Below are 1,139,147 nucleotides of genomic sequence, written 5' to 3' on the forward strand. Positions count from 1 at the left end.
ACAAGTCATAAATGTACATTCACACATCCAAGCACATCCATCCACATTCTTACTATTACATTCACTCACACACACCCCTCATCCCCACTCCCTAACCACTACAAACATGAATACACACATGCATTTACACACACACTCGGTGGGACTTTTCTATATTTCAATTTAGTGTCAAGCTTTCCTTTTTGTCAAAGAAGAAGTCATTTGCTTTGATGTTGTCACTTTAATGAAACTGTCAGATTGCATGAATGCACTTTGCTACAGAGAAAGATATCCAGGGGAATGTCTCACTTTTTATGACATTTTATGCACCTTCTCTATACGCTGACGGTTTGTCTCTCCAGTTTTATCGGATATCCCGTCATTGATTTCACTTCTCTCTGCCTGTTTGCTCTGCTGTGCATTGATCTGGCTTTGAAACTGACTTTTGAAACATGTCAGCACCTGAAACTGACTGTTGCCATCTTCAAAATCTGTTTTCTCAAATCATATTAGTCATATCACAACATCCATTCACTACAGCCACTGGTGCTAACTTCGTATTACGAAGCTAATAGTGGGCTAAAAGTGTTTTTCTTTGGCATTTACCTTGTTTAAAAGGAACACGCATGCACTAACATGATGTCTGAGTCAGTTTTGTAAATAATCGCTGATATTGTGACCTTTCATTGTCAACTACATGATTAGGTCAGCCTGATTGTGATAATATTGTGCCAAATCCAGTCTGATCTGCAATGTAATAGATTCTTGTGCGTTTTCTTTAAAACTTTTATTCACAAAAGGGATAGAGACAAAGAGAGAAGAAATAGTACCTCCATCATATAAAGTGGTACTAAAATGGGGCAAGCATTATTTATGAATTCAAACTCAAATGACCAATTTTGCAGGCCAACCATTTCCTTCAACTCAAGTAAGTATGCCCATGGGCACTGATGTCATTGTCTCGTCTCAAAGGAAAGAACCTCATCTGGTCTAGTGCCGATTATGTGCAGTCAGCAGGAAGTGTGCCACACTGCCAATAGCACTGGCTGGTATCAAAAGTGCCACTTTGTCATTAAATAGATGCAACTCATTCACATTGTCCTTTGAATTGAATTGAATTGAATTGAATTGTTTCACCCGAGTTGGAGAGGGTCACCTCATTTCTTGTTTGTCTTATTTGAGAAGCAAGGCCACAAAATGGGGTCAAAGCCTCTAAATCTGGAAACAAATTTAACAAAGTCATTGTGCATTGTGTTAAAATGAGACTTTACAGTATGCAGCCATACTAGCAGTTCTGTGAGTCAGTCAGTTCGCTAACATGCTCACAGTGACAATGCTAAAATGCTGAAGTTTAGCAAATACAATGTTTATCATGTTCAACATTTCAGTTTAGCGTGTTAGTGTGCTAACATTTGCCAATAAGTATTCAACAAAAAGTAAGGCTGAGGCTAGTGGGAATGTTTTGCAGGTATTTACTCATAAACCATAGACGAAAAGTACCCAATTTCATTGCAATCCACCCAATAATTATTGAGAAATTTATATTTGAAAATATAAATGTCAACTCCATGGTGGCGCTAGATGAAAAGTCAGGGGATCACCTGGACTTTCTGTACACTGTAAAATGTTGTGGGAATCATCTAAAATATTTCAATCTGGACCAGATTTATTATAACAGAGTGGCAACATCTCCATTGACTCTGTAAGGGTGTTTTTTCAGTAATGGCTGACCAGGGAGAGGTTGCAAATACTGGCAGTGAGTAGCAGCAGCACTGTAGGATTGCAGTGTTTTCAACACATTTTTCTAAGGTAAGAGGTTGAATTCAGCCACAATTATGACTTATATTTTTAATTTAGCAATTATTATCACAGGATATTAGTAATATGTTTTACATCATTTCCTTACCATCTACCAGTTTAAGACTGTACAAGTCATGAAAAGTAATTTTTTGTTGGTAAATCTGGATGTTCCCTATGGACAACAATCGCTCTGAATCACCACTTTTTGAACTATTCAAAGCTTAATGAGTCATGTGACTTGCTATGTTTTTGACTTGTCGCTAAACTCTCTCCTATGTGGCTCTGGTCTGGACCAAAGTGGTGGATCAGTCAAGAGACAGATGAACATGATCCCTAGACTTATGTTTCTAGCATGGCTAAGTCACAAAAAAACTAACTGCCCCAGATTTTAGCCTTAGTTTTAAATTTTATTCAGGTACCCAAAAAAGTCAGATTGTCTTTTTCATACATCAGTAATCAGACTGAATAGTTTTGAAACGATTTTAACATATCATACATGAAGATATCTTTGAAAATGTTTTATTTGCCTGAAAAACAGGAGGTTATGCTTATTGAATATGGTCACACTGCTTTTCACAGTTTCAAAACATGATCCATCAGACTGCTGACATGTTATGCAACATAATAATCCACAGTGTCATGTAACACTATCATACCTACAGTACATTGTTAACAAAGTGCAAATGGAATTTCAGTTGCGAACTCCTCTCATTAAATTGGCTTGTGCTACTAGTAAACATCTACAAAACAAATATCCAATAGAGAACCTGCAATATAATATATCATGGGACCAATAAACATAGGAGCGAGTTCATGCGCATAATAAGGTAACCATAATACAGTTGTCACCGTGATCAAAATCAGGGAACTCTACACACTCTCTGTGTGCTGAATTGGATGATCTTGAAGATGCTTCTGTTCTCCTGCATGGATTTCAAGGACCTCTGCTTCTCCAATCCTCTCTGCAAGAGAGCACTCATGTCAGAGTCATACAAAGCCAGTCATTTTACGTTTGCCACGGTTCCATCAGTTTTATTCAGAAAAACTGAAAATGAAAACTTGTTATGTAAGAAGCTTATGTAATTGTTTCCTCTGAATATTGTGGTTCATTCTTATATCTATTGTGAAAACCGCTCTTTCTGGCAGCATCCTGCTTGACATAAATATAGATAATTTGACAATAGACAAACCTTTTCCTATTGTATGGCTTATTTCCACAACAGGGGAAACATTTTGTCCACATTTGGTTATCCATGAATATATAATACAGAAAACGTCAGACTCTGCTGCAGGAAGGCCATGTAAAATCACAGCTTTAAGTAAATGGACTGTATTTGTATAGTGCCTTTCTAGTTTTTCGACCACTCAAAGCGCTTTTTACACTACGAGTCACATGCACGCATTCACACACATTCATACGCTGAATGGGTACAGGGGCTACCATGCAAGGTCCCAACCTGCCCATCAAAGGAATCTAATCATTCACACACTGATGGAACAGGGGTTCAGTATCTTGCCCAAGAACACTCTGACATGTGGACAGGAGGAGCCGGGAATCAAACCGCCAATCTTACAATTAGTGGACGACCCACTCTACCTCCTGAGCCACAGCCACCCCAGTGCAGTGTCATAATTGTAAAATGCACATCAGGAATACACTATAACAGGAATACATAACAACATTTAACAAAGCCAAAGCTGAATTCATATTCCAATACTATGGAGTATAAAAATACCCAATAGCTTTCATTTTCTCCCTCTATAGCATCTGCTTTCAATAATGTAGAGTACAGCTTTTGTGAAAAAGAATAATTGAAAGACATCCAGTCATGAAGGATAATCCAAAACAAATTCACTATAGAGAAAGCACATTTCAAAAAGGAAAAACAAAATTTCAAAACAGGAGATGGCAGATTAATTTTAATGATTTCTAGGACCTCCTTCTCCATCAAAAAGATGTCAAATGAAAAGAATCTATACTGTATATATATTTAATTAATTTAGCTTAAGTGAAATGTGAAGACCATGGGAGGATGCCTGCATTAAAAGGGAAGCAAAAGGAAAAACATGTTCTGGTACAATAATGAAGGGCAAGAGTGCATTAAGAAGAGGAGAAATAGTACATTTAGTTACCTGGTTTATCATTGCTGAAAGTTTGGGTCACTCTGTGTGAGCTATGGAGATAAATGGAGTAAATAATGTTAAACACATTGAGCTTGAACATTTTCTGAACAGAAAAAAAAGCAAATGAAAATTCGAGAGATCACCCAGACCTCGTTCTCTGTGGTTTTCTCCACAGCTGGTTGAATGGTGGACCGTAAGCCGGTGGAGATGCACCAGGATGAAAAGCCTGAAGCTGCTGGAAGTTCTGCTGATGATGGCCTGAGAGGTCCACACCATCCAGAGCATGTTTGATCATCCCCATCACCAGGTCTTTCTCTGAGGGTACATCACATGACATAATACCAAGAGAAGAGTTCAGTGATTCTTATCATCAGCAGCGGTGCAGCCTTCCACCACAGTAATTAAATGCTTTTGCAGTTTTTAATTTAAATAAATGTATTGACTGATGCAATTAAAAAGAAAACTATAAAGTAATTAAATGTATGCTTTAACATTTGAAAACTGAATATGTTAAAGCAGTAGATGAATGAATTATGAGATGGAATATGAAGACACAACAACAAAAGTAAAATTTTAAAAACTCTTCAGAAGTATTTGGCAAATCAGTTCAGAGGTTCTTAATTTCATTCATTATCTAAAAAGTGAAAAATGATATAATTATGGCACAGATAATGATCTTTTTTGTAAACACTTTACCAGTTTTTTCAGTGGCAGTATTTCAATGTTAATTTAATTAACCACTCACCTAATTAACTGAGTGCATTGCATTCTGGAGGCTTCAAGTTTTCACATAACACTTGTGTAAGTTGCATAGTGGATTGTGATGCCCAGAGACATTTTCAGTCATCAGCAGATGAATTTGAACACAGTCTTCTAGTGTCAAACTCTGCACATACATCATTATGCACAGTGAACCTCAAACATCCAAGTGAAGTCACAATAGAGTTGTGAAGTCTGAGTGGCAGCTGGTTTTGGAAGTGTTTTTTACCATTATATATTCCCATTTCAATTAATTCTTTAGATGATATCTTTATTGTTACTTAACATAGAAACTTGGGACTCTCCCGGATGATGTAAGACTTTATTATGGCCAGCAGTTTTAATTATTTCAACTTGGTTTCTCATTTGTCATTTTGGCATGGTGGACAGGTCTTAATACTACAATACCCATGAGCCTCTGCTGCTGTTGCCATGGAGGGGAGGCTAATCAGAGGCGTGAATTTGAGTCATAACAAATTCAAAATGCTTCATTGTTGTAGTTGAGAACAAAACACAATGACATAGTTTTCTTCTTTACCCACAATTGAACCAGAATTTAAAAGTGAATCGATTTAATCTGCAGATTGTTTTCTCAACATTGTAGTTTCTACCCGCTGTTAGCCACGCAAGTAACAGAACTTTAAGCTTAGTGTTTTGATGTTTCTTGATGAAATGCACCTTGAGAGTAGCAGTTAACATCTAACCCGAAGACTTGTACCCACTTATACTAAATCTATGGAGTGTCCCTTTAATGCAATTGTGAGATGTTTTATTGTTAAACACCCCTAACCCTGTATTGAAATATAAGCTTGCTAACAGAGGTAATGATTCAAGACATGCCTGAACTGACAGTCTCCTGCTAACCTTCTGAATAATTCTTATTCTTATCTATGTAATTATAACACTAATGCACAGATATCTCAAAATTACTGATACTACCTTTTTGCATGTAGCATCTAAAATTTCCAAATCTGCTGTTTTTATGCATAAAGTAACTATTTATGTGAAATGGGGGTAACAAAAAACATTTTACCTCTTTGTCCTGCAAGCAGAAGCCACTGCTGGACTGTGGACAGGGAATCTGTCTGCAGGATCTGACAAAGTAGCTCCAATACCTGTCAAGAGAGTAGGACCATGATAACATTAACTTCCAAACCACATACAATCATCTTTAACTTATTAATGAATTTCTCAAGACACACGGTGACAGCTGTGCTGGGGGGGTAATTTCCATCAACCAAAAAGCAAATGCTGCATAACCTTTGGCTAAAGCTGTGCACTCTGGAGAATCCCTGCAGTGATGGAAATTTCTTTTTGATCTGCCAGTAACCCTTCTTCTCTGAAATAAAATATTACATAGCTGTGCCTCATTTCAACCCCAAACTACCCCAAATGACATTTCTGTGCCTGTAGAAGAGCTCAAGATCATTGGAGGAGTATTTCACCATGAGTTCTTGATCATGGAAGAGTTGAGGATACCCCAGGCACTGGGAATGGGATCTGCGCTGGTAAGACTTGGTGGATGGAGGGATGATTCTCCCAGTTACAGCTGAATATTGGGTCTTTCGACGGACAAATTCTTCCTCAGTTTGGTCCTGGAATATATTGACAAAGTTCTAAATTAACAAGAGCCTACAACCAGGCTGTACTTTGAGCTAAATGCTAAAATCAGTCCAACATGTTAACATGTTCAAAATGACAATGCCAACATGCTGATTTTTAGAAGATATAACGTTTACCATTTCCACCATCTTAGTTGAGCATGTTAACTTGTTCACAATTGTTGATTAGCAGTGAGCACAAAGCTGAGGCTGATCAGAATATCAGGTATTTAGGTATGTATAGTTTTGAACCAAAGTACTGGACAGATTCAAAATGTATTATTAAATTTTGTTATTACAATGAATTACTAGTGTAACATGAATGCCTGTACCAAATTTAATGGCAGTCCATCCAATAGTAGTCGAGAAATTTCACTCAAAACCACAAATATTAGCCTCACAGTGGCGCAAAAGGAAAAGTCAAAGTATCACTAAATTCAGTACGTTGGGACCATGGATGTCTGTGCAAAATGTCATGGCAATCCATTTAATAGTTTTTGAGGTTTTTCAGTCATGGGATAAGTGGTAGATCAACTGACCAATAGACCAACATTGCCATCACTTGAGCCACACTGCCAGTGTGGCTAAAATCAAGGCAATTAATTAAAAACAGATGTCAGGAAACATGACATTACTGTGAAAATCATAGATGCAATCACCTCTCAATCACCTCCTTTTCATAGACTCTACCCGGTAAATTGTGATAAAGCTAATACTAAAACATTTTCCTTTAGGCATAGTGGATAAGTGGATTGTTAATCTTATTTAGTTCTTTAATTTCATACCTCAGAAAATGTCTTCAAGAGGTGTCTGCAAGCCCTTGGGTAATTTTTGCCACCACGGCATATCTTAATTTTCAGGTAAATCATCATCTATGCAAAGAGAGTGAATGCAGGCAGAGTATAATATAAATGCTGTGGTTTATTATTGTTTTTACCAGGTTTTGTTGACTACATGTCCAGCATTGCTATTTTGAAATACTTATACTGATATTATTTGTCCCAAAATTTGCTGAATATAATTGAAAATGCAGTTTCAGGCAAACTCATAAATGGGTAAGTATTAATTTATTGCTATTTTAATTTTTTTTAAAGTTGTATGAAATTGTTAAGAAAGCTAAGGGTGAAGATTACTGCGCCATTAGGTAACTCTGGATATGTTTCAAATCACAGCAATTACAGCAACACAACTACCTCTTTTTTGTCCTTTTGTGCTTGAGAAGACAAACTGACTTTGGCAGCCAGTTCTTTAAGTTCATCTCTCCAGGCTTCAGAAAACAGAGCTGTGAAATAAGGAGAAAAATGCTTGAGGCTTAATGGGATTCTTCGAAGGCAGAATTTTGGAAAAGTAAAGAGGAAATTTAGTCGCTATGTGTGTATGAAAGTATACCTGATTTGTGTTTGTTACCGCTGACTCCATAATGATTCTGAGCCAGCGGAAAAGCAAAAGATGAATCAGTGGCTTTTCTGTGGACGTGGCTCTTGAGAAGTGGATGAGGAAATAATGATGAGGTGACAAACCAATCATCTCTCACCATGCAAACAGGCCTACCATTAAGTCCTGTGGGAGAGAGTAAGTCACACTATTCATACAGTAGTTCAAATACATGAAGTGAAGTGCTTCAGAAGTATGGGACAATCAAAGGAATGCCCTGAAGAAATAAAGCCTGTAAAATCCCTGCTGAGACTAAAGGTGACTTCTCAGGGATGAAACCTACTTTTTCTGCCAATAACGCAGCCGTTTCTTTCATGTTCCATATTGCTATTCTAGGTGCCCATACAGCTGCTTGTTAAATATTCAAGGTAACTTCTGAATAATTACTCATCTCAGGAAGGGACGGTTCTGCAGAAATGGCAAAATAAGGACATTATTTTTAAAGCAAAGTTAGTAAGACATTTAATCTAAAATAACTCATTAGATGCAGTCAGAATTAATTAGTACATAAATAGACTCTTGTGTGTCCCAATAAGACACTGGTAAAATGTGGTAATGAGAAAACTACGAGTGAGATTGTCATGCCCTCCACTTCTGCCTCCTCCTCCTCCTAGCCTGCAATGTGTGTATGTCTCTCTCTCTCTCTCTCTCTCTCTCTCTCTCTCTTTCTCTCCCCTTCCTTGTGTCTGTACTTAATTGCAGGCGTGGAAACAGGTGTGCAGGAGTCAGGCAACCAGCTGCTATCCATCATTAGTCCTGCATAAATATCTGGTTCAGCCACCATTTCATCACCAGATCGTAGACTCTGTTACCACGGTCAGTCACACTTCTAGCCCTTCAAGCCTAACTACAGCTCTGTTGCTAATCAACATTGATAATACCCTTTTTTCTCTGTGCCTGCAGTTTTGCCTCCGCCTGACTCTGACTCCTGTCTCCAGCTTTCCTGCCTCGTCGGTGCAGCACAACACCCTGCTCTCGGGGAATCCCTCTGCCTGGCTCCCCTCAGCATTCCCTCTGCCCAGCTTCATGCCAAAGTCTCAGCCCCCGGTTCCAGCTCCTGCCCAAGCCCTTGCCCCAGCCTCCCAGCTACCACCTTGCAATAAACAATCTTCCAAAACTACTCACTGCCTCCTGGCTCAGAGTTCTGCACTTGGGTTCACTGGCCTAGCCCCAGAACAGAGATAGAAAGATCATCTGAGGTGGGCAGTAGACAACTATTTAAAATGTTTTAAGCAATTTAATTTGGTAATTTTGTACTTAAAATTCATATTAACTGATATTTTCTGGCCATTTGGGGCAGCTGAACAAGCTGTAAACATAGCATTAAGATATTGTCAATGTCATGTTAGAGAACAGTTCCCTATTAACACATTCAGCAGATATGAAACAACATTAGCAATCATTTGGAGTCCACTATTAACTCTCCTTTGAGCTCTGTTTGGGTCTCATCACTTCCTGAGAAAAATATTAAATGTTCCTCTTTTTGTGGCTAATTTTTCAACACTGATAAAAGCAGTGAGAGTGAACCAAAATGGGGCCAAAACAATGAGCAGAAAAACACTAAAATGCTCTTAGTCCAGTGTTTTTTTTTCTGTGAAATGCAACTTGTCAGGTCAGATATTAGCAAGCAAAAGTTAGCTTTGTCAGTTGGTTCATTCACCTGGCTTACACAAGTTAGTAGGTGTAAATATTTAATAACAACTAATCTCTACGTCCATTTGTGTGGCGCAACCGTGTTTTACAATAATAATAATAATAATAATAATAATAATAAGGTGTTTTAATATACTTATAAACACTTACATTGTAACAAGTTGTAAATACAAACAGCTGGAGCAACCACCTACAGATTTGTTTTTAGAAAAAAAATATTATATGTATATTTAACCATGCTCCACGTTATAGAGCAGTAATATAAAATATAAATAATACACAATCATAGATGGTATAATTTGATAAATACTAATTGCTCCATCCAGCAGCACAAGAAAAGTAAACTGAAAGTTCACATTGAGCTCCAACAAAATTTTGTAATTATTTGAAAGCAATTTTGAGAACCTAGATGGGAACCAGAGATATCTGCAGACTTCATTTCATCAGAATACTCCTCATTTACTGAAGTCATGTAGTTTGGGGAATCATAAATAAAGGCTCAAAACAACTGCTGACATCTGTACTGTATAAATGGAAGACAAAACACATGAATTTATTGTAATTTAAGGAAACATATTGCAGGACATAATTCAAGTTTCAATTCAACATGTGGGGAAAAAAAGCACATGAAGTTCTTCTGCTGCCCAGAGTGCTGTGACTGCTCTCTCACCTTGAATATGCCTCACTCTGTGTGGATGAGGGTTGTGCCTGGAGAAGAATGAGTGGTGACTCAAGCTACCAAAGCGCGGACTGTTTTTTGTCAGCATCTTGGTAAATTCAGGGGTGAATGGCACTTGATTCATTTGACTGTAGCTCCTCTCTCCTGTCGTCCCACGGCAGTCTGGACTCTGTGCAACCGACATATCTTGGAGTGACAGCTGGAGGTTTTGTCTAAATCTGAAGGAATAAAAGACTGTAAAGTTAAGTCCCTTTATTAAGTGATGTGATAGAAATACAGACACTTTAATATGTTGTGATGGCAGAGTTGTGACAACACATGCTAAAAAAACACTTCAACTAAAACATAATAAGGAGCAAGACAGAGACCACTCAGATTTGATTTACTCCAAAGATAACTCTGCATTTTAGATTTGATCAAGAAAAGTAATTGTGTTCCACCTAGAAAAAAAATCTACAAGAAAAATAAGTTTAGTCTCAAAGAAAAACAACTAAAGAACCACTTTACCTCTGAAAACAGCCTCCAGCTCAAAACCGTTGGTGCTTAATGCTCTGTGTTTCCTTTGTTGCTAGGAAACCTGAACTAAACAAGACACAATGGCATCTGTGCACAACCAGTTAATTTAGACATGATTTGCACATGCCACGCTGCTATAATTGAACTATTCTATGATGTTAAATTAAAGAACTCGACTATGAATCAGTCAAGTGTAAAACTAGTTTCCATTTGCGAGCAGCAGCCATTCTCATTTTTGAAAAGCTTGAAATGAAGTTGAGGGAAGAGAGAAAGGAGTCTATATGAACATCTGTGAGTGACGCACCTTTCACCTCACCACAATATGTAATAGTTTACCAAGGTGCCTCAGCGTCTATGGTGGCATATGGATGTGAATATTAATGTAACTCTGAACCAGAATGAATAATCTTTTAAGGATCCTGCTCCATCTGGCTTGTGTCATCCATGGTTCTTTGTTAAAGCTCAGTTGACATTTTTCAGTCTAGAAGGGGTGATGCTTTACAAAACAATGTAATATGTACGTAATGAGGAAGTGCTTACTAATTACTGTGACATTTACCTGAGTCAGAGATAACCAGGAATGACCCATATATATATAAAGTGATCAGTATGCGGATCCATTCATTAAGGGCTGATAAGGGAAACATGATAAAACAACATCCATAATTGTATCTGATTTCATAGTAGAGCACTTTTCTTTTTATTCTTGCCCTGTTCAATACATGAGGCATTCCGCATTAGCAGCTTTTCAATAAAGTTTATAAAAGATTTTATTCATTTTCACTCATTTGTTTCTCAGGGTCAACTTCAACATCAAACTACAGTGGGCGCAGGTCTCTGCTTTCATTTGTCGCGTGGGATGTTTAAGTCACTGTGAGTCAGGTGCAATCTTTGATCGGGTATTGTTAATGAAATATTTACAGTGAAAGGCTTGCAAATGAATGCTGTTTACATAACCATGTCTCTACCTTTATGCAGAATGCCAGTTTCAAGTTTCAAGGTCTTTATAGTAACATCTCATTACACAAATAAAAGAGAGTAATGCAGTAATGCATCGATCATGCAGTAAGGGGAAAAACAAATATTTAAAATAGTAAAAGCAATAGTGATAGAGTATAAAACATATGAGCGTATGTATGTATTTTAAGTGTGGTGTGCATATGTCCTACCTGTAATATATAAATAAATATCTATATGTGTATATTATATGTGTATGTACAAATATATGTGCTTATGTATGAGAGTGTGTGTTTATGTGTATGTACATAATGTATATGTGTGCTGTGTGTGTGTGTCTGCTGACTCACTACTTGATGTCGGCCTGTCAGGAAGTCCAGGATCAGTTTGAATTCAGTCAGTTATTACAATGGACTCCAACTTTCACCGCAGATATACTTATAAAAATGTCTTAAATTACTAATGCAGCATAATCCACCTCTCTGCTGTCAACCAAACTGTTGTATTTTTGCCAAAATACTGCCATTCTTCAAGCTCAAAAGATCAGCTAGAAGTAGAATACCCTCTTTTAATTGGTTGAGAGGTTTGACAAATCTACTGTAGCTCGCTAGTGTGAGCCAGGGTAGTGCTACTTGCCAATAAACAAGCCAAAGTCCAATTAAAATAAAATTAAATAAACCCTAAAAAATTAGCAGTAAAATATGAGCAATGCAGAGTAGCAACATTATGATCAGTGCACACATTGTAGTGATATTAAAGTAGATTCTGGATGTATTCTTAAAAAAAAAGGATTTTTTCATGATTTATGTAATGATTCATTATTTTGGGCCGTTAGTAACATTAAGCTTGGTAGCTTTTGACAATGTAGCCTGAATCCCTGTAAAATATGTTTCTGGCTAAATGGGTTTCCTAGGACACTGATGTGTTAAAAAAAAAAACAAATAATACTGTGTGCAGGACGTATTATCCCAAGATTAAATTAATAGATGACAAAAGCATGTTTATAAGAGTGCATCCATTTATGGTAATAAACTTGGCCATTAGTCACAAACACAGCTGAATGGGCTTATCAGTTTGTTTTTGTAGTGAGTCGAATAGTTTCGATATTCCTGCAGATCTGTCTGGAACACCAGACCAGCTGGCTGTGACAGAATTGGCAGAAAACATGCATTAAGGAAGTGGGTCACATCTTCACAATGCTTTCTCCAATCATGATCAAAATTACACAGTGGGGAAGAGTCTTTGTAGTACCTGTGTGCAGTGTTTGCTTGATGTCTTTTTGCTTAGTTCCCCCTAATTACCTCTCACAACTACACATTTTGTTGTTGAGGTATACAGTATGTCCTCAATTTCCTGTGAGGCAGTAAATCAGTGACTTAAAACTTTGCATATTTTTATACTCAGCATAAGTGTTTTTGAAAAAAGTCCATATTAATGGTCTCTATTAGAGGCACTATAATTCAAATTTTAAATATTTAGGCATGTGTAGGTGTACATTTTCCACCAACCACTGCAAAGACCATTTAAATTCCTGCATCCAGTAACTCGGGCTTGGCCATATATTCCAATGACCATAATTATTGTGCCTTATTTTCTCAACAAAATTGAAATGGATTTTTCCCCCTTTAAAACAAAGAATTACAAAAATGTCTTTTAATTGTCAAAGTCTCCATTGAAACACTATTACTGCTATTACAAAAAAAATAATCACAGTGATTCCTGGCAGCAGTGCCTCTGTCTCGGTCGGGCTAGGGACTAAGAAAGCCGTATTTTCTGGTGGGAAGCTGGTGAGGGATCATGTTGTCACAGGGGCGGCCTGTGGCATAGGTCACATAGGCAGTGGCCTAGGGTGCCAAGTGAGTGGGACGTTTTGTTTTCTGTTTAAAATAAAAACATATCTGTCAATATTTAGGTCTGACAATACAATTTTCTTTCAGCAGGGTCAATCACACTAATAACATTTATAATAGCTTTTTAAAATTTAGATGAAAATTCAATTTAAAACCCTGCCTAGGGCACCAACATGGTCTGGGCTGTCTTGTCCCTAGTGTGGCCAGTTTTAGCACATCCACATCCTGAAATAATCCAACACTTTTTGACCACAACCATCTATCTGTGACCTGAAGTTAGTTGCCTAACCATAACCATATCTTAACCATAGTTTATTTGCCACAACAACGCTCTTTCCTGAACTTTAATAATAACATAGCATGCACAGATATCAGTGAGAAATGTATTTTTTAAAAGCTGGCACTTAATGTTTAACAAAATTCTAACGCCATGCTAGCAACACTGAGGCTGTACTGAGATCAGTGGTTCTCAAACTTTTTCACATCAAGGACCCCTAAACTTTTGATAAGATTTTGTCCCAGGGTCCCCCATCTGATAAGATTTTTGCTTTTAGATGTTTTATTACAGAAAGTGTATGAAACCCAAGACCAAAACAGTCATACATTCTGTCATTGTTTTACTTATGGATGGAATTATAGTAAAAATTAATTATTCCCCATTTTGCTTGGGACGCCCTGGAACCCCCTCAAGGACCCCTCGTCCACTTACGCACAGTGGTGCTTTAAGTGCTAATGTCAGCATGTTAATATGCTCACATTTGCAATGCTAACATGCTGATGTTAAGCAGGTATAATGTTCACCATGTTCACCATCTTAGTTTAGCATGTTAACATGCACTTATTAGCACAACTGAGGCTGATAGGAATGTCTAGTTTTGTAGATATTTCATGAACCAAAATATTAAACAAATTTCATAATAATACATCCAATAGTTGTTGAGACATTTCACTAAAAGTCACAAATATAAACATTGTGGTAGCTCTAGACGAAGGAAAAGTCACAGGATCACCAATGTGATTAGGATTCTGGTGAACCTGAATAGTTGTTGAGATACTTCGGTGAGACTGACTGATAGACTGACAGAGTGACAGCAGTTAAAAATTATGATGATGTTTGGCAATATGGGCTGTTATGCCCAGGCGAAGCTCAATTCTGGAAGGTGAAAAGAAGTGGCTGGTGACATTGTGTGTCATGGATATAGCATGTTTCTGTCTGCAGCTCTCCACAGGCCAACAGTACAGGTTAGGACTGTGAGGGCATAGGGAATTTGAAATTTTCAGACTGTGCAAAAACAGGTGAAAAAACACAAAGTAAGCAAGGGGTGGATTTAGACTATATTTCAGCAAAATCAGACAGTGTGGTTGCCATGAGTGAATAACCTTTGCAATGGCATCCAGTAAAGCATATTTCCATTTGCTGGAATGATTAAAATTCTGTCAGCATATTTCAAAACAATCAGGGGTGCTTACAGGTGATGATATGTTTTCCCAAGACTATAATTTTATCACTGTTTATTTTACCCCTGTCTTGTTTGAATCTAAAAACAGAAAACGCATATGATAATTTAAGTGTTTTGTTTATCTTCTCTTCTTCTTTATATCTTCTCTTACACGACAGAGACAGACTAGACCTGTCTAGACTAAATAATGAATATTTTCTTCCTCCTTTTTTTTAAATTGAAATTGAAATTTGTTAAAGTTTGCTGAGGGGAATTGTTATGTCTTCTCAGTTAAATGATTTCCACCTTGTTGGAATTTTGTCTTACTTGTATGTGACAAACTGTAGGTCTCTGCCTGTCTTTGTGTCCCCAGATGCTACATATACCGTTGCTGATTTATTCCACCACCAGCAGGTTTATTCGTCTTACAAGGGTCTTCATTTCCTTGTGACACATTTAAACAGATGTTCTGGTGAAAAAATTGATAAAATATACTGTATGGAAGTTTTGCAAATCATTGTATTTTGCATAGAAACTAGAATTCAAAGTAGAAAACGTTTATTTAACACAAAATGAGAAGAATGGGTCTTTGTAGTTTTTTAAATACATTTACATGACTTTGTTCTATTTGTTTTCTGATTAAATTTTTTATTGTATTTAATTTAATTTATTTGTGTTATTCATGCAATGTCTGTGTGTAGCATAGAGGAGGCTATATATGACAGCTCCCCTTCTTCTTCTTTTTTTTTTAGTTACTTAGGGAACAACACATTTTCCCCCTAAACAGCAGACTGCAACAATATACTAGTACTAACCAAAATGACACTAATTTACATTAGGCCTTCCCTTTAAACTTAAATATGTGATCTGTAAACATTTAGCTTTCTTCTTTTGTAAACACATTCTTTCTGTAAACTCAATTGCAAGTGTCAATAAAACTTAACTATTTTCTTTCAGAGAGCTCTATGCAATGACCTTAATTGAAACCATATCATATTATGTAACATCAGTGTCTCTCTTTAACTGTTCAATACACAATGCACAAATGTTCCAGCAAAAACAAGATGCTGTAATTAATTAACCTTTTTGTCACAGCCTCTCTTTAGTTTCAGGTGCTTCTATATAACTCCTGTTATGCATTCAGTGTGAATCCGTAACTAAGGGACGCTCTTTTTCTCCCAACGAATGTAAGAGTCTGAGCGAGACTGGTTCTAAGAGAAGAGCCTGTTTGAACTCCAACTGCAAGAGTTGGTCTCACAAGAATGGAGCAAGCAAAATCAAGGTTCTGGGACAGCTTTTAGAGGTTTGATAATAGTGTCATTATCGAACCAAGGACAAGAAGAAACATCACAGCAAGGGACATTGTTCATCATCACAGGACACTTTTTATCTAGTTATTGCACACTGAGTGTTGTATAATACATGCAATACATTTATTTTTCAGTGGAAATGTTTTCAGTGCCAATACATGTTTCAGTGCCAATACAACTTTTTCCAGTGTTTCAATGCCAATGTTTCCTTTTTCAGTTCAGGTTTTGTTTTCAATGCCAAATTTTATTTTTGATGCCAAAATTTAACTGTTGCTGTTCTGGCCCCAAACCCTCTTCCCCTCACTCCCGCCTGCCCGCACAAGAGCTACAAGAGCATGGCCAGGTCGCTTACACACACACATACACACACACACTTTCTTCTACTTTATATTATTTACTGTTTTTATTAATAAAAATTTAAATAGACAGAGTTTTTCTCTTGCTAGGCTTTTTCAGTGTAGTTTTTATCTTTTCACTTAATACCCTACACCACTGCACCACTATCTGAGCATAACATGTTTCAGCTTCTGTGAGATGCCTGGAACAGTATGCTACTGGCTTCCATTCCCTATCCTGGACCTGGAGGAGCACACCTCCCAGTCCATAACTGCTGGTGTCAGCTGAGACAGTTGTGGGTCTGCTGAAATAATAATAGGCGAAAACTGGTGCATTTGTCAGCAGCACTTAAATGTGTTTGAAGGCAGATTGTTGTGAGTGGCCCCAAGTCCATTCTTTGCCTTTCAGAAGTACATACAGTGATTGACTTATTGTTGAGTGGCTGGTGATGTACCACCCCAGGTAGTTCGCCATGCCCAGGACTCTTTTCTGTTCCTGAACATTTACTGGTTGTGAAAGCTTGCAAATGGCCTCTACCTTGTCAGAGTCAGGCCTGACCCCTGACTGGTCAATGAGATGACCCAGGAACTGCAGCTGGCTCAATCACTGGCCTGAGGGAGCATTTCTCTTTGTTGAGTTTCAAGCCAGCAGACTCGATGCACTGCATTACATTCTCCAGCCGGGTGTTGTGTAACTCCATCAAGTCCCCATAGACTAAGATGTCATCCATAAAGACCTCCACACCTTCCAGCAACTGCAGAGTCTTCATCATCTTCCTCTTGAAGATTTCAGGTGTGCTGAAAATCCTGAGAGGTAGCCATTTGAAACAGTATCTGCCAAACGGCGTTATGAATGTTGTCAGCTTACAGCTGTCAGGATAAAATAGAATTTGCCAGAAGCCACCGGCAGCATTGAGAGAGGAGAACACAGTCGTGCCACTTAGCTTAGCAGTTATTTCATCTGAGGTAGGTAGGATATACTGCTTTCTTTTCACTGATTCATTCAGCTTCTTCAGGTAGATGCAGATCCTGAGTTTGCTAGTGTTCTTCTTCAGAACTGGCACCATCGGCGCACACCAGTCTGCGTCACCTGCTCAATGACACCATTGTTCTCCATTCTTTGCAGTTAATTTTCAACTTTCTGCAGCACTGGATGAGGCACTCGGCATGTACTGTGTACAGCATATGGCTGAGCATCATTCTTTAACTGTGTTTTCAGAGGTTCAGTTTTTAGTGTCCCACGCTCACCATAGGCCTTTGATGTCAACTGGTGTGTGTGTCACTTCATCTACTCTCCTTACCAGGTTCAATCTCATGGATAGGAACCATCTGAGTAATTTATTAACTGTGCGTCCACAGACTACATAACCCGTGATTCAGTAGGACTTTTCCTTGTAGTTAACGGTAGCCTTGAACATGCCAAGAAACAGCAGGTCACCTCTTGGTCTGTCCAGTGGAATGTGTGCTGGTTCCAGTGTTCTCTCTGGAGTGAATGTGTGGAATGTGTCCTCACAGATGATGTTAACATCTGCCCGTGTCAATTTTAAATTCCACTGCAGAGGAATCCACATGCACCAACACAGTACACTGTTCACTTATCTTGTCTGCATTACACACTGAGCCTAGGAAATAAGGTGGCTGGTCTGCCTGCTCTGTGACCTCATTCACTGATTTGCTCTTGTGGCACACTCTGGCCACTCTGGCTTTTTTCACATTTACCACATTTTCTTTCATTTCCTCCCCATTGTCTGTGTTCTGGCTTTCCTTGTGGTTTCCAGTTTTTACTGCATTTGTATGCAACCTCTTGCACTGTTCCCACTGTCTCTCCCTGCATGCTTACTTGTGTGGCAACCTCCTCTGGTTGTCTAACGGTCTGTATTGCACCAGCATTAGGTCTGCCATTAGCTGTAGCTGTTGTGCCCTTAAAACAGGGAAAATAGTGAGGGAAGAGGGATGAAGAAACCCGCACACTTCTCTCGTTTTCACTCGTTTGTATTGAGTGAGGCAGAGAGCGCGATTCCCCCTACTGGAGTCATGAGGCATTACCAATAGATCGACGCACAATCAACCCAGAAAAAGAATACACATTACCTATTTGTACGGTTTACATTCTGGCTGGATATTCTCCACAGTAATAACCTTAGCAACATAACTGAAATAACAATAAAATTATGTATTAAGGAAATGAAATATATAAGACATATAATTGCATAACTCTGAAAAGAAATAAAATCATGTTTCTGAAAAATCTAATTATTTTCAAATTCTTAACTACCACATACTCCCCCTCAAAATAGATGTTGTCCCCAACATCCAGACATTTGACCTTTAGTGCAATTAAGAGGTTAAACTACATACCATCAATAAACATTCAATGTGACATTACATACTATCACTTTTGCTATACCTTGCCTTATGCTCTACAAGTGTTCTTTTACAGGCTGGACCTTTTTTCATACATTCCTTCATATGGGTTAATACCCAGAGTCCATCAGTGTTCTCTGTTGGTCTGTGGGGCCTAAAGTGTCCAAGTTAACACAGTCCATTGCTGGCTTGTAACATAGTTCTGCTATTGCAGCATGTCCAAAGCAACTATACTCTCCTTTGATAAAGGTCCATGAGAGTGAAATGATTAACTGCAATCATGTGATGTTCTTTAGATGTGTAAGGTGAGCTGTAATCACAGTCTAAATGTGTACCAATTGTTCAACAGTCCCTTTGAATGTCAATTCTGTGTTGAACAGTCCATTTGCTTTGTCTAGAGTATAATGTATGTGCATTTACTCAGTTCAGTGACCTATGCTGTGTGTGATCACGATGTTTCTACCACCCATGTCCATAGGGTTGCTGGTAGTAGTATGGCTGCACAGTGTGTGTCCATGGCACCTCAAGGTTTGTATGATGTGATAGTGTTCTCAGATTGTAGCAAGCTGGTGAGCCCAGTCGATCATATGTGAAGACCTTAGGTCGCCTGTGCTGTCTAGGCCGCTGAGGCCCCGACTCACTGGTCCTGTTGTGCTCACTTGGGACAGGTGAAGGGATAGCCTCTTCCACAGGTAGGTCCTCAACATAACTGTCCTCTTGGTCCGGTAAGTGCTCCAGTTGGTTTATCACTTCATGTTCTCTCTCTGATTCAGATGACGCATTTTCCTCCAACTGTATTTGTTCAGCAGGTTTATCCGTCCTCTCAGGATTTGACGTCTGAGGTTGACATGGCTGAAATGGCTGCTGAGGTTGCACTGGATAATATTCATCGTCGTCCTCCTCTTCCTCTGACTGCTCCACTTCCTCAGTTGTCTCTACAGTTCTTTTCTTTGCTCGCGGCTGGACAGACATTTCGAGTGGCAGATGGTCACACGGTAGGAGAAGATTGCGGTGTAATATCCTTGATCTCCCTTTTCCCTTCTCAGGTCTGAGTTCATAGACAGGGATGTCTTCACTGACTCGACGGACAACTGTATGGACCACATCCTCCCAGTGGTTTCTCAACTTGCCTGGACCACCACGAGGTGTCATGTTCCTGATTAAAACGCGATCACCAGGCTGTAATACTGAGCTTTTCACTTTACTGTCATAAAGTCTTTTGCTCCTTGTGGCCGCTTTATGAGCATTCTCTCTTGTGATCTGGTATGCCTCTTCCATGCCCTGCTTCCACTTTTCCATGTAATGATGATGATTACTGTCTCCTTGTTCTGGGGTCAAGTTAAACAACATGTCAACTGGCAAGCGTCGAGAGCGTCCATATAACAAGTAAAAAGGAGAGAAACCAGTCACCTCACTTTGAGTACAATTGTACGCATAGATAAGTTTGTTCAGTGAGTCTTTCCAGTTGGTCTTTTGTCTTTCTGTGAGTGTCTTTAACATTTGGAGTAGTGTTCGATTAAACCGCTCCACCTGTCCATTCCCTTGGGGGTGATAGGGAGTAGTTCTCGACCCTGCAACTCCACAATAGTTTTTCAGTTGTGCAAACAGCTGATTTTCAAATTCGCCACCCTGATCATGGTGTATTCTTGTCGGGAAGCCAAACCTTAGAGCATAGTCATTAAAGATTTTGTCTGCAGCTGTCTTGCCTGATTTGGAAGTCGTGGCGTACGCCTGGGCGAAGCGTGTAAAATGGTCGATGATGACAAGAATATATTCATAACCACCCTTGCACTTGTCAAGGTGGAGAAAATCAACAGAGACAAGCTCAAACGGGTGAGTTGTGACAATGTTAGTCAGTGGTGCTCTTGTGTCACGGCAAGGCTTCTTGTGTTTAAGACACACACATCTTCTCATGACATAATCCTCTATCTCTCGTTGCATATAGGGCCAGTAGAACCGGTCCCGTATCAGTGACGTTGTCCTATCTACACCTTGATGGCCCATTTCATCGTGGAGTTCCCTCAACACTGTACTTTTGTGCTTTCCTGGTAGGACCAGCTGTTTTCTGTGAGCTGTTTTTCTGTATAAGACTCCATTCTCACTCATCTCTAATTTGTCCCATTCTCTCAGAAGACAAGTGATCTGTGAGCTGAGTTGTTTCAGTTCTGGACCTGATGGCTTTTGCTCTGATAATTTACACTGAATCACAGGTCCAATAGTCGGATCACTCCTCTGGTCCTGTTTGATCTGTCCTGTTGTCAGCGGGATGACGGATGTGTCTGTAGTTATGGTTGCACACTTGGCCGAGACACCCATGGACCATGACACACTAGATTCATCCTGATTTTCCACTGCCTGTGAAGTTGCTCCAAGCACATCATATGACATTTCCTCTGAGCACTCTTTCATGAACTTCTCCATATCTATAGGCATCCTAGACAGACTATCTGCATCAATGTTTTCCTTACCAGGGCGATATTTGATCGTGAAATGGAAATCTGCCAATTCCGCTACCCATCGGCACCCTGTTGCATTCAATTTGGCAGTAGACAGTACATAGGTGAGTGGATTATTGTCGCTGTAGACTGTGAAGAATGGCGCATAGTAGAGGTAATCACGAAATTTTTCTGTGATCGCCCACTTGAGGGCTAGAAACTCTAACTTGCCTGAATGCAGATGGTAATTCTTCTCGGCTGCAGTTAAAGTACGAGAGCCATAAGCGATTACACGGAGCTTTCCATTCTGCTTTTGATACAATACTGCACCTAGTCCCTGGTTTGATGCATCAGTATGCAGAATAAACGGCTGCGAGAATTCTGGGAAGCCTAGAACAGGAGGCTGAGCTAGACAGTCTATCAACTCCTCTAATACTGACTGATGCATGTCGGTCCACTGAATAGGTGTACTCGATGGAACTCCTCTGCCGTTTCGTTTTGTTTGCCACTTTCTCCTTTTGTTTTGCAGGGTTTCAGTTTCTGCAGGTCCTTTAAGCAGGTCATACAGAGGGCTGGCGATCCGTGAGAAATCCTTGATGTACTGTCTGTAATAACTCAACAGTCCCAACACTGCTCTTAACTCACCAACAGTACCTGGCTGTTTGTTTTTCAGAGCCATCACTGCAGCAGTATCGGCTGGATCTATCCTGTTTCCCTCTGCAGACACAATCCTGCCGAGGTACCGTACTTCCGCTTTAAAGAGGTCACACTTCCTGGGTTTTAGTTTTATTCCATGCTCCCTCAGCCGTCGCAGGACCGTCCTGACGTCATTAACATGATCCTCAAATGTTCTGCTAAACACTAGGACATCGTCAAGATAAGGCACACATATTTTGTCCCTTAATCCCTCCAAGCACTCTTCCATGCAGCGCTGAAATGCTGCAGGCGCGTTCATGAGTCCAAATGGGATTCGTACCCATTCATATAGGCCCCAGGGGGTCACGAAGGCTGTTAGATGTTTACTGTCCTTACCCATGAACCCCTGGTGGTATGCCTTACCCTGGTCCAGCAGTGAAAAGAGGGTGTTTCCACCCAGATTGTCCATAATGTCCTGCACTCTGGGGATGGGGTGGCGATCTGGGTGAGTTTTCCTGTTGAGCTCCCTGTAGTCGATGCATAAGCGCAGAGTACCGTCTTTTTTTCTCACACAGACTACTGGGGAGGAATAGGACGAAGTGGATTTTTCCACCCACCCCTGCGCTATCAGATCCTGTAAGTAGTCTTTCATCTCCTGGTACAAGGGCTTTGGGACAGACAGATACGTCCTCGACGCTGGTTCATTATCTTTTAGTGAAATGTTCATTTGCAGATTTTCCACACAGCCTATGTCATCATCAGACCTAGAGAATGACTGTGATTCTTCTCTTAACATCTGACTTATAACTTGTCTTTGCTGTTCATTCAGGTGTGTCAGGTCAACAGGGGGGTCCCATTGCTCATCAGTGGGAGTGTCCTCACTAGAACTCTTAGCCTGGACTTTGTGGACTGAGGCAGTAGGTAGGCAGTCTGATTTGAATATGTTGGCAGGATATACTGATCTAACAGACTGCACTGTTCCAATAGCAGTCCTTCCTGACAATGTGAGGTCATGGCTGGTAGGATTTTGCACACTGACAACAATTTTTGGGGTCATGCCTGCTTTCACTGACACCAGAGTGTCACAAAACTCGAGTCCTTCAGGCCACTGCGGGTTCTCATGAGGCTCAAAAATCAGAGTCTTATCCTCCTTGAAGGGTGGGGCCTGTACCCGACATTCAATCTGGATGGAGCTGCGTTTAGGCACACTGACTCTCTCATTTGCTGTTCTCACATTGTGCTCACATGGCTGCCCTGCACTCACTGCATTAATAAAGGCTTTGGCTCTATTCTTTCTGAGGTGAGGGAAAGCTATCCTTACTGTTTTCAAGAGCTTTTCTCTGTCCCTGTGCTTTGTCCGGTCCAGCACACTATTCACCACCAGGTACTCAATGACATTAAAGCCAATAATGGGACATGGTTGTTGATTACCTTTTAGCACTAGCATGGGTATCAGTAACTCTTCATCATTAGCAGTAAGTTTAAAGCTTACCTCAAGCCACCCAATGTATGGCATTTCTGTTCCATTGGCTGCTTCAATGTGCAAAGGGTCAAGTGGATCAATTAGCTCTGCTACATCCCTTAGTTTTGCATCAGGTAAGTGGCTCTCTTTCCAGACCTCATCTATAGCACAAATTTGTGAACCTGTGTCCCAAAGTGCCTGAATTCTCTGTTTGTGCAGAAAACACCTGATGACACATTTCTTTCCTACCAACTCCCTTACAGTTGGTGTTTTCACCGGTTCGTTAATTTTTCTACACTTGGACTTCTCACATGACTGTGCTTCCTGTTTCTTAATGCCTGAACATATGTATGGCTTACAGTGTCTTTTGTGAGCCTGCCAGTGGGTCTCTTGGCATTCTTTTGAACAGTACAGTGTTGTTTTACAAACAGAACAACATTTTAGTTCCTTCCTTTCTTTCTCTTCTTCACAGCTAGCACAACAGGGGGACTTATCTGTACTGCAGGTTGCCCCATGTCCCGTGGGAGCAACCCCTCTTAGTTTAAAGGGATCTCTCTAGCTGGTTTTGTCAGTCTCTGTGCTTTACATCCTGCACGAAAATGCTCACTACTTCCGCACCTAAAGCAGTGTCGACAGTAGTCCTCACCTGCCTGGATACAAGCAAAACACCTAGGGCGGGGGCGTGGTGCTGGGTAATATCGCTGTGGTGCAAATCTTTGCTGGAACTGTGCTGTTTCCCTCACATGTCCAGGTCCAAGCGCTGGTCGGTACTCCTGCACCGTTGCTGGTGGCTGCTGGTGGTAAAACTGCATACAGTTTTGTTCAGCCTTAAAGGAGGAGGGCTGTGGGGTTGCACGTGCTGACTTTTGGATGGTTTCTCTAATCTGGGAAACTTCAGCTCTCAGATCTTTCAGCAGCGCCATGTCAGAACGTATTTCTTTCATTTCTGAGAGGAGGTCCGGGGGTAGAGTGGCTGTACTTTGCTGGGTGGTACTTTTCTTTTCCACTGGGGATTCACTGGGCTGGACAGTGTTTACATGAGTCACTCGTGATGGGGCTGAATGTTTCTTTTTGTCCTGTCTCTCCTTTTCATTGGCACATGCAATGTTCACCTTCTCCAGCAATAGCTCATCTGATGTATTTGTTTGCAGGAGGTAAGGCTGCAGGTCACTTTTGATATTATCATTCTGCAGACCAGTCAGGACAGTATGCATGAAAAGACTCTGGACTAGTGCCGGGTCGTATTTGAGGCTTGATTCAACTTCCTGAGAAGCAAACAGAATTTTCTGTCTCAGGTCCATTGCCCTTATCAGGAAATTTTGGGGTGTTTCTTTACTACTCTGGACCTCAGAGGTGAGTTGTTTATATAACTCTGTGGCACTTCTTTCCTGGTAATGAGACCTGAGGATTCTCCTAAGAGCAGGCAACGTGAGGTTTTCTTTTCCTTCAAGGTAACTCCTTAACTGCAGGCCTGGTGTGATGGCACGGATTACAGCATCAGTGATCTCTGAGTCTGGGTAGCCTTTGCTGAGCCCATTTTCAATTTGCCTAGCCAGACTGGAAAAGGTGAGCCTATCTTTTTGTCCGGGCTCCCCTATTTGGCCTGATATCTTAAATTCTTTGTGCCACATAGAGCCATTTGGCAGTGCTGAAGCCATGTTCTTCACTGGGATGCTAGAACTCAAAGGTAGGTTCATGCTATTTTTCATCAGATCATGCATTGCACTCTCTTTTTCACGTAATGACAGCCTTAATACCTCTACCTCCTTCTGGAGGCTCTCCTGTTCCTCAGTTTGATTTAGAAGTTCACTTGCACTATGTTCTTTGTCCATTTTTATTTTGTCTATGATGTCCTGAGCGTTCAGGAGTTCAGACATACCTTCATCCTCTAGGTTGGCCAACTCTTCCTGTTCAAGGTACCTTATGACATGTGAGACTAACTGACTGCGTGTCTTTCCAGTCACATGCTCTTTCCCTGGTCCTGAGATTTGAAGTGCATCACATACTTTAATCAGCTGCTCTACAGTCAGTTTATACAGTGCTCCTTTAATCTCCAGCTGCAGTTTCTCTAATTCAGATTCCATTTTATCAGAGGAGTTGGCATAAACAGTCAAATGAGGGTTTATCAAGCTTAATTGGTTTTCGCTGCTCCCTAGTGGTCACGTTGCTCACTTCAGGACACAAACCACCAATATTGGTCTGAAAACCACCTCTGCTGCTTTGCTGAGCTCCTTTCTGATGCCTGGGTAGTTTGGGGGGATGATCGACAAGAGGATTTCTCTTACAGGTTAGGGATGGTCCTCCAGCCAAACATCCCAGCGGTGCCTCCAAATGTTGTGCCCTTAAAACAGGGAAAATAGTGAGGGAAGAGGGATGAAGAAACCCGCACACTTCTCTCGTTTTCACTCGTTTGTATTGAGTGAGGCAGAGAGCGCGATTCCCCCTACTGGAGTCATGAGGCATTACCAATAGATCGACGCACAATCAACCCAGAAAAAGAATACACATTACCTATTTGTACGGTTTACATTCTGGCTGGATATTCTCCACAGTAATAACCTTAGCAACATAACTGAAATAACAATAAAATTATGTATTAAGGAAATGAAATATATAAGACATATAATTGCATAACTCTGAAAAGAAATAAAATCATGTTTCTGAAAAATCTAATTATTTTCAAATTCTTAACTACCACATAGCCTGCATGTGAAGTCTTTGTCCAGTATCCCAACAACAATACAGTCGCAGATATTTTTGTCCTTGGTTGCACCAAATTCATAGTGCTCTGAGAGTTCGTACAGGGCTCTAATGAAACACTCTGGGCTCTCAAGCACTTTGGGCTTCACATAGCAAGATGTTTGAAAAGTGCTATATAAATAAAGTTGAGTTGAGTTAATATTTAGTCATCTTAACTTCACTGACCTTCTTGGTTGTGATGTTAGTTCAGTTCCATTGTGTTTTCTTTTAGTGGTTTCATTATTTATTTGTATGCAATTTGCATTTATTTTGCATTGCATTTAGTTTGTCCATGCATTGGACTATATCATTGTGAAATGGGAAAAAATGGACAATCTAGGTTATGTAAATGTACAAAACCTGAAAATGAAAGAAGATGTAGAGAGTGAGATTGTGGAACATTTTTTCTCGAAAGTGCATTAACACTGTGGATTACAGCTTGGAAAAGCTCTTGACAGCTATAATGATTTCACATAGTCTTTTTGACCAAGGGGGACTACAAGAAACTACACCTGCAGCTGCATAAATGCTGAGAATGCCATCTCTCCATCAGTCAGTATGGATTATTCTCCCACAAGAGAATTTCAACCCGCATTTTTAAACAGTTTTTAGCAGTCTAGGACAGAATTTTGTGACAGACTCAGGTGTCAAAACAAGTGTAGTAAAACTTTCTTAAATTGGTCAAGAGGGAGGCTTGTCAGCATGGCAGAAGGAAGTCAGAACAGAAAAACAGATCCACAGGGCTGAGACAAACAGGAAGGAGGTCATAACAAAGTCTGGAACACTAAGGCAACATAAAATAACATTGTGTCCTCTGCATATATACATTGAGGTCAACTGCAAATGAGGAGCAACAAGGTGTGCACATGTCTATTTCAAGTGACAAGCAGGAGCAAGAAAACTCAGTGACAGCTGGGGGGCAGGTGATGAATGACAGCTCTGAAATGTTAGGAAAGGTCATTATGCAGATTAATCAGATACAACAAGAGACAGGGCGGGGGGGCTGGTGGTGGGGGGGCAGATGAGGATGCCATGACAGACCACCTTGAAGGAGATGACCCACCACTTCGAATTTAAGATGTTTATACAGCTTCATGCGCAGCTAACTGAAATCAGAAGCAGCATAAATGCGTCTTTTAGATAAAGTGATTCATAACACCATCATTTTATGTATAAGCTCTAAAAAGTCAATGCCATGCAATTTAATGGAACAAAAGAGAAGACAAAGTGTGGTTTTCTTCAACTTAAAAGATGCAATTGCAGCATAATATGAAGGTTTCAAACATGACAGTTCACTTTTCCAGTCAGCGTTTAGGGAATGACATGGTCCAGGGTTAAACTCAGGTCAGCTTCTCTTCCCTGTATGTTGTTGCCTGATTAGACATGTTTGTACTCAGAAACTTCTTGTGGAGACTTCTTGTGGATTTTTATCCTGAAACATCAACTTTGCAAAGAGCATCTGATGAATGTTGAAGAGTGTACTTTACTGAAATATGTTAATGCAGTCACTCAGGAGTTTGCACTTCCCTTTAACTGAAATTCTCACCCTGTCAAAATGACTGGGTTGTTTCACACAACAGTTCTTAAAAGTCCCATTTCGTGTCTCACATGAAAGTGGACAGTAATGACAATGCTCACCTGTGACAGGACTGAAGCAAATTGCAGTTCAGAAATTATGTTACAGATTTTTACACCAGACAAATTTTAACTCTGCTGAAGTATTTATTCCTGCACTGAACTTCTTGATTGATCTTCCTGATTGACTGAATTTTAAAAATTCATCCACAGGACATTTTGGGATTCGGTGGTGCTTTATTAAATCATGCGCTGTATTTTAAAGTTTTAATGTGTAAATTTACACTGCCTCTCTAAAGAATAACTTAAATAACTTTGAGGTTTTATCAGGGGTTTTTTTGTTTTCTTGTAGGAAGGGGGTGTACTTTGAATCAATTTGTGTTGCTATATTTACTGCATGTTTTAATTGTTTATTTTATTGATTATTTAGGTCTTGGGCTGGCCCTGAGAATTAAAATCACAGCAGTACCAAACCTGGAGCCCCAAGGGATCACAAAATACATCTTAGGGGTCTTGAGATGATTAACTGGAAAGCAGAAGTTACATTTCTTTTTACTGACTTTTTGCAAATCTTTATTGAATAACTTAAATTTTGTTTCACAGGTTTGCTCTTTGCCAGTAATTTCAGAATCATTTCCTCAAAGTTTCCTGGAGAGAACTATGTAATTTGATACTAATTACATGGAAAAGTGAGACAAAGTTGTGAGACAGTTAATGGAGTTAGTTGTGTTGAGTTTGTGAGCAGCTCTAGATAAATGTTCAGTGTGTAGTATTTAGTAACATCTAAAAGAACAGACTTGGTAAAAATTGAATAGATTATTTATAAGTATATCTTAATTAGTGTCTAATCAGCTGAAAATAATAATTGTTGTGTTTTCGTTACCTTAGAAATAAGCCCTTTATATCTACATGGGAGCGGGTCCCCCTCCACGGTGGCCGCCATGTTGCATCACCATGTTTCTACAGTAGCACAGAACGGACAAACCTAACACTGGCTGCAGTGAGGGCCTTACGCGTTTTAGATTCAGTGGGCGACTTCCGGAAATGCACCGGTTTTAAAACAAAGTAGAAGAACGATCCAAACATTTTGTATTGTGAGAAGTTTTTGAAACCAAAATCTGATAAATGGAGGATCATACTTATTTAGAAAATCACAGCAGCGTGAATTGTCATAGTCAAAGAAACGAAAACACGAAGAAGCTAAACGAAATCGGGACAAGCAACGGCATAAAACGAGGATAAACCCAGATGGAAATCCCTGATGAGAGAAATGTTTGCAGACTAACGCCGAAGTTTCCTGTTTACTGCTGGACAGGTAAGAGTGTAATGTATATTTATTTTGCCCCGCTGGTAATGGTTCAAAACCTAGATGATGTACAATGTTTATTAGTAGTACATTAGTTTCACTGAAAAGAAACTCTGCCACGTAACGTTAAATAAACACACTTTGGCCTCAGTTTGTGCTTCTCACAGAGCTGGTGGTCTGACAAGAGACAACAGGGAGGCGATGTTGTGCAAATAACCCAAAGATTTATTCATTTTCTGTGGCAGTAAGACAACACATTGACTGATAACTAAGATATTTAGCGCTGGTGATGTGCTAAAGACAGTAAGTCAGAGTAATGAGTTAGTGTGAAAGATAAACTGAGGAGAAGTCTTTTCACAGTGCTCCGTAATTTCATTGTTTGCTCCTAATTTGTCATTTAGGAGCACATGTACACATTGGGGGGCAAAGTTAGTTTATAGTCCAACATAAGTAACGTTTTCCCTGTTTCAATGTTGAAAAACATGTAATTGCTACCAGAGTTTTAATTTTGCATTTATCAGTCAGAAGTAGAATTTTTCTGTTATTTATTTTGGTGTGTTTATCCAGGCCAGCCAAGGCTCCCAACATCTTAGGACGTAATATAATGTATTACAGGGGTTTGTGACTGTGTCATAAAGCTCTTATTTTCTTGATGTTGCTGTTGTTTCTCCAGCTATGAGAGAGGTCCTATAGCATCGATGCATGGTATTGCCTTTATCTTCATCCTAAAGTGACTGTGTAATAGGTCAGGGGTATTTCACCATGTGCCATTGATGGCTGGAAGTATGCCTCCAGTTTTCATTACAACCAAAGACAACAAAAGTTGGTTTTACTGAATAGCTACTTCTCTCTGGCTGAAAGTGTGTTAATCAATTAAAATATCTGATCTAGTCTGTTGTTGGGATGAAAATCTGCATGGAATAAGGTTAAACAGTTTCTGGTGAGCACATTGGATAGATAGATAGATAGATAGATAGATAGATAGATAGATAGATAGATAGATAGATAGATGATTTATAATAGTAAGTTCGTTCATTTGTGCTGTTTTATTTTTCTCAGGCACTATGGGTTGGCATTATTCACCATGTCTGTGACATTCACACCCGCCATATCGGAAGTATTGCAGACCAAGTCAGGAGAGGTCTAGGTAAGTAAAACACATTTGTTTGCCTATGTAGCATATTAACTTACCCTGTAAGTCCGACTCTTGGTTAAATAGCACTATTTTTACATGTACAACTGTATAAAATGTATGAAATAGTAAATTAGCTCCCTGCAGCTGCTGCTCTACACACAGCTCCTGGAGCAGATGAGGAACAGCAGTGCCAGTGAATCATGGGTGTTGTTCTGCCATGAGAGCATCTTCATCCAGAACAGTAAATTGAATACCTTTGGTGTGGTATTGGTCTGACCCTTGTCAGCTATTATATGTGCAGCAATTTGACTGCTGGAAGGTGATAGGATAAGTTTAATCACACTGCTTTTAGTGTTCAAACAGACTAATGATTTTATAGATTATTCTGTCTTTATCAGTCAACTCTGAAGAACACAGAATAAGCTGTCAAAATGTTTGTGTTTGAACAGTAAAAGCTGCATGTTTATGTTATCCTTTTATTGTCCAGATTGAAAAGGATGTCCAAAATGTTTCTGCTAAATAAAAGATATTTTTATTACAAATGTCATTATTCTTAGTGTTTTTATATTTTTATTTTGTTGTTCAAACTAGTGAATTACAGTTTACATAACCTGAAGTGGCAATGAAAATTAATCCATAACATGTACTACAATGCCCTGTTCTGAGGATCATTGGTATTCCAACTTCACTACTGTTTTATGTTGCTTTATAAATGTAAATAATGACAATATAAATTAATGGTGGAAGTGGTAATGACAAGATACTGACTGCAGGGAAATACTGTCATTGTATAAGTATATATTAATATGTTTATCATTGCAATTACCACAGCACATCTGATGAATATCTTTTATTTGGTAAACTTGCACATTTAAGCTGAACAAATGTGAATATATGAACAAAAAGTTTAATAATTATCCAGAAAATATATAAATATAGAAAATGTATAGAACAAGTATAAAATAAATAAAATATCAGAAATGTAACAAATGGTCGAGTGAGCTAGAGGGTGATCGCTGGTAGTGAGGAAGCCGGTGAATCAGATCAATAAACGTTATTTTCTGATTGTTTCACAGCGGTTAGCTTCTAAAGCACAAACACACCCACACACCACCTCAACCCTGTAGCTGTACGCTGCCCCCCCTGATTTGGTCTGAATACGGGCTAAACAGAACAGCGAGGCAGATTACAGGCGCAGTATTCCCGCCATGAACGGGCTGTGTAAAAGGGGCTACTGACTCACAGTACACTGATAATACATCAAACTATACAGACTACAGTAATGTAAAGCACAGAGCTGCTATGTAAATACAACTTTGTGTTGTATTGGCATTTTTAATATCGTGCAGAACGGGCAGGAATATGATAAAATAATTGTATAAATATTAAAATTGCACAAACCTCAGTTGCTTCGGTCCCTTTGGGGGGTTTCCAGCCTCTTCCCTTGCTTCTGCATGCTGGTGTTTGCTCTCCTCCCTCGCTTGGCCCTGCCTGCAGCAGCACCACTAACTCGCCCTCTTCCTCTCCCCCTGACCTCCGGTACTTGACTCTGCAAACGGATAATAAAAAATGTAACGTTATCCTACCAACGCTATCTCGCTATCAATAATGTCTAACATTAGAATAAAATAACGTCAGTTTTGTTTAGCATGACGTTGCTAATGTTAGCTTGTATTACCAAAACAATAAAACACTCATAATTGTTATCTTACTTGTGAGCTATAACCTATAGTACTATAGACTAAATAGCTAAATACATATTCACCTCATCGCTTGACTTGTTAGAAATGCTCGGAGCTGTTGTGGACAATGACATCTTTAGCAAATAGCTTCCTGTCCTTGAAGGCCACCGTAGCTTCTGGACCCTCTCCGAAGTCTTAGGAAGGGGAGGGGTGAGCGACAGAGTGCTTCAATCTAGAACCTCACTGTTAGAGGTCGCTAAATCCCACACATATTACACACTGGACCTTTAACATCATTTATTTATCATGGACAATTTCATTCTTCATACTGAATTTTTATTGCCTGTAGACAATTCCACAATTGTGCCTCTTTAGTTGACCTGCTGTGCACTGACAAAAAGGCTCTAGGCTACATTATCTAAGCAAACAATTGGAATTAATTAATTGTAAGTTGAACAAGTGAACCCCATCTCTATTTTACCTGCTAGTGCCAAATTACATGGCTCTTTCCAGGAAACTTCTTAGGAAATAGTTTGGTATTTATGGACCTGTTAATGGTAATTTTATATCAATTTTATATCTTCAAGTCCTAATTCTAATTAAAAAAAATCAACTCTTTGGTTGAACTTAGTCTGTAATATTAAGGGCAATCTGTAATGAGGGGTCACAAGTGTCATGTCAGATTATTCTGATCAGATTCTTTATATGTGTTATCAGTCCATCTATACTTTTGGCATCCTGTTTGTCCATGCTGTATTTCTGTAATTTTGTTATCCGGGTCTATTCTGTACACACAACATCTATTGCATGTCTGTTCATCCTGGAAGAGGGAACCCTCCTCTGTTCCTCTCCCAGAGGTTTTTTAGGGGAGTTTTTCTTTATACAGATCAAGGGTCTAAGGATAGAAGATGTTGTACAGCAAGGCTGGGATCCTCCTAGTGATACTGGAAGGTAGTGGCACCTCGGTGGCAGCCTGTGGCACTTTGGTGACAGCCTGTGGCACCTCAGAGGCAGCCTGTGGTACGTCAGTGGCAACCTGTGACACCTCAGAGGCAGCCTGTGACACCTCAGTGGTAGCCTGTGGCACCTGAGAGGCAGCCTGTGGTACCTCAGTGGCAACCTGTGACACCTCAGTGGTAGCCTGTAGCACCTGAGAGGCAGCCTGTGGTACCTCAGTGGCAATCTTTGACACCTCAGTGGCAGCCTGTGGCACCTCAGACGCAGCCTGTGGCATCTCAGTGGCAGCCTGTGGCACCTCAGAGGCAGCCTGTGGCATCTCAGAGGCAGCCTGTGGTACCTCAGAGGCAGCCTGTGGCACTCTGTTGGCAGTTGAAAGACTTGCTGTCAACTAGGGCGGGGTCAAATTTCCTGGTTTGTTTTCATGACAGGTCAGCAGCCATAAGTCTGTTTTAGGATGGTTTCTGAGCAACCATGTTCTACTTTTTTTTTTTCATTCATTTTATCCACCAAGGAGGTTATGATTTTGAAATAAAAACGAACAAAAACACATTCATGACTAATAATTACTTTTATGGTCATTTATAACAATCAGCAACAATAATGAGAAACAAATCATCTGCTTTATTATTGTAAAACTGAAACTGTGTTATGTAAACATAATTGCGTAAACACAGGTTTTTTATTTTTATCTATCTATTTAGATGATGATGTTTCAGCCCTCAAGGGCCTATTCTAGAAAGCAGGTTCAACAAACTCTGAGTCTAAGCCTGAACTCTGGTGATTGACCCCGAAATAGGAAACTCAGAGTTTTTGGTTCCAGACCAACTGATCAGTCAGGTCAATCGACTCTGAGTATGTTCACTCTGAGTTAGGTTGGTTTGTGACAACAATAAAAAGCCATCATCAATAGAGCTCCAATACTATGGTTCACCTTGGCAACAGGTAAATAAAAGGCAGAGCCTCAATTTTAATCCAGTGGACGTAGAGATATTAATGCATGTGTATGCTGATGGTGCACATTTATCATTAAAAAAAGAGCCTGAGTCAGAGTGGGGAAGAGTGTCAATAAGTTAACACAATTAAGTTTTATTCAGTGTTGTCCATTAATTCATCATTTACCAGACTTACATTCCCTTAATGATGATAAAGTGGAATCTGACTGTATCAGGCTGTAGCCTACATTTTAAATATATTTGTTCAACTTTAACCTGACGGAGACAAAACACAGGAGGCAGCAACTGAAGATGAAAAATATAGTTAAAGATATATATATAGATCAAAGACATAGAGACATGACTGTAAGCTCAGAGTCTGATCCAGTAAAAATATGTTCGGTGATTTGCCTTTGAAAAGGTGTCAAGGTTAAAATAAACTTTTAGATATCTGAACTGAGTTCCATCAGTTTCTCGTCTAGAATATGGAACCATAAGCATTACAGCCTGAATGCAAATGTCTGATCATTGTGAAATGCCTTTTGTTTTTGTTTTTTTTTCTTTTTTAGATTTTTTTTTTCTTTTTCTTTGTATTTTATTGTGATATGGACCCCCCATGAGCTGTGTTCTTGATAAAGTTTGAATTGAATTGAATATTTGTATCTTGGCTCAACAGCATTCAGTAATGCTGCTCCTTCCTGCCCACTCATAAATAGTAACTCTATAAATAATCTACATTATTATAGGAATTATGTTCCATTAGTGCAACCAATCACATCATGATAGAGATAATCATTCATTGACCCTACCTACAGTATGTGTTTACAAATTCATAACGATTTTTAAAATTTAAACTCAGATTACATATTATGTGCAATAAACATTTGAGTGCAGCTGTCTTGTGTGCGCAGTGTTATAAAAGAAGGACATGCAGAGGTTTTGAGCTGAGGGTGAATTCACGCTGTGTAATATTTGAATATGAGAGCAAAAACTGCTGTTCAAAGAAATGACTGGTGCACATAAAAGGGGTACTCTTAGATAGTCCTTGAGTAGTAAACTAATATCCAGGCTTTAGATTCTGGCAGACAGTAAACCTCCACTAATGAAAGTGCTGCGACAAGTGCAGGTGCTTTATATGGACTGAATGAATGAGGAGATTAAGCTCTTTATGAGAGAGGAGACAGAGAGAAACTCGGTATGTTCCAGAAAACCTGCAAATGAGCAGGTTGGGTTCACAGAGTCAGTTACTGCAGGAACTGACCCTGAGTTTAAGTAATCTCTCTTTCTGGAACTGAAAACTCAGAGTTTCCCTCATCTCTGAGTTTACACTAAATCTGCTCTCTGGAATATACCCAGGCCTTCTACAAGATCAACAATAATAGTAAGACACAGGCACTGGCATGTTGTGTAGGCCACACCCTATGGTGATTAGACAGTCATGTTCAACCATTAGGGTGAGAAAAACAATCAAGACGCCTTCAGTGAATCAAAACTCTTAACCCTTTGATGCACAACATGGGTCAAAAATGACCTGACTGAATTTTTCTTTTCTATATCTTTGCAATAAATTACTTACTTTTTGAATAAAAATCATTTTCGTTTCACTACCCTTCTAATGCACAACATATCCAGCTAGAAGGAAACATTCCCACAACATTGGATATATTACCTACAAGTTCTAATAATGTTTTAAAGAAAATGTTTTTCATTTCAAATAATGTTCCTATAAGGTTTAATGACATAATGTTTTAACTCCTCTTCTGAGGATGCTTTGAGGACATTGTTGAGGTAACATATTATAGAATGGTCTTTTATAAAACATTCCCACAATGTTATATGATAACAAAGGAAGAACATTCTCACTGCAACTTTTAGAAAATGTTTTAGAATGTTAGGGCATAATGTTCTAACAATGTTATCACTCAACAATTTAAGAGGGTTGTCATCACACATTTTCTGGATGTTTTTAGAGAACATTGTCCTAGAGCATTCCTGCTGAAGATGTTTTAAGGAATGTTTGGGCATAATGTTCTAACAATAATAATCAATAAATAAATCAATAAACATTTTTTGGATGTGTTTAGAGAACGTTATCCTAGAACACTTCGAACCAAAAGAAAACTTCCCACTGAAAACATTATCAGAACATTACAAGTAACATTCTAAGAATATTTCCAGAACAAAATATTTCTCGCTGACCTGTATTCATTCATTATGTTATTTCATACATGGCTGAGTGTTTCTTTGCTATATGTTTTGAAATAAATGTATTTTATAATTTGATATTTCAGGTATTCATTAAATATCTTGATTTTGATTACAACAAATCATTATTTTTATTTTTCCTTTCTTAATTTGAAATTTTACATCACAATTCTTTGGTTAAGTATATTCAAAAATGTTAAAAATACATTTATTTTGAATAGATTTCTAATAGATATACAGAAAAAGTTAAATCTCTCTAGCTGAACATCATAAACAACCTAATCTAAATATCCAATAAATGGAAGTACATTACAGAAAACACCTCAAGTCATAATCTATATTCAATCCATGAGGTGACAGGGTTCTCAGACGGTGGATCCAGTAGTGATAAGATACCACAAGGGCAAGTGATAAGATGACTGATCTTATCACTTGCCCTTGTGGTATCATATCTTGTGGTAAGTCATATGTTGGAAAGATGAGTAGAGCACTGAAACTTGTACTGCTGAACAGACAAGCACTATTAGATGCAAAAATATGAATTATCCAGTAATAGAACATTTTATTGCATTTATTCATCCAATTTCCTCCAAGATATGATGGGTGAAGGTATCACTCCCCACCAAGAGGAGGTAATTTTGATGTTTTACTTTCCAGGAGGGAACACTATTGCATCCACCATCTGAGAACCCTGTCAACTCATGGATTGAATATAGATTAGGACTTGAAGCCAAAGAAATGCCACCAGCTGCCAAAGGAGTGCTGGAATCTAGTGGCACTCCCGTGGCATCTAGTGGCACTCCTGTGGCAGCTAGTGGCACTCCTCTGGCATCTAATAGCACTGTCGTGGCATCTAATGGCACTCCTGTGGCAGCTAGTGGCACTCCTGTGGCATCTAGTGGCACTCCTGTAGTAGCTAGTGGCACCTCTGTGGCATCTAATGGCACACCTTTGGCATCTAGTGGCACTTCTGTGGCAGCTGGCTGTACTCCTGTGGAATCTAGTGGCACCCCTGTGGCAGCTAGGGGCAATCCTGTGGCTGAGGTGCCACTACCTGCCAGTGCCACTAGGAGGATCCTGGCCTCTCTCACGTTGCATTGCTGTACAGATTGTGAAATCCCCTGATGCTTCACAATCTGGATGTGAAACTGGGCTAAATAAATAAAAATCGTCTTGACTTTTAAGGGGTCACAACTGCCAAAAAGGTTTGAAACCACTGATCTAGACTGCAGTATGTGTGGTCAAATTGATTTCCTCAATTAGCTCTACAATAAAAATGTGTTAGTAAGATATAATTGTGATGATTTGCATTATGTGTGTTTAGTTTCTGTATACATAGATTTATTTAAAATCCAACAGAATTAAGCTATTGAGCATATGGGATAAAATATTCACACATCAGATCGATATACTGTATCTTATCATACACACACACACACACACACACACACACACACACACACACACACACACACAGAGCAACAGTTGCTGCAGCGACAGCAGCAGGGTCTGATGAGTGACGGAGGCAGCGCAACATCCAGATGCACTAGTGGCTTAAAGAAGAAGAGAAGGTTCCAGCTCTATTTTTTTTTCTTTCTGTCTGCAAGCAACTTGGGCTCAGGATTGAAGACGCGTGTCAGGATGGCGGCAGCCTCGACAGACTCGGCGCAGGGGTCCACCAAAATAACTCCTGAAGTGCTGCAGGAGATGCTCCAGTACTACAACCTGAGCCGCCAGGAGTTCATCAACACTTACAACATCCAGCCGCTCGTCTACATCCCCGAGTTACCGTACAGTGCAAAGACCACCTTCGTGATCATGTACTTGGTTATTTTCGTCCTGGCTCTTGCTGGAAATAGTTTGGTGATCTACATAGTTTTGAAGAAACGGGCGATACAGACGGCAACAGATATTTTTATTTGCTCTCTGGCGGTCAGCGACCTGCTCATCACTTTCTTCTGCATCCCTTTTACTTTGCTGCAGAATATCTCGTCTGAATGGTTCGGAGGTGAGTTTCAAACCTTTAGAGTTATACTTCATTATCCTAAGGAGCATGTCATGAATGACCTCGACAGGATTTGAATATTGAAAATTTGGCAAACTGCTGTGATGTGTTGGACAGAATCACATTCAACTACAACCTCACCAAACTAAGTTCAACAGTGAGGAAAACAATAATGAAAAATAAAATGTACCGTTGCACAGTTTTACAAATACATCAAATGTAAAAATGCATCAATTTAACTGAGCAAATAGCCTAAGGAATATAAGGAGTATGCAGCCTAACTAATAATGATGCAAGGTATGAAATCATCAGATATGAGTTGACAATGTACTCAAAATATTAAAACCTAAGCAGCACAACAACTATACTGCAAATTAGAGGAATAATCAATGAAACCAAACACTGCCAGACCAGTGCAAACTACAGATTATTAAGCCAAACAAGCAGAGCCACACATCAGGCAGCTCTAATTATGTCGGCCAGCAAGCAAATAAAAGATATATACCCTTTATTTAACCAGGTAAAAGTCTCACTGAGATTAAAATCTCTTTTCTGAGAGAGACCTGGCCTAGAGAGCAGCGTAAACATTTTTACACCAATGAACATAAACAATACAAACAGACAAATACAAATGGATCCAGTAAATATGCAATACAAGGTCAGGGACAGAAATCCAGTTATGATGCATAAACAGGTGCAGTTTTCTAAAACGATTTTCAGTGAAAATTTAGGAGCAATCACATTTACCAAGAATACTGTTTTCTTGATCCTTTAAAATTGACTCAAATCCCCCATCAGCACTGACAATTCCAGGTCCTTCTGTACATTATCCCAGGAAGAAGGGGCAGCATATTTAAAAGCTTTTTTTGCCTAATTCTGTTCTAACTCTGGAGACCAACATCTGTGGAATATCATGAGGTATTGATATTGTTTTTTACATATGTATGTACACAGATAAGGAAGAACCAGCCTAAAGAGAGAAAATATATAAAAGCCAACCAATGCGAAAGTCTGCGGACATACAGAGATGGCCACTTAGCAGCAGTATGCAGAGTACAGTGGTATGCAAGATTGCCACAGCAAGTAATACAATGTACAGCACAGTAGTATACAGTGTACAACTCCTTTAGGCACTGGTCAGGTGCATTCATAAAGAGCAGATCGCTGCAGTCCAATAAAAGCAAAAAAAGTTACCAAAGTCAAGTGTTTCCTTGCCTGGAGGGAGAAACAGGATTTAGTCCTAAAAAAGAAACTTAATTTAAGTTTCAGCTTGGAAACAAGGTTTTCAATGTGTGATTTGAATGACAAGTTCTGATAAATAATAACATCTAAATACTTAAATTTTAAATCTCTTCCAGGAATGAACTTTAAGGAGAAGCCCAGATAGCTGCAGCAGGAGATAATTCTTTGAAATGACAGACAGAGCCCCCCGTGTCCTCTCAAGGGTTCAGTATATATATATATATATATATATATATATATATATATATATATATATATAAAAATATTAAAAAACTGGCTACTTATTTTGAGTCACAACTCAGAAGGGACTGAGAGCTGACCTTCCACTTGCTAACCTGCCAGCTGATCATGTTTAGCCTTAACTGTGAGGAGAGGAAATGAAGTTGAGAATATATTTAAAGAAAAGGATAATACTTCACACACAATATAAATGCCACATGCACAATGTAACTCTTTGGTATTGGACTGTACAGTCTGTTTTGGGTTTTTTTCTTTTGCAGTTCTAGCATTTGCAGTAGTCAACAGAATCTTCACAACAAATTAATGTGTCACAGAGTTTGTGAAGCTCATGTCAGACTTTTCAGAGGTTGGATTCAATATGATGAACACTTGTGCAATTATAGCCAAATGCAATGCAATGCAATGCAATGCTCCTCATTGGTGTTGATTCAACTCTATTGTAGTTTTTGAGGCTCTAATTCGAGGTGCTGTCACCTTACAGATCTTAACTTTTGTAAATTATTGCATTGTGTTACATTTGAAATCTTGTCTGCCATTGTGTCTGCCAGGTGGGCACTTGGCAAAACACAACACCTTCACTCCAACTTCCAAAAAGCACCAAAGAGCTGAATCACCACCTCTTTGACTAAGTGTCAAGAGACACCAAGCATTATTAGCTTTACAGATGGAATATTACAGATGGCTATTGTAGTGGATTTAATTATATTTCACAGATCACAACACTGTGAGCATGTTTGATGATCATCAAGGACACTGACATTCAATGTATCATAGCAATAGAAGGCCAGCTCAAAGCATGTACTTCTATTAAAATACACTCACAATTTGTTCTGGGTAAATCAGGGTTGACCTGACATGTGTCTCTTACCAACAGTGTATGTTATCACCTGGGTTTCAGCTCTGAGCGTCATAAGCCAAGATCACTGTGTTCAAGTGTAATCAGAGATTTTTGTTTTTTTAATTTCAAATAACCCCACAAGAAGATGAAAAGGATGAGGAGCAGCTCTCCTCTGTTTCCAGTCTCTGATCACACAATAGGTGTCATGCGAACTTGAATAGAAAAACATGTGTTCTGCTGTTTCTCTGTACCTCATTTTTCATTCCTCTGTTTTTTTTCTGTAGGTGTTCTGGTTTGCAAGACAGTTCCATTTGTACAGACCACAGCCATAGTGACAGGCATCCTCACAATGACCTGCATCGCCATTGAGAGATACCAGGGCATTGTCTTCCCACTGAAAATGAGGAGGCAGTACTCATCGAAAAGAGCATACAAGATGCTTGGTATTTTATGTTTTCATAAGTGGCTTATATTATGCTCTTAGGAGTGGATGTATTTATGAGTTCAAGGAAACCTGTGTTCTGTGAACAAGTTACAGCTGCACTGATTCATTAAAAGGAAATAAGCTTTTTCAGTTAAATACAATTTTATTTTTATGACACCAAATGACAACAGAGGTTCTCTCAGGGCACTTTTCACATAGAGGTGGTCTAGACTGTACTCTTTAATTTACAGAGTCCGAACATTCCCCCATGAGCAAGTACTTGGCAACAGTGGCAAGGAAAAACTCCCCTTTAATGGGAAGAAACCTCAAGCAGAACCGGGCTCTTGATGGGCGGCCATCTGCCTTGACCGGTTGGGTTTAGAGAGAAAGAAGGAGTGGGAGAGAGGAGAGAGAGACACACAGAAGTACAATAACAACAATAATAACAATAGAAATATGACTAATTATAATAATAGCAGATGTGGGTGTCAAGTAGGACCATGGCAAAACGGGTTCCGCAACCATAACCCACAGAAGCCCACAATCCATAACTAGGCAGTCCACAACGATGATCCATAAGAACCTGTGAGATGGGAAAGCACAAAAACTCCGGGGAAGAAGCCAAGTTAGTAACATGCATTGATGGTACATGAATGTGTACAGATGGAGAGGAGGAGGAGGAGAGAGGAGGTCAGTGCATCATGGGAAGTCCCCCGACAATCTAAGCCTATAGCAGCATAATTAGGGGCTGGCAGGCAAGTCTTGGCTGGCCCTAACTATAAACTTTGCCAAAAAGACTTTTTATATATGAATTTGCTTTAAACTCCAAAAAAAAAAAACAGCCATGCAAACACTTGTGCACATTTGCTTACATGAAGACAGAGAAGTATATTCCAGCCTTAAGCCCTTGAACAGCAGTATATACAGTATGGATGTGCAGCAAGGTCAGACAACAAATGACAACAATGACAGAAAGTATTCTGATAGTGCTGCTGCCACTTTTGCAGCTGCAGATTCATTATTACCTATGGAGTAATCACTTTGAGTGTTGTCACATTTTGTTATGTTGATGTTGTGCAAAACTGGAGGTTCTTAAGGATACATTTTTGTGTTGGCCAACCTTGATCTGCACCATTGTGGACATAATTTTTAATGCTCAAGGATCACACAAAGTGCACAAGCAAGAATTCTGAATGTGTCGTAGCTGCCTATATATGCATGCAAATTGATAAAATGCAAATATATCTCAAGCCTTTTAAAAGTAGAGCCTGAATGATATACAGTATCAGCAAGTTGATATTATCGGCTGATACTGGCTTATCATACAGTAGATGTATTGGTATCACATATGCAAAGAGAAAGGCAATACATATATGTATATATATGCTATAGGTTGCATTTTATAAAGGTTTCACACTTATTTCTTTTTACTGTCATATAGTATTTACTATCACTATGATTTTGGATAATGAGGTTTATTGCTCAACTGTAAAAACAAACAAAATAAAAACAAACCACCACAGTGCATATATATGTATAACTCTTTAACAACTAAACTTAAGGGTTCCTTGCCAAAAAAGTTCATGTCAAGTGTTTGTTATTGGCTTTTTAAAAAATCTAAAATATCATTAGTCTTAGGGCTCTAGTTAAAAGTGAGAAGACAAAACCAAATTCTTCTTATGGAGCTTCACAACAGACTGAATGCCAATGTTTCCCCATTTGAATTTTGTGTGTCAAAACCTTAGTAAGTGAAAAGATTACCAAGTGCAAATATTTCAGGTAATAAATGACTAAGGCACTGAAACTATGTCTAATCAAGTGAATAAACTTGAGGTCATGTAGCATGCCGTGGTAAATCAGAGTACTGAGGTCTCTCACTCATGGCGATGAAAACAAAGAATTGCTGTGGAACCATGCAGAGACTTGACATGATTGGCAGCTTGTTAATTACGTTAGAGAAGAATTGAATTGTGCAGCTGCTGTGACTACGGTTTGGCATTAGTCACACCCAGGTTGCTCTCCTTGAATTTCCTTGGCAGTTACTGTATCACACTGCACGTCCTGCATTGCACATGGACTGTATTTGAACCGAGAGTCTTATCTGTTGGCTGTATCTGTATGCATAACATATCTCTTCGCATCCTGCAGGGCTTGTATGGATTGCTTCTGTGATAGTGGGTTCACCAATGCTATTTGTGCAACAGCTAGAGGTAAGTGGTGCCCTTCAAAGCAACTCACCACAAAAATCCCTCCATTAGCTTTGTTTAACTGTGACCACAAGCTTAATTTAAGCTGCAGGCAAGATCATACTCATGTTGTACATCTGAATGTCAAATAATTGATTCAGCTTTGAAGAATATAGCTTTATGGTTAATATCAATACTGATACCAGCAAGTAATTAGACACGAAGGCCATCAGACATATTCGTGAACCAGAGGAATTCAAGGATTGATTCCTGAGATTTGATTCCTAGTAGGGGTACTTCCAGCTCATGTGTTCCACTGAATGGCAGAGGTTCAGAAAGATAGTTCGATATTATCTTGTTTACTTTCAGTGCTTTAAGCTTGCCCCGGAGAGCAAACACCTCAAACCTTATGCAAAAATGTGTGTTTATTGTGACCTGCTTTTTTAATCAAGGAATCCAAAGGAAAAGAGTGATAAAAGGCTTCCCACACAGGTCAGTGAAAATACTCAGCAAAAAGGAAGGGAGCCGTCAAATGCAAAAAAAGTGAGAGAATTGAATATGCTCAGTATGTGCATGTATCAGCAGCTACTCCAGATTGCAACATTTCAAGCAGGGATATTGCCTGAGGAAGAGCACCAAGCTTGAAATGCATTGCAATCCAGCATTTTTATATTTTGTATTTAATCTTTAATCAAAGTTTTGACATAGACTGCATGAAACACAGCCAACTTTTTGATTTCATAGCTGTTTGAGCTGGCATGTACCCAGTGCTGTCATGTATTTGTGTCTTTGTGAGGAAACTCTAATATTGGGGCTGCCTGTCTTTTGGAAATGATAAGAGATGATGTGTTGGTGCACTGTGGAACAGCTTTGGGGACACATCTGCAGATGATGTTCAACTGTCTTTATGAACCTCTGACTGGCCGTGTTCATGATTTGGAAGCCAGTGAGGGTTCTCGCCATTGTCACTGTACTAGCGACTGCTACTGGTTGTTGGAGATGGCACTGGAGATCGAGTGTGAGTCTTGTTATGCCCTCCTGGTGAAGCTCATCAAAGCGGCTGCCATGTCATGTGTCTGTCTGCTGCTCTCACTAGGCCAGCAGGAGGAGTATTACATATAGCCTACTGCAGTAGCTTTAATTACATCAAGTGTGTCACCTGTCAGCGAGAGCTACTTTATCTGTCTTGATCGTTCTTTCATGACCTAAAGCTTTTCTACCCCCCTCTCCCAGGTGAAGTACGACTTCTTATATGATCACTATCACGTGTGCTGTCAGGAGAGTTGGCACTCTCTGACTCACAGGCAGGCATACACCACCTTCATCATGGTGGCTCTTTTCCTGCTCCCTTTGGCAGCCATGCTGTTCCTCTACACTCGTATTGGCATTGAGTTGTGGATCCGCAAGAGGGTGGGCGACTCCTCAGTCCTCAACACCATGAACCACAGGGAAATCAATAAGATCTCAAGGTAGGTTTGACAGCAGAGATGTCTCCTGGAGTGTTCATATCGATGTATTTTTACCACAGAAAAACATATCTCAAGCAACACATCTGGTAGTGTGGATAAAATATCTACCTGCTAGTGGTATTGTTGGCTTGGGGGTGGAAAGGTGATGAACGTGGGATCACAAGAACATGTCAGTGTAGTTGCACTAGCAACTCCTACTGGTGTGCCAGGACTCCTGCATGAAATATTTACTATCAGTTAATGTTGGTCCCTGAACATTTACATCACGTTTCGGCAACCAAAAGTAGGGAATGATTGTCCCAATGCTAAATAGGTAATGGTTATATTTGCAGCAGGGGAAAACTGTTGTCATGGTTAAAGAGAAACCAACATTTACTGTTGTTAGGCAACAGGATGCAAAAGCTGTCTCCTTTATCAAACATAGATGATTTGAACATTGATCCAACCACCCTGGCCTCCTTTGTTCTTCTTCCTGCTCTACTACTGAATGAAAGCAATGGCCATTTTAAGCAGTTTGAACAAATGCCAATGCTTTCAGGAGAGGACAGAAGACAAGGCACGAGATGCTGAATTAGAGCTGGTTCCAAATTTGAGAACTTCTGTCTAGGAATATGTTTCTTAATTGTACATATCAATAAATGAAAGCAAAGTTTGAACCTGGCAGATGTTATTGTGTTAATGTTAGTGGGGTTTTATATGAGGCAGAACACCTGCAGCCATTGTTTCATAAGTAAGCCCACACAGTGGCGGCATCTTAGCACTGAAGCACATCAACTCTTCAGGAAAGCAGTAATTTTATCACAATTGCTCCCCCGATCAGCAAATCCCAGCCACTATATCTTGATTGCTTCTTTTGTATGACACGTTTGATGTATGCTATGGCAGTCAACATGGCCAGTGTGATGGGCTGTTCTGTTTGCATGCACAGAATCTTAAACTGCATTTGTTACAGCTCTTAGCACAGTGGATGAGAGAACAGCTAGATTGCTACCTCTGTTAAAATTGTCTGGTTACTGGGTGCTTGGAGGGGAAATGAGGAAAATCACAGATTTAATATCACAAAACCTTTTCATGGCACTCTGAATCTGTTGAAATTGAAGGTGTTTTGCTTTCAGAACGTTTTGGTTTCTTTTTTTTTCTCAAAGAACATGCCAAGAATTTGAAGCTGCAAACAATAACCAACCTGAGTCACTTGTCAGGAATACTTGAATAGTAATTTCAAACTGGTCCTACAAACAACCAATGCTGCATTGTTTTTCTTTTGGTAAATGGCTGCTTATATAATGCTTTTATCCAAAGTGCTTTACAATGTTTCTACTGCTGACTCACCCTTTCACACACACACTGACACACCGATGGCGGCAAGCTACCACGCAGGGTGCTGGTTCAACCATCAGGAGCAATTTGGGGTTCAGTATCTTGCCCGAGGACACTATGTGGACAGGAGGAGACGGGGATCAAACCACTGAATTTCTGATTAGTGAACAACCCACTTTACCTCCTGAGTCAGCCACATCACATTGGTGAGGACAGTCTTGTTTCAGAGGAGACACGTGGCTGTCCTTATCCTCCCCTGGACAACAGTGGGAGTTAGGGCTGCAGTACAAGGGTGCTGGCCCTTCCAAATTGGGAAAAAATGGCCTCCATTCAGGTATATGAGTGCCAGAGCCCTGATATTTCTTTCATGCTGACTCAATGTTGTTGCTCTTTGGCACAATTACCTAAATGGAAGAGTACCATCATTAGTGATATTAGTTGCACCTGTTCCTTTGATGCTATAACAAGTCAACATGCCTGAAGTAAGGCATGTTTTACTTGTCTTGAGAGTCTCTTTTACTTATACTAGTTTGTTTTTGTTTTATCCTTCTACAGGAAAAAGAAGAGAGCTGTTAAAATGATGATCACCATTGTTCTGCTGTTCACCATTTGCTGGGCACCATTTCACACAGTCCACATGCTCTTTGAATATTGTAAGTATTGCTGAATGCATAAAAGAGTCATAGAGTTGATCTGAATTTTAATGTGAAATGGAAATAAGAACAATACCTAGACATACAGTAGCTTAAGTGCATATTGCCATTTATTGTCTCTGTGTATCAGAGTAAGTTGTGACCTTGTCTTTGTGTGTAATTGTCCAGATGACCTGGAGAAGAAATACGACGGGGTGACACTTAACATGATCATCGCCATTGTTCAGGCCATCGGGTTCTTCAACAGCTTCAACAATCCTATCGTGTATGCCTTCATGAATGAGAACTTCAAGAAAAGCTGCATCTCCACCCTGTCCCACTGCATCAGAAAACCTAACCAGCAGAGCGGTGCCGTGGTGGCACCCAAACTGAGCGTACAGTTCATTAAACCCCAAAGCAGAGAAGCCTTCCTGGAATCAGATGAAGGCAACAGCTCGAAGCAGCACTCAGCGGAGAGAGGCCCTTCAAGTTCATCGCATGGAGAGAGCTCCCTGGAAATAATGGGTGAAAAAATCTCCACCATCCAAACAGAGCTCCCTGCAAACAGCTCCTCTCAAGTCAAATGAGGAGGGACTGGCTCAATGTTCAGGTGTTAAGCAGTTGAACTCAACCCTCATGTTTGCTGTCAGTCACTGGCACCCAACAACAGATGTGATTTGAAGTCTCACAGTTGCGGTTCAAAGACTCAAACAGCTCGAAAATATATCTCTGCAGCACCAGAAGCAAGAGAGTTTTTAAAATTCTGTTCAGGAGTACAGCAGGATGGAAATGAAGGAATCCCAAAAAGAGGTAGTTTTACTATAAAGACCACCCTGGGAGTCACCAATCAATCAATTATCTGAATCAAGAAATCATTTCTGTTGAGATGTCTCTGAAATCTGCAGGGCATTCAACCTCTCTCAGTGAGCGTTTAATGATGTGTTGGAGGGAACGATGTTCAAAGTCATCCCAAATGAACAAAAACTTTTACCACTGTTTGGACCCGACAATAGACATTGACTTTACTAAGCCATGCTTTTAGCAACAAAGGATGACCAAGGGCAACGCCTCAGCTTTTATTGCACTGCTTTATTTTCATTAATCCAAATTAGCTCTTCAGCACGAATCAATTCAGTTGAGGTTAATTCAGTTCTAAACCTTTATTTTAACAAGATGACGCAAATTCCTTTAATGTGTGTCTTTGTAGACATTTTAACTGCTTGTGAAATCCTGTGGAGATCAGGGATCACCTCTTCATAAAACTCAAAACTGATTTCAAACATCCCTTTTTGTCAGAGGAGCACACTCTGCACTTTTCTTTCAGTTAAACTATTTTAGTATTGAATGTCATAATGATTTTGACATTGATTGCTCAACAAAGAAGATGGCCCTGCAGACACAGCCTTTGTAGTTTTAAGGCTGAAATAAAGGACCACATGCCCTCATGTCTCACCACACAGGATCTTTTTAGAAGAAACCCAATGACATACAAGATATTCATTATTCACTTTTTTGATTTTTACAGTCTATTGCTTTATTGAAGAGAAAAATTGGATTAATTCTCATTTGCAATGAACTAAAGAAGCTTTTTTTATGTTCATTCAGTCATTTAATCATAACGATGAATCAAAGAATTTTTATTATACTGCTATAGTAAATTGATACAGCCATTTCACACGAGTAACAAAATTTAGATGTTGAGGCAGCATGAGCCTGTGGGATGGACAGATGCACAGAGTTACCTTCCTTTAGAGATAAATATGGCCTATGATGTCACACACAGAATAACACAAGGGACAAAATTGGGTTCAGTATTAATGTGTTTGCTTAATAGTGCCGTGGAAAATTTCCGTAATGTTTTTGTCTAAATGCGACAAGTGAACGTTACCATTATGGTGTATATATGAAGTTAGTTACATGTTCTGTAATGATATGTTTGGTAACTACAGCTCTACAGCTTTATTCTCTCTTCTGTGCAGATTGTTGATTTTAAAGATGTTGCATTGAAAATCAAATCATCTTTCATTTAAAACACATTTCTTTCTTTCTTTTTGTTAATCCAGATCTCTGGATCAGAACGCTAGGCTTTAATTTTGGCTTGTGTTGCACAGGTTTTGCCCTTTGACGACTGTCAATGGCATTTCTTAAAGACTGTTTTTTTCTCATACAGGAGAACAGGATTTTGCAACAAATGAGGTCATAATCTTGTTGAAATATTCAATTTTAGATTGAATAAAACTAAATATTATAACCTGTTTCTTTGTTTTCAGTATATATTGAGTTAAAGAGAGACGGGACCTTAGACCCTAGAAATGAGACTCATTCACTCAAAAAATAATAGTAACACCTGATAAACTCAGTTTTGTGTCCGGTAAGGAAGGGTTAGGGCTAAAATTTACACATTTTTATTCCATTATTTGACAAATATTTGTCACTGATTTTTTTATTATTTTATGGAAACCTTTTGATCTGGGCATCATGTAGCCATTTGATATTTGAATTTTGTAAACTCTTATCATTTCATGTGATAATTTATTGCCAGATTGAACATAACTTTTCTACAGCCTAATAAGAAAAGCTTTTTTTTCAGTAACAAAAGATGACATGTACTCTATATTGTTTGGCTGCCACATCAGCTTTGCTCCATTTAGCAGCAGATTACTGTAGTTTAGCAAAATTGATCGACTCAAATTTCCCGATTCCATTTAGTCAGTAAAGGATTTCCTCAAAACTCTTGAACTGTCACATGTTTAAATATGGAAAGGTGCATTAAACACAAGCTGTGCCAGTATCTGTGGGGTTCATCAATGAATGAAATACTGTCTATCAAATGTCTGCAGGCCTTAAAGGATAAGTTCACAATTTTTCTGTCCTAAAACAATAGTCAGATGCCTAAACGAATATGGACATATTTTTCTTGCTTTAATCATTCCATCTGTTCATACTGGCCATTAGAAGAACCCTTCATGACCCACTTACAATGTTAATGATGGAGGACAAAATCCACAGTCTTCCTTCTGTGCAAAACTGTGTTCAAAAGTTTATTTGAAGCCAATATGAGGCTTCAGCTGTCCAAATGAGTCAAATCAATATCTTTTAAAATTTCTTCTTTTTTGTTATGATCCTTCCTCTGCAGCTAAACAGGAAAACACGGTCCATCAAGATGGATAAAGAGGTCTTTTTTCAGTAAAAAGAGGAAGATGTGGACTGTGGAGGATATCCATTTTATTTGACTAAATCAGGCAGCTGAAGCATCATATAAGCTTCATATAAACTTTTGAATATATTTTGCTAAAAACAAGGACTGTGTATTTTGTCCCACCATCACTTAGATTGTAAGCACTTGTGAAAGGGATCTTTTAATGGCCAGAATGAATGATTACAGCAAGCAAAACCTGTTTCAATGTTCATACAGGCAACTGACTATTATTTTAAGACAGACTTGAAAAATTGTGAACCTACCCTTTAAACACTCAACAATTAGTATAATTAAGTACATATGTACAACATGTTTGAAAGTATATTTTAAAGGGATAGACCTAAATATATCTTTTTAGTATAAAATACTCACCATTAAAATGTCCACACAAACTTCTCAAACCCTTCACATAACTAGACATGGGAGATAAATGTTAATTTATCAGCCATTTTAGCCAGTAACCATCCTGGACCATCTGAAGTTCACACCATTTATGCCCATCAATCTACACACACTCTAGTGGCTCTGTGATGCTGCATGCTCACAATGACACTCCTAACATAGTTAGCAGGTGTACAGTAATGTTTACTGTGTTGATCATCTTAGTTTAGCATGTTAGCATGCAAACATTTGCCAATAAGCACAAAGTACATCTGAGACTGATGGGAGTGTCATTAGTTTTGTGGGCATTTAGTTAAGGGATCACCAAAACTAAACTGCAAATCATCCTGAGGGGGGCAGGAATTTGTTCCTGCCTTTCAAATGTGATGATTGGCCAACAGGGTGAGTTTTGTAGAGTACGACATTGTTTCCCCATTGCTGTCAGGATCATTTATTTTATTATATACATATTTATTACATTATTATATGAATAGCCTTCATACAGGGACTCCTGATGATCATATTCTTGTATGAAAACAAATCCTTTTAAGAAATGACAAACTGGATTTATATCCTCAAGTGGCTTTTGCAATGTGAATGAAAAACAGTCTTATGGTCTTGGCGAACGGAGGCTCCTTTGCTGAAGAACAAGCAATTCAAATTATAATGCAAAACAGTGTTTAGGGACCAAAGAAGAGAGCAAGTCAGCTTCGTGATTAAGAGGTAATCTTTCTTCAGTCTGATGTACACTTGTTTATATAACATAGACATGATATACATAGAAAACACTGCCAAAAACTTAGCATTCACACAGTGATCAGTGCCATTACACTGAAGGAACAGAAGATTATGTAATGTCTTAACAGAGGAAACACACTGCTTTACAAACAAGTAAAAAAGCTAGAAGAGCAGTAGATAATAAATGTTTAAAGCATATAAAGTTTTCTGTATCACCCTAATATGTTTAAACTGAAATAAGCAACTCTACCATCTGTTACATGCTGAGAAGTTAGTTAAATTAAACGCAGTGTTCTTTCACAGTCTGTGGCATCAGCACGAGGTGTCACGCCAAAAAAGGAGACACAATCCTATTTTCTGTTAGATCCCCCAAAAGGAAATTATCTGACACTTTGGCAGGCACTTCTGTATTTGCTGAAGATAATCTCAAAATATCTGTAGATAGGTGGCTCTGGAAAAAAAAACAAAAAAAAACTACTTCAAACACCCCCCCTCCCTGTTTATTTCCTCGATGCTATGTGATCAGAGGTATATGGAAGTCTGCGTTATCAAAGAGGAGAGGCCTTTTGACTGGAGAGGGATCCTTATCAGCCTTATGTAGGAGTTTAAACAGTCCTGTTCCGATATTCATTGGAATCCCCATAATGATGCACTCAGACACACCTGAAACAGGAGCACAGGAAAATGTTATGATCCACTTAAGTCATGAAGAGTAAAGTTCAATTTCATTACAGAGAGAGAGCATCCATTTACCACAGACTGAGTCCTTCTGTCCAAAGTACGCAGCATCGAAGAGGTGGTCAGCTGTTTTCTCGAAGGAGGCCAGCATGAGGACGCTCTCCTTCATTTTGGCTAAACCAAATCTGGTGATTCCAAGTATCTCCCCCTTTATGGACAGAATACAGTATATGTTAAAGCAATAAAGCAAAAAATACTTTTTTTTACTACAAAAACACAAACACTTTGAGGACATATACAGTGGATTCAAAAAGTATTCAGACCTCTTCACTTCTTGCACAGGTTATTGTTTTTTTTTATTTTAAATGGATAAAATTGCCATTTATGCCCATCAATCTACACTCAATAACCCATAATGACAAAGTGAAAACATGTTTTTATTTTTTTGCAAATTTATGAAAAATCAAATTGCAATAATTTCTAAAAAAATTTCACTTTGTCATTATGGGTTATAGAGTGTAGATTGATGTGCAAAAATGGCAGTTGTATCCATTTAAAATGAAATCTACAACACAATTAAGTGTGTAAAAAGTGAGGGAGCCTGAATACTTTCTGAATCCACTGTATGAATGTTTTTTTTTTTTACAAGTCATACCTTATAGGACATGAGATCTGCTAGAAGCATGACATGCCGCCGGTCAATGCTCATTCCATGGTTCACCATTGTATATTGAATCTCATTGATGATGGTCGATCTAGCAGCCTCAATACCCAAGGTCTTCTCAACCTGGAAAAACACAAAAAGGCTTGTGAGCATCAAGTACTGGTTGGATTAAGAGTCTCTGCAGATACAGAGAAAGACAGAAATGTCAATGAGCCCATACTGAAACAGTAAATAAATCACACAGAGATCAGAGAGAGTCAGACGCAACAGAAAGCTGCTCCTGAGAACACGTGGACAGTCCAGTGTTTATCATCATTTCTTACCAGATGATGACTGCTGGGAGCAATTTTGTTTACTGAAGAGCAGCTAGCCTCAAGCAGAGATGAGGCTAGCAGCTCAGACTTTAATTTGTAAAATCGGAGTGGAGTTCCCCTCTAAACAAACAGTAGCAAGTCAATTTAACTGAACTTAAACAAATTTAAAATGAAATTCAGTCAACAAGTTATACTAGGTTCCAGTTATGCTTATTTCTTCACTGGTAAAGCAGTTTCTGATCCCTCCACTGCCTAATCATTATAGCGTTTGCTTGAGATGTTAGTAGCAACATCCAGGATCACTGATCCTGGTTTTAATGACAAAGTACAGATGTGTTCAGATCAAAAATGAAGCAGTGATGTGTAAAAAAGAAAACACTTCTGTATCCCAAACAGACAGAAACTCACCATGAGGCTTTTTGCACCATTAAACTTACTTTAACCTTCACTTTGAGAGTTGTTTTGTTGTTTGAATTGTATTATTTGGCACATACATAGAGGTGCTTTGATTCACTACTTGCAACTGGACATTTAATTCACAGTGTCCATTTAGAAAAAAAACCCCAAAAACCAATTGCTATTAGAGTAGTGCTAAGAGTATTAGATGTGATTTTGGCCATTGTACTAGTGTAATTGGCACACTAAGCAATGATAAACTTGCTTTTTGACTTGCCAATCACATCTCTAAGACTTGAGACTTGACTTCGATTCGGTCCAAATGATTTAAAACTGCTCAGCTGACAATAGTTTCTCATCAGTTTAATGTGTGTAGAAACAAGCACAATACACCTGCATGACTGACGTGAACATGCGTGTCAATATGTACATTTATTCTTGATGAGAGTAGCCAGAAAGTAGGCTACTGCTTGAACTATTTCTCACACAAATTGCCTTGACCTGAATTCTTTTCCTTGGTTAAGATATCAGGCCGTGTAGAGCAGGTCAGCCTGCAGAAGAGAATCTGTCCAGGCTATCAATTCTGTCTTAAAATTCATGTGACAGATGTAGAGCAGATGCAGTGCCGAAAAATAAGGACGAATGCAGGGCTCTAAGCCAAGTTACAGTGCCACTGGCTTTAAATCACCCTTGACTCATACCTCGTAAGTATTGTTGGAAGTGGTCCTGCTTCCATTCACTCCATGCGTTGCCATGACAGCTCTCAGGTTGTCCCCCTCCACCAGGAGTTTGTACTTGCTCTTGCCACTCTGTTCGTCAATGTGAATGACAGCTCTGGCAACCTCAGGTATTCCTTGAACCACCACCTTCCAAGTGAGAGATGAGAAAAGAAACATGTCAATAGCTGAAAGAAGAAACTAACACAGGGCTCCAGTTTTACATTTTTGGAACCCTTCAAATTTAGGAACACCTCTTAAATCAACATAAAGCACAAGATATTCATAGTTTCCATCTTACTAGTGTTAATAATCAAGGCTTTAGGAAAAGACATTTTCCTCGGGCTGAAACGAACAATTATTTTCATTACCAATATTTCTCTTGATTAAACCATAAATTAAAAAAACAGAAGAGAGAAGTGGGAACCAACAAATGTCTGGTCCTACATTTTTCTTGAAATTATGTTTTTGTTTTCTTATTCATTCAGAACAGCTACAGAGGGATCTCTATTACTTATTCATATGTTCATACGTTTCCTTTCCTTCACATCTTGCTTTATATACTTTTTCCCAGATAAGTCTAGACTACAAAGCTTACCCCATGATGGGACCAAGCGGCACAGTATCGCTTAGTAAAATTTTGTTTATTTATTTTCCCTTACTCGCTGTGCTGTTGAAATATGTATATGGTGTAGCATATACAACGTCAGACAGAGAGCAAAAAAAAGAGGGTGGGTGTGGGTTATATTTTATAAGCTGACTTTTTCCAGAAGTCAGCAGCCTTGCACGTAAATTTCAAATATCTCATTAATTTGGTAAATCTTGTATGTACAAAACAAACTCAGGGCCAGATTTACTGAAGCTTTAGCACCTGTTTTTCAGGCACAGATGTGATGCATTCTGCCCCAAACACATGTGGTGCATTCATCAAGCAGACACACCAGGAGCTTGCTTCACAAAAGCAATTTGCGAGCACTTCTTACACACAGATTGCAAATGGTGCCAGTGCCCTAATTCACAAATGAAGAATCCCACAGTCCTCTATATTGCTCACACGTGAGTCGCAAGTATGATGTTTCTTTTGATCAAGTTAAATGTGTTAAATTCAATGCAAGAGGATATGATCTCACGCTGCAAGTTGCAGTTTGCATATTTGGTGAAACGGGCTCCAGGCTGGAGTCGCAGTTTGTGTGTCATTTGTGCAAGTGCCTGCAACGTGCACCTCTCTCCTCGTTATATAAGCATTTAAGGGAGGATTTAGCAAATAATAGAAGTGTAATACATATAAACAGAGAGTGATTATGTATTCCGCTGGATTTACTAACATCACGCAATTTGTGACATCTAAGTATGTGTTTTGCTGCATTTACCTCAGTATTTACATCCAGATCAACACCATCTCCGCCTCTAAATGCTCTGCTCTGAACTGCTGAGTTCTTAATAAATCAGGCCCTTAAGTGTTTTCACAGACAGTTTTTCACCAACTCACACACCAGATTCTCACCTTAGGAAGCTCTTCTTTTAACGACTGCAGAACGTAGTACATGGAGCTTTTGTTGTTCTCTCGCGGAGACACACACACCACAGCCTCACCGTGCACGGCGATGTCTCCCGGTTTCACTCGTAGTTTAGACATGCAGATGGAGTAACGCACCGTTTCTGCATTTACCTGAAAGACAAAAAAAAAGAAATCAGAGGCAAAGCTTCCATTGTTATTCTTACCCTGCTACACATAAGCACAACTCTAGAATTTAGATATAATTATAGTTAATAATTGTTGTTCATCTATCATTTTCTATCATTTTAACTGTGAGGGCATGCTGTAGCTGCTGCTGTTAAAGCAATGGTGCAAAACGGTCACATGTGACCCATTATGAAGAGGAACAAGGACTGCAGGGCAGAGGATGAAGGACAGGGATGCCTATTCATGGTACATTTGTAAACATGGCAAAAAAATTCCAATTAAAATGTATTTTTCCCCCCTGCTTCCATATATCCTCTACAGGAATGTTCTTTCTAACCATACATTAAAGCCAGACTATGTTGGTGAACAGGACAGCAGGATAATGTTACTTGGAATTTCCCCTCATCTCACTTCGAGATTCTCTCGAGTCAGTTGCTTTAAAGACATCACCATTAGGTGACCTGACTGTGAGTGAGCAGCATGGCACCATTACTGAGGAATCTGTACCTCACCAGCTCATTTATCTCATTTTACTTCTGTGATAAAGCCATTAAAATGTTTGTCTGTTTTATATTAAACACACGTAGAGATGAGTCAAAAACTGACTCAGTAATGTCAGTTATGCAACAATATTTATGTTAAGTTTGCTAACATTAGCCGCCATAAATTATTGGTCTTAACAGACCAAGTAAGGCTCTAGCAGCAAAACTCCTGAGTGCATTGTATTTAACAAGAGTGTGTTTTATTGCTTTATGATTTGAACTTTTAATTTGTAAGAGGAAGAACATGTTATTTCCTCTCTCAAAATGTACATGGTGTAATTTTAAAGGGTAATTTAGGGTTAATTATAACTCAGGTCTAACTTTTGTAGATTTGGGTGTCTTTCCTATTAGTAATAATAACATTGTACTCAAGTTAATTGCTGATATTTGGGTAAAAAGAAGTGTATTGAATTCAAAGCAGAATTACTATTGAGAGATTCATACATTGTGCCAGTAAAAATAAGAAAACTGTGGTACCTCCAGTCGCAGCAGCCTTATCCTTTCCAGTGACAATTTCACCAGGATAAAACAGTCATCTGGTAGAAAAACCTCTTCTATGTACTCGGAAATCTGTGGAGGACAACATGAGACCTTGCGTTTATCACAGCTCAGTACTTCAACTTGTTCATGTCTGACACAGTTCCTCTTTTGTAATTATTGGTGTTCTTCGACAAATGCTTATATCTAAAAGGCACTGATTTATTTATAAAGGGAAAAAAGACAGGTGTCTAAAGGTATGATGCAGCTTGAGTACCTCTCCCAGAAGAGTTTTCTCGATCCTCCCCTTCACCAGCCTGGCAAAGTCAGCGTCATCCTCCACATCCAAATGAGCGGTGATTATAGGGGTGCTGAGTGGTGAGTAGAGTACTTTATAGATTATTCAAACAAATTAGGGATGTATTAATTACTGTAATACAAAGACAATGTTTGCTAAATGCACTAATTCACTGTCTAAGCCATGGACTCAGGCAAGCATTATGCTTCAATGACAATGGCTTAAGGCCCTTTTGAGCTGCAAACCTCCCTAAAAAAAAAAAAGACAAAAGTGATATCTGGCGGCAAATGTCAAAGCTGACAATTGCTTCCATTCAACCAAGGTGGGAGTGAATCAGTGAATGAATCAGTTCTTGCAGCAATAATATCCAATGAATCCCCAGAGACATCAAGACAAAGCCTGTAGCCCCCTTTGAAGGATGAAACAGCCTCTTCTTTTTCTCCTCTGCTCATATGACAGACAAAAACATCTCTGTAATTATATATCACATCAGATCTTGACCTCACCTGATGTTCTTGGAGGCATTGATGATCTCTTTAATGCGAGGCACACCGAGAGTGATGTTCATGGATGCCACGCCGGCAAAGTGGAAAGTTTTCAGGGTCATCTGAGTACCAGGCTCTCCGATACTCTGGGCACACAGAGCCCCTACCGCAGAGCCCGGCTCCATCTGAGCTCTGTACGAATCAACGAATGATAAACAGTCTCTGAGCTGACTTGGCGGTCATCATACAAAAATTACCATCTTGTCAACAGCCAACAGTATAGATAAGCGTTCATGTGAGAACAAAACAAGTCAATCACTCAATATAAATCTCCTACACCTGACAGAATCAGCGAGAACAGTACAAAAGGACATAATGAGGGATCATTATTTTTGTTTTCTTGTTCTATGTTTATCAGTTTTACCTTAATTAAAAAACAAAACAAAAACCACAACAAAACAAAATGTAAAGAAATACAGAATATGGCATCTACTTAATGGGACTCTGGCACAAAATTAGCAGCTTATTTGTGTTTTCTTCCATTTTTCTCTTGACTTTCTATTACCAGAGGCACATTTTCAGCTACCTACAGTGCAAAACGATGTAGTTTACAATTAACTTCAATGATCAATGTCTAAATGCAGCAGGAAACACAACTTTTTGGGTGTGCGGAGACATAGAATCAATGTGAAATTAGGTTAAAACCCATCTGTTCCTTTTAAAAGCTACCATTTATGAGCCTCAGAACAAAACACAGCAGGGAGTCTTTTACCTCATGTATTTGTCTCTGCAGGTTTCAAGAAACTTCTCCAGCTGTTTGGGGGTTATGCGATCCAGCTGATAGAGAACTTTTGGCTGTAATACAAAGTAGAGAAACGAGGAATTAAGTTTTAATTAACATAGCCGAAGACATTAGCATTTCTGGGTTTAGCACATTAATCCAAGGTGTGTGTTGTTTACCTCGCTGGTGCCGTTGTCGTTGATACCATACTTGTCTCTGGTCTTCTTGATTCTCTCTGAGACGCTCTTAATAAATTTCTTTATCTCCTACAGTTGGTGAGAAAGAATTTAATTATTTCAAAGGTTGAGTTCAAAGGCACATTGACATCTTTCAGAACAAAAAGTGAAGTGTGATCAAACTGTTTGACACATGACACACTGTCATGCAGTTGTTAAGACATCACAGATAAGGTCTGGAGAATGCAACCAATCAGCAGAGCAGTCAGATGTCAGAGCGTGAATTTAAGCACAGTGACAAAGGCTGTTTTATTGTAATAGGACAACACTGTCTCAATTAATTGATCTTGATTAATAATCATTAATCGGTTCCACATCTCACTGGCACACCATTCTCAAAACCACAACCCAGCATGCTTGGTCACTATACCTCCAGGTACTTCTCTGAGCCTGTATCAGTTAACTCCTTCACAAAAAGGGGGAGAGGGTCACAGGTATTACTGCCAGCACAACAATTAACTGCATGTAACTGGCTTTCAGTTCATACAGTATTTTCAACAGTTTTTTTCTAAATTAAGCCTAATTATTTTTTAGAAACCCACTACACATCATGTCAAAACATACACTTAAAATCTTTCTTTCTACATGGAATGTGGAAGTGGTGCACCACGACCATTAGAGATGTAAAGATTTTCTCTCTGCACCATTAAGCAGACTGTTACTGCACCGTCAGCCCACAAATGGAAAATGCTGTTTTTGAAATAAATTAAAAAGTTTCTTGACACAGTGAAAAAAAAAAAAAAAACTTAATAGCATATGAGCTGACAGTTGCAGCACTATTAAAATACAACTAACTTTCAAAACCTTAACACAAGTTTTCATAGGGGTCACTGCGTGTCAAATCAGACAAGGTTGTTGCAGCATCGTCTCAGATTTTGTTCAAACCTTGTCTATATCATGAATGGGTCCCAAAACCAAGGCCTGTAAAAATATTTCTGTTAAAATCCTATGTTTTCATATTTTTTCAGCCCTTGATATTATTTCATTTTTATAGCCTCAAAAATGGGAAGCCAAAAAAAATTCATTCACATTCCACAGCAGAATGAATGTGCATTAAGGATAGTTGACATGCTTTAAAACAATCATGATATAAAATGTATATCCACAGCTTTATTATGTCTTAAATAAATAAAACCTTCATTTTAAATTTTAGTTCGCTTTTAAGTAGTCTGCTCAAAATCCTACAGTAAAACAACAGAAATGTGTAAAATGATAAAGAAATATGCAATACAATATTACTGACCAGCTCTGATGCACATAAATTGGTTATGCTGCCCTCTTGACCAGGTCTATCTTGAAAATTGGATTGGAAACAAGTCAACAAAAACTAAACAAAAACTCCTATTACGAGACTAAGCTTTAACCAGCATAGAGTACTTTCTTATTGTTTTTTCTGAGATAACCTTCAGAAGCACTTCAGACAACACAATGGTTTTTAACATTCATGATTGGGAACTCATCAGTGGTGTAGTCTTTTCTCAAGAACGCATCTGAAGTATGTTTTCAGAAGTACATCATTTATTGATGATGTAGCTCTGCTAGCAAAAAAAGTCTGATAATCTTCCTCCAAATACATGTTGCAGTCAGCAACTCATGAACATAAATGATAAATTTAACTTTGGCTTATTCGTTGGACTGTGACATTTCCTAGACTGACGCATTAGAGCATAAATGCTTACAGTATGTCACACATATATATACTGTATCTACCAAACTACAACAGTTGAGAGCATTTCACATCAAAACATTATTGATTGTCTCTGTTTTTTTAACCTTTATTTATTTACAGGATTTCTCTGAGAGCAATGCTCTCTCTTTCAGAAAAGCCCTGACCACATTCACACAGTTACACATTCATACCTGGAAGCTGCCCAGTATAACCACAGTCTGATCTGCTGGCCACTGAGCAGCTCCACTGGAGCAGTTGGGGTTAAGGGCCATACTCAGGGGCACCTCAGTGGTGGTAATGAGGGAAGGGCAAGAACTGCTTCTTCACTTTCCCCAACCAGATTTATCCTGCCAGTCCTGGGGACTGAACCAGCGACCCTTTGGTCACAAGCTCGCTTCTCTAACCTTTAGTCCACCACTGCCCCAATCTATCCATCCATCAAATTTCCAGGAGAACCCTGTTGAAGCAGTCACCACTTCTCTCTGTCGATGTATGTCGCATGTATGTCATTGTGAATCCGCACAAAAAACAGGGACAAATAGTACCATCCAGCTTCTAGAAAATATCACACAGAGATAATAAGACCTCTTCTTCCCTGAAGGCCCCTGGGGCTGTCTTTAGCTTAGCATCATCAGTAAATGACTTATTTACTTCCTTAATTCTGATACCTTCGGGGAAAATCGCAAGAGCCTGTGTCGGCCTGTGGAAAACCAAGTATATTGGTTGAGACATGAGAACTACAGATTTGATATTTAAATATGTAGCCATCTCAAAATCATGAAAACACCCTTCATAATTAAAAAAAAATAAAAATGAAGACCTTTTAAGACAAAAATCAAATTTAAGGCCTTTTAAGGCTTTTTAAGGATCCTATAATATACAGGATTGTACTTTGGTGAGGTTACCTCCAAGAAGCTGTCTCTGCAACACAAGAAGTCAGCTCTCTTCATGATGGCATCTGCAGTGAGGACCAGCTCGTTTTGACTGAGTGCAGGCTCGTCTGGACACGTGTAGACCGCCTGGGGGAGTGGAGAGAATAAAAAGCAGATAAATAGGAGGCAATGCGGCTGAAGCACTCACTCGCAGGTCAACAGTTCCCTCACACAAGGGTTAACAGCTTCCGATAGCTGATCCTAAATGCATGTGAAACTATCCCATCCTAAACACAGTACGAAAATTACCTATTTACAAGAACAGGAACATTAATCTCATTATATTCATTCTGATGTCCCTTCACTGGCTGGCACTTTTGTTAACATATACTATAAATCACTAAATTTGCCAGTACGACTACAAGTAATCAGACCTCTTGGCAGATGGATGGTAGTTGCCTTACTATCATTTGATAAAGATGGAGCAGAGACACACAAACACAAACAGACCAATACATGTATTGCTGTCCCAGTATGAGCACCTTAACTTACATTTGTGTATGAAATGTGCTGTATAAATTAAAAATTCCTTGCCAAACCAATAATTTTAAAAAAGCCAAGCACAGCTTACTCACTCTCAGATACATCGGTATCGAAGCTATTAAATGCCCTGGTAGACGAGATGAGACTGACTCTCTACTCCAGAAATTATACACTGGATACTCTCACACCAAGGGGTCTGAATGAGGACTTTAATATCAGACCATTCCTGTGATTATTTATTGTTGCCATGTTCTCTCCAGGTATGAATTCATTCCTGTGCTGTTTATTAATATCTGCATTATTTCATGTATGACATGGTTGTACCCTGTCCTATTTTTCATATTTGGGCAAACACCTAAGGGTTGAATATTATAGACTCCTATTTAACAATAAGGGACATCTTTTTAGAAGTCTAGCCATATTGAAAGTATGATGTCATGTGACTGGAGCTTATGATCTATTTAACTGTGTATATTTTGTTTAGTCTGAACTAGTGGATGTCTTAATACACTGCATCTAAGGGAGCTACAGTGTGCCGACCTTCATCTTTCTTTGCCAAACCTATAACAAATTGGCATTCAGCAGAGGGTTTTCCTGCGGAGCTCACCACCTCTGGGATCAATCTGCTCTTGTAAACATGCTTCTGTTATCAATAACCACAGTCACTCAGGGTTTCCAAGGTGTGATTGATGATACACAGTGATTATACACCGTCATGTTGCTTTTCTTTTTAAAATGTAAATAAAACCCATTTAGGTGTATCACCGCCCCATGTTCATCGAATAAAACAACTCTAATTTGTAAAATACTATGCATGTTATCAATACTTAGTCGGACGCTACAATTATTAACTGAAAGTGTCAGTGCAGAGAGTAGCACAGAGTAGTGGAGTGAGACATCTGTCCTCCGTCCTGCTCTCTGCTGAGGAAACCAAGCTCACTATAGTAAACACAGGTGGCATTTTACACCAATGACGGACTGCTTACAATAACAATAAAAAACACCTGGAGAATACAGTCAATCCTTTCTTGATTAGAGTTTTGAAAGCCTCAGTTTTTACAGTTGTGTTCCCATATACATTTCTGCCTTATTATTAATAAACATACATGAGGACGTTAATTCAAAAAAAAAAAAAAAAAAAATCAGCATCCTGTGTTTGTCAACTGATCATAATTGAAGGTACAGGTTTGTTTTACTGCTGTAAAAGAGAGAGAGGGAGAGGAAGAGAGAGAGAGGACAGAAGTCTCACTCTGCTAGCAGACACTTTCTGTTCCCAGAATTGTAGCGTCCGTCATCCGACTAAGCATTGATAACACGCTTACTATTGTACAAAGTTAACACACGGCAACACATTTTGTTCATGATCAACACCACACGCCTAACAGATATTTAGCTCCTGTGTTTCTACATGTAGAGTTTCTCTGCTAATGATCTGCCCCTCTGGCTGGCAGTTGGCTTCTCACAGTAGGACAATATTCTTACTGGTTTTTGTTCTCCCAGAGCTTTGGCATATATGAAGTGTCACACACATTTAAAAGGCTTCCCTTAGGCTACACTGAGCCTATGCAATTAGACAGAGAAACTTGGCTTTTTCCATGAATGTCCATTTTTTTTTTTTATACAGGGCTGATGACACATCCATCCTTTGTCCTCTTTAATGGACAGAAACGTTTGGAGGGGGTGAACTTTTTGGAACTGATTAGAGCCCAGGTAACACTAAGATGATACTGTGAATCACAACATTTACTGTTTACATACACAGTGCATTCATCTGTATACTTGGCTAAAAACATATTATCACCTCATTGAGGAAAAGCAGATTGCCATGGATGAGAGTTAAACATCCATTTGAACAATAGGTTCATGTTTTTTTCCTAGTAATTCTTGCTCATCTTCCAGCCTAACCAACAACTGGGCAGATGGATTTTTTTAAAGCTTTATTCATCCAGTCTTGTTTGGCTGAACCTGCATTAATGAAGTGGAACAAACAAAATCAATCTGGGAAATGAATCAATGACTTTCTGGTTACCTCTCCGGATTTGTTTTTCTTTTATTCAAAAGACAAAACATTAACATACCGAATGCTAAGTAGTGTGCAGTACAAATTGTCCATGAAAGTTGAGATAGTGACGTAAGAGACCAAACATAAACATACATACATGAATGACAATTACTATGGTTGGATATGAGTGTAGTAACAAGAGGGCTTATGTAAAGCTTATATGAGAGCAGAGTTGAGATAAATAAACTATTCTTCTGGTAGTACGTGTATTGATGTATTTGTGTTCATGTGTAAAGGGGTGAAGGGAAAAAAAAAAACAATAAAAGGGAAAAAAACAATGGGAGGCCAAACAAGTCCATAAACTGTCCGCTCCCGATTTAACTCACCCGGATGTTGTCTAGGACTCTCTTAAACTCCAGCGGCTCATCCTTTCCCTCCATCGCAGCAGGGTCCAAACCATCACCACCATAAATGAACTGAATGATGTCGCCAGTGGAGCTTCGTACTGTCAGGTCGTACTGGGAGCACAAATCCTCCAGGGACTTTACCAGACGCCTCTGTCCAAACACGCGTAGGAACACAAATGATATCATGGGTGACATACAGGTATATAACAGGATATTCAGTGTCTATGTTTATCTGAAATCTGACCTCCAACCATTTTAAACAAATGTTCCAGTATTCCAACTTGCATATATTTTATTTGCATACATCCTCATGTAGAGCTAAAATGATTATGAATTGACAAAAATTTTGATAATTAATTTCTCATTTAAGTAATTTATCGAGCAAAAATGCCTAAAGCCTAATTCACTGGTTTCAGCATCTCAAATGTGAGGATTTGTTGCTTTCATGTTTTATACTATTTTACACTAAATTGAAATTGGATTTTGTTTGTCAGACAAAAGAAGTAATTTGAATCAACTTTGGGCTCTGGGAACTTGTGATGGTCACTTTCCACCATTTGTCATTATTTCATTATTTTATACATGAACCAATTAATGGAATAATTGAAAAAGTAAATGCCAGAATAATTCATAATGAAAGTGATCATTAATTGCAGCTTATCTCATTTTATTTGACAAGGACACTTTTTGGTATTAGCAAATTCCATTCAGATAAGCACACACTTTCATTCAGCCATGTGATATCAGCTTTGCAACAGGTGTGAACCGTAGGGGCATTACCTGCATGTATCCAGTCTCTGCGGTTTTCACAGCAGTGTCCACCAGACCCTCTCGACCAGCCATGGTGTGAAAGAAGAACTCTGTGGGCGTCAGGCCAGAATAGAAGCTGTCGGCCACAAAGCCTTTAGCAGCAGGCAGCTGTAGAAAAATCATTGTTGAGCCATTAAGAAGGTTTCGTACGCTAGAAATGTGTGTGTGCAGAAAACAATGATTTTATCCAGTTTCAATGTTATAACCCCATTTCATTTGTTATTCTCCAATATATGATCTTTGAAGAATCAGAAATATGAACAGACTCAAAACAGTCTTGTCCTTGTATATCATGTGTAGACCACAGCATGTAAATTTCATCAACAGCGTTCAATGAAAACTCAAGATTTTGATAACTTGACATTGACCAAATTTAAAGTCTGTCGGGTTCAATCTCTAGCAGGAGTTTGTTAGAACAACACCTGCAAATGGCAAAATCTGCACAAGAATCACAAATTAAATTCAAAATCCTGTTGGATTTAGGGCTCCAAGAGGATTGATACATGTCCCTACCAAATTTTGTTCATGTACGTCAATTTTGATGGAGGGGCTTCAAATTTGAAATTTTTTACAACTTCTGACATAAGTTCAAAGTTTCATACGTTTTTGAGCATGTTTAGCCCCTAAAAAATGCATTTCTTTTGGAAGAATAATAATAGAGAATAATAATTCCTTCAATTACAAGAGGGCCTTCACACCACTCAGTGCTCGGGCTCTAATAATAATAATTCCTTCAGATACAATTGAGCCTTTGCACCATTCGGTGCTCAGGCCCTAATAAATAAACTGCATCTTACTTTTGAGTGCTTGTCAAAGTGAGGCAAGGAGCGATTTTCAAAACCATCGGGTACTCGAGAGCCACTTATGGCCTGCTGGCCCACACAGGCAATCATCTGAGAGATATTAATGAAGGATCCTGTTTGTATACAGAGGAGACAAATGAAAAAGTGAGAGAAGGTGCATAAACAAAAAAATGAATAATTATGAAAATACAAGAAACAGTATGTACAAAGATCCCTGCAAAAGTGCTGGGATGATCAGTCGATAAAGAAAGCTGAACCTTCACTATTTTCACTTCCTCTCAAGTAAAGAATTTTATATTTCCTACAATTCTTTCCCTTTTTTTTTCTTTAAAGATTTTTAAGCCTGTATTGACAGTGATAGTAGAGTCAGACAGGAAACAGGGGAGAGAGAGAGGGAAATGACAAGCAACAAAGGTCCACCGTTGCGATTATATGTTATGTGTCTTAACCACCTGGCTACCAGGATGACATAAACTGAACATTTTTATGTTTTGGACTATTCGGACAAAACAAGTCATTTGAATAAGTAACCTTGGGCTCTGGGAAGTTGTGATGGACATATTTCACTGTGTCCTGACACTTTATAGACTTAATTGAAAAACTAATCAACTGATTAATCAAGAATGGAAATAAATATTTGCAGCTGAAGATTTTTTTTAGAGTGAAAACTAAAAATAAAGAGCCCTACTTCATAGTATAAGACGGTCATGTGACAGCTTCAAAGATAACGATGATATATTATCAAGGGCTGACATTTAGGTTAATGTTATATACGCCATTGAGTTGCACGGTTTGTCAAAGTTAATTGAAACCACTAGCTATTTAATGTGTTATTCCATTGTGTTTTTTGTCGTTTTGTGGAGAGCTGAACACTCATCTAAACAACTAAATCATTACGATGACTCTGGCCACTGAAGTTGAAACTTATCATTGGTTGCCTTTTATTTAGGAAGAGAAGTCTTTTTGTCCTGGCAGCTGCTGATGACCCTTTCTTAATACCTTGTTAACTATTGTTCTATCTGTAAAAGGAGTCCTGACTGACTGTCTGAGGCAACGATGAATTGCTGTTCTCTTTAAAACATTTGTTTTGGTGTCTCACAATGAATGTTCCCCGTTGTGAGACACCACACTCATGTTGTCAGGGAGCAGGGGTTACAAGTTAAGTATTTATAATTTGTGTTATCTTTCGCACGCTCAGCCAAACTGACACCGATCTCTTAGACTCTCTCCTATCCAAAGATTTCTGTATATATTTTTAACCACACTTTTTTGGGAGAAATTTTGTTCTTTCACTATCAAAGTATTTAAGCTGAAGGTGCTTGTAGGCCTGACAAAGTTTGACTGCCCTAATGTTATCTGATTGTGTAGTCAGGCTTATGTCCTTACATCCTTTCTGTTTCTTATCTCACACCCTTTTTTTCTCTAAAGCTCTTGATTAATCACTTGTTTGTTTATATCACAAGACTACAAAGTGCTAGAAAAATCCAGACACTTCCTAGCATGTGAATATCGGTAGACTGCAGTGAGGGCCATACTATTAGGTCTATTTTCACTCATGGAGGACTCTTCATATTACTATTTTTTCTAAGCAGCATCCACAGAGCTACATCTTTCATTACCGCACAGGTCTTTGTATTGAACCACAGACCACAGTCAAAGGTGGGGCCTGTTCCAGAGATTTTAATAGAGGTCATACACCCAATGTCCCTTTGACTATTTCTCCAAATAAATCTATTTTGAATACCAGCGTGCACTTACTTAAGTGGCTGAGGTGACAACCTCCTACTTCTGTTTGGAGGTTGCTTTCAGAGTTACAAAGTCTTAAGGATAAAAGGAAAATCCTAAAATGATAGTTTCGACTACTGCCTCCAAAACTAAATGATACATCTCAAGGTGTTTATCCTGACATAATAACTTTGCATCATTCACAGCAATATCTTATATTCAAGAATATATGGAACCAAATTACAAATTCATTATTAGTCAAGTTTCCTGTCCAGCTCGCTTACCTTTGGAGCCACAAAGAGCCATGATCAGTGGGCTGTTGCTCTTGTCGAGCTCCCTGAGGCAGGCGCTGCCAGCTCGGTCTCTGATGACTGACAATTCTCTCAAGATGAGAGCCTATTGACAAACACACACAAAATTAAACCTTGCATGCTGACACACAAACGTAGTTTGCAAAGGTCAAACCACACACGCAAAAACTGTGATCTTCTACAAGTGTTTTGAAACAGCTTTGCTTATCCTTCTACAAGTCATTCAATCCACACCCTTCTGCAATCCCTCTGAAACCTTTTTCTTTTCTTATGCACATAGTACAATGTCATTGCCAACCATTCATATAACACTACCTTGGGCTAAAAAAGGATGGAAAACACTGAACAAAAAACAGGATATTAACCATGTACTTTTCACTTTTCACCGACTGTGAAAACACCAATGTTTGAATTGATGATGGTTGTCAATCACTCCCTCTGATGGATGACAGTAGTGAATATGAATGTAGATGTTCTGAAATTGGTTATGACATAAGCTTTGGGAGAATTTACATAGCACTTTTGTCTGACTTCAAAAGTGCTGTGTAGTTATTCAGCCCTCGCCTGAACTGCAGTATGTGAAGAATTTTCCCGTTAATGATAATAAATCAATAAACTTTCAATCCATCATTTCTTGGATTGTGATCAGATAAAATTGTATTTAATTAACATTTGAAACATATGAAGATGTAAGGTTAAAATTCTCTTCTTTGTGACCAGGACACATAACTATGCAGTGATTCTCATCATAAACGAGAACATGAGGATTTTATTTTAAAGCAGCTGATGACGGTGCAGCCCAGTAAGGGTGATTTTGGTGATTAACAGGTGAAAATACATCTAAGGGTCTATCAAAATTGAGTTTTTTTACTCTGCATTGAATATTTGTTTGCAAAATCCACCTGTCCGTCCTCTCTGGTGAACAAAATATGTAACAGTCATAGTTAAACATGTCTTTTGCATTTCTTTACTGCAATTTTTTGTTACTTATCAGCTGATATAAACGTCGATGGCAATCTATCTGCACTAAGCCAATGTCAACCTGGCCGATTTATCAGTCAGGCTCTACTCAAGATCAAGGCAGCTGGTCTTTGGTAGTATTTCTATATCAGCCAATCTGTTCTTTTAACATCACAGCTCTGCTCAGCTACTGCTGAAAGGAAATTAAGCTCACCGACTAATTGATTTCCATTCATTTTCAAGATCTTTTACCAGTTCTTTAGCCTCTTCTAAATTTGCAGTTGATGTCAGAGTCAGTCACACCACCAATGAGTCACCACTGGTGTGAATTTTCAGTACTTGTCGTAGGAAGGTGTCAGTTTAAAATAGAGATTAAATGAAAAAGCTTATGCCTGGTGTGGTGTGCACGTGGCTAACTAAATGAGGATCCAGGTGACACACGTAAATTCTCATATATGTTCATGTTTTTCATGTGTGAATATATCACGCCCACCTCCAGGGTCTCCTCTGCCGTGCAGCCGGGCTGCTGCTGCAGTTTGCCAGTCTTCAGAGCTTCAATGTATTCATCACACTTCTGGTAACCGTCATCCAGCAGGTCCTGTTTGGCCTTCAGCAGACCTTGGCCAGGTGTCACGTCTCCAATGCCAATGGAAAAGCCCCGATTGGCTGAAAGTTTAGGGTAAAAAAAAAATTAAATAGAATTGTTTACTGCTGACTAAGGATTTAAAATGACCTAATGTGTACTAAAATACTAGTGTCAGAATTTTCTGGGCACATTTCTGTTGAGACTGACAGATATCTAAATCTTGAGGGCATTGTAAGACACTCAATATGTTGTTAAAGCCCTGGAGATCACCTACAAAGATACACCGGAGCGAGTCTTGCGAGGCGGGACATGGCGTTGGCAGCCTCCAGCTGTCCCCAGTCTCTCAGCAAGATGTAGAAGATGTTGTTCTTGGACCCAGATCCCAAGGTGCCCTTGTCCATGCTTCCACACATCAGCTCACTGTTGTGAATCACCACGACTGGGAACGTGACAGGAAAATGTGAGAAGAAATGACGCCATCAGGTCCCAGAATAGAAACACAACAAAGGTGAATGACACACGGCTTTGATTAAAATAATCACTGTCCAAGTTGATGATTCAAAACCAAGTGTAATAAAAAAAACACCTTAAAATGTGTCATTTACCTTTTTAAAACTTCTGACTATGAAAGGCATAAAAAGGTTTTTTTCCCCCTCTATATTTTTCTGCTGCTGTACTCTAGTCTTTCTTGCATAAGATATCTCCACAACGAGATTACCTGATTAAATTAAGGTTGTAATAACATTAAACTTTATGACTCAATCGAATAAAATCTTTTCATTTTGCATGTATACTGCAGTAGACATTTATACAAAAGAAACTCACATGAGTCATTGTGACAGAGATCCTCTCCCTTGCCACAGTACTGTTTGCCCTTGGTCCGCAGGTTTGCCTTGACTGGACATTCCTTACTTGGCTTCAGAATGACGCTGAATATCTGTTTGCCCGTCCACAGAGCCATGGGCTGATGGATAAACAGCAAAATATTAGTGGCAGGACACAAACACAGAGGTAAGTATCAAGCTCACCACAATGAAGTACCTTCATTATAGCCGGGCGGGGGAGAGAGATCCTGATTTTTTCATCTTTGCCCACAAGGATTGACGCCACTATCTGACAGGCCTTTGCTCTGTCAAAGAAGGTGTCCTTCAGGGTCAAGAGGTAGGCCGCTAGAAGGTAGAAATATGCTATAAAGTTAATGGAAATGAAATATATTGGCTATTTCAAATATAGGTGAAGTGCGCCCCCATCAGGTGGAAAATGAATGAATTCATGAACATTTTATTGTACCATCACTGAGCTCTCCTCCACATTATACATCATATATGCTTTTCAAGGAATATGCATGTGCTGGAAATTACAATTTTCCCTTTTATCAATGATAAACTGTAACTCAAAGCACAAGGGGCCTAACATCATACAAAAACAGAGCACTACAATTGGCTGTCACACACCACCGCACTGACCTGTCAGAAAGTCCTGAATAGCAGCAATCAGAGGCTCGCCATTTCTTGGAGTGACAAGGTTAGCTTTTGTCTGGAAGAAAAGATAATGATTTGTGTCAATCTGTTGTCAATTTCTTATAAACAACTTATTTCCCGCAGACAGCTTTTCATTGCTGAATGCCTGAAGGTGTGTGTACGCTGTATGGACCCTTTGTGCTGTGATGATACATACACCCATCAGGACCAGGGCTTCAGCTTTGGCTTCTTCAGTCTGAGGTAAATGGAGATTCATTTCATCACCGTCAAAGTCGGCGTTGTAGGGGGTGCACACACACTCGTTGAACCGAAATGTCCTGTGAGGTTTGACTCTGGCCTGTGAAAAATCAATGTCATACATTAAGAAGCGACTAGATGTCCAACATGAATAACAATAAATCAACTTGTTCCAGTGCTTTCACAGTTTATTCAAACCCTGTAACATTAACTCATTTAGTTTGGTTTATAGGTACAGATGAAAGCAGTTTGATGCACAGAAAATAACTTTAATTATCTATTTTGTTCAAATCTGTCACAGATCTCCGTACGGTACCTGTGCCTGTTTTGAGTTAAACAGATATTTATTCTTGTTCAGTGGGTAATTCAAATTATCATGGGAGCATAAAAGAGCATACCAATTTTACTTTTGCTTTGATTTCTTCAGTTTTTCAGCCCTATTAGAAACCTCTTTACATCTTTCCTGTTCAACAAAGCAGTGATTTTTGTACTCTGCACTGAGCCTGAAAATTGCTTTTGCAAGCAAACTGTGGAGGATTCATTACAAGTAATAATGAGATGTGAAACAATTTAAGAAAACATGCAAAACCAAAACTATTTTGGCATAACAACATATTGTTAACATCCTAGATTATCAAAATTCATATGCATTTGTTGTTCCTGTGTTGGTATGCACACCAGAAAAAGAAAGCTATGGCAAATAATAAAGACATTTTTGTGGTGCATAAAATTACAATCTTTAACATTGTAGGGTGAGAAGTTACCAAAATATTGTCAAAACCATATGTCCTTTGCTTATAAGCATGTCTTTTTGAAAGAAATGACAGATTTCAAGTTTCTACTAAGGTTTGTATAGGTGTTAAAAAAACTGTCAAAAAAAAAAAACAACTTACAATGTGGGCCATGATACTGAGTTTGTGCAGAGAGGGTTGTCGATTGAATAGGACAATATCGCCGTCTATCAGGTGCCTCTCTACCACATCACCAAACCTCAGCTCCTGAGCAATCTTCTCACGGTTTCCATATTTTAAAAACCTGACAGAGAGAGAGGATTCATTTTTAGGTGGTGAACCACATTACATAAGCACTTGTTTTAATTTTCGTTTGAGAAGCAACGAGCATCACCTTTTCATCTGTGTGTGACGATTCTGGATAAAGTTGGCACCAGGATGAACGTCAGGACCGTTGCGCACAAGTTTCCTCATTAGCTCGAGATTGGCTTTGTTAACCTGGAACATGGTACCAAATTGAGATGGTGTAACTTCAGTACTGGCATGGAAATGGTTGTGTAAAGTGTATTTGTTGTAGCCACTGAACGGTGCTTACCCTCTCTGGGTAAGTCAGGATTTTGGCTACGTGCACGGGGACAGCAACCTCGTCGATCCTCAAGTTTGGGTCAGGAGAGATGACAGTTCTGCCTGAGAAGTCCACTCTTTTCCCTGAGAGGTTTCCTCTGAATCGACCTGAGTTATCACAGTAGATTAATCAGTCTACCTCTGTCTTTGACAGATAAATCAATTGATGTCACAGCTCACACAGGCCGGTAACATTCTAATACAGTGTATGAGTGAGTAAGTATGAAATTAGTATCTAAATCTAAACTACCTGTTGTCATTTAATTGTTTACTGTGTCAAAATGACTGAAATATAAATAAAAACAAAACAAAAATTTGAATATTGACAAAATTAGACATCCCAGGTTTAAATATACACTATACCTTGCTTCCCCTTGAGTCTCTGCACAAAGCCTCTTGTCCATTTCTTAGGTGCCATGTTGAGGGGGATGCCAGAGAGCTCGCTGTTGATGTAAAGGGCACACTGTAGCTGGAGGAAGTCCCAGTCCTCCATGATCATCTGGGTCTTAGCCCCTGTCATACGATGCTGGATGGCAAAAGAGTTTGTTACTGTAGGCTGTCTTCATGAAATATCTGATGACTGCATTCAAGAAATGTCATAGTTGTTACTCTATGTTTAAGAGTAGGCTTAAAACTTTCCTTTTGATAAGGCTTATAGTTAGGGCTGACTCAGGCTTGCCTTGGACCATCCCCTAGTTATGCTGCTATAGGCCTAGACTGCCAGGGAACTTCCCATGATGCACTGAGCTTCTCTCCTCCTCTCCCTCTCTATCTGTATGCATTCATGTCACATTAATGCATGTTACTAACTCAGCATCTTCTCTCTCCAGCATTTTTGTGATCATTCATCTCTCCTCCTGTTGCTTTCTTCCCTTTCCTTGCCACTGTCACCAAGTGCTTGCTCATGGAGTAACTTTGGGTCTCTAGAGTACGGTCTAGACCTGCTCTATATGAAAAGTGCCCTGAGATAACTTCTGTTGTGATTTGGTGCTATATAAATAAAATTGACTTGACTTATTCTTTAAGCTGATGATTAACTTTAAAATAATCAACAATTGTCTAATAATAAGTCAGTGTAGTGTTTGAGTGCCACTTCAGAGACTGAAATGAGCCAGTTTGAAGGTGAAGGGGAGAGATTTCATCATTTTTAAGATGATAGAGGATCCAGATTTGGCCCTCTAACTGTATTGTTAAGAAGCTGTACGCTCAGAAAATGTGATTTATTCTATCTGGAGGCTGCTGGAATCTGAAATAATGTTATTTTCCATTGCTTAAGGTTCATCATATGAATTGCTTATGGACAGATGGCTCACCACAGATCATTATTTCATTAGCTCCACCTTTTAATCAAATGCTGTGAACAAAACATTTGTGCTGCTAAAAAACACTGAAGTTTACTGTCCTCAAACTAGAAGCACAAGTCTGATTAGGTCCTGCAGATACCCAGCTACTTCATACTGGATAGAAGATGATAAATACCAACCTTTTTGATGACATCGTTGAGGAAGATGATCTCTGTGAGCTTCATGGTGAGGTCATCCTCATTGGTGCCTGACTTCAGGTCGCTGACCACAGAGGGTCGTATGCAGACAGGAGGCACCAGGAGGCGGGTGAGGATGAGGTCTGCAGGTTTCCCTGCTTCAGGGTTCATCAGCAGCAGGGGAATGTCTTCTTGGGGAATCCTCTTGAAGAGGTTCAGCGCCACCAAAGGGTTCAGGTTTTCCTAGAGAGGAATTGATAATGAACTGTGAGGCAAAATATACCAGGGCCTTCGCCTAGGGCTGTGAAACTGTACAATACTTATTTTCATACTTTAGTTTCAAGACTAACATCATGTTTTTCTACAATTTGGTAATCAAAAGTATTTCAATACCCAGCCAAGCTTTTTATACTAGGAAGTTCGTCACTGGCCATACCACATGACATGTGACCATGACAACATCAAAGGTAAATACACAACATTCAGCCCCACTTGCTGTTGCATTAGAGCACCAGCATCTCAGACCAAAACAAATTCATGCGTCATTTACTCAAAAAAGTTGTAAAAAAATAAATAAATAAAATAAAGCAGCAGCTGAACACACAGCTCAACACACCAAGCTCATGAAACTCAGATCAAATTGTCAAATTAGGCAGAGCTGATCAAATACGAATCAAGATTCTGTTACTGCTTTGCCTATTTCTCACCTCAAATGTTTTCAGAAACATATTTCAGTGTACTATCTAGCTGCAGTATGAGAAAGCATGTGACCCGGCCGCCATGTTGAAGATGGACACGGGGAGGACAGGGAGGGACCCCCATGCACTAACATGCACATGCGCCAAGACAGGCTTCCAAAACAAAGAACAGAGAAGCTCAGATTACAAGACACTCGGAGGGAGTGTGACTTCATTCTCTGCTCAGGACGCCTTTACTCCACTATATCTTTACATAGCAAATAGTTGTTTGCTAACATCTAGTGGGGCTAAATGTCATATATTGCTCCTTTAAATAACACCATGTGAAAGAGTGTACAAAGTTCACCTGCGCCCGTGTCAGCAGAGGCTCCACCACTTTGTTGTGCTCGACGGCAGTATCAAAGGACTGCAGGAACTCTGACACAAAAGGATCCACCACCTTCTTAGTGGTTTTATACTTCTCATGGATAATCTTAAGCAGGCCACACTTTTTCACTGGTCCTGAAGATGAAGAGACAAATGAGTCAAATCAGGTTTTTCCCAAATATCACAGAGCACAGTGTCAAAAAGCAAATATCAGAATTGCAAATGTCTCTTTTTCACCATTAAAAGCTGAACAATTCAGACAGATTGTCCTTTTGCGGCATTTATCAGAGATCTTCTTCTTCAATCCACGCTTCTGGAGATAGGCCAGGTTGGGTCGTTTCAAGAAATCCATGAACTGCAGTTTCTCCTCTTTTGTCAGCATTATGCTCGAACATGTCTTGCAAATCATCTGGAGACAGGACAAAAGTACCACATTAGAATGAGGGAAAATAATCAATGTCTTGCACCAATACCGAAATTGTTTAAGGTGAAATTATGGAGCATCACTTTGTGATATTAATGTTATATATAAATATATATAAAAACAAATATAACTATGATATACAAAAACTGTGTCAAATTATGAAAAAAATCTTAATTACTTGATTTACACACTTATTCACCATAATTCCACCAGTTCAAATTTTGATACTCTAGTGACACCTTAAGAAATTAATTGATTTTTGCTTGCTGTAGTCCAGATGGAGGTATCTTGTTCAAATGAAGCAGTATTATTGCCTCTTCTAACACAGAGTGTAGCATGAGCATTATAACTAAAGGTAAATTTCCCTACAGATAATGCTGATCATATGCTAAAGTAAACCACCAGGTGTGAGTCTCTAAATGATGACTGTTTTAAAATATATACCATCTAATTTTTTAATGATGTATCCTTTAAATATCATGTGTTGCTGTAGGATCTGTTATTTCATATGCACTGTTAATAATAACATTAGACTGTGAACTTGCCTGCAAGATTCCTATGATGGCTTTGAAATAGCCGACATGAAAACATGGCAGCTCCAGATCCAGGTAGCCGTAATGTCCTAAACAATCAGCGAGATTCTTCCCACATGTCAAACACGGTCTGTCTTTCTCACTGGTTCCCTGCAAGAAACATGAGATCAGGGGAATGAATTGCATATGGCTACATACAGTGTTGGTATATGAAATGGGTACATCGGTACATTGATTAAAGCAAGAAAAGATTTGTGAGCCTGAAAGGTTGTCCAGGAGGAAATGTATACAATGGATTGAATTAAGTATTATATGAATTTAAAACTGCTCTATGCCTGAAATCAGGCATGGTGCCTGAGAACTTTAAGCCCTGCATACTGTACATAGGTAACATTATAGTAGTCCCACAGATGTAATCTATCCCTACAGAGCTATGTCCACACGAGTTGTAATTTTGTTGATGTCTTCCATGTCATATAAACTAAATCAGTTGTATATACAGATTCTGTATGGAAAGATTTAAACCTTCGATTTAAAACTTAAATATATTCCCCCAAAAAGCAAAAGTAAAAGACTGTGCAGCTATCTCACTGTTCCTACTTATATGGACTCCAATCCAATTAGATTGTTTGGTAGCCCAACTAACACAAATAAAAGTTAAAGCTCTTTGTCATAGATCTGCAAGTGCCATCTTCTTTTATGGCAGTCAGCAGAAATCAAGTTGAGAGGTCCTTCTAAACATATCTGAAAAAGTCTTTACACACATAACAAGAACTTTTCCTATATCTGAGGCCTGACATATACAGCAACATAAAGACATGTATTCCATGCTCTTTGGAATGATAAAATAACATTGTTAGGCTGTTGTTTGCCAGTTTTGTGAGTGTGTGAGTGTGAGTGAGTGTTGTTATTATTGTGAGTGATGTTGTAACTACAATACACTCAAGATTCAACAGGTTTTATTGTCACTTGTACAGCAACACAGCAGATGGCAACATCGAAGACAGTGAAATGGAACTCTAGCTCCAATTAAACTATATTATAAAATGAGAGAGAAATATAATAAAAAGGAGAGAGAAATATACAAATATACATTATATTGCACATTGGTGTGCAAGTGCAGTATTGCACATAAGTGGTAAATAGATAAATAAGTACATTGAACATAAGTGATGGGTGTTAAATACTTCTGATAAAATGTGTTAAAATGTGTAGTGGGGAAGAGAGTGTGTGTGTTTGGTGGGGGATGAATAAGTATGCAGGAGAGGAAGAGAGTGTGTGCGTGTGCAACAGCAAGTAAATTACATGCGCTATACTATATACTGCATACTGCGTATTGTGCCAAGTGATTTTTTGAAATAAACATAAAAGCAAAAAGAAGAAACATCAACATAAAGAAGCTGTAGTCATTGGGATGTACTGTATAAAAATCATGAATGAGTTTATGGCGTACCATACGGTGGTCCAACACTCCATAGGCCAGTGGAGTGTGATTCATGTCCTGGCTGTACAGGTTCTTACTGACCACCTGGATGTGGGCCTGCTGACGCATCTGCTCAGCAGATTTCATCCCAAAGCAGATGTGGCTTCTGTAGACAAAGATGAACAGTTAAGCAAAGACGTTCACAGGGTTAATATCTCAAAGTGATAACAACAGACCAATATCTACTTTCTTATGTCTGCAGGACTTCTCACTGGTCAGGGAAACCAAACCAACTGCTTAGGGTTTACACATGTGTTTTCGTGCCACATTTATCCACAAACTTGCAACGTGATAACCTATACTGAGGAGTAGGAATTAATAAAAGTGGACACTAAATGCGTTGATCGATGTTCGTGAAGTTAAGTTAATATGGCGATAAAACAAACAATATTAGGTAGACTATTACATTTTAACTGTGTTTGAAACAAATGTCTCTTCACTAACATCAACTTTCAAGTTAACCTTGATACCACTGAATTGTTAGCTACAACTTAACAGTTTGGTAGGGCAACGGTGTCTTCCAGTGCAGTATAATATGCACGTACTAACGCTAGACAATTTGTCAATATTTGCCACATTGCAAACTGATATGACACTGGCTAACCGAAGAGCTAACTACTGCTAGCTAGCAGCACTTCCCAGTCTTGTTATAACGTTACTCACATTTTTCTGGCCACATCTGTCTCTCTGAACTGCTCCTTCACCATTTTGGTAGCGGTACCTCAACAAACAACACCACTAATGTATTTGTTATTTTGTCCTCATTCCAGCAGACTAACGTTAGGCTTTGCGTGTATCCAGCACGCTGTCATTTCGCTTTCCCATGTTGATAGCGTGTGCGCGTGTGAGCCACAGTGATGCTGCCTTCAGGGTACATCCGTAATCTAGCGGCTTTACTCATAAGTCACAAAGTTGACAAAATGGGACTTTTAGCGAGGATCACTGTAACTTTGTGGTGTCTCGCCCGAGGAAGTTTTCCACTTTGGCTAGTATAATATGTACTAAATAACATATGCACATTTCTGCACTTAAAGCTGTGATGAAAACTACATATATATATATACTAACTTGATATTAAAGCACCAAGGAGTAACTTTATCTTATTTGTCCTGTTAATCTGTACTGTCAGTATTTTCATTTATAGACACCTCAAAGTATGCTGAATATGCTGATTAGCCCATGAAAGTCCGTATTTTTAATCAAATATGTGGAAAAAACGAGTTGACAAGAAGTACAGGAACGCAGCACAAGCCTATGCACAACAACAGCAAGAAAGAGAAGTGTCGGGAGCACGAGCACAATCATTAAGTGAGTACTGACACCTAACGGATAAAATTAGTACTGTATGTCCAAAGAGCTTTGGCTGGTAAAGTGAAATGCTTTCATTTAGAATGAAAAATCACTGTAATAATTCTAAATCTTATCTGTAAAAAAAAACAAAAAAAAAAACAACAAATGTGTACATAAACAGAAATGTGAAAATATTTGCCAGTGAGGTTGCCAGACAACCGGCAGTTAACTGCACAGAAGTGATGGGTGGATGGACAACTTATAAACTGTTGTTTGTCAAAAAATAGTTAATAGCCCCCCTAAAGCAACAAATTGTTGTTTTTACCTTTCTGTTTTTGTACACATTTATGGAGATACAGTGTTAATTAGCTTTTTAGAAGTGCTAATAGGCGTTTTGTTGTTGCTGTTGTTGTTGCTTTTTTTACTCTGGACAGGGCAAAGCCAGCTGTTTTTTTTGTTGTTGTTGTTTTTCTTTTTTTTTTCCTGCACCAATCTTTATGCTAAGCTAACGCTATTTGTCTCCTGGTTCTCTCTCTGTACTCAACACACAGTGCTGAGACAGGTGTTGATCTTCTCATCTAACGCTCTGCAAGTAAAGCAATCCAAAAGATTATCCAAAAATGTCAAACTGTTGTTTTAATGTTGTTTTCATCTCCTATATTAGTGAGACACAATGCTATCAAATAGAAGTCTAGCGTCCAATATAAACCTGCTATTTAGGATATAAAGGAAAAGGCAGGGGAAAAAAAATATATACAGAAGAATACAACTTTAACTGTTGTCAATGTTTCATAGTGTAGTATGTACAACCTTTACTCACTTTCACACAGAAAAGATGCCAGTGCAGTTATGATGGTCCAATGTTACTGAGGGGCATGGCAGGGGAGTTATGAAATCTAGACCTGATTGAAGGAACAGTTATTTTTAAGATGAGGCTGGATTTCAAGTTTGGTGATTTTTATTGTGATGTATGTTTATGCTAAAGGTAAGGACAATGGAAATGCATGCACTAGTAGGCTATGATATTCTGAAACAAATACATATGGATATGTCTTGTTGTTTGAGCTTGTGTGTGTGTATATGTGTTACCGTACTTTTTAATGTGCATATGTCCCCTTTTGTGTGCATATTATTCAGTGGTGAAGTGACACTAATACGATTATGAGGATTATTCCCCAAGGAATACATTCTCATCCAAAACACAGCACTGCAGACCTATGGGACATATATTTGTTACAGTCTGAAGTCCTACCTCTAGATGGCACCAAATGCGTTTCCAACAGCTGGAAATGTAGAGATGGAGGGGGTATTGAGACTGAGCTAACCTGCTGTTATACCTGTGTTGTTTGATGCTTCGGGGTGGAAGTTCTGATGGCGACAGATGACTTCCTGATGACAATTTCCTTCCACAACATGCTAGTGCTGATTAATTGTTCTGTCAACTTATAACCACCAACAGTGAAAATTGCCAATCTGAATCTGATTTTCCATTTTCTGGTTCTGCTGCCACTTAGATCTACAAGGGCTTCTAATTAAACCTCTCATATAGTGTTCAACATGGTCTGTGCTTTCTAAATCTGCCTCTTGAGGCATCGTATTCCTAAAGAGCATGGTCTCCTAGGGACACATAACTCAGGGATACACATGTGTATCACAGCCTGTGTAAATATATGTAAAGAGCATACAAAATGATCTTCAAAAACACTTGAGGGACTGCTGCTAACAATGTTTTTCAGCATGAGAGGCAGCTCAGTGATCTTCCCCCAAAGTGCCTCTTGAGCGTCTCTGTGTACAAAATCAATCATGAGCAGACACACACACACACACACAGACAGCAAGGCCATTTTCTGCTATGCATGGATTACACATATGCATAGGGCCCCTGCGACCGTTAGGGGGCCCTGTTGCACCAACGTATTTTTTTCTCCTCGATTATAAATTGACACTTTTGGTAACTGTAGAGAAATGGGTCGCATAAATCATGCTATTTCTATTTCCTGTTTTATGGGGAAATGACAGAGAGTAGGTTAACCCATCTGCCGTTCAGACTGAGTTTGTTACATTAGTTTTATTACATCATTACATCATTGGTTAGATAGCGGAGCGAAAGTTCCTGTTGGAGGAAATATGTTATGTCCCGCCCTTCCCCACTAGCAAGGTCAACACTACGTGGTGAGGAAAAAATTGATGAGAGCAGACCGTGGATGTATAAAGAGCACTGGATACAGGAAGAGCGCCAGGCCTTGAAGCCAAGCTGAAATAGCGGCCAAACCTTGTAATTACAACATCACGTGATGCTATTGTGCCCAAAGAGACTTTTCCATAGACTTACATTGTGAAAAAGACGTCTGTTAATCAGGGCATCCATTTTTTTGAGCATCACAACCCCTGCAAAATGACTTGTTTTACTACCAGAATTTGATCCATTTGGTCTGATCACATTTCGAAAGACTAGAAGAGCCGCATGATTGAATCGTTTTATTCTCATTCAAGTTAGCCGTAGGGCTAAACCGGAAGCTAGTTATCTTCGCCAGTGGAAGTCTCTAGTAAGCATGCTCCATGGGCGCATGGGGCCCATAGAGCATGCACAGTATGTTTTCAGGAAGTGGCTTTTTTTGACTTCATGCGCCAGTGAGCAACTTTCATAAGAATGAACGGGGCCCCACCTCCGACGCTGTATCCAATTCCTTTTATACATCCATGGAGGAGACGTACAGAAGAGTGTGGAGTGAGTGGCAAAGTCTATGGGATATGGTATATCTAGAGACCTGCGTGCCGTGGGTTAACTATTCTTTCATGACGTCTTAGTGAGTTAATTCTTTGGCTAAGCTAGCATAGCTGTAGAGTGTGTATGTTCTATGCAGAAATGTGTGAGCTACATTTATTACATTTTACTGCTGTGAGATATCACAGTAAAAATTTCTGTGGTGTTGTCTCTGGATGAAGAACCTGAGATGTAAAATGTAGCTCATTTATGTGCATAGCAGCATAACAGATGGGGATACTGCGCTATGATTGGTCGATGTCGCTAAACTCCATTGGAGCACCCAACCGGTTAGTGTAGGACCCGTGACCGACAGTATGCAGAGGTCTGTCCAGCGCAACGCACCAGGATCACGAAACTCAGATCAAACTGTCAAACTAGGTAGTACTGATGATATATGAATCAAGATTGTGTTTCTGCATTGCCTATTTCCCGCCTCAAATGTTTTTAGAATATAAATAATAAATATTTTAGTCTACTGTTTAGCTGTAATATGAGAAAGTTTGTGACCAGGCTGCCATTTTTTCCTTCTTGAAGACATATACCACCAGCAGCTCAGCTTTTACTTCTTTTTTTTTTTTTTTTACACATATACCATCATATACCGTATACCCTGGTGAAATGTCAGGAAGGTATGAAGGGTGCTGATAAAATACATACCGCCCAAGCCTCGTCTTTTTTTTTTTATTTTGTCAAAAATGCCGCATTAGGCTGTATCATTTTATTTTCTTACAAAAGAAAAGTTTTAATACAATCTTCCTATCATCTGGCTCCAGCTACTGACTGAATCTTATACTTATTCAGCCCCTCCCTACAAACTTACACACTGGTCCAATATTCATGTAACTACCCTGTGGTCATTAGGCGTTGCAGGGGTTACATAACCAAGCTTCCTCAGTGGTCTTGCCATAATCAGCATCAATCATGAGATTGGCCAGCAGCTGTCCTATGATGACATCATTGATGACTTCGCTTGCGAAAGTTTAGAAGATGAGATGATGATGTTAACAATAGAGCTGAGTTCCTTAAATTAAAATAACTTTTTTATGTGTATAAAGTAGCATTCAGTCAAAAAACATTTTGCACAGGGCCCCCAAAAAGCTAGAAATGGTATGACAGAGTACTCTCTGTTGAGGATATGAAATCTAGGAAAACTGGGTCTCTCTCAGGACTGGGGACCCAGGGAATTGGTCACTGTCCCTGCTTTATACTGTGTTAGGTTTAGATTCAAACAAAGGCTCTCAGATGAATTATGGAAAATTTTCTTCTGCCCACTAGTATGTGTTGAAGCCCCAGGGGTATATAATGTCCAGGTAATCCCCCTCCCCCTTAATGTTGTAAAGAAGGATTATTGTTACCAATTTATTAGATAATTCTATTATTAATCTAATTGCTTAGTCTATTAAGTCAGATATTAAGTCAAAAAAATGGTTACCACAAGTTCCTACAATCCATCACAATGTCTTAAATTTGTTTGTTTTGTCCAACCTGCAGTCCAAAATCCAAAAGTATTCAATTCACAATGAAATCAAACAGAGAAAAGTGGCTCCTTGCATTTGAGAAGCTGGAACAAGGGCATATTTGGCATTTTTGCTTGAGGACTTGGTTAATTGATTATCAACATTATTTGTCTTTCAGTTGACTGATCGATCAATCAACTAATGGTTTCAGAACTACACTTGTAGAATAAATAAATGATTAGAGACCCCTGAGAGCTGAGAGAAGTGCTTGTCTCTTTTTCTTCCGTCTGATCAGTGCGGGCGGCTCTTTAAATACTTGAGAGCCACCCAGTGTTTACTCATCATACCATTTACATTATGCAAAACGTATTTGTAGATCAATGTGACCACCATCTTTGTGTAATTAACATGAGTAATTACTGTGCTTAATTTACAGAGCCACCCAAGGTTCATAATGGGGCTGCAAAACATTGACCCATGACAATAGATTGATCCCTCCCTCCTTTAAAACCATGGCCCTGCTAATGACTAAGTAATGAGCAGATAGTGTGTAGCTAGGGTGGCTAATACAGCTTTCACTCTCCATATCCAGATTGGCTGATCCCCCTCCTTCCCCCCTCTTCCTCCTCCTCCTACTCTTACCATGTTTTCTGCAATGGTGTCAGCTCCTCGCTTAGAGGCCCCTCTCCCTCTTGCTCTGTGTATGTGTGTCTGCATGCATGTTGTGCGCACTGCTCGGTAATCAGCCACACAGACTCGCCTTTGGTGGCTGGAGACTGATTCAATATTCCACTGGGTAATTTATGCAGAACTAATTCTCTACAGGAATGGAAGGGCTTGGAGGAAGGCAGAAAGAGAGAGGGAGAGAAATACGGAGAGGAAGAAATCTGTGGTGAAATAATTATCCCTGGTGTCACTGTAGCAACATTCTGTGAAGTTGATGTCAATAAAATATTGAGCTACACAATCCATTTCAATTTCACCTCAAAAAGATGCTGCAGAGGGTCGGGAAGGTGGCAAGAATAAGGAGCACTGTGCATGTGGAAAAAGCATGCACGTCCACACACACAAGCCGCCATAAAACACACAGCGAGGCGATGGCTGGCGACGTGGGCTGCTTACAGACTGGCTGGGAAGCACATCATTGCCTGTAGTCATTTAACTTGTCAAAACAGCAGGGCTCTGTGTCTCCTCATATTTGGATTTAGTGGGTTTGAATTACTGGAAATAAAGTGAAAGAGGATGAGATGAAAAATGAAATGAGGGGAGCTTCCCAGGAGAGCCATTGGGAGCACAGTATAGATTATGGTCATTTGCGAGGGACAGGCTTGTAATAAGAGCCCTGTGTCAAAGTGCATTTGTGTGTATGTGTATGTATGCACCAGGGGCGGGGAAGGAGATAGGCTTCATTGTATTATTCTCACAACTTGTATTGATCAGCACAATTCACATGGAATTGTATACCGTTGGATTCACGTGTGTTTGATATATGAGATCTGGTTTGTAATCAATCAGCACATCCTGTTCCTGGTGTTATTCTATGAGCTTTTTTATAATGGATGCAACTGTACAGAGCCAACAATAAGAGAAGACTAAATTTGACAATAATAGAAACAGTGGTAGAGCCTGCCATATAGAGATTATTAGGACAGCATAGAAAGTGTAATATAACAATGGTGATCTGGCTAGTGATTATTTTCATTAGTTGTCTGACATTTTCACTTAATAAATGACTTAAAGGCTAGGTTCACATTTTTTTACATGTGTCTTAAAACAATACTCACATACCAATATGTAAATTAAATATGTTCTTCTCCATCCTGGCCATGAAAAGATCACTTCCTAACACAATTTTGATACTCCTCCTCATCCTCCTCCATCTCCCCTGCCGTCACATGGGTCCCGCGGCTCACTGTCGCCATACCTGGGTGCTACTCCCACCCCAGAGCTTGCCACTCCATACCGCACTTAACATCAGTGCCGCAAAGGGCTCCTGCCCCCCTTTGTGTCCACCCTTCCCCATCCATTCCATAACCACAGGTGCAATTTTCTCCACACTCCTCCACACTCCCCCAACCACACTCATAAATGGAGACTCAATTGTGAGGGACATTAAGGGAAAATCTGCTGTGACTGTTTGCTTTCCAGGCACTAAGGTGTCTGATATCATGGAAAAAATTCCCAGCATTTTGGCTGAACACTCACTCGCCCAGGATGTTCTCGTTCACGGCTACAATGACATTCCCAATCAGACCTCTGAAATGCTAAAACATGACTTCATCAAGCTCCTTGACTTGACTCCCTCATGGTCCACATTAAACAGATCTTTATCTCTGGTACCCTCTCCCCACACAACATGGCATGGGTCGTTTTAGCCGTACTCTTAGCCTCCACACCTGGCTGCAGTTAACCTGTACAGCCCACAATGTAGCTTTTAATGATAAGGGGCGGCTGTGGCTCAGGAGGTAGACTGGGCCATCCACTAATCAGAAGATCGGCGGTTCAATTCCTGGCTCCTCCAGTCCGCATGTCGATGTGTCCTTGGGCAAGATACTTAATCCCAAATTGCTCCGGATGGCTGTGCCATCAGTGTGTGAATGTGTGTGAGTGATTAGATTTTCTCTGGTGGGCAGGTTGGGACCTTGCATGGTAGCCCCTGTACCCATTCAGCGTATGAATGTGTGTGAATGGGTGAATGTGATTCGTAGTGTAAAAGCGCTTTGAGTGGTCAGAAGACTAGAAAGGTGCTATACAAGTACAGTCCATTTACCATAATTATAATCTCTTCTGGAAACGCTCATCCTTCTTCCATCATGATGGCATTCACTCCAGTAGCCTAAGCTCACGCTCTTTAACTGACAATTTATTCTACTCAATCTGGAACTCTCCCTCACCCTGCATATCCTCCATCGCATGTCCACTCCTGGACATGACATGACCACTTCAGGTCTCCAGCAGCAAACCTCTCCCTCCCCTACAAACCACACTAGCTCCTTGTGGTTAGGAGGGCTTACTACCACCTCCGTAAGCAAATGTAACTCATAATTATTCCTCTGGACTAATGTTTATTCTATTGGAACTATCATCTCTTACTGTAATTATACAATGGACAGCAACAGACCACATCAAGGATCTAATAGGAACAACTTAATATCAGTCTCTTTGAAAAGTAAACTAATTCAAAGTAACAGCCCAGAGACATTGAGTATGGCACTTTTTAGTGTCCGTTCACTTTCCAACAGGACATTTCTTATTAATGACCCTATAATGGAGCGCAAACTGGACTGTGTGCTTTTAACCGAAACATGGCTCAGCGCTGACGGACCAGCCGCTCTTATTGAGGCCTGTCCCCCTAACTACAGTTTCTCCCACTCCTGTAGACAAGGGAAAAAGGGCACTGAGACAACAACTATTTTCTCATCTGCTCTTGGCGGCAGAGAGACATCTTTAAGTGACTTTTGTTCATTTGAGCATCATTCCACTATACTCTATGCAGGCTATACAGTTAGACACTATAAAGGCCCCCAAACAATGCCCCCTCTTCCTAGCAGACTTTGCAGAATCCTTATCTATTACCCACAGTAATCATGATAAAAGCGTTATCATAGGCGATTTTAACCTACATGTGGACAATAAGTCAGATTCCAAAGCAATCGATTTTTAAATATTCTGAATTGTGGGGATTTTACTCAGCATGTCATTGGCCCATAGCCACGGCCATACCCTAGATTTGGTGATAACACATGGACTTAATGTTTGATGTATCCTCCATTGTTGATATGGCTATGTCTGCTCAATTTCGTGTATTCTTTTTGATTTTAGCCTGCACAGAAAAATACAGAGCACCTTGTTAAAAAACGGTGTCTTACCCCTGAGGTTGCTGCAAACTTCATGACCTGTTTAGAAAGCATAACAGGAGTTATTTTACCCTCCTCATGTGATGATCTGGTAAATCACCTAACTAACCAACTTAGATCAACTATTGACACTGTTGTCAAATAAAAAAAGGCCAACCCCAAACAGAAAGCCCTCAGGAAAAATAACAAAATTACTAATAAACAGAAATTGTCGTGTAGCAGAAAGAAAATGGAGAAAGTCTAAATTAAATGTCCACCATGACATTTTCTGGGAGCATCTTGGTATGTAAAATAAGGCAATCAGAAATGCTAGACAAGCTAATTTCTCCAAACTAATCAGTGATAATCAGAATAATCCAAAAATCCTCTTCTCAACAATTGACTGTCTGATTCACCCTGTCCCCTTAGACTCCGATGATCTTTCCTCTACATCCAGATATGAAGAATCTGCAGCACATTTCAGGGATAAGATAACCACCATCAGGTCTGGTATTACTCAGCTAAGGACTGATGCCCTAGAATCCCATACCTCAATATGTGAGGTAACCCTAGGGACTTTTTCCCTGGTTGACACTGAAATGCTTGTGAAGGTAGTATCACAGCTTAAGCCCTCCATTTGTCCTTTTGATCCCATCTCCACCACCAATTTTAACTATTTATCAGATGAGATCCAAGCTATTATTAACTATTCTTTCGACAGGTGTTTTTCCGATTACGCTTAAGACTGCTATGGTGAAACCCCTCCTGAAGAAAAACAACCTTGACTCCTCTGTCCTCAGTAATATTAGACCAATTTGTAATCTTCTGTTTCTTGGCAAAATTTTAGAGAAATTAATTTTAAGCAGCTAAATGATTTTCTTACACTTAAACTACATTTTTGAAAAATTTCAGTCAGGTTTTCAGGCCCATCATAGCACAGAAACGGCCTTGGTAAAGGTTGTGAATGACTTTAGAATTAACTTAGACACAAAAAGCTCTCTGTCCTTGCTCTCCTTGACCTGAGTGCAGCATTTGATACAGACGACTGCAATATTCTCATAGACAGACTACATAAATGTGTGGGCCTCTCTGGCAATCTTCTTAAGTGGTTAACATCTTACCTCACAGGTAGAGAATTTTTTGTTGCCATTGACGAACACCCCTAAGAAATATGTCATCAACTGTGGCACACCACAAGGCTCGATCCTAGGTCCAGCCCTTTTCAGTCTATATATGCTGCCCCTTGGCAGTGTCATCAGAAAACATGGCATTCATTTTCAAAGTTATACCGATGATACTCAACTCTATATTGCTGTGTCTCCTGATAACACTAGCCCTCCACAAGTGTATTTTAGAAATTAATGCTTTGATGGCTTCCTTCAGCTCAACCAAGATAAAACAGAGGTACTTAACATTGGAGCAGAGGCACAGAGAGAAACTGACCTATAAATTGAAATCACTGGCATGCAGTCCCAGACACCAGGTTAAAACCTAGGTGTCATCCTAGACTTTAATTTGACATTAATGTCCACATCTGGAATGTGACCAAATCTGCCTTTTATCACTTAAAAAATATTACCGTAGTGTTCCCATTTCTCTCAGGCCAATACTGAGAAACTAGTGCTTGCTTTTATCACTGGTAGGCTGGATTATTGTAATGCTCTCCTTTCTGGTCTACCAAAAAATAAGTCATAGATCAACTTTAACTCATACAAAATTCAGCTGCTCGTGTGTTGACCAGGACCAGAAGGAGAGCACACATCACACCTGTTTTAAAATCGCTGCACTGGCAACCTGTTAGTTTTAGAATTGATTTTAAGATTCTGTTATTGGACTACAAATCACTAAATGGTCTTACTTCCAACTACTTGCCTGACATGGTTTTAAGTAGGACCTGACCGATACTGGATCATTGGGGCTGATACAGATATTAGGCAGTAATAAAATTCAGATATCGATATATCGGCTGATAATTTATACATATACAGAACATATACATAAATACACATTTTTTGCAATGATCCCTCAAATGTGGTTATCAAACACTTGTGACAAAGATATGTAATGGAGATATTATATTTTACAGTTTAACAATAAACTTTATTGTATAAAATGACATCAGTGCACTGAAACAGTAAACTTAACTGGGAATTTAATAATTATACATAACTATAAATAAAATAATACATAGAACAAGAAAACACATGTACGTATAATTTTGAGAAAATGGATCAAATATACATAAAGTGCTGCCCATATAACTTAAAAAAACCAAAAACAAAACGCATATCGGACAGCATATACACCAATACCGATATATCTGTGATAGGCAAATATCGGCTGATAATATTGGCTGACCAATATATCGGTCAGGCTCTAGTTTTAAGATACTGTATATACCCACTAGATCCCTCGGGTCCTCTGGTAGTTATCTAAGACCCACGGTAAGGCCACTTTTAGTCACTGTGGCCCCAGCCTGTGGAACACCTTTTTAGCCTGCCATTCATCTAGTACATCTTTATTTCAATTTCCACTTTTACTGTTATTTCTTATCTCTTATTTTATTATTAGTTTTATTATATTACACTTTATTGGTTTAGATGTTTTTTATCTAAACTCATGTTCTTTTTAACTCTTCATGTTCAGCACCTGGGTCTGCATTTGATGTATGGCTTGTGCTATAAATAAAGTTTGATTGATTAATTGATTGATTGAAGAGATGGGGGACAAAATCTACGGTCCTTGTTCTGTTCAAAACTGTATTCTTAAAGCCCCCCTCTGGTCTCATATGTGTTTTGCTTATTGTTACTTTATTTTAATATTTGACCTTCACTGTGCAGAATGATGTATTTGCAAAGTTTGACACTAGAAGGCTGTTTTCACAGGAGGAGAGGAAAGTTTCTCCTCTCAAAGGTATGTACCTACAAGCACAATTTTTGACATCACAACCAGTTGGGAAGCCAGTCATGGTCCAGTGTGCAACTTAATGGTGTGATGTGGAAATTTGAAGCCTCCAGAAGGAGGCTCCTTGTGTCCAGAAGTTAAATTTGTGAAGTGAACATTTTTGCATATTCATTTACACTGAAATTTTCAATGAGGGCAAAGGAGTAGTTGCAGTAGTTGATGTTTTACAAAAACAATTGATCTTTTTATGAAACAGTTACATCAGATACAAATTATTATTGCAAGTATATTCCTTAAAACATGTCTGGAGGGGTTCTTTAAGTTCACCTAAAATTATTATGAGACTTCAGCACTCTTGAGTTAGACAAATCAAGTGGGTATCCCCCAAAGTTAGTCTTTTTGGTACAAAATATACCCCTATATGTTGCTATTCAAACTATCTGTGGAAGGAATGTAGTACTTATTTGTTGTACGTATACAGACTTAAAAACACAATTAATACATTCTTTTTATTTTATACAACCTTTATACAATTAATAAATTATAAAAAATGTTGTTGACAACTATTGACTATATAATTGAGTGATTGTTTAAGCTCTACACATACAGTAAAAACTTGGTACGTAACTTCATTGGTTTAGAACCACCCAGAACAAAAATTACCCCCATTGCAAGAGGCTCATAAGTGGAGAAAGATAACAACCTTATCTTGTTCCCTTTGACAATGAGCATAAGAAGTTCCACTCAACCCAATAAAAACACCTTGCATATTTGAGAACAAACAGGTTCACCTTGACTTATCTGACAAATATCCTGCATCAAGTGAAATGTTGTAATACTCTAACACTTGCAAAAGCAATTATTATGACGTTTATTGATCCCTGAGGGGGCGTTGGGCTGCTGCAGCAGCAAAGAATGAGGTAGAAATAAACTTCCTCATTAATATTAAACATGAAATATTTTCAGCAAGTCAGCACAGAGTCCCTATTGGCCAGTCAGTGTTGACTATGGACAAATTTAAAGATTTACACAGTTTTACAAATTCACACTCTATTTCAGGAAATGTGTATATATGTACGATACAAACATGCATCACTGTGTATTCATAAAGCTTTAGAAATGTGGATGAGTTTGCCACAAGTCCACACACTGAAGAATAATGTTTTCACTTCCCTCTGTCTCTCCGTGGACACCCCTGTTCTCTCCTCCCAGACATCTCATTATTTTGTATCTTCGTCACTCTTATTAAAGCCATATATCTTAACTTGAGGCCAATGCCCATCGATGTAGTAGAATACATACATGTCAAAACATTAGCAACGTGTGTGAAACCGCGCTCTGTCCTGCACTCTGGAGAGCCATGTGCAAAATGAATAATTTATCCAAATGAATTATAATACCAGCGTCTCCCCACCAAGGCTTTTGTCTGAGTGAGATTCTTGCTCACATTTCAGTTCATACAGTTGGCCTTGCATAAACTAGATACCTCTCTGGACAGATTTGCATAGAAACACCCTGCAATGTGGTGAAAAGGGAGCAATTAGGATTCATGACGGCGCCTCCCCTCCGGATGCTCTGCTGCCATGTGAGACGGCAGCAGCTGATTGAAATGGAGGAGCATGGCCTTGTTCATGCGCCTCTGTCTTCCCTCTATCTCTCCGTCCTCCTGGGGGGATGCAGGGCCGACTCGAGCCTCCAGGTCCGGTCTGGTCCTCCTCCTCTCTCTCTCCATCAACCCCTTTCATTGTCACCCACCTCCAAAGCACAGATTAGCAGTGGCTAAGGGCTGGTTGGAACTTTTGTAAGGGAGCCTGAGGGAAGGAACCTCTCAAGGAGCGGGTTAACAACATCATCAAACACAGTGTGATTAGTAGTTAACGGATGCAGCGGGTCACATTGTGCAGTTGTTTGAAACAGGTGATGGAGTCCTTGCTGTTGGTGTCTGGCTGCTCGGAGCGTGTGGGAGGTGTTTGACACAAACGAGGCTTCCAGCTCACAGAACCAGGAACAGATGGTGCTGGAAAATGAGGCACCTCTCAGAAGCATTGAAACCCCCTCCAACGACCCACCCCACACTGCTCTCTCTCTCTCCTCCACACACACATACACACACATACTCATTTTTTTCTCTCTTGCTCTCTTTTCTCCATAAATGAACCTTTTTGATTATTTAAGAGCACTTGTTATTCCTCATACAAGTGTCATGTCATAATCAGCCTCCTAAGAAAAGGAGCAGAGCTGCTTTGGGGATAAGGATGTCTTTCCTTATAGTGGAAACACAGGGTCATCTGCCAGTATGAGTTTTTGTTCACCTAGATGGAGCCAGCAGATGGCAGGGTTGGGTCTGGGCCTCTCCAGGGAAAGACAGCAGAAAGCCAAGGAAAAAAGTCATGTTTCTTGAAACACTCACTGGCTGCACTCCTTTAATCCACAATATATAAGTGGCAATGAAATACAATAGGAGGTAAGGGTGAAGCTATTCATAACTGGGCTGTCCAATATTTCTCGGGCATAAATATGCGCAATGTTCAGCAGTAACATAAGATATGTGGTGGGAGCCTTGTGAGGATTGATGGACAAATAGGTTACTTGATAATACTAGATGATAAGAGCACACAATATAATATTAAAATGGGTCAAACGCTAAAATGACTGGGCAAAAGAGATCTGGTGTGAATAAAAGATGCAACCTTATCAAATCACATTACTATGTATATAGTATATGTGATAATCTTTCAAAATATTTGATGGTTTGTGGCTGTAGAAAAATGAGACAATGTCTGTGAAAATAAGTGGTGTGAGTCCCCTGGTCAGATCCATGAGGAAGGTATCAGCATACACCGCAACCAGCACAGTCTGTTTTTTGATACTACCACTAGGAGTCGCTAATGTCAGAAACATTAAATAGTACACATAGGGGCTTTAAAAATTATAGTTTTATTGAAAAATCTGTTTTTTTTAATCTGTTAACCAAAAAAATAGGTGTCTTTGTGATCAGATTAGAGTTGCATCACTTCACCTCACCTTCATATAGCAGTTATAGGTCTACACAGGCCTTTTCCAGCTCTATTTTATTAATGATTCTATCTACCTGTATACGCGAAGGTTTAATTACCATGGTATATGAAAACAGGTAAGTCACTACTTTGTCCAGTGTGTGATGTAGGTGGAATAAAAATTTTAAAAAATGTGTTCCTTTGTCATCCTATCTTGTTTAGTAATGATGATAATGATTCGATATATACAGAAGCTTTGCAACAACTAAAATGTTTATCTTAACATGTGACTTTGAAATTGAAAGATTATATGTAGAGAAAGCAGGGAGGTGATGAAGAGAGCATTGTAACGTATCAATAAAGAGTGCAATTTGTTTATTTATGTATTTCTAATATTCAGTTTTGACTCTAATGTGTGATTAGCACAGCTGGAAGCTGTTTCTTCTTCTGTACAGGGGGGATGGTGCACAGTGATTATTGCAGATGTTTGATAAAGGTGTCTTACTGTGCTGTATAATCCCATGTGGGATGGCATGGCACTCACTCACTGTAATGGTTTTACATTTATATTATGCAAATAAACAGTAGCAGATTAGGGAGTCAAAGATGCATGGTGGTTCACAGTTTATTGTATAATTGGTTGAATAATGTATGTAATAAATGAACAAGTATTGCATGTTCATTTGTGTGAACAAGTAGTCACATCATGAAACAGTCAAATCAGTCATGCTTATGAGAAAAAAATGGTTTCAGTTTTAAAAGTTCACATCATTGTCCTTAGGTAGCTAGGTTTAAAGATTTATAGAAAATGTTATTTTGGTTTTGCAGAAATGTGACATGAATGCAACTGTCTTTTATGGCCAGCATTGTGGTTGGCTCCGTTCAGCAGACTACGGCTTGTGTTTCATTCCAGTCGTGTTTTCTCCCCTCCTGAGCTCCTGTCTCCTGCAGCAATCTGTCTGAAAAATGCATACATAACATCCTGTGAAAATAGCTTTCTGCAGGGACTCCACTAAAAAGCTGCGCTGCATCAAATGTTCCTGTCATTCTCTGCTAGGCCAAGTTGATGGCAAAACATTTGCATACTGCACAATCGGGAGAGATCAGAGCTGTGTGGAGGTGTATGTGTGGAGGTGTATATGTGTCTATTAATGCACACCTCTCCTATATTATAATCCTGCTTTCTTTAAAGGGTCAGTTCACCAAAATTGTCACATACAAAATAGTCCCCATATGAAAATAGTTGACAATGAGGTCTGTTGATTTTTCAGTATAACCAAGACGTTCTTTATAGAAAGACACATTGCTGTTGAGTCTCTAAAAATCCTTTTAGCTCCATTGTTTTGGGGTGGTGGCACAAGATTCAGAGGCAGATATATCAAAATCTCAGCACATAAAACTGAAACAGTTTCATTGCCTTTATATCACAAATAAGGGAGGAAATATGTGCCTATATAATTTGAGTGAACTGACCTTTTTAAGAAGCATATTCCACAAATCACCCAAAGCCTTCTTGAGTTCAGCATATGTGATAGGCACAAACTAGTCTTTGTGTGACACCAGCTCATGCTACTGACAACATTAAGCCTGCATATTTTTAGCTTGATTTATCAGATGATTAATATTACATGCCCTAATTAAATATTTTTCCTAATTCCACCAGTGAAAAAACAACAATGCAACTCCTGAATCTGTATGCCATCGGCCTAAAAAGACAATTAAGGCAGACAGGAGGGTTATTTCATTACAGACTCCTCTCCCTGGTGGAACAGGAGTGTGGTAGATTCGATTCTCTGGCTGTGATTACCCAGCCCTCGGCTATGACATAGATGACTATGAATCAATTGTGTTCAAGGGGACTCTCACTGGGGTGCTGTAGTAGTTAAAGACGAGAGGGAGTCCACTGAATAAGCATCCGGCCTTGGTTAAACAGACCATCAGGTAGTCTCGTCGACTACATGCACCACCTTAAATATTCATGCATACTTAAGGGAGAGATGAAACCAGCCGGGGTGCTCAAACAAACGCCCTTTGCCTCAGTATCTGCCACGGTTAAACGAGCAGTCACCATGACTGGATGGGAAATGTTTAGTCTTGCTCTGTGTCATCCAATCAGGGTTTAATATGTGCCCAAGACAATACTAATCACGCCAGGCTGCTCCTCATTATGGGTTTACGTAATGCCTGTGAGAGAACTCTCGGCTGTGTCTCTGCCATGTAAAAGACCAGGGAACAACATATAACATCACGTCTACAAGAGCAAATGTGCAAAGGTCTGCTGCAAGGTACAAGGTCCTGTCAGCTACTGCGTGGCAGCGAGAATTAGAGTTTTGTGCTGCATTATGTACAATGCCATGTAAAATGGAGAGTCATGCTTTAGATGTATTTTATGCAACAGCCTCTGATTCAAATGTGTTTGAATTTGAGATTTACCAGCAGCTTTTATAAGCAGACCTAAAAGTAGCATCCATTATGTGCCTTTAGCTACACAGTGTGTGCCTTCCTCTGCAGCACTCTATAGATCTGATGCTACCACTTGACTCATCTATACTCTTGACAAATTCTTAGCTCCTGCCCAGCTGCTCCCAGCCTTGATTTTTTTTTGTTCTGCAGGCCTGGAATGGATCTGCTCGACTGGAGGGGACCCGGATCCCACCCTCCCCGCCACCCTCCGAGTGAAGTTCTTTTCTCTGACACATTCAATACCATCCAACGCTATTGACCTGACATATTGATGTGCAGGGGCCTGGCCGCTAAGAGGCATCTGACCACAGCAGTCCAGGGGAGGGAAGTGTACGACAAAGAACTATCATGATAGACAGACTTCTCTTCAGACTCAAGACAATACAAAAACTAACAATTTCAGTGTGTCAGTCAGTATGTTGCTATTAACAACAGGTGGCGCTAGTTCACCAGTCATCACCCTCAAATCAAGGTCTTAAAGCTGACACACTGAGTAGCATCAGTGTGTTGTGATGATGACACAGAGTAAATGAAAACATGGGCTGCTACACTGGATGCAGTGGGACATGACATATTTTTCCTCTTGCTGACGTACACAGGCTGACACTGAAATGAGCCATACCACCCCTAACACACACACACACACACACACATACATATATACACACACACACACTACCACCAATCCCATCATGCTCTCCCTCCCCCATCCCCTTGAGGAATAAGAGGGGATTATGTCAAAGCAATTCAATTGTATGAGTGGAGGTAATGAACTCTTCCTTTTTATCTATTCTTTTGTGTATTAAAGTATTTATTTGTTCCTATTATCACTTGATGTGACGATATGGATGAGACACTTTTGATGAAAACAAATAGGCAGAAATTTCAGATTAAATGGCTGCTTTTACAACTGTTATTTCTTTTCACATATTTCTATGAGAAAAAAAGGAAGAGGAAAGGAAAAAAGGAGGTTGAGACACTTAAACAGACACACAGTAAAATATTTTAATAGTCCATACACTGTCTCCGGCGATGAGACAGCCGCTCCTTGTTTAGAGTTGGCCTTTTCCTATTTAGGTCAGTGGTCTCCAGTCCATTTCATGTTCTGTTGCCTCTACAGTGCCTAAATTGCCCAGCAGGCAGGTGCCATTAGAGCAGTTTGTTTGCAAGATAAGCAGCTATGAGAAGTGACAGCAGTAGAATTACTAATGCACTTTGGCTGTCATTTCTCTCTGAAAGCCCCTGCAGGGAGGGCCTGATTAAATTGATATTCAACCTCCTGCATGTTGTGGGCCCAAGCTTCATTAGCATAGGGTTTAGATGACACAGAGAGAGGGCTGGCATTAGTGTTGTAGGAAGCAGTTAGACACTGTACTGTAACTAATTTTCCAATTATAATGGGTGCCTACGATGTAGCGTATTAATGATTAAAATCACATTATTAACAGAGCATGTATGTTTAAAAATCAAGAAAGAGAATGAGTGGGAAAAGAGGATACATTTCACACGCTGGTGGTTCACAGGAAGTGTCAGTACACATTAAAAGGGATCAAAACAAAAGTAAGCCTTCAGCTGCGAGTGCCATGTGATGAAAAGACCAAAAAAGCATCCTGTCAATGTCAAGTACAACATTGTACTGCAGAGGTTAGGCACAGTTCACAGATCCCTATTACAATGTATCAAGGCTCAAAACTACAGTGATTAAAAAAATGTGAAAATATGCATTGTGGAGCTGGGCATTAAATGCCAAAGGTCATTTAATGTAAATCTAAGATCTGCCTGTAGAAATAGATTTAAGGGATTCTACATTTGTCAGATGTTTTTGTCCAAAGTGACTTACAATCATTCAAATCACATTATCAACAGAACATGTATGGTTAAAAAGAAGAGAGAGAGAAGAGGATGCATTTCACGCACTGGTGGTTCACAGGAAGTGTCAGTACACGTCAAAAAGGATTCAAACTACTTCAAAAAGCCTTGTGCTGCAAGAGCCGTTTGATTAATGGACAAAAATAGCATTCATAGACATGTGCAAAGAGTGTTACCATACTGTGTATCGTGACAATATATCATGATATAAAAGACTGTCGTCATTTTGGGAATGTAACTCGTATGTAACCCATCTGAGTTTCCCTTTTGTTACCATACTGTATCCCTGCAGTTTTGGTAGTATATAGTAGCTGTGAAATATGTTATATCACAAATACTTCATAGATTCCATGTTGTTAACATCACTTTAACAAACCAGCACTACTCAAGTACCCAGCAAAGAGAGTGTAATTTATTTCTTCTTTCCCCTAAAATGCCCAGTTATTACTCTCTCTATTCCTCATAGTCTCGTTTTTTTCCCACTGTACTGTAAGTATTCTTTTGGTACCTGTTTCCTGCAATGAACTTACACTGTAAATCCATCATTTTTTGTTTTGTTTGTATACATTAAATAGCAGAGGCTGTAAATGAATGACATTATTTATTGTGTGGATTGTCAGAATTCTATACCTGAAGAAAAGTCCTTGTCCAGGAATCTATAATCAGTTTGTTAATCAAGTTTCTTAAATTAGATCTGTGGCCAATTGAGAATTTTAAAGGCTCCAACTGAATTTAAACATTTAATTTTCATTGTTATCATTCTTTATAATTATTATTATCATTCCTCGGTTTAGTTTTATGTTTGTTTGTTTGTTTGTTTGTTTGTTTTAAAAATGGTGATTCCAAGGTAACGTTATGTTTTTTCATTTCAGAAATTGAATTATTTCTGCTTTGTAGAAATAATAATATTGATTTATATAAATAATATTATTTATACAAATAATATTAATTTCAATTAAAATGTTATTTATATAGCACTGTTTCATATAAAAGCAGTCCATAGTGCTTCACATAATAATAAAATAATGAAACAAAAGAAGCAAATATGTGCTTATACACACATACATACAAACATCCATACAAGCATATGAAATTCATACACATACATACACATATGTATACATACATACAGTACATATACATACATATAGACACACATACTGTACATTCATACAGATACAAACATGCATACATATACATTCCTATGAATTACTTTAAGAAAATGCAAAACTTTACTCTAAGATCTGCAAAACTTCAAACATTTTTTTGCAAATTTTAGATTTTACATTTTGGACACTCAGTTTATTTTAATTCCAACATTGTTAAAAATATTATGAGTCTATTGAAACGTGTGAACCCTGTTTTGTGCATTGAACCTGACTGTATAGTCAGTATACACAAGTCCTTTAACTTGAAGCTTGGCCTGTACAGTAATGCAGTGGGAAACCCATTGCTCACTGACCTCTCTTTAACCTGAGTAGCTGTTTCACTGGCCACACACTGGGACATGCTGTCCATCGAGTGTGCACTCAGAGAGGACAAATGCAGCCTGACCCATGCTGCTTTCATGGGCGGACACAGTGCAGGTAAGAAGATTTAGTGTAGTGTTTATCCAGTTTCCTGGAAGAACGGATGTACAGATTAGAGGATTTATTGAGAGATTGAAGCAATAGAAGCAGAAAAGTACACATTTAGGTTGTTAATTTGCATTAAATGATGGTATTTCATGTAAATGAGCTTACATTCTGTTTGCTTTGTTGATGTGTGTTGTGTTGTGTGGCATGTAAATAATCTTCTTGACAGGATCCTCCTTTACACATCCAGTAAAACCATAAAACATCCTTAGTGCTCCCTCCAGCATTAGCTGCATGTTAACATCACAACACTGTGGTGAAAGCTGTGGTTAGCACTGAGCAAATATTTAAAGTCACTGCTAAAGACATCATCACCACTGCAAATAAATGAATTGAATTCTGCTTATAAGCCCCCCACAACCCCCTCCCCCCCAGGCCCCTACTCTTACCTAAATGGATATTTGATCCCTGGGGAACACCTAGTGCTTTGCAATCTGCGCCAGCTTCCTGGTGGCGCTTCCCCATCTCTCTGAGAAGCAAGCACTGACTTTGAAGTCTGTGAAGCTGATGATAAATATGCTAATGTGTCTGGAGGTGACTCGACGTAGCAGATAGCGCTGTGGGGGGAAAGTGCCACCCATCGTTTAATATATGGAGAGAAGGAAGGAGAGAGAGGCAGGGAGGATGGAGGGGCGGGGGGAGGAGGGAGCATCACGCTACTGATAAGGCGTTACAAGGATAAACCATGGCAGTAAAAGAGCACTTAAATAGATGTTTTGTCTGATTCATGGATCTGTGGATATATGACTGTAGTGTGAAGTCATAAAATGGAATAGTCGTGTGTTTTAAACTGCACAGACAGTTTGGTCATATATGTAGATAAAGCCTCGTTCAACTAGTGTGTGCATCATACAGTGCAGAACATAAAGCAGGGGTCAAAGACATATCCGTTTGCAGAGTGAATTCACCAAATTGATGCTTTAATATTGTCACGCTAATGGAGAGGAATTTGAGCAGGTTATTTCACTGAATCGTATTGAGTGGTAGACTGTTTTAAATGCAGCCTCTTTGGCTCAGACCTCTGTTGGCCATCATTTCTATTGTTTATGAGAACAGTGTTCTCACCAAAGTAATTGCTGAGATCCAACAGGGCAAGAAATGAGCAGTCAAATCATTAAATATGTTGTAAACAACCATAGCCAACATTTTTAAAATTCTAGCTTTTTACAATGTTTATTTCAGCTACTGCATGGTTACGGTTAGGGAAAGATCATGGTTATGTTGAATAAAATATGGTAAGGGTTAGGCAACTACAACACTACAGATTAGGTAAACAATGTGGCTGCAGTTATGAGAAACACAAACATTGATAGCTGCAAGGCGATCTCTTGTCTCCTGTATTAAAAGTTGGACTTGCTACATACTCATCCACTACCCTGCATATGGGGCAAAATACTTCCTGCATTGGTGCTGAATATTGGCATTGGACATAAATCATGAGGTGCAGAATCATCACAAATTTCACTAGTTCACAAGGATAACTGTGCATATTGAACTACAAATGTAATGTAGTTTAGTTGAGCCAGGAGTTTGGTTTGTAATGTAAGTGTAATGGATGTTTACAATGGACAGTTTGGGAATTTTTTTATTGTTCCAGATATATTTGGCTAAAATGGCAGTTTGTATAAAACCTGCATGATCATGGGACCGCTAATGGTTCTCTGTAATTACTTTGATAAGCATAAAGTTGTTATTAAGGAAAGGAATGATGGCACAAACTGCTTGTAGTAAACCAGAATAATCCTTTGGCAAGAAAAAAAATCTAAAGATCAGAGGAGAGCCTGAAAAATTAGGGTAATTTTGTGTAGCAGAAATTTCTTTTTTTCTCCTCTCTAATCCTCTTAATCATATCCTGACCCCTCAGGTTTATCTTGTGACCTTTTTAAGGACCCCAGGTTGGAAACCACTGTTTTAAAACAATCAATTTAACTACTCAGTGCAAAGAATTATTTTTTTTTTTATCATCACTAAAGTCATATAAACTTGACATGAGCTCTCAGACTTCCATGAATTATTTAAGAGTGTGAGTGAACCCGATTGAAAAAGATGCATATTTTGAAATAGAAAACTTTCACATCAACCTGAGGCTTAAAAAAAGTACATGTGCCAGTTAATGGAATTCTGCAATTCATATACTTTATGCCTCTGGGCTTTTTTGCTATTCTGTGTGCTGCTACCACTGTTTACTTCTCTGAGTGAGACCTTCTACTTGGCAAATACATGCAAACTGTCTCCTTATGTCTGTAGTGCAGAGCGCACCGAGCTGCCGTCTCTCTGTCTGAACACAGATTTGATACCCTCAAGGTGACAGCAGCAGATCTGTTGCAGGTGTCGGAGGCAACATCAGGGTTGTCAGAAAGCATCTCGCCACATGACTCAGATCTCTGAGCTGCTCAGACATATTTGGGATACAGAAAACAGGTAAACACTCAAAATTCTCAGCACATATCTGAATAAAATGTTTGGTGAAGATAAAAAAGTAGCAGATTTTGCTGTAAAATCTACTTGCTTTTATCCATTCTGAAAAGAGCTCTCATCCCTTATCAGCTTGTGTATCTTAAGGCGGTCTTTGATATTAATGCTCCAAAAGAAGCTTTCCACTTCAAGTGTGTGTGGACAAGCTGTAGGTGTCACTGTCGACGTGGCTTTGAGCTCCACCAGTCATGGCCATGTTGGAGTCCAGAGCGCCACCCAGCCCCCTTTGTAGGAGACGTCGTAAGTCAGATGTTCAGAATGCATGGGGCATTGTCTGCCTGGATGTTCGATGGGCTGGCAGCAAAAGGTGACATCTGGTGACTAATGTGCTCAGATGTGAATGCTGCTCCCTCAGTTCTCTGGGCAGCAGCTGCTCCGCAAAGGCATAAATGAGACAGGGGGAGCGGGAGAGAGAGAGAGAGAGAGACAGCCAGGGAGAGATAGGAGAAGGGGGGGGGGGGAGGTTGTCGCAGGCCCAAGGTGGGGGGTAGGGCTTTAGGTTAGAGGGAGTGTGTTTGTATGTAAGATGGTGTGCATGTTCACCACGCCAGCCGTCTGACTCCAAAGGGGTGTGTTTTGGGGGGTTGGGTATGTCATGGGAAAATCAATGACTTTCTGTCTGATTTTCGAGGAGGTGAAACACAGCGGCCTTCCCCCTCGCTCCCTGCTGCCTCTCCACATCCTCCGCTCCACAAAGAGACCACACAGATCAACCAGAGCTTGTTTTGATCTGCTTTGTGTTTCCTGCAACCAAGTGCCTTCTAGTCACTGTGTCAGCGGCCAGTTGAGTCACAGCATCTCCTCAAGTACTGACTGGGTACGTGTTTGACTCATAAGTCTTGCCAGAAGGAGGTAAAGGATGTGATGTGGCTGTTGCAAAGGTGACAGGGCTTAAATGTTCAGTTCACCCAAGTTACAAAAAGACAGATTTGCTGGTGGTGTCTAGCCATGTGGATAGTTTGAGTTTTATGTGTCCAAGTTTTGAGATATCCATTTGTCAGATTTCTGTTGTCAACCCAAGTTGAATGGAGGTGAAAAGGATTTTATTAGTGCAGCTTAAAGAAATAGTTTGATATTTCGGGAGATACACTTATTCGCTTTTTTGCAGAGAGTTAAATGAAAAGATTGATACCACTCTCAAGTCTTGAGCTATGGCCAGCAGTTGAGCAGCTTAGCTTCGCTTAGCATAAAGACTGGAAACAGAGAGATACAACTAGCCTGGCTCCATCCAAAGGTAACAAAATCCACCTATCAGAACTTCTAAATTTCACTATTTAACACGTTATATCTTGTTTGTTTAATCTTTACAAAATCCAAAGTGTTAAAATGACAGGTTGGGGTTTTACCAAGGTTATGTGCAGGACTGTTTCTTGGCTCGGTGCAGTAACTTTAAACAAGGTGACGACAAGACTACAAACCCGGCTAGCTGTTCCCCCTGGTTCCAATCTGTGTGCTAACCTAAGCTGTCTGTCTGTGGGGCCTCATACTCTGGAAAAAGTCAAAGAAAATTCCTCAAATTGATATCACATCATAAATAAAAACAACATACTAGTAACAAGACATCACTACATCCATCATACTGCAGAGATTTCCCATGAGCCAACTGGATTTGGGGTGAAAAATCTACTGCTATAATGGCTTCATCCTTCTCCTGTCATTGAAGTATCCATGTTTGTTGAGCTGCATGTCACTTCACTGCACATGTGAAATGTTTGGATGACAGACAACTGTTTTGAAACCCCTCTCCATGTGTGTGCGAGTGTGTGTGTGTGTGTGTGTGTGTGTGTGTGTGTGTGTGTGTGTGTGTGTGTGTGTGTGTGTCCCAACTGTGGCCATGTTAGCCCTGAGGTCACTCCAGTGTAGAGGTCCTTGTGACCCCTGGGCTCCTTCGCTGTTCTAAACTTGGAAAAGGCCCCCAAGCTCTGGTTTGGCAATGAGCAGAGTTAAAAAATTGAAGAGGGAACGAGATATGACAGTGAGGGAAAACAACACCAAGAAAAACATGACAAAAATTACAGCTGAGGTTTGATTTTTCGAGACATGACCAGTTAATCGCTCCTAAAGAGCTGATAGCGCACCGCACTTTGACGTCGTTTCTGTCCCATAATCTTGCCAAAATGATTTGTATCCTTTCTTTCTAGTGAGGGGATCACACGAAACTGGTTGTGGATCAACACCCTCAAACATGTGGTCATTTGTGGCATTCATATGGACATGCTGCTTCTTAGAGGACACTTGAGCCCCACTTAAAAGGCGTCATGGGCTGCTTTCGATTAGGGAGGCGGTGGGCTGCTTTAGATTTGATGAACAAGAAGTGCATATGCATTCCACAAAGAATGTTAATGAAACACATTCCTGCCGGTTTCTCATGGAAACCAGCTTGGATTTAGGGATAAGGAGGTGGAGAGAAATGGGGTCCCCCCTCCCTGTGTACCCCTCCTAAGGAAAAAAAAAAGCTGACAAGAAGCAGGAGGGAATCATTCTTCTGGGGGAAAAAGGGAAGGAAAATTGTGTGGGATGAGAGTATATTGAGACATTGTCAATATGTGACATAGTGGGTTCCCACAGGTCCACCCCTGCGTTTTATTGGGTGTAAGGAGAAAAAAAGAAAAAATGGTATTAAAGGATAGGTCCACAATCTTTATGTCCCTTTAAAAACAATAGTCAGGTGCCCAAATGAACATTGAAACAGGTTTTGCTTGCTATAATTACTCCACACTGTTCATACTTGCCATTAAGAGATCCCTTCATACTGCACTTCCAACGTAAGTGATGGGGGGAGAAATCCACAGTCCTTATTTTGGGCACGATATCTTTGAATGTTTTCTTTTTAGAGCCAAAGTCCCTATTTTTATTTCTATCTTTCCCGTGCTGCTTAATAGGGAACATTGTCCAGGGAAACACAAAGAGAGAGTTTTATACTAAAAAAGACTAACTTTGGCTGTTATCCACTTGATTTGACTCAGACTGCTGAAGCCTCATATTAAAACACAAATGTGTCCATGTGGTCCACCAAAGGAGAGGTAGCACAGAGCTAATTTGTTCCTGCGTCAGTCAAAATTATAGTAAAACACACACCGACTGATGTACAACACTAAACAGTCAGTCAATTTTGCATTTGATATGTGTATAAAAATGTTTAAATACACATTTGCATGGGTTTTGAGTGAGAGAGACATTGCTTTTTATGTGTTACGTACAGATTCCGCTTATTGAACCTTAAATCCTTGATCTGCAAGAATTAACACTTTTTGCATGTTAAAATAAGTCCTTCATAGTGTTTGCTACCCCTGTTTTACCTCTCTAACGCTATCTCCAAGGAGCCATATTCTTTCTCATAGTCTTTATCAATTATTCAAACCCCTACCATAAGTTGTTACCCATCAGATGGTCCACAGTTTCACATAAATGGATGAAATCACCAACTGTCTGTAGCACTTTTGTATTCCTATAAATGACCACAAAATTGGAGCTAAAAAGCTAACAGATAGACTTTTTAGGGAGATGTTTATAGTAGATTGTGATACAGTGTCATCGTTAAAAGCCAAGCAAATTGATGCCTTGGCTTACATGAAAAAGAGCAGTTCTGAAACGTCTGTGCATATTTGTGCTACCATTCTCTGTGTGTTTATATCTGTCAGACCTGAACGAATAAGGTTGTGGTGATGACTCATATTACCTGAAAGTGAAAAACGATGTGAAACATAGCAGATGAATGTGTGAGTTAAGCTTTTGCAACCTTTACTTCATCCAAGGATTGTTGGTTAAGCACTGGAGCGGCGATGTGTTAGGCACTTTGCTCAAGGGCACTTCAACCCTTGTTGTTTATCCACTGGCCCCTGCACAGAAACTGTGAGGATCTCCTTCAGATAAATTCAACTCATCTCTGTGTAGTCAAGTGTGGAAAAAGAACAGAGAACAAAATGTTGTCTGCTCATTTGTGTAATTATTAGTTTGCATTGACTAAGAATGATATTACCTCCAGTTAAAACTCTATCCATATCCATCTTGACTTGGAAACCTAACCCCAACCTTATTCCCATTTATGGCCATGTCATTCCTGTTGAGGATTCGAATGTTCCACTCACTTTTGGGCTTCAGTCCTTCTGTCATTGAGGTGTTTTTCTGTTATTGATGTTTGGCTAACCTTGTGTCCTTTACGACCTTGTGGTGTTGGGTGAGTTTTAGCTTTTAATGGGGTTCAACATGGCATCTGTTTTGAGTGACATGTGCTTCTCTTTTGACTCCCTATTCCGAACTGCCCAGAGGATGTCTGAAAGCAGAGGGAAGTCACCAAGAATCTTTATCCTAATCGTAAACCAAACAAGTGGTTGGAAGGTCAGTACAGTTGAATTGATCATAAGATATATCTGATAGGTAGATACGAAAAGACACACCATTCATATTTACATCACATGACTTTTGTGACTTTAGTGACTAACCCAGCCTCAGCTTTACAAAGCTTTATAGCGTCTTTCAGCTCAATGATTTGGTTTTACAGCCTGCAACTTTACTGTTTTGGTTCAGTCTCATCACTCTCATCAGTGTTGTTTCCAGCAGCAGCAGGAAGCTGTTTTCATAAGAAAGCTCTAAAAGTTCACTGTATCCTTCCTGCCCAGCACCAACCGGGAAACAGACAAAGTTAGCGACTAGCTGGTGACCTAAGTGGAGCATTTAGCAGCTGAAGAGCAAGATATTTTCCTCAGTAGTCGGTGGAGACAAAATAAGAGTTAATGAATGCTAATGTTCCTCCGTATCTACTGGATGAGTAAATAGGCAACTGTTGTGAAAATAAATAGAACATAGTAATGTAACAGTGGATCAATTTGAATGAACCAACTGAGAGTGCATAGCTGATTTATATTACAGTAAATTTATCTACTATAGGTGCTGCATGTCAAAGTCCAGGCTGACAATCTTGCTGCTTCTGCCATCTGAGACATATTATGACGAGAGTAACAAGTTAATTACTATCTGGACAGCACAGATACTGTATCAGAGACTTCCTTCATGTACAGTATGTGAACTGCAGCGCCCCTCTTAATTAGAAAAGAATTAATTATTCTGAGTTTGCATAAGAGAGAATCTTTTCAGTCATTAAATATTATTAGTCATGCAATTTAAGTTGTGCCTCCGAGCCAAAGTCTGATTTTTATGGAGACCTCTCTCTCTCTCTCACACACACACACACATGCACGCATGCATGCATGCACGCACGCACACACACACACACACACACACACACACACACACACACACACACACACACACACACGCTGTCTTTCTATCTAATATCTGCTTATGGACACTTAGGGAAGTGACACGCACTTATAGGCAGATGCTATAACTTTGGAGGAACATGCTGTTTTTTAATTAGTTTAATCAAATATCACTTCTTTACTATGTAAGTCTTAATTTTGATTTATTTGCATGAGCAAGACTGTGTAGACCTTCTTCACACATAGTTTATATATATATTTATATGACTGAATAATGGCAATGGTATTTGCATTAAGCTGCTCTGTATTCATTTTGCTGATTGCAGAAGAAGTGTGTTTTCATTACAGACAATCACAGAGGCTCCTATCCAATGCAAATGAGACACTTTGCCAATTAACGAATAATGCTATTGGTTAAAATCAGGCTCAACATCACCACTGACAAAATGTTACACCAGGATTATTGAGCTTGTCTGATTATTTTCTTTCCATCTCACTGACCTTTTCTCTGTGCTGAATATACAGTTAACCTATAATGTGCTGCTGTAGTACTTTAACACATCAATCATGTGATCATTTACACACTGTGTCCAGATCATAATTCTATTTACCAGGGGCACTGTAATGCTATATTGATTGCCAAACCATTAGCATTTATACAACCATCAACAGTAAAAAGTAGTTCTCCTTCTGCTCCCTGCCTCACTCTACCATTTGGTAGCAGCTATAAATGGGCATGTTATTGAAAATTCCTTTTTCCTTTCAGTGCAGAGGGGGGAAGAGGCCGACCAGATCTCTATTAGCAGACTGGGATTTTCTCCCATGTGTCACGGTGAGTGTAATTGCAATGTCACACTTCAAGGACTTCATGTGGGTGGACGGGTGGTCTACCACAAGAGAGAGGACTGTAGTCAAAATACCAATTAATGAAGGCCAGAGAAATATGACCTGGACTGCTTCAGGTCCATACCTACCAATGGCTGAGCCTGTCGATTGAAATTGTATCCCATCAGCCCTTGGTCGTGGGTCAGCGCTCAGTGTCAGTGCTGGCAGATTACACTTTCCTCTTGCTGGATCATGGCTCATGCCCTTGAGCACATCCAGGAGTTCATCCTGTACTTACTTCATGGTGATGAATTCACAACTTTAGAGAGAAAATGAACTCCAGCTCTTCAGAAATTCTTTGTAATATTATCATGCAAACCACCAAGTCGAGCCGTACTTCGACATTTTTTACTGTTACTGGGGTCAATCAAGGAAATACAATCCTCTTCAGCAATTCTGTTCAGCTCTGTGCAGAGGTACAAGCAAACCACTTAAACTGAGGGTACAGTTGTGATGGTCAGCTGCAGCATTGTGTTGCTGCTGTAGCCCTGGGCTGCTGACTGTGGCGTAGTCTTGGAGTATCTGGCTCACATGTGTGAGCCCTGAGGGATGGCACATCCCAACCCTGGTGAGCATACAACCCACCGCTGCCAGAATTAATTACCACAGCGGGCTTTAACCTTGCCTTGCCTGCTCCAGCCCAGCATCATTTGGAGATAAGTCGCCATTTGCATGTGGCGCCAAGTGAACCTCAGATATGGAGTGTGCGTCATGTAAATGGACAGGCAGCGCCTGCTGTCTGTTCACTGTGTGGATTCATTGCCATGCAACAGATCCCTGTAAATAAAAACACAGAGCCAAGGAAGCATCCTAGTGTTTGTTTTTAAATAACAATGAATTAAATTATTACGAGTGTGAGACAGGGATTCTACACAGTGAGATTTATCACTCACCTCAGCAGCTCTACTAATTTTTTTAACCCCTATTTTAGCTCATTGTTTTGGTTTTACAGCACACTGTATGGCTCAGTCTATCTGAACCTTGTTTCCGGAAGTAGTAAGCAGCAGTTTTCAGCAAACAACCTGTTATAAACCTTCTGTACACTACCTGTTCAACACCAAACAGTAGACAAAGTTAATAACTAACAGGTGATGAAAGTGCAAGATCAAGCAACTGAGGAAATATTTTTCTCAGGGAATGGTGGAGACCAAAAAGGAGATAAAATCTTGGACTGGCATTCATAAGGTGGAGAGAAACACAGCTCCAAATCAATGATAATGTTGCTACATGTCTGCCAGATGTGTAAACAGGCAACTGTTGAAAAATGAAGTATAAAAAATACTATAAGCACCTGAGCTGTGGCTCAGCTGGTTGTGAAGTTCCTTTGCCCCCTAGTGGACAGAAATTAATTAATGCAGCTTTAAAGTGACAATGAATAGAAAAGTTCTTCTTTAGATTTTTTTTTTTTGCAATTTTTCACTGTCCTTGCTGACTAACATTATTTCAAAATAATCAATTTGTTTAAAGTATTTTCCTGTAAAATCCTCACAGAATATTACTTTTATTACTTTTTATTACTTTTTTTCTTTTGTAGCCCAGGTCAAACCCTTAAAATTGTCACACCAATTATCCAATTTATTATCCAATTATTTAACATTAGACAAATTGTTCATTTAGTGCTCATTGGAGTGACTCACTATGGAACTGAGGTGAAAATACATTTGTTGACAAAGAGTCTGGTTTCTGTTTCTGACAGCTGGCTCTCATTTTGACATGAAATCAGATCCTCCTCAGGGTCCACTGTGAGGACTCTTTGCACTGCCCAGTTATCAAAACACAGCATGGAATCCACTTAAGCCTCGTCACTGGCTACGTTTCAAGACACCACATCTAAAATAAAGAGACAGAAAATACATAAATGAAGAGAGGTGGTGAAACCATTTGCACTGTAGCCTACAAGAGTAATTATAAAGGTTAGAAAGGAAATGAATGATGAAAGGTGAGGCAATAGTTTGAGTTTAATAAACTCTTTTAAAATATCGTTTACATTGTTTGGCTCAATTTGAAGCTCAATAAATGATGTGATGGTGCTTCGTTGACATCGTATGAGCTCTAATTTTATTTGTGTTGTCATGATAATAATCATGTGCAAATACACTTAGCTACATACATCTCCCCTGAGATCGGGATAATTATTATATGAGAAGCAAACTCCACATTTCCTGAGCAAACAAGGTTACTGATTCTATAATGCTCAGGATTTCTCTACACAAATCCACATATCCAGGTCGTGGCTGCGACTCACAAGAATGCACCATCCGATGATTATGTCTAATTAAGTTAAATGTCACTTACAGGCAATGTGGAGTGTTCCCACCCCTCACACACACACACACACACACACACTGCTGAAGTGACTGCACCAGTGTGGCTGTAGCATCTGCCATTAGCGACCAGAGAGAGTCTTTAATGACACTGTAACAAAGAGAATTTCACTTCATCATACCAAAAATTAAAGAAGTCTGTCTCTGCTTTGAGAGATGTTGAATATTTCATGACACCACAGGCTGACCTTGGGTCATGCTGTGTAGAGGCCAAGATACTCAGACCTATGAATGATGCATCGACAACAGCAATAACTGTATATGACACTAAGGGGCCTCTGGATTCGAATTTGCGCATGGAGCGTTTGTGAGAAAGCAGCAGGGATGTTTCTTTGGAGCTTGGCGATGAAGAATATCTGTGATTGGATGATTCATTACAGTCAGTGACAGTCTGAGTGTGTGGGATGAGACCTGGTGCTATCTTTACCCTTCCCTCCACCTCTGCCCATCTCTCACTCTCCTCTATTTATGGAGCACTGCGGTGTATATGGCTGTTCAGTGCTGGACTGCATCCCATGGGGGACACTTCTCGATCTGAGCAACCCGCACCTTTTCTGTAGAAAAGCAGCAGGAACGACGGATTCCAGGAGAAGGGGATATGGCCTTTTTGCCCCCCCTCCACCCGCATTCGTGGAAAATGACTACAAATAGGCTACTCAACCCACATGTACAACATACATTCAAATGTGCACACAGAGTGTAAGATGCCGCCCAACTCCTTGCGTCTTTGTTTTCTTCGCCTACTGGAAAGCTGTGCAGCCATGAGACAAATTGCTGCGTGGCATTAGCACTACAGTGAAGGATGAAAGTGCACCGAGCAAGGCAAACAAGCATCCCATTACAACCGCCACTTAGCAACAAACACATCTATTACAGCGGCTGAGCAAGGCCGGTGGTGAGCCTGCACACACCTCCAACAAGCTGCTATCCAGGGCAATGAGATTCAGGATGCACAACGCTGGGAATTTCAACGAGAATGAGAAAAAAGAAAACAAATGGCCCCCTACTTTCTCTCCCCACTGAGGAATCAAGGGCCATAGCTACTGTTTACATACTTGAAGAGAGAGTCTCTTCATCAGATGATGTTTTATGATTTTTTTGTTGCCCTGCTGAGACTCGGAGCGTTCCCTTTTCCACCATCATTTTTTACTACAGACATGAGCATGACATCACTTCCACAGAGAGACGGGCTGCTCATTTCATTGGTTCCACTGTATCATAGTGATGAATGGAGAGCTTAATACACTGACCTGATACAGCTAACCTTCTGCTTTTCTCTTTGTATGCGCTACTGATATTTTTTCCTCCTTGTTTCTACCCACAGGTTCATCCCTAGGGCAGCACCTTACACTCTGATGTGTGTCATATCAATTCTCAGACAAAAATGCATAATTCCCTCCTTTTTTTTAAACCACACTAATTACTGTGGTGCAAATCCTGACTGCTGTTGTCATGGTAATTGCCTTTCGGGGGTTATGGCGCCACTAAAGCTCAAGTGACTGAGAGTGAGAGAAAATGAGAGGAAGTTAAGAGAAGATTGCGAAGGAGACACACATTGCTCATTGTGTGCCAACATATTTCATGTTTCATCTTGTTTCATGGCGTGTACTATTGGCAGTTTACCTTGACTCAAAATGATCTGACCACGGCACTGCTCCGCGTCAATGCCAGAAAATGAATTTGATGTGGGTGAGTGGGGATAAGTGTTCTTTCAGCACCGAGCAGAGTGCCAAGAAGTCCCAGAGCAGAGACCCGCTCCCCACCGTTTATCCACTGCATTAAATGAATGTGTTGGGTTCAAGGAGGGGTCAGGGAAATATAGGGGACAACATATGTCAAACAATACATATAGGAAGAGAAAAGTAGGATCTTAAAAAGCCTTTTATCATTTGGCAAACAGGGCTCCTGGCGGAGGAAAAAAAAAGAGAAAATCCTCGTGGATTGAGGTGCTTGATCATCATTATGGAACAACAAGAGGCACCTCTGACAGTTGGCACTGACATAATGCTGAAATGAGGATGGTTTAGCTTCTCCAAGGTCTTGAGGTTTGGAGCATCGTTGTGTGTATGTGTGTGTGTGTGTGTGTGTGTGTGTGTGTGTGTTTGCGTGTGCCCTGGTTGTCGCAGTGCCCTTAGGATGTCCTTGTGTAGTGTCAAGTGTCCTGATGGACCCCATGCAAGCATGATTGGCTTTCTGCTGTTCACTGTTGTTATTTAGACACTTCATCATAATATCTCTGCTAATATCACTTTAATTAACTGCTGTTGCCTCAGTTCTTCTTATGCTCTCTAAGTTTTGTTTTATGTGTAGGTTTGGTTTGGTAAAGTCATAAAATACAAACATTCAAAAAATATACACAACATAATACAAAAAGCACACACATACAAATCAAACAACAAAGTTAAATAGAGCATGAGATATAGATATAAACAAAAATAAATAAGAAAACAAACAAGAATATAATATAACATAAAATAATGAATTTTAAATAGTAAGAAACACATAAAAAAAGATGTTATGTATAAAACTGAAGCATGACACTGAGCAAAACATCGCTATAGCCATGTGGATCATTTTTGTTTTATTTGTCCAGGTGTTGACACATCTGTCTCTGAGATTTCTACCTCTATACAATAGAGGTGAAGGTTTTTTTTAAATGCTGTAAAGTTACAACACAAAATAAGGACATGAAAAAACAGATGAAATTATAAAAATGGTCAATATCTCCAGTAATATTAGAATCATGCAATAAGAATCTAATATTACTACTGTTAGCTCATTTTTGAACAAGTGCTTGGCATATTTGTGAGTTTTTAGTGTCACTTGGAAATATGTATTGTCATATTGGTTCATTAGTGACAAAGCTTTGCAGCCAACCATAAAAATGAAGTTTAATTTCATGTCTTAAGGGTTATAACTTTAAGTCAGAGTGCACTGAACTCTCTCAGTCACTGTATAATCCTCAGACCTCACAGTTTTTTATAAGGACTATTTCTTCAATGGAAAGCAGTTCTATTCTAACCTGATGTGCCAGATAGTTTGTTACACAGAAGTGATCTTGTGATGTCGTGATCTCACAAATCCAGCTGCCTCCATTCACCTCCATTGTAGATACCACTAGAGGTGATGTAATCTGGGTAAACCAGCCCTTTATCCATTGTCTTTATATATTTAGTATTGACGTACGGAAGAGCTGAAAGAGAATTTTTTCCATATTGCTCACTGAAAGACAGTACAAAAAAAACATCCCTTACAGCTGAATTCTAACTTGTCCACATGACAGTAATAGCTGCATTTTGCTACACATACACACACCAAACAGAGGCTAATTCAATGTTCCAGCTCCTGTTTGTTTAGTCATGGACAAACAGAAGGCTGTGCCAGCAGCTTATTGGTTTGGGATTTATTTCACTGAGTTTGAAAGGAATTGTCAAGAATTTATTTACAAATCAATTCTACACACAGGAGATCTACTTCATGATAATACACACACAGAGCAGTCTAATGCTGTTTAATCCTTCATGACTGCTGCAACTTCTGCAGAATTATTTCAATCGTTTCATGCCAGATGCTGTTAGGATGTAACAATGTGTTATTTGAAACTGTGTTCATCTTGTCAATAACTTGCTTTGTAATTTGTGACCTAGTGTTGAAATATTTATGAATATTTAAGTCATTTAGTGCATTGTATGTAGTTTTAAATCCTTAAGTAATCATCAGATTTGGAGAATGATCTTTGAGGTGAAATTGTTACAAAGCACATATAATCCCCCATGATTAAGTGCTTAAACAGAAAATTGTATTATATACTGTGGCATTAACATATTATCTTCAGCTCTATGCAAATCACTGCAATACACTGAGACCCAAAACATAACTGTACCTTTAGTTAAATATGATGATGTAGTGAAGACTTTATTCTTTAAAAAAAGAGAAGATAACCAAAGTCTGAGCTGAAAAAACATATTATATTAAAGAGTTCTGTAGACACAACTATGGATCAACATTTAGAGCTGTAGACAGACCATATTTCTATTTTTTACTTTATATTTTACTTTCTGTTTTATGTTTTTATTGTTGTGAGATTTATTTTAATGTTTTTTTTGTTTGTTTTGTTGTTTTTTTTTACTTTTTATTGTATACTTAACAATTAATACACAGATGAGTATCATATAAAACTGGATCAAGATGGTCAATAATAAGTCAATAATTATTTATTATCTGACAGTTTAATATATTTAACTAATTATATTACCTTTGAAGACTTATAATAGCTTTGATATCTGCTGTCTGAGTGTTGATTGACAGTTCACTCATCTGCTGCTCTTCCCACCTCCTGGACTCGCGCTGACCTGGACTATTGTCACAATATTTCAGTAAGCTTAATGTTACCTGATTATGACGCCTGCCATGTTAGCACAATTTAGCTGAAGTAGCTAACATTAGCCCAAATGTGCACATCTCTGTGTTCCCAGTGAGCTAGCGTATCAGATCGAGGTAGCAGGGCGTGTTTCCAGAGCGTGAAAGGCAACACCCCACACTCCTTATTATTTGGAAAGTCTTGGCTCCAAACAGAAAAGATCACGCCGACCACAGGCAGCAACTCTGGGCTTCAAACCGGCTCCAATGCAAACCAAAGGGTGATGTCACACTTTGCTACATCTTTTATAGACTTTTACAGTCTATGGGTGTGACCAAGTCCCATGACTTCCCTTATAGACTTGATAACCTATTTTTAAGCGATGTTTAACATAACAAAGCATAAAGACTAAACACAACACAGTCTAGAAACGTACAAACTCATACATCATATGTGAGACATACTGTAATCATACATGTATATAGCACTTACCACTGCACCTATTATCTTATTTAAATGGATTCTACTGTAGGTAATATTTGTCGAAACAGAATAATCACCACTGTCACTCCACTGAGATGTGAAATTCTGTAACTGCATTCAGCCCTCCTGAATGTTTTGACAATGTGTTAGAAATAGAGGCCAAGAGGAGTTTCAGCCCTCACAACTGCTGGAGCTATCGCTCACTCCATGTTTTTCAGATTAATTCAAAGCATCCCACTGCCTGAGAAATGACAACACTGCAGAGACAGCCTGGAGTTACACTTTGATGGACACGGTGGTCTATCTCTGCCATTGACTTCAGTGAAATTGTGACCCCCTGGTCATTTTGGCGGGGCCTTATCAGCGCTGGCCAAATGCAGGGGAGTCTGATGGAAGGACTAAGGAGATGATTTGTGGACAGTCTAGCACACTAATGGTGCTAACGCTGCATGCTCTCCACATTGTGGCTGCAGAATACATCGTGGAAATGGGATGGAGAAACCACATCCATTTTGATCAGGCCAAAATAGGAAACATGAAAGATAGCATCACTGACCAGAAATCCCTACAGTGGATAGTGAGGACAGCTGAGAGGATCATCAGAGCCTCCCTCACACCAGTAACAGAACTCTAACACACACATCGTACCCGCTCCTCCCATGAACTATTCACCCGCCTGCTGTCTGGCAGAAGATACTGGAGCATCCGGGCCACGACTACCAAACTCTGCAACAGCATATCATAGTCTTCATGTTTATGCACAGATTTGTTCAGTTTATGTCCTACTATATATCGTATTTTATGTCTTGACCTGGTTGAATCATGTATGCTCTGATGAAGATCTGATAGACCAAAAGCTCAAAAGCACCTTACAAGGACTTAGCCGGGTGGAGCGGTGGTCATCCTGCATTATGTCTTATCCTGTCTACCTGTTTAACTGTTGCACCATACTGTGGGCTCTTGCATGGGAAACAATATTTCATCCCAAATGTATACTTGTATATGGATGGGTTGACAATAAAGACAGTCTGAGTCTGAATCTAAATCCTCCTGAATATTTGAATGATTCTTCTGCTGTTATACTCACTCGCTTAAGACGAAACAAATCATTAGCACACAGTTTTACTGTTGGAAAACAGGATTTCAGGGCAACCACAAAGATAAATGTCAGCTTAAAGTTTATACAGTACAGTGCAACCTTTTAGTCCGTGATCCTACTGAGCAGAGAAAATCCACTGGGTGCAACCTTTAGAAGCAGGGATCCTGGGCCCTACCTAACTCCTCGAATCAGTGGCAGAAAATCTATATCCTCTTAAAGAGGAGGAGTCACATCAGATAATAGATATATGAAATCCATCTTGTTTCTGAACTCTGTCCTTTGTAGGAAACATATCAATCAGAAAGCCTCTCTTTGAATTGCCCACACTGACACAAAAATCAGTAAAAAAAAAAGTTGACTTTAGGACACAGGGTGAAGGTACATACTACAGCAACATCAGTAGAGATGAGGTGGAACTAGTCAAGAGGCAAGAAATTGAGAGAATAAACATTACAGAGGATCTGATATGAAATTAAAAAACAAACAAGTCTGCAATACAATACTTCTTAAAGCTTAAAGTGTAGGATATGCATGTTTTAACTGTCCATGTTTATTCACCCCATGCAGCTAATGCTGATGATACTCACGCAGTTCAACACATTCACACCTGGAACCTGCCTAGTGCATCCTGTCTGATCTGAAAGCCACTGGTGTTGGAGCAGCTGGGGGTCAAGGGCACCTAATTGGTGAGGGAGGTGCAGGAGCTTCTGTTTCACTGCCTACCCGGGGATTGAACCGGTGACCTTCAGCCTGTTTCTCTAACCTTCAGGCCTCCATTTCCTATCTGCCGTTTATGTGACAGTGTGTGTGTCAGAACTCACCAGGGACACCAGCTCTTTCTGTTATTTTCCTCCTGTTTAAGGTGGTGCAAATAGTTTTGATTTTGTAGACAGTCTAAAGTATCCTGAGCAGCCTTATCACAAACTGGCACTCGTAAGGCCCGGGATTGTGAGTCTCTGCAGCTGAGAACATCATCAGCACCTCACTACCCACCATTAGTGACACTGAAACAAGGCGCCCACAGACGAGTTTAAGGACAACAACCAGCCCACTGCCTGTTCACCCTGCTGCCATCTGCAAAGTGATACATAAGTATCTGCGGCTGTTGTGAGACTCCTAAACTCCATTTGAAATCCTTCACATCACCATAAAAGAGGACTCGAACAGCACTCCTCTCACCTACTTCAGCTCTGGCCAACATGCTGCACCACAAATACTGAACTCTCTGGGTATTTACTTCACTTGCCGCCCTTTTACTTCACTTTGAAATCATGAATAAACACTGAGCCCTGTTATGCAGTGCAATATCTTTTACCAGCATATGGCTGATGTTGCAGAACCTCTTCAGTTTGTATTTTGACAGTTGCAGCTACATTGTTGTCAAATATTCATTTATATTAATAGAGCAGCTTGATTTTTTTAAACTGTATCTTTTACTGTTTTACTGCTATATTATGTTTGTAACCCTTCCTCTCATTATTTTTTCCCTGAAATACAGTATCACACAGTAGCATATGTGAGGGCTACAACTGCATTTTGCTGCTCCATGCTGTACTGTTTATATGATAATAAAGCTGCCCTTGACCTTGATGTTGAAAGCGTTTGCCCTGAAAAAAACAGTGGAGGTAATACAGCAAGGAAGAGCTCTCTGCACTCACTGAAAATAGTGGTATGGATAAAGCTATAAACACAAATTATATCTAAACTACACATTATTATAGCTGTAGTGTTCAAACAGAATTACTGATATTCTTCACTGTAAATCTATATCAATCTAGCCATAAAATCTCTCTCAGTAGTGAAAAAAGTTGTTTATTTTTGATTTGCCTTGTAAATGTAATCAAATTATATTCATTCAGATGTAACCATGGCAAACTCCCTGTATTCAAACACAACATTTATTGTGAGACTGTTCTTCTATCCAGTCCTTATCCAACTTCAATGCTGAAGAACCGTTGACACCTCCAACGGGATCTAAAAAGTGCCCCCAAGATAAAGTGTGTCAGCTAAAAATATTCTTACATTTCTAAAAGGAGTCATGTACATACGTGGGAGAGTGATTTCATTTTCTGCATGCATGTTTGTAAGAGGAGTCGACAGAGCTATGCAGACAAGTGCCTGAGCGCCTGGTTGCTCTCTCTTTCGACATGTCAGGTGCCATGTTTACGCAACCTGTTGCCCAGCAACCCCTGCCAAACACATTGGTGGATGAGGGAAGCAGCAGAAGTATATGTTGTCATGTGGGTGTCTGTACAAGTGTGTGTCTGCATGAGAGGATCTGTGTGTCTGCAAACAGATACTGCTGCTGCCCTCCATTGGGCAAATAAGACAATTTTGAAGTTACTGGGAGTAAAATTTCTCCTCTTTTGGTAGATGCTAACCGCCTCCCTTTACTTCCAGCCCCTGTAAGCTAACATGTCCCAGACCAGTTTGTCCACTGAAAGCACAGGGATGAAATTTATATCAACCCTCATAAGAGGACTGCCAAATTGTCAGAGTAACCAATTGTTATGGGATGAGGAATTGCAACCCCTGACACTCCTCATTACTGAAAAAAGTAATCACATTCCCTTAACACTGACAGTAGAGGTATTCAGACTTGCAGTCAGTCTGCACATTCTGCACATCACCTCAACCTTGTTACACAAGTGTCATCAAACCAATCTTAATCTTACTGGTGTGAGTGTAAACATGAGATCATTAGTGTACATATCCTGATGGTGCACCACTGCTTACAGTAAGAGATTCAGACAGAATTAAATCAGATTTTTTCACCTGTATGTAAAACACAACTATTGCATCTTCCACTTCTAGTCATATTTAGTTTTTTGCTGCTATATTTTTGCTTTACTCTGGATATCTGTCCAAACTCTGATGCCACAACAATGTCCAGCAGCTACAGTGGAATTTCTGAAACATCAGAGGCAAAAGCAGCTTTTAGTGCAAATTCCTTGGAAAAGCGCAAGAGCTCCTTTCTGCACTCACCAATTTGCACCGACAGTAACACAAGAGATATAAGAGGCAGTGACACCAGGTTTCTCAGTGCGCCATAATGCAATGCAGCCACAAGATGTGTTGCATTTTCAGAAAGGGGCACAGCACTCGCTTTTTTTCCTCTAATGGAAAAGCTCTCGCTCTGCTATCAATATTGTTCCATCACCTACAAGCAAGACCTGCAGCAAGTTCACAAGTTCACACCTGCTCTATGGGTTTTTTTTTTTTAAGTTACTCTGTGAAAAATTAAAAAAAAATCACTGATGGTGGATGTAGACAGAGACACTGCAAGAAAAATAAATCCTGGAAGGCCTGATGATTTATAATAGGTTGTATTTTTACTTTTGAATTATACTGTAGATGTACGCTATCTTAGATCATGTATGTCGATATGTTGATTCCTGTCGTGGAATCGCATTATCATGAGAGGGAATCACTCAGCTAAGCTCCTTTGATGAAAAATAACTGAAGAGATTCAACCTGACCTTAAAAAACATGTGACATTTCCCAGCTGAGGAGCTGGAACCCATCCTCTAAGATAAGGAGAGCATCTTACTTAAATGTCACAGCGTGGACTGACTAGCTCTGATATTGTTGAGGAACTACTGCCTTGCTGAGATGCTTTTTGTTTTTTTTGGTATATCAGTTCGTATGAAGCTTCCAATGCAATTTGCTATGGCATCTCATTAAACCCTATAATGTCTTGCTGATAATTAAACATTCACATTTAGGAGAAAATGACTCTGCAGAGTACATCACAAGCCTGGGATTCTGACAAACACAGTATGCTTTGACTATAATTGACTTTTCACTCTGCCCTGGAGTTACAGGAGAATAATGGGGCTGGAAATAGCTAGTTAACCTCCTGTCAGGTAATACATAAAAGGAAAACAAAAGTCTTCACTGCACTGCAATATACCTAAACCTTTCCCTCTGAGAGGAACAGTGAGATGTCAAGGTGAGGATTGTTACACTAAGTGATTTTATTAAGTGGAACACCCACGGTGAGCTCAATCTGCCACTCAGGGACTGTTTGACGCAAATTATACATAATTCCCCGTGCATGACAAAACATCTATAATCCACATATATAGTATGGCTCAGTAACATTGCACTGGTTTATAAAGAAAACAAATAACTGAAGGGCACCCTTAAATAACAAATATTACTCTGTGATCATTATTAAGTACAACCTAAAACAAGTAGTTGATTATTCAACAAGTCATTCAATAAAAATTATTAAATGAATAATCACTTAAATAATTTATTAAGCAAAAATACCAGACATTGTGTTGTTTTTCTCAATATTACCATATTATGTTTAATTATTTTTGAGTATGAGCTGAAATGATCCGTCAATTGATCAGTTAGTCACTTGGAACTTAGAAAATTAATCAACAATTTTGAGAAAATATTAATCATCTAGGTAATTTACGATGCAAAAATGCTATACATTCTGCTGTTGTTCTTTGTTTTATTTTATATCATATTTAACTATTCAGTAGGATGATGTCATAAGGGTAATTCATAGCAAAAAGGCTTTACAAACTGCACTTAGCTGGACAGTACTTACTGTAGGTAATCTATACTAAGATGTTTAGCAGATTCACCATCTTAGTTTCGAGTGCTAGCATGCTAATATTTGCTAATTAGCACTAAATACAAAGTAGAGCTGAGGCTGATGGGAATTTCATTAGTTTTTAGGCATTTGGTCATAAATAAAAATTCAAATTTTGATGCTAGATGAAAAGTCAGGGGATCAGCAAAGGCATTGAGACTGCCCCCCCAAAAAAAACAACACAATACAATATAGTAATGCCAGTCACCCAAAAACGACAAATATCTACATTTGAGTGACAGATGCCATCTGGCAGCCATAGTAATTATGACTGGGAGCAGTGCCACAGTTATGATGATGTATATATATGTCGACAATTTTCATCATTTAGAGGAGGTGGGAGGGGGGGGTGAGAGGCTATAACCCAACGGTAGACTTTGCCACAGGAGACCGCTGTTTGTTTCCTGTTTCCAACCGCAAGTGTCACATTTCCAACCGCTTACTGTCTTCCATCATTTGAACCAAAACCATGATCTTTCCATAAACCTAACAGAGTTGTTTTTTTGTGCCTAAACCTAACCAGACCTTAACCATGGTGTTGTCATGTCATAAAACATAATAATTTTTGAACAGTGATTTGTAGCGGTTTTGGAAAGCACAGACAAATGATGTTCTCCTGCTGATTACTGCCGATAGGGGCGCCAGATTTTAAAATGCTACTATGTATCGTTGAGTGCATGTGGTCAAACAATGTATTTGGTTGTTTAATCTGGAGGACTTGAGGTATGAAAATTCATCCTGACGGGTGCATGAATGTCTGCACGAAATTTCATGGCAATCCATCAGTTATTGAGACAAATGTCAACCTCATGGTGGCACGAGAGGAAAAGTCAAGGGATCACAAAAGTTGTTAGGATTCATCTGTACAAAAAAATTGTGCCAATCCATTAAGTACATATGTTGATATCTTAGTCTCGGCCAAAGTGGAGGACCGACCAACCGACCGACTGACTGACAGATGTGCCATCCATATAGCTGTGCCACTAGCATGAATAATACTCATTAGCTTAGACAAGCATTATTCTATGGGACTATAGTCAGTGTTATATTTGCTGTGTGTCAGTGTTGCAGTGATCATGTTATTCCTCTCAGTTGGTAGTAAAGGATACATGTTGTCAACCCTCTCGCCTCTTTCCCTCTCTGCACTGTCTCCCTCTGTCTCTCCCACATCTTCATTGTCCATGGCCTAAGGGAACAGTTGGCTTTCTGAATGCTCTTCCCCCTTTGTGAGCACACATTGATTGGCTCTCTAGTCCCCCAAAAGCAAAGCAGCATGGGGTGCCGGCAGCCCCACACTGTAGAGACTTTTTGTTTATTTTTGTTTTTTTTTATCTTAGAGTAAAACAAGGGGAGCAAATCGTCAGGAGGCTTCAGCACAACCTGTCTCGGTATGTCTCTTCTCTTTCTGTTTGTCTCTCCTGCTGTAATGAGAATCAATGGGGTTTAAACACATTTCCCTGCCTTTTTGTCAAATAGAGAGCAATAGTTGTCCCCCTGTTTACAGAAGCCTCTCCTCCTCCTTCTCCTCCTCATTGCCCTACTGATTCCCTCCATCCTTTGCAATCCTATTTGCTGACCAGACTCCCCTGCACAGTCTGCAATACTGTCAGCAGGTCACACACAATCCCATAACACAACAGACCCCCAATAACACAGTTGTTTGGGGAAAGACGCACAGAGAGCTAAGAGGCTTGGTAAAGTGAAAGCACAGAATTCATTGACAGTCTCCAGCTATAATTTAACTCACATTTTTATGTCTCAGCAAAGAAATTGAGGTAAAATATACCAATACAGCTCTTGACCATCGTAGTAAGTAGACTCTAGGGAACGTATGATTCCAACACTATCTCTCTTTTTCCTCTTTTCGGACATACCACCGCAGCAGTATGAGCTCTCTGTCCACAGCAGAGCAAAGTGTGCACTGTGAACACATTTTGACTGGAAGACAGCCAGTGGTTGGTTGGTTGCGGAGGATGTGGGCTGGTCTCTGGAGCCTGGTGGTTGTTCATTCATAAACCAGGTGGGAACTGTAAATGAAAACACAGACATTTCATTGCCTACATTTTCAAAGATCACATTGTGCTGTTGTTATGTAAGGAGAAAAGGGACATGTGGGGTGAGAGTCAAGCATCGACGATGTGTTTTGTAATTCTCTAAGAGTGTGTGTCTACAAGTGGTAAAGAAGGACAAAAAGAAAACCATCAATGAGGCCATGTAAGAATATTTATGTAATTTAAATTTGGTTCATGAAATGTTGATCTAACTCATTCGGATTTAACTCAAAATCTGGCAAGATCGTTGACTCCCTGCTGCTGATTTTGTCATCTTCATTCAACATAATGTGAAAACTAGAATGAGTGGGAACTAATGTGCCCCTTACAGTCCGTTCATCTTCATAGAAGCCATGTGACCAAAGAACTTCTGTTGAGACAGAATCAGGAAGCTGGGATTAGTTTGTTATAAGTACAAGACAATATGAGGTTTTATAGGTCGTTATACCAGGTGTGCGACAAAGAAATCCCTCAAATGAAATGTAACAGACCATGGACAAAAAGAAAGTTTCATTCATTCATTATAATCCTATCACCCAGTATTCTTTGGGAGGCGCACTCACATCTTTGGTTCGTTAGTTAGGATATGTTACATCTTGGTTGCAAGTTTAATAAAATACATGATGCAATAACTCTGTTGCAGATAAGAGGTTGCTTTGCTATTAACCTTGTAAACAGTGCTTATAAACCTAATTTTGTATGAACAAAACAGTTTGAACAAGTAACAGACTGAATATACCAAGAATCAGCAGTCACATAAAGGGGACATGTCATGCTTTTTGTGATTTTCTGTTATATACTGTTATGATGTTACGCTATGCTAAACATGGTCAATGTTCCAAAACTTGAGGTTAACTTATGTAAGTGCTCCCTGCAAGTCAAAAGCCCAGGCTGCAACCGACTGTGAATGCTTCGTTTGCTATGTTTTTTTTTCTTACTTGACAACAAGCTGATGTTAGCCCGTTGCACTTGCCCATATGTACTGTAGCCTCTGTTGCTAAGGTTGTTGCTAAGGTTTTTTCATGTGTTGTTTGCATTGTCCACTCTCATATTTATTTCAGATCAGATTTTCAACTTGAACATGTACGGAAGTTGACATTTCGAGCAAAGAATGAGAAAAAGTAGTGAAATCCTACTACCATAGTTTGTTTCATGATTTGTTGACGTGGCTCCTGGAGCTGGTGGATGTCTCCCGAAGGTCAGCTTCCTGAGGCTGGCCAATCAGAACAGAGTTGGCTCCTCGGGAAGGGGGCCTTAAAGAGACAGGAGTGGAAATGGCCTGTTTCAGACAGAGGGTGAACTGAGGGGCTGCATAAAGGGTCAGTATGAGTTAAATAAAGAGTTTTTTGAAATGTAAATCATGCAAAGATATTCCAGCAGAGCCGTAGAATATAAATAGACTTGTAAAATCTGCATGATAGGACCTCTTTAAACCTACATTCCTTTTTTGGCCACTTGGGGGCGACACAAAAAGCTGTATTATCACCTTGTTGAGTTATTCTGGCTAATGAGTTAGCTAACAGTAGCCTATTTACACTTTTAACAGACACCAAGTAGCATTAGCATTTTCTTTGAGTCATGTTTGTGTCTATCTGGCTAATGTAAGTGCAATAATCATACCCTTTATAGTTTTGTTTTGCTTTCTACCAACTCCTGAGGGAAATACAGTATCTAGCTGCTGAAAGGTTCACTATGTTCACCAGCTAGTCGCTAACTTTGTCTGTCTGCCGTTTGGTCCTGGGCAGGTAGTGTAAAGTGGGTTTACTGGAGCTTCTTCAGTGAAAACAGCTAGCTAGTTACAATTTCATGTTATAGTCTATGTTGTTTTTGTATCATATTCATGTTTCATATTACTGAAAGTCATTATACACTAAGCACAAAAAAAAAGAAAACAGTTAGCTGCCCACTGCATCTGGAAATGATGCTGGTAAGAGCAGTAAGAACCAAAACAGTAAAGTTGTGACTGTAAAACCAAAACAATGAGCAAAAAGACACTAAAACACTCAAGAGGGGAACTGCAGAGTCAGGTGATAATTCTCTGTGAGTTCATCAAAACAAGCAGCACCTTTTTCATATTTATCTTTTTAATTGTTGTCAGAAAAAATATTGATGACTGCAGCTTTTAATCATCTAACTGATTCATAATCTCCACTTGTACTTTCTACAGCACTTCTTTGAGGGTTAAAGCCTTTTGGTCTCCAATCTACTGTGATGGACAGGAAAAAGGAAACAAGAACAAATTAAAGTCAACACGAGAAGAATACAAACGCTCCACTCAGAAAAAGCCCAGCAATCAAACCTGTGTACTTGCTGCGAGGTGACAATGTTAACCACCAGACCAGCATATCCCTGGCAGTAAAGCATGTCGGGTAAATCTGATGTCACACTTGGTCTTCACTGGAGCCTGCTGATGTACTGCACTGCAACATGTTGAACATCTGTGCACACACAAGTTTTGAAGCATTTCACTAACAGATCATTTTTGACTCAGTCTCCTTGACCCAGTTGTGATAAGGAAAATTCCCCTCTATATTTGGATCAGTGTCTTGTGCTGGCATACATCACAGACGACATCATCATCTTGAGGGAGAAGGTGTCACAACAGTGTGATCACAGGTCTAAAAAGGTCGATCCTTTTCAAACCATTGCAGTGGAGTACAGGAAAGATTTTATATTATGATGCTCAATTATTCTGGACAAAAATATGAGTGTTAACTGTCATCTTATTCATATCATTAGCCAAAACATGCATCACATACCTACATATTGATGGAGTGTAGCTATACTGACCCTGAATTTTTAACTGTTGTAACTTTGATGGTTTAAACATTTAACCATACAAGAATAAAATAGTTCTCCCAGCTGAGGGTGTCAAGCTTAAGTAGCCTGAGAGAAATCAGTGAATGAGTAACTAGCTCTTTAATGGCCGACAATTTAGTAATTCCTACCTTTGTGACAGCACTAAATGGCTGCTTTACTGCATTTACAATTTGCTGTATGGTATGAAAATATATCTAAATTACTCCATCTTCCACTGCATGCCTTCATTTGGAGTATATGAATAACTAAAACTAAAAAAGTACATTTTTTATGATTAGAAGCCGAGTGTTGTATAAAAAAACTCTAACATAACTTAGTGCGCTGGCTTTAATTAGACCAAATCCTTAGTGATTTAGATATACTGTAAATGCAGTTTTTTGTGTTTCCCAATTTGTTCTTTGTTTCCAACTATCTTTAAATACTACCTTTTTGTATAGATGTCAGCTGTTTGCATTGCACCTTACTAGAATCTCCTATTGAACATTACAGGGCTTTATTGCAATTAACGGCTCGATAAAATTGATTGGGTGTTTTGGTATCCTGGAATCCAAACTTAGGTCCTGCATCCTGATACAATTACTGTGCATCATGATTGCCTAAAATTTTCCAACCTCCGTTAGAGGGAAATGTTCACATTAGCCAATTCAGGGATGGCTTACAAGCTTGGAACAGGCTGAAATCAATGCTTCCTGTCACCTTTTAGCAGGACAAATGGCGCCTATTGTTCCAGTATAGACAGCTGGGGTAGATGCACAGGCCAGCAAGCAGAGGCTCCACAGGACTCCAAACACACCAGCAGAGTGTATCACTTGTGTAGTGACTTCTACTATAAATGTATAAAACCCTCTGAGAGTGAAAACTTCACTGTGACCCTGAACACATCTCACAACTCTGAGGAGTCAATCACAGCACACAGGGTGATGTATTTCTAACTTTTGACAAGGGGTGTCTCCAAAGAGGCCACAGTGGCAGCATCAGGTCAGTGTGTGTGTATGTGTGTGTGTGTGTGTTTGTGTGCGTGCGCGTGTGGTGGACAGGAGTCTGGATGCTGCTTGGCACAGTCATGGCTCCTTGACGTCAGCGCTCAGCCCAGCCTGCTGCTGCTTCTGCTTCTGCTGCTGCTGCTGCTGCTGCTGCTGCTGATGCCGCTGCTGCTCTCAAACATGTCTTTGTTATTCAGAGCCTTCCATCAGAGAGCGGCGACCTGCAAAACACGGAGGGTGGTGTCAGCTCCGAGGCGGATCGCCGGAGCGCAGCGCGCGCGTGTGCGAGTGCCCTCGTGTGAGCGCGTGCGTTTGTTGTTGTTTGTTGTCAGATATATTAATAAATTCAGATAATAAATTACAATAACATATTGTCATCACAGTGTTAATTTTAATGACGATTTATGATTTTCAGTTTGTTAATATAAACATTACATATTTTTAATTAATTGTTAAATAAATTTTAATTCTTTTATTGTAATCGTTTTATTTATCATTTTTATTGTTTAATAAATGATTTTTTTATTACTATTATTTACTGTATATTATATTTTTGACGTATTTGAGTGTTTTTTAAATGTATTATAACTACTCTAGGTACTAGTATTAAGTTGCAATATCACTGTAAATAATAGCCTACTAATAATAATAGTCATAATAAGCCTTCTGTAAATAATGTTTGATACCATAATAATAATAATAAATTTTAAATTACAATAAAGGACCTTTATATGTTGTTATTTTCACTGGATCAATCACGATAGAGGCTACATACAAAAAAAACAAAACAAAACAAAACACAGCTTCCGTTTTAATGTGTGTAACTATTTGTTTATACTGTATATTTCCGTTTCCTAAAACCCCGTGTATCCCCACACTGCGGTAGATGTGGTTGGTCCACCGTCAGTGAGCGGGTCGCCCCAGCCGCAGATGCAGTCAATGTACCAGATGGCTGCTGAGCGACAGTCCGGCTCCGCTCCCGGCTCTCTCCTCCTGATGGCGTCTCCGTGTAAAATCCGCGACACATTTTGTCAGCAGCCACCGAGCATGGGTCCCTTTGGTAATAGAATAGCCAATGTAATTTGACACTCCAACTTACTGCGCTCTCCCCGACTCTATTCAGTTACTCACCCACTGACGTTGAGCCCATTCTCAGTGGCCGTGAGGGGGGAAGATATTTAAAAACAAGAGCCGAAAATTACCGAGGACTTTCTCCGCTTAATAACCCGGTGAGTAGCAGCAAACTTAACGTTGCTTGTTTCCAGTGTGGCGCTGCGAGGCTCTTGTCTCGGGAAAGGTTTTGTTTCCACTTTGGCTCAGATTGTTTCTCAACAATAGAGTGACCACTTGAACTGGCACTGAGGAGCACGTCGGAGGCTGTAATAATAAACCACAGCTTTTTATTTACTATCACGCCGCTCTGTGCCGTCGGGATTGAACCGGCGGGCTGTTAAGCAGGTTGTGTATTTCGTTAGTAACAGATGCCGCGTTGATCTCTAAGCGTTGGGGCTTGGAGGCTACATTGTAGCAGCCTGTATGCATTTTGCTTGCAGAATGAATCATGCCGCGGTGCGTGTGTCTGTGTGAGCGTGTGTGTGTGTGCAACATTTAGAGGTCTTGCTTTTTTTTTTTACCTTTCGCCTCTGATTTGCAAAGACCACATGGTTTGTCTAATCTGGGTTTAATGGTGCTGTAGAATTGTAGGTGCAAGCTGCAGGATAACTGGATAAGGCAAGACAGCGGTCACTGCAGTGCGCGGATTGTTCATTAAATGTCATTTTTAAATGTTTATATGTGAGCTTTGTGAGCAGCAGCACATGTGTATAGCATTAGATATGAATGCATACAGTGTAGTCTATATGCCACAGCCTGGAGTTGTCTCACTGCTGTAGGTCATTACTGCTTCATGAGGGTTTAACAAGTTGACTCCCCAAATTCCTGCTGTCTGAATATGGAACCAGTTGGGATTGGAGGGGCCTCTGATATATAGCTGCTTTTCACTTGCTGTACATCTGTCCAGGAAGCAAAAAGCATGGCCAAGTGGAAAAAAGTGAGGCAGACATTGCTCCCAGATCTGCTTCCTAACCATTGTCATTGAGAGAGAGAGAGAGAGAGAGAGAGAGAGAGAGAGTGTGTGTTTCTTTCATTTACACATGCAACCTTTTTCTGTTTCTTGGAGAATCAAGCAAGAAAGCAAGCAAACAGACACACGTGCAGATGTTTCTTCTCTTGTTTTGGTGAGATGTCCAGGAGACCTCTTCCTGTTTTTGTTATGTTGCTGAAAAGTTCATTCTCCTCTTGTCTGCTTTTAGCCGCTGCAGCATCCGAACGTCTCCTGCACAGCACAGCCGGGTGTTTGGACCCGGCTGCTGAGGGTCGTGTAAAACTTCTGCGGTGACACCAGTTATTGAGCAGCCTCAGTTGCTTGTTTACATTTCTGCCATGCAACCCGAGGGTCTGGTTGGGTTTAATAGCTGCTGCCTGCAGCCTTCTGAACTGACAGACTTCTCAACCTGTAATCTCCGATGGTTGTAAAACTTTACAGTTTCGATGCAGGACGGGAAACAATGTCAAACTAGAAAGCTGCCATTTTTATGCACCTGGTCTTTTGATTGCTCTTTGCTCAAATCCCTGCGTGACTCTTCAATCTGCATGCACCACAAGCACACGATGGCACGTGTGATTAAGCGCTGATTGAGCTCTGGTTGTGCACGGGAAACTTCCAACTTCCAGTCGCTTCATAGATTAGGGTGGTGTCAGACAGAGGAGGAGGTTTTCTGTCCCATCCTCTCCCTCCCAGTCACCCCACCTCTGTGGGGCCCCAGGTTGGGCTCCTGAATAACCATGGGGCAGACCCCACCAGGCTGACCTTCTTCTATTCAAGTTGAGGATGTTGAAACACCAGCCGTCAAACAAAAGACACATTGAAAAAGAGATCTGCAACCCAGCACGTGTGTCTGGGCGCTGAAGTAGACCATTTATTAACTCTGAGTTTCCTTCTGGCCAATGAAAAGTGTCAGCATAAAGCGAGGCAGAATAAAACAGTAAAAAGACATTCAGCTGCTTCTAACACAGATTAGCAAACAAAACCTAAAAATAAAGTGATTTTTTTTTCATTCAGAAAAAGTAAACTTTTTATTTTTTAAATTAAATCTCACACGTTTGAGGTAGAAAACAAATCTCTTTTTTTTTTTTTCTTTTTTTTTTTTTTCCTGCCTGGACTGCAGCCAGCTCGCGGTCTGTGTGTGGCACTGTGGATTGACAATGGCAACACGTTTTCAGGGCTGGGTGGGAGTTTTCGCTCTCGCCTTTCCACCCACCCGATGAGGTGAGAGTAAAGGCGGAAGCTGGAAATGGCTGTGCCACATGGGAAATTATTCAGCTCTCAGATCAGAGAGGACACACAAGAGGCCTCATTACCTCCAGCAGCACTGCCGGCCAGCCTATGAGGAGACCTGGAGGCTGTGTGTCTCAACTAGCCACCCTCACCTACTTAAATGTTGTCCGTGTAGTGCATCTGATGCTCCTTTTGTCTGGTAATATTTCAGAAACACAACATAGACTGCAGCGTAGACTTAAGAGGTTTGTGAAATATCTCATTCCAGTTTCATCTGCGTCATAGCAGCAAAGCTAAACCCTCCGTCAATGGCCTTTTTACCAACAATGTGTGCTTAAGTAGCTGGTAAACACGGCTGTTTGATGGTGTATAATGTCATAATTTTATTGATCTGACTTGGGAATTCCACTTGCGGCGAGCAGCTCCTGCATACGGAGAGCTCTCTTAAGTACTCTAACAGGGAAAAAGGCGACTGACTGCTCTTCTTCCGTGGTCAGAGGGCTTGTGGGAAGCTTGTGTAGGTTTCGCTCAAGGTCTTTTTTGTGTTGTCAGTGCTCGACAGAATAAACTCCTGGGATGAATCATCCTGCTGGTATGGCTATTTTCAATGAGTAAGGAAAGTGCAGGGCAAGCCTGGTGCTCTCCATAATAAAAATTGTGTCACTGGGCAGTTGTAGTGGCTCAATCATGAAGTTTATGCTGGTGTCAAACAGCACTTCATTTTTATATTGTGTGTTTTATTATATTTTGATATTGCAATGTGTCTGACAGTGCGATTGTTTAGGATAACAAGTGGTGGAAAGTAACTAAGTACATGTACTTCACTGAAGTACAACCTTGATGCCACTTTTTACTTCTACTCCATCACATTTCAGAGGGAAATATTGCGCTTCTCACTCTGTATATACTATATACTTTAACACACAAAAACTAGTCTATAAAATATACTGCTGTGTTATAAATTAAACCAACTTTGTTGGCTGGTGGCCCCTTAAAATAATGCAACATGTACTTGCAACCAAGTGTGACAAGTATAAGTTTCACTAAGGAGTCATTTTTCCTTCTAACCTCAGATTGTTTCATTTTACTGTGACTGTTTCGCAAGAAAAATAAGTAACCATTACAAAAGCCAGAATAAATGTATATAACTGTGTAGGAAAACAAGGTTTTTCTTCTTTCCTATCCCGTTAGTCATCTTGTGACGCCTCATATATATCTTGCGACTCTGAATACTTCCTCCACCACAGATGATAACAAAAAAAGCATTTGCTCTACACCATTCCACCGTATTCTCCTCACACATGTTATTTAGCATTCCTCATGTGTGTGCTCGCGATGATTTGTAACACTGCACCTCAGTGACACGGAGCTGCAGTAACATGTACTGCGCAGATATCCACTGAAGGGTTTTTACGACGGAGAGAATGGTCAGACTGTACCTGTCAGCTTGACTGTTGACTGTTAATATGAAGCTTCTATTTTCAAAACACAGCTCAGGGAAAGGGAATCTGTGTGTGTTTGCGTTCGTGCAGGAGGGAGATACAGAGCATAGCGAGGGATGGGAGAGGTGCTGGGAGTGACGCCAGACCACACATCATTTAATCATGTTAGAGTGTGCAACCACTTTGTGCATATTTTCGGTTGCACTGGTGATAGGAGTTGTTATTGTACAAACTGTACGCGCAGAGAGGGCTTGACAGGAGGGGAAGACAGGGATGACAGTTTGATGGAGAGAAGAGAAATACCGCTTACTTTTGGTTTTGAGATTTGTCACATTCTAGATTAATCTCATCTTTGTGACCAAAATATGCTAATAAAAGTCAGATTTCTGTTGCTGCTGCAGCTTGTGAAATGTGATGAGGAATTTGAAGCAACAACATTTGAGACCACTTATAAGTAGAGCCTGTGGAAGGATGACCATTGTCATATTAGCATTGGATTTGAACGTGTCCTTTTGGCTTAATCCCACTGTTGACTCGCCTGCTAAATCCTGAGTGTGTTATTTTTGCTCTTTTTAGGGAGCCCCTCTCTGCATAATCTCACTTAATCTAATCTATCCCTCTTTATAATAGACTGGGAATGGTGTGACTTTATAGAAAAAGCTTTAGTGTAGATCCACACCAAACAGACTAGTGTGCCGGTTACTTCCCCAACCCCTCTGGCAAAGCTCTTGTGAAAATGCAAGTGACCTCTGCGCCCCTTGTTAGTCTGAACAATAGGCCTGCCTCCTCTTACAGCTGCAGCCATGCTGGAGGGGAAGTTAGCCGGAACAGAAAAACACACACACACACACAGGCACACACACACACGCACACAAGAGTTGAAATACTGTATATTTGGTAAACCAGGAAATTCCTTTTCTATTTAAAATCTTAATTATGCACAGGATTTGTTATTAGTGCTCAGAGTGACTGGGTTCTAGAGGATATGGATGTCATAGAAGCTGAAACTGATAACAAATTTGATAAATAGTCATTTATGTTATTTATTAAGCAAAATTGCCAAACTTTTCCTACTTCCAGTTTCTCAAATGTGAGGATTTGCTGCTGTGCTCTGGTTTATATCATTGTAAATTCATTGAATCTATGGACTGTTGCTCAGACAAAACAAGCAATTTGAAGACTAAGATCTGGATGAATGTGAAATTAAATGTAATTAAAATCTACTAATACTTTGTTTACATGTTTGTGGGAGTTAAACAGACGAGTTAGAGTGTGACATGATAGTTGTGAGGGAAAAAAACTATCTATTCCAATCTGCAAGCCTTAACCCACAATGGATATACAGTAATTGGAGCTTTTGAGGCCCCCAGCAGTCGTGGGCTCATGCATGTTGAATGTGACATGCTGTGAAAAACATACGCAGATGATGTCACAGCGCTGCACCGCAGTGTTAAGTGTAAATGAAAGGCTTTGAATCATGAATAGCATCCGGCTTCTCCAAAGTCTCTGCTTCTATAAATTAAACAAGGTCCAACCCGGGAACCCTGAAGGGTTGTCAAATCTTGTAGCATAGGATAGTGTTGCATGGCAGACATATTTCCTTCTTAAATTTGAAGAATGAGAAACTAGCAGCTGCTCTCAAAATGTGAAAATGTCTCAAGAGGTGTAATCTCACTATCAAAAAAAAAAAAAAAAAAAAAAAGGGGCGCCAGAAAGACTCCTCAGGGGCTCTGCTGAAGCATCACCGTGTCTAGTGTGCGCTTTGGAGCCTTTTTTTTTGAGAGAGAGAGAGAGAGAGCGAGATCCACACCTCTGATGAGTAATGAAGGTGATTCTGAGCAAGTGGTGGAATTACATTCAACAGAGCCCGCGGGGGTCCATATCTCATTGTTCTCTGACAGGGAAAATTAACTGGGATTTACTAATACACAGGGAATGTCCTTCCCCCATTCTCTCTCTGCCTCTCTCTCTCTCAAAGAAAAGGTCTGAGGGTAATCTCTTTCCCCCCAACAATCACCCCCCACCCCACCCCTCTTCCACCTCCCCCTTTCCTCTGCATCCACCCACTCCACAACAAACACAAATGTCAGGTACTTTCAAGTTTGCTATCAAGATGTAAAAACACAAGTAGATAAAATCCCCCCCCTGACATGTTGCACCATTTCTCATTCATTTATTGCCAGATGTCGACGCACGAGAGGCTCCTATTTAAATATCGTTTTGCATTTCACCTGTTTTCCTTTGCATATTCACTGTGACAAAGGCTGAGGTGACCCGAAGTGAAGAGGTCCTTCTGGGTGTTTGTTCTTACAGGCTTTGATAGCACTTTAGAGCTCTTGAGAACTTGGTTTCAAATGTGAAGTATTTCTCAAAAACACATATTTGTGACTAAATAAGCAACAATCAAAGTGAAAGTTAAAAAAGTATGCTGGCAGTCATTATTTAATAAAAAACGAACACTTATACACTCAGTAATCTGCTTCATCAGGACTCTTTGTGTGTGGTCTGATCACACTTGATTGACAGCCCAACACCTGTCATCACGTTCTGCCTCTGTTCTTTCATTGTTCAGACTTCCTATGAAAAACCGTGCCAGAGCAGAGTGCCCTTTCACTGACAACTGATCTGCTCCACTTGCCTACATTCATTTTCGTTCCAGGTTTGGTTCCATCTCTGACAAATAGAAACTTAAGAGTGTGTGGTACAAACTCTCTTCTAAGCAGCAGCCAGTTATTTAGTTTGTACATTTGCATCACGGATACGCAGAGTTGGGAAGCACAAAGGTGAAGTGTGAGGTTTACAGATGTCACGTTACACGGAACAAAAGATTATTTTCATTTTTAATTAAACTATCGATTTTTTTTTTTAATTATTTGTTTAATAAAAAAAATAGCAGAAATCACCATTAAAAGTTCCCAGAGCCCAAGGTGACTTCCTCTAATTGTTTGTAGGTCCAAAGCCCAAAGATATTCAGTTTACTATGATACAAAATGTAGAAAAGCAGCAAAAGAGTTAAGAAGCTAAAACCACCTTATTGAATCCTTAACATTGAGCTGTGATTTTCTCTCTTTCGTGACCTGATATCACTTTCTTCATCCCGCCCTAACAAAACTGTCTAACTGATGATGAAGCGCAGACAGCGGTGACACCACACCCACAGCCCGTGTGTCAGCTTACACTGTACCCTCATTCTAACACGGTGTCTGTGTGCGGTCCGTTACCCAGGTGCAAGGCATGCATCACGGACCAGAGCTGATACACTGACGTGACAGCTGTGGGCAGTGAAAGAAGACCAGAAGAGAAGTCTCAGCAGTGAATGGGGTGGAGAGCATTAACCCCTTGCACCCAGTTGATATGAATAAGTAATGTAATGTGAATAAAATAAATAAGTCAAATTGGTACGTACTACTGGAATCCGAGCAACTTACCCATAAAATCAGCTCAAACACCAGAGAAATAAGGAGGAATACAATTCAGATCTTTCTTGTCTTCAGTATCAAATAATCCAAGTGATTGTTTGTATTTCCATAGTTGCAATGTAAACAGGATTTGCTGGTATGTAAAGCAGCATGACATTTCATGGTACAGATTTGCCACAATGTAAACAAATGTAGGCTAGAAAAACTGAGCTCAGGTGTAGCCCACAGCTCAACCACTGACTCCATGGCAACATTACACTTCCTGTTTACATTACCAGAGCATGATGGGAACTGCAGTGCCAAAATTCAGAACAGATATATCAAAAATGGAAATAAGAAACAGAAGAAAACAGTAAGAGTGACGAAACCCACGACAATTAGCTTTTTATTTTTTTATTTATGTTATCGATAAATTTATAGAGTATCCTATCGACATGGTTCTTGTATCCCTGAGACACTGACACTCTCCTCTGTCTATTCATATAGATATTTGCTGTGTTGAACAACAGTGGAAGTAAAGACAAAGAAACAATTTCAAATCATATAAATCCTAGAAGATGTACCGTGATGTACCAGATGAAGGCATTTCTACACAGCTTAACTTAATCTGATCATAATAACACATAGTTTGCCAGGCAAAGACATGTAGCGACTATGTCATAAGCCTGAAAATTCAAACACTTGGTACAAACTCGGTATACTGGTGAATGTGCCTCTGAATGACCTGCAAGATTTCAGGATATGAAATGTGCATTTGTGGATAGACACAGCATGTAGGTGAGCAAAAAAAAAAAAAAAAAAAACATAGTGTAAGCACGTGTACTGCTGTCCCAGTGGTGACTTTAAATAACTCTTCTGTAAACACGTCCTGTCTGTTTCCTCACGTTCCCCCTGTCCGGTGGCTGCCAGGCTGTCCCGTTCTCAGCGGTGGCTTAAGGGGTGGAAATGAACAGTTACAGAAAGAAGCGATGGTTTCACACACATTAATAGTAATTATAAAAAATCATAACAACCACTGTTGCTGATGAATGCTAATGAATTGGGCAATGTTGTCTGGATGTAAACACACAGCGAGACATATGCAGACACGCTTCACACTCCTATTTATAGGTGCAGATTGCATAAGCTCGTTTCTAACAACAGGGTGTTCTCACTTTGTCAGTATCAAACAGAGAAAAGCTGTAACTGACCAGATTATTTTTACTCTCCCGCACACACACACACACACACACGCACACATATATTGCACCCCTACTCCTTGGCAAACGTTGTGTGGCCCAACGGGTCCCACGGCTTACAAAAATGTTGACGGCGGACGCTATTTTTGACCATCTGCTCTAAAAGGAGGGCATGTTTGAGTCACAGACGCTGTGGTGTGAGGCTGCGCCCGTGATGTGCCTGGCATGTGGAGAGAGAGAGAGAGAGGGAGAGGGTGAGAGGGAGAAAAAGAGGGGGGAGAGATAGAGAGAGAGATGGCCCTCCCGAGGGCCCAGCATCCTTCGTGTCACCATTGGCGTATGGCTGGTTTCACTAATGTGTGTTACATTAGATTTAAGAGTGATGGAAGGGGAGGGGTGACGAGGGGAGGGAGTGGTGGATCCTCCACATCTTGGACAAAGAACAAGAGAGAAGATATCCTTGTGCTTGACTCATGGTGTAAACATCGTCAGCGAGATGAAATAGTGTGAGGTCAGAAATGTCTTAACAAAAGTGGCTGTGTCTCATTCCACATCTCTGTCTCCACTCTCTCACTCATGTGTGTGTGTGCGTGCGTGTGTGTGTGTGTGTTATTTGTGAGGTAGGAATGTGAAACCTAATCTGAGCTGTCCGGGGGGGTTGGGCACAGTGGGTTTCTTTTGGAGAATTACCCCTATGTGTTGCCACTTCTCACAGAGTTTATGACTTTTTTTGGTTAGGGAATTACTGCTATATATCTTTGTAAACTATTTCCATATTTACTCCTTTTTTCATATTATTTTGACTTGTTATGCTTGTCCCTGTGTTTTTGTGTCCTTATGATTCTGTACATATGATACAGTTCTTCAACAGCATGTACACACTGCAGATAATTTCCTATCAAGTTATTTTTGTCTGTATTTAAAGTCATTTAAGATTTTTTAAATCTGTTTCGGATCAACTTGTTTCAAGTATTTTCTAAAATCAAGTTTCACTTTTTCTGGATTGTTTCACTTGACTTGAACCAAGTTGATTGAAACATTCTTATTATTCCTTTTTAAGATTAAATTACAGCCAAATTTGACTTGATAAGATGTTGCTCTGCCAACTCACTCTTCTCTCTTTTTTAAAAAATATTTAAAAGCATCCATCTTCGAAACGCACTCTCCAATTATCAGCTGCAGCTGTTATCTTTAAGAATTACCACGCACTGTTGCCCTGTCGTTTCACTTGACCTTCAATATTTGAGGTCAAATGACATTAGGTCTAGGTTTGGGTGCTGCAGTTATCCAGCAGTCAATTCAAGTAACATACCTGATGTTAGGGCCTTGTCACTTCAATTACTGATAAATCCATGACACTTTGTGGATCTGTGTTTTTTTTTTTTTTAAATCCTTTGGCATCAGCTGATCTTGAGGAGCAAATTGAAAAAACAAATTACCCAAGGCTGCGTATCCTACGTCCTCTTTGTGTGGCATCGGCAGACACTTCCTTTTTGAGGAGGGAGGTGGAGACGATCATGTGAGCTGTAATTATATTTATGTTGGGTCCCATTCAATCCGTCACAGTAAATTTTGCTTGACTTGTCATATTGTAAATCATCACAGCGGATTAAATGCTGGTTATGAACTCAAAAGGCCAGGGAAGGATTCCTTTTTTTCTCTTGGTGATCGCTGTATTTGTTTGTTTTTGACAGGCTAGTTGTGATGATATTAGCCCTACAGTGTTTCCTGGATGTTTTCAATAAATTTTAATTGGGAGGAGAATGGGTAATGTCACCGGCGTTTGCTTTGAAGAAAAAAACCCTTTTCAAAAGAGCGGGCAGCCTTCCAAGAGAGGAAGAATGCCTCTGAAAGCCCCAGTGTTTCACAAGCCATCCTCCACTTTTTGTTTTCTTATTTGTCTGGGATCAAAGACGGCGATGAGCAGTGATGGAAAGTTTGACTCTGTTTCTGGCAAGTGGCGTCTTTTTTAAACTAGTGCAGCAGAAAGAAAAAAAAAAATCCTTTTGATTCATTTCAATCAGCTGCTCAATGCTGAAGCAGGAGAGACTTCTGGTGACGGATGAAAGAGTAATCGGTACCGCATGCTTCTCATACACTTGGTGTCCAAACTCAAATAGTGATTGACTGTACACTTGCTTGTAGCAGCAGCTCAGCTGACATGATATTATTCATAAATATCCTAATGATTAGTTCAGTCCCTCATTCATTAGTGAGTGGCACGAATCGTTACTCCCAAATCACTAAAAAGATTAGTTCAGAATGAATGAACTTTTCACGCCGCTCGTCCTTCCACCGCTTTCAGACAACAATACTATTGTTAGGCTTCATTTTATCCCCCCCCTCATGAATTTTCGGCAGTTAAATCAACTTACGGCAGCGAGTTGTCATACACGCGTTCTGCCACCTTGAGCACAGAGACGGGTGCGAGCCTCACATGTCTGAGCAGTTGCTTCATTTGTCTATAAAATCAGTTGTTTGGAGAAGCCCTGAATGTTGCATCCCTACATTTGTATGCGAGTCACATCTACCCAAATAAAGCTTAAAAAATTTCCCTAATGTTCACTGCAGCAAAGTCGCATTTATTCATGCTACTGTCTATACCTGAAGACATAATTTCATCTATAATCTTTTATAGATGCTCTAACTTGCTGTATATTGTGGATTTTGAACATGCCAGGAGTTCTAAGAGGGAAAGTATGAATTATTTGTCATTACGTTTGCTGCTGATAGGAAATGTTTTGCATAATAAACAGCCAAGACAACAAGTGAAAATTAATGAGCAATATTTTTCAAAGATATAGTTTATGATGCATGTGGTGTGCTGTTTGCTGATGACTAAAAAAAAACCCACACTATTCTCTTTGGGATGATTGTCAACCATCAATTTTCATAATGCCATTGTTCGCCTACTGAGTATTTGTTTTCATTAATCTCCACAGTTTGTATTGTCATGTTAATTTGCTCTACAAGAGTCTCACTTCAGTCTGAAATTTTAAGAACAATGAGGATGAAAGCCAAGAAAGCGAGGCTCATATGAGTGGAGTAGGATATTGGAGAGGAGTAGTCTAGACTTAGCTGAACTCCCAAAGCTTCTTTTTTAATATTTAGCTCCTGTCAGTTAAAATCAAAAAGTTTCTCACTTTCTCCAAAGCTCGGAGAGAGGAGGAGGAGGAGGGGGGGGGGGGGGGACTGCTTCACGGGTGAAAGCCCTTGCACATGAATATTTAATGGTTGCATTTTAACCAGAGTCATAAAATCCAAGAGGATGTGGCTGAAAAGAGAGCAGTGAGGAGTGTGCAAAGTAGGCTACATTGTTTCTTTATAGTCTGAACTGGATGTCTGAAAGTCATGTAACTCTTTTTCTGGCTGCACAGTGAATCAAATATGTGGATTGTGTCGGGCTAATTTAAAGCCCAGGCTACGTTTAGCGACGTGTTGCAGCCTGTTTTTGCAGGGTAAGCTGCTTGTTCGACAGCAGGATGAGGAAATCTTGGACCTTAAGGGGCTAAATTGAAAATGTTTCATTTTGACACTTCCTCAGTGCACTCAGGAAAATGGATTTGATACACTTAATCCATTTGGCCAATTGACCAGATTCAGAGGCAACATCTATTCAATGCACATCAATTTCAGCTTAATGGAGTTTGAGCCAAAAAACATGAGGATATCGGTGGATATTTAATATGCAACCTCTCCTTCTTCTTCTTCTTCTTCTAGTCTTGTCATGCATTTTTAAAATTCTGTTCAGCCCTCCGCTGAGCCAGACTTGCAGCAGACAGACACTGAGCTGATTGTTAAGTTTGATAAAGCTCTGTATTTTTGCTTGGCAAGGTTATTTTCGTGTATGTAAGCTTTGCTTCACCGAGGTAATCATTTGTCATCCAACATTGAATCAAGTTAAATGGACTCATAAATTGCAATCACTTAACTCAGCCCAACTATTATGTTTAATATTGCTTTGTGGAAAAGGTCAGCCGGCAGTGGATCAGGTTCCAGCAACACAGATAATTCAGCTGCCTTTTATGAGTCTTTTCAAGCTCCGGAAAAATTAGCCACCATGCAACTGACTGTACTTATAAGCGGCAGCACAGGATATGCGGCGGCTACTGTTTATGTTTTCTATCCTTAGATATCCTTAATGCAGTGTTTAAAGTGTGTGGTTGGCAGGTTGCAGATAAACCACAGTGGATGCCCTTAAGGGAAACACAATAAAAGGCTTTCCCCACTGAAAGGTCCAAAGTGCAGTTGTCCACTCTGCATGGCAACAATGGAGCAGTTGTGCAAACGGAGCCATCAGTTGTGCTGGCAAGCCTGGCAAACCAGCTTATCAGGAGGCAGGGTGCACTGAGCAGTGGGTGGGGTGATGGTGGTGGTGGGGGTGAGAGGAGGTTAGAGTGCATATGTGTGTGTGTGTGTGTGACTTTGTGTAGTGCTCAATGGTACACAACCTCTCAGTTCATTTGGAAGCTGGGAGCTTGCTGAGGCTGCAGAGACACAGCTGGGGAGGGATCTCCCCATGGCCCCTTTGTGTTCACATTTTATTGACATTGTTTATATGCTTCTAACCAACTGCATTAAAGGAATACTCAACCAAAAATCTGTCTTTTATGAGTGTCAAGTACTCACTGTCTATTAGAACTGCTCAATATAGAAGCTTAAATAAGAATATTTACTAAACTGAATTACAGATTGACAACAAAAAATGCCCATGTTACCACAATAGGATTCCACTGAATGCTGATAAGTGGTAATACTTTTATCAGCAGGAAGTTAATATTAACTGAATATTAGAGCTGCAATGATTTGTCGAAAAATTCTCAAAATTCAAGCTTCGCAAATGTGAATATTTTCTGGTTTCTTTAGTTTTCTGTGACAGTAAACTGAATATCTTTGGGTTGTGGACTGTTGTCCGGGACAAAAGCAAAAACAGTGATTGACATTTTATAGACCAAACAACAGATTGATTTAGGGCTGCAACTAACGATTATTTTCATTATTTTCGTTGATCAGCTGATCAATTGATCATTCCAGCTCTAAATCGAGAAAATAATTCATAATGAAAATTATTGCTAGTTGCAGCCCTACTACAAATGATTGTACAGGTATATTTGGTGGAGAAGAGTTCTTTGACAGAGCTTTCAAAGAATCCAAGCAGCATGAGGATTCTTCTGGACAACTAATCTCCTACAAACATACACATGACATTAAATCTTAGTTAAACAATAACAAAACTTAGTACATAAGGAGGAGGATGGGATGGTGGAGGGAGCCCCAGAAGAAGGTTATAATGGCTGAGCTCTACACCTGTATGAATATAACTGGGCATTCATCAGCTAATCAGCTGGTAGCCAAACAGCTGTGCATGAACCACTGATGATGAAACATGAATGAAGCATCTGATGACCAACAGCGGATGCATGTATGACTTCAGCGCTTTGTCCGAACTAACGCTACGCTACGCTGAATTATCGTCCAACCTGCTAGCTTGAACTGTGGCTCTGAAAAGCGTGTAGCTTATTCTCCATGTGAAGGATGACACTACAGACTTTTAGAGCCACCTTTCAAGCCTACAGGCAGTGAATATTTGATATTCAAATGATGAAGTATTCCTTTAATCCCCTGAACTGAAATAGTACTGACGTTAAATGGCTCTAACTGGACAGGTCCAGTGGATAAGGGTGGCGAGGACTATCTCAGTGTCAATATTTGCATTGCTTTTCCTATCACAGTAATACATTTACTACTGTCTGCCTTTTTGTGTAAAAACTGCATATGCAGTACCAGATGAATCCTCGCCCCTCTCTCACATAGGAGCGAATATAAGCACCGCAGTTTGTTGGTGGCAGATATTTTTTTCTTCCTCAGAGTTGTTTGAGGTGTTGGAGGAATGCGTTGTGTGCTCAGAGAGTTTATTCACTTGCAAGATAGTCTGTAGTGCTTTCACTGCATTTCCTTTGGGACACAACAGTTGGCAAAAAAAAGAAGTCTCAAGGTGCCTGTGTTAGGCTTCAGATGTGACTCTGGGTTGGTAAATATTTAGAGAGCAAACATTTTGATACCAGCAGGGATTATAGTAGAGGGAAACATGTTTTTCTAAGAATGTAAATGTCAGCATATTGCAAGGCATAATGCTACATATTTTTTATTTTAATTCCAGTCTCAAAAAAAACAGCAGTTTAGCTGCTTCAATCCCACAGAGGAAATCTGATTGTTTTTCCAAGTCCAGGTTATTTTGATGTAGCTCGCCTACTGAAACTCATTCTCTTTGTTGGAAAACCATCCAATTAATCAGCAGGGATTGTTACCACCCACAAACAACCAACATATTTGTTCTGCTGCTTCACCTTGTTGGCTTTGTAGAGGGAAGGTGCCAAAGGTGGATGTTAAACATGTCAAGTGCTATCTGCCTCATTTACTTGGCCACTGAATATTCATGGGCCTTGATACCGGTGTCAGCCTTCAGCCAGCCGTGCAGAGAACCAGCAGCAGCCTCTACAGTCATCAAACAAGCTTGATCCTCCGACATGCGACTCCTTCCATCCTCATGTCTTCCCAGAGATCCTCTTTCATGTCAGATTTTCATTTGTTTTCTAATAAGGTGGTGATTTCACCAAAAGCTGACAATTGTTTCCTGTTCCAATTTGCGCGGCGTGCGAGGGGTGCCGCGCCGCGCCGCTCCTCGCTCTGAGGCTCTCTGGGACGCGTCAGTGAAGGCACCCCGCGAAGAGGAAGAGGACGGAGGGAGGTGAGCGGGTATAACCCCATGTTCTGCAGTCATGCCCATTTACTCCCCCTGACACCTCCGGGGACGCGCTCTGACCTCTGCAGGGACCTCGCTCCCTCTTTACTCTCACTCATGCGTTTCCTCTCTGCTCCGAGGAAACCGCACCAAATTCCTTGTGCATTACAAGAGCTTTTCGGGAGGCCCCCGTCGCCGTTCGGCCTGGTCTAGACTGGCGTGACTGTTGTTTGGCAGCTTCGGCGAGCTGCGGTGTGGGGTCAGGCTCACTTAGCATGGCAGCGGAGATTGCAGCGGTTGTCTCATTAAATATATGTTTCCTGTGTTAACATAAAAAGCTCATGCTCCTTGTTGTTCCTTGCCTCAGATGAAAGGCAACCTCTGCAGACTGTAAACCTTCAGAGCCTGACAGTGTCAACATAATGTCGTAGATTAATAATTTGCAGCATGTTGCAATGAGATTTGGGTATGGGTGGAAGAAGAATTTAAGTTAGTTAAGGAAAAGTAGCAACACCACAGTGTTAAGATACTCTATTACAAGTTGACTTCTTTGAATTTTTGTCCACTTGGTGGCATCGCAAAAAGCCGCGAGCTCGTCATAGCTTTAAAAAAGCTTTAAATGAAAGTTTTCAGCTATATCAGCAGTATCAGTAAGTTACGTGTTTCTTATTTTCTTGGCTTTCTGTTCGTCTTTTCTGTTGGTAATAAAATGGATTTTGGTTAAAATGATCTGCGGCATTCACTGGAGGAGTTTTCCTGATGAAATAAAGAGCTAGCTAAAAGCTCAAAACACGTTACGCTGGATAAGGACGTATTTTTCACTAGCCGTCCATATTGACAGCTTATTATTTGTCTATTACGCATTAATAAATGATTTATTAACCCTGAATAAAGTCAAAGTTAAAGCTAATTTTTAAACAATTTATGAAGTATGTCCTATATGAAAATGGTATGCAGCATTTTAATGTTGTAGCTGATTGAGGTTTAGCTAATTTTAACTTAACTTGTATCAATACGTCTTTTTTATAATCTGATTATATGTAAAATACTAGTGTGAGAAATAACTAGAAACTGTAGTTTTCAGACAAAGATAATTGACAATATTTCCCTCTACAATGTAGTGGAGAAAAAGTAGAATAAAATGGAAATACTCATGTAAAGTACAAGTACCCTTACATTCACTAGAGTAAATGTATTTAGTTACTTTCCACCACTGGATTTGTGAGAGGAGGAGTGAGAGAGCCTGAGTGCAGGCTTTAAGTCCTGATACGTGAGGGTTTGGCTGCAGCAGAGGAAATTTCATCTCCTGTCATCTCCCTGTTGATTAGTATTGATTGGTTGGTCTGAATTGGCCTCTTCAATGGAAGTTGCATCAAATAATCCCTCATTCTAGTTTCCCAAATCCATTGTTAGGGCTGGGGAACGATTGCATCAGTGGCTTTTTCGAGCGCGGCAGCGGCAAGCTGAAACATTTCCTGCGGGGGTCATAAAAAAAAAGAAGGGTTTTCTAGCCTCAGTGTTTTACCTCTTAATGAGACTTGGGAAAAGTTGACCTACCGAGTAATTGTGACAAACATAGCCGAGGGGGAGCTGAGTGTTGCCCTGCCTCCTTTTGACTGTGGTGGTTAAAAAAAAAAAAAAGCAGCTCATCGCACCTGTGGTTTGTATAGACATGAATCTTTTTCCCAGACAAAACGAGGAATTCGCTGCAGCTTGGAAAGGTCCCCCCTGTGGTGCATGGATGACACGGTCTGCTGTGCTGCTGCTGCTGCTGCTGCTGCTGCTGCTGGTTGGCTTTCGACAGGGGCAGCTTGAGTGTAATAATGAAATGGAAAAGTTCCAGCGCAGTGAACACTTGCACGCAGAAGGTAATTGGAGATTGCCACCGAAGAACTCTGCACGATATGCTTTCAATGCCGCTCCTCAGAGAGACAGACCGCGAAGTTTGATTATGTTTGCTGTTACCCAAACGACGGCTGTAGTCGAGCAAAATGGGATACTGTTCAGACAGGGTGCAAGGTGAGAAGGCGGTGGCTCGGGCTTAATGCGCATTCGTATTTTTATCTATTTTACTATAAAAGTGGCATAGACGTTATTATGTATCTCATGAGGTGTTTTCAAAACACAAGGACACATGCAGGAGCCAGCACAAACAGGTTCTTACATCCCATTCTTAATTTATGAGACCTGAGTGTTGCGTATTTAATGATTGGCAGGTTACAGATTGCTTGGGATCCCCCACAAGTTCGTAGCATTGTTGATCGTTTTCGAGAGCAGGTGTTTGAGGCTCATGCAAGCTCCTTTAATTAAGAATAAAGACTTCAGATTGTGGTTCTTTTGCCACTTCAAGTCTGATTTGACATTGGAGGATCGGAGTGTTTTTCAATGGAAAGCAGATGAATGATTGATAAGAGAAGCAAAGCTGCTTCAAGTCCTGCTCTGAGGACATTAATAATGAAGGGTACTTTGAGCACTTCAGTGGCATATGGAAGACAAGAGATTTCATCACCTCCTGAATGTAACACTACCATTTTATTTAACTTTCTTCATTATTATTGTTTTCATCATACTTTCTTTTGTATTTTCAGTAATTGTTTTATTTCATTTTTCTCAAACTACGGACACAGGGGGCAGATCTAACCCGAGAAGAAATTTCATAGGGTCCTCCATGTTTAGAATTTATTGTTAAATCAGTTTTTCATTTTTTTTATACCTTCCATTCAGATTTATTTACCTCGTGCCCAATTTCTCCGCACCGACGGGCTCATTTCCCTCCACAAGGTTGTACTCAAGTTGGTGCTCAACGCTTGACTGTTCACTTTTGAGTCATGAGTGCCAGAGGTGCCAAAACACATAAAAGATGTTGGAAAAAGGGGGGAAAAGGAAGACGAGGAGATGTTTTTTGGCAGTGTTCTTGTTCTGTGAAGCTGCCTCTCCTGTCTGCGGTGTAGATCCTGCTGCTCAGTGTGTGCTTGTCAGGCTCCATGTCATCCTGCCATTGTTCAGGCCAGAAATCAGCTCAGACTCCCATTGTTCTACACTCAGATCTGCAGCTACATAGTGTTCTGCCCAGTACTTCTGCACTTTGTCATGTTTGTGAAATAGAGTGATAATAAGAGGTCGCCATGGGTTCTGCTAGTACTACTATCTCTTTGTGGTCTGTAAGTTACATCAAATCCTTCAAATTTGCCCTAATTAGTTAACACATTCATCTTATTTGGGCTTGAAGTGCCATTGTTGTGTTAAAAAAAAAAAAAAAAAAAGGCCTAAGCTTTTCCACAGAGTGGAGGCACAAGCATCTCCTCTCCCACTGGAAACTCTAGCCGGATCTTGACAGTAAAGGAAGACATGTCTCAAAGTGGATCAAAGTAATTCCTCCCTTCCCCCTGTCTAAACGGAGCAACATGTTGACATGGTCCCAGTCACAAGCTCAGTCGTTTGTGGAAGAGAGTGGCGGAGGATTCCTCCGGCTCGTGGGAAAGCATTCTGGCTGAAAAGACGTCCTGACATTTGTTTCCCAAACAGTGTTTGTATGGCTTCGTGTTAAGGGACAGTGAGGAGTTATGGCTGTTCAATGGGTTTTTCTGTTGTGTCGGGGTGTTGATGCAGGCCGACTTCTCTTATGTGCGTCTTTCATGTGGTTTTACCTTTTGAGGTACCCAACTTAACACTTTCACTTTGCCGCTCCGTCTCTTCAGGCCGCCCAGGCTGTGTGTCCCATTCAATGGCAGCGCAGCACGGTCGCTCGACAGGCTACAGCAAGTAACCTTTAGTTCAGAGGGAAAAATTGTTTTTCTCAGTAAGACGTTCATTCTTATGCCACGTACTCTTCTCGGCCCCGGCAATATTTTCTCTTATACTGTAGTCATGAAGTGCTCTCACATTGGGAAAAATAAATTATTATGTTTGTATTAAGCCCTTCAGAGTGTTGCTTGATGCCATGAGAAAAATGCAATGTGTCACTTACTGTATATTTGTTGAATTCCCACTGGACTGACAACAGAGAAGCAAAGTGGGAGGAGTTAAATTGGGTATCCAGGATTGTGAAAAGTAATTTTCTGCATCGACAATGTTAGTGACCGGCAGTTAGCCACTTCCAATACATTTGAAAATATCTTGTTCTGTCATAAAAAGTTAAGGGCATAAGCTTGTGTATATAAACTTAAGGACAAGGGTCAACTACAACTCCCAAGGAGCATTTAGGAGAGAAATATCTAGTCACTAAGTTTAAAATTCTGTTGCATATGCGGATAATGGTAAACTGATTGCTAACAATTAAGAAATATATAATATAAATATATTTTTCTTTCTCTTTTTGAGATATAATTGAATTTTAATTTAACTAGCATCCCAGTCAGTTTGATTGACATCTTGTATCACTTCCTGTCAGATGCAAAACAGCAAAGTACATTGATTTCTTGTGTACTACCTGCAAAATTATTATCAAATGAAAATTACAAGAGCTATAAGCTTACAGTAGATATACCATATTGGTGTGTATGTCGGCCAACAAACATGTATGGAAATGCCAAAGATATGTTTGACTTTATTTAGAAACAGTGTCTCAATTGCAGAGTTTATCCACCAAATTAATTTTTCTACTGTAAAATGTTATGTAACAATATTGGTATCAGCTTCAAAAACCCATTGTTGGTTGGGCTCAATAAAAGACTATATAGCACGCACTGTAGCACTGTATTCGCATGTATGTGGACACAGCTTATGTGAGTGTTTTGGATCTTTACCTCCTCCTAATTCAAGAAATCTACTAAGGAACTGTTCGAATGTGATCTGCATTTGATTGAATTCTTAATTTGTCCTTGATTCATAATGAGTGCGTAAGAGCATATGGCTCTGGTGTCTGTAATGGCCTGCCGGATTCTGAAGTTTTTGCTCCAATAAACCGCCAGACATTTCTCAGCTAGCGTTGCCTTCGCTGTGACACATGAAGAGACCGCAGATGAGAATCACCTGTCTGTGTTGAGCCCGGGGAGGCAGAGCCCATCTCCTCTCAAGGCAGGTTGTCACCGCAGCTATTAAGACTAATAGCGGCAGCCTGTGATAAGCACAGTTAGCTGAATTCATGACCCGAGTGGCCAGAGCGGCGAGATCATTTCCACTTGTGTGTTTTTCTGCTGATGCGTTTAATTTTTATCCTGTCCAGCAGTGTGACACAAGAGGTAAACCAGAGAGTGCCAGAAAGAGAGGAAAATAGAAAGAGAGTGATGGAGCCTTGGGTGAAATATTGATTGGTACAATCCAGGCTGAAAGCACTGCAGCAACAGAGGTACATTATATTCTCTCATATGACAAATAAAGTCATCTCTGTAGTGTTAATTGCGTAAGATTCACTCTTTTTTTGTCACCGATTTCCATTTTAGGCCGATGCTCTTATTCAATGCAAATCACATTTGCAATATTCTCGTTTCCATGAATTGCACATGAAGAAAGAACCAAGTTGAGTTGTAACAGTGGGCCACTTTACCCTAATTACACAATTACATATTCGTCCACTTAATCTCTACAGAGGTATCTGGCCTTACAGAGTTTTTGTTTAATTTGCCCAAGTCTCTTAGGTATCTATTGCCACCCGAATACTATGGAGATGAATGGAGTTTGATTTGTGATGTTCAAAGCAATGAAAAATTTTGGCTGTTCGACAGCAATGTATGTTTCTAGAAACAATGTCTCAGGATAAGTCACGGATCTCGCTGCAGACTGTTTTCTGTGGGACTAAACAAGAACTAAACCTGTTTGCACATTCCTGTTTGGGTTTCCTCTGTATCTGAAGAACCGTGAAGATTAGGCAAATTAGTAACAGATTAAAAAATGATGGCTTTGTTCAAGAAGAAGAAACAACAATGACATTTGAGTAGATGTTGCAAAGATGACTTCCAGGAATGGAAAGGGATTGAGAAAGCCAGAGCACCTGTCTCCAAGTAGAGACAATTTATGGAGCGTTTTATGGTTATATAACTGCTTTACTTTGTATTTAAACAATTAGAAAGCTGTTCCTCTTCCTCATCTCCAAAAAAGCCCTATGGTCCTTCCTATTCCTTCCGTCATACCTTCCTTTGTTGGAAAAACATCTTTTTTTTCTGTGATTTGGCTGAACAGACCCTTAAAATCAACATGATTGCCTATATTCTGTGTTTATAAGATAAGGCACCCCTTTACCTTTCCCTCTCCCACCATACCTCCCTGTAAAACCCAGCCAGATAATTGTAGAGCATCAGATGTGTGCTCCCCTTCCCTGCCCCCCCCCCCACCCCCCCCTCCTTGCTGCCACCACATGGCCGGTATTAGCCGATTTCCTGGAGATCACTGGAGGATGCCGTCGGAGCACTTGTGTTCCTCTTTCTCCCTCATTCGCTCTGCGTAGAGTGGCCCGCTTAATGCATTGTAATGGTTGACCATTATTTACGCAGGGGATAAACAAAGAGAAGCGAGGAATTGATGGAGTAATCCACTCTCGTAGTCATTAGGCATTGAGATGGAGGAGCTGGTGGGAGCAGCCTCCTGCTTATGCCTCTCGAGTTGAGCAGCTAATGGAAATGGGACTCATTAAGACACCTTATACTCCGACGCACCCAAGATCATGAGCAATTGCTAATTGATTGTCGTTAGCGTTCTCGCAATGAGACGCTCTGCCTGTTTTCTCATTTGTTATGAACGGCTTTGTTTTCTTCCCCCCGTCTCCTTCACTTCATTATTGATGTTACTGTTTTTCTTTCTCTTTCTCTTCTGCCTTTTGCCTCTAGAGTCCTCAGCAACTGAGTCATCTTAACGCTGCTATACCTGGTTAGCTGCAACAATCACAACCTTGAGAAACCCCATTTGGACAATTCTGTATGTAATCTATAGTATTTCCTATGATTGGATGTTTTAAAAATCAATATTCTAGACACATTAATTGCTGCATGTGCATGAAACACACATGCCAAAGGCTAGTGTAAAAGAGCAGATGTAGAAAATGTGCTTCAGCCAGCATGGTCATGGTTGAATAGCAGGGAGAGGCAGGTCTCCCTGTGATGCTTCGCTTATTGGCTCTGGAAATTCCTTCCTCTTTCCTCTGGAACCAGCACATTGTGTTCATCTCAGCCTTTAATCATTTTTTCCCTCCCAATAGTAATGTGCTCTCTTTCCCCTCCCTGGATTCCTCTGTGTATATGCCCCCCCCCTCTCTCTCTCATTGCTTTTTCTTTTTCCTTATTACGAGAAGGAGGAAGAAAAGATAAGGGAGGGAGATGAAGAAAAGGGCTGAAAATGCAAATACAGGTCCGTAGTTCTTTCTTGTGACAGATCAGGCCTCATTACACCCACCTCTCTTTTCCAATTGGCTCAGGACGATCCCTCTGTCTTGCTTGTCTCCATTACATTAAGAAGCCTTTCACCTCTTGTAAACCCTCCTTTGCTCCCGGTCCAGTGAAACAGTGAGAACAAACAGCCAGGTGACCAAAGAGGGATCTCTGGCTGCAGGGCACGGGATTTGTTTTGCAGACGAACCGGGACAGAGAAGGGGAGGTAGGGGGGCATCATTTATATGTCTGTGGTCAGACGGTGCAGTGTTTCTTTGCTTCAGCGCTCTGCCAGCAGCCTACACCTCTATCTCTATCTGCCTCGTGGGAGTTGCTACCACCTTCTCGCTCTGATAGGGGAAGACTGGAAACAAAGGAAGAAAAATACAAGCACCCTCTTGGGCTGCTCTTGCTTTTGAAACAAGATATACTGTAGAGAAGGGAGGAGAAGGAGAAATAATATTGAAACCATCAATTATAAGACTCACATGAGCATCAGATCACCACTTTGAACTAGAAAGGTATTTAAAGTGAAATTCTAGTTTCATACAACCAGTTTACCCATATAACAGTAGTAATAACGAGCTAGCTGAGAGCTATTTACCCTCTTAAATAACTCTTTATTGAATGAAATGATGCCAAATCCAGAGAACAAAATACCAGGGGGAGTAAATGACACTCTGAGAGCTGTTCTGATTGACTGGTTGGCTAGCATGTTAGCCGTTAGCTCAGCAGCTAAGCCTCAAGTGCCGTATATTTCATTCAAACTGTCAACATCCATCACAATTTACAAGCTGACTTCCTGGTGCTGACTTTGACCCACTGTACTTGCCGTAGTTGTGCGCTCACTGACTATGATTATTACTAATGTTTTCGGTGCACTCACTTTAAGTCTTACCTGTAAATAAAGTGGTTTACATTAGGGCTGCAACTAACTAATTATTTGATCGATATTTTCTCGATTAATCGATTAGTTGTTTGGTCCATAAAATATCTGAAAATGTTCACTGTTTAAAGGTGCAGTGTGTAGAATTTAGTGGCATCTAGTGGAACAGACTTGGCAGAAATAGAATATAGTATTCACAAATATGTGTATTTGTGTATTTATGTGTAAATTAGTGTATAATCACCTAAAAATAGGAGTTTTGTGTTTTTGTTACCACTTCCATCGATAAACGCTATCATACACGCTTGGAAAGGGAAGGGGAGGGGTATTCAGTTGATTGCAATTTGCAACCTCACCGCTAGATGCCACTGAAATCTACACACTGGTCCTTTAAGTAATCCAAAATATAAACAATTGTTGCCTGAGGGCAAAGTGTTTGATAACACATTGGGAAGTTATGCACAGCAGGAAGTAAATTACCTGCATTTGCATAAATAAGACGTAATTGGTAGTTGCTGTGATGCTGATCTGGTGGCACACAACATGTATACGACTGCACTGTTTTGTACTAGAGTGTGTGTTGTATAGGTTGTGTGTGTGTGTGTGTGTGTGCGAGTGAGTGTGAGGCTCCACATAATTACAGCAGTGGTGGTTAACTAGGCGCCGGCATTTGTGGTAATCAGTAGAGAGTGAAGATTGGGGAGCTAAGTGAGCTGGTGTCTCATGCTCTCTGAATGTATCACGCTAAAAACCATCATCTCTAAACCTGCAATCATCACTACAGCACTCATTCACTGCAGTGATACACTTTGTGTTTGTAGCTTTATCCGACAACAACATGTGACTCCATCTAATGTAATCACTCTATATTGATGTCCTCAGAGACCAGCGGCATGTGGGTTTGGAAAACATTCTGTCCCTCTTCTGTTAACCTTGATTAGGTTGTCAGTCAGCACAGTACATACAACATATTCAGGCATAATAATCCTAACTGCTGCTGTTAAGGATAATATTTAATAAATTTGATAAATATTTTATTTATGTTGCATGATTTGCTTGATAATCGGTTGAATGAGCGTAAAGGAAACCTCTTAGTGCCACAAAGCACGGAAGGAAAATAAATGGACTTCCTTGGATTCAGTGTTTAGTGTGTTTGATTAATATGTTTATTTAATCAGTTTGTTGTAACACACGTCTTTTTGCTGTTGCCCCCAAACAGCATTGTTTTCCACCAATGCTAGCCATGCAACATTAAAAATTCAGCCCGTAGATACACCACTGAGCATCCAGTTCAAGTCTGGTGCATGAACAGAATCAAAACAGAAATAAACCAGACAAACATCAAGACCTTAAATGATGAGCCAGTTGAAAAATTTGATAAACTATTAAATGTTTTAGTCATTTATAAAGGTGACTGCTTCTAGCTTCTCAAATATGCAGATTTGCTGCTTTTTTTAAAAATTTCATGTCATTTTGAAAAAAAAAAATCTGTTGATGGGACAAAACAAGCCATTAGGTCAACTTTGTCTCTGCAAAATTGCATTGTTTTTTCACATTTTATAGAGTAAACATTTAATTGATAAATTAAAAAATCAACAGCTCTTTTGATAATGAAAGTAAGTAATTGTTGCAAAGGTCTTTAAAATGTAATTTGGGACTAATCCGATACATGACAGTTGCAGAAGTCAGAGTTTTGCCCTGATTAATTTTTCTATAATCACGTTATTAGTGTGCAAATAAATACAGTAACTATGAGGTGAGATGGTTACCAGCTTGTCTCCTCACGGTCCTGTTTTAATCTTTAAAACCTGTTTGTCTCCTAAAAATCATTACAACCAACTAGATTATCATTCCGACATTTGCTCTTCCCGCATTCCTGCTTTGACTTCAAGTGTCTTTTGTAGGATGTCTCTGTTTGAAAAGCAGAGATTCGTATCTTGGTTGATCTTGTATGTCTTGAGCAGATCAACAACAAGATGCAGCCTGAAGGAGGTGTTGAAATCATATATATATGTGCAGAGGTAACACCAAGTGAAAGTGGAGCACTGCGGAGGGAGGTGAATGGGAGGTCAAAAGTTTCAGAACTGTTATTTACTGAGAACATGACAGTGTGATTAAAACTGTTCTTTTTCTCCCATTTCTCTGTTTTTGTCTGCTTTTAAAACTTTTAATCACTACTATATATCTGTCAAAAGGTATAGAGTAAAAAAAGAAAAAAGGATATTTGTATTTTTTGAGGAAATATTATCTTATTAATTATCTAACTGAGCAAACAACATATTTACTTAGTTATACTAATGCTCAGTAGCTGTGCATGTTTATGTTTCTGAGTTATTTTATCACTGTAGCTCATTGTTTCCCTTTATCATCGAGGCCAAAAAGCCTCTTCAATCCTTTTCCTGTTCTATTTGTTCACGTGCTTCATGTCCATGTGTATTCAAAACCTACTGTATTTACCAGTTAAAATGCAAATGTTGCCCACTGGGAATAATAGCCCCTGAGAGCTGGCTGGGTGTACAGACAGACAGACAGCCTGTGGCTCTCTAGGGCTTTTCCCACAACACTGAGAGCAGAGCCAGGTGAGAGTTTTTCCCCAGGTGTCCCTCACCTGCCATTGTCTGGGCTTAGCGGGTGGCGTCCAGCTCCCACCACCCGTTTGACTCACCAGCGGGTTTCGTGCCCACTTTGCACAGGATGGCTGTTCTTTATTCAGCCAGGAAAAACCCAGTGCTGACCGGGGAGGAACGAGCCTGTCCTGCAGCGACAGTGGGGATTTTGACTCCACGAGGACCCAATTGAACCTGGGAGGGCCTCTCCGAAGCATAATAACAATGATAAACGCACCTCTGTGGCCGGCTTAAAACAGGCAGGGAGAAATATTTTATTGTGCTGGCCTGTCTTGACATAATTTACTCCCGGCTTCTGTTTTTTGCAGTATCAGGAGGTTTAAAATCTTACCTTGTGAAAGGTTGTTTTTTTTCCCTATGAGAAGCCTGGTGTCATCTTTAAAACATTCTGATGAGTTTGCTTTATGCAACATCAAACCTTTTCTGCATGTGCTTTGAATTGGCTCAGGATGTAGTGACTCCCTGCCAAAAGCAAAAAATTGTGTGTGTATGTGTGTGTGTGTGTGTCTGCAACTTGCATTCATGATTAGAGCAGATGTGCGCATGTGTGTCTGTGAATTTTATACTAAAATAATTGATTTGTCAATTTACAGAGAATGTATACATCAGTTATTGATCATTTAAGTCATTTCTCAAGCACAAATGGAAATTATTAGCTGATTTCAACTTCTTAAATGATTTGCTGTTTTTTTGTGTTTTATATTTTTGTAAATTAAGTTTGGACTGTTGTTTGGACAAAACAGCTATTTGAAGACTTTTTTTTGGACATTTTAATACAACGATTAATTGACATATGAAAATGATAATTAGTTTTAGGCCCAGTTTGAATAAACTTGTTTTACATACTTTAGAAAAAAAGAATGCTTCAGACATAATTTTCAATTTTCTCAACTTTTCGGGTAAAAAAATTCTGTATTTTATTTTATGACACCACTTCAAATCCTGTCTATAAGGGAAGGTTGTTTTTCCTTTATGTTTTCTAAAATTCTTTATTTGGTGTTAACTCTAAGGACTTAAAGTGCATTTTTCAGGTGGTGATTCAGAGAAAAACTCCTTTAATTAGATAACAAGCTTCTATGTTTCAGATTTGCACTTTGCCAGCAGTTTATCAATTACTGCTTGTGGTTTCATACTGCCAGTCAGTCTTTGTCTGGGCGCCTGAGCCTGCTCCTCACCGCGCTGCAGAGCCGTGTTATTGTACTTAAACAAATCAATTCTGTTGCAGTTGAGCTTTTTTTCCTCCATCCCCTGTCATTATGAACTGTTTGCAGTGCAGAGCACATTGATTTTTCACAGCCCTGGAAAAGCTGTTGATGAATAGCACAGAGGTATCTGGGGAGAATCTGGCTTTAAAAAGGAGGCACCCAGCACCGGCCCCTCCTTCTCCTCCTCTCTCCAGACCCATTGAGCCCCCAGCGCTCCTCCACTTTCTCTTTTCAGAGAGCGGCACTTCCAACAGGGGAGAAATGCTGCCTGAAAAATCCTCCAATGATAAAAAAAAAAGAGGATTAAAAAAAAAGTGTAAGGCTCAAGGGACCGCCTTCTCCCGCTGCATGTGAAAATACAACTTGTGGTTAGACAGTTTTTATATTTGGAGCATTAGCCTTGTCCTGTCAACCAAAGCATGAGCTGAGCTGAAGGCAGAGGTGCTCTGGTTGGGGACAGAAATTGCAAGCATGCTGTGTCACTAAGCAGACGCCTGATGAAAATGATACTCCTAACAGGACATAACTGTAGACTTGAAGGTAAAGGGGAAAAGGCATTTGTTACATACTTACACACACTGCACACACACACACACATATTCACCAAGCTATAGCAAACCCTAACACCCTCAAGACATTTTTATTCTTTCTTTCTTCTACTATCCCATTCAGCTCCTTGGAATTCCATGGTTCAACATTTAAGGAGTGAAAAAAAAAAAGCTTGTTGGCGCCCTCCAACTTTTTCTTTGACTTCATGAAAATGAGTGCCATGCTTATGCTTAAGGAGGAAGTTTAAGAAAAGAAAAAAAAAATGAGTGTAGCACAGGAATAAAGAAAAGGACCAATAGTTTGTTTATACTCCTTAACCTCAATCTAAAACTATTACCTTATCCTAGACCCTTCATTCAGAGAGAGGTGACTTTGATTTTACTTATGAAGACATGAATCCTAATTTTTTCTCAACATCCAAGTTTGACTTTTTTTTTTATTATATTTGAGGTCTTGTGGAGCCGCAAAAGAAAGTTAAAACACTCAGATGATCTCAGTTTCTGCACACACAGTTCAGACACTTGAGTATTGAAGTGGTTGCGTCGTGGAAAAGATGACACATGATAGAATCCAGCCTATGCTTATTATGCTAGTAATTATAACTTCTCACAATGATTAATTCATTAAGGAAAATTAAGTCTCTGTACTTATTTGCTTAGGTGAACACAGATAAGACAGGACTACAAAATAAACCATTTCTGTTTATTTTATAATTGGTTACATTTTAGAGTTCTGTTCTGGTTTATTGTATTAAGTCAGTACTTAAATGGCTTATAAGTAATGCTTTCTCACACACAAATGTTATCACCTACATTTCACCAGGAACTAATGTGGTCATTTTCAAGGGTCTGAATGTCACTGGGCATATGCACGGGCTAAGCTATAGTAAAGGCCTCTCTTAATAGGCTTATCTGTCAATCGAGAGTGAATTGTGAGCTGGCGCGTATGTGCCACGGCAGTGAACTTACTCTGTGGTGGATGTTTATGATACCATACTGATCATGTGAAGTAATGGCTGCTTTTTTGATTTGTCCTTCATGGGCACAAGAGCGTGAAGGAGCTTATCCATGCAGGGAAGAAGGGAAGGAGTGTATCACATTAAACAGGGGCACCTTAACTTTACAATAGGCCCTGGGGGGTCGACAGACGTTTTGGAGCTACCCCAAGTTCTTGCCACAAGTTCCAAGTGCAGGCCTCCCTTCACAGTATGCCACAGCAACAATAATTCAGCACCATGCGTCAATGGACAGCGAAAAATAGTAAATGATGTGTCCTCCTAATCAGTAAACAGAATATGAAACTCATCAATATAAGACAATACATCAATAATAAGTACAGACAGCTAATCAGCCAAGTAGGCCTGTGTATGAGAAGATCAGTCTTTTCAATTAAAAACCTGCAAACACAACAAGCAAAGAACTTGTATAAAAAGGGCGTATTGTCTTTGCTTCAGAAGTGCTTTCTTCTGGTCTCCTTTGCCGCAAACTCCTTGATTGTGTCTTTTAAAAGCCACGGCCCAAAGAATGTCATGCTGAATGGACATTAGGGTGAGGTGGCCCAGTCTTTCTTTTGATGCTGCTTGGTACCGCGCCGCCACGTTCAATCATGACGTAATGACGTAAATCATGTCTTTACAAAGAGTGTTGAAGTACATCGAGAGGATTCATTCCTCATCATGTCCACCCCTGCGTCAAAGGTAGCTTTTACTCTCCTACATCGTGTTTACTATGTTTTGTTTTTTTTTAAGTTCATGTCTCGTGAGGCCCCTGGTGGCCCGAGGGCCAGGGCTTAAGCACCGATAAGCCTGTGCATTAAGGTGCCATTGACGTTAAGCAAGGTGCAGATGGAAGCCACTGAGAGCCCAAAAGAGAAGCAAAATCATTGAGTGGGCTTGATTTTCATGGGGAAAAAATACAAATGTTATAATTCAGTGTTTGGAGGTTGGTGATTGATGTATTTTCTTTCCCTTTTCTGATTTCTCTCAGAGGCAGAAGACGCGAGGCACTGGAGTGTTTCTCCTCCTGGTCTGTGAATGGGTGGGGGGGTCTTTCGTGGTGAAGAATCAAGGATTAAAGTCAACACAGGTGAGTTGTTTATTTCTATAATGGTGGGAACTACGGAGCCCAGTAGGTGTCCGGAGTAAATTTTGTTTAAGGTCATGCGCACAAATTTGAATTTATGTTGTGTATGTTGTGTAATGTATGTTGCTGTAGAAGAATCAACTGATTGTTGTGATTAGTTAGCACCCAGAGTGTTAGCAGCAGGCTATTTTTGGTATTGAGGTTTCTACAAATTAATTAATTGCTTCATTCTAATATATTTTTAGATAATCACATTCACAATTTCCTCTAGTCTGCACTCTTTTTAATACAGTTGTGATGCTACATTTTGCTGCTATCAGTTAGGCTATGTGCATGTAGCCTACCACTGTGTATGCTAATGGCAAGGTTAACCTAAATACAAAGTTCAAATTTTGCAGCAAAATAAATTAATTTGAATTAAATCACTGCAATCAGTGGATTCACTCTCAGGGATGGGCTACATCTTTCACGTCATGTTCAGCTTTGGTGAACTTTAAAACGCGAATATGTTCCTGTCTTGACTGTGATATTTTAGGGAACAGAGAGCCAAAAAAAGTCAAAACTGGAGGAAGCTACCTCTATGAGCCATGTTTCACCATCCATTTTTATCTAACCCTGTGTGTTTAACCACTGACAGTGATAAGACTGAATAAAATATGTTAGCTTATTGCCCCGTTGGCGACCAAGCAAGCTAGTTTACTTCAGAAAGCTTCTCCTCCACAATGATAACATGATGTTCTTTCCTGAGAGCAAATGCAGTAAACAGCAGAGTACAGAGAAAATAGAGAGAAGCTCAGAGAGCTATTGTGACTGACAAACACTATTCCTGGCTTGCTAGTGTGTTAGCTGGAGTTCTAGTTCACTTATTAGCCCTGCAAGCACTTTCAGGTGTTACTTTAATGCAGTGCAAAAAATAGTGAAAGTAGACTGAACATGGGCATTTTAATGAGCCATTTGTACAGATTTTTGATGTGGATATAGCTCTATATTCCGGAAAACAAGTGCAAGAATTAATTTGTGCATAAGAATTATATAATTTGAGAGCAAAAAATAACTATTTGTGTGCACAAATTAATTTTTTACCCCTGAGACTTACCAGGCGCCTGAAGGACCTTCTTAATTTCACCTGGAAAGTTGCTTTGCCTGAGAGACTTCTGGAAAAGACATTATGTCACAACTGAAATCAAATAAGCTTGTTACTGGAAACAGATATCAGCCTCCCCTGTCACCACAGTGATTTAAAGGCTACAACTCTGTTTGCTCGGACATGCTCTGCCCTTGCCGTGCTGTTACTGAGTGTCTTTGGTAAACATGTGATGGCAGCAGTTTGTGTGTGGCCAACGCCGGCTCACCTCGCAGAGCATGTTGATTTTATCAGGATTTCCTGGGGGGCTCTGAGTAACAAAGTGCTGAGATGTTGCATCTGTTTATGTCTTGTGCCGACATCCAAGTCCATATGCAGTCCACACACATATAAAGAAGGTCACGACTATCCTCACCACAGGCAAGCCACCAGTTCATCCTCTCTCTTTACGTAATATGTAGCCCAGTGTACGTTCCACTAAAAGGGAGAATTATGTCGTGGAAAGGGAATGTAATTGGTTCATCCACTGTATTATACAATACAGCTATGGCTTCATGGATTAGGAATTGGGATATCCAGCATGCACGCACACACACACACGTACTAGATAAGAGTTAATCTTGATTATAGCAGTGTGAATGCTGAGAAATACAGTGCCCTGACAAACATCTGCCCGCCACACAGCTGAGTGGGATAAACCAAAGTGATTATTGTGGAAATGTCAGGCGAGGTAGACAGCGGGAGCAAGTGAAACGAGGTGGGGGGGATATGACATGAACAGGGACATGACATGAGTACTTCGTCAGTTCTCTCTCTCTCTGTCTCTCTCTCTCTGTCTCTCTCAATGACCAATTTTTCCTCTATTGATGCAAGATTGCCTTCGAGGAGGGTAAAGCTAGTTGGGTTTGATGGAAAGGCTGCAGTCAAAGGAAATAGCGACAGTCTCAAATAGAGAAGTTTGATCTCTGAGATTGAGAGGGGGGGGGTCAACAGCCAGATAAATATATATATATATATTTATTTAGAGAGAGAGTGAGAGAGAGAGAGAGAGCCCGGTCAGGTTAGGCTAACCCATTGTCTGTAACTTCGGGGCTAACCCCCTTCACTTCTCCAGCAGTTGGGGAAACAACAGACAAGACTTTTCTTGGTCTTGAGAAGCTGCAGCATTTATTAACTGACACACTGTAGCCTGTACTATACATTTACTGCCAGACTTACTGCTAACCTTTTCCTCTGCTCTGCTCACATTCACCGTCACTTTTCTGCCACTCGCACTCACTCAATCACACGCTCGCTATGCACACATATTAAGTACTGCCTTATTTCTTAAAGGAGCTACGCTAAGAGTTTCCCAGGCAATGACACAGAGCTTGACTCACGTTTCAGAACATCGCTGCCCAGAGGCTCCCAAACGCTATTGATTTCCAAAAGAATGGATATTTGGGGTTATTTTTGGCATTAAAAAATAATTTTTTTGGCCTGGCAGGGTCTTGTTGGCATGGCGGCCTGCCAGGCCTGTACAATTATAGGAGAAACACTGGGCTGCAACTAATTATTATTTTTCTTGATTGATTTATTTCTCAGTTATTTTTTGACTATTTGTTTAGTCTAATAAATGTCAGAAAATGCTAAACAAATTGCTTGTTTTGTCTGACCAACAGCTCAGAACCCAAAGGTTTACAATGTTGTAAAACTGAGAAAAGCAGCAAGTGTTCACATTAGAAAAAATGGATAATTTTGCAAGATACATGACTTAAAAAATCAATTACTAAATTTGTTGGCGAGGTTTTCTCTTACTTATTTGTAATGTTTCAGCACTAAGCAGTTACGGCACCCAGTTTCATTTCAGCGGGCTGAAGGTTGCCAGGTTGGTCTTTGTCTCTGTGGCACCAGTTTAAGCCCTAATGAATAATTGCTTTCCTCTGTGAAATGTGAGGGGTGCAGACATTCTGTTAACCTTGCTAAAGGAAAAGGGGGGAGGAAAAAAAATCCCCTTCCTGTCAGTGGTCTCTCTTTCTCTCTGTTCTTGTGAGATCTGGAACTGATAAGTGTGAGGCCTCTGGTAACTGAACAGGAAGGATAGAGGGCCTGGCCTCCGAGCCCCTGGCTCTGCACACATGTCCACCTCCCCTGAACAGGCAAACAAAGACAGCAGCGCCTGCCACTTAACTTAAGGTTTCAAAACATTCGAGCCTATTAGAAGGATTATTATGAGGTTTGTTGAGAACCCCTCTCTCTGTTGAGTATAATAACAGAGAGGCATTTTGATAAAACACACGAGGGCCAAATGAATGCTGTGCAGCAGTTTCACACCCAGGCACAATCACAGCTCTCTTGTTCCACTGACCGGTGTTGAGTCAAGTGTAAGTACTTAATTATACAAGCACATGGCAGAGCAGTGAGAGTTTATCATTCAACCCTAACACCCAGAGGTTTGAATGACAAACTGTTAAACTGATAAGCATAATAGTGATGTAGTGTCTGTATGTACTGTAGGTGTTTCCAGAAGCAGGTGCCTTAAAGGAAAGAAACCACAAAACAAAATGTAATATAGAATGTACTTTCACCCACCTCTCAAAATATGACATTTGTTGAAATTAGCTGTTGAACAGAGGTTGAAAAATCAGTTTTACAAGCTGAGTTGGCTCGGGTTACGTTCATTTCCATCATAACAAAAAGTTTTTAGATTAATGAGCTTGTAGTGCAAACATTTGTCTTCATCTTTACATACAATTTCAACAGGAATTTAAATTTGTTAAGTATTTATTGCATCACACAAAGGCTATCTGTAACTTCAAGGTTATCAACAACAGAATCCCCAAAGACAGTGAAAGATAAAAGGGACTGGAAAGGAAAAAGAAGCTCTGTAATCTTTGTAATGATAATTGTGTAGGGGTCAGGCACCATATTTTGTTAAAAATTAACATGTGCTTGCTAAAGTACTATTTAAAGGGTTCATCTATGTGTTTTTTGTCATGAAAATTGCTTAAGCCAGAAGTTATATGTGAACTAGGTGCTTCCTCTAAGAATATCTTAAGTTTAATTGTGTAATTTATGCTTCATTCCTGCCGTGTTATTGTTTTGGCACTATTTTCTATCTTATGTTGTTTTCATTCTATTCCGAGTTAACAACTGGAAACTGAATCTAGAAAATGAGCCATTGGTAAGGTATTATACCTTGCATTTCTGGACCATTTTGTTGTCTGCTGGTGCATTTTATTCCCGCAGATAACCGGCCAAACATACATGATGTGACATGACAAGATATTTCCAGTGCAGCTACCATGAAAGATTTTTTTTTTTTTTAGCTATCTAAACCATCAGTACCAACAGTAAGCTGTCTCCGGCATGGTACAAACTATTTTGATTCCCCTACAATCTAAGAGAAAGGTGCACTGTGTCTACACAAACAGTAGCTTCAGTAATTTAAGTGTAGTGCAGCCACATGCTGCAGATAATGACAGACATGCTGTAGTAAGGGCTCTCCAAAAATTCTCACTCCACTTATTACCAGCAGCTGAATGTAACATGATCAAATTAATTCTGTGAGGTCGTCCAAAAATATTCTGGGAAAGGCAAGAACTCACTTAACTGCATAATAATTACAGAACTACAACAAAAAACTAAATAACAAGAGCACTTGATCATGATAAAAAATGCTGTGGAATGAATTGAACACATAGTGAGAGCATTTTAACAAACTGAAAAAAAACCATCTGAACAAGCATCCAAGGATTTTACCCTTGAAGCTTTTGTGTTAGCGTGGCAGAGATGATGCACAGTAGCTTTTGACTCAAAGACTCATCACTGACATGTAGCAGCTGATGAAAAGGCGATTGTCCTATACAGTACTGGGTGAGTAACTGTGCATGACAAGATAGCACTTGAGCAGGTTTCCCTCTCACAAACTTCTCCATCTACCATCTTATCTTTCGGAGTTTTCCTTAGTACTTAACGCTCATGTGGAATGTCTATCTGATCCCAACTTCTTTTCTTCACAATACCTTTACTAGAAAGGCAACTTTGGGAATCTCAGGCATATCTTTTTGAAGGCCAAGACTGTGGCAGAGATGTTTTCCGGGGTGATGCCCTTCCTATGAGAAAGCACAAGATAACGAGCCAGCGTGACAACTGAATTATTAGCCCATTAGTCACCGGAGAGAAAAGGAGGTGGATGAACATGGCATCCATCAAGAAAGCGCCTCTTTTTTTGCAGATAGCCTCTCCAAACTGCCGCCCAGGAATCTTGTAAGTCTCTCCCACTAATGTAGGAGCTGGAGGCCCAGGGTCAGGGAGCAGAGCTGGAGCTATCACGGTGCTCTCTGCTGCTGCCGATGACCCGGCCGCCTGTCCTAGGAACAGAGCAGCATAACACAGAGGCAGAACTCAGTGTACTGGACTAAAAATAGACGTGGCATCATCCCCACTTTCCCGTAGACACATACAAATGTAGACGCACACACTCTGGTTTGCACCCCAAACCAGTGCAGGCGTATGCCTTCAGAGGTGATCGCAACCACTTGTGATAGTCAGTGACATGCCAGAACAGGTTTGATTGACAGGGTGACTGCGGTGCTACAAAGTGCGTGTGTATTCAGGACAGATGTTGTCTGCAGCCCGCTCTGATGGCCTGAGTTGACGTACAGCAGCAGGAAGCCATTAAGCAACATTTGGCTCCGAGATGAACCTCTCCACTATTCTCTGACCCTGTTGAATCTCTGAGCCCTCTTTACATCTGATGTGTCTTTGTATAACATATCTGCTTGGCTCTTCTTCAACAAAGACTTCACTGCAAAAAGAAACAAAGATTATTGAACAAATAGCGCTCGGTCCCTTTAATGCAAAATTAAACCTGGTATCCTTTGACATGCCGGATCAATTTCCTGTTCATGATGAATTGTCTGAATAAGCTACACTTCACAAGCTGAACAAATTAATTAATGGCTTGAGCGTAATATGTTTTAAAACACTTGGCATTGAGATGCTGTTGGCTTATGAATGCTCTACCTCAATGCTGCTCTTGAAATACGACCACTAGAGGTGTGAAAATTTCTTGATTCTAAGATGCACCGCGATGCGAACGTGGACAATTCTGCATCGCTTCACAAATGTCAAAAATGGATTTTCCAGATGTTAGTTAAAAAATAGTTAGAAAAAGGTGGAACTCAACTGGGAGGGCAGTGCAGCACCCAGCACCCAGCACACACATGCTAGAGTTATCTTAGTATTTAGTAGCTCATCTTCAAAAGAAGCAGCAGTTGCAAGCATTTTTTGATTTAATGACTAAATAATTACCTTTGCAAGATGAAGGTGTTGTATAATGTCAACTTTCTACGCCGTCACCCAGAGACTAATGTTAGCGGAGCAGAGCAGCAAACTCCAGCAGTAACACTAAGGCATTAAACAACTTAAACCAACTCCGAGGTGAAGAAAATAACTCAGCGCTCAGTCTGGTTCACCTCAAACACCCTGCACCCACTCTGCGTCTTGGACAACTATGTCTTTCCCCGAGAGCAAACGGTGCAGCAGAGAGGTTGCTCTCCACTGCTGGAGACATGATGTTAATAACAACATAGTGGAGCACTCCGCCTCACCCTCAGTTTGTTACTCTCATATAAGCAGGAGACTGTAAGATGCTTTCAGATTAATTAATTCATTAATTAATGCAGTTAACTTCTTAAAATAAAAAGGCTGCGGACCATTTATCTTAATTGCCAGTAATGTCTCATATTGTATTTCGGTGGACTAAGGACACCAGTGAATGGTTTGGCACACAGCATACGGGGGCAAGAGACTGAAAACTGTGCCCCCTTCTCTATTCATTCAATCAAGAATCGATTCTGAGTCGAACTGGACACCCAAGAATCAGAATTGAATGATGAGATTCCCAAAGATTCACACCCCTAATGATCCCATTAACAAACCTTTTCTTCTGCCTAATGCCGCTATATTTTTGCATTTCTCTTTGTCAGTGAGAGCAGTTACTGTGGTCTCATTACGTTGGTAGTCGGTAGGTTGGAGAATATTACCAAGACCCAGTGAGCTTGATTTGACTCCACACAGCTTCCGCTAAATGTTCTATTTGTAATATGTCTGAATAAAGCTGATGAAATGATGATGAAATGATGATAGTGGCAGCGCTGCGGGGCCTTGAATTAGCCCATCAGCTGATCTGACTGCCATTCAAGTGGCCCAGTTTGAACATGTATTTACAGCAGCAGGACAAATATAAGCCTGGATCCTACATGCTGTAGCTGAAGTACAACCCCAGCAGTGTTAGAACAGAACTCAAGTTGTACTTTAAGTTATTTTATACTTCTCCTACACACTTATTGACAGGTCTAGTTACTTGTTACTTTTCAGGTTTTAGTACTTTTATAAAGCTTTTATATCTTTTAGCATAATGAAGAAAAACAGGTATATTAGTATTTACTGATGTATCTTTTAGTATAATCAGGTAGTCTTTTGGTATTTACTGCACCTTGTTACATCAAAAGCTGTAATTAATAATTAGTTTCTTTGATTCACAGTACGGTGGATATTACTAATTTATCTCTTCGAGCTCTGTAGCGTGATTGAGAGTTGTACAATGCAGTACATTCAGATCTTTTTGAAAGGAGTTTGCGGCAGACAGGCTGATAGTCATCAATTTCAGACTTGTTTGGTAATTTTAGGGATCAAAGGCGATGATGAGGATGATGATACTGATGCTAATCCCACTGAAGGGGATGATTGAGTCATCACGGCAAAACAGCTGTCTTATGTGCCGCACCCCCCCCCCCCCACCCCACCCCACCCTAATGGCTGATGATGACGGTAGCAGAGTCTAAGTGAGTGCAATTGACAGCGGAGTTTGAGCTTCCTCAGGGAGGAGGGAGAGAGGCTGAATCTGAGCAGAGGGAAGCAGGCAGCAGGGTGGCCATGAAACATTCATGCACCTGGGGACTCTTTGCATAAGGAGAGCAAGCTGAGCCAGTAATGAAGTATAGAGCAGAGGACTTTTAATGGCTCTGTTTGTCCTTTTATGAGATTAACTTTAGTCTGCCTTCTTATATAAAATGCATTAAAAGCCTAATTGCATACAGTGATTAAGTGACGACTTTTACTCACTAAAAAAAGGTACTGCCTGCTGCGGTGCCTTGTAGAAAATATTATTTACATTCAGAATAATCTGATAATTAGTACCACAGGTGTGTGGCTGGTTATAGCTCCTAGCTGGACAGCAGAAGGTGAGTTATTCCCAGCCCTCGGCCACTCTGCCTCGGACTGTGAACATGACAACGGTGCACCAAATGTGGACATCCCCAGTTGCGCCGGTCGAACAGTTGTCCCTCCTAAACTCATCCTGCTCAGAGGCTGAAAGCTCCCGTGGGGACAGAAAAGGCGAGGGAGAAGCAGAGGAATGGCAAGATGAAGAGGAGAAGAAGGGAGAAGTAATATTTAGACAGCTGCACGTGTAGTGTCGTGTATCGCTCTCAGTGGAAGGGGGGAGGTTAGAAGTGGAGGGATATTTTGGTGTCCTCAGCTAGGTCTCAGACAAACTCCCTCTGCAGTATTGATGTCACTGCACCCTTCTGACAGCTGTAAACGGACTATAAATCACGAGTCGCAGTCATCTATAGATTTACAAACACCTGCTACCTCTGATTCTATATGGCAGCAGTATATCATCTGTCTGAACTAAGATAAATGAACTTCAATACATTTTGTTCAAAAATGTATTGAAGCTAATCCTTTAGAGAAACCCATCTGAGAGCTCACTGTCAATGTCTCTGTCCTCAACCCTGACCGGCGATACGTGGTACAGTAACGGTGGTTGTGCGAGACAGCTGGTCACATGTCTGCGGTCCTGTGCTAGACTGGCCCTCTGCCTTGAGGTGGTGGATGGCAGCTGACTGCTCTGATTCACTGGGAACTCGACTTGTGTGTTGTACGCCTCACAATGGATTGACTCATAGGGAGTCGAAGCTGAGCTTGTTCAGTGTCCATCTCTCAGCCATTTTACTGGGATTTTCTGTTTGACTCCTTTGTTGCCTCTGTGTTTTGATGGACACAGAGGTCTTTTCTTTTTTACTGTGTATTTTTCTGCATTGTTCCCCCTTTTCATACCAGTGTGGAGTGGCCAGTTTCCCTCCCCTCCTCGCAATGCCGTTCTTGTCTTAGTCACAATGTTGTTCTGGAGAGGATGTGGACTGTTAGTCAGCCTCTAGCTGGCGTGCAGCAGTTTCACTGGAAGTGTATAATATGCACCCACATTGCACCCCCACCCCTTACTCCACACAGTTTGTAGGATTCACTAATTATCCCTCACTGGCTTCCCACTGAACACGTCCAATTGTGTTATGCTGTTCTTATTCCGGTGAAATTCAAACCAGTCCAGGTTGAATAATATATCCATAAGTTTGATATATAATAAGTCTAGAAGTGGTTGCCAGATTGTCAGTTGTCACAGTAACGCAACACCCTTTCCGGCTCCAGCTCCAGTTTTCCAGGCACTCAGCAGTCAACTGTCAAAGCAAGCGATGGAAATATTTGTCACTGTGAAGAGAGCTCAAAGAAATGCTGATACCTCTTCAGCCCTCAGCACATTATGAGAAATCCAATTCGATCTGAGCAAAAGAACTAAGATCAGATTGAACACTGAAAGCTACTAGAAATAAAATATTTCCCACAATGTGAAGCTATGGTTTAAAAAAAAGTCTGTGAACCAACTGCAATAGTGTTAATAGTAAATAGTACTATAAAGCAGCAGGGTTGTCACAGCGGGCAGAATTACCTCCTGCATCTCTTGACGATTGTGAAACAAACTATAGCATGTATTTTTTTTATTTTACAAGGTATTATATCACAATTGTGTGCTTGCGTGTATTTGATTGACGCCGTGCATTGCTAGGAAGTTGAGGCAGGTTCAACTTTTTTGCTGTATGACCTTGTGTCTTTTGGCCAGACCTCATGCTAACACAGTGGTCTCATTGGAATGAATGAGGACGCTTTGTTTTTTTGAACCAGTATCTGTTTGAACACAGCCTTAGTTGGAGAAAATTTAGATTTTTGTATGAAATATGGATAATGCTATGAATGAAAGAACTGTATGCTTATCTCTTTTCAGAACCCTGCTTCTTTTTGAAACATTTTTCTATTCAGCCACCTGATCACCACCTGGTAACCAACGGTCTTTGAGCTCTTCAAGACAGTATTTCTCCTGGTGACGGCACACAGCAAATAAAATATGCCATTATACCTCTACCTGAGGTTACTCTCACTCCCCTATCACATAATAACATGTGTAACACCCTCGCAGCAGCCACTAATTGCTGCTGGATATTAGCGCTGGGTCTCTTAAGACACTGACCTTGCTTTAGCCAATCACAACAGGGCATGTTACCGAGTTGAGCTCTGATCAGAAGAGTCCCCGCAGCATGAATGGGAGGAATTAATTATTCAGACTGGCTGCTTGTATGTTTTGCTGGACACCGCATTTAATGACATCTATAATGGCTTCTTTGTGTGAGATTAATAGTGATGTGAGACTATCAAAGTAAAAAAAAGTCCAGTCAGACAGCTCACTGCTCGCCAGGTAAACACAATGAGAAAGATGAGTGTGAGCATTTTTATGACAGCGTTCAGGTTTTTTTTTTCTTTTTATTCACAAATTCATTACCTTGGAGCTTCACACATTTATATGCCTTACTGGTCTCCATCTTATTCTCTGCGATCTGGAACATTTTGTGTTAAACTGAAATGAACCTATGGTAATGAGATGTGTTTAAATATTTATTATACGAGGAAATGAAGAGGTAAAAACCTTTTTAAACAGAGATTAGAGCCTCTTCTCACAATATTTACTTCCCTGCCACCACTGTTTAGCTTCTACAGCTCGAGGAAAAGGCCGACTTATATAATGATCAGTGGTTGGGTTTCCACTGACCTTTTACAAGGCCAGAAAGCACTTTGAATGAATTGAAATGTTTTCACGTCAGTTAGGAAAAGGGGAGAGGTGCATTTTTTGCCTTGATGTCACCTTGATCTTAGTTAAGGGTGGCGACTTTAAGACAATGTTCATTCAGCTGATAAAAACTTTTAAACGCAACATTTAGATTACTTCTTGTGTCTATTTAATGATCAAATACTGCAAAGAAACCACCCTCTTATCGAAGAGGAGACACACTTTGCAGAATGCAGCACCGCAAGCCACGTTCACTTCACTCATTGGTCAAATGTTTCTAGGGTGGGAGCAAGAACTTCAACACAGGAAGAAGGTCCTGAAGGAGGTCCACTGGCCAAATATAATGTACTATGTTGCGCTAGTCCAGGTCAGACCTCGATTCGTTCTCCAGCTAGTTGTTAGCAACTGTTAAATTCACTCATTGGCATCCCACTATGCAAAGGTCACCTGGCTACACTTTGCTCAAACAGAGTACAGATAGTTATCGGGTCAGATCGAGGTCGGATCACGTTCCCACAGCAAACAAACCACTCCAGAGTTTGTTGAGACCGGACCGAGACCACCTCCTCTAAAGGGTCTCGGTGCGGTTGTATTGATCCAGAGTTTGATTTAACCGGTCTAAAAAGTGCAGGTGTGAAAGCACCCTTAATCAGTGGAGAAAATAAGTTAAAGTTCAAAGCCAATGACCTTAAAAAAGGTTGGAAACTTGAGTCAGTATTAATGGTCTTGACATGTTGATGGTATACAGAATTTGTGGCTGCGAGATTCATAAGATGGTGTCAAATATGCAGATCCCGTTTCAGTTCAAAGTCTAGTAAATAGGGAAATAGGTTGTGTTGTGTAAGTTTGGGGTAAATATGTTTGTCTTTTACTTTTTAGAATGGTAAATAGATACATTGATATATTGATATATAAGAGGCAAGGAAGTGGGTTACTAAAAAACTCAAGCACTGCAGCACTCACAGCTTTCGTGTGTATTTGCTGTAAATAGTCCTGAGCAACAGTAAGGTTACTGACTGTTGTTGCATCTGCATTATGCTAATGTAATGAGAGCAGGAAGCCAATGGAGGCTAGTTACACTGGATCGCTACGGGACACGAAGGCAAGAGTCATCATGCAAATTAGCAGGATGGCTGATCTCTCAAAACAAAAAGTTTAATGAGAGATAAGCAGCCAGGCCGGACCACACCTCCAGTGGCAGGCCAGATTCAGATGCAAGTTGTGCTTTGATATTTCTCTCTAACCAAATGTTCTTATCGCGGCCCCCGAGCAAACATGCAAACAATCTGGCCTGTGTGTTTCCAGTCACATGGGCCAGAAGTGCTGGAGAGTCAGCGTGTCTGTCCTGGTATTTCCTGAGGCTTCGTAAACATACGTACACACACACTCTCCCTCTCTCTCTCTCTATGTCTTTCTCTGTCACACACACACACACACACACACACACTCATAGAGGTTATATTCAAACAAACAGTCAATAATGATGATATAATAATAATTATCTTTATCTCTGTAGCAATAAGGAAAGGGAAACCAGTTAATATGATCATTAAACTAGATTTAAAAAAGGAATAATAATAATAGTTTGTTACTCGCTGTCTAAATTTCAATTTTCAAAGAGAGTAATGAATTAAAGTTCATAAGTCTAAGCCTGTTATTATCCTAAATTGTCAAAAACAAGCACTCATAAATCATTAGTTACATTTTTGAGCTTGGCTTGACATAAGACTCATTGCTGAATCTGCTTCCAACTTGTGGTTACTTCTGACTTAGAATAGAAAAGAAAAACTGAAGGAAATGAGACTGTATTTTGCACTTTTCCTTTTTTATCTCCTCATACTCATCATGATGGTGTCATTTACAATAAATACACTAAAGGCGGATTAAAACTCCAAACCACACACTCAGCTCTGAATCCACACTACCATGGAAGACAGTTTAATCCACTCCTGATGCATTTAGATAACTAAAAAGCATATTTTTAGCTATTACACCACCATCACTAAAGATACTAATGGATGTTGTTTGTGTGTGAGTGCGATTATTGTGCTGGACTTTGCCTGTGGATGGCCGTGCATTAAATCATTATTCGATTTAACCAGTTGAGATGTGTGTGTCTGTGAGTGTGTGTGTGTGTGCTCGCACACTGTTTCATCTAATTGATTTGGAGTGTTAAAGCACAGGGTTCAATGAATAGTCTAATCAAAACCTTAGAGGTTGCTGCTAAATGGTAAAGAATGATTTATGTGTCTCAAGCTTTTTTTTTTTTTAAGCCTGCAGCTTTAAGTGGATTCTTCTACGCGCTTTAGCTCTGTGTTGAACAGAGGGTGTTAATATAATTACTGTAAATAGAAATGTTTGGATCAAAAGTTGGAATACAATTAAATAAACTGAAATCATGAGCCATCAGCTCACATTTCAACCTCCAGGTGCGTTAAGTGCTCTCGATATCTCTTGCCAGTAATCTCTTTTTTTTTTTTTTTTTTTTACCCATTTAGTCGCCTTCTAACACAATTTCATGGTGTTGATACAGAATCTAAAAATTCAATAGCTGAACATGTATGCTGGGATTATAATTTGGACTCTCTGTGGGGGATGTAGGTCAACTGAAAGACTCTATTTCCTCAAATATTGTAATCCCCATTTGTTCTGCTTTTTCACCAGAAACACAGCTTTGAGGTCTTTGTCAGACTACAATGCCCTGGGCAGGACAGTAGCTTAATGCTGTTGTCTTGTTTCCAGATGATTTCTCTACTTGCGTGCCAGTTTGCTTATTGTCATGTGTTTTTGACATTATTTTTTTTTAATTGCTTGCTTTACCTTATGTTCCCTGCAACCAAATAACCTCCTTTACTTTCAGCTTGAACTTTTACTCCTCAAACTGTCCACTCTGTTCCGCTGTGGTGCAAGTGGGACATGTTTATGGTTGAACTGGGGAACAGGGTCAGCAGGATATACCCATTTAACCTTGCTTGAGACCTGCAGAGAAAGGAAGTCATTCATTTAGTCTCAAGTGATAAAACCCGGGTGAATAGTTAACTGTCTGCCTTTTCATTGATAAAAAAAAATGATTTCACCATCACTTTCTAAAATGGTTCCACTCATTCAGCGTATTAACGGCTGCACTCAGCCAAACTAATTTCGTGCCTGTTTCTCCGGGCTGGAGGAATAGTTTTGTGAAACCATGCATGAACATGAAAAATTGATTTGTTTATATATCATTTCAGTATAATGGGTTTTTGCCCTGATTCAGAGACAAACCTTGATGTACCTTGTAGGAGAAAAAGGGAAGGATTACTCCACTCGCTGTTCATATTCTGCTCCTGTGTTGTCTAAACCTGATAACAAGTATGGCACAAGACAAGGCTGTCCATTGTGGAAACAGCTTTTTCCACAAAAGTCATTATGCTGGATCAATGCTCCCCGGAGAAACGGCAGGCTCAAACGCCACACACAGAGATGGGGGATTGCGTCAAAATATGTAACAGCCCGAGGCTTTGTTTGATGGTTCAGCAGGGTAAGGTACATACCACATACCTGCAATTATTTCAATGTTTTTTATTCAGCTCACAGAATTCATCTAGTGTCTTTCATACCTTTCTGAAAAGTGTCAAAAAAAAGCATTAAAATGACATGAATCTTTAAAGGGCTGGTACCAAAACTCACTTACCTAGTTTAGACATACAGATAGTTTTGGCCTCATTTGCGCGGGTTTTGAGATACCTACCTCCAATTCAATACAATGGAGGGGAATGGAATTTAATTTGTGGCTCTCAAAGATTTAAAAAATTCAACAACAAGATATTTTTCCAGAAACAATGTCAGTGTTACTCGTGATAATCCGCAAAACTGATTGTCAACGCTCAGAGGGACCAATTCTTTACTAGAAAGTAGTTCCAATGAAAACATTTCGCAGTGAGGTTTGTGGCAGGAGACATTTGCAAGATGGATATATCGAAAACCTGAGCAAATAAAACAGAACCTATCTGCATGGAGATTATAGGAAAGGCTGGGTCTATAATCACATACCCATATGTACATTTCAAGAATTAACAGTTGCTGTAATCATTTCTTTCGTCCATACTGGACATGAAGAGATCTCCTTTTAAAACAATTCTTATTTTTTAGCGATGAGGGACAAAATCCACAATCCTCTTTATGTGTAAGAGTGAAGCTAATATGAGTTAGTCAAATGAAGTGGGTATCTTCTTTTTAGTACAAAATCCCCTCTTTGTTTAACTATCCCTCTTCTGCAGCTCAGCAAGGAAACACAGTCTGGGGAAACACAAAGAGGGAATATTGAACTAAAAAGACTGTAACTTTGGGAGATACACACTTGACTTGTCAAAATCAGACTGCTGAAGCGTCATATTATTTTATGCTGAACTTCAAATTACATTTTTGCGCACAGAGGACTGTGGATTTTGTCCCTCGTCAGATACATTGGGACAGGGTCTCAGGACAGTAAGGAGAAGAGGGATGATTACAGCAACTAAAAACTCTTTCATTGTACATATGGGAACGTGTGTGTTTGGAACCTATCCTTTAAGTAAGAAAGATTTTTTTTTTTTTTAAATTTAGGTGAACCAACCCAAACAACATGCGCTATAGTATCCTCCATTCATTAAACCATGTCTGCCGGTCTGTCTTTGTCATCAGCCTGCAGTCAGTTGAGCCCCTGGTCTGTCTGGGGCGGTTCCACATGACAGCAGCATGTGTATGTATGGACAGCACATTTAGCCTCTCTGTCTTCTCTGTCTCATCTTGAATGTTCATACCCACGGGTCAAATAACATCTCATTTAAAAAATAAAGTCAGAAGGTTTGGGGGAGTAAGTATTTCCCGGGTTATGGAGGACAGAGCCGGGTGCTCTGTGATGTCTCTCTCCATCTGTCTGCATGACTGCATGGTACATGGAGCTGTGTGGTGGTGGTGGATCTGCTCGAGGGGGTTGTAGCAGTGAGTTGGGGGGGAGGGGGGGAGGGCAGGAGAGGTGGTGGTGGTGGTAGGGTGGGGTGGGGGTGGGGGTGGGGGGGTGTTTCTGTAAATAGCCCACCCTGCATTAAGAACTGGCATGCCGGGGCTGTGCTCTGTGCAGTCCTGACCTCACCAACCCAGCCGCCGCTCACATTTCCTCACAGCACGGGAGGCTGTGGAAGTCTGTGCCGACTGTTTCTCCACTTTATCCAGGTCAGATCTGATCTACTCTCACTAGTAAAGCACTGACGCTCATGACCCCGGTGACCCCTCACTGCCAGCCAGTGTCAAAATAACACAAGCAGCTCTGCGGAAGGCCTCCACTGCTCTGCCTGCTGTTATGAAATCATGCTGCCCTCATTTGGATCTCTAAGTATCTACACTCGGATAAATGTTCGGATCAAAACAAAGTGTCAGCTCGATTTGATTTCCGTCTTTCTCCACATTAAGCTGTTAAAAGGGAGTTTGCCTTGAAGTGCATGTGCAGTGAATATGTGTGTGTGTGCGTGTGTATGTGCGCTTGGAAGTAGGTCATTGATTTGGAACTTGGACACTGATTATGTGCTGGCCTAGAAATGGGCTATAATCGGTGTCTCTCATACCAAAACAGCTTTTTATAAGTGGCAGTTATTTCAAGGTCAGGACAACAGTTGTGTCTCATCGCTGCACATACATACAGACTTCTCAGTTTTCACATATGGCAATTCTCTTGAATCTGTTCAATCTTGTGAAATTGCTCATTTTCAGATATATTTTCACTGAAAAAAAAAAAAGACTAGAGTATCATGTTCATCTCTCTCGATAGGGACTAGAATGTGCCAAATCTGCAGGCATGCCCTGTTCTGTCGTCCGGGCAGATTCCCTTGATGGGGGTTTGATGTGTTCATGCAGATGCCACTTGAGCCAATAATGTAAATATTCGTTGTCTTTGAACAAGCCAAGACGTGATCTAATCTGTCTCTGACACAGAGTCTCCGGCAAACTCTCCTTGAACACGTGTAAAAAGGGAGTTTTCTTCATGACCACGTTGGAGTAAATCTTGCGCTCAAAGCTTGGAATTAACTGTCAGCTAGCATCATCACAACTCCCTCTCTCTGTCTCTCTTCATAGCTTCAAGCTAGCGCTGTATTAGTTTCTGCAGTAGATTTTCCTGAAGCGCCCTCAGGATGAAGCCTCGATATTGTTTTGTAAATGTAGCTCGGTATAGATTCAGCTCTGCTTACAGTAAGAGCTGATATTCAGCTTGAAGAACTAGTTGTACTCTCTGAATGGTGGCTGTAGGAGGTCAAAAGGGCATGTTTGTGTACTTCCTGTTCTCTTCCCCAGTCTTGGCTAGTGTGGGTCAAGAATAAACATTGGGAGCGTGCTAGCATGAATGGAGATCTCTTATGTTTAAAGTGGCTGTATTCCCTAGTGTGTTCTTGTTTTGTTGCACAGTTAAGTCCCCGGTCTTTTCATAATGATAGCAGGAACAACTCGAAAGAACAAATCTGAGCCAGCGGTTTGCATATCATCTCAGGTTTGCATGAGAGCGGGCGTCGCGATCACTCCTCCTCCCCTCCATGTGTCCCACATGAAAGATACTCATGTTCGCAGCATGAGCTTGTTTATATGAGCCTCGCCATGTTTGCATTTGTTTGGGCATAGAGGCAGCAACCAACAAGCCAGGCACAGACAAAATCCTATCAAAAAATGACATCAGCCGCAACAGCTGCAGGCTGTGGCACTGGGAGAAGAGGAGGTAGAGAGAGAGAGAGAGAGAAGAGAGAGAGGGAGAAAGAGAGAGAGAGAGAGAGAGAGAGAGAGAGAGGAGAACAATTGACCAGAAGCGACACGGGAAAGAGAGGTGACCTGATTGCTCAGCTGGCCAAGAGCACGGGAAGGAAGCAGCAGGAAAGGCTGGTCCCCTCAGTCTGGCCTGACTCTCTGCTGCTTCTGGTGGGTCCCTCTGTGGCCTTCCTCTCCTCCCTTTCCCCTCCTCCCTCCCTCCCTCCCTCCCTCCCTCCCCTCGTCCTCCTTCCCACACTGCTGCCTGTCACGGCTCACTACATCGGAACAAAATGATCAGCTCTCACCTCCTCATGAACACGGGTCATCATGGTAGCCATGCAAGGGCTGGGCCCTCTGTATTAGATAGGGATCACTGATATCTGGGAGGAGGAGGAGCTGCGGCAGGAGGCTGGAGAAGTCAATATTGTTTTGGGCTTTTTACAGCACATATATGTAAGGGTGTTTAAACTTTATGATTTTATTTATTAGCAATGGCATTTAGGTTACAAACTTTGTGGCACTATTAATTTCATCTCGCCACTCTCGAGGAATTATTAAATGTGTGCGTTTATGATTCTTCTCTTCACAAGGAAACCCGTCAAGTGCCTCTTTCACAGTTCCTGTAGTTCATAATGTAATTAATTCTAATCGCAATCATCGTTATAGCTTTTCAGATCAAATACCCAGGAGCAGTCCTAACAAAATAATCCATTCCTCTGAAAAACAAACACCCAAACTCTCTCTCTCTCTCATACACCCTCGCTCTCTCTCCCTCCCTCTGTGTTTGGCTTTTGCTTGGAGAGAAGAGCAGTCAGTTGGATGGAGGAGGAATAACATCAGAAAACAGAAGGACCTGCACATTTGCATACCTTTTTAGCATGTGGCTGAGGGAGCCTTTATTAAATTCAACCCCCCCCCCCCCCCCCCCCCCCCCCCCCGTGGGCTGGGCCCAACCGTGGGGGGAGGGGCACAAGAGCTGAGAGGAGGCAAAGGAGGGGTGGTCTCATCTTGGAGACAGGAGGCACCATCTGAGCCAGCAGACAAACAATGTTTTCAGACACGAGGACAAGGTGGCAGCAACGGCAAAGTGTTTTTCAGCAGACCAGTGGTGTCCCCGTCCTGTCACGGAGGAGGGGGGGACCGTGGGGGCCACAATGAGGAACACACATTAGCCTCAACACAACGGCCACTTTAGTCACAAATTAGTAGTCCTGAAATGATTAGTTGATTGATCAGTTAGATAGAAAATGATTTGACAACAATTCAGGTGAGCTTCTCAAATGTGTGGATTTACTGTTTTTCTTTTTTAATTGATTGTAAATTGAACCAAATCTTTTGGTTTTGACTGCTTTTTGGACAAAACAAACAGTTTAAAGACATTTAAATTGCCTGTCACAAGAACTTGGGAAATTGTGATGAGTATTTTTCACATTTTATTGACAAAATAATCAACACATATAAAAAAAATTGACAGATGAATAAATAAGAAATTAATTGTGTAGTTGAAGCCCTACAAATTAGTGTCACCTCATCTTAATATGTCTCAAATGACTTATGACTTAGTATGAACATTAGACCATAAATGGTATTTAGATATAGCATTACGACTTAAAAATGTAGCAGTCTGTCTGGCGTCTGTTTATGTGGAAACTTGTGTACAACCAACTTCTACATTATTGTGGTCTATAGTTTCACATTCACATTTGTTTCTATTGAGCAATTGGCTTCATGTTTACTTTTAGCGTTTAAAAGGTCACAAAAAAAGTTGAGTGCACCTTGATGGAAATTGCCGGCACCCTGCTGGCTCCCTATTAGCAAAGCCTGAACTTCACGTTACCCCCGCTGTAAGAAAACACCTATTAGCAAGTGATTCGATAAGAGCACAGAGATGCTTTGTGTTTGTGTGTACCTGTGTGTGTGTGTGTAATGTATCTGAGGTGAAGTGGGGCAAGCCCAACAGGCTGTAAGTATCTGTTCGAGCAAGCCGAGGCAGCTTGTGGTTGTACTGTACCTGGGAGGAGGCTGAGATAATGAACCAATGCGGTGAAGTGAGGCTTTCCCCCGCCAGAGAGGGATGAAGGATAGACTGAATTTACACTGAGTCGCATTTTCTAATTAAAATTTCAACATGAGAGAAAATGAGTGTACAATCTAAGATATTCCATTACAAGGTTGTAGGTTGTAACAACCTTACAAGCTTATGTTAAGACACTAAAGGCCTCAACAAGACTTTTCTTTGAATCATTTTACAAATCTGCCATTTCTACATGTTCTGTTGCTCCAGAAACACACAGCACAAAGTCATGCACATGTCTAAAAACAGTCAAATGCGGTCGCCAAATATAAAACCTACTTCTTGCAGTAGCGCAGAGAAAACAATGGGATGTAACCTTTAAAAGATGAATTCCCTCCACACCATAATTTGTGAATCCAGTTGTGCTGTTGGAAGACTTTCTGCTTCAATGGAAGAATGATACAATTATCTTTTTAGCTTTAGAGTCTAATTGTCACAGATTGGTGGCCACTAAACACACAGGTGTAATATGAATAATAGGAACATCTGGAGAACAACTGGAGATAACAACTAACAATTGAAATGACATATTAAGACATTTGAAGACCAGTTTATGTAATAGACAATTTCTGAAAGACCACGAATAGCAATTTAAGTCATGTTTGATTTATGTTCCATGTTTGATTTATGTTCTCCAATAAAATCGAGGGGGCACATGGCCATCAGTGGAAACAGCATGCACAACACTTGTGCTAACCAAAAAATACCCTCGCTCTTTGCTGTTTTTGTAAGCCCCACCTTAGCATTTGGCACACCCAAGGCAAGGGGGATGGGGGAACGAGTATGAAGTGAAGAAATATCACAGATGTTAGTCTGCATGAACTCCTTCCCCTTTACAGCCTTCCTGCTCAATGTGGCCTCTTTAGCCGCCGTTTTTTTTTTTTTTTTTTCCTCTCTTTCCCTCCACAAAAGACAAATGACTTCTCCTAACCTAATTTCAGTTGCAGCATGCGAGGGTCTGCCTCGACGCCTGCCGGTCAACAGAGTTTGAGTAGACACTGTGCAGATTCAAGCCACTCTGGAGCCTAGATGGCATGTTTTCTCCCCCTCAATGTCCTGGCTTCTGACTTTGGGAAGATTTTCTGAGGATTTTCCGCTCAAAACTCTGTAAACAACTTACATTTTCTCACATTAACTTATTTTTGTGTCTATGTGTGCGCTTGCTTATTTGTGCATGAGAAAGCTTTTTGCACCACATGCTGCAGGGCCAGTTGTCTGTTTGAAGAGTGCAATGGAAACAGCAGGGTTAGGGTTTCAGCCTGTGCTACAACCACACTGTGTGTCTCCGAGTTGTGACTGCAACAGGGGTCACAGTTGTGTGACATGCCAAACCAAGTCTGGTGGTGGTGCTGTCAGTCATCTAACCACACAGTCGGGTCAACTTTTACTGTCATCCGCGGTGTAATCTTGCTCATATTTAATTTGGTTAAAGCGAGGAAAGCTGTCTTAACCTAATCACAGTTCAGAACCGGGCTTGTTGAGATGCTCTGGACCGATAAAGGGCAGGAAGTGGCGGTGTGTCTTTGATTATTTGGCCTTTCTATATTTCCCTTGGGACATGTTGCTGCTTCAAGCATGGCAGAGTCTTTGCCATAACCAGGAGGGACCTTTTGATTGGTTCCTGATGTGTGGACAGCAGTCGCATCTCAGGGGTCCACAGCAATTTATCCATGGGATATTGTATGACCTAATGGACATATTATTTACACAGAACTAACCTGGAGGAATCTCCATGTGTCTGTAAAGTGTTGAGATGCATAGCCTCTGTCCTGCCTGAGTGTTCGCTTGCAATTAATTGTGCTTTGAAAGTGCACAGGTTCTGTCCTTAAGCAAGCAGCTGACTATTTTTGTTTTTTAAGCAAGGTTTTAATTAAAAAACTGTAATAGGGTTTCTCAGGTTAACATACAAGCGTAGTCTGATGAGCTATGAGTGTGTGATTTTGGCTTCAGGATGTAATAACGGATTGAGAAGCGTTGTAGTAAAAACTGTTCTGCATTGACGCTGGCTTCCCTCAGCTCTCTTTCTCTTCCCCCAACAGGAACTGGCTAATTTCCTGAACTTGATATACCATTTGGTCACCACAGAGGGAAACATCTGAGAGAGGGGATCTCAGAGAATTCTTCACTTTTAAAAGCTTAATGAGTGTTCAAATCTTTGGGTCACCGCTTTTTTAACGTTTCACAGGTGGCGCAGGAGTTTTTTTCTCTCAGACTTCGGAGGCACCTTAGAAGGAAAAATGAGCAGTCAGGAAATGAAAGTTTTTCGCAGGGTAAAAGAGGTGGAACAGTTTTCTCGGTTCCTCAGACTCCCCACGTGCTCAGTCGTTGCCTCGTTAGCAGAGTCATTCACAGATTTCCTCTGTCTGCTCTCGCTGTGTCAAAATGTATCGTATCACCTGCGCAGCGTTCAGTCTGTCATGTTGAAGACCACTTCAAAGAACCTGGTGCTTATCTTGACTCAAGTCTCGGTTCATGGAGAGTGACTGTATCTGTTTCCCCAACCTTGGTAGTGCTTGCTGTCAAAGGTCGTGACTTCAGCTGGAGGTCATCTCTCTGGTCAGCTGCTGGTTGGCGAAATGACCCTCTCAACTGCCGGCCTGACCTCCCCCTCCCCCATTTCTCCCTCTTGCTTTCCTGATGATCCAACAAAGTGGCTAACACGTGTAACTTCCTCCATTGATTTAGATGAACCCTTGACCACAGCACGATCTGTCTGCGCCGATCTCCCTAATAACCCCTCAGCTTCGGTTGTCCTACGTCCGTGCCACTGTTTCTTGAAACAGAGCTGGCTGCTTTTGTTTTGCTTTCAAACAGTGTCGTTGGTGCAATAACAAAAAGGAATAATTTCCAGACAAAGCACTTGTCTGCCTCTGTACAGCTCAAGCATTAAACTTGTGCAGAGTATTACTTGAGCCTATTGATTGGAGTCCTCTGCCGTAGAGAGGGCAGTGTGCAAAATCAATAATTTATTTTCTCCTAGGCTAGCCTTGTTCATGCTTGTTTTTTTGTCTGTGAAAATGAGAGGAAAATAAGAGAGAAACCCTTTACTTCCACTGTATTCCATCTTCTCCATTGACTTCAGTGTCTCATTCTAGCAAAGTCAGCTTTGTTCCCTGTAATCTCTTCGGCCCACATATTTTTTTCTCTCCTTATCTCCATCGCATTCAAGAGCATGAACCCACCTCTTTATAGTTCTCAGTGGCGGGTGGGTGGGTGATGTCATGCTTGTTTTTGCAGTTGTAGTACTGTGAGGTTATGTGTATCACTTTGTCACCTTGGTGGAGTGTGTGTGAGTTTGCGTTCACCCTTGCTTGTGTTAACTCAAGGTTGTATCTGTGTCTGATGTTGATGATGGCGATGGTGATGAAGTTTTTATTATTGTTTTATGTACACAAATATGCCCGGCTCGCATAGCTTTACAAGACACCATAAATTGACTTAAACCGGATCCAGAATGCAGCACATATAACAAATGACACAACAAAAATTCAAAATAAAGAATTGCAATTAACATGTAATCACATACATTCATGTTGATAGCAAAAACCATAAATTACTAACAACCTCCAAAAAAAAATCTAATTAAAGACTAATTAATCTTTTCTATTTCTTCCCAAGCTTTTGCAACAAGTTAGCTCAGTTAAAGACATTAAAGGGAAACTAGAATTACATTTTTTAATCTGTACACTAGAATTTTTCAGGGTTTTGTCTATGAAAAATTGACATGCTTAAGTCTTTTTTAAAGTCTTTTCCTCTATCTGCCAGCCTTAATAGTCACAAGAAGCATACCAGTTTGTGGATGTTATGTGATGTCTACAGGTTATTTCTGTAGACACACACTGCACGACATGTCAGCCTCCTCCATTGTGTATATCTGAGGTGCAGCCCTGGTTGGACATGAAGTCCGAGAGAGGACAGAGTAACACAAAAAGGGGTCAGCGAACAGGAACATGGCTGGTGACAGGCTGCCTGCATGTGGGGTGGTTTCGCTAACGAGAAGCCATTGTGCCCTCGGTGAAGGTTAACTCTCTGATTCAGGGAGGCAGGAAGTGTTAGCTGCCTCCCCTGCACTTTTCCCATCCGCGGCCTCTGCCAAGCCTCGGCAGAACAATCCAGCCCCTGTGACTGAGAGGGAGGGAGGGAGGGAGGGAGAGAGAGAGGGAGGGAGAGGGGGAGAGAGAGAGGGAGAGAGAGAGAGAGAGAGAGAGAGAGAGAGAGTCATAGACAGAGAGAGGGAGGGTATGAAAAAAAGAGTAGAGAGGTCCAATTTTGCAGGGTAACATCAGGCTCCTATGTTATGCAAGTGTTCTCTTTTTGTTTGCCTCACCCGGGGTTTTGATACAGATTGCATGAAGCATGATGGTAATGCAGAACATTCAGTCTGTCCCCTCTTCACCAAAACAGACTCCATTTAAGGTAACTCACATATTTTCCTCTACAATTGGAGCTGAAAAGTGGCCAGCTGTAGCCAGGCCCTGGCAGGTTTAAGTTCTGCACACAAATACACAATGAAATGGATATCACAAAATGCACTCATAGACAAACACCCACACAGAAAATAGATATCTCAAAATAAGCACACAGCCACACACAGATAAACCCGCACAGAAAATAGATATCTCAAAATATGCACACATGCACACACACACACACACACACACACACACTCATAAGTCACAACACCTCATACCGAATCAACAATCGCATCTTTGTTAAATTATCCAGGAAATTGTTTGCGGTGCTTTGATAACACAGGTGTTTATATGGTAATAGCTTCTGGAGGCTGGATAAGAGTGAAACAATAAAGTCATTAGGGTGTTACAAGAAGAAATGAAACCAGGCTCCTTCACACACACTGCAACTCATCAACCCCCCCCCCTCCAAACCCCCCCCCAACACACACACACACACACACAACCCCCCGTCTCCACCAGAAGAGGCTGAACTCTTATACACAAATTCATTTAAAAAAAAAAAAGCTTTTGTCAGCTGCCTTAATGACCCTTGATGTGTGTGAACCTGTGCCAAGTTGTCCACGGAAGGGCAATTTATCTCCACTAGTGTTGTGGTTATATGGAAGATAAAAGATGAGAGAACAGAATAGAGTATACACAAGATAGAATAGATCATTCGTAGGAAGGGTGGCCTGTTTGTCTCACCTAAGCCATTTAAATAGTTCCACTTACGGGCTTTTATCATAAGTGTCACAGCATAGAGTTTATGTAAGTAATCACTGATATGAGGTGAACCCTCCCTATGCGGTTTTCTTATTGTCATCAGGTGACATTTCCCATCTGTCAACATTTCATGTCCCCAGTCGTCGTTGTTGTAATTTGCTCCGTCCTTAAAGGCATCAACCTTTGTGCGAGATGTCATCACTACATCTGTCTCCTTTTTTTGAGCTCAGTTATACGTTCATGCAAAACAGTGTTACTCCATCTAATGTGTAAGATATAACTCAACCGTATCTTTACATGTGGCTTGGAAGATGTTCTATCCTTTTAAAGCTGCACTAATTCATGTTTTTATATTTACAATCGAAAAATGACTGCGTAATGTGAGAGGGTTGTCACATATAGTGCCAAACCCGCAGACAATTATCTCTCAACTCTGCAGTGAAGAGGTTTAGCGTCTTTCAGCTCGATTGTTTTGGTTTTATGACCCTCAGCTGAACAAAGTGTAACATTTAGCATCTAAAGAGACAGATATTTCCCCTCAGGAGTTATTTAAGACAAGATTAAAGCTAAAAGGGGAGTGAATATTTGATTTCTGTTTAAGTGGGCAGAAACACGTAAATAAGCAACTATGTGCTAACATGCTCACCATAACAGCTTACGGTGATGATATGTCAGTGTAGTGTTTACAGCTTTATTACCCTTTGAAACTGATATAATTACATAACTTCACAGTAGCAGTAATTAGTTACATTACTCGTTGCATTATTACTCTGTCAAAGAAGCCTTCTGACAACTCCAAAGCCACCACACCCACAGGTCACATCTGTTATATTTAACACACGTAGAAATAGGAAATGAAACATTGTGGTAATCACAAGCAGCCAGCCTACGAAGTAGAGTCGCATATTTACCCATGGCGCCATGGTTATCTAGCAAGGTCAGAAATAGTAACATGCGAGCTAGCTGCCTCACCACACCTAGCTTATGCGACTAGATGCATATTGGTCCTACCATCAAACTCCAAGCAAGACAGTAAACAAGCTCTCCCTATGAAAATGTCAGAGAAACAGTGCATTAACAAGGGATCAGACTACACAGTATTAGCCCGAAAATTGTCTAACCAAAGAGATGTTAAGTGTCTGGAACAAAAATAACGTAGGGCATGTCAATGTATCGTTTTATCCCATATAGAGATTTATAGTGGAAGACATCCGATCCTACACCTCAGACCACTCAGAAAGACTACAATGTCCAATTTTTTTCCCTTTTCTCGTCTAGTTTGTTCGTTCTAGTTATTTTTACAACACCATTCTTGAAGGCGTAGTTGTTGAGGAGTCCTGGAAGTCTGTCTCTGGCCCTTCCTGCCTGATTAGCTTTACAGGTCCTGCAAGGTGTAAATGGCCACAAGCTAATATTGGTCAACATGCAGTCTGACTAGTTTCATTATCAAGTCACGGCAGTACCATAATATACCTAATCTGATATAGTGACCATCTGGAAAGACATAAATGTTGTGTGGTCTGATTATGGCTTTACCGAAGATGTATTTTCTGACTCGCATTACTGTAACCCTTTACGACCCAACAATGATTTGTAAGGGGAATCATCTTTTTCAGTCTGCAAAAAACATGGATGCATTTTGTCTGTCTGTCTGGGTGGATGAGTAGAAGTAAAGAGCGACAGACTGGCAGGGAGCGAACAAAGATGTCTATCCACAAAGGTGCCTTCTCTCATCTGATCCCGACACATCTCTCCTACAAAGGAAGGACTGTGCACAGCGTGCAGATGCTGCTAGCCTGCCTCTGTTGGTAAATAATGAATAGGTCACACCTGGTGGTCTCTTAGTCTCTTAGAGGCTCGCTGCATCCTCCATCCCTCTCTGGCGGTGGTTTGGGAATGTGCGTGTGTCTGAGTGTGCGGCGGAGGTCTAACATTAATCAAAATTCTCCTGCAGTCTTCATTTTTGTTGTGTTTTCTTTAACCTTTAGCTACATAGTGTCCTCTTGTGTCACACTCTCTAAAGTGCTTTAACAGTGTTTGTGCTTTTTGTGTAGAAGTGTAGAAGTGTGTGTGCAGAAGTGTGCAGAGCAGTGACATTGAGAGCCAATAAGAAGTATTAGCCGGGCCTCTGTCTTGGATATGACCACGTAAAGATGCGCTCAGTGCCACTACAAGGTGACAAATGACTGACTTACATCTCTGCAGGGAGCTAAAATAGAGGCTGCACTTAAAAGTGTCCAACAATCCAGTGTCCATCATAGCGACAGATGATTTCTTAAGAGATTTATTTAATGCCTTGGGACCACAAATGGCTAAAAGCTAATTCAATATCGTTATTTGTGATCACTTCAAAAGATAAAAGGGCCCACATAAAAGATTTCTCAAATACCCAGTTGAGATGTAATGCATCATCAGTCATGCCAACAATCTCTGTCTATCAAGAGGGCTTGTCTCATTAAAAATACATACAGTGTATTGAGCTGAAGTATACCAATCATACTAGCTTTCCGTAAAACTCCTCACGCTGCTTTACAGGCATCAGGTATTGAGAGGCTACAGGCTGAAGTGGATTTTCTACATTTTGTAGCAGTCCAGGAAACGACTTCAGCTGCAACTAATGATGATTATCAATTAATCTATTTGGATTTATCAATGGATTTTTAGTCTATAAAATGTCAAAAATAGTGAAAAATGCCCATCACAAGTTTCAAGAGCCCAGTGTGACTTGAGATTGCTTGTTGACAAATTAATTGATCGGCTAATTGTTTTAAACTTTTTCTAGAATCCACACTGCTGTCAGTCTCCATGCTGTCACTTGTGCCACTCAACCAGCTGAAATCCACAAAGCGCCTCGACACTGTAAACGCAGATTTTTTTTTTTTTTTGAAGTAGTTTATTTATTCAAGAAGAAACTCTTCTAGAAGTGGTAGATATGACTGGTTCAACCCTGCTTATCAGCAGCGCGGGCCGTGTGTGGCAGAGATAGCACGCGGCGAGTGCGTCACAGAGAGCGTGTGATTGGAGCCGGATTCAGGAGTCAAACAGTGTTTTATCTCTTGTATATCAATCACGGTGCACTGCGGCCCCTGCGCACACAAGCACCAGAGCACACCACATTGTTGTAGCAACAAACATACTCTGACGTGGTATTGTGGTGCCCTTGTTTTTTTTTTTTCCTTATATTTTTTTATAAAGGTTACTGTTGTGTTGTCAGGGAAGCGGGAGAACAGAGTCCCAAGACTGCAGGTTCACAAAGCTCAGCAACAGCAAGAATAGAAATCATAGGAATCCTATTGTCAGCAGCTCCACAAGTCAATAGTCTTTACAGGGTTTTGTGTTAACACAGACACCACGCGAGGCAACAAGCTGCACTCTATGAAATGCACTCCACTCTGCAAGATAAACTTTTGTCATCAAGGAATTAGAGTAACTATCTGCTTTGTGTGTTTTCCTTGTGAGCGAACAACACAGCAAATCAAAAGAATGTTTACTGGGCTGCAAAAGAGAAGTGGAAGTGGAGAACAACACCATGTTTCCTGTCTAGTGATTTGTAAATTAATTTTGGCCTGGAAAGCCGGCTCTGCTTACAGGGAGTTTTCCCTATAAACAGTGAACTGGAGACTCCTGCCCCTCGAGTTCTTTCCATTCTTTCCACTGTGTGTGTGTGTGTGTTTGCACATGCTCTCTCACACACACACACACACTTTATTCCCTGTTTGGATTTGACTTGTTTGAAACATTAATTCTACTTGTTAAGCATTTTCCCCCACTGGTTTTAACTAAGATATTAATGATGTGTGGCTTGTTAAGGGAGACATAACATGCTTTTTGTAATTTTCTGTTATTTTCATCCTGTTGTGATGTCAGATGTCTGTGTTAAACATGGTCAAAGATCCAAAACTTGTGGTGAATGTAAAAATGCTCCACTGCAAGTCAAAAGCCAGGGCTTCAGCCTGCTCTGAACTCTCCATTTGCAATGTTACCTCTACTTCCTCCTCGTGATGACATCAGATTGTTCACGCATGTCCTCAAATGGCCGTCCGTTCCATAGCCTTTGTTGCTAAGGTTGTTGTTAAGGTTGTTCCACAGGTTGTTAGCATTATCCTCTTGCATATTTCGGACCAGATTCAGGGTCAAACATGCAAGGATGTATTTGAAAAGTTTCCCTTTTGAGTAAAGAATGAGAAGAAGAAGTGAAATCCTACTACTACTGTTTGTTTATGAGAGGCAGCTTCTGGGAGCTGGCAGTCAGAAGAGAGTGGGCTCATAGGGAGGGGGACCTTAAAGAGACAGGAGCTAATACGGCCTGTTTCAGACAGAGGCTGAACTGAGGGGCTGCATAAAGGACAGGTTTAAGATAAATAAGGAGTAAGTAAGGAGTTGAACTGTAAATCATGCAAAAATATTCCAGTAGAGCGCCAGAATAAAAATAGAGAACTGGCAATATGCATGATATGTCCCCTTAAAAGGATAATTTCACAACTTGGGTCATAGTTTTTGTCATTGTATTCTATTCTTCTCTATCTAACATTGTACTCACATGTAATTGTTGATGGCAGCATTGCTACAATAAAGCTTTCCAGGGCAAATGATGAAACAGGTTGCAAAAAGATAACTTGTATCACTGCTTTTGGAAGTAATGTGTCTACATACACAGCTATACTATGTACATTAGGTACTGTAGATCTCAGCTCAACATTTGGGAGTACTATGTTGTTATTATTGATAGGAATGATGGCGAAAACTATGCAAATAAGACCCATGTTGTGTGAAACCGGAAGTCATGTAAAAAGATCAAAAACAGCTAAAACTGCTTGAATTTGTATAATCAACAGGGTGTTAAATGCCTTTAAGAGCCAACACTTCTACTTTTCATGTGCCTCCTTCCTTGTACTTTTTGTTTTGCTTCGTGTGATCAAGATACTAAATTCTTTGCCCGAGGCACTTCTCCATTTTTTGATGTTTCTCCCTACAACACTCGAGTCCACCGAGGCCAGAGAGAAAAACAACTTCTCCAAGTTTAGTTGTTGAACATAATATGGAATCGTGAACATCGGTATTGACTTGTGTCCCACCAGACCAATTTAATCTGTGATTCTGCTCGTACAGTGCATCCAGCAGAAGGAATCATGTTATTAAGCCCTCTTAATGAAACAGTCAGAATGGACTCTCCATATCTTCTTGCACTAAAAAAAGCTCATCTAAATGGAAAACACATTGTCTTCATTATTTGCAAGTGTTGAATGAAGGCAGTTGCCATGGTTACAGCCATCGGAGGCTGAAGCCTGGTTTGAGGCCAGAGGGGCTACAGGAACAAAGTGGCTCCTAATGGTGAGATTGTACAAATGGCTCTCTGAGAGGGTTATATATCGCTGGCATTTCCATGTTGGCCAACACTGTCGGAGCGCAACAAATGATCAGTTTCACATCATATCCTTGTGTCAGCGCTGGCTCTGGTTAATGAAACAAGATAAATCTCACCAAGTTATTTGCTATTCCACAGCGCAGTCTACTAAATATCTCAGAAATATATTTCTAAATACCTACTCTGTGTTGTTTTCCAATGCATCGGCTTTTAAAGAGCTGTGCGGAAACTTCCAGTGTACACCAATCAAAATGCAGATTGTCTACACAGCGTGGTGTCCACCCAGGAGAATTACAGCTGAATACTAAACAGCAGTAAGCTCTCCGTTTTGACGGGTGTTTATGCTTTTGAGACAGAAAGAGACAGGCAAAATGAGAGAGAGAGAAAATGCAGCGCTTAATTCATTTTCTTGTCTGAATGTAGGTTAAATTACCTTTAAATCCCACACAGAATTGCACATTGCAGGTAAATGAGTCACTTGGCAGCTGATAAGCAGCAGCAAAGACACGCTGGGAATCGGAGACAAGGTGCCTTTTTGCGGAGAGAAAGGCACACCGCTAATAATAGAGGAAGCAGTCGTGTGGGACCCTCTCTGCTCTCCGATTCATGTCAGATAATAATTGGTTTACCTGATACGACGCCCTATGTTTGGACGGTGATGGGGCAGCGGTAAAACAAATTACCAGGGGGTTGACCTTTGGGAGTGCGGCGTTGACCCCAGCCAGGGAGGCTGCCTGACAGGAACACCAACACCACCTCAGTGCCATACAGCCAATCTGGATGTTGTGTGTTGGAATAGGATCTGATATAAACACTTATTATTGACAAGAGTTTAGGTTTGGATTCAGTTGTGGGGAGAGCTCGACAAAACAAAAAAAATGTGAAACTAAATACTATCTCCTGTATATCAATGGTAGTCTTAGAAATGATATGAAAATTAATGTAATATTAATGCATTTCTCGAGTCTTACTCTTATTACTTACTGATAGAGACCGGCAATTAATGATAGATAATGTTCAATAAAAACAGTACTGTCCTTTCCTGCCTTATCTTAAATTGATGTTCAATTCTGGCATGTTTTCAGGAGAATAATATAATGAAAGGAGGTTGTGTAGGTTTTCCAGCCCTGAGTAGTGTCTACAGGTCTTCCTCTGATGCTACATTTGGCCCCAAAAAGGTCAAAAAAATGAGGGCAGCCTGAATGTAGCCTGACAGGAGCAACGCAGGGCAAAAAAGTTCATCAAAAGAGCACTTGCTGCTGCTTGTAAAGCTTACTTTGTTAGTGAATAGTAACAGATGATGACTGAATAATCATTTTTTAATCAACTTAGCACATCTGTCATCTGGATTATTACAGCTGAACAGTTAGAGGACAACGAGAGATTTTAGTGAGTAAATCAAACTGAAGCTGTATAACATGGAAAAAAAACAGTGTTTTAAAAACTACCAGTGGCAATTAACCTGTGTTTACTACAAGGTGTCATTCATTCAGAGCAACTTTAAGTAGATGCAACAGCAGTTTTCTGATTGCCAACACTACAAACACAAGCGAGTTTTGGTGTTTGCTGGTGCTCTAAAGCTCCAATTTGTTCACAACTCACCATTATAAACGCATCAAGGTTCTGCAGACTGGTGGCGGCTCGCTGCACCTTATTTGTGCAAGATTTATTTTACCCTCGCAAACAGGTTGTTCACACGTCTGAAAAGAGATGTTTGTGCTGTAGCTGGCCTTAAAGCCTGTTTCATGTCTTTGTTTATCTGAGGAGAGAAGAGTTCTCAACTCTCAAGACTTGTTTGTCCTTCATGGGCTCACACAATCTGATCGAGCCAGACTCTTTTCTTTCAGCTTTCGCTATGAAGCACTCATTGATGTGATGAAAGAGATGTAGGGCTTTCGAATGCCCGGCATGACGTCTACAATATCCATTTTTCTGTAGATCAAGACTAGATATTCTCCCGATGTGAATTTAAATCCCAGGGAATTGTCTGCGGCCTGCAAGGCACGTAGTACTGTCTCAAACAGGCGTCGCTCAATATTATAACACAATTTGTATGTTAAAAAGGTGGCCCCTGTTGTTTGGATGTGTTTCTAAGTGTGTGTGTGTGTCTGTGTGTCATATATCGACCAGTGGAGGATGTGTCGCTGACAGGGCAGCCTCTCTGGCCATTGTGTCGGGGAGGGGAGGCTGCTTGCTTTCAATCCATTATTGACTAATCTCATTAGCCGAGGATCCTAACGCTGAATGAGCCGCAGAAACTGACTTCTCTCCCTCCCTCTCATTGAGATACACCAATCACGTGCGAACACACACACAAACACAGTCACATGCAAACTTACTTGCATGCACACATATTGAAGTCCTCTGCCAGAGAGAAGAGGGAGTCACTTGTAATTATAGACAGCAGTTTTGAAAGAAGTTTTTTTTTTTTTTTATTGCCCCTAATTAATCATTTTAATTAAGTGACTGCCTATCTGTGCTTTCTACTGGATTAGCTAATTATATGTTCAGCACTTTCTACTTGTGTCCTGACGTATGTGCATGTGCCCCCTTCGCCTTTGTCATATGGCTGCTTGTACTGTATCACTGTGACAGACTGTTTGGCATGCTCATGGATCACCTGTGCGTTTTGTAAAAACAACCGCTTTGCATATCGGCTCGCTCCTGACAGTGTAAACTTTGCAGTCATGGAAAAGGAGATGCAAAGTGTCAATCTGATTTGCACAGAGACTTAATAATAGTTTGCGATCACGCAGCAGCTCTGCCTTGGCATTTGTTGTTTTTATTTGGTTGGTGTGTTTGTTAGTTGCTGGCCAGGTGACTGGGGGCCGCGCACCTCTGCAGTATCACCGAGCAGAGAGAGAGCAGACCACTGCAGAGAGAGATTCATGACCCAGCCAGCCTGTAATTGCTGATGGTTCAGCAGTTTCGGGGGGCTGAAACAGGAGGATACAGAATTCCTCAGCTTTTTCCGCTTCTTGCAGCATTCATTTCCTCCTCCTTTCTGATCCAGTGCGTCTCCAGTTCTCTCCCTCAGTGTCTCGCTGCCTCTCACACCTTCCCTCTCAGTTTGTCTGTGTGTGTGTATACGCCTCTGTTTGTCTTAAGCTGTGTGTGTGTGTGCGTGTGTGTGTATGTGTGTGTCCTGTATACTTCTAGAAATGCTACTGCAGGCAGCATTGTTTATGTCCTCCTGTCAAGCTACCTCAACTTCCCTGATGGATGATGTGAAGCTCTGTTGTTTGCCAACAACTAGAAAAGTGTTGTAGTTAAATTACACCCATGAAGACACAAGATAGGATTTTACTCACCATGAATCCGCAGATAGAAAAGTTTTCTCTTCAAAAATATTCTGAACTGATGCCGAAATAAGTAGTTGATTAATCGATTAGAACATTTGTAGTCATTACCATTATAAATTTAATATCTTGAAATGTTAGACTTTTGGCCAAAAACATTCAATTTCAAAATAGACTGAATAAACAACCAATGAATGGAAATGACATGGACAAAGAAACCTCTCTAGCTTTATTTATGGAGTGTCAGACTGACATAGCACAGGCACTTTTTGAGGAAAAAAAGGGGTGAACTTCCCACAAATTGCAACAGAAAATCTGACAAATGTTTATAACTCATAAAAGTCTCCTCTATAATATATAAAAGTCCTAAGAGATCCAAGTGGATAAATTATATATATTAGTAAACTTGTATACAAGGCAACATAAATTGGCACTAATCCATATAAATGTTTGCACCGATGACCATAAACTTAAACATGTTAACTTTTAAGTAAAAGTTAATCATTGCTGGTTATCATCAGTGTAAATTATCTGGCTCATCTTCAACATTTTCATCATCTTCATTGTCATCACATGCAGCCTGAGGTGAATTTGCACACCCCAATCCTTTGCAGTTGTTGCATGTGACACAACACTCGATGTCATGCTTCTTGCATGTGCACCTGCTGCTGCTAAAATCACAAACAGAAGATGAATATTATTTTTTACAGTACAGTAACTAACAAGTAACCGCTAATCAACCTCACTAATGGCAAATATTGTAACTTTCAACTTGATCATTTTTGCAATGAATCCTGTTCACATGAATTTTGCAGATCACTCAGTTTGTTAACCCTTAGATGCATGAGTGACTGGATACTACACTCTACCATAAGTGGGTCAAAAATAGCCCATATTAGTGTCAATGTGTTTTATAGAATAAAAACATGCCATTTCATAATTTTGGTTAAGAATAATGAGTTGTATTATATTTTGGTCCACACAAGAATGATTTCATGTTTGACATAAGTTTATTTTTCACAGATATTGAACATTATTAGGATACTAGGCTATCTAACAGGTTTGATGCCATTACAAGCAAGCTAGAAATATCATAATAAGAGCCTGTCTGTCCATTTTATACACATCAAACTACTCAATGTCAACAACACAATCACAATATATGGAGTAATGTTAGCTAGCTTATTTAGCTAACTAGCATTAGCTAACTATGAAGCAGGCTAATTTGATGGTACATGATAATAACATATACTCTTTCACACAATAATCATGAATGTGCAAATGTGTTGTTGAAATATATAAGCATAAAATGTAAATTAAAAATGTAAATGGTCTGATATCAAAAACACGTTTTTTGAAGAATAGCCTACCGGGAATATGAAACGATAAAAACTTTTCATTACAAAGATATTGCAAGAAAAGGAACCTACTGCGTCATTTTGACCCACTTATGCATCTAAGGGTTAAGAATTTCCTTTTGCACATGCACTGTACATCCAACTCCATGTCTTATGTAAAACACAGTTTCTGGTTGATTGTGGACACTACTGAACCCTGTGTGTGTGGACATCAGACAAGAAGACATGCATTTAAATCAGTTTTTAAACATGGGCAGCAATGGGAAATTGTGTAATCACTGATTTCACTATTTTTAAATACTTCCCACCACTTTTGACATGTTATAAATGACATATTTATGAGCCGAGAACAGTTGAAAGAGTTTCTGTTGCAATTTGTGCGGGGTCATGTCGTATAATGCCTGTACTAACAGTGCAGGGATAAGCTTAAAGCACCCTTTGATGACAGACAAACAACCCCTCACATTATTGAGTTAGCTGAAAAGAAGTAGTTTTTTTAGCATTAATGAAAGAGATTATGTGTGTATGTGATGTTACTGTGTGTAGGTGTGAAAGGATGTGGCTGTTATCGCTTCATTTGACAGCATAAGTCTTGAATTGCGTAACGCGTGCAAAAAGCCTCCTCTGTCCTAGCATACAATATTCATTTGATGCTATTTTTAGCTCACTGTAAGATTATGTAAAATGAGACATACTGTTCTACAAACATGTGATATGCATTTCTGGGACTGCTTATATACTCTTTGGCTCACTTTTATTTAATTCTATCATGCTGTAGTGAGTTCACAAAGAGCACTATACAGTAAGGTGGATGAAATGATATACATTAAACAAAAATAATCCTGGATTCCTTCAGTAAGAGGTAAGAAAGACGTCCACTAAAAGTATTAAATAAATGTCTTCAGTGTTTGATTGAGGACTCTGCTAAATCTACTCCCTTGGAGAATCTCCTTCTTCTCCCCAGACACATTGGCATTCTTCACAGCCACATGTGAGATGAGAGGCTTCCCGATTCATTTACACAAAGGCAATCAAAACATGGCAGCCCACAATCTCTGGCAAATTAGAGCAGTGCAAGCGGCGTGATGTGGACCCGAGCAGAGGTCGAGGAGGGTGGAGGGTGGAGGTCTGTCTGTTGCATGGGATTCATCACATGCCTGAGTGTGTGTGTGTGCGTGTGTGTGTGTGTCTGTGCGTGTGTGTGTGTCCCACAGCTCCATAAGGAAGATTTGTGACACAGATTTACGGCAGCCTCTACATCAGCCCCCCTCCCGCATGGCAGACCCCCACTCCGTTTACAGACACACTCGGACACAGACACACTCTGCTTGGTCACGGGGGGTGGGAGGGTTGGGGGTGTAGGAGGGCGGTGGGGGAGGGGTGGGGGGGAAAGGCTGGACCGCCGCAGTCAAAAGCCTCCTCTCTGCGGATCAAGCGTCCGCCTGTCTGGTAATGTGTTGTCATTGACCAATTAGGAAATCCAGATCAAACAGGCGCAGGGAATGGCCCCTCGCTGCCCCTCTCTAAGCACTCTGCTCTTTTTAATTGAGCACATTTGTGGAATGAGAGGCTTCTCCCTGGAGGGACTGATGGCTGCAGATACTAGCAAGCTGTTAACACAGGATCAGTCCGCTCAGTAAGGTTATCAAACAATCTGCTGATATAAAAAAATATATCTTCATGAGCGATGCCAGGTAGATGATCCTAATGCAGGTCTGTGGAGTGTAGGAGAGGATGATTTTCAGAGGGGGCAGGTCTTTGAATGTTTAGACACAAAAACACAATAAAGTTTTGGAAAAGAGCAGAAATACTTGTTCTGATGGAATTAAGGGAATATAAATATCCATTAACAACAGAGCTGAAGCAAAATGTCCAAAAAATCTGAAAAATATTTTGTGTATCGATTTAACTTCAATTGTGACTATGTAACTTTTGCTGAACATTGGCCACTGTGGCCACAATTAATGTGATAATGCTAACACATAGTCTAGCAGAAGTAGTTAAAGTGATGTCATCAAGACAGCTAACTGACTCCGTAATGTTCATCATACAGCTGAATGGAGCTAAAGTTCACTAACATGAGCATAAACAAGGCTAACAAAAACATTAGCCGCCGTTACATACCAGACCAAATAAGGTTGTAACAACAAACTCCTGAGTTTGCTGAGTTTAGCAATTATGTGCTTTATTGTTTTAGCTGTGCTTCAATACATTTAATGAAACCAGGAAAGTGCTTAGATTAAAAATTTAAAGTTGTATCCTGACTATATGATATTTTTTGTCATATTATATACAATTATAAAATATAAAATCTATCTATCAACAATATAAATCAGGAAGATAATGTAAAATCTATTAAACAGCAGTCAATATGCCATTATGAAAACAAATAAGCAGTAAACAAATATATTTTTTATTCCTTAAAAATAGATAAATAAAATTAATAAATAACATTGCACTGTGGTTAGGAGTCAAACAAATAATGGCTTTAAAAGTCATTTATCAGGCAAAAATGCCAAACATTCACTGGTTTCTTATTTTATATCATTATAAACTGAATATCTGTTGGTTTTGGACTGTTAGTTGGACAAAAACACTATGTTAGGACTTCATCTTTTAGTTGTGGGAACTTGACATTTTATAGATCAATCAAATAATCATAATCAGAAGATTAATGATGGAAAAAACAGAAACTGATATTTTAAAATGGAGAGGTTTGTTAGGTTGTTATGAGTGCTGGTAGTTCGTCGGTATGTCTTCACAGGCTTCTTCGGTGAAACAGAGAAAGCTCATGTTGCTGCTGTCCATCAGTGTGTCTGCAGGTTGAGCTCATGCACTATTTAAAATCTCTCCCTCTCACTCTCTGCCGCTCTCTCCTCCCATTCACTCAAAGTCACAAAAGGCCAAAGGTCACTCTCACAATGGAGACAAGGAGGTCGTCCATCCCCCCTTCCCACACCAATATCCCCATCAAACACACACACACACAAGACAGCAAACACACACAACTGCCCCTAACTTATCACCACAGCCTGCTCACCGTACACACTCGCAAGGCAGCAAACACACAAACATGCGCGCCCTCGTGTTCTGCTCTCAGCCTTCTTTGAATTCCTTCCCATGTATCTTGCAGCTCGCCTGTCACTCCTCCCCCCAGCGCTATCAGTCTCTCTCTCCCAGACCTCATAATGGCTCCTCCTGGGTAGCGGCTGCGTCTGCGGCTCCCGCTATTTCAAAGTTTTAGCTGGCTGGATTAAGCGTGGTATGTGGAAAATGAACAGCCACTCACAGGAGGGACACATGAGCTGAATGCATAATAAACCAGGAGACTGGCAGGAAAGAAAGAAAAAAAAGAAAATGGGAGGGAGAAAAAAAAAAAAGAAAAACACTCACAAGTTGTCTGGAGCAGTGTTGGCACCTACACAGCAACAATATCACTCACCGAAATGGAAATAAAATGCCTCTTTGACTTTTCCTCTGTGCTCACAATCAAAGGCAATTTTTAAGACAAAGTGTTTCAAGGGGCTGAGGGTAGTAGTGACGGCTTTCTTTGTGAGATATTGAGTGCGAATTCTCCTCATATCGCAACAATAGCTGCAGGTTTACACTCCGGCTCGCTGGTTTCATCATCATCACATGCCTCTGAAATTCTTCGAGAATTGCAGAGGAGAGGGGAGCTTGGCAGCGAGCGGTGGAGCCGATAGAGCATCACTGGCAGACACAGCGAGTGTAAGGCTAGCTGGCTAGCTGTTAGCTCCATGCTTCTCAGCATTTGATGGGGCTCTTAAGAGGTGACGTGCAGTCATGTGGCTCATCTGTGCTGCCTCTACCGCCCCAGGGGATTTGACCCCCCCCCCCCCCCCCCCCTACTATTAGTGCAAGGGTGGAAGGAAATTAAAAGAGTAGCTGTTTGCAGGAGGCGGTAGTAGAGGGCAAAAAGGAGAGGAGAGATGGAGGGAGAAACCGCTACGATGCTCCTCATGTTGGCATGTGACTAGGACCATCTCCTCTCCCATACTCCTTTGCTTGTTCTGAGTCAGGCGAGGTGGAGGGTGTGTGAAACTGGCCCCCATCTGCCTTTGTCCTTTTTCTTTTCTTTTTTTTTTTTTTTTGTATCGCAGCCGGCAATCGGCCTCTGAGACTCTGTGAAACGTTACACTTGGTTAGAGAGGAGATATTGCTTAGGCCCCTCTCTGATCCCCGACCCACTGTTTTCTTCTTCTTCATCATCTTCTTCTTCTTCTTCTTCTTCTTCTTCTTCTTCTACTGGGGGCCGTGGCAATCGTGGGGGCTACCAGTGACCACCTCTGCCCTCCCTCCCTCCCGCTCACACCAACATGCTCCCTTTGCTTTTCTAATCACGCTGCAGATGTGCCTGATGGCTGAACAATCTCTGTGTACTGAACATTGGGCTCCCGCTGGAATCCAGGAGGCTTGTTTATGTGAGCTGTCATGAAAAAAAAAAGGGAAAAAAATGTGAGAGGGCAAGGAGGGAGGGAGCGAATGTGGGTCTGCGTGAGACAGAGAGGGAGTGGAGGGAGAATGGGAGATGGAGAAAGACAGAGGGGAAGAGGGAAAGATCAGTGAACAGCGACCAACACAGCAGGGCTCCTTGGATTGAGTGTGTGTGTGCGTGTGTGTGTGTATATATGTGTGTGTGAGTGAGTGAGTGGCACAACTGCGAGCCCGCCCTCGCTCACGGTTGCCGCTGGAGCTGCAGACCAAACCACATTAAATAAAAGAAATCCATTCCCAAGCCTGTTAAGGAGACATGTGGGGAGGTGCGAGTGTGTGTGTGTGTGTGTGTGTGTGTGTCTGCACTCGAGTGGCTGTGTGTCCATATGTGTGTGCAGCAGAGAAATGGGGGAAGGGAGGAGGAGGAGGTGATGGAGCAGGGCTGAGGGGAGGGGAGGTAGAGCAGGGAGGTGGGACAGGCAGGAGGCAGCTCATATTATTCTCCGTGCCAGCTCTGGATGGAGCCTGCCGGGGATTATGGCACATTCTGTAAAGCAACAATGGAAGCGGCGCCGAGTCGTACACATTTCCATCCTCTCTGCTTTTTCCTCCGTCGAACAAACACAGCTTTGTCCTCGCTGCCTGCCTGGCCACTTACCAGGCAGAGAACCAGGCGGACACCTGGAGTCCTAGAACTGCCCTCTCCAAACTAAACACCCCTCCCTCAGTGCAAGAAAACGGTGCCTCTACAATGTTGAGATAATTAAAGGGGAGCTTTCACGCCGGCCTCGGCCGACAGTCGGAAGAAAACAAGACATATCTCGGAATCAAAGCTCATTAAAATCATGAGGGTGAGGAGATGCTTCCTCCCCTCCTCCTCCTCCTCCTCCTCCTCCTCCCCTCCTCCTCCTCCCTCATCTTTATCGCCCTTAAGCAAGTGCTGCAAACAGCCGAGCCCTAGTCAATGATGGCGCAGATTAGTCCTTTATTGCCTAATTCACCTACAATAGACGACACGAGGGGACTCGATCACCTTGAGCTGAGCATCTCGACGTGTCCCCACGAGGTGCGAGAGTGATGCTGATTTCTCTGCTCAGGCCACCTTGTTCCGTTTTAATAGTGTCAGCAGTACTTTGAGCTTTCGATTAGTGAGGTGTGTGTGTGTGTTTCTGTGTGTGTGTGTGTGCGTGTGTGTTGAGGGGGGTGTTTCACACAGCTCTGCGGAGGTGTAACACCCTGCCTGTAATGTTGTTGTAAAGCACATTAGGAGTGACTGAGGGTGTTGTTATGGTATCATGATGCTGGTCCAGCACTCAAGGGAAGGTGAGAAGGTGTGTGTGTGCGTGTGTGTGTGTGTGTATGTGTGTGTGTGTGTGGGGTCGGGATGGTGGCCAGCACAGCCTTTCTGTGTCTTCTGCAGCCAACCGCAAACTCCCTGCCTGCCTACATCAATGAATACTCCGGCCCTCTTGAGGCAGCAAATGCGTCTTTATTCCTTTAAAGGATAATTCCAATTTATTTCAACTTGGGATTTATTTTTGTAATTTTGGTCATTATTTCTATCAGCTACGATAACATTGTACTCACCACAGTAAAATGCTGAGATGTGGGAACACAGCGACATCACTAAAAAGAAGAACACAAGCAGTCACGTGAACAGACGAGAAACCCCCAAGTTTAGTTTACTTCCCAAAACCTCCATCACAGCTGACAGACTGACTTCCTGGTTCAGCTTTGACCTACTGTACTTAGCCATAGTTTTTCCTGTGAAATGAGGGATTATTACCCGCTTTTTGCGTGCATTCACTCCAAATAAAAGTCATTTTTACTGCAGCAATGTCACCCTGTTCCCAGATCTCAGCAGGTACATGATGAGTTCAGCGTTATCATAACAGATAAAAATGACTGCCAAAACTTCTAACCCAAAAATAATACCCAAGTTGTATTAAACTGGAAATATCCTGTAAAGACACAGTGCCCGACCCCAAAGTAGCCTGATTGTTTTGGTTCACAAGCCATTTATATGAATAAATTAAATCTGTTTACCACTTCCCTGCGCCTTGACAGCTCAGCTGAGAGACCGTGTAAAGCGGCGAGGGTTCGTGATCCATTTGTTCTGCTGTGATGGTGGGATAAAGCTAATCATTGTCTACTCTTCTCCCCCTCTGACTGTTTTTATCCTGCAGAGCAGAGGCGCACAAACCTGTCTATGTTACATTAACAGGCTAGAAGCTCTCTTTGAAGGTGCAGGGTTGGGTTATGGGTGTCTGGAATAATGTTTAGATTCCAGACTGTGCAGTTGTGACAGTTTGAAAAGAAATCCTTCTTACTTACCAGAGATAATGTTCTGCTTTAGCGTCTTCATTTAACATTGTTTAGCATCACCATCTTGTAGTCCCCGCCGTGGCACAGTTTTGTCATCAAATTAAATCTGCAGCCCTTTTCAAGGTACACTTATGTAACATGATCACGTAATGAGACATACATGGACTCTGCCTGACGGGAGACAATCCTGTCCTCTGCGGGGTGCTGTGTGGAAACAAAGCCTTTAAAGTGGTGGCACAGGGGGGAAGAAAAACATTGTTTTACCCTAGAGGTGGGCTGATAGCACTGTGAAAAGCCCATTTGAAGAGGTAGGCCTCATCTGTCACTGGGCAATGGAGGAGGCAGCCATGCAGAAGCCCCCTGATTATAAAGAGATAATTTCATCCAATCCTCCGGTGGTGCTCCATCGCCTTGCCGCCATACTCCACTGCCTTTCATATTTGTTCCCAGCCTGCATCTCCTCACCCGTTTCGTTTTATTACAGCTCCCACTCAATACATATATTTTAGCTCCCCCTTGAATAGGGACAGAAAGCGGGTCTCCCTCATCCCCTCCCACTCTCCATCCCGTCTCCACCTCCCCCCCACCCCCCACCCTTCCATGTGTCTTTTGTTGTGCAGGAATCCACAGCTCTCAACTTGTTGTGTAACGCCTGCCGTGCAATTTGCACTAATTTCCCCTCAAACACTCAAAGACGTGTAGCAGGATTTCTGGGGTAACTAGCTGAATCAAGGCAAATAAGTTCACATAAGGTGATGGCGCAGAGAAATTAATAAATGATAACATATAGGGGAAGGCTCATAATTGCATCTGTTGTTATATCTCTGCACCATCCCGGATTTAATCTCTAATTTGGCTCTTGTTAGTCATTAAAGATATAACAAAGGACTAGTGTTTAATTAAAACAAGCACACACACAATATCTGAAAATTAAATTACTCCCCAATACTGTCAACTCAAAATTTTTTAAATTTATCTTGGGAAGAAAATCAGTGTAAATATGTGGGCACAGGCTTTACAGTGTGAGGAGGTCAGAAGTACTGTTATGATGTGTGTTTAAGAGGGGGGGGAAAGCAGGCATGGTGAGTAGCACCCGAGCCTCCGTCTTTCCAATCATTTTAACTCACTGTTGGAGGTAGGAGAGATGACACAGAGAGAGAAAGAGGTAGAGAGTGAAGGAAAGGGCAGGAGAGAAGAGAGACTGAGGGAGCAGGTCGACTCGCTCATCAATAACCACAAGGTCAGACAGGCAGTGCCGGGCTGAGTGGGCCCTGTTAGGAAGCAGCAGCTGAGGATTTGTTGAGCTTGTAAAGGCTTAAAGCAACACCGCTCCGCCTTCTTTGTGCCGATAGCCAGGCCTTTGAAGGGCCAGGGAGACACCTGCTGGTGGCTGAGGGGCACAATGGTCCATGGTGGCCCTCGCCAAGAATCAGCTCAGCTCAGCTGACACAGGCTGGGGACTGAGGGGACTGTTATAGCAGTAAACATGAGAGGGATGTATATAAAGCCGACGCATGAACATATATCATCGCTCACGGTGATGCTTTTTTTCTTGTGTGACATTTATGATGTCTTGATTGGAAATGCTGAAAAACAGAACAGTGTTTGATTCAATTGCTCGATGTGAGGGTTGGTGATGATACAGATTTAAATTGTTTATTTAATGCATTGTTTTTATTATTTTTCTTTTCTTTATTTACCTTTATACCTAGATAGTCTCTTCAGATCAGAGTATCTCAAATTTAAGAGAGGTTCAAAGTATATAGTGGACCAGATTTCTAAATAACACACTTTCACATCACTTTATAAAAACAAATACTTAAAGAACTTTATAATTGCAGCTGCCCCTAAAACCTGCCAAGTCTCAAAGGTGTTCGACTCGTGAGTCTAGACCTTCTTTAAGTCTCAAAAGTCTGTCTACAAAAATGTCAACAAACAAATACTTTCCATCTGCAAAGAGAAGCAGAATGGAAAAAAAAACTCTTCCAATGTCTCTTTTTTTTATGAGCTTTCTAATTTATGGAGAGGAATGCTCTTGTGTGCCCTTCTCTCCTCTCAAGTACAGGCATGAGCAGCTCCAATAGGTAGCATAAAAGCTCTTTAGCTGTCTAGTGGAGTAGATTACTGGCCCTGCCGTTAAATCCAGCTAGAGACCCCTAAGTGAGCATTATCAGTATGGTGCAGCATGCTGCCTCCTCTCTCTCTCTCTCTCTCTTTCTCTCTCTCTTTCTTTCTCTCCCTCATCTCACCGGTACTTTGTGCAGTGAAATTTCTCACTGTGTGATGGTAATGGAGAAAAATGACGTGCGGGGGGGGGGTGGGGGGGGGGGGGGGGGGGTGGTCTGACTGATGGGGGCGAGTGTTTGAGTGAGAGATGACACGCTGCAGGAAGAGATGCCCCTGCAGTAGCAAGAAGGAAAGATTGAGACGGGATGAGATAAAGGGGGAGTTAGGGGGAGAAGAAGATGGGTGCAGATGGAGGGGTACCCCCTTTTCTGCACCCACCACCACCACCCACTTATTAATTCACTTACCCCTCCACTTGAAGCTGCCGGTCACTGAGTTATAGCCAGCACCCACAGCATGATATTTATATGACATTGAATGCAGCATTAAATCAGACACCCACAGGCAGAATTGATAACCTTTAATGTAGCTTGTAATACTTTTTAACTTGTGATAATGTTATGTAGCATGTCAGATCTCAGTCCTATTGTTTGCCTTCCATGAAAAATTATTCCCTCGGAACAAAAAAAAAAAAAAGAAAAAGAAAAAAAAGGTTTTCCATAAGCTGCTGCTCCAAAATCAATAGTGCGCTGTAAGGGGTTTTGTTAGAGGAACTCTTATGTAGCCGGAGAGTGGAGGGGGGAGGAGGGGGAGAAAATGAAATGTAGAGCATGTCTGGGCCCAGGGTACAGATAATTGTTAACCAAAGATTACATAATGGCTAAGTAATGTAAACAGAGAACCACATGCCAAGTTAATGTTCTCACAGGCCAGGATGGAACGATTTCTTGCAGTTTTCTGAGGTAATGCTGACAGACTGGTGGGCTCTACATAATGTGTGTGTGTCTGTGTGTGTGTGTGTGTGTCCCTCCACCTCTGTTCGTTTTCACCCCGAGGTGCTTTAAACATGGTCAGACATCCTCTCTAAGTCGTCCAGTGTGTCCTCTGCGAAGGTGTATGGCAGCGTTTGGGGCAACCGCCAGGGCTTGTTAAGGGTGTCACAGAGAGGAATGTCATTCTTTGGGCTCTCTGAGGTGCTTGTCACCTGCCAAATCAATATCTCCCCTGCTCGGCTCACAGCACTGCGCGCACATATACACACACATACACACACTAAACTACAATATCCTGGTGGTGATGGGATTGGCAGCTTCCCTGGGAAGAGGCGAGCTTTTACACTTGTCTTTGTTTCTGTTGCAGAACGCTCCAGTTTAATGGCTGGCAGGTAGAGAGACGCCAAAGAGGGACAATCAACATGAACTCGATTCCGTCGATGGACAGACACATACAGCAGACCAATGACCGTCTGCAGTGTATCAAACAGGTGAGATGCAGCGCTTTGGTTACACCAGCTGTCAATCAGTTGTCTCATTTACTATGTCACTTTTTATTATGTTAGATTAGGTGAAAGAGGTTGACACATACAGTACATCACATGCTGCGTGTGTTCATAAATGTCAGTGTAGGCAAATATATAATACATACTGCATGTGATATGGTACATGCAGAGGTGGAAAGTTAATTTACACAAGTGACAAGTATTAGAGTTAAGTAAAATCTTGAGCTATTGGTACTTAAGAGTTGGGAATCTTTCTTACATTTAAACCTTTAAATGGAAAAATAATGTTTTACTTTATTATATGAATCTCATGGTTGTAGTTATTTTTGTACAATCAGATTTAAACATGAGATAAACTGATGTTGCTATTTTCACATAAAATGTCGAAAAAGTTACCATCAAGGTAAAACAGCAGCTTGATGGTGGTTCATTTTTACATAATTAATTATGTAAATTAATAATTATTATCACAAAGCAGAAGAGCAGGAAAAACCACAAAACTGGACAGACAAGGTTTTCCGGGACAGTTACGATGTGACACAGACTCCAGTAAACTTTGTAATAATTCAGTGTAGGATTGCGACTTTTACTTCAGTTCAGTCGGTTTGTGGATGGATCATTATGTAAATGTACAATATGCACAGTGTTGGGCTCTGACTTTGTCACTCCCCACAAGAAAGCATCAAGCTCAGGACAGCAGGGAGTGGGGAGTGACGACAGGGGAACATAGACACAGAGCTTACAGGTGGATGCTGGGGTGGAGGTGGACTCATGAAGTTCTATATGGACAGAAGCGGCGGTGGTGACAACAGTAGTGGCAAGTGATCACATAGCTTTCCAGTGAGCGGTGTGCCAATGGCTGAAGGACATCGTAGTGATCATAAGGGTGCGGTGTATATAGTAGTAGAAGTTGATGGGCAAATGTTTAAAGACCCCCTTCAGACATTTTTTTAAATATATAATATAATATATTCATCTTTTCCTTTTCCCTCATTAAAAAATCCAGAATCTATGAATATGCAAATATTTGTCATTTCAAAGGTTTTGCTTACTGGACACAAGATGTCTCCTACTTCACTGTAAAGTTCATTCTCAGTGTTTGTGCACTGGAGGCTTCAAGTTTCCATATCACACTTGTATAATTTGAATATTGGACCAGGATTGGCTTCCAAACTAATTGTGATGTCACAAATCATGATAGTATGCCCACCCTTTAAAGTCAGATTTTCAGAGGTGGCACTGAAAAACTTTCCACTTTCAGGAGATACATTTTGAAAATATCCTTCTAGTCTCAAACTCTGCACATACATCATTCTGCACAGTGAAGCTCAAACATCCAAGTGAAGTAACAATAAACAAAGCACATTTTTGAGTGGAGTGGGACTTTAAATTACATTTGGCTGTTTGCAGTTGACAGAAAAAAGTAGGAAACCAACACTCTTGGTTTCATTTTCCAAGTTTCTGCTTATACACGCACATACAGACATAAACCATCTTGGCCAGAATGTATCTGAGTCTTCCTGTTTGGCCACAGTAAGTGACTAATCTGTTCAGTCCTTTTATCAGGGCTTTGGTGTGACTCAGGTTAGTGAGTGGGGTCAAAGAGCAGAGGCTCCCCTCCCAACCCCATCATCACCCCTCTGTCTCCCTCCACCACTGCTGACTGCCAGCGAGTCCTTTTGTTCTCCCCTCACCACCATTTACTGCAAGACGAATCTCTGGCAGAATTAAACAGACATACTTGCGTAACCCCGGGCTACAGGGTTTCTCCCTTTGATCTCTTTTCTTAACTGACGGCCCGTTTTGTTTTCGGGTCTCTGTGCTGAGGTCCACCTCCTGAAAAGTACATCAGAAGGCCTTTGGGACAATGTGTGGGGTTTGCACTTAAACACAAGTGTGGACGTGGCAAATTGTTTTACCCTCGGCAGGGAGTTCCCAGCTATTACTGAGAAAGAGACAAGGTGAGGCACATAGAGAGACAGGGCAAATGTTTATGGAGCAAACAGAGGGAAGCCCCTATGTGTAGAGACAAGCTATGATGTTCTTGAGTAATAAGGTAGAGAGAAGTAAACAGACACTCTCTCTCTGTGTGTGTGTGTGTGTGTGTGTGTCTTTAGTCTGGTTACCTTCTTCACAGCTGCATATTAAATATGCAATATACACTCCTTCTTTACTAATATGGGGTGAAATTGAATTTTGTTAATGCGCCGTATGATCACATTGCTAATAGCGGGTGGATTATTCTATAAAGAAAGTTCACAGAACAGAACAACACAAAAGTGTTATGTCGGGAGGTTAAATGTATTAACCCCGCAAGGCAAAAATTTAAACAAACATGTCCCAATGTTAGCGGCCGGGGGAAGCAGCACATGGGTAAACATGCCAATTAGAGAGATCCATGGCATACAAGGAGGCCTCCAGTCCATCTAATAAATGGTTAAGCGCCGGGTCATTTCAAACCAACCAGTAAGAGCCAGCACCCTGCTAATAGAGGCAGCTTTGTGCCGCAGACAATCAGGGTTTGGAAGGCCCGCATAATAAATACCATTTATGTCCTGCCAATTAGACCAGCAGTGAGCCCATTCAGCCGGCCGTCTATTCTCCTCCCCGCACACAAAGATGATCATCAGGGGAGATCAGAACAATTAACTCACTATCTTCTCCCCTTGCTCCCCATTGTCCAATATCCAAGTCATTAAAATAATTAAGGAAATATTGTAAACCAATCCAGCTGTTTGCTTTAATTGAAAGTGTGCACATGCTGAAATTTGGCATCTTGAAGTCAGTGCGGACGTGGAGCAGGAATATAAATGAAGCCTCCTCCATTGTGTTGTTGTTTTCTGGGAGATGTGACATGTCTGTCTAAATACTCCCAGCCAGTACAGCGGACAGGGGAACAAATTGATTTTGTTGCTGAAATGATAAATTACTGTTGAGCGCGATGATAAAGTGGAGGAAATTGGAATCCGTCGGCCTGATTGAATCACAGGGTTGAAAGTTAAATCAGAAATCATTACGGTGGTAAGTTTTAAATTACCGCCTTGTTGTGAAATTGCATTCATCTGATTTTTAAACAATAACTTAACCAAACACTTCATAAACTATGAAAACATGGTAATTTTCCACCCTTAGATGCTAATTCTGACATTTAAAATGTAAAATCCGTCAGATGTATCTGCATTGTCTGACATGAGTGTAAAAAAGTAGTTCTAGAGGTTAATGATAACAATTTACCTTCCCATAATCTAATAGTTTGTTTGACTTCATCTCATAAACTGAATTATTCGATGTAGTGCTGAAACCTTTAGCAGATTAACTGTTTGAAAAGTAGTCGAAAACAATTTTCATGGTCAACTAATCTTTTAAGTCAGGAAAAAATGCAAAACTGGTTCAAGCTCAAACGCATGATATTCTTGCTTTTCTTTGTTTTATATCATTTTAAACAGAATGTTTTGGTGTTTTGGACTGTTGGTCGAGACTGGAATATCTAATATATCTAATATGGATACCTATGTTTACATTCATACTGGAAAAAGTAAACAGTGCTGACAGGTTGACAGGTCTGTTTTGTTTGTTTCCTCATACCAAGTGTTTAGGAAGCTAAACACCTCAGAGGAACGCATCTGTGACTTTTAAAAAGTCATACAGTGAAATAGATGTGTTCACTTGTTTAAACTCCAAACAGGCGAGGATGTTTAAAAAGTGATACATAAAAACAGTTATCTGACTTCACCCCCAACACATAGTTTTTCATTGGCAGTTTGTTTTCCTCTGGTGTCCTGGAATTGCACCGTTGAGAACACTTTGGGGAAGATTGGGCTGCTTGATACTGCTGGTATCTATTTTAGAGACAGTATTTTTCCCTTCACGGTGGGGAAGCCAGTGTGCTGACAGACTCTCCACTCAGTGATACGAACAGAGGTTTGGCGGAAACTATGAACTCTCCTCTCGCTGCAGGAGCACTTCCTCAGACTGTAAGTGTCAATATATCAAGATAAACTGGAAGACAAAACTCTCTGTACTGCTGTACCGGCTATGCAGCTGTTTTTTTCTGCCACTGTCTTCTTTCCAGGGTTAATTGTCTCCATTAATATGTTTTCAGTGCTCTGGAGCGTCGCTGAATGCGGAACAACAACAGCAGCAAGACCAAAAGCTGTGATTTTGAAAGGATAGGGAGTCTTTGCCAGATCGCGTGCGCTGTCACATTCAGTTTAGCTGCAGATGTGCAGATCAAGTTGTTTCCAGACGTGACTGCAGATTATGACTGTATCTGTAGAAAGCTGTATTCTCAGGACAGCGCAAGTCCCGTTTGTCTTTGTTTCCCCTCGAACTGGGCCGAGCTTTAACTGGGGTGTAAGTGTTGGAGGATCATTCTCCCCCAGGGGATGAGGATATGGGGAGTGAGGGGTCTCTTGGCCACTAGTTTAGGTTTGATTGGTGGGTTTTGGCCGGAGTAGGGGGAACATCTGTGGCGTGGCACTGCCAAGCTCTCCGTGTGACAGCCACACTGGTGGGACCAATTGTTCTGAGTGCAAAGAACAGTAATCACTTCAAGCCCAAGTGGTGGTGTGTTTTTTTTTTTTTCTCCTCCCCTCGACATATTCTTCCCCCCTCCCCACCTCCCTCCATCCTTGGTGCGCTGATTGCGTATGTTGTCTAGCTTCCAGACTCATCTAAATTTAGCATCTGTGGATGTGTGTGTTTCTCCAGGAGACTTTATCCACCAGTAGGATTTTCATGCTCAGCAACACCACCACGTCCTCTCCTACTCTCCCCCAACAAAGACATGTCGGATGAGTGGGAAACAGTCTCGGACAGCGAATAAAATGAACAAGACTGGTTTCATCCGGCCCTTGTCAAACGCCAGCTTTGTAAATTGATATGAAAGCTGCCTTATCAAATCCTGACCTCTGCTGCCCCCTAAAGAGCAAACAAGAAAAAAGCACTGCAAGGCAGTGACTGTACCGCTGTCACTTCCTCTTCTCCTTTTCCCTCTGACAGCGAAATCAAAGCACACAGACGTGTTAAAAAGGCAGCTATTCACTTTAAGCTGACAAACCTCTCTATTTACCTTTGAAGCCATGTAGTGGGAGTCCATTTGTTCCTGGTTTGTACAAGTGCACTACAGAGGCTTGTGTGCATAATCTCTCCAAAGGCAACAGATTACTGCAGAGTGGAGGTGCTGTGTCTGCTCTTCTGTGTATAAAGTGATTCATATTGAGGATTGAAAGCTTTTAGAGAAGAAATGACCAACAGCGTGCCCGAGCTGGCGACCCAGAGAGGTCCATTTTTCAGTTTTCTTTGCTGCTGTACAGCAAGACAGACAACAGGGTTAGTGAGTGGGCTGCTGGCTCCGCGAGGGGAATGAATGCCATAAAGGGGTGCCTGTAGGTCAAGGAGCCTGTTGTCAGATAAAGTCACAGCACAGCTCAGGGCCGACTGGTGAAATAAGGGCTTCCTCGGCTATTCATACAGCCATATAGGGAGATTTATTGCACTCAGTGGCGAGACGCTGCTACTAGAAACCTGGGGAGAGTGAAGTGGAAGCATGTGTCTGAGTCTAATGGGGACATACCCCTTCAGCTCTGTGCATTAATACTTTAAACCCACAACATAAGTAGAGTGTGATAAGCAAATTTTCAGGAAATGTGGTCGTAAAAAAATGCTGTTTTCTTTTTAGCCACCCTCAATGCTTTTAATTATTCATCATTTTGTTGGTGCAGCCCTCATTTTGGTGACAGCTTTGATATAAATTTTCTCACTCACTATTCAGTCCATCCTCTTTTTTCATCTTTTATATGGGTTCACAAGGGCAGAAAACTAAGCAGGTAATCCAACCACATTCTCCACATGTGTTTATTATAGATTAATGTCTTTCTATGTAGATATAGAAGTCAGATATTTAGAATTTTTTAAAATTTTTATCTGGGGTGTAGCATTGGCTTAGTCAGGCCAGGACCATTATGGAAACAAGTTATGACAATGTGTTGATTTTTTTTATTCTGTCTCATACTTTTTTTTACTATTACTATTTTAAAATAAGAACATTTTCTGTACATAACCCACACTCAATGATAGAATAAAACCAAACCAAACGTCCAGCCCCTTCTGCTATCACTATGCTAATCCATTATCCATAAATAAATAAATGGGTAACTTGTACGTTTATCTGATAATATAATTGCTAGTTATTTTTTGTGACCTTTGAATGGTGCTAGACTCTAATGTATTCCAAATCTTTCCTTCTTTCTCTCTAGCACTTACAAAATCCAGCAAATTTCCAAACAGCAGCAACCGAGCTGCTGGACTGGTGTGGCGACCCCCGAGCCTTCCAGCGCCCCTTCGAGCAAAGCCTGATGGGATGTCTAACGGTAAGTCGGCAGTCACAAACCCCCCCCACCTCCCCACCATCACCATCACTGGACAGTCTCGCACTCAAGGGTTCAAGGACAAGGAAAGGGCCGGTGAAACAACTGCTGCATTGGCTCTTTCCATAACTCCCTTAGGGATATGAGAGAGCTAATGTTTAGCTGCCTGATCTTCACTGAGGTCGCTGGAAAATAAAAAGCAGTTTACGCTGTAAAAATGACTGAGATTCAGTCACCTTTCAGTGACTTCAGTTACAGTTTGTGCTGTGGCTCATGAAATCAGCACACTGGAACACTAAAAGGACGAGCGCAATAATGTCCTCAAACCACAAAGCAATCAGTGCAGTTATAAGGAAATATGGTTTCAAAGCTATTAATTCCCCTACTTAAATGCCTAGGGGCTTTTGATTAATTGAATAATTAGCATCCCATGACAGGTGAAAAAAAGACTTGACTGTTTTGAGAGGTATACTGTAAACAAAGAAAAGATTTTGGTGAAATTGGCAAAAGCGCATTAAAATAATTTACAAGAAGGTTTGCATGTTCTGACTGGATCTAATCAGACACAGAAGGCAGAGCTGTTTGTCTACGATGTTCCAGCAAACTGTCAAAAGTGGTAAATACTCACTTGTATCTGGAAGAGTCCCTTACAACCCTTAAAGGAATACCCCACAAGAAATCTCTTTTGTATATCAAACACTAACCCAACACTGCAAGGTTGAAAGGTAGCTCTGAAATGTTTGTAGTTTGCTCCTGACAGCAGTCAGCTTAGATTCAAAAAAGTACCAAAATGTCTATAAAACTTCTCTACAAACTTCTCAAACCACTCCTAATTTACGTCTTCACCCAGCCAAGCCTCCTAAACCCAAAACATGGACACATACACAGCTTCTGTTTGTTGCTAGCATGTGTAGCATGTAAATGTATGTGTAGCATGTGTAGCAGCAAATGAAAGCTATATGTATTTAGCCATATTTTGGTATATTTTTGCCAAAAATATCTGCATCTGAAACATACTGAGGGCTTAATACACAGCTTCCTTATGTGCAGTGCTTACCTTTGTTCAATGATAAAACAGCAAACCGTGTTAGCGACAAACAGAAGCTATATAGCCATTGGTGAAAATCGTGTTTGGAACATAACAGCTATAGAGATAGAAGAAAAGTGAATTATGCTGCAGGAGTAGTGGTTATGAGAACTTTCTTTGGATGTTTTGGTACTTTTCAGAGCCACATTTCAGGCTTAAAAGTCGTGAGTGTTTGACACAAGATACATTTGTAGTATTCTGAACTATTCTGTTCTCAATGCAAGACAGGAGAGGTACTATATGAAGGAATTGTTCATCATCCTCTTAGAAATTTGGGGCCAAACAATAGAAGATAGACAGTCAGGTAGAGAAATGGATGGACTGCGGATCTCACTTGTCACCTTGAGCCCTACTGTGCTTTAACATGCTCATTTCCATACTGCCTCCAGCAGTAGATATGAGATACGCATAGCTCCTGTTGGGTGCAATTTGTAACCCCGCCAAGCAAGCGTGGTTACACCAGGCAAGAGATTTGTACTCGAGCACCACAGTGAAACCGCTGTGACACATCCCCCCATTCAAGTGATTGTTTGTGTTACTGCTTTAATGTGCAGCAGCAGGTGCCTTTTCCTCCATTTCGCCAATTCAATTTGTTTCCTGCCGTGAAAATCTCAAGGCTTTTCCTTTTAGTTTATGGGTTGTATAGACCTTAGCCTGAGCCACACTGAGAGGGAGCGATGTGATTGTGAAATTACCCGATCTCAGACTGTAATGGTAAACACTTCACCCTGTTGCCCGTTGCATGTTTGTATCGCACTGCTGCCGCAACGTTGGCATTTGGTGATGTCAGGCAGGTGGCTACATACACTGCAAAAAAATCACTTCAACAAACAAGCTAAATGTGAAATCAAGATAAATTTGCTGAGGTACCAAACAAAACTGTGTCAGTGGACACAATTTAAGATGAAGGTGCTTGAAACTTATTTGTCTTTTAATTGAGCTCAGTTTAGGAGTTAATTAGACATTGATTCAGCTATGATATCTTATTTTTTGAATGATTCAATTGTTTTGTTATCATAGATAGATTATTCTCAAGCACCACTTGTGTTTAATTATAATTGTTTCAAAGTAACTTTGTGCGATGTTCAGACTATTTTTCAGCCAGAACTGACAAGAAACAAGTCTTAAAACTAGATTGTGTGGATGTCACACTAATATCCCAAACATAAATTAAGAGAAATCAATATGGTTTTGCTTATCTCAGAAACAAACCCAATCTTAAAATTAGGCAAGACAAGTAAAACACTACAAATTTTGTGTGAGCCTGCGTGTGTTACAACCCTCCAGTGACGACTTTTGCCATCATAAAGAAGCAGATGTGTGTCTTATTTCATGTCATTAACTCAAACTAAACTAAGCTGAAAAGACAAATATTTTAAAACTTTAAACCGGAGAATGATGTATATCAAGTGTTGAATGTAAAGGCATATGTTTGGCTTATGGTTGACAATCCACCACAATTCCACCGGCTGTGCACAATTAAGGTCCTGAAATTAGAACTACTTGTTGAAACTTCTTACACTAGAATTACCAGTTAGGAAAATGTCCCTCACATGTTTAGATTCTAATTAGACAGCCTATACTCATATATCTTCTTCTTAATGGGGGATTCCTATAAATAAAGGCCAGATATACATACTTTGTTTTGGTGTCACGTCAAGACTATACTTACCGAAGATAATGATACGGTGCGGGGAGCAGTGTTCAGCTGTACTACCTCAGGGCTTGACTTGAACTTCGGAGAGTGACAGCAGGACTGCAGCTATGAAAAGCCAGGGAGAGGGAAGAATCCGTCTCAAGTGATGCACATTGGTTCACACAGGTCTTAGTATGTCCTGAAGGACTAAATGTCTTGAGCGGGTCTCTTTGAGCTGCTAATGGCAATGGTAAATCAAAGCAACGTGTGCCACATAAGGGCCATTTACATCGCGTCCTGTGGCATGTGGATGTTGCTCTTAATGTTTCCTCTCAGTCGGCATCGCAGCACAAGAGGCCACATTTTCTCTTCACCTTGCTGTTCTCCAACTCATATGGAACTGATAAACATGTAGTGACTTTATCCTTTAAGTTGAACCGGACCTTTGATGCTGCCAAACTACACTCTTATGTAACAGTCAGAATCTGAGAAAATGTTGAGTCCTTTGATGTGTTTAACTACCAAGGTGGCCCTGTACTGAATATGTTAACGAATCTGTGGATGAATTAAAAATGAATAACCATGTCAGAGTAATGTTATTACTTTGGTCTAAGAAATTATGTATTCAGGACTGATTATTTGTCTGTGTATTGGTTAGCAGGATGTCTAAAAACCTTGATCACAGATTTTAATAGAATTTGGTAAAATAAAAACAAATTTGAGATGAAACAAAGAACTGATGAGGTTTTGGTGCGTATGTAAAAAAATATTGTTTTAAAAAGTATTTTCTAACATTGTTTAGAAAAAATAGGCAAATTATATCTGTCTCTATGTGTATTTCAACACAGATCCATGTGCAGATGCAAATTAAATTTTTTTTTAACATTTTCTGTTCTGAAAATAAAGTAACACATCTAAATGATTGTGTAGCCTTCGAAGAGGTATGCGCTCTGTGAGCACTTTCTAGTTATCGCTTCTGTTATTTAGCTGATAATGAAATTGGCATTCTTGTGACCTTCTATGAGTGGAGTTTTTGTTACTTTTTTTAATAAAATGATGTCAAGTCCATACAGCTTAATTAATATCTTTATTTTAAGATGTGCTTAATTTACTACTACTACTACTTATCTCACAAAGATCCTCTCATTTAGTTATTTTCTCTGTCGAAATTAATTTTGGACCATAATGAATATCTGCTATTGTCCTGACTGAGTTCAGTTTGTGTCGTGTTCAGGTGGTCAGCCGTGTAGCAGCACAGCAGGGCTTCGACTTGGACCTGGGTTACCGGCTCCTGGCTGTGTGCGCTGCCAACAGGGACAAGTTCACTCCAAAATCAGCAGGTAAGACCAGAGTTTTCTCAACCGCCGTCTCAGGCCATCTGGCCATGCTGGCCTACATGGGCTCAAAGTTCCTGTTTGCATTCTTGGCAGCATTTCATGATACCCACCCATTGCTACTAGAAAGTAGAAGAACCTGGTACTACTGAAAAGTACACCTAACTGCGTTAAACACCATTTTAAGTACATCAAATGGTCACTCCATGTTTAAAGTTATGTCTGACCTCTTGAGTTGCTTGTACAAATTATTTATTTGTTCATTGTAGACATTAAATTATATTTTTTATGGTTTTCTGCACAATAAACAGTCCAACCATCTCTTTTTGTTTTTGTTTTCAACAACAATGGTGATGCAAAATACCTTTTCCTTTTTCAATCTCACTCAAGAATTGAGTATTACCCTATAACATACAGTAGCAGTCAACAGTTTGGCCACACCTTCCCACTTGAATGAGAAAGTGTGTCCAAACATTTGACTGGAACAACATGCTTAAACTTTCACTTTTTCATGTCACATCTCACTACCAAACTTGTTCACAACATGGAGAACTACATCTCGATTTATTTTCTTCGCTAGAGTTTTAGACAAAGTGCGCACAGCAGAATGTTCCATTTGTCACATGTGACAAAAAACTACTGTATCAGTGATGATGAGTTCCTGTTTTCATACAGCACCATCACCTCGGTACAGTGATGGATTATTTGGACAGATGTAGACTGCTAAATGTTGTTATCAAGCTGGCAAAAAAGCATGCTGAAGCACAGTGGGAATGAAGACGTATAGGCTGTCAGCAGCTCGCAGATAACAGGAATATTTTGTGCTCCTTTACGGTTTTTGATTTGTGGTTTCCACCTGTCTTGGGTTACGAGGAAAGCGGGATTGTGCAATTGCTTCTGTGTGCTCGGCCTCTCCGCTGAGCTGCCTTAAGCCGACTAGGACATGAAAGTCAGACCCACATGTTGTTTAAATTTTCACTTTGTTTGCCTTTTCTGATTTATGGTGTTCATGGTTTTATATGTGGTTATATGAGGCTTCAAATCATGCGATGTCACTCTTGTGTCAGCCACGGGAGGGGAATCGCTGTCTGCAATTAACTTACACCGCCAAATGTTCTAATTCTACTTAATGCTAAATCAAATCTAAGGCCCTACTTTACGGGCTTAGATAAGATTGCCAATTGATTCTCTGTCTAAATAATTTCCTGCAACAGTAGTCATTTGGAAAGCGGCAAGTACTCGAGTCTAGGCAGCATCCCAAAGTGCATTTCATGGACAATTATGTACCTGTATATGCATGGATATTTTGAGAGGAGAGGCCTGTAGAGAGAGAGAGAGAGAGAGTCAATGGACACCACTGTAGAGGCTCTGCATTCTCCTGCAAAGCTCCCAGAAGCTCTAGAGTGGAGGCCCCAGTCGAGGAGGTTGTTAAGGCGGAAAGAAAGCCTTCTCTGGCAGCCAGGGAGATGGCTCTTAAACGACACTCCCCCCAGGGCCCCAGGGGCAGGACCCACTCCCCGACATCCAGCAGGGCCGTTGCCGAGCGACGGGGGAAGGGAGTGAGTCACATGATGTGGCCAGGATGGTGGCAGCAGGTCAGCCATCCAACACCAGAGACAGACGAGTCAGTGTCTGCCGTGCACTGAGGAGCCTATTAGAAGCCTGGAACAAATCTGAAAAAGCAAGATGGGTTCTGTGTAGGAGTACATGGGAAGAGGTGAAGTTTTAATTGAATACTGTGTCCCCTGCATGATGTTGCTTTGACAAAAATTCACTTAGCCAAATCTGCCAGTTTTCTTGGATGTGATCCAAGCTAAACTCCAATTTCTGCTCAGAGCAGAAAGTCCTTTTCAAATTCTCAGCTCAGTCATAAATACGACAGTCTGTCGTTTGTTGCGTGACAAGCTTTTTTTATTGTTCTGGATAAAGACAGAGAGAAACTGTTCCACCTCTTGTTTGTTCCCTATCTCTGGCTCGTGTAGCCCAAACCCTGGGAGTTTTCTTAAAAGAAAAAAGTGTCCTGGGAGCATTTGAAGCCAAATCTTGTTTTCATAACCACTGGCCTGCTCACATCATGCATCTTGTAATCTCCTCTGAAAATCTATGTTGAAAGTGGGAGTAAAAAAAAAAGCAAGCTATCTGGCAGTTAAGAGCGGTTCTGTCTGCCACAGAGGACATTAGGTCAATGGATGAGCACTAATAAGTAAATCAGATTTGGTGTCCCATTTTAACCAGGACTAACTTGTCGTCGAGATGTCTTGGCTCTGACACACGGCTTGGTCGAGCTATTACATTTCTGTTATGTCATCTAAATTCCTCTCCCGAACATGGGAGAAAATTGAGGGGGGAAATTGTGCTGAGGGGAGGGCAGAGCTGATTTCAGCAGTAGAAAATCAATGTTCACAGCCAACTTACAGCTGAAACAGATTGTAGCTTTGACAAATGAATTCATCATGAAGTGCCTCCAATGGTTTAAGGCTGCAGTTTGTTAATTTTTTTTTGGTAAGAAAAAGCTTAAAGTGCAAAATTCAAAGAAATACACCTTGATCAAAATGACACCGACAATATGTATCTTCTTGCCGCAGGAAAAGTTCATTATTGCCTCCTATTGATTTAATCAGTTAACATATCTGAATTATAGTGAAGTGAGTGGTTCAGAGGTTTAGATCATGTTTGTTGTAACTTGGAATCAGCTTAATTGCTTTTCTGCAGCTGACTAGAAAAGGTGAACTCTGCATAAAGTGTGGTTTGGTGAATTGTACAACTGATCCCTTTAATGGATGTACTCAGGGGGATCGGCCAGTTGTAGTCCTTTTGCCTTTTTGCAAACGGCCCACAATGCACATAGAGTGCTGGGGGGAGGGGCATCTGTCTGCCAGTAGTGACCTCTTTGTGAATGAGATTAGCCTGCTCTATTAATCTGTGATTACTTGGACTGTCTTACCGCAGGGCGAAGCCACGCACGTGGAGCTTTGGTGACATCAAAGTAAGGAGATCATTCACTCGGTGTGGATAAACTCATCAGGGCCTCCCCTCTTTCTGTCCATCACCGGGTATATATTACAAGCCTCTTTCATCAGTGTCACACCCCTCCTGCACGGCCGCAGTGGTTCAGTCTCGTCCGAGAGTGTCGACAAAACGCTTAATCACGTTTTTTCGTCCGAGCGGGTCAGAGTGGCACATTCCCAATCGTTTGCGCCTCAGCAAGCTCTTGGAATTCCTCCGCTCTAAAGAGTGAAAGGAGGCACCAACTTATAAGAGGGGGCACCAGTCGAAGTTTTTCAGCTCCTCGAGCCGTTCATTCTCTCATGTAACAAACGCCTGGTAAACCAGCTATTCAGCAGATAATTAGTTGGGCTTCAGCTCTCGCTCTGTCAGGCTAGTTTGTCTCTACACTTGTTTTACACATGCAGGGCCATTTGATCATTAGACAGTGTGGGTTGTAGTTAACAGTGTCAGCATGATTAAAATATCTAGGCAACACAGTTTTTGTCCGTGGTTTCACCTTGTTTAGTTGTTTTGGCAGTGGGAGTTTTTACAGTGGGACTCCAGAAACTGATATCTCATTTTTGCAACCAGTTCATGCATGACGTGCAGGACCCAGTTTAGGAGGAGATGATGCATTTGTTCACACTTGTGGATAAAGATTAGGCAACTGTTTCATACCATATAAATCTATAAATTTATATAGAATATTCATCTTTACAGTCATTCAAGTTAATGTCAATTTTGTTTACACAACCCAAAATCACAATTTTGTCTCAAGAGGGCTCAACATATGATACCCAATATCCTTAAACACTTTGAGTAAGGAAAAACTCCACACTTAGATCTTACAGAAATTCTCACTTGGAAAAAAAAATGACTCTTAAGGTTAAGATGAACATTTTTCAAGTGTGCGGTGAAGCTTTTACACTTTCACTGAAGTGGTTGAATTCTTTAGTACGCTAGAGTGCAAATCTAATATAAATTTCCCTCTAAACTGTAGTTTTAAGTGCTGATTATACAGCAGATTTTTACGGTGCCTTACAGTGAAGTGGTGCTTAAGACACAGAGGTCAGACATGTTGTCATGTGTGGAAAGGTCTGCGATTTTGCACACAATACAGAGGTCGGATACACACACATGGGCCTGCAAGGCTGTAATTTCCCACCCCAAAGCTTTCCACACCAAAATGTTTTTTCTGCCTGTCTCTCCACTTGGTGTGCTTCAACATATAGTTTAGCTGCGGCTTTTCCTAAATAGAGAATAACACAGAAGTCTGAAAACACTGTTGGTGGCCGAGACTGTCAGACACAGTCAGATTAAATTGAAGACTGTAACAAATAAACACGCATTAACTAATCAGATTTAAATGCAGATTATAGACATAATTGAATGTAAGCTTTATTTCAGAGAACGATGAAGCAGCCATGGTTCCTCAGGTGGTGTCTGCTATTATTTTCATCCAAGAACTGAAACCCAGTCACTTCACCCACTGTGTAAAATTATAACTCTGTATTAAGTCTTGTCAAATCTAAATCTTCTCAGATGGAGCTCCATACACACTCCTTTAAACATTACAATCATTATGGGTCTATACTATTATTTACACGTTAAATAGTGCACCACAAAAACAGACTTCAGGCTTCTTTTTTGACATTTTTGACATTATTTTACAGTTTGAAAGTGCAGAGACAGGAAGCAGAGATAGAGAGAGCGGTATGACTTGCAACAAAGGTCACTGGCTGGAATTAAGCAGCAGACATGATGGTTATGTGGTTTGCGTCTTAACCAGTAGGCTACAGGGGGGCCCCAGAAGTAGATTTGAACTCAAACGAGTTTCATGCTTATTGTTATCCATCAAACTTAAATTCATAGACAAGATCTTAAAAAAATCTGAAAAACTCTTTTTTTTTCTTTAAAACAAACTTTTTGTACTATATGACAGTATCTCATATTATATTCTGTATATTTCTAATCTGTTTTCTCCTAAGATTAATCACTCTGTTCAAACCCAAGATGCTGCATATTTATGGCTGCACCATTAAATCAAATGCAAATATTTCTACTGTAGATGTCTTGTGCATTAGTTTATACCCATTTCTCCAAAACATCAGTGCAGTACATTTAATATCTTTGGAAACTTTTGGTTCTCTACTTGAATTTAAAACAAAATTCTGAGGATTTCAACAAAGCTTAGCTGTAACACATGGGATTGTACAGATGGACCGAGGTTAAAGGCTTATGGAAGTATATGCACTGGATTCTTGTCACAGAGGCTATAAATCTACACTCTGTGCACTTTGGACAATTTCAGCGTTTTACACTGCATGGTCAAGTGAAGTCTTCCAGCCAGCCATGATTGATGTGTTAACTTGCAGTAGGGGTGCCAGGCTGTAAGTCACCTACCGTGCACTTAGCTGATAGTAAATACCAAGAGAGCAAATACAGACAGGAGAAACCAGAGATAAGAGCTGTTGAGCATGTCTGTCTTTCCTCCCTTGTAGTTACAGCAGTTATTATGTCTATGGCAGCACGATGTGATTGGTAGCATCTTCCGCCACTCCATAAGGCTCTGTAATTTGCGGTGCTGAAGAATCGGATGTTTGCATATTAAAATTAATTTACATTGTACCTTATGTCTCTAATTAAATACTTATTACTGTGTTTAAACCACAGATCAGTTGCACTAATTTGACACCTGAATTGACTTGCTGCTGGTGAGCACAAGTATTTTTATTTGCGGGATGACAATAGATGCTCCAGACTGCCTCAGGTGGTGTGTCTACCCACAGTTTACATGTTTTATAGGTGTGTAATTATTTATCCAAAAGCTTACTCGGGCTCATGTGCTCTGAAAGACAAATGTGGTCTAATTGGCCCCTCCTTCTCTGATTCCAACCCTCTGCGCATCAGGAAGCCACAATACCCAGCCTCCTCCTCCTCCTCCTCCTCCTCCTCCTCCTCCTCCTCCTCCTCCATGCCCCTTAATTACAATGACTATTTTGATGGATTAAGTCAACTGTATGCAAAGACAAGGTTTGGGGGCTGAAATCACTGCTCAGTGTACCCACCTGAATCATTTCTATGGACACTTTTCTGCAGCATCTCCCTCACAACAAATGTTGCTTTAAATGAATTGATTGAGGCTTCTTTTACTCGTTGCTCTGGACCCGGGCCAAGATACAGGCTGTCTAGCACATTAGGCACCACCCCCCTTTGCAAGTTTGAAATGTGAGCTGCCTGCATTTTTTTTTCCTCTCCTCTCCTCTCCTCCCTCCCTCCTCCCCTCCCCTCCCCTCCCCTCCCTCCCCTCCCTCTCTCCCTTCTGGCGAAGTGGCTGTGGCTGCTTCTGTGTGATGTGTGTATTGGGAGAGCAAGCAATGGATCACTAGACAGAAAAAGAAGATACATCAATAACAGCTGCATACATCCGAGGTGAGGAGATAAGCATTTGGTTCTCTCTCTCTCTCTCCCTCTCTGCCTGTCCTCCCACCCCCTCTCTCTCTCTCTCTGTCACCCCCCATCCCTCCCCCCCTCCCTGTCTTTAACCCTTTACTGCTGCAGAAGCCGGCTCCTAATTTTGCTAAATTATTTGTGACGATACGTACCTTTCTTTTTCTCTGACCACAAACGGGCGTCCTCCTCTGCTCCTTGTGGTTGTTAGTGCCGTATGAAGTTTCTCTTTTTTTTCTTTTTTTTTTTTTTTTTTTTTTACAGCTTATCCCTCTTTTCCCTCTCATTGTCTCTGGGGTATTTGTTGCTTGAGTGCAAAGAAGCCGGTGGCAAGTACAGCAGGAGCCCATTAGCAATGACTCCATCTGTGATTGGTTTTGCCTGCGAAACAGAGAGAGCAGCCATGAATAATTGATGTGTATTGTGCAGTCAGTCACTGGACACGCAGGGAGAGAGGAGAGGAAAACAGAGAGAAGCTGCTGCCCTGAGACACCAAGGGAAACGAGGGGAAAGAGGGAGGGAGGGGTGGGGGGGGGAAGAATGTTACAGAGAAGAGAGGAAGGTGGGAGGGATAGAGAGACACAGAGAAAGAGCTTTAAAATAGCTGCTGGCTTCAGTAGTGCAGAGATTAAGGCTGCCCTGTATCGCCTTCGCCTTTGTTCTGCTGTTGCAGATTCGTTTCTAGACACATGGGTCCCCCTTTTTTCTGTGCAGTGAAGAGTGAGAAATAAGCAGGGACATTGCTGGAGTTAGCCTGGTTGAAATGCTGGTGGCATTTTAGACATGGGAGGGAGAGTCTTCACTGCTGTGAATAGGACAGATCTGCGAAGCTGTGAACTGTCAAAAGGAGGAGACAACAGTTAAAGAGGGTTGTGTTTGCAGGGGGTGTATTCAGTGACAAGGAAGGTGGATCTGCTGCTGCTGCTGCTGCTGCTGAGAGTAACTTCACATTATTTCACCCTTGGTGGGATGGGGGGGGGGTAGATAGAGGTTTGATTCCTGCATTGGTGGGTGCAGGCGGGCACCCTGCCACGTCTTAAACTAACGGAATGGGGTTTGACAGTGTGACGAGTGCCTCGCAGCGCCCCGCGTGATAGAGTTGCAACAGCTGACTGCTGCATTTGACCCACTTACACCTCACACAGAAGGGGTCAAAATGGCCTTGATTATCTCTCTGAGTCGCGTTGACCTACTTGAGGCGGCGTATTCAGTGTAACTCTTGGCAGTTTATCACACCCACTCCCCTCTGTGCCACACAGCGCAACCAGCCAGGCTCACTGCAGAGATACACACAGATTTTCCCCCCATGTAGGAATTCAGTGGTTTCAGATCAGTGATTTGGTGTTTCTCATGGTTCAAGAGAGTTTTTCATCAGGAGCAACAGGTTTAAATTTGAGCTGTTAAATTGCATTATGATGCTATTAAGCACCTGTTTTGTTCGGAATACTAAACCAAAAATCTTTTGAGTATCAAGTACTTTCTATCTGTAGGCTTGAAAGGTTTGTACCTTGCTCCCTCATCAAGGACAGTAGCTGTAGTGAGCTCTGATTCATGATAATTACAATGGATTCCAATGGATAACCACAGCCAAAAAAAAGTATCAAAATATCCATAGAAACTTCTCAAACCACTCTTTCAGCATAATCCACCTCTCCATCTGTTGATCCATTTGTTCAGCATGTTCAAACACTCATAGTTTCTCCTCAAAGCTCCGCTGGAATCATACTTGGTGATTTAGTGGTGAAGCGTCCCATTGTTTGGAACATACTGAACATACAGTTCAACAACTGAGAAGTGGATTATGCTGCTGGAGTGTTTTTGCATGTTTTCATATGTTAAGACAATTTATTTTGCTTCGGCTGCAGGACGCAATTGAATCCAAGCATACTACAGCAAAGGCACAAACTTTTCAGGGCCACTGTCTGAGCAAAAGGTAGATTTTTGGTTGAGTACTCCTTAAATGAATGAGTTTCTGTTGAAAGAAAAAGTCTTTCTCCTCTTGACCTCAATTAAATTACTTTATTGTTCACTTGGCTTTCTCTCCACCAAGAAGGGGTTTATTTAGCTGTACAGTAAAGTCCTGGTTTGGGAAATTATTCAATGATTTTTTTTTTCCAAAAATGTTTCTGTGGGACAGTTCCCAACATGCTAAGACAGGCGAGGTTTTGCAACAGGCGGTGTTGGTAAAGAGATGTCTGGCTAGCTGTACAGTACTCCACAGTTCCAACTATTCATTACTGTTGTTTTGTCAGCTTCAATGAATCTCTTGTTCTTTGTATTGGAGATGCTTGTTTTCTTCCACCAAGTTGTGAAATTGCGCTGACCTTTTCTTCTGAAGTTTCTCAATACAATTCCAAATCAAACTAACAGCAATCGGCATTCAGGAGCAGTTGTTGCCATTTGTGTATTTGTAGAACATGCGGGCTCTTTTCATGTGGCTTTAATGAAAGAACATCCAGCCGTAAGTAATTACAGTATACACTATGTTTACACATCTTGTTATATTGTGATCATCCAATCAAACCCCAAAATAGGATTTTGATCACATTTGATATTGAATTCTCCAAAGATCAGATATTAAATTGTGATTGTAATTACGGACTGTCGCTGTGCATATAGTGTGATGGAGACAGACAGAATTTTAGTTTCACATAGCCAGTGGAGAGATCAAACTTTCTAACTGGAAAAACTGATATTATCCAGGGTCTAACTTTTCTAACTAAGCATCTGAATCAGATTTGCTAGATACTGCTAGATATGGTCGGTCTTAAAATAAGATTTGTCAAGAGAGGGGGCAGTACAGCATGTAGTGGATCATGCATAATGCTATATTTAGGTTAATAAACTCAAAATAGCCTGTTTAAGTGGCAATCAGTGTGAAAACCCAATAATGTTTGGAGAAACCAATCAACTTTTGCTGAAAAAAACTGCTTGCTTCATAAATATACAGAAGAAATATTCTGATAATCAAAGTTTTGAAATTGCATTGAAACGCCAGGTGAAATTACAGCTAGATTTTCCTCCTCACATAAAAGGAGGGAGACAAACGCCTCCACCAACTTGTTATTCCTACTGTATGTCCTTTAAAGAACATATAACAGCAACTAAAAGAAGAAATCAGTGGGTGCACTTTTGAGCATAATTTATGATAAATCTATAGGTGAAAAATAATAATAAATAATGATACACTTGGTCTTTTTTGTCAGCTGTGGGAAGCACTCCTATTGATCTCTATCTACAGCAGAGGTACCTACTGCAGAGACGGAGTAAAGGCCCTTTCGCACTCTTTTAGATGTGTTGTTCAGATAGCCTGAGAGTGGTGAAAAGATGCTTTCAGAGGTCAGATAAGAGAGATCTACATGTGCAGAGACACTTTAGAGGAAACCAAAAACCAGAGACAGTAATAAGAGATTAAAATGTATGGTATTTTTGAGCTGAACCCTACTTACCAATCATTTTCCATCATGCCACTTCTGATCAAACCTTGTTAACTGCTCTGATAAAGTGCTCATTGAAGTCGCAAGGAATGTCTTGCAGTGATGTGTCTTGTTTTTTTAAGATTAACATTCCTTATACTGACTGCACAGGTATTATAGTCATTTTGCACCTTAAGACTTTAGAAGTATGACATATTTCCCCTTTAATAACAGCTTTTTGTGATTCTGTTTTATCATTTTGCACGCTTGAAGTATCAGTCATTCTCTCCTCTTCTCAGTAGGTTTTTAGACACTCCGTAAGTTGTATAATTGATGTACAACCTGATATGTATTATATGTCAACCATCCATTCACCTCATAGGTTTGTGTTTGAACAAGGGAGGGACTCAATGAAATGTCTGTACTTCATTCACTGAAATATCTTAGAAATGTTTGTAAAGTCCAGTAAAATGTAAAATTTGAACCCTACAGAGACCAACTGCTGCAGGAGGTGTCAGTCTGACTCAGGTACTGGTTGTGTGTTGAAGTGCTGCACAGGAAATTCATACACATTGGCTGGATCCAAACCAAACCATCCTCATCACAGTCCGTACATTCTGTCCACACATTGGACTGTGTAGATGTGCAATACATGGAATGACATCTGATGTGCTTTTTTGGTTGGTCATTTAGAAGAGCTACATGGCTGCTGTTGTGTTGTCTGTCAGAGTTTTACAGTATGAAGCATGTCACATGATGGTGTTTTGTCATCTTGCCTGCGTCATGGCTGACACTTATGTTCTCTGCTGTTCATTAAAGCCATTAAAGATCTAAGTTACTTATATACTTTTTTTTCCTCTTGATGATTTGAATGTTAATTATACCCCCGCCTCCTCATTTCAGTAAAAAAGCAGTTAGAGTAGTAAGAGTGTGAAGAGTAAGAATAATATGATGAAACTTTAATGATCGCTGTAAGAAAACTGGGACAACAGGCGTGAATGAGAAAAGCAAATTGGATGTTATTTACAGTAAACATGCAACTGCTTTTCAGCACTGGCCCATACTATATAGTGTGAGTGGCAAAATAAATAAAAAAAACATGGAATATGAAATTATATAAATTTAAGATAATTTGTATATGAAAAAAAAGACTGTATATTATAAAATACATTTTTACAAACACACTTATAGTCTGAAATACAGAATATGTAACAATAGATAAAAATATGAAAATATAAGAAATCTAGTATGAAGAAATAAGATGAATACATGAATATGAAAAAATACTTATTTCTTCCTAAGGCCATACATACTAAATGTACCGAAACGTTCAGTAAAAGAATGAGCGGTAAGTTTTATTGTTTCCATTTGGCTCGAGTGTTTATCCTGAAGAAGGTTTTTATTCAAATCCTGAGCTGTTGCACATATGGATGACTCTAATGAGCCTCGAGGGGTGCCAGGACCCAACCCAGGCTCCTCCAGTGTCTGTTTTCACTGTACTTCTAAGAGGAGGCTTTGACCCCAGGCCCACTGTGAAAAGGTCACAGGTGAATCAGCCACCAGTGTATGCCACCATGACACTACCGGCTCTGCCCAGCACCCTGAGGTGGGCACTAGTCTGGGCACATCTGCTCCGTGCCTAATTAGTATCATTGTAGACAAGAGCTTAAGGCTGGGCCTTCATTAATAGCAGCCTGTTGCTCAGGGAAACAGTCTGGCTTCAGTAAGCCGCTTCTTTGCAGGTCTGCTCATCTGATAATCTGGTTGCAGGAGCGCACGGTTAAAAACACACTTTGTGCTGGTGGAGTCTGGCTCAACAAGCAGTTGACAGAGTTTCAGAAATCTCAGTGTGGTCAGATAAAAGATTAGTTAGACAATCTGAATTTTCTATGGCACGCAAACATTTTGCTTTATCTTGTATTAATCAATAAATTCTCAAAACTGTACTTGAATAATCCATAACAGTGTATAATAGTAATCATATAAAGTAGAGGTTGACCAATGAATCAGCCGTACAGAAATGCCAAACCAGGTTTGAGGTAATTTATAAACAGTGTCTATGACAGTGTCACTATTACATCCACCAGAGAACCCTGACAAGTTGATTTTGACATGTCCTGCTCAATATGTATCCCAAATATCGATATCAGTATTGGCCTCAAAAATCGGTCAGGCTATAATATGAAATTTATTTATATATAACTCAGACATTTACTATAGTCAATATAAAACGTACATGTAAAATTTAAAAGATGAAGATCACAAAACAAAACAAAACAAGGAACAAAAGCTAACATTTGTCAAAGTTTAGTTTTATCACTGTGTGGTGATGCAGTGCATTTCGAATCAATCTACACTTAAACTGCATTTCCCAGTAATGATAATATGACTTTGACAAAACTGGGTGCAGACTTGATTTTCACTGTGATGGATTACATAACTCAAGCAAGTTTCAAGAGTCTGCTAGTTTATTTTCATACTATATGGAAATCAATGAAAATCAATGGATGTCTGTAATGGTAGGAGAAATATATCCAAAATCTAAAACACAACATTATGGTTGGCAAGTTTGTTAGCTTTGGTGTGAAGTATGCACGTGTGATTTGTAGTACATACACAACCACTGGTATGGTCCTTTAAGGAAGCTCCAAAACTTGACCTCAGAGACTTGAACGAATTATTGCCAGATTTCAGCTCCTGAATTAAGACATAAAGATGTAGGTTTGGAAGGAGTTTTGCTCCCAATCAGCTTACTGTAGCAGGAAGCGACATATAGTAACAGATTGAAGGCTGAATGTTGTTTGGATTTAATGCACGAGGAATTAATTCTCACCAGGGGGTTGAAATGCTATAGATTTCCACCTTCATGCTTTACAGGGACCCTGAATGGCATGCCCTGTTTTTAATGAAGAGATTTGTTGCATGTGCCAAGAGAGATTATCTTTTAAAACACTGGCCTGGTTAGGGCAAAGGCTGGCTCCTGTGTAACCATGACCAAGAAATGACAGTCACAGTGATGAGATCTGCATAAATCATCCTGAGATTATCACATATACTATATCTTGTTCCAGGTGGTATTCACTTAGTGATAAGTGGATTTCTTTATAGACACACAGTATAATCTTTATCTAAAAAGCTGGAAACACAGATTTTATGTGAAGATAAGACTCTTATCTTTGACGTTATTGATTTTTATTCAGGGTTCCTGCATTTGTGTTATGTATAGAGATACAAATTTGCATCACAAAGAGGTTAGCTTGATTCTTGAATACTGAACTCTTATTATCTGCAGAAGTTGTTACAACAGCATGCTTGGGAAATTAAGTGTTTAGAGTTTTTTATGTAACAACAAAGAATGCAGGATGTCTCAACAGCAACCCAGAAACACCAAATCCGCTGCTTTTTCTTTTTTCTCCTTGTGCCGGTTGCCTCCACATGGCCACATATGCTTCTGGCCACAGTAAAACCTTTTTGGCATGAGTCCAAGCGTCCCCCCACCCCACCCTCGCCGGATGGACATGGCACGACACTGTGGCCATGTGGCCAGCAGGAGGCTGTATTTAAGCCGGGGCAGCTCTGAAATGGGCCATAAAACCTAGCCAGCAAGTCTGGCTCCCCATGAGGCAATGGGCCTAAGTACTCATTGACAAGACTCCAACATCACTGACTTCCCAGAGAGAGCAACAGAGGAAATAATACAAGAAAAAGAAAGGAAGCAGACAAAGATGAGGTGCAGACAGGAGGCTGTTGTCTGGCCTAGATAGACAGGCTGTTTTATAACTCTTAGCGCTAATGCTTTCAACCCACCACACATAGCTTCTTTCCCATGCTTTCCCACAGAACACCCACTTTCATTGTGATTTTTTAAAATTTTTCTTTCAGCTAAACATGCCTTTTCTCAGTGAAATAGCTGCGTATCTGTTTATATCAAAGGGGAAATGTGTCACATTTTGACACCACATGGCTGCCGTGACATTCACATGTTGCCACTTCACACTTCCTGCCCGCTTCATCAGCTTTCTGGACACATCAGTCACCGTGAAATATGTCACGAAATGACTCAACTTATTTTAGACGCTCAGCAACTGAGCTAATGAAGTCGGTTTACAGACTTAGTTTTACAACCCCCAGTTCACACTTACCTCTGTGCCAAAGTGTCGGAGGGTTGAGAGGGTGACCAAAGAGGGAAAATGTATACCATGTGTGAAAAGAGGTACACCTGTGAGTTCAGCCTGCAGCTTCAACCTAATTATCCCCGCCATGGATGGACAAGTAGCACAGTTCTAGCCTGTCATGGGTTGACTGGTCTGTAACCTGTTGCAGAAAGACTGCGTGATGAACAACCCCCTTCCATTTCATTATCAAATTGGCATTGATGAATAATTTATGGTATCTGGGTACAGACAAAGAGAAGTTTAATGACTGCCAGGTGGGCATCCATGCCTCTGTGGTGAGCAATAAATAAGCAATGTCATAGCAACCGGTGTTTCACATAGTTTTCCATAGATTATGAGGTACATCCCAGAATTTTACAATTCCAGGAAGCCTACATGAGGCACATAAGTGAGGAATTCTGTGGCTAAAATGGAACATGGCAGTTTTGCATGGCCTCTTAGGTGCTTTCAGTAACCAGGGATACTAGGGCTCCTAAGACTCTTATTTTAATTGACTTTGGCCTGCAGGAGGCTTGTGTCCATTCAGACCTTTCTGGGCAGAGAGAGAGAGAGAGAGAGATAGAGAGAGAGAGAGGAGGGAGGGAGGAACAGAATGTGAATAGAGCTCCCTCAGAAACTGAAGAGTGCAGCCCACTAGAGCTGTTCTTGTTAGTTTGCTCGTGGTCTTTGTTCTCCTTTCAGCCCTTCTGGCTAAATGTCTTCAAACAAACCGTTTTGGGGTTGGGATTCTTTTCGACAGGTTTATAGCATAAGTTGGACTTGGTACAGTTAGTATGGGTATAAGTGATTAAGTAGCGCAGATGATGTGAGTGTGCGGTGATGGCTTGGCATCATGTGTGTGTTTGTGTGGACGTGAGTGTCAGTGACCAAGCCATGTGGGACGATGCCAGGTGGGAGTCCAGGGATGACAAGGGAGCAGGTGTCTATTAGATAGAGCGCAGAGAGGGAGGGAGGAGGTGTAAGGGAGGGAGGAGGAGGGACAAGGATCATAAGAGCTCTTGGCATCTGCCTTACCTGCTGCCTCCCCAGCAGTCCCCTGCCAGTAAACTAAGGGAAAGAGGGAGAAAGAAAAGGGAAAAAAAAGATAAAGAGAAGAGGAAAAAAAAATGTTTTGAAGGAGGCAGCAAGTGAAGGACCGACCTTTTTAATGCCATTCATGTCTATGATTCATGTCATGATATTTATCTCAAATCAGCCAACACAATAGAGCTGAATGGGATTTCATTTGTGGTGTATGGCAAAAGCTCAACAGCAATGTCACTCACTAGAAACAAAGTCCCTGATACTCTTAATAATCCACAGGACACACAAACAATTTTCCATCATGTAACGTTTCTTCAGCGTGAAAGAAAGAGTGCTTTTTGAAGAGTTGCACATACAACGCATGCTGGAAAATATGCTAATATGCCAAGTCTGTGTCTCAATGACTTGATTTGATGAGTTTAGTGAAGCCCTAGCAGTATATTCATTAAACTCGAGACTTCAAGTCACGCTTCTCAAATGAATCAAACTTCCATATTTACATTAAATTAATGATAAAAGATTTGTAGGTGTAACGAAATTCCAGTATGATGTTTTACAGTGTTGGCAAATCAAACCAAATCTATCTGCACATCTAAGTGAGAAGTGAGTAAGGAGATATGTTTTATTGCAATTTGGGTGAACTGAACCTTTAATCTAGAGGCACACTTTGTCTCTGTGCCTCCTGCCTATGTGTGCAGTGAAAGGTTGGGTGGGGGAGCATTATCATTGGAAAGAGCATTGAACAACTGTCAGGGATGCAGTCTATGTCATTTGTCATGTCTCCCTGGGGCTTTATGACAGAGAGTGAAGCTGGAAGCTGCAGACCCAGCTACTGAACCACCCATCTAGTCCCAGCAGATGCGTTTACCGCCCTTCGCCGTGGCTGACCATCAGGCTGCGCAGCTGAGCACCAGAATATCAATACGGCTCAGACTCAGCAGGACCCCTGAGACTATCTACAAGGCAAACAGGATAGGCTCCTCTCCTTATGGAAGACAGAGACCCATCGCCGCCAGGGAGACCAATGTAAACTGAGCAAAAAGACGCTCTGTTGCACCAAACAGCAATTTGATTCACTCCAGAATGGTCATGAATCGTTGTGATTTGGAAGAGTTACACCTGAGACGATTTTCTGCAATTTTGGCTCTTTTCAGTGAGAGAAACAAATGAGTCTATTGAAGGCCCGTCTGTGGGAGGAGAGCAGAAGAGAAACAGTAATCCTTTTGTGTTCATCATATGCACTGTCCTGAGAGACGTTTGGGTGAAGGAGGGCAGAGAAGGAGGAGGAGGTGGGATTGTGAGGAGTAACGGGTTGGCTGTTCGTCCTCCCGTCATTTGAAACCTGAAGTTTATCCACTGAGTCAATGACAGAGCGCCTCTCCTTTAAACAGGTTGGGGCTCAGTGGAGGTGGTAATTTTGTGTGGTGATAAGCCCTTTATCTAATGGTAGGGTAGAATAATTCCTCTTTAAGTGGCAGCACTGGTGCTTCACGCTCTCTTCTTCTCTTTCTCTCTCTCTTTCTCTCAGATATGTATTGTCATTTCTCCGCTCAGCTCAACACCGTTGTTGTTTTTGTCCCACGGCTGTTGATGTCGGCCTCGGTGTGAAACGAGGATCCCGTCCTCGTAGCCAGACGGCCTCACGGTGGCACAGTTAGGGGATAAATTGTGGAGACATGTTTATCAACATAGAAGAAGTGCAAGTTACCCCTTGTTGGAAGAGAATAATGGGACCTAATTGAGCTGTAACATGCTGGCTGGTCGCCAGGCCCTTGAATTGAAAACTCTCTCCATCAGAAGGGGGTCTGGAGAGAGGGAGGGGGCTGTTAAAACACTGCAGGACATTCTAACATAGATGTGACTCTCATAAACCTATTAACCGCGCTTGGACCCGGTTCTATTTAATTAAAACTAACCTACAAAACTGCGCATCTCCCCGTGAGTGTGATGTTTTTAGGAGGAGAGCACCTGAGAGGCCTGTTCTGTCAACCAAAGCACAGCCATGGTAAAGTCAGATCAATCCTCTGGAGGAACAGCACAGTCTGTCTCCTGGCACCTGCCTTGCCAAGAACAGGAGGGAGGAAGGAGGGGGGAAAAGAGAGAAAAAGAGAGGGAGCATGAGCGGGTGGGAAGGAGGAAAAACCCAGCTGCCTCTGCGCCTGAGCCCCGTGCTGCTTTTAAAGGAGTGGGAGGGAGGAGAGGAGAGGGAGAGGAGAGGGAGAGGCAGGGAGACTGCTGGCACCATCTGTACATGTCTTTTGTATTCCAGCCCTCATCTTTACACAGAGCGAGGCTGGTGTGCTCAGTGTTCAAATAAAAAGGAGAGGAGGTGCCTTTTGGGATGCGATGCTCTGAGAGGAGAAGGTGTGTGTTTGTGCGTCTGTGTTGAAATTCTGTTTTGTCCTCGGAAATTCAGCGCACTCAGAGGACATCTTGTGTCCTAATTATTTTACCTCTGTGTGTGTGAGTGAATATAAGCCGGTCTGGTGTTTTTCCTAGTGTGTGTGTGTGTGTGTGTCAGTAGGCTTGTACACTGTTTGCAAGCACTCATGTGTGGTCAAATCTCTGGGTTGCCATGTTTGTGATGGGAGTCAGAAGCTTTTGTTTGTTCCTCCCTCCCATCAGCCCCATTAGCCTGATGTCTCCTCTCTCACTGACTCACTCAACCTTTTTTTATCACACTCTCTCTTTCAGCCCCTCTCCCTCTCTCTGTCTCTCTGTCTCTCCCTCTCTCTCTCTCTATCTCTCTCTCTCTCTGTCTCTCTCTGTCTCTCTCTGTCTATGTAATATGTGCCGTGCCGGCCCGTCCTTGCATGTGGCAGCAGGGTGGATCTGCCTGCGAGAACAGCCTGCACTGTCTGCTGTCATATTGACGTGGCTTTTGCGCGAACCGCAGCTGAAATCACCAAGCGCTCTGTTTCAACCCACCCGCCCCTCCCTCACTCCTCGCTCCTCACTCAGCCTAGAAGTGCTGTGAATCATAAGAGGAGGTGGCTGCCCTGCTCTTTGATTGAATCCACATTCCCTTTCTCCTCTGACGCCGCAGAGACAAGCTAGAAGGAGGCAGGAGAGCAGGAGGGAGAGAAAAAGGAAAAGTGAGTCTTTTGTAGTTGGCACAGTACAAAAACATGCACTGCAGATGACAAGCATATGATTCGATCAAACGCACTCTGTGGTGGCTACCTAACCAAGCGGTAGGTAGGTAGGTAGGTGGAGAGAAGGGAAGGGCTGGAGTCCATCTGCAGACCCAGAGTGAACCCTAGTGGCCAGGAGCTGCAGTGACATGCTGGATTGATCTTTAATATTGCAGCATAAAGGTGCACTCTTATGTTTCTTAACAGAGCTTTTTCTATAGTGTGCGAAATACTCCCCGATTATCAAATTATTTCAGTTCTTTCACACACTGACACACCGTTTTGTCTGTCAGGTCATTGCTTTTCAATTTTATGTCTAAATTTGCTCAGAGGCTTCTGATCCTAAGTTGTTTGTTTCATCTGCCCTCCTCCTCTCACATCAGTTTTTGCAGGTTTTGCAGCGCTTGCAGTGGAGGGCTGTCATCTCTGCAGTCATTTCTCACAAGGGTCCGGCAGCACTGATACACTCTTCTTATGCTCTCTTTCCAGCTCTCCTATCCTCGTGGTGTGAGGAGCTGGGACGCCTCCTCCTCCTCCGTCACCAGAAGAACAGGCAGAACGAGCCTCCGGGAAAAGTGCCCATGCAGCCCCCCATGAGCTCCATGAAGCCCAGCCTCTCACACGGGTCAGTGTTCACACTGCTGCGCTTTTTGGCTTGTGTTTGAGGTGTGTTTGTGTGTGTGTTGGGTGTGTGAACAGACAGACTGGGCCCTTGGGGAAAGCCCTTCCTCTCCACATGAAGCCCAGTGTTCCTTATGGATCAGTGGCTAGACAAACTGCCAGACTAACTGCTTGTAGCACAGTCAATAGGGACAAACAGTACCTCACTAGTATATGTAGTTAATAATTACAACACAATGTTTGTGCATTGCAAGAGGAAGAATGTGTGTTTATTTCATAATCCTAACAATAAAACCTTTGTCTTACCGTATTGTCCAGCAAATGCAAATACATTTACTACGATTGTACTGTTATACATGGCAAATATTTGTGCAGTGACACAAGGTCACATTTTGTTTTGCCTACATGATGTGTTTTTGTCCGTCCCCTGCAGAGATGGGTCTTTTCCCTACGACTCAGTTCCCTGGCAACAGAACACCAATCAGCCTCCAGGTTCGTTGTCTGTGGTGACCACCGTCTGGGGCGTGACCAACACCTCGCAGAGCCAGGTGAGATCCCATACCTGTCCGACAGAGTAGAAGTGTGTCTGAGAGGACTGTATGTGAAAGGATTGTGTTTCAGCATGGATCAGTCACTGCAGTTACAAGCAAACTGATATAACCACTGGGAGACACCTGTCATACAAAACAACAGCTTTGTGGGCTCAGAACCTAAAATATTTCCCTCAAAAAATGTTTTTGTGTCAAGTGCAGATTAATCATGCAATAATACATAAAAGTAAAACTGACTCACTTTATAATGTGATTCTTGAAGTATATAAGTGATATCATATCATATCTTTTTGCAAGCTAATACCAGTTCAGTTATTCAGTTTGGATTATAACAGATTTGTGTCACCTCTTCTACCTCTTAATTCTGTTGGTAACAATTTTTGCACTTTCTTGATTTCTCTGTTTCACTGGTGAGAAATCACCCCAGTTAAAAAGACCTGTATTCTAATTCTAAGTTATTTTGAACCTCATCATAAGGCATTCAGCGTTTACCTGTGTTTATGTCTGTGTGTCTATGTCCATCAGGTGTTGGGGAATCCCATGGCCAACAACAACAATCCCATGAACCCTGGGGGCAACCCTATGGGCTCGGGGATGTCTGGTAACAACCCCGGGATGAACTCCCCTCAGTTCCCCGGTCCTCAGCAGCAGTTCCCCAACAAAGGAAACTCCAACCAGGCCTACATGCAACAGGGAATGTACGGAAGACCCAACTACCCCGGGGGAGGAGGCTTTGGTGGCAAGTAAGTGTACTTGAAGTAGGAAAGAAGTGGCTCTTGCCCATGTGGCGCACCTTGGGCTGTCTGTGCTCGTGTCTTCATGTGTTTTTAAGTGTTTTGCGACATTTATAATGTTATATTTGAGAGATGACTTTATGCAATACAACATTTTGGCCTCTTTCCCTGGGTCTGGAACTGTCCAATCATCTAAATGATTCTCGGCAAGTTTGCTGTGCTACTGGTGTTCCTCCTAAGTGTTGGAACCGATGTCTGTTCGGATGGGGATCCGATCAGCCGTTGAACCCCCTCGGTAACATCTCGCCGTTGTCAAGGGACTTCCTGCTTAATCTGTGTCCCTCAATGTGTACTATTGACCCATTGTGGAATATACTGCGGGGACACTGTATCCATCAGCAATCATCACAAAATCTCATGGACAAGGATCCATCCACAAGAGAAAAAGCAGACATAAGCGGGGCAAATGAGGAGGACTGAAACGCAAACTATAACTGGCCAAAAGGTTCACCCCACTGTCTGCTTTGATATTTGGAAACATCTGTTTATTCTGAAATAAACTTGATGAACTGCAAGCCAATGTGAATTACATGCACAAATACAGGAATGCATCTACACTGGCATTTACTGAAACTTGGCTGGACGATGCAGTGAGTAATAATGAGTTGGCCGTTGATGGCTTCACCACACCATTTCGTGTTGGTCAGGATAAATTAAGAACAGGGAAAGAGCATGGTGGTGGTGTGTGTATCTATGTCAACAAGAGCTGGTGCAATACAGTGATAATCCGGGACGAAATCTGCAAACCTGTTATTGAACACCTTGCTCTCTCACTCTGCCCCTTTTACTTGCCTCATGAATTCCCCCAGCTATTCTACATGTTGTTTACATGCTTCCATGCGCAAATGTTGACCAAGCAACTGATCTGTCAGCCAACACATCACACAAACCGGATATCATCTCACCAGATGTCCCCAAATATATCCTTGGGGACTTTAATCACTGCTCCATGGACAAATTACTAAAAGGCTACCACCAATATGTGACCTGTGCCACATGCATGCATAAAACCCTACATAAGTGTTATGGCCCTGTTCCTGGAGCATATAGGTCACTGCCCTTCCCTCCACTTGGATCAGCTGATCATAGCATCATCCTACTTGCCCCAGCCTACATCCCTGTGGTGAAGCAAGAAGAGACAGAGGTGAGGACAGTCATAACATGAACTCCATCAAGCTTTGAGGCCCCACAGGGTTGTTTTGACTGCACCACATGGGAGCTGTTCCTGGATTCAAGCACTAATCTAGATGAGCAAGCATTCACAGTATCAAAACACATTACGTTCTGTGTTGATTCTGTAATTCCTACTAAGGAGATCACTATATTCTCCAATAACAAACACTGTGTTACCAAGGAGCTCAAAGGCATCCTTCATGAGAAAAAAAGGGTGTTTTTTACAGGATCTGCTGAGGAGGAAAAAACAGGTCAACAAAAAGGTGAAACGGGCCATCAGCCAGGCTAAAACAAAGTACAAAAATAAGATCAAGCAGAAGTTTCAGCAAAGCAACTACAGGGCAGCATGGCAGGGGATTAAAAACATGGCTGCTGTAAACACAAGGACCAAGAGAAGACGGGTGAGTGTGGAGGGGCTCAGTGATTCCTCTCTGCCTAACAAATTAAATAGGTTTTATACCCACTTCGAGAGGCCTGACCTGGCATCTGACATGGCGGAGCTCAAACACAGCCTCATGCCATCCATCATACTCACCCTCCAAAAACAGGATGTGCTAAATCTGCTCAAAGCCACCCCAACCAACAAGGCCGCTGGACCTGATGGCATCTGTGGCAGGACCCCCAAGCCCTGTGCTGAGAGTACCCATGTCCTTCACCCCCAGTTCCAGATGCTCCCTCTCAGGCGCTGCTTATGCCTCTCCAGGTGCTCTACCGACCAGCACAGAGGCCATCCGCCTGGTGAACTGAAGGACAATTCTGTGCTCTATCTGGAGCTTGGCATACGGAATACTTAATTGCCTATCTGCCATGTGGACTGTTTCCTTATTTATTTATTTATTTTTATCATTATTTTATTTTGACTTTTATTATTTTTAAATGCAATTGCATTATCAGCCCAACATAGTCCCAAACAGCTCCTTTGCTTGTAATTGTCTGTCTGTGCATATGTCTGTTTCCTGTCTGTTTTTACTTATGCCCATAATCAAATTGCCTTTGTGGATTAATAAAGTTGTATTGAATTGAATTAAAAGTGGGCAGTGGAACTGGCATCTACATCTACATAGATATTTTTTCAATTAAATGAATGCATACTGTAGATGATGGTCTGAAGTCATTTCTTATATTATGTTGCTCTTTCTCATAGCTACCCTGGGGGGCCTAATGCAGGACCTGGTGGAATGGGGATCCCTCCACACTCTCGTCCTCCTTCAGACTTCACCCAGCCTGCAGCTGCTGCAGCAGCCGCTGCAGTCGCTGCTGCTGCCGCCACCGCCACCGCCACTGCCACGGCAACTGTAGCTGCCCTGCAGGAAACTCAGAACAAGGACATGAACCAATACGGACCGGTAGGACAAGACACACACCTGATTGTACCTGTGTGATACCATCTGTGTTCATAAACATTTTGTGATCTATAATAGACTCTTTCCAGTAGCAAATTTGCAATATTTACAATCAACTCTGAGATGGTTGATCGAACCCATTTTGTCTTCCAGATGAGTTCCTCTTTCCAGATGGGACCAAACCAGGCGTACAACAGCCAGTTCATGAACCAGCCAGGACCCCGCGGCCCTCCATCCCTCCCTGGGAACATGGGCACAGGCATGAATGCATCCAACATGAGCGGGCCCCCCATGGGGATGAACCAGCCTAGAGGCCAAGGCATGGGGCCTTTTGCAGCCCACGGCCAAAGGATGCCTCAGCAAGGCTACGCAGGGCCCCGGCCTCAGGGCATGGGAATGCAAGGCATGAAAAGACCGTACCCAGGGGAGGTGAGTGCATGTGAATTATACACTTTCTCCTTCACATTTTAGCTCCTTTGCTGTATGTTGAACTTATGTGTCATCACTATATCCACAGCCAAACTATGGTGGGCAGCAGTATGGACCAAACAGTCAGTTCCCTAACCAGCAGGGGCAGTACCCCACACCCAACGCCTCCAGGCCGCTGCCATCCCCCAACTACCCCGGTCAGAGGATGCCAGGACAGCAGCTCCAGGGCCAATACCCGCCACCCAGCGGCCCCATGGGCCAGTACTATAAGGTGCAGTATGACATGCAGGGAATCTACCAAAATGGCATATATAATTTTAGCACAGGTCCCAGCACAAGTAATAATGGTTAATTTTGTATCTGTTTCATCAAATTACAGCAAGAGCCACCTTTTAATGGCCAAACAAATAACTTCTCTGGGAGTGGATATCAGTACAACCAGGGTAATATAAATGGGGTAAGTCCAATTTTCTACCAATTTTGCTTTATCGCGATATCATACTCTTGGTTGAGCTGTTAGCTGTTGTAGTCCCATGAACATTTTATTCACTAATCAATTGTCTTCAATATAGCCACCCAGACCGGTGGGTAACTACCCTCACTCCCCAGTGCCAGGCAACCCTACCCCTCCAATGACCCCAGGAAGTAACATCCCTCCATACCTGTCGCCAAACCAGGATGTGAAGCCACCTTTCCCTCCTGACATCAAACCAAATATCACTGCTCTCCCTCCACCTCCAGGTCAGTAAATGCCCAATGGAGAAAAACTTAACACGGTTTACTCCTTTGAAAGCTCATGATAGTCTGACTGCCACTCTTCTCCGCCTGTGTAGCCAACCACAACGAGGAGCTGCGCCTGACGTTCCCGGTGCGGGATGGGGTAGTCTTAGAGCCCTTCAGGCTAGAGCATAACCTGGCTGTCAGCAACCACGTCTTCCACTTACGGCCCTCTGTACACCAGACACTCATGTGGAGGTAAGACATCATGTACTGAGTCAACATGAAGTATATTTGAGATATATTTAAAGACAGATGGAGTGCAAGAAAACTTAAAGGTGCAGTATGTAGAATTTAGTGGCATCTAGCAGAACGGACTTGGCAGAAATGGAATATAATATTCATAAGTATTAGTGTATAATCACCTGAACGGTTCCTCACCATGGGACCTTTCAGAAATAAAGTCTGATTTCCAAGACTTTTCTCAAATCAAATTATTATTCTTGGTCTGTCTGATCATTTGATTCTCAGTCAACGGGGAAATTTAGCTTCACATGAGAATCTTGTAGTCAAGAACCAAGGGGTATTCTCCAACTCCTCTTAACCTTTGCTGAGCAGATTGAAAAGGTTGTGCAGTCTTACTGTCTGCAGTTAAGAATTATTCAAAAAAATCATGCCACTACTATTTCCAGCCAACTCGGAGAAGGTCATTCATGCATTTATATTTTCTGATTTAGATTACCAGAATACCTTTTATTCTCCTCTAAAGAAAAAGTCACTCTCATGTCCGCGGCTTTTCAAGAGTCTTGATATGAGGATTCTATCATCCTAAATTTAGCCTCCCACCACTGATTGTCTGTTTTGTGCTGCAGAATGACCATCCTGCACTGTGCTTATTCTCACATATAGTATAACAGGAAATGCATTCATAAAGTTTGTCTGTAAAGATTTAGGATCATCTATGACCAAATGTCATGAGCCAAGACAAAAAACATTTTAGAAGACTGTTTTAATTTAAATATGATGAATGTGAATTTGAAATGGATTGCTGCTGTTTTCCATTAAGTGCCACAGAAAATAATAATCCATAATATTCACTGATTTATATTTTTTGTTTGCTTGTCTGCGCAGATCGGACCTGGAGCTGCAGTTCAAGTGTTACCACCATGAAGACCGTCAGATGAACACCAACTGGCCGGCATCGGTCCAAGTCAGCGTCAATGCCACGCCGCTCACCATCGAACGTGGCGACAATAAGACCTCCCACAAACCCCTGCACTTGAAACACGTATGCCAGCCAGGAAGGAACACAATCCAGATCACAGTCACTGCCTGCTGCTGTGTGAGTACACAAATCTCCAGAACTAATAAGATGAGGATTAAGCAAATCCTGACACAAAATAGTTGCCTGATAAATAAAAGTCAGATGCAAAATCAAAATGTACCTGCAGATAATGTATAATGCTATGGCTTAGAGCAAAATAAAAAATTGATCCACCCAGTCTTTTATTCCTCAGTATACACTGAGAAGCAGTAGACATATAACTAATACATTTTAGGATGACTTTTGTGATTGTGATGGTGATGTTTCCTCCCACAGTCGCACTTGTTTGTGCTCCAGCTGGTCCACAGGCCCTCGGTTCGCTCTGTCCTCCAGGGCTTACTGAAGAAGAGGCTCCTGCCTGCAGAGCACTGCATCACCAAAGGTATACACACAAGAACACGGTCACATTGTGCACCCTAAAGTCCCAATTGTCCTCAGGGTCCTTGCTTACACACTGCATGTCTGTCCTTCTGCCTCAAAGTTAAGAGGAACTTCAGCAGCGTAGCAGCGTCATCGGGCAACGCCACACTCAATGGAGAGGACGGTGTGGAGCAGACAGCCATCAAGGTCTCCCTCAAATGTCCGATCACCTTCCGGCGAATACAGCTTCCAGCGAGAGGCCATGACTGCAAACACGTTCAGGTAAACACCACAGAGATAAAGAAACACACTGAGTCATTTTAAAATAGAGTACTAGATAACAAATGTGACTTTATTTCTTCTTCTTTCAGTGTTTTGATTTGGAATCATATTTACAACTGAACTGTGAGCGGGGGACATGGCGATGTCCTGTATGCAAGTAAGTTTATCCAGTTTAAATACAGAGCAGTATTTGTCCTGTCTATAGTTTTGACTGTAATCCATTTTATTGTCTCTCTCAGCATTCTAAGCTCTGTCTCACCTCATTCCTCAGTAAAACAGCATTGTTAGAAGGACTGGAAGTGGACCAGTACATGTGGGGAATCTTGAACGCCATCCAAAAGTAAGAAAGACACAAGAAAAGACACAAATTTATATCTGTACCAAAATGTGTAATGCATATATATGTATTTCTCTGAATTAGCTTGTATCTTCAACATTTGGTTTCATTTGTATTTCACCAGCTCTGAGTTTGAGGAGGTGACCATTGACCCAACATGTAGCTGGCGGCCGGTGGCCATAAAATCTGATATACATATCAAGGAGGATCCAGATGGACCACTGGCCAAGAGGTTTAAGACGATGAGTCCCAGCCAGATGATCATGCCCAATGTGATGGAGATGATTGCTCAGCTCGGTCCCGGACCATCACCATACCCATCACTACCTTCTCAGCAAGGGGGCAACAACAACGAATATGGCAGTCAAGGTAGGTTACAGTTCAAATAATAATATAATGAGAATTTTTAAAATAGACAGAAAAACAAACTCACAAGGTCTTAAATGTTTGGCATTCATACTGCAAAAGTAGCTTAAAATAACTGTAAGAAATGTACTCATGTTTTTACTCTTTTTTTATTTTGTGTGCTAGGCAACAGTTACCAGGGGCACGGGAACTTTGATTTCCCTCACGGCACCCCTGGTGGTACGTCGATGAATGATTTCATGCACGGTCCCCAACTGTCTCACCCACCTGACATGCCCAGCAGCCTGATGGCTCAAGACAAGCCACTCTCCCATAACATGCCTGACTCAGTGAGTTGTCTCATCGACTCCTACCTTTATATTTTCCTGTCTTGTCATTGCATTATTTCAGCCTATTTTACTGTTTCTCTCTGTTTTTGTTTTTTTATTTATTGTTAAGCTTATAAAAGTGCTATATGAATAAAGTTGTCAATAATTATTATTAAGCAAAGAGAATAATGATGCAGGTATGGAGAGGTTTTTACTTGTTTAGGTAGCTTCTTTTGGCAGTTGAGAGCAGGGGATATATGGTAAATATCACATTGAGACACCTGGAAATACAAGTTTCAAAGTGAACCACAATGCAGGGTGACCACAGGAAACAGATTTTATTGGTTTAAGGAGACAAATTATGGCATCGGATAGCAAGCAGTTACTAATGCTAGGAAGGTTTAGTCTGACAAAATAAACCACACACACATTCAGCTGTATCTGCATGTGACTCTCTCCCCCGACATGATCACTACAAAATGAAAATGAAAGCTTAGAGCACAGACTCATCACTGTTAGAGTCTGGGATCTGTTTTGAAATATTAATCCTTGTAGGATGACAGATTATCCAAAAATGTACAATGAATGATCCACTTGTATTTCCATGTGATTTCTGCTCTCAAAGCCCTGGTTCACTTTTAATGACAAATTTAACCGATGAAATACAGAAATGCAACAAAGTAAATTTTGCCACTACAATTCTAAAACCTGCAGTTGCAATCACTCAGTATCTAAACATTTCCTCCTCCTCCTCCTTCTGCAGATACCTCATTCTGCCGGCAATGACCAGTCGCACGGCCCGTTGCAGCAGAGCTTACATGCGTCTCCGCACCCTGGGAGCCAATCAGGGCAACAGCTACACCACAGCGGGCCCCCTCCACCCTCACGACAAGCTCCACCTCCTCAGCAGCAGCAGCAGCAGCAGCAACAGCAGCAGCCTGGCCCCAACAGCCATCCCCATGGCGACCTGGCCTTCAACCCCTCCAGCAGTTTGGACAGCCAAGCAGGGTCGGACATGCCTGAGCCATCTTTAGACGTGAGTCCTGACACGCAGCCAGTCTTGAATAATCTGTGGAAATTTATTACAATAAACCTGAATGCCTAACCAAAGTTTTGCTATCACCCTCTCCTCTACCTTACAGCTTCTTCCAGAGCTCGCTAACCCAGATGAGCTGTTGTCGTACCTGGATCCACCAGACCTTCCCAGCAATAGCAACGACGACCTTCTATCGCTCTTCGAAAACAACTGAGGCAATTCAGACACACATAAACTTTTCTGACTGCCTGCAGTTTCCCTGAGAACCCAGGGCGGTCACTCAGTACTTGATAAACACAAAGATGCACTCCCTTTCTCTTCTTCCTCTTGTACAGTTTTGATTCGCCAGCGCAGATTGACTGAAAGAGGTTAAAACTCAAAGACACGGCGGGATGCGAGGGGGTCGCCCCACCCTCTCACACCTGTGGCTATACCTTTGAACTGTGCAGCTATACTCAGTTGATTTTTTTACGCCACACACAGGTGTATGTGTGCACATTAGGAACGTGTTGTAGCATTTTTTTATTCATGTTTTGTTTCCTTTTTGAAAAAAAAAAAAGGAATCCACTGTATAAAACAGAAAAATAAGTGAAAAAAAAACCCTGCGCTATCTGGCCAGTGTGTGTTATGTCCATATTGTTATTCCAATCTGAGAGGCCACAGCTTCCTGGTGTCACAGCTCCATTCCCTGACTGGTCTGGTTAGTCGCACTGTTTTGTCCACCACACATCATTTAAAAGCACAAGAGATTTTGGCAATGCAAAAAAAAAAAAAAAATCTGTCTTTACAACAAGGAAAAAAGTTCAATTAGATCAACATGTGTTTGTCCTTGACAAAATGTTTTTTAAAAATTTTTTGGGAATGATCGGCTTCCACTTTGTCTACAATTGTGATACATACATATTTTTGTCAAAAAGAGAAAGATTTTCAGTCCTCTGAGGGTTGACAGCTGGAATGGAAAAAATTTGTGGCCCCACTAAAACAAAAAAAATTTATATTGCGTACCAAGAATAGAACACCTGTACTTCAACATATTGTATAGTTATCATCCTCCTGTACAGAGGAGTGATTGTAATGGAAATGAAAGGTACAGTATGAGAGATTTGGGGTTCCTGTGACGATCCTGCTGCATCTATTGCTTCCTGCTACGACTCCTTCCATGCCGTCTGCTCTGCATGAGCCCGGTGTCACTCGTGTCAGCATTTTTGCAAAGTTGCATCTCTCTCCCTGTTAAATGATGTGCTGTTAAACTAGTCTGCAAAGTGCATGTGTGCCAAGCCCTTGTCTAGTGCTGTTCCAAGTGGTAAAAAAAAAAGAAAAGATAGTGTGTTTTTTATCAGTTGCTGTTTCCACAGCACTTTTGTTTGTACGTTTGTTTTTGATTTCTGTCAGATTTAGTATGATTTATTTAACACTAACATTGAAGGGATAATGCTATCAGCAATACATTTATCATGTATTTGCTGGATATACTGTTTTATGTTTGTTGGGTTTTTTTTCTTGTTTTTGTTGCTGCATAATTAAACTATCCATAAATCGTTTTGGGAAACTGCTCAACATCACCAAAGTTGGAGGGATGAGAATGGAGATGTTTGTGTTTGCTTGGTCCTGTAAGACTGCGAGTGTGTGCATGTGTGTGTGTGAGAGTGTGACCGCGTGTGTGTTTCTATCGGTGTGATGGGAGATTTCAAAGATATAGGGGAGGACAAATACAGTTTATCCATCACTACTGTTCAAGAAGTGTTTTTTAAAGCAGTATTGGTGCAAACCTTTTTGCCACATTTGTTTTCAATTTCACTTTTTGAGAAGAGTGCTGTTCAGTATGCAAATGTATTATTTTTTAAGAAATGCTATTGTACTGTAAATATCATTGTGAATATTTTTGTATCATCTTGATAATGTTTGTCCTTTGATCATTAGTCGTCCAACCTTAACCACATATGCTCCCAAACTCCCATCTGACCACTGACTTTGTTTGTAACCAGCATACGACAGCTGTCTCGTCTCCCCGCCGCCGGGGACGCCAGTCCAAATGTCTCATAAGCTATTTCCTGCAGGTCATCGTGCTTTCCACTCACTCTCCTCCCAGTGCACTCTGTCTCACACCTGTCGTTGCTCGACAGGTGACCCATTTTTCTGCAATCCCCTTCCCCTGCATCAGCTCAAGATGATTGTGTAGCATAATTTCGATTTACACATGTCAAGCTCAGTTTGAAGCAATATTTTCTTTCACGCTCTGGTGTATTTGATTGAAAATGATCAATGTCGTCTATTCATGAATTTATTTTAACATTTTATCAGTGATACTGAACAGTAATGGTTTTTAAAAAGGCGTGGTATCAGCCAGCTTTCAGTGTAATTAGTGAGCTATGTGAATATCATAATTGTTGCTAATTGTCAATACACAGTGGTATTTTAAAGATATATCACAACCATATTTTAAAGAAAATTCATGATATTGTTTATATTTTTGTTATAGAAAATGTGGCTTTTTTTTAAAAGCACGAGACCATATACATTTTTATCCCCTTTGTTTTTGGTAAATTATTTTGTACTGGTTTTCGTATTAATCTGTAAGGCTAGAAATCCAATTTCTTTCAACTGTAGCATTATGCTGATTTAACCACCCTGGTTTTATGTAAACATTATTTTTAACGTCATTTAAAAAATATGATTTGTTCCAGTTCGGCACACTGACATGTTTCATATGTCATTCACATGTGTTTCATATTTAAGTCACAAAAAGACATCAACTTTGTACCAGTGAAATCTTTTAACGACACACTGCCACATTATTTTCATTTTTTTACAATCTGAATTGAAACTTTTGATCAATCCCACGGAAGTCGTTATCATTTCATGTTTTGTTCTTACATACAAGTGAGCCAATTTGGTGTATTAGGCAGTACCCCGAATCTGTAGTTGCACAATCACAATAAAGGGCCATTTCTCTGGGGGAAGTTGTTTTAAAAAAAAAGTTTTAAAAATTTAAAAAAAAAAAAAAAAAAAAATACAGTGAGGAAGGGCACGTTCATCATTTTGGCCGGGAAAGGATGTTGAGGGCAAGGCTAGGTCAAAACGTCCCGAGGATGCCTGTATATATGTAAATGATTATAGAGACATGTGAACAGAAATGTATTCATTTTCCCTGGGAATGTGCATTGTTTCTTCAGAATAATAAAACGCTTGCAACCCCTCTACTGGAAGTGGCTGAATATGGAAAATGAAACTTGTTAGTTAGTGTTTGTGGGTATCTCTCAGCATTTTGTTCCCCCTCTGTAATATACTTTCACCTCTTTGGTTAGGGGAACTGGGACAGCTATGTTTTACATGTAATATTTAGCTTAAGTGTTCTAGTCTGTCGCCTGCATACTCTGAGGTGCTAAAGCAAAAAAAAAAAAGGAAAAAAAAAAAAAAAACAAGGTTACAAAGAAAATCCCTTCGATGGGTGGCAGAAAGGCGGTGGGAGGGACGGGTCCAGAAGATTGTAACCAAATCCATAGTTTGTACAATTTTTGATATCATGAACAGTTGGAAAAATGATACAATCTAAGGTGATTCATGCAATGTGGCCATTGTCTCTATGTTTGTACATTGTATGTACAATCATTTCATATTCTAAACTGGTCAGAAAATAAAGGAACTAATTGTGATTTTTAGTCTTGCAGAACTGTATGTAGTTAGATGATGTGACAACCTAATATTTATCTAATAAATATGTATTCAGATGATACCTGTATGCCACTGTGGTCTTGTCTTTTGTGCACTTGTATCATAGTCTGACAGTTAAGTCTGGCTTAATCCCACAGGCTGTTAATCCAAGCAAAGTGTAAATTATGGGTATCAAATTTTACTCACATTTTGATTAACATACTGTATCTTAAGGTCAAGATATGACCCCCACATTATTTAACTCAACAGGATGAGGGAGATAACTAGGGTTTGCAAACGTGGTCATAGGAAGAAAAGTATTTTTATGCAAACTGTCAAGAAGAAAATAAAAGAAGAGATTAAAAAGATGAGAAGTAAGAAAAGAGACGACAGGTGTACTCTTAGAAAGCAACAGGAATGGATGGAACTATGTTGTATGCTTTTCAGACTCTTCAAGAGAATAATAAGAGTCAATGGAGGCACGTTGTGACATCAAAATCATTCTGTCTGCTGCGGCAGTTTTCTCTCTTGTCATACATACATGAATAAACAAATTGCTTCAGTGGTATAATAGAACATTTTGTTTGTCAAATGACTTTCAATCTCCAGTTGTCTCCTTGTGTGACATTGAAATGTTTAGATGAGCACAGACGCATACACAGTTTAAAATGTTGAGTGAATGTTTGAGAAGTAGCTCTAATGAGACAGACAAAGAAAAAGACACTGGGGGTTTAAATTTGTGTATTTATCCTCTCAATTTCTTTCAATGGGCCTCTGTCACAACTGCCACTAATACTACAGATGCTACTACTACTAGAACTAAAAGCACCTGACTCCTGCAAACACAAAGTGCACCATAGTCTGCAACAGCATATTTCCTAGTTATCACCTCACACAACTGATAAACTTCCTCGCAACCACTCAGACAACCACAGGAAGCATCTCGCACCTAAATAATAATGACGTAACATTTGGTCAAGCAAATACGTTGGCAAAGGTTATTTTAGCAGAATGTCAACAGCAAGTCTACAACACTTTTTGGTGTTGTTTTCCGCTTAAACCAATCAGGATAGAGAAGAGTTCAAATCTCCTATAATTGACAGTGACTTAATTAAAGCAACTAGCCCTTACAGTGTCTTTCATACTATTGTAACGTTCAAAAGGGTATTCTTAAAAATGTACCTATGATGCAGCTGAGCTGAGAAAGAAGCCTCTGACACACTACAAGTACTGTGGTGGTGGTGGATTTGAGTGACTTTCTGTTTGAAGCCCTGATTAATTGCCGTAAATTGCTCCTGCACTAAAATAGACAAATGGGCATCAATACTCAATCCATAATATATGAAATATACCAGAGTAGATATTCATAGATATAGTCCTTTTTGTCAAAAAATGTGGTAAGTCCAATGCAGTTTTTGCATGCGCATTGCTGTCTTTTTTGGCACTACCACTAGGATGCGCCAAAAAGGGACATTTTCAACTTCTTCATAGTTGCTATATGCTTTTACAGGAGTATTTTCAATCAATATTTGCTATACTGTGCACTATATTTACAGTCCACCATTATATTTGTGTGTGAAATGTATGCACTATATAGTATTCCCATGAGAGAATGAAAAAGTAGTATCAATGGCATGCACACCACTTTTTGATGATTTTTCTAATAATGGCACAATGCAAAAACTTAAAAATGACAGTAGTGTGAGCTACAGTTGAGTCATAAGTGCCCACAATGTCAATTTACTGCTCACTATGAGTACACTAATTGAGTGAATGTGTATGAGTAATATTTGAGTGAGTGAGCGAGGGAGTGAGGGAGTTTTGGACACAGCCAGAGACTTGGTTTGAATGTTTGAGAAGTAGCTATAAAGAGACAGACAAAGAAAAAGACACTGGGGGGTTTAAATTTATGTATTTATCCTCTCAATTTCTTTCAATGGGCCTCTGTCACAACTGCCACTAATACTACAGATGCTACTACTACTAGAACTAAAAGTACTGTGACTCCTGCAAACACAAAGTGCACCATAGTCTGCAACAGCCTATTTCCTAGTTATCACCTCACACAACTGATAAATTTCCTCGCAACCACTCAGAAAACCACAGGAACCATCTCACACCTAAATAATAATGACGTAACATTTGGTCAAGCAAATACGTTGGAAAAGGTTATTTTAGCAGAATGTCAACAGCAAGTCTACAACACTTTTTGGTGTTGTTTTCTGCTTAAATCAATCAGGATAGAGAAGAGTTCAAATCTCCTATAATTGACAATGACTTAATTAAAGCAACTAGCCTTTACAATGTCTTTCATACTATTGTAATGTTCAAAAGGGTATTCTTAAAAATGTACTTATGGTGCAGCTGAGCTGAGAAAGGAGCCTCTGACACACTACAAGTACTGTGGTGGTGGTGGATTTGAGTGACTTTCTGTTTGAAGCCTTGATTAATTGCCGTAAATTGCTCCTGCACTAAAATAGACAAATGTATAATATATGAAATATACCGGAGTAGATATTCATAGATATTGTCCTTTTTGTCAAAAAATGTGGTAAGTCCAATGCAGTTTTTGCATGTGCATTGCTGTCTTCTTTGGCACTACCACTAGGATGCGCCAAAAAGGGACATTTTCAACTTCTTCATAGTGGCTATATGCTTTTAAAGGAGTATTTTCAAACTGTACTTTTCGGTTTTACAAGAGAAGACATGTAGGATGAGGACTAGCTGATTCCAAGCTAATTGTACTCATGACACAATTTCTAAATTAGTTCATTAATTAAGAGTTAAGAGTTAATTGATTTTATTGCAATCGGCCTATTAAGTACAATCTTATGTTTGCTATCTGTGCTACCGGAATGTTGTTTTTGTGAGTAAAGAGTTGTAATACAGTCGACAATTTCACGAGGTCTTGTAGCCTATTTTTGTGGAAACAAAAATTGTGTAACTAAACATTGTAACTAAATAACATCAACATTGCTTAGAATCTTGCAATCTCGCGAGATTTGAAATATAGCCGCTCGAAGAAAACTACTTCCTGTTGCGCAAGAAAAACTTCCTGCTCTCCCATATGTAAGCGTGACTTTGGCTCACTGCTGACCTGACTGAGCCACATTATCATAGAAAATGTTGCTTTTATCAAACAGGATAAAATTATGCTCTCTGGCGTTTACCGCCGCTCGCATGTACAGCAGCGGCCCCGCAACCGCAAACAAAAACCCGACGGTTTTCTTTGACGTTGCTGCAGACAACGAGCCTCTCGGCAGAGTAACCTTCGAGGTGAGCTGATAAATAATCTACACATGGCATTTGCTTTCAGTTTATTTGTGTTTGCTCTTGCATGAAAGCGAAAAACAACTACTAAACTATTAACAATTGCCTCCACGTCCTTGCAGTAACATGTGCAGACAGGCGCAGAGTCGCCGTTTCCCAGAGAACAACCTGTTCACATTTTGACCCTCAGGCATTTCTTTTTTTTTCTTTTGCAGCTCAACGCCGACGTTGTACCAAAAACAGCAGGTAACCAATGATTTTCGAAAGTCTTAACAAGTCTAAACGTCACCAAACAGATACAAGTTACAACCAGACTTTAATGAACGTTAATCTGACAGTAAGTACTTTATACATAACTGTCCCTGAACGCATCATTCTAGTAGTAGGACTGCAGCTAATTATTGTTTTAAAAATTGTCTCCAACAATTAAATGTATATTGAAATGTAGCTTTTGGACAGTTATCGATACTACATACAGTACTGGCCAAAATGAACTTTTGGACACACTTTCTCATTCAAGTGAATGGGAAAGTGTGTCCATACTTTTGACTGGTACTGTTTTTCTTTTCAATCAAAAAAGCATTGAGGTTATATACTCAGGCCTTTAAAAAAAAAAAGACCAGAAGAAACAACCCAACCCAATGACTAATTTATTGTCCAAAATGGGGCAGCTCGGACTACAAACTTCTATGAATTGTCAAACACAATCTGACACATAATCTTTCTCATAGAAAACTTCAGGGCGCTGTGCACAGGGGAACATGGCTTTGGTTACAAAGGATCAATTTTCCACCGGGTTATCCCTCAGTTCATGTGCCAGGTAGGCCATGTCGCTTTTGTTACTTCCTCTTTTGTGTCCTTTTGTCATCCAGCCAGCTGTTACAGTGGTGTGTTTTGTGTTTTCAGGGTGGAGATTTCACTAACCACAATGGAACTGGAGGGAAGTCTATTTACGGATGGAAGTTTCCCGATGAGAACTTCAAACTGAAGCACACTGGACCTGGTAATCACCCCACTATTTCTCTACACTGATTCAGCTGTTTATGGATTATGGATTGTCAGGAATAACAGAATTATCAGAGGTATACTATAGATCATAAATGCAGCTAATTTGATCAAATGTCCCAGAAGGTCTGAGAATTTCCAGGATTTTTCGCCATCAACCTGTGACATGATTATCACTGAATGTATTCCCCAGCCAAGTCAGCTTGTCATCCACCCATACTAGTACTAAATAAGGGCTTTAGGACTTTGGTACTGGGCAGCTGACTTATTACAAGACTGCAGATTATAATTAGATGTAACAAGTGCAGCCCAATTGATTGCACGGAACAGTGTGACACTACACAAGACAGTGCAAATATATTAAATACCACACATGTGCAGCTGCAGGGTTTGTTGTTGACAGATTAGTTTGTGGTTCTCAGTTGGTCTTCTCTATAGTAAAATAAGTACCATGCTGATTAAAATGTTGACATACACTCACCGACCACTTTATTAGGAACACTTGTGCAATCTAATGCAATCCAATACGACAGCTCTGCCATAAATTCCATATTTACGAAGCTTATACATTTTCAGTTTTTGTTGACATTGTCAGAAAGGTGATAATTCTACTTTATGTTTATCATTGCGGTTGTAGTGGGTGTTGGTGGTGTACTGGAGTACATTAAATTAAATGGTGTTACTAATATTTTGTCCACTTCATTGACATACATGATGGGGGCAAAATATTTTAGAAACTTTTCAATATAATGCACCTCTCTTTGTTTGTCAAACATGGTTTGTCCTACTCATTTTCCACCACCAGGTGGCAGCATTATGCTAAAAGTGTTTAATTGGCCTGTTAAAAATGAACTCTGTGTAGTTTTAGATGATGAAAGAAGTTTTCTTCAATAGATCTTTTTCATGAGCCAGTGTGAATAATGCCAAGACCAAAGTAGTTAAATTCAAATCAACCGTGACTTATATTATTAACACTTGTGCTTTTCCTGCTGTGTAATGTGAAAGTGTCTTCATTGGGAAAAAAGCCTATTGGCCATAAAATTTTAATTTTCTATTATATGTAACTGATCCATGTATCATATTGATCTGTTGTATTTCTGACTTGTGATCGAACACATTGTTAAATCACTTCACTCGTCAAGTAAAGTTTCTCTTTAGGTCTGTGTTTGTTACTTAAAGTTAAACACATTTGAAATCAATTAAAACTAATAACTCCTCAATTGCTGCACTGTAGGTATCTTGTCTATGGCCAATGCTGGACCCAACACCAACGGCTCCCAGTTCTTCATCTGCACCAGTAAAACAGAATGGTATGTGCTGATAATCAATATAAGGGTTGATGTACTGTAGTTATTAAGTTACATTTCGCCAGTGTTGGACTTATTTAAAGTTTGGTACTGGCTGGTCAGTAAACTGTTAACATGCTGTCTATAAAACTGCAGACCCTGTGAAATGAGCAAAAGCGAACAAAACAGACGCATCAACCTAAAGCTGTTATTATTCTTTTATACACAGTGGCAGTTTCACCAAAAACTGTTTGTTCACATTTCAAGGGTTTGATCATCCTAACTGTTTACTACACATGTGGAAGCATCCTTAGATTTGCCATCTTAAAGTATAGGTCATGGAAAATGCCTGTGATGCTGACTATTTTAAACACATAACCACCGCACAATTATACTAAAACAAAAAAAAGTGACAAACAAGAACATATAACCAAAGATTCTGCAGGACAAGAAGCAGGAGGAATTCTCATGATTATAACTATGACAAGGCAAAGTGGCGAATGCTTCCCTAAATTGTACGGGTACTTTTGGTAGCAGTGTACATTTTGGTCCTTACTCACCTCAACTATTTCAAGTAAAATATAAAGCAGTGTTTGTACCACCAGCCTGTTACCTTTTAGAAGGCTTTTTTTTTTTTTTTTTTTTTAAATATGAGCTTAGTAATGTCCAGTAATTGTCAAAATGCTGTTTCAGAGGTTTTTCCCTCCCTGCAGGGAACAAAATTCTTAGGGGAAGCTGTGAATTCTTGTAATGTTTTGGCATGAAAGTAGAAAAATGTGATTTGAATGCTGGACTAAAATATCAGAATCGTAGTGGAATCACTAAATAAAAAGTAATGAGTTGAACCCGGTTGGGCGCATTATGGATCGTCTAACTGTCCGGGGCAATGATAATAAACTTCTCCTTTCTGCATTTAGGCTGGATGGCAGGCATGTTGTCTTTGGCAGCGTGAAGGAGGGAATGGACGTGGTCAAGAAAGTGGAGTCTTTCGGTTCACGGTCTGGGCGAACCTCCAAGAAGATCACTATCACAGACTGTGGAGAGCTCAAGTAGATTTCATGTAAGAAGCGGACACGGTCGTAGTCTCATCTCCTGCTGTAATTTCAATGTGAGAGTCAGGGTGAAAGAGGCTCTTTCTTCAGCCATGACAGAGTGCTACTTCTTTTTGCTGACAATAGATTCTCTCAGTCACATCATTTTTTATGTTGGTACTCAAATTCTGTGTTAGTTTTTACTTGACTAACACTTGAAATGTGATAATATAAAATAGAAAATGTGAGGTTCAGTTGTATCTTGAAAGAGAGCTACTAATTCATTAAAAGCACTTGAACTGGTTCGGAAGAAGCAGCATTTATTTGCAAACAATAAAATCATTTTTTTCTTAATATATGGGCTTGTTCTTCTGTTGGATATGTTTTTATAATAGAAATTTAGATATCAATTAAAAGAATGAATTAAGGAGAAGTTTTTCAATTAAACTGGCTGAAATAAAGTCAAAGTCTTTTCCTTTACTGGGTTATAGCGAATGTTTTATCACCAGCTGAAGAATGAGATCAGTGTTGTCCTTCTGTTTTGTTCATCAGCTTCAGTTGACTAATGATCTTGTTCCGCTAAGTATTTATTCTGCTGAGGTCTGTCTAAAAGAGTTCAGGACTACCATGTCAGATGTAATTGCTTCCGCATAAGGAAATGTTTCTTTTTTTTAGGGGTCAGCTTGAATTTGCTGCCTGTCATTTTCTGCCAGTCTTGGTATACAAGAAGGTGATGCAGCCGAATCTGATTTTGCTTTGTCATAAGTATATCATACCAGATGCTCAAATATGTTGACCCAGATTCTGCTGTGGGAAGATAAAAAATCTGGAACATCTGGAACATCTGGATCAGTTAATGTTGAAGAGCTGTGATATCAGTTGCCATCTATGCAGGCATGTGTGAATTTTACCAGCCCAAATTCGTACTGCCATATAAACAGAATGGTATTTTTAAAAAAAGATTTGACAGGTACAATAAAAAGTCAGAGACAAAAAGGAATTTATATAACAAAAGAGAAAGAAGGGACACTGAATAAAATGTTTAAATACATTTTAATACAAAAACATTTTAAGAGATCAAGAGATCCATCTCATGGGTTACTCAAACTAAGGCATATTAAATGGTGTTTAACACTTCTTAAACAGTTATAAATCAGGATACTTCTGTTCCATATTCACTTATCACCACAATGTCAGTTCCCGTTAAAACCTTCTAAAGCAACATTCAAACTCCCACTTAATCCTTCATTATCTTTGGTTCTTTCTCTCCCTAACGTTACATAGACATTAAGACCTATGACTCATAGAAAAAGCACTTTGGTGAGACTTTCTCAGCACTGGGTGCCAAAATATAACTGTGCTGTTGTCTTTTCTGGTTGTCAAGAAATGTTTCAACCATATTGCATTTGTCACAGTTTTATAAAACTTTGTAATAACTAAACCACCTAAAAGGTTCTTCACAAATAACTGTAGGCGCACATTATAAAAGTGTTAGTTGGCTAATATATTCCTTCACAAAGTGTAATAATCAACAAAACAGTAATGGCTTAAAAATATATCCAAACATTATGTACCATCCAGTACTGATAATACAGATAATAATGCAGATACACATTAATACTGCATATCCTTCTTAGTAAAGACTTGTTGCATATTTTATACAGAAAACATCATGATAGACAACTTTTTTCATTTAAGTTATTTCTGGAATATACAAACATGTAAAAGAGAATCTTCATCTGGTGACTTCACTCCTGAAATTTGCTCCAACATGTAGGACATGAGAAAAGACAAACACAGAGCTTAAAGTTTCTTAATTCACAGTTGGTAAGATTCTTTCTTCAAAGTTAAGACTTCAAATGAATATTCACATAATGATAGAGGTTACAGAACCCAGCAAATGCAAAGTACTCGTCTCCACTGAGAGATACTGCAGAAGTTTTCCACCACAATGAGCCTCCTATACTGAGAGTCACAGTGTCAGAAAATAATGTTGCATAAGAATAAACCATTAGATGCATTATAATACAATAAAGTTTATTATGCATTTTTTTTAGTAATTAAAATATAACTTTCCCTTTTTCATAAAACTTTGGAGGAAGGCGAGCAGAGAGTGTTATTGTACACGGCGGCAGTAGTAGCCGAGGACTTTGCATTTTTCACACAGATGCTGCGGATGCTCCTTGCTCTGGTCCGACACATCCAACCCATCCGGTTTCTCCAGGGGTCGCTGCAACAAAAAAACAAGAGTCTACTGTATTGCAGACTGAGATACACCAAGATTGTGTCCTCGGTTTCAGAGAATTTATGGGTTTTAATAAACAGTGTAAGAGTTTACATTCCTCAGTTACACAAAATGTTTTATCTAACATTGATTATTCTACTGTTTTGAACTCAGTGGGATTTGGTGTTTTTCCACCAGAATCATATTCCTGTCAGTATGAAGAAATATTTAAAACAGTGTTTAGACCATCATGTATGGGAGCTACAATTTACAGCAAATTTTACTAAACACAAATTATTATTGTAAAAAATAATTAATAATTAGAAGATTTCAGACTTTTTCATGGCTAGTCAAAAATTGGGCTTTGTTTGGGGGGGTTGGATGCCTGCTCCATGTCACTAGAAAACACTCAAAAAGAACATAAAAACACTGCACAAGCCTCTAAATTCTAATTCATTTTATCATCTGCATCTGGATGCAGAGTTGCATCAAGTACTCGTAATAGAGTTACAGTTAGAATTAACAACAATCATGGTGATTTTTGGAGGAGAATCACATGGAAATTAATGCTATTACATTTTGCATGATCACTCAGAGCTGATTTTGTCATCTACAGTAAGTTTGGCTGCAATTGCATATGTGTTCAAGAGAAATGATTTATATCAAAGAAGCCACAACTACAAACTACATAATAAATGTAGTAGATTTGGTGAAGATTGGTTGAAATGTATTTTCTTCTACACTGCATGATTCATAAAGTCCTTTATTAACTTATAAAGACATAGTGACACATGGTGGCACCGTTTGCACCAAAACCTAACCACTTGTTTCTTAGCCGATGGACTTTGCACCAAATTTAATATCCTGCTCTCTGAATAACAAACAAAACAGACAAAAATGGGACAAAAGGTAGGTAGATGTAACTGATGACTGCATGAAATTTCAGAATGAATGTTTTGGTTGAATGGTTCAGGTCTGGTATCATACCAGCAGCTTCATAAAATGATGGTAAAATCAAGCATTTGTATTTAATTAACATTTATGTTCAGGTATAATTTGCAGATAAAAACATTTACCCACAACAGTATGCCTTTTGTACAGCTACACAGGATTGCATTTCAACTGTTAAATATTTAACTGTGGAAAATATAAAGCAGCTTGTGGCCTCAAGGGTAAAACTACAAGGAAATGTACTGTAACAGCATGTAGTCACAAAGCATAAATTGGTTTAATGCCGTGTTGTGCACAGTGAGGCAGTGTTTTTCTTTGAGGATTCAACAGTATAGCTTGGTGAGCAGGACCTGTTCAAAACTTTTTGACTCCACATGAACAAGACTGGATCTGGGGGCCTCCTGGTAGCTGAGAGGCCCTATGCAGTCAGGTAGTTCACAGATGCATTGGTCTGGTTTGAAAAGGGAAACATGCTTTCTGTGTGTAGTTTGGATGTACTGTTACCTGCTTGTGAGGGTAAACATTGATGTGGCACTTGATACATTCTTGTCCCATGTTGGCCCAGGAGTTCCCGCTCATCCACTTCCTCTTGCATTTAGGGCATTTATATTCACCGAAACACCTCTTCTTTCCCTGATACGGGGTCAGGCCTTCACCTTTGGGTCGAGCCTGTAAAGAAATCAAACATTTTTACATTATTGACCTGACACCATTACTTAAATGTTTAAAAATGAAACATTTCTCAGCAGCTTTGAAAACATTTTGGTTTTTGCCTCTCACCACCTTTAACTGGAGGAGACTGACTGGCCTATTTGGTTTCTTTGGATGGCAGCCAATTCAAAGCTCTGCTTGATTAGAACGGGAAGTGATAGCTGCCCCGTTGGTGGTCAACAGAGTTGAGTTTATGGAGAAGTTTTGTTCTGTCAATACAACTTGGAAAAAAGCTCATTTGCTTTGACGCATGATGGGTCCTTACGGTCCTGGATGAGTGAGATTTTCAAAGGAACCTCTTGTATCTTATCTAAACTATACATGTAGAAGGATGGTGTAGAACATTAGAGGACTCTTTCTACTACAGAAGAGATAGAAAAAGCTTTAATGCTTAAATGATTTACTCCAAGGAAGTTGAGATATATTGTAATTGTTAATTTATATGTAAGACAGAAAAGAAGGAGTCTCAGCTTTCCCATTGGAAATGGACTCCCTCCCTCCAGCTGTGTTCCCGAGGGACCATAAAGGAGGCCCGGGCCTGTGGGGGGACCAATGGGAGAGGCCTCCCTGCTGTAGGACAAATACCTCAGGCTCTCAGTCATCCCTCCCAGCTGGCCTGGACCCACCAATCAGAACACAAAGATCTTTGCAGGGAGGAAATAAAACCCAGATGAACTCTGCACTTGTATAACATGACAAAATCCTAAACCCATCACATAGAAATCATCTTGACAAGACTGGTTTAAATTAGAAGCACCTCGGCTGAAAAGTAGGGCAAGTCAAAATTAAGACTGAATCCACACCAGCAGAGGACTTTACATCAAATCTTGTTTTCATTTCACAGCAGGAACATATGTCAGGTTCAAAACTTCTTACATATCATTTTATTCATTTCCAGAACTGAACTCTGGTTAAGAAATGTGTTTAGTGTTCCAACAGCCAAATCTATAACCATGTAGGCCACTGTGAAGCATTTTGAGGCCTGTGTTTACATCATTTAGCCACCGCGAGGCACTGTGGGAGGTCACTTTTGATGGAAGCCCTCTTTCTGAAGCGGCTACAGGGAGAGCAGACAGAGCATCATCTTCCTGAGGGAGGAAACAGCTTTCACTCTGCAAAACAATCAAAACAACCTCTACATAAAGTCTGGAGCTCAAAGGGCAGCAAAGGGCACAGCACACCCTGGTGTTTCCACTGGTTCCATCAAACATGTGTGACACTGACAACCGACAAAGGAAAATCGCACTTGCAGTATGACCTGACAGTGAATGGACACTCTTATGAGAAGCAGGAAAATTTGAGTGAAGGCAGAAAAATGCACAAATCTCTCATCGAGCCATCTGACACAACCAGTTTATTTAACACGAGGACACTACTACTCATTGTCTGATTTGACAATGGACTCAGGTAGTTCATAAAATAATTTGAACTTAAGACACTGTGCTCAAAACAACTTTTGAGAGATCTACGGCCCAAAGAGGATAGGCAATATTAGTACATTTTTCCAATATCATTATATTACAATATAGCAAATGCCTGCAAAAGCAATCAAAATGATGTTCAGAGCAATGAACCATGTTCCATTATACACCAAACTTTAACAACTTATTTGTTACTTTTAAATTGCAGTTTGAAGAATGTAACAGATCATATTGTCACCATTATACCACTGAGAGTAGATAAATGATAATACTGAATTATACTTCTTTGATGAAAGAAAGGTGCAACACTAATGCCCACAAATGGAAAATGAATTTAAAGAAGACTTAAGTTTACTGCCATGCTAGCAGCTCTGTGAGGTGGTACTTTGAGCTAAATGCTAATGTCAGTATGCTAGCATGCTCACGATGATAATGCTAACATTAGCAAGGTAATGTTTAATTTTATAACAAATTCCTGGACATTTTCGATGTAATTTGCAGGTATTTAAGGGTTAATTTTACAGAAAGAGTGGTGCATTTGGTACAAATCTTCAGAAAAAAAGAAAACAGAAAAAAGTGTTAAGTAGGTTTAGTTGGTAAGTACCCACTAACTATATTTGGGTACCTAGTTGTTAATTAGCAAAAATTCTTAATAAATTAGATTCTTAACCATTCTTTAACTGACAGAAAATTAGTTTCTATTAGTATTAGTATATTAGATTCTTTCTTAAAAACTCTTTAATGAGCAAATTTGCATTCATTACAAAGTTACATAACCCTTTCAATGAAGTGTCCTTGGAATGAACAGTTACACAGCAACTACTTTCAGGAAACTGTTGAAAAAATGTTGGCAAAACTACTTTTGAAACTACCACTCAGCGAACTTAACTTTTTTCCATTTTTTAAAATAATTTGCATATTGCTCCACCCTTTCTGTAAAGTGTCTTAAAAATTAACTGTTAAATACCTGCAAATTACCCCCGGAAATTAGTATGAAATTATCTGTAAAATTAAGTGTTACCTTTAGAAGATATTGCCATTGTAGTTTAGCATGATAGCATGCTAATGTTTGCTCATTAACACTAAACACAAAGTATAGCTGTGGCTAATGGGAATGTCATTCGTTGTGCGCAAGCAGTTATCACAATTCATACTGAGGAGGACATGAATGTCTGCAACAATTTTCATGCTAATGCATCCATTTGCCAAGACATTTCACTGTAACCCACATGTGCTTCTAAAGCCAAGGAATCACTTAAGTCCACGAATGAATTTCATGTTAGTCCATCCAATAGTGGTCGAGATATTTCTAAAAACATGAAGGCTTGACGTTTTGGGTGTTTTGCCGAGTTGTTGTTTTGTTGAGTTGGGTCAATTTTCCATTTTTCTTTTCTTTGTCATACAATGAAAAATTAAAACAGGCACAAATTACATATTTTCTCTCACAGCAGATTCTTCACATGTGATTGAAGATCTTTGTGGCCTAAAACCACATGTGAGAAACTGTACTGGTTTAATATAGATAGATAGATATGAAATTCATTTATTATGTGCATTACAACACACCCCATCTCAAAAACCATAAGTTGTGTAACTTCAGCCGCAGAGTGCACAGAGCAATGTAAAGCCAGATTTTGAGGCTGCAGCAGATAAGCTTGGCCCAGATCCTTGTAGCCTGGTGAGAGAGGCCCAGGAGGTTGGCTACCTCCCTCAGCCATCATCTGGAAACCATCAGGATAAACAATGGACTACTCCAAACCATACCCCCCCCCCCCTCCACGTCCCCACCCCCTTCTCCTTTCTCTCTCCCTCATTCACTCTCTCCCCCACTTCCATGCCCCCATGAGACATTCATCCTGGAGAACACATGAACACCAAGCCTGTTGGGTACCATGTGGTCAATTACTCCACACTAACAAACCCACAGTGCTCTCTCCCTTGCTGGGTTTAATTTGTATCAGCCCCCCACAGTATCACAGAGTAGCTCAGCTGTTACCGAAGTAAAACAACACATAAATGCCTGGACTGATATCCACAGCAATAGGTCTCCAATGTTTTAAAGACTCCTATGTCGGCTTGAGTGATGCTTTCCAATAGCTTGTGAAATCAATTATCTCCACAAGGGTTTAAAACAACAAATGGTAACTTTCCATTTTCCCTTGTATTAGAATTGCTAGATTTATTTGTATGACAATTGTTTCTGCACGATTAGTTGAGTAATTGGTAACAAAATTTGATTAATTGCTGAAGTTATGTATCTGACTCTTTGAAAGAAAACTGTCCATCTAAAAAAAAAAAAAGTCTGTCACTGACAACTCAGGGCTTATAAATACAAATCATTCCTCTGTCTAAATGTTTGGCTTTTTGGCTTCTGCATCTTTTAACTGGACACACAGAAACGGACACAGAGTTGTGATGACTGTTAACACAGTTACTGTATATGAGGCTGGAAAGTATAAGCACACCGACATGCCATTGTTTTGTCCTTGCACAGCTGCTCTTGCTGTGTCAAAGATGCTGAACTCAGCATTCACACAGCTTTAAATGCAGATGAAGCTTCTCTCCTGGGTTCATCAAAAAGATAAGCACAAACCACAGAGCTGCAAGTCAAGGAAACAAGATGTGAGACGTTCCCCAGCCAATGGAAGCAAACTTGTGTCCTGTTTTACACAATGGCACTTCCTATTTTCCAGGGGCCAAATGGTCCACTTATAGAAACATCAAGGTATCAAATTATTCCTTTAACAGCATAAATCTCCTTCTACTCAGCCATCTGAAATACTGCAAGAATGAACTTCCCCTCCCTCCAAAATAAATATGATTAGATACGAAACGATGCGATTTGGCGCTATATAAATAAAATTGACTTGACTTGACTTGGAGGCCAAAGAGCAGATGATTGGTTTTCTGTTTTCCTGCATTGCTCTCCATATTTTCAGTCTATTGTTTGGAACTTGCATAGCCTTTAAACATGCAGAATGATTCCCACACACATATATCATAGACTTTATACATCTCAGCACCTATTTCACACCAACTGTTAATTTCATATTCTGTAAGGAGGATTAATATCTAGTAATACCCACCCTGCTCGAGCTGGAGTCTGACAACAGCTCCAGTCCTGGCCGTGGTCAAGTTGACGACATATACAGCTGTAGACTGGCGTTATGTTTCACAAAGAGTGAATGACAAGGGCAGGCGGGCTGGCAGACAAACAAGAAACGCAACAGCAAAATATTCCTTGCTTCAGTTCAAAACACGGTTAAGTGAGATTCAAGAAATGGGTCTTAAAATCTTATGACAGCTGTGGGGAGGAAAAGTTCAACTTTGTGTCTTTGAGTTGTTCTGTGAAAGTGATTCTTAGGTTCCCAGAAGGTCAGTAACAAGAAAATATTGTTATGTTCAGTAATTGATTCACTTATAGTCAGTGTTGTACTATGGAAATGATTTAATTGTATGTTTCACGCCTCTCATGAAAACCTACATTTCTACACTGAATCACATCCTGAAGTGGCAGTCAAACGTGCCTCTAATTGATGTGCAGTAGACCTAACAGGCAATTCACTGCCTTCTATCTTCATACCCTTCATACCGCTCTCTACTCAACCAAATATACTTGTTGGTAGTAAGTGTGAAAAATAATCCATCAAGCACATAAATCATTTAAAGAGTAACTTAACATCAGGGGTCATTGGGGTCATAAGCAGGATTTGAACACCTCAAATCCCAAAATTTGGCACAACACCCCAAACCATAAATTTTAGTGTAGTGCCCCTGAATAACAATGTTTAATATGCTGCCCCTAGCATTAGTTTTGTGCGCCTAAAACCTGAAATTTGGGTTTGCATAAAAAATCTGAAACTTTGGTATTACTCCCATGTGCTTTTTTTACTCCTCAGGTTTGAAATATGATAAAATTCCCAATATTTAAAATATAAAATTTGGCTATGACTTAAGTAATTTCTTTCAAGTCAAAGAAAAATGTCTTTTATAACCAAAAACTGCAACAAACTGCATATAAACACAAAACGAAGATATTTGTTATTTTGGAAGGTACCAACCGTTGAATAAGATATAACTGAAGATGCAATGTAAAGTGTAGTTAGAGTCAAGATTAGGGAAACTTGTCATTTCACCCTTATTTCCCCTTCTTTCCCCTCACATGCTCTTGAAATTGAAAAACGTGCAATGCACAATAACTAAATCCAGCATATCAAAAGAGATTTTCTCTTAAAAACATGCAACCACAAAAACCAAGCTGTGCATTCTTTTCCTATATGTTCATCAGCTTTGAGCAGATGACAGCCACTGTTTTTCAAAGGGAGTCTATCTACCCCACATTCCAGGGTTTCCTCTATCTTGCTCGTCTTCCTCAGCAGATGTTCCAGCCAAAAGCAACAGACAGCATACTGAGGACAGATAAGACATTTATCAGCAGTAAAAACAAAAGGACCAAAGCCACAGTAATCAGACAGTGTTGCTTGAGATTCACCAGTAACACGTTCGGCTGTGAACTGTATCGTTTCACCTGGATAGAAGTACAATGTCCAGGCCAAAAACAACACCGATATTGTCATCAATATTTAAACTGGGTGACCAAACATCAATAAAAACACTGATCAAATATCATTGCTAGAGAGGAAACAAGTAGTACTGACCCAAAAAAAATTTATTGTATGTATATTGTCATTTTATTAGAAATCAGTCAGTCAGTGCTTATCAACTATACTTTGACAAATAAAAAGTTCCTCCCTGTCCACAGCTACAGAGGGGCAGTTTGTAAAGCCTGCACAGTGTTTTTGTTGCATGTTATTCATTCAGTTAACTGCCAGTCAATTGCTCAGTAGTGTTTTTTCTTCATTGTGATACATTCCAGAGCTTTCCCTACTGTTAAGACAAGACTTGTCACGTTATCTTAAAGGAGTAGTTTGCTATTGTAGGTCCTCTTTAATACGCTAGAGCTGTCATTAAAGAGGACCTATTATGTTTTTCCTTATTTTCAGACATATATAACTTATAATGTCACAGTGTCAGATGTTGATGTTAAAAGTGGTTGACGAGGTAAACATCTACAGAAGTAATCAGTGCTAGCAAAAAGCACCGGCTTCAGAGTGCTCTGAAGTTTCCAACGTTTTTTTCTACTTTTAACCCGAGCGGACGTCAGCTCATGACAGATTTCTTTATATGAACACCTGCTCCACACACAGCGCGTAAGTTTACTGCTCCGCTCCAGGGGTCACGCCGAGCCATGACTCCATTACACAGCACTGCAAAGTAAAATAAGTCGTTTACCTGTCGGAGGTGTGCTGGTCGTCTGGAGCTCTTCATGATACTTCTCACTGTGGCTGTTTCTGCTTGTACTATTCCTCCCTGCATTATTTCTAACTGATCTGCTGAGCAAATAGCTCCAAATATGTCTATACGTTGTTGTTTCGACCAGTTTGTAGCGCCACTAACGAAGCTCTGCTAATTCAGTGAGGAACATGTTTCACTTCCTTCACAATAAAAGCCTCCTATTATTCAGTCATTTAAAAGCTTTTAATTTTTCGTGAAGCAGGAAACGTTGGGTTTGCATTGGTGGTACAGTTCATGGATATATAAAGAGAACTGGATACAGGAAGAGCGCCAGGCTTTGAAGCCAATTTGACATAGCGGCCAAATTATAACATAATTACAACGTCACGTGATGCACACTGGCCCAAAAAGACTTTTTCCCATAGACTTACATTGTGAAAGAGACATCCGTAAATCAGCAAATACATTTTTTTGAGCATCACAACCCCCACGAAATGACTCGTCTCGCTATCAGAATTAAATCCGTTCAGTCCGATCACATTTCAAAAGCCTAGAAGAGCCGTATGATTGAATTGTTTTATCCCCATTCAAGTTAGCCAGGGGGCTAAATCAGAAGTACACAAGTGTGCATGCTCTATGGGCCACACAATGCTGAAGATCCGGGCACTTTCATACCCAGAAATCAATTTTTTTTTGCTTCATGCGCCACTGAGCAACTTTCATAGGAATGAACGGGGCCCCGCCTCTGACGCTGTATCCAGTTCTCCTTATACATCCATGGCACAGTTACACAACTCTGATGTGTAAAGCTGGCCAATCAGAACAGAGTGGGCTCATCGGGAGGGGGGCCTTAAAGAGACAGGAGCTCAAATGAACTGTTCAGAGACACAGGGTATAATGAGGGGCTGCAAAAAGGGCCAGTATATGATAAATAAGGATTTTTTTGAACTGTGAATCATGCAAGCTACTCTTGTGGAGTCAAAAATTAAAAATTTATAGCTGAAATGAGCATAATAGGTCTTCTTCAAATATGAAAATCAAGCCAAGAGACAGTTAGCCTAGCTTAGCATAAAGACTGGAAGAAGTGGAAAACAGCTGGCCTGGTTCTGTCCTAATGTAAGAAAAAATTACCAGTACCAGCACCCCTTGGGCTCACAAATTAATACTTTATGTTATATCTTGCCTGGCAAACTCACAGTGACGACAAGACTGCATGTGTGTTATTTAGTTTAGCTGTAGCCTCCTATTTAACAGACCTTCGGACAGAGCCAGGCTAGTTGTTTCCCCCTGTTCACAGTATTTATGCAATGCTAAGCTAAGCTAACCAGCTACTGACTCCAGCTAGCCTACATACTGTATTTACCATATAGACATGACTTACTCTTGGCAAGAAAGCAATTAAGCATATTTCCATATTTCCAAAAATGTCAAGTTACTCCTTGAAGGACTGCTAAAATTAAAATTACAAGAATTCCATATTCTGGATTTGAAAGCATCTTTTGGTGTTGCATTGTGGTCTAAAAGCAGTGTCAGAAGCTTTTCCAACCTGGTGAAAAAATGTATAAATCTATGGGAATCATTGAATTTGTAGCTTTATTGTATGTTAATGGTCAAAGAAAAAACAAAGTTAAGGATTTTGATAATGGGATGAAATACTAGTTAGATGTTAAAACTAAACTACTCACTATGGGTTTCAGTCTTCAAAGACCAAATACACATCAAGGAATTCCTTCCATAAGCCTTGCTACTTCCAAAGTTCTTCTGTCCAGAGTATTTATCAAGTCAGTCATCTTTCCCACTCAAACATGATTAAACTGTAACTGTAAAAACATGCTCTGAATGCAGACATGTCTGGGAAGCTGCTTACTGGCCCTTTAAATTAGCAGCCTATAGCTGTTCTTCTCTCTGCAAAGACAGAAGAGAGACAGACAGAGAGAGACGGAGATGACTGCAGCCAAGCAGAGCTGAGCGAACAATACAGCCTGACTTCCTGACCTTTGGTTCCACAGCTCCTCTGGAGAAACAATGCTCTCCTTATTTAGCCAAGGCCCTTCCCACCATACACCCATTTACTGTCAGCACACTGTCACTTGTGTATTCTCTTTACAGTAACCGGGTTCAGCTACTTAATTGGCAAGGGGTCATTAAAATGTTGTGACCCTGGGTTAAGGGGTGAAAGGTGTTAAACTGGCAATACATTTGGTCATTTGGTTGAAACTGAAAGATTTTACAATCAAAATGGTACAGAAGACTTTTTACAAGACTATCAGCTTCATCAATTCCTTTTCCTGCCACCACACATACAGTGAGACATCAAAAGTGTCCCAGCAGTATGTATTTCAGTTGTCTTGAGCTAAAAATGCCGCAGATTCCTGCCGGCAAGAACAAAAAGCAGTTTGTTCATTAGTTACAGCTTCTGAAGAACATTCAGCTCGGCTTCAACTGAAGAAGGCTTTGTCATGACAGCTCCGCAATCATTACTTTGAGTCTGAAATATTAGCCACACATGATAAAATCTGACATCATCTTTCTAAAACAGAGCAAGAGCGACAGAGAGCCAGCCAGCATAAATGGTTTCCAGATTTTGCACATTTCAAAGGGCGTGGCTGCAAAGAAGAATCGTAAATATCTCAGTAATCCTTTGACAGCTTAACCCCCTAGTGAGTCAAGTAACCCAACTCTCCACAACGCTGTCACCAGGATGTTTATCACTGACACGCTGAGCACAGCATGGATAGCATATCTTATACATTCAACTAGGACAGCAACCCAAATTATTGATGCTAACAGAAGAGTATGCTTCCAATGAGGTGCCATATGTTTCTGTATAAAAGATGAAAACTTTTAGAGTTGATACGGGCCCCATTCCACCCACAGAAAGGCTGTTAAAGACCCCGCACACCCACTTCCTGTGTGCTTCTTCTCTCATCTTAGTGAGCCGTGACATTCTTTGATTCCTGTCCACTACAGCTCCAGTGCAAACCAGTCAGCTATGGAAGCCTGCAACAGGCAGTCCAAACTCCTACTGATAATATGTTTTAAATCACTCAAAAAAGAAGAAGCTTTTAACCATGTCATTTTTTAAAGGCTTTGATTTATCTACGCATTACCACAATACCATATCCTTCATTTGAAAAAACATACTGTGCAAAATCTGGTGTTTCAAAGATACAGTTTCCCTAATTGGTCAGCTTATACCTTAAATAGGCCGAATCTATGGGCTAATATACAGTATACTTTAAAATAAGTGCTGGCATGTTCGTTCAACAGTCTTGAAGTGGTGAAAAGCTCCTTTTGAACATTCAGACAGGATGGGATCTGCTTTAGCCAAATATCTTTAGTGTACTGACAGTCAAACCCACTTTCTGCAGCAATTGGCCAGATATGCACAGATGTGAAAATATTAAGAGCTATAAGCTCACTGCAAATGATTTTCTCCACATTCCTCACATTCCTCTTCTGCTCGTGTTCACTTCTTAACTGCAACAATCTCGACTGAGTTGGTAGTGATGGAGGCAATAAGCGTTTAGAAATGAGACTAGAGTAGAGAGTGTTTGAAATGTGGATCTAGTTCAAAACAGATAGTGAGCTGATAGACAGGCTCTTCCCACGTTTACGCTTGTTGTTTTTGCATCGAAGTTGGAATCGATGTTTGGGAAATACGCTTATTCACTTTCTTGCAGAGAGTTATATGAGAAGACTGATACCACTCTCATGTCTGTACAGTAAATATATAAGCTAGACAGAGCCAGCAGCCAGTTAGTTTAGCGTAGCATAAAAACTGGAAACAGGGGGAAACAGTTAGCCTGGCTCTGCCCCAAGGTAACAAAATCAGCACAACTAAAACTCAGTAATTACCACTTTATTTCTCATCTCTTTAATCAAATCAACAACAATTTGTCGTTTTACAGGGAGTTATGCATCTTTGGACAAAGCCAGGCTAGCTATTTCCCCCTGTTTTTAGGCTATATGCTATGCTAAGCGAAGCAGCTGCTGGCTCCAGCTAGCCTACATATTTACCACACAGATGTAAGAGTGGTATTAGTCTTCTCACCTAACTATCGGCAAGAGAGTGATTTCCCAAAATGTCTTAAAAGCTACAGCTTTAAGCTCAGACAGCTGGTATTCAACCCATACCAAGGAATGTGGCAACCTCTGTTACCTGCAATATTTTAATCCCCCAACCATTAGGACAGTTGACACTCTAAAAAACTATACACTACTTGGCTTTTCTGAAATACCTTAAACACAAAATTACAAAAACTGTTACTTATATAACGAGATTTAATTGCTAAACATTATTATCTGGGGGATAATCAGAGAATCCTGCAGTTTTTATGCTTTTAAAACCCTCTCACTAGCGAATCCTCTGTTTGCCTCACAAGAGGAAGCAATTTCACTTTATAGGCTTCTTTATATAATTGACCAGTAAAAGTTAACCAGCTATTTGAAGTTCTACTTTTTGCTACCTTGCTTCTTGGACACATCCTGTCCATCAGTCATTTGATTATTTCCATTACACCTAACAAATGTCAGGCATTTCCCTCTGAACATGATCAATGGGAAAACGCAGCTGCACATAAAGCAGCGGTAATATTTCTTTCGTGTTTTGAGTAGAGGTCGTGCCTAGTTCCACAGAGAAACCTATCATCTTTCATTAAGGCCAGCTCTGAGATTCAATCTGGCATCTGCTGCTCATTACCAACCTTGCAGTGGTACATCTAACTCAAATATGTGCTGAGGAATCTATTTCACACAGAAAAAAATAATACAAACATGACATTCTAACTGAGAATTTATCATTTTAATAAAAGGATGGATAGTCTAACTGCATCTATGTGAGAAAACGTGGATTTCATCTGAGATTAAGATCAAATATGTCACCTTATTAACTATGATTTTCTCCTTATCAGACAGCACTTTGTATGTTCTTTGAAACATAATGACGCATTTGATAGACAGCTCAAATTATCACCCACATAGTGCACAACTGTTTCATTTTAGGCTACTGGCTGTGTGGATCTGCACCTGACTGATGTAAAGCATCACTGAATGGCTTGTGTGCAGCTTACCTGAGGACAGTCTTTGATGTAGTGTCCTTTGTTGAAGCAAAGGTGGCACAGGTAGTTAGGCGGCGGCCTTTTGCTGGGTTTACGTGTCTCTGGGGACAGAGAGAGGTCTGAGAAATGGTCGGCCAGAGAGCTCAGACCGTCCACGATATTGTTGAGGGACCCGTAGGGCGAGGAGCTCTTGTAGAAATTGTTGTTCAAAGCCTGTCAGAGAGAAACATAATACACCAAGATGATGAATCACTGGCAACAGAACCATGTGGATGTAAACAATCAAATATATGGCAGAAAGACAAAAGTAGGGCTGCAACTAACAAATGTTATCAATTAATCTGTTGTTTTTTTATTGAATCCTTAAATGTTTAGTCAATAAATGTCAGAAACTAGTAAAAAATGCCCATGAATGTTCTCGATTCATTTTCTGTTGCTCGAATAATTGATTAATCGACATATTGTTTCAGCTCAACACAAAAGTATCTCTCATTTCACAAAAACACAGCAGATTATTGTTGTGATTCTTCGATGAAAGAGCATTTCAGTCGGCATGTCAGTCCATCACCCTGATTGATTCTCCTGTTTGTCCCTCTGACAGTGGCCAACATTATTGTACTTCTGCAGATGCGCTGCCTTTACTGCATTTACTGTGAGCCGATAGTGTCCATTTCCTCGTCAGAACAAAATGCCTTTGTCGTACATTCTTCTAACTGGTCCTATTGGCGCGCACAATTGGCATCATTGTGTCGGTCAGGGGAGACGGGTGCTATGGTACCGCAGGGTAAGTATGAAGAACAGCCTGTAGACACTGGCTGTTTACTCTGAAGGCATCACAGAGAGAGAATTGTGATTGGATGGGCAGGTCCATTACAATGCTGTTCTGCATGAGACATCAAACCACTGCACATCTGTAACATCTGTGCTGTTGAGAATATCATTTTTTTTAAGTTAAAGAGTGATTTTTTTAAGTGAAAGCACATCAAATGGTGATTTTTTATGCCACTATTTTAACCAAATCTCACTTATTTAAGTTTTTCATACTTTTCCTGAATGGGCCAGTATTAAAAGAAGCAACATCAAGTCCCATCATACTCCCCTGACCAAGCAGACGCTGGCCAAAACTCTTATATTTTTAAAAAACCTTGTGAGAGTTCTTTCTCAACCTGCCATTCCTCCTCCAGCTGCACACTGACACCAGAACAGTCTGAACACACTCAGGCACTATACCAGGGTACAAAACACATATTCATACTACCCACTCACCACAGTGCGACCCAATGAAGGCATGCAGGTGAGGTTTACTGTATGGGCAACAAAAATAACCTGGAGTGAATGTGAATGTGAGTATAATATTCATGGCCATTTTAGGAGAGAGAGTTTAACATGCAGCAGAGATGAGTCAGTGGACAAAGATTCAACAAAGAATGGATGTTGTAAGCCTCAAAACTGCCATGCAGAGTGTTAAACTTTACTGTGAGCGCGTTATAACAGCGTAGCATCACACGAATTCTACCTCACTCCTCAGGTGGAAGAAGTTGTTGAGATAGTTGGAGCTCAGATCTGCTGCGCTGCGCTTGGAGCTGTTCATGTCCTGAGGAGAAGTGTCCGATTCGACTCTGAACGCATCAAAAGCGCCGCTCGGTGTGTCTTGCAAGGACATATACACCCAGTTGAGCAGCTGTGCAGGTTGGTACACAGGAGTACCAGTCTCTATAGCAGACATCATATTGCTTTTGGAAGGCTGCGCCTCTTGGAACAGCACCGTCAGAACTGCCGGATTTTCTGGACCACCCAATTCCTTTCAGTCATCCCCTTTGAATCGGCTGGATGGGTGTGATCTTTGTGTGCACCTGGGGAGCCCTGGAGGACCCCAGTAACGGCACAACGGTGACGGGGGAGTTTGCAGTGAAAGCATGAAGCGCAAAACCCTGAATGCCAGCTGGAAGCTGGAAGCAGCGTTCCCGGCAAAGAGTCTGAGTTGCGTCACATCCAATAGGAGGTCCCACATGCATCTATCTGCTTACATTTCCTTTGCATAATTAGAGCCACAGTTACCAGTATATCTGGGAGGGACCCCCACTTACCTATTGCGGAGCACTATGTAGAGTAACTAGGAGTTTCAATGGAGTATTTTGCCCAAAACACCGGTGTACATTTTGGACTTCTGAAACAGTTTTGAATGAGTTTCTTTTAATTTATTTCAAGAAAGCATTGCAATTCATAACATATACTTTTAATATCCTATTCAGTCATATTTCATATTTTGTCGTTATCTTATTGTGTTTTATGCAAAAGTACAAAAATAAAATATAATTGTTGTGTTGCTAAATTTTCTTAATAAAATGAATGTTGCTGCTCAGTTTTTGTGATGCTTATGGTCAACAACTGATGAATCTGTATATTTTACTGCCCCAAACCTGATGTACAATATGTGCTATTTCGCACAGATGGCCATGTAAGGGTTACAGTTGGTGGAGAGAGATTTAACTATATGGCCAATAAAAATGTATATATGGTCTACCATACACTTATTGTCCACAAGTAGGCTGCTGCCATCTACTGTTTTAAGTTGATACTGAGTACACTCAACACAATACAGTGATTCTTCAGTTTCATGAACAGCAGCTGCAGATCAAATGCTGCATATGAAATTCCATAAATTGTGGGCTGGGTGTTATTGTAAGCTGTAGGCTCGGCTGTAGGTTTGTCTGTGTGTGATATTGTAGCTCATCTCCCTCCCTGCATGTTTTCTTTTGGGAAAGAATTAGGAATCATCAATAAGTTACCCTATAAACAAAAAGCTGACGTGTGCCCAGCTGACTCAATGGGAAAATTTAAAAAAAAAAAAAAAAAAAAGATAAAGAAAAATACGGATGTTTATCAGCATTAATTTATTTTAAAGAAACGTTTTAATGAACGAATCTAATTTTAATAAGTGACCCAGTGACTCAGTATTAAAATCAATAACTGTGCGTATGTAAGCCTCTGCTGCAGCCCTCCTTAATTGGTAATTAAGCCAGAGCCAATCAGTGACGTCTACACATAGTGGTCAGTTCAACAGAGTTATGTGTGTAGACGCTTACACCTTCTCTCCTGCCTCGTTGTAGGCGTGAATGACACACCTGTTAGCACTCCTATATACATTCATTTTGAAGGATTCATTTGTTGATTTCCATATTTTGGCGTTTGCACCACTTATGACCATGTGCTAGCCTAATTGCCTTGCTGTTATTAATTGGAGAGGCATTTTGCCAATTTAGTTGTGAGCTTATTACAATACTTCAGCTATTCCTGGTGTGCATATGGTGCATCCAGTCATCCTTTGACTGGAGTCATGTCATAGTATTGCCAACCCAGATTAAGTGTTCCCTGAAGTCTAGACAGCATGTTATATTTTATCAGTTGACGTCAGAGTGTCGATGTCCCCAGTATCAGTGTCCCCTGTTGAGAGATAATATATGGCGGGCCGCTGTATCTCACTTCTCGGAATGCTGCTGCAGGAAGGAAACAATACTGAGGTCCCACCCACACAAGCTTCTCCCTATCCGGCTCTTCCTGGATCTGAAGTCCACATCTGTTAACCTACGTAAGTAACCTTTAATTTTCTGTTTCTGCGCTGCTAAACTCCGGGGAATATTAGTCTAACTATGCATGACAGCACGCAACGAAGTTCAACAAAGTGCTTGAATACATTTTGCGGCGTCTGCAATGTAGGAAATTAGCCTCGCCCAATTAAACAGACAGTCGCTGTTGCGCTGTTTAACGGAAACCTGACATAACGGCAATAAAGTCATAAAACAACTAACTGACACTTTTAACTGTAAAGGTTTATCTATCTAAGTTAACGTGTTAGCTAATCCTCTAATCCACTGTGTGTTCACTCAGTCCTGGATGCTAGCGTTAAATGCTAAATAGTAACTTCGTCCGAGAACATTATGTAACGTTAACGGACAGCAGGGTAGGTTCAAGCTCTGCGACATTAAAGAAGATGTTGGAGTGAAGTAGCATGTTAAGGCTTTATAGTATTTGTGTTTTACACTCTTATTACGCCTTATGTATACAGGCAGAAGACGAAGCTGCTACAAAATGTTAACGTTATGAGGCTGTGGCTGTTCAGCGAGTTTGGAAATCACGGGCCTGTGATGCTCAGAGGCTTTCTGGCGCTCTTCGTAAAATCGTAAAAGTCTAAGCTGCAGGTTGTAAAGACGCACACAATCGCGCATTTAAGTGCTTAAGTATAATAAAATGCATAGCGTAGCAACAGTAGCATCTGGCGACTCTCTTAAAAAGTCAAGACGTTCAAAATGTTTGAAGCCAATCAGGCGTTTGTTTGTTTTTCCTTGAAAAGCAATTACAAATTAAACTTGTCACAATACTTAACTGTGAGGTGTCATTGATTTCTGCCAAGATTTTATGTTTTCGGGGGAAAAAAACCTAATATGGATATAAAAATTATTTTATCCCCCATTTGGGTCCTAAGTGTGTGGCGTGATGGAAGTGCTGCTGGAATTTCCGATAACACTTAAAAGCCTCAGCAGTGCTTTCAGGGGTCCAAGGGAAAAAGCTGGAAAGCAGCTTGAGTTTTTACAACCAAACGCCCTTGAATAAGTCAACACTAACTGTGTGTTTAGGTCTGTTTAAATTCCCCAATGTATACGCACTCTTGGTGCATCCTTGCATATAAAACAATTACATCAAAAGTCTTAACTAAAATTCAAATCAATAACTGAAAATAAGTTGAGTTTTTACAGCCAAACAGATGCACACTGCATGCTTTTCTACTACAGACCCTGAAGGTCTCAGAAAAAACCCTCCTGGCAACCCTGTCTCTTGTTTGCATGCAAACAAAACGAATTGTAATGAGTATTTTGCTCAGTTGTGGGATGACGCAGCCACACTCGGAACAGTTGCGTAATTCCAACAACAGACCTCTATATAGATGACATTCCACGAAAAAGATCATGAAATAGGAATTTGTGGCGGTCTAATCTGATTCTGGGTTGATGCAGTTTTCACTCTCGTGGTTTTTGAGAAATGGGAAGGAAAACTTCAAGAATAATGAGTTTATGTCAGCATCATATGTTAGGGATCAAGGCAGAAGGAAGCGATTAGTTTCTGTCATAATAACTGAGATGTGGTCAGACAATCTTACATTTGTTCATGGCCAGGACTTCATATCAAATTGAAAATAAGGATATGGCAAGTTCTCTCTTTTCCTTTTTTTTGCTTTAAATCTGATTTGGCCATTTCATGGTGTAATCTGCAAGAAACTCTTGTGAAATCCTTGTTTAAAGCTGTATCTCATTAACTTGTAGAAGTCAACAGGTGGAGCAGTTTATTAGGCCAACACCAGATGGGTGCAGGAGTGGCTGATATGTTTGTGTTATTTTTAGAACACTATATGGAAATTCCACACTAATAATAGATTATTATTAGTAGACTATTGTTAGAAGAGTTGTCAATGTCATTTTTTTTTTCTGATGTTGGATAGCTCCTGTGTTTTTAGGTTGCTCAAACATTATTTCATAAACACAACTTAAGTTAATTAAGTCATGGGATCACAAAAATCTAAGTACACTTTTATATAATGGCCATTTTTTGACCTTAGTTGGGTGAAAAAAAAGTCTCAGGAACTAAATATCATATTCCTGTTGGAATTACTGCATTTGGAGAATCAAATGAAGGAATGCACCAACTCAAGACAACAAGTCATTGCTTGTTCTGAATGAACAATTCTTGTTCTGGCGGTACATGGCAGTCGCAATCGTTATGTTTGGCCATCATCACTCAGTACAGCAAACTACATTAAGACTTAAATTTCGCTGGTACAAATGTGGGTGAAGTTCATGAGGTCCTAAAAAGTTTCCCGGAAAAGGTCCAAAGTTGTCTAAAAGTGCATATGATGGCCCTAATACATCACAGTAACAAATCACGACTTAATTTCACCTCCAGGTCCTAAAGATGAGCTACCCAGGATACCCTCCTCAGTCAGGTGGATACCCACCACAGGCAGGAGGCTACCCACCTCAACCAGGGGCATATCCACCCCAAGCAGGCGGCTACCCACCAGCAGCAGGGGGCTACCCACCAGCAGCAGGCGGCTACCCTCCTGCAGCAGGAGGCTACCCCCCACAGGCAGGTGGATTCCCACCCCAGGCCGGTGGTTACCCTCCAGCAGCAGGCGGTTACCCTCCAGCAGCAGGGGGCTACCCTCCCCAGGCTGGTGGCTACCCTGCCCCCGCTGGAGGCTTCCCTCCTCAGGCAGGAGGATACCCACCACAGCCTGGAGCAGGAGGCTATCCATCCATGCCTCCAGCAGGTGAGGCTGCAAGATACGAAGTGTTAATGGAGTTATGAGTCTTAATATGCAGTTTATTTTGCCAAAAAATACAGACAACCAAAATATTGAAAGAATATTTCAGCTTTGTCCGTTTTGTTTTTAGTGTTATGTCAATATTTTCTTTGCAGGTGGAGGCTGGGGTGCAGCACCAGGCGGCTATGGCGCGGTACATAAATTCTTATCTCACTCATCAGTGGCACGTCATTAATAACATATGGACTGACTTAAGCTAAATCTCCTGTTTGCTGAAATCACCTTATCTTCACCAGCCCCACAGCCTTATTTGCTCTATAAGAGGTTAGTCACTATGTGCTTAGGCACTTACAGCTGTCCTCTGTTTGCAGCCAGGAGGGGCTCAGCAGGGATACCCAGGGGGCCCTGCCCCAGGCCAGCAGCCCATGCCAAATTACCCCGGCGCCCCCACTACTAACCCCTCAATGCCTGGACATGGAAGTGGAGCTCCATCCCACCAACAGGCACCTGCCATTCCTGTAAGATGCATTTGTCTTCTGTCTTAGGACTTCCCTGAAGCTTTGTTCCAATGCACGAACAGCAAAACACACCTATGTAACTGCAGTATTTTATCTTCTATTTATAGAAAGGGTACAGGGGCTCTATTAAAGACTTTCCTGGGGCTGATCCACTGAGGGATGTTGAAGTTCTTCGAAAGGCTATGAAGGGTTTTGGTCAGTATATGATGTTCATTTGACTATGCATCAAAATAAGTCAATGATGGACCTTTTTACACATCATTAACTGATTCTAATAAACATCTTGAACAGGCACTGATGAAAACGCCATTATTGAACTTCTGGGAAGTCGTACCAACAAGCAGAGGGTTCCAATGGTAGCAGGCTACAAAACAACTTATGGGAAGGTACGTTTTCTAATACATTTTTTCAAAAGTTTTGTTTGTTGAAATTGCTTCTGTGCTCTGTTAGCTCTCATGGCCTACATATGATAATTATATCTGACCTTGCTCTCATGTTTTTGTCTCAGGATTTATTCCATGATCTGAAGTCTGAGCTCACTGGACACTTTGAAAAACTGGTTCTCGCCATGTTGATGAGACCAGCGTACTTTGATGCAGCTGAACTCCGCGAGGCTATAAAGGTTAAAGGCTTGAGTCACTGCCTCAATAAACTAAACCACATTGTGTGACACATTATGTAATTAGGTAAAGAAGGGAAAAGAAAATCTTTAAATGCAAGTGAAGGTCAAACAAGTTGAAACTTGAGTCATGGCTGATAACCGATGAATGTTCACCATATTTACTCAATGAAGAAAGTTTGTCATTGAATGTCTTTCTAAGACTTTGTTTTTGTTTTGTTTTGTTGTGTTTTTCAGGGTGCAGGAACTGATGAAGCGTGTCTGATTGAGATTCTTTCATCACGTTCCAATGCTGAGATTTGTGAAATCACCAAAGTCTACAAAGCTGGTTAGTTCCGATTCATTCGCACTTTGCTTCTGATCTTTTAATAGTCTGTTCTCCACAGTATGAGAGAATAATGAATGTGAATGTAAACTTGCAATTTGAGTTAGTACGCTGTTCATATTTCACATTCAAGCTGTAGCTAGTCTGAAAAAAATATAAATGTTACACAAATTAATGTATTTTCCTAAAAAGCCTCACCTTCTTTCCAGAGTATGGGAAGAGCCTGGAGGACGCCATCAGCAATGACACCTCCGGTCATTTCCGCCGGCTCCTGGTCTCTCTCTGTCAGGTAGCTGCTGCAAATTTTATATCTGATTTAATTATAAGCTCACATGAACAAAGTAATGACTACATCCATGCACTACACCCGTGTAAAGTGTTTTTAGTGAGTGTCTTACTTTTTCCAGGGAAATCGTGATGAGAGAGAGACTGTTGACATTTCCCTGGCCAAACAGGATGCACAGGTACCGGTTTAAAGTTGGTTGTGTTGTATATTATTCTTGCAAAAGGCATTGCCAACCCTTATTTTATGTTCCTTCCTCTTTTAATTTGTGTGTGTGTGTATAACAGAAACTGTATGCTGCTGGGGAAAATAAAGTAGGAACTGATGAGTCTCAGTTTAATGCCATCCTTTGTGCTCGCAGCAAGCCTCACCTTCGGGCAGGTGTGTAATTTTAACATTGTTGTACTTCCACAAGATGATTTTCCTTCCTCTGTCTCTTGAAGTTAATAAGATTTCTGCCTTGTTTTTCCAGTGTCATAACTGCACATGTTGACCTTTTTTGGTACACATTGCTCATATGTTTGCACAAGTTTTCCAATATTATGATTTTAACCATCTCACCTCTGATTCTGGTCTTTTTTTTTTTTAGTCTTCCAGGAGTACCAGCAGATGTGTGGGAGAGACATTGAGAAGAGCATCTGCAGGGAAATGTCTGGCGATTTGGAGTCTGGCATGGTGGCTGTGGGTACGTTCTTGAGGTTTCCAAACTAAAGTGGCTTTCCAAAAACATGTTGGTACTTTTAGTTTATTTATTGAAGTCATTCTTCGAAATGTTTGTTTCACAAGGCTTTCCTGGAAAGAACGAAAAATATCTTGCACATGCAAACAGGCTGCTGACCCAAGTAGCTTTTTTTAATACTCGATGATCGGTCGAAAACAAATGGTGGAATGCTAGATTGAAGCTGCTCATTTCTCCAAATTTGCCATTTAAAAATGGAAGATTTTTAAGAATCTACAGTACAGTTGCATCAAAATACAACTGTTGATGGGCAATCATCCTGGGGGTTTTGTAGAATGAACTGAGTCAGACTTCAAGTTATTTCAAAGATGCCACGCCTACAAGAATTTGGCGATGAACCACAGCTGCCTCTCTTTCTCTAGTATAGCTATTGTTGGGCTGCATTAAATTTGAATGTACATTAGTGCCTCATGCTGTCTCATCCAGTCAGTGTTTAGACTGTCTGAGTCATTTCATTTACCTCTTCTTATTACAGTGCCATGAAAAAGTATCTGCCCTCCTCCTGATTTCTTCTATTTTTATATATATCTCATACTAAAGTGTTTCAGATCTTCAAACAAAATTTAACATAAAACAAAGGCAACCTGAGTAAACACAAAGTACAGTTTTTAAATGATTATTTTATTTATATAAGCAAAAAAGTCATCCAACAGCAACTGGGCCTATGTGAAAAAGTATTTGCCCCTGTAGTTACTAAATCCACTACTCTACCAAACTGCATTTATAATTGGGTTCAGTTGGACTAAACACACCCAGGCCTGCTAAATCTACACATCACTTAAATAGAACTTTTTCAGCAATGTGAAGCTGGTTAAAAGGTCTCAACAAGCAGACAAGAGTTGACAGCATCCAAGGATCTGCACCTCAGTGGAGGGCAGCGTTCATTACTCCACTATTAGAAAGACACTGGCCAAAAATGGCATCCATGAGAGAGTGGCAAGGTGAAAACCACTGCTTACCCAGAAGAATATGAAGACTCGTCTCAATTTGCCAAAACACACCATGATGAACCTTTTTGGAGAATGTTCCATGGACGGATGAGTCCAAAGTGGAACTATTTGGAAGACAAGGGTCTCGTTACATCTGGCATAAACCAAGAATAGGATTCCACAATAAGAACATCATACCTACAGTCAAGCTCGGTGGTGGTGGTATGTGATAGTGTGGCGATGCTTTGCTGCTTCAGGGTTTGGGCGACTTGACATAATTGAGGGAAACATGAATTCTCCTCTCTACCAGAAAATCCTGAGGGAGAATGTCTGGTTGTCACTCTGTGATTCGAAGCTCAAGCGCAACTGGGTTATGCAGCAAGACAATGATCCAAAGCATAAGACCAAGTTCATCTCAGAATGGCTCAAAAGAAACAAAATTAAGGTTTTGGAGTGGCCTAGTCAAAGTCCTGATTTGAATCCCATTGAGATGCTGTGGCAGGACCTTAAACGGGCGATTCATGCTCAAAAACCCTACAATGTGGCTGAATTAAGGCAGTTCTGCAAAGAAGAATGGGCCAAAACGTCACCACAGCGATGTGAAAGACTGGTCTCCAGTTATCAGAAGTGTTTGGTTGCAGCTGTTGCTGCGAAAGGTGGCACAACCAGCTATTAAATTTAGGGGGAAATTACTTTTTTACATGGGCAATACAGATGTTGGATAACTTTTTTGCTTCAATAAGTAAAATTACCATTTAAAAACTGTATTTTGTGCTTACTCAGGTTCCCTTTGTTTTACGTTCAATTTTGTTTGAAGATCTCAAACAATTTAGTATAAGATATGTTCAAAAATGGAAGAAATCAGGAGGAGGGTATTTTTTTTTTCTCTCTGTATGTTTTGGAGACTCATCAATTTGGTTACGGTGACCAACATTAACACCTGCTTCTATTTCCTAGTGAAATGCATCAGGAACACCCCTGCCTACTTTGCAGAAAGGCTCCACAAGGCCATGAAGGTACAACTGTTGTTCATCATCACATTTATTCTTATGAACACAAACCAAACATTTGCTGCTTTGAAGTTGTCGTGGAGGGAGAGGAGATCATTTCACCGAAGCAGTCAATTAAGTATCACATTGTGGTGTGTCGACAGGGAGCAGGCACCAAGGACCAAACCCTGATCCGCATCATGGTATCCCGCTCTGAGGTGGATATGTTGGACATCAGACAGGAGTATGTGAGGGCCTATGGAAAATCACTGTACACTGACATCTCAGTAAGTCCCATTTTATTATAGCTTCAGTAACTGTTTTCCTCTTTTTGAAATACATTTATAGGATCATTTGAAATTAATATTGACTTTGCTGTGTTTGTCAGGGTGATACCTCCGGGGATTACAAGAAGCTGCTGTTGAAGCTGTGTGGAGGTAGTGACTAAAAGGCAAGGAAGATGACCTCTTGTAAGGACGTTATACATGTCCACACTGAAACAATGTTATAGGACCTTATATCAACCTCTGATGCATGCAGTTAATGTTAGTTTTCTTATGACTATCAATCAATCAATATTAATTTTGTATAATTCAGATACATGTTAATTTTTTGCCACTTTATTGTAGTATGTGATTGGCAGATGGTAAATATATATATTAATATGAAGATTTTTTTCAAGATGCAGTAGATAGCTTTATCATTTTTGGGTAAAAGGTGGAGTCCTAAAGAAAAAAGTGGGTGAAAATGTTATATTACTGTTCTAACCACTATTGAGAAGTATTAAAAATGTCAGACCCGATGCTTAACTACAAGTCCTCAGTTTGTATTATGATGAAATTGGGAAAACAACGTTTTACAAAGTAAGAAACTAAAGCTGCAGACCAGAGGGGTGTACTACGAAACAAGTTCAATATACCCAGGCTTTCTTTGTGTGAGCTGGCTCGGCAAACCCTAAACTTGCAATCAGAGATAACTGGTATCATGGCGGTGCTTATCAACTTTCTTTGTTAACCCATGCTTCCTGCTTCAGGCTCTGTGCACATTCTCATAAAAGGGGGCGTTTGGCACGTCATTTGACTCTTCTTCTGCACAAAATGGACCAATCGTGTGCCACCTAGTTCAGTCAAGAGGAACAGGTCATTATAATGGAGAGCTATGAAGAACATAAATACATTGTTACAGCAAAAGCACTGTTGTTGCAAATAATGCGAGAGAGGAATGCTGGCAGAAAATTGCTGATCGTGTAAATTTGTAAGTTAATATATTTATTTTACCGCTCAATGCACTCTAAATGTCTCCCACATTCAGAGCTCTTAAACTTTAAACTTTATGCAGCAGATTTAAACATTATACTCAAGAAGTGCATTTAGGTCTGACTCTGTCCCATAATGAAGGATAATCACTTAAGTTTTTGGTCAAATCAAAGTGAAATTAATTTCATAGATTGAGTATTATCTGTGATAAATACCAGTAGACTAACCAGTTTTTTAATCTGTGTTCTAATAGCTGCAGTAGCAGCAGTGTTATACAGACTTGGCAGCAAATCAGGTGGTTAGTGAAAGGGCGATGCTTTTTATAGCCAATTTAAGCCGAAACTCGGAACATAACCTGCTCTTGACTAGGTTATGTTTGCAGCATCAGTTACCATGGTGATCTAGCCAGGTTAAAAGAGAGCCACCTTTGTGACAATGAAATCCTTGAGCTTTAGGCTCAACATACCTCGCTAACCAACTAATCTCTCTTCGTAGTACACCCCTCAGGAAGTGTGTTTAGTCTATCTAATATATAAAGTACATATACAAGAAAACATTTAGTATACACATATTATTTCAGTGTTACTAACTTAATCTCCCTACCAGGCATTTCAACTATGTTCAAGTAAATGTATACAAAGCCGTGTGAGATTATCATGCAAGGTTTAGGCAATAAAATATAACCGAATCTCACACAGAATAGATATGATCATTTGGCGCTTGTGTAACTGGTCACAATTAAATTTCAACTATTTTTTTAACTTGAGAAATAAAAAAAATAAGTGTCTATGCCAACTAACCCGAGTTATACTCCTGCTTGTAAATCTATGCAAATTAGGTATTCACTTTATATCAGCTTTACAAAATTCCTGTGTTTTGTTCTTGAAATGTAAGCATCTCCAATCATTGTTCAGCATTTACAGTCAATGTTGCCTCTCACTGAATGCTTAAAAGCCAAAGTTTAAAGACAGATCATGTGCCTTTTTTGTTGGGGCTGCTGTGTGAACTGTTTAGAGCTAGTCAGTGTTTCACTGTGGTTTATCTTGCAAACAATCTATACTGATACAGGCACGGCTATAGAAATATAATCCTTAAATGGTTTTGTTCTCAATAATCTGTTTACATTTTATGTCAGTACCCTTCTCTGGTTTTGTATGTTTTACTGCCAGCAGAGGGCTCTTGGTTCACATGAAGTGTCATTTCTTATGTACGTGTGATTGTTTTTCCTGCTGATTTAGAATCTCTGTTGCACTAACTCTACTCTGCCATCATTCTTGTAACTTGATAATGCTTGAAAATCAATGGATGTCCTTTTTAGTTTTCTAACATTTTGTCATTTAATAGTCTTCAGAGACTTACAGTAAGCCACTACTCGTTTCAATAAAAAAAAAAAAACATTTTGGCATATCCGTATTTGTGAAATGGGATCATGTGTTTTGCATGAAACATCGACTGTGGATTTTCTGCTGTAAGCCGGCACACAATGAGCAATTTGCATTTCAAAGCCAGTCTCATTTTCACCACCTTGGTCTGTATTTCGAGGGGTGAGTCAACCCCCCTTCCCTTCCCCTTCCCCTCCCCACCTTATATAAGTGATGTCTCTGTGTATGTGTGCTTTGCTTTATAATGTGAGAGGGGAGAAAATGTTCAGGTTTGCTTTGCAGCACGAGTGATTCTCAGGGCTGTTCTCAAGGCTATAAATAGTGTCCATATTGGAGACACGGATGTCTTTTAAGTCTTCTCTCTGTTCTGCTCACTGGCCTCAAAGTGCAGCCTCAGAGGGAATGTGATGGAGAGACAAATGACTTCACTGAACCTCACTTCTGGTACACCTTTCTCACTTCACTATTTCTCATATACACTCTCAAAATGAAAAGCTCCCACCAGCCCTGAGGACAAAGAGGGATGAATATTTGATGTAAATATTTGTGTATTTTCTCTCTGGTGCAGACTGTTTGCCGTGATACATCCTGAAATATATAGGTCAAAAGGAAATCAGGGGGGCCTCCCATTTGGCTGGCTTTTACTTTTAGAGACAGAACACTTCCCTGATCTTTATTTCTAGACAAAGTGCTTTAATTATTAACATGTGGATGTGATAGCAGGACTCTGCACCCTTTCTGGGACTTGATCACACTTGCATACACACACACGCAGGGTTACGTTGTCTTATTGGAGATGCCAGACACATGTGCGTGTGGAAGTAGTGTCAATCAATAGTATCTGACTGCGTCATCAGGAGACAGGAGCTGTGAAGGTCAGCCTTTGATTAGCTCTTGGCCCTCACACTTCCCATCACACCCCTGGAGCTGTCTCTCTCCGTATATGACAGTTAAAAGGATTTTGATTTGAAGTTAAACTTGAAAAGTTGCGCAAACTTCTTAAAATTGGTCATGTCAGAAAATGAAATTATAAATTATTATGTTTTACTTTGGAGATATGTTTGGATTTCATGCTTTTAAATCCTTGGATGCCTAAATAATTCATTATTTATGAGTGCATTTTTGTAAATTGTGGATACGGTACTCCCATAAACAAAGGACAAAAATGAAAAACTATCCAAATGAAGGATTTTGACAGATAAATCAACACTGTCCCATAAAAGGTTTACAGATAGATTAAACATTTTCTAAAGAAAAAAAAACAATTCCATGAATCTATTGAGATTAGTCCACAGTTTACCTTAATTCACATCCCCTTCACCCGGCTTTTTAATACTGTCACATCAACAATCAGTAAAAGCGAGTATTGACCAAATTGTTGATTTGCAGTGGATTTTCTGCAGCCGTCCAATGAGGAATGTGAGGTTAAGTGACATTTGGTTGCTGGGGACATAATCCAGCTTTAAACTTCATGAGTGCATATAAGCAAATTACAAACCCGAGGATTAGATGAACAACACATAATGAGATGTAGCGGCAGATATCACTATCCAGCCTGCAGAGCTGCAGCCTGCATGGCTTGAGGTTCATCCTCTGATATTTGACAAAATAGGAGAATAAAACCTGTCCAACTTGTTCCTTTTATTTGTGGTGCGATCTGTATACGTCCAGCTCAAGAGGCTTTGAAGAAGAGCAGCACAGTATCTGCCAGATGACAGCATGTTACTCTTCCACTTCAACTTAATGTTTTCATCTGAAAACAACAGCATGAGTTTGAGGTTTTAAGGGTGTAGCAGTCATCATTTGAAGTTTGTATGATGGTTTTAGGAATTTACATAATTCCTAAACATTCCAACTGGTTTCTTGGTGAGCACCAGATGGATTTTCCCTGCAGGGAAAATAAATTAGTCGAGCTGTTACATAACCACTTACATTGTTAAAGCTGTTTTAAACTTAAGTGGGGAAATGTATAGGCACACTGTGTACCGTATTAAGCTTTAAAGCCAGGTCCTTTATGCTCCAGCTAGCTCCAGATGAGTCGCAATCTTCATAAAGGAAACGCACTGAAGCCCTTTAATAATATTGAGTACCGTCATCAATTATGGTAAATGAGCTCAAAGTAGATTTCCACATTCAGCATCTCTACAGTCCAGCTGTATCTGTGCAGATACAGATGTATTGACAATCTTACATATGATTTCATTGTCTCCTTTTAGATAATTTGTCTCTTAAGGATTTCAGTCTTACATGATGTCTGCCTCCTTTGAGGTCCGATGGATTATGTGGAGCAGAAGAAAGCTCACAGAGCAGGGCAGATGTGTCATGGGACAATCCAGATGAAAAATAGACAACTATATGATCCGGAGGTATACAATCTGCTCTAAAAAAAGGGAGAGCAAACTATTCAATAAAAGCTATTGGATTTGCCTCAAAATGAAATTATAGGCTATTCAGAAGCTCATAATGCATGTGCGGTAACAACAACTGGGTTCACTGAACAGATCAGGATTTGGGAAGCAAAGCCCAAATCAATAAATGCATGATTTGTAATAATTTGTAATATTTACGCAACTGCTCAACTTAAAAACTGTTTGCTCCATTTTACACCTACAGTATAGGAGCACCAACTGAAAGAAAACACAGTATTTTTGAGTAGGACACGTACAGTTTTAGCACAAATACTTATTTAGAAGTATAGCATGATGCAATGGGACTTAAACATGTAACATGGTATGAAACCTATGATGTAGGATATAAAAGATAAAGGTGGTGAAAATAAAACATGTCCTACAATATCAAATTATTTTATAATTAAAAACTAATATAACTTCAGTCAACCAGTCATAAAGAGTAAAAAAAGACTAAAGAGTTCATCATTGCAACAATCAGACTGACCTATCAAGAAGATCATATAAAATCATTTTATGATTTTAGAGCATTGGACCCAAACTTTTAGGCTTGTGACCCCTTAAATAACCTCAAAGGTTGTGTGTCAGTGTGGCTATTACTTGTTATCAGTTTAACCAAAGAGAAAGGATCAGTTTAAGCAAATGTTTATTTTTTAGGATATATAGAGGCCTGGAGAGGTAAAACTATCTAGTATTCCACAAGAAAAAAAAGCAAAAAAATGGGAAAAGTCTGAAAAAAACAACCTCATTTTGTTATACAAACAATTTTGTATAACAGAAATATTTTCTTTTTCTTATCCTTTTAATTATCCTGTAAAAACAGATTACAGTTTACATTGCACCATTACCAACTGTACACATGGGTGGTATTTTACAGGCAGAATTTTTTGATTTTCCTTAGAATTTACATAGCCACTGGGTGGATAAGTTGGAAAACCTACACCACACAGGGCCCAGTTAATAAATTTGATTGATTATTGGAACCATTCCTGGACCACTATAAAAATGTCAAGAAATGCCTTTAAGTGGTAACCACAACTTTGAGTCATAAACTTGTTCTTATAACAACATTATTATAACATTATTTATTTAAATTTATTCTGAGATCAAGTGATTAATTTTATTTATATTGGAATGTCAGGATGCTTATTCAATAATTCATAAGACTTTTGTTAGTTTTGTTCTGCTTGTGAGTTTACTTTTATATGTGTGTGTGTGTGTATGAGAACTTGGAGTGTTGAAGTTGTATGAGAATGTTCAAAAACCCAACAAAAACATTTAAATATATTCAAATCTGATTACTTTTGGTCCAAAGAAATTAAAAATGAAAATGAAATGATTCACCACAATTCTTTCCCTGGCAGGTTTTTGTTTTTATTTAATTCTATTTTTTTACATGATAATCAAATTTAGAGAAATATCATATTCATCATTTAACTGAAAGAAGAAAAATATAATGAGAAAAGTCCAAATAGAAAATTTGGGCATTCTTTTGGTGTTTATTAAAAAAAATTGAGGGGTGGTGGTGTGTTTGGGGGGACTCGAACATCAGAACTTCTAAGCTGTTTCTCATTATTACTTGCATGCAACAGCAATGTTATGAAGTCGACGTGAAAAAAACGTAAATAAAGTAGGAAAAATCCTGAAAAAACACACTCTTGACCTCTATAAAAACCTTGAAGAATATTCTATTACGTCTTATAATATTCTTCGAAATGAAAACGAGAGCGGCGGGGAGCCAGGTGCGTCTGTAACAAAGCCCCGCCTACGTTTACCTTAAATGTCCATTGCACGGAAATATGATTGGCACAGGGCTACAGCTGCTCGCACGGTGAGACATGGCGGAGTTTGTAGCCACACAGAGAGAGCTCCTGAAGAGTTTTTACACTTTCCAACATGTCGAAAGAACTTGATTTCGGGACGACAGTGTCTTCGCAGCGTATGCAGAGCGGAGCTTAAAGAGGCAGAGACGTCTTTCTTCTTTTTTTTCTCTCGGGAAGGACGGAGCGGCGGTTGGGAAAATGTGTTGTCATCTTCGTGCAGTCAACAGCCTTGGGCAACAAATATGGCTACTTCTTGTGTATCCTCCAATTCGGGTTGAGAACCGTCCCAACTGGGCCGAGCGAGATAGTTTCGTTTACTCGCGAAAATAGTCCGAAGTGAAGTTTGACTAACCAGAAAGATTAAGAAGCTGGATTTGTCCCGAAACTGGTTTCGTTAAGCCGAAAAGGGGAGCAGGGGAGCGAGGAGGAGGAGGAGGAGGAGGAGGAGGAGGAGGAGGAGGAGATGGAGCCCAAACATAAAGAGTTACTGGAGAAATGTTACCAGAACTTGGTGGAGTCGATAACAGATGCGGGCCAAGTCGTGGATGTTTTGGCTCACTGCGGGACCCTCAGCCAGTCTGAACGCTACGAGCTGGGGCACAACTGCTCCTCCAACTCGGAAAAAGTGGACCTTCTCTTGAAGATACTGATAAGTAAGGACAGGGACCATTTCGCAGAGTTTTGCACGGCTCTGGAGAAGACGCACCCTCACCTGCACTCTGTGCTGCTGGATGGCATCGGACCAGTGGATCATACAACTGGTGAGAAGAAAACCCGATTGTTTATTGCTTGATAATTACGGAGACATGCATCGTAGTGCTGGAGAGAAAGGGCAACATGCATGTATAAAAGTAGATGGAAGCTTATTACAGTGATGCATAGTGTGGTTAGTGTCCTGTATTTTGATTATGATCCAACTTGTTTTCGATCTTGCTCTGACCATGATCTATCTAACTAACATTAGGGGTATTGACCATATGACAACTTGATGAAGGGCATGACTTTTCCTTTGGGCAAGTAATAAAGAGAAAGAGAGAGAGAGGGAGAGAGAGGGCTGCACAATCATGTGACCTGATGCTTATTTAGCCTACACTCTCACTACTGTGCTTGTTTCCTTTGCCATGTCACTAAAAGCACAGCCTGTTAGCCTTTTGTGAAAGTATTTAATGGACCTAAAAAGACCAAAACAATCAATGCAGTGACAGGCAGGGCTGCCTGAAGTTGTGTGTGTGTGTGTGTGTGTGTGTGTGTGTGTGTGTGTGTGTAAATCAATAACCCACTGTCAAAGTCAAATGACTGAGTAAAGAATTAAATGTGTGTTAATGCACAAAAGGGGCAGTGACTTACTTTAGAGTGATGTGTTTCATTTGTGTCTTAAAGCAACTGTGCATCTTTTAATCTTATTGTATTGTAACATAAAGGGGGTTTGGTGCTGTACCATCACCTTGTTTTCAGTGCTACAGTAAGATTAATTTTATTACTGGTTTGCAGTGTGTGCATAAAAACTTAATAATTAAAACAACACACTTAGAAGAAAAAAGCAATCCAAGACATAGTCCACATAAGCCTTTGTAAAATACACAGAACAACTATACAGCAGCGTCCAGCAGTACACTGAGAAATAACTATATTACACATTGATTTATTGATAGATTTATTGTTTTAACACAAGACATGCTTTATTATTTCACTCTCGTCTAATTGAACTTGACAGCAGTGATTTTTGTTTCTCACATGAAAACAAACAGCTGCTTGATAAAATGTCACATATCTCTCAGGCAAAAAAAAAAAAAAAATATTTTCATTATCTGCTGATTATTTTCTTTACTGATGAATCATTCTGTCCATAAAATGTCTGTTACGATTTCTTCCAGCCAAATATGACATCTTCAAATGTTTTGTTTTGTCTGATCAACAGTCCAAAATCCAACAATATTCAGTTTAGCTATGTATCACATAAAGAAGCTTCAGATTCTCACATTAGATAAGCTGCAGCCAGTAAATTTAACATGTTAAAATGTTAACAAATGGCAACATTTTTCTTTTAAGAAATGGCAAACGATTATTTGATTATCAAAATAGCTGCTGATTGATTCTCTGATGTTTGACTAATTGATTAATCGCTGCAGCTCTACATATCTGCTGTGCATTCAGTGTAATATGAGGCTAATTTTGTGTTGCTTGCTCCCAATAATGCACCGCCTTCTCCCACCCTGTGATGAGTACTCCTAAATATGTTTTTCTTCCTCACATCTAAATCCTAAAGCTACATAAATACTATGGCTGCTTTTATGATGCTAATAAATTCATCATCAAAGTCTGCATAAACCAATCCAGTCACGATTTTTTTATCCCAACTTTTCAGTATTGCTTTGAGCACTAAATCCTTCATTCATATGTATTATGTATACGGTAAACAATATTCATCAGAAGTAATGTCTGCACACTGGTACATGGCCCTTGCTCAACACCTCTACTGCACCTTTTGCATTTCAAGAGAAATATTTGCATTGCTCGTCAACTTTGTTCACTCTCTGCTATCGTGTCATACTCTGAGCTGACTGGTTGAGGTCTCAATTATGCATTTATTCTCTTCTCATTATTTATGAGAGAACTGGAGCTGCAGAGTGAGTCCATTTTTCTAAGCTTTTTCAATTTTGCGCTGCATTTCACAATCGTGCACCAAGTCTAAAAGCTGAGCACTGATATGCTTTCTGCTGCTGAAGGGAGGGATATACATGAACATGTCCCTGTTGGTAGTCACACAGGACACAAATGGGCTGAGCTGCTTTTTGCTACTGGGCAGACAGGTTCCTCCACTGCACAGCCAAAAGAAGGGCCTTTCCCAAGGAAAAGAGTAACTTGTTACAGCCCAAAGTTTCTAGATAATATGCACCCTCAGCAGCGTTATCGTACTCCCAAGTCACCCAAAATCCCAGAGGGTCAGAGAGGTACTTCATTTCTGCGCTCAAAACAATGTTAGTAAAACAACAGCAGAGATGCTAAATGAAGCAAGAATTTCACTGTGATGTGATTATGATGCATGCATATACAGCACTTTAGAAAGGTGTACGTCCTGGAGGATGTTTGTTTTTTAATAAACAAAGATATTCTTTAGTTTTATATAACCATAGCTTCAGGGCTTGACAGCAGAGACCTTTTGTTTACAGATTGCTCTCACCTTCTGTTAAACAATAATAAGACGGCAGCATCTCTTAAGGGTGTGTGTCATGGCTGACGTGTTCTTGTTTGTGCTGTGTCACTGCAAAATAAGACTGGGCGTTTTGTTAGTAGGAGAGTAAAATACACAATGTTGCTATGCTATTATTTCCTTCATTCTTGATTTTAATAGGGAGAGAGAAATTAAAGAATTCTTCCAATGAACTTCAGCAATTACCATGAACATTAGATAAATGGAACAAGCATTTTATTGCAAAAATAAAAACAGTTTTTGGCTGTTTTGTACTTATCATTGAGCGTCATTATGCTTTATTTAGTTGTAGATTTCAATGGTTGCTTTTTTTGTACAAGAAAAAAACTGAATTGAAGACTTGATCTCAGATAAAATTTGTAATTTGTCTCATAAACATACAGTATGTTAGTATATGTACCTTTTTTATGATGGAAAAAAGACACCATTTAACATGGTTAGTCATGCTCTCCATACTCCGCTGTTGTGAAATACTTAGCTAACTTTTTCACTGGAAATATTTTGACATCTCACAAAAGCACTGATGTAATGGGATAAAATCACTGGCTTACTAATCTCTATAAAGAGATATCTGCATATGAATGCAGAATCTGTGGGCAACGGGACAAGATTTTGGTATTGGAAGCGTTAGTAGTCCTATTGACCAATCACATTCGAGCGGGCTTTGGTTGCATGCAGGTAAACAGTCCGTGTGGAGAGCGAAAGAGGCAGAATGCATTGGTCTTAGCTTTTTATTAGCTAATTTTAAGTTATCTACACTCAGAAAACTGTATGTATTTGAGTTGTTAGCTGTTGCTCGGGACAAAACGAGACATTGAAGGTTGGGCTTTGGGAATCGGTGATCGTCATTTTTCACAATTTTCTGACATTTTATAGAGCAAATGACTAATTGATTAATCAAGATAATAATAGACTTCACAAATTCGATCTTTGCTGTAGTTTGAATTTTGGCTTAAATGGTTAAGTTGAATCATGTTCCCTACTTAACTGTAAACTTAAGAAGCCAAATGGTCAAGACTCTAATCTGTCATCAAGGGCAATTTTCTGGAGCAGTTCAATCAATAAATGAGAAAAGAAAAATGACCTTTATAGATGCAGTATAAAATATGTTTGAACCTTTACATCCAAATGATATTTAACTTATTAGAGCTGTCAGATCTGAGTAAGAATATGTGCCTGTTTTCATAGAAAGGGCACAGTATTCAGAGTGTGGTGCTCCTGTTTTCAGCTTTTAGAGAAATATTGTTCCAGTGTAGCCTAAATCTTTACGACAATAGACAGTTTCACCCTGTTTAAGTCTTGTGCTCGTGAACATTTTAGGTACAGTACCAGTCTAAAGTTTGGACACCTTCCCGTTCCCTTGAATGAGAAAGTGTGTTCAAACTTTAGACTAGTACTGTAGGTCAGTTCAAAAAAAGTTCCAAAGAGCACCAAGTGGCTGTGACTGTAGAAAAGAGATCAACCTAAATGAGATACTTGATTGGTGGGGGTCAGACCGCAGCAAGGTCCAGGTCACATGACTTCCACAGAGCAGAAAAGTGAGTGGGCTATGACACAGTGAACCTTGCCCATTGAGACACTCTCAGCTCAAACAGAGTCATGGGAAACTTAAGCTAGAACGAGAACAAAGAGAGCTTGATCCATGGGATGCCACGGTTCCTGAGGCACATCAGTCTTTTCTTTTTTTTTTCTTTCAGTCCTTTGCTGGGAAAAAGAGGGGTGAGCCACGTTAGCTGGGTTCCTTCCAGTCTTAATCAAACTCATAGTCTCCTTTAGCTAGTGGGAACTCAGCCAGCCAGGGATTGATTTAGAGTACTGGGACGTGGGTAAATAGAATCGTTTGTCATGCTCTTGCACCGAGTCGAGTGCTAGACTTTACATCAGGGGTAGAAGTTGCTGATTTAACCAAACCTTAAGCTGCTCGCCCCACAGCCAAGTTAGATCTCTGTGAGTATGCACTGCTGGCTGTTTGATCAAGGCTTGTGGAGCCTGTTAAACATCTAGAGCATCATTTAAAAAAAAATCCTTTTTTCTGACAAACCTTCAGGTTGAAATATGTGTAGGTGCTTATTGGATTCACAGCGGGGAGTGTTGTTGAAACAATTTAACTAACAAAACATGAATCAAGAACAATTTTGATAATGTATTAATTGTTTAATTCAAGGAAAAAAAACAAATATTCCACCTGCTTCTTGTTTTACATAATTTTCAAATTGAATATTTGTTATTTGGACAAGATATCAAATTGGTAATTTTTTAAAATGGTTTTCTGACACTTAATGGATTAAATGATTATATCCACTTTGTATATGTTTTTTAAATTTCAGATTATTGTCCAATCAATAGAAGATTTTTGAGGCTGATATCAATATTTGAGATTTTAATAAATCTGTTAATGATACATTGGTCAATCGTCGTTTTTTACATGACCACTTAACAGACATTTGTGACAAGGATCCTTATTTGATATGTCCGGGACATTTTGAAGTTGAAGAATAACTTGTGTATATATTAATAACTCGTCAGTGCTCTCCACTGAACAAACTATTTGATACTGTTTTGGAGCTGAAATGATTAATCAACTAGTCGATTCACAGAAAATTAATCTATACTATTTTAATAATTGATTAGCTGTTAACTTTTCAAGCAAAATACCAATTATTTCCTTATTCCCTTGGTAACATTATAAAAAAACAATTAATTGATTAATTGAAAGAATACTCTGCAGATTAATCAAAAATGAAAACAATCCTTAGTTGCAGCTCTACGCTGTTTCTAATTGACCTCATCATATCTTTGACATTTCTGCCGACAGACTGTGCGCATGATATATATGCAGGAAGCCATTGTTGGCTTAACCTCGGTTCTGACTTTGGCGGCCTCTAGTAGGATGAAACAAGACACTGTGGCAGACAGCAATGCATGCCACTACCCCTAGATTACACCAATTTTCACTGTGGTCGTCTAATGTTTCTACAAACAAAAATGTATGACTCGGAATAATACAAAAGATACTATAACCACATAAAACTCCTACACATATTATCTTTTAATTGCTTATTCGTTTTAACAGATTTACTAATGATGAACACAATTGTTAATTTTAGGCTTTTGGATTCTCTTCAAGAATTACTTTCACGTTGGTTTTCCAAATAACATGATCTTCTCCATAATGCTTACAGTGTTGTACTCGGGCTGCTTTTCTGTACAGTTAATTGTGAATCACTGTAGGCTATAAAAGAAGGGGCTTTCACAGGGGGGACTGTGTGATGTTGTCAGAGGAGATAAAAGGAGAAGCTCTGAGGCTGCAGCCTCTTTGGGGCCCTGGCTAGTCAGTATTCAAGCTCCCTGCCCAACTGATAATTAGCCACACTCTGCTGTCAGCCCACAGGCCCGTCATCCCAAGTTGGGGAAAGTCCCACCTTATTATGCCTCCAGCTGGCCTTTTTTCAGTAAAGGCCCCTGAATGTAACCCAAGACGCAGAGCCTTGATGTACCATACAATGCTGGAGATAATCATCTGACTATAATGCAGACATGGTCGAGTACACTCGGAGCTGACTTTAATGTTTTGTTCACCTCACAGGGTCCACTTACAGCGTCTTGTCCACCATGCCGTCGGACTCCGAAAGCAGCAGCTCTCTCAGCAGCTTAGGTGAGTGTGGCGCTCATGGCGGTACGCAAGTGTCAGGTGTAGTAATGTCGAAGAAAAAAAACGTTATCTTCCTGGAAAAAAAACAATGAGCGTTCTAAGGGACCGACCACTGTTTTATAACTCTGGTCGCTCCCTGTTTAGACTCTGAGCACATGCATGTGATTACACAGATGTGACAAGGATTTAGAAACTCTCAACACACACACACACACACACAAATACACTCATAGACCTGTTTCATTTAGTCATTGTCTGAGCGAGAGAGAAACCGAACTTTTATCAGTAGGGGAATTTCTGTGTGATATATTCACAAGCACCGAGGTTAATGAGTACAACAGCGAGGTAGATAAATGAGGTAGAATATTAAACTGATTTAGGTTGCAGAAATGCCAACAATAATAAAAGTGATACAGTAAGATGATGATTAAGGTCGTTCCTTGTTAACTAAATACATGTAGATGTTTGGACTAGCAGCCACCACAAAGAGCTCTTGCCTCTGATTAGTTTATATTCATACCATGTAAGTTTAGTCTTTGCTTCCTAATTAGATTTGACTGTTGAACTTTGTGAGTTCAAGTTTTCATTTTGTCATTTGAGTTTGCAAGTTTTCAGTAAAAAGTTGGAAAAACACGGACTACAGAGTTTTATTAAGTACACATGAGCTATACACTTGCCCTTAAGTGGGCATTTTCAAGAAATAGATGATGAAGCTGCACTGACACCCCCATCGTTTGAGCTCTGTGAACAGCACATGCCACCAGTGACATGCTAACTCACACAGGTACGCCTGGTCAAGCCTCCTCCCCTCCACCCGCCCACATGGACAGCCACCAGGTGCAAGAGAAGATGGAGACCGTTCTGTTCCAGCTCCGACATGTGACCCGTGAGCGGGACGAACTACGCAAACGTCTGGCGCTCTCTTCACCCGGAACCACCTTCGATGACTGCAGGTACTGTTCTGATCTCATGCACCTAACTGCCTGTTTTCCAAAACAAACATTGACTGAAAGGCGTAGTGATCCTGTGTGTACTTACACTCTGTGAATAGAGGCATTTTGCCTTGTTCAGCTTTTAAAAGCAACAAAAAAAACCCAAAAAACAAGTGAGCGAAGGTCTTCGGTGATGCGAAATTGTTTTGAAATACGCTCAACTCTCAAGCACCAAGTTTGTATGATGTTCATCTCGCTGTTGCTTCCGTCATCCTCCCATGTGGCGTCTTAAAACTTGATTTTGATGCATTGCAATGTTGTCTTTGTTCTTTCCCTCTTTTGTGAAACAGACCTAACTCAAAAGCAGGTCATGACTACGAGCGTCTGAAGCTGCAGTGCATGAAGGCGATGGCAGACCTGCAATCCCTGCAGAACCAGCACAGCACCACCCTGAAGAGGTGCGAGGAGGCTGTGAAGAAAGCAGACTTCTATCAGTGAGTAGAAAGCCTCCTACAGGTTCTTTTGTAAATTTTTTAACAGACAGTGCATTTATGCTGTATGTATACTAGCCCCAGCCTCCAGGGTTTTAGCTGGTATTCAGTTCCTCCTCTGACATATTCACAGCAGATTGCACCAGAACAGATTTTATTTTTGTGAGAGTAATAGGGATGAAGCTTTTATACCAGTCCAGACGCTGATGAGTTAAGCCCTGAAAAAATCCTTGCAGCCCCTCATCAATTTAATTTCATCTTTGTGATTGTTTAAAAAAAAAAAAAGACTGTTTGTATTGTCTTCTTAACTGAATAAACCCTGAGTCGTCTTTTTAAACCAAATGTTGAGACCAGAGACTGAATTACTTCTCTATAAGTAATACCCTTCTTAAAGAGTTCATGCCAAAGCATGCTCTGTAATCATCATCTGAACCCCGTGTGCATGGCACGGCATCTGTGCCATGAGGATAATGCTATGAACAGAGCATTTGTTTTCCTATGAAATAAGCTGCGCCGAGTTGACGTGAAGGGGAGGCTGGTCCATTTGTGTGATTTAATGATGCCATACTGTCTCCAAAGTGTAGGGAACCAACATCTGGCCCCAATGCAAACAGACAGATGAAGGATTATTGCCATGTTTAAGCCTCTCCTTCTGGGCTATGTTTGCACATCAGAGAAAGTCTTTATTTATTACTGTCCTGTCTGTCTCTGCACTTTTCCATTCACACTAAACATCATCCTCTGTGAACGGGAAGCCATTTAAATCACATTCATTCCAGATCGATGAATAGATCAATAAGTCACTTAACACATAGGCTAGCATTAGCACTCGGTAATCATGGAGGATTTTGTTGGTCCTCTTAGTAATATGTGTTTGTACAGTTACAAGTTAATCAGCATTACATAAGATGGTGTTTTACTGTTAAGATCAACACAAAACTAATTTGCATCTTATAAGTAGCATGAAGAGCCTTGAGTGTGATATTGAGACCAATTATCACACTCAAGGCTTTAAAGAATTACCATGCAATTATTTTGCTCCACAGTACCTAAGTAGTGTATATCAGGGAGTGTGAGAAAGTTCATAAACTAGTTTCTGAGAGGATAAGGCTGGCATCATTCGATACTTTGGTTGTCAAATCCCATGAATAGACCAAAACATATAATCCATATTCCGTTTTTTATCATAGAGGACCAAAGAAACCAGAGAATGTTCACATTAGAGAAGATGCAATCAGAGAATTTGGACATTTTCTTCTTGTGATTTTGAGAAATTGGAAATTTTTCTCTTCAAATGACTGAGGCATTAGTTGCTAGGTGGCAACTAATTGATTAATTGCTGCAGCTCTATTAGGAAATGATATTCAACAGGAGTGAGTAATGAATTATTTTCAGCAATGGATTAATACACATCTAGTAAGTATTCATGGGTGCAGGACGGTGTATGTGGGATCAACTCAGAACAGACTACAGTGAAAGCACAATGTGACTTAGAAATGTATTTTAATAACTTTTGGAGCTCTGTGGCACAGAGAAAAAAGTTGTATCAGGCTTTGACTACATATGAAATTCTTCTTAGTCAGATCAATTATATTTTTGCATGACTACAAGCGCTATAAAGCTGATTTTTAAGCATGACTGGCAGCGCTCAAAGTCAGATGGTACTTGCTGTGGTATCTCCTCAGTACGCTACACAGCCGCCTGGCGAGCGAGCACACCCAGCTGAAAGAGGAGCTGGAGGCGGTGAGACAAGACAACATCCAGCTGGTCAGGGAGCACAACCACGTGAAGCAGGCCTGCGAGGAGCTGAGGAGGCTACACGACGACGACCAGAGAGAAGTGACCGACATGAGGATGCTGCACCAGCAGGTACTTGCGCAACTGGCGATCCCACCTACATTTAGGCTTAAACACCTACAGATGTGAATACAGATGCATACACAAAGATACAAAGACGCATACTGTTTGCACACACTAGTACTCAGACACTCGTTTCCATTTCAGGATGCCCTTGAGATGCAATCATTTGGATCTTGACATTTGAGACAGAAATCAATTTATTTCTCCCTTCGGTGACCATTACTTAAAGGAGGATGACATCGTTCAGAGAAATCGGGTCAGACAGTTTGGTCTTTCCATGTCTTGCATCGATCAAAAAAATTCTTTTGAATTAGACGAATGACTTAACCTGTGGCTTTTACTTTTGCTCCGTCTGATACATTTTCAGCCTCGCTAGAGTCAGAAGGTCAGATCATTAAATGTCTGCATTATCTTACATAACGAAGAGTAGCGTCTTATATGGCTCTTTGATAAGAGGGACAAGGATGTATGCCTCATTGTCTCCAGAGCTCATGTCACCATTAGGTAAAATACTGTTCAGCGTCAGTCAAATTAGGAATCAAATCAGCTCAGTGATGTCAGTCCACAGTTGATCTTTGGACTGACATCAAAGTTGTTGGATGCCGGTGACAAACTACTTATTTCCTCTTATGTGAAACTTGTCCTGGTTTGTCCTTTAGTTTTTTGGCACTCAGTCCACAATTTGAATCATATGCTATAATAATTAACTAGTAAAAAGGATATGTGTACCCTGGTCTTGACCAAATGATACAATGTTGCCTTTCAACGTGAATCAGCTTTGTGTTCACGCCCACTTATAAATAAACCAAGAGTCATAAATAATGACAGACAGATAGAAAGTGAACAAATGAGGTGTCTTGTACTGTATCAATGCCACAGTCCTGTAGTAGCTCCAGTTTACATTGACAGTACAAACAAACCACATCAGCGTTCGCTTTTCAAGCTTGGGCCACACCTGAGTTCAAATGACAGTGATCACAACAGCCTAAACTAACCAAACCAAATGGGCAGTCACACCAAATAGGTTATATCCCTCTCTCCTCTATTTATTGTAGAGTTGCTAGTGTAGAGGCAGACAGGAAATTAAGGTAGAGAAAGGGGTCATGATATGCGATAAAGGTCTTCAATTAGAATCAAACTGTGGATGTTGTGGTTATGTGATCTGCACCCTAACCATTTGGCTACCTGGCCACTCAGCTTTTCTCTTTATTACTTAATGTTTTGTTAATTTTATCTCTAGCACTAAGAAACAGAGTTCCCACCAACTTCTGAAAACAAAAGTTTGTCAATTAAAGTCTTGCTCTGGCCTGCTACCTCAGCACACAGTGGATGGCCTAAATCTTTAGTTGATTGATTACTTTCCTATGCCAGGACACTGTTAACTTATATTTAAGACTCTGTTATTTGCAGCACCAGTCAAACTTTTGTACATACTTTCTCACTCTAGTGAATGGGAAGGTGTGTCCAAACGTTTGCCTGATACTGTACATTAGAACAACCTGAACTGTAGATGTAAGTGGAAATGAATACTCCTGAATGACAAAACCTCATTTTTATATAATTATGCTGAAACACTCAGTCCATTACATTATTTGGCAGTGTCCCTATTTTCCTATTGTAAACGCACTATGATATATGATACAAGTTGTCCAATTGTGTGCCTCTAAATTAATACGGCACCTGAATGATGTCATTTCTAGGTGATGAGAGAGGGGTCATCTGATGTCCTCAACAAGCTATATGACACAGCTGTGGACAAATTGGAGGCCATGAAGAGTGACTATGAAGCTCTGAGAAAGCGCTACAACGAGAAGACGGCTGGACACAACGCAGACCTGAGTCGCCTGGACCAGACTGAGGAGGAGAACCATCGGCTCCAGAAACAGCTGGACATGCTGCTGAAGCAGAGGGACGCTGCCATCCTCTATCAGCAGCAGTACTCTTCATCTATAAGAAGGTTAGACCGGAAACATCTGACGTACAAAACCAGCAGCACTAGAAGCTGAAGACACATACTTGGCAGCTGTAAAAAAAAAAAAAAAAAAAAGCCTAATGATTAACAGCAGCAAACTTTGCTACAAACTCAGTACTTGAGTTTATTGCCAAGGTCAGATCTGCACATGACCAAGTGCTTAAAACATTCTTAATCCAAGGCAGATGAAGCTTTGCAGATAGGCAGATGCTTTCCCATTTTAACTTTTCCTTTATGATGCGGAGACTGCAGGCTTGGTCACTTGCTGTTTTTGCTTGTCTTGTGTTCTTATATGTTTTGCCTTTTTAACACAACACAGAAAATATTCATCTGCAAATTTGTAAAGAGCTGTAAAACCCAACACATTCCCTATCTGGTACAGATTTGACAACACACAGCAAGAACTGTCCAAGGCCGCAGCCCAGAACAAGGAGTTGCAGCGAGAGATGGATCGGCTGCAGTCGGAAGCGACGCGACTCAAGACCCAGCAGCTCAAAGCTGTAAAGGACTGTGAGAAGTACAAGGAGGAGCGGGACTCTGTGATCAACGAGTACCGCCTGATCATGAGTGAGCGGGACCAGGTGATCAAAGAGGTGGACAGGCTTCAGACCGGGCTGGAGGTGGCAGAGGCCAAGTTGAAGAACACTTCCTCAGAGAGGAGGGTGGCCAATGAGGAGCTAGAGGCTCTTCGACAGGTAAGAGCTGAGACAGGAGCTCCTTTAGTCCCAAACAAAGAAAACTGTTCTGTTTCGACTGTTCGATCATACTTGAAAAACATATTAAATACATGCTTATTGATTCAGATTAACAAGGCTACATTTCATGGAAAATAATATTAGTAAACCTGTCCATTAAAACCGACTTATTGCATAATATCTGTAATCTACTGTGGTTAAGCTGGTTACTGCTGCTATGATCATTAATCTAGGCAACACCCAGAACTTATTTAGGCTAGCCAAAAAGTAATCGTGTCATCATTGGTGTTAAAAGGTCAAGAAAGAAAACTGGAAATTGGTGTTTCTTTTTAACTGGCCATGATAAGTAACAGTGATGTTGTAAGAAGTCTGTTGTGGAAAATCTTCTGATGTGCCAATAAATCTTCAGGTCTCCCACAACATTTTATAAAACTCAAAATGACTCGGATATATTCAGACTTAAAAAAACACACTTGAAACTGACAGAGATCAATGTGAATAGGTTTACTGCGCATCAAGTGCGCATCTAATGTAAAATCAGACATCATTTCATATCCTATTCATAACTCCTCCTGTTGTCGAACCTATTCTGGGCTCCACCTAGCTTTTTATCAGTTTCACCTGGCCTGAAAACAATGGTGTCTCAAACATCCCTAAAATCCAAAAATAAAATTAGGCCTGCTGGCCTTTAATTACACATCATAAGCAAATAACCAAAACATCATGTAACTGATTAACCCCTCTGTGCACTGTCTCTATAATGATTGTACACTGTCATGACTATTTACTCAAGGGAAATTACTCTCCACAAGTCTTTATAATCCTCAGTTCTTCACCTAATGGGACATTTGTTGTTAGTAGCACCTTTTTTGTTCTATGAGATGACATGAAAAAAACATTTTATTGATCCCCCTAAGAGAAATTCTAGTGTTACAGCTGCAAAAGAAACCAAAGAAGTAGGCACAGATAAGAAGGAGAAATCGCACAAAATGAAAATGCTTTATCCATGAAAATTAGAAATAAACTTTATATATTGCAGTGGAACAGAAAATTCAGACAGTTATGAGTATTTATTCAGGTTTGATCTCTATCGCTCAGTGGTTTTATGTTTTTGTGATATGAAGGAGCTGGCCTCAGCACTTGTAGACAGGGACCGGGCGATCTGTGAAAAAAACGAGCTGCTGGAGAATTACTGCCACGAGGTGAAGGACAAGGCCGAGGCCCAGAAAGAGCTGAGCCAGGCCTGCAAGGACATCGAGACGGTGCGTGAGGAGAGGGACGTTGCCCGCAAAGAGAGGACAGAGGCCATCATCCAAAGGGACCAGCTGCTGCGAGAGTATTACCAAGCCAGACAGGTAACCAGACAGACGGGAGATTTATCATTACAAATGCAGGGATTGATTTATTCTTCTGACAATAATCCCTTCATCCCATCTCATATAGTAGTAGTAAATGTTTTTTTCAGCAGCTGGCAGGTTTCCACACATTGATTTTTTTTTTTTGGAGAAACGTTTGTATCAGCCATCACACTATGTTTCAGTCTGATTGCCAGATTAATTGCACTGAAAGTCCTGAGATTCCTGCATTAGGAAATTACCAGTAATTACTGTGAAAAGGCTCTCTCTGACTTTGAAGTGCACAAGAAAACTGCACTGCTTCAGAAATGGATAATTAAGCCGAACAACAGAACAGTAAAGTCTAATGGAATTAATTTAGCCATGGACTTAATTAATACTCTCACTACACTTGACAGTCTCTCTGCTGTACATTTATTTAGAGCGAGAAAGAGAGCATGCGCTACAGATACACCAGCAGACTGTGAGACTCACATTTACTGTATTATACCTGACACACTTCAACCACATCACTTAATCCAATCTATCAATGTTACTCATTTAAATACTTTTACAAGACATCATGTTGCTTTTTAGTTTATAGCAACTACAGTTTAATTGAGACATAGTTTATGGTTAAACATAATGAAAAATGGAATCTTAAAGTAAGTTATGTTGAGGTTTTTCTCTCACCATGTACTATATGAAGATCCTTTTTTTTTTTTTTTTTTTTTTTTTTTTTTTTTAACTTAAGGGCATGTAGTAAAGCATTTAGAGCAAAAATATCCCTACTATAAAAGGAGATGCATCAGTGTGGGTGTGTCTACATGTACAGGTGTGAAAATTAAACACAATCCTGGAGATCCAGTTTGAGCAATGCATCACTTGGTTTGAAAGCTTAACATACCTTAACACTACACAGCTGCTTATAACACTATGAGACAAGATTTTACATCTCTGGAAAATGGTAATGGACTATACTTGTGAGGCAAAGAGAAAAATTAATGATACTCATGATATAAAGTAGGACTTTGCACTTGTAGGTATTTCGTCAATGCGCTGTGTTGCTGGATGACATTACATTGCAGGACTACCCTGTATTCTTTTTGCCAGAGACCTCTACATCAGCACCCCTGCTATGTCAATGCAGGGGTATCACTGAGATAAATGAGGAGGCTGTGTTTTTTGGTCTTACCACTGCATCAGGTGTCTCATACATGTGGTGGAGTAAAAATAAATTTGTTGAATGATCAAATAAAGCCAAGTTCTTCAAAATCTGTCTACTCTTCTATATGTATATGTAATGCCTACATCCTTTCTACACTCCGACTCGGACAACAATCAACTAACATACCCTGCTACTCCTCCAGCAACAAGACTCTGCCACTCTGGATAAAGAACGAGCCAACAAGGAGATCGAGATGCTGAGGAAGCAGTACGAAGCCATCTCTCAGGAGCTGAAGGAGGCCCTGCAAGAGGCCGAGGTAGCAAAGTGTCGACGAGACTGGGCCTTCCAGGAGAGGGACAAGATAGTGGCAGAGAGAGAAAGTATACGGTGAGGCCACAAATACAAATCACATGAACACAAAAGATGATGTCTTTCTTATATAATATGTTTACTTGAACTAAAATAGATTTGTTTACATCTTGTGATACCTTGTGTGCATCTTTCAGCACGCTATGTGACAACCTGAGGCGAGAGAGGGACAGAGCTGTGAGTGATCTGGCAGACGCTTTAAGGAATCTGGATGACATGAGGAAGCAGAAGAATGATGCTGCACGGGAGCTCAAAGAACTGAAGTAAGTAATTACTCCACACTTTTTTTTCCACTTCTTGCCAGGGTTCTACCATTTTTTTGCACTATTTCTAGGTCTAAAACTTGAATATTATTTGTGAAGTTCCACTCCTTTGATGGTCTGTGCTCCTCTTGTTTGGGGATCCAGAATATAGATTTCATATCAGATCTTTTGTGCCATCCAGGGGAGGAATTAATACACCGACTGAGAAAAGTTCAAATTCCACCCAAAGGTGACTTGTATTTATTTAAGAACTACACATTTCATGTTTCCTACAGAGAAAAGATGGAGGACCAATTAGAAAAGGAAGCAAGGTTTCGTCAGCTAATGGCTCACAGTTCACACGATTCGGCCATCGACACGGACTCAATCGAATGGGAGACGGAAGTTGTAGAATTTGAGAAGCACAGAGTAAGAACCACTATGAATCCTGTCATTTTTTCAGACTTATATTCAATAAACTACTTAATGTGCAAACTGCAATGATATTAATTTTAATGTCTTATTTCAGGACATGGATTTGAAAGCACTTGGGTTTGATATTGCTGAAGGGGTAAATGATCCTTATTTACCAGGAGATTGTGGCATATTTGTCAGTAAGGTGGATAAAGGAAGTATTGCTGAAGGAAGATTAAGGTAAATGTCCCACTTCTTTTTTCCTCATCAGTTGTTTTCTGTGATAAATTTCGATTTTAAAGACACTCACTGTTCTCTCTTCGCAGGGTGAATGATTGGTTGTTGAAAATTAACGATGTAGACCTGACCAACAAGGATAGGAAGCAGGTGATCAAAGCAGTGCTGAGCGGAGAAGGAGTGATCAATATGGTGGTTCGCAGAAGGAAGTCACTAGGAGGACGCGTCATCACTCCGATCCAGATAAACCTCGCTGGACACCAAGGTCAGTTCATCAAGTTCATCAATAAACTTTACTATTAACATTAAAAAATACAGCAAATTACATGTTTAAAGATTATTTAACTGTATAGATTTGTATAGAATTCATTCTTTTTCCATCTTACCTCTCAGACTGTGGCATAGGCCTGGAAAGTGGAGTGTTTGTTGCCACGTTGGCTCCAGGCAGTCCAGCTGTCAGAGACGGTGCTCTTACTATCGGGGATAGACTGTTAGCTGTGAGTATGCTGGCAAGATTTTGTTTAAGTTATTTGGAAAGTAATGATGCTCATTTAAGGCCATGCCACTGCTATTGATGGGCCTCTAGTGCCCTCTACTGTACAATGTGGTGTTTAAATAAAGGAAAACACTGTTGCTGGTTCCCAAATCTACACTATATACTAATACTATATTATACAGTGTACATTCACTGTACTATTTTTCATTGTACACTGTTTGGCTGATAGTATACAAGAAAGTTATGTATTTTACCATTTTTTAATAACAGGAAACGATAGAAGACGAGCAGTCAACTGCAGCTTTGGAAAGCTACTGCCAGTATCAGATTTGGAAAAACCAAAATGTTTTTCTAAAGATTTTCTGACTTTGAGATGTTAATGGAGCTTTGTCACCACTGTTCACAATTAGTCTCATTTTTTTCAGCCACGAACAGCTCATCAAATCAAGTTTGTTTAGTATGCATTTAGACATCTTTGACTAGTTTTCACGCTATTATTTTGGATCTAAATGTCCCAAATGATTGTCCTGAATGAATTTGTGAACTCTGTAATTCCCATACACATGACTTGGTGAGGGTAACATTCATAATATACTATGTTGTGTATGGAGGCAAAGACATTTTTCTCATCTTATTTTTTTGTCCACTACAGATTAACGGAATCACACTTGATAACAAGTTGCTCTCTGAATGTGAAGCTCTATTGAGGAACTGCCGTGATTCTCTCAGCATCTCCCTCATGAAGGTGAAGTCCTCAGACCTCCAACACACATAAAAAAGTACCACTGCAGGGAGAAGATTAATTTACCGTGTATGGAAGTGTCATTAAATCTGTAATCTTTTCAAAATCAGTGAAATATTATTAAAGCAGTTTTCAAACATGGGTTTATTTAAACATGAACATTATGTAAACATAATTTTCAAGCATTTTAATCATGCTGTGTGTAATAGTAGTTCATTATAAATCTTAACTTCAACAGCCTCTATGAAAATAAATTGTAAAAAAAATCATTTATAGTGCTGATATTACTAATTAGCTGGTCTTTGGGTTAGTGTTCATTGTCAACACTCACTCAACCATCCAATTTTGAGAAACATAACAAATTATGTTTAAAGACAAAACAGCAAACATGGACTTTTATAATATAGTAATGTGAGGAACATATTTAGACTTTTTTTAATGATAGAAAGGTGCAAAGGTAGCTCTTGTATGCTTCAATTCCATAAGACTGAAAAAACAACAGGTATTTGATCACCTCCCTTTGTCAACAGTTCCTCCCACAGAGCTGCTCCGGCCAGAGTTTATTTGAAAGTTTGAGAGATTCGGAAAAGACCTCAAGGCTCCAGTCCTGTGAGATCCACGCCAGGAACTGCAGGAACTCTAAACACAACTGCTCCAAGCACAACTGCTCCACACAAACAGACATTTGCAGCTGTGACTTGAGCGGCAGGGACGATGACGCGTGTAAGGATACAGGTGATTCTCTGGACAGCAGCAGCGGCAGCATTCATTGCCACCACAAACCCTTTTCCAACAGCTCTCTACACTCCCGTTCCCTTTCTCACCAAGGAACCCCCTCCTCCTCCTCCCACAGTCCCCAAGAGCCCCACCCAGACTTTTGCTACAGGAGGCAGGAGCTCCACCGTCGCCCCTTCACCTTCACCCCCGTGCACTCCGACTGCAGCTCCCCGCAGAGCGCTGCGGACCAAGGGCAGAGCTCACCAGTGAAGCCCAGCGGAGGCACGTGGCCAAAAGTCATAGCGGGAGCTTCTGTTCCAGAGTTCCAGCTCTCCATCTTCAAAAAACCCAAACCCAAACAGAGGAAGTCCATCTTTGACGTAAATGTTTTCAGGAGACCTGAGGCACCTCCAAAACTGGACTACATGTCTCTTTCCCAGTTGCCCAAACACTCACCACAGAGCTCAATGTCTGAATCTACCACAACACCCCCCACCCCTCCAGCCAGGAGCGACTCTTTCAGGTTCAAGCATCGCCAGCAGAATAGCTCGGCATCGGACTCGACCATCGCCACCAGCGTTCCCCCAGTCTCCCTGGCCCAAGCTACAAGCCCGCAGGAAGAGGGAGAGGCAGGAAATAAGCTCTACTACACTGATGCTCCTCCAGGAGAGTCAAAGGTAGGCGCCAAGAAACCTGCGGAGGAAGAGGGGAGTCGACGCAGGGCAGAGGAGCAGGAAAAGAGGAGGTACAGGCCAAAATCAGCACCGGCACTACGGCGAAATGTGACTCCTTTACACATTCCCGTTCCAATGCAGGTAACTGAGATGATGTCCTAACCTGATCTGGCATGCTTTTTGACACGTGCATGTTCATAGTAAGCCATCTGTTTTCTGTTTCTAAATTTAGTGGTTAAACACTTTTCCAATTAACTGATTAGTTGACAAAACGAAACATTATTTCACTTTCATAATTAATTAATAGTTTTAGTAATTTATCAAGCAAAACTGCCAAATATATATGATGGTTCTGATGATCTGCTGCTTTTCTCTGTGAATGAATATCTTTGTGTTTTGGATTGTTATTATTGATTGTTGTAAACTATACATTGATTACAGTAATTGAAAAAACAGGGGAAACAATTGTTGGTTACAGCCCTTTTTCTTATTAGATGATTGTTTGCTTTTTCCAGGTACAGAGTTTCTCTAACGACGAGCACTCCCCTGAGCCAATGGACTTGTTACGCTTCTCTCCTATGCGAACTAATCGGTACAGCATGCCTTTTGCACCCCCCAGCTACAGCAGCATCACAGCACGTAAGTTATCAGAACAACTTTACCTGTTCTGTTTCACATGTTCTGCTGAGTTGTCAATCTGTTTTCCACCGGCATTTGAATGCAACATGCATTTCTGTATCAAATGACATTAAAAGAGTCTCTACACTTGAGATGTAATACAAGTCGTTATATTTATTTGTAAAATTGTTTGACATTTAAGGTATTCGATGTACTTGTGATCTCCATAATTTATAAATCATCATGTAAATTTTGTCACTAGTGTTGAGACGTTCAATATTTCTCATCACTATGCCTGTGTTGAGTCTGATATGATCTGTGTTTTGGCCCTTTTTGTGTTCCTCTAGACCCAGCACAGCGAGGTTTAGCCCCGTGTACCGCTGTGACGGCTGTGATGAGGAACCCGGTCTACACTGCCTGGAGCCATGAGATCCAGACCAACAACTGCCCTCCAGCCCCCAGTTCAGGCGTCCACACACATTCACACACAAGGTGTAAACATCTGGCAGTCTTTTCCTGCCCCTCTGCATTCTTGATAGGTCACAGTAATAGGTCTTTCTCACAGCAGACAGTTTGACTTGTCATAGTAGGAAAAGCACAGGTGTTACTGATTAATATTAACCATGGCTCTGTTCTGTTAAAGTGTCCCAGTAAACCATGACAGTGTGACAGTGAGCCATGAAACCAGGACGGAGAGACCTTTAGCCGTCATTCATGTTGTTATGTACACCTGTGCCTATATGTTTAGTGACAAGTAGGTCCAGCTTCTCCTGCAAATAATCAACAAATTTCATTTTTTACCTTTTTAATATCATATATTTAGTGTTGAAACAATTTGATTAATAAACAATAGTTTTGATATTTGATCAGTACTTTTCATCAAGCAAAAATACAGAACATTCTCTGTTTCGAGCTTCTCAAATGTGAGGTTTTACTGCTGCTGTCTGTTCAATATCACTGTAAATTGAATATCCTTGGGTTTTGATCTGTTGGTCAGACAACACTTGAACTCTGGGAACTTGTGATGGAAATGTTTTGCTATATGTTTGATATTTTATAGACATAATTAATTCTTAGATGAATTGATAGTGAATGTGTCAGTCATTAGTTGCGGCCCTTGTATTGTTTTAGAACATTCAACAGTGATTTAATAAATCCTGTGATGTAGTGATGGTGCATTTTATTTTACAAAACAACATTGTTAACCTTGCCCCAGATCTCAAAAAAACAGATGGCATGGGGCGAATCGTATCTTGCTCTGGGTTGAATAATTGACTGCCAGGGGACTTACTGAGGCCTTTTTTTCCACTTTTAGCCCCCAGCATCAAGGTCACCTCAGTCTGGACCTCAGCCACAAACGCACTGGAGAGGTGACTGAGACGAGCTGCAGTCAACCATCACACAGCACCAACTCCCTCCCCTCCAGTACCAGACTGGGTACATATAGAGTCCTAGTTTACGCAAATCATAACTTGTATAATATGTCCCATAAATGATCTGTTGTTGTATATCCTCATGGTTAAGTCAGTTCATCCAAATTACAAAAAACAACTTTTGTCTTACCTCCAGTCATGCAGATAGTTATAGTTTGATTTTTTCTGGATGGTCCACAGACATTACTGTGAAAAGTCTTTATAGGAACTATTTCTTTGGCAGTAGTAAGTAACCAGGACATTGTTTCTGGAAAGGCATGTAGCAGTAGAAAGTTATAATATAGCTTTTCAACACAAAAGCAACACACCTCTACTGTAGCTCTATTATATTCTGAATCTAAGAGACAGATATATACACTTATAAAATATAGAATCTACCATCAGAGAAAAAGAGCAGAGGTATAAATGTATATTGCACAGCAGAGGCTGCATATTTAATGAGAGTTTAGACTGTCATTTAGCAAATTGACATCTCCTGACTCAGCTTAGGAGATGACAGTGAGAGATTGGCCGCATTTGCTTCACGTAATTAATCAGAGCAGCCTATCGCAATGTCAGGAAAAACAGCTCCCCAGGTTCACTGATCAGTTTCCTGAAGGAAACCCTGTATCTGCATGGCTTGATAACAATAGTTAAGTGAGAATGTTTTTGTTTTGTTTCTCATAATTTGGGTGAACAGGCTTCTTTTTAAATAAATTCCTCTGTTTGTGGTGTTTTTTTAGGCTCCTTAAGTACTTCGCAGTTTAGGGCAGAACGCATTAAGATCCCCCCAACTCGTTATCCTCGCTCCACTGGATCTGACAGAGGTACTGATTAGTCTAGCAGCAACACGGTCTGTTAGCTGCATTATTACAGCTTTAAAAAAAAAAGGCGTGTCTGAATTCATGCCTTTCTTTTTTGTCACTCTAGGCTCCCTTTCCCATTCGGAGTGTAGCAGCCCAACACCTCCAATGTCCCCTGTCAACCTGGACACATCGTCTTTCACAAGCAGCCAATCACAGAGCTCCATTTCCACCCAGCCCAGAATATCAGTCAGCCCTGCTCCAGTTGGTGACAGGCGGAAGGATGGGTAGGCCAGCCCCTTGTCTGGGTCATTATACTACCATCATTCAGCAGAACACGACATGTTTTCCACCATTTGTCTGTACCTCTGTCTGTTTCATTTTGATGAAGTGCTTGCAAAGCAGTAAACAAAGCTGTGAGCCTCCATCTCATATTGTTAGAACACTGATGCACCATCTATCATTTTCTCTTCCTCTTTCCTCTCTGTTGTAGGTCATTATAACATGAAATCTTTCTCTCCTGGTTTGGGTGATCACCCCTTTTTCTTCTCTCAATCTCTTTCTCAGATTTGTCTCTCCTCCTTCTGTCAGACTTCCAATAGCAGTTAAGCCCAAGTTCTTCTCTTTAAGAAGCTTGAGGTTTGTCCTGTGCTGCTTGTGGGAAATATTTGTACCGCTAGATCATTACAGCAAGGATCTGAAGACTTTCCATGTACACACTGCAGATATGTTATATTCTAGCCCTGCTTAGCAGCAGTGGCACTAAATGTTTGAATGTTTAATAGGTCTGATAATGAAAGGTAATGGATACGTATCTCTTTAAGACATCTTTTTTCTGCTTGTTATTAATTCAGAATGCTGTTGAATTTTGTATGATTGCATGACTTTGAGACTCTGAAATGCACTCGGCATACTCCACACAGCTTCCATATGTTATTGTCGAGACCTTTCATGGGTTAGCAATGCATCTTTGCTGTAAAGGAATCAGATGAGAAACAAAATACAGAGAGCTACATTGCATTGAAACATCAGATTGCAGGCGACAGCTTCTCCTATGAATTTTATTTGGTATTATAGTTTATATCGTTTTAGAGTCACATGTTGCAGTTCCAGCAAGTCTTCATGGTTTCCCACAGATGTTACAATATCACAGTTAAACAACGTGTTCCTCTTTTCCTCTGAAGGCCGTACTTGGAGGAGCCACGCAATGTGACAGTGCAGAAAGGAGCAGAACCACTGGGGATTTCCATTGTGAGTGGAGAAAACGGCGGAGTGTTCGTGTCCAAAGTGACAGCAGGCAGCATCGCACACCAAGCACGTTTAAAGTACGGAGACCAACTCCTCGAGGTACAGCAGCCAATGCACTTCTTTAAAATATATAGCAGTGTGTGTATATATATGTGTGTGTGTGTGTATATATATATATATATCTCCTTTCTTTCTGTTTCTAATGAATCACTGCTCTTTCCAGTTTAATGGAATCAACCTCCGGAATGCCAATGAGCAGCAGGCACGGCTGGTGATCGGGCAGCAATGTGACACTGTCACCATTTTGGCTCAGTATAATCCTCACATGTTTCAGCTGGGCAACCACTCTCGTTCAGGGTAAGAGGGAGAGTCAAACACCACAACGACAATTTACACAGATTGGTCTCATGAATTTTAGATCAAATGAATCTGGCAAAGAAATCTGAAGCTTCAGTGTCTATCAGAGTTATTTTCAGTATAATGTGAAAGAATGAATGGATTTGTTATGCTAAATTCAGTCAATACATGAACACATAACACTGTGTTCTCAGCAAACAACACATTATGAGTACACAACCAAACATCAACATACTGCACTGCAAACAACAAACAGGGCAAAACGAGTGGCTTATGTAACTGAGAAGAAATAACAAATACAAACACTAAACATAGAAGAAACATTTTTTTAAAATATGTTTGCATGCTCTGTAAAAATCTGCTTAAACAGTGAATAATCTATGTTTTTGAGATTGACATCCTCTCTGAATCTCATTAGCTTTTATTTTAAGAAATTTAGCAAAGAGTTTAATATTTTTCTGTTCTCCTCAGTTCTCGGATGGAGTCCATCAGCAACCAGCCAACTCCCCAGGACAGTGGCGCTACCACCCCAGATAATCACTCTACCATCGATACGCTTAGTGAGCAGGATGAGGGCACCATGACACCACCGTCCAAACAGACAACTCCTGCCACCAGCCCTCACAGCTCCTTTAGGTAGGACTGGACTGCAACACCGATATTGATTTTTAGGTTCAGTGTATTACCGTATTTCACATTCAGTGACAATTATTTCATGGTGAATACTGGCTGGTGACCATTTTGCATTACTATAGAGAATAAATGTAGATGCCGAAGGGAGACAATGTGTTGGGAATGACTGAGGTTTTTCTCCAGGCTTCCTGGTTCAAGTTTGCGCCGGGCTGCAGAGCCTCGACTAGTGAGGTTAAAGAGGATCCATGTGGAGCTGGGAGTTCAGATCTGTGGAGGAAACTTGTATGGCATCTTTGTAGAGAGTCTGGAGGATGACAGCCCTGCTAAATGTCCTGATGGCCTGCTGCCTGGAGACTTGATACTGGAGGTATCTGCACTGTTTATTAGTCACTCGCTAAGAAGGTCATGTGCACAAAGTTCAAGAACTGCTTCTACTTTATAAGTACAACCTCCTCTTTATAACTGTCTGTGTCTTCATAACTGTTATGCATTGTTTGGATTGCTTTTACTGAATATGATGAGTCATTCTGTGTTGGCAGCCTAGCTCAGTGTCCTTTTGTCAGCTGTGTAATTGATGTTTTCAAACAGTACAACGGCATCAGTATGAAGAACAAAACTAAAGAAGAAGCTTACCTGGAAATGTTAAAACCGGCTGAAACAATCACATTCAAGGTCCAGAACTGTGTGGAAGAACTCGCTGCACTTAAAGATTCGCCTGGAGATGGATTTTTTATAAGGTACCATCAGTTATTATGAAACAATCCAAACTGGTGACAGAGTAGCTAAAGTTTTAACATCAGTTGCTGTGGGGCAAAATTAGATTTTGTATCAAGCATTGAAGCCAACAGAATATAGAAACATAAGACAGGCAAGTCCAGTAATTAGTTACAACCGTAGATGTTTGGAGGTGTTTAAGAGGCCTAACAAAGCAGGCAGAAAGGAATCCTCATACCAGTTTTGGGGAATTGGGTCTTACATGCTCTAAATGTTTTTAATATTCTGTTAAGTGGTCTCTCAATCTGCTGTTCTCTTGTTTCCCCCATAAGGTCAGAGGAATGTGTTCATCATAACTGTTTTATTGTTCATCTGTTGTCAGAGCACTTTATGAGAGGGTGGCAGAAGTGGAGCAGGAACTCAGCTTTAAGAAAGATGACATCCTGTATGTTGAAGATACACTACCAAATGGCAATTTTGGCTACTGGATGGCCTGGCAACTTGACGAGAATGCACAGAAGCTGGAAAAAGGGCAGATTCCAAGTAAATACATGTAAGACCAGGCTATAGTTTAATCTACTTTTACACACTCGAGGTTATGTATTTACCCCCATCAAGCATGTCATCTGTAGTTATCTAGTCCCCATATCTGGATAAGTATTTCTTTATTCAAGCTTAGATGTTAAGGAACATGTGAACATGCTGAAATGTCTCCATTAGGATGGACCAGGACTTCTACAGGAGACACGGCATGGCCGACATGAAAGATGATAACGGCACCAGTAAGACTCTATCTGCAGCCGCGCGGAGGTCCTTCTTCCGCCGAAGGCTGAAGCACAAACGCAGTGGATCCAAGGACGGGAAGGACCTGATGGCTCTGGACGCCATAAGCACAGATTCTTTACCCATCACAGAGGGTGAGTAATCATCTACTGAGGCAGGTTTATCAGCAATGCACAAGGCCAGACACGTAATGAGAAGCCCTAGATTACCCGTAGACTTCTAGCGTGAACTTTGTCGTAGTGGTGGTGAAAGATGTATTCAGTGGAAAGTCCTGCATACTCATTGTAAGTAAAAATTACAAAGAAAGTTGAAAGAAAAAAAGCGATTGATAGTCTAGATCAGGTTGAGTTCATTCTAATGTGTAAACTGCAATCATTGAGCACTGAGTCAGCAAAAAGTTGACAGTTGAGATTTTTTTTTATCCACCAGCAGTAAAATATATCTCATATTTATTTAATTAATTTGCTCTAAAGTCATCAGATAAATCTACTGGAGAAAAAGTCATTTTTTTATACCTGGAATGAAAATACTAACTATCAACGTTTTTTTGTGCATCAGCATCCTCAAGCAAAGAAAAATCAGGCTTATGACCAGGTAGAAATATCTGAATGGAGAATACAAACATACTGTATAGTGACAGCAAATTTAAGTACTGCTGAACAAAGTAATAAACCTTCAGCTGTTGGTGTCTGGATGTGTCAGGCAGCTCCCAGGTATGAGTGTGTTTATAAAGCAGGCTGATGCTATAAAAAGCAGAGATACAGAAAGTCATGACTGTGGTTATTACAGGGCAGCTGTATCTCGGTGTACTTCTGCGCTGTCTTGTGTATTTTGGAATGAACATTAATATATTTCTGTACTTCCTGCCCAGACGGAGTGAGCCTGATGTACCAGCGAGTTCAGAAGGTGGAGTGCTCGTTCCCCAGACCGGTGTTGATCATAGGTCCATTAGTGGAGGCCAGTAAGGACATGTTGGTGAAGGAGGTTCCCGACAAGTTCTGTCGCTGTTTGCCTGGTGAGCTTGTGTACACATCACACTGAGTCTGTAATTAGTTTATTTTATTCATCAAAGATTTGACGTGTCCATCAAGTTAGTATCATTGATGTCATACTGTACAGACTAGTTTTACCTGGAAGCTGCCCAGTGCAACCAGTCTGATCTGTTGGCCACTAAGCAGCTCCACTCTTGCAGTGGGAGGTTGGGTCTCTTGCTTAAGGCCACCTTTTAGTGGTAGCGTGCTTAAAATTAATAAAATAACTTCAAGGAAGTAAATAATTTAGTTGATGTGAATTCTACTATTTTTAAAAACCCTTTTTTTCCCCCCCTTCTAGAGATTATGAAGGCATCTCAGCAGGCGATTGAGCGGGGCGTGAAGGATTGCGTGTTCATCGACTACAAACGGCGGAGCGGCCATTTTGACGTGACAACTGTGGCATCAATAAAAGAGATCACAGAGAAGGTAAATTCATCTCAGTTGTCTCACAATTTTCTATACCAGAGCTTTGTGAAATGGTAACTGCGGACTCAATAATCCTTTTTTTATGATTACTTATTCTTTTATAATCCTTAATATCAAAGTTTATTTACAACCAGTCTACAAAGTACAGCAAAGTCTGTCTGTATTTAATACCATGTCTGTGCATTAGTATTCAGATGTCAGATTTGTCTGTGTTAAGTTTGGAGTTTCCTGAAGAGACAATAAAGTTGTTCTACCCTCCTGGGTTGGCCAGATATGAAATGAAATCTCAGTTTCTTATGAAGATGTAAGGCTACTGGCAGATTGGATATTTGAGTTTCCTCTGCAGTGTGTCTGGTCTTAATCGTAGGGAGAAAGTGAGAAGCACATAACATCCAGAATAAGCTCTGAATAGAACTTCTGCTCTATCACACTAGAAGCAGCCAGTTGAGGGTGGTTTGAGCATTTGAATAAGATTGAATAAGATGCCTCAGCGCACCTCCCTGCAGAGATGACACCAGGGCAGACCCACAACACTCCAGAGGGATTATACTGCATGTCCCATCTGGCCTGGTAAAAGCTTTGAGATCCTCCAGGAGGATCTGGAGCCCATGGCTGAGGAGTAGGATAAACAGTGTGGGATATTTGGCTTAGCCTGCTGCCACTGCAACCTGAATAAGAGATGAATTGATGAATGGATGTCCAAAACTGGAGTCAAGCAGCTGTGTAAATTACTCTACCCACATGTCTGACAACTACCAGGAAACAATTATGTGCTCAACTTGAGGCCAACCAACCTAAATTTTAGCTTTAATGTCAACTTTATGTTGTATTTTTAGTTATGTAGCCAAAACCATGAAGAAGTATGAGAAACAAAAGTAAGCTTCTGTATTTTTTGGCATATTTTTTTTGCAACATTATGCTTTGAACCATCCCTCATTTCTCACACAGTCTTTTGCTGTCATTTTTTCTCTCATAGGACTGTCACTGTTTACTTGACATTGCCCCTCACGCCATCGAACGTCTTCACAGCGTTCACATCTACCCAATCGTCATATTCATACGCTACAAAAATGCCAAGCAGATAAAGTGAGTAATTTCATGCCTTCAAAAGTGTTTGTTATTTTTCTTTCTTTCTTGCCTGAAGACATGTCAAGTGTGTGTCAAGCGTGCTTTGTGTTTTGGTGCCGTTGCCGTTTATTCAATAAGTTCAGATCTTTCAACTTTTTTTGGTCATGTAGAATAAAGTGTTAAGAAAATTTGATTTTACAGACATTTATGCCCAAAGAAATATCAAAATATAAATCATTAATGCACACAATGGATCCAAGCACACTTCAGTGTCTATAGCATCTAATTCAAGTATCTGTTCTAACTTTGCAGTTAACTGATTAAACATTATATTCATATATAATCAAAAATGTTTCAATCAAAAACAGTTTGCATACAAATGTACAAGATTATTTGGTATAAATGCATCTTTTTCCAACTCAGCACATTGTCTTAATTGAGATGATGGATTTTAGAATAACTCAGCTGCACATTTTCATATTATCCAAACAAAATTTTCATCTATATTGGTGCCAGTTCTCCTTCCAGTCAAGACAGACACTGGAAATTGACATCTGCAGACGTCTTGCTGCTTTCATAATCATATTCATCCTGCAGACACAACAAAAACTAATTGATCAACCTGATTTGATCACAGTGTCATTAGTTCAGAAACCACAGCCTGGTCTCTTCCACCACCTGCCGAGGTTTTGATAGGATGATTGTGATATCTCAAAGATCCCTCTGCTTTTTCATTTTTAATCGCATGGGGAAGATTAAATCTGCTGAACCCCCAGCATGGTACACACACACACACACATGCATGCACGCACAAATAAAGACTGACTCGGGTCTGGCAGAAACAGGCTTTCTCAGCCACACACATACACACCCACACATCTATGAAGCGGTGCAGCAGGCAAACATGGTGGAGATTGATTCCTACTAAGCCTTCGCTGTCATCAGCTGAGTGCCAGCTGTCCAGAGAGAGCTCGCAGGGCCTGTGGCTCCGCTCCGTGGCGTAGGTGGCTAAAACACTCACTGCCCCCACCTGCCGCCGCCACGTACACACAAACACACCTCCCACCTCCTGCCCGCTACAGCGATTCACAGAAGCTTGAGCTTTTTCATGGTTTTTTTTTATCCTCCGGGAGGCATCAGCAGACCAATATGTTGACAGCATACTGAGTGCCAGGGAGAGATGGGAGTGTGATTCTGGGTTAGGTCAGGAGCTCCCACTGGATGGAAACTGAGGACCGAGCAGTCACATGGAAGGGTTTACAATGGAGGGATCTCATTAAAGCTCTGCAGTGTTTTGTCTAGACTTGTTTTACGTATGTAGTACCTGATAGGGCTGCATTGTATGTATGGTGATACATACTGAAATTTCCCTTTAAGACAATATCTTTTGGTTGTTTTAGTCAATTGTAGACAATGCTACCAGTCAGTGAGAAGGAAGGTTTTGTGGATTTACAGGATTTTTGCTTTTCAATATGATAAACTACTTTTATTTTGCAGGTATTCAGTGAGTTAGCCAAAAACATACATAACCATCTGGTTAATCTCAACTGAATTTCCTGTAGCACCACAGTATGCTGTTGTATACTACAGATACACTTTTGAAGTTATGTCAGTGCAAATATTATCATCCAGTCAGGTCAGAGTAAGGGAAGTGACATATTTATGGACAAATTAAAATTTTGCACCTCAGATTTTCAAAAGTAAGATACTAAAAGTGCTCAGGATTGCATTGAGGTTGGAGTTTTAGATAAATCTGTTGAAATCCAGCTCATAATCATACAAAGCATGATGTCAAGAGATGAGAGTTTGTGGGTGGTGAGTAGAGTGAACAGCTTTAAAGCAACAAAACAACTGGGCAATGATGATGCTTAATGAGGTGTGAACATTCACTGTAATCTCAAAATCGGATCTCAAAAATGACATACAGGTTCTTCTATTTATCTGTCAGACTCTGATTCCTTCCACACGGTGGTATTGAATCCATGTGTGAACCGTGAAGTGAGATTTTCTAGCGTGCTGACAGGTGCTGATTTTGTATTCTCAGAGAGCAGAAGGACCCTTTGTACCTGCGGGATAAACTCTCACAGAAACATTCCAAGGAGCAGTTTGAGACGGCGCAGAAAACAGAGCAGGAGTACAGCCGCTTCTTCACAGGTTGGTCGAAATGACTGATTTTCATTCACATGGACTTATAATAGTAATAATAATTATTATTATTTTGAGCATATAGACATCTGCAGTGCTCTGTAATTGTACTAAACGAGGTAGATCAGAAATGTGTATACGATTTATCATTTGGGAGTCACTGCAGGGCTGAACAGATTTTTTTTTTCCTTTGTCACCTTAGACCTATTAAAGGATCATATTTCAACACTAACCCCCCAGTGGTATCTATGCATGCAGATTGTTCCACTTGAGTACAGTGGAGGTATATAGACATGAGTTGTTTGTAGAGCTGCAGCGATTAATCATTAGCCAATCAACATAACATTAATCTGTAACGATTTTGATAATAATTTAGGATATATTTTTTAAGTAAACATACCAACAATTAGCTGGTTTCAGGTTCTTAAATGGGAGGATTTAATGCTATTCTTTGTAGTACTTGATAGTAAACAATACATTTGAAGAATTTGTGGGAAACTTTAATGGATATTTTATAGACAAAACAATGAATTGATTAATCAATGAAATAATCGGTAGATTAATCGATAATGAAAACAATCTTTAGTTGCAGCCTAGTTGACTAGTTGTGGTGGTCAAAGTATTGAAAAACATGGACATTTTTCCATCGTGGCCTTGTGAGACAGTACAGGAGACAGAAGTTGGGATAAAACAACACATTTTTAAGCCAAGCCTGAACCCGACATAATTTACATCATAGTTTCTTGAAAGACACAGTTCAGTTGAGTTTTTCCAATGTAATATTAGAATGCTTTACGCACTATGAATAAAAATAAAATACATCCCCATTGTATTGGGATGGTGGCAAAATCTCAACAGCTAATGTCTTCAAACCTGAGCAAATACAACCAAACCTGTCTGCACTAATAGACATCAGTTGGGTTAAATGGGATTTGGGTGAACTAACTTTAGGGGCTATGTTGCACAGGAAGGGTCCCAAAAAGAAACCAGAATACATAAAATAAAATGAGGAAAATATACAAAAATATCTCCAGCAAACCAAGTTGCAATAAGTCATGTTAATTGTTATGGTCTAGTTTAACCATAATGAGTCTCAAAAAGCTCTGGAGGTCATCTCATGTTTTTGGAGCAGAGTATCTCTGTAGTCTATCACAGATCTGAGTTAAAGTTTGGTATCTGGAGCAGCAGCCAGTCTGAGAGACCCAACTGTCCAGCTGATTAATGACTCTATAAAAGGACGCGATTTATGGGGAAGGGTTTTGGAAATGAACACATACCACCACTGATCCCTCTAACAGGGAGAGGTGGCCAGCCAACTTCTCCACACAAGCCACAACGCTGAGAACTATAATTATCAGACGTTATAACTCAGGAGTATTGGGCGGTAGACAGCATGAAATGGAGCTGATCACATTGCTGAAGTACTGTTTATCTCCAAAACCCAGTCAGTTGCAGCCCTACATTTGTTTGATTTTTCTACCATTTTTAAACTAAATGATTCATGGATTCAATGTAAATAATCACCATTTCCAGCCTTATATGTGTATATACAAGGAGCAAAGCTTTGGCCAAATCAGACATACATGCTTAACTCTCCCTTTTGTAAACCTCCCCACCCTCACTGTGTTGCAGGCGTTGTCCAAGGAGGCAGCGTCTCCTACATTTGCACTCAGATCATGACCATTGTGGAGCAGGAACAGAATAAAGTACTGTGGATCCCAGACGGAGCACCGTAGAAATTTCACTTCTCACCTGCATGTCTCTGCTAAACATCAGAGAGGACGTACAGCTACACAAAGTTTATTTTATTTCGGGATACGCAGTGAATCGGTACATCTAGCAAACAACACGGTTAACTCCAATATGGTTTCACATATAGCAATATCAGCACTGATGATGATGTAATATTCCCACTACAATAGTGATGTACTGTACTACAGATAGATTTGTTTACACTAGTATTTAATACAATGCTTACTTGAATGTTTTATTTTCCCTTATATCCAGTAGCACTCCTTTAATCCCACTTTGAATATGTTGGACCACAGGAAGTTTGCTTTGATGCAAACTGAAGACTTTATTCTAAGTGAAGATGGAATGGACCACTGTGTTCCCTTCTCTATATTTATATGTATTTCCCTGCCATTTAATTTATCTAATCAAATCAAAGATGTTGGTTTTAAACCTTTTGTTATACAGATGTAGCTGTCTAGTTAATAGAAGAGATGATATTTTCCAATTAATGTTCTTATTTATAGAGGAGAAACCGGGGCAAACTTGCTTCCTTCACATTATGTTGCAGTTCTAGGCTGTTTTTGTATCTATTTTGTTCTCTGAATGCACCATTTTTTTTCCCTCTGTTGACATCATTTCAGTCCTCAAACATAATATCATGCCAAGCTTGAAATATTTGCTAATCACTATCCGTTCTTGGATTTATTAACACCACAACTTCCTTTGATAAATCCTCCTGCAGGCATGATAGTTTCACCACAAAGTCCCAATTTGTGTGTTCTACTGATATTGCCAATATTGATTATAAATATTGTTCATCTTTGTCAAGTGGAATTTTTAAGAAGGGATATTTTATTTCTGGTTCGTGGTTGGCTGTCAGCTAAACATATTGACGTGCGCATCTTGGATTTTCAGTAGATCACGTTATCAAGTTGAATGAAACACTTTAGGTCAGATTTTCTCATAATGAAGGTTAATATTTCTACAAAATATTAAAAAAGGTACACTTAATGGAATGCAACTGGTCTGTGTTTTCTATTTCTGTCTTTAATTGTAGGTTGTATCAGGTCTTGAGCTTTTTCACTAAATAATTCACAAAAAGCAAGCTGATATTTGTCAAGAGAATACTTGGATCAATGCACTTTCTGTCCACTGGGGGGAGTAAAACACTACTGAAGGTAAGACTGGTAAGCGTTCTTTCTTTTTTCTCTATACCACACCATCAGGGCTGCCTCTTAAAGTCCTATATGTGAACTTAGTAGACTTTCCAGTCATTATTGTTTATCACATAGTTTATATTACAAACTGCTGAACAGCAATGATTCTTTCTTTGCTTTACTGTAAGAGCTGAAATATGTTGGAGATGCTGCATCCACGAAATAAGTTCATACTTTCAGGAGTTGCTTTATCATCCCTAATTCATACAGACCTTCATTGCTGTAAAATAAATGTTTACGTGTCTCTTTTTTTGTTAATTACTGACTAAAATGTAAATCATCTAATTGATTACAAATAGAGAACACGTACTTAAGCTTATGATGTGTTATACAACAGACGCATTAATGTTATGTCAGTAAGACATGAAAAAAAGTTTACAGTAGTTAACGCATTATTGGAAATTGAATGTAATTTCTGAACATGGCTGTCAATCGGTAATAAAAGTGAACGTGTCTCCACAAAAGTAACAGTTTCACAGTTAGACGACTGTAACCACAAAGTTACAATCATCAAAAATTGATGAAGCGGTCACTATAAATAACCAGACATCCAGATAAGCATCGACGTCTGCTATTGATGGCTCCTCCCCCGCTACCTGTAAATCTGCGATGCCATCTTCCAACAAATGGATGTGACGGGCGGCCGGCGGAGCCCGGAGAGCGAGATAGACCGAACCCGCTGTTTAACACATGAAACCGACATTTTTTTTTCTCTCCAAGCCACATCTCTGATAAGAATATCGCTAAACTGCGACCTTCAACGTGAGGAGCGCATTCAACAGTGCGCGGTGCGGAGCTGCTGAAAGCTGCGCTGTGAAACAAGGTGGAGTGAGTGAGTAAACCATCATCCGACGAGGACAACACGTCTCTCCACATCATCATCATCATCACCACCACCACAATTAAACTACAGCTTTTTCCATCGGGGATGTCAGGGAAATCGTGAGTTTTTAGAGAGTTTGCAAGAAAATGTGATTTTTACGCACAGATCAAATGGATGACGCGCAATCCCAGTCATGAACGCGCATCGTGAGACGCACCACTGATATCTTGATTTCAGAGGAAGTTTTTTTTTTTATTATTGTGCGTGCGTCTGCGGTCGACTCAACTTTTTCTCGCCGAGTGAAGCCAGATGAGAAGGCAGAGGAGTGGAAGGTGGTTGACTCAACATGGCTGAGCCGCTGTGGCATCAGGGGGCGCTGGCTGGAGCTCCCCAAAGCGCCTGAATCACAGTTGGGTTGATTGTTTAGGGGCTGGCACATGACCAGGAGTCGATAATGTCGAAAAGGGATAAATTCAACCCGGATCCGTCCATCCATATATCCAAGATGGATATGATCATCCCGTTTTCTCCAGACGTGCCCTGTGACAGCAATGGCCAGCGGATGTGGTGGGCTTTCCTCGCCTCCTCCATGGTCACTTTCTTTGGGGGTCTCTTCATAATCCTCCTGTGGAGAACTCTCAAATACTTGTGGACTGTCTGCTGCCACTGTAACGCAAAAAAGAAGGTACGTCCGATCATTTCATAACCATCAAACCACACTGAAATGGCATATTTACCGCAGGCTTTCAGCCAGTGCGTACAGCAGCGTGTCCAGCCAGTTTGATTCATGAAATAGGCTCGTAATTAAATCTGTGTTAAGGCCTCTTAAACAGAGAGCACAGTGCATGACTTTGAATAATGAACTCTGATGCCTATTGGTTTAATCTTACATACAATAACAATGAGATACCTTGAAATGATTTCACTTTTGGACTTGATACAAGTGTTTCTGGGCAGGTTTCCACATATACATGAAGCTGACACTTGTTGGTGAACTACCTTCAATTTGTTCCTTTAGGCTGATTTAAAATGATCCAGAAGACAAGCAGGTTGTGAGGATTATTAATGGTTTCTCTTCCATAACTGTTGGTTGATATTTAAACATATTAATTATCTTTTAGATGGACCTAAAAGCATAAAATTCATCATATTTAAAGAGTTTTAAAAGCACAAATATTCATGTCCTTTTCGAATCATGTCAGGTTTCAAAGTTCATAGTTCAGTTTTATTGTCATTATATAATACAGGATATGCGTAATAAATGCATTAGTAGTGGACTTGCTATGATGTTAACCATGTCATATTTAAAGGGTAGGTTCAACCAAATTACCAAAACATTGTCTCATGTAATACCACCTGTGGTATCTGGTCATGTAGATAATTTGTGGTTTTATTTGTTCAGGTTTTGAGATATCTGTCTCTCAGGCTTCTGCCTACATCCCAATATAATGGAAGTGAATGGAATTTCATTTGTGCTGCTATAAACAGTAGAGAAATAAACAATGTTCTGGTTACTGTGAATGACTCACAGATCTCACACTGTGATCATTTGGCACTGGAACTAGTTTCTACTGAAGTATTAGGCCTTATGAAAACTGTTCTAAGTGCAGATAAATCTTTTTTTTTCAATGCCCTGATCACTACAAATTTCCATTCACCCCCATTTTATTTGGTTGGAGGCACAATTTCTTGTTATTTTGGTGAACCCACTCTTTATCATTTTAAGGCATTGACAGAAATGATCAGAAACTTAAAGATTGTATTAACTGGTGGCACAATTTCCTATAATTTATCTTCTCATCAACATATTCTACGGCCATGATTATTTCCTGCTTGAAACCCTCCAGTGAACCGTGCAGCACTATTCGTTTGACACATTTCCAAAAGTCAGAAATAGTTGTGCTCGTTCAGGACATACAGAGCTCGTCAGCTGCTGATACACGGGTCAGACATTGTTGGACGTCCAACAGACATTCTCTTGCCAGCGGTGCGTATCTGAATGTCTGTGTGGAGGTTAACACTCATTCCACAGCGTAATCCCTAGAAATCATTTTCATAACGTTTAAGGCAGACTGCCACTAGATCTTCTGCTTCACAATTGTTACGACACAATCTGCCGTTCAGTCAGCCACAGTCCTGTGTTTGGGGGAAAAAAATAGCATGTTGCGTTCATGTTCTTTTGTCCTTTTTTAAGTTGTTTTTTTCAGAGAAAAAATATTAAGTTTGTAGTCTTTCTCATATGCTAAAGGACAAAGAAACTCACTGATCAAGGTGCCAGAGGTGGAGCTGTTCATCTCTTCACCTAATTTACTGTATGTGCATTAATCTCTCAGACAGGCAGGATGGAAGAGGAGAAATGGCAAAGGCTGCATCCAGGCAGGGTGGTGCTGACCTTTTGAAGGAGACATCAGTGTCATTTTCAGGCTTTGGTTGTAGCCTTAATTGTAACCAGCTACAACCAATGATTATTTTCATTACCGATTTGTTCTGGTGATCATTTTTTTAATTAATCGATTAATTTCATAGTCTTATAAATTGAGTTTTCTGTTGTACAGATTGAAGCAAATTTGTGATTTGTTACTTATATATAATAGAAAAGTAATAATTATAAAATAGGATGTGCTTGACTTAAAATGTCAAAAAATACTGAAAATTGCCCATCACAAGTTCCCAGAGCTCAATAAATTCTTTTTTTTCCTGCCCAGCTGTCAAAAACTCTAAAATATTCAATTTGAAATGATGTAAAACAGAGAAACAGCAAATCCTCACATCTGAGAATCAAGAAGCAGTGAGTTTTTGGCATTCTTGCTTGACAAAATAGTTATTGATTATTTTTCTGCCAGTCAGCTCTAGTTACAATATTTGTCTGAATCTGAATCTGTCAACCTGCATCCAAATTTTATGTACAGATGAATAGAAATTGAACAGAGATACATCTGTGACCCAATCTGATAGTAAGAACAGGATGAGGTTGTTCCTTTCCACAGTCGAACAGTGTTCATGTATGAATCCAAGAGAGCAGTCATATTTTGTTCAGATGCTGAAGTGAAGCTGGTGAGCTCCACCAACCTGTTGTGCCATCTCTGTGGGAGTCAGCCAGAGACGGGGTCATTCTTTCACTTCCAATCTTCCCCTCTGTGCCTTTTGCTCTCCTGGCATTCGTTTCGTAACTCCTGCCCTGTCTTCCTTCTCACCCTCCTTTTCTAATCCAAGAATCAACCTTCCTCCAAAGTGTCGGAAGTGCGGTGTCAGGCGCATACGGTATGTGCCATATGAATCAGTGTTTTTGTTGCTAAGCAACTAGCAAGCAAAGGATTTCATTATAAGAGTAAATCTCTCTCTGTTATGCTGTTGTCTAGGCTGTGAGATGTGGCAGGTTGTGTTGGAGGAACACCTCCCACCCCCTCCCAGTCTGTGCATGTCATTAGCAGCCCAAACAAGGAGCTTTCGGTGCATTGTTCATAGATGGGACTTGATAATCCGTTTCCTCTTTTTTGTTGATTTTCAGTTTGTTTTCCCCTCTCTGGGGAAATCGCTGCCCCGCTCTGGTCTGGTCTGTTCTGTTCTGGGCAGCTGTCATGTCTCTGAGACTGAGCCTCCTGGTCTGTAGTTCTGCCTTCCCAGTCAGATGGTAATCGATGAAAGTCGACGTTTGTGAGGTTCTGATAAATGACGGTTATTATCTGTCTGGGAGGAAGTAAGAAATTATTGTAAACGACACTATACTCACAATGGGAGTACGGACTGACGAGCTGTGGCAGCTCCTCAGTCATGTTGCAGACTCACTGTGTGCAAGTTTCATTGAAGTGATGTATTTTATTGTGCTGCTGGAGGTTTGAGAGACCACAAATCCTACGGGGCACTTTCTTTTAAAGGGGGCATATCATGCTTTTTGTGATTTTCTGCTATTTTTATACTGTTATGATGTCAGATGTCTGTGTTAAACATATGTTAAACAAGTTCCAAAACTTGAGGTGAACATATGTAAAATGCTCAAAAACTGCTTCGAACGCTTCGTTTGCCATGTTAACTCTACATCCTTCCCGTAATGACGTCAGATGCCCACAAATGGCTGTCCAGTCTGTAGCCTTTGTTGTTAAGGTTGTTGCTAAGGTTGTGCTATGGGTTGATGACGTTGTCCACTCGGATTCAGGCTCAGACATGTATGGATGTATTTGAGTAGTTTATATTTCGAGTAAAGAACAAGAAAAATAAGGGAAATCCGACTACAAATGTTTGATTATGTAGACTCTAGAACTAGCCAATCAGAACAGAGAGGACTCATGGGGAGGGGGCCCTTAAAGAGACAAGAGCTAAAACAGCCTGTTTCAGACAGAGGGGCTGCATAAAGGGCCAATATAAGATACATGATGAGTTTTCTACTTCAGTAGAATATAATTACAGACCTGGAAATGTGCATGATATGTCCCCTTTAAAAGTGGATTCATCATTGACCAATATGTTGCATGTTCAAGGTATTTAAAAAGGCCCCTCACCACCACATATTTTTATTTATTTTTAACATGATATTTATTTCACCCATTATTTACTACATTATTTTTTATGTTTAAACACACATTGAGTTGTTAGTTTTGAGCAAAACAGCTCTCTGCTGCAGGATTAAAGAAAAAACAAAAAAACAAGACTGATTTGGTTAGTGTCCATTTCACTTTATCTGTAGCCAGGAGAGCTTGAACACGACACATTGTTCTTCAGTATGAACTCAAAAGAAGAAGCACTTGAAGGCGGCATCATTTATTTAACATCTAGGCCATCAATCCTTTGACAATAGTCTCAGTTCCAGCAGTTTAACTTGTCAGTCTTCTTTTTAAAGAGAGTATATATATATATAAATATAAATATATATTTGCAATGTCTGTTTAATTGGCTGTGTAATTAGTTAGGCAAGTATTAGCTACTCATGTTGCATAATATAACCAGCATGTGCAGCTTGGCTCTCATTACACCATCTGGGATCCAACAGGTCTCAGATTAACACAACTGTTAAACATCTCAACAGTGCCAGAGCCTGCTGCTTTTTGTCAGTCAGAAAGACAAAAGATGCACTTGCCGCTGGTAGACAGATGTTCATGTGTGTATCATATATGTGCTGGGTCTTTATTGTTATATATGTAATTTTCGTGAACTTTTATATGAACTCCAGGCACTGTGGTCAAGTGCACTGTGAAGTGGTCAAAACCATTTTTTCAGGCAGTTCAGACTGCCTGCTTTTGTCTTTTTGAGCTCCTCATCATCTGTGACGTGGTAATTGGCAGCTTGACAGATTATGTAGTCCATGGTATATTTCTGCTGTATGTTTCTGCTGTGTCAGAAGACGCTTTGGACTAGTTTTCACTCATTAATTTATTTCCTCCATGGCAGAAAAATACATTACACAACCCTTCAGGAAGTCCTGCAGGTTAAACTGAACAAACTAAACACTTTCAGGGGACTGACTAACTCTCACACAAACACCATAAATAGACTTTAATGGGGACATATTATGATTTTTGTGATTTTCTGTTATTTATATATTGTTACAATGTTGGATAACTATGCTAAACATGATCAAAGTTCCAAAACTTGAGGTTAACATATGTAGAAATGCTTCCTGTAAATCAAAATCCCAGGCTTAAATCTGCTCTGAACGCTTTGATTGCAACAGATTTTTACATTGAGGAGCTGTCGTGTATACCCATAAACAGCTGTCTGTTCCATAGCCTTTGTTGCTCAAGTTTTTCCATGTGTTGTTTGCATTGTCTGCTATCATATTTCGGAGCGGATTCCAGTTTGAACATGTACGGATGTATTTGAGAAGTTTTCGTTTCAAGTAAAGAATGAGAAAAACTAGTGAAATCCTACTAGTACAGGAGCTAAAACAGCCTGTTTCAGACAGAGGCTGAACTGAGGGGCTGCATAAAAGGCCAATATAAGATAAATAAGGAATTTTTTAAACTGTAAATCATGCAAAGATATTCCAATAGAGCCCCAGATTAAAAATATAGATGTGTAAAGGTGCATAATATGTCCCCTTTAAGACACTTGCTAGCCTAGCCACATTAAAGCTACACACAACCCATAATGCACCACTCCTTGTAGGAGTCAGTACTTTCTCCACTTAAAAAGAATATCTGATGTTGTGAACATGTAACTGTCTGGTTCTCGAATATAAGACAACCCCCACTTCAAATGTAATTTCCAGAATAAAAAATAATTAGATATTTGGGCCAATATGATATTTCAAATAGTTTTTAATAATGTTCATCAACAGGTGAGTCATTCATAAATAACACACAGAGGCCCATTTTAGCATCTGATTCCTCATAACATTCATGTTCTCACACTCCTGCTGATTTTAGCTGGAGACTAGAGGCATAATTTCACTGCTCTTTGATGTCTGCACTCATGTTAGCCAAATAATTGTGTTCATTCATTTAGTGATTCACTAATTGGAAGAACACTGGGTTAAGTGCTGTATATGGTACATCTCTGAAGCAGATAGAGTCCCTATAGATCAGCCATAGATCAGTCATGAGACTCGGATATATCAGGAAGTTTTTTTCCTGCTCTGAGAATATCTTGATTCATTATTAATGCAATTTATATTAATATGTTTTTAAATAATTTACCCATTTTTAGAGAAATTGTGTCACGAGCCACATGTTCTATTCTAGTTTAATGCACTCGCTCCTATGAGAAACGATTATGGTTGATCAATTACCTCTGATGTCAGGAGGACTAGATTTAGGCGAGATAGTGAAACCTAAATTTGGAGGCTCAGACAATTGATCAAAATGACCAAGAGGAGATGTGCTGTCTGAGCGTCTGTAATGACTACTTGTACTTTTCTGGTGTCTGCTGCCATTAAAAATGTATCTCATCTATTTTTATTTCATTAAAATAAAATCCAGTAAAATACAGTAACCCTCTTAATGGTTAGGTAGCTAACTAAAACTAAAGAAATGACTTTTACAAACACAGACTCTTCTTTTCAGGACAAAATCCACAGAAATGTTATGTGAAATACTATTTTGACAACAGAAATGGTGATTTTCTGCAGTATTGGCTAAAAGACTAATTTAATTGCTATTCATGCTCACAAATGCCATGATTGACTTTGAAGAATTCTCACAAAAATATCAAAAATAACGTAAAAAAAAAGGCAGCTATACATCTTCCCATTTCCTGCATGTGACCTTCACATGAAATCAGACCCTTTAAAGAGTAATTGGACAGTGGCATGTCATGAATCACCAGTCTTTAAACTCTGCCCTCACTGGCATTAAAAATATCACGACCAGTGTGTTTTCAGCTCTCATTATTATTATATTTAGTCATTAAAGTACTGGGGTATAACAGTATGATGCCAATTAAGTCCACTTAAGAGCTATCACCTCCATCAACGCAGCCTGTGTCATTTCATTCATTAAAACAGGAACGTTCACTGTCAGATGCTCGTATAACTGCATCAAACTAAGTGTTTCATGAAGTTATGTAAATCAGTTTAAAGCACATTTAGTTACGCAGTTTTATTGGTCAAAATATATTCGCTTACTGTTAAATTCCACAATGACTAGTTCACATGACTAGTTACTAAATTGACTGCTGTAAACACAGTTACTGAGCGTCTTTCTTATTGGATGTTTTTTTTATTGCACTTTTGTAAAGTACTTAAGTGATTTTGTATTGCCAGATATCTTAACTTTTAGTCTCTAATACAGTATGAGTCATGCTCCAAAAAACATTTCCCTTAATACAACTCAGTATCTTGTTTCTTTATACCTCCCCTTCGTGATGAATGCGTCATTTTATAAACTCTGTGCACCCAGTAAAGCAGGTTTTCTGTCTAATTGCATAAGACATGGACATGAAAATGTGGACATTGTACAGATATTTGTCTGTTTTTGTCAGTTTTTTTTCTCTCCCTCTAGATGTTTAATATATATGGGAAAACTTGCAGCCAATTACTGTAGCACCACATTTGAACATGTTTCTCAAAGGTTGAACCAAAAATCCTAGAACAAATACAGCTCCTGACAGAAATCTGAGGAGAAACACCCCATTGTCTGAGAATAGTGAAAAATGTCCACTAAGTCTTATCATTATCATTATTATTATTATTATTATTATTATTATTATTATTATTATTATTATTATTATTATTATTATTATTATTATTCAACCAATCCCAAATAATTTTCCATAAAAGTAACAAGCCTAAACAGGAAATTGATTATGCCAAATATGGTATATCTCATGAGGGTAACAGGAGATGTTATATTATTCAGTAGAACTGCATAAAAAAAGAAAGCAGTATCAATACTGAAACATTGACAATGACAGGAAATAAAAATCTTGAGCACCAGTTCACTTACTTTATCATTATAGGCCCTGTATAATATTTCTACTAAGTCTCTGTAGCAATGATATAGAAGTTAAGTATTGTTACAACCTAAGGTTTAGTACTTTATAGTGAGCTTAGTGAGAATTTATAACAATATAATATTTTTAAAAGATTTCTTATGTTCACTTATGATTTTTCACTGTTATCAGTATTGTATTTTCTGACTGTACCCAACTTTGCATTTGTTTTAATTTATTACATCATATAGTAAAATATGTTCTGTTGAAGCCACTCTGTGACATTTTTATCATATGGTATCAGTATATTATAGGAACTGTAAATAGACCACCATGCTTTAAACAAAGTGGTGGTCAAATGGTCAAACAGCCCCTGAAACCCCTTCTCCCTACACCCTCTCTACGATGGAATTGAGGGTGCTGCGTCTCACCCTTTTTGTGACTTTCTGAAACTGACAATCTGACAATCGCACTCATGTCATGCAGCAATTGGCCAGGGGCACAACTGAGTGCAACACTCTGGATGCTTTTGAGGAAACATTGTGCAAAATTGTGCACTGTTACAGCTATTTGAATGTGTATTGTGTCTCACCCCTCTCAGTGACGGCAGTCTTTTCACTTCACCTTTGAGTGTGGCCATTCGGAACAGCTATAGACACTTTCATATGAACTAGTTTGCTTTGAGCATACACAACCGTTAGTCTGTACATGCTGTCCAGAGACTCTCCAAATAATGGGGAGCATGCAGCATTTCTTTCTATTACTGTCAGTTTACTGCCCTCAAACTAGAAACCTACATGTTTATTGTATAGCTTTGTATTCCTTTGCAGTTTAACATCCATTCAACAGGCTTCTGAGTGACAAGGCAAACAACATGTTCTTTTCCCTTTCAGTCTCTAACCCATAGTTTGATCCACTCACCCTGATCTCCTTAAGGGGATTCAAAAGTGAGATTTAACTTAAATTCCCCCAGAGACTCTGTTTCAGGGCCAGACTGATGAGATTTTTTTTTTCAACATAAATGATGTAACCTTTGAAAGTGGTTTGGTTCACAATGTAAAATACCTGCTGCAAAAGTGCCTATGGACCCGTTTTACTACTAAAATACGTTGTACTCGACTCAAATTAAAACTACAGTTTGTGCAAATCATAACTAAATAATATGTCTGTCTGAAAACAGCTGATACTTGTTGCTTCCTATGTTTTAAAACTGCAGTTTAACAGAATTTTCCATTCCTGTATCTCGTTTGCTGCATTAGCGACTAAGTGAACTAGACATGTTATTATAGTGTTATCAGGTTAGTGCTGCAGGCTCTGGACAGGCTGTAGGAAGTGTAACATGGTCTGCTGATGGTCTGCTTGTCTCTGACTAATGGCTGTGAACATGATTGAATTTCTTAGTGCAGACAGCTATTTAGTAATAATAATGGAGACGGCTGAATGTGTGGCCTGTGGGTCGGCACCACTATAGAATACTGTGCTGAAACCATTTTTAGGTTATAAAGTGTAAAATATTGACATTAGTACTAGTAGTTGACTACTACTTGACTATTTTTATTTTCTGAGACTTAATCATTCTCTTCACTAGATGAAGCCACTTTTACTCCACCACATTTATACTACAGATGCAATTATTAGATTTTAAATGGACTAAGGCTGTTTAATTAAGACACTGTTGTTATAGTAATTGGTATATGAGTCTAGTGAAACACTAAAAATGGTTCAACGTAATGTCTGGTGACACTTTCCACATGTACTATTAAAGGGGACATATGCTTTTTATGATTTTCTGTTATTTTTGTAATATTATAATGTCAGATGTCTATGTTAAACACATTTCCCAAACTTGAGGTTTGAGTATGTAAAAATGTTCTCTGCAAACAGAGCGTTTAGAGGTTTTGACTTTTACCTCTACTTCCTCCTCATGATGATGTCAGTGTTCACACGTGCCCACAAACAGCCATCTGTACTGTAGTCTTTGTTGCTAAGGTTGTTCCATGGGTTGTTAAGCGTTGCGCACTTGCATATTTCGGATCAGGTTTGGGCTCAAACGTACAAATTTCTGTTTTGAGTAAAGAATGAGACTGAAAAAGTAAAATTCTACTACTATTGTTTGTTAGACACACATACTTGAAAGGGAAATGACAATAATTTTTTTACTTACAAATAAGCCAGAGTAACCACCAGGCAAGTTCTGTTGAAGAGGCTGAACTAAAGAGGCTGCATAAAGGGCCAGTATAAGATAAATGAGTTTGTTTTTTTTAAAATATAAATCATGCAAGGATACACCAGTAGAGCCCCAGAATATATATATATAGACTTGTAGATGTGCGTGATATGCCCCCTTTAAGAAATGTTGATTAGATTTGCCAGGTTTCATCTGTCTGGTTGATAATGCCACTCTAATGTTTAACTTCAGTACTTAAATATATTCACATTCATGTTAGCTGGTTAGTCTGACATTTTCACCACTTGCTGACAACTTCACTATTTTATTTCAGCCATCTGTTACTGCAAACATGGTTATATTTTAAAGTACAGTTTTGAATGCAGTTCATTTATTTTTATTGGTTTATTATTCCTTTGCTGACACTTAACTTTAATTGAAGTAATTGACTTCAGTTCATTTGCCAACTCCCCTCTTCTTCCTAAACCAGACTGTTGGCAAACGAATGCCCTTGTCATCTACACACAACTGTGCTCCCCCATAGTTGTGTGGTGCAGACCACATTCATTCATTCATTCATTCACTTACGTCAGTGGTGCTGCACGCCCTTCAGCCTTACAAAGATTTATGGTGGAATGGAAGCACAGCACATGTTGCATAGTGGCATGCCAGGAGTTCTTTGATGCAGGCTGTCTTATATCGCAGGGACACACAATAGCCCCATCTGCTTCTGGAGAATGTGGCATGTTGAGATCTTGGGCATAAACACCACAACAACAAAATGCAATAAAGTGTAAACCCATCAAAACACTCACAGTTATCCCCACCCCTCTAACTATGTAAACTGCATCAACCAATCATTAACAAAGAGCAGAGATGGTTCAGGAGAAAGGCCTCAGATAGTGATGTGTGCAACACAATTAAGGTAGAGGAGGTAAAGAGTCCTGAGTCGTGTTAGCTTCGAGGCTGTGGGGTGTTTCATCAGGGAGCATGGCTAACCTCTGCATCCTGTCTCGATTTCCTGCTCTGTGAATCATGCCAGTCCCAGCAGACAGACAGACAGATAGACAAGCAGACAGACATGCAGCCCACTCAGTGGAGCAGAAACACCGGGAGCTCAGTGGCTGCCATGGATACACTCCTGGAGTCTCTTTACTGCTCTCACTCTGTATGTTTACTGTATACATGTATGCATGCATGTGTGTGGGTTTATTTTGGAAGCCTTGACCCTGGCCACTATATTAAAAATAATATATTTCTGTTTTTCAACTGGTGATCAGCAGTCTTAAATGTTGTGTTTTTGCACAGTCAATTGATAAATGTGGGCTCTACTTTCTACTAACAAAGTTTGGGTTTCTGTAGTACTCCTTTATATTGATTTAAAGTCATTCTGATGAATACTTGTATTAAAAATTGATCAAATTACTATATATAATGTGAAAGGGGTTGCTTGTAGGTACAAACCCACAGAGAACTTAGTTCCTCTCAGCTCTATAGAGCATTTTAGCATCTTTTAGCTCATTGTTTTGGTTTTATGGCTCACAGTTTTACAGTTTCAATTCACTCTCTCTGCTCTCATCAGCTTTGTTTTTAGTAAGCAGCTGTTTTCAGCAAAAAAGCTGTAAAACCCTACAACACCCAGCACCAAACAACAGACAAACAAAGTAAGCGACTAGCTGGTGAACATAGTTGAGCATTTAGCAACTAAAGAGCCTGATATTTTTCTCAGGAGTTGATGGAGACAAAAACAGAGCTTAAAGGAGAGTGAATACTGGACTTACATCAACCAGCACCTTAATAAGGTCATATATCAGTGCCATGTTTATAGCTTGTCTGTGCTGCCCTTATGTGGCCAAAATAATAATTCCAATTTAAGGAAAAGTTTTGCCATTATTGTGGATGTAATGTTAATAAGGAATATATTTATAGTGCTCTGAGACCTGTCCCCTCTGTCATGATGCTCCCTGCTAAACAGAGAACTGCAGCTGATATCATGCTAAAGTTTGAGGTGGAATAACATTATCCTGTCTGACAGATGTGTAAACACAGTATTGCACTTCTTACTGTTTCTGGCTTTTTTCCACCTAGATTGAAAATAACCACAACAGCAAGTGAGCTATCATGAACTGGCTGTAGGTTGATGTAGCAGCTTTTGTATGATAACAATCAATGATTGTGTCAAAACTGAATTTTGGAAAGAGATTTAAAAAGAGATAATTACTAAATTGATCATTTACTGTTTTACTTTGGCAAAGTTTCCGATATTTCACTGTATGACTTCCTGCATCCTTTATTCTTTCAGGAGGTCCATCGGATCACCACAGGCGATGGCATCAAGCGCGTCGACAAGGACGACCCGGCAGCCAGCGAGGTGGGCTGGATGACCTCGGTTAAAGACTGGGCTGGAGTCATGATATCCGCTCAGACACTGACGGGCAGAGTCCTGGTGAGTTCAACCATCACCCCCGTTTAATCTTTGATTGACATCTTGGGCTCCTTTAGCCTACATGTAGCAGGCTGTCGGTTAAGACGTCAATGAGATGAAGCATGACAGCTGATCATGATCACCTCCAAACTTCCTCATGACAGCTAAGCACTCTGGTTGAACTCCCTCACAGTATTTTTGTCTGTGAGGGGGCATCATGAAAAATATTTGTTATTATAGGACAAGCCAGAAACCTTGCTGAGGAGGAGCTGAGGAGCTTCTATCTGACAAGCCACAAATCTGAAGCGCTTGAATGTTCCTTAAATTTATTTCTGCTTGTCGGAGGCATAAATACACTGTTTTGAATGGCATACCTTGGTAGCTTATCTCCCAGACAGGGAGGCAGCCACATCAAAACAAAGCTAGGGCAACAAAGAAGAGAGAGATTTAAAGAGTGTATTAAGGTCATACATCCCATAATGCCCTCAGACAGCGGAGAGAAACTGATCCAGAAGGAGAGAGGAAGGGAGGGGAGGGACACATACAGTTTACCAATTGCATTTGGTCAACTGAGGTGGTTGCCATGGCGCCTGCCACCTGGTGTGTCTGTTGACAGTGTCACATGGCGTACACATGCCTTTACAGCCACAAGTTATCATCTTTATATTGTACAGCAGGATTAAATGAAGGCATGAGATTATCAGATCCTTATCTTGTTGCAACCTGTCCCGCCCAGTGAGTCAGTATAGTCAAGAATAGGCGTTTGCAAGGTGAAGTGAAGGAACCCAGCTTTGGCATGAAAGAGATTATGCTACTTTTTTTTTTTCTTTTTAGTTTTTGATTTAACAACAGTGCTTAATGATTTGGCTATAAGTGCTTGGCAATCCAAGAGCAGTACTGAGGACTGATGAAATGAAATGGCATGAGTGGGGACGCCATGCCAAGGCTTGCCGCAGTGCTCGGGGCTCGATCCCACTTTCACCCACCGCCCTAAATGATGCAGTGCTGCATCTACTGTTGGCTCAGTGTGCGGAAGATGTTAATCATGAATGCTGGGCAGCCACAGTCAGCGTCATAGTTTGATGTGAAACATTCAACTTCATTTTATACTTGTGTTAGAGGCCATGTTGGAAAGGTTGTGACAGCTTCTAAAACTCAAATCAAGTCAAATCTATCTGTAGTTGTAAACAAAAAAGATTTTTTTTTTAAAGGATTTCTGGTTTCTGTATGTGTTTGTATAATGGATAATAATCCTGCTTTTGGTGGATTTTGTCATTTTAAACCCCATGAAGTGAGACGTTTTTAGATGATGTCTGTAGCAGTAAGCTTCTGCAAGGAGATGATTAATGCCACGAATGATATAAAACACTTTTCGGAGGGCTAAAAACAGCACAATTTCTTCATCTTCCTCCAAATGTCATGTGAAACTTTGATGAGTCAGACTGAACTCAGGTTTTTCCCCACGGCATCGTATTATTAGTTCGTCCTGAGCACAGATGCTAGTGACTGTTAATGGTGACAGCAACATATTGCTAACAGAAGCATGACTGCTATTCTGTGTTTCCTTGTTTTTCAGTTTGAACCACCAACACTCAACCCATACGTGCGTATGTGTGCGTGCAGCTGAAGTGCTCTGTCTCAATGATGAGACACACAACTGTTTAGCGAGTGCTCGTCTGTAACCATGGCAACTGCAGCTTACCTAAACACAGCAGATGTGTGTTTTCTGTGTCAGCCTGTTTAGGGAGGCACATTAAAGCCTATTTCCAGGCTGTTTGAGAGGGAATTTTAGGGAGGGGAGTAAGAGCACGGGATGGCTTAAATGAAAGGCTGAGTGTGTGTGTGTGTGTGTGTGTGTTTTATTTCATGCATCTGTCTCTGTGTGTTTGTGGAGGAGGGTTGAGCTGCTTTTCCCACATATTCACTCACACTGTTTTTTCCAAATTTATTTAAAAATGTACTGTTTGCAAGCGGCTAATTTGACTTTTTATGCCTGCATATTTCTATACCTCTTTACCGGCAGCCTTCATTAATAAACGCAAGTAGAGGGGGAATTGATTGTTTTTTAACCTCCGTACCCAAGGAGTGGAAAACTAGAAATTTCATTTTTTCTCCATGATACATGTGGTGCATGTGAATCCAAGTGAAATGCGTGTCCTCTCATTAATATTACCAATTAAATCTGCTTAAATTATTAAGCAGAGATGTTGAGGGGGTTGAAGTCGAGGGAGAATAAATCTTAACCCTCAAAGACAACTGAGACATGGATTATGCAAAAAAGGGGCCTCAGCTGCAAGATGCCTAAAGTAGTTTGCAATTGTGATGTAGATATGTGAATCTCAGCCAGACAGATATCAGTTGATGTCTCAACAAACTCACTTTTCAGCTCAAAACAGTAGTTACAAAGTGTTTTACATGAGGTAGAAAAGAAAAGGGAAAATAAATGTGATGAACAAGCAACCAAACATATAAAAACAAGAGTCCTGTGCGAACTACAAATTTAAAGTTATAAGATCTAGAAAATGAAGTATAAACTCATAAATCAACATTTTTATGCTAAGTTTCTGTTCAATCAGCTCTTTTAACATAGAGTACAACAAGCAACACAAGGTAAGAAGTTAGTAAATGTTTTAAGTACAAGACAGAGTTTTCAGACTTATATGATTTTCCCATCAGATAGCATTTGAGTGGACTGTCGTGTTTTTTCATACTACTTGAAATCAATCTCTCACGGCTTATAATCTGGCATTTCAAACTGAAATTAGGGGTATTAACCTCAACAAATGCAGCGTGACATATTTTAACCAAATGTGAGATGCTGTACGGTGATTCTGGCTGCAGACTGAACTGAATGTTTACTTCTCATGGTGGATGTTGAGTGATAAACAGGTGCAGGCTGCCCTGTGGAAGACCCAGAGGCCTGATGTTCATTTGCCCGGCTGGCCTGCATTTTAGCAGATAGTAAAAGATCAAACGTCACCTTTAGGGCTATTTGATTAGCCGGGAGGACACTTCCCGATGACCTTTCAGTCTGTAAAGGTTTATCTGCTGGAGATCAGCGCTCTGTTCCTCATGCACTCAAATAAAACAGAAAAGGCAAGGCCTCGTGTTTACTTTCTAATTCCAGGTCAGCAGCATGTTGTATGTAAGGACATGGTTTCCCTGAGATTGGGGACACAGAAGGATCCCATCTGTCAGTTTATGCATTATTGCATTTCCCCTCCCCCCGAGACATGTTTGCATGAAACAAGACCACCCTCCCTATTCATCAAAAATGTCATCATGTTACTGTTTGCTTGCGTCAAAACAAACAAAACTGGCTTTGGGGGCTGAACAGGTGGCTGCAGCTCGTACCTGTGCCAAAAAACCCAGTGGGTGTACTGTAATGTCATGCATCTATTTCCTGTTCAGTCACACTTCCCTCGAGAATGTAATCTTCAAGAAATTGTACGATGGGGAGTGTGACAGAGCGAGTCTGAGGTTAATGTATTCTGAAGGAAAATGTGATTTCTCTTAAATGATGGGACCCTGCAGAGTGACATTTAGCCCATGTGTGCTCGGCTGTAGAGGTCCACAGGGGGAGCTGGGATGTCGCAAAGCTATTATTCTGGCAAGAGAGAGGTTTTCTATTAATGGAAGCACAGAACTGCCCTCTGGTACTGTTCGGTTTGCAGTCTTTACCCCCTTACCCCAGACACAGTCACAGGTTAAACACAGTCAATGATATTAAAGGCCTGGACAAATGGTCCCTAGTATCGTGGGTTACTCCTTGGCTGTAACGTCTTTTATATAAAGGATTCTGGCATAGTCATTATATATCTTAGTTGGGCATATTGTTTATACCGATTTGAATTTGTTTTTGTTTTTTCTTCTTTATGTCCAAGGCTTTTCAAGAATGTTTACAATAACCATCATCTTAGTGTATCATGTTAGCATGCTAACATTTGCTAATAAGTGCTTAATACAAAGTACAGCTGAGGCTGCTGGAAATGTCTTCAGTATTTAGTCATGTACCAAAGTATTGGACAAATTGAAATTTTGACTTGATAATGATGCTAGAGAAAAAAATTAAGGGATCACCAAAGTGATCACAATTAATCCTGAAGGGAACATGAGTGTCTGTGCCAACTTTCATGGTAATCCACCTGTCAGATTTTGAGATATTTAATTGGAGAACTGAAAACTTTGACCTGCTGGTGGTACTACAGGATAAATCAGAGGGTCAGCAGGATTTATTCTTGGGACACCATGTATATTTATACTAAATCTCATGGTAATCAATCCAACAGTCCAACAACTATGGATATTAGTTCTATTTGGGAAGAATATGTTAAGAGTTTTTCTGGCACAAAGGTTCCCATCATCCTTTGAGTAAACAAGAAGCATATTGTTGCCATGAAGACAGTGAGTTAGCTGTGGGTTATACTTTGAGATCCCTTGTTTACATTGTGATGAATTTGCACCATGACATGCCATGCTACATTACCTATTAGCAATTACAACTGGATCATCTTTCAGATTTTCAAACAGCATCTCCTTGAAGGAATTCATAGTGTTGTGCTTGCATGTAAACAGGGAAAGTGCCAGAAATAGTTGTGTGAAGAAATGGGGGAGAAAAAAAAGGGGAGCTGGAGAGAGAAATTCAAACCCTGCTCTCTTTCTCACCTCCACACACCTGGCTGATCGCTGCATGAAGTGGGTGTGAATGTTGGATTGTCAATGTCAGAAAGTTGCAGAAATTGTTGTTGTTTCCGAAGCAGTTCGACCATCCGACAAGCACTTCTGATAAAGCACACTGGCAGATTAAGCTCTGAGAAGGAGAAGGCGTTAAGGGTTAAACAGTGTGCAAAAGGTGTCGGCAGATTTACTTCCAGCTCATCATCACCGGCTGTCAAACAAAATGTCCTAATGATTCAGAGTTGTCTCGGATTACCGAAGGTCAACATGTGGAGGAAGTCGTATTAGATGACAGGGGGAAGGAGTCGTCTTCTGTCTTGACCAATGTCGTCTAGATTTGATGTCGCCTGGGAGCAGCTGCAAGGGGAGAAAGGAGCACTGAACGAAATTATAGGTGGGCCAGAAGGGCGTTTTCATCAGGCGGACAAACTCACCTCCTCCTCCTCCTCCTCTGAGTGGCTCGGTGAGCAGCGGCAATTGTGCCACTACATGGAAAAGCTTTTTGTTTGATGAGAGTGAAAAAAGGAAAACAGAGAAGGGGAGAGAGAAGAGTAAACACTCCTGTGGGGACCTTCTCTCGTCTCTCAGAGGCGATTATGGCACTGCAGCAGCAGAAATGTCCAAAGTGCCATTCGGAAGTGATGGAAGCACTTATCCTTCACATGACTGAGAATTCAGCTTAGTGCTGCTTTATTATTACAAATTTTTGACGGTGTTCAGCATTTTACTGCATGTGCCCTTTTCTTGACATTCTCAGTTGACTCTTGGCTTCAGATTAGTACATCGGTGTTGTTATATGTAACAGATATTCTACCAACATGTCTGTGGCCTTGTGGAGGCGACAGGAGGCTGTTGGCCACCTGTGTGACTTTCACCGCACCCAGTTGCAACAGAGTGAACAACGTGGCAGTGTCACTTGGCTTTCTGCCCACCTCTAAGTCTGCCACTATTTTCGGGCGACAGCAGCTGCCAGGCTGTTTGTCAAGGCCTCCCAGAAGGAAACAATGCCACAGGGACTAAAGTTATTTTGTTGCTTTTGTCATCTCTAGTTAAAATAAGAATATCTCAAGTAATTTTTGTCTATAATTGAGTCTTAAAAACATTATTTTCTGATATGTTTGATATAACAAGAAAGAAAAAGGGAAATTACTGCACTAAAATAAGAAAAATGAAACTTGATTTTAAAAATACATAAAAAAAGAAAATAGCGCATAAACACAAAAAAAGAGATTTCTTTAACCTCAGGAACTTATTGGTTTTAGTTTTCATTATTCAAAAGAACTGGTCAAATGTAATGCAAACATATTGTATTAAAAATCAATGTGAAAGTTTAATTTTAAGAATGCCAATGCACGAAAACTATTTAGTTTAACCCTCCAGTCAAAATTATACTTTGTCCAATACTTTGATTTATACTTTTTGATTTATGATTTGTGACATTAGTGCTAATTAGCAAATGTTAGCATACAAGCACACTACAACAAAGATGGTGAACATGGTAAGCATACCTGCTAAACACTAACATGTTAGCATTATCATCGTTAACATGTTAGCATAAGGACGTTAGCATTTGGCGCATATTGTTTTTTTCCTTTTTTTAAATGGCCCTTATGCATAATCAGCAGCTCATTAATCTGTAACTATTTTGGTATTAAGTGATTAATCATTTGTTATTTTTCAAGCAAAAATGTGGCTGCTTTTCTTTGTCATATATGACAGTAAATTGAATATCTTTGGAATTTGGACTGTTTGTTGGAGAAAACGGGCAAATTGAACACATTGTGGGCTCACTTTTTTTAAAAACATTTTGTGACTAAAAGGTTAATCAATTAATCAAGCAAATAATTGGCAGATTACTCGAGAATGAAAATAATCATTAGTTGTAGCTCTATTTGTATTTTATCCCCATTTTTGCTTAAGATAATCATTTTCTAAGTTGTAAATGTCACAAGATGGCATTGTTTACTGCAAACTGTAGTCATCAGTGTTTTCATGCAGCAGAAAACATACCCTCTGGCTGCTGATAATTGGTTTAAAACAATCTGCTCCTTCAAGAAATCCTAGTATTTTTTGTTAGAAACTGGTAAAAAAAAAAGAAAAAATGATGAGCCTCATTATACAGTATGCTTATCTTAGCAGAATTCAGACAGGCTTCTTATTTTCAATTCAAATGACGTGGCCATCTTCTTTAGCGCTTTGCCTTGAACGGTGTTTAAAGTGTCTGGAGTCTGTGTAGATTTATAACATCATTAATATTAGCCCTCGGTGCAGCACGTTGTCTGACACTCAGACAAATCTAAGTGTTGCTTTGACACATTTATTTGAGATTGTCTTGACCTGTGGCCATCTGTGCCTGCAGAGTTTACAGATTGAGAGTTGCTTAATTCTCTGCGCTCGTGAGGCCAAATTCTTGCAGCAATCACACCATTAGTTTTGGACACCAGCATGTATCAGGTGTGATAATTACCATCCTCCCAGGGGATGGGAGAGGAGGAGGAGTTTCTAATTTGGATCTTCTCTATGATTCTGAGTTTGGCGGGCCACATTTTGAACACGATCTCATTTGGCACAAACAATCAGGGGAGTATAATTAGTTTGGTGGAGTAGCATCATATTGAGATATGAGGGAAAAACTATGAAGAGGAGCTTTGTGATAACATTCTTCTCCGTCTCAAAAATCCCATTCATAAGCAGAATTTTGATAAGAAACTCTCAACCGTCACGAATTGGGCTCTCCAGATTTCATTAAAAATCTTCAGCTACACAATGACCTAACAACTGCAGCTGCTATAAAGCTCTTCAGTCTTCAAAACTCATCACAATCTTCCCTTTCCTCTCACAGGAAAGGCAGACATGGAAGAGGTGTAAATGAAGAAAGTCTTGATTTTTACAGCTGGCACTTAACATCAAACAGGCTTTCTCTTGGCGAGTTCAATTTAATTAATTAACAAAGCCACTTAGAGAAATTGAATATCTGGAGGTTAATAGATGTTGCAAACTGGGCACACAACAGGTTATAACTTTGAAAGTTCACTTTAAGCTCAGCCGTCGGTCTGTGTGGCTAATTGCAATCTAATTATGTCCGACTGCAGAATAGGAATCCAATCTCATTCATTAATATCTCAGAAGCTGTTCTCCAACACGTCCAACTGTTGAGTTCCTGCTCCATGCATCACGCATCCCCGTCGAACCCTTAAAAAAACATGTGGCTGCTACAGTTACAGTATGTCCAGCTTCCCAGATACAGAACATGATTTACATTTTAACACATGATAGGAATTTCCATTTCCACTGTACAGAGTTTCTCTCTCAGTAGGAACCCCTCCTCTCTGACGAGCTGCTGGAGAAGTTGAGTCACTGCTCGTACTCCAATCACACACATAGATATACGTCAGAGAAGTGGTATTTTTAGACATATTAGATTATTTTGTCACTTCTTTTTATTTGGCAGCTCCTTTGTCTTGTTTTCAAGACTCAGAAATAAGTGAATTACAACATCATATTTTGGCTGAGACACACAGCGAGAGGCTGAGGGGACACTACATCCATCCCCTCCCATCCTAAGCTCTTTACGCCTCTCTGTGAGAGTGGTTGGGCTGCTTCCAGGATGGCTTAAATCACAGCTAAGCCAGTGTGGGATTTAGAGTTCTATACTGCGTGTTTTGACTGTGGATATTTTAATAGCTGAATAAGGGGGACAAACTGTTGTAGAATAAGTTTAAGTCTCTTAAATAGAGCGGAGCATGTTGTTTCGGTCTAATGAGAGTAGATTTTAGGATCAATCCTGTCACATGAAAGAGTTATAAAAAGAGAATCCCAAATAGACCAGGCTTGACTCAAAATGTTCAAGGATAGAAGCATTGTTTTCACAGCTCAGAGTGAATGTCGTCAGCGCTCATAGATCAGATCGCTCACTATATACAGTGTCAAACAAACAGAGGATAAGGTTTCAGGCTGCGGGTAGTTACAGTGCAAGCTATACAACATGAAACACAAACTGAGCACTTGTGTATAGCTGCCAAGAGTTTAAGGGAGGATCCAGTTTCTAAGTGCTTTAACCTCCATTGTGTTTTTAATATCCCTGCAACAAAGCAAATATTTAGAAGCCAAATATAAAGCTACTGTTTTACAGCTTGAATTGCATATTCTTCTTTAATATGTGATCATTGTTTTAACCTCCTCCTCCTACTAGTATTATAATAATATTAAAGATAATAATGTAATTCTATATGTGTTACAACTTTCATGCAAAGAAACAATGTTAAGCAGGTTACAAGAGCAAAAATAAACAAATAAAATGTTCAGTAATAGTAAAAATTAAAACTTAAAACAGAAATAAAATAAAATATTTAAATTTTAAAAAACACTTAAGGATAAAAACATGAAAGCAGTGGATATAACATCACCTTAAATAAAAGCCAGTTTAAAAAGATTTGTCTTAACCTTCCTTCTAAAAATACTAAATAAGTCATTCTAACATCAACAGGACATTTATTACATGTACTGTTGACAGTATTTTGAAAGAATGCTCTCACATTTCATAACTTATTTCATCGATGATGTTTTTGTTGAGCTGACAGCATAATAATGTTTAATATTAAATTATTTGTTTAAGTAACTCATGCTCATAATTGTTCATAAAAGTCAAACAGACTCTTTATGTAACCCTTTGTGCTGTTAGTTTACATCTTGTCAGTGGGAGAAATGGTTGAATATGAGGATGATCTCAGCCTCTAAACATAGATTGTGAACAAGCCCTTATTTGTATAATAATTGGAGTTCTTCTGAATCCCTTAATCCAAACAGAAAAGGTTTGCTAATCTCCAATTTCACTTGTTGATTAAACAGTTTTGAAATTTAATAATTATATTAAAAAAAACAGAACAAAAAAAAAACATACCATGTACCTATATATATTAAACTTGAATTAAGAAAAAGGATCAAATATACATAATATGCTGCCTATATAACTTTAAAAAATAGATCAGCACATATCAGACAACCTATTTGCTGATACAGATAGATCTGTGATAGGCCAATATCGGCCGATAATATCGGCTGACAGATATATCGGTCGGGCTCTAGTTCCATTTATTTCTTTTTTATATCTACAACACCTCAAACGCAGAACTCTGTGACTCTGATTCCATTGCCTCCACCTTTCATTCTTTCCCCTGCTGCCACTGTCATGTGCATACAAATGTAGTTTTTTAGTAAATATCCAGCACATGTTTCATCAGCATGTTGCATCAGCAGGCGTGTTGTTCACTCATTATACCTGACTGATGAGTAGGCAAGAGATGAGAATGATGAGAATGCCTAAATAGGCATTCCTGGTCGCTCATTAGGAGTTTTCATCCCTGCTAGGAGACAGAGAACCTGCCTGGAGCTGCTACAAAGCGTTGCAACGTTACTTCATTCAGCTGCAATTTGCAGAGGGACTGAGAACAGAAAACTTAACAGGTGCTCTTGCTGACGTTAGCAAGAGACAAGCAACGTAGCACAAGAGGGACTTAGACAAAGCCCCTATGGAAAAAAAAAAAGTCTTAGGTGTATACTTTATCAGACATAACATCCTTGCTTATTTTTAATCTAAGCACGCACTCCCATGCCCCTGAACCTATTTCTCAGTCTGCCATTTTCTTCCTACATGTTCAACATGGATTTTCTTTTTTCTTTTTCTTTTTTTTCTTTTTTGGATTCCCATTTGAAACCTGCAGGAGCCTGTTACTTCATGCTGTGTGTTCTGAGGTTCACTGAGCATCACAGATTACAGCTTGGTGTGTTGATGTTGGGTTATGGAGTGAATCAGGAAGTGTGAGTGGCTGCACAGACCCTGCAGGCTCTTCCCCAGGCAAACCTCAATTCTCAAGAGTATACTATTTATTGTTTACAACAACAACCATTTTCCTCTGTGGCATTCAGTGCACTATAGGAAAGGAATAAGACACATTTTGTGTTTTCTATATATATATATATATATCTTTCTCAGTTGTGGTCATGCTGGAAACGTGCCACATTCAGAGAAGATATTATTTATATCAAATGATAAATCAATGTGCATCAAGCTGCCACATACTGTAATTTGGACAGCAGCTGTTGGGAAAGTTCACTGGCTATTTTTAACCTGATGTTTACAACACAGGAGGGTGTTTGCTAAACGGTGTTAATGATTATGATGTCATCAACATACAGTGTCTTTGATGATGTGTGTTAGAGAAAAAAAAACAATCCTCACAACATACGTAGAAAATGATGACAAATAAAAATTAATGCTTTCTTGGTTTTAATGCACTTTAAATGAATTCTATGAATGAAATGTGAAAAACCTTAATTCAGACTGACATCATATGCATAGTTTTGGATAGATCCTTAAAAAAATTTAAAAATGTTTTGTCTGATAAAGTATACGCCTAAGACTTTTTTTTTAATTTTCCATACTGGCTTTGTCTGAGTTCCTTTTGTGCTAGGTTGCTTGTCTCTTGCTGACATCAGCGATAGCACCTGTTAAATTTTCTGTTCTCAGTCTCTGCAAATTGCAGCTGAATGCAGTAATGTTGCGACGCTTTGTAGCAGCTCCAGGCAGGTTCTCTGTCTCCTAGCAGGGATGAAAACTCCTAATGAGCTACTAGGAACTTTCCTGTGGTGCCTTCCATAATTACCCAAAACAGTGTTCAAAGTTTGCACGCAGCGTTAAGTATAGTTTATTTTAAACGTATACATCAGGGTATGTATAGTAAATCAGGACATAGTAACACAAAACTTTGCACATATAAGGTTGCAGTTTTCATTGTGTTCAAGTGTGCAACTTGCATGTAACTTGTGTATTGCAATGTTTGCCTGTACATATGTCACTTCATCCAGTGCACTTGAACACTTGCCTGGATCCAGACATTTGAATCTGCCCACTTCACTGATCAGAGTTGACTGATTATGTTGACAATGCTGTCTGATATCAGGCAAGTTGAGCACACAAATTTAAGTAAATAGCAAAAAGTTGGTCTGCATTAGTTTGTTTAAACATCCTCGGTAGAAAAAACATCCACACTGAAGAGAGTCATTCATGATGTTGACTCCTCGTAAACAGTCACTATTAATTTCTTTTAGCCATGAAAGTGATGTGTTGCTAACCTTAGCCAAGCAGTTTCGTGTGTCTCAATCCCACAAGGAGGCAGTAAATCAGCGCTCATACGCTGTAGGTTGTTTTTGACCACCCTGACAAACAGCATATGTTGTTTTATAGGTGTGAGGACTTGTGAGGATTGCTGTAACGCCAGGGAGGGTGTGCGTAAATGATGTAGAAGCTATAACAACAGCCTTTCATTAAATATCAAGTTTTCAAAAACAACTTGACAGGGGACTTAATAGGTGCCTATGGCGCAAAGTGACAGGTTATAAATAAAGGGTTCCTTACAGTGGATAGCATTTTTATAAGGATATTTATTTTGGGGTTAGAGCTCCGTAATCAGAAAACAACAGTAAACTACCTATGGGTTGTGGCTATAGTTTTATGAGTTAGAAAATGGATATGAAGAGGAAAGCTCTACTGGCTGTGGCCTCTCACTTGGCAGAGCCAGGTTGTATAAAGCTGAATGTTGTGACAGAGCTTTCTCCATTCTGGACTTTCCATTCTCTCAAACATCATCACTGTCAAGATGACTTGGACTTGGTCTTCGGTGCAAATTTGCTAGTGTTTATTTCTACACAAAAGCTCAGCGTGAACAGATCCCTGAGTAAATCCACTTGTTGCAACATTTCCAATTAAATTAACAGATTTCAGTTTGCTGTTATAAATGCTGGTGTAACCAAGCCCTTAGTTTGTACTGATGTAAAACTACGACACAGGATACTCATGTGAGATGAACAGTATCTACTGTGCTTTGTATACATACACAAACAACCAGTTGGTGATTGCTGTTCTTGCTCAGTAAAACTACCTGTAAACTCTGCTGTTTTCCTGTTTGCTGGTTCACTGTGGAGGCAGATGCATCCAGATTTGGGAATGATGATATTATTACCGAATAGCAGGTCTATCCCTCTTGAAATGTTGTAATGCTGGTGGTGATCCCTAATGATGTGGAAGCAGCTGCATGAAGCTCTACAGAAGCCTGGAAGACAAAGGAAATAATCTGCTTTCATTGACAGGATGAGAGAGAAATCCCTTAAACCCACCGGTTTAAGTCTCATGTGTGAAAGTTGCAAAAACAAAAGAAAAAACACTGATGGAGTCGTGCTTAGGATACTGTACTATTGTGGTGGAAATTCATAATGTAATGCATATATAGTCTTTGAATACATATATACTCACGTATTCTTAATTCACCAGATATATGTTCTTTTATTGATTGCTTTATTCATGTCTTTTAAAGTTTCATACAGCTTCTTTTTTGTGTTGGGTAGTGCGTACTTGTTGTGGTAAATCAGAGTAGAATTTGATCCTCCCCAGGGCACGATGTACCCAACAACCAGACAAAAATCAATAGTCTGTCAAGCATAAATGGATAAAGTAAATACACCTGTCAGCCACTCTCTAATTTGACTGTAACCAATATTTTGGGGAGGCACTGTGATAATAATTAAAGACCAGTGAAATTGATGGAAGGATCTGGAGATGTGTTCTTATCTGATGTATATATGACACTATACTGCCTTATTAGTTCCTATTAGTTCCAGTTTCTCTGCACAGACTCAGGTCTTTGCTACTTTGTCAATTCAATAAAGACCTCATATTCTTCTGAAGGACATCGCCTCTGAACGTTTGTTTCCAAAAGTTTATTTCTACTACACTATCATCCTGGGAAATATGCTGAATATTACATTCAAGCTGGATCCAACCACTTCAGTACTGTAGATCATGCATTAGACAAGCATAACAGTTCTAAAACTGGGGTCTCCATAATGCCACTGGGGTCTTCAAGGGTTCCTAGCAAAAGTTTACTTAAACTGACAAAAATGTTTTCCCAGTTTGGGAAAGTTTTAAGACTAGTATTCTAATAATATACTATACTCCATATCTGCCCTTGTACAAAGTAGACCGTATATATAATTCAATAATGAATCAATAAAACATGAGCTATGTGAGTCTCCTGGGTGTCCCTACATGTCCAAATGTGGGTCTATCACAAGAAAATATCTGTGAAGCAGGGCCTTGAATAATGTAATATTTTCTGTGGCAGATGATTGTACATGTCAAATTATCCCCTTCTTCCTCTCCTCCTCCTCCTTCTTTTTCTTAGTTGGTCTTAATGAAGGAGAGAATTCTCCACTGGGGTTTTGTGGTGTGTTTCTCGTTTGTTCAGGGAACCAACACTGACCTACAGTACAATCTCCAATGTATTTTGTTTTTATTTATTTATTTCATTGTGGCAGCATGTGGTTATAATACATTTATGCTCTGTACATGTTGTTGCTCTACATCAACTTCTTTAATTTGTGTTTCTTGAACAACACCAAAATGGAAATGAGAAACTGCATTCAAGCCAGTCAGGGCATCAGGGCATCAGACTTAGAAAAAAGGGATAAGCAGTTTTGGCACTAAAGATTCAAATCAAGTCAATTTTATTAATATAGTGTCTAGACAGGTCTAGACCGTACTCTTTACAATATGATTTACAGAGACCCAACATTCCCCCATGAGCAAGCACTTGGCAACAGTGGCAAGGAAAAACTCCCTTTTAATGGGAGGAAACCTTGAGCAGAACCAGGCTCTGGGTGGGCGGCCATCTGCCTTGACCAGTTGGGATGAGGGAGAGATAGAGATGTATAATAGAGATTAATGATGATAATAATAATAATAATAATAGCAGTGGGCATTGAGCAGGATCACGGGGGCAGTGGGTGGCTTGCAATCACAGATCCAGATTCTACAGCTCCAGAGGCAGAAATACCTGCAGAAAGCAACAGGAGGAGAGAGGAGAGAGATGAGAAAGTACAAAACTACAGGAGAGAGAAGATGCTGAGTAACATGCATTAATGGTACATGAATGCGTACAGATGAGAGAAAGAGGAGGAGAGAAGAGCTCAGTGCATCATGGGGACTCCCCCGGCAGTCTAGGCCTATAGCAGCATAACTAAGGGCTGGTCCAGGGCAAGCCTGAGCTTTATCAAAAAGGAACGTTTTTAGCCCTCTCTTAAATGTAGAGAGGGTGTCTGCATTCAGGACCCAAACTGGAAGATGGTTCCACAGGAGAGGAGCCTGATAGCTGAAGGTCCCTTGATGGTGCCTGACCATTAAGGGCTTTGTTGGTGAGGATAAGGATTTTAAATTCTATTCTGGATTTTACAGGGAGCCAGTGCAGCAAAGCTAGAATGGGAGAAATATGATCTCTTCCTCTAGTTTTTGTCAGTACAAGTGCAGCTGCATTCTGGACCAGCTAGAGAGTCTTTAGACACTTGTGAGGGCAGCCTCATAATGAGCAATTGTAACCATCCAGCCTAGAAGTAACAATACATGGACTAGTTTTTCTGTGTCTTTTTGAGACAAGATTTGCCTGATTTTTGCAATGTTACTTAGTTGAAAAAATGCAGTCCTTGAAATTTGTTTTATGTGGGAGTTGAAGGATCAAAGACAACTCCCAGATTCCTTACAGTGGAGCTGGAGGCCAGGGTAATGCCGTCTAGAGTAGCTATATCATTAGATAATGTGTTTCTAAGGTGTTTAGGGCCAAGAAAAATAACTTAAATTTTGTCTGAGTTTAATAGCAGAAAATTGCAGGTCATCCAGGTCTTTATGTCCTAAAGACATGCTTGGAGTTTAGTTAACTGATTGATCTCATCTGGCTCCATTGATAAATATAACTGGGTATCATCTGCATAACAATGAAAGTTTATGGAGTATTTCCTAATAATACTGCCAAAAGGAAGCATGTATAAGGTGAATAGTATTGGTCCAAGCACAGAACCTTGTGGAACTCCGTGTCTAAATTTTGCGTGCATGGAGAATTCATTGTTAACATGTACAAACTGAAATTGATCTGATAAATAGGACTTAAACCAGCTTAATGCAGTTCCTTTAATGCCAATTAAATGTTGTCTCTGCAATAGCATGTAATGGTCAGTGGTGTCAAATGCAGCAGTAAGATCTAACAAGACAAGTACAGAGAGAAGTCCTTTGTCTGATGCAATTAGGAGGTCATTTGTAACTTAACCAGTGCTATATGGTGCACTCTAAATCCTGACTGAAAATCCTCAAATAAACTATTGTTATGTAGAAAGTCACACAACTGATTGGTAACTGTTTTCCCAAGGATCTTAGAGAGAAAGGCAAGATTAAATATAGGTCTATAGTTGGCTAAAACACCTGGATCAAGAGTAGGCTTTTTAAGAAGAGACTTGATTACAGCTACTTTAAAGATCTGTGGTACATAGCTGGTTTATTAAGACAGATTGATCATATCTAGTAAAGAAGTGCTAACTATGGGTAAAACTTCCTTAAGCAGCCTAGTTGGGATGGTTTAGATGAAGAAATCGCAGAAGTTAGTTTGGGAAGGTCGATTGGTTGGAAGATGAATGGTTCTAAGTGTTAACAAGCCTAAGAGTCTATAGCCAGGTTGCTGGCTCTATGAGGCTACACAGTGTGGCTTTGGTCTAAAATGCTGATGTTTATCAGGTACAATGTTTACCATGTTCACCATCTTGGTCTAGTATGTTAGTAGAGCTGCAACGATGACATTATGACATTTTAAAGACCAAACAACTAACCAATTAATTGAGAAAATGATCAACAGATTAATCGATAATGAAAATAATTGTTAGTTGCAGCCATTTTCTTCAGTCATTAGCATTAAGTGCAAGGTACAGCTGAAGCTGATACAAAGGTCATTAGTTTTGCAGGTATTTGGTCATGAACCAAAATAGTGGACAAATTAAAATACGTTGGAGGATAACCAAAGTTACTACAATTCATCGGTAGGGGAACATGAATGTCTGGACCAAACTTCATGGCAATCCATCCCACAGTTGTTGAGACCAACCAGTCAACACTGACATCCCTAGACCCATACTGCATGTCTGATAAAGAATGAAAGTTTAGGCAATAAAATCTTTGAGCAAACATTAATTTAGTGTCTTTGTTTTCAGGCTTAATGCCCTGGAGGTCTTTTGTGCCAGACACCTTTTTTCACACTGTCATTATGTCTCTCCTGCAACTGATCAGTCTAATGTCCTTCATAAATCAGTCCAGAGAGTGAAGGAAGGGCTCTGGAAAAGGGTCACGGATTGCACAGCCTGCAGACTGACACGATGAAGTCGTCCAGCTCTGTGTCCTCCAGCTTCGCCGCAGTTATGAATCATGAGATTGACAAAACAGCTTGGGCATGATCAGAATGACACATGATGAGCTAATTTCTTACCACACACAGGTCTGATGATTGTATAATATTTATCATCCTTCCGCTGCTGTCGTCAGTGACTGCAGCTCATTATGCAATCTGATTGTTATCTTGTCTGATGATGAGTAATGTCACAGTTTCTGCAAAGCTAAGGTTTAGGTTTTCAATTACATCTGACACATTCATATATCTCAATACAGTGCAGTGAATGAAGCCTCCTACTCTGATACTGTAAATCTGATGAATACAGCCCACTCAGGCCTCATTTTTCCTTGACTCTTCTCTCAATGTGTTAATTGAATCTAAGAGATACGGGTTAGCCGGGATCACAGTTGCATTTCTCTCATTTAAGTCATAATAACAATAATAATAATGAACAAAATCATGGTATTTTTTGTTTAAATATTATTTGAAGCGTACAACATTCAGTTTAAAAGTGTATTCGTGTTTACACTGGACACTGGAAAAATATGAAGATGAGAAAAAAAATATTTGCGCTCAACTTCTCACAGACAAAAATGAATGGCCTGTCATTAATGGCCTGAACTACTCAATGGTCAACTATGTTCGCAATGTCACGGAAATGTAAATGTTTGTCTACTTCCCCTGACTGTGACCTTGTGAAGTCACATCCAAGTGGCACAAAACACAGAACAGCCCTTCTTTCATGCTGTGATTTAGACAGTTAAATCACAATTTCTTCATTCAGGCAGATGAGGCTGTAGACTGTTTTTGAAACACATGCTGGCTAGGTTATATTAAGATCATGCTTGAGGAGGGTGCCAGACTTCAGGAGAACCATCCAAGGCCCCATTAGTATGCATGTTGTGTTTTTGCCTGTCGCCACGAGCATGGGTCACACGTAGGCACAGCCAGTGAACACAGGTCTGGGCTCTCTTAAAGGCCCAATCTGCCATTTCTTTAACCATGTAATATGAAAAATAAGCATTTTGTTTGTTCATTAGCAGATCGTAACTGAAATTTTAGGCCAGTTTGCTGTTGTGTTTACAAACATGACTCAGGTTGACTGTTACGTGCTGTCTATTGTCAGTTCATTATATATTAAAAGTCCTGTCAATCAGTCTGGGAGTCACAGCACATCTCCAAGCCTGTGTTTTGAATTTTTGATTGTGGGCGACGTTGTTCTTTATGTTAGGAGTATGTTGTATGTCTCATGTAGTATGTCTCATGGAGTATGAGGCCCAACAAGTACAAACTGTGCCTTTAAGATACTATTCTATACTATACATTTGGACTCTTGTCTCTCAACAGACATTATCTGCTGACATTCAGATAAACACTCCTTTTGAGGTATAGATTGTGATCAATATACTGTAGTCTATTAAATATATTGTATATACTTTAAGTTTCTGTTTTTTAGTCAGACATTCACTCTCCTTGTAACCCTTTGCAGGTCTCTGCCAGATCTGGCTCTATAGCAGCAAAATACTCCTCCATGTTCACCAGTTATTTGTAAACTGAGTCTCTATTTCCCAGTAACAAAGTTAGAAAAAGGTGGCACTCCAGATGTCAAAAAAGCAAAAGAATCATCTCATGCAGTAAACTTCGGTAAATCGATTTGCAATCAATAGACAAATTTGAATTTTTGCTAACTTTGTCTGTCCTTTGATGCTGGGCAGGTAGTGTACGGTGGCTTTCAGAGCTTTTTTCTGATAATCGCTGCCTGCTGCAGCTTAAAGCAAAGCTATAAGAGCAGTAAGACTGAACCAAAACAGTAAGTAAGCTGTAAAACCAAAACAATGACCCCAAAGACACTAAAGTGGTCCGTAGAGCAGAGGGGAACTGCTAAGTTGGGTGATAATTTCTTTGGGTTCATCACTACAAGCGACACCTTCCACATTTACATGTGGCCATTTAATCCATTGTTAATATAATAATATTGATTAGTACAGTTTTAAGATTGTGCTGCCATAGTTGAAAATAGCCTCAATGTTCATGCACAAAAGGGCCATTAAGTAATTGTTTAACCTAATCAGCACGGACTAAGTCTGATTGACAATCATCAACTCAAATCTCAAAGCAATATAATCAGGATTATCATTTTAGCCATAATTGTGAAGCCCTATTTGAGGCCTGACGAATGTTCTGTGTGTACTCGAAGTGCTACAAATAGATAGTTAAGAGCCTCAAAGGATCAAAAGGTCATAACGAGTTGAGTGGTCATCATTTATCATGGTGACTTAACAGCCAATATTTCTCTCCCTAACTGTCAGCATGGAAACAACTACATCAATAGCTTGAGATTGTAGAGCTGACGTTGCATCACATGTCACGCATATCCTGTAGCATGTCCTGTCAGCTGCAAAGGAGCTGGAGTTCAACAGTAATGATATCGTAAATGTCTCAAATGTTCATTTAGTGTCTGTGTTTGTCAAGGATGCGGTCTATCACATTTATGGACATTGTCGTAAACATGCTAATTTGCTGTTATCACCCTTGGCGAAGGATAAACTCTGCAGGAGCGCTGTAAACAAAGTCTTGTTAGTGAGGACAGTCATGATGACCAAAGTGTCTCCAACAATTCAAGGCCCATCACACAAACATTTGCAGCAGCTCAGTAAATCTGATGGAAGCACATGAGCATCAGAACAAATTAGATGTAATTGATTCTTATAATTTACGGAAATCACAAGACTCAATTACAGTAAGTGCAAAAGTTGTACTAAAGTTTTTCATGGAGAGAAACATGCATTATGAGTAGAGCTTTCTTGCGTTTGGTTCATAAAATTTATGACCATGAACGAATCAATTTCCATACTAGAGAAAATCTTCCTATCGATTAAAACAGGATATTCTGAGCTGGGTATCGCTCTGCCACTCAACTTTTTAAAAACTTTTTTTAAGCTCTGAAAAAGACATCTAAAGAAGAAAAAATGGATATTCACTTGTGTTGCAATTCTTATCGCTGTCTGTGATTGCACTATTCAGCTAAAAAAAGGGACATTGATTTTCTCCTCTATTGTGAGGTTATGTGAGTGTCCATTATGTCCAAGATGCCTTATTAATCTATGTGGCATTTGAGGGCAGACAGATGGGCTGGCTGGAATTCACGAGAATAGTCCTTAGGTCATTTTATTTTGGACAGTAGCACTGTGTTCCCGGGAAAGCTGCTGTGGGTCAGACAGTCACCCATGAGGAACACCAGGTCAGGGCCTTATGCTCCGATGCACATTAAGTTCCACACAGTTAAAGTAAGAGACTCATGAACAGGATGTGACACATAGGAAAATGGAGTCAGCTCAGACTGGAAGAGTTAACCTAAACAAAGACAGTCAGTTGACTGCACACACAAATCTCTGGCACCCCATCAATGAGAGCTTTGATCACACAGTGATGAAGGGTTTAAGTGAATAGGGAACAAACTGACCCCTTGTTCTTCTGAATCCTGTTTTTAGATGCAGCTCACAATGTATAACGACCTCCCACTGCAGAATTCGTAAAACATGTTTTTTATCTTACCTGAATCTTAATGAGACTCTGGGCCACTATTGCATATATCAACAAAAAGTTTTCATCCTTAGGATTTTTATGACAACAAACCCTATTTTTGATACTATTTATGGCCAGCATTTTGCTATCTGCAATAACCATTCAATGTATTTACATTTTGTAATTACCCCTTTATATAATCATTCTTTTTGTTAGTGTTGGGTCTTCCTTTCCTGTGCTGGACTCAGATGGCCTTCCTAAACAAGAGGGATTCACACAAACGATGCATGTAATCCAGAGTTACTGTTTGTAATTTCATCTTGATGATATCAGCCTCACTGTTTACTGTTTCCTCCTAACATTGTGTCACAGCTGTATTGAGTTACTATTAATGCAAATTAAACTGAACTTCTCTGCAAATTAACCATCTCCTTACCACAGCCTTATTTAAAACTACTTGTGTCATAAGTAGCATGAAATCTGATCAGAGATGATTGTGATGTGATGGAAAAGACAAATTATTGACTGACTTCTTTATAAAAACATGAGTTTGTTTGGATGTGCTGTAAACAGATACAACAGTTGCTGGCAAAGTAGCTGCTCAAGGAGTGCTTGCTGCCCACATAACTCAGAGACTTGTAGTATGAAACCACACTTGCCTTTACCAGGACTGAAATCATGAGGTAAAAAAGCATCCTTGGTTCATCACTTCCCATTGTTTTATTTTAACCTCTTTCTTTTCCCCACCAAAAATAATTAAATAAGTAAAACTGAAATATTAGTGAGACCTGACACCATCCTGGGCTTTGAGCTCATCCCCTGCAGTAAAAGTGATTTTTCCGTCCAGGTGAAGTGTGTGTGTGTGTGTTTTTTTAGCAGGTTATTCATGCTGGTTCATGGTGAGTCACACTCCAGGAAGACTGGAGGAGCATGAGTGGGTTCTCTGATATTTCCAGGTTGACGTCTGAATGGGTGAAATCTGGTGGTGCTGTCTGCAGGGCACTGACATATTGTACATCATGGGCAGAATCTATTCTGAAAGTGGACTTTAAATGCACTTACTTCATTTTCAAAAATCCATCATTTTTACAGGCAGCTTTGGCCAACCTCCTTTCAACACATCATGATTGGACTTGGAGATATCTCAGAAAAGAGTTCGTTAAACTTTTTCCAACCAACCTCATTTTCCTACATTTTGCAATTGTGATGATTGTGTTCCAGATGTCATCACTTACTCAAGGGCTTTATAATCTGTACAACATACAACACCCTCTCTGAACCTCAGTTCAACCTAAAAGCTTTGTCCTAAAAAAATCTTGTGACAATAAAGAAATCAGACAGTGACAGACAGATTTGTGTAAAGCTTGAATATTTAATTTTTAGGCCTATACATTTAAATGACTTGTTCTCAGCCATATAAAAAACACTATTAACAGTAGTTGGAAAGGAAAATGTTCAAATAGTGTATCATTGTTATGACTTGTGACTTGACTCAAGACTTTCTCTGACTACCTTGAGACTTGACCTGGATTGGATTTAAATTACTTCAGACTTGCTTTAACAAGTTTGAGACTTGACTCAGACTTGTGTCAAATAACTTTGGACTTGTTTTGGGACTTGTTGTGACAGACTTGTGACAGACTTTTCTTTCTTATTGTGTCACTGGAAGTACAATTAAGTGAAGGGAAAAAGTATGTTGGAAAGAATAAATGCAAATCGTCTTGGTCATCATGTAGAGGGACTCATGCAGTGGTCCCAGTTTACTGTGCCCCTTGTGGGTGGAGCCATCTGCCAGCAAATGGCTGGAGTTGGAAATGTTGAGAATACAGATGTGATGCCTCATTATCCAGTGACAGATATGAATGATGAACACTGGCACCTTCTGCTGTCACCTCATTGACAGACCCAATCATGAGTTCCCCCCCTCCTTGTTGCAGCCTGTGTGTTTTATTTACTGCCATCACTGAATCTTCCCTCTGCCAGTGACATTAGCATTTCTAGGGTTGCACCAACATTGCTTCCAGTTTCTAAACTGGGGTGTTCAGAGGCATAGAGAGAGATTCCCTGGCTTTCAAAGAGGAAGGGTATATTAAAAATTCATGCGGATGCTTTTTGTCATTACGAAGCCATCAGTGGTTGCAGGTTGACAATACAATTTCACATCATGGAAATGTATTAGGCTGAGCTCATTCATTATGGATGCCCATTGGTTTCTTTTTCAGGATGGCCATTGTGTCATTTCTAAATAGATGAAAGCCAGGTAGGATCAGAGTGTATTTCACTATGTAAAACATTTGTTCTGCTGTCTCAGAGGAACCTTTCTGTTCTTATCTATGTCCCATCTACATTAGCAATGGCTTTTAAAAGGGAAAATTAGGACATTTCGTAATGGTATTGAGATGCTGTGCTTTTTGACTCCTAAAAATCTGTTATACTGTACATTTAACATGTTTTAAGAATTTAAAATCTAGGTCATGCCTGACCCAAATGGTAGAAAAGATGTATTTTGTAACTGATGCACAGTGAAATGTATAAATAAACTCATAAACTGTGTTGTGGTTTAGTTGGTTTTTAGCCTACTTTATAAAAAAAGGATGCTCCAGTTAGGTAACAGAGATTTTGTCCGCTGCCCTCTATTTCTGATAATCTTCCACTTTCTTCTCTGGTTGGACAAACACAACATGACAGCAGTCACTCTTGAATTTTACTGTGTGATACTCAGTGACAACAGCATTTCCAGAGGTGAGAACACAGGTTGTTTCCTACAGGTAATATTGACCAAACTGAGGAAGCGGTCACCTCGGAGTATCAGGATGTGCTGATTGATGTTGTGTTTATTCCTCACTTAACTATCTGTATTTACAGTTTAGGCTGTAAGTTTCACTTGAGCTCTATCAGTGTCAAAGCTGTCACCTGACAACTCCGGCTTTGTTTGCTAACAATTCTGGATCTCATGTTTATTACCCTGCAACCTGCCTCCCAGCCTGCTCTCAAAGTCTATCGACTTACTCCAGGCTTCAGTTTATTCAGCAGCTTCTCCCCCTGTGCAGAAAGGCAGAGTGACAGAATAAAAGTGATGCCCCGGTTTTATTATCATGCTGCTCTCTACTGTGGCTACCGAAGCTTCAGGCTCTGCTGTATCCTTCCTTATTTGTGTCTGTGAAAGCTGAAGCCACATTCTGTCACTTCGCCCACTCTTCCGCTGCCAATTTACATGATGAGCTGAGCTCTTGTGTATTTATTTACACTGCCAGATATACAGTAACTGATGAGTGTGTTTGTGACACTGCTGTTCCAAACTGTGACTCTTTCTTTTTGGTTTATATAACACAATTCTAACAGGCTGCCGAGATGAATCAAGGTCTGTGGATGCTCATTGATAGGCATTATACATTTGCTACAAACCTTGAAACACATTTAGATAATTTCATTATGTTTGCTCTTCTGTTCACATTGAGTTCAAGGTTATCTAGTTTATCCTTCTGACAAAATAGACCATCAGTTTTAGAATGAAAGATCAATTAATAATGTGTTTCAAAACATTATATACACATAAACAGTATGTAAGGCATTTTTAAATTTTTATATTCTTTTTACCTTTAATTTCATCTGTTAATATTGTATTTTATGTTCCTGGTAAAGCAATTTATAACTTGATTAGAAAAATGCACTATAAAAAATGTTATGGTTATAGTATTATTATTATAAGTTCTTAAAAAGGGGCAATTTGTGTTTGTAAGCACCTCCACGTTTACAATATGATTTAAGGTATCTAAATCATTTTGTGTCTCTGTGTATAGAGAGCATAAAAAGTGCAAAGCAGCTGAGGATTGAATAAAGTAACTACTGTCTTGTTCTTATCCAGTTCTTATGTTGAAGCATATTTGGATGGAAATAATATGGTAATAGCATTATGACTATATTATATGATAACTTGAGTAAAATGGTCCTTATTTCCTGTTTTCCAGGTGGTGCTCGTATTTGCTCTCAGCATTGGAGCCCTTGTAATATACTTCATAGATTCCTCTGAGTAAGTATTTCTTCTAACTTTTGAGTTTAATCTTATTGAGTTGTTATTTTTACCACCTTTGATCACTGGAGGCTACTCTGGCTTATAGGTCATGAATGAGTCCTGCAACATTTGGAATAGTAGCTAGACTACTTTTATCATTTTTCAGAGTTCGGTTTGAAAACTTTCCTCTCAAGTTACACATTTTCTCATTTGACCATAAGGTCAGATCTACTCTTGAGATGTGGTTATGTGAATGCTAATACTTTCATCATCGGAATGTAGCCTTGTAGCGATGAAACCAACCAGAACAGGTCTGAAGATGGATGGATAAAATACAGTGTGGGCTGTTATTCAAAAAGGTTGTTAAAACCAAGAGACCAGGAAACTGAGTGGTGGCCTTGAATCTGTGTTAATAAGGTGTCCAGGCTTGCTGTACCTGTACATTTACTAATTATACTGTATGTATTATGGTAATATAGCAGTCTAAATCACTAAAATCCTGCTGGTGAAAATATTTTTTGCTGAAATTATAAAGGTTATAATAGACCATTGGAAAATTGTATGTATTGCAGACATTTATGATTTAGATTAGCCTCAGAGATTATCTGTCCCCTACAGTCACGTAAATCCTCATATAGTGTATATTACGAGCCTTAATAACATTAAGTGCATTGTGCTCTGTATATGGTATTTGTGACCAAGCACTTGCTGGCTGTTTTTATCCAATCCCCTTCCAGGTAACTGATCCGGGCTTACTTGCAATCTCTGTGGACGAACAGCCAGTGCTCACAGATGAAATTTGCTTAATCTCTGTAATGAAAGGGTTAGTCTCCCTAACAGGCAGGAAAGGACCCAAGTTCCTGGTTAGAACAATCACCATCGCTCATCAAACTAGAGGAAGCGGAAGACCCTTTTAGCTCCGCTTGCGACAGTATACTGTTACTGCAGCCCGGTGATGTTTGGACAGGACATGCCATTAAGACTTAGAGCAAAATACAGCAGGATAAAAGCTTTTATCAAGCCTAAAGGGAGTCCCCGCTGGGAGTCATTTTAAAGCAGGGAAGAGAAAATGGGCTGTAAACTCATGTAATCTGGCTCATGGTCCTGGAGGCAGGCATTCAGATTATTTGTTTTCATAAGACTACATATAGCTGAGAGCTTGGCCTGCTCTGATGTGGTTTGCGAGCATGATCTCATTTCATTATCTGACCAAGCTCAGGTAGAGTTACATCCTCACCAATGCCATCTGTGGCCTCCTGTTCTCAGAACTTGCTGCTAGCGGTGCTGGATACCTTTTCACGTGTTGAAAGATGACCTTCGACCTCTCTCTTTAACCTTTTCACGCATAAGAAAGTACACAATGAGGAATGGTCCTGCAGCATCTGTTTGACTTTTATAATCATGTTCATCCCACTCGGTTCTTTTGTCCCAGTTTTTATTCAGTCTTATCCAGGTCTTTCCATTATTCAAACAGTATTTTTTCACTACCTGTAAACCCAACAAGCCCAGTAAGCCTACTTAAAGCCAAAGAGTAGCCAGTTAGCTGCTCTCTTGCGTGCCTCTAAGTGGCAGCAGACTGTAACAGATACAGCCCTTCCTGTAATTAGTCCTTTGAGGTGGCTGAGGCTGTTATATGATGGACAGGCTGACCTGGCTGGAAGCCACACTGAGACAGAGCAGACTCGCTTAGATTCATTGAGAAGAGCTCAAGCTATGAGATCCACTGAGATGAAGATGTTGGTTAGGTCCCAGAGGGAGTTTTACACCATAAAACTTTAGATAGGCTATATCTTACTTTGCCCACTGTGTTTCCATGTAGTCCCACTTGTGAGATGAGATGAACACAGAAAACTCTGTGCTGTATTTGTTTCATTAAGGTCGAACTTGGACCAATGCTAATGTGTCCGTGACACTTAATATCAAAAACTGGCAAGGATTAAAAATATTGGCATTGAATGCTTAGTCAGATTCTTAGTGTTGTTGGCTTTGATAAGGTATTTCCTGATGTAAAGTTGCATTAATTGATGTTTTGGCCACTGGGGAGCACAAAAAAAACCTCCACAACAAGCTGACAAACCAACAGCTAATAAGCTAATTCCCATAATGTTGTTATGGCTAACTATTGCCTATTTAAAAATCCAGCAGACAGAGAGCAACATTAGCATTCATTTGGAGTCATGTTTCTGTCCACCTGGTAAATATAAGTCCAATATTCAAATGTTTAGCTGGCTAACTTTGTCTGCCATTTTGTGCTGGGCAGGTACTGTGTCGTGCAGTCTGTTTATTTGAGCTTTTTTTTTTTTACTGGAAACCAATGGTTGCTGCTGGAAAAAGGTTTGAAAAGAGTGTTGAGCCCAAACCTTAACGTTATAGTAAGTGTGCAGGCTGTAAAACCATAACTGTGAGCTAAAATAGTCTCTGTTAACATTTCAAAGTTCTAATTTGCATGATGATTGTCTCTGGTTTTGTCACTGCAACTGGAGCAAACCTTTTCACTTTACTTATATTTGTTAATATGAACAATTAGTGAAGCTTTAAATCACAGTTTTGTTAATGGTGCACTTGCTAATTTATATAGGAAATGTTCGGCATGACTGCTTGTGTTAAGACATTAAACTGATGCATTTCACACATTTGGCTTATTTTACCTAATTAAAAAAAAAGAGTTTTGTAGTATTCCTCAGAGCAAAGTATCAAAAAGGTTTATCTGCACCAACACTCAATATTACCACCTATATCTAAAATTTTCAAACGATACCCAGTTAAAGTGAATTGTGTGACCTTTCACCCCCAGCGGATTTAGCTTTTGTTCAGCATTTGTTTAAGGTTGTAAACACTCAAATGAATCACATGCAGTGCCATCAGAAAACATTAAGGCCTTCCACATGTGAGCTATCCTATCTGTTTGAGCTTGAATTGAATGAGGAAGAGAGAGACCAGAGCTACTTCGGGCAGGGAGAGTTCGTGATCCATAACAGGCTTAGTCCTTTTCCAAACCAGGCCTACTGGAACTCAATTATTCAGCGCCGCAGGTCTGCCTCCACTATATGGTCTGTCAACCGGCCATGACAGGGACTTTGCTGGGCTGACGTGTCATTACAGTTAATGAGGGCAGAACTATCCAACATGTTGGGACTATTCTTAGAGGTGCCAGAAAGATGACTGGAGAGAATTTCTTTTATCATTTCTTATGTTTTTATCTCTATTACTATTTTTGAGAAGAACAAAATTACTAAAACACAAGCCCAGACAGTTGGATCTAACAAATTAATTGTTAAATTTACACCTATGGTTGAATATAGGAGAAGGAAACAAACATACAAACTAACCAAAGAGTTGATAAGATACAACAGAGTAGTCCAATATAAATTGGAATACAGTAAATACAATCAAAACATCAACCATTTCCCCTTACAGTGTCAGATATCTTACAAAAGTCAAAAAGTTAATTGCTTCATTGTAGTTCCCCCCAAAAAAGTGTGTGCAGCTTGCTAAATTTTCCAAAACTTGTCAATTTGGCTTGTAAAGTAGCTTGTTTTCTGAAGCAAGACAACAGGTTATCCTTTGTAACCACTTGAAAATTCTGCAGCTTTTTTTTTTCCATAAACAGGATATAAGTAGTTTTGTAACAAGAAAAAGACAACAACTGAATCAAGATCTTTAATTTCTTGTTGTCATAAAGCCCTTAGCATAGTTTGAGGTCAAGAGGAATCATTTATCTGTTATTTGTGCTTTATCTTTTCCTAAAGTCGATAGCCGATAGGCCCTCCTCTGGCTGCATAGGAAGGATATTTATAAATACAACCTTGATTAGACTGAGGGTTAGATATGAATGTGAGTGTTCCACATCATATACCAACCTCTTGATCAGTATTATCAACCGGATGATCAACCGAGTGTCGCTGCTGTGCATCAGTTTGGTTCAAAATAATCCCAGAGGTATTTTCATGTCACCTCATGAACTCTATGAGGGCAGTATTTTATTAAACAGAGTTTATTCGATTTTTTTTTTTACATAACAAAAGCAATTTGCTTTAATCCGAGTGGTATTAAACAGCACAGGCTGAGATTGTAGCTGTTGAGTGATGTGGTGTGCATTAGTGAAGCTTGTGAGTGTAGGGACCCTGCATGATGCAGGTAGTGGACTAACAAAGAGGCATGAAAAACAAACTAAATGTATGAGAGGGACGTGCTTGGCACTAACATGCTGCAGAGAAGCAAGACTGCGCATAAGGAATGCATCATTCATTATAACCTGTGCATTAAGTAGGTGATTCCCAACCTTTTAATTCTTGACCCCTTAAAATCAAGTAAATGAAGCTTTGTCAAAAGTTGCATATATCCATGAGTTGTGAAGACTTAGCCAGAGAGTCGTTTTTCCTTCTCAGATTCATTTATTTGAATACTTTTAGAGGACTGAGGAGGTAAAATTATCCAGTAGTTCACAAGAAAAAGCAAAGATTACAGTCAAAATATATTTCAAAATGATGTTTTTTTCATAGGATTTTGTGTCACAGAGATATACATTGTCTTCTGCTTTCATATCCTGTTAATTATCTGACAACCCTTAAGTACAATGTAACCCCCCTGGAGGGCTCCTGACCCCAGGTTGGAAACCACTGCTTTAGGGTTGCAACTAATAATTATTGTCCTTATCAGTTAATCTATAGGTGATTTTTTTTATGTTTAATCTATTAATTGTTTTGTGCAATTCAAATTTTAAAATAGTTTTAAAACCAAGTTCCCAGAGCCCAAGGTGACGTCTTCAAATTTCTTGTTTTGTTCAACCAAAAGTTCAAAGTTCAAAGATGTCAACTTAGAATCATATAAAACAGAGAATATCAGCAGATCATCACATTGAGAAGCTGTGAATGTTTGGCATAGTTGACTGAAAAATTACTTAAAGGATTAATTAAACATCAAAATTGTTGATTGACAAATCAATTAATCTCTACTGTGCACTTTTATTGTTAACATAATTAAGCAGTCACTGTTCCATCATAAATATCTTCTATTCTATTTTTATTCATTTGATTGATCTATTCATTAAAATGATATATTAATAGAACATATATTCCACAGCACAGCTGTGCACTAATTAATTATCCACCGCTTTGTTAAGTTTTGAATGTACAGTAAACTTGTGTTTCATTTTAGGTGTGAATAATATTTTGATGGGGTCTTCTTTTTCACACTTCTAGGTCATGATTATTATTACAGCATCATACTAACGTATTACATTCACATTTACTTGGTTAATTATTTCTCTTTATTTGAATTCTTAGTGCCAGATACAAGCTTTTTGAGGGTGAGACTTCACTACATTTGCTATGGCTGCCTGATTTCATAAAAGACGATATGAACCCTGCATGCATTTAACCCTTAAACTACTGCTTCGGCTCTGCATTTCCATTATGTTTGACTTAATGTTTACCTGAAACATCTGTAAGATCAGAAATGCAGGCCTAAAAGGTAAACAGCACCATTTTCATTATGTAATATTGCACCTGGAATACAATGTATTCTTCAGATTGTTCTGCAGTTATTTAAGGGTTAATCAGGTATATCAACAAGTTATTGCTTGTATGACAATAAATGCATGTCCTTCCTCAACAGAAAAAAAACATTGGAAAATATCAACTATTGCACCTTTTTGAACACTTATGTTCCTCTTGTTTCAGAAATCTCAAAAATGCATTTTCAGGAAAAGAAGAATGCATCTTTTATGCTTTTTTAAAAAGAAATGTGGTTGTAATTTATCAATGCATTGATTTTCTCACTTTGCTGTCAGCATTTGTCCTTGGACATTAACATGCTTTGTTTCTGTCTCTAACAGTCCTATCGAGTCCTGTCAGAACTTCTACAAAGACTTCACATTGCAGATTGACATGGCATTCAATGTGTTCTTCCTGCTGTACTTTGGCCTCCGCGTAAGTAAAACCAATGTTTCTTTCATTTTTAGATAACAAAACATCTTAAATTTGTAGTTTTACATCTTTGCAAGTCAACTGTTTAACTGAAGGCTCCTGAATTCTCCTTTATTTTCTGCAGTTTATCGCTGCCAATGACAAGCTGTGGTTCTGGTTGGAGGTGAACTCGGTGGTGGACTTCTTCACGGTGCCTCCAGTGTTTGTGTCTGTGTACCTGAACAGGAGCTGGCTTGGTAAGGATGCACACATCTCTCACTGAGGCTGATGAACTGACCAAGCATTATACAGTGGATCTTTTAAGGTTTTATTTCCTAGCAGCCTGTGGTGCCACCCAGTGGATTTACTGTGTGTGACAGCAGCCAGTGAACGCACCAGATAATCTCAGCGCATCACTTTGGCTGCAAAACGGGAACTTCTTGGTATTTTGTGTAGATGCAATAGATGGGCACACCTACAACGTCAGCCATATAATTTTGATAATTTTGTCATGGATATATGCTTTATGTTTTGGACATTGCATGACATGCATGAGAAGTTCAAATGAGCTTCATTGTTAATGTAAACATAGTGTATCAAATTAAAAACCAATGGCACAGCATGGAAACTGAAAAGCATGGTGACAAAAAAGCTTTCTGAGCTTTACATGTCTCTTTTGCATGACAACACTATCAAATATTGTATGGCTGTCAGCTGGTGTGCCATTTAAAGTGCATTTTTGAAAGTTGGTTTGAATGGAAATGTAATTTTCTATCGATTCCATGTCTTCGGCCGCGTGTTGTGGGCAGTGGGTGTTGCGCTGCAGGTGTCATTCACTTGCCCTTCATCTCTCCCGCAGAGCTCCCCAGCACACCTGCAATAACACTCGAATGAAATCATGCTGTGATTGAAAAGTACGCGAATGGATAAAAAAAAGGTAATAGGCTTTGTTGGGGGCTCGAGCGCTAGAATAGAAGTCAATCTGCTAAATGTGCGAAGCTCATCACTCGGAGAGGTCTGTAAGGAATTAGAGGATTATGGGGAATCATTTTTTTCTGCATTACGGGTCTCCATAGCTGGTTTTTCTTCTCCTGTCAGCTGAGAAACAAACCTGTCCTTTAGCCAACAACAGCACCTCTCTTAGCAATGAACACCCTGGACTTTATAGTCAGTATGACAGCTTGATAGATATTGTTGCATAATGTGCCTGTGTATTTTCTCTGGGCTGATGTGCTGTTACTTGTTGGCGTGAAAACAATAAAAGTAGAACAAGCTACTGCTGGTTGCTGGTGCCATCTAGTGGACATGCGAGAGTATAGCTGGCATTTATGTTGATACCTTCTTTCACATTATCATTATATTGTCGTACTAGTTATTGTTTTGGGCAATGTTGTTGTTTTGTACATGTTTATTTGCCGTTTCATCACTGTAGTTGTAGCAAACAGTGCTTATATTCAAGCTTAAATGACTAATTGAGAATAATTTTAAATTTTATGTTTGATTTGCTTTTGGGTCTAACATCTGTGTTTTCTTGTACATTGTACATTATTTTACATTATTTTATTATTTAAGCCTTTGCTTATTACTTTGAATTAAACAATTCAGCTGCACAGTGAAATGCTGGCTTTGGTTTTGCTGAGGATGTTGGTATGATGGAAAATGGAGAACTCAGAAAATGTACCAACCAAATCTCTCATCATTGTTGATATTATAACAATGGTTTTGAAGTGGTAAACATTTTTTTTTTTTAATCATGGCATGAGTTATGTTGCTGGTGATTTTTTTGGCTGCATTTCCCAGAGTTCCCGAGTCACACAGTTTGAGCAGTGCTGTGATTCTGTTGATACTGTGTGTGTAGGTGTAGATGTTGATCTTTTGGTTGTCTGTTAAGCCATGCACAGCTCCCACTGCTCGTGTTAACTGTGGATTTCTTCTATTTATTTCACACAAACCAAAATGCAGCACTTCCTGTCAAACACAAACAGGTGTTTAGAACAGCTAATATATGCTGTATATGTTAGTTTTCATGCACATAGTTAGGAGCCCGAATGCAGGTTTGAAAATGTTTGTATTGTATTATATCAGTTGTCTAGTAAAATGGGCTTTTATTTGTGTTCAAATTTACAGATTAAAATGAAAGATAGCTGTATTTCAAACTAAACATTGAGGGGGGCAGGTGGTCTGTGAGCAATCATGGAGGATTAGTGACTGCTTTACTGATTAGTTAAACTGAGGTTGAACAGGTTATGAGGTCATAACCAGCTCAGTGCTGTCTGATCACAGCTGTCGGACTCCCTCCACTGATCAAAACTCCACATTTCACCAGGCGCTGAGCCAGACTGCCAATCTGCCAGTCCTCCTGTCTGAACATTTTGACACAATTAAACACACAGTACGCACTATTATTTGCTCATTCTCACACATTCATTGATGCATGACAAGCTCGTGGGTGCGAGCATGACACACGTTTTGTTTGGATGTTCATGCAGCAGCTAGTAACGATAAGTTTTTACTGCACTTAGAAGTTTTAAATTCTTACCGGCTCTGAACCAGCAGGTATGAAATACGAGCAGCCACATAAGCAGCACATTTATCTCTCACTGTGAAAATAATCCAGTGCAACTGTTCCAAATATTAAGAGGTAAACAGGACATTACTCTTCCAGATAAGATATTCATATCTTGGTGGCAGATACGCATTGCAGCTTTTTCTCCCAGCTTAAGTATAAAAACAGAGAGAGAGAGGCTTTTAGTATCAAATCGTCCACTGAAACTAAATGTCCTCAAATACAAATTCTCTAAAGTACTCTTTATCAACTTTGGTGTCAGGACTTTTAAAGACATCAACAAGATTATTAATGGGATAGAAAAGAAAATATAGTAATGCTAGATTTAGGGGCCTGTCATTTTCTGATAATTTCCCAGGAATTTTTCTGGAAAGAGAGACATGGGTCACAAAGTTATTTGAGTTTAGTTGGCTGAGAGTTAGTTGAGTTCATAAGCAGTTGATTTCCAAAATGTTCTTGAAAGGAGCCTGAATTTTAACCCAAGTAAATATTCATTCGTTATTGTTTTATTCTCAATATATGTTGAATTGTATGTTTGCCTGTAGACAAATTTTACATTTTTGCACATTTAGCTGACCTGCTTTGCAGTGACAACACAAAGTCTCTATAGTTACAGCAATTAATGGGATTAATTAGAATTAGTAGAAAATCATATAGTCCTTTCCACCAACTGTCCTATGAATTTACAGAAACACTTCACTTCATCTCTAGGAAATTACAACTATTGGACCCGTAAAATAAAGCATTAGGCTCTGCTACACAAAATTATGTTTATTTTTTTGGACTTATCTCTAGTCTTTGCTTTTGTTCTTAAAAAAATACAAGATGAAAAAAATCAAATGAAACAATCTGAGAAGAAGAAAAAAATCTTTTCAAAGCTCATAGACAGATCACAAGTAGATTTAATTTTAAATGGTGACAAGCTGGAAAGGTTTTTGAACCACCACTCTAGAGAACTTTTTTACCCTTCATTGTTTGTACTGAAATGATTTAGAGCATACACAGTACTTTTCTGACTATAGAAGTGATTCATATTTCAAATTTTAAGTCACATTTCAGACTCTGCAGTGCTGCTGCAGCAGTGCTGTATTTTCTCTTTGCTTGGTCATATTTCAAGCTGTGCTTTTAGTTTTAAAGTCAGCTACAATAGCTGTTATTACATCAGCTGTGATTAATTTAGGGATTGTTGCAGAATCACTAAATCCATCAAAAAATACAGGACTGCCAAAGCTTCTCATTTTTCCATACACAGCTTTGCTGGCCACTCACATGACTTGTTTTCTGTTTTAAATGTAAAATAAAGATAAACGCTGTTCTTGTCCAAGATTAGAGAATGAAATTTGGATTGTCCAGAGCAGTTACAGGGTTATAGGGATGAGATGTGGTTTACATTGTGAAGCCAGCTGATGGACAGACGTCTGACCTCTTCCTTTCCCTGGATGAATCCTAAAGGAGCTTACACTCTAATATCCTGATGGGAAAAGGGTTTGCTTTAAGCTCACTGTACACGCCCAATCGCAACGAGAATACTAGAGAGTCTGAAGTAAAAAAAGAGACCTTTTTGACGCCAACCTGTTGGGTGCCAATATCATGAAAGCACTTGATTGCTTTTGTTTTTTTTCTCTTTTTGGAGGAGGATCATATTTTTCTCTACATGATATCTGACAAGGTGGATGCAGAAGAGTGAAGACGTGGTTTTGAAGCAGACTTGTCTTTGGAAACTTTGTCTTGGAAACCATATTGATTTTCAGACATGATTCCCACTAAGATGTTAGTGTACCGGGGACCCGATGGAGGCACACACTCCCAGACGATTTCAAACACGAGAAGGAGAAAGAAATCAACCGGAGAGCTCTTCCAGAAGGGCTACAGAGTCAGGATGGGCCACGGGCAGGTCAGCGAAAAAGAGGACCAGGACAGCATCTGTTACAACTTCGGTTCATGCGTCCATGTAATCTCCTATTGGGGTAAGACCTGCAGGAACGTGCTAGCGAGGGGGAATCTCCGCTAAAGCTGAAGGCTGGCGTGTCTAGAACTCTTTGGACTCAGTGTCAGCTGGAGCAGGTTCAGGTTCAGGATTTGCTCTGTATTATGATCCCCATCTGGCGAACCCTGACTTGAAATGAAAAAAATAAAAAGAGCTTTGGCAAGGCACACCGCGGTTCACGTCATTTTATAAAAGATTATTTATTTATATTTTTTGGCTGAATGGTTTCCCGTAACGTCTTTGATTTGTGTCATTTGGCATTCGCACAAATCCATTCCAGCAGGGAAATTTGTCTGCACGATTAATGCACATAGAGATGGATTTCACTTGATTGCTCAATCTTGGCTGAGATGGCTTTTAATTGTTTATGCAGCAACGACACTGCGGCGGATACTACTTTTTTTCCAAACTTAGTTATGAATCATTTGGCTTTTAAACTAAAGGTGGGAAGTTCCTTTTAGCAGGCAGGTAAATAATGAGGTAATGGTGATGTCTGTTGATTTATTTGAGCTTTTTTGACAGACACAGCAGTAAACGGGTAGTAATGAGATTGCGATATACATAGCTTTAATGATGGTATGATACAGTCAATCGTGTACGGATGGATGGATGTCAAAGCAGCTCAGGCTGATGTCACTGCTGATTTTGTTGTTGCAACAGTGTCCTTGACCTCCTGGCAACAGACTCCAGTTTTTTTTTTTTTCTTTCCATAAATACCCTTAAATTTAGGATTTGACGTCACAACTGTTTACTCATTCAATGTGGCGTGACAGCATCCACCTGTCTTTACTCTAATCCAGGTTTTCATCTCTTCCACGTTCAGGGTTTTATTCAGCAAGAAAGAAACATCTATCAGGTAGATGCTGGTGCTGTGTGAAGCTCCTGAGATTAAAACAGAGTGTTATGAGTTGATCAAGAGATATCTGGGATGCCGAGCTTGTTTTCATTTTTTCCTCACATTATAAATATTTCTTTTATAATACAGTAAGTGCTCAGTATTGTTTGATCTGTCGGAGTTTATTTTTTATCAAAATAAGTCCAATGAAGCTGATAAACATGGATGAGAAATGGAAAGGTATGACTACTTTTTAGACCACAAGCAAATGTCATTGATGTTGTTTTAATTGTTATTGATCATCTCTGGTAATTTCTTTATGGTTTTTTTGTCTCACAGGCTTGAGGTTTTTAAGGGCCTTAAGGTTGATACAGTTCTCAGAAATTTTACAGTTTTTGAATATACTAAAGACAAGGTAAGTGTATTCATATTTCATCTCACTTTTTGTTAGTTTAGCAGACTGTAAATTTTGTTGTAATGTGAAATAGTGCACGTACAGTGATATTGCACTCATTTTGTTCTTAAATAAGGCACTGATTTTACTTTGAATGTGGAAAATTAGTATTTTGCCATGTTTTGCTTGATGCAAAATTTATCACAGTATTATCACACGCTCTCTTTCAATTTGGTAACAATTAATATTACGTGCAAAGATAATTTCTCGGCACTGCAGCGTGCTGTTTTGTGCACTGGACGTTCTGTACTTTATGATGGAGTCTTGAACTAAACAGCTTTCTGTGTGTTAGAATTAAAGCTTTTTGCACAGATGTCATGTCAGGAAGAGCTTATAGTGCCACAAAATGCTTTAGAATAATCTCCTCACTCATGCACTCAGATGAAGGTAAAAACAGAACACACAAAATAGAAGTGGACAGAGGTCATACAGGGACTGTGAAGAACTGAGAGTTTCATCCCATAATAAGACATCATCTGTATTATTTAAAAAACATTGCACCTATAAATCCTAATTACATAGTGAAGAAGACTTCTGCTTGGTCACATTTTTGAGGGACATCTGCATTTTGTGTTGCATGTTTTGTGTTTCTGTTAAATCCCTCTTTTTAACTGTTTCTCACAGTAGCCCCCTTACATAATAGCACACTCACGTAATTTATGACTGAACTCAAAATGCAAGCTGTATAATGCATTTTAGAGCATGTATCTTCCAAATCTATCAACTTGTTTTGACATCTTGTACGCCGTTTGTATCTATGCCAATGTAATGACTAATGCTAAATAACTAAATACCTCATACTTTGTTGTCTGGCTTTCTTTTTTTTATTTTTTATAGCAACTCGATAAAGCTGGTGAACTTGTGCTCAATCTTCATAAGCACATGGCTAACTGCAGCAGGCTTCATACATTTGGTAAGTTAATGGGAGCCATTGAGGTAGAACAGGAAGTATGTTGGTATAATGAATACCCGCTCATTATTAGTGTATCATTTTTATTGCACTGCCAAAGAGGATAAAATCCATTATTTGTTTTTATGGTGGTTGTATAAATCTCAACCTCTGTTCCAGGTGGAAAACTCAGGGGATCCTTGGGAAAACTTCCAAAATTCCCAGGCACTTTCTTACTGGGAATGTGTCTACTTACTCATGGTTACTATGTCCACTGTTGGCTATGGAGACGTTTATGCAAAAACCACCCTGGGCCGCCTGTTTATGGTCTTCTTCATCCTTGGTGGTTTGGTAAAAATCCCTCTCATTACTTATTCCTGCTTAAATCCTCCATGCAACCAATCATTACATTGCGCCAGGTGTTAACAAATGCTGGGATGCTCCCAACTATGGGCGCCCCATCACCCGTTGTTTACACTGAGCTGTTTTTGTAGCTCATCACTTCGCCACAGTATGTTGCATGTCATGTATCGTAATGAGTTGTGTACAATATTGCAGCATTTATTCAGGTATAATGCTGACATTTTGTTTTGTTACATATTCATTATTTTATGACATGTACAGTAGAATATTTGCATCTGTTATTAACTGTGTTAGTACTGCGGTTTCAGGTGGCTCCACTCTCCCGCTCCCCCTCTCCCATTCCAACAAACACAATGATTTAGGGATGATTTATTATAGCCCAGTTTGATGGATGTAGCAACATAATCTCACTTTCTGCACAAATATTTAAAGGCAAATTTACAGAATATAATGTGAGGATGAAAGCAATCAATCAAACACAAAACATCCTTTATGGGATTTGCTACAGACTTTAGTTAACCGATGAAGAAAATAACCAGAGGTTATTTAGAGAACACTGTTATTCAGATTGTAAAATATTATGCAGGAGTGGATTGTTTAGTAAAAGAGAGTTGTGTATAAAATGGGTGTAAGTGACATTAAGTTTTATGTCTTTGGAAAGCCACAATGATCTCTTCTTGGTCATCAAAATAAATTTGTCATCATTAAAAAAAATACCCAGAAAGAAAAAAAAAAGACTCAAATGAATAACTTTATTTACTTTTAGAGCCAAAGGGGCACTTAAAGATCCCTTTTTGCTTTGTAAACAGCATGTTTTATTGGTGCAGATCAATTGCAAAAGTACTCTTGCAATTACATCTTTTGCTTTTTTGTAAATTCCTTTTAGTTTATTTGCATCATGGGTGTTGCAAATCTGTTGTATTATTTAACTAAAATAGGATACTTACACCTTCTTGTGCATTAACAATCAAATACTTACGAGCAGTTAGAAAGCAGCAGTTTGAAAACTGCAAACTATTTTACCAGATGTGTATCCTGTTAATGTCGATTTTAAATTTTACTTGCAAACTTACATTTTGAATTTTAATCTGTGAAAAATGCTCACGTTAACTATAATGGAAAAGATGCAGTCATTTGAGGTTTAGATTTTCCTCTCATGTATCATTAGTAAAATGGCATCTGTGTCCCTTTCAGACTCAATTCTGTTAGTAATAGTAAATAGTAACACAAATATATTGTGGCATTTTTAATGCAAGTCCTCAGACTGAGTTCTTCATTGTGCAGCAGTGCAGAGGTTCAGAGTTAAGCTAATTGTCTGCCATCCATTTGGCTTCGTTATTCAAATCATCCTGACATGTGTGTTTGTTGGACAAAACATGGCACATAAGGCTTTTTTCTTAATTTGTTATAATTTCTATTTTTCTATCACAGATTGACATACCGCTCATCGGCTGTCATTTTTCTCCTTTATTTTTCTTTTCGTTCAATATCTGCAAATATTGGCCCGATAATTTCCTTTTATTTCTTTCATTTTCATACTTTTTCTCAATATTTTGAATGTAACTGTGGTATAATTTCAGGCTACATTCAACACAGTTTTCTTAATTCATTAATGACTAATTTGAATGAACTGCAGCTTTTTTTATTTTCTTTCTCCTTTTTCCCGTTATCAACTAAACATTAATACTACTCCTGCACATAGCATTCCGCTTCCAGACTTCACGGATTGCTTTAAAGCAAAAATAGAGGACCTGCTCTTCTTTGCCTGTCTTTTTTTAGTCTCTTCTTCTGTCTCCTATCTTCTCCTTAGGCCATGTTTGCGAGCTACGTCCCTGAAATCATAGAGTTAATAGGAAACCGCAAGAAATATGGTGGTTCCTATAGTGCTGTTAATGGGAGAAAGTAAGTATTCAAGGAGGCTCTACTGCCTCCGCCGCAGTAGAACCTTCTCTGCATGCCCTTTTCTTTTTCTTTTTCATGCATGTAGGCCATGTTTGCTCGCTACGTGCCAGAAATTGCTGCTCTCATCCTTAATCGGAAGAAATATGGAGGGAGTTATAACTCGACCAGAGGCAGAAAGTAAGTCAAACAAATGGAAAAAACAGCAAACTTTTAATGGTGTGGTTTTGTGTGACTCAAGTGGCCCTCTCATAAAGAGGTGACATACCCTGACTTTTGCTTAACTAGACATCATGAAACTGTCATTTGAGATGTAATGATCTCAATTAGCACTAAAGTCACACTGTGACTGAAGAACTTGGCCATGATAAATGTGTAGAGTTTATTGTATAGCTGCTGCTTTTATTTGTGCAAGCTGTCATCTCTGCTTGTCATGAATGAACGTCAGCTTTTACCCTGCAAAAAAAAATCTCCATCTCAACAAGTGATTTTTGTCTGTTACGGTGACATAAAAGTCTTTTTCTTTCAAGTGAAAGAAACTGCTTGTGCAGTTGGATTATTTTGATCTGTTTTCAATGAAAATCTACTTGTTTTGAACATTTCTAAATCTTATTGTCAGCATCTCTAAAAAAAGACATTCTTTTAAAATGAAGTCAATTCGTATTGGAAGCATGTTGAAGTAACTTTTACTGCCAGACAGGTTTTTTCACATTTTAGGAAAATAGGACTTTGAGAGCTCAAAAATAGACAAAAATGACATGAAAAATGGATATTTTTGCAGTGTAGTCATATACATGTATTACTGTCATGCTTAAAGATAGCACATGTAGGATTTTCTCACATCTCTTCCTGTGATATAAACTGTGATTATCCATGCTACTGTTGGGGAAAAGATTAGAAAAGATTAAACCATGGCCACTAATTAAAGAAAAGGATGGTAGGCTGTGCAGACTCCTCATCCATTTTAAAGTGTGTCTTGGTCCATTTCAATCAATGATTAAGTTAGGTTGTTTTGCCATTGGCTGAAGTAATGATGTAGCTTAAAGTGAGCCAATAACTGTTGCTGTGGCTACAAGTGTTGATTACATGATAAATGTAAATGCTAAAACATAATATAACTGGAGCACCAGTAGAAAACTGATTCAATAACTGTCAGGTATCCATCTAAAGTTTGCTAACATTATCTAACATTAGCCACCAGCTACTGGTCATACTGGAACAAGTAAGGCTGTAGAGGCAAAACCTCTGAGTGTATTGAACTGAACAAGGGTGAGTTTTATTTGTTATGAATTAATGTTTCATTTGCAAGAGGAAATATGTGTTATTTCTTTTTTTAAACATTACATAGTCTTGCTTTAGAACTCAGTCATTATTGCTATGGTTACATCCTTGATTTTATTGAACAGCTGCCAGCCAATCAGAAATTAGTGGTAAAACAGTGATAAATAACTCCAGTCATTATAACAGCATCCTCTATTATACTGTATACTTTTTTGGATCAGTATTGTGCATCAAATAAGTCAAAATAAAAAAAGTGACATATCTCCTGTCACACTACAGAAGCATCTGGGACTCTTTGGGATATCCTGGTTAAATAAATGATTTTAATAACCGTATCACAGTTTATTCTTCACTGGCACATTTTAGAGAAAATCCTACATGTTCTGTGGTGTCTTGTAATTAGACTGCTTATTGTCAATGTACATTTGTGCCTGTTTTGTGTTTGTAAATCAAGTGTTTGCATTCATTCACACTGTTTGATTGTTTTCATCCATCTCCCATCACATCCATCCAAAATCCAAATTTGCACACCAGACAAATTGCATGTAATACAATAAATCAAAAAACTGATGGAAAAAATAAGTAATACTAATACTTTTTACTACGTATCTATATGTGATTTCTATACCACTGATTTAACAGAAAGCAGAAAAAAGCGACTAATTATTGATAATCATGTTTTTTCCCTAACAAACAAAAATAATGATTAATTCTTGATAAAATATTAAATGAAATACAGAAACTAATGAAGATTTGTCGACAGAGACATTGCCTTGAAGACAGAAATAAGCAACCATAACAGTATTGATCAGATCAGATACCAAACCCATACTTTTGGTCCCGTGTGCCATTGCTTGCTTCATGCTGATTTTTTTTTTTTTTTTTTTGGAATTTTCTGTTTTTCTGCACTGGAAAAACTATTTTTGTCCTGCTATGCTTGTCTATTTTCCATGCTTTGCTTCTAAGCATTCTTGGCCTTTATCTTCAGTCTGACCTACACCCTCAGGAATAAATAAAATCTTGAGTTTAATGGAATAGTTTGATATTTTGAGAAATGCGATTATTTGCTTTCTTGCTGAGAGTATTACAAGATTAACACCACTCTCATATCTGTACAGTAAGTATAGAGCTACTGTAGAGCCCGGAGGTGATAAACATAAAACCACAACTTGTTGTTGTTGCATTTCTTTTTGTGCACAGATTAAACAAACAAGATATAACATGTTATATAGTGAGCTTTTGAGGTGCTGGTCGGTGTATTTTTCTGCTTTGGACAGAGCCAGGCTAGCTGTTGCACCCTGTTTGCTAACCTAAGCTAAGCTAATTGCCTCGTGGCTCCAGCTTCATATCTAATGCACAGACATATCGATCAGCTCATCTAACCCTTTGCAAGAAAGCAAATATGCATATTTCCCAAACTGTCGAACTATCCCTTTAACATATACACCTTTGTGTCCCAAGCTCTGCAGCTGTTTCTAAAGATAGTGAGATACTGCTGGATGCCTCAGCCCTCAAAAGAAAATATGGCTTCTTTTAGAATGGCTTTTGGTACTTTTGGTAATGATGGTCGTTCACTTTGTTTTGGAGAAACAAAGACTTGGTTTCTTTAACCGAGTCTTTGCTTCTTTTGTAGGTTAGTTTTGTAGAAAATTAATTATTAGAGCTTAATAACTATATAATAAAATACATTCCAGTTCTTGTGTATCTTGTTTTGTGTGACTTGTATTTATTATGATTTTGTCTATTTTTTATTATAAGTGAAATCATGTATTAATATGATTCATGCAGTATATCAGACTTTTTCTTCCTTGTGATGGTCATAGGGAGCTGAAGCAAAGGACCAGCTCATTAGTGTTTGTATTGGGTTGTTTTCATGCAATTACTCACACAAACATAGTGGACACACTGGCACCAATAACATCTAGCATAGTAGGTACATTTTAGCAGCAGCCTACAGTTCTGAGGAATTAAGAAAATCTGTGGATGTAATTTTAATCTGTACATGCTTTTAGCTTCGGCCTCCTACATTTAAATATAATACATATTCATTTTAGTGTCTACTTAAGATGTTTTCACGGCTGTATAGTATAATTAGGGACATTATTTTTCTATTTCCCTCTGCTCTTTTTGATATCCTTACAGTACATGGTGTCATTACAGTCATTATTGTAATAGATTCAGTGGTGGAAGAAGTACTCAGATCCTTAAAGGTGCAGTATGTAGAATTTAGTAGCATTTAGCAGAACAGACTTGGCAGAAATGGAATATAATATTCATGTTTTCATTAATGTTTTAATTAGTATATAATTACCTGAAACTAAGAATCGTTGTGTTTTCATTACCTTAGAATGAGTCCTTTATATCTACATAAGGAGTGAGTCCTCTTCCACAGAGTCCACTATGTTGCACCGCCATGTTTCTACAGTAGCCCAGAACGGACAAACCAAATACTGGCTCTAGTGAGAGCCTTTCATGTTTTTTGCAGCCACTGTAGGTTCTCCTACAGGCTTGGAAATGGGAGGGGGGGGATATTCAGTTTGTTGCAATCTGCAACCTCACCACTAGAGGCCTCTAAATTATACACACTGCACCTTTAAGTACCAATACAGCAATATAAAAATACTCCATTATCCATCACTCCATTACCATTAAGCATGAAAAATCCTACTTAAGTAAAAGTACTTAAGTGTTATCAGCTTGATGTAGTTAAAATATTGTATTATTATTATATATGACATCATTAGGTTATTGATACTGAAGCATCAGTGTGTAAGCACCATGTTACTGTTGTTGCTGGATATGGAGCTAGTTTCAACTACTTTATATACAGTTAGCTAGTTTAGTCCAGTGGTTCCTAACCTAGGGGTTTGGCCCCTCCACAGGGTCACCAGATAAATCTGATGGGTCGTGAGATGATTAATGGGAGAGGAAAGAAGAAAAAACAAACTTCTGATACACAAATCTGTTTTCAGTTTCTGTACTTCTTCTCTAATCTTTGATTTGTGGTGAAATATTGGATCATTTGAACATTTACTGAATTGAAACCATGTGAGAAGTTTAGAGGGAAAAATCACTATTTGGTGGAGCTGTCAACAACTCATAGACATCTGAAATGTGACCCCGACTACACACTGCTTTTTGTAAGACTTAAAAAGCCAAAAAGGTCAGAAACCACTGGTTTCATCTTTAACAATGTGTTGTATTTTAAAAGATTATTATACTATCCATACTATCCGTGTCAAATATTCATCTGAAAAGTAACTAAAGCTGTCAGATAAATGTAGTGGAGTAGAAAGTACAATATTTACCTCTGAAATGTAGTGGAGTGGAAGTATAAAGTAGCATCAAAGGAAAATACTCATGTAAAGTCCAAGTACCTCAAAATTGTACTCAAGTACAGTACTTGAGTAAATGTACTTAGTTACTTTCCACCACTGAATAGATTTAACATCCTTTAAATTGTTTTATAAATTACTGGAACAGTGCAAAATATCTTTTGATTAATTCATTGCACATTAAAGCCATGAAGACACACTACAGTAGATTTCCAGCTGTGTTTTTTCTTGGAACAGCAGCACGTCTAAACAAACCTTTACCTGGTAAACAGTTGAAATTATTGTCTTAATAATTTTTAAATAAATATATTATAAAGATAGGAATACCTCTAAACTAGGTTCCTTACATAAAGGATCTTTGATACAGTGTGTGGGGAATCTGTCACTGTGTGCTGATTTCATAATCTCCATCTAAGTAAACTCTGATCCTTTATAATCTGATACTGAAATCCGCAGTGCTTTCTGACAGACTCGTTCAATCCTCACTCGTCACAACAGGAACATAAAACATCCCTCCTGTGACATAGTCTTTATCATTTCCACACAGATTCCAAATCAATCACCTGAATACAACATTACCGATTACTTTTCATGTCCATTACATCCATTTCATCTCATGTTTACCTTCTGATTCTAGGATAAAAATGAAGATGAAACAACGATTTTTGTGTGTGTGTGTTTTGTTGTTGACTTTTATTCCAACTATGTTTTAGTTTCATGATTGTTCTGCACCTCGTTTTCTAGGCACATCGTGGTCTGTGGTCATATAACACTTGAGAGTGTGTCCAACTTTCTAAAAGACTTCCTACACAAGGACAGGGATGATGTCAATGTAGAAATTGTTTTTCTCCATAAGTAAGTACATTTTCTTTCACTTGTGTTGCTGAAAAAACAGCAAATTTCATTGCTCAAGAAATAACAATCATCTCTTCAGGAGATTAGAAATAGTGTTTCTCCTCAGATTTAAGAATTGCTCTTCTTTTCTCAGTATTTCCCCTAATCTTGAGCTGGAAGCCTTGTTCAAGCGCCACTTCACCCAGGTGGAGTTTTACCAAGGGTCTGTCCTAAACCCACATGATCTGGCCAGAGTCAAGGTAACTGACTGATAATGTTTCTTCCCCTGTGGCTAAGAGGGAAACTGTTTTGATGTCCATAGAGTCTAAATTATACGGTTACTGCTTGTTGTCGATTGTATAATTTTGTCTGTTTTCTGTGTGTAATGTTGTTTTCAGATTGAATCAGCCGACGCCTGTTTGATCTTAGCCAACAAATACTGTGCTGACCCTGATGCTGAGGATGCATCCAACATCATGAGGTAAACCACTGCAGCCTCTCCAAGAATTACTGTTTGGTTATTTGATCGTTTGTTTGTTTGTTAGTTTTTTTCATCCTGTGACCAATTATGTATGATTGAGTTTTAGCTTCTGAGAAAAATACTGAAATTGGTGAGAGCTTCAAGGCTATTTCAGTTTTCAAACAGTTGCTAATGGGTTTCAGGGATTTTCATGTCGTTGATAATAATACTGTATAAATACAGCTTAAAATCTAAATGGAGAATTGCATTAAGGGTTTAAATACTCTTCCAAGTTCTAAGAAGTCAGAAATTAAGAAAAAAGAAAAAATGTTATATTTTGATTATAAAATTAGAAGTTTAAATGTGCTACAGAAATAAGTAGGTACTTGATTCTAATCAATATGCTCTATAAATTATTTAACACATAATAATCTGTTTATACACAAACAATTGTTATCATGCAAAGACATATTCGTCTCTTCAGTTAGCACTGCGTTGGTTTTTCCTTGTACCACAAACTCCACTGGCCCCCCTTGTGTGAGTAAAATGGAATCTTTGAAAATACTAAATCATTTAGGATGAAAACTGTCAATACAACACCAACTGGTAAACTCATGCAACAACGGACAGGTACTGTATTTTGGAAATCCAGATACAATAGACTGACATACTGTATATGAAATGCTACCAAATGCTCGTACCTCAAAAAGTGAATGTCAGTGTCTGATATCAGTTTCCACTTCTTCCTGGACTCAAATTGTGAGTGTAAGGGAGCCTGTCAGAACTGGCTCTCAGACAGACTCTAAACAAACTCCGGGTGCTCACTTTCCCTTTTGGAAAAGTTTGAAGCACTCAGAGGGAATCTGTTAAAAACCTGCAGTTTTCTTTTACAGAGAGATACAAAAAAAAAAAACAATCTCTAGTTTTAAATCTCTGGGCATAAAATATAAACTGCCTGCTGCCTACCTGTAAATTCTGTTTTTAATACACAGTATGTGAATGTTATTCTAGAGGTGTAAGGAGGACAATGACAGATAAACCTTTTGCAAGTTTTGCAAGTGGTCTGATTTTGTTTTGTCCTTTTTGTCCTGCATTAGAGTAATATCCATCAAGAACTACCATCCAAAGATCAGAATAATCACTCAAATGTTGCAGTACCACAATAAGGTTTGTATAATCTTACTTTTACTTGAGTCATCAATTAGATTTGCTATTGTTGTATTTTAACATTTTGAACTTAATATTTATGCTTGGGTTAGTTTACACTGATATAATTTTAGTTTTGAAAGATGTTATTGTTTGATATTTTGTATGACTTGGTTTTTAACATCTTAGAAGTGTTTTACTGCAGTTTATAGTTCTGTGAAGCAACCATATAACTTTATGTTTTGTTTTTATCCCCTTAGGCTCACCTTTTGAACATCCCAAGCTGGAACTGGAAGGAGGGAGATGACGCCATTTGCCTTGCAGAGCTGAAACTCGGCTTCATCGCCCAGAGCTGCCTGGCTCAGGGTCTCTCCACCATGCTGGCCAACCTTTTCTCCATGAGGTCCTTCATCAAGGTAGCCACAACTATTCATCCATCGATGCTCACTGTATTAAGTTCAAGAGTAAACATTGTCTGAATAGGTAATAATGATTATCCCAGATGAGGCCTAATCTGGTGAGTGGGTGGAAATAAACTTGTAAAAAATAAATTAAACTTGTATAACCTTGTTTTTGTGTTTTTGTTTTTTTGTAATAGTAAGAGCTTGTCTGTCCTTTGCGCATAAACCTTGTTTGCAGATTGAGGAGGACACATGGCAGAAGTATTACCTAGAAGGAGTGGCCAATGAGATGTACACTGAATACCTGTCGAGTGCCTTTGTGGGCTTGTCTTTCCCTGTAATTTGCGAGTAAGTACTCAAAAACATACTCAAGGTTTTGTGTTTCCAAGATGTACATTAATACACACTTTGTGGCATTTAGTATTGGTCTTTTTAGTAAGTTTTCTGATTTTAAAATGAAGAGTCAGAACGCAAAGGTTGAACATATGAGAGAATTTTTACTGGAAGCTGAAGGCAGCTGTGGTTGCAATAAATGTTTTATATATTTATCTCAAGATCATACATTAATTATCTGGTTAATTGCAGATCAAATCTCTTGCTATGTTACGAAAATTCTTATTATTATTATTGCTTTTTAACTTGCGTTGAGAAAACAAAAGACTTTTCTCAAACCTTGCAAATTATTGTGTTATTATGAGAAAACAACAACCCAAAATCACATGATCTTGAGATAACAGGTTTTAAAAAAGAGCAACCATTGCCACTCTTTGGTCTCCGTACAATAATTACTATTTCAATTACTGGATTTGTTAGTTGAAGACTCAAAGAGGCTAAGGTAATTCCAAAAGTATGCACTCCACAGGAAAAATGGGTGATCAGCTTCAAAAATATACTAATTTATACCTCAAAGTAGAAAACTGGCACTCCCAGTTAAGATTAGTTTCAGAAAACTGCAGTCCTTAAGTGTGCATGATGTCTAATTATATTGTTGTACTCTTCTACAGACTCTGCTACGTGAAGCTAAAGCTACTGCTGATAGCTATAGAGTACAAGTCTGATCAAAGGGAAAGCAGGTAAGTGGATGTGCTCACAGTGGATTGTAAGTTATTAAAATTCATGAATGCAAAAACTTAAATGCGCAGGTGTGTTTGCTGTCAGTATTTACTTGCAGTGATGAAGCTACTTTAAATCAGTTTGTCTGTTTGACTGCAAGCACAATGTGCTTTAAAAAACGTGCTAATTGGTGTCTAAATCGTTTTGTTCACAGACATCACAGGGCTTTCTGACAAATTAATGTGGAAAGTGGCCATTTGTTTCTTTAAGCACAGCTAAAGCTTTGTTTTAGTGGTTCCTCTAAAGCACTGATGCTCATTTTTATACCATTTGAAGTGTCACTGCTACAGTATCTATTTCATCAATTTAATTTAATAAACAGAGCATCCAGTCAAGTGAGGTGTGAGAACTAATCCTGCCAGCCTAGTACCATTGCCAGTGATTACAGCAAAGCCTTACGAATTCTGATATAAATTTCTGCTGTAACATCCCTGGTCTATAAATTCTGACAGCACCCTGATAAACCCTGGAAACCATGTGAAAATGCAGGAGGGGACCCTGGGCTTCTTCATTGCCAGCGATGCCAAAGAAGTAAAGAGGTAATAAATGGGAAAAGTAAAGTAACGTAACGGTAAAGTCTCTTTTCTGATAGAGGCTCTTTCATGCTGGGTTGAATTTGCTGCTCTGTTGCATAATGCATCATGACACACCATATCTCTATTCACATTATTTCTATTGAGTAATAGTATGTAGGAGAAAGGGCAAAGAAAACTTGGCCAAGCTTAATATGATTGTACACAATTCAAATGTTAATACTGTAAGAGGCTTGTTTGGTTTGTTTGGTGGACTAGGCTGCATGCTGCCAGTCCTGACAACTTGCCAGATAGCTTAACATGTTGTTAGTTAGCATGCTTATAGATGATTATGTTAGCTGTTAGCTAAGTATCTGCTCTTTGCTTGGTCCAGGGTAAGATTCAGATTAAAGCAATGTTAAGTCAACATCATTTAAGGAATTCTCAGCCAACTTTTGGCACATTTCACCTCATGAATGTCCCAGAATTTTCCTCCATATTTTCCAGTTTTTCTGTCTGTATCAAATACTTTTATTAAATGTTTCTGTTCAAGAGTGACTAGATGTGAACTGAAACTATTTGTTGGAGATGTTGGGAAGATAAAATGTCTGTTAACAATTTATTTCAGCATCTTGGACAGTGGTTACATGGGATTCTTGTTTTTCTTCCATAGGGCACTGTTTTACTGTAAAGCTTGCCATGATGACATTACTGATCCCAAAAGGATAAAGAAATGTGGATGCAAGAAATGTAAGTGATTACATATTAATATATTGTCTGAGTTGCTTTGCCTTCATCAACAGGCTTTCACAGACTAAAGTAAAACAGCAGACAGCATTAGTATAGCGGTGTGATCATGTGTTTACATGACCTACATAGCTTTGTGTCCAAACCACTTAGTTCCTGCTTTAATAATTCACTTCATGAAATCTTGTAACTTGTGCATGAAGAAAGGTCATCAGAAAGTTTCCCTCTTAAAACTACATGTTTAGGCCTCTGTATGACATCAGTTATTGCCCTCATTAAAGGGTCAGTTCACCCAAATTATAAAACACAGATTTCCAGTGGTGTCATGCAGATAGTTAAGTTTTGGTTTTATGTGCTTAGGTTTTGAGATATCCTTCACTGGATTTCTGCCTTTTTTGAATTTGGGTGAACTGTTTCTTTAAAAGAAGCTTAGCATAAAGACTGGAAACAGGGAAACAGCTAGCCTGGCTCTGTCAGAGGGTAATGAAATCCTCCCACCAGCACCTCTTTAACTCACTAAATGACATGCTATATCTAATTTGTTTAACTCACTTCCTGTCACCGTGAGGTTGCCAGGCAACCACTAGAGTCTTCAGGAAGTCACTATGCCCAACCAAAACATGTCCAGCACATAACAACCTGTAAAACCACATCTTGTCGTTCTTTTTTTTAATTTTTTTTTTTTTTTTTTTTTTTTTTTACATTTTTTGATTTTTACAGATTAAACACATTTGATTATTAGTTTCCAGACTTAATGCTAAGCTAAGATAACTGTCTCCTTACTTAGCTTCATATTGAATACAGACAGATATGAGGATAGTGTTGCTCTACATGTGCAAATACATGTATATCCCAAGCTATACCCCAAGCTATTCCTTTAAGTATTCTTACTTTTTTTATTCTTTCCTTGTTGGTTGCTCAAGTATGTTTGTCTGCTCCTGATGGACATGATAAGAGCATCTACACAATATTCTGTTTTCAATCTTATTCCCACCTATTATAGATAAAATATTGAAAAGCAAGCAAGTTAACACAGGTAGATTCCTCCTTACAGACTCACTATGTCTAAATATGCATTGTGTGGATGTTGGCTATAGTGTCTTTTGTACAAAATCTGTCTGTGCTGTCAGTTCATTGATAACTTTGTGATGTTAACAGGCGTTCAGAGAGACTATTAACACCACAGGTACCTGGATGGATTGTATGTTTCTAGACTTTAAAAATATCATGTGCCACTTTGTTGTTCTTTCACTTGGATTTACTACAGTTTGTCTTGTCTTTACACTAACTATTACAGCTAATATGTAACACTAACATTTGGTGTATTATTTTACTGCTGCTTGGGAACTTGACACACTTTTCTAAAAAATTCACTTTGTAGTGATATATTGTGAGTAATGCGGAGTCATTTCCGCTCCGAAAATACAGCCTGCTGTCACTGATTGAAACAATCTGTTTGAATGTAATGTAAATGTTGCATGTACAATGGTTGATGCTGCCTGGATCCTTTCCCGTTGTCATGTGCACATCGCTTTTCAATCGAGAAAAACGTTCAACAAAAATGAGCAACAATAACAATTTTGGAAGACGACACAGAGAGAGATAAGGACAAAAGGATAAGGATAAAAAGTTGAGCATGCAATAACTACTATCTGTTGTTATTGAGATAATGCTAAAAATTTGTTGATGCACCATTATTAACTGAGCATCAGCGTTTCATTCATGCCTGCTTGGGTCAGTAATACTCCAGATCACCACCAGATGTCCCCGCGGTCCTTTGACAAACACAACAACATCCCTGCATGAGGAGCATGGCTTTAGAAAAGCAAGGATGAGAAATGAGGGACATTTCTCATTTTAACTGTTTGATAAAAGAAATAAATCATTTGACATATATCCCAAAGCGATGTAATTGACAGAGGTGACTGCACACTGTCTCACAACACATCAAGCAGTATGTGTTACTTGAACATGTCAAATGAATTTATGGTCTTATATAGTTTTACACAAGTGTTGGAACTTGTCATTTCTGTTACAGACTTATTTATATGCCCAGAAAACTGTTTTATGTGAGACATTGTCACATTTACTTTTTTAGTTCTTCATCTTATCTAAGAGTTTAAATTATCAGTTAGATTTTATATTGTTTAGTTTTTAAAAAAATCAGAAACCAGTACAATAGTGTTGTAAAATAACATATAACATGCTCAAATATTGTCTCATTGCATAGTTGATATATAGAGGTGAAGGATAGGGGTGAAGTCAGGAAGTCAATCAGGAATTCATGAGAAAGAGTTTCTTCTGCTGCTGAAGAAATTCATGACCTGCCCTTCCCCCCCACCCTCAGTCATGTCACATTTTTACCCACAAACCACATGACTTAAGGACCTCATGATATTTACCCCACTAGTCTCATAAATGAACCAAGCTGAATAAACCACAAAAAGTGGGGAAAAAATCTGACATTTGCTCGCGGTCAAGCCGAACTTCATCATGTGCATCCCAGCAGCAGCCTTCCTCTGTGCCCTGTCTTGCCTTTGTCCACTCTTCCTCCAGAACGACCCTCACCATTAATCTGCTCTTCCTCTCCTCTCGTCTGAACCCATGACTGTAGCCAAGAAGCCCGCCTACAAGAAAATGAGACTGGCATGTTGTTTTGATTGCGGCCGCTCAGAGCGGGACTGCTCTTGCATGCCAGTTAATGTGCGTTGTAACATGGACTCTCCTCAACGCGACATCCCACTCTCTGCTGTCTCTGTTAATGATTGCTCAGCCACTTTACGTGCCTGTAAGTTGTCGCCATGACATGTGCTCTTCAAAGTTTGTAACATGCACTGTGTAACCCGTGCAGTGTGTCTTTTAGCTTGTGTGGTGTCTAGCTCTAGCAGCTGTATCAACACTGTCATGGATATAGATGTTGCTTTACTGTTTCAGCTTTATGATTTTTTAGTCAGCTGGTGCTCTTCCCCCTGTGTTGCTACTTTTGGAGTGACTTTTAGCTGTTGTGAAGCATGCTGGTATACTGTTTTGCTGGTGTTTTGTCAGAGAATGTGAATTCAAATTGACCTTTAAATTAGATCAACAGCCACTAATCCTTAATTTTTGCAGAGTGTGAAAACAAATCTTCCCCTCAACAATAGTGATATAACTTAAATAATTGAAGGGGATTCTGGAGTGCTTCCCCCTCCAGTGATCTCGCCAACATGAAACCATGAAACCTACATGTAAAGCTGTACATCCCTGTCACACTTTTCTCGATGCAAACTCAATCTTATAGTCCTCCTGGTGGAGAATTTTTTATGCATTTCATCAAATTATTTGTTTTTTTAGGCAAGCACAAATGCCATAATGATGTCACTGGAGAGGGTAACTTCATCTTTTCAATAATAACCCAATTAATATTCATTTAATCAAAATATTTCACTAATATACCCTCCAGAAATGTGTAAACAGGATAGGATTTGATATATATATGTATAGATGCCACTGACAATTTTTTTAAAGATGGTCTTGAGAGCACCTAAGGGAATTATATAAGGGAAGGATATTGAGGTTAATGTACAGGTTTTATTAAATTAAAAATTTAATTAAAAAAAACCTTGAACAACCACTGTCGGTAAATTCTCCAAATCACATTCAATACATAAACCAGTGTCCCATTCATTGCTGGATTGTAGTTTCTGGCTTTGAGAGTTTTTATAGCACAATAATACAGTAGAGTACAACAGTACGATAAGAGGAACATACAGTAAGTAATACAATAGGACAGTTCTGGATCATATCGGACTTGTTTGAATTGACATGAACCGAATAGAGCTGCATATGAATTCTCAATTCAAGTGTGATTCCCCTTTAAAGCCAGAGGGCATGTTAAATTGTACTGATGTATTGCAGAAGGCACGAATAATGTGTCTGAGTTTGTAAAGCGTTGATACAATTTGCTGGAATATGTTGTAGACTGTCATACAATTTTAGCGAACGTCTCTTGATCAAAGACCATTCTGTGTTTAGCTGAACATCCCTGGGCGTTTCTACCCCTCAACATGTCTTGCAGGGTTGTGTGCTCTGAGCATCGCCTGGCTAGCTAAGCTCGAGCAGAGCTCCGGAGTTGCTGTCGACACAGTGCGGGAGACGCACGGAGTGAGGCCTTATACGGCCTGACATGGAAATTATGTTTGCATTTTCATTTTTGGAGTGCTACCGGTTGTCATGAAACTCAGCCTGACAGTTCCTAACCACCAGGCAGCCGAGTGCCCCCCGCCCCTTCTTCTTCTCTCGTTGTGGGACAGATGCTAGCCTGTTAGTCCTGTGACTCTGCTCGCGCCCTCCGATTGCAGGCGACAGATGCCAGGACCAGCAAGGTCCCTGTTTGAACATTGCTGTCACTGTCCTGCCTTAAGCTCAATGCATGACCTTTATTGTAAGCAAGGGGTTGAAATAAGGTACTAATGAGCATGTGTGGGACTCACGGCTCCAAAAAGTTCCATGTATCCGTGCAGGTTGTCTTAGGCAGTGTAGAGGAAGGAGAAACAAGCTTTTGGGGAAGAGGAGGAAAAAATAAAGACAATACTATATAGACTTTAGAACAATAATACATATTGTCACATAATGCAAGTCTGGTTACATGCATACATCCTTACTAAATGTTGCAGGTCTACCCAGTAAGCACTGGTGATTTTCATGTCAAAAGACATCAAGACATGTAGGTGAAAACCGGGAAAATGTGGTTGACATTTTTAGAGGTCAAGGTTACATTTTAATGGTTATATTTCAATGTGTATTGTAATAAGAGTTTACTTCACACTAAAACATTCATTTAATGCTGTTAAAATAACAGTTATATGTCACCTTGATAGAGCTTAAACAATTAATTGATTAATTGATTAGTCAATCAACAGAATCACCAACTAACTGATTAATTGCTTATGTTTTTAGGCGAAAATATCAAACATTTCTTAGTTTTAGCTTCTTAATTGTGATGATTTCCCAATGTGACAGTAAAGCTATATGAAGACATTGAAGGCATTTTTCATTTCTTACATATTATAGACTAAACTATTAATTAAGAAAATAATTAGCAGAATAATTGATAATGAAAATGATTGTTAGTTGCAGCCATAAACCTTGAAACACTAAACCCTTAAAATTTTTAACCAAATTTTGCCCTGTTTGAACCCAGCCATCTTTTACCTGCAAATCACCAAATAAACGCTTACTTTAAAGTATCAAATGTGTTTATATTCAGCAGGTGACTACCTACAAACATTTGACGATGTTTCACAATTTAAACTTACTGACCAAATCACTGAAAATAACATTTTTAACTGACCTGTGTTTTGTTTTTTCATTGCTTTGTCCATGTTGTCTTCAAGGCACACCTTTTTTTTTATATGTGCCTTAAAGAGAAACCCCTCAGCCTTCAGTTCTCAAATGTCATTTATAATTTGCTTTCATTGCAACCTGTTCTTCCCTGTAACCTCTCATCTGTCTCTGCATTTTTCTCAGCTAAAAATAGCTATAATGGATATATCAAATCAAGTAAGTTTTGATTTCCATTCTCTCTTTTGTCATTTGTTTCTAACCCATTCCACTTGTGCATTCTTAGCTATCACCACTTGTTCTGTCTTTAACCCTCTGTATTTCACTGTTTCAGTCTTCATCGCTCTGTCCAGTCTATCATCATCCATCATTATATTTTATATGCAACGCATTAGGAAAATGTGTGGTTTGTGTTAGGTATCAATTGCAGCTCAGCAGTAGATGGTGCTGCTGCTTCACTGTGAATGTGGATGAATTAATCCAGTGTAGATTTGAATACACAACATTAAAACATTTAAGGTAAATTTAATGCAAGGATTTTTTATGGAGATTTATTTTTAGAGAATAGACAAGCGGCATCAAAAATACTGTAACACTTGAGAGTTAGTATAATTTTCTCTTCAGTTCTCACCCAGCCAGCAGAGGAGTGTGAACCTTGTGGGCCATCCACTTTAACAGGATCTGTGATAGGCAGCAAATATGCCACAATGTGTTGTCCTGGAGAAGTGCTGTGCATGTTTGACATGGGGCAGATGAATAGTGGAGGTCTAGAGCAGGGAGGATAATCTGCTAGACAGCTGACTGTTGAAATAATCATCTCTATTCTCCAGTTTTAGCTCCTAGCCATTTTTGAGACTAAGGAAAACACTTTTTCTCTGCCTCATTATTGTCACTATTTTATCTTCAACAGTTTTACCCCCATTATAACACCAGTGGAACTGTACGCTTTCACATTTCAAACACTCAAATGGATACTGAATTCATTCCGCTCTCATCGGGCATAAACTGCATACAGCAGCTAGTGGTTGTTAATTCACATTGTCACCTCCTTGTTCTTATGGCATAACAATAGCTGGAACACCTGAAAGCATATTTATTAATTCATGCGTATTATAAATATCAAAGTAAATGTCAAATCCAACATTTCATTGGTGGCTATACCAAGTGGTTAAGTGGTGTTTAATAAAAATGAGGTTATTTAATTATTCAGTTATTAGCATTCTTGTGCCAGAAAGAATTACCCCCAAAAACCAGTGAATATGCTTTAATTATGATAAGAGTCACAAGATGTTTTATTAACATACACACTGCAGGTCTTATTGAAGTCAGTTTAAATCAAATCCTATCTTGGTGCTAATGTAAAGAATTAAAGGTTAGTTCACTCAAATCACACAAAAAAAATGTACTTATCCCTTGTGGTATCTAGCTGTCCAGATAGTTTGTTTATTCCTCTCCAATGTTTTGACATGTCTGTCTCTGAGATTTCAGCAGCTGTCCCAATACAATAGAGGTGAATGGAATTTTGGTTCTGATGATTTAAAGCCCTGCAAAAGTAGTTGACACAACTGTGACAATGTAATGAAATATTATGAAAACAGTTTAAATAGGGAGTATTTCTTTAGAAGAAAGTAGATCCAATAAAAACTGTTCACAGCAAGGTTGTTGGATTATCCAGACTTAAAGGTAAGACAAATTGCTGTTTTTCAAATGGAATTTTTTTTAACAATTTAAGCAGAACAAACAAAATTCCCCTCACCTGGTATACATTGTATTGAGGTGGAGGTAGAAACCTGGAACCTGAGCCAAAAATATTTTTTTTTTGTGATTTGGCTGAATTGACCCTCTAAAAAACAAGTGAAGAATCCATTAATGTGCATTGTACAGCTGCTGATTTTGACTCTTCTTTATTTAGCAGTAAATGATGGGCCCCTAATCCAGTCATCAACTTATCAATACAAGTCAGCTAAACTGAACCACAACTCAGCCAGCATGGTCTGTAGGGGCCCCCGCAGCGGAGTCACTGCTGTGTCGGTCCCGTTGGTAAACAACCGCAAGGGAAGCCTGCTGCCCCCCGCTGAGCCCTCCGCTCTGAGACTGAGCTTTATGGGCTCCAGGGACCTGGGCCAGGTGGGCCGGCTACCAGGGGTGGCAGAAGAGGCCAGCCGGCTCCACCGAGCACGTAGTCTGCCGGTGAAATACAGATACCATCCCAGTCACTCCAATAACGCCACTCTCAGTCACAGGCACTGTAAGGGCCACCCTACCCCCCCACCCCCCAACCCCCGACCCCCTCCCCTCGTCATGTTTGGCAGGCCTGTACTCAACAACAGCACAACCAAAGCATGTGCTTGCCAGGCTGGAGTGGTTGCATGTGTAGCATTCCTTACTAATGACCCAGTGTGTGCAGCTGTCAGCTGTGAAACATTAAATATTGAACAGGCCAAGCAAGATGTGAAGGGCCAGTGTGTTGGAGCATCTCTCTCCACTGGAAGCCCCCCGTACTTCAACATTTTCCATTATGGTGTCACACTCAGACATGTTAGCAGTGTTTGAAATTGTGTGTTCATCTGCAGAGGAGCATGATCAGTGAGCCTTTATGAATTTTAATGAAAGCTCTTTTAGTTTCTTTGTTTAAAAAACAAAAAAACCCCTGCTGACAGCTTAAACAGTCATTTAAAAGACTCAAGTGTATTTTCCATGACTTGTAACCAGCTATTCCCATTACAAACTACGGCGAACTATGTTAAAATGTGATTTGCGCAAGCACTTTTGTGGCTGCTTGTGCTTATTTTACCAGCGACTGCCACGGAGTAGAGTTGTTTTCCTTCACTGTGATATCAGCTTGTGAAAATATTTGTCTGATTACTTTACTCGAGGGTAAAACTTGTAATTTGTTCCCTTTGAAGAGCTCAATGCAGTTTTGTGTAGTGATAAAGACAATGTCCAAGGGCCATCTCAGCTGTACATAAATCACTCTGGCAAGAGGACCAACCTAATTATATGAGCCAAGGGCGTCACACACAAGATGAAGAAAGACCAGCAATCCAGACTGGATTCAGTATTGGCACGAGAGCCTTATTTATAATGTTGAATGCTTGATGTTTATAGGTTATTACCTTAATTAAATGAGAATGTGAGTGATTAGCATGGCCAACAGAGAAGCTATCCAAGTCTGAGTTTGTAGAGCGTTGAGGAAATTTGTACTAACAAGGGATGGAAAATTAAAGCAGCCTAATGAAGGTTTTAAGTATTTGCGGTGCAACATAATCTGAGTTATAAAATGTAGCTTAAGCAACTAAAACAATTGGCATGATGGTTGATGATGGCACTATTGCATGTTTGTATCTTCATACACAATCATGCAAATGATGTGCTAATGTATCCTGTCGTCATCATGCAAACACTGGACTGTTTTCTGTTGCTCACTAGTTAAAGTGTCCTGTCCATTCCATCGTTTTCACCCAACTTCACTTTCCACTCTGTCTCTTTAACCGTACTATCTCTTTGAATTCACTGACCTCAAATTGTGGTGTGGCGTTCCTTTTGCTGTCACTGATGTGTGGATTTTTGCGTGTCTTCTGATAAGTTCGCTCCCTCATATTGTTGCTTCTTGTTGCAGTTGAAGAGGACCAACAGTCGGCGCTTTCGCCTAAAAAAAAGCAACGCAATGGAGGCATGAGAAACTCTCCAAACTCCTCACCGAAGATAATGAGGTAGGACTTCACTGATGACATATGGTATCTGCTGCGTCTGACTGTGTGTTTAGGTTGTATACGTTGATTTTTGTTTGTCTTCAAAATGCTTATACAGTATATTAAAACCCGAGAGATATATCAGCATGGCAGAGTTTAGCTTATCATAGATAATGTGTGTACAGCTTGGTCAAAATTCTTTAATAACCAAATTTAAACAAGCGTTAACTGATTGGACACTGTGGGGTAGCAGAACCACCATACCATTTTATCACCTTATAAGGCTGTTTTGTGGAGGGTATTAGAAAACAATTACTTGTTTATATATCTAGCACACATGGGGCAACAGCATTCATTTGGAGTTATGTTTCCCAACAGATATAAGTGCAATGTACTCTTTTTCTAGCCCTGTTTTGGTCTCCATCAACCCATAAGGGAGATACCTGCTTTTTATCTGCTTAATGCTATGTTCACCAGCTAGTAGCTAACTTTGTTTGTCTACTGTTTGGTACTGGGCAGGTAGCATTTTCCCTCTGAAAAAAGCAGCCTGCAGCTGGAAACAAAGCTGACAAAAGTGGTGAGATTGGACCAAAATAGTTCAGTTGTGGGCTGTAAAACCAAAACAATTAGTTGAAAGAGGCTAAAATGCTCCATTGAGCTGAGGGGAACTTGCATGCCGGATGGTAATTTGGGTAAACTTTGGGTTCATCACTATGTACCACTACAAAGTCATTTAATCCAGTGCTATTAGCAAGATACTGATTACAACAGCTTTAGGGATCCTTTAAAAAAAAAAAAAGTCTTTCTGGTTATATTAAAAAGCAAATATCGACTGAAATAGAGTATCTTTTTTGGATTTTAAAAATTTTGGTATCAGCCTTAAAAATCCAGTATCACTCAGACTCTAAAAACAACATCTTAAACATCTGCTCTCTTGTTTTCTTGAAAAACATCTCAGACTTGCAGAAGCGCTCTATGCCACAAGGTTTCAAGTGACACCCACTGACTATAGCTCTTAAACAGGCATGGCACTAATGACAGCACCAGCCAGTCAGAGAGGCTCTAAAGGATAGATAGCCCAAGGCTATTCATCTATTGTCAGATCCCTGTGAGCTCTTTTCAGCACGTAAGGCCACAGATGATATGTATCCTCACAATGAAAGGCGAATTCAAATGCTACCTTGCTTTTATCTTGTCCCGTAAAATTAAATCAGCACTTATTGATTTTGACTAGAGATAACACTGTTATTCAACATGAGGCCATTACAGGGATGATAATAGTAATAGTCATTGTCATTAAGTGCCATGGTATAAGGAAGGAAGGCAGGCAACAGGGAAGTCCTGCAGCTTGACGTATACAAAGTGGAATTGCACATATGTAATTTAATTAAAACTGACAGATGACTTTATGTTCCCATTGCCAATACTGCTGCTATTCATTTGACATTTAGAAATTAAATCCACAAATGTCTGTATATTTTAATACTATGAGGTACAATACAGATCAACAATATAGTACAGTGGTCATAAGAATGACTCAGTATTATATCTGAAAGGCATGTTTATAGGCATAATTTAGCATTTTCCTTTGATCTATAGCCTCTGTTTTTTCAGGTGGGCGTCTGCCCTTGTTTGATTTGGTTCAAAGTGGTGCCAAAGTTGAATCGCTCCGGGTGATTTCCAGACTCTTGGGTAACAAAACCAGGCTTTCTAAGGCAATAGCCATCAGCTAAATATCAACCCACCAAACCAGCCCATCTATTTGCCATGTTAATGCACTGTACGATACAGGTTGATGTGTTATTTCATACAGTGTGTCTGCTGCCTAGAGAGGGATTCGCTGCGGTAGCCTAAGGGATACTTCATTGCAACATGCGGAGAAAAAAACATCTGGGTGTATACTATATCAAATGTGTTTTTACAGGACCTGCGGCCTCAAGGCCTTCGTAAATAAGTAATGATCAACAGATTGGCTGTGGGTTTTGAAGAGCAAGCCTTTGTCAGTTTGCATGATGGGGAGGATTTTCAAAGACTTCGCCTGCCCTCGGTGCTCGTATCTGAATTGCAGTATTACAGTAAGCCACTGCAGTGATGCTGAAATAGAAAATCTACATAATATGCATGTCTAGTTTCTACTTTATGTCTCTCTCAGCTGTCATTACACTCCTCTAGAAGACACCTGGCCTTATGTTTTGCGGTCATGACGTGTGAAGTCTTGTCAAATGTGTCATCCTACGACTTAAGTAGTGAATTATGCTGCTGATCATTTTGAATGTTTAGGAGTGCGCTTACGGAAATGACACTCACAGACGCCTCTGCTCTGTGTAATGAAACGGAGCACACAAAAGAAGAAAGTGATCAGCTGTGGAAGCGGACCTGTCTCCTGTTTCCAGATGTATCAGCAAACTAACACGTCCTGTCTGGAACTTAGCAATGACGACCTCACTGAAATTAACACCATTTCCACAGGCTCCTTGATGGGTCATAAGACACATCTAATTGTGAGATGTCACAACGTGTTTGGTCACATCGGATCGTGCCGTGACATACACGTCATGTCTGCTACAGCACTGCTGAGGCAATTGGCAGTGCAGGATAGTGACAGGCCGTCATGGCTGACAGTGAGCGATAGCTATCCTGGCAGAGCTTTGCCTCACCAGTCATCTCCACAAGGACAAACTGAAGTGACAGCGGCTCCACTGAGTGGTGAAACATTCGACTTCTGATGAAATATTTAGCTGTGGTGTAAAACCTCTAAATGCTTTCACTCTTATTAAGACAAGATTACAGATTCCAGACTCTAGCAGAAGTTGATGATTGATCAGAGTACAATGAGAATTGTGGGAGATAATGTATGATTGTAATAGAAATAGTCTGAATCAATACATTACTTGATATACAGGAAATTATCCAACATTGATCAAGCAAAAATATGCTTAAAAGATCTGCAATGACTACTAGCAATGCCTGTTTATTAAGAATTGGGGGTTTGGAAAGAGGTGGGTATGGTGCACTTTTCCAAAAAGACTTTTTTTGATTTTGAAACTTGATGCAACAGTATATCCAGGCCTCAACAAGAAAATTGATTTCAGGCATTTTTTTTGTGTGAAACAATTGTTTCAACACAGAATGTCTCAGAATAAGACACATTTTTCATTTGAGTCTATACCCATGTTTACCTTTATTTTCTGTTTTTGATTTGATGTTTTTGGAGCTTCAGAAACAGAATAAAGCAACAAATCATCACCGATTTGCTGCTCTGCTCTGTTTTATATCATTCTAAATTTAATATGTTGTATATGTCAGACAAAAACAAGAAATGTGGTGACAATACCATGAGCTCTGGAAATTGTAATGGCCGTTTTCATTACTGTCTGACACTTAATTGACAATTAACAGTAATAAAATGAATTGTTAAAATAATTGATAATGAAAATATTAATTAGCTGCAGCCCCACACAGAAATGACATGGAGTTTAAGGTGTCAATGTGTTTTGAGTTTTACAGTAATATTTCTATAAAGAAACTGTAGATGATGTTTACTCCAGCCTCCTGCATTGTACATTAATGTTGTCGTGTTTCGTTGAAAGGATAATATCTACATACTTCCACCCACAGACTTTACTGTGCACACACTGTGTCCTTTCAAATTAGCATTGCTTTGACAGATGTGATTCTGAGAGGTAGAAAGTGGCAGAAAAGACATTACCTTCTCCAACTACTTCCATTCTTGAAAGGACATACAGGACTTGCCTTCGGGGTATATCAGCCCAAAGGCGAGCTTTTTTGGCTTCAGTCTCTTGCAGCCTCAGGGATGGTAGTTTCAGCTGACACTTTCATGCATACTTAACATGTTACTTAAGGTAGCATTCTTTTTAAGTACTCACATGGATTAAAGAGATGCTCTTCTTAACGGGAGAAGACTTGAAGTCTTTAAAAGGTTTTGGACAGAAACAGAAGGCTTTTGTCTGGGTTTCACAAGATAACATCTTCAACTCTGATCTGAATCCAACAAAGTCGATTTAGTGCAAAGAGAATTGTGTTGGATGGCACACGGCCTCCGTGGTTACCACTGTAGCTGATGGTTAGGGTTGAGGTTTTCATTTTAGGGCTTCTCTTTGTCGAGTTTGTATGCTCCCCTTTCTTCTGTGTGGGTTTCTTCCCGCAGTCCAAAGACATGCAGGGTAGGTGACTCGGAAACTTGGCAGTAATTCCATATTGTTAACTTTCAGTGGAATCATATCATGATGATTTGATCATATTGTGCTATCATTATACATTTTTTTATTCAAATATATAACTCCAAGCACATTTAATTTAATTTTTGTCTAATGTAATACATACCAGTGGAATGGTTTAATTCACTGAACATCAGTTTGATTATTTTAAATGTAATTTTGTATACATTTGCCACATGGATCTGTAATATAGATCCACATCAGATAAATATTCTTGATAATATGGTGTAAATTTGAGCGTGAAGTGTTTTTTCTGTTGTTCAGGTCCTTGTTCAGGGTACACCCTACAGTACCTCTCTCCTAATGCATGCAGGATTGGCTACAGCCCTTGAACAGCAATAAGTGTTTTAGAAAATGTATGAGTGGGAAATGTGTCACGTTGGTTACAACAGATCTGCAGGAACCTTAATACTGTAAGAATGATCAGAACTACATTTTTGTGTTTGAAGTTGAGTAAATTTAAATTTAAATTAAAAATTTAAAAAAATGTCATGTATTGCTCAAAGAAATAGCATCATATACTCTAGAGCCTTTGAACAAACAATGTTTGATCCCAAATTAAAATGTTCTCTCTTGGATGAGCACTGGAGTGACTTTAGACAAAATCCTAGCAACTGAGGTCGGATATCAACTCAAGATGCATTATTTCTGTTTTTATTCAATTCTATTATTTTCTGTGATACTGGACATGATTTTACACTTTTTGACTTATGTTTAATTTAAATGCCTTTTGTTTTTTATGTATGTCTTTGCAATTTAATCTATTTATTCAATTGTATGTAATTTATTTAATTGTAATTTCGAGGGGGGAAGGAGAAGAGGTGAAGGGTTTGGAAGTCAAATAATTGTTTTTGGTGTCATTAGATTAAATGTATATATATACTTTAGTTAAAATAAGAGGAAAAACCGCAGGTTCTCATGTTCGGAGACCACTTTAGTGGTCAGTGCTGGGCAGGCTTAAGGTCACCGCTGTGCTCAGTGAAATTAGTTTATGTAGTTCTGATGCTCTGTTTAAACATTAATAACCTTCACTTTGGAAAGCAAATATGATTGGGCAAATTGCTGAAATATTCAAAGTCTGGTATGTTAAAGCTTTTACCACGCCGCACACTACGTCAAAAGCTGTATGCAGTAAGGGGGCGTAATTGCATCTCCGTGCTCATGCCATTCAGTGCTGTGTTGCTGCCATCTCCTTCCGCCTGGCTGCTGCCGCTAATGTCACTCTGTTTGATGACATGGCAGTTTTGTTGGCATTTTTGCAGATGGCCTCTGACAGGAATGAGCAAAGAGGGGGAAAAAGGAAGGCAACTTTTTGAAGGGGTTTTGGTGAAGTGATGTGTTTGTATATCCTTATGGTCTATTGATTTAAGTGTTTGAAGATTTTTTGTATACTGTAGGTATAAAGTATAGGAGTATTTTTTAGTATTTTATAGTATTTTAAGATATAACTACTATGCAGTAATAATATACAGTCTTCTGCTTCATGTTCACCTTGGATGAGCGTATAACTCATAATTTATTAACGTTATCACTTGTTTTCTATTTCTAGCATTTACATGTCTTCTGTTTTATTTGTTATTGCTTATTTTTTTATTTAATTGTACTATATCTCATTTTTGCACTTTAATATTATTATTTATGTCTGCCTGTGAATTATATTCTTAGGTTTATCATAATAATTATGCTTTACTAGTTCAGTTAATTTAATTCGGTGTCTTATCATATTCTTTCATTCCCTCCCTCTTGTCTTTCTGTTTGATTAGACATGACCCGCTCCTCATCCCAGGGAATGAGCAGATCGAGAGCATGGACGAGAACGTAAAGAAATACGACTCCACAGGGATGTTTCACTGGTGCCCGTCCAAAGACATCGAGAAGGTCATCTTGGTGGGTTCTGCTCCTTCGCTCGGCACACGTCATTTGTCCCTGACACTCTCTGCGGTGACAGATGTGTCATGTCACAAAGCGCCATCAGAGGTTGACAGGGCACTTAAACACTCTGTAATGAGGTGTTTGACATGTCATTTGCTATATGGGGGCACTGTACATAGAACATTTCTTGTACTAATACATATGCCATTTTTCAAATTACTTTCATAGTCTATTGCAGTCATGAACTGCATGATATATTTTACTGCGTGAGTAGGCAGCTGAGAGAGGAGAAAGCACTAACATTTGCTAGAAAAGCCAATTCATGCCAAATTCCTGTCACAAACATCATTTTTTAAAATCTTTCTTCTTTCCCTCTCAGACCCGGAGCGAGGCAGCGATGACTGTTCTGAGCGGTCATGTGGTTGTGTGCATATTTGGAGATGTGAAGTCAGCGTTGATCGGTCTGCGAAACTTTGTCATGCCCCTGAGAGCGAGCAACTTTCACTACCATGAGCTGAAGCATATCGTGTTTGTCGGCTCCCTTGAGTATCTGAAACGCGAGTGGGAGACTCTTCACAATTTTCCAAAAGTCTCCATTCTGCCTGTGAGTGAGCACATTTCAAATATTTTCACTGTAACAGGTTTAACCAAATAAACAACCCTGTCTCCTAAAAAACTATGCTATCATCCAGCTAATTTGCATCAGCAATATCTTTAGTTAAAGCAGGAAATGTTTCTACTGCCAATGTTAAATGTTTTCACTGAATGTATCTGCAAATTGTTCACAGTCAACATACAGTATTTCATTTGTTTTTCCTATAATACCTAATCCTGGCAACTAAAGCTTGATGAATGTTTTTGGTTATGTGAAGGCAACTCAAAGTACTTGTTGACGGTTTGGGGAAAATTGTCATCTTGCTATTGAAAAAGTCAGTGTTTCCTATCTCATGCTTCAACTCAGCATTGACTTTTTCATAATTTAACCAAGAGATTGATCTTTTCCTAACCATAATCAAGTGTTTTAGAAGCCTAACAACAAGTGGTACTTGCAGGAAAGTTTGTCAAAGTCCTGTCCTTTGTACACCCAACCATTCACCTCTAATTTGTTCCTATGACTTCTGTGCAATATAAGAACACCACATGTCCTGTATTGGAAAAATACTGCCAGTGAACATGAAATTTTAGTGTATAAACATTTTGGTAGGAGACAGGGTTGTCATAAGGCTCAAGGATGATAACTGCCATTTATAAGTTTTTTCATTTTTCATTTTCAGTTACCTCTTGTATCATGTAGGTGAGATAACAAATTCTCTCCTTCACTTCCATCTCAAAGGGCACACCATTGAGTCGGGCAGATCTGAGGGCTGTCAACATCAACCTCTGCGACATGTGTGTCATTCTGTCAGCCAATCAGAACAATATTGACGATGCATCACTGCAGGACAAAGAATGCATCTTGGCGTCACTCAACATCAAATCCATGCAGTTTGACGACAGCATCGGGGTCTTGCAGGCTAATTCCCAAGGTAAGGAGTGCCCTATCATAGTTCACTGCACCGCCTAGAAGGGACAGGGCGCTGGCACAGAGAATATCCCTCACTGGGTGCTGCCTGGCTGACCTGGTGTCATTGCATTTGACAGTAAACCCTACTGACTATTCCTCCGGTTACTGTAGCAACTGGTTTCTTCACAAACCTAATTGGTGGCAACAAGCACAGCACTGGCACAAAACCCTCACCTGGCTTACACATTTTCCATGTTTCAAAACATGGAACTAGTTTATATAAATCATATGAGTGTATTATTTATGAATATTGCATGTTATAGCGCTCAAAAAAGCAACTGAAACACTGGGTTGGCTTCAGATGGCCTTCAATAATGGTCATTCTTTGGCTTTGAGAGAAATGCTTTTAGGAACCTTTTGACCTGAGGAGAGAAAAAAAACCCCTGCCAATTTCATTATTCCTCTAATACATGTATGACCTCGCATTTGCCTTAGTCAGCAGTAAGTGATGGATGTCAAAACATGGCCTATGTATAATACATACAGCATCAGTGATTTAATGTGCTTACTTGTCAGTCTGAGGAATGTCAAGTCAATTTGAATTCAATCTTGCGTCACTTATTTTCTATTTCATGGCTCCATACTGTACATGCTCTGTGCGTGTGTGCGCGTGTGTGTGTGTGTGTGTGTTTGTGTGTGCGTGTGTGTGTAAAAGGTTTCCGTCTCCATGCACACACAATCTAAGGGAAACAAAATGAGCAGTGTGTCACATCTATTATATATAGACTAATATTGGACCTTGTCAAGAATACGGTAACATCACACTCAGCAACTTTATGCTTTACCAATGGCTGGGAATGGATGAAATAGCCTCAGTGTATTAGTTCTGCTGATATGCCTGTTTGTAGCCTCTGATGAAGTATTGAATATTGCATTAACAGATAGGCTTTTTGTCATGTTTGTGTCCATTTAGGCTTCACACCACCAGGGATGGATAGATCTTCTCCTGAAAACAGCCCAGTCCATGGATTAGTAAGACAGACTTCTGTGACAACTGGGGCAAATATTCCCATCATAACAGAACTAGGTATGCTTGCTGCTGTATATTTGTGTCAGTTGATTGATATGCTAGCTGTACTGTTGCATGTTTTTTTCAGTTAAGTAGTTGTAAACAGATCTGAAAACACAGTTTCTGCAATTAGAGGCTGTTGACACTTGATTAACTGTACTAAAAATGGAGTTTTTATGTTTTTTTTTTCCCTTGTTGACATGCTTCAGTAACTGTTTTTCCTCAACACTTGTCTAGCGCCATTAGCAAAGCCAGGCAAAAAAGTGCCTGTGATTTCATTCAGTCAGGATAAAAGCAGTGGGACCAGCATACAAATGATAACTGAGCTGGGTAAGAAGTGGCACTGTCCTGTACTGCAGTGTTGTAACTGCTGCTGCCTCCATATCAGCTTTCTTTTGATTTCTCTCGCTGCACAAGAGGCTCAGTCCATTCCCATGGCATCACTTTGAGCACATTTTACCCTTGGTTCTAGTTGAAATTGCCTGTCTTGTTTTGGCCCCTTATCTCAAAGCAAAAATTTTCCCTTTTATTTTTCTAAGAATTACAAGGCCTTTGATCCCTCAGAAGTCCTTGTGGCTGTTTTCATAGCATCTTCTGTTGGATCACATTCTCTGGCCCGTGCCCTCTTTCATCTCAGCCCTGTCGATATGACTGACATTTATTTCTGTCTGCACAGAAGTACCAGTTCTCAAAGTAAATTTTACATCATTACTTTCTGCCAGCTAGTGCATGTGTTTTTGTGCTCAAAGACATCTTCAAAGAAGGTTCTGGGGCAATGATATACTTTCATTTGTTTTGACATACAAGTAGAAGTAATTGGAAGTTCTGTCTTGGATTTACAAGACAAACAATGGCATATTGGTGCTACTGATATTGACCTCAGGAGGACTTTGAATCAAGGCCTGGAGCTTTGACAATATGCATGGTGTCATGAGTGTGCATGAATGGCCTGGATATGGAATGTGACAGAGGCAAGTTGGCCACAAGGCCAAACACAAATACTAGACATAGTTTCATTTGTGTCGCTTAAAAGAAACTACAATTTTCTCCAAATTCGGGACTCAGAAATCAGATAGAATTCATCGAACCATACACAGATTTCTAATACAGTCCATATCTGCAGCTACTGACTGTTGTGCGCATCCACTGTACTTTTGTGTCCTTCTCTTCATGTGAATCCAGTACAGTATTTGCCTGATGTATGCACAATCCATGCTTTCTCAAACCACAAAAACCTTCCATAAGATCTGGTTTGGTGTACAGAAAATAAACAAGCACAATTTAAATAAGTAATGAAATGTACATGTTTACTCTTTCTAGTGAATGACTCGAACGTTCAGTTCCTGGACCAAGATGATGATGATGACCCAGACACAGAGTTATACCTCACGCAGCCTTTTGCCTGTGGGACAGCCTTTGCAGTCAGTGTGCTGGATTCCTTAATGAGTGCTGTAAGTCAGAGTCAATTTAGCTTACTGACAATACTGTAGATATAAAGAGCTTTTGATAGAGATTTTTTTGCAGTGACAAATCAAATCTGTCAGCTATCTGAAATTTGCAAAGAAATCTTGTGTTTTGATATTGGGACAAATGGCAGAATACCTCTGGTCCCCAAAAATGTCTCTCTCTGCTCCCATTAAAACAATAGATGGCAAGACTGGAACTTGTACTAGGTATGACGGCTTCATTTGTCTGCCTTTCAGTTTGAGTGAGGTTAGAACAAAGCTGCCTTCAAGTGCGCTCCAGTGTAGACAGAGGTAATGCTACCTAATGGACAGCCCTCATCCATCATCTTAGTCAATAGTGCTGTCAGCAGCTGAGGGAGATGTCACTGTGCTGTACAACCAGGGGGAGACAAGAGACTGCAGTGCAAAGAAAAGGGCAAACATTTGCCCTTGTTAAAATCAACAAAGCAATAACTGGTTGTTAAAAAGATAACAACTACACTGAGGAAATTAAATCTTCAGGTTTTACCTGCAGTTTTTAATTGCTGATTTTTCCACAGAATTATTTGTTATTTAGCTGTAAGAAATGCCTGGACAGCATGAATGTGTACATGGACTGCCTGTGTCTCTGTCTGATGGGAGTAACCTGCAGTAATTGGATTCTCCTGTCTTTTCACTCACAGTGCAGCACAATGTGAAGCGACAGAGCAGGGTTAGATAGCACCACTCGGCCTGGCTGTGTTCAGTTGTGACTTTGGTGGCGTTTGCTTAAGGATTCACCCTCCTCTGCTTTCATTCCTTCAGACATACTTCAATGATAATATCCTCACCTTGATCCGGACGCTGGTAACAGGCGGGGCGACACCCGAGCTGGAGGGACTGCTGGCGGAGGAGAATGCATTACGGGGCGGCTACAGCACACCACAGACCCTGGCAAACAGGGACAGGTGTCGCGTGGCACAGCTGGCTTTGTACGACGGGCCCTTTGCTGACCTCGGGGTAAGTGACTGGTCTTGTCACCTAAGGGCTACGCACATCTTTGTCTGCTTGTGTTGTGGGAGCTGGCTGTAGTGAAAGGATTCAGACTAACAGGGACAGCTGTGATTCAGACTTTAGATACCTTACAGGGATATATGCCTAAAAATAGGTAAATTCTGTGATGATAAAGTTTTAATCCACTCCAATCATGAAATAGGCCTAAGCCTATTGGCATTTAGAAAAAGGTTACATTTCAGGGGCATAAATATTCCTACAGTCATACAGTATGAGTTGTCAGTTGTAGTCTTATGGACCGCAGAGAGTTGCAAATGAAAGTAACACATAGACATATTTTATATGATGTTGTCCAATTTAAAACAGATCGAAATTGTATTTTAATGTAAATTATTTTACTGATCAAGATCAAATCTATACAGGAAACTTTGGAATATATAAAGTTATTGCAAATTATTTGTGATGTCCTTACATACTTTGATGCATGTCAGTGTACACTCATTTCTAGGAAAATCTTTCATAATATATGATGATGTTGAGCTGATTCCTCAACAACACAACAAGCGATAGGCCAAATTTAACCAAACCATATGTACGTATATCTAAATATTTGTATATTGGGTTTATCTGAAAGATTCACACATGACTTAAATCAACATGTGTATCAGATAAACATTGTATAATATTATACAATATTATAATATTTTTTGATGCTGGGGGTATATTTAAATTGTTATTGTTTTACTGCTTTTAGTGTTGCTTTAGTGAAAATGCAGACTGTATAGTGCATTGTCTTAGTGTCACTGTCTTGCAGGATGGTGGTTGTTATGGTGACCTGTTTTGTAAAGCCCTGAAAACATACAACATGCTATGCTTTGGCATCTATCGGTTACGAGACGCACATCTAAACTCACAAAGCCAATGTACCAAACGGTGAGTTTTTTTTTTTTTGTGCCCTCACATTTTGATATTCAAAATTGGTATCCACAAAAAAGCAATGTTTAAAAAAATTAATTACTTACTACCAACACTATATTTAGAACTCTCTTCCCATCTGTTCCCTCTCTCCTCTAGGTATGTCATAACCAATCCACCATATGCGTTTGAGCTGGTGCCCTCAGACCTGATATTCTGCCTGATGCAGTTTGACCACAACGCCGGCCAGTCTCGAACCAGCCTCTCTCACTCTTCCCATTCGTCCCATTCCTCCAGCAAAAAGAGCTCCTCTGTCCACTCTATCCCAACCACCAACCGTACCAACCGCACCAAAAGCAGGGACTCACGAGACAAACAAAAGTATGTGCCCCTCTAGAGCTCTCTGACTGTCTATGTCCTTGAACAGTGCCTGCCAACAGTTACTGTTGTCCTGTGTGTCTTTTTGCAAGGTCCAGACAGACTGTAACATGTCTGGGTGTTGATGTGTGTGTTTGTTTGTCTGAACGTGTATGTATGTGTAACTTAGTCTTGTCTTAGTTTGCATTCAACAACATCACACAGCACAGAGCAGTGTGGTTTTCCTCTTGAGCAGGTCAATCCCATGGCATAGGGCAAAGAAAACGACCACGAAAGGTTTCACTCTGTCCTGTGAGCCCCCCACACACTGAGCTTTTTCTTGATGTTTCATTTCCATCCGTTGGCTGTTACTGTGGTTTAAATTTTTCTCTTTTTTTCCCAAATGATTTACATTATGTAACATATTCTTCTTATCTTATCGTTTTTTTTTTTTTTTATCATGATGTAACATATTCCTTCTTGATTTTAACTCTTCAAAAGGACATTTCTTAAAGGTTAGATATCCATTCAAAAGTCCGATGGAGTTAGAAGCAAGATATCCATCTTCTATAATAAACAGATACAATTTGTTTATGGTACACTTTGAGACACAACACATGTAGCAGAGGACAGTACAGTGTTTATTTCTACAACTAAGGTAAATTATGTTTGTGTGCAATGAACTGTTGAACTTGTTTTGATCTAAGTTTTATTTGATCAACTTCAAAAGGATAATTAAGGTTATCTTCCCAGTTCAGTTTTTGCTATCACCATCATTAAAAATTCCAACTCCAAACTCCTTTTAAACTTTTCCGATGTGAAATTATGCCATCTGGATTAAATGTGGAGGACAGGCCTTGAAAGCAAATGAAAGCATTTTTTAATCATTTCTTCACATCTACAGTCTGTCATGTTAATATAATAATAATAATAATAATAATAATAATAATAATGAATTTAATTTGTACTGCACTTTTCATTCTTAGTGAAACTCAAAGTGCTACAGTATTAATAACATAGAACACACAACATAAAGAAAATAGTAATAAGAGTCAAGATTAAAAAAAGCCTTCCTGAATAGAAAGGTTGGTTGGTCAGATGGTTACAAAGGCTGTTCCACAAGCATGGTGCAGCAGAGCAGAAGGCTCGATCCCCTATGGTGCGGAGCAGAGCTTAGTACTGGGGGCACGGAGGAGCAAGCTGCTGGGAGATCTAAGGGTGTGGGTGGAGGTTTGTGGTATGATCAGTTCCTGTATGTAGGGAGGCACATGTCCGTTGATGGATTTGTATGTGAGCAGCAGGACTTTGTAGTCAATCCTAAAGAAGACAGGGAGCCAGTTCAATGGAAGCAGAATTGGTGTTATTTGTTTGTGTTTTCACACTCTCATCAGGATTCTGGCAGTGCTGTTCAGAATGTACTGGAGCTTCTGGATGCTCTTGCCAAGGATCCCTGTGAAGAGTACATTGCAGTTGTCCAGTCTTGAGGAGATAAAGGCATGGGCAAGTTTCTCTGCATCTGGCAGGGTTAGAGTAGGGCAGAATTTAGAGATGTTTGAGATGGTAGAAAGAGGTTTAACATAGATGTCTTTTATGGTCATCAAAAGTCAGCTGAGGGTCAAACCTAACACCAGGATCAATAATAATTAAGGAGGAAAGGGGGATGTCCTGACTGTCAAAGGTAAGATGAGGTATGGGGGATGACTGAATCTGGTGTGGAGTGCCAATAAGGAGAGCTTCACTTTTTCAGAGGAAATTTGTGCTCATCCAGTTCTTCATCTCTTTAAGACAGGTGCTGAGGTGTGACATGGCTGCAGAAGGGCTTGGGGCAGTTTTAATATACAGATGGGTATTATCAGCATAGCAATGAAAAGACATTCCATGTCTGCTGATGACACGTCCAAGGGGGAGCATGTAGAGGGTAAACAGGACAGGGCTGAGAACCGATCCTTGCGGAACACCGCAGGTGACAGGGAGCGATCTAGACCTGCATCCACCGAGTGAGACATACTCAATCCTCTCAGAAAGGTAGGACTGAAACCACTTGGGTGCAGAGTCTGACAAGTGCAATGGTGGTGTGGATGCACTCTAAGAGTATAGTGTGATCCACAGTGTCAAATGCAGCACTCAGGTCAAGGAGAGAATCAGGATAGAAGGGGACCCTGCATCAGCTGCCATCAGCAGGTCATTCACAACCCTGAGCAGAGTTGTTTCAGTGCTGTGTGCTGAACAAACCTGACTGAAATTTTACAAATTGGTTGTTGTGTTTAAGGTGGTCATGAAGCTTAAAAGCAACCACCTTCTCCAACACTTTGGATAGGAAAGGGAGGTTGGAGATAGGTCTGTAGCTGGCAAGAACTTCCGGGTCCAGGGTGGGCTGGTTGGAAGGGAGAGGTTAACAGTTTGGGTGATGAAGGGGCTGAGAATGGGGATGTATGATTTGAGCAGAACTGTGGGAATGGTGTCTACAACACAAGTACAGGGTTTCATCTTCCTGGGGATTTCCTCAGTGTGGCTCTGCCTGACACCAGTAAAATGGTGTAGAGATGTTGACCTTGGCTCTGAAAAAGTCAATGAAGCTGTTACATTGCTCTCCCTTAGCCTCAATTGGGTAAGATGATTGTGGCTTCAGCAGATGATTTACAGAAGAAAAAAGATGCTTAGGGTTGCCAAGATTGTTATTAATTAGGTTGGAGTATTCCTTTGATGTTCACGGAAGGCCAGTTTATGGACAGTGAGCCCAGAGTCATTTCAGGACATATCCAGCTGTTTTTATTTTCTGCAGGTCATGAGTGAACCAGGGAGCAGAGCGTGAAAAATTGACCTTGCGTGTCTTGACAGGGGCATGAACATCAAAGACACTGCTCAGAGCTGTATTGTAGAGTGCCACTAGTTCATCCACTGATGCAGAAGCTGGGCAGGTGATGTGCTGGAGGTCCATAGTCATGATGGCTGGGTCACTGCTTTTCCAGTTCCGAAAAAGCATTTGACGCTTAGGTTTAGTAGGGGGTGATAGGAATGTCAAATCCATTGAGACCATATCGTGGTCAGACACCCAGATGATAGACCTGTACACTAGGTTATTGATGGGGGCGGAGTCAGTGATGACCAGATCAAGAGTGTGCCCCCTGGTGTGAGTAGGGACATCAACATGCTGCTTCAGGCCAAGACACTCAATCAGACTCAGGAACACCATTGCAAAATGACAGGAGGGGTCGTCGATGTATATTCATATCACCAACAATGACAACGTTTGTTGACATAGAGCAGAGTGAGGTGAGGAGGTCGTGTATCTCAGGGAGGAAAGATGAGTTTGGTTTGGGGGGGTGGTAGATGAGAAGCACCATCAGGGAGTACGGAGGTTTACATTTTACATTCAATAGAAGAAAGATCAGGCATTGGCAGGGAAGACAGTTTCAGTTTAGACCGACGTATGATTGCTAAACCACCAGCACAGCCAGAGCTGCAGGCTATTTCCATGTAACTATAGCCAGGAGGGCAGGCCTCATTAAGCATAGAGTAGTCCCCTGGTTTATGCCAGGTTTCAGTTGGGCACGTGAAATCAAGCCCCTTGTCCAAAATGTTGTCATGTATAAGGAAGGATTTATCGGTGAGACATTGTGTATTAAATCATTCCATGGTGGCAGGGGACAGAGCTAAGGATTGAAGTCTGCAAACTCTGCAGTACACTGTGATCCACTTCATAGTTTGCATCTCGCCTTGTATAGGGTAGTCTCGCAATGATTCCAATGGTGACGCCCAGGTTTGTTTTGCTTACGTATTCCACACTGAAACCACGGTGCGAGCCTCTATGGATGTAATAAGTTCTGTTTCTTAAAATCCCAAACTCTTGGCAGCGGATTGAAAACCCCTTGTCAGGTGTAATTAGGAAGCTACATGAACTCTGTAGCTGTGTAGGACGTCATATTTAAAACAGATTTGGGCAGAATGGTAGCTTTGGTAACAGCCACAGTCACACAGTGGAGATCATTACAGCAAACATGAGGGGAGCTCGAGTTGAAGAAAAACCCCAAAATACTAGAGTCCATCAGTGACAGTGCAGCTCTGGATGATTTCCGCGCTGATAGAGAGTGCAGGGGAGCTGGACGGGGCTTTGTGGCACACCTGAGTCGATAAGATGGAGGAAGAGACAGCCGCTGTCATCCGGAGAAAAGGGTTCCCAGTAGAGCAGGTAGGAAGCAGTTTATGTTGAATAATCCAAAAATCGACAGATCCCAATAAAGAAGGTAGGAAGCACTTTCCATTGAATAATCCAGAATCTGTAAATCCCAGTAGAGAAGGTAGGCAGTACTTTACTTTAGTTAATCCAAAGTCCACTAGTTCGATAGAATGTACTCCAACTCAGGGAGTGATCAAAACATACAGAAAAGAGAAAAACATAAAAAGCTTGAACAAAGTGCAGGAAGGCCACATTAATCACACGAGCAGTGAAGTGCACAGTCAGTGTTCTATTTAGCAAAGAGGAGCGGCAGCCAGTATGCGCGGGCCAGTATGCGCCAGCGTTCCTTCATAATGCAGAATAGCCTCTCTCCCACCACAACACAAGCACCAAAACAAACAAATGTGTGACATGGGCCAACAGAATGTACAATACTACAGAATATGTCCCCTCAGAGTAAGAATAAGCAAACGTGTGACCTTTAGTTTTAATTATAGTGTGCTGTCTTTGGTTATAACTTTATAACCTTTCTGTCACTGGGTCTCTAAACCTTATAGCATTCCAAGTTTAGCTCTGTTGAAACTTGTGTTTGCAGAATGTTTGTTTTGTTTAAATTAAAGTTTATCCTTATTGTACTTGAAAGGCACTTTAAATTACATGTCTTAAAAGCTTACATTATGTCATGTCTATGAAATACATATGTTCTCTTTAGGACTTTTGAATTCTTCTTACATTTAAATGGTATTCTTCTGATTAAATGTTATTTGCCACCATGCAGTATTAATTATGTTAGATATTTAGTAGTAGAAACTGTAACTTATTATTATTATTATTAATAAAGTTACACCCACATTATAATTACATTGTTTTCACATATGAATGTCACATTTCTACTTTATATTTGTTAAACTTGTAAAGAGTCTTTTTCAAGGCATATTAATGAATGTTTGGGTACCTAACAACATGGTAATTATTACTTGGTGGAGTAATAATTTCTTTGAAATTACACATGGTAATTACATTGCTAGCAAAGACTTGTTAATATGCAGCTATGCATGTTCACACTCTGCTGCAAACTGTGTGTGCTAGAGCAGGGGTTCTCAATCTTTTGTAACTTAAGGCCCACTTCTGATTGTTAAAAAAATTCCGAGAACCACCTTCCCAAGTAAATGAGTAAACACATAATATGACAAAAAAGGAGAAAAAATATACTGGGCTGTAAATATGTGTTATGTCACAGCTGTAATGACCAAAATAAATATTCTGCTTACCCTCAGTGAGACACTTGGGCTTGCTTCTGGGAAATAATTAGATCAAGTGGTGGTGGGATGGGTGAGAGGCTGACATGCAGAGTAGCATTTAAAGGTGCTTTCAGTTGTTCCTTGCCTTTGATTTTGTGACAGTCACAATGAAAAACCCTCACTCACATTAATAGATGGAGGTGAAAGGCAACAGAAATTTGATTGCCCGTTGACAGAGAGGGATATTGACTGGCAGCCAGTACCCAGAATGAAGCAAGGTTAACTTGTGTGAGCTAAAGCTTCAGTCTGCTCTCTGATGATAGTTCCATCAGTTCATTTTCCAACACAGTAGACAGAACCACATCACCTGAAGCAGGATCCACAGAAAAAGGGTCTGTATCCAAAGGTTTCCATGTCATGGGTCCTCTGGGAAGTAGTCTGTAAACTTGTGACTACTGAGTCAAATGATGGGTTATTGCCGTGGATATGTTGACATGAGAAGAGGCATCCAAAGTTTCACTTAGGCGTGAAAATATGTCAAATTGTCCCTCCATGACTCTTCTGTTCCAAAGAATAAGTTTTTTCTTGAAGCCCTCATTTTTGTCAGCAATCAAAAACACTGTGCTGTTTCTGCCTTGCATTTATATGCTGAGCTGATTTAACTGGTCAAATATATCTAATAAGTAGGCCAGTTTTGCACAAAAGTTACCATCAGGGTAATACTCAGCAAGAGGGGAGTGCTGCTCTTCCAGAAACTTGTTTTTTCAGTTAAAAAAAGTGATTAAGCACATGTCCTCTTGAAAGCCACCTTACTTCACTGTAGGACAAGAGCTGCAAATGATCTGCATCAAGTCTTTCAGAGAGAGCAGCAAAACACCTTGAGTTGACTGCATTTTTCTTATAGTTGACAGTTTTCACAGTCACACTCATGACTACATGTAGTTCTGGTGACATCTGCTTTGTTGCTAGACTTTCCCTGTGTAAGAAACAATGCGTCCACTTGGCATCAGGCGCCCTCTCTTGGATCTGCTTGACAACACCACAATGCATTTCTGTCATTTCCAATCAAGACCTTTTTCAGTGAAGTAATTATCAAGGTAGCGCATTACATTTTCTGCCATTGTTCTTGTGGGAAGCTCTTTGCAAAGCAGTAGATCCTTGTGAAGATTACTGTCCCTGCAGTATCTTACAAAAACGAAAGCAGCATTGCTAACGTCAGTCAACTCGTCTAGGTGTATGGAAAAGTATGGGCTTGCTTTTATTCTTTCCACAAGTTGGCATTCAATGCTATCACTCATGTCAACAATTCTTTTGCTCATGGTGTCACTGGAGAGTGGTACTGACTGAATTTTGGTTGCAACTGCCTCCCCCTGTAACACTCGGCACATATCCACGGTGCTAGGCAAAATAAGCTCCTCTGCGATCGTAAAGGGTTTCTTGCAACAAGCTACATGAGCAGCAACCATATATCCAGCTTTCAGTGGCTTTTGACTGAGTCTGACTGAAACCCGTCCCTTTTCCTTAGGAAATATTCTTTTGGCTTCCACACACATCCCAGGTGCTTTGTGTTTAAGTGTCTCTGGAGCTTCAGTGGTTTTAGTGCTCATTTGACAGGATTTTGCCATACTCAACACACTGTGCTTTCGTCTCAGCATTACTGCCTGTCATTATGAATCCACATTTAATGTATTCAGGGTCATATTTCCTCACCACACACTTTGGAGCTTTATTGGTGCAGGTTTGTCTCCCACATCCAGACATGTGATTGGCAAAGGGCAAAAAAAACCAGGAAATTATACAGAGCGCAGAGCACGGTGCGGCATTATATTCTCGATTAAATTAACTGTTCAGTCTGTGACAGAAAACAGCTAAAAATGTCTATCTCACTTTTCTAAGAGTCCAAGATGATGTGTTTGAATGTTTTGTTTTGTCCAACCAACAGTGCAAAACCAAAAAATAATCAGTTTACGATATGAAAACAGAAAGAAAAGCATCAAATCCTCAAACTGGAGAAGCTAGAATCTGCAAACTTTTTTTTGCTTGGAACATACCTTGAACAATTAATTGATAATCTAAATAATTGTCAACAATTTTCTGTCAATCAACTAATTGATTACTCAACTATTTGTTTCAGCCCTAATTCACACTCTCAAAAGCATTCAGAGTGTTTGTGAAACCTCTTTAATATAATTTGTGCACAAAATTTCATTCAGACATAATTTTTTTCTACAATCACAAATAATTTCTTCACATTTACAAACTTGCATTTCTCAAGCAGAGTTTTTTACAGGTTTAAAGGATGAGTTGCGAGCAGACACTTACTGATCATCATTTGAAAAGCTCAAAACTTTGAGACCATAAATAACTAATTTGAGACAACTAGACAAACTATTTGTACCCATGTTCAGTGTAAACTCTGACTTATCGATCTCACTGTTTAGAAGCAGAAAAATAATCCTATTTCAGTCTGAATTCTCTCTAAATCTGCAACATCTGTTAGTCTGGAGGTTTAAACTCATATCCTTTGACAGTGTCGGTGATTAATGCGGGGACCTCAAACCACATGAAAACTGGACTTTCAGCTCCATCAGAGAAAACTCTGTTGAGTTCAGACTATTTACTGACAGCACAGCTACACTCACAGATAACAGAGCCTCCTACCTGCCTGTCAAACAGCAAACAAACCATAAACTTTCTCTAAACATTTCAGATCTGAGTGGAGTCCTACAGGGATCAACAGATGTGAAGTCCAGCAGTTGCTTGCTCTGCCTGCATGCTGCTGCTGCAGTTCAGAGGCTAATAAGCAGAGCCAACTGCTAACAGCCACCACTGCAACCAACAAACTCCACAAATCCATTCAACAGTTCCACCATCCATAGTCAGACACACACAGCTGCTTATTTAATGCCAAACTACAGCTAAAAACTTGTGCTAACAGCTAACGCTGCTCTGGTGTGAGTGTTTTGCAGGCAAGCAAAACATCCTGGGGCCGACTTTTTACGGGCTGTGCCAGAGGTTACGGTTCAATGAAGTAAACAGAACTATATCATCAGCAAAAAGGCAGAGATTCAGTCATTGAAGGACTAGTGTGTAGGCTTTAGTGGCATCTAGTGGTGAGGTCGCAGATTGCAACCAAATAAATACCTCTCCCCTTCCTACAGTGTAGGAGAACCTACGGTGGCCACTAAAAGCCCTCTGGGCTACTGTAGAAACATGGCGGTTCAATATGGCAGGCTCCAAGCTAGAGGACCCACTCCCAATGTAGATATAAAAGGCTCATTTTAAGGTAACAAAAACACAATTATTCTTATTTTCATGGGATTATACACTAATTAAAACATGCCTATGAATATTACATTCCATTTCTGCCAAGTCTGTTCCGCTATATGCCACTAAATTCTACCCACTGCACCCTTAACTCACCAAACCGAACACTACCCACTCTTTGGCTGCACTGACATATTCTTTCCTTGAAAACCACAAACAGAATCCATGGCAAAGAATTTCTTTGGAGGACCTAGTGCCCATTAAGAACACACTTGACTTATTGCCCAGTATACAGACACAGCTCTAATTGAAGTTATACAAGTGCCAGATGGCTTGTAGCTACAGCCTCAGTACCTAATTTTTGCCAGTACGCCCACAGGACACCACAACTGAAGTCCACAAAATGTATGTAGAGTGGACTGGCAATCTCCTATTACCCCTCCAGTACCCTTACAAGAACTTCTCGATTCTTCCACAACCAGAAAGGAATCTCCGTAGCTCCTGCAGAATCTGAGGTTTGACAACTAATCAGGGCCTGCCAGCACACTGGCGTAATTTATTAGACTGAGCAGTGTGGTACCCAGATGTGGAGCAAAACTTTATATCCATAGGCACTGTCCCAGACTGCCACAGGATATTGAAAAGGCTTGTCAACTAAGATACCTTAACAATAATAGATATAATAGGACACATCTCATCCACTCTTGGCACCTTGCCACTGCAGAGCCTTTTCAATACCTCAGTCACCTCCACCAAAATAATGGGCAAGGTCTTCCTTTAGGTTCATTTAGGTGAGAGTGCCTTTGCTGAACAATAGCCCCAGTTGAGGTAAGCAGTTCTCCTCCCTGCTCAGAATAGACTCCCCTTACTGAGTTGTCTAATGGTATGCCACAACCCTTTTTTGTACTTGCAACCATAGAAGTCCTGCAACAACAGTATGGAGTCTTCAGGTGGTGCCCTATAAAGGACCTAAACCTGAGAGACTCTAAGGAGGCTGGAAATTCCAAACTGTTTTTTGCTGTACAGGCACAAACACACAAAGAATAATTTTAGCCTTCATCTTTGCAGAATGCCGTCACATAGAGGCAACCCTCTCATTTTCGGGGAAAACTCCAACACAGCAGTGCTCAGCCGGAGGTTCATAAGCATCACCAGACCCACCTGGTGGCTCTAACCCCAGGGGTACTCAAGAAAAGGTGCAAACCCCTATCCAAGAGCATGGCATTTTGACTATGGCTGGCAATATAGGAACATGACAAATTTTAATGTCCATAACTCAAAAATTGTACAAAGTGCCACAGTATTCCCAGACATGATGTAGGTTTTCCCAAAAAACATGGCTGCTATCACTTAACAAGTATTATTGTCTGTCACTGTGTGATTTTTATTACAAATATTTAAACATTTTCTATTATTTGAGCAACACATTTAGAGGATTTTGCACAATTGGTGGAGGTATGCATTCTCAAAGTACTCTCAAATATAATGTTGTTTCTGTGGGAATATTCACATTAAATATTGTTTGATTGTTCATTCAAAAAACGAATGAGCATGTATTACATTTTCACAGCTGCTGAATGAACACAACAAGATTTCACTGGTTAGTAATCGGTGCCCATTTGGAATAAGAAAACAAGTTCAGCTACGCAAGTTCATTTACATTGCCCATTTTACTGAAATATATTTATTTCTACATAAAGTTGCTGAGCCTTCTTGTTTTGTGCTGATTTCAGTATGTTATATAACACATTTGATATTATATAATATGATATTATATAATATATATTTGATACATATTAGCTGCATGCTGCTCATTGGGTTCTGAATTACCTCTGAAACATGGACAACATCCTCCTTCCAATTGCTTTGGCAACAGGCATGGGCCCAATGTGGCTGCTTGACACATGCTACAGTGGCTAGATGCACAGTAACTGCACTTAAAAGATTTTCTGACATGATCCATGTTCTGTTTTTATTATTTGCTGAGTTGCTCCCTACTGTTTAACCTACTCTACATCCATATGTAATGAGAGCATCTGCTGTTTTTATACCTTGATCATCATGTTGTGCAGTTTTTGTTATTAATGGTCATATAAGTATTTCCCATTTAGCTTACATTTAGTGTACTACTTTCTTTTTCCAAAGTGCAACAAGGATGAATAGAGTGGGCCAAGGTATGGAAGTGAATGGTTATGCATGATGTTAAATAATGCATCAAATACGGTCATGTTCTTGCTGACATTTTGCCCTCTGAATGAAAGCCAAGTAGTTTGGTGACTGCATCGGGAGCGCATGGTTATGACCTATGCAGTACATGTGACTGTAGGTTTGACTGTAGAATGTGATTGAAACTGAATGGTTTGATGCTACTTCAGCTTAATCTCTATCAAGTGATGTTTGATGTTTTATTATTGGCAACATGTATCTACTGGCATATGTGTTAATGTATTGTCTTAGCCTACAGCCTTAAGTCATGTTGATGAAAATGCATGACCATGGACATTGCCAAGTGGATGTATCATCAGCAATATATAATGCCAAAATATCCATCTCCAACAATAAGAAAAGAAAGTTGCATCAAGCCAAAAGCCTGAAGCCCCTCAAAAAGAAAAAAAACCCTTTGACAGTATGAATTGTGAAGGTATTAACTTCTTATATGGTACCGTGAAGTATGAAAACAGATCTGCATGTTTGCTGACCCAACAAAACAGCATGCTTCAATAGCAGTATGGTATATGTGAAAGACATTTACAGCCTTGAGATGAGTCACATTACAGAGGTGAAAAATGGGACAATGATGGGACATTAAGTGATACTTACCTGCCATTAAAAAAGACCCATTTTGGAGCATATTTTTATCATGTCAGAATTTCTTTCTACACCATCTATACAAATGATTATTTTAAAATATACAATGTCCTCCCAATGTTCTGTGTGTGCTTAAAACACAAACCAATTTGATGACACTGAAATTGTAATCGACGGCCATGTAGCATTAACTGTCTGATGTCCCTCCTCTTTGTCTTTATATGATTTTGGCTCTTTCTCAGAAAAGACATGGTTTACAGATGAGCCAGAGAATACCCACCTGCGGACCATACAGATCAAGCCTGTGAATACCCTCTCCATCAACCAAGTCAGTCAGTGTAAATCCACAAGCAGCTTGATTCCACCCATCAAAGAAGCAGAAGACGAGTGCTGAGCTCCGGACCTTCGCTGACACCTGGACGCCTTGACTCCCAGAAGACTCATCGTGTAGGTGTCAGACTGGGATATTTTATCATCTGCAAACACAAATCATCATTGGCCATTAGATGGAATGAACACATAATTGCTTTCCTCATTCACCTCTACAGCAAGCTTATTGTACATGCAGATTTAGAATCCTTGTACATGAAGACAATCATAGTCAAATGTTGCACCCACACTTAACTATTTGTTTGCACAGCTAATCTGTAGTGGTGACCAGACTCCATTACTTTTTTGTTCCATTTTGGGGAATGAGGGTCACTTGAAGGAGAACAGCAACGTAAAAATGATTACTACTACTAAAAAAGGTGAATATTATAATTACTGGATCAAGATTTGCAAAGATAAAAGTTGCCTTTTTAGCTGTTGATGAACAACTACTACTACTGCATTTACTTTACCCAGTGTTGCAGAGTTATTCTGTACAGTATATTAAAATGTGTATTTTACATCCAGCTGCAATCCCACCACAATGGCATTGTTAGTGACTGACTCTCAGTGATTGCTTTGCCATTTGGAGCTAATTCACAACATTTGTGACAGTTATGATGGCCAGTGTCCATGTGTAAATGGCATTTGGCTCCAGCCTTATCTCTATCCATTTATATTTGTCTTATCTTTGCCTTTTTTGTCATTTGTAATAAATGTTTTCTTGTTGCTGTTTGGTTGCAATGTCCAAAACCCCAGAAATCTTATTAAGTAAAGCGTTCAAGTATCTGCAGAGTTTCTCCAGGGGTAAAAAGTTAGGGATATTCTTTTTCTTTTTTTCTTTTTTTTGGTCAATAGCCAAATATGATAGAGCTGTTTTGATGGCAACATTATGATGTAACCAAAACTCTCACACACTTTCTAATACAATAGAAGAGCTATTCATTGACTTGAGACTCCATAGACAGCAAAGCCAAATACTATAACATGGCACCATATGATAAGTCTGTAGGAGTTAAATGTAAAAGCCACATATCGCATGAAGTGGGCATCTTTTAAGTCCTCCTTTGGCTGTAAGCACTGCCTGACACAGGATTGTCTTGGAGGCCATTAAGTGCTTGCATGTACTCCATGACCAATCTTAATGCCATAATCAGACATGTTCATGCTTTTTGTAGATACATGAAAAACAGCTCTATCATAAAACTCAATTTGGGCTATTTATATGTTCTGACAGCTTCTGTTGTGTTGGTAAACCATCTTGGTGATCGCATATCTGATATATCCATAAGACAAACAAGTTATACACATCTGATGAAGCACCAATCATTTGTGTAGTTTGTAAGCAGATGAGGCCAGAATGCAGAGCCAAGAGTGGTTATTAATCATGTCTTATATAAATAATAGAGCAAAGCTATATCGGCACTGTTGTCACTTTACTTCAGGATCAATGAAGGGGAAAGAAAGGTAAAAAACAAAACAAGCAATCCATAATATCCTTAATCCACCAAGGATGCGTCACAGTCTAGCCTAGGATTTGTGTTGGATGTGAAAAGAGAAAGGTTGTGACATTTTTACTGGCACAGAGAACATCCAAACCATCCATCCCTCAGTGCCAGTAATGTGCCAGGCAGTGCTGAAGCCAATGGAGGACTCCAGAAGACCCACTGCTGCGAAAAGAGGCTTCTAGTTTGCTGAATTTAAGCAAAATTTACTTTTGCTGTGAGACTGAGAAATCTACTTTCCTCTTTGCTTTCCATCATGCAAGCTCAGAATCCGTTGTTTTAAAAAAAAAACACAAAAAAAAAAACTAGACTTTGAATTTCTTTGAATGACGCTTCAAAAAGATCAGATTTAATGTAATTCCCTGGAGATAACTAGAACTGTAGTAAATCATTTGAAAAGTCTTAAAGCTATTTTTTAAATAATCAATTATCGATAGCAGAGCCTGATAGCAATTCATGTTTTATGACATAATTTATGTACTCTTCAAAGAAATCTGTAAAGCTTAATGTAAAATATTTCTTTCTAGTGTGTTCTTGTTTGAAAAATATTCTTGTTTGACAGTACCTGTGGGGTTGAGAGACATTCAGCATTGCGGTCTAGTTTGTATTATTTTGTGCATTTTTTTTTAGCACATTGATTTGTGGATACAATGACAGTGCTAAGTTGATATTTCTGACTATGTCATAATACCCAATAATAAATACAGTTTATTGTCTTGTACAAATAGGCTTGTACATAAATTGTACATGATTTCATTTTGTATTTTCACAAATTAAAAGCTGATGTATTGTGTTCTACAGTATGTCTTGTGTTTTTTCTCCAGATTTTCCCAGAAAATGAGTTTAATATTTTGCCACCAGGCTCAGCACAGAAGACATTACTTACACATTTTACTTAAATGCATTGCACAGGGACTATATAAAGCCTTCTCAGTGATAATGACATAAGGCACTTCCTGATGGCCAGACAGATCATGTGACACTGGACACTTCGGTGCACCCTCTGGATAATGGCTGATAAAAACACTCTCCACATTCTCACCTTGGGGATGGAGAGGGCCCATCATGTTGCTTGTTAATGATTTTACACACCATGGCACTGTGGGAGACTGTCAGCATGCCAATAATATTTACAGTCTAACACCTCGCCGCCGCACAGGCAGCTAGAGAGGCCGCTGGTTTCCCTGATCCTCCTGCCAGTGGCAGTGTCACCTTCTTGGTAAACAAACACATGTAGCTATCACACTAAAAAACATTATTATTAATGTTTACATCAACTATAAGGACAACTAAATGGATTTAATGGATTTTAAATAAAGGTTACTATACAGTGATGTGCTGAGCATAATTAATATCCATGTACCATATCATATTATGATGATGATTGTCATTAATAATGTTTCGTTATCAACCGCTATCACATACAGTAGGAACATGCAGTAAAGCACTGATTTGTTCGAGAAATGTACAGTAGAAGAAGCAGTTTTACAAACAGAAATAATCTCACTGGATAATTTAAACCACAATGGTTTAAGACAAAAACAACAGCTCAGCTAGCTAAGGAGTGTTATTTAACCATAGCGAATTGTGGTTTCAACAGTTGGCCTAGCTCAGTGATTTCCAACCAGGAGTGGTCATACACCAGGGCGTACTTCTGCAGTTACCAATAGGTATGTGGAAAGACTGTGGAGTAGCTCAGCTAATTTGAAAAAATAGAAACTTACTATTTTTGTTTTTAAAAAGTATATCTATAATCTAAAAAAAAACAAAAAGCAAAAACATTAGTTGGGCTACCTCTTGTTAGTTATGGCATTCTCTGATGAAACTGAAATTGTTACAACCATGAACTGCATTATTTACAATTTTGTAACTTATGTTTAATGATATGTGATATATACTATTATAGTTCACATTTATATCAGCCAGCATATCTTCTGAAAAACTGATTTAGTTAATGAGATTTATTTTCCCAAGAAAAATCTGTGCAACTACAACTTCAAACTGGAGTTACTAGCTACCACACTGTGCTGTGCGTGTATATACACACAAAAATCCATGGTCCCCCTGTGAAGACAACTCTTGTCCAGCTGCACAGGCTTGGCTCGTGATAATAGTTTCCATGACAATGCAGCACTATCATCAATGCCAGCCTGGATAAACAGTGATCCTTTACCAAAACAAGGGGGTCATTATACTGAAGCTTGTCAAATCAATGTTGAGAGTGTCCTGGCTGATTAAGGCGTCCCCTCTCAGTCCTGACACAGTGTCAATACTGGCTGGCCTGTGGCGGCACACTCCCATGATTGGACTGAAATGCCTATCAGTCAGGCAGCTGAGCTGGACTAATGATTCCCTGTGCTGCCTATTAGAGGGACATGACAATTTAATCCTGTGGGCCAGGCAAGGAAAAAGTGACCTTGGTGCTTTATATTGAGGCTGAGGTAAATTGACAAGAGCAGATAAATCTTTACCTTGGGCTATTAACAGAATTAAAGAACAACAACAAAGGCAGAGGGCCCTCTCGTTTTTGTTTTGTTTGCCCCTGCTTTTCTAAACCCTATTATATAAAAATCCCCTTACATTTGAACATAATCTGGCAAAAAGGAACCAAAAAATATCACAGCATCATTAAAACTTTTGTATTTTTATAATATCTAAAACATTTCCCCTCTGTGCAGGTACCATCGATCCAATGCTTAGAACAACAAAGGGTCAAATAAAAGCCATAGGTTGAATTCTTCTTTGCTTTGCAGTCAAGCTGGAATATTGAAAGTGGATATTGCTTGAAGCTCAAGGTTTTTCAGATGTTCAAAGCCATTCCAGCATGGCCCCGGGGCAAGGTATATTGCCTTGGACATCTATCTTAAGGCTATGAGAACATTGTCTACATGGTTGGAAAAAGGCCATGTGTTTACACAGATGTTTCAAGCTTTTAGCACACAGATCTTCCTGTACCAAGTTGCACCACCATCTTTTGTGCCAAGGGCCATATACATTTTGCATTAGTTTACCCTTTGATACAGAAATGAAGGAGGGCAGGAGAGCTTGTACGCTTGCATGCACTATATAAAACAAAATAAAGATTCTCAGCGCTGCCACTTGAATATTTCTCTGAATATGATTTAAATTGAGGAAAACTTTACTGTTAACATTTCCTTCACAAAGACTTAATTTGTTTCTCTCTCTTTTCTTTTTTTTAAATAGTTGACCTGTACGCAGAAGAAACATTATGCCTCTCCACATTTCTACTGGAGAAACAGCAAACAAATGGCAAAAGATAAGGATTTCATCCCTGCTGTAAGGATAGATTGTCGGCACTGGGAGGCAATTTGCCTGTAAGGCACAGTTGCTGCACTGACCCTTTATGTTCCCTGTAAAGGTCAACATTTCTTTTTCTTTTGTTTCACTCCATGCATGCATAAATCAAAGCTCTTGGCTATTTTCATGTTTGAAGTGGGAAATACCACTCATCAAAAACAAAATATAACCTGTACAATCATAGTATATTTCCACTTTAATATAAAATACCATATGTAGTTAGTTAAATGTGGTTTGGTTTCAGATATAATTGTTTTAAGGTGGATGCAATTTGGCTCGGCATCTGCAATCAGACATTTCCTGTTTTTGTGGTACTACATTATAATTTTGCTCATTTAAAACACCTTCTCCTTTGCTTCCATGCAAAGAAATTAGCAGTAACGTAGAGCAAACAGATGGCACTCCCATAACATCACTTCTCAGCCCAAGTTGTAAACATGATTTACAATTTGCAAGATATTATTTACTGTGATTCATGTTTCTGTCAGTTCAATACAGGAGGTTAATAGAAATGCCAGCATGCTCGCTGATTTACTTAGTAAAATTTTCATCCCAAGGTTCAGGTTCAGAAGATTGGAGTCAGAGAGAGTTACAGGATTCATGCATTATGCAGAAGAAGCTGACACGACCTTCAGCCATCACAGTCTTTTCTATATATCACACTGGGCTTGACCCTCCCAAGGCCAGAGGGAGCATTTGATATATTTAACCACTACTGCCATTAAATTACTCACATTCTTTATGAGCTGAAGCCATTTTATACAGCTAGCAACATGAAGGCAATATAATTTTGATTAAAAGTGGTTTTACACTTTGTATTTGCCTTTTACCGCGGGTGATGCTTCAGCAATAAGGAAGACATTCATAAGTCAAAAGCAAACTAAATCAACAAATAAATCTCCTGCATGGGCCTTTGGATTTTTATGTCTCACATTATGGCTTCACCATATGTTGGCCATATGTAGAAATAAAAGAAGAAAATCTGCTCCTGCTGCTTGATACAGAACACATCATAAAATGATAGGAAATAAAGTGCTGTTTTAGAGTGTGAGGTCCATTTTAATATAATTGGCTTTAGAATTATTTATGACATTAATTGCTACATTATCGACTGGCTGTCAGCTCTTTGGGCTTGCAGTACATTCTTCTTCACAAAGAGCGCTAGCTCAGCCTAAAGTAGACTGACAAGCTAATTATACGATCTTCCCTCTCAATGATAAATGTCACTAATGTGAATCTGGCCCAGAAATAAGACTCCCTAGTTGCCTCAGCCGCAAAAGTTACCAACTCCAGCCAGGATCTTTAGTTAGGGACGCTTCACTCTGCTTCATTTCCTCCTGAATCGAGTTATCTTAAAGAATTCAAGCCCTAAATTTTAAAATTGCTCTTGTTAGGTTAAGTGTATTATCTGTGGAGGCAAACCTGAATTTACACCTATTTATATCTACTTAAATATGTACTCTCAATGAATAACGAGTATATGATAGTGTATTCAATTTTTAAAACCATTTTGCATCAGGAGCATTTTACCCACAGAAGTGTTCAACGGCAAACATCAAAAACATTTTCCCGTCACTCCACCCCAAAATGTTTCATATGAATTTTATTTTAATGATGCTGTTTACATATTCCAACTTCACTTAGGATGTATCCTGACAACAATGAGAGCTGACACATACCAAACTTGGTATGTCCCAGAGCCATCTTCAATGGCTGGGACGCTGTCAGCTCCACCTACATCAGTGACAGTGTCTCAATGGTAGCGCGACACATGTCAGAAACTTTTAAATGTCTGCTCTTTTCAGCAGAGTGCTTCTGCAGCCCAAAGATGTCATTTTATGTGTATTAATGTTTGTATGAATACTGGTCAAAGAGTAAGCAGTCTGTGCTGCAATATCGGCATAGTGTGAGTATGAAGCACGTACTTTATCATCACTCTGAGGTTCAGTTGAACCGTCTTCACCAATAAACTCATATTCTTGAAACATATTCCTTTAATCTTTTTTTTTTCTTTATACGATATCTAATTAATTAATGATATAATTACTCTCCAGTTCAATCAGGCAGCTATCAGCAAAAGAAAAATTCAGCCTTACGCTCAGATGTTTGGGCAGGAAAAGCCATCTCTGGTGATTGCACATGCCTAGTGCAGCCCCGACACAAATCTGAACTTCGACCTCCTTTGATCAGCAGTTTTGGCAAGGCAATCCATCATGGTGCTCTTACTGTCAGAAGAGGTGCCTGGCTGCAGCTGTGTGTCACTGGCTAAGAGGGGCTGCTTAAAGGCAATCATGTCAACCTCCACACGACTGCTCAGACTCCCAGATTGAAGGAGGACTTGACAGGGCCAGAAGAGTCAGCTGAAGACACTGGAGGGCTGTGTCTGATTGCTCTGTGGCAATAAAGTGATGGCTGATGTTATCCTCTGTGAACAACCAACTGAATCGACTCAAAAAAGGTGGAAATTCAACAAATGAATGCACGACCTTTCTGCTAAACTATGGCTTTCACCCTCCTTTGCTTTTGAGGTGGTACAGTAGATACACATTGTATAGGGAAAAGGGTAGGATGATGTTTTAAGAACAAAAACTAGGTTCTGTTTTTATTTGAAATGCATTTTAACTTTTCTGTCAAAATTCTATACATAATCAAAAAGAAATCATAAAGAAATCCTTTACCCGTGATCTAAAGCTGTTTAACATTATGAAACGACAGGATATGAACAATTTTTAGTCTGACCTTCAAAAAATGTTTCTGCCTCAGGACAATGTCTAGACAGACAGATTATTATTTAAAGGGATCACTGGCTGAACAGTATGTTGAAATTAGAAGAAATCTAAAATCCTTTATTATTATTTTTAGACTTTTCTCCAGCAAGGTTTCAGGGTGTGCTGACCTTACATAAACACATCAAAAACAACAAACCCAGTGGGAATAAAATATATTTACATGCTCAGGAAAACTGGTGGATGAGTGGGTTTTTGCCCAGGGCAGGAAAATGATATGGGTGTATTGCGCTGATGTATACAATATAGATATTTGGAAGAAAGCCTGGATTCTTGTACATAAAGAGAACTCCTGAGCAGCAGGTTAGGTCGTCTTTGCACACCCAATGCCACTTGTCAGATCCTGTAGCATGTAGCGACATACTGGTATAAATAAGGCGAACGGTGAGTGATATTCCAGTTCCACTGCCAATGATTTCCTGGCGGGAAAGCAGATAGCGTGTTTCCCGTCACTTCTATAGAGGCACCGAGTGCATTAATGGCAAAAACAGGCCTGACTTTCAGACAAAGAAGCTGAGTGACGGCTTGCTGACTGCAGCTCCGAGTGTGCAATAACATGATGTGAAAGGACATTGTCAGGAGCCGAGGAGACGAGCCCAGATTGTACATGGTGACAGAAAACAGAGATGAGGACAGAGATACTGGTGCCATATTAGTAGCCAGCATATTCAAACACCATCCTTGAGTCTAAGCAAACTTGACATCACCTCCAATGGCTTCAAAGTGTTTGCTCCCCTCCACCACCACTACCACCCGCCCCCCCTCTCTCCTCTGTCTGCAGCCAGCTTTCCCCTCTGATGTGTCTCCAGACTCCGCTCTCTCTTATGTAGAGAGTTACCAGCAGGCCTGTTCTGTCAGGACAGGAGGATAGGGGCGCAGCGGCCTGCGGATACCCTCAGTCAATCTACATTTGGTCACCGCGGTGGGAAGTGTGCTCATTTTTTCCGATATCTGAGCTACTTGAGGTGATCCGAACACTGAAGTGTGAGGAGCTGTCACCTTGCATAAAGCTCCCCACCAGCGGAAGATGTACGTCTCCTGATATGCAAACGGGGGGAGGGGGTGGCGAGTTCTCTGTCCTGATAGGCTACGAGGACACATGGGACTCTATAAAAGAGGGGGGCATGTATTCCACTCTGTCCGCCTGGGGACAAGAGGTCGGCGGGGAAGGAGGCAGCTCATCACCAGGCCCCCTGCAGTCTCAGGACAGATTTATGCTGTTACTGGGCCAAACATGCGGGAGATATTTTAATGCCGTATCAAAATATCAACAAGAGACCAGCAGAGAGAAGCATCAACAATCGATACATTATTGCTTTTGCAGAAAGTTGGAAGACAAAAAGAGCACTGTTAAACCCTACACTACAAGAATTATTTAGCCAGTATAACTTTGAATGGAGCTGTTTGTTTTAGTTTTGTGTTTTTACTGGAAGGTGTGCTGTAAACCTGCCCACTGGCAGTGGCAGGCACCTCTGTTTGTGCTCCACAGGCCATTAACAGTTCACCCCACCTTCTCCAGCAGGGCAGCAGCTGGGGAGAAAGAAGCATGCAGCAGCAGTGCAGGATCTCACAGACACAAAAAAACATGGCCAGAGGTAGGGAGGCTGGAGTACGCTCCGAGTAAAGTTGGCAGCTGTGCGGCTGTGTGTGATGAAGTGCAGCTCGCCATGAATACACTCTGGGGCTCCCTGCACAGCTGGCGACTGTAGGTTACAGTTTTGAAAGATGGAGCGCAGGAAAGGGATAGTGGGAGGAAGAGACAGATGAGGGAAACGCAGAGCTTGCATCTACACATAATTTGTCTGTGGTGGGCCAAATTCATGTAACAAGGAAGATGAGGAGGAGGGTAATAAAATGTTATTGTGTCAGTGTAAGAGAAGAATAGAGCATTCATAGGCGTCTGCAGACAATTGAAGAGTCATTAGCATGACAGCATGGAAGCAATTTGGGCACTGTGTACTGTGGATATGCAGTATGTTGGTACACTAAAGCAAATGAAAACACTGGTTATCTTTTGTGCATCTTGTAATCTTACATCCTAATACAGCCCTGTTAATGAAATATGTATGAGACACAACAAAGTCATACACAGGTGGATCAGATGTATTAACCATTAGCTTATGGAAGAAACAACAATGATACTCAAACAAGCTGTCAGAAGAACATAATCACAGTGATTTAAATGAACATTTTTATAGCCTAGCGCAATCAGTTTTTAACCTTTCAGAGTCATTAATGTGTCAAGGGGTGACACAGCCAAAGGATGTGACACTTAGCATCCAGGGTAACCATCCACTGTATCTGTGTGCTCTCCTCTTTCATTATGTTCAAAAGAACAATTAATAGCAGTTATAATAGTGTACAAAAATCTATTAACAAAGCTATTACACTTTTATCATCACTGACAGCTTACACACTGTAACTTACTAAACCTTACAGTACCAAAATATGAATTATGAGTTGATTTAACTAAAATGCTGACAGAGAATACTAAATATTAAAGAATACCTCTGAAATGATAAATATCAAAATTCAGACATTGTTTTTAAACAGATTATATTGTAAATTAACTGTAAACTAATGTGTATGTTTGAATAATTAATAAAATGACATAATTTGACACATTTGATTAACTGAAATATAATGGAAATGTCACTGAACATAATGGTTGTGAAATCATTGTTGCTGAAGAAAGACAATAATGTTTACATATAGTCGAATACGTCAAAACAAGTTAAAATGCAAAGTTAAAACTGACTGACATTCAGACATCATTGGGGCATGTTGTATTTAATGAAATGTTACGCTGGCCTGCTTATTATTTATATACATTACATATTTTATCATAGATTACCCAAAGCAACCAATATGAGAGAACTGAAGTATTAGTTTAGACCATAAATCATTCATTTCCACTGTTGTTTTTGCTGATATGCTCCTGCTCCCGAAGGAAACATGGAAGCACAGCTGATAAAGTTATGCAGACATTTATTTTTCACTTCCAGTGATTTAGCATGACTGCTTGTCGCGGTGATTTAGAGGAGACTGCAGTCTGCATTCTGTTTATTGTGACCATACAAGTGCAGCGCCTGCATGCTTTCAACTTCAGGGTTATTGATTAAAGTTTTAAATGGTTGCCATATTACCCAGGGACTTCTGGGAGATTAATTTGCGTCAATGTTCATCTGTAATTCATTAGCCATTTAGACAGCTCAACCACAAGGACTCTGACTATAGAGAAAAGGCAATTTTTCACACAGTGAAAGTACGAGAGCCAACAAGATGCTACTAACAGTAACATACAATAGATTTCATGTTGCAAAGAGGATTCGGTTCAAGACTGAGGATGATTATGTTTGAAGTTTGGAATGAAATAAAATTTCTCCAACACAAGGAAAATCTGATGTATCTACTACTCTTATATGATAAACTACTACATATGCACAAATTAAAATGTCCACCAATCAGTTTATTTTATATCAACAGTGAATCAAATGACTATGTATAATGTGAAAGGGGTCATTCAGAGACAACCCCACCCAACTAAGCACTTCTAAGCATTTTAGCCTATTTTAGACCCTAGTTTTCTTGTGTCATTTTACAGCAAATTTTGTGCATGGTTCAACCTTGTTTATGGTAGACAGGCAGCAGTTTTGAGCATAAAGCTCTGATAAACACACTACCCATTTCCTGCCAAGCACTAAAAAACAGATAGACAAAGTTAGTAGCTAGCTGATAAAGACAGTCAAACATCTAGCAGCTACAGATTGGTATATATTCTAGTGGAGACAAAAATAGAGCTACCATAAAAAGAGAGTGAATATTGGACTTTTGTTCATTAGGAAGCTACAAACACACCTCCAAATTAATGATAATATTGCTGTGTGTCTGCTGGATGCGTAAAAATGCGACTGTTTGCTAACACGTTAGCCATAGCATAGAAAGGCAAAGTGTGACCAGAACTTCCAGGTTCTGTTCTAGCACTGAGAAAACCTCATTCAAAATGACATTGACATTTGTAATAACACTAATTACTTGAAATTTAGCCACGAAACATAGCCTTACTCAACAATATGTACGTAGATAAGAATGGCCATTAAAAGAACTTACAAGATTACTGTAGTGTATTTAATATATCTGTATATATGTAATATATCATTTTAGTTTTGCCTCTTTTATTTCTGTTATCTGTACATTTGAGTTGATTGTAACCAATCATTGCAACAAATACATTTATTTCACCAAATTCATCAGGTTTTACGTTGCTTCTCTTTCTCCTAGAGCTAGGTTATAACAGTGACCTTTCATTGAGACTAATTCACATAAGCCCTTGACCTTCGTGGGTTAAACGCCACCAGCTCGACAGAATGAGGCGAGTCCATTTCTCACATCCATGAAGGCCATGGATGAGTCCAGTATCTGCAGTTAGATTAGACATGTTTGTAATAACAACAAGACTTTGAGGACAGAACAGTGTAGAGGTTTTCAGACAGCAGAGATTACAGCTAAAAAGTTAGAATGATGACATTAGAAGAGAGCACTGGTTAAAACCATGGATATGGAGGTTACGATGACCTAAGTACCCACGCTGATGTGCTTTTAAAGTTTCATGGAAGCTGTAGTTCTTTGTATGGCATTAAAATCCTAAAGGTTTCAACTTCTAATACCGTGCTGTTGACGGTTCCTAATTTGTCTTAGAATATGGACAACAGATTTCTTGAAAAATAATACATCACCATCCAGTTTTGATTTGAGACGACATAGAGAACAAAAAATATGACTGTGAATATGACAACTGAGCTGGCTGCGTATGAAGGCAAGTTGTGTCCTGAGGCTTTGGGTCAGCAGTCAATTAAATTATCACACTAAACTGAAAGACTTTTAAAATCCCCTTACTGAATAATGGTTGTCAGACACTCTGTATCCACCATGATGTTCTGTAGAAAAGGTTGCTGCAATGGGATTAGGGCTTGATCCTCAGCTACAGCTGTGCCCAGTCTAAAATGACTATCCTCTTATCTCAAGGCAACAGAGCTACATTATGTTATGTACCGACTTCGTCAAGATAGAATGGATGTCATTGAAATTAATTTAATCTTCCTTAAATTAGCTTCTGACTATGATCTCTCTCAGTCAGAATTTATGTCCTCCAGAATTCAATTTCCTCCACGGTGTGATATGCTTTTATCAGTTGGTAACTATTCGGTGGCCTCCAATAATGAGAGCTGTCACAGAGACCAGAAGCGGATAGTGTTTGATGGCGACCATCTTGTGACCACTAGAACTGTCGCCCACATCTACCAGGGATTAAGAAAAAATAAAAGACTTGATGCTTCCCAGACTTTACACAGCAGCTCTCATTATAGGGAATAGTAATTTCAGAATCAGATGCTGATCAATCTGGAATTACTTTAATCCAATTACTAGTCATTAGACCAGTAGAGTGTATCAGTGTTTGATTCAGGGTTGCTGAAATGAAAGAAAAGGGCATCTGATGTCAGAAATGTTTTGAGTCACGATGGCAAGATAACAGCGTAAAGCAGAGAAAGACGCCTTTAAACTTGTTTCCATCCCAGTTCTTGCACAGAATTCTACAATAAATCAATTAACTGATAACACTTTATTGGATGGTAATGTTTATGGGATGTTTAACTTGTTGAAGTTATAGATAAACTGGTACTATAGTAGCTGTCAGTTTACATAAGTGCTGAAGTGATTAGTCAATTGATCGCAAAAAAATCCTTTCACAACCATTTGCTTATATGTATCATTTCAAGTAATTTACACAAGAATCTACAGCCATGCTAGCAGGTCTGTGAGGCTGCATGTGCTAAATCTCAGCATGCTAGCAATGACAATGTTAACATGTTGATGTTTGGCAGTTATAATGTGTACCATTTTCACCATCTTGGTTTAGCGTGTTTGCATTTAACATTTGCTATTTAGCACTAAACACAAAGTACAGCTGAAACTAATGGAAACATCATTAGTTTTGCCGGTATTTGGTCATAAACCAAAGTATTAGTTAAAAATTTGACTTCATGAAAAGTTACCGTAATTCATCCTAGTGGGGACATGATTGGTTGTGTACCAAATTTCATGGCAATTTATCCAATAGTTGTAGAGACATTTCACGCAAAAATACAAATGTCAACCTCATGGTGGCGCTACAGGAAAAGTCAGGGGATCACCAAAGTCAGTAGGACACATGTGTGTCTGTACATGGATGTCTGTGTTTCACTGGATAATTGAAAACTCTGACCTGCTGGTGGTGCAGGGGGAAAGTTTTTATGCTGTTCAGACAAAAAAATCAAAACTGAAGATGTCACCTTAGTCCTTTGGACTTGGTGATTGGTCATTACTTTTTCACATTTTACAGACTAGCAATTAATTAATAATGAAAATAATAATTAATTGCAGCCCTGATGTATAGCACAATACAGAAACCTTAAAAAGCTGGCATATTCTGAGAGAAAAATGTATCCCAAAACCCACTGCTAAATAAAAATAAGGTACTCTTTCCTATCTGACAATTTGACAACAGAGACAGTTATATATTTTGAGACCATATAAGCTCTGCCATGTGTTCTTTTCACCAGAAAATCCAGAATGTCACTTCCTACCTGAGATGTTAGGTGCCCACCCGGCTGTCTGGTCCCCATTATTACTTTCATCTCGTCTCAGCTCCTGATGCTTAATAAGCTAGTACCTGAGGGTCCTGCCTCCATCTCTAAACTCTGATTTGATGTGGCAAGGAGACAGAAAACAGGGAAGAGGGGGGACAGAAATAAAAGAACAAGGGATCAAAATAACTGTGCCTGGCTGGCTGAGTGGAGTGGGGCCCATCAACACCAATAACCGTTAGCCGCGAACACGTGTGTCACAGCGAGACAAGTGTCATATCACTCAGCCCACTGCTTCATTTGACTGGAACACATCAATCACTCAGGGAAATCCACACAGACTTGCTGAGATAGGCCTCACCTCTGGCTCCCTCATTACGTTGCGTCAGTGTTAGTGAAACCTCGGCTTGTCAGGAATTCAGTGACGTCTTTCTCTACAAGAGCCTCTCTTGTCCAGTTGTTTCTATCAAAAGCGAGTGAGATGCAACAGCGCACGGGAATCTTACAGGTATAACATGTATGTCAATGTATTTGGTGTTTTAGCTGACTTCTGCTACTACCCAGAAAACAAAGCATCTGCATGGATGCACACATGTGTGCCCATGAGCTGGAGGCAAACCTCCTCGCTCATTAGTCATGACAAAGACTACTCGACACTATGACATTAAAAGATTTGTGCCTGCAACAAATGATTGTTGTCATTATTGATTACTCTAATTGTTTTTTTTATTAATCATTTAATGTATAAAATGTCAAAAAAATGTGAAAAACTCAGACATCACAAGCCCCAAAGCTTCAAATGACCTGTTTTTCTTAAACAAACGGTCCAAAACCCGAATATATACAATTTACAATGATATCCAACAGATAGAAGCAGAAAATATTCACATTTAAGAAGCTGGAGCCAGTATATGTTTGGCGTTTTTTCTTTATAAATGACTTAAATAATTAATCAATTATCAAATTTGTTCATTTATTCTACAGCAACAATGCCCACTTATGTGCAATATGGGGGGAAAAGAAGCCCAATTTAAAAAAGCATCCTAAAAATCACATGATCAAATGTTGTCTATGAATTGACTAATTGATTAATTGACAAACATGCTCACTTTCCTGCACCAGATGTCATACTTGAACGCTTATTGACATCCAAAATAATGAACGTTATTAATATCTCATGTATGACACTGCAGGTCTTTCATAAAACTCATTATTTAAACTCAAAATCTCTATGTACAGAGTGAAAATGAGAAAGTGTCCCTCTGCGGCGGGCTTAAACCAAGGATTAAAGGCTTATTAACAAAGGCCTCCCTTGAAAGCCCGGCTCTCTCCCTGGCCACCGCCATGCTGCGCCCAGCTGTGTATACAACTCCGACAGGTAGAATAATAACGGTTATACATCACTGCACCTGAGAGCCCAATCATCTAAATCTTCCCCTGCCACTACCTCCCAGACTCCATTACTTTATTGACACGCAATCTTAAGAAGGAGAGAAATATTGCACATGTAAGGTCACTTGGTTATGAAGACATATTATCATATTATCTGCATGAGGGTTGTAGGGCTCAGGCCTGACAAAGCTAATTATAATTGGACATGATACAGAGCTCAGAGCATATTACGTGCTTGGCTGCATGACAAAGTCGCAGCTGAGATATGAGGGGAGAGAGGAGTGGAACATGAGCTGAAACTCAATGCGAAGTGGGTGAAGCTGTGCAATAACAGCAGCGAGCTCTCTGATGATAATTTATGGATACATCCTCTATAAGCACCGGGCCAAACCTGTTCATGCTTGTTCACGGAGCACAAGATGGAAAGAGCCAGTTGTTCAAATACAAATTTCTTATGCGTGCTGACTTGAAACAGCTCTGCCCAAATGTCACATTTTGTTAGTGACAACAAAAGTGGCCCTGTGGCTTCTTATCTCCACTCCCAAGGTTATTTCAGTATCACCAGACACAAACAACTGTTTCTGTTTTTCTTCTTAAATGACTAAATCCTTGTGCTGCCTCCTTCAAAGAAGCCATTTACCTCCAAACAGTGATGCATTATTTTTAAAGCTGGCTCGTTCAAACTCGAATCAGTCGTCGCAAAAATTAAATCAACCTCAGAGAATAACAGGCAAAAAAAGTCAAAGTCAAGTGATACTGTACATCTGTTCTAGTAATCGCATCACAGGGGTCATGATCAGTGCTGGATCGAGTAGCCGCGATTTGTGAGCAGACCCAGAGGTCAGATGTTAACTTTAGTTTAATAGTGTCAGGCACAAAGATGGTTTTTCCCTACTCATTTGCAGTGATTCATGGCTTCAATGCTCTATTAATATAATATGCATTCACTTAAGCCCATGAATATGACTATTTTTACAACTGGGCTCAAGTCTATTACTGTAAGACAGCACTATTTAACTTCCCACTTCTTAAATAGCTGTCATCTGTGGACTAATGGAAATGTACTGAAATGGAAAAATTATGATCATTTCAAATGAGCTGACTTTAAGGTTAATTTGAGGAGTTCAATTTGCATAATGTATGACGTTAGCAGTCGGTAGGCTGTGATCCCCCCATGACTCAGTTGAGTATCTTCTTTCAGTAAAATGTCAAATAAGATACACCTCGGAAAAAAAATTATTTCTTACTTGACCCTAGCGGTATTTAGCCATATTGAGATATCTGGTTTTATATTTAAGGTTTCGAGATCCACGACTTACCCAAGACTTCTGACACCACCCCGATACAATGGTGGTTAAAGCGATTACATCCCTGGTACTCAAAGCATCAAAAAAATTAAACATGAAAAACTCAGCAGTAACACCCCCTTCCTCGCTTTGACATTTTTCAAAAAAATCTTTGTCAGATAATAATTCCTAATAAAAACAGAGTCGTATTTCTTGAAGAAGATGTTGCTCAGTATTTCAACTATATTAAAAACTGAATTCTCCTCTCCAGTTTTGGGTTAATGCCAGAAGTCTTAGCAGCAGATATCTCAAAATAAAACTGAAAATCTCAGCATGGCTAAATACCACTAGGGGGAAATATGTTTAAGTCATTTTGTAATTGAGTTGAACTGACCCTTTAAGGCCACAAAGAAACCTTTTCATTTTTGTTTTGTTATAAAGTAGGCAGCTCTATTTTCTTGACAGAAAGCAAGACGACTGTAAACTATCAGAGTATTTGGTGGCCAGACACTGAAACGGCAACTGAAGTTTCTGGATTTAGTTTAATTAGAACAAAGTATCTGGATAACACACAGTGTATTCAAATCTAATCTATTGCATATGTTTCTTCTCAAAAAATAAACATGTCTACAGCGCTGTTGTGGCCTAACTTTTAAAACTCTCTCTCTGCAAAAGATACTCAAAACATCTGGAAGTCCATCTGCCAATAAATCTCCCTGATAAATGATGGTGCTTCAAAAGTCGGAGAAAAATAATGAGTGGTGCAACATCTTGGCACAACTAAAAACATACTTGAAATACAAGAGTTCATCTGAGATGCTGAGCTCTGAGACCACAAATCACAAAGGCTCAGTGTATTAGGAATTTATTTCAAAGCACATCATGTCACACACACATTTGCAACTGTATATCTTTCCAGATACTGGCGAGTGATACTGGAAATCTGGTAATGCTCATAGGTGGACTAGTTTACATTGCAACATCACATCTTGAATTTGCATGGCCCTGTTGTATATTGTTATTAAATGGCACACTTGTTTCTTCAAGCTGTTTTCCCTGAATGTGTGCAATAACAGTGAAATAAATTAAACTGTAGATCATTTTCCTGACTGGAGATAGGTCAATATGTCTGAAAATAATCAAGAATAAGCAGGGAATAGCAAGCTAACTTTAAATTACTGAACTTTTAAGCCATGCTATTTGAGCATCATGACTGTGCTTTAAACAATTAAATCTAATTAACAACTATTAAGCCTGGTGTTTCTATCTGAAAACTCACCCCAGCCATCCAGCTTTGTCATCTGGTTTCAGAAACTTGCCATGACAGGCCATTTTTCATGATTTCTCTTACATTGGAAAAACACCAGTATTTTAATTAAGAGGCCTGAATGTCCAGATGCTTACCTATTTTTTTTAAACGATTACTGATGGGAAAGCCATGAGCGAGGCAGGCAAACATCGATGAAGGCAAGCAGGTTGCAAAATAAGAATCCTCTTGAGTATGGTGAAAATTGACGTTTAAGGCTCTTTGAAGCTGTGACTGCACTGTTTGTGCCATTACATGCTCTATGCTTTTCTAACAGCACACAGTTATCTTGATGCTGCTAAAATACTTGAGTACCTTAAAACATCTTATACGACACTCACTTAAGGCTATTATGGTTAGCATTGCACCCAGAGCAATAGAATAAAACATGTCTTCTGAACGAAGCGTGATGAGCAAAGGGTCAGATGAGGGTCAAGAAGCAGATGAGTACCTGTCTGAGTTTGTGTTGCTATATGAGGACAATCCAACAGGTGGCATGAGACTCCTGCCCTACTCCCTCATTTCTTTCTTCTATAGAAGAGCGGACACAGCTGCAGGGGACTGACTATGCCTTTGTTGTGTTGTTATTTTTCATAATTGGCTACTAGACAGAAACTGAGCCTCATATCTGCATTTCAGTGTTGATCATATAAAAGGAGCCACATTATGTTCTCTAATCTAAGAAAGTAAATGGAACATATTTGACTCAGTTTGTGTAGTGTTTTCTTTAGTAAGTCCTTGAGTGAATTTAAGAAAATATTTTTCTCCTAAACAATGCTTTTTCCTCCTTGTGCTTTCACATTAGCGCAATGAATATTAACAATATTGGCCTCTCAAGAATGTCAACAATTTTCTGGCTACTTATTTCAATATCCTCTTTGCACAAGGCTTTCATTTCCTTAGGTACGCTGTTAAAAGGCAGCTCCAGCCTGCCCTGACTAATTTCCTCTCAGCCTCACAGATCACAGGCCTTTCCCACCCAGTGCTCCCTTTGCTCCCACAAAGACCCTCGTAATCCTGCTGCTTGTCCACAATTAATCTTCCCAGTTACCACATTATTAACACAACCACCCACGGGCAGAGGATGCAAATGTAAAGCCAGGAACAAGCCTCTCTGTGTGCACTCCCCCCCCTCTTCATTCGCCCCACAGCGGAGTGGCAGGAGTGTCAATCACTCCAGGGGTTTAAACCTCTGCCCACTATCAGCATCAAGGGCTTTTCGAACTACCCCCCTTGTCTGCTGATCAAACAACGTGACCCCTCCCTCTACCAACCCCACAGTTGAGTTCCCTTTAGACTTTTTCCTCCATCTACCTTGCCCTGTTTGTCTGTTTGACTGGCTAAACACATAAGTTTCTGGTATTTCCTTTGGTTAAAATTATTAGTCAAATGACCCAAAATTAATCAACAACAATTTGATATTCAATAAACTGTTCACAAGCATTATCGTGGTATTGGTCTGTATGCAAGTAGTGTTGAAACAATCCATTCACTGATTAGTTGAGCAACAGAAAAGTGATCGCAACATGTAATCATTCGATTTTTAGGTGCCAATTAACATTTGGCAAGGGATGAAAATCAGCCCTCTTGGCTAACTCATTTTATGGCTTTTTTCCCTCTGCTGATCAACGGGCATCGTCCCAATAAAATAAGCCAACTATTTCAGAAAAAAAAATTATTTAATATGTTAAGAAATTCCCCAACATTTGTTTGTTCCAGCCACTCAGATTTGTTGCTTTCCTCTGTTTTCAATCATTATAAATAACATCTTTGGTTATTGGTTGGACAAAAAAATAAATTTGAAAATGATGCCATTGTGATGGGTATTTGTTTGGTGTTTTCTAACATTTTAAAAACTAAATCTTTAATTTATCAATCAAAAGAGATAGCTCCTTGATTAAGGTGTCTAAAATGTAAAACAGGTTTAAAAGCAAACCACCATTACACCTGAAAAACTGGGGAAGATTGATGTATGGGAGAGATGATGTCAGGGGTTAATGTAGCTATATCAAACTAATGAAGTCAACATGTTTCATCAATGTGTCATAACAAACTGCTTATGACAAGGCATGCTTATATGATGTTATGAATGTATCTTATCTTATAATTTAAAAGTTACTTTGGTCCTGGAGTGATGCCATGTAAATGTAGATAAAACAGAAACAATACTCCCTTTTGTTTGTGTTGTTGTGTTAAAGACATGTGATTACTCTAGCCATCTACTGGGGGTGAGCTCCACCAGTCGAGTCTTAGCCGTTAGCATATACTCTACAAATCATAGTCTTGATCAAAGCTGCTGCTGTGAGAATAGCTTGGCACCACTTTAAAAGAATATGAAATAATGTCCCAATCCAGCAATCCTAAAAGACCAGAAGAAAGAAAGGGAGAGCGTAAGAGCTGAATATGTGGAGGCTTTTTGAGAAGTTGTTCCCCAGTGGTTGAAATGCTATTGTGTGTCAGACAAAGGGCATGGTTTCATAGCACCCCCTTGTTTGCATGCATGACCAGCACTTTCAAATAAGGCCTTTAGATCTAAATCTCAGGCTCCACTCAGCACAGAAGGCAGCAGGCAGCTTTGTTAGTGGTGAGAAATTACTGGGGATGTCCAAACTGAAAATCAAGCGTTCACATCTCCAAACAAGAGCTTTGATTATGCTGAGGTCTACAACGGAGCCCCGCTGCGAAGACAGTCCTGCTGAGCTGAGGCATGTTGTTTACCAAAGTATCATACTGAAAGATACAAGATTGTCTTCTGCTGCTGTCGACTCTTTGGAGATTAAGCAGTGAATCATTACAGATTGAAGTTTTAGTTTAGCAAACATTTCTCAGAGGCAGAGCTGCACTCTCTGCTGAGTTTAACCTCAGCGGGTGGAGCCAAAGGAAACCGTTTTTTTTTTTGAATGAATGAAAATATATCAACTGACAAATCTGAGAGAAAGCAGAAGGAAAATATAAATAAAACATGTTAAGAACATCAAAGACAATTCAACAATTCTTACTTTGTAAGATGGGATATTGCAAGGATTTCTAAAAATTCTGTGAAATGCTCAAATTTGTTCATCTTGTCATTTCTGCTTACATTAAAGCTGCTATAATAAATATTTTTATATTAAGAATGGACAACATGACTGTATGTGAAACGAGTCGCTCATAGTGATGACACCACAAAGAATTGTCACCCGACTCCACAGTTCTCCTCAGCTCTATGAAGCATTATAACATTTTTCAAATTATTTTAGTTCAGCCCCACTCCCCTCAAAGCATCATTTTCAGTCACAGCAAAAGCTTTTAGCGAAAAAGCTCAAAAAACTGATTGCACACTACCTGCTCTGCATCTAATAGGAGACCTAGCAAGTACATTTAAACGGGACATATTATGCTTTTTGTGATTTTCTGTTATTTATGTACTGTTATGATGATATATGCTAAACATGGTCCAAGTTCTAAAGCTCCCTGCAAGTCAAGAGCCAGGGCTTCAACGTCATCCATGCTCATATTTTGGCTCAAACAAGTATAGATGTATTTGAAAAGTTGACATTTTGACTAAAGAACAAGAAAAAGTAGTGAAATCCTACTACAATAGTTTGTTGCATGGTTTGTTGACATAATCTCCCGAGGGGCAGCTTCCAAGACCTGGCCAATCAGAACAGAGTGGGCTCCTCAGGAGGGGGCCTTAAAGAGACAGGAGCTAAAACGGCCTGTTTAAGACAGAGGCTGAACAGAGAGGCTGCATAAAAGGTCAGTATGAGTTAAATAAGGAGTTTTTTTTAAAACTGTAAATCATGCAAAGATGTTCCAATAGAACCTCAGATTAAACATATAGACCTGTAAATGGGCATAATATGTCACCTTTAAGTAAGACACAATGAGACTCACTTGTCAGATGTCAAAGCCAACCACTCTAACACCTTCTCTTTGACATCATTTTACTGTCTTGTCTATACTGTGTTTCCTTCATGTCATGATGAAAAGATGGATTTTTCTCACTTCTCATGCAGAGAGCACATCCTCGCATTTCAGAGAAATTCAGGAGGCCAAGCTCAACTCACTGTCACTGTCCAAGTTATTATCAGAGAGAATGAAGAAACCATTTTTCTGCAGAAAGCGAAATTCTCACAGTGATATATCAAGATCTTGGAATTGGGAAAAGATTGTCTGTCAGTGAAATATGTGATAGTGTTTCAAACTTGAAGGGGCTCCTGGGAGCAGCAGAAGACAATGTAAATGACGTATTGTATCTGATGACCTGAGCCACAACCATGATTCTGACTTAAGAACAATAAAGATGAGTGAAACATTATACACATGTTTTGTTTAGACATGTACTGTAGAAGATATGATTTCATAGATATACAGATGCTAAGATAAGAACCAAACCTTCAAACAGGGACAACATTAAATAGCTCAATAACAGCTCTGACTCAGTAAATATGTATGTCTGGCATGTCCAAGGGCTGGAGAGGAGGGGAATTAATTCTTTCAAAATAAATTATGAAGGGGATAGACTCACAGCTGTCTTCAGGATGATGATAACACCCTAAAATATTTGTATTATTATGTGATTGGATCATTTGGAACAATTTGTCTTCTTAAATCAAATTTTCATGTGAATATCCCTGAGAGACAAATGTTGCAAGTTGGTTTGGGAGTGTGTTTAAATTTCAAACAAATTCAAAGTTGTATTAATCAATATTTTTTATATTACCTAAAATTAAATGTCTAAAATTTTACCTTTCACACATGTGGTGATCTCTACAAATGGTCACTTGTACTAATAAACTCAAATTCACCCAATTGTGTAACTCTATGGTGCTTTTTAGCGCCTTTTAGCTCATTGTTTTGGTTTTGCTGCATATTTACTGTATGGGTCTCTCTTAGCACTCTCTTCAATACATTTTCCAGCCAGAGCAAGTAGCTATTTTCAGTAAACAAGACACTGTACGCTACCTTCCCAGGACCAAAGAACAGAGAGAAAAAACAAGCAACTACGGTAGCAGCTATGCAGCTAGATAGCAGCTAGATATTTTCCTTGGAGACCCAACTGCAGCTAAAGAGACTGTGAATTTTAAAATTATTTTTACTAATACTAAAATTAAATTTGTTCAAGTGAATGCTAATGCTTTGCCATGCCTGCCAAATACATAAATATGCAATTACTTGCGAACACGTCAGCCATGGCGACTCTTAAAGGTGATATACAGTATGTTAGAGCTGTGTATTCGTTGGTTTGTTTTTGAGTTTTTCTGCCCCCTTGTGGCTAAAACGGATTAATGTAGCTTTAAGAAATCGCATCACTTGGCTGCTAACTCATTGGTGTTCATTAACAATGAGTTCAAGTACTAATATGGGGCACTAAACATTTTAATTATGGTATGTTTACATCGGCATGTATACATCTGATGACACCCCGACTAGACTGACATTAGACATTAGTTGCATCTTATGAAGGCAAGACTGAGGCACTTTATTTGTGACTCATGTTTAGCTTGTGGTCAAACAACAGGAACTAGTATGATTCTATCTGGTCCCTTCAGCAAAACTCTTCATGCCTTGCCATGCTCGGACATCTCTTCCACAGACATGTGGCTGAGGAGAGAGTGGGCTGTCTGACAAAACACAAAGAACAAGCACTTCTCCAGCTGCCCGGTTCCCATGTGAGAGTGATGAGAACACACAGAGGTTTAGTCAGAGCTCGCTGGAGATGAGCAGCATGGAGGTAGGCCAAGGAGATGTCAAGTGTTCCCTTACAAGAAGCCTTACACACAGTGGGATCCTTCAGTAGCATTTTATTAGGGTTCTTGTATATATATGTATCAGCTAGCAGGTAACCAGTGAGTAATCTGGAGGGTTTTGTGAAAATACGGAATTGATGACAATGGCAAACACAAAGCTCACTTGAGGTGAGGTGAGGAGCACAGCTATTATTTACTTTACGGGATGACTGTGGGGATTTCAATGTCAGATATGATGAAAGCATAAACTCGCTTCCTCTGCAAAATGCTGAACCAGCCAGGCAATGACTGAAAGGGACTAGTTTCCTTTTCTGTGAGGGAAAACAATGTATAATTTCTATGCTAGCTTACTAAACATTAACAAAACATAATGTAACTATTACATATAACTCAATTCCCATGATCATCGAGAAAAAACATGCATTAAGTTGGCCTTGAAAGAGTCTGCCATCAGTTTTCAAATGTCAGATGGTAAAATCAAATTAAGCTGCTTTGTCAGACTTCCCCCTACAAACCGCCAACATGTATGTCTCACATCACCTGAAAAATCATGACCAACACAATTTAATTACAACTAAAAAAAAAGTGTAAACATCACTCTCTTTCATCCCTTTATGTATGTGGACAAGAAGACAATGTGTTAAGAGGAAATAAATCTGCCTTGACAGCCACATCAAAGGGTGCAGTGAGGGGCTTACTGCTACTTAAGGCACAGGAATGCTGTTGCTAAGCATCAGTCCAAAACCTATCAGCCCTTTAAGGACTTTACTATTTTTGAGAGGGGGGCTGAGCAGGCTACTAGAGGCCAGAAACTTCACTCTGACACCACTATGAGAATTCATAAATCCTCAACACAGCAAAATCTGACACATGAGTGATTCTAACATAACACAGAATCCAATCATTCAGCTCTTTTTTGGGCTAGTTCATTACCACTTAACAGGGGCTTTTGATCTCTGAATCTTTACTCATAAATAAGTAACTATTTGTTGTCTATGAACTTCCTCTGCCCTTCTAAGGAGGACGTGCTTGTTGATGAATTAGGACATGCTCCACTGCGTAAAGGCTATGAGTCAGTGCTAGCCTCCACCTTCCTGTGAATAAATTCAATTCCCTCATCTTGCCCGGGTAAGGTACTAAATCACTGGCAGCGTCTTGGAGCGGCGGGGTGTCATTGGATGGCTGGGTAGCCAGCCTGTTATAATTCTGTCCATCAACCTAATTCATTATTTCAGCAGCTGCACATTTCTACTCTGAATTAGAGGAAGTGACAAGTTTGAGTTCAGTTCAAAGGAGAAAGCTTTTAAGTAAGACTTTGGCAAATGATCTAGACTAGCATGTCAACCACGCCCTGTCATTCACCACTTTGACGTGTAGTAAATTTTTAGGTCAGGGAAAGGGAACAAACTGAAGAACCACAAGTCTCACTTGCAGGAAATAGAAGCGATAGGTGACCTCTCACTAACTTGTAATCCACAGAGTATTAGTCATAACAACAGTGGATAAATCCCTTTGAGAGAGTTGAGCCGTCTAAGCATGGCATGGGGCTGCCTGGCCAACAAATCTCCTTTTTTTTATCTCATCGTTGAGATGAAAGAGAAATGGTGCTGCGGATTACAGAGAACAATCATGCATTATAAGCAAAAAAGAAAAAATACAGAATCGGCTTTGTGAGAGGCCACTCATTACCAATTATCCACTATTTCTGACAGCCAGAAAAAATTACCCAGCATCGCCTGAGACAGTCTATCAGTGTCCGTATCCAGCAACAGCACTGTGTAGCTGTTCTATTTGGACTCACATCTTGTTCACAAAAAGCACTAAATGTAGAGTAATTTGTCTTGTTGACTTTGATGTTACAAAGAAAGTTTTTTAGTGTGTCATCTGTGTAAGATTTTTGAGTTATATTTTCTTTTTCAGTATGCACTCACTCTTGTAGGGCTTGCTGAGATAATTAGGCAATGAATTGGTTGGTTAACAGGAAAAAGATCAACAACTCTTTTGATACTTGCTTGTTAATTTTTCATATATCAAGCAATAAGACTCAGAGTTTACAGCCATGCTAGCCCTAGCTCTGTGAGGTTGCTTTTGCTGATACTACTAAACACTAACATGCTCACAATGACAATGCTAACATCTTAGCTTGTTAGCATGCTTACATTTCCTAATTAGCACTAAACAGAATGTGCAGCTGAGGCTGATGGGAATATTATAACTTTTGCAGGTACGGTATTTGGGCATAAACCAAACTATTGGACAAATTATAATTTTGACCATATCAAATTTCATGGCAATCCATCCAATAGTTGTTGAGATGTTTCAGTTTGGATAACAGTGATGAGCCAATCAACTGACTGACTGACAGACAACTTTGCCATCCACAGCACTGCTAGCATAGCTTTTAACACCAAACATTCTCTGGTTTCTGCCTCTAAAATATGATGTTTGTAAATTAGTTGGACAAAATCAATTTGAGGCTTCTTGGGCTCCTTATGATACACCTTTTTTCACTATTTCCGATCCAATGAAAATAATTAACTTTGTGGCCCTAGTTGATACTAATTTTAAGCTTTATTTGTAGGCTTATGAAACCCAAATATGTTTCATAAACTACTACAATGTTGCTTATATAAGTCATTACAGCATAACCAGATAAAAGTATTTAAATAACAACGCTGCTGCATTTTCAATACTGTTGTTCTTTGTTTATTTATTGACTCTACTGACTCATACCATGGCATTGAGTGGGTGGAAGCTTCTCCCTTTATTGTAATCAGCTTTCATTCCAGCCCTTTTGATCCATTGGTTTCTTTTGTGCGACACACCTCATCACCTTTATTTTCTGCCATAATTGCATGGGAAAGATCTCCCCTTTGATACTGTCTGCATGCCAAATCACTATCGGGGAAAGAGTGTCGAAAAGTGCCATGTGCGCTGTCTGCTGGGAGAAAAAAAGAGCTCATACACCTGTGGAAGACAAACAGGGTTTTCAGAGATATGACATATCTATCATCCCGGCGCAGGATATGAACTGTTCTGTCATCTTAATGGTGAAGGGGGCTTTGCATAGTGGAACAGTAGGTGCTGAGAGACATGTGTTGCACATGGTGAACTGTCTGGCAGCTGGCATTCCCAGGTCTGCACCCCCCCACTCAACCTCTTCCAGGCCCCTGTCTCATCTCCTGGCTCTAATCTGCAGACACAGTCCTCTCCTGCAGGCTCATCACCAGGCTGCTGAGTGGAGCTGAACAGGATCCTCTGCTCCCCCTCAGGCCTCCTCCTCGTCCCCTTTAACATCACTACAACATCAACACCCACCCTACACAAGTGTCAGGTGAAGTACCCCACTGGCTCCTGCTAACACAGCTATTTTAAAAGGGAATTAAAAAAAATCTTAGACTTTAGTCAGCTTCAAAGAAATGCATAAACAAAAAAAGGTCTAAAAACAAAGACCAGATATGTCATAATGAGGCTGAGGAATAGGTTTTGAAAACAGGTCATCTCATCCCCAATAATTTATGAGTGATTGGTATTGATCAATAACCTGCTATGTGACATAATTATCCCATTTATATCACTCTTATTTACTTGCCGAGTTATGTCAAAAGGCCTAAATAATTCTATTTAGACGTGTTGCTTATCAGGAATATATTTTGTAAACATTTATCTTAAATTATGTACTGAATCAACGCTCAAAAGTCTGCAAAGAAAAAAAAAAAAAATCCTGCATTGCATCTCCCCACACAGAAAGGCAGTCGCAGCCTTACCACATAGCAGCAAGATAAGCAGGGTGGATTCTACTGAGAGAATCTGTTATCAGGGATGGTGCTATGCACTGACATTAAGGATAATCATATCTATCAGCGCGCTGCCAAACATCCCCAAGTGAGCCTGGTGGAGAACAAAGCCTGCATCGTCTCTCGAAGCTAAGGTTACAGGCGGATGATGATGTACTTGTCACTGGGGTGCAAATGATCCACTGCCCAGCCAGCTCCAAGTGCAACGAATAGAATCCACACAAAGATATGGATATCAGCTGAACAGTTTAGATATCTGCTCATTCCTCTGCTTGATAGTTACAGCTGGCTTGCTTGTTACAGTCCTGAACCAGGAAACTGTATGGGCACTCCAGTAGCATATAATGAGCTGTCTGTAGATAAAATTGAAAAAGAAGTGTTGGAGGGAGAAAAGGAAGTTGGATAATGCTATCCTTCATCGCCTCAGCAGACACACCTGTCTGGGCGAGGTCTCCTCAAAGTCACTGTTTGTTCTGGATTATCGCTCTCTTGTTACACACAAGATTTGAATATCATCTTTTGTACATGATTAGAGTGATGTCTGTGTTATTCATACTCACCTTAGAATAAGGGAGGGCAGAAATTTCAGTTACACAAAGCAAAACATATTTTGCAAAAGTTCTATGAAAGTAGAAACAAAGAGTGTCGTGAAGGAAATAGAAATGAGTGTCTGTGGTGAAACTGTGAAACGTTGCAAAGGATTATCTGTTTTTCAGACCTAATATACCACTAAGACCATAGGCTAGCTATTATAGCTGCACTCTGAGTATCTCATTACTGACGACGCACAAAAACCAAAGCATAAAAAAGCAAAAAAAAAGCAGGATGAGTAGCGTGTTTTGGCAGCCGTGTCAATTGCTTCAAGTAAGTGCATATCCCACGTTTTGTTCAAGGCCATGAGAAAACCAAAACAAAAAGAGTTGGCAGGACAATTTGAATCTGACAAAGTAGTTGAGGATGAGTCAGTGAATGAATCACTCTCAATATCACAGACCAAAGCACAGCGTTTGGAGAGAAACCCACCCTGAGCAGGGAAGAGCTCCATTGGCAGTGATAAATTGCCTTTCTGTGCAGTTTCTTCCACATGGTTCACATCAATATCCCATTCATTATGATGTATCGACTCCCATCACAAGTATCTTCAATGTATATTTTAGGACATTTCCAGCTGATTTAACTTTTTTTGGGGGCCAAATCAGGAATGTGAGAAAACAAAATATCCACTATTACTGAATATTTATTCGTTTGAATTGCAAAAACATTCTGTATATTTTAGCTTACTTTTTTTTTTGTTTTGAAATGTATATTTTATTGACAACTAGGAGGCAAGAATCATCAAAACAAACACTCAGAAACACAGCTCTATAAGCTTATAAAGTTGTTACAGCTAACATGTTAGCAACCAGATTTCTATTTTCACACTTGGCATACACGAAAGCTACAGTATCTTATCATCCCACTTGAGCGGTAGCCAAGCTTATGAATGGTAGTCCAATATTCACAACTTTTAGTTTAGATTTGGTCTACACCAACTCCTAAGAAACATATCTAACTCTTTAGCTGCTAGATGATCAACTTTGTCTACCAGACACATGTATACTTTGCCAATTTTCTGTTTTGTGTTGGCACAGCGTAGACTCTCTCTAAGCTCTAAATTAGTTTCCAATTTTGCTGAAAATAGCACCCAAAGATTAGAGCCTTTTTTCCTTTCTTTCTTTTTTTTGGAAGGTTTTGCTTTATTTTTTTTTTTTCTTGGTTTTGTTTTAAGTGCTTCAGTTTGTCAAAATATTTTGTTCATATGTAACGAAAACTGTAACTATAGGGATTAATATTTCAACATTTAGGGATATATACTTATTTACTTTCTTGTCCAAGAGTGAGATGAAAAGATCAGTATCAGTGTAGGCCTAGCTATACGATATATGCCTGGCTTAGCAAACAGATAACTTGGCTCTTTACATTTTAAACAAATGATATACATCATGTCAAAAAGTACTTAAGAGTTTTTGGTTGTTGTATGTTTTTAAACTGTGGACAGAGGCAGGCTAGCAGTTTCCCACCTACCTTCACTCTCTATGCGAAGCTAGATCTAGCTAGTGTTACGTCTTGCCCTGCTTCCTAGCTCATGTTTTCATTGTTTCATGTCAGTCATTCATTGTTTCCTGTTTTATTTTGAAATACTCCCCTCATTTCAGATACTTCACTTCCTGCCCTTGTGCGTTTCCCACCTGTGTGATTGTCTACCCCGCCCTGATTAGTTTCACCTGTCCCTCACTATCCTTCCCTCCCTAATGTATTTAGCCTGTGTGTTCCCCTTTCTCAGTGCCAGTTTGTCTTAGTATCTCTGTTTCTAGAGTTCTAGCCATTTTTATAGTGTTTAGCTTTCCTGGTAGTTTTGATCCCTGCTTTGTTTTTTCCTGGATCTTGCCATTGCCTCCTCCTTTTCAAATTTTGTTTGCCTTATCTCATGACTGACTTCCTGTGTACCGAACTTTGCATGTAAAGACTGTTTTTGATCAAGATTCCTGTTTCTGAGTCATGCGCTTGAGTCCAATTATCTGTTGCACCAGTCGTTACAGCTACCTAACTATCTATTATGATAGTCAATTATGCATTTTATTTGTGCTGCCAGAAAAACCAAAACAATGAGCCAAAAGAGGATAAAAGCTGCACTGAGCAGCACAGGTGGGTGTTGATTCTCAGTGGGACCTGTAATAAGAGTTATTATCACAAATATTGCTTTATGGTGCTTTGATTGAAATATTGCGGGTGAAAACTAACTGATTAAACAACTGTTATGACCCTGTATAAACAAACCCGTGTTTCATGTCTTTATCAGCTGCCACCTAGAGCCAGTCACACAACCAGAGCAACCTCACATGACCTCCGACGGTCACCCCACACACACATACACATACACACACACTCACAGAGTCAAGGTGTGGGCAGACAAAATGGGTGTGGAGTGCTCAAAGCCAGACGAGGCAGCTCGTCTTGCTTGCAGAGAGAAACAACTATCAGTAGGATCACTCCACTTCACTCCACATGCTGGAGTCTAAACAAGTCTCTGTTTTCATTTCCATAAAGCCGGGCTCTGTCTTTTGTTCTGACGGAGATAAGATGTATAAATTATGAGCAGCTGACAAAGTATACTGGGGCGCCTCGGGCAGCTCATCAGTCATGCTCGGCCTGTCAGCAGGTAACTGATGGGGGCCCTACAGGCACAAAGCCCCCTTTTAAGCAAAGGAGGGGGAGGCAGAGGAATTAAAGCTGTTGTTGGCGTCTCGAGCACAACAGCTGACTCATATTTAACAGTCTCTTTAAAGGAGTGAGGCAGACGCCAAAACCTTCAAGCTTCAGAGTGTGTTTTGTAGCTCTCTCCTCAGGAGTGTGTGTCTCGCTGTTGTGCTCTGTCGGCATTATACAATGGCCTTCATGCAGGAGGTAGGCACACAGAGAAAGTCGCCTTACGAGACCACCCAAGAGGAGCATGAGAGGGGTGCTAAAGAAGCTGTACAACTGTAATAATCTTCAGCTTTGTCAAAACTACCAAATATATATAATCCTCTCTATGTATCTACAGAGAATTCAGCTAAACTCCTTGACATTGTACCTAATAATGGTACAACCATAATGGATCACTGAGTTTCATTACAGTACTAAAGCCCAACCTAACCTGTAAAAGAAGAGGATCTGATTTACTGGTGCTTTTATGCACTGTGTGTACTTGAGAGATAATCGTAATGAGACAGTGTGCTCGGCTGAAGATGACAGGTAAGAATTGATGTTTCTTCCTGCAGCCATGTGGGTGGGAATGAGTGGGCTTTATTTCAGTCGGCACCGCAGCTCTTATCTTCCGCGGTCACTGTCGCTTTCTGTCTTGTGGACTCTAATCTAACCAGGTGGATGTGCAGAATATAACACAAGAGACAAAGTCAACTTTCTGACCAGCACTGCCCAGAGTATAACAAAAGTGCTGGTCTGTGTTTACTGTGAGGACCAATTAGTTCTGCTATTTTTTCTTGCATTTCTGTGTGTAGGTATGAGGTGCTAAAAGTCTGAATATTAAGAAAGGGTAGTTTGGCTATGAGGTGTTATTTGTTTCAAGTAGATATAATGTCCTATGTAAAAAATGATTGCTATTCCACTTAACGTGAACATTTTTACTAGAAAACTGCTGTGGGAAACAAAGCTCTTTTGCAAGAAAAGGGGCAGTGAGTTCAGCTGGTTTATGTGCCCTCATCATATTTCTGCAAACCAATCTCCACGGCTGTCTGATGTCTGGAAGGACATAAAGTATCACACCTTCATTTGGGTCAGACAGGTACTTTACTGTATCAAATGATTGGGAGTGTAAAATTCTCTGAATAGAGTCTGATACCAGAAAAGGAAAGACACCACTGCCGCTCAGGAGATGTAAAATAATACAGCTTATCTCTGATGCCCAGGAGAAAGAGACGTGTCCACCGTTGCCAAATAATGGCATACTTCCATATGAGTCATTTAATATGACTTATATTTAAAGCTTAAAAATATATTTTGTTCTGACATCCAGAACATCCCAATATTTATTTGAAGTCCTTGCCTTATTCAAAGAAAAAAAAAGTCAAGGAATTTGCAGTTGCAAGAATTGATGCAATCTTTGTGAGATCTTGCATTTTTTTTTGCAAAAAATGGTCAAAGTGGAGTGGATTTCACCAATCGCCATTTTTTTTCCGCATAAAACTTATCCAATAGAGACAACTTTTACGAGCCAAGGTCAAATAAAAGTCAAGCCTCAATCTCCACTTCTTCAATTAACTATTTTTAAAGCTGCACTAACCACCACCTTTATATGAGCAATGGGTCAAATGACTACAATATGAGTAACATGATTGGGCTTGCTGATAGTGACTACCCCACAAAGAATTATCACATCATTCTGTAGTTCCCCTCAGATCTATAAAACTTTTTCGCATTTGTCTTTCTGTAGCAACATCATCTCCAGCTGCAGCAAAGAAGCTCTACATAAACCCACTGTACACTACCTGTCCAGCACCAAACAGCAGACAGATCAAGAGAATGAATATTGGACTTTATTTATCAGGTGGACACAAACCATCACTAATCTGATACTTAAAACTAACCTTTTGGTTTATGGAGCATGCTGGCAATGCTACATTTTTAAAGCATGAAATGCGTTTAACTTCCTGGCAACTGTATCTATCGGCACAGACTACTATCAATAGAAATACCCCATGAACAAGGCAATCCTCAGTAACTCATTTTTACTCACTGCTGTATTCATTAATTTAGCAGACAGTTCAATCAATGTCAATTTTTTTCATATTTGAGCACAATTTTCTTACAAAGCTACTAGGCCACAATAGCCACTAAAAATCTTCATGCTGAATGTGTCATTTTTTAATTTAGAGTTGATATTTTAGGAAGATCTTCTCAGCTAAAGTTGTCTCCTGACCTCTCCACTAACCGGACTATGACCCCAGGAGGAGTGTCGTCTGAAGGCCACAGTGCATGTGCACACCTGCATCTGTGTCTACATGTGAGAAAGTGCACGTGTTTGTGTGTACACTTCTGTGAATACCGGGTCATCCAGGTAGACGGCTCAGATAAGCGACCAAAGTGAGAGACAGATGGCCGATGGGAAACCAACTCCAATAACAAAGAACTTCAATACAAATGGTCAATACTTCAATCAGGAAGGGCTAATTATAACTCACGGGCTGATCTTGATTGATCGCTCAAGAGCACAATTACCAAACTGTCCACATTAAACTGATGTATGAGTGTTTTAGGTATTACAGCTCCTGAAGGTTTAATACGTTTCTCATTAGAACAGTGCACGGCAAATGTCCTTCCTGTGCCTGATTTAAAGGTGACACTGAGGGGCAGAAAAACATGAAAGTGAACTGAAAGAACACTTAGACTATGACAAGAACATGCTCGCTTCAGTACATGCGCTTGCTTTGAGCGTTGCAGAAAAAGACTAAAGGTCATTTGTGTCCTTTCATCACAAAGGTGGAAAAACAGTCGTCATTCTGTCAGACATGCATTGTGGCGTCTTCTCAAGACAACAGCATCGTTAAAACAACCTTGTAGAAGGATGTGTGACCCTCAGCAGCTTAACACGGCATCACAATGTGTAAAAATGACTTTTAATTAATACTGAGGATAGCATACACTTATTGTTCTTTATATCATAGTGACATGCATGAGAAAATGTATTTTTGCACAGAATCTGCATGATTATTGATTGGTTTTTGAAGCGTAGTGAGTATTTGAAGACGACATCCAAGCTTTTTTGAGCCTAAGAACTGAGTATATTCAATTTCATGTGCATCTGTGAGCATTATATGTATGGATTATTGTTATATAACAATACATAACAAGGTCAGATGCCTAAAAATAACACAGGTTTATGTTTAAATGACAAAGACCTCTAGCAGCTGTGTTAATTATGACTCTTGCCTGTAAGAAGCAAAGGCAAATGTAGCGCAATGTTCTTATCGAGCCACAAAGTCAGCATATGGAGGAGGCTGGGGTGGATGGATCAGTCAACAAAGTCGTAGTTACTTTGACCCAAACCTTGATCTTTCTCTAAACCTGTTTTGAAAGTGGTTTTTTTGTAGCTAAAGCTAACCAAACCTTAACCAGTGTCCAATCAGAAAATGCTCATATGAATCATTTTTGTAAAGATGATTTCTTTCTGTTTTGTAAGACGATGACAAACAAAGTCGTCCTGCAGGCAGGGGTGTCAAATTGAAGAAAGTGATTATACAGGTCTTTGTTGTTTGTTGTTTTGTTTCATAAAATTTCCAGACAATGAAACTGTATATAGTGCTATCACAATTACAAAATGACCTATACAGTGATAGATTTCATCCACGTTTGTACAAGAAAAAGAGAGAGTGAGAAAAGAACAGAGGGAAACTGCTATGAAAACAGAAAGGGAAAGCAAGTGAGTATGTGTGTGTGAGTTTGTACCAAAGCACCCACTCTATTCAGATCCAGCCCAAAAGAGTTGTCTCAGTAACAACAATAGTGGGTAACATGATCTTTCATTACACATTGTGTAAACAGTGTAACCTATCAGTGCTGCCAATCAAGATGATTGATTGTGGCCTGTCACAGGAGAAGAGTGACATGTCAGGGAAAAAAAAAGTTTTTTTCTAACAAAGTGCAGTGCATTCAGGCTGCCACAGAAAGTGGTGATTAATGTGTTCTCACTGGGTAATCCCACACCCCTAGCTAATGAAGGAGGAATCTATCATCCACACTGTGGTGGCAGATGTCGCGAGGACAGCAATCCAAGTGCCTGGGAACAATTTACTTTCTTTTCTCTAATTGTTCCTGAAAAGTGTGACAGGTTTGGAGAAAAACACTTGAGTCGACAGCTCCTCAGGGCAGACACAACAACGTACAATGATCGCCACTTCAGCATACAAACCAACCATTTTCCACCTGAAAGTATCACTTACTGCGGACTGGAACCACTCAAAAAGATAAGAAAAGCCATCAGACCATTTTCTACAGCTAAAAGATGTTCTATTATTATTACTCTATGCTGCAAAAATGGTCTGAGAGGCAGCGAAAGAAGAAAGCTACTAAAATAAACTTTTCATGCACTGCTTTGCGCTGTATAAACTAACTGTATACATCCTTCATGCTAACAAGAGAAAGTGCACAGAGTTCATAAACAACACATCTGTGCTTCATTAAGCTGGCTACACCTTATAATCAAGAGCAAGGCAAGAAATTAAACAGCAATTAGAGAAAAAGGGGTTGAAGCTAAGGGATCATCATTCACGTCCCTAAAGAATACCATGTCTTACAAAACAGCCAGAAGTGAAACATCAGCCAGAGGAAAAACTGTTTGGGATTTACTGTTGTTTGCAAAGCTGTTATTTTCTATTGGTTACTTCACTTTTTATGAGTTATTATAGGCAACAGAGAAAAAACATTTCAACATTTAATCTCAACATGTCATTTTAGAGCGTTCATTAATAACACAGTTAGGTAGACTAGAACGTCTTTCATGTCTTTCATGTTTGGGAACATAAGCTGCTATTAGCACAAAAGGGGAAAGCAGCAAAGTCCAAATGTGTCACAGCTGTCTGTCCTCACATCATTTAATTTAATCTGGTTTCATGCCTGTTCACATTACTGGCCTGATAAAACAGCAACACTTTCAAACATCTGCTTGCTCGGGGAGCCTGTTGATTATTCATTCAGCTGGAGGTCAGATGGCACTCGGCTCACACAGCCTCACACCCGAGCTAATAAATCAATTTCTGGAGCAATTATGAGTAATCGCATGTGCTTTAAAGTTTAACAGTCTGCTTTACCAGGTGCAGTTTTACGTGAATTATGCGAACAAGTTGAGTCATCGCTCTAATTGCGCTTGTTTTTGTGAATGATGACCTAAGTATGACCTCCACACATACAGTACACTCCTCCTCTGGCGCTTTACATAGAAACATGTGGAGCTAGATTAAAAAGGATCAAGCTGCAGTCAGTGTGGAATTCACACATACACTTAAGAGGAAACACCCCATCAGGTATTCTGCTGACTTGATAAAATGATTTAATATGTGTTGATGTGTGTGTGTGTGATGTGTTTAATATGTGTGTTCTGTTCTACAAGGTGTTTTCCTGACTTACCATGAGGCTCAGTGTTGGACCGCCTGTATGGATCAGTAGGCATCATGTAAAGGCCTGAAACCTGGTGATCTGGGCCCAAATACTACAAACACTTTTAATATCTGTCAATCAATTTTAAGGTATTTTTGAAAAATGTATTATAATTAATTTTTACCAGAAAGGGGCTGTAATGAAACAGCTCTAGCGAAACATTAGCCAACTCATTTTGGACTTGGGACCGCCGACTCTGTTAAGACAGTTTTCTGCTTGTCAGTGGTACAAATTTATGTGTCAGTTAAACATTTTGTATACCTGCTTATCCTGTTGCACAGCCTGTCCCAGCATGCTTTGGATGAGACGTGGGGGTACACCCAAGCCAGGTCGCCAGTCTGTCGCCGAGCTAAAACACACAGACAAACACAGTCACACCTACAAGATATTTACAGTCACTAATTTACCTGACGTGCCTGACGCTGTATTGTGGGAACCAGAGCATCAGGGTTAATTAACTAATGACTGAAACTGAACAGCAAAGAACTGATACAGCTTAACAGTCTGCTGCGCCCAGGCCTCGTTTCTTCTTGTACTTTTGTGGAAGGACAGAATTGCCAATGGGTTGCCACTAGCAATGAATTTCTAAGAGGATAACATAAATTCATGTGCCTCCAAAATCCTTTTGTTTTGGAAACCCAAAACAAAGTTTCCCTTTCATCAAAGTCGACTGTGCAGTAAAATCCAAATTATTTACATATTTCTCACTCTAAAAGTAGAAAAAATGAGACGTTTCAGCAAAAACTTGTGTAAACTGTTGTGTAAGGGACATTAAGTTTGGAAATACAGTTTACCATAGATTTGTTAGACAGGAAAAATTACTGTGAGCAGTTCAATAAACAAAGAAAGGAAAATCCTTTAGTGCCAGTGATGACAAAGATGAATCCTACAGTAAGCGTCAGATACACTACAAGCTGCTCAAACAGTAAAGAGAGAATAAAGATGATGATGTAGTGGGTAGTTGGCTGTGAACATGGCTAACACCCAGCTGTTATCATAACCAAAACAACTGGAAACACTGTCCTGGTGATCTCATCGAGGTCCAGTCAGATCAACACTGGTGTTTAGATTAAGCATCAAAGAGCTGCCACAAAGACTGAGTACCTGGCAGAGGTGCTGAACTGTGGGCTTGTTGTTTGAACAGAGAGAGCAGATCGAGGTCAATAACTAACTTCAAATAGCTGAAAGACCTTCAGTACTGGCAGGTGGCTGCTCACAGCATTATAGGTCAGATAGAGTCTGAAATGCTGCCAATTCAAAACTGATGTGAGTTTCATTTGTATAACTATCTTGTATGGCTGTATTTACAAATAGTATCTGACTGAGATCCGGTGGTGATTCACACTTTGCTACAGCATAAAGAGGACTGGCAGTTGGTGTTTGTTTCTGTAGCTTAACCTTGTCCAGCCTCCTCACTTTGGTGTAACAAAGAGATTAACAAAATACATATTTCACAGGGTGACTTACTGTAGCTACAGCAGTTAAAATCACAGAGCTACCTCTCTGTATGTGAATATACAACTGATGTCTGTATCTTCTCATGCATGTTGTATTGTACAAAGACTGTGTATGCTCCTTAAGCAGGGCGGGCTTTTCGAGATGTGCACAGCCAAACAAGTGCATTCATAATTACTGTAGGGTTGAGTTTTAGTAGTCAGTTCCAGGTTGGTCTACCTCTTTGTTCCAGACTGAAATATTTCAATAGGTTTTGGATGGATTGCCTTTAAATTTTACAGAATCCTATTGACTTTGGTGATCCCCTGACTTTTCCTCTAGTGCCAGCATGAGGTTGGCAAGTTGTGGTTTTGACAACTATTGGCATTGCCTAGAAATTATGTACAAAGATTCATATCTTATCTTACATCCCCCTGAAGATGAATTGCAATAACTTTGGTGATATCTTAACTCTTCCTGCAGCGCCACCAACAGGTCAAAAATGTGTTTTTGTTGTTGTTCCATATTTTACTTTTTGACCAAATTTCTGCAAATCTAACAACATTCCCATTAGTCTCAACTGTACTTTGTGTTTAGTGCCACTTAGCAAATATCAACATGCTAATATTAATAAACTAAGGTCGTGAAAATGGTGAGCATCTTACCTTCTAAACATCAGCATTTTAACATTGCAATTGTGAGCATCTTAGCATGATGTTAGCATCTGGCACAAAGCACCATTTTGCTAAGTAGCTACAGCCTCACAGTCGCTAGCGTAGCTATAGTTAGAACAATGCTAGTTAGTTAGAGCAATGCTTATGCTAGTATAGCTCCGAATACAAAGATACAAAAATAAGTATGAAACTGTTTTCCTTTATCTTCTACAACTGGTGTGTGTAACTGATGATGTAAAACAAACGCATGCTAACTCAGAATCAGTTTTTTTTACTAGACTCAGACTAACTGAACAGGGCAGAGCACCTCAGTTGTTCCAAAGTGTGAGTACACTTCACTTAAGTCTATGAAAAAACTCACCAAACCCACATTTATCTAGCATGCATGAAGTTAAACATAAAACTTGCTGCATTTTTGTGACATTGAGTGAATCATTTTAATCTCCCTACCAGCTGATCTGTGAGCAGCATGATGCTACAGTAGCAACTTATTAGCTGATGTTGGCTACAGTAAATGATAAAGTACAATTTAAATGATTTCCACCACATCATGTTTATTTCAACTTCTATGGCTACTGCAGCTCCAGCTCAGGCCTCCCAGCAAGGACCAAATACAATTTTTCCCTCAGAGCAAAAGGACAAATTAGTCAGGACAAGGTCAAACAATGCCACAGAGCAGTGACACAATATAAACAAACGATTCCCTAAGAGGATTGGACAGAATTCAGATTTGAGAAGCAAGTTTGGCCCTTGATTTACATTTAATAAAATGCTATTGAATTCAATTGCTATACAGTAACTTCTCTAGGCAGCGCAGAATGCAACAAACACCAATGAACAATGATTCAAAGCCCAATTCTCTCAGATGTGCCCCATTAGCATCTACTAATGACTAATGGAAGAGAAAATGGTAATGTAAATCAATCAAATCCTAAGTTTTTTTGACAGGAGCAGTGGTCCTCCTCATACAAGGTCAACCCAAGGTAAAACTGCATAGCCTGAACCTAATTAAGCAATTACAAGCTCCATGTATGTGCTTTGTCGCTCCAATGTGAAATACTGTCAAGTGGAAGAACGCTGTGCAGACTGGACGGATGCTGTCTACTTTGATGTAGGCTTATGCATATGAAATGAGGTCAGATCCTGGTCATTAAAAAGAACTCCTTTACACGGGATATCACGCTACGAGAGGCAATTTCTTCAAAGGGCTTTTACTTAGGAGATTTGTAAAGGATTATGACAGGAAGGCATGTATAAACAAAGCAATGTGAGAAGAAAAGGAAAATGGGTCAGATAATGCCCTCTGTCACAGTTATTACATATCTCAATTATTCAGGCTGAGGAGAATGCTAGAAGTTACAGTGATCATTTGCCTGAGCAAGAATGCAGGACCAGTCACACAGCCTGTCTGCTCTCATGTCATTTTGAATTTCTTCAATGATATTTTTAACTTAGTTGATATTATTTCAGTTTGCTTGCAGTTTTTGCTCTGCTGTCAACAAAGAAGCAGCCTTTAGTCCCTCTGAGGACCAAAATCCTATTGCTAAAGTGCTTATGCTACAAGGGAAATATAATGAGGGGAACGAGCTGGAAACAAGCAAGTTGAGCAAGTAATATTATGCAAATGAACTGTCCAGAAAGCTGAAAGACACCACAAAACTAGAAAGATAATATACAATATAATACTGCATTGTTAATACAAGCCAAGAGTACCTCTTACATTATTTCCTTGCTGTAAACATAAATCAAGATGTAAGACCACAGGAACCACAAGAATGTGTTCACTCATCTGTTATTTGGTTCAGAGGTTAAAAAAAAAAAAAAAGTACTGTAAGTAAGTAGATTTACTCAAATACTGTACTTAAATACAGTTTTAAGGTAATTGTACTTTACTTGAGTATTTCTATTTTATGCTGCTTTATACCTTTGCTCAACTACATTTCATCGTCATATTGTACTTTACTTGACTGTATTTACCTGACAGCTACACTGTAGTTATTTAGCAGATTTTACAAGTAAAACCAGTTATCAGCTGATAAAATATGATTTATTGTCATGCATAGAAAGATAATTACATTTTGTAGACTTTCCTCTGAACTTTAACTTGAGTACATTTTTGAATGCAGGAATTCTACCTGTAATTAAGTATTTTAGTGTTCCAACTATATGTCGTTTTCATTCTTGATTAATATGTTGATTTCTTTTTGATTCATCGATTCATCATTCAGTATATGGAGTGTCAGAGAACAATGAAAAATGACCATCACAAGTTAAGGTGAGATGATGATTACTTGTTTTGTCTGCCCAACAGCCCAAAAACCAAAGATGTTCAATTTAAAACAGCTGACTCAATAAACAACAAACAAATGATTACTGTAATTGACTATCGAACTGTCAATTAATTTTCTGTTTCACCACTAGAGTCTTTGTACAATGTGGTGTTGCTACTATAAGTAATGACTCTGAATACTTCTTCCACCAATGGGTTTTAGAACATTATTAATGTGCTTTGATTTTTTTTATCTGATCCAAAAAACCCTTGAACACAAGTGACTGTAGGCTCATATTTGCTTTGGCCAAACAATCCCTGACCTGCCTCTGTACAACCATTGTCAACCCCTTGCGCATGACGTAGAAACAATGGCTCATTCTTGGCCTAATGCACGGCAATGTGACATATAATAAATATTGCATCAGGGGAGCCTGCAATGCTGTCAGTCAGGAGATAATGCCTTTCGTCAGCATCAAACCAACCACAAACGTCTCCAAAGCAAATGATTCCTTTAAGGTATTCCTGTATGGTAAATGATTCATAGTGCCTGCATTGTTAAAAACAGCACTTAAGGGGGGACTGGTTAAAGTAAATATAAGTCACGGTGAAAAAGCTTGTAGTATTATCCAGGGCTGTCTGAAAGCATATTAATGCCCAGCGTTGTTAATGGATACAAAGGGCTCAAGAGTGTTTTAGTTTGAATAGATATGACCTGGCACCCTTCAAAAACTTTGAAACGTCAATTAACATGACACAGTAAGTAATTCTATGTTTTTTTAATGACATAATTCTCTTCCTTAAGTATTTGTTGATACAGTTTTTAAGGGGGTAGCTTCCATTCAACATCATAGCCAAGTATAAATGAATTCTAGTACATTAATTGCTTAAAGGGCAACACATGCATTTTATGTTTAGTTTGAAATACAATCAATGCCTCACTGTAACAGTTCATTAACTTTTACATCATTATTTCTGACATGAAATCAATACTCTTCTCCGAAGAAACAGGAAATACATTTTAGAAGTACAATATGCCTTAACTGCTGATTAAGCAGTTTTATGAAATCAACAGCATCAGTTTTCATTAATGTTGTAAGTGTATTTAACTATATGACATAATGTAATTAAATATAACTGTCATGTTGTATGTAGTCATCTGTCAGTGCAACAAAAGAGATATGAGTGGATATCCATCACAACTGCTTTTGTGTGGTGCTAGCTGTAGAACAGTGACTTGAATAACATCATGAACTCCAGACATAGGCCCATAACACATTTCCTGCCATTCAAAATTCACAAATCCTCTCAAAATGGGGCCCACAGACGAAAGAAGGGAGGTACAAGATAGGTTGAAATTTTGGCATGTTGTGAAAGCAACCAACTGCTTTGTCTGTGTTACTTTCCTCCCTCGGCCAAGATTGTATAGGTCCAAAACATTAGAGTGTTGACAAAATGATGGATGAAGCATGGCAAAGTGGTTAGCGGTTGTAAAGGCACTGAAAACTTCTTCCAAAGCACAAACAAATGACTGCTTCACATTGTATCCATCACTGATACATTGTCCTAATTGGAAAATGAGACTCTGGGTATCAAAACACAAAACCACAGACACATTGTGTTGGAATACAAATTTCCCTTGACTAGATTGCTCTGAGCACAACTAACCCTCTAGCAATGGAGCCCTTAAGTGTTCAATACTGATGTGTTAATAGTTTTATTGCTTCAATAAAACTGTTAATATGAAAATAAGAATAATGCAATAACAATTCATAATAATAACAATAATTATTTCATAATGTATTCATTAATTTATATATTTTACACAATTAATTCATATGATCATTTATTTAATCTCTTCATATTTTTTATTTGAACATGTTGGGGTTCCATATTTAGCATGTATGTGTGGCATGTTATGAGCTTCAGTAAAAGTGTGTAATTAATTTGAGTATTCATTTGTAATTATGTCGACAGTTCAAAACATTTCAAAACTGACTTACAAGGCTCAACACCTGCAAGCTACACTTACTGCTTCTTATTGAGCCAATCATCAAAAATCACAATATAATAAAAAGCTCTATGCTCTTACAGAAAATGTGAAAAAAAATGTTTAGAGCACTGATTGGCTGAACAATAAATTATATGAAATATAACAGCAATAATACTGCATACAAATAGATATGTAAAAATCTTTGCAATAATTAGTCATTTTCAGTTCAGCTGCTATAAACGTATCATAACTATAGCTTCAGGAATGGCTGTTCCCAGTGACTGAATAACATTAAGGCATCCTCAGCCTCCACTAGAGGTCTCTGTGGCTCACCCCCTTCTCTCCATAGCATATCCCTATACAAGAACATGTAAACACAATTGTCTGCCCCACTACTGTAAACACCGGGGATGATGCAGGAACAAGGTAGCCATGGATCCAAAACAAAGAGCAAGCTATGTTTAAAGCATATATCTGGTGGAACTTAAACAGTAAGCTAAACATAGACACTTTGTCATTTAAAATATTTCTGAAGCTCCCTGTAACTTTGAGAAATCAAATTAACCCAGTGACCCAGAATCTAACAGTTTCTGAATACCCTCAACAAACATGGTTCAAAAAGAGTCAAACATTTAGGCCTCACAGAAGAATGAACTACAAGCATCAGCAGAGGTAGGATGCCTGGCATGGCAGGGCATTCTTCACACATTGGCAGCATGAGCGATGTGGGTCACTTAGCGAGTGGCCAGGATTCAAAACAAAGAAAAGGCCCAAGCAATGGGGTCCACTGGATAAATTTGTCAATGTCTTGTGCCTTAAGGCACCCAGCCTCGCCTGACCCCAACCTCCATTCTCAAGATAAATACCTCTGTCACCATTCACCTTCAGTCCCTGGACACAAATTTAACTTGTCATCCATCATCCTTGTGCAGAGGTATAATTTTCCCCCCTCCCAGTAATGAGTTTAAGACCTCCGAACAGGCCAGCCATGGGACCTCGCCACCGAACATGACAAAGCATTTTGGAATCCAGAATTTTTTTGTGGTTATTATTTGTATAAAATGACTTGATCTCACACTCCCCACCAGAAAGCTTGCCAACTGGATAAATGATTGACTGTGACATTCATAGCAACTGTGGGTCCATACAAAGTTCAAGCCGTGGAAGGTGTAAAGCTCCGGGTATTTGTTTCCCTCAAATGGCCGCGGCTGACAACCTTGTATGATAATGTGCCCACTGTACATCAACTTAATTGACACTTAAATCTGTCAGTAGCCTTACAAATGCCGACCTTCTTTGGGGAACAAATCCTTTTTAATGTGCATTCTTTGTGAGTGATTGTGCATGTGTGTGTGTGTGTATGTGGGGAGGGATGGTGATTGGGGGGGGGGGGGGGGGGGGGGGGGGGGGGGGGGGGATGAGTGAGCAAGGATACAAACGAGATAAAGAGAGAAAGCTGTCAAGATAAACAGTACAGACAGTAAAAACAGAGCTTTTCTCTTCACTGTACGTAAAGCAAGCAGCCTCTTTAGCACAAGTTATAATACATCAAGCAAAATATGGTGAATATTCCTATAAATAAGTTTGTAAAATTCAGCAGCTGGCAGCTGGCTATGAACCTACACACTAAGGAAGAAAATCAAATTGCCTCCAAATCCCTTTTCACCTGTCTGATTAGGATATTTTTGCCATGTAATGTTATTAGCAGCCTGGTTAAAATGGAGCCGCTGTGCACTGGGGGTTGGCTTATTAATTGTTGTTTTCGTGTCACCACTGCTGTGTGCATCCAGTGATTTAATCAGCTAAATTCACTGCCATGGGAGCTGCGGCCTGAGCCAGGTTTAACGCTATAGGTGTAATAATAATATATTGGCAATGAACCTGTCATTACAATTCATTTCTGAGAATGATTTACATATATGTGCACTGAATAACACTGATTAGCCAAATGGGATGAAGTTATCTCGCTCCTTCATTGCATTAATGTTGCCGTTTCATTAATTCAATTTTCACTCACTCCTTGTAGACCCTGAATGTCTGCTCATCTTGAAAGATTGCTTTGACTGGCTGACAGTTTAGAGCAAAATAGTAACCCTATTATCTCATGGACATTGATAAGCACTGAGTTGTGTGTGTGCCTTCTGCTTCCTGCTCTAAGGGCAATAATGACCTGGGGGCAGCAGTTTCTGTCTCCCTCACAGGTACAATCTTGTTTACCTCAATCCCCCAAAGACTCACACCTTTCTCTCCCCTGAGACCTGATCTGGCTTCTTTATCCTCACCTCAGTCACCTACCTGGTCCCTTTCTCTAATCACAAAGCATCTCACTGCTCTAAAGCTCTATGTTATCTGGAGGGGCAAGGCCTCTGGTACTCACCGCAATTAACATGGGGCTTTGTAACCACAACGCTCACTACAGCAAGTCAGTCTCAATGGGCGAATACTGCAAACAAGGCCTGGCTACCGTGTATCCATTAATGATGTTAACAAAGACTCGATATAATACCAATAAACCACTCAGCATCTACTTGCGGTGGTAAAAATGTAAAGCTGATTGCTAAATAAAGCCCCTTTCACACATGCAGTCTAACCCTGAATGTTCAGGAACATTTCCTGCATGGGGTCATGTGTGAATGGGAGCAGGGAAATCAGGAAAATCTGTACCTAGTAACATTTCAGGGAAAATGCCGGTACGGCTGTGTTGTGAATGAAAGCAGTAACATTGCAGGGACGAGCCAAAAAAATAGTTACTTCCGTCTAACAAAAGATGCTTTCACGTGGAGCTAGCAAACCAATCACAAGACTCTGCATTACTGCTAATGGACTGTTCCTTGCCCCATCTATTCCTGTATTGCCATGGCACGTGTGAAAAGGCGCAAGACGGAAATGTTCCTGAATGTAGCTGCATGTGTAAATAGTGAAAATCATTAGTGGTGCCTGAAAGGTTATCCCAGTATTTTACTGGGCTGGGAACTATGTGTGAAAGAGGCTTAAGAAGTATGAATCTGATTTTCTGCATCCACAACAGCAAGGTCAGGTGAGATTTCGACATGATGTCACGAAATCAGGCCGCAATTATTCTAAATCTCCTTCCCAAGGTGGAAGGATTGCAAACTGAGGCTCCTGCAGCCATCTCTCCTCACAGCCAATCCATTGAATGACAACAGACAGCTACAGTGATGCAGAGACAGGCGGACAGAGATGGATGGATCGATAGACTGCATATGCAGACGTGCCTATTGATAAACTCCTGCTGACAACGGGCGAACACTTCGGGCTCATCGGTGGAAATGTCAGTCATGCTGGCCATTAGTTTGCATGCATTTCAGGTCGGATGTCCTCAACCTATGACCGTGGGGTACTAAGGCCAGCCCACAAGGCCCGTAAGATGCCAAAACACTTTTTTATCACTTGTCAGATTGGATTCCACTTGGTGTCAGTCCAGGCTTCTCTACTACTGTATGTGACAGGGAATAAGGCAGCCTTGATTTGACAGTGATGAACAGATAATGTATGTGAGCAACTGAAATGGGTTTGATGTTGCCCTCTTCTCCATGAAATAACTGTACTACAAAATCAAAAATGTTTCTGAATTGTGGCTGCAACTAATGATTATTTAATTATCAATTAATTTGTATTCTATTTTTATTTAATAGATTGTTTAGTCTATAAAATTTTAATAAATAAATAAATTTGTGAAAAATGCCCTTAACAAGTTCCGAGAGTCAAATTGCCTGTTTCCCTCAGGAGTTGGTGGAGACCAAAAACAGAGCTAAGAGAAAGTGAATATAGAACTTAGATTCACCAGGTGGACAGAAACACAACTCCAAATGAATGATAATGTTGCTCTGTGTATGCCGAAAAAGGATATAGTCAACCGTACACTAACAATTTTGGTATATCAACTTAAAAGGTGATATATCAGTGTTGTGCTCACAGCTTGTTTCCGCTTAAAGTGGCTAAAAAAATCTGTTATCGCAGGTTTAAACAATTAATTGATTATCAGAATTGGACTGTATTGAATTGCACAACCTCTCGTACATTGGCAATGTTGTACCTTAAGGGTTTATTGTCAATGTACAATAAAATACCAGCCTTGTCTTTTTATGCCTCAAGTACTGCCGGCTGCATTTCTAGTCAACACTGTGTTGTACTTGACATATCAGCGTAAACTCCAGGCCGCGCTCTAACCGCTGACAGGTAATGGCTCATCACTGTAAGAGCTCCCAACTAGCTCCAGAGTGGAGAAGTCATGTTTGTATTCTAACAAGGCCGTTCTGGGTTGGGAATGGCAGTCAAATCTAAATTCTGTTCAGGGAGCAGAGAGAAAAATGCCTGATGAATTTGTCAATACTGCAGGAGTGATGGGCCTCATATGTGTGTAATGGACTGGATGCTTCTCAGTACAGATTGCCTGTCGAGATAGGAAACTATAATGAATGGCATGGAGGAGCATGGTTGTAAAGAGATACGACTTTTCACCTTCATTTAAAAGACATTGTTGGTTAAAGTCCCAATTCTTGTTGATTTTTTTTTACCATGTAAATTTGAGGTTAATTCAGATCTAATTTTAGATTCATCTCCTAATGCTGGAAAACCACAATCTGTGTGTTTGACAGATGATCATAATTGAAATATAGGCCTGTTTTTCAAATCTTAAACAACATGATTTGTTGTGAATAACAGATTTAGCTGTTGTCTGATATTTCTACATGCCTGTCAGGCAATTGTTACACAAAATAAGTTCCAGTGTGTTTTAAATGGGACTTTTGTTTACATGCATATCACAGACTGTACCTTTAACGGCAGTGTTGAAAGTTGTTTGAATTGAGGACCTTCTTTAGCAATTTAAAAGTGTAACATTAACAATAACATCTTTTTTGATGAAATCTGATCTAAAGTCAGGCATATAATTGAGGAGTTTGTCCTAATGATAGAAAATTATGATTTTTTGAAAATGTGATCTTTGTTACACAATATTATTGATGTAAACAAACCTTGAAAAACACCAAAAAGATTTGTAACATAGGTTTTGTTGTGTAGTATCAATATTAACAGACCTGCCTATCAATTTGAGAGCATCAGAGACTCCAGTGTGATCTGGATTTTGGTTTTCCGGCAAATCTTTTGTTTACATTTGGATCACAGATTGTACCTTTGACAATAGTGTTGTACATGTAGTTAAAATAATTTTGTTTTGCTGTTTTACTGTTAGAGTTGAGGACCTTAAACATTCTCCATTGAAATATAGCATTCAATTCATTCAAAGAGTAGAACTAGTTTAATATCAGAATATACTGAATGCCAACAGGGCTACAGTTTTTGTGGGCAGGTTTAAAAGAGAAACAGTTCTGTGAAATAGGGTTTGAGTAAAACCTTGGATGAATAATAGACTGCTTCCCAAGCAGCAGCACTCTTGGTGGTAGGAGGTTAATATTCTCACATGTCATTAGGTCTGCTGGCTCGACTGATGGCTCATTGAATCAGGCAGCAAATGATTTCCTCATGCTGCAGAGGACAGAGCACTTCAAAGGGAAGGGGCTGAGGTCAGGACAGCACTCCGCTTTGATTAATGACCGGGGCTCAGCAGAGGTTGCCTGTAGGTAAGAATGTGACGGTGGATTGAATGTGAAGGGGACCGACTTTTAAGCTAGATTTGACCCACCTCCAGAAAAACTTGCAGATACCATCACACAGGCTGGGTTGATGGGTTGTGACTGAAAAGCTTGCTGACCCTCTGGCTTATACAATCATAAAAATGAAACTTGTTGGCTGACAGGCTTACCTGACATCATAATAGCATTTGCACATTTCATATTTTAATAATGAATACAGAAATACAGCAGCTATCACCTCTAAATGTTAATCTTAATGTGAGTTTTTCTGCTTTTTTCACAAGTTATTACACTAGTTCAGGCTTTATGATGTATTACTACACATAATCCATTAATTAGATACATTTATTCTTTTAAAAACTAACTGAAAATTGAACCATCTGATTGTTTCACTGGAATAAGGTTTGAGTGGGGATTAAACACACCACCACCTGGGTTGTCATTCTCCTGGGCCCCATTATCACCCTCCTTATTAGTTTTTGACTCAGCAGAACAAAACGTGACCGCCTCAATCTTTGATCTCTCACGCGCTGACACAAATCCTTTCAAGCCTCCCGACGTTCCTCTGCTAAGGTAATTAGCACTAATTAAAAGGTTTCCAGCTGCCTTGTGTGCATTTTTTTGTTCCTCCACAACACATTGTCCTCACAGGTGCATTTCCTATGTTTACTGTGGGCACGTCACTCACATTCCTCTCCACTTGTTCACAGAGCATGATCAAGGAGATTAGGACTATTGTTTGGGGATGATAAAGGATTGAAATGCCAAACTTATTGCCAGTGGGAAGCCATTATAGGAGTTCAACACATTTGGAAAGAAAGGTTGGGTTTTCTCTGACTTGGTCACAGGTAAAAAGGTCATGCAAGACAGAAAAGTGAGTTTGACAGGAATTTGAATTCTTATGTGTATTCTAATGATATAATTGACTTACTTGCCCTTCATTACCAATTTACTAAAAGGTTATGAATGTTCTTGTTAGATTATAAATGTTTATTTCTCCTGTGCGTATGAGATGTTGGGTAATTAGTAATATCTTTTCTCCATATTTCCTCCATTTCAAGCTATTTCTTTCAATGATATCTACAGTTATAGCACCGATTATAACTTTGTGAGAGAATATGAATACAGATTAAACTTCTTGAGTGACTGAGATGTTTCCTGAAGTCTCCACTCTCCACTATTTAAAAAGAATCGGCCAGCCACATGACGGCCAATCTTTTAAATTCACTTGCAAGTCAAGGAGCCCATAAACATCATTAACCATCATTTCCCAGCCCACTTCAGTTACATGTGAAGTGTTCTTTATTGTGTAATGAGCCAAGAATCTGAAAAGATTGCCACTTCAAAGCCTCTCTTGAAAGCTGTCGCCCATGCAGCCTGCTGACATGTCAAGCTGGGATTAAACGTTCCCCCATAATCATTTCTTTGTTTTCAAATGAGCCCATTGTTTATCTGCACCTTGGGTGACAGCCATCAAGGGCACACAGTGCTGCAGAGGCACGGGAAGTGGCGATACGGATACTTCATGTGCTTGTAGGAGATTCACTTCAGCCCATGTTTAAAGTTGTTGTTTTTTTTTTTTGTTTGGAGATGTTCGTAGTTCTTGGAAATTCTGATTTAGATTTGTACGGCTGCCAGGACTTTCTGCCAAAGAAAAGGCAATTTAGGAGATTTAGGGGAAGGAAAATTTGATATGCATGTAATTTTGGACAAGATGTGGCACTTCTTGTATTTCTGAATAAACCCTTCAATATATCCTTCCGTTATGTCACTTTTTTATTAGTTTGACTCAGAAAGAGAAAAACTCCTCATGTGCAGCATACAAAACTCAATTGTCTTTTTTATTCTTTTCTTTTACAAACCATTTTAAACTTGATTTAGAGCACACAAGAGTGACTGTAAGTCTCATTCAAGTCTTGCCCCAATTGTTATGCAGGGAGATGCTCCCTCCATCTTGTATTAGAAAAACAGGCCTTTGTCCAAGACCAGCAATGTGTCATCAGTGCTGGGCCTCCAGTGAGGGAGGGACATTAAGCTCAGGCAGCAGGGGGACACTTCTCAGGGCCTTTAAGAATTACAGTAAATCTTCAAACACTTTATCCAAACAAAGGCCGCTGTGTAAGGGGAGAGAAAAGACACAGGAAACAGATGAATAAGCAACATCAATTACCAGGCCCTGACCTTGGGAGCCCTGGACCATGGCACACATTTCACACCAAATGACTGCAGATTGGGGCTGACAAGCCTGAAGTGGAGAGGCAAGACCTCATAAGGTTACCCCCCCATGCATTTCTTGGGGGCCAGTGCGAGTGAGGAAGAGAGGGAAGAGGATACTGAGAGGTAAAGGAGCTATGGGGTTCCTATAATAGATGAATGTGTATTTTAAAGTAAGAACATTTGAGCACTTAGCCTGACAAAATAGGCACTAGTGAGATACAAGTGATACATGCAAGTGGACAGCCAAATAAGTTTGTTGGCAAGTAGGGACCCTTGAGGAAAAATGTCCAAAAGGCTGATAATGTAAAAGAATACCTTTGGTTCCCATCAGATTTTATGAAACTTTTATAACAGCCGCCCTTATTTCTTATACACATTCATGTCATATCGTATAGACTGTAAATACAAACAGTAGAAATGGGAAAAACATTTACATGAACCTCCAAGTTCTTAAATGATGATCATTTATTCATCAGTGTATTAAAAGAAATATAAGAGAAGAAATGTAATGACTATGGTGAATGTTTTTCCTAATCAGTCACACTATCTGTGTCCATCTCCTTTATTTAGATCCATGACACACAATCATCAGAACCCTGGAAAATGACCGCCTTCGCTAAAAAAAGAAGCTGACATTGAACCACTGAAAGGGGAATGGCCACTTGACCTCATAACACTCTGAGAGAACACTGTAGTAATTAATTGCCCAACAACATACCCTGCATGATGACATGCGGTCATTCTAGACAAAACAATGGAATCACGCCTTTTGCATACCAACCGCAGCGCACAAAATTAATTCAATCTGAGTCGCCTCCAATTAGCCGGCGAAGCAAGAGGTGCAAAGCGCAGTCAGACTACTACTGACAGTAACAGTAACTGACAGAGGGAAGGTGCAGAGAAAGAACATGATTATACATTTAAGTTTTGCAATGTCAGTATTACTATTATCTGACTGGTAGCCCTGAAACAATTTGTTGATGAATCAAAAAAGTTATTCATCAAGAAAAAATGCCAAATATTTGCTGGTTCCAACTTCTCAAATGTGAAGATTAGCTGCTTTTCTGTTTTACATTATTGTAAATTTAATACCTTTGGAGTTTGGAGAATTTGTCAAACAAGACAAATAATCTAAAAACATCAACTTGGACATTTTCTAACATTTTATAGATTAAACAACTAAAAGATTAATCAAAGAAAGTAGTGACAGATTAATTGATGCTAGAAATAATTGTTGGCTGTAGCCCTGCTGAGTACTTAGCTGTCTTTTAGGTCTTATAAGCATTTTAATTAAATAATTACAAGATTAATCAATAGATTATCTGTCTATTGTGGTATGCATAGCTGACCAGTCTCTATATTGATTCTTTTTTAGCCATAGTCGTAAGGCTCAATGAACAAGTGAACTGTTGATAAAGTACCTGAGCACTGCAGCTAAACCTGAAGCCATTAACAAAGTCTTTGCTCCCCACAAGCGTAACCGAAACCCTGACTGAATTAGTGCACCCTTTAATTACGAACAACCTTAAATCAGAGCCTTGAATCTGAACTTTTTAATGCTCCGCACGCTCTAGCTAAACAATTTGCAGTGAAAAACTGTATTAACAACCTGCCTGTTTCTGCATTGATTGTCACAACATTAACAGTCCCCTGACTTTCTAGTGCTGGAGGGGACCAAATTGTAAGGCATTACTCACAATAACGCATATGTTATAATCACAGAGAACTTACTTAAAATTCAATCCACTTTGGCATCATTATCATTTATCAACATAATGAATGACTCCTTCAGAGTATGGTAATTATAATTTGATAAATCATCAGCAGAAAATTAACTAGATGTCAAAACATTCATTGGGAAGGGTGATGAATCGAGGATGATTGTGGTGATGAATTGTGTTAATCTGCGCAGTATGTATCCAGTGAAATGGCTAAACAGCCCAAGATGGATGGGGCACAGAAGCTGCAAGGTCAGACCACAAAGCTGCAGGAAGGCGAAGAATAAAGGAAAAGCTGTGCCTGTATGCATGTTTTACTTTTTATTTATTTCGCTGTTGGCTTCATAAATACTAATCTACTGAGGGTAGTGCTGACACAATTAGTCAATTAACCCAATGGTGGATCAACAGAAAACAAAATCGACAACTGATAATCGCAATAATAAATCCCTTTGAGTCATTTATTAAGCAAAATAATTTCTCAAATGTGAGAATTTGACTGTCCTCCCAAGAAAAACAACAAGCAAGGGCCCCAAAACGAAATATGTTCAATTTCACATGACAACGCCCTCTAGTGGCTAGGTAATTATGACAGGAGCGAATGGAGGAAATCCAGTGATGTTATTATAGAGCGACAAAGTCCATGTAGGAAGTAGGTTAGGGTGGATGGATGGGTCAATGAAACATCAAACTTTAATATGGGGGATCAAACTCAGATTGTTTCCATTTTCCAACTGCGAATCAACATTGGTTTTTTGGGGGTTTTTTAAACCATGGCCACAACCATTCCCTAACCTGAACCATGTGGTCGTTACTGTAGCCATGATGTCCAAGTTCCCCTAAACCTTAAGTTTACCAAGTCATTTTTGTACCTAAACCTAACCTTAACTATAGCATTGTCATATAAGACATATTTCTTTTTTAACAATTATTTGTAATGGTTTTAGAAGGGTTTTGTGGGCGGCTGTGGCTCAGGAGGTAGAGTGGGTCATCCACTAATCAGAGGACTGGTGGTTCGATCCCTGGCGCCTCCAGTCCACATATAGAAGTGTCCTTGGGCAAGATACTGAACCCCAAATTGTTCCCAATGGCTGCGCCAGCGGTGTGTGAGTGTGCGTGTGAATGTGCATTAGATTAGATCCTGATGAGCAGGTTGGCACCTTGCACAGCAGCCTCTGCCATCAGCATATGGATGTGTGTGTCAATAGGTGAATGTTGACATCTATTGTAAAGCGCTTTGAGAGCTCATAAGACTAGAAAAGCGCTATATAAGTGCAGTTCTTTTACCATTTCAAGACAAAGACAAATGATGTCATCCTGCCAAACAGGCACCAGATCAGAAAATGTTTCTATTTGTCATTCTAGAGTGCATGGACCAATGATGTATTTTGCTTTTTAATTTGGAGGACTTTGCTGCTTTTCTCTCAAATGAATATAATTGAGTTTTGTACTGTTAGGACAAAAAAAGGAATTTGAGGATGTCACCTTGGGCTCTTGACATTTTTAACTATTTTCTGACATTTTACAGACTTAAAGATTAATTAATTTATCAAAAAAAATCTACAGGGTAAATGATATGGCTGTAGATCGACACTCCATTTTGTTGTACAATCGTTTTTGTTGCACTAATACCAAAAAAGTACTGGTCTCATAACCTTCCCTCCACACACCCATAATCGTGATTCCCTCTTGGATGTTCCCAATGTGAAAGATGTGTCTGCTAAGTGAGAGAGGTCAAACATGAATCCAGATATTTATTACATGTGCTGAAACCAGATGGAGGCAACACATTCATCACAGCACCGTGTCACTGAGGTAACACCCGTTCCCCATAAAAAGCAGCTCCCTCTTCCCAGCATGGGCACTGGCCTCGACTGGTGTTTACAGTGACCAAACGTTGGGTTAGTCCGGCAGCCAGTCGCCTTAATCATCCCTACCTCACTCCGCCTGGCTCTGACCAACTGTGGTTATTTTTAAAACTTTTGCTTTTATCAATACTTTCTGCTCTACTGCTGTTGGGCAGATATTAAAGCTGCAGCAGGGCAAAGAAGGGCGTTTCTGACACTTGCTCCCTCATTTATCAGTCCCCTTCATAGGAGCCGTCAGTGACAATGAAAAGATTTCACAATACCGCTAGGCAGAAACTCATTCCACCAGTCATCCATCATGCTCAGCCCAGCGGCCGTTCCACTGACCTAATCGGTAATGCCTGGCTGCATGCTGGAGACTTCTTAGAGCCCCCCTTCATTAGGCCTATTTAGAATGAGGCAAGTCATAGGGCTAAACCCTGTTACTGGGTGGGACCTACATGCCTTGCAACCCATACCCATTTGGACCATATGAACCACATCATCGTTTTAAAAAGCCTCATGTCCACAGCCTTCAAGCCCAGGAGGGAATAAAATATTTCCATCCATGCATCAAGACGCTCTTGGAAAGGCAATAAGAATTTCAGATTTTTCATGGTAAAAAGATTTATCCTTTCATGTATTCTGGTCAAAAAAAACAAAAAAAAACAGGCGGAAAATACACACCATTAACTATCCAATACACAAATGGCACATAAAACCACACCAACTGAAACAACAGCAGTAAATAATTCACAGCGCTCCCAACAGAGATAATTTGCAAAGTTGTATTTTTGCTGGGAGGGGGTTAAATCTGCCTAAATCAGGCTCTCACTGGCTCGGAGGACTTCTTCAGCAGTTTCCCCCCTCCCACTGAGGGGCGGTACGTAGAGGTTCAGCCAGGTCGCGGAGCTGCTGAGAGTTTGGATCCCACTCCATGGCTCTGCCAGCCCCGAGTTCAGGCAACACTCTGGTGAGCGTTAGTTAACACACAGGAGGACAGCGGGGGGGGTCCAGGAGTGCTCTCTGACCCAACACTGGCTATTATAGAGAGATTATTCCCTAACCCCCACAGCTGAGTTTTCTGGCACATTTCCCTTATCTGCAGCACTCTTTTTGCTGCTCCATCTATTATGGCTGTCTAATGTGACCTGTCTCTTTTGTAAGTCACTCAAGGAAAACTGTGTTCATCTTGCCAACATTTGGGTCAAATTAAGCTTGAACAAAGATGTTCATTGTCTCATATTTGAGGAGAATGTAAAACACATAACACTTATCCTCCCAATGTGGTGCCAATACCATTAGAAAGGGAAATCAAGAAGCACTTGGGGCAATAGTACAACTTCACATAAATACTATAGTTGGCTTTTTCAGTCGAACTAATTGGACTGAATGGTTTTAAAGATGTCTAAATTAGCCTTAAGACAGAACATTAAGAGACCCTAGATGAACTCCCAGACCAGCTGCAATCTGGGAATGTGAGGATTTTGAAAATCCTGTCGATACGAAAACCAAGAGGAGCCAAAACTCCAAACAGCATCCGTCGTGTTCACTGACAGCTGCACTTTGGAGGTTACAGTTGGCACTAGACGAGGATCAACCAAGAAATAATGAGAGAAAAATAACCTTTGACTTAAACTGAGGGGAACAGCAGCTCCTGGTGAGTTTCAAATGGTTCAGTATTGTGCTCTGATGTGCCTTGCCTTGTTTGTAGCCACAGGCAGAGTTGTTGTTTGTGAATGCTACTTGGCAGAGGTGTTGAGGCTGTGTGAGACCTGCTGATGGGCCACAGGGTTCTTGCCTGACCCGTGGATATTCACAATGACATACAGGCAGATACAAGAAGGCGTCACACTGTGACACAACTTTTACTTTCATTCTACATATATAAACAACATTGTGATTTACCTACAATACAGATACAGATAATGCTATCAACGATTAACACTCATCCGGTTATGCTACAATCTGACCCTTTTTTTGTATTTATATATTCTTGATTGTACTTTTTGTATTTCATAGACGTTACCATCTCTCCACTCTGGCTATCTATATAGATAAGGGGTTGAATGGGTAGGGAGTTATGTTCTTATGTTCATTTTATTGTTTTCTTTTTCCCCAACAAAAATCCTCAGACACTTGTGGCACATTTTTCACTTGCATGTTTCATTATTTTACCATTAAAGCAAATAGCTCAAAGCAGTACCAGACCATTGTTACACCTGAGTAAATAATTGCATCACATGCTAAATCTGCTTCAAGTGTTAACATGATAACCAACATTTCAGCATTGTAATGAAAGAAATCCTGCATGTATTTTTCGAAATCCTTAGTGGATGTGTTGGTTGTGCTTGGCCCTGATTAGGTTAAATTATCTCACTGTAAACAAAGCAAATGCTTAAATGATGTGGGGAAAATGTGCTCTGAAGTGTAAGCAACAAATATTCCCTCAACCCTGTGTGGCTAGTAATGCTCATATCCTATTATTCTGCTAACTATCAGCAATTATCTCCCTGTCAAAGCTCCAGGTGACAAATTCTCCCCATATCCCGCCTGGCAGTATCATCAACCGGACATGAGCTTCATGTGATGGAAACTAAATCACTGGCTCTGCTCACAGCCCTGACAGACAAATGGAGTGCCTTGGAAAAGCTAGGCCCATCATTCTGGGCTGGGGAAGAAAAAAAGTCTCTCCCTCCCAGCTGACCTTTTTTTTATTCGCTGAGAGAGGAGATTAAATACCACAGATTCTGTATGTATGGTCTGTTTCCAAAATATGAGAATTATTAATGGCTTTTGCGGAGGGCCCGTTTAATCTTCTGCCAAGTTGCAGTCATCGTTTTTACCTTGGGCTGTTTTTTTTCTTACAGATGGTCCCAGAAAAACAGGAACTGTGCTTTATCCTTACAGCAAAGGCAAAGGAAGTGTGTGGGCAGCGTCTGGGCGGCAATAGTATGACAGAATAATCATCCCTCTTGAGGCGACGTATAACATTATGATGCTAACAGTATTTTAAAAATGTGCAACTCTGTGTGAATGGATGTGAACGTTCTATAGACTTGGCAAGGACGCCAAACACATCTCGACAAATGAGCTCCCGCGGACACTTAATTGTTTCACACCTCCACCAAGGTTTCTCTTTGCTGCACGATCATTTTCACCAGCTGAGGATTAATATCTCATGTTGTTATTAGCAGTGTGCTAGTTTGAGCCAGAGATGCGAGAAAGCGCACCTCCCCTGAAGTGTGCATACCTACAGCCACATGCCACTTTTCACACAGAGGGCACAAATCAACTCCCAAAGCCAGAATGACGACTCAATCACAGGAGCATGACACAACTAGTAAATTATTCTCTTGTCTTTTTGACCTCATGGCCCATTGAACCTTGGCTGAACAAGTGACCTGCTCGGTTGATTTAGAAAGCTCCAAAGAAAGTGCATTTGCAACTGCATTATAGTATTTGCATCTCAGTGAAATTAGCTCTGCTGGCTGTGTCAGCAACTTCTTTTATGGCTTTACAGTTTACTCCCCTTTTATTCTACTTTAGCAGCAAAGAACTGAGGACATTAGTGTTATGCAACTTACTAAGCCTAAATGAAAAGAACACAAAGTCTAATGAAGTAACAATTAATTGTCCCAACTATGCAACAAGTCATTGACTTCATTACAGATAATGACTACACAGTTAAGTCACCAGGGTCACCTTATGTATAAAATGCTCCACATAAAATGGTATTTTTGCCAGGAATTTCATAAATTCAAATAGGGGGTGATCACTCTTCCAAGCAGATGCCTGTGACTCACAACTAAATTGTCATCATTGTAATCATAGCCACAGTGTTTCATCATCTACTAGAATCAGATTAATCATATAATGTCTCCTCTCTACATAAATTAAACAAAAAAAAAGTGTACATTTAGGGCAAAGGGTTTGGACTGCTTCTCTCCGGCTGGCATCACTGGGTCGTTCACAAACACAAGCTGTGTTTTCTCCTCTGTTTTCTAGGCAGTAAGTTAAGTGGACTCTGCTGCCTCTCCCATTTGTGATAGTCATGGACATCAAGGCACCCTCAAGATCTGGAGAGTGTACGGTTTGGTGACATTGATGTCTGCAGATGATGTTTTCCTTTTGGCTTCATCTGACATGTGACTGTTTGTAAATGGAGGACCAGCAGCTAAAGCTGAAACCATGCTTCTCTCATGAAAAAAGCAGATTGTTTGATAATCTTAAGGAGGGAGCTGCTGCCCCATGTGAAGGAGTTTAGCTATTATGTGATATTTGTCACAAGTGTTGGCAAAAAGGATTTAGACACTGACCACCGGTTAGGGGAATTGACTGCAGTAACATAAGTTTTGTTTTCAGATTAGGGTGGTGACAACAGAGCTGAGCTATAAAGTAAAGCTCTGTCAGTCATTTACCCAAATGATTTTCAGTAGTCATCAGTTTTGGGAGCTGAATGAGAGATTGAGATAGAGAAACAAACTTGATGAAATTTCTCCATAAAGTGGCTGCACAGGCTACAGTGCAGAGTTCTGTAATGGGAGTTGAGAAGCGCAAGTTGAAGTGGTTTAATAAGCCCTTTTCAGACCTGGAATACGTAACATTGCTGGCTTAAAGTGATGGCTTTTTGCCATTCAGACAGGTGTCTATTACATAATGGTTCTTACAGCTTTATTCAGAAATGACAGGCTCGAAAAGGAAAGCCACAAAGCTTGCATGATATTTACCAGCTGGTACACAAGAGAAATAGCAGTCTCTCACAGGCAGCATCAGTGTTGGATATTAGGATTTATTTTTCCAGTGAAGCCTTTGTTCATGTCCATAATGAGGGACTGTTGCTCCTCTTCTCATGCTAAATTTTCCTGATAAAACGTTATCATCAATTCCATCATTTATTATATGAGAGCATTCAATTCAGACTTGTGCTGTGTTGAAAGTGTTGCAAACAAAATCACCTCAGACATTGGTACCAACATTTTAAATTGCCATCACATTTACATCACAAGGTGCATGTCTGAACGTAGCTCTTGTAAGGATGTGTCCTGGCTGTATTCCTGTTGGTGGTGTTCCCTTCATGACCATCTGGGAGAAGATCGGCCAGACCAAACACCCTGGAAGTGCTACATCTTCCAGCAGACCTTTTCCTGGCTGGAAAAGTCGTGAGATAGAAAAACACTTAGGCTGCTTTGTTTGCCACTGCAACCCTGACCAGGAGAGGCGACTCAAAACTGAATGAATGAATAGGTAATTCCCTCCAGCTTGAGTCCACATCAGTACTGACCTGTCATGAAACTCGATGCTACTAATGCCTCAGCCTTCTTCAGGTTTCTCTTGAAAAGGGATTGAGTTATTGATACAGCAAATCTATCCGCCAGCTCCCATGTGAGGGATCAAAGCCACCAGAAACTGCCTGTTACATAATGGTCTCCTTGCCCTTGGCATTCAGTGGGCTCCGGCCAGGAATCCATACTGGGGGACATTTGTGTCCCAGTGGGATCAAAAACTTAATTAATACTTCTTCAACTTCTTGCTCACTTTAGAGGCTGCTCCTCCTATCTTTACCAATATATCACCTAGCATTGTCCACATACATAGAACCTCAGTAGCCTTTTCTCTCTGACCTTGGCATTTCCTCCCAGCCGCCGATTATTGATAATTTTCTGGCTGTGGTGCCTCTCCTCATTTGTCATGATTATTGCTGAATTTTTAAGCTGTCATCCGTGAGCATGGATCAATGGTTGTCGACTTCCCCTTTGTCATATTGGCAGCACAAACAGCCATTCCTCTCTAAATGAGGCTGCTCTTGCTTCTCTATCTATTAGCTGTCTGTCTTACTGGGCACTTGAACCTTTGTTAGGTCAGTCTATACATCATTCCTCCAATCAAAGCCTGACACTTTTGTATCATGCATGGGTAGTGACCAAGCAGATGAATGAGTGGGGTATTGTAAGTGGTGTTTCCATATCCATATATGTATATTAACTAATATTGCATACATTTAAAGCAGTGGTTGCTTCCCAAGGTCAGCACAGGACTCCTCAAAGATAACAGGCTTCTCTGAATTACAACAAGAGAGCCTGAATTCACTTTGAATTGCATTTATAATAGGATGCAGTTGACAATCCAATTGCTCAAGTGTCAAATATTCCATGTAATAAGGCCAGATCTGTCAAACTGATTAATGAATTGTCACAGCGAAAGGAACCAGTTGTAACTGGTAGCAGCCATGAGTGGCTGACGATCCGTCTCATTCGACTGCATGATTTGTACCTGTAGCCAGGCCAGTGGCACGCCGGCTTCACCCAGCTCTACCACGTCTACACCTATTCCACCATATTCCTTCTTCCTCCCTCGACTGGCTGAACAGGTCTGACAGGCGGATTCCTTTTCTTTTCAATGTATTAAAGGCACTTTCCTGCTCTGACAGCCTGCTCTGTTCTGCCACCTTCTAGCTGAGGCTTCACACTACTCTGGGCAGCCACTGCGTCTTGACAGACCACTGTCACTTCCCATCATCCTCTCTGTAGATCCTGCTCTCCCCCCTCTAAGCACGCAGACCCACTTTCCAACCAGTGCAATTATTTTTTTTGACAAGCCATCCATCAGCTTTAACTTTAAAGCACTTTCCACTGATACCCATTGTTACAGTTCTCTGCCTTTTTATGCAGGCGGCAGGAGAGAATATGATACCAGACATTCAGACTACCCAACCATGTAAATCTACTTTGTTCTCTTCTTTATTTCCAATTTTCTGTTCCATTTTTGCCGAATTATGCATATTTGTTGTGCATAATATGCCCTTGTCAAATCCAATTAACATGTCCTAGCTTGCACAGTCAGAAAAGGTTATAATTTTCCAGTTACTTGAGGAGCGGGGGCTAAAGTCAGACTTAAATGAGCAGCTTAACTCTTACTGTGAGTCATGGCACAGTACCGTCAGACTAGGATAAACATGCACTGTGCTTTAGTTTATGAGCCATGAGATAGAGCTGATAACATTTAAACAACTTTGGCAATGGTAATTTTAGCATCATCACCACCTCTACCACAAACTCCACCTTAATGTTTTTTCGGACCTTCGGATGGACACAGCAGAGAGCCGTGTGGCTTGGGGCCGAGTCACCATGATTAACTGACATCAATACTAACACACGGCCAAGCTGATCCATCTTGGCCCGGCCTATATAATTAGAATGACAGCTTAGAAAATTTGGTCTGATGCAGAATCTGTCTTATGCCGCGAGGAGCCCTAATTACTATCTCAGTGTGAGAGTTAATGATGAGAGGTGGGAGCAGCATCTGGGGGACTCGAGGGGATGCTCTCTCCCTCTGCCCCTGACATTTGCTATGTCCTAACAACTGGGCCACCTATGGCCCTCAGTGGTCTATCCTGCTGACACACACTGACCAGAGAGACAGTGATGTTTGGTACCAAAGCAGGTTGTGGTCCCCTGCTTATATCTTGATTGGCTGCCACTTAGAGGGGTCTGAAAGTTTCACGCAAATACTCGTAGCTGTAGTGTTTTTTGTTTTTATATTTTAATATTCAAATGACCAAAAATATCTGGCTACCATCCAACATTGTCGGGGTATGTGAGTTAGAGCTGCAATAAATGATCCTTTTCATTATCTATTAGTCTACCTATGGTTAATCAATTCATTGTATACAATTTACAATGCTACAAGGTAAAAAAAGCAGCATATTGTCATATTTGAAATGCTGGAACAAGCAAGTGCTTGCTGTTTGCAGTTTCTTAAATGTGAGGATTTAATATTTTCATGTGCCATATATGATCATAAACTGAATATCTTTGGATTTTGGACTGTTGGTCAGACAAAACAAGACATTTGAAGACATCACCTTGGGCTGGTATTTTTAGACTGTTTTCTGATTTTATAGACAAAATGATCAATTGATTAACTGAGAAAATAATCTGCAGATTATTCGATAATGAAAATAACTGTTAGTTCTTAACTGAATATCATAATTTTGAGGCAAGCCGTTTCATCCAACACTTCTTGGATCTAAAAAGCTGTTTGAGGACAGAGCGTATGGGCTCCAGCTACAAACTGTTTTCATGAACCTGTGCAACAATAACAAAGTGTGAACATATGGCTCTGAATGACCCAGATGGCCCGATCACTCTTGAAGACTGTTAACTTATCTCCACTATCATGAGATTTCTGAGATGTTCAACAATTAAGCAGGTGTTGATAAGATGTAATGAGAAAATCCTCATTCAGCCTCCAGTCTATGATTTGCTGTTTATTGGCTATTATAAGCATTAAGCACTGTGTGTAATCTCACCCTACAGACGATGACATGTTTGGTCTGTGCGTCTGCATAATCAGCCAGGGAGCTAATAACACGCAGGTTGTCATAGCTGTTAAAGACAGAGAGACATGCTGCCCTAAGTGACAATATGTCAGTGATTGTCTAGCAGATGAAACCATGGATATTAATAAATCAAAGTGACCCCTACCTGAAGCCAAACAGATGCAACACCTGGACATGTAAATTCTTGAGTAATGGATGCCATAAATTTAAATCGGAAGACCTCCGATTTAATAACCATGCAGACAGCTGCAAGTGGGAGCAACCATTTGGTTTAATGTAAAAGACAGTTTTGGAATACCAAGTATCTGCTGCCATCAATCAAATCTAAAGTGTACATTGCTGGGCAAGCAACTGAGATCCTGCCCTATCATTTCTCTTCTTTTATTATACACAGTATATATCAAAGAAAAAAGTGCGGGATGCTGTTGTTAGGTATGTAAGGTGAGTAGTCTGTGTTTGTCAGTAACAGTAGCTGGCTGGCAGCAGGGGGTTAACCTCCTGGCTGCTGTCAGTGTATTAATCACCACTGATGTGTGTTGTAAAAGGATTGCTGCAGGAAATAAAGACACCATGGTGTCAGCTGCAGTGCCCTGATGTGACTCCATCAGACAAGAGGATGCTTATTGACAGGGTGAGAAGGGGGGATGGACAGAGAGCGAGGGAGAGACAGAGGCAGCAATCAGTCCTCGAGTCAGTCACCTTGGCTCTGACGCAATGTCATGAAAGTCCACACCATTATTCCTCCGACCGCACAGGAGCATTATTTAAACTCAAACATCTACCAGGGGCTCAATGTCAGCAGAAGGGCACCCACCCGCACATATACACTTATACTGTGCACACTCATACACTATAGTACTGAGACAATTAGTTGATTAACAGAAAAAGTACCATTGACAAAATTATGAATCAATTTTTTCTTTGCAGTCATTTATCATTCGCTGGTTCCAGCTTCTGTAATAAACATTTGCAGCTTTTCAAATGATCGTAAACTGAATCATTTGGGATTTATAACTGTTGTTCAGACAAATTACTCAAAATGAATATATTAGTTCCTTCAGGAATTCGCTATCTTGCAAAAGAAGAACACAAATTTAACCAATCAAGATCTTCTACTTTTCCAAATGCCCACAATTTTCAGCAAAAAAGGGTCAAACTGAAAAAATGTTTTCCAATTTCTTCACATGAAAATAATCTGATTAACAACCACTTTTACAAGACAAAGTCTTTTTAGGCAATGCTTTTCCCCTAATGTATCGCTCTAAATCAGCTAAAAAGTTACAAAAACAGAACTGATCTAATACCAGACACTAAACATTTGGATTATCATTGACATAGTAGAAAACACCAAGGTTAGCTTCTAGATTTAAACCAGCAAAAAAAAGAAGAAGAACATCAAACTTCCCGGCTAGCTAGTTAGCTAGTCTATATGATGAGTGGAAACCAACAGAAATTCCAATGAATACATCTTCCATCTTTACATCTTCCTCGTTTTTACTTTCTGGAACTTTTACATGATAATCAGTAAGGTCAAGGTCTTCATGCAATGTTTTGAAAAAACTGCAGTAAATTCATCATTTTTGCAGCAATGATCCTGCAACTGACATGTAACCTTGGTCTTTGGGAACTTGCAATGGACATTCATCATAATGTTCTGGTATGTTACGGGCTAAATGGTTAATTCGAAATTACATTTGATAATGACAACAATCAGTAGTTGCCAAACTACACACACACACACACACACACACACAAAAATCTTCCTGTGCAGAACTATCAGTAGATCAAAGCACTCAAAGCACTGAAGCCCTTCATCACAAACACACCGACAGCAGACACAGGCACAAAGCCATACACTGACATTGCTCGACTGCTGGCATTTCAGGCAGCACGCACAGTTTAACTGCATATTCCCTTTAAATACTCTGGAAACTCTACATTTCATGCTAGGCGATGCCCACTGCTCAACAAATACTAATTAAATTCCTGGGCCAAATTCACAGAGTTTTATAGCTGGCTGTACTTTAATGAGTAATAGCTCATGACTGCTTCAGCATTCACATTAATTACATGCTCCTCAGAGGTCTGATCGTTATTACATGCCTCAAAAGTTGAAGTAATTTAATTTAATCCATTTGATTTCATTTGGCCACCAAATAATGCTGTTGCAGGGAAATATTACACAAGAGAGACGTGAATAAAGGATATGACTCTGATGAGATACACTAAAGCGGTTTAAAAGCTGTGCTGGCGTATGTTTGTAAAGAACATATGAATAGGCAATGAGGGAAATTACCAAAGTGTTTGTATATATGAGGGCACTTGGCTTAAACATTTCTTATTATTGTAACAATGATTCAAAGCAAAAAAACAACACAAAAGACAAAATTCTTTCCATTGAGTTTTAAAACGGATCAATGTATTGGTTATCTGTAACGAGGCCCCTGTGAGTCTAATGTACCGTATATTTATACGTGTGTGCATAAATATACATTTTGTATGATGTATTTTCTATTTCACTTATTTCTCTTCTGCTTATTTGAATGAATCAACATTTATTTTATGTATGTCCACATTTTTATTGTTGTTTATGTGCTTTTACTGTATTTACTTGTTTTATACTATATAGTGGCTAAAACCAGCTCATGCACACAGAAAAAGAGAGGCAGAGAGATGAATTTCCATAACGTTATCTTAGAGAGTCAGTGGCTCTGACTTCCTTGACCCTTCTTGGTAGACTACCTTTCCAACCTGCCTCAAAAAGGTGGGTTATTTAAGAAACAATTAGGAGCATACACAAAGCAATTTGCAGGCAGTCTAACTCCTCCGGCTCAGCCAGTGAAGGGCCTTTCAGCGCTGATTTATCACGCTGTCGCCTTCACAAGGCAACATAATTAATAGGAGCATGGACTTCTAATTCCACCCGCTTCCACGGCCAGTGGACTCCATTTGATTTATGATGGCCAAGGACTTTGCATTTTATCAGTTCATTCGCTCGTTATTTATGCTGATGACCAATTTCAATGGGTTGCCATCATCTAACTCACTACTAATCAAAGAGAATTAGGGTTCACTGCATTATTTAGAAGCTGCTAATTTATCTTCAGAACAAGGGGAAGAAACGTTTGCACCAAGCTTCAACTAACTGTAGATCTCACTGCGGCATCACATGGCTCTGCTTTTAGCTGCAGCCTCGATGTAAACGTCTTCAGTTTCTCTAATCGCAAAGTGAAAATTGTCTTGCTGATATGATTATGACCGACTTTTACTGTATACAATACGATACAGCTTTATTGTTTACACTGAAATTCATTTTGCGTCCTTAGGCAGTTCCCTTCAAGAGATTTACACACAGATTAAACATCAAATTTCACATATGAGACTTTTAATAGATGTACACAACACATCAAACAATCAATCATACATATCACATTATATCCACTGGATTCAGATCTCAGTTAGCAGCACACTGATGGTTTAGCAACAGGATAGACTGATGTATGCATTTAAATTGAGAGATTCTAAATCGCCTATTAGAGGGAAGAAGTTGGTGCTATCCATCTAAAACAAGCGAGGAGTCAGAAGAGATACAATTATTTAATGGGTCATGGCTTATTTGCATAATTATACCTACAAAGTTTGGTATTTAAACTACAATTTATATATGTGTCCTGTGTAAGACCACACAGCATATAGCAAGAATATTATACAAACAATAAATTCTCAGTGTTTTCCATGTTTTGGAGGATAAAAGCCACCAGAAGAGCCTCAAACACAAACCATTGAAAGCAATCAAGCCAGAAAATTCACATTTAGAGATGCTGAAACACAAGAGCCCCTTCTGCTCTCCGATAACATATAATGGTTCATGGATTCTTGTGCAAAGAGCTACAAAGCCAAACTCCCACAGATCCCACACAACAGCTGCATGGTGGAACACTAAAGCACAACTGGACAAGAAAGATTCTCCTCAGCAGCGAGGCTGAACAATACGAGTGAATTATTGTCCCGCTAAAATAATGGGTCATGAATGGCCCACAGATTAATACAATGCATTATAAAAAAACAGAGACAAATAGGGTCACATTGCAGCTCTGTTTGTTAGAAAAATTACACCTGTTCCATGTGTTATGAACCTGCAAATGCTATTCTGAAGGTTAAATTGTGTATTACTATAAAACAAATTGAGATGGAGAAAACGGTTGGCAGTGGGACATTATTTAACGTCCTTGCAGGCAGAGCTACAAAAGGGTAGGATTAAGATGCAATAAACCTTACAGAGTCAAAGAAAAATAGCCCTTGTAAACAATGCAGTAAAGAAACGAGTTGCTTCGCAGCACATACAGTAGGTTTAAGGCTTTACATAAGTCATTTTAATGCTACAGCAAACTTTCCAGACAGGGATATTAGATTCAAAAAACACCTTTAGATTAAGATTTGACCTTCCTAGCTGCAGCACAGAGCTGCATACAAGCCTCTGTAGTCATTCTTATTTCCTAGTCTGCATGCTTTGCACAGAGACGTTATCTCCCGTCAGTCTTATTATGTTCAATTAGTCAGCACAGTGACTGATAAGGTGTTTTCTGACAAAATGAATCACTCTGTTCAGCCGTGACACCCGCCACTGTAAGAGACGGTCGGACATTGGCATCGACTGAACTACATCCTCCCTGTTCACAAGGTGTATCATTTATCCGGGGGGGTAATAAGATGCAGAATTTACACAGGCATGTCAATAGGCATGTCAATAGAAGGACACTTAGCATCTATCATCTGGAGAATCAATGCCATTTTTCAGCGATGAATCCCAGGAAATGATAGCTTTCAAATAAATGGTGGAAAGAGAAACACGACACTCCTTGGGGAGAGATAGATGTAGGGCGGCTCAATTTCCCTCCTTCTAGCTCCCCTCACAGCTCTCAGCTCAGCTATCCAGATGCAAAAGGTCAAGAGACATTACAAGGGACAATCTCTAAGACAAGACATAAAGAATCTCTGGAGAATCTGTAGAACAAGACAGACAGCTAACTGTGAGGAGGAGACTGACATCTCTATCAATATCAGAGATAAAAAGTGCTGATTAAAAAGCAAGAGGAAGATAGTGTCCAAGTACAACAGAAGTCTGTGCTAACAGTTTTAAAGAACAGGCTGATGACTGTGAATCAGATGAGGCACACTGGCGTCTGTACCAGGCCAACGAAGAGAGTTGGCAGTGTTACTAATGGGCTTTTCTAGCCTTTTAATTTCAGTGAAGAAGTCCTCAAGATGCATTTGCTTTCTGGTGCTAATTGATCCTACCAAATTCACTTCAAAATTTTAATCTGAGTAAACCATGGTCTGCAAAATAGCATGACTCTCTAAAAACCCAGGTAGTTTGAGATAGAGAGTGCGACCGACCTCTCTTTCAGGATGTATTTTGGCGCTATTTTTGCAAAAAAGCAGCAGACATGGTGAAATGCTGCAGGGTTGGCAGTGAAAAGACGGACGTGGATAGAGGATTAATGAATAAAGTGTTTGGTAACTTGTGGGAAGCTGCTGTTAGCCTTTTCTTGAAATGTTACCCACACTTTTTCCTGTCCCGCTTGTCTTTCACGGCAGTATGCAAGTAAATTCTGCTTGAAGATTCTGGTCTGATAGTGGTATCAATGCTAAAGATATGAATAAGAATAGAACAAGGAGAACAGATGGGAAACACCTGGTGGGCTACCAAAAGAAGGGGGGAAATCAAGCAATTCAAAAAACAATGCTAAAACAAAAGCTAAACTGAATACTGTAGCTACTGTAAAAATACAAAACTATTGATAGTCATCTGAAATAGTGCTATAAACAAAAGCTAAACTGCACACATTATTTAAACTGTAATGTAAAGCAATAATTCTAATAATAAATTTGCCTTGAAGTTTTTGCTGAGATGCTACAACTGAGACCTCCAAACAACCAGAGTCCTCCAGGACAGAGTGTCACGATGCTCTGAGGCTGATTGGCAACTTGCTAAATCAACATCAGAACTACAGGACATTAATGACATGATGACACAACCGATTTTTATCCGTTGTATCATCAGTCTAGACATGGTTTGAACCCATGCTCCTCTTAGTGACAGTTGGGAATGCTGTGGCAGCTCATTAATCACCAGGACAGCCTGGAGGAGCAATACTTAATCCCATGATGGTATCCTCACCATCCTCCACCGCTACTGATGCTCGTAAAAGAGAGAGAGGGAGCAAAAAAGAAAATGATTTACACAAATCAATCATTCAGACCTAGCGCTCATCGGCTGTAACACTGGCAGCCTGTCTTTACAGCTCCATTTTAAAGGGCGCCTGCTGACAGCCACACTTGATTAAGGGCTCTGGCTCCCTAACCTTTCATGTTAAGAAAGATTGTCACTGAGTGACACAAACTTTTTTTCCTCCCTTTTCCAGGTCGGTTCAAGGCAAGGATATTGGCATTCAAATTTGTGGCTGCTACTTTGAACAGATGTCACCTCTGGCGGGTAAGGGTAATTGCACCAGCAGAACCACTCTGAGTCCTGGGGCTAAACAACATACCACCACAGGGCTTCAGAGGGGGCAGGAGGCAGGAGGGATGGCCTCAACAAGTAAGCGCTTTACGAGCCTGCCCTCCACACTCCTTTTCCCTTCTCTGCAATTATCATCAAAGAACATCTGTTTGTTGTTCCTCAGGCACCCTCCCCTCACAAGTGTCCTAGCCTCACCTTGACCCATACTCTCAATTGTAGTGGATGTTATGACTAAAAATAAACAACGTGAAGGAGTGAGGCTACCCTTTGTGTGAGCAGGGCGTTCTCCCTTGCCGCTGCCGAGAGGAAGGATATCCCCCGACGAACACAGCCGCTTCCTCCTTCTGCTCACAGCTCCTGACAGGTACATGAACACCAACCGCTGCATATGTGGTGGATCAGACGTGAGGTAAAGTCACCACACTCACTTTGTGTCCTGGCTTTTAAGTTGATCCCCACTGGCCATTCACTGCTGTCAGTCTGAATGACCTGTCGAAGAGAAGTTCAATAGTTCCTGGTGAGCAACCTGATACACGCCGAGGCTGTGGTTGGTCCTGTGGTTGGTCCCGTTTTTGTTCCTTGACTGCGATCTATATCACAAGGCAATAGATGCCACCCAAGTAAAGGCTGAACATCTTTGCTCACAGGTGACTCAATGATTAAACGGAACATTACACCTAAATCAATTGTAGAAAAGGTGCGCATTTCTGAATTTGTTCATAGCCTTTCACAAGATTCCTTACACTGCTATGTAACAAGTGAGCACTCGCTGTAGATGTTATAATTCACTCAGTTCTCATCGGTCACTCAGGTCAATTAGCAGAGTTATGTGAAAGATGGCACTCCCCTGCTACAGGGTACATCCAAAGTGCAGAGTGATGAACAGTGTGTGTAGACGTACACAAAACAGAATCCTTTACAAAATGTTGAGATCAGATTTAGAAGTATTTGGCTACTCTGCTTTTTGTCTTCAATATTAAAAAAAAAGAGTAAACTCACAAGAAGAGGCTAAAGGGCTTGGGGCTACTGTATACTGTAATTGTCACCTGAAATTATTGGGTACAGAATGTCTGCAATGGCTTCTTCTTGCTCCCCGAGGATATGTATGCTGATTTGTGCAACCTATTTCCCAAGCAGCCCTACCTGGCAGTATACCGCAATAAAGGCTTGTATTATAGCTCAAAACAACAAAGTTCAAATCTTGTAGTTTTCTCTACAAACTGCACATCTAAATTCCTAATTCAAAAACTAAAATCACTCAAAGGTTGTTCTCCTGCGTGTAGTGCAGTTGATGCACCCAAAGGGACTTTAAACATTTAATTCATAAAGACTTTTTGTAATGACGGATGATAACACATTAATATGTCCCGAGGGAGGGCACCAGCTGTGATCCTCAGAAATTATTCTACGACCTGTGAGGCAGATGTGATGACTTCTCTTCCAGGAAAGCTGGGGAAACATCAAATGACACTGTGTACCTCAGTGATTATCTGTCCTCACCGTTATAATCACTGTGGATCAGATTACATCCCATCAGACAGCCCATAACAGCCCTACTTCGTGTGATCACATTTAATTAAAATATATACGTATTACTGTTCATAATTTCTGTCACACAGCTTTTGCATGCAGGACTTTGTTTTGCGATTCAGCGCTGTACCATGTAACAAAGGTGGAGTCAAAAGCGACAGCATTACAGATGACTGTAATTAAATAATGCGTAAGACTATTGTGCTCTGTGCCGTACTTTGTAAACTGGATGGACTCCAAACCATCTGTGTTTATCAAACGTCAATGGGTTGCTAATGTGTAAAAACAAATACAGATATCCTGAACATTAGATATGCTTGTGTTATACTTCTTTGTTTTTGAAATCCCTGGAGAAATTTGATGGCTGTTATAAGATTATTTCAACCACGCAGCACGAGATGGATTAATGTGTCCGGCAGCCCAAACATAGACTTAGTCGTGCAGTTTTATCAGTGTCAATCATTGAGCTTGAACCCTGTGAGCGCCAATCTTTCATCAGTGGGCGGGATCAGCAGCATGGCTCTCAAAAAGTTGGATTTGAGCTTGGAAAAAAAAAAAAAAAAGCACACAAAGGGTGATGGAGGTCTTACAGTGAAAAACAAAACAGGAACCTAATTAATTTACAAAATATCCGATGTGCGAGTCGACTACTTGCTGGGGTTTTAAAAAACAAAATGGAAAAAGGTTACGGGAGGGAGGGGTTCACATATAAGATGGTCAGCCTGCTCTGTGATGTCCCATAAATCTTCCTCTATCTTCTCTGTGGTGATGGCAGAAAGGGATGAGTCGCTCCCCCAACCCCCCTCCATCTCATTCACATGTCTATCTGCCTGTTATCCATGCCCTTGAGCAAAGATTACTGATGCCCTGCCTTTGATATATGACACATCATGTGCAACAATGTTTCATCCAATGAATTAACCCAGAGACAACGTGAAAACGTGAAACCCGGCTGCCGTCAGTCCCTCGGTTCCTTTTTTTTTTTGTGTTCATCCTCGCTGATATTGTGCCTGTGAATATTATGGCTCGCCTGGTTCGCCGTTAAAGTGTTATCTGACCTCTGCAGGACTCTGCATTGTGTTATCTGGTGTGTGTGTCACCTCACGTGTCATCCCACAGGAAATTTTTTTGAATTTGACTCCCAGTTTGCGGGCTCATAATCCACTTGACATCATATTTTGTGATTTTAAATGCATAGCCAGAGTAATTTCCTACATTAATTGATTGATCTCTCTCTGTCGGCGGTGATAATATTTTAAAATATTTTGTCTTCGTCTAATATGAACCTGACATAAAATTGTACTATGATATGTTTGTTCATTCTTTTACAGCTGTGAGGCAATGAACGATTGACATAATTCAATATTTTTTTACCAACTATCACTATTATCATCAGTTCACATTTAACATCATAGTCTCTTATCGAACAACTCTAAATTCATGCATTAATAGATTTTACGACCAAAGAGGGGATGATGTGTTCAATTTTTACTCTTGCCATAATTGTGAGCAGCCGAGCAAAATAAAACATACAGCTCAATATTTTGACAGTGATGATATAGGAAGTGGAGTAAATGTATGCTTCATCTGTCTATAAACAAGAACTGAGTGGCTGCATCTCCCTTCATTCATAAAAGAGCTCCATTAACAAGAACAGAGGTTGATACACCAATCATATGCTGCCGTGCAACTAGCGAAGCAGTAACTTGGCACATTTATTATGAGCTGTTCCATCTGACGGCAGACATTTGCCTTTTAAATCTGGCTGTCTGCTGTTCAGTCTCATAAACAAGACGAAGAAGAAGAAGAACAGGCTTCCCACCTGGAAGGAGATTTCATTTTCATGTTTTACTTTATTTGTTTATGTTTCTTTGGTCTCATTGTGTGGGAGATAAAAACTTCAAAATAGGGAAGAAAAAACATGTAATGCATAACATGTAAGTGTAACCCTTTTCCTGCATAAATAAAAACAAATCATGAAGATAGATATGATCGTTCTCCAAATCTGAAGAAAAACAAGTTTCCAGAGAGATTTAACCCAAATACAATTCATGCTGGAAAGTATGCTGATAACCTACCTATCTATCTATGTTCCTTAAACATAATTTAATTACTTCAGTGAGCAAAAAGAACTGTAGGACACACCTGAACCCATTATTATATGTTCTGAAATGATTCTGAATGGGAAAAATAGACTAATTATGTATGAAACTGTGAAGCTTATCCATTTACTTTGAGGTAATGATAAAAAAAAAAAAATATTTCACTAAGTCTGTTATAGTATTTTACAATATTGAGACATAAAGATTGGCACAAGTTGAAAAAAAATGTTTTAAACTCATGTCACTTTCACTTAAACGATACTGACATAAGTATACGCATCTTGTAACACTTAAAAACATAAACCATTTCCAGTAAACTCATGAAAAATACGACTGAAATCAGGTCTGAGCATAACAAGCTGTATGACAACAACTGCTGGCACACACACAGAAAATGACATGAGCTACAGAAAGCTTCATCATAACTAGTGACAGAAAGCCGTTGTTGGAAAAAAAAATATGAGAAAACCTCTAGTACATGCAGCACGGCAGTCAAGTGCTTCTTCGCCACCACAAATCTTATATCAGTCTCTGAAAACAGTTTGTATCCCACAGTGTTATTCTTTTTACAGTCGAGTCACCTGCCTGATACCCTTCAGCCATTTTCCTCAGAAGCTGTCACACACGCCAGCTATAATATATGGCTGCACCAATGAGAACAGCTGTAGCCAATCTCCATCCTCTCTCTCCTGGAGCCCACTGCCTGTCCAGCATAAAATAATACATCAGGATTAATTGATTTCCTGTCAGTCTCATGGAAAAGAAAATAAATTTTCATGTAGTCTGTTTCCTGCAGCATTATAATTTTGTACATGGCAAGTAATTTAAGTTTTTTAATTATGCATGAGAATGAAAAACCATGACAAAGTGTGCTGCCACCTGGCCCAAGGCCACAGCTCTAGCCTTTGTATATGCTGAGACAACAACAACAGTAACTTAAGCACACATAAATAATATATTTATGTATTTTTAGAGGCTACACATCTCTGTCCAGAAACTAGTAGCCTACAAGAGTCCAAGTGTCAAGGTCAAGGGCTGGTCATTTGTCTTAAAAGTAATGACGTTCATTTGGAGCATATGAATCACCAAACATGCACTCTGATGCCAAAAAGTCAAGAGCAGGAAAGTCAGGATCACCATGATTCCCAGCAACTGACAGGAAAACAGATAATGTGCTAACAAAACTCTGAAACACTGGAAGCAATAATCTGTTCCTTCAGAGTATAGTTGCCTTAGACGCGGAATATATTTCAAAATCTGCTAATGACAAAAAGCTGTGGCCTCGTAAAACAAAGGACAGAAAAGTAAAAGCTCTACATTAAAGATTTACGCACAACAGTGTTTGTGCTCAGCTCCTTTCATTGTTCGCTGGATTAATGAGCGCTGGAGAGAATGAGCAAGCATTTCCCTAAGTCAAGCTAAACTAGAGCCAGAGATAGAGCAGAGGAGGGAGAGAGCAGCACACAGGGTCATCAGTAGGCCAGGGTCTTAAATCAGACCAAAGGCCGGCCCTTGTGTCAGCTCAGGACCAGAGGGGGAGGAAACTCTTGACAACAATGAGGAGGGGCTGAAGGGAGGCCTATTTGTTGTGGATTTTTTTGGCATTACCAGCTGGGCCTGAAAAAGCAGCTGGACAGAAAGAGGCTACAGTATGAAAGGCCTGAGCACATGCCTCTGGGTCATGAGGAACTATCGGTTATTCACTAACTCATACAACTCATACAAATGGCATGACTTTAACGAGGTAACGCGTTGAACATGATTACAGGCTTTGTTCATTCAAGAAAGCTCCAGAAAGCTGTTCGAGTGATTTATTTGATAGCTGTTGTTTTCTTACCCCCACAACTGCCTCACATCTGCAAACTGTCTGACTCTGAAACTGTCCTGTGGCTAAAATTACGACGTGATAAATTGCATCATGAAAGATTTAACTGTTCCGACATTAAACAAAACTCACAGCATAATGCGATGGTATTTCACCACAGATAAATATACTATATCTCCTGCTTTGTGTGACATCTGAAAGCATTTTGGGACTATTTGGCGTAACTCTTACCAATCCTTTTTGTGCTCATAGACACATACATCATCTCTCTCTCCATCTCTCGCACTTTATCTGCTTGTACACAAGTACAATCTACATGCAATGAAAAATACACGCTTTGCATCAAGAGTGCACCTTCCAGAGGATCAAAAGGATATGGTTGGACAAACAATCCGATATCCAAGGTTAAGAACACAAAGATAATAAATCGCTTGACTGTCATGTTCAATTTCCAGGACGGCATTACCCAGCATTATCCATAACAGGATTTAAATTGTTATCAGGACACTGAACAATCCACTTTGCGTCCGGCGAGCATCCTGCCTCTAGTGATTCATAGGGAGGAAACAACTATCACATTTTCCAGCGTCCCACTGCAGCAGCAGCAGAACACCGCACACTTCATGTACTTGGATGATTGGCTGAATAAATTGCTTCCATCCTGGCTGCTGTTGACACTCATGTGGACGACTGCTATCAGTTTTAATTGTCTTTCTTCCCTCACTCAGACTACGTCTGCAACTCCTTCCTGTCGCCCTGGAACACAAGGCCAAAATAAATTAAGTTCAGTCTAAGATTTAGCCCTGCGAGCTGTACAACACCACTATGGACAAGAACTCTAATGTTCTGTAAATGTTTCACATCTGCTGGGAGCTGCTGAGGTCTGCACAGCATTACCAGAATATGAAGAGTAAAATCAGCAGTGACTTAATTCCTCTGACCCAATAAATTACTGTAATGTCTGCCCGGTTATTTTTATTAAAAAAAAAAACCAAGCACCTGTAATTTATATACACATGCTACATAGCACCCAATCTCCAAAAAATATCTTTGTATATTTCCTGTTTGGTTTGTAGTATGTTTTGGAGGAAATCATACAATCATTGCCTGGATCAGATTCACTGGAAGTCTTTTGAAATCCAGGAAGTGTGTCATTGTTATACTGCATAAGTCATAGGGAGGAGGTCAGGGTGGGTGTTTTGGTATATACTAGTGCTGTCACTTTTTTAAAAATCAAGTTCGAAACAAATTTGAACTAACATGGATGTTTCTTCTCATCTATTTCTGTGAAGAACAAGGGGATTTTCAAAGCATGGAATGATGTTGTTAGCCCACTAGCCACACTAGTTTCTGGAGTTTATGCTCACAACCCTGACCACGCTTTTTTTTCCTGTCCCACCTGCTTCTTGCCTCAGCGAATAGGGTTCAGCAGGCGAAATCCTGTCTATCTGCGTTCCATTCACTCGCGTTGCCTTCGCTGCCTCTCTTGAATGGCAAACTAATGTTACAAGACAGTTGCTGTTTTACAAAGTCAACAAACACACAAAGATGCATTTTACTTTACACTGGCTGCAGAGCATTTTGAATTCAAGCAGATGATTACAGATCAAATATACATTTTTTGTGTAATGTGTTGAACAGCAGAAGAGTAGTATGAATCTCAGTTACTGTAAAAAGTGACAGCCCTAGCTTATATGGTGGAAAAACACAATTTGTGCAGAATTATAAGCCTTAAACTTTATTTGCTTTATTAACTTTTAGGAAACAATTTAGCTGATGTAAGGATGAGGTTCAGAAGCTAAATTCACATACATCATTTTGTCTTAATGATGCTTGTGTGTTTGAAAACTGTCCTTTTATCCTGCTGTGGTAATGTAAATTATGGTTGTAAACAAACTTCAAACAAGATCAGAAAACAATAATAACGTCAATGTTGTGTACTATTAGTCCTTCAATTTAAAAAAAAGTAAATAAATCTGACAGTGTCAGCGTGTTGGCAGTGCTGTGACCCTTTTGTTTACATTTGGATTACGAATTGTTCCTTTAATACAGATCTGACTCAACTGTATGTATGAATGCACCATTAACAAAGCATAATAGCATTGAATAAGTGTGAGTGATATACCTGCAGCCTACCTTTTTGTTAGAGCCCCTTGACTTATTGATATACAATCCGTCCAGCTTTTTCAGAAAATCTGAAAACAATCAGCGTGCAGCACAGCACAATGCTGAGGCATTAATCACAAAAGGCAGCACTTTATTCCACACAACAACGGGATTGTTGCAACAGCTGCTAAGCATTCTGGTAAAGCGAATGATTTATGGCTGTGTAGCAATAACGATGAGACAGAGTCATTACCATATCGACAGGCTCCCAGATGGATTATCCTCATTGATTACTTCATGGCCTGTTGATAAGTATTTGTTTGAAACGCAAATGGGGAAGAGAAATGTGCTCGATGTGCCCTGGTCTGCAGCCTGCATGGAGGAACCAATTTTCCAGAAATATTAACAATCTTTGACCTTTTCTTACCACAAACGTGTATCATGTTTGAGGTTATTTTTCAGCTTTTCATTCTCTGTGACGCCACAGTTGCCAGATCAAAAGAGAAGGGAGGTAAATAGTCAGTATGATGAGCAACAGCAAAGAGAGTTCACATGTGTAAGATTTCACAGCTAATCACAGGCAGCTCTGATTCATGGCGCACCTCGCTCCTCTTGCCCGTACATCATATGATGCTTTTTTTTCTCCCTTTCGCCACCCAGGCTTCCCATCTTACAACCTCGCCAAGGTCAGCTGAAGGAAATGATACCGCTACACCACAAGATTTATGAGAGATTCACTCCTGTTTGCCTCCCCGTTTACAGAATACATTGACTCCCACCAAGGAGCTGCTTCAGTCACTGGTGGTTTACAAAGCAGGAGCACATCTATTGGGTGTCACAGGGAGCCTAAGCCCAGCAGCTTGTCTCCTATGACAGGTGCTAATTGAAAACCAAACACAGGTTGCATCCAGTTTAAACTTCAAAGCGTCTCTTTGCCCCTCTGTTACCACACTGGCATGGATAACCTTGGACGCTGACACAGACACAAATCATAAGATGATATGTCACAATATAAAAACGTAACGATGTGCATTATGGAGCTGAGAAAAATAACTAAATCAGGCTGCAAATTTTTGTTTGCACACTTTAGAGTAAATAAATATGACCCGTTAACACTTTGAGCCATTAGAGGTCTCAACTGCACCATGGAAATGTTGACAAGCTTTAAAAAATATCCTTATGCAAGTGCAGAAAACCCAAATCAATTTGTGCAAAGCCAACTGAGACGTTTGGAGACAAGTTAGACATTTGCTCTTTATCTTCATGCAACCCTATTGCCAGACAGAACATTGATATCGGTTGATTCTGCAAAAAAAAAAAAAAAAAAAAAGTTCTTTGACATTTTCCTGGAATGTTCAACGTCAAAGGTTTTTAAATTATGTATTTTCTACAATAACCAACTGCCTATTAACAAATCCAACAGACCAGTCTGCAGCAGATTCATTTGGAGTCATGTCTCTGGCTACCCAACAAGTATAAATCAAATTTTCACTCTCCTTTTACCTCTGTTTTGACTCCTGAGAAAAATATCTGGTTATGCAGCTGCTAGATGTTCCCTCACAAACTAGTCTCTAACTCTGTCTGTCTGCTGTTTGCTGCTGGGCAGGTAGCTTTTACCTTTTTACGGAAAACAGCACCTGCAGTGACTGCAAACAAGGTTGGTAGGAGCGGAGTTGTACGGCGCAAAACCAAAACAATAATCTGTAATACACTAAAAGGCTCCAAATTCTGGTAATCTGATAATTCTCTGAGGTTTTCACCACTATGAGTGACCCCTTTCACATTACACACAGTCATTTGACCCATTGTTAGTATAAAAATATTGATTTGGGCAGCTTTGAAGTTATAGAAAGAATTTTGGTTTTATGTTTTTGTGTCATGTTGATCTCTGACAGTATAGTACAGTATCATATCCACTACCCCAACCTCCACATCCACTCCAGCCTGACTATATAAAAAGCAATTTACTTCATGGTCTGGCAATGAACATTAGCATTGGGCAAAGGTAAAATAATCCATTATGATCATAACTCCTAGGGGCTACGGGCTGCTTCATCTACATCTTTTCTTATTCTTCAGCTTAAAAAGAGAAAGATCTGCATGTTAAACTTTTTAATTTAAGGATTCTAATTATTTTTATTCCTCCTTGGTTTTATGCTTAAGGAGGCAGTAACAGTTTCAACTTTGTTAAAATACCTTGAGTGTAAAGAACAGAACCATGAGCTGACTACGGTAAAAACCCTGACTTATCAATCAGGTGTGAAGTTATGAATTAAAAAGTTTTATTTACCCCAAACTGACAATCTGTCTGTGAGTGAAAGGAGATCCTCTGCGGTCAGATGAACTGGAAGTGAGGATCGAGGGGTGACTGGCCTTCACGTGTCCTTGGCGACAGTAATGAACGGATAGTCAGTGGATGCGAGTGTGTCGCCCCTCGTCGGTGACAGGGTGCTGCCCTGCCCCATGCTCGGAGAGGTCCGGGGCTTTAAATTGCTTCCATCTCCGAGACTCTGATTAATGAGAATAGTTCTAATCGGAGTTCCTGAGGCCAACAGCATTAGTCTTAATCTTCCAGGCCCCATCCAGCAGCAACACTGACATTTAATGTAGTGCTAGTGCAATGGTAATGAGAATTCATTCTTCAACAAGGGAGCAAACTCTTCTACCCCCCACACAGGTCCCGGATTTGGGAAGGTTATTGGCCCTGAGTTTCAGGGGTTATTAGTTCTGTTCAGGCCATGAGGTACCTAAAATATCTTGTGTTTTACAGTCCACTTTGAGGCAGGACAAATTAAACTCTGCTTGAGCACACAGACGATTTAAAGCTCCTTTACACAGCCTAGATGGAGTCTGGAATAGTGCTGAAGAACAGAAAATACCGACAACAATTTTAACCATTCTTTCTTCTTTTTGAAGTCATTTATTAAGCAAAAATGCCACACATGTGGTGTTTCCAGCTTCTAAAATGTGAGGATTTGCTGCTTTCTTTCAGTTTTGTATGACTGTAAATAGAACATATTTGGGTTTTGAACTGATTTTCAGACAAAAAAAGCAATCTGGAGATGTTAGTCTTGGAACTTGGGATGGCCATTATCACTATAAAAATAATCATTAGCTTCAGTCCTATCTGTAATGTGGTGTCATAAATCCCTTATCAGTTTTGTTTTTTGTCATAATGTAAGAATTAATCGATGAATCAAGAAACCTAACTGTAAGATTATTTGAATTGTAGCCTTTATCTGGCTGTGTGTATGTGTGTGTGTGCGTGTGTGTGTGTGTGTGTGTATACAGCAGTGAATATATGCTTACATTTAATATGTATGGATTTGACTATATATGAAAAACAGGCAATCATAAAACAATAGTGTAAAATCAGGCAACCTCTATCAACTGAATGAAAGCCATTCCCGCTGTCGGGCGCACTTGTACCGATGCAAACAATCCTCCTGTGCTCAGTTAGCAGTAAGTAAATTGCTCTGGGATTTGTATTGCCGGAATGCTTTAGCAGGTAATTCCTCTCTGTCTTTCATTTTGTTTGTCTGTGTTAAGTTCCCACTCTGGCCCCATCCATTCTCACATCCAGTTCCCGGCTTTGTCCATCCATCAATGGGCGCACTTTGTCAGTGCTGACTTCATCCTGGCGGCTGCAATCACATCCGAGCAGGGCCCGACTGCCACCGGGGAGCTTTTTCACCTCCCATCTGCATCTCCCCGGTCTGCTGACGGGGCCCCTGACGTGCAGTGTTTTCTATTGCACAGGCAAGCAAAAAAAACACTAATGCTGCACCTCATTTCTCCAGACCACTCCTGGCCTCGCATGGCAAAGAGAGAGAAAGGAAGAAGGAGGGGGGGGGAGGGGGGTGAATGAGGTGAGATTGAGAGAGGCAGGGAGGTAAAGAGGGGGAACATTTTCAAGAGGGATTGGCTCTCAGGTCAGACTAAAACTCAATTTGCCTTTTCTTCTCAAATACATCAATAGACATCACGGGTAGAAAATGTATCACTAATTAAGGCTTGATAAGAAGCAAGTCAACTGTACTTTGGAGAGAGAGAGAGGGAGTCAGCTATTCCACATGGAGGTTTCACTGATCTCTCTAGACATTTTAAAGCCAACTATATATACTATATGGACCACACATAAGGTTGGGGTTTCATTGAATTTCATCAAATCCAAATGTAGCATCAAATACACTTACCAATTCAGAATCTTTTATGAACCCTAAGTTTTAAGCAGGGCTGCAACTACCAATTATTTCCATTATCAATTAATGCTTTGATTGTTTTTCTTCAATTCATCCATTAATTGGTTGGTCAACAGAACATCAGATAAAACTAAAAGCCCAAGACAAGTTCCAAGAGCTAAAGCTGACGTCTTTAACTTTGTCCGACCAACAGTCCAAAACCCAATGATTTTCAATGTACAGTGATATTAAACACATAAAAACTACAAATCCTCACATTTGAGATAATTAAAAAATATATTTTGCTTGATAAATTACATAAAAACATTAACTGATGATCAAAATTTATATCTAATCAACTAATGGTTTCAGCACCAATTTCAAGAAACAAAAATTGTACATGACCTAATACTTAGGAAGCAAATCTAAAAAAAAAACCCCAACTCAAACATACAGTCATTTTGCCAGGCAGATTACATATGAGCTACTTGACCAAATAACTACTTAAATGTCGATAAAGGTTTAGATGGACTCAGGTCTTAAAGAATCCAAGTATTTTACCATTTTAGGAAATGTTTAAGGAGTAACATACTTTGGTACAATATCATAATATCTAGGTTTATTTTGTTGTTTGTTACATAAACAGACCCTAATGGCATTTAGGGTGTAAATAGTATTTAGGAAAACATATGAGGAATGCTGGAAACATATATTACAGCCTAATTAGATAGGGACTAAGACAAATACACTACAAAAGAACAAGGTTAGTCCAATCCATAATCTGACTTTCAACAGTTCAGCCATTTCAAAGAGGCATGGATGACATCAACAATGATCTTTACAGGAGAAAATCACACAACTCCATGATTCAGACTCGTTTACATCAGGGAGCACTAATTAGACTGCGATGGAGGGTTATTTAATAGGCTGGACAATCCAGAATGATCTTGTTATAAATGGGCCCTGTCAAGGCTTTCTTCAACCTCCAAATGAGTATTCTCACTTCACTGCCCCCATCCCAAGCATCAGCACCAGCGCCGAATAACAAATGATTGCTATTAACTGTATTGTTAGTAATGATGCCCGAGAACAAACAAAAGTCCATAAATAACAATTTGCTGGGGAAAAATGAGCCTTTAAATAAGACTGATACCAAGCTGAGTTGTGGTAAATGACATCCGAGGGCCTGCAGAGAAAAAGGAAGTGGCTGCTGTTTGGGTAAAAGGGAGAAAATGAGGAAGGACTGAAACAAGGTCTGATCCAGGGAATGAAAATTTGGCTGCTGTGACCTGCCCGGTGCTTCCCATGCAAGGAGTGTAATGTTATTTGCAGATTACAGCTTACTCCACACACACACACACAAAAAAAAAAAAAATCCCTCACGAAATACTCAGCTGAGTGAGCTTAAACAACAAAGCGGCTCCTGCTCAAGTCGTTTACCCGGACACAAAGGCAATTCCTCATATTAATTAAGCGCTGTCACCGACATGCTCACTCCCTCTCGCCAAGCACATGTCCGCAGTTCTGATATGTGGGCTAAGTGTTTTCCCTGATGCCTCACTCTCAGCCTGCTTTTCACATAAAGCCTCTAGTGGGAGCCGCTGTTTACAGAGTCAGTTCCACTTACGCAAATCCCCCTGCCGTGTAAACAATATCCACGGCGACTCAACAGAACCCGCCGCTGTGTGTTTACGGCATGAAAAATGTTTATCCAATTAAGTGACATTTCAATAACATAATCCTAAAACCATGAAGGCTTTTAACAAGATTACATGACCTACAGAGAGGCGAGAGAGTCACCAGTTCTGTGAGATGCGGCTCAATAACATTAAAAAACTGCAGCAAAATGCGTCCATAATTACTTGGAGTACAACCATCCCAGTGGCCAGTGCCAGTGAACAATAGCCAATGTCTGTAACTATGAAATATGATACTACAAAGCCCATCTTTGAAGGAAAAGAAGCTTATTTTTTGAGTCAAGAGGGATTTTGTGAGAAGAACATTAATTCAATTATTAAAAATGTGAAAATAAGTGTCTGGAAAGCGCCAGAATGTGAATGGAAACCGCTTTGATTCTCTTAATGTTGAAGTTGATGAAATTGTTGAGTGTTTTACAACAACTCCACAGTGTTCAAGTCAAGCTACTGCATCAAAATAATGGGACACATAAAGCCGAGGCCCCAGGTTATGTGCAGAAAACAAATATGGAGAAGAAGGTATCAAAATAATGAAAGATTGTTTATGTATTGTGGCATGAAATGGGAGGGTGTGTGAGAAAGGCAGCAGCGGGGAGGGGTGATGGTGACGGATGGACAGAACTGACAGTGCGGTATTCATCCTGCACGCTAGAGCGCACGTCCTGCTAGTGGCGGTCGACAGAGCAATAAATCACAGGCCCTCCATCCTGTATCTACAGCTTATTACGTCCACCATGACAAATAAATAATAATCCCTGTCAGCACAGCCCTTTGCTCAAGGATTGAGTCTGAAAGCGTTTGCTCATCACTCCTATTCCTGAGTGAAAACACCAGAGCAGGGGAATTGAAAGCCATGGTTTATTGGCCCTCTGAAAGTCTGGGAGACAGTGGAAAATAAGACACGCAGCAGCCAAAGATCTGAAAAATATGAGAGGGTGCGGCAGTATTCAATAGAAACAGAAAATGTTATGCTGCTCAGCAATCACCATGGTTATAAACATTATGATATTCTCTTTATTAGCTGAATTTAAAATGGCCCCATTATGAATTTCCAGTGGTGGAGCATATATTCAGATCATTTACTACAGTAAATGTATGGCAATGTATAAATATGCCATTATGAGTAAAAGTCCTGCATTAAAAATGTTTACTAAGTACAGAAGTATTATCATCAAAATGTACTCAAGTATCAAAAATGAAAGTATGCTTTCAGACCATAACATTATAGTATTAAATGATTATTATAACTGATGCATTAACATGTAAGCAGCATTTAATGTTTTAGCTGGTCGAGGTGGAGCTAATTTTAACAACTTTTATATATTGTTGTGTAGTTAAATTGATAATGATTCATTATATTTTATAAGAAGGTCATATTTTTTACATTTTACGAATTGTTAAGTACAAGTATAGAGTAGCAAAAAATGCAAATCTCTGCAACCCTGCACAACAAAAGCATTAAAAAATAATGGATGATAAAGGTACAACTCCCTCAAAACTAGGGCTGGGTTTAAAAAAACAGCAAAAAAACAATTTTTCGATTCGAATCGATCTTCATTTAAATTTTCCAATATCAATTCATAAAATCCGAGCTCAATCTTTTAATATATGCCTTTTCCTCGTGGGTTTTAAATCCGAAATGGATCCAGACATTTGCCTTTAGGCTTGGCGGTGCCTTCAGCGGAGCAGCTCCTGCCATGTTCAACGAGAACTGGCCGCGAGATTTCACACGAGATTCTTGTTGAACATGGCAGGAGCTGCTCCACTGAAGGCACCGCCAAGCCTGTTGCACAAAAGCTTTGTGAGACAACAAAGTGTATGTTTTCCTGAGGTATTAGTGATGTTACATTACAGTAGGTATGTCTGTAGCCACCTTAATTACACTGGCTGCCTGGTGATTCGATTTAAAATCTTAAGTTGTTTATACACTGCACTAAAGAAAGCACTTATCTGGTCACTCAATACTCACTGACTGAGTCTGTAGAGTTGCACTACATTGTGTTGACTGCTGTAGTGTGTTCATGTTAAAAAAAAAGTACATTAATGTAACTGCTTTGGGGTCAATTTTTAATGTAAACATTAATATTTTTAATAATGCACCAGTTAGATGATTCCTTGTACAATTTATTGCATTAGATCTCTGAGAATCTCTTTCATATCCAAGAAAAACTGGTATTGTAACTGAAATATCCCAAACTGAATCAATATTGAATCAGGAATCGAATCGGATCAGGACCTTGTGAATTGGAATCGAATCAATTCAGGAAATCCAAATTGATACCCAGCCCTACTCAAAACTGTACTTGACTACATGTACTTTCCACCACTGTGAACTGGTATAAGATACAGTATGTATGCATACTGTATCTGATAAAACAGGTCTAAGGACAGACTACATCAAAGTATGAACACATATGACTGTCAGGTTTTAGCTAAATCAAATATAATTTTCTATTTGGATAGATCCAGCAGTTATCTAATTGTTTAATCAATGAATGTGCAGAGCTGCTGGCTGTATTGTTTGGATCAATACAAATTGATTTACATGTGTCTGCAGAGAAACACATCCTCCTCGCCACTCGTCTCCCTCTGCATCTCAACCTCCCTTCACATTATTTAGAGGACATGTGCTGTAAAGCTCATTTTCAAGCCTTTGTCCCTCATGCCCTCGTGTTTCTATAAATTGTATAAGACCATTTAATCTCCCTTAGATGAGAAACCATTTACTTTGCACCGTCCTTCAATAAAAATTAAAAGCTCTCATAAAAACCGCAACGAGAGTGGAACGCCCTCAACTAAATCAAAGAGAGCTGTTCGTTTAAAAGCAGAGCCAGAACACTTCATGGCCCTGTTTTATTTTGACATTTGTAGATTACTTGAAGTGTTACAAAGAAAATAAAATGCTGATGAGATCCTGCCGTCATGAAGGTTACTGATCTGTAAATGCAGTTCTCCATCTTTCCTCATAATGGATTTAAAATTGTAAACATGTTGAGAGATGTGAGAGAATGTCCTGCAGCTCCTTCAGGGATTGTATAAACATTAATCATAGAATCACTCGGCCATGATTAATCATGTGCACTAGATCACACTGATCTCTAAGAGGGAATAAGAAACTCAACATTGCTGTCTCATAACACAGACTGCCAGCTACTGTACACACAAGGCTAATTTTAATCTAAAGAAAGTGACTTTATCAGCAGATCGTTTATCAGCATAAATACAGTGTGCAGCCTATTGGACAGGTGAGAGATACAACATCGGTTAAATGTGTTTCTGAGCAAATAAACTCAGTATATGCAACACCTCCTTTAAAGCTGAAACAATTAGCCGAATAATCGATTTGTTAATTGACAGAAAAATGTTTATTGAGCAACAACACTATGACTCTACAGCCATGCTAGTAGCTCTCTCTGAGCTAAATGCTAATATCAGTATGTAAACATGCTCACAAGGATAATGTGAACATGATGTTACTTCATGTTACCTCATGTTAAGCAGGTATAATATTTATCATGTTCACCATCTTAGTTTAGCATGTTAGCATGATAATATTAGCTCTAAACACAAAGTCATGTGTGGCTTATTAGTTTTGCAGGTATTTGGTCATGAACCAAAGTATTGGATAAACTGAAATTTTGACCAGATGATGGATCAAGCAGAAAGGTAAAATGATCAGTAATCATAATTCATCCTGAGTTGTCATAATTCATTCTCAAAACCATATTGCATGCCAAGTCATCAAACAGTTGTTGAGACATGTGACGTAAACTACATCTATCATGCTAGAGGAGAAGTCAGGGACTAAGGTCATTAGAATTCATAATCTGGGGACAATGAATGTTTGTACAAATTTAATGGCAATCCATCTATTAGTTGTTGAGATATTTCAGTGTGGATGATTTGCTGCTTGTCTGTGTTCACTGTATATTGAATATCTTTGAGTCATATATGGTTGAATCCTGGTCAAATCATATGTACAGGGACCCTGGTATGAGAGTGAGGATTTGATTACCTATCTCATGTGAGTTAGTGCTCCATAGTGGAATATATTGTGCATATTTATGGGCTGTATTGCATATTGTCTCACACTGAATCTTTGTACTGCAGTTTTGTGTACTTTTACAGACTTTGTCTGCTGATGGTTGCTCTTTCTTTATTAGTGTGTATGTTTTTATTGCACATGTTAAATTTTGTGCACACACTGCAAACCAACCACCCTCTCAATCTAATCATGTCTCATCACATGACGCAACTTCAGTCACATGATGACATCTGATCAACTTCCATTTGCTGAAGAAGGCAGCGAGATACATTTAAAAGCTCTGGAAAAAGCTGGTAAGTGAACCTTGAGTTTAGAATATTTTATCCCTCTTTACTTGATCGACTACTAATAATAATGATGATCAAATTACTTCTTCAGATTAGTTACTAAGACAAAAATGTAAGACATTTGGTGTTACTAGCTTCTGATATGTGAGGCTTCGCCGCTTTTCTCTTTTTTATATCTTTATAAATTGAATATTTGGGGGTTTTGAACTGTTGGTCGGACAAAACAACTCTGCTCTCATCTTCATCTCAGATAATGTGGTGACATAATCCACCTGTCAGGTTTTGTTTCTTGTCAAATGTACCGCCAAGACCTGAGGCAAGCGCATTGACAAAGACCTGATGACCTCTGACTGCGTGAGTAGAAACTGTACATCACCTAGAAAAAGACAGAGCCCAATTAACATGTTTTTGGGAAACTGTAAATCTTTCCTAAGCAAACACTGTACCTGAACTCACGGGAAAGGCCAAAATTCCACACAGCGAGAGAGTGAATATTTGGTGAAGTAAACCACGTGTCAGGCCTTTAACCTCTGCTTGACAGATATGAGTCAAATGCTGTCAATCTCACTTTTTCTCATTGAATTTATTATTGAAATCTTAAGGGATTACGATCTTCTAATCATCTTGTGCAGGGTATCCTAAAATTCTCTTGGGATGGACAGAGCAGACAGGCACCTGGGTGGGAGAAGCCTGATAAGAACTGGCTTGCCACTGCTCGCCCTGTTACATTTAGGGGGTCGGGAGTTCACGCCCCACTCTTCAACTCTTCAGGCTGGGCTTTGAACTCCTGACCCACTGGGGGAGGAGGAGAGGGGGGGGGGGGGGGGGGGGTTTGCTCCATGCACAGTAGCTGCATTTACAAATGCATGCTGACTCTACGCCAGCAAAGCGGAATCGAGAGGAGTCTGATAACATCTCGCTTTAGAAGGAGCTGCTCAGCCGGCCCTTTGTATTTATGGGCAAGTCTCATGGTTACCCCCGACCATAAATCATGTTAATTGGTTTACTGATAAAATGTCTGTCAGGCCCCATTCACATTGTTCTGTGGCACCCCCAGTTACTGTTTAATCTTTGTCCTGCAATAGTTCATCTGTTTAACTGACTAGAGGGGAGGAGGAGTAGAAAAGGGGAGTTCTCCTCCATATCACAGCACTGCACAGTGTGATGGAAATTTGAATGATAAATGACATGACTTTCACTTTAAAACAATTAACAACAGAGGTTAACAAATCAGCAGATCACCTTTCCAGGTCATCAGATATTCTTTTCCCTGATTGAAATCTATTTCTTGAAACAAAAACAAGCGTCTGACTGCTATTCTTCATGCATGTCTCATCAGTATACTGACTGGTTGTTCTGTGTTTTGTTCAAAGATGGCAATATTTCTTTCTTCAGGGTGGTGGTGACAAATAAAAATCGTCTCAAAAGATGCCTGGGTTAAGACTTCTCAGTAAATGGTATTGACTTTCTGGCAAGGACATTGAAGCCCACAGGACTAAACTGTCCCTCGTCAACAGATAGACCACACACAGACTCTCATTTACCTGTCAGATTAACATTAGGAGTGACTCTGCTCCAGGCCATATGGCAAGAAACCAGGAACAGTACGTTGAGACAACTATTTGTCTCAGAAAATGTCAAAGCTTGTTAATATACGAAGATCAAGACACATTAGCAAGCAAGGCTTATAAAAGGAAGACAACTCTGTTTATCTTACAGAACAAGAAGACCACAAGTAAACAAGTAGTCTCTACTGGGAAACTTTTCTTAACTTTATTAAATGCGAGTGGGGAATAAGAAAACCAGCTGTAGTTCATAGTTCCAGATAATTATACACAAGTTACTTTCCAAATGGACCGCTGAGGCAATGCAATGCAATCTACTCTTATTTGGCTGGCGTTGATCTTTGCATGATTAATGGTTTGAAAGGATCCAGAAAAAAGGTCAAATGCGGAGTTGGGGATGGAGCAGCTTCGCGGGGTAATTAAGACAAACATGATTAATAACCCCAAGCTGCCACTGTGTTCTGTAAACAAGATGCAGCCAGATGGGATGCATATTTTGAATATTGTACATTAGTTTTCCCTGAACAAAAGGGCACACAGCTATTCAACGCACTTTTAAATAAGCATAATATTTATGTTGTTATAACACTGTAATAGCTTGTGATGTATGATCAGGGTGCATTCATGTAACAAACTTTAAACCTCATTGAGGCTGCACCATCAATCTAAAAATAGCATTACATCAATGACTACAGTAATGGAATAGAAAAGTCATTGGACTTAATTGCTCCTAAGCTTTATTGTCTCTAGAATATGAGCCGTAGATAACACGAGTACAGTATAATAGCTCCATCATGGAGACTTTCAAGACAAGCTGTGATTACGGTCCTGACTGAGAGGGGTAAAGTCTCCCACTCTTATTCAATCCATTATCTTGCCTACTCTCCTCTCTCTCTGCCCACCAGTGTGACTGACAGTATAGAGGGATCAGGTCCAGCTTCCAGGGAAAGCAGGGAGACAGGTGTCAAAATGGTCCAGCAAGCAAATCTAACCCTCACTAATCAGCCCTGTTGTTCCTCTACAATCCATGTCTAGTCCGTGGCTCTCATTCCGTATGAAAAACAATTACGCCGGTTTGAAGTTGAGCGCGCACTAACTCACCTGTCTCTTCTGATAAGTGTAAAGATGGAGCAGAGGGAGGGGGTAGGGGACGGAGAGGGCAGTGTAAGAGAAGGAGGGAAGGGATGTAGTGTGTAACGTCAAATGTGTTTGGATATATCACTTCTCAGGCCTCCCAAAACAGCAGGACTACATCTATAGATCTGTCCAATATTTGATTAACAGCTCAAGTGGAAAAAAAGTCAAAACTGGAAGATGCGATGTCCAGAAATATCAAACCACGAGAGGTTAGAAAACATGAAACCAAGAAGATGAAAACAATGTCTGATTACAGAGAAGATCTGTGCTCATTAGCGCCACCGAGGACATTATATTTTCAGTCCCATTTGTTTATGTGTTTGTTTGCAGGATTTCAATGAAATCTGGTGCAAAGTTACAGTAAGTAAAAAGCCAAGGAACGAGAGATTAGTTTTTGGTGAAAATCAAATCTGAACATCACAAAGTAGGGGATCTTGGAACATGTTCATTATTTTCTCATTATGAACTGTGCTTGGTTTGAACATTTGCAAGTCAGAAAACACTGAGGTTGAAAAGTTTGTAGACTTAGACCTTCGTAGACTTAAATGACTATTTCAGTTACTTTATTTAAACTAACTTGTTTAAACATCAGTTAAACTTAAGCTGAATGTCTAAAAAACATTCACTTTTCAGACAAATTTATCTCCTCTTGACCTTGACCTTGTTTTCTTTCTCATTGGGTTGAGTGTCTATTTTTGTGTATTTTGATGCAGATACAGATCCAGATGCAGATTAAAAATTATCTATTATCTATATTATTATCTAGTATTAAACATATATAGGACTGCAGCCTTGGTGGACATGTTCACTCTTGGATATAATATACATTAACACCTTCATAAAGTACAAAAACAGAAAACAAGAGGTTAATTAACTATTAATATTCAAGAGCTTTTCCCTTTACTTCAAAGGGGAATTATTCCAAGTAGGAGGAGGAGGATATGGGAACTTCAAAGAAACTGGGATGGACAAGGCACCACACACTCATGTATTGAAATAATAGCTGACAAAGATCCTCAGCATTTGTGTCAGTGTAATGCTCAGTGGCACCAAAAGCAGCGCCACTACCAGAGCCTCTGGTTTAATTCGTGGTGATGGGCCTGGGACTCTCTGCGGGCCGAGGAGGCCCACTGATGCGGTCGGCAGTCGGCCCTAATGCACCGGCTTGATGGGAGATGAGCGAGGGGGAGCGATCGCAGCCAATGGGCACTTGCTGAAGTAAGACCACAGTGACAGTTAGCAGCTGTGAGAACTTTCATTCTCACTCAGCGGGAGTCAGAGCTAAGTAAGAACGTTTGAGAGGTTTGACAGAGGGGTGTCGCAGCGGCGTGATTAAATGACAACTACGTGCCAACCTCTACAAGTGGCTGCGGGTGGGTGCGAGGGAGTTCAACCGGTCAGGAGGACGGTGATGTCATTTCAGTGACTCTTTGATCCACCATTCAAGAGTTTGGTTTGGATCCAACTAACTCCATTTTTGGCAGGACCACAACAGTGGGGCCAGCCCTATAACTACGTCTGTCCGTCACTGAGTCACTGACTGACTGACTGACTGACTGACTGACTGACGAAGTTACACCCTTGTTTAGCCAAAGCTGGCTGAAGGCTACCAAAGCTAAGTATCCCAGAATGCATTTTGCACCAACCGATAGCAATGGCAGAGATTAAGCTGTTGTAATTTTCTGCTAATAATATGTCACTTTATTAAGTTTTAGTATTTTTTCAGGTGAAAAAGTAACCATTTAGTTTCCCACTATGTGGTCAGTTTATCCAAATAATGCCTGTTTGAGAAGAGATGATCTGTGAGCCATCACCACTTCCTGTCAATTTCTGCATGTTTGTATGCATCTAGTGTCTTTTGAAAATAAAGCATTTCCATGTTCATGGTAAATAAAGTAAAGGCAATGTAACAAATACATTTACAAATGCAAACTTTACACACATGAAACACACTGTATTGGGGTCATTTACACTTAGCATTAATGATTAACTTGATAGTTACTGCATTAAAACTATTTTTCGGGTTGTGCGTAAGTGAAATAATACATAAAACATATTAAAAAAAGACTAAATCTTAATTCAACCCTCCTTGCAACAGCACCATAAAGTCTACACCCAAAATTTGGTGCAATGTATTTTAAGTATTTTTAATGTTTTTCTCATGTGTACAGCACCTTGAGTTACAACTACTGTACAAAAAGTGCTATACAAATAAATGAACTTAAACTTACATAAAAATATGTACAAATTAGAAGCCCTCCAGTGTTTCATTCATGGTCCAGCCACATACTAGGTTTTGACTTAGTCTCGTCTCCAACTTCTTTGACTGATGCTGTTTTTGAGGCATCAAAGATGATTGCAGCTATGACTGCAGCTGCTGCTATAGTATTTTGTAAAATGTTTTATTGATTTAGTCCTGCTTATAATTTAGATTACACAGAAGGTTAATTAGGCTACACAATATAAAAAATAGTGAAATATGCCCATCACAAGGTCCCAGACTTCTTCAGCTTGTTTTGTCAAATCAACAGTCCAAAACCCAAAGATATAAAATTGTCTGATATGAGCAGCTAGAACCAGCAAAAGTTTTTGTTTGATGAAGGACCCAAATGATTAATTGATCAATACTGTTGCCAACTAAGTTTCCTTTTCAGCACTGTAGGGCTGGGCTACAGAGTTGAAATTAATCAACAAATTGTGCCTGTTGAACATCTCAGGACAGAAAAAAAGGCAGTAAAAGGGATCAAGAAGTGTGTGGGATTTCTTGGTACTGTCATAGTCAGAGTTTTTGATCCAACTTTCTGGTGAGCAAGAACTTTGTAAAATTCACATATAATATAATCAAACTAATGTTCAAAGCAAAAAACTGTGCTCCAGTTTGGCATTATGACACCACATATTTCGTATGTTTTGTATAAAAACTTTAATAACTGCAAGTTTTTTTACAGCTTCCTCTGAATCACTAATTTGTCGGATGATTACATGATAATATTATATTATCACAATATACTTCCACTGAAAGTTGATAATATTGAATTATCGTCCACCCTATTCAGCACTACTTACGTTATACTATTATAAAACAGTGACAAATTGCAATTGACTACACTTCAGTGTGTCCAATCCAACCCTCCAGGAAAACGAGCAATAAAAAAGCCACAACTCCCAGCATGGGATGGCTTCACTTTCAGGGTCAGTAGACTTTCCAAAGTAACAAGCCGAGCATATGCCGCAGCGGTTCCCCTTATGTCCCAAGAAAGACCCAATTAATTCATCAATCTGTACACCTCTGTCACTGCCTAGTGCATTTTAGCCCCTTGCCAGCAGAGCTCCATCCATTACTGGCCAGGTTGTTCAGCTCTCCCCCCAGTCTGCCTGCCAAACAGCAAGCCAGGGTGGCTGCTGGGTAATTACACATTGCCTTGACAACGCACATGATTGTTTTCCTAGCAGTATATTACTTCATTAGTACTTCCCAATATGCCGTATTTTTTAAATGTCACTTTTTTTCCCCCAACTCAGTCCAATCTCGACTCGTCTGTATATCATAACAATCATTAATAACTGTCAGTCGGCAGCATCAGTTCAGCACTCGGGCTGCCTCATTAGCATGGCCCAGCATTTGTTCTGCGGAGAGGCTGATTATTTTCTACAACAAGCCAGGCCAATTACTTTAGTGAAATGGTATCACATAAATCAAAACTTAACAAGGTGGCAAATTTGAAGTTATCAGATTCCAAGAGACACCGTAACTAATATGTCACTGTCACAAGTGCTCTCTGCAGGTATGCCTCCGCCATACCAAATATATCATCCCACAGGATCTCACAGGCTTTCTCAAGGAAATTACCATATTCAGAAAAGCGGGAGCACAAGTGGTAGGAAAATGTAAACGGTAAAGTTCAAACAGGCTGGCTTTGGGCAGTGGAGAGGGTGAAATGGATAGAAAGAGACTGATCCTACTGTAATGTCTTTTCAGGCCATCCTGGGCAATACAACATGTCGGCTTTCTCTTGGAGCTCAGACCTCTGCTTTTACTCTTTACATGATGATGTTCATCCATCACATCACGACAGCTGCATCAAACCAACAACAAACATGCAAACCCAGCAATCTAAAATATGCTGACGCCATGCGCGGACTCATAAATACAGACCACTTTAGCTCCACTCTGAGTGGCTTTTTTTCTCTGTTTAAACTAGATTTTCCATCTACTGGGAATTCCCACAACCCAGAACGTGTGATAAAGTACACTTCTGTCCGTTAGCCAGTGACACGAGAGCAATTGCAGAAGCTGTGTAAATGGGTTTCTGTTTGTTTGCCCTTGTTTCTTCTCCCTCCTCTCACAGAAGCTACAGTATGTGCTGCACAATGACCGGTTTTCACTCGCTGTTAGTTAGAGAGGGATTACCTCTCACTAAAACATTCACCTCATCTTGATGTTATTTGCTCCATTTGTTTTCCACTGTCTGCAGCACCACTTCTGCTCATTTCTCATTTTTAAGTGAGGATTGAGGACAGATGGATGCAAACTCCAAGTTTCTGATCTTTAGCAGAAGTTATGGAGGGTTATCTTTGGCTGTATATCTCTGCTCTGGCAGCGCTCCCCTGGTGATGAAGGATTAACCACCGCAGCTGTCTCTTCCCCAGGATGATGCAGTGCACTGCTCCCCGACACGACAGCATCACTTAATCTTAATGTCCGCTTCTCCAGAGCGGCCGCACAGGACAAAGCCAATCAGCATCACATGCCATGGGGATGGACCTACAGCTTGGCCCTGGAGTTTCTCACTCTCACAGGCCTATTCATCAACTTCAGCCACACCAATCCCTGAGTTCTCCTCTCGCAAACCACAGCTGAGCCGGCCAGTGATGTATAGGATGAGGGGTGGGGAGGGGGGGACCTGGCGTGCGCAAGAGAACACTTATCAGATTGCACATTATGCACTGCTTTGTGTTCCTGAAGAGAAAAAAAAAGAGGGAAGAGAAGTAATGAATGCACTCAGCCTTCCTTCCAGCCCAGACCACCTATTTGCTGTGTTTAAAGAGATATCTGCTCAATAGTGCTCTAGCATTAAGGATGGGGTAGATCTAGAATAGTGATCACTGTTCATTTAGATAAATTGCACTCAGAGAATCCATTTGTAAAGATCTGAATTCAGCTGGAAGCAGAGGAGGGATACTTCATTTTGTTCAGCATCCTCCCAGTAACCATTACTGGGTGTACAGGATGTGCATGCATAGCTATACAGGGAGAGGCATCCCATAATCCCATACAGATTGCAGTCTTCAAGATATGATAACACACACAAAGGCCATATGCAAGACACATGTTAATCATTCACTTGAAAGGAGGAACATGCTCCTTTTCTGGTCAACATGTAATACTGTTAAAACTGGAATATAAATCAAGAAGGCAGCGCATAGAGGGGATGCATGCAAAGTGAAGCAGATGTAAAACATTCAGAACAGATCATTCAGAAGACGTATCCATCCAATATCAAAGAACAAAGTAAGAATAGATACAGCTAATCCTTTAAAGTCAAAGAAATTTGATCGAGAGATGATAATTTAAAAAAAAAGTGATATCACTGGCGTATCGTGACCTAAGCTCATAATGTAAAATTATGCTAAACAATATCATGATGATAGCCTTCCCGTAGCAATGCGAGTACTTTGCCAACACCAGCCATCAACCCCCATTCTGAACCCGATAATAAAGAGATGACACTTTTATGATACCATAATTAACAGTGCTCTAGGATGAAATTAAATCAATATGCCCATCTAATATCATTTTCTCTAGTTATGCAAATCAAACATTCAAAGCCCTTGGAAAGTGATATGAATTGCTTTCACATTTCAGTTCACACATATCATATCAGACCTCTTGGGTTTGATGACATGGAGGATGGGGGGAGACTTAACGATGTGAAGACTGCGCTGAGGAGAGAGAAGAGAGCGGCTCTGACTGCTGATTAGCTTGCAGAGACAACAGGATGACAATGTGAAAACTAAGTACTTAGATTAAAACAATTCTGCTTATTTCTAAGATAAAATAGTACATCAAACTATAGAGAGGGAGAAAGAAATTGGGATTAACCACCTCTGCTGTAGAGTAACAAAACGCCATAATTACATAAATTATAACTTTAATTCCCCAGAACACATGCTAGCACCCTTTTTAGCATGCCCGTATCTCTACAGAGGGAGGTGAGGTGAAAGTATACGGCCTTTCCCTTTATGGATATGAAACAAAAGGGAGGCTGTGATGGCTGGGCGCAGACAAGGCGAGCTGCGGTGGAGGGGGAACCTAATGGCCGTGATTAATGACAATGGGCCAGAGGAGAGCTGGGACACAGGCGCTACATATATCATCCCTTCTCATCAGTCTATGCACCTCTGTGGCCTCTTCTCTGCAAAGCAGCACACTACAGTAAGAAAAAAAAAAAAAAAAAAAAACCCAGCTCATCTGCTCTCAGTCAGCGTGTACCACCGAGAAGCTTCCCGTACGATTCTTTATGGGCCTCGTAGATGATAGCTGAGCAGGGAAATGACATGTAGAATAAGATATAATGAGTAAAGGGGAGATGGCTGTGTGTGTGATCACTCATGTTTTTCATGAACTGAATACTTCCTGTGCTTAAGTCACATTTCCAAGGTCTAATCTTCCATATGGAGAGAGATGAGTTATTGGCTATTTATGAATAGAAGTGATGATGAATGGTGCTGCATTTATCTGCATAAGTAACTCCAAGGGCTGGCGCGAAGGTTCAGGCGGCTATAATAAACATAGTTTGCACTCAGGGGCAGCTCTTTATTTATGAGGCTCTGTGAATAGACATTATGTGGCCATCATCAGTTCCTCCCGTTCCCTTGAGAGGAGGACAGGAAATAGCTCCTATATATGCAATAGTTTTAGAGCTTAAACTACTCTGACCAGGCTCCACACCATCACTGTAATCAACTCTACACAGGCTTTAGTTATGACCAATTAATGGACTACATTCTTATGGGAATTATAACACTCTCAGGGACTTGCGGTTTTAATTAGGAGGCACCTTGTTGGATCCTAGTTAATGCCTTCAACTTACTGAAAACATGGCAAATTAATCCCCAATCAACACTACGGGCAGATTTAGTCATTATGAAACTGCTTTCTGCATAAAGGGGTTGAAAATATCCCATATGTAAACGGTTTAATCGGTATTCTTTGATTGGAGCCACTTGTCCATATCCTGAACACCCTTTGCAGGGCCAAAACAAGGTCAGCTTCATCCTGACCTCCACTTCTCCTCTTTTATAACACCGCACACCTAGCTGTGAGCTGCCTTATGAAGCAGATTTATGACAAAATAATCTCTTACCCAAAATATCAACTTTACCACCTGCACAAGTGAGCAGTTATTGTATCATTTACTGTACACCTGACAAGCATGTTGTGTTTCCAACATGCTCTCAAAACAGCAAATGACATCAGAGGGATTAATAGCTACGGGAAAATCAATACTAATACCAGTTACTTGATATAATAAAAGGAAATAGTAAATCTACAGCATACACGCTCCTCAGCTTTCTAGCACTTTATTACCAAGTTATCGAGTAGCGACGTTGGAATTTGTTAAAACTGTGCATGGGTGTTGGCTCTCGTTAGACACTGAATGTCTCTTCCTGAGGTTTGTTCCATTTATTAACCAGTGTGAGTGATTCCAGCTTTTATAGTCACCTGCTGCAGATTTAAACCCCAAATCACATCATTCCCAATTTGCACTGGAAGTCCTGAAACGGACATTACGGCAGCAATAATTCTTTATGAAAACACATTGTTCATGTTAGCTTACAAACAGAACATTTTCCTGCAATTCATTCTGGAGGTTTTGTTGTCTATGAAAACATTATCAAACATTACAGTGAGCGTGAATTGCCGCACTGAAACACTGTTCTCACTGTAACCAGGAGAAATTCATCTGCATCTACCTTATTTTCCTGAGAGTAAATTGTTTCAGACGACCGCTTTAAAACTGTTCTCCTCAGGAATCATTTCTAATTCTCACACTGAATTCTTGTTTAATTTTGAAAAATGAAGTCAAAAGATAATCATTCCTCCAATCATCCATGTTTAAAACTGGTTTGCTACTGGCAATAGTTAGAATTATTCCTTCGTTTTTCCCTCTTCTGTTTATTGGTTATTATTAAATGCTTGATGCACAAACAAGGGATCTTGTGAGAAAACAAGGCGTCTTTTGTCTTACCAACTGTTTTCGCATATTTTCCACGGGTGCTGCATATAATTAATATCTCAGCAGTGCCGGGGGTTGTCATTTTTCAAATGGTTTCCCTGGAAATGTTCTACACCTCTTAATGGCCCTGCTAATGCTGTAGCTGTCATGTCTTGGACAGCTGCACTTTTACAAGACAAACTCAGCTGTGCCACGGGCCTCTCTGTGGACTTACTCACTCAAAGGCTTAGAGGCTGGTGCTGCCAGCTGGTGATAGTACACATAACATTTGATTAATCTTCACCTTGTGCCCATGACTGGCGAGTCACCTTCCAATAGTGTCCCTTGTGAATCAAAATTTTTTTTTTGCTCTTTTCTGGCGGATGACAGATCGGCCAAACGGCCCTAAATACAAATGAAACCAGATGACCACTTATAGGTGGCTTCCAGTGTGTCAAGGCAGCGAGGTTTGAGGATTTAGATAAAGTAGTTTAGGTATTTAAAATGATAAAAGATGTTATTGTATTGAGAATAAAATGTGGATATATTGACATAACATTTGTGAATATGCAATTCAAACAAACACGTTATACTTGTGTTTAAGAGCTGTACAGGCTACCGAAAGCTCTTTGAAATGTCTCCTAAAGTAGTGGTTCCCAACGTGGAGGTCAGGACTCCCTAAGGGGTCACAAGATAAGTCTGAGGGGTCGCAAAATCATAAATAATAAAAATAAACCACCAAAAGCCATTACTACTGGACAATATTATGTTTACTGGAGGGGTTTACCTATTCAAACAAGATGACACATCACTCTTGGTTGAACTGCTCACAACATAGTCATATGCAACTAGTGACAAGGGAATCAGGGGTCACAAGCAAACGGTTTCTTAAAGGATTAGTTAAAATAAAGAGACATTTATGAATATAAATCATATCCTGTAGCTAGCTCATTGCTCAGAGGCTATGCACAGCCAAAGAAAGTATTTCCAAACACACATTTCACTCAGCAGAAAGCTTAAAATGCAACATTTTATGCATTTCAGTCAAAGACTCAAAACTGCTTTTGTTACTGAGAGCTGAGCAACATATTCTAAGCCAACAAGAAACAGATCCAATAAATGTCAAAGCTCACAACAATAGTAAAACCAAAAAAAAATACATGCAGTAAAAGTACAAAAAACAATGATTCGAACATTGATTTATTACCATAATATCCTTTCAAACCCACTTACTTTCTACCTGTCCTCTTCGAATTAACATTAACTGATATATTTGTCCTTTTTGCATACAACCCTGACTGAAGACAGCTCAGCTCACATTCCTCCATCACAGAACTGTAAAACCAAAGATCACTGAAGTCAAGATATGCCAGTCGTGATAAGTAAATCACCATGATGTGTGATATAATCACTGGGGAAGCACAAGTACTGCTGTTTTCTTCGTTTTAGACACTATCTCTCTATTCCTTTTCTGAAAGCAGATATTGTTGACTGTGAGATGGTTATCATAATTCAAGAGAGTTCAGCTCGAGTTCAGGACAAACACTTCATACGCTTGTTACTTCCTAATAAGATGACACAGCACAGATAAAGCCACTGTTTGGACATGTGGATCATGCATACAGTGTGTATGGAGAGTGGTGGGGTGGTGGCAATAAAGGCTCCATTGTAACACCCAAGACTCGCTCTGGGTTAGAAAACCATGTAATAGTGTTTATCATAGGGCAAGGAGTGTGCGGTCACAGGACATTCGAGGCAACACGACAACAAGTTTGCAGAAAGGACAAGAACCTTGAAAACGTCCCCCTTGAGCTTTGAGCAGACGGTTACAAACTGCAAGCCGGAGTTGGTGTACGTCTCCATCTTTGTTTGAAGCACAGCATGATGGTGGCCCTTCAACCCCATTTTCCAGAAGCTTAGACCTGGTTGTTTGATGAGGGCTTATCCCTCAGCTGACATATTATCGTTGGACAGGCCTCTGGCTGCGCCAAAAGAACAAGCTACGCAAAGGATTAGCCTGCACACTCGTGCTAATGCAGTCAAACTGTCAGAGAGATCAAAGCCACTCACTCCAGATTAAGACCAATTAAAGTAGGTGGCCCTACACAAATTAATAGCTGGAGCACTCACCTGTTAAAAGGAGGAAAAACAGCGAGAGGCTTTGTTCTCTCAGTCGAAGTGAGAAAACGCCTATTTTTCCGTTGTCAGTCAGTTATGCGTTATGGAAAGCAGTCAGCAAACAAAATCATTTGTTCCGCAAGGTTATGTGAAACTGCACGTGTTTACACTGCACTTGCACCCAAATGAACTACGACTAGAAGTGAATCGTTATGTCCAAATGCTAACATGACATTTATGATTGCTGCTTTTACAAGAGCAATTTAAAATAACTGACACTTCACTTTAAGGCCACCTTCCAACTATTAGACTTTGATTTGGCTTTTACAGCGCTGTATATTCTGTTACATAGCGCACTGTAGAGTTTAGAGCAGCTGCCAAATCCTATCCAAATCTAGGCTGCGATGAGGACATCTTATTTCCTGCTTAAAGGGTTGGTTCACCCAAATCACAAAATAACAGATTTTGTCACTTACATCCAGTGGTATCAGTCTCTGAGATTTCTCCCTCCACCACACTACAATGGAAGTGAATGAAAATTGTGGTTTGTGGTCTAAAAATTTAAATTTGGAAAACTCAATAGCAACATCACTTTCCAGAAGAAATGTCTTGGTTACTTTGGGTAATCCACAGACTTCACTGAAAACACTTTTCATTGGAACTGCTTTCTACTAAAGAAATAGTCCCTCCTGTATGAAAACTGTCCGAGATGACTTCAAAGATCCAAATAATCGCACTCAAAACCTGAGAGCACTGGGAAGGTACAGTCACAAAGAGCTGACTGAGGCTGCTGTTGAGCTGAAGGGGTTAACAGTCTCAGTTATTACAATAATGCGAACATCTCAGACTGAGGCATCTGAACCACAGCTGGTCAGATAGGCTGCGGGTCATTTGAGGGCCAACGGAGGCTCTGCTGATCAAGGCCTCTGCTCTTGACAGGGGGATGAATGATGACTGCAGAGTAAATGCCAAAACTATAAATTTCATCCCACACTGACCCAAAGCCCCTCTAAAGTTTATTTACATTTTCACATAGCATCTACCCTCCAACGTCAATGTCAAAGGCTCTCAAGGTAGGATGAATTAGTGATTGCAGCGCGTGCGCTCTAAAACACACATTGCCAGGAAAGTACATTTCGCTCCAACATGTCTGTTGTGTGCACGGCTGAGGAGCACACTGAAAGGATCTTTCATTAACTTGTCTTTTCTTGTTACTCGCTCTGAATCTTGCTTTCCACTTGATCCAGAAGAGCTGAGTAGAAACGGGTGCAGTGTCAAAACTTCTCTTTAAATACAGCGTTGTCCCGTCAATTACAAAAGCTAATGAGCAAATTTTGGTTTAAATTTTTTTTTCTTTTTTAAATCAGAGGCCAGACACATTTTTATATGTGGAAAATAAATAAATAACCTCAGCACCCCGTGGTTAACTTTCCAATGGGCTTTGCAGAGAGCTCTGTTTGATGTGGATGCCTAGAGTCAACTGTGTTTGGACAGTCATGGGGTGGAGCTGCCAGGCTTTTAACTGCTCCAGAGAACACAACCCACCACAGAGCAGCACATAGGAGTCCCTCTGTCCTGAGGCTGGACAGTAACTATCAACTGAGAGAATGAGAAAGGGAACCACAGAGGGATTTATTCCTGCACAGGCCTGGAGGCTAACATAGCAGAGCTGCTAAAACAGTGAAACTGCCCTGAAGACGTTTGTGGCGTGATTCTCAAAAAGCAATTCATTAGGTCTTCTCTGCAAAGCTGCTAGATATGAATATTACATCTTTTATTCAAAACGTTTCATTTCCCAACACTTGTCAACTGCAGGTGAAGTGATGCGGCTAACAAAAGCAGATGTTGTGAACTAAAAAATGATTTTAACTCAGATCTGTCAAAGCAGGGAAATATATACTAAGATATATATTCCGAGGGGGTGGAAAGAAGTCATTGCTCCTGTTTTGTGGTGTGGGAGGCATGCGATGCCTAATTTGAGAGAACGAACGTGCTTAAGTTATTACTGCAGGAAGTCAATCTGTCAAAGGCGGGCTGTTTTGGCATGTTGCATACCGCTGCTGAGATCATAGAGTCAGATTCTGCTTGCAATTACTGCTGAAGGACCTTGGATGCAGGCAGGAGGCCATTAATCCTGCTTCTGGCCCTGGACGCTTTGACATGTCAAAATTCCCACTATCCTCCGTGCCACAGCTCTGGGAAAAATGCACCACAGCAGCCAAACCGCACCAGTGGAGTAATTGATGCCATCATTAATGTAATTAGGTTCACTTAAGTCAGCAGTACTTCATGACTTACTTTGTACTGTAATGTATGGGAAGTTACAGGGGAGAGGAGATCACTGAGATGTACTTTATTAACAGTAAGTTACTGCAGCTAAGGATGAAGCAGCAGACCAAGGGTGGATGAAGTTTTAAGATCCTCTACTTAAAGTAGTTTTGACCCTAATTTCTTGCATTTATAATATTGAATTCACCAATGGAATTGCTGAGATCTAGGAACATGGCATCATCGGTAATGCCGGGATCAGACAACAGGAATTCAGCCCGACTTAGAAACGACTTTGTTGTCGCCAATAAATTTCCAGCATTGGGCCGAACGGGCCTTGAAGTGTGACATAATTGAAAAACAGAGATGTGCATTTCAGAATTTTTTGTATTTTCCTGCCTAGTTTGACATTTCTAACCAATAGGATGACAGAGTGCTCTCTGGCACACATACGTCAACACCGACACAGAAAGTCAAAGCTGTTCTCAGCAGCTGTAAGGCCGAGCTGAGCCGCACTTACAGCGGGAAGAGCAGCGGCTCATCTCCGCCTCCTCCACAGGCTGATTCAGGCAGGAAAACCTGCCGTCAGTCACCAGTGACCGTTTTCTTGATTTCAGTTAACGGTCACTGATGACTGACAGCAGGTTTTCCTGAATCAGCCTCGGCTGCACAGCTGCAGAGAACAGCTTTGAACAGCTTTTTTATGTCTGTGTTTACATAGGTGCTCCAGAGAGCACTTCAGTTTTAATGATTGTGAAACCACCTGATATTAAAACATATCTGTGTATCTTCATTTACCAGAGTATACAATTCCCAAAACTCCCAATAATTTTTTACTTACAGCGAATCTGGAGGCTTTAAGTAATGTTCTTGACATGTTAACATATTTGTTATCTCAAGTTCTCTTTGAAGGATAGACAGCCTATACTGTTCTCTTTGTAACACACAGAACGGGTCTACAGTCATTTTTTTCTTTCTTTTCTTTTTCTTTTTGGAACACAAGACCACCAACATCACATATAGCGCTTCTGTAGCCATGACCGACAAGTTCTTAACCCTCCTCCCCGATGACCTATGAACTTGCGCAAGGTCGTCAACAATGATTGGTCGGGGTCATACTCGTAGTGTTGCCAGTCTCCCGACCAAGACACGGCAAGAATTAATGGCACTATGATTGCTTAATCTGACATGGTGAAAGACATCATGAAAGACAAAAATATCACGTAGTCTGATCCCAACATGAAACAAAGTCCAACGGAACAAGAAATTTGAGCAGTTAGATATTCTTAAGGATTGTTAGCAACACCTAAAATGACAATAATCCCTCATTGCACCGGAAAACTATGCACACAATGCTATAGTACAGTAGTTTAGAACCAGGAAGTAGGCCTGTACAATGTGATGGATGTTTACCAGACAGTTTGGTAAAAACTGGCCTTCATTTTCTCTTCCACATATGTTCTGGTGAGTAGGATGTTAATATTAGCATTTGGAAAAAAGGAAATACAATGCATCTTAAAAAAAAACAAAAAACAAAAAACAGCCATACAACAATGTAAAAATGCTCTATTGCAAGTAAACATTCTGCATTCAAAAATATCACTTAAGAAGTATTAACAGTTAAATGTACAAGTATGAAAAAACTACTATACATAATGGTCTCATAATTCATAATGATATACTATAGTTGGATTAACATGTAAGCAGCATTTTAACTGCTTTATATACTGTTGGGTAGGTTGATTTAAAACATGCATAAAAGAAATTTGTACGATGTAGCTTGAAACATCACATGTGGATGTCCCATTAAACTGCATTTAACAAAAAAGGGAGCTACAGTGTGTGCAGATATTCTTCTTTCTTTTATATAGTCTTTCTTTGGTCTAGCACCTGTTTTAAAGTATTTTGGATATGCGCATCTACCACACACTTTTAAAATGATGCATCAAATTTTAGAAAATGATCTATATCTATAAAAGGCACCACTAACTATATAAATGTTGGAGGGTCAAACGTACAAAAAGAAATGTAGTGTGGTAGATGTATAAAGTACCATAAAATGGAAATAATCAAATACTGTACTAGTACCTCAAAACAGTACTTAAGTACAGCAGTTGAGTTAATATACTTACTTTCCGCCACCCAGCAGTGAGTGTATAGGACTGCTCAGTGTATTCAGTGTCATTCCAGTTGACCTCCATATGTGCAACAACAATAGAGTCCCTTACAAACCACTATTCACTCTTTGTTCCTGTCCCAAAACCATCTTGTTTACCATATAAAGAATGTGGTTTCATCTGAGTGAGAGCAATGCAGACAAGCTGAAAAAAAAGGGCTTCAAAGGAAGAGATTCATCACCATGTGTCGCCCCTCCCACCCACGCTACACCTACACATCGCTGTGATCAGGTCATTTAGCTGTTTAATGTGGTATGACATTTTATCCCCACCTTAAGCATCTTAAAGCAGTGTGTTATGAACAGTGTAATTTGAGTGTCAGCAAAAGCCTTAAGAGTTTCTTTAACCCCCATGTTTAGTCTCAGGAAAAAGGAAGTAAATGTTTCACACACAGGAAAATGTTGACATTAAAATTAAAGTTAATTTCACAAAAACAGAAACACTGGGAATTCACATTGACAAAAGAAAGCAGCATCTTGGCGAATGACACAAATGAACCTGTATAAAATGCTGGCAAGTCTGAATCCACTTGACATTCCATGGACTGTGGCACTAAGCATTTTGTCACGCATCCAAATATCTGCATAGAGGCTCATGTTATACCCGAGCATCTGTGTCCGATCTGAATAACTAGCATGACTCCCGTGCAGATGGTCACAGGATGTGACCACCTCGTATCGCCTGTTCCCATCCATCTACCAGTAAATAGCTCCTTTGACACCCTGTGCCCGCTTTTTGTCCAAGGCGCCTCACATGATTGCCGCCATTTTGAAAATAACACAAAGAAGAAGAAGAGATGAGCAGAAACATTTTTTTTTTCCAAAGTTGCAAAACATCACACCACACACACGGTACATCCCACAAGAACTTTTGACCCGTTTGTGGCAGACCGTGAGTCATGAGTTAGTCCTCTTGATATCACTCCTTTGAAATCTTAATGTCCAACTGCCCTTCTTCATGGCCCCTGCTACAGCTAAATCAGATTTATAACTACTGTCAAAGGCAGGGATGACAGATAAATTAATCTTCTCTTCACGAGTTTACATCTCGGGCATCTGGACTGCTGATCTTGCCCTAACAAGCGCAGAGGTCTCGGCGAGCTGTCTTTTAATGTTGATGTGTTCGTGGCTGGAGATAAATGGCTCTGTCATATGAATCTATTTATACAGTAGTTATATGGCAGTGCCACCAGATCCAGGACATTGCACTTCCACGAGACGAGCACCAGCATCTGTTAGAGGAAGTCAGCAGATGACACTTCTTTGTATTTGGAGCACTGTTAAATGCAATGTATGTCAGTTACTGTGTGGTAAAAAAAAAATACTGTATATATTTTCTTTCCTTCAACAAACAGTTTACGTACTATAAAGCACTCCGAATGCACAATTCTCTCTTTTACTAAAGTAAATCTTTAGATTTTTAAAAAAAAAATCTGCATCCAGATACAGAACTGCATCAATAGACACATTGATAGAAATTCATGCCAATTGGCTGATGACGGCCATGATTTTTACAGACTGTACATTCTGTCTGGGAATGTAAGGACTTTGTAAAAGGTTAACGTGTAAAACTTAATGTGATTTAGACCCATGACCACATTTAAATATAGACATTTAGGTTTACCATCTTGCTGTAGCAACATGCGACTGCAATTGTATATTGTGCAGATTGCATTAATTCATTATGCCAATCAATGTTAAATGGGCCACAAATACACAATATTGGCAACCAAGGCATGTAAAAAAGTACTTCATTCAGGCTGATCCAAATATTTTATGTACCATATTTAGTTGAAATTTGTGGGATGTATGGGTGAAAAAGGAGTTCTGAAAAATCATGACAGAAAAAAGGCAAAAAATTCTGTCATGGTGGAAATTGGCAGCTCCTTTGCTTATAAATTTACTTTGAATCAAAGAATTGAAAATTATTTTATACTGCACTTAAAAGATACATCTATATCTATGCTGTTGTCATCAAATCCCATGATAAGACCACAACCAACAATGTGTTAGTCTGTCTCTCAACACTTTATGACTTCCCCAGCTTGTCTGTGGTATCCAGCCTCAAGCCTTCGGGTTTATTTTACATATGGCTCAGTAATTTCCCAAACAGCTGGGCACTGTGGGTTTTAGTAAACTTTACTCAAGCAGGTGTAAATTGCGCATTTGTTGGCAGATTAATGCACATTTGGTGCCCTGGTGAGTATTTACAGCAGCAGGACGGTGTATGTGGAATTGACTCAACATAAACTACATTGCCCGTGTTCATTGTAATGAAGGAACATGTGACCCACAACAGTGTGGCTCACAGATTTGTTTTTTGAGGTCTATGGCACAGAAGAAGAAGATATATTAGACTTTGGTTACAAAGAGAGTGCATGTTAAAAGGATTAACTCATTGTTGATTTTGGTCTTTTTAATGGAATTTTTTGACAACAAGAAAAATATAGAATATCCACACTTAAGGTTACATAAGTGCTTTATAAACGGTCACATAGTAAATCTGTTTGATACAGATCCGTGCCCAAAACTAGTCACTTCTTCTTTGACCCATGGCCTAACCTAACACCAAATTTCACAAATCTCGGTTGACTGGTTATTAAGATACTACTAGATATCTACCAAGATGTCAAAACACACATATACACATAAAACACTTGCGTATTGGGAGATGAACATGTCACTATCAAACAATTTTGAAGATAATGGCAGAGTAGAGTTATTTCAAAAAACAGCTGAAAGACAGGACCACCAGCACTGCAGAACTCAAGCTTGTCATTGTCGGCCCACCCTCCTCAGTACCTACCACACCTCCTCACCCCATCACATGAATCACAGCCACCACCCTCCACTGCCTCTGCAACAAAAGATGCTTTGAGGTCATGCTCTTCTTCTTTGTGCCCACCACAGCGCGTGAACAGAGAGAGAACAGAACCACTCGGGACAAGGACAACTTAAAGAGGAGCTTATAATGAAAATATGTCCATCACGAGAGAAAACACATGCCGTTACTGAAGAGCCGATGTGGTGATGTTTAAATAAATTAGCTTTTTAAAAGGTGTAACGTTGTGAGTAATTCTTCCCAGTCTTGACTTTGACTCTCCTCATCAAACTGGGTAACGGTCTTCATTGATGATAATATGCCTGAGCTTTAAGCTGCACCTCCTTTTATATTCATCGCCCCAAGAATCCTCTGTGGGGGTTTAAAACTTCAAACAGTACCTCATGAAAAAGTCAGGAGGTGTCAGACATGTGTTCCCCCTCCGCTCCCCCAACCCCGCTGGCTTCCCAACACCAAAGGCCAGAATTGATTTTGAGTGAAGCAGGACCAGCTCCACCCCCGTCAGGGATCACCTGCCTAACCCCTGCCTGTGGCTCTGATGCAGCACTAACAATTAAGAAAAGACAGCGAAATATTGACGAGGTATCTGTGGTTTTCAGAGTAAATTTTGTTAATTACGTATCGTGTGCAGCAACTGCACAGCGTGTTTTGTTCAATGTGATTTCCTGTAAGAACATCTGAAGGAAGTTAAATTGTCACGGTTACATTTTTTGCTCTAATTCAACATGGATGATCCTTGTGTATGAGCTCATAAAGTGAGGTTTATGGAAGATTGAGGACAGATTATCTGAGGTAAGAGCACTGTCCTGCAACTGAGCAGGCTTTAAAGTTAGCCCAGCTGTACATAACAAAATGCGGTATGAAAGGTCATACAAGAGCCAACAGAGATAAAAGTCTGAGGTGGCTTTCTTGTCTAGTGATCCATTTACGATCCCCTTTAAATTAAACATTCCTTCCTGTTTGTCTGCATGTGCTCATCCTGGCAGGTAACGGCAACAAAGTGCAGGTAAATTTCAGATTTTCATCTCTGATCTCTGTGTTTTTTGATTTTTGGAAATGCCCCTCATTTATTTGAACTAATCATCTGAGTCTAGTTGATTAGATTTTTTTTTATCTGATTAATGAAAGGTTGATCCACATTTACAAATCCAAATTCTCTACATCTGCATTCACGAGAGGATGTAAAGAGAAAAAAAATGGAAGAATTTCCATTATTTCTTTCCATCTCATTTTAAAGGATAATAACAGCTTATTACAGCTGTGTTACAACCTGGTTTGGCCATTGTTTCCTTCTGTTATGACAGTATTCTACTGGGAACATTACAGTGATGTCCAATGGGTCAAGAAAGTGGTCAGACATTTCAAAAAAGGTTGTAAACATGCCGACAGTTTAGTTGGATAGAAAAGTTGTTGAAGGAAAAACACGTAGACTGTATGTAAAGATGGACATGGCGAGGTGTGACGTTGGCCACTGGTTTGCATTAGAGCCAGTTTGAGTTGCAGCTTACAGTCGGCGCCATCTTTTCCATTTGGAGCCAGGACCTTCCAAATAAAAGAGTGTGTCGTTTTGCCTTTCACGCTCTGGAAACGCCGCACTACCTCAGACCAAAGTGACCACTGGCTTACTGGGAACACCAAGCGGTGCATACTGGGGCTAAGGTTAGCTACTTTAGCTAAATTGTGCTAACAGGGCAGGTATTGTAATCAAGTAACATTAAACTTAGTGAAATATTGAGACTATAGTCTGACTCAGTGCAAAGCCTGGTGGTGGAGACAGCAGCAGGTGAGTGAACTGTCAATCACAGCTGTCAATCAACGCCCACACGGCAGACATCAAAGCTACTTTAAGTCTTCCAATCTTATTAATGGAGCAATCATTTCCGAAATGACCACCAGCACACTTATTAGAGGGACTAAATTTAGCGATTGAGAGTTTGATTTCATTTATCAGGAGAAGCAGACAGGAGTACTAAGAAATGGACTGCTATGGACAGGGCCAGAATCAAAAGGTATTTTAGCCACCTAAATAAAGGCCCACCTAAAAAAATCAATATCAGTTTAAGTGTATGTTATGTTTAGAATATTTTCAATGCTTTACCCTGCCGTCAGACAGCCCTTTCCTTTGGTACTACATTTTCTCAACCATAGAAATTTAGTATTCCTACGTATGCTGCATACTGTATTATAACATAGATCAGCTGTTTGGGTCAGAAAGTGCTGCTGTGGCGCGGCATGCGTAGGAATACGGAAGACCTACTGTTAAGAAAATGTAGTGCCAAAGGAAAGAGCTGGCTGACAGTAAGGTAAAGCAGTGAAAATATTCTAAATATAGCATACACTGAACTGATATTGATTTTTTTTTTAGGTCAGCCTTTATTTAGGTGGCTAAAATACATTTTTTGCTGCTGGCCCTGTCCACAGCAGTACATTGCTTAGTTTCCGTGCTGGTACTCCTGTCTGCTTCTTCAAACTGGGAGCGTGCCGACCCAAATCTACCGCAGGTAATACACTGACTATGGATAAGTACCTCACACAACCCCACTTCAAAAAAATCTGAACTATCCCTTTAAGGTACTTCCACATTGGCTTCAGCTTCAAGCCATGATAGTTGCTGTTTGGGAAAAAAACACAGTGGTTTGCCAGGTATAACTGATGTCAGCACCAGTAAACCCCATGTGTGAGTGACACCCAACCCATAAACACGATACAAAATCAAAGCTAAATATAAAATCCTAATGACAAACTAATATTTAATTATGTGTTTAAGTGCGAGGACCTCAGTTTATGTACTATGATAAAGCAGCCATAAAAACAGTTTAATGCAGCTGATTCCATTAAGTGCTAATACCTATTAATGGATTTGACAGACTTTCATTTTTCCTAGTACCCACTGTGAGCATGTGTCATTTCCATCACTCAGCAAACAGTGTTATATTTGTCCACAGTAAATGACCTATTGAAGCTGCACATGAAGGGCAGCATATGAAAAGACAGAAACAGACTGGAAAACAAGCAGCCTTGAATGTGTTTTGGAACAGAGGTTTTAGGAGCCTGGCGTCTATGTGTGTGACACGACTTCCTTATTTTTAACAGTGGGCACTTCAACCACTGGCTTGATGTCAACCTCCCGTTCTAATGGACAGCTACAAAGCTGACAGGCCGTAGATCAGGGGGACTATAGAAAGCCATTAGTCCAGGGATACACAATAAAAAGCGGTAATGGTCTCATAAAGCCTGCAACACCACAGCAGACATTCTGATTCTGTCTATTAAAGGCTGCATGGAGCCTCGGATGAGTGAAAATAAGGAAGCCATTTTTCTTGTGTGCATTGTTGCCTGGGGTCTCGTGCTTCTGATCAATGTACAGTAAGATGCACTGTGCTGAGAGCTATTTATTTACACTGTACTCCAGCTGAGTGAATATTAGAGGAGAATGTTGGGATTATGAAGTGGTTCTATTGAGCTATATGTTATAGACGGCTCATTGATTTACAGCGGGCGGCTTATAAATGCCAGATGTGCTTGGAGTGCTGGTTATAAAATCAAGAACAGTTTACATTAGTTGTTATGGTGAGTGCAATCTGGGCCTTCGAGCCATGTTAAAGTCACATTACACACAAATATATTCTCTTACCTCTTGTATCTAGCCACTCAATGTTAATAAACACATTACTAAAAACAGAAACACGAGTGTCCTGAATAAACGAATGATCTTATAGGTTTATGTTATGACCACTGGTTTTATTTATTTTAACTTACACAACAAGAAATCATGTTTTTTGTCAGTTTGGCATGGCAGATAGCTCTAAATACTACAATACACATGAGCTTCGGCAGCTGTTGCTATGGAGAAGAAGCCCGTCAGAGGCGTGAATCAGAGCGGTAACATATTCAAAATGCTTTGTCATTGCAGTTGTAAACAAAACATGGCGCCATAGTTACTGAATTCATCCAATGCTGACACAGTATTAGTTTTCTCAACAGTGTAATCTTTAGCTTCCACCCGCTGTTAGCAGCACATGAAACAGAGTTTTAAGATCAGTGATTGGATGTTTTTTTGCCGAAAGGCACCCTGGGAGTCATAGTTAACTTCTTCCACAACATTTTTATGTCCACAGGTTTTTAAATTCGACTTTTTATCTAGAACCAGATATTTTTCTAATGCAATCTTTTGTACTGGTGATTCACCCAGGAGATTCATGTCCATACAAACTTTTACTTTCAGAACCAGCCAAGCCGGAAATAGCTCTTCCTATGGAGTTCTGTGAATATAGATACTTGGAGCACCTCCACTGTGTTAGGTATGGAGGCAAATGTGTATCTTTAAGCCTGAGCAAATAAAACCAAAATTATCTGCATAACTAGAGGAGTGTTACAAAATATGTTTTTGTATAATTTGGGTGAACCAAACCTTTAATTATATATATCTTTACCCAATATTATGATGCAGAGTCTTCCAAGGAAATTGATGAATGGATAATATGTTGAATTAATGTGGCACATGTGGGGCTACAGATGTTAAATGTTTGGCATTTCACGGCTGGAAACTCATGATAGCTTTCTGTGTAATACATCTAATTTACCAGAAAGAATCTTCTTGAAACCATGCCAACTTATTTCAGCTATTCAAAAACCGAACAGTTTCCACCGAAAATTTCACCAAATCAACCTAAATGTCTCCGCTCAAAAGATAAGAAAGTCTCCTGAGTGACATTTCAACAGGCTGTTCCTAACTTACAGCGAGATTCAACTCGCCTGAAGACAATGACAAGCTCCTCTCTGTCTAATGTCACTTCCCATTTCCAGGCCGACTGCTATCTGCTACTGGCTTCTGCCAATAATAGCTCATCAAAACAACACAACCCTTCTTGGCACCAAAATAAAGGCAGCGGTCCACGTCTGTGCCACTCAGTTGTCAATTAAGAGTCCTCTTCACACTGACACTTGTGACTTAAAAGAAACAGTCGAGAATGTGATGAATTTGAGCCGACAGATGAGAAGGCAGTACGCTGCGTTGCAGTACCATAATGCGCTTGAGATATGGATAACAACTGACACCACTGGCAGGTCTTATGAAGTTTGATTTCATTTGTCAGGCCTCTTCTACTTTGTCTTTTAGCTCACTCGCTCCCTCTCTCCTCAATCATCGTGGTAATAGCTCATTCTGATAGCCTGAAGACACTCATGCTCACTTCCATTTAAAATGCAAAGCCACAAATATAGTAGGTGCTGCTATGGGCAACACATCAACATGACATCATGTGTTGTGTCTAATGTTTTATTGCAAATGTATATGTAATTGTATAAAAAGAAGCTAAATGGATGTCCACGGGGTCTTCTGATCTTTGAAATTCACACAATTTCACAACATGGAAATACGTATAGATGAACGCTTATCAAATAAACCCCAAACGACAGAGAAATAACAATCAACCTCAGTATTTGATCACTAAGTAGACAAATGGAGCAGTAAGTGTCCAAGCCTGTCTCTGCGAATACCTTGCATGCTTGTCTCCAGCCGACCACATGACGCTAATTCCTGACTGAAGCGCTCCTCCTGCGTATCCCTAATCCTGCCTGTGAAATGTGACAAGATCATTCTTTAGGCCTACTTTAGTCTGAATAATCTGCCCATCACAGACATTCATCCCAACCTGCACAGTGCTTCCAGTGTCATAACACGCTACCTGTACATTTTCACCCCGGCTTAGGCTCCATAAATTAAATCTAGACAAGTAAATGTGAGGGATCAGCATATAGAGCTGCATGTGTGCAGATGTGGAGAATGTTGATTCTACACGGACCGCTTCACAAACAAATGTACCTTGTGTGGCATCTTTCTGCCTCATTTGAGATTCAATACTTACATATAAATCAAGTAATTATCATTGGCTAAAATGGCTGAAATCATTAGTCTACTAATCGATTAGTGGAGCGACATGTGTTATGATAATCATTTATCAAGCAAAAAATGCCAAACTTTCTCTGTTTCCAGCTTCTCTAAATGTGAGGATTTGCTGCTTTTATATAAAAATAAATTTTGGTGTTGGTCAGACAAAACACATTGACCTCTAGAAAATGGTGATTAGCATTTTACATCAATTTCTGTCACGACTGATCAATTAATTGAAAATACAATCAACAAATTTATCGATAATGAAAATAATCATTAGATGGGGCCCTTATTGTGATCAAAATGAGCTAAATTAAGTCACAGGCCGTACTTAAATGTCATCAAATGTGGAAACGATGGCAGTGTCTCTTTACCTAAAGCCACCAGACGAGTAGATACAGTACAGTAGGTCTTACAGGAGCTTCATGAAGTTTCCACAAAGTTCTAAGCCAGTAATGTGGCAGCTGTCAGGTTGAATTGAGCCATTAGTTCCAGTGCTAACAGGGAGGGTAGGTGAAGTTAACTCCTCTCTACAGCATGACTACAACCCGTCAGGATCCTCACCTACCTGATGGCAAGTGGACGACAGCATATAATCTCCATAGGCTTTACTTGCTACTCCTGACCAACTTTAACTAATTGAGGAGACAAAGTGAAAAAGACCCTTCACCGCCGTGATCTTGGCTGCACCTCAACTTTTCTAACTCTCTCTGTCATGCTGCGCTTCCATCGTCTGACTTCCGGCGAGATAGTGTAAGTTCTTCGTGTCAGCTCCGAGTTGAGCTCTTGCAAATGATGTCAGTGCTACAGTATTTGACACAGACGGGGGGAAAAAAGATCTTGGGTGTAGTCAAGGGGAATGGGTATGACTTCTAAGTATCTGAAATGTCCTGTCTTAAACACATAATATCCGTAATACTTTCTGACACTTTCTCCTATAACCTCTTATTCTCTGCCAGCTTCTGTGGGGCCTTTTTTCCCTCTCTGGGCGCAGAAGAAAAGCAGTCTATTTTCTTGTCATATTTGGTTGAAAGGCGACTCTCAACTTGGAGTCTAATTTCCTGCACTTTAAAGACAGTCCACATGCAAGGTGCATTACCATACTATCAAGGTGATGGGAGCAATTTCAAGCTGTCAGTCAGTCATGGAAATATCAGAGACTTGATGTCTGCTGCAACCTGTCAAAAGGCTCCTGTGAAGTGTTAGAGAGCGTAATTTGAGTCTTATTCACTCAACACCATTTACTTGTCAGCGTAGCTCTGTTTTACTCTGGATGGTAGTTCATAATGAGATGGGGATATAATATAGCCATCTATATAACTACTTCAATGAAGAGGTCAAACTGTGGCAGGTTTTTTAAAAAAAAATATATGGTGGGGGGGGGGGGGAAGAAGAACATGTACAGATACAGTCATATCATAAATAGAGCTGTTATATTATAAATGCCTTGCCCAAGTATAAAACTGCTGCATCTCATATGATCACACAGTTCTTGCTTCACAGACAGCAGTTAGTTAAGGCTGTTAATTTCCCGATAGACGCACCACTCTGGGTGACACACTGGGGCTGTACTTAACCATTATTAATGTGACAGGCCTCAGTGCAAAGCAAATCAATTAAACAGGAGCAATCACCATAGTCTGGATAACGGCCTTTTAAGACTGTTTTCATGTGACAAGGAGGTCCTCGATCCAGGCCTCTGCGCCAGGACCTGACAGGTCAAGAAAGCGGCATGAAACAATAGCACCTTCTAACCATCATCTCCCCTTTTTACCTGTCAGTTCCAGTCGGCCTGTCTAGCTGCCGACGTGGCAAGCCGTGCGCCGGCTGCCACAAGGTGAATTTTCATGTCATGTCGAGGGAATTTCTTATTCCATTTGCTTAGCATTACAATGCTGCATTTATCGACCATATCCTTTTTTGAAAGCTATATGTCAAGGGCTTTTGCACCTAAGTTTTTCCTTTTTTTTTCTCTAACAGTTTCTGTTACAGGTCCTTTGGGATGTTTTAATGTACATGTGCAAGTCAAAAGAGCAGAATATTCAGACTGGAGCACAGACTTACCTCCATGCTGCTGTTCCACTACTGCCTGCAAAGTATCTGGAAAAGATAAGCAGATGTCACAAAAATGTCACTTTTACACTTCATCATTAGGTCAGAGTTCCAAATTTGATGGTTCTTTAAAGTGATGTGAACTACACTATGATATGCATTTGTTTAATCAGCCCTATAGTAACCATCCTACTTGCGGGGCTGAATTATACAATACACATTATACAATTATGCATTATACAATACAGTCACAATAGCAACTCCTGCCACAGTGACTTTAATTGCCATTATTTTTAAATCAGCTCCACTGATAAATTGTGAAGTTGTCTCCAGCACACATATAAGGTGTTGTTTCCGCACATGAGCACTACTGCTGTGCATTAAATCAAGACTAAGAGTGATCCTGAGCCACTTACGCAGTGGAGGCAGGTGGAGGATAATCACCCCACAAAATTAGCTCATTAAAATTTTATATGAACCTCGGTAAATTCAAAGAAACTCCATAATAGGTAAACACAACCTTCTGAAAAATATGTCCTTACAAAAGCTGAATAATATTCTGAAAACTATTTATTGTCTTTTTTTAATCAACCTGTATGGTTTTCATTATTTGCCCAGAGTTTTATGTATTGTCTTGGTTTTTTTTTTTGTCAAGGACAAGGAGAGTGATAAGGTGATGAAAAAATAAAATAAAATAAGCTTTTTAATATCATTATTGAAGATGAGTCTTATAAACACATTTACATGTTTTTATTTTTTTCTGAATAAAAAATATCATACCTGATGGATGGAATGGATGGAAGGTTTTATTTTGCATCTTGGAAAGAAAGTGGCCAGAGATTTTACTAAATCAACAAAGTTTGCATGTTGCACTCTGCTTACACCTCCTCCTCATTTGCAAAAGTGAGTTTAGAGCTCTGTGGAACTGTATAATCATCGACTTGAAATACCTAACCCTGCTTGTAAACGCTTGTATCTGCACGGACTCTGAGTGATTCATAAACGTGTCCCTGTGTGAAATACTAGCAGGAGATTTCAAGCTTTCTGTTTAAAAGTAATGAATAACGGCGACGAAAAAATGTGCAGCCATTTAAGGATAAAGCCGAGAATTTGGTGTCTGCTGCGGCGAGCCATCCATCACGTCCACAATAAAGGAGTTTTTGCCTGACGGTCGAAATTTATGGTCGCCCTTCTCTGCCCTAATAACTCAAAGCGCTGTGTCAGAGCCTGACAGCCGTTGCCGAAAACAGCACCCCTGTTATCAATCAAAAAACACTTGCATATGTTTAACTTTCGCCTGATCAGCAAGACATTTATAGGCTATTGAGTAATAAGATAAGTGGGTCTATTTCAATGAGAAGAAATGTGGAAGCTTTAATGATTAATGGCAGCCACAAGAGGGGTTTTTAAAGCGCTCTTGGAATAAAAAAGAAGGAATTTTTGGCTTGAATGTGGCGGAATATTTTTAATTTCAGAGACAAAAACACTTGAGAAATCACATGCTATTAGATGTCTGTAGCAGAATTCAAGCTCTGTAAAAAATGCCTTCGAGCTTGTCTTCAATTAAACAGTCTTGAATTATAAGACCGGCCGCATTTTAACAGGCCTAAATGATGATGGAGGAGTGAGTGAGAGACGCATCCCTTCTTCTCTCGACTTTTTTCATGGATTCATTTTACAGTGGTTGACCTGAATCTGACTGAGAAGAGGCGAGAGGACAGCTGACAGATAACTGGCGTCCAGGACAGGGAACTGACAGATGACAGGCTGTGTGATTGAAAGGAGAAAGTTACAGAAAATGTGTAACATGCCGATGGATAACGGTACACGTTGGGGTGAATATCTAACCAGAAAAGTTGGTTTTATTTCTTGTTTTCGAGCCAAAAGTTATTCATTGATGAGTCGAGTGGTCCACGTACCGTTTCTTTTGTCATCTCTTGCACGGATAAAGCATTAAGTTGGGCTTAAAATGCGTTTATCCACATGACAATTAGCTTAAATTCACTTACTTGAAGTTAGAACAAGGAGTGTGAATGTATAATAATTTGACCTTTGGTGTCAGTTTATCAAATATCGTAAATTAAAAGGCCCGGACTATAGTATCTTACGTAAAACGTGAAGAAATCGTGTTAATCAAAATGTGTCTGGTGCTACCTCAACATGGCCAAAACCTCTTCATCTTCACCTCGTGGTTATCCTGGTCCACCTACCCTGAAACCACACAGGACGCAGGGGCGGCGCATGCGTCAAAGCGCCAATTACGCAAAGACGCATATGAAAACTCAAAATTAAAAGCGCTCGGAGTTGGTGAAATGTGAAATACACAACCGTGTGATGAGGAAACGTCACATTCCCTCGACCCGCCGATCACCTCAGGGTCTCCTTTTGATTGGGAGGCGGCAAAAGCCTGTGATCAGCGGACTAACTCAGATGCTGCTGGAGAGGAGGCGGAGTGATCCCTCCTGCCCTACGACTCACGTAAACCGAGTCTGCTCTCGGACCCGCAGCCACTGTCAGAGCGACGCCGGGGATGAAGCAACGCGGCTGTGATATACACGGATCCTGCTCACACACTCCGCGTCTCTTTTAAGGATTTAACATTATCGCTTTTATCTTTGGCAAAGGCTATAACCGTCTGACGTCTTGAGTGTTGGCTTTATTTACCCTACACATGTATTTCTCAACCATTTCCACGAGAATTGGGTCATGATCACATCGCCCACGGTCTCTGTCCTGAGAAATAGCACGAATCCAGCGTGGGAGAGCGGCTCCTCGGGGGAGAAGGGCGCAGTGAAGATCAGCCAGCTAACCGTCCACAACTCCGTTCCTCCCGCAGACCCTTCTCGCCAAGCCAGTCGCCTTCCCATAAAGGTTTTGAAAATGCTCACGGCTCGAGCAGGACACATTTTGCACCCGGAGTATCTCCAGCCTTTACCGTCCACCCCGATCGGTCCCATTGAGGTAAGCACTAAAACATTTTTTTTTTTTTTGTGAAAACGTTTGCGCACACGGGCATCAATTCGCTTAAACTACAAAGTGTCTCCCCTCGGAAATCACTGGACTTCCAACCCGCTATCATCGGATGAATTTTGTGGACGAAATGGGTCAATAACTGCTGACAAACAAGATTTAAATTAGAATAATAAATACAATATTTGATAGATGACGGAACAGCCCTGAATACTCTCCAAATGACCTAGACCTGGTTTACGAGTTGATTTCTAAACATAATGGTTGATCTTTTTTCTCTGCATAAACCGATGTGTCGAATTTAGACTCACTTTGAAAATTAATAATCTTGTTGTAGCAAATTGATGCCAATATGAGTAATGTCGTTTCGGACGTGTGGCAGTTTGACAATCTTATCTTCTATCTCATGTAAAACAGCTGTGTGTGTGTGTGTGTGTGTGTACGTTCGCCCTTACATGCCCATTGTGCCGAGTTGTTTTAAGTTTCATCTAGAGATAAGTTTATACGCAATGCGTAAAATACGCGGAACGGTCATGTGTGCGTATTTACTACCAAAAATTATATGTATAAGTGCTTTTATGGACGTCATTAATTGTGTTTTGTCCTATTTCACAGCTGGATGCCAAGAAAAGTCCACTGGCTCTTTTGGCACAAACATGCTCTCAGATTGGAAAACCGGACCCGCCGTCCTCCTCCAAACTGTCCTCTGTGACCTCAAATGGATCTAGTGACAAGGAGACCAAATCCGGTCCGCTGAAAATGAGCGACATCGGAGCCGACGACAAATCTAGCTTCAAACCTTACTCTAAATCCTCAGAGAAGAAGGACTCGAGCAGTAGCCTCAGTGGAGATAAAACCAGTTTCCGAGTGCCTAGCGCCACCTGCCAGCCGTTCACTCCCAGGACAGGCAGCCCCAGCTCATGCACCTCCGTCTCTCCACTGCCGTCTGAAGGCAAAACGGGGGACAAGGAGGAAACGAAGGAGTCTGACAGCAATAAAAGCAGTACAACAGATAGTAACGGCAGCCATAGGATAAGTGGAATTACCTCTGATGGCAGCCAACACCAGGAGAACACATCTGGATCCAAGACTGTTACATCAGACTCACCATGCGTAACCTCATCGTCCTCCTCCGTCATCGGCTCTGGACTGGTTGCCCCTGTTTCCCCCTATAAGCCTGGTCACACAGTTTTCCCCTTGCCACCTGCTGGTATTTCCTATCCTGGAAGTTTAGCGGGTGCCTATGCAGGTTATCCGCAGCCGTTCCTCCCTCATGGAATGACCCTTGACCCCACCAAATCCAGCAGTCAGCTTTTGAGCGCACAGTTCGCTGCTGCCAGCTCACTGGGATGCAGTAAAGCAGGGACGAGTCCACTAGCTGGAGCGTCCCCGCCGTCCCTTATGTCTGCTAGTCTGTGTAGAGACCCCTACTGCCTGAGCTACCACTGCACAAGCCATTTGTCTGGTGCATCCAGCGCCAACTGCGCACATGACTCTGCGGCCGCTGCTGCTGCGGCCGCCACGGCGCTGAAATCTGGATACCCCCTCATGTACCCGGCGCACCCGTTACACGGCGTGCATTCCTCGGCCCCGTCCTTCGGCGGGCATCCGTTGTATCCTTACGGGTTTATACTGCCCAATGACCCCCTGCCGCACGTTTGTAACTGGGTGTCTGCTAACGGACCTTGCGACAAGCGCTTTTCCTCCTCCGAGGAGCTGCTCAGCCACTTGCGGACTCACACGGCCTTTGCGGGTACGGAGAAGTTGATATCTGGGTACCCGGGGTCTTCCTCTCTCGCCAACGCCGCTGCCGCCGCTGCTATGGCTTGTCACATGCATATGCCTCCTAATGGCAGCCCAGGCAGCCCCAGTACGCTGGCCCTGAGGGGCCCCCATCACCCACTCGGACTGAGCAGCCGCTATCACCCGTATTCAAAGAGCCCCCTGCCCACTCCCGGAGCCCCGGTGCCGGTGCCTGCAGCCACCGGGCCATATTACTCCCCGTACGCCTTGTATGGACAAAGACTGACAACAGCCTCGGCCTTAGGATACCAGTAGAGACAAAGAATTATACATTTATAAAGGAGATTTAGGCCCAATGAGTTTTATATTGTACTTCATGCAGGGACTGGATCCATGTGGGGATCAGTGTATTTATTTGCGATAGCTTCAAGCGTGACTAAAAATAAAAAATAATTATAATATAACTTTCAACAGCCTCAATGTGCATTATTTTACACAAGAGAGATTTTGGGTCATGTTTACCTGCTGTGCATCGAAAATTATTTTTCTGCTTATTTAAATGGAACTTCCCCCCCCCCCAAACCACTAAACAATAACATGGATTTGATTCTATATGCTGAATCAACTGTTAAGTCTTGCGAAAGTTACATTAATTCTGCCTAATGTAGACGATTTAAAGGGCCGCTTGTACTGAGTGATTTGACAGATTGATGGACGTGGAAAATCAGTCACAGCAGCTTCTTCAGAATTGTCATTGATTTATTTTGTGTGGCTGCTGTGGCCTCGTGCAACGTGACGCCCGTTTTTACCCGCATGACGTTTTTAAAGCTTGAGGCAGCTCTAAAGTTGCTTCCAGTGCTCTATTTTTTTCCAGAACTTTTTTTTTTTTTTAAATACACATTTACTATTTATTGTACGTAAAGTGAGCCTCAGTCAGGTCAAAACGCCTTTTAGTTTTAAGCAGAGGAATTAATCTAATTGCCTATATCATTTTTCTTTTTTTCTTTTTGTTTCAGGATGTTGGTTTGGCTGTGCAATGGGGTTGTTTATTTTTTATTAAATTGATCATTATTTTGTGTAAGAGGCTGTGGCAAACACAAATACATTTAAAGAGTATTTATATCATTTATTTGTGAACCATCACACTGAAATCTAACAAATTTCCTTTTAGTCATAACTTCTGTTTTGTGTTTTGTGTTTTGGTGTTGCCATGATGAGGCTGACTGGGGTTTTTCAAGGGCGTACAGATGTAAAAACAAATTACCGAATTACAAAACCATTTCATGTTTTTATATTTCATACAAGATAACATCTTGGATGAATGAGGCGTCTATGAGCATGTATGTTTTTGTTTTATTAACTTACGGCGACAAGAAGCTAAACCCATTTGGTAGATTATATTGTGAAGGCCTTGGTGCTGTGGCTACAGTCTGTGCAGCGTGTGTGTGTGTGTGTGTGTGTGTGTGTGTGTGCAGATGCGATATCTCTAGGCCTCATCAGAACATGCTGAATCTTCTCAATCATGAGGTCATGGATTATCGTTTCATTAACGAAGACAAATGAGCTACTGATATCAGCGAAGAGCTCTCTAAACAAAGATTTACGATGACACCAGATGTGGAACGTTTCCACAGCTTTTGTGATTGCTGTAATGAAGCCATGAAGCACAGAGCATGAAATAAAACAAGGCCTAACTATTTAATCAGCCCCTTAAAACAAATCAACTAAATCAAGCTAACAGTGTCATTATCGGTCCGCAGTAAATCAGGCTGCTCTCCAGCAATAAAATCGCCATCATTAACGGTCAGATGTCATATTCATCAAACAAACCCATCTTTCATGTAGATTAGTCCAAAACATAGCTCAGTGATATATGCTAATAAAGCCCCTAACAATTCAGCACTGCGTCCAGTCTAGCATGAAGCCAGCCAGCCAGCGTGGATCATATGTGATGCCTCTTTTTTCATTCATAAACAGTACATCAATGTGATGTGAACAAATGGATCTTTGAACGTAATTTCTCAACATTTAATTTGATGTGTGACGCTGCTGTGTAAACTTACACGTCCTCTTATGTCTGTGCAGATAAACCAGTCAGTAAATTATTCAGTACATTAAATTTTATAGGATCAGCTGATGCATTAGTTTGAATTTAGGAATGGACTTAAGTCTGTGGACTACAGCAGAACATCTCTGCTCGTTACATGTGGATCAAATGTTTAGAAAATTCTAATAAGAAAGTCTTGGATTTTATAGTGTTAAGTTATTTCTTGTGTGGAAACTTAATCATGTTTTTTTTTAATACTCATTAATAGTATATTATTAAGTGAAGGATTTTACAATATTAATAGCTTTTTAGCGTTTTTGTTTTGTTTTGTTTTCCAGGAAGTCTCATTAAAATCAAGAACTCTATTCCAAGGGGTAAATCAGAGCAAATGACAAACACGCAAGATCACAAATTAGTCTCATGAAACAGCCATTACACACAGACTTTCACAAAATATTTTTTAAAAATATCAGTGAGGAAAGTCCCTCAGATGTCTCTAAAGTTAAAATATGTTGCCATTATTCTAACAGAAAGTTGCATAATACTGAAAAAGAGTTTCCCTTTGCAGTTAAGTTTTGGTATAAGAACTAGTCTGCTGTCTTTAGCTTTGCTTTTAACTATAAGGATAAAAAATATACTTAAATATGTTGCCTTATAAATAAAAACTGTATATCCTGCTGCAGTAAATGCTATCCTATCGTAATCCACCATAAATAATACTGTATTAGTGGATTGTATAAGGTTTTTTGCTTTTTTCATCTCCAGAATAAGAATACAAAAACATTTTTTAGTTTACAAGCAAGTTATTCAACATTAGTTTTGTTGAACAATCTGCTATCTAACCAGTATTTATGATAATATATGTATTCTATCAATTACATCACCATTTTGGCCATGGAGCAACAATTTGAGCTTATGTCGTATATTTAGCCTTTCAGGATTTAGAAAAAGTTTTAACATAATTAAGGAGGTCTGGAGGTTATCGGGGGCAGATGCTGCATCATATGGATACAGGTACTGTATAGGTACATCTGTTTATAACATTAACTGGCTCAGTGGACTTCAATACAACCATCCTACGACGGTAAAGTCTATCAATTTCTTTCTAGTGACAGATGATCTCTTCCCCACATGCTTGAATCTGAAATACTGTCGGGACACGAGACAGTGGATGGCTTTGTGACTCCACGTTGAATCACAGGGACGGCCTCACCTGCTCTGCTTTGAACTGCAGCATGAGCAAGACTCGTGGCCTTTCACCTAAGGGGGAACAGATCAGCGCAGCGTGGGCCCGTCGCGGACACATGTTGAAAAATTGTGTTCTGTGTATGCGTTAACGGCCTGCATGCGCGTCACTTCTGCACAGCTGCGCGCCATGTGTTGCGCTGTGTATGGCGTGTTATGGTTGAAGGCGGCGGACGTCATCACTGCCACGCCAGGCTGACGTTGCTCGGAAATGGATTTTTCACAAATTCATCAAATACATGAATCATCCAGCTTTCAAACACTTGTTATACATGTTGTAATTATATAATGAATTTAACACTCTTTTGTCAGCTGTATTAATGATCCAATCGAGGGATTTCCCTGTCGTTACATAAACTTTTGCTGCTTTGAATAAAAATTCCTCACTGCTTATGTACTCTGGAGAGGCAGGCGGATCTTTGTTAACAGACGCAAAGGAAAAACCAATGACCTTTTGCATGTTCAATCAGCTGAGAAGTGCGTCTTCCATCATCCCGAGAAACATGGAGGTTTATTTTTGCAGGAGAAAGGCTTTTGCTTCTCCAAACAAGCCCAAGTATTTATCATCACTCCATCATTTCCTCTCTTTGACAAGCAAAGTAAACGGTAGGAATACAAAGTTAAAAGCTGGGGTTTTTACTGAGCCGTTGACCTTTGGAGCTTGTCTTCTTCTATTAACTTTAGTGAGGCATCATAAAATGAAGCGTGGTATACTGAGATTATCTTAATGTGGACAACTTGTGTGTGTATATTTCCTGCATGCTCACGATAAAGTGTGTCTTTTTGAGTTATAAGCCAGCCGATGGGAAATGGAGAGAAGGGGAATTTTTCCCTTGTAGGCAGTCTGTCAACACACAAAGCAAAGGAAAGAGCAACAGTGAGTTAAACAGTGGGCCCTTGTCTTTCAGCACTCAACATTCCCTATAATTTACACACCACTGACAGGGGCCATATTTAAGTCTGTCATAGGCGGCAAACTTTTTGTTTCCAAACGTCTTGCTCACAGTTAGTCGGCTTCTGCTATGGTCCGGGTGATTAATGACTTATAGCCTTATTGTGTGGAGGTGGCTAATTAACTACAGGCTGACTGAAGAGACATGCTATGAAAACCTCCTGATAACCCCAACTTTTTCCCCTCCTCGTGTTGGCATGTGGAAGCTCTTATTGACAAATTTGCAAGAAGCAGACTAACGTTGAGTAAGATGAATGGCCTCTGCGAACAGTAAACAGCCTTTAATTTAACAGTGTTTAAATGTATGACACACTGGCATTGTGCTTCCTCGCCGTTCGTGCTCTCTGGTTGAGAAACGCAGCCAAAGTTCCCCCTGCTGTAGGTTTAAAATTAGGCTTGGCATATTCATGGAGGGAGTTTCTGGGTGCGTGGGCTGGTGTTCATTGCCTCTAAGTTTTTCGGCAGTCCCTTCAGACTGACGCTCTGAGACAAAGACAATCAGTTTCTTTCACAAACTACACGTGAACATGTTGAGCGGGCAGCCGTTGTGAAGGAGATCTGATACAGTCATAAACAAATAAATGGATTTTGTAGAGCCAGCAGAGGAGGAGGACAAAGAAAACATTATATTGCACACAAACTAACAATAAACCAAAGCCACACAAGCTGTTCCTTAAGGTCAACGGCTCGTTGTGGCAGACACACGACTGGCCAGAAATTGTGCAGCCATCTCCTCCACTTTATCTCCCCCTTCCTATTATTAGGTTTGTTAACATACTGTATTGCCGTGTTTGCAGTCATGTCGACAGGCTAACTTAATCAAGTTACTATCGAACTCGTGTGCTTCGCCCAGTGCGACAGTTTTAGTGCCAGAATTATTGCCTTGACCTATGAGAGGAAATTAGCTGTGGACTCAACTTGGTGACTTTTCTTCCTGGTGAAAAAAAATATTTATCAGAATAGTGACAATGATGGAAAATAGCAGGGAACAAAAAAAAAAAAAAAAAGTTCCTTCAATAACGTTGCAAATGAAAAATGCCACGTGGACCCAAAGTGGTGCAAAATGCATAATGCCAGCTGGCAGACCATTACAGGTGATGGACATACCTAAGTCAAATATAACAGACTGCTGTTCATTAATATACAGGAGAGCCTGCAGAATCAAGCCTGCCATCTGGTTAAATCGACAGAGTAATCTACAGCTCGTGATTAGGGCTGAGGAGCAGAGTTTCTCTTTAATCTTTTTCAGCTTTCAGAAAAAAATTTCCATCTGCACCATGTGGCACATCATTTTTCTTTAAGACAAATGGACTGTTTTCGTATGATCCAAAATTAAATCAGCAGAAAACAATCAATCTTGTAAAAGGCCTGGGAAAAGAATTGAGATTTGGATTTGGTTTTCCCTCCTCTTGTCTTTAATGTCTCACCTCTCACTTTTCTTGTCTGACTGGCTTTGCAGCCATCAGCATTCTTCCCATGATGCTCTCTGCTCAGTGCCATCACATGGCCTATACCGAGCCCTGAACTAATGATGAATATGAAAATGGGCCTTAATATAGTGATCCCTCTTCAGCTTCGTTCCCTGTGGCGCTCCACAACAGATGGTGACCTGTGAGAGTCTGTGACACCAGAACCAAAATCCACACTGACGCATAAAAGAAGACAAAATACTTCAAGTCATCCTGTCTGCAAATTAGTGAGATGACACAACTGTCAGGTGCCAGCCTCCTGTGACAGTTGCCCCCCTCCCCATTACAGGAGCAGCGATGCTTTCACTGCACGACAAAAGGGAAATGGGTGCATGTTTTTTTATAGGAGACCTGTCTGTCAGCTGGCTCTCAAGTCATAACAAATCACCAGCACTCAGCTGAGGCTGAACATTCAGGGCATCAGGAGGAAGACGGATGACCTGCAGGCCTTTGAAGTGCTCTGGCAGTTCAGATGGCTCAGCGGCGCTGACAGAGAAATATACACAACAGAGCAACCAATAATGAGAACATTAAACATTCCAGCCACCTGACAGGCTGACAAAAACAGCCTGGCCCCACATCAATCATCCGCTGAGACATAACCTTGACAATTAGTCCCATCTGATACTCCCTGTAACCCCTGGGCCTGCACTGCAATGTGACTCCACTTAAGAAGGAGAAAGCCAAAGAGCTTAATCTAATTCCTTAATTCTGATTGATAAAGACGTAGTAGCAACAGAGACCGCAATATATATCGGTTCAACACATGATGGATTCAGAATCAGTTGGCAAGCTCTTTGTAAAGTAATGACTCTCCAAGGATAGATCTGAAAATAGAAAAATGCACATACTGTAGTTCAATTATTTTCCTGGCTGCCTCTGAAGATGTTGCGGCTAAGAACACAAAAAAATGTATCCAGCATATGTTTATGGGTCTGCCTGCTCAAATATGTGTTTTAACGCCCCACAGGCATTTGGAAGCTATATAAATACTTGTAGCACAGCCAACGTTTCAATATAACTCGAGGCATAGATTCAACATGAATAGTTCTTTAATGCACGTCTAACGAGGTTACATATCTTACATCTGTATCTGTGTAAACATGTGCTAAATGTCAAGTCTGCTATTAAAAAGCACTATAAATTTTGCTTACTAAAAGACTAAATATCATTAATGTTATGAAAAATAATAATTACGGTGCTTTTTATTGTGAGCGTACTCCTCATTAGCCATGTACAGAATATTTTTCAGTCTTGCCCAAACTCTACACCCCAAATTTAAGTCGGTTGACCCTCCGAAAAAAGCAAGGGGCCATGTTGTCATCACTCCATTCACTCTAACTATGTAGTTACCATATGACAAATGAGCCATGTGAAATGACATTTCCCTTTTGCCTTCACACCTGTAGAGAAAAAGCAAAGCAAACGACAGATGGATGGATGGCAGAACCTCAAAACTACTGTATCTCCTACTCGTTTGGCAAAATGGAAAGAGCCGGGCCAATGACTGTTTACAAAAACTACCTGAGACAGAGCTGCGGAGTTCCAAGCCCTGAGGATGATAAATGGCTTTGCTAACCCTGTGGGACTACAGACCCAAATGAGGACAGAGCTAATTGCCGTGCGAAATACTTTGGCATGAATGGAAAGAAAATGCAGGCGAGCCGCAGCCAAAAAAGGGCCCAGTTGCTGCTCTGAACTCCTAGTTGGCTTTTGCTTACAACAGTTCACTCGGTGTCCATAAATCATGGACTGCTTACAGCTGAAACTGCCCTTAGTCATCAACATGCAATAGACTGAGTGACAGATTCCATCCTGACTACATTAGCCCCTGGTTCAAACGAGGCTCCTTTTTTTAACTCTCCTACCATCTTGAAGCTCACAGGAAATGAAAACCAGATGGCTGAGGATTGCTGTGTACAACATAAAGCTGGACTCATATGGGAGAAAAAGACACAAAAGAGTAAAAAAAGAAAAGTGCATACATTGTTGGAGGAAATGATAGGGGTCAATTTGAGGTATCCTGGGTTTTTGATATCCTTCAAATACTGCTTCAGATATGGTTTTATCCTGAGGCTATGATTTGCAGCACATTACTCATTTTCAGCTGACAGGAGGACTGAAATGCGGTTTCAGGCTGTGTTACACCCACACAGGTGAGCACAAGTGTAAAGTCCACAGTAATTCACAGCTACATCTGTGATTTCTGAACTCCTGAATGATCTTGAATTTCTTATTTCAATGGGAAGAAATGTTTAGAGATGTTTTAATTGCATCGGAGTTAAGGTTCTGTATCCAAATAATCATAGTCATAGACAGTAATGGGATACATGTGCCAGATTTTTTTTTTTCACAAGCAGTGTGGCTAATTTATGTGTTTTTAAAACACATTACATGTTTTTGGTCTATGGCGAAGAGGAATGCGCTATATCAGACTGTGGCTACCCAGGAAATACTTTTGGTCTTTTCATGGGATTTGTTGACAATAAGACAAATTATCACCAGGCTTAAAGTAAAAGCCCTGTAAAGTCATCTAAAGTGTAATTTTGTCTTGTTTTGAGTCACAGTCACATTTGATCATCATTTAAAAAAGTCAGTTAAACCAAATAACATATAAAATACCAGTTTACTTTCTACCAAAGATTTAGGCCCTCTTAAAACTGTTCAGGGTAATGCGGTTATTTTTTTTATTCTTTTTTAATCGGTGCTTTGAGCATCCCAAACCAAATTCCACTCACCACCATTGTATTGTGGTGGAGGCAAAAACCTCAGTGGCAGATATATCAAAATCTGTACAAAAAAAAAATTCTTTCGCAACAAATCTCATGTGCAGAGCCAAACCAACAATGAATTGTTCCTGCTTTCATGTATTGTGCGTGTATCCAAAGTCTGATATATCTCATTCTTCTGTGCTGTAGACCTCCAAAAAACTATTAAAAACACTTCAATGAGCAACACTGTTGCACTGGGTGGCATGTTCTCTGGTTCTTTGTTTAGAAACAGCTCCAAAGACTAATAACAGCAATCACGTTTTCAATCTCTGGAGAGTAGTTCCATGTAAGGCAGATGTCACTGAGCATGTGCTGAAACGCAGTTCTGTTTACAGAGCTCAGCTAGCTTGCTGTGCTACATATCACAATCTCTTGACTTTGCACTAGTTCACTGAGAAATTAACAATGTAGCACAAAGCGTGCGACCACTGACGTGTTTTCTTATAGTTTTTGGACAACAACAGTGATCTACGGCAAAGAGGAATAAGATATATTAAAATATATATCAGGCTAAGAATACACACACAATACTTGTAAGTTGATCAATTCATTGTTGGTTTGGCTCTGCACATGAGATATGTTGACGGTAAGAAAAATATACTGTAAGTGTACTCAGGGAATTGCAGCAGGTCTCTGGTCTGTGTGTCAATATGTCTAATACCCAAGTAGATCAGAGCAGACCTGCTATCAGCTCTAATCAAACGGGTTTGTCACGTATGTCTCCTAGGGATCTGCTCCAAATATATTTAATTCCTTTTAATTAGACCTAAACCTAATAAGTAGCGCTTATAGCTGATAAATGTTTGCTCATAAGGCTAAGTACCAGTATGATTAGACCTTTAAAGTGCTCCTTTCATAATCTTTAATGGAAAGGCCATGAAGCACGTTATACTCAGCTGGTTAAGTAAACATCAAAGTAAAATTACAAAGAGCCTCATGCAGACACGGAGAGCTGCTTTACGGCAACAAATGGCTGCAATATACTGTAACACAATTTATAGCACAAAGTCAGCCTTTGTTTTTAATAACCTTGATTTATATACATTTATGTCAGTATATATTCCTTATGCAAGCTGCAGTCAATTATATTTTTACTTTTTTGCCACCATCAAGCAGACCTATGAAATATTCCCACCTGCCCTTCATGCCATAACATTTGTGTTTTTATTTTATGAGGAAAGCTGGTGGTGACTCATTTTAATTCAATTGCATGAACCGGAGGCACAATCTGTTTTTCATGTTCACTGGCTCCGGCTGAAAACACCTGCCCTGTTCTCACAGCTAATATATTAAGTAGTAAGTGGCTGAGCAGATGTTGTAGGGTCAGCAGGGAGTCCAGGGCCTATAGAGCGCTCAATATTTATTGGACCGGATCAGAAGGCAATGACATGAGCCGTCTTCTCACTTGATAAATCACGTTTTACATACAGGTAGAAGCCAGAGCATGCTCTACCCTCCTAGAAACACCTTTTCCAATTTGTCAGCCTCTAAATCGTTACAAGGGTCTGATCAGCAGGTATTTTTTACTTCTAGAAATGCATCGCCAATCAGGAGGAAACCTCTTGGAAAAACAGTTAACTTGCAACTTTCTTACTGGAAACTGTAACACGCTGGAATCTTTTATTTGTGTTTGCTTTGCGATCATTCATGGAGATCAAAGCCCCGTGCTTAGGGCCTCGGTGTCAGCGCAAGACATCGATGACATCTCCCATTCACACCGAGTCTTCTCCTCACATCTCACATGCGCTCAGTCGTCACATCCCACAACAAAGAGAGACGCCCCGAGTTATCATCCATCAAACCGAGCCTTTTATGGCCCATCAAAAGACAATGAACTGCCAGAGTGAAAGGAGTGTTTGCAACATGAAGTGACAGCGAATACTCCAGACAGAGATTAAACAGTGCTGGAAATGAGAGAGCTACATAATGTTTGGGTAATTTGTGAGAATTAGACGTTATGATTCATCTTTATGAAGGGAAGGAAAGCTCAGATATAAGCACACCACGACTCCCTCCTCTGATATTTCAGGCATCTCAATTTACTTTGGTTTTGAAGTGTAGGCTTCATACGGTTAAAGAGTGGAACACTGTTTTCAAACATCATCAAATATCTTTAACGCCTCACTTCTAAGGTATGAGCAACATTTTAAGATATAAAACAGACCTTCTAGGCTTATTTTCCAACAAAGCATCCCGTTTATTTCATCTACCATCAAAGAAAAAGGAGGTTAAAGAATAAAGAGAGCTACTGGCAGTACAGTACATCATTGTGTACAATGGAAGACTTGCAACATAAACCATCAACGGGTCTTTGTATGTTATCTCCCATGGATTATTCCTCTCAAGTCAACCATCAAGCACTGCGGGTATGCGCAGTTGTGGTGTGCGCCACCACGTGCAGCGTAGATTTTGCTGAAGCATTCAGGCTGAGTGAAACAGGACACCAGCATGATTATACTGTATCCTGTCTGTTTCTGATTTATTGTGACAGCAGAAACTCCCTGCAGAATCATGTCGTCAGAGAAACGCTGCTGAGAACGCTCAAAATTGCTAAATATACGACCGCATATCTACTAATGTTGAACGGAAACAGACGGCTCATTTTTGGCTTGAAAAGTAACAGCTGTGATTTTTTTTTTTTTTTTTTTTTAAATCTACAAGCGCTTAAAGGGGTAATCCTCAAATTTTAACCACTAATGAGGAATTTGATGGTTTTGATCCTGTTCTGCAGGATATCTCAAAATGAATGATTGGCCATGAACCAAGGTACAAGTGATTAGTATACTAGTACGTACAGTGCTGTATACAGTATATACACACACCAGTATATACAGTTAGTATTTAGCAAGGAATTGGAACACAGCAAGTGTCCACAAATAGAACAATCACAAATCAAGTCTTTTAATCTGTGTACTAACTTGTTTTCATATTTTTTCCAGTGTGATCACACCACAGTCAAATACTGCTTATAAATAGTATGTACTATGGTGTTGGGACAAAGCTCAGGCATTGAAAGGTCGTGAATGGTAATTTGAGTCCTAGAACAGAGCCCTGGAACAGCTCTTTCACATACGTAATGAAGGAGTTGAGCTGTGGCTGTCTGTGGTGGTGTTTGTCTTCAGTGATTCACAGTCTTCAGTCTTCAGTCAGGTGTAAGGATGTTGCAGGCAGAGCCGCCTTGAAAAATCTGTCAGAACTGCTTCCTTGTGTAACCCACCACATATGGACATTGGACAGGACCTTCTTATTACAGATGAGGGTCAGATGGGGTCTGGTTGACTCTGGGCCTTGTCGTTCTTGTTTGTGTCTAAGGAGTCTTGTGATGCACGACTGTCAGAGCCAGCCAGGAGTCTGGCCAGAGGAATTAACGCTCCGCAGCAACTGCATGTGATCCTCCCTTGCTGTGTTGTACACTGGAACATCTTAATAATTGTTTACCGTTACAATGTCTCACCGCACATGACGTTATGCACAGCTCTGTGTGCTATTTCAGGGACACTAGTGAACGTTTATGCATATTTTGCTTCTCTTGTTTATCAATTCTCTGCTGTGAAAATTACATTTAAATTATTCTAATCGGACACTCTGCAGTAAATTATCTCTGATATTATCTTGGTTTGTGATCCCCTTAAGGAATAATTGAAAATATACTTAATACTCTCATTAAAAGCTTCCCTGAATAATGTGCAATTGTTGCTTTTCGTCTGTCAACCATTGCATATAATTGTTATAATATAGGTTTGTCGAGGAGGGGAAAAAAATACTGCTTATAGTGGTATCACCTGAACACAGCACTTTGAGCATGAAGGGAGGCATTATTCAGAATAAATGGATTATCAGGAAAACCAGCATAAATGACTCAATAAAACTGTTAAGCAGCCAGCCAGCAGTGGCCAACATGATTAATGGCAGGCGTTCCAAGACTGGATTTATTTTGTCTTTTATTTCTCCTTTAATGACTAGCCGCGAACACCACTCTTAATATATCGCCCATGTTTCTAGATTACCGGTGACTAATGAGGATTCAAAATGGCCGTTATCTACATTAATGTCTTTTTATTTGAAAAGTCAATACTGCCCGTGTGTGTATATGTGTGTGTGTGTGAGGAATATTCTAGTGAGAGCAACTTGCAGTGATCCATTATAAGCCTCCCAATTAAAAGGGTTTTGGAATGCATTAAGGTATTTTTAATGAGTAAAAGGTTGTGTCGTTACATTTGTGTTTAATTTTTTACCTCTATTGATATTCTTCATTCAGATAACAGTTTTGCTTCTCCATTAATCAACTAGATCTACTAAGTATATTTACTATCCCTCCCTCTACATCTACATCTGAATTATTAAAAACTTAAAGGTGCAGTGTGTAGAATTTAGTGGCATCTAGTGGTGAGGTTGCAGATTGCAACAAACTGAACACCCCCCCCCCCTCCCAAGCATGTAGGAGAACCTACATGCTGCACCTTTAAGGGCTTCAAGATGTTGTCACCCATTTTCTCCGTAGAGGATCAATGTTCTGCATTTGTGGGATAAATGAAGCTATACTTTACATGTGGCTGTTTTCAAAGTGGTTTTAGCCCATGGAGGTACAGTGCATTCTTGGTGCAGGGCCTCTCAGAAGACCTTGTGTTGAGGCAGGAGATATAGCTCAATTTAATGAAAGAGTCCAGCTCTGTAATGACCCCAGTGATTCATATATTCGTAAAGGAAATCAATCCCACATCAGCTAAGTGCAGAAACAGGATCTTCTACAGCCTTAAATCTTGGCATTGGGTAATATACACTAAACTGTAGGTTACATTAAACCGGAACATGTCATCGATGTGCAGAATAAGACAGATGAAGTTCATTACAGAGCTGAAAACAGGTATAAAGACAAAACATTGACTCCAATAACGGGCTTTAGAGAGAATGTAAAACCCAGGCCCAAGGCAGTGCTTTGTCAGACTGGACTGTTGTGCCACCAGACTGTTGTTCTTTCCATCTATGATTTAACACAGCAGAGCATGGCTAGATGGCACCCGGGAGAGGACTTGATTTTCATGTTTGCCAATCTTCTTTTATACCTGCCCATGGTGACCATAAATACACTTTTATGCCTCCCGGAGAAATGCTTAAAGAAGCAGTTTGTCCCAAGTCCTGTATAGACTCGTGTGGCAATATTCTTGATTGATGACAGCAGCAAAGTTTAGAAGACACCCCGGAGAGTTTTACCAATCTCGTTTGTTTGGGAGTTTTACATTTGAGCATAATTCCCGCTTGGCTGTATTTATGTGGGTTTTGGACTCCTTTATTCGGTCTTTTGTTCCCACAGTTCACTAATGAGGGAGAGCACCACCAGTGGTCATGGTTATCTCAAAGTGCTTTTTGTTAGGGGGCGGAGCCAAAAACAAGAGGACATTTTTAACATGCTTGGCTAGTGGACAGTGAGCTCTTGGTCAATTAACCCTTTTCATGATCATTGATGGGTTTAGGCTGCATATTGAGTCACAGTCAGGTGAAAACTAATGAGGGCTGCAACTAACAATTATTTAATCTAAAGATATTTTTTCTAAAATCTCAAAAATAATGACAAATTACACTATCATTGCTGGAGCTGTTAAGTTACTGTGTTCTTAAGATGATCGATTTTGTCTGATCTTGTCAAAAAAGGTATACAGCAACTTGCAATGATGTGAAATGGTGACAAGGAAGGAAACTTTTGAAAAGTTAACCAGCAACCAGGTAATGTTTAGTGTTTATACTTAATAATACTTCAAAGTATGCGATCAATAACTAAAAGTCTGATAAATACATTCAGTGTTTCAGCACCAGTAAGAGCCTTTTATCTCTAACTTTTGGTAAATTTTCATGTCCTTGTACCCACTGAAAGATTGAAGCTCCTTTGTTGTGTAGTCTGAGAAAATTCTTGGGTTCATAAAACATTTGATGGACTATCGGCCTTTCAAAATGATACATGAGATTCAAGTTTTTCTTAATTCTGAAAAACCTAACAGTATTAGTAAACTAATTTTGGAGATGAAATAAGAGTTTGAGTGTTGACATCAATCTCCAACACATGAGTCTTGTGTACTTCATCTTCATCAGTGCAAATGGAAACATTCTCTAAATGATAATCAAATTAAGTTGAGTTGAGTTCAGTAATCTCTGTCAAGTGACTGCTGCTGAAAAAAAGCATATTTTAATAAAAGAACAAGAATTACTGTCAGTGTCACTACCATCTCGCCACCTGCGTAACCCCTATTCAGTGGGCACTTACAAACTGGGAGGTCTGTCTATAAGACAGAATGACCCTCAGCCAAAATAAAACCCAGCTGGCTATACATAGAGAAGCGGCCCTTTAGCTTCTTCTGGGATTGATATATGGTAGCAGCATGGCAGAGCAAAGCCGTCCCACCCAGCAGCTCTAAACTATCATAAATACCTCCCACCAAAGAGGAAGGTGGGTCAGTGCTGCAAACCTTTCCCTTATTATCACTGATCGTCTTTCAGTGGAACAGCATTACGATGATATGATCATATTATGTTGTATCGTTTCACAAAATTCTGTTGTCCAAATGAATGTAAGTTAGTAAGTTTTTGTTTTACTTGTGGGAAGAGTTTTCTCTGAAGTAATGCCTAACAGCAGATAACAACTCAATGCTTTGAACATCAGTTTTAATTGTTGTGATTTATATTGTTTCTTATTAATACTGAGGTTTTGATTTCAACCATACAACTAAGCCCTTGTTTCACATGAAGTATAACCTGTTCATTTGTCAAACATCATATTGAGCTACTAATGACACTTTCATTAACAACTTAGGCTTTCATGTCACCACCTTATTCTTATGCCAAAGATACATTGATTGGGCACTGACGCAAACAAGGGCTATTTTAATACACAGGATCAAATTCATTAATTGCTGTCATCACATCAATCCAAAGCCAAGCTGAAGGAGATGACACCCGGACAGAATTAACATCGTTCAACAAATACTGCATGAACAATGTCATCGCTAAAACAAGTGAACAGCTGATAGAGAGTGAGAGCTTAAGAAGAATACATTGTAGGTTAATGACAGACAGAACAAATACAGACCAATGCAGCAGCGCCAGACTGAAAGTATTTTCCTGCACGCTGATGTTTCAATGATTGAGACATAATTAAAATAATTAATAGTCTAAACTAAGAATACACTGATCTCATAACAGAGGGGGAAAAGGTGGCTGGTGACAAGTGACAAGTTTTGGTTATTTCATGTGAAAGATTTCTTTATTTGTGTTTTTGTAGGTGGTCTTCTCACCAGTTTGAAGTGGGTGGCGTTCAGTTGGAGAAAGGTCACGTGTTTCCATGCATGGATCAGGTTTTAGTAACATTTAAATCATAACAGTTGGTGGGTAATTTGCCTCTGTTGCCAGGAAGCTATCAATCAAATATGATCAAACCACACCCACACAGCACTGATGAAGCCAATTAGCTGAATTTTTCAGTGTTAAACTCTTAATAAATAATAATTAAGGATGTTAACTAAGAAAAACATAAGATTTGAAGTCAAGTTTTGAGGCTTTAACAGTTTGTCTACACAGTTTGCATTAGCAGCAGTAGCTTCAATTCTCTATCTAGATAAAAAAATTGCCATGATTAATGAAAATATTGACAGATAATCATAAATTGCCCACAAGCCTGTGGAATGATCCAGAGAAGAAACTGACAGTGGTGCTCTGAGCAAAATAAAAAAGACTGAATCAGACTGAACAACCGGCCCACATGGTTACCGAGATAGATACACTGTAATGTAGCATTTAGAGTCACATTACAGCGCCTTATGCTTTCCCAGTCAATAACAAGATGATTGGTTGGCAGTGGCATGTCTAGTTAGCGGGACATTGTCGCGCTTGACATTTATCATAGCTGCGGGGTCGTGAACTTGAAGCTAAACAGCAACTGAATCATTAAATGTGAACGGCTGCAGCTTTGCCGTCTCGGAGGCACTGACATAAGTGTTTTCATGCTGAAACAAGTGACTAACTTCCGCTAAGCTAAACACGTCTTTGTTCAAACTGGGACATTATGCGCTAAGAGGGACATATACTCCGGGGGTTGGCGAAACAATGGTTGCTTTAACAAGCGGATTATTTGCTGCATTTGATATTAATACCAATTACTATTATAGATGGATGTCTTCCTGTAAATCAAATCATGTGTTTTGTCTAGAAAAGCCAAAAAGGAACAATGATTCTTATTAAGAAGGGATAATATCCGTACATCCAGTGCTGGCTTATACTCTGTTCTTGTGCTGGAATTGGAGATATTAACTGTGGCGTAACAACTGTGGTATATCCAAAAACAATTTGTAATGAGATCGAATTGACTATATAAAACAACAATTCTATCATGTTTTGTGATCCTACATCTGAAAACATTTCCACAGTGAATGGATATCAGATAAATTAATTCAGTGTGCAGAATCTGTAGCTCCATAAAAACAATCCAAAAAGCTGTATTTCCACTCTTAAGCTTAAAGCAAATAGGATGTTCAATAAAAACAATGCACTGGCCCTCTCTGTTAAAAAAATCAATAGCTAGAGGACAAAGAACCTATAGCCATCACTTAATTCTCTTATCAGTGTGATTTAGGGGACAAGGATGATGTTAAATAACTGTAAATCCTTATCTTTGACTTTGTGGGTGGTTTATGGCAGTTTCAACAGCAGTTCAGAGACAGAATGTCCATACCTTCTGCCGGATACACAATTTATAGCTTTATTACTCTTTGTCTAAAAGAGCAGAGAAACATATAATTGAAAGGAAGAGATAGCAGGCAGCGGATGGAAGAACTGGAGAGGGGGCACACAGGAACTGAGAATCATCATTGCTAGAGACATATCATGGAGACAGTTTTATGGCTAAGGAGCCGGCCTCGGTTTTTTGGGGCTCGTTTTTATGAAACGAGAGAGATCCAATTTTCTGATTCATCTGCAAACGGTCCCGATTGAGTTTAGTATTCTGACGCTGGGCTTCAAACTGGCCTACACGAGCGTAGAGGTCACTGAGAGGGCTCGAGGAGTTGAAGTCATGAGTTTGCGCTCACACTGTCACAGGCCCGCTCATATTTTTGCCCTCAGTGACAACCAGCCTATTGTTCTCCCTGATAAGGCTTCAGTGTGCACAGTAATGGGAATTAAGAAGGGCATAAGTCACGGAGAAATTGGGTGACAGCAGATCAATAGATAGTGGTGGAGCCTCAGGGACCATTAGTGAAGAGGACCCCTTTGTTTGTTCACTGGTGGGGAGAGTTAGTGGATGTTCGGTTGTGAATTAACTGTCGAAACTAAGAACACATTAAGCTCAAAAGAGAGGAGGAGAAGGTGCTTGGTGACATGAATTCATTAGCTTGACCTATGTGTTTTTGAAAACAGTGAGATGTCATTATGAGGTCACATCAACCTCCTTGTTCTTTTTTTTAAATACAATCTGTTGTATTTGGGCTGCAATGCAACTATTTGAGTCACAACTATGATTATTTTGGTGAATCTGTCAAGTATTTCATTCATTTTATATTATTTTCTTATTTTCTTACTTGCCTGTAAGTAAGTGATATCTACCCAAGCAGATAGTTATGGTCCTCAAAACAAGGGAAGTGAATAGATTTTTTGTTATTCTGCTCAGCATTTAAAAATTAAATCTAAAAAATTCCACAGTAAAAACTCTTTCCAGAAATAATGTCCCAGTTACTCTGGATAACACATAAAAACACACTGTAAATCGTTTTCTTTATGACTATTTCTTTCTTTCTTTTTACAGCATCGTCTGTGGATTATCAAGAGTTACCAGGTTACTGATTCTGGAAAGAGGTATTACTGATTAATGTTTTTAAATTAAACTTCTTATGCTGGGAGCGCCATAAACAAAATTCCATTCACCTCCATTATACTGGATTTCAGGCAGAGGTCTCAGAATCTAAATCTCATATCGCAAAACCTGGATAAGAAAAAGCAAAACCACCAACCCTTTGATAATTTAATCTTTTCATCTATAAAATGTTGGAAAACAATGAAATATATCCATCACAATTTTCTAGAGGCCAAAGTGAGGCCTTCAAATTGCTTAGTTTGTCTGACCAGCAGCCAAAAATCTGTTCAATTTACAATGAAAGCAGCAGACATTTGAGAAGGACACTGCGGTTATTGTACAGTTTGTGCTTCAACCACTACACCATGTTTAGCAAATTTCCTTGAAATATGACTTAAACAATAAATCAATCGCCAAATTTCATTTTCTGTTGATCAACAAATCTTTTCACGAATGGTTTCAGCATTAAAATCAATTCTGTGATAAATCAAGAAAATCTGTCGGGTTTGTTAGCAATGCTGTTTTCACTTTTCTTTCCTTTGTCTACAGGATAAAGAGTGCTCTTACAGAGAGCATGTGTGGCGTATGTTTTTATTGACTGTGGGAAAAGTGTACAGTGTGATTAGAGAGGCCCTGCAGCCCTACACTGGAGCGAGAGGATGGAAATGCATTAGCCCTAATCTTTACAGTGTTCAAAATGATTAGCCAGAACATGTGACAACTCTGATAAAACAGATTCCCCCATTAAGTTCTTAAGGCAAATGCATATTGTGGCCATCACTCCGAGACATTCCCACTTAAATGCACAGATAATTTGTTGTTGCATTGCATTATTCCTGCCCCATAACCAGACCCCAGCTGAGTGAGCAATGTGCCAATGATAACTAAAGATATTAATTAGTATATCACGATGGCGGCACATGCATTTTCACTATTAATAAATTCCAAGCCAGCGGGTTGTGATTTAATTATGAATTATGTAAATGGTTGCCATGAATCATTTAGGTCTATGCATTATATTAGCTAAATGGGAGAGCAGAATGTAGGCATATCACTATGATGAGGATTTACACACTCGAGTGATGACAGCAGAACTACAAGAATATGTAGTGACTAGATCACAACTTCATGTAGGCCCCCCTGCTAATGGCAGAAAATATTTCGCATTGATGAATTATTGACTAGAGATGTTGTTTAATGGCTATTAAAGGGTCACATTTGTAGGTCTTAGGTTTTAAGAGTTCTTTGGTGTGTACATTAAGATTCTAGCACTGCATAATGCATTATTATAACAAAATCACTCACATCATGTCTACCGTACATTTAAGTATGCTACAGCAAAGAGAGGAATTGTATTTCATTTAATAAAATCTAAATAATAAGAAAATATGATGGTGAAATTGTGAAAGTCTGTTACTGTATCAACAACAAGTAATTTAACAAGCAAAAATGCTAAAATGTAAATTTCTCTTTAGACTGTTGGTTGGATAAAACAAGTGCTCAAGTTATAAAACAAGTAGTCTCTGGGAATTTGTGATTGGTATTTTCATTTCTCTGGTTTCAGTTCCCCAAATCGCTACTCATGTCTGACCTTTTCAGCGATTCCAATAACTCTGATGTGGTGCTTATTGACGTCTGTTTTTCCCAATTGGAGAAACAATCAACCAATCAAAGGTTTGTTGGCAGGGTCGAGATTGACGACGTTATCGTCATGTGCTAGAGTCAGAAAATTGGACAGAAAATGGCGACGAGTGTGGATTAAAAGGATGCAGCTATACAGGTTTTTGCTAGTCGACCTACACAAGTGACCAAACTTAAATCTGCACGTCTTCGATTGTTGTGAAAAACATTGATATAACTGCTCTTAGCACCTACTTAATTTTCAGTTGACACAGCTTCAGTGTCAACTGAAAATTAAGTTGGTGGGACAGACTCGTCACTCGCTGCTGATTGGATAGGCCAAAAACAAACCCAAACAACTCAACCTCCCAACAAAAACTGTCTTAACAGGAATATGATGTCATGCTGAATCAATTAAGTTCACTAAAAGGCAATTCAGTCTGATTATCAGTCTAATTTTTCACTACATTTTGACATTTTATAGAATAAACGGTTAATTGAAAACTACAAATCAATACATTAATAGATGACGGGAAAATTAGTTTCAGTCGTAAACCAATATAAGGGATAAGAAATAATCTGCCAATCACTTGTCTGACAGGCACAAGTATTGTGTAACAGCATAAAAGATAGAAGCATGATGAGAAAACTGAACACTGGGTGACACTTTGTGTGTATTTGGACATTTTTTTTATTTTATTTTGTAGTGAAATGTATATCAAAGTGTAGTTATCTACATCAATTTTTTTTTTACCACTTTTCTTCTTGTCAACTTGATGTAGTGCCAAGAACAAGGAGTATATTTGGTTTGAAGAGGGCTGTCAAATCAAACTGTCAGGCTGCACTTTTTGATGGAGTCATATCGCTCGCTCATCTGTCAGTCAAAGAGAAAGACTGCTGCCAAAGTCAAATTCGAGAGTTGAGAAGAGCGGACTTACATGACATTTCATTGTCTGGGAGAGCAGAGAAGTCTGACGAGCAAAGTTCAGATCTAAAATTCTTCTGGTTTAAAAATTTCAAGGCGTGTTTGCTTAGTAATAAAATATAGTCGCGAGTAACAAGGTTAATGTTTATAGGTCTCTTAAATCTTAACAGTTCTCTGAAATGCTATGTGGAGAGAGACAATAAATTCATAAAGCTTCCTGTAATCTGAGATAAAAACAGAATATTTCCTCATCACATACAATGAAGGCCAACACATTTCAGAGCACATAAATCATCCCAGCATGTGACATCATAAAACACAGCTTCTCATAGACAGAAGACTCAAGTCAGGCCGGCCTATAAAATTCAATCATCACAACAGTGTCAGACATTGTTCTGGCATACCAGAAAATTCCCCGACCCGGGAAGCGTGTCTCTCTGCTGGATTGTTATGGTGTTTACTCACACATGAGGCTTACCCCGAGGCAAGCTCCACACCTCAGCAGTCCAGCTGTAAGTGTCCCAGCTCCCTGGAGGAATCCTCTATCCTCCCCTGCTGTCCAGACTCTGTCAGTAACCACTGGCTGCCTGGGAACTGGAGATTAGTGAGCAGAGAGAGTATCAGATAGCAAACTATCCACCAAGTAGAACAGGTACAAAGAGGTGTAATTTAGAAAACAGCACCAAATCTTGTTCTGTTGATGAACACTACCTTCTACACACTCTCATAGTCAAACAGGAACCTGTGATATCACCGTCATTCACATGTGTTGCCATTGTTTGTTTTTGATACAGTTTCTCTGTTTAGTCATTATCAGTGTAATATACAGTAGTAACATTGTTTTCTGATAAGCAGCACTCATTAAGTAATAAAAGTATCAAGAATCTGTTGATTCTCATTAGCTGCTTGTAGTTGATACATTTCCTTCTGTGTATTCCCTTATTCGCTAGACTGAAGATAAGAAAACGATATGGAAGAGATAAAGAAAATGAAAAATGCAAACTATATTCGTGCCACAGACTCTGAGGTCATTTTTGCTACAAAGCTTTGAATACATCGGGGGACAGAAACCCTTCATTTTTAATTTTATACTTTCAAAGTTTAAACTTTTTATAATAGGATTTGGGTAAAATCTGCATAGAAAAGTTTAAGAAGTGAAGAAAAGTAAAACCATCCTTGTTGCTAATGCTTCTCTGCTCTAACATACATTTTTAAGTATTTTAAGGACCCTCTGTTCTATATCTGGGGGTGTGAGTACATTTTGAGATGATTAAAGCATTTTAAAGTTTCTTAAGGGATGTTTTTTCTGCTAGTCATCAGATTTGGTTTTTGTTTACCACCTAAAATAAATAATATATCACTAATACATGGAATCATTGTTTTTCAAGCACAAATATCTCTCAAATTCTGCTTTGCTGTCATTTGGGTTGAAGGCCTGCAGCCACATCTGCTGAATGTACTGAAAGTTTGCAAACACCTCCCAACACTTATGAGGTTTTTTTTTTTTTTTTTTAAACCTGCAGTGCAGAACTTTTACACATGAATGAACGTCTGTTACATCGAGCCCTTTGCATATGAGTTCACACAATACTGATTACCAACTTAAACCAGGTAAATCTGTCTGTATTTGACAGTAGAGCTTTTAATTCTGGTGTCAGTGGCGACATTCCTGCGCTGGCTGGATGAATGCATACTGTGCATGATTTAAGGGCAGAGCATGTGCACCAGAGAGTTCTGCCAGCCGAGCGACTAACTTCCAGTTAGCTCTCTGCTAATTTGAATGAGGATAAAATAATTTAACTGTGAGGCTCTTCTAGACTATCCAAATGTTATCGGACTGAATGGATCATATTCTGATAGTATAACGAGTCATTTCGCGTGGGTTGTGTGACGCTCAGAACAATTTATCCACCATTTTACAGCCGCAACAGTAGCGATGGAGCCTATGACGTAAGCACGTGTCGACAATGTTTGTGTATTTCCTCTCACTGCCAGAAGGGGGCAACAAAAGTCCTGCACTGCAGGTTTAAGTTCTTTTGTTTTATTTTGTTTGTCAAATTATCATCCAAATATATTTGAAATGATCTAAAAGTATTTTATGTCTTTGTGTGGCAAGATTTTATGTATGTATGTATGTTTGTTACGTACATACTTAAATAATCTGCACACGCGTTTTTTCCCCACTTACTTTTACACGTAACAAGTGACAATTATGAGAGTAATATGTTAATGAAAGCTGTTTCTATTACCAATAGCTCTTGATGGCAGAATACTGGATGAAAAATTAATTGCAACAACATAGGTTATGCTTTTCACAAAAACTGTTTCGAATATGGCGCAATAAAGAAAGAGAGCTACAGGCTCTCCTTGGTTGATTGGCTGATAATAAATAGTTATCGCTGCCCTCTGGTCCACATTGTGATCTGCTTCTGACTCCCTCATGTATCTCACACAGATGTAACCAAGCAACATCCCTCATCATGGCAGTAGCAAGTGGTAGGAGGTAGCATAACAGTGTTCTCACAAAACAACATCCTTTAGGCAATTGTAAACACCCTCATATAACACACAAACACACACACACACACGCACACGCACACACACACGCGCACACACACGCGCACACACACACACACACACACACACACACACACACACACACACACACACACACACACACACACACACACACACACACACACACACACACACACACACACAGACAGACACAGAGTCCCTGGGTGTGTGGAGGTGATGTGGCCTTGCCAGAACAAAGACTGAATTACACACAGGGTGTAATCATACAATTACATTTACCATCACATGGTCTGTAATTTACAGGGAGCTTGATGTCACGCGGCTTTCTTTTTTCTCTGTCTGCACTGATACTGAGGTTAAACCAGTACGGGTGTTTGGTGATTAATGAACTAGTCCTGGTTTGATAAATTAAAGGTTACCATATAATCCAGATGTGGATCCATTAAATGCTAGTACCAACAAAAATAATGAATATGGGAACAAAATAGCATACTGTATATAAAGTCAGGGAAGATTTACTTTATACATTTTAATTCTTAAAACCAAACTCTGTTTTATGTCAATTTATTCTTGTTTAAAAGCACCTGAATACGTCCTCCTGCGACTGAACATGTACCTTAAAGAATAGAGGTATATTTTTGTAAAGAAATTCAGTTTTTCAGTGAAAAGTTTTAGTGTCACTTCATTCATGCAACTGCATCTATTATATAGCCCACTAATGAAAGTTGCAAAGGGCGGCAACTAACTATTATTTTAATTATCGATTAATCTGCCGATTATTTTCCCAATAAATCATTTTGTCTAGAAAAAGCTAGAAAATACAGGAAATGTACATATAAAATAGAAATGCTTGTTATAATTTCCCACAGTCCAAGGTGGTGTATTAAAGTGTCTTATTTAGTCCAACCAACAGTCCAAAACCCAAAGACATTCAGTTTACTATCAAGTATGCATAAAATTCTGACATTTGAGAAGTTGGATCCAGCAAATGTTTGGCATTTTTGCTCAAAAATTACTAAAATGATTATTCAGTATCAAAATAATTGATTTTTTTTCAGTTGAGTAATCTGGCACTTGTATTTTTGAGGATGCTTAAAGAACTTAAAACAATAGTCAATATCTAGACTGAAACTGTTTGGTCGCTGTAATCATCCCTCCAGTTTATAATTCAAGAAATCCCTTTCTAATGAACTTCACATGTATCTAAGTGATGAGGGACAAAATCCACAATCCTTGTTCTATACAAAAATATATCCCAAAATTAATCTAAAGCTTAAGCAGTCAGCCAAAACAAGTGAGTATCTTCTTGTAGTATAAGTCTTCTTAGTAGGAAATTCCCTCTTCAGTGCAGAGCAGGAGGGATAATAACATAAAGCTGGAATTTTGTACTATAAAGAATGTTTTTCTAAGCTTCATTACCATGACAACACTGCCCCTCTCTGTATGAACAATTGTATTACATGTCTTCAGTCACCTTAGCAATTTTTATTTGTTCTTAATCATCCAAGAAGGAAGAGTCTCGTGTTATCTTCACCATATTTATTATCAATAAGTTTATTAGATGATTTGTCTAATAAAATATAATACTTTAGTACAGACCCTTTACAATTTTGAGGGTAAATGTAATATGAAAATTTCCATTTTATGCAAAGTTACACTTCATCACACGCCACAAAGGGAAAATATTGCACTTGCTTACTCCACTACATTTATATGACAGCTGTAGTTAGTAGTTACTTTGCAGACTTTATATATAAAAACATTATCAGCCTCTAACATATGATGATTAGTTATGGACTAAACTGCCCAACACTATATGAAGTAGTTTCACCTCAATGAAATACAAAGTAGAATGCTGCTTGTGATGCATTTGTAATAATAATCCAATAATGTGATATATAAAATATAAAACTCTGAATGGAAGCAATTCTGCATAATACAGTAATTTTACTTTTGATACTTAAGGTACATTTGCTCATAATACTTCAAGAATAAAATTTAAATTCAGGACTTTTACCAGTGAAAGATTAAGTTTTGGTATTGTACTGAAAAAGTTTTGAATACTTCTTTCACTATTGTTCAGTTGAACTTTGGCATAATTTTTTTTGTTACATCTCCTGCCATCTTCCCCCAAAAAAAGAGGCACGAGCTTGTACGCAGCACCAGCACCAGTGGGCGTTTGTTGTACAGTCCTATCATAAGAGCTGCAGTGGGTCATATGACAGGCATTATCTTTACATGACTGAACGAAATTTTAAGCTTCGTTTGAGCAGGAATTCTTTCAATCGCCCTCCCAGACCCAACAGACCAACCGCCAGGAGACCCAACTAAGCGGTGAGCTGTTTTAATAATGCAACGCTTTATTGCTTCGTGGGTTTAAGTACGCGGCTCAAGTCTTAGCAATATAACACATTTTTTCGTTCGGGGTAATATTTCTGCATCATTTGGGTAACGAAGTGCATATAATACTTTTAGCAAAAACCTATTTTTCCATTTGATTGTCTTGTTGGGAGTCGTTACATTGTTGTGTTCAACGTCTTCCTCGTAGCATCGCTGCTAAACACAGTGACAGTCACATGATAGTTGCAGCCGTTTTCTTAAACTTATAGTCTACTGATGTGCAGCAGAGGTCTTGCTCGCTGGCCGTAACGCCTCATTCACAGCGGAGCTTCGCCTCTCTTCGTAGTATTACGGTAGCACGCTCGGCCGACGCGGAAACGCTCACGGTGGGGTCACTGTAATGCGTGTTTTTCGCTTAAGTGGTACTCTAATTGTGCTTTCTAGATATGACTTTTCGAAATATTTCTAAAGAGGCCCTGGCTGGATCCATCACACTGGGATTCATTTTTGTCGCTGGTTATTTCTTTGGTAAGAGCGCAGGTGTTCAAGTCTATACGAATTTAAAGCTGCAGGGAAACACAGAGGGCAGTGTGACGAAGACTGTGGACTCATGTTTGTTAAGTCTAAATACTGTCCATTTCATTCATGTTTAAAAATCTCAAATCTGCCTTTAAGTTTTATATGGAGATCAGTCCCAGGTTCGACTTACAAAGGTACAACAATTTTCATCGTAGACTCAGATTTATGTGTTCTGGACAGAGGGGAAAAAATTAAAATGCTTTTTTTTTTTTTTTTTTTTAAACAAATCTGCAATCTGTTAATTTTTCAGTTTTGGGTTAGTGGTTTGAGTGAATATCAGAGACTGGGGGTTTATGTGGACAAGTGAATGCTACACGGACAGATTTAAGTTCAAGTACACTTTGTTGCCTCAAAGGACCTTTTTTCAGCTGCAGTTACATCATACAGCAGGTCAAGCAGCTCAGTCCTGAGTATTATCAGGGAATTACATGGTTACAGTGCCGATCAGTGACCCAGTAGACTAGGAAAACTTAACAGTTAAACTAAAACAGTATGCATGATCATGTCAGTGTTATTTTTATACCTCAAACAGTGTGATACAATGTATTCTCCAGACAAACTGCCTCATGTTTACGGAGTTGCACAGATTAAAATTTGGAGACCGCCCAGTACAAAGTCCTCTTATACCCATTCAGTCCCCTCTAGTACCTCAACGAGTCCAGGGAGGGATTCAGCTACTTTACGCATAATGGCAAAACCGCAAAGCCTTCGAAATACACATTAATATCAAGTGATGTACAAACAGTCCATGAAATGACATGTATAAAAAAAAAAATCAAGTTTCTCATTTGCACCAGTGCAACTACTTGGTAAACATTAGAAAATACATGGTGCACATGCTGGCCAGAAACACACTATACTGATGTCACATGAGTCTATGGTCTGTGTTATTAAATTTCCTGCAAAAAATCATTACAGTTTTATCAAATCTATCTCAAAAAATAAATTACATTAACTAGACAGTTTCCTGAAAGATGTATCAGCTGGATGGTTCTATAGGTCCCATGATGTCATCATGCTCTTAAGGTCCTTATAATTGTTTCATTGTTCGTGTTTGCCCTCAGGGAAAAAGAAATCTTCCAGAATGAGCATCTCCAAAAGTCACTGTGAGGGAAAAGATAACCCACTGTTGCAGTATGTCCTCAATCATTCCATGAGGGAGCATCCGGCCCTGAAAGAACTCAGACTGGTAAGTGTGTCTTGGTGTCTGAAATATTGCCTTGCTCTGGCACAATAAAGCACTTTATGTCATAGGATGTAATCGTGTCTCATGATGTAATTTGTGCAACTTAAGCAACTGGTTTCCGCTCATTGCTTTCAGAGGACAATGGAACACTCCTGGAACATCATGATGGTCGCCTGTGAGCAGTCGCAGTTCATGGCCAATATGGCAAAACTAATAGGAGCCAAGAAGGCATTAGAGATCGGTAATGTCAGATTTTAACATCACATTCAGTCTCTGAAGCGTGCAAGTTTTTCACAGTTGAGACTCCACAGTCCTTTACCTGTTCAGACCTTTATATGCACATGAGAGACCAGGTTACTAGGAGAAACCAGGTTGTGCAAAAATTGCATCCACATGCATTCTAGTAACCTGGTCACTCTAAGATCTGCTTTAACATGTGGCAGGTCGGTAATCAGACTCCTCTCCAAACCCTGAAATTTTGGAACCATGGCACCTTTTAAGTCTATCAGAAAAAAAAGTCTTCTTTTTTTTTTGGCAGAGCATTTGGACTGACAGCGAGGTAACAGGCTCTGTAGTGAGACTGCAGTTTTTTATTACAGTGTGAATGAATGTAAATTTTACGAATAAGTTGGTCAACCGTTCAGTGGTGGAAACTGCCTTACTGCATGTTGTCAGTTTCAGTCACAGCTTAATTGGTTAGTCGATCAAAGTGAATCAGCTCAAATCAAATCAAGTCACCTATTTGTTGACTAAAACTAATTGTTTTTCAGCCAAAAATTGTCTGATTTCAGCTTCGACAATCTGAAATTTTTCTGCTTTCCTCTGTCCTTTCCTCTTTTATAACATAGTAAACTGAATATTTGGACTTTCAATCAAACAAAGCAAGCAATTTAAAGACATCACCTTGGATACTGGAAAACTGCGATGGACATTTTTCACAATTTTCTTATATTTTATAGACCAAGTGATTAACCTATTAATTAAAAAACTAATCAGCAGATTAATTGTCATGCACCTGCAGACATGTGAAAAGATGATTAGATACCCAGGTACACGTATGCAGTATGTGGCCAAGAAATCTCTCTCCAGGAGGAATCTATCCAAGGAAATCAGGTGTCTCTAATCTCCTACCCCGATCATAGAAACCAGGTTTCTTATACACATGAAGTTTAAGAAATCTAATCACTGCAGAAAGCTGACAGCAACCCAATTACTTGACTACATATAAAACACAGTGTGCAAAAACAGAATGTTATTTAAAGTCTAATTAAAAGAGACCATTTTGCTCTTTCTGGTGTCATCTTTCATGTGGATCTTAGTGCCTTATCATTGCATTTTCAGGCGTCTACACAGGTTACAACACTCTGAGCATTGCACTGGCTCTGCCTGATGATGGTGTCGTGGTGGCATGTGATATCAGAGAGGACTACCCCAACATCGGCAAACCCTTCTGGAAAGAGGTACAGTTTACATCTGTGTTTTACTATCAGTCAACTCACTATATGTTTTATCTTGGGGTTCAGTATATGATGTGTAATATTCCTGTATTATTCCCATACTGCAAAGTGCTGATCATTGCAGAGGATTTTCATGCATCACAGGTAATAAACGTACTGTGGTTCTGTTTGGCGCAAGTCTGTACATCTGCATGTGGAGCATACTTTAGTGTCTATTAGTCTTTTGTGTGATAACAGATTAGTTGATTAAAATATTGACTGATTTACAGAAAATTAAAAAAAATTGACAATCAGTGAATCCTTTGAGTAATTATCAAGCAAACATCTGCTGGTTCCAGTTTCTCAGATGGGTGGAATTTGCTGTTTGCTGTGTTTTCTGCTTTATATTTTTTGTTTATTGACCATCTTTGGGTTTTAATTGTTGGCCGGAAAAAACAAGCAATTTTGATGAAATTTTTTCAGAAATTGTTACTGGCTTTTTACCATTTTTTGACCCAGACTAAATGATTAATCAAAAAAATTATGAATATAAAATAAATATACCCATTTGTTGCAGCCCTATGGAAGTTTGATGATATATTACCACTATAAAAAAAAGTGAACCACCATTTTTTAAAATTTCAAATAATTTGCATCCACACTGCCTAAAAAAGTTGATTCATGACTTATTATTCACAGTCCATAAATGCAGCCTTCCGCCTCTTCTTAATGTTTGCAATGTTCTTAATGTTGTTTTATTTGAGGGTAAATCTATTTACTGTAACTGTTAACCTACAGTTAGCTGTATCAAGGCTAATACAACCTACTAAATCTTATTTTGATCCATCATAATCCAGAAAAGAGCAAAACTGGGTTAATTTAAACATCATGTTTGCATAACTGACTCAAAAACAGAATAAATAAATTATCATGCATGCAAATACACTCACTAAAGAAATGGTGTTGTACTGCAAAACATCTCCAGTGGGGGAAATAAGTATTCAACGTGATCATTTTTTCTCAGTATACATATTTCTAGTGCAGCTATTCACATGCAATTAAGACCAGACATTGGTATTAAATCAATAATGCAACACAGCTAAAGAAATCATAACATTACAACCAATAAGAAAAGTTATGTGCATTAAATGACACAGGAAAAAAGTATTGAACACACTAATGAAATGTATTTAATACTTGGAGGAGAAGCCTTTGTTTGCAATGACAGCTTCAAGACGCTTCCTGTACAAAGAAACTCATCTCTCACAGTGTCCAGAGGGGATTTTGGCCCGTTCTTCTAAGCAGACAGTCTTCAAATGTTGATTTCAGGAGGCCTGCTGGTGAATCTTTATCTTCAGTTCCTTCCACAGATTGGGTTCAAGTTGGGTAATTGACTGGGCCAATCCTACACCTTTATCTTCTTTCTCTGGGACCAGTTGAGAGTCTCCTTTGCAGTATGTTTTGGATCATTGTCCTGTAGGAAGGTCAACCTGCCTCTCATCCTCATTGCCTTGGTGGATTGCAAAAGATTCTTCTCAAGAGTATCCCGATACATGCCTCCATTCATCTTCCCTTCAACAATTTGGATACCATGAGAAGAGAAACAGCCCCATATCATAATGCTTCAATCTCCAAACTTCACTGTAGGTATGGTATTTTAAGGGTCATATGCAGAGCCACTTCTCCTCCAAACATGGCACACAGTGTTAGTGCCAAAAATTTAAATTTTTGTCTCATCTGACTACACCACATTCTTCCAGTAATCTACAGGCTTCTCCAAATAATTTTGACAGCAAATTTTGATTTTTTTTAGTCAGTCTTTTGACTAAAATGCCATTTAGTTTTAGTCATCTGAATTGTTTTAGTCTAGTTTTAGTTGACTAAATATCATAGGATTTAGGACATACTATAGATTTAGTCGACTAAAATCTTATATTTAGTCAACTAAACAGGTTTAGTTAAAGTGTAATGTGTTATTTAAACATTTCTCCAGAATTTCCAAATAATTGTCTGTATATACACAGATTGATCTACAAACTCTATAGATTCCTGGAGGAAACATCCATCTCTTATTATGGAATGGTATTGAGGTTTGAACATGCAATTCAGACAGTTTTAACTGTTGTGATATCAAACATGTCTTTATTTATCTTAAAATCCAATACAAATAAAACCCAGTCTCATACAAAGGAAATAAGAATATGGCCTTGCTTTTTCGCGAAAGACCATCTCAGACAATAACAAAATAACACCAATGAGAATAAGGCCTACTCTCCCTGAATAATTATACTGTTTCCATCATTAGAACAAACTCCTCATCTTCAGTCGTTGTGACCAGTAGTCCTGTGCGCTCAATCCATTATCTATGCCCTCCTCCTCGGTATGTTGGTCTCTAGAGTCACTTTTGTACTTAGAAGCACTTAGAAGAGCTGTTGAAATATTCTGCTGGGATGCATTAGCTTTATTTGCACTCAGTGGCTCATCACTGTCATCGGAAGTCTTCTGTACCTGTGAGGTCGAATAATGGAGGGTGGGGGGGGGGGGGTATTTACCCATGTCTGACCTCTTCCCAACTCGTCTCTCCCCAAGATTTTTCGTCTCATTTTTATTTGTTGACGAACGTGTCAGTAGATTTTGTCATAGTTTTGGCTTCATAAATTACTTTTCTATTTAGTTATTGTCTCATTTTTGTCAGTGAAAAAATGTCATTGAGGAAAACTAGGAAGAAATTCAAATCAACGAAAAAACTTCAAATGAGCTTCAACATGTGGTGGTGGAGTGTATTGTCTATTGTTTTCTCTGTGACTGTGCACCTGCTTCTTTACAGGTCTTTCTCAAGCTCTTTTCAAAGTGGTCCTTGGATGTTGAGTTACTCTTCTGACTAATTTTCTTACTGCCCGGTCAGAAATCTTGCGAGGAGCTCCTGTGCGTGGCTCGTTGATGGTGGAGTGATGCTTCTTCCACTTACAATTAATGGCCCGAGTGGTGCTTATGGGAACATTTAGGAGTTGAGAAATCAGTCGGTAACCTGAGCCATTCCTATGTTGCTCAACAATCTTGTTGCAAAGGTCTTGGAAGAGCTCTTTGCCTCTACCCCTCATGAGATGGTTCTTGTGTGACAGCTTGGTAACAAATGATTGCATTCACAGATGGTACAAATAGCCACATGCACTAATCCAGCTGATTCTAATTAGCACAGGTAAGAGGACTAATTAGTGGAATCACCTGGTTCAGTGCTTTTTCTTACTGCATGTTTGTTGCTTTTTTTTCTGTGTCACTCCAATTTAATGCACATAACTATTTTTATTTATTGGAATATTATTATTTCTTTAGCCGTGTTGCCTTATTGAGTTAATACCAATGTCTGGTCTTAATTTCATAGGAATAGCTGCACTGGAAATATGTTTAATGAAGAAAAATGTTCACATGTTCAATACTTATTTCCCCCACTGTATATGTATGTATATTTCTCATCCTGTTTCTCTTTGTTTACAGGCTGGAGTTGAGAAAAAAATTGATCTACGCATACAGCCAGCATTGAAAACTCTGGGTACAGTAATGCATCTGTTTTCATGATTTAATGTTCTACAAAATTTGACAGGAGATGTATGATTTCACTGGGGCTGTCACTCTGCCATTACCACAGCTGACATTTCAGGTTTAATATGGGTATTAACCTGCATTGTCCAGAACATTATGTTTTGTTTGTCCTCAGAAGCTGCAGTTTACTGTAGCTGTGGTTTATGTAGTCTAAAACCAGTTTCTGTGTCCTATAAAAATCAGCTGAATACCAACTGTGGTCACTGTATCTCAAGTTTAGGATAAACCTGCTGCATACAAGGTTTAACTGAGGTTAAAGGCCATAGAGTTCAGTATAAAGGCATATCTCTAAAGCTCAGATCATTAAACTAAAGTTAAATGATCTCATGAAGACAACACTATGTGTCAAACTATTATCATTTTGTAATTACATTTCAAGAGGCATTTCACCTGCCTCAATTCATTTTTGATGCCAGAAAGAGGATTACTGATTATATGATAAAACTGAATGCCATTAACTAATGTACCAGCGCAAGTTGTCCCTGCAAGGAGGACGTGCAGACTGACATATCTGTCAGTAACGTAGGTGAGACATGGGATTTTTTCCCTCACCTGGGTGAAAGTCACAGAAAATATAACCATAAATGTAATATAATTATTAATTATTATTATTATTATTATTAATTAATTATTATATTTTTTTAAGATTATATTTAAAAGATTTAGTGGTTAGAGGTTATTCTTGGAGGGGCAAAATATCCGATGATATGATGTACAATAGTATTAAAACATAAAAGAGCAGGCTGATAGTGATAAACAAAAGTGCATCTAGACTATAACTTGTAAAATATGCTATATATTGTATCAGTGTTATTTCTAAATGATAAAATGGTCGGCTGAACCGGAAAATCAGAAATCCGAAAGCTGAAACTAGGGCTGGGCAATATATTGATATTATATCAATATGGTGATATGAGACTAGATATCGTCTTAGATTTTGAATATCGTAATATGTCATGAGTGTTGGCTTTTCCTGGTTTTAAAGGCTGCATTACAGTAAAGTGATCCAATTTTCTGAACCCACCGGACTGATATAGCTAGCTGTTATGTTATTTGCCTTTACCCACTTAGTCAAGCACTAATAGTCATCCCTACAATATTGTTGCAATATCGATATCGAGGTATTACGTCAAAAATAGTGATATTTGATTTTGTCCATCGTCCAGCTTAGCATGCAGCTGTTTAAAACCCCAACAGGTTCCGGTTAACTTAGCATTCAGCTAAGCTAATGAGCACAGATGCAAAGTGACACAGCCGCACGATTTGTTTTACCTCAAAAACTTAAGATAACGTCACCTGATATACAAAATGGCAACTAAGGTATTAACGTTATACCTTAAAGACTTAAGATACTAAACTACCCGATATACAAAATGGCAACTAACGTTATAACGTCAACTCCTGTTAAACGTTTTGGTACCTGGATAATGGATTTCAGGTGGCCCACCAAACACATCCACTTGTTCGTCTTCTCTTTGTCCTCCGACATTGGTAGAAATTCAGTGTTAATTATCTCTGAATTTGCTGAATACACAATAGTTTGGTTTTTTTTTAGCATTTAAAACCTCGTTTTTGAGTTTTTCACACTTGAATCAAATTTCCCCCGCAAAAGCTAACGTGAGCGTAAACGTAGCGACGTTGATGTCACGTGCACAAATCGTTACGCAGTCATCAAGATCAGGTGGCCTTTATTTACCTTAAATATATTTATTTACCTTTTTTCTTTTTTTTCTTTACCTTATTGACCAGTATACAGAGTTAGTGGAACATCTACCCATGTATCAAAAAAATATAGTAAAGTACATAAAAAAATCATGATGTTATCACCAAAGAAGATATTTAAATAACTTTAATGTCAGAAAGTTTAAGGATTCATACACTGTACTAGTCTAAAATGGGAACTGCTTGTTGATTTTTGAATGATGAAATAATATGTTTTCAAAAAGACAATTATCATCAGAGTATCATCGCTAATTCTTTTGTAAGTGTGTGTAATCACCAAACCAGGACACATTTGTCCAACTGTTTTTGGGAATAGCAGCAGCAGCTATAAAACAAGTGAGATATCTTTTATATTTTATTTGGTACATGGCTAAAATTTATGGACCATTTTAAAGTGATCATACGTACTTAGTTAAGTATAATTAGCTATTTAAAAACTCTGCGGGCAGATGAGTTTATCCAGCAGTAGTTTTGTTGACCAGCTGGAGACGTGGGGTGACAGTTACAGTACACTGTGTTGGTGATGTTGTATATAACCTGAAGTGTAGTTTACTTTTGTTTCCTCTCATTGCTTTCAGATGATCTCCTGGCTGCTGGCGAAGCTGGAACATTTGACTTTGCCTTCATCGATGCAGACAAAGTCAACTACGACAACTACTTTGAAAAGTCTCTGCAGCTGTTAAGGAAAGGAGGCATTATTGCTATTGACAATGTAAGAGCTACACCCTAGACACATTTTTCATTTCAAGTTCTTGCAATTGCAGTCATCACTTCAAGCAGATAATTCTCTTTAATCCTTGTTTGCGGTCCTGCAGGTGCTGTGGGGTGGTAAGGTGGTGAATCCTTCCCCAGACGACGCAGACACTGTGGCCATTGACAAGCTGAACAAGAAGTTGCACAGAGACATTCGGATCAGCCTGAGCATGCTAACTGTTGGAGATGGGTTGACACTGGCTATCAAACTATAGAAAAGGTGTCTAATGAGTGCAATGATTTATGGTGCTTAAGAGGGTGGTGGCAATACTGGGACACTGTTACCTTAAGGTTAATTATAATGTGGAGGATGTGATGGTAGCTTAAGCATATGTATTAGGTTCTAGGCTCATATCACTGAAGGTTAATGTGGGAATTATGGAACACCTTATTTTTATGTCATTTCTATAATGGTAGTTCATTCCCTGTAACAAGACTAATTGCAACATTTGAATAAAACTTGATTAAAAAAACTAAAAACTATTAAAATAAAACTAAACCCATTTGTTTTTTGTATTTCATCATTATTTAAACCAAACAATTTTTACTCCTTTCTCCATGATGTCGAATTACATTTAATACTCAAATTCCAGGCCAGAATAAAGGTTGACTTGAAGACTTTATTGCAAAGGTAGACACACGCCAAACAGGTTCCTGATTAGTGTTTACAGTCCTCAAACAGGAAGAGAGGTGGATGATTCAAATATTCTTTCACTCAAGTCACACTGAGGGAAAATTAAAATCCATCTAGCAGTCTCGTAACCTAAAAGCAGGTATTTAAGGTAGGAGTCTGAAACTCACCACACAGCATAGTTAAGCCTTTCCACAAAGATAAGTGAAGACGAGCCAAGAGAGTTGGAGTAAATCCTCCCAACAGGCAGAACATCACTTCCAAAATATAAATTAAAATGTGCAATTAAAACAAAGGAAGAGATTAAAATAAAGATATATTCTACTGTGCAAAATAACAGCTCAGATTTACATTCTACATCATCACACTTTAGCAAGATAACAAGGTTTTGTGTTTTTGGAACCATTCCTGGATTGTCAAACTGTAGAAGCCAACATTCAACATGGTTTTCCCTATGCAGGACAAATAGGCAAAAGGAGTAAATGATTTATTAATACATTTGACTGAAACTTGACTAGTTATTGTAGCTACAACGAAAGGAGGCTGGTGGAGGAAAGGTTTCCATCCTAGTAGTGCTCGAGAACTGGGTTTTTATTGTTTTGGCTTCATTTCTTTACAACATCTGTTGCTGACCAGACAGGAAGGATCAATGCTAGATTCAGCTGATATTCCTCTTCTTGTGAAATGGTGGAACAGATCCTCATGCCTCCAACTCCAGCCCCAGACCAAGTTTGTGACCACCAGCGTTGATATTCTTTCCATCCACAAGTGCCGACAGGACTAGTTTCATACCTGGAACCAAAAATTGAATACATTTTTTAAAAGTTACTGGAAATAAAGTCCATGATGTTTGGAATTTTGTTGAGTTGTATCATTAAGAAGAGATGGTTCTTACCAGGCCGCAGAGTCTGGGTGTATCCAATTCCTACCAAGCTGGAGTTATTCACCTTAGCCTGAAGAAAACGCATTGAATAATTTGACTTGAAAGCACTCACAGAAAGCATACCTCATCCAAGGCTGGACAAACACCTCCAAATGTGTTGTTTTAATGATAGAAATGGATCAAAAAGAAATATTTAATCTGCATCTAGATCCAAATCTGCATTAAAGTTAATGGTCAAGTTATTAAAGATGGCTCAAAGGCCGACTCTCCACAAAATTTGACTGAACTGTTAATATCTTTTTGAGCTATCCCTCTGACAACATAACCTTCTTAGCATAAGTAAAAAGGCACTTACCGATATGGAGGCACTGGAGTCTAACTGGTATTTAGCACCAATTCCAAAGCGAGTGCCGTTGCTGCCTGCTGTCCAGGCAAGATTCACAGCAGTCTCCAGTTTGTCGTTTACCTTCTGGTAAATGGATCCACCAAACTCTGAACCATCGTTTCTGGAAAAAAGAAAACAGGTGCAACAACAACTTCATGTCAGTTTTCTTGTAACACCTGAGAAAAAATACCACAGGAGAAATAGATCATTTTCTTCAGATTCACAGTATTTGTTTTATTCTACAGTTAAAGGATAGGGATAAACACTTAAAGACGTGTTCCTCGCTGTAATCATTCCTCCTGTTCATACTGGCTATTAAAAGATCACCATCAAATGCGCTTTCAAGTGATGGGGGCCAAAACCCCCTTCAGCAGTCGGTGTTAGTCATATCAAGTGGATATCTGCCACATTTACAGTCTTTTTAGCATAAAATTCCCTCTTTGTGTTTCCTCAGACAGTGTTTCCCTGTTGAGCTACAGTGGAAGTATAGTAACAAAAAGAGGGACTTTGGCACTAAAAAGACTGTTATGTTGAAAAATATCTATTTGATTTGACTAATTCGGACGACTGAAGCTTCACATTAGCTGCAGATAAACTTTTACATTACATACATTTTTGCACAGAAGGAGGCTTGTGGATTTTTTCCCCCATCACTAACATTGTAAGTACATTATTTAGTGATCTTCTAATGGCCAGTATGAACAGGAAGAATGATTACAGCAAGAAAAATAAATTTCAATGTTCATTTGGGCACCTGACTATTGTTTTAAGACAGACTAGAAACATTGTGAACTTGTCCTTTAAGGTACTCATGCTGCTTGGTTTAAATATATTTATGTCAAAACATACACATTGGTGTGAAGCTGGAAGTCTCCAGTCTTGTAGCCAACAGCAAAGTTGCTCTGGGTCATCTTGGATTTGGCTGTGTCAAAGCTCATCTGGTAGCCAGCCAGCCATCCCTCATAGCCAGCCACTGCTACTCCGTGGATGGTAGGACCAGCGAAATCTAGATCCACATCAACACCAGCGTTAATGTACTCCCTTTTATAAGCTGTCTTGACTTTGCCACTCTTCTTGCTGTGAAAAAAGGAGAAAATTAAAATAAGAAAGTATTTTTAGATCAATCATTTTAGAGTACTGATTTGATAAGTGATATTTTTTCTGCAGCATACCCAGTATTTGGAGAGAATGTAGTGTCAAAAGTAAGTTTCAGCCCTTTGGTGATCTAAAGAAGAAAATAGTTCCATCAGGCATACTTAATTTGGAGCTGTGTCATAGGCAGGGTAATCAGCAGCATGACAGGAGTTTTTAAATTTACCTGATCCTCGACACAAACTTCTGTCCCAAGTGTGTTTTCTGTGGTCCACTTCTCTGTGAACGTCAGCCCATACTCAGCCCACTTGTACTTGGTTTCCAGAGTTCCAGTGACCTTGCTGGTGTCTACGTTGGATGACCCGGATGTCTTAAATTCCTAAATGACAACAATATAACAGGTTGAAGACGTTCATCCACTTTTGTGCTTGTGTTTATGTTTGAAAATCTGATGATATATCAGGTGATATTTGTTTTTAAACATATACACATGACATGGACAAACATTTTTGCTAAGGATGCATTATCAAACATATTTTTGACATATTGTGATAACGTAAAATTAGCTGATATCATCTGCCATTCTGTACTGTTTATTTACAGTAACAGCTAAACTCACCACTCCACTTGCAGACTTTGTCTTCACATCAAGCTTAACCAGTCCAAAACCTGCAAGGATAGTGACAGTGAGGAACTAACCACTGGGCTGGATAATGCTTCTGAGACAGCCATCCTGTCGTCTGAGGGTCAATAAAAACACACTTATAAAACTGCCTTTTAACTTGCTTCCAGTTACCATATCCCTTATTGAAGATGTCCTTTGCTGATTTTCCAAGGTCTGTGTATGTTGGTGGAATTGCCATTATGCCTGTAACAGAAATAAAAATTCAGAGTGTGTAAATGGTGACGTAGAGACATATCTTAAAGGACCAGTGTGTAAGATTTAGTAGCATCTAGTGGAACAGACTTGGCAGAAATGGAATATAATACTCATAAGTATGTTTTAATTAGAGTATAATCACCTGAAAATAAGAATCACTGTGTCTTTGTTACCTTAGAATGAGCCGTTTATATCTACATAGGGAGCAGGTCCTCTTCCATGGAGCCTGCCATGTTTCTACAGTAGCCCAGGAGTATTCATTTGGTTGCAATCCGCAACCTCACCACTAGATGCCACTAAATCTTACACACTGGTCCTTTAAAGGTTGAAGATTGTGATAATTAAAAAAAAAATGCATGTTTCAAAATAAATCACTTGTTGATTGAAACTAAACATGTGTGTGGACAAATCAGAAAAACATGCATCTGTAAACTAGCAAAGGCTTTAAAGGACAAAAGAAAAAGTTCACAACCAGAGCTATAGCTACCACTGGGGACACTGAAGTCATGACCTAGATATCTTTACTGGAAATGTGGGAATTTTAGCCACCTCGGAGGAGTTTAAATTCTACATATTAAAAAAAAAAAACACATGCTGGTATCTTATAAGGAGATTCTATAATTGTTACACTTGATTAATTTGGATCCATATCAAAGACATATAGTAAAAAAAAACATTTTTTTCTGAAAGTCAATTTTTTTTTTTTGCTAAATCTGTGCAAGTATACACTGGCAACTGGAAGACCTCTAAATCCTATATACTAAAATAGCATTTTACTTCGTTTTCTTCTATGGACAAACAAAAACTATAATACCAGGAAATAATAAAAATAGACAAATAAAAGTCAAACCTATTGGCTGACATAAACAGACTCTACAAGTGTTACACTCAATAATTTGTATTTGACTACTTTTGGACCAATAATAAAGACATAACAGTAAAAAAAACAAAAGGGAAACAGTTGAGCGAGTTATGTTTAAAAAAAAAACTATTAACACCAATTATTATCTCATTAACTAGTTATTATGCAGGGTCACTGGCACACTTCAATCACACGATCTCCATTACTCTCGGTTTCTGATGTCACGTCTCCTCACGGTCAAGGTTAGACGTCGGAAGCTTGAGATTGAGACACTATTGCCTGCTTAACAGGAACAGGAACCTTAACAATCCAGGGCAAATTACTTGGTGACATTTAGTGCTAAACGTGTGATAGCATACCTTGAAAAACATAACTTCATGTGTCTTTTTCTTTACCATTATTAGTGTTCAGTATGAAAATATTTGACAAAGCAGCTGTTTGTAGACTTAATTCTTTGTACCTGAAGAGATTTTTCTACTAATTAAATGTATACGCAGTTGAGGATTGTCCATTTATGTCATTTTTTTAAAAATTCATGTTCAAATAGGCGTGAACTTTGCCAATGACACGACAAGGAATATTACACAGTCACTGTTACATTATTTTGAGGGAGTTTGAACACATGAGGGTGGTAGGGGGCGTTTTGCAGCTAGCAAATGGGACGTTTGATAGCCATCTTGCTTGCTGACATTCCAACAAAATTCAAAACTAACAACCTATCGTTACATAATAACACGGCTTACTACTTACCGAGGATTAGTGTTGTTGGTGGTGTTGCTGTCAACTTGTGCTAGAGGTAAAACAGCAGGAAAAGCGGCAGAGACCGGTGTAGGACGATATGGAGGAGACACCGCGAAAACACCCTCCTGACCTCGGCGCCGCAGGACCTCAAAAACAGTATAGCTGTTTATTTTGTGCCTGTCTGAAATCGGGGCGAGAGGACTCTTTTGTTACTCTCTGCCAATTAACTTCAGTATTTATTATACTATTTAACAACAGTGAACATCATTTAAACGTTAAGCTTGTCATTCGCCAAAGGCAAACATTTGCGTGTTAAATTTATGCAAGTACACACCGGCAACTGAAAGACCTCTAAATCACCATGGTAACCAATATGAATATATATAACGTTTTTCTCAACTTTTACTTATTTTTCTCTGATGGACAAACAAAAATTATAATGCCAGGGAAATATAAAAATATACAAATAAAAATTAAACCTATTATTCATACAAAGTATACATTTATAATTATATTTTCACAGCAGTCTTATTTTTCAACATTATGATGCCCTTTTTAGTTATGAACTGTCAAAATTGTATGAATTTATGTACCATTTTTCTTACGTGGCTTAAAGGATAAATTCACAATTTTTCAAGTCAGATGCACAAAAACATGTTTTCCTCACTGTAATCATTCCTCCTGTTCATACTGGCCATTAAAAGATCCCTGTCTAATGCGCTTTCAATGTAAGTGATGGGGGCCAAAATCCACAGTGTGCCCATGCAGTCATTTTGTTAAAAAATGCATTTAAAAGTTTATCTGAAGCTTATATGAGGCTTCAGCAGACTGAGTTAGTCATATCAAGTCAATATCTGCCACATTTACAGTATTTTTAGCATAAAATTCCCTCTTTGTGTTTCCTTGGACAGTATTTCCCTGTTGAGCACTTACATTGTAAATGCGTTATGAAGGGATCCTCTAATGGCCAGTATGAACAGGAGTAGGGATTATTGCAAGAAAAACCTATTTAAATGTGAATTTGGGAACATCACTATTATTTTAAGACAGACTTGAAAATTTGTAAAACATGTCCTTTAAGCTACATAAGAAAAATGCACCTAAGTTATTTTCATAAGAGCTCCATGGCCAATATTCACAATTTTGACAGTTCATGACATGAGTCACAGTGCTGAAAAATAAGACTGCTGTGAAAATATAATAATATATTTATAGTTTATATGAATAATAGGTTTGACTTTTTTCATATTTCCCTGGAATTACAATTTTTGTTTGTCCATAGTAGAATGTCTGCTCACCATCAGTGGTTTGTGATTGATTAAAATGCACAGCAAACATTAGCTTTCAACAAGTTTATGAAGTGTTAAACTCTCATGGCAACGACTTTGCACGGTATCCACTTATGTATATAACACACATCAATTATATGGTTGTGCAGTGAGTGAAAAAGATAAGAAACTGGTCTTTGATTTCAGCTCTTTAATTATGGAAATGACTGAATGAGACATGAAACAAGTATAATGTGGCTTTGAAGGAGCAGATCAACACAACAGCATCGTTTACTAGGAGAAAAGATGTGTCGTAACCTGTAAACTCCATTCTGAATACTGGTATTTCTAACATGCTGTAATGACCAAATCAATAACGTCGTCTCTACTACAGTGGCAGGTTTCACTCGATGAAATGTAGAGGCCAATCTGAAATCAACATTACACTTAAAAAGCACATTGTGTTTCAAACAAATAGTTATGAGCAACTGTAAACATATTTCTTCATGTGCATGTTGCTGTAACTTTGTATATAGCATATAAAAATACCTATTGACATTTACAAAATGAAATAAATTAATATAAACAAATACATACAAATTTAAGGATCCTTATAAGAACTATTACTACAGATGAATGTTACAGGATTAATATCAGGGAGAGCTCAAATTGCATTTAAGTCTGGTCATTTACAATGTATAATGATTAAAAAAGCACTATACAACTATCCAACAGTAAACATGGAAAATCTTGAACATTTCTACACAGAGAAAACTACTGTAACACTGAACATAATTGGCAAATGGAATTATATTTAAGACAACTGGAAAAAAATCATTCCACGTTTTTGGCAGATGAAGAATTTTCTTTCCATATTTCTTAATTTTCTCGAATGGGTCTGGTTTAGAAAAGGCAGGTTGTGTGAACTACATAAATAACTGAGTCATATACTGTAATTTATCACATGATGATTTTCTCTGTCAGCGTTTAATCGCATTGTCAAGCATAAAATCTCAAGGAATGCAAACAAGTAAGATCTGCTTCTCAACATGATGAACAATATTTTGCCATACAGACTAGAGCAACGGTGTCATGTAGATCCTTTACATATTGCTTTAACAGTGGTCCATGAGAGTTGCATTTAGTTGTGGAAGGTGAGACAAAACTTTCAGTCCGAACCTTGAAATGATCAGGTGTTTTAATTGCACAGGAAATGAAAAATGTAAAGGATTATGTGCACTGGTGCCTGAGAATAGTGTTGATGTGGCTTAATTTTATCATGTACTACCCAAATACTCTTATGTTGCAATTTTAAGTTGGGAAGTACTAAAAAAAATGCAGTTAATGCTACATAAAACCCCTCAGATTTAATATAAGCAACCAATCAACGTGATGTATTACCACCGTGCTCACTTTTCAAATTGAGCAAAGGGTGTTGATGGGGTCTTTTAAGAAACTCCACAGGGTTTTGTGGATTTTATGTAATCCAACTAAAAATGCTGTCAGGGGAAGCGGGCAAGGAGCCAAGTCCCAAAATATGAGAAGGTATGGCTCTGCGTATTGCATCAGGCCTCAGCGCTGACAGGATCGCATCAGTCGTCTTTGTTGATGAGAGTATCACACACACCGCCTCAGTTGGCAACTTGACAAAAGCAGACAAAAAAAAACAGCACAGGCTAAAAATTGTCTGACAGTACCGCCGCCGTTCATTATCCGATCAGTCTCCTCATCACAGTGGGTCTAGAGAAGGGCCAGCAGTACTCGTTGGGGACGGGCCCATTGACGTTGCACTCGAAGAAAGAGAACATGGGGAACCAGATGCGAGCTCGCCGACTCTGCTGGTAGGCTCGAGTGTTGGCTAGAGTGTGGTAGTACAGGAAGAGTCTGGTAGTGATGTAGAACGCTATGAACACGTCAATGGAGTAGTGTTCATGTGCAGCCAGGATGAAGAAGATGCCAAAGAGATTGAGGACCCAGGACAATGTGTGAATGAAGTGCCAGCTTCTTGGAGTGTCTGTTTGTGACATAAGAAACAGTAGTTGTGGATAATTTGAACAATTGTTTTTATTCTGCTATTTGCTAAACCCCTGTGAAATGTAATATATTCTTGAATGACAGACTATTTCTGTCCAGTTCAAACTAAGGAAGTGTAGCTTTTAAATTTCAGTTGTAGTACCGAAGAAGACCACTCGGTGGCAACGACTGGACAATGTTTCAAAATATTATTACACTATTTCTTCCTCCACCCCTGACTTTCTCATGATTTTGTACTTTGACCCTCCTGGGTCTTAGCTTTTAATAACTGGTCATAATTTCTCATGATTTACATGAATGAATGTGGATAAAACCTGGCATCCACTGTGACATTTTAAAGATTATTTAAGTCTTTATACCAAGTATAAACAAGAGCTCATGTTTCATTCTTTTTGAGTGTTTTGTGGTTTTAAATCTTGAGTCACAAGAAAAAAAAATAAAGATAAGTTAAAATATATTTTGTTTATTTAAAAAAAAGGATCAAAACAGCAAGACTGTGCATGATGTAAACTTTGAATTAATTTAGTAGTTTGCAGTTGCAGTTAGACTGCAACATAATGAGACAGAATACGCTGAAAAGTTCTTGATGTCACTATAAAAATCAATCCAAGAACACCCTTTTTATTTTGCTTTTTCTCTTTTTTTGACTTAAGTTAATAATTGTTGTTAATAATTGTTATTTTTCTGTCAGTGTTGCTCTACAGTATTAACATTACATGTTACCTGTTCTGTAAGATGCAAGTACAGAGAGAATTGAAGGATAGTAATAATGTTAATGACTGATATTGTTCGAGCAGTTGGTTCAGATTTGTAAATTTGTTTAGGAGGGTTAGAAATGGTGGGACTCACTTGATTTTTAATCAATTGTCAGAATTCTGTATTTTCTTTTTGTATTTTTGTGAGTCAATAAAAAGTAAAATAAATAAATAAATAAATAAAACAGGCCCCTTAGATAACGTCTAGATTAAATTATTAAACCACTAATCATTCACCATTAATACATAAACTGAGGAGCATAAGTGACATTCAGAGTTTCATTTTGAAGTCAAATTCAGTTAGTGTTATTCTTTATTGGTTATCTCAATCTCAAAAAGTTTAAGGAGCTCTTGAAGTAAAAAAAATAAATAAATAAGTGCTTCTGTTCTCTACTGAATGTAAATCAAAAATGCATAAGTGACCTCTGAGTTTTCTGACTACAGCATGTCAAGAGAAGCTACTCACACTCTGTGACAAAGAAGTTGAGTAAGGTAAGGACCACAGTGTGACCGCTGAACATGTAGTCCCCACAGGTATGCACTCCTGTCAGTGTCATCCCAAAACCACTCCAGATGGCCACGGCCCGTTGCAGTTTGGCCCACATGTCACCGTACATCTAGTAGGAGAGAAGAAGTGAAACACTGATCTTTCAAAGAGGGAAAGATGTAGTGTTTAAGATATAATCGATTCAAAACTGATCGATAAGTTACCTTTCCCGAGCACTGCAGGTGCTGTCCTGGCACAGACAAGGAGGTGACAAACATGGTGATGCAGCGCAGCATAAACACCGTCCCCATGAGGCTGCACATGCGCCGAAGAAGGATGGACCTACAAATCATGAGAACATAACCTTTTAGGGTCATAAGTTAAGCGACATGCTGTTCATATCAGTCGGCACAATCTCTGAAGTGTCAACAATATACTGATGTGAAAGACAGTCAGGACTCTACCTGTGTTTATGCAGCAGTAGAACCAGCAGCCAGATGTTACAGAGGATCACTCCACATGCCTCCGCCATGGCAAAGGCCCACGGTATTCTAGGCACACTGTTGAAAAGAGGAAATAAAAGGATTTAGAAGCATTCAAGTTATTTATCAAGCAAAAATCTCAAAACATTTGCTGGTTCCAGCTTCTCTATCTGCTGCCTTTCTCTGTTTTATATCTCTGAAAATTGAATATTTTTTGGAATACTGTTTGAACTACAACTTAAGTTCATTTTTAACTATTTTCTGATTTTTCTTCCCATGACAAAAAATATTTATTAAATAGCAAAACATGCTGTAAACTAATATCACTATATCAAGGCAAAATATGTGAGATCCAAAGTGTCTCAGCATGTTTCATCTCTCCAAACACACACTGGCATTCGCCTGAAATCAGCTCTCCCAATACACGAAGAAATTCCATGAGCAGCACAAAGCTGGTCCTAAACTATGGGTCACTCTACAAAGTAGGTCACTTAAAAAAAAAAAAAAACGTCAAAGATATCTTTGAACCAAAGGTAGCCCATCAGGAATATGGGAGGACAATAATAGAAACATCGTACAAGGAAGTAGGGCAGTTATAATGTCCACCATCTGGTGCAATATCTTGATTAAGAATATATGCTTTTATTTCGCTCTCTCTTCGTCATTTCACCGCTGACTAATTTTTTGGTTATTTTCTGTAGCCGAAAAGTCAGAAAAATAATGCTTAAGAGTGTCTAAAAACTAAATGTGAGCTCTAAAAAACTCACCTGTCAAGGAAGATATCTGGCAGTGGAGGGTATGTGCGCATGTCAGGCACCCTCTCATGCACTATGACCATGACGAAGGACGTGAACCCAAACACAAACACCACATAGATGGAGCTCAGCACTGTCTTCCAGTACTCTGGATCGAGGCGCCTAGTCTGCTGCTTGTATTTCCCATTAGTGTACTGGTGATACTCCTCTCCCACCGGTGCTGTGTCAGTGCTGTCACAGTCTCTCCCTGGGTCTCCGTTACACAGCCAGTCCAAAGTGCCTCCGGAGCCTGTAGGAGAGTGGCCGTCAAACGGGAGACCCAGCTCCTCCAACACATCCATGTTCTGTTTCTGGAGTTTGCGGATCGACACCATCAGCCGCTTGATGTCCCCCAGCACCTTAAGCTCCAGAGGTGGTGAACGGAGGTCATACTCGCTGAGGGCGAGCAGACTGGTGCCGTCCAGTCGATGCTTGTAGCACAGAAGGTCCACATAGTCACAGAAGCCCTCTTCCTTTAGCCACTTGGCCACATGTTTGGGCGTCCAGCGACGGACACTCAGTTGGGTCATTTCCTCCACAATCAGAAGGCTGAAGAAAAGAAAATCAACAGTTATAAGTGCACCTCCAACAACTGACTTCTCCCCTACTATCAATATCAGTTCCTTATTGACTTCCTCGCCAACAAAGGAATCTTTTATGCCCTATTAGTCACTTTATTTCCACTGAATCAGCAATACTAAATCCAAACAAACCACACAAAAACTGCCACATAGACAGAAAATAACTTCACTTTGTGACAAAGTTAGTGATAAACAAGACCATTCCTGCAGGCAAGCTGAGCATTCATACCTTGAGCAAATATATGAAGTAAACAAAGGCAAGAATTTGCATTAGTTTACATAGTGGGAACCACACCCTAAACATGTAGGTGAAGGAGCAGACGTACAGTATTCCTCAGGCCACACAGTGACTTTAAGACTTTAGTGCTTGTTATAGATGACTTGTTGGTTTTACTCCAATCTGTAATCTTATTAATAGCCGAGAATATCCTACACACTGACTGAGGAAATCACGTTTATGCTCACTCCTGGGTCACTGGAAAACTCTACTCCCTAGATTGTCACTACATTCATACAATGCTGTTAAGGTTAAATTATTCTGGTTTACAAAACAAGCAGAAACTCATAATGGACGGTCATCTGCAATAACAAACGTCACTTGGATGTCAGTAAGATGGGGCCAGGAGATAATGCCACAACTAAAAGCCTATTAAGTAAAGTAGCAGACCTGCTAGTTAACTGTTAACCACTCACATGCCTAAAGTAAACATGAAAGCAAACGACAGCATCATCTCCTCTAGCACAACAACGCTGAAGGCTAATTCAGCTCTAACGTTAGCTAACATCAGCTAACAAGCCCTTTCCTTGCTTGATCAATTGGTGTGCGGTACGCTCACTTACCCGGGCCAAGATGTAACAGGACACGATGCGGAAACTTATCTGGTCACCTAGCTAGCTATATGGCATCTCACAAGAATCTGAAGAAGTCGCATTAGTGTTTGCTGAAATGACAGGGGCTTGTTGGAAATCATTTCGCCCTGTCTTCGCGCTGGTTAGCATTACTGTTGATAACACAAGGCCGTAATGTCCACACAAGCTGCGCACACACATTCGGTTATAAAGGGATTGATTCTACCTAAGCAATAGTGACACCTACTGGTGAGAAGACGGCACTGCAGCGCCTTCGTCAATCAGTGCTGTAACGTTAATTGTGATAGTGAGAAGTATTTTTTTTTAGCAGTTTAAGACCATAAAATGTGAAATCGTGTTTGGACATAAATTGCACTTGTTTCTGTTTTTTTGCAGTGTATTTTATTACTATTTTTCCATTATTTTTTCTGCTATTTAATCAAACTGTGGATGCTACAAGCAATGTAGTCCACACATTTCATTATTCAACTCACCCCATGCCAAAAACAAACAAACAAACAAACAAACAAACAAACAAACAAACAAACAAACAAACACTGCAAACACTGCAAACAAACACACAAACATACAATCAAACAAAACAAAACAAAAAACATGAACAAAAAGTAAAAACAGCCCTTCAATTATATACAATGGGCCAAAATTAAAGAATTAAAGAATATATACATTTTTTATAATAGAACATATGTTCTTTCTGGCATTTTTTGTTTTCCAAATACAAGATAAAAGGTGAACAAAAATCATAAGAATCAGAAAGTTTGTCCATAATTTTTGTTTTCCAATGACAACTTCTCTAGGAGAAGAAAATAAGACATTTGATCAAGAAATAAATTAAAAGTTGGAGCGGTCTTGTTTCTCCAACACAACAAAATACATTTTTAAGTAATGGTAATTTTTAATTTATCTAAGTTCAGCAAGGAATTCAATAAAAACAAATTGCAATTTATAAAGATAGAGCTGTGACTGGAGGTGACCAACATTTAGAATATGGGTCACTGATTTAATTTTAGACCAGGAACACCTGTCCTTGTCAGTACCAACATGGTTGTAGTAAAGCCTCAAGTTTGAAAATAAATGATGGGAGAATAAATCACACAAATGGTTAGTTTCAGAGTAGCATTTTGTTCTATTTTGTGCTATCTTAAAGGTTCATACTGTCAACTATGAATAATCTGCAGGAAGTTAGTGCCGTTTCCCCTGCAACTCCTTCTGTGAAAGACTTGGTGAAGGTTTTGTATGGAGGAAAAAGGTTTGGTAATCATGTGGATGAAGTTTGGCCTAACCTGTTCATTGGCGACATGTAAGTCTTAACAGGTTATAGCATAAAATTAGAACCCCAGTTTGATGTATTTTGTATTTTAAGGTATTTCTGAATGATTTCTTCTGTACACAGGTCAGTAGCCAATGACCGCTACAGTCTGTGGAAGCTGGGAATCACTCATGTGCTGAACGCAGCTCATGGGAGGATGCACTGTCAGGGGAGTCATGACTTCTATGGATCTGCTGTGGATTATTACGGAGTGCCTGCAGATGACTCACCGTCCTTTGACCTCTCTCGCTATTTCTTTCCCTCTGCTGAGTATATTCAGAATGCACTTAACACTGCTGGTGGTAAATATCCATCCTGTTGCTTTAATGTCACTCATTTTTATGACAGATTGTACAGTCGTCTCCTCAACTCATTCATCTTATTCAGAATAAAATCTGTATCAATTTATGTTTCAGGCTCATTGCAATCTTCCCCTTCTTCTTCTCTAGCTCGGGTTTTTGTCCACTGTGCAGTCGGAGTAAGCAGGTCTGCCTCCCTTGTCCTCGCTTATCTAATGATCCACCACCGTTATTCCCTACTAGAGGCCATTAATAAGGTTAAAGAGCACAGGTGGATTTTCCCAAACAGAGGATTCCTCAAACAGCTTCGGGCTTTGGATTTGAAACTACGCGAGACATCATGAACACCAATCATATTTAATCATCTGCACTGCAACAATTCACTGATATTCTGACTTACAGAACCTCAAACGCCTGTTTTCCTGTTTTCATAACAAATGAAGGATTCAGTGCCTGCCAGTGGAGGGAGACACTGTACTTCACTTTAATCTCTTTGTTTCAAGAGCTCTATTGAAACAGGAGTCTTTTCTTTGACTCTGGTGCTGCATTGGATGTGAATCATGCTGCCTTTTCACAAGATATTGACCCCAATATTAATAGGAGATGAGTGTAATCGACTTACACCTCAGCCAGAATCAATTTTAAAACCTGCGACAGAATGACTTGTATTATGCTGAAGAAAAAAATACATTCATTATGCTGTGTTACAGTTAAAGTCTTGTTGTGTGAGCACAAAAGCAAACATTAACCTTCCAATTATTTCAATTAACCTTTCATCATATTTAACTTTCAAATAATTACATTTCATTCACTCCATATATTGATTTGCATATTTGTATTCTGGTAAGACTTTATTTTAAACTCTCCTCTTTAGCATTCATGTACAATCAATAGATGTTTTATAACATGCTGTATATTAGTTTTAAGCAAAGTTAAGAACATTTTTGAGTGTTAATTCATGTTATTGTCAACGACTATACAGTAACTCATCATATGAAGCATCTATAATTGGTGTATTAACAGATAATGTATGAATGCTTGATGATATAGCATTTGTAACCACGTATATATCAACATGTCTTATATATCAACAGCTTTAAACTTTCCTGTAAATGATTTGTCTATGTGTTGTGGCACAAAATAAATACTTAATAATACGCTGAAAGGATTTGTTTATGTGCGTGAAGTCAAATCATTAGAGAGGATTACAGCTATGTTAACTGTCTAAGAGAGGTTACAATTGTTGAGAAATACATTCATAAACAATGACAGTATAATGTGTTAGAAACCACTAATTAGGTTTCTATATGCTATCTATAAATAGTAAGAAGGGTGGGTTAAATTAAAGTGTTACTTTCACTCCTGTTGAAGGGCTGTTCTTGATAATTAACCTTCAGTCCACATGCTGAGGCGAACGTACAGTAATGTAAATGCTTTCACAAATCTATTTTTTTTCCATGTGCATTTTACACAGGTGGTGATGGTTTTATTGTCTACTCAAGGAGACAGCATCTCTCGCCAACATGTCTTGTGGTTCCAGTGGTGAACTGGACTCAAGTTGAGTTAATGTCACGGAGTCAAGTGCTGGAAAACATATTCGTAATTACATGATTATGTAAATATTTGAAACCTGACAGTCTGCTGTGGCTTTTCTGTGGTGAAGGTGATCATTCAACATGACAATCTCCAGATTCCCATGGTGTTTTATATCTTGTGAATCAGACATAGAGGAAGATGTGGAATACTTTTTCATTAATGACTAAGAAATATCTTCTTCTTACATTACCGGTGCTCTCTAGAATAAAAGATATTGGCTGGTGAATCCTCTGGAACACTTTGTCCTAACATCTGCATAGACACATGTTCATCATATTCTTAATTTTTTTTCACATATTCAGGTGGGATTGATTTATCAATAAGGAGAAGCAGCACTTAAAACAATCAATCAATAACTGTCTCCAGGTCAAAAGGACCCGGAGACATTTATTGACTGATTTTGTATACAGCATGATATTTCCCAACACATCATTACATCCGCATGTTACATACACATTCATGACCCTGAATGAGAAGAGGTCATTAAATTTCATGTTGTAAAAGAGAGGTTAATTATATTTTTCTTCAAGTTAAAGGTTAAAATGGGTGAAATTGACCTGTAACATAACAGGAGGGTTAAAAGAGATATTTTCTGCACTGTGACGACTATTTGATGTCATGTTCAGCCAAGTGAAGCTTAATTTTTCCCCGTCGTCCAATTTGCTTTCACAAAATATTTATATCAGAAAAATAAACAAAATGTATTAAGCTGTTACAGTATATTTGTTCCATAAATGCTGCATTACAGTGGCCTTCCTGTGATCCAGTACAAGCAACTCACTTAAACATTTGTCCATAATAACACCCAATTATCACTGCTTTATGGAATGATTCATTTCTGTTTGAGGCTTATTAAATTAGGGTCCCACAGCGGTGTGAAAAGCAGAGCCCAGGCTGCAGTGTGTTTGTTGTTCTGCCCTCTGCACGAGTAAGACTACACGCTAGGTTAAGCACTAAATTGGGTAACTGTCCAGTGACTGCAGATAAACACCTGCTCGTACAGATCATCCTGAGCCGGAGTAGACGGGAACTGCTTTAATACAATAAACATTTGGAACAGTAATCGATCCAAGACGGGAGGATTTTGGACTTAAAAATGTCAGCCCTGAAAGGCAAGAGAAAAGAATACCTAACTGTGAAGGATCTGCAGAAGGTTTTGGACTCATGCAAACTACACCTCAATCAAATTGACGAGGTCTGGCCAAACATATTCATAGGGAATGTGTAAGTATATAATTTATCTTAAATTTAATCCACACTCAATGAGAGTGGATTAAATTTGGCTTGTGGTGTTATATTAAACAGTTTCCCAAGGTCATATTCTTTGACATAACTCCTGCCAGTTATATTCTGACATGAAAATATTGTGTTGAGTAAGTCTTGAACCTCTTTCTATCTCTTTGTCTTGCTAGGGCAGTAGCCCAAACCAAGACTTCCTTGCTGAAATTAGGTATAACTCATGTATTAAACGCTGCTCACTCCAAGCAAGGCAGCATAGGGAACCAAAGCTTTTATGGCAACGACTTTGTGTATTGTGGCATTCCAGCAGATGACTCGACATACTTTGATCTGGATGTTTACTTCCAGCCTGCAGCTGATTTCATTCATAAAGCTCTGAAGTCACCTGATGGTAAGACTCCTCGAGGCTTCTTTTTCACATGAATTATCAAATCTAACCTTCTGCATTGTGAAATAATGATAATTATATCATTCAGTAGCCATAAAGATTGTTGTAATCCCTGTACATCACATCTATTTTTCACTATATAAACCCATACACTCAAATTCTCCCATCATGTCATCCTTTCAATGTCACCTGTAACCACAGTGTACCACAGCTTGTAATGGTATGTAAGTGTATTTTCAGTCAGCAGTAATAATAAAGGTCTTACCTTGCAGAATTTAAGTCTATAATGTGACCATGGCTCCTTTCAGAGAAGCTATCAAGCAGAGGACGAGTTGGGATTAAAGAGACAGACAGGGCCAGTCTGCAAAGGGACCATAAATGAACAAAGGCGATGAATTGTGGGCTCTATTTTTAGCTCACAGCAGGAAAAAAGAAAGGCCACAGCGTGAGGCGAGCAGTCATGTATGATATTAATAAGACTGAGGCCTCTCACTAATCCTTCCCTCACATCCCTCTCTGCCTTCATCTTGTCTGTTCTTCAGGGAAAGTTCTGGTGCACTGCATCATGGGAATGAGCCGGTCATCGACCTTGGTGTTAGCGTACCTCATGATCTACCGTCACCTCCCGCTCAAACAGGCTTTGCAGAAATTGATCCAGAAGAGAGCCATCTACCCCAACAGGAATTTCCTGGCTTTGCTACTGGATCTGGATCTTCAGCTGACAAGAAAAAAGAAAACGTGTCAGATCCTGTAATGAAGAGAAGTTTTCAGTTTTTGGCCACACAGTTGTGTGGTGCTGATGTTGAGGATGATGTTGATGATGATGCCACTCGGACTGTTGGTCCAACACTTTGAACCAGGGGGAAATATATTAGGCAAATATTGAAATGATAATGTTTACATGTTAACATGTTACATGCTAATAGGAAGTTACTATGTTTCTTAACAGTTCTTAACATGCATGTGAGCAGATAATTTTAGGCTTGTGAACATGTTATTATTCACCTTGAAGCACAATTGAGGCAGATGAAGTACAAATTAGAGAGTACAGAAAGAGCAGCTGAGCCTGACAAGCTGGCCACCGTACAGACAAAAAACCCTTTGATTTAGGTAACATCAGTGGTGGAAGAAGTATTCAAATCCTTTACTTAAGTAAAAGTACCAATACAGCAATGTAAAAATACTCCATTGCAAGTAAAAGTCCTGCATTCAAAATCCTACTGAAGCAAAAGTACGTAAGTAGTAAGTATCAGCAGCAAAATGTAGTTCAAGTATTGCAGTAAAAGTAGTGGTTTGGTCCCTCTGGCTGATATATTATTATTTATGACATCATTATTAATACTGAAGCATCAGTGTGTAAGCAGCATGTTACTGTTGTAGCTGCTGGAGGTGGAGCTAGTTTGAACTACTTTATATACAGTTAGCTAGTTTACTCCAGTGGTTCCCAACCTAAGGGTTGGGCCCCTCCAAAGGGTCAACAGATAAATCTGAGGGGTCATGAGATAATTAATGGGAGAGAAAAGAAGAAAAAACAAACTTCTGATACACAAATCGGTTTTCAGTTTTTGGACTTTTCTCTAATCTTTTATTTTTGGTGAAATATTGGATCATTTGTACATTTATTGAAATGAAACCATGTGAGAAGTTTAGAGGGAAAAATCACTATTTGGTGGAGCTGTTAACAGCTCATAGACATCTGAAATGTGATCCAGACTACACACTGCTTTTTGTAAGACGTCAAAAACCAAAAAGGTTGGATACCACTGGTTTCATCTTTAACAATGTGTTATATTTTAAAATAAATGTAGTGGAGTAGAAAGTACAATATTTTCCTCTGAAATGTAGTGGAGTGGAAGTATAAAGTAGCATCAAATGGAAATACTCAAGTAAAGTACAATTACCTCAAAATGTTACTTAAGTACAGTATTTGAGTGAATGTACTTAATTACTTTCCACCACTGGGTAACATGACCTTTTCTCTGGTGTGACCATCAGGCTAAACAATTTTGTTGTTTTCTGTGTAATACCTTACATCCTGTGGGACAGATACAAGGGATATAGACATTTAATCTTGTTTGCTGATGATTTAGTAAGTAGCAGTAAGGATGTCTTACCAGTAATGCAGTATGGTTGAACACAGACTTAATGTGAGGTGAAATTGGGGACAAGACTGAACAGCTAATGATAATGAGATAATCAGATGTTATGACTATTTATGTCTTGAATTCTGTTTTTTTTACCTCTCATTCTTGTAAAATGGCTTTAGTACCTCACTTTGTATTACAGTAGAATGGACCAAATGTCATGTGGAAAATGTTTTACAAAGCATCATATTTTAGTAAATTTACAGGTGCCTCAGAAATGATAGAAAATGTTTTTGTTTCTGCAAACATCAACATTCAAACTCAAGATGGGAATCAATCTACAGCATCTGACTTTTTATCAACCTGTCTGTGTTCACAGTATGAAATTCCTTTGGTGTATCTGCCAAGATAGCTGAGCTGATCACCGCTGTACATCAAAAGGTTTCAGGTTTTTTGATTGCACACAAAATCATCTCTAGAAATATTAGATATGTCACACACACATACGTATCTTATGTAGAGTTTGATAGCAGTGATTTCTCACAAATACGCACACAAATACACACACATGGGTATCTTCACAGGAAGCATTAAATTAAATTAAACATTTCATTGTGAATAACACCTCAAAATAATATGATACAGAAACAGCTGTAACAGAAAAAACTACATTAAGTTGTATGTCGCAGTTTGTATTGCTGGAGTCAGAAGTTCAATTTCAATAATTGTTTTTCTTCTGTGGATACTATATTTGCCATGATAAAAAGAAACACTGAGTATTTTTTATCTGTGTTCATCTTTCTGCTCTTCTTAACATACTATTCTATGATTAAGTCAAGACTGAATGTGTCCATACTGCAGTTTTAAGTGTTATAAATTGCCTTATATTAGTTTTTGTGCATTCACTGAGGAAATGATCAACATATAAACTAAAACAGATCAGAACCTTCTGACCAAACATCCAGGTTTTCATTTAAACACAGTTCACTGCAGAGGAGAATCTCTATCTAAAAACTGTGTCAGACTTAAGCTCAAGTACAGCAGCACTGATCTAATTCTCTTGCTATTGAAGAAGCCGTGTGTCCTATCCTCCCTCCTGTGCTGCGCTGGTAGCTCGGGTAACCTTTAAGGAATGCAAAGGATGATGCCAGAATTATTTTGGGCTGAGATTCAGATGTTAAAATAGCAAAAAAGGTTACAGGGTAGATTACCAAGGAGAACGCAGACAGTTGTGCTGTCGACCTACATGTAGCTCTTGTGCAGAGAGACCTTGAAAAGCAACGTTTCCAGCCAAGGCAAGTGTCTACTAACAATATTATAAATTTGCTGCAGATAGAAGTCCATGTTGGAAAGTATTTAGTATGTAGAGTATATTTGTATGGGTTTATTATGCTGTATGCCTTTATTTGCAAGGTAAACATGTTTATGAAGCACTTTTAGAAACGAGTGTGTACTATGATGATACTACATTGCCTGATGGATCACCACACGTTCTTCTTTTATTAATTTGCCCACAAATTCAGACGAACCACATCCGAAAGGCTAAAGAGGGAAGTGTAATTCATAAAACCACCAAGAAGAGGCCCGGAGGAGGTAAAAAGCCATTTTTATTTGCCCTCTATGTTAACCGTGGGCACTTTCCCATACATAGCATCTTTAATTACACAGAAGTAGAGCAGGAAGGACAGGTTAGCCTAAGGGGGGAGGCTATGAAAGCAGCGCTGCGGCTCAGCATGTGCACCAGGGAAATCAGTTCTCTGCCCTGACTGTGGGAGGGAGGGAAGGGTTGTACTTATAGATCAATGAGGAAAAAGAAGAGCCTCCAGGTACTCTGGGCACATGTTGTACTTGTGCAAAGACACACTTTCCTCTGCCTTTAAGACTCACACACTCACATGCATCGAACATATGTTGGGTCAGATGCAGCTTTTCTTGCAAACACATGCTCTGAGTGACTCTCATGCAGGCTTACATGTACGAAACCCATGCACATGCAGAGATGGATAAAGCCATCATGATGTTTGAGTGGACCTCCATATGCTGCGGCAGCTTAACAAAAGGTCACTGAAACAGATTTGGTCTCAATGACTCATCCCTGTGGACACGACAATAGGTCTCCAAACCTGAGTGCCACATTATGTCTCCACACACCAGCAGAATGCAAATAAAGAGGCAGAGCTGCCATCGGTTTCTTTACTCTAACAATGCATACACATCACTTGTACGTCCCCAGCCTGGAGCAGAATCACACAGCTGCCTAAATGGATGCTAATGTATACAGTATGCATAGTATAAGTCTCTCTAAAGCCCAGTGTGTAAATTGTAAATGCACAGGTTAGACTTGCCTGCAGGAAATGAAAAGCTGATGTTTATAGGCCTTGAATACCAATTTTCTGTATCTCTGGAGATAAATAAATCTACCAAGAGCTACTGAACTGTGCATAAAATAATGAGAGCATCATAAGGTCATCCTACAATTATGTGTTCTTGTGGTCCTTTGCCACTATGAAGTGCATTTATTGGCATAATAATAGACTATATTTAAAGGCTATAGGCCTGTGTAGCTAATGTTCTAATTAGCAATTCTCTCTTTAATCCCATATTGTATTTCTCTCTCAGTGTAACTTTAGATAATGTCCTCACTTCAATAAAACCTATTAGTGGCCATCAATAGAGTTATTTAGCATTCATAGGAAAACCAGATGCCTGTAACTGTATCTTCATTTCCTTTCTTAAAGTGCAGATGAGCAAAATAAAGAGAAAACAAACATTTCCCACCCTTTTTAATGACTTCTCAGCTCACGGTGCGGTCCACAAAACCGCTGCTTAAACTCCCAGTTAAACTCTGTTAAGTGTGGTGTTTTTTTTTATGTGACAGCTTGTAAAAGCAGAAGTGGAGCATCCAGACATGCCCAGAGGCCTCAGCTGCTTAGCGAGCCCTGAGGGGGCAAACGGCAGGTATGAGACCCCCCCAGCTTCAGAGCTCCAGAGGCTGATGTGGACAAAGAAAGGGACCAGCAACCATCTGGATGAGGTCCAGCCCAGGATCTACATAGGAGACATGTGAGACTAGAGCAGTAACATCAATTCAACACATTTCAGGAACACTTTGCATTAAGACATACTAATAGGATTCTCAAACTGTCATAAAAAGTGCTCATTGAGACAAACTCCAAAGAGAATCATCATCTGGCTGTGCATTTCAGAGTCTTTCAGCTTCATTTTGGTTTTCCAGCCTGCTGTAGCTGCAGCTTTATTGTTTCATGTTTGCTAAAGTTTCTTTAGCAAAAAAGGCTAAAAATGAACTGTATGCTACCTACCCAGCCTGGCACCAAACAGCAGCCAAAGTTAGCGACTAGCTGGTGGGCATACGTCCTTCAGGAGTTGGTGGAGACCAAAATCAGAGCTACAAGGAGATTGAATATTGGACTTATATTCATCAGGTGGCCAGAAACAAGACTAAACAAATGTTAATGTCGCTTCACGTCTGATGGATGTTTAAATAAGCAACTGTTTTCTAACAAGCTCGCTATATCAACAATTTAAAACATTATATCAGTACTGTGTTGCAGCATGTTCAGAATACAATAATACAATATCAAAATGATACAGAGTTGCTTCACCCAAACAAAACCCAGACAGCTTATGTTTTATTTGCCCAGGTTCAGATATCTGTCTGAGATTTCTGCCACCATAAAAAGCTGAAATTCATTTTGTTAATGTTGCTCGCAGCATTGAAATATCACATTTTCAACAGTCCCTTGACATGTTTTTTAATTATTGCAATTAGGGTGAACAGAGCCTGTAAAAGTCTACCTTAAAAGACAAAGCAGGCTACTGTATGTTGACAGGGGCTGTACTGTGCACCATTAAAGGGATCATTCACTTAAGTGTGGATCCACAGCTTGAAAACACAAACGTTTTTTTTGTAATTTATGCATTAGAACAGCTTCATCACATAATATTAGGAAATGTTTATATATGACAACTTGTGCAGTTGTGTGTCCTATCCCGTATGTATTGTATGTTTACTATCATGAAAGCTGCTCATAGAAATGATAAACCCATCTTTTGCTTATCCGCACTGACACATAATTATGCTTCTTCCCTTTAGGTATGCAGCCAAAGACAAGAGGACTCTCCAGGCTCACCACATCACCCATGTACTTAACGCCGCTGATGGGAAGTTCAACGTTAACACAGGCCCCAGCTTCTACCGAGACACAAAAATCACTTATCATGGAGTGGAAGCTTTTGACATGCCATCCTTTAACTTGAGACCCTTCTTTTACCCAGCGGCCAATTTCATCAAGAACGCTTTGAGCTCGCCCACAGGTGAGGAGCTCTCACCGTGCTCAAGGTATTTCTCATCATTTTCACACATTAACTCAGGGAAGACATCTTTTTTCCTGCAAGGCAAGGTACAGAAACATTTGTCAGTCAATTCCCATTACAGCAGCCCCCAGTTGTATTAGTCATTAAAATGCAAATCAAATACTAAACATAATATCAAGCTAATATCTTTCCCCCACGGTAATCTTCTCATAAGCTCAGACCTTGGCCAGGAAAATTGGTTTTAAATGGATTGCCCTGGTAATTTGTAAGCAACACTTTTATTGGACATGGAAATTACACAATTATGTTTGTGGCCTGTGTCTGCCCAGCCTGTTATGCAAAGTGAAGTCGGTATCTGACATGACAGTAATAAGATGAGGCCTCCTCCTTCACATGCTGGCTGATCGGGGGCTCCAGTGTGTGGCAGGGCCTACAGTAATCCCCGGCAGAAATACACAGACGCCAAGACAGTTCAATTACGCGCTCCTCTGCGCCCTAATCCTCGGGCCCGATAAGGAACCAGGGATTACCGTGTGTAGAAACATTTGTTCCAACATTGTTGAAAACTTTTTAGTCAGGAGTTAGAAGCACTCCTCGTTGTGATGTGCATGGCTTTTAATCCACAGCGGAGTAACAAATTAGACAGTTAGAATAAAGTTCACCACAATAATCCAGTTGTCGCACGGTTGTAAATATAGACATGGAGCTGGTAGAGGGTGGCTGAGCTCTTCAATTTGAGTTTTTTCCCTTCCCGCCAATCGGCAGGTAAAGTGTTCGTCCACTGTGCAATGGGTCTCAGCCGCTCTTCCACCTTGGTCCTGGCCTACCTGATGATCAACGAGAACATGACGCTGGTGGATGCCATTAAAGCTGTCAGCACCAACAGGAACATCTCACCTAATTCTGGGTTCCTGGAGCAGCTTCGAGAGCTGGATAAAGAGCTGCACTTCCAGGGATCATCGAAGAGCTACAGCCTCAATGGGCGGACTTGAAATAAAATCCATCAGTCCATAAATTTGGATTTGCTGCTTCCTCTGAGTTGGAAGTAGATATCACAACAAAGATATGTATGTACAAACATGTTTTAATTGTCTTTTCTTTGTAAGATATATTCCACTTCTTGTGAAAAAATTAAAGTGCCATATAAATACATTAAAGGATTATTTTTTAAATATTTTTATTGTTATTAAAAAATACCATTAATAGACCAAAACAAACACTTAATTTATCTTAATAACAGGTCATGTTTGTGTAAAACATGTCAATCATCACCCATAAAACGAATAAAAATATATAAAAGAGACATGAAGTCGCAGTGACATGTTTCTTCTTTACACTAAACACAACTAACATAAACACTTTCTTGACGAGAGTAAGATGAGACGTCTGCATGCTAAATATGAAGCTACAGCCAGGAGATGCTTAGCATAGCTTAGCATAGCATAAAGACTGGGAGCAGGGGGAAACAGCTAGTCTGTCCCTCTACAAAGTTAAAAAAAAACAAAAAACCTACCAGCAGCTAAAGCTCATTAATTAACATGTTATATATCTCATTTGTTTAATGTGTACAAAATCAGAGATGTAAAAACGACAAGTTGCATTGAACTATCTCTTGGCTTTGTGCAGTGACTTCCTGGAGTTGTGTCCATGTTTATAGATGCAAAAATGACAGTGGTAGTGATTACACAAAATGATGATTAATAAGTGTGCTTTTACTAGTATATATAGTATACTGTTGACTTTCTCGTTTATAGGGAATAGTGAAGGAGGTCAGCCAAGGAGCCACTGCACCTGGCCAAGAAATAGCTACAGCACACAACTCCCCATAAAACCACTAACTGGCATCTTTACATTTCTGCTTGTGTACAAATTAAACAAACAAATTCTATTGAGTTAATCAATTAAATTTAGAGGCGCTGGTGGGTAGATTTATTTTAAACTTTGGCTCACTGTTTCCTCTTGCTTCCAGCCTTTATGCTCTCTCAGCTCTTGCATAGTTAATGCACACACTTGAGACTAACTCTCAGAAAGAAAGAAAATAAACGAATTTCCCCACAAGGAATTGCTTAGAAAAAATGGAAATCTGAACATATAACATCCCATGACAACTTCCATTTGCTGGGGAAAATCATGTGATATGATCGAAAGCTCCAGAATAGCTATTAAATGGACCTTGAGTTGAGACTGTTTTGTTAAGATACAGCATAGTTTAGTTGTATCAGAATCTCGTCCTTTAGTGCGCTTACAACATCTGAGCTACACCAGAGATGGAAAAAAGCCGTTTCTGAATAATTTGAGATTAAACTACAGTGTCCATGTTCATCATAATGAAGGAATGTATCAACAAATAAAACAGTATGTCTGTTTTATGTGTTTTTCTTAGTTTGGATGATCATATCAGTCACTGGCACACAGACAATACTTGTTAGTGGGATAAATTCAGGACAAATTCATTTTGTTGTTCAAAAACAAAAAGATAGAATAACAGCAGCCTTATCCTTTAAAATTCCCTACATCAGGTACAAATTGTGGTTTGAACTGGCAGCCTGACATAATTCTTCACAACGTTTTGAATCACTTACACTATTACAACTGTAAACACTGCTGTGGCTCTGTTGTCCAAGTTGTCACAACACAAGCATGCTGGCTTCTGTCAAAGTCATCTGAGGAATAAATAGTCCACGCTGCTCCTGCCCAGACTCTGGCATCCTCAGCTGTCTAGTTCCAACAGGTCTCAGCCTCTAAACAACACTTATATCCAGCTCAGATGGAAAACAGGGTGAGCTGCACCAATAAGGTTAGAGTTTACTGTAGTTCCTCTCCAAATGCCTGCAGGAAGAAAAACTAACAGGACAGCAGCAACGATTTCACAAACTTTCCATCCAGGGAACATCAAGTATTCGGGGGGGGGGGGGGGGGGGAAGTTATCTGTTATCTAAGTGTTTCGTTTAATATAATTTGTGATAATTATATATGACACCGCTCAAGTGAAGGATGCAGATATGAGGCCAGAGGAGGAGCCAGACTATCAGACACCGCCCACCTGCGATCTGCTCAGCCTTCTGCTGAAGAACAGACGCCCCACTGGAGCTGTCAACGAGGTTTGGCCCAACCTCTACATTGGAGACGCGTAAGTGACATTCTCACTTCAGGGCTCAGCTGCAATATGGTGATTTGAATGTGAAACTGTTGCTGCAAAACAAGTCCTGTATTTGGCCAACTAGAGGGACAAATATGAAATCTGTACATTTGAGTCACCAGTGATGCACTGGCAAACATACAGTATGCTTACAGAGCTGGCCATAGGCGAAAAAAAAATCACTAATAATGACATTCCTTGTGTCATCCCTTGTGTTATTTACAGGGCTACAGCTCAGGATAAAACCCTGTTAGTGAATCTGGGAATAACACACGTGGTGAATGCTGCAGATGGCCCTCAGCACATTGACACTGGGCCACAGTTCTACGAAGACACCAACATACTGTATCACGGAGTAGAAGCATCAGATTGTAAAGATTTTGACTTGAGCCCATTCTTCACCGAGACAGCTGATTTCATCCACGGTGCTCTGAATCAGAAAGGTAAAAGCCACAGATCCAAGCAAAAGAAAGACATTAATGTTGGGGTGTAACGTTATATCATGTCATGATATGTTGCAATACAAAAGTTGCTTGAATACAATGAAGCCATTCTCAATGTTATTAGAAAAAAACTGTCCCTTTTTGCCATTATAAGAAGTCTAAAACAGAAGAAAAACATAATTTGCCATTAATAAAATTCTGATGGCTATTTATCTTTATGACCTACAAGCCTTTCAGACATTTGAGGTGATTGTGTCTCTTGTCCGTGTAGGTAAGGTACTCGTCCACTGTGCACGAGGGATCAGCCGCTCAGCAGCTCTTGTGCTGGCCTTCCTCATGATCAAAGAAAGACGAACCCTCGTGGAGGCTCTTGAGGCTGTGTGTAAGCACAGAAACATTCTACCAAATATCGGATTTCTGAACCAACTCTGTAACCTGGACTCATCCTTGGCCCTGCAGAGGAGGAATATCAGGAAGTGAAGATGAGAGCGATTGGATGGATGGATTCTTGAATAAAAACATTAAAGGAACATACCAATGATTTGGCATGTTTTAGTCTATTTAAGACAAATCACATAATCTTTACATCACAGCTTTTGTGTTTTAGGTTTTTGGATGTATTGTTCTACCTTCCAGGAAGCAACTGGTTTCCATTCATTTCTTTACAGTATGAACATCAGTTAGTAAACTCTGTGGTTGTGAAATCCATCCATGATAATGCAGTGCAAGAGCAGATTCATTTGAAATATCTGCACTGTATTCACATAACGATAACACAGGCGTGCAGACTTGATGTTCACTCTAATGGACTGCACTGCTCCAGCAAGTTTCAAGTGTCTGTTAAAGAAGTTGTTGATGATGTTGAGACTTGGACTCAAGAGAATTGACTTCCTGAAGACTTGTCATTAGACTTGAAAGATCCTGCAACAATTGGACAGCATCAGACACACAGCTTTAATATTTATACATTTATATTTTAGATATTACTGCTTAACTGCTTTGAAAGGAAAATATTCAAATGCTGTGTCATGCTGTGTGTTTACTACTCAGCATTACAAGATTTGAAAGTCTTACATCTCGACTTGCAATTTGTTTCTGAAGTCTTAGGACTTGACTTTGACACGTACTGAAAGACTTGACTTGAGACTTGCTCTAACAGACATGAGACTCGACTTGGACTGGTCTCAAATGACTTGTGACTTAATGAGGACTTATCTTGAATTACTGAAGAGCTGACTTGTCTGACGTGTCTCCAGTGATGTGAGACAGGAAAAATGTAAAAACAGCTCTGCTGCAAACTGGTTTTCATATTGTACTGCTATTATTTGACACAAATTGCTGTCAGTTATGTCTGAGGAAAACACATTTAAAAATCTAAACCACAACAGCACACGATACACAAACAGTCAGCAAAAATGTAAAGTAGTACATTTATGGAGCTAATATATACAAGAACACTGGTATAGCCCTTTAATTAACAGTACAATCGATATAACAGAGACCATTAAAAAAAATGCAGCACAACTGCCAAAAACCCCTGCTGTACTTGAACAACACAAAGACAGTGTACGCCTATAAATAAACAATGCTTCATTTATTTATTCACATTTCTCAAAATACCGTCTTAACTGCTGCAGTCCAGCGTTGTACAGCTAAAAACTGTGATGTCTAAAGAGGCTTGATACAAGATGACAAAAATATGCCAGCATGGTTCTGAGCATGTATACAGATTCAGGTCAGACTTTGAAAAGAGATGAAACGTTGAAGCCGTCTTAATAAGAGATGCTCTCCAGAGCACACTGGGAGACAGATAGAGAGAGAGAGACAGAGAGAGAGAGAAAGAGAGAGAGAGAGAGATGCTGCCAAAATAAAAGGAATTGGATATCACAGGTTTAATGATTTCACTGTCAGAATGAATGATGGCAGAGTATGAAGATATGAGGGAAAAATAAAGGAGTCTGATGGTGTGAAAACTCTGTCTGACATGTTAGCAGCTTCATCCACCCATTCTGCAATACAGTCATCATCACACTCTCACTTTGGGGGCTCACATTTAGATCACTGAATGGACCATGCATATCATATAACGTGGAATCAAAGACATGTGTCATCTTGTAAAAAAAAAACCTCATCTGTCTAACAATCTGACACATTTCAGTTCTCTTATGGCCCCCCGAGAAAGCTCCAGAAGATGCAGAACATCCTTAACGGGTGTTGCAAGGCAGCGCTTACACGGTTTCTCCCGGCATCTAAAGATATGCAGAAAGGCTAAGAGAGGCTGACACAATTTCAAGGAGTCGCTCATACAGCTGAGCAAAAAAAAAAAAAGCTCAGAGTGCCCTGTTCACTCCAGTGAATATGGGTATCCTTTGGCAAGTGCAAAGTTTGGATAAGCACGGCTTCCTGCCAGCAGCGGAGATTAAAGTTGTGTGTTTAGAAGTGGATGGCAGGGACTTGCTTGGTGGAAGTTTTTCCCCACAGGCAGGGAACGTGGCAGCTAAGGTCAGGGGGGCCGCCATATCACAGCCCTAAAAATATCCTCTGCATTTGATGCCCGTCACAGAGCAGTTATACAATCTGTGCCCTGACTTGAGCCTGCCAGAATTAAACCTCACCATGTTCTGCCTTTAAGGACGGCTTCACAACAAGCTGGCTAGAATGATGAAAACAAAACTGTCGAGCAGGAAAATGAAGGACTTCAATCTCTCGGTGAGTTGTATTGGAGATGCATGCGGAAAACAAAAAAAAACCCAAAACAAAACAGAGCTTTTTCATGATTGTATAGCAGAGGAAAAATGGAAAGGAGGGGGGAAAAAAGCAACTGTGGTATTTCTTTTTCTCCCTTAAGCTAATAAATCATGTGTGAAAGGAAGCCACGGTGAGAAAATGGCTTCTCACAAGTCAAAGACTGGCACCAAGATAAATGTTACAAAGGCAGCGGAGGAATCCAGTCCAGTGGATGAATATGTCACACCTGGGGGCTATGAGCTGGAGAAAATCCTCAACCGTGGGAGTGTGGCTTACACTCATGTCAACGAGGTTTGGCCTAACACCTACATCGGGGACGAGTAAGTATAAAAAGCATTAAATTACTAAAATGAATAACTTAATAGAGGATTAAAATAATATCCATACTGGCTTCTCGCAGGGAGACTGCAAAGGACAAATATAATCTGGAGAAGTTGGGGATTACGCACATCTTGAATGCGGCAGAGGGGACGTGGAACAACGTGGACACTGGAGCTGGTTACTACAGCGACATGGACATCGTCTATTACGGCGTGGTAGCAGAGGACATCCAAACCTTTGACCTCAGCCAGTATTTTTTCTCTGCTGCCAAGTTTATTGAAGAAACACTAAGCAATCCTCAGAGTAAGATGACACAGATTTAAAGGGTCATTTCAGCCAAATTACAGACGTTTTTTTTTCACTTCTCTTTAATGGTATCCAGTCTTGATAGGTCTCTTCCACCTGAATATTTAAATTTTTAAATTTGTGCTCAAAAGTTTTGAAAAAATGAATGGTTTGAGCACCAGAAATGAAATCTGATTCGCCTTATTCATGTTGGTGTAGCAGCAGAAATAAAAAAATGTAGATATCTCAGTGATAGATACCACTAGTAAGAAAGTGAAAAAATATGTTTTTTGTAATTTGGATGAACTGACCCTTTAGATTGACAAAAGAACAAAATACAAGAAAAAAAAGTTGTAAATGTACCAAATCCCTGATTGTGTGATTTGCGCATCTCCAGATAAACTGCTGGTTCACTGCGTGATGGGAAGGAGTCGGTCTGCCACGCTCTTCCTTGCCTACCTCATGATCTGTGAGAACATGACGGTGGTTGACGCCATCGAGCACGTGAAAAAACGCAGGCGGATCATCCCCAACTGGGGCTTCCTGAAACAGCTGAGAGAATTGGACATGCAGCTCCAGGAGAAAAAGAAAGACACTACAGAGCAGAGCTGATTATAAAGACTTGTTGGGGCGAGTTGAGTCTCAGGTCAAGCTTCAAGTCATTTAAGACTAAATTCAAGTCAGGTTATAAGTCATTAGTCCAAGTCTAGACCCAAATAAATCAAGAATCATTTGTCAAGGTTCAGGACTATCACAGCAAGTCTCAAGTCAAGTCTTTAGTTATTCAAGACAAGTCCAAGTCAAGTCACAAAGCATTTTAGAGTCACGTTAAAAGTAATTACAGATAGTCCAATTAGTTTGAGACAGGTTCAATTTAAATCTTAAGTCATTTGAGACGAGTCGAACTCAGCTCTCAAGTAATCCGATACAAGTCCAGGTCTCATGTCTATTACAGCAAGTCGCATGACAAGTCTGAAGTCAAGTCTCAGTTACTGAAGACAAGTCTGAGTCAAATCTCAAGCACATTATTGGAGACAAATCCAAGTTAAGTCTCAAGTCATTCTAGAGACGTCCAAGTCTATCAGAGCGAATTTCATTAAGTCTCGAGCCTTTTAAGGGATTAAGCCATTTCACTGGTCTAAATAAACAAGCTGCAAGTCACAATGCAAGGTCTCCAAATGCTGACCATTAAAATGATACAGCGTTTCAACATTCACCCTTTAAAGTTGTGTTAATAATGCTTTTTTTTTTTTTGCATCATTTAGATCAAGTCATTTTTTTGTATTGTATTAAATATTCAAGGTGTGTAGCCATGAAAAACCTGCCTGTTGCTCTCTGTTGTGTATGGTTATTGATCTGGAATTTTACCATCATCAAAACTGTAGGTAAGTCAAGCTTTTAGGGGGTGAAATCTCAATTAAATCAAGTCTCAGAGCAGCCAAGTCCAAGTCAAGTTTTCTTTTTCACTTCTTTTTTATTTTAAAATACTTTTCTGCAGAGAAAACGGACTCCTGGATTACCACCAATTTGAAATCTGTCGTTTCATCCTCGTTCTTATGATACGTTTCAGGCTAGTGGTTTTTTTTTTTTTTTTAATTAAAGGAGAACAAGCATGTACATGGTCAATCATAATTTATTCTTATGCTAAAATGTACAGCATTTTAAGTGACTGACAAAAGGAGAAAAGTCATAAATACAAGAATGTCATTCTGTCCGATTTTTGTGCACATAGCCAGGTATTTCCCCCCTTTTCTAACCAGCAACTCTGTACAGGTACAAAGGCTACAAAAGAGCAATATAAACAAAAACACAAGTACAAGTTGCGAATTACATGCAATTCATTAGCTTAGTTTGGTCTATTCACAGGCTCTATTCTTCTACACTTCGGTAAAATATAAATCCAACATTTTATAAAGATAGAAAACAAATCTACAGATGGAATGAAAACGTAGCTTTAAAGGCATTATGTAAAATATCAACTTTGGACTAAATTTATATTTTCTTTATTGTTATTCATTGTTATAATCATTTAGTTCTTTTAAATTCTGCCACACTTCTGGACATTTTGAAATGTTTTAGAATTTTCAGGGTACAAACACTGAGATATGCTTTGTTATTTTGACAGAAATCAGTCTGCTTTATTAAACAGAAAGCTGCCTCAAGGAGATCTGTTACAAAAAGACTTCAGAATTATACATACATAGCAATAAAACCTCTCAAACCGAACAGAAAACAGGACTAAGTTTACATTTTTTTACATTATTAGAATTAACAAAATATAGTTTCATCTTTCTCCCTGTGGAGGGAAACCTAATAAAGGCCAGATATCTTTAAAATGGCTTGCTATTAAGCACAACACTTGTACAGTACTACTCAATGCACTGTCACTAACAGAGACTGAAGCATGCTAGTTTTCACTTTACAAAATAAGTACAATAATTTAAATATACAAAGGCATGAGTATAGTACAAACTAATTGTCAGCACTGTTAGACAGGTACACTGAACAGGTTCAAACAGCCACTAACTCCACTTGTAGCAGGCACATTAAATGGCTTCATTTGAGGCTGCTACACGACTGCAAGACCACTGATGAAATCTCTACCTCCGAGCTCTGAACCCGCCTGCTGCAAAGACACATCAGAGACACTAACACTAATTAAATAGATTTTCATCATAATGATGTAAGGCTTCCCATCTGGAGGAACAAAAATACTTTTTTTTTTTTTTAACATTAGCTTCAAAGTTTACTCATTGATGAAAATTTTTGCATTCTTTCCAAGTGCTGCTGCTGGTTTTTAAGTAATAAACAATAACAAAAAGACACCAAAAAAAGAAAACAAGGCCAGATCAGTGCATCTTTGAACAGCAAAATGCACGTGAGAAGAACCAGCTCAGTCCTGCGGAGAGTTACCGCCTGATGAAAGGCCCTTTCAGGGACTGCTTGGACATGCCTGTGTTCATGTAACCATGGTGACCAGCTGGAGTGTACACCATGTTGCCATGTGGTGGAGCCTGCATGGGCTGCTGGGGGTATGGCTGTGTTCCCATCATGCCCATCTGCATAGAGTACTGGGGTGACTGGTTCATATAGGCGTGGTTGCCATGGTAGCCGCTGTTCATCATGGGCTGGCTCATGCTGTAGCCATTCATGGCGTTGAGGGAGGACATGTTCATGGAGTTGACATTGTAGGCTGGTGCCGGCATGATGTTCACGCTCATGTTCATGCGCGGCATGGCGGCCAACGTCCTCGATGGTGCCTGCATGGCAACAGTCTGCGGCGGCCGGGCGTACATCTGCTGCTGGTGGTGCGACAGCGGGGCAGACTTGGAGCGTGCTGAGATGTGACTCTTGGAGGCCATTTGGGGCTGAATGCGCTGCGATGGCGGGATGCCCATGTTGCGCTGTAGCATCATGGGTGGTGGAGAGCTGAGATTCGGGGGTGGGGTCATGGTGGCCTGCACCTGTGGGTTGGAAACTCGATGTCTCTCGGTCTGGGATAAGGATACCAGACTGGAGTGCTGCGATGACAACGAAGGGGTGTTTGCATAAGATGTGATGGGGTGTGAGGCCGAGTGGTTGAAAGGCAGCGAGTGAGGGTGGTCGATGAATGTGTTGGTGAACTGCTGCAGTTTGGCCAGACTGAGGCCAGACGACTGAGAGTAGTGCCCGCTGCCATATTCCCCCTGGTGGTTGATTCTCTCGTAGAGGGTGAAGTTTGGGTTGCCAGACTCAGGAATGTCTGCCAGCTGCATGGTGGTGGTGAAGTTGGTGGGTATGGCGCACTGTGCCATTGACTGCTGCTGGCTGTGCTGACTGTGTTGATTGTGAAGACTATGCTGAGCGTGCTGATTGTGCTGGCTGAGCTGATTGTGCTGCAGGTGGTGATTGTGGTGGTGACTATGCTGGTTGTGGGGATTGTGTTGACTGTGCTGGCTTAGCTGATTGTGTGGACCGTGCTGATTGTGTTGGCTGTGCTGATTGTGTGGGCCATGCCTGCTGTGGGAGTTGTGTTGACTGTGTTGAGTGTGTTGGCTGTGCTGGCTGCGCTGGTTGTGTTGACTGTGCTGGCTATGCTGACTGTTGCTGGGAGGCCTTTCCACCACCACGCAGCCCTGGGGCGACTTGACGTTGCAGTGCGGCGGTGAACTCAGGCTGTTCTGCTGAATCATCCCGCAGCTGCCAGCCATTTGCTGGCTCACGGCACAGCTGCTCTGGGGGATGCTGCCATAGGAGCAGCTGTTCTGGGAGGGGCCTGCCCCACAGATGCTGCCTCCCATGGTGGAGTCGTAGCTGCTGGGGTTCTCATAGTTCTCCGTGGTGCTCTCAATGCTGCCCAGATCGCTGAAGCCGCTGTCCACCACCTGCTGCGAATGATCCGACACCGATGGCACATCCATCATGGGACTCGTCTCCATGTTGTGGAGAGAGGGCACTGAGATTGCGCTATGGTCAGGGCTGATCTGAGTGTAGCCGCTTTCCAGGATGGAGACAGCCGGGCTGTTAACAGAGCGTACAGACTGGCTGGGATGGGACTGCGCAGAGGAAAGTGGACTGCTGTGGTCTGACTGGGGGCAGTCATCCAGCGGGGTGAGCTGGGGGCTTTGGGCCATGTGGGCATAAGTCTGCAGGCTCCTGCAGGCCTCCTGGCTTTCTACACAGTCCTGGAAAACATTCTCCCGCTCACTCTCCTGTGTCAGCGACTGAACAGCTTGGGCTGTCTCTGAGTCAATCTCTGTGCAGATTGGGGGATCCTCCCTCAGCACGGGACTGAGTGCTGGCCTCTCTGCAGGCTGAGGAGGCGCATGATCCGGACAGGGACTGGGTGTGCTCTCCTCCTCTGACTCAGAGTCTACAGGGTTATCAGAGTCTACAGCTGCTACTGAAGCGACTGCTACTGCTGCAGGTGGTGGTGTTGCTACTGTCGTTTCTGTCACTACGTCCTGAATGCTTTCTGCAGCAGTAGCTGGTTCCTCTTCACTACACGGTAGCGTAGAAACCTGCTGACTCAACTCAGAGTCATTGTCTTCTTTTGGATCTAAAAAAGGTGGGGTGTCTTCGGCTATTTCTTTCGAACTCTGTTCCAACTCTGCTTTGCTGCTCTCAGGCTCTGCTGTCTTGCTGTGGCTGTCATCTTCATCATCTGCATCCTGATCCTCTATTTGAGTTCTCTGCTCATCCTCCTCCTCATCTTCCTCATTGTCATTCTCCAATGATACAGCACCCTCTGTGCTGTGTTCCACATCTTTGGCTGGGGAGTCCTGCTCGTGTTCACTCTCATGCTGGTCGTCTTCAGGCGGTTCTGGGGAATCACTTCTGTCCTCGTGCTGAGGGAACATGGCCACAGGAGAGGCGGCAGGTGAGCACACCGGAGAAACCACCGGTGATCCCTCAGGGGAGCTTGACTTCTGGGATCGGTGGTCAGCAGGACTTGGGGGCTCAGAGGGGAGCCTCTCTAGCATTCTATCTGGACTAGCTGAGTGCCTGGCTGCTTTGCTGCCCTCGTCTGCGCTGACAACGTCGTGGTCTGGTTCCTCTTTCACTTCCTCAGTCTGAATATGGTGCTGCTCCGCCTCCATAGGAGTTTCAGGGGGCGTGTAGAGGTTGAGCTTGAAGCCCATTTTTCGCTCGTTCTTTAGCCTCCATTTAGGGGGACCCCGTTTCACTCCCTTGGGCCACCCTTTCTTCCGTTTCATTGGACGAGGTCTGCTGGGTCTCTTAGAAAGGACATCAGCTCCTACAGATAAAAAAAACAACAAAACAAAACATTTTACTATTTTGCCAGAGAATTCGCACAATCTGCTATAAAAATATTTTATGAGTAATAATTCACTATAGAATATTTTTATGACAGTTGAAATGCAATTACCTTCATTCCAGTGTTCAAGATTGTCTTTCTGTGCATTTTTCTCGAGCCTTGGGCGACCTCTCCGGCGTTTCACTGGTGTAATCTGTGTCTTGTCCTCCTCCTCCTCCTCTTCTTCTTCCATCTCACCCACTCTGCAGGTGCGTTCCAGCAGGGGCATAGGGCGCTCATCGTCTGAGTTGTCAAATGGCTCATTCAGCACCTCTGTCGTCTCAGAGATGGTTTCTGTTGTTACGCTGCTGTTTATTCTCTTTCTTTTACGCCCTCTCTTCTTGAGCACAATGGTTCTCTGAAACCCAAATAAAAGACCAACCAATGAAAACATAATAAAACCTCCGTCAGAGAAGACTAGTTTTGTAAAGAATGAAAACTAGGGCACTAGGTGGATGACCTCCATTAGGATACAGCAGAAATTCATTCAGGCTTTTGTGCTAAATGTAAAATGTTAAAACCACACAGTGAAACTAAATGTTTGAGCAATGCAGCCTGGTGTGGAAAACCACAAATGAGACAGGCAGAGTAAGCAGAAACCACAGTCTATATTTTAATTCTCCAGTTGTTTCCCAACGGCTGTCTACGACTCAACCGCTTTCCTCTCCGAAATTCTTCACAAGAAGAATGTGAAATCAATACTGTAACTAATGCACTAAATAAACTCCAACAGCCACTGCTGTTCTTTCCTGGATTCCATACAGTTTTTGTTGAAAAGGTCTCCCCTGACATCATGCAGCCGGCTGTAATATTATCTCCAGCACAAGGGGGCAGTGCCATATAGACAGAACAGATGTGAGAAGCAAAGAGGAGGGCAGTAAATTAACCATGACCATTGACAATAGTACAAGGTTTAGCCTGCACAGTCTCGACACCAGCAGTGAAAACACAATCTATTATCTACAGCTGCAGGCACACAGGGAGGCTCCAGATGACAAGAGAAAGCCACTGAACCCTCCACTGAATTCATGAATATTTATCAAACCTTTCCATCTCACCCGAGTACACAACATGGTCCCTAATGAAGGAAATATCTCATGATATACATTCAATTTCACAATGTCCTAGAATAAAACTCCAGATAATCAATGAGATAATCCCACTTGGGAAAATAGCTGACTTGTGGTGATGCAAAAGGAACATGATTCACATCAATAAACAATAAAAGTCACCTTTCTTTTGGCTGCAAGCAATGCATGGGCTTTTGTCAGGATGGGTGGTGAGCCATCGGAGTCATCGTCGTCGTCATCATCGGCTTCGTCATCGCTCAAGTCCTCCGACTGCTGGATGCGCCTGGTCCAGGACGGTGCAGGGCGGCGTTCGTAGGTTCTGTAGGGAACCTTGCAATGGACCTTCGTGAGAGGTTGTCTGCTACTGTGAGTCATCATGTAGCCCTCTCTCTCCTCCTTCTCCCAGCAACTGGCCTGCTCCTTCAGCCGCTCAGCCTGGTAATTAAACAGACAAGACGCATTATCTCTGGGAAAGGCACACGCACGACTACAACATCTGAGCAATGAGGCTAATGGGAAAACACGAGATTGGAATTAACATCATGACAAATGAATCACTGCAGGTTTCTCCTGATAATAAGAGCAACGTCCTGATTGGATGTTTGCCCGTCATGGAGGAAACATTTCCGTTAAGCAACCGTGGAAAGATTGCATTTCATGGATGTATGTGGTGAACTGATTTAGGGCAATTTTGCACAACATTAGATGCCTGCTGACAGTGAGAATGCTCTGCCCGTTAATGGCCTCAATTTGAACTCCCCAGCTAATCAAGCAAACCTTCAGCATTGCAGGAAATGTAAACAAATAACCAGCGTCTCCTGATTGATCAGGAAAACCTACATCCATCTCTGCCTCCCTCTCCTCCTCCGACAGGACTGCGTTGACAGTTGTGGAAGGTGTCCAGCGCAGGGCGTCAGGGTCCACCTCGTTCTGACGTGGGTTAGCCCTCAGCCTCTCCATGTGCCTCTGAATCAATCGCTCTCTTCTGATCAACACAATCCTAGGTCACAGAGAGAAAAGCCTATGAGATCATGTCCAAAACAGAGCGAAGCACTAGCCACAGTAGACAGAAGGTGATGTGTGGTTAAATACAAGCACAAAGACGAACTCTTTGGGACAGCAGGTGCTCCATGTCCTTGGGGGTGCTTAATCTGACTTACTTCTGTCAATATTCAGCGGCATTAATGGATATGCTGTTAAAAATACCCGCTGGCCTGGATAAGTCAGACAGCACGCAGAAGCGGCAGCACAGGCTGAAGGAGACTGCGGCTCAGAAACTGACCTGCCATCCTGTCTGTCAATCATGCCGAGCTGCTGGAGAGTAGCGGCGATGTCGTGTGGACACATCCCAGTGGCCCTGCTTATTCCTTTAACACTGATGTGTTTATCTGGGTGCTTATAAAGGTACTCCAGTATGACACTTTTCCAATATGCCAGGTAGGATAAGCGACCCAGATCTGACAGCGGCTTCTCCGGGGAGCCAGCTTGTCCTTCTTGCCTGGTGAGAAGGTAACCTAAAAAGACACGATTCAAACAAAAACAAAATGCTTTAGTCAAGCCAGAGGCTGCTGCTGGGTTATTTCAGATTGCATTTCAATCCCCACACCCCCCTCCCTTATGGATTACATATTCATGTGAGGATGTGACACTGAACCCTAGTTGGGATTTCACCTTCAAATAGTATAAAGAGAAGCGAGGCAATCAGTTTTCCTCTCCTTCAACCTCTGTCAGAAGCTATGATACATGCTGGCAAGGGCAACAAAGGAGGTTGAAAGAGGGAGTAAAGAGGAAACAAAGCGACAGAGCGCAACAAAAAAGCAGCTGGATGTCATTGCTCACAAGAGACTGCACTTAGAAGAGATAACGAACAAGAAAAAAATCTAATACTAATATGTATCTGTGTGTAATTAGTTTTATAGTGGCCCTGTCAAGGGTCATCCATTATGAGCGGCATGAAATTAATTAATGCCTTTTAATGTGCACCCACTACCGAGAACCAAACAAGCAAATCTAATCACCAAACAGTGAACACATAATATTCCAGTAATCATGAAAATATTCATTACTAAAGCTAAGAAGAGGAGCCAGTGATAACAAACACTTAGCGATGAATATTCAAATAAATTAATTGAAAAAAAAAGTCATATTTCATTTCATGTCATTTTACAAGTATATTATCATTAATAAACCAAAACAAAAGAGCTATTCCAACTCCTTTGAATTATGATTTGAAAGGGAACATTTTTCACACAGGCTCCCACTAATGCTGTGCTCTCAGAGCTACCTGAGACAAAGTGTTCCTCTAATACAATCCAATATAACAGAAAATCTTAATCTAAACAACTTCCAGCTCCAAAGCTACATTTTCCAATAAAGCCTTCAAAGAGCTCAGAACTCAGCTGTGTTCAATCTCCCTTAATCCCTGTCTTTGTTATCAGCACACTCTCAATATCACAGATCCTCTCGCATCTCTGTGTCTCAATGGCTCCCAAAGTGAACAGGAAATCAAATGCTCCATTACCGCTCGCCCTCCCCTCACTTGCTCCTTTTCCTTCTCTTCATCACACACACAAACTCGGCGAGGAGACAACTCTTGAAAAATAATAATAAAAAAAAGCTGTAATGATAAAAAACTGCCTGCCTAAACACAGAAATCCACTCAAGGCAGCAACTGTTTTCATAAGTGGGCCGCCAGGCTTTAAATATTGTATGTGTTGTGTTGCATTTACTGGACTAAAACATAAAAGCAGCATCTATACCTCATCACAAGTCAAAGAGAGAGAACTGGGGTTTTTTCTACAAAAGAGCTCTCGAGGCGATGCTTAGGTAAAATACTATTGGCCATCAAATAATGTATGCACACGGAATATAATGTTTCTCACTCCTAATCTTCTGTGATTGCTTAAGCACTGTACACGAATGCTCTTGATTCGACCACTTCAAAGCCTTAACCAAATAACAGCACCTTGCCACAAGCTACAAATTCACCCCTTAATCTGAAATTGTTTGTAAAGACCAAGGAAAAAAAAAAAAAAAACTCAGTTCAGTGGTCTAAAAAAGCATTAAGGAACTTACTGAAATCAATAAGGAACCTTCCAAATCCTTGCCTTTGGTACTGAGGCATGATCATTATGCAGGAGACATTGTACTTCTGCTGGCAAAGCTTTTCCTGAGGGAAGGAGAAACAGATCAAGTATGTCAGAGCTCTGCTGAAGCTGGCAATTTACTGCACCTGCCATTGTCCTTGTCTGAAGCTGTGCACGTGTGCATGCACGCCACACACACACCTTCACTAAAAAGTATTGCTCTGTGTGTGAATTAGGGCTGCAGCTAACGATTACTTACATCATTGGTTAATCTGTTGATTATTTTTTGATTTTTGGATTAATTATTTAGTCTTTACAATGTCAGACAATTGTGAAAAATTTCAGAGTCCAAGGTCTTGTTTGCTTAGTCTACAAAGATATATAACTACAATCATATCAAACTGAAAAACACAGAATCCTCATATTTGAGAAGCTGGAATAAGTCAATGTTTGCCATTTTGCTTGACTAATCAATTATTTGACTCAACATTTAAGCAAAACTGCGAATAAATTGGATGCACTTAACAAAAAAAAGGACAAATTAGAGTAAGATCTCTCTGTATCAGTATCACCATTCAAATATGATGTGCGGTATTCCTTCATTTCCCATATAATCACTCTGTAATTCTTACCTTGGAGAAATAGCCCACAAGATGACAGCCTTTCTCATCATTCTTTGTAAGTATGTAGAAGAGGAAAGGCTCCACATCATAATACAAGGTCTTGTGATCCAGGAAAAGCTTGGCTAACAGGCAGAGGTTTTGGCAGAATAGTTTGCTGACATTTCCATCAACCTAAACACGGAATAAAAGGAGCAAGAGGACACTGTTCAAACAGTCCCATTTTTTCCCTCCTCCTCCCAGAACCCATTCAATGGAATCTCATGCAGCATACAGTTATTGCTTTATTGCTGTAAAAGGAAGCTGACCTCAAAGACGGAAAGGTCGTCCTTTCTGTAGATTTCATTGGCTGGCGGGTGGAACCAGCCACACTTCTTTGTGTGTCTCTGGAGAATGTTTTTGCTTCTCATGTACTTCAGACAGAACTCGCACAGATAAAGCTTTTGTAATCTAACAAAGACAAAAGGGAGAGCTGCGGTTTGTACTCAGGCATGAGAGGTTTTTTAAAGGACATTCAAATAAAATTTGTCTCAAGTAATAAAGTAATAAAACAAACTGGCGTTGTCTGTTGTGTATCATCAACATTACCTTGAATATTCAGGCGGGTAAGGTGACGAGTACCAGGTTTGAATCTCATTCTTCCCGAATTCAATGACTGCGGGGCATCGCATGGAGTCTGTGTTCATCAGAGGTCCAGTTCTCTGAGAAAAGATTTAACAATTACAAAGGGATGAATATGCTGATCAAGATAATCGTCTCTTATCACCAGACCATATCAATGTATTGTGACAAAATTCTCTACTCCAGATTGTGGTTCACAGTTCTCATGTCAAAATGAAAGATACATTACATTTGACCACGATCTGTCAATAATTAGATCTCGAGTACTTGTGTAACATATAATCTTCGAAAAATATAGAGTTGCTGCTGACATCTGGGTTAGCTGATCCACTAGCTTTCAGTGTTCAATGTATTTTATCATAGAGAGTTTCTTTTACTGCTCTTCCTAAAAATCTGAAATGTTCCTGTGTTTTTCTGTCCTTACTCTAAATATGTCTGCTGCTACTACTGTGTTGAGGGAGTAAGATTTGAGCACAGATAAAAGATTATATGTATTATTTTGTTTGCGCTGAATGACTACAGCTCCCATGAGTCTTAGCCATACGCATGCTACTAAGACCTCATGGGAGTTGTAGTTGTTAAGGGCTAAAAAAAGAAACATTATTTATGTTGGTTAAAATATTTAAGACTCGTATGTTACTAAGCAGCACAGTTGTAGCTCCCCAAGAAACCGTTTATGGGAAAATACATAATGTGGATGAGGATGGTGGAATAAAGGATAGTTTAAGGCAGGGTGGGACGGCCATATGTGTTTCAGATGACAGACATCTGTATGGCATATCTCTTTCAAATACTTTTGGCTGCTAGCAAGAACACAGAATTGGCTGCACATATGTGATTGTAAGACCCTGTTCTTGTAACAGTATTGTGTTGCCAATGTCAACCCACTAGTTCAACTTAAAAGTTGCAAACATTCAAGTTGGTGTTTAAGATGTTTTTCTCTTTCCTGAGTTTTCTCACCTGCGCAGCGAGTTCCTGGACACGCATGAACGTCTCAATGTCCTCCTCTGTGACGTGGTCTCTGGACATGGCCGCAAAGTCGGCTTGAGCCTCCTGCTTCACTCGCAGCTCCCCATTGTGGCCTGTTACAGGCAAAGTAACACAACATCAACACATCAGATAGCAAATCAACACTGGCCTATTTGAAGCAGCCGTGGCTGAATAATCTCATAAATGCATTCTATGCAAATGTGCTTATACTGTGAGTACTGCTGCTGAGCCTGTTTGAGGCCGTGTCTCTGAGGAATTTCATAATATATCATCTTTGCATGTTTATATGAAAATCCCTAATGTAATGAAGTGAAACTAAATCACTCTAATTGCGTAACCGCTTTCATGTGCTTAGTCATCCACCAAGACAGTTTCCCATGAATTAAGAAGCAGATGCAGTGAAGGGAGCGAGTGTCGACATGAAAAGCAACTGATGTTGGAAAGCAGGCAGTAATTTTTATGAAAGACATCAACACCATGACTTAACCACCAAAACAAAAACCCATTACAAGTGGAAGTGATGTGTCATTAACATATTTATGGAAATGTTCTGCTGGGTAAGTAGTGTTTGTGCAATATATTGTTTGGAACTGTTTGAAATACATCCATTTGTTTTTCCAACGTGTTTTTTTTTTCCGACTATAACTTCACTCCTGAAGACAGTGAAATGCAAGGGTTACTGCCCTTCTGGCTATAATCATCATGTCAGCTCTGAGTCAGCTTGGGTGGGTGAATCACTGGGTTGTATGTGTCTAATGACCACTGGAATTGAGGTTGAGTGGAGACAGTGATTTCAAGAGTGAGGGTGTGATGAGGAAGAGCGCTGATGGGACTACAGCCTCTACTAGGTAGTGATCACAATATACGCACTACTGCAGAGGGTAAAGGACAGAGCAAGGAGCAACATGAGGGAGTTAGTGGGCCATGCACTATGACAAAAGCCAACGGGCGAGAGGATGGAAGCCACGTAAACTCCGCAGCCAAGTCAAAACGCAACGAAACTGGGTTAAGAAACTAAAATAATTCAAATTAGGCAGAAGATTAGTAGACTGTTAGGATGTTGAGGGTGTCTTCTCAAAGAAAAGATTAGCTCTAGTCTGGAAAAAAAATAACTGCGAGTGTCAAGCTTTAAAAAAATAAAGAAGAAGCTTAAAAGGTGTGGAGACGCAGGTCTTGGCTGGCGTTTCGAGCCTTGCTTACCATGATTATTCTCAGGCTTAATTCTTCCGTCTGTCAAGTCTCCCTTTCCTGGTGAGGGGGCTCCCTTCTGAGGGCTCACTTTATACCTCAGCCTGCCTAGTGTCCTGTGCTTTTTAAGGAAGGGGTTACGTTTGAAATGACTGACCATCTTAAATGGGTGTCCTCTGGGTCGTCCCGGCCCAGCAGATGTGGAGTGTAACCTATTTCTATTAAACTCGCTCTTTCCAAGGCGCTGGGGCCCCGTTTTGGACGCATGGGGTGAATCCTGCTTATGGTGCATGCGCTTAGGCGGCGCATAGCAAGGTAGTCTCTTTTTTCGCGACTGTCCCTGAGTAGTATAAATGTGTGAGAGTCCGTCAAATAGTCCCTTAAGTTGGCTGCTATTGCAGAGACTACTCAGGGAAGGAACACTAGACTGGCTGGAAGAGCTTTGGGGCGAGTTAGCAGAGGTGGAGCTGCTGGACACCTGCGAGGGTGGGCTAAGTCCCGGCAACGTGGGGGCGGGAGGAAGTGCAGAGGACGAGGGGGTTATCTTTTGAGTGGCGTGAGCAGCAAAGGCAAACGGCTCTGGTGGCTTGGACAGTTTGGGCAGACCCTTGTCCCTAGAGCTTAACTGTTTGGCAGGCGACTCTACAGCTACAGCTCGCGAGCGACGGCCCACGGGGGAAGGGGTAAAGAATTTGGAAAGCCCATCAATAAGCCCTTTGGTTTTCTTGTTAACGGTGAGTGTAGCTGGGGTGGAGGTGGGCGTGAGGGGGGGAGTGGTGGTGGGAGTGGAAGTGGTGAATTGGGTGGCGTCGACCGCACAACAGGGGTCTGCAACAGCCATTCTGTCTCTGGCGTCCTTCACAGATGCAGCATGACCAGATGAAGGTGTGGAACAGACGGTAATCTTTTGAACCCTACCAGGTGACCCCCTTCCTCCAAGTGCTACCATGGAGCCATCACCACTGGTTACAGACCTGCGTAGACAAGAAAAACTGAATCAAGATCTCACCGGACAACAGATCTGTAAGTTATTCTTTATTCATTCATGGGACATTAAGAGTTTTTTGGGAACAATCGACATATTGTGTATCCAAAAAATCTCAAACAAAAAACCAATTTACTGTTTTAGCTTATGTTTGCTTGTTGTGTTCTTATTCTCTGTAAAAGCATTTTGTAACTTTGTTAAAGGATCATTTCCAGTTTATTACAACTTGAGTCCTATTACATGGGTTTTGACCATCATTTTTATCTATATCTATCTTATAATTTTGATTGATTGATTATTTTTCATTTCAAACATGTTAAAATAAAATAAAATATATAGGCAGTGGAACAAAACACATAAAAATAACAGCAAACTTTCAGTAAACAACACAAATAATAACCATTCAATGTTCGAAAAGGGTGTAGGATGAGGTGAAGAACTTTTCTAGTCCTACCTCATTCTTTTATACTTTATCAATCATAACAACACGAGAGAATAAAGATAACTAGCATAGAAACAATAACAACACAAGTCAAAAAGACACACTGTACCAAATCATATTATCCAGTCCACCTCTTTGTTCATCCATGCTTCATCTGTTCAATGTTATTTTTAAAGATTTGTTTAAACTTACTTAATGTTCTACATGTTTTAATTTCTTCACTACAGTTTTCCCATAGATTAACTCCCTTTATTGTGATACAATGAAGTTTTGCATTTGTCCTCACTAATTTTTTTAATATATATACATATTCCTCTCAAATCATATTTACTTTCCCTCATTTGAAACAACCTTTGGATACTGTTTGGTAACTATTGATTTTTTACTCTATACATGATTTAAATAGTTTTGAAGTCAACCAGGTTGTTAAATTTTAGTGCATTTAGTTTGATGAAGAATGGGTTTGTTGGTTCTCTGTAAGTGGTTTTATTTACGATTCTTATGGCTCTTTTTTGAAGGATGAAGATTGGATCTGTGTTTGTTTTGTATGTGTTCCTCAACACTAACACACAGTAGGTAATGTATAGGAGTATGAAGGAACAGTACAAGGAGTATAGTGATGGTTGATTTAGGAGATCTTTGACTTTATATGATATTGCACTTGACTTTGATATTTTTGCTTTAATATAATTTATGAGTGTGTGTACTCTTTGATTTCTACATAATTTATCATGAGATTCTTGTTGAGTTAGTTGAACGATTCCCAAATGTTAATATAAATATTATATTTATATTAACATTATACTCAACAAACTAATTGCTGAGAACTCTGGAATTCGCAACATCACTCACAACCACAGCAAGTACGGCAAGTAGGTCGAAGTTGAACCAGAGGCAATATGAATTTTCCTTTAACAAATTGAAACTGCTAATATTGAAATTTGTGAACACTTACATTCTTTGCTTGAGCTTATTTCTGGGCCTTCCGATTGGCTTTGCATATCGACGTTTGATCTGATCGGCTTTCTTGTGCAGCAGTTTCTTCCCATTCTCCTTCGGCCTGCAGACTTGGCAGATCCAGGTTCCTGGAGGGTGTCCAAACACAGAGAGTACCATTTGGGTGGGTTCATCAATTCAGAGGACATACAGTACATTCATTTGAAACATTTCCTTTAATACCAAGAGCTGGCGAGGATCCCACCAGCTCACAATGACAATCAATTACTCAGCACAAAGCGAAAATCCATAAGAAAAACATTGGGTCAATTCTCTGTCCAGTGAAATAGACTTCGTGTCAGCTTGTTGAGCAAAGCTATGTGACTTGTATGAATTGCCTGCCAAATGTCCTACTACAGTACGTGCACCATCATTACAAGCCTCGCTGTAGGGTCACTACTGTAATCCAGAGATAGCAAATCTCCCCGGGGATGCTGGAATAATTTGATATGCATGCAAAGCTCCTAATAAGCCACCGCTGCCTCTCTGTGTGCTGAGTGACAGCCCCAAACGGCTGTCTGTGAAGAAAAGGCTTTGAATTGACAGCAGAGAGGGAAACAGAGAAGCCAGACAGTGTAAACACCTCACCTTTTGGCATTCTTGAAAGCGGCGGGTCGCAGCATTCCATGTGAAAGCCCCGATCACATGAATCGCAGAATAGCATCTCATCCTGAAAGGGAACAGCAGGCATGTGTAAGGGATGTCCCTGTTGCATACATGTAACGACACCCACATCATTTTAAGTCTTTTGCAAAAATAAACCCAATTGTGCACAAGAGAGGCTTTACAAATCTGAGGGAAAACCAACAAATCCTCAGGGATGCACAAAATGGGATCTACCTCCAAGCCAACAACACTGAAAATGGTGTGTGTTAAGATGTATGCAACATCGTACTTACAGCATTTTTCCCCTGTATTCGACAGGAGCTGCAGGTTTTGCATTCAATACACTGCCACCGTAATCTCTTCACATTTGAGGTTAATTCAGGGGAAAACTTCAGACATGATGGATGCCCTTCAGAAGTAATCAAAAATGCATATTAGCATGACACATTTTTTACAGCGTTGACTGTGTCACAGAGCTGGAGACAAGGCTTTCTATTTAATCACACAGTAAGGTTAAATATTAACATATTACATCATCAAAAACAATGCGGCCTATATGTCCGCGACACTTTTTCTCCCCTCTGCCACAAGTTGTGTCTAAAAACAGTATGATCGAACATCTGAGCCGCTAATTAAAGATAATTTGATCTTAATGAGGCAGAAACAGTAGCAGCACTCATTCTAATGGAAGCCGATCCATGAAAGTCATGTAAAAGCTTGCCTTCTCCCTCACCCGGCTCCCTCTCATGGTTGTAAAACAGCTGTTTTACAGTGAGAGCACAATTTGTGTACACTACGAGCAGTTAATGAAAACCACCTCGACGCTACTTAGTCAAATTTGAGCTATAAAAATGTCACCAGGAGAACAATTCCTTACGGCATTTAAAATAATTGTTCAAACATAAATGACTCCTTGGCAGAGGTAATTTTATGGGGGGTTAGCAGTTTTGTCTGGAACAAAAGAACAGTAAAGGAAATGCCACCAATCTGCAGCGGGAAAATGGTTGATCTTTGATCCGCTGTGCCTGGTGAGCTATATAGAAGATTCTGAATTGAACGAAAATTACTTGGGTGATTTCAGATTCTAATGGCCACTTATAGAGCATCTGCCCTTCTTGAGCCCAGTGAGAGTTGCAAGCAATTTGGATCCCTTCAGCCACTCAATTTGAACATTGTTCTTCCAATAAATCCCTTAAAGGGAAGCAGAAAAAATATGGAGCGAGAATATGACATCTGCCTAGCCGACGCTGAGAACTGCTGATACCAGGGTTTGGTGATATGATGATATACTGTATCTTGTGAGATGACAGAAATTTATCAGCCATCACAGATTTTTCTATAACCTTTATAGTGAAGTAGCTTTAATACCTCTGGTGATATTCGGAGATTGCAGGCTATGTTGCAAATCAATGAGCAGGACAGCTTTAAGGAAATATTGGATTTTTGCATCAATGTGATTTAAGTGTTATGATTTTCCAGGTATTTAAGGCAAAAAAAACCACATTTCCATCTGGTTATGTAAACATTTGGTTAACTTAATCTCCAAAAAATGCAATACAGCATAGCAATAAAATAATTACATATATAGCTTGATTATGAAATGAAGTTACATACCATGATAGAAAATGTAATACATGTTAGCCATGTATATGTTCTACTACTCTAAAGTTTTAATTTTTCAGGGCTGGGCAATAAATAAGTATTATCCCTTGTTATTACTGTTATTACTTACTTTTGTGGTATAGTTTTACAAATTTTTGAGATCCAAATAAATTATAGCAAGCAAATTGTTATTGTTATAAAAGTAACAAAAACGAGCGAGTGAAATTATTGTTTTACACAATACCAAATGATTTTAACCATATTGTCCAGCTCTGTTCCTCATACACTCACACTGTTGCCTCTGAATCTTGCCAACATGCTAACAGTTCTGTCCAGACTACAACATGTTATGGCTTGTGAGAACTTACCACTGCTCCCACAGTCTGCACAGGACAGCAGCTCTTCTGGCCGCTTGTCCCGATTTGACTCTTTCGTTCCAAGACAGAAACTGCATATTGGGATGGGGTCAACCCGGAGCTGGGTGGGAACACAAACAGAGACAAACTGTTTAAAAAACAGAAACGGGCACAGGCTGCGTATGTAGTGCTTGAAAAGTCTGTTTGTTTTCGGACATTTTATCTCGTCAGGAGTTGGGAGATTGCTGTATACATATTGCTGGTTAAGGCAAGAAGGTAAAAACCTGTGTGCGGATGAAATGAAACAGCCACAAAAATACAAACCAGAAGCATGAGCTCAGAGAATGAGCAAAAGTCGAGTTCTCACAGACTAGAACTGAATAATAAATGAATCTTGTCCTCAGAGATATGCTGCGTTTCAGATCCACCTCCTTTATCCATTACATCTGAATGGGAGAGTGATCTTAGTAATCATAGTTTAAGGGCTTAATCCAATTCTTAAAGCTTGCACTCCAGTCTGAAAGGATTAACCAGCATGTAATCAAATTACCTCAATAATAAAACATGCTCTCATTGTTACTGCCGTGATCCACCGTAAATGTTGCAAGTCTCAGAACAAACACTCATTTAAGGGCTTACGGTAAAGTTCAGAAGAAGTAAAATATGAGCTCAAGATTTAAGAGGATTTCCCCATTGATCACTAAGAATGAAGAGAGGCTGACTCCAGGGAGGGAACTGGGAAATACTTGACTTGTCATCTTGTTAAACAGCAGCCAGTCAAAACCTAACCAATCTTAGGCTGAAATTATGGTCACACTCAACTCAGATTGTGTACCTTTAAATATGACATCATATAAGCAAACCTCTAGAGGAGCATCAAACAAACTGCTGCCTGCTTGAGAGGAAGTTCTAAACGGAAAATAACACTCACAGGGTGTGACCATAAATAACCTACCTCATCATCAGTTTACACACTAAGGCCTTGTCAATCGACTGGAGCTTTGAAGGGCACTCTGGGGATGCCCATAATTAGTTTCTATGATGCAGATCAGCATCCTCACCTCAACCAAATTTGCGACCTCCAAATCTCTATCGGTGCTGACCTCTGCCCGACCTACAGTTGAATAAAGGGGTATCTTGTTTTGTTTTTTTTCCCTCCATCCGGCAACACACACATATGACAGGACAATCCTTTCAACCCGTCACACCATCTAAATGATTCCCAGGAGGATATGTAGCAAGGATACAGTGGGAATTTAGTCATTGCTCCTGGCTGTTGCATCAATTAGATGTTACGGCGAGGGAAAGCAGTTTACTGCCACATCAATGATTACTCTATTTTCCAACCTGCCAGGTCAATATTTGAAAGCGGGCGCTGGCATTAGAAGCAGACTGCTGCTCACACAGCTGTGATTATGGACCAAAAACATTGAAATGCAACTGCTACACCTGTAGGATACAACATGTGGCTCAGAGGTAATCAGTGACTTTATTGTCTCATGTTGAAAAAAAGGAAGTATATTTTGCTCAGATTTAGCAAGATGTAGCCTCTACAACTGCAAACAATCTTGTTGAACAGGCCTGGTTAGAAGTACTGTTCATATTACAAACGAACACAACTACTGCTGAAACGATTAGTCGATTGACAAAAAGTTTATCAGCAACTATGTTACGCCATTTATCAAGCCAAATGTGATGGCTTGTTACATGTTTCTAAATTGACCTTTGGCTCTTACAACTTGTGATAGTTAGTTTTCCCTATTTTCTCACATTACATAGACTTAACGATTAATCAAAATCAACCCCAGTGTTTTGTTAATTGGACTGCACAATGTCTGACAATTAAGGGCTTATCAAAGTTCAGATCACGTTCACTTGGGGCAGAGATAAAGAGAGAAATATTAGCTTTTGTCCTTGATCATAAGCCATCTTCCTTCTAAAAGATGCAGTGAAAGGCATCTGAAAACAAGGGCTCAGAGTTGTGAGTGCGTTATTATTTCTTCTTTATGTACAAAAAGCACATGTGTGTCATTAGGGATGGTGTTCAATAGCATTTTACCAAATTGGAATCCCTTGCAAATCTATTAGGTTTACCTTTCACCATCTGAAGTAACTAAAGGCTAAAAGAACTACAACTCAAAGATGTCTAATCCCCTTTTGTTAGCTGTGAAAGCAGGAACACTAGTGTTGTTAGTGGCAGCCTAATTAATGTTCACAACCTGTACCTACAACGTGAAAATGAGATGCGCAGCGTAATGAAATGTTCATTAAACGTATCTGACACGTTCAATTAACAGCTGTAGCCTCCTGTACTTCACAAGCTACTTACTCCTGTTTCAGAATTATTAAATTGATCAGATTAAAATGTTGATATGATATGAATCAACGTTTAACTGGGAGACTCTTAATCTGATGTGAGATGATCAGCTAGATCATTTCTCTAAAGACACCACTCTGTTGGTCTCTGTTAAACTACAAAAACACACAGCCCACAGTGGTGTTACAAAGTGATGTGTGTTTTCCCTCCCAAACAATCTTTTGTTGAATACAGACACCAGCTGCAGAGAGCATTTTAACAACAGAATAGGCAAACTTTTCATTTTAGCCGTTACAGAATTAATGTTAATTAGCTACAGCTGCTCTAATGTGCTGCCGGTGATGTCTGTCATTTTAACCAGCGACTGAGACAGTTGGCTAAAAATGAGAAGCCTGCACCCTGTATACTTTCCATTGCCCTTTGCTAATACAAAGAGTGAGGAGAGATAAAAGGTTTGATAAGATAATTGTTAGCGTCATAGCTTAACGAATGTGGGCATTTTGCTGACTAGAAACCAGATCCGAGATGAAACCAGCTATCGGAACCCATCCATGTGGTATTTTTATTACACTGCATGCGGAGAAAAACTGAATCACTGAGTAAATAATTTTCTTATGAGCCTTTAAACTTTGGTTTTGGATCAACAAAATGTCTGTGCTAGTGTGCAGCCTGCACATAGTGCTGTTGAAATGCTCAGAGCTGAGACACACACACACACACACACACACACATAAAAAAAAAAAAAAATAAATAAAAATATATATATATATATATATGTATATATATGTGTGTATATATATATATCTTAATAAGTCTTCACTTCATAGCATAGTCTCCGATGGCTGAGCTATGAAGTCTAATCCAGGAACTGGAGAATTAATTTCCATCAGGAATATTCTTATATTCTTAGGCCTGGTGATTAAAACCAATAGCAATTTGCAAATCTACCACAGCACAAAAATACGCAAACAGAGAAACAAACACAGCTGAAGAGATGCTGATGATTTTCTTGGGGATTCTAAATTAAGTACATTACAGGAAATTATGCTGCTTCAAAAGAGCAGGCTGTCCTGAGTGAGGGGGTGGGGTCCTATTAGAACACTGCTGGTAGAGAGAGAGAGAGAGAGAGAGGTAGTGAGAGACAGAAAGAGAGAGAGAGAGAGAGCTCAAGTGGTTGCATAACACAGCAGGAAAAAAAAACTCTCATTCCTTGCCTTTGTTCCTGCCAGAGTCTCTTCAGAATGTAATAAACTCAAAACCAAGACTGCTCTTTTTTACCTCAAAGTATCTGTTATTCTCAACACACACACACACACGCACACACACTCGTTGTGCTTAAGGAACAGAGCAGGCAGAGATGTCTCATCCTTTGAAGTGAACGGCAAACCTGGACTGGGCTAGGTGATGTCATCAGGCCGGGAGCAATAGGTTGAAATGTTCCAAATGGAAAACAGCAGGCCTTCCTCAGCTATGAGAACCATCGCAGGACACTGTGTCTCTAAACAGTTCTCAGTTTCACTCTTGGCCTGACCACAGACACAGTCACAGTTGTGGCTGCAGTATCAAGGTGTCGCTTCCTGATTATTCACTGCGAAACTGGTGGGGAGCTGGGTGACATCTCTATAGCCTGATGCTGCTCGTCACTTCAGCTGCATAACTTGTGCATAAACTATTAGACCGCAGCTCATCTTGATAAGCCTCAACACATGATCTGCAAAAAGCCTTCACAACAAACTATCTAGATGACTGTATGCTGCGCTTTGGGGCCACACAAAGAAAACTACTTTCACTCTCCTGCACTCGACAGTGTCTTCTTAAAATTGCAAAGCGAGTACAAAAGTGCTGTCATTTCACAGGCGTTTGTTTGCAGCGTGTGTTAAAGCTAAGCACCAGTAAAAAAGACACAATCTCTGCAAGCTATAAACCACCCCTGAGGTGCCAAAAGCAGCGGAAACAATGCAACCTGGAAGTTTGTTTATATGGTTTCTTTTCCTCTCTGGGGCATCTCGGTTAGCACAAAGGTCATAACAGCTGCATGAAGTCTGAGAATATTCTGTCCAACCACACATACTTCAGCTCCAATTTCCCAGCCATATTTGCAAGGACTACTTCGTGCTCTTGCCTTTGTCAATTACAAATAAAATATCCCAATTCTGTTCACTAATGCTTTGCTACTCACAAGACAGCCAGCCACATCCCTTAAGGTCATTAGGCTAGAGTTACATAACTTGTGGGAAGCCTACAGCAGACTGCCTACCACACACTGTCAGCATGACTTTCTGGTTATCCAAGATCTCTTATTATGGAGACCAAGACCAACACAACCCCAAAGGGACGCACTCTAGATTTGCGTTGTTCCTGACCTGCCAAGTTAGAGTCCCAAAGACCACAATCATAAAATTCCCATTAAGGAAAATGTCACCCGTCCTCTTTGGAATAAAAATTTTCCAAAAAAAGTTCCAAAAGGCCTTAATACATGGAAAACAAAGCTTTAGTACATGTTATGGCTGAGTGACAGTGTTCAAATCAATGACACATTGATAACAAGATTATTTCGGTCATTGGGACATCCCTTTGGGGTAACAGCAACATAAGACACAGCAAAGGTGAGGGTGATATGAGGATCAGCGTGAGGTGAAGCAGTGAAAATGCAGAGGCCAAGGTGTGTGTACCTGGTCTCGCTCATGGGGGAGGAGTGTCACTGATGACAGGACCAAGGGGGAAGCACTTGGACACCTGGAGCCCCTTCCCTCTGCACTGCCATGGCTGAGCTTATACCGCGGGCCGTTTTTCAACAACCTGCCGTTGTTAACCGACCGCTTGGCCGCCAGCCGTAACCTCTGCCGGAAAGCAGGGTTATCAACAATGTTTGAGAGGTCATCCTGGTTCCTCAGATACCTCTCGATGTTCTTTAGCGAGGAGCCGTGTGTATCATCCAGGCCCTCAATGGCCCTCTTAAGTATCTTATTCCAATCAATATGGCGCAGATCGCTTGAATTCCATATAGATTCCTTTGATGGCACAGACACGTTTGCAGGCGGGATTGATCCAACTCTCCCGGGATTTCCTGGGTCCTTATAAGAGGCGCTCCCCTTATTTGTAACCTTGAGAATAGAGCCATCATGAACACTTAATTCCAACTGCTCAAGGACGGTCTTCTTGTCCAGTCCATGTGATGTGGCCACTGCATGACAAATTCTCTCCTCCGAGGGCCTCTGCTTTTGCCTTTTGATTTTCTGTATTGCTTCAAGAATCCACTCCGTGTACAGAGGGTTTGCAAGTTTTACCATGGTTGAACAATTAGACTCACAAAAATGTGATCCATACAGATTCCTCCTTTCTGCTGCTGAACACTGGGTACATCCACATCCTTGATAAGGTCAAAAAGTTATGTTCCACTCCGCCATCCACATATTTTTCCTCAATCCTGGGTATCAGACATTGAACTTGAGGAAAAAGTTGGCACTAATAAATTCCACAATCGTAGTTACCACCTGACCTGGAGCTGTGTTAATTGAAATCCCAGATCAAATCTAAAAGGGGAAAAAAAAGAGAAACAAACAAGTCAAATACATTTGTAATTCACAAACTCTCCTGTTAATTGCTGGTTATTTCCTCTAATATACATTCTACAAACTAGCTTACAGCATATTAGATATAAAGGCTAAGCCAGAGGCATGTAGCAAGAACTTTAAAGATGTGGTAAAACATGAGCTACAGATGAATTATAACAGATGCAGGAGCTGTCATGGCTGCTAAAGAAATTACAGTGACTTAATCCATAGTCTGACACCATATTCCACACAGCAAACCAGATGTCCATTTCAAAAGAGACTATTTTGTCAAAGTAGCTAATAAGTTTCCACACTATGACAGTTTAGCTTAGCTAGAAACTTCTACCGAGTTCTGGAAAAGTATGAACTCTCTCCTCGACACTTTTTTTTTTTTGGTTTCAGATTCATTTTCTACATTAAAGAAAAAACAAAACAACCTTACAAGTTAACATTACTTCTACAGCGTAATTTACAAAGTGTCAGTTTAACATTGCGTTTAAAAAGAAGCCGTTACTCACAAAAAAGCACAAAAAGGAGGTTTAACTGTAACGTTTAACCGTTAGTCGCCCGCACGCGACTTTTGACAGCTCGACGTCCGCGACGACTAACTGATCAGCGCGAGCATTAATGACAGATGTATATAATCAATGTTCACTTCCTGACAGCTGCCGTTAGACGTTTTAAAGGCCAGTCTGCAAATCATCACCGCGCCGTTTAGCGAAGGAAGAAACCGGTAATAACTACGTAACAAACCTAGAGTTGTGTTTCCGCTGAGTTGAGCAGATAAATGACAGTGTTGCCAGCATTACTGATGTCACCTAAACAGTCGCCATTTTGTTACAATGTTGTAGTTTACATGAATCCGACATGACGCTGATTACAATCCAATGGAGTCTCATTAAACCTTACCTACACTAATGTGCCCTCCCTAGCAACTTCAATATTGGCTGTAAAGACAAGATCCGATTTCTGGTTTGATAAAGCACATGTCAATCTTTATGTATGAGCTCACTCCGAGAGGCACGGCACTGGCTGTATGATCTGTCACTTCACTCAATTGACCCGCCTCTTAAGGTGCCTTCAGTGATGAATTGATATAATTTACCTCCAACAGTCATAATATCTTAACTTACAGCTCTACCCGCAGCGACAGGATATTATTAAGTCACACGTACACTATAACAGACATAAACTGGCTGAGTTATGATTAAACGAGATAAATATTTAACCTCATTTGCAAAGCGTTTAACACCGGCCCACCTTAATTAGATTCCTCCTTGAAACAGTTGGTTACACTTGAAAGTGATTTGGATCATTTTAGACTTTAATTGGCTGTTTGTTAAATCTATCATTTGTTTGCATTATAACCAGCAAAGACTCAAGCGCTGATTTAAAGTGGAACACGTCTCATTAAAATAAAATAAATAAATAAATAAAAAACCTTCCAGGTAGCATATTCAAGACTCCTGCAGGCTAAAATGTGTGAAAGCTATCGCCTTTCCCTCCTCTTTATCTTCCTCCCCTTTTCATTCTTTCCCCCCAGAGAGGAGCCGTAATTCTCCTGATATTTAACATTTAAACTATGTGACGTTAAATTGAGGGGCGATGAATAAACGTTCCGCTGAGCTAAAAAAAAAAAAAAAAAAAAGTAGGTTTTTCTGTACGCTTCACGTCTGCCAGGCGGAATTATTAACGTCCTGTGTTGCGCTGTGCAATGATGGCATGACCTCTTTATCACCATTAACTATCAAATATCTCCGATGAGGGAAAAATAGTGAGCCCTGGAGGGGAAAAAAGATGTTCAGGGGGGAATACAAGTTAACACGACTGCTGGGAGAGTAGCTCCTTCGTCACTGCTTCTCAATTATGTATCGCTATAGTTTTTTCTCAGCTCCCATTTCTCAGCTCAGCGCCGCTCTCGTTTTCCATATTATATTAGGAAATGATACACAGCCTTCTTTGGATTTTTTTTTTAACACCGTTTTAGATGTTACACAAACCCGACCGACCTATCTAACGTAGCCGCCGTTAAAAAGCGAGAAGGCAACAACAACAAATTAACGCCAAGTTTCATGCAAGAATGAAGATATAACTAGAATGAAAGAGAAAGAGGAAAAAAAAGAGGGCACAGGCTACCGTAAATATTTGCTGGTAGTTTACCTCTTCAAGTTTTTCCCCCCCTCGGATACTCCTCTTCATTATCGGGGAAACGTCGAAGGATAAAAATGTGCAGCGACATATCCGAGCGATTTCGTGGGATTTGATCTCTTAAAGCGAAGGCTGAAAAGCTTGCGCCGAGACATGGAGAGGACCTGATAACAACTAATTGAAAGGTTAATCTACATAGCAGCCTGTGACAAAGTGGTACCCTCCCCCTTCTTCTTCTTCCACTGTAGACATCCCTACTTCAGTGTAGTGGAGCGGACCGTCGCCCCTTTAGTGCGCTCCTACAATGATATTGTCAATTTCACTTTTTTCCCCCTCCATCAACGTGTCCAGTGATGAGCCAAGAGGAGCATTTTTTTTTAGACTTCATGTTTTTGGAGGTTTACTCTCGACAGGATGCAGAACATTTTTATGTCATAACAACCCTACTAACATCAATCCCCTATGGCCATTTTAAACTTCCATTGATGTGCAGAAGATATAAACCCAAATGTGATTGATTTTGACACAAACACATAAATCCAGAATTTTAGCCATTTCCACCACTGGCCAATATCACTCAGGGGCAGTACTGGATATTATACACTAACACCCTAATCTGCTAATTAACTTCACCATGCCCAAGGAAGAGCAATAGTTGTTAGCAATAATGTAGATCATTAAATCTTCAGTCTTTAGATTTGCGTTCCCCCTCGCTCATTCACCAACTCTTTAGCTGCATTAAAAATGCCAGAAAGCTCATTTTTCATGCAGTAATACAGATGTAATTAGAGAGATAATTGGTAACTTCCCATTAGATTATAGACACATCATGTACTGTGCAGTCAGATTTTTTAAAAAAAGACCTCAAATGAAAACATTTAACCCTTATAAAAAGACATATTTGATGTGTAATTTGATTTGCATTCATTTATTTCATGTGTTAATAGTCTTGTCATTTTTTTTCATTATGCCACATCTTCATCAGATGCTTCCCTTATTACCTTGATTACCTTGTTAATGTTTCTATTTACCTGTATGACCCATTTTCAGTGTTTATATCATTCACTGTCTTGTTGCCATTCAGTCCTCCACATTTATTTAAATCTACTTACTGATAATTTGTGAAAAATAACGTGCAAATAAAATGTTATTTGATGTAGGTGATGTTGTAAAAGAGGGTTCAGATTTGATGCGTTGGAGTGGACTAGTGTCATGATGGAGGCACTGACCAAACCTGCTTGTGTCTGGTTATAATGAATGCCACCCTGGGCCCCAGCAGGTCCTCCACTGCTGCATGGGTCCAGGGATAATTTGAATTGGAGCATGTGCCATTGCAATCTACCCATCCCCCTTCCTCAATCCCTGCCAACTGCCACACTGGTGTTCACAAACACTGCTGCCCATCTGCGGGGCAAAACACTGGCCGGGGCCCCAGTTACTCCTTTGGCTGCGTTAAAAAAAAAAAAATTCTGGTCGTGAACCCACTTTTGTAGGCAAATATCACAAAGTCAAGCTTTTCCTCTCACAGCGTCAAAGTTGTTAACAGCGCATTTAACACAAAACAGTAAATAAGAGGAGTTGTTGTAGATGGGTGCTACAAATTAACATTGGCATTAAAATTTTTGAAACTGCCTGTGGCTCACTGGCTTAGAAAACAGAATAGTATTGTAAACTGTCAATTAAATGCACAGGTTTTATGTTTGTTTTTCCACCCCGCATTCATTGAGCAAAGCAAAAGTTTACCAGGAAAAGTGAGAAAAGTATGTTTAGTAGTTTCCTTATTGTGGCAGGCATTCTCATTACTTAATCATGGCTCCCTCTTTTTGTGTTTGTGTTTTGCCATCTGTCATCTTGAGAAGCAAATGAACCAGCTGCCATGGAGTGTGATCTTGCCCAATCAGAAATGTGGTCCTTTTCAAAGCGCATCTGTGTGAAACCTTAAAAAATGCTGATGAAAAAAAAAGTGTCTCAAAGTTGTTAATAACATTTTGGCTGGAGAATGTTTTCACCTAGATGCCCCTGATTAGCATAAATGCATAATCTATGCCTCATTAAAGGAAACAGAGCTCTCATGCAGGGAGTGTAAAAACCAGATTCCTGGTGACATTTTCAGAGAAAATAAAAGAAAATATGATGTAACAGGTTGTTCTAGGGGAACAAAAAATGTTATTCTCAATCACACTTCTTTGTACAACAGATGAGTGTTGAATTGTTTTCCACAAAACACTTGAGACACTGCCCAACACTTCTGCTGGCCCACAGTCAGTGGGAGGCGGGTGGTCGGGGAGGGGCCTCCCTCTGATCCTCGTCTCCAACCCCCAGCGACAGCACAGCTGGGTACGAAGGATCAGCCTAATTTTCAGGTCCCTCTAATGATCGCCACGAAGAGCAGCCACTAATCCCTTAACTGAGAAAAATGATCTCCTGTAGCCCTGCAGTGCAGCTCCAGACCCCCGAGAGTCCAGTTAGGACCCAGCGAGCATGAGTCGGGGTGGCTGAGCGGAGCCAGGACACCAGGCTGGTCCTGCACCCCTCCTCCTCCTCCACTCTTCCCCATTAATGGAGGGTGCTGAGCTGTCCAAAAGTGATTAGCATGATGATGCCTCCGGCTGATTAAATAATAGGGTAAGATACAAACCCAGTGTGTTATAACATTGTTTTTGCATTTGGTTTTTGGGTATTTTAAAGAAAAACTTCATCTGCTGCTTTGTTTTGGTATATATCCTGGTAAGATGAACTTGATGATTTTTTTATTTGTATGATAACCAAAAAAAAAAAAAATTAAAACATTATTTCCGGCTTTGTCCTGTTAATACTGTCACTTTTGGAAATAGAGAGCCTTCCATAATGGCGCCCCATCCATAAATCTACAGAACGACAGTTGAATATTAAAGGAATATTCAACTGAAAATGTACCATATTTTACGCATCATAACATTCACCGCCTGCAGGCTTGAGAGACATCTCTGAAAAGTTTGTAGTTTTCTGCTTTGTGAAGGATGGCACTCATGGTCTACATATATAAATACACTACCTCCGTGTCACACTATCGCCTCCTCATAGCACAGAAGCAGTAGTGAAGAAGTAGTGTAAACAGCATTGAAGCGATAATTGTTTGTAACATATTGAGCAAGAGGATCAACATGGAGAAGTGGATTCAGAAAAAGGTGTTTTTTTCTGTGAAGTTTCTATGGATGTTTATATTTTTTGGCCATACTCTGGGTCACCATTGGAAATGATAGTAACTCCTCCATGAAAGAAGCGAGCAACGACCTTTTCACAGCCACATATGGCCATAGAAACTTCTCAAACCACTCCTGCAGGATAATGCTCTTTTCCACCATTGATCTGTTTGCTCAGTATGTTCCAAAATATTGTTACCTTGAAAATAAATCGCTAAATATGCTTCAATTCAGGCAAAGCCTTGGAGTGATGAAGGGCAATACAGCGAGATGGAAGAAGTGTTTTTAGCTCTGTTGCTGAAAAAGTTGTTTTTTTTTTGCAGTGAGTTGTTTGCCACTGGAATCCATTATACCTACTGTAAATCCAAGCTGATGTCCTCTGCAAAGACGCAAGATATAAACTTCTGAGAGCCACATTTCAAGCCTAAAGAGGATGAGTATTTGATACTCAAAAGATGGATTTTCAGCTGTATGTTCCTTTAAACATAACCATATTATTCCAACATATGATACTAGTACATTGTTTGAGTTGTATTAAAACATCTGAGTTGATTATTCAAGCTTGATCAAATATTCAAGCTGTGGCACTTAGTCCCATGCAGTCACTGTAAATAGAAAAAAAATGTACATAAAATCCTGAAGCATACATATACAAGTATCTTGTGGAAAAGACAAATGTGCAGTGCTCGGATGCATCAGTGAAAGTCTGGCTTCTCTGGGAAGGTGCACCCGACCCGTCTGATGATGACATTGGCGGCGTAGTGTCCGGCCCGGATACACTCCTCCAATGAGTGCTCTTGGACCAATGCAGAGAGGAATCCTGGGAAGACAGAAGAGCAGAGGTCAACCTGTTACCATACATTACCGCCAAAATAGTTTGGGGAGCAATTAGCATTGATATGAACCAGGTATGGCTTCTGGAAAAAGGGACAACACTGTTTCATCCTCAACCGCAGCCAAATGATGACTGTTTTATGTGGCGCTATGATCAGCTCATACAGAGTACAAACAGCAGGCTAAATGTCACGCTCATATAATCTGGCGACATCACTATGTTACATAGTTGGCCGATATCAAAGGTTAATTGGGAATGTACACAAAAATCAAGCTGCGTAGAGGATCATTTTCATGCCATACCTCCCACGAAGGCGTCTCCTGCACCATTAGTGTCCACAATATCGTTCTGGTCGATGTCCAAAACAGGGAACATGGTCACTTTCTCACCTGTGGTCAGGACACAGGAGGGCTGTTAATTAAAGCTGAACACCAGTAAATATATATATATATATATATTTATATATATATATATATTTTTTCCCCTCCTGTTTTGGCCCATTATTTCTTTGATTGCAACTTGACATTACATTATTCACAGGTCATTTCACACAACAAAGCTTTGTTATAATTGGAGATAATTGGTCATTTGATTTTAACATTTCAGTCTAGCTTAGTTTTTTTGGCTAATTAATAACGTATGAAGTAGATATTTGTTACTTACAGTACAGTACATGTGTGCTACATAATTAGCACTGGGTAACATTTGAGTAACTCAAAGCCAGTCAAAGTAAAAAAAAAAAAAGAAAAAAAACCTAAACGTTGTGATTTAAGTTCAGACTGTGTAATTCACCTTTATGGCCAACAAAGCTCAATTTTCAAGTTTGTGAAGCTATAAACCACATAAGGTGTGAATCTCAACACATACTGAGTGCAATAAACACATTATTAACATTTTTCAATGGCTCGCACGGCTTTGAATTATTTTTTTCTAACGACAAAAAGTCTAAAATGGTAAAAATTATCATCCTATATTCCCAGAGCCCAAGGGGACGTCTTCAAATTGCCTGTTATGTTTAACAAACAGTCCAAAACTCAAAAATATTACATTTACAATGATATAAAACAGAAAAGAGCAGCAAATCGTCACATTTGAGAAGCAGGAACTGGTGAATGTTTGGTGTTTTAACTTGGGAAGCAACCTAATTATTATCAAAATTGTTTTTAATGGCTTAATTCATCAAATATTGTTTCAGCACAAATGGCGAGATTAATGAGGTGCTGAATTAATTGACACTTGGACTGGAGTGTCTCTAGCTTACAATAAACGCTCCAAAAGCAACAGATGATCAAATGCAAAAATTCTCAGCATTTCTAAAGCTTTAGGCGAGTGCTCTGATAAATTAACAACAATCCAAGAACAGTTACTGCGAGTCGTTTCCGTTCAAAACGGAATCCAATGAATGAGGTTCTCTTTATTATCTTCAGTGGATTATATTGCTTCAATTATCAGTAGCATATGCACTTCAAAGAGACTTCCAGTTTAAAAGAGAGGGGGGGAAAAGAAACAAAAATCTACCAGATGACAAAGTCTTGAGGTGTAGAGTGACATTAAATCAGCAACTTATGTCAGAACAATCTAAACCACACACACAATCTTCAAACAATCCAAGAGCTCTGGTGCCGACGTGAACCTTCAAAAAGGTGCAGGAGACAAAAGACTGACATGTGGATAAAAGGAACACGAGGAGGCTGACAGACCCCTTATTGAGAAAAAAAAAGGCTGGGAGTTTAACGAGAACATGAGAAAGAAAAAAAAAAGACAAAAAAGTTGTTTAATGAGGCTCCCTACTAATCTAACAGCAGCTCACAGAATATCTGAGGTGCAGATAAGACACCCCACCTTTTTCCTTTTTGAATATTTCTGAATACATTTCTGTCCTTGTCCTACAGGGTAAGATACACAACCTGCAGCCAAGCATATGCTCAACACCTGATGTCAAAGAAATGACTGTGAGAGAGAAACAGTCAGAAAGTTGTGGTAAATGCAAACATATTGCAGAGCAGAATGAGACTGTATCACAGGTCAGGTACCAAAGACGTATCAGATAAAGAGTTAGATTGTGTTTTTATAATGACACACTTTCTCTTTAAAAGGAAAGCAGCAGATTGTCACTTTGATAATAAATTACAATACGACAAGAATCCTTTTAGGATCAGCTAATTAGTAGCATAACGACTTTGCTTAATTAATGCCACAGATGAAGCTTGAGAATCCTCCTCCCTCTTGAAATGATTAACCGCATATGAAAAATGTGCTAATAATAAATTACAATTTGTCAGTTATTCCACACTTAAACTCAAGTCGTTAGTTGCAGTTGTGCTTATGCGACGCACGTTGCAGCTGCAAAACAAGATGCTTTAAGGTATGAAGCTGCTGCACTTGTTCAGCACAGATTCTGCAAGTTAGTAGACCCGAGTAATCAAATGTAAATAACTGTGTAAATATGTTTACGGTGGTTAAAATAAATGGTTACTCTCCCCCGAGTGGGCGGCACACGAGGAGTCAGATCTCATTATCTGCAACCATGTAACCTCTCACATGAAGCGATGCTCATCTTTGTGATAACACTACATCCAGAAGTGTCAAAATTCATTAAACAAACAAATCAGAATCCGTTAACAACCAACCTATTGTTATGTTGTTGCAATCAGCAGTTCTGTTTTTGGATCCTTATTAAAATCCTTAAAATTCACAGGGAACTGGATCACTTTGTGAACTCCAATATACATTGGGCTGTTCTTTTTTTTTTTTTTTTGCTCTGTTGAGTTTCATTAGCTCTTTGGCTATTTTTTGTTTTTTTCCTTTTATTTAACTCAATCAGTCCCTCAAGGAATTCGTCATATTGCCATTAAGAATGAATGCAAATACAACCTATCCTACAATATTTTCGAGATCTTGCGAGTTTTTCCCAATCTTCACTAATTTTTGTCCACAAAAACTAGTCAATTTTACCAAACTAGCCAATTTTGCCAATTTTACCAATCACCACCGTTTTCAGGATCAAATAACCAAATTTAGAATCACTTTATGAGTGACATTTACATAAAAATGTAACCTTAATCTCTCCCCAAATATAACAGTGGGCCGAACTGTCCTTCCCTAAACTAATTTTTGCTCTCACTAGAATCATGATTATGTATTCAACTAAAACTATATCTGAGAGTCCTTAAAGTAAACGCCTTTTTTTTTTTTACAGCTGGCTTGAACTTTTTTAAATATCCAGCCCTGTCAAGTCCATCTTTTTTATAACGCTGCCCCTCCCCCCCCAATAATATGACTGCAGTTTATTGCAAAATAACACACGATATGGCCAGACAATTTATTGCCTTTTCCCCCCAAAAAACTTTTACTATGATTTGTTTTGGCCAGAAATCATAGTAACAAAACATTTTGATATCCTGGGACAGATTGCTCAACAGCTACACTAAACTGTCAAGGCTCGTACTGTATCGTGATCATTTTGTCCTTCATGAATATGACAACAGCGATATATTTTAAAATTATTTTTTAGTTTAAACGTTGAATTTCAGCACTTTCGAGACATGACGTTCCTGGCTGATCAGCTTACTGTCGGCTGCATGACGTGGTTGAGGGAATTTGCAGAACTTTCTGCAAATTGTTTCTAGAAATATGGCACAATAGACATCCCGTATTCTTCTTCCTTCTATCATCATGGCCAAAAGTTTGTTCTCTGCTGCTTGGGGGAAAGTTCACATAACCTCATTGATGCAAATTATTAAATTTGACTGACATGTTAACTCAGGTTACAATCCAACAATTCCCCAGACGTCTGTAACAGAGCTCATTGGCAAAAATCTGTCATGGAAATTGCAACAAAAAAAAAGAAAAAAGAAGAGAGAATCCTTCCAAAATACTCTGACTCTGTTATTACTGGCTTGTAGAACGTCTGAAAACATCCCTTCCCTTTCAATCATTAAAACTGTGCTATACTTTTTTTTTTTTTTTTTTTGAAAACACTAACATATTCATGTTCCTAGAATTTGGTTTGACAAAATGAGCGAAGCAGCAGATTTCTGGCAAACACGTGGGAGTGTAGTATGGCTGTGCTTTGACAGGTAACCTGCAACAGAGAGAAAAACTGTGAAACTCGAAGGAATTCAAATACCTCCTTCCAGTAAGCTATAATTGTGTGCTTTGTTAATTCGCTCCTCATAATTCCCTCATTACAACTCTTGTATGGTGGTGATTAAACTTGAAAAATTCTTTCAACAGGCATCTCTTTGAAATGAGTATCAATTAAGTCAATATTATTGGCTATTCTCTTGAACAATGCCAATTCACAGAACAACAATGACTGAGAAAATGCTCTCCTGTAAAAAAAAAAAAAAAAAAAAAGCGACTGTGCATGCAAATAAGACAACCTCGGCTTTATTGAAAAATGAGCATATGGAGTATTGTTTTGACTCTGAAATTATTACACGCTTCACTTGGTTGTGTTCCAGCGCACGCTATTGTTTCTTTGACAGATAGCAGGTAGATCAAATAGTTGGCATGCCATTAAAACTAGCTTTGATCCTGTCACACTTTATCATCTACACAATTAGAAAAATCATTTTAAACCCTGGGATGCCAAGTGACTCAATTACACACGACTATTCAACTAAAAGGCACAAGATAAAGTACTCGACAGAGTTTAACTACAACATCTCTATGTGAGAAACTTCCATGAGAATACTTCTTCTGGAACGTCTCCTGTTGCTTTTCAGCCAAAACTCTGAGCCTCGGAGAGGAAAACAACTTTACCGCTTTCTTGGCAAATGCAACAGGTTAGGAGCAAGTTGACATTCAATCTGTTTCCCTATCATAACCACCATCTTTGTTCACAATTGAGTTAGAAAAAAAAAAATACATATGCCTGTAATTACTGTAACTACAGGCAAAAGATCATCACCAACCAACATCCTTTTCAGGGAGACATGAAAGAAAACACTTCAACATGAGATGCCAAGGAAAAGAGAGGAGGTCTTTCTCATAGTGCAGTCTGTTAATTGATTTTGTCTATTATGACATACGGAACATAAACATCCAGCTTTTTTAATAGACCATTAAGAGTTCTTTAAGTAGAGCGTAAAATAATTCTGCAACGTTTAATCTAACTTTGGTGCCAAGTCACCCTGCTTTTAAAAAATAAATAAATGAAAGAAAATAGCCTTTTTTCCCTTGCAGTCAGTATCCATTCCCCATGTGATTAACATGTATAGATCAGGTCTTTTTTTTGTCCCTCAAAGTTGAAATCTGCCTGCTTTGCCCCCTCGAGAGCCCTAAAACTCGCAGAGGAGCCGACTCAGGCTTTATCAAGTCCTTATCAGCGATTAGAGCGGCAACCCCGGCTGAATGATCTTTTATTAGATCTCCTCACCGTTAAGGTTCAGGGCTTAATTACTGCTTTAATGGGTGTATAAGCAAAAGCCCAGTGTAGTTCAGCAGTGTCAGTGGCAGCTAAATAAAGGGCCATTTCCCCTGCTCCCAGCTCTTAAAAGGCACGTTTGAAGCGGTGGTGTGATGAAAGGCTCCAAATGAAGGGCAGGAAAAAAAAAAAAAAAAAAGAACAATAACAAATTGACATCTCTTTTTGGAGAATTATACCACGGGGGAAGGCATTCTCGTGTCCTTAATCACTATAAAATGGTTTAACATGACATGCAGAGGCTGGCAAATGATCAAATCCTGACAGGAGGACAAATTGCAAACAAAATGAGAGATCAAGTTTATTAGAGCGCCGCCTCTGGGAAATGAAAATCTTTAATTCTCTTTTTACATTGACATTTATTTGGCTGGCATGAATAGTGATGTACACACACACACACACACACACACACACACACACCAATTCTGCTGCACCTACTACTGTAACAGCTCCACCACAATGATAGCACAGTCAATGACATTTATCATGTTTGCCTTTGTAGATGACATCTGAAACACATTGTCTTTCATCCCGCCCGCACTCATCATGTATTTTATATAAAGTTCACAGCGGCGCACGGCTCTGTCTTCATGCAGGAGCAATGAGAGAAGCAGGCAGGAATTATCCATCACCCCAAACACAATGGATGGATTCCTATTCTTCTTCTGCTACAAGATTTCTTTTCAAATTCTCATGAAAGGAAATGTATTTCCAAGAATTCATACTTTCAATTAAATTTCAATTCAAATAAATGCTACTATTTAGGGCTGGGCAATAACTCAGTGTAATCATTTACTTGAAGTGGGATCGTATTGTCATGATATTATCATGTCACACTAATTCTGTTGATTAAATTATTCCAAGCAAGACCGTTTTTTTATTATACATACTTGAAGGTTTTATGTGATGTAGTACGTTAAGAACAGAACACATAAGAGGCATATGACGCACGTCAGAACACCAACGCCTTTTGGTTTCTTTGTAATCTTACACAGTAGCCTTAAGATGTATGACACCATGCACTCCCATCCCAGTATCACCTATTAATTATGTCCATGTTGAACGATTCCACACCTCACAGTTTCTGTACAATGCAAACGTTCAGTGTCAATACAGGAAGTACAGTAGTGTTTCCTTTATGTAGCGAAGTGTAAAGTTATTTTATTAACTGTAATCATGACCTTAACTAAGTGTTTTTAGTTGCCTAACTCTAGTTTATTGGCCACAGTCTTTCCCTAATCTTAACCATGCCATAGCTGACATGCAGAGATATTGTAGAAAGCAAGAATTTAAAAAAAGGTTGGGGTCAGGGTACTGAATGTAAAAAAAATGATGTCCTCATTGAGTGTGCTCCAGGTTCGAGCATCGAGTATTGATGTTCTCAACCTATTCTGGTGATAAGGTTGTATTGTCACATCAAGATACTCCACTTTTCTAGCATTGATGCTCATCCTGGCTACTATTTCTTTACTACGTCTGTCTGTATGGCAAGTCCATCGACTGGGTATCAAATGATGCAACGCTACACAATGTGGCCGGTGCGTCTAACAGTTCACTGCACTAAACATCAGTATGAATTTTGTAAATTAAAGTAATTTTTTCATACAAATATCTGTCTCTTTAGCTGCTAAATAGTCCCTAACTTGACTGTCTGCCATTTGGTATTGGACAGGAAGCTTCGAGTGGGTTCATTAGAGATTTATCGCTGAAAACTGCTGCCTGCTGTGACTGAAAATGGGGATGACAGTGAAACAAAACAGTAAAACTGTGGGCTGTAAGATCAAAACAATGAGTTAAAAGACGCTAAAAAGCTCCATAGAGCTAAGGTGATAATGCTCTATTGGTTTATTTCTACGAGCGACTCCGTTCACATTGTCATTTCATTCATTTTTAATATAAAAATATTGATTAGTGCAGCTTTAACCTTTTTACCAAGATAGACTCTTGAGAGTCCTGGCCAAAATGGCAGCACTACAATAGAAAAATACAATGGAAAATACAGGAAAGAAACAATTAATTATTGATTGATTAATATTGCCATCAGTGACATAGTGTAAAAGCTTCAGCTCACAAAGATTCTTGCCAACAGTGTGAAATTGAGGACAGTGGACACATGTGAAGACAGTGTCCCGCAGTGCTAACAGTTCTGCTTCTCTGCAGTCCCCAGTGATGAGTGATATGATGGAGTCTTTACCTGAGGCCATCTCTCCCCATGCACGACTAGTCTGAACTGCAAGGGCAACAAGGAGAGACACCCTGTGGTTCCAAACAAAGGCAAAGTCTCCCAGCAGTAATCAGAAACTATCATCTCTCCCCGCATTGCTTAAACCTGTAACCCCGCTTCAGTTATGATGGCGCTGCCTTTTAATGTCTCATTAACAAATATCCCCTGCATCAAAGAAAATTGGATTGATTTGAGGACCAACATTGTCAACCTCTCCCCAAGGTCACTCTGCCAGCATTTTGCAGGAAAAAAGGGGCAGGATGTAAGAGTTGAAGCATTAAAAATTGCTGAGGACTGGCCTGGAGTCTGTCCAAGATAAAGTTAGAAGTACTTCACAAATCAATGCCTGCTCTCTGCATCCCCCACACTTCTTTTATGCTCTGAAATGACAGAATGTAGTGCAAGCAGTCTTTTTTTTAACATCTGGTGTCAATATTGGAGGTTAACTTCAAAGAAATTACTGATAGCATTCGGCTCTCTTCAGTCAGCGATCTACCATCTATTTAAGGCTGCAGTTGTGAGATATGAGGTTTAAGAGAAGGGTAAAAATGTCCAAAAGGGGCCAAAGTTGGGATGTCTTCAAGTAGTAGAAATATGACTAGATAAGCAGACAAAAAAAGGAAAACAAAAATGGCCTACCAACAGTTGCAACAGTGTCGTCCTTGCCCTGGGTGAAGACCACCACTCGCGGCCTCTTTGTGTTCTCCTTGGGTAGGTTTTGGGTCTTCTTTGCAATCTCTGCAATGTCATCTGTCTGTAAACACACCAGACCGCTGGGTAAGTATCTTAAGTTTAACATCGCCTGAATGAATGCATCATGAAGGGCAATTTCTAAGGAGTTAATCAAAGATCACAAGTGTGACTGAGAGGGGTCAGAGTTTTCCAATTCCGGCAGATGGATCAAGTGATAATGAAACCAGATGGGCTATGAAACCGTTTTTGAAAAAAGATCAATAGGCGCACTCAATGATGCTTCCACGCAGTTACAGGAGAGCTGCAAAATATTAGAATGTCATACTCCCTAAGTGAGATGAAAATAAGTGTGTGAAGATATGCTGTTGTCAGATAAAGCTACTTCTGCGAGCTGAAGGGATAGGTGGTGCGTGTACTGTATCATTCTCTTCCTGAAACAGGCCATCTCTCCTCAGCATCTGCACAGAATGGATATTCTCGCCTGGAGACGACAGAACTCTCCGGAGTGCTTGCCTTTGATCATGAGAGGGATAAAAAAACCCACACCTGTCAGTGCTACTTTATTATTAACTCATCATGATGTACTATGAGCAGGTGGAATGCCTTTATCACCGTCTCACAGTGGGGTGGACTCTGCGTTTCTGTAATACAGCACACTGAGGAGCTAGCATTAAGGGTCGTAGACGCCTCTAGCATTTGTATCAAAGCTAACACTCGAGCGCCTTCAGGGCGAGCACATACTGTGGTTATGGGAGTAATCAGAGAGATAGGCTCCCACCCAATACCACCAGCCACACTGGCTCACTCAAACCAATGAGCTTTTACACCTCTAAATGCTTCCCAAACGTCCTTTAATCAGCCCTGAGAGGTCCGGGGAGACCCTGGGCCGAGGAAAAATGGGTGTAACACTCTAAGTAAGTGCTAATGGTGAGGTTAATACAGAGGCTGTTAGCAGGCGATGGTGAAAAAAAAGGCAATTTGTCACTGTGACTGGATGTAACCACAAGCACTCCTCCAGACACTGAATGCAAAACCACACAAGGCTTCGGCACATTGTCACCCTTCGGTTTTATGTTCGCTGACATAAAAAAGGTGCTCTACTCAGGTTTAGGCGCTAAAAGGCTCTAAGGGCCCTGAGGTGGTAGGGTAAGCATCATGGCTGTTGAGTGGGGCAACCTACACACACTAACACACAATCACTCAGAGACAACTTCTTCCTTTTTGTCTAGAAGAAAACTTACCTGACAACTTCCTACGGCACAACAACACAGAAAAATAATGTTCAGCGTGAGTGCAAAACAAATGAATTGACAAATGATATGGTCACTTCGGTTTACTGCTGACAAATATTTACGATTGCGGGGCAATTGATCAGACATAAATCAACAAACCGTGAAATATGAAAGCTTTACAAGGGTGTTAAATTGTGTTTCTGTATTGAAGCCAGTGAGAAGCTGATCGTCTCCACTGCAGGCTGTTTGAGAAACACTGCCAGGGAAAGATTCAATTAGAGCTGTGATGCAGATAGTTCTTTGAGCGTTTAAAGGAAACAGATCACAATCAGGCGACTGTGTTCGGATCTGCTGATTGCTGTTTTGGAGACTACACGCTTTTTTATCTTGTATTTACACTGAGGAAGTGCCGCTGTCATTTTTGTAAGTCATTCCTAATGCGATGATAACAGTGTTTCGGAAAATATTCAAAGTGCATCTTTCAGTGTTTTTGGGTCAGATATTGACAACTGGGCAGCAACTGCAACAATATCCAATTATAGTATCACTCGTAGTGCCACACTGACCAATTAATTGGATTGTTCATGAATTTAAATGAACCTCACTGGCCTTAAAAGACCCCAGTCTTTTGTAATGCAACTGGGTGATTATTCCACTTACAACAAAATAGTATTCTTGATGAGAGATCATACTACATTATCATTTTTCAAAACTGACTTGTCAAAGTTAATGTTATTTGTTGTGCACATTTGTTACACAGTTAATTGCATTTGACAAGATTTTGATTTGATAAAAAATTCTTAGCTCAAGATCCACTTAGTGGAAATAGAAATGGTTCAGTTGCTATCACGTGACCCAAGAATGGAATTATGAGCGTAACCTCTGTCTCTGGCGTCGGATGTAACAACTGAACCATCTCCATGACAACTGAGCAAACTCCTTCTGCTGATGAAGGCAACAGGATGCGGATGAAAGCTCTGAAAAATTGCCATCAAGTGGAACATGTGCTTTTAGTCAAGTTTTAGTCAATTTCCCAAGATCAATGATTACTGTATGTGATTTTGCAAATCTTTAACATTTATTATATCAGGGTTGGAAAATATCTTTATTATACCTATTACAGGTTTTATCCATGTTGCCCAGAGCTGTTCTGTGGTCATATTACAAGTTTATTGTGTTTGTGTGTAGGACTGGTTTTCTACAACGATACTGACGTAACAATATATTTGCTATTTACTGTTTTAAATTCAAAGTTATAGATGCTTCTGTATAGAGTATATTGACATTTGAAGACTTGTACAAATACAGTATGGGCACGGGCTTGTACAAAGCAAGTCAAATTGTCATCATAAGTGACAAGAGAAAAAAAAAAAAAGACAACTGTGAAGAAAACCTCTTTGAACTGCAACCATCTAGAAATGCAGTAAGTACAGTACACACCACTGATGTTATCTGAGAAATCACATTCATCCAATGCAATTTCGCAGAGTGTTCTGGCAAATCAGGTTGACATGGAAAATGTCAAAGAATTGTAAGTACTAGGAGAGTCTACACTTTGCCCTTTGTGTTTTTTTTTTCATGTGAGGCCCCCTCCATCATCACCAGCATTACCCCCCCCCACCCTTCATCCTTTCTCCTCTCTTAAACCTGTCACTGCCATCAGGATTGCATTTCTATTCCAGTCACGTTGATCACACCGTTAGTGATTCTGGATGACAATTATTCACACAGAGCAGAGCCATATTCAAGGCAGCTCTACCTTTGAAAGAGAGAAGGCACTTAAAATACCTGAGCCCATTTTGAAAATCTCTCACACACACACACACACACACCGGCTATTGGTGTTTTTGATTTTCACATTTTAAAAGCAGCGCAAGGAATATGCAAAATACAAGCAAAAAATAGACTAAGGGAACATTCATTTTACACTTAAGAGGCAGCCCCACTTTAAAACACCTAGTGTACATTCTGTGGGGTAACAAGCACTGTGATTTTAATTTCCATAATCTAAAACCACAGGTGGCTGTAATTTGGTTATTAAAAGACTACAGTGTGTTTCAGTGTGGTGTAATGCTATAGCAGTGAAGGGAAGACATACAGTATCATCCCTGAGTGCAATGTAGATAATGAGGAGGCTTTTTAACCAGGCAACCTGATGAGCCCGAAGCCTGCAGAGAAAGGCTTGAAACCATGCCCAACTTCTCAGCTTCCCAAGAGGCTTTTCAAAATTCAATAAATAACATCTGTAGGCGATGTTGGGTGCAGACCTAGCAGAGTGCGTCATAACAGAGAGCTGGCTGAACAAAGAAACCATGACGACTGCCAGGTTTCCATAGCAACTGCTGCAAGGCCTGGAGAGTATAATAGCACATCAATCACTGTCCAAAAGGAACTTCATTATCAGCAAAAATAAACCTTTAGGATCTGTTTAGTGTGCAATTGCTGGTCAACTCACCTCAAAGCCCAGCTCTTTGGCAAAGGTGGCCGCCTCCTAGAAAAGAGAAAACAAAAAAACAAAAACACACAAATGAGCAGTTAATTACAGAGTCACAAACAGAGCAGAATGTCACACTCAAGACGTGAAGTAAAGACATCTCGCTTGCCTCCGCTCCGCACATGTGTAGCCGTGTCACTTGAGAATAAGTAACCTGAGTTAGTGTTGCTCTGCCAACTACTGATTTAATAGGCATGCAGCCCACCCATTTAATCTATTGCCCCACTTCATCTCATCTTACCACAGCAGCACGAGATAACACCATGTCAGCCTCCAGCCATGAAACCACCACTGAAATCATGAATATGTGCTGGTATGTGGGAATCCCCGACAATGAAGGCATTCAACACCTACTGTATGTTTCTTTAGTCTCATAACAGGTGCACTTTAAAGGACAATACCGGTGTTTTTGTAAGTTTTACCTCCTTAACTACAAATTATGTGAACTTTAAATGTTTGCTGACCTTTTTCAGATACACACTTTAGTTTTAGATTTTCACATATATTTTGGCCCCTTTAAGGCAGCCATTGGCTTCCATTCATTGCCATAAGCATAAAAATCTAATGGCAAAATCGAGACTTGCTTAAGTTGTCTAATCTAAATTCATGCTGTATAGATTCAGATTTTCAAATGCATTTTTCAGGCACCCATTGACTTCCATTCATTTCCCTAGAAAATTCAAACTCTATTAGCAGAGTCTTAAAACTTAGCTAACTTTTCTATTACAGAAAATCTCAACCTGGTGATTGGGAACCCCCAAGGGGTACAAGATAAATCAGTGGGGTTATATGATGATTAAAGGAATAAGAGAGAAAAATAGATTTCTGTTTAACAAAATAATAGTTTAATAGTTTAGCCTTTTCAGGACCTCTCAACTATCCACACTAAATCCATAACCTGTGATGAGGATCACAATGAGATATTCCTTTTAAGGGGTCTAAAGAAGTTGGTCTAATCCATCGCTGTGAACAAAGTCTGCATTAATGTTGTTTATTTTGCTTTATTGATGTGGTAAAACAGTGCAGACTTCTCAAAATCAATCTGTAAATAAACTGCATGATCATGCAACAACACTGTAACAACAATTCATGCCGACATTTGATATTCATGTTGTACTGAAATTAATGGAAATCAATCAAGAAAAACTATAGTGTATGCATTTGAAAAAAGCTCAGCTATTAGTTCAGTTATTATATAAGTTATACATGATCTGTAGAGCTAAAAATTGAGTCTGCTAATTAATTTTCAAATAAATGGAAATGAATGGAAAGCAAATGTGTGTCTGGAATGGAAAAACACATCCAAAAACTATATTATACCTGTGTTTCAGGGTCTGCTAATTGATTTCTCATATTGTACGGAAATAAATGGAGGTCAACGGATATTCTAAATGGTCGGTACAGTGCATCCAAACATTTTTAATACACAGGCATGGTTTGCAAAATGGTTAGCTGTGATGTCCAATATGTGATTTGTAGTAAATAGGCCAGACCAATCCTTTAACTGATGACAGAAGCTGTTGCTTGTCAGTTCAGAACAATGCCACAAATTGTTACAGACAACCTTGTGCACAAAATTCACTTTTGACCCCAGATGGGGCAATAAGTTGATGCTATGATTCAAAATAATCCAATTATCTGAGGAAGGGGGGCCGGTGTTTGCGTGACCTTGGGGAGAGGTTGACAACCTGGTCCTCAAACAGAAGGGGAGGAGATGACATGGAACAATAAGGTTACTGGTCCCTGGAGGAAAGTCTCATGGCTCTCTGCCTTGGATCAACATCACAGCGCCAGCAATATGTCAATTCATCACTCCCCCCCCACTCCTTCAACACACACAGAAGCTAAGAGGCTAGTCAATTAGTCGCTATAGTCAAGAAGCACTTTTATAATGAGTAAAAGTGAGTTTATTTTCTCCTTCCTTTGCCTCTTCAATCTATTGAAGGCCTAGGTCTCACATTTGTTTTCATTTATTTACAACCACGTATTGACTTTTGTCCTCAGGAGCGTTCCATCACCAATGAGCATGAGGCATGAGCAGCTTGGAAAGTGTCTTGTCAAAACAGTGATATTTCATCTCAAAGCATTTAAAAAGAGACACATGAATGAAGGCTGGAATAACGATGGTGCTGCAGAGCGACACATGCCTCTATCTCACCCTCCGTCTCTCTCTAGTTAGCAGCTATAATATTTGTGAGAAAAGCCTTTCGAGAGAGTGTGGGTGTTAGAAGAAAAGATAATTGAAGCGATGTCTATGAGCCACATGTGTACAATGTAATCCCTTTTAGGAATTTATTAATTTCTATGAGCTGTTATGAATGCCTACATTAAAAAATATTTGGTACTATAAGCTCAGCTAAACCTGCTGTAATATATTAGTTTGATAAATAGTGTATGGTGGTAAATATGCAATTATTGAGACTACACATGCAAGCAAATAAAACTGAAATGACAGGCAATAAATGTCACTATTACTTAAGGGGTTTATAGCATTAACATTCTAAGATCTTATATTTTAGGCTGTGTATGTTTTACATTTGGCGTGAGCTGTTTGGTATGTTGTGGTAGACAGTTTTCAAATGACACTCCATATACTCTTACAGTTATCGCTGCGGTGACAACTACTTTGAGTGACATCTGGACAAAATCCTCTCATGCCCAAAAAAGCATCTTGTTTGTTCAGAGATTGCTGTGATTGTGTTGCTCGCCTTTGATGATCTGCTTCAAGTCTGATTCCGATGGAGAGAGGACTGTTGTAGATTTTGGGACCCATAAATTGCTCCTCCTTCTACTCCTCGGGCAAACAAGGTAAAAGATAACAAGGCGGGCTGAGTGCATGAGCCCTCTGCAGCCATAGTTAGTATAAAGCTATCAGAATGTGTGAGATGTTGCTGCTGTCAGAGGCTTAAACAGTCAAAGGGATATTTTTAGAGAGCTTAAGCTAATAATCCAGAGCCCAGCCAGGGGGGCGGGAGTCTACAATTTCTTGCCAAGCAAAGTGAAAGAGGAAATACACACTTCATGCAAAGGGCAGTTTTCCATAACCCTTCCTTTTACAGTCCCCTAATTACTAAGTATTTACCCGTTAAATATATAGTAAATTATAGTATGTTATTGGGTAATTACCACTCGTAATGAGTAGTTAAATACAGAGAAACTTCTTCTGAACTACTAAGAAAAACCTCCACTATTACCCATCAACTCAACTAAGTACCATGTAGTTGTGACCACTTTAAGTTGGTAATAACTCAGATATAATTGTGTACTTCTTGGGAAAGTAGGAATACCTCCCTCATTACCAATCAATTCAAGTTGCAATTGTAGTTATCCAAGGTTTATGTTGGTAACAACCCAAGTTTAATTTTCTACTATCTAGAAATTAAGATAGTACTTTCCAATACATTACTTTTTCTTATATAGTTATTGTTCACGGCTACACCCATTTATAAAGGGTTTATTACATTTACCTTACTGGTACCTGGTAACAACCTCCGCAGGAACAGTTTTCCTCTAGTATCATGGTACGTCATCTTTAATACTGGGTATGTTCTTGCAGATGTTTTTACAATTTACTCAGTAAGTAAGCTGAAACTGTACTGTAAAAAGAAGCCTTGTTTGTTTCCATGGTATCACCATGTTCTCACAATATCCTTTGTAATAGATTATTTCATTGTCCGTGCAGTTAACAGGAACTTGTACCATTTATGTTCCACAGCATTACTAAGTAAAACATGACAATTTACTCAGTAAGTAAGCTGAAACTGTACTGTTAAAGGAAGTCCTGTTTGTTTCCATGTTATTACCAGGCTCTTACCATATAATTTGTAATAGATTATTCCCTTTTCCATGCAATCAATACAAACTTTTACCATGTATGTTCTGCAATGTTACTAAGTAAGACATTAAAATTTACAGAGCAAGTAAACTGAAACTACTGTAAAAGAAAGTAATGTTTAATCCCATGGTATTACAAAGTCCTTTCCAACATGTACCATATGTTCCATAGTGTTATTAACTAAAACATGACATTTTGAGAGAGAAAGGGAAGCGTGTGAAACTGCAGAACTAAAAACGCACAAGTGTAGAAACAAGTTATAAAGTTCAGTTAGACTATAAGTCTTGTTTCTTGAAGGTTTAGAACTGTTTTGTCACGTATGGGAGTTGGATTTTTTTTTTTTTTTACTCTGAACCTCTGGTGAGTTGAATTAGCCTGCACTGGTAGCATAGTTAATAGCATAGCATCTTGCTAGCTTAAGAGAATATGAGGAATTCAGTTTATTTGTGTGAAATTGAGCTAAAATTGATTGGAGTATTCTGAACAGTATTTTGAGCAGTACTACAAAGCATTTTGGATGAATATGGTGTGTCCAAATGTATTTTTTTGGGTTGTATTCATGATAATATGATGAATGTAGTTATGCTGGTCTAATATCTGCAAGTTATCCTGCTTTGTCAGATCCTGTTTAAAGGGATTATAATTTTATGTCATATTAGAGATGTAGGGAACTGTATTTCATGTGAGCAATGCCTTGCTTTACTGATACCAGATGAGGTTAATTTTTGGTGGAACACTATAAAATTATAAGAATTATAAGTCCCTAGACAATAGGTTTGTGAATGGGGGTGCAACAGATCACAAAACTCACTGTTTGGATCATATCACGGTTTTGAGTTACGGATCGGATCATTTTTTCGGATCAGCAAAAAAAAAGAAAAAAGAAAAAAAAGGAGATAAATCTAACTTTGCTTTCCATTTATTCTGTAAAACACAAAGCAACTTTTGCCCATGGTCTTAAATAAAAACAACATTCAAGATGTCCAATGTTTAAATAAAATCTTGAAATATTTAACAATTGAATATAAAATATTCAATTGTGCAATATATACCTTGTTCCTTTAAACACGGTAGTGAATGAACAATAGCCTGTGTCCATGTCATCAAAACTTGATGATAAATTACAAAAATGAACATCTTATCCTGCACCTTAGCTTGTTGAACGAGCCACCAAACAAACATTCACCAGGGAAAAATGCACCGCTAACGTCAGTTAGCTGGCTAGGTAACTAATTAGTTGCTCAGCTGCAGCACATTAAACAGCATGTAAACACACATGCAGATGTCACTTTGGACCCGTTAGGCGCTGGTTTGGTCATTGCTCTTCAAAATCTCTGTTAGCAACACGCTGTCTGTCCATGACTTGTAGCTACAGTTTGTTTACTTTGTCTCCAAAAACACATTAAATTTTGCAATTAATCCGCGATTCACTTGCGTGCCAAACTGTGGGGGCGTTCCGTACGCATCACGAATCAACTATGTTCTGTTACACCACTAGTTATGAAATTGAGTTTCGAGGAAGTGGATGAGATCTCATTTGAAAATAGACTGTATGATGATTCACCTGATTTATTCTGTACTGTACATGCAGATTGTTTTTTTGATGACCCTGGATTTGTAGCTTGGAGTTAACTCTTTGCTGGAACGTGATGGTGAGCCAGTCCCAGTGTATCACGTTTATTTTATGACCCTTGCATCAAAAGCACACTTTTTTTAGTACAATGTAACTACCATGTCATTAAGCGTTACTTTCTTTGACAGTTCTTCTGTTTCAGCATACTTATTCAATAAAATGTCATGTTTTAGTTAGTAACACTATAGGACATATGGTACACATTTGTCTATATTGCATGGGAAAGGAAACCATACATTTTGATGAAAGGATGTGGTAAGGACTTTGTAATACCATAGGATTAAACATAGCTTTCTTTTACAGTAAATTACTCTGTAAATTGTAATGTCTTACTTAGTAATTATGCAGAACATACATGGTAAAAGTCTGAGTTTATTGCATGGAAAAGGGAATAACCAGTTACAAAGGATATAGTAAGAACATGGTAATATCATGGAAACAAACAAGGCTTCTTTTTATAGTACAGTTTCAGCTTACTTACTCATTAAATTGTGAAAACATCCGCAAGAATGTACGCAAGAATGTACAAATGTACAAGAATTACAATTGTAACTTGAATTGATGGGTAATAGAGGAGGTGTTTCTGAAAATTGGTTGCCTACTTTCCCAAGAAGTGTGCAATTATATCTGAGTTATTACCAACCTAAACTGGTCACGACTACTTCTTCTTCAACTATTTCTTCTTTTTAATTAAGCTAATTTGCTGAAAGTGTAGATAGTCTTTATGTAACATCCATACCATAAAAGGGGAACGTACATACAGTAACAAAATAATCCAATCCTTTTGTTACATTATGACATGTTGCTACATTGAGGAGCACTGAGGTTATCATTAAAACTTTAACATGCAAATTTACAGTGGCCCAAAATACTTGTCGCTTCACTTCACTACTCTGCATCTGATAAAAGAAATTTCCCACCAAACCAACCAAAACATTTCATGCATGTTTGCATGGTAGATAAGGACACCTGAAAGAAAATAAATTAATAAAATTACAGAGGTGGCTCTCATGATAAAGTATTCTTAGTGACAAACCAAAGCAAGTATTTATTTTTTTCTCCTCTGTGTAACAAGTTGTTGAGCATATGTCACAGCAGGAGTGAGAGCTGAAAAAAAATCCAATTTCAGTGTTTCCCAAAGAATCTAAATCAAAGAGCAAACCTCAGTGCTAAGGTTAATAAAAGTTGATAAGCTGAAAAGCGTAACTCCCTCAGGCCATTCAGAAAATAGTCATTTGCTTGACCGTGTTGGCCCAAGCTGACGCTGAGGCATAAATTGAATTGTACTTGACATTGTGTGTGTGTGGGGGTGTGACACTGAGGAGGGTATAGCTCTGACAAGCTATTTACAACAACACCCCTGTTTACTTTTTCCTTTCTGATTGACATTTCAATAAGCACTTGCTTCAAAGACATCTGAGTATTAAGCCAAGAAGCATATTAGTCGAGAACTGATTTTCAATATTGTAGAAAATATGTCCTCTTAACTGGCTTAGTGGTCAAAATGTGCAAACTAGCAGAGAACAAATTATCAGGTCTGGACGGATCAGTTGGAAATGACAAATCACTTACTATGAAAACCTTTAAAACTAAACTGTGCATGACTGGGTCATGACATCTCAAATAATTCAGCCAATTATCACTACTTACAGATATATATAACAATGGCATATGACATGTTTTTCCTCATTCAGTGCATGTGAGCGTAAGACATCACTGAGGCGAGTCAGACAGCTTTCATAAATGGCCAGTAAAAACAACATCTGGCATTCAACTCAAGCGTTTCCAGCCAGATTACTACAGCATACATTACAGGGTGGTGGCTGGGGTGGAAAATGAATAACTAATCAAGACGATGGCATCACTGGGGATTGTGAGTACCCTTGACGTGGCCTCGGGGTCACAAACATGACTCCTCCTAGATGTCAGGACGTCAGCCCTCAGCGTGAGTCCAGGTACTGCTGAACAGGAAACTGCCACCTCAAAGATATGTGAGCTGATAACGACCGCAGGTGATTATTAATATGATCATGCAAGCTGATAGGACCTCACTCATGCTGCTTGGAAGGAAGGCAGCCCGCCTGCTACTGTGCAGGACAGATTAGGAGGAATAAATCACCTGTACAGAGCCCTCCTGAAGCTCCCAGGAGAATGCAGCAATCCTGCTCAAGCATGACAGGCCACAAACATTAAGTTAAACACACACAGCAACAACACACTCCTGAGAGGAAGGAGTCGCTTTTACTGCCTCTGGGAATTTACTCAACAACGACTGATGGCATTTCACTTTAGTTTTTATCGAGCCATTAAATGGCATGTTTAATTCCAACCTTGTAATTTTCTTACATTTGGCTGTGATTGTGCAGGTTAAGCAGTCAAGTCAGTTTTTGTGTTACTGACAGATTTACATCTGTCATGCACAGTTTAGCCCGTTTCCCAGCTAGGGCTTTCCTCCAACTCCCAAATGCATTACCTAGAATTTGACTTCTTATCTGCATTTCTCTAATGTCTTGAAGCAAAGTTGTGAAAAAGCACTTACAAGAAACACCTGCTACAATAGCAAGTGAGATTTTTTAAAACAACTCTATTATTTTCCCTCAACTTCATTCAACTCTGCACACTGTTCACCAGATGGTGTATTGTTGTGAGATAGAACATCTACATTTACAATACCTTCTGCAGTGCGTAAGATGTTATTTATTTTCAACTTCTGTCAAATCTCTCTGCTCACCTCAGGCTATGTTCGTTATATAATGCACTGCTGTAAACTACAATGCTACCTTTGCTTTTCAGTAGTCCCCAATTCATGTCTATTAATATTTGTGGACCTGATACAAATTCTGTTTCAATATTTATTTGAATTACATGTATACTCTTTGCAGATTGTTTCTTGCATACTACAGCTACACAGTGCACACTACATTAAACTAGTAAAGCAATTCAAATATATTTAATAGTTTAAGAGCTCTGCATTAAGAAAACATAGCCTGCATCACAGTTTCCCTTGAATGTTTTTCTATTATATTTTGTATTGTGTCATATCGTGTTTTGCTTATCTATGGTGAGAGGAGTGTCAGTATGGATGTGTTGTGCTAGGATTTGGCCTCTGTTCAGCTAAAGCATGAACAAAATACTTCAGTTCATTTGCAATTTTCAGCAGATGGCAACACTTTTGAGATTTGGTTCATCTGCACCTTTTTTGCTCGCTGTTATAGCATAAATTGAACCTGCTGGCTGTTTTGTGTGTGTGTGTGTTTATGTGTGTGTGTGTGTGTGTGTGTGTGTGTGTGGTCCGCAGTAAAGTCAATCGCAATGCTGTGAGGCTGCAGCATTTTAAGGGAACATGATGGGGCATTTTGGAAACCAAATTGGAAATGGATCGGGCTATATGACTCAGGACAACCATATTTAAAATTTAAATCTTGTAAGTGACTAAAAGTTTTTGACTTCACACATGGAGGGGATGCGTTGTGTAAAAATTAGTGGCTATAAAGTTTTATTACACAGCACTACAGGGTCTGCAAACTCCTCAGCATAATTAGTGTCAAATTATGCCAATTCATTAGATATTACTGCAAATTTGAAATGGCCTCTGGATAAGTGCATTATGTAAAATAGAACCAGAATCAAGGGGGAAAAAAAACAATGACTTGGTTGAACATTTCCCTTTAAATCCATTTCTGATTATATTTGTCTTGAAAACTTGAAAGCAAGTGCAGACTTGACCTATGTGACCAATTTCAACAGTGCCCTTGCCTGCCAGTCCATTACACACCTCTAGCAACAGCCTCTGCTCTCATCTATCTCAGTCTGCCTACAAGGGCAGGAGAGAGGTCTCTTAGCAAGCCCACAGGGACTGCAGCAGCACCTACAGCACGGGTCCAAAGGTTAAACAATCGGAAACATGTGCAGTACATAAATATCTCCACTGATAGCAATCTCAGAATGGAAAAGCAGGGTTTGCATAAGGGGCTCAGAACAGAGGATGTAACCTCAGATAGCGCGGAGGGAACAGGCAGACATTTAGGCGGTCTGGTGGGGCTAATGGAAGCAGTGGCAGCGGCAGTAGCAGCTTTGTGCGGGGAGGAGTTAGTTATCAGCCTGATGGCCTTATCAGCACTAAGGGCTTCTATCACACATCTCACCTCTGGGCTCTAACAAGGGGTCAGCGCACAACGTTAGACTACCAGAGACTGGGTATCTCTCAAGGAATGACAGTGGATGAAGGAAAAATGGTGGATGAACTGGTCAGATCAGCTTTTAGCTAATTCTTATAACTCTAATTCCTCTTCAATTTGCAGCTGAATTTAGAATTTAAAGACTTTTGATTACTTTTACAACATAAACTGGTTAATCCCAGCTTATATCATGGATCTTTTATCTCCCTAAGTAATAGTCTTTACTCAACAGATACTGACCGTTTGACTCGACGCTGGAGTCAAAAGGTAATGAAGCAAATGCAATTAAGGCCCCTAAACTTTGGAACAACTTACCTGAGGAAATACGAGCTGCTAACACAATTGAAAGTGAAGTTTTACTTTTGCTCCGGTAAGTTTTATTGATTGTCTGCTTGTTTCGATGGTTTAGGTCCAGCTAAGTTACTTTTTTAGATCCACAGTTTGATGATAAAAGCTGATTGATTGATTCCAGCTCTTTGGGGCACATTTTCAGGGTCAATAATTCAATTTATCATAAAATTTAAGGATGTGATTGGGGAGCAACAGCAAGTTAGGGAATTGTCCAGCACTCGTGGAGTTTAAACTCTTTGAATGCCTTTGAGTTATAAACCTTGGGCTTTTTTTTTTTTTTTTTTTTTTTTTTTTTTAAAATCAGTGATAGGATCCAAGAGTGCATGAACATACAAATATATGAGAGATTTATGTATTTGTATTTTTTCTTCTCTCTGGTTTGAATTAGAAAGAAAAAGCGGATGTCGGGGTTTCCACACACCTATTAGACTGTAACAAGATAAGAATCTGTCGTCAATCTTTTGATTCCTTGTTTGCTTATGTTTCCCGTGATTTAAATCTGATCAAAACACTCCTACACACTCACGATGAAGCAAGTTAGGTTACATTAGATTAGATTTTTATCAATTATTAATTGCTAATACAGATTGTCACTTATTTAGTCACAAATATTTAACATTATAGATGAGAAGCTGAGACAAGTAAGAGATTTGAAGCTGACTTTTCGGCTGCTCTTAATGCTTCTGATTTCGCAATTTTGCTGTCATGTTTGTTGTCTTATTTGATTATTCTTTTGTTTTCTTTCTTGTTTTCTATGTAAACTTTGCCTCAAATAATGATCTGTGAATGATGTGATGATTATGATTATACATTTATTTTTCCACTCTGGATAAAAACAGTCTTAAATGTGTGTTACCAAAACTTTTGATGAGGTTAAACCAAACTTCCTTGCAGTCTATCAGTTTCTTGCAGCTTATTATCCAGTAAATTCAACAGACATGTGGTTGCAGGCAACAAAGGTCAAGAAAGCAAACAGCTTTTTTTCTGCACTCAACTGTTGAGAACAGTGACCATGTCCTCGTGTGTATAATAAACATATGAGCATTTGGCCTGCTCTATTTACCTCCTAATGAGAAATAAAGATCTGCTCTGCATGAGCTTGCATGCTTCAGACAATGAAAAACCCAGGGAGGAAAAAAAAAAAAGCTCTCGGAATAATTCAAACCATTTGTGGGCACAAGGGACAGGGAGCTTTGTCTGAATAAATTGGCCATACAAAAATCAGAATCAGAATCAGATTTATTGGCCAAGTATGTTAACACACACAAGGAATTTGACTCTGGCCGTTGGTGTCTCTCAAGCAATACAGACAATATACATATTATTTAAAGACAATACACAATATATAAGCAATATACAGATTATATAAAGGACAAACAATATACGTAGAGTGCAAGTGCGTGTGGCATTGCAAACAACAATAATTTGCATCACGTATGGGAATGAAATTGTGATGTATGTATGTATGTGAATTGAGATGATGTCCAACGTATTATCTGTTGATGTGGCATAGGACGGCCATTTGCCAGATGAAAAGTTACATGGAGGGCAGGGGCCCTTCAACAACAAGGCTAAATCATTTCACATGTATGCACATAGCTAACATGTGATGGATGGTGCTGGAGAGCAAAATAACCACATGGCTGCTCCAGAAGGAAATACTTGGCATGATGCAACAAAAAAGACCCACAATAAATTAGAAAACAATCATTTCATTCAACTCAAGTAGAAGCACTGGGCAGATTGTGCTGAGCAGCATTTCTAAAATAAATCCATAGGTTCCATTAGCCATGTCACGGGGCAAATTAATTAAGTTTTACGGGTGGGTAGATTAAGCTTGTTGATTGTGTCTTTGTCGTTTTCTTATCCAGAATTTTCTAACCATGAGGACAGGGGAGTCCTCCAAATGACACTGGAAAACATGACTGTATAGCTTGGACTGTGGGAATACAATCATGAGTAGACAAAGGCCAGTACTCCCGCCAACTCTGTGTGGATAAGAGGATTGGAGATGGGGGGAGAGCAACCAGCCAAACTCCAAGCAGCAGTGATTTGGGAAGAGGACAGGCATGAGGATTGTAACGGTATCTGGGAAGCCCGCCTGTGTTCAAACTTCTGCACGTCCCTCCAGCAACAAGCTGATATCCTGCACTCTCTCCTGCTGTGACAGAAATACACTGGCCTCAGCGCCAGCTGAACGTGGGCACTATTGATCTGCTCCCAGCGCAATATCTCCTCTTACATCCATAATTATTCTCCTTCAGAGGACTCCACCGTGTGACCTGGCTGCCCGACTGGCTGGCTTTCTATCCACCTCCTTGTTAAAGATGCTCTATGGTCTCACATTTCACGTTGGACTGCCAAAGACCCCCGTCTCTTAACCCCGGCATTTTCGAATATTTCATGGTTCAATCCCAGGGTTGGGGAAGGCGGCTTCGGCACAGCACAATTACAGTGGTTAGTCGGACTCCTCTGGTGGAGCCATGCTGGCTCCTAAAGTACCATGACTCGCAAACAGACAGGCCAGGAAAAACAGAGGAATGTTGGAGAGATCATTCTTCTGTACTGAATCATCTCTTTGCCTGTACAGTATACACTCAGGACACTATGTGATCTTGAAAAGTGGCTAACAACCTTTTGTCTCGTGACCCATTAAAGTGAGACTGATTAATTTTTGACAGATGAAATAACATAATCTTCCTCTTACAAACGAAAAGTTGAATTTATAAGCAATGAAACGCACCCTCGCTCAATTCAGTACACTTTTGCTACTTCAGCCTCACCAAAAGCTTATGGTAGCCACTGTTAGCTAATGTTAAGCTTTAGATGGATATTAATGTATAACTGATATTAGCGAGTCAGTTTTCTGACTCTATGACTTTTTACTACTTGTGCTACTGTTATGATATATTAGCATATTAGCATGTCACAGATAAAAATTTCAATTGTAAAAGTAAATACCTCACAAGGAGACTTGTTTCCTTTTGGTGGCACAGACCCCATTTATTTCAATAAAAGTTTTTCAAAAAAGTTTTTCTCTGTTTTGGGCCCATGGATAAAATGCATCACACTCCTTTGAGCCACAGATTGCATGAACATAATTTACTAATATGGATCCTCCAGACTTAATGGCTCAAATTCTCATGGTACAAATGATCAACTTGGAGTGTTTGTGATGCTCAGAAAAATGTGTTAATCATTCTACAGCCATTTCTTTTATCATGATTGCGTAAGGGAAAAAGTCTTTGGGCCAGTGGGCATCAACTTGCAATTTCGACTATGACCACAGAGCCAAAATCTCCTCAAAGTGCTCAGCCTCGCTCTCAGCCAGGTCAACTAATTACAGTGTAATTAAAGCAATGGAGTCGAAAGAATTTAGGAAAATAAAGGGAAATGCAATGTGCCATTATCCTGTAACCACATGCCCTGTGACCACAGAGAGCGCTGTTCAGCAAAAGTTACATAATCTCAATTTAAAGCCAAGCAATGACTACTCGCAACCTCTTGTCAGAGGTTTCATATGTCAATGAGTTGCAAGCAGTTAAACTCGAGTGATACTTCCTTCTCAGATGGTTTCATTTAAATTGTTTTAACCATGCTAACGGTACGGCTCAGTGGATGGGTTGGATGGTTGGCACACACTTTGATGAATTGTAATCATACTGGTGATCCTTTGACTTTTCCTCCAGCACCATTATCAGGTCAAAACTTGCAACATTAATGACATTCCCATAAGCATCAGTTATACTTTTTGTTAATTAGCAAATGTTAACATGCTAACATGATAAACATCAGCATGTTAGCATTGCCATTATGAGCATATTAGCATGCTGATGTTAGCATTTAGCACAACAACAAAAAGCAAAGATTAGAGAGAAGTCAGAAAAAAATCAAATGTATAGCAGAATGATTTTTTTTCTTATTTCCAGTCTTTTTAAATTTGCGTCTTGGGAGACTTGATTCAGAGGTTAGGAACCACTGATCTAAGATAAAAAAAAAAAAAAAAAAAAAAAAAAAACACACACACATGAAAATAAAACAAGGCAGCTTTTGCATTTAGCAAATCATCAGAGTTAATGCGCGCTATGACTCATCATGCAACTCACTGACTGTACGTCACACTGAAGGTCAATGTACTCTGGCTCAGAACGGAAGGCATGTGACTCATCACAGAAATAGCACATTCAATTAAAATTCAGTTGTGAAAGACACAAAGGAGAGCAGCAGCTAATACTTCATGTCTTTTCCTCCAATGACACATTGTGATTGTTCCGCTTCGCCGGCTTTAGAGATGGTTCTGTGTTCATCCTCCCAGTTGGCCTGTGGGGCCTTGTGAATAAACACATGGAGGTTAATGTCTCATGTTCTTCCCCGTTCTCTGCAGACAGCTCTGACAGGAGGAGAGAGAGAAGAGCCTAAAAGGAAAGCTGTTTCGGTAATACGCTAATCTGGCTCTCACATCTCTTTGTTTTAGGCAGTGAGACGGGATATTTTCCCCAAGCCACCGTTGAGAAGCACATCTCCAGTCCGCTGTGGGTGAGCTGTCAAGGGGAAATTCTTTCTCCTACTCTGCTATTTTTTTTTTTTTTTTTTGCGAGAACACCCCTCATACCCTAAGGGGTCTTTAGTGAACTTGCCATCACCCACACATACTGACAGCAGAGAGCGCGCACTTCCACGGTCCCATACACGTCACTGAGGCGATAAACAGCCACGGGCCTCGCCACAGAGATAAGGCTTCCAAGCAGTCTATCAAACAAACAAAGCCAGATGACGAATCTGGAGAGATGTTAAGAAATGACGCCATATTGCCCGTGTATCTCCTCCGCCTGTCTTTTTTCCATGCACACAAAGACACATATATATACTTGTACACCCACTTCAGCCTGTCCTGGAAAAATCATTAGAGCCCCCACCACCACACACACACTGCATGCAGATGGAGAAAAATAGGGCTGAGAGCCAAAACGCCTGAGGGGCTTTTCATGACAATAACCTTCTGTAGAGCTGCTTGTATCCCTCCACCTAGATCACGGAGAGGTGCTGAGGGATGGATGGGAAAATAAGCGAGATAACCATACAAAATATTAGGCGAGGAACATTCACACAAAGTACAGAGGAGGAAGAAATCCGTGTCATTTTGCTCTCATGGCCTGGAGAGATGGCAGGCTAAATGCTCTTTTAAAACAGCTTGAACATTGAAATGATGATGGCCCCTTTTGCCTCAGCAAAGCACATTAATACATAGCCGAATGCCATTTCCACTTTTGTTAAATGGCTCACCTATTGAGTATTCAATTACAATGGCTGTCTCTCGTTTGGAAGACGAGGCTGGGACCCATATAAATAAGCTCCCTCTGAGTGTGGAGCTGCAGAATGCATTGGACAGCAATGGAAGCCATGTGGAGCTCCTGTATGGGGGTGGTATATAATGTTAAATGGCAGAGGAGTGAGGACGTTGTTGGGTATTGGCTGAGGGGCAAAAAAAACTGAGCTCCTCATCTGCGGTATCGTTTTATTAAGGAAGCACATTTTTAAACCATTTGCACAGATAAAAAAAAAAAAAAAAGAGCCCAAGCACATGAAATGATCTAAATTAGGAAAGCTATGAGTCCTGGCTTAAAAAAACATCAGTCAGGGTGATTAATTCAGTCTTGATTAATCGTTCCATTTGTCTATGATATGTCTTAAATTCCACAATACAAATCCAACGGTAATGGTCCAATCCTTTCCCCCCATTGTGTGGTTTATCTCTTATGCTCAAATAGCAAAAGCAAATTGTGGCTAATTTTATCGGCGAATCCACTGGCATGTGGTTTTTCCAGCGGTAATGATTCCCTCATTCGGGCCTAATTAACTGCAGCCATTAAATGGAGGGAAATGTAATGCCCTGGGTTCCATGTCAGGTAGTGAGAGAGGGACAGCACAGGAGGACTCAATTAGGCCTGCACTGTTCCCAGGTTATCACACGACATGTTTGCCAATTAAGTGAAGTAGCGTCTGATGTCTATGTGCCTCCATCGGCACCATCTCAGAGGCCCTGCCAACGCAGAAACGGCGTCGCTAGCCTCTCCACCACCCCGCCAGTGAGGGAACAGACACTACACTATGCCCCAAAAAGGCAGTAATTACAGGATGGATGGGAGACTATTATATAAGTACGAGGCTGCCGATAGGCCAGGCAGGGCCTGCTGATGCCAGGTTTCAAACAAGTACCAGCAGGATCGAGTTACAGCAGAATTACCCAGGGTAGACTCAGTCAGAAACATAGACACTTTCAACATCAGAAGCAGGCAAAAACAAGAAAAGAAACAGAGGCTATTGACATTTTTTGGAGTCTGTGTTGTTGTACAACTGTTTTGGAATGTCAAACGATCAAAATGGAATTGTGATCTGACTGAAATAAAACCCAAGTCATGACAAATAATGCAGAACTCGATTCTCAAGGACTTTAATCTTGCCCAAAAGTACTATTAGTCATTTTCAAAACATCATATTTTAAAGCTGCTTTAAACATATTTCCCCAAGTGTGTGTAGCTCTGTATCATGACTCAGTAAGTGTGGGAGAGGAAGGCAGAGACAAGCAGACATATTAGCCTTCCCTTATGGCACATTCTGCAAGGCTAGAGGAGTCAGTCTGCATGATCCTGACTGTCACTGACTTGTTATGAAAGCATCGCGGGCTGAGGCTGATCCATCACTTTGGGGGGTGGAAGTTGGGGTGAGAGGACGGCCGGGGGGGGGGTTTGGAGGGGGCGAGCGTGGGCGAGGCAGCCCTGTTGCCTGTCACTCACCATGCACCACTGCATGACCGCCAACCTTGTCTGGCCTGTGCACAATGGGAGGTCTGGGGCTCGACTGTATAAGCAGTCATTCCCCCGCTTCCCTCCTCCCAGCAGCCAACAAGGGGGAAGGCCAAAAGGAGTCAAAACACTCTGGACAGGCATTAGTCCTATATAGACCCTGGAAGACCTCACTGCTTGAGGCGGCTGAGTGGTGAATATCTGCTCTGTTTCCCGCTGAATCCCTTATTTTGGCCGGGTTCAATTCCGGAGAGCAAGCCCTGACAGAGTCTCCAAAAGATAATCTCCTTCAACAAACATACATTGCAATTATCCAGTCATTAAACTGTAATGACTGGAGGTGTGAGCAAACTTCTTAAGCAAACAGTTACAGTACCACCCACCCGAAAAAACATAACGCTTGCAAAATGTACACCGTGGTTAAGGAGACAGAATCGTTCCTCACAGCAATTAGGGAGCGAGAGAGGTGCATATGTAAAAGGGAGGGAGAGGAAAGAAAAGAGGAAAAAGCTGAAGTCAGCAACAGCAATAAATCCTCTAATGCTGAGCAGTTTTTTCCAGTTCTGTCCTGGTCTGTGGACCCCATCTCTAACCCGAAAAAAGGGCTCTGTTTAGTAGCTTTAGCAGTGGGGAGGCGAGTTCAGTCCAGTGATCATCCACTCCTCTGCTCCCCTCCCCAAAGGTGCAGTTTGTCCAGGCGGTGCCTCCGAGTCAAGCTCAGCTGGCCTGTTAGAGGATACTTCCCAGCAGCACCACGGTCTGTGACCACAGCTTGACCCCCAACCAGCTACTCACTTCCACAGAGCCGAGAAAAAAAAAAAAAAAAAATCAATGGATCAACTGGCATGAAATGGTGACGGGATTGAGATGAATGATTACTGGGCTAATTCTTATTCATCTCTTTATGGGGCAGTGATAAGTGAGAAGTTAAATGGATATTGAGGAGATACAAGAGCAGAGAGTGGAAGGAAACTGAAGACATGTCATTTCATTTTGCTTAGAACAAGGTGAGAGGATATAGTCTTAAACTACAAAGCACTCAGGGAGCACATACCTCCACAAATCCTTTGAATTTGTTATATATATAGAAAACATTCAGTAGTATCTAATCTGCATCTTTTTCTGGATATTAATAGACAACTATGCATCTTGTATGAAAATGAATTGCTGTTTCAACTCATCATGTTTCAGTAGCATCACATAAAGGTGTAAATGAGTTATTGCAGTGTTAATAGGCTAAGTCTACAAGAATTTGGAATATTATGAGAAAGGGGTGTTATGTACTAAATTTGCTGAAGACTGGAAATTTGCATGAGTGATGAAAAATATGTCTACAGCCATGCTAGCAGCTCTGTACTGCACAGCAGGGCTTTGAGCTAAATGCTAGCATGCTAACAATGACAATGCTAAGATGCTGACGTTTAGCAGGTATAATGTTTATTTTAGTTTAGTGTGGTAGGTATTTTATCAAAGGTATTGAAACTGAACAAAAAAACCCTGAAATTTGGTGACAGTCAGGATATCACCAGAGTCATTCGGCTTCATCCTTCAAATTCGTTATGTTTAAATACTTAATAGGTTTTTGACATATCCTACTAAATAACTAAAAACAACAAAAAAGAGATAAATGACTGAAAATATAACCTCTTTTGTGGAAATAAGTGCACACAAAAAAAGCATGTGCTGTATATCTAGATCACAACAATGTGGTAGCAAACAGAATCTCTATCCTAAACATGTCTTGTTTCACTTACCGTCTCGTTGCCAAACAAGATGTCGACATAGGGCATGACCTTCATCAAGGGCTCTTTAAAGAACTGGCTGATGAAAGGTGCTGAGAGGTTCATGCAGAAGATTTTGTTGTTATCTGAAGCGTGCTTCGCCACTTTGAGGATTGACTCCGGGGACACCGTCAGGAAAAACCCCTGAAAATGAGACAATAATATTTACTTACATCATACCAGTTTGACTCACTTCAACCGAACCAAACAAAATAATCTGTATAGCACTGCTGTACAGGCGGCTTTATCTGTTTTTTGACAGCCAAACATGTGCCAGAAAGGACTGAACTGCGGGCTCCTATGGACTGAAACACGTTAAACTGCTAATTTGTGGGTTTTAAATTCTGACAAGGAAATTTTAGGGTGACAAGGCATGGTATTATTGAAATAACACAGGAGCAAAAGAGAAGAAAAAAAAGCAGCAGTCGTGCTCAAACATTTGTCTGAAATGGTTTCTTAGAACACACACAGTGTAACAAAGAAGAGGAAAAAGGGCAGGAAAAAAATCCATCCAGGACAAAGCCTATGGCTGGGCTCCAAGGCTCGTACTGGAGGAAGCAACATGCACGTATCCGATGATAGGGCGAACAAAAGTCTCGTCTGGACTCTCCTTACTTGGAAACAAGAGAGGCAGGTCCACTCATTGTGTGAATGAATACAAATCAGGTAAGAAAACACCTTTGTGTTTCAGGTGGAAACCTGAAGCGAGACTCTCCTGCAAGCCACACAAAAACACTCCTCCTTTGATACTGATCTTCTTAACCTTGTTTTTCAGCAACAAGCTGCTCTGTAAAACCACTGTGTCACAATAGGGGCAAAAGGGGGAGAGAGGAAAGGAAAGTTTCAGCTCAGTGATACATTTAATCTGGCTGAAAAGCTTCTATTGTGGGCTACAGTGCAGTTCTCATTAAAGCACTATGACATTTGCAGCAACGGAGGAGCGACCTCCCTGAAAAAGAAAAAGGTAAAGTATAATACCGATGAATAGAGGGTGACTGAGGTGTCAATCAAATGTACAAGGCATTACAATTCAGCCGTGCTAAGCAGGGAAACTCTTTATTACACACTGATGGTGTCATTCATTCTCCGGGTAGACATTCTCATTCCCTTACAGTGCTGCATGTCCTGTGGTTTTTTTTGGAAATGTCTTTAAGTTAAGGCCTAGGTTAGCACCTGTGGCTGCTGTGTCACGGCACCATCTGTTGAAGACTAAAAAGTTGTTTTCAATGGATCTGAGAGCACAAAAGAAACTCACTCTGGGCTAATGGCCCATCACTGACCTTGACATTTTTCTTTTGCAGTGTGCCAACGTGTCAGAGGAAGGGGAGATTGTTTTCTGACACAAATGGCCTTTTTTTGGTAGTTGAAAATAAACTGTCATGGTTACCGTAATGTTAACACTGATCAAAGGCCGGCAGCTCGATCAAATATCCTGAGGGGTGGTGAACTTTAAAAGCCATGCCACAGCTTCTCTAATCACACACTGGCTCTGTGTAATTTACTTCTAACCTCACTACCACTGCCAGTGCCATCACATTAAATCACTTAGAAATCAGAACTGAAATACATTAACTGATTCCTGAATGAATATCCATGAAATACTAAAACAGACTGATTTAATTCTCATTTGAGCAATCAAGTCCATTTTGATTTGATACAATTTATTTACAGATGTGAAAAACACAGTGAGAATAGTCTCAAGACAGACAAAAAAAACCAATAATCTTTAAAGCCAATCATCAGTACAACTCTGTGTTTCTTCCAGAAATGACACATAATTAGTCATTTTCATGCATTTTATCAAGTGATCAATTTAGTTACTAGGCACAACAATGAGTTGTGACTAAACAATAGTCACACTCATTAAATAAAAAGCATTTGCTGTGTGAAATAGTGCCTAAGTATATAAAGCATATTTATCTTTATGATGTTAGGCCCAACTTCGCTATAAAAAACTCTGTGAATCCTTGCAAACTAACCCAAAAATACATTTGGGTTAGTCAAATGAAAATGCTTAAATACAACAATTACAAACATCTAACTGATGTCTCGAAGAGCCTGAAGTCTGCAGTATATCCGTCTTTCAGTGCACATGTTTTTATGTAGTCTATCAACATCATCATAAAAAAACATTTTGTGTTTCTGTGTTTGAAGTCAAAGTAATGCTGCAGGAATCCCGTTCATAAAAATCATACAGGCCATTTTTTCCACCAGGCTCCAAATGTTGTGACTCCAGTGGCTTTGTGGGGGGAAAAAAGCCTCAGTCTGAGCCATGTGAAATTTCAGTTCCCATCAGTAGTCTCTGCCGACTCCGAAACAGGAGAACTTAAGTCTTTAGTACTGCGGTGCAGATCATGTATCAAGAATACCAGATCCAGTTTCCCAGGTGTCAGAGAGCCCTGTGAAGTGGGGTGACTATCACATTTCCAGGTCAAGATGATCAAAGCGCTGGGTACACTTCGTACAATTTCCACCCAGTCAAAACATTCAATAAAGCATTCAGAAATGCATTTTCCTGGCAGACAATAATGCGGAGCGATGTTTGGCCATGTCAAGTGGTAATTTGAGGGAAGAGTTGGAAAGGCAGGGCATCCATTTTCAATGTTTACCCTAAAAAGAGGAATGACTTCCACTTTACTCACACAAAGAAAATGTCTAAATGCTACTCTGAGATGAAATTAGTGGTAATCTAACCATAGAGGTCCTAACGACACAGCAGCAACACGCTATCACACGTTCCCTGCATTGTATCAGTGTTTTCCCCGGGGCTGCTCACATCTGAAAAGCTGGGTGTGATGGATGGCATGGTGTCACCGGGCTTAAAATAAAAGTGGACATCTGAAGGGTAAAAATGATCTATTTTGGGAAGGGCATTTTCATTTGCACCAGCAGCAGAGGTGGTCATGGAAAAAGGAAAAGCTTTTTTTTTTTTTTTTTCTTCTTTTAACCCAGGTCTATTTTAATTCTGCAGGGATAAGGGGGAGTGTTCAAAGTACTGTGTCATGAAGGTTTTGTTTGACACTTCCTATTACTCAGGAATGATGGAGAGAATTTAAACCATCACCACCTCAGAGACAAGAGTAATTATGGCCACTGCAATCACACCAAATTTCCTCAAATCCCCAGATCTTAGTCAAGTTTATTTATACAGCCAGAAATCATACGTTTCTCTCAGAGGGCTTAACAACCCAGAGACTCTCTATCCTTAAAAGTCTCTCAGCATTGCTTTTATAATAACAATGGATGAAATGTGAGTGAAAGGGGTCAGTCATGGTGACAAACCCTCAGAGGAGCAATTCCCCTCAGCTCTAGAGAGCTTTTTAGCAACGTTCATCTCATTGTTTTGGTGTTACGGCCCACAACTTTACTGTTGTTACTGCTTTTATCAGCAGAATTTTCTTATATTTCAGCAGGCAGTAGTTTTGATAAAACCCCAGTAGGCTCTCTGCTCAGCAGCAAGCTGCAAACAGGTGAAGTTGGCGACCCGCTGGTGGCTTTTCACTCAGGAGGTGGTGGACCAAATCAAAATGAAAGGTGAATATTGGACTTACATTCACCAGATGGCCGCAAACACGACTCCAAATGAATGCAAATGTCGCTCTGTATCTGCTGTATGTGTAGGCAGGTAGGTAGTTGTGAGTCAAGGATGTTCCTGAATTGTATTTCATCTTCTCACCTCCACCTGTAGCAACACCAACACAGCCCATTGCTTTTCTCTAACAGCCTAAAGTTGCAGTCACACAAGCATTGATATCTTTTTCCTTTTGAAGTGAATGCTCCCCATTCACTTACGAATTCCAGGAAGCGCTCCTTGTTTTGGTGTGATCTCCAGCCGCCGTGAGTAGACTGTAGTTCAACCTTTGTTCAACTCTAACCTGTAAATTCAGATAGAATATCCAATAGAAACACTCATGCACTGTGTTTGGCAAAAAAAAAAAAAAAAAGTCATTATTCTAGCTGGGTGCCTTCACTCTGTTTAGTACAATGTCACGCTGCTGTCAAACACTGTTCACAGTTTGTGATTTCGCTGCTCAATATTTATCTATCACCCGAATCGGTGCAGTGATGTCATATCTTTTCTCTAGGCTGAGTGAGTGGAGGGAAGGCTAATGTGACTTTACGTTTCGAGCCTCAGTTCAGGTACTTCTATCGCATAAAAACTTCTATTGAGCAACAGAGTAGGGATCCCTCTTCAAGGATGTACAGGCATGCAATAGTTCTCGCTTGTAGAGAGTAAACAAGAGTAGCAATGGTAGAGTTACAGAAGAAGAAATACAGAGTAGAAATGTTAAAAAGTAGCATGAATACAGGTGATATAAATAACATTATACAACCACAAATTGCACAATAATATACCAGAGAGGACTTCATGTAGACATAAAATGTAGCATATATACAACTTTGTAAAGTGACTTTGTTTCAAGTTGTTTTATTGAGGCGTTTGTTCCCGTGATAAATTCCTCCTGTCAGGAAAGCCCTGTGAGCTAACCAGCAGTGTTGCAAAGCTTTTCAAAAACCGCCCAGGCCATGCTATCCCTGTCATTACCATAAACAGCCCCCCATCATGCTCTCTGGTGCACAGGGTTCATTACACAGAATTAGATGTCACACAGATCAGAGCGTGCGTGATGCCACACACTGCTCTCCTCCTCAGTTATCTCTGTAAAGCACCGTTGCGAGGTGGATCGATAGCTGAGGTTTGGAGCTTCATTAGCTCAGTATGACTCCATCTCCATCAAGACACCTCTGGCACGCTACACCAGTGTTGCAAGATATATTTTACTCTCCGATCCTGAAGGTCCTGCTGTTTTACACACAAACACAGGGACAAACAAGACCTTCACACATGATGAGGGGTGGGTGGGTAGCGGGGGGGGGGGAATCTGTGTCAGTCTCTGGCTTGATAAACAGCAGAAAGAAAGAAGACAAACAGAGGTAAGTGATTAATGGTGTCACAAAGTGCCTTGAGTGGAGGAAAAAAAAATTACAAGGATGAAAAGAGCTCATTTAAAGCTTTTCGTTTCAAAGGAAAATGAGAGGAGGAAAAAAGCTACAAAGCAACTGAGATTTTCACAATGCTAATGATGTTTTGTTTGCATTGAAACGGCCAGTTGGTTTCATTTAGAAACAAGTTCAATTAAGCCAACAGAGAAGATAAATGTGTAACAACCTCGCGACATGATTCAGCATTCCATGCACTTTTAGGATGTTTGATCTGACTGCAAGGCAATTCGACCGCGCTGATAGCATCTGCCTCTTCTTCTTCTCTCTTCCATTAAGAATCATGTTCTGGTGAAGCTTATCAGACATCTAGGAATTCACCCACTTCTTCTGGAGGGAGCTGGAGGGAGGCCAACTGTACTGGAAACATAAGGGAGGGCTGTGCTTTTAAAAGGCTGCTCGGAGATGAGGAAAGGGGGCTATCATGTCAGCCAGGATCTCCAGGGCAACATAAATGTGCCACAAACGCTGGATTTAACAACTGGGCAGAGACATCACTTACTAACTGCTGCAGTATTTATTTCTATAACATTTTCTCTGGTTTAAATATTACCCGATTTTCAAGTGAGCGGATATTTTTCCCCGATGTCGTGAAGGTCTCTTGTGGTGTATGTGAAATATAGAGATGTAGCTAGAAGGTCAGGGCGATAACTAAACATACCTGAACAAGGTCGTTCTAATGAGTGTGGATAAAACAAGACATTAGAGCCAACCGCAGAACATGTGAGGGGAGCGTGTGTCACACTGCAATTTGTACAACCATCAGAGACCGTAATTACATTAACCTCAGACACCTCCACTCTGTAAAGTAACGGAGGAAACTACTTGCACGGAAAAAAAAAGAAAAAAAAAAAAAGGGTTCTTAACCCCAACTTGAGGTTAAGGTTTTGTTGGCATCACAACACTGGAAGAATTGGTTTGATTTTAGTGGCATCTCACTAAAAGTAATTTGAGATCAGCTTCAGGGTCTTTTCAAATGGCAGCCTTTTGCTCTCCTGTTAAGCTCTACAGTTTCAAAAATGTGTTGGCCGGGGGAAGAGGCCAGCCTGAGCGGGAGAGTGGGATGCCAAGGAATGTACTTAAGATCTAAAACAGACAAGATTTAAAGCCAAGAGCATTTAAATGCCAATACTAATCCACAAAATAATTCACCGCATAGCACAAACTGACTCTCCCTTACAGATACCATATGTTACCTCTGTAAAGAGATGAAACAAAAATGATGCCAGCAGAGATGCTTTCTTCTCTTCCCTAAAACTGTGTTATCTTGTTATTGAAAAAGAAAGCCAAGCTTCTCTCTCTCTCTCTCTCTCCTCATGTTCTAAAGTAAATCTATGTTTATGCTCTCTTGTTTCTACTGTTGTTCTTACCTCCATCATTGGGAGATTAGCCCAGAACAAACTGTTTGGTTTGCAGGGAGTTAAAATTTACTAATGCATACACTCTCAAGTGTCCTTGTCTGCCACACAGCACTTAATTAGCATTTTAGTGCAAGCGGTTCTCTCTCCTTCAGTACCTCTGAAGGGGAAACATCACTCCGACTCTCGCAAGCACACGCTCGCGCACACGCACACACACACACACACATGCATACACTTTTGGAGTCAAGTTGAGCTCCTGTAGTTTCTTACACGATTTGAGAACAGGATGAGGAATGGAAAAGGGAGTTTGTGGGGGTCGATGGAAAAATGGGATAAAAGTCTGCAATGTGAAAACAGATGTCGGGGCTTCAGAGTTGTCTCTTCTGAACTGGCACGAAAAGACGTATTAATATATGGGTCAGATGTATAAAGCAGAGGTTCAGTGTCAGAGTTTTGACACTGTAGAGGAGTTTCTAGTTTCAGTGACTCGGGAGGTTGCACACAGACAGAAACCAAAATCTCAGCAGACACTCTTGTTGCTGAGAAGTGAACATTTCCAAATGTACCACTCTGTGGATGTAAATGAATTAGTGCACTTAACACTAAACACTAAAATGAGGGACTGAGGAGACAATCTTTCACTGTTTGCAGTTGCTCCGGTGAAAGCTAGCGCACCAGGTTGGAAAATTACAGGTAATTGCTGAAGCCATTGAATCCAGTTTGGTTTTGGTTGAAAGACTAAAATAACAAAGCTTTGATTGCTGAAAAGACAAGGGCAGGGAGCTCAGAGGCCCCGTTGCTAAGAGTTAATTTGATACATATTTCTCCCCCTTGAAATGTCTGAGGCACTGGCAAGAGACGGCAAAAAAAAAAAAAAAAAAAAAAAAAAAGAGTGAGAGGGAGGGTGAGACCCCCGCTCTCCCTGCAAATACTATCCATCTGCCATATTACATTTAACCAGCATGAGAAGCTAAGGGAGCGCCCTTGCACAATATTGTGTGAAGGCTGTCAAACTCAATGCAGAAGCCTGCTGCCCACTGCTCAGAGCTGAGGACACAGGGCTGCTTAAATTCAGTCTAATAATAACTTCTGACTGTGTGCGCTCAGCACCAGCAAAACAGGAGAACACGTGGCAGACAGGGAACTTTTAATTATTCATGCCTGTTTTAAAAAAATATCTTCTAATTGAAACTGTAATGTGATGGCCACCGGATGAAAACACCAACAGCTATCAACAGCTTTTTGCCTAAATGCCAAATTAAAAAAAGTTGCAGCAGCAAACAAAAATATGTTGTTTTTTTTTGCTGAGCGTGCATGATGCTTGCTGGTGTCTTTAAAGTGTCACTTTAGGTTGTTTCTAGGATGTGATCTTTTATATGATTCTTACTGGCAATTTTATTTCTGATTTCACAGTCCTGTTTGTGTTTAAAACGGATACTTCAGCCATTTAGTGTTGCACTTCCATAAAACTTGGGGACCAACAAGAGACATATAACAAAGAGCGCTGACTTTTAGACTCTACAGTTCGAGCTCCAAAAAACGCTGGATCCTACCATTCCCACAATGCAGCACAATAGCGTCTTTTCATGAGACTCTTCCTGTCTGATAAACACCCATGCTGTTGAGCGGTACTCCTCACTATTGGTACGCTGACCTTCATGTGTAAAATTGGTGAGATGCCTCTTTAATTCTGATCTTGTAACATTAAGTCCTAAAAAATCTAAATCTGATACTTTTACATTTTCGAGACTTACTATAATTTATACTGAATGAATGAAGTTTATGAACTGTAACCAAACAACCACTGCAACCATATTAAAACAACAACATGCTGTGTTTCTAGTTAGGCAATACCAATTCAATTTGAAGTGAGCCTGAGCACATGACTTGCTAACCAGACAGGATACTTAGCTAGCTAAACAGCCTCGCATGAACAAGTAGGATACTAGCTCAAACATATTCAAATCTTTGCAGAAACAACTGAAAAGAGATACACTTGTTATCCAACTATCATTGACATACAACAAATCAACTTATGTAATACTCACAGGCATTTATTCTCAAAACGTCACCAAGAGAAAATGCTGAACTGCACATTAGCTCCACTCACGCAACAACTAAAATGGAAACTGGTGCAACAGACTTTATGTAGCTTAATAATGACCACCAGGGGAGCTCAACACCATGAAATTATATCTGGAATTGGACAAATGATATGAACTACCAGCACACAAAGATATTGTGTAAATAGATATTTTCTTTCAAACTACTTGGGCTACTCGCAATTGGGGCAGGGCTGTTTTTGAAGGCTATGACATACAGGCGTCGAGGAAGCTCTCCGTCCAGTGGCACAGCACACTTCTTGCCTTGTATTCAACATCATCAAGCTCCCTTTGGCCCGTGCTCTCTCACACAGTGGTGAACATTTTGGCTGTACCGGCTGCCTACTCCGAACGCCATGAAAAACATTCTGCTTGTATGATCAATTTTTTTTTTTTTTTAGAAATTCTGAATTTTATGTTTTAGAAAACAGAATAGGGGCAATAGTCTGGAAACACAAATATTTTCACTCTCTCTTCTTTTTTTCTATTCTTCCAGACCTGGAAATGACTAAAATCAAAGTCAATACTTTTCCATACTGTGTAGGAACCCTGAACTAATAATGAAACTGAGAAAAAAACTGAGAAAAGCAAAGACATCTTTGCATTTGAGAAGCTGGAAACAAGAAGTTTTGGATTTTACCTTGATAAATGACTAATTGTTTAAGCATTAAATCAAACACGTTTTCCCCTCAACTTTGTATGTGCTAATTTGAAATTGTAAAATCACACTGAAGTCACAATAAAGTCTCAGTATCTCTGGACCTCAGTGACACAACATGGTGCTAACACTCACGACTGGTATTGCTACAGTACTAAAATCAAGCTCAGAAAAATCAATTGCCTGGAGGCAAGAAGTGTGAACTTTCATACCCTAAGCCCAATTTCCTTGAAAGTGGAGGTCCTAAATCAAATCAAGCCAAGCCAATGCACCGTGGAATTATGCAAAAAATGACACAGCTATAGAAAATGACAACTGGTAAGAAATACCGTCAAGGCTAGGAAACTTTGGAGCTTGTTTATTCACTCCACATGTTTTTATCTTCCTGGTGCTGTGATGATACTACGAGTCAGCTCTGATTGTTTTTGCTTTTATTCAGGCCAAGGGGGAGAAATATTGAGTGCACACAGATGATGTAAACAGACAAAAAGGAAGAGCAGGCAGGAGGATGAAACAGTGCAGAGAACAGAAAGTTTACTAGTTTCGTCGATGCAAGAATAATTTCCATGAAGATTCTGTTGTTGCTGTGGTATTTTGCTTTTTAAGAGAACGGGTCAGTTACTGTTAAAACTTGAAATTGCTTTTATGATTCACCGCTGAGTGAAGAGAACTTCCCTACCTGTGCACGGCTAATCACAGCTGATGAAAATACCTCAGCTGGACTTAAAAAAAAAAAAATCTTAGAGATCAAAAGAAAAAAAATGACAGAGACTGAAAGACACTGGAGGAGCTTTCAAAGTGAAGTACGTTTTAAAGTAAATGCATGATAATACCATTAAAAGTTGGCCACTGTTGCTGTACTTTTCTCTCTGTCAGTTATTGTGAAAGTTATTGCTCTCAACTGGGCTAAACACACATTTTCTTCCCTCAGAGCACTCAAATATTAGTAGCGTAGTGTACTGAGAGCTTCTGCCACTTGAGAATAGCATCTCAGACTGAGATGGATGTAATCATAGCCAAAAAATATGAGTGTTTCTTAAGCATCAAACTAAAAAAAAATCATGAAATTCAGATGCTGCTTGTAGGCGTCAGGGTTGTCTGCCAAAAGCACAAGTAACAGGGTGAGGAAACGTGTTAGATGTTAAATCAAAATTGTTCAGAGGTATTAGCATGCTCCTTGCCTTTGATAATTCTGCCATTGCTTATTAGCAGTCATGTGGTCAATATTACCTCTCTGTAGGACGAGATGACTATAACACAAGAGAGGGCAGGGTCACGAGGACACGTTGGAGGGTTAAACCAGTCTTAATTTACACAAGGAAAAAAATAGGCTCATAATCTGTTTTGAGACTCAAAATGCTGTGGTGTCTTCCAGTTTGAATATTTTTTTAAAAAATATAGTTCTTCATTTGCATCTTGCACTGTGTTTGTGCATCTTTTTTGAATGTCTTCCCATCAACTGGAGCATTAATACTATTTACTGCCGTAACTGTATTTTTTCCTGGTATTGCTACGCTTGTTACAGAATCTTTGTCACTGTAACTGTTGATATTTTTTGTTTGTTTTCTTCTGGAATGAATAGAGCTGAGCAGCTTAAAGTGATTGTGTGGTTGGCCATGGCTTTTAGTTTAAAAAGTCTGAAGACCGCGTACAAAATCTTTTCCTTGTTGACTCATTCATTATTTCCTACATAATAAACACTCAGGTTTACTCTGTAGTAAGCAGTGAATTGAGATTTTGGACATTTAAGAGTCAATTTTGCTCCATTATTGTTGATTGCAGTGTTGCATAAAGATAATTTACATGTCTATCGAAGGTAAAGCATTGCAATGTGGAATTTCAAGTTGAAAGAAGTAAAGATTCTTTGTACACTGCATGTTCTTCTTTATTGTGGTAATTTTTTAGGGGCACAATATAGTGCATAAATGTGCAACTTACTGAGTGTACTAAAATAAAATGCCAGAAAGTAAATATAGCGTATTAGGTAGCCAACAGAGAGTGATTTCTGACTTGGCCTTGAGTTTAATTTAATAATTCACACCAAATTAATCCTTTTTAAGGTCCACTGCAATAAAAAATGTGTTTTTCTTCGCTGTGCAGAATGATGTATGTGCAGAGTTTGACACCAGAAGGCTGTTGTCACATTAATCTGATGAAAAGTGGAAAGTTTCTCTGTGCGCACCTTAAATCTGAGTGAGACGTGGACATAAAAGCGGGATATTGTGACATCACTACCAGCTTGGAAGCCAATGGTGGTCCAATATGTAACTTACACAGCAACTAACCTTATCAGACAATTTTTTATTCAAAATAGTATTCTTATATTATATTCTTAAAAAATGTCTGGAGGGAATCTTTAACTTGGTTAATATCTAGAAAGATTTGTGCAACTACAGTAATCAATATCTGACTATTTGTTAGATCTAGATCTAAGCCACAAAGTCATCACATCCACAAAGTCAATCTTTGTGAAACCAGCTCCAACTCAACAAATACTTTAACTAACTGGGTCCAGGTTAATATTTCAGCACTAAAACAAGAGCCTAAAGTGGCCATCGCTCTGTGATCACAATATTAGCAATAAAGCTGTGTGGATGATAAACCTCTTTAGCCAAGACCAGTCACTCTCTCGCCTGATTTATTCTGACGAGAGCCTCTCAGACGGACAGGAGAGTCATCCTTAGCTTCTACAGCCACATCCATTTTTCTAATATTTCAAAGTGCTTGAGATTTCTAAGTGGAACAGGCTAAATGAAACACACGGGATGTACTGTAGAGTGCGTGTATCATCTCGAAATAATATACACATAGTACAGTACAATATGTGCCAGTGTTTGGAGACTGGAGAATTCCTCTTCAAAGACAAAGACATTTTAAGAAAAACCTTAAATTTGCTCTCCAACACGTCAGTCTGGTTGAAGAGTATCCATTACTTAATATACACCCACACTTCTTAGAGCTGAGCTGCAACATGAAAAATTACCACTTAAGGGAAAAATAAACGTGTAAAGCTGGTCTGAGGAGCAAGAGGTGGAAGGTTGCCTTCTAATTGCTGGAGGGGAGAGAAACCATGTTAGAGTAAACAAAGTCTGATCGATGGTGGGGATTATATCAGAAAGAGCCTTTGGCCTTTGGCCAAGACGAGCAAACACACTGGTCTCTGTCTCTGCTACAGATGGAAAAAATAGCCAAGGCAAGAAGCTGGTGAGTTAAAAGCATTATATTTCAAAGAAGGGGGGAGCAGATAGAGTGTAGTACAATGCCAGATATGACATGTAGCCAACTATATCACGTCTTGGCTATTTGTATCAGACAGAAATGCCAGTAGATAAGAGAGCGGTGTTGTGAGTTTGATGGAAGGCTGTTCCGGCCGAAGGCTTAGCTTTAGGTCAGGCTATACTCCCACGGCGCTGCAGTGCTGTGTGTGAAACCTCTCCATCACCACACGCACAAGTTCAACGCGCTGTTAGCTGGTCACGGCCGGGAAGAAATGTATTCTGTATACTCCCGGCTTCAATGTGGCAATTGCAATTCACATAAGCCACTTAAGGAAATCTGCAGAGGGAGAGAAAAAGGGTATAAAACTGAGAGGGGCTTACGAGTTATTGGAGCCTTTTAAACATGGAGGCTCCTCATCAGACAGGGTTTCCTTTTTTCACCAAGTCTTGTAAATGAGTTCACTCCATTGCCTTTAAAACCCCTGTAAAGGTATTAAGCCGGAAATAACATAATTCATTACCTCTGTCTGAAACATGTTTAACTTGATATAACACGAGCAAAAGTGCTTTGGTCTCAGTTGTAAGGATTTAAAAAAAAAGGCAAGCAGGTATGTGCAAAATGTAAGCTATTCTGTCTGGGATGTCATTCAGCACAAAAGGAATACTAATGACTTCTGAATCCATTTAGTGACTCACATCAATTTCTGATTTATATTAATGGCCTGTGTATTACTTTCTCCACATCCAGCAGGACTGTGTTCTGCTAAATTTCACCATAATATTCATGTCGATAAGCAGGTGACGACTTGGAGAAAGGACTGATTATATTTGCTAATCCCCAAAGAAATTAGGCGAGATTGATGAAAGCGTGCATATACTCCACACAAAGCCTTGGGAGTCTCTAAAAGCTGTTACCATGGTGGTATCCCATTAGAATAACAAACATTTCCCCTGGATGTTTAACATCGCTTCCCAGTGAGCACAGCCCTCCCTAAACCTCCCCTCTCTCCCTCTCTCTGTCTCTCTCTCTCTCTCTCTCTCTCAAGCACCTGCCTTCACATTTTCCACTTCTAAAATTCTACCAGCGGCTTGGAAAAAAAAAAGGGGGGGGGGGGGGTGAAATATGAAATGCAGTTACGAGAAAACTTGAGTGCCAAAAAAAGGACTTTTCTTCAAACCTGTAATAACTTTCCATGGGAATAGGGAGAAACTTAAAAAGAATAACACTTCCCCTTGATTTTCTACTCCTACCACTTTTTTAAGCAGGCAGTGAATTTCCTGGAGTGATAAGGGCTTAGCCAATGTAATCCTCAGAGGACCCTTCTCTGGCATGCCAGGAATCAAGAAACCTTTCCCTCTCTCGCAAAAAAAAAAAGAGAAGTAGAAAAAGACAGAAAGAGGGAGGCAACAGTAGGTTTGGGAACAAGGAGGAGAGGCAGCCAGCATGCCATCTCCCACACATGCTGGCGAATGCAAATTAGCATGTGTGGAAAGAGCAGCCGGACTCGCCTCAGCTGGAGATCAACAGAGGAATATTGATATGACAATGCAAGGGGCTTCCCTGACTCAGACAGCAGGGGCCACTGAGGATGCTCTAATTGGCCTCACGCAAAGTAAAAAGGGGTGGGGGTGGGAGGGGGGGGCACCCATAAATGTTTCACACAGATTGATTCATTATCAGTTTGCTCGACAGGCTGGGTGGGCCTTGTAAAAGTGTACCATCTTGAACTGGTAGCATGTAAGTCACTGTCACCGTGGCAGGACAGAATATATCATCCCGACCTTTCACTTCAGATATTGAAATGAGAGGCAGAAACATGACTTGCCACACTGCAGGACTACTACTCTTGCATTTCAAAACGCGAGAGTAGAAGGATAGTGCAATGATAGGTGACAGTGCAAGGGAAAACATTAATAATTTACGAATGTCTCCTCTGTCAGGATATGCCAAGCTATGATGTGCTGTCTTTTTTTTTTTTTTTTACACCAGACGTCAAAGCTTGCTGGCATGTTTGAGGTATAAATATTCTCTTGATTAAGGAGCTACTGCATGTGTCGCCATTCAAAATAGATCTAAAAAGCCCAATAAATCCATTTACTGACTCTAGTAACTGCTGGTTTACATGAATGACCAATTGATGGCTTCTGTATTGCTATAAAAGCATCCACATATCTACTGTAACGGTTTGCTACGTGAGAGGTCATAAAGTATTACAGCCAAACTCTCTTCCGTCTCCCAATGTGGTTAAACTGACTATTTGCTCAATGATAAACGTGCACAAATTATTCAACATCCCACAAAAACTAATCTGTCCGTTAAAAAAAGAACTGCAGGCTTCACAGACACGCAGAGCTGCTGAAGATCACTGGCAGCCATTTAAGAGCCGTGAGAAAGGCAGTTGAGCATTTCAGCTTCTCGCTGGGTGGTTGGTTACATGTGGTTGACACATTTGCATCTTCAAAGATGCACACAGACAAACTCAATATGTGTGAGAATGTCTGGGCGGCATGTGGAAAACCCCAGTCCTCTCTCTGAAGAGGTTTCCTCCCCCTCTCAAAGACTATACGACGTTTTAAGGTCCTTTATCTGTCAGGCAGTTGCTTCAGCAGCAAGTTGTAAACAAGTTGCTTGGACTGGATGCACAGAAAACTGTGTTGCTAAATACCGTGCAGCACTGTCTGCTCTGCACCAAACTGAAAAGGCGCTGCAGGAAGCTACAAATCAGGAGCCATTACACACCAACAAATATGACAGGAACAGTGCTGCACATTATTTGAGCTCCAAGACTCATTCACTCAGTGTCTCTTCCAATGAGCGTGAACAATGCAAGCAGAGTGTGCATTGTGCTGCAGAGCAGGAGACTGTTCTTCTGAATTGGGGGTAAATTACAAAAGAGGCCTGTGCAAATTAGACGTGATGGCTTCATAATACGTCTGAAGTGTCAGCTTCTCCAGAAACCTATCCCCAGGCTACACTCACGGATCGACGCTTTGAACTTCCAATTATCCCTGCCAAACCGCTGCAATCACCACGCTGTAAAACAATCATTCTAGCATTACAGAATGCACAGGATCAATGTTGACTCAGTTGTTGGCAATGACGGAGTTACCAAGTTAAAGAATGCTTTCCTAACACGATGAAGTTAATATATAAATACAAGGAACACATATCCACCTTAGCATTACACTTAACAAGTGTGTAAGTGTTTTCCTTTTAATGCAACTTTTGAATGAGGCCATAAAAGAAGATTAATATCTCTACAGTGTTTGTAGTGGTTTTAATCCTGAGAGACCATTTGTTACAGACGCAGGAAGAGGACCGGAGGGAAACAGCTGTATTTCAAGAGGAACCATCCAGAGCTGTGTTCGCTTCTGATTTTCATTTGGTGAGGAAATATATGCAAGTGCTCTCGCAATTCCATAAGATTGCAGCACAGAGAGGACTCATAAACAGAAACACAAATCTGTAACGGGATCTGGCATATGTGCAACTGCTGAGCAATTTCATCTTGCAATATGACCTCTTACTCATGCATAATTCTGCTTCCAAAAAGAAATAAATTACCTTTGCAATTTGGGACACCTCCAAAAAGGTGCTACTGGGTGCGGTTTGTCGACAATACATCGAGTTTGATTGTGAGCGCAGCAGACTAAAAGAGAAACTAAACCCAGGCGGGATGACCGGGGTCAAACACCTCAGTTGAACCGGAAAAAGTGACCACAACGGTTGAATAGAGTGAGACTCTGAGAATAAAATGAAGCCCCGAGGGAAAAGCTGACAGAAAGAAAAAAAAATGCTTCCTGTAAACACTGGCTAAGAATTATTTACTCACAAGGCTAAACATTAAAAGCGTCTTCTCATCCTTAATTAAGTCTTGTTTATATTTCCCAACGACAAGTGAGTAATATACATAGGATGTCTAGTGGAGATGCATCAATATTGTCTCCTCAACTGCGCTTGCTACATAATTAATATACACACTGACATGACATGGATATGATATGACAAGAGTATCAGAGGCGAGGAGTTAGAAAAAGAGCTGAGTGAATGCATTTTTCATGAACTGTAGCGCTCCCCAGCCAAAAATTCTAGACATGATGTTTCAGTTTCAGAGACGAAAAAGGGCACGGAGGGCAAGAGAGGCAAATATGTAGCTGTATGAAAACAAACCTGGAATTTCATATGCAATTGCACTCATACTGATGTGTCCACATCTCTGATCACACATCTAGAGGTCGACTTTGATCGGCCTTGCATCTGCCTCTGGGCTATAGGAACGGGGTGCTGTTAAAAAAAAAAAAAAAACTGCAAATGTGATACAACATCCTCTCATCTTTTTACTTCTACTGATGTCTCAACATCTGATTGGCTGCGGCGTTACTGCAGCTGCTGATACTTAATAAAAGTGAGAGCTGGATTTCTTTAAGTGTCGCGTTTTCCATTTCTTTCACCCTTTCTCCTCAGATTGTCGAAGCTATAAATAGCCCCAATTTCTAGTTCTGTGAAATAAAAAAAATAAAAAACCCACACAGGTGTAGAGCAGAATTCATTTCGCAGTGTATTTGGACAGAGCTGCTGTGCTCTGTCACTGGGAGGGGGGCCTTACAGGGGCCATTCCTCCTCATTCAGAGCCATTACCACCCCACTGTCACTGTCAGTCTGTCCCCTCACCCATCACGGAGCCCAGAGCAGCCCCACAGCCCGTCTCAAACCTCACAACTAAATCACATTCTACGCACAAACGGCCGGGGCCGTGCAGCATCTACTGTATCTAATCTAATCTGTCCATCTCCTGTGTCCCTACACATGCACATCAACACACACACACACACACCATGTGTCTCTGGGAAGGCAGGCTAACATCTCAGCACCTCAATCATGAACATTTCCGCTGTGTGTGGTGAAACAAGAGTCAGTAATGCAAATCAGAAATCAGGATTTGCCTTCACAATTGGGGCTTTATCAGCTCATTAAGAAACAGGGAGGTATCGCTGAAATGAGCATGCAATATTCCCATTAAAACCACCAAAGAGAGAGCACTTAGAACATATCAACACAAGTCCTTGGGAGAGAGAGGGAAGCAGCTGTGATTGATAAGGTTACTATCTTGTCAGCTAAAAAAAAAAACACCTGGGGGAGGCAGCAATTTAGCAGAAAGAACAGAGCAAATGTTCTCAGGTGGCCCTGATGGCCACTTGTCTGCCCCTCAGTGCTATAATGCCCGACACAAAATGGCACATCTTATTAAAAATTTGACAGATTTATTATTACAGTTGTTTAACCTCTTTATAATCAAATCATGTTAGGGGTTCAAGGAGACTCTCTCCCAGTGAATTACAATCATTTTAGCTTGATTTAAATTCTCCCTGTGTGGCGGAGGTCCAGTTATCCCACGCAGGCACATATCCTGTTTACGTTCACCATCATTCAGAGTCAAGTGTGCATGGGGGCTATTTAAAAAAAAAAAAAAAAAACAAAAAAAAAAAAAATCAAGAAAAAGAAAAAGAATCAGGCCACTTTTTGCACTTCAAGTCTGGCAGTATGTAAAAAACATGATAGAAAACTGCTTTCACAGTGATTATAATTTGTCAAAGGGAAATGATAGGGTACAAAGTTAGTATTCCACCCTCCTCTGGTCCACCATAATAGTCAAACCTAACACTCATAGATCTGGCTGGCAGGATACAAATTTATCACTATTAAAGAGAGTGGGCAAAGCCACATTAATCCCACAGTCACTGTGTGATAGACCGGGAGGGTGACGTGCTGGCATATTGTGTTTCATGTACAGTAATTGCTGCAGCTCAAAGTGCTCAGAGGTGACATCGTAGCGTACAGTATGACGATGAACGAAGCATGTCATTGGGCCTGCAGGGAGAGGACTGTCATTAGCTACAGGACGCTGATGATTGAGTAACACTCTCTTAGTGCTGCAGAGGAAAAACAACCGAACGCCTTCAGCAAAATCAATACAGTTCGAGCCGTCGGAATGCAAATAGCGACTATTCTGGCTGCATGACACGGGATGATGCACCATTACTTATTCTGGCTCCATTCAATGTCATCATTAGCCTTTACAGTGTCAAATCCGCTCAATAAAGGGCATTATTTCCAAAAGGATAAGCGCTACATTAATCCTTTTATGCTGCTTTCAGCAGGATAGAGTCTCCCATAGCTAATATTAATGTGCTAGGTGTCAAGAGTGAGATGGCTAATCCTGATAACTCAGGATGTACAGTCAACATTGCAGATGGCTATCTGCCCTGGACTAGCACTCCTAATAGGTGCAGGAACAGGATGTGCTTTTAAAGCTGCACTTCCCGAACGTCGTCTTCAAAGAAAACGATAATTTTCAACGGGGCTTTCTGAACTGAGAAGATAAGCCAGAGAACGGGGGAGGACAAAATAAAAATGATGCTCGCCTCAGAGAGGAAAAATAGCTTCCTGATATAGTCCTAGCTCCCTCTTTAAAGCTGACACCTAGAACATACAGTTTATCAATTATACATGAAGCCAGAATCCATCTTCTGTTGGCAGCTTGTTTGGATCTGGCCCGAGCCCTCTGAGTAGTGAAATGTGTCTGGGAGCCCCCATCCCTCCTGTCGCCTTTTTCCACTTGCAGCCTGTCCTTAAATCAATCCCTTTTTAGGCCTGAATTTATTTTTCCTGTAACAAATCTGTCTTGGCAAATGATGTCACATAAGCGGGGAGAATGACAGCCTGATGTCTATGCGGGGAACATCAACCTTGCTCCAGCAGCCTCCTCCCAAGGTGAGTAATCATGCTGAGGAGCGGTGCAGTGTGTGGATGCCAGCCAGAGTCCAAACAAACCCAGAGTCTGTTGCTCAAGATAAACAAACCAATTAGGGGGAAGGCATGTTATTCCTCAGTTGGTGGGATATTTGCTAGATGGAAAATAATCAATGCATTCTTATTTCCACGGGGTGAAGCCGAAAAGTCCTGAGCAGAATAAAATCTGGGCGGAGAGGGAGAGTAAAATTATTCATTAGAAAAAATAAATAATGGGACTAAACTACCTACTAGTCATGTAATTAATCCATGCAGGCTCAGTGGAGAGAGGAGAGCACAGAGGGGAAGATTCATCATAGCTTTTCGCCCCTCGCTCCCAGGGATACATGCCCTTCTTGTGTGGATGAGTCAGCTTACATCTTCTGACAATTGTGAGCCAAGGGCTTTGTCAAAATGAACCACAGTTATTGTTTTGATTGGTCCCCCCTTGTTATGTAGGGAGTGCAAACTGCTTTCAAATGTGATTGCGCCACAGCATCTGAAAATAAGGCACGCACATATAGAACATCAAAAAGGGAGATGTCTGCTTTTTATTTACCGAGGACAATCATTTGGCACTTTGGCACTCTCCCTGGCCTCTCCTCCGCACTGGAACAAGCAGCCCTATCAGTAATTGCAGGGAGTGGCCCCATTGGCCAGCTGAAGCATTAGACGACTGGGCTCACGGTGCGTGACATTCAAGCTGGCCAATAACGACAGACATGCTAATCAAAGTGGCTCTGGCCTCCCCATCACAGTGCGACTGGAGGACCTTGCCCGGCCGGGGTGGATGTGCAGCTGCTCTGGCTGCATTTCCACCCTGCCCCCTCAGGGCCTGGGCACCAGGCTAAACCACTGGCACAAGAGTTTAGATGCCGGGGAAAAAATAAAAGTGGCAGAGGCTAACAACGCCACACATGAAAAATAAATCACAGCCAGCTTGTTAGCATGGCAGGAAGAGAGGGAAAGAGGAAGAGAGAGAGACAGAGAGAGGAAGGGGAGGGGAGAAAAAAAAAGAACTGGGTTAAGAGATTTAATGTGCTGCTGAAAATCTGACACTTGCCAGAGGTCCAAATGTTCCACCAGAGCAACGGCAGCCCTGCCGGCTAAGTCTCTATAAAGCCTCCAAAGCTGCTTACAATATACACTTGAGAAACAATAGATAAGGTCAGAATACTAGCCTATGTCTGACTGGGACCATGTATGAAAAATAAACACTTTCCCCTGCATGTGCTCATGGGAGCCTGGTTATGTTTTAAAATGGGGGAGCAAAAGCATAATTGGTGGGAAAACAAATTTAAATTTAAAACACATTTCCTGCATTTTTACACCACCTCACCTCTTGGATTAAGTCATGAAACAGCCACCTGCACTAGTCTAGATTAGTTAGATTGAGGGTGCTATAAACCAAGAAAGTGTCAAGAACAGAAGAGTATATAATTGGGTGGATCAGGACAGGAAATGATTATCATAAGAATGGCCATTTCATATTTGAAATTATATTTATAAAAAACATTATGTAGCCTAAAATGGTAGTAGGCTGCAGGCTACTAGGCCATCTTCAAGGTCAAACAAGGACAAACAATTTATAGAAATGAAATAGCCTGACAACACATCACAATATGATTTGGATAATTAAACATGATTAAGCAATGTTAAACCTGAGGGTCGCTATTCTCAATACTCACAAGGCCATCTTCAAAGTCTAACAATTGCAACAAGGTACAAACAATTTGGATAAATTAAATGGCCTCACAACAACTATCTAATTCCAATCCCACCTGTTTACTGTACACACAGGTTCTAGTAGTAGCTGTTCTCAGTACCATCACTAGCTTATGTAGTTGCAATGTTAGGCAGGAATGAATAATCATAACTTCAAAAGCAGATCATTTAGCTAACACTGACTCGCAAATCAGTTCGGCATTTCGGCGACAGTACAATCCTTCTTTTAGCTAATTCTAAGTTTGGCTGGAGTCAGTGGGCCAAGCAGGTTCATTCATCATACACTAGCCTGTCTTTTCCTATGTTCTATTTTCATTCAATGATCGCAGTTAAGCTAAATGGCATGTTTCTCACCTTTGTAAATGGTCAGACTCCTGTGTAGGTTGACAGACTGTGACTGACAGCCAAAGCATGCTGTGTCAAACGAGCAACGACAGGTTCGACTTAACCAACTCAAGGAGTAGTTCAAAAATTTGTGATTTATTTTCTTACTTGGTTTTGTCAGTTGCTGAAAATAGTAAAATAATCACTGATATAGGCTGCTTAAATATAATCACCTGCATTTGGGGATGCATTTGCTCCACTTGCTCCATTGTTCAGATGCTTATGCATGTGCTAACTCATAAACATGCTAACTGAAACCGACAGAAGGCAAAAAACAGCTTGACCTGAAACTATTAGTCAATGTAAACGCGAATGTATCAACAACAATCAATGAGAGTGGTATCAATGTTCTCATCTAACTCTTGGCAAGATAGCAAATACACCTATTTTGTCAAACAGTTTGACGACACTTGTGCGTTTTAATAATACATGTCCCACAGTTTTGTTCAAAATTCCACATGTCAACATATCAACCAGTGAAGGCGGCAAACACGCCTTGAGAGGAGAAACTCAGTGTATCACCGCAGCCCAGTAAACCGTGGACTGAGACAATTTAAGGAGTCACGAAATAATGAAGACTTAAAAAGGCAGTCAACATGGTAATACTAAACTTATGATCGAATATTGCTGCAAAATGCCTGCATGCACCGGCTTTTCTCGCCCACATCACATCCAAAAGACGCATGTATCGTTTACTGTGAATCCTTTGTGCGTGTGTAGACGATCTGAATTGATATACAACGACTTGTTTACAAGTAATTAAATTTCCATTCTCAGGTCATGTGTTGACAACTGAGCAATCTCCATCTGCTGAGGAAGAACTACAGATGTATTTGAAAGTTGAGATTTTCTTGGGCCGGGGGTGGGATTGGGGGCTCAAATTTTTGACCACAATGGAAACAACTAAACAGAGAGGTAACAACTATGCAAATACATCCAATGGCAGCCATAAATAGTATCAAAATTGAGAGTTGATATAATAAAAATCTTGGGGATTATAACTCTAATGAATAAATTATCAAATCATTACAAAAATATTATATTATCCTCAGAAGTCATTAGTCTCCTTTAAAAAGGGAAAGGAAAAAAAAAATTACTGGCAGTTTATAATGGATCCAGGCCAAACTGGCAGAAGGAAGATATGCACTGGCTTATTACAGACCATAAACAAATTACGGCGACATAAAAGGGAAAAATGAAACCTTGCAGAAGGAAACAATTCTCCAAGAACAGTGTCCAGCATCTGCCGCACAGAGACGCACATCTGCGGTGATTCTTTGTTGGCCAGTTTCAGAAACTGTCAAGCTGACCCGAGTGCTGCGGATGGTTTGCGGTGAAGAGAATAATCCAGCAATATTCATTCAGTCGAAGCTTTATGCTCCAGCGTGATAATATAACAGCATCTGACACTTAACTCTACTCGCTATCTTCGCCCAGGAGACACACTATCCTAAAGCGTCTGCGGTTCCATCATGTGAATCTTAATCAGATACTTAGCCAGTAGAGCAGGTTTTTACTCTCCCTGGTGAGAGTATCAACACATGGCCATCAGGCACAATTCACTGCCGCAAAGTGGCTATTTATTTTCTGCTCAGCATTACTTGACAAATAATTACTCAGTCTATTCAATTAAGCCGTGGAACTCGCACAAATGGCCACAACATCCCAGTGTAGGACTGAAACATTATTCTACTTTCTATTTTACAACTTGGTCTCATGAATAAAAAGGCACACACAAACGCCGGGTGCTTTGATGCAGAGGGAGCGAGGGGACAAGGTGAAAGAAAGTAGAAATATCATTAAGTCTGAACTATTTCATCCCCTGTACAGTGAGGCAAAGGAAAACAGACTTGTTGCCGGTGGAGCAGATGCACACAGTAATCTGGGGTGAAAGGACATGGTGTTTTCCCAGCTGAAGGAGAAAAACTGTTTTTACAAGGTAACGTGGGTGTACGAGGAGAAAGCCACCGCATGCTGGTAGAGTAATATGGACTACAGCCTGGAGGCCTGCCAGAGTCCAAAAACGTGCACCCCTCCACCTCCCCACCCTCCCCATCCCACCCCAAAGAGAAAATTACTCAAAATACAGTGGATTAAAGCATTTTTTTTCTCCTTGTTGTTCAAATTAGGGGGCTGAGAATAAAGACTCCCAAAATAAAACCAGCACAGCCCTGCCAACTTTTAACTATTTCCACACACATTTCTTACAAAAAAAAAAAAAAAAAGAAAACAAATAAAAAAATAAATAAACTGCACAAATAAATAAATCTAAACTAAAATAGATGCCATTCAGCATTCAGTGTAATGAGAACTTACCCATGGTGCTCTCCTCCATTATAAGAAAATGAGGTGAACTTTGACATCCTGTAAACTTACTCATCCACAATTAGAGATATATTTGCTTATACAAAGCTTACTGTGTTTATATTGCAGTTAATCAAACAAATAAATGGAACAATCAACAGTGGTGGTACGTAACAAAGTGTAGTATATTTACTCAAGTACTGTACTTAAGTACATTTTTGGAGGTACTTGTAATTTACTTCAGTATTTCCATTTCCTGCAACTTTGTATTTACACTCCACTGCATTTCAATGGGAAATATTGTAATTTTAATCCACTTAATTGATTTTACATTCGAAATTTTACAGACAAATCATATGATCGTCTTATATGATGCACTGTCATAGATTAAAGGGCAAAATCTTACTTTAAGCCCCCCTATTTAGCATTTACTGTATAAACAGTATATAAACAGTTAATAAATGGTTTATAACCCACTATAGTGCTTGTTTGCAGATATATATTTATATTTGTTGGCATCTATAACTCATCCTGTAGAAGCTGGTATATAAACAGATAATGATTGACAATACAGGAAAACACAGTTGTAATAATATAACATATGATATATTATTACAAATAATAAAAATTATAAACTTGAATTGAACTGATTATGTCTTCATAGAAGAGTCATCACTTGACAAATACTGCACATTAACAAACACTTACACTCTTTGTATCTCCACATCATATGTATGTTTGTATACTGCTTCCAAATGCTAAATACGCAGCGACATCTCAGCCAGCTACAACATTAAAATGCATCAGTGATAATATAATGCATATATAATAATATAATCAACAACTGTTAATTTTCGCATCTACAAAATGTGACTCATTGCATTGAGGGATTGCTAGCAGAACATAATGTTCATGTCATGTACACTACTATTTTCATTCAGAATTCAAACACTGAAATAGTGGACAGTAAATATAGAGCACTATGTAGTAAATAGGGAATGTTTTCAGACACATTTTTCTATAAACATAAACTTATTCCCTTGAGGATTAGATGCAACAATCACACAATTGATTCTATACATAGTGGCTTTAAGTAAAAATTAGACTTTTACTTTTATGGAACATGTTTACAGTGCAGTATTGCTACTGTTACTTGAGTTAAATGAAGGATCTGAAAACTTATTTCACAACTGACATCACGTAGTAAAACCAAATCAGGAGTAAGGATAATTGTAAACAACCTAAATAAATCCTGCAGAAGACTGAAAGCCACAGAATGTCTCAGCAGCCAGCGTTGTTTGGCCTCTCCACCCTAATTTACCACGCTCCGCCCACTCAGGCCTGCAGGGCTGCGGAGCTGGCTGATCCTCCAGCAGGGCCAGGCCAGCCCATACATCCCACTGGCACGGGACGCCCCGCCGAGAGCCAATCACCAAGCCTGCACTCCTGACAGCTCATTACCACTCAATTAGGCAGGTGCACCTCCATGCACAGCCTTCTGACAAATACAGCCCTCCCAGATGCATGTTTAACATTCGAGAGAATTATATAGTGACAGCAAACACTAAACGCCTCACCCTTATCACTTGATTGCCTCAAGATTGAAATCCTATAATTGGCCCAGGCCAGCGGGAGAAAAAAAATAAAAGGCCAATAAATATGATGCAGTCGGCTTGTAATTGAACAATTATGAATTCATATTCATAAGATGCTTGCTGGCAATTACAAAATGCCATCTGATTAGGCGCAATTTGAAATGACATTGTTCCATGCTAAAGACACTGTGGTGTCAGCCTAATAAAGAGAAGACACATCATAGCAGTTGCTCGCCCGCCGACATGACCTCCAGAGATGGGAGACATGCTGACACAGTGGCTTGGCCGGTGACGGACAGGACTTGGCACCCATCGCTCTTTGTCCCCTAAACCTACTGCTCACACTCACTCACACAGAAAAATAACACCACCAAGGGTTGACTTTCAAATTTTAACACCAGTGGGCACAGATTGTGCGCATAACAAAACACAAGCAAGGCGAAAAAATGTTGATCCCTTGAGAACAGATTCTAATCAAGATGAAATGATTTACAAATCTATTTAATAAGGCTTGCCAGAAGTCAAACTTGGCATGTAAATGCGGTGGGGATTAAATTTCATCGGCAACCAAGACTGTAACTGATCGCCTGCAGACAAAGGGGGAGCCTGCCAGTTTTTTTCTCCCCCCTCCACTTCTCTTCCCTCCCTTCCTCTTTCTCTCCACTGCCTGCATTTTGCCTCGTGATCCCTCCCTAGCTATGTGGAAGGACAGGGGCAGTGCAGAGTGGTGCAGTACAGAGTGGAGAGGAAAGAGAGAAAAGACAGAGAAGGAGAGGGAAGGAGGGAGGAGATGGTGACAGAGGAAGGGAGGAATTTTGGAGATAAAAAGCAGTGGTGAGAGGAAAAGCAGAGGAAGAGAGGAGGGTAGGAAAGAAGGAGAGAGGAAGAGAGGGAGAGAAGCTCAAGGTCAGCGTGAGGACAGTGTGGTCCTCTGAGTTGGACAGAGACACAGCCGCAGTCACCTCTGTGCTAATCAGCCCTTTGGCTGGCTGATGAGGTGTCAGTTAGTTGTGTATGTGGAAAACCTCTCCCTTTGCTTTTTTGGCTGCAAATTGCAGGGGCTGGTGGGGCGGAGTAACAATGTGTGTGTATGTGTGCCACTCTGGGGTGTAAGCAGGCTGACGTGCTGCTTGTGGTGCCAGTATTGCGCTTTTTTTTTTTTTTTCCTGCTTTTGCCCTCCCCTTTGCCTCTTTTCCTTGCATATTATGCTACAGTGACTGAAGCTGAACTCAGCTTTCCCCTGCAGTGAGGGCAAGAATACAACTGCCAATTAATGCTATATGCAGTGTGCCAGTGTTAACAGTGTGAGGCATTGCTACTTCAACTTGCTGCGCTGTTTGAAAAAAAAAGGTGGGCTAGCTGTTTTTTCCGGGTGTGGCTAACCTCTCAGAGGCTAACGGTGATTGCGCCGTTAGCTTAGGGCATAAAGGAACAGCTTCCACAGCTGTGATCAGGTTTGCGACCTAACAGCACTGCAGCTTGTGTCTCATTGGGTGAGTTTTGTGTATCAGGCCAGTTGGCAGAGATGAGTGTCTCCTCCGTCTATCCTTGGGTTATTTCTGACCATCTGTGCCCAGTCATTAACAGGCCTTTTCACAGTCAATTGTCTTGTTCGTCTCCCCACTTCTTCATTTCTTCTACTTGCTCTGTGCATGACCAGGAGATGAACCAAGAGCCAAGAGCATCTTTTTTTTTCCTGCATGTAAATGGCATAAGTTAGGAGAGGCCATTTTATTAGCTGGGACTAAGGAGAGCTGTGGAGCCATAGGTTAATTCAAAGTGGCATCATGGAGGATGCATCAAGCAGTGGAGATCAAATTACAGGGCAAAGCGCTCAGTGGTAAGAAAAACAAGCCAGTGGTATGCTGCAGAATGTGTGCGTGCACACTGTGTGTGTTTAGCAGCAAGTGTATGTGTGTCTGAGAGACCGGAGAAAGAGGGGGGTGAGTGGGTGGGGGGGGGCAAAGGAGACAGCAAAAGGAGACGAAGAGGAGGAGGGTGGTGTCCACAGAGGGCCAAGGGGGATGGGGATGGAAGGAAAGTGGGAGTGAAGGGAGGGGTGGGGGGTGGGGGGGGGAGGCTAACTGGGCCAGCGAGCACACATCACCCCCACCAATTAGAGTCACTCATCTCCCCTTCACACAATACATCACCCTCCATTTCTGATGTTTACAATCGTCGGGGAAAGAAATAACTGTAAACATCACTGCAGCAGCAATGGCATTCAACAACAAAAAATAGATATCCTCTGCCTGAAATGCGTTTAGCCATTCCTTCTTCCCCCTCACGCCTTTGTTATTGGTCTTTGTGCAATGATTTGCCTAAGGACCCAGATTTCCTAGCAACAGCCTGCCACCAAACATTTGGCAGGAGTTCAACATTCTCTCTCTTTGTGAGAAATGGCAGTGCTGCCTCCCTGCTCTGCGTCTGCCACCAGCCCTGCTGCTACTGCTGCCGCTGCTGCTGGAAGAGCCAGACTGGCTGCAAGAGCCCTCTAATAATTCTGTTTTCATCCAATCACACCACATAGTAGCAGGCACCTTGAGAGACTCTGCCAGGAATCATCAATCACCTCTTTAACACACATGCTCCGACAAACACCGACGCACGTGCAAGCAAATAACATGCTAACATACACACATGCGCGCTTTCCGGTAATTAAATTTACAGATTAGAGTGTACAAGACCGCGTGTACCACCCAGCAGCCGTTTTAATGAAAATCAACAAAGCACATTAATACACAGCAGAGGTTAGTATAGTGTGTGTGAGAGAGAGAGGGAGAAAATGTACAACCTGGCTGTAAATTGGGTAAATACATCTGAGTGCTCTCGACAAGGTTAATGGAGAGAGGAGGCCTTAGTGAACACCGGTCTAGACACGCCACACAGTATTAAGTGGGAATAGCTGTGGCAGTGTATCTGGCTAAGTACTTTAGAAGTGCGAATGGGACTCTAATAAAGCGAATGATCCCCCTGTTTTGACAAAGAGGCCCAGGAGGGACGCTGAACACCCCGTTTGAGATTCCAAGCACTGACAAACACCCATTTGTGGTCCTTCTATCCCCCCTCAAATCCCACGGAAGCTTTTCCCTGCGCACAAGACTGTCGGATGTGGGCAAAACCCAACTGCCAATTTGCAGAGGATGTGCCGTGTTTGCTAATGTGGAGCAGAGGCTAAAAATGAGACCACACAAACTCTGGAGGATGGACTGACTGATCTGCTTTCTGGCACGAGCACTGACAGCTTTTTTTTTTTTTTTTTTTTTTTTTTGGTGTTTGTTTCTGCGACTGGGCGGCTAATTATAAAACCTCCATCATTATTGCACTACAGTACTCTCATGGTTTGAGGGCTTGTGGGCAACAGGGGAAGCATTGTGTATTTCACTTGGGACAATATGCCAAGGAGTATGTTGATTGCTTGGCTGTAATGCTGATTTATACCGATAATGACCTGCTTAAAGATGTGGAATGCAGTGCAGTTTCAAGGCTATCATATTGACTTGAGATCAGAGAAAATGTTGATCTGCTGGAATTAAATGTAATCCCAAACAGTGAAACATGAGCATGGCAGGCCATCCTACTCCAGAAGCTGTAAGTGAAGACATTACCTCAGTGGTACAGCTTGAGTGTGTGTGAATGTCGTAGCGCACATCTGTCCTCCTCAATCTGTGCGTGTGTGTGTGTGTGTGTGTGTGTGTTTTGTCTGTGAAGGGAATATTGTGTAGGAGGGGGTAAAGCCGAATGAACTTGCATAATCAATTTTCACACTTTCACAGCACCTGTTGGCTTGTCTTCACATTAAAAGAAATGAATGAATGCATTACATGTAGAACAATTTCACACTGTACTGCAGCTTCGTGCACAAAGACGAGGGGAAAATGGGGAGAATGGAGCTGTATTGTCTCAATAGGTAACATAGCTCATTTCACTTGACAAAGGATGAATGGATATATTGACAATGCAGAAGGCGCGCTGAGGCATTTCCTGAATAAAGCCTCTTAACATTTTGTCCTCTTCTGGCAATAGAGTTGGGGAGTAGTCATTTTGAATGTACAGGGTCTCACTTACCGCAATATAATAGACCTTGGCTTTCTTCACCAGCTCCCAGTTGCTGTCCAAGTCCAGGTGTTTTTCCTTTTTGTAGCAGTTTGCCGCCGCCAGGTTAGCAACAAGGGACCTGCCGAGACAGACCCCATAAATCTTCCACCTCGCTTATCATCCATCTTAATTTTGTCTCAAAAACATCCCTAAAAACACTAAGGCCCCAGACTTTCCTTTGTTCTTTCAAGATATAAAAGGGATGATAATGGTTTTTTAGAATGTCTGAAACAAGGTGAAGTAAAGTCGTCTGGATGTCTTTATCTTTCTTTCTTTTTCTAAAATGGGTTATCTAAAACACCAAGAGAGGAGAGATTAAAATAAACAGGGGGATTTTCAAGACCAACAATGAGCCACCTCCATATTATTCATATTATCATATCACCTGAAAAAGTGGTTGATTGTTAACAAAGGTGTGAAAACAACAGAAATGCATTACTAAATGAACACTTGAGTTGAGTAGTGAGTGGTGGGAGCTGGAAAGTGTAGCAGGTGGCATTATCTTAACACAGCTCATTAGCCAGTCCTCGCATGCTGTCTCTTTATGAGCGACCATCAAAATGAATGCAACCATCATCGCTACTTAGGGGAAAACTGTTAGGCGACCATATGACAGGAGGGTGCAGCAACAGGAAGAGGTAGCTTCTCACACAGCTAGAAAAAGCTGCAAAGCATGGTTAGTGTCAAAGAGAAGAGTAACAGTGTGCTAAGTTGATCGGGGCGTGATGACGGAGGCTACGGTATGACAGCAGGATTGGGACTGCACATGACCTGAGCTGCAGTAATGGACTCAAAGGTTAGAAAAGCTATGACAGTGTCATGGCGGAGTATCTTTACTGAGGCAATCCAATAGACATGAGAACTGCATAGTACATGTTCTCTCAAATAACAGCTAGATCTGATGATGTAATGCGTTTAAGAACTAAAACTGTAATACTAAAATATGCAACTGGAGAACTAAAAATAGCAATATATATCTGAGATCTTGCTATTTCTTTTACAAATATTGGTCAAACTGGAAGAACTGTTTTTATATTTATTTTTTTTAGGAAAATCCTGCATAGTATACCTTTAATGATACAAAGTTGAATAAAACAAAAATCTCCATAAGCAAACCTCCTTGTAACTGTGGTGAAAAGGACTTTTCTCTTTCTCTTTTCTCTAAAACTTGTCTTCACGGCCAGCTCTTGTCCACTGTGTATCCTCCAACCAAGTTTTTCCATTTCACTTTTTTTTTTCTTTTTTTTTTTTTTTTTTTTTTAACCAAAACTGAACTTTTTTCCAGTCTAACGCATAAAAGTAACCATTTGTTTTATGGAACTTGGAACAAAATGGTATGGTAATAAGTGCTAAGGTTACCTTACAGACTCTTTTTTTACTCTCACTGGAACTTATTACACATCATGATTATCAGTAAGTTCTTTAAACAATTACAAATTAAATATTAGCACAATTTATTGCAAAATAACATTAAATTGTTCACAAATTGTAGTGTAATTTTATTTTAGAAAAGCTGATGCAAAGTGAGTCATTTTGGGCTGCAATTATCACAAAAAATCCTGGAGGGACTGACTGATTGAACCTTTGATTACAAGTGTAAGAACTGAATAAACTTATTTCCTAATGCCTAAAATGTGATTATTCAACATACAGTATCTTCAGAGACTGGAACTCAAATTGTCAATTTGAGTAGGGGAGGTAGATTTTTTTTTTTTGAAGACCTGCACTAATCAAAGCCTGGGGGCTGTGACACACTGGTTCCCTGTCCTTCAAAGCCATCACCCTTCCAATCTGGCCCTGCAGGCGACCTTTCCTCTGGCCTCCTGAGCTGTCTGTTAAACACCTGTAAGAAATATTACAGAGCTCGTCTCCCTGAGCACGGCATCTGACCTTTTCAGGTGTCAGTACCCACATCAAACAAGCCCACTAAGACCATTCAGCAGGGCCGGCTCCCAGGGCGGTCGAGGTCCAGCCGCTGACTGACTGACAACTCCAGTAGCAGCAGATGAAGGGTTGCAGAGGAGGGGAGTGTTTAGAGAAGGAGGTTATTGATCCACACCTGGTCTATCATGAACTGGAGCCCTCACTGTTAGTGATATTTGTGTGTGTGTGTGTGCACGCGTATGTGTGTGTGCGCAGGGTTTGACCTCTGCTGTCTCAGACGAGCTGATGATGATGCTGGCGTGAGAGTCGCCAGAGACGCTAAAGCCTCTTTTACAGCCGAGGAGGCTGACAGGTGAGAGCTGGGATAGCCCAGCCATCTCTAACACATTGCTACTGTCAGCCTATAGATGGATGACAACCCACTGAGGCGGCAGAGACTGAGTGGGGGCCTGGAAAAACATACTCAAGCTGTTCTTTTTCCTTTTGATGTGTGAGCCGAGCAATGATTCCCTGTTATGACTTCCAGCCCCGAGGAGTCAACTGACTGCCTGAGGATGTAAAAATGAACTAAAATGACTCTTTCGAATCTGAGCTAGAGGGTCATTTCTTGGTCAAGGGTGACTGAAAGGTGGCTAACCTATTGTCCCCGGTGATACAAGCTGCACAGGTTCCAGTCGGCTCCTCGTTTTGTTCATAGTAATGGGCATCGACATTGGCTTCGTCTGCCTTCTTCTTCAGGATTTCCCCGAAGTGGTCGGCACCGATGCACCCGAAGAAGGTAGCCACCTTGTGGGGTTTCTGGATCATCCACTAAGAAAGAGAGAATACAAACAGCAATTACAGTGAGCTCAGTTTACAAAATATAAGTCTGTTTGAAGGGTCAAGTTCAGCTAAGGCAGATGGCATACAAACTGTAGCTTCACAGCAAACATACTGCTTGTGATATATGAGGGCTGCGAGCTGTCGTAAACAACCCAAGACCAATTCCACTCCGCACAGAGGCACTATTCTAATCCAAGCACTCCTTCCTCCCTGTGTGCTAAAAACAGTCTCATCTCCTTATTTACTCAAACCCCATAATTCAAGGCTCCATCCTACTTATGCAAACATAGACTCTGTGTGTGTGGATGTGTGTGTGTGAGAGAGTGTGTACCTGCTACCACAGGACACGCCCCAAACTGCTCGTCGACCATTTTTTGGTCTCGACAGTTCTGATGTACTCAGTGACTTTTACCTGATGAGAGAGGGGGGCTGCTCAAATTCTACAGCGCTCAGGTTTAACCTCCAAAGATTTATTGACGTACAGTACGTGCTGCTGTTTGCTCATTTTATTGCAGCCTCCTGTTTTGTTGCTGACGGGGGCCCCTTGTGAATGAGATGTTGCTGCTTTCGGGGATGACCTGTATATGTGTGAAATTAATCATTTCACACGACCAAATAGCATCTCGGTAGGGGAAGAAAAATGCATTTTCATCACCCATCCTGAGATGCTCTCCCGTTATTCTGCGCTCCCCCCCCCCTTCTCTGGTCTCCAGGTAACTAGTTCAGTTGGAAAAAATAAATAATCAAATAGAAAAATAAAATTACCCGGGAAAAAATTCATTACTTCTAGCAAGGCTCAGGTGTGTTTTCAGACCAAGGCTGCCAATTTACAAACACAGCTGATCAGGGAGAGTTTGTGGCTTTTGCCTGGTAAAACTTGGGCTGCAGCTAATACTTCATTATCCATTGATCCCTATACATTTTGCTTGATAAATGACTAACTAGTAAACGGTTATCAAAATTATTGTTGACACAACATTGAATCCTATCAAAATTTTATTCAGATTAATCAATTAGTCAACTAATTAATCTTTTGTTGATTGTTTCAGCACTAGCGCCAGCAAAATGAACAGTAATAATGCCACATATGACTGCTGCATCTGGGACTGCGAGCGGGCCTACTGCGTGTCATCTTGAGTCACGGTTCAGTCATTCAGCCGTGCCCACCTCCGCCCCTCCCCACCTGGCTGAAATACACAAACACACAAACACGCACGCGCAAATCCACAGCGAAAGCCGACAGAAGCCAGCTCTTCTTCCCTAACCTCTTGCTGCAGGCACCTCACACTTATCAAGGTCACTGGCTCGGGTACACGTCAAGTCCAATCTGATTTTCCCTTCGCCGTGATGAGCTCCGAATCCAAGGTTAGGAGCTGCAGGCTGTAAATAATGACAGCGCGGCCCCTCCATTTGCAGGCCTCTCAGGTGGGAATAGAGAGGGCCACTCAGGGGCCCCCGTCCCTCTGATGACAGCATGGTGAATCACAGTGCAACCACCGACCTCACAACCATATCCCCGCACCCCCCCCCTCCCCCAACTCAACTCTCCTGCCTCTTCCACCTCCTCTCCCTCTCTCTCTCTCTGACCGTCGGCTGTACTCTCACTGCCAGCTCAGCTTGTCATTTTACAGGGTCATTAACAGACACACATACACTAACATGTGCATGAGCACACAGTGCACCCACGCAGGGAAAAGGCTGACATACACACACATATACACACACATACATAGAAATCCTCTCTGGTGCCACAGAAATCATAACTCCCTCCCTTCCTAAAAAAACCACCCTTGCTTTTGCCAGAAGCTGCTCTCCTACTCCAATAAACATAAAGTAGCAATAGATAAGAAGAAAATGTCTTCATTATGAGCATGTAAGAAAATGTATCTTGCAGGGAGTTTTTTTTCTTCCTCTGTGGTGTACAGGAGCGGGGAGTTATATCAATTCATTTCCATCCCTGGCACCCTGCAGACAATCCCTCTCCATTCCCAGATTATGTGAGATAATACCTCCATTATGACAAAAGCACTATTCGCGGGGTCGCCGAGAGGTCAACCAACCCTGCGCTGGGTATTCATGCTTAGTCACATCCCAATTATACCGCAGTGGCAGAGGCAGAAATTGGCAAATGTACATCAAGGCGCTTCATTACTGAGGGCCGCTCCAGTGAAATTAAGCAGCAGATGAGAGAGAGTGAGATTTGCCCCCAGGCGGCATGTTAGAGAGAGAGAGAGGAGGAGGAGGAGGAGGAGGAGGAGGAGGATGGGAAAAAAGAGGGAAGCTGAAGTAACAGATTTTTCTGAAGGTGCTGGGAGCTTGTATCTTGCACAGCAGCTCATGTATATTTACTTAACTAGTGAGAACGCCGGTCCCCAAAGATTAATAAGTTCCCATGATACACCACAGCGACATATCTCTAGGTACATTTTAGATACGGAAGGGAAGCCTAATACAAACAAGTGAGAAAAATATCCCTGAAAAGCAGGGGGTAAGATGCTGCACAGGCATACTAGCTAAAGGCAAAGTGATGATAAGTATACATTATGTTAAGTGGAGAATAAGCCTGCCGTCTCTTTCTGTTTGGAATCCATTTACCCAAATAATCTCACATCCCCACCCACCCAACACTGGCCCCCGGGGCCCCCAGATAGCTATTAATTATGACATCTCATGGTTGCAAGGAGCCCCACTTGGGGAGCTGACCTAGGCCTGCTCCTCAACATCCAGCAGCTGCCACTCTTCACTACGGAGGCAGCAGCTTCGCGTGGCAGCTTCCAGGAGGGCAATTACACAGCCCAGATGAGATGAGGCGGCTGAATGTTTGGGACTTGAGCGCTCAGACTGCCATTAGCACTATAAGCTATTACATTCCCTCTTCTTTCTTTTTTTTGCTCCCCTCACTCCTTCCATCTTCTCTCTCACTTGCTGCTGTATATTGATGAAGTGGTAATGGGACCTCTAGTTAGATATTCCTCCTGTAAAAACATTGTCTTGTTTCTAGTCTCCCTCAGGGGTCAATGTATTCTCTCGGAGTTGCTGGGAATCATTTCTGCTCTATTAATGATGCAATTCCAATGCAATTCAGATCTACTGAAGACGCTGTAGAGTGGGCTTTTGCTGTGGAGTTGATAGATGACGCTGTGCGTTATCCTGCAGCTCGACAACAAAGCAGCGCCTTCTGCACATCACTGGGAAGCTGGTTGGCCGTCACTCCAGTTTCCACCCTCTTACACTGCTCATTTCATCCTTAAAAACAAAGACAGAAGAGAAGTCTCCATTCTCCTCGCTTCACCTCACCAGCGGGGTCCTCTTGAGAAGAACGTGTCCGTGCCTAATGATGGTCACATTAATTTAGTCTTATCAACCCCGGCAAAAATTCAATAGGGGCTATTTATAGAGGCCTAAAATAGCAGAGGGCGAGGGTGCTGCACACTGGGGTGGCCTGAAACTGCCTCTTCTTGCTCCACAGCCTGTCTTTTAGAGCCAGAGGTGAAGGGCTGATATCCGTGTTTCTTTTACTGTGCAGTTAAAACAACTAGCAAACATCTGTCCATCACGACCTGTCATGGCGAGCACTTTTATATAAAGCACGGCGGAGCAGAGGGCCCTCAACATGAGCGCTGACATTGATGAGGTCTGGCAGCTTCCATTAAATCACTCTTTCCTGTAAAGTGCTAGGCATCAAAGCAACCGGCTGAGGATTTTTCACTCAATCAGGTAACACACAAACCCCCCCAACCACCTACCCACCCTCCTCCCTGTCCTCTCAGGGGCTGGAGCCTTCTGGTCAATAACTCCAATCAGTCCAATTTCATGCACAGTTAGCCGTGTTGGGGTGCTAGGGCACTGCTTGTGTTGGGGTTGCATATGTTGTTGTCGCTGTTGTTGTTTTTCTTTAATTTTTTCTCTTCCCTGGGAGGGTTGACAAGTGGGGTGGGGACCTGTACTGTGTAAAAGTGGAGACTAGCCAGGGCTAGCATGGTTGTTTTAACTCTGCTTCACCACAGCGGGATCCCTGCCAAGCCATTAAAAGTCTCTGTGCTCTGCTTCAGTGACACAGCTAAAAGAATAGACAGCAAGCGAGAGGGAGAGCTGTAAATGATCAACACGATAATGAGCTGATTATCAGTCAAAGGCATGGATAAGCTCTCTCTCCAGTAATTTCCTTTCAGATCAGTCAACCACATTCTCCTCTCTGCAATCAACACTCAAAGGGGAGGCATAGCATGTAGCCCGATGGGATTCCGGCCCAGTATGAGCTTCAAATATCCAGATCTTCGTTGTCTTGTGATCAGTGCCTGGCTCGTCCCTTGCTGACACACCAGCATAGTGGGGAGGGTGGTGTATCACTACTGAAGTCTGCTTTTGTAATAGCTGTTTCACAGTTGTCATGCAGCTTTAGGCTCTGGATACGAGACAATATAAAACTGACTGATGATGCTCAAATGTACTGTGCAATCTGTAAGTATTTGGACAATGACTCCTTTTTTACAGTTTTTTCTCTACTTCAGCAGCAAAAGTGCTGAGTTTCATTAAACAGGGACTTGAACTTGAAAACTGTGTCCTTCTAGGATTCAGTCTTGCCAATAAAGCTGTCATTAATTTGTTAATAATTTCACTGGTTAACAATTAAGACTGATCCTTCACTATGCCATGTCCCACCACAAAAACATTATTCAATAGGAATTATCATATTGGCTTGAATATAATCCAATTTCTTTCTGGAAATTTGAAAAAGTGGGGGTCGTATTGTATTTGAAGACTAGGCATTTAAATTTGCACAACAGGAGATGTTTTTTGAATGGAGTGAGAACAGGTGTAACACTGTTGCATTATGGGTTGTTTAAAGCCTTAATGTTGCTAGGCTAGTGACTTACTTCAAGTCAATTTATACTGTAACTTTTAGAGTCAGTCATCTTCAAATCTCAAACAGTCTGAAACAGCCAGAGAAAATTATTCAGACCTCTTCAAGGACCTGACAGGGGAATGTGCGAGCATATGACTGATAAACAGGAGGAAGTATTCGCTGTAACTGAAAACATACTGGGACGAGCTACACAAATGTGGGAATTAGATTCTGCTTTAGTGGAAGTATTTCATGTTCTTCTTTAACAAGAGAAAAGGCTTTAAGGATGAGGAATCTGTTAGTATCTCGGGGAGACTTTCTCAGCAGGACTACTCTGAAAGTGCTTCTTATCTTCACTAAATTATTTTACTTAAACGGGTACAGGGAAGGGAGGGGGGGCTTTGTCTTATAATCAAGGTTGTCCTATATTTGAGCAAATAAGTGTGTTTGAGGATGTTCAGTTCACATCCATATTGGGTGGACAATGTAGGAATTGCAGCATCACCATACTTTTTTAATCAGGCCATTAAGAAAAGGCTACATTTTCTCATAGCTCAGTTTCCATTAAAATATTGTGCAAATGCAAGCCAATGCCTGTTTCCATCAATTACTGTTATGTAAATAGACGTACAAGGACACAAAATTAATGATCATAATTAATTAAGGACCAGAAGAACTCTGTTGATGGCTTTTATTGCTGATCCCCACTTAAGATGGCATGTTTTTTCCACATTTTTTGGGATTTCTGGTGGAGGCATGTAACAGCAAGTGGCAGCAAGATGCAGGTGTTTTGTCTACTGCACAATACAAAGAGTGAAGGCAGGTACCTCAAATTCACTGTGTATGTAAAAAAAAATCTGTTTCCATCTGCATTTAATAAATATATATTGATATAGCAACTTATCTGCCTCAGCCAAGTGTAGAAACTTGTTTTGATTTTGATATTTATGAAATTTCTAGTGTTTCTGGTGTGATTCAGATTTTTTTTTGTTTTTTTTTAACAAATTTGACACAAAAAGAAATGTCACACTGTCTGAATACTTACGGACTGGTACACTACTCCAGGACAGTGACGCTAGACAACACAAAACACCGAAGCAAACACAAGGCAGCTCGCATGTCCGCATACACGTGTGTGTGTGCCACAGACGGGGCGGCGGGCGGGCGGGCGGGGAGGTGACAGCTCCCAGGAACAGCCTCCCATGATAAGCATCAAACTCGATGACGCGCCGACACACTCCATAGGTTCTGATGTTAAACACGACAAGAATGTCCCTGTCAGTATCTCTGCACCCTCTTCAGAGAGCTATCAAAGGGCAAGTTCAGTGAGCACACAAAATAAACACCTACACCCCCTCCCCACACACACACACATACACACACACACACACCTCCTAACAGATCTCACTGCAGAATCTTCGCGCTGCATAGGAATCAGGGATGTGTCGCTGTCTCCAGGCGCCAAGTTTATCTAAAAAGGAAACACCTGATTTTTTTCTCCTTTTTTTTTTTTTGGCTCGTCTTCATTCCTTGCCTCCCTTGTTAAACACACAACCTTGATTTTGTTTCTGTTGCCCGGGAGGGGTGAATTATTTACAGGATAAACAAGGTGATGTTGTTTCAGTCAGTCAGAGCCAAACTCCCCTATCGCACCAACAGAGAGGCAGACGGGTTTACCTGGCAGGCATGAGGGGCTGAGCTCAGATACAGAAACCAGGGAGCAGCTTCACAATGGCGAGCCAACCAGTGATACCTATCTGTGGTGGGGAGCAAGGAATAGAAAATGCCTCCACACCAGATTCATGGGCTGGGAGTCCCAGACTACAGGGTTGTCCTATTTATCTGTAGAGACAATGGCAGCTATAAAAGCACATGAGATGATTTACTGAGTGTGTACGCGCATGAAGTGAGGGTGGGGGTGTTATTAAGTGATCACAAAGTGGCGTTTGTGTTTGCGGGGGTTGTTGCCATACAAGGTTCAGGCGGAGAGATGATGAGGGACCTTTGCAGCTAAAGCCTCTAATCCCATCTATGTTCCGTGAGCTCCAGCTGGTGGGAGTGCAGCTGTGTTCGGCCCCTGCACAGGTGAATCTGCACCCTCCCCACCAACCCCAACTCCCCTGTACGCAGTACGGTGAATTTCCACGGTGCTTTGATCTCACGGAGGTGGCAGCGCCCCCCTTGGATACGGTGACAGCACGGGTGATCCGTGTTACCGAAGATTTTTTTTTTTTTTTTTGAACATACGCCAAATGACAGCCCCGATTGAGGGCTTAGCGCAGGTCAGGCCCAGCTAAATTCAATGTGGCAGTGCAGAAAATTCACTTCAAAACATTAGCTGCCGGGAAGAAGTGGGCTCTAATGAATGTTATGACTATTTTGTGAAATAATTTACTCTCAGAGAAATGATGATCAGGATCATTCAAAAAAAAACTATCCATTCCAGACACTTAACCCTAATCTCCCTGTATATCCATTGTTGGATCATTGACACACTTCTATATTGTTTAACAGTGATTTGGACACGTTTAAAAGTAGGTCCCTGAACATAAGCAGCTTAAAACACGACTGCCACAAATTCAGTTAATGGTGGTCACGCTGTGTTTTTCGAGGAAACCAGGCTAGCAAACAGCAGACACTTCACATACATAAGAAACAAGCAGACAAAACAGCTGTGCTCCCAGCTTGACCTCTGACCCCGTCTGCGCGTTTGCTGCAAACTGATTCACATTTAACACACTGCCTTACTTTGACAAGGGACACAATGGGCGGATATGATTCGGCCCTGGGCGCAGATCGAAAAAACAACATTCCTAATGTCTTTACGCACTGTAGCAAGATCCCACTTATCATATTACTCATGCCTTTGTGTCCTTTTCTGCAGGCAAAGAGGTTTCTCTTCATGTTACCAGATGGAAATACCAGTGATGAGCTTCTCCGCTTACTAAGCTCGCTGGTGTAAAGGCAGTTTGTGTGCAGATTCTGTGGTCGGCTGGCTGCACAGGTAAGCAGAAAATAGCTCTTAGCTCCGGCCTGACCTTGAGAAGGATGCCATTCAATCAGTGAGCTCGCCGCAGTAAAGGCCCTATCATTGCACTAATAGACTGAATCTTCCTCTCTGCCCGGATCATGGACAATGCATGGATGGCTTCCTCCTGCTTGGCAAGTTAAAGGGGCAATTTATTCAATAAATTAAACAGGGAAAATAAGCCATGATGAAAGAAATACTACTGCTCCTGCTGTTGGGTGGGTATAGATTGAACTTGCGTAACAGTCTGCACACCTAATTTAATTTTCAGTTTATAGACATAACAGAATTGGATGACAGCAATTGACAAAACAGTTAAAATGCAAGACTGAACAGACTGTGCTCGTGTTCCCATTGCCAAGAACGAACATCAGAGGTGGAGAGAAGTGTGCAGCGCGCTCCTTATCTACACCCCATCGTGCAGCTGGAAGCAGACAGAGTCAACGTAATAAGGAGAAGATTTGAGAACAGTTGCCCGCTTTGAACTTTGAGGTTGCGCTATCAAATTCCACCTTATCAACTGGCAGCTTAAACAAGTTGTGTTATTTTTCTGATGGCTTACAGAGAGGAGGAAAGGGGGAGAACAAGCTGGAACCGTCATAACTACTGGCTGCTGCAGTGCATCGTGACAAACAACGGCGAAAAACTTGGGATTTATTGCTCTGATAACCTTCCAGATTCCTTCGGCTGGTGCTGTATGCCAGACAACTCCGACAGAGTTATGCATCATTAATCCCCACGAACACTGCCAGTGATAAATAATGCTCTGCGTCCCTATGAAAAATAAGGCAGTTATTACCAAACCATAAAGAATGGTATTCGTATCATCACTTCAAGCAGATAATAATGTGAAGATACGATGTTTCAAGGATTCAAAAGCACACTCATAGTGACAGTGAGCAGTATATTTCTGCTCTCATCAATGTGCTGCTGTAGAAAGAACTCCCAATAAATAACAGCACTTGAGCAAAGCAAATCAAAGATCTTTATATCCATGTCACACTGCTTGCAATACTGAGCAGACACTCAAGCTATCAAATATCATTTAGTACATAATAAACCAAAGAAAATAATGACTTAGCTCCATCTTTGCAATCATGAATAGCATAGTAGCAAATAGCAAGTAATCAGTCAGCGCACAACAAAAAATAAAGTGCATCTGGTAACCTGTTGCTTGGCGTTTCCCAGAAAGAGCATCTTATTTCACTCATCTGATAATTTCTCAAGACTCAGACTTGAATCCAGTCCAATAAACATAGTAATACTATATCCCCCACAGGTGTAAATTCTTGGTGGTTAAGCAGTGCAAAGAGAAACTAGAAGGAACTCCGTTTGATACAGAGATGTTTCCAGCACCAGATGCTGTGGGGCCCTCTCTTGTGAGAAGCCAGGCGAAGATCACTTACTTTCCTATTGAGAGTTGGAACATAAATTCAAACCCTGCTATAAATCAAATATAAATTTTCAGCTCCCCTCACTTTCCCGGGGAACGGCTGCAATAACAATGTCATTCGACTCTGCCTGGTTACCATTAATGCTCTGGATTCCATCCATGCTAATGATTTGGTCCTGTATCCTGTGCGTTTTACAAACCCCAAAGAGAAAGAGGGAAATATTACTGACCTATTTAACGCTTTGCAGGTTAAGAGAAGAAACTAAGGTCTGTGGCAGATGCTCTTTACATATACAGTATTTCCAAACTCTTTCAAAATGGGTTCTGCTTGCCAGATATAACACCCTGCGTGCCAATAATGTTAATATGCCGAAACTCTGCGGCTGCGACTTTCACATTTCTAGACGGCTAAGTTTCTGAGCCAGAAAGGAAGACAATGCACTCCAGTTAAATCTAACTTGAGTGAAAAATGTGATTTCTATTTAGATATTGTTCTGTGTGCCAACAAGCCTTTCCTTCTGCCAAAAAATAGAATTCGATCTCATTCAGTCTATTTTCTTCTTGAAATCAGTCTCATAATAATCTTTAAAAACTGAGCGTGTGCCAACACTGATTAACCTAACTCACATCCCACACTGAATATTTACTGGAATCGACACATATATCCATCTGAGCAGTTATCATAACCCAAATATATACAGTCTAGTATAAGAACATAATTTATATATTTGTTTCGCACAGTGTAAACAGACTATTTAATTTCAGTGAAACTGTAACCCTGAAGTGGAGCGCAGGGAGCTGATTCTGGTTACAGAGACTGTTTAGAGAGAGCCATTCTGGGTGAAGCACACTTTACTTTTTAAGCAAAAAGCAAACCAATTCCAGTGCAACACCTGCACCCTTCTGCCCTGTTGGCTTTGGCGAAGCAGATTCAATGAGTTTTCAGCCAACACTAGTGCGCTGTGTGCCTGTAAGAATCTGCACTGACAGAAGGCTTTTAGAGAAGAACCAAGGTCACCACTACAATAACACAGCAGCAGAGGATCTGCTCAGAGCCAGGGGGGGAAGTGCTGTGTCTTTCACACCCTTGAAATAAAAACCAATGAGTGAAGAAGGATACCAAGTTCAATAAACTTAACTTCACACTGTAATCTGTGCAGAAAGACTAAATAAGCAAGAGGCTAACCAGCAGTGCTTGTTCCAATGGTATTATGTACTTAAGTATAAACCAACTGTGTGTATATCAAAATCTCCATCACTGCTACATTAATTACATCTCAAGACAAATGGTTGTGGCTTCCAATCTAAGCAGCATTAATATAGTGTTAACAACATGACACAATGTATTAGTCACACAGCAGCCTTCACAGAGCACCAAAATATATTTGGAGGACAAAAAGGCAAGTTAACTTATGAGCATTGTATTATTAATGACCAGAAGGAAAAGAACAAATTGAACCAATGGCAGTTCGACTCATGTATGTGTTGTAAATCAATTACAACACATGCAAATAAAACAACAGTCAAATTTTATAAATGCTACTTTATTGAAACCTGTAATTACCACTGTCAGGGTAGTTATGTTTCTGGTGCAGTTTGTCTTTCTATTTGTTTGTTAGCAGAATATCTCAAACAGATTTCAATGAAATTTGGTGAAAAGTCGGGCGATAAGCCAGGGAACAAGTAATCAGTTTTTGGTGCAGATCCAGGAAGTTGGATGGATGAATTAAAGGACAAGGCTGGTATTGGTTTGTGTTTTTCTTATTGTTAACAAATCCAATGAAAAGAACAAACCCAACAATGTCTTAGTCCGTCTCTCATAACTTTCTGGCTTCCTTACCTTGTCTGTGGCACTCAGCCTCAAGCCCTTTGGTTCCTATTGAAGACGTAAATCTTTAAAAATGCCTTGAAAGTATATAGCTACATTTTTTAAAAGAGGCCCAGTAAATTCCACCAACAGGTTTTTAGCAAATGTGACTCAAATAGGAGTAAATAGTGTTTTTCTTGCGGACTATTTTCAGTGCCAGATGAATACACATTTGGTGCTCTAATGAGGACTTACGGCAGCAGGATGGTGTATGTGAGACTGACTCAAAATAAACTATGATGTCCATGTTCATGGTACTGGAGGAACATGTCAGTTCAATATATCAGATAGGATTTGTTGACAATAAGAAAAATATCACCAGACTTTTAATAACTCACTACTGCATTTCAATAAAATCAGATAAATACTGTATGCCATGATTGTCTATCACAATATCTATTTTGATGCTGATCCAGATTTCTATTATTCAAAACATATATATTAAAATTATTTTTAATATTTACAATATGCATACAATATTGTGCAGCCCCTTGCAAATCACTGCCTGATCTAAGTGCTTTCTAGTTTTTCATTGACACTACTGTTATTTAACTCTATTGTACTTTGTGCTGTTGTATTGAACTTAATCTTTATCTTCATTACATTATATATAATAGTATTTTTAATATTTTGTCTGCTTCATTTATGAAAAAGCAGTGTCAACAACAATTAAAAATCTATTTCATAAAGTACTCTTGTACTGAATTGTGTTACAGTGTACAAAGGTTCATGGTTTTCCCATAGTGTAAAGTCACTGTATGTGTGTATGTGCACGCAAGAAGATTTTTTTAAATAATTGCTAATGATGGGAAAGCCCCAGCAGGCTTCTTTAAAAGGTTGTCAGAGCAATCGCTAACAGCTGCCAGCCGCAGGAATTCAGAAATGCCAAACCAGCACTTTGTGATTGGCATAAGGAAGTTACACCCACTTTGTAATAATATGTTTCTCTTTGGTGAGGTGCCAAATGGGTCGATGCCAATGTAGATTGACAGACTGATCACATCATTCTGTACGAAAACATCAGGGCAGGGAAAAGTATTATTCGTCTGAGGTCGAGTTAAGGTCGCTGGAAGCTCATAAATACAAATGAAGATGTAACTTCTAGTACAAATCTAATGATGGTGACACCACTCAAAAAGTAATTTTGATGAATAAGCCTTAATTACAGCTTCATGCCTGTACATTTCTTTACACACTTCCATAACTAGGAGCTTTAATAAAGGTAATAATGGCAAATCATGGAACAAATAGTAGGAGTTCCTGATGGGAATTTTTTTAAAAAAATGACTGATAACTGGGTTTGCTACAGGTAAGCAGCGTGATACTATACTGCTGTGTCTAAAGTGAATATAGTGTTCTGAAGAAATAAAGTCAAGCAAACAAAAGGACCAAAAACCTTTCAGAAAAAATTAGCTCAACAGACTGACTGTAGTCGTACATCTTCCTTGACTCCACCACGCCTGCTCAGGTCCGTCTGTAATAACCGGCTCTGTCTGCTCTGCAGGTGTACTCTGGGTATTTACTCCAGACCCATTTACCACAAATACATGCTACTGTATGTCATGTTCTCCCAGCAACCCCGTTTCCTCTTCTGTCTCCTCCCCTTGTAACATCTTCAACCCACTCCCCTCCCTAGTCCCAGGCTTGATGATACATTTACTTTCCATAAATCAATTTTTGAAACTCAGCAATTACCCCACGCCACAGGGAGTCAGAGGAAATCTATAAGTCAGAGGTCCTGAACATGCTCAATAGTGAGTCCTGTCACTTCCTGTCTGCTTGCTTCAAAACCTAGTGATGGACCTCAGAGGTCAAGATAACATAGGTCAATAACTAGAAGAGCGCGCTCAGTAAAGTGCAGATCTCCACCAGGTATGTACAGTAAAGATGGCGGCGATGATAACAAAAACAGGGATTTATTCATCTCGTATCGTAATTAACTTTAGTGGATCATAACATATTGGGTATGGAATTAATCTGCTGATGCTCCGGTTCAAGTTGAGACCAAACTTTTCTATGGATGTCAGTTTTTGAGCCACGACAAAGGCCAAAATGTAGCCTCCAACAGACTAGGTAAGCCTTGTTTTTAGCCTAACCGATTGCTGGAAATGCCTTTTCCTATGTTGTGTCGCATATCGTAAAATGGTGAGGACTGCTGAAAAGACGAAAGTTTAAGCTTTACGATAGACTGATAAGGAATCTTACCAATATTTAATGAATTCACAACACAACCCACTCTCAAGCTTCCACAACTTGCCACCGATTGATCTAACATGATTGGTTGTCTCTAGTGGAAACTAGACTCCAAACTGAAGCAGTTGTTGATCACTTGTGGCTCCTGCTGGCCGGTTAAGAGGAGCGAGGAGTCAGCAATCAATGGCGGTATAAAACAGAGCAGTCAATGGCGTTGTATGTAGGTTTTTCAGAAACCTTGTTAATCACCACAACCATGAGAGGTCCCTGATCATACAGTCATACATGTGCACAAAAAATATTAAGCTGATGGGTCCAGTAGTATTAAAGATTAGCTGCGGACAGATACACACATGGACACACGGACATATGCACACACACGACCGAACAAATGACCCCCTGCTGGCTTACGCCTGGTGGAGATAATAATCACTTGACTCCGCACAAGAGGAGCTACTGTAGGTGGAGAACATAAAGAAAAAACAGGAAAACTACGCATATGCCTGAATTGTTGTTACACTATTCAATGTATCCACACATGCAAAGATACTAACCTGAGGTTCATGTTTTTAGATTTCAAAAACATGTATGGAAAAAACATCAAGTTTGTGTTATTGTGTGACTTTGATGAAATGTGTACCTTTCACACATTACACACTCTTTACCAAAAGAGTCACAACATATGGCAGAAAATGACTATAATAAGCAGTTTGATTGGATCTTTGATTAAAAAAGTTATCAGATGCCAACATTTAAGGATTGCAAAAACATACTTTCCTACCTAAACCCTGTTTTGAAACATACAAATTATGACAAGGCTTTCATATGCTGCAACAGACATTTTGATCCAATTTCATACTAATAAGACACAGTATGTACAATATACTAATTATCATTGTCTAGTGTTTAGCAGTTAGTATTCCAGAAATCAACGTACTTCTCTGGTTTTTACCAACAGTAACTATAATTTAAACAACTTGCATCAATCAAACTGCAACTTTGGAATACCGCTGCCAATTAAACTTCACAACAAGAAAGCAAATTGTTTTTCCAAAGATTTAATACTTTGTTTTTGGTTTTTGGGATGTTCCTGTAGCTGTCTCACGACCATCTGCAATTTCATTTTATTTTTTTCAGCTGTGAGGAGCTCCAGTATTTCCTTTGTGCACTGTTTTATAGGACAGCAGTGTCCGTCAACAACACGCTCGAAAATTATACAGATCTTTGAGTATACTTAATTTTGTCGCTTTTCCATTTTGAAAACAGCACATACTCAAAATCTGTTTAGAAGTAGTAAATAATATGGACTTGGGACCAGTGAGCTGTAATTCGTATTGGTTGAAGATAGAGGTCAATACAGGTCATAGATTACTTAATGCCCCTTTAATAACTTTGTGGAAGAAAGCAAGGAAGACATGTCTGCAAAGGCTAACAGTATTATGACTGATGTACCTGCAAGACCCATGAGACAAAAACTGATATGTGATATTCTACTGCTCATCCCACTGTTACTTCAACAGCATCAACATCATCTTCAACAGCATGAGCCGACATTTAATTTCTTTACATGTTTACCTTTGCTTCATCCCTGCCTGCCCCTCCCCTATAACATTTCCCTTCTCTCTCTTCCTTCCCAGGAGACAAAGCATGCAGACAGCTCTAATAAACAGTGGCGTGGAGCCTCACAGTGACGGCGTATGCCGAGGCAACCTACGTGATCAATTATCGAGTGGCCGATTCTCTTTAATTAAAGGGTTTAAGTATTGAGTTAGCTTGGGTGGGAAGCTGAGAAGCAGCATGTAAACCAACCTCATTACACTGCAGTGATTCACCTCCCAGGAGCTGTGATCCACGCAGTGTTTACACCATACATTTGTTTCTGTGGTAACATATCGAGTGGAGGAATGGCTCAGTGACAGACCCAGTTTTTTTCCCCTCCTCTCCCCTACTCTCTCTCCATTTTCTTTCTTTCACTCTCCCTCCCACTCACTGCTGAAGAGGCTGTCACACTGGTTTGCCTTTTGTTGTGGAGAGTCTGGAGAGGTAGCACAATGTGTCCTAGTTAAAGCAGTGCCCCATCTGCCCGGCATAATTAGACAATTATGCTGGAAGGATCCGTCATTAATTCCTTTGTGGTGGCCAATTTTGCACCACAAAGAGGTCTCAGGTTTAGTTTTTCTTCGCAGATCTCTGTTCATTTACCCTGGCCCCTGTTATCATCCTCAAGTATTAATACTGTGGCAACTTGGGGCAGGAAAATATTCTCCTGCCAATATTGACTGGTTTGTGCTGTTGTAGTGAAAAGGCCAAGGGGAATATTGGCTGCTGTCTCATGCTGAATAAAAACAAGCAGCTAGAAAACAGCACTGTGAAAACACAGGCAGACACACAACAAACAAACAACTACAGTTAATGCATCGAGGCTAGGTATACTGATGAAATATGCATTAGTCTTGCATTGTGGGGTGTGTGTAGACTATTATGAGCAGGAAAACCTTGGCATCAGTTTAAAAAAACAAAACACACACACTGTCCTGCTGAGACAACCAATTAATGCTGAAATCCAATATGTTTTAATCACTGTATCTTCATTATATCCATCAGCATGTTGGACTGGTGAATCATACACTAAATCATCTGAGAAATGATCATCTGTTTTTGTTGGGGTCACATCTGTCCTGATGACACTGTCAGTGGTGTCTAACTTCATCACTGTAGTCAACAGTCTAACTCATATTATGACATAGCCACAGAAATTCTCCTTTATGATTGGCTGGTTAAATATATACAAGGTAACCTCAAACATAGCCCCAGTCAAAGGTTCCTGACTAATTGCTGAAACCCCCAAATATTTCAATTTTCAATTACATGAAAAGGAAGCACTTGTTGCAAATGTTTGGTATCTTTATATGATAAACATCTAAAATGTTAGTATTAGCACTAGCATGTATAGCATTAGTGATGCATACAGTTAGCACGTTAATTTTAGCACACTGTTATTCTATGTTACATGCTAATGTTAAAATTTTATATTATATGCTAATGTTAATGTAGATGGTTACATTAGCCTTTTAACATGTGTACAGCTAGCTAGACATTAACGTTTGTCACTAGTTTTTAAAGGTATTTTACTATGAACTGAAGTGTGGGACACATATCATCCTTTATCAATCAATACTTAAGATAATCAAGATATTTTGGACCGCCCAACCAACTGACTGGCATTATTACCCCTAAATCTACACTGCTATTGTGGCTAACCTGTCAAATGATCATCTATTACAGGCTGAGACGAGGAGAAGTATGACACATCAAACAAAGATGTTCTTGAGACTCAAACAAAGATTAATGGTGTGTCTGAAATCCATCCTATTTTCAACCTGTTGCACTACAGTTACTGTCTGACATTTTATTTGTGTCCAAATTTTGTGCATAAAACTTCTGCAACATGGTGCAGCATATGCACTACTTTTTTGCTAAAGACATGTAGTAATATTTGATTAAACAGGCAATGGTGCAAAATGGTGAAGAATCAGCCTGCCCAAATTTCAATTTATGACTCACTATAAAGTGCAGTACTGAGTGTAAATTATATAAAGAACTGTGCATGAGTGAGGAAAGGAGTGATTTCTGACAGACATCACTTCAACACAGTATTCAGCTAACCAGCCTTTTATACTTAATTATATGGAAATGACAGACTGAAGTTCCACCTTAGCTTTCTATCTGTTGTTATGGAGCAACCTGCTGCTTGTAAAAGGACAATTTATAATTTCGCTATCTAACAGACAGCCTGTCCTCACATGAAAAACGACAGTGTAGGTCTAAAATTCAGGATGTCAAAAACAACCTACAGTTATGTTTACGTCATCAAGCAGGCGTAGTAATTATGACCCGGGAAAATGAGTTCGGATGACGTCGATATAAAGTGACTTGATAAGATGATTTCGCCTTATTAGGAGGAGGCAGGTTGAGTGGATGGCTAGATAGTTAGTTAGATCACTGTTCACTTCCTGTTTCCAACCACAAGTCGGAACTTTTTTTTTTTTTAAACCGCAATGTTGTGGTGTTTACTGTAGTCATGACGATGAAGGCGACTTTAAGGAAGTATAAACCATGTTTCAAGTGATCATTTTAACTCAAACTGATCTGTCCTATCAGTCGTTCTGGAGTGCATTACTATGTCTGCTAGATGACATAAATGGAACTATAGGTTGTTTTTTGCCGGCTGAATATTAAACCTATACTGTCCTTTAATTATGAGGATGTGTTGCTAACATATGTGTTCACAGTTACCCTGAGTAACTCAGCTTTGCAGAGAGATGTGGGAAGATATCTTACAATGTAACTCCAATCTGATTAGAGCAGTGATCTAATCAGTCATGAATTCATCTGTGAAGACAAGCAGGCAAAGAGAAAATCACCGCGGAGAATTCTGTATAATTATCAAAAATCTCACAGCGGTACATTAAAATTCTAATTACGACATATTATCTTAATTGCTAAGGAGATGCAAATCAAAACAAGGTTAACGCTGCTCCCTTAACATGCAGGAGAACATGTGGTGGGAACCTCTTCAATATTCACTGAATCAGCTTGACTTGTTCGACATGAGAGGCTGTCATTTTGTAATGCTTCCCCCTCTTAGGGGCGATAATCCTAGCTGAGAGCACAAGCAGCAGTGGCGCAGTCGTGCAACAATAACACAGAACAAACATCTAATTGCTGTGCATTCATTTCCTTTTATTATATCAAACAAAGCTTGTGACAGATCATCACAAGCCAGCTAATGTTGCTGTCCGGAGAAAACCATGTACCTCCAAAACATCAACGCCTCAGAAACACAGAGAAACAGCCTTGTTTTAAGCTTAGTGAGAATGCATTTTTCAGATAATCGAATAGGTTCTGAAATGACTTTATGAAGCTCAGATAAAGAATTGAGAATTTTCCCAACCCAAAAAGTGACTTGTAATCCTTCAACTTATCTGAACACAAAACAAATCACAAAAACCTGGAGATACTCAATTTTCACACTTGGACAGAGATGCTGCAAGAGAAACATCCATGTCTAATGTCTAACAAATACAGAAAAAAAAAGAAAAAAGTTCTCAAGAAACTGCAACTCCCATGGTACACAACAAATTGCTTGCCATAAATTGTATCTGACAGGTGCACACTGTAACTCTGCAGACATAAGACAGCTGGATGACAGCAGGCACAAGGGGTAATAGTGACAGGAGAAGAACATGCCATTGAACATGGATTTATGAGCAGGTCCACACTGAGGCGATCCATCAATGGAGTCACATAGCATCAAATGCGGTCATGTTTAGGATGCGTTTAGATGAGGCTTTAGAGGGTTTCAAAAGGTGCCAGTACTCAAAAACATGTGGGATGTGTGCGGAAATGAGCAATTTGCTGCTTTTTTAGCAGAGGAGAAGTCTGTTGCCACCCACAAAGGCGATTTTCAATCTAGTGCAGTCTCTTAATTGGAGTAGTTATGCTTTGATAGAGCGCTCCCATTTCTCCGGAGGTTCTCACAGTAGGCTAATTACAGTATGTGGCAGCTTTAAACTAACTACAGCCATTTTTGAAACATCAGATTCCTGACAGAAAATAATAAACTAGAGGCACCCTATGTTTTCACTAAAAGATATTGGAGTTTCTCTACGAATTGGCTTTGGGATGGCGGTTACCCACATACTGTAAATTGAGTTTCTCTTTCTCACTTTCTTTCTCAAACACACACATACAGTACAAACACTTTCACAGACACACAGTCCCTCCCTTGCTGGACAGAAATAAATGGAGACCCCAGGAGTTCCCTTTGGCCTCGGCCCTAGCAGTCTATAACAGAGCCGACAGCTCCGATCACTCCTGAGAAAGCAAAAGCTGCTCAGGGATCGCTTTACAATTCTCAGGGGCTCGAATAACCTGATCTTGAACTGATCCCGTGCACTGATCCTTTGGTATTGGGTTAGGAACGTGTGAAGGGGCCTGTTGAATGAGCTCGCTGGATATCAACATCCTCACTTCGTGTTGCTCCAGCCAGGCAGATTGTTTGACTTGATTAGTCTCTGCCCGAGTGTTGGACTACCCAACGCCAAGCCCTCCAGACACCGGTATCAATGTGTCAGAGGGAAAAGTGCTCTCCCAAGTCTCGAGGTGGAGCCCATTACCCTGAGTGAGAGCACTGTAAGTTAATAGGATTTGCTCCCGATCAAGAGACTGAGCTATTTCCTGAGGCTGTTACAGGCCGAAGCACAAAAATAAATGTGCCTTTATTCAACACTATTAGGCGTCCCCCCTCCAAAAAAACTCCCGCACCACCTCCAACCACTCTGACCCCACCCCTCCTTTTTCGTCTTGTTGGGATATCTGTTATTACTGCAGGAGGTTGTGCTCTCCCTCTTTTTTTTTCTTGTTTTTTTTTTTCTCCCAAGCAGCCAGTAAAAGTAAAAGGTTGGCACTTTTTGTCTAAAGGAGCCATTTGTTCAGGTGAAAATGAAACTTGCATGGTAAGCAGAGCCAGGCCTGCCAGGGGCAGAGGGGATTCCAGATTAATCATATGGACTATACACCATGAGGATATTCACTGAGGAGTAATTGCCAAGGGGCTTTATGTAATGTATTCTCCCCATGAGGTAAAACCTTGTAGCGGTGAGAAAGGATAATAGAGTAAGAGGATCATATAAAAATGTTTGCTGCTCCAACCTTTAACTTGGAGCTTAACCCTGACCTCTGATAGTGATTACAGAGTTAATTGCCAACTGATCTGAGGAGGAAGCTCCATCCAGCTTCACTGCAGATGTCAATTGGGCTTAAGAGCCTCCTCCTGAGGTGCAACAGATCACGGATTGTCTTCTGTAATTCAAAGAAAGGACAATTAGCAGAATTAGGGTCAAGTAGAGTTTGAGGTCAAAGTTTATAGCAATTAGAACTGACAAATGGTTCAATATGATCATTTTTTAAAATCATATTAGAGCTGCAACTAACAATTTTTATTATCAATAAATCTGTTTTCTTTTGGTTGTTTTGTGGGACCAACAGTCCAGGAGTCAAAGATATTCAGATTCACAATGATGTAAAACAAATTTGAGAGGCTGGAACAGGAGATTGTTTGACATATTTGCTTGATCAATGATGATTAATCCTCTAATTTTTTCAGCACTATACTGTAACATGGTAACATCATCTGTTTTTACTGAATGTTTCACATAAAAATTGCAATTAAAAAAACCAACAAAATTAGTTATTTAAGTTTTTGTGTTACGCATATGAAGAATTTTGTCTGGTGTAATGCAAGAGTGGAAGACAGTTAATTGTAATTAGCATCAATTTGTTTATTTTATGTGTGATTTTGCATTAATTTGCAATATTGTGATATATATATCAATGTCAGGACAATATTGTTATTTATATTAGGACTGGGTGATAATTAAATATTAACATGTCACAACTTCCAGCGGAAACATCAAGATTAAATGAGCACATTTATTTATTTTTTTTTATTTTATTTCAGAATACTGCTGTCCAAATTAAAGATATTAAGCAAATTGTAATAAAGATCTAACAAAATGAGTAAGTGAAGTTTTTGTATTATAAATAAGAGTGTTGTCTGATGTAACGTATAGAATGAGATTGCAATCTGTTGCACTGAACTTTAATTTGATCACTTTATAGATGATTTTGCTTACATCACATTGATATGTATAGAATGTATTTCGGTATTCAAAAAATATTGTTATTAATATTGATTCCAGTTTTAATTTTAACCATATCATCCAGCACTCACAGCAATCAGTCTTCCTTTGGTGTACATGACAACACACAACTGAAGTTTGACAACTCAAGAGAGAAAATAAAGCACATTAGACCATATAATAAGCCTCTCTGAGTGAAAAAAAAAACCCAGACAGATTTCCTTTGAATTTGTTTAAAACCTTAAGAGAGAATAGAGCTGGCGCATTTCACCACAGATCTGAGCACAGCTCACTCAAGAAACCTGAATGTCTTCAGTGAGTCAAATAGTTAAGTTGAGCCGGCGCTGCCATAAACCCGGTGGGAGAGCTTGGAATAATCTAGGCGATGTTAATGATGCAATTTATATGTGAGGGGACTGGTGTTTGGCAGGCTCTTTCCATCTGAGCGGGCTGCACAACCCAGCGAGCTCCCAGCACCCCCTGCTAGATGGAGGGGGTGGAGTAGGAGGAGGATGTCAGAGCCCATGTGAAAAGAGGGAGCGAGCGAAGCACTGATAAGAGCCATTACTATTAGTGTCTGTCTGTCACCTGCTGTGCGTCATCCAGCCTTCTCTCTCTCCACATGCGCCCCCATCCCCATCGCTCCATCCCCATCCGTTTTCCTGAGGCACATCACTTCAAATTTGCACTCACCTACACATTTTCCATCCTGTCACAGATATACTCAGTTGGCTTGAAAACTGAGGCAAGCTGCACTCTGAAAACTACCGTGAGCTTTGTTTCAAAACACTTGTGAATTAGTGAAGGTGCAGACAGCTGCCAGCACTTATTCGATAAACAAAATAGCTATAGATGAATAAGTGAATTAGCACAAGGGGACACAATATCCTAGACATACTGTTTCTCATTTTTTCCAAGCAAACACAAAGCCTAATTTGGTATTTCATTTATTACTTGGCACAATACTACAGCTCCTTAAACTTATGAACTTGGGAGAAATGAACAGTAATTGCAGGCTGTTCTTTATTTTCTTAAAACCTTTTTAACCAAAATATTTAAAGCTGTTTTTCTCAGTTGCTATGCAACACTTCAACCGCAAGAGTGGGAGCATGCTGAGAATTTGCCAAATAAATACTACTGCCACAGACATTCTGCGGGGGAAATATGAGAGAGGGGCATCGTTCGATAATCATATGAAAATGTAGAACAGTTGTGTAAAATGCACAATCATCCTTTCATTCATCAGTTACTTGACCTGTGTCAACAGATGATTCCAACCAACAGTTTGTTTAATGAACCATTGTTTACAGTCTGAAAGGCTCTCAGACCATTCCACAGCCGTGTGAGCGGATTTTTTTTCATCGCCTGTGCACCAAACATACAAGTGCCTGCTTTTAACTGCAGAATACAGCGATGTGGCAGGCATACCAAGTGCCCTGTGAGAAATATCATTCTGTAATTTGACATGAAAATGCTGCCAGATATGTAGACTACTGTCTGTTTCACAAGTCTTTTTAGATTTCACTCAGAGCTCGCCTGGAGCCCGGGCAACTGTACAACAGCCAAGCAAAAAGCAAGCAAGCCAATGGTGCAGCCTTTCTTACAGAGCCTGGAACCAAGGACTTAAAGCAAGGACACGTTATGCAAGATATCACATTCAATTCCACTGCCAGCCTCTGAGGCCAGATGATACACATTGAGTGTGTCTGTCTCTTGAGCCCTCAATGTTAATCAACACTCTTTCCAATGCATACTTATGAGTTACAATCTACTCCCCACGTCTTCCCTTTGGCATCTTAAATTAAGTCACAAATTTGACGGCAAATTAACTTCAACGGGGACAGTAATACGTCACCTATACAGCAATCTGTGCCTTTTCTCGCCAGGGCAACACGAATCTTGCGCATCTGAGAGAAAAATTTAATCAAACAGTTATTTTTGTGTTAAAGTCAAATTCAAGGAAACACAAGAAAGAAGGTGCCACGCGGCGGGGCCATCGGCTGTTAACAAATCCCTCTGATGACAAAGCCTTGCATAATCGCCCAGTCAACCCTTATCATTGTGATCATAGAGCCTGAGATTTAATGCACGCTGGTATTAACTGTGACATACAGTCACAATACAGTTGAGGTGGGAGGAACACATGCTCAGACAGTGTGTGTACGTACGTGTGTGTAAAGGGGAGGTGGATGTGGAACCAACAGAGATCTCCCCACTTCATCATTGAGTAAATGGCACCACAGACGTGAGCTGCGACTTCACAGCTGCCTCATGGCGGGTGACATTGAAGCCCACGCATGAACACATCGCTCATCAAAGCGAATGAGGCGTTCTTTGCTTCCGCTGCTTGTGCCGAGGAAAACAATGGCAGCCCCCCTCAAGTGCATACTTGCACACCTGGAATGTCTAGAATGAGCGGAGATGGGAATGGAAAAGCAAAAGAAAAAAAAAAAATCCATTTGGTTTCATGCATCTCTCACAAGATGCTTAACAGACTGTGACCTTCCACTGCTTCGTAATGGGATGGAAACGGCAAGACCCCGGCGCCATAAAACGGCTCAGAGCGGGTGCTAACAGTGGTTCTGCAATTAACCTGTCTTAAAACAAACAAGAGGCTTTTGCTTTAACAACAGGCGCATACTTGAGAGGCTTGATTTCTGCTGCGTGCGACTCAAAGGCCCACCAGGGTTCAGGTTTTAATCGGTCATTAGCATGCTTATTTCGGCACAGCTGCGCGAGATCTATGCAACTACAAGCTCACTCAATGTGATCAAAAACCAAAACAAAAGAGTCAAAGCTCTTGTGTTGATCCCAGAAGCTAAAGAATGAACCGCCATCAAATGTCTCAAAAGCACTTCAAGTCTCATCACAGACAAAGAATATTTGTCTTGACGTTAATGATTAGGTGTGAGCAAAGTAAAGTAAAAACGGCGAGCAACGGTAAAATTGTGAATGCCCTCTTTTAGCGAAATAAGCACATCCTCCTGAAAGTTCAGTCACATAGTTTGAACACAAAAGCTCCACTCTTTCTCCTTCACTGTCCTTTTTTCTCTAAGTGGTACCAGACATAGGCATTTCTTCATTTAGCCCATTCAAATAGAGGCGAGTTGCTGTTCTTTATTTATTTAACAAAACGAGCTGTAAAAGCCAAACATTAGGTCATGGAATATTTTCACCCCGAGAAATAAGTCAATGCCTTCAATGAGACATCAAACCCAGTTTAAGTATTCCCCTACAAAATATGAGCTGGTGAGGAGCTTTTTCGAAGTCAAGTAGTGCTGTGGGGTTTTTCTGTTTTTTAAATAGAACTTTCAACAGTGTGGTGCACATGCGTTTCCAATTAGGAGCTCAGAGCCAACATCCAAGCCTGGGCCCCATTCACCCCTTCCACGATTGACCAAGTCTGAGGAAATGTTAAACAGGCATCACAACCATAACAGAGACGGCAGATTTTTCAAAAGCCTTCACTTTTAAACAATAATTAAGACATCGCAGTGAATTGATGATGTAGACTGCAAACATCGCACAAAATCTAAATAAAGAAAAGGGAACATACTTAATCATATCTTGTGGTGACGCGTTCACAGCTACGGCATTTAGACAAAACAATTTGTCCCTTTGGTGAACGGGTACAGTCTGCTTACAGAGCAGAGAAATAAAATGTCAATGATGTTGATTTGTGAGGATCATAATGAGAATGCACGATTTACACAAGACACTCTGGGTAGGATCTACTTCCCTGGCAGCGGCAATAACTCCCTATGAGCCTGTCTGCTCAGACTTCAATCTCTGGGCCCTAAGGAGCTGTTGGAGGACTTTGATGTTCTGTCTAAATGAATTGACTGTGCTTCTTGATACAGCCCTCCAGTCAACTGACTCCCCCCACCGATTCTGTCACCTGTGATAAACACCACGTGTGCTCGGCGGCACCGAATTCTGGATCACATGCTCAGAAACAACTTTGTAAATGACTGGAAAAAAAAAAAATATGATTGTTGTTTCCCGCCTCGCCCTATCTGAGCAGAAGCCCTTTGATGTGTGAGGCTGTATGTGAGCAAGCAACGCTGGGCTGGTTTTTGTTACCTTACAGCCCTGCAACATCCAGTAGGTGAGCCTTTATGTTGGATGCCCCTTCAGGGCATGGTGTTTGTTAGAGTCTGGGCAAAGGCAACAACTTCCAAACCACTTCTATCATTGCATTTTTTTTCTTTTTCTTAAGAATCAGAGCCAGAGAGCTCTGCATACAAGCTTGCAACTTCACTGACTTGATCCAAACAAGATCTAAGGCTTATTGAGGAGCACCGGTGCACGGCTAAGGAAGTACAAATGTGCTGATAGATCTAACCTGGGACTTCTAGTTTGTCATGATGTTTGCTTTGAATATGGATAAGTACTGACAGGAGCCATAATGCATGAAAAATACAAAAAAAGTACATGTCCCAGTGCTAAAGATAGCATTGAGTACAACCAATTGATGACTAGCAAACACTGCAACGGATGATTTCAATCAAAGAGTGGGGCAGAGACGGTGGTTAGAGGAAAACAATACTTATCCGTCTAAGCTTCAGCTTGGTCAATTCTCATTTGACTAAATCCAATTACCATTGATTCTGCATCTTCTTAAAGCCGAGGTTTAGGTTTTCCTTGATAGTGCAGAAATCTTAACTCGGATGAAGCGGCAGTATTTAACCTATTACAGCCTCCGATGAAGCGGTTGGGTTTTGGAGGAAAGTACGAGTTCTACTGGCGAAGGCATTGATCCTCCCACACCCTGGGTTTTCCCAGCGTGTGCAGCGATTCCTGTGCAAAGCCTCTGAACACTTCTCTCTCTCCTCCAGCGGCGATGGTGCTCCTGAGCAAACCTGACCTGGATCGAGCATCTCATTTAGTCAGTGGGCCCTTTGATGTGGATTCAGTGCTGCAGTGCATATCATTCGTGTTTGAAGGTTCAGCTTCCACAATACAGCAGGGTTTGAAGTTTCACATATTGCAGGTGCTACAATGTGATAATCTGGGAGCCAGTTATGCATTATACATTTTTCATAAAAGAACACCATCACCTGAAAGTGAAATGTGGAAAAGTCAGCGCTTCAAGGTATATATTGACAGAAACTGTTTCTGAGACTTCTGGGTGTGGGACGAAAACACTCTTGTTATCTTGAGCATTTCAGAATCAGCACTACATCTTCCCTCTAAAGGGGGTAAATATCCAAATAAACAGAGTAGAATAACATTTGACTGGAGTCTGCCATGCCATTATAAGACCAATTTTAGTTGACTGAACGCTTCTCAGAGGGCACAGAGGGCATGACGACTCTTCCTCCAGTAAGGGCCAGCAATAAAAATCTCCTGATTTCACAAGAGTTGATACACACCTTGGGGCAGCTCCTTTGGTGGCTTCTTAAATAAAACATGAAAAATGCTTGTCAAGATCTATGTCTTAACTGAGGCGGACCAAACTGACTCTATGGCTTAAGCTACTGTAATGACAAAATCTCTGTTGAAAATTCTGCAATTAAAATTTTCAAGGTTAACTCTGGTGGAAAAGTGAGTCTAGCGATTTTTAAAATCCAACTGCGTTGAGCACACAAGACTTAACATTTTAGAAAAAGAGGAGTTGTTGCTCAAAGAATAAAATCAAGTTGGCAGTTAATGTCTGTGAGTGACTGAGGTTTATGCAAACGCTTCTGATCTTGATAATTAAAGAGTGTTTGCATGGAGGTACACAGCTCCGCGTCTCTCTTTAAAGGATGTTTACTGTCTCCAAAGCATGGAGATGGTGGCAGCCTGAGGGTCTGCCTGCTATCTTTTCCCTCTCTCTGTATCTATCTTGTCCTAAATACACACACACACACACACACACACACACAAGTACTCATACACTCACACACAAGCGCATGTGTACAAACACTGTATGAACTCTACACACGCTAATGACACGAACAAACGAAAACCCACACACAAGAAAGAGTCTACACTTCCACAAACATCAGCCTCTCAATTAGCTTCTGCACTCATTTCTCCTTAGAAGACAATTATTTTTCAGCTGGTTGCTTTTTCTTTGTTTATTGTGAACAGACCAAAGCCTTATCAGCAGCTAATCACTGCATGTCAAATTCACAGACTTACTGCAGTCAGTTGTTTTTTTGTTTTTGTTTTTTTTTAAAAAGGATTCAGTGAATAATCTTCTCAAGTTCAGATTGCCATTTTAGATTTGGACAATCACCAATTTCTTTCAGATGCTCAAATCTGTCTAACAGCCAGGGAGAAGATCAGCATTTATTTTATATAATTTGTTGTGACATGTTAATTGCATCTACTTGTAATTCTCTCTAATTGATGTTTGATATGTCTCAGGAAATTAGGCCAACTAGATAACACTGCAAATATTATGAATTCTGCCCGCCTTTCTCTTTCCATGGCAGGTCTGATGAATTCACAACACCTAAAACTGTAATGTGTCGACATGCTGTGCAGCTATGCTCTGTATTTCCAGGACTGCCAGGCTGACAAATCTAAGATTACAAGCATACCACTGTATATTCAAAACACATTCAGGTACACTGCAGAGAGCCAGAGAAGACTAACCTGGGCAATTTTCACTGAGTTCTGGGTAGAGCCACCTGCATGGTATTCAACTTTGCTCCTCTTGACAATTTCTTCAAACCTGAAAGAAAGTACAAGTAGTTTTTTTTTTTTTTTTTTTTTTTTTTTTTTACAAAAGATAACATTCAAGGTTAATTAGACCAGACCTGCTGATAAAGTCTAAGTGAAAATTGCAGATACAACTACCTATGACATCAGCATTGTTTTTAAAAACACATTACAACATGCCTAGGAGGAAGGAGGAGATTTTGTATTTTATAAGCACCACAGATTAGTCAGTATAAAACCCATTAGGAGAGGTTGCACAGTTGAAGAGCAGCTGTGAACATAAAGCATATGAAAATATCCATAGTGAAATTTTGAACTTGGTCTCCAGAGGATGAATCCTAACAACTCTAATGATCCCCTGACCTTTTTATCACAATCAACATCATATTTTACAGTGAATCTTGATCAGCGGTAATTTGAGCTGGACTAACATAAAGTGCTAAAATACAAATATTAGCATAATATTAGCTAACATGCTAAACACATCTTAGTAAACCTACAGCACATCTTAAAGTTAGCATGCCTACCTGTTAACATACTAAAGCTAGCATGCTAACATGCCAGACTGAAATATTACAGGGATAGGGTTAACATTACTGAATTTAGCATGTTGACAGAATCTTTGCATGGTGACGTGTCAAACTTACATAAAGCTGCACTAATCAATATTTTCAATGGATCAAACGCCAGCAAGCAGGTGAAAAGCTCTGATAAACCCACTGAAAACACGACTACTTGCCAAGCACCAAATGGCAAACAGACAAAGTTAGCGACTAGCTGGTATAGTAGAGCATTTAGCAGCTAAAGAACCAAATATTTCTCACAGGAGTTGGTGGAGACTAAAACAGAGCTACAAGGGGAGGGAAATTTTGGACTTAACTAAATTAATTAGAAAAACACAAACACAACTCCAAATGAATGCTAATGTTGCTCCATGTTAGCCAGCATGAGCAATTAACATTATCATTATCATGCCAACATGCTAGTGTTAACATTCAGATTATTAATAGGGCAGTTGAGATAGAGTTAGTTAGTTTGTTTTTTATACTAGTTTTTTAATCTATTGTATTGACTGTACTTTTTGAATTACAAATGAATTACAAATTATCCGATGATACCTGGACACGCAAAAACAAATTGGCTTGATGTCCACAGATCTGTTCGATATTCAATCTAAAAAGGAATAATGATAAAACGAATCGGCAAAAACCAAAAACGGGCCGGGTTTGATTGGTTTTTCGTTATTTGATTCTGACACCAAAAACGTTTTTTTGTTTTTTGTTTTGAAACAAATAATAGACTTACCGTTTTTTTGGTTTTTGAATTACAAATGAATTACAAATTATCCAATGATACCTGAACCTATTGGATATCTTATGATATCCAATAGTTTTGTTATTTGATGTATGCACAAAATCATGGGGCTGTATCTGAACTTTATCTGAACTTAACTTGATGTTATTTAACACTATTAATTATATAAAACAATACTCTTTATATATGCATGTTTTCATACAATTTAGCTGTCAATGTTAATGTTGTAAAGGTCAGTTTGGTCAACTTTGCATTTCTATTAATAGTTAGCTAAAAGTATGTACTTTTAGCTAACTATTTCAACAGTTGGCTAAACAGTTGAAATAGTTCGCTTAAGTAACAATTACTTTTAGCTAATATATCTATTATCTATTCTCACCATTTAGCCACTTAGCTAATTCAACCATTTATCTATTACTTTACTATTTCAAACCATTGATGCTACTTTTAGCTGACAATAGTTTATTCCTTATTTTTAGCTGTTAGACCTTTCAGCTCACTTGTTAACTAATTTCCCAGATTCTCAGTCACAAGACAGTGTTCAGATGTTGCAGCTTACTTGTGGATATATTTTTATATTTGTATCTTTTCAAATGAATTAAGCAATCTTTCCACGCACCCCTGGTAACAGCAGAAGTAGCCCTAGTTGGGAATCAACAGGTTAAATGATCGATTTATTTTTCTTTCCTGGCTGTAAAGAAGACAGCAATATGTTAACCTTGCAGTATAATAAACCTGCGATTTTTGCCATCCTTCAACTGTGACACTACAGTTAAAAGTTTTTTTTATATAAACTGCTTAAAAATAAAAAGAGGCAGAAAAAAAAAAAGCAGCAAGCAAATGCTGGATTTCGTTGAATGGGATACTTGACCACAAATGTTGCTGGAGTTGAAAAGAGGCAGTTAGGGTCTAAATGTCAGCTTGATAAAAGCAAAGGAGGAACATTGTCCACACATGGTTGCAGTTAGCCATACAGTATTAAAGCAAGATGAGTAGAGAAATTTACTTTTGAGGAACTTAAACTGCTTCCTCAAATGGATGCAAGAAATAAAATGAACTATTCATCTTTCACTTGGCAGAGATAGGCCATTATTTTGTGTTTCATAGGTGATATTTTCAATGCAATTAGAAAAACAAGTTTTACAATTTTCTTGTGTACAAAACCCCCATAGCCATATAAATTGTTTAGGGAGAGGCTGCATCTGATGTGATGTCTGAACCCTACAACAAAGTTTAAAATGACTGTAAGAGACTAAACACAATGAGTCAAGAAAACAGACATGACACTGGGGGATGGGGAGTAAACACGTTTTGAAACATAAACCACAGGAAGACACTTTGGTCTACAGTGAAACACTGTAGACAGTTCTATTATTTCGGTATTTTTCCATCGCACTGCAGTTTCAGACATCAATAGCTTCAATGCTTAAGTGTAACGTGAGGTAAAGCTGGGCTATACTGCGAGATAGAGTCTTTATCTGGGGAGCTGAGAACATGAATAATGTGTATTCTCCACATCGTTCACACAAACAGCCTCCCAGGGGGCTGGCTATATAAACGTGTCCACCCTACTAAGGAAATTGACCTAACTGCAGTCAAAATGATACGCTGCATTAGGAGGTCCTTGGCTTTTTTTTTCTCAACTGCAAATTGAAGACTGTCCATTTGTAAGTGTATTTACATCAGGGAAAAAAAATCCAATGACATGGTAAATAGTTCAAGGTGCACCACACCATTCCCACTGGCGTTGTGTGTAATTCCACCTTAAATTAACTGAGTGAGAGGAGTTGTTGAGAAAATGCCTGAGTGTAATCACAAGGGGGGCTGGTTATGTAAAGGCTTTGCTACACAGTGCCAATGCATTCCCTTTTTAGGATTAAAAAAAAAAACCTTTTCATGGGAGGTTAAAGGTTGCATGTTTGAAACTTGAATTTTAAGGTTGAATGTAGAAATATGTTTTGTCTATTTTAACACACTTTTAAATATACGCGCTGGAAACAGGAGTAATCTGTATGCAAACTGGATTGTGGCTTACCAACATATGTCAGCCAGAGGTGTTCAATACTTCAGCACAACCTGGTTTAACTAGGCATGGCCGAATTTTGAGCAAGTGTGAAAGTAACCTTTACTGCTTCAAAGAAAGTCTGCATATCATGTCTCAAGGCAAGGGGTCTACCCAGGGCAGAATGTTCCTAATAAAGAAAAAAACTTTCCATGCAAGTGGAAAATATGCTAACCGGGGAAAAAACTCCTTCCTGAGACACCTGTTATGACTCCTTGACAAAGGAAGAATTTGAGCACTGTGGGTGTTTATAACATGAAGGCAGCCGAGGGACTCCAGAACCCATTTCAAATAGACACCCAGCTTCTGAGGATTTCAGCCTTTTTTTCTTCCTAGAAGTATTTGCTCCACCTTTCAGTGCAGACAGCATGGGGCCCTGCTCTTGGACGCCTCGAAAATCCCATCCGAAAAGGAGCAGCTGCCTCGAGACCTTTACACCCTCAAACATCATGTGATCCCATAGTAGTGACACCGTAAACGGCCCCCTTGGCCATTTAGGGAGAGAAAATCCCTTTCCATCCACTGCAGTCTAAGCTCACTCGGTGATGGGAGGGAACAGAGAAAAAGAAATTGTTTTGAACAAAATGTCCTCAGCCAGTAACCTCTGCTTTTAAAACCCAGTGGTGTTGTTAAATGGAAGAGCAATTCCAACTATGCCATGCATTCCACTAATGTATGGACAGTCTGTGTTATATAACATGTGCTTTACAAGAGACTGCCCCTGACACTGTGGTTAAATACCACTCTTCACTAAAGGCACTGTGCTATTTTTCAATTTCATACCTTCCAATTGGAGACTAATAGAGGCACTTATTTATTCAGCTTAAATCAAATCATATTCAAATTAGGGGAATTAGTCTACTGAATGCAATATTTGTATTCAGAGGATATTGAGAGTCCTCCTCGAAAACTAATACCTCTACATCTCCGCGGCTTAACACATTCAAATTGTTGGGGCAGATCACACAAGTCAGGAACATCGTGTTGTTTACATTCCTGGGAATGGAGCCCCCACCGTTGTTTCCCATCAAGGGAAATATGAGAGCTTCCAAAGTACTATGAGTGTTCTCCGCTCCAAGTGACTCATGAGTTCCTCTCTCACCTCTCCCAAAAAATGAGCCTAGTAGATTATTTACATGAGACAATAATTCAAGATTTGCTCCTCTTAAGTCTCTTACATGGAGGGCAAGGCGAGCCCATTTACCCAATCCCTCTTCATTCGGCTTTGATGTTAGCCTATCTTGATAAGACCGGATGAGTGCCCTAAAATCCCCGTCGAGTGATTTCACAGGAAGAACAAGTCTCTGTTAATCAATGGCTAGATTGGATCTGGATCCTCGGGAGTGGTCCACCTGAAAGTCCTCCCAAGTGTTTGAGTGCACACCAGGGTAATTCATCGCTAATGATCACCGCGGCGCCCACTCTCCTCCGCGCTGTTCGTCCTTATTTAATTGCCTCGTTCACGTTTAAACAGCTTACAAATCACAAGGACAGGCAGGGAAACACGATCAAACAGCCCCTATCGCTAATCAGGGGAGGGCAAGGGAAGAAGTGAGAGGACTGGGACTCCTTTGCTGCTCTCCTTAGGGATTAGGAAGGAGGAGGGTTGTACAGGAACAGTAAATTATCTCTGCTTCAACTATAGTAGGCAGGTACATTTAAACAGGCAGATCCATCTTTCTCTTTGTCTGACACAAGCAGAGAGGGGGCAATACAGCTAAAAGGATTCAGTAATCCCAGTTTCAACAGAGGCACCTGGAGTGGAGACAGGTTCCACCATTGATTAGATTCCCCAATCAGTGTGTGGATCCTACACCAGCCTTCCTTGGTAGTCTGGAGGCAGTACAAGGCCTGATGCACAGTAATTGTTTCCATAGGTCAGGCAGAGGAAAAACAGCTTGGGGACGTGATGAAAGGGAGATGGAAAGGGTGAGGAATATTGTTGTTTTTCCCCCCAATTAAATTGTTTGTCAAACCCTTCACAAAGGGTTACGCAGTTTATCTGTTTAAAATCAATACGTTCGTCTCAGTGTGAAAGCTTGTCCCGACACAAGACAGGCCCATTAATTATTCTGTTCTGCGCGCTATCACCAGGCTGCTCAAGGTTGAGCCTTATCTTTTCTTATTTCAAATCAATAATTATCTTCTACCGTGCTCGCGCTCCCCCTCAGAAATAGATGTGCTTTTCATTCAATGCCTGTAGAGTGTCTCTCTCTCTCTAGCAACCGGTGAGGAACGCAGAATGAATAGGACATTCTTATCAGTGGAACATTAGGGCAGGATGGGAATAGATGGGCGAAGAATGAAGCACACAAAAGTACTGAACACAAATGAGTCATGATTCAAACAGTGAGCAAGGCCTTGTTCCCGTCCTCTGACATGTTTTTAATAGACTACAGTAAGGGATGAATGTTGATCGGCACAAAAGCATTACGATATCGCCATAGTTCAGGTATCTCAATCCATTTGGGTAAATCCCTATTCAGCTTCGATTCCCTCGGTGCAAAAAAAACAAAAAAACAACAAAAAAAAAAACGCCACGACTCCAGCCGCGGATAGCCTTTTTACATTATAGACTGGATGCACAATTAATGACTGCACAATTACATGGTCATAATGGGTGAGTAATTGCATTAGAATGCAGAAACAACAAATGTGCATCCCTTTAATAATCGGCCGATCCAGCAGCAGCAGCAGCCCATTTGTTGGCATTAACCGAGGACTGCTGTTTGTACTTAATTAGGCTGCACTCAAGGATTAGGCAACGGGGGCAAAATCTGGTCATGGAGGATGAGTTCATATTATTTCCTCTAAAATGTCACAGGTTTTTGGTTTCGCGCTGCAGAGGGTGGCGTTGTTTGTCACACTGTACTGTGTGGATTTGGGAGAGGGAGTGTGAGAGTGTGTGATGATATGAAAGAGAGAGAGAGAGAAAGAGGGACACATTCAGGGAGACAGTGGGAAGAGGGAGTGTGTAAGCAAGGATGGGGCTTCTGGTGTTCTCTTGAGGATTGAGATTTGAAGCCGGAGCACAAAGCCTTTGAGACGTTCCCCTTATCTTGGAGGTTGATACCAGGATCTCGGTGATTCAGAGCGCTCCGTGTGAATAATTCCACCAACACCCCCTACTGTGGGGACCATATGGCCCAGTGTGAACTTTAAACACACGGGGAGTGTTGCTGCTCACCAGTCAGGCCTATCTCTACCCCCGCACAGGCTAGGTGTAGAGAAATGATCAGCACAGATAGTATACTAACTAGCCTAGATGTATAAAGGCTGCTGCCATCAGTGGCTTTTCCTGTGTGGCTGCTGGGGATCAAAGATGACTAAAAATAGCCCTGAGCATGCTTTTCTGAACTGAACACGCTGTATGTACTGGCTGAGACGCCCACATTTTAATTATAAAACGCTCTTTAAAAAGGGAGAGTTGGAGGGAGAGGTGGGGAGGAGGAAGGGGTGGGGGGACGCCCACATGCACAGAGATGTGGATTATGTCTGTTACACCTCCTTTGACTTGTGATGTTTCCTTCTGGCACCACCTGCTGGCAGCTGCCATCAACAAGAGGCAGGAATTTGCAGCTCCAGCGAGGACGAGCCTTAATTATGATTGCATCAGCCATCTCTCATGATGCAGCATGCATGCTTTAAGTGCAGCGCAATCACCCTGCATCACGGGGAGTTATCCCATTCCATCGAAAAAAAAAGAGAACAACAACAGCAGAACAAGATATGGGGCTTTTTTTCTCTTTCCATTATTTGAAAAGTTTTCCTGTTTTATAATTGAACAGGTCTAGATCCACATTCCTTACAGCTGAGTACAGCCCTGGTGAGCATGTCAGATTCATGCAAGCGCCCCAAATCGTCAGATTCATGCATATCAATAAAACATCAAGAGCAGCGCGGTTGGCGGCTGAACATGTTTCTGATGTCTCAATTACCAGTTGAGTGCCATTAATCTCTGCACTCTCTCTTTGGCTCAGAGGTCGGCCGATGGATGCGGGCCCACGACCTTTGCCCTCAGCGGCAGGGGGAGTCGGATGTTCTGACCCCCCAGCGGGCCGGTGGAGGTGAGTTTAAGTACTGTAGTACAGCACTCAGCAACAGACAAGGGAGCTGGGAAGTAAAAAGGAGGGGGTTGTAATGTGTCTACACACTCAGTCAAGCATGAGTGCATCCAGTGAAGTGGCACCATGGCAAGCACATGCAGCTTCTGCACGCATGCTTGCATGTGAGCACACACAAACACACACACGGAGGGAGTGTTTCTCCTCCCTGACACACCAGGATAGCTCCGCCGGGGGTTTCAAGCACTCACGATTCACTCCGTTATATATTTTTTTTAAAAATAGGGGGGGGGGAAAGGGGGTAGAGTCAAGTGTTTACAGAGCAGAATCTATCACACACACACACACACACAACCAGGAGCCAGAGTGTTTAGCATGTACTCAGTAAGAGAGGCCTTTGTTGTTTTCCTCCCAGTAAGCAGATTGAGCTGCACGTCAGCAGCAGGGGTGTGTAAGATGTACACAGACAGCGGGGTGTGTGAGTGGAGAGGCACCTCCACTGATCTCCTGTGTCGTGTGATGATGTGTGTGTGATGTGTGTCTCAATCCAGCGCTGATCCCCCTGAGTCAGCCCTGTCAGTGATATGAGCCTCCCACCCTCTCTCTCGCTCTTTCTCTCTTTCCGTCGCCATCCGGAATGCTAATAACAGCCAGCCACTAACGCTGCAGCCCTGAATTATTCATGCAGCAGAGGGTCACACGGCATAATGAGGAGTTTACTCTCATTCTGGATGCGATTGTGACGCTGCTAATCTGCATTTAGCACAGAGAAAGAGAGAAAATGAGGGAGAGAGGGGGAGTAGAGAGAGGGAGAGAGGCAGTGGGAGGAGGAGGAGGGGGGATGAGCACTGATGAACTTAATTGCTGTGAGCAAACAACCTCTGAAAAGAGTCACGCCATCATCCAGAGATGAGAAAGTAAACAATTAATTATCGTTGAACAGAGGGAGCCATAAAACAAATGTTTGAACGGGACTAATATTCAGGAGCCAGCCGATCTTTTTTTTTTTTTTTACCCCCACGGAGGTGACAATACACTCAGTGTAACAATGACTCACTCATTTGACACACTAATAATCATTAGCTCTAATATGATATGGTTAACAAGCCCAAGACGGTTTGAGTGGATGGTATATTATAAAACACTGTGTGTTCTAAACAACCTGTAATGCCTAGTTATCCTGAAATAAAATGTCTATTTGCCCACATTATAATCTCCTGCAGAAAGAGGCGTGTTTTCATTATGTTGACATGTTGTTTCCTATGGAGCCTCCTTGGGGTAGAAACAGCAGGCTACTGTTGCCCCCTGCTGGACTTAAAAGGTATATGCCCCTTTTTCCATTAAATTCAACACTGAGAGAAAAGTTTAAAATGAAATATCTATCTGCTGCTAACATAAATATTTTAAAGGCCTACGATCAAAGATAAAATGCAACATTGTGAGCGAAAAATAGCCAGCACTTAAGTAGATAATACTGTACAACTTAACCTAGAATGATTTCATTTGTCTGATCATCTGAGATAAAGACAGTATCTACCCCAAATATATGTGAGTTAAAAAGGTAAATCCATTAAAGATATACCTTAACTTGAAGACATAAAACTTACATTTTAAGCCACATGATGGCAGCATTGTCTATAAAAAAAAAGAGCAACATCTAAAGCACGAAGACCTGACAATATCAACCACGGTAATATAAAATGATACATGTCAAGACACGTAGAAAGGAAGTCGCAGACAGTGTCTTGGTTAGTTGGTTTCCTCCCATATCCTAATTTCAAACCACCGTGGAAATATCATCTACATAAAAGCAGTTACAGTGCAAGAACTACGCATTTACTGGAATATAACTCACCAACTACAACACTGTATAAATGCTGTATAAAATACAAGTACTGAGAAGCTGCAGCTGCCTCATACAGAGCAAAGAGTGATGAGGTTATTGCAGTGCTTAAGATGGGGGCCATTTTGTCAATATTGGATAGTTGATAGTATAGATACAGGAAGAGAGATACAGGAAGAGAGAAATGAGAGAGGAAGAAATGAGAGGTCAACAGAGGTCCCGGGCTGGAAACAAACCCCGGTTCAAATTGTGGTTACATGGTATGCGTCTTAACCACTAGGCGTTCCCGAGACACAGGAAGTGTGTATTTACAGCAGAGCAGATCCTCTACTGTTTTTCAATAAGGCTGCAGCTAATGTTGCTAATATAATTATCAGTTTCCTGTATCTCTTGATTATTTCTTCAATTACACCATTAATCATTCACTCTTAAAATATACAGCATTGAAAAAAATTTTTCCCATCATAAGCAGGAATGCAACTAACATGTATTGTCATTATCAATTAATCTGATGATTATTTTCTAAATGAATTGTTTAGTCAAATGTCAGAAAATAGTGAAAAATGACCATAACAGGTTGATGTCTTCAAAGTGTTTTGTCCAAAAAAAGAGTCCAAATTCCATTTATGGTGACATAAAGCAGAGACAAGAAGCAAACTCATATTTGAGAAGCTTAAATCAGCTGATTGTTTGGCATTTTAGTGCAATAAATGATAAACGATCATATTACACTGTTGATCAACTAATCAAATGTACTATTCGTTTCAACTCTAGTTTCCTTAGTGAAAAAAATGCTGACAGTTTGAATAAAAAGTGGAAATTAATAACTTAAAAAAGCATTTAAAGCTAAATAAAAATGCATCAAAAGTCACAGTTGACACTTATTCAAGGAAAAAAAAAACATTAAGTCCCCAGCCAGGACTAACAGCAATGTTGATGGTTTCTACTGTACAGCAGGCAATTTCTCAACCACAACAGGATTATATGGGCTCTGCTGTGACTAGATAATTGAATTCAGACATGGCCACAGTGCACTGCATCCAATGATCTCTCTCCCACCAGGGTGATGGGAAAAAAATGAATCGTGTTACACTCTGTAGATTCAGAGGCACAACAATAGTGTTAGTCGACTAGACTTGTAAGTCTGTTGTGGACTTTTTAGCAATTACGCTTTTTGTCACAACACTTGAGCCAAGTTCTTCTTCATCCGTGGAGCATCGACCTTGTGAATGACCTCTTTGCACCTATTGGTCTGAAATTGATGTCGTTGATGTCAAACGTCATTAATGGGAATACTGTGGCTCATTATGGCAGCATTTTAAGTGTTATACATTACCTGTACTGCTCTAAGTTAACGGACAATGTGATAAAAATACCACATGTACATGTGGATATAAATTGACAGACGTGATGGCGAGGTATGCTGGTGTGTGTGTGTGTGGTATTGGAGGGGACATGCATTGTAATGCATTGTACTGGGAATTAACCACCAAAGCCTCATGTTAATCCTGCCCTGACCTTGTGCAGAATGTGGAGGGAACGGTGTCTGTGGGGCTAAAGATAACACCGCTGCCTTTGTGCTGGAGGAGAACAACACTGCTGATGATGCTGCTTTGTGCCGCTGCTGCCACCCAAGGTCACATGTGTCCTTTTGTCAAGTAACAAGACCTGACAAGGTAGCCTATTGTAAGGTACAGACGATCTGATGTACTGATCTGTCTTTATACTCTATATGCATTATTTAGGTGCTTTAGAATTTTAAAATTACCACACTATGATTTACTTAGTGGCACTGACGCTTAAAACGTGTTACTTCTCAGGTCTGCCATTGTTTGATCAGCATGTGCTCTCTTAAAACTAGAGCACACAGCTCCACCAAGGGTGCACAATCCTCTAAATTTGTCATTTTAATAACATAAAATGTTTAGAAATGCTTAATCTGCATCTGGATTCAGATCTGCATCACGCACTACAAACAGCCACAGAGAATCAGGGATAAATGTGCCTGGTTTATTTCATTCAGGTAAGTGCATTAGTTCATGAGAAAACAGCGAAAATACTCAATAATAATATAAAAATACTAGATGCACACCAAAAACATATCACTTGTTCCTTGGGGCATGGCTTAACTTTCCACCAAACTTCACTAAAACAACTTTTAGATATTCAAACAAACATAACCTCTTTGGCAAATGTAAAAAAAACAAGGTTTACTTGTATATATTTGACAGCTTTAAGGCATTTTGTTTCACGGTCAAATCAATAATGTAATCCTAGTAACAAGAGCTATGAACAAGAACATGTGTCTATATCTTTGCACATGTTCAGGGCATATTGCCTGACCATATATTTAAAGTAAAAAAAAAATCTTGTGATATATTGGCCAATATTGACTTTCTTTACACAACCCATAACATAAATACACATTTTATATTTATAAGTTGTTTTTTCTTAACAATTGCAACAAAGAAATGTACTGGGCAGGATGTTTAACCCCAACCCCTTGTTAATAAATAAACTTGTCACTGCTATCTGGTGGTCAAACTATAGAATGGTGACACAGTTTCAAATATATCTGTACTTCAATTTCTTGTTGTTTATCTGCTGCCTATATACAGTAGCGGTCAAAAATTTGGACAGACTTTCTCATTCAAGTGAATGGGAAGGTGTGTCCAAACTTTTGACAAGTACTGTATGCTATTGATATACTGATATATATATACAATAAGCAGAATATTGGTCAATATATCAGCCTGGTCGATTTATCAGTCAGGCTCTAATTCAGGTTATTACTCACTGTACCCAAAATAGTGCTCTCTCTTGTTAGTACAAGTAAAACTGTTCGCCTCACTTGTGTTAAGATTTGCAAAAGCATGGTTACAAATCTCAAATGAATTAACACAAATTAACATTAACAAGAATTTTTATGATGATGATGATGCTAATGTTCTTTCCTAAAATGCTCATGCCGTAGTTAATAACCAGTTAATGCCATTGGCTGGCACTGGTCCACTACTGCTGAATCAAAGTTTAAAGATGCAGGCTCGTGACCAGAAGGTCATGGCTTCATTCCCAGACCGGCAGGATGAATTTGGGTTTAGGAAATGAAAAAGCAACATTTGCTCCTCCTTTAATACCACTGGTGAGGTGCCCTTGAGCAAGCCTCTTAACCCCAAACTGCTCAAGTGCAGCTGCTCAGTGTCCAACAGATAAGAGTGTGGTTATCTTATATCCAACAGATAAAACTGTGTTTGTGCTAGGCGGCTCCGAGGTGTGAGTGTGTCAGAATGTGGAGCGATGAATTCCTTAAAAAGAGTATTTGTGCTCAGTGAATCGACCCTGGTTAAATAAAGGCCTGAAAAAAAATAATTTGTTGCGCTCAAGAGCAGCAACCATGTGGCAGCAAGCAATTTGGCTTCAGGCTATGTCTGAATAGAACATACAGTATTCTGGTAAGCTTCATCATTATCTTCTTAGTGAAGCTGAGAGTCACCACAGAGGCTGCAGTAGCAACATCCCCTTGGTAGAAGATGGGAAATTATTCATCACGACAAAGCTTTAAAATAAAAATCATAATATTCACTGAAGCAATACCTGAACTCCGAACCAAGGAAGGTACGTTTTCAGTCATTCGGCTACTGTTTGTCTTGTCTGTTACGTAGCAAGATTTTCTCAACATTGTGACACAATGTATGTGTCTATTCTTTCATGAACTGCTGTACTTAGTTGATTGTTTTAATTTACAAAGAAAAAAAAATTCTGTTGTGTACAATTTACAGCATAAAAAAATTGTCAGTTTTAAACTCCAGATAGTCACATTTTGTTTGCCATCCAGTTCATCAATTCCGGATAATTCCATTATTTTATTACAACAAATCAAACACACTTGCACTCATTTAGAAGAGGCAAGACTGAACAAACTTTTACATTTTCCTGAGGGGGAGAATATGTGATTTACTTATCAGTGGCAAAACTATCTAATCCTCAAGACATCAAAGAAAATCCAAAACACCTCTCTCTCTCACCATCACCTTACCTACAGATGGTTTACTTTTATGTCTGCACTAAATTAACACTGACAAATTATCTGAAAAGACACCATCTGCACTCTATCAAACAAAGAGAAGAGGGCCATGTAAGGTCAGTGAGTAATTAAGTCTTGTTTCTGCTTTAATTTTACCAAGTCTGTTGTTTACAGTCTATGTTTTTAGAGTGCTGAGCGCTATTTTCAGGCATATGCAACTGTGTTTTCGAGGAAGGATATAATGTTACTGTTGCATCCACTTGCAGTGTGAAGGAGGGAGGGTCTGGAGAAAGAGCATGCACCCTTAGCAAAACCTTCTCTAAATAAAGGAATAATAATAATTTATGTATCTAGTGTCAATCATATTGAATGCAGTAAAGATCTACTGTTAGGCCCTAAGCAGTAGTAAATTCAGAGATATAGTTTGGCACAAATTCTGTATGTGAAAAATATGGGTGTCAAGTCCGTCTTGCTATTTTGAGCACAGCGGACAGTGTCAAGATGGTAGTATGGTATGAATGACCAGTGTGTCCTTATTTGGCTCCATGTAATTTTAACACTTTGCGTTACACTACTGAAGTATGTGCTGTCCCCGTGAAGTTTTTACTCACAAGGCCTTGTGTTTGTCTTCAGCGAGGATCTGGTCATTCGGCTTCAGTCCGTACCTTTTAGGAAAGAATCAAAAAAATAAATAATGTCAGATGAGACACAGAAATATGAAGATATCAGAGAAAACAAAAGAGCTACTTACTTGTCAAGGAAGTCCTTGTCCACAACAGCTGAAATGTCAAGCAAGGGATTTCCCATCCCAAAGAGTGTGTTTTCACTGTGTGGAGACAAAACCATATTGTATTACAAAAACTCCCACTCAACAGCTCTGAATGAACAGAGGAAACAAATAATCTGCTGTGATACAGAAAATCATCTGTTTCAGATTAGCTGAGTTAAATCAATGAAACGTCCTTTAGGTTTGATCCTGGGTTTCACTGATGGCTCTGTTACCTGAGCTCCTCTCTATGGTCAACACATGTTCGACACGCAAGACATAAAAACTACAAAAACACATTCAATGGCAAATTTATGAGCTTATAAAAGAATAATTGTTTTTTTTGACTCATCTTGACTATGACTCATCGCCCCTCATGCGCTAATGTAAGACAACCAATGATAGAGTTTATTTTTTTTCACACCCAGATGGAGATTAGGCAAGTGAAAACAGGCATTTTAGCATATTGGAAAGATCGAAATAAAGGATTATCATTGTCTAAAGAGAACTGGTGTCAATATTCTCATGTACAGGCATGAGTCACTTATATGTCATTTAAAAGGACAGTGGTTCTACGTGGGGTCCAGGGACCCCCAGTGGGTGCCCAGCAAAAAGGGGAATAATTTAATTTCACTATAATTACATCCATAAGTAACCCAATGACATAATGTATGACTATTTTGGTCATGGGTTTCATACACTTTCTGTAATAAAACATCTCAAAGCAAAAATCTTATCAGATGGTCGACCCTGGGACAAAATATTATCAAATGGGGGTCTGTGGTCTAATTTGTGTCAGTTTAGGGGTCCTTGACGTGAAAAGCTTTGAAAACCACTGCTTTAGGATAACTGCTTACACTAAAGCTGATGTGTTAAAGTAGAAAAAAGTAGTCATCTGTTTTGAATAGCTTTAGAATTAGGATTTTTTTTTCCATGAACCTTTTACCTAGAAATTTTCACCAAACATGATATCTTAGTGGTCAAAGTCTAGTCCTGACATCTGTCTTTATAACAGGTTACCCAACTTTCAAAGAAGATGAGATACAAACATAGTGATAACCTGGTTTAGATCAACAAGAGTAGTAATTATTCTCTTGCAAGCAGTTTAGCTTTTACATCATCTACAACAGGATGAAGGCATAAGAAGATCTAGACTTATGGAAGACAGCTTGAGACTAAATTGTAAGATCAACCTAAAAGTCTCACATCCACTGTTTTTTCTTAAACAAAGAAATATTACTGCAGTGTTTTCAAACTACCCACTGAAAGACGGACAGTGCTGTGAGAAAAAAAAGAAAACAATCCTAAAAGCAGAACTGTTTCCTGAGAAATCAGGAGGTGGATAGCATCACTTAGATCTTACCTTGGAGTTGGCATGATGTCTAATTGATGAAAACTAAGCAGCCTAATCTGATGAGTAAATGATCAACTGCTTCCTGCTCTCTGTCAAAGCAACGTGCTTTTTGAGTACAGGAACTGTAGCTCCACTTTGGGCAACACTGACTGGTTAGTAGAGGAAGTGGGCGGGCCTCAGGAGCTTCTTGGTATAGGATTGGCTACATATGTTCCAATTATTGTAAAGCTGTCTATGTTGTGTTTGGGGCAGCTGGGAAAGAAGGTGGACACTTTACATGGTAAATATCATTAGCAGTATCAAATTAGTAAAATACTGACATTTAAAGGGCTAAACTGTTAAGTTTTAACTATATGTATGTTTGTATATAATTAAACTGTTAAAGTTTAACATGAAAAACCTGCATTTTGCAAGTTTTGTTAAGGACCACAATGAAAACAAAGGGGTCTTGGACTTATGCAGTTGTAATTTAACATCCTTCTTCTCATAATTTCAAAGAAACTAAACTACACAGTTAGTGAAAGATGTCCTGTCCCCATACAACACTGTCAGAGACCTGAAATTCTCTAAACAAAGGCTTCTGTCTAACTCAAGATCCAGTACTACGTGCTATAGAGACAGGGCTTTTTCAATGGCTTGCTCAAAAAAATGCAATAAGCCTTTTTCCAGACAGATATTTTGACTTGTAATGGTAGGAAAAGCACATGTGTTACTAATAACATTAACAATGGCTCTGTTCTATCCAAGTAAACCCCAACAGTGTGACAGTGAGCCAGCATGCAACATACCAAGACTCCGAAACTAAAGCAGCTAAATGGAATTTAGCGATTAATTTTATTATTTACTAGAGCTACAAAAATTAGTCGAATAATAGAAAATTAATCGGCAACTATTTTGATAATCAAATGATCGTTTTGAGTTATTTTTAAAGAAAAAAAGTATAAAACTTCTCTGGTTTCTGGCTTCTTCAATGTGAATATTTTCTGGTTTCTTTAGTCTTTTATGATAGTAAACAGAGTATCTTTGGGTTGTGGAGTGTTGGTCGGGTCAGAACAAGATATTTGAGGTTGCATCTTGGGCTTTGGGAAACAGTGATCGACATTTTTCACCATTTTCTGACATTTCATAAACCTAATAACTAATTGATTAATCAAGAAAATAATCGACTATTTGCTGAGTATACACTGTTAAATGATGTTAATGTGCTACAGTATAGTTAACATGTATATTTCTTTGGAAGCATTAAGTCGTTTTCTTTCTCTCTGTAGGAGCCTGTTATCTCTGTTTGTCATGAACATGCCATTTTTTCACCTTGTGCTCGCCTTTATTTTGCTCTATTTTCTCTCTGTTGTGTACTTTGGCTCAACTGTGCTTTAAAGTTGATTTTAGTTCAGTTAAGTGTATACATTCTGAGACTGACTTTTGCCAAGAGCAACAGAAGTCTGCAGAAAACTTCCTCATCTTGTCTTACTATTGTCTTTAAACTCAGTATTTCTATGGACATTTATGTGTAGAGTGCAGTTTTCCTCAAGTCAAGTGAACGCCGCATCGTTCACTTCACATTATGCACACAATAAAACAGTCTTCACAATGTCAACAAGACTGTAGCCGCCTGCCAGCACTGGAAACGTGACATTAATATGTCATTACTTCATTAACGGTGACAGGAAACATAAAACCATCATGATACTGAAACACTAAAACAGGATACATCTCAACATTTACTCTTTGTACTGAATGTCTAGCTTTGTTTTTTCTTCTGTTTATCTTAACTCGCATTTTTCATGTTCACCGTCTGTGACATGTTAATCATTTAACACACATTTTTATGTACGCAACACCTGGAATCTTCAACATTTGGTGAATTACACACATACTGAATATGAATACACACAAAATTCTCACTCTTAATGAAGAAATACTGTTATGTCACAGCCAGCATCACTGATCAACTTCTTAGCTAACGTTAAAGTTTGTCTAACGCCTGTCAAAACCTTCATCCTTCATCAATTAACAGAAGGCTTTTCCGCTCTTTTACGCAAGCTTTTATCTTTTTTTTTCTTAAAGGATAACCACAGGTTGCATAAAATAGCGACAAATCTTGTCTCCCAGTCATGTGATGAACCCACCCTCTCCTGCTAGCTGTAGTTAGCATCGTTATGACTGAACAAACGGTGACTAACCGTGAACAGCGGTTTTTTTTCAGTTGGTGTAACGTTCAAAGGTTCAAACAGCTTAGCCTGCAACCTGCACTCCCCGCTGTCAGTTTACATCAACGCTAGCGACGTTTGCATTCACTGACAGCTAGCTACAGCGGCTAGCTGCACAGAGCATCGCGTATCATATAACAAAACCTGCTGGTTTTTATTACCTTAACGCTATTTTCCTCCCTGTCGACATGTTGGGATCTTCTTCAGTCATTGTTTTTAAACGGCTTTAAGCGTGTTTGTTGGCGCTGTGGAGCCGGAGAAACCACTGCTCACTGTCGGTGAAGAGTAGTAACAGGCTGCAGCGTCCTTCCCCACAGATGATGATGCTGATGGACAAATTGATTAACAGCATGCAAACCTAGAGAGAAAATAATTAATTATGTTCAGGGATCTACCAGTGTTACCTAGTTAATTACTTTCTCCTCACATAACATCACCTGTTTCACATATCTATAATTATATTTCTATAGCTCCACAGTCTGACAGTGTGTAATGTGTTAAATCATCTATAACATATATTTCTATCTATTTATTATTACATTAATTGGATGTTTGACCTTAACTGTGCAGAATGCTTGAATTTTTGTGATTAATCCATGGCAGAATGATGTGCAGATACTAAACGGCTGTTTTCACATTCATCTTATGAAAGTGGGAAGTTTCTCTGTGCTCAACTGAAACTCCAATTTAACAATTTATGTAGCTTTCATTGTGTTTATATGCTGCAAGTGTCTACATGAATGTGTGTGAGTGTTCAATTCAGTTCAATTCAGTTCCCACAAACTAACTGACAGAGCAAACCTATAATTAAGCTTGACAATCAGTCAGGTCAGAATGTTTGTAAAAGTGGAAAACAGCCATATTTATACATCATGCAAGCACTATGATGACAGGTGTAGTTAACCATCAAAACCATCCTGGGTGATAAACATCTCAAAGCAATTAATAATTCAACAAAGCACATAGAAAAGAGCAGGAATTCAAAGGCCATACTTCAAAAAACAATACATCAAACATACATCTTACACATAAACATTACATCAGATTCATCATCATGTATGTCAGAGTCAACATCACATATGTTCAAAAATATATTATAGTACATTAAGAAAGAGGGACCTTAAATTCTTATACGGAGATGTGTTCTTATATAAGATGTCCAGGTTAAACTTTTGTAGCTTGGAGTAAGTGTGCAGGTGTTACCTTTTTTTTTTTTTAATTGCTTTCTAATAGCCTTGTACCTATACGTGATGTGCAAATAATTACTCTCCTTCAACTCATAATATAGATAATCTGACATGTACCGTCTGCTGTGCGAACCATACTGTTGGCCTGCTTCAAAGTGATAAAATCCAAAGGGAAAACAAAGAATGAGGGTTCAGTTCTGCTCATTTCTGGCCCAAGGGCCCCCTAGTGGGTTAATCTGGCCATGGTTAATACAACTTCAGGAAAAATAAAACTGTTGTGACTGTGGAGTCATCAGAACAAACTAAGCCTTTACATGAAGCAGATGGTTCAGTCAGTTGATATATATACACACACAACACCTCTAATCTAGGTGCTGTTTGAAGTCAGTACAAAGGTCAGCGTATTACTGTCCAGCAGGCTAAATATGAGGTGAGACTAGAAACACACTGGCAAACAGATTACAAGAAGGGAAGCAGGCTTTCCTTTAGATGATGAAGGTCAAGTCCAGTATTATGATATTAAGTACATAGTATAATGCATACAACTACCTGTTCATATCAAATACTTACGACTTGATCACAAACACTTTTATTATCACATGCAATTATTTTAGTCATAACTAGATCTTAAAACTCACCCTACTGCTGACCCACACAACTAAGTATTAAAAAAGGATCTCTTTGGCAAAACTTCTCAGTTTAAACAAAGTCGATGCATAACGTACATGTTCAGAAATTAAAGTGCAAACACACCTCAAAGTGCTATAAAATGCTTTATTACAAAATTGTGAACAATGCCTAAGCAAAATGTTGTTCAGCCCCATTTGAGCCAAAGTAAGCTTTGCATAATTCTGATATTCTTTTAAACAAACGTTCTCAAGGTTTGCATAGAGCTCGATTTGACTCTAAGTAAAAGTCATGAAGCGGGTGTAACTTTATAGAAGAATCATGTACAACGAGTGTTTTGAACAAATCAACACCATGATACCTTGTGCAAATGATACAAAACATTATTTGAAAATGAAAAACAAAATCAATTGCAAATAAAGTTTCTTTTGCAAGGCACATTGGTTGGTATTAGATACTTAAAAGACACATTCACACCAATGGTCTTCAGACGTTTAAAATATCTACTACAGTTGCCACAAGGAGTGGTCTGTTATGTTTAGTGTATCAAGACATGTTGAAACAAATGTGATGACTGATTTCACCAGCTGCAGATGACACTGTGCTTCATCTCTAAGCCCTGGCCGTTCCCTTGACTACCTAGGAGAAGTGTGCAATTCGTATATCACAAAAAAAAAAAGATTGTGCACAACAAGACAACATGAGACATACAACTGTGTGCAGTGTTTTGGAAGAAAAAAAAAAAAAATCGCAGGCAAGATGAGCCTCTGCAGACTGCCGGACTACTAAAAACTGTTAGCTTGCTGTGGAAATAGGTGATCGTTTTTACTGTTTATTACTTGTAATCTCAATGCAACACGTGAAACATAAAACACATCTAGAACCAATTGAATGCAAGCTAACAAGCAAGTTTTCTTCTTGACCTGCTGTTGGTAGAAATTTTTGTTATTTCTTGAATTAGCTTATCTAAAAACTAGCCTTGGTCTCACTGACCAAAAAAAAAAAAAAAGACAATTACACTTATCTATTATACTAAGATTGTGGCAGAATGTCTTTGGCAGAGCTCTGAAGTAAATAAACATTGCTACAATTGCATGTAAAATAAGGAACAGTGTTTCTCTTTAAGTTGCGATAATATAGAATTATGTAAACAGACAAATACCACTGGATATATTTTATGTGAGCTGAGCGCAGGCCTATAATGCAACTTGTAACAACTCAAGTTCATGTGCTCATCCTAGCAAAGGTGAATGAATGATGACAATAAAAATTATCAGTACAAAGATATAAAAATGTCTCTTGAGAAAATGTTATTTAAATTTTTACTTATTATGGTTTGTGTCTAGAAGAGACCAAAAAAAAAAAACCTTACATTATGTGAAATCCAACCTCTAATCAAAATATATATATTCCTGGGATTTGTCAAAATAAGCTTTAAAACATATTTTTTACACACTTTAGAAAAAAAAAAGACATTCCCAGTAACAATCTAACCCATAATTCGCACTGATAGTCCCATTGTTTACATTCTACCAGAACAGCAACTGTTACAGACAGGACATGGGACTAATAGAGAAAATTTGCCCTCATTAGGGTGAAGGGCACTGACATCATAGCTCTGATAAAGCATATATCTGTCCATTCAATGTCCTCCTGGACAGCTGGACAGCTCCAGCATGAAGCAGAGGAACTCTGGCTCTTCTCTTACTGATACCAGGGGGTCTTTCTGACCCAGTGGAGGGTGAAACCTGCATCTGTCCGGATCTTGATGGAAGCTGCCTCGGCCTCCCTGACTGTCTCCTTCACAGACTGCATCAGGTTCTGAGCGTTGTGCACCAACATCTCAGTAGCCTGGTGGAGAAGACATGAAAAGAGATACAGTGAGGGAGATAATCATCCCATTTCAAAGGCTATTATAGAAAAATAACTGGAATCCTGTGAGCTGACAAGTTTATAAGAAAAACTCACCTGCTCCGACTCCTCTTCGCTGATGTTGGTACGACCCAACATAGTGGCCTTGACTGTGGACAGGATTTTGAGCTGAGTGCTGATGGTGGGAATGCGTTCACACACCTGAAACAAGGTCAGAAATTCCGGTGAGGTGAAATAATTTAATACCAAAACAGTATTTATATTCAGTAGCCTTTTCACAGTCAAACCTGATTTAAACTACTGAACTGACCTGGAGCAGGTTGGTCCGGATACGCTTGTCAGTACACTGCTTGGCCACCTCCTTGGCCAGCCGTGTGACTTCATCAGAAGCCTTAGCAATGTCCTTGGCGCACTGGATGAGGGCGCGCTTGTTTCCGCTGCCTCCGCGCACCAGGCGTGACATTTCAGCCATGAGCAAGGCCATTCGCTTGGCTGCACCAATGATGTCATTTCCCTATGAAGTGCAACAGGAAGATAAAATCAATCATGTAGCAGAGGGCTTGAAGTAGAAGTCTGTTACTGTATTACAATATTACAGTGTTCACTTACTTTGCTGGACCATTTGCGGGCTTCATCGTGGAGCTGCCTGGCAGCCACCATCATGGGTTCGTTAACCATATCACCGGCCTTCTGCTCAGGGAACTCCTCATCTTTCTCCTCTGGGGGAGGAGGCCTGGGGGGAGGAACCTCACCTTCAGGAAGAGGAGGCTTGGGTGGTGCTGCCTCATCATTAAGCTACAAAGAGAAGTTACAGTAATTATGGTTGGCAGTTTAAATACACAAGTTTTTGTGAGCACTAAACCAAAGTAGCTTCAAATGATTAGTCCACACTGACGTTTAATGTACCACAATTTTCCTGGTTTGATTCTGGCTGTTTCTTGTCTTTCTAAACTACAAACTAGTAAATAAAATAAAAATGCCAAATCTATTAAAAAAAGGTTTGCTTGACTCTTTGATCAAAGAACTTACATTAAGCTGATCCAGTTCAGGAGGAGGTGGTGGGAAGTCTGGCTCCTGAGGCTGGAAGGCCTCCCTGACCTTTGCCACAGCACCAAGAATTTTATAACCTGAGTCCAGAAAGCCCTTCTGAAGGCCTGGTGATCAAAACAAACATGTTATCATTTATCAGAGGGTTCTACATATGTATAAATTGTAATCTTGAGATCCGTGAGCAACATCAACATACTTGGATCCTGGATGTTTCCTGCCACTGCTTTAGCATCCATCACCATGGGAGAGATTGTTTGGCTCAGTTCATCAGATGCCGCCTTCACTATCTCTCTGAATTTAGGATCCTCAGAGTTCTCCACCTCTCGCTTCGCCACCAGGAGGATCCGGTTGGCTCTGCGGGCGATGCTGGTGGCACCCGCGACCAGCATCTGAGGCTGGTGATTGGCCATGGCCACACGACATTTATCCAGGTCCTTCTTGATGGCCTCCTCTGACGCGTCCAGCAGAGATTTGGTATCGATGGCCTCATCCACCAAACCTAAGCATCCAGAGGATGTTAATCTACATGTATGAAATAAGGATCACCTCCAATCAGGGAATTTAAATTATGCTTATGGAACCTCACCTGTCATTTTCTCCACATTGTCAATCCACTGATTCTTCATCGTCTCAAAATGTTCGTACGCAGCTTGATTGCCAGGGTTTCTCAGCAGAATACGAGCAGCAGAAACCACCTATAAAACAATCCCGGCCGTTAATTGCCAGTCCAATGACAACTGCTATAGACTTGGCTCAAGAAAGCGAGAAACACTTAAGCTCTTTGACTCGTGATGCATGATGGTGTGCTTGTGATGAGTGGAGGGTAGACACAAACGGAAACAGATATAAACACTAAACCGTGACATACTTGTGGTGTTAAGTCTCTTGTTGACTTGACGGCAGCCTGGATTCCCTCCACTGTGCTCTTGTTGGCAGTGCCGACAGCAGCAGCCTTCTCTGCTGTGGTGCCAAGCTTATTGGCGTGGTTCTCAAAGTTGGCAGCCCTTTCATCAAAGACCTACACATGATCAAATGAAACAATTATCCAAAAAGGTTGTTAGAAATAATACAACCCCCAGCCAATAAATAAAACACCACGGAAGGAGGCTCATTGCAGTGAAACCACAATGAGTAACAGAGTAATTGCACTACTGACCTCATCCCTGTTGGGGGCGTCCAGCGGGGCGGTAGCAGCCACTGCCAGTAACTTGATAGGGGTGGTGGTGTCACTGAAGATGTCGGACACCTCCTGAGTCATCGCTTCCTGCATTTTCCCTTTCAGGTCCTGTGAGGAGGACATACAGATGTTACAACTAGTCAGCTCACTCATGGTGGCTCACAGAGCTTACAAGAACAAATGAGTAATATTGGGTGTGTGTGGTTTGTCTTTGGCTTACAAGTAACTCTTTTATCTTACTGATTAGAAAAAAAAATTCAAATTCTTCTTGAACTTCAATACAATCTGATAAAGTACATATTGGAAAATGATAATTGCTGCGAAAATGATTCTTATTAATTATTTTTCTGGAACACTGTCACATTTGAGAGGCGGAAAACAGCAAATGTTCTGACATTTTTTTCTTGATAAATGATTTAAACTAATAAAAAATGTTATACATAATTCAATACACTTAAGACACTGGATGAAATAAATTAAAAATAGTTGTTGTCAGGTAAAATCTATCAATAAAATGCACACTTTTAGGGTATTATGAAAAACTGCCTTACTTCACAGCCCATTATTCTAGTTTTACAGAATATACTCATCATGTTATCTTTCAAATGGTCAGAAAGCATCAAAAACCCCAAACGTCTGGCACATCATTCCACTAATACTAGTTGACTTTTACTTAATCTTAACAGTAGAACATTTAATGGAGTATCTTCCCATTGTGATCACATTGTGTACTTAATATTTTTTTTTAGTATTTCTTCCACCACTGAAAACCAGCAGAGGGGGTTGTTGTCTGTCTCAGCGTATGAATCCTGATCTATTTACAGTGAAGCTACAGGTCTGAATGAGATTGGCTGTTAAGTGTGAGCCGTCTTACTTTCAAGGCCTCCTGGAGCTGCTGAGCCACAGCACGTGCCTGAGGGGAGTCCCCTTCACCGCGGGCAGCCAGGTCGGCCAGCTGGGCCATGAGCTGCTCCACCTGCTCACATTTACCCAGCAGCTCCTGCCTGTACGGGCCTGGGAGAGCATTGGCCAGCCTGCGGCCCTCTGCAACAAGCCCACGGATAGCTGCCTGGCCTGGACACACACACACACACACACAAATTTATAAACATAAAGACTCCCAAAAAATACCATTCTGCTCATTAACTCATATCTAACCTTCTCTTTACTCTGAGTGCATCAACACTAACAAATTTGAGTCACACTTCTGTATTTCTTTTTTACAAGTCACTTCTGCTAAATGTTTTACATTTTACCATGCTATGCCACCTTTATAAATGCCATAAAATAGTGAAAAATTCTGAACACATCCCAAGATGAACTCTTCAATTTGCTTGTTTTGTACGACCAAGAGTCCCAAACCCAATATATATTTAATTTACAATAAAATAAAACAGGGAAGAGTAATAAATTCTCACATTTGAAAAGCTAGAACCTGAGCACTTCAAAAGTTAATTGCTGCAGCACTGTTTAAGTGTTAAGATTTTATGTTTGTTTATATACCAGTTGAACGGCAAATGGCTGGGTAGTTTTGGTATTTTACTGGCTGCTTGTATCAACAGTGGAAGGGAAAGAAACCCATGCCTTCCTCTGTATTACTTCATGGTGTTACTTTGAGGTAAACTATACTACGGGAAACCAATGACTCTTAGAGCAGCCAGCCTCCAGCTCTATTGTAAACACGTAAGACGATTTCCAGGATTCAGAAGAGACAAGCCAAAACCAAAGAAGCTGGGAGAGCGCTGCAGAATATCAAGTACAGTAGAAAGTGGCATGTACACAAGTGTTTGGTCTGCAATTTAGCCACAGGAGCAGCGGAAAGAATGTGAGGGAGAGAGATAAAGAGACAAGGAAGTTGAGGAGGATGGGAGCGTGACTCACCCACACCACTGTCATCCACAGTGGGATTGTCAATCCAGCGCTGGGCCTGCTCAATCTTTCCTTCTAAGTGTACAGCTGCCTTTGCAGGCCTGCTGTTGGCCACGGCTTTGTTAGTCTTGGACTGCAGGTTCTGCAGAGCTGTTGCGATCTGTTTAGCCAGAGCTCTGGCCTCAGGAGTGTCACCTTTACCCCTATAAGGAATTAAAAATAAGTAAGTAATAAATTAAATAGTGTTTTATTACAGATATGGTTGAAATGAGGTCTGTATGGCAGTCAATCAGGTTGACTAATGGTGCCTTTACACAGCTTGGATGTAATTCACCTTAAAATGTGGTAAAATTAGCACTAATCTCTGGTGCGGACCAAAAGCCCATATTAGTCTACCTGAACAAGGGAGAACAAGAAGGGTTCCAGTCGAATTGTTGTAAGAAATCTGTACTCCTACAGGAAGAAAAGCCATGTGTGCATGTTGTGATAAGATCTTTAGTGGAATTCCTGCATTTTCAGCAATAACCAGAAGAGGTTTGTTGTAGGAAAACGGAAGAGATAAAATACCTCACTGATCTATGGACAGAGAGTAACTGTCAAGTACAAGTTGATACACAGTACTGAAGACGGATTTCTCAATGTTACTGGCATATGAGAAAACAGTCCCATCTTGTTTCCCAGCAACAGTGGTGACAGTTGCACTTTAATGATGGTATTTAATTGATTCAAGTATTGAATAAAAGCACCTGAATTACTGTAATAAAGTGTGAAAAAAGGACCACAAAGATTGGGGGGCAAATCCAGCATAAAACAGCCCGATATTTCTAACAGTTAATAACTTACTGTCTTCTGAGATCAGACAACTTGGCAGTCATTGCAGCGATTTCTCCAATTGAGCGTAAGATGTCATCTCTTTCTTTGGGATCCTCAGACATGTCTGCAATCTTTTTGGCCTCAGTGAGGAGGGCTTTGACGTTCTCCTCTCCCTCTGGACCTGCATTAGGGTCTGCCAGCCAGTTCTGCAGGGGCAGGAAACACAAAAAGCACTCAAAACAACATCAAATACTTACACGGAGAGGTTTGAATCCATGTTTTGTAAGAACAAAAGAACTAAAAGAGTTATTGACTCACCTGTGCAGCATCGATCCTTTTGGCAATGGCCTGCTTGGAGTTAGTCATGGCCTCCAGCTTACGAGCAGCGTTCTCCACCTTGCCCGTAAGAACGTCGAGTCCTTGAGAAACCTGCTGGGCCTTCTGCATTGCAGCTGGGGACGCCCCCTGACCTCTGAGGTGGACAAAGAAAACACATGGATACAATAAACTGCAACCTCGCTACGCCTTTACAGCCTTCACATGCACAATTCTTGTTCTCTGATCTACACAACATGTTTGTTTACTCGAAAGCATATGCTTTATCTCCTGTTTAAGAACAGTATTTCCTAATTTAATGCCTCTATTTCCAGATAAGGCTAAGAGGCATCCCCCAGTTTTCAGGCAAGTAACTCAATCAGGAGTTAAAGTAGATTATGGATTAATACCAGACAGCTGCTTTTAATCTAGCGTGACTCGGGATCCCTGGTGACAATCACACTACACTTTAAGGAACGGAAAATGAAATTACAGTGCAAAATGACCATTTCTAAATCAAACTATGCGATGAAAACTGAATCACAGGTTCAAGGAAACAGAATAAAAGAACACCAGACTAATGAAAGAAGCATGGACTGCATGAAATATGAGGAGAATTATCTCGCCATAGTTGCGATTTTCTTTTATGTCTGTACCTGGCCCTCATTTCAGACACCTGGTCAGTCATCTGGCCAAGGGTCTTGGCTGTGCCCAGAATATCTCTACGTTCCTTCCCTGCACATAGTTCACCAACTTTCCCAGCTTCATCAAGGATCTGTCGGATGGCCTGCTCGCCTGCATCCCCTAGAAGCACAACACGCATGGTCAGACACATCAATAACAACACCGCATTCAATTAGGTTATCAGCCCTAATTAGAAGCGTAATTAATAAATTAAGGTACATGAGGGACATGGATGTGTTTCTTTATTACCTGGTTGAGCGTTTGGATCCCTCAGCCAGTTCTTAGCCTGGGCCATCTTTGAGTCGATGAGCCCCAGAGCCCTCTTCATGGCCTCTGTGTCCTTTGGGTTTGAAAGAAAGAATAAATGAATAACTTAACGGATATCAATACAACCAAAGAAAACTAAAAAATGAGTCAATCAATGCTCTTAATTATACCACGTACACATGTTCTCTGTAAATCATGACATGATTATTAGAGACATTGGAAATGTGTGTTAATTTCAAGTCTATATTCCTGTAACTAGTATAATTTGTGTGGATGAGGTTCACATGTGATGTCATATAATTATATTCCTATACAGAAATCCAGTCCTGACTTGAAATTGAGCTTGGAGCAACTTCTTCCTTATTCAAAAGTTTTTCCTGAGTTAGTTACATGGTCAGGAAAAGCTCCAGGCTCTCGTCATCGCCACATTCAAACCTCCCCATATTGTTTATTCCAGTAAAATAAACATACAGCAAAGTCCTTGTGCACTGTGCAGCATCACTAACATGTCAGACACAACCACGTAGCACATGCTGTCTCCGTCATTCTTTTCAATGGTCAATAATGAGCGTGTCATGTTATAAAAGCCAAACGACTCTCCATTGTATCTCAATCTGAGTGGATGGAAATACAACAATCCGTCCAACAGCGGCTGACTCGACAATGAGTCCACTCATTGTCAAAGTCTGCTAAACAAAGCAGAGTCCTGTAGGACATGGAGCAAAGCAGGAGACCAGAGCGGATAAATGAGTGATTAAGTGAGCTTATTTTACAAGGTAAATAATAGAAATTTGGAAAACAGATGTTAACGTTCTACGTAATGCAGCTTGAACCTTCAGCTCTGAGTTCAAACAAAAGGTTCACAGCAGAGAGCTGAATAATAACAAACCCCCACTCCTTTGCTTAAAACGATTCATAACAAGATATGAGAAATCGAGCCCTCACAATAATCCCCATGTCAAAATAAAAACAACAAGCATGTTTGTTTGAATAGCTGAGTGTTAATGAGTGTGGGGTAACAGAACTGAACAAGAAAAAAATAAAAAGGAAGATAGGTGTGAAGTGAAGTCACAGGAGCTGCGTGGGTGTATTAGTTTTCTGTTCAAACTTGTGCAGCTGCAAATCTGTCCGTAACCTGTGTGTACGAGTGAAAAAAGCCAGTGAAGAGAAGTTAAAGACGGACTTGATTTCTGCACTCATGTCAAATGCAAAACACACATACATTACAGCCTATAATCAAACACAAAGAATAGTATTACTCAAAAAGTAGAAAGGTGTGGTTCATGGCATTAGTAATGGGGGATTATGTCCAATCTATTAAAGGGGTGTTATTTAGTATTCATGGAAATAACTTTTGTGAGCAAACTAGTCCGTTTTTGTGGATTAAAACTAAGAATTAGCCATTCAAACAAATATCACAAATATCATCAAAATTCATATCAGATCTTCTATGCGCCCTCCTCTTGATCATTCTGGCAAAACGATTTCTCATTAATGACACCCAAATCAATACAGCATGAGTCAGGTCAATCAATAACCAGACCAGTTGAGGACATGCATACAGTATGCTAAGGGTTAATTGATATAGAGGAGAACACACAGATGATACAATGTCATGTTATGAAGCAAAACAAATCCAGAAAGAGGTAGATAATGCATACTTCAACATTTCAGCAGTTCAACCTGCTAAACACTTCCTCAATAAACACAATGCCATTAGCAGTATAATAATATTCAAACTGCTTTATTGATCCGACAGTCTGACCTCACGACTGTTTCTCTACTAAAAAGCACACAATGGCACCACAAAGCACAAGACAGCACACACATCTGTCAGACATGCTGCTGCACAACCAAGGTCCGAGAGAGATAAGGCTTACCTTCTACAGGGGGTGAAGGGAGAAAGAAACAGTAAAAAGAAAGGAAGAACCACATAAATACAAATGTTCAACTGCACATACCAACTGAGACCAACAACAACAACAAAAAAAAAAAGTGTCAACATAGGGAAAAAGTGGCACAAGAAAGAGCCGTTTAAAGAGTGACCGGACAGGAAAGAAGACAAACGTGCAGAGCAGGAAAAAATAATATATCCCAACATATTAACCAGCAACATAGAGGCAGAGAGAAAGCAGGCCTACTTTAATTAATTACCAACTGTATGTAAACTTCAGATCGGAAAGCATTTTTTACACCTGTCAACCTTGATATAAGGTCATCCTGATGAAACAAAGCGCATGCCTTGTTAAAAGGTATATTATGCAGGATTTTCCTAAAAAACAGTGCATAGACCTTTGGGCAGTGGGCGTGTAGCCCCCAGCCAATAACAGCGTACAGGTTACATCACTGTCTCCGTGTCTCTTCTCGGCTCCTCTCTGCGCTCTGGATGTATAAAGAGCTGCAGGTCTCTGTGTCTGCTTGACTGAGGGCGGGGCTGAGCTAGACACACACAGAGCAGAGAGGCCACGGCGGACAGGATGAAGCTCTGCATTCACACAAATGTGCGGAGGTTTGTGGTTGTGATTATTTGTGCTTTAGACCATAACCGCTCTGAAACAATCAGAAAGTAAGTAGCTGCTCACTCTCTTCATTCACTCTCTCTCCTCTCATTGTTGGACCCTTCTCATGACTTTGAATGCTGTGTGTTTACAAACATCAATCAACAAATCCTGCATAGTATACCTTTAAGGTAGGGGAAAAAAAATACACCAAATGAGAAAAACATCACTTCATATTCCCTCCAATCTGCAGCTTCCTGCCAAAGGCGTTCTTGGAGTGTGTGAGAGCACAGTGGGTAGCAGACGAAAATTAAATTTTTGCTCATACAAACACAGCTTCCAGTTCTTATTTTTAAATGTGCGAAAACTGGTTTAACACTCTGAGCAGCGAGAAGAGCAAAAGCCACAGTCTCTTTTTCCTCACGTTTATTCATAGTAACAGAGTGTGCATGTGAGTTTGATGGCCATAGACAAACTTAGGTAAAAGCACGTCATTTATGGTCCATACCTTGTTGGCCCAGGCATCCTCGTCCCAGGAAGTAAGCTGCAGCACTCTAATGATCTCATTTATCTCGGCACTCATCTTCTCAAAAGTGAAGTTACGGTTCTTCAAGGCCTCCTCCACTCCCTGGCTGCCAGATGTCTTGGTTGTCACAAATATTTTGATACCTGAGATACAAAACAGAACTCCACTCAATAATGCTGACCAGAAGTACATCGTGTGGGTCTGTATCTGAGAGAAAAACATGAAAATGGAATAACTAAAAACTGAACCGTGCAATGTGTAGGTAGGGTGTAATTACCTGAGATGAGGATGGGCAGCAGCTCTTTGACTGTGTTCATGGAGTTGACAAGCATCACTCGGTGCTCCTGGTGTGTCAGCTCCTGCTGTCGCTCATCTATCATCTTTGCCATCTTTGTCATCCCTGAACACAACAAACAAAAGGTGGAAATTAACATTTACTTGCTTTTAATCAATGACAATTTTGGATATTATCAAAAGATTTTTAGAGAATTTACTCATGAGGTGGAGCATTTACAGTAATCCTTCAACTAATATGAAAACATAACACTTGAAATTGGGGATTTAATGTGACAGAGACAATTATTCAGAATGTCGTAGTTTTATTTTTGAAAGAATGCTTACATTGCAAAAACAATACGTTCACTCCAGCACATACAGGCTGAAAATGTCAACCAGGACAGCAAATCCTTTGAGATACTGTCAAATCAAGACCTCTGCAAAGAAATCTTTCTGCCACTGTATCAGCAGACTGACCTGGTCCCAGATTCTTTGTATATGTGATCAAGTCCTCCATAGACTCCACCACCTCTGCCACGGTCAGGTACTCCAGGATGCCTTTACACACACGGATTATTTTGCGGACCTGTGATAATGACGGGATAAAACATCAACAAAAGCTAATTCAAAAACTATTTTCATCCTCAGAGAACAGTGATTATGCAAACACAGCCCCCTCCTCCCGTTCACATTCCCTCTAATTACACTCTGATAATGCTGCCTACTGACATTCCAGCCTCTTTGTCCTGCTTCACTCCTGCTCTATGTGGACTGCTGGAGTCACCACAAACACTACACAGAGCTATCCCTGAGCTCCACTGGAAAACATGATGGCACCGCTGACTGATGACTCCTGCTGAGTCCTGCTGACTGCTGCAGACAGGGCTGGGACGCCTGATGCCTGCTGACCGCTGATCTGCAACTTTTTTTTTTATTTTACCCTCCATCCCTGAGAGGAAAAGAAGGATGGGTCTGATAGATGATACTCCTGCCTGGTTCAACATCCAGGGGAGTGTTTGTGTAAGATGTATGGAGAGTCCCACAAACATGTGAGCCATATTTATCTACCTCTCTGTCGTCTTTATAGACGTTACAGTACCCTGCAGGGTAGCAAGACTAGATACTGTCCTTATACAAGAAGAGCCTCAGTCTTCTTTGACAGCAGAGGACTGAGGCTGAGTATGCTCAAGTGTCCATTAACAAGACATTGAAGCCCTTCAGCTCAGCAGCTACTCAGTGAAAATCAATGGTACAACCTTTAACACAGTTATAGGCTACATTAACTATGTTCTCTCCATTTCTCAGCATCTGTTGTCAGTCGGTCAGTCTTCCTCAATATCCCCACAAGTTGCTTTAACTTCTATGATACAGACACAGCAATACAATATCTATTAGACTCTGCCCAAAATTTTGAGTTTGATTTTAAACAATATGTGAGCATAATAAAAATCTAACATACAGGTAAGCCCATAACCACCCACATTTGGTTCTTAAACAGTTATGACACAGATATGTCTGGGGCAGGAACAAAAACAAACTTTAGTATAAAAGAATCAAATTAACAATTAATATAAAAGTGAAACACTGGGAATGAATTTATAAATATACATATAAATGGTGCCTGTAGTCTATGAATTGCTGCAATTTAGCGCACTGCAATTTCTTTTTGCATGGTTAGGCTCAAATATCTCTATTTTACTCTGGCAGCTGTATTTAGCAAAAATTTGGCTCCCAGGCAGGCAGGCGGGGCAGCGCACTGAAGTTTCAATTCCTGTGTTGGAAATGATGTATTCTGGTGCCCTGTGGTTATGAGCTTATCACAAATTCTGTTTCCTGCTTTCATTTATGTGGATATCTACTTCTTTGTGGCTTGGTTTGCAGCCAAAGCTCAAAGAAGTAGATGTCATATTGAGATATTTTCCTCTTTCTGTCATCTGAAACGTCAACAGTAAATATCTGGCCTGAACAGGCAAAAAGATCACATTAAAAAAAATTGTAAAATCACACATGATTTTACTATTTTACTCGCTTTTATAATGGAGTATGTGAACTTCACAGCACAATACACAAAGAAATAAATCCCTCCATTGTCAGTTGCTACAATAAACCGTCATTAACCGCCATTCTTAAGTTAGGGACACAACCCCTCCTTCAGGATGTAGGAAATCACTACGTAGATGAGGTGTGCTAGAATACAATGGCCCACTAAAACATATAATATTTAGCTGTGTCACAAGTTACAGGAAATAAAAGAAAAAAATGAATGAATGAATGAATACCTCTGCCTCATCGAAGGTCAGGAGCAAGTCAGAGGTTCCAGAGAGGATGCCTCGGGAGCCATCGATGAGGTAATCCCGAGCAGGAACAGAGTATGGATCAGCTTTCAGCATGGAGGCAGCCTGCACCAGCTTAGTGCATGCATTCTCCACTCTGCGGACAAGAAGATGATGACTGATTGAAGATGATTTGATTTGAAAAAAATCCTCAAAACAAGTCATGCTGATGGAAAGAAGCCCTTCAGAAGCCAGATGAGCATTACGCAAGGAAACAGCAAATAGTCAGCAGCAAAAACAGATGGAAGCTTTAGGAGTACAGATAGCCATAACATATAGTGACTGCTGTCTAGACATTTCCTGCTGTCAAATGCTCTTCATCACATTTTAGCAACATATTAAGGTGAAAGATGATGTTGTCTAAATGAAAGCCTTTCATATAATCTTTCACAAGGGTTTAAATTGGGAATCAGGAAGTAGTGACTGACACCTATGCCTGAATCCTGTTAATGCCTGAATTCTTCAGACATTTAAATAGGATTTCAGAGATTCAAATAAATTAATTGACAAGATTAGATTACATTGGACTGTAACTGCAACTAGTTCTAATCAAAAACAACCAAGAAATGACCAGAATCATTTAACTGAAAAATGATCAACCAAAACACCATTTACACAGAGTTGTCACCTCATGGTGCCATGTTCACAGCTTTGTCTAAATCTTACTCATCCTAACATTATGGTCAGTAATTTCCTTCCTGTACCACAAGTTATGCGTGCACAATTTGCAGCTTGTGTTTGTGACAACAAGCTACAGCACTGCTTGCATGATGTGACTAATTATCAGATTTCTTTGTGCATAAACTTTGTTCTATACTAAGCAAATTATCTTTAACAGAATCAGAAGGGGATTTTGTAAAGTTTCTATTGAACAAATATCTCCTCAAAAAAGCAGGTGTTTCCCCATGTAATGCAAATTGATGGTTCAAAGGGGTACAATATAGGTTTTTGTACTTTTAGTCCATTATTTGATGATATTTAAGGGATTTACAGATTTATTCAGGGAACTACTGAAGCATGAAAACATGATGATTTCACAACATAAGCTGTGTCTGTGTTGTGGTATTGTCACTTCCGTGAAGAGATACTACATGAAGAAGCCAAATGAACTGAGCCTAAAAGTTCATTCTCAACCTTAGAAATAGTAGTTTGACAAAAAATTTAGTAGATTTCTTTTATCAGCTCACAAAAATAGGGTGAAAGCTCCAAAATAAATTTGGTAAACAGGCCTTGAGTTAGGATTTTTTGTCAAAAAAGCCTAGGATAGGCCATTTCATTTTAAGTTAACTCTTGAGTTAATGGGACCATGTTAAAAATTAGGCATACTTCATACCTCTTACTATTTTGATGGTTAAGGGTCTAAGGATAGAGGCTGCACACAGACTGTAAAGCTCTATGAAGTGAATTCATGCTTTGCGATTTTGGGAAATACAAATAAAATTGGCTTGACTTTAACTAAATGCACATCTGCAGCATGAGTATCCAGCTCGTGACAGAGAAGTTAACTTGCTTTCAGGATGCAATTTGGACCTCAGGAGGTGGAGCTCCACTCTGGCTGGCACTGGCCCAATTTAACGCCTGCTTCCACAGAAATGTAAATGATTGATAACGGCCACCTGGGTGTGTGTGTGTATGTGTGTGTAATGCACTCAGTGAACTCCAGAGCACCAAAAACTGCAGGCTCAGTCCTTTGATTCAGCGTTATACATGCCACCTGTGTGGTATCATAACAGTCATATTGTACATAGAAACAGGCAACGAGCCAAGAACCGACACATGTTCCAGTTCCCACAGTATACTGACTTCCTACTTTTGCAACAGGGTAACATTATTTTCCACATTTAAGGCGTTGCAAAAGGCAATCAAGAAGAGCTCAGTTTCAATTCTTCTGTGGGAACAAATCTCTTGAAGGATAAAGGCTAATGTGTATGACATCAAGGCTGATGTGTGTGTGTGTGTGTGTGTCTTTGCAGAGCCAGCTAGCAGTGTCCTTCAGCGTGCACTAGCAAGAAACAGCCATGCATTAACCGGACCCCGACAGACACTATATTTAGTGAAGGAGACACATTCCAGCACATGTGCTGATGGATGACGACAGGGTGACGATGTGACTTCGAGGCGCCAAATGTGTTGAGCTTGACGACCTGCGCCTGCCAATGCGTTTCATCCCTGACCTTGGGGGGCTCCCAGGTCCAGCCTCTCCCTCCTAGGCTGTAGTCTCTCATTTAATAAGGATCGGCGAGAGACCGTCATATGTACAGACAGCAGCTGAGCACAATTTAATGATTAAGCTGATGTGGAGTCAGCCAGGGAGACAAATACATTGATTAAATATGTAGATCTCTCCTCCTTTCTACATTAATATCTAAACTTTTTTTCATGTTTTAACATAAATCAAAAGCAGCAGCAGCAGCTCTTATGGACATGTACGAGGACAAGGAACTCCTCCCTGGGCAGAAAAAGTATTTATGTTACACCAGGCCAAGACTCTGAGGCACTTAACATGCCATGTCTGACCTTTGCTTGGGCACAACCAGCCATTACTGCAACAGATAAAGAGAGAAAGAGAGCCAAAGAGAGGCTAGTGGGTTCCACTTACTCAAAGAATGATATAATCTAAGTTTGTCACTGTATCAATTACAGATTTGAAAAGAGATCCTTCTGTGCTTACTTGATAAAAGCTGGTGGCATGTCCCTTTTCATAATCTGGTCCTCTGTGGTTTGTACAGTCTCCTTCCCCACCTGAAAAAACAAAGATTCTTTATGAGTAAAACATTTCAGAGCAATGATTTACCACATTTCATCTCACTTTCACTTTGTGACAATTCATGCCAACAGTTTTGATTAACAAGTTGGGGACAAGCTAATACATGTTGATCTGTTTTCTAAAACCAGTGCTCAGTTTGACTTATTCAGTAAGCTATTCAGTAAGTTGACTTCCCCTTCTTTTCATTCACTCCCTTTGTTTCGTCTCTTTCAGGGTCATGGGGGTGTGGGGGTGGAGCCTGTCCCAACATGCATTGGACAAAGTTTTGGGAGGGTATCCTGTGCAGATCACAGGTTCAATACAGTGTCAACACACATGTTGTACAACCACTATACCTATCATACAACAATTTACAGAAGTGGTTGGACTAGTGGGGGAAACTGTGGCAGGTAACCCCGGTGAATATGGTAAGATCACGGAAACACAGAGAGAAAGAGCTGAGATCAAACGATTTAACTTTTTGGCTGCTGTACATGGTTTTAGATAGATATATGATTATATTTTGGATGTGTTTGCCTTTTTTTAAATTTTAATTTGATTTGGATATTGTGATCATGTGCTGCATATCTTGGCTAAGTGTGTCACCAAGACATGCCATGTGCTGATCTCAGTCAACTGCATGTACTACTGTTACTATATTCTTCAAAACTGTAGATTGTTGGCTAAACACTGATTTAGTTGAATCCGACTTTTAACAACATCCAACATCATAATGTTTTATTTCTTTGAATGTCTCATCAGAGCATTGCCAGCTGACAGCATTAGCATATAACATCGCCACAGAAAATACACCTTTCTGATGGGGTGGGCAGTGTCAGTTAAAATTGTGTAACAGTTGTATAACTCAAATATAGTATATAGACAGTCTGTCTGACCACAGTTCTAAATCAGTGCACAAGGTTAAACTGCTGTAATGCTTCAGACTTCTTCTGGTCATTCTAATTCAACCATGGGCTAAATCGACAGCAAACCAGCTTTAAAGCACATGATAAAGTGCTCCATGGTGTAGTAATACAGAAACAAATGGATTCGATGGACTTCTTTGACTCAATCTCATCCATTGTCCTCTCATATTGGGGTACTTGTAATGAATTATGACTCAGGTTGAACACTCCACTTAGTTTACTAAGTGTTTTACTACTATTTTACTACTGAGTTTAAACAAACCCCCGAAATGTCTTTATTAAATAGCATTACAGAAGAAGTAATACTTTAACTTCAAACTGTTTTTATATTATTATTATTATTATTATTATTAGCTAATTAGCTATCATATTTTCAAACTGGTAATGCTGCACCAGGGTTGGTCAAACAGACTCCAGTGGAGACAGGAGACACCCCCACCCAAATGACTAGTTCATCAGTCATGAGGATTTTGTATCAGTCAACACTTAAATCTCCAGCTTTACATTTCAGAGGAGTTGGCAGACTTGTACTGACTCAGTAATGTTTAAATTTTAGATTTGATGCAACTTGAGCTCTCATTTTATACATCAATAGCGTGTCATATGCATGAGTAAAAACTCTTTTACCACAACTTCCCCCCTAAGGGAGTTTTATCTTTAATCATGCAGTTTTCCAGATCGATGTCCTGTTACGTGTACAGCCAACCATTATTTCAGCGAGGCAGCTGCTGGGGGGACGCCAGGCCCAGGCAGTTATAATGTGTAAAGCAGCTGAACGCCTCCTCTCCCTCAAATTCCAAAATGACTCATCTCCCCCACCATGACCTCAGCTCTGCTGGGAGACACAATTCACCCACTTCGAGCTGCCAAAGGTGAGGGATCGCACGCGTTCATACCGGGACACGATCACACCGGCAGGGTTAAAAGACCTGAATCACTGCCCAACAGGGAGATGTAAAACCCTCTCTTTTATGTTTTACATTATTATTATAACAGATATAAACTACATGAATGAGCACCTCACTGTCACACATGCTGAACTTTGCTGCACAACCTTGGACCTGTTAAGTGAAAGGCTATACGCCTGCCAAAGTTTAGTTGATATTCATTTTAGACAATAAAACAGAAATTATACAAGTGCTGAGTGATTAATTGACTGGCATGTTTTACTTAATTTTTATAATTTAGAGAAACTGTTAGGTAAACTACCATGTTTCCTCAAATAGTGGCCTGCAGAGGGTACCAGGCCTTTATTGGAAGCAGGCTTATATTAGAGAGAGACCTTTATTTCTAATTTCCTCTGTTTGATAAGTATATTTGCTTATATTTTAGTATGAAGCCTTCTTCTTTTCTGATCTGCTTATGTTTGCTCTGTTAAATTTTTGTTACTGCATTACTGGTAATCCACTTAGTCCAACATGCGGAACAATAACTCTAGTGCTTGAGTTTCACTGGGAATGTTTTGGCAGGGCACCATTTAGCTGTAGCATGCGCATAGCATGTTCATGGATGTATGCTCGCTGGCTTAGCGAAGTTATCCTCGTCACCCTGGTTACCCTTGCTCATGTAGTGTCGCTGTTGTCATTATTACTAAAATATGCACTGTTATCCTCGTATTTAAAAGATATTGCGTCTCCTCCGTCCCCCTCCCCTCTCTGTGACAGTCGGCTAGAGGGCTACGCATGTACTCATAGAACTGGAGTTACATTCAGGTAACTACTATTCATGCTTAACTGGCATGCACCATTTTATAACAGGGACCAGGAGTTTATCCACCCTTGATTTTTCCCCCGACCTGTTTTCGGGGCTTTTATTTGTTTATGTCGACCACACCTTCAGCCGTTATGGGCGACCAAGCTTTTAACTGACTACCGTCTTTTATTTGAGGATATACGAGGTCCACCTTCTCAAATGTAAAAATGTATTGTTTTATATAGTTTAAAACTGACTGTCTTTCGGATTTTAAACCATTAGTCAGACAAAAACAATTTGAAGATGAAAGGCTCTTGTGATTGGCATTTTTCACATTTATCTGATATTTTGTAGACTTGAAAATTAATCAGTTAATCAAAAAGTAATCAAGCAGCCCTCCTGGAAAAATATAAAGTTGTTTATGTTTATATTTTGGTTATTTGTGATGTAGTCTCGATGCTATGGTGAGCAATCCCAGAGAGTGTGTTGATGTGTAAGTCTACAAGCAGTAGCAGAGCCATTCCAGATGGTTGACGTGGAGGCTGTAATGGGGCAGAGCAGGCATCCATCTCCTCAATCGCTTTTCACTGGACTCGGAGGGACTCTGAGTAACTGAGGGATTATAAATTAGGGCCAAAGGTTGTGCCAAACTAAAAAAGGAGCTTAGCATAGGCAGTCCATCGCAGAGCAAAGTGCCAGCATACATGTGCCAACCTAACATTCCACCCATGAGTGGCTCTGTACAAACGCCAACAACAACTGAAGCTTGTCCCGTTCAGCTAAAGGGCAGCAGGGCTACAGACAAGGATATAGGGTACTAACATAAATATAAGTGAGGGGGAAGGAAGTAGCACAATGACCTTACAGCCATGCCAACACTACAGAAAACAGTAACCTCCTTGCAGGAGCTAATACCGCTGTCCTGCCTCAGACAACATACAATCCAAACAAGTCGCACATGTTTTAAACCAATTTTTTTGTTTTAGATATGACATCTTCTGCAGCTCTGTGTTGGTGTTCAATGTTTTTATTTGTTGTACTTGCACTGTGTGGTTATCTTTTTGATAATTTTTTTTGTCTGTCTTAGGGAGGCTGTTTGTAAGCCGCATCTGAGTGCAAGTTTCCTTTCAGACAGTTTAAGTGTATTTCGTCTCATCTGTGTCATGTTAAGTTACATCATATTTTGATTTGTTGTTGAACAGTCAAACTATCTGATAACAATTATAACCAGTTTACCACTAAAGTCCTTTATCAACTACTAAGTAGTACTCTTGCCTTTCAACATTTTTTTCAGGAATACATCTGGGTTTTCTCATTGTTGGTTGGGCAAGATGAGTCATTTTAAGACACCACTTTGGATTCTGGCAGCTTGTGATATTGTCATGTTTTTGACAGTTTATAGGTGAAATAACTCGATAAATGAGCACAATTTTTATAGATCAATTTATTATGAAAATATCAATTAGTTTCAGCCCTAAAGTAACAGCATTTTGACCATTATGGACACTTTTTACAAGGTACTGATCTGCAGTTCTGCCTGAAAAAATCTCAACAGAATTGTTAACAACACCAAGATTTATATGAGATGAAGTCAAGTTCAGACATGACCTAAACTGAGCAGAAGAGAGAAGAAAGATTGACTACACTATGGACCAACAATGTGGAGGCCATGAGCTGTGTGTGTGCGCTGCATTTAATGAGCGCTGAGTCATATTCTCCTTAAAGTATCACGCAGGAGTGTCTGAAACCAAGCAGAGTCTAGTCTCTTGATACTGCAGTATTCAACAGGTCACTGCTGTCTTCCTCTTCCCTCCACCCTCCGGAGCCTCTTCATGCTGTCTGAAGTTCAAAAACAGTCCGCAGCCCAACAGTGATCCAAACAATTCCCTTTAAAAATAGAACTGTGACCCAAGTTCATATCTGCTGTTGTCAAGCAGCCTGGCTTTCTTCGCTATATTGAGCCTCCGTCCAGTTTTTAGACCACATACTTATGATACCAACACTGACCAAGCTCAAAATTAGGGCAGCAACTTGAGATTTTTTTTACCTGTTGATTCATCTGTTGATTATTTTTTGTTCAGTTGATTATGTTTACTCTGTAGCATCTCAGAAAATAGTGAAAACAGCCATCACATGGTCCCAGAGAGAAGGTGATATCTTCAAATTGTTTTGTCTGACTGTCCAAAACCCAAGGACAGTCAATTTACAATAACATGAAACAGAAAAGCAGCAACCGCTTCTGCTTAATGATAGACTTATTGGATTTTTAATTTTAAAAAATTCTGTCGACTAATTGATTATTCTAATCGACTCAACATTTTAAGTCATTCCAGCTCTTGAATAGTTGATAGTGAAGACTGTAAACACGGGAGAGAGAAGAGATGACTTGAAGACGCCCAGTTTCAACTCATTCTTAAATCAGAGCTGAGGCCCCACGACCAGACCACAACACAAATATCCTGTTCCTTGAATAGATTCTGGCAAACCACAGGAAGGGCAGTTGTTCACTTCCACCTTCTTTTTAAAACCTTTCACTGATTCAGTGTCATCTTCTTCCAAGTTGTCACATACCACGCTACTGTTTGACAGTCTCATTTACCATTTACGTCTAGAGTGGAAACACTGACACTTCTTTTACCATCCAAGAGTGCAGTGTGGAAACCCTGTGTTGTGAAGTAGCTTGATAAAGTGGCTGCTCCTTTAGAACAGACTTGGCTTTGTTGACAACAGCCCATCGCTCTGCTGAGAGAAGAAAGGCCACTCTGAAAGCCTCAAGGCTGCTAAGACAGAGCCTGCCTTTCACATGTCGGGTTGCTTTAGCACAATGCTGTGTTAGTCATGGTGACCACAAAGATCTATGATGGCAAAATTCTGGCAAGCACCGTCGCCGCTGCCCTTAGCAATGTCCTACAAATAAACTGTTCCTCAAAGAGCAACTCAGTTACCATTTCCTACTGTAAGTGACTTTGTACTGCAATCTGATAAGACATGCTCATACAAATGATGGCGCAGCACTCCATTAGCTACCCTTGATCAATAGTCTCAGTACCAGCCAGTGCTGCATTCTGAGATATCAAATGGCTTTTGACAAATAACGACTCAGAGGGGCAGCAGAGAGGTTGCACTGAAGGTCAACGCCTTTATCATGCATCTGTCAAGTGGTGTCAAACATGGTTTATTAATTCAGTTCAGGAAGTATCTACACATGGAGTATCCAAGGCGATGAAAGTCACAAATCAAATGGTCTGCTTGGCCGTGGCAAAACAGACCCTGGAGCCAAAGAGAATATATCACAACTATCTAGCTCATGTTACAGGAGCTTAGCAGCTCGTACAGTGTTACTAGGGAGCGGCACTCATCAGTGTGAATCCTCCTCTTAAAAAGAAGAGTGAGTAAGTACAAGGCTAGGCATAGATGAGCTGTCATTTTCAATCAGAACAGGGATTGCTTAAAGAACAGAAATAACAGGGAATTACTTTTATTGCATTTACTGAGGGTTGGGGAGGAAGGGGTAAAATCACATCCAGGAATCCAATGAGGTGATTCAATGGACCATAAACAAAACTGATCTAAATCCTTCAGTGCATTGTAGAGATATCACTTTGTATTGCGTGTATCAAACAATTATTTAAACATGTGAAAAACAAATGATTTGAGCTATAAAGAAAATTTATAGGCATTATCGATTTCTGTCCAACTGTTACTTATTACTGAGAACTGCCACTTTTCAGGGCTTTCGCTGGGTAAAATGACAAACCCCGAAGGTCATATCAGCTGTCGCTAATTAACGTTAATGCCATGAGTAACTTGATGACAAGCCAAAAGGAAACTTGGCTGTTTTGCTGTCAGGTTTATGTGCTCTCTGTAAGTTGGCGTGTATACTCAGACAAGGATTGTTGTGAGTAAAAGAACTCCACTTTGTACAATCACAAGTGGACTGATGGTTTTGTAGTTTGTAGTCCATCCAATCCAACAGAATGATACATCGTCCATAGTAAAAGGATCTAGCTGATCACGTTTATCAGGAGTTGCATTTTCCCAGTTAAACGTTCATTCTCATCAATAATTTAAGCTTATCAACTTCATAGTTTTGAACCGGGACCTTCAGTGTATTTGGACCAAGTTGTTTGTGAAAAAACATAAGGTGTGCTAAAATCATAATTCTTATGCATGCATGTACTGGGTCCCTTTTTATTCCAATTCAAGTACTGGATAAAGATTAGTGTTTTATAAATAAAATAAGACTTTATAAAATGTAACTGCTTTACAACTAATCTGATGAGTCAACTGTTAGGTTGTCACTGAGGTGAGGCAACACAAATGAGTGGAACATCACTTCTACGTTGTAGTCAAGGGTAAGGCTAAATGGGATGCATTCAAATTAATTTGAACAAAATACATCTTCATTAGAACTAGATTTTTATTTTCTAAGTGCCAACCCTAGTGCATTGTATCCTTTGTCATGGTCCGTAGCCATAAACATCTCATTGGGGTTTCCCTTTGTTGGCTCACACTCCCTTTCCTGAGTGCCGACAGCTGCTGGGTCTTCCTGACTGGCCTTTTTGCATTTCCTCATAATACAACACTCCTGTGTCCTCCTGTCCTGACAAATTTTCATCTGACTGATGAGGAAAATAGACAACAGATGTATAATCAATCTATAACACAGCAATGCATTTATGTATAGACTCTACTTTCCAGAACATTCCTGGTCCTTGTATTGTTGCCAAGATGACATAATCAAATGGCGAGCATCCTGACATTATTTCCTTTGACAAATTGCAGGAAGCTTAAATATCAGGTAATAGGAAGCGTTTCTTTTGTATGCCTTTATAGCACTATAGTTAATAAACGCATTTGTTTCCCATGTTTAAAGGATTGGAGTAGTTGATTGAAATGACTTGTCAAGACCTCATGAAATGCTGATCTAACCATAGTTTAGTATTTCAATCAATTTTTATTTATATAGCGCCAAATCACAACAAAAGTCATCGCAGAGCACTATTTTAAACTCCTCAAATACTTCCTCGTGTTGCATTTACTGTACTTCTCTGTTAAGTTTAAGTTGTTAAGCAACTCCAGTTTTGTTGCGGACATTTCCTGCATTATGATTGAAAAGTATGAAGTAATTTTTCACACAACTCAAAGACTGCCGTTGAGCAAAACTTCCTTTATAGCACAAATTGCATAAAGCGCAGTGGTATTTTGAAATCTCAGCAACACTGTAGAAGATAGTAACTTCCTTTAATCCAACCAGTATCTATACAGCCCCTACGTGATCTGTATACAGGAGCATCTCCGCAAGTCATGTGAGCCTTGTGATCTGTGCAAACAGGAAGACATACACTTACAACTTCATCCGCTCCAGGACTCCGCTACATCACTGGCATTCTTCTCATTATCCCATGCCTATAAAAAGGAGCTGTAAAAATAATGAAGTACAACAGGCCTGAAATAAAAAAGGGCCTGTGTAGTCAACTCAAAGGAATGACTGCTGACACAGAGATGCATGTTGTTCTTCCAGTTATGCCGGCAGGAACATTTTTAAACTCACGTAGTCACTTAATATACAATATAAACATTAAATCTACTCCATAATGTGTCCTCAGTGGCTCATCTTTGTCTGAGCTGTGATGTGAAAGCACAGCAAAGAAAAATTTATATGTTTCATTATGACTCACAAACTTTTTACCACCACAACATTAATTTGAACTTTAAGACTGAGGTATATGAGATATAATTAGAATCCCACAAGCACACACACGCATAGATGGGAAATGGTTCTTTATATACATATACAGCTCAGCATGTTTTTCACCCCTGCTACCAGTTATTAGTTACTACTGTGACTTTCTGTCATTGTTGCACAAGCCATTCAAGCAATAAACACAAGGCTTGCTTATTGCACAAGGCATTTTTGACACACACTTTTTGGATGAGCGATGAATACATCATCTCTCAAATTGTTCCAAACACACTATTTACCCGCAAGTTCACTGAGTGCAGTTTGACACGACCTGCTGAAAAAGACATTCACAAACTTCAAGCTGCATTATGGGTGAAAAACAAATTATCACAGATACAGAAGAAGCTGACATGAACTGTCTGAGCAGTTTTTTTTTTTCCCTGGGGCACCTTGTTAGTATTTTCTTATTCAATGCCTCAGTAAAGTTGCTCATTCAAAGCATCAACTCAACCCCCCTCTGAGCAGGGATGCATTCCTGCTTGCTGGGAATTCTTCACATTCCTCACATTCATCTTTAATTGAGGTCTGGTTCATTGTCTCAATCAGAAAACACTGCAGTCAAAGATGCTGAGCACTAGTGAAGGGTTCCAGTTAGACATATTTGACTCACACTGTTTTGTGATCTTGCTACTCTTAAAATACTGGGTCAGTTTACGTAGGCTGCACTTTTATCTCCAAATGAGATTAGGCCCTTTCACATAAATAATTTAAAGGTCTGAAGATTTACCACAGGGAGCGCAGCACGGAAGCATTCAGCCATATCTCCTCAGACAGGCTTAAGCATCCAAGAGCATTCCTGAAAGCTCATCTTTGTTTTTTTTTTCTTTGCCTAGCAATGGAAAGCAACCCGACACAATCATCAGAATATGTAATTTGAAAAAGCACAATCATTTGTAGCCCACTTTCAGTCAGACTTGATAAACTGTTTAAGCTTCTGGCCCGAAGAAAACAAACGAAGGAGGAAATGTGTGCAACATGTGGTTTTCTGGGCAACACAGAGCAATGAGCTAAATGGCTCTCTCTGACACAGCCCCGCCCTGAGAATGTCTCAAGAAATGCAATTAGACAGCTTCATTGTTTTCCTTTCCAAGGATGGTCCTCGACAGTAATTTACTCTCTAATTTACCAGTTAGGTGTTTAGATGTTAGACTCATTTATACTGACTGACTTAAAACAGGTGCAACAATAGACATTGCTACAAAATCATAGTAAACAATGAAACGTGTGAGCCAAAATGGCAAAACCTAGAAAGTGGAGTGAGTTTAAAAACCATTCCTGTTTCCTGAGAATACCCAATGATCATCTGTTACAAAGAAGTCTAAGATAAGCGCCACACACTGTGTTTGATTCTTCTTTTGAGCTTTGCAAATGTATGACTCACGGGACTGGTGGGACTGAAACCAGAAGAAAAATTACATCTGATCCTTAACTTCAATGAAATCATAACACTGTCCATGTTGTAATGTTGCTATGGCAACTGGAAATAATTACAGACTTGTGCGTTCATTTATGCCACTGTTGGAAACATCTGATCGCAATTCAGAATGTCCAGAGCGCCTGAATCATCTCACTCCAAGCTAGTTGAGCTTGCACAGAACATTTTCATATGTCATGACATGCTGACCAGCATGTTAAATTAATCAGCAACAATTAATCAGCAACCAATCAGAAACAATGTACTGTTTCTATATTTTAAGCTGCATTAATTGCTTTTTTAGCCATTTTGGAGCAATATAACTTTAGAACAAGCTGAAAGACATGCAGCTCTGACATGATTTTCTTACAATGTCATATCTATAATGTGTTAGCTAACAATTAGCTTTTTACACATTCAGCAGACACAAAGCAACATCAATATTTATTTGGTGTCATGAGTCCACCTGATGAATGCAAGTCTTATATTAACTATCTTTGTAGTTCTGGTTTGGTCTCAAACAACTCCTGAGAAAAAAATTTGCCTTCTAAATGTTTTGCTTTCCTCACCAGCTGATTGCTGGTACTGGTCAGGAAGCACGTATCAGAGCTGAAGAAAGTTGCCTAACGTTAATTAGATTGGTGGAACTGAACAACACAGTCAATGTGCTATAAAACCCAAATAAGCTAAAAGAGGCGAAAACGTTTTGTAAGAGCAGCTGAGTTGGCAGATAATTCTCTATTGGTTCATCACTGCCAGCAACACATTTGAATTCATTGATAGTCTAAAAAGCAATATTGCAACATTTTGATGTTTTACTCTGCATACATTAACTCTTACACAATACTTAAACTATACTTTATCAAACAACACTTAAACACAGCCAACAATATAATTCCATTGAAGGACAGACTAGTACATGCATCTACAGTATAATGACCTTTTACAAAACTGTTCAATTTTAAATGTAGATTTCTTCACAATTAGTGGTAATAATGGCAAGGAATTATTACCATAGGTTCAAGACGGTCAAAGGTTTTCACTACATGTAACCAAAGCAGTTTGTCACAGTACCTATGAACTAGCATCCAAGGTATTATTGTATCTTCAAAAAAACAATGAGGTCACTGCAGTATGATTTGGTTGAGAGGGCCTTCTGTCAACACGACACGAAAAATAAACACACCACCCTCTCTAAAACACTCACTCTCTATTATGCCCCACAGAGGAAGGGAGTCTGGTTGTTGTAGACATCAGCTAAATAATGCACACAATGAGGTACAGACCTGTGGTTTGGGAGTGGGCATTGAGAAAAAACAAAGGAATAGAATAAACTGAAGTGGCTTGAAATGGACCATAAAATCTACTAAATAAATTGAGGGCGCATGGTAAGCAATCCCCTAAACGAAGCATTCCTTTTCTAAAAGGAGACGCCAGAGCAATTGTCCAAATTTATCTCAACAACTACCAGAGACTCTGTGCTTAACCAGGCTGACAGAGGAGAACAACACACAGGCAGTCTTCCTTAATATAGCCTTTATCTCTTCTTTTCTTAAATAGCTACACTATCTGACATGCCTCTCTCATATCCTCATTTCCTTTAAAAGAAACTTGACATATATTGGTTTGTGTTTGAGGCCAAAATATGAGGAAACAATACTCCCTTCAATAGTGTCATGATAGCTACGATGTCTGAAGAACACCATTATGGTTAGGTCGTTTTAGATTCTAAATATACTTGAAACCAAAGCTACATCTGGTACAGGGGGTGTATGTAATTTAATGTGTTCAAAAGACAGACTGGAAATGCATAATTAATGGCCTCAAATACACTTTAATTGCTCTGCGTAGGTTGAGGAACATCGTGGGCACCAAGAAGATATGACAATGTATAAGCACTCGTCATATTTTAGTTGAAGTGAGTCAAAATTACAGCTATTGTACCTCTGCCAAGGAGGTATATTTTAGTTCAGTTTGTTTGTTAGTTGGTAGGTTCTTTCAAAATCTTCTCCACAACATGGCTACATCCGGTGGTAAGTTAGGCTATATGGTTAAAGAATAAATGATTATGTTTGAGGTACAGGTGCATCAAAATGATTTTTTAATATGTCTTGAAATACTGCCCTTAGTTTAATGAAAAAACCTGGCACATTTCCCATGATCACTATGGCCATTTTGATGCAAATTCTGTCTTTAGCCACAATTTTTGACCAATCTTTGACCGATTTTTTGATCAGATTCAGTGACTCTGGGGAGTGAACTATGGAAAAAAGACAACAATTTATGTGAGGATAGGATGGCCCTACAGACAGACCATCAATATTCACTATTTGCTACAAATGTCTGCTATCACAGCTATAACAGTGTAAGACCGGTTTTATAATGAGGTCACAACTTTTGTTAACAGCTATCAAAATACAGTATATGATAAGAACTTTTGCGGAGGCATAGAGCAAGCAATAGACCTTTTTCCACAGTAGTCATCTTGACTTGTCATAGCAGGAAAACCACAAGTTGAACTGATAACGTTATCGATGGCTCAGTTCCATTGAAGTGTCCGAGGAAGCCATACTGGTGAACCATCATGCACTACACCAGGGTCATGAAGAGAATGCAGGGTAACACCACATTCAAATGCAAAAAGAATTTCAACATAAGGGGGTGAAGTCTTTCAAGAAATTTGATGAAGCTTCCTAATTTGTGTGTCTTACTTTATTGCAATTCATCAAATTAGCAGAGCATTGACAGCTAACTGCTGAAAAATAGCTCATCAATGACGAATAATTCAAACTGTCCCATGCAGAAATATAAGTTAGTCTATATAGGAGGTATTTAGAAGTTTTGGTTGCAAATGAAATGCAGTGCAATGAACTGTTCCACCCCTCTGTATGGGTCAGTGAGCTGATGTCCCTGAAATCAAACCAATCTATATTAGAGGTTCATTCATATTCTAATCCATAGAAATGCTGACAGACAACCAGTGGAGCCGGTCTTTCAAATGAACTGGATTGAATGAAAAAGTATTTCCTTTAGCCTCAGTACCTGGCACACACACAGCGACAGTGCCGACGTCAAGATATGGCAGTCAGCTACAGAGGAGGCAGGGCATATTTTCAAGGGGAAAAGGGCGTCACTGCCCTTTGCCCCGAGGCAAACAACTTCAAGAAACTTGGATAGCATGTATACATCTTCCCTGCCATTAAACAAGTAAAACAGAGCTACATTCATATAACAGTAAGTGTTGTGTGTAGACGTTCAAGTAAGTTAATACGAGAGTGGACGGTGTGGGACAAAGAGCGACAGGTAGCGTACGACACCCGCCGAGTTTAGCCAGACTTTGCCAGACAAAATGTTAAAAAAATGGGATGAAAGTTACTCACTCGAACAAGGTTGCTAACAGCCGCCTGTACAGCAGCCACCGGCGCCGTCAGATCTGGAATAGCTTTTCCGTCAACTTCACCTTCTTCGTGCATTATCACCAGATGGGATATCTGCTGAGCCACCGGCTCCAGGATACTTTCTATCGTCTTCGTGTGAAAAACCGGCATGGTGGCAACTTTTCACTACTATCCAAGAGAAAAACGAGTATATCTCCTACCACCTAAGGCAGTTTTCTCCCGAACTCCTGCTAAAATCACCTAAAACAGTCCCGCTAGCTTCTTTCCTCCCACAGTTTGACCCTCCTGTGTGAAGACTACAACTACTCCCGTGAAACCATCAGCGTGAAAAAGTCCAGGACAGAGAGTGAGCGCGAGCAACCTCAACGTCAAAGAACGTTCTCCGCCCTCTGACCAATCACCGAGCTGTAAGGCAAGTTCCGCGGACTCTGATTGGTCGATCGGGGTGCCATTCAGTATCAGCGCCTCCCGCTTCCACACTGGCGAGTTTGCTAGAGATCCGAGTGCTCCCTAAATTACGTAATAGATTCTCATGCCCTAAAAAGGGAAATATGTGTCTACTGTTTGTGAGGAGTAGATTCCAGCCGCTGTAAATTTACTGGTCAGACAAGCTCAGCTTTTGGCATTTCCAGCACAGAAACTGGAGCTGTGACTGATGGTTGATCAGACTGTAGACCTCTCTCAAAACAAACAGGATATTCCTAAATAAATAGTAAATTGATCATCCCAAATATATCTATAAAAGAAGATCATTAAATATCCTTTTATGGCTATTTTTGTTATCAACTCATTACAGAGTGCTGTCACAATCTATGATAACATATATCTCAAGATGCATTAAAATTATAAAAATTGCGGTGTCAAAATTGATCACAACTCTAAACTCCATATTTATAGAAAGTATTTTTCTAATAAGGAGGATGCGCCATGAGACATTCCAGCATTGTGAACGCCTTGTGGTGTCACTTTGCCAGTTTCAAACTAAGAGACTAAATTCCTCAGTCACTTATTATAGGTCACACCAGCCACACACATTTGTTTACAAACCAGGGACAGAGCTTTGTCAAGATTGGCCCGGGGCAGCATGGTACATTTTTTCAATTCCTTCTCCATCCCCAACCTCACATCCTGAAATAACAATATTTGAGGATTGAAAACCAACTGTCAAGTAAACCAGCTAAGGAATTCCCACAGAATCCCAAGAGGGGCTGCGAGGCAGCGGTCCATTGCCTAAAAAGGAAGAGTCCAAAAAGAAAGAATCAAGGAAGTTACTCTGTTTGAACTCTTGAGTAAACACACAAGGGATTGACCTATTTTCATTTTATGTAAGAGGTTGTTATATCAAATGTCAATGAAGGATAATCACAAAGAGCTCAGGAGTTCTATTTTCATTAGGATGAGTTATCTCTACTATGCACACCTCATTTCATTCACCCAACTATTTCATTAACTAAATATGGCTACAAAGGCTAAACTAGAGAGCAAGATGTACTTATCACTTCAACCATGTACTGTTTTTACTTTTACACTACATATAACATAATAGAAAATTAGTCAACAGGCACAAGCAGCCAATATACATTATTTCACTCTGCATCTCCCAAAAGTAAAGAGTCCATCCTGAATATCAAAGATGGCTTCTTGTTTCCTCATCTCTCCAGCTATTAACAAGGCCATCCTGTGTGTCCGTGCTGGAATGTGAGCAGGGCTGATCAAGATGGGTGGTCTACACCTTCCCCTACTGTAGACCTGATAAGACGATCTGATGGGTTGCTGCTGCTACATGAAGGTGGGATAATGTCCTGACATTGCAGAGAAAGAAGTGTGTGTAATCATGACCATAAATCGTGAATTTGTAGTGCACAAAACATATTGAGATACATCAGACGTCTCCTTTATAGGATTCTTTATGGGTGCTAAAAATGTCACAACCATTATACCATCATCATACATGTTTGATGTAATTATTCTTTGATAATAGGTAATATTCCCAGAGTTTTTAATGTGGAGTTCTTCATCCTGGGCCTAGTTGTTGCTGCTTGGCTACTTTTCTTTATTCTATCAGTTTAAGAGTGAACAGTGGGTGCCATCCTCTGGTTGAAAGAAGTAAATGCAGTCAGTTAAGTGGAGTGAAAGCACAGAAAACATTTTAAAGCTCCACTTTATGTGAACAAAACATTTCAGTAAATTAATTTGCGGTTTCAGGTTAGGGTCACTTTTCCGTGTGTGGGAAGTTGTGAGAAATTGCAGCTTGGAGGGTAAATCAGCATGCAATTACACAGAGGGCAGAAATTGCTGTTTACACTATTTTCTGTGAAATATTCAAGAGTTCAAGAGAGTTGCACTTGTGGCCAAACTCCAATCTGTGATGCTACAGCAGGTGTTTTGCCTTTCAGTAGGTCAAGGACACTTGTTGTGGCATCACTGATTGGAATACAGCCAGTATAACAGCATCTCTGAACAATCCGGCTCTTAGAGGTGTGCAATATACATGACTTTAAGGTACCAGTAAGACTTTTTTATTATCCTAGAGATGACCTGCTATGGCGAGATAACACTTTTTCTCACGACACAGTGCTTAAAACATAAAATCCAGCTGCTGTGTCTTTGATTTCATTAGACATTATAATTTCATTACAAGAAGACAATGCAACCCTGTCTCCTCCAAATGTGTGTATGTTTTATTAAGTTTAGTAAGTAATTTCCTTAATATATATGATTATGGAAAATATGATACGGAAATATGATTTCCAAGTCATAAAGTGTGACATTACTATACCAAAGAACAAGACTTTTACATCGGAGGCTGGGATATGAGTCCTATGAGCCATATTGAGAGGTTGTTGTCTTGGCTAAATACTGGAAAAGCCAACATTAAGTTGAAGCATGAAGGCTGTGGTGATGAGCTGTGCTTTGTGCACCCACCCAACTACATCTCTATGTTTTTTTCACCATTGTATAATGTTGCATTACCTCCTGTTTCGGAACCAAATGCCAATCAGCCAATATGTTATCTGTTCATCATTATGTTTTTTCCAAAACATATTAGCAAATACAAATCTAACCTATCCCTATAAGTGAATTTGTACATTTTCAAAGCCAACAAATTAAATTATCTCTGAAAAGCTCTTTAAAAAAAGAGAAACAGTCAAAAGTATCTGACAGTGTTAGGAGTTTTGTGGACTTAGTGTCTCAGTGACATGGCCATGACAGCAGGACTTGGTGACTCAGTGAGTGTGTTCAAGGATATTTCCAGTTTACAACATGGATCTTGTTTTGTCGGTTTGGATTCTATCAGTTATGATGACACCAAAGTAATTGCTGAGATCTGGGGGATGTTGCGACACTGCTAAAATAAAATCCAACAGGGCAAGAAATTTGAAAGTGGTCCTGCATTAGATCAATAAAGATGTTAGTTGAAAATGTAGTGTTTGTTATGTGGAAGATGAAGATAAGGAGCATTACTATTATTATTTTATCTATTTATTTTTTATATTATTGTTACTATTTCCTTAACTGTGTTCAATTTATTCAGCACTGGAAAACATGAACTTACTTGAAAATAGTGAGTTTGAATGAAAATGTCCTTTCTTTTGGTTGCAAAACAAGTCTGCAAATGTGAACTTGATTAAATGCCAGACATGGTGCAAGCTATTAAACTGTCTGGCAAGTTACATCCAGCTTTTTGTCAGATATTGTGAGCAAGAAAATATTAACAAGTATTTTTATCTACTCTCCAATAAGAGCAGATGATGCTCTTATTGTGAGTGTTGATTTGTGATTTGTTGATTTAATTTTCCTGGGATCAGATCGCTGCTAACCATAGTAGCTGTCTGAGGCTAATGTGTTGCTAATACAACATTCTAAGGTGACGGTTAATTTGTTATTGGGATAAACTGTTATATATGTTTACTAGAATTACTGTGCTGTACCTCCGATGGAGATTTAATGTTGATGTTTCACTGGTGCTACTTTGTATCTTCCTGGCATGAGGGACAATGTCACTAATTTGACATTTTCAGAGTTGCTTCCAGTAAAAACCTTAAAGGCCAACTGCTGTTTTCAACCTTAATTGAAAGTGTGTTTAGCTTGTTGCATCTACATCTACACACAAAGTGAGGGCAGAAGAATGAGAGCAAGAGACTGGGTCTGGCCACATGTGTGGTCTTGAGCACTGAAGTGCACGTTTATGCAATGCCAGGTAGTAGGCAAGTGTTACCCACATCTGAAATATGGGCCTACCAACACACATAACCCACACCTAATACCATTTTGAAGTGATATTCAGAGCCAAGTGTACAGAGTGTAAGTCTACAGACAAGAAGAAGTTAACGTTTATGACATGTTGGATTCAGCATGAATATTAATGTTAATATCCAAACACTAGGTTATGGCAGGACCTCAACAGTCATGTAATATTAACTGTTTTTCTTGATGAGAGTTAAGAATATCGCATGACACTGTCAAGATAAATATCCCATTTATCCAAGATTTTGAGAAATATGCCCAGTTTTTTATTTTTATTTTCATTGGACTGTGATTATAATACTGTTTGGTTGATCCTATTCCTACTTCAGCAAATCAGCTTAGCTTGATTGGGCTATGGACAGTTGGCTATACTGTATGTATCTGCATCAGTGACCAAATGTCCTTATTAATCAAGAGTGTCCCAGTGAGCTCTGATAAATCTCCACACTCTTGTGATCTTAATGGGCACTTGGACCCTGTGGCAGCTACCAGAAATATGTCACACAAGTAGGTACTTGACTACTTGCAAAGTAGTGTGTAGCAAGTGTATTTAAAATGTGTATGTTAAAAGGCCACATGAGGGCACTAAGGCCTGCAAACAGAGAGGTCTGTGTGCAGTACTAAAGAGAGAAGCCTGACATACTGTATGTACCATTTTAGATGCTGGTACAATTTCTTTAAGCTTTGAAATTTACAGTTGTTTTTTTTTAAAGTATGTGAGAATGTGTCTTATGTTAATAAATGTTTTGACTTGTGTTTGATTCTCTGAGATGATGGAGGGTCTCAGCAGGGGCATGCAGTGTAATGCCTGGTGTGGTTACTCAATCACCATATTTTTGTTTGTTTTATTAGGTTTTTAATCCTTCAACAGTTTTGTAGCGCAATTGTTAGTTTTGGTCTCTCTTATCTGACCCATGTGTTTGTAACAATAATATTGTCATATTTTATTTGTGATATATTTAGGCAAATTTGTATGTACAGTTTAATATTTCTGATAGTAGAAGATGAAAAAAGATTAAAGACCTTTTCCGTCACACTGAATATGTGGTCACCTCTCTGATTTAGTGTATTGTGTCATCAATTGGAGAGACTCAGCAAGAAAGCCCTGCTCGAGGTGTCTGACTCACTACCATTGTCGTGTCCTGTGATAACAGCAGCATTAAAATTTGGAGAGGACTCAACAAAACTACTCTCTGATCTTACTGTTCTCATGAAATCTTAATATCACTGGATGACTCTGACATTTTCAGGCATACTATAGCCACGTGCATGTAGCTGACTTCAGTGTGACGTGGTTTGTTTCATGGTTACATCTGTTGGTTGGATGTTAGGTGGGTAGTTATTTTCTGGGATGATGCGCATAGTTTTCTGGGTATAGTTGACAAATGAACAGATTGCAATGTAAATAAAAAACATATGATCATGTTCAGTGCTTCATTGAGGCTATTTCTCACCTTTATGGAAACAAACATTAAGCTCCGAGGTGCTGTTGTTTTGACTCATTTGGATCAAATGAAAAAATTCTAGATGTCTTGGGCTTGAGTAAAGGGGTTACCCCCTGTGCACGACATATTGAAGCATGGCACCAATAGCCCCACCTTGTGGCCATTAATGAAACACCACCATACTGCTTATTTAGTGCCATACTGTAGGTCTTAAATGCAATATTCCATGGCAACCAAATTCAATATAGTTGTACAGATGGGGATGCTGCACAAGTCTGTAGCATTTGATACAGTTTCACCTGTAGGTGGCGCTACAAGATTTAAAAATTTGCTGCTGGAGCAGCAGCTCTCTACAACTATAGAGAGTTGGCACATGTCTGCCTGGACAGTGGAGTATGATTTTTCACCCATCTTCATCCAGCAAATCAATAGGTCAATTCCTCTTTGCTTTGCTTGGTAGCAGAGGAAAAATACATTACATTTCCAATCGATTTGAATTGTGCTATATGCACTTCTGTCATGACATGATTTGGCACCATGCCATCTGTTCACAACACCAAACAAAATAAGCCATTTTATTAGTATATATTCTTTGAGACTCTTTCTGACTTATTAACCGATTATTATTTTTCGTAGAGTGAATTTTAATTCAATTAAATGCAAAAATTAAGTTTTGAAAATCAAAGTCTTGCTAACTAGCTTTATCTATACTGTTGCTAAAATACTGTCTAATTTCAGTGCCAAGTCAACATTTCTGAGAGTGTACAGTGTCCATCCTCCCAAGGGATTGCTCACCCAGGAGGAACCCCAGGATGCAGCAGCTGGCTGTGGCTGGCCTTGGGCCTCCACTCTCTCTGGGGAATGCCAGGAAAGCAGCACTCGCTGTGTCTGGTCCTGTTTTTTTTCCACTGGTGGAACAGTGTCCATCCTCCTGGGTTACTGTTTCCCCAGGGGAAACCCAGAAGGCAGCAGTTTGCTGCAGCTGGTCTGGACTGCACCTGGTTGGCCCCCTTTACCCATTTTACTAATTTTTCCAGTAATACACCCCCTTCACCCATTTTCACCATTTTTCCGGTAACCTATTTTTCGGGAAATGACCCTCCCTCCCTTACCCTTTTTGCCCATTTTTCGGGTAATACCCCATTTTACCCATTTTTGAGGTAATACCCCCACCCCCCCTTAAAAAAGACTAGGAGACTAGACTAAGAGACTAGGGCTGCAACTAATGTTATTGTCATTATCGATTCATCTGCCAATTATTTTCTCAATTAATCCTTTAGTCTATAAAATGTTAGATAATAGTGAAAAATGCCTGTTGTAATTTTCCATAGCCCACAATGATGACTTTAAATGTCTTGTTTTGTCCGGAAAAACCCAAAGATAATCACGTTAGAATTATATGAAAAAAAGAAAAGCAGCAAATCTTTGCATGTGAGAAGCTGGACCTAAGAAACATATTACATTTTTGCTTAAAAAATGACTAAAATGATATATCAGTTATCAAAACAGTTGCTCACTTGCTGTTTGATCATTGTTAATTGTTGCACTAATTGAGACAGATACAAAACCTAGCAATCCATCTGATATGCATCAGCGACTAATACTGTTTCTCATGCATGTTGAACTCACAAAATTTCATGGTGCAGACTTATCTTATTGTTGTGGTGAGTGTAGCAGCAGATAAACATTCCATCAGGAGCTCAGCAGCTTTTGTGTAACTATGATCGATATGATGTTATAGACCATGAGACCCTTTGAATTTGTAAGAGTTTTTGCCATACTTTTTATATGTGGTATCTTTTTAATGAACATCTTGGGGTGTTTTTAGGCTTTTGTGGGCGATGTTGCAAATCAATAAGCAGAGCTTCTTCCAGGCAATATTGGTTTTTCATATGATTTTTGCATCAGTGTGAATGTGAAGAACACACTCCTGTCTGATTATTTTATCCATAACAGTTTCTCAATAAGATTTTTCAGAAACTATATTATATCACAATATATCAATATCACAAGCTATGTCATGCAGCCAATGTTATATAAAAATAATTATGTGTATGGACTGTATGGATTAACAGCATTAATGTTTCCATCCATGGGACCCCCAAAACAAAAGCAATAACCTAAGGCAAAATGTATGTAATGTAATGTAAGAAATCTATAATAATACCAATGCAAATTTTGCACATAGGTGGATGACAGCAGCATAAGAGGATAAATTAACAACCGACAGATGCCATGACATGGTCACAAGCAGATCAGCAGGAAAGCTAAAACAGCCAGCAGTCTTGGCAGCCACATAACTCATGTGGACAAAGCAGAGCCAAGACAAGGTCTCACAATATTCACATTAGCTCAAGCAGCAAAGACTGAAATTGGCTGGTGAGGTGAAGCAGTGGTCCCCAGCAACTCAGGGAGGGGGGGGAATAAGACCCTTTAGGAAATGTGTCTTGGTCCGAAGCTCTAGGCATCAGGAGAGGAAAACTGAATTTATTTTCAGCAGGTAGCAAGGTACATCCAATAATCCCGACACAAAGTCACCCTACAGGAACATGATTTAACTATTGTGTTGGCAGGCTAGCTTACTTATGAAATGTTACGAGGTCAGCAGCGGTAGCATGTAGTGAGGAAAGTAACAAGTGTTATAGCAGTTGGCTGCAGCAGCAGTGAAGAAGTTGGCAGGGCACTGAACATTATTGCTGAAGGTGCATTTGGTATAGCTATGTTATGGAGCCCAGAGTGTGTATTTTAGGAGCAATGGGCCTTTGGAGCAGTGGGCGTTTGTTTTCGGGATAACAGGCTGTCGGACTAATGGGCTTTCGGAGCAATGGGACACTTTTCGAGCTATTGGGGTTTCGGAATAATGGGCCTTCAGACCAGTGGGCAAACCTCCACTATCATGGCTTATTCTGACACTTAACTCTCCTGTTCATATCAGCCCTACAGGATGTTTTAGTGTCTTTAAGCTAATTGTTCTGGCTTTATAGCCCGCAAAAAGCTACCTGCCAAGCACCAAATGGCAGGTAGCAGGTAAAGGGACAGATATTTCCCTTGGGATTTAGTGAAGACCAAAAACAGAACCAAAAGCACACTGAATATTGGACAGATAGACACAAACATGACTCCAAATGAATGCTAATGTTGCTCTGTGAGTGCTGAATATGTAAATAGGCAAGTGTTTGCTAACAGGTTCATGTGTCAAGTCTACAGAGTGGTAATATATCAATGTTGTGTTTACATCCTGTGTTCTGTTGCCTCCAGGTGGTCCAAAAAAAAAAGGACTCAATTAATGCTGCTCGAAAAGGAAGAGAGTAAGTATAATTATATATGTCTGTGTTTTTGTTGCTATGACAAGTCAAAATGCTGTTTGCTATCAGTTGTCACAAAACAGTACTTGACTGACAAATTCTGAACTGCCCCTTTAAAAGTTTGGTGATTTTATGAAGGTCACAGCTTGACTGACCACAGATGCCTGGAATCAATCCAGTATACAAAAGCTCCCGCTATACGCACACACATACACACACACACACACACACACAAGATAAGGAAAAAAATATACACTTTCTGACCTTGATAAAATGCAGTGGAGCGAGTTTCACATTAAGCTAAGAAAATGGTATCTGGCTAAATCTATATTGAAACCTGGCCGCTGACTATTAGATGTCTCCAATACAGCCCCCTGCTCCTCAAAATAAAATATATTTTAATATATAGTATAAGTCTAGTATAAATCAATGCCGACTGTTTAATATTAATTGAAAAAAATATATACCTGGTACAAAGTGCAGCTTTCCTAAACATTTGCCCTGATAAAGATCTACGCAAACTTCGCTCAAAACATTTTCTCCATCTTTATCTTCATTATCTGATGAAGAGGAGTTAATTATAATCTTATTCCCTACTCTCTAAACACAGTCATTTTCTCTGTCTTCCCTGGCTCTTCACATCTGCCAGCAGGAAAGTGCCCTCCTCAGCCCTGACTCAGATGGTTTGTGTGTGTATGTTGCTCACTCTCTCCTCCCCTTGCTTCTTTTCTTTTTTTTCCCACTCAAGCTGTCTTACTCTCTCCCTCCTCCTCTCCTCTTACTCTCCCTCCTCACTCTCTCAATCTCTCTCTCCTTTTGATCACTTTGGTCTCTTGCTCCACTCCCTCTCCCTTACTCCTACACGGCTCTGTCACTCACTCACACACTCATACCAGCGCTCCCAGGGCACCTTCTTCACCATCGGAGATCCTCATCACGGCTGCGTTGTGCCAGGTGGGCGCACTCCCTGCAGTCACCATTTCCACCCCGGAGAGTTCCACGCTGGCAGCGCAGCCCCTTCCCCGGCTGAGCATCGGGCGGAAGACCCTGGTGGCAGCTGCTGTGGGGGTCATGCTGGTCCTGGTTTTGGTGGTCCTCATCCCTGTGCTGGTCAGCTCCGTTGGCTCAGGTGGCATAGATGACAGCGGAAGCCACTATGAGATGCTGGGTACCTGCCGCATGGTTTGTGACCCCTTCCCCAGCACGGGCACAACGGGCACAGGTGTGCACGCGGGCACAGATACAGCAACCACAGGCCTGCAGGTGGACAACGAGGCAGATCTGAGTGATCACAGCATCGGCCCACCGCTGCCTACTTACAGTGCTCATGGCCCGCAAGGGAAACCAGGACGTCCGGGCAAGCCTGGACCCCCAGGACCCCCTGGAGAGCCAGGTCCACCAGGACCTAAGGGACCACCAGGAGATGGTGTGGACATAGTACGGACTGGGATACTAGGTTTAGGGGGTAAGGGGGCAGTTAGCACCACCACCTACAACACCACGCCTCGGGTGGCATTTTACGCAGGACTACGAAACCCTCAAGAAGGTTACGACATTCTGCGCTTTGATGACGTGGTGACTAACATTGGTGGTAACTATGAGGGCGCAACGGGCAAGTTCACCTGTAAGATCCCTGGCACCTACTTTTTCATCTACAATGTGCTGATGAGGGGAGGAGATGGCACCAGCATGTGGGCTGACCTGATCAAGAATGGTCTGGTGGGTGACACTAAACTCTTCTGACACCTTTTCACTTACTTATTTAATGTTGAATTTAACAAATAGCAAAATCCTAATTTCTGAAAATACAAATAGTTGAAAATGATCAATTTTCTGACATTATGAGTTATGAACCCTGAATCATACACTGGGATGAACCGACATCAACATGCTCAGGGAACAGTGTAACCAGTGTACAGGCAGTCTAAATTGAGTAGTCATGCATTCATGTGTATGGTGATTTTAGGTCTGACTTGGTCTGGTGTTAGAGTTCAGTATAATGACAATGCACAGTGGCATGCTGCCAGATTGTGTATCTGTGCATATTACACATGATGTACACGTTGAAGTGAGTGGAAGGAGTGGAGCGCTATCTCAACTCTGCACACATCAAAACACAGCCTGGGGTAGTGGCTAGTTCAAAGCTGGTGCCCTTTGAAATACAACAAGCTTCATGGAACTATGATGTGCTAGTATGCGTTATCAGATTGCCTGTCAGGCTCAATATCGAATCATGATATTTGCCACATTCATGGATAATTTTGTAATGTCTTTAAAGCCTCGGGTGATGACACTGATCATACATCATGTATATGTGAGCTTCTCCTTGCAAACACCTCGGCCAGACTGCAACAGGCTGTACAGAGGGTCGACACAATAAAACAAACACCTGTAGATTAACATTCAATCCAGTGCAATAACTGTGCCAGAAAAGCTAAATTAAAGTGTATAATAAAGCTTATAGTGATCAGTTTTTATGTAGACTGTTTCAGACAGGTGTTATTTTTGAGGCAATAGTTTAAAGTGTTGTCTTGATGGATTGAATTGCAAGATATGGCACATGGGATGTACTTTCATTTTTTACAGCGTGTGTTATTCTTTAGTTTTTAATATTATTTTTTGACATCTTTGCCTTTATTGGACAGTGAAGAGGCAGACAGGAAACAAGTGGAGAGAGAGATGGGTGTGATACGCAACAAGGGTCTCTGGCTGGAATCGAACCAGGATGTTGCAGTTATGTGGCATGCACAGTAACCATTCGGGAATCGGGGTGCTCCTAATGTGTGATATTTTTTCCCTAAGGGAACAAAATACCTTACACTGCAGTCCAGGACATCACCGTGTTCCTAAAAAAACACCAGAATGGAATATACATCTTTTCAAAAATCTCCACAAAAATATACCTTATTCACAAATGTATTAGTTATTGCAGGGCTATCATATCAATGGCACTAAACTATATAATGTAGGTATTCATATTACGCTCTACCCCTATTGTAACTGTAAGCTTGATGGATTTTCATGAATAAGGGTTACAGACAGGACAAAAAAGGGCACCTCCATCCTTTCCCACTTCTCATACTGATGTTTGCATACTACATCATATCAAATAGTATATAAGCAAACACTATATGTGTAAGATAATAGTAAAGAAATACTAAAAGTATGCTCTAACACACACACATTTCACTCCTCACCACAAACAATTAAATCTTCCACTTAGATTTTTAAAAATGCATAATCTAAGTATTAGATTTACAGTCCATTAAACTTGCTTGTGAAAGACAAAGAGATAAATATACTCATTGGAGACACAGTGTGTAAAAAATTGTAGCTAGATGTTTTAATCATGATGATTCACCTGTTGGCGTTCCATCCTGTGCACTCCAGTTTAATGATCGCCAATTAAGAATGAAACATTTATATAAACATAGCTTCAGGCAAACACGCAAATCAACTATAACTGTTGAGTAAATCACCTACTTAATAATAAACTACTGACAGTATATTTATTTCATTCACACGCATACTGTGCAAAACAAGGAAGGGAATAAACATGGAGAAATGCTGCCAACGATGAGATGATAATTAATTGGAACAGAAGCTTGGCAGGCCTTCTTATATTAATATTATAAGAATAAAAGCAACAGCAACAGCAACAACAACATTATTAGTCATTATTAAGATAATAATCATTCAAACTGATAATTGATTTGGGCCACTTTAGCCACTATATTACATGCTCTCAATTAAAAAGTTAGATATTTATGACATAAAGGAGGATAGCGTATTACTGTAAATGAAATTGTCAGTCAGTGTTTTTATGTCATGCTGCTGCAGAGGATGGACGAGGAGAGGAGAGGGAGTTTAGGCTGCATTGCCCTCATGTCTCAGAAATCCATCATCATGCTGTCATTCATGGCTCAGCCTCTCCTCTCAGACCCTGCGGCCCCCTTGACATACACTATTGTAATCTACTAATTAGAACTCAGTGTTCCTATTTTGGTTCTAACTTAGTTTGGAACTTGTCGCCACAATCTGGTTGGAGCAGGGATTACACTTTTATTGTTGATCTGACGTTGCAGCGTAACAGCAAACCTGGCAACTCCAGATCTTTACTGACATGCTAAAGCTTACAGAGGATATATCCTTTATTGGCTAACTGTCCAAGCAGAGCAACTTCTCCAGTTCAGTTTTTTTTTTTTTTGCACAAGTCTGGAAAGGGATTTTGACTTCATGCTCCAGATCTAACACCCTCATTTTATGCATCATTAGCCTGTTTTGATACTTACATTCGGGAAACGCAGGATTTTCAGTGCTCCACCCTGAGAAAGGTTGATGTAAGTGTGGAACATGAGGCAAAGGGAGAGCATGCACCGCCATCCTTCCTCAGAGGCAGACTCACTCAAGCTTGACCCTTTCAGTTGAGTCATAAGAGAAAAACAGGATATTCACCACAGGGGACTCACTTGTCAAACAGTGTCAAACTTTAGTCCACACTTTTTGCAAATATTCTCATATATCATACCTCACTCATTTACTGTTTGTTGGCATCAAATTAAGCATTTGTTTCAATATCATCCACTTCTATGATGTCATCTTGGTATTATCCTTCAGGCCTCATTAATAATAATGTATAATAAGTAATACCTGTATTTTTTGACAATGAGTGGATGCTTCTTGTTAATATCCGTTACGTAATGAATTATAACAATTCTTCACTCTACCATTTACATTTATTCACTCTCTCTCTTCTTGTCTGTGTGCATGTCATATTTCAGGTCAGGGCCAGCGCCATTGCCCAAGACCAGGACCAGAGTTATGATTACGCCAGCAACAGTGTCATCCTTCATTTGGATGCAGGTGATGAGGTTTTCATAAAACTGGATGGGGGCAAGGCTCACGGGGGCAACAGCAACAAATATAGCACCTTCTCAGGGTTCATCCTCTATGCCGACTGAAGACTGGACAGGACGTGGGCTCAACGGTGAAAGGTCACAGCCAGAAGACATTCACTTCCTGACTTTCACTAGTGAGGTTAATGTTGCTCATAGCCACTGATCCACAGTCAGATGGTTTTGACACACCACCGTTGTTTAAGGTCGGCATGAATACAGTGATTAAGGCTGTGGATCTGTGGTTATGGTAACTATCGGTAACCTCCTCATCCATACGTTCCATTGTATTCAGGGTGCCTATGCCGCTATTCTGACGGACACGAGCCACGTAACAATGACACTCACTGCCGTGTGTCATGCCGAGGTGCAGTGACAATTCTGACAGTGCAGATGCCTCACCATCATTTTTGAGCTGTCATTTCAAATTCAAGTCTGGAAATCCAACAGTTGTGGCGACTGCAGTGTTTGTTAACGTGCTGTTTAGATTTATGTTCAGATTATGTTTTCTCATCCTATATGATAAGATGTTGTCTTTCCATGACTGAGGAGATATATTTTGTCACAAGAAATTTGTCAAATATTTGACGCCAGAAATTAGATTATGACTGAACGGCAGATATTCTCCCAAAATGTATTGTGTCTCAGTGTGATCATTTGGGAAATCTTGTCATATTATTCCATTATACTGTATTTGGCATATTGTTAGTGTATAAACTGTAAATTTGATATTGAATCTTGTCTGAACACAGTCAAAGTAGTGTCAGCACTGCACATACATCCTATTGTGTGTCTATTAAAAAATATATCTGTGAGATAGTTGTACAATTATATCATGTAATGGTTAGTGTGCTCATTTGTAAACATTTATTTATTTTATTCATGCATGCAACACCTGTTAAAATCAACAAGCCCTCCAAATGTATGTTTCCAAAAATGAGAGCTGATAAAGAAAAATATAGTGATTTTAAACAAAAATTGTTATTGTGGGCTTAAGGAACATCTATCTATTGCTGTTGCTTTAACTTTTGTTTGTGAATGTCCATGACTTTTCATTAAAAAACAGTTTTTTGCATTTCCTCACACATTATCTCGTTAATGTCACCACCTCATCTACTCTGTGATCAGTTGTTTTGATCTCTCATTTTCCAGTGGAACCAGCCTTTAGTCCTGCAAATGTTACACTCTCATGAGAGCCACGCCAGCACAGCAAGAGGCAATCAACGCAGAGATGATCACTGGGGGAAAGGAAGAGAAATCACAGCTGTGTTAAATGCCAAATGAAGCAGGGGATGATTGTATTTCACAATCAAAGGAAAGATGTGTGTTTTCAACTAATGAGTGTGGAGACGTTGAGATATGGCAGGAGAAAGTCAGGAGACGGGTGTTAGAACATATCATGACAAAGCTTAGATCAGTGTAAGAACGTAATCCAGGGCAAATTAGGCTCCGCTGTGACTGCGACACAAGTGTCAGAGACAAGAAAATAGCTTTCGGGCCTGAACTGTAAAAACCAATATATTTCTCTGTTTTCTTAAGAGCTTACTTTGATATTATGAAATTCTTTGGACATAATTTGCCTTTGACATGGGCCACTGAGGCTCCATGACGCTTGAAACACCAAGTTAAGAGTTCAAGAACAAAAGTTTTGAGGGTGTCAAGAAATGTAACTGTGGAAACCAAGTCAAAAATTTCACATTTACTCATTTATTGAAGCTAATAAAATCGAATGTCAGCACAGTGTTACCTCCCACCAAAATGCCATTTGAAGTTCAATTAAATTCAGCATTTTGTTGTGAGCTGTAAATTAGTATAACAGTTGATTAAAATGAGGGAAAGAGACTAAGAATGCCACACTGTGCAGTGTCAGAGCATCCGGTTTGTTTAACTGCTCAATGTGGTAAGGGCCAGGAAGCCTTCTGGTCTAAACTTAAGCTTGTCTTAAGACAGCAGAAATCCTCCAGACACAATTAAGACCGAGGGTCCATGCCTAAGCAGAGGTCACCCAAGCCATGGGGCAGCTGAGCACTAGCACAGACTGTTTTCTCCTTGCAGGGTGTATGAGCACATCGTCAAATTAGAGACTTCATGTCACAATGTCAAAGACAAACGCCCCCGGTCGGCGAGAAACTGCTTTCATTGTGGAAACCATTGGAACTGAACGTTGCCTGAGAGTCTGCAACATCTGTACTTTCCCTGAATTTCCCGGGGAGAAACTAAAACGTACCAAAACCACTCTTATGTAAACACGAGACCACAAAGATTAAGTCACAAGTCCATCGGCCTTAACCGTGTCAATATCTATGAGTGAAAAGAGTGACATGAAAATGCACCTAAATCCATTGGTAGGCTGTTTATTTGTGCTTGTTGTTCCTGCCCTATTTCCCAGAACATAATGTACTTTACTTTTGCTATCATGGTAGCACTCATTATTGTGTCATAGTGCATAGATAAAAATGAATCTCTGTTTTCAAGCTACTTATCCAGGTCAGAGTCGCATTGGCAATAGGGGTAAGCCAAAAACCGTCTGTGGAAACCTTTGTCTAAAATGTAGAGAAATTCTCTTGGCAGGCACCGTCTTTGCCTCATCCGGTGAAACTGGGTGATCCTCACTCTATATTGTGCCTGTATAAGCGAAAGAAATCCCTCCTCAGGGGCGTTTGGTTTTGATGGTAACTTTGGCTGAACAACCTGCCCAGCAGGACACTCCAGGGCTGTTTATTTATGATGAAACAGCATCTGGACTGTACACAACACTTGAACCTTTGACTCACATTTCATCTCACATCTCACATGTCCCTCCCGACTTAAAGCAGGTCCAGGGTTTGAACATAACTGTTCTAAGCTGCTTTTTGTTGACGTAAGCTGCATCTCTTGGACTTGGCTTTGGGGATATTCTCAGATTTTCTACTGTACCCCTTTTCATCATGTATAAGTAGAGGGATTTGAAAGATTATGTCTCTGCGGCAGACTTGTTTTAATTTGGTAATCTTCAGTATATGCAAACGTAACCGAAGGAAATTTTGATTCATTCACTCCCGCCCACTCACTATCAGTAAACTGAGATGGCTTTAGTTTGACATTTGCAGGGGCCAATTGGTGAGGCGTGAGGCTTATCAGGCTACTGCAGAGTGCTCATGTATGCGTTTGGGTCCATGTGTATGAGTGTCTGGGTCACTGTACGGGTCAATGTGCATGTGTGTGTGTGTGTGTGTATGTGTGTCCCTGCATGTGTCTTTAGTCTCTATGAGACAGGAGAATGGTAGGGTTGGGAAAAGAAGCTACCTCCTCTGAAATGTCTGAAGTGACATTAATGATAGTGTTGGTGTTGTTAACTTGAGCATCCCCTCTTAACTCACCAGGGGGGATCTAAATTAGAAGTAGATGCTTTAACTGTTGAGCTAAATTGCCTTTCATTCTCACATACACTTCCTCCCACCAAAGGTACAGCCACTTGCCCACACTTGTGTGAGTGTGCACCCGAGAAGATGTTTTCTCACATTTTGACACAAAGACTATAAAAATCACTACTTGGTTGCACAAATTGTCAAAGACACATACAGACGGGCGACAAATTAAAGGAAAAACTGGTACAGGTCTGAATGCTTAACCCCTACAGGGAGGGGATCTGGTGGCTCTGTTATGCTGTGGGGGACATTTTGCTGGCATGGTTTAGGTCCACTTGTCCCCTTAGAGGGAAGGGTCTTGGCAAATCAATACAAAGTTGTTTGATTGATCACCTTTAATCTATGATGAAACATTTCTATCACCATTGTGTTTGCATGATAACATTTCGTGATTAGAACTAAGCATAAAGTACAGCTGAAGCTGACTGAAATATTATAGTAATGCAGGTATTTGGTCAGCAACAAAAGTATTGGAAAAGTAAGATGAATCACCAAATTATTACAATTCATCCCCTGGGCAACATGGATATCTGTACCAAGTTTCATGGCAACCCATCCAAAAAGTTGTCAAGACATTTCACTAAAAGCCAAAAATGTCAACCTGCTAGTAGAGCTGGAAATAAACTCAGGGGGGTCATCAAAGCCAGTAGGCTTCATTATGAAGGGACCATCAATGTCTGTACAGAATTTCCAGGCAATCCATCCAAAGTGGTGGACCGACCGACAGACCAACACTGCCATCCATAGAGCCATGCTGCTAGCTCTGCAAAAAAAACAGTGTCTCTGCAACACTGGCTGGCTGTCAATAACTACTGACACTGGGCAGGATCTTGCCAGCTGCTCTGCCATCCTTTTCAACCCTGTTATCTCAAGGGTCACCACAAGCCTGTGTATATCACCTTGGAGACTAAAAATAAACAGTAAGTGTTATGTGTACACTAGCTGAACTAATCCTTCAGGCTATAATCTGAAGTACAGCATACTTCTAGTACCTCTGTGAAATGTAAACTGACTATAATATAATGAAGAGTTTCAAAGATGTCAAAGTCATTATTTTTGTACGGTTGCATGTTTATACATCACTGTTAAGGTAGCTTAACAGATGCAATGTTCCTTTTATACAACATCACACCAACAATCCTGTCATGCCTGCATAGGTGGACTCCGTTATGTCCCCCAGCATATTCCCCAGTGCCTCTTGTGTCTCCCACTCCCGTGTTTCCAGTGCTCCCCTGTCTGTCTCTTCCTGTCTGTGTCTGTGTGTTGGCGTGGGCGTTGCTTTTCTCTACTCACTCTCCCTGGTCACCTGCACACTTGGCTTCTATCAGCTCATCAACCCGCAGCATATCAACCCTGGTTCTTCACACATTCTTCATCAGATCGTTGTTTCAGCTACTGTGGTAGACTCATGTTCTTGGACCACTTACTCCTTGTGATTTCCTTGAGAAGTTGTTGTGTCTGTGTTTTTGTATGCTGACACTCACTGTTTTTTCTCTGTGACCTAGGACCACTGCGTTCCCATCTGCTTTCCTGCCTGTCTAACCTGCCTGCTTGCCAACTTGCATCCTCACCTCTTCTTCACTCCAGCCAGCCATGCTCTCACCCTCGCCTCACTCCGGTGCCTTCCATTACCTTTCATCCCCTCCTGCAAATCTTCCAACTGTTGCAATAAATCCCATTCCTTTTAAAGGACCAGTGTATGTAGGATTTAGTGATATCTAGTGGTGGGGTCACAGATTGCAACCCCTTGCCCTCACCCCTTCTAAAAAACTCTTGATCAGCGTTTGGATGTGATAAAAAAAAAACCTCTGAGGAGTCGGCTGTTCAGTTTTTCTGTTAAGTACATTTTGTTTTAATTAGCATTAGCATTAGCATTATCACAGTTTACAATAGACTGTAAATGCACACTGCTATCCAAGCTAGCATCTAGCGTTAGGGTCAGCTCCATCCTCTTGTCCAAATATGGTCACTTCTGGTTCCAAAAATCCAAGCTGGCGATGGTCAAATCCAAGATGGTGATGGTCAAATTGCTAAACTCATAAAAAACATGAAAGGCAGTTTGTCCATTCTGGGCTACTGTAGAAACATGGCAGTGCAACATGGCGGGCTCCGTGGAAGAGGACCCATTCCTAGGTAGATATAAAGGGCTAATTTTAAGGTAACAAAAACACAACCATTCTTATTTTCAGGTGATTATACACTAATTAAAACATACTAATGAATATTATATTCCATTTCTGCCAAGTCTGCTCTACCAGATGCTGCTAAATTCTACACACTGCACCTTTAACCTACCTCTCTGTGTTTGTGTTCTGCGTTTGTGTCCCCACTCACTGAACTAACAGGTTATCATGGAAACCTGGTTTACAGTATGTCCTCAAGATCACAGTAGATACTATAGAAAGTATGATTACAAGGAAGTCGCAGGTAGAGATTGATCTTTGTGAGACCTTAATCTTACTTGTATTGTGAAAATGACAATGCTCTCATCAGTTCCTGCAGCTTTCTCATGAGTTTTCTTGGCTTTATGTCAGAATGGTCAGCAAAGCCAGAGGGGAGATGTACGTTTGTGATAAACTCACTATCCAGTGCAGTGTTTCACTGTCATGAAGTTACGCTGCCATTTATTTCAATTAATTAAATTATTTTTTAAGAAACATTTTCCAGATTTACATTTTTGACATCATGCCAAGTCTAATTAGATTTATTAGCTGCCTTCAGCCACTGGTTTCTGTTCAATACTCTATGTTTTGAGAATCAATTTAAAAAATTGACACTTAAGCGAAAAAGGTTATAAATATATCAGTGTCTTCATTTTGACAACTTGAAAAAAAAATATATTTCTTGTTGTTTCCAAAGCTTTCCACCACATTTTACAGCCTTCCTCAGTGGATGGAGTTGCTCGGTTGTAATGGAGATGGTTTATTGTTATCAAATGACCTAAGAATTTGAGTCACCTGATAGCTGTCTTCATACATTTCATAATAGTGTTATCAGTGTGTGGTAAGAGAAATTATTCAAAATGTTTATGACATCCAATCTTAGTACAGTTTGCTGGAAATATCTATCTAGCCTTTTTCTGCCCCAGTGTGCAAGTCATGTAGACTGGACGGTAGTCTAGTAGTATGGACAACTTGGATCATGATCTAGTTGCAGCATTTTATAACTGACCAATACTTTTCAGTAACCAGAGAACTGGCCAGGTCTCTGTTTATAATATGTTTCATGGTGGAGCCAAATTTGATTTAGTAACTGGGCTCAATCATTTTGGCATAAAAGATAAGTCAAAATAGTCCCTAACAAATATACCATTTACTCCTTACTGTTTGAGTAATGTTAGGGAGAAACTAGAGTATCCAGCTATTTTAGAAATCAATGGGCTTGAGAGCCACAGAAAGGTGGACAGTATTGAGAGATGAACTAACACGTTGTCACTTTAAAATTTTGAAAAATTTTAAAGTGACAGCTGGTGACATTAAAAAATGTCACCAGCCTTATTTTTTAAAGAACTGTTGCAGAAATCCTCTAAATCTGGAAACTGACATTACTGGCAAATGTCTCAGCCAGAGTTCTACAAAGGCACAAATATAAACATTCATACAGTCTGTGATGAACATCTATACCTTTTATTATTCTCATATTATTCACACAGATGCAATCACTATTGCTCATTAATGTTCCAGTGTTGCTTGTCTACCTTAGAGCATTAGAAAAACAACCAGTTAAAGGAATAGGATGATTGAGCAAAAAGGCTATTCATTTGTGGTCAAAATCTAACATTGTGATCAGATGTAACTTCACATAAAGTGACAGTAAGGATCACTACACATATTGCAGGTTGCAGTGGCAGGAGGACAAACATCTGCCTATATAAAATCACCATCTTGCATTGTAGTAGATCTGCATGTATGCACCCATGCACATTACTCCTGGTAATACCAGTGCTCGGGAGAACATGACAGCATGCAATACTTCCCCCGCTTCCTTCCCCATCATCATGCTTGATATGGGGACTGTCCAGTGTGTCAGTGACTCAAGACCAACGGCCTTGTTCCTTCATGGCCCTGACTGAGCCAGGGCTAACACGCAGGGACAGGCTGAGTCATGTGGCTGGGGACGCTCCGCTGGCGTGTTGCCTGTCTCTTCACCTCACCGCAGTCTCTTGGATGCAGCCTGACAACGGGCTACGGAGGCACTGCGAGTGCCCCTTCCTCAGCGTGACACTAGATGCCAGAGTTCAAGAACACTATCGTCGTTACAGTTGCTCAGGCCTGTTTATTCTACCCGTCGGTGTCGAGATGCATTTGTGACCTGTTGTGCTTCAAGAGAGTGGGAACATCAGTGACTTTTTGGGTTTTTCATCATTGCTCTTTTTATAGATTTTTTTCTTTCTTTTATTTTTGTTGAAATAATGACCAAAGCCTTGGTCAAAAATATCATATCAATCACATGGCTCTCCATGAAGTGGCTCTCATCAGCTAATAACTCACAAATTCAACTAGAGATCAACAATCTTAGACAATCACAAAATTCCAGGAGATACAGTAATTCAAGAGTTTTATACTTTAAAGCAACTACAAGGAGTTTTTAACTGGTCACAAAACAGTCTCATTTTAACACTGATGCCTCTATTTGACCTACATAAGCAAACAAGATCATCAGCGAGAAGATTGGATATTTCAATATAATCATTCTAAATGCCTGCCACTCGGTCAGATTCCCCACAAAATCAGATGAAATGATCTACTGCACGCAGACTGGAAGAGCCTACGTTTACATTACATGTAGCATTGCAGCATGAGGGAGTACAAAGACGTTATTAGGACAAGGGGAGGACATTTCTCTCTGTTTGATAAGTCTAAAACTAAAGTTAGACTGATTGTTGGCTTTCCGACTCATTTCAAAAAAGACTAGAGAAACAGAGAGAGAGAGCGCGAGCGAGCTGAGAGAGAGAGAGTGAGAGAGTGAGAGAGCAGTGGTGGTCTGCAGCTAGAGAGTGATTGAAGAGCGGGAGCGATGGTAGTGAAAACAAACCTGTGAATCAGATAAATAAAACTTTATTTTCTGATTGTTTCATGGTGGTTACATTCTAAAGCACCAGTAAACACACCCACACCCCCACACAACCCTGCGGGAAGGTGCCGCATTGCCGGATTTGGTGTGAATGCAGCCTTACATGTAACCTAGGTGTATGGACAGTACTAAAATAAAGTTTTCTTTCACCATTGTCATATTACAGTTATTAATCTTACATAGCCACAAACAGATACATTACCGCGTTAATATGGATCTCACTGCTTTTCTTGGCAAGATATGGACTACTCTGCCTCTGATTGGCTTACCCTGATATTCTCGCCCTAAACCTAACCAACCCAACCAACGCAGGCAATGAGCACTAGCCTGAGATCTTTACGACATGAGGTAGTGGTGGTCATGGGAAATGCAGTCTTCATTCCGGGAAACACTACCGCTTTTGTCCACAGCAGCTGCCAAAATCAAGACAAAATGAAAGTTCCTTGTAGTAACTTTAAAAAAATGTATTCTGTTTTTTTCTGCGTCATTCACTATTTTGCAGAAAGACCTTTGTCAACCCCAGAGAGATGAAACCCCCCTCTGTGTTTGTTTAATCCACATGAAGACTTGAACAATAATTGTAATTGTTGAAGTAAGGGCAAGCTCTTTCACTCAAGAACAGAGTGGAAGTAGAGAGAACAACATACTGTGACAATTATGAAAAAAAATCTGTCACATGTAACAGATTCATAAATGTGGAAGCTGTGGATGCTTTACATTCTGATACTCTGGGGTCTGCCTTTTCTATGCTGATTTTTCACAGTGAGATATTTATTGTCTGAGCAAAATGGTGAGCATAGAGAGAAGCTCTTGCAAACAAACACTTTTAGCATTTATGTTTTAACTACAACATTATGTGCAATCAAACATTGTAGCTGCACAAGAAATGTCTTGACAGATGTCTGAATCATCCACTGTACTCTGAGCCCCTCCCTGATTTTTGACAAAATCAAACTACCTGTTTAAAAAGACTAAAATTTACCAAATCTGTTGGTAGACTATCTGCCCTACCAATGACAGCAGCTCACTACTGGAACTGGTCTTGATTACAAATCATCGTTCCTTTTTTTCCAAACGGAGCAGACGTAGTTTCATTTGAACCACACAGAGCTACAGAACCGCTGAGCAGGAGGACAGGAAAAACATGTCTTGGGGATAAATGTTGTTATTTGGTGTATAACTACTTTATTTGGATTTTTGTTTATTATTCTTTTAAATGCTCAATGTTCAATGATCAACTCAAGGAAATAATCAATTTTAACAAACACACCTTTTTATGTTTGAAGACCACTGATCCACTTTTTTGGGTAGCTTGCCTCTGACCGGCATCTTTATTGTGATTGGCTGTAAAGACTTAATCATAAAGGTCAGATGTAATTTGACAAAATTATCATGATATGAAACAGACTGACTGTAGCATTGCTCATAACTGGATAGGGAACAACTTAAGTGCTGTCAACAACTCACATTTCTGTCTGAAATGATCAAAAGTTCTCTTTTTACTTGAGTTAGTCAAAACAATCAGACTTCTAAGTCCTATTTGACATGGAGAGTTAATCCTTATATAATTATCATAATGGGCCTTTTTGTTACTAATGACGTTAACAATGTCTCCAAGTGTCCCAGTAAGTCATGACAGTGTGACAGTGAGCCAGCATGGACAGCACCAGGATCCTGAAACTGAAGCAGCTAAAAGGAATTCAGCCATGATTAGCTTTTCCTACTATGACAAGTCAAAATATCTTCTCTGAAAAAGGCCTATGGGAAATCACGAATGTACTGGGTCATGTAATGACATCATTTGGTATAAGTTTTCACTTTCTCTGGCTAATTAGACCTTTGCTTGAGTGGAGCTATGTTGGGAATTACATGAGGTTTGATTAATTGGATATGGTCCAATTAATCAAATAAGTAAAAACACCTGTGTGGGTGAACCATAACTGTCTAGACGGTTTAACATTTAGATTGAAACCAGCTTTGGTATCTCATTGTTGCTCTTACATAGACACTATAATCACCCTCCTCCACACACACACTCACTCAGATACATAAATATGCTAGAATGTGTCTATAAAGAAAACAATGACTGTGAATGTCTTGTATTCATTGATAATTCGCCAAAATGGCATAACTAAATTGTTTTAAACAACCCATGATGAATACTGAAAGCTTATAACCCTCTAGGACAGCACGTATTTTCATTTTGGTGATGAAAAAAATTTGCCCCTTAAGTAAACAATTCAGACTCAAAAACAACGTTGACTAATGCAATAGTTATTGGAAATTTGTTTAGACTGTCAATTATCCAGACTTTGGAGCAAAACAATTTATTTTGTTTGCCTTTGCTCAAGCTGTTTTACCTTCCCTGACAGCAGTGGGCGGGGGGAATGATGAAAAACCACTCAGACAGGAGATTCCAAAATGTCGACACGCTGTGGTGCCGTAGGCCAACTCTCTGAACATGATGGTGAGATTATAGAAGTCTTTACCCCCTGCCATCAGAAAATGATTTGCTCTGCTCCCGGTGAGGATCCACAACACACAATAAAGCAGCAGGTTGTGCCTGAATCCATGCACTTTTACAAAGTGTAACAAGGCAACTTAAGACTTTCACCTTTTAGCTTGACACATTCAGAATTAAACCCAATTTATATTCAGACTGAGACTTTGCCACCCTTCTCTGCCTCGGGCATTCACACTTGCTGGTACAGATATAGTCTTCCTTCCACGCTCTGCATCTGGCCTCTGTCTGTGTCTGAGAAAGAGATTGAGAAAAGACACACTTTGAAAATCTCTGCTGAACAGCTGGCTGCCCAGTAAAGCATGTTACCCTCCTGTATCACAGCGGAGCCAAGTTTAAAGGAACAATCTAAGAATAGACCATGTTCATCACGGCTCTGGCTGTAACAGTGTGATTGTGTGAATTATAAAGGCAATTGTGTGTATTGAATGAACATGTGTAAAAAAAAATTAAATTGTGTTTGTGGCTGTGATTCTGTGTATTATATATACAGCATATACCAAAATGTGTGACCATGCAGCTGTGGTTCACTGCCCCCCCGCCACCGCAGCAAGAGTCACTTTGCATTAATTCGCTGTGGCTTGATAAAAACAAAGAGCAGACCAGTAGGGGCTTTAGAAGGAGCCAAGTGAGCCACGCAGGCTAGTGGGACCTCATTGCCAGGATGATGTCACCATGCCTGCCTGTGGGCCTCAATTTTCATGTCTACATATGTGGAAAGAGCAAGGACATCGCAGCTGACCATTAATGCAAGTTCATTATTATCTTGTCCTGAAGACCTGCCAGTAAGACATTCCTCTATATGACTCTAATTATATCAGCAATTCCGATGTCTGTTGCAAAGAATAATTGATTGCAAGTTTTTCCATTTGCCACTGATTCGACATATGAGGATCAGCGTACTTATAGGAGTTCTACTCAACGTGTGAAAACAGCTGTACGTCTTCTGTGGCTCTGAAAGGAGCTTTGTGAAGCTGGAGAAAATAACCCTGATGATGTCATAGTGATGTCATCAGGGTTATGTTAGACTGGGCTTCGAGATTTTTACCAGAGAGTCTGGGTTATAAACAGGAGGGTTTAAAATAAATTCAACAGGCAAGGAAGGTCTGAGGAAAGCATAGACTGTATATAAAGATTGACGTAGCGAGGTGTGACGTCACCTGTTGAAGCCCAGAGCTGCTGCTTACAGTCAGGGCGCCATCTTTTCTGTTTGGAGGCAAGATCTTTCTAATAAGGAAGGCGAGGTGTTGCCTTTCATGGTCTGGAAACACGCTACCTTGGACCGAAGTTGCAGGCGAGTGAACTGTCAATCACAACTGTCAATCAACACCTACATGGTAGATATCCTAGCCTACTATATGTCTTCAAATCCTTTTAACAGAGGAATAATCTCCAAAATTACAACCAGCAAACTTATAACAGGGCAAGAATTTAGCGAATGAGACCATAATGACATAATGAAGAAAAAAAATTACTTACTATTTCTATAGAGAAGTTTTTTTTTGATTGGGAGTCAATTGGAGCCAGCATCTAGCAGCTGACAGTGGCATTACACTTTAACGTACTCTTGTGCACTGGCTTCAGTCTCAATCAGTGATAGTTGCCACTTGGGGAGGAAAGACCCTATTGAAGTGCATTGAGGGGTTTGTAGGATCCAGTGTTTTTTAAGCTTGACTCATACTAGTCAAGTCAAAATTTTGCAGCCTGGGTCACTTTCTGTTTTGCAATGAACTTAATGAAGGTCTAAAGCTAAATCGGTTGAGTATACGTAACAGAACCATGTGCTTCTTCACTAATTTTTGACCAATATCTTAATAATACTGAAAGTGGAACAAAGTTGTTTGATCGTTCAGTATGAAGTTTATCCAGCACTAAAATATAAGACATTAGATATATAAGAATTGACACCATGTGACACTTTGTTACATTAAAACAGTAGTGTTTGATCATTTATATTTAAATTAAGCAGCTAATCTTACAAATCTTATATTTTAGTTACAAGTGAGTGAGCACAGAAAAAAAAAACCTTCACAGACTTGGTATTTACAGAGGACAGCTTCAAGTGTAAGAAAATACAGTGATAAATATAAAGTCTTGTTAATTCATGTAAATTCACACTGTTCCCATTAAAAATGGATTGTCAAATAAATTCTCATCATACATCGTCATTATACAGGTCATTCACATACAATCTTAACATAATCCATAGGGATCCGATCATTCATAGTCAGTACTTTTTACTTTTTAGTACTTTTTTTTCTTATGAGGTGTAACAGTGGGATTTTTGTATGTTACAGGGTATCCTAAAGTTTGAAGTGAGAGTTGGTGCCGAATCAATGATAACTAAAGAAACCACAGACACCTCTGGACATCTATAGTTGTTAAGAATGTATAACTTTTTAGTTGTTCATTTACTCTTTCTGATGTCTGGTGTTTCTATTTACAATCTATACAATCACCCCAAACTCTCCTTTGGATAACTTCATAAGCTGTAGCTAAATAAAATCTCATCCTACAGTTATTGGTTTTATCTGTTTGTTGACTGATGCATCAAAATACAGATTTTTCCAGTTTTGTGCTCCATTCTAAATCACTGTTGAGACCATCACTCTTATAACTGAGCAAGGATGGGGGGGCTTGTACTGCAACTGAGGCTCTAAGGTATAGCCTTCATGTTTTTAAGAGTCTCAGAGTAAAACCAACAGAAATTGCACCTAAAAATCCTTCACACTAAACCACATTTGTCAGTGCAAGTGATGTCAATAATGTAAGTCTGTGTTAACCAACAGAGCACCTTACACCACTGAGCTGTAGTGGCGGGTGCTGTGAAACTAATCTCACAGTAAATTGCATCGGTACCTCCGACCTGCCTTCTCCTCTTTCTATTCATGCCCTCATCTTTGACCACATCCTGGACCAATTTCTTCTCTCCCTCGTCTGTCCTCTGTTAGGACAAAAGCATCTTGGCTGCGTACAGCAGTATCCCACCCAGACCAGCAGTGGTAGCAATAGCAATGACCCTCACTAAGAGGAAGTCCATGGAATCCTCCAGCTTTGTGTGCAGCCGCAGGACCTGGCGGTGGGTGTCCTCCCGGCTGCCAGAGTTCTCAATAACATGATTGGCCAAGCCGCGCTTTTCATTGAGCGGCATCTGTGCAGCCACGCGCTGCTCAGCCTGCTCCTGGGTCAGGCCATCCCTCTGCATCAGGCGCAATAGCTGAGTGGCAGGGTCACTGAAAAGGAACGGACAATGGAGGTTATTTATGGTGAAGCCAAAGTACCCTGTTAAAAAAATCCAGAGGTAGTGAGTCATGCTAATAAGGCTCAGAGAGAGCTGGAAAGAGGTATCCAATAACTCACAAAACTATGGGCTTAACGGCCAGTTTCTGTCAAAAACAAACCTCGAAATATTTAATGGTTTAAAATATGAAACCTGTAAACAAACAGTCTAAAAGTAACACTCTAAAGTGATGGGGGGGGGTGGAGAAAAGTAATCGTGTAGTCTCACCAGTAAACTACGACGGTGTGGTTCAGAAACTGAGTGAGCCGTCTGGTTTCAAAAAGAAGAGGGACATCGAGCACAACATAGCGGTACCCTAAGGAAACGGAAGAGAAGGAGGAGCATTGTGTAACAGATTCAATTAGTGTCAACACATTTACACTTTTAACACTGTGAAAAAACTGGTAACACAATTAAGTTAATTACTTTTTAAGAACATATAACAAGTGGTGTATGAGAAGTTTATTTTAAGGCACATTCTTGGGTTGCTTAAGAATGAATCTACAGAAAGTGGGAGTCAGGGCCATTTCTTTTAAAGTTATGGTATGAAATGATTACAGCAGAAGATCTAGTGTGAAGCAGAATCTTATCATTTTTATCTCTTCACCTTCTACATTTTCAAATATCTCAATATTTAGCTCACAGAGACCAATGCAGAAGGCTTTGCTGAGAAAAATTCTCTAAACTAATGTCCATAGATGCACTGCAAAAGAGCCCTGACTCACTTTCAGTTAATTTTCCTACTTTTCAGCGCTTAAAGTTAACTGCTAAGTCAGCCAAGCACGATTCCTTCCGCACCTCTGAGAAAGTAGAATAAGATCTCTTTCAGCATTGCTTTATGGATCTCCGGGTGGGTGATGGAGTTCAGCAGCTTCCTCTTTTCTTCGTTGGTGAAGATGAGCTGGCCGAGCTTCTGTCTGTCAATCTCCCCGTTCTCAAGCAGGATCTCCGGCCCAAAATGGTAGACGATGCGGGAATAGGCAGGAGTGTGCGGCTCCACGACTGTTTTCAAGAAAAGACAGTGACATTTGTTTTATTTTCCCCACTGGAAACCGTTGTAATTAATTAGTTTCAAACTAATTGTATTTTATTCATATATTTGTGGTAGATATTGCAATCCTGTAGGACATAGTGACAGCAAAAGAAAAAAAAAGAACAGCAATTATCTTACAGATTCATCAAACACCTGAGTAAAATTATATAACTAGCCTCATGTCTTATATTTTCTCCTGTATGCAGCTGCACACTCTTCACCCACTTCTGTGACCTTTTTATCTTCACCACATAACTAAAACTTCAACCCTGCAGTCAGCAGAGACAGCCTTCATGACTCACACTCTCTCTCCAAGGGTCTGTCTTAATAAACTTCCTACAGGCCAAACCTCCTCATGTCCATTTCAATATTTAATTATGGCAATGATAATACTAAAAGTCATTATTACATCAATCAAGGTTTAGTCAATCTTGTGAGACATATATGTAGGTGAATCCCAGTTCCAAGATCATAGTTTATTTTTTTAATTTATATTTCAACCATATATACATTCATTCACTGTGTAAATCTGTATAGTTTGTAGCAGAGGGATATTCACCCACCTTTTCTGGCCACAACATCAGCATCAATAATGGGGCAGCCAAGCTCCCGCAGCATTGAAGACACTGAGCTTTTCCCTGAGGCAATACCTCCAGTCAGCCCCACCAGGAACATCTTGGAAGACATAAAAAAAAAAAAAAAATTAAAAAAAGACAAGATGTATCCGAGCTGTTTTTTTTATTGTAATAAAACTGTTAGATAGATAGATAGATAGATAGATAGATAAATAGATAGATAGATAGATAACAAATATGACAAGGAAAAATATAAAACAAAGACAATCAAAGCCTGGATAAAACAGTTAAAACAGTCTGAACGACAGCACCGGACACACGGATAATTGATGTGTACGATAAAACACAAGGCAATAGAAACTCCAAGAGCATATAAGAGTAAAAAAAGACCTAACAGCCAGCAGTAATAAATAATCATAAAGGTCACTTAGTGAGTCAATGTCAAGCACATGAAAACTGTCATGGTGATGACACAAAACATAACATGTAGACTGACTAAAGCTGGGTCTATTTTGTACATATCAACAATATTAATAGTCAAATAAGACAAATATTAAGCTTTGAATGCATCTACATCTTGAAAATACATGAAAGATATGAACACAGATAATGTAGATATGCATACACAATAGTACCAATATAATTACCATTCAACTGCAATTTGAATTGGTGCTTTTTTTTCTGTAACGTTAGTTGAAATGTTTTATAGCCTTTTCGAGGCTGTCATGAGGTTTGACATCACGCCCCCTGCTGTGGAGATACTGAGCTACACACAGCTTATGTGTGACTCTGTGCCAAACTGATGTAAGTGTTGGAAAGTTGGCTTCTACTTTACCAAAAGCCAAAATAAACTCTGACGACACTTAGCAGCTTAATAACGCGTCAACCAGGTTAAAGGTGAAGAGAATAACAGACTATTTTTTTTAAGTTACTACTATCAAAATACTTATGTTATGCAGTTTTGCTTTACCTTGTAAGTGTCAGATACTCCTTAAATCGGATGAATGTACAGAGGAAGTCCGTGCAGTGGTGAGGCTAAAAAGAAAATAAAAACAACCAGGACTGCTCACAAGCTAACGTTAGCACTAGTGTTGATCGGGTCAAAACGACCACAAACATACAAGCAAACGAACCGCCGCCATTTTCACTTCGTCCTTTCAGCTATACACACAGAGATGAAAGGGTTGGAGACTCTCGTGTTGCTGGATAGTGTTGTCTACAACTCTGAAATGCAGTGAAGTGAATGCTAACGACCTAGCTTCTTAGCTTGACGAGCGCCACCTCGAAACTCTTCCGACGTCCCGACTCCCTTACTAGTTTGACGTTAGTTCCGTCTAATCGTAAACCAAACTGAGCCTCAGAGTTGTTCCAAAACGTGTTTATTTCACAGAAACACACATTTTAAAAACGAAAAAGTTGGTACACTTCTTATGAAATAAAAAAGTTAATCCAGCGTTTTGTTTCCTGAAATAAATGTATGAATTGAAATGTGAATGAATGTATGTGAAATAAAATGTAAATACAATGTTTTCGCATGAATAAAAACACTACAGAATAAACGTTGGCATGTCCATTTTACTGTGGAAAAATATTTAACTTATGCTTTCTAATCAGTACTTTTGGTTGAAGGTGACACCGCTGACACAACAGGCAGACTGGAGGAATTGTGGGAATGTTTGGACCTTTTTCCTCTGTGGACCATTTCGCCTCCATTCTCCCCTTCCTCCCGCTCCAGTCTGCCTCTTTTAACAAAATGGTCTATCCGGGACTCCAGGCTCTCGCAGCATGGACGCTCCAGCAAAGGCCGGTAGTTTCTCTGCCTGCTGCCTTCTAGTAGCCAGCAGTGGTTAGAGGACACTCCACCTGTGGATGGAGAGGAGTGAAACAATTTATATACACAAATGTAAAGTGAAGTCACTCAAACAAATCAGCGCCATGGTTCAAGACTAAGAAAAATATTTAAAGGATGCATAACTTGGAAACAAGTAATGGGTAGCAGGGGTATGATGGTACTATCACTTTGTAAAAATTGTATTACCAACATGTTTCATGTATTAAATGCTTGTAATGCATTAAAATATTAATTTAACACCCTATTTTGGAAGGAGTATGATGGTGCTACAAAAGAGCATGATAGTGCAGCAATACAGTTGGGTTGCTGACATAATTTGTCACCGTATAGTGTAACATCCACATCATTCCTGCCAATCAGGATGTCAGTTTTATTTATGTAGCCCAAAATCTCTGAGACAAAAGTTTGTCTCAAAAAGTCAGACTCTCGCTTTGTACCGTAAAAGGAAAACTTCACACACAAAAAAGTGAGGTTATAGTGTCTCATAGTTGTGTCATTCGTATTATTTTTATTTAACAAAAGCTAACCTTACATCTGAATTTTTAGACCCACAGAGCTCCACTTAAAAAAATCCTGTTATTATAGTCTAAAATGTCAAAGTGTGTCAGTCGTCTAAATTCATCTCACCGACGGCCTCCAAACCCTGGATCATCCCATGGAGGACGTGGGTCTTGACTGCACTCTGGGTCCAGTGTTGCTGCAGTGCAGACAGGGCGTAGTTCACCTCCTCAGTCTCCTGTTTCCAGCTTACACCTTCGAAGTTGCAGTCGTACAGCACCAGCGGGTAATCTACTGCCATGCTAGACACAAAGGTTTAAGAAAGATTCATAGTGATGTATTTATCCTGACTTTGACGGCTCCTAGCGGTAATATCAAAAAAAGACAAAAACTCAAACACAATACACAACAACACAGCAGTGAACTCACCTGTATTGGGGCTTCCTCGGGTTATTCTGAACATCCAGGAGCTGATTAATTATTTCTGGGGCTTCCAGCTTTTGCCCGATTAGAAGAAGCACTGCCATCATGCAGCGTACCTACAACATAACACAACAAGAATTTCAGTGTCAATTTCAATTTCAATGTCATAACTCAAAGAACTCATATCTGGCAAGAGATTAATGATATCAGAGACTGTTTCTTAATAGCGTACATTTAAATCCATCTCCTCTACATTAAAACATTACATTCAAATAAATAGTTTATTTATTTATTTCCTAATTTCCTCTTGTCTTGAATTGTCAGTATTTGGCTATTTTGGAGGAAAAGCGCTGAGATTTCTGTTTTATTTTTGATACCTGGTGGTAGAGGAAGGCCAGTCCTTTGATCTCAAATATGAAGAGGTCGTACTGGTTTGTGCTGGAGATGTGCTCAGGTTGTACAGGCTTGACTGTTGCTGACAGGATGGTCCTCTCAAACTGCAGGACTCCGTTGCCTACATCCATTTTGCACAGGTTGCGAAAGTCATGTGTTCCCTCGTATCTGTCAAGGGTCAAGAGAGCCTCAAATGAGAACAGCGATTGCAACAAGCGACATCAGTGTTTATGATTTTGTGTCTTCCCCCACCTTTTCGCAGCGTCCGCCATCAGCGCTACATCTATGGAGCCTCGGGGGAAGTAGTACCGGTACGTGCGGGACTGACAATCAAAGCGTGCACTGAAACCCTCTGCTACTGGGGCCCAGTCCAAGATCCTGATGTCCTGAGGCAGAACTCGGTTCAGCATCTTCACATATGGAAGCTCAGATGCTGCAGCTTTTGTCTTGGCACAAACATCAACATTTTCAGGGAGCGTGACACCCAATCCTCCACAAAATTGTGTAGAGCGCAGATCAATGGTTATCACCTGGGGGGAAAGAGAAGTTCACTCAACTACTACAACTACAATTAAGTGTTCATTATATCTGCAAATAATGATTATTTTCTCGATTAATCGATTAGTTATTCAGTCCATAAAATGTCAGAAAATGGTGAAAAATGTCTATCACTGTTTCCAAGAGCCCAAGATGACTTTCTCAAATGTCATGTTTTGTCCACAACCAAAAGATAATCATTACTGTCATAGAATAATTAAGACACCAGAAAATAATCACATTTGAGAAGCTGGAATCAGAGAATTTGGACATTTGTTTCTTAAGAAATGACTCAAAGTGATGAATCGATTATCAAAATAGTTGTTAGCTAATTGATTAATCTATTAATCATTGCAGCTCTAGTGTTCGTGTAAGACATTAACCATCCAGGCCACTATATTGTCTTGAAGGTGAGTATGTGTGTATCAGTCTTTGGCATCTTTGGCATCCTCTTGAACACAAGATCAACACATCAGAGAACTCACTTGGGAAAAGGCACTGACTCCTTTATCCGTACGACCACACCGGTGGTAGTTGGAGCTCTGCCTGTCTTGGATCAGCCGTGTCTTCAGGAGAGCTTCGAAGAGTCTGGCCTCCACAGTGTTATCTGTGTTCTCCTGAACTGCAAACCCCTGGTAGGCCCATCCCAGGTAGGCTAGACGCAGAGCTACATGGCGCCGAGGGTGTGCAGAAAAGTCAAAAGGGCGCTCCTTGCCAGCTTTCCTCCCCTTTTTACTGCTGGTGCTGTTGCAGCCTGAGTTCTCATTAAGAGATGGACAGGACTTCACCTCCATGTCGTCTCCAGCTTCACTTGTCTCCTTCAGCTGGGACTTGAGCTTCTCCAGCTCTCCCTCCAGCTCCTTTATTCGCTGGATTAACGCTTCTGACATGCTGCTTGGAAAAAGGCTGAGAAGAGGGACCAAAACATAAATATTTCTCCAAATAATGATTAGCTAACACTTCAAATATCCTCTAATGACGCTAAATACTTTTTATATTATGTTATTCTTTTATTTTCCAGTATCTAAGCAAGTAAGGCTCTATATTTTTTACTTTTGCTTAGTTAACTTTTATATTTTACCACAATATTCAGCCAAGTAGCTTACTTTGCCCCGACTGAACTAAATACTCTACGTTAACTGGTTAACCAACATACAGCTTGTTAGTTAGTTTCCTAAGTTATACAGTAGGTATATTAGTGGAAATATATAAGGTAATAAATAATATTGCAGAAAAACATAGTCTTTACCTTTGATTTGACTCTCAGGGTTGCTGATAAACTTGTATTTTTCAGTCAGTTGTCTGAGCTACTGCTGCACACATGCTATTTTACGTGTTGCGGCGAGCCGGAACAATTTAGAGAGCGGATTCACTTCCTGTAGAGGATTTCTGGGAAATGTAGTCTTGTAGTCTGATTTAATAACAATAACAACATTATCTAAAACATAATAATAACAATAATAATAATAATAATAATAATAATATACAGATGTCATATTACATGATGTGTTGTGTCATTTATTATAGGGAGTTGCTGTTATATTGCCACACAGACAGGCAAGATGCACAGTCAAAGCGCCAAGATACCTGACTGTGGAATGACCACAGAGAACACAATCACATAATCAGACTGTGTCACACATTTATTGAGCATATTAGCATAGTAAGCATGACATTCAAATGTGTAACTATCATAACAAATATTATCAATGTCATAGATCATCATATTTGTTGTAAAAATACAGTCACAACTGGCCAGGATACAAGCAGCAATAAGATGCTTTTTAGATGTTTTCTCACACATTGACATACATAGTGCACACATACAGTATAATTTTCTTATCAACTACATTTGAATCTTTATGTCACATATGAGAAGAAAAGGCAGTTTGGATATAATGAAGCATTGGAAAAGCAAACCAATTAGATCAATTTAAGCAAAAACAAAACATAAAAACCCTTTTAGAGATGTGTGAAGACATCTGTGCTTGGACACGAAGGCGCATCAGCTGAGGTTTTCATAGCTTTTTCGTTTTATGTGCAGACACAAGCACACCCCAACTAATAATCCAAAAACCTGTAACAGGTAAAAGGTTATATGTTACTGGCAGCAAATAAACTCAAAAACAGCTAAAAAGGTTCATTTCTCTCTCAGTAAATTCTAATTAATTCTGGCTTTCACTACCTGGGGCAAAGCAGACGAGATAGGCTTTATTATCATTCATGCCATCCTCTACATTTCAAATGTCTACCAGTGCTTTACCATTCCTTATAAAGAACATACATTAAAACATGGTCATGAAAAACGTTGGAAACAGCATATACATATCTTTTAAATAAATTTAAATAAATGACTAAATCATGCAAGGGAACAAATGTGATCTTTTTCTACTTTAAAGACAATGTTTTGGCATTTCTGTTGCTGTTGGTTCATTAAAAATACAGAAGGGAGGGGGATGACATATAACAAATGTCTTGGATTTACATTCTAACTGACATTCTCACGTGCAAGAAAAAAAATCCATGATGCTGAAAGATGTAGGAAACCAAGTGACAGTGATTTACCTCTGTGACTCCAAGAGCAATGCAGATAGCACCGACCATCACTAGATTCTTCAACAGAAAGAGCTTGATAGCCTGGATACAACCCTAAGAGGGAACACACAATCATAAAATATTGTAGCAAGTGTTAACAGAAAGGAGAGGAGAATAAAATGGCTGTGAATTTGAGATGATATCTCCCAGCAGACCTCTTTGTGTACTTTTGACTTGTCTTTTCCACACCCCTCACTCTTCACTGTGCAGCAGGAATCTGGCATGGCACCGTGGTTTTCCCAACCCACACTTCTGGACCAGTCAGTGGCGGTGTCTGCACCACAGCATTTGAACTGTAAAAAGGTTTCCAAAACATGAAGATGGCACACAAGCAATAACGTTGCATCTACTTTAAGTGGATCCGTCTACTCATGGTACACTGCAATAATGAGAGATTCTTCAGCTGTGCTTTGGAGGGACCCAAAGTTCCCTTTGTAATATTTTAAGTCATCTTTTGACTGAGAATCATCCATCTGTATGTCAAATTTTACTGCTTTGACTCTTTTAGATGTTATTTACAGATCCAAAATTATTAATTTATCAAAATTTAAAAAACAAAAACCTAAAAGACATATTCCTCCAAAATTTAATTTCCACAATTAACTTTGATCACCTGAAGACTAGGTTCTTTTTTACAGTATATGCCATGTCGTAGTTTAACTATCATCTTGGCCTCTATTCCTCAAGGTCTTCTGAATATAAAAAAAAAAAAAATTGTTGTCTTTTGTTGTCATCAGTTTTATCCCATTCTTATTTTATTGGTTTTCATCTTTTTTTTTTCTCGTGTGCAGTATTCTCAAATTATTTTACTGTTTACATTTCTTCTGTCTTATAATCAGCTTGTCAGTCAGCTGTAAAGCACTTTGAATTGCACAAACTTGTACAAAAGCTATGCTATAAAAATAATGTTTGATAGATTCTGAGTTTATTTTCTTTTCTTCTTTACTACTTTACCTGACTACTTCTTTATCTTAAGGCCAGTGATATTGTGCTTTCATGGTGCAAATTCTTGACTTTTTTTCTTTTTGCTTTGTCATATAATTACTAGCTAATACATAAACAATGCACAGAAAGTGGGAGAGGGCTTATTTTTACCCCTGGGCCCTCCAGTGGTATAATCCAGACCTGTATACCATCATGGACAACACATTCTCTCCAGTCTATGAAATGTTTCCTGCAAATACAAAACATAAAGTTCTACATGTCACCTTTTCCTGAATTCTGTTGATTGCATGTCTGTTCTCCGGCTTGTATTCATAGATCGCCCCTCGTGCTTTGATGTTGATACCACTATTCATCTGTACGAGGGCAACCTACAGAGAAAATAAAATATTTTTTATGATCAGCAAGCCACCTCCTGTTGTATACATTGAGAAGCATTACAAATGTTTTGATCTCAATCTCAGAAATAGCGCGTCTCACCCTGCTGCGAAATATGTAAAAGGCGGCCCCTGTGAGTATCTCCAAAATGATGATCACCAACAAGATACAGACGAACTTGTTCATAGAGAAACAGAGTGAGTAGAGTTCAGTCATGAGTTATGACCCTATTGGTACTGCTTACAACAATCTACCTACATGTCATATTAAAGTCAGATTTGATTATATCTCGCACCAGATGAGAATGAGGAAAATTGTGATTAGTAATCTGTTGAAACATCTCTCCTGGATGTTACCGTTTCCACATTTTGGAAAAACTCCAGAATCAAAATATTGACATCAAACATCCTCTGTACATTGTCCCACAAAGACATGCTTGATAAAATATATAAGGACAGAATCTCAAACTCATTATGGAGTATTATGATACTTACACAAGCCACCATAGAAAAGTTATTAGTGCATGCCCCAATATGGCCCATGAAGGAGATGAGGGCAATGGCGACACCCACTGCAATGAGGACTATAGCAATTTTAGACAGACTGCTCCCAGCAAACGAGCCCATCTCTGAGTACGTGGAGTATTGCAGCGCTCCGATAACGATGAGGGCAACCCCAGATGCCTGAAAAACCATGAAGTAGATATGAATGCATTGCTTAGGTAACTTGCAGTGGAGCCCAATATGGCTGCCACCCATACTTATCTTATCTGCTGTAATTTTAGCATTTGACATTTTTGTATCTGTATATTATCTTGTTTTAATCTTGCTACTTATCTTTATTTTTCACCTTACTCTATATAATATTGTGTTGTCCATGAGCACATTGCTAAGTTTTTTCGCTGTTTGCACTTAGATTTCTGAGATATTTGATCTCCAAGATGGGAATTTTGCTTGATGTTCTACTGGACATACAGTGACCATAAATAGATTAAGACCTCTATTGGCCCCTGAGTGTTTAGTCTCAAGGGACCCAACTTGTAACACCACGTAATGTGTATTTTTATTTTTTTTATTCAAAATACACTGCCTGGCCAAAAAAAAAGTCTCCACCTAAAAAAAAAGGTCACACACTAATATTTCGTCGGACCGCCTTTAGCTGTGATTACGACACTCATTCGCTGTGGCATTGATTCGATAAGCTTCTGCAATGTCACAAGATTTATTTCCATCCAGTGTTGCGTTAATTTTTCACCAAGATCTTATATCGATGATGGGAGAGTCGGACCACTGCGCAAAGCCTTCTCCAGCACATCCCAAAGATTCTCAATGGGGTTAAGGTCTGGACTCTGTGCTGGCCAATCCATGTGTGAAAATGACATGTCATGCTCCCTGAACTACTCTTTCACAATTTGAGCCCGATGAATCCAGGCATTGTCATCTTGGAATATGCCCGTGCCATCAGGGAAGAAAAAATCCATTGATGGAATAATCTGGTCATTCAGTATATTCAGGTAGTCAGCTGACCTCATTCTTTGGGCACATAATGTTGCTGAACCAAGACCCGACCAACTGCAGCAACCCCAGATCATAGCACAGTCCCCACAGGCTTGTACAGTAGGCACTTGGCATGATGGGTGCATCACTTCATCTGCCTCTCTTCCTACCCTGATGCATAAATCTGGACTCATCAGACCACTTGACCTCCTTCCATTGCTCCAGAGTCCAATATTTATGCTCCCTAGCAAATTGAAGCCTTTTTTTCCGATTAGCCTCACTGATTAGTGGTTTTCTTAGGGCTACACAGCTGTTCAGTCCCAATCTCTTGAGTTCCCTTTGCATTGTGTGTGTGGAAATGCTCTTACTTTCACTATTAAACATAGCCTTGAGTTCTACTGTTGTTTTTCTGCGACTATATTTCACCAAACATTTAAGTGATCGCCGATCACGATCAGTAAGGATTTTTTTCCGACCACATTTCTTCCTCGAAGATGATGGTTCCCCACTATCCTTCCAGTTTTTAATAATGCGTTGGACAGTTCTTAACCCAATTTTAGTAGTTACTGCAATCTCCTTAGATGTTTTCTCTTGATGCATGCCAAAGATTTGACCCTTCTCAAACAGACTAACATCTTTTCCACGATCACGGGATGTGTCTTTTGACATGGTTGTTTAAGAAATGAGAAGCTATTCATTGCATCAGTTGGGGTTAAATAACTTGTTGCCAGCTGAAAGATAATCGCTCATGCAGTAATTATCAATAGGAGGCTCTTACCTATTTGCTTAGTTAAATCCAGGTGGTGACTTTTTTTTTGGCCAGGCAGTGTATATGAAATTTCTTTGTGTGTAAAGCTGGTATAGAGAGCTATACTGACTTGAAAGCTTCAATTGTTGTCTTATTTTGCTTGATAAACAGTTGTCATTTTCCATTTTTGACAAAAAGGGATGTTGAGGACATTTTCTCTAAATTGACAATTAAAACAGAACACTGGGTAGGTATTCTGTGTTGGTGGATTGCCATTCTACCCACACCAATTATTAATCAGGACTTTCGCAATTGCACATCGAAGGCCCCACTAGCATGCTGGGCTCCTGTGCGCTGGACCCCCTGCTAGTTCATCCCGACATGAGTCATGCTGATTATCTTCCATATTTGTTACCATTCCCTCATGCTCAGCCCATCTACCGAGACCCCTGAGACCATCTAATATGAATGTGTTTGATACGGTTGGAAGGACAAATGAATTCTCTTTCAAATGATGCTACGGATTACTTTCACTCCCCTGCGTCTTTTTTGCATTTCCATGCATAAAGTAATAATATCAGACACATGAGGGATTGCAGTTATAGTAGACTTCTTCAAAGCAGTTATTAGACAACCATTCATTCCCCTGAGAGTGATGCAGATTTTGCCCAATAATTTGCTGTATTAAGATGGGCCATTTTATCATGATTGTTTCCTTGTAAAATTTTCACTTCTCTCATATGAATCTAAAACAAATACTATTGAATCAGTTTAGTCAGAAATCTGAAAATCATGAGGAATTAGCAGGTTTTGTCCTTTTTAAAAGAACACGATATAATAGATTTATTCTTGATAATAATAACAGCAACAATACTAACAACATTTCTACTACTATCAATAATAATAAACTGCATGCACACAATTCTTACTTACCAAGAACACCATATTGAAAAAAATAAACCAGCATTTGATGCTGCAACACTTGCACATGGTGAGGACTTGATGCAGGAAATCCAATTCTTTTTAGAAGAGTTCATATACGAGAACAGACAGGATAATGTAGACTTTCCACACGCAGTGTGAGGAGACTCAGGCTGAACACTTAAACATAATTCAGAGGGACTGTGTCACATGACTTTATGAAAATGAAAGGTACCAAGATAATATTTAAATTGACTATTTGAATAGTAGCATCACTGAAGTGCAAATGGTATCGTAAAATATGCTAATCTAAATAGTGGGTAGTCAAGTACTGTGAGAATATGATGTGAAAATTGGCCAAATGGATGAGCTTGTTTTGAAAATACTATAATGTTTCTGATTTTATATATATAGCATTTTCAAGATTCCTAAAGAGTCCTTTCAAAACAAAAAACAAAGTTTAATGGGATAACCACTGTTGTATGTGTTTAATAACCCAGAAAAATAGTTTAATCATCACTAAAATGTAATTTAGTCTATGCCAGTTATCTGAGTAAATTCCAATCCAAATTATTGTATTTTGTGAGCTTGTCAAACTCTAACAGCTAATCATACATCTTGCCTCCATAAAATATTTGATAAACAAGCAGGAAAATAGCAATGTCACTTATATCAATCTTAAAGAGGACCTATTATGCTCATTTCTAGGACTCCACTAGAGTAGCTTTACATGATTCACAGTTCAAAAAACTCCTTATTTATCTTATACTGGCCCTTTATGCAACCCCTCAGTTCAGCCTCTGTCTCTAACAGGCAGTTTTAGCTCCTGTCTCCCCCTGGCCCCCCTCCTGATGCTCCCGCTCTGTTCTGATGGGCCAGCTTTCTGGAAGCCTGCGAGAGACAGCCATATAAGAGTTGTGTTAAGTTACCGCCGATGAAAACCCAACATTTCCTGCTCTACTGCTTCAAATTAAAACCTTTCAAACGACTAAATAATGGGAGACTTTTATTGTGAAGAATTTACAGGAAGTGAGTGAAGTTCCTCACTGAATTAGCAGAGCTACGTTAGCAGCACTACATAACAGTCAAAATAAGAAGATATGGACATATTTGGAGCTCTTTGTTCACCAGATTAGAAATAATGCAGGGAGGAATAGTACAAGCAGAAACAGCCACAGTGAGGCTGTCAGGGTGGGTGAGTGGCGCAGGTGGACCCAAATGAGACGGTAGGCAGGGACAATCCGATGCAGATATTTTTTAATGAAAAAGCAAAAAGTCATCGGAGCAAACCAAAACACAGGAGACACAGGAACATTGAACAAAAGCAGGACAGAAGCAGGACAAAAGCAGAACAGAAGCAACTTGACCAAGACCGAACTGAACACTGGACTATAAATACACAGGGAGTGATTGCAAATGAAACACAGGTGAGGGAAACGAGACACAGGTGAGACACATGAAATAATCAAACACAGGAAGTAAAGGGACCAGACACATGGAGGTAATATTACAAAATAAAACAGGAACTAAAGTAAACAAACAGGTCAACAAAAAGTCCAACTAAAAACAGAAAAAGTCTGAGGGCATCAGAAGGATAACAAAAACCAAGGAAGTCAAAAGAACAAAAACACAAAGAGTCCAAAAAAAGAAAAAGTCCTGGTAGGACGTGACAGATGATGATGTTTGATGAAAAGCTGCAGATGACCAGCACACCTCCAAAAGGTGAACAAATTATTTTTCTTTGCTGTGCTGTGTAATGGAAAACACTCACAGCGTGTCAGCTCGACTTGAGTTATGGCTTGACATGACTACCCCCAAAACAAGTGAAAATTGCCATAATGTTGGTGGAATGCAGCAGTGAACTGGCGCGTTGTGTGTGGAGCAGATGACCATATAAAGAAATCTGTCACAAGCCGATGTCGGCTCACGCTGAAGGTAGAAAAAAAACGATGGAAACCAACAGTTCAGAGGAGTCTGAAGCCTGACCTTTTTGCACACAGGGATTGTTTCTACATACATTTATCTCATTAATTGACATGTTAGCCACTTTTAACATGAACATCTGACATAACATTATATATATGACTGGAAATAAGGAAAAGCATAATAGGTCCCCTTTAAAAAATTTAGAAATATAGATTGTTTATGTTCTACTTCTCCATCAAAGCTCAAAGTATTTGGGTACTTGGAACAGTATGACTGCTGGAACTTGCTTCAGGGCTTCTTCCATCCTTTCGAGCACGCAGCTCTTCCCCAGAGCTTCTCCACCAACATATGGAGCTGGAGCAGCTGCAGGAAACCTGATCCGATTCCACAGGCTGTTAAAGGAACGAAGGCCTCTGGCTGCGTTACAATATCTCCATCGCAGTAACCTTGGCGTGAGTGGCTGTGAGGATGCTTGTGACACACTGCCAGAGTGTCTGTCCTCTGTTCTTCGCATCTTTCCATTTATGTCTCTCTCTCTGAGTCCATCCCCTCAGTGGTTGTCTTCTCCCCTTCTCTGCTTTCTCAGAGCTCAAGCCAGGGTGCATCAGGCTGTGAAGGACCATGCTGCTTTCTAATTTCAGACATAACATCAGAAATTCTGTTCTTTGTTCTGTCCTCATTAACCACTGAATCACAGCAGGCCTTTTAGTTTTCTTCTGAATGTATATGAGGGAAACACACTTAGTTGTGAGCTGAGGTCTTACCCAAAAAGCTGTAATTGTTAGAAGGACAAACAGAGGGTTGTATCTGGAAGAAGACTAGTTTATCTGTTATGGGACGAGTCATTTACGTGTGTGACTCTCTGTGCATGAAGCCTTATCTATTTGTTCTTATTTGCCTGCACAGAAATTCAGGATGAACAGATACAGGCCTAATATTTTGGAGGCTGAGTCATCAGTTCTCACAGTCTTAACAATGCAATCTATTTTGTGACTCACAAAGTCTAATTTAGGACTTTGGTGGTATTTAACTGGTGGACTTTGGTGACCCTTCTTCACGGCCAACAATGCTGGCTGACAGATTTTTTTTTTTTTATCATTTCTGCAGTGTGAGGTGTACAACCACAGGAGGGCCCCATTTGACTTTTTTTTAACTTCACAAATGCTCTCAAACCATAATAAACCAGTCAGAAGTCATTTCCAGTATCATATGGGGCGCCATTACTGATGGAGTGATGGAGTTTGCGTGTGTTTGAAGGACTTTGTGGGAACAGGATGCAAAATGATTAACAGACAGACTGCATGTCTTTGAAGGACTTCATGGGAACAGGAAGTAAAATGATTACCATAGTTGGAAGACTTTGTCACAGAAAGAGGACATTGTCCTTCCCACTTTTTGCTTTTCCTGTTTTGAATTCCTAGACTTGGCCAAAACTTTGCATGATTTCCGTCGGATAACAATAATTGTCTAGGAAAGAGGTGGGGCAGTGGGGTGCTTTCACTGTATGGAATATTAAGATGGAGGCTCTCACAATAATCCTATAGTGGAAAAAAAAGCATGTAGGGTAAAAAAGTACCACAGAGAGCTAAATGTGGTGGTATACGTATTTTTACCTTATATGGGTCTTTCAAAATTATGTGCCAAAGCTGATAGGACCAGTACTCAGAGATAAGTCCACATTTTTCATGGGTTATTTCATGTGTTGTGGTATTTTTTTCAGCTATCCTGTTACATTTCAAAATTTAAAAAAAAAAAAGCAAAATATGCCTCAAAGCAGTCTTAAAAAGACAGTCTTGAATGTATTTCTCGTACTACATCTGTGTACATTGTTTAACTTAGGAGAAAGTGCACCACTGTAAATGTTTGTATATGTGCAGAAGTACATGTGTGAAGCTACATTTGTGCCTCCTCTTCATTCCGGAGAGCTTAGAAGTACATAAAATGAGTCTGTCCATCAATAAACAGTTAAGACTTTGTTGGGTCCTGCTCCATCAATCAGCATGCTTTTACCGCTGGGGGACATGTTTGTAGTCTAAAGTAAATAATGTGCCTCCCACCATATGGTACTACTTACACATTCCAGTCCATGTAACTGCTTCCTCACATTCTTGCTCTGACCACTACTGAGTGAAACGCGTCCGTTTAAACCCACAACATATTAACTCATTTGTTTGACGGGAAATTATTATGCAACTATTGTTATTAGTACTGTAGTTCTGTAAATGTGTTGCACAAGAGGAATCTGGTATTTTTCTTTGTAACTTAACAGCCACAAATACACAAGTTACTCAATATTTCCATGTTAAACTGTATAAGCAGCCATTTGTGGTTCATACCAAAGCCATACATAGTAATCAATATACAATACATGTAAAGTTGCATATCATTATGGATTGTATCTAGACAAATAATTGTAGTTCATATTGCACTGAATGGCGCACTGACTATAGCTTATACATATATACAATATAGTATAGCAATAGTTATGGAAGTATTAATTTGAATGTACTTAATGTGAAAAATGTTACTAATAATTATTTAAAAAACAAAAAATAAGCAACAAAAAAGATAAAATCTTGTATTCACATACTGTAATCAAAATACAGTTTAGGTGAATGAGGCTATTACAGACCTTTAGTGAAACTGCTTTTCTGAATAGTGACTCTGAAGGCCCTATCAACTAGCTTCATGGGCTTTGAATATGAACTAGAGAAAGCAGGTCTGCATGTAGCTGTAACAGTCATTCAACAAAAGTTAAGGGGGAGCACACCTTGGAGACACACCCAGCCAGCAGCAATAGCATTCCCATATCAATAGAATTGAAGGCGTCTCATTTATATGCGCAGCTTATTGTTTCTGGTCACATGATCCCACCTCTCTGCTTTCATTCAAAGAAACTCAACCCCTGGAAATTCACAGTTTTAAAGAGTCACTTAGATTACTTTTCTCCTTGTTGTGTGTCGCACACTGCCAGAGTAAATAAGCACAGAAAGCTGTCCTACTGGCTCTTCTTGATTCCTGCGGCGACTCTGGTAATATGTCTCAACCTACAGTCTGCTGAGTGTTTACAGTGGGGTAGATGTTAATAGGGAATAACATGCCAAGAGGAAGCTGACGGTGGGAATCTTTAATTATGCTCTGAGAAGAGAAGCAGTCTTTATGAAGGGTGCCACCAGGTAAAAAAATAACACTTTTTATACTTCTTTTATTTCTGTTTCTCTTTTCACTGCCCACCTTGTTGCGCTCTGTTTCTCATCAGCTTGAATCTTTTGTCTCTCCCTCACATTTCCTACTCTCTTTTGCTATCTCCTTTGTTTTCTATCACATGTGTTTCTGCGTATGTCCCTCTGATCACAGTGCAGAGGGACAGTGGGGGCTGGACATGTGTGTTCTTAATTGGCCTTACGATAAAACCTGCTGTTTCCTGTGTACTGTGGGGCTGAGAGTGGGTAGTGATTTCAGAAGCTCCTCCTGTTAGCATCTCAGAGGATGTGTGAATAGAGATAGGGCAAGTATGCAACACAGGAGCTTCACACTATTTTGAAACACTGACTAAAACAGACCATAACCAAAAGACGAAGAGAAGGCCTGACTGGTGAGTGACTCTTTCAAACTCAGCTGTTGTTGTCTGACTATCATTTCAACACAAGGATGGACAAGGATGGTAGGAAGCCAAAGACCTATGTGTCCACTTTCCAGCTGGCCCTCAAGCCTCAAGCCAGACCTTTCTGTGTGGGGAACGGACTGGATACCACTGACAGGACAGTGATGAGAAACAGCAAACTAGGAGACTCATCTGCAAAAGGTAAAGGTTGGAAGAACATATGAAAAGTTCACTTAAAGTTTTTAATGTGAGAGTATTTTTTTTGTTAATTAAATGGACTGTTTTGTATTGCAATATAACTGGAATATATTCACAACATTTACCACAGTTACACCCCATCCCAAGCCTCAGCAAACTGCAGCCTTAATTTGAGCGTTTTTAACTTGCACAAGGGCATTGCAACTGCGTATCAGGGAAACCAGGAATATCAGTATCTGTTAGTTTACATGTTTGAAGAGGTTAGGTCCCCTGGGGCTTGTTTACTTGTCAAAATGTTACTAAGGGTGCAGCCTTATTTATGGACAAGGTTATTATGAAATGTGCTGTTTTTCTGGTAACTGTGATAGTGTAGTGGTCAGAGTTGTCTGCGAGCATTCTGATGGTTTTACACACACACACACACACACACCTAACCTTAACTGTCACCTGAAAATTTAGTGTTTTCATTATGAGGATTTGCTTTTTGTCCTCAGAATCAATCAATCAATCAATAATTTATTAATGACCACATGACCGAGGTCGGTGGAATTTGCTTTCAGTACAACATGGCGGGTAAGCTCAATTCAGCAGTGTCAATGACATCAAACATAGACAGATATCAGCATCATATTAGACACATGACTAGCACAACTGACCATATTCACAGATTACCACAAGATAGAAGTCACAGACAATATTTACAAGATTGACACAGAGGTTTTAAGTGCAGGTACATCTGTCAGGTTTCGTGAGAAGAGTTCAGAGCCCTCACAGCAGTGGGGAAAAACTGTTTTTAAAAAAGGATGATCTGGTGGGTAGGACCTGTAGCTTCCTACAGGGCATCAGTTAAAAGAGGTGGTGAGAAAGGGGTTAGAGATGATTTTTTTTGCTCTTTTGATTGTGTGTTTGTGATTCAACTGATGGGAGGGAGATGCCAGTAATCTTGGATGATTAATTGACTATGCGCTGCAGTTTTTTTGCGTGTATGACTGTCAGTGCTGGTGTACCAGACTGTGTTGGATGAGGCGAGTATGCTATCTGTGATGGCTGTGTAAAACTGAAGGAGGAGGTTTGTTTTACTTTGAAATTTTTGAGCTGTTTTAGGAAAAACAGACTTTGCTGGACTTTTTTGGTAATGTAGTCAGTATTGATGTTTCATTTGAGTATGTTGCTGATGTGCGTGCCCAGAAATTTGACCGAGTCAGTGATGGTTATGGATTCCCCAGAGTGATACAAATGGGTCGGTTATCCATCATGTCGGTCATGAGTCCAATTATGGTTTTGTTGTCTGCATATTTAAGAATGGAGACTGAGCTGTGGTGGGATGTGAAGTAGTTTGTGTAGAGGGAGAAGAGCGAGGGTGAAAGGACACAACCCTGGGGGGCGCCTATGCTGAGGGTCAGAGGTCAAGATGAAAGGTTATTCATCTTATCCCTCTGTTTCCTTCTCCACAGGAAGCTCCAGAATCAGTGGCACATGCAGGGATCAACATTAATGTCCAGTAGCTTATTAAAGACATTGTCCGGGTTTATTGTATTGGAGGCCGAGCTGAAGTCGCTAAATAGGATGCAGGCATAGGTGTTGGGTGAATTGTGTAGGGCTAGGTTAACAGCATCCTCAACAGACCTGTTGGCTCAGCAAGCAAACTGGTAAGTATCCATCAGAGGAGTAGTGTAGGATTTTAAACAAGAGAGGATGATGTGCTCAAACGCCTTCATCACCGGCTCAGGGAGGCAAGCCCCCACAGTGTGACTGTGTAAACAGATATATGTCTCCACAACATACTTGACACACACACACACACACACTGATGGCATTCCACCATCCACTGGTGACCACCCATTGCCCACCCTGCCGGACATTCCTACACCAAAATACACATATGCAACACACATGGTGGGTAAATGCATGTAAACATGACATCAAATTCCTCATACTTGCACTTACACCTGTGTTAAAATACAGATAACAAACTTGAAACTTAATGTTGCTCTGCCTGGAGCCGAAACAAATGACTTACATACGTTATTTGATTATTTTCAACTATCACACGGTATATGTAAAATTCATACATACATGTCTGTACTATATACTATCATGTTTGTAGTGAAAGGCCCTTGAGTATTAACTAAAAAATGCTTGCTGTGGATAAAGTGGCACATCCTGATTGGTCAGCAATGGAGGAAACAATGGTGTTTGATCATTTCTGAGAAAACTCATTGTTCTTAACCTCTCTTCTCTGTTAAGATGCCAGGCAGACACCTATGCAGGTCCTGGAAGCACCTCGTTTCAAAGAAACACTCAGGGACTGTACAGTCCGCGAAGGAAATGATGCTACTCTTCAAGGTGTTATCACAGGATGTCGGCCTCTGAGGGCTTCCTGGCTACACAATGGTAAGTGATCAATTACAATACACTCATTATTATGAGAGAGGAAATTATGCTAGAATATGTTGCAAAGATCTTACGTGAGGGTTCAAGCCACAAAGATACTACATTAACAGGATTTGAATCAGAATTTTGTGTTTGTCTATTCTTATCTTTAGGTGAGAGGGTGCATTCAAGTAAGACTTCCTTCAAAAATGGTGTTGCCAGTCTATCTCTGACTCAGTGTTCACCTGGAGATGCTGGGACGTATACCTGCACAGCTGAGAATACTGCTGGCAAACAGTCAAGCAGTGCTGAGTTACACATCATAGGTAAAGCAGGAGTCATGTGTCACGTTAGAAACTTCAAGAAAGAAAGATCAAGTACAGTATAACTTGCCCTTTAATGAACTGTATTGAACTGATCTGTGTACGGTAAGCCTGTTTCACTCTGTTGTTTGCATTGAAACAGCTACAAAGGAAATCCCAAGAATAACTAACCATGAGGTGCTCGGTGAGGTCACACTGAAGGCGGCGTCACCCAAAAAGAACACTGAATTGTCCTCAGCTTCTAAAGAGGAAAGTCAACACAAAACAGGAAAAGATAAAGGTAGATTAACCCAACTTTTGTTGAGCTTCCTATAAAAATATTTGTATTGTTACATACCCATAAACTCTCCCTTCTTTCTTCTTTTCTTCTAACAATTAATGCTTCAAAAAACTTGTATGGAAATTGTATAAATCATTAGTAAATACACTCATAATAGGCAGAAAACAAACATGGATAGTGATCATTTTTTAGTTTGATCTGTTGCAGTCTACTCACAAAACTTTATCTAAAAATGGTATCTATTAACTACCTTGCTCCATTCTGAAGTGCAATTCATTGGCTGTCTTTTGGGTGCATTGTTTGCCACTACAACCAAACATGACTGCTCACATGTGATTGGTTGGATACCTATTTATCTGCCTATTGTAGAGCATGCCTGTAAATCCACCCACTTCTTTGCAGTCTCCACAGGTATCAGAGATCTTGACCTCCAAACAAAAGTCTCCAGTAGAAAAGGTGAGTAGAGGACACTTACTTAATGAAGTAAAAGTTTGTATGTTTTCATCATGTTTTATTGATTTTAAAATTCAAGCACATTTTTCCCAGGACCTCCTGTGGAGTTTCTACACCCACCAGACCAGGTGGAGGTTCGAGTGGGAAAGCAGGCCCGGCTACACTGTGAGTTCAGGTGCAGCTCTGTGCCTGTGGCTTGCTGCTGGATTTACAACAGAGACAAGGTAGTCGAGTCCCAGCTATTGTTAATATTATTTGATCCATTTCTTTGAAATTGTTTTCCAGTGAAGGCTTATGTCTTTGTGCATATTTCCACATTTCTTCCAAACCCAGGTGGTAGTAGGAGGGCCGAGGATATCTGTCAGGAGCAGTGACACAAAGAGCAGTGTGGAGATCTCTCAGGCCTGTCCAGATGATAAAGGCTCCTACACTGTCATAGTGAAAAACCGAGAAGGCTCTGCCCAACATACAGTCTCCCTCAGTGTCATAGGTGAGATTCGACTTTTGTCTACTATTCTGTGTCCAGATATTTAGTGTTTTCTAATGAGATGATACAACACTAGTATTTGTTGTCAGATACTGGACAAGCTAATAGCCTATCAATGTTGATTTGACAAACAAGAACCAGACAGAAAAGCCGAGAAGAGAAATGTGGCAGGCTAGGATCATGATTTAAATAGATTAAAGCTTATGCCTATATGTTTGGATATTGGCTACCCCAGAAAAACAACCCAAAATAACTTCAAATGATGATACCTGCTGTCTTGGGTCTTGGTATATATGAATAAAAGTTCTGATTCTTGAATTTCTCCTCAGACCGGCCTGACCCACCAGCATCCAGCCCTGTTGTGTCCCAGCTGTCCACTCAGTCCCTGGTCCTGTCCTGGACAGGTCCCAGCTACGACGGAGGCACAGCTGTGTTGGGTTACATCGTGGAGGTCAGGCAAGAAGGCCCTGAAAAGTCCAGGAGCTGGACTGAAGTAGTACGCCGCTGTAAGAACACATCTTACCAGGTCTGCTCAGGCCTGAAGCCTCAGGGGCAGTACCGCTTCCGTGTCCGAGCCTACAACACTGCAGGAGTTAGTGAACCAAGCCAGGAGTCCGACTGTGTCAAGATGGAGACTAAAAGTTAGTGAAATGTTGGATTTATAGAATGTTTGAAAACAGGAATTCATTTTTTAGATTTTACCTTTCTGTTACCTGTAAGGAGGGATGTGCTTATTTGTCACATCTGTGTTTTTTTTTTTGGATTAGAAGAAGAAGAAAAAAAGGAAAAGCCCGAGTCATACGTCACAGTGACCATTGACACCAAACATAAGATCAAGGACCACTACAATGTACATGAGAAGCTGGGAGTGTAAGCATGGATTCTGCATATTTAAAACCATATTTCAAATCTAAAAATATTATTTTCCTTCCTACATGGATCACAGAAGAGGCCAAATCATATTTTTAAAGGGATGGGACACAAACATTACGCCTCTCACTGGTTTGTGTTTTAAATTTCCAGGGGGAAGTTTGGCCAGGTGTTCCGGCTGTCCCACAAAGAGACGGGCAAGGAGTGCGCAGGGAAGTTCTACCGAGCCCGGACCTCCAAGGAGAAGTCGGAGGCCCGCAGGGAGATGGAACTGATGAACTGTCTCCACCACCCAAAAGTGGTCCAGTGTCTGGCCGCCTATGACACACGCTCAGAGATGGTCTTGGTCATGGAGTAGTAAGTAATTGTGAAGTGGAAAAGTGACTTTGATCTGAGGATTAATGGGTGACAGAGAGTTTCTGCAGCCCATCAGGACACACATAAACAACCAAAATAGTAATCCAAACAAAAAATAATCTGCAGATTATTTTGTTGATTAATCTTTTAGTCTATCAACTGTCAAAAGTGAAAAATGTGATCACAACATATTCAAAAGTGTCATTTTATTTGACGACAGTCCAAAACCCCCAAACAATCAGTTTTTCATATATGACAAACAAAAACATCCAATAGTCACATTTGATAGTGAAAGTTTGGCATTTGTGCTGGAAAAATGACTGAAATTATTATTTGATTAATTTTCTGACAATCAACTAATCGATTAACTGATTGATTGTTTCAGCTCTAAATCAAAATATCTTCCACTAATTGCGAAGCAGGTAGTGTAGGAAAGCCCTGATTTCACATCAGTCCCATTATTACCGATGTTGCCAGGAAACACCAGTGGTTGCTGTGGTGATTACATGCTTTTTTTTTTTTTCTTTTTTACAGTGAAGCTTTTTGTGGGAGATGCATTGTTATTATTTCACAAAGAAAACAAATTATGTCCTTTGAAACCATTCAAACTATAAAATCCCAGCAACTCATATAGGAAGAATTGTCAAAAACAGATTTTAGATGTCGGTTAGTCAAAAACATAGCAATAAGAGTACATGACTACATTTGTATTGTCAAACATTTCAACTCCATGGCTAAAATTGGGATAAATACTGCTCAACAAAGGAAGTACCAGAGCTACAGTAGGATTATTTTTTTTAAAGCATGGATGAATGAATGGTGTATCTGTCTGTCCAGTATTGCCGGTGGGGAGCTCTTTGAACGCATCTTGGATGACAACTTTGAGCACACAGAGCCGACCAGTGCCCGATACATGCAGCAGATCCTGGAGGGCATGCAGTTCGTTCACAAGCTGAACATCGTCCACCTGGACCTCAAGCCAGAGAACATCGTCTGTGTGGACACTACCGGTACGCGGATCAAGATCATTGACTTTGGCTTGGCCAATAAACTAGGTGAGTTTGCGGGATTGTGTTTGACTGACTGAAGCTGTAATTTAATGTCCCTATAAGGAGGAATATTAAGCAAAATTCCTAAAAAGGACAATTCTCTTGAATATAATAACTTCCTGTTTACCCTAGTTGTAGCCTACAACTTTTGCAGTTGCTCACTAAAGAAAACGACTAAAATATCCAGCTTTTTCTAATGTCTGTACTACAGTAAAAGTAACAAAAAGAATAAAAATTAAAGCATAGGTTCACAATTTTTCAAGTCTGTCTGTCTAAAACAATTGTCAGGTGTCCAAATAAACATTGACACATGTTTTTTTGGCTGTAATCATCCCCGCTGTTCATACTGGCCACTAGCAGATCCCTTCATAATGCAATTTCAATGTAAGTGATGGGGGACAAAAGTCAAAGCCCTCCTTCTGAACAAAAATATTTTTAAAAGTTTATTTGAAGCTTAAATGACGATTCAGCTACCCAAATTAGTGAAATCAACCCTCAAGTATATTTTAAAGTTACTTCTTTTAGTGCCAAATTCCCTTTTTTTTTACACTGCAGCTGAACAGGAAACACTGACCAAAACAAGGACTGTGGATTCTGTCCCCCATCACTTACAGTACATTGTAAGCACATTAGCAGGACATGGAAGGTCTTCAGAGAATTACTATTTTAAAACATGCCAAAAATAACCAAAGATAACATCAAGGAGTGTCCACTCTAGATTACTAGATGTCAACAATGTCCTTTACATAATCACAACTCCTTAAACAACTGCCTCACTACTACCTCGACTCAATAAATGCAGCAAAGCATGTGAAGTCAATTCATGCAGAAAATTTGGTGAGACACCAGATGCTGCAGCTCCAGACTGGGTGGTCTATTTAGAGATGACTAGAGCCCTCCGTGAGTAGGCTAATACAAACATTTACAGTGACATGTTGAATATCTGGGTGTGTTGTCTCGTTCTTCAGAGGAGGGTAAACCTCTGATGGTGATGCACGGTACACCGGAGTTTGTGGCTCCCGAGGTGATCAGCTATGAGCCTGTGGGCCTAGAGACGGACATGTGGAGCATTGGAGTCATCTGTTTCATCTTGTAAGTCAAACAGGAGCTGTAGTGGTTTAAAAAACAGCCATAGTGACATACTGTAATAGAAACAAATGCATCTGGGAATAGCTTGTGAAAGTGAATACAATAGCCTCATCCTAGAGAGCATTTCAGTTTCTTAATAAAATATGGGACAAGGAAAAAACTTGCATGCAAACCTGACATAAATGTCCTCAATTTGTTCTTAATTTATCTTTTATATGTCAGACATGGCAAAAGTCATTTGAAAATAGCAGGAAGTAACAAGAATACACTACAGATTTGGATTATGTGAATGATACATGTTTAAATAAGTAAATTTAAAAAATATATCTATCTAATTCTACCCAAATGATTCTACAAATGCAGATTTGGCACCATCTGCTGGTGCTGTTATGGTATTACTATAGTCCCGTCCCTAATAACTTAAGTATGGAAATTCTTATATTGTGAATAGTCTGAACCAAAAGTCATGGAAATAATTACCTTTTTAGAATAATTTATTTAACACCAAATCAATGTTAAAAAGAACAGTGTTTCTCTTGTTAGTAGGTACAGACACAAAATATATGCAGTCTGTCCAGAAACTTTGCCCATGTTTATGATTGTTTTGTGTCCCAGGCTCAGTGGAGAATCCCCCTTCCAGGGAAATAGTGATGCTGAGACTTTGTCTCTTGTGACTGCCGCCCGTTTTGAGTTTGACCCAGAGAGTTTTGAGGACATCTCTGATCAAGCAAAGGACTTTATCAGCTCTCTATTGAAGAAAGACCGGAGGTTGGGTTTTTTTTTTTTTTTTTTTTTTTTGGCAATGGATGATAAAAGTTGATAATGTCACATTCTGAGCAACACATTACTTGCGGCATTTCCTACAATTTTCAGAAAATTAGCGTGATATCAAATCATTTAGCAATCTTTGAATATCTCAAGAGACTGCTGGCAGCGTATGATAGCCTTTGTTGCTTGCGCTCTAGATGCAGACTGTCATGTGACGGGGCCCTCGCCCACCCCTGGATGGTCTCTTTTACCCCTCTGAACCGCAGGCCCACCAAGTCCCTCAATAAGGAGAAGATGAGACGTTTTCTGGCCAAGCGGAAGTGGAAGGTAACTGCACAGAAAAATGACTACAATGCTGTCAGCCAAGCATTTAATGCATGTATAATTTATAACCAGTGCTTCCTTATGATGACCTTTTAAATCCATTGTCCTTTGTAGACCTGAAGCTTGGTTATGTGTGTAATTTGTCATCCAGTGCTATTTGTCCTTTTAAACTTGCAGAAAACTGGCAAGGCTGTCTTGGCCCTACAGCGGATGGCTAACCTCTCCAACAGGCCAGACTCTCCTGGCAGCTCCTCAGAGGGTAAGACAGATAAAGACACACACACACACATATATGCAATGCCTTCCTATGTCCTAGAGCTACATGCATATGGCAGATGACTCACAGTTTCAGATTGTCACTTCAAGTTTACCCTTTTGTGATCAGTAAAGCCTTGTTTTCCTTTTATTCACCATCATCATCCTCCCTCTCATCCAGAGCCAGGCTGGAGCCAAGAGGCAGAGAAGGCCATCCAGTCACTGGATAAGCAGCTTCAGAGTGAACCTCGCTTCCAGAAGCCCCTGAAGGACACCACCCTTCCCAAAGGAGCAACAGCTCATCTAACATGCCTTGTCAATGGTAGAGTGACAGAGCTGTGTGATGCACTTCATTAAATAGATTATTGTAGTAGAGCGACTCCTAAATGACTGACTTTTATGTATTAATTTAGTGTACATTTAATGAGATCAACTCTCAATGTCAGATCAAAATTTTGAACTTCAGAGGAAACTTGTGATGAAGGCTATTTAAAAAGCAGCATCAATGGAAAAAGTAACTCTTGAAGCCACAAAATGTATTTCAATACACAATGTTTTGATCCAAGTTGGAACTTTTCGACCTCACAAAGTTCCAACTTGCATCTAAAAAGTCTATCCGAGTACATTTTGTGGCTTGGAGTCAGTGAGGCAAGAAAGGTGTAATTTCTCCAATGTAATTCGGATTGGTTTTATCTAAAACATCTTAGAGCAACACCATTTTATTAACTTATTGATACAGAAACAAAACTGTATCAAATAAAACTGAAACATTTCCAGCCAACTTTCTTTTATAATAAAAGAACATAATGGGCTTAGTGAATGTTGAAAATTGATCTTACAAACTATTCAGACAAAAGAAATTGGTACATTTAATTGTTTAATATTCATAATGTGACTTTAAATTCTGAAGCAATGTCTTGTCTCAACTCTCTAGGCTTCCCACAGCCAGAGGTAAAGTGGCTTCAGAATCAGAAGCTGGTGTCTGAGTCATCCAGAGTGACCACGAAGTTCCAGGATGATGGACTCTGCTCTCTGGTTCTGGTTGATTTAGAGCCTCGTGATTCTGGGGTTTATGTGTGCAAGGCCAGCAACAAGCTGGGGGAAGCGATGTGCTCTGCCAAACTGAAAGTGGAGATATGACCAAGGATAAAACCACCTCAACAACTTGGGATTTCCTTCATTTGGACAGGAACTTTTCAGATGTAGACTGATTGAAATGGTTTGAAACCTGGATGATGGACAGTTATTCACTGCCACACAAAAGGCTTCTTACACATAATTTCAAGGCAAAAATGGTGTGTTGTGGTGTTACATATGTTAACGGGCAAAGACCCCTACGAAGTTTTACAAATCACCATTTGGTACATTTACTATCTTTAATGTGTGGTTAACACATTCAACTAATGCACAAGGTTTTGTTAGGTTGTATATTGCTACTCATGGTGCACCACGGCATTGCTCACAAGAACACCATGTGAAAATTTGTACATTTTTGCACATTTAAATATTGTTCAATGTAAATAAAAATTAAAGGCTGAATTTTACAGGACTTGGTTTCAGATTTTAACATAACTTTCCAAGTTCATACACATTTTGCACAAAGACTGGCATACATGTCTTTAGGCCGTTATGTATAATTTACAAAAGAACGTACAATACATCTAATAACATCTGTATAAAAACATATTCATTCCTTGAATTCAAAGCCTTAAATAAATGAGCAAAAAAGCAAAGGGTTGAAAACATTTCATTTTAACATTTTGCAAGTTTATTATAGCATTCCACTGAGAAGGTAAAGACACTTGAAATCTATCACAAACTGTACGACCAAATGACACTTCATTGGACAAGCCTTTCAGTATTAAAGGTATGGCTAAAAGTAAGAAGCAAAATATTTCATTCTTGTTATGTAAACATCAATTACAATTGACCATGAGTTTAACACGTCATAATGACTTCAGCTTCCACGCTTGGTTTTTCCAGGTACTTTCAGAGACCTGAACATTTGAAGAGAGGGCTGATCTGACAACTGTTTTTTGCAAAATACAAGGTGGCCATTGCATTTTCTTGGATTGTAATTTAATTATTTTCACTTATACATAAATTTAACATATAAAAATATTATTTAAAGAACCATCTACTTTGCCCACTGGCCACTGACTTGCTACAGTATGAGACTTTCCATAATCTATCCATATGACCCCTCTGTTTTTAATTCAATATGTCTGTCCAGTATTTTCCTTTTTCAATCAGTGTACTGATTTATTGCACGTATTTCTACGATTTAGTGTACTTTGTCTGGTTAATTATAATATTATAATTATAATTCCTTGTGTTTTAAAACCTTTAGATAATGACAGTGAATTCGTGAAAAATATTCTCCAAACCCAGAAACCACAAAAATAAACACATAATTTAATTCTATGATTAAACAATGGCAATCATACAGTCTTTCAATATGGTAACTCACCTTTCCCTTACTATTAATTGCTTGTCTAAGCTACATTCATATTATTACACTTAGGAGACATGGAGAGAGGACAGAACTTGTAAAGTGTCATCTGTTGACAAGGTGCCTAAATGATTAGAATTAGCAGATCTTAGCTGGTATTTTGGAATTATCTACAATTGGTGAACATTGGGCATTTCCTTTAAAGGCATGCCATTCATGAAAACATCTTTGGGTAAAAACAGATCTACAATTCTTAGGATAGCACTTTATTAATCCCCAACAAGATTTCCAGCTTGCAAACTGCAAAATGATATTGTTGTTAGGGATCATTTATGAAATTCTTTTTCCTCACCAATCCATCTTTCAACTAAGCTTTGTAAAATAAAACTAGAATTTAAAAACCCATGGAAATTCAATCAGGCACTGAGTCTTGGTCAAAGAGGTGAGGGAGCTTGTTGGGTGTTTTGCTGCAATGGCACAGAGACCATTCTCACTTCTTTCTAAGGCAGAGTTTTCTTTATGTGGATCAGTCATTTATGCACACATGTGGCTGGGCCTGACACATGCTTGTTCTGTATGTAGTGGTCACAGCTGATCTGATGTGATCAACTTCCTACTGTCCCTCTCGTCTCTGCTGGATTCTCTTCTGAAGAAGATTCCAAGCTCTTAGTACCTTTAATAGAAAAGACAAAACATTACACTAAAGAGCTAAAGGACATTAGGCATATGTGTAGACACCATACTGATAGGGTGATGTATGTCTGACCTGTTTCCGAGTGACCTCTGGCTCCCACAGCGTGCTGAGCACTACGTTGGCAAGCGCTACCTGCTTGCCGTTGGACCACTGGCTCTGCAGCCGCCTCAGGGCATCCTCTGTGGTCACACCATCTCGCTCTGTTATCCTTAATACCGCCTGAGAAGGGAGGAGAAACAAGAGGAAGCAGGAGGGTTGGGTTAACAGTGCTTTTGGTGTTTATTTATTTAAAGCCACTGTGTGTAGAATTTCTAAATTTCTGACTCTGGCGCCCCCCAGTGGTACCATCCAAAAACAAATAATGGCAGAAAGCAATGCATGGTGATATCTACACACTTCTAAACCACCAAAAATGTTGTTAAATTTTCATAAATACAAAACTTATGTCATCAGAATATTTTGGAAATATATGGCTTTCACTTTTGCAGACCAGTTTAAGAAAAAATGCAGTGGAATAGAGAAACTTCTCTAAGATTGTAGACTTTTACCACATCCATAACACACAAATGCACTGAGAAACTGCCTCACCACTGGTTTTACCACTTCTTCCTAATGGAAACTGAACATTTTTCTGCACTCTGTAGTTTTCAGTTGCTTTCAGTGTTTTCATACAGCACTTCTCACAGTCACTCAAGTTAACTTGACTTCATGTTTGTCCCATTAAGGACTGCAGGTACAAACAAATTACCTCCTCCTCGGGGATGACAGTGACCCAGACTTCATGGACCATGTCTGTCCATCCCGCCTCCAGAAGAACTGCTGCATCCATCACACAAACCTGTTTACCTGCAGACAAAGCAAAGGATCAAATGAACACTGGAGAACAGAGATAGGGCTGAGCTCTGTGTTATATGTCATTAGGTTTAATTTATAAGCCTGACTAAAGGAAAATTGGTTAGAAAATGGAAAAAGGGCAGACTATTTAGATGTATCTAAAAGATTAATTCTCATTCTGTTTTCCCAATCATATAAAAGGTCCAAATCCATTATTTAAAGAAATAAATATTCAAATAAACTATGTATCACTTCTCAACAAATTACTGAAAAGTGAAATAAATGCTCAGACAAGCAAAATTAAAGTTCCTTTTATATAAACATAAGAGGAAGTTTAATGCTCCAAAAGAGAGAAATGTGCTTTCTAGACAGAATCAGGAGGGAAATCAGATTGACATGTTTATCAATATACAGTCCTACAATTCTGAGATTAATAAGTCGAAGTCCATACAATACCTTCCTCTCTGGCTTGGCTGATTCTCTTCTTCACCAGAAGTGCAATCTCCGGCCATACAATGTCTGTAAGGGTTTTTAACCGTTCCTGCATGAAAAACATAATCTTTGGTAAATTATCAATACACTGCGGTGTAGTCTGACATAATTTGCAATGAAAATGAAACATTATTTCCACTTGGCATATTACCTGGTTTCCAAAAACTTTCCTTCCTAATGCACGTCTGTTGATGGTTTTATCCTCATTAAGAATATCTAAAAGTGACAAAAACAAACTCATCATTGCACTGCGATGCTTAAGATTTCAGACATTTACAAGAAAACATGAAAATCAAGTTATTTTTACACTTCACTGAAAATGATGCTACCTGATACTTGTACGCAGTAGAGTACGTCATGTGATGATGGATTAATCTGTGTGCCGGTTAGGGTGTGTAATCTTTTCAACTCCAGAATAAAGTCAAAATGTACCTGTTGCAACTGTCACTATTTCATCAAAATCTGATCTGTCAGACTTCAGATGGAAGTCGGCCTTTCAAAGACACTAGTGTTGTCTCAGAAATCATGTTTGAGCTTTAACTTATTTATAATATAAACGTCTAGCTGTGTTGCATTCACTAACATGAGTCTGAAACTGTCTGTAAAATAGATTTCAGTAAATAAAACAATGTTTAGAGGAAAATAAATTATGGGACTTTTGAGTTCCCACAACAGTGACAGAATGGATTAGTTTTATGAGTGATGTAGGACAGATGCCATTTTTGGAAATGTTAAATTGTGACCTCTATACTTTAGTGCTCCATTAATCTGTCATTTGGCAAGTCAAAAAGTCATCTCGTCAACTTTTATCAAAATCAAATCAGTGACGTCTGAGACATCACGACTGACCATTAGTCACCACAGTGCCCTCATTATGTCAATCAGTGAAGTGTTTAAATGCTGGAAAAAAAGTGCAAAGGTGCATCATCATCCTACATTCAATCAAAAGCAGACAGATTACGAGTGAGATATCACAAGGATATGGATGGCACATCTCTAACCACAAGTGTTTCTTTACCTGACCCAAATGCTTCCAGCACTCTGTGATAGGCTGCTGTGCCTGGCTGGTACACCTCATGGCCCAGCTTGTCACAATCAATTCGAACTGCACCCAAGGCCTCCAGCTGCCTGGCAATGGAGCTTTTTCCACTGCCGCTGCCTCCGGTCAGACCAATCACATATGGAAGTGGAGGGAGATGAGATGTGTCCTAGAGGGAGAAACAGGAAACACGAAGGTGCAGGATATGGAGAGAAAAAAAAAGATGAAATTCTTTTGGCAATGTCACATTGAAGCTTAGCAATTAACAACACCAGACTCAACCAGACAGCTTTAAGAAACAATGCATTGAGGTGATGACAGGGCAAAACAATTCATTTGCACTTGCTAAAATCTGCCTGCTTAGTGAACTGCTCTGTTCATTCCCAAGAAACAAAACTCTGTAATTCGAACTCTTTTCATGAAGGTGTTATGTTGCTTAACACTTAAAAAAATGCAGAGTAGTTTGACATATGCTGGAAAGAAAAGCTGCTATTTTGCACCTGTGACATTATGCTCCTATTAGAACAGTTAAACAAAGTTTCCAAATTGTATGAAAAAACTAAAGGTGTGAGAAAACAGCAGAAAGAGTGAAAAGTTTTTTCCCCAGAAAGTGATTAAAAATGTACTTTAGAGCATTACTATATGTGACAATTAATTTTATATGACTGGAGGCTGTGCAGTGCTTCTTCTTTATCACTTGAAAACCAATTTCGTTAAACAGGAATGACCTCGACTTTGACTGATGCTGATCTTTGTTAAGTCATAATTTCTTTTTTTTAATCATAAAATCAAATAAGTTTGTATTAGATGTTTTCTTATAGGCATACACTAAAATCGTATAAAAATGATATTCTGATGTGCACCATAATAAACATGATTACATCCAGGTATTACAACAGGTATCGGACTATATTTCTGACTGGTCATTTGCATATGTGTACAATGTATTTCGTCCTTTTATGCTGTGTATCTGTATATTTGTATTTGCATGTTGTTATTTAAACTGTTTCGATTTTTGTTACCTGCCTAGGAACTACTGATGTAAATTAGCAAACATTTTATACTGTATTAAGTGGCTCCAGGACCTACTTTAGGCGGGGTAAGGAGGGTGCCCAGCAGACGAGAGCGAAGACTAGAGGAGCTGATCTTCTCCTCCTCTGTCTCAGTGTGGTGAGCATCCTTAAGCAACTGGATTTCATGAAGAACAAGAGCTGGAAGGCCCTGGTTAAGGAAGAAGGACACAAAATAATACATACAATTTGAGTATGAGCACCCAGGCTGATGTCATCTACATCTGGTGAACATATACCTCTGCTGACCCAAGATCAAATGTGTACTAGAACTGTGTTCTATTTGCATTTGAGAGCAATGAACTACCTGCAATCCCAAAAAAGTAAAGCTCAGTGACTCTCAGAATAGAACCAAACATGAGAAATGTGTTAAGAATGGTTAAGCAATAAAATTTGCTGTGTAGAAATCAACAGTAGATACTGCATCTCCTGACATACAAAAAGATAAACAAATTTACATAAAAAATTACCACATGGAGAAAAAACTGCATGAGGGCTATATGATATTGACATACAGTGTAAGCATATGTTAAAAGGCCATCTGGGACATATTAAGTTGATGTGTTGGTCAAGAATTCTGCCCCAGAAAGCCTTGAATATGGACTTTGTATGTTTTTATAATAAAAAATACTAACTCTTGTATTTGTGATTAATAGAAGCACAGCTGCGGCCAGTCAGCTAGAATAAAATAATCAAAAGCCTGTGTTACATGTATTGCGAATTTCCAAACTTACTTCCTTACTAACTTACATTCTCAGCACGTTTCTTGTTGACAGCCTCGCCTCCCTTCCTGGTCTCCTCGCTAACCACGATGCACTGCAACAGGGGGTCAACCACAGACACTCCATAGGGGTCATCAAGAGGCACGATCTCCACCTGCAGAGAGGGCTTGACGTCTTGCAGGAACTCCTGCAGCCTCTGGACCCGGACAGAGTAGGGCTCGATGAGCTCCTTAAGCACCTTTTCTGCGGTGGAAAAGAAGAGGACGTCAGGGCTACTGGCTGCCACTTGTTGTTTTCACATATCTTCATAAATATGAGACATAAACCTCAGAAACAGCACGAGAATGCACACACCTAAATATGAAAACCGCCACATAACTTGTATGTACCACTATACGTATTCAATGTGTGTATTGGAGGTGTATCACAGTAAAATTGAGTCAGGAAGGACAGAATAAGAGGAACAAGTAGAAAAAGAAAAGAAGTAAAGAAATCCAGGAAAAGAAAAGGAAAAATGACCACTCACTTAGAACTACTCACTTTTCAGCATTGCTTGGTCACACACACCGATAAGGAACCTTCTATTGGCTAGCAGGCATGATATATTGAGCAACGTCTTATGGGCCCCGTGGAGCCGGTCAAATGTCCCCCCTACCACCACATCATTGTAGGTCTCCAAGGGTTCTGACTTTTCTTCAGGCTCCTTCAGCCCTTCCTCTTTCTCCTGCAGCTTCATTAGCTGCGGGTGAAGCAGCACTGAGGGCAGACTGGGGCTGCAGACGTAGCAGTGGCCGGTGTAGCTCTGCAGACACTGTGTAACCTGATGGGACTGACCTGGGTCCTGCAGAGGAAAGTCTGTTAGCACCACCTCCGGGGAGTGAGACAGAGACTGCGGTGTGGGGAAGGGGCAGCTTGGAATCGTGGTCCCGCTGCATGTCGCCGAATGAGCGCGAACATTAGTCAGCAAAACGCGAACATCCAGGTGCCCGCATACGTCAGCTGCATTGCTGTAAAGGCGGGTAATGAGGGTAGATAGGTCCACTACTGGTGGAATGAAAACTGGACGAGGCTGGTTCCCACCTCCCAGGTTCAACCCAGGGTGGAGGTGGACGTAAAGTGTGCGCTCTACAAGCTGGGCAGCTGAACTGAGGACCGGGGCAATACGCAGGGGGAGTGTGTGGAGAGGAGACGTCAGCACAAGGATGCCCGTGCTGAACATGGACATGTTCCTGGCTTAACAGAAGGCGTTGCAGTCGTCACAGTATCTGAGGAGTCACTGTTAGGGGGTGGGTGAACACTAGAGGGGGTCAAAAGAGAAGGAAAGAGTCAAAAAAGTATCAGCTAAGCTCAGTGAAAACAATTTCTTTCTGAATAAAAATGGCTGCTGACACTATAGAGATAAAGTATAGTTATAGATGATATTAAAACTAAACTGTCATACTAATTTCAACTATCTATTTTGTACTAGCAGTGGTGGTCATTTCCTTGTTGAAAAACTTTACCTTTACAACTAGCTTGATAACTACTATATTTAAAAAAGGATGAGAAAAAAAGATTGCCAAAGAAAGCTGAAAAGAAAACTCCATTGCTTCCAGTGATTCATGTTAAAAGCTACCACGCTCCAAAGAATTCAAATTTACGCATGAACAGAGGAATAGAAACCTTTGTTACAACTAAATCATCAATTTTCACTGTACTGAGTTTGGCTAAATATGTATTATAACACTGGAAATATTTTATTTTGCTTGTATTTAATCATAAATCATCTTCTATCATCACCACACATTTTCTAAGAATATTACATAAGCAAATTCACACTTTAGTCACATTTACCAATGTTGCATCACTGGTTTAGTTTACTGGCAGGACTGTTAATATGCTACATGTTGTTACTGTAGTTAATTATAAGCGACACCGTCTAAATTAGGGCACACTCAAAGAGTATCTTCAGTAGAGATAATATTATCAGCTTCTTGCAGTATGTATCAGAGCCCTTTTTCTTTAGTCTACCAGGTGTGTTATAATAATCTTTGACACTGGGTTTCTTATTTAAAAACTTAACTTCTTGCTGATGTTGCAACACATTCATTACATTGTAACAATGCAACACTGTGACATTCAAACATTGTTAACATTGAAGCAATTCTTTTGCAATTGCACATGCTGCCACTCATGAATCCAATGTGACACAAAAAAGTGCAACTCCTCAGGAGGAGGGGTAAAAGAAAAAGGTCCTGAAATTCAGCTGTAAGGTCACAAGATGAAGTCAAGTGTTTTTAGATTGTGGCTGTCATATTATTCCTCGTCCCGCCCACAAACAACCTGACTGGACAGACTCTAAACCTGACCATACCATAGGTCGCTTTTTCAGCCATTGCCCAATCAATTAACAGATGCTTTTGAGCATGAATATACAACATAAAGAGGGTCTTGAGCTTAAAGTTGTTCAATGTTTAGCCACTGTGACTCCTTGCTAGCAAGCTGCTGACCAAGAGGGCAACAGTACGACTTCCCACACGATGTCTGCAGTAAAATATGAAGCAAAGTCATGACATTTAGAGCTGTAAAGAACTTATATGTGGACTCAAAGTCGTAGCCAGCTAGCTGGGTGTAGGACAACAATCACATAGCCGTTAAGAAACAGCAACAAAAACCGTTTGAAAGTAATCCTGCGGGATTAAAATGAACATCTAGGCATATGAAGTAGCAATGGTGATGTTATTTATGGTCCTATAATAACGAAGAAGTATGTATTTAGTTATAAAAATGACATATGGTGCGGCCCAAGTGAAGTGCAGTTGTAAATCGTCCTGAATTGACAATTTAGCATGAGCTTCACTTACCTGTGTTGAGCAAATTTAAAGCGATGTGAAGAAGAGATGAAGCGCGAAGTACAGTAATAAACCTTTCCGCATATCTACTGCAGAGATAATCTTTAATAGGGAAATGTCTTATCCAGTCCACACCAGTCCAAATTGCTAAGTGGAAGTCACTCACACATAAAGTAGGCAAACTATCACGTGACACGTTGACGTGCAAACTGATTGGTTGAGAAAACCGCAGTAAAACATGGGAGACGGAGTTCTGTAGCGCCCTGGAGTCAGGAAATTCAAGAAATCTCCGCAATATCTGCATAACATAACATAACATAACATAACATAACATAACATAACATAACATAACATAACATAACATAACATAACATAAAACTATATTTTTATGTGAATGAGTTTATTTTAATGGCATTATTGACTGATTTTATTTGGTGCTAATGTAGAGGTGAAAGTTTATTTAATAAAGGCTTATAAGTGGCACTCAAGTACAGTATTTTTTATTTATTTATTTATTTTTTACAAAACTTTGAGCCCAGGGGTCTCATGTTCAGAAAATACATTAGTACTGAAATATAGTTATTTCTGTGATATGCAGCACGCTTTTTTGTTGAAGGCAGTTACATATGACTCTTCATTGGTAGTTTTTTTTTTAATCATGCACAACATTGCAAATCATGTCACAATTTTTGAGAAAAGCTGCTGCAAAATCAAGCATTTTTTTTTGGCAAAACTTGAAATCCTGGAGAGACTGGTTTATATTCTGCTAAATTTTCCCTACATCTCTTACTGTTGCACATCACTTATCTGATACACTTATCAGATGATAGATCAATACAGGAGAGAGACACAGTCAAAACTGTCAATAAATAAATTATTCTGACCACAAGAAATACAATTGCTTGAAATACAAAAGAAGCATTTAATTTAATTTAAACCAGAATTTAAAATTGAAGGTTTAAATTAGAATGTACAAATAATAGTGCAAGAAGAACTATACAATAAAATAAAATGAGGGGATACCTTTGTAGAGGCCTACAAGAGAAGGTAAAAATAACAAAAACAGAAAAAAACAAAGAAAAAAGTTACATACTATAGGCAGATACAGTATAACACAATAAGAAACAACAATAAAGTAAATGAAAATATACAAGTAACTAGAAATACCGCCTTGCACTTGTATGCCAACCAGTCAAGTTGCAGTTTACATGCATGATTGTCCAGACTGATATAATATTTGTATTGAAGACTTTGAAGGAATGAAATTAAGTGTATTTTCCTTGTATGTGTTCACATGCTTGGCCAATAAAGCTGAAATCTGACTAAATTTTTTAAATTTTATTTAATCTCTATTTATTCAGGCAGTCTCATTGAGATTAAGATCTCTTTTCCAAGAGATAGAGAGACCCGAGAACAAGAAACATTTATAAGACAAGAACACAATCAGCAAACAGACAAAACACAACAACACAATAAACAGGACATTAATAAAAACAGTTACGAGAATCATAAAAAACATCAGATAATAAAGAGATGTGAGGAAGTTTGGAAGCTTTAACAGTCGAGCTTTATAGATGAATAACATTAGATGGTTATTTCTTCTTGTCTGTTAGGAAGTCCAACCAATCTTGTGATACAGAGAACAATGATGAGTATGAAATTAGTCATTTGTGATAAGGCGTAATTCACTATGATACACAGGGTTTAACTGCTGAAGAGTAGATGGGGCAGCATGACAATACAGAATATCTCAACAGTCAAGGACAGACATGAAGGTTGAAATATAATCACAATCTCCCCTTCTGTTCCTGAGTTATGGTGTTGAATAATGGTCAGAAAAGTGTTTTTGCAGAACATTATGCTGTCACAGTGAAGTTGACCTTTGACCTTTGGGATGTAAAATCACTTCATCATATCATCCTGTTAGACATTTGTGTGAAACTTTGTCATAATTAGTGTATGAATTCTTGAGTTATGGCCAAAAACGTGTTTTGTGAGGTCACAGTAACCTTGACCTTTGACCACCAAATTCTAATCAGTTCATCTTTGAGTCCAAGTGGATGTTTGAAATTTGAAGAAATTCCCTCCAGGCATTCCTGAGATATCGTGTTCACGAGAATGGGACGTACGTACGGACAGACAACCCAAAAACATAATGCCTCCGGCCACAGCTGTCGCCGGTGTGGAAGCATAAAACAAGCTGATTAAAGTGTGTTTTAAAAACCCTACTCACTCATGTTCCACTCACACGTGTTTTCACTTATTTGCCTGATTGAACTTCTTTTCAATACAAAATGTGCTTTATTGACATGTCTCTCTCTGTTTAGTTACACCTCTGAAGTTGTGATGACTTACACCTTCATCATTCTGGTACGTTGAGACTGTGACAAGTGGTGGATAAAATATTCAGATAATTTACTTACATAAAATTAGCAATACCACATTGTAAAAATACTCTGTTACAACTCCAAAATATTAGGAAATAAATGTAAAATGGGGGCAAATCCAAAAAGTTCTGAAGCACAATCAGACAGGTGCCAGTATTGTATCTCATCCATAATTAAAAGGGATTATCGTTTCTTTTTCCACTAACACCAGCTATCTTAAAGCTCCTATTAATCATTAGTTCCTTGATGTAAAGTATTTCATGTTGAAACAGGCTGTTTGATTTGATAAGGTGAGCAGAAAGGTGAGACTGTTGAAAAGCTTGTGATGTCGGAAATTTAGATACATCCTGCTAGTGCAGCATGATGTCGCCGATAAAGATGCGCTGTTTTCAAAAATGGCAGCAGTTTTCCAGGAAGTTCAAACATAGCATTTCTTTAATATAAATCCAATCATTACAGTCCAGAACCTGCACGTAACACTGACAATTAAACAAATGCTGAAAAACTATTTTATACTGCACCCATTCAAGTAATAAATGTGTATTGAACCACGATGACTCATAGGAATCACAAAGAGGCGAACAATTCTTGCAGAAGATTTTTTTTAATTTTCCATTTATACTTTGAGGCCAACAATTTGTTTTTACAAAAATAATAAAAAGAAATTAACTGTTATCTCCGTACTGTAGAAAGAGTTGCATGACGAAGCCCTGGGGTTAGCTGGGCAGAGGCATTGCATAATTAGCAAAAAAGGACATCAACACAAGTAAAAACAACGGATTCAAGTAAAAAGTCATGTAGTCACAATGAAGTCACACAAAAGCCTGGTGGCCATTCTTGAAAATTAAGACTCTTGCTGGGTTTCACTTTTGGTCAGAGGGGTCAAACTGAACCTATGGGACCAGTCCTTCTCATGAATGATGAGGTGAGGACTGTAATATGGTTTGACAGCAAAGTGCTTAGTGAGATTTAATGACCTATGTTGCCTTAAAAAATTGAAATGCGTGAGAAATTTTAATCAAAGAATGAAATTCTTGATAGTGAGCCTGCAGCATCAGGCATGACATCTTTAGTGTATGTGCGTTTACGAACATGTACAGACACCTTTTGTTCAGTTTTACTCCCCTGCTCTACATAAAGCCTGTTGAAAATACATTAATTTACTTTCTTATCGCTGGTGCTATCACTGGCAGCTGTGTCATAATGGCACTTCTCCACACATCGCCTTGGAAACCATCCCCTTATGCGCTCTCCCGCTAAAAGCCAGAACAGAGAAAGGACACTGTTACACATTTGGTTCAAACCACACAAAAGCATCTGTATTTCCTGTCATTTTCATTTTTACCTCTCATTTGCTCCTCGATCAAAACTTTGTCTCCATACATCCACCATCTAAAGAGAAAAAAAAAACAATGTTTAGAAGCTTTTAGTCATAAAAATAACACAATTTAGCTCATTCCTCATCGATTCCCACCAAATTCCTAATTAGAAACATAACCAACCAAGCTCCAAGACAACTCACTTGGTGCCACGAGTGGCCAGGATGGTATCTCCCTTGTTGAGGGGGATCCTGGGTTCCTCGGTGCAGGGGGTTCTGAAAAAGGTTTGGAGACCCTTGCTGAGAGGGCAGCAAGCTCCGTTATAGTCCTCCACTGCCCGATACTGGACCTGCTGGCCGAGCCATAGAAGATATCTGGTTATTCTACTGCACTGCCATCACAATTAAAACATGTTGGACAACTCCTCTCCTGCACACCATACTCTATTCACCAAAGGTTTCTTATTATCATCATCATTATTATCAGGGCCTTCAGAAGGGTGGTGACTGAGTGGAAAAGAGGTATGAGGCTGTTTCCAGTTTTCCTTATATATAATTCATTGGTTGTGTGACTGATAAATCACCATGGATACCATATATACAAAACATTATTATCATCCCTTTAAAAAAAATACTAATTACAAATGATCATTATTCTAATTTGATATGAAAAATCCAGTAGAAACATAAATTACCATAAATACAGAACATATAATATTACAATCATGTTTTTAGAATATTCTTTGGTAAATACAATCTATTCAATTTTGGCAGGTACTTACACTTCTCACTCGTTTATCAGCCTTCTGCTTCAGTTGCTCAATCTGTTTAAATAAGAAAAACATAATTATATGCACTATTGTTGGACAAAAATATCTGACTTTTATCTCACTCAAACAAACTGAACTTACAGTTAAGGTGTACTGGTGACACTTGGGATGGACTGGCCACTCAGTGCCATCACCCTTGGGCGTCCCTGACCATGTGAAAACTTGCTTGAGGTTGAGCCAGCGGCTGCCGAGGTCATAGGGGAAGATGAACTCCTCCCCTGTTTGGTAGTGCTGTATTCTGTCTTTGGCCTATTGGAAAAGAAATAGAATAGTAGTTTATCTTCATAGGATCGAGTGAATTGGGCGGAGTAATTTAACATATATTGTGCTGACAAGTGACAAGGGAAGTTGTGCATATTGGTGATAAAATTTAGATCTAAGAACATTTACACTTAAATGCACCAAAAAAAACCCATCCATGTTTAATTAGACTAACCACCACAAAATATGAAAAAGGTCAAGTGGGTGAAAGTCATTCTCACCTTTTCCTCGATCCAGGACTCGATCGAGGTCTTGTTTCGAAGGATGACTTTCATCTGAAAAGAACACAATGTTTTATTATCAGAAAAAACTTTCTATGTTTTTCGTAATTAACATTATTAAAACTTCATTTTTTTCTCCTGAATATACACAGAGAATATTTATTGGAATTTAAGATATTCAAATTGCCTTGCATAGCCAGCTCATAACTTTTGCTTCACTCTTCGTGGCCTGGGAAAAGTCAGCAAGTATTTTTTGGGACAGCTGTCATTTCAGTTTGTGAATTTTTATTTTCTGATTTGCTCACATATATGTGGCATCGCTTTTTTTGTTTGTCTTTTGTGCTATGTTCTGCACCTTTACTAATTTAATTTCACGTCTGTGCTGTGTTTACAATTTCTTTGTTACATGTATGTACGTAAATCTAAATGAATCGGGATAAACCTTTCACATCTCATTAACCTAGTTTAAATATTTGATAATGAGGTACGGGAGTTTTGAAAGGCAGCAAGTCACATCATTGAATAAGTCCCTCCCATAATCTGCTGACTGGTCAGATATTCACCACGTCTTCCTACTACTTTTGTTTTCTACTGAAAACTGAGCTTATAAGATGTAGTCTGGCTTGGCAAGACTTACGCTCAAATGCTTAAACATAAGATTCTGTAGCCAACAACTTGTGTAAAAGTATGACACCCAATGCACACCTTGTGAAAAAAAACAAGCAAACTTACCTGTATGAAGAAAAGCATGCCAACGGCAATCGTGGTGCCCAGTGCCAAGCCTAAGGCGAAGAGTGTGGCAGCAAAAGCGGGTACACTGAAAGGCATGAGGGGCTGGAATTGACGCACAGCGCTCATGTCGATCTTCACAGTGCTCCAGCCAAATGAGATCTGCAGTGATAAAAAAGAAGACAGCTTGACAATAGTAACTTAAGTGTCATCTGATAAATTGAAAGATGAAACTCTGCCTAAAGAAAAACTGTGGTGGTAATAGGCCATCTACACGCACTACACACAAAAGATGCCATCAACCTTATTTGACGTGGTAAAGCGAGGTAAGGAGACTACTGACCCTTTCATAAAGCTGAGTGTACATGGTCATGATGAAGATGATGGCGGCGTGTGAGCAGCCCAGAGGAGCCAACAGCAGGAAGCTGGTGAAGTACGCGTGGTTCTGGTGACCGCAGCAGTTGTTGATCCAGGGGCAGTGGTGGTCCATCTTCATCACGCACCTGGGGGATGGGAGGCAGAGGAGAGGAGGAGTGCTGGGGGGGATTGACTGGTTGTTTGGGAGGACATCCAGTGACATTTCAAAATAAGAACACAGATAATTTGAGTGTCTAAAATAGATTAACATCACAGGCATAGTTTATCTGAACAGGCTTATTAGGGCCCTGTGTGTTTGCGTATTCTTGTGCACTACGATGTGCAGTGCCGAGGAGAATTCAACGTGCACTTCATAAGCCACATTGCATGAGTGGAAGTTATGTGCACTCCAGGCATTACAAAGCACTGAGCCAGCTCTAGTTTAGCTGAGTGGCCTCTGAGGCATTTTCTTTTCTTTTTTTTTTTAACATTATCTTTACAGCCCTTAAGCTGAATGCATTTTATTTTTTTTTAGGTCACCAGTCCATCCGTGACAGAAAACATGCTCTTAAATGTAGCTACCTGTTACACTTGCGACAGTGATGGGATCTGGGCGCCTTGTACCCTTGGCACACTCTGCAGTACTGTAGGTACTGGGTGTCATGTTGATTCTCCTGTTTGGGGATAAACAAATAAGTTAAACGTCTGATGTAACATTTTTCCTATGATGATATGATAAAAGGTTTCCCTTTACATTATACTGTTCTGTGGGAAATGTGCAGACACAGTTCTTTTATATTGTTCTTTACACTGTCTACAACACACAACAAAAATGACAAATGTCACAAGCCTGTATCTGATTGAGGATCCTTACTGGTTTCCAGCCAAGAGGGATGTAGCCAGGTCCAACAAACATTGCATTAAAGTAGTTGTAGAGGATGAGGACAGTCCAGTTGATGAGCATGAGGAAGTTAATGCTGCCTCCTGTAGTGTCTAGCGGCCAGTACCAAATAATAGAGTCCAGAATTGCCATGGTGGAGCATATAGCAATGACAGACAGGGCGATGACTGGACCCCAGTGGCACAATCGTCGAACCTCATGGAGGTTCTCAAATGTCACAAAGGTTGACAGGAAGTTCATTTTTTCCTCACAAGGTCAGTATCAATATTTTGGCGGTTGAGTTCCTGAAATGTATTGACTAAGCTTCAATGTGTTACTATATGCCACTGCTATCTTGAAAAGTCAGCGGTGCAGACGATGCACATATTTTCTCTCTTCTTCTGACTATCCAGCGACTGGCCTGGTCTTGAGTCACTGGGGCTCTCTGTGTCCCATTGTTCCTTGCCTTGGCAAAGAGCAGCATCCTCTCCGGCCACTCTGGGGAGCACACTATCCTTGTGACAGACTCAAATCCCCCATCTAAGAGAGGAGACAGAAAACTAAAAAATCAGAACCAGCAATGATACATTTCATAACACAAAAGTATAAATGTGAAATGCTGACAGTGCCAAAAGTCTTGTGATGCTCATTCTCATTTTTTAAGTAGTTACTACCAGGATGCGCAACTACTACTGTAGTTATGTCTGGTTTCTTTTTTTCAGTTTAAAGATAAACAATGTGGAACCTGATCCTTTTCTGTGAGCCTAATATACTGTATACAATAACTGCCATCTAGTGACCACTTTTGTTGAGTGAACAAAACACACACACACACAACTGAAAGGCATAAAATAAATAAAATGAAAATCAAACTAAACATTTAGTAAAACTGAATGAGAGAAAAACAAACAAACGAACAAACAAGTACATGACAAAGGACAAATTACAGCTCTGACTCAATAAAGAAAGAAAACAGGACCTAACTCAGTGCTTGTACACTCAATTGCCACTTTATTCGGTGCACTTGGCTAAAACTAATGCAATCTAATACAACGACCCTTAAAGAGAGCTGTTAATTCAACTTTACGGCCATTGCGGAGGCTGGATTTAAGATTATACTGAGAGCTGTTCCTTCTGTTTACTGTATGCTCACTCACAGAAATTGGGTGGATATAATTTCAGCATATAATAGGCTATATTTTCTCACCTTTCTCTCATTTTGCAACACAGGAGATTATAAACTTTAAGTAATAGTTGGTAACTTACTTAAACAATTAGCTAAGTGGCTTCGAAGCAAGCAGATTAAACGTGATTAACATGTAACACATCAATGTGGACAGTATAAGATGTCACTCACAGATTTCGCTTTTCTTCAATAGCGACCCAACTAATTAGCTTCTGATACAAAAGCTAGCTAATTCGCATCAAGAAAAAAAAATACAGAGTATAATTATATGCAAGCGTAAGCAGTGTCAATCGTATTCACATAAAAGTGCGACTACACTGCTAAAAGATTAATACTAGATACGTGATTATATCCTCCGCTAAAACAATCTTTATACGATTTAGCACTGAGGCTACAGAAGCTAGCTAGTTAGCTCACCTGTTAGCCAGCTTGACAAGATACGTATCGGGCTGGACTAACGTTAGTGCAAAAGAAAGGAAACGCGGTTAATAAAGCATCTTAAAAATGCAACAAATGCTTGTTGATACATGTATATCCGAGGTTTTTGTGAAGGAAGAACAAAGCTGTCACTTTAAATTACCAACCTGCTCACTTCCTTGTTTTTTTTTCTTTCTCTCAATTTCTTGTGTAGAAAGACAGGAACCTTTCTCATGATGATCTCAGACAGTATTACCTCCCTTGCCCCCTTTAATCTGAACGAGTTGTTACTCAACCACCAATGAACTTGCAAAAATAATTTATGTGTTCAAGTTTGGCAAAAAAAATGTGACTGATATTTTCTATCCACTTGCTAAACAATTTTCAGTGTCGGGAAAAGAAAAATTAAACAAAGTCTAGTTCCTTGCCGAACACATTTCACTGCGACTCAAGGAAGGAACTCCATTCTAGCCTTGTTGTTATTATTTCAGAGCTAACTTGTCAAGCAGAAAGCCACCTGTTTTAAACTCCAAAATGTCTTCAGACTTTGAGGCATACGAACAGGACTTTGGAACCATTACAGCAGAAATAACAAACAAAATTGGAAAAATTCCCAAACTAAGTGGAGGTAAGTTAAATGCATTATTAGCCCCGGGAAGGCTAGCTAACGGTAGCTTAAAGGGCTTGTGTCATTTTACCATCAATTTATCATATTATTCTCTGGTAAAGCATTAAATAGTGAAACACAGCTCTAGTGTGTTTTTGACTGACGCTGATTTAGCCAGTGTGAACCTTTCTAACACTAGGTTAGCTATGTTTTCTAACGTTAACAGTTACTCGTCGAGTTATGTGTGATTTTTAAAGCTACTAAATCTGTGAACGGTAGTTTTAAGAGGAGAGATAGCTTGCCACTTTAATGATAAGTTAGTAAATATTGACATCATATAAATGAATGTTTAGGCAGTGAACTTTCACTGGTATAGTAGAGTAGATATTAAGACAATAACGAGTCACTGAGAGTAACAGAAGTTTTGAATTACCATGACAACAAAGCAGCTTTCTGAGTTTCTTGTCTGTTTATATAGTCTCCGACGAAACTCCCCAAACTGTGAAATTTAGCAAGTACGTATAGAAAATAGATGGACAGATGGGATGGCATTCATCAAACTATATATGTAAGCCAAATGAGCATTCAGGTGTTTTTAAATGGGAGTATCTGTTCAATCAAGTCAATATTTGTTGCTCCGAACCAATAATCTGTTTTATTGAATTTGTTTGGATAGAGGATTCTCTTCTTGTCGTCTTCGCATAGATTTCACTCATACATCCAGTTTAATGTCTGTAGTAACACGATATGATATATGATATGATATAGTCTACAGCATGGCAGCTACTTTGCAAAGGCTCTGAAACGGCATTTTCACACTGTGAATGATTTTTCTTGGTGGCTGTCAGTTGTAGAATAGAAAAGAATAGAACAGAATAGATATTTTTTGTCCACCAGGGTGAAAAATTGTCTTCGGCTCATCAAAACATGAAGACTCACTACACACGATTCTTACTAGAGATACTAAGAGATTACTAAGAGATAGCAAAGCAGTCAGCGCTAACAATCATTGAGATAAGGTCACATTACACTCTAAACAATAATATCTGTGGCTTTGATCTCAGTCAGTATGGTTGAATGGATGAATTATAATTAGTGAATTATTTAGGACAGTGACCTCTCACCACTCTTTAAAGTGTATCACATTTCTTCAGTCCATATACAGTGGTGAAAGACATTAAAAGAGATAGTCAATCTAAATGGAACCTGCAACATGACGACAGGTGTCCTGAACAGTAAAAAACATTGTGTCTGAATACATCAACGGGCGGTACTGACAGCAAGCACAGCCTTTTGTATACAGGGTGAGAGGATCGTATAGAACACACACCCATGAGGAGCTTTTGTACACAAATGGTAGCCAAGTGGCACAAGCTTAAATCTGTCACAGCACAAAAAGGCTTTAGAGCTCAGAATTACACCCCCCCCCCCCCTTCCGTACAATATATTACTGTATTGTAATTACAGTACACAAAATATTTTTTTAAGTGGGCTGAAATATGGCTGTGCTACAGACCGCACACAATAACTTTCCCCATTTAATGCATTAATGTAGCTAATTCACTTATCTTACCTTGTGTCTTATCAAAATGTTGTTCTTATTATTCTACAACTTGATTAGGTACTAATGCTGGTCATTCACTATGCTTTCATGGCATATTTTTACCATCAGACACTACTATATTCTCTCATTCAAAAGCAGTTTTCCCTGCTACAAAGACATCATCACTGAGCCATCATTGTGCCAGTATCACTCAGTTATGCACAGTAGCCTGTTTGTTCTTGTCAGAGTGAAGACTTGTCCTTATTTACACAGATCAAACACTGTTTTTGCCATGCCTACTACCTCATAAATTTGACAAACTGTATGTCACTGAATACTATTCACAGTAGAGCAAGACTGATAAATTGGCCAGGCCGATATTATTGTATTGCAGATATTAGTATCGGTGTATATGTCAGTTGCTAAGTAACAAGAAATTACAACATAGAAATGCTAAACTAGATTTGTAGTCATTTAATAATAAATGTCCAAATCCGTCGGACTGGACATTCAATGGACTTTACCCTGCCAGCCCTCTTGTACAAAGTCTGTGTAATGTCTGATTGAGCCTATGTGTGAATACAGCAGCTCACTTTCCATAGTATTCACAGCGAATGAGGGGGTGTGTTGATGACGTTTCTATCATGTGGCTGATGCTGGATAAACACAGCAGGCCAGCTAAGCTGCGTTGTTTTGACTGGGCCTGAATGCTTCACTGTGAAGGTAGCACTAATGGGAGAGAGGACTTCCTGTGATTTCTCATAAAATAAAAGCTATTTTATTTCTGACGAAAAGCTTAAAAATGTCAAATTCCAACTGCAGTGTACTTTTTGTGTCACGTCCTGCTTCCTGCACGTTCTACTCAGGCGCCACCCCTTGCCGAAACAAAACAGAGTATTTCCAATAGTTGAGAACACGTCTGACATAGAAAATCTCCTGTTGTGTGCTACAAAGGGCAACTCCAGACGAAGTCCGAACCTGATTCTCTGGACATTGTTTTGAGTTCATTAAAAACGGCTTTAGAAACAGTGTCACTATTAGTTTGTCAACCAGAGAGCACTAACCACTCTGGTTTTTCAATTATAAAATGCTTTGCTCAGTATCTCTAAAAAAAAAAAAAAAAAATCCGCAAAAAATCCAGTAGTGGCCTGGTTATAGTTCAGAGTTGGAAGTAGAGGTTTTAAAATGAACTTTGAAAGTAGATAGATAGATAGATAGCCTTTAGGGGATAGCAGGGGAGACCAATTGAGAGTAAGGCTCTCATTTTCAATGGTGCTCTGCAGATAAACCACCAAAACTACCATGTAACAAAAAGTGTAAAAATCAGCAATCCTATACAAAGCATAAATACAACACAAACAGAAGACAAATGACTTACAAAATCCAAAAAAACACAAAGCAGTCACAACTACGAGTACTCACAGTTTAAACTTGTAGTTTAAGTTTTGAGTGCTAAAAACTGCTTCCAACCCCTAAACTTGGAACATTTATCTCTGGGCTCACACTTGCTCATTGGTTTTTCAAAGGACACTGTCTCTCACAAAACCTTGCCTGACTGAATATTTCTGGTTTGGAATTGGCATCTTTGAAGGTTCATGGCAGCCCATTCCACAGAGTAATTCCACATTGCTTAATCTCGCCATCTGTTGACTGTGTTAGAGTAAGCCCATATGAATATTTACAAAGCCAGGAAACCCATTACAGCTATAAGTAGTTGTTCAATGTTTTCTGCCACCAACAGAATAGTTTACAGTTGAATTTCAATTCCCTTCCTACTCATTAAGGTTTTTTTCTTGTGTCCTTTCTTAAGTCCCCCCTGGCTCTTCTTCCTGAAGTGGCTGAATTTTGTCTGTGGTTTGACAGTCCTCTATTTAACACATTAATATAGCTCCAGACAAAGGGCTTTTGTCATTGCTGTTGTATCACTCTATTTCACATGTGCACAATTGCTGATAATGGCCAGGGCGTGTGAAAAAATGTCCTTGACTGTCTTCATTCAAGCTAGAGTCAAATGAATGTGTGTTTATATATTTATTTGTTCCCATCCCCCTCAAAACCTAAGGTTCAAGGAATATTTGAATAAAAATACAATGAAATGTTAGACCTTGTTCCATGAAACATGAATGTCATTTTTTTTCCTCCATATTTTGAGTGTTCATGGAAGAGATTGCTTGTCAGTCATTGCAACTCAAATATGGAACATTTTTGAAAAAGTAAAAAGCTCTATTTCTTCTTTATTTGCCTTACCTCTGTAAACAAAACTCCTCATCCGTCCGTCAGCAAGTTTTAGTCTTGGTAAATATCCTTACATATTTCACAGCTCTCCAGCTCAGGCTTGAGTTTGAGCAATAAAGCACTATCTCACCTTTCAGTGAATCGCCTCTGGCTGTTTACTGTGTAGGTGAGGTTGGACACAGGTTTTAAAAATGAATTTGAGGACTCGCAAAATGTAATGTTGGCCCACGGTGCCTGAGAAATGAAGACCATTTGCTTTGCTTTTTTACAATGGTGCAATCCCACAACAGATTGCCTTGTGATTTGAGCTTGAAGTTTTGTTGACTTTGCATTTAAATTATTTAAAAGGCTGTTAATTATTTATCAGATTTGGGAATTGAAAAGATTTGCTCATGGTTCTTGATGTATTTGATTAAATGGTTACTATTTAAAATGACATTCATTTAGAATATAAATATTTGAATTAATCACACTTAAGATTTTTTGAATGACTGTGTTTTTGAGAAAGGAAATGGGGATTGGTCCTCCTCTGTCTTAGATTACCTGTTTCAAATCTGCTTTGACAGTAGAATATTGTGTCTTCTCAAAGACGATTTACAGTTTGGCTTTCTTTTAAAGACGTTAAGTGCTCTTCAATTCCTTTATCTATTGATCATTGTTATCTGCTGAAATTGTATTGTCTTGTTTCAACAATAGTCACCTCTTGGCCTATACTATCTTCTAAGATTCTTAGTTTCAGGTGTGTGTAAAATACATAATAATACACGTTTCATTTTGCCAGACTTTAGCAAAAGAAGTGTTGAGAGGAGAAAGGAAGGCCCTCATCTTTACTTATTGTGCATGAGACTAATTTCAGTTTTTCAGAATACTAAAAGATGTGATGATTTAGCCTCCAAGTGTAGTGTAGAGCTACACTCCTGAATAAAATGGAGACACAATTAATGCTAAAGTATTGTCAATCTTGGCTTGAGAACAGGACATGTCCACTATTACTTGTTAAATTACTGTCACTGTGCCAATGGATATGGATATAAAGATGTTAACACTACTTTAAGACAGAAAAAGTCAAGAATTTTCTAAGGCTGTAATAAGGCTGCAAGTAATCATATAGATTTATTTGAATATGCAGATTTTTCTTAATTAATTGGTTCATCATCTTTTGCAATGTGAATATAATGACGAAAGCAATCACACATTACCAAAAACTCAAATAGATGTCTAAAAAAAGACTTAAAATTAAGATTACTCATTTTGTCTGGCCAACAGTCAGAAATGTCAAACATTTCAATTTACATGAAAATCATTCAGTGGGAAAAAAAAAGCAAATTCCAACACCTGAGAGTCTGTAAGCAGTAAAAGTTTGATATTTTTACCGGCTATACATCATGGCTGTAAAGGCTTTGCACATTAACGCAGGTGTTTTCAATCATTTTAGCTAATTAGACCACCAGCTTGAAGGTGGGTAGAGGTATCCTGGGATTTATGTGAGGTCACCACACTTCATGTACTAATAATAAACACATTTCACCAAATCCCCAGATGCACCAACAGGAGAGTTGTTTGAGATGTCAGTCAAGCACAGTCTGTACATGCTTGTGTCTAGGTTTACCATTAGTGTGCAGGACTTTTAACAATAACTTGGTTATTAATCTGTGACTGTACTAGAGCTGCGATTAGTTGATTAGAAAATTAATCACCAAGTGTTTTGATAATTGATTAATTGTTTTGAGAAAAAAAAATGCTAAAATTCTCTTGTTCCAGCTTCTTAAATGTGAATATTGTGTGCTATCTTTAGACCTCTGATAGTAAACTGAATATTTTTGGGTTGTGTACTGTTCGGACACAACAAGACATTTTAGTCTTCCGTAAACGCTGATCGATATTTTTCACCATTTTTTGACATTTTATAATCGAGAAAATAATCCACAGACTAGTCTATACCAAAAAATTAGGTAGTCAAACACATTTTGTCCTGTTTAAACATTTAATGATGTTTGATCGCTAAACAACCAAACCAAACCTTTAACCTCCATGTGGTTCACTTTCAGGGCAAAGAGCTCATATCAGAACAAAGACCAGTTTAATGTGTACAGGAATTAAAGCGGTAACATTGTTGCCTTAAATAACAATAGAATGTAGTTTAACACGGGGTTGGACACACACATGTGTACATGCTCCTTTGGAACTCACGCAAGTCCTAATGAGTTTCAATGGGTAATGTGGAAGAGCAGCCACAGGGTGAGGTGCAGAACAGTGCGTTAGTCATTTTGAGTGGGACTCATACTTCTGGCAAGTGAGCAAAGCTGACACCTCCCTTCCCTTTGAGTTGGCACGAGGTGTCTCACTGCTCCTCAACAGAAACCAACAAAGGCCTCACAGACGCCAATAACTAAGAGACATCAAATGTTGGCTCGTCGTGTGGAGAGAATGTGTAAATATATCTTCAAATGTGTCCTCGTGTGTTGTTTTCTCCCAGTCTCTTTCTTTCTCTCTCCCCCTCTCTTCCCCCGTTGCGGGGGAGTTAGGTTGTTGTCATGAAGCGCTGTTCCTCTGTCGGCTGATCAATATGTTTCTGTTTTTTTCCCTTTCAGAGGAGAAGACACAGCTGGTTCTAAATGTCGACAAACAGCTTGAAGAAGTCAGAGAGTTGGTATGTCTTTGATCAGTAATTTTCTCCTCTTCCCATTTCCTAAATAATGAATTTGTGGAAAGAGGGAGGGGACAATATTCACTGGCACCAGACAACAGCACCTGTATTATCCTGGTGGTGACATGACATGCAGACACGCACAGACACACACAGACACACACGCAAGACACACACACACACACACACAGATGCACACACTTCACATGGCGGAAAGGAGGCTTCCTCCTCACATGATTACTTTCCAGTAATCTGCTTTTAAGTGACACCCCTATGACACATTTCAAGCCATTATCTTGAGGTGGGAGTCTTCATGTTGCTGTTTAAAAATGAGCAAAGTCACCTGACAGAGACAAATTGTTGTTGCAGTTGTCTTCTTATGTCACAGTGATTAGTTTCTTCCAAATCCACCACAGAGAGACCTGTCTAGCCATGCATCAAATGTACTTTTACTTCATTCACTATGACATTGTTGGGCCTGTGCATGTCACTGCAATGAAGGGGCCCTCATATTTGATTGTGTATTTATCTACAGAACAGCCTTCCTCTGTCATAACTTTTATCACAGCTGAGTGATGTGAGCGGGAGACATGTTTTCTTTTTACAATCAACATTGGAACGTATTAAAGTTAATGCCATAGAAGTTGCTCATCTCAGAAAGTTTAATAATCTTCAGAGTTGTCTCAGTTTCTATCTTGAGCATTTATTTTCTCATATATATATATATATATATATATATAGTAAGCCTTATGTGAGTGTTAGCATTACAATATTTTTAGATTGCAAGAAAAATATGATCATTAGAGAATAGGGATGCGTAGATTTTAAGCCTGTTCAAGAATTTTATGAAAAGGATTATAATTAAAAGTATACATTCCACCAGGTTGGTACCTTTTACATTATGATTATAATTTGGAGTAGAATAAAATTTGAACCCGTCAGTCTCTAAACAATTTGGTGTATTTGAAATGGTTACTAAATAAACTGTATTAACTGCGGGTTTTAGCTGGAGCAGATGGACCTGGAGGTGCGAGAGATCCCCATCCAGAGCAGAGCCATGTACAACAGCAGACTGAAGAGCTACAAGCAGGAGATGGAAAAGCTTGAGAAAGACTTTGTAAGTACTTAAACACTTAGTGAAATCTTTTGTTAATGCTTGTTGAAACATTACAGTTATAATGCACACCATTTACATTTAGCAAATCCTCTTAAAAAGTGTGATTTCCAAAGTATGCATGTGTGTAATATAACATACTAGATATGCATATGACAGTTTAAAAAGTTGCCAAAATCATTTCCTTTGTGGTGTGTATGCACATCTATTGTTTTGCCCTCTCAACCAAACTCTCTCTCTCTCTCTCACAGACACACACACACACACACACACACACACACACACTCGCACAGTCCTACACTGAAGCTCAGTGGTGTATCCACCGAGGTTAATTCAGAGTTTGTGTTTGAAGTTGCGAGCGATGCCTTTTGAGAACAGGTTGTGTGTGTTTGTGTTGTTGCTGCTGGATCTGGCCTTGTTTATTAATTTATAAATCACTGTATCGTGACTTGATCTCTAGCCTCTATCAAAGCTTAATGAAGAGTCCAGTCTATTGGGTCACTTGCTTTTAGTCTATATTGTTGGCTACCAATATTTCTCAACATACTTCACTTTAATATTGTAGGAATTGGCAATTATCCAATGCACATCGATTACTTGAGTCTTTTTTTAATTATTATTTTAGTGTCTTTTCTTATTACCCTTATAAGTCACAAAAGTATTTCTAAATTATAGTTTGTATTCAAATCTTTTCCTTGCAAAAATATGTATATTTAATGATATCTTTTTTTTTTTCTGTTGCCTGTTATTGTTTTCTGTTGTCAGTTTTGTTGTGCTGGTGCTCACAACACGGTCATAAACCCATAGCGTAAATCCAACCGACCTTGAGCTTGAGAGTAGACGAGTCCTTCCACAAATCACAAGTGAAGTGAAATAAACCCACAACTTCAGAATGGTTTTTTTAAAAAAAAATAAATACAGAATTGGACATTTAAGAACTTTTAAATTAATTCATAATTCCTCAAAACACTGCCGACCTGAGATAGTTGCAACATTAACCTTGTTGTTAATGTGGTCCCGATGTGATTTTGCTACCTCTAGCTTGTTATAAACTATTGAGTTAAATAACCAGCAAAGTTTTCTCGAAACCTTGAAATGTATTCAAGGTGTAGCGTTCCACTCAAGTGTGAGCTTTTCTTTACTTTGAATGAGGATTTATTGTTTGGTAGCTAAAGCTTGAAGGAAAGGATTTCAGAAAATAATGGCAATCACTGCAAAACTGATGATTAAATAAAGACATTATAGTCAGAATTATAAGTGTTAAATTCTTTTGTGTTTGTTAAAAAATTAAACGAAAGTCCAGACAAATCGTAACATGTAAATAAAACATAACTATTACAAATTACAAACCGGACATTTTTGATGTTCTTTACCTTTTTTGTGTCTCATGCTTCTTCCTACCACTGACAATCAAAAATAGTATGAAATAAAACCTGTTTAAACGTCACCTTATTTCTGAATTATCTCAAACATTTTCAGAAGATCTAATATCATTAACCACAAGGTGTTTTTTTTAAAAATCTGTATTGAATTAAATTTGGGATTAAAACAGCATCCCCCCCCCCAAACCCCTCACTATTCCAAGTGCAGAACAAACAAGTAAACAAGCATAAACAACGCATTTGAATGGAGATATCTTATGCTAGTGATCTGCGAGTACACCACAGAGATGTGCAAACTGAGATCACAGAGGAGATCTCCGTGCCAATACAGTTTGCTTTCCTCGCCACGGGCATTTAATTGGCAGACGATTAATCTTTAACTTTTCTTCTCCCCACACTTACCGTGCTTAATCATCAAGCAGTTAACACCTGCTGTGGCGGATATTGGTGCTAATTTTCATTACTTGCATTTTTATGCCTGTCTTAGGGGCGTGAGTGAGGAAAAATTGGTCTCTTTAACCTGCTAACAGTTAGCAGTCCTCCGTCCACTTTATAAAACTAAACCTTGTTGTCCTGTATGTGCAGTAACAGAATATGATTGGCTCTAAATACTTACTTCCATGCCATATTATGTGTCATGGTCCACAATACTGACATGCTAAGCAGAAGGTAGCAGTAGGATAGTCCTAGAGGATAAAGAATAGAAGAATATTGGCCTGCTTCTAACTGTGACTCCCCAGTTTGACAGAGTAATTTTCACTTTTATACCTCTGTGTGTGGTGTGGTCAGATCAGTGTACATTTAAACTAGGATCACCCCCCTCACACAGTAACATCTAGTATATCTGGTCTCCCGTAAATCTGATGCAAGTGTTCAGAAGGCAAGAACTTCAGCCCCCTCAGATGTGCTTCAGATGTGCCAAATGCTATAGCTGAGCTCAGCCTCTCACTTCCTGCAGGCCTAGGGAGGACATGACACTCCGCTCGAAAGGCGTCCAGTGGAAAAAAGGCAATCTCCTTTCTTTTTAATGTAAAAAGCCCCAGCTTTGTTGTGCTTTCCGTGGATATCAAGGCCTTTCCACTCCCTCACTACCCCACCCCACCCCCTACCGGCCTCCCACGGGTGTCTCCCCCCTTAACATGCTCTCTCATCCTCCCATTCACCCGTGGTTTGAAGTCTTCCTACCACCGGTGTGCCAGCTTGAGACCTCATTCCTGCTCCTTTCCAGACAGGACCCGAGTCGACCCCAGTAACCCAGCCATTTCATCCAGGAAGAAAACTTATCAAACGGGCATCCCAAAGGTGTAGCTTTAGCTTTGTTGTTTTGGCTGACAGCTTCATTGTGATAATAGAGGGGACAGCGGGGTCTTAAAGGTACTGGTCCAGGACAAACAGGCAGTGCAGAAGCCAAAGGGGATGCCAGCCTGACCAAGAAAAGTATAAGTAAGAATGGGGGGGGTGGGGAATTAAAATGAAAATCCTATTTGATAGAGTGTTCAAGTCAGGGGAAGCAGAATGGCATGGTTCTTAAAAGTGTCTTTGATCAAGCAAAAAAAAAAGAGGCCTAACATAAGCTTAATTTAATGAAATCTATTGGGTAAACAGAGCCACCGTCTTCAAAGGGACACGTTTGGTCTGTCCCAGAGGGGAAGGTGGGGGTCCGCAGATGTCCGCTGTGTCTCAGAAAACGCAATCCATTTTTGAGGAGGTGTCTCAAATTACGTACCATGCTAATTGTAAATGTCTAATTGCCTTTGACACGGGCATGATGAGATGTCAGCCATAAGATGTCATAAAGCAACGACGGCTCAGAGATTTAGAGGTGATTTTTGTCAGTCCTGGAAACTCATGGTTGCTGGTGTCTTCTCTGTTGTCAGTGCATATTTTGAATATCAAAGCCGTTCCTTTCTTGCTCTTTTTCAAAGGTGTTCCTTGTTGTATTGTTATATCTGTACTTGAATATGCTAAGTAAATAGGAAATATTTTTAGTCTCACGCAGCTTTCAGTGAACTCACAGTTAACATTGTTAAAGTGTGTCTGAACTGATTTTAAATATCATTATATTATTGGTAAAACAGAACTGAAACAACTGTGTCTTACTTGCCAGCTTGTTTAAGACATCAATTGAATTTTCTCAAGAAATGTTGGTCCCAAATCTAAAAGGTGCATCTCTAAATTCACTCTTATTACCTCACATTAGTTATAAAGTTTAGAGCATTCTGTCTTGAATACTAACAAACAAATTATTCATAAAGCTTTCATCAATTTTTCTGTACTTTTTTGAAAACCCTGAAGTGTTTGGAAATGACACAGATCATTGTTGCTTCTACTTTTTCGCACCAGTATGACTCCTGCTCGCACTAGCTGGGGTGGTTGTTGATGTCTTTTTGCAGCAGATGGCGGTATTGCTCTAAGAATTTTCCTCTACTTAAGGTAGATGACAAGGACAATATTGGGCCCATTTACCAATTACTATGCCTTTCAGATGTATGAGTGGACTTGCTATAATAAATCCTTCCACTTATTACTATGTCTGACCTCATCCTTTATGCTTTGTAATAAAGATTGAAAATAATGTTACTGAAAATGTCCTTGTGGTAAAAAGCCCCTTTAATAAAATGTGCCTTTTACTTGTTCCAACTTCATATAGTTTCTTTAGATTGTCCACTCTTCTCTCTGCCCCTTGATAAACTGAAAGTTAATTATAACTGCAAAACAAAATATAAATGAAATAGTGTCCCTATAGGAAAGTTGAATGTCTTTCATTACACTGTAAGCATTTCATACTCACTAATGTTCACATATCCTCTCTCAATTAATCTTACTGACATGAAGTGTTGCTGCTAATATGTCACCTCTTTAAGTTGTGTTTAAGGAGGTTATATTTACATTTTTTAATTATTTGTCTTTTCAATAGCAAAAAACATATCTGGCCCTATAATGTTTGAGGCTTTGTATTGAAGGATCCTTGACTCCAATAAAGGTTAATTGGTAGTTATTAAATATCAAGCTCTGACAAGTTTATTGTTGAATACTTGTTCATTTTCCTCTCCTTAGTGGGAATGGATGCCAGTAGTGGTCAAGACACTTTTGTAGATGGCACGAGAGGCACTATGTAATTTTTCTATCACAATGTGGCAGGATTAATTTTGTAAGATCAACCCCATTTTTGGCTGAATAGAAAGCTATTATTAACTCGTGGTAATATGCTATATGCTATTTCAAGGAGGATCAAGGACCATGAAGGTGTTATTCATTACCAAGCATCTGTGTTTCTTTTGAAACGCATATCATTACTCAGTCTTTATATGAGGTTGATAAATATGTTGTCACAGCACATAATGTAAGTTCTTACAAAATGTTAAAAATGGGCTAAGGTCAAATTTTGATTCATCTGAAGCACGGTATTTAACTTAAAAGAGGCTTATTCAATATGATTAGAAAATATGGAGTGATTTTCTTCTGTCTGGTAGTCATGCCAGCCTGGCTTCATTTATTCCATTATGAATCTTGCAATAGTTGATTGTGCTTGTGTTTTCTGATATTGAATCATGAGGTCAACTGTCACAGGGACAGTGTACAACTATCCTTTCCTAATTTCTGATTGTCTATTGGAGTATTTTTTGAAGTCACAGTCACTGTCAAGAAGGATGACTGGACTGCCTTTTTCTTTAATAAAAACCTTTTTAGATGGAATATCTCCTAGTGTCCATCCAGGGAGATAATTAATGCATTTCCAAAGAGTCAGCCAACCTTGAAATATTGAACAGTTTATTTGCCAGGTACGACCAAGGTGAATAGAATGAAAAAGCTGTTGGTAACTGTTCCCTTTTTTTATTTATATTTATTTATTTTTATGCCTTCATAAGTGGTTTTCAGTGACCTAAAAAAATAACTTGAAATTTTGCTTTAAATGGGGTTAAACATTGAGTGCTGCATGTAATGAATTGGCGCATTGGACCTTTAAGCACAACTTGTGAATGAGGGGAAATGATTTGATTGAAATGTGGAAATACAAATGAGATGAGTCAGTGATCTAACGGATTTGACAGAAAACAGACTTTTTAAAATTAGTAGTCATGGACAAGTCAAGGTTGTGGAGACTATTCAACTTAAGCAGAGAGCAGTCAAAAACATATTTAGTTTGGCACAATTAGCAACCTAAAAAGGGAAAGAAGAGTTTGCAAAGTAATTTATCAGAAAGTTTTGTTTTCGCGTTAAGAAGCTCTGACATCATAAAAAACATTTTTTAAACTAGATGTTGATAATTATGTTGAGATTTAGGTTTTGATGGGATATTTTAGGACCACTGACTGTACTTCCCACACTAGAGCCACACTAGTAGTGCTTATAAATTTGCATTGTTGTAATCCATCTTGAAGGGTTCTTGTTGTTTGCCCCCCTGTCCTCGTTATGGTGACTCCTGCAAACAGACAACATGACAGACCAACATTAGTTGGATGTTAGACACTTTAAATCGCCTTAGGTTGACTTGGCATGCTTGTTCTTATTAAACACTAAGGAGTAAAGGCAGATTGACTCTTTTCATGGTTTGTTACTTAACAACCCATCACTGACACCAAAGTCTAATCACTCATAGCCAGTCATAAAAGGACTTCCTCAATTGACAGGGATTTTTCCCCTATATTTCCTCTGAGCTGAGTGCAGATTTAAGATGTAAACAAATAGATCTTCTTCTCTGCTTATGAATCATGTCTTTCATTTGGAAGTTGTTGTGCGCAGTATGTCTTCCTCAGGCCCTTTGTGGATTTGTGGCATTCGAGGCTTTTCCATGTCCTCTTTATGGACACGAAGATGGGATTCATTTGTGGATTAGCCTTTTGTCACTCAAAACTCAAACCATGTTTTTATGGGTTTGATGGTATAATGGCAGCAGTGGGTCAAATCTGGGTTGAAGGACAGTGTCACAAGAAGGACAAAAGGATGTGTTGTCCCAGAATGTTCATATTCAATCATTAAAAGATGTGAGCAAGACATAGCCTAAACCAGAATATCACAATGTGCAATAGTTTGTTGATTCTTATTTTTTTGACAATGAAATGTATGGTTCATGTTTTGCATAACAGGTTATGTTTAAATCATGGCAGACACTGATATTTAGCTGTTATTTTGTACTGATAATGCTAAATTCTAACATGGAATCAATCATTCCTTCACTGTGAATAATCGTTAATAAGTAATTGAAGTAATTATTTTGATTTGAATTGGAATTTTTGTCTTTCAAGTTGAAAATGCACTTTTGGCAAAGTATAACTTAATTGACTTGAAGGCTATGACAGCATTAGCAGCCAGATATGATGCAGTTAAGCAATTCTATAACTAGGGCTACAGCCAACCATTATTTTCATTATTGATTAATCTGTCAATTAATCAATTAGTTATTTGGTCTATAAAATGTCAGAAAATGTTCTTGGATGTCTCCCGACCAAGAGTCCACAACCCAAACATATTCAGTTTACAATCATAGAGGACTAACGAAACCTGATAATATTAACATTTAAGAAGCTGGAACAGATTTTGTCATTTTTATTCTTAAAAAAATTGTCAAAACAATTAATCGATTTTCAAAATAGTTGGCGATTAATTTTCTGTCAATCAACTGATCTGTTATAATCGACCAATCGTTGCAGCTCTGTCTACTACAATATTTGACTTCATTTTCCATTCCTGCTACATATAAATAGTGTATTTTTCAATTAAAGTCATTGTTAACCCAACCTTCTAACTATGTAATTTAGGGTCTTATGCACACAATACTAAGCATCTAAAAAGTATTAGAAATGAGCTTCAATCCAAATTCAAAATATTGTCATTTAAGTTTTTGTAAACTTTCCTGATATTTGGTTTGAATTAGGCGTGTTTATGCTCAGACATTTATTGTGAATATTACGCAATTAATTCCATGAACCAATCATAAACGACGTGACGATTGCCAGAGTTTCTATGGTAATAGTAGCGTTCCTGCATCTCAGCCCAGTTAATTTTGCTATATTCGTCATTACTGTGGCTGATTACCCACTGTACATTTAAACGTACACCAGTTCTGCTTAAGCACTCCTAGCTATCTCCTTCTTTTAGCGACTTTCTCGCTAATCCCGCAGTTTACACGCTTTTCAGATCTGCTAGTTACCTTAGCTTAGCTGCTAGCAATAGCTTCTCTCCCTCTTGTTCTCCTGCTCTCTCTTGCTCGGTGTGTCTTTATTGGTAATGGTACATGTAATAAATGTAGTTTATTTAGAGGTGAGGCTCTGCACCATGGAAATTCAGTTGTTAGCTACTGTAGTTAGCTAGCCCCTAGCTGGTGCAGGTGTCAATCAAAATGTGATCTGCCAAGCCTACACAGTCTTGAGAAATTATCTAAACAGCAAAATTAGCTGTTTTTTGAACTAAGTTTTCTAATAGTTATGAACGTTTATTTTCACTCAGCTTAATGAGACACTCAACTTTGATATAATTTATGCATTTTTACTTTTTCAAGCTAAATTTTATTACTTAGCAGCTCTGAGTTTGACCACTAGAAGAATTTTAGTGCAAAATTATCACAAAGAAATATGTTTTCCAACAATTTTGTTAATTTGTTAAGTGATGAGATTCTAGACAAAGAAGTGGGAATATATTTTGGGGTCACTGTCATCCTTGCACAGTCATTAACAAGATGAGTTCTTGTCAGAGGTAGTCGACTCGCAGAAATCGCATTAACTATAATTTGTAAGCAGATCACCTCCAACTCCCTCTCCATCTCTTTATGTTAACACTTGTCTGTATGGATGGGATATCTGCATTATGCCTGAAGCATAGGTTTTTTTTTTTTGGCATTGTGCAAATTCGGCCGTTATCCTTCCGTGCGATCGTTTCCTCTCCCGCTTATCTCTCCTGGCCCCTCCAAAGTCACCGTACTTCCACACACACTGACAGCGATCAGTATAGCTTTCAGACACTTGTCTGGCTGAGTCTGCCATGAAGCGAAGGCCCTCCCAGGTCCCCTCGCTGTCCTCAGGGCTTGTGTGATTGAGTGACTGGAGTGAGTGGGGGCCAAAGATAATAAGGGAGAAAATATAAAGACATGGGGCAATGATATGATAACATCCCCTTCTTCCTCCTCCTCCCCCTCCCTCTCTTTACTCCCCTTTCCACCTCCCCTTCACTTTTCCTTCTGTTCTTCTTTCTGTCCTACCCCCGATTTCCGTGCACCAAGCCTGTCCCACGCAGTAGTGTAAACCAGAAGTGACATGTGACACCCACTCCCCAGTGATGTGCTGACAAGCGGGTACTAGAATAGGTGACAATGTTTTCTTTTTTTGCCAGACTGGCTTAAGTATGGTGAAGGGATTCATGAAGTATTTATGAAATATATTATGAATCATTGGGTCTGTGTTTTTTCCCTCTGTATTTTAGGCAGTGGCATTTGCTTTTTAATAAGAAAGCCTCAGAGAAGGCGAGAGTGAGGAAAGGGGTAAATAGAGGAAGAACTCTTTACATTGCATCCTTACTAGCGTTTCTTCGTAGTTAAAGCTCTGTGTTTACACATGTTTTGACCCCTGCTCACACCCCTTTCACACACACGCAGACACACAATTAAACTTAGTTTCTTCCTCTCATCCTAAGTGTTTCTAATGAGGGAGCGTGCCAGAAAGAAAGGGAAAGTGTTTTTGCTCTCAGCGACCAACAATTTTGCCTTTTCTCTGGTGTTTTTGAAGCCTGCAGTGGAATCTGGCTATGGCCTTGATCAGAATTACATTGTGGAAGATGAATTAAGGGTTTTTTTTTTTTTTTTTCAATTATCCCAGAGGTTGGCCACCATTAGAGCATCAGCCTACTCCTGCAGTGAGACTAAACTCTTTAGTTTTGTTCCCCTCATCACCATAGAGCACTTGTTTGTTCTGCATTGTCAAGCTTTTTGTGTATTTTCATCTTTGTACATTTTTATTCAGAAATTATCCGTTTCACATAACACATTTTCTGCTTTAAGTGCTTGTATCAAATGGCCAAGAATACCCAGTAGAAAAAAAAAATCTGTTGCCTGTTAAAAAAAAAAACACAATCAAATTATCAAATTGCTCATTAAATAATTGTTATTTATGTAGTTTTTACTTTGCAGTGGTCCTTTTATATTTTCCCCTACTTTTTTCTTTTGAAGAATGAACAGCAAGTGATTGTTTTGTTAATTATTCAACTCAACTGTATATTCCTGGGTTGATTATAACATGTTCTTTTCTACATACTTTTGTTTTTTTTTTAGAATCTGATTAAGAAGTGTAAGCAACTCTTCTCTGCAGCCCTCATTTCTCATAATTTTTGAACAAATGTTGTGAATTCCAGTACAAAACCTGCAGACTCCCAGGAAACTGGTGAGTGTATTGGGAAGTTCAGGAGGGCACATGTTGGAAGGGCTTTGGAAGGGGGCCTTACTGGCCTCATCAGCATTTGAATGTGTTCCGGCTAGTGAAATAACAAAGTATACATAAATATATAGAGATAATGATCTGGCTAAGTCCCTATGTGTGCTGCTGTATTCTTATGCTAATGAGCTAGCTATTCAGCACCAACAATGGTCACATTACAAGAAAAGGCAAGGCACTGAAGGAGATAGTCTTCTCTCTGCATGTCCACTGACGGACGCGCACACGCACATGCTCAGCAGGCCCGACTCCTCTCCCTTTGTGTCTAGGTTTTTTTTATTACATTTTTCAATTTTAGATAACACTCCAAGAATAGACATCAAACAAAAATGAATCATAAATCGAGGTCAGGAGTGAGCCTCTTTCCAAAGCAGAGAAAGGGTTAAAAGTGAAGGTATTTCTTTCTTTAAAAAAGATGGAAAGACTGATAGGAGAGGAGCTCTTCTCAGCAGAGGGTTCAGTGAACCATATGTAGGTAGCCACAGGCTAATGGGCCGGTTGGTCCCTGGCTTGCCAGGTATCCCACATTGCACATCCTAACACCCCCCTCCGCACACACACACTCTCTCTCTCTCCTCGTCATCCTCCAACATACATCTCTCCCACCCCTCCCACCTTCACTCTGTGAAAATCCCTCCTCCACTTTCCTCTAATCTCACCTTTTTCTCTGGTGCTGACCCGGGGAGGCCCACTTTATTCCCCACTGCATGCCAGAAGCCAGCGTTGTGATCGGAGCCCGGGCCCCTGTGCTGGTTCCCCCTCTCCTCTCCTCTCTCCTTGCCCTGGCTGCCCGCCTCCCCGACGGCTCTGCTCTATTGATTTACTCCTCCAACCAATGCTGTCTGTCTCTGTTTTGCACCACCAGCACCTAGGTCCCTCATCTCTATAACCCTCCCTCTTTCCCCGTTTTCTCTCTTTCCCTCTCTTGCTCTCTTCTTTCTTTCTTTTCATACTTTCTGTCTTTCTTTCTTTCTTTCTTTCTGTCCCCTACCACACAACCATGGGCAGGGGGAGAAAAACCTGACAGAAGAAGAGAGAAGGAGAGAAAGAGAGATGGAAGGATGGGGGTGTGGGAGGGGAAACGGGGCCTTTGATTTTTCATTAGAAGTGCCTCCATATTTTAATATTGGGTTTAATCGGGCCCTCATGCCTTAAAGAAATAACCATTGAGAGATGATCCCTCGGCCTTCAAAAAGTATATGGCGCTTCTTCAATCAAAGCCCTCCTCCAATTTGCTCTTTTGTTTGCAGTTCACTTGCAATCCTTTCCCCCCTCCTCTCTTGTCTTGCCGTCTCACGGCCTCTCGCTTTGTTGGTACAGTCGTTAGGCTTATTGACTGATCTCGGCTGTACTTAGCAATAGAAATGACTTTGACAGGGAAATACACCACTGGTATCACAGAGGTACAAGCATGAAAGGCTTCTATCAGAATAGTGTACACCAGCAAACAGCTAGGTATTTTCCCCCCAGAGATAAAATCCTGTTTACTCGTGGCCTAATATTAAAATCTTTGATAGACTCAGTGATATATTGTTAAAATAGGAATAATCATTTAAAATTTTTTATCAAATTAAACTGATAAAGAGAAGTTGCAAGGCTCTTCATGCCAAGCTTGATACAGTACAAGTTGTCTCTGACCTTGTTGGGGTTTTTTCAAGTGACGCAAAATCTTTTTGAAGCTGATACACTCTGTCACCCTAAAAAAAAGTCTCCTCACCTCATACCTGTTTAGATATGTTGCAGGCTCATTTATTACCTTGCGGTGGTTGATCATTCACCTTTTATTTGTGTTTTCGACAACAGCTTCCGTGAGACTCCTTCAGGTTTTTCATGGAAGTGGAACACAATGCTGTGTGCACAGAAGCCACCAAAGCGCCAACCTGTGAGCTAATGAGAGGCCCCATGCTGTTATCTAAGGCTCCGGCTTCTCTACCACTGCTGCACTTCTATTAAGGGAGAGAACACACACCGGGCTACCGTTCACATATGTTGCTCGCGTACGTTCTCTAAAGGAGGTTTCCCCGGGATGCAAAGGCTCGTTGAAGCTTCCGTCGTACATACAGTATCCCTCGTGCACGCCTGTGCACTCACAAACGCACACAACAGACAGAAGTGGAGGAGTCGATGGCACCAAAGACCACAATGAAACAAAGGCAGAAATGACACCCTCCTGTGACAATCGCAATTGTAGCTGCTTGCCTTTGTCTGATAATATATCAAATGCATAAAAAAGAGCACTTACTTAATTGAACAACCTCTCCCAATTTGTTTGTGTTAAAGGAGAGTAGAAGATGCTAGACAATAATTTGTGTGTGTGTGTTTTCCTTTGTGCCGGCTGTGTTTGTGCATGCATGCGTGTGTGTGTGTGTGTGTGTCTGTGTGTATGTGTTAAACCCCTGCCAAGCAGAGATGCATTATTTAAGATGCTGTTGTGATACTTGTGCCTGCTTAAAGGTCTCAGCTTCCTTTTAACGCCATGCCACATCAGTCCACCTCTGCCCCCACTTGTGGGGGGAACCAGAGTGGGACCTGCTGGCACTGGTCCCCACATCACCTGGGAAAATATCACAGTAGGAGGGAGGAAAGGAAGTGATGCAGACAACCTTTGAGTTTAGCACACATTCTTGTTAACAGGAACATTTTACCCCAATTTACTGTCATTTTATGGCTGATTTTAGACTCGGTTTTTACTCGGTCTATATTTAAGAATATTAAACTGTCAGAGAAATTGTTTACCCTTTGTATTTGTGAGCATTTTATGCCGGTAGTTTAGATATATTTCCACATTCACAGACCAGCTCTGACAGTTAGGAAAATTAAAAAAAAAAAAGATTGCCAGATTAAGGCAAGCACATGAAGCTGGACATAAGAGTTATTAAGTCTAAATTTGGAAATACCCAGCTGCTCTCCTACTGGTGAAAAAGCCTGTAATGGAACAGAGTATTGTAAATTGAATATGGTTAATTACTCTTCATGCTATGCCACCAGCCATGTGTGCAGGGTGAGAAGGAAAAGCTTGGGAAAGTGGAGGGAAAAAGCGTCTGCAGAGGAACTTCAGGGCCCCTCATTACACTCTGCCCCTGGGTATTTTTACGCCTTTTATTTCCCATCTAATGAACTGTTTACATTTTTCAGCTTTCCAGGCGCCACAATTATTTGCGCTTGTCCTTGTGTCACTCGTTGCACCGGGCAAAAAGCAAGGTGGAAAGTTGGAGGGCATTGAAATGTGTATATAAATATAATTTTGTTTGATTTTAATTATTCTGAATATTTGTAGATAGGGAACTTTTTTTTTTTCATACGTTACAAAGACTGCAATCGTCAACAGCATGAAATTGGAAAAGGTTGTTTTACAGTTAATTTCTGTAAACAGATGATTTTTAGATTTATGGACTATGAAGGAACTAAAACTTATGCTGTTTATTTAGACAGTATATAGCCATGCATGGACATATACTATAAAGGAATTCTACACAAAGAAAAGATCCATATTTTTGTTATAATTAAATAAATATAATTTGCTGCTCAGAGGATTATGCCAAACTGATTAGCATATCTGATATGAATTGTTATGCATGCATATGTAATTACATTTTGATGGGTAAAGAAGAATTGTTTTTTTTTTTTTTCGTCTGCTATCCATGTCAACAGAGGTAAAACGTGTGTTTTTGACAGGACAGCAGCACCTCCATCGCCGCGTTTGACGGGATGTGTAGAGTTTTTAAAGGCAGGCCACTTTGCATAAAGTTAAGATGTACCTTTGTACTTTTCTTGTGTGCTTCCGGGAATAGAAGCAAATTCTCACCCAAGATTAAAAAAGTGACAAAAGACAGACCTTTCAAAAGGATTAAAAAAAGCTCTTTTTTTTTTTTCTCTTTTCTGAGCAATAAGGTATCTTCTGAAAGCGCTCGTTCTTTTTTAGATTACAAAGCCTGATTAGTTGCTTTCGTCTTAAGATGCAGAGTTCAGTCTTCACATACTGTAACTAGAATGAGACATTTTTAGTGCTTTTTCTTTATAGAATCTCTCTCTCTTTTTTTTTTAAAATCATACAACCAATTGCCAGGTTTTCCTATGGAACAGGTATCTTGTATCTACTTTCCTGACCTCGAGTAATCCTGTTGTTGCTTAACAGTTTTATGCTTAACACCCTAACTTATAATCAAAATCTGTCATTGTATTAAGCACAGCTGTTTATGCTTAAGATCAAATGGAAAGGCAGTTATCACTCAGGAATCAGTTGTTTTCCAGAGGGGGAATCCAAAAACTGGAGTGTATATACTGTAGGTACAGGGGAAGTAGTGGCAACACTTTCATTTCAGTGACATTTTCCATTCTTTATACTTGCTTTGTTATCTGCACTGTTCTCATTGCAGAAACACTTCATACATTCATCTGTAACAAACAGCTATTTAGAAATACCAAAAAACCCTGCATATAGTTTGAAGGCGACGTAAGCCTTAACATTCAAATCAATGCTTCTCCCAGGCTTCCTCGTCTCAATTACTGGTGAAGTCGTCTTTCCCCCTAAGTTGCACTGCAGCTCTTTAAGATGAAACTCGACTTAAATGGGATATGTGGGTGTTTTCCTGGCAAAAAATGAGTGTGTGTGTGTGTGTGTGTGTGTGTGTGTGTGTGTGTATGCCTTGTGTACATGCTGTCTTCAGATTGATGCTTATTGTCTTTCTGGTTTTACTCAAATGTGAAATTTCTTCTAATGTCCTGACAGCAACACAGTGACCACTTATTTATCCCAGCAAGAAGATGTGGCTTTTACAAGATTGCTGACAGCAGAATTGAAATGAAAATTCAACATAGAAATTAATTTCAAATGAATTTTAAATTTTAAATGATAAAATTTGTTACATGATTACTATATAATCACTTATTTCTGTAGATTAAAAAATATTTTGCAAGAATTTCAACAAAGAATGGATGTCAGAATAAAGAAAAAACCTTAGAAATTATTAAAAAGTTGTATTTTTTTGCCACTTACGTTTGCCATATAGCACCATATCTGTTTGATTTATTTTAATCAAAAGAGTTATACATGATTATACATGATAATTTCCCTAGTTTTTGTAGATATTTTGGAATGTTCTGTCACATATGTGATTGTTTGTACAATTATCACAAACTTAAAAGTTAATTATTGACCTAAGGGATGAATGGCACAATCACAATGGTAGAAACATCTTTAACAGCACATTTTGACATAGAAGGCGCTGTGCTCCTGTAGTATTTTTGTGTGAGTGGGGGCCAATGTTGTGTTTTATTTGAGTCGGAGCTGCCGATCTCCTCTTTTCCCCACAGTAGGCGTTCTGTGGTTAGCTTAGGTCCCTGTGGTTGAGTATTGTTTGGGTGCGCTCTTTATCTAATGGGTATTGTGGTCTGGGTCAATCAGGCCCTCCGTCTACTCTGTAATTACTCCAGGAAAACTGTGGCACTCACCATCACGATAATAACAGCCAAATCACATCAGCCATGACTTTCCACTCACTGCTCCAGATTATGAGGAGAGAGAAATAAGAAAAAGAAAGGAAAAAAAAAAATCAACTGGCTCAATAGTGATTGTTTCCAAAGTTATTTCAATCAAGGAACTTGATATCACTCTTGAGGTTAGAATTGTCTTTTTCAAGTTTGGTTTGTGCTTCTCTCATGGAAGGTAGTTTCAAAGTGCTTCGTGCAATAGCTTCTTCAAACTTTTACTGATAATAGAAAGATAGTGGGGAAAGGATACTGCATATGAGGGGGAAAAAATGTCCCCACCAGGTGTTCCTTCACTGATTCCCTGTCTTTGTTTTATTTATTTAGAGTCGAGGACTAAGTAAATATAGAAAATAGAAAGAATTCATGTTGAGGAAAAAGTGATATTTTCATTCCTATGCTGTTGTTTGTCTTTGATTTTGCCCACCTCCTGCAGCCCACCTAGAAACCCTGTCAAGGCAGGGAGAGAAAGCGAAGGAGGCTTAGTAAACACTTTCTGTGTCTGCTGCTGGTGTGTATTTAGTTTAGAGGGCATGCCAAGAGGCTGTTTTTCCATGGGTCGGGTGTCTGTAAACAAGCGGTACAACGGCAGCCCACTCTTCCACAATCGGAGGTGGCACATTCTGAAGTGTGTATGAAATGTGTGTGTCTGAGTGTTTGTCTTTTGGGGGGGTTTTTTTTATTTTTTTTTGGACATGGCATTCCCTCTTATTCTAGCCTATCTGGAGACAGAGAAAGAGAGAGAGAGTGAGTTTGTGTGTGTGTGTGTATGTGAGGGAGAAAGAGAGAGAGGCAACCCCAAATCCGATGGGCCGCCAATGGGTGATGAATTATTCCCTGTCTGAGTCTCAGCATTGGTGTTATCACAGAGCCTGCCACTGCACTGGGATGACAGCAGTGACAGCCCCCAGAAAAGATTTAGCGCTGACAAGTGATACTTCCTCATAATACATCTCCCTGGCCCTCTCCCCTGTCCCCCTGTTCCACAGCCTCTTCATACAACACACAAGATGAGGTTTTTTTATCCCTCAACTTGTATTTGTTTAAGTGGGCAAGGTGGGGGGCTCTTTGCCACCACTTCTGTGGCACAAGTGCACTAGGTACAGTAGATCACCTTGGAAGGTGGCATGGGCAGAAACCCGGGTGTGCTTGTTGTCAGTACATGTGTTGTATCAGTACACTCACACAGAGACACACATATACACAACCTCCATGCGTATGACTCAGTTTGTCACCGAGTTCCATTAGGGGGCTCTCGTGCTTAAGGAATGCCTGTTGTGTTTTTGCATCAACAACAGTACTAAGCCATATTTCCCCACTTGTTTTCTCTTTTTGCTCTCCCCTCTTTCTCCCTTCTCTTCTTCTTTTTGTCCTTCTCCCTCATCCTCCTCCCCCTGCAGAAAAGGTCACGTATTGCCTACAGTGATGAGGTGCGCAACGAGCTCCTGGGGGATGACGCCAGCTCCTCGGAGAGCCAGGTGAGGTGCTAATCAGGGGCCCAGCCGACACCAGTGTGGGTGGCTGACTGGCCCCTAGGGTGAGGAGGTGGGCCCCTCATAGGGGCCATCGAGAGCTGAAACCACAGTATTGTCACCAAGTCATGCGGAAGGAACACTGTTTAATGCAAAGCTGGGCTGCCAGTGAGTGGGCTCAGGGCATGGGACCAGTGTCTGGCCAAAGCCAGATTGTGACCGGTGCACGCGCACACACACACACACGCACACGCACACATACACATACACGCACACCTAAACACAAACACACAACCCAATCCAAATTTCAATCCAAAACCTCAGCTTCTCCACTCCAACCGTCCCACAGCTGTTCTCCAGCCGGGTGTAGACTTAGGCCTATTATAGATACTCCATCAAGGTCCACACACACACACACACACACACACAATTGCTAAATCTTGTTCCATCGTCTTTCTTTAAACTCCAAGGGTGGCGAACCTGCACAATGCAGATACTCAAAATGAATAAGGACATAGGTTCTTATATTGCTAACAAATGATACAAAACCCCCCTAAAAACACTGAAATATTTTGGTGCAAAACCTCATAAAAATGATCCTTTAGCCCTGAAATATTTTTTATTTGATTGAGTTTCAGCCTTTGATCAAAAATGTCACATTCTTTTTACCGTCTTTATAGTTGGTTTATATCTATCAGCATATTCACAATTGATATATTGTTTATTAAAAGATGACTGATATTTTGTTTGAATATCAGTACAGCCTGTTGAAATCGAGGGATATAAACAACAGATAAATCCCACATTAGCAGTTTTCATTCATTGTCAGCAATGTCTACAAAAGATTCATTCACAGCAGTTATGAAAGTAGCAATGAAGAAGAAAAACAATTATCTTGAATTGTGATCTTAATTGCCCAAAATATGCCACATGTTCTTTTAAACTTAAGTTGTTTTGAATAAATGTAGAGATGCATCAAAACAGTGATACATCAACCAATTCAGCAAACAGCGTTTTAACATTTAAGACGCACTTACCTATTGCTCACCTGCACAGCTGCCACTCATACGCAGCCACTCTCAACTATGACCAAACGTCTTTTGACTAATTATATATTGCCTTTAGAATCGGCTGTCAACTTGCAGGGGTTATTGTGTCTCAAGGCACACACAATCACACACGCATGCAAATAAATACTTTGCATTTGCAAACGTGCACACTTGAAAAAGAAAAAAAAGAGAAAGATGAATACTCACATGCATATTTGCACATTTAGTCCCCAAGTGCTTTATGGGAGTATATTTAGATGATTCACAGCTAAGCAAAGCTAAATAAAGTTGTCTTTTTTTTTTTTTTTTTTTTTTTTTGAACATTTCCTTATTACCATTTCAATGATGACCCATGAACTACACATCTTAGAAACATATGTATCGCGAGCCAAGATGTGTAATTGATATGCATATTCCTGGCAAATTAGCGAGACACAAAAGTGACTCTGACATTTTATGCAGAAGTTGGAAGGAGATTTGCTGTCAGAAACGTCACGTTTGAGACTCTGATGGGTTCTATCAAAAATCAAGACAAGAAAAAGTAGCACATCTCATTTCAAATCCTATTTCTCTTTCATTAAAAATTGATCCAGAAATATTTAAAAGTAACATTTAAAAATCTAGAATTCACACATCTCAAAAGAAAATTGTTATAATAAAAAAATGAATCTTTATTTTACATTCATATTACAGATTTTGGAAATGGCTGTTTTTATTGTTATAATTATTGTGTAAAAAAATATTAAATCGATCCTTGTTTTTAACAATAATTATAAAGTTTAATTTGATATTGTTTTGTGTCAAATGATAAAATGAAAAACAATAAAATGCTGAGTACTTTGAATCCATAAATGCCCACATATCAGGAAATAAAGAGATAACTGAATATGATATGTAACTCACAACAGTATCCACAGCTTCATTCTCAATTTTCACTTCATATCTACATGATAATATAAATTATGAAATATAAAATAATATTAAGAAAATCTCAAGTTATATAGTTTCCATATTTTACTGCACGGTATAAATTAAAGGAACAAAATATATTTACCTTAAATTTCTTTTGTAATTTTTGTCAAACCTGATGCGCTTAAAAAAAATGTATTTACTAAATAATACATTCCTTTTTCCATACTAGACATTATTTTAGTTTCCCAGATTTAATTTTCCAAAAAGACATGTCAGGAGATACCATGGCTTACCAGGACTCACTTTTAATGTTTTTAACACATAAACTATTAATAATTAAATAGTGTAAAACACAGTAATAATCAGCAATTATAATGTCTGATGTGAAACTTTTAAAATGACAATTATATATCTCAAACACACATACACAAAGACATAGAAAGAGTTCATGCTGGGGGCAAAAGCAGAGTAAATAGATGATATACATTTTCCCTTTTTCTCCCAGGTGCCGTATTTACCTCATTTTCATTTTAAAACTTGTGGAGATAATACTTGTCTTGGTCTTGCTGTGAGTGGAGTACTCGGAACTTCAGGGTTTTTTATCTAACGAGACGGCGGTGATAGGAGAGGGGAAAAGATGGTGGGGGCTGGGGCAAGTCGGTCAATTTAATTCCTGACGATCTGAAAGAGGTCAGGATCATTTCATATAGCCCTGGCTGAGCAGATCATTACCAGTCACAAATCTGTTGGTTACATGGCAAGGATTTATAGCTAAGTAAATAGGGAACCGTCATAAGTTCTGAAAATGGCGTGTTGGCCCTGCGATAATGGCTAAAGGACGATTTAATAGAGTTCGGCATTTATTCGTTATCTGTATGCGGACAGAGACTGAATTGGCACTATCACTCGTTTTTTTAATAATGTGGTAGGCTACCATTGCACATTTTTTTTCTTTCTGTTTCCTCTGCATGCAACACACGCACAAATGCTGGTGCGCACACACGCGACAACACACACACACACACACACACACACACACACACACGGAGGCGCCACACACAAAGCAGCAAATGCACACACATTTTTCACACACGAACACTATACGGAATAGTTTCGATTTCAGTCACAGCAGAAGGCTTGGCCACAAGAGATTGTGCTGGTTTGAGCCGGCATGGACCAGATTTTACAGGCTACAAAGGAAGCAGATTACCACTTGTATCGAATTCCGTATTGGATAAAAAAAAATCTTTTGTTTGAAAAAAAAAAAAAAAAAATTGCTGATTATCATAACAGAAAAATTGCAGCAGTGCAATTTTGAATACTGGCTGGCATCACAAAAACACAAGGAAAGGCGCTCATGCAGGAGTAATTATAACATTTACAATATTCTGTATTTACTGCTCTATATCTCTTGAGCAACGCGAGCATCGTTGGCCGCACTAAAGAATGGATGCCAAAGAAAAATAAAGCTAAACAGGAAGACAGTGGAAACACAGCTCAACATGGCTCTGGTATAGTTTTAACAAATCCTCCACGAGGACTTGCAATCAGTCAGGCAGCACAAATGAGCTAGAACAAGTTTTGTTTGGTTCCCATTGACTGATGGCAGAACTGGGGTGAGGGATCGCAGGATCTGCTGGGTTTGTTCAAGCCCCAAATAACCACCTCCACAGTGTAGTTTTAAACTTTGGCCTCTTTAATAATGCATTCTTAGTGGGGAGTTGTTGCTTAAGTTAGAAAAGACAGTTTCCACTCTCAAGTGTGTCTTGTTACTGCCGACATTTTCAAGGGCGAGAGCTCTTTAGAAAAACATGCAATTATACTTGTTTACCTCCCACATTTACAGATATTGACAATATTTTTATTTGCAATATAACAGTGAACCATTGTAGTCTTATTTTTTGATTGGTGGAAAAAGCAAAAATGATACAAGAACTATTTTTGAGATGCTGTAAAAATAACAGGAGGAAGTGCTGTGACAAATGCATGATTGTAATGTATGAAATACTTTATTTTTGTTTGGGTTTAATATAGTATACATTCATCCTGAATTCATTATTATATGACACATGTCTGTGAATATGTTTACTAGTGATGGAATATTAATGGAGGAAACAAATTTATGCAGTACAATATTGTTTTTTGTTGTTAAGGATTTTAGTATCTGATAGGTGCAAATGTTAAATGTTAGTTCTTTAATGTATTCTGGTCATAAGAGCTAGTAGAAGGAACTGATGCTTCATTTTATCCCCTTTGTCACTTTGTTTTGAATAATTCGAACATAAAGATGCCATTTTCCAACCCTCTCCCAGCTGTTTTTGTAACCTTAAAGTTAGTAATCAAGTTTGTGATTCAACATCTAAGAAGTCTCTCTTTTTTTTATATGATACATGATAATTCCAGACTCACAAAATTCAAAAATAAACAGCACAAGTAATAGTTGCCCTGAGCCTCCCTTTAGATCTGCTAACCTTTTAATGTTGCCCAAGAAATGTGGCTTTAAGAAAAATCACCTCTAAAAGGCTTGCAAATCAGGAATTTGTCCTCCCCCTTTCTCTGCCAAAAAGTGTTGCATTCCCACGATAAGCCCCTTCTTCTCCTTCCTTCTCCTCCAACCCTCAGGCCAGGGATGCAACCTTTTTAATTGTGATTAGGCATAATTAATGACAAATGGGATTATTGCCTTCCCTCAAATGTCTGATTCGCTATCAGAGACGCAAGGTTTTCCCGGGACAGGGAATAGGAATAGGATTTTTTATTTACTTCACTTTAAATTTGCTATTCTCTTTCATCAAAAATGTATAGCTATGCTAAGATTCATTTTTCATGATCTGTGGCCGTCCCAATAATAATAAGCTGCACTGTATGTATATACAGTTGTAGCCTCACATGGCTTTCCATACATAATCTAAACAGCATCCACCTTTACTGAGATACATAAGCTACATAAAATATTGATAGCATATCAGCATTGATAAACAGTAGGACAAGTGGAGTGGCTCAGCATTTCTCAAACTCAGTTCCAAAGGGCACATATTTCTGTTTCTCCTTTTCCAGAGAATCCAGCAAAATGACAGATACAAAATATTTTTCCCTTAACATTTTAAACATACTGTAACTGTTGACTTTATTGGACTCATTTTTTTTTTCTTCTCTCTTGCTATATCAACTTCTGTGATGTGACTTCCTTGATAATGTTAGTTGATATTGCAAGTCGAGCAATCCATTTCCTCTCTTTGTTTATTGTGACAGCGCCAGGACTTGATCTTTGTTTGTTCAAAAAAGTCAGCCCGAGCGGCGTGTTTAGCTTCGTTTAATGTGTTTGTCTTGTGATTTCCAAATGCTAAACATGCAAACAGATAAATCGTCAAGGTTAATTCTCTACCCAGCCACATGACTGATCTTCCTCCTGCCATGTTTCTGCTTTTTATCTCTCCTTCACTCTCTCCATCTTTCTCTCTTCTCCCTTTTGCTCTCATGATGCAGTTGATAAAGTTACGTGAAGAGGTAAGTGCTTCTCTGCTCTGACAATTTAAATTCTGCTTTCCCACTGAAATTTCCATTTGCCCTCCTCTCTCTGGTAGAAAATTAAAATCAGCTCATTTGGACACTTTTTTGCATGTCTGATTGAACAGCTTAAAGGCCAAGTCAAAGATAATGAATTCACTGAAGGCCAGTTTCTCCAGTTTCTCCCTTAAATATAAGAAAGAGAAGATAAGATATTATTTCTGATACGCCTTTTTGAAGACAAATATTGGGAAATGAAGCTAAGCTCAGAGTAGCTTCAGTTATTGGGCCCAACACAGTTCGGAACTTGATCAACTTCTTAGTTTCAAGTGGGAACACCAGGCTGTAAAATCTGCTTTCACTTAATTTTCTTGAATGGGAGCAATTTTGTTCTGACTTTTTGTAATAAATGGGATTGTGGTGATCATTAGTGATATGATGTTTTAGCCTGTACATGATAGGAGACTGTAGGGTAATTGGTGTTGTTTCGTTGTTCACCACTTCATCAACATCACCACCATTTCCAAAGATTACTGTTATCAATTCAAACCATTTTGATGTATTTCATTGTTCATAGTCTGTACCCTGCAATACAATGTACCCTGCACAGTATGTAATGTAATGAACCTGCCATTGGTGTCATTGTCATCTCATATGTTAATGTTGGTGCCAAAAGATAATGAACATGAGTTCAAACGAACAAAAAACGTTAAGTGACTTGCAAATGACCAATGCTAAAACATAATTGTGTTTTAGCAGATAGTTAGTAACAACACACAGCCAGCAGAAGAAGAATCACCGTCAGCTATTTTACTTTTAGTTAAAAATTTTACTTTTCATAAAACTGTCTTGTGTCCAGCTTCATTAGCAACAGTTGGTATTTCTCTCTTCACTTTTCACTCTCTTTCTCTGTCTTTGAGGTGGTAAACATAAGGCACTGATGTTGGAGTAAAGTTGTGGTTCCTTGAACTTTTATGTTGTTGTAGCATCTGTATTTGCTATAACTCTAATACATATGCTATAACTGAGCTGCTCTACTCTTAATTAAATACAAATCAACTTTTTGTAAATTGAATTCATCTTTTAGTAAAAAAATGTAATTATTGCAGCAAATATAATGTCGGGCTGCCATGACAACCTATCCATGCGTCATGTTTCTTTTAAGACTGTCTGACTTTTAAATGTATCTTCAACTCCTAACATCATTTAGATGAGTGATTTGGAAAGCAGCAGCATAATTTAAATCAATTTATTGAGCTTTCTTGAGTTAGGTAAAACAGTTTCATCGACTATATGTAGCACTTTGATGATTCAGATGTCTTAAACTTCAGCATTTGTGGTTTGAATGTCTACCAGTGTGCATAATATGTGAGCAAATGCCATTATACTTAAATAGTAATGTCAATTTTTAATAACTTTGTGCTGCTATGCAAGTAGTAAACACAGCAGTCACACAATGTTTATAATAAACAGTAAGTAGTTGTTTCATTATATTATATGTCATATTTTAGAGAAAATGCATTTTCTTCTTATTGAGGCAGATTTTGTCAGTTTCTGTAGGTGACATTATATTGCTTGTCCTTTGAGACACGACTGAACGTGTCTTTGTAGGTGCACTTACAGTATGTGGTTAAATGTGCCTTTGAGTGAGACTATGTTCAAGAAGGTTTCTGCTGAAGCTGAGTAATTCAATTCCTATCAAAGCCTCTCCATTCACAGCTATCCATAATTTAGAGCACCATCCGTGCCCAGATGCCATGTTATCACGCTTTTTTCTTTTATTTAGCTGTACTTTTGTTTCCCCTTCTTCTTCCCACCTTTTTTGAGCATTTCCTCCTAGCCTGAGGGTCAGAAGACATCTTGAGTTAGCTCACCTGTCTACCCCTTTTGGAATGGCCCGATCTGTGTAATCGGGCTTGATTCTGCGCCCTCTTCGCCATTGCACTTCTCCATTGCAGTCTTTTACCCTCCTGCTCTTCCTGCATTTGAATCAAAGGCTGGCACAGCTTATACACACTTAAGCCTTGCTTTTAAAAAAACTATACTTTTTTTCTTCAGCTGAAAAACATGTTTAAATATTTAGCACCCATATTCACAGCTGTTTGACACTTGTAATTCCTCGTCTTACAAGTCCCAAACAAACGGCACAGAAGATCACACAGTCAGTCTGAATCACAGCTGTCATCATTATTCACTTTGACTCTCCCCCACCCTTATTGAAATAATAAGGAAATCATCTGAACTTTGGAAAATGGTGATAGTAACCGCCTGTGTTTGATATTGAAAAAAGGCAGGAGAGCGAAAAAAGAGGGGAGAGATTTCTTTTGAGCTACAGCTGCATTGTTCTGGGGCTCCCTGTTAATAACTTACAACTGAAGAGTGTTTCTTGACGCAAAAAAGCACAACAAAAAAACACCATTTTTGTGGTTCCTAAGAAGATCTTTGTTCAAAATGTAGGTGTCAGATGAAAAGGCATACATGCATAGGCAGAAATGTTGGGGTGTGGGGGTGGGGGGGTATGCACCAATGCACTCACAGATGCACAATATTTATCATATATTGTATTTAAATCCTTTGCTAGAAGGTTCCATGAGATGATCAGATACGATTTGATGAGATCCTTTGTTTTTCTTCAGTAGATAAATGACAGATCTGAATTGCAAGCCAGTATTTTAGCTTGACTAGATGTATATGCCTTATTCTGAGGGTTTCACAGTGGTTATATCAGAACCACAGGGGTCAAGCCTTGATATTGGACGTTGTAGCACAGTAGGAGCTGGCAGCCACTTTGCATTTCCCTCGACAAAAATGCTGACAGGGATGTCTTGGATTCTGCTTGCTAACTACAGTGTAAAATCTTAGCTGAACACTTCGATACATCTACATATTTGTGGTTGTTGTGTGACAACTGCGTATTTGAACGACAAAGTGCTTTCCTGGAGAGTATGAGTCACCTGATTTTCCATTAAGTTTGTAGACGTAATCTCCACGTCAAGCCTCGATGGGGACTTCCTACAGTAACTGAAGTGTACTACTGTTTAGTTTTAATTACACATGCTCCTTTTCATTATTTTCCATGGTATCATCCTGTGTTCGTGGCTGGATTGTTTCATTATTAGGGCCATCACAGTGTGCCATTACTGGATTCTTAGTGGCTGAACTCTCACCCTTTCCCTCAGGTTCTGTCACCGTCAAACTCGGGGCGCATTATTCTAATGATCACACACACATATACACTGCCACTGCCACCACTACCCCCCCACCCCCCCACCCCAGCTCCCTCCACCCCACCTCACACACCCACCCACACTCACCCTCCCCTCCCCCCGGCCCTAAAAGAAGACAGAACGAGGGAGAGAAGAGAGAGAGAGAAATTCAGGAGGAGAAAGCTTTGAAGTGGCTTTCCATCGCATAGAGTCTGCCGGCCGTCTCCCCGAGACGTGTCACCTTTGCCGAGAGGGAATAGGAAAATCACGTTTCGAATGGTAATGATAACATACTAATCACTTGAGCTCTTTGAAGAACCCAGGGAGTGCGCTACTCTGTCAGTATCCCTGGCTGCCTCATGCTCCCAGGCATACACAGGCACTGCAGCCATGGTCTAGGTGTATTAGCTTAAGCATTGCATGTCAATACATCCCCTCCATCTCAGCTGATCCATAGGGGCTCATTATAGCCCAAGCTTGGTATCCATTTTCTCCCATGTGCACACTGCCACCATCTCCACTGGTGGCACTACCACTTCCACACCCATGTAACCCCTCCATGAAACCTCCTACCACACCCTTTACCAAAAACACACCATACCTTGCATCCAGTCCCATTCACCATGTTCTCATTGCTTTCCTCCTACTGGCAGCCCATTTTACCATCCATCCACCCACCCACCCATTCTCTCATCCCTCCATCCTCCCCCTGCCCTCCCTTTAACTATTAAAAAGTATCTCTGCAATTTTAAATGACATCTGTCAGCGGCGCGAAGAAAAAGGAAGCGAGGGAAAAAAAAGAGTTCAGAGGGAGTTTTTGCCTCCCTGCTCTTTTCCCATCCCTCTTATTGTCAAACTTTGAAAAGTGTGTCGTTGACTTATTTTTTTTCTCTCCATGTTTTTCATTTCCTCTGAGTGATTAGCGGGTACATATTTTGACAGCCTAACCAAAACTAGAGATTTCACTTCTCCCCCTGTCCCCCTCGCTCATGTGTTGGGCATAAACCCTTGTCAGAGAGGCGGTTGTCATTTATCGAGTTGTTTTTGAGTGTCAAATGTGTTACATTTGATCAGATTCTTAACATAGCATATTAGAAAGGGCATCAAAACCAACAACGTTCAAGTAAACATTTAAGTCGTCCATGTTTATGCTGTTTATGATCCTCTCCACTGAAGGCAGTGTGGTTTAAATGAAAGCTGGGTCTTCATTTGGACTTGCAGATAAAGTGTGTAGCAACAATGGACAATATGGGGGTGTATTTTTAGTTTTAAGGTATGTTTTGCATTAGATAGATGTGTGAAACTTTGCACTGAACGTAGATTAATAATGTACTTACACATTGCCTGTATGATGGCAGTGACTTTCTAATGTTCTATGGACAATATACACTGCAGTTAGTCTTTTGAATGTACCTATATGTCACCTATTTGTAAAAAGGTGAAAGTAGTCTAGTCAGTATTAGCCAATTACCAAGATTTAGTTTGGAAAATAAATAAAATCTGCTTGAAGCAACCATCGTGGTGAAATAAATTTGTGCATAAAATGATACAAGTATAAAATTTTTTATCCCAGTGTTGCTTGAAGCAAAGTATGATCAACTCGCTTGCAACACAGTACATCAGAATCTTCTAATGAGAGCCATAGTTTATTAGATTTTTGGACGGGTGTTAAAAAACATATAATCCCAGAAACACAGAATTAAACTTAATGCAGGTGTACGAGATTCACCACGAAACAGTCAACAGTTACAGGTTACGGATAACTGTACCATCGTTGACATGAGAACACACCTGAGAAGTGGAGGGGAACATCCGGTATCTCCAATATCTGTTATCTAAAACCAGGCAGTTTAATGCAACCATGACCAAAGCAAGCAGGTTCAGTCATAGTTAGTGAGCCTCTCTTGTACTATGATTTAAAAAAAAAAAAAAAAGTAATGTTGAAGACATTAAAGAAGGTATTCCCTACTATGAATGTTCTATTTTCTCAAAAAATAATTGCCAGGTCTCATTTACAAATTGACTCACTGTAGCTGTTAGTTGAGATGAAACTCGGGGGTCCCTTCGTGAGTGCCGGTGGAAAGAATTATAGGAAAATACTTGGGACATTGTCAAGTGACCTCAACTAAGGATTGACAAGCATTTTTGTCTCAGTAAGAGTTAAAAGCCATCATCCTGCCTTTGTCTGAATGTAGCATTGTTTCCTGATTATTCATTTTATATACAAATAAGAAAACAACATTGACTGATTCAAAGTCTTTAAGGAGCCAAGATAATACCAAATCATTTACCTGTGCCCTTTTCTGTATATACTGTATGTATATAATATACAGCACATATATCTGTTAATACTTTGTGCAGTAATTGTATACTTAAACACAATGAAATAAAATCCTTAGGGTAGATTCCTATGTTTTAGAGCCCCAAGGTGGAACTCAAGGCCATCAGTCAACAGATCAGATCTTTTCTTGCCTTGCTTGTCAGACATGAATTGTTAAGCTAAAGAAGAACCCAAGACCGCAGGTTTTCTTGGTATCTTAGGAACTGCCATCAATTGATATGCGTACACATGATATTAGAGCCCTAGCTATCACCTTGATACTCACAAACATCCACTTTGAAAAAATGATCAAATTGCCTATTTAATTATTTATAAAACACATCTTTTCTTGATATGCTCTCTGAACTCCTGCTTTCAATGGGCAACCTTGTCATGTTGATAGCTGTGAATGAGCCAAGGGGGGCTGAAGTAAATCATGCATCATGAATTACTGTTGTGGTCCACTAATGTGGATAAACTAGAAGAAGAAAAGGAATTAAGCTTATGATAGTTATTACACCTCTGCAGTAATATTTATTATTACTCCCCCATCAGGTGGCAGAATATTCAAAAAATAATCTACAATTAAGGGGATAATGTTGATTTTTTTTTTCTTTCCCACTGAATTTTTTTCTTAAATTTCTCCTCCACTTTCAAGCCATTATCTGGACAGGATGTTTTCAACTTAAATGTTATTTTCTCTTAAATGGCTCCACCTCCCTCCCTTAACTTTCCTCTGTGTGCAGAAGAAGGTTGAGCTCTGAAACAATATGAGGAGGCAACAAACCTCAAAGTAACTCTTGTTTTTATGTCCAAGATGAGGCAGCAACACCTCTTATATTGTCAGCCGCAACATGCATATGCTTGATATTCCATCAGCATATAACACATTGTCATCCATGAAGGTTATTGCCAACCTGGCTGTATTATGTTGTCGCTGTGGATGTGGTCTGTCTGTTTAGGTGACAGTGTTGATGTGTTTCTTTGAAATGGGTCCCAGCCCTCTCAATCAATTTTTTTTTTTTTGTGTTTGTTTCTCTGGCTTTATTTTATTTTTTTTCTCTATTTGTTGCAGAGAGCGCATCTGTTGGACAACACAGAGAAGCTGGAAAGGTCATCACGGAGACTGGAGGCCGGCTACCAGATAGCAGTAGAAACTGGTACGTATTCTGTTTTGGATTGGGTTGGGGAAGAAGTGGGGTGGTGTTGGGCGGGGGTTCAAGATAGTGGTGAGGATGAGTGAGCGACAGCAAATTGTCTTGCTCATATGTGAGGTGGGTGGAAATGTGTGTTTGGGTGTGTGTTTGGAGGGGGGTGGGAGGGTGGTGGGGGGGTCAAAAAAAAAAAAAAAACCTCTTTCCTTGACGCCTGATGACATTTTCGGGAGCACATCAAAGGCGAGCCAGGGAGGGAGAGAGAGAGGTGTACAGGCGACAGATCGAGCGCCGCTTCTCCTTGCTCTGCTCCCGAAGAAAATTCATGCATCGCTATGGCTGTGTGTTGTATGTGTGCGTGTGTGTTGGGTGGGTGGTGGTGTGTTTTTTTTTTTTTTTTTTTTTTTTTTTACACAAACAGACAGGGGGTCTATGAAAATAAACAACGTCAGCTTTCCTCCTGAAGTTCTTAATTCAGGAGTGCAGCAGGAAGGGAAAAAAAACACCATAATATCGCTTTCTAAATAAAACACTCAAAAAAAACACACAAACTCTTTTTTTTCCCTCATTATCAAGGTTGGTTTTTATCTTAAAATAGGAAAAAAAACTCATTTGGACCTTAAATAGATTTAACCAGTTAGCATATTTTTTTTTTTCCTGTCTTCCTTCCTGACAGTCACCACATTATTGAGGCGCAGTGTATTCCTCAGAGATGTATCAAAGCTCATTCTTGAAGTATCAACCAGCTTTCTGTGGCTTCCGTTGTAGTTTTGAAAAAGTTTGTCAATTTACACTATAATCGCGGGGTGGCTGGTGTGTGCGACATCGACAGATTTAATAATTCAAGTCAAGGAAGGTTCGCACGCAGACCACCAGCTTTTGATGTTCCCTGTAACTTGCATTTACAAATTTATAAATACAATCTGCATTCTCTGCTTAAAAATGTGGATTCACACGTCTCAGATGATCCTGCTGTGTTTCTCCACCGTGTCAAATTCTACGAAAGCCAACAGATTTTTTTAATTCTACCCAGTTGTAATCTTTCAGTAGAGTGGCTCGTTTTGATGTCGTGCCTCACAGCTCGGTTGGTGTTAAAGAAGTCGGCCATGGCTTAACAGTGTTCAGTACCTCCTGGGCCCAGCCGTTTCTCCTGCTGTAGTCGGCCACATGCCCCTTGACCCGGTGTCACTGGTGGCCGTCTCATCCACTGTGTGCGCGGCTGGCTAAGAACAATGCTCGTTTATCCTGCCTTGGTCCCACACACTTGGCTTGGTCCACACCAACTGTGGGGTGTGTTTGTGGTTTGGTGGGGAAGCTTCGCCCCGCGTGTTTAATCCGTGACCCCTTCCTTTACTCTGCTGTCGATACCAACCGTCCGCTCAGATGCACAACCTGAAATGGCAATGTCTCCGGGTCAAACACAGAATGCATCTGCACAAAGAACGTAGATACACAGAAAATATGCAGTCCTCCACCAGACTAATTACTATATATGCCAATCTCTCAAATTCAACAAACACACTGGGCACAAACATCAGGTAGCCATATTTATCCACTGGGTTTATAAGGTTTGACAGGGTTCACCATCTGATCCCAAAGTCAGTTTGGTCTTTAATTTAGTGTTGTTCAACCATGTCAAACTATATATTTACTCTCGTGGTCCCAGAACGGATCGTCACAACACTTCTCAGACATCTTCATGAAATCCGGCACGATTTAGATCATAGTCCTGCTATAGTTGTTAGAGTATTGAGACACAGTACACTAAGGACTTAGATTTGTTTCTTTCCAAACACTAAATTGTTTACTTTTATAATCCAACAAAGGCTCCATTTATTGCAGTTGCTTTTCTTTCACACCATCAAATACAAAATAATGAAATAAAAATCCAAGAAGTGCACTCCACTTTATTCATGCACTTTATGAAAATGGCATTGGCAATGGTTGAAGAATACGCTTTGAGTTTTCAAACACAGAGGTGTGCCATCCATAGACGTTAAACAAGAATAGTTAGAGCGTTAAGTGTTTCTCCAATCAGACACTCTCTAGTCGTACTGTAAATACTTTCCTTGCCACAAACCTCAACTCTCCCTAGACATCTAAGCTGTACTTTTTACGCAGAGCAGTTTAGCGTCGTTATTTTTGCAGTAATTCAAAGTAGCATTCTCCATCCGCAATGACACAGTAGCCCATAAGAACTGTAATTGACCAATGGGGGAAGTGGAACTAAAAGAGATTTTATTTCAAAGAGATAGATCCTGAACAAAGAAATGGCGTAGGAACTCAGCTTTGCCCCCTTTCTCTTCAGCGTCGACAATATATCTCTTAATGACCAGGAACAAAAAAAGCCAGGATGCTTCTAGGTCACGTTTAAGGGAAAAAGAGGGCTCTTAGTTCTAAGAAAAGATGAATCTTCACGCAGTACCATTTTATCAGATTTTAGCATTTTTTTCCCCCAACCATTCTCAATGTCTCCAGTGTATTTAGCGAAAACAAAGGGTTGCCAAAAGCAGTGAGAGCCCACAGAGGGATATAGAGGAGACTCTTTGGACATGCAGAGCTATTTACCACACGCACCCTCAAGAACCAGGGTCCTCTGTTTGTCTCATAAATAAAGTATAGAACTTCATTAGTGAAGAGCACCGACTTAAAAGCCCAGGCATAGCAACAAGCAGACATGGGGGTTAGCCCAGTTAAAGAGGGCCCTAAATAAAGAGGGAGGGCATGCAGTTAGCCAATTTAAAGACATTTGAGTCAGGGGCATTTGAAATGCCCAAATGTGGAGGCTTGACTGATGTTAAATCAAAGACATGCCAGATTTTAGTCCTTCCCTCCGCAGTTGAAAGTATTTTGAATGATTTATGATTGCTTGTTTAGAAATAGATTGCATGTCAGAAAAGACATCTAAGTTGCAGTGATTAGCTGTTCCACCTTTTTGATTATTATTCGTTGAAAGGGTAGAGAGTTGAGACTAACATATTGATTGACATTTGTACAAGACGTAGCTTTGTTAAAAATGTTCCAACAAACCATTGATAATACTAATGGATGATAATAAAAATTCACTGTTTTGCTTACAGACATAATTAATGAATTAATAGCCTCAAATTAAGCTTATTATGTTGCTATAAATGTGCAATTATTTTAGAATATTAATAATAATCGGAAACTTAAAGTAAACACTGAACTTGAATTATGGGCTCATTGTATCAGAAATAGTTTTATGTGTGCTGGAAGCCACTGTTGTTTGCTTGCAGAGACATGACTTAAGCAAGTATAATGCAATTCAATTTTTTTAAAACGTAATTTTAACATGTAATGTAAAGCTTTTAAATTGTACAATTATGATCCCCATTTACTACATATCCATCTCAGAGGCAATATTTAAAAAAAATGTAAAACTGGAATAAATAAACCGGGTAAATGTGGAGTGAATTTACTTTGAAAATCCATCCCTCTTTATACTTGTTCAGTTGACACAAATAACTTAGCAATGCCAGCAAAATGAGCTGCTGAAACAAAGAAACGGACAGACAAAAGCTACTCTGCATTTTAAAGGTGGCCAGCAAGAGGCTGAGAACACTTCTTAGGCGAGTGTTCTTGGTGTTTAGGGGCCTGTAATCAATCCTGCAAAATGAAAACAGCTCATTAGGGATTGATTTCAGTCCCGTTTAGATAAGCAGAAAGGGTCGGGGCCCGGCCCCTGGGAGCCCCAGCCTAGCCCAAAGTTCACGCCATGCCAGGTAGAGAGCAGCACCGCAGGCTATCAACTTTATTAGGATGGAGATAAGCTGATTAGACCTTGTCAATCAAAGGTGCCAGTGACTCAATCATGATCCAGGGGACTTTCTTTCTGTCTCTCCCCTTTTCTCTCTCTTCCCACTCTCACAATCTCCCTCTCTTTTTTTGTGATAAATCATTGAAGCGACCAACAAAGTGGCAGCCATCGCTGGGCTAAGCTAAGCAGCCCTGCAGTTGTCACCAAGGCAGACGCGTGAGGACCCTGTGATGATGTGACGACTATATTAAAGAGTACATCAATTTGTTTTAGAGCAGTTTGATTTTCAGCTGCAGTGGTATTAAAAGAGAGGGGGGAAAAAAGAGGGGAGGGCGAGCATGTCGGCGTCATCGAACATGATTCCAGTGGCAGAGCAAGGGGTGCTGGGACAGCAAGAAATAAATAGATAAATGACAAAGTGACGAGAAATAAATAAATATGTTTTTGTAAACATAAAAAAAATCTTCATGGCTCCCTTTTGAAGCAGAGTGTGGCTTTGAGTCTTGCTGAGAGTCCATGGGCGCTGGAGTGGCCCAGTAACACAGCGCACGTTTGTCCCGACTCTCTATCTCTCCCCCTCCATCTTCGTCTCTTTCTCTTTTTCTCTCCCACTCGCTTTATTTCTCCCTGTTCTCTCTAAAGATCAGACTCGATGATTCTTTTGGTGCGGGGCCACCAAAGTGGTGCTCGATCCTCAAATCCATAAGCAAACACTTAGCAAATGACATAATCGGTTACATTTATGAATGCCAAGTGATATTTTAAGCGGAGGTTATTATTAGTTTTTAACAGATTTTAATATTCACAGTATTTGGTTAATCCGAAGATATATAGGGTCTAATTTTTAATTATGTAATCATGTTAATCAGACATATATTTCTACAAATTAAAAAGTGGGGAAAAAAAGCTTGTATTGGAATGGATATTTTTGGAAATTGTCCCAGTTGGAGTAAATGTAATCCTTATTACTAATTTATTTTTAAAGCAAAATAGTGTTTTTTTTTTAAAGTTAATTCTAATACCTTTGAACATATTAATTTTAAATGTGTATTATTTATTTAAGTTTGTGTCACCTGCTAATACCACCAGCAATTTAATATTTTCAGTCACTGCATGAATGATTTGTAGAATTATATACCGTATATATGCTATGTAAATCTTTTTATTAACAAGTAGCTGAATCCTTTCTCACTTCTTTTTTTAGTTTATTCTTTCTGTTCTACAATGTAGTTTGAATATTTTAAGGATCTCTTTTTCATTTCTCTTTTTAAAAGGACAGTTTGCTAAAGTGGATTTCCTTGAGGTATAGCATAATAAATCACTTTTTTGTAGGCTGATACAATCGGCATGTTGTATTGTGTTCAAAAAGAATATGAAGTTATTTGATAATTGTTTGATTAATGGTGCCGAGAGCTAGGACTTAAATATTTCACAGCTTGAGTTTTCAGCTGAGGAGAAAGGAGGCCTTTTTAAAAAAAAATACGATTTAAAGGAAAAGTGTGTTTTTTCTTTAGCTATTTAAAAGGAAAATAATTATTAAAAACACTCCTAAAATTTAGCTTGAAACGATATTTCCTAAATATATATGCTTCAACGCATAACATCTCGCTCTCAGAAAATCTAGCCGTGGGTGAGCTGTTTATCGGTAAACCCCTGGTGGATGAAAGGCGTAGCAATAATGATTTTTTCTCTCCTAATCGCACCTTGTCAGCAAGGCGTCTTATCGTGGAGAGGAAAATGACACCGATCCTATCGAAGAGCCTGGAGTCCGAGTCGGCGGCGTGTGTCCCCCCCAATCATGGCCGGCCGTGGCCCAGCCATATCTAGCGCCGCCACAAACGGCGAGCGACGCTTTTTTCATGTGGACTTCAAAAACGTTGCGAGTCATTAAAATTGCACCCGCGTTCGGCAGCGGGGATCAGCCGCTCTGGAGCGAAAATGGGATGTGGGAAGAGGAGACTCGCTAAATGTGTTAATTCCATCCTCACATGTTTACGGCTTAATTTTAATCTGTTTGAGGGAGGAGGAGGGGTGGAGGGGCGATTGGAAAGGGGGGCGGGAGGGGCAATGAGAAAGCCTCGCACTGCAATAAATCGCCATTATCTTTGACACCCTAGGACTCAGCTGTTCCAGGGATTTAGGGGTCCACTGGCAACAGTGTATATCGTAGTGCATGAAAACACTGTTTACGCTTGAACTGTGGTAGCTAAGGTGCAATCACCAGTTTCAGGCAGCACAGACAAAAGGCCTTACATGCACAATGGCCAGCTAGCATACGGACCCTCAATGGAAGAGCTGAACCAACAGACTCGAGTATGTGTTTGTGTGTGTGCCTGTTTCCGTGTGTGTGTGTGTGTGTGTATGTGTGGGCAAGTCTGTGTTTCGCTGTGTATCGACAGGTGTTGTCGCAAAAATCCAAATCACAATATTAGCTTAACTTAAGTGGATCTGAGAAGATGGCAATGAGTGAGATGTTTGTGTAAAATTAAATGAACCTCACACACCAGATAAATGCTTATCAAAATTTCCCGACTGAATAATAACGCTTAATTTAGGTCCACAATCTGCTACAGCTATCCTCCTCGTGTCCCACTATTAGGTCTGCACAAAGTGCTAGCTAGCATTAATAAAATTAGGAGAAAATCTAATAATTAGACCTTTAGTCAGTTATTAGCTTCAACAAGGCTCTCAACATAATGAGACTCTTGGAAGTAATGATCTGACTAGAGAGCTCATTGGAGCTTTCAGGCTTAGTAAAACATGAGACAACATTGCTAAGAGAAACGTTGGTTTTCCATTTTGAAATTATGCTCCCATTGTTACATTAAATTTAAACTTTAAAAACTTTAAGATTGATTTTAAATTCCAGCAAGAATTCAGCACGGACTTAATCAAACATTTAATATTTTAAGATAAAGCTTTAATCCATAACTTCCTGCACATTTCACCTACCGCAAACCACAGCCTCACCTCTTTGTTGCTGTCATGCAGTGAAAATGTCATAGACTGACCAGGCGACATTAAGTCAAATACATTGTTTACACAAGTGATGAAGTTGGATAGCATTGGCATTTTTTTTAGTGGTCAAGTGTAAGCTGACAACTAGATCAACATAAGCCCCAGAGCATAATAAATCCTATTTTTTGTTTTTCACCACACTCCAATACAGTATAGATAAATTTAGTAACAATATATAGTATTAAATTTAAAAAAGGCTGCTGATTTCAGCTTTAAATAATGCAGTGTCATAATAGTAGTAACCTTGAATTAAGCAATTTTGACACAGTTTGTAAATTGGTCTGTATTGTTGATCAAACCTCATTAAAATCATTTATTGATATAATCTAATCCTTATCTGAAGATACGAAAGACCTTCCAATTGCTAGATAGTGGTATGCCACTATATCTTAAAAGACACCTTAGTCCCAACCTTAAATCAGATTTTTTTTTTTTTTTTCTATTTTTAGGTTACAATAACTAAAAAGATACCCCCTGCCTTCTTGCATGCAGAAGAAAAAGTGTAGTGTTGACCTCTGGCTGACACAGAGAAAGCTGAGGGAGGGAGGGGGGGATGGAGAAAAAGAAAGCAGCAGAAAGAGCGACAGAGAGCTAAGACAACAACTGTGAAGAGTTGCATAGGGTTAAAGAAAAACTGTTTCAGAAGGAAATGGGAGACAAAAGCGAGGACTCGGAGCCCCCATGGGCGCTTTAAAGAGCCGCTTCATCTGAGGCGCTGAAATATTAAAAACGGAAAGGAAGAACCAAAAAAAAAAAAAAAAACTTTAAATAGTGAAATAAAGTAAAGGAGTGATAGTAAGAGAGAATTGTGCCACCTTGTCACCCGAGGACGTATATCAGAAATATTAATTCGGAGATGAGAATGACGCACTGGATGACAAGAGGATTGATGTCAGTTAAAATCCTAAAAGGAGTAAAAAAAAAAAATGGAGAGACATTTATCAGAGTGTGGATAGGCAACTGTATAGGAATAAGAGATGGAGATGTTGAGAGGTGGATCACTATATTCAAAACAGCTGCAAATTTAAAAAAAAAAACATTTTACACTAGTTTACCAGCTCAAAAAAAAAAATCCCCAGGCTTTTATTTGACCAGTAACCTTCCTTACATGTGTTCTCATTTACAATGTACTGTAGTAAAGTGACAACCATCTTTATTTGAAAAAAGAGGAAAGAGGCAAGCTACTACAAAGCACTTGAGTAATGACAACTGAGTCAAACTACCATTAGCAGTGTATCTTCACAGTGAGTCTTCTGTCAAGCTGGCAGACATAACTGTGCTTTTTTAAAAAAAAAAATGCAGATTCAACTGAGTTTTAAGGAATAAAATTGCAAGGGGAAAGTACTGCTATTAGTACACTTGTCAGTGTTTCCCCTTTTGCTCTGCTCATGTAAAACGGCAATGTTGATAGTTGTTACGGATAAAATCTGTTAGTAGCCACGTACCTGTCATGCGTCATGACGTCAGTACTAATACCCTTTTTTACAGTAAACGTCTAAAATAGATTATATTACTATGTTTAGATCCTATAACAACATTCATTTGATTTAATTCCCTCCTAATTAATTTATTTTATTTGTCTGCATTTAAGTGAAAACAGATCAAATCATTCAGTATCATATTGAGAACAGTGTAAAATCTGATAGATGTTAAGAACTAATATCCAGTTCATCTATGACTGTCACCCAATAGAAACCATAAGCCAGTGCACTTCATAGTGACCCTAATGGCACAAGAATGAACTCTGGTTTTCAAACATTGAATCTTTTGAAATTGCACTCATAGCACAGTTGAAATTATGTGTCAGATTTATCAGTAGTAAGCAGGCAGTCATAAGGTAAAGTTAGTAATAGTAGCTTGCTACCCAGCTTACTGCTGATGCCATTTAGTAGTCTGCCATCATTCACTTATCTACATAAAAGTTGGTCTAAAAAATACTTAAATACATGGAAATAAGTAAAGCATATTTTTTTACTTAAATACTGTCTTCACTAAAACATGGAATACGTGAGGTTTTTAAATAAATGCATCCTTTCTTGCCCTCACTTTAAGTTTATAATTGTATGTATTCCTGCCTTTCAGTTTTCTCCTAATGGCTTTCACTTTTAACAGTTTTTTTTTTTTTTTTGCATAAAATTGATTTATCTGTTTATTTTGTCCTCTCAAGTAACCAATGACTTATACATTTTCAGTTAATATATAACTTAATCTAGTACTATGCCACAGCACTTTAGGAAAAGCTATGTGCAATCACATTGAGATTTTTATATTAATATTTTGTTGTTTTATATTTCCATATTTATAATTAAATAATTATACTTTATAATTCTTGTAGATGATGGAAATAACAATACTCATATTACATCTGTTAATATGTTATGTATATAATATGTTTCAGTGCATGAGATTATAGGCTCTGAGTATAGTTTTACATAAGTTATTAGTAGATAATTTTGAAAGTAACTTTCCCAGCTGGGGACTGCATCCAAAGGTCTGTGAGGAAACAGCCCAACAGCAACACTGGCTCTTTTTAGCTTAAGATGGTGTAGCTGGTGCTTTGTTGTCAGAGTCATTTAGTAAACGCACTGTGTGTCAGTTCTCGTGTAGTCACACAGATGTTTCTCAGTCGCGCAGATAGAGACCCTGTAGCCTTACGTCTGCAAACTATGTGACACCTTTTGTGTAACAGTAAACAAGTCTCGTACTTTTAAATTACTTGGTCTAAATCTAAAAAAGTACAACTGCTCATGATCCCTGAAACAGTAAGTGTTGGCTTGAGCCTTGAGGAAAATATTTGATCCTGTGTTAGAAAACCATATAGGGCTAAATGCAGTCATTAGCGCTTTATTAATCTGCATCTTCTGTAGACGTACCCCGAGCCTCCCACCCTGCAAGACACACAATTATACTGCACAAACACAGTGAAGCACATTAGCCATCTCCGTCTGTCCTTGCTCCTCTTTTCCTCAATGGTAGCCCCAAGGAGCGCACCCCCCCTCCCCTGTCAAAGGAGCTTCCTCCTTGGCTGTCCTGTGCCCATCAGACAGGGTGCCCGCCCGTTTAAGACACCCAGGGAACATGAAACAGAGCCGGGCCGAGATGTCAGCTGGTTGCCCCATCTGCCAGTCAGTGGGATGGTAAAGCTTTTGTCCTGGGGGGTAACCTTAGGAGTGCTCTGCGTGCTACTCAAGCGTGTTTGTGTGCACACACGCGTGCGTGTTGCTATGGACGGGAGTCTCTGCATCACAGTTTTGAGCAAAGCTAGCCACAAACAACATGCTGACATTGTCCTTTCAATTTATGGGTGACTTGTTTGCACATACAGGATTGTCACATTTTGACCAAACTGACCAAAATTTTAATGTAGATCTGTTGTCTGATCAGGGCAAAATAACTGCTGTGTTTATCACAACATTTTTGAAAAGCAGAGATTTCAAGGGAATATAAAGTGTAGGTCTCAAAGAATTGTCCTCTGCTGGATTGAAGTTAATTGGTCTCATTTCAGATCTCCTCACTTCTTATGGAAACCACAGTTGGTAGAGCACTCGTCAGAATTTTAAATTGCCTGCAACTTGTCTCTATCCTCTCCCCGTTCCCCTGTTAAATAACATAACCTTGACAGTACAAACAGTTTGACTCCCATATAAATGAACCAAGGTACTGACTGGATGGAGGCTGGCCGGCTGGTTGAATCCAAAGCACAATTCCACTCGTGCATTCTATCTTTTGGTAGATAGGCCGCGCCCTTGAGCTGCTGTAGGAGGGAGGCGCCGCTTGTTCTCACTCTGTAAGAAGGTGCTGAAAGGGGGCCTCTGTGCACGCACAAATGCACGCACATAATCCTTTGGACGGGTCTATGTGAGCCCAAGAGTTCCTAAAAAGAGAATGCATGCAGACAGCATGAACTTATTTATTTACCACTGAGTTATGCTTTTGTAGTTGTGCCTGTCAAGGATATCAGCACAAGTTAATATGTGTGCTTTTGTGTGTGTGCGTCTGCATGTGTGTGTCTTCTAGTAATATGTGCATGTTACACGTGCTTTGCACCTCACTCGTTTCAGCCTCAGATAAAATGTGATTTATAACAACAAAGTCATCCCTTTCCTGTGCTGTAATCATTTTTAGTCAACTTTGACTGTTGACTGCCATGTAGAAAGCTTCCCTTAAGTGGTCGACATAGTCCCCATGCTCACATCAGTCAGTCTCACCGCATGATGTATGTGGTGGTAGTCCTGAAGGGCTGATGTATGCACAGCTCTGCACCGGCAAGTCCTCCCTGAGCACATGTATGATCTTGGGTTACTCAATCATCAATCAAGGCCAACTGCAGCGTACTGTACTGTCGCCCATCTTTTAAAGTGTAGTTGTGAAGGACTGGATAAGATGGCCTAAGGGACACTTTCCTTGGTCTGGCCCATCTCAGGTTTGATGTGAATATGTGCGTAGTTATGACTACACACAGAACACAGTTGATGAATTGATGTAGACTTTTTTGGTTAAGGCCACCTGATAGTATGGATGTGGATATTAGTATTTTATTTTTTGTGATTTATTATTTTTTGCTCTAATTCTGATCATTTGCAACTTTGCGTAATCTTGGAACAGGAAATTAACATTAACAGGAAATAAAAAGCATCATTTTACAAAGTAAAAAGCAAACATTTTAATGTAATATTTTAGATGTATTATGTTATTGCTACATAGTGACTATTAGATGTAACATTAGATGGAAGTATGACATGTTCCACTCTTTATCTCCTACCAAACTGTATTTTAAATCATTCTTCATTAGTGAGAGGAAATGCAGTTGTCTGTAAAGAGAACAATGCAAAATCTTTTGTAGATAATTCATCGGTCAAACATTTCTGCTAAACTAACTTATCTATCCATAATGAGACTTACCTGGAATTGCAAAGCCTAAATTTCAGACATTTATGGACAGAGAGAGCCAACATAGAAGGCAGTGTGAGAAAACAGTGCCAGAGAATCAAAAAGAAATATACAGTACATTCACTTTCTCCACAAAACTACACTGCATTCATTATATTACCCAGAATGGACATTCAGAACCATACGATATTGCAGTGATAGAGTTGCATGCCAATTTTCCTGTGTGCTTGAAGTGAGGTATTGTGCTATTTTAATGAGCTGTTTAGACTAGTGGCCGGTTGCATTTGGGCTGTAACAACCAGCTCAGTGAATAATTGTTATTGCCTCTTAAAGGCCAGATGTATGGAATTCATGCAAATTTAGAGCAAAGGGAAAATGTGTGTGTGAGAGTGTCTTGGAATAATTGTATTCCAGATGTCCTTCTTTCATGTGAACCACACAAACACGCGCATGCACACACACAAACACACACTGAAAGAACAGAACAGATGATGGTGATGATGATTAAGATCTTAAGCATATGGAGATACTGTGTTGTTTTAGTGTTTGTGTGTATGTGTGGGTTGCTGTGGCGTTTTTGAACATTTCTGCTCCCTCAGTCTTCCGTGACAGGTTCACCCATCTCTCCTGGGGAGGCCTTCACTCCCAATTTAGACGCAAGCGTCGTCAAGTGACAGCAATGGCTCCGGCACCCTACCTTTGCAATATGACTACAGTTAACTTAACAAGTCTCGATATGTGAGCTCCATCTTTGATGTAATTGATTTGAGTGGTTTGAGCATATTTCTTGCGGAGAAGTTGAATTTTTTTGGTAGATCTGTCAAGATGATCAGAGAGATGCAGGTCATTTCTGTCACATTTTTAAACTTAAAAAAAAGTCATTACCTTTTCTCATATTTCACATAATCTACACTGTACTGTTTGTGCTTGAATGTCCATCATGAAAAAGTACTTCTTCTGCCTCTGTGTGTCAGCTACAGTACAGCCGTTCAGAAAACTCATGGCCATCAGGATGGGCATGTGTGGCCACACCGCACTTAGGTCTCTAAACAGGAGAAGAGCAACAGCACAATATTGCAGTCCATCTGCCCATGCCTACTTGTTGTACAGTCCTCATAAATGTCAGCAGCAGCACAGAAATCAAAGAGCCCTCTGATGCAAAACTGTTAGGAAGGTGGTTTCTGTACAAGCAAATCTTGTATCTCAATATGTTTAATGTCTACGTCGGACCTTTCGTAGGCCGGGCTTTAGTGTAAATGTGGATGTTTTTGTTGATGAGATTCAAGTACAGTGTATTCATTGTTTGTTCTTGTCTTTGATGTTTTTACTGCCTCTGCAACACCTTAAGCTTGTATGCTGCATCTGTTTTATAAAACGTGAGAAACCACTGTACTGCAATAAAATTAGTACATCAGTGCAATATACAAAGACATAAAAGAAGTGCTGCTTTTTAATGTTAAAACTAACTTCAGATAATAATTTAGATTGTTACAATCTACCATTTGTATTCCATGATATAAACTGAAATAAATTATTCGAGAAATGACGTTTACTTGGTGGATGTTTGATTGTCTAATGTTCAGCAAAACCAATATGGTTTTACTGTCAGCACTGCTCAAGAACCCTTGTTCAAATTTCAGTGAACAGCAAGTGCATAAGTGTGTGTACATGTCATCACATGCGTGCGTGTTTGTGGGGGGTGAAGTTGTGTTGAGTGACAAGGGCACGCGTCTTGAGCCACCTGGATTTATTTGGGCCAAACAAGAGGGGCCCGGGTCTGTCTGGGCCCCTCTTCTGTCCGCAGTGGGGCCTCAGAGCCGCGAACAGAAGGTGCCTCCTCACAACTCACACCTGAGCTCCTCCCAGCCTGGGACCAACCTCTCTCTCTATCTCTCTCTACATCCATACAGCCTCTTCTCTCTCTTTCTTTCACTGCCCTCTGTATCCCCTCCACTTCTCTCCCAGGCCATGGCCTGGCCTACTTTTACCTCTCCCACTCTGGACCCTTTGATGTTGACTGTGTTGGCCCTTTCCACAGATCATGTGTACGTTTGGAATGGCCCCTTTGCTCAATCCTCAGTCTGTTTATGAATATACATTTCACAAACAGGATATGTAGTTAATGGTCTACAAAGAGAAGCATTTTCTCTCATGTATTAGCTGTGCTTATCACAGTAAATAATACTAAGGTTCGCAGTGAAAGCCACTCTTCCATTCACTTGATTCTCTCCTTTCTTTTTTAGACACTGCTGAGTTTGTTCTCCTTTTTTGTTGATGTTTTTTTCCCTACGACTCTCTCAACTCAGTTCCTGGAAAAGAGGCTTTATTCAGGGAGGAAATGTGTGTTTGCTTGTCTGTTAGCATCTTTTTCATTTAGTCTTGAAGTGACAGGGTGTGAAGCAGGGTAGGCGTGTGCATCTCAGAAGAAGTCAAAAGCACAAACAGTAACAAGACACCAAGTGGGTTGCTTTATTTTCCAAGGTAAAGTCAAAGTAAAATCAATAGGATTCAAATTTTTCTGGTCAGTTTGGCATATGGCCCTTTCATGTCTTTAGTAGTTTTTGGACAATGTAGTTCTGTGGCATGGAGGCATAAATGTTATAATGCTGTAACACATAAATACACAGTTTAGTCTCCACAGCTGAATTGTTGATGGAAAAAAAAATTAAGGCTGAAACTAACGATTATTTTCATTATCGATTAATCTGTTGATTATTTTCTCGATTAATTGTTTGGTCTATAAAATGTCGTAAAATGGTGAAAAATTATGTTTCCCAAAGCCCAAGATATCATCCTCAATGTCTTCTTTTGTCCCAACCAACTGTCAACAACTCAAAGATATTCAGTTTACTATCATGGAGGGCTAAGGAAACCAGAAAATATTCACATTTAAGAAGCTGGGACCAAAGAATTTGGACGTATTTTTTTCTTTAAAAAACTGACTCAAAACGATTAATCAGTTATCAAAATAGTTGGCGATTAATTTAATTGTTGGCAACTTATCAATTAATCTACTAATCGTTGCAGATCTGACAAAATAAAATAATACCTTTTGATTGTGGCTGTAGCACAGACTGTATATACAGTCTATGGGTTGTGGTTATACTTGCTATGTTTTGAAATGCAGTTAGTTTTTCCCCAACTTAGCAACCCATTTTGCAAAACTGTATTGCAAGCTCAATATAGTTGCAACTGACATATTTACTGGCTTTTTATTTTGGGCCATTCATAGCCAACAAGGCTGTGCAATACCATCATCACTCAGTGTGAGGGGGGGAGCGCACACTCGATGAACTCACCTCATTGCTCAAGTTCCTTCCAGTTCCATTATTCAGTTTGCATATGGCAGTTTCTTGTCACCCCATTCTGTGTATTGTTTTTTTTTGTGAGTGTCAAGTTATAAAACACTACCACTAAGAGACTAAAGTAGTCTCCCCAGTCATCTGGTATCAAATTCTCATCCAACTTTCAGTGCATACAGATAATCTTAAATTCAAACTCAAATGCATAGTTTACAGTCAAGTAAACTAAATCTAAATTATCTTTGTAACTGAACCTATTTCTCACAGTTTTGTTTCTTCTAATAAGACAGGGCCATTATCCATAAGGCACTAGTAGTTGTAGGGGTCACTACACTTAGAAATTAATATTATACACCTGTAAAATTATAATGGGCACCACCTCCGTTGGTTAATTAATTCATTAATTTAGGAGGAAAATTAATTACATCAAATGAATCAGTCTCATATCTGAAAGTTGTGAACTGTGAATACAGTGATCTCCATCTTTGTTTTGAAGGAATACACAAATGCAATGACTTGGTGATAAATCAAGATATTAATTAAACTACCAAGGGATAGGGATGAATAAAGACCTCTAAACATATATACATATATACAACTGGAATGGATGAATGAATGAATGAATGCATGAATGAATGGGTAAATTAAATTAACAAATTATTGCCAAAAGAATGAATGAATGAATGAAAATGATCAAAAACGAGTCATAAGTGCATTGAGGGGCAATTAACTCTAACTGAAGCCAATAAAATTTTTAACTTGGATAGCTCTTTGCACCAACTCTGAGACAGGAGCATGGCAGATGGTTTTCCTACTGTTTCCGTGGTGATGAAGGGCTGATGATGAGGCGAACTTCCCGGAAAGCGCCGAGCAAGACGAAGCAGACTCGGTGATCCTCGGGTCGCCAGGGTGACGGCCAGATGAGAACCCCTGCAGCAGGTTCAGTTGAGCACTTTGGTTCACTGCTTCTCTGGAGAATGGATCCAGTATCAGACTCAGCTGAGGCCACACAGCAGGCACACAGTGTGTGTTCCAGTCTTGTTGCGTTCAGTGGCAGGCTGCAGAGTTTGGATGCTGGAGCTAACTAATCAAAAAGTCTTGAAAAGTCAAAAAAGTTTAACTACACGAAAAAAAAATAGGAGATTACAAAAATGCTAGATTATTCATATGACAAACGGTGTGCAATGGCTAATGGTACTTGGTCTGTGGCTTTAGGCATCTTTTTCAGTCTTTCTTCTTAATTGAGAGTTTCTTTTCTGGGGCTTTCAGCACTCAGAAGAAAAATGAAAAAAGGGACAACGCCCGTAACGCAATGAACAGGCCATGATCGACGGCTGGCAAGGTCGAGAGGAACAGAGAAGAAGAAGAAGCAAAAGAGGCCAAGCCAGACAAAGAATTGTAAACTTTTATAGTCTAGGGGCGTGTTTTGGAAGAAAAAGGATCCTTGGCACTCTTTTGAGAGAACGCCCCTGATTACTAATTAACTTCTTTGTGTGAAGACAAAACTGGCCTTCAACTTAAAGGGGAATCATTTTTTCAATAGGATATTTGAAAATTACGTGCTTCCAAATTGGGTACTCACTCATTTCTGACGTCAATGCCAATGTCGTCAACACATCATGAAAACCAGTGGGAAAACACTTAGAAATTGTAATATCGATTAACCAAATGAAATACAGAATAAAATCAATAAACCTTCATTTTCTAATCTGTAACTAAATCTCTTAAGAAAACATTATCTTAGCAATCGAACCATAGCTAAATAATACACTTACACTGGTTAATATCAAATAAATCAAATGCAATATGTGTGACTTATAATTTAAAGATTTTGAAGAAGAGTTTGAATTTCCCATAATATCAAAATAATTAAATGGTTCTGAAGCACAATAAAAGTTAACATGGGTTAGACAAGTCAAGTCAGCAAGTCAGTCATACATATATATTTACCCATTTCCAGACATTTTGACTAATTTAGACATTCATTGTGAATAAAAAGGGAGAGGAAGAGAGATGGACACACACAGAGAGGAATGTGGCTTCTCCCAAAATTTATGACTAGGGATAGTGTGAGTGGAGGTCCATCAGTCCATCTATGGAATGAGTGGAACCCCAGTTGGCGCAGTCTGCCTGTATCTGGAATAAATAATGTTGTTAATTCAAAAACCATTTTCCTCCTGTGGCTGGTGGGAAGAGGCTGGATTTTTAGTTCTGTTCCATGTTTCTCCTGGCATTTTTATGCCTTGAGGTCAGAGGTCATTGGGTCTGTGTGCTCTTGTATACACACAGATATGATCTCTTAGACTCAAACATCATAATGTTTCTGAAAGTATTTGGCTTCTTATATTCTTGGGTTTGTTCTCTACATAGGTTTTCACGTTTCATGACATTGCACCTGTATTATGACCATTTATCAGCTGTGGTTAAAACAGACTTTGCACTTTAGGGGACCACAAGATCAATTGGGTGATAAAAGGCATGTTGTCAAACCATTTCATGACCACCTTGCATTTGGGGAAAGGGCCAACAAACACGACAACTGTAGGCCAAAACGCCAATCAGTGTCCCTGTTGTCAGCTCCCCTGGACAAAAGCATAGACAAAACACTTGTTGCCTTGGTTTCCTACTGGAAGGTTAAAACTGGCTTGGTGTCCTTAGTGGTCAACACTTACACCTAATTGATTCAAACTGGTCTTAATAGTCGTAGTAGGATGTGGCCCACCATTGTAACTAGTGGCATGGGAAACCTGGCAATTAATGGGACATGGCGGATGTCTCAGATTTAGTGGTCTCAATAGCAAGTTGCCCCCTCACACTGCAGGATTGCAGTAATTGAGCCATCAGTCTTCTTGCAGTTGTGGAGGCTAAAACCTGGATCCAAATGTTATATATTGAAAATGACACATTTATGTATTGTTTAAAACTTAAAGGTCATCATTCAATGATTGCCTTCCCTCCATAGTATATCATCCGTAATGAATATTGGTACAGACAATTGAGATGAAGAAAGTTTTTCAAAACCTGTATACTTCATCTTCTTAAACTTAAGGCATATTGCCAATACAGGGTAAAAGTGTGTGTTGTGTGTGTCCACTGATATGTGTTGGACAGGCTGTATCTTTCTCTCCCAGACTAATAGTGTGTTAGTCCATTCTTCAAGATGTCTGAGACAGTAATTAATGGATTGCTTTGAGTCAGGCCAGCCCAGGGCGATGGGAGGGACTGTGGGGAGTGAAGGGAGGAACAACATGAGGGACACTAGAGAAGAAAAGGGCCGCCCATTTTATAGTCCTGATGGAGGTTATATTTTCTGTGACAACTGGACCAGAGTAATCAAAATGTGTTAATAATCCCTTCAAAGGGCTTGGCGGCACATCAGTGAGAAGCCTCAGTGAACGCCAATCCCCTGCTAGACCCTGGTTCTGGCTGCTCCACCCTCACTGACCCTCCGTCACGCTTTCTTTCTCCCTATCCTGCTCTGTCTTCATGTCCTTTTTGCTCTTGATCTTATCTGTCATGTTCAACCAATGTTTCTGTTGACTATGTCTAGAAAAAATTGCACCAAAGTAGCATATCAAACTGTATAACCTCCTTTACAAATCATAGTTATCATCACTGTTACATTTTGTCCTGCAGTGGAGCCCAGGACCCAGAAAGTATTCCTAGGGTCTCTTTTAGCAACCTACTGCTTGCATCTAACCCCCTGGGAAAATTCCAGGTCAGACTGTATAGGTTCCAATAAGTTCTATCTTTTGTTTGAGGATTAACACAAAGGTCAAAGTTCACAAAGATGGCCAGATGGGGTCTCTAGTGCTAAATATCCATACCTTCCGCCCTTAAAAGGAGGTTGAGCATCAGGATCAATGGCCTCAATCGATGGGCATCGTGGTGGAGGTAATGCTGGCAAAAAGTTTGATTGCATGCATATTGATCAGAGAGAGGCTAAGAAGCTGTAAGGCTATTGATTTGATTTTGGATTTGTACTGTTCATTTGTCTACGTGTTTGGATGGGGTACAGTTTCATTTATACACATGCAGACAACACACACAAACACACACAGGCACAGCAGAAGAGGTCATTACAGGTAATGGTAGTAACTTAGGTAGTTGATTCAAGTTAGTTTAATGTACCAAGGACCAAGTTTTAGTACTGTGCCACTGGATGATTCTTCAATTAGCTCAATCTCTTAATCATTTGTAGAATTACATTGAAAATGTCATTCACTTACACTTGCTATCTTTATGGGGCCCTCAATTGGCTTCATTCATTTTCTAGCCCCTAAAGGCCCTTTCAAACCAGGAAGTGACAATCGTGGTGGTCTGCTCTGTTTCCAGAGGCTTTGCCACCCGGTCCAGCAGTAAGCCATCATCAAGCTCTTATTGAAATGAATAGACCCTGCAACTTGCCACTTTCCAGTCTGAAAGGCCCTTTACTGTAATCTCAACCCTCAGAAGTACATGCCCAGCTTAATTAAATCAATGCTAACTTTAATTGTAGCTTGTGGGAACTGGATTTTTGGACCCCAGAACATAGGTGTTACCCTGCCATGTGATTGGGCCAACAAGTCTGTGTCCTCATGTAAACTAGGACACACTCATGGTTCACTTAGTAACTTAATCAACCTCATTAATTCTGAGTATAATCCTACTCATACATAATTACATACACACACACACTCTTATGGACACAGGTTACCTGAGATATAAACACATTTGATATGAATGATACTGACGTTAATATGAATGTCTTTTTTACATTAATGTTGACTTTCATTTAAATTAAGTCTTTGCCAATTATGGAAACTTTGACTCATTTTGTAGTCTAGTCTGAAGCTGCATGTCAGGATCAGTTTGAAGCTTTTAAAAATGCATGGGGTCCAGGTGAGGTGCCGGAGCTCCAATGTGACCTGGGAGCAGTTAGTGCTGCGTCTCAGGAGAGGCTGTGTCCAGTGTAGGGCAGGAGAAGGAATCGTGCTTAATAATAGAGCCACTGCATCAAAGGCTGTAGACTACTGCTGTCTGACATGGCATACATCATGAAACATTGTGTGTGTGTAGGTGTGTCAAGTTTTTTCATCAGGGGTCCATATTTCCCCGTAAGTTTACATAGACCTGGTTTTGTGCATACATACATCACTTATATGTGTGTCCATTTACGTATACCTATAGTTGTTGATTGTGCATAACACCTTTTGTATCAATGCTTGGCATGTATGCAGGATATATATATTTATAGTGTGTGTCTGTGTGTACATGAATGCTCACAATAGGGCCCTCACTAGGTGGTGTGGCTCCCTGGGAAGGCTAGCGTAGCTGCAAGCGCTAGAGGACTCATTGACTTTCTAATGATTAGTGGTCAGGCCCCCAGCCCATGCTAGTACCAGGGGTTTGGCCTAGCCGCTGCTGCTAGCCTCTGGCCACCGCCGCGCACCACTATCGACTCACCCCCAGCCCCCTCTCTCTTTGGCCTGCTGGCGATGTGTCAAAACCCATTAGCACAGAGTTCCGCAACTATAGAGAGGGATCATTTTAGGTTTATCTTTCTTGCTCTCCTCTTTACTTCTCCACAGCCGTCTCCTCTCTCTCTCTCTCTCCCCCTCTCATTTGTTCTCTCTCCATCTCCTCATCCTCCTCCGCCCTGCTAAAATGAAGAGAGAAACATAGAGAAAAAGGAGTAACCTTTGACAGGAGTTGTTCCAGTTGTGGTATGTATGGCTGTGTATTGATCTGCATTGGCTTTAGGAACTATAGAGAAGAGAGTCAGTGAGTTGCCGCTGCTTTCAAGTCCCACACATTTTTTTTCTGGGGAAAGACAAGGAAGTTTCAGATGCGTGTTGACCTCCTTAGGTCCCATAAGCTATGGAGATTTGTTTAGAGAAAGGGGTGGGGTGTCTTAACATGTATATCTGTGAGAAATAAGTTCAGGAATCTATGATCCCATATGTAATCTTCTATCATGTTAATTTCCGTTGTGTGTATGTGTGTGTGTGTTTTTTTGTGTGTGTGTGTGTTTGAGAGAGAGAACATGTGTTTTTGTACTCCATTGTATTGTGTATTATGCAGCGCGTCTTTCTGCTCTTCTTGTTGGGTTTGACCTCTTGACACTCTTGGTTGTTTCTTTCAAGTTATTGACCGACACAGATAACTATTTTAGAGAGTGGAACTTCTTTATTTTTAAAAAGCTATGGCATGGTTTGAATTAGAATAGATGTTCACACACACATGCGCATAGCACACACAGCTCAGTGAGACAGCATCCTTCTAACCCGGCACTTCTTTTTCTGATAAGCTCTATTCTCCCAAGAGAGAAGTGCCTGTCAAAGACTTCGTCCAAACAACGGGAAATCTGTGAAAAAACAAAAAAACAAAAAAACCCAAATACTTTTCCATCACTGTTCATCAATCCATCTAGTTGTGAATTCATTATTTATTTATGGAACTTTGGGGCGCGTTATTTGAATAATGTGGGGTATGACAAAGGGGGAGGTGTATGAAAACAACAAAATGACAACCACACCAAAATCACCCGAGGGCACATGCCAACACATCGCATCAGTGTCATCCTTCCTCGCTTTGCCCCTGTGGGCTCACTGCTCAGCAGGTAGCCACACACACCCATACACACACATATACACACATATTAACACTAACGATATAATATTCTGATACACACATAAACATATGAATTTGCTTTCTTGCACAGATGCACACACAAAAAAACACACACACAGTCATAGACAAATATAGACTATACAGAAACTTTCTGTCTATTACTCACACACACACACGCATGCACACACACACACACACACACACACACACACGTATGTATGCACCACGCCCTGAGGCCCTGGAGACGGCAGCAGTGGCATCAGCGGTCTGATAGATGGATCTTGTCTTCTTGTGATCTCCACTTGTCAGACAAGCGTCACACAAAGCCCAAACACAAATCAAAAACACAGGTATGGAGCACATGTCAGTTTGATAGGACCTTGTGGATGCCTTCCCATCCATCAGCAGCTAAGATGCTCATCCATTGACTCGGAATGAGGGTGTTAACGTGCGCCTGTCAGAGTGTTTTGGCTATTGATGTACCTGGTTTGCAGACTAATGGGTTGAACATTTGTTTGGTTTATGCTGTTAGTGCTTTCATCTTGAGCTTTGTTGTCAATAAGAAACATACAATGTGCATTGATAGTGGTTTTGGAATGGCCGCAGTTCTGTATTCATTTTGTGCCAGAGTGCACTATTGTAAAAGGGTAGATGCTGTTTGGTGGATCAACACATTTTGGCAGACTTGTTGGGTTTAGTAGCTAAGTGTAGCCCACATCCATCATTACCTTTACCTGCATCCAGACACACACATACACTCCTGTGCACCTGAACTCCTTACTCACACACTAACTTTCACTTCCAGTTGTTGATCTGGTCCCCACACCAAACACAAGGGCTGTTCACTTAACACCTGAATGTCACAGGCAAACCACAAAGGCGGCTAACTTGTCCAACAACACAACACAACATCTTACCCCCTCCCTCCTACTTGCCAGACAGGAACAGCCCAAACCAGACCACAACAAAAACAAGGGAGAACCCACCTTTTGTTTACTATTCTCAAAGGTGGATCACGGGCCAGGCCTGGTAAGGGATTGTGACAGAGGTGATGTCTAAATTAATCATTCATGCTCTTTCACATGGGCTACAGTAACAGCCCTGAAATATTAATGACAGCTGCAGAATAAATTTGATTCCCTTTTCTCTCTGATTATAATCCACAGGCGCGCTCACACACACATGTTTATTTATGCCCTGGAGATGAGGTACGGGGTCACTATCAGGAGTTTGTCTGCACACATAGAGACACAAACACACACACACACTATCCTTTCCTCTCCCTCTTGCCACTTGCACTTGTGTACCACCTCATTGTTTTGGAATATGTACATATTTTTCACGTGTGGTGGGCGAGTGGGCTATACATTATACATTATATGCTTGTACCGTCAAGGTATGATATACTGTATGAATACTGTGCAGCTGGCAGCCAGGGGTTTTTGTTTGTTATTTTAATTAGCTGAGGGCCTTTTTCATACTTTTTTGGAGAGCACGACCTGAGTGGAGAAGCGAGGGTGTGTGTTGTGATGTGTTGTGGTGTTCCCACCTCTAGGTGGAAATTCATTGTGCTGTCTTGAGGTAATCTGACATGCAAACTGAGACAGGCCCCTGTTCAGGTCACAACAAACTTTGGATTTAATAACTCCACTATTTGGGCTTTTTTGGAACATTCGCTCTTGTACAGTGATGAAACAACTCTGAGCGAACGTGTCAAACTATTTAAGCTGTTCGTCAAGTCATAAACATTCATGAATATTCTTTTGTATTCTCTTTTAAAGAAAAACACTTGAAAGTCAACAATCAGAGAGACTCATTTCATGGCTGTGACCACCTGACAACTCTGCAGCAGAGTGAAGCTTGTCATAAAATGTTTTCAGATTTTGTTTTCCCATCCAAGACATCATTGCTGTAAGCCTAACTCACAGCTACAGCTAATCTGATCTTGGTGCACAGATAACTATCAGCTGTTTATGTCTCAACATGTCACCGGAGATCTGTGTTCTTCTCTGTCACCTCCCTGTATCCTCCTTTCCTGTGTTCGCCCTTTGTTTCCTTAACCTGAGGCGCCAGATGGTTTGTTACACAGAACCATCTGAGTAGTTGTCCTTGGAAACTGTTTGGAAAAGAGCACGCACTTTCAAAAAATACTTGGCAGATAATTTGATGAACCATCTGTCTATCACTGTCTTACCTTGCAAGGCAGTTGGATTTGCGAGATCGCGAGATCACACGAGAATCCGAGGAGGAGGCTGATTGGTTCGAACCACCGGTGGTTCGGACACAAGTGCATAACTCGAAGCTTGACATGATGGTTTCTTGTGTGGTAATCATTTCCTCTCCTGTTATGAGGAATTCAGAACAAACCAACAGAATATGAACCCAAGCTGTTTATCAAGAAAACTTATACACAAATCCAAGTTCCTTACTGTTTCCAGCAAGAATAAAAACATAGACTGTAGCCCCACAAAAATTCCTTATAGACCCAAAAAACTTGTAACTAAATAGGTTTTTGTTAGATCAGAATGTCTTAAAAAAGGTTAAGTTTTACTAGATGGTCTAGCTAGATGTAAATTTCTGTTATCACTTACTTTGTAGAAGCATTTATGTAAAAGGTTTCTTTCATTCCTGTTGTTTGTTTCCTTCAGTGCTTGTTTGGACAATTAAACAAATAATGAGCCTAATTACACATCACTCAGTTGTCATCTCCTCTCAGGAGACGGGCTCATGAGCAAAACTAGTCTGTCAACTCCCCAAGTTGGCTCATTTAAATTCATTGTGGTGAGCTAATGCTATTGTCAAGCGACTCTTCTTAGTAGTTGTCCGTGTATCAAAGATTATTTTGCTGATATTTTGAGTCATCATAAATAATAATAATAAAAAAAAAATAGAGTTTTCGATCAAGATGTGATTTGATGTATTTGGCAACAGTCCCTAAGGGTTCATTTTTTCATTTCTCTCTTTTGTTAAAGCCACCTAAGGTATTCACACCGATTTAAATTTGTTTCTAACCCACTGCAGGTGCTTCTTTTTATGACACCATATGGACATTGATTTGTAGCTTGCAAGACTGTCAGGTAATTTCAGGCTAATCTATTTTAATAACATTTTCTGGGATTGATGTCTATATTATACTATGTCATGCGCTGTTGAGTTACACTCAGTCATGTGTTTATGCTTACATTAAGGCTACATATAAGTAATCTAGGACATGTCATATAATGTGTTTTTCCTGTCTGTTTTGGTTGTGTTTAGCCTTGTCTGGCTCTGCCACAGTGTGCTTGCCACTGTGACATGACAACGGCCACAACGTCATGCTCTGTTTGAGGTAGAAAATATCAGTCAAGAGATGTTTTCTTTCTTTTTTGTCTGTGCAAGTAGGCATGCACACATTTTCTCATGTCTGATCGAGTGTGAGTATTCTGTACATGAATATTTGTGTGTTGACATGCTATGTGGGTATTTGTATAAATTTGTGTGTGTGTGTGATCCTAATGATGCCTTCCCCCTCTACTCTATTGGGCTGTCAGCACGGCGCTGGTGACTGTCACACACACCGGCCCCCCTCCAAATCTTGCTGAGATAGGTCATTTTTCAGTGTCAGGACAGACGATTCACGTTGGCACCAGATAGATCCAGGACACATTGGACTCATTATTCTCTGTTTGGATATGTTTGCTTTATACAGAAATACAAGTCGACGTGTACAGAAGGCTTGAGCTGAAAACCTATAGCATATCTCAGTGCTTTGTCACCATTAGCCTAATTAAACTGCGTTGCTGCATCTCAGGTGCAGGACATGAATGATAGAACTGATGAAGGAACTGTCCAGCACTTCACACAAATTCAGAGCTGTATGTTGACTTTTTTGTTCTTTTAATTAACATAAATTTGACAAATTCAAAAATCTATACCCTGGAAACTATTACAACACACTGTCTTCATTATTAGCAGTGTGGGAAGCATACTCTATGCTTAGTAGGAAGGATGAGTGCAGCGGGGGTGGATATCAGAATAGTCAGCACATGCAGGACATGCATTTTGTTCTGTCTTTTTTGCCCTCCCTTCATTCTCTCCTCTCCTATATTTCATTTTTTTCTTTTTAGGTCAGCTTATCTATCCTAACCAAAAGTCACGTTCCTCTCTGTACGTTTTTCTCTTTGAACATCTCTAACCCTTGCCAGCCTTCCTCACTCTTTCTGTCCTCCCTCCCACTTGACAGGGTGGGTGAGTGTGTGGGTAGACATTTGGCAATGTGGGGTAGGTGGGGGTCAAGGCCTGTGCCCCAGGAGTGTGGTATTTTAATCTGGGCTATTTGTAATGACAGGCCTCCTATGAGCGCAGAGGAGTGGCAGGTTGAGAGGCTCTGACAGGTTCTAATCGCTGTCAGGAAAAGTAGCTGAAGAATGTGCCAGCTACACAACCCCCTCCCCTTCCTGTCCTCTCCCATAGCTGTTGTTCTCTGCTGTCTTTCTCTGTGTTCCTTTTGACCTGTCTCTCTTAAAGGTGAGTGAAGGATCTTTCCTCCTCCTTCTGTTTTGTTTTCTCAACCCCCTCTTTCTTTATTTTGGCTGGCATCCAGGAGCCACTACCTGCTAGCATAATCCCTTTCTCCTTCCTTCCCTTCTTGCCGCCCCCTGCGTCATAAACCCCACCTCTTCTCCACAACTGTGGACAGTTGTTGATATTCCTTGAGCATTAAGACTCAACCTGTCTCTATGTGTCCCCTGGTCATTGGCAAGCTGCCTTACTCAGTGTCTGTGCCAAAGCAAATAGGCTAATATGCAATGAATGAAAGGTTGAAAAAGCTGTATTGTGAAAATATGACTTACTAAGTAACTACGCATCTTCATATCATAACTTTGATACAACTTGCATGACCTTCCTCTTGTAGTATGCAAATGATCAATGACAAGCCTTGACACTATTCTGAAATTAATGTTGTCTTGTGAAGCTAACAGGAAAAAATACTGGAAATTACATTTATTTTCATCATTTAAATTTTCAAGAAAATATTTTTGCTTAACACAAACTTATGTCACAAGGAGACAGTATCCTGTAGACGAAGGTTTTAGGTCCTCTTGATCACCTAAGCTCAGAAATTCCCAGCATTGCACATTCCATAGTCTGCAAGATCATGTCAGAAGTACAAAAAACTCATAAAACATCATTTTTAGCAACATTTTCTCAGTTCAGATTACTATTGTGTATATACATACTGTATATGAACACTGTATATACACATATATATACACAATGTTCACTTTTTTGCTCGGACTGCATCAGAGAAGTTCATTCAATCTTATTTCAGGCTAAACATCACGGTAATCTTTGAGGGTGAAGTTTGTAATGATATTGTGATGATATCAAAAAACTAAGAAATAAAATTGATACTGTAAGCGAACTAAAAAGTGAAACTGAAAGTGAATATTAAGAGTTGAAGTATATAAAAATGAAACCAAATGTAAAACCCAAGTCTATGTTGAGCGTGCTAGTTATAAAGTCAACATTAGTCTACAGTCAGGCTGCAATTAATACAATTCCAACAGGATGTCAAGGTGTTGGATATCTACTTTAGTTTAGCCTAAATTCCACATTGTTTAGATAACCAGGGAGAGAGTCGGTGTATTATATCAGCATATGGGATTTTGGTATATAATAATAAAACCAAATAAGTAATGGTGGAAACATATGTAAGTCTGTAAAGCAACTAATGGTAAAGCTTGCTTCTAGCTCTGTGAGGGTCGTTCCTCTGTATTGCTTCATTGATAACAGGTTCACATTGTATTTGACCCATTTTATATACTACTCAGTTTCAGTGCTATTTTTGGTGAGATGGCTATGTTAGATGTTCCTATTTTAAAGATTTCTTTTAAAAAAAATGTAACACTTCATATAACTTGATTGTATGACAGTATTGCTAATGACAGGCCATATATAGCCTGATGCACGATAAAGAACGCATTTTTCATTTTCGTGCTCATGGATAGAGCCATCAGCGAAAAAGTCAAAATACAAATGTAAAAGTACCTCAAAGAAAAACAAGATGGCCAATAGAACTTTTCAGGTTCAACACAAACTTGCTGCTCTGCCTCTCTTCTTCTTTGGCACAGACAAGGGTGGCCAGGCTTTGCCCAGGTGCCGTCTGTGCCATTGGCGCTAAAGCGAGGAGAAGCTGGCACACTTTGGGCATGGCTGCAGCCCCTTCTTCCTCAAAGGCTTGCCTCGTCTCCCTTCTTTCCCCTCACAGTCCCTGCTGCTCCATAGCCCAGGGAGCTCATTAGGCCAGACTTCCTCTTCATTTAATCCATTTTTCATAGCCTAAAAAACAGTCCCTGATCTTAAAAATCCTGGCTAATTTAAGCCTGGATGTTGGGGAAACGAGTGAAAATATCATGAAAAAAGCAGACCCGTGCATGCTTTTTCATATTTCTGATGTCAAAATTAAATGTTTTTATAGAGTAGTGCTATGGCCAGAATGGGGAGATGCAGAACCAGCACTAATATGAACAGTTCTTGAACAGAGTTTTAGACCCCAATAGGCAGCATCATATTCCATCCATTTCCTTGCCTGTTGTCTGTAGGTCTTGGGGGAGACCAATGTGTTAACTTGGCCTAATGAAAACATTGGTAATAACATGCTCCCTCTCCGTGTTCCTTTAATTATGTATCTCCGACTGGATACCAGAAGGCCCCTGTAGACTTCCAGCTCCACTTGTTGTGGAAGTGAAGTTTCATTTGTATCTCAGATCCTGGTGGGAAGGATCTGTTCAGAGAAACTAATGCATTTTCTCGTTCTTTCTCTCACGCTTGTTCTCTCCCTGAAACTCCCTTGCTCTCTCTCTTAACATCATGTTCTTCCTATCTCAGTTACTTATTGATCATGAGAAACTTATAATATAGCTTCTTTTAGAAACACTTGACCAAGTATCAGTATTTTCATTGAAAGTGCGATGTCTTTGGAGATACTACATGAGATAATTTTCAGTCTCAGCTTCTGCCTTATGCTGTTATACCTTTAACATTATATCCGCATAAACACTGTCAAAGTTAACATCCTCAAAAGTTGTCCAAGGCTTTGTCCTTTATCTCTCTCCACGAGGACAAAGCTTTTTTTCTTCTCCATTCCAGGAAACCATCACAGCATTAATATACCTCCCAGGTATAAAGTGTTGATGAGCGCCTGTCTCCTCAGGCTGACACTTATTTCACCAAAGGTCTCGGAGCAGGGGTAGAGGAACATTGACGGAAGAGAGGAAAAAAGAGCTGCTTGCATACCCAGCTAACGGATGTGGTGGAATTGTTAAGCAGTCTCGACTGCCCTCTCGTTAGCCTCCGAGTTGCCTGGTGACAGAGGTGAGGCAGAGAAAGTTGCGGTGGGTTGAGAGACCCTGTGCCACTGTCTCCGGTGCCTCCTCTGTCAGCACGCCCTATGCCCCAGGCCACTGCGGAGAGGGCACATGGGGGGCTGTCACGCGTCGGCCTCAATTACAATCAGGGGATGGAGCATGCAAAGGCTGCCCACTGTCACGGCTCATATTGCTCTTGTAAAATCCGCACTGTATCATATCTAATCTCCCATGCAGATGATGTTTGCTGGAGCTGTACTTGCTTAAAATCCTGTTCACTTTAAAAATTTCACTGTCCTGTTCTGCATCAGTTTACGTAACTCCATTCAAAAAATATAGTCAAACATTTCTTGTACACCTTACATAATGGTTCTTGGCAGTTGAAAACACCCTGAAATAAGAGTTTTTACACAATAAATACACCTTTGGACACATTTCATGACTCAATGGACACAAATCCATTATATTGATTTTTAATACCCTTTTGAGTTCTTCCTTTCTCAGGAATATTTCCATGCAGACTAACAAAATAATCGGCCTGTGTACGGTAGCTGTCAGTGCACTTTCAAAAGGAAACATTAGTATTCATATAAAATGTTGTATACTGACGTTATGCCTGCAATCAGCAATGTTTTTTGAATTAACATTGAATCAGATGACTCAGTATAATGTGAAAATATTTCCTTATAGCTCATGTTTACCTCATTGTTTCACTGCACGTAGACTGCGTGGTTGAGTCTCATTGCTCCTCCATCAACCCCTCATATAAAAACTGTAAGCAGCTATTTCCAGAAACAAGCATATAAGTCAAGGTATGCACAGCATAGAACTGCAGAAGCTATTGGCTTGTGAAAAAAAGCTAGTATCTAGAAAGCCACTCAGATATTTTTCTCAGGAGTTGGTTGACCAATGTCGACTTTAACCATATACCCAACAAGCCCACTGTATGAGGACTGTCATTTCCGTAGTGAACCAGGCATTTCATTGGCTGCCTTTAGACAAATTTAATGTTGTATATTAGGTTGAGGGTGGACAGTAGGGATTAGTATTTTTCCCAAAAATTAGACATTTTCCATTACTATGGCAAAAGATTTCCATTTATGTTGATCACGATTAGAATGCACATTATATAAACTTTGCATGCAGCTTGAACTTCGCTGTAGAATATATGTGAATAATATGAAATGCCAAGTTCATTGCCTGTGATCTGTCTGCTGAGAACAGCCTCATGAAAGTGATAGGTTATTTGACAGTTCTTCATTGTATAAACCAGTGGTTCTCAAAGTGGAGTCCAGACACCCCCAGCGGTCTTTGAGGGGGATCCAGGGGCTCCCCAGCAAAAAGGGGAATAATTTGTTTTTACTATAATTACATTCATAAGTAGCACAATGACAGAATGTATGGCTATTTTAGTCATGGGTTTCATACACTTTCTGTAATAAAACATCTAAAAGCAAAAATCTTATCAGATACCTCACCTAGGCATGAAAAGTACGCACATGTACATTAGTTTTCTAATCGGGTACCTCTATTGGCAGTAATTGGCAGAACAACATAATTTATCTGATTTCCAAAACCGTTACAAATCACTGTTAAAAAATAACAGTGTTTTATGTCACATCATAAAACATAAAAATGTTTTATGATGTGACAACGCTGTGGTTAAAGTCTGGTTAGGTTTAGGCACAAACACCACTTGGTTAGGGTTGGGGAAAGTTCATGGTTTGGGTTAAAATGATCACTTGAAACGTGGTCTGGGTTAAAATTACTACGTCCTTAAAGTTAGGCAGCCTTCTTCGTCATGGCAACAGTACACACCACGACAACTGTAGTTGCAGTTTAAAAACAAAACAAAACATGACACTCGCAGTTGGAAGCAGGAAGCGAACAGCAGTCTCCTGCAGCTAAGTCCACTTTTTGCCATCCAACTATCCGGCCATCCACCCAACCCGCCGCCAACCTAATGCAACTAATGTTGAACTTCCAAATGTGGTTCGTGGGCTGGTTGGGTCACAGAAGAGAGCGTACCCAAAACATGATGACATTTATCTCGGCCGCTCGTTGCGTCCGTTTCCAACATGGCAGCCATGTCACAAACTTTCTCAGATTACAGCCAAACAGTACAATGTTTCTGAAAACATTTGAGGCAAGAAATAGGCAATACAGTAACAAAATACTGATCCATATTTCATCAGCACTGCCTAGTTTGACACTTTGATCTGAGTTTTGTGAGCTTTCCTTTCTTTTTCCCAACTTTATTGAGTAAACGATGTGCACATTTGTTTTGGTCTGAGATGCAGGTGCTAGTGCGACATCTAGTGAGTCTGAATGTCGTTTATTGCGACTTTAATAACGTTTTCAATTTTGTGTACAAGTGGGCGTGTTCTGGAGGAGGCATGGTTTAGACTCTAAAGCTGCTTTACTTTGCTGCTAACAAATTATGATAATGGTTGTGGTTTGAAGGGGGCGTTGTTTGTAGGGTCTGCAGGGCCACAGTAGGCACCTTCTCACCTAATGTGGAAATTTATCACCTTATATATACATCGTCTGAACTACGTCACTTTGCCCGGTCATAATTACTACAGCTGCTAGATGGAGTTATTAGCATTGAGTATACGCGCGTGTACTTTTCACGCCCAGGCCTTAGCTGCACATTATAGATTTACTTAGAACAACTGTTGAGTGGTTGATAGTTATATATGCTGCCAATTGCTCGTCTAATGTAATCTAATGTAATCTAAACAGTCTATGACTGCTTCTCGGTGGCTGTGTTTTGTTGTTGTTGTTAAAAACACTTCTTCAATTCAGACAAGCTGTTGCACACTTGTGGTGTGTGTGTCTGTGTTTGCCCACATGTGTATTTGTAGGACAGATGTGCAATTACAGTATGTACTCCATACAAGTGTTCTTTGGTGTGGACTAATCTTGTAACACCTTGTGTACAGTTAATATGTGCACAAGGAGACTCTGTCACAATGAATATATTGAAAACATTGGAGTTGTTGGTGGTTATTTTTCCTTTGTGGTAGCCTGGCTGTGTGGACCACATGCTGTTTTGCACAGAGAATCCACATACTTATATGAGGAATCAGCATATTAGTATTAGTTTCTCTCTATAGGGTGTTGTAGCCATGCCTGGTTACTGCTGTTCCTGTCAGTCATAACAGGGTCGCATACCATCATCCTACCCCTGAAGAGAAAATGACACCTGGCTAAAAGAACCACTGTGTGTAAAAGAAATTTTGTCCCACCTCCTGGTGGCCAACCTGTCTAAGCATTATGGCAAGATTAGCTCTGCCAGATGGCATACATTATTCATGAGGTGAAAATAAAAGGTATCTAAGGTTGTGTTATTACAGACTTGATGACTCTCTCTTTGTGTCTTTCTTTTTTCTCCACGGTGAAGCTGGCCCCATCAGCATACCATAAAACCCACAGGGAGCCGCGCCATTCGTAGAAACTCTCCGCTACACTATTGTCACCTTCATCGGCATACTTCAAAAAAACAACAAAAAAAAAGCAAATAATTTTGTTCAGCAGCTACAGTGACAATGTGTATTGCTCAGTTATAGATTAAAAGCGAAGGACTCGCTTTAAAAGAAAGAGAGTCTAAGACAAAAGAGAGCGACAGGCAGGGGGAGGTTGGGAAAAAAAAGGGCCAGCTACTGAGTTGACAATTGAGTTATAATATCATGTCCTTTATGAATAATTAATTTGATGGCGCTAAGGCCCCTTAGAAGGTAGATTAAATTAGTTCTGCCATGTCTTAAAACTTAGATATGCTTTATTAGTGTGGAAGATGGTGGTAGGCGTGTTGGGTTATTCACTTAGGCTTGTTTTAGTTAATGATGGAGAACAGGAGACACCTTGTCACCCTAGCAGTAATGCGCACTATTATATCACATTTATGTCAGTTAACACAGAATCTCAGAAATTCAGCACGTGTTCTTCTCTGTATGTCTGCTGGTCAGATGATCCTGGATATATTGTAGTTCTCTTTGTGTACAATCTTCTGGATATAAAGCAATGAAATATGCAGGCCTATGTGTTGTTTAGATCATCAGTATTAAAGATACAACTTGAAGTTGCCTGTAGCCTAAATTGTTGCTGAATTTTAGTTTTGTCAGAATGAATTTTGCCTGTTGAGATTTGTAGTTATATCTTTTTTTAGCTCTTGCAATGTCCTAATACTATTCTCACTGGTAATCACTGAAATAATATCTATTGTACTTCACTCATATATTGTAAAGCCTTTTACTTTGACAGAATTTCCTTCAACTTTCAAAGATGAGTCTTTCAATGAGAATGCCTTAAGGATTAAATTCTTCAAAACTGTTTTTCTTGGAAATGACTGTTGCTTGTAAAGGAACAATGTAAAGTAAGCACAAATAAACAATGTATACTGTATACGAGAGCTTTGACATGCCCTCACATGTCGTGCCATGTTGTGTGTATTCACAGTGGCAGCTGACAATAATCTGCCTTCAACTCTGTGGCCCCAGTCATTGTTAAATGAGGCGCATGATGTGTCTCTCTTTTGTGAGTCCCCTCTGTGCCTCGTATTCCCCCTATAATAGCAGTATTATTTTCCTTTTACCAGAGCAGGGAAGTGCAATGGTATTATCCCAAAGTAAAAGACAAACTTCTGTTTGTGCTGTCTGTCAGAGCAGCCACAATGAGGCAGTGTTCTAGTAACAGGCTCCACTGTTGCTTGCTCAAACGAATAATCAGAGCACCTTAGATTTGCTAAAGAGAATTTGATGTATCATCTGCGCATAAGGGGGCAACTATGGCGGTTGCAGTGAATTGTTTAATGCATGCCACCAATATGGGCATGAAATAATGAAGCCTTTTATTTTCAGTCCTCCGATACATGACAAATAAAAGACGATTATTTAATTTCCATACATCTGAGAACATGAAAATTGAAAAAGGATGTATTTTTTAAGTTAAAAAAATTATGGTTTTTACAATCTTAGTTGTTTATTTCTAGTTTTGGCCATCTTTCTGATCAGTTACAGGAGCACTTACTCAATAACTTCATTCCTGACATCTGGAAATGCAACCACAATACATGTCTATAAGCAGTCAGGTGATCAGAAAGGTTGCAAACAATTCCCCAGTATACTGTAACTTATTATGTAAACCACTTATTGAGTAATTATAATGAAGGATAATACAACCAAAATTTTCAATTACAGTTGTCTGTTTAAAATGATAAAAATGTGCTAAAAGTGGGAAGTCGGGTAGGTCAAATTAAACTGACCCGTACCAGTCACTAGTGATTGATATATGGATGCTCTGACATAATTTTTCAATATTAAGACTATTTAAGCATTCATAAAATTGACTTTAGAGGGCTCAAACCAGGTTTACATTAATCTAGTCATTTTGCTAATTAATATGAACATTACGTGAACGTCACTAGTTTGCATTAATCTCATGAATCTTAAAGGAATAGTGTTAGCCAACTAGGGTTTATGCTCCAAAATCAAATATTATTGAAAAGAGCCGAGGCGGAACAGATGTAAGCACCAAGAAATTAGTTACAATACTAATTGGTACCAAGAAAATCAGCTTCATTCAAACATACTGAACTGGCCTTCCTGGTGCAACCCGTCACACTAGAGCCAGCCGTAACACTTAACCCAGCTCTCCTTTTTTTTTTTTACTATGTTTTGGGAACCCTTCCTCAGTCATGAGTATTAATGAATTCAAAGTTTAAGGAAAATAATCTTAAAGTATTTCCAACTGTCAGATCCTATCAGTGCAACCACTTCTAATGGCCTGCGCCTTCCATTCAGGCTAATGTTTGATGTCTTGCTTTCATGCCCTCCTTTTTCTCCATTGCTAAATTGCTGCTGACAGTCCTGTGTCCCCACAGACTGTTTGTTTGTGTTCGAACCATGCTTGTTTTACATATTATTGACGTAACGAGGATTCATTTTGTGAGCTGTTAATGGGGGGAAGGGAGGGAGTGGTCCATTGCTTTCTCATATTCAAATAGGATGTGATCATGAGTCAGGTTGCAATCTGTTGTAGCGCTGAATGCGCTAAGGAAGATGTAGGACTTTTTAGAAACTCCAAAGCGACGCCAAATCTTTTATAAAAGTAGAACAGATTTTTCATGTCCAAACCACTTGACGTGGGAACAGCTGGGCAGGTATAGTCAGGCTGCAGAAGGCGTCACATCCTCATCAGTTTAAACAGTAGTGGTGATCAAGCCTTGATCAAGACATCCCAGAGGCTCCTGTGTGTGTGTTTCATTGTGTTCGCATCAGTTCTAACTTTAATTCACAAACAGTGGGGTTGGGGGGGTTGATTCCAACAAGGCACATTTAATAAGTTATTTCATTCATTTTAGCAACAAGAACCTATTATCAGTAGGTGTTGAAAAGTGCTAAATACTCCTAACACTCTGAAGAAAAATAGTGGGAGGCTCCCAACAGGCCTTGTCAAAACATGCAAATGAGCTTGACGCCAAGTCCGATTTTGACAAACATAATTAAGGTGTTCCAATTTGGGACATGTTAATAGAGAAGACTGCAGGCCTCCCCCAGGTCTTCACTAATCATAAAGCCTTAAAGCTTTGTGTGTGTGTGTGCATGTGTGTGTGTGTGTGTATTTTCTCTCCCTCATCTCCCATTTCATTGGATAATGAACTGTTGTAGAGTGTTAGATCTCCTTTCGCAGTCTTTCACTGAGTTTGAGGAGATAGGCAGGGAAGAGCTGCCCGAGGTGTGGTGTTGTACAGATAATTAAAAGGCAAGAAGTTTGTGTTTCGCTCTTTGATCTGCCTGTCAACTTTCTGATTAGAGACGTAAAAGCCTTTAATCAACAGTAATGTGATAATTAATGCTCCTAAACTGTTGAAAACGAACCAGAGGAACGTCAAGTTTTCTCTTTCTTCTTCCATCCTCGTCCGTATATCTCTCCCTGAGTCCATTTCCGACAAACTGGCAAACTTTTCTCCTCAGTCAGTTCCACCAGGGGTTTTTAAATCAGATGTTGTGTTTGATTAGGACCAACTGACATGTTGTTTTCTCCTACATACGCCTCTCTCTAGTCTTGGTATCAGCAGAGCTCAAATTCGCTCAGCGTGTTTGTCTTCCAAATCCAACAGAATGCTCTCGTTTTTAATTTCTCCTGTGCTACCATCTATTGTTGGGGTTTTTTGTGTGTGTGTTTTTTTTACATATATTTGACCTTCAGCTTTAATATGGTTATCATATTATTACAATGCTCACATGCTGTGTTACCATCATTTATACAGCTACTCAATTGATAATAAAATCTAATTATTTATGTTGCAGACTAAAGCACTTAAACTCTACTTTTATTACTTAGGCTGACTGTGGTTGAATAAAGTTTTTATGCACTAGTGTTTCTTATTTTTTTATTTACATACTATTTATTTTTAACATTTTAGTTGCAATGTGGCCAGTACAATTGTGTGACACAAATGTCAGCACTATGAATAATGCATACACAAATTAGCTCATTCGGATATGAGTTTTAATTCTACACTTCATACATTTTTTACGAATTTGACCAAGTTTAATCAACACATAAAAAATCATTTTCCTAGCACTGGAAATGGAATTAATAAGTCCGCTCTGTTTGAGCTTCACAATTGACCAATCGGGATACACTTAGAATAGGTGTATAGGCTGACCAGCCGTCTGTAGAAATTCCCTGTTTTTTAATTGAAGACCTCAGAAAGCAATGCTCCTGCCCACACATTGTTGCATGTGGGGCAATCACAGCAAGCACCCAAGTCCATTAGTTTTCATTTGGATGGTTCAGTAAGACTGGTTGATTAAGTCCAGGCAATTTGCTTGTAGGAGCCCTCGTTCTCCACTCACCCCTCCTGCTTGTCAGCCCTCTGCCACCAGCAGGGTTGTCGTTCAGGTTAATTTAATCTGGTTTGTTAGACATTTTAACACAATAGCTTTGTGGCTGTCGAGATTCCTTGGCACAGTGTAAGGGGTTCGCTGTAGTTTATTATGGTGGGACTTTGCATTTGAATGCTCTTGGATATTTGACTGTATTGGTTATTGTAAATATTTGTGTTTACGTTGTTACTAAACCATGGAAAGCCATATAATATACAGTATCCACAGGGACATGTAGGTATGGGTAATTTCATAAGTGTAAAACAAGATATTCCTTTTCAAGCCTCATCAATTTTCATTGAATGAGGGTGAAGGGGACTTTGTTGTTAAAAAAAAAAAATGTAAATCTGGCGATCTGAGAATTTGACTTTGAGACTGAGGTGAAAGGAAAAGAGGAGGGGGAGCTCAAATAGAGGGAAAATGCAGCTTTCAGTTCACTCCACCCAGGTTCAGCATTAAACAAATGGTTCTATTACCAGCTGGTCTCCTACAGGCCTGGTCATTTATACCCATTAAACTTGCGTCTTATCACCCATAAGACACTCTTACATCTCTCCATCCACCAATTGTCTATAATCAGCCATTTAAAACAGCGGCGGAAATTTCTTTTGCGCTTTGCTTCGGTCTGACGGACAGGCAAACGAGCCGGGAGGAGGAGGGACGGGGGAGGAGAGAGGGATATTTTCTGTGGAATGATGAATAGGCCAAGTTGAGTGGCTGACTAACAGAGATCTGTCTTAATCAGAAGTGATTTGTCAGAACAGGAGCTCTGCGGGGTCAGGGCGCAGGTGATGAATAAAACAGAGGCTGGCGGAGTGAAGAAAGGCCCCAGAAATCCACCCTGACTGCCCACCACCACTGACACACATGCAAAGGGAAGGGCCGATGCATGGGCTAAGTCAGGATGGACTGGGATGGCTCTGCTGCTCCATCTTGCCCAGAATATTCCTTGTTTTGGCCATTTTAAGTGCTCAGACTGTGGAAAGAACTGGCCAATGCCTGTCCCAACACTACCAATACAAGGTGTAGGAGAGGAATCAGTGGTAAACATGCAAGGTGGGATAATGTACATCTTCTCATTAAACACTAGAAATGTCATTGACGCTTTATTAAATCCTTTATTGTGATATAACAGTTCCTGATTAACATGTGACAGAGTTTGTTGTTATTATAAGTAAGCTGTCATAACATTGCCGAACCCCCAGATGCTACATGCCCCCCTCGTGACCCAGCAGTTGGCACCTCTTTATTTTGAACTATAGCTCAGTGCGAAGGCGCTAGCCTCATGGCCTGTGGGCTCAGCATTACAAATACATCCCAGTGTGGGTACAACTTTGATGGAGGTGATGAAAGTGTGTCACCAGGCAGTTGTAGACTTGAGAAATCCTAAAAAAAAAAAAAAAAAAAGCTTCTCTGGAAGTGTACAAAGACAGGTAACTTTATTCACCTGGGGGACGCAGGAATATAAGTTTACTGCTACACTGTGTGTGTGTGTGTGTGTGTGTGTGTGTGTGTGTGACAGAGAGAGAGAATGATAGAGAGAGAAAATTTATGGTCTAACATTTATCAGGCTCCTCCTTACTTACCCTCAACCCTCCCATGGGTTTCCATACCCCGTTTGTTGGAGTGTGTGGCTTGTGTCCAGATATAAGTGTGTGTGGTAACCTTCAAAAAGTGGTCTCAACTGCTTAATGAAAAGGAGCTGTGCTGAGCTTCAGAGCACACCACTGTCAGGTCTTGTACCCTTTCAGCTCTGGGGACAGAGGGAGCAAGGCAAAAAAAAAAACGCAACTCAGAAAGAGAGACAGGGCCCTCAGACAATGTGTAACTGCTCTGAAACAGCTCCTGTAAAATAGATGATGTGTCCAATTAAATGTGTCCATGTACTGGGGAAAATTGAGGGCTATGGAGGTTTGGGTGGCACTGACTTTCTGAGCTGTTTTGTCCTGAGCCAGGCTGAGCATACTTGGGCAGTTTATGATATATACTTTTAGACACATCGATAAATAAGTAGTTGAGACTTTTCTTTAGAGAACCTGAGAATAAGGCAAAATAAATGAACCCTTCTGTTGTTGGAAGCATTCAGGAGTCGATGCAAACACATATGAGTCTTAGTTTCCTCCAATTGTGTTTGGCCTGTTTTACATTGCTTGTTCAAGCATTACAGATTACATTACTACATACACTAGTAAAGTTAATTGTCCTCTTAATATATTTTCCAGCCATCTTATCATTATTAACTAAACAATGAAGTGTTGAGCTGAGGTAAAATAGAAAAGGAGTGTGCTCTTTCAATAGTGTGCCCATGGATTTACAGGAAAGAATTCCTGATCCACACACAATTTTCCCCTCAATCTAATTTGTGCCTTCAACTTTTCTACGCTAATTCTTTTCCACAGTTACATTAGAGGAATGAGTTGAATTAAGGCTCTCTAGTGCTGGTGTGAGGGTAATGTAATGGAATAATGGGCTTGTTAAATGGACCTTTGGGGATGGGGATCTTTAACAAGTGAGTCAGAGCAAGGCCTCTGTGCCAGAGTTATTTAAATTGTTAATAGCTGTTTAAACTGGAGGGGAATATTTTACTCACTAACGAGCAACAAGTCAGGGGCATTAGGAGTAAATTATTTCTCCTCTCGTGTATTGTTTTTATCAACTGTAAATTTTTCATTTTAAAAGATTGCCCCTATTTTTAATACCCCACATTTTTGTCTTGGACATAAACTGTATACTCATTTTTTTTAGCTGTCAAAGATTCTGTATTCACTTTAATTTGTAATATGTTTACACTGAAAAAGTCAGAATCCTATGCTGCTAACAATTTTGGGGTGGAAGCCTTGTCTCCATCAACGCTGATGCTGATTAAATACTTGTCCCAATATGGGAGTGGTTTGTTATTTGAACCTTTCATTACTCCTGTACATTAGATTTTTTTTTGCTTTTAACTCAATATTTTTGCACCATTTATCACCCAACAAGTTCTTTTTCCCAGTAACTAATGACGTTTTACACAGACCACTGGACAGCAGGGCTTAAATAAGATGAATGGAAATGTAGATACATGCCAGAAAATGACTAATGCAAGGGAAGATGCATGATAAAGACAATAAACACCATACGTTCCCTCGGGAGGTGTTGTGTACACCTCTAATGGCTCAGTGTGGTGGGGGATACCCAGAGAGAGATGACTTGGGGAGAGACCTTAATGACCACAGAGCCAACGAAAATGTACAAACTGTGATGAAACATTTAAGTCCGTCAAACTCAAGAGACTATTCAGTTGACTGCAATTGATTATTATACTGCTCTAGTCATGGATATCCATTGAAAATTTCTTCAATGTCACACAATTAATTTTTCTTGTTATAACATAATGATTCATTTAATAGCTGAAATCTTCTTACCATCTTGTATTATGACTCTGCACTGTTATTTTTGCTCTTGTCAATGTGTCTTTCTCTCTAAAGAGTGTTGAAAGGTCTCCCTCTTAATCAAGGTTATGGACTGTGCTGTAGCTCTCTTCTAGGAAGGCTAAAATAAATGTATGTGGTTTTAACAAAAAACTTACTGCAAGTATAAAGAAATGTACATTTTTCCTCAGCAGCTGCTACATTTGTCAAGGGCAACCATTTGCATGCATCAATACAGTCCCTCACTATAGACAACATGCAGTGGTGAAGCTTTGTACTTGATAGAGGACTATTGAAACCCTGGTTCATGTCATTCACCAGCACTGCGCTCTCTAAAGCACATCACAATAGACAGAAAGCCACTGCGCTTCCATTCTTGTCACTGAAAGGTAGCTTATTTCCAAGACTAGTCATACCTTCTTTTCCTTTTCTTTTGTTTTAATTCATGTTTGTTACCTCCAGTAAACATTGTCTATTGGGAACCATGATTGTCTTGCAAAACATACCTCAACAGAATGTTTCTAATGATTGTTTAGTACTTGAGTTAAGATATCTTTGGAGGCCTTTTCTCCTCCTGCCTCATCCATCTTTTTACACATTGCAAACTTTTCCAATAATGCACTTACCATCAAAAAAAAAAACTCTGCTGCTGCAATGCTTGTCACACTCATTTATTTAGGAAAAAAGCCACAAACCCTGACAGAGATGGATAGATGTGCTTATTTGTCTCTTTAACAGAAGATTTCCGTTACAGCTCCCTTCCTGTTTATCCCTTGTTCTTCTCCAATGGGGACGGGGGAGGGCCTGTATTTTTATGGTTATTAATACCTGCACTCAGTCTTTTAATCTGCCCTATTTGTCACATGTGACTGTCTGACTGCACTGTTTAATCTGGGTATCCTTCAATCTGTCTCGTCCCAGATTAGAAATTAATGAAGGCAGGAAGAGACACATTTGAGTCAGTTACAGTGTAGGGGGGTAAAAGGGATGGGATGAATGGAAGACGAATGTCGTTCATTTGACAGTGCTTTCTCTTTTTTCCTACTTCTCCCTGAGCCCCTTTCTCTGTCTCTCACTCTCTATCATTCTCTCTATTTCTCTCTCTCCTCTCTTGTTTAGCTGCCAGATGTAGCCCATTTTTGCACTGCACCCCCCAAACAGGCTCTCAGCACGTGGGTCCTTTGGTGTGCGGCACCTGTGTAGTGTAATACAGTCAGCAACTGCGTTGTTTATTCCAGATTTGTTTGGTGCGCTTGAAAGCCTGTCTTTGATCCATGCAAAGATTCTTCACTTCTTTTCCTTTTTTTCCAGATTCATCCTCTGCCTCCCTCATTTTTAAACGCTAATGCCGTAGCAGTATGGGTACATTGATGGCAGCAGTGGGCTTTTGGTTGTGGGGGGGGAGCTTATTTGGTTTATCTTTTTTTTTTTTTTTTTTGCTTTCTTTTCTCGTCCCCAACCCAAGGGACAGGAAAATGACAGTGACCACTGACAAGCTTGTCAGGTGCCTTGTCGGGGATGTTTTATAACTGTGCGTTAATGTGTTTACATCTACAACTGACGAGAGGCATTTAAAAAGGAAATCGCATAATGAATATTGCATTGGCTGAGTGGACCCCACTGGCAGGCTGGATACTGGGGTATTGTTACCTAGAACTTCATGTCTGTTTACTTCAGCATTTTAAGAAGGTTTAAAAAACACTTCCCATAGCTACAGTATTCTGCTATCTGCCCGCCTGATGCTCCCTCTAGACTGATGTCTCTGTACACTGTACAGTTAGTGTAAAAATATTGCAGTGAAGGCAGGTAAAAAAATATCTCATAATTTCCACTTTGGTCAAGATGAGACATAGTTGAAGGGGGCAGAAAGACAGAAAATAAAGGGATTCATACTGTACAGTTAGACAATATGGTATGAGTATGATGTAAATGTTTGCAGTTGTATAAGTGAAGTCATTTTCCATTCTTTTTTGACTTTGACCTCCTTATTTTGTGAATGTTGGACATACCTTCTCCTCACACTGCATCTGCTTCTTTTACAGAACAAGTGGGACAAGAGATTCTTTCCAACCTGCACAGTGACCGTGAGAAGATACAGAGAGCCAGAGAAAGGGTGAGTACACACATGCCACTGCTTATGTATCCATTCTAACACACGTTTGCAAGACCATAAAGGTGTTAGAACTGGTTAGCAACAGTCACCACTTTCTGCATGGTTTGCCAAATAAACACACAAATGTAGGTTTACACAGACAAACATGACATACCCACTGCCTTGGACATGCTTTACGCTTGTGCAGACAAAGGTCTCTGTCAGCAGTATTGTATTGGCAAGGTACTTGTGCTAGTTATTGATAGCACTACAGTAGAGATATTTTGGTCATCAGTGTCTCCTCACAGTCTGAATTTGAATGTGTTTGTTCTGTTTGATCAAAATTCAAAAGCAGACTAATCTTATTTCACCATGTCACATGTAGTGAAATCAGCTCGCTCGTGGCTACATATTCGTGGTACCTGTATGCCATTCTCCGATATTTTCCCCCATTTTCTTCTACTCACGTTAATGGAGTTTAACTTTGCCAGCTGCCATCCTTCCACACCTACCCTCCTTCTCACTTTCCCTCAGAGAGTATCCCCAGTCAGTAGCACTGCACCACCTTACATCCAGCCAGCCAAACAGACAGGTAGGCAGAGACAGAAAAGACCAAACACAGGAAGGGGGCCCAGCACTGACGGCCCCCTCAACACAGAATGCTTAAAGATCACAACATGGCAGTGGGCCTCGCACAGGCGATTTCAAAGGAAATCAAACATCTCCTTTCAAAACGGTCCACAGTGTCTACTGAGAGTACCTGCTCTCTCTTTCTTTTGCTTTCTCTCTCTCTCTCTCCCTTCTTCCCATGAGTCTTCTTTGCTGAGCCCCCCCTCCACCACCACCACCACCACACACACACACACACACACTCAGAGGGCTTTAAAGGCAGTTTGCGGGGCAAAACTAAAGAAAGAAGAAGCCGAGATATAAAGACACAGGGTTGAGGGTTGATTAACAGCTCTTTTGCATCAAAGAGATGGAAGGTGAAGGGGGTATAGTTTAAGCATAAATGCCAAAACATGAATGTACAAACACACTGTAGCAATTGGCGCCTTTAAGCACACACTCCCTAAGTCACACACACACATACACATGTTTTGTTACACCGATCGCTTCAACACATATGCACACATACAAACACACACCAATACACACAAACCCCTATGCTCAGCAGGAGGTGTGGCCTTTTGTTTTGCTTTTATGGTACAAATAGAAGTCAATGGCAGGTTACAACACTGGGTCAAAGCAGCGTGCTCCCAACTCTGAACCCCTTAGTGGATTGAAGAAAGTGATTTTTTACTATTCTCTTGTCTAGCTCATACAAAGCCCTTCAAGTAGCAAGGAAGAAAGTTTTAAAAAATTGTTCCCAAAAATTTGTAATCTATACCCTTGAATTAATAATTAATGTCCACAAAATTATTAATTTAAGGTTAGGATTGACTAATTTCAGGGAATCAAACAAGCAATTTGTATGTGCAATTTATGAATTTGTTCCCCCAAATGAATAATTATTGCCCTTAAATGATTAAATCATGCTCTGATTACTAAATTTGCCCACTCTCTTCTCTATTGATCAGATGCACATCTTTCCTTGGTAGCCCATTTTGTTTGCATTTTGTGACCATTAATCTGCTCCACAAAGTAAGCAATATATATATTACTGTAAGTACTTAGTCTGGGTGCTTTTCCTTATCCAAGCAGACTATCCACAACAAGCTATAACTTCAGTGTCTACTGTTACAATAACTTAACACTATTAATTTGACGATTTAGTTATTTAAATTTCCCACCCCATCGCTTACTGTAACAAACTTAAATACCCAAGAAGAATGATGTTTTCATTTTTTACTTTTCATCCTCAAGACTGAACATTTCTCATGACTCTTTCCTGATTGCCCTCTTTTGGCTGTTGATAGATCGAAGCTATATGAATCAGAAAGTGAGTGAATTTTATACCCAAATGAGATTTATTTTATAATAATACAGTGCTTATATAATATGAATGAATTTTAATCCTGAAAAATGAGGCTGTCTTTGGAGATTTCTCTGTCTTTGAGCTGTACATTAAAATCAAAAGATAGATCCACCCACCTCCTGTTATCTTGATATAGGGAACCCCAGTGAATATTATTTTTAAATAGACACTCAACTCCACTAAAATGTCAGTTGGTTTCCATTTCAAGTTAAGGAGGAAAGCATGAGACTTGGTAGTGAGGCTGTGGAGAGTGAGTGATAGGAATGGAAAGAAGGAATGATTCAGAGAGAGATGTATTTTGGGAGAAAGTGTGAAGTGTCTAGGGGACAGATCTGTGGTCAGAGGTAGACATCAGGCAACTGCAGCACTTGTTGTCTTTGCCAGAGGGCCCAAACCCCAGGTCCCCCACCTCCTACCCTGTACCACATGTATCCTTGGCTTTGGCAACCTGCATTGCACCAGCCCAGGCTGTCAGAGGGTAGGAAGGAAGGATGCAAGAAGAAGAAGAAGAAGAAGAAAGTAGCAGTGAAGGAGGGCTAGGAAGAGAAAGCCAGAGAGATGACTGCAAAATGAGCCAGATTAAACTGGAAAAAGAGTGATGCTGGAACCATTGTAAAGAAGAGGAATGTTGGAAAAAGAGATGTGAAATTGAGCAATTAAAAAAAAGAATAGAATACAATATAATACACTGATGAAAACATACTGAGTGAGAGTGACTTTATTGGAAAAGCAGTTATTATCTCAGAGAAGGATGTAGATGAATGACTGCAACTGAAACTCATGCCCACACTCCCCCGTCATCCTCTAGAAAATGCGACTACAGGTAGATGTTAGTGGCAGCTCACTCAGTGCTGTGTCAGCATTTTTTTATTTTATTTTTTTTTTACAGTCACACTCTCACCTTGTTGGCAACATCTCTGCCAATTTCTCCCCCCTGTGAAAGTCCCCGTACCTGATAACCCCTGTAGGGGGAAAAAAGGCAGAGAGAAAAGAGAAGATGTTGCAGGAAAAAGGAAAATATCCAAGGCAATTAGCATGAATAGCCATAAGTGTTGCTTCAAGGACTCCCTGCACTTGCCATCTACGTCAAAAGTAAAGGGTCCTTCTCACTCTTTTTCCATCACCGTTCTACTGTTTGCTCTTCAGCAACATGAGCAGAAGGCCATTAGAGTGACGTGTCCTTCTAAGTGGAATGTTACTTGACTACTCATTTAAAGTTATAGAGATTATCTGTGTATCTAAAAAAACAGCTCAGTAAAGTGTGAAACTTGAGAGGGTCCAAACTGCCCTTGAGCAAGGCACTTTGCCTTAAGGCCAGTAGCACAAGGCTGTGCAACAGTATAAACTTACAACAGGATACAGTACCACTGTAAATGTGTCTTTAATTTTGCAAGACTTAAAAAAAAAAAGTGTATAATAGGTCCCCCTGTTATCCATCAGTTATCATCTGTTATAAGATGTAGTGTGTTCATTTCCAATTTTCTCAGTCAAGTAAGAGTTCATCAAGAAATTACTTTTCCTTCTTTCCTGTCTTTTAATTGCATAGTGAGGTGGTCCAGTGTTGATTGGTTTTAATACCAGTGCAATTTGTAGTCAGAGGGGGAGTTGATAGAGGACATAATGGTTATTTTATTTTTAATAACTTGTATCAAAATGGAAACTTTAACGTGTCTTTCAATGTTTCTGTCCTTCCAGCTGAGAGAAACAGATGCCAATCTGGGGAAGAGTTCACGCATCCTTACCGGCATGCTGAGAAGGTAAGAGGAAGGTAGGGACCCTGTTTCTGCACCTCTCTGTATGTATCATGCCATACCTGTGCTGTGAGAGTGCTCTAAGTCATCACCATCTGATATGTTATCATCGGCTCAAGATTATTCAAATTTTCCTCTCTGTCTTAAAGACTGCAGAGATGAATAAATACAAACAAATTAATAGAAGGATGAATTAATTAATGGATGCATGAATACAAAATAGTCTGTAGTCACTATTTACCTTAAAAAAATCCTTCTATATGAACTTTGACTAGCTGATTGCGTCCACTTAAATAGAATTTTATTTGGATGACATTATCAAACAAGTATTGGACAAGGTACAATTGTGATTAGATGCAACATCTTGTTCTGCAACATATAGTAATATAATTTTTGAGAGTCATGTTTTCTTGGTGAATTGTTTTAATTCTGATTATTAGTTGTATGCTCCTTTAATGCAACACTTAGATCTGAACTAACTGACTAAACTAACAAACGGCCTGTTATTTTTTGGATTGGATACAATGGTATTGGTGTTAAGTGCCTGGGTAGACTAGCCCAGCATAGCATGCTGCTGAAAAAAACTGGAAGAAAACAAGTACACACTGCACATGTATCTATTCTTTTCTTCTCTTTGCCTTTGTTTTTTACAAAATGCACTTACAACCCATGTCCAACTTGTAGTCTTTGTTTCTCTCGCTTGCTAGTTCATGCACAAGGAAGCCGCCACCAATCACACAAACACAAAATTCAAACACAAATATTTCAATACTCCTTGCATTATCTTATGCACCCGCCTCCTAATACACACATGCAGTACATACCCGCAGATACACACACACACACACACACACACACACACACACACACACACACACACACACACACACACACACACACCGTAATATCTTGTCACATCTCCATTTTATAAAGTGCCTGTGTGCCTACCCCTGAACCGTGACGCCATGGTTTTGTTTCTCGCTCCTCTTTCTTGTTTTTTTTTCTCCCTGTCGCCCACTGTGGATTTTGATTAAGAGTAATATGTAAATGACACCGACTAAATGTAAAATCCTGGGGCCAGGAAGGAAGTGCCAATTGAAATAGATGCTTCAGTGCCCGTAGACAATTTGGAGGGCGGCTCACAGGGCGGCCGGCACTTACTAGAGAGGGAAGGCCTGAGGAGGGCTGTGACGCCGACTGTAACCAATATTTCTGCATATGTCTCCATTTTGTCAAGTTTGATTATGGGAAGAGGAGGAGGATTGTGGGGGGGTCAACTCGCCTGGCATGTCACCCAAAGCTGTCCAGAAATCATTCATCATTCCCTCCTCCTTCCCTCTCGTCCCCCCGCCCCCCCCACCCCCTCTGGTGCTGAAGTAAATAACACACACTTATTTCAATATTATCATATTAATGTTAAAGTTCAGCTGTCACCTAATGGGAAGACTTAATCAGACGTAGCATTTTAAGAGGCAAGCTGCCACCCGCCCCCCCGATTTCCAGCCCCCTCTTGACGTGCCTTACCTCCTCTGGTTAGCCCCCTGCTCAAATCAGGATTTATGAGGGCTTTCCAAAGTGGGGCCCGGCTGCGAGCCTCTTCGACTACCACCCCCCTTTCTGCTTGATGGGAGCAGCACAACATACACCCCCTGCCTTTCCTTAACAAAAAGTCTTTTTTTTTTTCTTCCAGTTTCTCCACTGTTTGAATAAAAGAAAGTGGGTTTTGTTGTAAGGTTGTGGGCTGGAAGCGTCAAATCTAAAGTCATTTATAACCAGAGATAGAGAACTGAGAGCAAAAAGTAAGTTCAGGATGGTTCAATGATATCTCAACACCCCCCTTTTTAGGCAATTCTTCCTCATTTCCCCATTCATTTCATTATTTGCATCGCCGGTTTTCTGCCTTTTGATTAATAGTATATTTGTGTGCAATGTCAGAGCAATTGTTGTCTCCTTACATTGTTGTGAGGGTTGGGGGTTGGTTGCTTTGTCACTTGTTCACTTGTTTGAAACAGCTATAGAAGTAGTGTATTGCTTTAAGTCTACCACCAGCAGTATGTAAAGGACTTTCACAAACAAGTGCAGTAAACCTTTCCTACTATGTATTATAACCTCAGCACTTGTGACACAAAACAGAGGTGGATGCAGATACTCATTCATGCACAGGTTGTTGAATATTCCATCTTTTGTTTAATTATTTTTTGGTGTTCCTTTTGGTGAGAATGCAGCAATTAGCTAAATATGAAAGCATATATATTTTATTATTGTCCAAGCGAAGAGCTTTGAACAATTCTTACATGAATAACACAAAGAGATGTTGCATTTTTTTGCCATTGTACTAGGGTAGTGAGCACATTAATACATCAGCAACTTAAAGTTGATTGTGAACAGTCAACGTTGGCCTCGATCCATGCCCAGACAAATAGATTTATTGTGTGTGTGTGTGTGTGTGTGTGTGTGTGTTTCGAGGGATATGTTGTAATATGAGATAAATGGTGGCCTTTTTCATTGTTGGTGTAGTTTATTTTAAACTCACACCTCTTCTTTAAGCGTCTGTATGGTCTGGTGGATATCACCCCAGCTGAGAAACGATTAGACACTCATTAAGCTAGCTGTCAGGGTTCAAGAAAGCCAATTAACTTAAAGACTCTGTGAATATCACTTATTGTAAGAAACATTCAGAGACAGACACATCTCAAATAGCTGTTGCTTTGTTTGAAAATTAATCTTTACAAATTTCTCACTGTGAAACTCATCACTGCCAAAGAGGATAATTAGTGTAAAAACTGTTTATAGGTGCTGTTGATTGGCTGGGTCGTGGGTTGATAACTACTCTCACAAATGTAGCCTCTGTCTCACGTCAGCTCTATTCATTTACTTAGTGGATGTCAGTGGTCTAGTGGTGGGCACCCAGGGCATCCACTCTTAGTTAATTTTTAATTCAATCATGTGAAGTCCTGTGGGTTTTAATTATACCATGACAGGCACAGTGATCCCAGTGAGGCATAAAGGAAAACCTAATATTATATTAATATCTATGATCATCAAATCATCTATTATCATATATTTAGAGCTGGTTTAGCACCACCACCAGACCCTTTGTACCACAAAGAAAATATTTGATAACATTGTTGCTTTGCAAGTGTTTTACTATCTTTCACTGGTTGCATTCCTCATTCAAAGAAGTAGATTTTTAGTGTAAATGTCTGTATTATAGGGGAAATTAATACTTTGTGTTTTAGGGAAATATGATATAAAATATAAACAGCACCTTAATCACTTAAGCGAGGGTAGTACTGGACAACAGTTGCCTGGGTCCAGACCTTTGAGTCCGGCCACTCCACCAAGTAGAGTTGACTGACTGACAAGGATAACAGTCTTAGAATATCTCTAATTCAGGTGTATTGCTACAAGAGAGCTACAGGTTTTAATCTTTGATACCATCAAGCAACACTTTCTGCTCCATTGACAGTGAACAAAATACTTATTTTGTCTGGGGTTGAACTTACAGAAACTGTAAAATAAGACCAGTGGCATGGATATCTTTCATTCGATCATTCAACCCTTTTTGCAGTTCTGTGAAATAAAAGACACCTCAGCCCACAAACCTGAGCATGGATTGAATCTGCACAGTGACATTGCATACCTGAGTCTTTTCTCCTTGAGACTTGATCAGGTCCCGAATTTTTAAAAGGAACTGAACTATCTGATGTCAAAGGATTTATATATGTATGTAGACTCTATTTAGAACATTTTCCTCTAAACTAAGTGGTCTTCAATACTTTGGGAGATGTTGCATTTGGAAAGGTTACGGCTCACAGTGTGGCTTACAATCCCTGATTAGAGAAGCCGCATACCTTTTGATAATGCCTGTGTTGTCTCCATGGCGGACTGACACTATGGCTTTTCGTAAATACAAAATGGCCCTATGACTGTAGTCTGAGCCTTCCTGCCGCTATACTGAACATCTCAAGCATCTCACCCACCACAGTCAGACCTGTTGGGAATGGGATGCTGCTCAAGACCGAGTTAGGACTACTGGGGCTACTGGCAGCTTCATTGAAGGAGGGGGCACAGTGAAGGGCAATGAAGCAGGGAGGACGGGGGGGTTGATGTATATTTTGAAGCAGAGGGGTTGTCTGCTCTCGCTGGCAGCTGATCCCACATGCAGGTGGTCGACTCAGTCGCCAGGCAGATCAAAAAGTCAAGGCCCCGGGTGGACCTCCCTTTGAAATGGGAATGGGGCCTAGATATCAGACAGAAAACATAAGCAAGCTCCCAGCCACAGAACAGCTCCATATTCATGGCTGGGACTGGCAGTAGCGACGGGCAGGCAAGATGGACAGAGCCTCAGCCTTCAGAAGAGGACTCATGCACACTCTGGACACTGATTAAGAGATTAGCCCATGAGCCGGGGTGAGGATGATGCAGTAGCTCACAAACTGATGCAGACGTACTGTTAGCAAGACACCAACTTCCTTTTTTCAGACATGTCTTGACAAACTGTGTTAATGTGTGGCCAAGTTAATTTCTCTGATTTTACACAATACTTACATGTGGTAGGTTCAGTGCAAATTTATTCCAGATAGCTAAGAACAACCCACTGATTTATTTTATATTACTGAAAATAACATTTAAGCTATTTTTATGACTAGTTGGCAGAACAAGAATATGTACAACTCGTCCTTGCCTATGGGAAAATCCAGTTTGCTGTGTACCTTATTCATAGAAAACTGGGAGTTTTTTTTTTTAACTTTTTTGCTTGGCCCAATAAACCATCATGCAAACAATGTCAAGAGCCAAGAGACCGAAGTGCATGGACCCAGAAAAGCATCTGGAGAAGCGAACTTCTGATTCTCTAAGATCTACAAGTTTTGCCTCTCTCCTGTATTATTGGAGAATATATACTCACTCTCTCTATCCGTATGTCTGGAATATTAACTACTGGGATATGTAGGTCACATAATTAATGGAATTCAACTCTACCAGTGAGCCGTGGTGGGATCGGAGTCTCGGGTCCCTCTTGAAGTCTTGTTATGAAGTTGAACAAAAAGATTTGATTTTTTTTAATTGAAGCTGAAAGATGGGACAGATAACAGTTCAGATGTTTTTCTTTCCCCCTCCCTTTCTTTCAATGTTTTTTTTTTTCACTTATTTATTTGTGTTGCCCTATTTTTAGGGTGAGAAGAGCAGAGGAGAAAATTCATTACAGTGTGGGGGATGGGGGGTAGAGGGGTCAGGAGTGTCAGCCTGCTGGAACAGAAGCACAGTGGCAGGCTCTCTGGCACTATGTTCTACCTATATACACTATCGCATGCAACATACATTCACAATCCTACATATATTTCCTCGTTTTCTGTATTCTACCAGACTGTGAGAGTATACTATGACATTGTGTAAGACATGTTTGCCCTATTTTATATTCTATTTTACTTTGTATTACAGCTGAACTCATCACAGTAGCCATAGCTGAGCTTTGTGTTTTCTGTCCCGAGAGTGGCAGATCACTCCCAGTGGATCCCACTCTCTCTGATCTCCTCTCCATGTTGCTGCCACGATAATTCCATGTACTACATTTAACACATTCCCTTTGCTTTGCAATTTGTTCAGCCTGGCATCATTACCACCCCACTCCCCGCCCCCATATTGCTGCATCCCTTTGGGTCAGTCGTATCCCTGGCCTTTTCTGCCCCCTCCAGGGAAGCATTCTGTGCTTTTTATGTCCAGTCTGTTTTTATTCTGGCAAAGGAGCAAAGTGCCAAAGCATGAATCGTATCTTCCCCCCACCGCCACCCCTAGCTAAACTTTGTACATATCAAGATGAGCGCAGCTGTTGTGTGCATGCATGCACACTTTATTTGTATTTTCAGTGGATTACGGATAGCATGTCAGCCTACTGTGGGAAGGTATTTGGTGTTAATGGTGGTAGTTCTTACTGTTGGCTGACAGGCAAGTAGTACTGGAAGATCTTGCTGGCCTTTGTGGCTCATTTACTTTAGTAAGGAAAGCAAACAGGTTTCTGGAGGCAGATTTATACTCTCTGCATCCATATAGCTCCAAGGGTCCATGTGATGTAAATTTCATGCCCACGTGGACATCTGTGCAGACAACCGCTCAAATTCCTGACCATGCAAACTATATGCCTCAACAAGTGTACTGACCGCATAGGCAGACACCCAGTGGTGTACTGCATGTACAGCATGCACATCTGCTGTATGTGCTGTTGTCTTCATCTGTGGATATGGACATGATGGCGTATTTCAGGGCTCTTACTATCTATCTATCTCACTATCTTACAACTCATGCTCTACAGAAATTATATCACATCTTCATCATTCGGAATCATCCAGAGATAGACAGATCTTACACCAGAGATTTTACACCATGTTGAGTATTGGAGTTTGAAGATGCATCTCCTATGAATGTATCTAACAATGAGTTGTCTTATGTTAATGGGGCCGTTTTATAAGAGAAGATAATGATATATTACTTTTGGCATTAATCTACTAATTTATTTTTATCAAGCTATTTTTCTTTTCGGGTTTTGAATGTCAGATAAGTGTCTTGAAAATCTGCACTTTTTTCCCATGTTTGGAGATAGTAGATACTTTAATGTTCTTGTGTGTCTGTGCGTGTGTGCGTGTGTCTGTGGCTACAGGCTGCTGCTGGGAGAATGACAGGGTGCGCCTCAGCCTCATTACTCACTGCTCCTGAGCCAAACAAGCACCACTGCCATCTCTCTCTCTCTCTCCCTCCCTCTCTCTCTCTCTCTCTCTCTCTCTCTCTCTCTCTCTCTCTGTCTGTCTCTTTCTTTTTCTCTCTCTCTCTCTCTTGCTCTCCCTCCTGCTTTATCTCTGTCTTTTTCTCTCTTCCTCCACCTCGCCCATTAGAGAGTGCTGATGGGACGTTTTTTGCAGAAAGGAAAAGATACACACACACACAAGCCTGGGCTGTAGAGGAAGGGGTTGTTGACAAGGGCAAAGACGTGTTGTTGTTTTATATAAGGGATGCATTTGTCTGTTGAGGATTGACTCGCTTAACTGGCTGCCAAAGCCCCCTTTTTCTTCCTACATATCTCCCTCTCTCTATTATCCAGACCATAGCAGGCTTCTGATTTTTATAGGTCAGGACATATAGTGGTGAAGAAATTCTTAAGATTTTCTAAAAACAAAATCATGTAAAAGAATGTCAGTGTTCAAGACAGACAGCTAGATTTATAGATGGTAAATAGTAAATGCTTTCTAATTCATTTAAAGATGATAAAGCAATCAAAGCACAACACGCAATAACTATCTCACTCATATTTGGAGTAAAACTGCCATACCAGCACTATTAGCTATCATTTAGTCTTTCCTTGAACTGAACATCAATGCTGATCTTGGAGCATTCCAACAAAAAGCAGTCTTAACACCATCACTTCTCCAAATGCTCAAGGGTCAGCCAACCACAACATTGAGGTGATACTTCGTTCGACCTCACTCATACCATCCTAGTTGATAGAACTCTTTTTTTCCCCCTCCTTTAACCCTGACAGACTGTCGTTCTGACGAGATGACTGGAGATCAGTGGCGCTCTCATCCCTTGAAGTGGCTCCAGGTGTCACTCCAAGGGTACCCGCCCTGTTTGATCTGCCGTCGAGCGCCTGTCGGGCCACGGCACCCTCTGATTTCCCCGTCAGAGGGGAAAGAGGCTCTCCTGTCCAAAAGTTCTACCGCTACTTTTGAGTGACAGTAAGGGAGAGGTGTTGGCGGCCATAGAGCTAACAGTAGCTATGACAGTTTGGGAATGGACGATTTCCTGTTGCCATTATTCCCTAGCTGCTGTTTAGCAGCCATAGGGAACCCTTACACACCCCCTCATGGGAGCATTGTATAGAGGTGATCTTGATTTGATATGCCATGCCCCAGCAGTCCAAACAACAGTAAAGTAAACAAAATAAACATCAGATGAAACCAAACCATTTTCACTGATCATGCTGTGGGCCTTGTCTTAAGAAGAACAAAAAAACATCCACTCTTCATCTTCACATCAACATCTTCAGATGCTGTCCAAAGGAGGTCCCTGTCTTCACTGAGGAACTGCACAAATAAAAAGGACAGATGAAACAAAATGGAGGAATGGAAGTATATATCTTTTCAGCAAACATAGATGCCTGTATCCTCCCTCCCTTTAATTTTATTATATCTGTTACATTTTTCCCCCACCTACTGTGAGCTTCTGTAGAAATTACAGGTGAGATCTCAGTCTGTGGCAGGGCCTGCCTTTCGTCTACAGGGAGCAGGGGGAAGGGTGGGTGGTGGGGTGGGTTGGGGATGGGAGAAAAGACTGAGAGGGAGAGGAAAAGGAGATTCATGCTTTGCAGTACTGCTGTGTTGTTTGTGTAGCGCACTCTTCCCTTTGTGTGTCTGGCGATAACTTATTCAGCACAGGGCCATTCATCCAGGGGTTGAGCGCGGGCGTCCGTCAAGACGGAAAATAATGAGGCGACAGCAGCGCAGAGGATAGCTTTCTCTCTCTGCCTAGGTCGCCCCCCCTCTCTTCCTCCTCCACCTCCTAGTCCTCCTCCTCCTAGCCTCCCATTATTAGCCGATTTAAATAGATAATAGGGGGCCTTCTTCAGGACATTTTGAAGCAATTAGAACCTATCACATTGTCTCTTCCCTGACTGTTGTTCCCTCCCAGCAAGCCATTGTGCAGACTTCTGGGCATACTATGCAACAGCTGCCTGCAAGAATGTAGAATGCCACTGCATTGCTGGATGCCAGTATTTGTGTCAAGTAGAAAAAAGGCTATTTTGTTTCCTATATATCTGCAATAGACTCTACACCTACATGAGCATGTCAGGCAGTATTCCATCTTGCGCCCATGTCTGGGCATGAATCCCATGTCCATGCCCAGACATGGGATCCCTTTGCCGTGATAAGTTGCTCCATTGTTTGTTAGGGTAAAGTGGCTTCTGCCAAAACACTTGCACTGTATATTCCTTCCCCACACTTTAAGTTCTCTGTCATTTAGTTCCTCCTCTCACCATCTTTATACAGTCCATTTTGTTGTTTCAAAACATGCGGTGGTATACAACAGTGGAAAGGGATGACCTTAGCCCCATGTGATGTTGAATTACATTAATCAAAATTGTTTGATAACCCAACAGAAAAGCATGTCCAATTGGGCTTAAGATTCAAAATCACTACTGTGTATAGTTTCACTCCCAACAAAGATATCTAAGCAGTTTTTGCAAACATTGATAGTCTCAACAAAGTAAGTCAGTTGTCTAGGTTGTGTTTGCATCAGGATAGATGGTTAAGTATAGTTTTTGCTGTTATTGCTGTTGCCCCTCAGATCTCTCTTTGGCAGGGTGCAACAGCTTGAAATATTTACAAATGCTGAATTTTGACTTGTTTTTTTTTTTCCCTTTTTAATATTTTCTTCTAACCCATCAATCATTTACTGCGCCTCTGTATGTCTGTATCTCATCCTAACAGACCCCCAGGATGGTGCAATGAAACAAAGGCAGTACATTGTTGCCATGTTGTTGATGGCATAAAAGATTCCCTTCATCACAATGGGCAAAACAATAAAAAGAGGACCACTTTTTTTCAAGGAAATGGAAAGGTTGTAAGGCAAGGCATTTGTAGGCATCGGGATTCAAGAGGGGCTCCCGTCAAAATACTTCAACAGTAGATTGGTCCCTTTTCTAAGCAAAAAGCTTCTAACCTTGAGTGCTTTTATACTAAACACAAAAATGTTTTTTCGTGGTATTTTATTTTTTCTATTTTAGAGGCTGGAAGGCAAAAGGACAGGCCCCATCACCCCACCCATCCCTTACTTTAGTTTGGTGTTGCGTGCTGTGAAGGGCATTCCATCATGTATAGAACTCAACCGTTTTGACAAGTACTGTAGAAAACAGATCTTTGAAAATATCTTATTTGCAGAGTACAGTGTCACAATGGGGTCTGCTATTAGACAAAAATTCAATCTCAATCTTTTTTGAATTCCCTCTGTTGTCTTTCTTGTGTGTGATTCTCTGCTGACAGAATACAAGCATCTCAGATAAAATAAATAGAAAAGAAGAGATGACAAAGTGCGAAGTAAAATGTCATTGTTCTTGTGTAATATCCATCTAAATGAGTAAAGTCTCATATAACCCTGTGTAATTCTGCAGTGTTTTGTAAAAAGTCAATGGATAACAACATAACTTTGTCTGTAAAAATGCTTAGGTCCTAGAAAGATCTGCATTGAGAATGTGTACTTTTATGTGTGTGCGTTTGTGTCTCTATATCAATTTATTCTTTCTTTCTCTTTGTCTCTGCTGTTTTCTCTTGGTTATTTCTATCCCTGCTAATAATTGTTATACTTCTATTTAATGGCCATAGAGAACACAAAGTGTCACTGTAAATATCTGGGTGCATAGGTGTCTTTTTTAATTGTATTTTCTCATAAACTCATCCACAATCTGTTTTTATTGTCTTTTATGGAGAGTGTGGACCAAGGCCTTAGTTTTAAATTGTAGTAAAAGTGCTGCTAAAAGTAAAAGCAGCTATAAAGTTATCTATAGCCTCACATAGGCACATCCTCTCACTAGATTCAGTAGAACTGATTAGTGCTGAGTGATACGCTTCTTGCAGTTTCTTGCATACTCATCAAGATATATACCATTTCTGCTTAAGGTCATATGTCATTTTATCAAACCTTTAAAAAGCTTGAAACTGATTATTAGAACAATTTGTCAGCCAGCCATGACAACTGAACTTAAGACCAAAAACAACAAGAATTCTTGGTTTTCTAAGACCTAGGTTATTGGCCAAATGTAATGTTTTCTCTCTCCCCTGAAAAAGTTTGAGTGCCCATTATTTCTCAGTGTTTCACACGTTATTTGTGGTAGGTCTGCTAGACTGTTACAAATACTTGGTCATTACATTTGAATGAGTGTTTCAATGGCAGAGCACTGTTTTGGAGTAGTATATATTCCTTGGTTTCACAGAAAGACATTTGTGAGACTCATCAGTGGGATCTTCTGGTTCAGCCCATTTATGCAATGCTAAAATTTAGCTAATCTAAGCCACTACCTGCCTGGGATGTGTGTTATTTGTCAAGGATGTCTGACATACAGCATGTGACAAAAGAATAAGAGACAGATCCATAGTTATTTGAATTAGCTGGCTCTGACAATGACTTGGGCATGACCACTGAGATGTGTTGTATCCTTTTGTGTGGAGTTAGATGATTGAATTATGGTACTCAACCCACTGAAACACTATTTCTATTTGTGTAGAGTATTGATAGAGTAAATCTGTGACACAGGTTGTTTTGTTTGTTACTCCGAGTCTCTCCCTAGATGCCTTTGTCCCAGTGGTGCATTCCAGTGAAATGGTTGGGCATTGAATTGTAATGGTCATCCCTCTGACTGGTTAGTATTTAGTGATGTTGAAAAGGCCTTTTTCTTGATGGATGCTTAAAACCATCATCTGTTGTAGCCAACATCGTAAGGACAAAGCAGAGTTATGCCACAAAAGCCTGTAGAACCTTGATCAGTGGAGAAAATCCCAGTGAGGTCCAATGCCCATAGCGTCCATTTTTAGCCTGTGGACCATAGGAAGTTTTCTAGATGTTGTATAATTAGATGGTATGCAGTTAATCCTAAGAGACTGTTTGGCAGTCGCTGTCTTTCCACTTTTTTCACTCATATGTAATTGTCTTGATCTCGTCATTTATGGCTTTAAAAGGGTTGTTCTCATTGTTTTAAGAAGGGCTGACAATTGCAGTCAGCATTTTTTTTGCCTAAGTGTAAAATAGTTACATATACCTTGATATGCTAATGATCTAGAATAATTCTGAAAATGGATCTCCAATGACATACTCTGGCTGAGACATTTGCTAGAGTCAAGTGCAGTACACGTTCAAGCCCTTGGCCTGGCTTGGGTTTTGGGGAGTGAACCAGCCATGCACGGCTGGTAATGACAGGTTCCATGTTGCCCGTGGCTTGTGGCCCACTGCACTGTTTGTTTGGAGAGTGGTGCTCGGCCGTGAAGTGCTGGCCCAGCTGGCAGCAGTTCCGTTGCCCCTTTGGCCCGATGGTTGGGGCTTGTTTGGCCCACACCAGCCATGCAGACTGGCATCCAGGAGGCTGTGGAGGAGGGGGGGGTCTGACAGAGGAGAGGAGCTGTTGGCTGAGCACCCTGGTGCTAGGCCAGGCCTGCTGCCAGCTGGAGAGAAGACTTCCCCGCTCACACCACGATCTTCACGTCTCTGTGGCGACAGGAATCTTAGTTTGCACCTCAAGGGTCAACATCATCCCATCGTGATCTGTCTCAGCATGAACAACCTTACTCACTGAAAAGCACTGAAAACTTTGCAAATATATATTTTTTAATTTTTTCATCCCTAGATTTGACAGCCAACACCTTTTTGTGGACAGTATAAAATCCTGGGTTTAAGACAACTTAGCACTTTTTAAATTTTGTTGTTTTTTTATTGCATTTCTGAGTATACCTGTAGTACAATATAACACAAGTAGTGTTATTTACACACACATACATACACACACTTTCCCTCCACAGTCCAAAAGTTCAGTTGCTCATCTTGCATCTGCCAAAGTTGTAACAGGGCTGTGAAAATGAAAAATGCTGACCTATCAAGTAATTCCCTTCACTCACTTGAGTGTTGTTTTCAGGATTGTTTCCTATGCCACTGGCAAAAGCAAAAAATAAAAGCTAATCAGAATTTACAAAATTTATATACACTAACCAAGTTGATCTAAATAATATTAGCAGAAAGTCATGGAAATGCCTTGTATTTTCTTTGATTATATAAGCAGATGGAGTCAACAAGAGGCCATGACCTCTCACCCCTGACCTTTGTGTAACTATATAGCCAGAGTAACTCTTTTTACATGCTTTGGACACTTAAGTTACTAGATATTAAGTTACTAGTGCTAGATATTAGGAAGAGAAAGATGTACAAATTAGAGTAGGTCTTTAAGCTCATTTGAATAACTAACATCTCAATTGCTGTACTTGGCATGAATTCTAGCTTGCTAGCAACAAAGTTGATTCCTACAAAGATATCCAGTTCTTCCTAAAGGATTACTTAAAGTCCTGAAAACCATTGCCTCTCAAAATGTAGAACTGCATTGTTTATTTTCTGAGTGTTTGCTGGGTCACATGGGTACATCCTGTCAGCCATCGTGTAAACTTTAACCCCCACCTCGTATTCTGATGGCGCCAGGGCTAACATTGCTTCAGTGTTAAAGGGAAGTTGTGAGGACATTGATGTGTTGGCCTAGCATCCTGGTGTCACTTTCCCAGCCTGTTTGTGGAGCCCGCCAATCCCCTCATTCTCCTCAGCTGACCTGAATGCATCACTGAGTATCACACACATGCGAGGAGCCTGACATCCCAGCCAGCAACAAATGTTTTCCTACCGTTACTTTTGCATTACCATTAAACAGATCCTTCCTCCTTTGACCTGGCTGAAACTGAGGCTCTGACTGCTAGCTGTTTTCCTGACTCTTCAGGCCAAGACTCTATTTTATTTAACAAGATGTAGACGCACACCCATCCCATCTAAAAGTTCCCCTGTGGTATAGCATTTCAGGACAGACTTGACATAAACCATTTCTAAACACTGGTTTCATTTCACCAATCTTTAATTACATCGTTTGGTCGAGGCCGAGGTACAGAGTTGAAGCGAAGCACCATGTTAGCAAAGCATATAATAGTGAGGGATACCACAGCCAGAGGACAAGAGGGTTGAGAAGAGGGAAAGATATGATGCACAAACAAATACTGAAAAAAAGATTAAGGTGCTAAGGATTTACAGACTTAATGATTTTGATAAAGTACTTATGGCCTCAAAGATGGGGTGAATTTCAGCACTTAAAATCTATTTGATTTATGATGGAATGTCCGGTTTGCGATGATCATGGTGAGAACTTTGTTGGCATTTTCAAAGTTCATCACTTAACTGTGCATAAGATACATTAATATAAACATGAAATAGTTAACAGTCACTCTCCCTTTGTTCGACCTTCCAATGAACCTCAACACGTCAAAAGACACTTGCCAGCTGTTAAAGAATTGTTACTAATTAAATTTATGCAGTTGTTCCGTGCCCATCTTTCATTTATATTTCCCTGTTACCATATTTCTAAACATATTTCAACTAAGCCTTAAGAAGCCAGTCACAGTCAGTCAATTAATTGAAGGTATACAAACCACTGGGTTGCATTCCAGTTGCAAACAGTTTCAGTCTATTATAGTGCCATGAAGAGTAGCATTGTATCTCAGAGCAATGGACAAACCTTCCACCAGCTCTGTGACAAAGGCGACTGTGAGGTCGTGGCCGAGGCCAGGACTATCAGAGCTATCAGTCCAGCAGAGAAACAAGCCCTGTCGAATAATGGTGTCAACAGTGGAATTGTTTAGCCTCATTTGTGCAAGGAATGTCCCTGGTTTAATGGTGACGTGTCGCTCTCTATTGACTCAGTCGGTTGGATTTTACCCTGTTGTTGTTTCTTCTTCTTCTTCTAAGCATATAATAGTGTGTTTTGGTGTATACTGTACATTGCTGTTGCAAAATGTTTCTCTATCCTCAAACTTTAAGATGTCATAAAGGTCAGTTGTTAAGGATAGTTGGCCCATAGACATTAATGTGGGAGATGATATGCTAACTCATGTTTCACTTCTTCATCTTCTTCGTCTTCTTCTTCTTCTTCTGCTGCGGCTGCGTTGCCAACTATTTTCAGTGGAAAGTAGGTAAAGCCTGCTGGAATAATCGCTAGATGATGTCATGTGCTAATTTGCATATCTCTAACATCATGAAATAATTACATACATATAAGATTTTTATAAATCTAAAGAAAATTAAGTTAAATTAAACTAAACTGACTGTAACTAGCTATTTCATTTGCTATTTTTTCAAGCAGCTCCTCTATGTGCATCTAAATCTACCTCTAATATTAAAAAACTGTTTTATGCAGGCTGGTGTATTGACATCTGTAACTGAAGTATCATGAATAGAGAGATGATCATGCACTGCAAAATTCACTATTGTTTAACTTAAAAAGTAAAGAAATCCAAATGCTCACAGTCTGCTTGGACCCCCAATCATTGCCACTTGCGACTATATTTAAATGTGGGTTTTTTCACATGCGCTTCATGGTTATGAGCTATTAGATCTCTGTTGAAATATGAAAAGAAAAACAAAGATCTTATCTTTTATTTCGAAGATCGAGATCTTTATTTTTCTACACTAAACACTGAAGAGTTTTCTGTGTTTAGTGTAGTCATGCTGTTGTGAAGAAGTCTTTCCAGGGTTCTTGATGTTAGTTGCTTTCTAAACTGTCAGAATGTCCATTATTATTGAGCCCCCTCTGCCATGCCATACCCTCTGAGTCTCAGCACTTCCTTTACCTGACTGGCTGGATAAAATGATTTCTTTTCTCCCCTCTTCTTCTCTAGTCAGAATATTGCTTCCCCCCATCACCACACCACATCCCCCTCCCCTCTCTCCTAACGGTAAACGTTAAGATCCAGGAGTGGATCAATGGCTGTTATCCTTTGATGTGCCAGGACGCATTACCAGCGGTGAGTTCTAATTGGAGCAGAGAGCTGAGGATCAATGTTGGCTGTAATTGCCTGACACAGGGATGGGTGTGAGACTTTATTATCATTAATATTTAGACATGATGTGGGAGGACCCAGCCGAGGCTAAATGTACAACGGCGGTGCGAGCCTTTGATCTCAGGAGATAAGTAGATCGATTGGGGGTTGGTGGGGGGTGGCTGAAGGAAAAGAGGTCGCAGAAGTGTGGCGAGCTGGACGAACGAATTAGCGAGGCCCGCACCATGGATTTTATCGGATTTCTCTGGGAAGTTTCCCTTCGGCTCGGGAAAGGTCACGCAAGGCCCCGGTCCTCCCTATAGCTAAAATAACAGCCTGGCATCTGGTCAGTGTCAAGGGAGAAAAGAGCGCAACTTTTAAGGCAAAGGCTTATATTTAAGTTTGGACTCAAATAGGAGGCAACCATCACATTTACAGAATGGACACCATTATGCAATCATTAAATTAGTAGTTATTGAAAGAGCAAAAAAGTTACAGAATAACTGCCCAATGCCCTTGTTTTGGCATTTTTTCTAACTACACATGGTCTAGCTTTCTCCATGAATCAAACTAGTTTAGGGATAGTTTCAGAATTAGAAGGATGAGGGATAAAGAGATATTTAGTGTTTGTCTTTTTGACAGGCTCCATTGTTTGGAAGATGTAACAGAATACGTCGTAGGAGGAGGAGGCCCTGTGGGGCTCAGGGATGCTTCCTCGGTGTCAGCAAACACAAGATGCTGTTACCTAATCTTATGCGTAAAGGAGGAAGTTAGACTGTCTGGTAGAATACTCCTTGTCTAGCAGCATGGCCAGAGGGGTCAGGGACTAACCCCTGTGTCCATGCTGAAACTGTGAGACTGTGATGTATATGCTCAATTCTGTTTCTCTGTTTTTGTCACTTGGTTCCCCAAGGACTGATACCTTAATCATTGTACTTAGTGAGACAAAGATGGGTAACAGGTCAGACAATAACAGGTGTGTTAGTTTTCATGGCTGTGACCTGCTGCCTTATATTGGACAAAGTGAGAAACCCTGCAGGATCCAGGTCAACAGGGATGATGATCCTGAAAAGAGATTAAGTGAGGGGTGATGGGATGTAATATGACAGACTTGACTTTGACTTACAAATTTCCCACAAAATTCCTCCTTTTTCCTACCTTTTGCCGTTGTCAGTCAACTATTCACATAAACCTTGCTTTATAAGGTACATTTCATATAAAAAAGCAACTCAAAGTGCTTTACAGTTGCAAAGACAGGTGAAGACATAAAATATGTTTTAATCACACTGTGTGATTAAACTGTTTAGTTTATTTGTATCCCCATTAGTAGATGCCTTGTCAACAGCTACTCTTGACTACATTGAAAATATACTGTATAATTATACTACATGCAGTAAATAACAGTGTATTTGTGTTGTCGAGAGCAGCATTATTGATGAAAAACCAGGAAAAACTAAGAATATTAGGCCAGCCAACGATCACCTGTAGTAAATTATTAGACTTTGAGTCACAAAAGCAAAATCAAACTATCCAAAAAATGATATAGTATACAGTGTAAAGTCACTGGCTTCCTCTTTTAGTTTCCCTACTATGTAAGCCAACAGTTGTTGAAGTTTTGAAATCTCTATTGGTCAGCTCGGTCTCTTCATTTATTGCTTTCCATCCATCCTAACAGTACATTGTGTAGAGACTATATGGAAAACCTCAGGGTTGTGCAACAAATGGACCATTATGTAACATTTTGATCATTATGCCAGCTTCAGCACTGTTAACACACACACACGCACTACACACACACACACACACACACACACACACACACACACACACACACATATATATATATATATATACATATATATATATATATATATATATATATATAGTGAGTGTTTTTGTTCAGCAAATGTGAACAAAGCATGCACTGTCTATAAACTTTATAACCAAAGAAAAGGACATTTTCTCAATTATATACGCTTCACTCATAAATAATAAACATGTGGTAAAAAAAACAGAGATATCTTGGCGGAAAAGAGCGACTCTTACCATGTGGAACCTTGCTTTTCATCAATATTGAAAGGCAGTGTCCTTTCCTCTATGAATATCTGCAATAAAGCTTTCTTTTGTGTGTTTACCATCTCAGGTCAGTGTTGCCCACATTTTCAAAGTTATTTATTTATTATTTAGTCTCTTGTAAGAGGCTCGTCTTTCCACAGTTAATGTTAAAAGTTAGCTCAGTATGCTCAGTACTCAGTATGCTCTTGTGTGCCCGACTGTGTGTGTGCGTGTACATTTATGAAATGTATTTGTGCATGCATGCTCAAATTTGTGTATTCTTTATTTCTATGTGTATGTGTGTGTGTGTATGTGTGCGTGTTAGTGTGTGTGTGTGTGTGTGCGCGCGCATGCCTGAGTGCATGTCGATGAGGGAGTGAGATGAGAAGGAGATGAAGAGTCGTTCAGAGGAGCTTTCTCACTCAGAGGCGTCCCCATCTGTTCGCCTGGGCCTAATTGTTCCTGGGTGCGAAGACACAGAAAAAAGGGAGGAAAGCAACTGTACTCGTCCCATGTCCCAGAGTTATTTCTGTAACATTAAAAGAGCGCCACCAGCATGCTCCAGATTATTGCCATGTAAATAATGGCACTTGGCTCGATTCCCTGCTAATGAATGTCATTTACTTTTCCAAACGAGGATTAATTATCGACCGAGGACCCCTCTCTCCTCCCACAGGGAGCACGTCGCAATTAGCTGCCAAGAGATGGCTGTTAATATTTGTGTTTTTTAAATACATCTATATGTATATGTGTGCGCATATGTTCCTGTGACATAGTGAATAACCTCCCAATTAACTGTCTGCTTAATTCTGTGGTGAAACTGAGAGACCAGTGAGAAGAAGAGCAAAAGAAACCCATGTCAGCTTAATGTCTTTTGCCTCATTTGACTATAAGGGTTTTTGTTGGACGTTGGTGTAGGACATGGTTGTTGTGAAACTAGGGGAAAAGAGAGAGTTGTGCTGCTTTGGAGCCAGCCTCCTGGTTGCAAAATAAGGCCAGGAAAACAAACAAGGGCTTCAAATTAGATTTCCCAAAACATAGCATTCCCTCTCATTTTACACACCACTGTGGCCTGGAGACAAGAATAGAATAACCCGTGAAATCCACTTCAGATTCAGAATGGCACAGTCACTGGAACACTTGACATACCAATGCCCTCTGGATCTATCTGATGACCCCATTTTCTTCAGAAAAGTTACAGTTTTACTGTATTTACCTACCGCAGGAGGCAGGTTGTGTAACTGCCCTGCTAATTTTTAACTGAAATTAACTTTATTATCATCGATAGGATAGTCCAGCTATAAAAAAAAAAACTTTTTCTCTCATTCTCTCACTTTGACACTCATGTCAAATGTACATCTCTTTCCTCACTCCTTCCCTCCCATGAGCTCCCACTCTCCTCCTTTTTTCCCCGCTGTTGAACTGCCTCTCCTTGCGTGGGCTGCTTGAGCTGATGCACTTAACCCAAATGAAAGAGAAGATTGGGATAAGGGTTATTTCTGTCGACAGTGGCACCGTTTGAGGTGTGGACCCCCTCCTGAGAATCCGAGACTTTGATAATGCTGCAGAGCTGAAAGGGTTAAATTCAAAAAGGCCCTGACTTCTGACGGAGAAATATGAAGAAATCCACGGTGGGTTTAAACCAACATTTTTTTCAGTTCAGCATTTTTAATTTTGGTTTCAGTTTTTGGTCTTACACACCCAAGTTTGTCAAGTGGCATTTGACCAGCTTGCCGAGGATGTTTGACTATAAATTTAAAGTGACTATAATGATTTTCATTAAATATCAATATCTTTATTTTACAATTCAAAGAAATTGCTGTTTAGAAAAAAGCAATATTTTTAAATAGAACAATAATCACTGAATGGAGCACAAGAGGCAAAGAAGTGTGTATTAGATTTTTTTTTTAGCTTTTCTTAATCAAACCACATTCCCATCTACTTTTCTTACGTCAGCAAGAGACCACTCGAGGTTAGAGCTGCCTCGCAAAAAGGGGGCTTGTGAGTCAGACATGCCCACAGAGACAGGGGTTATGATAATGGATAACTGTGAGAAAAGCTAGGAGGGAGGGAGTCTAGTTTAGGTGGCAGTTGGACACATACTATACCATGCGCCCCCCCCTCCCTTCTTTTCCACTAGCTACATGTTTTATGGCTAGATTCTGTTACTGCTCCCTGGCTCACCTCGCAGTGTGAAATGAGCAAGTCGCGACTATCCGCCTCACCCCACCCCGGACACACGTGAGCACGAATGCCAAGAATGGTGTTTCTGTTTGGGTCTAAACATGTCGAGGGTTATGATCTGCCGAGCGTGTGTCATGAATGCAGTTGTACAGTATGTCAAGTGCTTGAGGAAATGTTTGCATGTGTGCATTTAAGTGTGTGTTTATGAATTTTTAAAGAGAGATGGACTACTCGTTTATGCTTATGTACTGTACTGCTGACATTACACTTAAAGTAGCAGGTAAACTATAGAAAAGCCTCATAACATTAAATGATATTCCTACATCACCCTCCAGTGCTTCCAATCCTGGCCTTTTCCTTTCTTTTTTTTTTTTCTCTCTTTCTCTCAGGGAGAGGGTGAGGGGCACGCTCCAGGCTGCAGCAGGTTTAGCAGTTTCTGAGGAGTGCGAGAATAATTTTGGATCTGCTCTGTTTCATCATCTCCCGCTGTCAGAAGTTTGTTTCTGAAGCAGGAGCCTAAACACTTGCTTCCTCGGATGATGTGTCACAAGTGGCACTTTGTTGCGCAGTTGTATTTGTCTCTGGCAGGTTTTACATAGTGAGAATGAACAGGGATTGTACAGTGAGCAAGATGTGATCTCTGTTTAGTGTAAACCAGGGCTTTGTCAGTACTTGTATTCTTGTTGTGTAGTCTTTGTGTTCGTTTCAGTGTTTGATTTGTATTTGAGTTTGGGAGACACTTCCCACAGTCTCATCCAGATATAGCCCTGACATATGACTCACAATTACTTTACTTACTACAACCATGAACTTTATACATACTTGTAATTTGGATGAATATTGATTCAAAAATACCTTAAAGAATGAACAGCAATTTTAGTCAAAGGTACAAAAAATATAGAATTTGCTTTTACAATAATCAATTTACAGTGTCATTCAACTTTTTGCTGAAATAAAAGCATACAGGTGAGGTTTTCATGTGAGGCAGGCATTGGAAGATGGAGCTTGGCGTGCATGCAGTAAATGTAAATAGATAAGTGATTTGATTATTTAAATTAAAAATTAAACCTTGTTTCCACGCTAGTTTTGTTTGGTGTTGTCATAGAAGAGATCCTCGCTCATTCAAAACCCATGAATGGGCTCTCATCCCATGCACCTTGCTGGTTCAAAGGAGAATGTTGTCAGAACCTGTGGAAGTGGATTTTAAGAAGTTGAAATGTTTCTGAAAGCGCCCGTGAGCATGAGGTGTAAGTGAATAAATAGATAAATAACCACCGGCCCGTGTAGAACGAGTCCCTCTGGCCACGGGCCAAACAGGTAATTCCTCCGGCATAGTTTTGGAAGGGCCACAGCAAGCCAAGCCGGCCTCAGCAGTCAGACTGTCTGCACATTTCTGCCGCTGATGGCATGCCAGGGGCGCCATTTTCCTCTCTGAGACAGACAAGCCGGAGGATCTGATTGGCCTTCCGCCAAAGCGCACTCACAAAGGCTCCTTTGACAGCAGGTCAGTCGGTTAACCAAGCAGTAGGCAGAGGGAGAGAGGGATAAGCCAGAAAAAAAACTCTTTTTCACCTCTTCACCCCTAAGCTTCATTATTAAAGGGTTCCTCACACAAAAAAAGAAGCTTCCTCTTGTTTCTCAAAAATGTAGAAACATGCATTTTCAGTTATTTTGTTTTTTTAGGGAGTAGTGTTCTCTGTAGACGTTCAGCTCTCATTTGGAAGACTGCATGCTGGTCGTAATTCAGCAGACATGGGTGTGAGAGTGTGCACAGAATTCATCGGTACATCTGACCGACACTTGTATGTTTTGTTTGTGGGTCCACATCCTCTGGGCCTTGTGTAGACATCCAGTGCTGGCAAAAGGCATGCCTTAAATCTGTAAAATAAGAATCTGCTGGAGCTGACACTCATCTGTCCATTATTATTAACCTGCCTGCAGTAATCAGCTTGAAGAGGCTGTTCTATCACATCTATCTCAGTATCTATGATGTACAGTATATGACATGCTTGTATTCTGTAGCAGTATTTCTTTTTTTTTTTACAAACTTGGAGTCATTTCTTAATTATTTTTGTCAGAATTTGTGGATGTTACAACACAATAAATTTTCAGCAAGTTGTGAGTTATGCAGCAAATGGAAACGTTTGTTTGAAACCTACAATCTAATGCATTAATATTGAGTCTGCATTTTGACCAAGATAAATATGCGCTCAACCATTAGCTCATCGTTATGATGTTGATGGAACCTCACATCTTATATTTTCATCATAAAGCTGTGTAGGAGCTGACAGGGTAGCGTTAAATAGCTGCTGATGTTCTCCTCTGTGCTCCCGCGCTTATTATCTCTCCAGTCCAGGCCTTGCTTCTCTGCTTTCTCCTGCCGCCCATCTCCTCCCCTGTGTACCAGCCGCTTTGCATACGACTGATGTTTAAATGCTGCATTGTTAACTGACGTGGGGTAGCCCTTTGCTGACCCGGGAGGTATTTGCTCGTTTGATCATGGGGCAGCAGTTTTAATGTATCGAAGCAGCGCCGCTCCGTAAAGCCCCTAGTATAAGTGGAGACGGAGGGCGAAGGCAGGACGAGGGATCCATTGGTTGCAGGCCTGACAGTACAGAAAGAAGGTGATTATTAGAATATCTGTTGGTCAGCAAGGCCAGAGGGGACGCTGCTGACCCTGCACTTCCACTTATGCTGTGATGGTGGGTGTTGGTATTTCAAGGGGGTGTTGCAAGGGTTGTGGCTAAGACAGAAGAACAGGGCTCTATTGACAAACAGTTCCAATATTTCCATAGTAGTGTGTTTATTATAAGGGTTTGAGTAGTTGCATGAAAGTATGAGCATTTGTTTCAGGCCTTTTTCTCTTTTTTTTATTATTTATCCTTCTACTATCTGATTTGCATTCTCTAAAATAGACCTCTCACCATGGACATTAGCCACAAGGGCTTTTGTATTCCCAAAACTTTTGTTCATGTTCTTCTCAGAAAGTTTCAAATTTGCACAGAAATTTAGTTTTATCATACAGTTAGTTCTTGCCCTTAGTTCGTCACACTAGTAAGAAAAGACTGTGAGATGGTAACTGAAAGGCTCAATGTCAGTGAAAACCATTGTTCCCTTCACATGTGTCACTGGGCACAAGAATCCCACTTCGCCAGCTGACAACATAACAAAAAGAAGTGTTGAGAAAGAGGAAAGACAAACGACACAAACAGTGTACAAGTTTGTGTTTACACCTTGGGACCTGTATATCAAGACCCTGCTTCCATGGAAGCTAACCAGGCTCTGGCCCCTCAGAAGAAAATATTGAACGCCCATACACCCTTGTAGCCTTTCCTTAGCCTTCTTTGGCCTTTTTTTTTCTTTGTTTATCCTTCCCTTTTCTCTTTGGTGCTTTTCTTGTGGGAAGTCTCTCAGGGCAGCAGTGACCATAGATGCCAGGGGAAAAAACAGTAAGAAAACCCACTTGGCTCGACTTGATCATTAATATTTGATGGACAGTTCCTCCATGAATTTCCCATAGCATTCCACAATGGGCTTGTGATGTGCAGAACGTATGGCTACAGATGGAGATTATTGAAGGGACCTGATGCACATCTCAGGGTCAGCATCAGTACCACTGTGACCAAGTGGATTGGCTTGACCATGAACAAAAAACTAAGGACATTTTTGTCAGCGTGTTTGTATGTTTGTCAGATTTGCAAATGTCATAGAGTAAGAAAGACTTTATCCTATTGTGTCATTAAGCAGATATGTCTTTACACTGCTTTCTAAAAAGGCTTGCCTTAAAACTCTCCTGAATAATCATGTTAACATGCTTCAAATGAACTCCGTCCTTCTATATCCATGTCAAGCACTCTTGAGATTTCACAACTGGATTCTGCAAATATGGATTGGCTCTTGCATTTCCAAAAGTCCCAAAGCAGCCCAGATGCCCCTTGACTTTTAAACTGTGGTTCACAGGAAAGCAGAGGTGAAGCAGAAATCTGCATCTCTCATGGTGCCTCACGCCCACACTGCTGCCGAGTTGAAGCGAAATAGAATGCCACATGAGTTTACCTCTAGTGGTGAAGTTAAAAAAATGAATTGAAGGAGTATTTTTAGTCAATTAGTCCAAGCTATCTTCATTAGCCCCCAAAGTTCTTCTTCTCTCTCTGTTGCCCCCTATCTTCTCCTCACCCCTCATCTCTGTGCGGTTATATTTTCATTTCTTTCTTGGAGTTTTTGCAGAAGGCTGACCCTGCATGGCTTCAGGCCCTGATTAGCAGGGTGTCAGAGCCCAGAGTCTATTGATCGGGCCTCCAGAGCACTAAGCAAATGTAGCTGGAGCAACAAGTCAATAATGCTGTTACTGCAACAATCCCCATCACACTGGTGGCTTCCCCCGCATACTCCAAGCGCTTATTTTTCCAGGGTTGGGGAAGCGGGAGAGATTTCGCAATGAGGCAGGCAATCATGAGCAAATCAGTGTCACTCAAAGGCCTCGGTGTGCTCACTTGCTCTTTATGTCCTTTCCTCTTTATATCTTTATCTCATTCTCTTTACAAACGTCTAAATGTCTTTTCTCCGTTTTGGACATCTAATTCTGGCTTTTCTATGGTTTAACTGGTGATTTCTTGCTTGAAAAAGACTGTTCCTTAGTTTATTCTGAACCATTATCTAACTTTCCTCTCTCATCTCTCCCAGCTCGACCCCTCCCCTCTGTCTCACTCTCAGGCTCCCTCAGCTTAGACACAGGGACTAGGGAAGCTAGTCTGCAAATTTAATGGAACAGCATGGATTATTTAGACTGACTAAAGCCTCCCTTGTAGTGTCAAATGGGGGGTTGTGGGATGACATTATACCCCTACATTCTCTCTCTCCGACTCTCCTGCTCTCTCTCTCCCTCTACTCACCTGCTGGATAAAGTGATCTGTACCTGCATGTCCAAACAAGATGGACCTAGCAGTTCATATAATCCTTAATTGTTGTGTGTTATTTCACACCAGATTGCCAGACGCGCTCCTGTAGTTTTCACACATTTTACTCAACACTCCACTGATGCGAACACACACACATGTGCAAAATTTCTCTTACACAATCTTTTACTATAGTCTGACACCGTGAACCTTGGCTGGCTTAGTCCTTTCGTACCTGCAGGACAGAGCAAGGGGCAAGTGTGGCCTGATGTTCACGAGGTCAAGTTCAAGAATGCCTTCTTCTCTTGCTTACCCGTGGCGTTGACATGAAATCCAAACTTGGTCAGTCTGCATTCTGTCCGCACTGACACACAAATGTGACCCTTAACCTCTGAGGAAGTTTAAGGCGCTTCCTTTATGGGCAGACTTAGTGCTGTGTTATTCCTAATTCCAATATCTGTTTGTTAAATGCTCCTTTTTTTTTCTTTCACTAAAATATCTGGCCATGGCAAAGGCTTTTAGGTGAGCTGCTCATAGTATATGAAAAAATTAGTCACATTTTGATCCCACGCAGATTTTACATACATAGAACTTTTTGTCCTATGCATCAGCATTATTTAAATGCAGGTTCTTATAATTAGTCTGGAAGATTAAAAAAAACATTGGGAGACATTATGTTTCTGCTTCATGGACATGTTTAACATCTGTTAGAAAAGAACATGTCTAAATGTATACTGTTTTACAACTTCTGTCATTTTGATTCATGCATAATCATGTAAATACTCTGTTGAGATGTAACAGATCTGTAATCCAGTATTTTATTTATGGATAGAAAACCGAGACAAGCAGAGTGCAACGCGCACCGTCGAGAAATACTGCAGATGTGAACAAACTTTTTCATAAGATGTAACAGTGTTATGTAGTAAAATGTTGTTTTTTTTTAAAGACATATGTATGGGAATGTTTGCAGGCAAAAATGTGGTTATAACTTGGCCAGTGCAGGCTCTGTATATGTTTGTATAAGAAAAGGGTCAGCATGTGTGGGTGTGTGTGTACTTTGTATGTTCTCCGCGTAGATGTGTTTGTGTGCATGCTGGTGGGCAATATCACTACATCATGTGGAGACACACAGGATGCAAAACTAAAACCACATGGGACTTGAGGCAAATATTTGGAGAGTTAGTTTAAATTGCCAAACAAACACCATGCGGAGGAGCTTCCTTACCAGTTAATAAAAAGACTCAGACATAAACACTAATATCCTCATTGCTTCTTTGTCACGGAATCCTAAACAGACGTCTTTTTGGGACCCAAGGAGTTTAAAGCATTTATCTGATGGCTTTTTTTTGAGTGGAAGCCAGTTGAAGGCACCTCACAAAATAAAACTGCCAGTGACAAGTTCTTGCGAAGATAAGTGCTTTGATTCTAACATGTATAAAACAATTTAAGCTAATAACGCTATGGAGGACGAAGCACGATAAGGAAATATACAGTTCGTCTTCTCCCAATTATCAGATCTTTAAAATATTATTAAAGACAGGAACAAACTTCGTGGAGCAGTCTTTTCTGTTGTGACTATTTTTATGTAGTGAGTCCAAACATTTTATCAGTATGCCTGAAGAAGTCGGGTCAAATTTCACAACAATAGAGTCAGTGTTAGGTATCAGATCGTAGATGTGTTATTCCCTGCTTCCTTAACACGAACTCCAACAGAGACATGTCTAAAAGTAACTAATAAAAACACACATACTTTGAAAAGTTATGTTTAAAAGAGTATGTGTGCAATAATTAGATTAAGAAACATTGTGTGATGCCTATGCAGCCTCTTTCTTCTCTGTTTGTCACTACGTTCTACCAATACTAAGCATGCAAATGTCATAAACCATTGCCTCAGGTGTCCTACAGCTCCAAAAGCATCCTAGCTCCACTTCTCCTACTTTTCATTCCTTCCCCTTTCCCTCTCTTTCTCGGGTAAAAGTGTGCACAAATGATTTATGTACATGCTTGAATGTGATTTCAATACTGAACAAACAATAAAAATGTATAGACATCATAGTTTTGGAGGCCTACAGCTCTAATGTCTAATGTTACACCCTTTTTCACCAGGGCCAGTAATTGGATCTGCAGCTGGCCTCCGGCCCTTGCAGAATGTATACAAGGGGGATTTTGTGTTTTGGGAAATCTTAGCAGAAAGGAGAACCGGAGAGGAATGTCAGTTGTCAGAGTGTAGGGATATTGCGTATTCTATAATCCACGAGTCAAGTTGTAGTTCAGTAGCAATCAGTTATATGTTCTCCTTTTCATGTTATAAATCCTGACACGTGTAAGTGAGCAATCTGCAAACTAATTAACAAACACTGAGCACAAATTGCTTTTTTCAAGCAAGTTACATGTCTGGATTTTCCTTCTATATCAGGTGAACTTAACAATGACCTTAACAGAGTTGCAAAGGGAACTTCACCCAACCATTTTGCATAGATTTGCACCCTGACAGGTTAGATATTTATTTTTCTAAACTAGAATTACAAAACTGCAGTATTATCCAGTTCACATACAATATATAATATTATTCTGTATACCTGTAACATTGCAGCAGTGTTCCATGATCTACTATCGTGTGACCTGGACTCAATTAATAAATTTGCCACTGTATTGCACTGACAATCAATTATAAGGAACATTTTCCTTATTACAGTGTAGTCAGATAAGGCAATCATCTTATTTCCTTGTCTGTCTTTTTTCCATACTGATCCTCTAAGCATTGTAACCCAGAATAGTAAGTGTACAGGAACTAACGTCATTACAGCAGCCTTCAGTAAGGTCATATTCATCAGCCTACGTTGACAATTGTAAATACGGGCTGTTGACATGCTCCTGTAGACTATAAACCACTGACATGAAGACCATATAGGGAAAGCATAGAGAAAAAAAATACTGCATATCACCCCATCCCTCCAGCAAGAATGAGAGAAGGAGAAACGGGAGTCAAGAAAAAGTAGAAAAAAGTAAATAAGCAATGTAAGAACTGAATGAACGGACTGAATGTACAAGTGAGGGGACAAAAGGAGGACACAGGAGGATAGAGATAGGGAAGACAGGAGGAGGGCAAAGGTTCAGGCAGGCAACCAGGCAGGGGAATGATCTGTGTATGTATGGAGCTCAGAAAGCCACCTGTATATCACACTGGGATGAGGAGAAGCTGCAGCAGTTACCTGAAATTGCTGCTGGTAAAAAAAAAAAAAAAAAAAAAAAAAAGTTCTTAAAAATTCCAGACACAGTTGCAATGTGTTCTCTCTTTCTCCTTTTCCTTCACCCACTCTGTCTCTTTTCCATTTCCCTCTCCCTATCCTTCTTTACATCTCTCTCATACTCTTGTATATACACTCTCCTCCCACGCTGAATTTCCTCCTTTCTACCTTCCTCTCTCTCCATCCCTCCTCCTCCTCTCAGCCTCTCTCTCCCTTCCTTCTCGCAACCCTTTTCCGGGAGAGAACTGGGTCCCAGTCTAGGCTGCTGCTGGCCGGGGTTGTTAGCCGCCAAATAAAAAATGGATGAACTTGTAGAGCCCCAGTGCTGTTCTCCTGCATCAAGTTGGTAGAAAGAGAGGGAGTAAAGTAGGAGCCAGAGAGAGAGAGAGAAAATCAGACTGACATGAAATACCTTGCTACAACCACGTGTTCCAAATAAAAACCTGTCCATCTTTTATGTCAGTTTTCTCAGTTGTAAAAAAAAAAAAAAAACATTTTGGTCAATACAGGTCAGAAAAAGGTCTGTGAAATTTTTAAGGAATCAATAATCTCAACTGAAAAATGTTAAGAAACTAGTAAGATTACTAGATAAATGCAGAAAGACCTTCTGAGAACAATAGAATTTGTCTAATTGATTTTATTCTTGAATATACATTATAATACAGTACATTTCAGTAGCCTCATTGTAAAATGACAAGGATTTAAATTACAAACATATATTCTTATGGCCACATAATTTTGAGGTTTATTTACATAAACCTTATGTACAATTTAATGAAAACTCAAAATCTTTGTTTCTCTGCATGTCATGAATTCTGTTTTACTCCTATGTTTACAACCATTGTTGATTCAAACAAACCTTTAACATAGTCAGAAAATATTAATAGCTAAGAATTACAGTAGTTGCTGTCTGTGTATTAAGAATTTAGGATTTTATTTAGGATTTTATCAGCTACTCTTCCTGAGGTCCACACAAAACAAAACAAAAGATCTTTCAATCAGTTTTGTAGTGCTAAAAGGCTCCAGATATGTGTCATGTGTTGGGTTTTTTGTTTGACCTTTTAGTTTACATTTATATCACAGATTGTTGTCATATGCTAATCAGACAACATGAATGGAAAACATGAATATATAATATTGACATTCATCTATACAGTATTATGTGTTTTTAGTGTACAATGGCGTCTTAAGTGTGAGCATCAAGGTGTGGGCGCGTTCTTAAATACTGTTTATCTTTGGGGAATTAAATGATGTTGGGGACTTCTTTAAATAATTACAGTAAACGGCTTGCAATTAAAGGTCTACTCCAGCTGTGTGTGTGTGTGTTTGTGTGTTCGAGTGTGTGCGTGATAAATGATGAGTTTTTAAAAAAAAACTCCATCATTTATCTCGAACACCCCCCTTGGGGGCAATAGGCAGAACGTACGTGGTGGGATCAGATCTCTCTAGCAAACAGGTCAAGTCATTATCTCTGCAGAGCAACGTGAACCCGATCTGGATGGTTTTGCCTCATTCCTCCTCGTTTCATTCACTTGATTGAGTTGTCGCACGTTTCTCACCTTTCTTTACTCAAACTGGATTGATCGCGGGCCCATCTTCACCTTTTGTTTTGTCATGTGTGTGTTTATGTGGCAGGTTTGTGTGTGTTTGAGCCCAGACAGCAGTGTGTGTGTGTGTGTGTATGTGTCGGTCTACAATGAAACATTTATTTGTATTAGTTTGTGATAACAAGTCGATGCATTAGTTAGGACCTACCCACACCAGTGCTCCACCTCCATGTCCATCACTCAAACCATTTGTGAACACATTGATCCTTCCCTCCCCCCTCTCTCTCTCTCCCCATCTCCCCCTCTCCCCCTCCCCTCCTCTCCCATGCTGTATATTCCCAGGATTTGGAGGGAGGAGAGCCAGAATGGCACAGACAGTCATTGATTTTTATTTTATTGGTCTACTAGTGGAAAGAGGAGGGATAAGGGGAGGGCCTGAGAGATGCAACTCTGCAGCTAAGTTTGTTCTTAGTGGAGATTGTGTGTGTGTGTGTGTGTGTGTGTGTGTGTGTGTGTGTGTGTGTGTGTGTGTGTGTGTCCGTCCAGCCACCTCTGAGAGCCATCAAAAGCTGTGTATGTGTGTCTGTGTACACGTGTGTCAATGTGTGTCCATGTGCCCACCCTCGTGTGTTTTGTGTGTCATTGAAGGGACCAGGGAATGTGGGGCACTGATGGAGCTGGCACGAGGGACCTGGACCTCAACACACACACACATACGCGCGCACACACACATACACACACACACAGAGCTGAGGTGTATCCCGGTGCTCATTAGAGCTGGTAATAAGGCTGTGCTGCTGGAAGAGGAGGGGAAAAAACAGGGAAAGGAAGAGAGGGAGGGAGGAAGAGGGTGGGAGAAAAAGAAAAAAAAAAAAAACGGGAGATTTTAAATTTTAATAACACTGGTACGATTTTGTAAATCTTTCCTGACAGAAAAGTCCTCATTATTTTCATCTGTCTCCGAGGAGCCTCTCCTCCAGCTCTGCCTCCCCGGGTAAACGGACTTCTCTCTCTCTCCTTTCCTCCCTCTCTCTCTCTCTCTCTCTCTCTCTCTGTTCCTCTCTATTCCTGTCTCTCTCCACTCTCTCTCTTTCTTATTTTTCACTCTCAGCTGCTTTATTGTCCGTTTCCGTCCTTCCTGCTTGCTTTATTTTTCTCCTTTACACTCATCATTTTGACTGTCTTCATCTCTGTCTCTCTCTCTCTCTCTCTCTCTAACATTAGTGTTCTATTTCTGTGTATTTCCATCTAGTAAAGTGTTAGCTGACTGGCTGCCTGCGATGAAGGAACATCAGGAGCCAATAGAATGGCCAGTATTACATGCTGTTATTGGCTGGCGTCTCAGTTACAGTTACTGTTGGTCTGTCTATAGTGTTTTTTTTAGTGGGGGGGGGGGGGGGTTCGGGGTTGGGGGGACAGACAGAGAAAATACTTGGGGATCATAGTATCATAGTAGGGAGCGGGGTTAAGGTAAGCCCTCTCAAACTCTGTGTGTATAGGAGTGTGTATATGTGGGTCAGCATGTACGTCTGCACCCTTGTACGTGTGCTGTGTGTATCACTCACACATCCCCAAACCCTCCCCTTCCCTTTCCCCCACCCACCCACCCCCCCACCTCTATGTCAAGTGTCAAACCTGGAGGATGGATCCGGTTTGATAAGTTCTGTTCTGTCTGGCCACGTGTCAGGACAGGATCAACCATACGGCAGACGAAAACCATGTTCCTCACTCTCCTACCTCCCAATTTTTGGAATTTTTTTATTTCTTTTTGGGGGGGCGTTAGGGGGGGGCGGCAGGTGTTCTATATTTTTGGGGTAAGTTTTATTTTAGCTGCTTCTGTTGCCTGGGGAATTTAAAAGGAAACTAAAATGATTTTTCAAAGCTAATTTGACTTGTGAGATGATAGTAAAAGTTGCTGAATACAAAATACAAATCTTTAGATTAGATCTACAGGATGCAGATGAGTCGTCCAGAGGATTATGAAAATGATCTGTCCTCTTTTTTTTTTTCTTTTTTCTTTTTATAGAAACAACTTGTTATGAGTGACCAGAAGTATGAAACTTAAATGGAATATGAGCAAAATCCTTTTCATTTTTAGGGTTTTTTTTTTAAATACTAGTGTAGATTTGCTCACCAAATATTAAATTGTATCACTTTGTGTGACAATAATGTTTCATTCTTGTGTTATCTTGTGGTTCTAATAGAAAAAAAAATCCCACCCAGGCTATAATATAACATAAGTACCGACTTCCCAGCCGTCGTAGCTCTGTGGTGGTTAAGGGAGTGTGTTGACTTTAATATCCTCACTGCTCAGCTGTCAGCGGGAAAGACTGTGGCTCTTTACAGTGTCACTGACACTATTTTTTGTAAAAATGGATTTCAGCATTGCTTAAGTGAATTATGACAGTATTCCACCTCCACTTAACTCCTCCCAGTCTGTCTGGCTAGATCTTTGCGTGTGTGTGTGTGTGTGTGTGTGTGTATGTGTACGTGCGCCTACAGGTGACACTTGGTTCATAAACTTCACAAGATCTTGTAGTTTAACTTGAATTATTGCGAGCATTAGAAAAGAGATGTGTGAGATTATGACATTTTGTTGCTCACAGTGGTTTAAATGTTACCTCACCTTACTTCGCAGGAGTTAGTTGCTTCAGCAGCTAAAGGTTTTTGACTGGGCAGTGCTAAAATAGTATCAACTTTCTGTTTAAGTGTTCAAGTTGCCATAACTAAGATTAGCTTCTTTACATTACACTCCAAGACATGTTTTGTTAGATTGGTGTACAGAGAATCAGTTTAGGTCAAAGTAAGTATTTTTAAAATATGTTTCCCCTGAGAAAAAGTTCTTAAATCGCAGCACTGTCATATTCCTTACTGCTTTGAACATTTAAGTGTTTGAAGTTGTTCAGCGTTGTTTGCTACCAAATCAGACTCCTTTTAATGAATGCAATTCTTACAGAATTTGAAACTCCCCCCCCTCCCTCTCTCTTTTAGCACCCAGGCTCCTCATCCATGAGGCTAAAACTAACTTCCTGTTCGTTTTTCCACCCCCAGGCCTCTAGTCACCCTCCCCTCATTTCCCAGCTGAAAAATTAACAAACAAGACAAAGCAATCTGGATCCTCCCAACACACTCACACACACAAATCACAAATTCATGGTGCACAGGCGCCTCCTCTGGGTATTTGGCTGGGATAAATAATCATTCTACATAATGAATGTCAATTAATAGGGGGAGACGTGGCCTTGCTAAGCATGCTCTGATTAGTGTTTCTGTGGGATCTCCTCCCCAGCTGGCTTTAGCCAATCATTTCACACTGGCCTATCATAGCATCCTCAATGCTGCTTCAACTATCACCACAACATAGACATGTGGGCATACAGCATATACAGTACAGTATGAGTTTTATTTTTAATACTAGTTTTTTTGTTTTTATTTTATCCTTTAGGGTGAAACCTTACCATGACCTAAGACAGATCTTGTGCAGCAGGATATAAAAATATACCATAACTGTTACTTATGTTGCATAAGACTTGGTTTAGCAAGATGCAGTATGACACTGTCATGATAATATATGCATTTATTCAAGGATAAAGTGTCTACTTATGAAGCAGGGCTACTTACAAACAGTAGCTGTAATGAGCTCTCTGGTGTTATGCAGTGAGAGCATTACAGTATGTTGGTGAAAAAGACAAAGTGTCTTGTTTCCCCTTGCAACTGATATACATCAGTGGGTATAAATATGTGGCTGGAGATACATTTGTGCAAAGGAGTTGTGCAAGGTTGACACGTCTCTGCAAAAAAAAAAAAAACATACACAAAGATGTAAGCAGGAAATAACTTTTTCTGTTTATATTTTTGTTGTCTCTTTTCTTCCATAGCCTTGAGCTTTTTAGTGTTTGGTTGAGGCTGCTGCAGGTCTGAGCTGGTGGACTGAAGGAGCTTGACTGGTGCGTGGAGCTCAGACTTGGGCTTTAGAGGGTAGCAGGGTGACTGAGCAACCAGCCAGCCGCCCCTCCCCGGTGATAAATGGCCACAGCATGGGCTATTCATCTCCTGCTTAGAGAAGTGGACAGTGCCCCCCCCCCCCCCCCCCCCTCCTCCTCCTCCTCGGCCTCTCCTCCACCCCTCCACATGTCAGCAAATGTGATAATTCTCTCATTTGTCAGGAGCAGCAGAGGGTTCGGAGGTTTGGGTGTGTGTTTGTCTGTGCGCTTTGCGTGCATGTGTGGGTTAACAAACTCTGGAGAATTTTGGGGACGCACACAACGAGATGAGTTGCTCACTCTGCTGATGCTTCGGCCCGTAACTCTCCAGCTACACCAGCACCCACTCTGTATCCTTCTTGTCTCTCCGGCCCTCAAACATTTTCTGGCCCTCCCTCCCCAGCTTTGTGTTTTTTTGGTACAAAGCCCGCTCTTGTCAAGTTTACTTAGGTCACAGTGGGAAAATTTAAATGTGCAAAAGAGTGAGTCGTTTTATGGCAAATTCCATCAGTAATTCAGTGATTTTATTACCTCCAGGAAACTACTGAGCCACTTTTTCCACTTTATTGTGCAAATAAAGTTATAGAGCCCGTCTGCTGCTTGTGTGCGTGTTTGTGTGTCATGCTTGTTTATAAATGTCTTGCTCTTTTTTTTGCGTGTTCATATGTGTACACAGGTCTGTATGAGATTTTTTTTTACAGAGGCTGCGAGCGTGTGTGCAAGTCAGAAATGATTTATGAGAAATTTTAGACAAGAGCATTGCCGTTTAGGAAATATTGTGTGTGTTTGTTTTACACTCCCATGCCAGTGATTGTATACTAATAAATACCATGTATGCAGACCTCATGGTAGCTATTAAACACGATAAGCCTCCACTTGATGGCCGGTCATTTAGTTTGCACATAAACATGTGACTGTTTTACGTGTTTTACTTTTCTCTGTAGACACAGCATGACCTCTGTGAACCCAACTTAATCTCTCCATCTCTCCCTCTCTCTCTCTCTCTCTCTCTCTCTTTCTCCAGGATCATCCAGAATCGTATCCTGGTCTTCATCCTCGGAGCCATCATCCTTCTCACCATCATCCTGGCCATCTATTTCAATCTGCGGGGCCACTGATCTCCCATGTACACACATATATATACACACACACACTCCCCCCCCCCCCCCCCCCAACCCCGACACAAACACCAACACACACGCGTGATTAATAGCGACAAAAGCGTTGTTCGGCTGTAATTAGGACAAATGGTCCCCATGAATCACTGTTTCCAAAGCCTGACAGGGAGCTTTTTTCCATCTTTCTCCTTTCCTGTTTGCTGTTTCTTTTTCTCTTTCTTTCTTCTTCTTTTTTTTTTTTTTACCTTTTGCTTCCTTTTCGTCGTTTCTTTCTTTCTTTTTCCATTCTCATCTGTTTTTTTTCCTCTCTGTCAGGCTCTTACATCTCTAGGGACCCAAATAGGGGGAGATGTTTTTATGATAGTTAATATTTTTCATGGTGTTGATCTGTGTGGTTTTGCAGCCCATCCTGTCCTCGGGGGCACATGGCCTGGGATTTTTTGTAACTCTAAGCAGACTCGGATATGTAGATTTTTTTTTTTTTTTTTCAGTGATTGACATGGGTCAAGTGTTACTCAGGATGTGTTCGTGTGCATGCATGAGAGACAGAACGAGAGGTATAAGAGCATGTGCACATGTATGTTCACACAAGTGCATGAGTGACAGTCATAGATTGGGGGCCCACGCTATGTTTGTTATTAACACCAACAGTAGACACACATACTGTTGTATGTATGAGATTCTGTAACTAAATGATTCAGCTGTTCTTCATGTAGCCCCTACACAGCACAGAGGACAGTGCCTTCAGATAAGATATGCTGTTCACGCTCCTCCTTTAAAAAGCTCAGCAGAGCCCAAAATAGATGAGTGGCGCTGCCTTGAAACGAGGGGATGCACATAAAAAGGTTGAGGTCAGTTCAACTTCAGTTCAGTCAATCAAGGTGAAACTATTTTTCATTTTTATCAAGACGAAACTGTTTATTTTCAATTATTGCATTCAAGAAAGGATATATGAGCATGTCCAGAGAGTTTTCAGCTGTCAAAAAATAAAATAAAATCTACCAATTTAAATATGATTTTAATTCAAAAGGGAACTGACCCCAACCTTGGCACATACAATACATAAATACAATACAGAGAAAGGTTTATTCTGACATATAACCAGCTTTAATAACACATTTGGTACAATGCCCCTGCAACCTCCCAAACACAGATTTCCATAGCTCATTCCTCTTTTTGACATAATTGTCATTGTGGAGAATCCTCTGCATCATACTGTATGTACTAACATTTAAGTCTGCATCATGTATAGTGTTTTTGATCTCAATACAAGTGATTCTATTATTATTTATTTATAAATGAGTTTTCAATTAAAGTTTCTGTGCTAGAACTGTATATTTTATGGAGTTAAAATGTATTCAAAGTGAACATTAACCACATGTTTTCTTCTGATTTGGTTGTTCAGTGATTAGACTTAAAATGCAGACTGCACACCAGGACCAACTGCAAAGTGTGAATTTCTAGTTTTGCGTCTTACAGGTTTTTTTTTTCTTCTTCTTCTTCTTCTGTTCTTGTAAATGGAGCTAACTTGTCTAAGAACCTGTAAGTTCTGAAGATTGTGATGCAGTCCTTGTTTCTGTGTTTATCTGTACGCTGACTGATGATGTGATACATTTGCAGGTGTTTGAAAAACGTGTGCTTGAATTTACTGCTGTTTAATTCTTCGGGAGGAAAGCCATTCTTCAGGGGGTTGGTGGAAAATCTAAATTTAAGAGCAAAATTTGGAAAATTCTCAGAAGTTGAGATACATGAAGGTAATGCTCTGTACGCCACAAATACACACACTCACACAGACATGCACATACAGTAGATGCACGGAGGAGTATTAGAGTGTGCATGTGTCTCCTGTGGCCGGTGTGGCTGTTCCCGGCGAGGACATTTGCTATTCTGTTTCAGGGCCGCGGTCTTCATTTTCAAAGATGCGGGGGTGCCCTACACCCCCACCCTACCGACCACCATTTCACAGGCCCTCACCAGCCGCAGCGCCGCCGTTTGCTTCAAAGCCTCAAATTAATGGCCAACAAAATAGTGTGCCTCTGACCGTCCCATGCGGGGCCGACCCACCAAGAGTTATCATTAAAGTCAAGGAATAATGAAAAAAGGAAAGAAGAAAAAAGGAGTGAGAAGGAAGGAAGTGAACAAGGAAGCATGGAAATGGGGGGTAAGGGAGGGGGGGATGAAATCCCTGGCAGTTTGACAAACCTCATCTGGTAATGACCCTCAGTGATTGTTTTTTCACCCAGTGCACAGTGTGTGTGCATGTGTGTGTGTGCGTGCATGTGCAGCCTACCTGCGTGCCGATGTGCTCTCTTCTCTTCCTCCCTCTTTCTATCTCTCTGTCTTTCTCTCCCTCCCCATCCCTCTTGCCACCCCCCCCCCCCCCCCCCCCCCCCCCCCTCCCTTTCTCTCTACCTCTCCTGCCACCTTTTCTCCTCCTCCCTGTCCTCCCCTCCCTTCTCCCTCCCTACCTCCCTCCCAGCCTGTCAGATGAGCGGAGCGATAGCTAGCGAGTGAGCGGTGGAAGGCAGCGTGGCGGCGGCTTCTATTTGAAGTTGTAATGGTGTCAAAAAGTCAGGGCTGACTGACAGACGTCAGTCCCACAGGGCCTCATTAAAAACAGACCCACTTGACAAGGAAATAATTGAGCGCCGGCGACAACTCGGGGGCCCCTCTGCGTTTTTAGATGTTTTTATTTTCTTTTCATTATTAGTGCCGAGCTATTATGTTCATTAAGAAATGGCATTAAAACAAGTTTTTAAAAGCGAGGAAAGGGAGGGAGGGGCAGAGGGAAGGCAGAATGCATGGAGGTGGGGAGATAACGATTTGTTTAGAGCCCCCGTCCTGTTTTATTATTTAAAAAGGAGCACTGTCATGTGATACCTTGGCAGACGTCGGCTATCATCTGCCTCTCCACCCTTTTTTTTCCCCTCTTTTTCTCCTTTTTTCCCCTTTACCCATCCCTCGTTTTCCCCTTTGCTTTTATCTTCCCCTGCTCTGTCCATCTCTGTCTTTCTCCACCTGCCCATCTCTCTCCCTCTCCATCCCTTTCTTTCTCTCCCTCTCTGAGCGGCGGGTGTCGTTGGAATATGAACTAGATTATTCATCAATGCCCCCCATGCCCCACTACCAGTCCCCCCATTCACTGATTTGGTTTTCGACAAGCGTCTCACCGCAGAAGGCTGAGGATGAAAACTTGTCAAAAATAGGTTATATCTTATTCCAAGGGGCAACAATAGCAGCAGGTACAGACACCTTTTAATATTTAATTTAGACGGGTGTTAACCCTCCTTAAGTGACTGGAGCTGTGTCTTCCATACAGACACCAGGGCCCACATGCATATACGATGTGTACGCACAAAAACCATGCATACGCCATTTCCTGCACATGAACTGGTATTTATAAACACAGAATGTGCAGTGAGAATGTGTGCACCTCACGTGTATGCATTCTTCATACATGTTTTTTGAAAGCAATCTGAGGGTGATGTGATGAGGTGAAGATTAAATATAAGGTGAGAGCTGGAATCTTTCAGTAAAACATTGTTTAGTTTGACAACCGACTGCACTGATTGTGTGATTGTTTTTTGCGCTTACACAGATTTGTAAAATGCCAAGCAAAGGTGCATTTATTAAGGTAACATTGATTAATTACTTTTGTGTGATTACTTTTATCATTTTTAAATTTACATGGGAGTCAACATTTCATTTTGCTGTTAATATTCTTTTTATTTTATCCTTAGTTGTGTCACACCTTGTAAAGTTGGTTTAGATGTGAGAGCTACAAACTAATCATTGATTGCATTTCTGAGATATCACTGCCAACGATGGTTTACGGGTCCATGTGATGAATTAATGATATGGATGATATGAAGAGCTGCACAGTCGTGTGTAATGACAGCTGTTCTGACTGTTGGAGAACCTCGCCGGTGCAACACAAACGATGAAACTGCACATCTTCTTTCCTATTTCTTTCACTGACAGGTGTACAGACTGGTGGAGCGAATTGATATGAAAACGGCTGGTTAAGGGCGTGTCTTCATCCATTTATGGCTAATTGTGGGAGTGGAAATGAGGCTTGTGCACATGCGCCCAGTTTCACAATAACTGATGTATAAAACAGAACCACACAGAGCACAGCTTTATAAATCTGACAAAAAGAATGCCTATTTCTGGCTTTGTGCGTACACACAGTTTTAGTCATGAATCTACACAGAGTTTTATGCATCTGGCCCCAGGAGAGAAACTTTGGGGAAGCGAGCAAGAGGGGAGAGCAATTAATTATTTGATGCCTGAAAAGTGATTTTGAAGCTCTCCCTGCCTTCTCCTGTTTGCCAGAGAAAGGATCAAGTCTTTGGGTGTCCCTGTTCATTTTCTACACCAACCACGTCCTCAGCCTGGCTGTCCCCATGAGAGCTGAAATATTTCCACTCAAATCACATTTAGATCCAAGCGCCGCTGTGCCTCGTTTGATACAGTAATGATAACACAAGTGATCATATAGCAGCGGTTATTTCATCAACAGGAAATATTTCTTCCAGAGGAATTATCTTTTACACCACCATCTTGTCTGTCTGTCGTCATCATCCCTTGTGCCCAGCTCAGCAGTCATTGTTGTCCTGCCTGGCCCTCTCTACAAGGTTTACATGAAAGTTTTAAAAAAAAAAAAGGAAGATTCCTCAACAAGGAACCTCTGTGATGCACCACCATTACAAAGAGCCTGATGTTTGTCAGCCATTTAAGACGACAAGGGATTGTGACAAGCGTCATTTGAGCTGTCTGTCCCCCCAGCGAAGGGCGGGCCTTAAACAGGATAAACAACTCCAGTGGTGGGATTACAACGCGAGGGTGGGCGCTTCATCTCTAGGAGTGTCCACGATGGTGCCATCCCCCCCCCCCACTACACACACACACACACACATGCATACACACATGTTAAAAGAGGCCCTGCAACAACAGCTACCAAGAAAAACCCACAATGGCACTGTTTGAGAACTACAATGAATCTTCTACTGTTTGATTCAACACACAAAAGCACACACGCACTGTCGCACGTATGGTGGACACCCCCCAATAAAAAGACACACACGCTCTAGTGTACAGCTGTTAGAAGAGGAGCCATGTTCTCCGTTTGTACACGCCACCAGTCCTAGCAGAATGGCTTTCTTTCTCTCCTCGGCCCTTTATCTGTCTTTTCTTTCGCCCCCATCAGTGCTGTCGACCATTTTAATGGTGTTTGTGCTCACAAAGCAATGACAATGCCCCCCATTATTTAAGGAAGTCACAGGGGCTGCAGCCATAAATACATGGATGTTTGTATGCTTGTGTGTGCAGGATGTGTCCCCCTGTGCGGTTGAGATGGAGTGTTTGGATGTAAAAGGTTATGTTGAATTGTCTGCATGCAGGAATATCTGTTTGTGTCCATCGGGAATGTCTGTGTGACTCATAATTCCTGTCGACCAGGATCTTCAGTCTTGTTCCCCACAGTTAAAACAATCAGACTGAGCTGCTTCCAAAACTATGAAAATAACTTTTGTGATCTCTGTTGGTGTCTGTGTTATTAAATATCTGTCATTAAAGCAGTTCTGCATCTCAGCAACCCAGACGCTGTGTCATAACTTACGTAGCCCTCCTCTGTCCGTTATAGGCTGTCGTTGAACACAAAAAACACTTATGGGAGGAACCAAACTGACTCCTCATGAACAAGGAAGGAAGTAAAGCCAAGCCTCCTTTCTGTTTGTGAAGGCACACCTAGCTTTGTGCAGAAGACACTCTTAATAGCGTTTCGCCATGGAGACAATAGAAACACAAAGAGCCGGGTCAGGGCTAGGCTGAGCCAGGCTAAACCACTCAGCACCCCCCCCCCCCCTTCCTCTCCTCCTCTCCCCTCCATCTCCATCTTACCTTCCATCTCTCTCCCTGTAGAATTCTACCACAGCCTTTGAACTGAAATTAACACTTTACCACTACAAAGACATACAGTTGTAACCAGCAATGTCATTTGCATGATAATGCGGAGTTGGAGAAAATGGAGCCATTTTTGTTTAGCAGCAGAAGCTTTTTTTTTTAAAAAAAACAACAGTTATTTATTTATTTGTCAGTATTTGCGTGCCCTTTTCTCTTTCAATTAAGTACCTCACTATGGCTTACTGTATGTGAATGAATGTGCCCAGGTAGATGTTAAAGATGAGGTTTAAAATGTTTATGAATTTTTTGGCCACCTGTGTCAAATGGAGGTCTTTGGTACACAAGCAAAAGAGGTGATCAAATTCCTGACTGTGTTTTTATCCTGTCTAGTTTTTCCTCTGTTGCTGTCCATTTTGAAATCAGATGGCTGATGGAAATGAAAAGAAATGTGAGTATAAGCGCAAACAAGGCCAGGTTGCCTGGGAGGCACTCAGTGGCCTGGACGTTCAGAGAGAGAGGAGGGTTTAGTTGGGCTCGCCCCTGTACAGTAATTTACTTTGCATATGGTGTCTTAGCAGACACGATTCTAAATTTCCAACTGGGAGGCATCAGTGGAGGAATCACTGTCTTCAAAAGACGGCCTGCCAGTCACGCTCCTCCCGTAGCCGGAGATCTGAGCACACGGTGATAACCCGCGACATCTTTCTGGAAAAACGGGGAGTCGATCAGCTTTGATGGAGCACATCCACCATGACAGGCTACTGAAGAGCTCGCTAATGAACTGGGGAGGGAGGGGGGTGGGGGGGGGGGGGCATCGCTTAGCATGACAGCACAGAGGAGAGGGGTGGTGGAGTGGGGGATGGATGGATAGATGGACAGATGGATGGAGCAGGTGAGTATTTGTTTTGCTGTAAAGCACCCTCACCTCCTAGAAATGCAGGTGGATGGAAGGATGCCTGGACAAGAGGGAGACAGAAATGTGTGTTGCATTGTCTGGAATAAAAAAGGGCACCCGTTCCAATAGCCCCAGCAGCCCGTTACCTACTTCCCCCCTCCGCCTCAGATAGTTGGTGGTAATTAAATATTCATGAGAGGGCATCCAATCCCAGAGCTCGGTGGCCAGTTTTCTCCACGTAGGCCAGGAAGTGGATTGGATTCATATGAGGGGGGCCTGCAGCAGGCTGGTGTGTGGGGTTAATTGAATAGGGAGTCCAAAGGTTACAGAACCTGTATGATGTCCCGTTATATCACTCCATTATTGAGACGCTCGCCGTGTACAATACTTTAAAGAAAAATCCTGGTTTGGCCTTACATGTGTATCATTCAAAGGTAGATGTTCAAGTCAGTTTGTCGGCCTCTCTTGATCAGTTTAGATGTTGGACCAAGCTTTGATATATTTTAAGTCAGTCCCATTCCATCGCATAATTCACTCAACTCAAAATTATGAGGCAAACTCACTGCAACGCCTTGTATACGTGCGACCTCTTCACCACACATACAGCCCTGCAAACACAAAACTGCATCTCCTAAAACAGACAGGCCAACGCGCACACTCACCTAGGCGTACACACACACAAACGCACACCTCTCTATTGAGACGTATGGATGTGGCAACAAAATGCACAACTTTTTGTTCATCTCAAGGACTTGTGAGGGCCCCAGTGAACTGAGAGGCCATATCGATTTTCCCTCTTTTCATGCTGTGACTCTGGGATTACCCATTTTCTCATTCATTTTTAAAGACAACTCGTGAGATTCTTCCTTCCCTTTTTCTCTGTGTTTTTTCCTTTTTCCATCACCCCCCCCCCCTTTAACACACACACACACACACACATACACACACCCCCACCGGCACAGCAGTTGTACTCACCCCTTTTCCACAGCCAAGTCCCTCCTTGACCCTGAAAATTGTAATTCTGCCATAGATCACAGCTGCTGAATATTAGGGCTTACAAAAGCAGTTAAATAAAATATGTTGAAATCGTCCAATCCCAAAGGCCACAGCTGAAATTCTAATCAGGTGAGAGAAAGGGGAAGGAGTCAGCAAGGGGATTATGGGTAAAGAGAATCGTCTGGATCTACCGGGCAAGAGTGAAGAGCTGACATAGAAGAAGAGGGACTGAACCCAAATCATAGCAATCATAACGCTGTGTCATGTGGTAGGGCGAACCATTGTTGAGACATTTGAACTGTAATATGATTGACATTAAACTAAAAAATCTTATTAAATAAATAGTATACAATGCAATCCACAATTTTAAAATCCCGAGCTGTATTTTTAGGCTTGAATTCCCTGGTTTTGATTCAGTTTTTTCAACGAAGTACATGATGCATCAATTTGCATACAACATAAATTGTATTTGTAGGTTTTACATAATCACAAAGACATTTTAAGAAGCAGTTTGAATGAAACACATGATTTCAAGTAATTCACGCCATACTGTTATCCATAATTACTGCCAATATCAGCATTGCCTCAAGCTAAAGGTCTTCAAAGTCGACAGCTACTCGTAACCTGCAGTGTCAACCAAACTATTTGCAAAATAATTGAGTCTCCGGGTATTAATGCACTCATTTTATGCTAAACAGGCCAACAACACTTTTGGCCTATAGGCCTTCCTTTGACCGGCGTGGGAGGGGGTCAAAACATATTAGCCTAATTATTCTGTTGGCATGCTTGTTAAAAAAGAACCATAAAGGTTGACCCAACTGCAGCTTCAGATTATCAGATTTTATGTTATTTTTTCCATAAAGTGAAGAAAAAAAACAAACATTTGGAACAGCTCCTTAAATAAATGAAAGACTTATGACTTCAAGAAACAATATGTTTTTAAAGGTAGACGTGCACCAAAATAAATATTCCTTTAAGTGAAAATGAACGTCATGCTACATTGATGTGATCAGAAAATCATGAACCTGCGTGTCACGAGTGCTCTGAAAACTTTTCACACTCTCTTTCTTCATTGTTCCCGCCAGTGAGCAGCTTGGACTCAGCCACATGTAAAAACGGCTGGACAGTCCAGAGAGGGGTGATTGATCGCGCTTCAATCCCTAGCGGTTCTCCAGACAAGGAGACGCTCGATTACACTCTGGGATCAAAATGCTGAATTCACACACTCCACTCCAGAGAGAGAGAGAGAGAGAAAAATAAAACATCCAGAGACCTTCGCCAGGCAAATTCTGCATACCACCAAGCAGTTTCAGCTCTCAGGACTTTTGCTTTGTCTTTGGCAACCAAATAATGCATTCACCTTCATTCTTTCATGCCTTAGTTGGTACAAACCGACAGAAAAAGGACATCAGTCTTGTTCGCTGCAGCTAAAATTAGCATAAATGAGAATTAACCTTCTTCAAACCATAGTTAGGTGTGTTTACAGAGATGAAAGCAGCCTGTGAAGACTTCCTCATCTGTCTAGGCGAGAGCTGACCACTTCCAAATTAAGCCCAGTGGAGTAGTTTACGGTAAAAGCAACTATACTGAGCTGAGAGCACACCACCACCTTTTTCTGGACATTTACACAAAACCAGCCGTTGGTGGAACAGAAGATTGACAGCAATCAGCTTTCTGCAGTTACACCTACACAGACTGATGTCATAATATGAACCCAAAGTCTCAAAATGCAACTATAGGGCTCTGTAAACAAAACTGACATAAATCTATCTCACTTATAAGGGTTATGCAAAGCAGACATGTTCAGGAGTGCTTTAGTCTATGTTACGTTTTTTAAAAATTCTAAAAGTTTCTTCTTAACATGGTAGAAACTTCCTGGCATGAGTTTAGGATTTAATCCAGGCCACTTATGTTAAAAAGCAAAATAAATTCAGCAAAATATTGACTGTATGTTGTTTGATTGGCTGATTTTTTCCTTTAATTTAATGCATCAATGTGCTTTCATCTCTCACTTTTATAGAAATAAAAAAAATATTATTAGTACTTTTGAGTCTTAATAATTGCTAATTACAAATGAGAGTTTTCATTTTTTAATATTTTTCAGGGCTGTATAGCAGTGTTACAGCGTCTGTTTGTTATACCTGCCTGTTAAGAATGATTCAAAGATCGATCAAATATTTGTCCAGACTTTGAAACCACATGGATTCAGTTAGAATTTACCTTTTGTTTCTTTGTTTATATAATAATATTGTGAAACCAGACTGAATCAATGCAAGAACAAAGCTCTATCTGGAGGTTTTGTCAAGGACTGAGAGAGTAGGGGGAGGACACAAAGGGGAAAAAGGGTATTCACCCCAGTGTGGACGCCATAGCAGCAGAGGTGCCATGGCCAATGCAAAAACACTCAAGTATTTTTGAAATGTACAGCCCACAGAAATGATGCCAATAGACAAAATATCTTTTTCATGACTTGAGTAACGCAAGCTGCTTATTCAACCCAGCCACTGTTTGTGCCCATTGAAATCAAATGTAATCTTCTTGTATGCTGAGCTGATGGCAGTGGTTGAAGGACAGGCCATTTAGAAAGGGAATGATCTTACAGTTGCACACATCTAGTGCCTTTCAATGCACGCTCAGAATCATAGTGTTCATTCAAAGTGAAAATGCTTTCTCAAGTGGTGGTCTTTCTCCGACACGGGACAATGGGATGGAAAAGTAAGTAAAAGCGGAAGATGGTGTAACTAAGAACTTTTTATTGTGAGTATCTGCCATTCCATAAAGAAGGTAGGGAGGTCAGTAGCTGGAGCACTCATCTCCATTGGTGTGTAGTGCTGTGTGATTGTGCTGTGGCCTTGGGTTCCTATTGGTGCAGAGTGGATGTCTGCACAATTGTGTTCATTATGTTGGACCTACTGTTATGGGGCTTTTTTCCTATCTTTATTCAAGAGCGCGGTCTTTCAATTTGAGAGCATGATTTATTGATTTCACGTTCAGATTTTGTAATTCTTTCCTTCAAACCCTGCCCTCGCTCTCAAATAGCCCCTGCTCGCACTTAGATTTGATCTGCTTCTGCTCAAACTCTATGCTTGCACTCAGATATATTGTTGCTTGCACAGATTTCCTGCTCCAGCTTCGGCCCTTCCCCTCGCACCCGGACTGCTTCTGTACAATTGTGAAACGTCTGCTCTCAGATTTCTGCTCTGCTCTCGGATTTTTTTGTGCGACAACCCTGTCAAAATTCCCTAGCAAATCTAAACGCGAGCAGGGGCTTTTTTTGAGAGCGAGGGCAGGGTTTGAGGGAAAGAATTATAAAATCTGAAGGTGAAATCAATAAAAAAAAAAAAGCTCTCAAATTGAAAGACCATGCTCTTGAATAAAGATAGGAAAAAAGCTCCATATACTGTCAGGTAGCATCCTGGCTCCATCTTTCTTTATACTATATCAGATACACACCGCCCTTTGTTGTCAGCGGGGATTAATAAAGTAAAGCCTGTAACAGTGCTGTTGTTTAGGTGTGTTAAAGGGATAGTTCGCATTTTTTGAAGTGGGGTTGTGTGAGTTACTTATAGTCAGTGTATTACTTGCAGTAGATGGCGGTCCGCAAACGTCCTCCCTCCCCCCCAGTTTGGAGAAGCAAGCAATGAACTGCTGTGGATAGGGCCAGCAGCAAAATTTATTTTACCCACCTAAAAAAAGGCCCATCTAAAAAAAACAATCAATATCAGTTTAAGTGTACACTATATTTAGAGTATTTTCACCGCTTTACCTTGCTGTTAAACAGCCCTTTCCTTTGGCGCTATATTTTCTCAACCGTAGAACTTCCGTATTCTTAAGCATGCCACGCACTGTATTACACCACAGCAGCACTTTCTGACCCAAACAGCTGATCTGCAGTTGAGAAAATGTTTTGGTCATTATTCCTCACACATTATGAGAAAGGCGTACTCCCCAAAGTAATTGCCAAGATCAGGGATTCAGAGTCAGTTTAGCCAGATTATGTGAACCATAAGAGGTTAAAACCAAAAGTGAAAACACACAAAATTTCAGCAATAATCCCTCATTGCACATAAAAACTGTGTGCTGACAGTACAAAAGGTCAATGTTTAACTCATAAGTCACTCTGTAAACGCTTATTGGGTAATTACCTGTATGTGTCATGTGTTTACGCTCAGATTTTGGTGCAGAACATGAGTAATCACTCTAAACTGTAAATCACTGGGATATCATATTAAAGTATAAGTTCACATTTTTTTAATGGCCATCTTAAAATAATACTCAGGTGCCCATATGTCAGGTTTCGCCTGCTGTAATCATTCCTCCGCTGGCTATTAGAAGATCCCTTCCTAATGTGCTTCCAGTGGAAGACATGAGGGACACAATCAAACTACATTTAAAGGTTTAGCTGAAACTAATACGAGGTTTTAGCAGTCTGAGGTTTATCATATCAAGTGGGCATCTTCCAAAGTTAATAGTCTTTTTAGTATGAAATTCTGTCTTTTGGGGTTTTTTTTGTCCCTCTATTGCAGCTCAGCAAAGAAACATTGCTCAGGGAAACACAAAGATTTTGTCCCCCATCTCTTCCATTGGAAGCATGTTGGGAAGAGATCCTTTTAGGCCCAACATTAACAGGAGCAATTATCACAGCAATCAAGGCCTCTTTCAAATGTAAGTATAGGCATGTGAGTATTGTTGACACGCTTGAATAAAATGTGAGCCTATACTTTAAGCAGAGAAAGGCTGTTTGATTTGATAGGAGGAGCAGAGGGGTGGGATTTCTTGAAGATTTGTGCTGGCTTTATTGGTCGGAGCTTTTTTATGCCTACTGTGACACTTTTCCAGAAAGGTGGCATCTCCATTTCACTGGGTCTTTAAAGTCTAATTAGTTGTCATGTCTGTAACTAATCTATTACCATCATTATATGTGTTTCTTTAAAATTTATTTTAAGAAAGTTGCTGACTGATGCACCCCATTAACTTACTGGTTAAAATGCATGGCACATACCTGCAACATCTTTGGTTTGAATCTGACTTCAGACCTTTGTTGCATATACCTTTGTTGTCTCTCTTTACTTTCATATTCGATAATCTGATGATTTTTGTTATTCTAACTGCACATGAATGCAGCAGCACTGAGGAAAAATAAGGCATCATAGGTATGTGCCAGTCTGTCAGGTATGAGGGGCCACTGGAATCCAGAACAAGGAAAGCTTAGACGGCATTAAAATGGTAGCTGCCACTGATAATACACTGCTCAATGTGAGTTCAAGTTACTGTGATCTAATGATAAGTACTATGCTATATATATATATACCTTACCTGTTGAATATAGCACTGAATGGCTTTGAATTCCTGGGCTGAGTAGATGGAGACATGCCTGTGAGAGGTCGACAGGCCTTTTTACATCTGCATTGTACTGGTTCTGCCTCAGTAGTTTGTCTTACACAGGCATCTTTACATGTACAGCAGCAGGAAATCTATAGAATAATCTGATAAAATATAATTCTGGGTCGCATCTCAAGACTTTTCTTTATGTAACACCGTGCTTGTTCACGGTATCAATTCAGTTAATGATAATACTGTCTCTCAGCTCTCGTTTCAGTCCTCTTCTGTCGCACTGATGTACAGAATACCACAGGAGACAAAGGTAAGCTTTTATGGAACTTTATATATCACTCTTTTCAGTTTACACACAACATGTCAACATATGCAACCGCTAATATACTTCTCCAAAACAACTCTTCTTCTACTCTTCTTTTTTAACTCTCTCCTCTATTTCCCCACTACAAGCAAGCGACCTAGATCACAAAGAACATGTCCCATTTACTGCCTTACACATACAAGTAATGTCATCGGAGAAGTGGATAAATAAATAAAGTTCCAAATTAATGTAAAGCTACAATTTTGGGATATGGAAATATGTGTTTATGTAAATTAATGTGTGGGAAGTCTTTAATAATGATCGATGCATGTCTGTCAACACAGTTGTGTATGAAAGCAGACACAAAAGGACACAAGGGCAGGGGTTTATTTCAGCTGTCAGTATGTCTCTGTAAGTGTCTGTCAGAGGTTTAACTCAACAGGTAAACATACACCAACTGATGGATGATGGGTATCCACCAGAGAAGACACCATCCAAGGACTGCTAGACATGTGGACTAAGACTGAACATGTACGTGGAGGCCATTGTCTGAAAGTTTTGCTCCATGAAACAAAGAATAGATGTAGAAGGAGGTAATGATCTACACTGGAGGAGATGGAAGGTCAACTAAATATGGAAATTTACTAAACACATGGAAGTAATAGAAGTCTGATAAATGTGGCTGTAAATAGTTCATTTCTGGCTTTGGACCATTTCCTTATGCTGGTTATAATGTGTGTTGTCTAAATTGAAAATGGCATTACCTTTATCATGATTTATCTTTAAAGACTTTCTAGAACAGATTTATATTTTATGAGGATTTTGAAGTCATCAGCATAAAAATTGAAGTTGCTCAAAATAAAAAATTACACAATTACAGTGGTTGCCTGTAATACTCTCTGTTGCAACAACCAACACTTACAAGGCTGACTAGTATGTGGTTTTCTTAAAGGAAGAGTTTGCCATTATGAGAAATATGCTTAGTCCAATACATGATCATGCGCACTCCAGAATGACATATAGGAGCGTTTTCTAATCTGGCGCCCCAATCAGCAGTAACTATACATACACCCAAATGTCACTATATATCATGTTTGGGTAACTGACATTATGACTTATTGTGTCATTTTTCTTGGGAGGAGAGTGTCGCTTATTTGCTCTCTAGTTTTGTGAGTTAGATGTTCAAAGTTCAAAGTTCAAAAATTCACCATCCAATACTTCTGAGGTTGACTAACTAACACGCTGTATCTCATTTGTTTAATCTCTACACAAACAGAAATGTAAAAACGACAAGGATTTACGGTTTTACGGGGATTAACTATTTAGGCGCCGTGACTTCCTGGTGTCTCGGCTGGTTGCTTGGCAACTTCACGGTGACGACAAAACTCCAAATTTCCTCCTGTCCTGTGAGTCTGCTTATCCATCCATTGCATGCTGGGATATGCACCCCCATCCAACACTAGCCGGGTCGTTTCAGCACCATGGACAGATTCAGCAGCATTCAGAGTGAAGTTACACAACTGTTTGAGTTTGACTTTAATGTCTCTTCTGTCAATTCTGTGAGGCATTCAGATGTTATGATGAAGCAGTGTGGTCAGTCCTAGTCTGTGTGTGACAGTTTATAATTATAAATGTTGATTGGATTGGCCTCAGGTGTAACATAACCATACTGGAGCACACAGGTATCAAATCAGTCATAAAAAAGTACACCCACAACTACAAGAGCCCCATTATCAGTGGGAAACCAACGTAAAGCAGTATCTGCTGGCCAGAGATGAAATAGTTGTTTTACATGTGAGGCACACTGATACTCAGCCAGACAGGTTGGTGATGAAGCAGAGGCCCTCCTGGTTACACTACGTCTCCTTGAAAACAAAAATCCCCCAGCGCAGCTCCAGCTTCAAGCTGATGTGCTATAGGGAGCCGAGGTCACTGGTTCATCCGTCAGAGAGGCTCCTCGCTGATGGATGGCACTCAGAGCATCGCGCGCCCAATCCGCTGTAGCCCTAACCGCCGAGAAAGGGCCTTCGCAGGCAGAGAAATAAATAAATAAACAGCAACATCAAAGGGATGTTCAAAAGAAAAACAAAGCCTGCACACGTTCGTTTGCAAACACACACACACACACACACAGGCGCGCATTGGCTCTTTCGCACACATCCGGCGAGAAAGAAAAGGGAGGCGGAGGGAAAAAAAAAATACAAAGGACTGAAAGCATACACATAGTTTACTCTCCAATGACACTCGGCTTGAAGAAAATCTAGACAAAACAAGGCAGAGTGGCGAAAATTGGAGCGTTTGATGGTTCGATATTCACACTGAACAGACTAGAAAACAAAGATCAGGCCAAAACCATAAATACAGTTTCAGGTTTTTCATAAAATCTAAAAACAAGCACGATGATCTTTATCCTCATCCTGCCAGAGGCTTGCAGAGGGGATAAATTGAAGCTGTGGGTCACCTTTAGCTACTGGACACCCGGCCGAGGCTCAGAGCTCTTCTATCAATCACATGTCAATTACCCAGAACGCTTAATGTTACACTACCTCCAAATGACTTTTAAAGGGTAAGTCTGGTGATATTTTATATTTCTCTTATTGTCAACAAATCCCATGAAAAGACCAACAATGAATTGAACCAACATTTAAGTACTCCTTGTGTAGCTAAACCCTAGAATAGTTCCCTCCTCAGTGCTGCAGAGCTCCAACATTGTCCAAAAACTCCTTCCGCCATTACATGAACATGGGCACTGTAGTTTATTTTGAGTCGATTCCACAATAACCGCCCTGCTGTGGTCCGTCCTGCCAACAAATGCACTATGTACTCTTGCTGAGTAACATTTGCTAAAAACCACAGCTGTTTCAGTGAATTGTTTAGCATTTTTTAAATGGAAGTATATATTTTTCATCTATTTTTAGACATTTACATATTCGGGAGGAACCGATGGCCTTGGGGATGAAAGCAACAGAAAGGCAGAGGAAGTCAGAAAGTATTGAGAGACCGGTTAACACATTGTTGGTTTTGGTCATTTCATTGGGTTTGTTGACAATAACAAAAATATACAATATTACCAGCCTCATCCTTTAAGCAGGATAGTGATATATACCATTTGGTGAGCAACAGTTGTCCTCTTCTTGTTAGCGCTATCCTCTACAACTCACAAAATCAAACAAATGGAACATCATCTTTTGTTTGAGCCTTTTAAATATATTACTGGAGCATGTGACCAGTTAGTTTGTCTTTTTAACTCATTCATCTCAAATTTCATATGTTTCAGGACCGAAACCTTCATTGAACTGCCGTCTACTGGGATCATGAAGGAGGACCAGCAGGCCAAAATGGTAAAAAAATCTCACACCCAAAAAAGTTGGAGAGCCTTGCATGAGGTAACTTCATGCAATCATCCAAAAACAAGTTTGAGCTCAGCAACTTTTACCTCTTCGAGACCCACAGGATCCTATCAAAGATGAGCCTACATGTAACAGTGTTTGGGTTCAGCCTTCCAAAATGTGCAAAATTGTTTGGCTTACCATCGCGCCTCACTAAAAATGTATTGAGATGCCGGTGTACACCTTCAACCTTGCTTCCTTGCTTTTGGAATCGCACTCAAAAAGGATAACATAGCATCGTTTACATTTTATGGCAGTCATCTTGGATTCACTATGTTCTCCTTTGTCTCATTTATCTGATTTCTGGGATCTGCAGCTAAATGTTATTGTTTCCATGATCGTGGATATTGGCAACCGCGAACCTCAACAGACTGTGAGCGCTTTGGTCGGTTAGGGAGCCTTGCTTGCATGGCCTTGAGTTAGTCAGCATGGGCTCATCCCATGAAATATTGAGGAAGCTGGAAGGGTTGGGCTGGGGCCTCATGTCGGTGTGTGTGTATGTGTGTGTGTGTGTGTGTGTGTATGGTGGTTAGTGCCTGATGGTGGAAACAGTGGATGTTGTGTCAGCTCCCCCAAACCAAAACAAACTCCTTAGCCCCCCAGTGTACTCCTAAAATCAGAAAAGTGGATTGCAATATACCTTCCATCAAAAATATACCATTCTCTCTCTTGTTTTCACACCCCCTCATGCTCTCCCCTCCCTCCTATCTGTCTTACACACACATACACACAGACACAGACGCACACACACGCACACACCAGCCGGGCTCTCCAAGATTTAATCTCATCCTTATTCCCGTACCCTTAATCTTTTTGTTTCTTTACATCTCCATTTCCCTATGCAAATCAGTTCCTCTCATCTTTCTGCCTATTTTCCTTCACTTTCTGCTCTTTCTCTCTGTTTTTCAATCAGCCGACCGAGCTGCTGCGTGTGTGTGTGTGCGTCTAGTCAGTCAGCGAGCTGAGCTACAGTACAGACAGTTTAGTACAGTTGAAAGAGCACATCAGACTTCTGCCCTGCTCTCTCTGAGGGCTGATAATATGGGCCCTTCTTACCTGTTAGGAGCTAGTGAGCCGCTGCTCCTCCCTTTAAATGAACTTCAGAGGGGGAGTCAGATTGACAGGAACACAGAGAGGGCTGCCCCGTTTGACTGGCGGTCCTGTCAAGGTGAACCCAAGGTGCTCTCTCAGGCCCACGCTGCTTTCCACAAGGCTGCCCCGCTGAGCTGATTTGCTCTTAATGGTACAGTAATGACCAAAACAAGCACACATACACACATATTCACACACCAACTCACTATTGTCTCAGCCAAGGGCGCGTTATCTCAAAAGATTTTATAAACTTAAAGGTCTAAGCCAGCTAATTTAGCAAGTTAACATCAGTTGAGCCTCCCTATTAATCTTTGTTTCAAAGTATGTGAGGGAAATATGAGGCCGAGTGTGGTAACTGTTTGAGAAACCATTAAGAGTGCGTGGTCTCGTTTTCCTCCCCTGACAGATTCTGCATAGTAATAAAGGCGAGGGAAAGCCTCTCTTTAAGCCTCAGCACCTTAATAGCCTGTATGATGACACTTTATCTATAGTTTGTGCATATAATCACCAAACTAAAGGGGGTGACCCCAGGGCGTGGGTTCACCCGCTGACATTTGACATCTTTATAATTAACTGGGAAGGTCTAATCTCTGCCTTCAAATGACGCGTGGCCACATTCCATTTAATATGCTTATAAGCAGTATGTATTATTCAAATATGCAGATGAGGCTCTGTTAGAAAACAGACTTTTTGACACAGGTTTTTCTCTCCCGTCGTGGTGGGGTATGGGGCCACTAATAGACCTGCAGGGATCGGAGAGCAACAGCCCTTCTGAAATTTTCATTCACCGAGAAAGACAACAAAGTTTTCTTCTGTGTCGTCTTTGTCTGCATCCTACCATTTGAATTTAAGCCACTCAGGGAGGACAGAACTGGCTGCTTTGTTTTAAGTGCAAAGGCTTTGGAAAAAAAAAAAAAAAAAAGCCTATTAAAACCTCACTCTTAATTTGTGCTGCTGTATAAGCCAGAGCGCACATTTATCAAGCCCTCATTACACAATATAAAACATTTTTTTGGGACAGAGACTGCTTGTGTGGATTTTTCTGAAGAGTTTTAATAGTTTTGGTCTGCAATGTTTGGAGGAATCGGCCATCTTTAGACTGAGTGAACCAGCAGAGCTTTTTATGGATGCGGGCTCTAACAGGGCTGGAAGAAAGAGCCTCTTATGTTCACTTTTGGCTTGAGTTACTTTTGAGAGGCTGGTGGTCGCTGGGTCAGAGGCTTCAGTGAGCCGGTAACCACTACATGAAGCCCTCAGTCCTCATCGGGGCTTTTCAGCAGCAGCAGCAGCAGCGCCTCACCACATTCACAACCTTATATCCTCTCACCTTAGGGAAGGAATGAAGTCAGACTTATGAGTAGTGTGTACTCTGCCCAAAAGGCTATTCATTTTGCCTTTTCTCATATTCATCATTCACTTGTACATTATAAACTTGTAAATTCATTACATCATCTGTGATTACTTGTAACGTTGGTGATGTAGAAATGTGAGCTTTTTGTCAAAAGCAGCTGCTTTATAAATGATGTTAAATGTTCATGTTCAATGTTCATAAAGGCTTGCAGATTTAAGGTGATGATAGAATTGAGAGTATTAAAGAATAACAGACACCCTTTAACCTGCTACTGTGTTGTCAAAAACTACTCCCAGCAACTTTTCCAACATTAACTCCGGAGTTGGAAAAGTTGTTCAGAGAGTAAACATACGGTAAAGCTACATTTTTACAAGTCTGTCCACTTCTATGGCCGACATTTTATAGCTTCGCTTTCTCTCCTTTGGTCTTCTCCATCAGTTGTCAGACATGTTTCAAAATCTATATAAACAAACTGTAAGAGAATGACTTGAAAAACATCTGTTCATGTTGTCCTTGAATTCAGATAATACAGTTCCCATTACATATACATGCCACTTTCAAAGGCTTTTTCCTGCTTCACTAAATTGCGTCGATAATCTCATTTTCAAAAAAAAAAAAAAAAAAAAAAGTGTCTGCTGTATTTGCCCTCTGTTTCACGTTTATCCCCAGTTTGCTGTTTGGCCGTTACGGGGTTGATATCGAACGGCATCAAATCACCTTTTTTTGTTCCTTAAAGGTTGTAAACATTTGTAAATGAGTGCTTGCATGTGTTGAAGGCATATTAGGTTTTCTCCCTGGTGTCCGTGGGGGTTTATCGAGTGTGCTGTTGTTGATCCTGGGCTGTGAATCTTTCCCTGCCCTCTCATCTGCCTGGAGCCTGCCCCCAGCTCCTCCACAACCTCCCACTGAGCTCCCTCTGTCTCTGGCTTCATCTCCAGCTCTGTCTATCCAGCTCACCATCGCAGCTCCCGCCTCCTGTCTCATGTCCCTTTTAACTAAACTGTGGGCTTTTTTTTTTTAATCAGCTCTCTATTCAAGCCTTTGTTATCCAACCTTCTCTTATTTCTCATATTTAAGTTGCTTATTTGTTCCTTCTTTATATTACTTTGGTTTATTGTTTATTATTTCCTGGCCTAATTGTTTTACTGTCAATTTCACCTGTTGATAGCATATAAAGAATGATTTCTTCAATTTTGTTTTCACTGGTCCTCTGCAAGACTCTCATTGGTGTTTTTCACCTTCTCTCTACTTATGAGTACACTTTACCTGCCCGGGTCTCTTTCAAAAGATATAAATCTAAGGTAGAACAAACAACAAAATGGTTTAAGCTTGATTGTGTTCCTATTTTACATAACAGCTGTTAAGTTAACCTGAGAGTACATGCAATATTGTACATTCAGTGTTGCTTTTATGTGCTGCTTTTGAGAAATCAAACCACTAACCCACCCACAAGTAAAGTTAAAATTCTTAAAGGGGGGACCTATTATGCTTTTCCTCATTTTCAGTCATATATATATATTTATATATATATATATATATAATGATAAAATTTTGGATGGCCAAAGTGTCAAATAATGAGGTAAATGTATGAAATAATCCCTGTGAGCAAAAAGCTCAGGCTTCACACTGCTCTGAATGTTCGCTTTCCAACGTTTTTTTTCGACTTTCAGCCCAAGCTGACATCGGCTCATGACAGATTTCTTTATATGGTCATCTGCTCCACACATAGCGCTGCTCCAGTTCACTGCTCCGCTCTGCTAACATTATGGCATTTTTCCATTGTTTTGGGGGTAGTTACGACGAGCCATGACTCGAGTCGAGCTGGCATGCTGTGAGTGTTTTTCCATCACACAGAAGGGCAAAGTAAAATCAGTTGTTTACCTGTTGGAGGTGTGCTGCTCGTCTGCAGCTTTTCATCAAATATCATCATCACTGTGGCTGTTTCTGCTTGTACTATTCCTCCCTGTATTATTTTTAACTGGTCCGCCGAACAAATATGCTCCAAATATCTCTATATGTTGTTGTGTCTGCCTGTTAAGAGACAGAGGCTGAACTGAGGGGCTGCATAAAGGGTCAGTATAAGATAAATAAGGAGTTTTTTGAACTGTGAATCATGCAAAACTTCCCTAGTGGAGGCCCAGAATAAAAATATAGAGCTGCAAATGAGCATAATAGGTCCCCTTTAAGATTTTCAAGAGATATAGTAGTTTTTATTGGTTGTGACAGAGTCCAATATTCCCAAGATGAATTCAGATTGCCTGCCTAAGGATAAGATGCAGTTTCAATGTTTCTCTTCTCTCTTTACTCTCTCTGTACTCCATGTCAGAGCTGTATCAAGTTTTTGCTATTGTTAACGGAACATTTTCTACTGCGGGTGTTTCACATTTAAAAGTGTGAAGTAGCCACAGGAACCAGCCACAGGAAATGCAATGTATTTTTGCACAACGTATCTGTTTGATCGTCACTCAAAAATGCAAATACAATTTTGTCATCTGCTACAGTTGAGCTGTTAGATAGTGTGTTATAGAGGGCAGCAAGCTAACTGACTTTATTGTGCTGCTGTGTGGAAAACTACTTGAGCCATGTGCGCCATGAAGTCTGATCGCAGTTGCAATAATTCTAACTGCTTCTGTTCTTTATGAAAACAACACGAGTTCTGCTGAAAACAGACACACCAGCTGCTCTCGTCTTGTCTGACAAAGTAGCTGCTCAAGGAGTTGGAACCACTATGACCGCTATGTTGACATGATGTAAGTTTAAAAATTGCATCCAACAGTTTCTAATTCTTTTTGACTTAACCTGGTGTTCATGTGAAATTTAAAGGTGGCACATTTCTTTTATATGTGTGTTTTATATATCCCATAGCATATGACCACGGGATTCGTTTTTTTATGCCAAGGGTCTCCATAGACACAAGCGACATCACTGAGAATTTGATTACAAAACGCCAGACAGAAATGATGTGCTGTAAAATATGCGTGGGACGCACACAACATCTTGTGCATCTGTTCGGCGTGCATGTCCGCCAACAATTCCTCTTGCAGTCACACAGAGAGAGAGAGAGAGAGAGAGAGGAAAAAAAAAGGGGGGAGGCAACAGGCCTTTTGGCTGCCATATTGGCTGATGATTTATTACGTCTCTCACATTCACCTGTTGTTTTTCATGAGGCCTAATTAGAAGCTTACTGTGTGTGTCATAATGTAACGTCAGTCACACAAACACGGGGGCAGTTGTGTAAAATTTGATTAGCCCAAAATAAACAAGGTAAGAAATATTTCCGAGGTGAGGCATTTTGGCATCTTGAGACGGTATCACACAATACTTTGGTGTTTTTGGGAGAGCGATGTTAAAGTCTTCACTCACTTTTTTCAACACCCCAAATTTATCAAGTGAGATATTTTCTCTCTTACTGTCCTTTTCTATTGCTGCCTTCCCTCTTTTTTTCCCCCCCACTTACCAACCCCTCTTTATCGCTTCAACACATCTCTCTTCCTCTCCCTCTCTCCTTCTCTCCGTTTCTATGCCCTGCAGATTGTCACTGTTATTTACCAAATATAGTCTGACAAAGAAGAAGTGGGATTTTTTACTGATTGAAGATCAAAGTAGCAAAGTCTCCTCCTCGAAGCCCGCCCCTTCTATTAGCCGCCCTTAAGAACAGAGGAAAACATCAATTTCTCGCACATCAATGGCGGCTTCATAATCAATTGAAAAAGACACTTGTATGGGGATGCAAATCTTATCTTTGTCTTATTAGAGCTTTTAGAAGATGCATGTCGGGATTTAATGTTATGAAATAAAAGGGGGTCGCTTTTTTTAATCTAAAGATGCAGAGGCGTTAGTAATGGTCGAAATCAAAGCCCAGAGACTATGGTAATTACTGGAGGAGTTTGCCTATCCTTATTAATATTGATCAAATATTACTGTGATCTGATCTCTGGGCTTATGATGAATTTGGAAGGTGGTTAACAAGCACAAAGAAGAACATGGCACTCGCTTTCCCTGTGCAACAACCACAGGCAAATGTCCATTTTCTTCTTGTTGAGACGTTGACCGTAAAAGAGAGAAAAACAGGAGACTGCAGTTATGTTTTGAGGTGAAAATTGTTAAAATACTTAAAGATTTTAGCCTCACATCTTTCTCATATGGCCGTTTGTCTCCGTTTTGCCTTTTGCCTTGAGTCATAACAAGGTGATGCACACTTGCGGTGTTTGAGTGCTGGAAAATAACAGTTGTGTCAGAGGGAATTTAAGGTTGCTTTTCCATTGACCTCATGATGGTGTGTACGGCTTTAAAATGGCCCTAAATAGGCTGATGTCCTCTAGGCAAGAGGGATGCACAAAACACACCGATTCATCCACCAACAATGCCGCGGATGATCACAGAATTTTAAAAGATCCTCATTTTGAAGTGTAAATAAGGCAGACTCAAAAGTGTTGCCGGTAAGGGCACAATTTCTACACAATATATCCCAATACTTAGAAAGCTTTCTCACATTAAGTGATACTTAAGTGGTGACCAAAGACATCATTTCATGCCCCGGAATATACATTATGCATCACAGGGGATCGCGAAAGGTGGAAAATTCATTAGCGTTTCTTTCATTGAAATTCATATATCAAAATCCTCCAGCTATGAACACATAAACAAAAGAGTGAAGGAGCTTTGGAGCCACCCATGTGGAAAGCATTGATTGCTGCTCGCTTGAAGCCTTCAGGAGTCTATTGGACACAAAACTTGAGGCCAATTGATTTTTCTGCATTAATTTCTCAATTAGGATCCTAGAAGAAGACCACAAGGGCCGTAGCCAAAAAACTCAAGTTGAGGCTGAAGTATGAAGCTTTGGGGCCTTATTGGTGTGTGTGTGTGTGTGTACATATGTGTGTGTATGTGTACAGTATGTATCCATGCAGTATCTGATCTACCTAACACAGTATGATTATGAACGATTTTGAGATCAATTTTCAGGAAAAATGAATACCTGAGAGGTAATCAATATGTGAACCAACTGTGCCCTTAAACTTCACACACTCACATCCCTCCATCAACATTAAAACAAAAGACAGACAGACCTTTAAGAACAGCTGTGAGCGTGCAGTGTGTGTCATATCGACAAAAAAAAAAAAGAATATTTCAACAAAGAGAGAAATTCACCACTGAATATGTAGCTGGGTGCATTTAGTTGTCCTCATTGTTTTTTTTTAGCTCTCCCTTTTCTTAGTCTTTTCCCTAAATAATAACAACAGTTGAATTATTACGTCTTGTTCATTATTTTGACAATAGATGGGAGATTTTTGACATGTGCTTTCACGGTCAGTGTTAGTTAACAACACGCTGTTCATAGAGTGAAAGTTGTTCTGTTTGACTTCATGTTGCTTACAACTGATTTCTAATTTTCAGGTTTTACACAAAGTTCTACTGTGCATTTAAATCTCTTATCTAAGTTTTTGGCTTTAACTTCAACTTTCACTACTGTGTGTAGAGAACTGACATCAGTGGTGGAAAGAAGCTAAGTACATTTACTCAAGTACTGTGCTTAAATATACTTTTGAGGTGTGTGTAATTTAATTTACTATTACTTTATACTGTATTTCTACTCCACTGCATTTCAGATAAAAATATTGCACTTTCAGTTCTCGACATTTGGCAGCTATGATGGATTCAGTGTGTTTACATGTGCACTAATATCCTGGTTATATTCTGTGCATGTAAACACCTTATCCTGGTTTTAAGAAAACCTGGATATGCTACCTGCAGTACTCCAATAGAAACCAGGATACTGTCTTACATAAAAACCTTATGCAGGTGTCTGAACATTCTTTGCTTTGGTATAGAACATAGTGGCTGAGATGGTGAGAAATCAAGATACAACTGCAAACAGCAGATTAGAAACCTGGATACTGTTAGAATCATGTATACAGGGATATAAATACCCAGCTTCACCATATCCCAAATATGATCAAAACCAGGATAAGGCTCAAAACCGGGATAGTAGTGTGCATGTAAAAAAAAAAAAATCCACTTATTGTTATCAATTAAACTACTCAACAGTATATAAAACTGTGAAGCTGATCTCCACCTCGACCAGCAAGAATATTAAACTGCTGCTCACATATTAAGGCATTAGTAATTATAATCCAGTCTATTAATATAACAGTGCTACCATCGGTTTAAAGCATTTAGTCTCATGATGGACCAACAAAGTATAAGTCTGAGTTGTACACAGTTATACAGGTGCATTTATGACCGTGAAAAAGCATAAATAATATACACATCTAAAATAAGTGTGAGGATCAGAGAGGCATGAGGTATAAACTGATATGTAAGAGTATACTGATACAGTATGTTGAATAATAAAGAAATGCTATAATTGAATATTGTTTGAACTGAATATACTGTAGATTTTTTTTTCCTTGACTAATCAATAGCTGGTTGATGTCAAATGTGAATGTACTGATGCATTTTTAGTGTAACTACACTCTCACCCTCTGCTGTTATTCTCAATTGTAAACAATCTAATTAATAAAGCCAGAATTTCATCACATCGGTTTTACAAAGCAAAGGCAACCTAATTTTTTTTCACAAATAAAAAAAATAAGTTTATATACACATGGCCATAGTTCAAAATCTGATGAATAGATTTTAGTTTAGATCTACGTACGTGCTGTTTTCCTGTCCTCTTTATCAGGAGATAATGGCAGCAATATGTGACAGCAGAGATATGAGCCTTTGCATCAACTATAACCTGCTCACAACTTAACCTTGATGATGTTTAGTCTCTTTTATACTTGTATCGTACAAAGACCATAGACTGATGTCTCATTAATGGGCTCATCTTCCATTCTGTTAATGAAAACATAGCCAAATGAACACGACTTTGCTCTGATTTGCACTGAGAGGCAACTCATTTGACTCAAGGTCACGTCTCCATTGTGTCGCTCGTTAATAAGTGTGCATGTAGAGCATTAAAGATGCAATTGTTTCTCTGTACTAAAGCTTTTCCAAGAATTCATGGCATTGAAAGAAAAACAGCCGCTACTTTATAACTTAGCAAATTAGCAGTAGTGTCAAGTTCAAATGAGAAAAAAAAACTAGCCCTTACGTTTGCTATAATTTTTCAAATTCCTCTCTGTAGTTTGATTTTCCATAAAGATGGTGAGATAATGTGTGCTGAATCTTTGCAACCAAAACTTGTCCTTCACTAAACTAAAGTGCCTTGAACATCTTGAAAAATAGCGCCGAACCCAGCCAATGTGCGCTGGCATTCAAGGAGCACTTGTATGTGAAAGAACAGCACAATATATTGTGTTTTATATTAATATGATACAATTTCATTCACTGTTCAAAGTTTGAGAAACAGAAATGAATATGATAAGTAAAGCTCAAAATGCCAATTTAGATACAACAGCTTAAGAAATGCACACAAAAACTTTGCCCTAACTCACACACAGTCACACAAAGACAACCTGCTTCCACTGGGCACATAATGACTCTTCATTCAGGGCCCAAAAGGTCAACTTGCCCTCACTGTGATTTTAATTAAGAAGACACTGTTCCTTCTTTTTCTTCTCTCACAATAAGACCTCCTGCTTCCTGTTTGAGGAAGTACCTTCAATGAGATGCTCCCAGTCTCTTAAAAACAACAATCAGAAGGGGTTTTTCCCTATTAAAAGCCCAGACATGTGGAGGGTCCTGCATACAAGACCATAAGAGAAGGAGAGAGTTCCTCTTTGCTCCCCAAACACAAATCAGGGGTCAACAGGAAGCTACTTTCTATACATTTGTCCTGTGCATCTGCTTTCGGCTTTTGTTTTGATCACCAAGAGGTCAAAAACACAAATGTCAGACAGAGATTAAGTCTCATTGAGATTTATTGTCTGACTTGTTTTAGTGGCTGATAAACTAAACAGCTAGAATTTGTCAGGATCTTGCAATCCTGATTGGAAACAATGAGATTAGAGCTTCTATCATCATCTCCTCACCAGAGGCCGTGTTCTTATGAAGAACGCCAATGGGGTTTATCCATCTATGTTTCAGTTGCTAGCTTAATTATACAGTCTGTCAGTAATTTTCTGCACAATAAAGTCAACGTTGTGCTCAGTCATGTGGGCATACAGGAGGATAACTGGACTTTGCATTACACTTCATATAAACTGTCTGCCCAGAAGGTCCAGTGGCAAAAACACACCATCTCCTCACTCCCAATCAAGACATGAATCAGTGTATAAATATCTCCTTTGGCCACCTGACGCCTCATGCATTCACTGTAAAGCCAGTGTGAAAATATGACTCAAACCACCGACCCGCTGGTGTGTATACCTACTGACCTTTAAGTAACATTTACCAGTCAGCAGCGGCTTGGCTCACCTCTCCCTGCGAGATGCTGCCGTGATGGACAGGTGAGCGGTGTGTGTGTGTGCCGGCCGGCAGATCTGCAGCAGCCCGAGTACATAGGTTATCTTGTCTCTCAGGTGGATTCCATGTTTAGAGAGTTCAGGCCCTGCCTCGGACCTTGATTAATGACTATCGCGTCCATTTCTGAAAAACGCTTGTCTGTTTGTTTTGTAGGCGACGGGAGACAGCTCACGTAGTTGGCCTAATATGGTTCCCACGATGCTGTGTGGGGATGAGTTCTGGAGACACTGGGCTCCTGCTCGAGTCCAATACCTACAGTGATATGAAAAGCAGTGCGACTACATTAATCATCAGTGTCCAGACTATAAATCTCTTGATCTCACTCCTGGGATTTTTCTGGGAAAAAAATTAGGCTCTGCGACCTGAGATTTGATGTATTTTGATTACTGATTCATAAACTTTTAACTGAATAAAATACTTGTTGAGCTATTTCATATATTAGCCGAAACCTCAAGGGGGTAATATTGATTTTAGATGAGTGCAGAGTCACAGGCCGTTGTGACTCACTCTTCGTAACACTAATGTACTCCTCTCTTCCTGTGCTGACTTCATTGTGATTTCTGTTGTGGCTGGTAAACATGGATAGAAAATAAATTCACAACTAAATGCGTTTGCCACATTTTCAGTGAGGTGCTTGATGATGAGACGTGCTCAAAGACGTTACTGATAACAATTTCAACTGTTTCTATATGTGAAAAAAGATATTAGCATTAGCCTCTGAAGCTTTGGTCAACATACCACTCTGAGCATTTTGCTTTTTAAATATTTTTCTGAAGGAATTATGAATGCAATTCCAGCCTACAAAGCTTTCATTTTCTAATGTATTGTTCTATTGTGTCAAATGATTAGAGTGCTGAGGGGCAAAGGAGCAGAGAAGCTCCTATTCTACCAGCACAATAAGAGAAAAATAAGTATATACTGTACATATACTGTATAATGATTTCACTTTTCAAGGGGCAACTCTTTCCTCATCATTCGCCATGTTTTGAAGTATAGAATATAAATCCCACTGAGCAAAGATTTGCGCAAAGTAATTAAAATAAGTAGAAACATTGAAAACAGTGATGTGCTGAATTGAACAAGCACAGTAATAAGTACACTATTCAAGAAAACAGAATTAACCATTTACGCACAAATGCAAGCACATTCTAGGTATTTGCAGTCCGATTTGCTTTTACCCTAATGAATAATATACAGCATGAGACAGTCTTTTCATAATCAGGTAAATCAGACATCTATTTCTCCATCCTGTCCATTCCAAAAAAAAAAAAAAAAAAAAAAAATGATGAGAACCATTAGTATACATGTAATTATGGCTAACCACAGTATTATCCCGCTGATAGAATTTATATGAGCTGTACTGACAATAAATGCCAAAATGCTTAACAGCATCTCTTCTAACAATAGAGGGCATTTGCACTTGACTAAAAGCAACTCAAGTTAAATGTTAAGTTTCACTTATTATCAAGTGAACAAACTTCATTACAGAGCACTGGAATAAATCAAACCGCAGTTTCCATAAAACAAGCATATTTTTGCGAGGAAAAAAAGAAAAGAGAAAATGTCCAGCAGTAATAAGTTAATCAGCAATGAGAGACCTTTTAGCTGGTATGGTTGGCAACATGGATGCATGATGGGTAATTAACTGTTTGCAAGCGCAGGATGTGCACTGTGTACTGCCGCTACCTTCCCTGCTGAGATGAAACAACACGGGTGTTCTCATAGAAAACTAGGTGATTTCTCAAAGTAGTGTTCAGGTGTTCTGTGTGAGGATCTTTTAAATCTGTTTCTTTGAGTGCTCAAGTAGAATTTATTTAATCAGATACTGGGTTTCCTTTTTTCAGACTCAGAACAGTAGCAGACAATTTTCATACTGTACTCTTGTAACAAAATTACAAGACATTTAGTGAGGGTTGTACCTTTAAAAAAAAAACACTTTTATTTAAAAAACTAAATAATGATATCCTATATCAAAATAGTGATTTGTTAAATATATGTTTTCCCATGTAGGCTGTGTATAAACTAGGCACTACAGACTACATACGTCATTTTAATTATGCAGCTTTTAATTTCCTCATTTTACTGTTTCACTTTTAAATCACAAGATTAACAACCAAAAAAACATGCACAGTGCGATTCAGAAGACTTAAGAGATTCTTAAATTAAAGATATGATTTTAAGTTTTATTCGACAGTTGACAGTGGAGGTGCAGACAGGAAGCGAGGGGGGGAGAGAGAGAGAGAGGGGGTCATGACATGTAACAAAGGTCCCCGGGCAGATTTGAAACCAGGGTCGTTGCAGTTATGTGGCACGCGCTGTAACCACTCATCTACCACAGAGATCTGACTTAAAAGATTCCTGATATTAAACCCTCACCCCTCTTCGTAAAAGCTCTATTCACTCTGCGTATTAAAAATGTTTATTAACTATAGATCGTCATTTTAATTGTTCCAACATTAAAAGAAAAGATGTCACTAGAATCCTTTGAAATCAAAAAAATGATTACAGTTAAAATGTCTATTGTGTAAAGAGCTTCCTGGATACTTGTTAGAGGCAAAATTAATTAGTGCATCTTGTATACATTATGTATATATTGTTATAAGTATTTAAGATAAAAAGATATGTATTTAGGAGTTTATGTTATCAACAGGGTGTTTAAGGCTAAAAGCCACTAGTACACTGAGCACTCACAATAATTTGCTTTTAGAGGTGTCAGAAACATATAGAGCACAAGAATCACAATACAACTGTCAGTATGGTGTCACAGTAGTATGTGAAATATGAAAGTATCATATTTTTGCTGTGGCACCCTTTTAATTATTTATTATTTGTATTTAGCATTTTCATGGTTTAGAATTATAATTAAATTTAGCCCAATTTGGTTGATACTGAAATCAAACGGGACTCTGAACAATTAAACCAAAGGTCAGAATCAGTGTGTGGATTTATCATCAGGGCAGATGAAGACTACAGAGGAGAACTGAAGTTTTGTGATCATAAACTTGTGATTCCTCCCTGACTTCCTCCATACTCTGAAACCTACAAGTGCCTGGATGAGTCTTGAGTTGCACCAAACCACAGCTGTACACGAAAACAGGGTGAACATGTAAAGCCATGACAAAGTAAAAATAACGCCGACAGAAAGCCACGCGTGCTCCTGCTCCATCATTCAGATCAGCGGCAGCGCAGCCTATCATCATCTTATTAAAGGGTCCTGTAGATTAGAATCACCAGGGCGGCATCAGAGGCAGGTGTCCCCACGGCAGGCATGATAACACGCTGCCAGCCCCCAGTAAACTCTCAGGTACCTGCTGAGTCAATCCGGGGAGAGGCCAGCTTGGAGCTCCTCCTGCTTTGGTCTGGTCTGTGTGGGCTCAGGTTTGGAGGGCCCCGAGCAGCAGGGTGCCTCATCTTCCACCGGCTGCCTAAACACAGACACACTGGATGAGAACCAGAGACGGCGGTCCCTTTCCCTTCCTCCCTGCTCCCTAACACTGCTGGCTGGGCTGCAGCCAGCTAACACAAACACTGCTTTCACCTCATCCAGATAAAGCACATCAGTGCTCATTGAGCGGAATAGTCTGCTTTCATGGTGTTGCCTGGTCTAGGTGCCTTGATAGGCACATCCACAACACTTCACTGCTACACTGTGCACATAATTCCTCATCACTGCTATTTGACACTGCTGAGAGCCGACACAGAAGAATTAGTGTCATAATATTTGTTTTCATGCCTCTAACAGCATGATGACATGAAGCAATATTTTTTAATCAGTAATTCTGCGTCTTGTTTTGATCTTATATTATTTATTTTTTTTTGCTTGAAAGGAGTCAACCATGTTGCAACAGAGTGTAAGTGTCACCTGGATGTGTGTTTCAGCTCTATTTCTGACAGTTACATTTGAAATTCATTGTTGATTTAGTGATTGCTCCATCAAATATCGGCTATAATAGAAACTGCATTTCCTGAGCAGATGAGATAAGGTTACTGAATCACCGGTGCTGAGCTCATCACTGACACACACACACACACACACACACATGCAATTCCCTTGTACAGCTGTAACAGGCTTCAGGGGCTTTTTTCTCCCCCCTATCGCTTTTAAATACATTTCAGGTGCAACTGCAGGTTTTTTTTTTTTTTTGCTCTGTTATTTTGTGTTTATCCCCAATTAACCTGTTTTTACTCAGAGGAAATTGTTAAATATTTTCCATTTTAACATTTTTCTCCTTGTAGCTCCATTTTCTTATTCTCACTGTTAATTCATTGGAGCACAGTTAATCAAAAAAATATGTCACTGACTTTATAGAATAACTGGTGTGCGTGTAAAATGAACAAAAGCAGACAACAAAAACATAATACTGTTTTGTAGCCATACACTTACAGGGATATCTTATTATTTCATATGATCAAATTATATATTTTTTAAACATTTTTTTCCTTCTGTTTAACGCAATCACCTACAGTTCACAGTAGCTCACACGTGTCTCCTTTTATAGGCTGTATTTCGAACACGAATAAACCACGGAGAAATCTGCATCAGTTATTTGTGTCCAGTCTGGCTGCTGAGGGAGAAGAGAAATATGAAAGCAGCCCCAGCCTGTGCTGCCAGTGAGGAATTCAGGTTAGTCCCAGAGGACATCACACCTGTCAAGGAAGCAGGATGCAATAACACCCTCCATCCCAAAAAATAGATCTGAGGAAACATTATCTAATACAATGAAAAATAGATCTAAGGACGTGACAAAGCAGATAAAATAGGAAAACAAGCTTGGAGTAATAGCTTTTATACTGCTTTGATAGGCCCTCTAGTATTTGGTAAGCAAAAATAAATAAATAAAAAGGACACATGCAAAAGTAGGTTATGGAGCATGAATGTGAAGGGATGGTTTGGATTTAAAAAAACAAAAAACTTTAATTGAAGCTATAATGTTAACTTCATTTGGCCCCAGTGTGACAGACTGGTCGGGAATGGTGGAGTCAAACTGGTTGCAAACAGCCTGAGGAAGTACCTTCTTTTCATTTTTTTTTTTTTTCACCGGGAGACCGCCCATCTGCGCGTTTAATCCACATTTGCAAGCAACTCCTATCTTCCTCCTATTTTACCATCACTGTCCTGCTCCCAAACTGCCTTTTTCCTCCTCACATGCTTTTCACTGCAGTCGTCCGCCGGCTTCCTCCAGCCTCCCCTCTCTCTCTCGCTCTCTCTCTCTCTCTCTCTCTTTCTCTCTCTCTCCCCCCCCCCCCCTCTTCTCTCTCTTTTTTTTTCTTTCCTCCTATTTATGAAAACGTCACTTCAAGTCCCTCCCTGTTTGAATCTCATTAGTTTCTTGTGTGTTTCTCCCTGTCAATAATCCTGAATCCAGACTCTCTCTATTTCCATCCCTCTCTATCTGTCAATCAGCGCCGCCTTTGAACTGAAAACCACTCCGACCAACTTCAACTCACTCAATCCGAGCGGCTCGACTCCTTCTCCGGCTTCCTTTTTCTGCCAAGATTCCCTTCTTTTTTAGTTTTGTACCAACCGCCAGAGCTTTGGAAAACGCCAATACAGACCCCAAACTTAAACTCGGACTTCCCAGATCACCGAGATCAAGGGTTTAAAACTTTGTGTTTTTGCCCCCCAAACAAAAATATTTTTGCTCGGGAAAAATGCCGCAGCTCAACGGCGGTGGAGGGGACGATCTGGGTGCAAACGATGAAATGATTTCCTTCAAAGACGAAGGGGAGCAGGAAGAGAAAATTTCGGAGAACTCCTCGGCAGAAAGGGATTTAGCAGATGTCAAATCTTCTCTTGTAAACGAGTCGGAAACGAATCAAAACAGCTCGTCGGATTCAGAGGTAAGTTACAGGCTAAAAAAAAAAAAAAAAGAAGAAGAAGAAAAAAAAATCAGGGGATCGATCGGCTGTGTTAAAGTAGGGGCCTACATTTGTTACATTGTAGCTGTGATAGACTTGAGAAGAAAGTTAACTATCAGCCTCGTCGCCCGTTGTGTTAACTTTAACGCAATCCCTGTGTTTCATTGCATTTCAAGGCGGAAAGACGGCCTCCGCCTAGATCTGAAACTTTCAGAGACAAAACAAGAGAAAGTTTAGAGGAGGGTGAGTTTGTGCTTTATTATTCCCGTCTTGTTTTTTTTTTTTTTTTTTTTTTTTTTTGCACTATGACATTATGTGCCCGGCGGAGGGGATCTCCCCCGCTTTATTGCTCAAGTGCATTTTTTTAAAGAAAAAAAAAAAAAGTTTTAAGGCCACTTTATAAAAAAAAGTTTTCTTCTTTTCCCCCCCCCGCCATGTTAGCTGCGAAAAGGCAAGATGGAGGGCTGTTCAAGAGCCCACCGTACCCGGGCTATCCATTTATAATGATCCCCGATCTCACAAGCCCCTACCTTCCCAATGGATCACTTTCTCCAACAGCACGCACAGTAAGTTCATTTATTTAAACTGTATGTGCACACACACACACACACACACACACACTCCTCACACACACACTCCTCACTAACACACACACACACACACACACACACACACACGGACTCCCGAGTGGACACGGAGACAGCAGGCAGACGCGGAGAGTTGTCACCCAGAAATGCAGCCGATTAAAAAAAAAATGTAGAGCCAAGTTGTGCAACTCCTCCTGAAGTGTACAGTACAGAGGCATGCATGTCCGCCTGCAGCCTGTGTGTTTGTCCTGACCAGCAGCTAGCATGCTAACAGTGCTAAAAAAAAAAAAAAAAAAAGCCCATTCTGGTTATTATGGCAGCTCATGTGACATTTTCAATGATATGCTACCATTTGTTTTTTTTAAAAACTTTCACAACAACTTTTTTTTTAAATTAAATGCATGAGAAATGTGGAATTTAGTATAATTATTGTTATAATTATTGTGTAGGGTACTACTGTATTGCAGGCTACAAGTGCATGTTTTTAAGCCACTGAATAATGCAATGGGCTTGTGTTTGCACAGCCTCATCAAAAATGCCCTTTTTTCCTAACACAAGCTGCATGAGCATTCAGACCTTTACACTGGCTCTCTCACACGCTGCAAGCAGTGTGAAGCAATGTAAAACCACACAAATAAAAATCAATATGCAAATGAGCTTTTCAAAGTTATTTGCATGTGTCAAAGCGTGTAAAGACATTATGTGAAAGGTGCATGCATTCAAATTTGACAGCTCTTCCCCCCCCCCCCCTCCGAAACATTGGATAATTTTTATTTTCTCATTGATACATATACATATATATATATATGAGTGTATATATATATATATAATTTTTTTTTAATGTGATTTATTGAATGGAAATGCAACACTGCTGTGCTCTGCATGTGCACCACCTTTTGCTGCTAATGAAGAATCCATTGCTTTTTTTTATTTATTTATTTATTTTTTTAAAAAAAGCATGTGCTGTGTAAACCCATATTTATAAATAAATTCATGTTATTTATTTAGACACAATCAGCCATGCTATAATTATGCACACTTACTCATTTGCCCAGCACCTCGCCAGTCCCACTGGACTATGGCAATCCTTAAGCGGCATAATTTTCTCAACCATGGGTGTTTTTTGCCCCCCTATTTTAAACGGTTGCAATTACAAGTCTGCGCTTTAGGACCTGTCATCTCATTTTACAAGGTTAAGGCAAAGACCAGGCATTAGGAAATATGACCCCTCCACCCCCCCACCACGACTTCGGCTCTGGCTAACGAAACTGATATTTGTCCCCTCCCTTTTTTTTTTTTTTTTTTTTTTTTTTTTTTTTTGGTGCACTGTGCACACCTTGAAAATAAATGCACATCTGACACATAATGCCTTCTTTTGTGTTTGACACAATTTCTGCTTTTGAGTTCAACATGATCACTCAAGACTTTCACGCAAAATAATTTTTTCTGCTGCTTACACAATTCTCTCTACGTCTGTGTGTGTGTGTGTGTGTGTGTGTGTGTGTGTTTTTTTTATAATTTCAAAGATTTTATCATTCCCAGCACACATGAGAACATTTTACCATTCTTTCCCTCTTAGTCAGCCAGCCTTGTTAACGCTACCGGCTGGTATGTGGAATTAGTCACTCATTATTCTCATCAGTACTGACACAAACACTGATGCACAACAACACACATGATGTGGACTGAAGCACTTCCTTGTTCCAGAGATTTGTAGTTTTCTTTGTGACTATCACAGTACTGCGTCCTGTACTAGTCTGTGGAGCGCTCATTTCATTGTGCTTATACAGCAGTTAGAAAAGCAGTAAATTGTGCAGTGTGTGGCTAGAGGATGCTGCGGCGAGACAGTGTTGACCTTTGCTCTCTTAATTCCACCTCTGAAATGTTATTTTAAGACAAATTTCAGAAGAAGGATCTTTTTTATGATTTTTTTTGAATACACATTGCCTGATTTGTTACCTGTTGTTTAGTTGCCTCACTGAATACACCACATTTCTGTATTCAAGATTGCAAGATTTCAAAGTCCAGTGCAGACTGTTGAGGAGGTGCTTTGTTAGTATTAAAGAAGACAACATTTATTACAGCTTAACTCACAGATCTACCTGAACAGTGAACATGGTTTTCGGCTTGCGGTGGTCTTCCTACTGTACAGCCTCGGCCCCCACTGTCTGCAGCGCCCTGTGTGTCCAGCCATTAGAGCTTTGAAGTCAGCGGTCGCTGTAATATAAATGTATTAGACTTAAAGCTGGCATAAATAATTCACCTGGACATTGATTAGCTGTCTTGCTCCCTAACGTGTCATGTTAAGGCACTGAATATGACTGCTAGTATTATTGGAATGAGACTTTTCTCTGTCTTGTCATGAAAAGCTTTGATTCTCGCTTCATCTCCCTTCATTTTTCTCCTTCTGCTCCTCTCGGTTTTGGGCGACGCTGTGATATTATTTTTAGGAATGTGGATTTCAACATCAAGGCCTTTTTTTAAATCTGTTTTGTGTTTTTTTTAAAAAATATTTTTAGGAGATGATTTTAATTGAGATTTTACATTTTTGTGTGGCTAAATTCACAGGCCTCTCTCAAGTGGAAATGTCTTATCAATTTAGAATTATTCTGTTTGTCTGGCACTGATCCTGATATACCGGGACATTTTACCTTGTTTCTGAGATTTTTGTTTTCGCATGACTTAAGGGGGGGAAAAAAAATCCTCCATGTGGTTACCATAATTTGTCTGACCTCTGGGAGCCATAACCAGTGAGAATTTGTTTTTCCTACCACCTAAGTCCAAGGAGGCTCACAATTTAGTATCATTTAGCAATTTGACATGAAGCTGTGCCTGGGCTTTAAAAGCCTTCCTGCCCTCCTCTCCTCCTCTCCTCTCCTTGCCGTCTCCCTCCTCCCTAAACCTCACACAAAGGCCTGCTGGATCACTGAGTGCAGGTTGAATTGGAGAAGTGGCCTGGCCAGTTCACCCCGGTTTTCTATCTCTTTTCACTTTCCCCCTGTTCCCTCTTTGCTCTCTCTATCTCCCTTCCTCTCTCTGTCTCTACCTTTTGTTTCCTGCCGATGCTAACATGGGGCTTGTGAAAAAAGGCGGCGGGTTAACTCCGGTGCTGTGGGCTAACATCACACCTCAACAGGTCTGGAGACTCAGAGGCTGAGGGAGGGCGAGCGGGATCTGGGCGGCCAGCTCTCCTGCATCGGGGCTGCAGGGCCGTAAATCCACTGGCTTTATTTACTGCCTCTCGGACTTATGAATGTTAAGATATTTGACGCCACCCCTGGCCCCATAATTCTCCAGGCCTGGAGAATTTTGGCGGAGGTTTTAAGTTTCGACGTATAATTACGAGTAGTTTAAAAAAGAACAAGAAAGTAGAGGGGGGGGGGGCTGGGGAGGGGGGGGGGGTGGGGGTGGGGGGGGGTGGGGGGGGGGGGGGGGGGGCGAAAATGCAACACCAAGCATCCACCTCTGTGTTTAGAGTTAAAAAGGACGCTCCCAGAACCTGTGGCGATTCTACTACCAAGACGGTGGAAAGGCTTTGTGGTTGAAACAATAGCATTTCCCTCTTTGTTTCAGTGGTGTTGTTGTACCGGTATCGCTCATGTTGCAGCACATTAAAAAAAAATAAATCCATTTCACACAGGCAGACTACTTCCTTTAACATTATTATTTTAGGAAGAAATAATGGCGGATTTTATGGTCAGATTATTGTAATGAACGTTTCACGAGTGAATGCAACACCACCTCCTTTGTGCTCTCACGTGCACACATTGCTGTGGCCTTATCTGTTATAATTGACACAGACAGACAGTATCTTTCCTAAACGTGGCAGCAGCATAAGCATAACAATGGTATATCATATGGATTATGTGTGTTCGGCTGCTGTAAATGGATTTTTGGCTGTGACAAGAGGAAAGATAGTTTAATGCGGATTTAAGGGATAGGGCCCACACCTTATCAAATTGGCTTTACATGTTAATAGGGCCTAATTGGTGTCCGCGGGGGGTTTGTGGCACGACGCGGCCGCATTTTGTGCCTCCAGCCGCAAAATGCACTCTGAATTTAGTTGGAAGGTTGCGCTCCTTTTGTCTTGCAAATCACTTTTGTTTACAAAGTATGGCGGAAGCGGCTCCCGCTCTGTCTCTCCCTCCCACTACTCCTTTTTGTGCTCACTCTCTTCCTCTCTCTGTCTCTCTCTCTCTCTCTGCTGTTTCTCTCATCCTATGCGAGGAGAGAGGGGAAAGAAAAGGTCCTTATTTTTTCTTCGACTCAATAAACAGTCATAAAAAAGTACAATCTGCTTTGGATTTGAGGAGTTAAGTTAAAGAAAGGGGGGGCTGGGAAGCAAAGTTTGGCACCATTAAACTAAAATTGGGGCCTGCTAGACATTAGCGGTGCACAGCACATTCTCAGAGCTTAATTAGTCCGAACTGTAATTGTTCATGGTCTGCCAATAGGAGTAATGCTCAGGAAAAGTGGAGTTGCACTAAATCGGCCCAGGGTTTTTAAAACAATAAATCACTCGCATATTTGTGCCGTGATTCAGATGGAGGCTCGACCTCTCCCATCTCGACATGTGGTAAATTGTAAAGTCAATGAATCGCAGATGTAGGGGTGGGGGGGTGGTGGTGTAAGGGGGGGTGGTGGTGGTGGTGGGGGGAACTCAGAAAGAGAGGGAGAGGGAGTACAGTAAGGTTTTGTTAGTGCCTGGTGAATGAATGGAAAAGATTTGTGCAGTAAATATTTACTGAGGAGATATATATATATTTTCTCCTCCAGTTAACGGGGCTTAATTGTCTAATGCTGATGATGTTGGCAGGCTGAGCCGTGTGAGAGCTTATGCGCCCGTTGATCTGTCACTCTGCTTGAAACACCACAAAGGCAGAAAAAAAAAAAAAAAAAAAAAAAAATCAGTCAGTTTGTGGGTGTGTTTCTAATCAGATTTTTAACTAGTGCAAAGGGAGTCGTGGTTCCCTGGTGGCGGTGTGAGCTGGGTTTGGGTGTAGCTAATGTTCAGCTGCAGTCAAGTCTGGTTTGGAGCTGAACCTTTTTTTAATTAAATCATTGACTTCATTGTTTTTAATGCAATGACAGCTAATCTGATGCCTAATTTTGACTTCAATGCAACAGATAATGCTTGTTACTCATTTAGCCTGATGAAATTTGTTTTTTTTGCAGAACAAATTATTATCAGAATGGATAAATCCATTTTCACCTCCTGTATCTTTCCCTGTTTCTGCAGTGAGCCACCACACTCTGCTTTTCTGTGTCTGTGCAAAGAAAAAAAAAAGGCATTAGTTTAGCAGCTGTGCACTGGTGCCCCCTCCTCAACCCCCAGTAACCCCCCCCCCTCTCTCAGCCTCAACCCCCCCCCCCACCCCCCCCCCCCCCCCACACCCACCATCCCTCTTCGCTCCCGCTTTCTCCCATGCATTTCTATAGAGCTCAACACAAAGATAGTACTGTACATCTGGAATGCAACTTTTGTCATCTGTTAAATATAGGCTAGCTGCTGCTGCTGGCCCACAGAGCTTGGGGCTCCCTGAAACATGGAAATTAAATTAATCTGCGTGTGTGTGTGTGTGTGTGTATACATGTAGCCACCAGTTAAATTTGTATACAGAGCATGCTGATGCTTTATTTGTATTTACAGGTTTTCCTTGAAGGCAGCACATTTTGCAGTCCCTAGGATTGTTGACGAGTTCACTTTTAAAGCAGTGCAAAAATATGCACAAAAGCTGAAATTTATTATCGACTCTGCTCTCATCTATTTAGTCGACAATACAGAATCAAAGCCTAAAAAAAATTCAGCATTTTACAATATTTAACCATGAATATACACTAAAAAATCCTGACAGTACTTGTAAATACTTGCCATGCTATAATACTGCTCTTCTTGAATTGTGCATTTTTGCTGGACAGTGCTTAGCTGTTCCATTCATCCCTGTTAAGTGGCCTCTAGTACAAATGCACGTGTTTGTTGCTAGAATGTGAAGCTTCCTCTCACTTTCCAGCCAACAGAATTAACTTACATTGAGCTTCTCTTTCAAATAAAGAGTTACCGAAAAATGGCAATAAGATAATTCGTGGTGGTTGCTGGAGCTTTTATTGACAGTGTTACTGTGCTGAATCCAGCTGAAAAGATAAGGTTAAAATGACTATTGATCGCATCTTTTTAGATATGAAGATTATGGTTAGGGTTAGGATTAAATGGTTTCAAGGGATGATTACCTAGAATCTGTATTTTTTTTTTTAGAAAGAGTCATAATTACAAAAACCACTGTAAATGTCATTTTATAGTGAGCCAGTTTGAGTGTTGAAGAGTATTTCAAGTATTTAGTCTTGTGGGGCTGTGGATGTGCATCTAACCATATTTTACACTGCAGTGTATTTTTGATGGAGGGTAAGAAATCCACAGAATGTTATGTGAAGAATTGTTTGAGCTCAGGTATCACTCCAGAAATACTTCTGGTATGTGCATTTTTTTTTCCCCCCCTCTTCTTCTTTTCCTCGCCTGAATGTGCATATTTCTGTAAGTTCATTCATAATGGGACCAGAATGCTCCAGTAGCCAAATGAGTTCACCAGTAGCGGAGTGGGAGGGAAAGCACCGGGGCGGGAGGGGGACAGAGAAAAGCGGGAAATGTGTGTTAGGACTTTGGGTGTGTGTGTGTGTGTGTGTGTGTATGTGTGTGTGTGTGAGTGGAGGGAGGACGGAGGGGCGACGGCAGGGGGGGGTGCTGGGGGTCGGACGCACAAAAGCCGTCTGAATAGAGCGCATAATTGCTGTTAATGCCAGGGCAATGAGAGCAGCGACAGTTCCTGGTTAGATGTCCAAACAATAGTGCCCCTAGGCTTCACATTTATCTTCCCGTTTAAAAAAAAAAAAAAAACAAAAAAAAAAAAAAAACAGCAGGGACTGAGCGGAGAGGAACACAGATTGAAGCAGGCAAGTCTCAGTTTTCAGCCACGCTTGACGAGCAGGCATGTGTTCATGTGTGTGGTTTCTGCCACTGAATCAACCGCCCGCCCCCCCCCCCTCACACCCCCCCCCCCCCTCACACCCCCCCCCCCCCCCCCCCCCCCCCCCCCCCCCCCCCCCCCCCTGTGCTTCCCACCCTCATCGTCATCAAAAAATTTCCCTTAAAAGCTCCGGGTGAGAGGGCCGCTGTGACGCTGGAGGAATTCTGGTGGTGCCGGCCTTCTGTTTGGATTGTGGAGTGTGTTTGGGAAGGGTCAAAGTGCACCGGCGCTGACATGCTTTTCGTTGAGAAAGGAGCTTCCCCTCTCACCCCTTTTTTTTTTTTTTTTTTTTTTTTTTCACTGCAACTGATAGGGAGTGCTGGAGTCTCCATTGGAGTTTTTTTTTTTTTTCCAGCTTGTGTGTGTGTGTGCACGCAGGGAGGAGGTGCCACACTGCCATCACAGCTCTTAATGATCGTGTCGGGCTAGATAATGACTAGCTGTGCCAGTGTGCAGTGAACACCTGTGGTACACTCGCCTTTTATGGATGTGGTAGAATGCTCTGGAACGTAGCACAGTAGAAGAATCTCATTCATGCTAATATTTTAAAATCCTAATTTTTTTTTTCTGGTACATACATCAGATGGTAGTGGTACAAAATAATGCTATCTCTTGTACAACATAAGCAAATTTCATTTTCAGCCCAAAATGGAAACAAGATGGCTTATGTTACCACAGCTCATGTACATTCTGCAATATTCTGATTTATTACAAGATATTATACATAATGATATAAAGTTCCACTTGCATTATCAGAAGGTGTTCAGTTTCTTACAGTATTTTATGCAGATGGTGTTTTTCCCAGCAGTCTTGTTTTTCTATTGAGTTTGTATCTCCAGTCTTAATGTAGTCAGGGGAATTTGTGTATAAAGATAATCTGTTCAAAATGGCTCAGATGGGAAGGAGGCTTTTTGTGTGCGCTAAACACATAATGGAGGAGTTTAAGGTGATAAAACTCCAGTCAATGTATTTTTAATCTACTAATTAAACTTTTAATTGTATGAGGATAAGCTCCAAGGAGTGTGTGTGGTTATATGTGTGTGTGTGAGTTTAGGAAGCGGAGCGAGCGCACTAATGAGGTGATCGTCTGCTTGTTTGTCGTTAAAGGTGGTGGATTCATAACTGCCTGCGAAAGGTGAGGGAGGTTTTAGAGTGCAAGCAGAAATAAATTCATCTGCTAATCTGCGGATTATGGTAGGATTTGCAGGAGAAAAAAAAAGAAAAAAAAAAAAAAAAACTGTTGGCGAGATTACTTAAAAATGTACAAGGCTAATAAAATGTAACCCCTTTCCACTGACGTGCAGTGTGGAGCAGTGTTAGATTCCTGAGGAAAACAGATTAAGAGTAAATTCCCATGTTAGCTCTTTAACCAGCTGTTAGAAACCTATTTACACACAATAATAATAATACGCCTCTTGTAAGGAGACAGCTGTCAACTTATGTACACAGCACTAGATAACATTTCATATGAACAGCTTGTTACATCCACACAAGGCCTACCCCCTAGCATGCGAGCACTGGATTGCTCAACCATCGTGCAGGTAACGGTGTATGAAGTGGATGAAGTGTTTGTTTTGCTCCAGAATTTGATTGCTAGTGTAGATGTAAACAGCTTGCAGTGTTATTTCTATTTGCTCTATTTTCCATTGTTTCATTTATACTTTACAGACATTATTGAATTTTTAGTTGCCGTTCAAATAATATTTTTCTATTTTTTTTCCCCCAAAATGGATGTTAGTGAAACTCAAAACACCTCTATGGGTGTTGTTTTATGGTGTTTTTACCTTTCAAAAAAAAAAAAAGCCTCTCTGAGCCCCCCCCCCCCCCCCGCTGTTGTCAGTGTGCATAATCATTCCACTCCAGTGAGGGGCCGGTGTGTCAGCAGCGTTTGGGGTCAATTCCAAAAGTGAACAAATTGACTTACGGCACTGAGTGAATCGTCAATTGCCTTCCTCCCTCGAGGGGTCAGAGTGAATGGAGTGTCTTGTTTGGACAACTGTCCTGAGATGAGATGAGTGGCCTTCACCGCCCAAGCCGGTCGGGATGGACTGACGGATGGACGGAGAGACAGACAGAGAGACAGAGGAACCAAATGAACTGGCAGACAAACAGATAGGCAAGAGGCAACATGGCACTGTTGAGGCGGAAAACAATGCAATCTAGTAGCCCTGAAATTACTGTTTGATTGGAATAATGACCTGCAGTTCACTGTCGTTGGCAGCTCTGACGATATCCACTGCTGGGGCATTGACACAGGGAGGAAGCGATGACTGTTGTCTTCCTGTAATAAAACCAAGCCTGAATGACAGCTGATTTACAGGATCTCTGTGTTAAATATTAAATGTAGATTAATACTGCACATGTCCCCTCTACTCAAATTTACATGTTTGGAGCGGGATAGCTTTACGATGATTATTCTACATCCTGGTTTCTTCAATGATGGGGTCTGGAACCAAAATGGGACACAAGTCTTCCAGCAGGTTCCCCAGTGGCAGTTTCTTTTCCTAACTGAGGGATCCAGAGTGTGAGACTGAATTTCGTATTTGCTTTGGAAGCTACTTAAATGGAGCAACTCCTGTTAAAGTCCAAAATTAACACCACAAAATCCCAGAGTTTGTCTTTGTTGGATAAACCAGTAAGGAGATACAGGCCAGTAACTTTTGGATGAGTGTGTATAATATATCTATCTATGTGTGTGTGTGTGTGTGTGTATATATATATATATATATATGTGTATATATATACACACACATAGTCTTTAATGCTTGTGTTCTCTCAAACTTGGCTTGTGATGATCACCTCCAAATAACCTAGTAGTTAACTTGATGCACTGTTAGATAAACATGTGTACTGTAAACATATTTGTGCAATATAAATGTATTTTCCGATGATAAGCTATTTATTTCCATTAGCACGTAAGCCAAAGGTTGCTTTCTGATATTAACCATAAACCCAAACCACTGCAGTCATAATGAAAGTTTCAAGATTAGAGACTGGCATCACTAAGCAGGAGTGGCCTTTGTGTCATGTGATGCACGTCACAGTGCCCTTTAGAACCAGGAGGCTCTTTATCTCATCTTTACAGCCACCTCTATCTTTATTGGCTGCCACACTTTGCATATTTGAAATATCAATAAAGATAAATTTTCAGCTTCGTCATTACAGGTGGCGTCAAGTGGCAAAGATTTCAGCATGAGTCTTTTCAGCGACGTGATGGTTTTAAACATTACAACAGCTAATCTCTCTTCCGTGGGAGGTCGGCTTGGACTCTGGTAGTCAGCATTGAAGTAGCCAGCACAGCGCTCTGGAGCATTTCTAGTGGATGAGTCCAGTTTTGCATGTCTATAAAAGCTCTTTGTCTGTTGTGGATGACCCTTGCTGTTGTAAGGCCTGTATCTGTCTCTGCTCAGGCAGGCAGGCAGGCAGGCCTGCAGTGAGGATGCAGCAGCTGGCCGGGGCCCAGGCACAGGAATGCTATGTATGCTGTTTAAACAGTGGCTTGTCTCAGTGCAGGCCTGGAGGAGCAGAGGGAAGGAAGTTGCTGCATGTTTACATAGCTGAATTGTCCTTTGGGCCCCCCCAGTGTCTAATGCACTTCTGTTCAAACATTCACAAGTGTGGAGATGACCCCCACTGATGCTGATGTTCACAGCTTTGCCTCTTCTCTCTGTCTGAATGCGTGTGAACAATGAAGACTCATAGGCCCTACTTTCTTCCCTACTGTGGGTGTTTGCTGCTTTAACCTGCAGGCTTGGATGATAAAGTATTACAAAGCTCATTTTATCACACTGAGACACAAGGGAAGGGCAACAAGAAGCGATACAGACAGATGAAGAGATAGAAGGCACCTCATTGCCCTAACCAAGGTCCTGTCCAACAAGGAGCCAGACATTGACATACGGCGGAGTCGTCAAGCTAATTGTTGTTTGAATTACCTGTTATGATCCGATGACAAATCTCTCACACTCTTGCCACCAGAGCGGAAAATGTATCCGGGGATTGGCATGATCTTCGTGAGTGTGTAAACCTGGCTTCAACAAGATGGATAAATGCAATTATTGGGCAGACCTGGAGAGGAGAAAATCCATTTAAAGCCCGTAAAGCTAAGCAGGGGCCGTGGTTAATTCATTTGGCCAATTTACGGGTGATGTACGAGTGTCAGGGCACATTAGTCAGGCAGGGGAGAGGTGAGTGTGTGTTGGCTCAGTGGAGTAGATGGATGTGGGTGTGTATTTTTTTAGGAAAGGGGAGGGAGCTACATGTGAAGATGCTCTTTGGTTGCAGAGCAGTCTCCTTGAGACCTGGATCCTTACTCCCACCCCCCCTTCTTGCCGTCTCAGCGGACAAAACAAATGGAGCCTGTACATTGAAATGACAAAAAGATGCACTGAGTGCACTGAGTGGGCTGGAAGCGGGATTGCTTTGCAAATGAGGTGGGGAAACGTGGCTGTGGTCTGCTGGGCGGCAGAGTGAGTACCAACACTGTTTGCTCTACCGAGAGCTCAATCAGGTCCTGTCGTCTCCCCCACATCCTGCGAGTTAAATGACTGTGTTTTTCTATATGCAGCATAATGATTAAATGCCCTCAAAGATCAGACCTGTAACCTAATTTTGGTTCTAGTGTCGATCCGTCAAGTAGTGTCTTCACAAACATTCAGTGTGACTGGAAGTGACCGAAACATAAAGATAAAAGAGAAAGCGAAATGACAAAAACTGATAAAATGATACAGTGGGGCATGTGTCGATGTTGATGGTGTTACAATTCACTCTAACCCAGATTGACTCTCTCTGAACTCAGGGAAGTTTCAAATTGACTTAAAGTGTGGATGCAAGTGTTTATTGTGGGTACACAAGGCGGCGCGGTGACCGGTTCACCTGAGAAATCTTTCTTTTTTGGCCTCAGCAGTGTTTGTCCCAGCCACTGGCAGTCGCGCCTGTGTGACTTTTACTCTGTTATCATGAAAGCGTTTGTGTTTCTCAGTGCTCCAAGTTATTTTTCTGTCTGGGTTTCTTGTGTAGCGTGGACTGATTTGTGTTTATCAACTCTTGCAATGCATTGACATTAGATGGCTTAGTTCTGCTTAGTCTGTTACAGAGCTATTGTCTCACTGGAGCAAAACCACTCAACAGTTACACAAGCTGAGCGGTATGCAAAAACAGTGGTTAGAGCATAGCCCGGCGGGTGAGAGGCGTTGAGGGAAGCTTTGGTTTACAGCTCCAAGCCACAGCCTGATTCAGGGCAGGGTTTGCTATCAGACAGAGAGACATGAGAGGCTAAGACCTCTCTCACTATGATGCCGATGCTTTTTAAGTGGTTGAGATCATATTTAAGTGCCTCTTGGTTCAGTAGATTTGGATTGCCTGTGTGTATGTGTGTTTGCACTCGGTGTCAGAGGCAGTGTGTGTGTTAGCATTTGTCACCTGACTGCCAGGCAGCCGGCCTCAGGAAACCAGAGTCAGTGTGAATGCGGAGGCTTGTCAAAGACAGGTGCCAGTGCTGCTGCCCATGACTGCCGTACAGCAGCTGGGGAAAGACTCAGGCCCACGGTCAAGTGTGGGCCACTGGGAGACAGCATCAGCTTGAATTCCCTGTCGGTGGGGGATCAGATGGACAGGCCTCGTTGCAGTCATGTGGCTTATGGCTGAAACATGCTGTATGCGTCTGTGCATGCACCTTCGGCAGCCACTGGGTATACCGTACATATTTCCTGCGCTCTCGACCTTGCGCTTTTATGGGAAGAGATGTTGTGTTGTACTGCTCTTAAATAAAGTTTGACATTTAAAGATCCTATTTTTGCCTTTTAAACACAGTTGCTTATGTTTTAAGTGATATCAAATTGAGCAAACTTGAATTCTGTGAATTGCAGACTGGTGCAACATGGAACTGTGTTTTAATTTTTAATGAAAATTACACAGCGGAATAGATTCTATTAAAATTTACAATTTAAAGAATTTACAGGTAAGAATAGAACATGGGGTAAACATTTGAAATCCACTTGGTCTGTTTTGTTATGCAGCAGGTGGACTTGCATTGCACACACCAAGAATCAAACAGCAACAGCATGCGGTGGTTGCAATATTAAATTGTAATGTTAATGTTTATTTAACAGGGACCATATAGATAAACATTGCAACAGATGTAATGTATATAGAGTGTCTAGCTGAAGTTTATCTGCAGCCCCCCTGCAGATCTGTTGCATATATTTTGAGAGACAGAGTCAGGATCTGATCTGCATACATGCTGCAGTTACATCACTGCAGATGTGAGACCTCCTGTCATGTGCTCGCTAGCACCAACAACCACAAGAGGCAAATAGTGGCCTTCCGTGTTAGAAATATTTGACTATGTAACACATGTGGCCTGAATAAAAAAAATTAAAAAAAAGCAATAACATGCTTTCTGAAGATTTGATTTAGTTATAGTTTGATGTAGGTTTTTAACCCTGGATACAAGAGAATCAGATTCAGTCTTGCCCAGTTGTGGTTTCCTTTTAATTCAGAAGTCCATTGTGATTATCCAAAGTTTAAAAGATTGCAACATAGTTTCTGGGATGCAGGCTAACTGGTAACCGAAATGTCATGTAAAAATTACCCTTCGACCCCTTTCTGGTAATATTTTGATGTCTCTGACTCCACATAGTACACGAGAATATTGTGGTATTAAACAGCAGTGCAGGCAGCTTCTCTCCCAAGCAGAGCAATGGCACCACTGAAAAGTCGAACAGGAAACCTCCCCCATCCTCTCAGGATAGTGGGGTAGTGGATGTGCCTGCAACCCATTACTGTAAGTCCTCTGAGCCTTCTAGGGGAAGTTCCATGGACCTTTTCTTCTCATTTTCTACACTCGCCTTTGGGATCACTTTGAGTCCTACAATCTGAAAATCCTGTGCTGTAAATATTCAGATCTAGTCATCATCTTCTCCCCAAATCGCCTACCCACTCCTTCCCAGATGCTTGCCCACCCTCATGGGAGAACAACTGCTGGCTGCTGTCTATAGGCCAGTGGAATTCCTCACCCCGACTCAGGAAAAAAAGAACTTGTGGAAGTTTTCTATATGCTCCCACAGATCATTTTACATCAGTAGACATGCCTCTCAACACAACTGTTCCCAGTTAGTGGCGAGCTGCCAGTCTTATTACGGTCACCAGTAGGACAAATGTTTTTGACTACCACTGTATGTAGTTTCATACTATGTGGCTTGGTTTTTAAGCTGGTGAACCAACCTGTTAATCCTCTTCCTCTTAATGCATTGGTGAATTTGAATGTAAACATTGGCCTCAGCTGTACAGTCAAGTTTTATTTTACACGGCATTACATTTGGCCTGAGTCTTAAAGTTGTGGTTTAATATCACACCCATGGGTGCAAGAGGGAATTATGGAGAAGAAATATACCCAAACATGCAGCCAATCAGCTGGAGAATTTATTGTCTTCCGGGCCAAAGCATTATCTTTTTTGGTAGGCCCAAGAATCAATTTTTGGTAATTGAGTTAACATTAGTGGTTGGGCTTGCGCATTCAGAAATGATCTCACTGAAAGCATTTTATTCATGACATTAATGAGGCCAGTCAGCACAGTTAATTTGCTGTTATTTAGCTCTGTGGTCGTGTTAAATCATAAACAGGCTGAGAGAGGCCTCACTAACAGTCAGTGATGAATAAATAGCAAAACTCAGGCCCGAGCTCGAAGAGAATCTTGTTTCTTGGCTGGCTAGCCCGACTGTTGCAGCTCCCTGGCCAGAGATTGAGATGCTGTGGTCTGAGATGCTGGGAAAGTCAGCCTCTAATTGTTCACAGAAGCCATTGGCAGGAGGAGCTGAGAAATGATGAGTGAGGCATCAACAGGGGTGGATGCTGAGATGAGACCGTTCTCACTTGCCATTCGGGGTTTTCAGGAAAAGGAGTTGAGCCCAACGGGATGCTCCCCAATGACATACTGGTTGTCCTAAAATAAAAAGAAAAAAACCCCCTAGAAAATCCAACTCTTTTTCCTTGGCTCACTTTTAAGAGACAGACACTTTCTTCACGTTTTAAATTGGCCTTGTCATGCGGTTTCCTCAACTGGGCTGCCGGGAGCCGACTGTTTCCACATAGGCCAATGTTCTGTACCAGTTTTGGTTTTGAGAAAAATAAGGGTCTGTTTTCTCTGGCACTGATCACTGTGGTATTAAACTTCCAATTTTTCCCAAAAGCTAACACAGTCATGCGCTTGTATTCTTCACGCCTTTTTGATCTCTGTCACAGTTGCTTGGCATGAGGCACATCTGCCTCTGTGTCCTAACACTGCCGTGACCCTGTAGTCCTCCCCTCCTCCCACTTGTAGCACAAATCCAGTTTTTCTGGTGTTTTTCTGCGCTCCATAATTCAACAAATAACATCAGTAATGATTCAATTGGGCATAAAGTAATTGAGAGGCGGCATGCTTGCCATCTGTCTGGTGAGATTACTACTTTCTGTGTAATTAAACGTGTGACCTTGCGGCCTTGGAGGGAGGTGCCAGTGGGCAGCCACCACCAAAGAGCCAGGCCGTCTTATTTGAAGTCGGGGGAGGCTGGCTGGGATGGAGGGGAGGGGGGGGGGGGGGAGTTGTTGTGCGGTTTTAACAGTTTAGCCCAGCTGCTAAAGATAGCGCAGGCTGATGTGAGTCTAGCTTAAGTGGTAGTCTCCTTTACATGGATCTATCTTGCGTGTGTGTGTGTGTGTGTGTGTCAGATATGCGCACACACGAATGAGCCTGTGTCAAAGCCAAAGTTGCCGAGCCTCAGTCAATTTGGGGACGCGAGAGGAGCCCCGCTGAAGTCGGAGTGATCCCTGTGTGCATGCAGTGTAACCAGGAGACGGTAGAGAAGCAGGGGCCAAAGAGTGTGTGTGTGTGTGTGTGTGTGTGTGTGTATGTTTGTGTGTGTGCGCTGGTGGGGTCATGATGGGCTGAATAGAGGCTGCTGTTTTAACTCTGATTTTATGTGTGGTTTTGTTTGGACTCCTGTGGTTTGGTTTCCCTTGGACAGTGTCCAGAGACTACAAGGCCTGCTTCTCCTCAGCTCTCCTGCGAGGCCGACGTGAAGGGCCCTGCAAAGCTCTGTGATTGGATTTCAGTCCTGATCTGGTTGTTTTGCGTTGTAAACAGGACATTAAAGACAGGGGAGATGGTGAGCTAATGAGTCTTTGTGTGTGCATGGGGGGTGGGGGGGGGGAGCTGCTTATGTGGTTCTCAAGCTTTATCGTCTGCATCCTCCATTGCGGTGTCACACACCCAGTTAAGAAGAGGAACTAAAACCCCCGTAGTACCCTGATGACATATAGTACACATACAGAAATGCAGAAAGTGCAACTGAAAAAGACATCAGTGTGGTTTACTCAGTGTGGGCTGGATGGTGTATTGCAATACTTCCGCCCAGTGCTTGGAAAAAAAAAATCCCTCTTGTTCCCCCAAACAAAAATAACCATTTTAATTACTATGGTTGTGCTATGGTTCAGCCACAGCGCGGCTGGCAGGACCCGGCTGAGGTGGCACCGGCCACTGGGGATGGGGACGAGATCTGGGCTGGCCTCCAGGGAAATTATAGGGTGGCGTGGAGGAGGGGGGGAACCGAAGCCTGCATCCACTCCCTGCTGTCAGCCTGGAGAGCCACTGTTTGCAGCTAGCTAGCTCCTCTCTGTTTCATCTTCGCCCTCTGGAGATAATTGGAGATGTACTTCGTGTAAACATGTTTTTTTTTTTGTTTGTTTCAAAGTTAAAGTTTCATTGTTTCAGTCAGACGACCTGTGTATATCTGTCCAGTATGCAGAAAGTTTTTCTCTTTTTTAAATAACATTCTTAAAGCGGACTTGATTCTCATTTGGTGTTGTTTCTTACATTCGTATGCTTCTGTTCTCTCTCTAACCTCTTCAGCCATCTCTTGTCTCCCTTTTCTCTTTTTCCACCCAGAAATCCCCCCCCCCTTTCTCTCCCTCTCCTCTCTCAGTATGTGCTCTGATTACCTCTCCAAACTGGCAATAAGTTGATTGCTTTACAGAGATGATGTAAGCCTCTGCCCTAGGGTACATCAGGTTGGATTTCTCCCGCTTTATCTTGTAAAGCCTAAATTAACAGCTGGTTTGGTTGGAGTTCTCCTGGATCTGACTAAAGGATTAGGCTTGGTTCTCATGCGAGTCAATCCGGTTTGATTTATTGCAGGTCTATCAAAAAAGATCAATAGGAGTCCTTTTGAAAGTAAATCCTTAATCGCTCTTTGCACTTTCGTGTCATCATTGTGAATTTTTCCCCTCCCTTCTATCTCTTGCTCTCTCCTTTCTCTATTTCTCACTCCCTCATTCTTATTCTTTCCTTACACCCCTGCCTTGTCTGTTTTTATTTTTTTTTTTCTCTTTCTCCTGCTACACCCTCACTCTCTCCAATCTGTGGTAGTGATCTGCCCCTGTCGATGGTATCTTGGTGAATTGCCGGATAGATTTTTCTCTGTTCTCATTAGTTATCCATCGAGGCAAGGCAGCCCCAAGCCTGGCTTTAGCATCCTCTGGTCATGATCACAACCAAAATCAGACCCTGCCGCTGCTGCTCTTGTTTAGTCTTCACCCAAACTTCACCTAAATCATGCCCCATCTTTTCTGCACATTAGGCCTGTCACTCACCTCCGGCTCTAGGTAGGGAGGAAGATGATACTTTGGTTCTCATAGCTTCGGACTTTCCCCGTCGATATTAATGAACACAAGCTCCTCCACTGAGGCTGAAATGGCAGTGCTGCTGTAAGTAAATATGAGAGCACCCATGGGGATGTTCATGTGATAATGGGAATTTTTGGTGGGCTGGGAAATGATAGCACTGTTGTAGTATTGAACTCATTTACATGTTGTGGTTCCTCAAAATCACTGAATCAAGAGAGCAGCTACAGATTTAACCTTCTGATGACATTACTTTTTCAAATCTCGGTTCTCTGCTCTTTGGTTTTGCTTGAGTGGGTTGTTTATAGAACAGACACGACAGCATTTTAGTCCATAACAGATATATCAGATGATAAATAACAAGAAATTTTGAAATGCTGAACTCTCAAATATTGGACTCCGGTTCATCCTCCTTTGTTGACCACTTTACACTTGCGTCTTATTTCCCTCTAGGCCTAGATGCATGCTAACATGTGAAGCATGTGCTAAACCCATTTCAATAATATAATCCTAACTTTCAGCTATCTCGCATATTAGAATACTGAAGGCTTATTTTCTTGCACATTCAAGTACACATATTTCCCTCTCGACAAAATGATATAACGCTCAAACAACACCCTGCTGCATATTTTCTCCCAGACATTCGTAAAGTGACCTGGCAGCTGTTGAGAAGTGGGGGAGGGGGGGGGGTTAAGATCTCACTAAAGTTTATATTCTTCCTCCTACTCCTGCTCTCACTTTTCCCTGCTCTTTCTGTCTCAGTTTCTCCCATTTTACAACAAGAGGGCTCATTATATGTTATCTCCAGCACCCCCCTCCTCTCCTCTTTTTTTTCCCCCCCCTTACTCTTTCTCCATTTCTCAAGGCCATGACTTTCAAGGAACTTAAAGAATACAACCAGTAGCGCAGACAGGAGGGGTGGATGGATGGGCAAACTGCGTCAGCGGTGTTGATGACGCCTAGCCTACGTTTCGATGGTGTGGTGGCTCCTCCCTGTACACCCATCACTCATATTTCTCCAGAGAATTTCCTGTGTCTCTGAATGCTCTGGACTTTTTTCCCCCCTAGCTGTGTGAATGTGCGTGGGGCGGAGGGGAGGTGAAACGGGCTCAGGGCCGATCGATGTCAAATTCAGGTGTGTCCTCCTGGCATGCTCGGCAAGCTGGCTGGCAGACCTGGGGTTGGAAGTGTGGGAGGGGCTGTGGTGGGGTGGAGGTTGGGTGTGTGTGTTGGGGGGGTGGAGGGTGGGGGTGGAGGGGGGGGGGTTGGTGAGATCGACAGGATACGTGGGAAGGAAGGGCTTGCTGTCAGCCAGCTGGACCTCTTAATCCTACAGCCTTGGGGAAAGGGTGTGTGTGAGCCTGTGTGTGTGTGTGTGTGTGTGTGTGGATTGTGTTTGTCTCGTAGAGATTTGTCAATTTTAGCACACCTCTGCTCCACTCTTTGGCCCAGCTGAGCCCACATTGTGTGTGTGTGTGTGTGTGTGTGTGTGTGTGTGTGTGTGTGTGTGTGTGTGTGTGTGTGTGTGTGTGTGTGTGTGTTTGTGCTCCAGTGAGAGACAACCAGGATTTCATGTGCACTGTGTTTACTGTAGTCCTCGCTTTAACGGCACACTGTATATTTATGTCGAGACGACACAGCCTCTCACCCCCTTGATGTTGGAGAGGCGCTGGGGGTTGGTGCGAGGTGGAAGTGGGGATTGGAGGGAGAGGGTGGGGTGGGGCGGGAGGGAGGGATGTCCCGCGTTGCTGGTTGAGAGTGGGGGAGGAAGGGGGGATGAGGGGGAAGTTGTGAGGGCAACAAACACTGCCAACACCCCCACTCCACCCCATCCCACCCCATCCCATCCCATCCCATCCCATCCCATCCCCTGCCTTCCATCCCCAGTCCTCTCAGACCATCAAACGCCTATTCTCCAAAAACTTGTGTGTGTGTGTGTGTGCACTTCACCCCAGCTCTACGTCACACTGCAACTAACTGGCTGATTGTGTCATCCCCTTGTCATTCATTAGACACAAAACATACTATTTAGCCACATTCCATGCAAGCTTCCTCTCTTTTTTTTTTGCTCTCTCTCTCTCTCTCTGCCTCTCCCTCTCTGCCCCACTCTCTCTCTTTTGGCGTAGACTTTTGCATATATCACAGGCTGGCAGGCTAAGAGCTTGGGACTTCCCCACGCCACACTCCAAGCCTTTGATCCTTTGCTTTGGAGGTAACATCAAAAGGAGAGGCATAGAAAGGCAGCTACTACTGTGAAGTTCAATGTTCAACTTGATGGCTTGGCTGAGGGCTTTTTTTCCTCTCCTCCTCTACCACCCCCCCTCACCCCCCCCCGCTCCCTCCCTCCCCCCCTTTCTCTCCCTCTCGCCCTCCCTCCTCCTGCTGCTCCCTCGATCCCTTCGCTGCATCTCTCAGCTGACAAAAACACACAGTTTGTAGCCAAGGGTTTTTTTTTTGTGCCTCTGACCTCACCTCCATAGAACCTATCTGGCATAAAACAAGACCTCCTCCCTGTATAAACTCAGATATACAGATGGAGTACACAAAGATTCAGTCGTTTCTTTTTGGACGGTGTGGTAAAAGGTGCAGTTTGAGCACCCGGCCCTTCCCTTTCTCTCTCTTTCTCCTACTCTCTGTGTGTGTGGATAACATGCAGCATCCTATATTGCAGCTGGTTGCATCAATGCCAAGACGGGCCCGTTGCGGCAGAGGTGTTGGATAGGTTAGCTGGAGGGAAAGGGCATCACACCATATTGTTTTCTGCACGCACTCTCTGCATGGATCCATCCTTACCTCTCTCCATCACTCCTTCCAAAAGTGAGAAAAAGAGAGTGTTCAGAGGAAGAGAAATACCTTCTCTTTGCTTTTTTTTCTCCCCCCCCCCCCCAGCTGCTTTGGTTGCTGTGTTGACACATGGCACATGAAGCTTGAAATCATTCATTCACAGGAAAACAAACGATTTTCATAATGAACGCTTCTTATGCAAACTCCCTAAATTAAGGAAGTGTCAGATAAAGCCATGCATTCCAGGTCAAAGCCAGGCTCTGCTGTGGTGTAGTCAACTGTATTTAAATGACACAGACTTGATAAGGCGATCCAGAAAGCTGAGGTGCTCCACTAAATGCTTTTTTGTCTTTTATGAGCTTCCCTGTCTGACTGTGCCAATTAGCAAAGGCGTGTGGCCTGCTTTTCTTCTCCTCTTTCTCTCTCTTTTTTTTTTTTTTTTTTCTCCCTGCTCCAACTCTCTTTCTAGATAGACGCTCTCTCTAACATGCTCCCGCACACACACACACACACACACACACACATACACACACATTGCTGTACACACACCAAGCACACGTTTGGTGTATCATTAGCTTAGTGTGCGGGGAGGCGTGCGAGCCCGAGCTCTCTCCTGCCTTATCTCCATGTCAATCACAGCGTGTGTGTGAACATCAGTTGTAATGATCTCCATCCAGCCTGTCGGTGCGTGTTAGCGCCTGGCTTCCCTCGCCCCCGGAGCAAGCCGTTCCCTAGCTAATAGATGCAAAATTAAGCTGATCAATAGATGGCCTCAGCTCATTATTGACATGTTATCGCGGCGTGGGATTTTTGTCCGGGGGTTTTATTCAGAGCTAGCTGGAGATGCAAGGCAGGAGGAGGAAAAAAAAAAAAAAAAAAAGTTAGCGGTCTTCTCCAAATGGTTCAGGCCACTTTATTTCAACCTTGCAATTATGTTATATTAAGCTAATTTATTCTCACTCAATCTAATGCGTGTAATGTTTGAGATGCTAAAACCGTTTCTATTTATATTACTTGTCCTGTAGGAAGAGTAATCACCTGCTCAGTGGAAGGAAATGAGATGGAGACTTTGTAAAACACCATATTAAAGATTCATCAATAATTGGCATGTGTGCTGCTGTTTGTGTTCGGGGGAGGAGGGGGGCTCTTATGGACGGGTCACCACGTGATTGAGCTAAGTGGTAATTAACCATGAGAGAGGTGTGTGTCTTTTTGAGCCTTTGCTTGCAGCTGTGTGTATGCATGAAGATGCATGTGCTGCTGTGTGTCGGGAAGGTGGGGGGCGGGGGGGAGGTTAGGGTTAGGTGGGGAGTGCATCTCTGACAGAGTTGATTTGGAGGTGAGAGCTGGGGGCATGTGGTCAGGTTATAGGGGGACAGGAGGGGAGAAGAAGGAGAGCCACCCACTCTGGCCCGAGCCACACATCCGCCTCCCCTGACCCTCCTCAGGTCTTATTGTCATGGAAGCATCTCCCATTTTAATGAGCTCCAATAACCAAGCCCTTATTACTTATTTATTCATTAAGCTACTGTGGCAAAGCGGCAGTACCCCACTGTGTGAGTGTGCATGTAATTGCTTGTGTGGGATTTCTTTTTTCTGTTCTCCATGCACAATATCATAGTAAGTACTATGTTTCATAACAACAATAATAAGTAGGGGTGTAAGACTACACAAAATTCACGGTTCAGTGTGTACCCCAGTTTTGGGGTCATGGTTTGGAATGTTTGTGGTACAGTAGGGGGGAAAAAAAGAAAGGTAGAAAATAACATCAATGGCATCATCGACAATGGCTCATTGGCCGTAACTATTACTGAAACTGAAAGTTTAGTGCAAAGAAAACAATCTTTCTGTTTCTTGCAAGGAGTCAGGACCACAGCTGACAGCTGTTTTATGCTGATTTATGGTCTAACCGTATAGAGAGTAGTTCAAACTAACTCCACTTCCAGCAGTAACATGCTGCTTACACATTGATACTTCAGCATTAATAATCTAATAGAGACTACATTTTTCTCTCTCAGAACTGGTTCTTATGACATGCTGTCTGACCACGTCAGAAATCAAATGTTTTTATAGTTCTGAACGGCTACACTCAAAGGCAGAGTGAAAAGCCGACTGTCACAGACAGGGGAGGGAGACGAGGAGATGTGGTATTGTTTCACTATGGAGATAACGGAGCATATTTTAATAATAGTGTTACACTCAGTCAGTGTTATGTGTCTCTCGTTTGTCATTCTGATGGCAGCAACACTACAGGGTAACCAGGGTAACCAGGCTACCTTGGCTATGCCAGCTAGCATACATCCATTAGCATGCTACAACTAAATGGTGCTCTGCCAAAACATTCGGGGTGGAACTCACGCTCTAGAATTATTGTTCTGCACGTCAGAGTAAGTGGATTATTAAACCATTTTGACAGTAATTGTTTGGGTCACGGAGCATACTGAACTGAGTAAAGTCACGCACCGAACCGAACATCCTGTACCGAATGCTTTGGGATGAATACACATACCGTTACACCCCTAATAATAAATAATAAGTTAGGTTAAAGCTAATTGAACCTAAATAAATAGCTTCAAGCTGCTGAATTAGCCGAGTTGGTTGGGTTATAAATCCATAACCTGAAACCATAATTGAGATTTGAGTTGAAACCCTCAAAATCCTGTGCTTTAGGTATGCCGAGGGAGTAGGCCTCATGAATATGGAGGCTGAACTGCTTCAAGGTGTATGTGCAAGTGTGAAAGAGACAAAAAAGAGGCTGAATGTTTGTTGGTTCGTATGATGCTTTTCTGAAGATTAATTGCCTGTTGGTATGTGTGTGTGTGATGCCTTCCACGTAATGCTTTCTGATTGATGAATATGCGTAGGTGGAATTGTGTGATAGTGTGTACTGTGTAGTGTTTTCAGAATATTGGAAGTCTTTGTGAAGCCTGAGAGTGTACACATTCTCTCCCTCTGAGGCATGTTTCATAGCTTCCTTATATCCAGTCTACCGTTTAACTAATTCATAGTGAACTCTCGCAGAACAAAACCAGACACCCAACATCAAGGGCAGCGTTCAGCTCTCCTCCAGCACAATACCAAATACAGCATTCTCCAGCAGAATGTGGGCGCTGCAATCAGCTTACTTGTCTCCCTCAGCAGAGCTCAGCTGCTGTTCACCTTTTTAACTCTCCTCTTCACGCCCCTAACCCTGCTTCCTGCAAACAAAGGTAAGCATGTAGTGAGCGTATGAGTTGCCCAACCTCTTCTCCTTCCACCCCCTTGGCCTGGCCTTGCGTAAGGGGCTCAGACACACCTAGGCCTGCAGACGTGCCTGCTCACCTCCATGTAGCCTCGAAGTAGGTCAGTGTGTACAAGACTCTTACCAGGAAGGTTCAGGACTGATCTTTGACCCTGCTGATCCATCAGCCCACTTTCACTGTGCTCTGGGTTCTCAACTGACTACCATTACCAGTGATGCTAATTGAATTATACATAATATTTACACACATGCAAATCACAACTGTTAATACCCAGACTATGGTTATAGTTCAATCAGATGTTGAAATGGTTCTCAGTAATCTGACAAGATGGTAAATTATTTCATACTCAGGTTGGTGTATTGATGAATGGTGGTAGTTTACAAGATAATGTGGTGAAATTAAGAAATAACAGGAAAATAGAATACTTAATCCAAAACTAAATCCAAAATACCAAACCAAAGGCAACTGTATTCATTGTTACCTGTTGTTGTAATCTTGAAAATGTTTCACCACTCATCCAAGAGGCTTCATTAGTTCTTGGAATTGATAAATGGCAAATTGTGTTCCAGGCAGGACGAGTAAATCCAGTTCCCACAGAGTAGTATATTTAGATGACATGTTACCTGGTAGACTGACACATTTCAAAGGCAGGCAAGTAGAGAAACTTGTTTACTGTCATGCTGATGATTTGATAGATCACCTTTAATATAAGCAGTTAGCTATGGTTTTAATAGTGACATGATGTGATGAAAGATGTTTTGCTGTCAGCCCAAAAGTTAAATAAATAAAATTATTCAGCACGTGGCATTTAGATATCTTTTTAGCCTTTGTGGCATGAACACAAAATCAAAACACAAAAAGTAACCAGACTAGGGAGTATTGACGAGCAACCCCACTCTGTCAATTAATTAACTGTGATTACAACATAAGACAACTCAATTAAGCTGCATGCATTAACATTGCAATAACCTGTAACCCACTAAGTTTGTCAACCTAGTGATTTTAGAGACTAGTGTAGTCCGAGTTAAAGAAAAGAAAGACAGAGAAGGAGTCACTGAGATGGAAGAGCAGCTCTGTGAAGCAGGAGAAACACCTGAAAGGAGAGGCATTCTGCTGCAGAGCCTGATACTAAAGGTGCCAGAGCGCCTGTTCATTAGCGGGGCTGATGGAAGACTAGCCAGCTCCTGCTGGCCTTCACCCTCCCTGCCACTATTTATAGAGCAGCCAAGATATACTCTTAATGACACAGTGAGAGGGACAGTGGGATAGGGAGAGGGGGTGCAAAAGTCAGAAATGGAACGCTGTTTACTTTCTGAGGCTTGTTGAGAAGCTGGTGTGTTTTTGGACTGCAATCGTGTCACCCTCTCACTTCCTTGGAGAATACTGTATGTGTACCCAAGTGTGTGTAATCTTTGGTCTAGTCTGTCATCATCCAATCAATTTAATTGAAGGTAGAGAACCATTTTTTTTTTTTTTTACTTCTTTTGACTAGTGGACATTTTTGTCTTCTTTGGATAGTTTTGGAAAGAAATGTGTCTGCTATGTATTGCGCAATCCTTTGAAACTTTCCGGTCAATCAGCTGGTGTTTGAATAGCACATTTGTCCACACCTACTAAGTAAACAGTGTCAGAGCAAAGCCATACTTATCTCATGAACCTGTGTTTAAAAGAGCGAAACTAACTTCCAGAACAGGCCAGATAAAAGTCAAGTGTTCATGGACAGAAAGTCTAAAGAAAGGGCACACATCAGTTAAAACCTAACAGCTTTTTTGTTAAAGACTTCAATGCTTTTTTTTTGGATATTTTAAACAATAGCAGTTTCACAATCCTATTTCCACAGCGTCATTTTTAAGGGGTGAGTGGAGTCTGAGTTGGGTAGAGGGGAAGGAGCGGTCACGTGCACATTCCCCCTGTGGAACAAAGGCTTATATGAAAGTGTCAGGTTGAGGTTTTTTCTGCAAGAAAGAGAGAGAAAGGGAGTTTGAGGTGGAGATTGTTGGAAAAAGGGGGTAGGGGTAGAAGGTGAGATGGGGAGGTTTTGGATCAGGTCGGCGGCCCCAGTGCTGTCAGGGCCAGTGGAACCCCCAAGCGGTTCTGGCTTTGGAGTAAATACAGGCCCAGCGGACCCCTTCCCGCCCCAGGGCACACAAACCCCAGGCCTTCCCACATTCCACTTTTATTTTCCTGGTTGCAAAATGCCTCTGGCTATCAGAGCAGGTGGGGTGTTTTTTTCTTTCTTTAATATTTACTCATAAAATGTGCATCGGTTGAACCAAAGCAGCCATGATGGGCCCTTTTGTGTCGGCTGACTTTCGCCCAGTTTTGTCCTGGAATTCTTGCTTTACTTTACTTTCCATCGGTTCTACTGTAAATCCAATCCTCCACAGGCACACACATACAGACACAACAATGTATCATATAGCTTTGTGCGTGGGTGAATTTTTGTCTACTTGGGGGATTTCAAGGGGTCTGCATTGCATTAAGCTTCTCCCTCCCTCAATTACAGAAAATTAGCGTCCCCTCCTCAACAACTTATGTTTTTATTTAAGCACGTGTTTGTGTCTTCGCTTGCACCTATTAGTGAGGACAAAGACTCCCGACAATATCTGCAACAGATCAAGAGAATATGCTCAACCCTTGTTTTTAAAGGGATAAAATTGTAGTCAAACTGGATGGGCTAATCTTTTAAGCTCTGTGCAGTTTACTTGCAGAGCTTTGAATGGGCTCCTCTTACTAGCCTTGATCATTTTAGACTTTAATAAAGCTCTTTATAGTAGCGGTCTGATTGGTGTAATCTGCAAGCTGTCAATCCCATCTCTGAGTGCTCTCCCAGAGGAGCTGCCGGGCTTGTCGACCACAGAATGTTAGAATGTGGGTGAGCATTGTTGTATTCAGGTGTGCAAGTAAGCATGTACAGTATGTCAGTGGGGTGGGGCGGGGTGGGGAGGGGTTTGTCTCTGTCATTGTACACGTGTTATCTGTACACAATGACTGTAATGCACATGTAGAGCTATGTTATGTTTGCGAGGCAGCCACAGATGGGTCGCAGATCTGCTGGATTCTCCAGAGCAACACCCAACATCCATATGCTGACTCTAAACCCAAGCTGCTACTTGTCTGTCTGTCTGTCTGTCTGTCTGTCTGTCTGTCTGTCTGTCTCTGTCTCCCCTCCTGTTTTCATATTGCTGACATGGCTGGAATGCTGGATGGAGCCCCAGCGATCCTCATCATCTGTCCCATGGTCCCCTACTGGAAAGTGGACCAGTGTTTTGGAGCCATGTTGGCACATAAGGAGCTCTGTTTGTTTGATTGGTCTGATACCCTCTGCTCTTAATCCAAAACAAAACGAACAAGCCGTGCGGTGGCTTCTACTCCAGCCGCCAAGGCTGCATGTGATAAACACATCAGATGGGAGCTTGACGGAAAAGGATCTGGTTGCTGACCAGAAATGGGAAGAACAATCCTGCACTTTCTGTGTCTGTCATTCACACACACACACACACACACACTCACACAAAAATGATGAGGAAAACTTTTTCCCCCTCATTTGTCAATACCATATATTGACGTTTGGTTAATGTTTGATAGGATGTGGAAAAAATGTTTTATTTTAGGAGGTCTAGTACTGTTGCCAGGAAGGAGTATTTTTAGGCCAAATTGCTTCTGTGCCTGGCTGTTGAATTAGTAACAAACAGTGGTGGAAGCCGGTGTGTGAATGTGTGAGGATGATGTGTGAGTCCTCAGGATGACCCTCCATTTGTCTCCGGCTGGCTTCCCCTCTGCCACGAGCTGTGACACATGGACCAGGGACCCAGCTTGTTTTTTACTGCGATGACATTCAGGGAGGATCTGGGTTAACACACTGTAGCTCATAACATGCCAAACCTTGGTGCAGCAGCAGTCACTCAAGTATGGGCTAGTGGTCCAGCATGCTTGTAGAAACCACCATTCATACATTTTATAGTAAAAAAACAAAAGCGCTGAAAGAATTAGTGGATTAATCAATTACTTGATCACCATAGGATTAATCAACAACAATTATGACAGTCAATCAATCATTCATCAAGGAAAAATGTCAAACTTCATTGGTTCTGGATTGTCAACTGTGAAGATTTCCTTTTAAATTTAATATCTTTGGGTTTTGAACTATTGGTTGGACAATACAAACAATTTGAAGACCTTGGTCTCTTGGAACTTCTGACAGGCATGTTTAGTGTTTTTTTTAAATAATACAACAAAAGTAATAAACAGTATAATCAATAATGATAATAATCATTAGTTGTAGCCCTTGTAAACAACTCCAGCCCCCCCACCACCAACCCTTCATGTGCTTGGGAAAGCTGTAGAGGATGGGGAAATCGGGACAGTCAGAGTGAGTTCATCCCTCTGTAAGGATTTAGAGGACTCCCTTGTCTTTCACTTCATCAGAGACAATTGAGTCATTCAGTTCCCATTGTGGGGCTGGCCAGGCGAGGAGGGGCGCAGGGTAGGGGAAGAGAACAGGGGTGGGAGGCTGAAAGGGAGAGGGGAGAGGGAGAAGCCGTCTGCTGCACGACCCGGAGCCGGAGCCCAACCACTGGGTGGCTCTTACAAGGGTGGGGGTCTGTCAAGGGGGGCTGGTTAGTGTTTGTGTGTGTGTGGGAGGGGGGGCAGGAGGAGAGACAGAGGAGAAGAGAGAGTTATCCTGGAACTCCAGAGCAATTTGTCACATTGGAATGGCTCTTGAGTTACCCGGGGGGCCCCCTCATAGCAGGAGAGTTTTCAGGTCGCAGAGTGGGGAACAGGGAGGGGCTTGGAGCAGCAGAGAGGGGTCAGAGGTCATGGCCTACTCAAGCCCAGGCAGTGCGTCCGTTAGCGGGGCAGGCGGGCGGGTGGAGAAAGAGGAAGGAGGCCAAGAAGGGGGTGGTCGGAAAGCCTGGTGCTTGCCAGGGCTCCGTTTTCCTTGGCATGCTTGTAAAACCTGCAGGAGAGATTAGTGTGTGAGAACATTTGCAATAGCAGGGCTGAAGTGGAGCCACTTGTTAGGACATGCGCTCCGGCAACACCCCTCTCTCTATAGTCTTTCAATGTCTGTCTACCGCGTTGCCACACTCGGGGGTGTCACCTTCACGCTCCTCAGAATGTCGTCAAGCTAGACCCCTCCGTGGGCTGCAGCTGTGTTTGAATATTTGCATGTGTGAGCATGTGTGCACAAGCACATGTGATGTGGCAGGACTTTCCCATAACTGGATTCACAATTTACCCCCCCCCCTCTCCTCTCCAGCAATGGCCTGTCTTCTAGCCCCTCTGGCACCAACGGACACTGTCTTGAATTACCTCATAGATGACAGCAGCTCCGTCACTCTCTTCCTCCTCTTTTACGGTTACAACACCACTCCCCCCCCCCCTCCTCCTTCTCCTCTCTCCCCTTCATGGCAATTAATACCCAGTGCGGGGGGTCCATAAAACCCACAAGACCCCAACTCTGGAGTTTTTACAACCTTTCCTTTTTCCACTCTCAGGACATACAAACAAGCATAAACAAACCCACTTTTTAGCAGTAAAAGCTGTCTTGGGGTCATAAATGAGTAGTAGTGGTGGAGAAAGACCAGGCAGCAAACAGTTTTTTCCCTTGCAGGGTCTGTAACCGAGGACATGGAGTCAATAACTCCCTCCAGCGTCTACCACTGGCAGGCACCCCACAGTGAACTCTTCGCTAATTACCACTGATTTAGACACAGTCTCAGGAAGGGTCGCGACACGCTCACTCTGACCAGCACTGACTCACATATACACACACATTCACACTCTCGCAGACATACATACAAACTAGCAGTCACTCTTGCTGGATGGCAACACGAAGAAATTGAATCTAATATACCTGCGACACCATAAAACTGCCAAAGCATTACCACAGAACCATAGCTTAGTCTGCATTTCATAGTGTGTGTTAGAGGACAGGGTGATGGTTAGTCATAATTTCTAAAAAGTGCTACGCATAAACCTTTTGTCAACAAGTTCCAACATGTGATCCTGGGCTCTGGGCCAAAAATGATGGTGAGATAATTATGACATTCAGCAGGATTGTATGAACTTATGTAATTACTGCAAAAAAACACATGATCTCAATCAATCCAGGAATATTATTTGATAAGAGTCCAATAGGATCAAACTACAGTCATTGAGGCCTCTGAATGATTGAGACTTTAAACCATATCCGTTTTCATGACTCTGCCTTTGGGCCACCAAATAAAGTGATGCTTGTTACCCTAATTGGCCAGTACTAATAATCGTCCCTGATTCTCCTTTTTTTGTGGAAAATTTGTGGATTTTTCATTTGAGTGTGAACATTATTTATAGGATTTTTCTGAAAGGGCTTCATGTATTTGGCATGTTATTTAAATTGAACTCAAAATGGGTTTCATTGTGCCTTTTCAAATTTAATTGCAAGGAAATCCAGGGAACTCCCATCATCTTTAAGGCAATTGAGAGAGCGGATTTGCAAAGGTCATTGGTGTTACAATGTTTACAGTTGTCACTCCTGATATACAGTTCAACAGAAGTTTCCCTCTTCCAGTGTTCTCAGAGAAGTAGCCATTCCAAATGCCTTAGAACTGAAACAGCTGCCGTGACCTCTTTTCCTCATACTAGGTGGCCGTGACATTGATAAGCACAGTTTGGACCACATACTGCAGCAAGGTCAGCACCAGGCTTTCAGTGGCTGACAAATTTATAGAGAATCTGCTGTCTGGCCAGAGTGTTGTGACAGAGATGGTAGAATTTGGCAGGTGATATCACATGATTCTCAATAAATATCCACAACAGCAGTCGTGGATATCTGCCATGTTTTATTATGATTTTATTATGATCGGAAATATGGAGATGATGACAGTGGACCATTCTAGGAAAAGGTACAAGATAGACCATTTTGGTAGAACAGTCAACACAGCACATGTTATCAAATTATAAGGACTCCACCCATTTTATAACAGACAGATGTTTCTCATGACCCTTGTTTCTGCTTATCTGTTTTCTGTGTGTGTGCGTGTGTGTGTGTGTGTGTGTGTGTGTGAGAGAGAGAGAGAGAGAGAGAGACAGAAAGCAAAAGGTTGGGAGAAAGAGTGACTTCTGATAGAGGCCAAGTCAATCATTTATGGGATAAGTCAGGAGGTTTAGCCTCAGAGGAGCGTGGTGAGACGCCATGCTTTAACTTCTTTATGGGTTCCAATAAAAGTCTTGACAACAGTCACATTTATGACATTAGGTCATCTTAGAGCCATAAGTTGTGTACAATACTACTTTTAACCTCTGCCCTCCCCCAACTCCCAAGTCATGAGTCAGTTCGTCACGTCTCAGCCACTTTATGATAAACTTAAACCAAATAGTTTTTTCTTTCAGAATTTCCTACTCACTGTGAACAAGAGCAGTATTGTTTTGTACATTTCTAAAATATGTGTGATTTAGTTTACTCAACTACCATGTGCACTCCTGCTGAACTCTCATATTGCATACTTGAGGCCATCCTCACCCCATCTACCATCCGCCTTATGATCTTTATTTGCCGCTCCATGTTTTTGAGTTTCCCACACCCATACACCCATCAAGAAATGTCGTCTACCTTTTTTGTCTTATTTTAATTTGTTCTTTTGGTTTTTGCTTTCTGCATTGTTAACATGTTTTGTTTTCTTTCTTTCCATTCTGTTTCCTTTCTGCCATTCAGTACCTACAGATGAAATGGCCCCTGCTAGATGTTCAACCAGGAGGTCTTCAGAGTAGACAAGCACTTAAAGATGCCAGGTCCCCGTCACCGGCACACATCGTTGTAAGTAACACTACGCTCGGTACCTCTCCTCTATTTCCCAGCTCTTCTTCACTTCTTCATGACAGAAAGACAAACAAACCCTGCTTTCCTTCTCTAATCCGTCCTGAAAACATCTTCAGGGTTATAGCCCCCCCCCTTTTTTTTGTCCATGAATGGATGTTTTGACTGGAAAAATGCATATTTGTTTGCATTTACCCTTAAATCAGAGTCACTAACACACCCACTCAGTTTTATTTAAACTTGCAGTTTTATGTACATGTAGATTTTGACTATGAGAGTTTTGTGAATCCCAGAAAGTAGATCCTTTAGTTGGTGAGTGATCAAGAGGCTTAATGGCAGTCGGGGCTGCCACTGTGGCAGGTACAGCAGTTGTTTTTTGGACGGCTACGCCACTTGTAATCCCACAGAAAATGATAACTCCCAGCCTAGCCTTGTACTGAGCCAGATGATTATGGAAAACCAGTCTAATGTTGACAAGTTTCAGGAGAATGAGCTAATGCTGGGCTGCTAACATAATGTCTTTGAGGGAAGTGTGGGCGTTCCTTCAACATTGATTACCCTATTCAAGGAGTTGGAGGAGTACTCTGGCAGGAGAGTTGGCTTGACAGCCATAGGGGCATATGCTGTACATACACATAACAGAGCATCCACCCCAGGCATGTCAATATCTTAGAGGCTAGCAGCTGTAGAATGAACAGTTGTACGTGAACTTAGTAGTTAGCCAAAGGCATAAAGTTTTCAGGAGGTCAGCGGAAAGGTTAAACATAGGGAGGTGTACGTATGTGGTCACCGGGTTAGCGAGCCAGGAAAATCAATGAGAGTGGGGATTGAGCTGAATTAGTGAGGTGACCATGAATGCCCTGGGCCATTATTGGCACAGTTGTTTCTTTTGTTTGGAAGTCGTGCATCTTCTACATATAGTTATGAAAATCAAAATTTGAAAAGTGTGTAATGATTTTTAGATGGAGAATCCTTCCAAGTTTCTAGGCTCATGAATACCATATCTCCTGTGGTAACGGTCCAGTGCTGGAGCTAATAATACATGGCTGACCCTTTATGTTTCTGTGTAACAACACAGTTTGTAGTCATTATGGTTCTAGAGCTCACACAAAACCACAGAATTACACTGTCAAGATACACTGTCCCTGAATCACATTTGACATTTGATCAGTTCAGTTACTTTTATGGTCTGTAATAAATACCATCTCTAGCAGTTACTCAAAAGTTGGCAAACCAAGGCCTCCTTGGTATTTTGCCAATTTAAGTTAAGCACATCTTAAAATAGCAGGAGTCGACAAGGCTGTTTATTTGAAACAGAAACCTTGTCAAAAGTTGTCTTTATGACAAAGAGCTCGCGATGACAGTGTTATTCTGAACAAAACAAGCCCAGCTCAGGCCCTCCTTATCTTCCCCTGCGATGCTTGTGTTATTTTTATACCAAAGAGTTCAGGGGCCTCTTCTTGCTCTGTTATTTTAGGAGACGCTGAGGAAAAGAGTTCCAACTCCTATGAAGTCATTAAACTGGTCGTAGGCAGCAAAAGCTGCAGGTAAATACTTGAGGTTTTATCCTGCTATGAGTCATATGGCTGTAAATACTTACCACCTCACATCCACCTAAACGCCTGCTTTACGATTCACTTATAAATGAAGTCTGAGAACAACAAAATGTATCCTTTGCAGGTCCAACTTTTTAGAATAAATAAGAAACATAAGATTGTTGTAATTATTTGTTTAATTAGATCGCTAGATGTAGAGTTCGGTGCAAAAATTGGCTATAAAACACCTTTGGAATTTATTTTTGGGAAAATATTTTTAAGCATCTGTCTTTCTCAATGTACACAGAAAATTGCAATACAAACAATCAAGGCTTAGAACAAACAGGCAACACCCACAACTCATCACAAAGCAGAAATTGGCTGTCAGGCGAAAACAAACTTCAGTCAGCAAAACATAATTTAAGTCATATGGTGGATTTTAGGTTATTTCAAGTTAGACAAAATACTGAACAACATATCTTAATCACTACAAATTTTTCCCACCCTATGAAAATGAACATCCCCTGCAGCATACTGTACAGGTTTGTGATATGCCACATTAAGCTGAAGCATGTGTACAGTTGTTTAACAGTAACAGAAAATTGCCAATAAGACTAAACATTTTAATTAACAGTATGCATATTACCATGGTGAGGTTATTTAATAACACTACATTATTACTGCTGTTCATCAGTTTGTTTATCAGCAGTATTGTTGGATTTCTGTTTGATTTTGGAGACAGATAGGCCTCACCGTGATCTGATGTTTCTGACTAAAGATGATATGGTGATTTTAGCCACAACTAAGAAAATAATTTGGTTAAGAGACTCTCCCAAATCCTGAAGGTGTTTTTGTAGGGTCAAGAAAACAGTTGGATTTTGATGATAAATAATTCAGTATCTGAAACTTAAATGAACCCTCTGGTTTCTTTCTTTCTTCTGGCTTTAGCAAAAAACAAGCAAAGACAGAAAGGAGCAATGGGAGCACTATTAAACCCATATCGTTATTAGTGCTGACATTGATCAATATGAGAGAATATATTGTAATATTTGTGGTCATATTGCCCAGCCCTACTGTGATCTGTTTGATAGAGTACACAGGCTGGTAAGATCAGAGGCATTGCAGCATCGCTGCATAGGCACACAACTTGCTGTTAGCGCAAGTGATGAAATTGAATGTGAAACGCAGCTTGTATTGTTGGCGCTCCTTCCATCCTGCTCCAGCATCTACCTCTGACTGAGAAGGAAGTGTGATTGAATGTTTCCCTAGTTTGCATCATACTTGCTGTCGTACATATAGAAAAGACAGATTACTGTGGACAGCATCGTGAATGCCGATGATAACCCCACACGGACTCCCGCGAGTGTCACTCAATCAGTCAAGCTTCTCTTTTTTTTTTCTACTACAAGATGGCCTGCATGTTCCAGTATGTGAACCCCTTATCAATAAACGGTAGTTTCTTTTTGTTTACAAATGCGAAGAAATACTCAGGCACCTTGACCTCTCTCTACCTGGAGTGCTAGATAGACTGCATTGGCAGTGATAAGAAACCGTCGATTGACCTGCTAGATAAGAGTGATCTAAAGTCTAAGTGACCCTGAGCCAGTTGAAACAACAATAGAGAGACATTGAGAGATAGAGTGTAAGATATAGATGGTCGTAGATAAAGTCATGGCGGAGGAGAACGATGGAGGAAAGATGCACAGGGACGGAGATACAGAGAGACGGTCTCGTTCCTGGCTTGGAAGGCTCAGTCGAAGGGGAATGCTGGAGGATCGGCCGAGAAAAGAGGAAGTGACCTCATGCGGGCTGGTCTTTCTGAGGAGCACACCGTATGCCCCTGTTTACCATGCCCTCAAAGGGGGCCACGCAGGCCCACCTTTTTGAAGTGCTTGACCACCCCGCAGGCATCCTCCAAACCTGCCGCCGCTGAACTTTTATGCCATTGGCTGAAAGTTATTCAATATTTATCCACCTATTGATGTGTGTTTTTTGAGGGAGAGACTCCAAGGAACATTTTTATGCCTCACACAGCTCCTGAGGGAAAGATCATAAACAGGTCCTTGCTTTGCCAACTTTCCTTTTTTTATTGTGATGTTTTAATTTTACATTGTGGACTTGGAATCTTGCGGTGGATGAATTTAGGACGTTGTGTCTTTTTTTTTTTTTTTTTTTTTACTACTTTCACAGCGATTATTGCATTAACCCAGTAACACAACATAACATACCATACCAGATTGTTTTGTAAATCCACTCTGTGTGTGTGTGTGTTTGTGTGTGTGTGTGTTGATTGCAGTCGTTCAGTAAAGGGCTCAGCTGGAGTCCAGGTTCATATTAGTAATGTCATGACATTATTTGGCATAACATCTCACAGTCATGTGATGAAACTTTTTTTTCAACCTTTAGATAAAAAAAAAACAAAAAAAAACAGCTCATCTAGAACGAAGTGTAGAAAGATTCTTTTAACACTGTGATGCAAGGCAGTCTGACTGAATCATGTTTCTTAATTTGCCATTCTGGGAATTGGGGCAGAAACGTGCACATGTCAAGAGCATACACACACAAACTACTTTCCTGACATTCACGTGCATACACACACATACACACACACACACACACACACACGCATACACAGCCTTAGCGTCTAGAGCCTAGCCCTAGTCGAACAATGTCTCCATTGTTTTGTGGGCTTTCACTGGCAGCAGGGGACGGCTGGAGTGTTAACCATTTCCCAACTGCGCCTCACTGTGTGTTATAGTGTGTGTGTGTCAGAGGTAGTGAAGCATGGTGCTCGGGGACGAAGAGAGGGAGGGCACTTGCTCCAAGTGTATGGTAATTAGTGTGGAGGAAGTGATGGAATCTGGCCGTTTTTACGGCTGGCAAGACCTCCCACCTGAGCCTTTACAACCAGTGAACATGCTCATTTTATTCCCATTCAGTCCAACTTGTTTCTCCAAAGAATGCATACTGGAAAGAGGATGTGTGAAAAGAGCTGACGTGTTTTTTGATATCATAAAAAAACTCAACAGAACTGCGTTTTTAGCCGAGCATTGAGAAAAGACACGCCACAATGACTCTGTGGATCCCTACAATGGGCCTAAGGACTAGATGGGCATGTGACTGCTACTCTAGGTCAGTGTTAGAAAAGACAGAGCTGGGATCACATTCACCCTCCTTGACCGCTTCTCTGTCCATTCTGCAGAAATAGGGATAAAGGGAGCTTCCTGTGGTCTGAATGGGCCATGCACCTGGGCTGGCCAGACAATTGCTCAGGACTCTGGGAGGCCTTGCCTCCTCCGCTGTTAATTAGCGACCCCATGGTCAGCAGGCACCACCCACACACTGTCCTGAGGACTTTACCTAGAAGGCTTTCTCTGTCCTGACTTATGCCGACCTTAAGCTGCTCTTTCCCTCCTCTTTTTTAGTCTTTTTCAAAATAACCCCCCTCCCCACCTTTGTCTTCTTTCTGTGCATGCACCCAACCTTAGCTTTTGCTGCAAGAGAAAGCTCATATCTCACATATTTATTTATTGACATGGTCACTTTTGGATCCAGAACTATTGCTTAAAAATACTTTTTTTTTTTTTTTTTTTTTAAAGATTTTTAATCCACTGAACAAGCCAAAATGACATTCCTATCTGGTTATTTTACTCAGAAGTGTTTTCTCAGTTGAGTTCCCAGAAAACGTAGTGTATCATGATATTTGACACAGGAATATGACATTACATATATCTTAAATATCCATTATCCGTATTGCCCACGCCTTCTGGCACGTGGTCCAGACTTAAGATAGAGTCCATTGTGCCTGTCCGCTGTCTCTCACTGTCTTCTCCAGACAAGACGTTTGTTCAAGGGGTCACGCTTACATCATAAGCTCAGGCCAAAATCTGAGGCTGTCGAGACGTGGCGTCAGGCCCGGGAACTGTGACAATGAAAATGAGAGCACCTCAGTCATTGTATCTGTCCAGCAGTCTGGACGGCCGCTTGTTCCCACAGACAATCCACTCAGTGTTGGCTTAGTCAGCAACAACACCACAACAATGACTGAAGAGTCTTCTTGCCCCTTTTATTGACTTGACAGAAACACCTAAACATTTTAAAGTGACGACACTTTAAAACGGCCCATGGGGTTTAAAAGCAACACTCGTGACAAGTGCAAACTAACAAATATTTTAAAAGTCAGAACGTTTGAAAAGTCCCATTACATCTGATTGTAGGAAATGTGAATAGCAGCTTTTTGTTTTGCCTCTGTGTGTTTCTGTGTGAGTGAATAACTCTAGGGCCATTGTCCTCTTTTTTTTTTTTTCCTTGCTGTGGTATTTGACTGTTATATAACCCCTGTGAACTTACGCTACCCCAGGGAAAGTGTGACTCTATGTCGGACACGCACATTTAAAAGGGTAATACATATTTGTAAGTGTGTGTGAGTGTGCGTGTTTCACCTATAACCACAGTGTTCACTGTATGGCTGTTATGAAAAGTTATCTATCTGGCCCCGGGGTTAAGCACAAGTACAAATAGAACCTAGTGATCTCAGTGCAGAGAAAGCAACCTGCACAGTAGCTTTTAGGTACTGTAGCCCTTCAGTAAACTAAAGGCCATGTTGCTTTTCTCTGCATGCTCTGAGACTTCTACTAGCGTGTCCTTTCTTCCTTAGGAAATCAATATCTCCCTTTACCTGTTTTTCTTCCTCTTTTCTTCCTTTCCTGTCCTCTATCATCTCCTGATATCTGACAAAGAGATATGATGATATACCTGATTTTTGCTCTTAGGGGCAGTAGATATAAATCTTCCAGGTTAACCTCTGATGGCCTTTAAAGAAACTTGTATTTGAACAGCTAGTAAGTCTTTTCTTTTTGAGCAATTAAAATTTTTAGTAATAAAAATAGCAGAAGTTACTGCTCTGGGGAGCCACTGTCAGCACATTTTCTTACTTTAATTTACTTTATAATTGCACTTTGAACAGCTCTCACATGAGAAAAAACTTCATTCGGACAACTCAGGCTATTGACATTTAGACCTCAGAAATCGGCGCCAAAGTTTGGTGGTGACAGTGAATCCTCAGACCAGATGACTGCACATCTGAACATCTGCGAAGGTGTGGCTGCTGAGGAGATAAAATGTTCTACCAAAGTGACATATTGTTTTAACAACCAGCCAGCCAGTACCAACAGCCATGTAACCAGTGCAGAGCCAGGTTTCTCCTATTCTCTCTGTGTAAAATGAGTAATAATGGGGTCGAACATGCACCCAGGAGAAAGCTGAGCCAGCAGAGATGAGGGTAGTAGTTTAAATAACTAAAAAGCCAGTGGATACATTATTTCCAGGGAGAACACGTTTCCTTTTGCATAAACCCTGGCCAGCTGGAATTGTGTGCAGATGTGTTTGTGTGTGTGTGTATGTGTGTGTGTGTGTGTGCGAGAGAGAGAGAGAAAGCGAGATGGAGAGCTGATATAATTGTGTGACTTGGGAACATCCATCTTTGCCTTTCAGGGGCCCTTCTGCTGGGAATTCCCCGGACAGTCAGATCTGAGCCTTCACCAATTTCATTTGGTGAGAGACCTTTGAATTCCAAAAATATCTTGTTGGGTTTTTTTGGCTGATTCCACACACAAATTAACAACTGATTTAACAAATTGATGATTTTAAACCCAAAATAATGAATGAAAAACCTAAATCCTGGTGATGATGATGATGATGATGATGATCATGCTGTGTTGTGCTTTGTGCTAATACAGTGCTGCTGCTTTGATGCTGATGTGCTTTTTTTTCATGTCTAAAATACCTATACAGATGATGGGATTTGTGGGAAAGTAGTTATTTTGGATGGTACATTCCTCACACAGTTGACCGATGTGCTTGATCTTTTTTTTTTTTTTTAATTTCATTTTTTTTTTGTTAAAGAAACATTAGAGAGTGTCCAGCTTCATGAGACAGCCATGTTATGTTACTTGTTCAGCTTTGTTTGGCTTTTAACTCATTTCTGCGTGTCAAGGATACAGTTTTCCTTCTTTATTTGTCTTGTGCCTGACCTTTTTAGCTGGGGGAGTCATTGTCACAAAAAATGTGGATATATTTGGTTTGAATTAGTCTACAATCCAACGGCAGGAGGAGGGAGTCTTTCTGTTTTGCTTGGATCTCCTTAAGCAGCTGTTTTGAAGAGAATTCTCTTTATTAACAGAATCTGGCTCTGAATAAAAAAATAAAAAATAAAAAGACGGAATGAGCCAAAAAAAAGAGCTGTTCATGTCCACCGGTTGATGATTTGATTTATAGATGACTCAACCTAAACACGACATCTCGAACAGGAGCTGTTATTCAAAAGAAAGTGGAGCCTAAATGTAAATAAAGTTAGTCTTGATCTTACTGCGAAGCTGACATGCCGAGGACATCAGTAAGTCGTGTTTAGGTCTGCCTCAGTTAGGTTCTGTGAAGCTGGGAGGACGCTTGCATTGCGAAGCCCAAAGGAGAACTTATTAATCTCCTCTGAGGCGACCGCGGCTCTGTGGATTGCCTACTTGAATTGTTTGACTAATCAATTGCTTGTTGATTTTGCACACTCTGCAGGGCCTTTGTTGGCAGTAAATAACATGAGTCCTTCAAAAAAAAAAAAAAAAAAAAGAAAAGGGGGAAAAAAAGAAAGAAGGTAAATCATTCTTGATTGTGCAAACAGCTATTAATGTGATGTGTAGACTACCAGGATTTGGAAAATAAGAAACAACAAAAAAACATTCCTCTCCGCATGTCGACTTGCTGCCTGCCTCCCCTCCCTTTATTATACAAGCGCCTTTGCTAGAACTTGTTTGACAAGGTCTGGCAGGATCACTGTTGGGTGTGCCTGTCTGTCTTTCTGCATGTGTGTGTTTGTGTCTTACAAACACACCTTTGTCTACACTAGCGTATGTGTAGTATCCTTGCGCCTAAGGTGTGACTTGAGTTTTAGATGACAGGTAGTCAAGGGTAGGTCAGGTCATGTTATAACTTTCATGTGTTTGCATACAACACTGTGAACTCATTTAACCCCCCGTGATCTGAGTTGCAGGCTTGTGTGAAGCGGATACTGAGCGACGGGATAAAAATAAAAAACACAACTAAGTAGGCTTCAGAAAGATGTGGTAATCATGATTTGGCAATACTTCATTTGCACAAAGAATTAGGATCAAAGTTCAGAAGTAGTATCAATAATCTAATTTATGATGAACCACTCCTAATAAACTGACTGTCCAGTGCACTCATGTTTGATAAATTTCCCCTGATAGCGCGATCAGCCGGCTCCGTTCTGCGGCCAGCCTCGTGAACGACAACAGACCCGGCAGCTCCCTACGCTACTGTATTAACACTGGAGGCTGTTTCACAGGGAAACTTGTTTTGACAGAACTCCAGGTGTCTCATTGTTGGGGCTGGCATGGTTCAACAGATTTACCAATTAGCACTGGGCTGAGGGCACGGGAAGGGTGGGAGTGTAGAAGAGGGGAGGGGAGGGAAGAAATGAAACAGGGGGAGGGAGGGAGGATGGATGAGGCGGATTTGGCCACAGTGATGGAATGAGGTTTAGAGTGAGAGGGGCTGGTAGGGGAAGGTGTGGAGGGGAGGCAAGGGAAGGAGGGGTTATGACCATACGGAGGCAGGCTGGAGTAAGGCGATCCATGACCTTGTTTTTTTTTTTTTTTTTCCCCCAGCAGCAGTATGGAAGGGGCTGAGGTTTGAGCTGAGCCACAAAGAGGAGGGGAACTACGTAGAAAGGGAAGAAGGGGGCAGGAGGAGAGCAGAGGAAAAGTAGAGACGCAATGTTAATACATAACTTTTGCACTCAGCTGAAAATGTTTGTTGTTTTTTTTTTTCAAGTTACGGCACAGTGACGCATCATTTAGCTAATTTGTGGAGTTTTTGTTGAAGACAAACTCCTGATATTTGATTCTGTTGCTGTGCGTTGCTAACACACATCCTGTCTGCAGCAGCATTGATTTGTTTTTGCTGCAAGTCCCCCTTGGCTTGCTGTTCTCACTGTGGTACGAGGCAGAATTGTGTGGGATTAAACACAATGTTATTACTCTCACTAACCCTCTTTGTTATTCCTCAGAAATGTCTGCTCCCTTTTCCAGGAAGTTTGGAAGTGAACTTTTGAGAACAGGGTGAAGTGATTTAGTGAATATCCCAGGGGTGGCCTGCAGAATTTAGAATAGTTTTTGGCTCATGAGTGTTGACATCGACACATGTGTGCACACAGACACCACGTAGCATGCATATACTTCACGTACATGACCATCATTAAACCGTTGACCTTTAAGTCACAAAAGAGATCGTAAAATATAGAATTGGCTTCTTTCTGAAGTTGAGAATAACTTTTTAGAGGAGCACACTCATTTTGTGTGTGCGTGTGTATTAATGCCATCCAATCATAACAAAGAAAAGTCCGGGTTTCTCCGTCTGTAGGAAGCTGTCAGTTAAATACGACAAGAACAACAACCAGAATAAATTGTGGGAAGCAGAAGGAGAAAAGTTGAGGGTAGATGTTTATCTGATCTGTAAGAGTCTGTAAAGACAGCATTGGATGTCTTGTTTAATTCATTGTTTTGTATCAGGGTCTTGGACATAAATATGTGTTCATGGCAGCCAATTTGAGGAAAACTGGTGACCTGGGTTCACTCTGTCACAAAAAAAGCAAGAGTAGTGAGTGCTTTTTCCCTGTGCACATTTTAGATGAAAGTTTCTAAAGAGTGACAAGTCAAGGTAAAATTTTAGTGGTCCTTAGGAGAAACTTTAGTACTTTGATTTGCCGTAATAAGGCCTTTAAATGTATACTGTGCAGGATTTTGCTAAAAAAAAAAACAATGTATAGGTTCATACAAAAGTTATCCCTCTCAGTCATCACTTATGACCCACTAGAAGTGTGTGCCGATGTATTTATCTGTAGAGACCCCTCCATAAACCTTTAATTTATAATTTCCTTATGATTTTGCTGTGTTCGGGATGCTTCTGGGCTGCAGCTATGGACTGTGAAAAATATGGATAGAGTCACTATGACATCACCCATTGGTTTGTGGACTGCCATTTTGAAGCCTCAACTTTGGTGATTTGACTGTTGCCATCTTGGATTTTTGGGGCCAGAAATGACCATATTGGGACAAGAGAGTGGAGCTAACTCTAGCGCTAGCTGGGTTAGTACGGTGCATATACAGTCTTTTGTTAATTGTGATAATGTTAATGCTAATGCTAATTTTTGCTAGCGAAAAGCAGGCGTAAAACCATTAAAACAAAATGTACTTACTGGAAAGACTGAACAGCCGACTCCTTAGAGAGTCTTTTAGTACAACAAACACTTAACAAGACTTTTTTAGGCGACCAAAAGACTTGAAACTAGCGATTGAGACCTTTAACTCATTAGGAAAGTGACTTCTGAGGTAATAAATCAAGTGAGAAGTAGGGTCATTTTCTCATTGACTTCTATACAATTGGACTTCTTTTTGGAGCCAATGGAGTCGCCCCCTGCTGGCCATCAGAAAGAATGCAGGTTTAAGGCACTTATGCATCGGCTTGACTTTTCAGACCCTGAGCTACCCACTTGGCTGCAAGTTTTGGGCAGTGGGTGCGTAGCCCCCAGCCAAAACAGCATGCAGTGTGTGAGGTCGGGACTCGTAGCACAGCGACCAGGTTAGATCGCTGTGTTTTTATTTGATTCAGTGTTTACCCTGATTCTCCGCCTCCCTCCTCTGCTGTGTGCAGAGTGCTGCTGCGTGCTGCTCCTCTGCTGTCTGTGTGTCGGTTTGACCGACACACACACATGCAGAGCAGAGAGTGGGTGTGTTTATTTGTGCTTTAGAATGTTTTATTACTCTGATTCACAGCTTCGTTCTTGCCAGCACAGCTCGCTCTCTTCATTCACTCACTAGCTCGAGCGACCACCACCTCTCTCTCTCTCTCGCTCTCTCTCTCTCTCTCTCACTCATTGGGCCGGTGAGGAGGGGCCAAATTTGAGTACTGTGTGTTTACAAACACCGAAAATTCCTGCATAGTATACCTTTAAGAATATACATATTATCTTGATAAATGGTTTCTCTGTTATCATTGAGAATCCAGTCGCACCAGTAAAGCTTTGACACTCAGATATTGTGACACTTGAAGCCTTTCAGGAATCTTGTTGCCACATACTATATTTATACCCTTTACTTGTGTGGATACCTTGTGGGTTACTAGGGCAGTGCTAAGATTAATTAAGAGTGTTTTAGAATGAATCCGTTATGCTTCCACCACATGTACCAACCACATGTACCTGAAAGATTCGAGTAATCATTTTTTCTGTAATGAACTACAAAAGTAGTTTGAAGGACGCACCAAAAAATTGGTGTGTCCTTCATTATGAGCCCCAGATCACCATGCGGCCTCTCTGGTTTTGTAATGACCTAGTGATGAGCGATCCCACAATCGCTATGGCTGTCGTATATATGTGTACATGCAGCTTGTGATTGAGAGTGATGGAGACAGTGTTTTGGAAAGGGAAAGAGGAGCGGGGGAGCTAGAGTTGGGGGGAGATTGGGGAGAATGTGAAGCCCCGCCAAATTCCCCAAAGAACAATTTACAGTTATGGATGAATACACTGTCACAGTCATATTTGAACTCTGTGGATGTGTGCGTGTTGAAGTCGCTGGAATGCTGAGTGATTCCAGAGAGCACTTAAGCTGCTTTGAATTCAGTTTTCTGTTCCCACCCCCTTATAACAGGAGAGGGGGCTTTTCTTTAGAGTTTGCAGGGGTAAACACCGGGTATCTGCTTTCTGAGTCATTTAGCATCGTCCTCCGTCACCTTCCTTGTATATTCTAAACAGTGTTTTCAGGTTTGTCGGACCAGCCTGAACGAGACTAACCCCCCAATTTATTTGATTTTATTTCTCTTGGCAGTTCCAGTGAAGACCTATCTGAGCTTCTTTTGGATTTGTTTGGCTCTGGTTTTGATGTGCGTGTTGTTATTTTTTTTTCTTCTCCATCTTCCAAGTCTGTGTCTGAATGCAGGGCCCTGCTTTTGTCTCGGCCCGGGAAGGAATTTGATGTGAGACTTATTTTCCTACCCAGTCAGTTTCTTTGAGTGTTTTTTTTTTTTTTCTCTTTGCCTCCTGTTTTTTTTTTTTTTTTTTGTTTTGTTTTGTTTTTTCTAATAGTCCTGGAAGTTTGGGACATTTCTTTGAGGCAGGTGACGCTGCGATTTGACTGCTCTTGCATACCTGTGCAGGTGCGCACATGCTTTTGTATTTATTTCTCCAGCCTTTCAAAGAAGTCTGCTCTAATTGAATAGCTGGGTAAAATGTCTGTTAATAAATCAGTCATGTAATAGCGGGAGGGAAGTGTGATGGGGTGAAAAGGAGACCCAGATTCCATGAGATTAAGGAGGATCATCATACTAGAGATTTTGGATGAAGGGAGAGATGGCTCAATCCTGACGGTATATGAGCTGTTTTTTTTTTTTCATGGGAGAGAAGTCTAAACTAATATGTCAGATTATTTTTTTCTCATCAGCAAGATGTGGTATAGACGCTCAGCATTGGCCAGACTTCGCCATTGAAAGATGCAGAGAATTGCATGCTGGGAAAAGAATAAACAAGCCTGTCACCAAAGTTGGGAAGAATCCTTAGTGCAGCGCTACTGTCAAAAAGCAGCTTCCATTTCATACATTATTAACATTACATAAACGCATTATTTGTGTATTTATTCATTCATTTGTCTTGTTAACATCCTCCTGGAGTAAGATAAACAGCGCGGCCAGACTGGCTGTGTGACAGTTGTGTGTGAGATTTGAATAAAAAGCCCAGCAGCGTGATTGGAGCTAGACAGGAGCGGATTCTATGGACACCAGACTTCCTCTCCAGGCTCATTAAGGGACAGTAAGGCGATGATGTCGAATCGGCGCACACTTTACCGGCCTGCCTTTTTCTTTGAACAGCGTCGCCCTCTTATCTGCAACATGCTCTGTTCCTCCATAACAAGACGCTCCCACTCCCATGCACGCACACGCTGTCTGTCTCTCTTTCTCACACGCACACACACTGCCTACATACACACACTTCACACTTATTTAGTTTGTGTAGACAGAAAAACTCTTAAGAATGTGGCTTGTCCACAGAATTTTGGCAGCTTTTGTTGTATTTTCTCCTACGCTATCGAAAAAGCCTGGTACTTGTTTTTTTTGTTGATCTTTTTTTTCTGCACAGACATCACAAATGGATATTTTAATTGGAACTTTTGGCACTGTCTCCATCTTGTGTTGGAATGGCAGACAAGTGAGTGGCTGGCGAGGCCGGGGCCAGGCTGATTGGTGTGTAGCGAGGCGTGCCTAAATCAACTGGCAGCATGAATAGCTCGCTTGATTCTCACTGACATTCACTGGAATCCATGGCAGTTTTTTGTTAAACAAGATTCTTTCTTTGGAAAAAGTCTGGAATAACCAACAAGGGACAGAGAATACCTCCTGCTTCCTTGAAGCATGACTTCCCTTTTGTTTTGTTGGTGCAATTTACTTGCCTTTATGCCAAGTCACTTTTTGGTGCATTTGTAATGTCAGATTGAAAAGGCTAACCCTTGTTGTTGCTGTACTCCAGCCATATATTCATTCAATTTACAACTTCATATGGAGGTTTTGAAATGTTAATGTGCTTATTATAATGGAAATAATCATGTTAACATAATGAATTATCATTATACTCGTGATGTTTTTATTTTACAGTGTACTTACTAGCCTGTTGGGAATAGTGAGGAATAACATTAACTGTTAAAATCAACTCTAAGGATATTTAAAGGTGCAGTGTGTAGAATTTAGTGGCATCTAATGTAACGGACTTGGCAGACATGGAATATAATATTCATAATGATGTTTTAATCGGTGTATAATCCCATGAAAATAACCTCAGAATGAGCCCTTTATACCTACATAGGGAGTCGGTCCTCTTGCACGGAGCCCGCCATGTTGCACTGCCATGTTTCTGCAGTAGCCCAGAACAGACAAACTAAACACTGGCTCTAGAGAGGGCCTTTCGTGTTGTTCAAGAGTTTCGTGGCCACCGTAAGTTCTCCTACACACTTGGAAGTGGAGAGGCCGGGGTACTCGGTTAGTTGCAATCTGCAACCTCACTGCTAGATGCCACTAAATCCTTCATGCTGCACCTTTAAAATATCTTTCAGTCCTCAGACTTTGTGGCTGAGTTTGTCATTACTCTATTATGCACCATTGTGTTTGGATGTCTGAAGCTGTTGCAAGGGCTTTAAGAAAAAGTGATGTTATACTAGATTTTGTGCACCCTCAAGTTCAAGCAAATGAATGAAACAGAGCAGATAAAAAGTGTAAGGAAGTGTTGCAAAGTCATCAGCAATAAATCTGTCACCACCTCTGCTCTTAAACTGAAACAAACGCAAAAATACAGAAGAGCTTAAAGCAGTCTACTCACATTTTGCATGAGGGTAGCTCTGAATAGTTTATTCATACATGTACATTTTGGAATTTCAAGGAAAAGAATTCACTTCCTTAATCCAGGGAATTGAAAGTGAATAGATCACCAACCCCAAATGACATGCTGGGCTTGACTCCTGCTCCGGTGAAAGCTCACATTGGCCTCGCTGCAGCAGCTAATGCAAACCACATGTTCAAGATGAACATCTGCATAAGTACACACCTGTTTAAACTGTGGACAGTCTTTTACCTCAAACAGTAAATTCAAGCACACTTACGCCAGAGGCAGGGCGGCTGTGGAGCCGGGTCAGGTTGGAGTCATTGTAATCCTCCTTGATATAATGTAGTCCTTGTGTTTGGCTCAGCGTCAGGGGCCTGTGTGTGTGTGTGTGTGTGTGTGTGTGTGTATGAGTAGGAGGAGAGGGAATGGGAGAAAGATATCATGTGTGTGCAGGTGGGGTTGTGTGATATGTATACTCTGTGCATGCAAATTTGTGTTTTTTGTGTATGTGTGTGTGGTAGTAGGCCTTTCTCTCCGGGCTGGTAGTCAGTGCTGTGTAATTACCTGGCTGTCTGCCACCGAGCCCCATTGGAGCAGAGACAGAAGTGGAGCTTGTGTCTTACACAACGCAACACTGCAGCCCATTTGAACCACTGGCCCACAGTTTCTTTCTCTCTGATGAATCGAAATGTATATACTTAGATTTATTGTTGTGGAAAAAATAGGTTTGAGTGGGGGGGGATATATCACATTTACATTCAGCTTAACAACTCTAATTGTTCTAATTGTCGGGAAGTTAATTAGGACTGCAACTAATGATTATTTTCATGTCAAATTAGGAAGATATTCCAGCTAGTGGCTTGTTTTATCAAACCAACAGTCCAAAAAGGTATGCAATTCAAAATGATAGAAAATGAGCAAATTCTCACATTTGAGAAGCAGGCATTTTTTTGCTTGATAATTTACTTCAACAATGAAAGATTAATTCTCTGTTGATCAATAGGCAAATCATTTCAGCACTTAAATAAATGCAGGGTAACAGGCCAGAAAAGGTTGTGAAATGCTGCACTTCTGCTGCAGGGTAGAAAGCTCTGAACTGACAGACACAGACGGAAACAGCGCCAGCCAATTGGAAGACGGGAGAAGACAGATTTATAGCGCAGGCATAAAGAACATCTCTAAACTGGCGTGTGACTGCTCATTGCTTCACAAATCACTGGGGAACTGATATCTGATCTAACACTGACGTGCACCCCTACCTGTGAGGGCCAGTGTCCTAGGTGCACAGCTGAGCTCATGGCACACGAGCTGCACGATCGCGTACTGCCGTGTCAGCCTGCCTCTTCCGCCATTTTAATTGTATCTCCTCAGCATTGATATGAGCAAAAAGGGAGGCCTCAGCAGAACCTGGCACATCAAAGGCTACCTCCCCTAGTCTTACAAGTTGCCTGTCTCTTTGGAGGAGCCCAGGCTTCGGCGAGTCAGAAAAGGGGATTGGAGAGGCGGCGTGGATTCCCGGCTGGAATGAGTTTGATGGGCTAATTGTAGCCCCCAGTGGACACAGGCGCACATCACAGAGGACCAGCAGAGCAGGGTGCAGGAGATGTGCATGAGGATCTGCAGTGGCTGGAAAACACACCTGCTAGCTTTCCCCTGCATCTCTGGATCTCTGCACATGGCTCTGTGGTGCTTTTGATTTCAGTATCCTGTCTTGAGTATAGGGATGTCAGGAATATTCCCGACATATATCACTCTCTCCCTGCTCTTTCCCCCCCTCATTCATTGTGCTGCACATTTCAGTCTTCTTTTTCTTGGCTCTGTAAACCCGGCAACTCCCTTGAGTAGTCCTGCCCGTCTTTGTGCTTTCACATAAGCCTGCAGTTTTTGTTTTTCTGAGATGGAGCTGTAGGCCTAATCTGAACATTTTGACATTCTCCATCAGAGCTGACACTTTCTCCAGGCGATGGCGCGCATTGATGATGCAAGCCCATCAGCGAGCCTTGACGAGAGCGCGTGCCGGTCACATTTTCATTTACATTTAATAAGCCTACTGACCGTGTGGAATCAGAGGTCGAACAAAAACACAATGCACAACAAAGCAACGTAATGCACATACAAACATGCACAATCCTTGCGCCTTACTACCAACAACATTACCAACTGGCTCGACTGTAGTGGTGATCAAAAAGGCTCCCCGCAGCTTTGAACAGTTCTCTTTTTTCCCCATCTGCATCAAAAAGAAATCAATAGCCGAAACTTTTGAGCGCGTGTATCAGTTTTTCCTCCCATTGCAACCCCCTCCCCATTGCCAGCTTGGCAGTTGTACATTATGCCACAAGAGTAAAACGCAGTTAAAAGGAGAAAGGCACAGGGAGATGACACAAGCAAGGAAGCGGCTCGTGTTGGGTAGGGCCCTGGCTGGGAGAAAATCAATGGGAGGGAACACTTCCATACACGGAAATGGCACAATGGGAGGGAGAGGAGGGAGTAAAAGATATATATATATATATATTTTTTTTTTTACTGAAAAATGATGCATTTGTTTTACCCAGGGAGAGAAAAAGCAAAGACGAGGAGAGAGAAAAAAAAAAAAACACTCTTCTGAACATCTTTTGAAAAAAAAGCAAGTTCTTTGGTGAGGTTGAGTTGTGTGGTTAAGGTTTGTTTTATCCAACTGTGCGGAAGCGTGTGTAGCTGTCTTTCAGGTCTCTTTTTAGTTGAGGCGCAGAAAGACTACTCATGGCATGTTCAAGGGCACTCAGTGGACACGGATGCCCTGCAGGAGGCGGAATTATGAATACAACATGAGTAAACAGACACCTACATATACTATTAAAATAGTAAGCCTAGTACTTGGCAAGAGACCATCCTAAGTAGTAATTTGTGCCAGTCCGTAGCAGTTCAACCTTACTCTTCTGAGGGTCATTGATAAAGACTTGTGAAAAATCAACTCTAATTTGCCTGATAGTGGAATGATTTGCACATTGGCAGTAATGTATTCCTGTGTGCATTCCTCCAATACAACCCTTTTAGTATTCAGTTTGGTGATAAAGGATTTTTTTACACAGCAGCTGTGAACAAAGAATACAATAGCACACAAACTCGAAACACAATTCCAAGCCTGAGCCTTGAATGGCATTCAGACTTCACTGTGACTGAGCAAACCCATTCAGTGGGTGTATGCGGCGGTTGGAGAGATGGTATCAAGTTGCCTGCAGATGGAGGTCAGTGTGACTGGCACAGTTGGCACCTTGGCACAGCAGCAGTGTGCTGTAGTACTCAGCTCCGCAAAGGATGCGTCGACTGAAGGGGGGGACTGGGGAGCGAAGCGTTCTTCTCACTTCTCCTTTTTTATTGTCTGCGCTTCCTGTTTTGAAAGCCATTAAGGAGCAAATTTCCTCACAGCGAGAGGGGAGATGAAAAGGCCCGGTCTTTTGAAACATGTCCAAGCGCAAATGTGAAAAAGAGGGGGAATGATAGCTATCTGTAAACATCTCTGTCGAGGGGTCGACGGAAAAGGAATTGTGAGGGGGGAAAATGATACATTCATTTGCGTTCTTTTTTTTTTATTTGATTTGCTGATGAAAGAGATGCTGCAGTTTTTGTTCCAAGCCAGCTGTATTGCTCTATTCACAACTACACTAATATATCAGGGCAGGCTCACATAACTACACAGCCACCACCCTCTAACCCCCTTCCGAAAATGCTTTGTGACATCTGCATCCACACATGTCTGCATTCACTGTAGCCAGTGAGTATTTATAGATGAGCTGGTTTTTGTCATCCATTGATCCCTTTGGGTTCTCTGATCACAAAACTGTACTTTTAAGTCGTTTTTATGTGGCATCATGAAGGTAATCTCCGTGTATTTGAACTGAGAGCACCTGAGGTTACGTGCTGAACCTGACCTGCTTATGAAGACTCCATAAGGCCATTGGCAATTCTTAGTCTGACACCAGTTAGTCATGTAGTCTAACTGGCTGTCATTTCTGTTTAGTGCCTGTTTAGTTGGCATACAGCATATTTACACCAGTTTCCTCTCAGCTGCGCTTGCCTAGTTCCTCAAGAGCAGCAGTAGCCTGGTGCTGGAGTCTCTCCTCCTCCCTCTTCACTTCCTCCTCCTTCCTCTACCCCTCACTGCCCCCGAGCCTGGCCAGTCTGTGCCTCTTAATAAAACCGACAGGCTCTAATTGGGCTTAATTGCACCCTTCGGGCGTCGTCAAAAGGAGTGTTGCTAAACAAACTGCAGGGTCTGCAAGTAGGCCAGCCAGTCTACGGCAGCACATTGGCCGCTGAGCTCATGCCTGCATGCATGTGTACAAATCGTCAAAGCTGTTATACAAATGTACGGTATATGTGAGTGTATAATAGCACATTAGGAATGTGCATGAGTAAGCATCAAATTTAATTGCATGGGTAAATGTACACTGAGGTTGGAGGGATGTAGCAACCCATTCATTCCTCAGAGTGAGCCAACTGAACAAGAGCTCACAAGTCTGAGAATCTTATGCATTCAAGCAGGCAGCATCACCTGACTGTGAACCTCTCAGCGCTCTCTGCCGCTAAATCGACACCGACAGTAAAACAGAGTGCGTCTGTGTCTTTGAGGAAGTGTCTACAACTCCAGGTGTCAGAAAAGCCTTTTAAATCCCCACTATTATGAACAAGCCCCTACCAAACAAATCCCCGCTTGCCTTTCAAGCGCTTTAAGCAAAAAGACGAAGTAGTGCTCCACATTCCGGTAGCACCACCTCCTGGCTATCGGACGGGGCGACCGTGATAGTGGCTTCCATTCAAACGTGGTCTAATTCAGAGAGGTGGGGCAGGCACTCGCCACATGGGCCTTTGCTAGGTCACTGAGCACAATCGATGGAGAGCTCCAAATGTGATTGAGTCATTGAAATGGCAAAGCCTAACCTGTGTGTGTGTGTGTGTGAGAGAGAGAGAGAGAGAGCGAGAGACAGAGATGGAGAGAGAGAGAGACGGAGAGTATGAGACAGGGGTGACCCCTAAAGCTGCGACCCGCAAGGAAAAAGGAGAGATAATCACATTGAGCACAGCACTGTGCTAAAATTCTTCAGGCCATTTGTTCCCCCTTCTACCCTTTGAGCTATTTACTCATTACAGCTTTTCACAGCCTGTTAGTCTTCCCGAAAAGTTTTGGAGTTACAGTTTATTTTGAAGGCATACAGCTTGATACAAAAAAAAAAAAAAAAAAAGCCACAAACAGGATGATTTCAATTGTGTGCTGTGTGCTAGGTGTGTTATGCCAGGAAAGACACAGGGAAGGAGGCTTCCACGTTGTTTTTGTCCACAGTTTAAAAGTCATATAATGATGCAGTGGCTGAGCTGGAGGCCCCATAAAGACTGGAAGGGCCTCATTTCAGTGTCCTACTGCTGCACCAGTGCCTGACTAGCTGACTCTGTCACCCCTTCTTTTATGAAAAGAGGCAGAGCACATAATTAAGATATACAGCCAAGGGTGGACTGAATATATAGACTGAAAATATAGAGGAGCAGACCAGTCGGCCTCAATCACAGCCTGTGGTTTAGTGTTTGGCTTTAGACTGTGCCCAGACCTACGAGTTTGTGTGTGTGTGTGTGTGTGTGTGTGTGTGTGTCTGTCAGCAGTCTGAGCAGCATGCTATAAAAGGCTGGTGAGTCGAGCCATAGCCTCTCTGTGTGTCAGGGTCACACCGAGCCAAACTGTTTGTGTGTGTATGTGAACACGTACACATTCTCTATGTGGATATTATTTATTTATGTGTGTGTGTTTGTGTGTGTGTGTGTGTGTGTGGGTGTGAAGGATGCAACCTCGCTCCCTGACCCAAAGTTCTTCCCCCCATCCCGTCTTTTCCTATTCATCCCTATAGTAATATATAATCCTGCTGTCTAAGGCAATAGTGTGTGTCTGAGGGGACACATCCTGCTGCTCCCTGACTTCACACCCAGCGTACACACGCTTACACACTTTGCCGCTCACGCCTCAGTTATTTCAGTGCTTTGTCACTCTCTAATGATAACTATCCATCAATGGTAGGGGCGTTGCTCTTGGAAATGAAGATGGATTGAATTAGTGTCGAGTGCGCTGGCCGCTGCGTTGTGGCGGCAACCCGTAATTACACTGTCAGGACCATTGAACCCCCTTCAACGAGACACTGAACTTAACACATTTGCACCAGTGTTGATTACAAGGTCTTTAAGTCTGAGCAGATTCACATCATGTAGTTCCTAATAGCTAGTGAAAGGCCCAGTCATTTGAGGAAGATTAGTGCTCCGTGGTGTGTATGCAGCGGTAGCCTTGCATTGAATCAACAGCAGCGATCAGCCGACTGCTGCAAATGTAGCCCTATTGTTAGAGGAGTAAAAACAATAGCAAAAGCTTCATGCAGTCTCATTGTCACATTATAAACAGATACACACAGGGGCAGCCAGAAGGTTAGCGGGACGTGCTCACCATAAGAAGCAATGTTTTCATGCTTCACAGGGTCTTTTCTTCCATTCTGACTTTTTTTACTCAGTTCAAAATATACATCTAAATTGAAACTAATTAACCTAAATTTTGCAGATATTTTACAGCTGGCTTTGCTAAATATTGAGGTATGTAGGCATTCAGTGTATCTGATGGTAATATTATAATACTCATAAAAATCATGAGCTTACCCAGCTACACATGAAACTGAATTTTTGCTTGTTTACAATTTGTTGAGGTGCAATAAAAGCAAAGCTCTTTTCTGTTCTTGAGCATGGATTGAGAACTAAAAGAAAGCAAAACCAAGGGTTGAGGTGTCTATATGATGTGTAAGCACATTAATTCACTATACAGTTTACAGTGTCCAACCTCATGGAATTTACCATTTTAAAAACAAACAAGTATTTGGCTGGTAATTAGCTTTCAGATACGTGTGGAAAGCTCTGCATTATTTCTCTTAATAAGTGATGGGACTTTTAATAGGAATTCTGAATTGGAGCTGGCATTACACCATTGGTCCTTGATGAAACGCAACCACAGATAGCATTTACAGTGTAGGGCGGAAAAAGCAAATAACACAAGCACAAACAATCAAACACCTCTCCACTGCCCATTCCCTGCACTCCCCCCACCCCACCCCACCCCACCCCACCCTCTCTCCTCTCTGTGGGAAATGAAAATTGGGCTGAAGTGTTTGTTATTAAATATGTCCGGGGAAACTCCAGGAAATGGACTTAATTTCATATAGAGGCACATGACTCAGAGGATCTTAGCGAACCAATTAACCTCACCTCAGCTCATTAAAAACTCTCCTTTCATGGCCAGAAGCAGCGACTCATCTGCTAACACGGGACATGAAAGCACAAATTTGTCCATCCAAAACTCTTAAAAGTAATTGGAAAGGTAGATACGAAGGGCCAGTAATCTAGTGACACAGCCTAACTCGAGTGAAGTGAAAATGGAGGTGATGATTGAGAACGGGGGCAAGATAGAGGAAGGATCCATCGCGCGTTACGATCTCATGTAACTCTGAATTTTTATCAGCTCAGGAACAGTATGCAGTGGATCTTAAAGTTATCCCTCAGGATTAAGACCAATATACTCAAGGTCACCACATGGTTGACAGGCATCCTGAGTGCAACAGCAGCTGGAAATACAGAAATATCTCTTTCACACAACAGATGCAGGAGGTAGGAGAGTTGTTGTGCAAATTATTTCAGGTACCATAAATTACAATATTCCTGAAATCAACTCCAACGGTCCATTGTTGTGTCAGTTAACTATGTTGATGTTTTTCTACAACACGGGGAGAACAAATTGTTTAACTTTTACCATCAAAGTACTACAAAATATGATATGTGCAGTCGTGTTTTCTTACTTTCTCTAAGCTTAGCTCAACACGTTCCATTGTTGTCTGGGGTTTTTCTCTTTGAATCTCATTAATAGTCCATTTGTGTCACCCAACAAGAACATTAATATTAGTCATAACTTAAGGAATATGGTGCAGTAATTGCATGTGCACTGTGCTCTGACGCTTATTTTTTTCCTCGCATGTAAAACATTTTTTTCAGGCCTTTGTTGAAACTATCTAATGAGTTAATGGCATCGAGAGGAACCATTCAGCTCTTTTCCATGCCAGTGTGTGTCTATGTGTGTGTGTGTGTGTCTGTGTGCATTCACGAGAGCGCGAGTGTGTGCATGTCTTGGCTCACACTGTGCACACTCATCAAGCCACATGCAAACAACCAATCTCTGTCATCTGCATCAAAATAATTACAGAGAGATAAACACACCATTTGACCATTTTCACAGTGATCTAATCTGAAGCCGGGCAGTGAATGCGCACGGGGGAGATGATCAAATCCCCGCTTAATGGAACTGATCACTACTGTGTGTTCAACATTCAGCCGACAGCCGTATTACAGATGCATCCCCTCGTCTTTCTCTGCCCGCTTTGTCCCTTCAGCCATGTCTATTTAGAACAAAAATGATGGTAAAAATGACATTTATATATTTTTAGATTTTGACAGTGTGACCCATTTTTCTTGGCATTATGCTTGGTGCAGGCCTTTTGTCATAGGGTCAGGACGGCAATGAACTAGGAGTGTATTGGTTACAGGCCTATTGCTCCGCATGATTCCATCTCCTTTTAGCTAGAAGGCAAACGGCATCCGAAATCTGATTAGCCTCCATTATAAAGAGTGATATTTTCATCCCGCCGATTCTCGGCACTGCGTCAGAGCATTTGGTCGCTTTAATGCCGGGAAAAGCCTGCTCTTTTGACAGATAGTAGATATTCCTAACATCACTTGTTTGGACATTTCTGTCTTTTGTGACATGGAATAAAAGACGGGCAAGAAAATAAAAAGCAACTAAATAATGTCAAAAGATCAGAAATCAATGGGCCGGAGGAACGTGATCCGCACAGCTCCGTATGCAACCGACCCCCCCCCACCCACCCTCCCCGCATTATGAGTGTCTTTCCACAGCCACTAAAGTTGCTTTTGTTCACCCCCTCGGAGATGTAACTCAAGCATGAGGAAGCCGTCTGACAATGTTTGGATATCGGCAAAAAATAGCCTTTTACTTAAAGGTTACTGGCCGAGGTTTATTGAGTTTCATGTTCATCAGCGATGAGAGGAAGAGGAGTTGAGCCATGAGAGAGCTTCATTAATGTGTAGGTTTGTATTTCACATTTTGATGTAAGCGTGATGTGGAGTAGTAGGATCAGGATCAGTGAGGCTGTGGATGAAATGGTAGTTAAGATGGAAGTTGGGTTTTTGGCTGATGTGTTTGTTTTGCATGAAACAAAACAACGTCACTCAGGAAAATACACATAAATGGTATGAATAGGTTAGAAAAAAATCTTCAATTGGCTTACAAGGTTATAAATTGCAATACATTGCATTTAAAAAAAACAAAAAAAACAACACATTATTTTTTAGAGGATGGAATGTTCTCTTCAATTATTGATATACAAGATGTACAGGATAATAATAATAATCATCAATATATTTAGGAAAAAAATTAATTGTTTTTAAATTGTTTTATGTTCTAAATATACACCTGTAATATATATTTTACAAAAAGTTTAATTCTTTTATTTATAGAAATATTCATTTGGACAAGAATCCTCATAATATTGCTCCAGGATAAACAAAATAAGGTAATTTTTAAAAATTTTAATGCGTCTATAAATCAAAAGATAAATGCTTATGTAAAGATTGATTTTGAAGATTGATAAATACAAAAAACAACAACAAAAAAAACAAACAACGTAGCATTTATTCCCTATAAAGCGTTTTATTGCTTTAATCTGATAGTAGCTCCCCTCGTAGGGTAAAAATAGATACTGCATTTATCATCGTCTGGTATGTTTGTTAAAACTGAAGGTCCCTCGCAGGCTACTTCATTGCTTCTTTTTCTTCCTAAAGAAATGTTGGACTCCTTTTAAAATAATTTTTACGGGTTACACTAGAGGTTACAGTATAGGGTTTCAACTTCTGTGGGAGTTGTGATCTGTTCTAATGAGAAAAAGAAAATGCAGCACCACAATGCTTTGTGTCACCCACTGAGGCTGAGAGATAGACACGGGATTAAAAAAAAAAAAAAAAAAAGAAAGAGGGAGGAAAAAAAAACAATTTCTGGACATTTCTAGGAGATAAATTTAATTTCTTTGCTATTTGGAGGTCTTCTTTGAAAATGCAATTGTAATGAACACATTCAAAACTGGAGAATAGATTTACCCTCGGCTTCAAATAAGTCGGCGTTATCGGGCTCTGTCATTCGCTCCTTCCCATTTTCGAGCTGCTAATTGATGTTTTTGATGTCGGCGAGAAAATTGAAGAAAATGTCATGTGTGAACCGGCGCGGAAGTTAATAAGATTGACTTCGTTGACTGAATTCACAATGAGCGAAGGAGAGGCGTGTAATGGGGACTGCTGCGAATTCGTCCGTCCATCTGCCGAGGGATGAAATCGACACCTAGCACGAATGGGCCCGTAGAGGTCGATATGGAGGGATGGAACATTTTGGATGCCCCCCTCCACCTCAAAAAAAAAAAAAATTCTCGATGTTTTTTTTTTTCTCCCGTCTTAGCAGTTGGGTTTTGGTTTTGTTTTCCCTCTGATTGGAGTGCATAAGCAGCTGTTTTTCCAGAGGGCTCCTGCCCCGGCCCTGGTCCAGCCTTTCTGTGGAGTCGTCTCCCAGGGCTGCCTCCTTCCTCGCTCCAAACAATGCTCGTTCTTAATGCTGTTTTGAGTTTGAAAAGCCACAGAGCTTTACAAAGGTTAGATTAAGATGTGGCTAAAAGATGCACCAATATCAGTTAGGGTCATTGCATATGCTTGGCCAATGTGTAACAGAGCCTGAACTTAAATCCCCTTAAATAAAGGGATAGAAGCACCACCGGGGTCGCTCCATCTTGAGCCATTTATCGAACGTTGGCTGAAAGCCAAACGAAGTCGCTTTACTTTCTCATGTTCTTTCTCTTAAAACGAATTTCATCTAATAATCAAATTATTAGTCAGAATTTGCCGATTTTTAATAAATGTATGATTTATTTGAAAGTATTTCTTTGTCGATTCGCATTAACGTAAAGGTGTAATGGATTCTGCGTTTTTAATTGGGGTACGGATTAGTTGAGTTTGGTTCAGTGCTTCTGATTATTTTTCCCGGCCTAAAGGGGACTGAGCTAAACCCCTAATACGGCCAGCACCCCTAAGCGCTCTTCTTTTTGAAGACACCAAACAAAAAAAAAAAAAAAGTGGCCTCTGCTAGCGTTGGGCCCTCCGAGGATCGTGGATAAGGGACATTATTCTCAGAATAGGCAATTAATTCCGCTGGCAACGATCGGTTAGAGCTTCTTCCCCCACCGCCCCTCCAAATGCCCTCCTCTCCACCCTCCACTCGCCATTTGAAATGCTAACACAATGAAATATTTTTCTATTGGTCCGTGTCCCTCGGCTAAGCCACCGCCGCGGGCAAAGAATTTCATCGACTGATGAGACCACAGGCATGCCCGATAAAAAGGTTAACTGTACGTGACACGCACTCCAAGTAACCCGCGCTACCTTGAACTCTCAAGTTCTGTAACTTTTATTTGACTTTTTTATTGTTGGCGAGGCTCGGTCTTGTTTGGCCGCCAAGGCTAAAAACGAAGCAAGCCTTCGGGTTTTTTTTTTTTGTGTGTGTGCTGCGGCATTACTGAAAAATGAGGATAACGTGACGGATTTTTTATAAAGCAATTTCCTTGTGTCTTATTGTGCTTTTCCTGCGATGGCATTTTGCAGACGAGTTTCCATTGTCTGCTGATTTACTTGACAGCTTTTTTTTTTTTTTTTTTTTACATAAAGGAAATGAGCTATAATCAAATGCAATGGTTTTCAGATGATAACTCGGATAGTTTTACCCATGTAATGTACTGTTTTATAGTGTACGACTGAGGAATTAATTTGTCGAGCGGTGAAAATATTCTCCATGAATAAAGTGAAATTGATCAAAAAGAATAGATAAAGGCAGGATTTTGTATTTGGACTGAATTATTATTTTTATTCCGAAACTACCGAAACCTTTTGCTTTCATTTACATTTTCCCTCCACACAACGCAGTATACATCTTGTATCTATTGTGTTGGATTTTACAATAGCTTGGCTCTGCTGTGTGAGAATAAAGAACAATCCAGGATGGCACATTTCTTCCACCTTCAGGGGTAGGCAAGGTAGACTGCCAGAGAGTGGGAGGAGGATTCCAGGCTGTTTTCAAATTGTTAGTAAAAGATATATGGGCACAGAATAGGTATGGCTGCTGCAGTACCCCCAACCCCATGTTTCATGAGCATACACACACACACACACACATACACAGAGTGCTGTGCGAGGACTGAGGCAGGTGGCTCCCCATGGCTGCAGCTTCATGACAACATGCCATTAGAAATAGCAGGCCTGTTGATCAATCCTGCCGACATGACAGCTTCGCCGCGAGGCCTGGCTCTTTGAGTGCCGACGCCGCGGCAGCTCCCTCTCCCGTTTCTCCCCACTAATTGGTGAAGGTTTCTCTTATATATGCTCGTGGCACAGGGCTTTTTTTCCCTCCTCTACCTCCTCCTCCTCCTCCTTTTCTTCTTTTTCTCCCTCTCCCTCTTTTTTTTTTTGCTTTTTTAACTTCAGCTTCTCTTTTCCCCCATCCACCCACCCCCACCCCCCCCCCCCACCCCTGCCACCCATTTTTATCTCACTCTCTCTCTATATATAAATATATATAATATATATTTTTTTGTTTTTTTTATTTTAACATTGTCACATCGGAAGCGATAACTTTGGGTGAGATATTGCAAGTGGGTTGAGTAAAAGGATGTATGTGCCGCGGGCATTGTTCGTTCTGTATTTTTTGCGGGACTATTGGAGCTGGGATTTGACATTGACTCTAGGCAATGTGCATCAGCACCAGATACACAATGGGGATCATCCAGAAAAAAAAAATTAAATCTTTGTCAGGTGAAATGAAGGAGAAACTAGGCCTTTGATACAGTTGCATTTTTAATTGCATGTTGTTGTTTTTTTTTTTTGGTGACAATTTAGGCAATGCTGCTAAAAATACTATATCCATAATTAAGTGACACTGTGTCATTTACGTTGAAACTCATTTATTTATTTTTGCTTTTGACAAACAGCTGTGTAGCAGAATCCGTATTTGTGTTTATTTGATTTATCACGTAATCCCTTTCTTTCTCATCAAACAGAATTAAGTTGCGAAACGTCAAAACAATTGTCAGGAAATGGCTGTGTGTTGCTTGCTGACTTGTCACAGGGCTGCGTTTCTAATTCCACCAGCGTTTCGCCGGCGCATCACTCTTAAACGCCACCCACTCTGAATCTCTCCCAACTAAATAAATGAGGGGGGAGATAAGCACACATTAAATGTTTAACTGTCTCGCATTTGTCATCTGTTTTACCCCTCTTAATTAAACAGACGCAGCTTAGCCCCGGCACTCCAAGTGCAGACACACTCGCACACAAACACACACACACACACACACACCCTGCCTGTGAGCACTGGAGCCTGAGCGCAAACACTGTCCTGCCGATGATTAATTTAGCCGTTAATATTTATTTTACTCAGTCCTGCTAAGTTAGCAGCTCACTGGAGGGAGAAGTTGAGATTTTGTTTCTCAGCTCTGCGAGCCATCTGCTTGCAAAATGAGGAGGAAAATATATATTTTTTTGTTTGTTTGTTTTCTTGTTTTTTTTATTATTATTATTATTTTTTTTTTTTACATTTGTCTCATAATGGTTTTAGCTGCCAGAGAGGACAAGTATTCTGCAGGCCGGTTGTGATTTGTGTCTGCTTCGGTATATTATAGTGATACGGTGCATGTTGAAAACATTAACTACTACCTCCACCCAGTGGCACAAAATGAAAAAAAAGGCAGGTGTGATTGGCAGCACACAGTATTTAATGTAGTGGGAAGACTTGCCTTAAGCGAAGAGGGGGATGTATTCACCACACAATGGTGCTGCTATCTCCCACTCTGCATTGTCTCTCTCATCGCCGACCTTATTACATGCTGTATTTGGCATGAAGAATCCCCTTCTTATCGACACTGAATTTTAATGCCAATACGCTTAGATGGCCGCTGTATTCTAGTAGTTGTTTTGACATCATATTGCATTTTCTGCGTGTGTGTCTGTGTCTCTGTGTGTGTTGGTTTATTATTTTCTCAGTGAATCAGAAAGCTGATCTGTCTGCACCACTGTACACTACTGTGCTCTCAACTTGCTGACTGTTCTGTAAAACGCAGTGTGATTGAACATTGTGTGGCACCGGTGCCTTTTTGCCGGTTCTTGGGGCATCAGCAGACTAGGAAAGGGAAAGAGAGAGCTGGAGCACGGGCTCGGGGTGAGTGAGAGAAGAGAGGAGAGTAGAATTGGGGGTTCCTCTGAAGCCCCCTCTCCAGATCCGAGGAGCGGAGCGGGGATCAAAGTGGCTTGTTTTATGTGGCTGGTGCGAGACTTTGAAGTCCCAGAGTCACCTACAGCACTCACTTCATCAAGTTCACTAGTGTCTTAATAGCAGATCAATAAGTTTCAAAGTCGCCGAGTTAATTTGATACTAGCGCTGATGTGATCACGCTGGGCCACAGAGCTGCCTGCTCTGCTCCCTCTCGTCTCTCTCTTCCCTTCTCTCCTCCTCACCTAGATTGGACCTGTTTTAGGCTCTCAACTTGAATTAGGCTGTGGTGGGATTCTGTGTTCGGTGCCTGTTTTCATAGACAGCCTTGTGTGAGCACTTAATCAGTGTCTGTGCTTGTGTCACAACAATTAAAAGATCATTTGTTTATTTAGAATTTCATTTCCAGCATTCCTTTGCAGTTATTAAAACGTGAATATCTACATTTTATATCCATATTTTTAGTGTTTTGTATTATAAAGGCATTATTTATTAATGCGAATTAATGTTTTCTGATATGCAATATTGGTATTTTATTTCTCAAATATTTTATTTGTTATGTTGAGCAAGAAATCATTTAATTATTCTAGCTCAAAACACTTTTTTAAGATGCTCTAATTAGTGTAATAAAAAATTACAATTTATTTGTTTAGATCAGTTTTGTCTCTTATTGAATTCATAATTTTTTTACTGCTGAATTGAAATAAATCGAATTTATTAGACTTCTTGTGGTGAAATCCTGTAAATGTAAGCAAATAATGTGTCTAATAATATATATTATATGAAACACTTTTAAGTACATTTGTGTAAAAATATTTTTGAAGTGATATCTTAAGTTTTAAATGCGAACGATGCGCTGAACAAAAAAAAAAAAAAAAAATACGGCAATGCCGACGGCTTTTGGAGTTAGGAGGAATCAGGAAAACGGAGCGCTTTCTTATGCGCGCTATTCATTGAAGAAAACAGCAACACCATCTGTATTTGGTGCCGTGATACCAGTGGGTTGGTGAGGCCGGATCGGCACCTGGAGAACAAAAGGCCAATTTAGTATGTTCATCTAAGGGTTGCTAATGGTATTAGGGAGCCTGCAGGGTGGTCGGCAGGGGCCCGGTGCTCCAAGGTGAGCCCGCAGCTTGACCCCCACACTCACACCAATTCACTGGGCTGCTGGCATTAGTGCCCCACATCTGCCATTTTTTGTGAAAGCCCCTCAGTGCTTTTCACTTTATTTTATAGTTATATTCTTCCGTAGGACACAAACAGAAAATAGGTTCTAATATGCTCCAAATAAGATTTTGCATTCAGCCGTTCCCCTGATTTGAAAAATCATTGAACAGAGAAAACTAATCAAATAATTGTGGAAAAAGGATGCAAAGCTTGACTCTGTGTTGCTCAGAATTAATAATATGTGAGAAAAGAGAAAAGTGTTTTCTTTGCAAAATCATGCAAAAGATACTGCAATGCTGTGGGGACAGAGGAGTGAAGTAGATGGCGTGTCATCTGCTTAATTTTTCAAGAAAGGTGCAGGTAGGAATGCTTTTTGTTCATGCAAAAATTGTATCTATTTTACCAGAGAAATTTATATTTATTAAGGCATCCCATAAATATTTCTTGCCAGAGAAATTGAAACGGCATCATTATTTAGAACGTGTTTTAAAATTGTGCATTGTGACATATTTGATGACAGTTTGGAAAATTGTGCAGAGAGCCGTATGTGACAGAGCCGCGCTTCCTAGTGTGAAGCCGTTCTGTGGGAAGCGGGTGGCGGAGCAGGCAGGAGAAAGCTCCTGGATGGAGCTGAAATGCTGCAGCGGGTGGTGCTGATGCAGGCTGCCTGTGTGGTCCTCAGCGGTCGGTGCTCCGTCGGGCTCTGCCGAGAGTGCCGGAGGTCCAGGGTTTTTTAATGAATGTTTCATGTTAAATTTAGCGCCAGAGAGTTGTTCGCGGTGCAGTGCTTGTACATCTTATTTCTGTTGTCTTCCAAAAAAAAAAGGTGAAAAATCAAATCCACATCTTGTAAAAAGAAAATCAAGGAGAATAAATCCATTGTATTTCATCAAAAGAAAAAAAGAAGGATGTTCTTTAAGTCAAAATTTGTCTACCGTCATCAAAATAATTTGTAATTTATTATTTGAATCCTTTAAAAAACTGTTAAAATTAAGAGCCAAAATATTTCTATATTCCTCTCTTTTTTTTTTCTTGAGGTTCCTGCTGTTCATGCACCATGAAATCTTGCTTCATTAAAAGTGTATTAATCTTGTCTTGTCTCATGGGAGGTACCTTAAGATGATGTTGTGTCTTTTTCTTTAAATTGTTGGAGGAAAAAAAAAATCTTCCAGATTTGGTCCCTGTCAGTCAGAAATAATTGTGTGCTTAATCTTGTCCCTGATGGATGACTTGGAGTTCAGCAATGGGCCAGCTCCAATGACAAATACAATATTAATATTCATTAACTGCTTTGACAATGCTAATTTTGATGCAGTAGTAAAGGGCCTTCCAAAGTTAGCGGCCAAAGCATCAGAGCTGAGCAAGGTGGCAAGATAATTTGTGCTGCTTTGCTGAGCTGAAGGCTTTTAAAGTCTTAAGCAGGGGAAAAAAAGGCTAGGTACCACAAACAAAATAAAAGAGAAAGGGAAAAAGTTCAGACGCATTGGAAACCAGGACTGTGGAAGTAATACGATCAAGAGACGGCTACAAAAATTTGACACCTCCAATGCTGCATCTTTGAGCAAATATATATTTTTTTTATTTAAACAAAAACTTACAACAAAAAAGGAGCACAACATGGTAAGTCAGCACATTCTTGATTTTTTTGTTTAATCGTTTTGATCTTTTCAATTATCACCATTTGAAGATCAATAGTATTTTTTTTCTGCTGTGGTTAAAAGGCTCACAGCGGTGGTATAGTGGATGGTCGGATCACGGCTTTAAGAGTGGGCTTCCTCTCTTCAAGCCACCAGTTGGCCGGGTTGAATTTTCTATTGCCAGCTCTCCTGAAAACCATACAGGGCTTGTTTCCATTTATTGGTATTTTTGGTATTGTTTTAACTGCTGTTGTTTGGCTTGTTGTCTGGCAGGTTTGACTTTGGAGTTGGGGTTGCTTTTCCCTCCTCAGTTGTCTTAAAAGAGTTAAGGCAGGAGAGTTGGAGGTGCAAAAGCTGCACTTCAATGACAGGCTCTTTTGGTGATAAATGTCAGTTTTTTGTCTTTTGTGTGACTGTGTTTTTTCGGGGCTTCCTACATCAAAAATTGGGGCTACCGGCGGGCAGGACTGAGGGGCAACGTGGCTGCAACGCCACACACCCTTTGCCCTGGATCGGAATGCTTTCTCTAGCCTTTTTTTCTGACACTTTTTCTGCCCAGCGTTTGTGTTTTTGATTTTGCATTTAATTTAGTGTGACTAGGGGTGAATGGAGCGTGGCTAGTTTTGGGGATTAATGACATGACGAGAGACACCCCGCTGCTTGAGTTTAGCCAAGTTAGGGCAACTCCTATAGACGGCACTCCACTACCTTTATGTCTGCCAAGCTGCTGAATGAAAGCCTCTCTCTTTCTCTCCCTCTTTTTGTTGTTCTTTCAACTTATCAAAGAAAGAGAGATGGACACAAAAGAGCTTATTAGGGGGGATATGAAGATGGGCGAGGGGGAAAGAGGGAGTCCCGGTCAGACGCGGAGAAGAGCAGCGCAGCCTGAGTGCGCGTTTGAATGCATGAGGGGGCTGAGAGTGAACAGCCAGCTCTGGCCGCCCGTTCGCGGTCTTCTCCGCTCTGGGACCTGAAGGGCTGCCGTCCTAAGTCGCTCCAGCATACCTTGGCTCTCGCCCGGTCCTCCGGACGCTCTCTTATCGGCTTAACCCATCGGGCGTTAGCGAGGGGGCTGCCGTAGATGAGGTGCTGCCCCCCAGTGGATTAGTGGCTGACATGGTGGTGGGAGTCTGCTTGGAGTCTGTGCACTACCACGAGTGCCAGCATGCTTGTTTTAACCAGGAACCGAGCAGCATCCCAAATACAGCTCTTTTAAATGGTAAGACTTTTCAACATTTTAATTACAGCTGTGCTTTATTTTCTGGTGCATGTTTGGCTTTAAATATTATGTTTTGATTGAATTTATTCATTGGATATTTTTCTGGGCTCCGTTTGGCAATTTATAACACTTATGTTGCTAAGTGACAGATTGACAATTTGGATAATGAAAGGCAGTGTTTGATTGCTTTGTCTTGACAGCCTGACAGGGGTGTATTATTCTAAGACATCAAACTAAATATGATTATTGTTCTTTGTATAGTGAAAGACAATTATATAAATATGATTTAATAAATGACATTATTTATATTTAAGCAAGTTAAAATATTATATATTGAATTAACATTTAAATTTGAGTGATTTTGATAGTTTGTCACACCTGCTATTACTGTCTTTCTTTTAACATGAATAAATCAGGGTTAATATTTATTTTATAGCTCATGTCTAAAATCTTAATGTATCTGTAATTTTTAATCAAACATGATATACGAAAAGGACATAATTATACTGTAATTATTATAGTAAATGCTCAAAGAAGAGGACCAGCACTTTGGAGTGTGTGCTTTCATAGTATTTTCTCTTTACTGTTTTATTCTACACTGTTCAAATTTATCTGAGAAAATAATGAATTTGTAAAGGTCATAGGCCGTTCTGTTTCCGTGTTCGTAAAAGTTTTTGTTCCTCCTTTTTTTTTTCCTCTTTTCTCGCACACTTTTGGGTCTCGTGCGAACATCTTAGACAGTGAAGTGAATAGAGTATTTTTTTTCTCCCCCCTCTGCTCTCTTGTGTTGTTGGCGTTGATGCCATTGTGGCTGTGTGATTGGGAGCTGTCCATCACTTGCTGGCGAACTGGCAGTTTACTTAAGAAAGTGCACGTGGGACAAAAGGAGATGGCAGGAGTGTGGCAGGCCGGCTGAATGGAGGGAGGGCAGGCAATTAGCCACCGCCTTGTCGGGGCTCTTTTACTTGTCAAGCTGGAGCCCCGGCGCTATTGTCCAAGCTGTGTAAAGGACATTCCCAGGGCTTTGTTTTGGCTTTATGGGCCTCAGGACTGCCTGCTGCAGGCCAAGGGAAGAGCAGGGTACTAAAAGTGACAGAGAGGCTGTACATACAAGTACAGCAGAAAAAGAAAGGAAAAGCGTATTAAGAGAAAAGTCTCTTAAGTTTTTTGTTGTTCCTGTTGCCAACTTTTAAAAGGCTTTAATACAACTGAGAAACATTAATCTCCCTGTTTAATTGGCCTTGCTTTTAAAGTTTTTTTTTAATTTATTGCCAACATTTCTAAAATTCCCTCACTTTGGTTCATTTTTTCTGTCATTTTCTTCTTCATAACCTTCATCAGCTTCTATTAAAAATATATTAAATAACACTGCGCTTAGAGGAAAATAATTTATTCTATAAATATTTAATTTGTCATGGTCATTAGTCAGGTTCAGGTTGTTGGAGGTTATAAAAGGTAATTAAAGGATGACAAGTTAAGTTAATTGTAGGATATCAAAATGAAAATTGTTCTCACATATGGAGATGGTTTATTGTGTTGTCAGAATTTTCATTTATGATTATTTTAAGTTCCCATAAAAATCATGAATTCTTTATCTGAGATGTTTTAACTGTTTTAAAATCATTGTTTTTCCTTGTTCCATTTTATTATGCATTAAGATAATATTTCTCTAATATTACACCTTTAATTTGGAAACAAATATTTTCTCTCAGGCATCTCTGGAACAACAAGATTTTATAATCTTTGTTATTGAGGTCTTAATATATATTTTATATATTTTAAAATCAAACAAAGCAGAAAATATTAGGAAAATGTGTAGTTTTTCCAAAATAACAAATGCAAATGAATGTTTGTATGGAATCCCCCTTTAATCCACGTTGTCTGTGTGTGTGTGCACTGATGGCCAACAGATCTCATAAATTTCTTTACGCTTGTCAAAGATCATCTTGACCATGTGAAGCTTATCACTTGACTTTAGTATTCAGAAGAAGAAAAATGGATTTAAAGGTGAAACAGTTTCGGAGAAAAGAGAGAATGGAGAGAAGAAGAGGCTCGAGGCCTTGTTCACATGAAGCTTGAATGGAGACAGAGTTGAAGGGGGGGGGGGGGGGGAGTTAAGAGTAGAATTGTTCTCCACTCTAAGGTATTGTTTAGAAAAAGGATGAGAGGAAAAAAGAAGATATAGCGACGAAAGGTACAGATTGAAGACTTTCTCTCTCTCTCTCTCTGTCTCTCTCTCGGTCCCCCCCCCCTCCTCCACCCCCCCCTGGAAAGTGTGTATGAAGAGGGGACTGTCAGCATCACACAGATAAAGTGACTGTTGGCCACACTTTGCTGAGCCTGCCCTCCCTTTGTGGATGTTGTTGTGTCTTGTTCCTTTTTTTTTCTCCCTTTCTATCTCTCTCGCTCTCCTGCTCTCTCGTCTTTGTCTCCTTCTCTCGCCTTGCTCACTTTACCTTGTAGCCAAAGCTTTTCAAGCTGCCAGTTCGTCTCTGGGCATCCTGGAGGCACAGCAGAGCCCACACACATACACACACATACTCTAAGAAACACATACACAGATCCAACGTACAGCAGGGATTTGGGTAATAACAGATTTTTTTTTTTGTGTATGTGTGTGTGTGTGTGTGTGTTTGTGAGTATATATTTTTTTCTTAATTGCTAGTGGGGAGGCGGCTGCAGTGCTGAAAAACTGCTCATAGTAATTTTTCCTTCTCTCTGTCCACATTCTGGCTCTCACTACTTCTTGTCACCGGCATCAAAACTTTCACTGAGAAAGAAGAGGAGACTTCTGGCCGCTAAGAGCAAGGCTTCTGTGGTTAGAGTGAAGGATTTTGGGGATTTTTTTTTAAAGGATGGATGTGGGTGGGTGGGGAGGATTGTGGTGACTGTGTGTGTGTGTGTGTGTGTTTATGGGGAAAAGTAGGCCTCAGACCCTGAGCCTGCTCTAGAAGCCTCAAGAGATACACGCACTCTAATGACAAAACCTGAGGGAACAATGGTCAGCCGGCCGCCGCACCAAATGCAACGAGAGGGGGGACGATAAACACACATACACACACACACACATGCCCAGCAACACGCTCGCACACAGTGGAGGAAGGAGCCAAGGCAGAAACAGACAAAGAAGGAGGAGAAGTAGAGGAGAGAAGCGGCCAAGAGAAGCGAAAGGGCTTCTCCCCGGCGTAGAGAGGGAAGGAGGAGCTGGGGGGCCCAGGTGGAAGGAGGAGGAGGAGGAGACGGGGGCAGGGGTGGGACTGAGGGGGTCATGTACCCGCGGGATGGAGCTCCAGCCGGGCCGGAGGAGACGGGAGCCAAGGCAGGAGTCCTGGGCCCCGGGCTCTCTCTCCTCCAGCAGGTGGGCTGCTGGCACCTCAATCTGAGCAGCTGGGTGAGTAACACAGCACTGCTCCCCTGCTTCTTCACTGTCTCTGCTTTTTCTCACTACTGAAGGCTCTTTAGCGTTATTCTGACAGGTTGTTGTGGTGGTGCAGGTTGGTAGTAGGTAGGTGAAAGGGGAAAGGGAGGGGGGTTGACATCTGGGCCGAAGGAGTGGTGGTCATCAGATTTTTAAAAGTTTTGTGTGTATGTGGCATTTTGTGTGTGCACATATATACGCATGCTAATGATATCACACATGCTAATTGCTTAAACCTTGAAATAGACAAGACAGACTGTTGTAATCGTCATACACTTAAAGATAATTTGTTTTTAATGGTCTTAAATGAAGGCCTTAATAATAAATATTATCAACAGTATGTCTAAATGAATTGAGAAAGTACATTTTCAGGAGCACGATTCTCTCGAGAGCAATATTATTTACTTGACAAAACATTATTTGATCAAGCTCATGTCTTAACCATGAAATGTAAAATAAGATTTCAATAACCTCACAGATTAACATATTCCTTTGTTAATGTTGCCATCCAATTCAGATTCTTAATTGCCTGGCTTTCAACTGAAATTCTGAGGGGCTGATTGCATTTCAAAAGGCAGAATTCAGTCTGGCTCTTAACACTGTGATACAATATCACCTCTCAGAGAACCCCCTTTAACTCAGGTATGAGAGCTCAAGAGGCTGTTTACATTGAAAAGAAAAAGCGTTAACACACGTGCGTCTAAGAGGCGATTTGTCTTCACAGAATACAACAGTTCTACCAAATACCACTTCCTATTTAAGCTATTTGTGCGCAGTTTTATTTATCTGTGACATATCAGAACATGTCCTTTCTGCGATTCTATTTGATGTGCCGACTATCAAAGATGGGAAGCAAAAATAAATGGTGACGAACGACTTGAGTGCTAGCGAAGAGAGCAGGAGGAAGGGGAGCAAAGGCTCTGGCCCACATAATATTTTTGTTCAGCGCTCTGATCAAGCAGTCGGCATGTCACTGCAGCAAAGTGAATAGATTAACTTTTAAATATACTGTGGTCTCGGGAGCCCCTTGCCCTCAGAGACGCATCTTCTCTGCAAGAGAAAACTGATCAACACCTCCATATCTGCTTTTTAAATCCTTTTCCTTCCCCCCCCCTCCTACAATTCCCAGGTTCTTTATATTGTGGAGAGTTTTTTTTTCTCTCTCTCTCTCCTGATTAACCAAGAAATATTATTTCTGAAATGTAGCAGGGTTTTTTAATCAGCATGGTATGCTGGAGGATCATGGCTCTGATAAGCCTTTAATTTGTCGGAGCATTTCATATTCCATTACTGTTAATCTCTAAGTATTCCTTTTAGATTGTCTGCTTGAATCTGAGGATTGATTTGACTGAGTGCTACCAGGGCTTGTGTGTGTGTGTGTGTGTGTGTGTTTGTGTGTTTGTGTGTGTGAACATTGGTTGGTAAGATATGGGGTTTGCTTGGAGATGAAGATCTTTAGCCTTGAGGGGGCACTCTATACCTCCCAAAGGAAAACAGCAATGTGTCGCATCACAGATTTCAACAGGACGACATTGAACGTTTATACTTTTCGATTTGTTCTAATTAAATAGTGCGCACATACTTGCACACACATACAAATGACTCCCTCCCTCTCTTACTTACTTTCCCCCAGCTCCCCTGTGTTGCTGTTGCTGTTATGTGTGTGTTTTCCTGCGTTGTGACACTCCATGTGCCTTGGACTTGGGCCACTTGCACGTTCTGGAAGAGGCTCAGGGCGCGCTGGCAGCTTTTTCTGCTTGCTTTGGAATTTAGAGGCCTGAGAGGACCCCAATCCATCACGGCACTGTCATCCCCACATCTTTCTCCTCTCTTCCTGGCCTCCCTTCCCTGCCCGGCCTCACTACAGCTCATTAGCGCCCCGCAAGCTGTTGTGACAACTCATCATATCATGACATAAAGCAGAGAGACAGAGGCTCTAACCTCCCCCCCCCTGCCCAGCCACCCCCTGGGCCCGCAAGGTCGCCACCTTCACATTTAGGGCTCAAATTGTCCCTGAGAGGTGCCACCAGGCGGAAATGCAAGGCCAACAGCTTTTTCCTGTCCGGCCTCCACCCCCCCACCCTCCCCCCCTTGTCTCACTCCGTCCTGCTGTCACTTTCTCACCCCCTCTTCTTTCTCCTGTACCCCCCTCTCCCTCCCTTGAGGTCTGACTTGAAGCACCTCAAATGTTTTTACACTTGACTATGGTCATTCTAGCATTGCAGCTGGTAAAATGAGTTTCCAAGTTAGATAGTTACATGTTTTGAAACTGAAAAAAATGGTGATATTTATAGTACTAGATACAGGTAGAGTAGTACCATTGTGAATAAAGGATGGTAACTATCATGACGCACAAAAAATGACATACATTCAGGCATGGAGCTTTCTTTTTGAGCTTATGAGCTTTGCAGCTGGAAATAGAAAAGGAGAATAGAATAAATGGAGCCAAGGCAATATCGATACCATAACTAGCGGCGGAAAATACTGCTTCTGTTTGTGTCTGCCGTACTGAAGTGTGCTGCTTGCACTTCACAGCAGTGGCCTTCCTCAGCAGCAGGCGCCATATGTGTTCTGGACGCAGAAAGAGTCAATGTGTCCATTGATGTTCTCACAAGAGTGTGCTCTTAAATTTTTCTTCAGGGTCTTTTTGAATGTAAAATCTCTCTTTCTGTGGCTTGGAAATGTGGAATTCACAACTAGAGAGTGCTGTGTCTGTTTGTCTTCCGCTATGTTTGTTTGTCGTAATGACGAAGGATGCGAGTCAGTGGGGGTGTAGGGGCAGGAAATGTTCTTCTTTCTTTTCCCCTGGCTTTTGTGGAGCAGGGGAGAGTAAAGCCTCCCACGTCGCTCGCTTTTGTTTCTCTGCGCTCTGTGGGTTCTGTGCGGGCTGAAGCACCCAGCAGCCTGCCAGGCGAGTTCCAGGGCTCGTATTGTCCTTCGGTGGCCACAGGGCAGGTGCTGGGCCTCCTTTTTCCGCAGGGACCACCGGTGCTGCCTTGACGTCAGTGGTAGACAGAGTGGATGCTACTCTGTGTGTGTGTTTGTGTGTGTGTGTGTGTGATGGTCACATGGTAGTGAGCGTGTGAGGTGATTGAAGACATCAGGCCACAGGAAATCTACATCAGCTGACTGACCATAGATACATCAGGTGATCAACACTGTACAATGATTTCTTGAGTTTTCTCCAATGTCAGCAGAGAGGAGCTCAAAGGAAAGACCTCTAAAGGAATGTAAAAAAAAAAGATTTGCGAATGACAGCTGATTAAAAAGTCTGTCTTTGGAAAGCAACATATTCATCACCTTAACATGAGTTTATTTATTTCCTGCCTTCACATCTAATCGCTCTCAATATTGGACTAAGAGTCAACTGTCACAGCAGCAGTCAGTCCAGCCTGTTGCTATTTGCCTCACTCAGGGCTTTTCAGGAAAAAAAGAGCACACTCTCAGACCACAAGTGACTATGATGTAAATCAACTGGCTTCTAGCTCTCTCCTCCTCCTCCTCTCTCGGCCCCATACACACCCTCTCTAACACCCCTCTGTCTAAATGTGGACTCAGTGGATGGGCATTTTGAACTGTCTTCTCAATGGCCGGGGCCCCTGGACAAAAGAACTCATTTAAATGGCCACTAAAGCTTTTCAGCACGGAGAGATGAAGAATTGACAACATTCTTTCACATCATTACCCGAGGGAGGAGCGGGGAGTCGTGAAGGAGGAGGTTAGGAGGTGAGAGATAGAGGGGGGACAAGAAAAAGAGAAGGGAGAGCGAGAGGGCATCTCTAGCATTCAGCTGCAGACTCATCAGCTGCGTTTGGCAGCTGTCATAACCTCATCCTGATTGTTTTTCTAGCATTTTCTTTTTTTTTTTTTCCTTTTTCATCCGTCCATTCTAGATGCGAAGATCAGATCAGGAGCCCGTACGCAACGAAAGAGAGCCTCGGTTTGTGTTTCTTTTTAACGAATCCCATTCCACCTACCGCCCCCTCTCCACCCCCCGACACACAAACACATACACACACACACACACACCCCCAACCCCTCTCTCCCTCTCTCTTCCCCAGCCTTTTCAGCTCAGGGCTGTGAATGAGTCCCAGGAGTCTCTCTGCCTCCCTGGAGTTCTGCTGGGGTTCATTAATCTTTCATTGGGACCATGGCAATACGGAATGCCCCCCCTCACTTCTACTCCCCCCACCACCGCCACTGTAGAATAGAAGTCTACATGGCCAGGCTTACGTACGGACCATACAGATAGACAGCTTTAACTACCCAGTGAAAATTTAGCACGCGGCTCTGAATGGACTGTTGGTGTATTCGGCTCTCACACAGGCCCGATATTAACTTCAGCCTCAAACAGCCCAGGCTGATGATTAGTTTGCAGCATTAAGCTCTACTCACATTTGTCTCGCCCTGGGCCCACAGCTTTTGCATTTGTATTGTCAATGAGCATCGGGCAACTGAGCATCTTATGCATGTATGCCCCCCTGCCAACATCTAGTCCCATTAATGTTTTTCAAAGTCTGTTGGAAATGTGCCACATTTTTTTTTTTTTCCCTTTTTTTTGCATGGGTTAAAGTCGCTAATGAGGGTGTGTGGCCTATGAGAGAGCAGATTTAACACACACACACACACACACGCAAGCAGCTTGGTGTCTCACTCCTCTCCCCCCTGAACATATCATCCATGTTATGATAAGCCTGATTAGTGCTGCTTCTTTGACTGCTGAGGGCAGGATAAGGATGTGTGGGTAAAGAGGCGAGAGCAGCCTCAGCCACCAGCCTAATCTACAGCAGAGCTCTAATCTGGTTATTTTGTGGCCGGGGACTGTGTGTATTAGTGTCTGTCCCAGCCTGGCCTGATGAGAGGGGTTGAGCGCCGGTTAACGCAGGGGCCCACGGCAGCACACCCCTAAAGCTCCACTGTAATCTTTGGGTAATTGAAAAAAGGGGGCCTGCACCACTTAGGAGCACAACGAGAAGATTACATAGCTAAAACTAATTTGGCAAAAATGCAGAAATGGATTTTCAGCCCCACCTCCTCTCTCCTAACCCTTTTATTACAATACACCCCAACCCTCCATGAACCGGGCCCTGGGGGAATAGATGAGGGAAGGGGAGCGAGGAAGAGCGGAGACCAGAAGGAGGCTCGAGAGCCAAGCCAAGCAGAGCAGAGCAGAGTGCTGACTGGAGCTGCTAATGACTGTGGATTTACACGTGCTGCCTTGATTTCCTGGTTTACAGATGATCGATTACTTCACTGCAACTGTGGTTAAAAGTGCCTCATCACACATCAGACCCAAATGTGAACTGGCAACCCCCCAAAGCCTCTTAGATTGTGTTACTGAATTCCAGGGTGACACCGCAGAAGTGTTTTTAATTACAAACCACACTATTTTCACTGTGGCTTGGTGGTTTGGCGCCTCGAGAGTACCCAGAATTTGATAGCTCTTCTTTCGAGAGCTTTCAGACCAAGTTGTAATTCTGCGGCAGGCGCCTGCAATCTTTTACCCCTAACCCAAATATTAACACCCTGGCCTCTTTTTTTTTTTTCTCTCTCTCTCATTCCCCCTCTCTATCTCTATTTCTGTCCATCTGTCTCTCTCTGTATCTTTCTTCTTTTTCTCAGTCTAATAAGGTTCCAGTGGTACAGCACCCTCACCATGTGCACCCTCTCACGCCTCTGATCACCTACAGCAATGAGCACTTCACACCGGGGAACCCCCCACCTCACCTACAGACAGACGTGGACCCCAAAACAGGTAAAGCCCCAATTTTACTATCATTTTTCCACAACAAGAAAGAGTTGAAATAACACTTGTGTTATCAACATTAGAGCACAGTACAGTGTGTTTTGAAGGTGCCACGAGGAACTTACGCTTAGAAAAGTAGTCAATACTTTAGATAACCACAGAAGCAGCTCTCCTTAGATAAGAAACTTCAGCTCTTAGACACTCTGTTTGCACTGATGGGTGTGTGATTGTTTTATTATGCTCTGACGCCATGGTACTCGCATACAGGAGCTTATGTTTGTCTTGATGGCGTCTGTCTGTCTGTAGACACATTCCTGTAAAAACATTTCAAGATTAAAATGTTACTCATATATCATAGACAATATTGGCACTATCCTGAAACGCCTTAACGATGATACCACCCATGTATTATGTAAAGAAACATCTGCATTACTCCATCAATAACCACTTTTAATGAACTTTAGGGCGTTACTAAATCTGTTTACAAGACCATGATCATTATTGTGGGACAAAGTCATAGTCCTCTGAATTGCTTCTTGTTGACAACTGCTGCTCTCATCTGTTACTGATTGATTTCGCTATCGTGCTCTTTAACGTGGTTTGGCCTCTGTGAAAAGTGGCCTTGCTCTCAGGAACAAGAACCTGAACGGTGGCTCATAAACCTCGCGTAAAACACGGAATTTGGCAAACAACCACGACTTCTCATGACCGCAGCGCCACTTGCCAAGACTGAAAAAAAGAAAAACAAGACAGCCACTGTAGTTGGAGGTCTTCACGTCTAAATACCAGAGAGCAGTAAACACACACACACACAGACAGGCTCGAGTCAAGATCCTGGTGGGTGCTGTTCGGAATGATGTCTCCTACTAAGCGTACGAAAATCCTCAATATGGAAGACTTGGCGTGCAGTTTGGGATGCCTCTTTGCGTTTTTTTTTTGAGTATCACCTCTGTGCCTCTCACAGCTCTGTGCAGCCTGTTGATCCTGAAGGTTTGAAGCATCCACGTTTAGCAGTCAGATTCTGCCCACACATCCCTCTCCTACAACCATTCAGCATACATTTTTAGGCAATTTTATTCATTTCCGTTATCATCTTGACCCAGCACTTCATTTTGTTAACTGTCATTCAGCCTGTCCTTTCAGGTTAATGCATTTTGAGCGCAGTGAATAATTTTATGCTTTTCAGGGGTCTCTGGTGGATTCAGTCAATGTTTTAGGTAATAATGTTCCCTTATTATGATGGTCCTTACAAAGGGGAAATAATGTGCCAGCTGCTGTTTAATGTAGTGCTTAATGGGGCTGCTTAATTGGGCTCAGTGTTTAATTAATTAATGAGCTATATTAGGTCTAGAGCGCTGGGTGGTGATGGGATAATGTTCGTGAGGCTTTTTAATAGAACTTGCCTTTGTTATAACAGTATTCCAAGATCCGTAAAGTTTTCTGCGTAGACAGAAACTGCTGGAGAGCACAGGTCAGAAACAATCCCTCTTGAGTCAGTTTCTGGATAAACCTGGATCAGCTGCAGACTTTGGGTGTAACCACCAACACTGGCCAAGTTCTGATCTATGAAGATTGATCTGGCTCTACTTCGGCCATGTTGGCATCGGCCAAAATATCCGTAACAACAGCTGCACGGGCGAGCCAGCTGTATGGAAGAAACGCGCATCAGCCAAAACGAAAGTCCTGCAGTTCCTGGTCTACTGAGCGCACACACTCTCCTGCTGATGCGCTTTTACACATGTCTAGTGTTCCCCGTTTCAAGTTTGTCATGAGAGAGAAAGTTATTTTTACACCAGGCTGTGTATGAGACCTTTTCAAAGCATTCATTCAGGGCAGCTTGTCGATGCAGTTTCTCCGCCTGTCAGCTGCCATGGAAAGTAAAGGCAACACCGTGGACGCTGTGATTGCTTGGCGATGTCCTCAACGAGAGCTGTCCTTAAATTGGACATCTTTGTCACTGTTCCTCTGTGGGGGATAAGAAACAAAAATATGCAGCCATTTCTTTCTCAAGATCAGTTGGATGAATGGAGACCAATGAGCCAATACATAGAGCACGCCACCTGTCGAGTTGTCATTAACGGCGTCAAAACTTATGATATACACAGTAACATTGAACATCTAGCTATCACTCATAATTATATAGCTAATTACTCATTAATCTGAGTCAAAAGCAGAAGTATTGACTTAAATAGGAAAAGTATTTACAGTTTAATTGGTGCTGACTTTCGGCTCATGATATATATGTAATGTGGTATCTTCATGTATATAATATCATGAAAAATCCATATATTCATCCAGCCAATATGCGGTAACCCTTTATTTGAAGGGGTGTGCATAAGACTGACACTTGTCATGAACACGAAGGAGTCTTTATGAATGTTTACGACTGTTGTCATTAAGCGTCATTCGGTCAATTGTGTCATTTTTAATGCAAAGTTGACATTGTTTGGGATGACTTTATTGTCTTGTCATGCCATAGTCGGCCTAATTATCAAACTATTTAGCTTTATGTGTTAACATTACATTAAACTGTCATATGTGGTTGGTTTTTATATTGGCTGACAACTTTGCATTAAAAATGACATAATTGACCGAATGACACTTAATGACAACATTCATATAGATTCCTTCATGTATCATGGTTATGAGAGTGTCATGTCAGTCTTATGCACACCCCTTCAAATAAAGCGTTACCCAATATGCCAGCGTAAATCAGGAGGCAGACTCAACCTGTAGCCCTGTATCAGCAGCTCTCTGATCACCGGGAAGGCTTTAATTACATTGTTGTGTTTTGTTAACTTCCAAACCTCAGTCATTTTATATCATTAATCTTCTGATTCAGTAGACAAATGTGACAAGAATCGTGTTGGTGTTTTTTTTTTTTTTTCCCCCTCACCTCTCTCCCCTCTGCCTCTTCCAACACATTGTGCCGCCGCCGCCGCCGCCTCAAAGGCCTTTGATCAGGAAGTGTGATTTTAGCACTGTGTACATGCAAGCAACAAGCCCTCTTCCTCCTCCTCTTCCTCCCATCTGCACTCCTGTGATGTCTGCCCCGTTCAGATGTGAAACTCTCAACAAAGAATGAATTCAGCACTGACAAAGATTTGATTCTTTCTCTGTCATCATCTTTGTCTGTCCACCTCCTCTCTGCTCATGTCATCCTCTTTATTCCACAGGAATTCCAAGGCCTCCACATCCTCCAGATATATCTCCTTATTACCCACTGTCACCTGGCACTGTCGGCCAGATCCCCCATCCGCTAGGATGGTTAGTACCACAGTAAGCAAATCCTTTTTTATTACTCTTTATACCTATACAGTTGTGTCCTTCATTGTGTTATGAGTTGTGTGGAAAGGCTAGTAACACCTACAGATTGTAATGATTAATATGCATAAATTGTATATCAAGCTAAATTATTGAAGAGAAAAATTGTAAACTGGGTATTACCTCGCATGTCTGCACACTGTAGCAGCAGGATGTTGTGCTTTTTATACACAAAGTCAATTATGAAAGCTGTCTCTGTCTCCTGCTGGTCCCCAGAGTGGGTTCTCTGTCTGTGTTCGAGGTCTCGCACAAACTTGAAGTTGATCTCTTAACTCTCCTCATTTCCGTAGCACACCAATTCCTGGACCACAGAAGCCCATTGCAACTTCCTCAGGCCCACACCAACCTCAACTTGCTACTTTGTGGCAAATACTATTTTGCATGTCTCTGTATGGTCCAGTTAGAGTAATGAACCGTGATTGCCCGTATTTTACCCACAATTCCACACGGGGGTTCTCCCCTGGTAACTCTTGTCAACACTTGTTAATATGACAAAAGGCTACAAATTAAGCTCTGTTAATTTAATGTTTTCTCACCGCGATCTAAATACCGAGAGAGGCCCCGAGCGCAGCCATGGCGCCCTTTGATTTGCTGCACTTTATTTTGGTATAAATTTACATTCATTATTGTTTGTCTTTGGATGTGTAGACCTCAATTAGCGTGATGGCTCCATTAAAGAGATCCGCGCTTCGTCTTTAATTATCACAACAAAACACCTAGTTCCAGCTTGGGGAGGAACAGGGCCCCACTCTGTCGACACCGAGCGAAGGGTTATGAAATTTAATTAGCCATTGCTATCAAGATTTGTGGCATTCAAATTGTTCAGGGTTTTCTTTCCTTTGATCTGCGCTCTGCAATCCCCTAGATTTTTGTCCTGATCAAATGAGAATAAAGAGGCCCACGGTGGGGAGAGGAGAGAGACAGAGGGCGTTACCTTCTCTTCCATCAACCCTGTTCCTTTACCTTTTCGCCTTTCTTCTTTTCTTCCCTCTTCCCAGGCAAGGTCAACCTGTTTATCCAATCACAACAGGGGGTTTCAGACACCCCTACCCAACTGCGCTCACTGTCAACGCATCCATGTCAAGGTGAGTTGAGCCCTAGGAGCTAAACACACACACACATACATGCACACACAAGCTCTCTTTCTTAGTCACTGACTCATACACACAGTTGCGTGTTTGTGTGTGTGTGTGTGTGTGTGTGTATGTGTTGGCTGTGAGGGCAATGCACAAGCAACACACACACACACACATGCACACTCACATGCAGAGACAGTGAGCAGCAACTTCTCCCTTAAGGAGAGCTCATACTCCCCCATCTCTGTGTTCAAAAGGCCAATTCTCCAGTGTGGGGCTCCAGCTAGCATGCTCAAATATTAATTATATTTATCATTTTCTAATGAGGCCCCTGAAGAACATTTACCCCCACTGCATGTCAGGCAGATCTGAAATGAGCCGGGGCATGTCCTTGCTGTGAGTTTGAGCAGACAGAGAGATAAACAAACACAACAACACTTTGAAAGGGACTAGATGATATAAGCAGGGGCCTGACACTTGGCTAGTGCTTTGGTCCAGCCCATTAGGGTCCAGCTCAAGTGCTGCTTGTGGACATTAGTGCACCCATGGGGGGTATGTGTATTTGTTGCCATCATGTATACATGTGTGTGTGTGTTTGTCAGTTGGTGTTAGACTACTTATTGTTCCCTTGAGGGATGCATGTCGTCTATATTGTGTGGGAAGCGAAAAGAATTAATTTTGGATGACTAAAAGCCAGTGATTTGTGTGAGCCTGGAGTAGCCAAAAAAGCAACAACACAAAAAAAACAAACAACTTCCCACTCTCTCTCCTCCCTCCTCTACACGCCCTTGCAGCAGGGGACTTTGAACGGGGCTGGTTTTGAGTCTAGGGATGAGGCCAAGCTTTAGTTTAATTACAGCCTGATTGGAAAAGCAGCTCTTGAGGGGGTTGTGTTTAGACTTCTGTGACATTGATGGATCATGTAGATGCAGAGAGGGAGGAGTCACGAGGGGGGGGATGACATTTTTTTAAAGTGTAGCCCTGAGAATAAGGGAAACCTAAATCACACACTTCAGTTTTTTTTTTTGCAGCTATGTTCTATGCTGTTAAACCTTCCTTTTTAGTGAACCAAGCATATGTACCGTCTTACTTTTAAACACCTTTTGGAGAATGGCGTCTGGATTATAGTCAGATTCACCCCCTCCCAGCCCACCCCAGGCAAGTCTCAGGTGCAAAGGGTCAGACGTTGGGTCTGTCCAGACATCGGCATCTGGCAGCAGTACCCAGCCAACCTGGGCTTTAAGTGACTGCTAATTTGGTCCCTTAATGACAGCCTCTACATTGTGATCATCTTATTTCCAGTGCAGCTAATTGAATCTGCTGGCTGGGGTGTGGGGGGGGGACTGGCCATGGGGAAGAGCTAATGCCCTGTGATGAGGCCCCTAATTGAATTAGTATAACTGAATAGATGGAGGGCTCTGGGAGCTCTCTGGAGAATGGGAGGGTTTAACACATCTCCCGAAAAAAGAAAAAAAAAAATCCCCCAACTCCCTCCTCTCATGTGGAGAAAAAAAAAAAAAGCCTAAATTCTGACTGAGGGCAGAGAAAAAAATCTGTTTGTTGACAAAATCTCGAAACAATTTGTCTAATTGTGTCAGCAAAATGGCAGAATCCTTTCATACATTGCCTTCAGCCAGTTGGTTTTGTTCAAAGAATGGACGAGACTGTTGTGATAGCTCAGACGATTTGTAGGGAGCACGCTGACTGGAGGAAAATCGGATAGAAAAGACATCACGGCCTTGTACTCTTGTCGGGAGCCAGGTCTTTGCAGGAGAGCGCTGCTTCGCTATCAGTCCCCTGTGCTGTGGCTCGGGACTGAATTAGGATGCAGGGAACGAATCTGGTACCTCGTCGTCCCGCAATGAACACCTTACACCTAGGTCCTGTTAAAAAATACATTCTTTTAGGACAGGAGGAAAAAGAGCCACGGAGAGTAGAGACAGTCAGCGGAGCAAATGAAAGACATTATTTTGATAATGGGGTTGGAGCCAGTGTAGGTCCTTTATATTGTGTGTGTGTGCATATGAATGTATGTGTGACAGGTGGGAGGATGTGAAGGCCCCTTTGCCCCTTATGCTTAAGCCTGCCCTTTGATATGTTCCCCCATCATCCCGCTCCCTCTCTTTTCCTTGGGAACGGGAGAAGCGCACCGGCCAGATCATTATACATTAAACAGGCACGGGGGCTACTGCTTCACATTGGCAATTAAATGGCACTGGCTGACACTGGGCTTGCTGCGCCAGTGACCCCCCTCCCCCTCCCCCTCACCCCAACACCGCCAGCCATTCTTACCTTTCAGATTGAGACGTAGGAGCCCCAGGGTTGGGGTGGGTGGATGGGTGGGGGTCTCCGCTGCGTCTCCCTCTCTGTGTTGGTTAAATTGGTCCAAGGCGCTGCTTGCTGCTGATGAGCCCGGATGATGATGATGATGCCCCCGCGCTTCAAAGGGATGGCCGTCATGTTTAAACCATAACCTGGGCCAATGCAGTGGCAGCAGGAGGAGGAGGGGAGGGAGGGAGGGAGGGAAGGAGGGAGAGAGGAAGCGAAGGAGCGTGGAGGTGGCGAGGGGACAGGGAGGTGTAGAGAAGAAGGAGAAGAAGAAGAAGAGGAGAGAAAAAAAAATAGATCTTGGAACAGAGGAAATTTTAACAAGTGCACAGAGAGAGAAGGCGGGAGGCTGAACAGGGAGAGAGGAAACAGTGAGCGAAGAAAATGCAGCAGCCCTAATGATGGGCGATATGCAGCCACTGCTGCCGAGCTCCCCATCAACGGATGACATGGCACAAACACCAATGTGTCAGTGATGAAGGGAGAAGAGGGGAAAGGAGAAAAAGAGGGAAAGAGTTTGAGGGGGAGCGCACTGGCACTCCCCTGAGATGGCCTCCAACAGAAACTAGTTGTTCCTGGCGAGTTTATCCTCATCATTATATTCTGGCTCGGAGCCATGCAGCCAGACACAGTCGGATAATGAGCTGCTTTAAAAAAAAAAAAAAAAAAAAAAAAAAAAAAGAAGAAGAAGAAGAATTATTCCTTTTTTTCTCTTCTTCTTCATCCTCCTCTCTTCTCTTAAATTTGTGTGTGGTCACGTGGAGCCAAGGCGCCGCACTGTAAACACACACATGCAGATAGAAGTGCGCACGTTCAAATACTCTTACACAAATAATTAGTGTCATACATACACTGGCACATACAGTGCAGCAGTTTCTTATGGCTGCTCTGGCCAGTGAAATGATTTCATAAAAAAAAGGGTTTCCTGGCCTCGATATGCAGAGCTGTTGGAGATGATGAAATGATGATAGGAGCGTAGAGAGAGAGAGGAAGATAAAAATGTCAGTGCTGCTGAATTGGCAGAAAAGGATTGGAGGAAGCAAACAGAGACCCAATACCTGAAGTGATACTAGACTTTGATAGAACATTTTAATCTAGTTTGCAATATTCCTTGATAAGAGATAATGGTTCAAGCTTTACCCATCCAAAACCTGGCATTTTCATATCAGTGGAAGTGCTACAATTGCAGTTTCCTCAAATATTACAATGAGCCTGAGACATGCGATTGGCATTTACCATCAACTTTTGAAAGAAATTTGGTTTTCACTAAAATCTGATTTGGAAGAACTCCCCCAGCTTTTATAGCAGATTATTGTTAAAGCAGACATTAAGTTTCTCCTTGAAAAACCTAATGCGTGGGAGGGGTCCTTTTTAGATCTAAGAAGTACTTAATCAGTCTCTGCTATGATAAAAGCTATGGATAGCAATGATCTGTCAGGATGTACACAGTCTCTACATGACTATGAGTGGAAATGTTGAAGGTGTATAGAGCTTCATTGGACCCATAACTGGAAATATTTCTTATATTGGTCAGAATACTATATTGGCTCAAGTCTTCAGTGTATTGGCTTTTTGGGTTGTTCAAAACTGGCATTCAAAAGATTTATCCTTGTGCTCTTTTCCATTGCCACACAATATAGGTTTTTCAAACCATATTTGACTGATAGTTTGCCATAATTTGCTGTAATACTTTTGTGTGAAGTGTAAATCTGTACAGGCTGGATTCTTTCCTAAAATTAAATTGTCACATTTGCACTCATTTTGAGTTGTAAATATCCTAATTGGTTGTGAATAACAATTCAGGAATCAGCCATTTTTTTATGTGTATGTTTGTTTCTGCATTTATGTCTTTTGGGCCAATTCCATTTTTATGAAGACACTGAAAACCCACTTTGGACTTTGACTCGCATATCATTGAAACACAGGAATGGAATTGAGCCCCAGCTGTACAGTCTTGTGTTTACATGTGCACCATCTCCTCATTTCACCCGTGTCCATTCTGACGATTTACACAGTCTTCTGTCCTCTAGGTTCCCCCCACACATGGTGCCCCCTCACCACAGTTTGCACACCACGGGCATCCCACACCCAGCCATCGTCACACCCAACGTCAAGCAGGAATCCTCCCACAGTGACATCAGCTCACTCAACAGCTCGTGAGTAATCTTTCTCTGCCCTAAACAAATTTATCGGCCTCAGATGACTTAGAAGTGACCGTAGGTAGGTTGACTGTGCTCACCTTGCTGCCCTCTGACCCGCCACAGGAAACAGTCAGACGCTAAAAAGGAGGAGGAGAAAAAGAAACAGGTCCACATAAAGAAGCCTCTGAATGCCTTCATGCTGTACATGAAGGAGATGCGGGCCAAGGTGGTGGCTGAGTGCACACTGAAGGAAAGTGCTGCCATCAACCAGATTCTGGGGCGGAGGGTAAGTCCTAACACTTCACTAGACACTCATTGAGTAGCAGCCGTCAAACTGAAGGGTCTATCACAGTCGTTCTTAATTCTGGTGCTCAGAACCCTGCTGATGAATTCCTCTGTCTGTCTCCTTTTACAGTGGCACGCCCTATCGAGGGAGGAGCAGGCCAAGTACTACGAGCTGGCCAGGAAAGAACGACAGCTCCACATGCAGCTGTACCCAGGCTGGTCAGCACGAGACAACTATGTAAGTTTTTAAGTTTACAAGTCGTAACGGCCTGTTTCTTTTCCCCTCTCACTAGGACATTTGACCAGGACGAGTGCTTTCTTTTGCTTTTTTTCTTACCTAGCCTCTCTTCTTGTAATGTTCTTTTGATATCTATATCAGAGACCGGACAAATTGCCTCAACCTAAGCCCATCTTTTAATTCCATGTTCCTTCTGGAGGAACATTTGTAATACAGCCTGACTATGACGTTTGTTTATATGCCCTAGACACTTTGTTCTGATACATAAGATGCGTAATTTTGTCCAGTTTTTGGATCAAGCTGGCCAGTGGAGTCTTCAATGAGCAGCCTTAGGGAAATCCGTCTTCCAGACGAGAAGCCCATCAAGATGTCTAGATGTTCACAGAGCAGAGGAAAATAAGACAAAAGATTACAGCAAAAGAAGAAAAGAGCAGAAAAAGACAAAAAGCAGAGAGAGGAGGGAGTATTCTGGTCTGGCCTGCAGTGGCTGATACAAACCGGAGGGCAGAGATAGGAAAAAAAAAAAAAAGACAGAGAAAGAATGAATGAATAAATAAGTAAACACAAAGATAAGTCCTATTCTCTGTTTCATGTTTTGGGCATTCTGCAATATAATAACTAAGGTTCCTGTCTGTGTCTATTTTTTTCTTTCTATTTTTTTGGCGGCTAACCAACAGGGGAAAAGGAAGAAGAGAAAAAGGGAAAAGCAGCAAGCAGAGAGCAATGGTAAGTGAGCTGCAATTATCTCTCATATTAGAAGAGCCCCATCATGTGTCAGGCAGATGTGACATCTTGCAAGATAAAAGTCAAGCTAGTTTTTTTGTGTGTTTTTTGTGTGTTTGTGCCTGGCTTTTTTCTTTTTTTTTTTGGTATAGTTATGCTACCCAATGCAATATTTAAATGGTAGAGTTGCTTGTAACACCCCCCCTTTTCCCATTTTCCCTAGCCTTCCCCTGCTAATAACAACTGAATATGCATGACCCCCCACACTCCTTCTCACCTCCCCTCTTGACACCCCTCCTTCTACCCCCCCCCCCCCCCCCCTCCCTTTGCCCCTTAGCGTTCTGGTATTGTGATATGTGTGTTTTTGAGAATGTGAAGTTGAAGCATTGTGAGAGCCATTAACTTTGCCAGTGTTGTGTGCGTGGCCCTGTTTTATAATGCCTGTGCCCTGCAGATAGACTGCACTACTGTACTTTGTATGTGTGTGTGTGTGTGTGTGTGCGTGACTGTGCATGTGTGTACGTGCGCACACACTCGTGTGTGTGCTTGGTGGGCTGCCCCTTGCTTGCTTTCATGCATGCTTTTATACAAACATAAGAAAAAATCACTGACATCTTAAAATTAAGGAGGTTTGCTAATTCTATGATTTATCCATTTTTATTTTTATGATTCATATTCTTCTGATCGTATTGTGAGGAGCAATGCCGACTTGTTATTATGTATTTTGCGCTCGTTTGGTGACGGATTTCTTCTTGAAGGCCTCTCTATCTGTTCTTTTTTTTTCAGAACACAGAGAATATTTTCCAAACCCTTGCCTTTCACTCCCTCCGATTACAGGTGCTAATGTCATTTTGAGTATTAAATTACTAACTTGTTTTTTTTTTTTACTTGTTTTTTTCCTCCTTCTTTTTTAATTAATGTATATTTATTCATCCATGAATGTGCAATATTAGGCAGGTTTAAACTTAAATTCCATATTTTTTTAAAAATATGCTCTATTTGCTTTGTTTGCTGCTTTCTTTTCTCAAAATGTTGCTATTGTTCATTTGACTTTAAGCTATATATTTCATTTAATTTACCTTCATTTTAATGATGTTAGAGCAAAAGTATGCTTGAGAAACTGGTGATGTAAAGCTAGGTTATCATTGTGGAGTATGATTTTAAGGATGTGATGTCAGGGTAAACCTCCTTAATCTATATGCTTTAGTAGCTGCGCTTGTGCCTCTCCTATAGGCCAGCATGAGTTTCCAACTTTGAATCTGTCGCTACTCAGACAAGACCTGGACTCAAACATTCCTCCACAGTATACTGCTATCACTCTGCTCTACTTATAATGACACGATTACTGGGTAGACCTACTGTAGCAAGTGACTGGCAGCTTTTCTACAACAGATAGCCAATGTTGATGGAAAACAGTCAACTGTTTGATGCCAGGTCTAAAGAGTAGATTCCCTCTTCAGGTTCCAGCCTTTTTAATCCTTCCCCTGGCTAGGGCTAACTCACGACCGCGCTGTTGAGCAATCTGCTACTGCTGCCTAGTTCTGCCACCTTGACCTTCCCTTTTTGAAATCATAGAGCACTGATAACATCTAGCAGTAAATTAATCCAATCTGCATTTGCTCCATTTATATCCTCTCAACCAAATAAGCGCTGGCTTATCTTCAGCTTTAACTCCAGTTACGATATAGATTACATGACTGAAAGCAATTGTTTCCATATTAATATCATAATTTGCATGCATTTTGATTTTGATTGCATTTGATGCCTTAAACACACTAATGGTTTCAGTCCTTTCTTAAAAGGCACTTTTGAGAATAGCTTTAAGGACGTTTTGGGTGGGGGGGTTTCTTGCACAATGAGCTACTGCCAAGCTTCATAGATTCACTGTTATCTGTTTTTTCTCCTTATTTCTCTCCTCCTTTTGATTTCTCTTCTTTATTATTATTTTTTTTTTTGTTTGGTTCTATTCCTCCTCTCTGCTGGCTTCCCTTCCCTGTTGCGGCATCAGACCTGAGCGCTCCTAAGAAGTGTCGAGCGCGCTTTGGGCTCGACCAACAGAATAACTGGTGTGGCCCGTGCAGGTGTGTATGGTGTGTGCTTGCACTGGCCAGGGCCAGGTGAAGGCTGGGTAACTGAACGCTGGGACTTCCTCCTCCGCTCTCTGCTGCTGCCCTCCCGCCCTTTTTTTTTTCCCCCCTCTTTTCTTCCCTCCTCGTCTGTCCCGCCAGGCTATCATGACCTCTCAGCTTCCTCCAGCCACGCCCTGCCGGTCTATCTCTAGGTTCCCCCTATTTGATTTTTACCTCCTGTTTGGGAAGAAGGGTATTAACAGCATATGCCAGAGTGTTTGTATGAATGGCGACTGTGCGTGTGTGTTGATTTCAAAAAAAAGAAAAAAAAAAAAAAACATTTCTGGGGTTACAGGGGTTTCATTGCAGGATGAACTGTACAAAAAGCCTCACAGAGATGGGTCAGAAATCCTAAACTGGCAGGTCGGGGCTTGGAGGATCTGGAGCCTGATGGCTTGGTCAATATGGAGGACATCCCAGTGTTGCCAGCCTAAACCTAAACCCTGGCTACATGTTTTTGTCTGTGCAATGACGTGTCCATTTTCTTTTTCTTTCTTTTTTTTTGTCTCTGTGTGTATGTTTGTGTCTACCTCTTTGGCTAACAGATGCAAATACCCCAAAGAAGTGTCGTGCCTTGTTCGGGCTTGACCAGCTGAGTTTATGGTGCAAACCATGCAGGTATAACTGCTGTAGTACCAATGGGAGGAAGACATCCACAATGAGCAGCTTCTTCTCCTTGATTATTTGCTCAGATATCCCTCTAAAACATGTTTCCATCAGTGTGGTAACAGATGGCAAACTCCTCTGCTCCTTTTCCTCACTGAGGAGCTTCCTGCTATAAATTCCCTCACAGCAATTTTTCCTCACTGAACTCGGTTCAAGCCCAGTGGCAGAAAATGGATTTCTAAATAAGATTACTGAATATTTTATCTCAACAAAATATCTTGCTGCAAGATCATGGTTTCCTAATGTCATTTGGAGTAACATTTCTAACAATCGGACTTGTTATGGGTGAAATCCATTTTCTCTCCAGGCAGTGGATAATTCCCTCCCATCTTAACTGTCATGTATGTCCTAATTGGCGCCCTTGAATAACAATGTTATGCTTACAAATTTAGCCCTGCTTTCTCTGAGGGCCTGCTCAGTGACACTCTTTTCTGTGCCCTCTTCCTCCTCCTTCTCCACCTCTTCTTCCTCCAAACTCCTCTTCAATAACCCTTACTTAGTCCCTACCTGTTGTCTTTCTGTTCTGACACAAGCAGTCTTTGAATTGGGAATATTTTCATGGTAGGTATTTGTTTCTGCTAAGTAATACCCTTCTCTGTGTCTGGCTTGCACCACTCTTTCTTGACACAACTCTTCAGCGCCAACCATTGCAACACATTTCATTTGTATTGTTTTAATCATTTGTATGGTTAGGCTCAAAATCAAAATTTATGTGTTTTGTATTTTTTTGCACTTTGCTGTGAAACCTATTTGAAAGGAGATTTATCAGTTTTTTATCACCAGAATTTAACACATCACCTATACTCCATCGTAGATATTTCCTTTGTAGCAGATAGGGTACCTCCACACAGTCCGCCATTGTTGGTGTTCCCACTTGGCTCTCTTATTTCCCTTCCGACTGACACACATAATCAAAAGTACAGCATTATTCCTGAAACAATAATCGCAGATCAGGAGATCAGGAGAAGCGAAAGTACGATAATTCAGTCTTCGTTGCAAGAGCCGAGAGGTTAAAAGTTCTCTCTGGGCTCCATTTCCTAAAAGATGCATCTGGTGTAATTTCCCCCGAGACGGAGAAATCAATAACATACACAGGCACATACTATGAATCGATATGTCTGTTAAAAAATGGATATTAGCTCATTTGTTGCAGTTTGACAGACAGTTATCGAGAGCAAGATGTGTACATAGTAGCAAAATGATACCTTTTTACACCCGGTCGATACTCTGCACCACCCAGCGCCACAGTATCAGTGTAGGATGCACTTAAAAGCCTTATCCCTACTCTTTTCTAGACTTTTCTAGTATTCTACACTGTCCCTTGTTGTGTGCTTGTATTGTTCAGCTTACTGGAAATGCATGCCTGTCTTTCTATCTAGCATGGAACCAAGGTTTTGTGAGGCCTTTTATATGTGATTTGTTGATGTCCCTCTACCTTTTCATCCTCAGTAAAATGCTCTCTCTGTATTTATTCAGACTTTTTCCCTTCAGAAAAGCTTGATTTGACATCTTAATTAAACAGTAGCTCAGCCTTACATGTTCCAAAAGCATTAATCTTTCTTTTTAAGCACCTTTTTTACCTACTCTCCCTGTAAGTCTTAAATACTAATACTCCATGGCCTTCAGGCATCCTTGTGTTAGAATGGAGAACTGAGAGGGGGGTCACTGCCAGGGTCAGGGTAAAGATGAGGTGGGCAGAGATTCCCCCTTAACCAAATCTTAGCACAGCCTTCACAACAGAGTCACCACAGATAAATGCAACAATCCCCTCTCGTTTTCTCTCCGAACTCCCTCCCTCCCTCCTGTGCTCGTTCATCGGGTTCCACTGAGCACAACGGGCCTGGCCTCAAGACTTAGCAGGCAGGGGGAGGGTCCTGACCCCAGGCAGGCAATGCAAACATGATGCCTTGACCCCTCACACACACACACTTGTGTCTGTGGGGCAGATGCGGGTTAGTGTGGATCTTCTTGACTTTTTTCGCCCTCGTATCCAAACTCTGTCCCCTCAGGAGAAGAGAGAGTACAGCCAGTTAGAGGTAGAAGAGAGAGAGACAGGTCCAGTAACCCCTCTTGTTGCTGGAGAGAACAGGCTGATCCCTGTTGTAGGTCTTGCCTGTAAGAAAGGCTGAGAGAGCAACCATTACTACATCTCATTCATTTTGTCCTCACATCATCATCATCATCATCATCATCATCTCTATGTCTGCTTTTCATTTCCCTGCTGTCTCCTGTCCAGGTGCTTCACCTGTGACCTTTCCCTACATGTCTGTCCTGTCTGATGGTTTAGTATTTGGAACCTGATTGTCATTTCTGCAACCTTATCTTCTTAGCACGAGGTTTACGATGCTACTTAAATGCACCTGCAAAAAAAAAAAAAAAAAATCTATTGAATAAAGCCGGTTTCAAATAATGTTTTTCATTGATTTAAAAAATTGAAAGGTGCATTCAAGTGAGCAGCAGTGCTAAGAAGCGATGTAATTCGAAGATGTGATGCTAAAAGATGCTCTCTTTCTCTTACCTTGTCCCTCAGGAGAAAAAAAAAGTGCATTCGCTACATCCAAGGTGAAGGCAGCTGTGCCAGTCCTCCCTCTACGGACGGAAGCTTACTAGACTCCCCCCCATCCTCCCCCTCCTCAGTGGTTCCCTCCCCCTCCTCAAAAGAGTCCAAACCTCAGACTGAACAAATGCAACCTCTCTCACTGACTATGAAACCGGCCCACCAGCCACTCCACCACCCGCACCTCCTGGCTGGGCCTCCACCGCCATCTTTGGTTCAGCTGGAAAACTCTGCTGCAGCTAGCAAAACGCCCGGCGCCTCCTCCCACAACGGAGCCCTGGAGCACGGTGACGTCTCGTCCTCGCGGCAGCCGGGCTCCTCTGTGGCGTCCTCAATGGCCCGGCCCTCGGCATCGCTGTGTCATTCCCACTCGCTCCTCCCCTCCACGGCCCCTCAGCCTCTGTCGCTAGTGACCAAGTCTATAGAATAGTCTACCCTATTCTTCTTCTCCTCTTTTCTAGCTCTGCACACACAACACACACACACCTTTCTAGGCCCTCTCTCTGCTATATTTCACTTGCCGTCAGTTCTTTTCTCTTTATGTTTCTGTGCCATATGGCTTTGAAATTTTAGTTTTTGTTTTATTAAAGTTCATTGGTCAATATTTGACCCATCATTATCAAAAAAAATCTAATTATTATAAAGAAATGATACAATGAGCTGTAGTATAGCTTTGTGAATCTGCCAAAATTTTTATGAATTTTGTTTTGTCTTTTTTGTAGTGTTTAAACAGTGCAAACAGAAAAATTATCTAGTTCAACTTCAAAATGTTTAAAAGACGGATATAAAAAGGTAGGCTAGATTATTCAATGAGCCCTTTTCTTGAAAGAGTTGGTTCTCCTTCTTTATTTGTATTAAATACGAGCTTGCGAACCAATCATTTGACATCTGTTCAAACTCTAGGAGGGCATGAGGCTAGCGGTGACACCTCTCTGAGGAACAACTTTAATTGTGATGTTACTTGTTCTTGTTTAAATGTACAGAATAATGGGGAGGGGGGGATTACTGTGTTAAATATGCATTCTTCCACTGCGTTGTCTTTTTTCTTTGTTGTTTACCTTTGGGGTGGAGTCAGGCAAGTTGGGTGGGCTTGAGGGGAGGTCGGGGTGGGAGGGTTGAGGGTTATTAAATTCAAAATGTCACAACGCTAGGACCAGTAGTATTTATTGCTTTAGAGATTGCTTGTTGTATCTTGTATGTGTCTCTTTTTGACTTTTTGTTTCTTAATACATTGTACAAATATTTTTTCTTAAGGTAAGCGACTTATATATGAATGATCCATTTTTACAAGGAGGTTTTAAAAGGCAAATCTTTTGTTATTGATTTCTTTCCTCGCTGAAAACCTGGATTCCACTCAGTGTACTGTGTAGATCTCATGAACAGAAGTATGCACAACTTCATTTCGAGAAATGCGTCTATAAGCCATTTTACAAAAAGAAGAAAAGAAAACTTGAAACAAGAGACAGTGGGTACCGTGTCTTCAGTAGTTGGAAAAGTGTCTAAAGCCCTTCTTTTTTATTGCACAGTCACATCTCTCAGACTGTAGATTCGTGTACAGATTTTCCGTGCCAAATTTTGTGATAATTTTCTCTGCCCCTCTAACCATGCTGTAGGGATCTTTTTTTTTGTTTTGTTTTGTTTTGTTGTTGTTTGTTTTTTTTAATTTCGATACCATTCTTTGCTGTGACGTTACATAGATTGCTATGTATGTAGTATAAATGTTGCTATAACAAATGTGTTTGGTAGCAAATTGTCAAATATTAAAATTTAAACCTAATAAAAAGACGGACATCATACTGTATAAACCCACAAGGGCCAAATTATGTATATTAGGAGGTTCATAAAAAAACTATTAAATACAAAAAAATACACAAACTGCCACTTTTAAGTACACTACTACATATAGGTAGATAGAAAAAATAGGCATGTTGATGTTGCAAGAGGCTGTAAAAAAAGCTACAAGAGAATCATCCACTCGGTACCATTGTAGTTGACATGACGCGACTGTAATCTGTCGATTTCTTCTCTGGTTTATTAAGATGCTAATGATAAATAGTTTGAATGTTTCCTTAACGGCTGTGATGTTCCTGTTCTATTTTATGCTCTTATCTTTTTGTTTGTTTGTTTTTTCCTGTTATTTTAAATGGTTCCAAAACCATGTTTTTTTGTAATGAATAAATGTTTATGCTGTACAGTCTCTGTAGCATGCAGTTCTGTATTAATAAAAGCAACTTAGTATGTGCACACTTGTGTCTTCCTTTTATTCGTAAGTTAACTGGCAGGTGCAGAGACCTGAGAAAATGTTAAAACAGAATCTCGGCAAATAGACGCAGTTTTCCTCTACAGTTTGTAACAGATATTCAGGAAAGAATAAGACAATTTGTTTTATTTCAAGAAAAAATTTAAAGTTATAGTGTATGATAATTTCTTATGTTGCATTAAGTCCATTATAATTAAATACTCTATCAAGTTTTATATACTGCAGTGGCCAAGTCAGTAGTTCTTCTATTCAAATCTAGCAACCTTGTAAACAAAGGGCAAACAATGCTTTTTTTGTAAGTGCCAACAGAAAACAATGGATTATTGCTGAGATGATTATTGTCAAAACTTCCAGAAAAAACTTTTAGTTTATATCTTGCCAAGTTAAATGAAGACAAAGAGGATCTTTAAGTACAAGTTAGTTCACCAAACTCCTGTTGGACACAAAAAGATTCCACTGTTTTCACAAGTTTGTGTTTCTACACATGCAAACTATCACTGTCTTGTATCATAGTTACAGTACTATAAGCAACTGTCAGCCTTTCAACCAAAATATATTTACTATTTAAATTGAACCACTAAATTAATTTAACAATTTAATAAACCACAAAGTTTGTGAACAATACAGTATCTTGACTCATTCTGAAATAAATGACACCAGTCCTCACCATCTTCTGATTTACATTTACTGGATATCATGCAAAAGAACATGCAAAAAACTTTTTTTTAGTGTATCAATGTTTCACTCAGGTGGTCACAGAGATTACTTGAACTGTATTTAATCACCCATACTTGCATACTTGCACCATGCATTTTTTAAGGGAGTGTTAGATTGTACACCAGCCAAACCAGGACGTTTTAAGGAGACAAAAGCAAAAAAAGATAAAACTGGCTTATTATTTTTTTGATCTGGTGATGTGTTATATCCAAACTAAAACAATAGCTTATTGGTTGATAGCTTACCTTATCAGAAAATCTAATTTTCCTCCCAGATTATGAGCTTCTCCAAGAAACTGAATGTTTTCTTTTTCTCTGTACATATGAAAAAAGCTAGTCTTGTTTCATGATTACAGACTGTGAACTATTTAACAGTGTAAAAATATAGCTGACATAATTTACGCTCAAAGCATTGGTTCCCTCCCTGTTTTAAGTATCAATGGAATCATTATACCAATAAACAATTTTTATGAACCTCTTAATCATGCTGGATCATCATTTTAAAAATCTGACTTTGTCCAGGTCTTAATACACGAGCAAATGTTGCAACACTTCAGCAAGTGAGAAATCTATCATTTCTTTTCCAAATAAATGCCTCGTTCTGTCTTGTATCCAGATATCGACATTGACCAGACTGTGTCTAGCTCCAGTTCAGACAGACTGCAGTTCACACCAGGCTTTAAAATGCAACTCAAACACATCTTGAGTAAACACTTGTGATTGAATTCTCTGCTCAGGATTTCATCTAAGAAGAAACAACTGCTGCCAAACATAAAAAATGCACATCTGCACAAGGCCATACAGACAGAGCGGAGGATCATGGTTTGGTGTGAACTAAACCTGCTACAAGATATTAACCACCAGCAAATCAACATTACAAATCTAAACGTAATAAGGGTTCAATTTAGGTTCCCACTGCAATACAGGGCACATCTGACCATAACTCAATGTATTTTGAACTGTTGAGATCACTGAAGATGCATTTTAACACAAAGTATCAAAAAGAGGTCAAAGTAGAAGACAAAGAAATGATCATAGATTCGTGTAAAAGGTGAAGAGTACAGCTGAAACTACGCTGAAAACTGGAGAGGCAGGCAAAAACTCAAAAAAAAGTTTTAGATGCTCTGATCCTTGACATTACATGATGAATCCTCTTTTGCCCACCTTGTCTGACCACAGTCAGCCATACCTATGCCTCACACAAATGCACCTCTCATATTAAATTAGTAATAAAGTGATACTTGACTAATTCCCAGCAGGGACATTTTCCATTCCATTGCTTTCATCTGCATGGAGGCCAGAGTGCAAGATGAGCTCACAGCAGAACCTCTTTGCTCAAGAATTCAAAATATTCTGCGATCAACATAAGGCAGCCCTCAACACATTCTGCTCTTCAAAACCACTCATAATACAGAGGTTGTTGGATGTTATACCTATGATTTAATTTGTGTTGAGGTTATAGTCATTTTCTTGTAGTTTCATCTGTGAAATTATCATTGAAGCATTTCAGCTCCTCCAGTGGACTTGTATCGGCAGTTATGTCAGGAATTTGTATACAAATTTTCTGTATTAGAAACAGCACACAGGCATTACCAATCAGTCAAAGGAGGCTGTGTTGTTTGGGTTGGTCTCCACTTACGTGACGTTCTCAATGGATCAACAATAGCTTTGCAAGAAAACAGTCTGTGTGTGTACGTGCTTGCAAGTGAGTGCAACATTTTATGGATTTGCTCCGTACACTGAGGAGAGCAGCATTGATTTCTTATTTACTTGAAGTTTGCTTAAATCTACAAAGTAGCCAGGCAAACAACGAAAAAGTATTAAAGTTTAGCTGAAATACAGGGTGCATGTTGTACTTGAATATAATGTATAGACTGTCCTCTCGTGAGTACCGAGCAAGGAAGAACTGAAACCAGGGGGATGGGTTCAGTTGTGATCGAGAAAATGTGGGGCTCTTCTTTGTTCCCTTTGAATGTATACAGCATGCACACTTAATGCATTTGTGTGGGCTATACCCTTGAACCATTAGACTAGCGATGTATAACATGGAAGCGTCCGTGATGGTTCTATTACATTTCAAGAAGGAGGAAAGGCTTTGTATACCTGAGTAAAGAAATGACATTTTTTGATGTCAGTGTGGCATGGAGGAACAATGTTGAAGGCCATTGCTGCAGGCAAGCATACAAATCAGAAAACATTGCAGAACATTAAATATGTCCCCTAGGTAACAACAAACAAGACACAAAAAGATATTGTTTTGAATGTTATTAAAAAAAAGAGATGTATACCCCTGACCCTGATCACGGTGGGAGGACAAATTTGAAAGGCTGAAGAAATGGCCACAGTGTAGGTATGGGGTGGCATAAGAACTATCACTGGCCATGGGAAAAAGACCGACGAGGGGATGGAAGGAGACCTGGATGAGGCTGATGAGTTAAATCTGTTCTTTAACAAGTTTAATGATACCCCCTTTACCTCAACACCCCTCCACTTACCCCCCTCTCCCAGCATCCTCACCCTACCATCTCTCCTAAACAATTCTCCTGGCTCATGTCCATTCACCTCAGCCTTCTTGCCTCCCTCCCCCATCAGGCCTCTCTAACTCTCTCTAACTATGCAAACAATGCTAGCCATGCTAACTAGCTGCTAGCCGTCGCGCAGGCCCGCTGAGAGTCACCCGCACTCGGGGCTGCAAGAGTGAGTGCAGCCCTGAAATAAATTTTAAAAACACACTTTCAACGACTGAAGCGTCTCACATGGAGGCTCCAACACTGACAGGAGCATCAACCCGCGGATACAAAGAGACACGACGGATCAATTTCACCAGTCTGCATGGCGGCTAGCAGCTCACTCTGTCCCGCTGTGTAGGGCTGGGCCCCGCTGTTGCAGTCCAGCCAAAAATAATAAACTATTTTTCTCAGAAAGTCATGCTTACTAGAAATTGTGGTCCACCACAGCCTGTAGGATAATCGAATACCATCCCTTCCTGTTGTAGAGTAGAACAGCTCTCCAAGGTCAATCACCATCACTGCAGAGGATGTGAGAAGAAAGTTCATTAGACTATACCCAGGCAAGGCTGCAGGGCCTAACGGCCTCAGCCCCAGAGTGCTCAAAGGATGTGCTACTCAGCTGCGCATGGTTTTTCAGCACATCTTCAACTTTAGCCTGATGATCATCTCTGGTCTGTGAAAGTCATCATGCCTTGTTCCTGTTCCCAAGAAAAAGCACCCAAACACCCTCAGTGACTAAAGACCAATGGCTTTGACTTCACATGTCATGAAGTCACTGGAGAGGCTAGTCCTGAAGCACCTCTATTCATTAGTTGAACCATCACTAGATCCTCTGCATTTCACCTACCAGTCCCACATTGGAGTGGAAGACGCCATCATCTTTCTACTGCACAGGGCTCATACTCACCTGGAAAAGGCAAGCAGTAATGTGAGAGTCATGTTCTTTGACTTTTCAAGTGCTTTTAACACCATACGACCTGCCCTACTCAGGACTAAGTTACTGGACATGCAGGTGGATGCTCCACTAGTGGCCTGGATCACCAAATACCTCACAGGTCAGCCACAGTATGTGAGGCTACAGAGCAACATGTCAAACATAATAGTGAGTAGCATGGGGGCACTTCAGGAGACGGTCCTGTCTCCCTTCCTGTTCACACTCTACACCTCAACTTCAGACACTGCTCACAGTCCTGCCAACTGCAGAAGTTTTCGGACAACTCTGCCATTGTTGGTTGTATCAGCAGGGGACAGGACACTGAGTGCAGGAGTGTAGCAGACAGCTTTGTGGAGTGGTATGAACTAAATCACCTGCAACTCAACATCACAAAGAATAAGGAGTAAGAATAAGGAGTTGGCGGTGGATTTTAGGAAGCGAAGGACACGTCCAAACTCAGTTAGCATCAGGGAAACAGAGGTGGATGTTGTCGAAGAATACAAGTACCTGGGTGTCCAAACAGACAATAAGATGAACAGGACTAAAAACCCAGAGGCCCTGTACAAGAAAAGTCAGAGCTGTCTGTATTTTCTCAGGAGACTCAGATCTTTCAACATCTGCAGAACCATGCTGCAGATGTTTTTATCACTCAGTGGCGGCTAGCGTCCTCTTCTACACTGTAGTGTGCTGGGGCAGCAGGGTGAAGGCAGCCAATGCTAATAGACTCAATAAATTCATCAGGAAAGCAGGTTCTGTCCTGGGAGTGTAACTGGAGTCTTTGGTGGAGGCATCCAAGAAGAAGATGCTGAAGAAACTACTCAATATTATGGACAACTAGTGGAGTGCCCATTCAAAACATGCCTGTTCGGAACAGACAGATTGCTTGTCCTCTGGCTGCTACCTCAATGCATTAACAGTTCTCTCCATGTCCACTGTCCATAATGCTCTCCATCACCAGGATTTGTATCCATTTTTTCCATCACTTCAGCTTTGACTGTCATTCTATTAATTACGTCTTTGCATTACGCCATCTTCTTCTTTTTGTGGTTATTGCACTAGTTAGGCAAATCAGCGCCACCAACTGTCCGAATATTAAATATTCGCAAAACAGTAGTGGATGGAAATGTAAATTAATTCTCATTTTCTTTTATCGATTTCCTGAAATTTTGTTTAAAATTTGCATTAGATTTGGATGGAAACCAAGAGTGCTAGAGTCATATCAGAGCACCTTCAGTCCTAGACTGAGACCACTAAGGTGCACCACAGAACACCACAGGGGGTCTTTTCTACCAGTAACCATCAAACTTAACTTTTCCCCCTTCTGCAGGAAGGACAGCTGAAACGTTGGACACTGAGAACAATAATATCAATATCATGCAATATTACTTTTCAACATCATGTGCAACATTACTTTTAATTACTTGTTCAATATAATTGCCAATATCACTTTTCAATATCATGTGCAATGTGACTTTTCTATTTTAGTTTACTCATTTTACTAAATGTAGCTTACTTTTATTGTTATTTTATTAGGCACTGGTGTTAGCATTTACTCCTTATACACTTTACATTTATTTCTCTATTGTTTTTATTCTTATGTTGTTGTAATTTTCATACAGCTTCATATTAACAGATTTATGCTATCCTCCATAATGATATTCCTCTTTTCACCCCAATTAGGTTTAATATTTAGTTCAAAGAGGATAGAGGGTCACCATTCGGTTCGCTGTGTAGTTGAGTTTTTTCGAAGCACTCTTAACTTCGGAGCCGCTGCTTTTGTGAAAGGAGTTGTCATAATGCTCTTGAAGCAAAACAATTAAAAAGCCTGAATTGCACAGATAGTTCAAAGGAACATACTGAAACCAACTCCAATGCAGTGCAGCCCTGCTGTGACCTTCATCAACTTGCATTCATTCCTCATGCACTTTGGTATGTTGCTCCCTGAAGAAGACCACTACGCAGCCAACGAATTTCATAGCTTCAAAAAGCACTTGAGTAATTGTTTGGGAATTGGAAAACTGAGGCAGCGCTGTGCTTGCGTTGTTCTTGACCGTATCTCATGGACAAAGATTTAAGTCATGTGTCTAAGGATGAACTGGAGTCGATTGATTTTTTTGCAGGATTGTAAGAAAAAACACAGAGGTAAAGGATTCTGAGGTCACGTCAATACTTATTACAAGTTGGCACTCTACAGTGTAGGTGAAGAGGGTAAGAAAGAAGAGGGCAACAAAGGAGGTGATGGTAAAAAAAATATATAGTACAGCGGGGTCTGAATGTTTCAAACAATGTTAGGCTGTATTCTCAGATTGGTATGAAAATAAAAAGTTAATTCAGAGCCTTACAATACAGGTAAAAGTCCTTTTGGAAATCTTTTAGAAAGCGCTTTTTCAAAAAAAATCACAGTGAACATCTAAAGTTCACAAAGTGCAGGATCTGGCTATGTTCTACATTAACTCAAACGAGGACTGTGATGCTAGGATTTCAATAAAAGGTCACAGTGTTCACGGAGATTTGAGTTTTGGCTCTTGTGAGTTAAACGACTTAGAAAAAATCTGTCAGAGCTTAAAGAAAATCACACGTTTGTCATTTAAATGTATTTTCCAAATTGTTTTCTATTTTTCATATGACGTCCTTGCTCCACATCTTTTTTTTTCTTTTATTGGAAAAGATACAATTCAAGATAATCTATTGCCATATGGTTGCCATTTGTTGCTATATGCTTTGTGTTTTGGAAAAGCAAATAATTTAGTTGCATGTAGCCAAAGACATGCAACTCTGAATTGCTTTTTCATAAACAGAGTAAATAAGCCGTCCTGAATGGCAGCAGCCAGGAAAGCATTTTGCCTTTAATCATGTACATTTCACCTGTATTTATCAAATGTATTGTTGCTTCTGATATCTTCTCAGCTTTTGACACTCAAAATCCTTTGTGTTTACATATTTTCAGAAATCTTAGTACATATGACTGAGTAAATTGTAGACTAAGTATCTTCTTTTTTTCCCAAACTAATTTTTGGAACAATCATCTCTCTCTCTATTCAGTAACAATTGTCCTCCAACCTTGAAGAACAAAATGATGTACATGAAAGGTAGGTATTTTGAGAGATTTTCTCCTTCCTACAAAATGAAAGAGTCTTTTTTTATCTAAGAATTAAATAGGGGCGACCACATAAGGGAAATTTTGGTTCAATTTGGTGCACAATGCTTTTCTTAAAGGACTAACCTGTGGTGTGCAAGCAACAAGGCCATCTTTAATCAGAAAGATTTTGGATCCAATAAGGCCATATTGTGTGCATTGCACTACAACAGATTCTGATAAGAGGGATAATAAAAGCAGCGATCAAGTACACAGAGGAGGGGAGTAAGCAACAGAGAGTGCAGAGATGTCCCTTCAGACAAAAATTTCAGCAATTCAGACCAGAACAAGACGATCCTTCTTCCTTTTTCAGCTTTAGTCTCATATAACTGTGGTCCTCCTTTAAAATTAAATGCCATAACACTTTATGTATGAAATCAAAGGTGATGCAGTGGCAACAGTTAGGCAACAACAGAACTGAAAGAAGAGACTGATTTTGAATATCTATGGTGGTTATGTATGATGTTATATCAGCCAACAGGACAAAACAGTAACTTTTAGAGCATCCTTACATGTGTGACAGGTGTGTAGCTATGACTGTTTACCAAACATGAAAGTGTTCTTAAAACGGCGCCTAATCAAGTGAGAAGGGTCTATCTGCAGACCCCCCTCCCCCAACCCTAACCATCCCCCTCCTCATGTCTAAACCTAACCAAGTGGGCGTGTCATGTAGTAAAATGGGTGAGTCATGTAAATGCTGTGAGTCTGCAGATAGACCTACTTGTCTTGACTCAAACCACAGCGCAATTAGTAGCCATCAGGACTGACAAAGTCAAAGGTGTGCTGTATGGGATATTAACGAGACAAGTGTGGGAATGATTAGTTGATTAATTTATTATTTGATTGATGGAAAATGAATTGGCAATAACTGTGATAATTCATTTATCAAGCAAAAATGCCAAAACATTTGCTGATTCCAGCTTTTCAAATGTGAGAATTTGCTGCTTTTCTCTGTTTTATAACATTGTAAATTTGGGTTTGGGGCGATTGCGAAAGAAAAAAACACAAACATTTTGAGCAGCGACGTAGCCTCTGGGAAATTATAAAAAACATTTTTATCTAATCAAGAGATTAACTGATACTGAAAATATTCATAAACTGCAACCCAAAATGTAGTTAAAGTGGTAACCAGTGATCTACTTTATCATCTTAAAGCCACTATAATCAATAGTTTTATATTGACAATGGATCAAATTGTACCATGTATATGAGAGGGATCACTTATAGTGACAAACCCACAAGAGAAGAATTATCACTGATTCTGCATTTCCCCTTATCTCTTTAGAGCATTTTTGCATCTTTCAGCTCACTGTTTTGGTTTTCCATCCCACAACTTAACTGTTTTGCTTCACTCTCACCGCTCTCATCAGCACCGTTGAAAGCCACAGGAGGCACCGAGTCCAGCAAAAAAATCTCTGAAAACCCACTGTAGGCTACACTACCTGCCCAGCTAAAAGATCATGTTAGCAACTAGCATTTAGCAGCTAACGAGCCAGATATTTCTCTCAGGAGTCATAGCTAAAAGCAGAGTGAATAGTGGACTTACATTCATCAGGTAGCCAGAAATATGACTCCAAATGACTGCTAATGTTGCTCTGTGTCTGTTAGACATGTGAATAAGTAATTGTCACATCATCTTTATGCGATGATAATATGTAAGTCTTGTGTTTACAGCTTGTTTTCACTGCCACCAAGTGGTCAAGTAGTTAAGAAGTCCAGCTCAGCACAGCTTACATCAACCATGTGGGAAAACAGGCCTTGAAGTGTATTTGGAAAGCTAGAAAGTTCAGCAAGTCATCATTAAGTCACTGAAATGATCTCCAGAGAAATATATTGGTTATTCTGTGCCATAGGACAAATAAGCTTTCACTTATGGCACTTTTGAAGTTAATTTAAAGCCTGATCATCATTAAATGTGTTAATTGTTGAGATGATAATAACCTGATCTGCATTTCAGAAAGAGGTGCTTCATTTAGGGACTCAGTGCAGAAATAACTTGAGAACCAGTACGAGGTCTAGACAGAGAAAGAGGGAGTTGCAGTAAAGAGGTGCAGCATATATACAGGTGTTGTGTGTATGTGCTGCTGTCTGAATGTAGGCTTGTGTGTCACCTTCCCAGCACAAGTGCCCTAGTCCCTAATGATGGCGGTGTGCAGCGAGCTAACTACTCTCACAGTGGAGCGAGCCCCCAGGCTAGTGCCACATCTCTCCATCAAGGCCTGCCTTCATCCCGCTTTACACTGGGCCCTTTCCAAAGACACACAAATACACACGCACACACACACACAGAGCCAATGACAAATAATTCATATTATGGCCTGCCTGAAAGTTTGCCACACTACCTCATTAAGCAGCCTATTGTAACTGGCTGACATTCTCTCAGCATAATAACATTCCTTGGTCGGGTTGTTTTTGAAGTGACATCTCACTAGAGGGAAACAGAAAGAAATAAAGAAATAAAAAACACCCAGTTGTGCTATGTTGTTTTTCACCTTCGGAACTCTCAAGGTGATGCAACTTTAGCTGCCAGATATCAATAATGGCTGTTGTTTTTTGATATGGTACAAGGTCCAGCAATGGCATATCAAATGAAGACAGAAATGTGGTTACTTGTGTCATTCGCATGGATAGAGCTGCTTTTTCCATTTCAATAAATTACAGCTAACAGGGATACAATGTGACAAGGACAGGAATGAAGTAGCACATAAGCAGTATTACACATTTTCATATTAATTTTAATCACTAAATTGTAAAGGCAAGGTCTTAACTTGCTGTCAGTTTATAAGTGTGTGGACAGCAAATGATCAAGGTTGAGGAGGTTTGTTGTCATAAGTGGCATCATGTATTGTAATATCTAGATTTGCCGAGTAGAAGTTATAGTCCATGTTAGGTAAGGCATATAACAACACAATAACCTAAACCTTCACCTTTCAGGTGATGTGACCAAAGGAATTGAAGCAGCTCAGAGTAAATAAAAACTGCTTACTCGCAGAGAGGACATTTCATTCTACACACATCGCAAGCCAGCGCATATAAATACAGCCTCCACAACCTTGTGCCCACATGGACTGTTCACATGCATGCACACCACACACAAAACCGAGAAGAATAGATTTATTTGGTGTAATGAAGATACTATAGCTCAATCCAAACCTACATATTGAGTTTGATCTCCCACTTAGGGCTGCATTGATTTTTCCTCTTAGCCACACGGTCCAGTGCACTGCTTCTGACACACCAATGAAAATTAATCTGTTTGATTTCATCTGCAAAATTTACAATGGGCAAAGAGAGAGGCAGGCTGGGTAGGGTAGAGGGAGGAGGAGCGCATGGGGGGGGGGGGGGGCATTCAGGAAATGGTGTGTATGGCTTGATGAGAGTGTGGAGAGGAGTAAGTGAATATGCTTCTTTGATGTGCTCCATGTTTGCGCACATGGAAGCAAATGGCAGAGTGGCAACAGTGTGGGAGGGTTTCTTTTTTTTTTTTTTTTCTCAGTGTGGCAATCAGTCAGTTCAGAGACGCTGAGCTCCTGGCGAGCCTACAAGGCATGTGGCTAGGTGCTCTCTGTCCTGGGGGCGAGATGGGGAGAGACTTAGCGCTGACTTTTCCAGGGCATCAATGAGGCATGGGAGAGGAAGAAGAAACTTTCTCAGCAAAGTGAAAAGGGGGAAAAGGGGTGGAGGGGATCATCCAAGTAAGGCAGACTTAAAGTTAAAACACTGACGACACTTCAATCTTCACTTCAGTATGCCAAACATGGATTTTGCATAAACACACAGCACTTCAGAGACAGACGTAGAGATAAAGATGAAGTTGTTCGAATAACAAAAGGGAAAATGAGAGGAAGATGGAAGGCTAACCCCAAAACATGAGGAAAGATGGAAGACAACCCCTGCTAAGTTGGATTCTGCGGCTGTCTTCCATCTCCCTCAGCAGATAGCAGGAATGATAGCAGAGCATGTTCCAGCCTCCTATAATGAAGAGATGCATCAAGTCAGCTCTGCTCCTCATCATCACAGGCTGTGACCTTGGGAAAACTACCTCAGCTGTGAACCTTCTTTCAGATTTACAGAATATTGAAGAAACACAGCAACCACACTCCCTGTTTAGGGATTAGGAGTAGAAAATTCCAGAGAAACAAAGGTCTTTTCCAAATGCCAAATGGCTGTATCTGTTGATCTTAAATTATTGGAGAGCGGCTTGTTTGCTTCCTTTCTTTAACAGTCTTCTTGCATGAGAGGCGATTCTATTGAGCTGACACTGACCTATCGTGTGTAATAACACAGAGGTCACTGTCAATGTGGAAAATCTGTTCCACTCTCTACTCGGCTGCTTGAAGAATCCACCGTTATTCAGAAAAAGATGACACAGAGATGGCAGGAGGACATGCAGTAAACATTAAAAAGACAAAAATGTCTTATTCTTTAATCGATTTCATCTGTGTATAACAAAGAATCTCCATTGAGGCAGAACATCTTTGGCCAAGAAAGCAGCATCATGATTTAACAATGTGCAATAAATTAGCAAAATCACATAATATGCAAACACAAAATCAAAACATACGCTAAGCAGTCTGTCCTCCAAGTTGCTAATAAATAAGCATACCCAGAATGGCCTTTCAGAAAACCACTTACAATTGAATGAGAGTAGAGGAAGAGTCCATAGAAGATAAAAAGGCATTTGACAATTTATCAGTGAGATAAGGAGAGTGGTGTACTGCACTGGCTGCAGAGCGGTGATGTAAAACATCACTGTAATCAATTAAAAGTGGTGGCAGGCTTTCTCTTTTTAGTTAGCAAAGAAAAACTTGACTAGTCCCTAAAATAAAACCTAAAATCCTACTCCAATTTTCCTACAAGGTACCGAATATAAGCCCTGGAGAAGAGGCAGTCGTCAATTAGTATTCCTAAGCCCTTGTGAAATTCAACAGTCTCAATCACTTTGCCTGAGTATATGCTTAACAAGTTGGTTTCATCCCTAGGCTGACAATAGGAGCAGATTGTGTTTTTGTACTGCATATTACTTCTTATTACCTCTTTTAGTGATGGGAGATTAGAAAGCACAAGACACACTGATGTGGCTGAGAATAGCAGGTAAAAACATTTCACTGATTTTCAACTCCTCAGTCAAGTGCAATGTATCATTGAACTTCAGTGGCGCGCACTCACTGTATGAAACAAAAGTGGTGTAAAAGTGGGACGGCAAGTCTCATTGAGTAGACGCAATTACAGTGCTGAGGATATGCTGTGAGCATCGGATGTAAGACAAGAGAGCCATTTTAAAGGAGATTAGTGCTGACACCTCCCTGTGTCTCAGCGTGCAGTGATCACACTGCGCCAGCTACTGTGTGTGGGAGGCCTTTTGTCACTTGTACCATTCAAAGAGGGAGAGGGAAAACAAGCGATGGGATGACACCCAGCCGCCTCCAATAGATCAAAACCAAACTAATAAGCCAGGATGCTCAAATTAACAATGAGGCCTCTTGTTTAACTCAGCTGCTTGACTTCCTCAGCCGAGGCACATCAACTACACAGGCACATTTAAATCCATATGAGGACGAGACTTTGGAAATAATGACTGCACTCAGCATCATCGGAAAAAGAATTTGGGTGGAAAGGAGATAACAAAAGCTATTTTCTGTCAACATACCTCAAATCTAAAGTGGATGTGCATGGCTCACAATCACAACAAAAACTGATAACAAAAGCAGTAAACTGCAGTACAACTGAGGTGGAGACATATTAAGAGGCCAGTCATCCACTTAGTGTATTTTGGAGTAAAGCACAGAAGGCCCTCCCTTTGCAACAATAATCCATCTCCATTGTTCCCCTGAAGAGGCTTGTTGAAAATTAATTTGGGCTGGTCAACAGTCAATAACATGCTCCCCAGAGACACGCAGTTTAACCCCCATACTGCTCCATGTATTAGAGCACACACACATAAACACTCAAATCCACATTCCACTCAGTTGCCTCTCAATAGTGAGAGGAAAGCATTATTGACCAATTTCTGAGCTTAACGTACCTACATTTCACCCTCCAGGCAATCCACTCTCACCTCCTCCACTCGCTTTTATCGTGTTGTCATGTTATCATGTTTTTTATTCCTTTTGCGCCATTAGAAGACCATTTTCAGTGACAGGAGACAGCAATGAAGACCGTACTACAAGGGTTATCATTGAGTAGACCAACCTGATTATTCTAAAATGAATTGTTTATCATAATTATTATTATTATTTCATTATTATTCACCTGTGTAAATATTGCTTATATATAATCCTAGATACAAAAGCTTTATAGAGAACAAAAGAATGTATTATTTGTGCTTTTTCTTCCAGTTTGTTTTACTGGTATAAAATAAATTAACAAATGAGGGCTGGGCAATATAGCTATTAAATTTTATATATATACATATATACATATATATATATATATATATAAATTCAGATATTGACACTAAAAATGCATGCAAAATCACATTTAAAATAATGAATAATTAATGTTTAATGTGGTGAAATGTATTTTATCCGATTCCAGTTTGGAAACTAATTTGCAAACATTAATTTGGACAACCAAATTTTGTTAAATGATAATGTGATCATCATATAATTCTATTGAAAATCATTAAAAGATTATATTGAATTATTGCCCTGCCCTATTAAAAATATTGGCATAGCATAAAGTGTCAAAGCATAAAAATAAATCAACTTGACAAAACTTTCCCTTAGTTGTGTAGCCTGTTGTCGGTGCTGAATGTTTCAAACATGTTTAGGATAATATACAACTACACTTTATTTATAAGTGATATTATATTAAAACCTGGTGTATGCTTAGATGACAAAAACAAATTATTGTGATCTACAGTCTTTCAAATCATTTCTTTTTCAACAGCTAAACTATGGTTGTGATTTGTTGTTATTTTAAAGGGGGACAAATGATCCTTGCAGAAATGCAACCTGAGAAAAAAGAAGAGAAAAAAAAAACCCAGTGCACTGACCCGAAGCCCTTCAGACTGCTCGCTATGCTGCCGTGTACTCATTTTAGATCACACAAAATACCTGACAATGCTGCTGTCAGCTTCGTGTTTGACCATTCGCTGTAGACAGTGTTTGACATTACAGACTTTTTCACATCTTTTGCTGGAAAGTGCACTAGAAAATGTTTTAGGCCAGTCAGCTATTTTCAATGCTCAGCGCTCAAGTTCAGTGTTTGCAGACACAGGAATGAGGCAATTCTGCAAAGGAAAAACACAATAGCTTACACTGTCCACTGTGTGTATTTATTTCTCCACGAAGTAGACACTGTGATTCATCCCTATGAGTCACCCTATTAAAAAAAATCATCTCTGTCTAGTGACAGACTGAGGCAACAGCTGGCAAAAGTGTTGCAATTCTCTTGAACAAATTTGGGACACTTACATCAGGACATTTTCTTCAACTAACATTTTTTTCCACTACTAAAACTGCTCCACAGTGACAAAATTTCTGACTGTCTTGTTAAATATAAGAGCAGATTACAGCTAATTTATATGGATCAGGACGTAATTAGAGTGAGACTGAATGCTGATAAATCTTTGGTGGAAAATGAGACTGTAAGAAAAAGATTATTCTATTGTGGAGACGCTTCGTGAATAATTCCCATCACTTCTCATTTACTCACAGTTGGGCAATAACATGCAGTGTTGTTTAGCTAGCAACATAATCAAAAGAATGATTGACAGGGTACTTCTACACAATAATCCTTTCTTATCTTACCTTGTGGAAACAATTAAAACTGAACTGAAACAGACATTGGTAAATATCTTTTCAAAGTGTAAACACTCGTTTTTCACCTGAGTGTCTCAACATTGTGGAAGAAAATAAAGGCTTTTCTCTGACTTTCTTGGTGCCAACTACTCATAACCAATCCAAAGCCCTAGATCTATTGATAACAAAACTGCTCTTCTCCAACTCTCACCTCCTCAGAGAGGAAAACTATAAGCCCCTGAACGTTTGGCGCTGCTGAAATGTGTATACAGGAGCACACATGAGCCATTTTGTCAGAGCAAGTGGTGAGGGTTTGGCGGTGAGTGAAGACACTAGAGGAGAAGCGCCTGTATTGAGGTTGAGAAAGAGTGAGAGAGAAAAGAGAGAATGGGGCTCAACCCCCCCACATCAAAGCTTTTCCCTCCAGCGGTATCTTGTGATATTTATTTATTGAGATGATTTTGCCAGAAACCCAGTGGCCTGGCTGTGCCCCCCCACTCTTTGATATGTTGCTTGGTTCTTAGCTGGCTGTCCTCAGAGAAAGAGGGGTCGGGGGGTCAGCCAAAGAGACCCCCAGAGGAAAAAACATGGCTCACAGAGTACACCTCGAAACACCACACACCATACCATATACGTACACACACAAACCTCACACCAGATGATGCACGGAGAAAGTAGGGGGGTGGTAGGTGGGAGATCAGGCATTGATTATTATTAAAGGGCCAATGATTTGTTTCCTCCACCATTTGGAGGAACACGGCTCACATCTAAATGAATATCAGATTAACACCTTGAAGTCATTACAGTGCACTTTTGATTGTCATGTTCAGTGCATGTTCATGTTCAGTGTGGTGGTGCGTGTTCATGCACCACAACAAGCTTACCGTTAAAAAGCACATGAGCACAAGTCTGATGATGCATGAGAATCATTTTTTTTGTCTGTGTATCTAGTGGACAAAGAACAGACAAGCAGCCTCGGGGTTTATTTCTCTCATTAAAATGGCCAAATACAAAACAGGTTGACATCTTGTAATGAGATATCCACACACACATACACATGATTTGCATGCACAACCGCGGCAGTCAAAGATCACTTGTAAATCAGTCACATTACAGCAGTTCAGCCAAGCCTCTTGTAACCAGATGAAGCTTCCTTTATGGTCAAAAAATGGTCACGTGCTGCTCAGAAAGCTAAGATTAGCTGCAGTGGGGAGCCAAGAAGAACGATCCCGATCCAGTAGACCCAGGTGGAAACCATTTGTTAGCACCATGTCATTCACGGTGTAAAGTAGCCTGGGGATGGACCTGGGGTGGCATGTTTATAGGCCAAATAATTTCCATGGAGCAGTAAACCACAAGACAGGAGAGAGCTGTGAACTCTTTAAAACCTCAGCTGGAATAGACACGCCATCAAGACTTAAGAGTTTTCTTTCTCAACAGTTTCCTCTTAGATTTAGATTACACAACGTTTTTTCTGTTGACACTTGAGGTCTAATTTGTGCAATCTCAGGGTGTAGATTGCTTTTTTTGATGCCTCTCTGTGAAAGTCTACAAGCACACTGCTAGCTTAGGCTCAAAAGTCATGTGTGGAGGAGAGAAACATGCAAAGTTAAGGTTACTGTCAACAAAAGAATACAAATCTGAGACACAAACCGACAGCGGAATCCATGCATACTGATGTTTTTTATCATTTATTTTGGCAGTCACTAACTCTGACTAAGTGAGGAGGGCCCCTGTCAATGGGCCCCCGTGTCACAGTCGTCCGCTGAGAATTCACAAAGTGGGGCGGAGAGCTACTCCTCACTGCACCGCAGGTTGTAATTTCAGCCGCAAGGGAGGGCATCTTTTTTGCGTGACAGATCTCCAACATAATGCATTGTCAAATAATTCTTAATATGGTGAGTGTGACACGATAGCCGCGTTCTCAATATTCAGATTTGCTCTGGCTCATAAACCCACCCGACACCGCGTGCCATTGGCCCATCAATCAAGACATCTCCACCCTCCCCTTTTCCTCTTCTTCACCTGTCAGCCCATTTGAATATGAGGTGGCGCTTGGATGGCTTCCACAAAATAAGCCTCTGGGAGAACACGGCCTGGCAAAGCCGTTTACACGTGTAAGAATTTTGATTGAGGAATATGCATAGCTCTCTTGTGCCAATGGATGTGACAACACTTCTTACTCCAGTCAGAGGTCTTTTCCAGATTTATTTACACATTATAAAGTGTATCTTATCATCTTGTGGCAAAAGCCAAGGTTTTAGTATTTGTCTCTAATGTTGACACTCATTGTTTGAACAGGCTTTTAAAAAATTCCTTGGCAAACACGGTGGCTGGAAATGAAAGGCTTGACAATGTTTGCTCTAGTTTGATGATGAGAACAAACACTGACAGAAAATATCAAGGACTGACAATCACTGCCCATCTTTCTTAGTCTCCCCTTCAATAACTCTCCATTTAGACACCCCACCATAATTGAACCTGCGTAAACAATAATCCATCTAAAGCAGAAGGGCCATTTAACACAGAGTGATTGTCTGTGTATGAGGGTAAACAAACACAGTGCCACTGGATCTGTCAGGGCTTGGACCCCTCTAGATAAAGATGGATGGGGGAGTGGAGAGGAGGGAGGGGGCCAAGGGACTGGGACAGGCAGTAAAGAGCCGCGTCAACTGCTCTCCCTCCTCATGCATTAAATTCAAAGGAGGCTGGCGTACAAAACTCCCACTGATCAATTGTAAGCAAAGGGGAGTGGAGGAAGGGAGTGGGGGGGACGAGCAAGCCCTTGGTTTGGCATACGTGATCAGCACATTGGGCCAAATGATGTCATCCATCAGGATGGACACTGCAATTTGCCATCTATTTCCTCATCAATCAAACTTGAGCGTTCTTACAAGGGGGTGGGATATGTATTTATGTGTGTGTGTGTGGTGTGTGTGTGTGTGTGCATGCGTCTGTGTGTCTTCAAGAGACAGAGAGGCATTGGCAATTTCCAAACTATACCTGAAGGGCATTAAAAGGCATCAACGGAGTGCAGCAATCCGCTCAACTGCTCTCTTACCCATGTGCACAATTTACAGTCTGTTTCATTCAATTTAAACATTTTAGACACACTGTTCAGTGACTTCTTTCTGCAAACTTTGAGGTATTGCCCAAATAAAAATTTAGTTGATCTGAAATAGAAACTTAATTCCATCTGCAGTCATGATATGATTTAAACCATACTGGACAAGACAGACAACTTTTGGGTTTTATCTTTTTGTCAAAATAGCCTATATGGTGCCTGTTTACTCTCCTGCTGCCTTGCTATCAGTAACTTCAGAGAATTCAGCTGTTGATTTGAACTCAACACGCCTTTGGCTCTTGAATGTACTGTATCTCATATTAGATCATCTAACTGACCATTGGATGGTATCCCTGATAAATTCCCCAAAGAGCTCCTTAAATACATTAAGTGCTAAGTTTTTTGTATCTATTATCAACAGCTACTTAGCTGCTGGCACATTTCCATACACTTTTAAACATGCAGTATTTTGAGGGCTCCTGAAAAAGCCCATTCAGAATCCGGTTAGTCTCAGCTACTTTAAGTTTTAATCTTTAAATACTATACAAATGTAATGTAAGGTTGAGCAACTGTATCATGAAACTGGTAACTGAAATGGAAATAAGAAAACTGTATATAAATGTTAAGTAATCATTTCACAAACTGGATTGCTAACAATGCTTCATGATTTACTCTGGGCCTCTTAGATGGAAATAGCCAATTAGCAGTATTTCCCCTTACAAATTACGTGTTGGATCCTGAATTGTTTGGTAGCAGTTATTTCAACAGCTCCAAATGATGGCTTGAAGATATAGTAGATATTAAGGAGTTTGCCAGTGTATCCAAATGCACAACAAATCAAGCATTTTGTATTTCAAGTGTTAACTCAGATATTTTTGCAAACCTGTGTTGCTGAGTGTTGCTTTTACATTAAATATTTGGTAACCCTTTCTTTTTACAGTTCCCTAATTACCATGTATTTACTCGGTAAATATATGGTAAATTGTAGTATGTTATTGGGTAATTAACACTGGTAATAAGTAGATAAATACAAAGAAACTGCAGCTGATATACTAAGAAAAACCTCCACTATCACCCATCAACTCAACTAAGTATTGTGTAGTTGTGACCATTTTAGGTTGGTAATAACTCAGTAATTATTTTGTAATAAGCTGAAGCAGTGGTTACATTGGTACATACTGTATTGTTACATTGCATCATTTATTTTATGATCCTTACATCACAAACACTTTTTAGTACAACGTAACTACCACGTGATTAAGCATTACTTCAATGACAGTTCTCCTGTCTCAGCGTACTTACAATAAAATATTTTAGTTAGTAACACTATGGAACATATAGTTCATGTTTGTCTTCTATATATTTAATGGAAAAGGAAACCACCCATTTTGATGAAAGGATCTGGAAAGGACTTTGTAATACAATGGGATTAAACATTACTTTCTCTTACAGTGCAGTTTCAGTTTACTGACTCTGTAAATTGTAATGTCTTACTTAGTTATGATACAGAACATGGTACTAGTTTGTGCTAATTGCATGGAAAAGGGAATAATCTATTATAAATTATATGGTAAGAGCCTGGTAATAACATGGGAACAAACAAGGCTTCCTTTTATAGCACTGTTTCAGCTTACTTACTGAGTAAATTGTAAAAACATCTGCAAGAACATACCCAGTATATAAGAAGATGTACCATGACACTAGAGGAAAGCTGTTTCTGTGGAGGTTGTTACCAGGTAAATATAAGGTAATTCTAATAAACCCTTTATAAATGGGTGTAACCATGAACAATAACTATATAAGAAAAGGTAATGTATTGGAAAGTACTATCTTAATTTCTAGATAGTACATAATTAAACTTGAGCTGTTACCAACATAAACCTTGGATTACTACAATTGTAACTTGAATTTATTGGTAATAGAGGAGTTTCTAAGAACTGGTTTCCTACTTTCCCAAGAAGTACACAATTATATCTGAGACTATATAACTGTAACAACTCAGGAGACTTTATTTAGGGTCTGGCAGGAGTTTACTACCTATATCAGGTTCTTTGTATCAATTGCTGGACTGGAGCATAATTATCCTTATTATACTTAAGATAATCACAGAGTACCTTTATCCTACTTCCTTACATACCATATAGACATGAAATTAAAGGTAACTTACATTTCCAATAAATGCAAAATATATTGATCCTTGATTTGGTATCAAATCAGCACCTTCAAATAATTGGCTTAATACATTAACAATTACAGGTTCAACCTGGAATGTATTGACTTAAGGAGTCCTCTCTGAGTCCATGGACTAGTAGAACCAAAACGGTCTTCAACTGAAGAAAAAAACAATAAACAAAAAGTGTCTCTTTTAGTAGGAATCCAAAGGGGTCCTTTAATTGTCTTCATTTGGGAAATGAAATACCAAAAGTTGTCCAGAAGGCTGTGTAGCAGCAACCGCCAGTTCCTCTCGAGTAGCCACAGGGGACAAGCAGTCCCTCCTCATCCAAAGTCCACCTCAAACTTAACAGGAGAATATCACATAAGCAGGTGGTTTGAGGCTAGTGAGTGCAGGGAGTGAGCAACTAGCTCTCACAGGCTAACTGCCACAGCTACAACCATCTGAGCCTGCTTTTCCTCCTACCACTGTGTTCGTATACAAATTGACCATCATAAAGTGGTCGTGAAGTAGTCCTGTCGTAACACTTAAAGAGCATTACCTGTTGGATGAAAGTGACAATATAAAGACAGACAGTGACTAAAATTACAGCTGGGTCACACCAACACAAAGCTTAAATTTTTGTTACCATGTAAATATATAACTATTACATACTTGATAGAAACTGTATTCAAAGAGACAACTCCCTAACATAGAAAACAAAAACACAGAACCCTTCAACATATGTTTGAAATATGAATTAAACTGTATTACGGTGCAGCAGTGTGGCCCTTCACTTTCCGCATTTAGCCACAAAACAAACCCAGTTTTGCACTTTGCTTTTGTAAGGCAGCATCATAGTTTAATTCATATTGGTAAACTGGTATCGATCCTATTGACGCTAGAATTGATCTTCAAAACAAGACGTAGTATCTGTAGTATTGATATTAATGGATTGATCTGCCCACACCTAGAGTGTGCCCTGTTAGAAACAGATTCCACTGATGGAGAGAGAAAGGGAAATGTGTGAAATTGCAGAGTGGAAAAACTTACAAAACTTGGATTGCGTTTTTTTCTTACTCTGAAGCTCCGGTGAGTTGAATTAGCCTGCACTAGTAGCATAGTTAATAGCATAGCATCTTGTTATCTTAAGAGAATATGAGCAATCCAGTAATTTGTGTGAAATTAAGCTAAAACCAATTTGAGTATTTTGAACAGTATTTTGAACAGTACTGCAAAGTATCTCGGATGAATATGGTGTGTCCAAATTTATTTTTATTGGTTGTATTCATGATAATATGTTCAATGTAGTTATGCTGGTCTAATTTCTGCAAGATATTCTGCTTTGTCAGATCCTGTTTAAAGGGATTATAATTTTATATCAGAGATGTGGGAAATGTATTTAATTTATATGAGCAACGCCTTGCTTTACTGATACCAGATGAAGTTAATTTTGGTGGAATACAATGAAATTATAAGAAAAATCCCTAGACAATAGGGTTGTGAAATTGAGTTTTGAGGAAGTGGATGAGATCTCATTTGGAAGTAGACTGTATGATGATTTATCTGATTTATTCTGTATTGTACGTGCAGATTGGTTTTTTGATGACCCTGGATTTGTAGCTTGGAGTTAACTCTTTGCTGGAACTTGATGGCGAGCCAGTCGCAGTGGTGAAAGGGAAACCAGGAAGCGGTGTGGCCAACTACTTTGGATCCCATTCTACTGGATTGACACAACAGATTTGCAGAAAATTGCCAGATAAGGAATGATCATCACACACCAATTTACCCTACCCGGATAAGGAACATTTAAGGAAACGGAGACACTAAGGACATTTTATTTTATTTCATTTTATTTTTGGTTACAAGAACTCTTTTCATTGTGTTTTATTCCCATTTTCTTAAACTGTAAGAGAAATGTTGAATATGCTGTAATAAACCTGCCAACTGTTTTGTTAACCACTCAATCTTTTCATATTTACTCCTCAGAGCCCAGGTAAACAAGGTAGCATCATAGCCTAAATTGAATACAAGCGCTACAGTAGGGAGTTGTCTCTTTGAACCCAGTTTCTATTAAGTGTATAATAGTTATATATTTACATGGTAACAACAATTTAAGCATTGTGTTGATACATATTGTTACATTGTCATCTATGGAACATATAGTACAAGTTTGTCCATACTGCCTGGGAAAGGAAACCATCCATTTTGATGAAAGGATGTGGTAAAGATTTTTTAATACCATGGGATTAAACATTGCTTTCTTTTACAGTACAGTTTCAGTTTACTTGCTCTGTAAATTGTAATGTCTTACTTAGTAACATTGCAGAAAAGACATGGTAAAAGTCTGTGTTTATTGCATGGAAAAGGGAATAACCAGTTACAAAGGATATGGTAAGAACATGGTTATATCATGGAAACAAACAAGGCTTCTTTTTACAGTACAGTTTCAGCTTACTTACTAAGTAAATAGTAAAGTAAATTGTAAATCTCTGCAAAAACCTACCCAATATTTAAGAAGATGTACGATGACACTAGAGGAAAACTTTTCCTGCGGAGAATGTTACCTGGTAAGTATAAGGTAAATCTTATAAACCATTTATAAATGGGTGTAGCCATGAACAATAATTATATAAGAAAAAGAAATTTATTGGAAAGTACTATCTTAATTTCTAGACAAAACATAATTAAACTTGGGCTGTTACCAAGATAACTACAACTATAACTTGAATTGATGGGTAATAGAGGATGTGTTTCTAAAAATCGGTTGTCTACTTTCAAAGGAAGTATGCGGTTATATCCAAGTTATCACCAGCCTAAACCGGTCACAACTACACAGTCCTTAGTTGAGTTGATGGGTAATAGTGAAGGTTTTTCTCAGTATTTCAGCTGTAGTTTCCCTCTATTTACCTACTTATTGTAAGTGGAAATTACGCAGTAATATACTATAACTTACCATATATTTACTGAGTAAATACTTAGTAATTAGGGGACTGTAATAGGAAGGGTTTCCTGTCTATGAATGGGGCCTCAGTTTGACATCCTTTTGGTCATTCCAAAGTCTAGACTGAAGGTCAAGGGTGTTAAAAGTCTTTTTTGACAGGACCATTAAGTTTTGAACAGTGTACCAGAGGAAATCAGGGCTTGCTTTCCCACAAGCAACTCAGCGCTAGGATCACCTTTGCCCATTGGCATTGAACCACGCTGATCATGGTCAGAAAGACACCTCTGGGAATACGAGCAGATAACAGAAACATTGGCAGCTAGGATTAAAATAATAGAGAAGCACTTAACAGACTTTCACTAACTAAACATTTTAAAGAAATCTAAATAAAACTGCTTACATTTGATTTGCTAAGTACAGGAATTTGATCTGGGTAATTGACACATACCGCAGTGGTAGCAGTAGAGTAGACTAGACTGTGGAGTAAACATAAGCACAAAACAACTCTGTATTTAACTGTTTTATTCTAGGATTTAACTTAATCCTAGAATTTCTTTGACTTACTGCCAGGGTAAGCCTGTTCTTGTTTTATGTCTTTTTCATGTTCCTCTTATATTCCTTCTCCTACTTCTGTTCATTATTCTAAGTAAAACTACTTCTCTTGCTAGTTTATTATCAATACCACTACTAATAAACCATTAATCTGAAATCTCACGACCATTACCTCTGACCCAGCAGTTCAGAACAACTACCACTCTCTTCCTCATCACTCTCCTCTCCTTACATTGTTGAGATAATGGTCTTCTTCCCTCTGGGGGAAAGAGCGACCGATCTTCTCTGGGACTGGAAAAGATCAAGTTCACCTCATTATTAACCTACACACCCCCCTCTGACCTCTCCAGCACCCACCCACCAGGCAGCAACATGTGCATCTCATTGTGGGAGGACTCATTGGCCTCCTTTTACCCCCTGGCCTGCCTCGTCTGGCTCGTGTGGAGATCCAGAGCTGATTTATGGGCCTAACGGATTGGTCCCAAGTGACTCGAATACTTTGCAAAATGTGACGCATGACTAAGGGTTGGCACAAGTGCTTCTTGTGTGATTGCTGAGCAGGCAGAGTCAGAGTGATTTAGGTATTTAAAGTCCGACTGGGGATGTGATGATTTAGAAAATGTGAAAAAGTCAACGATCATGTGTTATTTTTTATGTCACTAGTGTAGTGCCAGCTGTGAACTGAGTAATTCCCATGCAAAAATAGATACATATTCACAGACACACTGCCTTCATTGGATACATAACCCATTAATGTACTCCCATATTTTCTAAATACTGCATCAAAATACCAAAATTTTGTTTTTAGCAATATTAGCACTTTAAATTAAACAGTGAAAACACTGAAAAATCAAAGATTAGGCCAGTAAAAACCTGTCAAGTGCATAAACTCAAATATAATCAGGCCTATGCCTTTTCCGTTTAAATGTGTTTCCTCATTATGCCTCTGTAGAAGGGTTTTTATTCAATATTAATTGTGAAAAATGAAAAGACAGATGGCGAATACCAGCAGGGCCTGGAAAGTGTTCTGCATTTCTGTGTTTGCATGATGGTGACTGTCGGAAATCTTGTTACTTATCAGGGATTAACCAATCAAGAAAGTGCATATCAGCTATTATGACATGTAAGCCCATTTGATCCAGAATTTCATGGGACTTTAAACAAACATGCAACACACTCATCTGTCTTGTAGGGAAGCCTCCTTTACAAACTTACATTTTTATTTGCATTAGTGAGCCTAATAATGTTCTGTGAAGTCATGTTAAAGTCATTTGCTTTCTTTGGTTCTATTATAAGGGCAATGGATGATAATAGTCTTCAATTTAAGTCAGACTCATCATGTAATTTGCTACATGTAGATCTAACCAGGATCCGAGTTCACCACGTTTATATTTAAGACTGTCGAATCACTAGACTTTTAAACAAAAAGCAGAAGATATAGGGTGTGTTTTTATTTGGAATGTACAGGGTGGCATTTAATGACAGAGCACAACAGATGAGGTACAAAACAGAAGGACAGAGGGCCGACAGTTTCATAAAAGAATAAATATGCAAAAAGAACACAAAGTAGAGGCACTGTACAAAACACACACACATGCACAAGTGCACACACTCACACACACACACACACACACACACACACACACACACACACACACACACACACACACTCACAACACAGATTCTCTCTTTCTCGCTCTCTTTTTCACTCTCTTTGTCATCCAGTCTCAGTGCTAGCGAGAGTGCTGGCATCCACTCGGGCTGGGAGATGTTCTAAGACCTCTTCTTACTTTGTGCCAGCTCTGCTATACCCTAGTGGGTGTGCGTTTAAGTTTCCCCATCTGCTTCTGTTCACATTATCTAGCTCCAGGGCAGGCACCTTGCCTAAAATACACACATGCACTCACTCACACATGCACGCACATTCACACACACACACATACACACACACACACACACACACACACACACACACACACACACACACACAGAGTTTCATCTTTGTGCTGATGACGCAGTTTTACAGTTGTGTGAAGCCCACACACACAGCATAGCAGGGGTGTTTTTTTATCTTTACCTTCCTTTTCTTTCTCTACAGAACAGGTGAAATAAAGAGGAAGTGCTGGCCTCTTGAGAGTGAAGGCCGCTAACTTCCTCTGAGCGTTGTGATCACTGGCTGTTCATCCCTGGAGGTTAAATCAGCGGCGGGGCTCAGAGGACGTAGGGGAGCAAACATCAGTAGCAGTTCTGCTGTGAACAAGGGGCTAAATTTGCATCAGAGCACTCATTTTTTTAAAATACCTCCTCGATCAAATCATAGTCCTCAGCATTGGGTTGTGACTTTCGAGGTATGTGCAAGCAAAATAAAAACTACTGGAGCTTCATATTATTAAAGAACACCGATTATGAATTGAGGAAATAAAGAGAGTGAGTATTAAAATGCCCAAAGTGATTTGCCATGTCACACTTCTAAAAGGAAACCTAACATATCAGCTTTATTACAGAGGGAGGGTTACAATGAGAAAAAACTCCAGAGAGGCTGCCGATGTCTGTTTTTCCCCCAGAGTCATGTGATGTGGCTATTCTCTCTCTTTCTTCACTATGACTGGTGCTATAAAAGCTGATTGAGCTGTCTGCTCAAGAGGTCAGAGGTCAAACTCATCCTGTCAGAAGCAGGCTGGTGGTGAGCTGCAGGGAGGGGTTAGGGGGCTGTGACCTGTTGATTGTCTGAGGTATGATGGACTGGAAGGGGGCAGAGGGAGGCTCTAGTGTGCGGCTCCCACGCAAGTATGAGGAAAATCAGTGGCATCAAGAGGTGACTCGGGGTGGATGGGCAATTCTGTCAACACCTGGTTCTCTTTTCTAAAACATCGCAGGAAAAAAGAGAAGCTCTGCAAAGGAGAAAAAGGGAGAAAAAATATGTCCAGCAGGGGGCTGTTCTTCTGAGAATATTTCAGTTCAAACACGTAGTCAGACATCATTCAGAGTTATCTGAAAGTACATCAGTGAAAGATATAAATAAAAACACCATGAGGTACGTGGCACAATCACATAGCTATTATGTAACAAACTAAAATTACTGAATTGCTGCAGATTCCTTCTGGAAGCATCATCTCAACAAATTTATGCATGCACAATATTTCTACCCCTGCTAAGAAAAGCTCAAGGGCACCGTGAAGGTCCAACAGGCCTCTGAGCACCACAGACTAGTCAGTGATGACACCTTTACTATGAAAACCAAGAGACCCTGACAACCATGCAGCGCCATCAAACAAACGATTATTTCCCATTTTAAAAGAAATGCTTTCACATGCTTTCAGTTTTCATGTTTCTTTCAGTTCCTTAGTAAACCTTGTCTGGGCCCCCATGTTTCATGGCCAACAAGATGTTGTGTGTATGTCTGTCTGCCTGCCTCCCCACTCCCTTATTGCTTTATGTTTGCTTATCTGTTTGCCTTTACTTATTCATATCTGCGTTTTGGGCGCTCCTTTCTTGCCTCTTGATATTTGTCAATACGGGCTTGACCTCAGTGGGCCAAGTCTCTCCTCTGAAGTGGGAGCTGGCGATAGCCTTGAAAACAGACCTTTAAATTAAACGAGGGAGAACACAGATTGTTCTATAATTCATCTGGACCCCCCGCCGAGAATCCTCTGTGCAGTCGTGTTACTGTCTAGATTAGAATTTCCTTTTGTTGCCGCCTGTTTGTGTAATACACAATGTGGATCCTGCCAGGGCCCAGTAAATTACCTCTTTAAACATTCATTTGCCTTAACCAAGAGGAAGGGGGAGAGAGAGCGGAGGGGAGAAAGGAAAAAACCTCTTGATTTCACATACAATGAATAAGTTAATAAAAAGATTTTTTCCCTCTCCTGTGCACGCATTTTTTTCCTCCACACTTGAAATCATCCTTACCAAATCAAAAGGAAAGAGAGAAAGAGGAAGGGAGGGAGGAAGAAAGAAAGAGAGACTAGAGTGAGACAGAGAATGTCTGCGTATGCAGAAGTACAACAACAACAAGAAAGAGGAGAGGAGTGAAGCCGATTGGAGAGGAGAGAGGAAGCAAGAGAGAGAGACAGAGAGAGCCAGATGAGCTCTTGGAATGATGTGCCTCATAGTCCCCGCTTGCGTATCCCAAAATACCTGGTGCTGAAAATGTGAAAGCCAGGCGCACGACGGACGCCATTCCCCAGAGAGGCTCTGCTGGTATCATTAGCGAGGGAAACGGCGGGCTCAAGTGGCGTACAAACTTCAGCAAAACGTCAAGCGAGAGAAATGTGCATGCATTGTGCCTCTTTTTTTCCTCCCCTCTTTCCCCCTTTTTCTTACTCTCCCTCTCTCTTTTTTCTCTCTTTGTGTTGTGTTTCTGATACGACACCACTCTTCTACCAAATTAATATTTCTCAAAATAAAAGCCAGGACAACTTTAAACTAGCGAGTGAAGAAAGGGGAGAGAAGAAAAGAGAGACGGGGTAGAGAGAGAGGGAGAATTTGGTTCAGTTTGCACGCTTCCTGTGAAGTGGAGTCTCTGTCTTCCTGCTCCTCTCATTTTGAGGTCTGTGGTTTTGTCGTCTCCGTCTTGGAGTCAGCTCCATCTAACTGATGAGGTCGTCACAACTGCTTATGAATGCCAAATGAGGGAACACAGCAAGCATTCGTGCTGGTAGAGGGACATTTACATACAGTTTGTATCATAAGCAAAAATTCTCCTCGACCTGGACAAAGTACTGTCACATTACTGGACTGTTCTGCCATTTTAAGAACAAATTTAAGCACAAAACCAGCATGAGGCGCCAACCTAGCCTGCAATCAAACTTAGTCCTGTCTGCTTTTGCTGCTTCCACTCCCAGAGGCAGAAAGTTAGCATATACCCATTTAATGGTGAGAAATAAAAGTATTCTGTCACATGAAATATTTACTCATACCAACACATTCAGAACAGTTGAGTCACTTACAATTGCCTCTTAAATGAGATCCTGGTGGCTCACTTCTCCCAGAGCCATTGGGATGGCACGGCTACAGTACATAACTGTAATCAAGAGGGACAGCGAGCGCCCTTTGACGATTGGCTGGTGAGTGGAGCCAAATATGTCTTTTCTACGTGGTGCAGTCTGTCGCAGATGTAATTACAAGTTAGATCTAAATAAACAAACAGCTGCTGTCTGACCGCCCCTTCAGGAGCTGTTTGGTGGCTGCTGTTGGAGATGTCTGCTTGTTTTGCTGCAGCGTTAGAGCACAAACACAGAAGAGTGCACACAGACATGTTCTATATAAGGTGCACTACACACACAGCACAACAACTAACCCTGTTATCATGCAAGACCTCACATGCACTGCATACTTCCTAATGACAACTCTAGTAAGAGGATAAACATACATAACGCATACATTCAGACACATAACGTATAATTTTAACCATGACGGCCTATAGACGTGAAAGAGGATTTTTTTGTTTGATGAAAAAGAAGAGGTACAATATGGAGAAATTGTTGAGCAAACTAACAATTAGCTCTTTATTTTAATTGGAGCATTTCAAAGTGAATCAGTGGGCCACTGAGGCTAACCAAAAGTACCGAGTGGTGCTAAAATTGGATTGTGTAGGGCCTTTTTTTTTTGTTACCGCTCCTATTTTAGAAAAGAGGGACAGCAAGGGAAATATAGAAGTCAGGAGAGGTGGAAAGAGAACTGTACTCTCTGATACATACATACAAAATCCAACAGAGCACTTCTCTGCCACCTCAACAAAACATATTTGTGGTACACCACTACAAAACCAGACAAGATACAAAACATCTGCCTCTCTCCAGGGAAAATTACAGGTGGTGGACATTTTAATCTGCGTGCTGTGTACTTCAATGCATTTGTGGCCAGTGGATGACATGGTGGTAGATAGCAATTAACAGCTGCCACTGTTTAAATTGGCCCGATACTAAATCAGCTGGAATACGTGGTAATAAGTTAAGTCAACATGCTACTGGATAATGTGGCTCCAAATATAGTGAGGTCTGAGATATCAGATTAAAAAGCACATTTTCTGTGTAATATTCAGCAGAAACTGCTAGCTGTGTTTTTTGCAATATTGCTATTAATTTGTATGAGCATTTGTTAATGAATTCAGAAACTGCTCTGACATTTTTTTGGTTTTGGATCTGTTTTTGAGAAGGCGGTGTAGGGTAACACTTACAAAAAATTATTTAAGTTAAAGTTAGGGCTAATTATTTTTGGTTTTAGTCAGGTAATGGTCATGTTTTTTTCTTCATTAATGCAGAAAAATTACATAGGTTATGTAATTTTTCATACAAAGGACATATTTTAGTACAAAAATGTAGCCCATGAATTTCCTGTGATTTGAGGCTCTTAATTTACATTTAAAGGAGACATATTATGCTTTTTCTGGAATTGTTATTTGTATACTGTTTATATACTGATGTCAGATATCTATGTTAAACATTGTAAAAGTTCCAAAAGTTCAGGTTAATGTATGCTGGTGCATGGTTTGCATGACATAGCCTCCGGAGCCAGCGGATGTTTGCCTCCCAAAATTGGTCAATCAGAACAGAGTGGGCTCATTGGGAGGGGGGGCCTTAAAGAGACAGGAGGTAAAATGGTTGTTTCAGACAGAGGCTGAACTGAGGGACTGTGTAAACGGTCAGTATAAGATAAATAAGGAGAATTTTTAACTATAAGTCATGAAGATATTCTAGCAGAGCCCCAGACTAAAAATGTAGCCCTGGAAATGTGCATAATATGCCCCCTTTAAACAGAAATTGATAGATAGAAATACTTAGTTTTCATTTTATATAACATCACAGGTTGTAAAGCCTCTTTCACACATAGCCCTCAGTAAATTACTGGGATAACATTTCAGGCACCGCTAATGACTTTCACTATTCACACATGCAGCTACATTCAGGAACATTTCCGTCTTGTGCCTCTTCACAAATGCCATGGCCATGCCAGAATAGAGCAAGGGACAGTCCAGCAGATGGCGGTAATGCAACACTTATGGATGCCAACCACCTTAAAACTTAACAGAAGAAGAGAGCAAAACTCACAAAAGTCAGATCAATGTTTCAAACTAGGCAGTCCTGATCAAATATGAATCAAGATTCTGTTACTGCATTGCCTTTTTCTGGCCTCAAATGTTTCCAGAAACATATTTTAGTGTACTGTTTAGCTGTAATATGAGAAAGTTTGTGACATGGCCGCCATGTTGAGAACAGACGAGCCAAAACCAAGCACCGCGCAACTCGCAGTACATCACCCACACGTCAAGTCCTGTGATTGGTTTGCTCGCTCCATGGGAAAGCATCTTTCGTCAGATGGACATAACCCTTTACGTGCTTGTCCCTGGAATGCTACTGTTTTCATTCACAACACAGCCGTGCCAGAATTTTCCCTTAGGTGGGAAATTGGCAGCACAGATATCCCATAATATCGATCCCTGCTCTCATTCACACATGACCCCATGCAGGAAATGTTCCCGAACATTAAGTCTGAATTTGTTTGAATAACAAAAACACAACACAGCAGCTATTTCTTAAGGAAATTTTGCTTTAAGGAGGCATTTTCCTTGTGATCATGATGCAAATCAATTTGAGTTAAACAGCATAAAATTAGCAAAAAATAAATCAAGATGTGACAATAAATTTTGTTTTCAATCACAATCCAACCCTACTGCCACAGACAACAATTTGCTAACCACCGGTTAATCACATTATCAGACTGAATCAACAATCTGCTGTGTCATGTTCTCTTGAATTTCGATAGCAGAGCAAACAAGAAAATCAAACCCTGGAAATCACAACTGTTGAAGAGAAGACATGACTGGCCTGAAGCCTACTGCTGCTTAGTTAATCCAGATGCCTTCCGGTGGAAATTGTTGCAAACTGTCTGGGGTAATGGACACTGCAGATGTGAATTCTTAGAGCTGCTGTCATCCAAATTTGCTGTTGAATTTTGTATTTGTGACATGTTTTTAGTGGCTAATGCAATAGGCAAAAACTGGCAAAGTGGGCACTTTGCATGATTACTGCATGTTAATATAGTGGAATTTGATCATGATTTTACCACCCTAAGGCTTTCAAATGGCCTCTAACTCATACTGTACCACTATCTTTTCCAACCGACTAACCAAATTTGTGAGAATCTGCAGGGAGCAGCCAGCAACAGCACCTGAAATTCTAACATGTAAGAAATGCGTTTATTTGTGTCAAACTCCTGTTTTGTGAGTTCATGTCTACGCTGACATTTTACACTATTTGGCTTTCCAGATCCAACTGTGCTCAGGTGATCAGTATCCTGCAGGTAGAGGCATGGTTTCATGGAGAGCTTGAACATATTTCTGAAGATTTTTCAACAGCAAAACACAACCGACAAGTGTTGAGGGAATGGCTTGTTTTAAGTAAACCAACTGGATGATAATACCAGCAATGAGATTAGTGAACAAGTAAGTTTTAACTTAATGATAAGAAGCATAGGAGTAACAAAAATAGGTGCAATTTGGACACATAGTCCAGTTGTCGAATGGTGTAAATGAGTTCAAAGGTCATTCTCCTTTTTCAAACTGTGTTACATTGCACCCCACAGAAACATTAGCCATTGATAGTGGCTCTAGAGCAGCTAATGTGCTGATAACACATTACATTTGAAGGTTTCAGTGCTTTGAAACACCGGAGGGATGAGGTGTGGGAATCCAATCCATTAGATAAAGCCAACAGTAATAGGTATCCCATATCAAAGGCATATAGTTTAAACTGCAGGGGCTTTGGATGCGCTCATTGCTATTTATTGTTTTAAGTGGAGCTTTATGCACGGGAGGTGATATCAACACTAACAAAACCCTTTCAACACCATTGGGCTTTGCGTGACATCAAATATGTCTATTAACCAACCTCTTGACAAGCCAAGGTGATTCATCTCTACTGTGCTGCATGTGTGTATGTGTCTACTCTCGGTGTGTGTGAGTGTGTGGATGTTTTCATTCCAGATAGTGATTTCAATGTAGCCTAACAACAAACCAAATCGAACAATAACTATTTTAACTACTCCTTAGAAGTGATTTTCAAAGTGACTTTTTTCTTTCAAACTGGTCCCAAATTTCAACTTTTTTTCTCTCCAAGCAACATAGAATAAAAACAACAATAAGAATAAAATTTGAACACGAAATCCTGAAAGACCTAATTTCTTCCCTTCAGAAGGATGGACTTGGTACTGGCCTACTACAATAAACTGTTATGAGTGAATCTCTTTGTGTGTGGATTTGAGTGTGTTAAAAAAAAAAAAAAAAGTTAACCGTCATATGCTGACAGCTCACCAGATTCCTGAAGCCTGAAGCTAAACCCAATGCCATTCTGAAAAACAATGAGAGGCCCCAAAATCAAAGTCCCCCTTCAGCTCAATCACTCTGGCTGCCTCTCCCAAACACTAATAATCACTTTCCTCCCTTCCTTTTTTCTCCCTTGTGTGAAACATCGCATTGCCTTTGATTGGGCTGTTTAAATGATTAGCACACCACCTCGGCAGAGACGGCTGGCGGTGGCGACGGGGAGAAGGGGAGCGCAAGCCTCCCGCTGAGTGCGCCGAGACGCACTGTGTAGAAAAGAGGCTCGGACCCCCTGTCACATCACAAGAAGATGGCGTCCAATAAACACTCACAATGGCCACATCTCTCCTGCACAGTTTGTCTCGCTTACCTACATGCTTTCACTTAGTATTTATTCCCTAGAGGGTTGTTTTATGAAGGCGAGGTTGTTTCTGATTTAGAAGATGTCACCCAAATGCGATTGTGTTTTGTCGTGTGGCTAGTAGTGTGATGCAAATCTTAGAGCAAGTATTGTGTTACATTTCCAAACTAAGAATAGTATACAATTTAATTTCTGTCCACAAAATAGACAGAACAGCCATTGCATCTATAGATAGAGAAATATGCCCCTAATGTACGTGATCTGACAAGCCCAAAGTAAAACATGAAGACATTTTTCAAGGAGTTGATTCTACCCAGAATCCTTATGTGAACACTTTCTAAAAAATCGAGTGACAATATGCTCATACAGTAAGCCTTTCTGGTGAAAAAAAAAAATGCAGCCTTGATCCCTGGCTACTTGAGCAAGAACGTCTTGAAAGGGTGAATTGTGGTGACCGTTGGTATTCAGTGGCCCAAGCTCCTCCGAGAAGACCGGAAAAATACAAGTGGGCAGACAATTGGAACAAGCAAAATATGGAGCCAATACCAAAGCCAGAAATTTCTTTTTTTCACTTTGAGGACACAACTTTGGTCTCGATGCCCAGAGTCTTAAATGAATAGCATGGAGAGAGTGACTTTGATGTGACAATCACTCTCAAGTTAATTTGTCTTCACTCACAAGTGCTCAGGGCATCCACTGTGCAATCAGCAGAAAGACAAAGAAATGCTACAGAAAAGAATGTTTTCTGAATAATGTTCCTGCTTTGATACGCTGGTTGATCGGTGCCCACCTAAAGGCTAGACTGTAATATACAGTCCAATTAATCAGTCAATGTAATGTTTCATGTTCATCAAAATGTAAAATAAAATTATTGTTGGCCTAAGCATACAATTACCAAAATCATCATATAAATGCTAGCTTAAAGTTTTATTTTAAATATCCAAATGGAAACTTGGAGGCTATTTAATATAATTTTTTTTAATCAATTTAGCATATTCACACTTTTATCCTTACCTACACCTGCAAGCTACAGTGTTTGTGCCTACAGCAGCATGTATGTATGTTCCTCACTTTAATGCAATGAATAATTACATATATATACATACACATACATACATACACTCTCATTGAAGTGAATGAAAAAGTGTGTCCAAACCTTTGACTTTTACTGCGTATACAGTATAAGCTGTGTATCTAAATGTGAATGAATGGTATAAATTACTGTGATTATGAATATCACTATCTTACCTCCCATCAGTTTTGACTCTGCTTGCATTTTAGTTCATTATTGCAATTTCACAAAAGACCCTTGTAAGATGAATAAAGGGCTTGCATATTAATGTGCTTACATGTGTACAATAGCAGCCATGTGATCATGAAGCATATCTGCATACTTGACTGTAAGTTTAACAATAATTTCCAGGGCTGTTGGCGTAGTTTTTTTGTAGTTGGTTTGCACACAGGCAATATGCTTCCCCTCATCGTCTCTGGTGAGCGAACCTGAGCCTTTTCAAAGTGTGTTCCTTGTGCTCTTCTGCCACCCGGTGGCCACTGGGGAGAACAGAGAAAAATCTCCAAAGAGGCTTTGCCTGGAGAGGTTGATCAGTCCTCATCCCGCATCAAAATATCATGATTGCATCTTAGGAGATTCTTTGCCATCAGCCTGGAAGGCAAAAAATAAACCTCTCTCAACTCTCTCTTCTTCACATCCCTCTGCCTTCCCTTTTCTTCATGTCTTTGTCAGTGGCATGACAGCTGATACCTCTTTAATGACTACGACAATTAACTTTCTTGCGGGTGCAAAATAAGAAATAAGGGGTTTGCAGTGGGGGTGGGGTGGGACTCTTAAAGACAGAAAAGGCAGTTATGTCTGTTTACCCACGTCATCATTAAAGTGACGGCCAACACTAGCCCAACGGGCTCATCTGCATAATTGAATAGAGTTAAGAGTTGCACCAAAGCCCGTGGTTTCTGGCTGTGTGTGGACTCTGGAGACTCAGTTTCTTCCTCTTGGTACAAACGTCATCATTAGACCCCCTTAGCCCAGCGCATAACAAAGAGTTAGCTCATTACTGACAAAAATATCTTTGCTAATGTCCCCCCCGCTTTCCCAGATTCTCTTCTAATCTCTCTTGGCACAAATGACTTCAATTTCATGATGATAACATAGAAGGAAAAAAAAACGTGCACAGAGGAACTGGAAGAGAAAAAGAAACAGCTTCGGTGACATGGCCACACTGTGTACAGAGATAGGCATGCCAAAATACAGAGAGAATAAAAAGAAATGAAAGAGCTTTCTTCCTGGCAATATTCCTGCCAACATCTGTCACAGGCAATGCTTGGTGTGTGTGAAGGTGTGTCTGCGTGCTATATAGTATGTGCCATCCATGCGTATGGCTGTGTATTCGCTCCTGAATGTGAAGGAATACATATTCATGTCGTGCGAGAGCGTGTACAAATCCAGCTAATGTGTATGTTTATGTGATGCCATTTGAATGTCTCCTAGGGTATGCATTCACATGTGTGAGTACTTATGTTTTTATATGTACATCCAAAGCCTCCTCTCCTCATTTCCTGCACATTTTGTGTGTGTGCGCGCGAGTGAAAGAGTACAGTTTTCTATGTGTGCAACTGTGTGCGAGGCCAACCCAAGTGTTTTTAAGCGTACATCCAAAGCTTCCTCATTTTCCTGTGTGTGTGTGTGTGTGTGTGTGTGTGTGTACTCCAGCATGCCATTAAGATGAGCAATGACAGCTGTAGCCTCTTCACCCTGCAGCCCTCCTTTCTGCCTCTAGAAATGTGCCTCCTGCTTGTCATAGAGGAGCTCGGCCTCTCACCACTACCATATATCAAACTGCTGAATAGAGGTGGAAGGAGTGCAGAAATATTTTACTCAAGTACAATCACTGCAACTTCAGAAAGTGCCCCTTTATAACAGTGTCACAAAGCTGACTTCATTGAGAGCTGAGTGAAATGATAGGAAAGTGCTTTCAAAATGAATCATGGAGAGGTAAAGACCTACAGAAAAAAAAGGTTGTTACTCTCCTCTCAAATGTAATAACAAGAGATGAAGTAACTAGTTAATTTCTACCTCTGGTCTTGAGTGTATCTCATAGACGCTGGATAAGAGGGGAGGTGAAGTATATTAGGCTGACGCACCCTCCAAGGTATGTACCCCAAAGGAAAGCTAAAGCCACTACTGAATGAGGCGAGACTTAAACACATGGCTTCCATTTTTCTGGCAACTCTTCATGAGCAATTTGAGCACAGGAAAAGCAAGGAAATGACAGTAACCTGGATAGAAAAAGAAACACCTGACAGAAAGAAATAAAGTGGTGAATGAGCAGAGAAAGGAAAAAAAAAAAGATGGATTACATTAAAATATTTCTTATTAGTCTGTTTAATTTTAGGTATAAAATGACTTCTCACACCTCCCCAAGCTCTGTTACAATTCTAATAGCCTAAAGAAATAAAAATATAAGGTCAATTAAAAGACATCAGAACATCCGCAAAAGCCATTACTCAGATATACAGAGTAAATAGCTCAAATTCCATTGTGCAGTGACAAGTTGGCAAATGACAATTACAGCAAGGATGATGGGATAACATCGTAAATTTGAGCCGTAAATTTCAAGTCTCAAAAAGTGTGTTTTCCATATTTTATCAAGAATACAAGTGCTACAAAGTCTGCCTTGAAAAGTATTATAACAGAGGTCTGCAAGAGTGATAATATACTGGGCTGAAGCTGGTGTATTGATGTTATTTGCTATCTCATCAAATGCTGCAAGGTGCATTAGTTTTGGTGGTTGAACAGTTGATGGGTGAAGGTCAAGATTCTTTTGATATGTTTTAAGAATGTTAAGTATGTAATAATTATAATTGCATATGAGTATTTCCCCTAAATTCATTCACTAGTGATGGCCATTCATACTGAGAGATGTGACTAAGAATCAATATTAAATCTTGCTGACCCACAATTACTATTGATCATAAGGTCGATGTCCAGAATCAGTCAATCAACACAACAGGAAATGTATTGTAATTAAGAATGTTTTGGTCCTGGAGATGGTGACCAGAACAGGATTACTGTAAAAACCAAACCCAGTCCTCTCTGTCTGTATAAGAAACCTCTTTCAGCCACAACCTGAACCCATGTCTTAGATCTGACCCACACCACCAACACCCAACCCAGAGCCCTGCAGCTCCAGCCAAGGTCTCTCTCCACTCAGCTGCCTCTACAAGACGGTCAAGATCCAGCTCCTCCTCTAAAAGTCCAACTAAAAAGAGAAGACCTAGTGATGCTCTGGTCTCCTTTCCCCACACATCTCCCCTGTTTGAGAAAGCCTCAGTGCTTCTACTGGGCTGATTGGCCGGCTCAGTGCAAGGACCAGATAGGATCTTTCTATTTGCCCAGTGGCGGGGCTGCCTCTCTATCAGCGCTACCTCTGGAGGGGGTTTATCTGGCCTGCTGATAACAATGTTTTCCCCTGCTTTCCTCCCCTCCCTGACGGTTTGTTACACTAGTAAATGGGAGTCAAGGCTGGGGCTGAGCATCCGCAGCAGTCAGCTGGTCCTACGCTTCTCCTTATAAACAAGATTGGGTTCGTTTGCTTTTACAACTCCTCAGTGGTGTGTGTGTGAGACAGACACACATATAGGGAACAAAAACGACGGAGGAGAAACTGGAAAAAGAGAAAAAATGTAGCCTTTTCACAATTAACACCGCTAAACACATTATTCAAGATATTCAAGTTTATGAACATACTTATAAAACATTTAAGATTATTTTTACACTCCTGTGCAGTGCAGTCTGAGTCCTGTTTTTTTTTTACTGCACTGCTGCCAGTACATCTGTCGCTGGAGAGTTGCCAGCTTGACAAATCTGTGCCGAACAATATGCACTGGAGTCCATGGAAGCAGCACTAAATAGCGTCTGTGTCAGATGAAACTTTGGCCAGTGAAGGAGGTAGTACTTAGCAAAGTGCACCCAAGTATAAGTTGTAGATCATTCTCCGAGCTTGGCTGGGGCAAAACCCTCAACATGCTTTTTCATTCATGCCGTGGTGGGAAAGCCTTGCGTTCTCTGCATGGCTGAAACATCTGTAAGCTGTTGCAGATACAGAGCCCAGAGGAAAACATTTACCTAACAGAATACTAATTCTGTCAGGCCCCAGTGTCAGCACTTCATAAATAAGCTTGCACATATGGTATTGTTTTCTTAAGGTGGGTCTGGGAGAAGCATTCAGGCTGTGGTAATCTGCCACATCCACCCCAAGTTTTTTTTTTCTTTTTTGAATGGCTGTTTTTAATTTCAAATACTCTGTCCACACCTCGTTTCTTTCCCCACTCTCTCTTGTTCTTCATTGACTACTAACACCTGCCTACTTTTATGTCTCCATTGATTGTCAAAAGTTTGGACACACCTTCCCATTTCCTTGAATGAGAAAGCGTGTCCAAACTTTTGACTAGTACTGTATCTCCATGCAATTTATCTTGCCAAGACATGTATAAGTGCTGACCTTTGTTTTTAAGCAAATCGTAAAAATATTAACAAATACAAAACCGCATGAAGTATTTCTATCCTGCTGCCCCAATCTGGTCTTTTCTGACACTCTGAATCTGTGCGTCCAGAATAAATATGTTTGGCTCTTTAAAAAAATATTTAAATATAAAAACCGGTGCAACATTTTTCAAACATGTGGGGTGCCAAAGAAGTCTTCACAGGCTATCAGAACACAATCCAACTAATGGCCTACCATCTCCATCTCCCTCGTAGCATAGTTAAAACTCTGCTTTTATGTCCCTGCAATGAATATGTGCATTCCTCTTTGGGATGACTGTCCTAGATTTAAAGGCTTGTCAGACACCACTAGCCCTTTATTTTTCCATAAACTCTTGTTTTTTTAATCTTTCGCATTTTTCACTGGGGAATTCTTGCTGCAGGAATGGTGTTGCAATGGATTATACGAAAAATGTCCACAACTGGGAGTTGAAATGGAAGGCTCCTTTATCTTTGCCTTGCAGCATCTTTTGTTGTGATGCCTGTGTGTTGCAGCACTTGAGTGCAAAAGTATTAAAATACACAAGAATTATAGGTTTTGCAGGTTTAATTTAAGGTAGTGTAATGTAAGTAATCTCACTATTAAAGGCACAAGCATGCAGTTGATGGTATTTACAGTTAACAGCCTTTCTATAAATGTCATTATAATTGGCGTTAGTTGAACATCTGTAGGCAGCTGCAGCTGATCGGTGCTCCTTGATAGCCAACAAGGTCACGGTTTGTCTGAGACAGGAAATGGAGATATTCAACGCTGACAAGTCATTCTGTGATTGTGTCAGCCGCTAAGATACATAATTCAGTGCTTTTAAACTGGACCCGTCTGGTGAAGCGAGTGGTGCTTGTGTTGTTTCTTTAGTACATCTGTCTCCTCGTCACTCCTGGAGGCTGACATCTCTCTCAGCACCGTGGCACGATGGAGGAAAGAGCATTTCCATGGCGCAGGTAAACCCGCCAAGAGATAGAAGGCCCCCTCATGAATAAATGATTGTGACACGCAGCAATAATTTGCATCCGTGTAAAAGTGACGCATCAGCGCTTTTGTCTGCCGAGAAGTCTAGAGGTGTGTTTTTATTTTATTATTTAATGGAAAATGGCTTTCATTAACAGTGGCAAACCAAAAGGTGTTGACAGCGATGCACTGACTTGTCAAGCCGATCACAGCCTGTTTTTCAAGCTGATCACAGCCTCTGCCTTTTTTTCTCTAATTAGGCATATGCTGCAAGCATCATAACAAACGCTGAAACAGGTTTGTCCTTGCCTAATCCGGGGAACTAATTTTTAAGGTTATTATGCAAATCGATACTGTTTACAAACATGAAAGCTGGCGTCCTATTTTTGATCTGCCACATCGGTTTTCGATAGCTTAAAGCCCGGCTCGGCAGGTGTCATGTCAATAACAACCAGCAATCGATCGGTGCCAGTCTGATGGGGATTGGGACAGCAGGGCCTTGCTGTGTAAAGGGGACTTTCATCAGCTAAAGACGGAGACACAGCCACAGTCACAGCACACCTTTAAATCTTTTGTGTGCGGACACAGCCGTAGATGACAATGTGGTTAATGTCATGCTGAAACAGGACAGACGTTTATGGCTTTTGTTGGGAATGTGATGTTTGAGATCTAAACATTTTTTAAGATTACACATCTGTGACTCTGTAAATCTGAGAGCCCCTTCACACCACTCGTGCGCATTTTAGACAATGTAGTTTGGAAGATTAAAGGCGTTGTGAACAATTTAATAAAATGAAATTGTCAAAAAATAAAAGCAAAACCCAAATATGTACATGCTAATACGTTCAGTTTTACAACCATGTCACTGGGGTAATCACAGATGTGTATTAGACAGACTCACTGAAAAACTGGATCTCAAACAAAAGATAATGTCTCTATTCCAGGAACTGTGTGACCATTTTGAAAAGTATGCTGAATTTCACATATGTATATATATATATCACTTGGAACTGTTTAGCATATTTCTTATGTTTAAAAAAATGTAAATCTTAAAAAGATTGTTTTTGAGTTGCAGTGAAAATGCTGCATGTTGACAAGCTGCTGCAGCACATGGGTTCATCTACAGTAGCTGCTTGACAAAAAAAATACAAAGCCAGGATCAGGTTTCTTACAACTGCCTCTATTGTGGTGTCTACTGCCACCACCATGATCAGCTACAGAAAAGGTTTGCTTACTTTTTCTCAGGCTCGTGCCTTTTTGAGGAGCCAAGCCAAGCAAATGCGCCGATGCGCCTGTATGAAATGTCAAAAAGAAAAAAGAAAAAAAAACTCCAAAAAACCCATTTGTTTTAACAATTCAATAAAGTTGCATGATTTTGATTTATTTTCAGATCTGGATTTACCAAAGAGGAAGAGGAGCAGGCAGATTGTGATGTATGTTTTACGCTGAGCAGTTGGTGCCTCTACTAAAAGGGAAGATACATATAAAGACTGACAGCTGTTAATGATGCAAAATAGGACACTGCAGTTAAGAAATGTCTGACTGTCCATATGGTGATGGTTGGGCCAGCAGTGAGAACCTTGTTGCCCCTGGCAGTTCGCCACTACTGTTAGCTTCCTCCAAAAACATTATTCTTGGCCTTTTCATGCATAGTGTATCAGCTATACACAACACTATGATATAGGTTAGGCCATAGATAAGCCTTCAGTTGGCAATGCATACTCAAGCTGCACTCGATTTACACATAAATTGATTGCAACTGAAACCGTGTGTGGAACTAGTCTTTTATTGAATACAGACATGACTTATTGTCGGTGACTCGCGAACAATAAGCATCTTTCAAAACCGCTACAGCACTGTGAACATTTACAACGGGAGCAAAGTTTCTATTCTTTTTTGATGCATCACATTGTGCACCTGCCAGACACAGTCGTGGGACATGAATGAATCAACAACATACATACATGATCAACACACACAGCAAGCTTTGCCGGCCAAAGGATGGCTTCCATTAGATCTGTATCATACATAGCAGCCTTTGGATTCAGGGACATCAAAGCCTTGAATGCTAAAGAGAGGAACTGTGTCATGTACACTTATACAATTTAATGTTTGCCTTCATTTCTATTTTAGTTGACCCCCAGTTACTGTACGTTTTTTGTAATAACATCTTGATGATGTTTTCATTTTGTCTGCAGGTTTCAACAAATAAAAACTGATTAAAAAAAGATTATGTTTGACTGTAGTTTTAAAACCTGCATTTCAAAACCCAGTATTTAACCATTAAGTCCTTATAGTAAGTCCTATTACTTCATTAAAATCTAGCTGAAAGGCAATGGGATTTCATAAAACAGATATGCTTTTGGCCTGAACTATTATGAGATTTTCAGTTGGACTTGAATATATGTATTTTGTGACTCATGGGTTATAAAACTGTTATGAGAAAGTACAATATACTTGTCCTGGGTTTGGCCTGAATTTGATTTTCAGTTGATCAAACTAAAACAGGAGAGCAAATTTAGGAATTTTTGCCTTTTCTGCACAACTACACATTCAGCTTCAATCTCAGACTTTATCTTGAGATTTCAGTCGAGCTTTTCATTAATCAGTCAAAACTGAGCTTTTCCGCTAAAAAAAATTAAATTGTAAGCTCACAAACTGAGACAAGAGCACAGTTTCAATTTCTTTTTTTTTCCCTTTTTCTCTACAACTACTCGGTCGAGTTCAAATCTTTGGTTTTCTCCAGTGATTTCAGTCCAGCCGTTTATTTATCAAGTAATTTATTCATACATTTATTTGAAGCATCGCTCAATAGCATCTGACCTCGGCGCCCCATCATCCGACTCTCCCTTCCGAGACAGAGTGCAATCGGTCCCTCATGAGTGAGGGAATGCAGGTCAGAGGCAGAATTTACTTGGGGAGGGGGTCGGGGCAATTTTCACAATGTGGTGGTGTTAAGCGGGTAATCATAATGTGATAGTGCTCTAGCTGCTGGGGTCATATTTGCTTATGAATGTTAAGGAGGACTGCTTTAAAGGCCTTAAAAATTACCCCTGATATCAAAAACTGACCTTTTGTTGAGACTGCAACATGCTACGATCATTAGAATTACAATGTGAGGAGCTTTTGCCAAATTTCATGTTAAGAACATGCTAACCCCTTGCAACTGTCCTTAACTCGTATTCTGATAAAAGAAAATGTATATAGTATAAGAGTATATATGTCTATATAATTGATTTGAGACAATAAGATGTACCAAATTCAATCTACTTTTGTGGTAATAATTTAAAATATATGCCCCATAAAACACCATCAAACCTAGATATTCACAGTCAACATGAGTGTTTACTAGAAGTCACTAAATCATCCATCATTTGGCATAGAAAATCAATACTGTAGTGAGGTTACCAATTAAGCTACCTGTGTCTTTTATCTGCTCCACAGATAAAAAATCTTATGTTCCTATGTTGCACTTTAAATTAAAATACAAAAAGGTTTATAGATCTATTTATAATGTTCAGCATGAGCTAGTTTTCTTTTTTCTTCACAATAACCCAACCTTCAAATGCTATGAAACTGGGGCTTGGAAGTTAGAATACACAAGACTTTGCCACCAATGAAAACTTTCAGTTAACTCGACGAAGCACACATCCAAGGAGTTCAGCTCTTATCAGAGAGCAGGATAATTGTTGAAACAGGTGTAACTGTCGAAGTGTCAGCGCGCCTCTCTCTGTGTTCTGGTCCCCGAACCAACCTCCGCCTATGACTCCATCTCATAAGTCTTTCAGACAACCTTGGTGTGATTTCTTGACAAAAGCACACACGCTCTCAAGGTGCACTCGAGTGCGATGTAAAAAGGGACAAAAGCAGAGCCTGAGAGAAGATAGGAGAAGAAATGGATTTCTTCTCTAATTATGCAAGAAAAAGAGACTTTGTGAAGATAAAGTTGGGTGACACAAGGGCATATTGAGGGACACACTCACTTTAGGAAGATTTTTCAAAGTGGGAGGCACAAATGGATGTTTGTGCTATAAGCTATGGCTGCTAATTGGTACAAACTTAATGAATGCAGGGTGCTGTGTGGAGACAGATGCTTTGTGCAATGTGGCAGATTTCAGTGGCTGCGCGTCTCTCTCCATCGCTGGAACATCAAGAAGAGGAGAACATTTGGCAGGTCACAAAATTATGCGAGGAAAAGGGGAAGCCCAAGAAGAAAAAAAAAATGTAAACAGTTGTTTGTTTATTTTTTCGTTAATTTATGGGTGACTGTGTGTATATGTGAATGTGTGTGTGTGTGTGTGTGTGTGTGTGTGTGTGCTGAGTGTGAGAGTTAGCAGTTCTCAAGCGCTTGTCTATTTGTTTGAGCCATTGCTTTTGTTTTGTCTTTCTTGCCTCGCCAGCTCTGTGGCTCTCAATTAGCGTGCAAGCCTCAGGGACCTAATTAACCAGTTCAATTAATAAATAATTTTCTTAAAAATCTCATACAAGCCATTCTGACATTTGTCAGCCACTCAGGAGCTGTTGTGTGTGTCTGTGGGTGTGAGAAAAAGAGAGAAAAAGGGAGAAAATGATTAGCTTGTTTGCAAGCTCTGCTTATCCCCCAGGTGGCTGATGCAGGGGACAGTGCTGTGTGTGTGTGTGTGCAAAGCTGGATGGAGAGGGGCTTACTCACAGTGCTGGACCCCACAGCAGAGGAGGGCCCCCATGACCTTTTATCGAGTGTCCAATCAATAATGTGCGAGCGTCCATCTCTTTGAGTTGCAGCCCGAGCCTGGGCTTCTGAAGGCCTGTGGCCAGCAGCAAAGCGGGATGGGAATGGGCTACACAGTGGGGCAAAAGAGTCCTTGGGGGGCCAGGAGTGGAACAGAACCAACCGCCTCATGTCATTTACTCATAATGATGTCTTCCTTTAGTTAAAAAAAGGAGGGGTGCAGGGCATGTTGGGGGGGGGGGGGGGGGGGGGGGGGGGGGGGAGGCAGTGTACCCCCTCCTCCACTAGCCACAGCAGATTCAGCCTCTCTCTTCCTTTGTCTGACAGTGAAAGCATCCTCTTTGGTCTGTCACCAGGCTCAGTGATTAAGGAGTATAAACAGACCCTGGCTTTTTTCACATTAGAATCCCATTTAGTGTTTCTTATCATAGCTATCTATCTGGTCACATGTTGGGATGGAGTTGTATTTCATTGTTTCGTGAACTGTAACGTATATTCCCTTGTGGGCACAATGGGACAGATGTGCTTGTTTAATTTGTAGCATTATCTCCAAACATCGACATTACAGGATCTGGTTGTCACCGCCAAAGAGCCAGCGCTGATGGATCTGACTGTGTACCAGTGTTCATTAAACACACTCCAAACAGCCTTCAAACCGACTCCATTAGTGGCTGCCTCTAGAACAAGAGGCGTTTGAATGCAATTTTTGACCATGAAATGCTCTTTAAGCAGATGAACGGAACTTGAAAGATGAACAAGACTTGAAGTTTCCTTTTTTTTTCTTGAAAATGCCAGTGAGGAGTCAATCACTGGATATCAAAGCAGCAGGGACACACAAGAAAATCCAGTGATAATACATGGGCTGCCCACATTCACTGAAGACTGTTAAGATGGCCATCACGAGAATCAGCGCCGACACAAAGAGCAGACACCGGCCTTTCAGCGAGCAGCTAGCTGTCGCTCTGTATTAGCTGCTGGCATGCGACGACAGTTTGCGTTGAATTGAGATCCTGTGGAGGGAGTCCAGAGACTTACTCAAGACACTTGGCTGACCCACACTGCCTACAGCAGTCAACATATGGCTCCCTGGTCTGGCTTCATTGTATACGTATTGTGCAATTTATTTCTACACTGTTCCACTGAGAATACCCACACAAAATGAAGCTGGCTTGACTAAGGAAGGAAATATATTCTGGCAGCCAGATAAGAAAAGCAAGTTAAATATACCAGCAGACAAATAACTATTAAAGTCTGCATGTTCATATTAAGCATCATCTGTGGTAGTCATTCCTCATCACAACTGGGCTGGAGAGATTTCAGTGCATCGATCGGTAAAGTAAGTGTGTGAAAGAGAGTATGAGTCAAAAGGGGATCTGAAGGTGGGCTGACAGATGGAAGACACATTGAGGACCTAAAGATGGAGAGATCACTTTTGTTCACTGTCAGGTTTGACCGAGGCCTTCTCTACTCAGAGGTGACTGTTGCACTCTCTGGCGCCCTCCAACATCCCCCTGAGATCACTCCACTCAACTCCACTGCCTCCGCTTTGATGCAAAAGGGGGGTTATTGTGTAAATATTTTGCTTGAGCATTTGAGCATCTTAATCTTCCATAAGGTGATCTTTGGAGTGGAGCAACACGGGGTGCTGATGTTCAGAGGAGCTCCCAGTTGTAGAAAGACAGAGGCAGCGAAAGAGACAGAGAAGGGAGGGAGAGGAAAAAGAAGGTCTGTGTACTTGCTAGAGTGCTGGGAGCTAGAGTTCACTACGGGGGCGTAAGTGTGTCAAGAAGAGCGCTTTTCCCCCATCCGCAAGCCCCGGGCCCTCTCCACAACATTAAAAAGCATAAACAGTCAATACTGAATGTAACTCAGAGAAAGAGCAAGAGAGGGAGCGTGGAAAAAAAGAAACAAGTATGAGAACGCAAGGGTTTTTCAAGCGTTACACAACATAGTGAGATCAGAGAAATGGAGGCTGGGCTGTAGTGTATAGTTGCAAAGCTTTCTGATGGAGGAAGGGAGCATCTCCAAGTGAATCATTCATTGCGGGCGGCAGGGGTGTAAATATGAAGGGGAGGGTTGAAGAAGAGAGGGATCAGGGAAATGCACACCTGGTGCAAGACAGGGGTCAGATTGGCCCTACACAAAAGGAAACGAAAGGGAAAAAGAGAGTTTTTTGGCATACCTCCGTTTAGACAGCAGCAGTGCTTCTATCGGTGGAGCGCTTGTGCAAAGCAGGACAGAATGGAGTAGGTAGAGGGTGCATATGGTGGTAGGCTGTCTCTGCCGATACACATGCTGAAAAACACATGCCGATGAGAGGGAGGCTCGTATTATTTTTTATACAAAAAAAAAGAGTTTCAAACGTTCAACATTTTAGACTTGCAGTTTGAGATGTGAGGGCTTGTTTATCTGTGGCACATTGTTCTTGCTCATAATCGCTCAAGAGTCTCAATCAGTCACTCCCTCTCGCCGTCTCTCACAAGTTTTTCAAACGGTATCTCCCAAACACTCGACACCTGGCTGACTGACTTCAGAGCTGAAATCAGTGGAGAAGTCTGTGTGTCTCTCAGTCTTTTTTAATCATCCATTCAGTCACTCCTCACATGTTCAAGCCTATGCATTTCGGGGAGATCTCCCTCTATAGACAGATCATAAACAAGTACAGCTTACTTTGGATGTGCAGGTGTAGGATGGCTATTGCAGACAGCATGGTGTTGGTCTTGAGGACATATGCAATTCATTGTATGTGATTAAATAAATCACAGTTTTCTTTAATTTATCAAACCAAAATTGCTTACCATTTAATTAAAATTTTATAGAGAAATGTGGATCATAAAGGATGTATAACTGCTGCCACAAGACTACCATTTAAAAATGGTTTAAGATGTCTACAGTATCCTTGAAATGACAACAAAAAGGAACATCCAGAAAGGATAATTGCAAAGAAAAATATAAACAACCATATGGCGGTATCTTTATTTTCAAGGTTCTCTAGTTTATTCAGAAGTCATGAACCAGTATTTTCTTCAATAAACTATTACATCTTAAACCAAGGACATTTTGACCACATACTGTTTTTCTCCTTGAGAGAATGTTCTCTTGGTTTATGGCCAAACAAAAGTTACTTCAGTGCAAAAAACTGTTTGAGCCACTTCCCTGCCAGAGCAAGACCCTATATTTTAAACATTTGGAGGAAGGAACAATATCTATGAAAGTGTGAAATTTGATTTCTACCCCAAGGAATAGGCCGTTTCCTTCTGTTGTCAAACAGAATGACTAAACATGCTCATTCACATGCTCCCATGGTATTATTAATTTATCACTTCAGAGTTTTCCATGCTCTCACATACACGCACCCGCATATACATACATACACACCCGCACACACGTTTGCTTCTCGATGATTGACAATGTGATAAATTTTATTTGAATATGGCTGACATGAATTATGTAACCAGAGAGACTGGTGGCTTTGTTGCTTCCCTCTAGCTCTTCGCTTTTCCTCCAAGATAACATACAGTTGATAATTTACAGTAGAACACATTCTGAAACTATAAAGAAAGATATAGCGACAATGCCCCACAGAGAACAAAACAGAGTGCTTCAGTGCAGCCCAGCTGAGCTGATTCTGAGAACTGCAGAGAAGTGGAGAGAAGGTTCATATTGTGGCAACGCTGCAATAAGGTTAGGTGGTTGACACTTTTGACACTGGAAAGTGATTTGTTCAGCTCTGATGGTAGCGATGAGGTCTCAGGAGACTGGGTTAGGCCGAAAAAAGAGAAAAATAAACACAAATGAAAGAAAAAAAAAATGAGCACAGCACCCGTGGTATCTGATGTTGATAGCTGTGGCGAAAGACTGCCTTTGAAAGGCTTGAGGAAAGTGACAATACTGTATGTTTTTTCATTGTTGCTGCTCTTCAAGACGGCTAACATAAAAAAAAACTTGTCTGATTGGTCTGAAAAGACTGTCAAATGTCAAGCAGTTATCAAACGCCAGACATGTTTTCTTTTAAAAATATACCGGCAGAAGGAAAAGCCTAACCTTTCAGCGAGTGAGTGGAAGTCACTCATCCCATCATGTGCGGCACTCTACACAAGCAAAACCCTTGCTCTTTACAAGACTTACACTTTCCCCACTGATTCAAGTCTGTAGTTGTTGACACAAGTTGTCTACTGCTGAAATAGATGGATCTGTAAAAATACCTAATTTATTTACTTGGTGGGTTATAACACAGAGCCAAGTGGACAAACTAACGTTCACGCATTACCTAAAAAATGTTTTCCTGTATATGTACAAGATGATGCAGGAACACAAAATTAAGCCATTTTATTGTAAGTAATCTTCAGAGAGCTCATGATAAACAGGTTTTTCCTTCAATTCATGGTCACTTTTAGATCTGAAATTGCTTCAGTCTTTTTGTGGTATCCCTCGCTCTTTTGCATCATGTTTACATTTTAAAGGGAAACTTCAATATTTTTCAGCCTGGACCCTTTTTTTCCATCTTTTTGTGGCAAAGTGACTAATAGGGACAACGATTTTTGAAATTGGTCCAGTATTGTGCGAGAGAGCTTCAGCCAATAGCCACGAAACAGGCTGCAATGTAAGCCGATGGGGCAATAGTGCCCTGTCAATGTACGTCCACTAAAAGTGCTTCTTTTTGCCACTGACAGGCTCAGATTGTTATTTTAAGTGTCTCACAACATTATGGAAAGGACCATACAGAGAAATAAAACTTTTTCTTTACCTTTCGCTTGATCCAGTCTGTTTGTTATTGTGTCTAACTAAGTCTTGCTCAAGAAAAAATCTTGAGCCATGACAGAGTTGGAGAGAGGAGTGCCAGGAGGAGTTTGTTGTGTTGGAATACAGAAAGTGTAGCTTAGTCTTATCTGAAAGATTTTCAAAGTCATGGCTTAATATTTAGCTGATCCAAAAACAACTCAACTCTTGCGAGATTTCAGAACGAGACTTGGTTAGACACAATAACAAGCAGAACAGATCATGCAAAAGGTAAAGAAAAACATTTTATTTCTCTTTTATTTCTCTGTATGGTCCTTTCCAGGGACATTAATAATCCGAGCCTGTCAGTGGCAAAAACAAGCACTTTTAGCGGATGTGCACTGACGTACACTGGACCAATTTCAAAAATGTTGTCCCCATTAGTCACTTAGACACAAAAAGATGGGAAAATAGGGTCCAGGTTCAAAAATACCGAAGTTTCCCTTTAATGTGGCCTGTGCAGATTTATGTCATAATCGTCGGCCCAGACTGACAAGAACAGCTTGCTGAACACTGGATGTACAGCTGTATTTTGGTGTTCCAGTTCCTGTAGCTGATGTTGTTCAACTCCCCTCACACTGAGCGGCACTTGTAAGAAAAGGGAGATGGGACGACAATGTCCTTGATTTTCAAAGTGGTGAGACTTGTTAATGCCCTCATTTTCATGTACACCACTGAATCAATCATTACTGCTCCATTGCACTGTTCAAACAAACTTCTGCACAACTTTCACATGAACCTACATTTCTATTCTCATTATTTTATTCGAAGAGAGTCTTTGTGCTTTGTGCTGGCTGCACAGGCAGGTCAGAGATCAGCATGGAGCTGGCAGGGATTCAGTGTCTTGCTCAAAGACACTTTCGTAGACTGGGTTCTTGCTATCGTGGGCCTTGAGCCCAGCCATACTGCCCTACAACCCCAACACCGACAGCCGATGTGAATCTCAAAGACTGTTACACTGAATATTTTTCTCTTGCACTTTTGTTGGATTGTCTAAAGAGTAGTGAGTAATCAATGACTTTTTATCTCCAAATAAGAAACTACAACATTTCTAGCAATGGTTACCTTGACCTGTAACTGGGGAAAAAAATAGTCACATACAGTATTCACAATAGAGTTAATAAGCTAATTACAAAAGGGATCTAATAGAAGCATCTAGTGAAATACCTAGGTAATATATCACAATGAACAATAATTCTGCTTTGTTTTTATTTGTTGTACTTGTTGTTGTTTTATTTGGCTTCAGAACAAAATGTGTTGCTGAGGATGGAGACATGCGAGAGGCAGACAATGGAGTTGTGAGTTGTCACATTGTCCTACATCTATGAGTCGCTGAGTCGCACCGGGGGGCTGAAAAGTGAGTTCTGACAGCCAGTTATCTCTGAACCTGGCAATGCTGAGGCTTTGATATTGGTCAAAAACCCGATCAACTTCTCAGATATAAATTATTTTAATTTTCAGGCACAAATTCCTCCTTATCCACCTTTAAAAATGTTGAAAACTTCATCTTTGTGAGGTAGTTGGATTTTTTTAAATCCTGCAGCCAGAGTTAAAGTGGTCACCAGTTTTTGTTTAAAACACAGCAGCTGACAAGGCCACAAACATCACATCTACATTTTCAAAAGAAGGTGAGTCCAGGACAAACTTTGCACTTTTGATTTCTCTGCAGTAAACGGAGGTGATAATGAACATTAATATGTACAGCTGGCTCTTTATACAACTCTTGCTGTGCTGCCTTTGGTGTCCTGTTGAGAGGGTGTCTAAGCAGTGCACCATCAATGGCAGGGAACAAAGCCAGAGAAAATATCAAGTCTTTTTCCACAACTGCGTGCCTGCCTTGCTCTGTCTTAAGATTAATCTAATTTGGTCTTTATTGAGAAATGGGTAAGAGCAGTTTTGTTTTATTTATGTATGTTTTTTCCTCCTCTGCTCCTTTCCTTTGTTGCTTCTCCTCGGCTGCCTCTGACAAAAGACAGCCAGCCTGCCAAGCCCGGTGTTGCTCTGGGACGGACCTGTCAATCACTCCTGACGGCACCCTGACAACATGTACGTTAAAATTTCAAACGGGACTCAAAGGCGGCGCGTGACAGCCGAGCCTTTGAAAGTGGCTGTAGCGCTCGGCGACAGCCAGAGGAGTACGGGTGGAAAACAAACTAGAAAACAACAGTGCGGAGGGAAAAGAGAGAGAGAGTCAGAGACAGAGGGAAAGAAAAAAACAAAAGTTAAAAGCAAAACAGTGAAGAATGTGGGTCTTGATGATGGGAATTGGCATTAGATTCTCCCTTGGTGTATCATTGTTTTTTAATTTGGTTGAAACTCCCCTGAGTGGAGCTTTCGGTCTTCCAGGGACTCTACTGAGGGCCCGTTCTCGCCGCAGTCCAGGGACATGAGCGCCTCTTTCCCATTCCTCTGAGGCCTCACTCAGATCAAGTAGAGCCTCTTATGCATCTCGCTACCCTATCCTTCAACACAAAACAACTGTGCACGAATGTTAATAACATTCTTGATTCCATCTTGCATTACCTTCGTTTCACGGTTGTGCAATTAATTCCCAGTAGAAATGGAAACCAGTGCTTGCCACTAAGATAAGCCTTTTCTGTAGAATTCATAAATCTAAGATGTGTAGCCTCCAATACTGACAAGAAAATGTACAGCTCAATTTAGATTCCAGCTCTGCTGTCCTGTATGTGCAAGGATGAAATCTTTTTTAAAACGCTATGTCTCTGCAAACCTTGCCTACGAGCGAACAAATGGCATATGGCGTTCAATGTGCAAACACAAGGCTTGAGGATGTACTTTCAAACGATCGCCCGCACAACACACAGGCACAGACCACCACCACCTCTTCAACATGGCTAAATGAACAGTGCAAATGGGGTACAACACAAAGGCCCGGGCTGTGCCAGACCCTATGGGAGAACTGCCATCTCTGCAGTCCTGCAGTTTGTGCACTGATCCTTCAGTCAGCATCCACATCTGCAGTTCAAAAACACACTGGCTTGAAACTGCTACAAAGCTAACTGTTCATTGTCTGTCTGAGACTTTGTTTGACCATGCTGTGTGTGTGTGTGTGCGTGTGTGCATGTATGTGTGTGTCTATCTTAAGTTTGTTTGAAACATTCTAAAAGCAAGTGTAACACTGTAGTGTGTGTGTGCAGCGAATGTGTGTAATGCTTCTACAAACACGAGGACAAGCAGCATGTGTGCTGGGACAGAGGTCATGTCAGCCTGTTAGTGACTTTGTTTTTTTTTTTTCTTTAACTTCTCCCTGGGTAAAACTATGTCTGACCGCTGATAGGCTTCAGTACAGACAGGCACCATGGCACTAACACACACACACACAGAGCACCTGAATGTGTGCCATTGTCTATCTCATGTCTATATGCATGTGTGTCCAAGCTTACTTACAAATGTATACATGCAAGCAAACAAACACTCATACAAGCTGCTCAGAGATATGGCTGTGGTATAAAGAACTTTAAAAAGCGATTCTGCAAACAGCCAATGCTTTGGCTTCTAGTGCCCTCTAGTGCTTGGAACTATCTGGCAAATTAACTGGGATATCTTCTGAATGCTGAAGACAAACTGAGAACTATTTAAATGTACTAGTGCTAACGGACAGAACAAATGTGTATGTTGCTCAACTTGTGAATAAAACAAGTTTAGAAATTAGTTTTACTTGAGCATGAACGTGAAAAGGTGACATCCAAAATTGATAAAGCAAGGGGCAGAAAAAAGGAAGGCACTTATTTCACAATTAGAAATCTCATAAAAAGATCTAAGGCATTTACATACTTTAAAATATTCAAATTATAAAACATACATGTCCTCCAAAAGAACTAAAAGTCTAAATACCACAGATCTAAATTTTACTACAGTACTTAATTGTGTTATTTTTTCATGGTTTTAACTATTTATATTTAAATATTTTACATTTGTACAAAAACGAACATTTGTCAACATCAAGAATATTACTATTATAATGATCCCATATGTGAGAAATTCCTTTTGTGTTTTTAAAATGTGAAAAGTGGCTGTTTTAAACAAGCTGTTCTATTAACAAAGCTGGATCTACACACAAAAGCTAATTTCAAATAGTATAACAAGCCTGTCTTATCTGTTGAGTCCCATCAAATTGCTTTATAATATGATCAATCAAATTAATTTACATAAATACATAGCTTTTATTTTATATTCATCCCCTCAAAAGGGGCTGCTGTGGCAGGACTGAGTGTAGATTATCTCAACATTTTCTAAATCGTGTTTC

The 1,139,147-nt window shown here is 40.2% G+C and overlaps 30 protein-coding genes and 3 long non-coding RNA genes across 83 annotated transcripts; 17 read left to right on the top strand and 16 right to left on the bottom strand.

Moving 5' to 3' along the window:
- Positions 1-2,178: 2,178 nt before the first annotated feature.
- On the bottom strand, positions 2,179-31,603 carry tbata (thymus, brain and testes associated). 2 transcript variants are annotated; one of them, XM_042398031.1, is made up of 9 exons: positions 31,490-31,603; positions 10,021-10,247; positions 7,653-7,823; positions 7,457-7,545; positions 6,108-6,257; positions 5,696-5,777; positions 4,053-4,218; positions 3,913-3,953; positions 2,179-2,741 (listed from the first exon to the last, which is right to left on the bottom strand). In XM_042398031.1, the coding sequence occupies exons 2-9, from the start codon at positions 10,211-10,213 to the stop codon at positions 2,650-2,652; spliced, it is 984 nt and encodes a 327-aa protein (XP_042253965.1). In that variant the 5' UTR covers positions 10,214-10,247; positions 31,490-31,603; the 3' UTR covers positions 2,179-2,649. The 2 variants fall into 2 exon arrangements, with proteins under 2 accessions (XP_042253965.1, XP_042253964.1); XM_042398030.1 differs by lacking the exon at positions 31,490-31,603 and adding an exon at positions 10,537-10,582.
- A 5,748-nt stretch (positions 31,604-37,351) lies between these two features.
- LOC121887018 (pyroglutamylated RF-amide peptide receptor) lies at positions 37,352-48,911 on the top strand. Its single transcript, XM_042397534.1, has 6 exons — positions 37,352-37,875; positions 40,477-40,635; positions 42,765-42,826; positions 44,036-44,271; positions 46,144-46,241; positions 46,410-48,911. The coding sequence occupies exons 1-6, from the start codon at positions 37,380-37,382 to the stop codon at positions 46,805-46,807; spliced, it is 1,449 nt and encodes a 482-aa protein (XP_042253468.1). The 5' UTR covers positions 37,352-37,379; the 3' UTR covers positions 46,808-48,911.
- A 1,598-nt stretch (positions 48,912-50,509) lies between these two features.
- Positions 50,510-77,428, bottom strand: polr3a (polymerase (RNA) III (DNA directed) polypeptide A). Its single transcript, XM_042397663.1, has 31 exons — positions 77,218-77,428; positions 76,525-76,660; positions 75,084-75,221; positions 74,352-74,523; positions 74,095-74,249; positions 73,054-73,293; positions 71,934-72,096; positions 71,542-71,678; positions 71,341-71,444; positions 71,109-71,250; positions 70,175-70,315; positions 69,964-70,033; positions 69,539-69,666; positions 69,323-69,461; positions 68,772-68,936; positions 68,405-68,577; positions 66,925-67,036; positions 64,910-65,028; positions 64,083-64,220; positions 63,282-63,452; positions 60,384-60,497; positions 57,753-57,839; positions 57,565-57,647; positions 56,814-56,984; positions 56,287-56,380; positions 56,010-56,102; positions 54,811-54,975; positions 53,292-53,456; positions 51,872-52,003; positions 51,292-51,424; positions 50,510-51,201 (listed from the first exon to the last, which is right to left on the bottom strand). Exons 1-31 carry the CDS (start codon positions 77,259-77,261, stop codon positions 51,053-51,055), a joined length of 4,173 nt encoding a protein of 1,390 aa, XP_042253597.1. The 5' UTR covers positions 77,262-77,428; the 3' UTR covers positions 50,510-51,052.
- A 43,530-nt stretch (positions 77,429-120,958) lies between these two features.
- On the bottom strand, positions 120,959-125,396 carry LOC121887115. Its single transcript, XR_006092910.1, has 4 exons — positions 123,578-125,396; positions 122,418-122,531; positions 121,608-121,648; positions 120,959-121,254 (listed from the first exon to the last, which is right to left on the bottom strand). It is a non-coding gene; the product is annotated as an uncharacterized LOC121887115 (long non-coding RNA).
- A 604-nt stretch (positions 125,397-126,000) lies between these two features.
- LOC121887114 (zinc finger MIZ domain-containing protein 1-like) lies at positions 126,001-240,024 on the top strand. Of its 5 annotated transcripts, none has more exons than XM_042397685.1 (23): positions 126,001-126,310; positions 155,750-155,848; positions 201,102-201,225; positions 207,498-207,611; positions 211,566-211,671; positions 230,341-230,476; positions 230,906-231,020; positions 231,549-231,766; positions 234,135-234,336; positions 234,487-234,762; positions 234,851-235,033; positions 235,142-235,219; positions 235,335-235,503; positions 235,596-235,737; positions 236,611-236,821; positions 237,080-237,185; positions 237,285-237,445; positions 237,535-237,602; positions 237,717-237,785; positions 237,907-238,151; positions 238,314-238,477; positions 239,220-239,492; positions 239,599-240,024. In XM_042397685.1, the coding sequence occupies exons 3-23, from the start codon at positions 201,157-201,159 to the stop codon at positions 239,704-239,706; spliced, it is 3,213 nt and encodes a 1,070-aa protein (XP_042253619.1). In that variant the 5' UTR covers positions 126,001-126,310; positions 155,750-155,848; positions 201,102-201,156; the 3' UTR covers positions 239,707-240,024. The 5 variants fall into 5 exon arrangements, with proteins under 5 accessions (XP_042253619.1, XP_042253620.1, XP_042253621.1 ...); XM_042397686.1 differs by lacking the exon at positions 126,001-126,310 and adding an exon at positions 141,006-141,205; XM_042397687.1 differs by lacking the exon at positions 126,001-126,310 and adding an exon at positions 143,002-143,067.
- A 6,138-nt stretch (positions 240,025-246,162) lies between these two features.
- ppifb (peptidylprolyl isomerase Fb) lies at positions 246,163-250,091 on the top strand. Its single transcript, XM_042398508.1, has 6 exons — positions 246,163-246,419; positions 246,629-246,659; positions 247,145-247,233; positions 247,320-247,416; positions 248,653-248,728; positions 249,622-250,091. Exons 1-6 carry the CDS (start codon positions 246,267-246,269, stop codon positions 249,755-249,757), a joined length of 582 nt encoding a protein of 193 aa, XP_042254442.1. The 5' UTR covers positions 246,163-246,266; the 3' UTR covers positions 249,758-250,091.
- Positions 250,092-250,771: 680 nt separating this feature from the next.
- On the bottom strand, positions 250,772-267,639 carry LOC121887090 (zinc finger CCHC domain-containing protein 24-like). Its single transcript, XM_042397651.1, has 4 exons — positions 266,914-267,639; positions 265,410-265,610; positions 253,415-253,579; positions 250,772-251,965 (listed from the first exon to the last, which is right to left on the bottom strand). The coding sequence occupies exons 1-4, from the start codon at positions 267,124-267,126 to the stop codon at positions 251,852-251,854; spliced, it is 693 nt and encodes a 230-aa protein (XP_042253585.1). The 5' UTR covers positions 267,127-267,639; the 3' UTR covers positions 250,772-251,851.
- Positions 267,640-268,483: 844 nt separating this feature from the next.
- anxa11b (annexin A11b) lies at positions 268,484-276,917 on the top strand. Its single transcript, XM_042397940.1, has 15 exons — positions 268,484-268,986; positions 271,353-271,719; positions 271,869-271,906; positions 272,085-272,231; positions 272,339-272,426; positions 272,523-272,617; positions 272,740-272,853; positions 273,088-273,178; positions 273,385-273,464; positions 273,583-273,639; positions 273,746-273,839; positions 274,048-274,143; positions 276,084-276,142; positions 276,280-276,402; positions 276,504-276,917. The coding sequence occupies exons 2-15, from the start codon at positions 271,362-271,364 to the stop codon at positions 276,561-276,563; spliced, it is 1,500 nt and encodes a 499-aa protein (XP_042253874.1). The 5' UTR covers positions 268,484-268,986; positions 271,353-271,361; the 3' UTR covers positions 276,564-276,917.
- A 5,814-nt stretch (positions 276,918-282,731) lies between these two features.
- Positions 282,732-316,181, top strand: LOC121886476 (disks large homolog 5-like). 3 transcript variants are annotated; one of them, XM_042396470.1, is made up of 33 exons: positions 282,736-283,745; positions 289,782-289,850; positions 290,632-290,800; positions 291,130-291,273; positions 292,956-293,139; positions 294,831-295,087; positions 295,485-295,797; positions 296,922-297,152; positions 298,502-298,686; positions 298,806-298,931; positions 299,207-299,339; positions 299,440-299,564; positions 299,651-299,826; positions 299,955-300,058; positions 300,710-300,802; positions 301,330-302,331; positions 302,706-302,829; positions 303,156-303,300; positions 304,124-304,245; positions 304,964-305,047; positions 305,151-305,310; positions 306,208-306,370; positions 306,495-306,628; positions 307,100-307,264; positions 307,445-307,628; positions 307,850-307,998; positions 308,358-308,528; positions 308,696-308,892; positions 309,630-309,773; positions 310,091-310,218; positions 311,195-311,304; positions 313,331-313,440; positions 315,064-316,181. In XM_042396470.1, exons 1-33 carry the CDS (start codon positions 283,448-283,450, stop codon positions 315,165-315,167), a joined length of 6,003 nt encoding a protein of 2,000 aa, XP_042252404.1. In that variant the 5' UTR covers positions 282,736-283,447; the 3' UTR covers positions 315,168-316,181. The 3 variants fall into 3 exon arrangements, 2 of the variants coding, with proteins under 2 accessions (XP_042252404.1, XP_042252405.1); XM_042396471.1 differs by having other exon boundaries at positions 290,647-290,800; XR_006092746.1 differs by lacking the exons at positions 313,331-313,440; positions 315,064-316,181 and adding an exon at positions 310,653-311,093 and having other exon boundaries at positions 282,732-283,745; positions 311,195-311,283.
- Positions 316,182-316,951: 770 nt separating this feature from the next.
- LOC121886477 (calcium-activated potassium channel subunit alpha-1-like) lies at positions 316,952-414,925 on the top strand. 7 transcript variants are annotated; one of them, XM_042396478.1, is made up of 32 exons: positions 316,952-317,890; positions 330,036-330,179; positions 354,583-354,644; positions 360,463-360,556; positions 360,678-360,789; positions 366,260-366,335; positions 367,212-367,287; positions 367,444-367,614; positions 369,437-369,528; positions 374,886-374,996; positions 375,130-375,235; positions 375,374-375,456; positions 376,533-376,602; positions 376,842-376,997; positions 377,221-377,330; positions 377,987-378,055; positions 378,548-378,634; positions 379,281-379,357; positions 381,969-382,142; positions 384,860-384,892; positions 388,293-388,386; positions 394,367-394,490; positions 394,855-395,079; positions 395,809-396,001; positions 396,953-397,066; positions 397,286-397,378; positions 398,369-398,499; positions 399,298-399,492; positions 400,301-400,419; positions 400,561-400,782; positions 410,363-410,364; positions 412,494-414,925. In XM_042396478.1, exons 1-32 carry the CDS (start codon positions 317,660-317,662, stop codon positions 412,643-412,645), a joined length of 3,798 nt encoding a protein of 1,265 aa, XP_042252412.1. In that variant the 5' UTR covers positions 316,952-317,659; the 3' UTR covers positions 412,646-414,925. The 7 variants fall into 7 exon arrangements, with proteins under 7 accessions (XP_042252412.1, XP_042252406.1, XP_042252408.1 ...); XM_042396472.1 differs by lacking the exon at positions 397,286-397,378 and having other exon boundaries at positions 316,955-317,890; XM_042396473.1 differs by lacking the exons at positions 369,437-369,528; positions 397,286-397,378 and adding an exon at positions 369,614-369,705 and having other exon boundaries at positions 316,956-317,890.
- LOC121886483 lies at positions 381,540-412,615 on the bottom strand. Of its 2 annotated transcripts, XR_006092751.1 has the most exons (4): positions 412,532-412,615; positions 388,192-388,322; positions 383,824-383,888; positions 381,540-381,981 (listed from the first exon to the last, which is right to left on the bottom strand). It is a non-coding gene; the product is annotated as an uncharacterized LOC121886483 (long non-coding RNA). The 2 variants fall into 2 exon arrangements; XR_006092750.1 differs by lacking the exon at positions 381,540-381,981 and having other exon boundaries at positions 382,965-383,888.
- LOC121886482 lies at positions 412,678-567,262 on the bottom strand. Of its 2 annotated transcripts, none has more exons than XR_006092749.1 (5): positions 566,404-567,262; positions 553,783-553,898; positions 527,743-527,778; positions 449,318-449,405; positions 412,678-412,727 (listed from the first exon to the last, which is right to left on the bottom strand). It is a non-coding gene; the product is annotated as an uncharacterized LOC121886482 (long non-coding RNA). The 2 variants fall into 2 exon arrangements; XR_006092748.1 differs by having other exon boundaries at positions 553,770-553,898.
- Positions 529,912-532,897, top strand: znf503 (zinc finger protein 503). The gene is made up of 2 exons (XM_042396479.1): positions 529,912-530,691; positions 531,316-532,897. The coding sequence occupies exons 1-2, from the start codon at positions 530,437-530,439 to the stop codon at positions 532,756-532,758; spliced, it is 1,698 nt and encodes a 565-aa protein (XP_042252413.1). The 5' UTR covers positions 529,912-530,436; the 3' UTR covers positions 532,759-532,897.
- On the top strand, positions 557,991-567,961 carry LOC121886481 (catechol O-methyltransferase domain-containing protein 1-like). Of its 2 annotated transcripts, none has more exons than XM_042396483.1 (7): positions 557,991-558,176; positions 559,826-559,950; positions 560,083-560,188; positions 561,289-561,407; positions 564,879-564,933; positions 567,284-567,417; positions 567,521-567,961. In XM_042396483.1, the coding sequence occupies exons 2-7, from the start codon at positions 559,846-559,848 to the stop codon at positions 567,671-567,673; spliced, it is 672 nt and encodes a 223-aa protein (XP_042252417.1). In that variant the 5' UTR covers positions 557,991-558,176; positions 559,826-559,845; the 3' UTR covers positions 567,674-567,961. The 2 variants fall into 2 exon arrangements, with proteins under 2 accessions (XP_042252417.1, XP_042252416.1); XM_042396482.1 differs by lacking the exon at positions 557,991-558,176 and adding an exon at positions 558,526-558,710.
- A 97-nt stretch (positions 567,962-568,058) lies between these two features.
- LOC121886480 (voltage-dependent anion-selective channel protein 2-like) lies at positions 568,059-573,086 on the bottom strand. Its single transcript, XM_042396480.1, has 9 exons — positions 572,942-573,086; positions 571,246-571,317; positions 571,069-571,118; positions 570,676-570,828; positions 570,530-570,582; positions 570,207-570,434; positions 569,328-569,478; positions 568,985-569,042; positions 568,059-568,881 (listed from the first exon to the last, which is right to left on the bottom strand). The coding sequence occupies exons 2-9, from the start codon at positions 571,310-571,312 to the stop codon at positions 568,790-568,792; spliced, it is 852 nt and encodes a 283-aa protein (XP_042252414.1). The 5' UTR covers positions 571,313-571,317; positions 572,942-573,086; the 3' UTR covers positions 568,059-568,789.
- A 1,310-nt stretch (positions 573,087-574,396) lies between these two features.
- LOC121886820 (sphingomyelin synthase-related protein 1-like) lies at positions 574,397-580,378 on the bottom strand. Its single transcript, XM_042397138.1, has 6 exons — positions 580,174-580,378; positions 578,726-579,301; positions 577,941-578,036; positions 577,701-577,818; positions 577,456-577,606; positions 574,397-576,214 (listed from the first exon to the last, which is right to left on the bottom strand). Exons 2-6 carry the CDS (start codon positions 579,280-579,282, stop codon positions 575,910-575,912), a joined length of 1,227 nt encoding a protein of 408 aa, XP_042253072.1. The 5' UTR covers positions 579,283-579,301; positions 580,174-580,378; the 3' UTR covers positions 574,397-575,909.
- Positions 580,379-581,267: 889 nt separating this feature from the next.
- Positions 581,268-582,155, top strand: si:ch211-223p8.8 (dual specificity protein phosphatase 13A family protein). Its single transcript, XM_042397571.1, has 3 exons — positions 581,268-581,503; positions 581,597-581,814; positions 581,962-582,155. Exons 1-3 carry the CDS (start codon positions 581,367-581,369, stop codon positions 582,153-582,155), a joined length of 549 nt encoding a protein of 182 aa, XP_042253505.1. The 5' UTR covers positions 581,268-581,366.
- A 2,171-nt stretch (positions 582,156-584,326) lies between these two features.
- LOC121887037 (dual specificity protein phosphatase 13-like) lies at positions 584,327-586,324 on the top strand. The gene is made up of 3 exons (XM_042397570.1): positions 584,327-584,631; positions 584,820-585,037; positions 585,577-586,324. The coding sequence occupies exons 1-3, from the start codon at positions 584,504-584,506 to the stop codon at positions 585,786-585,788; spliced, it is 558 nt and encodes a 185-aa protein (XP_042253504.1). The 5' UTR covers positions 584,327-584,503; the 3' UTR covers positions 585,789-586,324.
- A 1,989-nt stretch (positions 586,325-588,313) lies between these two features.
- Positions 588,314-592,732, top strand: LOC121887036 (dual specificity phosphatase 29-like). 2 transcript variants are annotated; one of them, XM_042397569.1, is made up of 4 exons: positions 588,314-588,413; positions 589,997-590,181; positions 591,233-591,453; positions 592,219-592,732. In XM_042397569.1, the coding sequence occupies exons 2-4, from the start codon at positions 590,027-590,029 to the stop codon at positions 592,443-592,445; spliced, it is 603 nt and encodes a 200-aa protein (XP_042253503.1). In that variant the 5' UTR covers positions 588,314-588,413; positions 589,997-590,026; the 3' UTR covers positions 592,446-592,732. The 2 variants fall into 2 exon arrangements, with proteins under 2 accessions (XP_042253503.1, XP_042253502.1); XM_042397568.1 differs by lacking the exon at positions 588,314-588,413 and adding an exon at positions 588,640-588,711.
- Positions 592,733-594,126: 1,394 nt separating this feature from the next.
- LOC121887381 (dual specificity phosphatase 29-like) lies at positions 594,127-595,521 on the top strand. Of its 2 annotated transcripts, none has more exons than XM_042398116.1 (4): positions 594,127-594,250; positions 594,447-594,583; positions 594,818-595,035; positions 595,307-595,521. In XM_042398116.1, exons 1-4 carry the CDS (start codon positions 594,221-594,223, stop codon positions 595,513-595,515), a joined length of 594 nt encoding a protein of 197 aa, XP_042254050.1. In that variant the 5' UTR covers positions 594,127-594,220; the 3' UTR covers positions 595,516-595,521. The 2 variants fall into 2 exon arrangements, with proteins under 2 accessions (XP_042254050.1, XP_042254051.1); XM_042398117.1 differs by having other exon boundaries at positions 594,193-594,250; positions 594,442-594,583.
- A 2,104-nt stretch (positions 595,522-597,625) lies between these two features.
- LOC121886616 (dual specificity phosphatase 29-like) lies at positions 597,626-599,008 on the top strand. The gene is made up of 4 exons (XM_042396751.1): positions 597,626-597,744; positions 597,884-598,103; positions 598,184-598,407; positions 598,787-599,008. The coding sequence occupies exons 2-4, from the start codon at positions 597,922-597,924 to the stop codon at positions 598,999-599,001; spliced, it is 621 nt and encodes a 206-aa protein (XP_042252685.1). The 5' UTR covers positions 597,626-597,744; positions 597,884-597,921; the 3' UTR covers positions 599,002-599,008.
- Positions 599,009-600,004: 996 nt separating this feature from the next.
- kat6b (K(lysine) acetyltransferase 6B) lies at positions 600,005-625,075 on the bottom strand. 5 transcript variants are annotated; one of them, XM_042396747.1, is made up of 17 exons: positions 624,780-625,075; positions 621,738-622,598; positions 616,761-616,869; positions 615,084-615,199; positions 614,773-614,854; positions 614,144-614,273; positions 611,774-612,735; positions 610,544-610,665; positions 609,551-609,663; positions 609,271-609,412; positions 608,975-609,136; positions 608,332-608,425; positions 606,539-606,770; positions 606,097-606,256; positions 605,419-605,691; positions 604,259-604,544; positions 600,005-604,126 (listed from the first exon to the last, which is right to left on the bottom strand). In XM_042396747.1, the coding sequence occupies exons 2-17, from the start codon at positions 622,353-622,355 to the stop codon at positions 601,299-601,301; spliced, it is 6,429 nt and encodes a 2,142-aa protein (XP_042252681.1). In that variant the 5' UTR covers positions 622,356-622,598; positions 624,780-625,075; the 3' UTR covers positions 600,005-601,298. The 5 variants fall into 5 exon arrangements, with proteins under 5 accessions (XP_042252681.1, XP_042252683.1, XP_042252680.1 ...); XM_042396749.1 differs by having other exon boundaries at positions 624,756-625,075; XM_042396746.1 differs by lacking the exon at positions 624,780-625,075 and adding an exon at positions 623,373-623,516.
- Positions 625,076-628,407: 3,332 nt separating this feature from the next.
- On the bottom strand, positions 628,408-737,041 carry LOC121886596 (adenosine kinase-like). 4 transcript variants are annotated; one of them, XM_042396702.1, is made up of 11 exons: positions 736,865-737,039; positions 733,125-733,199; positions 732,985-733,038; positions 719,001-719,079; positions 691,198-691,370; positions 688,647-688,755; positions 659,413-659,583; positions 640,820-640,855; positions 637,079-637,193; positions 629,087-629,173; positions 628,408-628,769 (listed from the first exon to the last, which is right to left on the bottom strand). In XM_042396702.1, exons 1-11 carry the CDS (start codon positions 736,912-736,914, stop codon positions 628,645-628,647), a joined length of 1,074 nt encoding a protein of 357 aa, XP_042252636.1. In that variant the 5' UTR covers positions 736,915-737,039; the 3' UTR covers positions 628,408-628,644. The 4 variants fall into 4 exon arrangements, with proteins under 4 accessions (XP_042252636.1, XP_042252638.1, XP_042252640.1 ...); XM_042396704.1 differs by lacking the exon at positions 736,865-737,039 and adding an exon at positions 734,503-734,734; XM_042396705.1 differs by lacking the exons at positions 628,408-628,769; positions 629,087-629,173 and adding an exon at positions 635,682-636,819 and having other exon boundaries at positions 736,865-737,041.
- Positions 737,042-738,650: 1,609 nt separating this feature from the next.
- On the bottom strand, positions 738,651-768,492 carry LOC121886861 (vinculin). The gene is made up of 21 exons (XM_042397203.1): positions 768,102-768,492; positions 754,869-754,939; positions 752,144-752,294; positions 750,342-750,450; positions 749,866-749,988; positions 749,571-749,731; positions 746,547-746,637; positions 746,270-746,417; positions 745,617-745,770; positions 745,329-745,504; positions 744,498-744,688; positions 743,491-743,690; positions 742,596-742,724; positions 742,308-742,457; positions 742,026-742,134; positions 741,636-741,938; positions 741,419-741,543; positions 740,999-741,184; positions 740,700-740,903; positions 740,486-740,590; positions 738,651-740,368 (listed from the first exon to the last, which is right to left on the bottom strand). Exons 1-21 carry the CDS (start codon positions 768,267-768,269, stop codon positions 740,222-740,224), a joined length of 3,201 nt encoding a protein of 1,066 aa, XP_042253137.1. The 5' UTR covers positions 768,270-768,492; the 3' UTR covers positions 738,651-740,221.
- LOC121886862 (C1q-related factor-like) lies at positions 767,810-783,007 on the top strand. The gene is made up of 5 exons (XM_042397204.1): positions 767,810-767,955; positions 769,781-769,908; positions 777,071-777,120; positions 778,014-778,836; positions 781,899-783,007. The coding sequence occupies exons 2-5, from the start codon at positions 769,885-769,887 to the stop codon at positions 782,076-782,078; spliced, it is 1,077 nt and encodes a 358-aa protein (XP_042253138.1). The 5' UTR covers positions 767,810-767,955; positions 769,781-769,884; the 3' UTR covers positions 782,079-783,007.
- Positions 783,008-795,430: 12,423 nt separating this feature from the next.
- On the bottom strand, positions 795,431-799,183 carry dcakd (dephospho-CoA kinase domain containing). Its single transcript, XM_042398427.1, has 5 exons — positions 798,872-799,183; positions 797,890-798,001; positions 797,092-797,295; positions 796,522-796,609; positions 795,431-796,246 (listed from the first exon to the last, which is right to left on the bottom strand). The coding sequence occupies exons 2-5, from the start codon at positions 797,999-798,001 to the stop codon at positions 795,961-795,963; spliced, it is 690 nt and encodes a 229-aa protein (XP_042254361.1). The 5' UTR covers positions 798,872-799,183; the 3' UTR covers positions 795,431-795,960.
- Positions 799,184-799,263: 80 nt separating this feature from the next.
- pus3 (pseudouridylate synthase 3) lies at positions 799,264-802,970 on the bottom strand. Its single transcript, XM_042398426.1, has 7 exons — positions 802,854-802,970; positions 802,090-802,510; positions 801,320-801,597; positions 801,052-801,235; positions 800,681-800,790; positions 800,381-800,553; positions 799,264-799,764 (listed from the first exon to the last, which is right to left on the bottom strand). The coding sequence occupies exons 2-7, from the start codon at positions 802,492-802,494 to the stop codon at positions 799,508-799,510; spliced, it is 1,407 nt and encodes a 468-aa protein (XP_042254360.1). The 5' UTR covers positions 802,495-802,510; positions 802,854-802,970; the 3' UTR covers positions 799,264-799,507.
- Positions 802,971-803,249: 279 nt separating this feature from the next.
- LOC121887145 (CD63 antigen-like) lies at positions 803,250-809,007 on the bottom strand. Its single transcript, XM_042397743.1, has 7 exons — positions 808,697-809,007; positions 806,014-806,202; positions 805,622-805,696; positions 805,408-805,512; positions 804,355-804,492; positions 804,170-804,253; positions 803,250-803,681 (listed from the first exon to the last, which is right to left on the bottom strand). Exons 1-7 carry the CDS (start codon positions 808,751-808,753, stop codon positions 803,610-803,612), a joined length of 720 nt encoding a protein of 239 aa, XP_042253677.1. The 5' UTR covers positions 808,754-809,007; the 3' UTR covers positions 803,250-803,609.
- Positions 809,008-813,736: 4,729 nt separating this feature from the next.
- LOC121887357 (myosin light chain kinase, smooth muscle-like) lies at positions 813,737-824,589 on the top strand. The gene is made up of 18 exons (XM_042398094.1): positions 813,737-813,786; positions 814,261-814,415; positions 816,660-816,806; positions 816,959-817,111; positions 817,251-817,388; positions 817,656-817,844; positions 817,935-818,065; positions 818,175-818,331; positions 818,658-818,969; positions 819,096-819,198; positions 819,352-819,555; positions 820,393-820,610; positions 821,573-821,696; positions 822,309-822,461; positions 822,659-822,788; positions 822,963-823,044; positions 823,222-823,362; positions 823,975-824,589. Exons 1-18 carry the CDS (start codon positions 813,770-813,772, stop codon positions 824,178-824,180), a joined length of 2,760 nt encoding a protein of 919 aa, XP_042254028.1. The 5' UTR covers positions 813,737-813,769; the 3' UTR covers positions 824,181-824,589.
- Positions 824,590-824,790: 201 nt separating this feature from the next.
- On the bottom strand, positions 824,791-833,346 carry coasy (CoA synthase). Its single transcript, XM_042397742.1, has 10 exons — positions 833,187-833,346; positions 830,884-831,640; positions 830,372-830,586; positions 829,641-829,772; positions 828,531-828,720; positions 827,664-827,728; positions 827,477-827,561; positions 826,935-827,032; positions 826,259-826,405; positions 824,791-826,165 (listed from the first exon to the last, which is right to left on the bottom strand). The coding sequence occupies exons 2-10, from the start codon at positions 831,566-831,568 to the stop codon at positions 826,106-826,108; spliced, it is 1,677 nt and encodes a 558-aa protein (XP_042253676.1). The 5' UTR covers positions 831,569-831,640; positions 833,187-833,346; the 3' UTR covers positions 824,791-826,105.
- A 2,723-nt stretch (positions 833,347-836,069) lies between these two features.
- On the bottom strand, positions 836,070-842,024 carry zdhhc6 (zinc finger DHHC-type palmitoyltransferase 6). 7 transcript variants are annotated; one of them, XM_042397354.1, is made up of 12 exons: positions 841,928-842,004; positions 841,761-841,797; positions 840,128-840,697; positions 839,860-839,951; positions 839,264-839,423; positions 838,924-839,082; positions 838,192-838,245; positions 837,791-837,958; positions 837,662-837,703; positions 837,084-837,232; positions 836,907-836,953; positions 836,071-836,817 (listed from the first exon to the last, which is right to left on the bottom strand). In XM_042397354.1, exons 3-12 carry the CDS (start codon positions 840,416-840,418, stop codon positions 836,717-836,719), a joined length of 1,263 nt encoding a protein of 420 aa, XP_042253288.1. In that variant the 5' UTR covers positions 840,419-840,697; positions 841,761-841,797; positions 841,928-842,004; the 3' UTR covers positions 836,071-836,716. The 7 variants fall into 7 exon arrangements, with proteins under 7 accessions (XP_042253290.1, XP_042253288.1, XP_042253287.1 ...); XM_042397356.1 differs by lacking the exon at positions 841,928-842,004 and having other exon boundaries at positions 836,070-836,817; positions 837,084-837,229; positions 841,761-841,921; XM_042397353.1 differs by lacking the exon at positions 841,761-841,797 and having other exon boundaries at positions 841,928-842,024.
- Positions 842,025-842,195: 171 nt separating this feature from the next.
- On the top strand, positions 842,196-961,164 carry vti1a (vesicle transport through interaction with t-SNAREs 1A). 4 transcript variants are annotated; one of them, XR_006092880.1, is made up of 9 exons: positions 842,197-842,388; positions 848,737-848,795; positions 849,799-849,909; positions 866,596-866,673; positions 878,737-878,821; positions 921,112-921,182; positions 924,835-924,896; positions 940,346-940,471; positions 959,423-959,494. XR_006092880.1 is itself a non-coding variant. In XM_042397359.1 (8 exons), exons 1-8 carry the CDS (start codon positions 842,295-842,297, stop codon positions 959,514-959,516), a joined length of 654 nt encoding a protein of 217 aa, XP_042253293.1. In that variant the 5' UTR covers positions 842,198-842,294; the 3' UTR covers positions 959,517-961,164. The 4 variants fall into 4 exon arrangements, 3 of the variants coding, with proteins under 3 accessions (XP_042253294.1, XP_042253293.1, XP_042253295.1); XM_042397359.1 differs by lacking the exon at positions 940,346-940,471 and having other exon boundaries at positions 842,198-842,388; positions 959,423-961,164; XM_042397361.1 differs by lacking the exon at positions 940,346-940,471 and having other exon boundaries at positions 842,199-842,388; positions 924,835-924,907; positions 959,423-959,506.
- Positions 961,165-992,439: 31,275 nt separating this feature from the next.
- Positions 992,440-1,085,429, top strand: tcf7l2 (transcription factor 7 like 2). 17 transcript variants are annotated; one of them, XM_042397023.1, is made up of 15 exons: positions 992,440-993,034; positions 993,229-993,295; positions 993,494-993,618; positions 1,025,044-1,025,145; positions 1,032,174-1,032,233; positions 1,067,595-1,067,727; positions 1,070,895-1,070,997; positions 1,072,041-1,072,127; positions 1,076,462-1,076,602; positions 1,076,711-1,076,873; positions 1,077,003-1,077,110; positions 1,077,773-1,077,836; positions 1,078,620-1,078,670; positions 1,079,842-1,079,914; positions 1,083,159-1,085,429. In XM_042397023.1, the coding sequence occupies exons 1-15, from the start codon at positions 992,846-992,848 to the stop codon at positions 1,083,613-1,083,615; spliced, it is 1,923 nt and encodes a 640-aa protein (XP_042252957.1). In that variant the 5' UTR covers positions 992,440-992,845; the 3' UTR covers positions 1,083,616-1,085,429. The 17 variants fall into 17 exon arrangements, with proteins under 17 accessions (XP_042252957.1, XP_042252958.1, XP_042252960.1 ...); XM_042397024.1 differs by lacking the exon at positions 1,079,842-1,079,914 and adding an exon at positions 1,080,508-1,080,580; XM_042397026.1 differs by lacking the exon at positions 1,079,842-1,079,914 and adding an exon at positions 1,080,508-1,080,580 and having other exon boundaries at positions 1,076,477-1,076,602.
- Positions 1,085,430-1,139,147: the final 53,718 nt, after the last annotated feature.

Source organism: Thunnus maccoyii, chromosome 20, assembly GCF_910596095.1.
Source record: "Thunnus maccoyii chromosome 20, fThuMac1.1, whole genome shotgun sequence".
NCBI lineage: Eukaryota > Metazoa > Chordata > Actinopteri > Scombriformes > Scombridae > Thunnus > Thunnus maccoyii.

Bases quoted from the DNA above. Each gene is read 5' to 3' on its own strand.
- LOC121887357 (XM_042398094.1), top strand. The intron at 817,112-817,250 runs GTAAAGCAGGAG...GCATTGAAACAG, and splicing joins TGCTGAGTTACACATCATAG to CTACAAAGGAAATCCCAAGA. The intron at 821,697-822,308 runs GTAAGTCAAACA...TTTGTGTCCCAG, and splicing joins GGAGTCATCTGTTTCATCTT to GCTCAGTGGAGAATCCCCCT.
- dcakd (XM_042398427.1), bottom strand. From the start codon at position 798,001: ATGTTCCTGGTGGGGCTGACTGGAGGTATTGCCTCAGGGAAAAGCTCA. The intron at 797,296-797,889 runs GTGGGTGAATAT...TCTTGAAAACAG, and splicing joins TGATGTTGTGGCCAGAAAAG to TCGTGGAGCCGCACACTCCT. The intron at 796,610-797,091 runs GTGCGGAAGGAA...CCGTTTCCTTAG, and splicing joins CTTATTCTACTTTCTCAGAG to GGTACCGCTATGTTGTGCTC.
- si:ch211-223p8.8 (XM_042397571.1), top strand. From the start codon at position 581,367: ATGAATAATCTGCAGGAAGTTAGTGCCGTTTCCCCTGCAACTCCTTCT. The intron at 581,504-581,596 runs GTAAGTCTTAAC...TTCTGTACACAG, and splicing joins AACCTGTTCATTGGCGACAT to GTCAGTAGCCAATGACCGCT. The intron at 581,815-581,961 runs GTAAATATCCAT...CTTCTTCTCTAG, and splicing joins TGCACTTAACACTGCTGGTG to CTCGGGTTTTTGTCCACTGT.
- LOC121887090 (XM_042397651.1), bottom strand. From the start codon at position 267,126: ATGATGTCTGCTATAGAGACTGGTACTCCTGTGTACCAACCTGCACAG. The intron at 265,611-266,913 runs GTAGAATTCGTG...TCTCTCTGACAG, and splicing joins TCTTCCACCTGAGGAGTGAG to GCTTTGAACAACAATTTCTA. The intron at 251,966-253,414 runs GTAACAGTACAT...TTTTTGTTGCAG, and splicing joins ATGTTTACCCTCACAAGCAG to CGACCCCTGGAGAAACCGGA.
- kat6b (XM_042396747.1), bottom strand. From the start codon at position 622,355: ATGGTAAAACTTGCAAACCCTCTGTACACGGAGTGGATTCTTGAAGCA. The intron at 616,870-621,737 runs GTACACACACCT...GTTCCCACCCAG, and splicing joins TCCCCCATGAGCGAGACCAG to CTCCGGGTTGACCCCATCCC. The intron at 609,137-609,270 runs GTCAGCTTCCTT...TTCCGTGTTTAG, and splicing joins ACGACCTTTCCGTCTTTGAG to GTTGATGGAAATGTCAGCAA.
- LOC121886481 (XM_042396482.1), top strand. From the start codon at position 558,629: ATGACTTTTCGAAATATTTCTAAAGAGGCCCTGGCTGGATCCATCACA. The intron at 560,189-561,288 runs GTAATGTCAGAT...TTGCATTTTCAG, and splicing joins CAAGAAGGCATTAGAGATCG to GCGTCTACACAGGTTACAAC. The intron at 561,408-564,878 runs GTACAGTTTACA...CTTTGTTTACAG, and splicing joins GCAAACCCTTCTGGAAAGAG to GCTGGAGTTGAGAAAAAAAT.
- ppifb (XM_042398508.1), top strand. From the start codon at position 246,267: ATGTTGCTTTTATCAAACAGGATAAAATTATGCTCTCTGGCGTTTACC. The intron at 246,420-246,628 runs GTGAGCTGATAA...TTTCTTTTGCAG, and splicing joins TCGGCAGAGTAACCTTCGAG to CTCAACGCCGACGTTGTACC. The intron at 247,234-247,319 runs GTAGGCCATGTC...TTGTGTTTTCAG, and splicing joins TCCCTCAGTTCATGTGCCAG to GGTGGAGATTTCACTAACCA.
- LOC121886861 (XM_042397203.1), bottom strand. From the start codon at position 768,269: ATGCCGGTTTTTCACACGAAGACGATAGAAAGTATCCTGGAGCCGGTG. The intron at 742,725-743,490 runs GTAAGACGGCTC...TCCTCCTCACAG, and splicing joins AGCTCCAGGAGGCCTTGAAA to GACCTGAAAGGGAAAATGCA. The intron at 740,591-740,699 runs GTCAGTTCAGTA...ACCTTGTTTCAG, and splicing joins TCCGGACCAACCTGCTCCAG to GTGTGTGAACGCATTCCCAC.
- LOC121887145 (XM_042397743.1), bottom strand. From the start codon at position 808,753: ATGTGCAAGTGTTGCAGCATCAAATGCTGGTTTATTTTTTTCAATATG. The intron at 804,254-804,354 runs GTCTGCTGGGAG...GTTCCCTCTTAG, and splicing joins AGTCAAAAGTACACAAAGAG to GGTTGTATCCAGGCTATCAA. The intron at 803,682-804,169 runs GTAAATCACTGT...TACCTGTTACAG, and splicing joins TTGCTCTTGGAGTCACAGAG to GTTTTTGGATTATTAGTTGG.
- LOC121886596 (XM_042396702.1), bottom strand. From the start codon at position 736,914: ATGACTGAAGAAGATCCCAACATGTCGACAGGGAGGAAAATAGCGTTA. The intron at 659,584-688,646 runs GTAAGTGAGACC...TCTCATTTTCAG, and splicing joins CCAAGGTCTATTATATTGCG to GGGTTTTTCCTGACGGTGTC. The intron at 640,856-659,412 runs GTAAGTGAAACA...TCTCTTTTCTAG, and splicing joins TCTTGTTTGGCAACGAGACG to GAGGCGGCCACCTTTGCCAA.
- anxa11b (XM_042397940.1), top strand. From the start codon at position 271,362: ATGAGCTACCCAGGATACCCTCCTCAGTCAGGTGGATACCCACCACAG. The intron at 271,720-271,868 runs GTGAGGCTGCAA...TTTTCTTTGCAG, and splicing joins TCCATCCATGCCTCCAGCAG to GTGGAGGCTGGGGTGCAGCA. The intron at 272,618-272,739 runs GTACGTTTTCTA...TTTTTGTCTCAG, and splicing joins ACAAAACAACTTATGGGAAG to GATTTATTCCATGATCTGAA.
- LOC121886820 (XM_042397138.1), bottom strand. From the start codon at position 579,282: ATGACCCAACTGAGTGTCCGTCGCTGGACGCCCAAACATGTGGCCAAG. The intron at 578,037-578,725 runs GTGAGTTTTTTA...TCTTTTCAACAG, and splicing joins CCAGATATCTTCCTTGACAG to TGTGCCTAGAATACCGTGGG. The intron at 577,819-577,940 runs GTAGAGTCCTGA...CATGATTTGTAG, and splicing joins CTACTGCTGCATAAACACAG to GTCCATCCTTCTTCGGCGCA.
- LOC121887036 (XM_042397569.1), top strand. From the start codon at position 590,027: ATGCCCAGAGGCCTCAGCTGCTTAGCGAGCCCTGAGGGGGCAAACGGC. The intron at 590,182-591,232 runs GTGAGACTAGAG...TCTTCCCTTTAG, and splicing joins AGGATCTACATAGGAGACAT to GTATGCAGCCAAAGACAAGA. The intron at 591,454-592,218 runs GTGAGGAGCTCT...GCCAATCGGCAG, and splicing joins CGCTTTGAGCTCGCCCACAG to GTAAAGTGTTCGTCCACTGT.
- LOC121886480 (XM_042396480.1), bottom strand. From the start codon at position 571,312: ATGGCAATTCCACCAACATACACAGACCTTGGAAAATCAGCAAAGGAC. The intron at 571,119-571,245 runs GTAACTGGAAGC...CTATCCTTGCAG, and splicing joins CATCTTCAATAAGGGATATG to GTTTTGGACTGGTTAAGCTT. The intron at 569,479-570,206 runs GTATGTTTTGAC...TCTTTTTTCCAG, and splicing joins TTCCAGCTTCACACCAATGT to AAACGATGGTTCAGAGTTTG.
- LOC121886477 (XM_042396478.1), top strand. From the start codon at position 317,660: ATGTCGAAAAGGGATAAATTCAACCCGGATCCGTCCATCCATATATCC. The intron at 360,557-360,677 runs GTAAGTAAAACC...TATTTTCTGCAG, and splicing joins TGCTGTACTTTGGCCTCCGC to TTTATCGCTGCCAATGACAA. The intron at 374,997-375,129 runs GTAAGTACATTT...TTCTTTTCTCAG, and splicing joins GAAATTGTTTTTCTCCATAA to TATTTCCCCTAATCTTGAGC.
- polr3a (XM_042397663.1), bottom strand. From the start codon at position 77,261: ATGGTGAAGGAGCAGTTCAGAGAGACAGATGTGGCCAGAAAAAT. The intron at 73,294-74,094 runs GTGAACTTTGTA...ATTCCTCTCTAG, and splicing joins CTCTGCTGACACGGGCGCAG to GAAAACCTGAACCCTTTGGT. The intron at 70,316-71,108 runs GTAAGTTGTTTT...GATTTTTCACAG, and splicing joins TCAGTATCATGGCCCACATT to GCCAGAGTCAAACCTCACAG.
- zdhhc6 (XM_042397353.1), bottom strand. From the start codon at position 840,418: ATGAACTTCCTGTCAACCTTTGTGACATTTGAGAACCTCCATGAGGTT. The intron at 838,246-838,923 runs GTAAGTTTGCTT...TGTTCTTTTCAG, and splicing joins GCATGCTTTTCTTCATACAG to ATGAAAGTCATCCTTCGAAA. The intron at 837,233-837,661 runs GTAAGTACCTGC...TGGCTCGGCCAG, and splicing joins CTGATAAACGAGTGAGAAGT to CAGGTCCAGTATCGGGCAGT.
- coasy (XM_042397742.1), bottom strand. From the start codon at position 831,568: ATGTCCATGTTCAGCACGGGCATCCTTGTGCTGACGTCTCCTCTCCAC. The intron at 830,587-830,883 runs GTGAGTAGTTCT...TTTCCACCGCAG, and splicing joins TGACCAAGCAATGCTGAAAA to AAAAGGTGCTTAAGGAGCTC. The intron at 826,166-826,258 runs GTCAGACATACA...TTTCTATTAAAG, and splicing joins CAGAGGTCACTCGGAAACAG to GTACTAAGAGCTTGGAATCT.
- LOC121887381 (XM_042398116.1), top strand. From the start codon at position 594,221: ATGGAAAACAGGGTGAGCTGCACCAATAAG. The intron at 594,584-594,817 runs GTAAGTGACATT...TGTTATTTACAG, and splicing joins AACCTCTACATTGGAGACGC to GGCTACAGCTCAGGATAAAA. The intron at 595,036-595,306 runs GTAAAAGCCACA...TTGTCCGTGTAG, and splicing joins CGGTGCTCTGAATCAGAAAG to GTAAGGTACTCGTCCACTGT.
- LOC121886616 (XM_042396751.1), top strand. From the start codon at position 597,922: ATGGCTTCTCACAAGTCAAAGACTGGCACCAAGATAAATGTTACAAAG. The intron at 598,104-598,183 runs GTAAGTATAAAA...GGCTTCTCGCAG, and splicing joins AACACCTACATCGGGGACGA to GGAGACTGCAAAGGACAAAT. The intron at 598,408-598,786 runs GTAAGATGACAC...GCGCATCTCCAG, and splicing joins AACACTAAGCAATCCTCAGA to ATAAACTGCTGGTTCACTGC.
- LOC121887114 (XM_042397685.1), top strand. From the start codon at position 201,157: ATGAACTCGATTCCGTCGATGGACAGACACATACAGCAGACCAATGAC. The intron at 236,822-237,079 runs GTGAGTACACAA...TTCCTCCCACAG, and splicing joins CAGTCACTGCCTGCTGCTGT to TCGCACTTGTTTGTGCTCCA. The intron at 237,786-237,906 runs GTAAGAAAGACA...GTATTTCACCAG, and splicing joins ATCTTGAACGCCATCCAAAA to CTCTGAGTTTGAGGAGGTGA.
- LOC121886862 (XM_042397204.1), top strand. From the start codon at position 769,885: ATGGGTTGCTGCTGCTACATGAAG. The intron at 769,909-777,070 runs GTGGGATAATGT...TGTTGCCTCCAG, and splicing joins GTTGCTGCTGCTACATGAAG to GTGGTCCAAAAAAAAAAGGA. The intron at 777,121-778,013 runs GTAAGTATAATT...CACTCATACCAG, and splicing joins GCTGCTCGAAAAGGAAGAGA to CGCTCCCAGGGCACCTTCTT.
- tbata (XM_042398031.1), bottom strand. From the start codon at position 10,213: ATGTCGGTTGCACAGAGTCCAGACTGCCGTGGGACGACAGGAGAGAGG. The intron at 6,258-7,456 runs GTAGTTGTGTTG...AATATATTCCAG, and splicing joins CACAAAAGGACAAAAAAGAG to GACCAAACTGAGGAAGAATT. The intron at 5,778-6,107 runs GTGAAATACTCC...CTCTCTTGACAG, and splicing joins TCCATGATCAAGAACTCATG to GTATTGGAGCTACTTTGTCA.
- vti1a (XM_042397359.1), top strand. From the start codon at position 842,295: ATGTCTTCAGACTTTGAGGCATACGAACAGGACTTTGGAACCATTACA. The intron at 842,389-848,736 runs GTAAGTTAAATG...TTTCCCTTTCAG, and splicing joins AATTCCCAAACTAAGTGGAG to AGGAGAAGACACAGCTGGTT. The intron at 866,674-878,736 runs GTGAGGTGCTAA...TATTTGTTGCAG, and splicing joins CCAGCTCCTCGGAGAGCCAG to AGAGCGCATCTGTTGGACAA.
- tcf7l2 (XM_042397023.1), top strand. From the start codon at position 992,846: ATGCCGCAGCTCAACGGCGGTGGAGGGGACGATCTGGGTGCAAACGAT. The intron at 993,035-993,228 runs GTAAGTTACAGG...TTGCATTTCAAG, and splicing joins ACAGCTCGTCGGATTCAGAG to GCGGAAAGACGGCCTCCGCC. The intron at 1,067,728-1,070,894 runs GTAAAGCCCCAA...TTTATTCCACAG, and splicing joins AGACGTGGACCCCAAAACAG to GAATTCCAAGGCCTCCACAT.
- LOC121887037 (XM_042397570.1), top strand. From the start codon at position 584,504: ATGTCAGCCCTGAAAGGCAAGAGAAAAGAATACCTAACTGTGAAGGAT. The intron at 584,632-584,819 runs GTAAGTATATAA...TTGTCTTGCTAG, and splicing joins AACATATTCATAGGGAATGT to GGCAGTAGCCCAAACCAAGA. The intron at 585,038-585,576 runs GTAAGACTCCTC...TCTGTTCTTCAG, and splicing joins AGCTCTGAAGTCACCTGATG to GGAAAGTTCTGGTGCACTGC.
- znf503 (XM_042396479.1), top strand. From the start codon at position 530,437: ATGATCACATCGCCCACGGTCTCTGTCCTGAGAAATAGCACGAATCCA. The intron at 530,692-531,315 runs GTAAGCACTAAA...CCTATTTCACAG, and splicing joins CCCCGATCGGTCCCATTGAG to CTGGATGCCAAGAAAAGTCC.
- LOC121887018 (XM_042397534.1), top strand. From the start codon at position 37,380: ATGAGTGACGGAGGCAGCGCAACATCCAGATGCACTAGTGGCTTAAAG. The intron at 37,876-40,476 runs GTGAGTTTCAAA...TTTTTTCTGTAG, and splicing joins CTCGTCTGAATGGTTCGGAG to GTGTTCTGGTTTGCAAGACA. The intron at 46,242-46,409 runs GTAAGTATTGCT...GTAATTGTCCAG, and splicing joins CCACATGCTCTTTGAATATT to ATGACCTGGAGAAGAAATAC.
- LOC121886476 (XM_042396470.1), top strand. From the start codon at position 283,448: ATGGAGCCCAAACATAAAGAGTTACTGGAGAAATGTTACCAGAACTTG. The intron at 300,059-300,709 runs GTGAGTATGCTG...TGTCCACTACAG, and splicing joins TCGGGGATAGACTGTTAGCT to ATTAACGGAATCACACTTGA. The intron at 308,893-309,629 runs GTGAGTAATCAT...CTTCCTGCCCAG, and splicing joins TTCTTTACCCATCACAGAGG to ACGGAGTGAGCCTGATGTAC.
- pus3 (XM_042398426.1), bottom strand. From the start codon at position 802,494: ATGTCAGAAGCGTTAATCCAGCGAATAAAGGAGCTGGAGGGAGAGCTG. The intron at 800,791-801,051 runs GTATCAAAAATA...GTTATGTTGTAG, and splicing joins TGGCCTTCCTCTACCACCAG to GTACGCTGCATGATGGCAGT. The intron at 800,554-800,680 runs GTGAGTTCACTG...CTTTGTGTCTAG, and splicing joins CCGAGGAAGCCCCAATACAG to CATGGCAGTAGATTACCCGC.